The sequence below is a fragment of the Balaenoptera borealis genome (assembly GCF_965194805.1).
Source record: "Balaenoptera borealis genome assembly, chromosome: 3".
In the NCBI taxonomy this organism is placed as follows: domain Eukaryota; kingdom Metazoa; phylum Chordata; class Mammalia; order Artiodactyla; family Balaenopteridae; genus Balaenoptera; species Balaenoptera borealis.
In genome coordinates, this window is record NC_138866.1 from 166,821,874 (window position 1) to 167,975,306 (window position 1,153,433).

The 1,153,433-nt window shown below is 41.2% G+C and overlaps 2 protein-coding genes, 2 long non-coding RNA genes and 1 pseudogene across 42 annotated transcripts; 3 read left to right on the forward strand and 2 right to left on the reverse strand.

Moving 5' to 3' along the window:
• Positions 1-3,538: 3,538 nt before the first annotated feature.
• PARD3 (par-3 family cell polarity regulator) lies at positions 3,539-628,724 on the forward strand. Of its 27 annotated transcripts, none has more exons than XM_082385251.1 (25): positions 3,541-4,014; positions 110,479-110,580; positions 251,405-251,585; positions 286,387-286,565; positions 306,513-306,644; positions 342,166-342,257; positions 344,429-344,512; positions 356,480-356,605; positions 357,756-358,135; positions 362,013-362,152; positions 364,787-364,915; positions 367,259-367,297; positions 378,665-378,853; positions 380,161-380,331; positions 389,462-389,621; positions 395,999-396,188; positions 400,813-400,964; positions 402,040-402,084; positions 408,060-408,287; positions 422,941-423,172; positions 453,226-453,336; positions 470,899-471,141; positions 609,280-609,400; positions 619,347-619,474; positions 626,682-628,724. In XM_082385251.1, the coding sequence occupies exons 1-25, from the start codon at positions 3,895-3,897 to the stop codon at positions 627,076-627,078; spliced, it is 4,071 nt and encodes a 1,356-aa protein (XP_082241377.1). In that variant the 5' UTR covers positions 3,541-3,894; the 3' UTR covers positions 627,079-628,724. The 27 variants fall into 27 exon arrangements, with proteins under 27 accessions (XP_082241387.1, XP_082241381.1, XP_082241399.1 ...); XM_082385262.1 differs by having other exon boundaries at positions 400,813-400,961; XM_082385253.1 differs by having other exon boundaries at positions 400,813-400,874.
• LOC309625683 (deoxyuridine 5'-triphosphate nucleotidohydrolase, mitochondrial pseudogene) lies at positions 210,567-217,702 on the reverse strand (annotated as a pseudogene). Its single transcript has one exon. The product of its transcript is annotated as a deoxyuridine 5'-triphosphate nucleotidohydrolase, mitochondrial pseudogene (transcript).
• Positions 410,760-422,932, reverse strand: LOC309625753. The gene is made up of 2 exons (XR_014242735.1): positions 420,235-422,932; positions 410,760-419,585 (listed from the first exon to the last, which is right to left on the reverse strand). It is a non-coding gene; the product is annotated as an uncharacterized lncRNA (long non-coding RNA).
• Positions 628,725-739,126: 110,402 nt separating the features above from the next.
• On the forward strand, positions 739,127-917,807 carry LOC309625651 (uncharacterized protein). 12 transcript variants are annotated; one of them, XM_082385693.1, is made up of 9 exons: positions 739,127-740,598; positions 763,597-763,676; positions 794,555-815,870; positions 816,195-816,411; positions 817,240-817,458; positions 867,724-867,878; positions 869,090-869,115; positions 869,968-870,097; positions 902,181-917,807. In XM_082385693.1, exons 3-8 carry the CDS (start codon positions 815,752-815,754, stop codon positions 870,072-870,074), a joined length of 843 nt encoding a protein of 280 aa, XP_082241819.1. In that variant the 5' UTR covers positions 739,127-740,598; positions 763,597-763,676; positions 794,555-815,751; the 3' UTR covers positions 870,075-870,097; positions 902,181-917,807. The 12 variants fall into 12 exon arrangements, 5 of the variants coding, with proteins under 5 accessions (XP_082241819.1, XP_082241818.1, XP_082241815.1 ...); XM_082385692.1 differs by lacking the exon at positions 739,127-740,598 and adding an exon at positions 746,125-753,857; XR_014242633.1 differs by lacking the exon at positions 739,127-740,598 and having other exon boundaries at positions 753,866-763,676; positions 902,181-912,658; positions 914,138-917,807.
• A 74,669-nt stretch (positions 917,808-992,476) lies between these two features.
• Positions 992,477-999,443, forward strand: LOC309625744. The gene is made up of 2 exons (XR_014242726.1): positions 992,477-994,771; positions 995,086-999,443. It is a non-coding gene; the product is annotated as an uncharacterized lncRNA (long non-coding RNA).
• The last annotated feature ends 153,990 nt before the right edge of the window (positions 999,444-1,153,433 follow it).

Consider the following 1,153,433-nt stretch of genomic DNA (forward strand, 5'->3'; position numbering starts at 1 on the left):
TCCAAAACTTCCATAAGACATTCGGTCTATGCCAAAAGGTTCTCGATATTTGGTCATTTTTGGTCCTGTCCAAAACATCCATGGAGACATTTGGTCCATGCCAAAAGGTCCTTGATATTTGGTCCTTTCCAAAACCATTTGGCATGGACCAAATATGCTCATGGATGTTTTGGACAGGACCAAATGTCCTGCAAGGAAAATATTCATTAGTATTTTTAAAAAGTTGATTATATGTTGAAATGATAATAGGGTATACTGGCTTGAATAAAATATATTATTAAAATTAACTTCATCTGTGGCTGGCTACTAGAAGACTTAAAGTTACAATTGTGGCTCTCTTGATGTTTCTCTTGGACAGCTTCGCTCTAGATGGCCTGCTTCCACCTCCTTCTCTTTCCTCTCTTCCAGGAGTGAGCACTTCCTCTGGGTACCACCACCATTCCTGATGTGTAGCGCCTATCCTACTCTAGTGGCTGACCGTTCACGTCTGAAACTTTTTCCAGACTGGGCACCTCTTGAAGGAGGAACTTACTATCCAGCCTGCAGTGCAGTGCTTGGTATAAAATAGGTGGACAATAATTATTTGGTGAATACTGATCCAATTCTCCTATTAGACTAAACTTGTGTGAGGCTAGGCATACAAGATTGTTAACATGGTCTTAAGTATAATATGGAGTAGGCATTCAATATGTGTGTGAAACATTTCAGTGATAATTTTAATTTCTAAAGTACAACTGAATTTTAAAAGCTCCTATAAATGTTTTCTTTATTCCTAATTATTGAAACTTTTAAGGGTAAGATGCTAGGTAATACAGTACTGTTGCTACACACGTGGGGTGTGTATTTATTTCACTGTGCACATGAATCCTGCTGGATATAGTTAAATTTATAGTCCATGTGGTCCATTTGCAAAATAGACATGAAGCCCAGCTAGATTCTAATTAATTCTCAGGATTCTCTGGGGTTTTCAAAACCAATGTAATCAATCAATTATAAAAGAGAAGCACAATATAAGGTGTCATAATTGTTTTACTCGAAATATGCAGAATTTAAGACAATAAACACACCAGAAGATATTTATGTAACATTTGACCCTTGTCTTTGATGATTTTGCTTCTCACTGGGACTGGGTTCGATTTTATGCTCATCTCAGGCCAGAAGCAATTTGGTCAAGCTGAACACTCTGTAGATGTGAAGGTAGCCTGGCCCTAACACACCTTTATGGTTAGATGTTAGGTGAGTATATTAGTGAAAACAGATTCATTATTTGTGAGGAAATTTTATGAATTTGACCCAAGACACCAAAGTGTCTGGTATCTTAAATTAACACAGCATTAGTTTTCCATCAGTTATTAATATAAAGGGAATCACTGTATCTAGATAAACTAGGTAGATTTAAATAAAGCTTAAAGGCTTTATCTAGTCAGTTAAATAGACATTATAATTATTAATCTTATGATCATATTTTTGAAAAACTGTCTAACCCCTTATGAACTATTGAATAGTGGAAGGAATTGATGTAAGTAAAGTGGTACAGGGGTACTCGGATGCTGCTTCTTTTGTGAAGGCAGGCCTCCCTCCTCAGTACTGCTGTAAACACTTTGCTGGCACTTAATATTTAATGTCTTGAATTACAGTTATTGGAGTAGCTATCTTATTCTAAAACCTACATTTTTCTTACTCACTTTAAAAATTCTGCTTTCCCCATGGAAGTTCTTCTCTAACTGCGTGTGGAATCGAATTAAAGTGAAGTGAGTACAGGCCTGAGAGTCATGAGCCCTGGTCCAGACACTGAACAGCTGTATCACCTCTAGCAATTTCTCTTATTTTATTTAATCCTCATTATTTAATCTTCATAATCATCAGTCCCACTTTTCAGCAGATGAAACTGAGGCTAGAAGGAGATTGAATGCCATGCCTATGGCACTAGTAAATGGTAGAATCAGGATCTGAACCTACATCCCCAGCAACATCTGATTTCCTCTGGCTTCTCCTGAACTTGCCTTTCAATCAGAACTATTTTCAGAAAGCCCTACTCTAAACTAGAATACTCCTCCCTCCCCAAAGCATTAAAACAGAAACAACATCTATAATTATCAGTACTTGTTACTGTGGGTCCAAGTATTAATACAAGAAGCAAGAAGACCTCAGCAAGACGTGTTGTCATCGCTGTCACAAACTTAATTATTGGGTAGAAAAGTTGAACGTTGCCGCTAAACAGAAGAGGAGTATGAGAGCTTTCTCCGTGAATGTGTGGAAAGAAACCTGGGGTCTCTTTCTGGGTCTGCCTCATGCTTTCTCTGTGGCCTTGGGCAAGTGATTTCAACACTCCTTAGCATCCTGGGGTAAAGTGGGATAGTGACAGACGGTGCCTACTTATTGCACTGCTTTGCCAGGACAACGGATTGTATTGGTCAAGGGCTGTAGATGAGCGGAAGTACAATGTTTTATATGACAAATCGCACTATACCTGGGGCCGGGAAAGTGCAGGGATCCTGGAAAGCAGATGAATCTGTCCTGTTTCCTTAGTTTAAAAAGGGAGGTGGACGGTCACCAGCTCTTCCGGCTCTACCTGCTGAAGTTCTCCTTGAGCCCACGGAGCTGTTGATTGCTTTCACACACCCTAGAAACGCTGGCAAAAATGAATCCACTATCGTTTGGGACAGACGTGGGCCGGCGACAACTCTCTGCTGACATTTGCCATTCTTTCAACACAATGACACACAGTTGTAAGGATCACCAAGATTCCTGCCCTAACTGAGACAGAGCAGCGTCAGTTACTTTTCTTGACTTGGTCTCCGTTCCTCTAAACTGTCGCCTGTCCCCATGCAGATAACTCCTTGCGGAGTTGCTTTCCTCTCCGCGGCTGAGGTGGCAGCGTTCAGCGCCGGCCTTCTCAGTGTATTGTTCATAACTTTGCGTTAAGATTGCTTGGGTTGCAGAATTTTAAATAAAACGATGTGAATTGCTAATGTTTGAGCTGCACTCGTTGAAGCGGGTGGGTCACCCGGGGTCACAGGAGCTTCAAGGTCAGTAGTGGCCTCAGGAGAAAGGCCTCCCCGCAGAGCAGCCCCCTCATTTCTGCTGGTAACGCGCAGGCTGGCCTCCGGGGGCGGGAGCGGGGGGAACCGGGCGGGAGCACCTAGTCCTCCGGGGCGCGAGGAGTCAGTGCGGTTCCGCCCGGGCCCCTCCAGCCCGAGGAGGGGGGTTCACAGCGACAAAGGAAGGGGAGCTCCAGAGAGGCTGCGGGAGGTCGGGGGCTGCGGCGCCCTGGCTGGGGGTCGGCGGCCTGGCACGGAGGGGGCGGAGGGAGGCGGCCGCGCGCTCCGCCCCGCGCCCCGCGCCAGGTCGCCGCGTGTGCACAGTGTTGTGGGCCCGCCGCGCCCCTCCCCTCCCCTCTCCTCTCGTCCGCTCCCCTCCCGTCCGCTCCCCTCCCCTCCCCTCCGCTCCGCTCCGCTCCGCTCCCCTCCCATCCCCTCCCCCTCTGCTCTCCTCCCCTCCCCTCTGCGTCCCTCCCCGCGCCTCCTCCCCGTCCCTCCCCTTGCCGCCGTCCCCTCCCCCGCGGCCCGGAGCGAGCGCCGCGCCAGCGCCACACTGCCCCGCCGCCGAGCGCGACGACACGCCGAACAGGTGGCCGGAGGCTGCGGCGCCGCGCGGGCACAGGCGGGCGAGCCCCGGGCCAGGCGAGGCGAGGCGAGGCGAGGCGAGGCGAGGCGAGGCGAGGGCGGCGGGCGGGGCATGCGAGCCTATCTGGCCCCCGGCCTCGGCCCCTAGCCTCGCGCCCGCGCCGCGCCCCGCGCCCCGCGTACAGCCGCCCCGGCCCGGGGCGCTCCGGCCTCTCCGGCCGCGGTCACCGAGGGGCGCGGGCCGGCCCGCGGCGGCGGCGGCGGCGGCATGAAAGTGACCGTGTGCTTTGGGAGGACCCGGGTGGTCGTGCCGTGTGGGGACGGCCACATGAAAGTTTTCAGCCTCATCCAGCAAGCGGTGACCCGCTACCGGAAGGCCATCGCCAAGGTGAGGGGCCGGGGGCGCAGGCGGGGGCGGACGACTCAGGGGGCGGAGGAGGGGAGGAGGAGCGGGAGGAGGGAAGGCGCCGGGATCAATATGGCGCTTCCTGGAAGGGGAGGAGGAGGCGGAGGCGGGGAAAGGGAGCGCGCGGCGGCCGGCCCGGCCTGCGCCCCCCGCTCGGGCTGCGGGCCGCAAACTTCCGCGCGCCCGGGCCCAGGGCCCCGGCCCCTGCCTCTCCCTCGGGTCCCGGCCGCCGGCGCCCCGAGCCTCCCGGGAGCCGAGCCCGAGCCGCGCCGGGGCGCGCGGAGCGGGGCCGGACGCCTGTTCCCGGCCGCGGGCTGCGGCCCCGGCTCCCCGCCCAGGCCCGCGGGCGGAGGCCGGGCGAGGGAACTTTCCTGGTGGAGCAGAGTTCGCTCCGCGTGCTGCGAGAGTGGCTGGCTCGCTTGTGCCTCTGGGCCCCCGCCGGGCAGTGGGAGCCCCTCGTGAGTGCCAGGCAGGGGTCCCGGGCGGATGGGGGCGCGGCGCGGGGACCGACCCGCTCCCACTGGCTCGCGATCGTCGCTGGAGCCCAGCACCTCGGTGACCGAGAGGCGCCGGAGCACGGCTCCTTGAAGGAGCACAGCCCAGAAATCGGTCACCGAATATCGAGTTTTCCTGCAGGCATGTCGCCGTTGACCTGTCTGCCACGAGCTCCATGTGGAGCCGGGGCCGCGCGCGGCCCGGGCCTGGAGTTGAGTAGCTTTCCCTTTTTCCCTGTGGAGTGATAACATTGTCTCCACTTCGCTGCATTCCTGTACAATGTGTCAGAAGTGAAAAGGCATCTTGTTAAATTGTTTTATCGTCTGTGTCTGTTTGACAACAGCCCACGCCTCCCAAGTTTCTCCCCAGCACCTGAGGATATTTCCTTTGCGGCAGAGTAACGTTTGGTGGAAAGCATGTTCACTTTCAAAATTTCCTTTTTGTCTCCGATCTTGGAGTGGTTTGCGTCCTGTGGGTTTGGGGGGTCGCAGGTGAGAGGGACGGTGGCTTTGTCAAGCCTGATTGAGTGTAGACAGGGTGCTGGGGTGGCATTCTACAAAGTCTCAGAAATTAAGAGGGGAAAAAACCTTTTTACACTGTTGTTTTTAGTATAGAGAAAAATAGCATAAATTTGGCCTTTTAAAGATAATCTTAGGAACGTTTAAGAACCTGACACAATGATGGAAGATGTTGACTTTACTTAACGGCTCTAAAATGTTCTTTACAGTTGGTTGAACTTATTGAAAATCAAATAAAATTAGTGGAAATTGGGCACCTGTTTATCTTGAACCACTGTCAAGGGGGAAAACCCCTCTAAACCCATGTTTAGCATTTTAAAGCACTGTTTATGAATGACAGTTTGTGATTTAAACATTCTATATCAATAAATCAGGTTGCATATGTACTCAGGAAACCAACAAAAAAATCATGCAAGGAAAGAGAAATACAGTAATATATATTCTGCAGTGTGTCCAGGTTCCTGAGTAGGGAGGGGTGATCGACATTTCTTTGCTTACATGCTTAATTTAAAATTTACGTGCTTAAAGTTAGTCATTTACATGCTTAAACATTTACATGCTTAAAATTAGTCATATTTCATTATGCACACGATGCATGTTGGTCGAACAGCTTGTTTGGGAGATACAGATGTAGTTGAGTCATTTGTATGTTCCGCAGAAATTCTTAAGCGTTTGCCATGTCCAAGGCATTTTTCTGGGTGCTGGACATCTGCAGGACCCACTGGCTGCTTGTGGAAATTGGACTGTGAGAATCTAGGAAAGGGGCTCCACAGTCCTCCAAGTGAGGGCGGCCAGCCTTTGGACGGGAGAGTCGTGGTGCGGTGGGGAGAAGACAGGCCTCTGGGGTGTTGGGTAGATGGAGTTGAGAGGTATCGCTGAGAGATCTGGACTTTGTTTTTAGGTATCAGTGGTGGTGGTTTCACAGTGACTGGGGAGCGGGAAAGGAAGCGCAAGTTTTTGCAGGGTGCCTGGGAAGGCACCCCAAGAGGAGCTCAACAGCTGAGTTGTGAAGGGTAGGCATGAGATTGATTACTTTTTCTGGTGGAGAAGGAAGGAAGGAAGGGTGATTCTCAGAGAGTGATGGTATTGTTGGAGTTGGAGATAAATGACTCAGAGATGATTCAGGGGTTTCCAAAATTATTTAAGTTCTCTTTAAGTGCAACTCACAGTTCAGCAGGTAAGTTTTAAAATGGGCTTTGTGGTCTACAAAGTTCAGGCATTGGATCACAAGACTGTTGACTCTCAACTGTGGCAAGAGCTGGAGTTTATTCCAGGTCCATTTGTAGTTTTTCCTCTTAAATGATTAGGTAATGGCTAAGATTAAACTTTAGTCACTCTTCCCATTTCTCCCACCCTGTTTAAAAATGATTATGAAGCAAACACTTATTAACACTTGTTTTAACTTTTATTCTCTTATCTCTTCCTCACCCCTTACTGTTGAATAGAACAAGATAAATTTTGTATGAAGAATTGGGTAACTGGGTAGCTGTAGAGTGGTGTTTGGTTGCTAGGTGACATGTGCCATGATGAACTCCCATCTGGTGGGGAAAAATGGGGGAAGATCATGTTTATGGCTTTGTATAAAAACCAGATAAGCTGGAAAAAAAAAAAAAAAAAAAGAAAAGAAAAAGGAAACAGAAAGAAAGATCCCAAGCCACTAAGACTTTCTCTGCAGAGAGCATTTTGTGGTGTGATGGGGCTAATTTTTTGGCATTATACTTGAGCTGTTTTCAGGTTAAACAGATCAGTTTTTCTGGGCAGTGGAATGGCATGACTTAATATCAGAAATGTCCTCAATAAGCAGATATTTGAAGGCTTACACTTATTCATAGCATTTTTTTTTTTTTTCTCCAGTGAAAAAATAGTTTTCTGTTTATGATCACTGATGGGTGAAAATGCTTTGGCTGTTCTTCTCCATCCACCCATCCTCATCCAGACCGTCTCTAAGGAGGGTGCTCTGCTAGACACTGAGGACCATGTTACATGGACTTTCTGTGTATGTGATCCTTCTTCTCCTACCTGTGGCCTGACTCATCCATGCTCCCCAATGGACACAGGGTGCAGAGCACCAACTGCCGGGACTCTGTAGCGTGGTGACTTGGCTTCTCAGGGCTTTGCCGGCTCCTTCCTAATTCTGAGTGGATTGGGGCTGGCTCTGAGATTTCCCATTTTTCCTGCTGTGCATCCCAGCTCTGGTTAGGAGAAAGATAAGAAAATCTCCATGCTTTTTTTTTTTTTTTAATTGTTAATTTGTTGAAGGGCTACTGTATGCAAAATGTCATGCTCTATGAAGAAATGTAAGGCTGAATTCTTGCACTGCAGAAGAATGTAATTTGGGAGACGGTGAATATATTAAACTATAAATAACAGTAGGCAATAGCATTAATTCGCAACAGGGTGGTACATACAGACAGTAGTTGCTTCTGGATTTCAGAGATGGGAATGGTCATTATGGCCTGGGGGGTTTGCCTTGGGCTTAGTAAGTGGGAAGGCTGGCCTGGATTTAGGACAGTGCTTCCTAACTGGTTAGTGGGGTGACCTCCAAAAGCACCTGCCTGGCCTAGGTGTCCCAGTCTGTAGGGCTTCGGTAGGGTCCAGGCGAGTGAATCTGGAGAGTTGCTGCCATTCTGAGAGGTGGGAGGGAGGGCGTTGCAGGTGAGCATCAGGGCTAGTTTGGCTCCTACGCTGCCTTCCTGTCAGATGGTGGGGCAGGACCAAGCTGAGGAGGACTGGGAACGCTGGGGCAAGACGCTGTTACTTCCTACAGTCTGATGGTCCAGGGAGGACCGGGGTGCTTGGGCAGGACAAGCGCTCCTCTGGGACGAGGACCACCAGGATTGCGTTCATCCACAGAAACACTGCTGATTGCTGAGTAGCGGAGGGAAGATGGGGCTAAAGGCAGAAGTGAGGGTGGGGGGGTGGCTGGAGCCTCTTAGCTCACTGCCACCCCCCCCTGCCGCCCATAGCCCTCTTCTGGCAGGGGGCGCTTTGGATTGGGTTTGGAGACCTAGCTGTTTTCACCGTTGAACCTTGGGCACACCAACCCTACAGAGCCTCGTTTCCTCCTCTCTAAAACGGGTCACTCCCTTGCAGGGTTCACGTGAGTACTGAGGGGATGATGAATGGGAAGCTCCTCAGCACTGCCTCTGGATCCCTAACGGGTTTTACTGGGTGGATGGTTTTACTGCCTGCCAGGCTTTCCCAAGCAGTCTGCTCTTCCTGTTTGGGTTTTTCCTCTCTGCTTAAGAGGAAAGTGTAATTTAATTAAAGAATAGGTAGAAATGGTAATATTTGCCTAAGCAGCACCACAATCAGAGGAGCAAATCTGTGTGTATGTGTGGGTGTGTGTATGTGGCAGGGAACGTAAAAGTTGTGGATATTGGCTTTACCCTAGGTTGCTTTCTGGGCCTGTGGTTTTGGGGCCACTGCTTCTGTCCCTTGAGCATGGAAGAGTTGTGTGAGAGTTATTTAATAGCAATTTGTTGTTATTAAAAAAAAATAACAAATTTATGGGCAGTAACTTTTGAAAATGTGCTTTCCTTTTTTTGGGGGGGAGGAGGACTGTTGATTACTAAAACCGTGTAAATCATGGTTTTTATGACAAATCTTGTGGTTGGTGTGAGATTTCTCGTGAACAGATGGATGACTGCATGTTGTTACACATTCATGAGCTTATTGAAACTTTTAGGAAAATAGATTGTTGCAGAATTTGAATGACCATATTTTTGAATAGTGAAACAAAATAAATTTTATTATTTCATTAACATCTTCCCGTCTTCCCTTTCAGAAAGGAAAAAATAAACAAACATGTCTGAAAGGCTGATCTTTCTAAAATGCAACTCTCCGTGTACTCTTCTGCTTAAGGGCCTCGACACCCGCTTTCCCCAGAGGCCAAGTTCTGCCGCCTCAGCAGGGCCTGTCCCTTGCAGGACCCCTCTTGCCTCCAGCCTCTCCCTCCCCAGACCCCCTACCCCGTCCCTACCCACTTGGCCTTGCTTGCACTTTCCTGTCTTTGCTCTGGCATTTTCTGTTTCTCCCACCTGGACCATTTGCTCTCTTCCTGTCTGCTCATGTCTGGAGCCTCAGCTCAGTTCAGGCTGGCCCTGCACCCCAAGGCGGCCTGAGGTTCTCCCCGCGGGGCACTTGTCTCAGGAGCTTCCCGCACTGACCTGGAGGAACGTGCTTTGCTGTGGGTGCTTCGGTGTGTTTGTTTCGGAACAGAATTGTGCCCCTTCTCCTCCAGGTGAGGTGCTTGAAGGTGATGGCCCTGCCTCGGTCTTACCTGTACGGCCGGTATCTGCCACGTAGTCATCTTACAAGTTGAGTAGATACGAAGTTGAGAACAAATACACGACACGTATTCTCACACAAAAAGTGCACTTTTGCTTCGGAGACTGTGTAATTTTAAGGACTTTAAGGTTTGGTATGTTTGGCACATTAGCACAAAGAGATTGTAATTGCAACTCAGATTTAGTGTGATTTTGGAGTATCTGAAAGTTATTCTTTCGTGTCGGCTGTTTTCAGGGAGTTTGGTCCTTCTTCAGCCCGAGCAGAGGGGTCGTCCTGGGGTTTGCGTGGGGCCTGGTTCAAGGCAGGTGGCCAGGGCAGTGCAGGAATCTGGCCCCGAAACACACCTATGCTGGGTCTGGCGCTTCTAAAACTGTTAGCTGGGATCCGTGGGTAAGTGCCAGGAGTAAACAGAAATGTTTAGGATCTGAGATTCACAGGGAGAGTCTGGCGATGGGAGGTGCTTCTTGGCTCACGGTGAACGCCGGTGAATTGGGCGCGCGGAGGTAGGGTTCAAAGCCCCATTTGCACAGAATCTCCAGCTGTCCTTTGAGGCTTGTACCTCCCTGTAGAGCTGGATGCGGGCAGGTGATGGCAAACACTTGAAAGATGAACAGAGCCTTCTGCATTTTTTCAAGGATGGAAAGAAATATGTACAATTGGTCCAGGAAGGTGCTTTCCACAAGTAGAGGTGCTTTTCCAGGGGGTGGAGGTGGGTGGCTAGGCCCACACAGGGCGCTTTCCTCCTGCTCGGCCACTCACGCAGCAGTGCTAGCTGCCACCAAGGTCAAGGTCAATGGCAGTAGAGCAGGGGCCCAGGAAATTTATACATTTTACCGATTTTTGGTATCTTTTCTGTTTTACATGGAAAATAGAAAAATCTTTATGAAAAGAAATGCAGAGTTCTGTGAACGTAGTAGAAAGGTGATTATTTTTTGTCTTTTAGTCATTATTTTATCCTGTTGAAATTTTTTTTCCATTTGGAAGGATTATGTAAAAATGCCTTTCCTTCATGGCTCTGTGTCTTCCTGTGTCTGACCTGCCATCTTTATGTGGTTCTATTACTTTTGTTTATTCTTTTTTCCTCCATCAACTCATATTGGAACTTAGAAATAAAATTTCCAGCTTCATTCCAAGTGACTTGAAATGTGAATTATTTAGTTTTTTTCTCTCAGAAATAGCTCATACACACATACACACACGAGAAATGAAAACACATGTCTACACAAAAAACATGTACATAAATGTTCATGGCAACATTATTCATAACAGCCAAAAAATAGAACAAGCCAAGTGTTCAACTGAACAAAATGTGGTATATCCATACATAAGAATATTATTAAGCCGCAAAAATTAAGTTAGGATACATGCCTCGCTATAGATGCACCTTGCAAACATTATTCTATGTGAAGGAAGCCAGTCATAAAGACCCACATATTGTATGAGTCAATATATACAAAATGACCAAAGTAGGCAAATCTATAGATATAGAAAGTAGAGTAGTGGTCGCCAGGGCTTGGGGGTTGAGGGTAATGGTGAGTGACTCTTTATGGGGATGGGGTTGGTCTTTGGGGTGATGAAAATGTTCTAAATTTAGATAGTGGTAATGGTTGTATGCCTCTGTGAATAGACTAAACATCATGGAATTGTACACTTTAAATGGGTGAATTTTATGGAATACTATTATGTCTCAGTAAAGATGTTAAAAGAATAGACTACATAAGCCACTATGAACAAAGCTCCATTTTTATGTATTTTGTAGTTCTGAGAGTCCCATAAAACATGTTTTTCTGTGTCAGAGATACTCAAAAACCTCAAACGAAGACTGGCTGTTTTTAGGAGTTTTCCATACAATGTGTGAACTGGCTTTCTCAAGCCTGCCTACTCTCTCCTGGTGCTGTCTGCTAAGCCCCCGACTGCTGAGGCACCGAGTCTCCTGTTCCCCCCTTTAAAGGCTTCACCAACTAACCGTTCACCTGTTCTGCCTTGTTCTCCCTCAGCCAGAGATTCCTTCCTCCCCAGCTCACCAGCTGCCCTGGCAGTTGATTCGGATGCCCTAAAATGTCCATTGTGGAAGAGCTTCTCCAGGTTTTGGTTTAGGACAGTAGTTTTGAGCTTTGGCAAATCTCACAAGCTCTGTGAGCGCCAGTTTTCCCATCCTCATCTTCCCATATTCAGAAGTTCTGGGCTGGGCTCCTGATGTCTGTTTCCCCGTGACAGCCACCCCGAGTCTGCGTGGTTGGTTGTCTGCCTGTGGGACCAGGAGGCATGAGTGGTGTGCGGTGGCGTTTCAGAGGCGCAGACAGGGTAGATCTCTACTCCATCCACCCTCCCTGTGAGAATGTTTTACTTCCCTTACTTTGAAATGATGGGCTTGGCCCCCAGGTCAAACATACACTGTTTGAAAGTTAGTATGTATTTCGCCTGGACTGTCCCTCAGAATTCCTTACTGTCCCAAGATAAGTATCTTTTAAAATAAAATTACATGGTCAGAAGTAACTTAATAAGACTATTCATTTTGTGAAGCGAAACTGAACGTGTGCTTCTGCATGGTTCTAAATGGATGGTATATGTGTACATATACATGCACATATATGTTCATGAACTTGGTATTTCTATGGTGGTATAAATTTAAGTGGTTTTAGAGCTGACAGGTCGATATTATTCCCACTTTTAATGTTCTTTAATATACAGAAACAGTAAGACTTAATTTTTTGGAACCCAGGTTTATTTTTTTCTGGTGTGTAGTTTTTCTTGTTATTGTATTGCATCCCTGTATGATAGGGTTTATGTTTCTGAAAAGGCCTCTTTGAGATATTCTACAGTAAAAAATCAATGTTTCCTTCTCAATGTTTATTTCAGAAAACAAGTCACTGTATATCAAAAACCTAAAATTGCTAAATACTGAAAATATGTGGTATTAACAGATGAAAAACACAAAAAAGAGAGTGCCATTTCTGTGTAAGTGGTTGATATGAGAATGGGATTTTTTGTTCTAGTTCTTTTAAGTATACAGTAAAAACTGGGAAAGTTTTTTCATGTTCGTGTTTTAATTTTTTTCTAAATCTAATATTGAATCCAGAATTCAAAAACCATTTCCCAGTGACCACACAAAGGCATTTAAGATGTATCATTTGTAATTCTGAAATCCAGTGTGCAAAGTCATATGTGAATAATAGTTAGCCAGGTTCCTGCCCAGCAGGGTTATACTCTAACCTGAGATCCTCTCTTCCCAGCCAGCAGCACCTGCAGAAGAAGGGGGTGGAATGTGCAGGATATTGGTTCCTGGTGTACCACCGCACAGGATATGACTAATCACAAATCCATGAAAGTTGAGTGTAGGATTTGGAATCTTTACCACTTTGTTAGAGATCTGGAAAAAACCTTTCAGACAAATCAAGAGGATCTCTAAGTGAAAGTGCCTCATTTGGATTGATAACTCTTTAGACAACTGCATCTGGAAGATGGTGGCATTTCAGCATTTGTACTGCCTGAGGAATATGAAATGAGTCATATTTTCAATTATGAAGGCACATACTATCAGGGATATTTTTTTCAAGGAAACCTGGAAAGCTGATAAAACCCTGAACTTTTTACGGTGGAGTCAGTTTTATCTTTTGTATTTTATGACCCACTTGTTAAAAACACAGATGTTTGCAAAAACACAATTAGCTGGAAGTGGAAAGTTTGGTGGTGGGTGTTTTTTTCCTCCTAGGAGGCAGGCACATCAGTGTGACACACTCTGGGCCAGGATTCAGAAGAGCAGATTGCATCATTTGTGTGTCTGAGAGCAAGAACGGCAACTTCTGTAAGCCCAGGATCCTTGGCTTCTAATACCACGTCCTTCATGGGATTGTTGTGAGGGTATGAAGAGAGAATGTAGAAAAGCATTGTAGGAAGTAAAACGGAGTAAATGTGAACTGTACTGTTCTTTCGTTTTTGCTAAGAATGGTTGCCAGTGACTAAGGCTCACTTGAGTAAATGCTTCTAAATTGTTTCTTCTCATCCTCCTTAGAATTGCTCTAGATGTGGGAAATTGAATGTTTGGTAAAAAAAGTTCTCCCTTAAAAAAGTCTCGAAAACTTTCTTCTGCAGTTTGAGAAATAAAATCCCAGTGACATTGATTTAGATGCTCCAAAGATGTCCATAGTGGAAGAGCTTTTCTAGTTTTTGGTTTTGGCCCCAGTAGTTTTGAACTTTGGCAAGTCCCACCAGCTCTGTGAGCCTTAGTTTTCTCATCTGTAATTTGGGAATGTTTTCTTTTGTTGGCAGTAATGAAGATCAAGGGATTTAATGTAGATAATCCCCCTGCCATATTATAGACTCTTAGTCAATTTTAGATCTTTTTCTTTGTCTCAAGTTTTACACATAGATTAGGCACACTTTTAATGGCTAATTCATAAAGTCAACTTGATTTTTATTTGATGTATGATACCAGTTGTCATTTTTCAAGATGATTTGGTAAAGAGTTACTACTTTCTTAAAAGTACTATAGAAATTCCAGTTTTAGTATTTACTAATAAATCAATTGGAAATAGGGAAAAAGAATGTTCTGATAACCCAGTAGTTAAAACTGGTTCTTTTACAGATCAAGAAGTGTGTTTGTCTATCTTAACTGTGTTGCTTTTTCTACCACTAGCCCTTGTTATTTTCCAAAATAATTGTGGCTGCCATACTGCTAGATGGATGGAGATTATGGAAAATTTCTTTGCTGTATTTACAATATTTTAAAAGGCATTGGTTACACATTTTCCATTAAGAAATGTTTTGAAACTTGGAAAGAGTAAAACTAGAAATTGTAAATACTATTGATATTTATAAAATGCACAGATGTTTTAAAGACCTTTAGCATTTAATTAATTACTAATAGTAGTTCTGAGAATACCCTGGAGCTCAAAGAGATAATCTGAGTTATAAAATAAAATGGGAAAGTCGACATTTTTTTTTATTAAATTTTTGTATTTTATTTATTTTTTTATACAGCAGATTCTTATTAGTTATCCATTTTATACATATTAGTGTATATATGTCAATCCCAATCTCCCAATTCATCACACCACCACCCGAAAGTCGACATTTTTTGACCCCTCTAATCCTTTATTATATAAGCCTCTATAATTCACATGCCCATAACACTTCTTTACTCCTCTGGATCTTTAAGATGGTGATTCTGGGCAGCTACATCAGCAGTCAGTGAACACAGAGCATCTTTTGCTTGGGTAGGTAGTTGTAAGGGTTGGCAGATTGATGTGACTTGTAATTCCTTAGTTCAGCTAAAGGCACCCAATGCCAGTCACCTGAAGGCTTCACCCAAGAAGAATTGACCTATTTGTCATCCTGAACCCGGGAGTGGTATCCGGAAAGCCTGCTCTGGGTGTGGCCGTGCTACTCTGTCAGTCTTGCCAAGTCATCACAACTTAGCTGGCTTTGTGCTCAAGGGGACCACCTCTTCTCATATACCTCTTCCCCACCGCAAGATTGAGAGTCGTCTTCCTCTCTTTGAGGACTTTAAACCTCTTATTAATTAAAGGAATGCTTCCTCCCTCTCTGCATGTTCTTAGGGAAGTTGCTAGGTAGTGACTAAAACAATAAAGCTTATCTAGTTGTGCAACACCCATATTTTGACTTTGATCCCTTCCCGTATTTGTTTGTAAACACCCTGTCTTGTGAGTGCATTTGAAACCCAAAGCTTTTGTTTCAAATACAGGACATGAAAAAGAGATACAGCAGCATGGACGATTGGAATTTATACATATCTTTTCCATTCACAATTTCCTGTGTTTTTGTGCTTTGTAATGAAAGTGATGAATGGTGCTTTCAAAACCTTTCCAGAATACCCCAGCATTTTATAACAAAACTGTAGAGAAGTAACTGGGAGAGTTCCCCCCCACCCCAGCTTTATTGAAGTATAATTGACAAATAAAATTGTTGCATATTTAAAGCGTACAGCATGATTTGATACATGTATACATTGTGCAGACTTTCCCCCGCATGGAGTTAACTAACACATCCATCACCTCGCATATACCTTTCTTTATGCTTGCTGAGAACATTTAAGTTTTACTCTTTTACCTGGGAGAGTTTTAGATCTGCTTTGATAGGTGGTTGGCGTGGGATTTTAATCTAAAGCAGAGGAGTTTTTGGTCCTGGGCTGTCTTTCCACCTACGAGGAGGGAGTCTGCTTCCTCTGTAGATTCAGGGGAGTAGTATTTTCAGGTCAGTCTTTGCTTTTGGTGTCAATAAGCTTTTTAGGTCAGGATGGATGATCGAAAGCTCTTGCACAAGAGGTGCTGTATCAAGGGCATTATTTATCTGCCTATCAGGTTGGAGAGCTGCTGAGAAAGTACCTTTAACAGTGATCCCCATCACGTCTTCTCAGTCCCAATTCACTGAGGAGTTTCTGACAGGCAGGAGGGGAACCAGGACACAGTGGTATCGGGAAATAGAAGCAGTGATACCCTTATTATCAAGAGTCATGGTTAGCGCTTTGGGACATTTTGTGCATCAGGCCCTAAGTGCTGGGCTTGTGCTCCCAGTGTATTCCTTAATCCCTTGGAGTGGTAGTGATGCAACTCCGTGTTTACGGGTGAGGACGCTTGGGCTAAAATGGATTAAGAAAGTGGCAAAAAGTTGTACATCTGATGTGACCCCTCTGTCTGGAGAGTCTGTGCTGTTCCAGAAGAAAGAGTAAACAGTGCCCATCAGAGAAGACAGGTGGTTTTCTGACCTGGGTTTCCTTGAGTGGCTCATGCGCATAAGGAAGAAGTGCGCCTTCAGGATGACGGAGTGGGTTGGGTCAAGGAGGCTCCTGTGTGCTTGGCTAGATGTCGAAGCGCCTTGCTGCTCAGGTGTGGTCTGTGGACCAGCAACGCTGGCTTTGCTTGGAAGCTTGTTAGAAATAGAGAATCATGGATCCCATCCCAGACTCTCTCAGAGTCTGCATTTTGGCCAGATCCCCAGATGGTTCCAGAGCAGTTGCTCTCAACCCTGGCTGCAGGGTTTTAAGAACCAGATGCCCAGTCTCCCCACGAGCCACGGGAATCAGATCTCCAGGCCGGGGTGGATACTTATATTGCTACGAAGCTCCTTGGGTGTTCTCTGTGCCGCCAGGGTGGAGAACCTCTGGTTTAGAGCAGCCTCCAGGCCTTTTGGGGTTGTTGTGTTATGTGACCTGGGACCTGCCGCCTTGTAGCTCTGCATGGAAATTTCCAGAACACAAGTTGAGAGGATCAGCCAGGGTGCTCACAGGCTGGTCACTTAAGTGACAATGGCCCAATCTGTACATTTTCATTTCTTTTGAAGTCACTCACTTCTTTTATTTTTAAAAATTTTTATTTTATATTGGAGTATAGTTGATTAACAATGTTGTGTTAGTTTCCAGGTGTACAGCAAAGTGATTCAATTATATGTATACAAGCATCTGTTCTTTTTCAAAATGAAGTCACTCACTTTAATGACTGTTAATTTTTGAGTTTTATTTGTGGACACAGTTGACAGCACCCGTATTAAGTGTTCCTTAGGTTTTAGGCGTTAACTCTTAAGGATGTCTAGTCTGAGTTTAATAACATAAATGAATTAAAGGGTCCAGGAGGAGCCGTAAAAAGACAGCACGTGGGATAGAAATGCGGCGGGAAAGGAAAGGTCATATTGAGTAAAATATGCGAGTTTCGGTGTGAGTCACATGATGTCCTCTGGGTGCCTGTGATGTGTAGAGACAGGACAACTAAGGTTTTTGGTTTTGGGTAAAGCGGGCTTGTGAGCAGTGGACTGAAGGCTCATTTTGCTGGAGTTTCTTTTCTAGCTTGCTTGTGGCTGAGCCTCCTGTGTAGGAGAGAAGGCATGCCTCACTGGGCCAGCGGGGCGTCCCTCTCACACACTTCCACACTCAGCTTGTTGGAATATTCCCGTCGAACAGTCCGCATCCCCACACCAGGGAGTGAGGGCAAACGTGTGTCTCTGGCCCGCGTCCTCGGGAACCTGAACATGGGTCAGAGGATGTGCCTGCCCGGATCCGTTTTATTAACTTCGACACGGCATGATTGTTTTTGTTTTTCCTGGCATCATGGCTCGTTGTACCCTACATTTTTATACGTTTCCTCTGTTACTCGAAGTAGGGAAAAGAGGACATATGACCAGCTGTCATTCTTTTTTTAAAAAATTTATTTATTTATTTTTGGCTGTGTTGGGTCTTCGTTGCTGCGCACGGGCTTTCTCTAGTTATGGCGAGCGGGGGCTACTCTTCGTTGCGGTGCGCGGGCTTCTCATTGCGGTGTCTTCTCTTGTTGCAGAGCACGGGCTCTAGGCATGCGGGCTTCAGTAGTTGTGGCTCACAGGCTCCAGAGCGCAGGCTCAGTAATTGTGGCTCACGGGCTTAGTTGCTCTGCGGCATGTGGGATCTTCCCGGACCACGGCTCGAACCCGTGTCCCCTGCATTGGCAGGTAGAGGCTTAACCACTGTGCCACCAGGGGAGCACCCAGCTGTCATTCTTCACATGGAATTTGCCAGCCGACCTTCATTTGGATCGTTTGCACGTAGGGCTGAGCTCCCGTGTTGCGGTGCAGGAAAGACCCAGCACAGGGCTCACTGGCAAGAGGTGATTAAGACAGGACATCATTTCCGCAAGGGAGCTTTCAGAGCTGCAAAGTGCAGTTCTCGGTAATAACATTTAAAACATTGTCTTCAAAGATGCTGCAGTTATAAGAACTTACCAGTACTGAATTTTACAGACCTGTTAGAAATTACTTTAGTTAAAGGCGTAATGTGTCTGGGAGCCGTGCCCATGTGAGAATGTTTTTCTTATTCAGCAGTTTCAAATACCACTGAACCATAAGTTGGTTAGTAAAAATGTTGCTTGAAAATTTGTTTGTCTAGGTATTGCTGCTTAACAAACCACCCAGAACTTCATGGCTTAAATCAACAACTAAGTATGTCACATGATTTAGTGGGTCAGGGTTTGGGCAGGGCTCAGCCCAGTGGTTCTTCTGCTTCACTTGGGGTTACTCAGGGGTATTCAGCTGGCAGGTGATCTGGTCTGGGGGGACCTAGATGGTTGCATTCACATGTCTGGTGCTGCTGGGGGTGGTAGAAGCTTGGGGTTCACTGGGACTGTTGACCAGAGCATCTTGTCATTTCGTCTCCAGCATGGAGGGCTCAGGGCTCTTGGAGTCAGGAGAGGAAGCTGTCACTCTCTAAAGACCTAGACCTGGAAGCCAGCACAGAATCATTATCCCTGTCTTCTCTGTGCCAAACCGGTCACTAAGCAGCCCAGATTCCTGGGCAGGGGATGCTGGCTGCACTTCTCAAAGCCAGGAGTGTCCAGGAACTTGTGAACTTGTGACCATCTTTATTCTGCTGTCAGTGTAGGTGTGTGTGTGTGTGTGTGTGTGTGTTGCATGTAACATCAAACATTTAGTCTTTTTATTGTTTTGTGTCATGTTTTAAAATTCTCCTTTTCTTGATCTGGGCACAGTAATAAAATGTATGTCCTGAGCCTTCAAGGCTGTAAACCTAAGAAGTAGTTGGAGTTCTTACTTCATGAGTCCAAAGACCTGACAGCTTTTCCAGGCTGTACTGCAGAAAGAGATAATGATAATAACACCTTAGGTTTATGTGGCATCTTCTCTAAGAGGTTCAAAGTGGCTGGGCCACTCATGATTCCTTTACTGGAATGTCCTGTGAGATAAATTAGCCACATACCCTCAAGTTCATGTGCCGATGAGGAAATGAAGTAATTCCATCAGCCTGCTAATGAACAGTATTCAGAATGCAGCTCTTCCAATGTTCCACATACTGATTAGAACTTGAGTATGAGTTTACCTTTCTTAGATAGGATTCTGGAAAATGGTGGAAACTGGCTTTTGAACAACTGGTAATATTTTGAATTATATGCTGTTTGCCAAAAAGTGTCATGTTTAAAAAAGAGTTAGTTATTTTTCTAATGTGGATTTTTTGGGGGTGGAAGCTTATGGGTATTGCATCACTGGGGTGTTATTCATTATAATGAGTTAAATTCTCTGTGCTCAGCAGAGACAGGCAGACGGTAGATGAGGTGAAGGTGGCTGTCCCCTCGTGAGTGTGTGTTGTGGACTGAGTGTGGCCTTGGAAGTGGGAGACCCTTGTCCCCTGTGGTGTCCATTCCTGAGTCCTCCCATCGTGGGAGCCTCTCCTTGTGATTATGGGCGATTAAGTGGAGTTTTCAAGGGTGGTTTAACGATATGTTAAGCTCATTTTATTCATGCTGTTGAGTGCCTAACCTTTGGGTAATATGCAGCTCCACCATAATGATCTAAATGTGGTATTGCTTACATTCATTCGGTTTTGCTTAAAATGAGACACTTTACATATAATTGATAGGTATCAGGCTTTGGGAATAAAGCTCTCCAGACACCACTTGTTAAGAGCATCTCCTGGTTCATGACCTCCGCGCCCCCCATGTGTGGTGACCCACCCTGCATGTTCCCAGCAGGGAAGCTCCCCAAGGACAGCTTTCATCACAACACTCTCCAGCACAGGGAAGTCCATGGGGTCAGCAGGGCCTCCCAGGTAAAAACAACATATATCGGCCTGAAAAAGGCCCCCTGCCTGCCTTTCGCCTTGATCTCTCACCACCTCGCTTCACTCTGCCCGTCATGACAGAACGGACTCTCGTGTTTCCCCAAAGTTGTGCTGTTTCCCGGTTCCCTGGCCTGGAGTCCTCTTGCCTTCGTTTCCCCTCTCACCTTGGTCCTCCCATTGTTTCCTCTGTACTGTTGCCAGAGCTGTAAGCTGTGCCTTTCTGCTCTGATAGATATAGGGGCTCCCCGTTGCCCCAGGACAGTCTCCCTCCCACACCCCCAGGGGGCATCAAGGCTCTGCCCTGGCCTCGGCTTCTCCTCGCCTGGCACCACGTGCAACTGCCCGGGCCCTGCGGGGCCATCTCTGCCATGGCCCTAGGCACGGCCCCAAAGGTGTCCTCCCTCCGCCCCCCAAACCCAGAGAGATCCAAAAATAGACACATCGAGTTACAGGGCTATAAAACATAACTAATGCAAACATGTTCTTTTTGAAAGGAAGTTACCCCAATAATTTCAACTGTTATTACATTAAAAAAAAATTTATGTATTTATTTATTTTTGGCTGCGTTGGGTCTTCTTTGTTGCGCGTGGGCTTTCTCTAGTTGCAGAGAGCTGGGGCTACTCTTTGTTGCAGTGCGCAGGCTTCTCATTGCGGTGGCTTCTCTTGTTGTGGAGCACAGGCTCTAGGCGCGCGGGCTTCAGTGGTTGCAGCACGCGGGCTCAGTAGTTGTGGCTCGCGGGCTCTAGAGCGCAGGCTCAGTAGTTGTGGTGCACGGGCTTAGTTGCTCCGCGGCATGTGGGATCTTTCCGGACCAGGGCTCGAACCCATGTCCCCTGCATTGGCAGGCGGATTCTTAACCACTGTGCCACCAGGGAAGTCCCTATTACATGTTTTATTACTTGTGAATAATTAGAAGAGGATGCACTTTTAAGAGACCATACGCTGATACCATCAAGAAGGATTTCTTGCATGTTCCTTCTGCATTGTGGTGCTGGTTCCAGCAGCCCACCTCCACGAGGAATCCGTGGTGCTGTCCGCCCTCCCCTGCTGACAGCCGTGGCTTGATACGCTGGATTTACTGCGCTCAGATGTTACCGTAAAGATTACGGGTGGATATGCACGTTCCAGGGGGTGGATGACTTTTCCATAAAGTGGATAAAAGAGGGGGAAGTGTGTCCTTTGTGGAAAAACAGGGTCCTTGGAAACTGCATGACAACTATGACTAAAGCTGGAGGTAATTAAGAAATATTCCTCTGGCGGCAAGGAGCCACTTTTTTTTTTTTTTTTTTAATAATTAAACCTGAATGAATATTAAGATGTGTTTTTTTGCATTTGCTTTGCTCTGAGGAGTGGAGTCTGTGAAGCACTGATAGTGGGAGAACAGGTGCTGCTGTATTAATGACAATTTTTGAATCGAGTGAGGAAAGTGAGCTGGCAGCCTGAGCTGGGTATTTGAAATGTTCATCTTTCCTTACTTGGGAGAATTGGCAAGACCTTCCGGACTCCGTTCTGTCATCACCGATCTCCTCAGCCTCGGTGTTGGGCAGAGCAGGAGGTCCATGCAGAGTGAGTGGTGCACAGGCACCTTCCGTGGATCGGGACATTTACGTGATGGGTCAGGGGCAGTTAGATGATGGATGGGTCAGGGACAGTTAGATGATGGATGGATCAGGGGCAGTTAGATGATGGGTCAGGGGCAGTTAGACCATGGGTCAGGGGCAGTTAGATGATGGATGGGTCAGGGGCAGTTAGATGATGGATGGATCAGGGGCAGTTAGATGATGGGTCGGGGCTGTTAGAGATGGGTCAGGGGCAGCTAGATGATGGGTCAGGGGCAGTTAGATGATGGATGGGTCAGGGGCAGTTAGATGATGGGTCGGGGCTGTTAGAGATGGGTCAGGGGCAGCTAGATGATGGGTCGGGGCAGTTAGATGATGGATGGGTCAGGGGCAGTTAGATGATGGGTCGGGGCTGTTAGAGATGGGTCAGGGGCAGCTAGATGATGGGTCAGGGGCAGTTAGATGATGGGTCAGGGGCAGTTAGACGAAGCTGCCAAAGCAGGAGGTGAAGGAGCAGTCCACGTGTAGCCCAGGGCAGCTTGGATCTGCTGCCCTTGAGTGAGTCTCGGTCAGGTCAGAGTGCCAGCTCCCCGGGAGGTGCCGAGGGCCCCTGACGGGGTGAGGCGAAGGATGAAGTGCGCTGACCCGTCCCTCAGTCCCGTCTCTTCCCAGGAAGGCTGGAGCCCCACTGGGCTCCCGGCCCACCTTCCTGAGGGGGGTGCCGGCCCCTGTCCCTGCTCCGGGGCGCAGGCTGCGGCCCACGGCGGGCTCGGGGGCTCGGGGGCTCGGGGGCTCGGGGGCTTGGGGGCTTGGCGGGCATTGGTTCGGGGTGTCAGGGCCGCCCAGGCTGAGCTCAGGGTACTCTGGCCTGGCAGGTGGTCTCCTGCGTGACAGCTGCTCACTCAGAGGTGCAGGAGACTGCAAAGTGACAGTGTCCGTGTGGCTGGATTTAGGAATGGTCATCAAGGAAAAAAATTGTGTTTTGTATTTTGTGTTGTGTAACTGAACCGAGGAAGAGCGTGTTAGAGGTGAGTTAGGCCCTCAGTTTGCTTTCTTTCTCCCAGTGGGATGATTTTCTATTTTATGATGCTCTCAAGCTATCAACCACAGTGTGTGCGTCTGTGTGTGGCCTGTGTCCACGTGTGTCCGTGTATCTGTGAGCACCACGTATGTGTGTCTGTGCGGGAGGCTGGGATGGAGGGTGGTAACTGCACTGAGTTCTCTAGAGAAAGACACAGGACGTAGTTTACAGTCCTAGGCTGGCTTTTGGTGTCTCCCAGGGAATAAAAGAAATGCAGTCAGGGGGCTTCCCTGGTGGCGCAGTGGTTGAGAATCTGCCTGCTAAATGCAGGGGACACCGGTTCGAGCCCTGGTCTGGGAAGATCCCACATGCCACGGAGCAGCTGGGCCCGTGAGCCGCAACTACTGAGCCTGCGTGTCTGGAGCCTGTGCCCCGCAACGGGAGGGGCCGCGATAGTGAAAGGCCCGCGCACCGCGATGAAGAGCGGTCCCCGCACCGCGATGAAGAGTGGCCCCCACTTGCCGCAACTAGAGAAAGCCCTCGCACGAACCTAAGACCCAACACAGCCAAAAATAAAATAAATAAATAAATAAAGTAGCTATAAAAAAAATTGTAGTAGGTTTCTAACTAGAAAAAAAAAAAAAAAAGAAATGCAGTCAGTTTTTGTATGGTTCATTAAATCTTTAAAAATCCATTTATACTGGGGTACATTGCTGGAATATTTAGAAACCAATTTACAGAAAGCTTCATTTTTTTTTTTTTCAGTTTGTTTGTATTAACTCAGCTGTAACTTGATTTTTCCTGCTTCATTTGCAAACCTCTCATTTACGTGCAAGTGCTGCATCGCACGCACGCTGGTTCTGCACCGCGCGGAGCCTCTGAGGCTCGTCTCTGCCGCTCAGCCCACCTGTGTGGGTGCTCTGTGCTCTCGCCTGTGAAGCCCTTTCAGCATCTTCTCCCCCCTTGTTCATGCATCAGCATCATTACTGTGTCTGCCTCCTTGGGGATCTGACTGATTGGTAAATTAGTGCCGGCAGAGGAAGTGGAAGACAATGCACAAGTGTGTTATTTAAACAAACACTCTACAATTTATTTTATTGGATTTTGGCCTTTGAATGAGAGCACCACAAGTAATCCTATTACAGTCTAGAAACTGCTTGCTCACACCAGATTACAGGCTTCAGAGTGTGTTGCTGTGCCTTTGCAAGCACATAAGTCTTTAATAAATGAGGCAATTTCCAGATTCATCAATAATTAACCAGGAATATGACAAGTTTTATCCCAACCCAAGCTGCAGAGTGTTTGAGACAATCTGCCTCTGCAGATGAGATCTCTCTGTAGCTCATGGTTCAGCTTCTGGGAACGCAGGATTCTTCCTCAGAGGTGCTGGTTTGAGCGGGTGTGATGAATGTTTTCTTGAAAAATGTTAAGCATTAATTGTTTACAAGAGCATAAATACTTATTATAGGGAATTTGGAATATGCAGATGATTTTGTAGAACATAATAAGTCACCTACAGTCTCGCCAGAATAATCTAAAATTTGAGTATTTCTTTCCAGTCTGAATTTCTGTGTGTTTGTGTGTATGTAAATACAGATGCTTTTTAAAAACAGTTGAAATCATGATGTATGATTGTTCCTTCTTCGTTTACTTGATGTGTTCACATTTTCCCATATCTTTTTTTTTTGACTGCGCTGTACGGCATGCGGGATCTTAGTTTCCTGACTAGGGATCGAACCCGCGCCCCCTGCAGTGGAAGAGTGGAGTCTTAACCACTGGACCGCCAGGGAAGTCCTTCCCTTGTCTTTTAAAAATTGTCATAATAAATTTTAAAGGCTATATAGTATTTCACTGTGTGGATATATATTTATCTAACTATTTGCCTAGTGTTGGAAATTCGTTGCCCTATTTTTCACCATTTAAAAATATTGTAACAATCAGCGCGTAAAATTTGGCCTATGGTTTGGATTATTTATTTAAATTAGGTGTATAAGTTTTTTGGGGGTAGCAAGTCATGAACTTTTTTAAGGCTCTCAGTTTATGCATTTTGCCAGTTTGCTCTCCAGAAGTTGTGCCAGTGCACACATGGCCAGCCTGGGAGGTTCTTCCCGCCTCTGCCAGGGAGACCTCCTGGGTCAGTGGGTGACGCACTCACACTCACAGCTGTGGGCCCCTGGGCCCAGGAATGAGGTCTGCAGCCTCATTTTGATCGTCTGTTAGCTGGGCTGTAATACCTGCACCTTCTCTTTGCAGATTGAATGAGAGACACGTATGTAAAGGGTGTGTCCATGAGCTTGTCTGCTGTAGGCATCTGGTGCTTGGTCGTTGTGGAGGAGGTGACTGATCTTATGTGCAGGGTTTAGATTCTTCCATGTTACTGGAGCAGGGCGGTGGCTTGGGAGATGAGAGGTAACCACAGCAACTCGTCCCCCTCTTTCAGGGAGACACACGAAGTGCTTCTCCGAACTGGGATTCTGTGTAAAACAGTTTGACAACCAATGTTTCATATTAAAAAAATAAAACAAACCAAAGCAGCTTTTTCTCCTGAGGATGCTATGTGAGTGGAATGCGAAGGTGTCCTTGTGTGTAGATAATTTCCCACCCTTCCACACGGCCCCCCTGCGGTGCTTAGTCAGTGCACGTCAGGTGCCCCTCTGCCCTGTGCTTTGGGTGTGGGATGACATTTTCTACAACTTTCCTGCTAGCCTGACTGGGTTATGGCTGTGAAGTCTGTCTTTCCTCCACTTTAAGACTTACACGTTTCCTTTGCCTCTGTGGTCTTCAAGGATTCCTTCTATCTTGCCTGAGATACAAACATGCCAAGTATCTGCACGATTGTTCATCCTGCTGCTCACCTGCTCCCAGACCTTACTTAGATCAGTTGTAAAGCACATCTGGTCTTAGAAGTTCTCTGACAATTCTTATCTGCCCACTCACCTTCTCACTGAGGTGAGTTATCTGAGCAACACTCCGTCTTCTGTTCTGATTCTGCTGCTGGAATTATAAATGTTTCATCTGTTTCTTTTGAGTGTGTCACGTCTTCCCATGATATGGGAAGAATGTGTGCTTGTTACTCTTGCGTTTGGATTAGTCTGTACTGCTTCAGTACTCTTCATATGAACTGGGTTTTATCTTTGTATTCTTGAGGTGTGTAACAGATTTATAAGGATTTGTGTTAAGTTTCCTAGGATTGAAAAAGTTGGGAAAGACCCAGTAGTTTTTCAGTTACTTGACTCTGAGATGGATGTGGTGCTAGTTTTTAGACTAACTGCTTTTGAGAGCTTTTTACAAGCCTTGCAGCTGGGTGTCCCACTTTTGGGTGTTTGAACCCCCTGAAATAATTATGCACAGTAGTCGCTTTTTCACTGAAGTCTGCGTGACATCTTTGAACTTCTGAAAACAAATTTATGCGTACGTATTGGAAAAGAAATAGACATAGGACCCTAAAACCCATTTTTAAGTTTTTAATGTGGCAGTGAGTGTCAGAAATGGGTAGATTTTAGGCGGATCTTTCGGGCGTGTTATCTGAATGGGGTTGGATCGGCTGTCCTGCGCCGTCAGACCCTGGCAGGTGCCTCTTTCCTTTATAATCCCTAGATGTAACGAGATGCCTCTGACTGTAGTTACTTCTCACTGCCATTCATAAAACTGCTGGTCAGTCCTCCCGGGTGGCAGTGGCGGTTGCAGTGCCTTTCAGACTGTCAGAGGACGTCTGCCATCCCCTCGTAGCCCACTTGCCCTTCCCTTGCGAGGCTCACACCGCTCAGACCAGTGGGGTGCTGTTTGTTGACTTGGGCTCTTCCAGCATCGAATGCTCTGCCATCCCTTGGCCGTGTTTAGTCAGTGATTATGGGTCAGAGCTATGGCCAGAACCAAAAATAGTTGCCAGAGTCAGTTGGATTATCCCAAGCTGCTATCGGAGTATGGATTTCAAAGTGCAGAATTAAGGAAATAAGGAGAAACCTGTTAAAAATCATGGATTTAGTTGTCTGGGGTCTCAAAACATAACTATGTGATACTTGTGCAAGTTTTTGGAGACTGAGGTCATTTGAGATTTGAAAAACCATTCATTTTTAAAAGGATAAAATCATTCCTCTTTTGTGTATTTAAGTAAAAATGTAACCTAACATCCCAGGTAGCTTTGCTGCGTGGACTGAAAGATTAACAGCATTTTTATGAAGCTCTAGCCATTATCTTCTAGTATGAAACACTTTAATATTCCTATAAATGAATGTAAATAAATTCCAGTGTCCACTTTAACCATTTCCAGCAATTCTAAGGCTGTGAGGAAGCTTAGTTGGTGGTTGGATTTCTGGCACCAGCTTTTCAGAGAGGACATTGATGTGAAGATGGAGAGGAATGAATACTAGGAATTATTACAATTGTAATGCTTTTAATAAGAGGGTTTCAATGCTCATGAACAGTTATATTCCCACTTGACTGTGTGGGAAAGTTCAGGATGCATTCCCAGTTCCACAAGATTAGATAGGAGAGACAGAAAAAGAAAAGGGAAGAAAATCTTTAAAAAAGTACATTTGAGGGACTTCCCTGGTGGTCCGGTGGTTAAGAATCTGTCTTGCAATGCAATGCAGGGATCACCGGTTCAATCCCTGGTCAGAAAACTAAGATCCTACATGCCGTGGGGCAACTAAGCCCGTGCACCGCAACTACTGAGCCCACATGCCGCAACTAGAGAGAAGGCCGTGCACTACAATGAAGAGCACACGTGCCGCAACTAAGACCCGATGCAGTCCAAAAATAAATTAAAAAAAAAAAAGTACATTTGAAAATACCAGGAGAATGCTCATCTCCACTTAGACCTGCTCTTTTGTTAGTATCCAGATCTTCATTGGACAAAGTGAAACATGCTAAAACACTTGAGTCCTTTTCTCCTGCCATCTCACAGGAACTAGCGTTTTCTTCCCTTAGTTTGTATTATTTATTATTTATTTATTTGTTTGTTTCTGGCTGTGCCGCACCGCTCGTGGGATCTTAGTTACCTGATGAGGGATTGAACCCAGGCCCTGGCAGTGAAAGCGCCAAGTCCTAACCACTGGATCGCCAGGGAACTGCCCCCTTAATTTTTATATCTTGCTATTTATATTGTATGGCTTGGACTACTATTAACTTTTTAGAATACTTACTTTAAATATTAGAATGATGGTTACAAAAACTGTAGCAGTTTCAGAAACCACTTATAAGATGCACATTTTATATATAGCATGCTTCCAAGTAGTTAAAGGAATGCATTAGATGATTTGGAAACATATTAAACCAATAACAGTTTGTTTTAGAGTGATGAAATATGGTGGTTTCCCCTTTTTTTTATTCCAAAATTTTTATAATGTGGTTGTATGTTTGTGATAAACTAAAACTATATACTCTCTTGCTTTTATTTTAAATGTCCTGGAAGACTTATTATAGTCTTAAATAATATGCACCCTGAGGCAATTACTCTACATAAAAAGTTGATATCAATCAAATATCTAAAAGTTCAAGTAAATGTACGTTAGAGAGAATATTTAAAAACCGAAATTTCTAGATGGGAGTTACATCAGTCCCAAATTAAAGCTTTTTAACTATTGTCCCTTGGATTAAAATAAATTCAACTTAATCCATCAAATCGTAAGTTTTAGCACACTGACAAAGGTGGTATTTTAAAAATGTTTTAAGCTAAATGAAATTTAAATGCTTACTTTAAGTCCTCCTTGGAATAAAGCTGTCATGTAGGGGGAAACCAAGTTAACCTTTGTAATTCCTTGGATAAAGGTGACAGCACTGACGTGTTGGGGCGATAATTCCTAGTACTGCAGGTCTTCTGAGCAGCCAGAAGTGGGGTGGCCAGATATTAAGTGTGTTGATGTCATTGTTAGAATTGCAGGTAATTAAAAGGAGCAGATGTGTAGGGCTCATCTCAACACTGGAGGTTATGAAAGATGGAGCTCCTCAAGGAAGACCTTCCTGTGTGCCCCAGGGTTGGTTGAGCACCTCTGGCTCTCTTGGAGGGTGTTGGGGTCCTCCGTCAAGATTCCATGGTAGCCTTTCTAAAACTTTTCTCCAGCGCTCAGTGGAGGAGGCTGGGTGTAGCCTCTGCTCCGCTACCACTTCTTGGGATCTTCCGTGAGCACACAGACAGGTCTTCTCACGCTGCTTGATCAGAATGGGTTTGGGTTACACCCTGGCCTTAAATCGGGCCTCCGTAATTTGTTGGAGGCTTCTGCTATGATGCAGCTGGGTCCAGAAGCTAGTTGGGATGATATATGAGGGAAAATTATATGGTAATAGTGGAGTCAGGGTGTATTCCCTTACTCTGTTCTCTTTACAAGTTAAAAATATCTAAAAAGTATAGCAGGCGTGTCACAATTTCTCAGTAGGTGCCAGATTTAGGCATCAACTTTTAGAGTGCTTAAGCGCTGTGAAGAGAGAATTCCATTAATTATACAGTTTTGTTTTTCTAAAAAGTTCAAAAACATCTCCACTGCTGTCTTGTGATCGCTGGGACCACGCGCTTCAGTCCCGGGTGTGCAGTGTGGCTCACATGCTCCCCTGGTCCAGGAGCTGCTGCCCCCGACAGAACTGTGAGCTCCAGGCCAGCGGTGATGCTTTGTTTCCTTTACATTTTGTGAGTATGGACCTTGCTGAGAAATTAATTTGTGTCTGACTCCGCTCCCCACACTTCTCCTCCAAGAAACCCTTGTTTATTCAAAGAACTGAAGTTAAATGCCTTATAGGAGAAGGCATGGTGTATTTAGAGAATCAGATCCAACTTCGTTTAAACATTCTATTACAGGATCATACTAACCTTTTCCTAAAAACACCACCAGACTCTTGATTTGAGAGGTTTTCGCCTGTTTTCCTTTTGCATCAAGTACTAGCCCTGAAAGAAAGCCGAAATCTGGTGGGCCTCTTTATGCTGCTCTTTTTTTTTTTTTTTCTGAATATGGAAACCACCAGAAACCAATAAAAAAGAATAGGAAGTGACTGGAGAGCAGACAGGAAATACCAGTTTCCCTAGCGAAGTACTGCAGCTCATCCAGAGCCTGAGGTCGGGGTCAGAGGGGCGAGGGAAATAGCACAGAGGGCGTCTCTGCTACCCCGACCCGCAGCATCTGCAGGCGCTCAGCCTCTCGGAGACGCTCGGCGTCACCCAGATTCCTAGACTGATGCTCCTGTGAGCCTCTGCGCATGTGGGCGCTCTGGGGGCTGGTCGGGGAGGGGTGCCCCAGGTCCTCGGAGGGGCAGAGCTTGGACGCTGTGCTGGAACTGGAAAGCTTGGGATGCGAAAGTCATCTGCCCCCCAGGTTCAAGCAAAGTACAGAGAAAGCGGAAGTACTTCCCTTCAAATACAGGAAATCCCCAGTTGCTTTTATGTTTCCCCTCACAGCTGTGTGAAGTAATATCTTGCAATTTAGCCTTAACGTTGAGTTTCAGCTCCTTTTACTGTGTAGCATTCCGAGGGTTGGTTTTCGGTATTTCCTTATTACAGCGTACTGTACGTCTCGTCTGCACTGATTATTGTTCTATGTTAGTTTAGAAGTCCTGTTTTACCCAGAGAAACAGAACAGAAAAATAACAGCAATTTTGAATTGCAGCTCTTCCCGTTTTCATTTTTAAAAATACGGCTTCTGTGAAAACTGTGGCAGGAGGAAAGAAGGGGCGTGCTGTTGTCCCTGGGGATAAAATAGGCAGGAGACCAAAGACAACTCCGTTTCCACTTAGTAATGATTTTATTAATGAATCCCAGTAGAGTTTTAACAGCAGAGCAGGATTTCCTCCTATTGTGATTCTTGATGACCTCCAAGATATAATTCTTTAGGATAGTACTCATATGACCTCTTTCTGATTACAGGCTTGTAATAATTAGATGTTTATCCCCAGAAAAAAAAAATGCCATAAAATTTTATTACTTGTGCAAGGGAAATGCTTGTGTACCTTATCATGTAAATTGTTATCCTGTAGTCTACATCATTCCAAAGATGTATTGAGAAAGCTGTTGACCAAGAGTTCTCCCATAAACCAGTTCTTGGACTTACAGAGAATACCTTCAAAGCGCATGACAAATCGTACCCACGCTTCCATTGTTGAATAACATCTGGGTCTGGGGGAAGAGATGGAAAACCAGGGACGTATCTGGTGATTGGTTTTTAAGGTTAGGTTAGGTCAAGGGCAAAATAAATATTTTATAAAATATGTATCAGCAACTTTAAAACCATTCACATAAAAGACGCAGAGTCAAAATGAACTTCACAGTGTTTCCGTGGGGATAACCAGCAGGTGTACGGCATCTCCTGTGCCAAGAAAATAATGGAGAGAAGACATGGAGAGTGTGATGGGGAATGCTGATTCCATGTGTCACTCGGTGGCATCAGTGTCATCGTTCGCTGATTTCTAAGCATATGGATTCTCAGCTACAAGGGACCCAAGAAAACCACCGAGGAATTTGCCCCTGTATACGAGTTTCTCTGAAATGGGCACATCTTCCCGAAAGTGCCAAGTGAGAGAGCTGTGTTGGATTTTTTCACGTGTGAATCTCATCTGGGTAGTATTTGCAGTTTTACATGACACATGATTGAAATGTTACAACAAGTGAGTGTCTCCTACTGCTTGCACTGTCTGTGCGTCACTTCATAGAAGGAGTGAATCCAGTGGGTTCTTGTAGCAAATTCAGGAACGGTTGATCTCCGCATAGTTGCTTTATTTTATATGGGTGGTGGCTGTAACTTTATACATATCGATGTGGATTGATTACGTTTACTGTCTATGCTGTAGGACGCTAGGTTACTCTAAGTCAGAATCCGATATCTTTGTCAATTAGCTGTTATTTGGCCATCCCTTGTGAGCAAAAATGCTGGTTTACCTGCCTCACTTTAAGGAAATGTGATGGGCCAAACATAGATGCATTTTTACCAAGGACGCACTAAGGGGAAAATCACACTAGGTCTTTTGAACAGCAAGCTCTTCATTAAAAATATGATTTGACATTTATATCGGTTCAGCATACGTACAATTCCGCATGTAATTGGTAGAATAGGATGTAGGGCAGTACAGATCCTAAGAAGTCGCTTTTAAATATGAAAGCCTTCTGAGCAGTGTAGACATGTTCTTCACCAGATGTTTGCCTGGGGATCGCGCCTGTGGCGACGCACTCAGTGCCATTCACGGCAGCCGGTTCTAAGTGTTAAAAACTCTTCCTGGAAAAGCTCTGTTGGCCTGATACCTGCTTCTTTTTCACCCTTGGCAGTTCACGTTGCTTGTTGTTCAGCAAGACAGGCGAGTCATTTCCCCTCCATCTGTGATACCCAGGTCTAGAAGCTAAGAACCCAACATGAGGTTGAGGCAGCACGGAGATATTGCTACTTGCCAGACACGTGGATCTGAACCAGCTGCTGTCTTAACGTTTGTCCTTGGCTGAGGGGTGCAGAGTCAGACCTGGAGGTCACCTGGTGCTCTCTCCCTCCCTCGCTGCCCACTTCCGGGGGACACCTGGAGACCCCACCGGCTTACAAGTACGGTCCAAAGTGCCACACGTGTGGTTTTGACCAGGTTCAACACCCAAGGACATTTACCATCCATTCACAGTTTCACCATCTAATATAATAATAACAATTTGGGAAATTTAAACAATACTTGGTTGACATTTGGCAACCATAGTATAAAAAACGAGGCTAGTTTCATGAATGCGGCCCAAGCGGTCCCAGGGTAGGTCACGGTGTCCCTGGCTGATGCTCAGAGTTTACTGGAATCCGCTGCTCCTCCTCCCCTCCCCCAGCTCCATCCGAGGGAGAAGGGAGAAGCTTTGGAGGCATGTGGGTATGGGGTTTGGAACCATTTCTTAGCTGTGGGACCTCAGACAAGTTACTCAACCACTGAGTTGCAACTTTTTCTTTTTTCTTATTTTTGAAGGGCACGGCACTCCCTCCCGTGGAAGGATGTTGGAGGATAAAGCTCTAACTCAGAGCCTAACTGGTCTCCTGCATCCTTGGGGAGACAGCACTGCTCATCTTAATCTTCTGATCTCTTTCCTGGTCCCATGACCATTCTTCAGAGAATCAGTCATTAGTTGATTAATTAAGAAATGAGCATCTCTTACTGCGTTTGTGGTGCTAGTGATGTGGAGATGCCCTCTCAGAGCCCCCAGTCCCGTGGGAAACAGCGGCAGCAGGGTGGGAAATGGGGTAGACACCCAAGCACCACGTGTCGTGGGAACCCAGGGAGGGTCACCTTCGCTCTTCCCAGGCTGATGGCAAGTAAGAGCCCATCCAGAGAAGGTGACGTTGAAAGTGGATTTGGGTGAGGCCACCAGGGGGAGAGGGACTGACCTTGGAGGGAAGGGGCTTATAGTCAAGCAGAGGAATTTGTACCTGCCTCCATGAGCATTTGAAGGTTCTAAAGTGGGGGAAATTACACGAAATTACTGAAAATGCTTTGGAAATGTTCTCATTTTTAATTTTTTTTGGAGGGAGAGAGAGGCTGCTGGTTTTCTGCTCCGTGTTGTTCCTTCTCTAGCTTGAAATTCTTCTGTTATAAAAGACCAGGAAGAAATACAATTGGTTAGTAGTAGCCTACGTTCTCCACACTGTAGCCTGTCTGTTCTGTGCTCCAAATATAGCTTAGAACCTTAATTTCCTCCTTTAGTTACTTAAAAGAAAATTGTTCCTGCACTTCAGCTAATTCTTGGGTTTATCTTCCTGACAGAGTTCTTTGTGGTTCATACCACATTTCTGTTTCCTCCTTGGCCATGTGCCTGCCCCTCCAGTTTTTTTTTTTTTTTTAAGCATTAAGTTAAATTAATTAATTAATTTATTTTTGGCTGCGTTGGGTCTTCGTTGCGGTGCGTGGGCTTCTTATTGCGGTGGCTTCTCTTGTTGCGGAGCACGGGCTCTAGGCGCACGGGCTTCAGTAGTTGTGGCTCGCGGGCTCTAGAGCACAGGCTCAGTAGTTGTGGTACACAAGCTTAGTTGCTGCACAACATGTGGGATCTTCCTGGACCAGGGATCGAACCCGTGTCCCCTGCATTGGTAGGCGGATTCTTAACCACTGCACCAGCAGGGAAGTCCCCCCTCCAGTTTTTAGATATGCTGTTTTAAAAACTGAACTACCCAGTTAGATGAATTGCTTTGCATAATGCTGTGTTATCTTTCTCAGATTGTCATGCTTTAGTGTCCCCAGAGCTGCAAAACCAGTGATCTCTTTTAGGTGAGTAATGTCCTTTTAGTAGGACATTACTCACCTAAAAGAGGAGTAGGAGTAATGTCCTTTTAGTAGGTCCTTTTTCTTGGAGTTTTCAAAATTAGGTCTAGAGATGGTATCTGCTGCTGTGCTTCTTATTCCCTTGTCTTGTTGTTACTAGTTTCAAAACTGGATTCTCACTTTCTTCCAGGGCTCTTGACTGCCTGACTAATGAGCTCCTGTTTGGTCCAAATTATGGGTGAATTTGATTTTCTTCATACTTTTCCAACATTTCTACAATGAACTACATTTATTTTGTTAAAGAACGAAGTGTTATTAATTACAAAGAATGAAACTGAGGATGATAGCTTCTCTTACTGCTTCTTCAGAGGCAGGTCAAGAGTTCTTATGAGATGCTCTTAAAATTCTAGAATGGTACTTGGAGTCTGTGCAAATTTGTGGTTAAAAATAAGAAAGTTATACATATTTTATATATATAAAACTTGGTTTCTCTGGTAAGTGGCAAATGCTCATAGCAGTGCTTTGTCTATTTTGCTTCCCTCTTATTTGCATCCAAATTTCTTCATACTCCCGCAAGTACATCCAGCATTTCCTCTTGTAATATGTTTTCTGAACAAAGGGTACCTTTAACTGGCAGACCTGCATTCCATTGTCTGTCCAGTCTTGATCCTGCAAAGAAATGTGTTCTTTTTGCTGGTCAGTCTTGGTCTAATAGCACATAAAGGTTAGAGTACTGCTGTATTTTGAGCAGGTTCTCTGTCACATAATGTTGAACAACTGGGTACTATGCTACTTCTTTCTATGTTGTATCCGTCTCCAGAAGAAAGGGATTTTGAAGTTTAAAAAAATTCCTTCTCTTTTTCCCTCAAAGTACATTTTCTTTATCTGGTTGGCACTTGTCTTTAAAAGCAGTGATGTTCAAAGCATAATTTCTGACAATGCAGATCTTGGGTTCTTCCATTTCATATACTTTCATTTTTAAAAAACTAAGTAAAAATTTAAGAGTTGCTGAAATTTGTCATCTGTAAATGAAAAATTAGTGTGAGATTTGAGTTCAGTATTTTAAAGTGTGGATGTCACTTAGTACTTGGCAAGGTTGCAAAACAGCGACAGGTATGTACATGCAGGTGATTTCAATTCAAGTAATAAAACTTGAGAAGGAAGTTTTATCAGCATAAGATCAGTGTGGTCTTTGAGTTGGTTGTGGTTTTCAGTGGCTGCTTTTTTTTTTGCTTTTAAATTATAAATTAGTTCATTTGGTGTCATTGTTATCAATTTACAGTGGCATTGTGTCATGTACATTTAACTTATGCTAATTTAACTATAAATATTTGCTTAAAAATAATTAACAATATATATATATTTTTTCCATGCAACATTCTGCTAAACAAGTCAGACTTGTGTTTACCAGACTTCTGGTGTTCAACCAAAGAAATGGCAGTCTCTTCCAACACTACAGGAAAAACTGGCAGCATTGGCCTTTGTGGGAGAAAATGCAATACTCAGAAACCCATATACTTGCTGTATTGTGTAGTCTATTTACATAATTATCAGGGATAATTTTGTCTTAACCTTAGCCTTGATCTTAGAAGCCCTGCATAAAAGGTGATGCCATGCGGTTTGCTGTGAATTCTTTGGCCAGATCTACAGGGTGTAGTGATACGCTTTATTATCAGCAGCATTGGGGGATTATAATTTTTTAATAATGAGAATTTAAGTTAGGTATGCTTTGGTGTTCAAGCATGACCCAATGTCAGTAGATGTGTATTTTCACCCTCCATTTGTTTGTACAGTGACAGTTCATTTTTGTCATTTCCTTTTTCTCTGTTGGGAAGTAGTAATGGTTGAGAAATGTGAGCTGTGTTAAATAAACTGGAGAGCCACTGGTTTAAAGCAAAGCAGTCTTTCCTTCCCAGAGGTTGGTGTCCCTGGGAGTAGTGATGTGTTGTTCACTTCTGAACATTCATCCAACTGATCAGTGATAGAATTAAGTCCCTGTTATTCTTCTTCTAGTATGAAAGCTTCTCACTGAAAATACAAGGCACTTATGGGGCACTTTGACTCCATCAAATTAATGAGAAGAACATTAAGAGCCCAATGGATGCTTGGCCAAAGGACTCAAATGGGCAATTTACAAAGGAGAGAACTAACTAGTAAAAAGCCATGGAAAAACACTGAATATACCTACTATTCACAGACTCACAAATTAAAATATTATCATTTATCTTATTAAGTTGGTGAAACAAAAAATGCATAACATACCCCATGCTGCAAAGTCATAGTGACCTGGTGCGTTTGGACCACCACGTCGCTGGTGCTCTTGTGCAAAAGTGTACATCTCCTTTGAAAAGCACTTTGGCAAGATTATCAAGATCCGCAAAAATGTAGGTCAGTTTTATTCAGTTCCTGGAATATTGTTCTCTGGGAAATTGTTTATCCCTAGGAAATTGAAATTATGGGTGAGAATATTCAGCCAGCATTATTTAAATTCTGAAATCCTCAGAATGACTTCAAAGGTCCTGAGAATATTCAGCCAGCATTATTAAAATTCTGAAATCCTCAGAATGACTTCAAAGGTCCAACAGCAGGAAAATCGTTATGTAAGCCATGGTTTATCCATTAGAAGAAATGATATGTAGCCATTAAATGTATACAAAGACTTTATAGCAAAGTGAAAAAAGGTTATGCTAGGTTAAGTGAAAAAAAGGTACAAAATTAAATGTACCCTACAATTAGAATGATGTTAAATATGCTATAACTAAGGTAAAACCCAAATGTTATTTGTTGAAGGGTAGAGAGTTTATAGATGCATTTTTAATTTTTTTTTGGTTTATAATTAAGAGCTTCATCAAAGTAAAGAGAAAATTAAAGAATTAGATAAGGCTATGGTAGGATGGAAATGAAATGCTGGGATGATTTTATTTTGAATCCAAGGGAATGTGTCAGCTCCTTTGGTGTGCCGCCTGGTTCTGCCAGCAATTCATTTGCTGCGTAAGTAGATATTGCTCTCTTAGATGCCCAGGTATGAATGAGAAGTAATTTTGCTAGTTAAATGAACATGTTAAGGCCATATTTTATTTTATTTTATTTTATTTTTTAACATCTTTATTGGAGTATAACTGCTTTACAGTGGTGTGTTAGTTTCTGCTGTATGACAAAGTGAATCAGCTATACATACACATACATCCCCATATCCCCTCCCTCTTGCGTCTCCCTCCCACCGTCCCTATCCCACCCCTCTAGGTGGACACAGAGCACCGAGCTGATCTCCCTGTGCTATGCGGCTGCTTCCCACTAGCTATCTATTTTACATTTGGTAGTGTATATATGTCAGTGCCACTCTCTCACTTCGTCCCAGCTTACCCTTCCCCCTCCCCATGTCCTCAAGTCCATTCTCTATGTCTGTGTCTTTATTCCTGTCCTGCCCCTAGGCTGTTCAGAACCTTTTTTTTTTTTTTTTTTTAGATTCCATATATGTGTGTTAGCATGCGGTATTTGTTTTTCTCTTTCTGACTTACTTCAGTCTGTATGACAGACTCTGGGTCCATCCACCTCACTACAAATAACTCAATTTCATTTCTTTTTTATGGCAGAGTAATATTCCATTGTATATACATGCCACATCTTCTTCATCCATTCATCTGTCGATGGACACTTAGGTTGCTTCCATGTCCTGGCTATTGTAAATAGAGCTGCAGTGAACATTGTGGTACATGTCTCTTTTTGAATTATGGTTTTCTCAGGGTATATGCCCAGTAGTGGGATTGCTGGGTCGAATGGTAGTTCTATCTTTAGTTTTTTAAGGAACCTCCATACTGTTCTCCATAGTGGCTGTATCAATTTACATTCCCACCAGCAGTGCAAGAGGGTTCATTAAGGCCATATTTTAAAGCTCAAGTTCCATCTGCTGAGTGTGTCTGTTTTTGCAAAGGTATTTAGTGCAGCTTCCTTTCTCTATTGAGAATACAAGCCAGAGGACCATGTAGAAATAGATTTTCTTTCTTAAGTATTTTAGAGTAAATCTTTGAATCATCAAATATTTTGATTCTTACTCCTCATTTTGGATCGTTTTTATAATCCTGTTTGCAAAAGTCTGTCCTACCTTTGATATGTAATTGGTGTATTAGTGACTCATGCTTTTTAGCAAAGTATTTACTACATTTTTTCTATAGTACACATCTCTCAAAGATATTCAATCCTCACTAAATAACTAAGATCATACGTTTTTGGATGAAGGTTGAAATCTGCATAAATGCTTATTCATGCAGTGTAAGTGGGTCTTAGCCAATAAATAGGCATATCTACTCCATATATTGGTGACCTCTCAGTTATGTTTTTTATTTGTACATATTTTCCTTACTGTTCTAGAAGAACTTAAAGTGACTTTATAGAGAAAATGTTACTTTGAGAAAAATATATGGAATCTTTCGATAGCTGTTTTTTTTTTTCCTTTAGTGAGGAACCATCTTATGAGCCATTAGCAGTGTATTTTCTGCATTTTTGTTTGTGTTTGGCAAGGATTACTTGGGTCAGCTGGCATAATGGTCATTCACAGCTTGGTGAGTTTTTTCATTTAAATTTACATCTACTGAAGAGCCTCCTCATTAAATGAAATTTGCTTCTTGGAAGATGAGGAGGAGAAGTGTAGGAGGAGCTAAGCTCTGGTTAGGGCAGATTCTTTCCTGAGTCTCTTCAAATCTTCCTTTTTAATTTGGTTTCTTTGGTTCTTTACTCATAGAGTCTCTTTGTGTGAAAAATGAAAAAAAAGGAAACCCCATCTATTGATTCAACCAGTGTTTGTTGAGCACTTATTTGGTACCAGGTACCATGTAAGGTGCTGAGAGAACCATGGTATCCTAGCACTTGAGTATTTTAGAGGATATTTTAGAAAATAAGGTTAATTGCTGCTTTTAGATTGTAATCATCGGCATATTTTAAGGCCTAAGTTTGGAAAATTAGTGAGGGGTACACTACCCTTATAAATATAACATTGTTGTGAAGAAAATCTCATTGAGGGGTCCTTACCCGATCTCTTCCCCCTTCATCCAGAAATTTACTTGAGTTGGGTGGCTTTGGGTACCAACTTGGAAGAAATTCCTTCCATTGCAGTTTTCACCAGTCATCACTTACTCTCCAGTGTATTTACCTACCGGCTTGTCATGTTAAAAGGATTCACAATACAGTCATTACCCTGACGGAACTCACTAACAGGACAGGAGAAGGAAAAGTGAATGTCTGTGAACATGAATTCTTCAGGGACACAGAGAGCTTTGGCCCCATGGAGGAGGTGGGACTTGGCTTTGGAGATGGGACCTTGTTAGAGTAACAAATTCCAGACCAGGAGGCAAGTCTGAGCAACGAGGAATCTGCAGGGTATCATGAAGTATACTTACAGCAGGTGGGCCGGTGCACAGAGGGTGCTGCCGGCCATCTTGGGAGGTGAGGTGGGAGAGACCTACCTGCGTGGCAGGCTGCGTAGGCAGACGTGGGCATTTCTCCCTTATCGCCTAAGAAATGCGATCCTGTGAGGTTTTGAATAGGTGAGATTCCTGATGCGATCCTGTGAGGTTTTGAATAGGTGAGATTCCTGATGATATCTGAGGAGGACTGTGGGCAGGGACCTGTAGGGTTATCTCAGTTGCAGAGGGGGTAAACAGAGGACCTGGGGGAACGTACGTTGCATTAGGTAGTGAGTGATGAGCATCTGAACGAAGATGCCGGTGGGAATAGAAAGGGCTAATGCAAGGGACATGGATCCTTCTTTTGATACAACGTGAGAGGAAGGAGGCAAAGATGCCATGCTGAGTTTAGCCGCTGAGACACAGAGATAGAGAATTATTCAATCATAACTCAATTCCAGGTCAGCAGTCATCTTTGTAACCTTGCATATCAATTTTCTCATCTGTAGACTACAGAATTAACCTGCAGGTTCCCTTAAACTTGGAAGTGTAATGATTATCCACTTTTATGTAATCACACGTCTTATTTTCTGAGGATGGCCCTGGCTTTTAGTCAAGGATCATTTCAAGCCCCTGATTTTTGGTGTGCACATTTTGTCAGTGGGATACTCTAGTAAGACTGTTGGGATTTTATCACTGCCACATGTGGGAGGCCTGGTTTCATGAGTTATACTGTTTTTCTGTTGATATTTCATTACATTGTTTTCTGTGTGTGTGTTTTTTAAAATTAATTAATTTTTTGGCCTTGCCGTGCTGCATGCGGGATCTTAGTTCTCCGACCAGGGGTCGAACCCGTGCCCCCTGAAATGGAAGTGTGGAGTCTTAACCACTGGACCACCAGGGAGGTCCCTTTTTTCTGTGTTTTTAAATGCCATCCTCCTCTAGAGCAGCGCTTCTTCAGCTTTCATGTGCACACTGGGGAACCTGTGAAAATGCAGACTCTGATTCAGCAGGTCCGAGGTGGGGACTGAGAGTCTCCACTTCAGACAAGATCCCAGGCAGTGCAGGTGATGCCGGATCCTTGATGATCAGGAGCAGCAAGGCTCTGCAGCAAGGATGCTTCTACTTAAATTGCATGCTTTGAAGACTGATTTAACTATTGATGGTGGGAAGGAACTCCACTGCTTCAGGTTTTTAGTGTTATTTAAATATTGCTGAGAAGGCAGATTTCATTTGCACCCTGCTTTCCATATTGCTGAATATCAAAAAGAATCTCCCCTACTTCCCTTCTAGAGCTTGCATTATAGAAATACTAATATTTAGAAAAAGTTTTACATATTAAAATAAACTCGACATTTGAGTAGTGATACTTTCTACTGTTGAAGAAACCTACGTTGCTTAATAATAGCTGCAAAATATAGAATGTATCCAAATGACTTTCTGCAATCTGCAATTCAGAGCAGACCCAAGAAAAATGAGCAGGGTTTATTCTGATAGTTTCAAATAAAATGGCTTCCTTTGATTTTGAATCGTGACGGCACTGTGGAATAAAATGTCCTGTGAAAAATATTGGAATTAGGTTAGTGAAATTTTAAACATCACTGTGTATCTGTCATATTTTGGTGCCAAATGATTTGAAGCAAAAGTGATTTTAACTGCTTAAGAAGGTAATCGTGAATAGAGAATGAAATTTTTCTTTGGGAGGTTGGCTCCTGATTTTATTATCTCTTTTAGAGAAATATCTATAAATAGGCACTTTAAATAAAGGGAAATATAGAGAAATCAATTAAAAAAAACAGGTTACAAAAGCATTAAATTAGTCCAATTTCTAGCATCCATTTTCATTGAGTTGCCTGTGTGTTTTGGAAAAACTTATCTGTTTATTGCTTAATTGCTAACATTTGAGGTACTTTATATATATATATTATATATATATATTTTACATATATTATATATATATATATTTTAATGTATTGGTAGCCTACCTTAAAAAGGCTGACCTTATTAGATTGATATCTGTTTTTTATTGTATTAAGAATTCTTCGACTTTCCTGGTGGCGCAGTGGTTAAGAATCCGCCTGCCAATGCAGGGGACATGGGTTCAAGCCCTGGTCCGGGAAGATCCCACATGCCGCGGAGCAGCTAAGCCCGTGAGCCACAACTACTGAGCCTGTGCTCTAGAGCCCGCGAGCCACAACTACTGAAGCCCACATGCGTAGAGCCTGTGCTCTGCAACAAGAGAGGCCACCGTAATGAGAAGCCTGTGCACCACAACAAAGAGTAGCCCCCGCTTGCTGCAACTAGAGAAAGCCCATGCACAGCAACGAAGACCCAATGCAGCCATAGATAAATAAATAAAAAAAAAAAAAAAAAAAAGAATCAGCCACAAATAAATAAATAAGTAAAATTTAAAAAAGAATCATGGGTAATTAAGCATTCACTATAAACGAGCGTACAAACTGATTTAAAAGAAAAAAAGAGAATTCTTAAGGATGTGCATGTCAAAACTTGAACTATGTTCTTGATATGTGGAGTTGTAGATCCATTTCTGAAAAGGAAATAAAACATTTTGAAGTTCTGATAATAAAATCACTTGGATGATTTCCCATTCACATTTTTAATATAATTGAATCTCTCAGAGAACAACTTGGTTTTTGCCAACTTTAGTGTAATTTCCTTTGTTCAAACATCTAGTGTAGTTACGTTCATCCTGGCTGTAAAGAGTTATTGGCTCAAGTTGTAAGTGTCCTCCGCTCATAGTGGCAACAACGAAACAATATGTATCCATACGTTAAATGTAGTGAAGACATTCCTGCCACTCCAGTTCTGTTGGCAATGGCAGCTGCTCATGGACCAGCCTGCCTGCCAACTGCTTTAGCCACTGCTTCAATAGCAAATGGGGGGAATTTTGCCCCAACCCAGAGGGTGTGAAAGATTAGCTGCCTTGAGAGGATGGGCTTCAAACCTGGTAACATGCACCATGCAAAATCTGGTTTTATCTTCGGATCCTGTTTATATCCAACTCTATTCCCTTGGTTTATTCATTAGATTCACACGGGGCTGAGTGTCTATTTTATTCAGGCATTATAATCTGATGGGTATATTTCTGCTATAGACCGGATCAAGGCATTACAGAGTTGTTGGAAAAAGCAGAAACCCTTAGAGGCGCGCCCTTGTGCTTTGCTAGTCGGGAGTAATAAAGGCAGTCACGCCTTCCAGATTGAAAAACTTCCTTGGTATTTGGTTCCACTTCTTACCACTGTCAAGGGCTGACCTGAACTTGTTTATAGGCGTGACCCACCTTTGTTGGCTTATCCTGTGAGCTGTTAGGAAATAGTGTCATTTTAATTTGCTCTATTTCTGTGAAGCTCCATTAAACAAGGTCTGAGCTCACCCCGTGGAAAAACTGCTTTGTTTCTGCCTGAAAGGACAGGGCATTCATTTCTATCAGATCGGTTCTTTTAAATATACCAGCCTGGGCATGTGTGTGTCTTTGCCTAAACACCTATTGCTTCATGAGATACACCACAGAATTGAAAGAGGCAGTGAAAACTGTTCCTTGGCTGGCATTAGAACCAGACACCACCAACAAAAAAAAGGCAGCAAGTGTTTGTAAGACTTACATGGGTGGGACTGGCTGACGTTATTTTTCTTTCTCAGTTCTGTGTAATTAGTTTTTGCTTTAGCAGATTGTTTTGCGCTAACAACATGAGGACAGATGTACCCTGCCAGTTGCACGGCAACCATCTTGATAGTGGTGGTGATGGGAGCAGCAAATGTCCATGGCGCACGCCCATGTGCCAGGCACAGTGATACACACGGGGGATCCTGTCAGTCTCACAGCGATCCCGTCTGGTGGGTGCGATTATTGCTGTTGTCCCCAGAAAATGAGCCCAGGAGGCTGAGTGATACTAAGTGCAATAGCTGGGATGGGCAGAGCTGTGCTGTGCCTGCCTTTGGGGTACCTGCCCTGGTGAATGGCTTCGGCACTGCTGTGCTGTTTCCACATTTGCTTTCAGAGGCCAGGACGTGTTTTTTTTAAATTTATTTTTTATTGAAGTACAGTTGAATTACAATGTTGTGTTAATTATTGCTGTACAGCAAAGTGACTCAGTTACACATATATATACGTTATTTTTCATATTCTTTTCCATTATGGTTTATCACAGGATATTGAATAGTGTTCCCTGTGCGATACAGTAGGACCTTGTTGTTTATCCTGGAACGTTTTAATGAAAGGAGTACAAACTTTTAAAAACCATTATGAATTTACTTATGTGTAGTTTCTTGAGGAAAATCGTGAATGCTCACATGTTTTACAGTGACAGATTTTTAATATCAGGTCTTCCTCCCTCCCTCCTTTCCCTCCTTTTCATCTCCCAGAGGAACACTTCAGTCCAGAACAACCTCATAGACTTTTAGGGTTTTGAGTTCCCAGAGGAATATCACAAAAACTCCCCAAATCCAGTGATGTTAGACCTTGAAGGTCACGGCAAATCCATGGCCTCTCCTTGCTACCCCAGCTTTCCAGTCTGGTGGATCCTGAGAACAGGTCGTATGCTCTCTGTCGGGCGTCCCCACGTAACCTCAGTCACTGCAGGCGCCACCACTAGGACATTGAAACTGGAACTTGACATGCAGTTTATTCGTCCCCTCTAATTTACTCTCAAAACAGACATTCTGGGTTAGGTTCCTGTGGTCCAGAGGGTGAGTCATCTGTCCGCAGTTACATACCTGGTAAGTGGCAGGCGAGTTTGGACTCCCAGTCTAGTGCTTTCCACTCTGGTAGGCCACCCTGCTCCTCTGAGAGTGAGCTCCAATCCTGTGATGCACCTGCTCAAAAACGTCTGTGCCTCTCTTTTACCTACAAGCTGTTCCTCCTGACACTCAGGGCCTCTGTAATGAAAAGTTGGGTGAAGGATGCTTTATCAAGTCCAGGTAAGCCATTCTGTGCAGGGTGCTTAGCAGAGGTGATGGGATGAGTCAGATGTCAAAGCTCTGTCTTCAGGGAGTTTATAGGCTAGCTCAGGGCTAGAGGTATAAGCTTAGTTCAGGAGTACCAGGCCAAAAGGGATAGTTTCAATCAGAGGGAGAAAGTGCTTTTGCAGCTCAAAGGCATGAGAGATGATCACTGGTTGAATAACCAGGAAAGATGTTGGAGGGGAGATGGCATTGAATGGATCTTAATAGAAGAGCAGGTATGCGGGCATGTTGGCTGGGACAGCATGGCAAGCCACAGAGGTGACAGGATGGCTCATGTCTGAGGTGCAGGGAATATTTGGCGGAATAATGTAGCTGTAAGGTGGCAGACAAGACGGAAAAATGGCGTCATGTAATAGAGGGTCTTGGATGTCGGACCATCAGCTGATAATTTAGGAAGTAATTGGGAGCCATTGAAAGTTTTTGAGCCGGGGAACTAAGTGATTGGGGCTGTATTTTAATAAGATAAAGCTGGCTTTGGTAGTAAGGGCGGATCAGAGCAGGGAACCCCCCCCCCCGCCCCCGCCCTTCCTCATTCTGAATTAATGCCACTTAGAAAAGAGCCACAGAGACTCAGCAGCTGGGGGGTTACGTAAAGAGGCACTTAGGCCTCACACCCAATTTCAGACACAAATGGATGTTGTCAGTCTAGGAAGAGGATGTGCTGGAGCAGAGCTAGCGCTCTCTGAAAATAACTGGCAGCAATCGTGCTGCTGAGGCTAGTGTCCCCCATGTTAATTAGAAGGCACGTTGCAGGGAGTTGTCATTCTCAGGAGTGTGGAATGGTTGTGGGGTGTCGTGTGCGAAGTGCATAGAAGTGTAACTGAAGAACACTGGATACGGTTTTATACAGAGAAAAAATTGACCCTAAAGACTTTTGTCTCATGTAACTCTTTAAAAGTCTCAGTAATCAGTCTGTCAGGGTTAATGACGGTGCTGATGTATAACCTATTTTTTTTTAAAGACCTTTGAGTTATTTGGAGCATTTTGGTTGCTTTCTCATGGTATGTAAAGTGCTAAAAGTATTGTTCTATTTTTCAAATGGGAGAACTGAGAAACACTGAGGTCTCTTCATTTGTATAATCCTTTTAGAGCTGAAGTATTTTAATGGAGAAGAGAGCAATTAATTCTGTTGTTTCTGTTTTCCTCAGTTAATCTCCATCAGCGTTTGGTTAAGCAGTATTTTTTGACCGAACCCATCCTTCCCAAATGTCCCCTCCCGCCTCCTCCTTAGACACACACTTACTCTGCCTCTTTCTCACCCTCGCTCACCCAGCCCTGTTGTTCTTTAGCGATCCCATCGCATTTCCAGTGGCGTTATACTGTAACACGTTGTTATACGCATTCTTAACCACTTGTGTTCTTATCAGACCGTGGACTCCGTGAGAGCATAGGTCCTGTTCATCCTCCGCCCCGGTGTGTATGTGCTTGACAGATGTCAAATAAACGGAGGAACTAATACGCACCTACAGTGCAGTTGGGGTGGGCTTTTGGGAGTAAGTTGAACTATTGTTAATTGCTGGAATATATGCAAACAGCTGCAATATATGAGGGAGGTAGAGACTGTTGTGACAGCCCCTGCCTAATTTTTATAGATTAGAAGAGTGAGGCTTAGAGGTCACCCAGAGAATATCAGAGGATATGGGAAGGGCGCTGATGGCCTCTTCATTTTCATACCTCAATGCTTGTGAGAAGTCCTCGGATAGATTCTTTTAAAGCACTCATAGGATTCGCAGTGCCGTGTGAAGCATTGACGGGTACACGGTAGACGTTAGTCACGTGCTGGTCTTCGAGGGGCTGTCACTGAAATGGTAGCGGAACACACAAATGCAGAGCCCACACATTTACAGGAGGGCGTCCATGGTCCAGGCACAGTCTAGCTGAAGAGTAGTTGATGACATTTCGGAGGGTGGACAAGAGGTGGGCCAGCTCTCGTTCACCAGTTTAAAGACTGGCTCCTTCCGGATGGAGGCATAAACGTGAGTACGGTGGGAGGGGGTCAGAATGAATGCAGGGCTGGCTGCGTCCTTCGGTGATGCCGAATTTTGTGTTCAGGGGCTTTCAATTAAACCAGTTGAAAGCTGTCTTTTAAGTGAGAACTTGGCTGTAGAGGTGGGTTAGTAAGTGGTGACAGAGTGGCTCAGGGTGGTGGTCCGAGAGCTGCGGCCGCGGCTGCGGTGTGCAGGGTCACTGGCAGAGCACGCGGTCGGTCCTGAGATTCAGCCGAGCCCCACACCTGTCGGACGGCTGCAGCGCCTACCTCGGAGCGCAAAGTGGGCCAGCTTGTTTCTATGGGGAGTCAGGGTTTGTTGACGGCGACGTCAAATTGAGATCGAGATCGGGTGGGATGATGGAATTCATTCAGCTTTGGCAGGAGGCAGACGTCGAGGGAGTTTATTGAATTGATTGATGGAAGGCTGGGAAAGGGAGGTGGTGAACATGCGTGTTGTCAGGTTGGTGAGCAGTGAGGGCTGAGCACTGAGGTTGACGGCGAGCTCGAGCTCAGCGCCGAGAACTGGGTATTTACCTGTTTAGAACTAAGGGAGTCACACCCATCAGAGCTCTGTCTCGGTGCCCGGCTGGAGCCACACCCCAACTGTGCTCACAGGTGGTGGCATGTGTGCCTGGCTGCGGCCAGGGCTGGGAGCCAGGGACCAAGCTGTTTGAGAATAAAGGTGCACGAGGGCCAAGTCAGGGCTCCTTTCCCTTTTCCCTCGGTGGTGATGCTCTCAGAGAGACAGTTTCAGGTCTGTATGTGGTAAACTTGGACCTTGGAAGGTCCTTCGAGCACTGAAGTCCAGTGGAGTAATGGAGCTGGCAACATAAGGAGACGAGGTTGGGAAAGAGTTTCAAAGAAGAAAACATTTGCGTGTGCTTTTAAAAAAACAAATTCATGCTTCTTACAGACAGATTGGAATCTCATCACTTAACGTTTTGTATTTTCATCTTTTTTTTCTCTCATATTCTTATGAATTTGGAGGTCACACTAAGATGATTATTTACTACTTTAAAAACACATTAATGTTTTCGTCTATTAATATTATTTTAAACATTCTTAATGGCTTACATATTTCTTTGTATGGATATACTATTTACATAACTTTTCTTCCTAGATATTTAAACTGTTTTTATAAATAACCCTGCACCGAGCTTGTTTATATGTAAATACTTCTCTAAGTATCCAATATTGTCTTTAGATTCCAAAAGAAGAATTATTGGGTTAAAGGAAACAAACTGTCTATATTGCCATGTTGCTTTTTAGAAAGGCTGTTATTTTGTAGTCCCGCCAGCATACCAACATTTATGAAAGTAAGGCTTCATTTCACCTTTATCTACTGAATTATATCATTTTAAAAATTTTGCTAAATTTATTCAGAAATAATAACGAAAAAGTCTGCTGTTGTCCTCTGCTTCCTGGAACTTTACCAAGGGAGGGTGTCCCCCGCTGCACTTGTGTCCAGCAGTGTTTGGATTGCAACAGTAGCAGGAGTGGACGTGTTTGTCAACCAAAACCCCAAAGAGAACTGGAGGCCACTCTTCAAGACGCTTCTTCTTGTAGTAACAAGAAGCCATTACTGGTCACCTCTCATTAGCTCAGTTCATTGAGGTTGAATTAAAAAGACACGGAACCGGTTGACTTTCTCGGGACGCTCAGGTGGGCAGGAGCACTTCTCGAGGGCCTGTCTGTCACTCAGGCTCCCAGAGCTGCGTTTGTTCCTTGCTTCCCTGTGCCCAGAGGAGCAAGGTGTGGCATTGACCAGCCTCTGGGCTCCACCCGCCCTTCTATCTCCTTGTCCTGTTTCATTTTTCAGGACCCTTCTTCCCAAATGAAATCATCTTACATCTTTGATTCCGTTTTGTCCCCTTAGAATCCAAGCTCTGTAATAACAAGCACTTGGTTTTCCTAGTTTGTGCCGTCCCCCCAGGATCTGGCCTGTAAGAGGTGCTGAGTGAGCCCCAGAGGCTCTGTGTTGCCCGTGGAAACAAGTGCGGACTGTCACCCCATCTTCGGTTTGCCCCATCAGCTTTCCTGCACCGTCTTCCTGCATGACGTTGCCCAGCGTCCCACGAGCGCCCTGTCTGTGGTGCCCTGCAGCCTGGGGGCCTCCTTCCACAGGGGGCCCGATGAGGACCTGTTGAGTCTTTGGGGTCCAACTCAATGTTCTGTGGGTCTCCCCGATAAAAGCCTTTCCTCACATCCTAACTGGCTCTAGTGCTTGCTTTTCGGAACCCCTGAAAGTCATCCTCTCTCTTAAAAGTGCCTTCTAACCGTGGGTGTGGTTGTGTCTGTCTTTGTGCCTTTGGGTTGGGGACCCCCTGCTCACCCAAGTTCCTGGCCCAGCAGCTGAAGGCCCACTGGACCTTTCACTTGAAGGTCTTTGTTTCCCAAACTGCTTTTTTTTTTTTTCCCTCTGAAAATTTCTCAACATTTCTCATCTTACCTCTTCAGTTGTATATTTTTTGGTCAATGAATTACTTAAAATATTACAGCTGGTAGGAATCTTGGCCAATATCTCATCTCATTAGAATATGTACCTGTACTACGGTTTTTCCATTAACTTTTGCCCCAGGAGTTTCGGATCAGCTTTGGGGCTGGTAGCAAATGTAGATAATTGTTTCCTGATTAGGAATCAGATTTGACACTTCCTATTGAAGTGTTTTGCAGTCTGGGATATGAAGCAGATGGTCGCTTATGGCAGAACAGATGTCTGTGTGGAATCAGAGCATTTTAATCTGCTCTTGTACCTTGAGGTGTTTCCCTTGACAGATACCTACTTCTGACCTGCTTGTTTCAGCTTTGGGTGATTTTCCCTGCTAAGGGGCTACATAGATCCTTACAAACAAGTCTGATAAAATATGACGAATGAAACATAAGTAATTCAGTATTGATTAGTACACATGCTTATTGGAGTGCAAGTCCAATGTCTTGATTGACTGGGTAAGCGGCGATTTGTTGATAAACACACCGTTAACATGAACTACTGTTTATAACACTAAAAAAGTCATTTCACCAAATATAGTTTGATTCTTCAGATTATCTGTTGAATTCAGGCTGTCGGTGGGCTGCCTGGTTTTGAAATTTAGCTGTCACTGAGACCTGTGTAGACTGAGGCAATGACCTCGCATTGCTGTGCTTCAGTTTCCTGATCTGTAAAACGGGAGTGAGGGAGGGCGGTCATAATAGTACTGCTTTTAGGACTGAACGGGGGTTACATGAGTTCATGGGTGGAAAGTGGTGAGAATGCTTCCCGGCTCATAATCACCACAGAGATGTTAGCTCTGTCACTGATATCATTAGTGTACCAGCACTGTCCTCATCTGAGAAGTCAGAGCTCTCGCTGCCCATGTGCACAGCAGAGAGGCTGGAGGAAGGACCAGATCTGAATAACGGGTGTCCAGCTGAGACCTCTGCGTGGTCTACCCAGCGTGGCTTTGTTTCTCTTTCTAAGGCGCTGGTTGTGCCAGCTGTTCCCTGGGATGTGTAATGTCTGTGGATGGTTTTAGTTTGAAAGTATAGGTTTCTGAGACTCACAGACGTAGAGAACTTGTGGTTTCCAGGGGCCGGCGGGAGGGCTGGACTGGGAGTTGGGGATTAGCAGATGCAAACTATTTTATATAAATCTATATATCTATCTCTATCTCTATCTCTATATCTATATCTCTATCTCTATCTATATATCTCTATCTCTATCTCTATATCTCTATATCTATATCTATATATCTATATCTATATATCTGTATCTATATCTATATCTATATATCTATCTATATCTATCTATATCTATATCTATATCTATATTTATATATCTATATCTATATATATCTATCTATATCTATATCTATATATATATCTATATCTATATCTATCTATCTATCTATATCTATATCTATATCTATATATCTATTTATATCTATATCTATATATCTATCTATATCTATATCTATATATCTATCTATATCTATATCTATATCTGAATCACTTCGCTGTACACCAGAAACTAACACAACATTATAAATCAACTATACTTCGATAAAATAAATTAAAAAAAAAAAAAGAAAGTATAGGTTTGGACATCTTGTTTAGGTTTGAGTCTTTGCCCTCAGAGTGTTATATTATTCCTTTTGTGGATAGAGATGTTAAATAGAGGTATTAGAAAACCAGTGTGTCGAAGTTGAACTTTTCCAGGCCATCTTCGCTCAATTTGCGTGGTCACTGCATTCCTACAATATTGAGTGCCATTGAAACTGGGCAAAATACTGTGTAAGACAGATTTAAGCTCAAGGATCAGAAATTTATAACCAATTTGTTACTTATCTGAGTGTCTAGTGGGACCGTCAGAACCTGAAGATGATTTCTTCCCTCTGGGAGACTGTCCCCACATTGCAGGCTGTCTAGCTTCCCTGACCTCTGCCACTAAATGCCAGCAGTGCCCCAGCCATGTGACAACAGAATTTCCAACATGCTGCCAGGGAGTGGTACCTCCCCTTGGAGAACTACTAAGACAGAGGAAGAAATGTGAGTTCTCGTGGCGGGGTCTGTCCCTAGTTCTCATATTGGAGAGAAAATGCTCAGGGTATGGAGTGTTGGTTTGAACCAGTCTGATAATATTGATGTTCTGGCGTACAGTGTTTCTTCTTAAAAATATAATATACCCTAGGTGTATGTTGCGTTTGCACAGGACAGATGGAGTGCTCTGCAAGTGTGCTGCGTGCTAGGTGTGAGAGCCCGTGTTCTCTGGGAGTGCGGAGCCCTGCCAGTCCCAGCGCCAATAGCTGCAGTTTCTTCATCAGCAACAAAATCACTTTTCCCTACCTCAATCTCTAATATATCAAAGCTGCTTTGTGGAACATAAGAGCTTTCGTCTTGTATCATATAGATGGAAAGAAACTTTACAAGAGTAAAATGTTTAGTCAGATAGGTTGCTAAGTGTTCTTGCGTTTTGGGACCTAATCTGTTATTGGGCTGAACTGGATGACTTTCAGGGTTAGAGGCAGAAACAGAAATTTCTGTTTTTATGATTTTCTTTTTTCAAGGTAAACTTGTTTCAATGTCATTAAAAGTATGAGTGTAAACGAAGGCATCAAAAGAGCCCTGTTGGGACTTCCCTGGTGGCGCAGTGGTTAAGAATCTGCCTGCCAGTGCAGGGGACACGGGTTCGAGCCCTGGTCCAGGAAGATCCCACATGCCGTGGAGCAACTAAGCCCGTGCGCCACAACTACTGAGCCCACATGCCACAACTACTGAAGCCCGCGCTCATAGAGCCCGTGCTCCACAACAAGAGAAGCCCGTGCACTGCAAAGAAGAGTAGCCCCTGCTCACCGCAACTAGAGAAAGCCCGCACGCAGCAACGAAGACCCAACACAGCCAAAAAAAAAAAAAAAAAAAACCTGTTAAGTGAAATTGAGGTCTGTTTTGTGGGTGTGTGCACATATGCATGTATATGTTATGTGGATACATCTCATGGGTTCTCGTGCAGTGTATACAAAGCTACCTACACATGTGGAAGCACTTTTTCAAGCCCCATCCTTGAGACCTCTTCCTCCCTAGTTCCTTTATCATGGCATCCATAATTCCTTTGGTGGTAGCACTTTGTTCCTTTAAGACATCATGTTCTTAAATAGAAAGTAAATTTAAAAAAAATATGTATCATACATAAAAAAAATAAAAGGTATTACATATTGCACTATTAAAAAAAAGTAATAGCCCTTTTTCTAGGGAGAAGAGCTTAAAATACTACAAAGATATTACAGAAGGAAGGCATGTATCTTTGCTTAGCATTGATTCTCCAGGGAAATCTACTCATTTAAGTGTCATTGAGGGAGGAATGCTTGAATCATTTTATGCAACTTAGTAGGAGAAAAGTGCCATTATTTGCCTCTGTAAATCTCCTAGGAATTTTATAATTTGGCTATATTTCTAAAATGCTTCACTGATCATTTTCTTAGAGTTAAAGAATAATAAATCCTAATTGTTTAGTTTTAAACTACCCTAGATACTAAGATATGTATGTAACTTTTTTTTAATGTTTGAAAAATTATAAATCCAAATTAGGATTCTTTTTTCACTAAGGCCAGATACTTGAATACATTTGTGCCTTTAAAAAAAAAAGATTGGTTGAATCTTATGCCCAAATAGTGTTATCTCTTCTATGATGAGCTCTATGTAAAAAAAGTATATTAATTATCTTATTTATATAATTTATCCATTGCAGTATAAAAATTATCCCCAAACGTAAAGGCTTAAAACCCTGGATGCTTATTAACTCATCGTTTCTGGGGGGCAGGACTTATGGTGTGGCTAGGCTGGGTTTTTGGCTCATCTCTTATGGGGCTGCGGTCATCTGAAGGCGAGAGTGGGGTTGGGGAACCTGCTGAGGTTCACTCACGTGGCTGTCGGCAGGAGGCCTCAGTTCCTCACCATAGCGAGTGAGCACCTAATACAGGAGCCACCTGCTTTTTATAACCTAATTTGGAAGTGACAGGCCCTCACTTCTGCTATATTCTCTTCATTAAAAGTAGATCACGGGGAAGCGATCACACAGGGGCCTGACAACTAGGAGGTGAAGATCACGGGGTGGGGGCGGGGGGCAGTTTGGAGGCTGCCTCCTGCATTATGTTTACTTATATAATATATAGTTTGCTGGAGCCTGGAATTACAGTGAACTTGTTGAAACCTGAATACCTCATGGCAATGTGAAAGATTTTGATGGGTAAAGTTCTGTTTCTGAAAATGAATAAAGAAATCTCCAAGGAAAATGAAGGATTTTTAAAATTCATAAATGTTCTAAGCAGAAAGCTCAGTGGTGTACGCAGAGCTTCTCACTATATTAAAACATTACACCTTAAGACTTTTTTATTTCATATGTGAACTAAGTGACTTGGGAGTTGCCACTGGGGGTGACCTTTCATTCAGTTCCTCTCTAATATTAGTTTTTAACCTCAGCCTTATTATGCGGACTGAAATCCGTGTGCTTTAACATGTTGTTTGCTCAAAAGAATTTTGCCTTGGTTTTGGGTGAGGAGTGATATTGGCTGGCTTAAATCAACTCTCTCAATTCTATTTTTAGACTGATACTTTTTCTTTACCCTTTTTTCACTTGCTTTAACTTGGAATGTTTGATCGCTAAGTGTATCATCATTAAATGAAACGTTTGAGGCAGAAAGTTCTAGAAGTTTATTTTCCCTTTTTGCTGAGGTGCTGAATAGATGACAGTCTCTTGTGGAAATAACCTGGATGATCCTAACCAATGATGTGATGTTTTCCTTAAGCAGGGCTGCTTGTGAAACACCTCTCAAGAGTACATTGTATCTACTATTAAGTTTATTAATTGTAGACACTTAATATTTATTGGTTACATTTATACTTAGCTTTTCTTTGGAGGTGATAGGGCCATTTAGGTCCTAAGTTTAGAGACTTGACAGTGTGACTAAAATCCACTGCCAAACTCTTGCTGTTCTTTTCTGTGCAGTAGTATATTTCTTTGGTTTCCTGTTTCTGGTCTCAGTATTGAGTCTTGATTAATGGAAGCAGTAATAAAGTATTTTCTCTTTGTTTATTTCAGTTCTCACTTATCTTCAGTGCCTCTGATTCCATAGCTTTTCTTTTTCCCTTTCTGCTCTTCTTGGGCAGCAGTGAGTGTATATCCAAAAGCATCCTTAATGTATCCTTTGTTTACATAACCTATTCTGTCTGACACAGAATTGAGTCTGTCATGACTCAATTTTGCTGTTTTTGTCACACCTATTATACAATGGGGAATTTCCAGTGTTGTTAAGCCCTCTTTGTCACCAGAGTCCAAGGTGTGCCTTTCAGGGGGCGGGGCTAGAACTCTCCAGGTCTTGCATTTTGGGTGGGAGCTGTTCTTAGGGATTTTTTTCTTCTGTGAATGAGTAACAGTGAAATTAATCCAAGCTCAGGGCTTAAATTAAAACACATGTACATATTTTACACTGTAAGTTGAAGGTCCATATGCTTAGCTGCCCCAATGACAAAATGATTCATCATTAGGTATAGTTCTGCAGAGAGCATGGCATGACAGAGGAAAAAGGAAATTGCAGGTTCAACAGTGACCCTGATTGAAATTCACTTGGCTTCTCTAATGTCCTTTGTTTCAAAACTACTCTCCTGCAGTTGAGCGTGAGATGTAGTGCAGTGTGGTGGGGAGACTTAGGAATGATGTTCTGTCACTTCGCAGCTTCAGTACTTGGAAAAATTACTTAAACTCTCTGAACTTGGGTTTCCTCATCTGTAAAATGAGGAGAATGCCAATTTCCTTGAGAGATTTGCTGGAGGTTCATAAGAATGTATGAAATAACATCTAGCACAGTGCATGGTAATTGGTGGGTATTCCAAAACAGTTGGTGGGATTTTAAAACTCTTTTCCTTTATTCAGCTGACATTTCCGAGCCTGGCTCCTCCTGCATCAATGCTAAGACTAAGACCTGGGTTGTGTGAGGTTTTGTTAAAGTGGCCCATGTAGATGATGGTAATGTGTCCAGCATGGTCTAGGCAGCTTCTGGATGACAGAGAAACACTGAGTGCTAACAGAGTGGGGGGGGGGGGGGACAGATGCGATTTAGGAGTAAAGAGCAAGGTGGGCTCGTACTGAGTTGACAGTAAGGAGTCAGTTTAGGAAATTAGATTTCATGCCTAAAAACTTCATGTGTAAAAAGGTGGCTTTGCCTTAAAAGAGAGAATTTTAGAACATCTTTGTGAAGCACCAGCAGCGAAGCCCTCCAGGTGTAAGGGCAAAATGAGGCATTGCATGTTGGGTATTTTACAGCAGTTGTCAGAAAAAACGTGTCCCTTACGAGGGTAAGTGGGGATCAGAACCTTGGGTATGGTCTTAGTTTGTCCAGGGGAATTCGCAGTGGTTTTTAGGATATATTGTTTAAGAAAACAGATTGTTCCAGAGTCTCAGTGAGTGGATAAGAAGATAGGAGATAATGGGGAGGTCCCTGAGCTCACAGCTTCTGTGAATTTCCTTAACCAGATACTGTGGTATGAGGATGCAAACTTTAATTTTTTTCTTTTTTTTTTTTAGTTTAGACTGTTGTTCAGTTAGGAAGTTCAGTCACGATCTCTATATTTGAATCTATCATGCAAACATTCTGGAAATACATATTTTTGAAGTGATAAAGTTTTTTAATGTAAATGAAGGCTCAAAAGTAAAGAAAAGGATTCAAAATGGCATCGTAGACTTCCAAAATGGCTTTGGATCAGAAGGAAAACAAAACAAAACAAAACAAAAACCCCTAACATGGTGCACTACAAAGGAGTCAAAGGGAAATTTTCTTTCACAAATATTCAAGAAATCATATCGTTTATCTTGTTTAAAAGCTTCCTTTTGGGAGAACAGGCAGTACCTTTTTGTGACTTGAGTCTAAAACCTGAAACTAAGATTTATGCAGAAAAGCAAGTAGAAGAATAAAATTTCAAGAGGAGGATGGGTTAGAAATGTACTCATCTATCTTCAACCTGGCAGTCCTCTAGAAACTAGGAGCTTTGCACTGTAAACAGTTTATTGGTTCAAAAGGACAGAAATCGTCTGTAAAAAGGTGAAGGAGGGGGAGGGGAAGAAGGCGGGGAAAGAGTACTGCTTACCTGCCCAGGGCTGTCAATCCAGATAGGACTCCCGTCTCTCTGCTGGTTTTACTTGACATCTTGTTGTGAGTCAGCTGCTCCCCTGTGAGCCCCCCGACAGTGACCTTGGTCCTTTCCTCCATCACGGGGAAGCTCGCCACCCCCAGCCCTAGAGCAAGAGGGGCCAGTGAGCACAATTCTCACTGTTCCCTTTGAGGCAGGTAAACACAGCCTGTCTTGAATCTTGAGATTAGTGACTATTTGATCCTGTTGATCTGTCATCATTTTCTCTGTTCTGTGATTAGTTGATCAGCGTGGAAAGGGAAAGCTGGAAAAAAGCGTGTTGTACATGGTTAGGGAGGGATGTTTTCTTTTTCCCATCCCTCACCTCAGTTCTCACTTTGACGACCATTCTTTGATCATCCACATCCTCGAGGAGAGACTATTCTTAGGAGGCATTTGATTAGAAAACTGCTAAGAAGTGGCTGCAGATGCTGACCGTGGAAGCTTGCTTAGGTTGTTGTTAGTACCTAAGATGCAGGTTGTTAGTACCTAAGATGCAGGTTGTTAGTACCTAAGATGCAGGTTGTTAGTACCTAAGATGCAGGTCATCACAGTAGCATGGAGCCCAGACAGACCCTGACTAAGACCTCATGAGTGGCCAGTTGAGCCTCCCTGAAGGGAGGGCTCCTTATGGAGGGTGTGTCCTTGCACCTGGACTCGTGCTACACCCAACAGTTCTTGGTGGAGCTGTCAGTCCCTCCTTTGCCCATGAAAACGTTTGTCTTTGGCTCACTCCACTTGTTCTAAGGCCCTTGGAAAATGACACTAGCACCTTGATCGAAATCGTCAATTTGGTCATAAACTTGGGGGATTTCTGGCATGTGGTCCTGCATCTGTGCAGTCAGCCCATAGTCTCACCACTACTGACGTCTGTGTTGTTGGTTGAGGTGTCTCTTCCTGTTATTAGCTACTCATAAAGGCCATTTGTTAAAAGGGGGAAGGTTATTTCTACGAAAATTATTTGTGATGAGATGTCCCTATGTGTGTAGTTTAGCTCAGGGGATTGTCTGTCATCTGATGCAGTCTGAAATAAGTTTTGAAAGTTGGCAGGGTTTCAGGTTAGCCTTTATAATTTGTTCAGAGAAGTCTAGAATTTATAGATGTTAGTTGAAGATGGAAAAAGAAAGTCTGCCTGATTTTGGAATCAGTGACTTTCTTAACAAGTGTACGTATGCTATGAAAAGGACAGATTCATTGGAACAAAATATTCCTTATTGCTAATAAAGTATTTGAAGATGTCATGTATAGCCATATGGATGCATAGAAAATAGGTAAATATAAAATATTGTCCTTGTTTTCGAGGAACTTGCTTATTTTGAGAGGTAAGGGATGAGATACAAGTTGTCACCTAAAGCAGGGGTTATAGAAATAGCCACTGTGACTTGGAAGAGTTTTTATTGGTGCTGTGAACAGATGCTTGTATATTTCTCAATAAGTCAGTGATTCAGCAACATTAAAAAAAAATCTATATGCTGTCTGACCTATGACAACTATTTTTTGTTTTCCCCACAATTTCCTAAAAACCACTTTACCTTATGTTATTCAGGGGAAGCCACTTTTGAAGTGGCTTCATTATAAGCAGGGCCGATCTGTTTTGTTAACATGCTGTAAGCCTGACAAGCACGCCTATTTTCTAACATATGTTAGATGAGATGTATCTGCCCCTTTTTGGCTTTGAGTTAGTTTTTTCTCCCTGTACTTCAGCCATGCACTTTGAGGTCAATTTTGTGCCTCCCTTGCCCACAGCGCGCTCTCCTGTCTATGATTCTCTGCTTCTCCACGGGCTGGATTGGCCAGTCTAGAGATAGAAGAGGATTTGAAGCAAACGTCCTCTTGGATTTTGTTAGCCAGGCATTTGAAAGTTCAGAGTTCACAGCACTCTCTGCCATGCCCCGTGGGGACGGGCTGCCCAAAGGATGTTCCCTCTTCTCTAGGAGTTTTCTGAAGTCTCGGGAACCGGGCTCAGACACTAGCCCTGGAAAGCAAGTGGCGGCTTGGAGGAGGGAGGGTTAAATAATCTTGTTTTCGGTGAAGACTTCCACCAAGTAATTCAGCCCAGATCAGTCGAGGATTTCGTAGATTGGAAACTAAAATGCCCACATGCTTTAAACAAATGCTTTAACCGTGTTCAGTGGAGCTTGCATTTTGTGGTGTGGAATCACTGGTGTGTATACTTCATTCAGGTGGGTTAAGATTGAAGGGAGGGGAAGGAGAAGAAAACTTATTACTAAATTAATGAGAATCAAAACATTTCCTTTCACGCTTTCCATCTTGGTCGAAAACTTTGCTTCCAATCCTCTGCTAAAAATTATGAATTCTCTGACTGGTATCCTATTACAACTATTGTAAGTAGCTAAATATTTACTTTTATCCCGATTGGTATTTTGATAGGCAGCCATAAACTCTACAATTGCATTATTTAACCAGAGCGCGAGTTACTTTCTGTGTTACCTTCCACGCCACGTGGTAAGGTCTCAGGAATATTTGTGCCTTTGGCATTTTAAATGACTGCATTCACAGCTTCACTTGCAGTGATCTGGCCTTACGTGGGGGGGGAATTAGAGGTAAGGTAAAGTCAGTTGGTGTGTCAGGCAGATGTGGCACCCCGTGGTTCACGGTTGGCACCAATACACCTGTTCTTCGAGGTTTGCCTGGAGCTTGGCTGCCAGCTTCCCCAAGGGTGCCCTGCAGTCTTGGTTAGTTTTTCCATTTGTCAGTCCAAACGTCCTTGGGTCAGGGATAGCGTGTCATCCGGTTCTGCTCCTCAGCTGGGTGCGGGCGAAGAGTAGAGGCTTCGTTTGTGCACACGTCCAGCCGGGTCGGGTTCTGAGCACTGACCCCTGGGGTCCGGGCCAGCAAGGCCGAAGCTGCCAGGTGTGTCAGGAGGGGTTTACCTGCTGCTCTGTTTCTTTTCTTCCATTCTGACCACTCGTGATGTGACATCTGGAGAAATTGGTAGTGGTAGAAGAAGAAAGCGTTTCCACTCTGACTTTGAGACCAGTCTCTGTTAGTATTCGGTTTAGTGACGATAGGCTTCCTTGGAACGAAACCTTTTGGCTTCGTGTCCTCAGACAGCCCCTGGCCGTGCACATGGGGTGCACGGCCACACATCAGAGCACTGTCCTTTCCCGAATACCAGTCTTTTCAGGTTCAGTTGTGGACAGGTGATAGTATCCCACTGCCAATTAAGGACAGGTGTCTGTTGTAAGTCAGATCTGCCTCTTGCATTTTGTTTGGCTATTTTGTAAAGAGATTCCACTGAATTGAGAGACAGAAGTATTTGAGGTCAGTGATAACACTTGACCCCATAAAACACTGTGAAGTGGTCTTCATATCAATCAGCTCTGACTTAGCTTCAGTATAAATACTTTAAAGTATAAATACCATATATATATATTTTTCAAGACTTTCTTAGCTTTTGCTATGGTTTCAGGGGCATTTAAATGACTTCTTAAAAGTTTATCCATAAATAATATAAAGTGCTGCTTTATGTTAGTGGAGCTGCCAGGTCGGGAATGCTGTCTGCACAAGCCGACGTGAATACCTTATTTTCACGTTGTCCCGTTGAGGTTTGAACGGGGGATAGGAAGGAGATGGCCTTTATCATATACTTCTTCTGTGATTAGCAGATGGGTTGTTCTCTCCTGGTTAAGCTTGTCTCCACTAGTGTTTCTAGTTTACGGGCACCTTAGAAGCTGGGTTTTTCTTGTCCCACAGAAAAATCTCCCACAAAAATAAATTGTTATTCTCTAAGGAAATATGACTGCCTTTTAGTTTACTGGGAAAAGCATTAGATTAATGAGTTAGGAGAACTGCGTGTCTCAGATGCGTAGCCAACTCGACCTCCCTGTCTCACAAGCACTCAGTAACTTACTCCGCGGAGTTGAGGGGCTCTTGCTGTCTTAACCCTAGTCCTCATCAGCACAGCAACTGTTTCCTTTCGGTGGGTAATTATGTGCCAGGTACTAGGCTGAGTATTTTTATGCGTTTAATACTTAGAGCAGCTCATTGAGGAATTCATCCTCATCTTGCAGATGAAGTTGTGTAAGCAACTTCCCCAAGCTCATGTGAACAGCGCCTGGAAGTGAGGGCTTTGAACCCGGTTTTGTCTGATGGCAATGCCTGTACTTCTCTGTGTGCCTCCCACCCCGAATTTACAGTACAAAAGAGTATAACTAAGAAAAGAAAAATGTTTCTTACCTCACTTCCAAGAATAATCCAAATGGACATAGTGTATGAACATTTAGACAACTTAATCAGTACAAACAAGAAATAAAGGCTCCTGCCCCAGCTCCTCACCTCCAAATGTAAACACGTTAATTGTGGCTTCTGCACAGCTTTCCAGTTTTCTAGGCTTTTAGGTAGGGGTGTGTGTGTGCATGTATGCTTGTGTGTGTGTGTGTGTGTGTGTGTGTGTGTGTGTGTGTGTGATGGTTTGGTAATACTAAAAGTATGCCTGTTGCTTTCTAGAAGTGGAATTGCTGAGCCATTTTTCTTTTCATAATCACTCCTTTTTGCTTTTGCTTTTATCTTCCATAAATTAAGATATGTTTGACTCTCTTTCTGTATTCTGTATCTATTCTGTTTATTTTTTTCTCCTTTTCTCTCCTCAGTCCCAAACTGTTTTTAGTCCTGATAAGGTACCTCCACATTACATTTTGTTTTCATAATTTTTCTGAATTTTCCGTGTTTGTTTTTCAAGATTATAACTTTAGTCTCATTTTGCCAAAGCTGACCCATTCCACAGAAACAAAACAAATAGAAATCTGTTAATATGGTAATTGAGAATGCATTGTAAGTATCAGTTCCTTCATGAAGGGAATTGACATCTTTATCAATAGTTAAATCTAACCCCCCAGAATTTCAAGAATATATATAATTTCCCTTTTACTTAAGTCTTTTTTTGATCACTTTTTAGAGTTCTAAATACGTGTAAGTCCAATACATTATATTGTTTCCTAGGTAGTGAACGCTTTTGATTGCTATTGTCAACTTTTTCTCATTATATTTTTAAAGTGGCTATAGTTTATACATAGGGAAGCAATTATTGTGTTTAATTTTCATAACATTTGTGAATTGTTTTTTATAATAATTCAAGTTATTCTTTCGGATTTTTCAGGTATATAATTTTATCATATGCAAATCATGACAATTTTGCCTCCTTTTCTGTATTCATAGCAAATACTGACTCCTCTGTTTAGTTGCCTGGCTGGCACTTCCAGAGTAATGTTAAATGAGAGTGGTGTTCATTAGCATCCAGCCAACTATCTGCCAGACGACTGATGTTTTTGGGATAAAAGCTATCAAGGTCTACCATGAAGACACGTGACTGTTCAATTTATAAATGTGGAAAGAGATAAAGTAAATTGAAAGCAAAGGTACACGGGGGAGGTACGAGACTAGGACTAGACTCTGAGGAGTAAATAACGAGAAAACCTAAGGGAAGAAGAGTAAGGTCAGTCCAAGTGGAAGGGCTGCACCCAGCGCTGTGCTGAGTCGGCCCGCGTTCCGTAACCAGCTGTGCATCGAGGCACCGTTTCTGTTAGACGCTGACGGCTGCTCTGAAGGTGACATCCTTTCATGAAGCGCCTGGGACAGAGGAGCGGCTCCGTAAATGTCTGTGAAGGGGTAAGCGGAGGGAACGGAAGGTGGGAGGAGAAGGAGAGGCTGCTGCTTGGAGGTGGAAGAGTTGGATGCAGGTGAACCATCCCCGACGGGATCGGAGCGCGTGGCCCCGTTCGTCGCGTGGGGCTTTGCGGAGGCGCCTGGAGCGGATGTAGCATGGAGGGCTCCTGGTGGCCGAGATCGGGTGGCAGCCCCCGGTGGGCTGGCCGGTGTCGGCTCCTGCGCCCACATTTTCTCGGTGTTCCGTGCTGTGAAGACAGGACAGAGGATGGTCCAGGTGCTGCCCCGACCCCGTGCCTGCACTCCGTCCTGCGCTGGGGTGGCTGGTGTTAGGTCTCCTGGGTCAGAGAGCAGGGAGCACGGGGTTGAGCTCTTCCGTCCACGTCGGGGAACCGGCAAGGGCACAGGGTGTTGGAGTGGGTGGGTAGCCAGCCACGCAGTCCCAGGGTCTGCTGCAGAGCCGGCAGAGCCTGTAAGAGCGGCTCCTGTAACTATTGTGAACGCTTCTCGGCATCTTTCAGGAGCGGCTTTTCAGTCACTGTTAGTCATGGGCCCTTTGATTAAATGAACTCTTTTGAGGAGGGAGCCCAGTAGGGTGAACATACGATGAAATGACTGCTTTGGGTTCGGGGAAGAGGGCAGGGAAGAGCTGAGACCATCTGTCTGGGACGCAGTTTGAGGGCATTGGGCCGGGTCTCCAGGATGCTGCCTGAAGCTCAGCAAATATCAGTGGACTTGTGACCTGATAATATTCACTTTTGGTCGAGTGGCGGAGAAGGTTAGCACTGTGTAAAGGCATAGCTCCTAGTGTTTGCTTTTATGTTGTTTAAGGATGAGACATTTGACTTCCATGGTTTAAAAATAAATTACGTTTTCAGTATTCTGACAACAGTATTTAAGAACAGATTTTTTTTTTTTTAATTTAATTTTTTGGCCACGTGGCCTGTGGGATCCCAGTGTTCCGGGACAGACACTGGTGTTTATTGCCGGGCTATATCACAGTCTAGGGGTTTTGTATACGTTATTTGATTAAGTCCTCACACTGATTCTATGATGTAGGCGATATTATCCCCATTAAAAAAAATTTATTTATTTATTTATTTTTTGGCTGCATTGGGTCTTCGTTACTGCGCGGGCTTTCTCTGGTTGCGGCGAGCGCGGGCTACTCTTTGTTGCGGTGCGCGGGCTTCTCATTGCGGTGGCTTCTCTTGTTGCGGAGCACAGGCTCTAGGCACGTGGGCTCAGTAGTTGTGGCTCGTGGGCTTCAGAGTGCAGGCTCAGTAGTTGTGGTGCACGGGCTTAGTTGCTCTGCAGCGTGCAGGATCTTCCCGGACCAGGGCTCGAACCCCTGTCCCCTGCATTGGCAGGCGGATTCTTAACCACTGCGCCACCAGGGAAGCCCGAGATTATCCCCATTTTGATAGAAGATGAAATTGAAGTGTGGTGAGGTTAAGTAGTTTGCACCATCTCTCAGAGCCTGTGGGTGAGAGTCAGGATTGGAACCCAGGAATGTCTGACTGGAGCTCCTGGCTGGGATGGGGGCAGTCAGGTCTCTGGCCTGTGAGGTGATGTGACCACTTACTGCAAAGCACACTTTGTAGGGGGGCTGCTGGCATTGAGGTGGAGGGGGAGCCTGGGATTTCTCCCTAGTCTGAGAATTCAAGGTTCTGTTACCTGTTCCCCTGAGATGCTGTATGCTAAAGGTAACATGTATGAGAGCTTCTCAGAGGAATTATGGCCCACACATGATCACTCAGCCTGCGCTATGAAAAGCAGCTTCAGGAGACTTTTGTGTTGCAACTTGCAGATCTTTGTAAAATGGGAATATCTGCTAATTCCGAAGTGATTTTAAAAAAATAAAACTTAATAATGCATTTGTAGTTATTTCTATAATGGTAAATAGTTGTTGTTTCCCATTATAGTTGTTTCTATAATGGGAAACAAAAGGGAGAAACTTTGGCAATTGAAGAAAAATGTATTGGTCACCTGATGGTCATACTGGGACAGAGAGAGCACTTGTGGCTGTTAGTGATAAATACCCGACATTTGCAAACTATTGGATATTTTGCTGGCATATTACAAAACTGTAATCTGCTTTTTTAAAAGTTGCAAAGCATCAGTTCTCTAGTTTTTGAACTAAAAGAGTCATATGGAGTGGTCATTAAACATGAGTACCAGTAGGTTAAAACATTAGAGATGTGTGAAAAAAGTTAAATTTTTAAAAGTTGCACGTATGCATTTCCAAGGCTGTTCCTTCTGGAACAGGGCAAATATTTCTGTTAGAAGTTCTATTGTATTAGAGAGTATTATTTTTGTTACTGCTCTCATTTTGATTCTTGAAGAGTAATAATCCTGAGAGGACAAATGAAGAGAGCTTTTTGCATAGAAAAATTTAAGAGTTAATAAGTATCATGCAATTATCAATACATATTAACAATTTTAAAGATGTAGAGAAAGAAGGCGTGTCGATTGCCGAGTCTCCTTGGATTGAAGCCCTGGGTGGGCCTGGGACGCCTGGGTTCTGGTCCCAGCCTTTCCACTCACAGTCAGTGGGCCCAGAGTGTGTGTATTCATTTCTGGAATTTACGCCTTTAACTCTCATTTTCTTATTTGCACCATGGTGAGTTTGGTGTCTTGGTTACCACTGTCGATTTTCAGGACAGAGAAGGTGCCTGGGAGGATGCAAAGGTCCTTCTCACCTCTGCTTCCTCCAGCTGACTCTCCTCCCACCTGGAAGTGAAGGACTTCGGGGGGGGGGGGCAGGTTGCCCTCGACAGAGGGTTGACCTGAAGCAGCAAATGCCCCAAGCGGCTGGGTCTCTAACCTGAGGCCTGAGCTCCTGCCTGTGTGCTAATTTCCTGAAGCCGCTGACCCGCTTCTGATCCCTGGAGGGAGCAGTGTGGCCTGCAATTATGATGAACATTTGGAGGGAAGTTTCTAAACTCTCCTCACGATCCTGTTTTTATTTAAAATTTTGGCATTTTATTCATCATGGATTTTTGGCATTAATTTTGATTTTTTTTCAAAACTTGCATTGAAGTGTTTATGAGATTCTGGCCCCTGCTTAAATTTTGTCTCATAGGCAAGTAAGTCCCCCTTGTCTCACCCCAGTCCTGGCCCTGCTCTAGTCATTGTCTTGTAAAGACTACAGTTCTTTGTTGTTTGTCATAAAGAGCGGTTATCAAAGCCAGGTAATTTGGAGGTTTAAACAGGAGATCCCAGTGATATGCTGGTAAACAGACGCCTGTTTATGCCGACTTAGTTGGTGGCTGGGCAATAGCACTTGCAAAAACCTGAGGTAAAGATACAGAGTGAAGTGAGTCAGAAAGAGAAAAACAGATACCGTATGCTCACACATATATATGGAATCTAAAAACAAAACAAAAAAATGGTCATGAAGAACCTAGGGGCAAGATGGGAATAAAGATGCAGACCTACTAGAGAATGGACTTGAGGATACGGGGATGGGGAAGGGTAAGCTGGGAAGAAGTGAGAGAGTGGCATGGACATATATACACTACCAAATGTAAAACAGATAGCTAGTGGGAAGCAGCTGCATAGCACAGGGAGATCAGCTCGGTGCTTTGTGACCACCTAGAGGGGTGGGATAGGGAGGGGGGGTGGGATAGGGAGTGGGGGTGGGAGGGAGATGCAAGAGGGAAGAGATATGGGGACACAATGTATATGTTTAGCTGATTCACTTTGTTATACAGCAGAAACTAACACACCATTGTAAAGCAATTATACTCCAATAAAGATGTTAAAAAAAAATAAAAATAAAACCCTTGCAATTTTTCTAGTGAAAAAAAAAAAAAAGAGCTGTAAGGCAGGCTGTGGTCAAGGTGCCAGTCTCTCCCCTTAGGGGTGAAAAGAAACCTTTTAGTCTTTCAATCCTGGAAGGTGAAGATAAACAGCCAAATATTGGATTAACTTAAAAAACTTTTTTACTTTTGAGATGGTAAATGTAATGTCCTTGCTACTGAATTCCTCTTAACGGTGAACTTCTTTTTAAAACTGGAACTTCTCGCGGTAAATATGTTAAGATTTACACAGATAATACAAATCTTCCCCCAAGGTGAGTAATGTTAGGAGAAACAGAGCCACCTGGCTTGTTGCCTTTAACTGTAAAATTAAACTGTTGTGCTATTTATTATCATTTCTGAGTGATACCATGGGGGTGGTCCTTAGAGCGAATGAGATGCAGGAGTGGGGCTTGCGGTGACAGTCTGGGTCCCTGGGATTGCTGTGCTCTGTCTGTCACCAGGCTCGCCCAGGCCTGGCTGTTTGTTGCTGCTTGCACAGGCTCAGAGTGTCTGGGGATCTCTTCGACTAGCAGAGACATGCTTCTACTCGGAGTAGTCTTGCAGGCGGCCCTGAGTGCCAGGTGCCCTGCGCTGCTCTGTAAGGCAGGGAAGGGCCGCAGTGGGAGGGCCTGCATTGCCCTCCCCCCCTCCCCCCATCGTGGGGGGATGCAGAGCCATCCCGGGCAGTCCTGTGGCTTGCCAGCCCTCAGGCCAGGTCTGTTTTCCTCTTCCCTCAAACCGTGGCATTGACTTCTGACCGCTGAAATGCAGTATCAGTCTTCACGTTACCTGGAATAAGTCACTTCCTCTTCAGACAGTCCTTCCCAGTCAGTGCTGCCTGTAAAAATCCATCAGGGCTGGTGAGGGTGTCGGCGTGTTCAGAGGACGTGGGTTTTAGGTAGGGGAGAACGTGGCCGCTTCCCTTTGGCTCAGCGCGCTGCATCAACGGGCAGGAGATTTCAGGATCTGAAATTTAGAGTCGGTTCCAATCCATTTTGAAAGGCAAGTGTGAGGGGAGGCCCTCTGTGTGTGCTGATTAAGTTGGGGTCTTATCAGGGTCCATTTACCCTACATTCAGCTGTCTGTCCATCAGATCTGAGAAGCAGGTCTGAGGCTGTGCCACCTCCTCCTCTGCGAGTTGACAAAGCTCTGTTGGGTCATTGGCTCTGAGCCATGTTGACGGGAGTACTGAAGTTGCTGACCAGACGTGTGGCTCTGGTTCCTTAGGAAACTGCTCACTCTAGAAGGCAGGAGCAGACAAGCACCGTGGCCTGGGTGGGGTTCTGTCTGGCCTCTGGTCCTTTCTATGCATGTGCCCTGGAACCCAGACGTTCCCAGAGGTTTCCTGGTTGGGAGAAAGATATAGTGGAGAATAATGAGAAGATGACGATACAATTTAATTGAATGTCTGCTAAGGCCAGGGCACTCTCCTAGGCCTTCCCGCGTTGAATTGGTAACCCCCTGAACTAGGTGTTACCTTTACATCATACAAGCGGGAACTTCGGCATGGCTGTAGTGAGAAGTGGAACCCGAGACCCCGTGGCTCCAAAGCCTTTGCTTCCAGCAAAGAGCCTGTGGAAGGAGTGCGAGGGCCACAGTTCCTGGGGTTGCAACGTGCCCATCCCTGTTGCTGGCTGTAGCTTTTTCACTCTGGACACACGGAGGCCAGCCTGCATGGTTTCCTCTCTTCTTTCGAAAATTGGTTTTTAAACATAACACATATTCTTAAAGAGCAGCAAGCAGTACGGAAGTAAGGACTGACCCTCTTCTTGCCAGTTTCACTCCCTGGCTTGAGGAGCCTGCCCTGCACAGGCAGCGAGGGGAGTGGGTGTTGGGCTGCGGGCGGGGTAGGGGGTGGGCTCAGTGCATCACCTGTGAGCTTCTCTGTGTTCTGAGGGCGAATTAATGACCTCTGATCTGATGACACAGTTTTGCTCCTAACCTGCCAGGACATTTTAAGGCCAGGAAAACCGAAAAGAAGTGAGGAGCTTGGGCTGTAAGATGTGAGATGGAGACCACCGATGGGGTGACGCCATTCAGGGCAACCAGACCAGGAACCGGGCGTCGATAGACCTGGGGTGGCAGGGGATCCAGTTAATCTCCTGGTTCTGGGGATGTCACGTGCCCTTTCATCCTCTCAAGGTTGTTATGGGGAGGTTGAGACAACAGAAGTAAAAACATCCTGAAAACTAAAAAGGCAATTCTTGTGCTGGGGGAAGAGAAGGAAATGTTATATTTGCCTACTAGGTTTTGTCACTGAACCTGCTTGTAGGAGTTTGCCTTACTGTTATCTGTTTTAATGATTTTGTAAACTTTTATATTTCTAATGATTTTGAAATCTTAAGAAGTGTCTTGTGAGTTTACAAACAAAAACCAGTCATTATTTTTTGCACTGAAGCAAGCGTTTTATCACCATTGTTAGCTTCTCTTTCCTGTTCGTGCTTCATTGTGAAGTGGTGAGCGATTTCTCAGTGAAACATACAGTGTGCTGATTCATGCATGATAAGGGCTACTATTGTCCGGTTACCTTGCACCCCAGGGTAGTGAGGACCACATTGCACTGACCGGCACGGGCAGAGTTTCTGTGCTGCCTGTTGAATATGCCGTTTGGTTTCTGGTCCCTTGCAGATGGCTGCGCTTCTGTGCACAGGGGGCTGTCACTTCTGCAGAGATTTGGAGGCATGTTCATTCAAAGCTGTTAGAATTTTTGGTGTCCAAGGAAAATGACACAAATGGAATTAGCTGTTTTTTTGGTCCATCAAAGATTTTCTTTTAAAATAAAAATAAATATTTGACTCGTGAAAACATAGCAATGGACTTTTCCATAGGAAACAACCTGTTTCTAAGTTTGGCATTTTATTGTGTTTGGAGATACGGTGTTGAGTAGACATTGGCCAATTGGTCTGTCCCTCTGCAAAGAGAGCAGTCCCATTAAGCCGTAGTACTCATTTTTGGGTGAAAAGTTCTGTGTAGCTAAGTTCTATGCATTTATATTTAGGCGTGTTCCGTTAAAAGTTGAACTTAAGAGTCAGCGATTTGAGACCTCTCCAGTGTTGTGTGCCCAGCGGATTATTGATATAGTGATGTTTCTGCATAAACAGACTTATAAAGTCAAGTTTCACATTTTAAACGTTTAAAATCACCGTTGAATTAATTGATTTTATTTTTCTGTGAGGTCTGGATCTAGAAAAAAAGATACATGCCCATTAATTTTTCTTGGTTCACAATCAAGATTCATCTTTGAGTCCCCAGGAGGAGAGGGGGAGGGGACAGAATTTGTTGTTCATAAAATATAAAAGAGGCTGGTGGGGGAGACATTTCGAAGCTTCGGAACAGATTGCCGTGAACATGGAGGAGACCCGGGAGATGGCGGGTGGGAGGAGGGGGCGTGTGAGATGGGGCGGGAGCCAAAAGAGCAGTCAGCTCTGAACACGCTTTTAACAGTCCTGCCAGGAACTGAGCATAAACCTCCGTTTTGTTGTAACTGCAAAGGTTATTGACAGAGGAAGTTATCTAGTGCCACTGCCACCGATTCGAAAGGCCGGTGACTTTGAGATACTTGGGTCATAAAAGAGGCCGAATCCTAATGGCACATTTGTTTACGGGGAGACCAGATCCACTGATACATATATATTTCTAACATTTTGCATTCAGAGCATCTGTGTCTGCTTGAATCAACTACTATCTCGGCATCTAGGGGAGCTCTTGGAGTCATCTCCTGCCGCTCAGCTTGGAGCTTTCTCCAAGGACATGCGTCTGACTCCCAGCGCTGGTAGTCATCTGGGAAGGGGCCCCGCCTCCATTCCCTCTTGCACTGGTTTCTTATTTCCTTCGCTCCTCCTCTGGGGGTAGGTGGGGGGCCTGGCTCTCGCCAGCTGCCGTCTTTGTGTTTTCTCTCTTTAGCCAAAGCCCTCTGACATCCTTCTCCCTCCCCTTTGCCTCTTGTGAGCCTGTGGGAGGGGAACCCTAGTTGTTGTCTGTGCCCCTGCTGCTTCCACTGCTTTGCCTTGTGTCACTTAACCGAACTCCAGATTCTGTTTGGTTTTCTCCAGTTTTTCCATAAATGTCCTCTTTCTGTTCCACTATAGTTAGTTATCAACTGTATATTAATAAGAACTTACATTTCAATGCGTAGTAATTCTGTTTAAGTGGGGAGGGTGAGTTACCTTCTCCTGGCCATCATCTTTCCTTACTTCCTTTGGTGGGTATTTCATTCAGATGTATCAATTATAGCCTTTCACTGAAGACCCCATTTGTACTTTTCTGGTTTTATGTTCTGTAATAGTGTGTTCTTTAAACACTTATTTACAAGTAAAATTAGCAATACTTTGTATGAAGTGTCAATAGGCTTCCCTCCATTTTAATGAGGTTTGAATACACAGTAGTTTTGATGTTCCATGGGGCTGATTAAAAGTGAGATTCTATCAATATTTTGTAATAACCTATAAGGGAAAAGAATCTGTAAAAGTATATATATATGTGTGTATATATATAACTGAATTGCTGTGCTGTACACCTGAAACTAACATGAAATTGTAAATCAACTACACATTAATTTAAAAAAAAAGTGGGATTCTACTTGTATGACAGATGTATCTAGTACCAGCTTTTCTAGGGCCAGCGGTACTTGTCTAGCTGTCTAATAAAGGTATTTGCCTTAAAATTATAGATGCGTATATCATGTAGGATAGTTAGTCCAGTGTGGGAGGAGGGAGGGGAGTTTGTTTCTTAGTGGGTTAAAACTGGCATTAAAAAAAAAAAGAATTAAAAAGAAAATAGTTGAGGACATTGCATATTGTAAGACCCATAGCCTTTAGGAAAAGTTCAGAGTCTCTGCTTCTTGAACAAGACACCCACACCTGGACTAGCCTTCCTCCTTCCTGGCTCTTAGCCCAGGTGCGTCCTGTGCCCCAGTTGCCTAGATGGCGTCTGTCCCAGGCTTCTGGACGTGGCACCCTGCGTGCCTGTGTTCCTGTTTTCTTAGATGTGCATCAGGCTGCCCTGCTGTAGTTTTGCCTCTCCAGATATAAGCTTGTTGAGGAAGGGGACCTGACTTTCACCTCTCTGTCCTCAGGGTAAGTGCCACTCAGTGATATTTGTGGCAGACATCTTTTCTGTCCCTGGGGTGCCAAGGTTAAGGGCCTGACTTCACCTGTCCTTGAAGGCAAATGTAGCCAAGTGCCTAGAAGGGCTTTCTGCTTTTGACTGTTGTGACTGCAGAAATAGGAAATCCTCCTTGCCTGACCACATAATCACAGAATAAACTTTGGCTTCTGTTAAAAAGTGAAAGGCAAATTGTATGAGTGAGATACCTTTGACCTCACAACTATTAGCTCAACCACCTAAATACACAACGCAGAACTAGTTCTTGGGACCAGATAAGCACCATGCACCCCTGCTTCTCCCTCTGTCCATTCGTGTTCCTGGGACTGGATCTGGATCCTGCTGTTCTCAGCGGAGATTGTGGAGAGTCTCAGCTGTAAGAGGGGATGGAGACATGAGGCTGGTTGCAGCCAACGTTCTCGAATGTCTAAAGTAACCTATTTCCAACATTTCAACATCGTTCTTAAACTTTCCTCTCTGTATCTGTCACTTTTTAATGAACATAGACAATAGTGCAGAAGTAATTATTTAAGCAATCTATTTCTACCCCATTTCTTTTATAACACAGGCTGTTAATGAGAAGATCAACTCTAAATTGAGTTTAACCAAACACGAATTATAAATGCATGGGGTGCATGAAAGGTGGACTTAAATCTTTCCAAGGAAACCATTTTTCTATTCGTTCATTTCTTTCACAAACATTTATAACGCACGTACTCTTTGCTAAGCCCCACTCTAGGTGTTGGGGCTCTGATGGTAAAGAGGAAACACAGGCCCCGGCCTCAGGTAGCCGCCTCACAGCTGGTGGTGTGGACCCCGGGGTGGGGGGGGGTGGGGGGGGTGGGGGGGAGGGGGGAGGGGGGAAGGGGGCTGGCTGCCACTGACTGGGGAGATCCAGGGAGGAGCAGCTGTGGAGGGGTTTCAGGGAGCGGCACTTGGCTGTGTTGAGTTTCAGATGCCAGCAGTATTTTGTTTTGTTTTGTTTTTGTAAAGGCCAAAATTCAATATTCACTAAGCATTAGCCCCTCTTAATTTTCTGTTTCCTAAGTGTTAAAATTTTGCTATTTTGTTGCAATTATAATGGTCTTACGTTTTTCTTTCTTTGGTCATCCTGTATGCACTAATTAGAAACAAATCTTTGGTTTGATTGTCTCCTCTTCCTTCCACTGGGGAGGGAGGGATTCCTGCCCTAGGGATACGGGGATGACCAAACCCATGACACCTGACACTGGACAGATGCCCTGGTCGGCAGGCCATTACATAAACTGTAGCTTACATATACCCACAGCCCAGGGGAGGAGAACCCCTCATGCCGATCGGGGGGAGGGTCCACTTGGGAACAGAGTGAACAAGCAGGGGCCACAGGAGGAAGGCTTTGTAGGATCGAGGGGGGAGTGGTGACCTCTGGTTCCCCCAGGAGGATGTAACTGGCTCGTTTGAATAATTTCGTGCGCTGGTGGGGAACTAGAGGCGGCGCCTCAGGGACGATCAGGAACTGGGCCTGGTCCCCGCGTGGAGGGTGGGTGGGCGGGGGCCTTTTCCATGGGATCAGGGTGGGGAGGGGACTTGAGCTAGGCCACTGGAGACCCTCCTGCTTTTCCAGATGTCAAGGCAGCACATGACATGGAGCCTCAATTTTAGGCCTTACCCCACATATTTGAATTAAAACAATGCTTTATACTTATTAAATGCTACGGAGAAGGGTTTCTCCATTTTAGAAGGCAGTAAAATATTTGAGAATATAAATGTACAGATAATTACAGTATCAGAAATGCACGTATCATGGAATGATTTAAGTGAGCCACGAGCAACGTGTGGTCCGTCCAGCTTCTTTGATCTGCCAGGTGTTGGGTAGGTCCAGAGGACTGACTGTCTGCTGGCGGCTCTGTGTGGTTGCAGGGGAGGCCAGGGGAGCCTCCCAGGAGACGGGGCTCTGTTATGCGGCCAAAGGCCTTTTCTTTCTGTGTAAAATTTTAATTCTTATTGCGTCTTGCTGAAGGAAGAAAACATGCCTGGATAAAAAAGCGTTTCAAATATTGATCTCTAATTAGTGATATGCATGAAGTGATTGGGGAAAGGGTACTGATGTCTGCAACTTACTTTGAAATGCATCACAAAGCAAGATGGAAAATGGATGGATAGACGGATGGATAGATGGATAGATTTGTGATAAAGCAGACATGCAAACCATTACTTGTAGAATCTAAGCAGTGGGTATATGGGAGTTCACAGTCTAATTCTTTCAACTTTCTGTATGTTTGTATAATTTCATAATACGACAGTGGCAGAACAGTGTTTCAGAGTAAATGGAATGTGTTTCATTAGTGGATAAAAATAGCATTAAAAAAGAGAGGGACTTCCCTGGTGGCGCAGTGGTTAAGAATCCGCCTGCCAATGCAGGGGACACGGGTTCGATCCCTGGTCTGGGAAGATCCCACATGCCACGGAGCAACTAAGCCTGTGCGCCACAACTGCTGAAGCCCGCGCACCTAGAGCCTGTGCTCTGCAACAAGAGAAGCCACCACAATGAAGAAGCCCGTGCACCACAACAAAGACCCAGTGCAGCCAAAAATAAATAAATTTATTAAAAAAAAAAAAAAGAGAGTTGAAAATATTTGAGTGCACGTATAGTAAGACTGTTCAATAGTTTTTTTAAATTAAAAAATTAAAAAAAACCCTGAAGTATAGTTGATTTACAATATTGTGTTAGTTTCTGGTGTACAGCAAAGTGATTCAGTTATTTATCTGTTGTTTATCTATTTTATATATAGTAGTTTGTATCTACTAATCCCAAACTCCTAATTTATCACTCTCCCACCCCCTTTTCCCTTTGGTAACCATAAGTTTGTTTTCTATGTCTGTGAGTCTATTTCTGTTTTGTAGATAAGTTCTTTTGTGTCATAGCTTAGGTGCCACATATAAGTGATATCATATAGTGTTTGTCTTTCTCTGTCTGACTTACTTCACTGAGTATGATAATTTCTAGGTCCATACATGTTGCTGCAAATGGCATTATTTCCTTCCTCTTTTTTTAAAAAAATTAATTAATTAATTAATTTATGGCTGTGTTGGGTCTTCGTTTCTGTGCGAGGGCTTTCTCTAGTTGTGGCTCACGGGCCCAGTGGCTCCGTGTGGCTCCGCGGCATGTGGGATCCTCCCAGACCAGGGCTCGAACCCATGTCCCCTGCATTGGCAGGCAGATTCTCAATCACTGCGCCACCAGGGAAGCCCTATTTCCTTCTTTTTAATGGCTGAGTAATATTCCATAGTGTGTATATACCACATCTTCTTTTTCCATTCCTCTGTTGATAGGCATTTAGGTTGCTTCCATGTCCTGGCTATTGTAAATAGTGCTGCTATGAACATTGGGGTGCATGTATTTTTTTTCGAATTAGAGTTTTCTCCAGATATATGCCCAGGAGTGGGATTGCTATCAGTAGAGTTTTTGAGTTTGTGTGTGTGAGGCAGGGTTTTCATGCGAAAAAATATACATTTTACAGTTTGAAAACACTGGTCTCAGGTGTTTTTTTGCAATAAAGTGTGCAGTTGTGGTGTGAGGGCCTGGAGAGATGTACGACATTATGCAGCTCTCATCCTACAGGTAGTCAAGGGAAAGCTAGAATAAGTAAATGAAATACCAAGTATCTAACTTAACAATGAATTTTTGTTCAAGGGTTTAATGATGTTGAAGAATTTGCTGTAATAATTAGATCATATCATCAGCATTGGCTATTTTTTCTTGTTCTGTTTTCAGTTTTAGGCAAAAGAAAGGGAAACCTTTCATTGATGGGTCAAGAAAAATGAATGTGTATATTCAGTTGCTAATGTTGCATTTCCTTTGCAAAATGTATTTTTTTAAGAGAAGAAAGGAAAAGAAGATGAAAGCAACTCTTGGATTATTTATTTTTTAGGACTTTCTCCATTTCAGAATTATACATTTTAATTGCTTGTGCAAAATATTTGGGGAAAAACACACACGAAGAAAAAAATCTATAATTTTATCACTCGAGGAAAAGTGTTTATTACACAAATGGAGTGCGCACTGTATATAAAATACTTTGTTTAAAAAATTGGGATTACGAGCCAGGTGCAGGCTCTGACTATCCGAACAGTGTGCAACCATGCCGGTCTGAGGTCGCCCCAGAGGGCGCGCACACTGCCTATGGGCAGCTTGCGGGCAGCAGGGGGCACTGCGGAACCTCTGTCCCTTCCTGGGAGAACCCCTTCCCTGGCCCAAGTGGTTAGTGTAGCCCGCCATGACTGGCCCCAAGTTCTCTACCTATCTGTGCGTACTTCCTAAAAAAGACAGTAAACCCCGGGACACGCCAAGTACTGAATGAAAATTCCTGTTGCTCCGCATTCTTGCCAGTGTTTGCTGTTGTCACTGTTCTGGATTTTGGCTGTTCTAATAGCTTGGCTTTTACCATTTGTCCTAGGGTTCTGTCTGGCCATTTTTTTTTTTTAAGTATAGTTTTTAATGCTGATTATCATTGATAGATTTGTTTTTTGGTTTGGTTGCTCTCTTCTTTCTTTCTTTTTTTTAATTACTTTAAAATTTTTTTGTTTTTAATAATATATTTCCTATTTTAATAACTTTTATTTCATTTTATTTTATTTTATTCCTTCCTTCCTTCCTCCCTCCCTCCCTCCCACCCTTCCTTCCTTTCTTCTCCATTTTCTTCTCAGCTGTGTGGCTGACAGGGTCTAGGTGCTCTGGCCAGGCGTTAGGCCTGAGCCTCTGAGGTGGGAGAGCCAAGGTCAGGACATTGGTCCACGAGAGACCTCCTGGCTCCACGTAATATCAAATGGCGAAAGCTCTCTCAGAGATCTCCACCTCAACGCTAAGACCCAGCTCCACTCAACCACCAGCAAGCTACAGTGCTGGATACCCTATGCCAAACAACTAGCAAGACAGGAACACAACCCCCCCCCATAGCAGAGAGGCTGCCTAAAATCATAATAAGGTCACAGACACCCCAAAACACACCACTAGACATGGTCCTGCCCACCAGAAAGACAAGACCCAGCCTCATCCACCAGAACACAGGCACCAGTCCCCTCCACCAGGAAGCCAACACAAGCCACTGAACCAATCTTAGCCACTGGGGGCAGACACCAAAAACAACGGGAACTACGACCCTGCAGGCTGTGAAAAGGAGACCCCAAAGACAGTAAGTTAAGCCAAATGAGAAGACAGAGAAATACACAGCAGATGAAGGAACAAGATAAAAACCCACCAGACCAAACAAATGAAGAGGAAATAGGCAGTCTACCTGGAAAAGAATTCAGAGTAATGGTAGTAAAGATGGTCCAAAATCTTGGAAATAGAATAGAGAAAATACAAGAAATGTTTAACAAGGGCCTAGAAGAACTAAAGAGGAAACAAACAATGATGAACAACACAATAAGTGAAATTAAAAATTCTCTAGAAGGAATCAATAGCAGAATAACTGAGGCAGAAGAACGGATAAGTGACCTGGAAAATAAAATAGTGGAAATAACTACCTCAGAGCAGAATAAAGAAAAAAGAATGAAAAGAATTGAGGACAGTCTCAGAGATCTCTGGGGCAACATTAAATACAACAACGTTCGAATTATAGGGGTCCCAGAAGAGGAAGAGGAAAAAAAAGGGACTGAGAAAATATTTAAAGAGATTATAGTTGAAAACTTCCCTAATATGGGAAAGGAAATAGTCAATCAAGTCCAGGAAGCGCAGAGAGTCTCATACAGGATAAATCCAAGGAGAAACATACCAAGACGCATATTAATCAAATTATCAAAAATTAAGTACAAAGAAAAAATATTAAAAGCAGCAAGGAAACTGCAACAAATAACATACAAGGGAATCCCCACAAGGTTAACAGCTGATCTTTCAGCAGAAACTCTGCCAGCCAGAAGGGAGTGGCAGGACATATTTAAAGTGATGAAAGGGAAAAACCAAGATTACTCTACCCAGCAAGGATCTCATTTAGATTCAACGGAGAAATTAAAACCTTTACAGACAAACAAAGGCTAAGAGAATTCAGCACCACCAAATCAGCTTTACAACAAATGCTAAAGGAACTTCTCTGGGCAGGAAACACAAGAGAAGGAAAAGACCAACAATAACAAACCCAAAACAATTAAGAAAATGGTAATAGGAGCATACATATTGATAATTACCTTAAATGTAAATGGATTAAATGCTCCAACCAAAAGACATAGACTGGCCGAATGGATACAAAAACAAGACCCGTATATATACTGTCTACAACAGACCCACTTCAGACCTAGGGACACATACAGACTGAAAGTGAGGGGATGGAAAAAGATATTCCATGCAAATGGAAATCAAAAGAAAGCTGGAGTAGCAATTCTCATATCAGACAAAATAGACTTTAAAATAAAGACTATTACAAGAGACAAAGAAGGACACTACATAATGATCAAGGAATCAATCCAAGAAGAAGATAAAACAATTGTAAATATTTATGCACCCAACATAGGAGTAGGTCAATACATAAGGCAAATGCTAACAGCCATAAAAGGAGAAATTGACAGTAACACAATCAATAGTAGGGGACTTTAACACCACACTTTCACCAATGGACAGATCATCCAAAATGAAAATAAATAAGGAAACACAAACTTTAAATGATATATTAAACAAGATGGACTTAATTGATATTTATAGGACATTCCATCCAAAAACAACAGAATACAATTTCTGCTCAAGTGCTCATGAAACATTCTCCAGGATAGATCATATCTTGGGTCACAAATCAAGCCTTGGTAAATTTAAGAAAATTGAAATCATATCAAGCATCTTTTCCGACCACAACGCTATGAGACTAGATATCAATTATAGGAAAAAAACTGTAAAAAAATACAAACACGTGGAGGCTAAACAATACACTACTAAATAACCAAGAGATCACTGAAGAAATCAAAGAGGAAATCAAAAAATACCTAGAAACAAATGACAATGAAAACACGATGGCCCAAAGCCTATGGGATGCAGCAAAAGCGGTTCTAAGAGGGAAGTTTATAGCAATAGAGTCCTACCTCAAGAAACAAGAAACATGTCAAATAAACAACCTAACTTTACACCTAAAGCAAGTAGAGAAAGAAGAACAAAAAACCCCAAAGCAGAAGGAAAGAAATCATAAAGATCAGATCAGAAATAAATGAAAAAGAAATGAAGGAAATGGTAGCAAAGATCAGTAAAACTAAAAGGTGATTCTTTGAGAAGATAAACAAAATTGATAAACCATTAGCCAGACTCATCAAGAAAAAAATGGAGAAGACTCAAATCAATAGAATTAGAAATGAAAAAGGAGAAGTAACAACTGACACTGCAGAAATACAAAGGATCATGAGAGATTACTACAAGCAACTCTATGCCAGTAAAATGGACAACCTGGAAGAAATTGACAAATTCTTAGAAAAGCACAACCTTCCAAGACTGAACCAGGAAGAAATAGAAAATATAAACAGACCAATCACAAGCACCGAAAGTGAGACTGTGATTAAAAATCTTCCAACAAACAAAAGCCCAGGACCAGATGGCTTCACAAGCAAATTCTATCAAACATTTAGAGAAGAGCTAACACCTATCCTTCTCAAACTCTTCCAAAATATAGCAGAGGGAGGAACACTCCCAAACTCATTCTATGAGGCCACCATCACCCTGATACCAAGACCAGACAAAGATGTCACAAAGAAAGAAAACTACAGGCCAATATCACTGATGAACATAGATGCAAAAATCCTCAACAAAATACTAGCAAACAGAATCCAACAGCACATTAGAAGGATCATATACCATGATCAAGTGGGGTTTATTCCAGGAATGCAAGGATTCTTCAATATATGCAAGTCAATCAATGTGATACACCATATTAACAAATTGAAGGAGAAAAACCATATGATCATCTCAATAGATGCAGAAAAAGCTTTTGACAAAATTCAACACCCATTTATGATAAAAACCCTCCAGAAAGTAGGCATAGAGGGAACTTTCCTCAACATAATAAAGGCCATATATGACAAACCCACAGCCAACATCGTCCTCAATGGTGAAAAACTGAAACCATTTCCACTATGGTCAGGAACAAGAAAAGGTTGCCCACTCTCACCACTATTATTCAACATAGTTTTGGAAGTTTTAGCCACAGCAATCAGAGATGAAAAAGAAATAAAAGGAACCCAAATCAGAAAGGAAGAAGTAAAACTGTCACTGTTTGCAGATGACATGATACTATACATAGAGAATCCTAAAGATGCTACCAGAAAAACTACTAGAGCTCATCAGTGAATTTGGTAAAGTAGCAGGGTACAAAATTAACACACAGAAATCTCTTGCATTCCTATACACTAATGATGAAAAATCTGAAAGAGAAATTAAGGAAACACTCCCATTTACCACTGCAACAAAAAGAATTAAATACCTAGGAATAAACCTACCTAAGGAGACAAAAGACCTGTATGCAGAAAACTATAAGACACTGATGAAAGAAATTAAAGATGATACAAATAGATGGAGAGATACACCATGCTCTTGGATTGGAAGAATCAACTTTGTGAAAATGACTATACTACCCAAAGCAATCTACAGATTCAATGCAATCCCTATCAAACTGCCAATAGCATTTTTCACAGAACTAGAACAAAAAATTTCACAATTTGTATGGAAACACAAAAGACCCCGAATAGCCAAAGCAATCCTGAGAAAGAAAACAGGAGCTGGAAGAATCAGGCTCCCTGACCTCAGACTATATATTACAAATCCACAGTAATCAAGACAGTATGGTACTGGCATAAAAACAGAAATATAGATCAATGGAACAGGATAGAAAGCCCAGAGATAAACCCACGCACATATGGTCACCTTATCTTTGATAAAGGAGGCAAGAATATCCAGTGGAGAAAAGACAGCCTCTTCAATAAGTGGTGCTGGGAAAACTGGACAGCTACATGTAAAAGAATGAAATTAGAACACTCCCAAACACCATACACAAAAATAAACTCAAAATGGATTAAACACCTAAATGTAAGGTCAGACAGTATAAAACTCTTAGAGGAAGACATAGGCAGAACACTCTGTGACATACATCACAGCAAGATCCCTTTTGACCCATCTCCTAGAGAAATGGAAATAAAAACAAAAATAAACAAATGGGACCTAGTGAAACTTAAAAGCTTTTGCACAGCAAAGGAAAACTTAAACAAGATGAAAAGACAACCCTCAGAATGGGAGAAAATATTGGCAAATGAAGCAACTGACAAAGGATTAATCTCCAAAACATACAAGCAACCCATGCAGCTCAATATCAAAAAAACAAACAACCCAATCCAAAAATGGGCAGAAGACCAAAATAGACATTTCTCCAAAGAAGATATACAGATTGCCAACAAACACATGAAAGAATGCTCAACATCTCTAATCATTAAAGAAATGCAAATCAAAACTATCACCTCACACCAGCAGAATGGCCATCATCAAAAAATCTACAAACAATAAATGCCAGAGAGGGTGTGGAGAAAAGGGAACCCTCTTGCACTGTTGGTGGGAAGGTAAATTGATCCAGCCACTATGGAGAACAGTATGGAGGTTCCTTAAAAAAGTAAAAGTAGAACTACCATACGACCCTGCAATCCCACTACTGGGCATATACCCTGAGAAAACCACAATTCAAAAAGAGACATGTACCACAGTGTTCATTGCAGCACTATTTACAGTCGCTAGGACATGGAAGCAACCTAAGTGTCCATCGACAGATGAATAGATAAAGAAGATGTGGCACATATATACAATGGAATATTACTCAGCCATAAAAAGAAACGAAATTGAATTATTTGTAGTGAGGTGGATGGACCTAGAGTCTGTCATACAGAGTGAAGTAAGTCAGAAAGAGAAAAACAAATACTGTACGCTAACACATATATATGAAATGTAAAAAAAAAAAAAAGGTTCTAAACAGCCTATGGGCAGGATAGGAATAAAGACACAGACATAGAGAATGGACCTGAGGACACGGGGAGGGTGAAGGGTAAGCTGGGAGGAAGTGAGAGAGTGGCATGGACATATATACACTGCCAAACGTAAAACCGATAGCTAGTGGGAAGCAGCCGCATAGCACGGGGAGATCAGCTAGGTGTTTTGTGACCACCTAGAGAGGTGGGATAGGGAGGGTGGGAGGGAGATGCAAGAGGGAGGGGATATGGGGATATATCCATACGTATAGCTTATTCACTTTGTTATAAAGGGGAAACTAACACACCATTGTAAAGGAATTATACTCCAATAAAGATGTTAAAAAAAAATCTGGGAATGGGCAAAAAAAATTGGGATTATACTACATATATTGCCTTGTTCAAATGCTTACAGGCAAAGTGTACTGACATTTGCCACTTACTTTGAAATGAATAAAAAAATAAAGTGGATTAATTGTTTCAATTTTCTCTATTATAAAGGATGTCGTGAGAATCTTCCTGGCTAATGATTGCATACATGGACTTTGTTTTCTTCCTTTCTTTCTTTTTTTTTTTTTTTTGGCTGTGTGGCATGTGGGGTTTAATTCCCTGACCGGGGCTCGAACCCACACCCCCTGCATTCGAAGCCCGGCATCTTAACCACTGGACTGCCAGGGCAGTCCCTGGACTTTGTTTTCTTAGGCAAAATCTTTGAAGCCTGTTTGATAAGGTTAGGCTGCATTTTGATAGGCAATGCTGATGAAGTCAGGGAGATGGAATTCTTGAAGTATAAGCCAAGTTTGGGGGCTGGCAAGTACTTTTCAGTTGGAACAGATCATTTGAGGAGGAGGAAGGGTGTGAGATAGGCAGAGGATTTAGATTGTGGTTAGTTACATGAGGGTTGAATGCCAGACTGAGTCTGGATTTGCAAGTCGCATCTAGTGAGAAGTCTTGTGAGCGTCACCACATAACCCATGATATCTCATAGTATGGAGGTAGCCTCACTTAGGTAACCATTCCTCTAATGATGATTCATATTTTTTCCAATATTCTGTTATAAATGACTACTGGTAGAGCATCTTTACAAATCTATTCTTTGTGTGGGAGTTTTTTCTATAGACTATAAATGAGTTGCTTGGAGCAAAGGAAGTGCACATCTTATGTTTTATTAGATATTGACAAATTGCACTAAAAAAGATAATTTATGCTCCTGGCCTCTTGTGAATATTAAGTTATCTATTTATTATTATTATTATTTTTGTGGTCAATTTAGTAGTCAAAAGTTGGTGTATGATCGTTACTTTAGTACTGGTAGGTCTAAGTATTTTCTTTTTTTAAAGTTTTTTATTTTATATTGGAGTTTACTTGATTTACAATGTTGTGTTAGTTTCAGGTGTACAACATAGTGACTTAGTTATACAGATACATATATCTATTCTTTTTCAGATTCTTGTCCTATATTGGTTATTACAGAGCACTGAGTAGAGTTCCCTGTGCTATACAGTAGGTCCATGTTGATTATCTATTTTATAATTTTATAGATACTATCTATCTGTGGTAGTGTATATATGTTAATCCCAACCTCCTAATTTATCCCTCTCCCCTACCTTTCCCCTTTGGTGGGAGAGATCCCCTCAGTGTCTTCTTATATATTTTTATCTTTTGCTCAGAATTTCCTATTTATTTATCCATTTTTCCTTTGGGTTGTTTTTTTTTATGAGCCCTTTATAATAGTAACTTTGTGATACACACTGAAAATATATTTTCTGTCTTTTCTCTGTCGTTTAACTTTATTTTTTAATGTTGCATACTATACAGGTATTTTTAACTTTCTGCCTTTTGAGTTTTACGTCTAGAGTCTTGCTTAAGAAAGCCCTACTCATCCCAAATTGCAAAACTATTCTATGTTTGTAAATCTAATACTTTAAAAATAATGAAACAAAATTTTTAGAATCTAATCTTGAATTAATCTGAAATTGATTTTGTGTTTGGTAAGGTAACAATCGAAGTTCTTCTCTGCATCACCCTGCCTGCCAAGTGGAGAGCCAGTTGTTTTAACACAGTATCTAAAATTTTTGTTTTGTGTCTGTTTTGTTTTGAAAGTGCCCACATATTTCTTATGTACAGAAAGAGCAATTCTTCGATGGTGGGAATTTGTGTGATCTTTAAGTACGGAAGCATGTTGTCCTAGGGCTTTTGTGAGGTACTTATTTGATATAATATCCTGTGTTTACTCTTTTGGATTGGATAACACTGATGCATTGCATTGTGATAAAAGTTTTTAAGAGAAATTATTTTTTGAACCTGAGAAATAAGTTGTAACTTTCTAAGTCATAAATTATTAGATTAGGAAATATTTTATTTTGCAGATCATTCTTTATGACTTTTAAAATCACATGGTTTTCTTACATACTGTTTACACTTTTTTCTGAATAAGTGATGGTTTTGCTATTTATGGAGTTCATTTTGTCAGTGGGGAATAAGTGGAAAAGAGCTTTGATTTCACATTTACAGAAGCAAATTTACTCTTTTTTTGTGGATTGTAGTTAGCTTGATATTAGGGATTTTGAGAACTATGGTTCATATTAAGTTTGAATCTGCTTACTAGAATAGATACCTGATAAAAACTCTGATCATGCTTGCCACTAGTTGTGTTTTTTTTAACTGAATACTTTTTCTTATTAGTGACAGCATGGAAATATGTTTGCACTAAAATCTTAGACAACTAGTAGTAAAGAAAATGGGTTTTTTTTCCTCCTTAAATTTTGTCTTCAAGAGAAAGAACCCTTTGAAGAATGATTGTAATGGGATTTTTCAATACTAGTAGTTGCTGGCAGTGATGCTGTAAAGTTCAGCTTTCATATGCAGTCAGGAAACGAGTGGTTAAGTGATGACTTGGTTAGCCATGCTTTCACGCATGATTAATGGTGTTACCTTTGAACTTTGGTATAAAGTCTAAGTAAGAGGGAAGCATATGTTTCATTGTACTAGTGAGACTCTTAGGTTTGCAGTTGACAGAGATTTACTGCCCAGCACCTGTGTTTTTCTTGAGAAACCTCACGTTTCTTTGTCTGATCCTGGCCGGCTCCTTTGTTGCAGTGTCACCTCATTTCCTCCAGAGGGCAGGAGAGAGGGAGATCCAAAGAGTAGGTGGGCAGTAGGGCAAGAGGCAGGAGACCAGGGTCTTTATGCAGGGACTCCTCCGTGAAGCCCCACATCTGCCTGGTGCTGAAAGGCAAGGGTTCTCTCTCAGGTGCTGACCCTCACTGCTGGGGGGTACGGGGGGTGTCAGGGATGGTCTATCCCTTTGTCCAGGGGTGCAGGTTTGTTTTATTAAGACAAATACGGATATTGTGGAGTAAGATACACATTTTATATGCATTTTAAAGATAAAACCAAGATACTCCAAAAGAGACTTGGAAGCCCTTTGTGCTGGGGGCAGGGGAGAAGAGGGCTGTGCAGTACATCTCAGACCTTCCTCCACAGGAAGAAAAGTGAGAACTACATGTTAATGTTACCGGTGACTCTTCCGTAGTTTAACGTTTTCATAAGCTTGCACGTCCCTGTGGTGGTGTTTCCTCTATAATAGCTCTTTTGTGGAGGTCTTTTAGATTAGAGACAGGGACGCTTCCCTGCTGTCTGTCTTTCAGGGAGGGATTAATAGCTGTGATTAATCTTGCAAAAAGCTATTCGTTTCAAGATTTCGTCTTGCAAAATTCTTTCTCTTCCTTTTATTCTTACGCTGTCAATTCTGAGAAGCGGGGAACCCTGAACCTTGGGCTTATTTCCTTTTATGTCTGTCTCCTTTAATTTAGTTGGCTTACTTCTTTGTTCCCCTCTTGTAAATATTTGCAAATTCATTACAATATTTACTTTCCCTGTGGTTTAAGTTAAAAAAAAAAAAGATTTTGGCAAAAGGTGTGGCATGCTAAAGAAATATTGGCATAGCAGTTGGGAGTTGGAAGTTTTTAGATCTTGCTCTCCAGTTAACATTTAATTTTGAGCCTTAACGTTCTCAGTTGTTATTCACGACCTTCAAATTCTTCGCATTCGTTTAAATCTCAGTGGTTTTAATGGCAAACAAAAAGTGTTTTATATTCTTTTATGGCCTAAAAAGTGCTGTTTTAGGAAGATCATTAATTTATAGGACGTATAGGTATTTTGTGTTGTTTCTAAACAAACTTGGTACAGTAGTTCAGGTAATGTGACATCTGATTAGCACTCACTCTGGTCAGCACTATAGCAGGAACTGTTATAACTGTCAACGTCAGCAGTTAGTGTAAAGCACTCATGTAAAAGACACATGTAAAAGAACAGCTCTCCAAATAAGAGTTGAGTGAAATTTATAGGGGAACTGAGGATCTCATACTAGAATACATTTTCTTTGCATACAGACTCAAACTCAGACCTCCTGTATAGAAGCGTTCTTTTTCTTTTAAAAAATGTTTATTTATTTGGTTGCACCGGGTCTTAGTTGCGGCAGGCGGGCTCCTTAGCTGCGGCTCGCCGGTTCCTTAGTTGTGGCATGCGAACTGTTAGTTGCGGCATGCATGTTGGATCTAGTTCCCTGGCCAGGGATCAAACCTGGGCCCCCTGCATTTGGAGTGCACGGAGTCTTAACCACTGTGCCACCAGGGAAGTCCCGGAAGCGTTCTTAAAAGAAGGTGATCAATCATAATTTTGTACTTTAACATTTTTTCTGAATCAGAAAAAAATGATAGGCACAGAGAAAATAGTTTAAAGAAATAGCTCAAAGCATATTTTACAGATGTTTATAATGATGACTTAATCATGTATGCATTCATGGGGATACAAATATCTTTACAATACAGAGACCCTGCCTATGGAAACTTGTAGCTATAAAATTCCTAAGTTTGGGTATCAGAGTTGAGTAACTGACAGTGATAGAGCTGTGTAACCAGGTCAGATTATGGGCTCCTGCCCTTCCCCCCACCCCATTGCTTTTGGCATTAGGTCATTTCCTTTTAATTGGGAGACGATAAAATAAGCATACCTATGAAACTCAATGCTGGATTTATTAAAGAATGGTTTTGAGGACATGGGTTTACTGTGTCTCACACAGCATTCTTCTTGAGAATCCACAGGGGAAATTTCTTCCTGGTGATATATACAGTTGTGGTTCTCTTCTTACATGTATGTTCTCAGTGAGAGGGGCCCTCTCTTGCCCAGGCTGCTAGCTTCCTCACAGCCAATCTGGAGACTTCATGGAAGGCATTTTGAATATCGCCCTTGACTTCATCTTTGTTTTCTAAATTTAATTTCTCTACTCTTGATTTCGGATTATTAAAAAATAATGCTGCTGCATTCTGCAAATTTGTAGCTGTATTGTACAATATAATGTAGGTGAAAAGTTTTCAATCTGCAAACTCATTAATTTCCAGACATAGTTAATTTATCCTTTAGAAAACAAAAAAAGGGTTTGGATTTTGGGGAGGGAGAGGCTCTTAAGAGTTGTGGTTGTGGAAAAAATGCCTTTATATCCTGACTGCTTTTATGTATTGCTGGGTTTACTTTGCTAATATTTTGTTAAGGATTTTTGTGCCTGTGTTCATGAGGGAGATAACATATGTATTTTAATGTCTTTGTCTAATTTTGGTATCAGTTTTATGCTGGCCTTTCAACATGAGTTGAGAAGTGTTCCCTCGTAGTTCTCGAAAGAGGTTATATAAAATTGACATTAATTCTTCCTTAAAAGTTTATAATTCAACAATGAAGCCATCTGAGCTTGGAGTTTTCTTTGTGGGAAAGTTTTAAATTATGAATCTATATTTAAAAACAGGGTTATTCAAATTTTCTATGTCTTTTGGTATAAGTTTTGGTAATTTGTGTCTTTCAAGGAATTGGTCATTTCATCTAAGTTGTCAAATTTTTCAGCGTAAAGTTGCTCATAATATTCTATTATTATCCTTTTAATATCTGTATGATTTGTAGCGATGTCCCTTTTGCATTCCTGTTATTATATTTGTGATTTCTCTTTGATTAGTATAGCTAGGGATTTATCACTTTTATTAATTTTCAAGAACCCAGCCTTTGGTTTGGTTGATATTCTATATTTGTCCATTTTCCATTTCATTGATTTCTCATTTAGCTTTATTATTTCCTTTCTACTTTCTTTGGTTCAATTTGCTTGTCTTTTTTTCAGGCTTCTTAAGGTAGAAACTTAGATAATTGTTTTTAGACCGTTTTTTCTTTTTAAATATAAGCACAAAGAGCTATAAATTTCCCATCAAGATTTAGCTGCAATCCACAGGTTGTGATATGTTGAGTTTTTATTATCATTCAGTTCAAAATCTTTCTAATTTCCCTGTGAGTTCTTTTAGCCTTGGGTTATTTAGAAGTATGTCCTTTAACTTTCAAATATCCAAACATTTGGAGATTTTCCAAATATCTTTATTATTGATTTATAATTTTATTCTGTGGCTAGGGAATATACGCTGTATTATTTCAATCCTTTGAAATTTACTGAGACTTGTTTTATGACTCAGCCTGTGGTTGAATCTGAGTGAATGTTTCATGTGCATTTGAAACCCTATTTCCTTCTTATTTTAGCCAGAAAAAGAAAGACAAGTTGGATTGAGAACAAAACAGCATCTCTCTCCCGGCTAAGGTGTGGGAGTGATGCAGGCTGCTGTGTTCACAGTGACTTTCTTGGTGTATTTTATGTGGGAGGGGATCTGGGGGTCCCCTCCCTGTATGATTGACAGCAAAGCTATAATCATGAAACGGGAGGCAGTTGTAGTCTATAGAAGGAAGATTGCTTCATTGGTTCCTTCCTCAAATTGCAAATTTGCTCACATTCTTTGGGCAACTCAAAAAAAGATGGAAATATGATTCGTCTTACTGAAATTTCATTTTTCAGCAGTAGGACTTTTATGTAATGTTATGCAGTTGTCCCTTGGTATCCATGGGGGCTTGGTTCCAAGACCCCTTCGGACACCAAGATTCGTGGATGCTCAAGTCTCATATAAAATGATATGGTATTTGCATATAACCTAAGCACATCCCCCTGTATACTTTAAATTATCTCTAGATTACCAATACAATGTAAATGCTATGCAAATATGCTGACACGTGGTGAATTCAAGTTTTGGTTTTTGGAACTTTCTGGAAATTTTTTTTTCCTATTTTTGACCCGCATAGTTGCTTGAATCCTTGGATGCAGAGCCTGTAGGTACAGACGGCCGACTGTATGTATTCTAAGGATGATAATTTCATAGATGGATGACTCAGACTGTTTTGTTGTGAAATAATTTATTCACTATGCATTTCCTACTAAAATAAATACTGAAATTTGATGTCTTGAGCCTTTTCTATTTTAACTTAGAATTCTGTAGCTGGAGTATGGCAGGTAGAATAAAACACCCTGGGATAGTCAGGACAAAAATCATCATCATCTTCTCTTATAGAACTTAGACTAACAAGGGACTCTGTCAGGTAAATACAACCACTTGGCAACAAAAATTAAATTTTATTTTCTAGGAATATTGACCTAACTGAATTTTACTAATCCCTAAACATTGAATTTTTTTAAAAGCATTTTGCTCGTACTGGATGGTGATAGTTTTAAAATCATGACAAATCACAACTGCCACCAAAATTTTTACCTCAGTACTCATAATACTAATGTATTGTTCAGCTCACATTAGGGTGAATAAAGGGCAAAGGAGGCACTTCTGTGAAAGTTTGATTTCAACCAGTCATTGATTTATTATCGAGTTGAAAGTTTTGAAATATTTACTATGTTTTTTGGAAACCTTGGTAATGTTAAATTTTCATTGTCTCTTGATGTAGTTTAATGTGTTTTCCAGGCTCAGAATCTCACTTTCAACAGCCCGACATTCCCACATCTGTACATTTATTTGTCCAGAAGGGCATAATTTCTAAAAGATGAGCTAAAACATTAGAACTGATAACGAGTGTCAGAAGTATCTCACATTTCATAAGATGAACCATGTGTGTTATGTGTTATAAGATGCTGCAGGAGGGATAATGCTTATCTTGGGTCAGGATATAGCCCTGAGAAATTGTTTTTTTTTTTAGTATTTTAAGAAACAATAAAATTCTTTATGAATTGCTCTTTAGTTCTGATTTAGACTATAAGACCTATTAAAATTCTCCAAAGCATATTGAAAAGCTCCTGATTTTGCATACGCGAGGCAAGGGGGATGTTGGATGTGGTTTTTATCAGAAGGATCCTCCATTCTTTTCCCATCCTTTTAAATTGAATCTCTCCCTGGGGATAGATCACAGATGAGTGCACAAAAGCCAGAGTGAAGCACAGTGAGCTGTTGGGCTGCCGTCAGATTACTTTCTGGCTCTTCTAGAAGGTTGTTCGTTGCATAATGAGTTAATTTGTTGTGTGTAACTTCCTTAGTGTATCTTTAATTAAGTGGGGCTTTTGTGTGCGCATACTGGTCAGATTGGTTTATAGTAGCAGGCCTTCTTTAATAAATCAGGTCACACCGTTTGAAGATGTTTAGCTTCCATTTCACACATAGAATATTTTAAATTCTCACGAGAGCTTTTTATTCATAGCATTATCTCTTTTAAAAGAGTAGGCTGCTTTTAGCATTTGAAGGGTTTTACATATGAGGATAATTTGATAATTTTGCCAGATGTGAGGATTCAGAATATTGCACTACATATGACAAACTATTTTAAACATTAATGGGGGCTTCCCTGGTGGCGCAGTGGTTAAGAATCCGCCTGCCAATGCAGGGGACACGGGTTCGAGCCCTGGTCTGGGAAGATCCCACATGCCATGGAGCAACTAAGCCCGTGCGCCACAACTACTGAGCCTGTGCTCTAGAGCCCGTGAGCCACAACTACTGAGCCCACGTGCCACAACTACTGAAGCCCGCGCGCCTAGAGCCTGTGCTCCACAACAAAGAGAAGGCACTGCAATGAGAAGCCCTTGTACTGCAATGAAGTATAGTCCCCGCTTGCTGCAACTAGAGAAAGCCCGCACACAGCAACGAAGACCCAGTGCAGCCAAAAATAAATAAATAAATTTATTAAAAAACAATTAATGGACTTCCTGAAGATGTGGAATCTTTGATTTCTGCTTCTAGGTAATGAGAAAGAAAAGATAAGTATAGAAATGGTTGTGTTCTGCTGGACAATAAAAACATTTTACTGCAGCCTGCACTGATATCAGCTGATTCGGGAGCACTTAAAAATAGGCAACGATGTGACACGTTTACTGTAAACCAGGTAGTAGCTTTAGTGGAAATGAATCATTTTAAAGTGGGAAGGCACTTTTAGGTGCATATGTTCCATTCTTTTACACTCATCTTTTAGGAGATGTTTCAGGATTGAAGAGAATCTTGTTGCTTTTGTTTCTCAAGTGCCCTGTGTCGTTACAGTCCGTGGAAATATTTAAGATTGGGACTCGCTGGCTACTAACGTGACTTTTTCTAATCTGTGAAGATGTTCACCAATGACACTTATTATCAGAGTCTGTTAAAAGTTTTATTTGCTGTGTTTTAATGTACAGGTCTCCCAAAGGCTATTTGTATGTATTTGAAGAACTGTATACTTTTGTTAAGTATTTGAGAGCCAAAATGTGAGAGCTTTTTTTAAAAACCTGTGCTTTATTAATTATGATAAATTCTTAACTAGATTGAGGAAAACGGAGCATCAAGGGCTTTTTCTCTGCATGATCTTTACCTCTGATCCATCATACACAACACATTACTAAGCCTCAAACCTGTGGAATCTAATCAAATAGACGGAATAAACATGGTCTTTGACCCAGAATGTGTGCAGGGATCTGGTGTTAAGGTTGAACATGACTGGTCAGATGTCAGGTGCCCAGTACACGGTGGTGGTGGAGGGGCGTGTGCCGGGTGAGGTGGGGTGAATACTTCCACCATTCCCAACGGGGAAACCCGCCTTTAATTCTCAGAGAGAGTGTTTAACAACAGGGCCAGAAGAGTTTTATTCTGGCAGCAATGTAGGATCAGGGATAGAAAAAGAAGAGACCAGAGACAGAAAGAAAATCTAAAAGGCTTCAAAGTGCCCAGAAGTCATTGTGCTTATGAACTTGGGTAGTTTTTGATTAAGAAAACAAATGTAGTGGTCTCTCTAGCGGCTGTGCTCGGACTTGTTCCAGTGAAATGAACTTCGACCTCTTTCCCAAGCACAGGGTGGGAGCTCTTCGCGCTTTCAGGCTTAAGCCGCCTGGAAGGACAGGCCAGCTTGGGGCCCGGTGGGGCTTGCCCCGCCTGCAGGGGGAGGTAGTGTGGGCAGCAGTGCTTCGATGGCATCTGTCACGGCCACCTGAGCAGGTGAGAAGGTGCCGCGTGGCTCATCAGAAGGTGCAGCTCCTCCAGAGACCCGGGGCCTCCAGGCGGGAGCGAGCCCTCCCGCCACACCCCTGATTTTCCTCTCCAGGCTGCAGGAACCCGCATCCCGCCGCCTTCGTTTGCTCTCTTGGTTCCCGTAGGCACGTGAGCTTGGGACTCTTGTGCCAAAGTGTTTAAACTTGACTGCTCCGAACGATGGGCTAGCCCGGCACACTGTGAAGGGGGATGGGTGGTCTGGTGTTTGCGGCTCAGGGGATGGTATATGTTCGGGGTAGTGGGGCCCTTACATCTTGAGCTGCTCCTCTGTGATTACAGGTGGGGAAACGGCCAGAGCTTTTAATTGCCTGAGCTCACACAGTTATTGGCAAAGCAGGGACTAGAGCTGATTCCTGTCCACAGAATCTCGTGCAAAGCTGCCAGCCTGCTGGGCTCTGGGGCTCAGGGACACTGTGGTCTAGGCTCAGGGAGGATGCCGTACAGACGCAGTGCTGGCCTTTCCTGCATGTCTGAGAGAGAACAGCTTTTGGTTTAGGAAACCACTAACTCCTAAGTATAAAAATAGTTATAACTGAGAGCTTTAGGGAGCTTTAGAAAGTTATATTGCATCTGGCTCACAGATGGTTGGCTGTTGATGGTTAAATTGAGGCAGAGGTCCACGAGGTGCTAACTGATGACCTCTACTGACCCTTAAAGCTGGGAAGAACTTGAACCAAATCTCTGTCTAGAGAAATTTGCGCTTAGATACTACACTTAGCTGCTGCATGGCTGAGAATAGGGGAAACGGGATTTCTTTATAAACCAGGAGTGTACTCACCCAGGAGAGTAGAATCAGGCCACACCAAGCAAATCATCAAGCAAGGTTCCGGGTTGTACAGAACCTTGTTATTCAGTTGTAACCCTCATGGGAGGTGGGAGAGCTCCTAGTGCTGGTTTCCAGACCAGTTGGTCTGGGTTGGGGTGGTGGGTAGCTAGTTATTAAACCTCCCTGGGTGTTTCAGATGAAGTGGGACTGAGAGCTCCTATGTATACCCTCACTCGCTTTTGTGGTACATTGACCCTAGATATTTGCACCCCTAAAAGGGTAGGGTTTACAATGTACAATTCCCCTCTACACAGTTGAGGAAGGGGCTTTTTTGAAAATCCTGGCTATAATGATAGTAACCAAACTTACCGAGCAGTGACTAAATGCCATGAGCTATTTTTAACTGCTTTAGCATTGGGGACTCTTGTTACATTTCTCAGCCGAGGGGAGGAAGGCAGAGAGAGGCTCAGTGGTTGGCTCCAGCGAGGCCCAGAGCCTGGACGCTGACTCCTGGGCTCTGTTGCCTGTGCGGAAGCTCCCTTCATATTGACGATCAAGAAGCCACTTAGCGCACGCGGCTGATTCAAAGCGTCGGCATTTCTACTGCTTGGGCACTTGCTCCACAGCAGGTCTTTGTGCCTTGGACCATGGCATCCAGAACCCTGTGTGATGTGCATGAGATCTGGAAACACCTGCTTGCAGGGTGGACTGATCCCAGAGCTCTTCCCCACTGCCACCTGTGGTGCTTTGTCTTAAGGATCAATAACACGGCATAGCGGTGAAGAGAAAAACAAAAATGTCCCATGGTTTGTGGCCAATTTAACTAGTGTGTATATATATATATACGTGTGTGTGTGTATATATATATATATACACACACACACACATATATATGTATGTATTTTCACTGTAGCATTTTCTATGGTTCTATGTGCTATGTTTACTGTAGTAGTAATCAAGTTATTTTAAATAGTTTGTTGAGATTAGGAACAGGGCAGTTTATTATACATAATTTAATTTTTTACAAGCAAATTTACTAATAAATTTAGCAACATTTTACTAACAAATCTAGAAATGTATGAGCTTTTTAAAAAAACTAGTCACGTATGGAATTGCAGGGAAATAAACAGCTCTGTCTCTACCATCACAAGAGACTGGATGGTCGTACAAGACTTTAAACACGGGCATGATTTGGAAGGACACTTTAATTGCACGGCTTCATAGATCACAATGCAGCTTCCAAATGCACTGCTTTGGGGTTTCCCCCCTGCCCCCTTAAAAAGTGTTTTAGATAGAAACATGTTTTAAACAATATAGGATTCGTTTTGCAGCATCCTCAGATTGCCTGTTTACTTTCTCGTGAACACATGAGTTTATTCTAATTTCTGATTAAACTGTTCCCATGCTGAATATGAAGCATCAGTTAAGAATGTGTTTGCTTTGATGGGGTGAAGGCATCCGCGGAGGAAAGGAACCTCTGCTCGCAGAGTGCCCTCTGCTGGCGGCTCTGGGTTGTATCAGCAGTCACAGAGCCATCATCCTCTAAGTAACCGAAGGAAGGCGAACTTGAGAGTCAAAGGCACTTTAAAGCCACCTCCCAGCAGCAGCATCCCTCTGCCCTGGGGCCTAGAGTGTAAGGCAGCCCCTGAGGAGGAACCAGCCCCGTCCCGGTCCTGCATCCCTGCATCCCTGCGGAGTTGCCAAGCCCGAGCGAGCGGGCGCCTTCAAGTGCCTCTGCTGCATCACTGTGATCAATACTTGAGCATATTTTAAAACACAACGTACTGGGATAATGCAAAATTTATGACGTGGTTGGGTTTTCCCCCCCCAAGCGGGGAACTAGTGAAAGTAGGAAGTTTAAAAATTTTCTTGACATAATAAAGCCGAGGTTAATTACTCTGATCTGATTGATCCCTAACACATTGTGATTTTTAAAGGATTGTTTGAAATATATAGTGATCTGAGCTGAAAGGGGTTGAAAGAAGACCATCTTATCTGTGACAGATAAAATCTGGGGAGTCAGTAAGGCACCACGTTCGCTTAAGGGAAAAAAGCTCCAGAAAATCATAATAGGTTTGATGACTTTGCCGGTGTGTGTGTGTTTCTGCTGTCATTGACGACTTTTCTTCTTAAGGTTTTATTGGAAACACGAGAGTCAAGGGCAACCTCTACCCTTCAAGTCAATATATGTATTTGGCAGACGAGAACACTGAACTAAAAACACCCTGCTCTTGGCTGTGCTTCGTAAAGGCCATTCTGTTTTGGAAGGGGTTTTAAACATGCTTTGCCATATCCCAAATGCAGAGGCAAATAATAGGAAGTTAAACGTTTTTGAGCCGGAGGCCTTGAGCATGTGCCCTGACATGAGGAGGGAGTGGTGTGACCACAGGGGCTGCCCTGTTGAACACCGAGTGTGAGTGGCCCTGTGCCCACTGGAGATAGAGCAGCCAGGCCTGTCCCTCAGTTTCTGACCGTCATGGCGCCTCCGTGGATGCTTCCTGTGATCGTGGTTGGCAGGGACCCTGTGCACTGAGCCAGTTTACTCTTAAAATGTGTGGTAGGAAATGTAAAATAGATAGCTAGTGGGAAGCAGCCTCATAGCACAGGGAGATCAGCTCGGTGCTTTGTGACCACCTAGAGGGGTGGGATAGGGAGGGTGGGAGGGAGGGAGACGCATATATATGTATATGTATAGCTGATTCACTTTGTTATAAAGCAGAAACGAACACACCATTGTAAAGCAATTATACTCCAATAAAGACGTTAAAAAAAAAATCACACTACATCTAAAATGTTTAAATGACTAGAAAATTGTAACGAATGGAAAATTATATACAAAAACATCTGTGTAAAAAAAAAAAAATGTGTGGTAGGTGAACTATGACTTGTTTGCTCTGAAGGTGATTCCACCAGAAGATGCAAGGGTGAAGGACACGGTGGCGATGGGTGAAATCTTATTACTATTTAGAAAATAACAAGCCAGTGTTTTTCTAGTGTAGAACTTATATATTTGTAATTTAATAGATGCTTAATTGAAGGTATTGGTGTAACCCAGTACACATTTTTTTTTTTCATCTAACTCAGATTGGCAGTGATACTTAATGCTTTATTTGTATCTTCCATCAGATACTGAATCATCCTACTTGTTAGGTCTCTCACCTTCTTCTTCAGTCTTGTCCTGATTGGTGAAAGTGGGGCTTCTGACAGCTCCGGGAGATGCCGGTCCAGCAGTGTCTGTGACTTGAGCTGTGGAACCGCTGTGCCTTGCTCTCCTGTTGACCCTGCGGGGGTTGAGCACCCTGGTCACTTGCCCGTCCCTTGTGCACATTGGACACTCGCAGGGAGAGGGAGCCCCACGCCCCCCCGTCTCATCCAGCCCAGCGTGCTCGCTGGGGTTTGGAGGGAAGGGGTCAGTTCTTCTGTGTCCTCCTTCTCGCTGTCCCCGCAGAGTCCAGATGCTAGTCAAGCATCCCTGCAGCCTTAGCCCCCATCATTGTCCTTCTTCACATGGTTTACTTTACACTCTATTCTTTCCACAGTTGTTTGACTCTTTTCAAAGACAGCGTGGAGATACAGGAAAGAAAGAAACAAACTTAATTTAAAGGTTAGAATTCTGTTATTTTTAGAATGCAATCTCCTCGCCTCTGGCATTGATTTCATTTGGTTGCCACTGGTCTCTGTGAAGAGTGGACCTTGCTTAGGATTTACACTTAACCGAGTCAAGTTTGCTTCCATATTGTGTTCCTTTGTGTAAGCTTTGTCAAGGGGGCTTGAATATTTGGTGTAGATTTAGAATTAATGCATCACCCTTCTCAAGATACTTACATTGCCTTTCTGCTGTGATGGGGCCCAAAGTTGTATCAAATGCCCTCTAATTAGTCTGAAAAGTTCTGTCTTCTTAGTTCATAACATTGTGACTTCTCATTAAATGAGAGTGACAGTCCTTAAAGGCAAATTATTTTATTTAAATTATGATGGGTTTTGCCTTCCTAAATAACTGGGTACATTTTTAGGACTTTAGTGGTGTATCTATAGGTTTTATTTTAGGTGAGTTGAGAAGAATTCTTGACATGGTACAAAATGGCATCATTTCAAAGGCAGCTTTTCTTTTTTTTTTTTAAAGAAAAGGAAGGAAGGAAGAAAAAAAAGAAAGAAAAATTGAGTGTCAGTAGTCTACACTCTATTTATATTCACCTGTGGGAGCAATTGTTTCCCAACATACCTTGCACCACAAACTGAAATTTTGGTGCCAGCCGCCTTGTGTGTGGGTCCATCCAGAACAGAGACAAGTTTTTTCAGGAAGGTCATGTGACTGTAGGACAGGCCCACACAGAGGCTTTGTGTCAAAAGAAACACTCAGCAAGGCCAGATGGGCTTTGCCTCTTGTTCAACGCCATAGATTTTCAGTAAGAATGGGCCCTAGTGTTCACATACGCGGATGCGCTGGTGTTTCGCTAATTCAGTCACTTTCGTGCTATTCATGGCTCCGCTGTGACGTGAGCAGAGTGGTGTCTTCGTAGCAGGAGGAGGTCAGAGGGCCGGGCTGGACACGCCTGACGCCATGGGTGCGGGGGGCCGCTTCTCGTGCTCACATAGCACACGTCAGACGGGTTTTCTGTTTTCCTTGTCCAGTCTTGTTGACCTGCTGTTTACTTTCGTCTTTTGATAAACAGGAAGCGCTGCTGCTGTGCTTGGAGGGGGTGTTTTAAGGACCTGTTATTGTTAAACACATTTGAGGGATGGGAGTTTCACCTAGATAGGATTTAACTTCAAAAAGAGGAAGGAGGGATTGGGGGCGGGAGAGAATGTAGTCCCAAGATAATCCCATAAGCCTTAAAATTTTGGAATTAAATAAAAGATGATATGGGGGTCTTTGGAAATGCTTGTCAGATCTCAGATTGCGGGTTCACATGTGCTGCTTCTGTGGGTGACAGCTTGTTTAAATAGTTGTTTAGAGCAAACGTGAAGCTCGAGATGACTTTTGGATTAGGTCCTGAGTGTCAGCGATTCCCACTCGGGTTTAGAGAGACTCTTCTGTAGCCTGGCCCCCGGGGGTCCTGTGTGTGCAGCTCAGCTCAGCACAGCCTGGTCCTGGGGAGGGAGAAAAAGTCAAGTATGAGACAAGTGCTGATGGTGTGTGTCGTGTCTGGGCTTTATTCCCCGCTATTCAAACATGCCATGTATGTCTTGGCCTCCACCTTTGTCCTAAGATGTCCCCCATTTGAGGTGACACATAATTCCTTCATGAAGTGTTCTTTGTCTTTGGTGTTTTCTGAGTTTTTGTAATTCCTGTACCACTTGGTTGGCATTTAATTTTGATAACTGGATATTGTTAGTGAACTTTCCACATACCTATGGCTTGACTCCTGAAGTTGATTGGAAAGTCTTGGAGAACAGGGGCCTTACCTAGACCTGGCAGTACCCTCTTTGTCCTAAAACACAAGTACTACTTTCAGACTGAGTGTTAAGTTCTTCATCATCTGGTGGTGTGTAACATGCCACCCTGTTATCTGCAGCTGTTAAACTGGGTAATAAGTGTACAGTGTTCTCAGTCATTGGGAGCCTCCAAGTGGATGGATGTTCTTCCATATCCTCGACTGCTCCTGCTGGCAAGAATCTTCCAGTAATCTGGATGGGCCCGTGGCCTTGCTTCCTGCTCTTCTGCTTCGGGTGGTGCAGACTTGTGGTTCTGCTGCCATCAGGCGGCTCCCTGGGTTTTGGAAAGGTGGATGGGATCAACAGAGCTCAGAACTCTGCTGCTGCAAAGACACATGTTTGTAAACATATGTCAACAGAGAATGCTGTAGGGGAGGTTAGGTAGTTTTAGTTTTGCATCACAAGTTGCTCTCAAGATTGGATTATGGAGGTTGTGGAAATGCTTATCCTCCTTCCACTTTGAGAAGGAGAGCTGGCTGGGGTGTGTTGAATCTTTGTGACTGCTTGAGCCATGTGTGAATGAGCCTCAGAGATAGCCTGCCCCCTTCATCGCTGTGCACACGGCCTCAGGTGTTTGCAAGGAGGAAATGATTGTGCTGCGTTGGGCCTGTGGGGTCCTTTCACCGCCCTTCTTCGTGGCTACTGACTGATGAACGGGGGACGCGCCCACTGGAGCCTGTGTCCATAAAGCCAGGCTTCCTTGCCCCACCCACTCTATGTGTGCATCTTCAAAGCTTCACAGACCAGCTTTACTTCTGTTTTGCTGTCCCCCACCCTGTCCGATAAGTTTATAGTTACAGGTTTTATTGTTGTTTGAGGTTAGTCTGTTTCACCCTTGAATTACTAGTTGTGTAGTTAGGTTTTCCCTGAGTTCCCATACAGCTAATTTGTTTCTTTGCTTCCATGCAGGATTTTTATCGGAAACTTTAAAGTTATGCGGCAGAATAGGGTTAGTACAGACTGGTTGGGTTTGGGCTGGCTATGTTTTCTGTTTTAGTGCTTCGATTGTGCTGCTTAGTGTGTTTTGGTTCGTCTGTTTGTTTGTTTCTGAGATACTGTGCACCATACTTTCTCAGAAGCAATAGACTGACGGCACCATTACCTAAATTTCAAATACCTCATACGAGAAAACTTTACAAGGACAGCGAACTAAGCATGTATCTAAGGGATTAAGAAATTATACGGTATTAACCTGCATCATCTCCTTTACGCTGTTTCATAAGGTGTCTTGGAGCCCTTCCTTTAAAATTGCCCCATTTCAAATGTACTTGAAATTGACCAGATAAACCCAGATGACGTTATGAGTCGCACTAGGGATTATCAGGAAAAATCTAAGCGCCACATCATTTTGAAACAAATGAGTTTGTAAAGGAATACAAACAGATCTTTGGTTTGAGATCACCAGCAGCGTGTCGATGAGTTTTGGGCTTTGGGGCCGTGCTTAAGCGAGAGCCCCTGTTGTTTCGTCTGCTAGCGACTCCAGCGGGCAGGGACCGTTTGCTGCCATAAACCCTGCGCCTGTCCAGGGCCTGCCGTAGCGTGGATGCTCCGCAGGGGTGCGAGGGCGTGAATCAGGTCCGCGGGCTCCTGTAAAGCGGGCACGCCTGCGAGACGTGGGTGTGCGTGCTGTGGAGAGACAGGACGAAGGGTGAAGCGGGATGGAAGGCCGACGCTGGGGAGAGGTAGAGGTTAGCGGGAAGTGGCATTTGGGTGAAGCTTTCCACAGGGGAAGAGGTGGCGATGGCTTTCCAGGAGGGTCCAAACGAGCCACAGCGAGCTGAGCGGCAAGGAGATCCCGCGGACCCACCGGCCTGGATTTTATTTATTTATTTATTTGTTTGTTTGTTTGTTTATTTATTTATGGCTGTGTTGGGTCTTCGTTTCTGTGCGAGAGCTTTCTCTAGTTGCGGCAAGCGGGGGCCACTCTTCATCGCGGTGCGCGGGCCTCTCACTCTCGCGGCCTCTTGTTGAGGAGCACAGGCTCCAGACGCGCAGGCTCAGTAGTTGTGTATCACGGGCCCAGTTGCTCCGCGGCATGTGGGATCTTCCCAGACCAGGGCTCGAACCCGTGTCCCCTGCATTGGCAGGCAGATTCTCAACCACTGCGCCACCAGGGAAGCCCCGGCCTGGATCTTGGTATATGCGGGGCCTGTGTGCCCTTTGTCGGTCGCTCCTCTCCCTCCTGAAAATCATCCCGAAAGCTGGCGCGTGTTCCTCGCCTGCAGAGATGTCCGTGGTCATAAGACTCGGGAGGAACCCCGGCTCTGGCCCATCTGTTGACGACACCATCACTGCTCCCTCCCTGGATCCATGGTGGCCGTGGCCTGGCGGGAGGAGGACGCCCACCTCTGGCCTCGGCGGTCCCCGAAGACACTGGGTTAGGCCCCTCCTCCCTCCCGAGCGCCGGCGGTCTGAGCCTCGCTCTGAGCACCGCCCGCCCCGCCTCGGGGCCACGCGTGCGCGAGGTGCTGGTGCCGCGGCCCGCCCCGCCCCGGACCCCGCGCGCCGGGGGGCTGTGCTGGATTTAGGTGTAGGGGCCACAGGGTGCGGCTGGACGGCTGCGTGCCCAGGCTTCCAAAGAGGAGACCCCAGGTAGGTGCAAATTCTCCATCAAAACCCACCGTTTCCTCACCATCTCCTCTGTTAGTTCAGGAGTATTTATTCTGATTCAGCCTGGTTGAGTACTGCCAGGTGTAAAGAATTAATTGTGGATTTTTAAGCAATTTGAGATAACTTCTTTAAAGAAAAACTGGGAGGTGGTTTTTGGATTAAGTAATATGAGGGGGCAGTGGAGAGCCGCTTTGGGGTCAGATATGGTTGGTTCGTTTTAGAATTCTGAGCTATTTAGAGTTTCTCATGTTTCAGGGAGGCTTTCTTTCCAGGTCAGAGAAATTCCTTTTGGTTTGAGTCAGCCTCTCTTGTTGGCTGGTTGGAGAGTAAATAGGAGAGGGGAGATTTTTCTTCTGCTGGGTGAGAGCCCTAAGAATCTCTTAGGTTGGTTATTTCTTTATAAACACTAGAAAAACATTCAGCATTTTAGTTCGCTTTAAAAGATCTCAGTTATTGCCTGAACTGCACAGGTGCCGTGGGCCGCTGAGGCTGCAGGGTGGGTCCCTGCCCTGAGGGGACCGAGGCCTGGTTTTAATGGTTATGGGTTGTATTTTTCTGCAGCTTGGAATCCAGCACTGCCAGGTGCATGGCTGGAATGAAACGCTTCTTAAATCTGTGTGTCTTTATAGGTAGCGTGGGGTAAAGCATTACTTCCTCATACTGAAGTTAGTCAAGTCTGTTAATTGGTGGGTGATATATTTTTCATTTTTTTCCCATTCTTTAAAAAAATTTTATTTATTTAAATTTATTTATTTTTGGCTGCGTTGGGTCTTCGTTGCTGCGCGCGGGCTTTCTCTAGTTGTGGCGAGCGGGGGCTACTCTTTGTGGTGGTGCACGGGCTTCTCATTGCGGTGGCTTCTCTTATTGCATGGCATAGGCCCTAGAGCGTGCGGGCTTCAGTAGTTGTGGCACGCGGGCTCAGTAGTTGTGGCTCACGGACTTAGTTGCCCCGTGGCATGTGGGATCTCCCCAGACCAGGGCTCAAACCCGTGTCCCCTGCATTGGCAGGCAGACTCTCAACCACTGTGCCACCAGGGAAGCCCCCACACTGTGGTTCTTGAGTGAGCTCTGGGGTCCGAGGATACAGGGTGAAGGGGGTGTTGGTTACGACAAGGCACCCGTGTCCACGGGGTTTCTCTTGGCAGTTAGGGGAGCACAAGCCTGCATGTGTTAATTATAGTTTCTGAGAAAGTCTTGTTGAAATTTTTTTCTTTGCCCAATAGGGTTATTACTTTATTCATATATATTTTACACATTATTTATACAACAATATGGTGTTTTGTTCATTGTTCTGTGCTAAAAAGAGCAGAAGATGCTCCCTGCCTTTAGGGAACTTATCTAGAGATAACAGAACACCACTCATGTACAAGGAGATAGGCTGTTAAGTGACAGATTTGTGGTCTAGATGAACACCTTGGGGTTGGAGCACATTTCACAGAGGCAGTGGTTGTGTTCTGTATCAGGAGAGGCACAAACAGCCTGGGTCGTCGGAGCCACGGGGGTGAAAGCGTTCAGATGTGTGGAGTGGGAGGAGCTAGCGCTTACTGAGCACCTGCTCTGTCTCAGGCGCTGCTCGGAGCGCTTGGGATGGGATCCATGGGGAGCCCGGAAAAGCAGGCTTGGAGAGAGCATTGAGTGCTTGGCCAAGGACGTTGGGTTTTAACGTTTAGGATGTAGTGAGTCACTGGAAGTGACTCATCACGGGGCAGGGACACGATGAAATAGGTGTTCTGTGAAGATGGATGTGGTTGCAGAATGTGGACAGGATTGGGAAGAGAGGAGCCTGGAAGCAGTGAGATGAGTTAGCAGGTGATTCCATTACTGAGAACAAGAGAAGAAGGAAGGGGAAAGGAAGGGATGTGTTCACTCGCTATTTAAGGTGATACAGTTGTAAGATTGCACATATATGTTTGCTATGGAAAACCAGAAGGTACAGACAAGGGCTGCCGATTGTGTGTAGCCGTTGGTACCTTTTGTCCGTGTCTGCAGGTTGCACTGTCTTCAGACTAAAGATGAGATGATACCTTCCATGATATTCTGTGCACAACATTTACATTGCTGTATAGTGTTTCATTGATTGGATGTACTCAGCCAATTTCTAATTGTTGGGTATGTGGCTGGTTTCCTATTCTGTATTATTGTTTCTTAAAACATCTGATTTCAGGGCTTCCCTGGTGGCGCAGTGGTTGAGAATCTGCCTGCCAATGCAGGGGACACGGGTTTGAGCCCTGGTCTGGGAAGATCCCACATGCCGCGGAGCAACTGGGCCCGTGAGCCACAATTACTGAGCCTGCGCGTCTGGAGCCTGTGCTCCACAACGAGAGAGGCCGCAATAGCGAGAGGCCCGCGCACCGCGATGAAGAGTGGCCCCCGCTTGCCACAACTAGAGAAAGCCCTCGCACAGAAACGAAGACCCAACACAGCCATAAATAAATAAAATTAAAAAAAAAAAATCTGATTTCATATATACATCTTGACCACGTAGACAAACATTTTAAATTCCTGGGTTAATGGATATGTTCAATTTTAAGCATATTGATACATAGTACCAAATTCTCCCTCCCTGCAACTCACCCCTAACTATCTCACACATCCCCTAAAAGCAAGAATATTCCTTTATATAATTACTCTATACCGCTCACATCCAGGGAATTTTCCAGTTATCAATTCTGTCACATGATATGACAGATTCTTCAATTGTCCCAGCACTGTTTGGTTTTGTTTTTTTTTAAAATAAATTTTCTCTCCGGATGCAGGATCCACTCTAGGATCATATATTGCATCCAGATATTAGACAACGTGGATTTTTTTTAAAAGAAGTCAGTGCAGTTGTGTTATTAAAGGTCTCATATTCTGGACTTGTCTGGTTGTTTCCTTGTGGTGTCATTGGACTTGATTCTCTATCCCCTGTATTTCCTGTAGAGAGGCTACGTTTATGGCTTGATTAGATTAAGTCCGAGGAGGATGTTGCTGCCAGTAGAAATGAAGATAATAAGTTGCTTTTAGGGGGAAGATAAGGAATATAAGCTTCATAAATTAGAATTAAAATAGGACTTGATAAAAATATTGTTCAGTTATTAGTTGTTCCCAAACGGACATGCTTTTATTCATGGCATTAAAATTTCCTGGCAAGCAATCAAAACAAGCTCCCTGGGGAATTCAGACAGCTCCCAAAGTCACATGCAGTGAGAGAGGTCGATGTCTGAGGCTGGCATGTCTGGAGGGCTCTGGTCTAGAGATACGGATTTCGCAATTCTCTGCAAAGAGCTTAGAGGTGAAACAACTCTGAGAAAGAATTTGTATCTGATACTGACTGCGAAATTTGTTTCTGACACTGCGAATATATGTATAACCACCTATATGGTCATCACAGGAATGTCAAACATATGTGTATGTATTCATGGTGACGGTTTTTAAGATGTAGTAACAAACATCTGTTTGATTTAAGAAGTGTTCATGGGACTTCCCTGGCGGTCCAGTGGTTAAGACTCTGTGCCTCCATTGCAGGGTGCACGGGTTCGATCCCTGGTCGGGGAACTAAGATCCCGCATGCTGCGCGGAGCGGCAAAAAAAAAAAAAAAAAAAAAAAGTGTTCATGAAAGCATTAACCCATGAATTTATGAGCTAAAACATAATACATAATAATATATAGAAGAAACACAAAGCATTTCAGCCTTGAGAAATGTCGATTCAGTCGGACCAGGGTAGAGCCTGAGATTTGGAACTTCTGATTAGTTTTCAGATGATGCTGATCTGGGATGGAATCCCACTTAGAGAACCACTGCTTCAAATCATGGATGAGATTAGAACTGTAGTATAATACTTAGATGAGTGGTTTTTCAGACTTGATTTTTTAAACAGGCAAAACTTTTTTATTAAAATAAATATTTTATGGACCTCCCCATTATGCAAAATATTTAAAAAATGATGCTGTTGGGAAGAGATTGGGAGGAAGGGCTGTAGGAAGACAAGCGCCTGTGATGGTGTCGTTGGAAACCATCCGTGTGGGTCTGAGAAAGTGCTGGGAATGAGTCGGCAGATGTAGGGCTGAGTCCCGGCTGACAGCGTTTATTAGTTGTGACTTCTTGTCAGCAACTTAAATGCTCTGAGTCTCAGTTTTTTCATCTGAAAATAGGGATTATAAACCCTCCCATCACATTAGCTAATGCACATGAATGCAGTGCAAATATAACTGGTGGTTACTGCATTCTCGTTCTTGCCTTGGCTCCGTCCCGAGCCAGCTCTGTGATCTCTTGTACGTGATTTCTATGGAGTGGGGCAGGAATCGGGGAGCATCCATGGCTCAAGCGATCTCTGCGTTGTTCTGAAAGTGATGTCACAGGTAGAGAGGTCAATAATGGGCTGATTTCCCACATCACCGGGCTAATATGCGACCCTATGAGAGATTATGTGCTGGTTCTAATAAAGCAAAATGCCAGAATGTTATTTCCTTGAAGTTGGAATTCACCTTTGGTTTCAGGCTGCCTTTTTCTTTTTTGATTGACATATTAAATGAAGCCATCCACTCTTCAAGGGAGGCAGCAGGTTTGTGGTTTGCTCTGTTGTGCTGTGGTGGTGAGGTGGTGGCCTGGGTGTTGGGTGTGGTTTGGGGTGGAAAAGTGGGGGGCAGTGGAGTGCACTTACCACGAGGCACTGGCTAGTATTCAATGGTGATCTGCTGTTGAACAGCAGCTATGTTTTCTGCCTTTATTGAGAAGGCAACAAAAAATCTGTGTAATGTTACTGCAACAAAATTGAAAATGGGTCCTGTGGTTTGAATTTATACATGATAGGCATTTTTGAAGTGGAAATGATTAAAGTAGCTAAGGTCAAAATCACATGTATAGTCAGCCCTCCGTATCCGTTATGTGTGGGTCCTGCGTCTCAGATTCAATCTTATCTACAGATTTCAATTGAAAATATTTTTTAAAATTCCAGAAAGTTCCTAAAGCAAAACTTGAATTTACCACTTGCACAGGCAACTATTTACATAGCACTTACATTGTATTCAGTATTATAAATCATCTAGAGATGATTTAAAGTAGACAGGGGGATGTGGTAGGTTATATGCAAATACTACACCATTTTGTACAAGGGACTTGAGCGCCTGTGGATTTTGGTGTCCTGGAACCAACCCCCGCTACAGATACGGAGGGAGGACTATACCACATCTGTCTTGAAATACCAATGATTCATTAAAAAAAAAAAAAAAAAAAAAGAACTTTGGAACATATTTTAAACGTCTTGTTTTTGGTTTAAGTAGATTGGAGAGATGCTTAACCAAGAGTGTCTAGCATGAGGCATCAGTGCTATTGATTGTGCTCTTCTATTGACTTGAACGAGGAAGTGCTTTCTTTCAATATTTGTGATGTCATTACCAATGACTTCATTTGTCCCGAGACACAGTTATCCTTGACTCATGGGACGGACAGTTGCTAACCTTGAAGCCGTGTGCCATGCCCATTATTTTAAGGCGTTTTTCAAACGGTTTCTCATCTTTTTGCTTCTGAACATTATAGATGTGCAGAGTGAGATAGTTCTGCCAGGATTCTCATGAAAAAAGAGCGGCACCTCCTACAGAGGTTGCCGTTTCCAACTCTTGTACCTGATCTTTTCCATATTCTCCTCCATATTTCTGTGTGAGTGCTTTTGTCGGTTCTTTTTTTTTTTTTGCAGGGCCGGGGGAGGGCGGGGTCTGTCTTTTGACTCAATGTGGAAGTTTTAACCCTGTTTCACTGCCCCGGGTGTGCTTCGCCTCTCTCTCTCTCTCTCTCTCTCTCTCTCTGTCTCTGTCTCTGTCTCTGTCTCTCTCTCTCTCTCTGGTGTGCTTTGCCTCTCTCTCTCTCTCTCTCTCTCTCTCTCTCTCTCTCTCTCTCTCACACACACACACACACACACACACACACACACACACACACACTTTTTAGACCTCTTTCCCCCCAGAGTAGTTATAATTTTGATTAAGTACTTGACGTTCACACTATTTTCCGTACTAAAAGCTTCTCATAGCTGAACCATGTATGATAGATACTTTGATTACTCTTTCTTTCCTTCACAAGTTTTGTGTTTTACCTGAAATGAACAACTTTTTTTTTTTTCCATTTGGTTGGTCTTCTATGAATTTGCAGCTGATTCCATCCCAGCTCTGCCAGCTGCTAAGTAGCATCTGGGTGTGTTTAGCTGCGTCCTTTCCCGGCCTGGTCTTGGGGATGGCTCCTGGCTGGGCCGCCCCCCGGCAGTTCTCTCCTGTGTCTGCCCCCTGCTTCACATGCCATGCCTTCCTCACTCACGGTTATGTCTTGGTTTTGTTGGTGCACATCCTCTAGTGTTCACCTGAGAAAGGGACAGAGAGGGTAATTTTTTAGAGACACTGCATTTCTAAAAATGTCCTTTTCTACCTTCGCTCACACTTTTCTGGTAGCTGTTGGCTGAAGTCTAGAATTCTATGTTGCAGACCATTTCTCTTAGGAGTTTTGAAGTCAGCATTCTGTTATCATCTAGATTTTGGTGTTGCTCTTGAGAAGGTCCAACCCATTCTGATTTCTGATTCCTTTTCCCTTTGTTGTGGTGACTTGTATTTTACTTTTTGGAAGTTCCTTCCTTCCTCCCTCCCTCCCTCCCTCCTTCCCACCCTCCCTCTTCTGGCATCTGATTCTGCTAAAACCTCACCACAAACCTTTTCCAAATCTTTTCAGTGAACGTAATCTTTTCCTCTTCTGAACTCACAAAGCATTTTTATGTTTAGTTTTCTTATGACTCATGGTCTGTCTCTTTTTAACTCTTTGTTTTATATGATAAATTTTAATTTCTCACAGTAGGTAATGATTGTCAGTGCTTCACACATAGTAAATACTCAATTCTCTTGGATCAACATGAAGTTTCTAGTCTTAGGTTTACAAGTATATTCTCATGTGAAGATTTGACAGGATATAGACCATTGCTGTACACCATGGTTAATGCAGGAGTAGGGTACTGTTTCTATTTGTAGATGCTTTTCTTGAAACTTGCATGGGCATAAAATATGCAGTGCTTGTGTGTTACCCAGGTCACCACTCGCAAAAGCTCAGTATCTTGTTGTATAGTGTGACAATGCTCTTTATGGAGTGTGAGAGATTTCTTGAAATTTGGATAGGAGTCAGTCTTTCATTAGGACTTTTCCTGCACTGTATTCTCTTCCTGTGTCCTGGGATAGGGTGGGTATCAGCATTCTTTGCAACTTGCATCTTATCAAATCTCTGTGCTTTCATTCTAGCTGGTCATAGAAATGTTCCCTCCATCTTTTTTCCCAGTCATCTTGGGGGAGAAGCAGTGATTCTGTGTGTGGTTTTGCCTCCCAGTTTCTTCTCTGGGCTTGGATCCATCCTGGGGAGGCTTGTCTGGCGGGGACATTTGTTTCTTGGTAGCCCTCTCTCCAGCCACTTGTTGGACGAACCTTGTCTCTCATTTCTTGCTCATGTGTGATGGATTTTTGTTCATCATACTGTAAACTTATTATCAGTGTTTAAATCTTTGGTTATTTTATATGTACATACCATAAGTGAAACTTTTTTTTAAAAAATTGAGTGTTGTGTCATGTTTGTTTTTTAACCCAATGACAGGTCTACAGATTGTAGAATTGATGTTTTTGGTATTTTTAAAAGTGGCTTATCACAGCTTTCTGTTCAGGTACATTTCTAAGTTTCTACAGCCAGGACAGCAATGATTTCTATTATTATTTCAAACTTAGTGTAGACTGACACAAAGTGGAATCAACGAATATGGTCTAAATTTTTTAGGAAAGTTTTCCCTCACGGGTACTTGACTGTTCCTTGAAAACATAGCGAGTGCTCTGGGTGTCGAGAGAGAATTGTGTGCATGAAGGCTGTCAGTTAAAATCTCCTGAGAGACTACCCTTCCAAGGAGTTGTATTTCTCAGTGGCAAAAAGCCTCCTTCCTGGTTTTCATACTCTTGCGGGAGGAGGTCATTTTCACGTGCCCTGCTCAGGTCTGATTTTTTAGTGTGCTGTGCTCTCTTGAGATTACTGATGATTCCCTCTTGGTGCCTTCTCTCCAAATGGTTGTTTCCATTCAGCACATGGTATGGAGTGACATTTAATAAGCACCAGCCTGATGAATGCCTTGATATGGTGTTGTCAGGGCTACTTGGCATAGCTGACCGTTGAATCAGGACCTCTCTGGAGGCAGAAGTCAACAACTGAATCTCAGAATTAGACAAGCCTTGATCAGATCGTTGAAGGATGTTAAGCCAAGTTTGCAGAGTGTTTCAAGGAGGAGGGAGTGACCAGCGGCATTGAATTCTGCTGATAGACCAAGGAAGATGGGTCTTGAGAACTCCTTTAGCAACATGGAGGCTGTTGGTGACCTTGACGGACAGTTTTGGAACCATGGTGGGGAGGAAGCCTGATTGGAACAGGGTTATGGGAGAAGAATCTGAGACGACAGATATTTTAAAAATTTGGCTGTCAAGAGGGTCGAGGTGTGGTAGCTCGAGGGCAAAGTAGGGTCAACAGAAGATTTTGTACTATTATTTTAGCATTTGGAAAAATACAGCTTTTAAAGGCTCAAAGTTGACATCTGAGTACTATTTTCCATACTGTTATGGCTTTTAAAAAATTTTATTGAAGTGTAGTTGTGTTGTGTTAATTTTTGCTGTACAGCAAAGTGATTCATTTATATATATATATATATATATATATATATATACACACACACACACACACACACACACACACACACATTCTTTTTAAAAAAATATTCTTTTCAATTACGGTTTATCATAGGATATTGAATACGGTTCCCTGTGCTGTACAGTCGGACCTTGTTGTTTATCCATCCTCTATATATTAGTTTGCGTCATACCATTATGGTTTTTAGAGACATTAACAGTGAGGCTGGAGATAGAGCTCTAACCTTTCTTGGGGTGTTCCGGTCAGGAGAAGCTCTTGGGGAAGAGGATGGCTGAGGAGTCTTGATGGATGGGAATGGTCAGCCTGAGGGGTAAGGTGGGTCCCCAGGCACTGGGCATGGGAAGAGGGGTGCAGTTATACAGGGCACAGTGCGGGCTGTGAGAGGGGAAGTGGTGGGAGAGAGGCTGGACCCTAGCAGGTTTTCAAGTACCAATTTAAGAGGTTGGGAAATCTTTAGGAGGGAATTTATTTCAAAGGAGTAGCTCCAAGTGTTTATAGAAAGGCAGTAGGTTGTGATCTCATGCGGAAAGAGTGAGGAGGATTAAGAGGCTTTAAGAATGTGTTTTATAAGCTACGTTTTAGAGGTCAGCCTGCTTCTGGGTGCATAAAGTTGCTTTAGAAGTGGAAGCTGATATTTAGGTTGATTAGGTCATCCTGCAGCTTGCTTGTGGTGAGTGGCTGGGGATGATGACTTTCTCTTTATTCGCCCCCAGGTTATTCATTCTTCTCCATTTCTCTTGGAGAGTTAATACCATTTGGTAAGGAAGAGTAGGAGTATAGTTTGTTTCAGGACTTTGTTCTTCAACAGCTCAACGATTCTAGAAATGACAAATTCTGGAGCCTGGCTCGACTCACAGCAGCGGGTTTCTTAAGAACTCTCTGGATGACATTGTAACCAGGGAATTACGCAGAGTAAGGACCAGTGAGTGAAGGGGATGCCAAGGGTGTGTGTGTGGTATGTGCGTGGTGTGTGTGTGTGGTGTGTGTTTTGTGTGTGTGTGGTGTGTGGTGTGCGTATGTGTGTGTGTGTGGTGGTGTGTGTGTGTGTGGTGTGTGTGTTTTCTACAAGCTTACTCTCCATGTTCTAGATGAACAGTTGATTTCAGCACTGAATCTATTAAAGAAATCTAGATAGATAAGGGTACAAAGGAACTCTGGGTTATTGGTATAGTAGTTTTTATGATAATGTTTAATAACTTTGAGAATTAGGGGCTGGACTGCCTTCTGTGCTGGTTAGAAATGACAGGGATTGATAATTCTTCATTTGTTATGTGTTCCATTTTTTGTGATTCTTAGTCATGGCTCTCTTAAAGATGCCCCTGGAGGGCTTCAAGGGTATGGATCGCCTGACCCCACCCCTGGAAGGTCAGAGTCAGCAGATCTGAGTAGGGTCCAGAATCTGTATTTTAACTCTCATTAATCTTGTGCCTCCTCTATCCCAGCCTCTCCTTTAAGAAAAAACTGTACCAAACATCACTGGTTAGGCTGGGAAAATGGAGTGTTACCTTGAATTGAACTTTTTATTAGTAATTCTGTGCTGTGGATGGTTTAGTAGCTAACGGCAAAAGGTATAGTTTAGTATATTTTCATTTAAGTACACAAGAGAATGATTATAGAAGTTTGAGAACAACTATGTTCTCTCTTCACATAATTTTAGAGCTTGATTTTATGTTACGTTGTGTGTATATGTATGTGTGTGTATGTATGTGTGTGCACATGCATGAACGTGCACACACACACACACACACACCCCTGCAGGTAGAAGTGTGTAACACTTGAAGTCTTTTTTCTTCCTTCTCCCCCAGTCCCACCCCCAGGGATAAACATTGCAAATTTTGGTGTGCATCCTTGGAGACATTGCCGTCTGCACACATACAAGTGTATGTAACTTTGTCTTTACAGAAATAGACTCAAGCACACATGCTGTTCTGAGCTTGCTTTGTTCACTTGTGGTCTTAACATTCTTCTGTGTCAGTATATTTAGACCTGTTTGTAGGGGTTACTTTGAGCCACCAAGGCAGGCAACCTCCTTTTCTTCAGATAGGCTGTGACATGAGCTTTTCAGACACACAGTATATGTTGCTTGCTTATTAGAATATCTCAGTAGATTGGATTGGGAGGATTAATAAGTATTTCATATCGGACCATGGGAAACCCAGCAAACTTCAGAGGAATTAATATTTCGTGTGCAGAGAGTTTTGCTCGTTTCTGCAGTTCCTATCACAATAGTGTATTGGCGTCTGAGCCAAAGGGACGTGCATGCAGGAGTGACTCCATCATCAAAAAAAGAAAATTGACTCAACCAAGGATAGGGAGCCACTTGAATTTTCAGTCAGTTGGGATATTCTTGATGAGGTCAATTCCCTTTCATGGCAGGAGGTTATCCCCGTGTAAATTGTTGTGTTCCCTTTTGGTGGTGCTAACTTGCTATCTGTTCTTTCATACAGGATCCAAACTACTGGATACAAGTGCATCGACTGGAACATGGAGACGGAGGGATTCTCGATCTCGACGACATCCTCTGTGACGTGGCGGATGATAAAGACAGAGTGAGTGCAAGTCCAGGAAAGCGGCTCTGAGCGCATTCTGTTAAGGGCGGGGGAGGGCGTGGGTGGGGGGAGCACTTTCCTTCCTGTTTCAGACACATGTATTTTAAAGGACATTTGGACCACTCATACTGGTATGTTTGTTTTATAATAAGTATCATGAATCTCCCCAGGGTATAATGCTTTTCTTGGTATCTGGGACTTAATACTAGGTTTTGAACTTTTAAAATTGCAGCGTTTTAAATGGAAATATCTTTAAGAGGTTTCCATGCCATCCGTCCCTTATTTTAACCAAATGTAACATCTTTCCTGACAACTCAGGCCTGTCATTATGCTCACTGTTTCCATGTGCGACATACAAGGTCTCTGTTCTGATCCCCGTGGTGGCCCATCCCAGCAGCTGGCACGGCCCGGCTGCATCCCAGCCTCCTCCCGGTGGGCTTGGCTTTCAGGAAGCCGCCCTTTCGTCCGTGGCTCCTCTCCGAGTGCCGTCACACTGCAACAGCACCTTCACTGTTGGCTGTGATGGAGGCATCACTGGCCTGTATCCACCCTCCTGTCTGTCCTCCTTGAGGGAATGAGGCAGAGGAGTGACTCAGAACGTGTTAGGAATCGGTGGCAGGATGTTGGGCTCTGGCACAGGAGTCAGCGGATTCTTGATTGCTGGAATCCAACTAGAGCAGCCTGTGGCCACACCCCCTCGTGTTTGACCTGCTGTGAGATGCTGGGAGGGCTGGCGGCCACATCCTCACCTGTTCATCGCGGCCTGTGATAGCTCAGCGTGGGCTGCGCAGCGAGGTGACTGCGTGGGGTCGAGGAAGGTAAATGGCCCAGTGCCCACTCCTGTTCCTCCCGGGAGCTCTCCAACCGCTGGCCCCTTGCCTCCGGGGCTGTGGGCTGGGCGAGCGCGGCTGCTGTGCTTATTCCCGCCTGCATTCCTGACAGCATAGCGCCTGGCTCAGAACCGGCCGATGTCTTATGTGTTTTCTTGAAATCTTAAGGAAAATGGAAACTTCCGGGGTACCAGGTATTGTGTAACGTCACGGATGTTTGATTCACTAGCCCCTGCCGTCGTGGGGTTTGTTCCCTGCAGCTACCGTGGGCTGGGAGCATGTGGTGTCAAAAATGCAGAACTTTCCTGCCTGTCTGTGATTTGCTGCTCTTTCTCCTGGGGTCAGTTCTCCTTGTCAGGCTCTTCTGTGAGCCAGGAATAGGGTGGCTCTCAAATCCTTTTCCTGCAATCCACATGAAGAGCATCCTCTAGAGACTTAAATTATAGTCATCTTATTGTGCAGCTCAGCTCCAGAGCTTAAACTACAGAAATTTATGAAGAATTTAAACAGGTTGCCCTTTCCCAGCCATAATGCTGGAAAGAGATGAACTAATGTGTTGTATTGAACTTTTAATATTTTCTCTTCTCCCTTCCTCTTCCTTTTCTTTTTTCTTTTTCTTTTTTTGGTTGTTTTTCTTCTATAAAATAATACAGCTTCTTATGAGGGAAAAGAAACATACAAATAAGGAAATAGTCACCCGTGACCCCCTTGCTGCTTAAAGCTCATTACTGCCGCTGTTTGAGTGGGCTTTGCATCCTGACGCTATTTTCCTTCAGAGACAGACACACACTTTTTTCCTCTTAAATAAAAAGGATTGAGTAGTAGCCTGCTTTTTTGGAGTTGATTATAAATACATTTCCACATCCATTAACCATAGCTATGCCGACATAGCTGCACAGTATTTTCTTTTAGGGATTTATGTGCTCTTTCATGCGTCCTGTTTTGGATTCTTGGATTTCTGTGGAGGAAGCTGAGTGGTCCTGTGTATGTCTTTTTTTTTTTTTTTTTTTTTAACCATATTTTATTTATTTATTTATTTATTTATTTATTTTTGGCTGTGTTGGGTCTTCGTTTCTGTGCGAGGGCTTCCTCCAGTTGCGGCAAGTGGGGACCACTCTTCATCGCGGTGCGCAGGCCTCTCACTATCGCGGCCTCTCTTGTTGCAGAGCACAGGCTCCAGTCGCGCAGGCTCAGTAATTGTGGCTCACGGGCCCAGTTGCTCCACGGCATGTGGGATCTTCCCAGACCAGGGCTCGAACCCATGTCCCCTGCATTGGCAGGCGGATTCTCAACCACTGCGCCACCAGGGAAGCCCCCTGTGTATGTCTTTTGCACCCAGCAGCAGTGGTGAGCATTCCTGTTTCTCCACCTGTTTCCTTCCTTCCTTCCTTCCTTCCTTCCTTTCTTTTAATTGAAGTGTAGTTGATTTACAATGTATGTTAGACTCAGGTGTACAGCAAAGTGATTCAGTTATATACATATACATATATTCTTTTTCAGATTCTTTTCCATTACAGGTTATTACAAGATAATGAAACCTGTTTCCTTTCTGATTGAACACAAATGTAGTTTTTCCCCTAGGTGGTGCCATCCTACCCTATTCTTCAGCCCACATGGTATAATACGCGCCGGGCAGGTTCATGGGGCACAACTAACGCTCCTCCCTGCACCCCCATCAGTGTTCACGCTCCAAACACAGTACATATTTTGAGTAGGTAGAGTATTGTGATGTAGATGTTCAGCCATAGGATTTTAAAAAGAACTTTAAAACCATATTGGGACTTATTTTATGGCCTTTTTGGTGGGCATTTCATGTGTACTTGAAAATAACGTGGACTCTGCAGCTGTTGGATCTATAAAGATCAACCAGGTTAAGGGGTTTGATGTTCTTGTTTAAATTTGGGGGCAATTTGTTACTCAGCAACTGAAAATAATACACTTTTCTTTCAGCACAACCATTAGATCGCACATAAAAACCAAAGGTAAAGGAAACTGTGTAATCTAAAACAGCTGCATATTGAAATCATAGGATAAACAAACTGTGTTTTAGATTTTATATTCTTATGTGAATTTGATGATAAATCTACATTTTCTGGAATCTTTTATTATATATCCTATGTAGGTTAAAAAAATCTTTTAACCTGAGAAAAAGGTTTTAAATATTAGTAAGTGAAATAAGTTTTCAGACAGTTTTACATCATGTGGATTAAATTCAGTTTTCAAATAGAAAAACGGTAGAGGGTACAAGGTACTGCTGACTAAAATAGTTTAAATCATTGTTTTATTTGTTCAGAAATATTTAAATATGTGTATGTGTATAATTAATTTAAATTTTTGAAGGAGCATCTTAAAGGACCCATTTTAAGTTATAACTGTGAAAATATAATTAATCCAGAATCCCAGCACCCAAATTCACCCGTGTTGATGGATGCATTTTTCAAAGTGAGGGATTGTGTGTAGTGAGTTGTATGGCTCTTTTCCATGGTTCTGAAACTTGATTCTGATTTAATCACCCTGGAGTGTTTTCAACTTTTCTTGGCAGTTTCTCTGGCTAAGGATCTTGACACCTATTTTGCTTTTAGGTTAGAAAAACATTCTCCTAAACAATAAAATTCCTCTTTAAAAACATGTCCTGTTTTAGGAAACTCCTCTGGGCACCTGAATTTTATTCCCCACCCCACCCCAGGGTGCTATTTCTGCTCACAAACTGTGAAAACAAGGCTTCAGTGGCCCTGCCTTCCTGTCAGTCTCTGTAATGGGGAAAACTCTCTCAGAGATACAGATTTTATACCTGGTCACTGAATCTGTAAAATTATGAAAAAATATTTTTTAATACAGGGAGATGAGGATTAAGAGGCAATAATTCAAATGATCACGGAAGAAAATTGAAGTATCTATTTAGCTGTAATTTTGCTCATTATCCTTTAGTTATTAGAGTTCAATGCACAGCACTGAGGAAGTTTTCATCTAGTGCCTATATGATTCCAATTCCAGGGTTTACCCAAATGTATTCAAAATGGTGTGAGTGTGGGTTGTCTTGTGTTCTTGGAGTAGGTTTGATTTTCTGAGACATAGACCATCCTAGGTCTACTTTGGGCATGAAGACGTGCCCTGTTTGTTCGTCCCGTCTGGACATTGCTGTTTCCAGGCAGGGTTGTCATGCTGCTCTGTTTACTCTTAGGATCTGATTCTCAGTCTTCTCATTGACATTCCGCCAAATTGTGAAAAGCTGAAGTGGATTTCACACCATCCCCAGCACCGTTTACAACAGCCGTAATGCGAGCCTTCCTGAGTGCTGCTGCGTTCTGTCTGAATTTCTTCCTCGTTTGCTCTTCGTTATTTATAATTTACTATCGGTGAGCCTCTCTCAGTTCTCTGTCCCTCCCGTCATTCCCTCTGTGAACTACAGTAAACTTAGTACATAGACGACAGAGTAAAAATCCTGGGCATTCACTCACTTCTCTCTCCAGTCTGGCACCTCGCACTGACCTTGGGTGGAAACAGGTTTCAGGGGGAAGTGACCAGCACTTAGAGTCGGGGGGTGGGGGGGAAGGGTGCTTTTGGCGGTTGGGGGGGGATCAGCAAGAAGAGTGTCTTTTTCTCACTCACACCATTGTTTTCTCTTTTATGTCTTTGGTGCTGAAGATGATTTAAGATGTGGCATCAAGCATTTCCTCTGTCACACTGGGGTGTCATTTTGTTTTGACCTAGAATGATGTCATGTGTGTTCTGTTTTGGGGATGACCTTGGGAAATAATCTTCCACTATTGGTGTCCTGCTTTTTGTACGAAGGGTTGGATGGGATAGCAATGTAAATTCTTTGAAGAGTTTGTGTGTTTAGAGTGGAGTCCAGGCACCGTGAAGGGTTGTTGTGGAGACTGTTGATTGCTGCTTGTTGGAAAGAAGCCAGGATTCTCTGGGGGACAGTCTGGCCAGTGTCCTCATGTAGAAGAATGTGGAGAAAAAGAAACTTTTAAAATGTATTGGGATTGTGGGCAAGCAGCAATTTCTACATGTCAGTGAAAGCTAGCACAGAGGCATTTATGGAATAGACAAGTCAAAGCTGCAGTGTGGAACCAAAGCTGAGTGCCCCTCCCCCCGCTGGATAAAGGTTAGGTAGAGAATTTTTTCAAACCAGGGTGCCCGAATAATAATAATAATTTAAGAGATAGCACATATAATAATTTTCTTTGAAAGAAAAGACTTTTAGTCTTTTTTTTTTTCTTTCAGTATTTTTAATTAATGTAATCTGTTTGCTGAGCACCTATTGTGTGCCAGGCATTGAGCTTAGTGCTGTGATACATTGTTGAACAAAAGTAGCCATGTTTCCTGCTCTACTGGGGCTTATGATCTATTGTGAGAGTCAGAATTTCTGATAGATAATGATTCTGAGGAAAAGGAACCATACTGTGAAAGATGTGCCCAACCAAGCTCAGGGTGAAGCAGGACTTGCCTTAAAAAAAAATGCAACCCGGCTGGAATCTGAAGGACAGCCAGGTGAGAACGAGGGGGTGTTAGGGGATCAGATTTACATGTGAGAAATATCCCCAGCTGAGTGTGTCAGGAATGAATGGGCAGGGGGCAGAGTGGACCCAGGGGGGCCAGTGTGTGGGTTTTGGGGGAGGTGGGAGACGGATATGGAGGAGAAGGTGGAGAGGTGGGGAGTAGGTAGATCTGTGGTGGCTTAATAGGTAAATGTGACGGTGAGGTTATTCCCCAAGGCAGGGAGTGCGTGCTAGGGGGGCGCTGACTTGGGACCCAGTGGGGAGATCAGGATTTAGTCCTGATTTTAGTCAGTTGGGGTGCCTTGGAGGTGTCAGTTAGGCAGTTGGATATTTGGAACAGAAGCGCAGACAGATGTGTGAATCTGATATAAATTTGTTAAAAAATCGGATTAAAACAACATTCAAAATATGGTCTAATTTTAGTGCAAACAGTTATGTACATTGGAAAGGGTTTAAGGGACTGACTGAAATAGTTATCTCTGAGGGTAGAGTAGGTGAATAACTGGGGATTTTGTTACTTTCTGTTTTTTAATTTCTCCATAATTCTCCTTCTGCCTAATTCCAATATGAAGAGAGCATTAGGCAGTTCTAAATTGAGGTTAGAATATAAACAACTTTTTTTTTTTTTTAACTTTAGTATGAATTGGCATAGGGAAGGAATGATTTAAAGAGTTTGCCACATTATATGTATAACTGATTCACTTTGTTATAAAGCAGAAACTAACACACCATTGTAAAGCAATTATACTTCAATAAAGATGTTAAAAAAAAAAAAGAGTTTGCTAACTTGGAATTGAAATAATTTGTATAAACAGACTTCGTTTAACTAGATGCCTTGATTAATTTCCTCCTAAATGGATTTCTTTGAGTTAGGTTCTGAAGAAGAAAATATTTAAATTAAATGCCAAGTAGAGCATTAAATGGCTAATTAATTAACTCAAAGGGATTATTTCCCAACATGTAAGTATTTCACGAGTACCGGTTCGCCCCCAGCTCATCAGTTTGTGGGTGGGTGGGTCGGGGAGCACAGGGCCAGGTGTAGCAGAGGTGGTGATGGGTGAGGGGTGTTAGTGCAAGGGAACAGAAAAGGGGGCCCGGGCCCTGCAGGGCCCCTCGGAAGCAGTGGGAGCTTTGGAGGTGGGGACTCTCTGTAGAGTCTTGGCTTGTCAGCCTTCCTGAGGGAGGCAGTGAGGACTTTGCTTGGCTGGAGCCGCCCGGTGAGTCAGGAGGAGTGGGGGACAGTTATCATGTTAATTGTAGGCTAGGGCTTGGTCCCCTGGTCTGCTGCATGTTGCTTTTCTATTGCTCCATCAGCAAGGCGCATCTTCTTTGGGGGGTCGGGGGAAGGAAGCCACACTGCCTGTGTCTGAATTCTGGCCCCATGACTTCTTTACTTTATGAGCAAAGTATTTAATCTCTCTAACCTCAGTTTTCCCATCCCTAAAGGGAGGTTAATGATTGTACCTACCTTACAAGGTCATATTAAGCTTAAGCCTGAGAATTTGTGTTAAAGTTTCAGCGTTGTGCTCGGCAAAAATAGGACCCCAGGAAATGGTAATAATAACTGTCCTCATTGTTGGTCACCATTGCTACCGCCATTCATTGAATTAGGTGAACTAGTCATTCTTAAATACCAGTTTCTAATGGTTTAAAAACAAACATATAAGCCAGGCTATCTTAGGTATTTGTTTTATAAAATGAATTTCTGTAGATATTCATTTTCATTTACATATTTTACATTCCTGTCGCTTTGAAGAGAGCTTGCTACATAATAGGTGCTCAGTAACAGTTGAGGGAAGAAATATGTTATTTTCTGCATCTTTAGAATTTGAGGATTCCTAGTATGCTATCAGTATGTATGTTCTTTTCTGAAAAGAAGCAAAGATCCCAGTTTTGATTTTTAGTATTTAGGAGCCAACAAGGACTGTATCATTAAAAACCAAAACAAACCAAGCCAAAAGTCTTGGAATCAAAAGCAAAGGCAACAAAAGCAAAAATAAACAAGTGGGAATACATCAAATTAAAAAGCTTCTGCTCAGCAAAGGAAACTACCAATAATAGGAAAAGGCAACCTACAGAATGGGAGAAAGTATTTGGAAACCATATATGTGATAAGGGGTAATGTCCAAAATACGTAAAGAACTCAAAAAACCAATCAGATCAAATAATGGACTGAGGAACTGAATAGACGTTTTTCCAAAGAAGACATACAAAATGACCAACAGGTACTTGAAAATGTGCTCAACATGACTGATCATCAGGGAAACACAACTCAAAACCACGGTATCACCTCACACCTGTTAGAATGGCTGTTATCAGAAGACAGGAGACGACAATTGTTGGCGAGGGTGCGGAGGAAAGGGAGGCCTTGTGCACTGTTGGTGGAAATGTAAATTGGTGCAGCCGCTATGGAAAACAGTATGTAAGTTTCTCAAAAAAATCAAAACTAAAACTACCAGAGGATCCAGCAATTCCTCCTCTGAGTACTTAGCCAAAGAAAATGAAAACATTGTCTTGAAAAAATGTCTGCTCTCCCATGTTCATTGAAGTATTATTCACAATTGCCAAGATATGGAAACAACCCAAGCGGCCGTCCACGGATGAATGGATAACCACACACACACACACACACACACACACACACACACAGAGGAATATTATTCAGCCATAAGGAAGACCAAAATCCTGTCATTTGTGACAACATAGATGGACCTTAGGGAATTTATGCTAAGTGAAATAAGCCAGAGAAAAAGAAATATGTATTGTATGATCTCATTTATATGTGAAATCTAAAAAGGCCAAACCCATAGAAACAGAGATTATAATGATGGTGGTTACCAGGGGCCAAAACGTGGGAGGAAAGGGGTGATGTTGGTTGAAGGGTGCACATTTAAGATGAATAAGTTCTGGGGAGGTAATGAACAGCATAGTGATTAGAGTTAGTAATACTGTATCACATGCTTGAAAGTTGCTAAGAGAGTAGATTTTCAGTGTTCTCACCACAGAAAAGATATGGTAATTATGTGACATGATACAGGTGTTAGCTAATACTAAGGTTATAATCATTCTGCAGTGTAATAAGTGCATCAAATCAACACTTTGTACACCTTAAACTTACACAATGTTATATGTCAGTTACATCTCAGTTAAAATTGGGGGGCAGGGGGAAGGAAGGCCTTGTTTACAGTCTTAAAATATTACTTGGCCAACACTGACAATTCTCCAGAAAAACAGCACATCTCAAAACAAGTGCTCCAGAATAAATGCTGTGAAAAGCTGTTTTATAATAACTTTCAACTTTTAAAATGTTTAGGTTTTCTTTTCTCTCCTATCTAGAGTGAAATGTATACAATTCAACTTTTCAGGTATATAATAAACTGTTTTCATCACAAAAAGGAAAAGAAGGAGGAAGGTAGATGACTGTTGGCTTCTTCCTCATTAATATTTTCTGAATAATTGGAGAAGTAATTATAGATGATAAACAAGATCATCCCATTCATTCATTCATACAGTTATTCATGTATAATTATGTAGAAAATAGCAGGGTTTTTTCCTCCTGGATTTTATAGTAAAAGAGGAGGAAAATAGGAAGAGCCTGGACCCTTTGATCCTCTTATAATTCCAAAATAAGTCAACTAATAAAACTGAAGCCTCATGTGCTATACACTGTAGCAGGATACTGCTGTAACTTTGTATCAGCCTTGAGAGTTGGATAGGTGGTAGTGTCCTTGGTTTGAGAAGAGGGAGAACCAAATATACTTCCTGAATCTGCAGATCTCTTTCGCTTCTTTGGGCGATTGACTGGTCCCAGATAACAAACATTTTTATCTTTGGTTGGGGTTGGAGAAAGAGGCTAGTTTAGCTAGTAAAAATATATTGATTTTAACGACTGTCTTTAATTTTGTTAGATCACTTATATGTAATCTTCTTATATGAGTGTTTGTTAAAATGCCGGGAGGTTAGTGCCATGTATAATTGTATCCCAATTATTGATTCCTATCACAGTTATTGATTATTATCACAATTATGGATGCCTCAAGTTCATGTATCAGACTAAAATTACAGCATCTGTTTGAGCAAAGGTTAAGCAGATCTTACAGATTCACTCATTCCTTCATTCATTTCATCTTTCTGACATTCATCCAACAAACGCTTTTCAGTCTCTAATATACCGGAGAAACAGCTGGAGGTGCTGAGGGAATATCGTGTTGGGGGGGTGTCCTCTTATCTCACAGAGCTCTCCTTGCAGTGAGGAAAAGAGACTCCAAAGGCAGTGAGTCTGGGCAAGGACAGCTCTCAGGAGGAGACAGGAGGGCTGGTTCCAGTGGCTGAGAAGGAGCCAGATCTGGGAAGAGCTGCAGGCAGTGAGTCTGGGCAAGGACAGCGCTCAGGAGGAGACAGGAGGGCTGGTTCCAGTGGCTGAGAAGGAGCCAGATCTGGGAAGAGCTGGAGGCAGAGGGAGCAGCGTGTACAGCAACCTGACGTGGAAAAAAGGGTCCTGGATCCTAAGCGAACGAGCGTGGCGTGGATGCAGCAGGCAGCTGGGAGGGGGGAAATGGTGGGGTTGGAGAGGAAGGGGGTGGTATTAAGGACTATATTAAGCAATTTGAGATTTGCTACTAAATGTAATAAAAAGCCCTTAAACTGTCAAACTGCGAAGTGATATAATTAGAGGTGTATCTTTAGAAGGCTGCTTTGGGAAGAATGCATTGTAGGTGTGAGCAGTGAGGGCAGAGAAGGTAGAGTGAGGGTGATTTTAGAGTCTTAACTGGAGCTAGGTGGGGGGTACTTTGGAGGTCCATTTCATTTAAATGCAAGATGTCAGGGTTGGAGACAGTCAAATCTCTTTCCTATTGAGACAAAATCATTTAACTGATTTTGCAATGCCTTTGAGACATCCAAGCAGAGATGTTAAGTAGGTCATTGGACATATAATTCTGAAGCTCAAGGGAAAGATTGGAGTTGGAGGTATGAATTTGGAAATGACAACTATATAGAATAGATGGTATTTAAAGGCATGTGACAAATAGCGTTTCCACGTGGCAGAAATTTGCAATCATTCTAACCTAGTCATTCTAACCAGTCTTTATTGGTTCCTCCAACGGTGCACACCTTCAGCTTAATACTTGCCTTCACTGTGATGGAAAATCCTAATAACATTTTAATTAGGAAATTAATGTTAAAATGTGGAAAAGGAACTCAAGTTCTTCTGAGTCAAAACATTTGAATGAGAGTAACATGAAATTTAGATTTTGAGGAAAACAACTGAGTGTAAAAGGCTATAAAGAGACAGCTCAGAGAGATGACTCCTCACATGAGGCAGTGATAGTATTATTTCTAAGACACGCACAGAAAATCCCACTCAGAAAGCCTTGAGAAATTTGTGAGTGCTATAACAATTTGATCTTAGATGGCAAGCACCTGACTGCCACCCAGGAAAGAGCTTATTTAATATAATAAAGGCACATAGTATAAAGTCAGAAACTCACCTGGAATAGTGGAATCCTAGAATCTGTATCCTGTATTTCAGAATTCTGATAGTCCCTGCACTGGAATGCCTAATAGATTGCTTAATTTCTTTCAAAATATTAAGCAACACTTCTTTTTAAGGGGACAGTCAAATGGCGATTGTCCTCAGGCATTTTGTTATTAGCAGTAGTGTGTAGTGTCAGCAGAGATTTCTCAGTACTAGGAACTTGAGACTGAAACCTAGCTGCAGTCACATTATTATTATTATTATTTTTTTAATAACAGCATCATTTTCTTTAATTTGGCTCAGACATGTTTATTGAGCACTTGTTCCATTCCAGGCAGAACTTGAGGTGTTGAAGGGAATAGGAAATGCTTGCCTTTGGGGAACCATCATAAAACAGGAAGATGAAAATGCTAACAAAATATTTTTCATCTAAAACACTTTTGTTCCACATTCTAGAATTTGGTTATCTCTTTTGTTTCTCTTTTTTTTCTTAGTCTAATTTAAAGTAATTCCAAGTACTTTTAAAGCAAGAAATGGTCCATAGGTAGGTGGGAATATTCAGGCTGGATAAGTTAGGAGGTATGTTCAGCGTCCAGACCAGAAATGCTTCTAATCCCTGGCAGTCTAGTGGTTAAGAGTTGGTGCTTTCACTGCCGAGGGTCCAGGTTCGATCCATGATTGGGGAACTAAGATCCCACAAGCTGAGCGGCACAGCCAAAAAAAAAAAAAAGAAAAAATAAGCCTTTCGCTCCCCCAGAAAGGCAGTCTTGAATAAAGATAATTCTGCCTTCAACTGACATAGCAGATGATTACTTTGTTTAACATTGTCCCCTTTAAAATTCCCCTACTTGTATGATTTATCAGCTAGATATTCTGGTATAGGCTAATGTTCGGTTATGTAGTTTTTTCAGTTATGTAGTTTGTTTAATGATTAGTGTGTGTTTTTAAAAATAATATTGGTGTGCCACTTGTGACAAAAATAAACTCTTAGGATTATGAGCTAAATTTAAAAATATTACCTTGACTGTACTTCCTTTCAGTCCTTGAGTTAGGCTGTGTGGGTCCCAAAGCACTGAGTTTTGTGGGGCTCTAGTGTTAATAGTACCATGAGTATTAATTGTGTTGTGAATATTTGTAGTGTTCAGTGCTCACTAGAAACTGAGTTCTCTGATTTCTCATCTACCTTGTTTTCCTGTCCCTCCTCACACTCAGCATCATTCAGTTAGACCTGAGATAAACTGCATGAACAATGCTCTTGCTGCCTTCAGAAGGGACATAAAACGCCCTCCTCTCCTTTCTGGGACAGAGGATGGGTGTTCCAGACTCCTATTTCATTTTTCTTGTGAATATTTTGTCCTATACTTTTCTGAGTAAAAGTATTTGAGCATCAGATCACTCCACTTCTTATTCACTGGAAGAAGAGAATGTTCAAGGAGTTTAGAAAATAGTCCTGCTGAGTAAGATGGCTTCTGCTTTGAAGTAGGGGTTGGGACTCCATTCTGTCCTAGAGCTGGCTGTCTGTTTTGGCAAGGAATGAGTTAAAGAGACTTCTTTGAACCTGCTGTGTTTACTCACATTCTGCTGACTCCAAGGTGTGTTGCTACACCCTGTGTCACTCCTGACAACTACTCCTGGCCTGTTTAACTGGTGAAGGGTGTTTTCATTTGATGCAGTGGAAGCTGTGTTCCTGGTCTCCCTGCTGTATCCAGAGTTCTTGCTTCCATGGAGGGTTACTTAATGGAGAGGGTTCTGTCCTATATTTCCCACCTGTTTGCAATTTGTTGCCCTTTCTAGAGGACTGAGCAAAACATAGGCTGTGTATCTGGGTTTGGGGGACTGTTTATCTGGGGATCATTTTTTTCTGTAGTTAGTTTTGGAACCTGAGTCACTGTGGATTTTGCCTTCCTAATGGGTTGAGATGGCAGACAGATTGACAAGGAAACCTGCGAAGAACTATTTCTCCTCTTCTGGAACCTCTCGGAAAGATTCAGTGAAGACACTGAGGTTTTCAAGGTCATTGAACCTCAAAAGAGTCACTGCAGAAATCAACAAAAGGAAGGTTGGTACATAAATTTCTTATCCCTCTAAATTTTCTTTGGAGTTGAAAATAGTTGCAACTTTTGGAAAAAGTTTCTTGATTAATTTGAACATTCTTTTATAGTTTCAAAAACATATTGACGTTTTCTGCACCATCAGTGGGTTTGTGAATGTTTATTATCTATTTGTGTGTATGTTTGTTTATTTTTTACATGGGTTTAAATTACTGTCACAACACAAGGTCCTAATGTTATCAGAAGATTCTGATTCCTAATGCCAACTCTTCTCCTAAAACATTGTTTTAATGAGGACCCTCATGCTACCCAAACATCTCACTGAAAGGATTAGTTGACTTTTGTACATAAACAAAATATTAGAATAAAAGCAAATTAGTGTTTATATAATTTCATAGGAATATTCCATAGGACTATGTGGAATTAAACTGATTTTTTCCTAAAAAATAGTTGGAGGCTATCACGCGGAAATATAAATGATAGGAAGCGATTCTGGCTGTGTGCTTTCTTGTTGTTTTGTTTTACTATCTATTTGTTGAGTATGTAACTTGAGGCTGTTCAAATAATACATACCATTTTTTTTAAAATAGTATTATCTGTTAGAATTGAAAAGATTCCTCCTTAATATTAATATTTTTGGAGGTCTTTTTCAGTTACTAAACAACAATAATAATTGGTAAAAAGTCAACTAACATCTCACATAGAATGTGATTTTTTTTTTTCCTTTCATCATTTATTTTTGGACAAGTGCCATGGCTTTTGTGTGCCCCCCAGTGGCCTTTTGGTAGAATGGTTATTTTTGAGCCCCGTTAACAAGTAGTCACGATCGACATTACAGAGAAGTGCTTCAGAACGACTTCCTCCATATGATTCAAATTCAACTCAAATATGTGATATTTATCTGGCTAGTTTCTGAAGGATGTGTGTTTTGGAACATCTCTCAATGGTATATAGAAGTGGACACTTAGGTGCTTCCCTGGTGGCGCAGTGGTTAAGAATCCGCCTGCCAATGTAGGGGACATGGGTTCGAGCCCTGGTCCACGAAGATCCCACATGCCGCGGAGCAACTAAGCCTGTGCGCCACAACTACTGAGTCTGTGCGCCTAGAGCCCATGCTCCACAACAAGAGAAGTCGCTGCAATGAGAAGCCCGCGCACCGCAAGGATGAGTAGCCCCCGCTCGCCACAACTAGAGAAAGCCCGCGCGCAGCAGTGAACACCCAACGCAGCCAAAAATAAAAATAAATAAAATAAATAAATTAAAAAAAAAAAGAAGTGGACACTGAAAACTCATATGTATCACCAGTTCTACACTTATTTTGGTCCTCACGTGTCTGCTAAATCTTGAGTCATTTTAATTTCCTCTTTTCCCCCTTCTTTTCCTTGTTGTCATGGAGAACCTTGACATATCAGAAACAAGTCAAGTCTGAGACATTCCAAATCACTCACCTTTTTCCTCCAGCAGAAATCACAACCCTAACAGATGTTAGGAATTCTCAACAATCGTGATTTTTTTCAGTGTGACAGTTGTTTATTATGTGCAGATTAGTATAATTTGAGTTGAGGACACAGATTAAAACCTGTTTTTAAGAAATTAAACCTTCTATATAGAGTATACAGAAAATAATACCAGAAATGAATGAGGAAATTAAGGGCACTGATTCAGTTGGCAGAATCTTTCCTCTTCTGCCTTGAAGAAGCATCAGGTTGAAAACTCTGCTTGAACTTGAGCGCAGGGGCCTGCATGCTGGAATCCCGTGCTTGAGAATTTCAGTGTGAGTGCCCTGTCTTGTCATTAAGGATTCCACAGCATTGTTTATAGAAGTAGGGTGTTCACCTTGAGTTCTCTGCCAAAGTCCAGTTTGTCTAATTAAATTCTGCTGAGCGTTTCAAACTTCCTGCCTGAAACAACTTCTAATTGCTTGTGGTTCTAGGGGTGGTAATAATAGTGATGGCGTTCTGCTCTCATGACATGCGTTTAAGTGATTACATTCCAAGCTGTTGGGTAAGATGAGATTACTTTTCATGTTAAAGATGAGACGTGGTCTTCTGGAGGATGCACCGGGGACATTGGCTGTGTTGCTGAAGAGCAGTTAGATTCCTGCTCAGAGTTCCTGGGTCATTATGTGTGTGGCAGTGGGTGACACTCATGACAAAGAAAGACATGGTTTTCTTCCCCCTCAAGGAAGACATGTCCCGTCCTCAGAGCCTTGTTTCTCTGAAAGAGGGCAGCGTGTGACATTTAAGCAACCGTATAATTTCAGCTTTGTGCGTTGTTTTGCTTGAGGAAAAGTTGCCATAGAAAATAGGGTTCAGAATCAGGGTTTGTATACTTTTGCGGGCCGAGGGTTAATGATTAAGACAAGAGTATGATGGTACCTCTGAGAGTTGTCAAGATCGTGTATAAAGTGGAAAAAAACTAAGAGAAGCAGAAATGTCATATCTTGGACAGTTTGCTGGGCTCACAAGACAAAGCATTCAATTTAAAGTGTGTGAGGCTGAAAAATCTTCCTCAGCCAAAAACACAACCATTTTGGAATAAATGGCTGGAATTCATGCATCAGGACGTGTGCATGGTCCAGTGTGTGGATTTCAGTCATTTACTACAAAACTATCATTGTGATCATTTGTCTATATGTCTCTGTCTCTATGCTGACTTACTTCTACATCTTGATTATATAGAAGATCACAATCTAGACATGGAAGTTAGCAGAATGACACATTCTGACAAGGTTGCTTAACGGTAGAAGAACAATGAAGCTAACTCAGAAAGTTAGATGGCTTTTTAATTCAGCAAAAAGAAACCCTAAGAACTGTAAGTTATATAGACGTACATTTTATCTTGTTATAGAGCCTTCCTTTTTAAGTAGAAGACACAGAACTCAAAAGAAAGCTGCTTTGGTCTTCTAGGGCCTAAAGATAATTATTTTGAACCCCTTTGTTAATTATCCTCAGGTACAAAGCAAAGGAAATTGGGTGGATTTTTGTATTCAAATACGCTAGAAATTTGTAGTATCCAACGTGTGTGTGTGTGTAGAGATAACATGCTAAGGCTTTTTGTCTCATGCTTTTCCGTGTTCTATTAAGAGCAATGTGTAGAAGGATCACAGTTGATCGAAGTGTAACTCTGTGTGCTCACAGTTGTATTTTTATACCAATCATTCTTTCCACGATAGACAGTGCCACTCCTCGTCAGTGAGAGATTGCAGTTCTGTACAAAATAATTCAAAGTACAACACTGTTTATCATAAAACACTAAAACATATGTTCTTGTTAAGTGCTTGTTAGAAAAGTGTCAATACTTTAAGAATATGTAACAAGTTAGGAATATGTAAGTTCTATTTCATAAAATGTAACCACCTTTTTTTTTTTTTTTTTTTAAGAGAGAATGACTTAGAAAGTTAAATGTATATGTGTGGATAAGTTGGAAGAGTATTTTGTTTCTTTGTTACCAGAATAGTTTCCTAATCATAGCAGGAAAGATAATGCTGCTCACTGATGTCACCCAGACGGGGAGAAGTGTGTTCTTGATAAGTTTTGTGACATTGCTTTGCTCTGTCCATATGACGTCATCAAGTTAGATCCCCTCTTACTCCTGCATTGCAAAAGTTGTACATTCTTGCTTTTTTTCACAGCCTCAATTAATAAGAAGCTCCTAAACTTAAATACAATTTATATTTTCAAGAATAGCTTATGTATATATTTAATATTACATTTAGCTTAATAATAGCTATGTAATTGGGTGAAAATGTGCATATTATAGTACTCCAAGTATTAGTTTAAAAAATACAAATTTAGTATTTGCTACCCTCAAATTATTCTAGGGCAAATAAATTTTCTCCCAAAAACACGCTGTCGCCAGATTGAGCTATTTCTGATTTGGATTGAAGCAAGGCCTCTTTAGTTATTTTTAGGGAAATTTGTGCTGGGAATTAGGCATTAATTGTACTCCTTAGTTCTCCTTTGACATTTCTTGATTAGGTGGTTTCGTCTGAAACGGCAGCCAAGTTAAAGTAGGCTGAGATCATTTTGAATTTAAGAATAGATGAATCCAGAGCTTTTAATACTTAAATGTCAAAGAGAAGTGAAATGCGTGTAGGTGACCATGATGAACTTTATCATCCTTGAGGTGAGCAAAAAAAGACTGTTGAACACCGTGTTTTAGAAAGCATCAAGCAGGGCCTAGGTCTTTAACTTTACTCTTTTTTTTTTTAAATTCTTTTTTAAAAAAATTAATTAATTAATTAATTAGGCTGTGCTAGGTCTTAGTTGCGGCATGTGGGATCTAGATCCCTTACCAGGGATCGAACCTGGGCCCCCTGCATTGGGAGCTCAGAGTGCTAGCCACTGGACCACCAGGGAAGTCCCTAACTTGACTCTTAGTCTACACCCCTTACTGTAGTTAGCGTCTCACCATGTCATAATGCCAGCCAAAACGGGCCTTGGCGACCAAGAGTCGGAAGGACCAGCATGAAACGTGGCTCATAATGAATACAAAATTCAGGCCGTGTAGTTGGAGGATTCATATATGTTCTTTCGAAAGGCAGCAGCTCTTTTATCGGACGATCTTCAAACAGGGTGGAAACAAAGCAGCCCATCAGTGGGGTGTATATGATTTATGTTATGAACTGTGGGTTATGCATGTTCCTGAGGAGGAACCGTCTCTGTCGGTTGAGAAAGGATGGTTGTTCCTGCCACGTGGGGCGTGCGGTTGCCCGGTTAGAGTGACTGGGTGTTCGGCTGGTGGTAAATTCCTTGTCTACCTTTTTGGGCTGTGAACTAAATGCACTGGAATTTATGTTAATTTGTGCTTTAAAAGTCTTCAATTCGGTACTTGATCATAAGGCTGGGTGAGAAAGATGAAGAAATGTGCATAAATAGCAGTGTTCCTGGGGAGAGGGAGAGCAGTTAACCTTTTGAATCAGAGTCATATGTAAATAAACCTAGGTTTTTTTTCAGTGATATATCTATTTTCAAGTTGTATCTTTAAAACCACGAAATGTGTTGTTTTCGAAATTTGTGACCTGCTTCTCTGTCCCTTAGGAACTCTGCTCCTGAGTTCTTATAGCACTTACAGCCTGTGCGGCTCTTCTTTGTAACAGTTGGAACGATTGACATTCACTTTCAAAGAATCAGTTCTCTTTGATTTGGAAACACATATAATCATTTTGGCAAGCATTTTCCCTTTTCAGTTTCTCCTAACCCTGATGTTTCAGTGTCTCCTGCAGCATTATATGGTAACATTGGCCCTTAGTGTTTAAATTCGCCTTGAATTTAATTTTCATATGGAGTTTGAAATACATATTACTATGATGCATATAGTAAAAAAATTTTTTTAATATTTTTTTATCACTATGATCTAAATATCAACAACCAAGCAAACTTTTAAGTTTTTATTTATTTATTTTTGAATTGTTTGAACCTTGTGGAGGAGATAAATGCATTACCTGAGGAAGTTGGTTTGAAATTCATTCTCTTTTAAAATTTGATTTGCATTCATTGCTTTATATTTATTTTTCCATACTGAAATTGGCATTTTTATACAACTTGAATATCTGTTGATACATTTGAGTTTCCTGAGTCAAAACTATTTCTTAAATGCAAAAAGCAGTGGCTTGCCTTTATCATAGATCTTACTCTTTGATTGGAGCCGTGACTGTGACAGTATTAAGGTATATAGAATGAACCCAGGGGCACCTGTCTGATGCTGTGTCTAACGCAGGCCGAATGCTTATTTCTTTTGATTTGAAGACTGTAATTCCTCCTGAGGTCTCAGCTTCTGAAAGAGTGGCCACTGGCAGGTGTCCTCCATCATCTGACCTTGGCCAGTGACTCTGGTGTGGTCTCAGTTTTGTAGACTTGAATGGCTGCCCACGTATTGTTAAAGAAACCAGTTGAAAAAAGAGACAGAAATGCATTTCTGTGCTTTTTGTCAGGCTCAGTTACATAAAACTTCAGGTTCTAATGATCTCAGCTCCTTTCTTGCATTTGACTGTCTCTTAAAAACAAAGTTGAAAGTGTACATAAAACAAACAACAAACAAAATTCCTCTCGGATCAAGTGTTGTGGGATTGTACTTGGAGAATTTTTATAGCTCGATTGGACTTTAGATGTCATTTAACCTTGGGATTCTTTTTTAAAAAATTATTTTAAAATTTATTTTTGACTGTGTTGGGTCTTCGTTACTCTGTGCGGGCTTTCTCTAGTTGTGGTGAGCGGGGGCTGCTCTTCATTGCAGTGCACGGGCTTCTCACTGTGGTGGCTTCTCTTGTTGTGGAGCACGGGCTCTAGGTGCGTGGGCTTCAGTAGTTGTGGCATGTGAGCTCAGTAGTTGTGGCTCACGGGCTCTAGAGCGCAGGCCCAGTAGCTGTGGCACACGGGCTCAGTTGCTCCACGGCATGTGGGATCCTCCCAGACCAGGGATCGAACCTGTGTCCCCTGCATTGGCAGGCGGACTCCCAACCACTGTGCCACCAGGGAAGTCCCTAACCTCGGGATTCTTAACCATGGGTCGAGCCAGATGTCGTAGATGCTTAGAGACACTCTCAAGCATGCTTGTGGGGGCCAGTCGGGGCCTCTCCCTGCCCCCATCAACCTCAAGTGAGTCTGGCCTAAACCACTGAACTCTGACAGGTGAAGAAACAGCTCTGGAGAAGTTAAGGGACTTATGGAAGATAATAGAACTATGTAGCTGAAGATTTGAGAATAGAACTCAATGGCAATGAGCATAGGACATGTGTTCATCATAGGAAGAAACAAGAGCGTGAGGCTCCGGGCCCTGTGAGTGACAGCTGAGCCAGCACGCTGGTGTTGTTGGTTGGTGTTGTGTTGGCTGGTGGTGTTGTGTTGGCTGGTGTTGACTAGTGTTGTGTTGGCTGGTGTTGGCCTTCACGCAGGTGTCCCTGTGTTCTGAGGCAGGTGAAGGAGCGTCTACAGCTGTGTAGGTGTGACCTCCGGTGGAGATAGGAGGCTGGCTACTAACGTCCCCTCAGATTCCCACACCAGGGATTTTTATCTGCAGTAACAGCACAGGCAAGCTCCTTTCTTTTGGATCAAGATTTAAAAGTCAAGATCAAAATATCTAACCTGGTTACTAAGTAAGACTCTCTTAGCTCCTTTAACACAAAGTATGACCTTGTTAACAAAGTTATCTAACTTTGGATAGCTTTTCAGTAGCAATCTGAGGAGGATACATAAGTCGCTTTGTCATATGGTTTATATATTTATTCTTCATCATAGAATTTTAGGATTTTCCATCATAGGATTGAAAGCCAAATTTTTAATAAATAACTTTGGAATACGTTTTTCTGTCTATATTGAAAACCATCGGAGGAGTCCAGATATCTTAGGTAAAATATTTATTTATTTTTGGCCTCGCAGCTTGTGGGATCTTAGTTCCCCAACCAGGGATTGAACCCAGGCCCTTGGCAGTGAAAGCATGGAGTCCCAACCACTGGACTGCCAGGGAACTCCCTAAAATAAATAAATAAATAAATTTATTTATTTATTCATTTATTTATTTATTGCTGTGTTGGGTCTTCGTTTCTGTGCTAAGGCTTTCTCTAGTTGCGGCAAGTGGGGGCCACTCTTCATCGCGGTGCGCAGGCCTCTCACTATCGCGGCCTCTCTTGTTGCGGAGCACAGGCTCCAGACGCGCAGGCTCAGTAGTTGTGGTGCACGGGCCTAGTTGCTCCGCGGCATGTGGGATCTTCCCAGACCAGGGCTTGAACCCGTGTCCCCTGCATTGGCAGGCAGATTCTCAACCACTGCGCCACCAAGGAAGCCCCTAAAATTTTTTTTTTAATCACCTTTTTTTTTTTTTTCTTGGTTAACAGGATTTTTTCCCCTTTACCAGTTTTTTTCTTCAATTTTTGAATTTTATTTTTTTATACAGCAGGTTCTTATTAGTTATCCATTTTATACATATTAGTGTATACACGTCAATCCCAATCTCCCAATTCATCCCACCAACACCGCCCCCACCCTCCCCCTCACCACCACTTTTCCCTCTTGGTGTCCATACGTTTGTTCTCTACATCTGTGTCTCTATTTCTGCCCTGCAAACCGGTTCATCTGTACCTTTTTTCTAGGTTCCACATGTATGCGTTAATATCCGATAATTGTTTTTCTCTTTCTGACTTGTTTCACTCTGTATGACAGTCTCTAGATCCACCCACGTCTCTACAAATACCCAATTGCATTCCTTTTTATGGCTGAGTAATATTCCATTGTATATATGTACCACATCTTCTTTATCCATTCGTCTGTCGATGGGCATTTAGGTTGCTTCCATGACCTGGCTATTGTAAATAGTGCTGCAATGAACATTGGGGTGCATGTGTCTTTTTGAATTGTGGTTTTCTCTGGGTATATGCCCAGTAGTGGGATTGCTGGATCATATGGTAATTCTATTTTTAGTTTTTTAAGGAACCCCCATAGTGTTCTCCATAGTGGCTGTATCAGTTTACATTCCCACCAACAGTGCAAGAGGGTTCCCTTTTCTCCACACTCTCTCCAGCATTTGTTGTTTGTAGATTTTCTGATGATGCCCATTCTAACTGGTGTGAGGTGATACCTCATTGTAGTTTTGATTTGCATTTCTCTAATAATTAGTGATGTTGAGCAGCTTTTCATGTGCTTCTTGGCCATCTGTATGTCTTCTTTGGAGAAATGTCTATTTAGGTCTTCTGCCCAGTTTTGGATTGGGTTGTTTGCTTTTTTAACATTGAGCTGCATGAGCTGTTTATATATTTTGGAGATTAATCCTTCGTCCATTGACTCATTTGCAAATATTTTCTCCCATTCTGAGGGTTGTCTTTTTATCTTGTTTGTAGTTTCCTTTGCTGTGCAAAAGCTTTGAAGTTTCATTAGGTCCCATTTGTTTATTTTTGTTTTTATTTCCATTACTCTAGGAGGTGGATCAAAAAAGATCTTGCTGTGATTTATGTCAGAGTGTTCTTCCTGTGTTTTCCTCTAAGAGTTTCACAGTATCCAGTCTTACATTTAGGTCTCTAATCCATTTTGAGTTTATTTTTGCGTATGGTGTTAGGGAGTGTTCTAATTTCATTCTTTTACATGTAGCTGTCCAGTTTTCCCAGCACCACTTATTGAAGAGACTGTCTTTTCTCCATTGTATATCTTTGCCTCCTTGGTCATCGATTAGTTGTCCGTAAGTGCATGGGTTTATCTCCGAGCTTTCTAGCCTGTTCCATTGATCTAGATTTCTGTTTTTGTGCCAGTACCATATTGTCTTGATTACTGCAGCTTTGTAGTATAGTCTGAAGTCAGGGAGTCTGATTCCTCCAGCTCTGTTTTTTTCCCTCACGACTGCTTTGGCTATTAGGGGTCCTTTGTGTCTCCAGACAAATTTTAAGATTTTTTGTTCTAGTTCTGTAAAAAATGCCATCGGTAAATTGATAGGGATTGCATTGAATCTGTAGATTGCTTTGGGTAGTATAGTCATTTTCACAATATTGATTCTTCCAATCCAAGAACATCATATATCTCTCCATCTGTTTGTATCATCTTTAGTTTCTTTCATCAGTGTCTTATAGTTTTCTGCATGCAGGTCTTTTGTCTCCTTAGGTAGGTTTATTGCTAGGTATTTTATTCTTTTTGTTGCAATGGTAAATGGGAGTGTTTCCTTAATTTCTTTTTCAGATTCTTCATCATTAGTGTGTAGGAATGCAAGAGATTTCTGTATATTAATTTTGTATCCTGCAACTTTACCAAATTCATTGATTAGCTCTAGTAGCTTTCTGGTGGCATCTTTAGGATTCTCTATGTATAGTATCATGTCATCTGCAAACAGTGACAGTTTTACTTCTTCTTTTTCAATTTGTATTCCTTTTATTTCTTTTTCTTCTCTGATTGCCATGGCTAGGACTTCCAAAACTATGCTGAATAATAGTGGCGAGAGTGGACATCCTTGTCTTGTTCCTGATCTTAGAGGAAATGCTTCCAGTTTTTCACCATTGAGAATGGTGTTTGCTGTGGGCTTGTCATATATGGCCTTTATTGTGCTGAAGTAGGTTCCTTCTGTGCCCACTTTCTGGAGAGTTTTTTTCATAAATGGGTGTTGAATTTTGTCAAAAGCTTTTTCTGCATCTATTGAGATGATCATATGGTTTTTCTTCTTCAGTTTGTTAATATGGTGTAACACATTGATTGATTTGCGTATAGTGAAGAATCCTTGCATCCCTGGGATAAATCCCACTTGATCATGGTGTATGATCCTTTGAATGTGTTGTTGGATTCTGTTTGCTAGTATTTTGTTGAGGATTTTTGCATCTATATTCATCAGTGATATTGGTCTGTAATTTTCTTTTTTTGTAGTATCTTTGTCTGGTTTTGGTATCAGGGTGATGGTGACCTCATAGAATGAGTTTGGGAGTGTTCCTTACTCTGCAGTCTTTTGGAAGAGTTTGAGAAGGATGGGTGTTAGCTTGTCTCTAAATGTTTGATAGAATTCACCTGTGAAGCCATCTGGTCCTGGACTTTTGTTTGTTGGAAGATTTTTAATCACAGTTTCAATTTCATTACTTGTGACTGGTCTGTTCATATTTTCTATTTCTTCCTGGTTCAGTCTTGGAAGGTTATACCTGTTCTGAGAATTCGTTCATTTCTTCCAGGTTGTCCATTTTATTGGCATAGAGTTGCTTGTAGTAGTCTCTTAGGATGCTTTGTATTTCTGTGGTGTCTGTTGTAACTTCTAGTCTTTCATTTCTAATTTTATTGATTTGAGTCCTCTCCATGTTTTTCTTGATGAGTCTGTCTAATGGTTTCTCAATTTTGTTTATCTTCTCAAAGAACCAGCTTTTAGTTTTATTGATCTTTGCTGTTGTTTTCTTTGTTTCTATTTCGTTTATTTCTGCTCTGATCTTTATGATTTCTTTCCTTCTACTAATTTTGGGTTTTGTTTGTTGTTCTTTCTCTAGTTCCTTTAGGTGTAAGGTTAGATTGTTTATTTGAGATGTTTCTTTTTTTTTGAGGTAGGCTTGTATTGCTGTAAACTTCCCTCTTGAACTGATTTTGCTGCATCCCATAGGTTTTGGATCATCGTGTTTTCGTTGTAATTTGTCCCTAGGTATTTTTATTTATTTATTTATTTATTTATGGCTGTGTTGGGTCTTCGTTTCTGTGCGAGGGCTTTCTCTAGTTGCGGCGAGCGGGGGCCATTCTTCATTGCAGTGCGTGGGCCTCTCACTATCGCGGCCTCTCTTGTTGCAGAGCACAGGCTCCAGACGCGCAGGCTCAGTAGTTGTGGCTCACGGGCCCAGTTGCTCCGCAGCATGTGGGATCTTCCCAGACCAGGGCTCGAACCCGTGTCCCCTGCATTGGCAGGCAGATTCTCAACCACTGCGCCACCAGAGAAGCCCCCTAGGTATTTTTTGATGTCCTCTTTGATTTCTTCAGTGATCTCTTGGTTATTTAGTATTGTTTAGCCTCCATGTGTTTGTGTTTTTTATGTTTTTTCCCCTGTAATTGATTTCTAATCTCATAGCGTTGTGGTCAGAAAAGATGCTTGATATGATTTCAGTTTTCTTAAATTTACTGAGGCTTGATTTGTGACCCAAGATGTGATCTATCCTGGAGAATGTTCCGTGCGCACTTGAGAAGAAAGTGTAATCTGCTGTTTTTGGATGGAATGTCCTATAAATATCAATTAAATCTATCTGGTCTGTTGTGTCATTTAAAGCTTGTGTTTCCTTATTAATTTTCTGTTTGGATGATCTGTCCATTGGTGTCAGGTGTTAAAGTCCCCCACTCTTATTGTGTTACTGTGGATTTCATCTTTTATAGCTGTTAGCAGTTGCCTTATGTATTGAGGTGCTCCTGTGTTGGGTGCATATAGATTTATAATTGTTATATCTTCTTCTTGGATTGCTCCCTTGATCATTATGTAGTGTCCTTCCTTGTCTCTTGTAACATTCTTCATTTTAAAGTCTACTTTAACTGATATGAGTATTGCTACTCCAGCTTTCTTTTGATTTCCATTTGCATGGAATATCTTTTTCCATACCCTCACTTTCAGTCTGTATGTGTCCCTAGGTCTGAAGTGGGTGTCTTGTAGACAGCATATATATGTGTCCTGTTTTTGTATCCATTCAGCGAGCATGTGTCTTTTGGTTGGAGCATTTAATCCATTCACGTTTAAGGTAATTATCGATATGTATGTTCCTATTACCGTTTTCTTAATTATTAGGGGTTTGTTTTTGTAGGTCCATTTCTTCTCTTGTGTTTCCCACTTAGAGAAGTTCCTTTAGCATTTGTTGTAGACCTGGTTTGGTGGTGCTGAATTCTCTTAGCTTTTGCTTGTCTGTAAAGCTTTTGATTTCTCTGTCAAATCTGAATGAGACCCTTGCCGGGTAGAGTAATCTTGGTTGTAGCGTCTTCCCTTTCATCACTTTAAATATATCATGCCACTCCCTTCTGGCTTATAGAGTTTCTGCTGAGAAATCAGCTGTTAACCTTATGGGAGTTCCCTTGTATGTTATTTGTCATTTTTCCCTTGTTGCTTTGAATAATTTTTCTTTGTCTTTAATTTTTGTCAATTTGATTACTATGTGTCTCGGTGTGTTTCTCCTTAGGTTTATCCTGCCTGAGAACCTCTGTGCTTCCTGGACTTGGGTGGCTATTTCCTTTCCCATGTTAGGGAACTTTTTGACTATCATCTCTTCATATATTTTCTCGGGTCCTTTCTCTCTCTCTTCTCCTTCTGGGACCCCTCAAATGCGAATGTTGGTGCATTTAATGTTGTCCCAGAGGTCTCTTAGGCTGTCTTCATTTCTTTTCATTCTGTTTTCTTTATTTTGTTTTGTGGCAGTGAATTCCACCATTCTGTCTTCCAGGTCACGTATCCGTTCTTCTGCCTCAGTTATTCTGCTACTGACTGCTTCTAGTGTATTTTTCATTTCAGTTATTGTATTGTTCATCTCTGTTTGTTTGTTCTTTAATTCTTCTAGGTGTTTATTCTTTAATTCTTCTAGGTCTTTGTTAAACATTTCTTGCATCTTCTTGATCTTTGCTTCCATTCTTTTTCCAAGGTCCTGGATCATCTTCACTATCATTATTCTGAATTCTGTTTCTGGAAGGTTGCCTATCTCCACTTCATTTAGTTGTCTTTCTGGGGTTTTGTCCTGTTCCTTCATCTGGTACATAGCCCTCTGCCTTTTCATCTTGTCTGTCTTTCTGTGAATGTGGTTTTTGTTCTACAAGCTGCAGGATTGTAGTTATTCTTGCTTCTTTTGTCTGTCCTCTGGTGGATGAGGCTATCTAAGAGGCTTGTGCAAGTTTCCTGATGGGAGGGACTGGTGGTGGGTAGAGCTGGCTGTTGCCCTGGTGGGCAGAGCTCAGTAAAACTTTAATCTGCCTGTCTGCTGATGGGTGGGGCTGGGTTCCCTCCCTGTTGGTTGTTTGGTCTGAGGCGACCCAACACCTGAGCCTACCCGGCTCTTTGGTGGGGCTAATGGCGGACTCTGGGAGGGCTCCCACCAAGGAGTACTTCCCAGAACTTCTGCTGCCAGTGTCCTTGTCCCCACGGTGAGCCACAGCCACCCCCCGCCTCTGCAGGAGACCTTCCAACACTAGCAGGTAGGTCTGGCTCAGTCTCTTATGCTGTCACTGCTCCTTCCCCTGGGTCCTGATGCACACACTACCTTGTGTGTGCCCTCCAAGAGTGGAGTCTCTGTTTCCCCTAGTCCTGTCAAAGTCCTGCAGTCAAATCCTGCTAGCCTTCAAAGTCTGATTCTCTAGGAATTCCTCCTCCTGTTGCCGGACCCCCAGGTTGGGAAGCCTGACGTGGGGCTCAGAACCCTTCACTCCAGTGGGTGGACTTCTGTGGTATAAGTGTTCTCCAGTTTGTGAGTCACCCACCCAGCTGTTACGGGATTTGATTTTATTGTGATTGCACCACTTGTACCGGCTCATTGTGGCTTCCCCTTTGTCTTTCGACGTAGGGTATGTTTTTTGGTGAGTTCCAGTGTCTTCCTTTCGATGATTGTTCAGCAATTAGTTGTGATTCCGGTGCTCTCGCAAGAAGGAGTGAGCGCATGTCCTTCTACTTCTCCATCTTGAACTACTATCTTTAATCACCTTTTGATGCTGATCCTCGGAACACTCAAATCACCAGACACAGGAGAACAGGCATTTTGTCAAAGGATTGTGTTCTTTTTCATTAGTTCCAAACTAATCATCACCTCCTTTTATTACAATGCACTGTTATGTTAGTATTTGTTTTTGTTTTTCATAATATAAAATAAATCCTTTAATTTTTCAGGTGTTTAAAAAATGCAGTTTTATACTTAAGCCAACCTTGAAGATAAGCACAAAATTTGTGCTTAAATTTGCCAGTTTACATGTTTTATTTATTTATTTATTTTATCCCCAACACCTCAAGCACCCATTCTGTGCATAAAACTGTCCTAGGTGCAATGGAAGAGATTTTTAACTTTAGAAACATGACAGCACTTTCTGGAATTGTGTTATCTCCTTTTCCATAGAGTAAAAATAAATAAAATCACCATTGTTTACTACTGACCTGTCCCAAACCCACTTCTGGCTTATAGAAATGCTAGTTTCTGTGACATTTAAGATGTTTCAGTGAACTCAGCTCCTAATAGTTATGTTGGTATTACAGGCATTTTTTCCATTCTCTTTTCTGTCTTCCATATTTTCATCTGTTGTATCCTCAACACCTAGAACAATGCCTAGCACATAGGAAGTGCTCAAATATTTGTTGAATGAATGGGAAAGAGATATTACCCAAAGTATCTTTGCTTTGAGAAGGTCCGATTGTTTTTTCTTTGGCTTATCCATGAAAATTAAATATTTACCATTAGATTTAAGTATAACTACAAAGAAGGCTCTGGAGATGTTGATATTGTGGGCATTTATATGCTGTAAAGCCAGGTTTGGAGGAAGAGAATTGTCTGTTTTCTCTCTGTTTCTCTCAGCTCTTCTTAGATTTTGATTTCTCTTGAAGTTACTCTAATGGATGTGAACTGTGATAGACAGTTTCTATTGATAATTCCAGTCCTCTTGGAATGTAGGAGGGGCGTGGTGACAATGAGGCAGTCATTTGCGCTGAGTAGGTCAAGTCAGGTGGAGAACACGGACAAAATCCCAGTACAGACAATTTTATAATGGGAGGGGTTCTACATATAGGAAGGTTGTTTCATGCTGGTGGAAACAGACCTTTTTTTTTTCTTTTCTTTTTTTTTTTTTATTATGGCCAAGAAATTGACCTGAGATGCGGTTTGTCTGGGCCTGTCCTGGCCTTTGTTGTTTTCATTTGTCTTTGTAGGTGTGGGCTGTGAACAAGTAGCAATTAGTGGTTCACCCATCTTCCACCTTAACCATTGCAGTCAACCGGCGAAAACCCATGTCCATCATCAGCCCATCCAGGAAGCTAAAGGACCAAGGAGAGATGTGATGTATCTCCTTCCTTCCTTGGTTTTTGGAAAATCCCTCCTCCTCACTCCCCTCTAATGACCTTAGAACAGTAAAGTGGCAGGTAATTTCTCCTTCAGGCCCTACAAATGAGAATGGAGCTTCTTATAATTGTAATAGAGCTTATGATAATTATTTTCAACAAAGTCATCACAGTATAATAAGCATTTCCTGTGGAATTTAAGAATAAACGCTAGGTACAGTAGTTGATGTTTACATTCAGCTTAATTTACCAAGACCAAGTGCACCTTGGCTGGGCATTCGGCTGTCAGCCATCCAACTGGACTGAACTAGAAAGGGGAGCACCCTGGCTTTGTCCCACGCCACCCACGTGTCAGCACTTTGATGCTTAGAATTAACTACGGCAAATATTTCTCAAATACGCTAGATACAAAATCATCTAAAATCATTATGCATTTTTCAGTGCCAAAAGCTGGCAGATAAAAATATCTCTTTGCATAATGTTCTTTCGGCTCAGTAATGAATAAGGTGACAACACTGTAACCCCTAATTGTCATGCTGGTCTTGGTGTAGCCACAGTGAATGCCATTGTAGGTGCTGGTGGTCTCACCACCATCACTTGCTCTGGATGTCGATCAATATGTTTTGAGAAACTGTGGAATGACACTTGGAGTACAACCCATTCTTTCTTTGCATATTGAATTCTAATTTCTGACTTGTCGGCCTTGCGTTAGCAGAAAGATTGCTTCTACCAGCTGGTTGGCCCTTGATGATTGGTTCATTTTAACGTTTGGATTTTGTTCTTGGATTTCCAAACCAATTTCTCAACCTATATGTCAATAATTATGTTATAATTAAGTTTAGAGTATTTCTGAAAGATCTGGAGCACATGCTTTTGTTGTTGGATATGCATATCAAGTCTGGTTTCAAATTAGGTCCAAACAAGGTCTGGTTCAGAATGCCCATCTTTAGTTTCTAGAACCCTCAATCCCATATTATATGTGCATGCCCTACTCCCCCTCTCTCTGCCTTTAAGGATGAGGGGAAGGTAATCAAGCCCAGGAGCAGAAGAACAAGAAATGAGGGCCCCTCAGTGGACAGATGGTAGAAGGTGAATAGGACGAAACTGAGTAGCTGAAGTTGTCTTGTTGAGTCATTCCTCCAGTGCCATGTAGAGTCTGCTAGTGATACTGCAGTAACTCCTGAGCTTTGACAAAAAACGAAGTTGAGATTCTTACATACTTTGTATTGTATTGGGAACCAGAAGTAACGAGTCAGCAGAAGTTTCTTGCTACTTGATTAGGCACGTAATTAGTCAATATATATTGCATGAATACACGTGCTAGGGTTTAAAAAAATCATTAATGCCTCAGTAATATACCTCCTATACTCACACTGGGGTTTTTGGAGGATTGGCTTTTATTTAGAAATAAATTAGGTGGTTCATGAGAATCTTTTAGTATGATTATCCTCTAGCTTATTTGAATTGCTATACCTATTTTGTTAAAGACAGTCTAGAAATCTTTATTATTAATAACTTGCACAGATTATATTAATTCAGGAAACTTCTCCAAGCAAGTTTTCTTTTTTCTTAAAATGTATGATTTTTCTGGTAGTTGTGGTTTTGCTTATGTTGTCCCTACTCAGTGGGATGTCTTTGCAGAAAGTCACGCCTTCCCTCTTATGGGCTGTCTATCTAAAACACACACACGTAAACACTTATATAATTTATGAAGCAGTTCTGAACTGTCCACAGATTCTGTATAAGCTGTTACAGAGAGCAGGACAGAATGTGCTTGAGAACCCAGAAGTGATTAGAAAATGGATTTAATACTTTGCACAGAAAGCCTTGCTTGGGATGAACCTCTTAATAACCTTGTCTGGGATGACAGATGCAGCGGCCACTAATTTAACTAAGAAAAAGGTTCTGATTGCATTTGCTGTTGATACAGACATTGACATAAATATATTAAAAGCACTCTTTTGGGAAAAAAGGTGGAAAGTGGAGCGTTTTGTGGATGAATAGAATGACACAACATCTTTAAAGTATTTGCCATGTCTGGTGCTTCCCAGGCCGGGTGGGTCACACACAGGAACCCGTTCCCTGTGTTGAGTGTGCCCGTTTGTCATTTGTCACATTGGTATTTGCCTACAATCGGGTGTCTGGAAGTAGAGAGAGGGAGTGTTTTGAGACCAAGGAAAGCTGACCATAGAGAGAGAAAGGGCCAGCCGTTCTTTTCGGCCACCCTGAGATGTCAGCTGAACCGGTTTTAGAGAAAGTGTTTGCAGACGAAGTGGAGACACCATTCTCTTGACACGTGTACCTCCGGGAATGTGTGGGCGTGACTCTCTGCCTGCACGTTTTAGGCACTGAGATCCAAGGAGCTGGATCTGACCCTCTCTCCAGGGGGGTGCGGTCTTGGCAGCACGTGTGCCCCTTTCTTTGGCTGCACTGCTCGGTGATGGGGAACCTTAATGCATCCCTGGTTGTGCCAATCCCTCCCTCTCTCGAAGGGCTTACCTGAAGGTCAAGAGCTCTTGTCTGTGTCTCTCGTTTCACTGCAGTGAAGTCCAGAAGTCCACCGTCGCTGAGCTCTTTGCAAAGCCGTGGTGATAACAACTCTCCCTCTCTGTGATTCTTTCCTCTGTGTCACTGAACCTGGGTGAAGGCCTGCGGACCACAACCCAGGTGCAGTTTTGGCTGCAGATGAATAAATAGATCATGCCCTTTTTTTTTTTTTTTTCTTTCCCCTTTATTCTGTGTGAAGATGACACTCAATAGCTGTTACTTCCTTTCCTAACCTCCACAGAAAAGGGCTTGCCCCGGTTTCTCTGCTACGACCATCAAGCCTTCCTTTAACTAGATATGAGCAGTCTGGGAAAAACCACAGGACCTTCATCAGGGCTGTTCAAGAAAAAAGTTTGCATTTTTGCTGCATGAATGTCCCGAGTTCCTTTATTCATTCATTTGTTTTAGGATGTTTGCAAGTAGGCTTTGTTTTATTTATTTCCTAAGAAACTGTTGCTTTATTAGTTACAGAAGAACTAGCTTTGTCAGCATGTTGGGTATGCGAGATGCATCTTTTTTGTCTCTTGTTTCTCAGGGAGAGTAATTACAGCTTCAATTAAAAAGTAGTTTTTGACTTGAGGTGCCTGGGATGTCCTGAAGGGCTATGTTATGTCTAAAGATGAAAGCATCTTTGTTAGATCAAATCCTCACATTATTTCTACCGGTCCAATTCGTTATAATCCTAGCCCTTCTGCCACATGTAAAAAGTGGCTTTTGGTAGATAATTTAATGTGTGAAAGAGCTCCTGTTGTCGGTTCAGTTTTTAAAAGTAACATTTATTTCAGTTCCTCGTTGATGAGGTCAGCAGATTCCATTCTTGGGTGCCAGCACAGAATATGAGGGGCGAATTGGGATACAACATCCATCACTGCAAAAATGCCTTCCGAGTACTGAACTAGAACACAGTGCTTCTGTGTCTTGTTTTAAAATATTTTTCCCATCTGGAAGCAGCTGAGCGCTGCTGTGTTGGCTGGTTCAGCCCCCTGGTTCTTGCTGCCGGAGCCGCTATCCTGGGTGCTGACTGGGGCTCATGGGGGGCTGGTCCGGTCTGGCTCGTTCAGCCACAGAAAGTCTAGTGATTGCTGAACCCACCCGTGAGAACCCGAGGACCATCTGTCCGTGTGTTCACTGCTGTGTATTTGGATCAGGGAGAGAATGACAGGCTCTGTCCTCACATGCATCTTCATTTTGCCCAGTTTAGCTGTGCCTCTCAGTGGCCGTGCACTCAGGCCCCCCCCCACCCCCGGTCCAGATGCATGTGGCAGCCCTGTGCAGTTATTCACTCCTTATTTGATGCTCTTCTGAGACTTCCCCCATGTTCAAAATGTCCTTTGTGTTCTAAAATTTTATTCTAAGTTTTAAAGGGTCTATCTTTTGAGAAAAATAAACGTACAGTGCAGGCATTTATGTAGATACTATATATGTGGTTCAACCAAACTTCTGTCCTGTGAGAAACCTTCATTAAAACCAAGGACTTTTAGAAATTAGTTTCAAATTTGAAATTAAACTAAAAAGGGTTTTTATAATTATAAAAATTTTAAACACTGGAAGGAAGCTTAGGAATAATTTTTTTATCGGCTCCCTTGCTTGGGGGAAGAAGCACAGGCCCAGGTGGCATGTGGAGTCATGTCGCTGGCAGAACCTGCCTGGGCGCTGGACTCCTGAAAATCTGTCCTGTTTTTACGGTCTGCTTCCTGAGGCTGTAGACCAAGCCCAGGCTATGTGTGCTCTTGTTTTGCGTGAGAGTTTTCTATGAAAGTGGATTTTGTGGGTAAATGTTAACCAATAAAATTATACAGATTAAATAACAAATAACTTTGAAAATAATGTCATGTATAAATTTAGCATTTATCCTGCGCCAGGCATGATTATAAGGACTTTTAAACAAACGTGATGATCGATCACCGTCTATGAGTGGGGTCTGGTATCTTCTCCAGTTCATGGATGAGGAAGCCGAGGCACCGTGATAACGTGCCAGGATTAAGCGGTTATTCGTCAGCCCCGACCTGGCCACCTAAGCTTTGCATTGTATGTCCTGCATTTCCTGCTTGTCCGTTGCTCCCTGTCGGGGGTGCTGGAGGGGGCCTGGGAGGAAGGACCAGGAGATGGCACCTGGTTTTGCTTGTTTCCTTGCTCTTCCTGTCAGCATTGCCCAGCCAGGGCCGTTCAGTGGCAGCTGATTCTGGTTTTCCGCTCTTTTCCCAGCATTCCCAGAACCAGCTTCATCAGCCCTCCCGGGGGGCTGGCAACACCCGCCAAGCACCCCGCTCAGATGCCCCAGCACCAGCTCTGCTGAGCGTTTCCTCCGAGCTCAGAGGGGCCAGCCCAGCCTGGCAGCGTCCCCGCCCCAGGAAGCCCCTCCGCTAAGCGCCCCACATCCCAGCCCCAGCAGGCAGCACCCTCTGCTCAGAGGCCTGGGTACCAGCTGCCCGAGGACCCTCTTCCCAGGCTCTTGGTTCTGTTAACGCTGGTCTCCCGCCTCCTCTGTATCACCAGCTCCGAGCTCACCTGTTTACCTGATTCCTTATACTCTCTGTTGTGATTTCTGTTTTCCTTATTGGGCCCTGACTGTACTTTTGGCGTATATTAAATAATATTCAGGATTAAGCAAATTAGCTAATAAAATAATTTTGGTGAACTTATCCTAAGGAATATTGTAATTTAAACTTGTATCTAATTATGAATTAGTCCTAGTACATATTTTCACATAAATACCAAAGGGTATAAAACCCAAAAAGTCTTTTTTCAAAACTGGAATGATTTCTTTATTGAGTTCCAAAAAAGTTAAAATGAAGCTGAAAGAAAGTAGGAGATAGCCCCACGTATATTAACTGGTAAAAATCTGTGGCTTTTGGGAAAGATGCTGATCCAGTTAGAATAAACAAGTATTATTTGATTTTAATAAACTCCAAGCGGACTTAAAAAATTCTTTCATTAAATGAATTTCAAATGACCACAAACCTCTATGTCTAAATTCCTTTCTCTTCACCCCCAATTAAGGAAGCGTAAAACAGTGTGTGTGTGTGTGTTCTGGTTTTTCCTACTTGCGCTTTTCCAAGGATCTAGAAGACCTGGTCACTATTGCAAAAGTTTGGGGTCCAAGTTTAAATCCGAACATAATTCCTTGCGGAGTGAAATGTAGAGCTGTGACAGCTTGGCTCTTCCCCTCAGGCACAGTTTGCAATGTTCAATAAAAGGCTGTTTCCTCACACCGTGTTTCCGTTGAGCTTGCATGCATGCCTTAGCTTGGTGCTTTTGCAATTTTATGTAGCATCTGCTCCCCAATCCGAGGGTGCTAACAAGGCCTTAATACAGATAGCAGTCAGGACAGTGGGGAGCTGCCCCTGTCGGCTTCTGACTTCTCCTGCATCTTGAGTTATTATTCATAACATAAACTCTCTCCCAGTTCCCAGCATGTACATAATTAATGGAAGAGACTATCCCAGGAAGTTCAGCAGCCACAAGTAGGTCACCATTACCAGATGTTTAATTATCGTCATTAGAAGCATTTGGAAATACCTGGTGAGCTTTCTAAAAGCATAACAATAAGCAAATCCCTTCGGATTTTGGCAGATCGGTTCTTTTGTATCGAACGATGATTAAAGTGATTACAGGCACAGCGCTGGAGCCGTCCTCTGAACATCTTTATCAAAAAGAGGTAATAATTATGCTACACTCCATATGAAATACACGCCATCTTCCTTTTCATTCGTTTCCTGATTTTCTTCAGCTGTGCCAAGTTTTAATTAATGTGCTTCAATAGTATGAAAACTTGAGCATCTATAATTACATCTTTAGTAGCAATATTTAAATCTTCACTGACAATATATTTATCAGGTAACACTTCCTGGAATTAAGGTCAGTTATCTGGAACCTCAAGAAAATATTGGAATGGAATGTGTTCCAGATTTTTTTTTTTTTTTTTTAATTTTGAAGGTTAAAAGTAAAATGCAAAATAGGAGAGGCTGAGAGAAATCTAATGTTAGAGAGAATGGATTTACAGCCACTCTGTCAACATTACAATTTTTTTGCGAAATGTGAGGGCTGTCGGTCCTAGTAACTAAATTTGACCAATGAAAGGAATTTTAAAGAAAATGCTCTTAATTTTTACTTTTTTCTTCGATCTCAAGTTTGTATGTCATAAACATTTTTGATTTTTTACTACTGTGTGAAAGGGCTGTTTTCAAGCCATCCTTCTCAAGTGTTTGTTTTTGAGCTCACACTGAAGATTACACTAAAAAGTCCATTTGGTTTTTGAATTCAGTTCTGAGGAGCACAGGGAATTTCTGTATCTTGTTCTTTACTGCTTTTTTTCACTGCTCCTTTTGTTACTCTTAATATTTTTTCATTCCCTTTCTTGTGGCTTGTCTTAGTGGAATTGAAAGCTTCTGTTAAGGTAAAGTTTTGGTTTTTAAACCAAATTTCCTAGTCTCCAGTTACCTTAAAGATGGACCCACTGGCTCCTCCTTGTGGATCCTCTCTGTATTGTCATTCCCGAGGCTCTTGGTAAAAGGGCACATGATGTAACGTAGTTGCTGTTTTTAAGAAGTGAGAATGGCCATGTTCTTCAGCGTTCCCAGTCCCGCATTTACTCTCCCCTGCGTTCTGCCCTATTTTGCACGTTTTGTAGTGATATCATGCACATGACACGCCCCCATCCCACCCCACCCCAGGTCCTGCGTGATCGGGAAGAACACAGGCTAGGGCAATGCCTGTTGTCTTTTACAGAGAAAACACACAAATAAATCATTGAGAAATAACATGCTAGAAAGATTTATAGATAAACACTGTGTAGTGTGCAACAGCTAAACAGGTGGCCCTAGGAGAGAGATTCTCATAAAGCCTTTGTGTTATATAAAATAATGGTTTGATAGGAGACTAAGTTTACTTCTATTTTGAACAATGTAACACAGATAAGATTGCAGAGTGAGCATGTTAAAGCAGAGAAAAATCACTTGATTACATAAGGGAAATTGCTGTTTTCTTAACAGAGGGTTTGAATGGCAAATACTGTTCAGAGTTGTGCTTAATGGACATTGGGCAGAGTTTTGGGCTCAGAAAAGCATTTGTCATGTGCTCTCCTATTTTCATGATAGGAAAGAATAAACGGTGATTCTTTTTAACCGCTTATTTTTATGGTTCTTATTATGAGGCAGTTGGTGTGTAGCAGGGGGTGAGCAATCAGGGATGGATTGTGATTTTAGAAAGAAGAGTCAAGGGTCGCAAATGTTTTGGGCATCAGCATTAGTGAAGTATAGATGTGGAAATGCTTCTCGTGTGTCCATGTAGCAGCGGGCTGTGTTCATTAGGGAGCAGCTGGGGAAGAACCCAAATGGAAGATCTTTAAAGCCAGACGTCAGAGCCGAGCTTAGGAAAAAGTGCCATGTGCTGGTGAGGGAAAGGTTTTGTGATTGGATTTGGTGTGCGACGTGATCTAATTTAGCAATGTAGCAACCATGGCGCTATGTTTTTGTTTTTCATCGGTGGAACAGTTGCCTTTCCATTGAGAGTCACAGATATTTTTTCCATAGAAAGGCTGGCAGTGCATCTTGGATTCTAGAGCACAGAGTCTGGATTCAGATGGCTTGGATTCAGGTTCAGTCCAGCTATCTGACTGTGTGACTTCGGGCAAGTTACCTAACCTTTCAGTGCATCTGCAAAAAGGCAGTGATGATAATGGTACCATTTGCAAGGGGGTGGTTGTGAGGGTGAAAGCAGTATGAAAGCAGTATGTGGTGGATGGTGTCGCCTTTATACGTGTTAGCTATTATGATTTCATTTTTTTGTATCTGCATAGCCTTCCTCAGAAGCCAGTAGTGGAGTCATATTTATGATACTTCTCTGAACTGTTTTTCACAATTTTACTGGCACCAAATGTGTTTATTTTCACCTAATCCCTATTAGAACTGTAATCATATTCATATTTTATAAAGGTTGTCAGTTTACTATTAGAGCAATTAATAAAGACAAGGCGTGAATTATTCTGTTAGCTCACTCCTCTGTGTGAAGCAGTTTTAAGGATTCTACCATTGTCAGGTGTGCGTGTGTGTGTGTGTAACACAGGCATGAACGCTTCTCTTCCAGATTTCTCTTCTTTCTGTCCTGTAATCGCATCTGCAGGTAACAGGTCGCAGAGATCAGACTCCTCCTTCACAGCCAGGTGTCCCGTGGACACCCCGAGGGCTGTGTCAGGGTCCTCTGGGCTTGCCCAGGCAGGGTTCCATCTCCGGGTGCATCTTTGTAGAGGTGTCCCGTGAGTCTGAGTTCCTTCTCTCTTCCTTCCAAAAGCCCCTTCACGGGCTCACGCTACACGTGCTCACGCTACACGTGCTCTTGTTATGTTCGTGTGGGAACATTTTCTTGTCAGAGGAGGCAAAGTTTGTCAAAACAGGGAAAAAGATGAAAAGATATGACTTTTTCAGTTCTTAAACATGATGAACAGATCTCTAAGGAGAATGAGAATGATATGTATTAGGGAACGTGTGAGGAACAGGCTGCCCGACCGATCCCAAGGAAGGACATCCAGTGTTTCCAGTTTAAGTATCTGACCCCGAGGCTCTGCTTATCAGCTGGTTCTACTGCCAAATATTGTCTCCTTTTTAAAGTTTTTTCCCTCCTAAAGAACGTAGTCCTCGTGACTGACCCCAAATATTGTTTTCCTGATTATTATTCCTTATGTAAGACCCTTCAGATCTTTCTCTTCCTTAAAAGTGATCTAAGCTAACACATTTTTTTCCCTCTTAAACACGTGATTCATCTTTTTTATTTATTTCTCGTCCCTTACCAGCCTCAGAGCTCTAGGGCTTGTCATTTAAATGAGCACTTCTGTTTTAATGCTGTCTTCATCCCCTTTGACTTAGCGACCAACTTTTTATTTGAAATGCAAATCTCTACATAACAAGCCAAAGTCTGACCCACTTATACAGTTTGTTACTTTCCAGATAGGCTCCTTGTTACAACTGAGGAATTTGCATATTTATTGCATTTGGTTGCAGCTAGCCTGGATCTTAACATGTTTCATTCTCTAGAATCTGAGTGTGTCTTTCCAGGCGGGATCTTCTGGTTATGCTGCAGGCTCAGAGCCGCCCTGCCAGGTGGTGCGACAGGGCCCCTCCCACAAACAGCACGCACCCCAGTCAGTCCACTAGGTCCTGCCACATCTGTGCTCTTGTCTGTTACTTGGAGGATGCTGGCCATTTTGGAATCTCAGCATTTCTATCCTGTCCCCGCCTCTGGCCCCCAGCATCCATGTGGTTATTCAGCAGAACGTCTCAAACCAGGTGCCTTCCCTGCTGTCTGGAATCTAGTGTTCGGATTTGGAAGAAAGTGAAAGGAAACCTCTGTCTCAAATCCCCTAAGGAAACAGGATAAGAAAAAAAGGTGTGAGAGCTTCTGGGGCCATCACCTTGTTCTTGTCATTGGCACAGACCATCCCCATATGCTGACCTGTCTCTCCGTGGCCAGCAGTGGACTGAGAGGTGGCCCTGTGTCCTGAGGTCATGCACGGACGGGCCGTGTCTGCACAGTCACAGCCGGCTGGCCGGGGGCTCAGGGCGAACTGGGAGGAAGATGCCGGCGGGGGGGGGCGCTGTTTGTCCCGCATGAATAAGTGCTGTGTCTGCTCCTTGGGACTTGCTTCTCCTTGGGGGACAGCCACCAACCCCGGGACTGCGCTCTGCGTGTGAAATTTGCAAGGAGGGTTGGTAGTGTGTGCCGGGGTCTAAAATGCGAGCGGGAGATAGGGGACCAGTTGGCCCACTTTGTTCTGCAGAAACACCCCCTTGTTATCCAGAATGAAGAGAGCCCGAAGTAAGTAATTTGACATGTATTTCCTAAAGCCCGAGTCTCTCACACAGTAGTAAGAGCTCAGGGAAGTCAGCCTCCTGGGTGTGCCTTTGTGACCCAGCAGCGGGGTTCACGGTCTTGGTCACTGAAGGCGACTCGGCTCTAGAAGGTGCAGCCGGTGGCTTCATCACTTGCCGGGTCTGGCCGGAAGGTGGTCTCAGTGTCGTGTGGCCCAGGAATCTGGGAGGACTTCCAAGTCGGCTGTGCAGACCGGCTCCCAGGGTCCCGGGGGCCTGGAAGGTGCCACCACTGGCTGTGGCCGAGGAGTCAGGCTGGTGGGGACTCCTCTGCAGGGACCTGCCCGGTCAGGGTGAGCCATCGCTGTGTGTGTGTGTGCTGCCCCTCCCCTTGCGGCTCCCCAGGGAGGCTGGGGGGGGGGCAGGGCTGTCCTGTGGGAGGGAATCCTGGGAGAGGAGGTGGCGGGTCACGCACCCTCGTAGGAAGGGTGTCGGCATGTGAGGGCGAGACTCTGCTCTTAGAGAAACGGTGTCATTCGCTGCTCAGACCAACAGAAAAGCACGTGGGAAGTCTTCGGCTTTATTGATTTTTGCCTTTTGGAGCAAAAAAATCCCCTTTCTGTGTCAGCGCTGCCAGGAGCGTGAGCTGTGCCCCTGGGTCCCCAAGCATGGGCTGGGGCGTTGGGGATGCCCTTCCTCCGCAGTCACGGTTGGGACACCGCGGTCAGACCACCAGGGTGTGACCACCGTGCTGGGTTCGGCCTTCTCAGTTTTCCCTCCCTGCCCCTGTGCTTTCCGACCCGAGTGCTGGTAGCAGCTGTGTTGCTGAGTGAGTTGAAGGTGAAGACAGTTCCTGAGCTCACCCTAAAGGCTCCAAGTTTTTCTAGGCTTTCTCGGATATTTAAGCAACTTAAAAAACATGCCCTTTTATTTTTGGGGTCCCTGCACTGCCCAGGCTGCAGCTCCGCTCCGCTTGAGTTCATCACCCGAGATTCATTTGGTCTCCAGGCGTCACGGTCGCTCACAAGGATGCAAGTGCCGGGTGATGCCCTTCTTGCGGCTGCACAGGCGTGGGGCAGGGGAGGGGACCGGGAGTCCCGGAAGTTCAGGGACCTGTGGAACTTGGTCCCTTTAACTGGGAGCGTACATAGCTCCGCCGCCATGTGTAAAACCAATGACACGGCTTTCCATTTTGGAGGAGTCATTGGCCAGTGACTGTGATAAGTTCATGCCGGCTGCTCCCCAAGGGCAGCCCCCTGGGACGTGTAAGCTGATGGCCCGTCCCCTGTAAAAGCGCCACGTGCTCCGGGGAGGGGGCCCGCAGTTTGCGTGGAGCTCCTTAGATCTCCATGTGTCACGGGGTCTTATCCCAGACTCCTCACAGCGTGGCCGACATGAAAAGAGGAGCTTTCGCACAGCTCTTGGAATTTGTTTTCAGATGAAATACATCAATATGAAAAGTAAACTATAAAACATTCATGAAAGTTTTTGGAGTTTCTTTTAAGAATTGCTTTGAAGCTGACTTAACATTTTGCATTTATTACAGTCACTCTGCAGTTCAACTCAGCTTTACAGGTTTTAAATCTTGGGTTCCCATATGCGTTTTAAAATGATACAGCATTGCGTGAAGTTTCAGTCTGTTTATAAAAATCAAACGCAGTCCTCAGACCCACGTGCGTGCCACATGGCAGTATTGGGATGAAGAACGTGTTTCTATTTATAAACAAATATGCTGGTGAACATTTTAGGTGTGATTTGCATATTGAATGTTTATCTACGCTTGGTCTCTGCAGAGAATAGTCACGAGGCCCCCTACTCTTTGGCCCTGTTCTTGGAGGTTTTAATAGAGGTCCCTGAAGCAACGCTTAAATGCTCCCACCCGCAACTGCAGTTTCAAGCAGTACAAAGCTCGGTTTCCAAATATGTTTATCATTTCTTGATTGAATATCTTCAGAAGCTGACATGTCCTAGGATTTCTCTCACATAGGTGTTAGCAGCTGCTCACATTGATTAGAAGGCAAAGAGTGAAGCTATGTTACACTTGCTTGCATTGTAGCTCCAAAATCACAAGGAAATTAAGGCTACGTGTCAGCCTGGTGCCGACACGAAAAGAAGACTTTTCAGATTTTTTTCTGGATTTTTCTGTCGGGTATAGATCTGTTCCTGGGGGCTTGAAGGGAAGGCTTTAAAGGTTCCGTTGTCACTGCCTGGGTACTGGTTATGTCTTAGAATACAGAACAGCTTAAAATTGGTGAACTTGTATTGGTAGGCCTCTGGGTTTGTGAAAGCTTCAACCAGCAGACATTCTGAAGTCGCCTACTTTATTTAATTGAGCCACACTTCCATTTGTGAAGCTTACAATATGCCTTCCAGACGTGGGGCATGGCAGCAAGGGGGCCAGAGCCCTGCCCTCAGAGCCCGCATGCCAGCTGTGCTCACAGTAACGGATGGTTTGGTGAGGGGTGCATTGTGGATGCCGTTCACAGTGAGATTCTACTACGTACAGACGGAACAAAGTTCCACGTGTGAGCAGCTGTCTGGCTGTATTTAAAGCAACTCACCCTCCTCTCTTTTCTCTCAAAGTGTGTAGAAGCAGTCAAGGTGAAAGAGTAATTAGTAAAGCTCTCCGCTTAAATAAGAGCAAATACTTCCGCATTTCCAAAAAATAAGTACTAAGTGGGAGACGTATGGCCCTGATGCTGAAGAGGACCGTGAGAGGTGTATGCACATTTGGAGAGGGAGACAGTAATGACATAAAAGATCATGCAGTTACTGCATTAGAGATGTGACGGGGAAGTGTTCCCACCTAAGTAATGACCAGAGTGTGCTTATGTCAAGAACATTGCGTGAGACACATAAAGTCCTACAGGGCCACCATCTCGGGTTATTAGTGGGTGATGATCACACTTCATTTTATTGCCAAATCACTATTATGCTTTCTGAGGTATGAAGTGATATTAATGACCATTTGCAATGAGAAATAACACTTTATAGCATTGCTATCATTTACACGTATTAAAATACATTGTAATGTGGGAGAACACCCTGGGGGTAGAGATGAAAACTTAGGAGTTTAATTTGGAATGCAGTTGGGAAATTATTTGGACAGGAGAGAAACCTTTAGGGCAAAATTTCAATTAAAAAGTACCATATTTTCTAAACTATTCATGAGAGATGAGAGTCTGTTTTTCATGTACCTGGACTTAATTATGGTTACCAAAAAAAAAAAAGTTTGGGTACTTGTAGTCACTCATCAGTACTCATCCAAAAACAAACATGAAAAGTTATTAATGCAGTTATTTAGGAAAAGCATAATTGATTGACTGTAATCATTTAGATATTATAACCACAAATTGATACTTAGTATTTCTAACTTGATTCTTTTGTAAAAAATCATATTTCTGCACTCTTACTGTGTTTTGGGGGATTATGTCCTAGTTACTATAATACATGCTTTTATCAAGCCTCAGTCTTGTCCTAGTGATTCTCCGGAGAGCTAAGCAGTTAAAGAGATTTTCTTTTCCATTTCAGATTTTAGCCTAAAGTTTTATTCTTAGTAGTCAAATATTCTCTAACTGTATAACAGGGGAAAATTAGTACATGTCAAATATAGTAACACACTTTAATAGTTTGCTCTAAAAATCTATTAATCAGTTGGTAATCTCTGCTTAGCTGCATTTCTACTTTTTTTCTGTTTCTTTTCTCCATTTCTTAAGGGAGTTTTTATTTGTCCGTTGATCCAATATTTTTAGGAGCCAGAGAGGGTCTGGCTGTGCTCGGTGCAAAGGCAGCTGCCCCACCTGCCAGCCTTCTCCTCCTCTGTCACTGTCCACAGATATGGGTCTTGTTTGGGTCACCTTCAAAGCCACGTGGGCGGGGCCATGGGTCTGTGTTTGGGGCCCGAGCTCCAGAGGCAGTGCTGGGCCCGCCCTTGCATCAGGCGCTCTGGGATCATGGGGCTGGGGGTTTCTCGCCATCTCCCACCCCGAGTGCCTTGCAGAGGCCGAGGAGACCAGGTGGCAGCCCCGAATCTGCTCTCCCCAGAGGAGGGAGGATGGTAACCCTGAGGGGCTGGACACAGAGACTCCTTGGAGCCCCAGGCTCCAGGGACCGGGACCAGGAGCCCGAGGCAGGCCCATTGCCAGGCCACTATTTCTAATTTTTAAAAACTTGGTCCCCTAGTGTGCTGGTGAGAACACATGCCCGCAAAAAAATCCTTGGTTGCTTTTGGTGGCAACACTGAGTCTAGGATCTCATTATCTTGGCTCCTCATTTACTGTGTTGTCGTTTTCTTAAAACTGTATGTACCGTCTGCTGGTCTGATCACGACAGACACCCCCCCTTGGAAAATCAGGTGAGTATCCCAGCACCACAGGGAAACAGTGTAATACACAGGCTTTCTTTTACTCGTTTAAAATATGTATCTTTACTCTCACTTATTCAGCAAATAAATTTCTTAAAACTCATAAGCTGCTGAAGACATTGAAGGCCAGTTTCCTTATCACTGAGAATGCGGTGGCACGAGCAGAGTCCCTCAGGACACATGGATACCCAGTCCCGTCGGTCGGGCGGTGTTTAATGTGAAGACGCACAGCTGTTGTGCACCCCGTGAACAGCACCCTGGGGAAGGGGTGTATCTTTCATCCTTATTCCATAGACCGGTGCCTGCAACGAGCCGCCAGGAAGCATCCCAGGGCCGCGGCGCCGGCTCTCCTCTGCAGCCGCCCGTGGCTGCTCCGCTCTGTACCAGACACACTCGCGTCTCAGCGGTCCGACGGTTGTTCGGGCCCAGGGCTGGGCCCTGGGGACCCAGCTGCTACTTGTGTGAAGCAGTTTTAATATACTAAGCCTGGAAAGCTCCTGCTGGGCTGGACAAAGACTCTCCGTCCTTCCCGCCCACATGTTTTATCAGTTTCCGGCTGCAAGGCAGACGTCTCCCCGGCTGAAGCTTAGGCCCTGGGATGTGCAGCTCGCAGATTTGACTCTGGAAGCCCCCAGAGACACGGAGAGAGGGTTCTGAATCTTGTGTATTTGTCTCAGAGTTCAATATCCAGTCACTGTGGACAGCTTTGCAGGGTTTTGCAGCCTAAAAATATCATGCAGGCAGTAAATGGAATGAAAATCCGAGAGGCACACACACACACACTACATACGGATCTCGCCACTGTGGAGCCTTTTACTTTTGTATGTTTTGTAATTCTCTTTTAGATTTACATGAGAAATGATACTCTTTTAAAGTGTGGAGAAAGAAATTCAGTGATATTATATTTGTAAGTGTCAAAACACGAAGTAACGGAATTGGAAAAGGCCTTTGTGCCCGTTTGACTTAATTATTTTATATTTCTGTCAGTAAAGGATACTTTAGTATATTTAGACAGTGTAGGACTAAAATGTACACAGAATCTCCTGTTCACTCACTGCACAGATGTTCTTGAGCTATTTCTTTTCCTCCACCTTTATTGAGATATAATTGACACATAACACTGTAAGTTTAAGGTGTACTATGCACTTAGTATATATTGTGTAATGGTTATCACACTAAGGTTGGTTAACAAACCCATCACGTCACAGAGTTCCTGTGTGTGTGTGTGTGTGTGTGTGTGTGTGTGGTGAGAGCATTAAGATCTACTATTTTTGCAACTTTCACGTATACAATACAGTATTGTTAACTGTAGTCACCATGCTATACACCACATCCCCAGAACTTATTCATCTTATAACTGGAAGTTTTTACCTTTTGACTAACATCTCCCCTCTTCCCCCCAACTCCTCCAGCCTCTGGTAACCACCAGTCGACCTTATGTTTTTGTTAGTTCAGCTTTTTATAGTTTCCACACATGAGTGAGTTTCCGCATGTGAGTGAGATCATACAGTATTTGTTCTTCCTCCGTCTGACTTATTTCACTTAGCATAACTCCCTTAAGGTTCATCCAGGCTGTCACAAATGGCAGGATTTTCTTCTTTCCCATGGCTGAATAATATTCCATTGCATATATATATACCGTACTTTCTTTTTTAGTGATGTTGAGCATCTTTTCACGTACCTGTTGGCCACGTGTATGTCTTCTTTGGAAAAACGTCCTTTTAGGTTTGCCCATTTTAAAATCGGATTTTGTTGCTGTTGCTGTTGAGTTGTATGAATTCTTTGTATATCTTGGACATCATCCCCTTACCAGATACATGGTTTGCAAATATTTTCGCCCATTCCAGGGGTTGCCTTTTCATTTTGTTTATTTCTTTTGCTGTGCAGAAGCTTTTTAGTTTGATGTAGTCCCACTTGTTTATTTTTTATTTTGTTGCTTGTAGTGTCTTATTCCAAAAATATCATCGCTAAGACCCATGTCAAAAAGCTTTTCCCCTATTTTTTTTTCAATCGGTTTTAGGTCTTACATTTAAGTCTTTAATCCATTTTGAGTTAATTTTTGTGAGTGGTATAAGATAGGGGTTCAATTTCATTCTTTTGCAGTTGGATATCCACTTTTCCCAGCACCATCTATTGAAGAGACCATACTTTCCCCATTGGAAACAGGGAAGACTCTTTTCTCCCTTGTCAAATCTAGTTGACTGTATATGTGAGGGTTTATTTTTGAACTCTCAATTCTGTTCCATTGATCTATGTGTCTGTTTTATGCCAATACTGTAGTGTTTTAATTAAATATAGCTTTGTAATATAGTTTGAAACCAGGAAGCATGATGCTTCCAGCTTAGTTCTTCTTTCTCAAGATTGCTTTGGCTATTTGGGGTCTTTTGTGATTCTACATGAATTTTAGGATTTTTTTTTTTCTGTGTCTGTGAAAAATGCCATTGGAATTTTGGTAAGGATTGGATTGAATCTATAGATGGCTTTGGGTAGTATGGGCATTTCGACAATATTAATTCTTCCAATGTATGTGTCTTTAATTTTTTCATCACTATCTTTCACCTCCTTGGTTAAATTTATTCCTAAGTATTTTATTGTTTTTGATGCTATTATAAGTGGGATGAGTATCTTTATTTCTATTTCAGATAGTTTGTTAATAGTGTATAGAAACACAGTGGAGTTTTGTATTTTTATTTGTATCCTGCAACTTCACCGAATTTGTTTATTCATTCTCAGGTTTTTGGTGGGGTCTTTAGGGTTTCTATGTATAATGTCATGTCATCTGCAAACAGATGATTTTACTTTTTCCTTTTCAATTTGGATGCCTTTAATTCCTTTTTCTTGCCTAACTGCCTTGAGCCCTTTCTGTATATGAGCTATGGGGGGACCCCGGGCCAACATCAGTGCAAAGGACACACAGACCCTGCTGTGTGCAGCCCACGCAGTGCCCCTTGCACAGCAGAATCTCACCGTTTAGGACCTGAGGTTGTACCTTTAGGTCACCCCCATGCTCGCCTGACTTCTTCCTGGGGGATTGTCAGGGAAACGGCCCCTGAGATGCCTGCTTTTAAACCAAAGGCTTGGAAAGGAGTCACCAGGTGGAGGACAGGTAAGGGAAGGGAAGCCCAGAGGGGGAGGAGGGGGAGGAGGGGGAGGAGGGGGAGGAGGGGGTCTGTCCTGCTTGAAAGGCCAGCAGAGTTGGAGACGGAGGAGAGGGCCCAGGCGGGGCGGCGGGGCCATCCGTCCACTCAGCAGACATCTGAGTGGCTGCAGGGGCCCAGCACGATTCTAGGTTCAGTGAAAAAGCCAAGTTTCTGTGCTTGCGATCTTTATATTTTGGGGGCAGGCATGGACAGTTACAGAAATAGACACACAGGGCGTCAGGAGGGCTGAGTGCTGACAACACCCGTAAACAGGAGGGGCAGAGTGACCCCAGGTGGGGTGCTGGTCCAATGGGCTGCTTGAGTCCATTTTCTCTGATGGGACCACATACCAGCAGAGGCCCTCAGAGGCGTATTAGGGTTTCTGGATCAGTTATAAGAGCACAGGAAGCATGGAGCGGGCTCACTAGGGAGGGACCAGATGTGTCTTTATAAAGGTGGTCTGGCTCCTCTGCGGACCGTAAAGCAGTCACGAGGCTCTTGTAGAATCTAGGAGAGGGGAGGGCAGCTCTGGCCATGGAAAGAGGGAAGAGCGGGCAGATTTGAGAGGCTTGCTAGGAGGTGGGGTGACAGGTCACGGTTCCTGGCCGGTGCAGCAGAAGAGGGGGCGAGGTGGGGGGGACGTGGTGATCACAGGGGAAATTTTGGCGCAGTGAGTGGATGTGCTGTGTGGCGTTCAGATTGCTCTGTTGAGCAGGTGATCAGGTTTGGGGCTCCTAGGAGGGGTCTGGGCCGGAGTGATGAACTTGGGTGGCTGAGGACCAGGCTCAAGGGTCCAGGGAGAGCCTAGGTCACGTGAAGGTGACGGGGTCCTGCGCTGAGCCTTGGGGCCTCCGGTGAGGGTGAGCCCCACTGCAGCAGGGAATGGGGGAGAGTGGGTGGGGGGGTGAGCAATGAGGGCCCGAGGGGGCTGGGTCCACAGGCTGCGGGAGCCCTGGGGTGGCAGGGGCTTGGGGGGTCAGGGATGCAGCTGAGCCACGGCTGAGGGGGGGGATGAGGAGCCAGGGAGGCAGTGGACAGTGAAGGGTCGTCCTGAGGAGGGTTGGTGACAACAGCACATTCACAGGGCGTTTGGAGGGACTGGTTGGTGGGGGAGGAGGAGACGGAGGCGGGCAGAAGTGGTGGGCAGTGCAGGGCGCTGAGGAGGTGCGAGGGCCCGCCTGCGCGGGACACAGGGGACCCCGTGCTGCCCCTCGGGTGCAGGTCTGCATTTGCATGGGACCTCGTGCCCACCGTGCCACCAAGTCCTTTTCACAGCCCCGTGCGAAGGTCGTAGGTACGCTTTGCTGGGGAGGTGCCTGCCGCCAGGTAGGGGGACCTCAGTGCATCTTCTGGTCCCTTGCAGCCCGTCACCATTGCCTCCCGCCCGCCTTCCGCTCTCAGCGCACCGTGTCCGTACACAGCACGGGGTTAAGGATCAGTGAGCAGGGACCTGCCCAGTGTTCCTCTGAGGCGCCTCCCTCCCAGCCAGTGGGTCGTTGCCCCATTTAACAGACGAGGGGACCGACTCAGAGGTGAGGAGCTGCGTCCCGGCTTGCCCAGCACTGCCCTTGGCCTTGGGGCACGGGGACGGGGTGGGGGTGGGTTCTGAGCGGCCCTGCTCGCGGCCTCCTGTCTGTTTCCTCCGCCCCAGTGTCTCTCGGGGGCGTGTGCTCCGAGGATCGATAGCCCGAGGGCCCCGAGACTCAGGTCGTGCAAGTTCAGGGCTCAGGGTGGCAGTAAAGGCCACATTGGTCTGGTGAGAGATTGGATTGGAAGGCTCTCAGATTCCACCTTTGCACGAGTTGGCCGGGGGAGGACCGCGATTTTCCGCGGAAGGAGCAGAGATGGGCTCAGCCTACACGCCCCCCCCCCCTTCCCCGCCCGCCCTCCCCCCACGCCGCCCGGGGCCGCGGCGCCGGCAGGAAGGCTGCTGCTGCATTTAATTGCTTTGCAGCTTTGGCCTCTGTGGTTTCCTCGCCGGCTTCGGATGTGTTTTGGCACAAGGAAGGATTCAAGTTGGGAGTTGTTTTAATTATACAGTGCAGTGTGCTCATGATAAGGAAGTCATACATCACGGGAGAACGTGAGGAAGAAACTCGAAGCACCATCATTTCTGCGTCGCATAGCAGGAGCCCTCCTGCTCCTTAGACCGTCCCAGGCGAGGACTGAGCAGTGCTGGTCCCGGAGGCTGGGTAGACCTCTGCTGGGTGGTTCCGAACGGGGAACCTTGGAAGGCGTGGAGGGGGCAGGGGAGGGAAGGTCTGTCCTCTCTGTGTGTGTTCACGTAAAGTCTCCTGTGTGTCAAGTGTGAGATGTGTGCTGGGCGAGGTGCTTACATGCGTTCTCGTAACAGCCCTGATAGGTCGCTGCTGTTTCCGGGTTCACAGCGGAGGAACTGGGGGCTCCAGCCACTCACCGGCGAGGTGGTCCCTAACGCTGCCATCTGGCTCTCACGCTGCGCCCTCCACGCGCGGACGGGGAGAGCTGCCCCAGGCGCTGCGCCAGTCCTGTTGGTTTAAACGCACGTGTTGTATTTTCCCCCTGGATTTTCCTGTGCATTTTAAAAAGAGTAGTGGTCATAATATACACTGTATTTTCCCAGGCACACTTTTTCAAGAAGAGGTTTTGTATCATCTTTATGTATCCGCCTTCCTGTCTCATCAGATCTTGTTTTGTAGATTAGAAGGCATTTGAAGCCAGAGAAAATCTTAGCTATTACGCGAATGGCACGAGGACCGTAGGCATAGTAAGAAATATTCTTTGAAATAACCTCTCACAGGCGTATTTCATATTTTATATTTTTCTCTTCTAAGAATTGTGAAGGAATTTTATTTTATTTTCCCCGGAGGGAGAACTGTAAATCATATAAATACTAACAAGACAAAGATGTTTGTGGGTGATTGAACTCAATTCATAACTGATTTCCAAGTCAAAGCAAACCCTCTAAAAAGCTAAGCTTTTCAAGTGCTTTGTAACACCAGGTTGAAGGGTCTATTCTAAGACTAAATAGTTGAGCTGTTTTGTGCTATTTTTATTTCAAAATACACAGGAATGAAAGGCAATACTTTGCTAATTTTCAGGGTGTGATTCCTGGACCTTCCAGCAGAGGTCGCTGCCAGTTTGTGATTGAGTTTTACCGCTGGCAACTGGGTGAGCCTGTGTCTGCGGTGCTTTCCAGAGGAAACGGGTCTGAGTGTGATGTGAAAATAGTTAGACTTTATTTTAGAATGTTGTCATGAAAATTATTATAGGTGTCATAATAGCATGTGTAAGGTATCTTAGAAGATATGACTGTTTCTTGCTAGCTGGAGGTACAGAACAGTTTCCAGTGAAGTTTGACATACAGTAGGGGCTGTTACTAAACGTGGCTTGATTCCCTACTTAACCCACTTCCCGGCCCCTACCCCCCCCCCCCCCCAGCTTGAGTTTTATAAAGGAAATCTTATTAGTTATGACTTTAGGGGACACATTTAATATTTGGTGTGATTTTAATGTGTAGCAAAAAAAAAAGAAAGCATGACCATTACTTATTGGTGGCTTTGTGATTTCCTGGTGATTTTTAATCATTCTTAAGTTTCAATTAGTATTGCTTTATCAGCTCCGGATCCTGGTAAGTGATTGCATTTTAAGTGGAGACTCAGACGGCCCCGTTCCCTCCACTCTCCACTTCCCCGCTCCCCACGGTGTCCACGTTATCTTCCTGCGTACTTTGTCTGCTAGACCCACCCAGCCCTTGTATTCTGTGGCATTTACTTGTCACTGTGTTCTCAGTGTAAGAGTGGTGGGTGCAGTAGATGTCTGTATGTGTATATGTGTGTTTTGTCTATACATATACATATGGATACAGATACATTTTGGCTTAAGTTTTTTAGTGTGAAAAATTTTAAGTAATGTGTCGGCATGTGTGTACATTGCAGAGGTTTGAGTATATTTCATGCCTGCAGTCTTGATTATTTGATTCCCATCAAATGCCGTTGAAGTTTTTAGGAGAGACCCCTTTATATTTTCTGGGGGTAACTTGTGTTTTCTGTTTTTTTTTTTTTTCTTTTTTCCTTTATCCAGTTCTCTCGCTCATTTCACAAGCTTTCCCTGCCTGCCTGACCTCCAACTTTAGAGGTGCTGTGCCGGCGGCGTCCACTAGAGGGCAGCACGACCGCACACCGTCCGGCAAAGTCTCCGGGCTTTCTTTTCAGTTGGCAGGTGCGAGGGGCACTTGCGAGAACAAAGCACATTATTACTGAAGGCAGAAACCCCCAGCGACAGAGCATTGTCGTGAATTCAAATACACGATCCGGGAAGTTCTCAGGGTCCCGGGCACTGGTCTCCAGGGCGAGCCTGAGACACTGATCACTTGTAATTAAAGCTCACACTTGTGGATGGGGTGAGCGCTGACGTTACCGGGCGGCTCATTGTGGGGCTTTTGTGGCAAACCCAGGGAGCAAGCTCCTCTTATCCCTTGAATACTTATGAGGCGTAAAAATAAGAGTTAGTTGGGAGGAGGCTTGCTCTCTGGATTCATCCTTGTTTGTGAAAAGAATGTGGAAATTACTTGCAAATAAAGACATATGGATTACTTTATCCATCTTGCAGGAAACTACGCTCATAGCACCTGATGGAGTCCTTGCTAACAGACTTATTTTACTTGTTGATTTCTGGAAACTGGACCATTTAACTATTAAATCCTTGCACAGGGGTGTAATTATAGTGTGAGATGTATTTCTGTGCTGTTTGTGTAACTCGCGTCTTAGAATATTATCTTGATTTTAAGTTCCTTTCTTTAGCTTTCATGCCTTCTTTTCAGCGTTCTTTGTGCCTGACACAGAGTTTTGAATGTGATAGGTCGTAGCCAACATTTGTCTAATAGGTTTTTATAATATGAGCAACTGTGCCATTCCTCCCCCGGCTCAGGTTTCTTGTTAACATACGTTTTCCAAGCCGTGCTCTGATGCTCCTGTATCCAGGCCTTCCCGCCTGCCCATCACGGCAGTGCACCGCCGCGCCCACCGGCTCTTTCCGCACCGGTCCTCCCCGCGAGCTCGCAGGCAAATTAACGCAGGGACATAGCCCATCGTGAAGTAAATCGGTTGATTCTGCTAACTGGTTGACAACATCTGGCTGACGGGAGCTGCACGCTATCTTAAGCATCACTGTTGCCTTGACTCGAGGTGCAATTTGGCTTTTGTTTTTCCTTCTCCAGCCCTGCAGAAGTGCTTGCGCGGTCACCGTCTCCGTTATTTGTCTGAGACTTTCAAAGCCTCTCACCCAAGGGTGTGAGATCGGGCGAGGTGCCAGCAATGAACCGGAGTCAGAGGCCTGGCCCCGCCCCAGAGGCCGACCAGGTGCTGGCTGCGGGCCTGATGGAGAAGGTGGGCTCCTGCGGCCACGTGGATGGCCTGGGTGACCGAGGCCTGGAGGGACTCGGCCGCCTGGCTGAGAGCGCGGAGCTGCCGGGCTCGGTGGGGGCAGGGCAGTGCCGCGCCTGAATTTGGGTGTCCAGGGGGCTGTGGCCAACTGTTGGTTTGGCTGAAACTGATGAAGCCTCAACACACGCAAAAGCTTGTGTGTATCCTTCGGGCAGAGTAAGTATGACCAGTAGAGTTTTTGGCTTTTTTTTTTTTTTAAGAACAATACATGAAGACAGCATCCTGGGACTTCCCTGGTGGTCCAGTGGTAAAGACTCTGCCTTACAATGCAGGGGACTCGGTCAATCCCTGGTCAGGGAACTAAGATCCCACATGCCGTGGAGCAACTAAGCCCGTGTGCCACAACTAGAGAAGAGAAAACCCGCACGCCACAACTAGAGAGAAGCCTGTGCACCACAACAAAGAGCCTGTGCGCTGCAACAAAAGATCCCGAGTGCCACAACTAAGACCCAACGCAGCCAAAAATAAATAAAATAAATAAATAAGTAAATAAATAAATAATAAATCTTTAAAAAAAGGAAAAAAAAAGACAGCATCCTCATCCTCATTAGACCGAACCCCTACCGTGGCATGTGCTGTGGCTTGAGGGTTCCGTTTGCCTAGGCCATCACCTCTGTGACCTTGGGGGGTTCCAGAACCTTTCCCCGACCTCGTCCACTGATGTGTGTTTTCTAATGCCCACACAGCTCGTGGGACGATGTCACATCATGTTTATAAAAGCCCAGCACGAGGTCTGGTGTGTTCCAGCAGGCGCTCACATGTTTGTTTCTCTCTTTCCATCATCCTTTACAACTGAATTAATAGAAAAAAATCAGAGTTAAAACAAATATATTGAGTATTTCCTACATGCTAGTTGTCTGATCTCAAGGAACGAGCAGTTTAGTGGCCTTGACTGATGAGACTGGGTACCAGGTTCTGTCCTGAGTGCTTTCGTAGTTCCCTGAGTCCTTTTAACCACCCTCTCGAGTTATTGCCCTCACTTTACCCCTGAGGTCACTCAGGACGGTCAGGAAGGCTCGGAACCCTTTCCGTGTCAGGAAAAGAAGCAGTGGGGACTCAGATGTCCCCTGTGTGGCCCCAGGACGAGCCCTCAGCGGGCGCCCAGCCTCCCACCCACAGGGGTAGCCCAGAGCTGACCTCAGCGAAAGCGGGCTGACTTCTGCTTTCTGCTCCCGCCGCCCGAAATGCTGCGACCGCGGGCCTTTCCTGAGCACAGGCCATGTGGCCGCGTGCGGCTCCCACGAGGGAGGAAGCTGTGCTCGAAGTCCACGAGCCTTCCCTCCTGGGGGCCTGGGTCCTCCGCCGTTTGGAGCCGTGTGTTAGCCGGGTCCCGGGGTGGGGGGGCAGCCTCGGGTGAGCTCCTGCGCTGCCCTGGGCCTGGCCCCCGCCTCCTTCACATCAGGGTGTCTCCTCAAGGCTTGTTGATGCCTTTTGTTGCTGGCAGCACAGCTTCCGTCGTAACTAGAAATCACCCGACAAATGGAAAAGGCTCCCGATTCTGGAAATGGAATTTTGTGGCTTTCACTCAATCCATAAGAGATCTGGAAGCACCACCTGTAGGGTCTTCTGCAAAAACCAAAGCTGTCCCTGTCTCACTGGAGGTGTTTTGGTTGTCAGTGACTCCTGGTGCCTGTGAGGGGATTGTTAGCCGTGGTTTTCTTTCTTTCCTTCTTATTCAACAGAACATCTCTTAAAAATGTTGCATCTGCCCTGCTCTCAAAATCTCTCTGTTCCTTAAAAGCCTGAGGTGTTTTTTTTTTTCTTTTTTCAAATTGTAAAAGTAGTGTATACTATGGGCAAAGAAAGAGAAGTGTATAAAGTGGAAAATAACACAAAATGCCCCAAATACCACACCCTTATCCTCCCCTGGAGGGAAAACACAATTATCTTTTTTTTTTCTTTTTTGGCAGCATTCTTCCAGAAATTTCTGCACATATATGAGCATTTTAAACACCCCCCCCCCCCCATACACAAATGGTTTCCTGCTATACATACTGTTCTGCCAATATATCTTGGATGTGTTTCCACATCAGCAAATATAGCTTGACTTCATCTGTTAACAGCTCCTTAGTAATTAAGGGATAATTTCTTACAACTCCCCTATTTTTTTGATTCCAAAGCAAGATGATCTGGACCCATTCCCAGGGTTCTCCCAGTACCACTTCCTGTTTTCAGTGCTCTTCCAGCCCTGCTTCCTTTAGGGAGAGTTTCATTTACTAATGTCACCCACTCTTAACTTTTTGTGGCTTTCAATTGCCTAGGTGTGTTACCAATTACCTTCTTAATAAGAAAGGCATGGGTCACAGAACTTGAGCTGGAACTAGAGGCAAATGCAGTTGAATAGGGAATTGGGGATCAAGACGGAGCAATAACCTTTTTATTCACAATGTCAAAATTGGAGCCTCCAGTGCAGGAGACCTTCTGGGGATGAAAGTTCTTTGGCCAGTGACCTGGGTCCCCCTCTTCTGCACCTGCCTCCTTTGTTCTTGGCTGAGTTGTCTTCGGCCACAGGGCTCCATTTCCCATTTGAATTTAATGGGAAATCAACAGACACACAACGCATTAGAAAAAAATTACAATTAAAAATGTAATTGACTCCTTGTATTTGAACCGATGTAAATATTATCAATGTTTCTATGACAGTATAGCTTGCTAGGTTTATTTTCTAGAGCTGTAATGCGACCGACAATTTGTGTATAATCAGTATAATTAGCTTTCAACTGCATAAGATTCTCATTTTCAAAATATGCACTTTTAGGTAACCCATTTCTAATTTCTTTCTAAAAGCAGCATTTCTGAGTGTTATCTACCTGGTGTAAATGCCGTAGAAGCTAGTGTGAGTAGCATTATCTACAATTATCTGTGTCAAACTATTCATACCTCCTTCTTTACTTTTTCTTTCTGTATGTTTGGTGTCCGCCTCTTAAAATCAATGTTAATTCCTTCATTCTAAGTAAGCCTGAAGCACCTGGGGGGAAGGCAGCCCCTTGGTCTACTAACTGACATGGAGCTTGTGATAGCCCCTTGGCATGGATTTTGAGTTGGCTTCTGGGTGTGGACAGTGGGGCAGGAGGAGACCCACAAAGTGGAACAGGTAAAGCCAGCAAAGAGTAAGTCACTGTGGTTGTGATAGCTGAGGGTGGTTTTTTTTTTTTTAAATAACTGACAGCTTTGTGAATTTTTAGGTCTCTCACAGTGATGTTTGAGTGTAGGTGCCCCGTTATTCCAAGCCTCATCCCAGCCCAATGTCCCTTGATGTCAGAGAAGCAGGATTTGTTTTCCACTTTGGCAATTCCTCTTATGCTGTGGATACCAGTTACTGGGGCAGGAGCTGGCGGGAAAGTGGGGTCAGGTCCTCACTGGCACACAAATAGGAAAACAAGGCTCTTGGGCACCCTGTAACCCCTGGCCCTGCTGGAGTGAGGGTTGACTGCTTGGCCTGGAGAATGTTCTCTCCACACTACCCCTTGCTTCTCACATTCCCCTGATCAGTCCACTTGCCTTGACATCGTTTACCTTTCCGGGCCATACATGACTGTGGTTTTGTACCAAATTTAGAAGGAAACAGTTGGCTGATGCTTGGAGGGCAGCGGAGGGAGGCCAAGCGGGTACTTTTGACAAGTTGACCACGTGGATGTTTAACCTCAGTGGTCACTCAGCCAGGATTTGGAATGTTGGAAAACTTGAGTGTTCGGAATGTTGGAAAAGAAAGATCTTCGTTCACAGAAGTCACTCTGTGTGTTTTCTCCTCCCAGTGAGTCTCAAAGAGAGAGGCCGAGTGGGGACAGAGGTGCCAGGCCTGGGCTCCTGGTCATGCGTTTGGAGGTTGGGAACCTGGACAGGTGAGGGAGGTGCCTTCCTCGGTGGGGCCTGCGTGCGCCTGCCTGATCCGTGCAGGGGCATGTGATTGCGGCTTCACCTCCGTGAAACCAAACGAGGCCTGGCAGTGTACGCGGAAGGGAATCTGTTTTTCCAGTTTTGCTGATTGGGAACCAGCTCAAGGCCTATAGGGAGTTGAAAGGTTTTTAATTTCCAAAGCCCTGGGTTATCATTGTTGTGTCTCATTTTAGATCTCCTGTCCCACCACTGCCTCGTCTAGTTTGATGGGCCGTATGTTTAGGTGACTTCTGCGGGGGCTGCTCATTACCTGGGGGGTCCAGGCCACGTTCACCCGACCACAGTGGGGACAGCTGCGTGTATTCCCATGTATTCTGTCTCACGCGTTAGATATTTACCTAAATAGCTACATACTGGATATATTCAGTATCTAAAGATCTGTAGTATTTGCTTAGTGAATGAATAAACGCTTGGTCTATTGACCTCAGGAAAATGACAGACTACTCAAGAAACAGTCTTAAAATCTAATGAAAGCTGAAGGTCTTGAATATTTTGGTGCTTGTTTTAATCAGGTCACTAAACAGAGGTTATGACAACCAGATGAGTGTTTTATCTCAAGCATTTGAGCTACTTGGGTGGTCTCTTTTCCTTGGGTCCCAGATAATGCAATGTGATATTAATTTTTTTAAACTTTTTATTCTGTGTTGGAGTATCGTTGATTAACAATGTTGTGTTAGTTTCAGGTGTACAAAAAAGTGATTCAGTTATACATATACATGTATCTATTCTTTTTCAAGTTCTTTCCCCAGTTAGGTTGCTACAGAATATTGAGCAGAGTTCCCTGTGCTATACAGTATGTCCTTGTTGATTATCCATTTTAAAAATAGCAGTCTAAGGTGTGGATGAGTGCATTGTAGTTGGAATTTAATTTTAACAGGTTTTATCAAACTGCTGAAAGATACTGAAAATGTTTAATACGAGAGTCGGGACAGTAAGTCACACGTGGGCTTGTTAAATCGGCATCCATGGGTGTGGGCGCTCGGGCCGCGGGTTCCTCCCGGGATCTTCATTACTGCGCCAACCAGGACGTCGCGGTCACGTCGTAACTGCGATATTGCACGGCTGCTGGAGCCTGCGGTGAAGGGGGATTTAACACCCTGTCTCCCCCTCCTGGGAGAGGGTTTAAGGACCTATTCTTAGATCATTTGGCTTTTCACCGAGATTTTAAAAATCATATCTGAGGTGTGTAGGCTGTGTCACTGTGACATTGAATGGTGTCTTGTGACCCCCTCCCATCTGTGATGCATTTTTTTTTTTGGGTTTATCTTTTTTTCCTCCCCTTTTCCCCTTTGTGTGCTTTTTTTTTTTTTCTTTTCTTCTCTTTTTGTTGACTTACAATTTTCTTGCTGAAATTACACGTTTAGGATACAGGTGTGGCCACCCTTCTGTTGTTGGAGATGCTCATCAGGTACACCTTGCTGGTCCCTGTTTCTCAGGCTAGATGGAGCCTCTACCCCATCATCTAAGTCAGGGTGGCAGACTATGGCCCTTGTGCCAAACCCGCCGCATTGTTGGACCCGGCTGCCGTTCCTGTGCACTGTCTGTGGCTGCTTTCACTACCCAGCACTGGGCACTGTTGAGGAGTTGCCTCGGGGCCTAAAACACCTACTGTCAGGTCCTTCACAAGAAAAGATTGCCGACCCCTAATCTAAATCATAGCAGGTATTTAATAACTGCTGAATGAATTGACATATTAAAGATTTCCCAATCAGGTTTTACTTAATATGGAAACAAAACCACTGGTCGCCGGTACTTGGGCTACTGGTGCACCTGTAGTAAAGATGCATCAGAGCATGTGCTTGAGTTTAGTCCGCACGGATGTGTATCATCCCATGAGGTCACTGCTAAGTACAAATGTTGTGTAAGCTTCTGTGTGCTACCTCTCAATAAGAAGAGGGAAGACTTGGGGAAATGAGTTGCTGGACTTTGGAAAGTATTCCCAGGTGGCGTGGATGGGCGTCCCACATTCATTGAGAATTAGTTCCTTACTCTTGGCTGTGCAAGACCCCGGAGAGTCAGGCAGGTGAGGGCAGAGCCTGTGAGCTCCTGCTCCCCACCTGTCTGCCTTCAGATGGCGAGGCAGGCCACGCCCACCGAGAGAGCTGGTGAACAGGTGCGCAGACGGCTTCCGATGTTTCAAAAAACTGATAAAACAACTTCTGTGCGCCCTTCATTTCCTCCTGAAATCACTGACCTTCTTTCCCATGTGAAACGTTAAAAACTGTTTCAATCAGAGTGCTTATGGATGCTCTGTTAGTTTTGGAGGGGATGCTGTAACAAAGGACCAAGAACTGGGTGACTTAAACAACAGAAGTGTGTTGTCTCACAGTTCCGGAGACTAGAAGTTTGAACAGCGGGGCTGTGTTCCCTCTGAAGGCTTTGAGAAGGCGTGTTCCACGCCCCTGCCAGGCTTGCGGTGTCGCACGTGTCCCTTAGCTTGTGGACACGTCATTCCAGTCCTGTGTGTGTTCACGTTGTCTTCCCTTGATGTCTGTCTGTCTCTGTGTTCAAACTTCCCTGTTTTATAAGGTTACCAGTCATATTGCATCAGGGCCCACTGTAATGAATTCATTTTAACTTAGTTGTTTCTCTAAAGATCCTATCTCCAAATAAGATCATGGTCTGAGGTCCTGGGGCTTAGGACTTTAACATATCATTTTGGGGGGGAGGTCATAATTCAATGCATATTAGATGGGTGTCTAAGATCAATATAGTTTAGAAGGATGTTTGGCTTCAAAAGTGAAGTCGTATAAAAACATGGCAAAGAGAAGGCAACATGTCATTCTCTGAGCCCAGGCAGTCTTGGGCATGATTGCTTAGGCTTCGTCAGTGGGCTCACATGTTGATTGCATCGGCCATGACGTCTCTTTTTGGATATGCACATTCACATGCTTGGATGTGGTTAGAAAGAAGGGACTGGTTTTTGAAACTTTGCCCTGAAATTACAGTGCACACAAGTGTGTTAGCTGTGAGGATCGTAACCACGTTATTCTCATGTGTTTTGTCATTTCCTTGGCTAATTTTCAGATGTTTATATCCAAATATGAGTTTCAGCCCTCAAACCAGTCAGAATTTTATTCTTGATTTTACATTTTAGTCATAGCATATATAATGCATAGTCTGTGAGTGTCTTCAGAGACCCTCTTCTGCCAGATGTAGAGTTATGAGTTAACCACACAATCATGTCCAACTATATTGTTCTTTTTGTTCGGTTTTCTTCCCCTGTCCTCTCTAGAAAGAAAGAGATTAAAAAAGACAAGCTTTATTCTCACAGAGAGAGAGGATGAGAGTCAGAGAGCCAGAGAACCAGAGAAGACACTTCCCCACTCAGAGAGGAGGAGAGAGCAAGGAAGCACGCACAGAGAGAGAGTGATTGCAGAAGGGTTGCCAGTGCACCTGCCCTTCTACTCAGTGGACATGATTGAGAATGAGCATTCGGTGGAGGCTGGAGTCTGCTCTTCCTTTGATCCCAGCTCCTTCTGGCTGCCCAGTGTCAGCATCTTGCTGCACTGAGTGAATTCCACTGTTTACACGGTTGTCATTGTTCCCCCCCCCCCCCCCCCGTGCGCGCGCGTACACACACACACACACACACACACACACACACACACACACACACACAGCAGAGTGGTTCATTATGACCCTTCAACCCCGGCCACCTACTTCATGTTTTGGGCAATCAACGCAAGAGCAGTCTGCTCCACCACTGGGTAGTTTGAAGAGATTTTTTAAAAATGATACTGAACAGATAAGATCTTTGCCTTCTGTCCTGATTTAGGCTTAAGAACTTATCCCCAAATTAAGATAGGGTTCTGGTAAAGTGGACTTTTAATCTTACTTTGAATCTCCTCAATATCACTATTTTCAAAATTTGAAGTGAAGCACCCCCCATTCAAGTCGCATTAATGGGAAATAACTGAACTTGGCTTTCTCCAGCTACAGCTTGGGCATCTGACCAGAGTCACCGGCATGTGACACCTGGTGCAGCTGCGCCTGGAGGGGCCCTTCCCTGACTTGGTGCCACTGGTGATCACAGCTCACACCAAGAAGTGTGCCTGGTGCGTAGTTGGTGCTCAGTGTGTTATTTAAGCTGCTTTCTGGTCCTCAGCTGCCTAATCTTGTACGTGAGGAGAGTAATTCCTGCCCTCCCTGCTCTTATGAGTTACTGTGAGAACAGCGCTTGGATCAGCCCCCAGCTCAGAGACACGCAGTGAGGTCTCCGTGGCTGAGCCAGGCAAGGACTGGGGACTCCACTCGAGGTCACCCTCTGTAGCTTTCACGTGTCTTCCCGGCCCAGAGCTTGGGGCTGGTGACCCCGGCCCTGGCCTGAGGCCTGATGTCCCTTGGGCCCTGCCTGGTGTGACGTCAGGGTTGGGTGAGCAGGTCTCCCTGGGTGCCCGCCTCCCAGAGGGGCCTGCAACAGGCGGGGTGTCGGCTTTCACGAAGCCCTGCATCCCGGCCCCCAGGTCCCGGGCTGGCCTCTCTGCCAGGGTCCCCTTGGGGCTTGGTGCCCTCGTCACAGGGTGGGCCTTGCTGACTGTGCTGGCCTTTCCACTGAGTTTCTTTTCAACAAGTTCCTCTTTCCTCACTGTGCTGGGACAAGGGTCCAAATATCACCCTTATTATGTAAAAGCCACAGGTTCTGCTCCAACTGCTAGGTTCCAACAGAAAGGGCCAGTCCCCCTTTTACCCACATCTTCCTGCCTCCAACTGGAAGGCACAGACGTTGCTGGCAGAGATGCAAACAATCAAGAAACCAGTTTTTCACTGTGGGACTGTCCATTTTCCTGGGGAGATGACGTGAAACAAGGCAGAGACACACGGCGGTGACGGCAGCGGCCAGCCGGCAGTGCAGGGGGACCCGTGAGCTCCGGCCATGATCGGCCGCCCACTGGCCTGTCCCGAAGACCTGGAGCGCGAGTTTGGGATTTGGAGGATGGATCAGGTGGCTCCTTGCGCTGTGTCTCGTTGAAATTTATTCCGCTACAAAAACAAACCCAGAACAATTAAGAAAATGGTCATAGGAACATACATATCGATAATTACCTTAAACGTGAAAGGATTAAATGCTCCAACCAAAAGACACAGGCTTGCTGAATGGATACAAAAATAAGACCCATATATATGCTGTCTATAAGAGACCCACTTCAGACCTAGGGACACATACAGACTGAAAGTGCGGGGATGGAAAAAGATATTCCATGCAAATGGAAATCAAAAGAAAGCTGGAGTAGCAATACTCATATCAGATAAAATAGACTTTAAAATAAAGAATGTTACAAGAGACAAGGAAGGACACTACATAATGATCAAGGGATCAATCCAAGAAGAAGATATAACAATTATAAATATATATGCACCCAACATAGGAGCACCTCAATACATAAGGCAGCTGCTAACAGCTATAAAAGAGGAAATCGACAGTGACACAATAATAGTGGGAGACTTTAACACCTCACTTACACCAATGGACAGATCCAAACAGAAAATTAATAAGGAAACACAAGCTTTAAATGACACAATAGACCAGATCGATTTAATTGATATTTATAGGACATTCCATCCAAAAACAGCAGATTACACTTTCTTCTCAAGTGCGCACGGAACATTCTCCAGGATAGATCACATCTTAGGTCACAAATCAAGCCTCAGTAAATTTAAGAAAATTGAAATCATATCAAGCATCTTTTCTGACCACAATGCTATGAGATTAGAAATGAATTACAGGGAAAAAAATGGAAAAAACACAAACACATGGAGGCTAAACAATACGTTACTAAATAACCAAGAGATCACTGAAGAAATCAAAGAGGAAATCAAAAAATACCTAAAAACAAATGACAATGAAAACACAACAACCCAAAACCTATGGGATGCAGCAAAAGCAGTTCTAAGAGGGAAGTTTACAGCAATACAAGCCTACCTCAAGAAACAAGAGAAATCTCAAATAAACAATCTAACCTTACACCTAAAGGAACTAGAGAAAGAAGAACAAACAAAACCCAAAGTTAGCAGAAGGAAAGAAATCATAAAGATCAGAGCAGAAATAAATGAAATAGAAACAAAGAAAACAATAGCAAAGATCAATAAAACTAAAACCTGGTTCTGTGAGAAGAGAAACAAAATTGATAAACCATTAGCCAGACTCATCAAGAAAAAGAGGGAGAGGACTCAAATCAATAAAATTAGAAATGAAAAAGGAGAAGTTATAACAGACACTGCAGAAATACAAACCATCCTAAGAGACTACTACAAGCAACTCTATGCCAATAAAATGGACAACCTGGAAGAAATGGACAAATTTTTAGAAAGGTATAACCTTCCAAGACTGAACCAGGAAGAAATAGAAAATATGAACAGACCAGTCACAAGTAATGAAATTGAAACTGTGATTAAAAATCTTCCGACAAACAAAAGTCCAGGACCAGATGGCTTCACAGGTGAATTCTATCAAACATTTAGAGACGAGCTAACACCCACTCTTCTCAAACTCTTCCAAAAAATTGCAGAGGAAGGAACACTCCCAAACTCATTCTATGAGGCCACCATCACCCTGATACCAAAACCAGACAAAGATACTACAAAAAAAGAAAATTACAGACTGTGGAACCTAGAAAAATGGTACAGATGAACCGGTTTGCAGGGCAGAAATTGAGACACAGATGTAGAGAACAAACGTATGGACACCACGGGGGTAAAGCAGCTGGGGGGTGGTGGTGGTGGTGGGATGAATTGGGCGATTGGGATTGACATGTATACACTGATGTGTATAAAATGGATGACTAATAAGAATGTGCTGTATAAAAAAATAAAATAGAATTTAAAAATTAAAAAAAAAAGAATAGCATTGGCACAAGAAGAGAAAATAAAAGAATGTTCTTCTTCAAAAGTTAAAAAAAAAAAAAAATTTATTCCGGCTCCTTTGGTTAACAGTGGGGAGTGTCGTCTCTTGGTTTCCCTTTAACCACTTGTTTTGTTCAGATGGTAAAACACTCTTGTCCCAGAAGTTTTCAATTCAGATGCCTTGTTCATGATTAAAGTTGAAGATTGAAGTTATTTAAAACGGAACATAATTATTTTGGGGAAGAAAGTTTGATAGCCTATTAAAAGATGCCTAGAAAATTCCCGTTTTGGTTTAGTTGCACCGTTAAATAATGCATACTTAATGTGCACAAATAATTGTGTGTCTGGAGCAGGCAGGTCTGCTATAAATAGACGCCGTCAGACGGGGTGCAATGCTGTACCTTCGTGTGTGCGAACAGCCTTGGGGACTGTTCCGTGGCTCCCCCCGTATGTGCTACAGACACGGCCGCGTGAAGTGTCAATTTTCACTTCTGGGCTGCTGAAGCCCAACTTATATTCCCATATGCTTTTGTGTGCCTTTGTAGAGCACTTTAGGGTAGATTTTTGCTATTTCATCACTTTTCTTACTCTGCCTTCAGGGGCCAGAAACACTGATGTTTCACACGTGACCTGCAAGTTCTTAAACTGACACGGGGCTGAAGGGCCAGGAGAAAGAAAACAGTCCATTTGTTAGGAAAAAAAGAAATAAGTGAAAAAGCTCAATTCCCACTCTTCTCCAGTGATCATATCAGGAGGATTATGAGAAATACTATTAATATGGACTATGCCCCAGGCACTAAAAACCAAACCAGACCCAGGCACTATTGTCCTGTCATGCATTTTGTCCTAGCAGAATCATCTTGTTTTCCCCAGAGCTTCTTGTTGTTGTAAAAGACACCAAAAGCCACTGACTCAAGTTTATCCAGTATATTCTTTCAACCATAATTTATTCAGTGTTCCATGTAACCTGATGGGACTAATTATAATTGATATCTTGCTTACAGATACAAATTCATCTTTATCTCTGCAGTGCCTCCACCCCACCCCCATAGAAGGGGCATAAAACCTTCCCTTGTGACAAGTACTATCTATCATCCTTTTGTAACAATTGAAATGGCTGACATTTTAGGTGAAAGTTATAGTATAGAATTATTTTCAGAAGCTTCATTAAAGGAAACATAATTTCCTTTCACACATATAATTTTCTTATTTGATAGCCCTTTCTATGTTATTTCATGATACCTGGAGGCTTTGGGTTTTAATTTAAAACAGCATTGATCTGCAAAATTAAGCAAAATGTATAAATCAGAAAAAGTGAAGTTTTTCAGAATAAATGATGATCTCGGATTTCTGTCACTGGAGTGTTTTCCAAATTAAGTTCTATAAATGTATCTTTCTTTCTATATGTTTCTAGTAGATGGGTAATATTGCCCTGTTTAGAGGAATTCCGTTCTTTGTTTTTAGCAAGGAATGTGGTCAGATGTGAGTTTGACTTGGGTTAATAAGTAAAAGTCTCTAAATGAAAACAAGTGCAGGAATGGCCACCTGTAGAAGAAACTGGCTCTTCTACTGAATTTTAGGAAAGGTGTGAAAATTAAATAATGATTAAATAAATGATTGGGATTCACGTGTTGCTTGAGAACTCTTTTTCCTCAGCTGGCACGGAATGTTATATAAATGTGAGCACCACGGCTTGGATACTTATTTCATCAACATACATTTTAAATGAAAATATATTTAGGTACACAATCTTATTTTTCAGTTTAGGTACCATAAAGTAGGTTTAATAAGACAAAAGTCTGACACTGAAAAAAAAAGAAATCTGTGCATAATATGATTGCATTTGTTGTTATTGGTATAGCCTGCCATGGAAACTTATAAAGCATAGCAACATATTGCCCATGCCTCTTTAGAAAGCATATATTTACATAAAGAATTAATGTGTGATGATTTTTGTAAGGAGGTGGGAAGGCAGAGGTGCTGTTTATTTCAGGTCATGGTGTGAATCGGGTGTCTGGGTTCTGTCTTGATAGTTTTGAAGTGTGTTCTTGAGCTGCTAGGAATGTGCAGATAAGTCATGTTCTGTTGTTCAGTGTTGGAACTGTGAATTCTTTAATGGGTCCTGCCTGATTCAATATTTTTTTGTGCAAACCTAGAATACAGTGGGATTCTCCTGCCATCTCTGTTCAGAGGTTTCTCTTCACTGGATCACTACCAAGGAAGACGTCATGTCAGCCCACCTGGGGGAGCAGGGACCTCCCGTGGGCTTGAGGGCACTTGCACACCCGCTCAGTGTGGTGCCAGGGCATGCACGTGGCCATGTAGTGATGTGGCTTTTTTACCCTATTCTAAGGTTTGAGTGCTTCTCATCTCCTGGAGCTTTCATAGGAATGAGAGCTGGTTCATGGTTAGGGATTTGGAATCAGAAATTTCGCACTTCTCTTTCAAGCTTTGGACTTAGTTTAATTAAAGAGTGCCCTGAAATTATAAGGTGTGCTTTTATCTGTCTATCGGTGAGACTTTTACGCTGATAACGTGGAAGCAGCACAGAGATGGAGAAACAGATTGGATTCTGAGGTGGATGAAACGCTCAACCCAATTTCGACTTTTCTGTTGTGTTCATCAAACAGCATGTTGTTTTCTTCAACTGTCTTTTTAGTAAGAAAATTAATGTACATTCCAAATGAAAAGATAAGTTTATGCGAGTCTGGATTTTAGCTTGTCTGCGTATGAGGATCTGTGAAGGATTTTGTTTGCACACTGGTTCTCCTCCTGGTTCAGAAAGAGAGGGAGACCCTCCACGCCCCCAGACCTCTTGCTTTCCAGTGACAGTGAGTTTGGAGTCAGTGCGTCTGGAAAAGAAGCAGGAACATGTGAATGGAATCTGAGAGCACAGATGGGGGTGGGTTCAGCTGCTCTGGGCTGTTGCTGGAGAAAGAGTCACCTCTTGGTTGTTAGGGATGCAGGTCGTGTTTTCTTGCTTTTTTCTCTTTTTTTGGTAATAAGTTGATGGCATTTGAGAAGGAGATGCCAAAATGACCAAAGGGAGGCAAGATCACATCATGCATGAGTGGTTGATGACCTGGGGACGTATCTCGTGTATGGTTATCTGAACAATGTCTATTTTTTCCAGTTGTTTTCACTCCACGAGAGCGGGACCCATGGTCCTGCTGCGGAGGTGGTGGGAGTGTTCATTTTACCCCTGGTGCCTGGTGTAGGGGTGGGAGCTCATAGTAGGTATTCAGGAAGTGTTTGATAAATGAATAAACGAAGGCATACACCTAGAAGTTGGTTCTGCTGTCACGCAGACCCAGAGATAGGTTTGCTCTGCGCAGTGCCGAGGGGAAGCCTGGGGTGCTGTGTTAGGAAAACCTTCCTGAGTCAGAGCTCCCTGAGATTGCTGTGAGCTGCCTGGGGAGGGAGGGGCTGCAGGCAGAGGGTGAGTGCTGGGATAAAGCAGAGGGCACTCAAAGATTTTTAATGGGCAGTTAAACCAGATGATTCTAAAATGCTATTTATATTCTGAGACTCCATTAAATATTTGAGCATCTCCTGTTTCCATAATGATGTGTGAGTCACCAGGGAGAGATTTGGCAGTGTGTGCAATGAGATGCCTACCTAGGCTTGGGTATTCCCAACCTCATCTTGGTAGTAAAATAAAAATTTTAGAATAACACTTATTAGCAAATAACAAATTATACATAGATACAATGAAATTCAGGATAGTTAAACCATTCATTCAATAAATATTTGAGTGCCAATAGGCATTATAGGTGCCGGGGTTGTCTTTGTAGTTGGAGAGAATAGCAAAACCTTCTGGGAGGGGATGGGGGTGGGACTGTAAAGAATTTCTAGAAGTTCATTGGCAGCCTGGAGCATCAGGGGGGTGCGCAGTGGGGGAAATTGGTGCGGGAATGGGGAGGTGCCCTGGACAGTGAGGAAACCTTCCTTAGGAAAGTAGTAGCAAGCAAACCGGGAAGGAGGCTGGAGTCACACTGTGGTTGACCTCAGGTATCACCCTAGCACTGAGTTGATCCTGTGATTGAGTGTGGAGGGAGAGGTGTGTGTGGTTCAAGTGCGTTTAGAAAAGTGATTGCCTCCGCCAGACAGGAATGTGGAGTAGGCAAAAATGATGTAATCATAGACATGGAGATCCAACTGGCCAGAGGCAATCAGGGAGGTATCATAGCTAAAAAGACATTTGACGTTTTGTTAGTGGCTCATTTGTTTGCTGATTTAAACTTACAGTCGGTTCATTTTGGGTCTATTCTTTTTCGGGTCCATTTTCTTTTCAAGTGGATTCATAGGCATTTACCACTTTCTCATTTCTACACTTATTGTGACTGAGTTTGTCACTGTTATGGAAGTGTTCTCACATGCTGGCTTCACTGGTGTAAGATGTCACTTGATGTCACCAAGAGTTGAGAAAAGCTATTTTAAGTGGGGTGGGAAAGGAATGTATTTCAGTTTTTAAAGGGGCCACTGAATTTTCCAACAAAGCTGAGAATTTTTAAGGAGCTTGGGCACTTGTGCATTCTGTAATGTTGGGAGGTCTTGTTAAAAGGCTTTGGATTTTGTTGTGGTTCTTTGTTTCTAGGTCACTGTTAGTGAAACATCATTGGATACTTATAAACAAATATAATCGAGTGTTAAGTCCTTAATATTTTAAAATAAAGATTAGGAAACCTGAGTTTTAGAGGAATTGTGCCCCCCCCCCCTCCATTTCTTCGTTTTTTCAGGGCTATGGCTTAAAAAGGTCATGGTTTTGAGGATCCTCTGTTGTAATAATATAATTTTGCACCAGAGAATACAGTTGAGTACCAATATTTATAGAGAAGCTGTAGCTAATATTTTCAAATATTTTCCTTTAAAAAATTTTCAAGCAAAATTGCATTTCTTTTAACTTTTGCCTCCACAGTTTTACCTAAGCTAAGACGTTAAAGAGTTTAAAAATAAAAATTTTTAAAGAGTTCCTGGAGGCTAGCCCCGTACTCTGTGAAGGTGGCTGTCCCTTCAGTGATTTCAAATGTCCAAAACTAGTCCTGTGAAAGCTGTCCCGCCCGCCGTGTGTTCTCTGCTTCAGTTTGTGAAACAATTAGTTGACATGGTTCTGTGGGCCAGATTACTAGGTTATCTACAGACACATTGAAAGATACTTTAAAAAATGTTTTAAGGAAGTTAGGTAAAAATATTAATCAGTATTAACAGTCTTTTAAAAATACATGTTAGACATTTAGAGTATGATGTAAAGAAGCGATCTGGGTACCTTTAGGTCATTTGTTAATAAGTGTAGTCATTCTTAACTAGTTTTCTTATCCTTGAACAGCACACTTTTTGTGTTCTTTTTTGGTCTCACCTTGATTTTCCTTGAACTTTATAATTTTTACTCCTTTTTCTCTCATTCTTCTGTCAGAGAGCTTCTTGATATATTCAAATTTGTAGTCTCTGGAGCTTCAGCTCTTATTAGCTCTTCTTCAGAGGCAGCTCTGAGATAATTTCCCAGAGGATTCTGCTTCTTCCTGGGAGAGCCGTGGTCCTGCTGCCCCATGCAGGGGGGCCAGAGGATGGAGGTCGTGGACTCAGATGACGGATGTTTGCTGACTTAAACTGTCAGGAGCACTGTTTCCAAGAAGAAATAAAACTTTAAAGGAGGAAAAACATTTTTTTCCTTTCTCCAAATTTAGCTCTTTGCCTTTGAAAACTGGATCCAGGAAAACAAACGCATCCCTACGAGTATGTGTATCCGAGTATGTTTGTTAGCACATTTCTGTGTTTATAAACTTGTCCCATTAGTATGACCGAGGAGTATATTCCTAGTGATTGCTTTAGTTTTAGTAATTTGTATAAGTTGGTTCACTGGAGGGTCTGCTGATCAATAGAGAATTATACATTTGCAGCTCGTGGTGCAACATAATTTCAAAAAGCAAATTTAGAATAAGAATTGACAAGGGTTTTAGAAAACCATGCGTTGTTTTGTTTTTTACTACATGAGATTCATTTTATAAAAAATTTTTATTTATTTATTTTCATTTGCAAACTGTTTTTGGCACTTTGACCCTAAAGGGTTTCCTCCATAAATTCAGAAACTTTGGAAGCTGATCCCCAGAGAATATTGGGCAGAAAACCATTTTTTAAACCTTTTTTATTCTACAGGAAATGAATGTGTTTGCCCTTTTCCTGCGGTGCCATATTGTCTGAATTTTCTTTCTGTTCTTATAATGGGCAGAAAGAGTAAGAAGGCCACACATTTGCTAATCCTCTTGGTGCTGTGTCGTGCTATGCTGCGGGGCTGAATAATTATGATTAATTGTGAGCTGGACCATGTGCATTTCAGAGAATGGATTGTAATTAAATAAAACTTAATGATTTTAACATTGGGCTACTGGTATGTATTTATGGTACATAGCGCTATTATTCCTACATGATATACTTTGTAATTGCACAGATGTTGTTGAGCTCAAATTTCAAGCCATAAAAATGTTTTGGGACTGCTTTCTAATGACAGTAAGGTTTCATGAATCTTTGTGTTTCACAGATTAGACCTCAGAAAGGTGAAAACTGAGTGGTGAATCAAAAAGAAAGCAGGTGGCCAGTAGCACACATATGCACACACTTTAATCAGGATGCAAGTTGGCTTTCTTGTGTATTGCTCACTTGACTGTATTTTTACATATTTTTATAAAAGTGCAAACGTGAGTTTATGTTAATGATTTAAAATACTTGAAACGATCGAGCCATTCTGGGTTGGTTCTGAGCATGCCTTTGAATTCAGAAAAGTTATTTTGTGTGATGGACTTTAAGTATAAATATTTATTAGTTTTTGTACTGTAAGTAGCTTTGGTTGAATTATTGTCACCTATATGGGTTTTAGGTTTTATAGCTGCTTGGAGAATTATGTACATTAACTTGAAAGATTAATTACATTTAATTTTCATTTAAGATTAATTAGTATTGTTGACTTGATTGCCTGGCTAGGTACTTTATCATCTCCCCTTCAGCTGGTTTCCAGCCCACAGTTATTCAGTCATTTTGCAGGCGAGTAACTTAGTGTCCCAGGCTCTCATTTTTCCCCATAATGATAATAAGGATACCCACCTTGCTGCATTGCTGTGATGATTAGCAATGCTAGGTTCCATTCACTGTGTCCAGTGCTGTACACCAGAATTAAGAAGCTTTCTGCATCCATTATGTCATGAAACCTCACTACTGCCCTTTGGGGTAGGAATTTTGCCCCAGTTTTCCCGATAAGGAAAATAATCATGCAAGTTTCCCACAGCTTAACCAGGGTTGCACGCAGCTCCTAAGAAGCTGAGTTAGGACTAAGCACGTAGAGCACCCAGCACTGTCCCGCTCACATTGTAGTTGTTGTTATAGATTCACAATGACCATTGGAGAAAAGTGTGTAAAGAGGTGAGAACTAATTTTTTAAGCATTACATTGTCTTAGGCTTTTTTTTTTTTTTTAAATCATGGTTGTCTTCTTCCTAAGGGATAATTTCTCTCTCACTGATAGGGAATATGTCTATATGTTTAAGGATTTGGGGGTGTATTTGGAAAAGGATTTTATATGTTTTTAAATTTTATATTTTTAATGCATTTTAAACATAGCTCTAGAACACTTGGGTGTATACATACAATTATATACACATATTACTAGCTTATATCTATGTTTATGTATTGCTTACACACTGTGTTTATAGACGTGTACTATATTTGAACTACTTTATTCTAAATGTCAGGCATTCCGTTTATTTCCCATTTTCGTCTACATGGATTAAGATAAATTTATCAGTTTTCAGCTGCCTCCCCCGATGTCATTATGCACAATCGTGTATGGGACCTCAGGGGTGGAATTCTTGTGGTTGGTCCAAGATCTAAATTTTTCTCTGGACCTCCTATGATTTTATTCTGATGTGTCCTATTTAGAAGTTCATAGGGAAGGGATTCTAAAAATGATATTAATTCTGTGATTTGCCAAGTTAATTTTTCTGGCCATATTTGAAATTAAATTTGAAAAGGCATTAGGGGGACTTCCCTGGTGGTCCAGTGGGTAAGACTTCGCGCTCCCAATGCAGGGTGTCCTGGTTCCATCCCTGCTTGGGGAACTCGATCCCGCATGCATGCCGCAACTAAAAGTCCACATGCCACAACTAAGACCCGGCACAGCCAAAATAAATAACTAAATAACTAAATAAATATTAAAAAAAAGAAAAGAAAAGGAAAGGCATTAAGAAAACCTAAAATTAACTCCCTTATGCTTCTTTTCCTTGCTTTCCTCAGTGTATGAGTATTCTCTGTGCCTTTTGATATTTTGGTTTTTAATCTCTTCTGCCTTCCAGTTTTGTCCAGATAGTGCTTGGTTAGCTAATGCCTCTCTAAGAGTTATGCTCTCCTATTATTTTGTATTTCTAGAAAAAGTTTAAATTTCGCATTTTGATTAGCTTACTTCCTTTCCATTTTTAGGTTGAGGACTACAGTTGTTTAACAGTAAACTAACTTGGTTGTTAGGCAGCGTTATGTTCCTAAAATGTCTACTTATAATGTACAAAATTGTGATGGAAAACATTCATATTTGTATTACCTCGTGTTTTACAAGTAACTATTAAACACAGAATACCTCTGAAGACTATAATTAATTTTCCCAGCCATCAGAGATTTTTACTTTCATGTAAGCATTGAATAATGAATGTAAAAATAAATTGGTCCTTATTCTGCCTAATTCTAGATTCACGGGTTTCTTCTATTTTTAGGGCTGAGTTTGGCTGGCATCATGGCAATAGACTGATATCAGTTCTTCTAAATTGTTCAGGGACTAGGATGTTTTCAGCTACTAGGTATTTTTAAACAAGAAAAGAAAAACACCCATTTTTGTCCCTGTCTTTGTATGAATGTATTTCCCTGGGTGCTGCTTACTTTTTAAAGTCATGGAAGAGTTGAAAATTTTCAAGTTTGCTATCAGCACACACACAGCCTTGTCAACTGGATTTGCAAATATAAATAAGCCTTGTGTATTTTCAGCAATCAAAAGCTATGGCTATTTTCTAATTATTCTGTTGAGTACCACACTTTATAAAACCTAGAATTAATCACGTACAGTATTCAGCAATTTCATTTTACAATCAATGACGATCATGACATGAAACAAAACGAAATGCCCCCTCCCCGCTACCATCATCAGAAAAACCTCCTAACGTAGCATATTCTAGGAACTACAGAAATATTCTTTGGTGAATGAATATAGTTCAACCCCTGATCCTACTGGTTCCTTAGAATTTTCCTCCTATTCATTCTCTGTACATGCCTCTTTTCCTTTGATTGACACAAGTCTACACACAGCATTTTGGTTTATTTGCTAATCCTCCTAACTGTCCTCGAAGGCTGGGTGTCTGCTGAGACTGTCTGCGTAATGATTTCCTGGTTTGAAGAGCATCCTGGTCCCACAGTGCCAACCGGGTTTTGATGAGTGCCGCTCTCTTCTGTTGTTTTGAACAGGGACACAGCCTCGCGTGTTTGACATGTTTGTGTGTGGAAGAGTCTGAGTAGCAGCCAGAGACAAGTGAGCACCTGAGAGCAAACCAGACCCTCACTCGGGACCAGCCGAGTAATTTGCGGGGACGCCCTGTGCAGAATGAATGCACCTGGTGCCTGGTTGAAAAAGTCACCATTCAAAACACTGACAAAAAGTCACCATTCAAGACACTGACAACAGAGTGTAAACCCAGTGTGGGGCTCTGTGCTGATGCATGGGTGGGTGCACCCCTGAAGCCTGCCCTGCTCTTCCTCTCAAACAAATGAAGGAAGAACACCTAAATGTTTGTCACAAAGCTTTCTCGATTCTTTTTTTTTTTTTTTAAAGAATAGTAATTTCTTTTCTTTTTTCAATATTTATTTATTTATTATGTATTTGGTTGCGTCGGGTCTTAGTTGCGGCAGGTGGGCTCCTTAGTTGCGGCATGCATGTGGGATTTAGTTCATGGACCAGGGATCAAACCCAGGCCCCCGGCATTGGGAGCGCGGAGTCTTAACCACTGCGCCACCAGGAAAGTCCCAGGCGTTCTCGATTCTGATGCTAGAGGGCCGAGCAGAGTGGGGTGTACCTAGCTCCATCCAGTCTAGGTCTTGGAATCGGGTTTTTCCTTGCTGATTGACCCCTGGTCCTCTCACAGCTATAGAATGAGCTCTGAGAGGTGCCAGACCCACGAGCAGAAATGTCTGCGAGGTACCAAAGGATGAATTTACCTTTCCTCCCTTTTCTCAACACATTTGGAACAGAAAAGGGATTATGAAAACAGACACCACCTCGGATAACTGCCATTCAGAATTTGTATAATTATTAGAGTTTGTATAAAACACAGAGGATCCTTTTCTTTTAATCTATTCATTTTCCATTCATACTCTTTTCCCTCCCAATAATCCCAGGAAGTTACTTAATTATTTAACTGTTCTTCTAGCTGTTACGCATTAAGAATTCCTGTCGTTGGCACAAAACCCATCACTTAAGCCTCAGCTTGGGAATGCGCTCATCCTTGTTATTTCTGACACGACCATGAGAAGTTGTGGTTTTTAGCACATTTGTCTGTACCCTGGAGGGTTGCTTGCAAACACGGATCACATGTGTTGTGAATTTATCTGTAAAACGATGGAATATTTTTATGGTTTTAAGGTATCTGGAGTAATGACTTTGTGGGTGGGATGGGGTGAGGCTCTGACAGTTTTGAGATCTGTAAAATGCAGAAAACTTGGTACTGCCTTTCGAGGCACTTAGATGGGCCCCCAAAGATTAAGATTTGCACCGAAGTACGTTTCTCAAGTTCGCCTTTCACCACAAAAATAACGCATCTATCTAGGAATCTGGACCACTCTTTCCATGTCCCAGCTGTGTTAGGGCTCTCCCGTGGATACAATTAACTTGTTTGCCCCCTAAGACCTGCGAAGAACCACCAATCAACAGAAATCCTGGAAACGCATGCTGCACAGCGTGTGGACTTGATGGAGGGGATTGGATCAGGCGTGCTTTTCCCGCTTCCAGCCTCATCTGTCTGCTCCTCTCCTTTCTCTTGGTTGCTTGCTCTATTGGTTTGAGGTAGCCCAGGGTCCCACATGACCTTCCCCCTCCTACCCTGAGCATATGCCTTTAGACACCCACCTGCACATGTGTACAGATGTAGTTTCTCCTACGAAAACTGGCAAGACTAACAAGAAATTACTTGTATTTGTGGATTGGCTGGTCACAGTTTTATAACTCTCACAGAGGTATATTTCATTGGGTGTTTGTCCTTTGGGGACCGTTTTGTGAAATGAGGGAACCAACTTTTTTGATAGGATTTTAAGGCAACAGTTTTTTTGGGGGGAAAACTAGATGGTTTTTGAATTTCTTGTTCTTAAAAGTGTCTGGGACTGAAGGCATCTTTGACAGTCACCTCGCTCCTCCAGGATTTGGGTATAGAGTGATGGATGGCATGTGGGATGGTTTTCTGTGTGTAATTGTCTCTCACTGAACCCAGAGCAGGGGCCTACCCCAGCTTAGCATCTTCCCACCTTTCTCTTTTCCCCATGACCGCTACTTGTATGTTTTCTGTTTTGTTTTGTGTTTTTTCCTATTTCCGTTCCTTCCTAACTTTCTCTCCCCTTCTGTCCTTCTACTCCCTGTCTGGTGTGCTAGGTGCATATGATGGCCTCACATACTGTTACACGCTTCTGGTTATGAAGTCTTTGGCGAAGAAGTGAGTTGTCTGCAGAGTCCCCCTCCTTGCTACTCAACGGTTTAGATAGTTGAGGTTCTGTTCTGCGTTGTGAACTCTGGTTGACTTGGAAGCCCCTTTCCCCAAAGGCAGGGTGAAGCGCCCCATCCTGGACTGCGTGTCTACTCTTCAATGTGTTCCTTTACCCCTTGCCTTGTTTTTTGGCTTTATTTGGGAGGGAACTAGGCAGAAGGGACAATCTTTGCAGATTAAACCCGGGCAAGTTAATGTTGTCATTGGGCAAAGAGTATTAATCCCTGGGGTTCTTGGAATGTGTCAGGTCTTCTCTGCCAAGGGCAAGATGCCATCAAGGACAAAGATGAGCTCTTAAGGGAAACAAGGATGCAACTTTATTAGCACCAGAGCTGCAAAGCCCTAGGCAGGGGGTCCTTTCTAATTTAAACTTTCAGCCCACCCAGGCACAATTGCTTCACGCCAGGACACCTTGGCAAGCTACCAGCGAAGAGTAATTTTCAAAGCACAACATTATTTTTTCTGATATACTCTCTCAGGTCCTATATACTCTGCTTAATTTTGATAGCCATTTGCTGCTCTAGCACTTAGACGGTACTTTCTTCTTTCCATTAATCTCTTTCTACCAAACTATCACATTAAAGGGTACCACACTTTGAAATTTAAAAACTACAGCATAACTGTTTGTCAACTATTTTAAATTACAACAATTGTTTAAGTACTAGTGATCTTGAATACATATTTTACATTTTTTGAACCTCAGTTTCCCTTTCTGTTCATTGTAGGCATTATGTGGGTAGTAGAAAAGACCTTTAAACATTGAAGTGTATATATAGTGAAGGATTGAAGAACTTTTATGTATCTATAAACCCATGTAACTGCCACTCAGATTGAGATGTGGCACATTCCCTGCGCCCCAGAAGGCTCCTTGAACCCATTTTGCCGATGGGCAGTTCATCCCTTGCCTGTTGTTCTGATTGATCACTCAACATTAGTTTTTCCTGTTCTTGAACTTCACAGAAATGAGATAATACGTTATACACTCTGTTACTGGCTTCATTTGCTCATTATTATGTCTGTGAGATTTATCCATGTTGTTGGGTTGTAGCAGCAGTTCATTTTGTGTAGTAATCTATTGTATGATAATACCACAACTTTAAAAAAGAATTATTTATTTATTTTTGATTGCATTAGGTCTTCATTGCTGCGCACGGGATTCCTCTAGTTGCGGTGAGCGGGGGCTTACTCTTTGTTGCAGTGTGTGGGCTTCTCATTGCGCGGTGTGTGGGCTTCTCATTGCGGTGGCTTCTCTTGGTGCGGAGCACGGGCTCTAGGCGCGTGGGCTTCAGTAGTTGTGGCTCGTGGGCTCAGTAGTTGTGGCTCGCAGGCTCAGTAGTTGCGGCACACGGGCGTAGTTGCTCCGCGGCATGTGGGATCTTCCTGGACCAGGGCTCGAACCTGTGTCCCCTGCATTGGCAGGAGGTTTCTTTTTTTTAAAACATCTTTATTGGAGTATAATTGCTTTACAGTGGTGTGTTAGTTTCTGCTTTATAACAAAGTGAGTCAGCTATACATATACATATATCCCCATATCCCCTCTCTCTTGCGCCTCCCTCCCACCCTCCCTATCCCACCCCTCTAGGTGGTCACAAAGCACCGAGCTGATCTCCCTGTGCTATGTGGCTGCTTCCCGCTAGCTATCTATTTTACTCTGCTTAATTTTGATAGCCGTTTGCTGCTCTAGCACTAGACGTATAGTGTATATATGTCCATGCCACTCTCTCACTTTGTCCCAGCTTACCCTTCCCCCTCCCCATGTGCTCAAGTCCATTTTTTTTTTTTTTAGATTCCACATATATGTGTTAGCATACGGTATTTGTTTTTCTCTTTCTGACTCACTTCACTCTGTATGACAGACTCTAGGTCCATCCACCTCACTACAAATAACTCAATTTCGTTTCTTTTTATGGCTGAGTAATACTCCATTGTATATATGTTGCAGGCGGATTCTTAACCACTGCACCGCCAGGGAAGTCCCCATATGCCACAGCTTTTTAATCCATTCTAGATTGTTTCCAGTTTGGGGGTACTTCTGATCAGTGGTGTACCTAATGTATTTGACACCAGCATGGATCATTTTTATAACACCCTACTATACAACAAAATTATTTTCATTAGTGATTACAACACAAAACACGAAATAACCTCCAGAAACAAAATGCAGTGAAAATTTTCCTTTAGTGAATCTCCAATATTTAATTATGTGAGTTAAAAAAGTATTACAATACAAAAAAAGGAAAAAAGAAATGGATGAATAGTTTTTAGTTACACTTAATTTTATTTTTCCTGAAAGAAAAGTGAACAGTGTATACGCACCTATATATTGGTCTGTCACAGTAATGAATAACAACATTGTGGTTTCTGTTTTTGAGACTTGTCCAATTTGAGGACAACAGGAAAGGAGTATTTACTCCAGTTGAGTATAGGTTTTGTTCCGTTTGGGGGAGTGTGAAAGAGAGGGGGATAATGATGATGGTGGTGGTGAGTGGGGGAAGCTTCCAGACCTGCCCCCTGAATGTTGACTGAGTCAGGGTAGCTGCAGGGTCAGGGCAAGGCTGTTCCTGGTGAAGGGAGAGGTATTTACACTGGCAGAGGCTGTGACGTGGTTCCGTATCGGTACCAGGTCTGGACCATGAGGGGCAGGGTGGGTAGAAGGCTGGTTGGAGCAGTAGCCAGCGCTGGACCCTGGCAGGCCTTCCTTCTAAGTTGGGCTTTCAGTGTAGGGCACAGCGGGGCACATGTGGATTGGGATTTTAGATCATCAGCTTTAGCGATGGTCCCCTTATTAGAAGCTTGTTCTTAGCTCTTTACTCCTGTATCCCCAGAGCTTATTGATGATTCTCGACCTCTGCCCTAGTTTTTAACAGTTTGCAAATGTATTCGGTGCTGGGGCAAAACCCAGTTTACTCCTGAAGTCCTCGGGTACACTGAAGCATGCCTGATAACATTAATAGTTCAGTTTAGTAAATATTTTGGAAAAAGAGCCTTTTTATGGACATTCTCTCCTCCCTCACTTGAACAAATTTGCTTTTTCTTTCTCATTCTCATGTTATCCAGAAAGTGCTCTGAAGACTTGCAGTGTTACATACATTGAATGTTCTATTTATTTTTACCTTTGAATGCTAAAATATCTTATACCAGGTTGGACGACTCCTTGTAATAAAGCTCACGTTTAATTTCAAACTGAATCTGGTGCCAATTTTATGTTCCAATAGTTTATTTATATTTAAAATTCCAATTTCCCAATATTTGTGCTGTTTTTCAGAATTGTGTCTTCGTGTTCTTTCTTTCAGTAGGCGTTGTTTATTATGCCTCACCTCCTTCTGCAGGAACTTCAGAGATTCCTTCTTGCTCTAAGAACACATTAGAATTTCTTCTCTTTTTCAGTGTCTTAATTAGGTGATATGAATATGTGCATAATTAAATACATTCTGCAGTTCCTAGCCAAGGATTTCTTTTTGACTCTTGTAGACAGACATTTATGGGTAATAGTTGTTACTCGTGAGTTCATTTTTAAAAAAGATAAATGTCTGAAGTTTCAAAAACTGATTTCATAGTTCATGGGTTAGGTTTTGATAGGTTCTTATACAGATGGATACAGGGTCTGCAAGAAAGTTACTACTTTGGAGTCATAACTAAATCAGTTGTGATTGTCACCCACTGGCAACAATTGGGGTCTTGTTTTCTTTCAAGTGACTGTTCCTTAGAAACTGTTTTCTGAGTGTGTACCCCAGTTCACCCCAACTTTGTCTTCCCCACACATTGAAAATTAGATGATTTCTTAGACTGTTCCCCCTCAGAAAGAATGTTTTAAATCACAGAAAAGTGTTTTTCTTTTATTATATATATATATGTATACGTATGTGTGTGTGTGTGTGTGTGTGTGTGTGTGTGTATTTTCGCTGTGTAGCTTGAGGGATCTCAGTTCCCTGACCAGGGATTGAACCCGGGCCCTGGCAGTGAAAAGGTCGAGTCCTAACCACTGGACCTCCAGGGAATTCCCGAAAAGTGTCTTTCTAAACAAATTGTCCCAGTAAAACTTGGGGATAATGGTAAGCAAGAAAAATATACAGATATGTAACACATTACATTATAGGATATATAATAATATTATATAAGCAAACTAAAAAATCAGTAACAAATTATAAACATAGGTGAGGAAGTACAGTCATCCTCTGAGGATACTGGCTTCTCTTAGCAGCCTTTGCTACCCTTGTTCTGCCATCACCGCAGTGATGTTGAGAACACCACGGTCTTCCCAGCTGTTCTTATTCCAGTATTATCTTGAATGCCTATCTTCGGCTACTAACTTATCCTTGCTCCAGTTTAACCCCCCAGCACTATTTCCTTGACCATTCTGTTAGGAACCTAGAGACTTTGGGGGTTTTCAGTGTTTCTTTGATAAAGCAGATCCTTGGAATGTTTTTGGCACTGGAGTGGGGGTGGGGTGTGAAATCTACCCTCTCTCCATTTCAACGCTACATCTGGGAGCCATTTCTTACTTATGTGCCTAAAAGTAGTCAAATCCCTTCTCTCTTTTGCAATCTCTCTTTAGATTTATTTAAGATGGAGATAATGTATTAAAAAACTGCTGGACGCCTCTGCTGCTCTTTGAGGTTGCTTAAGGGACACACATGCCCATGGCTTTGTCATCTTCCCTGCTCTAGAATTGGGTTAGGCACCTCTGCACGTTTTCTACAGGGCTTTGAAAATCTGTGTGCGTGTAATAAAAGGAAAGTCCAATGCAGTTATGTTTCACCAAGCCCATTTTCCAAAAAGAGGTAAAAATTGGGGTTGGATGCATATTGCTTGCAAACTTGAATGCTCCCAAGGTTATCTGCACAGACGTGCCAAATCTTACCTGATCCATAGTGACTGTATAGGATTTAACCGGAATTAGAGCTCAGGAACAAAAGCAATGATTGGAACAACATTTGTTCTTAAAGGTTAATGTGGTATCCACGTCCGCTCACACTTTTTTTTTTCATGGAAAGAATTGGTATGTACCGTAAGGATAAAATTAAGTTTTTATCCTCATCATTTATTTAATGAGAAAGAATAGGAAAAAGAAAACAGAGATAATTCTATTGCAAAAACTGAGGCAGAATATTTTTTGCCCTAAATAATGAGCTCTTTCTATTTGAAGTAACTAAGTGAAAAATAAAACTTTACTTCGTGTCTGTTTCAGTGGAAAAACTTAATTTATTACACCGCAGCATAACAAACTTTACTTTTTGCTCTAAAAAGTGACTTAGTTATGGTGACACACACCCTCCTTCCTTGAAGTCCTTTAGATGGGTAATTCTGAAAAGCATCACCATAATTGGTATTTGGAATGTCACTGGGTACACATGAGGATAAATAAGAAATTGTAGTGAAATCAACTTGAAATTTAACCGAATTGGGGACATCATGCCTTGTAGGGTGCTTTATGGAGTATAGTCATATTTTGTAGTACTTTGTAGTAGATTTCAGAAGTTGTAGTTGCAAGCAAAAAATCTTTTATTCTTAACTTTCCGAAGGATTTATTTGAGACTGAACATTCAGTAAACACTTATGCCAATATTTTGCAATAGAAATTTCTTTCATAGTACAGTATTTAGTATTTTCAGTTTATTAATCTTTGTTATGCTAAGAGAAAAATAAATCTCTTTCCCTCTCTCCCGTCCAACAAGAATTACTTCTCAAAAATTTAATCAGAGGCTGATTTGACTTCTTTAAAGCTAGAACAGAGGAATGAAGACAGAATTTCACAAACTATGGTCTAAGTCTGACAGCCTGATATTTTTAGGGAATATTTGGATTTTTAAGCCTTAAGAAGTTCTCATATATTCCTAGACCACAGAACTCCAACCTCAAGTTTAGAGTTTAAGCAACTGAAAAATAATGATGATGACAGTGGTCCTTTACTATGTGTCTATTATTTGCTTGGCCCTGTCCTAGGTGTTTTAGACATTGCTGTCTTATTCAAGAGGCAAACAGCCCCACGGTGCTGATCTGAAGAAAGTAAATCTTCAAGAGTGGCTTGGCCAAGATGCCTTGTGTCTGAAAGGCCAGTGTTGGGATAAAAGCCCAAATCTGACTTGTTTTAGGCCCATGTCCTTTCACTGTCCTCATCTGCCTTCAGAAGGACTTCATGGCTAGGCTAATCCTCTCTCTCTACATTTTGGCATCACTTACTCCTCATCCTTGAGTTGTTTTTGTCTCTATCTAGCCAAGCCATGTGAGAGAAGAGTTGAAGAGCTTTTTACACAGACTTCAGTGATGTATTTGTGTAAATGGGTTGCAGAGTCCACCCAAGTTCACTTCCTCATGACAGCAATGACTGTATACTCTTTTACTGAGGCTTTCTAGTACTACTTGGAAATAGGAGTTGAAATGTAATAGTCATTAAGTGTAAATTGTGGGTCATTTCAAAGACACTGTTTTTACAAATTTATTACACACATGCTAGGTCCTTCAAACAGCATGCTTTGACTGAAGAGTCTTTACTAACAGCACACATTCCCCTGTGCTCGGCAGTGTCCTTAGGGTGTAGGATTGACTTTTGAAGTAATAAACCTTTTCTTTGCTCTCTGTGATCTGAAAGGGAAGCTATAGTCTGAGTGCTCGGGAAGAGGCATAAGTCATAATTGTAGGTTGTAATAAATGTAAATCCATGAGAAATGGTTCAGCTTCAAACAGCAGAGTAGCAGAAGCTTGTAAACCCATGCCCCCATCCTCCTTTCTGGGGCCCAGATCATGGAAGAATTATTCATCTTTTTTTAGCCATGGGATTTCTAAGTCTTCTCACAATCTCCCGTCTCTTGGCTTCTAGCAAGAAAACAATATCAAGTCTTAAAAGACAGAAATGAATTCCTAAGTAAGTTACACTTTTTCAAGTTTTCACTAAATTTAAATAATAATAATACTCCTACAGATGACAGCTCAGGCCATCACTTCCTCAGTGGTGCTGAGCTAACATTCTGAATTCGAGATGGCATTCTCTCTGTTCCCCTGTCTGGGTAATCGCTGATAAAACATTAATCATCTCAAGGTTCTATTCAAGTCCATTGATGGAAATGGTGAAATGTAATTTAGCTTGAGGAATTGAATTAATGTTTTCTAATAGCTCTGAGGTATTCAGTGATTTATAGGTTTCAGTGCTGGAAGGTGTGTGTGTCTGTGTGTGTGTTTGTGTGCAGTAGTTAATCTAAATAGGTGATTACAAATGATACACATCCTGTGTTACAAAAATGTGTATTAACTCTGTGGTGAGTGTTAGTATGGTTTATTTGTGTCTGTCATTGTAACATTTATTATATTATACACCAGTTACAAAGTAGTGCTCAATTAAGAACTATTTGTTGAATTTTTACAAAACCTTTAACTATGGATGTACATCTGCAGATGTGGATATGGATACATCTACATCTACATCTATATCTATATAATGATTTATTTTTGAGAAAGTTCAGAATTTATTCTTTTGTTTTTAAGAGTGTAAGAGTTTATATTATTTGCCTGCAAAAAGATCTTAGAAATCAAGTACACACATTAAGTAGTTATTGTGAATGTCCAGAAGTAACAAAAATTAGCTAATTGTTGCATAGCCTTACTTGCATACATAAATACTATTTTAAAGATATTACATAGGCATTTTTACCAAATACCTCTTCATACTGCTAAAATACATTATTAAGATTTACTCCTAAGGTGACTTATTTTAAATGCCCTTCTATAGAATATTTTGAAATTACTTCATCATCTCTAAAGCTATAAGCTTATCTTAAACAATAGCATCAAAATACACTTTATAGAATTCATTATGCTAGATAGCATTTATTCATTACAGAATTTATTCTTATTTGATTATTTATGCTATGAACCTCTAGCATGCAAGCATTAGCTTTCCAATCTATCATTTCCCTCCTTTACAGCTCTTTTATTTCTCCCATCCCCTACTCTCTACCCTATAGCATTTTTGCCTAAAACCCACATTAATAATATACTTGTGTCTTTCTCACTACTCATTTCTTTTAAAAAGTTCCAGTAGGATGCAGGTCACAGTGCAGAATGAAAGTGTGGGCCCCTTGTTGAAAAATGATTAATAAGTTTGAAACTGCAGCAGCAGAGCATTAAACTAAGTGCGTGGGACCCTGTGCAGTGACACAAGTCGAACGCCCACGAACCAGCCCTGAGCTGCTGTCGGAGTGCTAGTGGAAATAATCTTAGAGTGCTTATTCACACTGATCTGTGAAATGATTACCCTCATTGGCCCGTATAAAATCCTTGTACTGCTAACCAGTCATGGTTTTACATAGTGTTTGCACAAAACTCTCAGGATGGGGAAGCATGAGCATGTGGGAGGTATAAATAGAGTTGCCCCTGGCCTCCGCATATCTCTGTGTATAAAACAGAACATTGCCACCGGCACCACAGTGACTATGATATATAGCTCATCCTTCCTTTGGAAAGGCTCAAAGGCATCTAGGCCATGGCACATGAATTCCTTTGCCAAAATGATGATTTTTCTCCTTTGTCCTTGAGATAGCACTATGCCTGCTTTTTATGGTTGGATTTAACTCTGGGAGCAAAATGCATTCCATTTTTTTGAGGTGAAGATCATTATAATAATAATAATAATATAAAAATTGAGTTTTAAATGCTTGGGTTACTCATAACATGGATTTGTCAGTTTTTCTATGCAGGGAACAAATCCACCTGTGTACTGAGTCGTACATTTCAGAATTGTCTCCCCATTTCCCTGCTTGCTTCTCTCTACCCCCCCCCCACCCCCTGCCCTTTGCATTAAGGGAACTGTGCAGGTAGATAATTCTAGAAGCCAGGGAAATGTTTTTCATTTAGGATTAGCCCAAGGAGAAAGCTGAGGTTTAATGAGAATGGCCTGAGGTCTCTTCCTACTCATTCATCCTACGAGATTGCCTCTTGGTACTTCTCCAAATCCTTGGTACTGAGTTCCTTTAATCAAGTAATTATTCCAAAGACAACGATCAGGTTCCTAAAGGGTCATTACTTCTTTTAGAGTCTTGTTTTTTAATACCTCTTTCCCATATCTTTATCTCTAGGTGTCTTATTTCTATATCTTTCAGTTGGGGCTGAAAACTAATCTGCATTAAAGTAGTAATTGTTGCTTGATATTACTAATCTATTTTCTTTTCATGGATATTGGAATTATGGGATTTTAGGGAAAATAGTTTGTTTAAAAAAAATTCTGGTAAACATCTTGCGGAGGATTCTGATTCTCTTGGTCTGGAATGATAACCCGAATTTTTTGAGTAAGTGATACTTTGATACAGCTCAAAATTCAAAAGGTATGACTGCCACCACCATCCTCAAGCCATTCAGTTCCTTCCTTGGAGGCACCCAGTGTTGTGTGTGTGTGTGTGTGTGGTGTGTGTCCTTCTAGAGTGAGTTTAGGCTTAAATGAGCAAATGCACGCACCCCTCCCTCATTTTACACAAATTTTTTGCAGTTATGCACCTTTTAAAAATTATCTAAGTTATGATGTTATGGGATTTTACAAAAGGCAATAACCTTCAGGACTGTTGTTGTGCAACAGTTGTTCTGCAATAGAGGCAGAACAGTTTGGGGGATGGGAAGTATTGTGCTCAGTGGCCCAAAATCACACCTGCAGGCCACGATCACCTTCTCTTCTCATAGAGTTGGTGCTATCTGTAGGCTTTTAGAGTTTTGCCAAAAAGAAGGGAATATTAGAAAAAGTGGTGGGCCTTAGTACTAGAAATAATAAAGAATTAGCAGGGGAAATTTAGTAGATTGTTTTTAAAAGAAAAATTAGCATCCAGTTAGTTTAATTTCAATTCCTAATAGACTCATGAAATAACATTAACAAGAATGTGTAAACATCTATAAGATAATGGAAACAGGACCAGAGAATTTAAAGCAGTAATCATCACACAAAAACCTGATTGCTTTCCTTGATAGTTTTGTAGAATTACTTGATTAAAAAAAGGCTAGAGATGTTAAATATCATGATTTGGAGAAAATAGTTTCTTTTTGAAATCTTATATACCAAATTAACTGAATTGGATAAAGAAATGGTAAATGTGTAATAAACTATCCAGAGGGATAATGATTACTGAAAACATATCAAATTGAAGAGAACCACAGGGTAATATGTATATATTTTTTAATGATCTGGAAGAATTAGCTAAGCAGTATATTAATGGCATCTACAAATAACAGTGAAGGGGAGGTGCCTTTTTTTTTTTTTTTTTGTGAGTATTAGTGAGAATGAAGCATAGGGTCAAACATGCAAGTTTAGTATAATAGCAAAAGGTGAAAAAGACTTCTTTCCAAAAACCTATTGTATCTGGGGAAAAATCATCAAATCCATGGGTCAAGGGAAGGAAAAACCTAGTGACCAGATGACTGTTTCAGGAGATGATAGTAATAAAATAACAGTTGATTATTATGTGAATTAGATATGATATTGATGTACAATTAACCTAAAGATTTTTAGTCCATATGATGAACAAATATCAAGTGGTAGTCTTGGGAGTACTATTATATATATTTGTCAGCTCCATTACCCTCCCATCATTAGATGGCATTATGACTGGGCAAAACAAGAACTTCTAATGCAATAAGGGAAATTTTCAAAAAAAGGAGTGTCTCTCAACTGAGAAGGTAAAAAAGGTGGACATATATTGTAGAGACACACGTGAAAATTCATTGAGCTAGATGACATTTGTTTTACTGTGAATTATTGGGATATGCAACTTTTTGATGAGTTGGGTACCGTCTTGCTGTCTTTCTCAAGGTACTGCACACTGCTGCTTGAGAAAGATGAAGTGGGACTAAGGAGCTAGCCTCTGAATGCCCTTCACCATAACGTTGTTCCTATTTTACATGTTTAGGCTTTAGCTTCGAAAAGTTGCAGCATCTTACCAAGTGTGTTAGAGACAGTGCGTGGGTCTTTAAGCACACAGCTTTCTCCTCCTTACTAGGCTAGAGAATGTTTGCATTGGATTTTCTGAAGTAACATCAGTAGTCATTCTTCATGTTAGGATAAAGTAGGGATATTATGTCTACATGGATAAGGAGGAGGATAAGATTTCTGTCTCGAAGACAGTCATGATGGGTTGCCCTTTTGACTTAAAGAGCCTCACAGCAACAAATGCATGTCTGCTTTGGACCAGGAAGAAACAATAGTTTGAAAAATAATAGCTTGAAGTCAGTAGGACATGCCAGGCATCTTCGTGTCTTCAAATTCATGTATGAAGCATAGGTTTTCTAACCTGAGTTAAGGATCCTAAGGATTTGGCATACTGTATGATTCATGTATACCAAAGGCTCTGGTAAATAAAATACCTGGAAATGGTAGCATTATTGATATATGTTAAACTGGTGGAGATAAAGGAATTAAAATTAGTCCCTCATTTGCATTGATTTAAAAAAATCAATTTTATAGAAACTTTTGAAGTATCAAAGTGATAGAAAATTGCAAAGCACATTCTCCTTCTGGTAGGGAAAATGTTCTTTTTTCCTTTCTTGATGAGTTTAACATAGAATCAATACTAATATCGTTTGTATTGTACTTTAGTGTTTACAAAGTGGATTCACATATATTCTCATATTTCATCTGTGCAATGACCTCTGGAAGATAAGATTTCCTAATTGTGTTTTTTACTGTCTATTTCTTAACTCTGTCTAAAAGCAGATTGATTGGGCTCCATTTCCTCAATTTAGAAGGCTGGCCTGATTAACTGTGTGGCAGAACATTCAAGGAGATGGAGGAAAGGAAGAAGCAGGGAATCTGGATGATAGGAACTACTCCTGAAATGGTTTCACCAGCAATCTCACTTCTTTTTCCAAAGGTTTAAGACAAAACACAACCCAAAGACAAGGAGAGCAGGGAGCACGCGTGTCTCCGAACGTGGTGGTGGAGTAGGGCTTTCCTGCTGTCTGCAGAGGAGGATGCTTTGGGTGTCTGTTCTGCAAAGTCAACTTTGTTTTTTCTCCTCAGTGTCTTGTTTAAGACATTCGCTTAATGGCATTCGCTTAAACTCGGTTTACATTTCATAGCATTAAAACAAAAACTGAGATCTCTGTATCATTCTTTTTATAATTATATTTACTAAATATCTGGTAAATACTTTTTCGTCAATCTTTGACTTTATTAGTTAGGATTAAGCGTGGCAGTATACAACCCCCAATTCCCCAGATAACAGCAGTGGCTTAAACATGCTAAAAGTTTATTTCCCTCTTACATAAAGAAGTCAAGCATCGGCATCCCAGGGCTGGTTGGTGTGATAGCCCCAGGGTCAGAGAAGCAGATGCCTGACTCACTTCAGTGTTATCCTCAGCCCATCAACCTCATGGTCCAGAGTGTCTGCCAGAGCTTCAATCATCAGGTCCACATTCCATGCATCAGAAAGGAGGGAAGAAGGGCGCCTGGTTTCCCTTTCATGTAGAGGTGCATGTATAGTATTAGGATAATCACCTGATTCATTTAAACTAGGGGCTCCAAAAGGACATTGGAGAGCATACTTGTTCTTACAAGTCACTTTCTCACTGGTAACCCTCACACTAGATTTTTGTACTGCTTCTACTTTGGACATTATTTCCCAAGGCTTCAGGAGGAAATGTAAGCAGCTTTATGCTGGAATAGTTTTCTATGTGATACCCCCTCACCCCCTTATTCTTTAAAGGAACAAAAAAGTGCCTAGAGAACAATGGGCAAAATGCCAGCCCACCATGTCTTTAAGGGTCTGAGATTCGGCTTTAGAGAATAGAAGAAAATTCCAGAAACACTCTTTAAGAAAGTTATTATTTCTTTCAAATGTGATTTGGAACAGCAAAGGACAATATATTTTATAGCGCAACTTTTAAGACAACTGAATTGGCAATAAATTCACGTAACTTCCAGCAAGTCTTTATATTTCTACTGGGGAATTCCTTGGTTCTTGGTGTAAATTTTTAAATAGTTAATATCAGCTTTCTAGGTCTGTTCCTTTCGTTGTAGAGCTAATGGGAAAAAGGCTCGCTTTGTGACAAAGAATGCCTTCTAGTTAGCCTGTGAATCAACTCATGCGTATTTTCGGTGTCAGGCGTGTTAAATAGTAGTTTTTAGGCACTTGAGGGATTGCCTATAATATCGTGATTGTGAGATTCTCTTTCTCATCCATAACCAAGTGAAATCCCTCCTTTCCACTGCTGCCTCGTCCAGGCCCCTAGCATTCTGGTTCTTTCCCACAATCCATTTTCATCAGGTTCAGCTCTACACCAGCAGAGCAAGTCCTGGTTTCTCAAAGACCTGGATCTTAGTTTTAGAGTTCCTGTTGAGGGACAACATATGCATTTAGGCAAATTGATGTGTCTTTTGAGGCCTCAGTATTCCCACATTTAAAGCAAGAGCTTGAGTTACAATATTATTCTCTTCCACTTCTGAAATTCTGAAACTCTGTGCAATGGTTTCTTTAAAAATTAGCTAAAAATTTTTCTAGAACGTATTTTCCCAAGAATCCCAAATACGTGTTATTTATATTTAAAGATGCTGTATTTAAGAAATGTAATAATTATTAGCTTTTTGAAAGGAATTTAAGTCAAGAAGTGTTTGATATTTGAATATTTATTATTATGAGTTCAAGTAGGTAAGCTTATTTTTTTTTTAATGATACCTATATTTTGTGGGAAAAAAGAAGTTGAAACAAAAATGTTACTTTCGAACCCTAACCACATTCTACATTTTCTGTTAGAAATTAAATGATAAATGTGTTGCATCACTTAAGTCAGATAAGGAGTCATCTCATGGGGCAAACAGTCTGTCAACCTCCTTGATGACATTCAGTTTGATTTGTATTCAAAAGGTGAGTCTCTCTTGATTGGCAGCTAGTGTTGTTCTGAAGTTAGGTGCCTGTCCTGAGCACACTGTCTGTAGTCTGTTTACTCTGTGAATTGCGGTGTAAATCTTTATGTGCCCAAGTTTGATCAGGATTTCAAGCTTAAAGAATTTAAATAGGGGAGATGCCAGGTTTTTGGAATAAATTTTAAGGATAACAGCCAGAATTAGTAAAAAGTATGGGGAATAGACACAGCCTTTAAAAGAGAAATCTCATTTTGCAATTTTTAGCAAGCAGATTAAAGTGCTTTTTCAGATTCTATCAGGCATGTTTAGTTGGAGATTTAAAATTATTTCCTTCAGTGAAAATGGTAGGTATTATTTATTTAGTGCCTACTGTCTGGCAGTGAACTAGCCTCTTTCATGTATTTTCGCTTAATCTCTCCAAAAGTTTCCTGGGAGAACACCTGTCTCACAGGTGAGGAAACCAAGGTCATCCAGGGTGAGTGGCAGGAAGGCAGAGTTGCAGGTGGGCTCACCCTCATTTGAGATAATACTTAGACACCAGGGTTTACTGAAAAGGATGTTGCTAAAGTGGTTTATTTAATACTTTGCTTTCTTGATTAAGCAGATCTCTTGGCATTGTATATGTCTGGCATTATCTTCCCCCCTCCCCTTACCTCAGTACTTCTCCTCATAACTAATAGGAATTCAGCCTGAATTGATTCAGAAAAATCGGAAAATAAAAATTTTGCCCACATAAAAGTCTGATTAGTACGTGTACTTGGGTACATCCTAATACTCTTAGAAACTTAAGGCATGTACATTACCTCGGGTTGAGTGCGTTTGAGAAGTTGGAAATATGAGTGTGAATTGGTAAGGGCATAGCCTGTGTAGACAGAGAACCTGGGTTTGAATGCTGGCTTCACCTAGTACTTAACATGTGACCACCCAGAGCCTCAGTTTCTTCATATGTTAAACGGGCTGATTAATAGAACTCACTTCAGGGCTGTCAGCTTAAAGTGAGATGATAATTGTGAATCGCAAGCATAGCACTTGGCAAAATGTGAGTTGCTTTTGCCATTTTATAATGTCTTCTTTGGTAATTTTATTGTTCATTGCCACAGGAATACCTTCTCATTTGATTTAAGAAAAATGGCATGTCTTAAAAATTTTAAGAATAAGAAATGAAGATTTACTAATTAATACTGGGTGTATTTTTATAGGTTATTTATTAAAAAAAAAAAAAGTCTGTAGAAGTCCTTTAAATGGAACCTTTTCAGTGTGCCCAGAATACGATTCAGTTAAAAATTATTTTCCTTTAAAATTTCCTTAAAAATTTTTTTTTTCAAATTTTCAAAAATTTTCTGTGATATTTTTACTGAATAGTAGTTAAAGTATTCTGAGGAGGTGTTACAGCTTTAAAAAGTTTATTCTAGTTCTATGGCATTTTTATTGGAAAAAGTTATTTCTCATTCCCATTTTATAGGCAGGGGATGATACAAGAGCAACAGAGAGTGATGGATTTGTGCAGAGGAGGAAAAGGGTGTGAGGAGAAAAGCATCCTTGATTCTCATTCAAATTGGATTCGTTCTGCTGTGCTGTGTGGTGTTACCAGTATGGCCAGCGGTCTGAAACGTTTTAAATTTTGCTTCTGGGTTGTCATATAGTTCAGTGCATGTGACTGGAAAGGCCTCTTGGGCAAAGATGCTAATTTAAGAATGTTGTCAGTCTAAATGTTCCTAAGAGGATTAAACAAATTCCACAGCAAATAAATGGACATGTTTGGAAGGTTTTCCCCCCAAGTAATTTCCAGCAAACACACACAAATCATTTGCTAAACTAAATATACAGGTATATGAACGAGCCCAGCTCACATGGCTGGACAGTCGCAGAGGGAACCTCATCAGTGGGCTTGGCTTCAGCTGTAGGAGCTGCACACCATTTTAATTAGAATTTATTTACAGCTAGAAGCTGCTCCTGTGTTTCTCTCCCCAAAGTCAGTAAGGAAGCTCCCCTCCTTGCATTAGTATTCAGCGCTCCATCAGCCCCCAGCTCAGACTCTTTCCCTTGTTTTTGTCAGGGAAGATGATGGAGCAAGGTTGCTTAGAAACACTTCGCCACACTCTCAACGGGAATTACCAGTCTGTCCTGTGTGTTCACCTCTGCACGCAGGGGAGAAAATTGAGTTTTGCTGCTGACAACATTAACGGATTGCAAGTTGTTTTAGAGGGAGTATGATGTTGAAAACCAGCTTCCCTTTCCTTTTTATGCGTTGGGTGCAGAGAAACTATACGGTGACTCGTTCCACTGTAACTAAAATGATCATGGAGGTGTCTACATTTGGATTTGTACATGTTAGTATTCAGATCTTGACACTGGTCAGCTTACAGGATTCTCTTTGGGTTTTGGAGACTGTTTCTGTAGTGACTTCTATGGTTTTCTATAAATTCGCACAGCCGTCTCCTTCAATGGAGTTCTGATGAGTGCGGTCAGGGAGTGAAACATGAAAATTGGGGTGAGATGAGGGCTGAAAGGAAAACCAGCCACCAGCTGGTTACCTCTCATTTCATATGGTCCAAAAATGCTTTTGTCGTTTTTTTGTTTCTTTCCTCCACCCCTCTGGTCAGATAGTCGTCTTCAAAAATTTCTTGCCCTAAAATGTAAAGTCATAAATGCAATGTGTTTCTGTGGTTGACTTCATTTGACTTGAATTCATTTTTAAAGATTTTTCTGATTTGGCTATTATGAGCTCTTAACAGCTGAAAGAGGTACAGAGCAGATGAGAGAAAGTTAGACAAAGCAAGCAACCACCTCTCTGAGGTCAGGATGGGTAGACTTGGGGTAGGAAGAGGGGCCAGAGGCAAGCAAAGGGCACTGCGTTGTTCTGGATCTGTAGTCCTCTCCTCTGTAGCACCTAAGCCAGCCTGTGTGTTTCAAGCATAGTCTTTTGTCATTAATGTGTTCCACCGTGGATTCCCATTGAAGCGAACGCATTGAGATTTGGGGAGGCCCTCTCTTTTACCCTCTTGTCAAACAACTTTTTAATTTTTTTATTTTTATATATATATAAAATATATATGTATTTTGGCCACGCCGTGCGGCCTATGGGATCTCAGTTCCCTGACCAGAGAGAACCTGGGCCATGGCAGTGAAAGCCCTGAATCCTAACCATTAGGCTACCAGGATACTCCCAAACATCTTTAAAACTGACTCATTTATTCAAGACGACACATAAAAATCACCTGCAGAGCTTGAAAAAGCAGTGCTTATTCCTTGTCTTGCTCTTTCTTTGCAGATTCTGATTTAGTGGAAAAGAAAGCTTTCAAATTCTTAAAGGATATATTATATTACTCTGTGATGTTAACATTTATAAGATGTATTATATGCTAATTTGACCTATCAGGGTAAAATTGCAAATACAAAGGAAGTTACTTATAAAAATATTAATCCAAAATGTAAATGTTCAAGCCTTACCTAACTGGGAAACAAATGGCTTCATAACGTCGAGGTCCTTGTTAAAGTTATACCTCTTGATAGCGTTTCATGAAAAGTGGATGCTCCAAGCAAATTCAATCCAGAAACTACACAGAAGCTGATGCTGTGAAATCCTTCTAAGCCACAACTATAATAGATCCTTGAAATTCTTGATGTTAACTACAGAGACTATTTTAAACCTCCAAAAATTGTAATACCAGTGTGTGATATAATGACCCCCACAAAATATCTTAAATAAGGCAGAAAACATTAAGTGCTGCCTTTAGTATAGAAATAGGATATAAAATAAATCATTATTAAAAAAATGCTACCACCAAAATAAATTTTATTTCACTTTGCATCATTAGATTAGACAACTTCACTATCATTTACTTTTACTACCACATCTAGTAGTTTTATTTTATTTATCTTTTTTTTTAAAAAGAAAAAAAATCATTTATGAGTTCTTGTGTAAGAGAGGAGAAGCAGAGAGCAGCAAAGCCACGAATGTGATGCTGGTTAGGCTAAGTTGAACTCAGTCACAACTCAGTTTGTCTCAACTCATATTATTGCATTTATTTTCAAATTACCTTCTTACTTGGGAAAATCCCTGGATCGATTAGTTTTGTAAGTAAAACAAAACCTTTTTCTTACTTAGAGCATCAATAATATTTTCAAGATAATCCAAAAAAATTGTAGATGGTATTCAGAGTTAACAGTTGCTTGCTTTCATAATCCATAGTTCATACACTCATATGTATCAGTTTGAGAAATGTGTTTTCTTTGTGCAAATTCTCATTGCTTTGGTAATACAAGGCCAGATATTCTTACTAAATAAAGCATAATAGTATTGTTTGCATTCTCTCACTAAATATGGAGTCCTGTGTTATTTTTCCTGTTAAGCGAACTTAAAAAAAACCCAACAAATATTGTTGTTTACCTAAGGAGCTAACTTTATACCAGTGATGCACATCAAATTGGTCGAAATATGAATTCGTACATTAAACAAGAGAGTAATTTCACAACCCAGTGTTCCAAAAAGTTGAACTGATGGTTCAATTTTGCTAGGGACATTAGCATTCTTAATTGAATCAGTCATTGCTTTCTCCAACAAAAGTTTCCATTCCATCTGTTCTTTTGGTTTATTATTCTTTGGTGTGTCATTTACTTTATTTCCCAAATATATAGGGTTCTTGCTTTTGTCATTTAAAATTATTGCTAGTTTTGCTACCTTTTGCTGAAGAGGAAGCCTTGTGACTATGTTTTATAGTAGCTGATTTATAATGTTAATGCTACCTCGCAGGGTTATAAAGACCAAATGAATTGTATACGTAACAGGCTTGGAGCAATGCTTAGCCTATACTGAGTGCAGTATTAATGTTAGCTGTTCACATCATCATCGTCATCATCATCATAATTAATCTAAAAGCCAACGACTCCTGGGTCCCACGTGGCAGCCGAGCTGTGCCAACTCAGTTTGCTCACTGAGGCGTGAGGATAAAAAAATTAAAACCTACTTCTGTGCTACCTTTCATAGAATCCCAGAATTGAACGTTTTACTATCTAAAGAGGGGTGCTAATTTTAATTCACATTCATCTAGCTGTAAGAATAAGTTACTATGCCCCTGTCACAGTTTGGAACTTAATAACCGATTGGAGTTTTGGGTGGAAACAAAAGCAGTCCCTCACATCTTAATTTTTCCTGAATAGTCCTTTGTAGTCCATCTTCACCACTGAGAAGGAAAACATTGCTAAGCACTGTGGTAAACCAACAGAGTTGTTTATAAAATAACTCAAACACAGGTAAAATTTTGAGTATATTTTTGAGAGTTTTGGCTAAAACTAGGAGAGGAAGCAACTTTTGGAATTCAAGTATGAAGATTCTTAAAGGATTAGATACATGTGTGTTGTTTTTCTATTTTTAGAAAATTTCATCTGAGCCTATTTTTTGTGTCTGCTTGAGGAAAGTAAAAATATGTGTTGGTGGCACTGGAATCAGCTGTTCCTATTTTTGTTTTAGCAAGATGTAAAACCTTTAATAATGGTATGGAAAATATTTATAATCTCACCTATTGTTTCTAGTTGTCTGAGTAGAAAGGAAAGGCTTGCTTAATCAATGGTCAGTTAATCCTCATTCATTCAGGTATGGATGAACTTAATTTCACCATTTTTTCTATTATAATTTTTCTAAAAGTTTTGGTAGCATTTAGTGATGGTGACTTGTTAAAAAATTACTGTCACTTACAATGCAGTATTATATAGCATTGCATATTTATTTTGAGTCAGTTTCTCCCTCATGATTTGAAAATCAAAACTAAACGTCTGTGTGAGTCTTCTTGTGGTAGTAAGATCAGCACCCCCCTACCCCCATTCTCTGTAGAAGGATTTTCCAGTTTCTCTATAGTTTCCATATGCTGATGTTTAAAACTTAATGCAGTAAAGCTTTTCTTATTTTGCACTTGGCTAATGTTGTGTTACTGTCTTTGCTTGCTCAGAAGAGCTCTGGGAATGATTTGGTTATACCTTACATTATTATTTATAGAATACCGTTTATCTGGCATTTAAAAAGTTTTCATATATTTTTAGATAGTATGAAAAGTAGTATGATGAGTTTAGCTTTGAATATTAATACCTGTTAATTATTAATCATACTAAGGAATAATTCTTTGTTTTTGGAAGGCTTTATTAACGTTTTTATCTGGAGGTAATGGGACACACTGTAAATGTAATTGCCTGTGTCAGTTGAAGTATTTCATATGCAACACTATTAGAAATAAAAGTTCGGAAGGGAATTGGGCAATTGACATTTGAGTGTGTCCTTCCTACAGCTGAGGGAATTGAAGTTCAGAGAGGTTAATTGCCCGAAGTCAAACAGCGAGCAAGTTCTGGAACAGGATTTTAGCATCTGACTCCAGTGTCTCTGTTCTTTAACTCGCAAATTGCTGCATCTGAGAAGAACAAGAGTGGGTTACCCTTGGCTCTGCCACCCCTTAGCTGTATGTCTCTGTTATTATATTATTAATTATCATGTTATTATTCTTATTCTTAGACCTCAGAGTTTTATTATTTATGAAAATGTCAAAGGCTTTTTGAAAAATAAAATCCCCTTTATTTCTTTAAAATTTTAAAATATGATTTATGTTTTCTGCTGTAATTAATCAGAGAAACAAGTTTTCTTTTTTATTGTATAGACACTTTTAAATTGAACAAGGTTTTGATTCATAACAAAAGTATTTAAAATCATAATGAATTAAAGCTTCTTCATAGGTGTCTCTTTTGCCAATAATGAATGACAAGATTCCTACAACACTGGTTGACTATAAAAAAAAAGTGTGATCATTGTGGTGGAGAAGGTCATTCACATCTGTAATACTAACTTCAGCTGGGTGAATTTTGATTTCACTTTTCTGTGCAGTGATAGTCCCAGCCAGGATAAAATGCAGGTTTTTTTGGAAGGTAGTTCCTGAAACTCCTCTATTCAGTAGGAAGCATCGATAGCAGACTGGAAGGTTGGTCCTGGTGGTGACCGATGGAGCCTGGAAGGGACGGCGGAGGGACGGTGTCTCTTTGATGGCTCCACAGGAAGAGAAGCGCAGAGTGAATGGAAGACACTTGGTTTCCCTCCCTCTTAGCCCACCTATCCGTACTTCTCCGACAGGCAGAACTCGATTATACTTTGTAGTAAACTAATCGTTCTTGCCAGCTAGCCCCTCAACAGTGACACATATCACACCATCTGAGGACAGATGGCTGGAGCATAAATCTGGAAATGTCAAGTCTATTGTGCAAGGCTTCTTGGTAAAATATTGATAGCTTAGTGTCCAGCTGTAACTGCTGGTTTCTGCTCTTCCTGTGTTTATCTTATTGTTTAAACGAATAATGCTCTTACTACTTTAAAAGCCACTGGAAATTTAAAAATTAGATTAAATTGTCAAAGTACATAACTGATGTTTGCATCTCTGTGTATTTGTGTTAATGAACGATTCGAAGTAGTACTCCATGGATGAATTTAACCTCTGAATGTCTGAAATTCTGACCAGACCAGTTGTTTAACGTTAAGTCAAATCAGTGTAAAAAGAAAATGTCAAAGGACACAGTCTTCTTAAGGTTTAAAACTGTTTCAGAAATGATTTGGTGATTTAAATTTTCATAATACTCGTTACACCCAAGCAAACATTCCTACATGTGTACACACCCATATTTAGTTACTATTTTAATTTAAAATGGTCTCAATTCTTTACCACTATTTTTAAAACGAGTGCTTGTCTGTATTGACATTGTTTTTTGAATTTTTTTTAGTAGATTTTTTTTAGTAGAACACATACTAAATCAGTTCATGGTGTAACAGGAGTACATTACAGACACTGATATTCACACTCTGTTGAATATCTTTTTTCTCTGTTGCACATTAACCAGCGACCCTGTTTTCAGGGAAGGTTGGATCGGCAAGACCTCATTAACCTCTTGTTTTCTTTGCGTGGGGCACTGTACTAACAGCTATAAATTGCATTTCCTGTTAGTTTCCTGTGTAGCCATCTTTCTTAACTAGTCTCTAGTGCTCTTTATTTCCAAGTCTTTATGGAGGAAGTGACTATAAATAGAGAAGTTAAATTTTATCCTAAAATACATTTTAAAAAAGCATCCGGAAAGTATCTGAACAGTTCTAGAATTTTTTAAAAAAAGTTTACCCCTTAAAATAGTACAAAAAAGAGTTTTAATAATAACATTTAAAGACATGTTCTTGTCTTAAAGCAATATTGGCTTTACAGCCATCAGATCAGCATCTTGTGTGTTGTTTGGCCTGAGGCAGGAATGGACGTACCAATTGCAAAAACTCTTGGATTAATTTGGTTAATTAATATCTAGATGGAACACTATAAATGAACTACTGTGGGACTTCTATGTGATATTTTCCATTGCAGAAGCAAAAACGCATGTAGGAAAAAGAAAACGCACAACTCATGTTTAAAGCCTGTTTTTTTCTTTGTTTTGATATTACACAAGTAAATTTTGCATTATGATCCATTCTGCACCACTTTCTCTACCATTTTGGGTCAGGTGTTCTCACTGCATTTCCTGAATAATGAATTTACCATACATTTTACTCATTACCCCCCTGAGTCTACACCTTGTTTCCCCCAGGATATCTTTGCACTTGCCTGTCGGAAGGGCCAAATCATGACCCTGACCTGGTTTTTAAGGATTTTAGTCTGTGGAATTAGTCGCAATCTGTGTTTTGTTATAAGATTAAGCCTCTTTGTAGATGCTTATAACGACCTGTATAGAAATGTCCCTCAGGGGTGCTTCATGTTATTTTCACATCATTTTCAAGAATGCACAGCTCTATCTGTCAATCTCTGAAAAAAACCTGTTCAAAACTTTCTGCAAAGTAGAGAATTTCATTCTGTGCTATGGCATTGACAGGGCTGCTGGTCATTGTTCCTTACCCACACCGCGGGGGGTTGTTGACTGAGCCTTGAACTCCACACCCCCACCCCCGTAGTAAGAAGAGCTCTCTCCCTGCTTTATCCTTGGGGTGACCCCAGGATCGATATTGGATTGTCAACGGTCAGTTCGTTGGACTTTGTTTAATCATTGAAAAATCAAGGTTGGTATTTTCCTTTTGATGAAGTGGAAAAATAGTTGAATCATGACTTTTAGTTTTATTTTATTTTACTTTTTGCCATTTAGAAAATGGGACAAGTTAGGAAAAGCCAATTATCATGATAATTTGAATCCTGCATTTTTCGAAGTTTGTCTCCCCACACCAAACCGGGTGATCTAACTCTGTGTTGTGAGCTTGCACACTTAAAGAAAGGGACCATCGTCCTTTCGTGTTTGAAAGTGAAGGTCGTTCATAATTACCTGAGGCAGAGGTTCCCAGGTGTATTAGGCGTCAAAATCACTTTCTAAAAACTCAGATTTTTAGAATCGGGAATAAACTAATTGCAACACAGAAGTTGTTAAAGAGCAAGTTGTTTATTGAGTTACGAAACATGGGATGAAATCTTTCAATGTTATGTCTTCTATCTGGCCATATGGTCTTCAATAGTGACCAGATGAAGAACTGTCTTGATGTAATTAAACTAGCTCTCATAATTGGGTATAATTGGACAATAAATTATCTTGGGTTTCTGGCCAGCAATTAATAACACTAATGGTCTAAATTTATTTTAATGCTATTCATTTGACAGACAGTATTGCTTAACAATACTGAGTGGGCTTGAGAGCCAGTTTCCTGAACTTAATCCTGGCTCGTCAAGTTAATAGTTCTGTGCATTTAGACAAGTTACTTGGCTTTTCTGGACCTCAGTTGACCTGTCTCTAAATTGGGGATAAGAGATGTACCTACCTCATAACTTTGTTGTAAGAAATAAATGAATTACAGTGAGCATTTGAGAAGTGTTGGTTATTTTTATTCCATCAATAAATGAAAAATTATCGTATTAATGGCTTGCAATTATAGACTGAGATAATAAAATGTGTTTATATATTCTCACAGGACATGAGCATCCCAAATATCTACTCAACCTATGTGCATATAATAGAAAAGCCACTCAAGAGAGAGTCAAACAATAGAGAATCTGTACTTTGCACAATCACATATCCTAAAATAGCGTGTGAGGTTTTGTTAATTATGTAACTCAATAATGTTATGAGGGACCCAGCTCTTTCTTTTCTGTCATCCTCAGCGTCTAGGCTGGTTCTTCCCAGAATCACAAAAGAACTGTAGTGGCTCCACCCCACACACTCCAGCAACGTGAGTTCCAAATCCATCCCCAAAGCCCTCGGAAGACTTGATCTGCTGACCTGTGGGCTAGAATTGAGTTCCTTGTTCTTCCCTAAGCAAATCCTGAAAATGAAATGAAATGACAAGAAGTCACATAGCCAATCAGAAACACATAGATACTGAAAAAATTGGGGTTCGGTTAGTGACGAAGGAGTTTGGAAAGGATATTGAGTAACTAACGTTGTAGCATTTATTTTTATATTTTAAATAGATAAATAACATTTATTTATGTATGAATAAAAAGGCTAACATTTGGGTGAATGCAGCCTACCTACCAGAGGATGAATTAATTGTTATATATATAATTTCTCCTTATAAACTATTAACTTCATTTCATGGATAAAGAGGGTCAGTAGTCCAAGATGACGGATCCTCCAAGGTGAGGATCAGCTGACAGATACATGGTCCTCTGAAGTTTAAGCTCTTTCCATTATAAAATGCAATTTCTTATTCCTTTTGGGCATCAGGATATTACATGATGCTCTTAATCTTACCTTATTGTAATGCTGATTTACCTTATTTTTGAAGACAGGTATGACTTTTATGTATAAACAGATGTCATATACAAGACACAGTGTTCGATATTCTCATATTAGCACAATTTTTCCTAATGAATTGACTGTTTTATTAAATAGAAATTGGTTGTAGAATTTGTGAAATGCCTCATAATATCTTATGGAGTAATATGTAAGTGCTTCTGTTGAGCCCTGTGGCTCCAGCAACTCATTCTAAAGCAAGTATTTTAAACTCTAATTTTCAAGATGTTAAAAACCCCCAAAGAGTCATTGTTGTCTCTCCTTAACATATTATAGTATTAAGTTTATAATCTGGGTAACTAAAAGAATGGTGAAACAAAATATGGTTGTATTTAGAAGGATGAATGATTGCAGTGTCATGGTTAGTATAGAGTAGAATTAACTGGTGTTCACAGAACTAGGAAGATGCATTAGTTTAAGTTAAACAATGATACATTTGGTTGAAATTGTTTACGTTCTGCTTGGTTTTGAAAAGTGGTTTTAACAGTTATAGAAATGATAGACTTAAAAAAAAAATGGTAATCCTCCCTTAAAATTTCTGGTAAGAAACTTGGAAGATGGAAAACCGAAATGGACCTCTAGAGTAAGCAAGCGGTCCTGGCTGCCTGTCCTCGGAGCAGAGATGCAGTGGGCTCCACCAGTGGTCCTAAGTGTGCTTCACCGATTGCTAGGCTGTCTGATGGGGGGATGACATTTCAGCATGGCTTCCACCCTGTACCTGGTTTCAATGAATATGATTTTGGATAAGGATAAACGGAAATTGAAACTGAGAAATCTGATGACACTGGTGTGAAATTAGAGGAAAAATGCAAAGCAGTTGGTAAACTTTTAGCAAGATAAGGTTCCCATCATTTCACCTTTGTAATTGCCATGGTGAATAAAGACTAAGGCTGGAGTAATTTAATTCCTGCAACACAAAATGTTTGGGGTGGTGGTAAAGGGGATATCTTGTTCTCACTCCTCCTTCCACCTCACTGCCCCCAAGATTGGAGACAGAGTGTAATTTGCATCAGAAATTTGGAGTAATCAAGAATATTTCCTGGTCCCTGCCCCCTTCTCAGGATCCAAACCTCAGCTGTTGCTCTCTTAATGTTGAATAGCAGTGCCACCTATTTTTACCACAAGAATTTTTTTTTTTCTTTAAAACCTTACCCCAAATAGTGGTTTGAGAGAGTCCTAACCTGAGTACATGCCCAGAGGGAAAGGATAAAGACTAATTTGACCTCAAATTCTGTTGTTTTGCATGAAAAAGCTGAGTTTGTTGCAAATGCCTCAACACATCCAAAGAGGGCTTGCTATCCTTTGGAACTCATGAAAACGTGATTAAAATTTAATACCATTGTCTCAAAAGAAAAAGGAGTAAAAAGAACTCCTTGGGCATGTGTGCTTTCTGCAGTTCCCTAACCATTCCCCCACCCCCAAACCAGATTGCAGGGTACTGGCCCCATTCTTGAAAGGCTTTGTCTCCCTGGAAGTTTTAAAATAAAGTTCTTGCATCTGTTGACACTGACTTTCAAACATAGGAATTGTTTTTAATAATAGAGCCATGTATCAAAAAATTTTTTTATCCCTTATCTTTGACCAGATATCTGGCGTGTTCTGGAAAATTTTTGGTACACCCCTTAGAGAGTTGCTTATTAATTGTTTTGCAGCTTACAAAAGCACTTGGCTGTGTTGAGACTGACAGTATAATTTACACACATACACTGACAAACATTTATATTTGACAGAATAAATTGTACAGTCGAATGTTCATTGACTTTGTTATTTTAAAGCATTTTCTAATTGAAGTATAACTCTGGTTAATCCTACTATGCTTTACTGTCTAGTAAAGTAAATTTACTGTATCTTGTGGTGTTACATACTTAAGTATACCCTGGTATACCTAGGACAGGGCTGTTTTGTACCCATAAATAGCAAAATATTGTCCTCACTGATTCATGGATTAAAAAGATAAATGTTAAAAAGTGCATTACAAGGAGGAAACCAAGAAAATGAATGTATTTCCATTTAGTAGATCGTTTTGGTTTTCTGTGACATTGTCTGTACTAGGCTTGTGTCCTTTCTTCATTTTCAAGTCCTATGCATGTAACAACCCCTTAAACTCTTTAAGCATTAGAATTAGATTTAACATACATAAAAGTATTTGCTTTTGATAAGTATCTGTGGTATCATTAACTTTTCCTGCATGGCCTAGATTTGAGCAACAGTTGTTCTGGGTTTGAGAAATATTATTGATATATGCCAATACCCCAGTATAGAAGCAAATGGAAAAAATATTCAGGATATAATAAAGTCAGCCTTCTAAAGGTCTATAAAAAAATCTCCCCAAATTCTGTTTTGGACTCTTGATTTCTTCTTCACGAATCATGGTTAGTTATGGTTCTCATGTTTTAAGTCTTAGAAATTAAGCAATTTCTTTTGCCTGGGAAGCCAAACATTTACCACTATTTTGAATTACTCAGTAGGACATACTAGTTTTTATGATGCACGTAATTAAGGCACATGACCTATGTCAGCTTCTAATTCAAACTTTTAAAATCCTTTACTTTGTAAAAGATATTTTGTTAAATAAGAAAACTCTCTTCATGGACTCATTTTAAATGCCTGTTTCTATACAACATGAAGGATCTCAGCTCAGCTCCCAGGATCATCTTAAATACACCCATTGTGTTCTTCTTCACTTTGACAAGCGGTAGAAGCCTCTCAAGTGCGTTTTTGTTGTTATAATCACTTCTGTTCTCATCCAGTAAGTAAGGTCAGATTATATTGCTGTCCTGGGAGTCATCCTTTTCACCAGTTATTGTGTGTCTTTCTGTTTGGTGAGTAAGTCTATTTATTAAACTGTGGAATAATGATTTACAGGGGAAATTGTGACATTGACCAGTGGGCATTCACTTAAGGAATCTTGACTTGCTGGGATGTTAAAAAGGTAGCAATCTTGTTTTCTCTTTCATTGGTATGTGTCTATTCTGACTGGTAACTATCGCAACTCAGGTAGAATTTACAACTCAGTGTTGCACTTTTCTTTTAGAAAGTGTTGTGAAAGCTCCAGACGCTTACAGTTTAAAATAAAATTGGGCTTAAAAAACATCTCTGGCTAATCCTCTAGAGTTTATGACACTTGCCTAAAAATGCGTGGGTACTTAGCAGTTACACATAAGAGGGCAAGACCCCTAAGGCATGGGTTATAGAAAATCATAACAAATTTGTACCAGTTAGCCTACAAGCCTTTTTATCTTAGATCGTTTGAAAATACTACTTTGCCAATAAGATCAATTCAATCAGATTGAGCTCTGGTAAGATGTGCACAATTAGCTGAAGTAAAAGGCAGGGTGTGGCACCAGTACTAAGAGGACATGTGGACCAAGGACAGAAGAATGACAAGAGGGAGTGCTTTGGCATAGGGTCTCCAGAAAACTTAAGACTTTGAAGACAAAAAAAAAGTCTTTTAATCCTATACGAGTTGTTTATCTCAGGGAGAAGGAATAGCAGATGTGTGGGTTTGGAAGCAGCATTTAATTGATCAGTGGTTCCGTGTAACTGGAATAAAAGCTAAGTGTGTATACTTGGGGTGAGGGGACATCGTGGAAGGGAAGCTGTCTTTGCAATAGGTAGCTTTACACTCTTGCAGATTTCATATTATAGAGTCAAGGGACCGTCAGAAAGAAGGTAGGACTCATTTCTAAGTTACTTAGGACTTGACACTTTGAGGAAATGAGTTCGTAGGCACGATAAGTATTTTATCTGTTGTTCTAAAGATCAAGGCAATGATGATAGTTTACAATGTGATTCTTGCCTATAATTCCATATGGCTGATAAAATGAAGCAGAATTTCCGTTGAGAACTATAGCTACCAAAAACTTTGTAACAGCACGCACTCAAATTGGTTTTGGAATAAGCAAGTCATAAATGTGCCTCTGATGTGGCCGTGATAGATCATTTGGGCTGTAGCAATGAGGGATATAATGACTCACTTTTGAGCCATACTTTTTAGCAAAGAGATGTGCAACCCATGTGTCAGTAAGTAAGTAGGAGCTGAGAAATGTGTCCCTACAGGGAGGTGTGTTTGAAAGGTCTTACTTTGTCCTAAACCTATTATATACGGCCAGTAATACCACAATTGTCTGCATCTTTCTTTGATTGAGAAATAGTCTTGGCAAAATAATAATGATGATGGTAATAATAATAATTATATCATGCCTTTTGTATTTTCTAGGTATTCTGATTGGTAATTATTTTCTATGCATGTAGTATATTCTACATGATGTGTTGGGCGCCAAGGATATAAAATTGAATAAAGCACAATTCCTACTTTTCAAGTAGCTGAGTAATTCTCATCTATTTTCTTCCCCAAACTACTCAGAGATAAAATCACATTCTAGTGATAACAGTGACCCACTTTGGAAAGGGTGCTGTTTGGTGAGTGATACTCCTCTGTCCCGGGTGAACCACTGGGTCCATTGAGCATTGCTGTGCTACTGGCTGAGAAAGTTAAACTCACTATTATACTTTTCTTTATCACCCATGCCTGCTGGTGAGATGGGGTCAGGTACATGTATGTGTTCAGAAAGTTTTTGTATAAAATACAGACAATCTATGAACCAGAAATATCCTTGTCTAGATATTTTCCGGTGGGACATAGAAAAGTGAAGGGCTGTGGGTTAGTAGAAGGGAAAGAGTGTGTTGGGGAGGCTTAGTTATCACCCTTGAAGTCCATGATTGGAACAGGTATGGACAGAAGAAACCCAAACATTTTAACTTTGTTCATCTAAATGATCTTAAGCCAAGGGATTGAAGAGTGGTAGCACAGTTACATATGTTAAATCTTTATTGCACGTAGGATGTGAGGCTGTATTCAGTTGAGTTTCTTGATGTTCCACATAACAATAACCAAGTCAAGTTAGCGTAAGAAGAATGAAGTTGGGGTGGTACCAGAGGGGTTCTTCATAACCTCAACTAGCACAAGAACAGGAACAAGGTCTAAAACGGCATTAGGAACACCAAAAGTCCCGCTTCTCAAGACGTGATTTCTTGCTTGCTTCTGGAATTCTGCTTTATTCTTCCTCCCCTAGAGCAGCTTTCTTTGCCCCTCTGTTTCCATGTTATAATTTGTCTGTCTCACATCCCTAAATGTGTCTTACGATAGTCCCAGTCTCTTTCAGTCTTTCAGTCCCACCTGCAGGTTCCTTGGGGAGATAGTGCAGTTGGTCCAGTTTAGATCAAAAGTCCAACTCTGATCTCATCAGTGTGGCTGGAAGGGGAGGGTGCAGGTGCAGTGATGGTGGCAGTGGCCGTGGGGTTGAAGTAGAACCACTCAGAACACCTGTGTTTACCAGGCGCCCACCCCTTTGGATGGGTGGTAGGAAGGTAGGTGTGCGGGTGAGTGGAGGTGTTTTCTCAGAAAATGGGGGATGGCACTGAATTTGGGCATAGTGGCCTTATAAGATACATGTGATTACAAAAAAGCTAAAACATCTTGAGGATATTAGAAAAAAATAAGGATAGTAAAATAATAATGCAAGATAAGCGTTCAGGCATGTATTTGGTACAAGGCTTTCTAATAGTTAAAGCAAAACTTGAAGTATTCATTATTCTTTGATCCTATAACTTTGTTTTGTTCCTCAGTTATTTTGACTTATTTTTTTCCTAGGAGATCATTTTCCTATACATGCAATATACAAATTTTGTCTTCTAATTGAATTTTTAAAATATAAGTAAAACTTCCCAACATTTTCTTCAAGTAGAATAGTGGCAGCATCATTCTATTTGAATGGATTGGGACCACAGTCTATGTCTTGAAAGCTAACATTTGAATTACTATTCTTAAAAGACTGCATCTATTTATCCATTTTCAACCAGTTAATAGGTCCTCAAATATTTTAGTCAATGCCATCGAAATATCTTACTATTAGTATTCTAGATTTTTCCCCATGAGTTAATGATTTTGGCTATTTTTCTCATTGTGAAAGATGAAAGAGTTGGTGTAGTCTTGATAAAAATATATCAATTCCTACTGTTAAAAGTTTTTTGTCCCAGTCTTAAAGCTCAGTACTTAAAAAATGGCCCCAATTCTGTGGGATCCTGATTCCTTATGAAAGGCTGTTGAGTTGTCATTGATTAACTTGGCATATTAAATTTCTTTCAGTTTATATTAAAATTCTTTTTTAACTATGGGGATTACTCTGCTTAGAAAGTAAAGTCTTTAAATGATGAAGAATTTATGTTCTTCTTTTTAGATTACTTAAGAAGAAAGGTTGACTTTAAGCCATGTGCCAGGCACTCTTACTTTTCCTATTGTTTAAAAAAGGCAAGCATTAAAAAGTTAGTACAAAGAAAGAACCTAAGCTACCTTTCTTCAGAATATTTCACATTCTTAGTTCACTGAAAGCATTTGTCAACACTTCATCACTAACATGGAGTATAAGTTAATGACGCACAAAGTTTAAAACCTCATATTGTTAGAAGACCTATTCGTTTTGAAAGCAGTAAATAATAATTGGCATTTACTGAATTTTAAATAGGATCTACGTGTTGTATTTTTGGTTTAGAGTGCGTATAGCATTTTGTGTTATGCTGTGAAACTTGATGTTCTGAGAATGTAGTTACCTTTTAGCATTTAACCTAAAGTCTCTTCCTGATTTTAATGTGGAATAGTTCCTCCCTTTAATTGCTAACATGTTTTTCAAATATTTACGCATGGTTTTTATGGTGCTAATTGGCACTAGAATAGTTGATGGATGGTAAACTGTTGGAATCAACATTAACTTAAAGCACATCCATAGTAAATTTTTGTATCCTGGCCTGCTGGCATTTGTGCATTAAATGTATCCTAGCCTAGCAGTGAAATACATAAAACGGCAGTATGCAGTTTCAGATTTCATCTTTCCAGAGCCTCAGATGCCAGCCACTGGGTATGCCTTGGCAGAATTTGATGGAGTCTTTTGTAGAATTGTAAATGTTACAGTGAGGGTCTTATTTTTTTGAACAGAACAGTGCCTGTTTATGTGTTACAACTCATTTGGTCCAGTGGGGGGTTTAAAAAAAAACACCTTTCTTCTAAAACCCCAATACGTGATTTACGTAATCTTTCACATCTCACTCTTGCTTTTTGTTTCATGCTTGTATCTCTTCCCAGATTTTCTTCCATCGTCATTAGCGTGTTCCATAAACTCATGCATCCCAGCAGATCGAACGTGCTCCACTGAGCCACGCGTCCTGCCCCCTCATCTGCTCGCCTTCCCTTACCTCTCTGTAGTTTCCCTGAGAATTTGCTATTTATCCAATACACCATTTTGGCAATTATTCTATTGTTCAGAGCCATTTAAACAAAGGCCTTTTCTCCTCTGAATGCAGAACCTGGCCGGGAACTCCAGTCCCCACACCGTTTTCCTGTGTGGCCCCTGGGGATCCGCTCTGGGGACTCGGGTTCAGGGGACCGGAGAGGAGGCCTAGGGTTCCCTTGTCGACCGCGTCTGTGCGGGTTCTGACCCAGGAACCCTGTCTGGCGACCGCTGTGGCTTGTGGTGAGTTACTTCCCGGCTCTGAACCTGGCTGCTGAGGACAGGAGGGTTGATTAGTGGTGATGTGCTGCCATTCTCCGGAGTCCTCGCTAGCATGTGCTGAAGTCTGATGACAGTACCTCCCAAGTGTCATTGTCTTGTTGGATTATGTCGCATCGTTTGTGGAGCATCAAGTGTGTGAAGTGCTGCTTTATGTAAGGGTGTGGTCACTTCAGTCAGCACTGACGTAACATTTCAGTAGGTTTTCCCGTTACATTCTAATAATGGTTATTTTGACACCTTAAAGGCTTTCTCAGTCCATTTACTGAAGTTCCCTTAAAGCTTTACATCGGTTGTATGCAAGAGTTAAAATGTCTTTTCTTGGCATAAAGTTTTAATTATTTTCAGTGGAACCAAAACCTCCTGAACCCCTTCCAGCATCATCTAAAACTTGAACTTCTTCTATTTCTGGGTAAAAAATCCGTTCACAAATGAGCTGTGCAATTCCATCACCCTTTTTGACTTCAGACTTTGCCAAAATTAAACAGTAGAACACCAACATTTCCTCTCTAATCTTCATCTGTGACACCAGCCCCTACATCTATGAAGTATTTTGCAGCCAAACCAGAATGTGGAGCTACTCTCCCATAGCACCCAGAAGGAAGAGCTACCTGAATGTCGGTTTTCACAAGGGCTTTCCCCATAGGTGGTAGTATGTAATCACAGGTGCTGTTCAGGTCATAGCCCACGGCACGTGCATACCCCTTGGTCCAGGTGGTGGTGTGCTCCGAGAGCCGGACAAGGTGGGGCTGCATGCCGCCCTCCCCCGCAGGCCGGCCCCACTTGCTGGGGGAGATGACTTGGGCCTCTTGAGAGAAGGGCGTGGCAGGGAAGACCGTGAGCACAAGAGAGAGCAGGGGGGACAAGAGAGAGAGAGAGAGAGCAGGAGGAGACCAGCACACTAAACTTCTGTTTTTTAACTTAGAGTTAAAAGAGCAAAACAACATTTTCTCATATCTGAGTTGGAAAAAAGTCCTAATTATCTCTAAATATGGAATGATTGTAAAATATGTAAGCCCCAAGTTGGGACACTTGTTTTTCTTAAGCCTCTGCGAACATGATTTCCTTGAAATGTTTTATGTTGCACTGTAATATATATATATATATATATATATATATATATATATATATATTTTTTTTTTTTTTTTTTTTAAGGGAAAGATTCAGTTTCTCTCTGGTTCAGTACAGAAAGATGGAGAGCATTCAGCAATGACGTTCATGTCACGTGGTGGCGTGAAGGGACCTTATCTTCCTGGATGTGCATCTGTGCATCCAGCCATAGCACTTACAGGTGCTCCAGCTTTTTGTTAAGGAATCAACAAATGAATCATGACTCATTTCACACAACTTGTGGGATTTCCTTTTAACTGAGTTGGCTTAGACGTGAGAAAGTCCAGCAAAGTTCTCGCCTTATTATTAGGTCATTGGCAATGCTGATTGAAAACGGGGTGATTCTCACTGACGGGAGTGGACCTCTGTCTGGCAGATGGTACCCCTCCTCGAGCTGTCTGGACGTGGTCATCCAGAAGAAGCAGAAGTGTGTGCTGGCTCAGATGTTTGCGCTGTCCAGTCTCTGACGCTAGGACGTTCTCACAGAGAGGTCAGAGAACCCCCGCAGCTTCCCACATGGAGGAGATGAGTGGAAGAGCATGACCCATCCAAAGATAGATACACAATGAAGTTCACTTTTTGAGATAAAATTTGTAACTCTAGTGTTTCAATGAAACTTATTCCTGTTTGAGGATCGTGGGATATCTTTTAAAATAACAAAACCCTTCTAAGTCCAACTCTAGCCAGTGTGTAAATTCAGTGTATTTTAGGAGATACTATAAATGTTCTGTTGCTAAAATGGCAGCCAGTGTAATGAAAAAGCAGAGCTGCATCAATGGGAAGCAGGGATTGGCTGGATTCCGACACAATTCCGAGAACCAACTTCAACAACAGCAACAAAGCTTACACCTACTGGTCTTACTTTATATTGTGGATTCAAAACAGATGAGATTCTACCTCTACAAAGTGAAGGCAGGGGGCTATTTTTTATTTCTTTTTGACTTTATGAGGTGCATCATAAAATCTTAAGACCTTCAGAGGAGAAAATTATTGAAAGTTGCCTCTGTTGTCTTATTTAAATAAGGCTTTGTGGTCAAATGCTTCAAGTCAGACGGAACCATCAGAGTTCTGTTGAGACAAATCCATAGCGTATCCCAACAGGGCTTCTAGTTCAGAGTTTCTTATGTGGGAATTAGGACTATTGCCAGCAGTTTCCAAGATACTGGATTTTAAAAGATATCACAGTTAACGTATGGAAAAAACATACTGGCTTGAAGTTTCTATTGTTGGAAGATATCGGCTAAAACATTAAAAAATGGAACTTTCGAGATGAGAGCTATCTGATGGTTGCGGTTCAGTTTTCCAGCTCCTGCCCATCCTCTTTATCGACGCTTGTGTGGTTTGCTTGGTTGGACTCAGCAGATGGAAGGTCCAATAATGGATATTCCTGGATCATTCTGTTCCCAATAATTGAGACCTGACTATTTCAGATGACCTAACTTCTGAGAGTGATGCACTGGAAATAGGACTTGGGATGTGATAGAGACCAAAGAAAAACTTAGGAGGCAATCCTGTTCAAAGTATTTACAAAAATAAAGCCCATCAAAGGTGCCTCTTTTATGACTCTTTAGTTCTTGGTCTTCGAATCAAAGAGAAGAATGACACTTCCTGTTTGGAAGGCTGGAGTGTTGAGGAGGATTTTTCATAAACCACTGTGTTTAAGGTTAGATTTTAATGCTATTTGGGTAGTGAATTTCATGCTGTTTTAAACACTGGAGAAACTTCTGTAGGAAATGAGATTTAAAAATGAAAGGAAGAGAGGAAGAGATTGTTTTGACTTATAGAAAACTGTTTCCAGGGTTAATCGATGTTACTGCTTTCAAACAGGTTTTTAAAGAACAGGCTGGCTAACTGGTAGAACCTAAAACATCAAATGGGGAGACTTTGTGCTTGATCAATGGAGACTGAGCTGTCCCAGGACGCCGACCCCGTTGTGTAACTCTTGTCACCATCTCATTAGCTTTTAGAGCCCACAGAAGCACAACCACGTTTATCGAGTCTTGGGAAAGTTTTTGTTTAATGTAGGCTAACTTTTCAGTAGTGAATAGAAATGATGATCAAAGTTTGCTGGTTAATTAGCCATTTTAAGCATAGTCATTGCCTGAAATACATTTTTCCTGTCCCCACAGTGTATTTTTTCTCTCACCATTAAACAATATTTTAATTTGAATTGCCACTTGAGCAATAGGTGTCAGGTTATGCAGTGAGAATAAGACAGCTCTCCGTAGTAATCCATCCGATTGCAAACTCACCCGAGTGCTTCGTGTCCCCTCCCTAATCTTGATGAGCATTTCTAGGTAATATTAAGAGCTAAACATGTGACTTCCTTACAGAGCTTAAAAGCTGTGTGTCTCAGTGTAATAAATCTCTAGGTGAATTCTTGGCAGTGATGCATACGTTTTATGTGTGCTGTGATTATCTCCAGTCATAATTATTTAATACACATGGTATGTGTAACATTTATCTTCCCAAGGGAAAAATGATGTGGCATAATTCTGGCAGATTATTTATGTTGTTTCTACTTAAAATGTTTGGTAAAAAATGCTGTGTATCTGTCTTTGAAACCCCTTCTGTTCTATTTTTAAATGGCTGTATGAAAATAAAGAAACTAAGCAGAGTAAGTAATCTTGTTTCTGCATATTTCCTCTTGTAAATTACTGTAAATTCCTAATGTTCATTGAATTGATCTGCGGATGGGAACTGGCTGATGGTGAGGGTGTCCCCCTAACTGTTTGATGAAGAGTTCAGTAATGTTACCCGTTCTATAAATTTGGGCGAAGATTTGAAAGTTTCATTCGCCGTTGTAGACTCGGAAAATTTGTGTTCTTATTATCAAATATTGAATAACTAAATTTCAGAAAAATAACTTGTGGAATAAGTTAAAAAATTTAAAAACATTTCTTCCTTTTGTGTGTTTGAAAACTAGACAGCAGGCTAGTAATTTCTTGCCTTTTCAGATAATTTCATTTGTGTTCCGGCAGTACTGTTTTACCTGACTGTCAGGGGTCCTTCTACATGATGGTCTTAAATTCTAATGTGCTCATTCATTGTGTTGAACCAAAAGAATACATCAAATGTCTAAAACGATATGAAAGAAGAGGAACACCACTCGGTTAATACAGTGAAAATTAAAGCTATGTATTTATTCCCAGTGGAATCCTGAAACTTATTGATAAAATGAGTATTGGTAATAATTGCTCTGATCTGCAAAGTATTTATTTTTCTTCTTTGTACAAAAATGTATTCATCTAGTATATTCAGCGTTTTAGTGAGTAATATAAAGTGTTAACTTCAAAATTTAAAACAATTTTTCATTATTACTTTACTATCAATATATGTTGAAGATTCAGTAGGTTCTAGAGGTATAGAACAAGTAATTTATTTATGGTATTTTTTTCTAATTTCATTTTATCATAAATATATATTTTACATTAAAACGTGCTTATACTGTAAGACATTGAAAAACAAAGGAGTACAAAGTAGAAAATATATCTCCTGTAATTCTACAACATCAGATGTTTACTACGATATGTTAATATTTTGGGGTGTGTCATTTGTTCTTTCCATGCCTGTGAATATATTTTTAATAGCTATATTGGTTTAAAATACCTTGGATGTACAGTGATTTATTTAATGCATCTCCTCTTGTGTATAGTTAAGGGTGTTGTTATGAATTTTTGATAGAACTGTTATCAATGTTTTCCCTCTCAACGTCCATGTTGCTAGATTCTCACTGAGATCTTGTCCACATGTTTCTCTCTGTTAACAAGTGCTTTCCAGCAACGGTGGTGTTTGGCCCGTCCCATGAGTTTAAGGGGCCTCAGGCCACTTTGAAAGCTCTACTCCCCAAGTGCCTGTTACCTTCTGTCTCTCACCTCATCCCTTTAGATTGGGGCAGTTGGGATTTTGGTTAGAGATGAGCCAGTTGTGGAAACTTGGCCTTGATTCAGTAACAGGAGATCACATTGCAGAGATCACATTGCGAGATGGGCTACACATAAGTTACTCTTTTTTTTAAAAAAAAAAGAAAATTTATTTATTTATTTCGGCTGTGCCGGGTCTTAGTTGCCACACGCAGGATCTTTAGTTGTGGACTAAAGATGTGCAGACTTCTTAGTTGTGGCATGCGAACTCTTAGTTGCGGCACGCATGTGGGAACTAGTTCCCCGACCAGGGATTGAACCCAGGCCCACTGCATTGGGAGCTCGAGTCTTACCCACTGGACCACCAGGGAAGTCCCTAAGTTATTCTTTAGTCAAGCAATTAATAAAAATTTGAACTGATGAAAGAGGACTCCAGTGGTCGTCTGAAATTCACACCCTGCCTATTTTTTGAGGAGGGTAGCGTCAACGCATTTGAGGCTTTTTACGTGTGATAGAAGACTGAAATTACGTCCTGAGGGAAGCTGCCCGTTTCCACAAAGCTTATGTGAGTTACTGAGTGGACGAACTTGTACTGTGAGAGCAGAAAGGGAGGGACATACTCCTTGCATGCTGCGGGTAATAGTGGTTAACAGTAAACTTTGGCTTCACACGGCTTTGTAGAGTCTCGGTTTAGTGCTTAATATGACTGAGCCAGAGCTGCTCCAGTGTAATGAGAATACGAGTTCCTACATCATGAAATCATCATAAGGGTTAAACGAGCTAAGTCATGGATGTCGCTTAGCACAGGACGTCTTAACACTCTAGCTGGTCTTTGTTCTTGTCACCTGCAGGTTAGGGCAGTGCTTTGCCCACTTGACTTTGGATTAGAGTTCCCTGGAGGGTTTGGGAAAACAGATTTTAGCCCCCAGCCCCAGAGTTTCTGATGCAGTAAGTCTGGGGTGGGGCCTGAGTATTTGCATTTCTACTGAGTTCCCTCGTGGTGATGAGGCCCGTGGCCAGGGATCACACTTTGAGTACCTCTGGGTCAGGGCGTTATAAGGGCAGGTATTATTTTGAACCAATAAATGATATAACTTTTTCTTTTTGACCACCTGCATGGATAACATTTAAATCACTTCAAACTTATCATCTAGTCCCATTTTTTGTAAGTGGTCAAATCTGAATTGTTTTGGATTATTGTAGAAATTTAAAACTAGAATTACATAGTTGTTTTAGAGCTAGAATGATGTAGAATTTTGAGGATTTTGATAGCCTTTAAGTTTATACATAATATATGAGTATGTAATATTATGTGAGTATATAATATTGGCTTAATTTTAATGAAAGTGGTTTAAGAAAAGCTGTTTTCCTTTGATACAGACTCTGTATATGTTTCTGATGGATCTAGTTCATTAAAACATGGGAATTTTTTTTTCAGAATATAAAAATAGATGCAGAATTTAAAACAATATTAGACTGTGAGCTTAAATTTTTTTTTTTTGCTTCCTTGTGAAAAATCTGCAGGGACTAAGCTCCTTTTCACGGCATTATTTCTACCAGATGTTTAAAACAACTGGAATCATCTTGAGTCTTGTCATGAGTTGCCATTGATTGGCCATCCTCTGTGAGAATGAAGCTTCACTCATGTAATTTTCTTGATGAGTGCAAGACAGGGGCAGGCACTGAGTGTACGGTGTTGACACACTTAATTTAGTACTCCTTCTGCAAAGCTATTACATTGACTATTAATTGGCCTTCTGATAAAATTTCTGCTTAACGCAAATGATGAAAAAAAATGCACCCTTGGATACTAGCTGCTGCTTCTGAAATAATTCTCATGCCCTGAGATCTCATTAGTGACAGCAAGCACATCCACTTTTCTTTTGAACATAATTAGGTTTCTTTTAAATATAATGATGAAAATATATTAGACTGTGATTAAAAAATATTTTAAGCAAAATCCTTAACTTGGAACTTTACAGTTTGTTGTTGTTCTGTTGCTTCGTCTCTTTCTTAGCAGTTTGAAAAGCAAAGAGGAGCTTGCCTGCGTTCAATCCTTCACCAGGCTGTGCTTTGCCATGGCAGTGCCTCTGTCTGCAGGCTCAAAATTTAGCAGTTTCAAACCAAAAACACTGCAACTTGCATTGTGGTTTGAAAAGCACAAGCAGTGAATAGGAAGTAGGTTTCTGCTTGTGTTTTCCTGGCTTGGTCTTGTCTCTCCTTTATTTATCTCTTTCTGGTTCTCCCTTTCTCACCATCTTCTGTTTTAGGATTTTTTAACCAACTCTAGTAACTTACTCTGGTGGTTTCTGATGATGTGAGAGCTGTCTTATTGTTAAAGTTCTTGTGTGAAAAATTGCGAAGTTTAAACCAAAAAAAAAAAAGCAAAACCTGAAACCAGTGGCTTCTTCACAACGTATAGAGCATAGGAATTTATTACTTTCTGGTAAAGGATTTACAAATTATGAGACTGTCCTGCCTTGCTCTGTCTTTTTATTCATTTGTCACAAAATCCTTTATTCTCTTTCAGTTTCACAACTCTCTGCAGCGAGCATCCGTCATTTTTATTATAGGAAAAAAAATTGGAACCAAGTTTTAACTGTGTCCATTGAGAGGCTACGGTTACATTTACTTCTTTTTTTAATAAATTTATTTATTTATTTTTGGCTGCATTGGATCTTCATTGCTGCACGCGGGCTTTCTCTATTTGCGGTGAGCGGGGGCTACTGTTCGTTGTGGTGCACGGGCTTCTCATTGCGGTGGCTTCTCTTGTTGCAGAGCACGGGCTTTAGGCACGCAGGCTTCAGTAGTTGTGGCTCGCAGGCTCTAGAGCACAGGCTCAGTAGTTGTGGCACATGGGTTTAGTTGCTCCGTGGCATGTGGGATCCTCCCGGACCAGGGCTCGAACCCGTGTCTCCTACATTGGCAGGCGGATTCTTAATCACTGTGCCACCAGGGAAGCCCTACGTTTACTTCTTAAGTATTAGCAGATTCCACTTACAGCGGTGCATACGTGTGCCCTATAGGAGTGACCCTCAGATGGCGTGAACTACAAGGTCAGTTAGTGGTCTTGAAACTTGTGGCTGTCTCCAGTGTTGGCACTGGAGACATTTGGGGCTGGATTGTTCTTGGTTGCGTGGGACTGTCCTGAGCGTTGTAGAAGGTTTAGCGGTTTTCCTTGACCTGTACCAGCTAGTGTCAATAGCACCCTCCCCCAGCTGTGACAACCAGAAGTGTCTCCACACCTGCCAATGTCCCTGGGACAAACACTCTACAGGAAGAGGTGCATTTGACGTGGTGGCCCAGTGAACAAATATGTAACTTTGTAAACAGCCTTCCTACTTAAAATATACATTGATATTTTCTATTCTTTTCTGTTCCATTTCGTTCATTTCATACCATTTTATTTAAATTTATTATTATTTTTTTGGCTGTGAGGCATGTGGGATCTTTCATTTTTTGGGTTTTTTTTTTAACATCTTTATTAGAGTATAATTGCTTTACATTGTTGTGTCCGTTTCTGCTGTATAACAGAGTGAATCAGCTATACATAAACATATATCCCCATATCTCCTTCCTCTTGCATCTCCCTCCCACCCTCCCTATCCCACCCCTCTAGGTGGTCACAAAACACTGAGCTGATCTCCTTGTGCTATGTGGCTGCTTCCCACTTGCTATCTGTTTTACATTTGGTAGTGTATACATGTCCATGCCACTCTCTCACTTCGTCCCAGCTTACCCTTCCCCCTCCCCGTGTGCTCAAGTCCATTCTCTATGTCTGTGTCTTTATTCCTGTCCTGCCCCTAGGCTGTTAAGAACCTTTTTTTTTGCATTCCATATATATGTGTTAGCATACGGTATTTGTTTTTCTCTTTCTGACTTACTTCACTCTGTATGACAGACTCTAGGTCCATCCACCTCACTGCAAATAATTCAATTTTGTTTCTTTTTATGGCTGAGTAATATTCCATTGTATATATGTGCCACATCTTCTTTATCCATTCATCTGTCGATGGACACTTAGGTTGCTTCCATGTCCTGGTAAATGTAAATAGTGCTGCAATGAACATTGTGGTACATGTCTCTTTTTGAATTATGGTTTTCTCAGGGTATATGCCCAGTAGTGGGATTGCTGGGTCGTATGGTAGTTCTATTTTTAGTTTTTTAAGGAACCTCCATACTGTTCTCCATAGTGGCTGTATCAATTTACATTCCCACCAACAGTGCAAGAGGGTTCCCTTCCCTCCACACCCTCTCCGGCATTTATTGTTTGTAGATTTTTTGATGATGGCCATTCTGACTGGTGTGAGGTGATACTTCATTGTGGTTTTGATTTGCATTTCTCTAATGATTAGTGATGTTGAGCATCCTTTCATGTGTTTGTTGGCAATCTGTATATCTTCCTTGGAGAAATGTCTGTTTAGGTCTTCTGCCCATTTTTGGATTGGGTTATTTGTTTTTTTGATATTGAGCTGCATGAGCTGCTTGTAAATTTTGGAGATTAATCCTTTGTCAGTTGCTTCATTTGCCAATATTTTCTCCCATTCTGAGGGTTGTCTTTTCATCTTGTTTAAGTTTTCCTTTGCTGTGCAAAAGCTTTTAAGTTTCATTAGGTCCCATTTGTTTATTTTTGTTTTTATTTCCATTTCTCTAGGAGATGGGTCAAAAGGGATCTTGCTGTGATGTATGTCATAGAGTGTTCTGCCTATGTCTTCCTCTAAGAGTTTTATAGTGTCTGACCTTACATTTAGGTGTTTAATCCATTTTGAGTTTATTTTTGTGTATGGTGTTAGGGAGTGTTCTAATTTCATTCTTTTACATGTAGCTGTCCAATTTTCCCAGCACCACTTATTGAAGAGGCTGTCTTTTCTCCATTGTATATCCTTGCCTCCTTTGTCATAGATTAGTTGACCATATGTGTGTGGGTTTATCTCTGAGCTTTCTGTCCTGTTCCATTGATGTATATTTCTGTTTTTGTGCCAGTACCATGCTGTTTTGATTAATGTAGCTTTGTAGTATAGTCTGAAGTCTGGGAGCCTTATTCCTCCAGCTCCATTTTTCTTTCTCAAGATTGGTTTGGCTATTCGGGGTGTTTTGTGTTTCCGTACAAATTGTGAAATGTTTTGTTCTAGTTCTGTGAAAATGCCATTGGTAGTTTGATAGGGATTGCATTGAATCTGTAGATTGCTTTGGGTAGTAGAGTCATTTTCACAGTGTTGATTCTTCCAATCCAAGAACATGGTATATCTCTCCATCTGTTTGTATCCTCTTTAATATCTTTCATCAGTGTCTTATAGTTTTCTGCATACAGGTCTTTTGTCTCCTTCAGTAAGTTTATTCCTAAGTATTTTATTCTTTTTGTTGCAGTGGTAAGTGGGAGTGTTTCCTTAATTTCTCTTTCAGATTTTTCATCATTAGTGTATAGGAATGCAAGAGATTTCTGTGCATTAATTTTGTATCCTGCTACTTTACCAAATTCATTGATTAGCTCTCATAGGTTTCTGGTAGCGTCTTTAGGATTCTCTATGTATAGTATCATGTCATCTGCAAACAGTGACAGCTTTACTTCTTCTTTTCCCATTTGGATCCCTTTTATTCCTTTTTCTTCTCTGATTGCTGTGGCCAAAACTTCCAAAACTATGTTGAATAATATTGGTGAGAGTGGACAACCTTTTCTTGTTTCTGATCTTAGAGGAAATGGTTTCAGTTTTTTACCATTGAGAATGATGTAGGCTGTGGGTTTGTCATATAAGGTCTGTATTATGTTGAGGTAAGTTCCCTCTGTGCCTACTTTCTGGAGGGTTTTTATCATAAATGGGTGTTGAATTTTGTCAAAAGCTTTTTCTGCATGTATTGAGAGGATCATATGGTTTTTCTCCTTCAGTTTGTGAATATGGTGTATCACATTGATTGATTTGCGTATACTGAAGAATCCTTGCATTCCTGGGATAAACCCCACTTGATCATGGTGTATGATCCTTTTAATGTGCTGTTGGATTCTGTTTGCTAGTATTTCGTCGAGGATTTTTGCGTCTATGTTCATCAGTGATATTGGCCTGTAGTTTTCTTCCTTTGTGACATCTTTGTCTGGTTTTGGTGTCAGGGTGATGGTGGCCTCGTAGAATGAGTTTGGGAGTGTTCCTCCCTCTGCTGTAGTTTGGAAGGGTTTGAGAAGAATAGGTGGTCGCTTTTCTCTAAATGTTTGACAGAATTCGCCTGTGAAACCGTCTGGTCCTGGGCTTTTGTTTGTTGGAAGATTTTTAATCACAGTCTCACTATCAGTGCTTGTGATTGGTCTGTTTATATTTTCTATTTCTTCCTGGTTCAGTCTCGGAAGGTTGTACTTTTCTAAGAATTTGTCCATTTCTTCCCGGTTGTCCATTTTATTGACATATAGTTGCTTGTAGTAATCTCTCATAATCCTTTGTATTTCTGCAGTGTCATTGTTACTTCTTTTTCATTTCTAATTCTATTGATTTGAGTCGTCTCCCTTTTTTTCTTGATGAGTCTGGCTAGTGGGTTATCAATTTTGTTTATCTTCTCAAAGAACCAGCTTTTAGTTTTATTGATCTTTGCTATCATTTCCTTCTTTTTCATTTATTTCTGATCTAATCTTTATGATTTCTTTCCTTCTGCTAACTTTGGGGGTTTTTTTTTGTTCTTCTTTCTCTAATTGTTTTAGGTGTAAGGTTAGGTTGTTTATTTGAGATGTTTCTTGTTTCTTGAGGTAGGATTGTATTGCTATAAACTTCCATCTTAGAACTGCTTTTGCTGCATCCCATAGATTTTGGGTTGTTGTGTTTTCATTGTCATTTGTTTCTAGGTATTTTTTGATTTCCTCTTTGATTTCTTCAGTGATCTCTTGGTTATTTAGTAGTGTATTGTTTAGTCTCCATTTGTTTGTGCTTTTTACAGACTTTTTTCCTGTAATTGATATGTAGTCTCATAGTGTTGTGGTCGGAAAAGATACTTGATACGATTTCAATTTTCTTAAATTTACCAGGGCTTGATTTGTGACCCAAGATATGATGTATCCTGGAGAATGTTCCATGAGCACTTGAGAAGAAAGTGTATTCTGTTGTTTTTGGATGGAATGTCCTATAAATATCAATTAAGCCCATCTTGTTTAATGTATCATGTAAAGCTTGTGTTTCCTTATTTATTTTCATTTTGGATGATCTGTCCATTGGTGAAAGTGGGGTGTTAAAGTCCCCTACTATGATTGTGTTACTGTCAATTTCCCCTTTTATGGCTGTTAGCATTTGCCTTATGTATTGAGGTGCTGCTGTGTTGGGTGCATAAATATTTACAATTGTTATATCTTCTTCTTGGGTTGATTCCTTGATCATTATGTAGTATCCTTCTTTGTCTCTTGTAATAGCCTTTGTTTTAAAGTCTATTTTGTCTGAGATGAGAATTGCTTCTCCAGCTTTCTTTTGATTTCCCTTTGCATGGAATATCTTTTTCCATCCCCTCACTTTCAGTCTGTATGTGTCCCTAGGTCTGAAGTGGGTTTCTTGTAGACAGCATATATACGGGTCTTGTTTTTGTATCCATTCTGCCAGTCTATGTCTTTTGGTTGGAGCATTTAATACATTTACATTTAAGGTAGTTATCGATATGTATGTTCCTGTTACCATTTTCTTAACTGTTTTGTGTTTGTTATTGTAGGTGTTTTCCTTCTCTTGTGTTTCCTGCCTAGAGAGGTTCCTTTAGCATTTATTGTAAAGCTGGTTTGGTGGAGCTGAAGTATCTTAGTTTTTGCTTGTCTGTAAAAGTTTTAATTTCTCCGTCGAATCTGAATGAGATCCTTGCTGGGTAGATTAATCTTGGTTGTAGGTTTTTCCCTTTCATCACTTTAAATATGTCCTGCCACTCCCTTCTGGCTTGCAGTGTTTCTGCTGAAAGATCAGCTGTTAACCTTATGGGGATTCCATTGTGTGTTATTTGTTGTTTTTCCCTTGCTGCTTTTAATATTTTTTATTTGTATTTAATTTTTGATAGTTTGATTAATGTGTGTCTTGGCGTGTTTCTCCTTGGATTTATCCTGTATGGGACTCTCTGAGCTTCCCGGACTTGATTGACTATTTCCTTTTCCATGTTAGGGAAGTTTTCAACTATAATCTCTTCAAATATTTTCTCAGTCCCTTTCTTTTTCTCTTCTTTTTCTGGGACCCCTATAATTCGAATGTTGGTGCTTTTAATGTTGCCCCAGAGGTCTCTGAGACTGTCCTCAATTCTTTTCATTCTTTTTTCTTTATTCTGCTCTGTGGTAGTTATTTCCACTATTTTATTTTCCAGGTCACTTATCTGTTCTTCTCCCTCGGTTATTCTGCTATTGATTCCTTCTAGAGAATTTTAAATTTCATTTATTGTGTTGTTCATCATTGTTTGTTTGCTCTTTAGTTCTTCTAGGTCCTTTAAACATTTCTTGTATTTTCTCCATTCTATTTCCAAGATTTTGGATCATCTTTACTATCATTACTCTGAATTCTTTTCCAGGTAGACTCCCTATTTCCTCTTCATTTGTTTGTTCTGGTGGGTTTCTACCTTGCTCCTTCATCTGCAGTGTATTTCTCTGTCTTCTCATTTTGCTTAACTTACTGTTTGGGGTCTCCTTTTCACAGGCTGCAGTTTCGTAGTTCCCATTGCTTTTGGTGTCTGCCCCCAGTGGGTAGGGTTGGTTCAGTGGGTTGTGTAGGCTTCCTGGTGGAGTGGACTGGTGCCTGTGTTCTGGTGGGTGATGCTGGATCTTGTCTTTCTGGTGGGCAGGCCCTCGTCCGGTGGTGTGTTTTGGGGTGTCTGTGACCTTATTATGGTTTAGGCAGCCTCTCTTCTAATGGGTGGGACTGTGTTCCTGTCTTGCTTGTTGTTTGTCATGGGGTGTCCAGCACTGGAGCTTGCTGGTCGTTGGGTGGAGCTGGGTCTTAGTGTTGAGATGGAGACCTCTGGGAGAGCTCTCACCAATTGATATTATGTGGGGCTGGGAGGTCTCTGGTGGACCAATGTCCGTAACTCGGCTCTCCCACCTCAGAGGCTCAGGCCTGACACCAGGCCGGAGCACCAAGACCCTGTCAGCCACATGGCTCAGAAGAAAAGGGAGAAAAAAAGAAAGAAAGAAAGAAAAAGTTATTAAAATAAAAAATGAAAAAATTATTAAAAATTAAAAAATAAGAAGTAATAAAAAAAGAAAAAAAAGGAAAGAAAGAAGAGAGCAGCCAAACCAAAAAACAAATCCACCACTGATAATAAGCACTAAAAACTATACTTAGAAAAAAAAAAGGAGAGATAGAACCCTAGGACAAATGGTAAAAGCAAAGCTATATAGACAAAATTACAGAAACAAGCATATACATACACACTCACAAAAAGAGAAAAAGGAAAAAAATATTTATCTATATATTAAAAAAAAAGGAAGAGAGCAACCAAATCAATAAACAAATCTACCAATGATAATAAACTCTAAATACTAAACTAAGAGAAACATAAAACCAGAAACAAATTAGATGCAGAAAGCAAACCCCAAGTCTACCATTGCTCCCAAAGTCCACCGCCTCAATATTGGGGTGATTCGTTGTCTATTCAGGTATTCCACAGATGCAGGGTACATCAAGTTGATTGTGGGGATTTAATCCATTGCTCCTGAGGCTGCTGGGAGAGATTTCCCTTTCTCTTCTTTGTTCGCACAGCTCCTGGGGTTCAGCTTTGGATTTGGACCCGTCTCTGCGTTTAGGTCGCCTGAGGGCAACTCTACTTTGCTCAGACAGGACGGGGTCACAGTAGCAGCTGATTCGGGGGCTCTGGCTCACTCAGGCCGGGGTGAGGGAGGGGTACGGATGCGGGGTGAGCCTGCGGCGGCAGAGGCCGGCGTGATGTTGCACCAGCCTGAGGAGCGCCGTGCGTTCTCCCGGGGAAGTTGTCCCTGGATCACGGGACCCTGGCAGTGGCGGGATGCACAGGCTCCTGGGAGGGGCGATGTGGAGAGTGACCTGTGCTCGCACACAGGCTTCTTGGTGGCGGCAGCAGCAGCCTTAGCATTTCATGCCCGTCTCTGGGGTCCGCGCTGATAGCCACGGCTCGCGCCCGTCTCTGGAGCTCCTTTAGGTGGTGCTCTTAATCCCTCTCTTCACGCACCCTGAAACAATGGTCTCTTGCCTCTTCGGCAGCTTCTGACTTTTTCCCGGATTCCCTCCGGCTAGCTATGACGCACTAGCCTCCTTCAGGCTGTGTTCACGCCGCCAACCCCAGTCCTCTCCCTGGGATCTGACCTCCGAAGCCCGAGCCTCAGCTCCCAGCCCCCGCCCGCCCCGGCGGGTGAGCAGACAAGCCTCTCGGGCTGGTGAGTGCTGGTCGGCACCGATCCTCTGTGCGGGAATCTCTCCGCTTTGCCCTCCGCACCCCTGTGGCCGTGCTCTCCTCCGTGGCTCTGAAGCTTCCCCCCTCCGCCACCCCCTGTCTCCGCCTGTGAAGGGGCTTCCTAGTGTGTGGAAACTTTTTCTCCTTCACAGCTCCCTCCCAGAGGTGCAGGTCCCTTCCCTATTCTTTTGTCTCTGTTTTTTCTTTTTTCTTTTGCTCTACCCAGGTACGTGAGGAATTTCTTGCATTTTGGGAAGTCTGAGGTCTTCTGCCAGCATTCAGTAGGTGTTCTGTAGGAGCTGTTCCACATGTAGATGTATTTCTCATGTATTTGTGGGGAGGAGGGTGATCTCCATGTCTTACTCTGCCATCTTGAAGGTCTCCAGCACGTGGGATCTTAGTTCTCTGACCAGGGATCGAACCAGCACCCCCTGCATTGGAAGCAGGAGTCTTAACTGCTGGACCACCAGGGAGGTCCCTAAAAATTATTGTAAGGATATTTTTCTGGATGGAGTGGGTCCTTATGGCACTTAGTATTCACTATTTGTGGGATAAAGATATATGGTGGGTTTTTTTAAAGTGCAGTGCACCAGGGCTAAAGAACATGCTTTGTCCTGGGCTTCCTGTAGCTGCTGTGTGCAGAGATGGTTCTGGAAAACAGCAGCAGGTGAGGCAGCAGAACTGCCCAGAGCCACTCCTCCCTGTGATCCGACACCTGCCACGCAAGATGGATTGTCCTGTTACAGACCTGTGGCTTCCTCAGTTCAGGAGACAGAGGTTATGCTGTCAGCAGGAGAGGGTGTGCCGTCTTGGGCTTCAGGGGGTTTGCACAAGATTCAAATTGGAGGTTGCCCGTGAGGCCAGACTTCATCTGTTGAGGATCCATAGAATAAGAGAACTTTGTTATTCCTTTGGGAACATAGATTAGATCTTAGGGCGGAAGGCTTTTTGAGTCTCATACTACAGATGGGGGAGGTTTAAATTTCCATTTCTGTAGAGGAAGCATTTAGAATGTTAGGTGCATATGCATTGGAAATCCTTCCCTCCTCTTTGCATTTGTGTTTCTCATGCAGATACCATGTGTGAAATATCAGTTACACACAGTTATGTACAGGATGATGGTTCTCTTACGCAACAAATAAGAGACCTTCCGAGTGTCTTATAAATAATGTATTAAGGGCTTCCCTGGTGGCGCAGCGGTTGAGAGTCTGCCTGCCAATGCAGGAGACACAGGTTCGAGCCCTGGTCTGGGAAGATCCCACATGCCACGGAGCAGCTGGGCCCGTGAGCCACAATTACTGAGCCTGCGCGTCTGGAGCCTGTGCTCCGCAACAAGGGAGGCCGCGATAGTGACAGGCCCGCGCACCGCGATGAGGAGTGGCCCCCGCTTGCCGCAACTGGAGGAAGCCCTCGCACAGAAACGAAGACCCAACACAGCCATAAGTAAATAAATAAATAAATAAATAAAAAATAAAATTAAAAAAAAATAATGTATTAAGATTAGGAAAGAAACATTAACTTTATCTCCTGAAAAATTGGCTCCTATATTTTCTATATTATTGTGAATATGTCTTTATGGAATGTTTTGATTAATTGTTTTGAATGGTGGGTTTTTTTTTCTTTAAAATTTTACCTGCATCTCAAATTAAGACTATGAGAGCTTGTGAAAAAGTTGCTATGGTGACTATATATTTAGGCTTCTATCTCCAACTTAGGAATTGGATTTGTGCTCTAAAACCTCATTTTAAAATCAGTTATTTAGAACTCTGTTGTTTTTTTCATAGAAACAATATTGCAAGTAATAGATTTCAGACTCAAGCAAAACTACTTACTTAAATCAGAAAGCAAAGGAAATTTCATATACTTCTATCTTTATAAATATAATAGAGTACTCATTTTTTTCTCCTCATGAATTCTTCTACTAGAAGAGGTTTAGCAAATGGTCTGTTTGTTTGGCACTTTTTCTTACCTTACGGGATTTGAAATATAGCGTGTATTGGACCACAAGGTGCTTTGGAGGATTCATTCATTCCTTCAGTAAATATTTACTGTGTACCTACTATGTGCAAGGCACAGGTTGAGGCCCTGGGGCCTTAACATTGAATAAAATGGTTAATCCCTCCCTGATGCCTGCTGGCAGTTGGGAGCTGACCTCTAAGTAATGCCCTGGGAATGGGGTAGGAGGCCAGGAAGGAGGCTGCCTGCAGGGCTTGTTCTCTGATTGCTAACAGAACCCTGGGAAAAGGGCCCTGGGGTTCCTGAAGTTTCTGCTCCATAGATGTCTCTCAAATTCCCCTTCTACGCTGTCTGTTGTGCACTGGAGCCCGTTCTGAGCTCTACCATCGTGAGGTACTCATGGTTCATCTTTGTCTTCAGAGTGTCAAGAGAGCCTAAAGCACAGATGTGCCTGTAAATGTTCAATAACCCACTGATTTGTAGAGTTTGTTGGTTTCTGTGGTGTGAATGCTCTACCACGGCCCATTTCAAGAACCAGTGTGACGTCGTCAGTGAGCGTGGAGTTGGAAACACACCATTTATACCATTATGTAACATTTCCACCCTGTGGATGAGAGAGACATGCATATCCTCAGACCACAGAGAGCAGTGAAACGCAGTAGTGTAATTAAGAAGGGGTGAGTTTTTATTTATTTCTTACCTTTGATTTTTTTTTTTAAAAGACAATTTTTTTAAGCAGATATTCATTTTTAATTAATTAATTAATTATTTATTTATTTATTTATTTATTTATTTATTTATGGCTGTGTTGGGTCTTCGTTTCTGTGCGAGGGCTTTCTCCAGTTGCGGCGAGCTGGGGCCACTCTTCATCGCGGTGCGCGGGCCTCTCACTCTCGCGGCCTCTCTTGTTGCGGAGCACAGGCTCCAGGCGCGCAGGCTCAGTAGTTGTGGCTCACGGGCCTAGTTGCTCCGCGGCATGTGGGATCTTCCCAGACCAGGGCTGGAACCCGTGTCCCCTGCATCGGCAGGCAGACTCTCAACCACTGCGCCACCAGGGAAGCCCTTTACCTTTGATTTTAACTGAATTTATTTAATTGTAAGTTTGCATAAGTAAATTTTAATGATGACTATGTTAGCAGTGGGTTTGCAGAATTCCTGAAAATTTAACCGTGAGTTCTCGAGAGCCAGCACACCGCTGAGAGCGCCACGATGCCTTGGCCTGAAATCCCTACGGCCAGACGTTAGAGTCCAGATTCTTTCCCATTTTAGAAAGGCAGTAGGGAAGGTGATCAGAACATGTAACATCCCCTGTGATGCTGAAGGCAGAACTCTGTAGTCCAATCATTGACGGCTCTGCGGGGACACGTGCCTTCTCACCAACATGCGAGTAAATGCATATTATAAATAATCTTGCATCGGTCCAGATTCGGTTTTGCCAGCAAATATGCTTCTCAGAAACTTAGAAAAACAGGTTCGTTTCTGGAGCCATTTGATGTTGGAATCGTGGATAAGGCATTGTGAAGCTGTATTATTTGTTTGCAAATCAAGGATTGTTGTTCCAGGTCTATGAGAACCTGTGCGTTTGCTTTCTCCATTTGAAAGAGGGTGGAAACTCAGCAGCCCTCCCCCTGGGATCACAGCTGCCCTGCAGGAGGGGCCGTGGCCCCGCCTCCCTCTTCTTCCTCTGCAGCCTCTGGCCAGGTGACTCTCCTTCGCTCTTGAAGACTCTTTCTGTGCTTCATTCTTTCTGCCCAGCTTCTCGGCTCCACCTCTCGCAGGGCTTCACCCCCGCAGATCTGCTGCTCTGTTCACCCTGGCACCTGTGTCCTGCCTGGCACTGATGGTACAGAGACCGCAATATCTGGGGTCCAGCCCCTGAGCTCATCCTCCAGGAAGTGGAATGAAGCTGACAGCTGCCTCCGAAGAGCAAATTCCCGGGGTGGAAGTGCTTTCCAGAGTGCTTGGAGTATTGGTGTTGTGTCTTTGCAAAGCTTCTTTTCTTTCAAGTCCTGTGACAGAGACAGCTTTCGTTAGATTCTCATCAGTCAGACCCATTTCTTTGCACGCGTGTTGTGTCTTGTTTATCAGGGAGCGTGCATCCCAGGGATGTCACCTGGTGGTAGCTTCCAGGAAGACGGCCAGGTTAGGGCACAGCGGCCAGTCTTCCCGGAGTGCCCGTGCAAGCTGCCGCTCAGATTTCTTGACTCTCTTGTGGTTTTGAAGGCTCCACTGGGAATATTTGACACCAGGAACTCTGGATCACTAATTTGAGGGGTTTTCCATTACTGTTATTTTATGAGGGGAAACTGATAAGTGAACTTATAGTTTCATCACATGTGGAAGTTTAATTCAGCCTTTCTTTCTAGGTGAAAGTATTGAATAAAGATCTTGTCTTTATACAGTCTTGTGCAACATTCTGTTTTATTCATTTATGACACTTAGTGATGTCACAATTTGTGAAGTGACTTTTTTTCCCCCTCCTAATTTACCACTTGCCTAAGTGTGTTTCACTGTCTGACAGGATTGTCAGGCCAGTTTTAAGGTGGCAGCAGTATATAAATAATGTGCTTCTTCCAAAGAAAAAGCAACAGCCCATTAATGGTTTGTTTACATGAAGTGTGTGTTTATTTCTGGCAATTTTGATGTTAAGTGTCTAATTAGATTTGTGTTTTACAATAAGCACTAATTTGGCCAGTTTGGGAGTTTGTATTTTCCTTTCTTTTAGGCTAGTTTGCAAGGTTGTAGGAACTGTGTTTAAATGTCCCAGTCGTGGCCTTTTCTGCATTTGCTATCATGCCTGTGTAGACAGACTGTACGGTCTGTGGGGTCTCTTGTGTGTGACAGTGATATTATTGTCTGAGCAGTTTCCAGCTTCTGGATCATTATGACATTTCCAGCATTTTCAGTGGTTTCAGAGATAAAACTCTTGGTGAGGAGTGTGGGCCCCATAACAGTCAGGTTCTGGGTTGGTTTGCCACCGGATCCAGAATCCCCGGGGTCTCCTCAGCTTGCAGGTGGTTTCCTGTTGTTACTTTCTTCTACGTTGTTGTCTCTCTCACCTTTTCTTTCAGTCCTTGGGTCATTCATACTGTTGTTTTAAATTCCTTATATCGTGTCCAAGGTATTGACTGTGTTGACTTCATCGGGGGAGAGCAGGGTGATGCGCTGAGACCACTGTACAGACGTACAGACGGGGCAAGGTGTCACAGCAGAGGTTCAACCAAGGACCCTGGAATTCAGGATCCCCCAGTGGTGTTTGGTTTTCTGGGGGTGGATACTGTCTTCTAAAAAGGTGTGAGATCCTTTTACAGGGAAATGTGATCTGTGGGAAATAATGTTTGTCCTGTAGGGATTCAGAGTGAAACCATTGGCTTCAAGCACACTTGGGAGGTTTTGCCAATTACAAGTGGTGGTGGACCACAGCCAGTTAACGCAACCCTGTAGGTTTCTCGTTTCCCTGGGTGTTGAGAGGGTGTGACAGCAGTGCTCTTTGTATTTTGAGGATAAGAAGGGTCAGCTCCTGTCATTAGTATCACTTGGTTGCTACGGCTGCTGCTGTTACTGTAATCACATTTTTTATTTTATTTTATTTTTTAAAATTAATTAATTTATTTATTTTTGGCTGCGTTGGATCTTCGTTGCTGCGTGCGGGCTTTCTCTAGTTGCAGTGAGCGGGGGCTACTCTTTGTTGTGGTGCACGGGCTTCTCATTGCGGTGGCTTCTCTTGTTGCGGAACACGGGCCCTAGGCATGCGGGCTTCAGTAGTTGTGGCACGTGGGCTTCAGTAGTTGAGTTGTGGCACATGGGCTTAGTTGCTCCGCGGCATGTGGGATCTTCCTGGACCAGGGCTCAAACCTGTGTCCCCTGCATTGGGGCAGGCGGATTCTTAACCACTGTGCCACCAGGGAAGTCCCACATTTTTTCAATAGTCAGGAATTTTGTTTATGCTTCTCTTTTATTCCAATCCATGTAAAGTGATTCCTTATTTCTGGGTTTTAACTTTGAACATTTATATAGTAAAATGGGAAGATGGGGCAGAGAAAGTAGCAGGAATGCTTCAAGGAAATAAAGAGAATTTGAGGATATTGAGGAGAGATTTACACTAATATATAACTGTGGTTATCAGAGTGATGTGATGGAATTTAAGAAATGTGTATTGATATTTAATTGAATGTTAGAAAATGTGTCTTTAATTCTGTCTTCCTTCTTTTAGAGGGGAGATCTGTGAATCTGCTGCAACTACGTGCAGAATTCAATGCCTCTGTGCATTTTGTTTTTGCTGTGGAGAAGGTTCATTCTTTCATTTCGTTCATTTCTTGGCACATAGTAGGTGCACGGTGTGAGTAAAAGAATAAGTAAAGTGAAGTAGGTGATGGGCCTTATACGCCGGTGCAGCCTTGTATAATCAGCAGTGCAAGTTGTGATCCTTCCTATAGGAAAGGCGGAAACTGCAGCTGGAGGGTCAGGGACTCTGGGAAAGTCCATGGCTCTTTGTTTTGCATCAGCCTACTGTTTCCCGAGATTCTAGCCTCAGCCTACTTCAAAAATACTTCTGGCTTCAGAGAATAAATAGTAAGATCTCGATGCTAGAGTGTTGAAAAAGTAGGAGAACGATGACATGGGTAATTGGTCTCATTCCGTGAACTACGGTACAGGCTGCACTGATCTCTTTCTCCTTGCGGGCTGTGGTTTTCTGGGTGTGCAAGCAAAGGCGTGAGGTTAGGGCATGATGCCCTGAGGACTTGCAGTGGATGAGCTGCTGGTATTAGCTTGCCTATACTTTTCAAAGGGGTTGCAAAATAGATATGCAAACTGATATTAATTCATCATGTATTTATTGGGGCACCTTTCAGGCAGGAGCAGGGTGGGACACGAAGATGAAAGAAATAGACCTTTTCACAAGAAAACCAAGAACTGTTTACAGAATCCTCATCTGTTGAGACAACATAATGTGAAGACGAATTTATTTGCTTAGTGTTATTTGAACAAATATCTGAGTGTCTATTTTTTGTATATCAGTGGACTAAAAATTAAGTTTTTTTCCTATTCTTTTACCATTCATTCCCTATTATTGAAATTATTTTAGCACGGGTATTGCAGTAGCTTTAGGTCCCACTTGTTGAAAATATGTATTGATGTCACCTTCCTTGAGAAAGTGCTAATATGCCTCCTGGTGGTATTTAAATACTACTGATCACTACCCCGTGATACTTTCCCTTTCCTGGTTTCCTTGAGTTTACTTACATTGTTTAGTCAATTCTCAAATTTCTTCCAAAATGAAATTGGAGGAAGAGGAGAGAAGCCTGCAATCTCAGCTTTGTGGCGGTTTGGTTCTGATTTCACTACACGCTCCACATCCAGATTGGGACCTTAACTAAACTCCGGGCTTCACCCACCATCCACCAGTGACATCGCCCAGTTCCATGCCATTAGTCTTGAACTCCCCTTCCCACCATGGACCCCCAACTGCAGGTGTCTACTGGGAATTGGATCCTGGATGTACCTCAATCTGAAAGCATCGTTTTTCATCCCAAACTTCTTCGTCCTTATACTTGCCCCCTGCCCAAGCCTAGACATCTCAGATTTGTCCCCCTCCTCCAAGGCGCCACTCACCCACCAAGCACCAAAGCCTTTTAAATAAGTCTCAGCCTTGCGTTTTAATAATTATTTGTGTTAATTGTGTTTTCACTCCACTGCTTTCCCACGAGTCTAGGCCCTCCTGGCTTCTTCGCCATTGGACTGACGAGCTGCCGTGTTTACCCTTTCAGTGCTTTCTCCAGACTCCCCCAAGCCTTCTGCAGACTCCCCCAAGCCTTCTGCAGACTCCCCCAAGCCTTCTGCAGACTCCCCCAAGCCTTCTGCAGAAGAAATGCAGATTACACTGCTGTGCACTCAGGGCTGCCCCAGGGTTTTCAGGATGAAGTTCACATGGCTGAACTTAGTCCTGGAGCCCTTCATCTTCCTCGGGTGATAACCTCAATCTCTTGACGCTCTCTGAAATCATCATGGTAGCTGACGTTTATTGAGTACTTGCGACCTGCAGGAACCCTTCCAAGCACTTGCTCAGAGTTAAGTAAAATAACATATGCAACAGCCCTATGCAGCACTGAGACCCAAAATGTGGTGGAACTGTCCAGGTCCCACAGCTGGGAGGGGTCACCTCTCTGAGCCTCAGTCGTCCTGGGGAACCCATCCAAGACTGGCAACCTCGCCCTTATGAAAGGAGTGGAGGGCACTGCAAATGATGGGATGACCTTGACTTGACCGCCCCCCGCCCACCACCCCAGTTCCAGGTCAGCCATGGGGAGGTTTTCTGTGAGATGTAAATGGAAGGAAAGCAGAGATTCTGTCTTTCTTCAGAATACGTTCTGCCAAAAATTAAGGTTTCAAAACTCTTTGTGCTTGGCTAAATCCATTAGATGGCACTGGATTTCAAAAGATTTGTGTGAAATTTTAGTATTAAAGCGATTTGTGGATTAGGGGAAATGTTCAACTTCTAAGGTATGTCTTCATCTGTCAAATATGGAGGAGAAAGGATTGACACACAATTAGTATTTATTCTGTGTTCGCTTTTTAAAAAACCATTGCTAAGCAGGTTATACTAATGAAGAGTAGTTGTTATAAAGAATTTTATTATTTAGTTACTTTTTGAATAAACCTGCCAGCTGATTAAAATGAGCTTAATTTAATCAGCATTGTCTTGCATACTGAAGATAATTTGGGATAATGTCAAGGACACGTTATCTCTCCTTTGTAGAAGGTGGTGAGATAATGAGTGTAGCAAAAAGGAGTCAGAAACTGTTTGAAGTTTTTCATCTTTGCCTCTGGGTGGATATTTAAAAATCACACTTTGTCTTTTTGCATGCAAATTAAACTGAAAGGCATTTTGTAATGTAACATTAGTGTTATATTTTACAAAACAAATTTGTTGAACTCTGATCTTTTGCTAATATTGGCTTGTGGTTGTCAGAATGAAGACTGACTTTTTGTTATATATCAGTATAAACTGAACTTTCATTCAGAACTTGGAGTGAACAGAAGTGGTGCGTTTGATGCGTCTTCAATGGGAAACAAATGACTGAGAAGCAGCGACTCCCAGTTCTTCTATTGTGCTTTTCTTAGTCACCTTTTGCTCCTGTGTCCCTCTCCTGCTCCTCAAAGTCAATGAATGCCATAGAATCTTCTGAATTCCTGTCTTTTAAAGCAGTTAAACTCTCTTTTTTCCTGATGATGCTTTTAGATGGAAGCTAAGATATCAGTAGGAGTCTGGTTCAAATTGTGAAGTTAGCAGTTAAGGGATTACTAACCCCCAAGTGAGTCCCCTATACAAATGGCAAGTTGCCTTGGAAACAAGGCGGGTTCCTTCAGTTGGAAGTATGATCTTGCCTGTAAATGCCAGAGATGATGATTTGCTTACCTCTGTTGCACCATCTCTAGGTCTCACGTTGTGCCGAGATGCTTTCTGCTTAACTCCTTCTCAGCACTGATGGCTTGATGGAATCAGAGCCAAGTTTTCTTTTCTCGTGCTTCTAATTTTAAACATAAGTTGCAAAATTTAGAACTAAGGAAGTGATCCTTTAAATTTCTGTTTTAGGATGGGAAGTTTTCCACTACCCACTGCCAGAAAAATAAAGTATTATAGTTCACCGGATTTGACTGGCAAGGAATTTTAGTGATGAGTCATTTGTCATATATTCAACAGTGGAATCAGGGATGGGTTGCTTAGGGAGAGTATGTGAACGCATTGTTCTGTGAGGTGGTTATTTGATGAGCCGTGGCAGATTTCTCCTGTGAGCCTGGAATCACCTGATACATATGCACTCCATACAGCACAGAGTCTAGGGCACAGGTTGATGGGAGGCTGCCCTTGCGACTTGAGGCTTAAATCGACTCCTGCTCCCCTCTCATGTAGACGTTTGTACCTTGCTAGGTGCAGGGGTGGTGAGGGCATACGGAGACAAGGTTTTCAGGTCAGTGGAAGAGGCCCTGGCTTAATTTACCTGGCTAGCTGAGGAGGTAAAAAAGACTAGAGGGGCTTCCTAACCAAGGTGCCAACTCAGCTTCAGCAGACTCACCAAGTGGAGGCAGAAATCCAGAAGTGCAGGACGGCGGGCATGAGCAGTGGTCCTGCCTGGTGGTAACTGTGGTGCTGCGTTTCTGGGCTGAGCAATCACGTTGCAGCCTCTCATCCCTTTGGTCTGTGGTTCAGGGGTGGGGGATAGTTGAGGCTGGTGCCCTAGACTGTGGAGTCCGTGTTCAATGGCATGTCTTTGTGGGACAGAGAGGGGAAGTGCCATTCACGCATACATACTCCGCAAAGCTCAAGTCGCATCGCTGGGGCTGTGGGTTTTCGTCGCGGACCTTTTAATCACAGTTTAGAGTGAAGCATTGATTGAAAGGCTCTGTGTGTGTGTACGGTTTTCGCCTGTCTCATCGTGCCCGTCTGTTTTCTACGTGATGTTGGACTTTTGATTAATAATACATATATTTTTAAACTTAGATCCCCAACCCCCAGACTATGGCATTCATCAAAGGAGTCACTCCTGGGGGAGTCTCTCATTTACAATTCGTTAATGCAGCTCTTCCTGAGTCAATGTGTAACGCGTACTGATTGACAAGCTAAATTGTGTACAGATTAAAACACCTTGTTGTTGAATCCCGTTTCCACCCCTCGCTCACTTTTGGAGAGATGTATGTGAGGAGGTTGGCAGTGGCAAGGAGACGGGGGCAGGGCACCCACGGGAGAGGACGTGCTGCCTCTCAGTTCTCAAGCCCCGGAGCTGGAAGTTGAGACAGATTTGAGGTTGAGGCTCCAGGTACAGTGCAGGGAAAGGACTCCAGCTCCTCACCTTTCTTAGCTTAGCCGGGAGGGAAAGTGGCTACGCCTTCAGCGTGCTCATGGCATTTAGAGTTCTCGTCTAAGCTCTGCGGTTTTTGGTGTGGGTTTTTTTTTTTTTTGTATCAGACAATATACACTTAATTTTTAAAATGCTGATGAAGCAGAGAATTAATCTTGCTTATATAACATTTAAAGTTTTTCAGTGGCAAGCTTGAGATTCTCCTTCTGTTGTGAGCTTGTTTTTATTAGTACAGCTTGTATTACTACTATTATAAAACACCACTGGCCCAAATATATTCTTTTGCTGTTGTTTTGCTTACTCAACCAGTAAAACTGTAGCTTTATTTAAATGAGTTTTTTTTTTTTTTTGCTTTTTTTTTTTGTTTTTTAGCCCAGGTTTGTCTATTCTGATTTATTTATTTATTTATTTTTATATTTATTTTTGGCTGTGTTGGGTCTTCGTTTCTGAGCGAGGGCTTTCTCTAGTTGCGGCGAGCGGGGGCCACTCCTCATTGCGGTGCACGGGCCTCTCACTATCGCGGCCTCTCTTGTTGCGGAGCACAGGCTCCAGATGCGCAGGCTCACTAGTTGTGGCTCATGGGCCCAGCCGCTCCACGGCATGTGGGATCCTCCCAGACCAGGGCCTGAACCCGTGTCCCCTGCATTGGCAGGCAGACTCTCAACCACTGCGCCACCAGGGAAGCCCTTAAATGAGTTTTTAATGAACCATGAGAGCAAGTAAGGCTCAGAGAATGACTAAGGATTTAGTGTTGCCTCTGTCATTAAAGTGAGTTCAGTCATTAGAAAGCTTACAAACTGATTTAATAGTTTTTTTTTTGGCCCATGTCTACACAGTAATTCATTATTACATCATTACCTTTGATTCTGAGGTTCATAGGGCTTCTTTCCCAGTTTTACCGTCATCTCTTTGAGGGGAAGCTGCATGTGCTCATGGTAAAATCACAACAAATGCTACCTCCTCCAGTTTGGTGTCAACCCATATGTGTGTGATTAGCCAATTTCAGATTCATTTTGTTCTGTCTTACTGTGCAGTCTTGCTTGTTATTAACACTTCAACAATAGTGTAACGTAGTTGTAACCTCATGGATGGGTACAAACGGAACAGTGGCCCTTGGTAACGGGGATGGGAGGGGGAGGGGTTTACATTATGTCTGACAAGTGGGTCAGCCAGCTGATGGCTACAGCATTTGCATGTGTTCATTGTGGTTTGCGGTTGATACACTCAAGGCTATTAGTTGAGCATAACTCTTAAATTGGGAATCTAATTAGTCTGAAGCCTCAGTGGGTGACACAGTGTGTCACCCTGAGGGACAGCAGAATTAAATCCCAGCTCTGAAATATAAGCTGGGGAGTGTCATAGGTGAATAGATTTCACTGTGATTTCCAGATGAAGCACAATATCTTTATTAAGCATCTCTGTCCATGAAATATTACCTTCTTAAAGGATGCTGTTAGCTCTTGTGGGACAGTAACATTTGATCATCCACAGGTAGAAGCTTGTGATGGTGTTGGTCTCCTTGATTGTTCAGGTAGGGAATGTCTTACCCCCTCCTACATGGTATATTGTTTGAAATGACACTGTTAAATATTTATCTCGTTAGGTTCCCTTCTTGTGAGTAGATAACATACTGCACTAATCTATATAACCGTGCTAGTGTCTCTTAGTTTTCCTTTTCTTTTTTCTTTTGGCTGTGCCACAGCTCGTGGATTCTTAGTTCCCCGACCAGGGACCAAACCTGGGCCCCGGCAATGAAAGCGCGGAGTGCTAACCACTGGACCATCAGGGAATTCCCTACCATGTTTTTAAAGGTGTATCCTTGAGTCAAAGGGCAAAAAAAAAAAAAAGTAAAGGTATCGATATGTGTGATCCTAACTATAGAAACTCCTAGATTGACCTATGGGAAGAAAAAGTCATTTTTGGAATAGTGATAGTTTAGAACTGTATGTTATGGAACAGCCTTACTTCCGTCATAAAACACATGTTATCTCCAACCACTTGCTTTTTATTGTTAGTTTTTTGGAATGTTATACTGTGATAGAGCTCTCACTTTTTTACTGCATTTTCTCTCTGTTGCATTTATTCTTTACAGGCAAATCTGCCTATGAAACCTCCCTGCCATTGTTCAGAGGTGTGTTGTTTTATGTGATGCCATCGTTATCTTGGGGGTTCAGAAGCATCATCATCATAGTCTCGTGTTAGGAAGAATATTGGAAAATGTGGCAAACACAGAGAGTTCCCCACCAGAAGCAAAATCAAGTGCATGTTGTCTTTTGTGTTTCTTGCCGACTTTGCTTTGATACCGTAGATGAAGTGATTCAGTGGAATCTGGCTTACTCATTGAGGCCAATCATGTTCCTTAGGTGAAGAAAGGGTCTTAAAGGCATCTTCAAGTTCAGTGTCATTTTTAGTATTTTTCCACATACTTTGGACCTTCTCCAGGGCCGGAAACATGATGCCTTTCTAAAGAGTTACAGGTCTTTATTTCACAGTCAAACAATTCGATATATTAATGTTGAGTGTGCAAAAGATGTTCATGAGGCCCATAATAATCAACTTTTTCTGGATATGTGCAGCCCTTACATGAAGAAATCAACAGAGACAGATGGATGACTCAAGGACTATGGCAGTAAAATGGCTTTGGAGGGCGTGTGGCTTCCGGGCCTAGAGTCTTGGCGACCTCACTTAAGCAACTACTTGACTTACGTCCCCTGCCATTTCCTGTATGAAGACAGAATCTGCAAGATCTTTTGATTCTTTTAAAAAGCTCTTCTGATCAAGACTGAGTGATGATATCTTTAGCATGGTTACCCTCAGATATGTTCAGAAAGTTTTAGGTAGTGGTATCAAAATTATGTTAACTTGGTAAGGTGGGGTGTTAGCTTTAGTTAATCAAGAATGAATAGAATTCGATTCCAAGACTTGTAGGTGCTCATAGCCTGGAGTTTCCTAGAAGACCTTGCTGTTGACTTGTTAGATGCTCCAGGGCAGTGAGGTTGGGAGAAAATAAGATCTCTGAAGTTGGATGGGTTTGACTTCCAATTTCAGGTTCATTCTATACTTATAGCTAATCTCTAGTCATATTAATTTTTCTGAGTCTCAGTTTTCTTTTCAGTGAAATGAGATGTAAAAAGCTGCTCTGTGTTTGTGTGAGGGGTTGAGGGGAGGATGGAGGGCACCTGCAGAAGAACTTCACTCTGTGCTTATTGTGATGTTGAATTTTTCTAGCAAGCCTTCTCCTTTCCTTTTCCTGTTGTTTTCCCCTCTTATTATTGGTGTATCGAAGAACTTTGCCTCAGTCTGTAGTTACTCTTGAAACTGATCCTCAGTTTTCCAGAAGTATATATTTATCAACCACCACACTATCACTTAATAATAGCTAACAGTAAGCACGCGCTTGTGTTCTGAAAGTCGACACGCCTTCTCTCTTATTTATCACAAGTCCAGGAGGAGAGGTCTTGGCACTAGATTAGTTTCCCATTGCTGCCATAACAAATTACCACAAACTAGTGGTTTAAAACATCACACATTTATTAACTTGTAGCTCTGTAGGGTAGAAGTCTGACATGGGTAACGTCAAGGTGGAGCAGAGCTGCATTCTTTCCTGGAGGCCCTAGGGGAGAATTCATTCTCTTGCCTTCCAGAGGCCCCTGCGTTCCTTGGCTCACGGCTCCCTGGCTTCGTCCTCAAAGCCAGAAGTGTAATCTCTCTCTAACCAGTGTTATATCTCCCTCTGACCACAGCTGGGAAAGGGTCTCCACTTACCCAGACTCCTGTGATTAGCTGGGGCCCACTGGATAATCCTGGACAGTCTCCCTGTTTTAAGGTCCTTGATCTGAATCACATCTTCAGGTCCCTTTTGCCATGGAAGGTTCTGGGGATTTGGGTGTGGACAGTCATGGGCATTATTCTGCCTACCACAATCACCATTCTCTTTCCAGATGAGGACAAGTAAGGCTTAGAAATGGCCGAGAGGCCAGTGGATTAGGCCAACATCCATCTAAGAAGTAAGGTCAGAGCTGGTTTTGAATGTAGTTCTCTTTGTGAATTCTATGCTCTTAGCCACATGGCTACACACAGTTCTGGGCTTTTAGCTTATATTTTTATCCATGAAAGAGGCCACCCTTGATCCAAGTGGTTTATGTATGCATTTGCATGTGATGTTTACGAAATGGGTTTTCTGTTGGAGGGTTCTGATGTCTCAGGCAGCTGAAATGACTTGTTCTGAGGGAGGTGGAAATGTGTGGCCAAGTTTGGAGTTTTATTTCTAGGTGGGTCATCGTGGGTGCTATCCTAAATTCTGCCTGTCTTTTCTTGTGGAGACTGGATGGGTGAATGGATCAGAAGAGCAATGAAGTAATAATTATTGAAAGTTAAAGTGAACTTTCAAAAACAGTCTACTTCATGGACAGCAGTGAAGATTCCATCTGTTAAAATATGGATTTGAGTCACGTTTCACAAATTTAAAAGCAAGACATTTCCTTTATTTTTTGAAGGACATGATAGAGATTTTTAATATGTGATGTTTTTGTGAAGGTCTCGTTTTCTTTTGCTGTGCTACTGTGTATTCTTGTAGAGTAGATTTTCTAAAATCATATATCCTTCCCAGTTTAACACAAAATTACTTTATGTCTGCACCTGGCACTTAAATTTTGGTTTAAATGAAAGCTGTAGAATTGTATGTTATTGGCATATTGCAAATCACCAACTGTGATTCTGCCACTGAAATTCAAACAGCATTTGTTCGTGGCACAGTCCAGATTTCATAATTCTTGTGTTTTCTAAAAATGCTGAAGATAATTATTGAAACTAATATAGTGTATAAGTTCTTCCATCATGTGTGGCATTTAAGACTCGTTCTTTGTAATTTTCAATCTCCATTTTCAGTTTGCAGAAAGGACTTGATTCTTGAGAGAACACATCATTGTGAAAAGTTAATAACAAAACTTGAATTTCATTTGCTTCCAATTAAGCGCCAAAATGTCAGAACTTAATAACTTCAAAATGCATATTAAGCCACACACCTTGTGAGAAGTCTGATGAAATTAAAATCAAGTACAGAAATTCAAAATCCTGATGAAGAGCTTGAAATGAATATTGTTAGCTTATCAGGGTTACCAAGGTACCTTGACTTCTTGTTTTATTTCCCAAATTGAAAAATTTAAATTGGATGTTACTAGAGGGATGAGCAATCTAGTGCAGGATCATCAAAGTACGGCCCGAGGGTCAAGTTTGGTCCACTGCCTGCTTTGTAAATAAAGTTTTATTTAAACATAGTCATCCTCATTTATTCATGTATTGTGTACGGCTGTTTTCATGCTACAGTGCAGAGTAGAATAGTTGTGACAGAGACTGTTTGAATTGCACAGCTCCAAAAATATTTACTATCTGGACCTTTTAAGAAAAATGCTTGCTGACCCCTGATCTGTAGAATGTCTGTGTTACTAATATGGGGAGATGCTTGTCAGATAAACAGGCTGATTATATATATGTATATATACATACATATATATACCTACAACACACACACACATATACTGTATATGGAAACTTTAGTGTATATATACAAACACCTTTCCATTTTTTATAACTGCTAAGGATTTCTTTTCCCACTGATGTTGCTTATTATAAAGTTGAGTGGCCCAACTATTCATCTGACTTTAATTTCTTCTTACCACTTAACCTTCCTTCAGATTGTTTAATCAGCTAATTATATAAGATGCCCCAGCAGGATTCTGAGCTTCCTGTTTGTCTCATGTCTCTATGACCTTATGGTGGTTTTCTTTTTTGTCTTATGAATTGATTGATGTCAATAGCATTTGTTCAAAATGATAAACTGTAATTATAAATACTTTTCATATTCTGTGAATACATCTTTTGGTCTGTTAACTGACCGGAGTATTGGCGTTGAAAAGGCTTGGATTGGAGGCAGAAGGTGTGGTTCTTTTTGTGTGCAGTCCTGACTCTTCTCTCCTTGGAAGGCTGAGCTTAGTTCGCCAGGCATGGGATTGGAGCGTGAATGACCAAGGTGTTCTGTGCCTTAGAACTTTATTACTCTTTGAGATTTTAAAGAAGTGCTGCCACTGTTTAGTTATAAGAAGAAATAGGTTGAATTTTAATTTTTATGGTACTTTGTTATGCTTTGTATTATGAAAATTTTCAATTTTGAAATAGTTTTATATTTCAGAAAAGTTACAAAAATAGTACAGAGTGCTTCCATATACCCTTCATCTATCCCTAATGTTCACATCCAACATAATCATAGTGTAGTTATCAAAGTTAGGAAACGAATAGCATTGAGTCCATACTACTCACTAATCTATAGCCCTCATCTGAATTTTGCCTCTTTCCCACTAATGCCTTTTGTCTAGCCCACGAGCCAGGCAAGGGGCTCACACCGCATGCTGTTCATATTTCTCCTCAGTCTCCTCCAATGTACACAGTTTCATCAGCCTTTTACTTTCCCGACCTTGGTATTTTTAAAGAGTAGTAGTTATTTTACAGAATGTTTCTCAATTTGGATTTGTCTGATGTTTCCTCACGATTAGACCAAAGTTATGCATTTGGGACAAGAGTACCATGGAAGTAACGTTGTATACTTCTCAATGCATTTTTCAGAGGGTACGTGATGTTGATGAAGTGAAGTGACAGCACTTGGTGAAGTGCTGTCTGCCAAGTTTCTGCCCGCAGACACTACTTTCTCTTTTTAATTAAAAAGCATCTTATGGGGAGGTATCACCATACTCTCACCCATTAACGTTAGCATCCATTGGTAGATCTTGCCTGAGATGGTTCTGACTGTGGAGGTTGCCTAGTGATAATTTCTCTTTTAGTTATTTTTTCTATATTTATTAATTGGGATGCTCCAGGAAGGAAAAGCTGTCCATTCTCCACCATTTGTTTATTTATTTCTTCGATTATTTACTTATATCATTATGAACTCACAGATGTTTAGTTTATCTCGGGTTATAATCTAATACTATCATTATTTGATCGTTTACAAGTGTCCCAAATAGTTTTGGCCCTTGGGAGCTCCTTAAGGTTGGCCCTAATTCCCTTTGATGTGCTTCCTTTGATGTGTTCTTTAGCATCACAAGGTGTTCCAGGCTCATCATGTATTTTCTCTGTCCCCAACCCTGGAATTAACTATTTTTCTAAGGAGTTCTAGTTCATTTATTGGAGAATAGTATTAGAAACCATGATCTGGCCACTTGTGTTCATTGGTTCTTGGACCAGCAATTTGACATTGAAGCAATGTCATTGCTTCTAGGATCTCTCAGTGGACAGAGCTAGGACACATGTATTCACATCCATCCATACCCGTCTGCCTACCTACTTATAAAAACTACAAGTTCATATTGATGCCTCTAATTCTAATCTAATACTACAGTATATTTCCTTGCTTGTAACTTCTGTTTCTGGTGGTGAGAACTTTGGCTCTCATTATCCAAAATATTTTTCTTTTTCATTCATTCCTGCTATGTGTGTGTGTGAGGAGGAGGAGGAGGAGGAGGAGGAGTATGAGTTTCTAAACCACGCGCTTGTAAGGAACAACTTTACTAACTAGAATACAATATTTCTGTGAAGGTTCTTTTTGCCTTTAGCCTTACATTAAACAGTGAAAAAATATAGTTTTATAAAGTGACTTAGTTCTTTTCTTCCCCACCCTTTTCGTTGTGGTTCTGTTTTTCATTTGTAACATAGTTGGGTTTATTTGTTTGTGCTCCATTTTAGATTCCCGACCCCCAGACCCCACCTTGCCTCCTGGTCGATTTCAATTATTTATTTCTCTTTTAGGTATTTGAATCATTATGTTGGCTCTAAGAGTCAGAGTTACAGAAAAATATATTCAGAAAAGTGTTACCGCCCCATTATCTCCACCATTGTTCCCATTCTCTCTTTCTTTCAACCCTGTTCCTACTAACTCCCTGTAGCCTACCCGTCTCATTAGTTTCTTGTATCCTTTCTGTGTTTCTTAGGGACAAACAAGCAGATGCTGCACGGTTGTTAATATACCTTTCTTCCCATACGAAGGGTCCCTTATACCTTTTGCTGTATAAACTATATATCATGTATATGCATTATATATAGGTATATATGCACTTTCTTTTCCACTTGATATATCATTGACAAAAAGATTTAAATCCACTCCATCCCCTTTAGCATTCTGTGATATAAAACCATTTTATTTTTTTATTTTCACCCAGAGAATTTTGCATATGAAGTGTACGACTTAGAAATATAAAAGTAAAACATCAAAACTCAGGGCAAGACTGTTTCTTTGAAGTTTCTTTTCCTAAAACATAACATTCCTGGGTGTGTACCTATCCATATTTTTCCTCTGTAGATTTACCTCAAAGGTGGTGTAAGTGTTTGGTTGTCATTTTAAATGCCTTTGTTTATAATTGCAAATTTACCTGTCATTTCTAGCTGGTAGCGGTGTTTGATGAGCAAGACCCGCATCATGGAGGTGATGGCACCAGTGCCAGCTCCACAGGCACCCAGAGTCCGGAGATGTTTGGCAGTGAGCTCGGCACCAACAGTGTTTCAGCGTTCCAGCCTTACCAAGCAACGAGTGAGATCGAGGTCACCCCTTCGGTCCTCCGTGCCAGTGAGTGCATATTTCGTCTTCACTTACGGGGGCGCCGACTGTGTTATCCAGCCGTGCTCTTGTGAATGGAGTTCATTGTCTGTTTATAGCAAAACCTGATTAAGTTTAGAACCTGGGCGAGTGTCTTTTGCAAGAGAGCGAGGCAAGATTCTTTACGTTTTCATAGATTGGCCTTACTTTACTTCGGACTGGTAGACTTTTAATTGCTCACCAAAGGTAAATAAGGATAATAGTTAAAGTTATACTACCTGCATTTTTCTTTCCATATGTTTTGTATGAACGCTAGAACAGATAGAAATAATCGACATCCTTCCATTGAAACCAAACACAGTGTGTTGGATTGACCATCAGCTTGGTTATAACAGTTACTTGAACTTTATCTGGAGACCAGGGGCTGAAGGGACCTCAGGGATTGTTATCTTCAGGGATCTGGAAGAGCTGCTATTAGATACCATCTCAAGGAACGAAAATATTGGACTTAGTGAGTTTATAGTAGGAATCCTAGGATTCCTAGTGCCCAAGTTCCGGGACACTAGCTTGAAGAATTCTGTAGCCATTCCTGCCAAGCTTACAGTGAAGAATTTCTGCTAAACATTCTGTTTAGCATTTGTAATTGTATAATCTTATCTTTGAGCAATTGTTAAGACTAAGAAGGCCTATTTCAAGAAATTTATAACTTAAAAATCATTCATCTTTTACGCACATCTATCTAGAAACATTTCAGTTTTTCAAGTGGAAAATTTAGTCTTATGTGATGTTACTGGTAGTCTTCAGTAGATCTTCACATAGAGACAGGTAATAATATATAATAATATATAAACTAATATATAGAATATAGTTAGATAATTTTTAGAATATATAGTTTATTCTTATAAAATGCATCGTTGTCCCCACTTTTCACATTGGTAGCAGTCTGTAGCATTTTGGTAATTTGCTTCTAGATGTTCATAAACTATTTCTGCTTCCACTGTCCCTTGAGGATATATATATATATATGGGGAATAAGGAAAGAACGTCAATTTAACAGTTAACAAATCTGACGACCCATCAGAAAAGGGAAAGTATGCCATATAGAGATGTAGAGGATTGAAAGGCACATTGCATGATGGGATATGTATGTGATGCCCAGGGGATCGTGTATGGTTGCAGACCAATGTTAACCACTTTCTAAAATTGCTTTCTGTCACCTGGACAAGAATAATCGTAGCGAGAGCTGGGCACAGTGGAAAATGTTTCCAAGGAAGCGTGGATAGGAACAGCCACTGTAAGGTGTTTTAGCTGGACCTTTCCTTATATCCAGGAGACGTAGGTTGTTTGTGCACATACATGAACAAATATATTTTAAACTGATTTTGTGGAAGTAACATTTGATTACTACATGGATACACTATTTAAAAAATCTTATGTAGGATTTACTTTGGGCAGTGTTTTTCAAAAGGTGAGGTGTGTACCATGTATGGTATATGAAGTAATATGCAGGGAGTGTGCAGGTCATTTTCTTTTATTGTACACTAGCTCATTAAGTCCATGCCTTAATGATTATCTGCTTGGAACAAGCTTGTGTTTAAGAAATGGATTGCCTAGTTTTTATTTAAAGAAGATTTTAATGAAACAGGAGTACAAGGATTCATAGGTGCCTGATGTTTGGAAAACAGCGTCTTTATGTGAGTAATTACACCTTAATGTATATAATGAAATACAGAGCTTTTTGTTGTGTTACTGTTGTGGTTTTTTTATTCATGTGTTTTACAAAGCAAGGTGCACCTTTAATTTAGCTGCACCTTAAAAATGTGTTGGAGGAAAGGCCAGTCCTGTCTTTAGGTTAAGAAGAATTTGGATGGCTTGCTGCCCATCCATTTATATCTTTATTTTAAATTTATTTTTTACTTTTTGGCCACGCTGTGTGGCATGTGGGGTCCTAGTTCCCCGACCAGGGCTCGAACCCAGGCCCCCTGCATTGGAAGCGTCGAGCCCTAACCACTGGACCGCCAGGGAAGTCCCCCATTTATATCTTTTGACTTCACTGACTCAACAAGATTTTTAAACCACCACCACTCATATTTGGCTGGCTCTGTGTGTTAAAATTTAAATGCTGTTTTCAACCCCAAACATCTCTTTTACCTTGTTTTAATTGAGAAAAGGAAGTTATATTTGAAGCATATGTGTTGTCTTGCAGTCATCAGTGAGAAAATATGCAAATATTCAGAGCAAGAAGCTCTGAATTTTATTTGCTAACGTTATTTAGATTTTATGGCCTTGGCAGGCACTGGGTAAATGCGTGTTAAACATCTACTAAATACAAGGTTTGGTGACTATGTGAAAGTTACCCAATACATATGAGTCATTTTCTACAGTATTAATACCATTCATTCGGAAATAAAACAACAGTCGGTCTGTGCTGGCCAGGCCTTGTGCTAGGCGATCAGAGTTCAGAGTCGAGTTAATATGGCCTAGTCCTTGCCATCAAGGAGTTTATGTTCTTCCTCTTTTTCAGATACGGAAATAAAGAAACCAACAATATGTAGAGATTTGTTCAGTGATGGAATAATCAACTCCACTTAGGGGCATGGTTAATAAAGGATTTCAGATAAATAAGCCTCAAAATTTATCTTGAAGAAATAAAGTAATAATTTTCCTATGAATGAGTTAACTTATCTCCTCCATTCCATAAAAAATTGATGGAAGCCAAGAAAACTGTGGAAGTATTTTCCTATGACGTGAGAAAAAAAATTAAAACATTTTGTTTTCCTCCCAAAGTTCATTTTTCCCTTCTGATTAAAAAAAGCAATTTAAAACATTTGGGCCTCCAGAAGTGCTGTGGGCCCTGGGCATTGGACCTTCTCTGCCTTAGGACTGTCCACACTGGAGAAATGCAGCAGTTTTCAGGCCAGTAATGCCATTTTAGGGAGTGGTGCATAAGGAATATGGTGATTTGACATCAAACCCTTTGAACTGTTCTGGCATTTCTTGGAAGGTCTCTGCATCCTTCAGGCATAGATAGGTATACTTCAATTTAAAGATAAGCAGATATGGATAACCTGAGTAAAAGTTCTTTTTTTTTTTTTTTCCAACCAGACTTTTGATAAGTTTGGGAGTATAGTCTACTTTATGCTTTTAACATGAGCTTGCTGTGCAGATACTCCTTCCTAGGATGGTGGTTTAGCATATTCATGGTTCAGAAAGAATAAGGCAAAGCCACATCATGCAAGGTCAGCAGTCTCACTCAGCTTCAGTTCGTTCTTCTCCAGGAACCTGGCCCCGGACTGTGAAGAGTAAATGAGATGTTTGACCTCCTGATAGTGCCTGACACACGACAAGCACTAGAGTAACAGGAGATTATAGACAGACGATGGTGATGATGATGTCTCTTGAGTGCAAAGCCAGTAGTTATGGATGTTCTAAAGGCGTGAGGAGTTACGGAACCCAAGTAAATAGGACGTGTCTTCCTGGATAGGAAACACTGCCTTTCTTAGGTAGGTGGGGTGGAGTGCTTTCATACAGGGTCAAAGTGGAACCGTGTTCTCTGAAACTCACGGTTCCGTGGTAGATGTTTAACTGTATATTTATTGTTCACAAATCCAGTTTTAGAGGGACCTACTGTGCTCAGGAGCACAGTTTCCGGAGCAGATCACTGAGACCAAGTCTAGCATTTTTTTTCCCCCACTTATGATTTTTTTCTTTTTTAATTCTCAAAGCCTTTTTATAGAGATCAGACATTCTGGGGGTAGCCTGGCTTTAGAATGATGGCAGGATTTCTTTTCATCCCAGAATACTGATTTAATATTTCCTTTGGAAGAGCCAGACTGAAGATTCGAGATTCCTTGGCAGTGGCATATGCCCTAGTGATGGAAGAAGTCCTAGAAATAGAATTGCTGTAGAAAATTTGAGAAACAACGTATCCGATTAGATTGTCTTTTAACATTTTAACCTTTCTGAGCTATGTTAATTTTATAGTTAATTTTTATCCATGTCTGGCAAAATGTTGCTGAAAATGGTGCTCTTTAACTAATTGGTAAGATTTTACTAGCTCCCTAACTTTGAAAACTTTTACAGAGACATCAAGAACTGCTGTACAAGGCTTGTGTCATAAAGTTAGGTGCTCCCGACCCCGCCGCCTCTTTCTTGAACTCTAAATTTTTTTTCTTACTCAATAATACACGGATTGGTTTTGTCTTGCTACGAGATCCAAGATGTTTGGTTTAGAGACCTATTCTCTTAACATTACCTGGTATTAGAACTATTTTCCGGATTTTATTTAAACATATATTGAAAATAGAAATAATATTCCTATTGTATTTCCTTTTAACTTGTGAAGTGGAGCATGGCATACAAATGGCATTCTCAGTATTTCAAATAATTACCTTCTTACTGTGCAAGTTCTATTCAGCATATAAAACCCATCCAGTTTTGTTGTAGATGCAATCTGATTATTACATGTTGACAAGGTCATATATCTATTAATTGGATTGGAGATGGGATACAAAATTGCTGTAATTATTGTAATTTTCTAGCTAATTGCAGGGTTGGTGGTGAATATTTTACTTCTGCAAAATGAAAAACAGTATTCCATCAGAAGTTGTTTTATGGGGTTTCAGACATTCTGTTTCATATCTTTGGTGCTTTTTGCCCACAAAGTATCTCTTTTGTATCTTTTTTGTGTATGGATCCGCCTCTGAATGTCAGAGCGCTCATTGGCAGGGATCAGTGGAAGCAGCAAAGACAGAGAGCCTGGAGTACTCTCAGCTACCTCTTTGTTCTGGTTGCCACAGTACCTCTATTGTTTATTTATAAACTGGAGTACTCTCCTTTCAGACTTACAATCAAGGTTGGATGGGTCAGATCCCATTGGAAGAGGACTCCTGTGCTCTGCTCTCTTGTCACCTGTGCACTCAGAAATACTCCCTGAAATGAGCGTTCTTCACTACGTTCAGACTGTTTATGTGTTCTTTCTTGGCGTGAATAATTAAGTGAATTATTGGCCAGCCCACTTCACATTGTAATACGGGGCTTACGTTGCATGTTCTCTGTCTTTTGTATTTTTTGCTTTATTGAAGCTGAGCCAGCTTCTAAGAGCTGAAAGCCGAATTGACATTTTAAAAATAATGGTGTGTATACAAGGTGAGTGTGTTTGGAGGGTTGCAGGTGGGGGGGCCGGGCTACTGAGGGGGTGTTGGGAGCTTGCTGCCGGGGATGGTGCGAGCAGACTGATGTTTATTCCCTGCTGGAGTATGAACTGGAGGCGCAGGTGACAATTGCCAGGCCTAATGAGCAATTTGGCAGATAAGACGGGCTGTCAGGCGACAGCAGTTCAGCAGCAGGCACACTGTCTGCGGACCAAGATGCTTGTTCCAGAGATGGCATTTCAATACCATAAAGAAAGCCTTCTTTTTTGTTGATATCTGGCGTTGCAAAGATGTGTGTTTCATCCTTCAATTTTCCAGTGAAGTAACCAGCAATCAACATATGGTGATTTTGGTTGCAAAATTATTTTTAAACTTGCCTTTTCATGTGGTCTTCCATTAAGAAAAATGGGGGGGGGACGACAAGATATATTTTCCCCACACCAGAACACAAGAAATGTTAGGTTTTAAAATGCTAATAAAATGTAAGCGATCAGTTGCTTCATTGGGCTGAAACATTTCATCTGTGGTCTTTACATTGGAACTTAACACTCCACAAGGTAACAGTGTAGTCTTTTCATCATACTGTGTCATTTATATCTGCTTCCTTTACCCAGGAATCCTTCCACAGAGCACACGAAAATCTAGACATGTGCATGGATTCTCCCCACAGAGGCTATGAGTATACTGTATTGCATAAGTGACGCTGGGGACAGGTTTCCACATCTTTGTAGGATGGAGCAGTCCCTTAGGAAACCTCCAGGTCCATCTCCCCTGTTTACCGTCAGGAAACTGAGGCTCAATGGAGTGAACTAACACAGTCTGTGCTTATGGCATAACCATAGCACACCTCTTCATATTCAAGACAAGTGGAGTTATTGCCAAAAATGTATGCACACTTACTGTATGTCAAGGTCCCGTTGTGGCATTTCCAGACACCAGACTTGGAGTCAGAACATCTTTGGACTTCCCGTCTGACACCAGTATTTTCGAGTTATCTTTCAGCAGAATAATCATTTGCTTCCTACATTGTTTAATTACATCTTTGTGAAGTACTTAATTTAAAAAAATCTCCACACATATGTATACAGTATTTTACACTTAATAATGGTGACTGTTGGGCCACTGGGAGGAGGAGTATATTTTAGAAACTCTCTGCCCCATGTAATCAGACGGACTTTGGCCTGTAGTTAGCGGGTGGTCCTTGGTCATTGAAAAGGCTTCCTGTAGTGTTCACGGCACCACCTGTGCGAGATCTCCACACCCCAAACCTTATGGAACTGGACCCCTTGTGCACAGTCTCTGCATCTGTCACACCTGCTGAAATCTAGGGAAGAACAGTTTTACAGATTCCTTCCCCACCCCACTAAGATTTCTCCACTGTCCAATCACTTCTGTATTTCTCACTTCTTTTTGTCCTTGGCTAGTATATTTTACTTGACCCTGAGGCCTTGCCTTGTAGTCTTGCCTTTGTATGGGGATATATCTTATGTGTCCGATTTTTTTTCTGTTCATCAGGTGCAAAAACGGTTACTGACACTTGAAAATTCGTAAAAGTGATATAGCTATGAATATATTAAGAAAGCACAATTTAAATCGAAGCAAGAAAGCCCATTTTCAAATGGCAATAAGAAGTGCATTACCTAGAGAAAATAATTGTATGAAAATGTTTGAGCAGACACGATTAGATTGTAAACAAGCTTTCTTTTGCATTTTCATTCTCCATTCTAACCAGGTATCTAGGTTCTTTTTTCTATTAGCACATGTCACAGAGAGACCCATATGTGGATTATTTTGTCATCATGAAATCCTGGCAGATAACATCTTCTCTTTTCTTCTTGCTGCTCTTGATACAGATCTCTTGTATAGATCTTCTTGAAACTGTGTTTGCTTCTTTATTCTTTCATTGCTTTTAATGTCAGAAATGGCTTTGCGTTCCTCGTTCTGTTTGCTCCTGTCTCCAGCTAGAGACCGGCTTCATCTCTCAGAGTCGTTGTGTGAGCCCCAAATGGGAAGGGATCGAGAGGCAGCCCTGCAGGGACACAGAGTGCTTGGTAAATGCGCCCCTGAGGTTTCCACCCCTTCTGCCTTTTCCCTGAAATGGACAGCTAGTGGTCCCTGTGATGGCCACGTTTCGAAGAAAAACCACCTTACGTCTAAATCAGTGTATTGATTCATTATACTATTTTGTATTTACAAATTTCATTTATATTGATGTATAAATTAACAATTTATTAATTATTATCAATTCATTGCCTACATTTCAGCAAATTGTTTTTCTCCTTAGTAAAGAGCTTGGGCACTGCAGCATGTGCGCATAGTGGCGTGAGACTGTGTGCCCCATGACACACGTGAGAGAGGACAGCGCCTTCTCACAGAGAGATCTCTATCCAGCACTTTCTGTGACTTAGATTTGATGCTTCCTTTACATATTTCCCTCCAGTTGGCATTTGACAGAACTTAAATAAATCTAGAATTTTGATAACTGCAAAAAAGGGGACTGTGCTTCCGTTACCTCACCTCCTGTTTCTCTCTCTTGGTCTGAAACATGGTCCAGACCATGGACCTGGCTTATTCTCGGGTACTGTCACACTGCCTGTTCCTTGGTGGAATGCCTTTCCATTTGTATTCTCTCCTAAAGTTGTAGAAAGTTTTCTATCCCTACATTTTTCTACATTACCCTCCATTTTCTATCTGTTCTGGGGATTAAGCCACCACTATGTGTTATTTTTCCAACTCTTTCTTACAGAGTTGAGAGTAAATAAAGCAATTACAGCAGCTCGTTGCCTGGGCTGCAGTTCTGTTTTGACCGTATTATACAAGCATCATTTTCTTGTCTTTATAGTGGTACCCTAGTAGTAAGTCTTTGTATGTACATATGCACATATCTGTGGCTGTTATTTAGTGAGGTTATATATGGAAGGAGCATAGGAGTAGCATGTACCTTCAGGAAAATAAATCATTTTGTAGAGATAATTCCCATGTTTAAAGATGGAAAATTACAACCGGAACCGTCTAGGACCAATCATAATATGGGAAGAGCAGGAGCCAAAGGGCATTTCAGACTACGACTCTACTCAGCCCATCATCACATTTAATTAAGATGTCAGTTTGTGCCATGGCTGATCCACTGGTTAATTTGTTATTTAGATCAGCTTGAGAAGTGTTTATTTTAAATATAGAATTTGTGTTAATGCATTGGAAAAGAATATTCTCTTGCTTGGCAGAGATGGTGCAGCCTAAAGATGTATGACTTAGAGCAACAAAAACCAACTGGTGATCAGTTTGCATAAGTAGTATAGGAGTATCTACTAATGCTGGATAATAACCGTTCTTATGTAATCAGAGTCAGGGGGTTGGGAATGGGAGGCAGAAGCAAGGTCAATGATGAGTCACAGGGGCTTCCCTGGGGGACCAGTGGTTAACACTCCGCTCCTCCACTGCAGGGGGCACAGGTTCGATCCCTGGTCTGGGAACTAAGATCCCGCATGCCACGCGGTGCAGCCAAATAAAGAAAAAAAAAAAGAAAGAAGAAAAGATGAGTCACAAATCATAGAGCAGAACTGCATTGAATCCTGAGGATGGGTCTGTGATCCGTGGTCAAGGCTTGGGGATCATGTGTCCACTCTGAGGGGGGTGGGAGAGCCAGGTGGGCAGGGGTCTGTCTGGGCCTGTCCTTGGTGCTTCATCCAGAAAGCTTCCCAGTCTGCCTTCCTCATTTCCCTCCCTCATCGAGGACATGGCACCTCTTTTCTTCAAAATTGGGAAATTAGTTTGATCAGAGTTAATACATAAACTTTGAAGAGCAGGGTGTTTATAATTTTCTGTGTGTGTATATGTATCAGTTTTCTATTCCCGCTATAACAAGTTACCACAAACTTAGTGCCTTAAAACGATACAGATTAATCTTAGTACCATAAGTCATAGTCTCATGTGGATCTCAATGAGCTAAAGTCCAAGGGTTGGCAGGGCTGTGTTTCTTTTGGAGGCTCCAAGGGAGAATCCCAAAGAAGGGAGAATCCATTTCTTTGCCTTTTCCAGCTTCTGGAGGCCACCTGTATTCCTTGCTTGTGGCCCTTTCTCCATCTTCACCATCAGCAACCTTGCATCCCTCTGACCATTCTTCTGCAGTCACGCCTCCCTCCCTTTTCTTCTGCCCTTCTCTCCATTTTTTAAGGACTCATGTGATTACACTGAGCCCCCCTGGAAAATCCAGGATAATCTCCTCACCTCAGTCTTTGCCTTCATTCCACATGTACAGGCCTTTTTGCATGTCAGGTAACATGGCAGGTTCTAGGGATTAGGATGTGGACCAATCTTTGGGGGCCATTATTCTGCCTACACAATATACAGTTAATATATAATATTAATAATGTGAGGTAGTGTGAAAAAAATACCACTACCATTGCTCTATGTTTGGGGCATTATCTTTCCTCATCAGGTGACTCTGGATACGACAATCAGTGTCTGCCCCAAAAACATTTATGTGATGATCATTTTGATGTAAATGCATTGGAAAGGAAAGTGATGAACATTGGGACAAACCATCTCATTAGAAGTATTTCTTTGAGACCATTTCTAATTTAGGTGAGCCAGATAGAGCAATATTTGTAAAAACATCACTCTAGCCATTATTATATAATTCTGTTTGCTTGACTTTCATGTAACAATTTGTTTGATATTTATCTCTTGCATAGTTAAAAAGAATTTTCAGAGTATTGACTTTTATACTCTAAGGGTGAAATTTTGATTAGAAAAATTATGTGCAATTTGTGAATACTGAAAACATTGGGCAGTTTCCTTATCTCATATGTACTCTATCTTCTTGCTCAAGCTCTCCTTCTTACCTTCCTCATGACTTATTGTATTTGTTTTTTTAAGCTTTAAAAAAAATCTACAAAGTTATTACAGATGTTTACTTTAGTTATGTTCTAGGCCTTCCCATAGAGTATCTAAAGAATGACTTTTAGGATGATTACATAAATTGATGGAGCTTGTGAGTATTAGATGTAATTTTCATTCTTGAACCTCCATCAGTTCGCATTCTTGAGCTCTTTTAGAAGTTTCTAATAATTCTGTTTTGAATGGCATTGAAGTGACTGAAGACTAGTTCTAATGAACCTTCATGAACACATTCATCTAAGGACCTTTTTTTGGTATTACTTCACCTTGTTTCCTTCTTTTGCCTGTAAAGAAGTGCATTGTTGGGCGTTTACCAATCTTTTAAAGAATTAAACGTTTTCTCAAACAGCACTCTTTCCTCTTTCTGGGTTTCCTTATATGCTGCTTTATTTTGTAGCTGCTTTATGTACCTCTCTGGCAGTTCAGTTGCTGAATAATGGAATGTGATAAAAGACTATTCATATCTGTGAACATAAAATTGCAACAGATCCAAGTTCAAATGTGTACTTGATCTTTAAATTTTATTTACCAGGGTGCTAACATTTCCTTAATAGGATTTTTCTTTTACACTGAAGAAATGTTTTATAATATTTTCCACTGAACACAATTTTATATATATTTCAATTTTCGTACATTCTGCAAGATTGTAAATTTAAAAGGGAACCTCGCAAACAACCTTCTACATCTATATCCTCAATTGGATATGCCTGATTCGGGGCCAATGCAATACTCTTATTAGTGTAGAAAATTGAGACCCTTAATTAGAAAAAATATCTCCTGAAACCACATCTAAAATGACTGCTCTCTGCTCGATGATTACGTCATCCCTCTTCATTCACTTCCTTTATTATCAAGACATACTGAATCGCTGCCTTTTTGTTAAGGTCTTACTATAAGACTTAATTGTGTCAGAGGAGAAGTTTGGTCTAGCTATCAATGGTTTTGCAGTTGTGGTTATTATTCCTTACCAACTTTAAAGACAGAGTATATACTTGGAGAAAAAAACCATTTTTGAACTATAAATAAATTGAGTAACTACTGCTGGCACAGTTTTATTCTCTGGAACTTGGCTGTTGTAGACTTGATTCCTGTTTACTTATTTACAGTGAATGATGCGTCACCATCATGGGTAACACAAATGCTGATGCATGCAATCTACTTTCTTGTGCAAGAGTCAGGACTGTCATGATAGTGGTGTACTAAACATGTCTGGAAAAGGTGTGCGTGCGTGCGTGTGTGTGTGTGTGTGATTTGTAGTGATTCCTTGCCTTTATTTTTGTATATTTCATAAGTATTGTCTTTTTTTACTGATTGAAAACCGAGTTTAGATATGGGCTTTTTAACTTAAAATTTCCATAGCAATACTAAAGATTATTACATGACATGAAGGTATTGCTCATAAAACTAATGGGGCAGTTTTTTTCTGTATGATGAATATATTACGTTTCTAAATAACGAAATGTTATGTTTTCTAGATTTTTTTCTTCATTTACTTTCATAAACTCTGTCCTTGAAATAAGTACACATCATACAGATGCCACACACCCAGATGGATTTTTAAGGAAGTTATTAATCAGATGAAGCTAATAAATAGTGAAGACTCTCTACCTGCATCTGACTGCTTTTTGTAATTTGCTTTCAATTCCTATGGGTTCCAAGCTTCAAGTTCTTATGCTACTCATATTTGAAAATTTTGTTTTTTTTCTGTCAGCTCATCTGCTAATCTTATTGGTAACTATTATATTTTTGAGCATTTTCTCACAATAAATGTTAAGACATCAAAATAATATAAGAATATTTTTCACATTTCTCTACCATTACTTATTGTCTATCACTCCATTGCTCCTTGAAAAGATTTACTAGGTGTTTGGTGCGAAAATGCAGCTGTTTTATATCTGTACCTTGATTATCATCAAATATGCTTCATCTTTCTGAAAAATGGAAGAAATCAAACTACAGTAGTACTTGTCACTTAACCTTTTAAAAGTCAAGGCACGTCTAAGTAAATGGGTTCAGGGTCACATCTAGACCCACTAATCATGTAGTTAAATTTCATGTTGCATCTTAGACCTTTAATTTGTGAGAAACAGCACTTTAGGAGGCTTGACTTAGAAAATCTTTCTGGTGAAACTGAGCCTCTTCTGAATAAATGTTGTAGTGATATAAAGTCAGCACAGCCTGTTCGGAGGAGATTCATTCAACTGTAGCACAGAAAATATTAAAGAAACCATCATGATGAATGTGCAACTTTACACAGCTTTCCTTTTTAAAAAATTTAACCCTGATTGGGGAAAAAGACTATTATTCAGTATCATTACATTGCATATTTTCACACGTCTTTATAATTTTCTCCTTTGCAAGGTCACTTGTCTTCTGTTCAATTTTTTAATCGTAGAAAATTTCAAGCATATACAAGATTAAAGAGAATAGTGTAAAGAAATGCCATGCCCAACTCTCAATTCTAACAATTATCAATTTATGGCCAATCTTGTTTCATCTATACTTCCCCAAATGGGATTATTTCAAAGTAAATTCCAGATCTTATATCATTTCTTCTGAAAATATTTCAGTACTGTATATATTTCTAAAAAGTAAAACTTTAAACATATAACCCCATACAATACTTTCTTAATGCTATGTAATGTAATATTATTATTAAAATTACTCTATTTTGTAAATGTGGTTTCATATTTGGCTTCTTTAAATCAGCATCCAAAGAAAATCTACACACTGCATTTGATTGATATGTTTCTTTTAGTCTATAAGTTCCTCTTTCTGTGTGTGTCTGCATGTGTCTATATATGGGTATGAGTATATGTATGTATACACACACACACACACACACACACACACACACACACACACATATACACATTGCAATTTACTCATTGAAATTGGACTGATTCTCTGGTGGTTTTCCTCTGTCTGGAGCTGAATCCATCCCTGTGGCATCTACTGTGTTCTTACATACCCTGTGTTTCTTATAAACTGGTAGTTATTAGATGTAGAGTCTTGATTTGATTCTGGTCTGAGTCTTTGACAACAGTATCTCTAGGTGGTATTGTACAGTTCACTCAAGAGACAAAGTCTGGTTGTTTCTCATTGTGTGATATTAGCTAGCAGCATTGGTGATTATTGCCTAGATCCATTATTATTTTTTTTAATGTTTGCAGCATGTTGATATTCCAGTTCTTTTGTTTATTGGCCACATAATTTCTCTAAAGATAATTTTTTTTTTTTTTTGTCAACTAGTTTGTTACCCTGAGATATCCTTTGTATAGGAAGAACAGACCACATGCCCAATTCTGTCTTTTTATCAGTTTTCATAATAATGAGTTTGTTTTCTTGGCTAGCATCTCCTGGTTTCACTTTTCCTTTTTCCCTCTTTAAAAAAGTCACTTATGAGTTAAAAGAACTCATAAGCATTAGTATAGTTGTTATTTCAGTCTATTGCATTATTGTTCTTATTGCTGCTCAGATCATCCATGTTCGTGGCAGTGGGACCTCTCTAAACTGGCTCCTGAGTGCTCTTGATAAAAACATCCTTGCTTTCTGCCATGAAATGTGTTCCATGCTCATCTTATATATTTTCTGCCGCACATCTGGTATCAGTCACTTCCCAAAGCAGTCTTGTCCTGTTAATGGGAAGAGGTATTCAGAGACTGCTATTTGGGTACATTGATTATATTTTGCTAAGCCTAAAAGTAAGTTAAAATTAAGAGCATCCTGGTCGGGCTTCCCTGGTGGCGCAGTGGTTAAGAATCCACCTGCCAATGCAGGGGACACGGGTTCGAGCCCTGGTCTGGGAGGATCCCACATGCCGCGGAGTAACTAAGCTTGTGCACCACAACTACTGAACCCACGTGCCACAACTACTGAAGCCCGCGCACCTAGAGCCCATGCTCCACAACAAGAGAAGCCACCACAATGAGAAACCCACGCACCACAACGAAGAGTAGCCCCCGCTCGCCGCAACTAGAGAAAGCCCTCGCGCGGCAACGAAGACCCAACACAGCCAAAAATAAATAAATTAAAATTAAAAAAGAGCATCCTGATGTAATTTCAATTTTCAAAGTGATGCCTGAAAGTGTAGTGAATCTACTCTTGATTATTTGAGAGATGAATCTTTCTAGGGGCACTAATCAGCATGGGTTCTTCCTGTCAATTCCAAGTTTCCTTAATTTGAATTCTGATGAAGTTTTTAGGCAGCTATAAGACTAGTGTTGGGAGTTCCCTGGTGGTCCAGTGGTTAGGACTCGGCGCTTTCACTGCTGGGGCTCGGGTTCAATCCCTGGTCAGGGAACTGAGATCCTGTAAGCCACGTGGTGCAGCTACACACACACACACACACACACACACACACACACACACACACACACACACACACACACACACACACACTAGTGTTTCCGTGGGCACTATGACTGTGAGTGTGATGAGGTCGTCCTGGGCAGATGTCAGAAGCACTGATGGACATTCTGCTTGGCTGTCAGTAGATGCCAGAATACCGAGCTGCCAGCATGCAGGTATTGGTAGGAATCCCTCGAAGGAATCCAGGGCGTTTTTATAATGAATTGCAGCCAATGGTTTAGGGCTTTGCTGTTGTTCAACTAGTGAAGAAGAACTGGCATCTCAGTTAGTGAGCTTAGCATTATATATGTGCCCCTGGTGAAACGGAGCGGCCAGAGCACTGTCTCTAGTGGACACCGTGGGGGCATTTGGTCACGGCCAGAGCTGCCGGGGTCTTTAAGGGTCTGTGCGACCTGGCTGTCCCTAGTGGCGTTGGCCCCAGCTCCTACAGCCTCACCAAGCCTTGTGACTTCATGAGCTGCGTTTCACCTTCCAAGGCTGGTGTTGGTGGCGGTTTGTGCAGCGGGGTCGTGATCAGGGATGTGGGGACACAGAATACTGAAGCTTTGCGTACATCTGTATTGTCTCGTAGTTTAGAATTTACCATTTCTTGTATTTTTTTTTTTAATCTGATGGAGGCATTTTTATTTTTATTTTTTTAACATCTTTATTGGAGGCTTGTATGTGTTTAATAATGCTTCTGTTAGTTGAGCATGCGTTTAAATGATAAATAAATAAAAAATGATACTGCGGCATGCTGAAGAAGGTTTTTGCTCTTGTGCTCTGTTATCAGGAAAGTAAAGCTCCCGGGCCTGTCTCTGGCCCGTCTCTCTGTGTCCTTTCTTGGGCAGCCCTGGAGTTCGTTCTGCGCGTAGCAGGAGTGATTGTTGAGAAACCCACATCTCTTCCTTCTACCCCAATGCTTCAAAACTTTCCGTAGCTTCCCAATATTTTTTTAATACAGTTAATATTGGTAAGTTTTGGTAAGGTTTGCAAGAACTCTTTTGCATCTGTCTTTCCTACCCTGTACTCAGCTCCGTTGCTTGAGTTTCTTGGGTGGGTCTCAGGCTCCAAGCACCGTGTTTCCCTCTGAGTGTGGTAAAGCTGCTTCTCTGTCCTCATTGCCCACCTGCCTCACCTCAACTTATCCCTCAGGGCACTGCTCAAGTGACAGTCTCTCTGGTGGGTCTTTCCTGACTGCACAGACTTGCTGTGTGGTCCTGAAGTGCCTTGTGCTTTTGGTGACTTCAGGGGAATAGGGCATTTGTCTCCACATCCACTGGTGTGCTGGTAACTGTTTAACAGCTGAATCTCTGAAACCAAAAAAGACCTGGCTTGTAGCATTTGCCCATTTCCGTGGTTTCTCACTGTGGCCAATTTCAAGTTCCCAATATCATGTCACTGAACACAGAATTGGAGAGAAATGCACCATTATAGTGTTTCCACCACATGGATGCAATTGATGAATCACGAGTATATGTAACAACAACACGTAGTAAAGGAGTTGGGAAGCGCTGTGTTTTGAGTATTATCTTTGTTTTTAATATAATCTATTTAATTATACGTTTATATAATTTTAATTTTTTAAAAAAAATTTTATTTATTTATTTATTTATGGCTGTGTTGGGTCTTCGTTTCTGTGCGAGGGCTTTCTCTAGTTGTGGCAAGCGGGGGCCACTCTTCATCGCGGTGCACGGGCCTCTCACTATCGCGGCCTCTCTTGTTGCGGAGCACAGGCTCCAGACGCGCAGGCTCAGTAGTTGTGGCTCACGGGCCCAGTTGCTCCGCGGCATGTGGGATCTTCCCAGACCAGGGCTCGAACCTGTGTCCCCTGCATTAGCAGGCAGATTCTCAACCACTGCGCCACGAGGGAAGCCGTATAATTTTAATTTTAATAATGTTTCTGTTTAATGACCAACTCTCAAAAATTTCTGAAAACTTCAACTTTTCTCATAAGATGTTTGAGCCAGCTCTGGAGCTCACCTGTGTGAAGCACAAACAAGTCACATGTTTCGAATTGATTAAAAACAGTGGAAGAAGGCAAGTTTGGTAGGTATTTACTGCAGGCAATTCCAATTGTGAGGGGCCTGGAGCAATTTTGGGACAAGTCAGTAGAGGAGGAAGAGAGAATGTTACAGGTAAATCAATCTATAGATTAGCAACATTTAGACACTGGCTGGATTGGGGAAAGGAGGGAAAGAGAATGTTCAGATGTTGACCATGTTTGTACTAAAAAATGTGTATAGCCTCCCTCCCCCATGGCGGGAGGATATGAGCTTTCATATCATACCTATGCCTGTAGTTGTGTGAAATGGTAAAGATGAACCTGAGCTATGCCTGTCTATCTTTGCAAACCCTTTGTGATGATTACCCTTTCCGGGATGTGCAGTAGCGTAGCTGACAATGCACACCTAGTGGTACACAGCAGCCCCCTCAAGTTTTAGCCTGATGAGAAGTAAAGGTAGGGTTCTTTTCCTGCTTGCTCTTTCCTAGTGACTTAGCTGTCATAGAAACATAGTTGATTTTTATTTTTGATATTTTAATTCAGTAAATGTGTTTTGGCATGGAGCCAGCTCTCTGATAGCCAGTTGATTCTTAATGAATCTTATGATTAATTTGTAAAGATACTGCATACTATTTCTTTCCAATAGGAGTTTCTCTTTTCTCTTTTTAGAAATGCAAGCACAAAAAGATTATGGTTTGTCAAATCATTGTTTAATCCCTTGTAAAGATCCTACGCTTAGGTCATGATCATCTTTACCCATAATTTGCTTTAGAGCGTATGAGATTTTTTGAAATTTGAGGTTTCAAAGGTTTGGTGTTACTTTTTTTTTTCTTCATAAAGGAAGACCAGTGTTGAGTCCCAGGCCTCTTGTGAAATGTGTGATGTATAATCGGAATACTGTTGCTTGGAATAAATAAATGCTAATTAACTAATTTCTTCAACATATACTTTTGAGCATATTAAGTTCTAGACATGTTAGAATAAATCAGTTGTATATATCCTGTTAATTTTGATACTTTAAAGCTTACCATCCTTTGTATAAATATATTGTTGATACTGTAGAGACCCAATCATGTTAGATATGTGCTCTGATTATCTAGTAGACATGGATTTATGTTGGTCTCTAAAATAACAATAAAAACAATAATTAGAAAATAAAAATAGAGAATTGTGAAAAAGGAAAATGTAAGTTGAAAACTAAGACAAAGGAAAAGAAAATTTTATCTCTATGTAATGTATGTCTGTACCATCTATCACATAGTATACATTTAAGTCCACAAAACTTTGGGCTTCCTCCCTGGCAGCTCATGTGAAAAGGGAAGCAAGATCAACCTTTTAACATTTCCTTCCTTTTCAAACTTCCTGACCAAATACAGGCTTTGTCAGGCTCCTTGCAGACGTGCACATAATTTCAGTGCATCTACCTATGAGGTTCTTTTAGCATTTACTCTTTTCATTTTTCTTTTAATGGCCATATTGTTTAAATTTTCTTTCAGTTGATCTTACACATACCATGTATGAAGGAGCTTATTTCTGTGGAGGTATATTGATACCCAGTGTTCTGAAGAGTGAACAGGAAAAGAATCTAGAGAGTAAGATGAAAAGCCAAAAGAAAAGCAAATGTAAGTGAATGGAGGCAATTGCAGAGGAGCATGATGGCATTAAACGGGATCTGATGAAGTTCAAGGGCTCTGGGGAATGGATTATAATGTATTAATCTGGCTTTGTTGGATAGACAAGATAGAAAAAGAGAAAACAGTGAACATATTCTTGTTTGGAAGCCCCATTTTGCTATTCATTCCCTTAATTTACCAATCACTGAAAGGTGAATTATCAGAAAAACACTTCAGTGACATTTGCCTGCAGCTACTAGATTGGTAGTTTTGCCTGAATTACTTGATCAATTCAACCTAAGTTCCAATTGACTAAACGTTTGGCTGGAAAGACTCTTTTGGTGAAAATATAGACTATTTCACAAGCTTGTAGTGGCACATTGTGTGAAAATATAAATTATGAGCATCCAACACATTTCTGTTAATCCAAGTAAATGTTCCTGACTTAGATATGAGAGCAAATGCCATCATGGTTACAAAAGCTGATGTAAAATGTAGACATTTTAATACCCGTGAAGTGGGACATTTATAATATTATTTTCTAAAGGTTAACTGTCAACGTTTAGATCCTATGAAGAAAAAGTTTTAAAATGGCTTAGAATATAGTATTTGTTTTGTTTCAATGTCTTTAGACAAAAGAGCCCTTCTATACTTTATTTCTAAAAATCAAAAGCTGTTAGAGCCAGAAAGGTTTTTGAGTTTGAATCCAAGCCCTTCTTGTTATTGATGAGGAAACAGAAGCCTGGTGAGAATATGGACAACCCAGTGCTATTTTAATCTGTGTTGTGAAGTGTACGGTTTACTTTTGAAGTAAGACCGAAGCATGTATGAGCATGTCTTTGTAACAGAGGATGCCCAGACGCCCCCTGTATCCTGTGCTACCCCGTCATCCTGGTGACTCTCTTCTTTTGTACGTTGAATCAGCAGATAGTCACATTTATGGGGAAAAGTAAGGAGGCATATTAAAAATCTACACTAATGTAGATAAATTTTGTAAAATCAAACAAGATTGATTACCATCCCTACTTAATTCAGAGCAAAGGAAAGGAAACTAATTTTTCTATTTTTCCACACCTCGTTTGCCATAATGAAAATGGCATTCTGCTTTGAATCATTTTCAGTGAAATGATTTTCAATATTGTTGTCTTTGTGTCATTTTGACAATTAAAATGTATTTCTCAAGCCCACTGGAAATGCTTCAATGCTTTTCCTTCTTTTCATTTTTTCCACTGGTCGTATCTGTGCTTGTTGCCTAGGAAACTACTACTGGGTTGAATTCTCTTTGCTTGCTGGTCAGGCTGTCAGAGTTATGGGTAAAGTTCGTGGCTTTATAGTTGTAAAAGTGCTTCTTAAATATTAGAAATGTTTTATCTATATTAAAGTGCTTTATCTACTCAATTAAAAAGCAGTCAAGCAGTTGTTTGGTTTTCTTAAAATAATATTCTCCCCCCCACCCCGATTATTATTGGAATTTTCTATGTTGTATACAGATTTGCAATAGGATTTGAATTGTCACAGTGGGTTCATTCCAAATATAGCACTTTAATAAAAAATTTCTTCTGTAAATATTTGTTTTGTTTCTTTGGGGAGTCATGGACATGTATTATGATTCCCAAAATGTGCAAATGTACACATGAAAATATTACATAAAAAAGTCCAATGAGATCTTAGAAAATGTAGGTTATTTGTCCTATATCAAATAAGTTGAAAAGTTGTTCTCTCTATATAATGTTTTCGAATTAGAGTTAAAAAGAAGCAGGACTGCCTTACGTCTTATCCTTTCTTAGTGATTAAAAGTTAATAAAACTGAGAGTGTAGAATCAAGGATTATTTAATTATATTTTTGTTTAGCTAAATTCAGTGTCTGACAAAATTGTTTATATATAAAGAAATTTCAATGACGTGTGTTTTGCACGCTGTGGTAGCCACTAACCCCCTGTAGCTGTTGAGTCCTTGAAATGAGGCAGGGGAGACGCAGGAATGGGATTTAAGTGGCCGGGGTGGCTAGAGGCTACTTACTGGGCAGCACAGATAGGGGCCTTGCTACTCCAAGGCACCACCTGGGGACTCGTTAGAGATGCGGCCTCTCAGGCCCCACCCTGGACCTGCTGAATCAGAATCTGTACTTTTAACAAGATATCTTAGGATGTATGTGCAGTGCTCTCCAGCCTAGAGCAGTGATTCCCCGCCTTGGCTGCAATTACAGTTGCCTGGAGAGCTTGTAAAAATAACGCCCGAGCCTCATCCTAGACCCAAATTTCAGGATTTCTGGGTGGGGGGCCCAGGAATCAGCATTTTCCAGGATAGTCCCAGATCATTTTAATGACTAGTGAAGATTTGGAGCCACGGATGTAACTCAAAGAATGTGCGAACAAGTGCAAGGTGGGGGCGGGAAAACCTTAGTACTGACCTGGATTTCTCACCTTTTACTAAGGTCAGATAAAGGAGGGCTGCAGGTGAGAGAAAGAAAGTTGGCCCTTATTGAGTGCTTAGTGTATTCCAGGCATTATTATCCTAAATTGAGTATGTACTTGACTGAAAAGACTCTTTTGGTGAATATATAGCCTGTTTCACAAGATTGTAGTGACATACTGTGAACATACAGACTGAACCTGTTAATCCAGATAAACGTTCCCTATGTAGATATGAAGTATGAAGTGTTTAGTTTTACACACACATGCACACACACACACATTCTCCATGAGGTCCCCCCCTTCACTGTGCCACTCCTCATTCCTCCCCACAAATCCCCTAAGAATAAAATGAATTGTGATGAAGTTAAAAGCATCATTTGTTTGCCAGTCCTAGCTAAAGGGAACCTGTCTCATTCTGAAGTTCTTTCATGACCTTTCTTTTCACCTGTGGAAAGGTTCACAAAGATCCAAACATCAGGTGAGCCATTGGCTCAGTGACAGTGATTTTTCTGCAGCTCTGAGGTTCGGTGTGAGTGAGTGAGTGCAGCTCACATGCATTTGCTGCTGTCCTACCTCGGGTGAGACCACGATGGTAGAGGTTGGTGAGGAAGTTGTGAATAACTCAGAGTGCTGATCTTTCTGTTCTTGGTGTTGCAGGATTCCATGCTTCCTGGAGAGGGGCATGCTCTCTGTGGCCTGACTATCAAGGCTTGGGTTTGTCTCCACCACTTACTGATAGGTTAACTTCAGCCAAGATATCTTAACTCTGTAACACCAGTTTCCCTACCTATAAGATGGGAGTAATAATGTAACCTGTTTTGTAGCCTTGTTCTTAGGAGATGATCAATTAATGCAATAAGGTTCTTAGCACATGCATGACCCATAGTAAATGATCAACGAATGTTAGTGATTACAGACTTAATTGGCTTGTTATAAATGATCAGGACGTATTTGCTTTACATGACTCTTTCCTCAAGGAGAAGGAGGAATGGATTAGATTAGCTATGAGAGACCTCTGCACTTTGAAGGTAACACAAACAGACATGCGGCCATATGTTTCAGAACCATCCAGTCTTATTGCCGCCTTGTAGCAGCCAGGGCCAAATGGCTTTATGAATAGCCAGGGTGTACAAGGAATTAATTTGAAACTGGAACACTCAGGACAGGAAAGTGGATAATGAGCTATTCAAATGCTTTCGCATGCCGCCGTCAGACTCCCCCGGGATAAACTAGCATTTCTCCACTTTCTGCAGCCCTGATGTCTTCCTCGGCTTCGTTTTACTTTACGGTACTGATCACCTTGTGACATCATCTGCACTTATTTGTTTATCCATTGTTCTCATCCTCTCAGTGAGGGAAATGTACAAGGGATCTCTCTGGTGATCTACATCACCGGGATGTACAGTCCTTCAGGGATCACTTAATGGCAGCAACTAGAAGAGTGCCTGACACACAGTAGGTGCTCAGTAGATATTTGTATTGAGTGAATGACTTCTGATACATTCTTTTTTTTTTTTTTAATTTATTTATTTGTTTTTATTTTTGGCTGTGTTGGGTCTTTGTTGCTGCACGGGCTTTCTCTAGTTACGGTGAGCAGAGGCTACTCTTCATTGCGGTGTGTGGGCTTCTCATTGCGGTGGCTTCTCTTGTTGCAGAGCACAGGCTCTAGGCGCGTGGGCTTCAGTAGTTGTGGCACGCGGGCTTAGTAGTTGTGGCTCGCGGGCTTAGTAGTTGTGGCTCACTGGCTCTAGAGCACAGGTCAGTAGTGGTGGCGCACGGGCTTAGTTGCTCCGCGGCATGTGGGATCTTCCTGGACCAGGGCTCGAACCCGTGTCCCCTGCATTGGCAGGCGGATTCTTAACCACTGTGCCACCAGGGAAGTCCTGATACATTCTTGTATAGCTTTTAGCACCATGAAGATTCAAGTTCAAGATGAAGAGTCTATATATGAGGAAAATGAAGTGTAGAGACTCTAGTGGAAGTTTAACACCTGAGAGCTAAGAAAGGCCTTGCAATTGTGAAGTAGTTGATGATGTTTAATGTGCTAGTGAAATAATTATAAAGTCTAGTACAGTAGAGGACCTTCAGATGCACATCCTTATGTAACAGAAAATTGGCTCATGAAATTAGGGAAAAGCTGGTCCCCAGTTAGGAGAAAAATATTACGCTTTCGTATAGTATTATGAAATAAAGGTTAAAATAATAAAGGAACGGGAGAATAATGCTAATCAAAAGTTAACTTGACAGTTACTGAAGTACTTGAATCCTTAATAAAATAATAGAAGACAAATGTCAAAGGAGAAAGGGCATTGAGCATTTAGAGAATATCTCCAATGCAATCAATAGTCAACAATTTTGAAAGACAAATGACTTGTCAGCTGAAGTTTATAATTTCAAAACTTAATTTACATGATTGTTGAACTAAATTGGTACAGTGAAAGTGATATAAAGGATTTGATATGGATAAACATATAAAATTTTATGTGAAGAATTAATTTAGATTTGCTTGTACTCAAATATTCTCTTCGGAGAGTACACTGCGTGAAGAACAATAGTGCAAAGTTAATAATAAAAAATTAGTAGAATGTTATTGAGATTCTTGGCCAGAGAGAGTTTATCACCAATATGTCCATTAACAATTCTTTGAGCTTCTCCCAGGAGAAACCACCCCCCGTTTTTTTTCTGGTCTCCTCTGGCCATCTAATATCTGTAATTGTTTTTTCTTTGCTAAAAAGATTGCCCTTATAATACTTGAGACAATCAATGTGAAAAGGATGGAGATGGATGGATAGTCACATTCGTTCATCTCTTTTATTTATACAACAACATTGTAGCAAACATTTCCTGGCGTGGAACCTCTAAGATTAATGAGGGAGACTGACGAGAGAGTACTGGTTCTAATCAGTGAAATTAACATAAGGAGTGGTGTCACTTATGCTTTCGGAACCATGGGGACTCCTTAGAGAAGGTGGTACCCTCCAGGCTGACCTTAGAGTGGTGAAGACGGGGTAGAATGGGGAGGGAAGGACGAGGTCTGGAGGAGTATGTGGCCTCTGGTCACTTCAGAGCGTTCCAGCTGGATCTGAGCGTAGGGTGGAGAGGTGCTACTCAGATCACGGTGGGTAGGTGCCAGGGCTTAATCTGATGTCCTGTGACCCGACCGTACCAACCGTTCTGAGTCGTGACATGTGACGTGTGGGTTAGCAAAGGTGTTATGGGTGTTCTGTAAGGGATGCATCCAGATGGCCGGGCTGGAGGGAAGGCACACACGAGCTGATGAGAGTGCACCAGAAGTCTTTAGCACAGCTCAAGAAAGTTTTAGCATAGTGCAGTCCTGCTACATGGAATCCTGAAGTGTGGTGGTGGACGCTAGAAAGGCTGAATTTCATCTTCCGTGACCCGAGATCTATGGAATCATCTTAACAAGATCCCCTGGCGTGTTGTGTACACATTAAAGTGTGAGAATTTCTGACTTACAAGACCCTGCTTGGCTCATCCAGGGCTCCCTCCCTGGCATTCACTTTCTACATCACTTCTTTAACTCTACACTTTAGCCACACGGAATTGCTTGCAGTCCTTTAAGTTCTGTAGAATTTAAGCGTCTGGCCTCTCTGCCCCTTCACTTTTCTCTGGCTGCATGTTTTCTTCCTTTCTGTCCATCCCACTGGCCAAACACCACCATCACCACAACCAAACAAAACCCAAAACACACAAACCCAAACCTTCAGCACTGATGTCTTATTCATTCACTTCTTCGATGGCTCAGCACTTGTTCAGGGTGACCCCCTGGGGAGTGTGACGGTGACAAGTGCAGTGTTATTCTCTAGGAGCTGTGCGCTCAGGGGAGGCGGATCCCCAGACTCAGGATGACAGCGCGGCAGATACGCTGGTGGGATCAGGCCATAGAAGGAGCCCCTTGTAGAAGTGGTCAGGGCTTCCTAAGAGAGGAGACACCAAGAGTGTGAAAGGACAGCAGGGAAAATTTAGCCATCCCTTCTGTCGTGAAGTCTTCGAGGATGCTCTTGGAAAGGTCCCCCCTTAGGTGTTCTGGTGGCTCTTGGTATTTCTCCTGAAGCACCATGATCGCACTGCACGGGGCTGGGTGATTTGTCTGCCTTTTCCACCGTGCTGCAGCCTCCACGAAGGCAGAGGCCATGTCTGTGCCACACCCTGAGCTCCCCAGAGACTGGTGCTCAAAAGTACCCGCTGATAAAGAGAGGGAGGTTTCTGGTCCTGTATTGGTGGGCTGGTGGGGAGGAAGCCACATAATAGTGGGTTAAAGGAAAAGGGAGGGATGAAGCAGTCAGCTCTTCTTTCTCCGAGATTGCTTGTCAAGGAAAGAAGCCAGAGAGCAGTATCTGGGGAGGAACCTGGAGGAAGTGGGGGTGGTTCTCTTTTAAAGGTTTCTGAGTCGATTATTCATTTGACAAATATTTATGGGAGAAGGTACAGTTGGACCTCAGTCTTTGTGGAGGTTCCCACAAATATTGTTGAATCCAGTCGCACGTGTCCCCAGTTGATGGTGAGCAAGGACCTTCTGCCTCTTTTTCAGTGCTCATACTGTAAACAAGGTCCCTTTCATGGTCTGTTTGGTGCCATGTTTTTCACGTTTTTGTGCTTTTGGTTGGTGATTTTGCTGCTCAAAATGACCCCCGAACATAAAATGCTGTTTTGTGCTCCTAAGTACAATAAGTCTATGATGTGCCTTATGGAGAAAATACACATGTTAGTTCATCTTCAATCAGGCATGAGATTTAGTCCTGTTGGCTGTGAGTTTCACGTTCACGAATCAACAATATCTATGAAATGAGGTGTCTTTAAACAGAAACACCTGTAAAACACGGCCATTCTTGGATGGGTTGATGAAATTGCTGGGAGCAGAGGCTCCGACCTCACCTGTGGCCCCTCCTGGACCAGTGCTTCAGTACTTCTGAATTCTGGGAAGGTTAGCAGTGGTCTCACAGCACAGCTGCCGCGCACAACAGGAATCGGGTACTTTCTCTTCCAGGGGCCGCTCTGGGTCCCCGGATCAGGCAGTGAGGAAGACAGAGCCGGACTTGACACTCGCCGTCCTCCCCCTCCAGCTGGGGCGACTGTCCCTGGAAATAGACAGAGGGCACGTGCAGGGCTCAGCACACATCTGGGAGGGAAAGCATCACCACTCGCAGTAACACAGAAGTCCCCCCGCCTTTTCCTGTTCTTTCTCCGAGTATTTCGTTCATTTTCTAAGAAGAGCTCGGGAGTAGCTCCTACCTGCTCCCGGCTCCCCCGTTCGTGCTCCCACTCACTCTCCTGTGTTCTCAGCTTCAATCCCCTCCTTGCTCTCTTAAGGTATTTTTCTGAAAATACAAAAATTAGCAGCCAAAGTTTCCCACAGGCTTGTCCTAGAGAAACTCTCCCGTGCCCCCCGTTCACGTGGCTGTGCCGCTCCCCGCCCTGTGGTGAGTTGCGTCGGCACCCTGGGGTGTCATTCCTCTTCTTACCCTCGCCTCCTTCCTTCCACTCACACCCGGTTTTACCTGTCCTCAGCCCTCGCCGGGCAGGTGGGGGTCTGCTCGAGTATCTGAATGGTCAGAGTGGGATTCACTTGGAGTGATTTTTCCACAATACACAACTCTCGAAGGACTCTTGGCCCTGTATTCATTATTCTGTAGACTCCTAGAGGAGCTGTGTCTAGTAGATGTTGGCAAGTGCGTGTTGACGTCACACCTGCCACAGCAGAACAGAAAGGGGACCCCAAATCAGTGAAAGGGCCAAGGTAGCCCTTGGAAGCACTGTTTTCTCTGCTCTTGGGGCTTCCTGGGTGTTCCCCATGGGCCCGGAGGGAGCTCAGGACCCTGACAGCACCCACCCTGTCCCACGTTCTGTCTTAGCAAAGGATTTGGGGACACTGAGTTTTTATGTCCGGATTTAGTAGCCAGTGCACATTTGTATAAGCCCCTGGTCACTCCCATAATGGCCTCAGGCCAGCCCTCCCCTCCCCCAGGAGGCCGGGAGGTAACCACGAAAGGCTTTCCACCTCAGCAGCCAGACCAGAACCACTCTCTCCTACCCTCAGGGACGACAGGATAGCAACCCCCAAATGAAATCTTTAATGGTTAGGAAGTTTTTTTGTTGCTGACTGATGTATCTTTTTTTTTTTTTTTAATTAATTTTTGGCTGCGTTGGGTCTTCGTTGCTGCACACGGGCTTTCTCTAGTTGCGGCGAGCGGGGGCTACTCTCCGTTGCGGTGCGTGGGCTTCGCATTGCGGTGGCTTCTCTTGTTGTGGAGCATGGGCTCTAGGCGCGTGGGCTTCAGTAGTTGTGGCACGCAGGTTCAGTAGTTGTGGCTTGCGGGCTCTAGAGCGCAGGCTCAGTAGTTGTGGCGCACCAGCTTAGTTGCTCTGCGGGCATGTGGGATCTTCCCGGACCGGGGCTTGAACCCGTGTCCCCTGCATTGGCAGGGGTATTCTTAACCACAGGGAAGTCCCGCTGGCTGAGGTATCTAAGAAAAAATGTAGGTTCCCACTTTGGGGGCATGTGCGCATGCGTGCGGGGAGGGAGGCGGGGCGTTTGCAATGATAGCGTGAAGACCTGTCCTCCAGGTGCAGCCCTAACGGGCTGATGCTGTTAGGAGGAGGAGCAAAGTGGAGTGAGAGAAAGGGGTAGAGGAATCCCACTGGCGTCCTGAGCTCCTGCAGGCCCACTGTCCGGCGCTGTTGCCGGCGGGGGAAGGGCCGACCCCTCTCGCAGTGTCCGCGGGCTCCAGGCTCTCTCGTGCGGCCTGGTTAGGCGGGGGACGCACCGAAGGCCGGGCGCTGATGGAGAGGAACGGGAGCCCTGCCCGGCTGGGCTGTGCTGGTGGCTGTGTCCTGCGGTGAGAACCTCCGCTCCCCTTGTCTCTTGGGTACTTAATCCCCGGGTGCTTTTCCTTAAACCTGTCGTATGTTTGTCCTTCCTTTAAACTTTCCTTAATTGCCCCTTTCCGAGTCAGCCGTCTGCTGCTGGATTGGATGGATTTGAGGAGTTGGCGCCCTTCGAGGAGCAGCCACGGGGCATAGGACCCTGGGCAGTGAGAACGGGGGTGGGTGGAGGCCAGAGGCTCCTTGCGGTGGGGTCGGGGGGAGGCACGGAGGCACCCGAGCGTGGAGCATATTGGAGGAGCCAGCAGGGCGCCAGGACGGGTGCGGCGGGAGGAGACTTCTAGGAGACGGGGTTAGAGAGATGCCTTCAGTCCCGGTGGCTGCAGGCCTTGACCTCGAGACATCTCGCCTGGGACCTTCTGTTTAATTCTTAGGAGGGCTTTTATTTACTCTTTTAAATTGAGATAACTGTAGAATCACATGCAGTTGTAAGAAAGAATATAGAGAGCTCCTTTGTATATTTCCCTTACTGGTAAGATTTTGAAACACTGTAGTATTAGATCACAGCAGCACTGAAACAACCCGCTGATCTTACTCACATATGCCCACTTTTACTTGTACTCATATGAGCAGTTGGAGGGCTCCTGATCGGGGTGGTCGTGTTATCGGTTTCAGCATGAGAATTCTAATGATGCCAGTTTCGTATGCCTCAGAAAAACTCTTGGTTTTATTTTGTAAACATTCATATGACATTAGAAGATTGCATGTATCCCCTTGGCTCTCTTTTCTCTCTTTTCCCTCCTCATATGTGTCTAAGATTCAGTGGGACCAGTGAACGCATCCTCTTATCTATAGAAGTGGGTTTTAAACTCAATCTTTCCAAGGAATCACCTGTTATCTCTAGTGAAGTGTAAGCATATTGAGGCTTTGACACGTCTTAGTTCTTCCTGGACAGCAGTGCGGTCAGCTCCAAACGGCACGGATGAGGAGTCTATTGACAGGCGCTCCAGGGACAGCTGGGTCACAGAGGAGCAGTGTGACCTTTGACCCAGCCCTACAGTCTCTATCCAGGCCTCAGTGCACTTATCTGTAAATGTGATATTTCAATTTATCTCTGAGGCACCTTCCAACTATAGTATTCTTTATTTATTGCTTGTATATATATAATATATATAATAACAGGGTGATAAAGTCATTTTATATCCTTCTCTCTGAGTCATTCATTGTTTTTTCAAGCTTATTTCCTGCCTTGCCTTCCCTAGATTTCTTCCAAGGATTTTATCTCAGTAAGTGAAATACTGATAAATACCTTTACAAAAAGGGGCAACTTATATTGGAAGGTGGACTTTGCAATCCTGATGCCAGGTTTTTCTCCCCGTGGCATGTGTTAATAACTTGGTCCTTCTCACTGTGAGATGTGTCTTTAGGAAATGTGTAATTGCCCCAAAGATGGGGGAGACGGTCTTCATTTTGCATGAAGAGTAATTATGCTGTTTGCATCGTATGTTCTAATAGAACTTGTGTCACTGCATACGTATTATTTTTAGATTTGGTTAAATACCTTGATGACTGCTGCCTGTCTTATGGAAAAGGTTTCTTCATTGCCTTGAGTGGGTAAATAATTTAAAAATCACTTGAAGAATAAAAGAAGAGAAACATTGGGAAAGTTGATTAGGAGTAGGGATGCAATGTGTAACCGTTAAAAATGTATGTATCTGCCCTTTTAGTATTTGTTCTAATTCATTATTAGATGTTCCATTTGCCCACTTATTTAAAAGGCACCTAATCTAGAGAAGCAAATCAATATTTACAGTGCATTAGTGCCACAGAGAATTTGAGATCTTGTGATGAGGGTTTATTGCTGTTTTATCCACTCTTCAAAGGAAGGCACACATCAAACAGCTGTCCGGGACCCAGTGACATCGCGCCCACCCCCGTGTGCTTCATCCAGTAGCTTAATTATTGAAGATCCTCATCTTTGAATTTTATTGTTAATATTTCAGAGGGTATACTTTGAAAAGATATATATTAAATAACTCAGAAGATTATGAGGAGAGAAAGTTTTATTATCGTGTTTTGAAAGGCATTGATTTTCTTAAAATGGAGGGTGAGGAATCGAAATAATAATGACCAAATTACCTGAAATGAGAAGCTCCCATTATTTCTAATTGCTCTGAAGAACACAAATTACATCAGATTATTAGTAATGCTGAAATAGGCCGTGAGCCCCAGAAATATGCAGCAAATTATAGGCAAAAAGGCCGTATTTGTATTTTATTTCTCTGAGGCCAAGACAAAATTGCATTCTTTCTGCAATATTATGCTTTATCAGTGCAGTGAGAGGTGGGGAGCTTGTCAGATGAATCAGGCAGTTGTGTTTCGTGCTTCTTTTTGTTGATAAGACCAGGCGTTTGGAAGAATCTCTTTCCTTAAAATCAGGTTTGGTTCATCCAAAGACCTCACGCCAGTTGTGGCTCCTTCTGCTCTGTTACCCACAACTCTGTGCATCTTCTTCCTCCTTTGTTGCTTGTAATACTTTCACTTATTTAGATGCAACTGGTAATTCCTGTTGATACTATTTTGAAATGCTTTTCTATTTTTTTTCTAGTACATCTTCATAAATTGTTTTAAGTTCTGTTAGGATGAGGTTTGGTGGATGATTACTAGTATAGAAGTGTATCCAATGTGGAATCACACAATTTTTAGCATTAAAAGGATCTTTTGTCCCCATTAGTGCAGCCTCTGGTTTTATAGATGGGGAGACTGAGGTCCAGTGAGGTGAACCAACATGCCAGGATTGTGCGTTCAGGCCAGTGGTTCTTAATGTGTGTGGTCTATGGGTCCTTCACATCAATAAGGCCATTTCAGGGAGACTGTTACGCAAAACTCTTTTCATGGTGTTCCAGAAACATTTTGTGTTGTTCACTGGGTTGACAAGTGCACCAGTGGTGCCCAGACGCTGATGGGTAAGAGGCAGGCTCCTTGGCACAAAGTGAGATGGTAGCACCAAATGTATTCTTCACCCAACACACCCGCAGTTTAAGGAAAAAAGCCATTTTATCTACTATTCTTGATGAAGCAGCAAAATGATGACTTTTAAAAAATCCTGACCCTTGAGTACACAATTTAATATTTTGTGTGCCAGCATAGGCAGTAGGCATAAAGTACTTGTACATATTGAAGATCAGTGGTTTATTGAGAAAAACTTTCATGTGATAGTTTGAGTTGTAAGCTAAGGTAACCATTTTTAGTGGAACACTATTTTTGTTTGAAAGAAGGCTGGAAAAACTGTGCTTATTCAGACTTTGGTGTCTGGCAGGGTTTCTAGAAAATGGATGAAGTGAGCCTGTCACTACATGGCAAACGACTGACAATATTTGTTGCCAAAGATAACATTCAAGCTTTCTAGTAGAACTAGATTTTGGAAAAACTTATATCCCACTGTGAGCATGACAACTTCCCAGTACTTAATGATTTTTCTGATGGAATTGGTAATGATGTTCACATATGTGACTTTCTGATGTAAAGAAATATATCAACATTCAGAAGATTGGCAAAACGCAATTAATAATATATTCCAAATAGCTAATGTTACAAAATTTGTCACAGGTAAAAGATCCAAGTCCAGGTGTAAGACAGACAAATGTTAACAAAGAATGGGAAGTTTACATTCCATACTGTAGCTAACCTTTGAGAAACTAATTTCTCAAGCTTTGGTGTGGTATCAAAGAAGAAGATATACAGTTATCTGAAAAGATTACTAACATTTGATTTCCTCTCCCAGCTAAATATTTGTGGAGCTCGTTTTTTCTTCATACACTAGGTCATATTGCAGCAGGTTGAATGCAGAAGCAGCAGTGAGAACCCAGATGTTTGCTACCGAGCAAAATGTGAAACAGTGCTGCTACCCCACTACATATGCTTTATTCTGTAAAATTGTTTTCATAAAATTCTGTTGTTTATGTTAACATGTAATAGGTTTATTATTGTTAACTTAAAAAATGAATAAGTAAATATTAAAAATTTTTTTCAATTTCACTTCTAGTATGGTAAATATCCCGGGCTATAATCCACATAAACAAAACCTCTTTGGGGTCCTCAGTAATTTTTAGAGTGTGTGAAAGGGTCCTGTGGTCAGAGTTGAGAAATACCGGTGTAAGTGGGTCTCGCTTGGGGCATGCTACACCATCTTATACATCATACTTCCTCTATTGAACCAGTAGAGGTTTTTTTTTTTCCTTCTCCTATTTTAGCATTTTTGAAATTGGGACTCCAGTTGTTTCAGTCTGTATGTATAGCTGATGTAATAGTTCTTTAACTCTCCCAAATCTAATGATGGTATTAGTTAAAAATCAGTGTTTGATTTCTAGGTGTAAGTAATTTTACTGTGAAAACAACAAAATTTTTCCCTTTTACAAAATTGAGACTAATGTTTATATCTGCAAGTAGCTAGAAGTGGAGTTTATTTTCCAATGAATGGTTGAATAATAGAATTAATTTTATGATTTGGGTGGTGATGGAGCACTGACCCAGGCGCCTCAAGTTCTGGACAGGAAACTGTCCCTGTGCTCCTCCGGTCACCTCTCCGAGCCTCCGCTTACTCATCTGTGAAGCAAGTTGCGTGTTTCTCCACTGGGACTAACGTTAAAAACAGAAAAAGATTTAGATCCTTTCAAGTCACTGGTTTTTAATGTTATTTAATCTCTGTGTGTGTGTGTGTGTGTGTATAAACTGGATGAAAATGACATAATTTTCACACAACTATAAAACCAAGAAGAAATTATAAACCAATAAAAATGTAAATTTTCACCATCAGTGTGAGACACTGTGTCTAAGTCGTAGGCAGTATGGGCGTGGACACGTGGTGTGTTACAGGGTCTTTATATTTGGACCCCGTTTTGCTGCCTGTGTGCAGCACTCTGATACTCTGTTCTTGCAGCTCAACAATTGCAAGAAAACCTTAACTTCAAGATCATCATGATGTCACTTGGTGTTCCTTTGTTGAGAACACGTAGTTTACTTTTTAAAATGAGTTCTGTTCTTTTCTCATTCGCCTGGTAATCAGATCTAGGACACCTTCCTGAATTTGACTGTGGCCACCACTGTAACCATGGGGTCTGAAACTGCACGGGGGTACTCAGTTAGAGGATGGTGCAGATGAAAGATCCAGACTGTCCTTATATTCATTTCTTTTATCGCTATCACTAAAATGAAAACGAGAAGTGGAATGAATGTGTGAGCAACTCGTAGGAAGGGTTGCCTAGTAGCACGTCTCCTGGGACATCCTTTACAGTGTGTTTGATGTAGATGCTGCCTGGGGGCTGGGCCCCAGCATCTCCCCAGAAGGTGCAACCCAAGGGTCTGCAGCCCTGCTGTAACCCCCTGGTCTCCAATCCTCTTTCTTTCCCTGCACCTAGAATTTTGAGAGTTACAGATACAAAGAGGTAAAGTGCTAATTATTTGTGTCTGTCTCAGACTAACAGATTAACACAGTGATCATGTCCCTTCAGAAGATGATGATCCTAATTATGCATCTAATCTGAATCATGTCTGCAATGTGTTTCTCTTGGGGAAATTTTCAGAAACAAGTTGAGTAAGCTGTTTTATTGCGTCCAAGTGAATTTGGTGAAATGTATAGTCCCTGAATTTATTTGGGGGTTGAAATGGACTTTCATGTGGTTATTTTATTATTGTGGGTACTGCTTTTAGTCATTACCTCTGTACCATTTTTAAAGGCCTTTTGTGAACTAATAGTGCTTCTTTTAGACTTAACACACACACACACACACACACACACACACACACACACACACACACACAGATATTGAGGTATACAGAATTCCTTAACAACTAAGTAATCAGCGACCCTGTAATTGGAAAGCAACAGAGCCCATATCTAAGGAGCATTATTGTTATTTCCCAGAAGTATTTTATTCTTCTTCCTCACCATTTTATTGCTTTTCTGCTTACATTTTTGATTTTTGAATGTGGGAACAATTTTGTTAATTGGGAGGGAACTTTTTTATGGTAAGAGCATTGTACTATTAACACACATAGTTCCTTAGATGTATATTTTTGTGAACTTGTTTTGAGAGTGATTGTATAGTTCTTTGTTGTGTTTTATTTTTATTTTTTTGGTGCAAATTATAAGCAGCAAGAGCTGTCACAAGACTTTACACACACTTTTTACACACTGAAAATTGAAAATTATTCTTCCCCATAATTTTCATGTATGTGTTTCTCTCAGCAAGTTAAGATAACCACCAACAATATTAAATGTTCAGTATATTTTTTTCTCTGGTAGTGTTATTCAGGCTCTTTCTTGGTTATCAAATCCTTTATTGGAAGCAAATGTTAAATGCAATATTATTATGATTCATATGCTTCTGTTTTCTCTGGTTGTTTCTAATTTGCTTTAACATACTGGATTGACAGTGGTTTACATAGAACCTTCAATGTATGTAAATAGTCTATCTTTAGTTTCATATCCTCAAGGATCTCCGTAGCCACACCACTGAGCAAATGCATCAACATTCCAAAAATGTTTCTCATGGTAAATGATGAGTTTACTCCTTCACTGCTAAAGCTGCTTTGTTAGAGGCTTTTTATAAATATTTAACTTGTATCCTAGTTTTTGAAAACAGATTACTCTAAGCGTAATATCATCTAAAATTTTTGTCTTATGTTTATTATGCTTTTCACTCTGTTGATGTGTGGGGCTTTTGGTTCTCATTCTCAGTGCTACAGACTCATGTGCCTTTACTCTTCTCTCTGGTTTTGTAGTTCTGTTTCTTTTCTGTAACGGTGATCACATCTGCTAGGATGTTCTCAGTGCTACCATTACAAATTTTAGCCTGGGTTTGTTGTTGATTTTGCTAGAGTAATTGCAAGCACACTGCTCTTTCATTGGAATACAGTTGCTAAAACACCATCTTTTATGTAATTGTGTATGTGAGTATATGGCAGACACTACCTGCGTATTGGTGTACTACTTTTAAGATTTCCGTTTTCTTAAGGATAAGAAACATGTCTGTGCTCTGTACTTTCTGATAATACTTTATTGAACAAACGAAATATTTTATTTAACAGATTTCTTTAATAGCTGAGCCAAACCAATATCAGGATGATGAGAACAGCAGTGGTGATTATTGTCGCTCTCTATCGAGTGCACACCGTGTGTCAGACACTGTCTTACGCACTTTAGCTCATTCAGTCCTCCCGGTACCCTTAGGAGAGAAGTACTGTTTTGTTGCCGTTTGTGTAGGAAGGGACCACAGGCAGAGGACAGGGAGGCCACTTGCCCAGAGCCACACAGGTAACCAGTGTGAAGTGCAGATACCAGCCCGGCCTTCTCACTCCAGGTATCCTGGAGGTACCATGTTTCTTTTGCAGTGAAGTCTTTAAAGGGACTAAAGGAATTTCTATTTACGAGGCTGGCCCACTGTCACCTTAAAGTGTTATTCTATTCTTTAATCTTTTGATTTAACTACCTTTACCCTAACTTGTAGTTTTCAGACGTTAGGTTATCTTTAATAACGCTGTTTTGTGTTGTAGATATGCCTCTTCACGTCCGACGAAGCAGTGACCCAGCCTTAATTGGCCTCTCCACGTCTGTCAGTGATAATAACTTCTCCTCTGAAGAACCTTCACGGAAAAACCCCACACGCTGGTCGACAACCGCTGGCTTCCTCAAACAAAACACCGCCGGCAGCCCTGCAGCCTGTGACAGGAAGGTAACTGCTTCTAGGTCGTGTCCTCTTTCTGTCAGTGATGGGAGTCAGCCGTGGACCAGGCCCTTGCTTCCATAGCGTCCCTGCTACGTCCTCTGTGACCTTCACACCAAAGTTCAGATAACTTCTTCTTTTGTACTGCCCTTGAGTTTTCTGATTAAATCCTTGCTATATATTGTGTATCTATTTATGTATCCATTTTTGGAATGGATAATATGTTCCTATGATGAAGAATGAAACCTTTTAACAAGAAGTATGTACGCCTAAGGTCCCTCTCCTAAGACCTAACTTGTCTGCTGATCACCCCATGTCTCTTCCTGGGCAGCCCCATTATGAGCTTTTTGCATGTCCTTACAGGGATCTTTTGCGCATGTATAAGCACATATTCATGTTGGTCCCTGAGGTACATTAAAGAAATCACAGCATGTGAACCATTAAGGATGAAAGTGGGCGCCATCCATGGTCATTTGCTCTCTCTACTCAATTGAAACGAAATGGAAGTGTACTGTCTAGTCTTAATAATATTCTCTTCTTTGACCAAATTTAATTTGTCCATGACCTAATTTATTTAGTCTAAATAAATAAGCTTTATTTTAGTCTATTTAGTCTACTTTTTCCAATTTGTGTTAATGCTCCTTGTCATATATTCCTACAGAAGCCGTACCATCCCATTCTGTTATACCTCTAACCTTTTACCCAATGAGCTTTAAGCTGTGCTTGCCATTTTCACTGCTGAATCTATAAAATAGATTCTCAGCAAACATCTGTTCAATGAATTAATACACATTTTTCAGTGCAGCCAGTAATTGAGCACCATACATATCGAGAAGTGTGGAAATATATTAATCACATATTAATAGTAAAAATCAATGTAGTTTGATATTTGCTTGATTTATCCTTTGCATCTGTGTCAAAATACCTGTTTTAAATATTTCTTTTATCTTGGTTTCACATTTCAACAAACTCTTCTTTGTACCAGTTCAAGTAAAGAAAAAAAAAGAAGGGAATATGTAAGTTTAAACTGAGAAGAATCTACCAAGAAAATACAATGTACTATAGTCTGATTTTTTGGATGAGGGGTTTAACTCTTCTGTTATATTTTATTAGATATGTGATGAGTTTCTTCTCATTGAGATTAGCCTGAAAATTTAGAATGCTTTATCATGCAGTAGACTATTCAAAGAATCTGGTTTCTGAATAGGCCTCGTGACCTTTAATTTGTGTTCGGAATAGACCTGATTTCCATGGATATTCACAAATATATAACAAGTCAAGTTGGTAGTTTAAAAAAATTTATTACTTTAAAAAAAGGTTTTCGCTTAGTTGAAAGATAGGGGGTCAGAAGTCACTGAGGTAATCAAAATTTTCTTTTTAACTCATTCAACATCTTGGCTGTATGAGTCAGCTTCAGTTACAGCAGACAGAATCACAGGAGCTATTTTAAACATAAAAGGACTTAATATTGAGAATTTGCTTTTCAGAAAATTATTGGAAGGGCTAGAAGAGCAGACCATAGGCTGGGCCCCCAGGGCTTTCTGGACAGTGCAGTACAGCGTGTCTAGCTGGCCTGGGGAGGGGGCAGAGGTGCAGGACCTGGCGTCCTGCTGCCTGCACTGGCCCAGTAGACGTTAGCACTGTCTCCACCTGTGCTCACCTTGCCGCCTGTCACCTGTGGAGCTGGGCCTGAACCCAGGAACACCCTAGAAAAAGCCGTCATCTCCATGGCTTGCCACTAATAACAGCCCAAGAAAATCCCCTATTTCACAATTATCATTAAAATCTCAGGCTGTTGAATCCAAATGGGCAGAATGTAGTTTGCTCCAGATCCTTATGTCTAGGGGTGTCTGGGAAACGGACTTTAGCCTTCCAGGCTCTGCAGCCCAGGGAAGCTGCCTGGAGAGGATGGAGATGCTTATGGCCAGTTAACCATGTCCACCTCACTGCCATTCTCTTTTATTTTGTTTTATTTTTTGGCCATGCCACGTGGCACGTGGGATCTTAGTTCCTCAACCAGAGATTGAACCTGCGCCCCCTGCAGTGGAAGAATGGAGTCGTAACCACTGGATAGCCAGGGAAGTCCCTCATTCGTTGTCTTTTAAATAACATGTGTCTATCATTGTAAAAAATTGGGCAACTAGTAGAATAGAACAAAATTACATTATCCATAATTCCAAACTCATCAACAACCAGTACGAAGATATTAGTGAACACACACACACACACACACACACAAAGTCGGAGTCATTCTTTGTCTACATATTTGCATCCTGATTATTTCTACATTTTTTTCATCTCACAGGGATTTCCCCTGGTGTGAATTTTATTAGAAAATATATTTAATGAACGCCAAGTATTCCAGGGTAGAGTATACTTTATCATTCTCTTATTGTTGGACATTTATACTATGTTTTTTTACATTATAAGTATCAGCACTGTAAGACAAAATTGAATATAATTTTGTTTTAAAAATGGTTACTTTACCCAACAAGCTTTTTCCCTGTTGGGAGTGGTACTTAATGTAGCCAGATGCCTACACTTTCCCATGGCAGAGGCCTTGATTCACACACATATCTCTAGATGAAATCGTATTCACATACGACACACATAAAAGGTAATGTGTAATGAGTTTGTCTTTTGAATTATCTTTGGCTTTACTTTTCGAATACCTATTTACTAAGTTTCCTAGTCTAGATTTTTAAGCTGTTTGTATCTTAGTCTGAGCCGTTTGTTTTTTTTTTTAACAGGTATATGTCTGATAAATGCTGTCTTATTTTCAGTTATAAAAATGACTTCCAATGTCTTCAATATTAAGAAAGGATGCTTGGAGGAAAGCATACTTGCTTATCAGTATTAAATTTATTTATTTCTGTTGCGTCCATGAGAGCTTGCCTATGCTGGGCAATTTCAAGATGTTATAAATTCTTATCAGCATGTAGAGGTTTAGGTTTTCTGTATGAAAACACGGAAATCAATTAGTTAAGGGTTCACAGTCCTGTGATTCATTGATCTCTAATGGTTAAAATAGGTTGGTGTTCCTGTATAACTCATCTGCATATGTAAGTAGCTTCTATTCTTCCGAGTTAAATAAGCAAAACAGTTTTAGTGTAATGTCACCGGTCAGTTAAAATCTCTTATTTCCGAACCCGGCAGTTCCTTTCTCGTGTGTGAGAGCACGGCCACGTTGAACTCTCCCTTGTGGTTCAAAACCACAGATGAGAGGTGGAGTCTTCGCAGTTAAAACTGTGATACTGTTTCATCCCGCTGTCGAGTTTAGAGGGCAAAGTTCACAGATTGTGGTGCTACTAAGCCAGGTGAGGGCTCCAAGAGACCAAGGGTGTCACGGGCTTCTGGATTTCTTAAATTCTGTCGTAGTTTTATCTGGCCGTGAGGCATAGAGGGGAAGAGAATCTTGGCTTTTTTTCAAAGTTCTTTGGAACATTGGCTTATTCCTGTTACCCAGCTCTTGGTGGCTGGCTGCCCTTTTCAACTCTTAGAGACCATTTTGCTCACAATTTGTGTGGAAAGTATCTTGCTGGAAGATGTATTTTCATTTGAGATTTTGTGTGTGCATATTAATACTTCATCTTGGGAAAGAGTATTTCAGTCAGTGTGAATTCTCAAGTCGTTTTGCCAGCTCTTTAGCCATCCTTACTAGGTCCGTGTCCCTGTGAATGAAGAGGCCACCAAATATGTGGATAGGGTTTGATTCATTCCACTGTAATGAGGCACTTATCAGAATCAGTCTGCCATGAGGTTTTGGGAATCAGGTCTGTTCTGTTCATTGGGCAGTGGTTGTAAGCTGTTGTTCCTTCCCGTAAATAATAAGAGGTGTTGTTTTTCTAAGTTATATTGCCCCCCAACTAACATGGGTAGAATTAGCATAAAATCATATTTTGACTAGTTTCCAAGAGAGATTCTTACCTGATCAGGGAAAGGGAGGAAAGTGGTAAGAGAACATATTGCCTTGGCATCATTAGGTTAAAAAATTTTTTTTCCCATTTCTTAAAGAGATGTTTAAGAACATCTCTGGATGTTTCTGACCCTCTGGGTTTATTATTTCTGTTTGATTTAGTTGCTTGCCACATTTGATATCTTTCCAATACCCCTGATGCATGCAAACTCTTGGAAGAGGTGCTGTCTTAATTATGTCTTTGTCACCTCTCTTTCCATTACATTCAAAGCAATGTGAGATCTTCCTTCTAACTTTAGAAAATGATTTTTACAAATCTTTCTTGTGGTATATTTTGAGTCCCCAAACAGTTTTGTTTTTTTTTTCCCCGATAATAGTATTTCTTGCTCTTTGCATTTTCTAAAGTAATGAAACATAGAAAGAAGCAGATAAGTAATTTGGGGTCTTGGTGTTGAGGAGTGTTGACATTTGGTGTATGATTTGAGGACTTCTGTGGAGCATAGTGTAGCTCTACACAGATGGTGGCTGTTCTTGGTATCAATGGGGAGTCATCCCATCAGTACAGTTTAACTTCCTGCCTTTTTCCCTAATCTGTGTTATACCGAGAGCATTTTCCTTTGTCTTGTAAATATCGATGCTTTGCACAAGGTTCTATTACGGTAATGATTTTCTGGAGTTGTTTATTAACTTTATTTGGTGATTTTTCTTGTTGCTTAACATATTTATACTTCAGCCTTTTTTTTCTTTTCTTTTTTTGCTCTTATAAGTAACCTTTAGAAGTACCCTTCAGAGAATATCCTTATATACCAATTTATGTTGACATCTCTCATTATTTTCTTAGAGCTGATTCCTTAAGTAGACTTATTTGACCAAGGAAACAAACATTTTTAAAGCTATTGATAATTGCTTCCCATAAATTCATGAATAATAAAGTGAAAAGTACTTATGATGTATAAAGAGCTCTGTGAGAAGTCCTAGATGGGGTGGGCTGGGGGATGAGAGGTAGGATGCAGAGCACCAAGAAGCAACTGGTACTGTTTCTGAGTTCCAGAACTTACTGTCTTATTGAATAGTTTAATAGTTCCATTGGCTGTGTATCAGAATTACCTGTGGACTTTTAAAAGATGAAACACACTTATACCAATAGATTCATTTACCCATTTCAGGACGTTTGTGTGTTTTTATTTAAAGCTTCTCTGTTCATTCCGGGGCACAGTCTTTTTTAAAGAACTTGGGTCCAGCGGGAAGCGGAAGGTATCTTTGTCTGTCAAGAGATGGCAAATAGGAATATAATCGTTATTTGGGTATGTCTTCGTTTGGGCTAATTTTTCTATCTTAGAATAGAATCTGAAACATTTAACATATTTGGTTTTGTGACACTTCTTTTCACACTTAGCTCAAATTTTTAAAAGAAAAGCTGTTAATTTTTTTTTTTTAATTTATTTATTTGTATTTATTTATGGCTGTGTTGGGTCTTCGTTTCTGTGAGAGGGCTTTCTCTAGTTGTGGCAAGCGGGGGCCACTCGTCGTCGTGGTGCGCGGGCCTCTCACTGTCGCGGCCTCTCTTGTTGCGGAGCACAGGCTCCAGACACGCAGGCTCAGTAGTTGTGGCTCACGGGCCCAGTTGCTCCGCTCCATGTGGGATCCTCCCAGACCAGGGCTCGAACCCATGTTCCCTGCATTGGCAGGCAGATTCTCAACCACTGCGCCACCAGGGAAGCCCGCTATTAATTTTTTTAGTTTTTTTTAAAAAAATATTACAACACCCCATTGAGATATTGGATCCTATCTTATCAACACAAGGCTAGAACAGGAAATATTTTTCTAGACAGAAGCTATGATAAAAGCACTGTTTCTGTTTACTGTTACTTGGTGCATCCCCCCTCCCCTCCAATCTTAGTTCAAGTGCATTTGAATATGTAAGGTCAGGACACTGAATTCCCAGCATTAGGGTCACCAATCAGGCACAAGAAACCTCCAGAAAATGTCTGCTCCCTGTTTTACTGAGAGCGAGAAAACCTTTGCAGTTGATACACAGACAATACAATAGCAATGACATTTGAATCCTGCTCCACGTGGCTCTTTAAAATAGCTGCTTACTGGCTCATTCATTCATTCGTTTGTTTATTCATTGTAAAATGATATTCTATATATGTTATATATATAACTGAATTACTTTGCTGTACACCTGAAACTAACACAACACTGTAAATCAACTATGCCTCAATTAAAAAAAAAAAGAAATGGATATTTGCTCTCTTTAGAATTTAAAAAAAAAATGAGAACTTTGCTTTTTATGCAGGACCTTTGTAAAAGCTTATAATCTTGATCAAGTAATTAAGTACAGACATTAAAAAATAAATAAATAAAGTGATATTCTAAATTTACCTATTTTTTGCTTTCTCATCCTCTTCTCAAACCTTTGGCTTCTTAGTCTGCTTCTTCTCATTTTTTCTTTCTAATGTGGAAGGTGAGTCATATTGGTAAATTTTTTATTTTTGAATTAGTCCATTTGACCAGCTGGCTATTAAAAAAAAAGTTGTCTATCCTTTGGTTATTTATGGGCCAACCATAGCTGCCAGCTAGTTACAATAACCATCTAAAACCTCAAAGGATGGGCTAAGAAGTTTTTTAAAACTACGTTTCCTTTGCGAGAGCCCTATAGCTGTGTTTAATTTTCTGGGGTATTTGCTTCAAGGGAAATCCAGCTGAGACCCAGGTCTTAGGCTGTCCTGCTACAACATTTGTACTTCTGTAAAAGGCCTCTAAAACTATAAATTTCACCCTTCTGTTTTGCATATTAAAAGATCTTAATTTGAATGCACTGCATTTTTGTTCAGTAAGTGATGGTTCTACTCATTTTTAAAATAGACTAACCTCAAGTGCCAAGGTGCCTTAGCCTGAGCTGTTAATAACCGAGACTTATCTATTTCTGTGTCACATTTAGGAATATAATCCCCCATCACATACTTTAAATATTATAATTTGTGTTCCAAGTTATGAAATCCTAAGGTGCTATTGAGAAAATGTTTAAGCCTGGGTGTGATATTTTTAGAGTTCACAAACCATTCCAGGAATATAAATCCAAAGCAATTTCAGAATCCTCGTTGAGCACCCTCAAAGTTGCATATCATACAGAGGGAAATGAAGATGTTATACCCGTTTTTCTTGATTTGGGAGAGGAGACCAAGAACTGGCACTGATTAAACTTTATTAAACAAAAATTCACGTATTCTTTAGACACTTGAAAATATTTTGGCCTCATTTCATCTTTCTAAGTTGGTGTCTATTTTTAATTTTTAATACTTTAGCTTATAAACATACCTACTTCGGGTCATGAAGTCGTGTCCTGTTATTAAAGAGAAGAGCCTAGTGAGGTGCTGGACTGCGGTACCTGGTGTTTGCGTCCCAGCCGCTGGGGCAGCTCTGTTTTAATTTTCATGTGTTCTAGGTGCCATCATGTGCTGGACTGCCTTTGGGGCAACGGTTTTTACAGGGTGGGGATAGAAATGGTTTCCATCTGTCCCATCTCCAAACTGTACTGTTTCTGAGGTTTTGGTATTTTCGTGTAATGATAGCCAAGTTGATCTGAGTACTTGCTTCTTGCTGGCTGTGTTATGTGTTGTATCTCATTTAATCGCCTTCTGAAGTGTAAGTAGTGTGGCCATTCCCAGTTTATTGATGAGGAGGTAGAGCCTGAGAGAGTTTAAATAATTCACCTAAGAATTAAACCAACTGCTGAAAGATAAAGTTGTGTTATGAATCTCAATTGTCCTGTTTCATATTCTGTGCTCTTAAGTATGCCACCCACTTTCCAACATACTTACAGACTTTATATATTGCCCAGTGTTCATTTAGTTGAATATTTTAAACTGTAAAATATTTCATAACAACCTTCTCATTTCTATCACCTCTAAAACTTTCTGTTAAGCAATTAAAATGGGAATATAAGAATAATCAGCATTTATTATTAAAACCAAAATAATTTTTAAAATCTCACCAAGTCTATATTATATCTTCACATCTTAGTCTTGAGTGAAAATATGCTAGCGTCATTAATATCACTACTAATAATCTGATTTTGTTAACTGATCTCCATTTCTTTACCCTTTTTTGGGGGAACTTTTTTGTCTTTGTTTTTTCCAGTCCTTGTGATTGATACTTTTATCATTGTTATTGCAAAATTATATACTCAGGCCTCTTCCTGATATTTTATGTGTGTTGTTCAAAACAGCTTAACAACAACAAAGTAAATAATGATATAATTGGATTTTAATCGAAAGACCAGAATAAATATCCACGAGACTACGGTGATACTAATAAATGATTGAATAAAAAATAAAATGGGGAAAAGGTCCAAATTTCCTTGCAGGAGAATTCCAAATAATATATGTTATACTTCCCCCTCCAGAAGGTGGAGCTTAATTCCCCTCCTCTCGAGGATTGGCTGCCCTTAGTAATTTGTTTCCAAAGAATAGAGGATGGAATGAGAAAAACATTAACTCTATAGTGGGGAACTGTGGTGAACTGACCTGAACCCCGTGGTCATGGTTAGTATCACTAGTGATAATTCATGGTGATGGCATGAGCCCCTGATGTAGTGTAATGAGATGGGACCTCAGTGGAATTTTCCCCAAAACTCTTGACTCCAGTTTAATCATGAGGAACCTTCAGACAAACCAGAATTGAGGGACGTTCTACACAATACCTGACCACCATTCTTAAAGAATGTCATGGTCGCAAAATACCAGGGAAGACTGAGAAACAGTCTCAGATCAGAGGAGTCTGAGGAGACACGATAACCAAATGCAGTATGGGATCCTGCCGTGAAACAGGGATGTTAGTGGAAAAAACTGATGACTTGCAGATAAGTCTGTAGTTCAGTTAACAGTGTCGTACCGATGTTAATGTCTTCATTTTAACAGATAAACCAAAGTTATGGAAGATGTCAACACTGGAAGAAGTTGGGTAAAGAGTATGCAGGAGCTCTCTGTACCATCTTTTCTGTAAATCTAACCTTTTTCCAAAACAAGAAGGTTTTAAAAACCCAGCTTTACAAGGTAGGTTGTACCACCCACATTTTGTGTGCCGAGAACCGGATGGCAGTTAATGCACCAATAATGAGAATTATGGAACGAGGATTCAGCCACTGGGCTCCATGAGCCTCCTTACATACCTGTTTGTTCCCTGAAATATGTTTTTTGCTTTGAAAATGAGTTCTGTTAAAAGTTCTTCAACTGATTTTGTTAAATATTGGTTTAAGGTTGGCCCCCTTTCCTGCTACAAGCCTGAGTTTGAGAAATGCGTCAGTTTTAGACATGCTGCATCTTCAGGACTGGGAGCTCCCGCTTTGTCTTCAGTTTTTATCCTGACAACCTCCTGCATCAGCTGTTTCTTTTTCACTTTATTCAGATTGTTAAGATTTTTTTTAAGGTGTATGTGTGGGGTCAACAGCAATCACTCAGAAATTTCCCAGAATCACATTTTCTAAAATTAGAATTTTCAGTTATAATTTGAGGACCAAAGTAGTTTCCTTGAAAATTAATATTCTTCTCAGAGAACATGCTTTTTCTGCTGATGGGGTTTGGAGAGAAGGACTTAATTCTTTAGAAGTCTGAGCCATTAATTTCTTTATTCTAAATGCTTCTCTTGTGGAGGTGGAGCCTCGTAGATAACTTCTTTTGGTTTTTGGGTTATAACCCAATTATATCATTATTTACTTTGCTGTTGTTAAGCTGTTTTGAGCAATGCACGTAAAATATCAAGAAGAGGGCTGAATATATTATTTCTCAATAACAGTAACAACAATAATATCAATTACAAGGATTAGAGAAAACAAAGACAAAAGTTTCCCCCAAAAAAGGGAAAGAAATGGAGATCAATTAACAAAGTCCTTTTTTTAGTAGTGATATTAATGAAGCTAGCATATTTTTACTCAAGCCTAAGATGTTAAGATATAATATAGACTTGGTGAAGTTTTAAAAATGATGCCAGTTTTAATAATTAATAAACTTTATTACTGCTGATTAGTGCTGACTATTCTTAGATTCCTATTTTAATTGCTTAACCACAAGTTTTAGAGGAGATAAAAATGATCTACATTTTTCAAAAATGTATCTGTGGAAATGGTTTACCTGAGGAGGCCATTTCACAATTAAGGGGAAAACTTTACAGAAACTAAATTGTAGATGATACCCGAGAACTTTTCCCAGGAATGACTCAATTCTGCTTTTCCCAGGAATGACTCAATTCACCCAGTCCATTGAAGTTATGATTGTAAACGCAAAAATGTAAGGAGCTGCTAATATTTACATTGCCACATTAATTATATATGGTGCCAATTGTAGTAATTTTTTTGGATATATATTGCTTTAAGATTAAGGTAAAAATGTTTTCAAATTTCAGCAATTTCTTTGAATATATATATATATATTGCTTTCAAATTAAGGTAAACTATTTAGATAGGTAAGCATAAAAGATTCATCTTGCACATTTGGATAAGATGTAAGATGGCAGATCTTTTGGAATCAGGCGACTTAAGTGTTTTACTGTCTCTCCCTCACCTCCCCGCATCTGTTCCCTCCCTCTCTTGTGCAGTTTGCTCCTGATGCCAAATGCGATCGTTCTTTACAATTTTAGTTTTGAGATATGAACATTTGGAGTTATGTGTCTTTGAAAGAAAATGAAATGTAGATGGGTATTTTGTACCTTCAAAATAAGAAGCATGTAGCACTTTCTAAAATGTTTGAAAATTGTTTCAGATTCAAATTTGTTTTGCAGAGTCAAGCGAGTGCTGCTCACATTCTTTATTGTTGTTGTGGAAAACGAGCCAGGCTCCTCAGTGGGATCTGACTCGCAGCCTTTGTATCCTGTTTTTTGCTCCTACACTTGCCCTTGGTGGAAGGAGTAAGGTCAGAAGCGGTGGTCCCGACCTTGCTGACTGTGGGGTGCAGGTGGCTGTAGAACAACTCAGTGACCGTGTTGGTTTCTGTGAAACTCTGTGAAAGAAATAAAATGGGAGCTGCTGTTTCTGCTGCTTCCCTTTTAGTTCTTTTCCTTAGTTCCTCAGAATACAGATGAAGATAACATCTTTGTAACTTGAAAAAAGATTACACTTTCCTCCCCATCTACCTTCTCCTCACCACTTGTGCATGTTTTCATAGGATAAAGGAGATAATCCCAGTTATATCAGACAAGAGATCATTGTATTTGAAACAATTTTATAAATTTATTTATTTATTTATTTTTTATATTTGGCTGCACTGGGTCTTCATTGCTGCGCGCGGGCTTTCTCTAGTTGCGGCGAGCGGGGGCTACTATTCCTTGCAGTGCTCGGGCTTCTCATTGCGGTGGCTTCTCTTGTTGCGGAGCACGGGCTCTAGGCACGCGGGCTTCAGTAGTTGCAGCATGCAGGCTCAGTAGTTGTTGCTCGCAGGCTCTAGAGTGCAGGCTTAGTAGTTGTGGTGCAGGGGCTTAGTTGCTCCGCGGCATGTGGGATCTTCCCGGATCAGGTCTTGAACCCGTGTCCCCTGCGTTGGCAGGAGGATTCTTAACCACTGCGCCACCAGGGAAGTCCCTAAAACAATTTTAAAACAAACATTTTATGCTTGATTATTCCTAAGACTATGTAGTATTTATCAATGAACCAACCATCTCTAACATAAATAGAAGTTGTGATTCAAGATTGTATAATGGCTTTGCCCTACTTGACAAGCAAGAACTTGGGAGATACTTTCCCATGGGAGGGGGTCATTATATAGGAATGGCTGGATATCAGAAGTTATACCCAGTTATACTCAGGTAAACTGTGCTTCCTGCTTAGATGGAGAATGAAAACTTGGAAATGTCATCACTCAGAAATTGGGCATTGAAGTGGGGAGGTATAACTGTGGGATCTGGTTAGTCATCCTAATCTCCATAGAGCATTTGTCATAACTTCTCTGAGTCCCTGTTTCTTTTTTTAGACAGTGAGAGGTTCAGCTGGATGTTCTCTAGCTTTCTCCTTCCAGCTTTTAAAATTCTGTATCTAAAGTTTTTCATGGCATTCTGAACTGTTGAGGTGGGTTAGGAACAACTGGGGAAATTGGTTCCAATAAGGAGCCTGAATGAGGCTCAGTTTTGCTGATCTTTTTCTTCTTGGATTTCCTGGTCTGCTCCACAAGCATGTCTGGGAGCTTCAGAGACCTTCGTGCTCTGATGGTCACCTCTGGAAACACCATGGCCTTCATAAGTTGGTGTACCTCCATGTGAGATTTGACCAACCCCTTTTATGCCAGATCCTTTATGTTATAGCCTGATGTGTATCTGTTCCAGGGGTTATTTCTCTTACCTGTTATCAAGACTGTTAACAAGGTCAGTTGTAAGTTGTGAGATAAACCTATAATGTCAAGCTTCTGGTTTTGTGAACATATCAACCTGAAGCATTTGCTGTGCAACAGGAAACTTATTTGCAAAATTAATTTTAGTTCTCAAATGTGTTCTTCCATATTGGAGAGTTCCAACATGATTTTTTTTTTTTGTGGTGTATTTAACATTTTTGAGTGTCCCACTGATCTAAATGTAATTTTATGATCTAGAAGCTATTGAGCATGTATTTATGATACATGCTGGCAAAGACATGAGTTATAGTTCAGAATTTTTAAGGCCAGAATGAGTTTTGAGAACTGTGTACGGTACCTTTAACATTTCAAAGGAAAAAAAAAAACTAATAAAATTTGATGTGCTTGCTAGGAGATTTTACTTCATACATTAATAAAAATATTTGCTTGGCTAAATTAATATTTTTCAACTTTTTTTTTTTTTTACTAATTTCTGTTCAAAACATAAACGCGGTTGAAAAAGAAAATTAAAATAGTTAAAAATAAATATTTATTACTTATGAAATTTGAACTAAAGAGGTGCTGTGGTAAATGTTTTGGCATTCAAAATCTTTGGACTTTGACCCTTTTGTTTTTTAATTTTAAACAACTTACAATGTCAGTGTAACCAGTGTCTCTTGTTGCAAATTCCACCACATTTTAGTAGACTATTTATCTATCATTTATAGATATTTATAGATAAATAAATGATAGATATATAGTCTACTATTAGACAGAATTTTGTTTTGACAAAAAATCTGTGAATGTTCGAATCCTCTTTGTCCTGTCATAGTTCTGCTCAGAAGTAGGAACAAATTTTATTTTATTTTATTTTATCTTTTGAATTTTATTTTGTTTTTTATACAGCAGGTTCTTATTAGTTATCTATTTTATACACGTTAGTGTATATATGTCAATCCCAGTCTCCCAATTCATCCCACACCGCCACCGCCCTGCCACTTTCCCCCCTTGGTGTCTGTATGTTTGTAGGAACAGATTTTACACACACATTCTTTTCTTTATCTCCCCCACCCCTCTCACTAATAATGATTAAGAATGTGGAAGAAGGGAATTATCAAAAACGAAAGTAAGATGTATACATACAGGTACCAGTACTCATGCTCATTTAGGGACAGGAATTACCGCTAATATGGAAACGATTGTTTGACCTCTGATCAACAGCGTTAGGCATTGCATGCAGGATATTGGTCACCATGTATTTCGAATAATGCTTTTTAGTTCATTACACTTGAAAATAGCCATGTGCCTAAGATAAGTGATGATAATTACTGTGTTTGGAATAAAATCCTGTGTTTCCTTACTTTGAGAAATGCCTTAATAGGTATGCAATTGGTTTAAACTGATAGGGACTGCCAAACTTTCTGACTTCATTTACAAGTTGGCTGTTGAACCTGTGTTTGTGTGTGTGTGTGTGTGTGTGTGTGTGTGTGTGTGTGTCAATTTATTTATTTATCTCCCCCCCGCCCCGCCCAATTTTTATTTATATCTAGAGGGTGGTTTGAAGGTCAGAAAAGTACATTGACAACAATCCTATTTACAGACCATTTTATGGTTGTTATCTTTAAGCTTTAGCCTTGGCATTGCTTCCAAGGTCATACTCTGGTATAGCTGTCAGGAGGCACAAAAGACAAACTCTGGCCCAGGAGCAGGAATGGGGCTGCCACGCTGAATTGACAATATGACTACTGAAGATTTTAGCAAGCTTCCTGCAATTAAAAAAAAAAAAATTGTCCTAAGCCATAATTACTCATTTCACTTCAGCCTCATAATTTCAGGTTAGACATCCTGAAAATAGTTTCCTTTGTTTTTTGTCTGTCTTTTCTTGTGGAAATGATAAAGCGGAAGATTGAATTGTCTTTGACCACAATTGCAGAGTTGAAAAATATTGTAAATTTAAAACCTTAAAACCACATAGGAATATTCGAAACCGTAGGATGCATAGAGGGTGCAAAAATGAAATCTATATGCATTGGGTATTTGGTGTTTCAAAATATGGCACAATTCCTAGTGATTTTTTAAAAGATGTTTGGAATTTTTGCATTGAGATAAAGTGGAAATGTAGTTGGGTTTCCTCTGCTAACACAAAAATATCCATTACTTCTATGATGTTTACGAAATATTCCTGTATTTCTGCAGTAGGGATGTAGGTTTGCCGGGAAATCTGACCATCAGCTAAATAGCTGTTTCTGAGAGATAAAGCCTTGGAGCTGCAGCTTAGTATGCCAGGAATAAGCCTCTATCCCAAGGCATTGAGTGGTTCTGTGCTATTTCTTTTTATTGGCTCAGGGAGGGGGCAGAAAGGACAGTCACTTTCCCTACCCTGGAAGAGATTTACTCCGTAACCAGGCTATTGCTACCCGGGAGCAGCAAATTAATATGCATTTCTCAGCCTGGGTGGCTTTTTGACACCTGATGATATGGCAGTACATTTAGATGATAAGGAAAATGCCTGCTCACAGCAGGAACATCTGTTTTTTTTCTGGCAAGAGGGAAAGTTTTCCACCTTTCCCAAAAAGCTTGAGTGGATGTTTGGGCCAGTCTCTTAAGTAGAGGATTAAAGTTATAATTTTAAAAAAAGGAGAGTAATTCATTATGATATTTTTCTTATATAATCTTTTAGATGTAAAATAGTGGCTTTAATGATTTTTTATTGTTAGCAAATTCAGTAATTTTTAGGGTTTTCTATATTGGTCCTACTACTGGATTTTTATAAGTCTAAAGAAAAAGATTTCTTTCTTTCTTTTTAAAGTTTGCCAGTATACAGAATGGAGACATTAATTTGATCATAGAACAAAATAGATTTAAAATCCCATTCTCCAATTTATTATAAATGCAACTCTAACTTGTGAAAATATCAATGATGAAAATATTTATTGGTTTATGTTTTTCTTCAAGTTATGAAATAGTTTTGCAAATACATTTAACAAACATTTTGACTTTTTTTGTAGTTGACTATAGTTTGGTCCATGAAAAATGTAGTCTTGCATAGACATAGTTAAAAGTACCGTAATTTTGGGGCCTCCCTGGTGGCGCAGTGGTTAAGAATCTGCCTGCCAATGCAGGGGACACGGGTTCGAGCCCTGGTCTGGGAAGATCCCACATGCCGCGGAGCAACTGGGCCCGTGAGCCACAGCTACTGAGCCTGCGCGTCTGGAGCCTGTGCTCCGCAACAAGAGAGGCTGCGATAGTGAGAGGCCTGCGCACTGCGATGAAGAGTGGCCCCCACTTGCCGCAACTAGAGAAAGCCCTCGCACAGAAACGAAGACCCAACACAGCCATAAATAAATAAATAAATAAAATTTAAAAGAAATAAGCAAAAAAAAAAAGTACCGTAATTTTAAAATCATTTACACTGGAAAAAGTATTTTCAAATTGAAACTAGAGTGCATTGTATCCATTGCAGTTGAAAACAGTGATTATCCATGCATATATTGTAGAAAATACATTGTATGTTATTAGGTTTGTGGATGTGCTCACATCACAGATACTAATCACAGCTTTATAGGACTATATATACTCTGTGTGTGCACTTGATCCAAACTTCAGACAGGATTTTGAGGACGAACATTGCTGAAATCCGAGTAGCACCTGCATGATGCTGTCGACAAAAATAACAGATATGTTGCATAATGATTAATAATATATTTTAGAAATTCTTCACTTACCTGGTGATGACTGAGGTGACTGTAACTGAACTTTTCATACATCATAAATCAATTAATATATGCATTTATTATTGACTTTACCATATCAACATTGAATTAGAATTTTTTTTGTTATGGGGGTATGTTTTATTTTTCTTACCAATTAAATGCTCAACGTTGATTCTACGAATATAAAATTGTAGAATTTTTCAGATGGAGTTCAGAAGGACAGATCTTTTGATTTTTTTTTTTAGCCCTATCTGCCTTAATATGATTACTTTGTGGTGGCCTGCTGCATGAATTACATGTCATAATTGACATAGAGAAATACCACACTACTTTTTAGATGCAACTGGAAATAATCAAATTTTTCCGCAGACACTGTATACTGTAGGTGTGACATTAGATTGAAATAGGCATCTAACAATGGTATACATCTTTCAGTATAAATTTAAAAGTACAGTCATTGTATTTCAGTGAAAGTGCATTTCCACTGAAGTTTGTCGTGATACCTGATTAAAGCATTTCCTTATTGATTTGATTTTTTAAACAACGGTTAGAAATGTTCCTTTAAAATTCTGGGATTTTGAAACCTTGTGAAAGTAGGAAGCATAGTAAGTATTCCAGAAAAAGCTGTCCACGTAGGTGCAGGCCACTGAGCTAAGTGCTAGAGTTTAAAGGTGACTGGTGATCTTCTGCCTAGGTGTCACTGTGATGATGGAAACAGCAATCTTAAAAATTAACTAAATTATAAGTTAGAACTATAATTAGGAGGAAAATCGGAATTTAGTAGTTCAGAAAGCACGACGTTATTAGTTCTGTTGAGAGTCAGGAAATGCTTCTTAGAGAAGGCAGCTTGGGAATTGGGCCTTGAAGAGCGGTGAGTATTTTCACAGAAGAAATGTTGCTGGGAGTCTGGGCTGAGGAAAATCCTGTCGGAGGTGAGGAGGCTGTGACACCACGGGTCCCCAGGTCTGCCTCATGCTTGTTCCAGGTGTGACGTGACCTAACGGGCATTTTAGGAGAATCCTCTGTGGAAAGTTGTTGGAGAGGATAAGGTTTGAGCCAGCCTCCAACTAGAAGGCTGCTGTAGTGGTTCAGAAGAGAGGCACGTTGATCCTGAACGAGGGTGATGGCCAAAGGGTAAGATCTTGGCCATGAGCTTTGGATTAACGAGACTGTGGAGATTAGGTACATACCTTTGGGACATCCTGTTGGAAATTTAGATCATGAATTCAGAGAAGCAGTTTAGTGTTGGTGACCTGTGCGTAGAAGTTGTCAGGGAGGAGGGTTTGCAATTGTACATTTTTGAGCTTGTTCAGGGGGACGGTAGTGAGTGGTCCATAGTAAGAGCCCGCAGGGGCCATTTAAGGGAAGACGAATAATGATGGAGATTCAAAAGGAATCCAAAGGAAGTACCAGCAGCTTTTTGGATTCTAGACATCAGGAAAAGAGAGTTTTGTGGTATGTGGTCTCTTTACTTTAAAGATATATTTTTCCCTTTGCAAGTGGTATTTTGTCACTATGCATACATCCGGTTCATTATCAACTTTTCACCTAATGGTTTTAGCATCCACTGATTATCTTTGCCTGAATGAATGATTTCATTAGGAGTTGAAAACGGTGATTTTTCTAATACTATTAATTGTTCTACTTCCATACTCAGCATTTTCCTGAAAAGACAAGCTTTCCCCATTGGCTGGCACTATTGGTTTCTCTGAAATACACTTCCTACTAAAAAGGCAGGATCGATTTTTAATGCTTTCTGTTTGATTATTCATTTTCAAAGTAAAGAGTTGGTATAATAATCACCTCTAATGGTGGGGAAAGAATAGAAAAACTAGGTCCCTAGCCAATGGTAGGACCCTGCACGATCCTTGACGTAGAAATTGTGCTTGTGTTTCTCCACACTTCCAATCCTTTCTCTCTTCGTGGACGTTTAAGGTCCTGTCATTAATAAGTTTATCTGCCCCTTATGATTTATTTGAATTTCTGGTCAGTAAGTTTAGGGACAACCACGTGAAACAGATAGTTTCGCTTTGTTCTGAAGTTACTATGCTCAGGTTTTAAGGAAGGGCTCTTAGTATTTTGAGATACAGTGAACTTTAGTTTCTTCATTTGCTTCATTCTTTTCTTTCGACTTTGTCTATGTCCTCTGCTTATTTTACCATTTCCACATTCCTCTAAGCAAGGTCAGTACCTCATCCCCGGGTGTGGAACAGCAGCCTAATCTTACCAGCATCTTCCTTTTACTTGTGGTTATGCCCCATCACAGCTTGCTTTCTTTTTTTTTTTTTAATAACTTTATTTATTTTATTTATTTTTGGCTGTGTTGGGTCTTCGTTTCTGCACGCAGGCTTTCTCTAGTTGCGGCGAGCAGGGGCTACTCTTCGTTGCGGTGCATGGGCTTCTCATTGCAGTGGCTTCTCTTGTTGCAGAGCATGGGCTCTAGGTGCACGGGCCTCAGTAGTTGTGGCACGCAGGCTCAGTAGTTGTGGCTCACAGGCTCTAGAGCACAGGCTCAGTAGTTGTGGCACACAGGCTTAGTTGCTTCACAACGTGTGGGATCTTCCCGGACCAGGGCTCGAACCTGTGTCCCCTGCATTGGCAGATGGATTCTTAACCACTGTGCCACCAGAGAAGCCCCTATCACAGCTTTCTTGAACCATAGTGACCAAAAAGGTACAGAGTTTTACTAGTAAAAAGTACTTGCTGCTAATGGTTAATTCTCCTATCGAGCTTTTAAAGTTTATTTTCTGTAGTTTGATTTTTAAAAAATTACAAAGTTTCATGCCAAAACTATACTGGTAAATCTTTATAGGTTAAAAAAATTTCTTTTTCATATGTCACAGCATTGGCATAGGTCCAGGACAGTCAATTCATTTTTAAGTTTTATTCTCTGATGAAACAGAAAACAGTATCCCGGTCTATTGCTAAGGTCTATACAATGCAAATCTATTACATTACACTTTTTTGTTTCTATGTGTGTGCTGACTGCTCATGTGGTTTAAGTAATAAAGGATAAGGATCAATCATGTATATGATGATATTTACAACCACGCTACCCTTAGCAAAGTTTTTAAGGAAAATATTTGGGTACTTAAAGTGGGGCACTGATGTAAGTGGGTTAAAGTGAGGTTAACATTTTAAATTTATTCTTGTAGGAGATATTTGGATTTAGTTATTGAACTAAAATGTTCGACTTTCCTACCTTATCCTAGCCTTCTCATTTCTTTTCAGAACATTGAAATTAAGTTTTGCAGCTCTAAAGCCAAAGCAAGCTGTTATAAATTATTATTTGAAAGAGATACTTTGGTTGCTCTGGGGTGTATTAAATAAATATTTATCAGTTGACTCGGTTTTTATGTAAAGACATCACTCGTCATAAGCATGTCGGGGTGAACAACTATATGTCTATTATGTACCATGTATTGGGATAGACTAATTTTTTTCTCTACTTGATATTTGAATTAATGTTTACGACTAGCTTGTGAAGGAGGCAACAGAAGAACCCAGAGTCTTCAATCTCTTGCCCAAAGTCACAAAACTACGAGGATCTAAATAAAGAGCAAATTCATTCATCTTCCCTGTTTTAAACATTTTTGGTGAATTATAGAAAATATCTCACAATATTATTCTAAGATTGGAAGGAAGAAGAAAAGAGAAAATGCCGTGATTGAGTGATGATAAAAGTCTGGTATAGAAGTATTTTCCATTTTCTGGTGCACGTACTTGGCTTGGGGAGGTTGATTCGAGAGGAGGGCAGAGTGTGTTCTTCTGTCTATTCTGGGCCTGCCTGTGTGGCCGCAGCCCTCAGACTCCCTTATCCCAGGCAGGTGACTGCATTTCTGAGGTCTAACCTGGAGGAAATGTCCTCAGTCAGCTCTTTGGTATAGACTTGGGAAAAACATTTTAAATATGTAGAATCATTTTTCTGCTACTTTTGAAAAACCAGGTGCATCATTAATTTGCAAGATCTGGTTTTTTACAAGACACCTTTTTGTTTCTTTTTGAATAGAAAGATGAAAACTACAGAAGCCTCCCACGGGACACTAGTAACTGGTCTAACCAATTTCAGAGAGACAATGCTCGCTCGTCTCTGAGTGCCAGTCACCCAATGGTGGACAAGTGGCTGGAGAAGCAAGAACAGGTAACATAAACGAATCCTTCTACACGCGTCGGTGGTGTACCTTCCTAGCCCATCCCCCAGACGTTTCCCTCCATCACAGTGATGACTGGAGATAAGTGATTCTGCCGAACTGTAGTTAAGGACCAGGCTCTGCATCAGAGTGTGTGTAACATAAATGTAGAATATTTCGGTGGTGGTTCCTGATCAAAGATTTCTCATAAGCAGGTGCTGTAGATTCTCAAGTATCACCACCGTAGAGCTTGTTAGGCTGTGAGGCACAGATATTTGGTGTGAATAATACGGTTTATAGGTAGACTTTCAAGACCACCCATGGGCTCTCCTCTCGACTGAGAGGCAATTAAGTCAAAGGATCTGAAGACGCAAAATAAATTTTCTGTTATCCCTGACTTCATTTTATGGGAAAAATATAAGCTCTAGTGTTGTTTCAGCATTTAGACTATCTTGTCAGGTCTGGGGACTTGTCCTTTCATAAATGTCAAGGACCTGTTGTAGGTGTCTACGTCTTCAGAGTAGCTTAGTTCACTCTGTGGGGTAGTCACCTCCAATTCATGAAATCAGAATTGTTACCACTCAGTATACATAATGGCTTCCTGTCTTGGGAAGAGGACTGTTTGCAACAAAACTGTTGGTATGAAGACTAAGAATTTATCTGGTAAGTTTTGATGTATAAAAAATTCTTGCAGTGTTGTTTTTTTAAAGTGTTAATTGTTAGTCACAGTGTTTCTCTGTAGTAGGAACACCAGTGTTTTCTTTGTAGTTTTAATAGTTTTGATATTAAAAATGTACTTATTTGGTTCCTTCGTCATCTATATTCTTTAAAAAGTTCATATGGATCACAAACTAGGTGAGTACTCCGTGACAGAATGTTTTGTTGTGTATCAGTTTCAATAATTTCTAAAATTATTGATAGTTCGGTTGCCTAGATACTGGAATAGCTGTTTTTCAATTTACATTAATGATATCAGTGGAAAGAAACCCGAAGTGTTTTGCTGAATTCATCTCAGTCTATGTTTTACAGCATAAGCCTCCTAAAATAGTTCTGTGTATGTGGGGTGTTTGATTATGAAACAATAAAAAAGGACAGTTTGCCTTTTGTGCCACCTGTGATGGAATGATTTTTATCCTATAGTAAGGAGCATAAAACTTTGTGTGCTGGAAATAATTTTAAGATTTTTTTTTTTGATGTGGACCATTTTTAAAGTCATTATTGAATTTGTTACAATATTGCTTCTGTTTTATGTTTCGGTTTTTTGGCTGCAAGGCATGTAGGACCCCAGCTTCCTGACCAGGGATCAAACCCACACCCCCTGCATTGGAAGGTGAAGTCTTAACCAGTGGACCGCCAGGGAAGTCCCTGGAAATGATTTTAAATAGTTTAAAAACCGTGGAAGTTCTACTTAGGAAAAACAAGTGATAAAAACAAGTGAAAACCCAGTGATAATGAAATAGTAACACCAATTAGTTTAAAATCTGTATTGTTTTGAGAAAATTATCACTTTGAAGTAACTTTTTAGGATTGAGATAGTTCACCTCGGGCCTGGGGTCAGACTGGCTGCTATCGGCTCTTCACCACGTGTGGGGTTTGGGCACTTGCTCACCTTGTCTGTCCCTCAGTTTATTCACATAGTGGACATAGCAGATGGGTAATCATAGCGCTGGCCTCATTGGTGATAGAATACCTGCTGAGGGCTTAGAGTCATGCCCGGTACCCAGACAAATTCAGTGTGTCTTAGTATATTTGTTGGAAAAACTTTGGGTGCTAATACAGAACATCTAGATTGCATGATAAGGAACTACTCCTTGCTCCTTTAACAAGAAGTCAAGGGGAAGGGAAGGTAGGGGTTCATTTCTGGCCCAGTGGCCTTCCTGAGGGTCAAGGTTCCCCAGTTTCTCCCGGAGCCCCGCAGGCTTGGCTAGTCCTTTCCTGCTGGGTCCAGACCATCACATCCTTGCAGAGGAAGGGGGCGGGGCCCTTCTCTTCACTGTGACCCATTTGAAAGCAGATAAGCTTTTCCTGTCACCACCACCTCCCCCTTCCCCGCCCACCAGATGCCCTTTGTGTTTTGTTGTCCAGAATCTCATGACTTGCCTACCCCTTTCGAAATCAAAGGCAGTAAAAGTACCTGTGTTGGTTTAGACTAATTGCGTTTGACCTCCCGGTGCTGGGGGTGGAAATGGGGGTTTACCTTCCCTGAAACACAATTGCTCATCACTAAACACAATCAGGGCTCCGTTCAAGCTGAAGATGCTGAATCTGATGACCATTTTTATTGTAAGATTAGGAGAAAAAAATTGGCAGCCCGGAGTTTCTAAAATATGATACATTTAATTACTTCTAAAAATATAACTTTGTCTTACTATTGCGGTTGTAGGCCTGTTTTTATGGGAAGTAGTATAGATTTTCTTTGTAATTTGGGGGTTTCTTTTTAAGCAAAAGGGATACATTGAGACACAAACACCTTTTTTTTTTTTTTTCCAAAACTAAGCCTTGATTGGCTTTTGTTGAAGTTATTTGAAGTATTTGTTCCACGATAAGAAAGTTAAAAAAGGAAAAAAAAAAGTGCTTTCTTAGTATGTGTAGCCCACTGTAAATGACATTAGCTTATTGACTCTTGAGCCTGCAATCATCTTCTTCCTTGGCTTCAGTTTAAGAAATGCCGATCCATTCATTAAATTTAATGATTTACCATCAGCAGGATAATTAACTAGCCTGAAGTCTATTTAACTGGACAGGAACAGCAAAAACAAAACAAAACCCATATTAAAACTTTGGCCAAAAGTAAGCACAATTGTTTGGGCAGAAGAGTACAAATAGGTTATGCTGGATACACTGGAAATCTAGTCCAGCCATTCTCATTTAATTGTGGACTTACTCATTTAACTGTTCCCATGAGTCATTTGACTTTAATGGCCTGATGTCTCTTCTGTGTTTTTTTTTTTTTGCCATTAAAAATATAGTAAAGGAGTGGCATCATGTAGATAAAAGAATATTTCATATGGTTAAAAAAAAAATCAGCCCTTGCCTTTATGCTTTGGGATCACCGGGGTGGAACTGGTGTCTTCTTTTAGTTATGCCATCTGGACTGAAGAGGTCAAGAGAGTTCTAGATTGTATATGCCTCCAGTGGTTTTGTTTTTGCTCTATTTCCTACTAGAGTGCTTGTTTCTCATTATCTCTGTTTTTTGAAGGCAATTATGACCACATCAGCTTTGCCAGTGGGAATAAACAGTAGGGATGAAAAGGACAAAGGAGGGTGTGAGTGCTGAGCTAGCAGGCACCTCTGGAAGCTGAGGTGCTTTCTCTTTTGGGATTGATAAGGGGGCCGTTGAATCTTCCTTCCCTCTGTTAGAGTGTTGGTAAGTCACACCTCTGTCTCTAAAGGTAGGTGGTGTATCTGAACTCTGAACTCTGACCCAGGAAGCACTTGGAGTCAAAGTCTACATGATTCCAGAATCATGACTGACTCACCTTGCTCAGATTTGCCTGTAGCGGCATCCTACGTCAGGGTCATCTCGGAAGGTAGAGGACTGAGCGTCTTTCAAAGACATCCTTTTCTTACCTCAATCTTGTGACTTCCTTCTCCCGGGAGCTCTCAGAGGAAGCACAGAGGATTTGAAAACTAAATGGGTTTCTGTCGTGTTGCCTTAAAAATGTTCTCCTGCTTCCGAAATTTTGACTCTAAGACCCAAGAAACAAAAAACACAGCAAACCCCCCTCAGTTTTGTTTTTTTTTTTTTGGTAATTAATTAATTTAATTTATTTATTTTTGGCTGCGTTGGGTCTTCATTGCTGCGTGTGGGCTTTCTCTAGTTGCGATGTGTGGGCTTCTCATTGCAGTGGCTTCTCCTGTTGCGGAGCACGGGCTCTAAGCACGTGGGCTTCAGTAGTTGTGGCACACGGGCTCAGTAGTTGTGGCGCACGGGCTTAGTTGCTCCACGGCATGTGGGATCTTCCCGGACCAGGGCTCGAACCCTTGTCCCCTGCATTGGCAGGTGGATTCCTAACCACTGCGTCACCAGGGAAGCCTCCCCAGTTTTGATGTGTGACAATGCTTTAAGAAATCTGAATTCCTTTTAACGATTACCATTTCCTTGACTCTGCATGGACTATAATTTAATATTGGCAGATAATAGATCATAAGCTGCCTTTGTTCTTCTATCCCCACAGTTTATTGCAACTAATAAATTCCACAGAAGAGGAGGCAGGAACTTTACAATACATGATTGGGAGAATTTGGGACCAGAATGTAGAGGGACCTTAAGGGAAATTTAAGCTAATTGGGAGCCTGCCATTTTCACTACCTTGTCTGGGTGAACAGGCCTGAAGCCAATTAACAGAAAACACTAGGAGGTGGAAGGCACATTCCAGCCACCACTTACTCTCTGTTACAGGGGACGACTGCCCTGACCTTTAGAGAAAAGTCCATGCTTTAAGGTTCTTTCCATCAAGCAAAAACCACATCTAATTGGCAGATTATACCGAGGGAGGCAGACTCAGAGAAAGACCTTAAATGTGTGGTGATCACGAGGTTTAGGTTTGACATTGAATGGGCCGTCCCGTCCTCTTTGGAGCCTGTGAGGCTGTGAGTTTTAGAAGCACTAAACTGCCTTTTTCCTTCTTATTTTGTGCACTTTTGTCACTGTCTCCAGCCACGACGCTTTTGCTCCAGGCTTTTTCATGCAGACAGAACATTTCTGAATTTTGATCACTTATTCCATCTGAAATGAATGTGGCTAATCCAGGGATAGGTCTGTTTTTACATCAGCCTGTATTTGTTGACTCCTAGAGATTATAATTAGAAAGTAGCGGATGGTTAAATAGAAAACCTATGTAATAAAATAATGCCAGGGAATGAATGCTTATCATTGGTCCTGTTCTCAGAAGAGTCCAACATTGTCTGCTTATCCTGATACTTTTTAAACTTTTGAAAATATTTATACATTATGATTGCTATTCACGTGCTACACAGTGAGTATAGTCACAAATCATGGAAAAGGTAAGTTACTATGAAAGTGTTTCATTTTTACATTTCATTGTAATTTGATTAAAGCCAAAGTTTTGAGGAGCTAGAGCAGAAGTAAATTTTAGAAATTAGAGCCTGTTTTGGATGTGAGTAAACAGCATAGTGAAGCAACGTTTTTAAGCTTTTCCAGATTTTGTATGGGGATAGTTTAAAAAAATGAGTAAGTCAGTCAGTAAGTCCTCGTGTTCCTAGGTTTTGCCCATTTCACCCTGGCGTGATGAGTGACGGGGTCAGGGGTCGTGCTGTGCGCCCACACCTCTCTCCGAGGTTGGTTTTTCCTCCATCCACCTGCACAGGGAAGATCTCATCCTTCCCCAAGTGCTTAAAAGCCTTTTCTAGGGCTTCCCTGGTGGCTCAGTGGTTAAGAATCTGCCTGCCAATGCAGGGGACACGGGTTCGAGCCCTGGCCTGGGAAGATCCCACATGCCGTGGAGCGACTAAGCCCGTGAGCCACAACTACTGAGCCTGCGCGTCTGGAGCCTGTGCTCCACAACAAGAGAGGTCACGACAGTGAGAGGCCCGCGCACCGCGATGAAGAGTGGCCCCTGCTCGCCGCAACTAGAGAAAGCCCTCGCACAGAAACGAAGACCCAACACAGCCAAAAATAGATATAAATAAATAAATAAATTTATTTAAAAAAAAAAAAACCTTTTCTAAATGGGGGAAAAAAAAATCTCATCTCATTGACACTTAGAACCATCCAGATGACATAAATAACTCGTTTTCCAGAATATGAACTGATCATACTTTCTTAATGACAAAATGAGGAGGTGGCTTCTTCAGAAATCTGATTCCAACAGCTGCAAACCAGTCAGTGAAATGACTGCAGGGTCAAGCCCTTAGAACAAGGAAGAGCTATGGAAGTTCTGACATGGGAACTGGCCGGGCTTCGTGGTCTCCGCCACACTAATGGGACAGGAGGTTAGGGTCTGGTCCTGCTAAATAGTAACTGGAATGTGGTTTGTTTGTTTATTCTTTAGCACATAGACACTGAGTAACCAAAAGACTTGATAATCTGGTTAAAAATAATCAAAGGCCCCTGCCTCCCAATTCTGAAGTTCTCCAGTTTTCTATTAAAAGGCAGGGGATTTATTAATATTATTTCCTAGTTGGCAAAGTTTCGCAGAACTTGGGCCAAAGCAAATAGAATTGCGTTCACCTCTAACAGCGGCAAATGTAGAAACTAAAAACATAGATCGTTTTAAAAATTAAGTTTAGTTTTCATTATAAAATGCCAGAGAGTTTCTTCATAGCAGAAACATGTCATGTTCACAATAACACCAAAAATAAAACCAAAACAACCTTTGAAGAGAGGTGTCATGTCTCCTGGATATGCCAAGAGCAGATTATCTTGTTGTGCTTTGATAATGGGATGCCTGCCATTATAATACATGTCTTAACATTAGTTGAGGTTTAAAACTGATAGTGTCATCTGCGTATGTGACACATATTATTTTTCAGAAGCCCTGCACATTTTCTACTTGTATTATCAAAGAACAGCGGACTTATAGCATCAAATGTAAGAACAGGACTGGAGCGCAGGGGGCCGGCGGACATTCTTCCGAGAAGGAAACACGAGTTTCCCAAGGAGCCTTGCCAGCCACGTGCGGGGCCACTTTGGATGGTGTTTTCTCGTGAGAGCGACAAGCAGCATTTTACCCTTATGTAAATTCAGTGGCACATAACTCACCGGTGTGGCCTTTTCTTGGTTGTATAAAATCTGCAACCTTCATTTTCACTATAGACAAAATGGGGGAAATAATACCTGCTATCGGCTTCATGCGTGAAGATTGAGTGAGTAACACATACCAAAATGCAGATCCAGTTTTTGGTGCATCGTGGGCACTTGTTAGGTGCTGCTTTGCTATCTTTATTTTGGGTAAGAATAGCCTCGATAACTCTCCCTAGTGTCACAACAGTCACTGTTTTTCTCCTGGCATATTGGGAGTAGCATTTGGGGTGCTGGGCTGGTTCATTTTCATCCCTGGTGTATTTCTAATGCCCTCATCATCCTTCCAGAATTGGATTCTTGCTTCCATGGCATCTTACCAGAATTAAAATAAAAGTTAATCATTTTAAATCATCTCTGGTTCTTTTCTGAAGAACATAATCTGACATAAAAATGACGTTAGTGTCCATCTCTGTGTCTGTGTCCATTTTTTATATTCCCTTTTGGTTTTGGCAAGCACGCGTGGCTTTGATACGATTAGATCTAAGGATGCCATTTAAGAAGGCTAAGTGTCTTACTAGGGTTTCTGCTTGGCCACTTTCTAAGCTTCTGGGTACCTTTGTGAAGTGAATGGAGCTCGGGAGACACAGGGCTGCCCATGGGCTTTTAGAGTGAGGGGTGCAGTTTAAGGGGTCCTAGTCAATTCTCCTGTTCCTTTATGACTGGCCATTTTTATTGCTTCTTTGGCCTATGGAGCTCAAAGCCTGCAAGCAGCAGGGAAGTGCTTCAGAAATTCTACCGAGTGAAAAATCTTTGGTGGTATGTGGATTAACCTTCACTGGGAGTCTGTTAGTAGCTGATGATTTTCTTGCCTGTGAATACAGCTGCTAGAGCTAGATGTTTTAGAGCTTGCACTGTGGATAAAGGCACATTTTCTTTTTTAGCTATGACCCTCAGGTGCCTTTTCATAAATTCATTGCAGGCAGTCTTCAAGATTTTGTTGTGAGCTGTGTGATTAAATATGACCATGAAAAGAATACAGGCTTTCTCCTCTCTCTTTATCCCCACCCATCTGTATGTCATTTGCCTTTGAAAATTTGTTCTTTATTTCTACGCCCAGTGAGCGGGGGAACTGCTATCCTTTAAAAATCCTGGTTAAGAAATTGCATTAACATCTTTGGCTTACAGTATGTTGTTTTCACTACCCGTTTCCTGCAGCCTGCCTGTAGCAATTGAATCCCTCTAAGCCATTTAAAATTTTGGAATGTTATGATCTAGGTAGGTATACTTTTTCAAAATCAGTCTTAAACAGGCTTTTTCCAGCTACCTTCAACAGGATTCTGGAATGGTCCTGAAAAAATGACCGTTTTTAAGCACTAAAACATTTTGCCCAATGGTTTTATGTTCTTTTTTACCCCACTGAGGCCTGGGTATATGTGCCCTGTAGTATTTTCATTGGGTCTGTGTATCTATGAGACTTTTTTTTCCTTCAGTTCTTCCTCCCTCCCTTCCTCCCTCCCTCCCTCCCTTCCTTCCTTTCTCTCTTTCTTTTCTCTACTCTTATGGCTGAAAGGAGGTTGTTGATCAGCTTTCTTTTTAAAGAAGAAAATACTGTAAAATAAACATGTAGTTTCCACAACATACACCTGATGGTATTGCAAGGCAGGGGGATTTGTTTGGGCTTTTAGGTTTCACTTTATGTATTTGTAGAAATACATACTCCTTTGCAAGAAGAACATATTACTTGAAATATTTTTATTTTTAGTAAATCAAACTTCATAAGATTAGAAGATGGAGCAATGTTTTCTCTCTCTCTCTCTCTTTTTTTAAAATAAATACCATAATTCCCAAGCTGTACGATAAAATGGCAATGTGGATATTAATCAGAACGAAGTTAAACCCTTTGAGGAGTGCAGTGTCTCTTCCTGCCTGCGGTAATCGCTCATTTCTCTGAAGTCATTCTCGTATCCTCCTTTTCCCATCACTACATTTACAGACCTTCCTGGGCTCATGCCCCCTGTCCTCATACCTGGAGGAAGCTTCCCTAAGGCCAGCCGTCTTCACCTCTGTTCTGTCTGCCATCCCTTCTCAGTCTTAGGACTTTGCCTTCGTATTTAATTCCTCCCAACACAGTCCTGAATGTGTGTGTGTGTGTGTGTCTCTGCACTAGATCTTTCCGCTCAGCAGATACACGCTCCATTAACACTCCCCCTGCCCCACACGCCCTTGTCTCCCTTTTGCCTGCCTGGCTTACTGTCCCTCCCAGTTCACAGATTTGGTTCCTTCTTATCTTTCATGTATCCAACCCCACGCATCCTGCCCCCCCGCCCCCCCCCAGGGGACCCTCCCTAATCCTCCCGCTTGCAGGAGGGGGACATTCCTGCTGCCCTTACATTATTGTCTCTTCTTTCATCAGCCTTCTGTTTATAACATTTATGAATTTGAATTTATCTTTGTTTATGTCTGTTTCCATGAGCTAAAATGGCACAGGCGTTGTCTTGGTTACTGTTTGTTTGTAGCTCCGAGTCATCCCCCATGTGTTTTTGAGTGAATGAGTGTTGTGATAAATTGAAAGGAAAAAGCCCATAATATTTTTTATTTTTTCTGATACCATGTATTACAGGTGGATTCTTTGTTGGGTGGACTAGATTGGCCATTTTTATGCCATATGATGTGATATTGTGATTTTTATTAGTTACGAGCTAAAAATGGCAGATTATAGGTAAAGCAAAGAAAACCTGTTAAATATTAAGTCATGTAAATAAGTAAACCTTAGAAACACGGTCATACTTCTGAGTCATCGATGTTTGGCTGCATCCTGGCTTGTGTTGCAAGTGGTGCAAGTTTTACTTCAAAAACCTTGATCTGATGGGGAGCGCAGTCTTCATCCACTTATTCAGTCACTTCTCATCTTCCCCTGAGAACATCTTGTAACTGAACATGGATTCAGGTGTTAAAAGGTGAGCACCATCAGCCTGTTACTAACAGTGTCTCTGCATCCTTATAACTTTTGCTGTATCACAGTTGGTCACAGTTGCCCTCGGAAAGCCCCCTGAGGCTTTTAAGGCTTTGTCTAGAAGGTCATGGTCTTAGAGGGTAAGAGCTGCTGGGACTTACTTAAGTGAGGCATTAGTGGGACATGAGGAAAAAAAGGCCGCCTAAAATGTTGCTCAAGGTCCAACATAGTCATCGATTCTATTAGCTCTAAAAATTTTAATTACTTGAATATTTAAAATATTTGATTATCAGAAAATATTAAATTACTCTGTTTATAACTAAAGTGACAGATTAATTTTCCATTTAATTGGAAAAACAATATTTGAACAAACCATTTGATTATATTTAATATTTTATAAGCAAGTGAGTTGAAAGTAATATATTCTCTCCTGAATATATATTTTATTTGTTTCAGAGCTGTTTTCTTACTGTTTAAAATTTTTTTTGCAGAGAGTGCTGAGGCTTTTATTGTCATTAGAATGAATATGAATTATACTATTACTCTGGGACCCCAGCCTGGGGAAAATGTTTTCTTTAAGAGACTAATTTTCTTATTCTAGGAACAGTGGAGTTTGGTATTTACATGTTCAGTATATAAAATATGGATATTATAAATTCTGATCTAGCATTAGCATTTTAGATCTAGTAGATAGCTTTTTGATATGGTTTTCTTCAATTCTCTGAGTAAAGTTTCTCTTTTGATACATGGATATTTCATATAAAATTGAGTTTTAGAAATTATTTTCAAAGAGAGGAGTGATATCCTTTGTGTCTTATGGAATTGCACAAAAAGTTTTTTAGTGAAAGGAATTGATTCTTACAGGAAGATAACCTCACATAGGTTGTAGAGAATTTTTTTTAAAATTAACGCTTATTAGGTGTCCCTATTTATTCCTTATCATCCTCTGGGCTCATTGAACATCTAATGAGATGAGTGATTAGAATTATGGGGTCTTCCCTGCTACCTTGGAAGATAGTATACTCGTTGGACTATATGGGGATTAATTTGATAGCATGATTTCTTTTTTAATTAATTAATTAATTTTTAAACATCTTTATTGGAGTATAATTGCTTTACAATGGTGTGATAGTTTCTACTTTATAATAAAGTGAATCAGCTACACATATACATATATTCCCATCTCTCCTCCCTTTTGTGTCTCCCTCCCACCCTCCCTATCCCACCCCTCTAGGTGGTCACAAAGCACCGAGCTGATCTCCCTGTGCTATGTGGCTGCTTCCCACTAGCTATCTATTTTACATTTGGCAGTGTATATATGTCCATGCCACTCTCTCACTTCGTCCCAGCTTACCCTTCCCCCTCCCCATGTCCTCAAGTCCATTCTCTACGTCTGCGTCTTTATTGCTGTCCTGCCCCTAGGTTCTTCAGAACCATTTTTTTTTTTTTTTTTTAGATTCCAAATATATGTGTTAGCATACGGTATTTGTTTTTCTCTTTCTGACTTACTTCACTCTGTATGACAGACTCTAGGTCCATCCACCTCACTACAAATAACTCAGTTTCGTTTCTTTTTATGGCTGTGTAATATTCCATTGTATATATGTGCCACATCTTCTTTATCCATTCATCTGTCGATGGACACTTAGGTTGCTTCCATGTCCTGGTAAATGTAAATAGTGCTGCAATGAACATTGTGGTACATGTTTCTTTTTGAATTATGGTTTTCTCAGGGTATATGCCCAGTAGTGGGATTGCTGGGTCGTATGATAGTTCTATCTGTAGTTTTTTAAGGAACCTCCATACTGTTCTCCATAGTGGCTGGATCAATTTACATTCCCACCAACAGTGCAAGAGGGTTCCCTTTTCTCCACACCCTCTCCAGCATTTATTGTTTGTAGATTTTTTGATGATGGCCATTCTGACTGGTGTGAGGTGATATCTCATTGTAGTTTTGATTTGCATTTCTCTAATGATTAATGATGTTGAGCGTCCTTTCATGTGTCTGTTGGCAATCTGTATATCTTCTTTGGAGAAATGTCTGTTTAGGCCTTCTGCCTATTTTTGGATTGGGTTGTTTGTTTTTTTGATATTGAGCTGCATGAGCTGCTTGTAAATTTTAGAGATTAATCCTTTGTCTGTTGCTTCATTTGCAAATATTTTCTCCCATTCTGAGGGTTGTCTTTTCATCTTGTTTATAGTTTCCTTTGCTGTGCAAAAGCTTTTAAATTTCATTAGGTCCCATTTGTTTATTTTTGTTTTTATTTCCATTTCTCTAGGAGGTGGGTCAAAAAGGATCTTGATGTGATTTATGTCATAGAGTGTTCTGCCTATGTTTTCCTCTAAGAGTTTTAGAGTGTCTGGCCTTACATTTAGGTGTTTAATCCATTTTGAGTTTATTTTTGTGTATGGTGTTAGGGAGTGTTCTAATTTCATTCTTTTACATGTAGCTGTCCAGTTTTCCCAGCACCACTTATTGAAGAGGCTGTCTTTTTTCCATTGTATATTCTTGCCTCCTTTATCAAAAATAAGGTGACCATATGTGCATGGATTTATCTCTGGGCTTTCTATCCTGTTCCACTGATCTATATTTCTGTTTTGTGCCAGTACCATACTGTCTTGATTACTGTAGCTTTGTAGTATAGTCTGAAGTCACGGAGCCTGATTCCTCCAGCTCCATTTTTCTTTCTCAAGATTGCTTTGGGTCTTTGGGGTCTTTTGTGTTTCCATACAAATTGTGAAATGTTTTGTTCTAGTTCTGTGAAAAATGCCATTGGTAGTTTGATAGGGATTGCATTGTGATTTCTTTTTTTAAATTAAAAAAATTTTAGAATATGTTAGTTACTTGATTTTTGCAAAGGTAATATATTCATAGCTCCCAAATCAAACATTATACATGGATATTACACAATACTGCCTCCAGCCCCCAGCTCACCTCCCCTTATGCAACCACTGTTACCAAGTTTCTGTGGATCCTTTCAAAGGATACCATTCTTTCATGAGCAAATATGAAACTATATTCTCTTTTCACATTTTTACTTAAATACTACCTATCATCTTCTGGGCTTTGATTTTTCTGCTGAGAATGGCTGGGTGATCTTTTTATATGGAAACATAAAAAGGGTCTATTTTTGAAACAGTTTATTAATTTTCCTTTGTACAGATGGGACGTTTTCTGCTGATGAGCATGTCGATTGTTTACTGTGTTTTGTTCTTGCAAACAACAGCCTAGTGAATAACCTTTGTCCTTCAGCCATTTGGCATTGAGTATCTCTTGGATAGAAACATAAAAATGAATTGTACATTTGTGGGTTTGTACGAGAGTATATACATGTATAACTTTGATGGATGTTTCCAGACTGACCTCAGTAGATGCTGGACCAAGTTACACTCCCACCAGCAATGCCCAGGAGACCCCATGCACTCTGTCATGTCACGTTACAAAATGAGGTTCTGTGAAATCTGTTCAGCTGATGAGATATGCCTTTGAAATCATTCCCTTTCCCCACTCTCTAGAGCATAAGGCTGTTGACACAGTTTGCAGCTTGTGAGCTGAGAGTGGGCTTCCTTTCCTCTTAGGGAGAACAGGCCACTCAATCCCTGTCTTCCTGGGAGGAAAAGGAAGCCTTGGCATAAACAGTCGGGGTAGGGTGGGGTGGGGAGGGGGTTCTTGTTACTCCTTCACAGAGTAACACGGAGGAAACACACCATAGTATTAGTTTTGATGCTGCTGTTTCTGTTGTGGGTGGATCTTCCTGCCACCCCTTTACTGACATCGCAGCGCTTCTCCCCTGCACCCCCAGTGCTGCCGGCTCCCCTGAACTTGTTTGGTCTCCAGATTCATCTTGCGCTTACATCGCTGGCCTTTTGAACATGCTCCTCAACTCTCCCCTTGCCTCTCCCTAAGTCCTCTCCCCCTGGTCAGAACTTGGAGGTCTCCACCTCTGGAGATGTCCTGACGCCTGCCTTCTGTGGCCCATTATCCTATCCGCCTACTCCTGCCCAAACCAAGGGAAGGTGCACCCAGGAGCTTTTATTCCCTTTCTTTCCATCATGGCACTTACCGTGTTTCATTTTAATTATGGGTCTTTCTTTTTAATGAGAGCACAGCCCGTATTTGTTGCTCAGGGTTTCTGTTTGTGAGGGAGGCATGCCTAAACTTCTGGTGGCATTAAATCTCTTTTGCAACCTTTGCATCTAAGCAGACCTTACTTTCACTGAATGCTTTTGTAATTGTAAAGGGCTACATACTTGTAATTTGTGTATCTAAATGGTTCTTCTCTTAACACATTTTTATAGCCAACATTTTGATAAAAAATATATTATTCCATAGATAGTGTATCTTTCCTTACAGTGAATGTTTAACTTTTCAAGAATCTCTTCTAGATTAAATTGGGAAAATTTTGAGGGGAGGGCAAGGAAAGTTAGATTATATCAGCAGAAATCTAGGCTTTTGGATTTACTCCTATTTTAAGTCCCCAGAGGGACTAATTTTCCTGAGAACTTTGTATTTTAATCATAAACATACCCGATTCAGTAATACTTTCATAAACCTTTGGCTGAGAGTTTGGCATTAATGTCCTGAACTCATAGAAAGAGAAACATAGTTTTGTGGATTGGCCAAGAAAAACAGGTCTCAATTCAAATAAAAATAATGTTTGTTATTTTAAAAAGATTTTTCCACTGAGTTATGTGTTAAACTTTTTGCTAATTTAGTTGTCTAATATTGCACACGATTTAGGCAGTGATTTGATATACTTTCTGTGGCTCAATATAATGCCTATCTGAATTTTTAAAATTTTGCTCTTGAGTAGGAGTTAGGTTGAATTAGGGTACACATAATTATTTAACTAACTTTTATTATTATTTTGTGGATTTTTATAAAAAGATAAATCCCATGTCTTATTTCTTTAAATAGATTGGAAATCGTAAAATATGCAAAGGACTTTTATTGATGGTGAAAATGCCTTCTTTAAGGTGCATGTGCATTTTCCCTTCTGTAAGTGACTGGACCAGCATTTTGAATCTACTGCATCCCTGGAAAATCTTTCTCTTGGCTTCTCTGACATTCTGTCTCTAAGCTCAGTCATTGTTTTATTTGCAGAAATGTCTTTCTTCTGCTCTTCCCGTGTGCGTGCATGCAGGTCATTTTTCTAAATGGGATTTTATGTGCTCTTCCTTTGCATGACCTTTCAGTTTCTCTTCCCATCCCTCCAGCTTTGTGTTTCCCACAAATACTAGCCGACTACTTCTGTCTAGATGTCTTTGAGCTCTCTTTACACTTTCTCCCAAGCAGAGGGAAGTGGTCCCTAGTCTAAAGGGCAGTGCGAGTTGAAACCCCTTGCTCTGGACCTGACTCTCCATCCATCTGTGCAATCCATCACGGCCTCTGTATGCCAGAATGACCTCACCCCCTGTGAAATTGTCTGTAGTTAATTTTCAAATGTTTCCTAGAGCTAGAAAATTCTATAACTGTCAGTGACTTTCTTGTTTCTTGTCATTTTGCCATGGGTCTCCCAGGTTTCAAACTTATTTTGTTTCTTTCTCTTTCTACTGCTTCTTGTTTTATCTGTTGCCAGCTACTACATATTATACCTTTAGTCTTGCATATATACATGTTCTTTCTACCTTCTAGCACCTGTTCTCACTTCAGCCATACTCCTTTCAACTGGACTGATGCAACATGTGTCTCCCTCTACCACCTGTCCCGTCTTTAAGTCAATGCTGCACATTCCTATTTGCTTAATCTTTCAAACCACTGTTTGTATTGCATCACTTCCAAGTTTAAAGGCATAAAAAAACTCCCTCCTGCAGTGATTTAAAATTAACCTCATTAGCTTGGTGTTCTGTATACTCTGCAATCCAAAATCCAAGTTAACTTCTTTAGACTTCATCTCCTACCATGACCTCATGCATATCCTATGCTCTCTTGGACTTCTGTGCATTCCTTTTAAATAAATATTCCTTCTGTTAAATAAATATTCCTTCTATTTCTTCTATTCCTCCAATGTCCCCCCACCTTTTGAATCAGTGTTGTGTCGTTAATTACTCAATCCAGTCTCTGGTCACGTGTTTTGGATGCTCGCTTTAAGATACTGCCCTGCTTGAGAATGGAGTGGTTGGAACAGGGGGGAGACCAAAATTGGGTCCTAGTTCATGCTTCTTAATGGCAATCTTGAATAAGCTGCTTAATATCTAGCTTCCTGGAGGGGCAGAACCTGGATGGAAATGGTCACTTAAGGAAAACCAGTATTCCAAAAGTCTGTCTGGAAAACAAGGAGTCTGGTAAAATTTTGAGGAAATCCAAATCATTGATTTCAGTTAATGATCTTTACGCAAAATACAGATCAGTTTTCATCCCATGACATCAGGGGTTATTTTCTCGCTTTTGAGTCAAAGATGTTCTGGTGCTCTGTGTGGAGCCCCCTGTGCGGAGGCTGTGTCATGTGCTCCCAATCAGAGGCTCAGATTTGATTCCTGCCTTGAGGGATTGATTAGTCTGACTGCTCTGAACCGCCCTTTGCTGATCTGGACTGTTGGAGGAATTACCTCTTTCTTACTCATAAAGTTCAGAAGCTTTGATGACCTTATCACAGTGGTTTACAAATTATGCTCCTGACCAGAAAAACTTAGATTTCTGTTGCCCTTAGCTGTGTGACCGTGGTCACTTTGATTTGACTCTTCAGTAAAATAATATAGCTCAATAGTCAATAAATGTTACTTTAATTACATAATATGTTAGTCAAAACCTAATATAAAAGTTATTGCTATTCTTTGCCACACACCCTGTCCTAGTGATTGCTTTAAATTTTCAATAGTCACGTTCTATCATTAGGAGCTCAACTCACTCCTTATCTTTAAATATAAGGCCTTGTTGGATAGAATAATAAGCAAATTACATTCAACAGTCTATTCTACTGTCAAAAAATGTAGTTTTTTTTTTGGTATGTGAAACAAATGTGTAGTATTTAGTCAAAATAATTCCGTCCCTGCTCTCAGATGCCTTATAGTCTCTTGGGGCGACAGAGCACCGTGATCCTTGTGTGCTTCTGGTGAGTAAGAGGTGGGTGAAAGGCATCACAGGGACATTTCAGTGCATGTGACAGTTGGACGGATATTCAGGTACTCTACCCCAAAACACTAGGACTGCTTTGGATAAATAGATGGTATTCACTTTGGATCTTGAAAGATGACAGTGGTACCCCGGTAAGGCCAGGTTACAGAAAGATGAGCATAGGGGAGGTTTTGTTGGTGAGAAGTCTGGTGTGATGGGAGTTTAGTGTTCATGTGTGGACAAGATAGATATTAGAAGTTAAATTGGGTCCAGATGGTGTGGAAGTATCCAAATATATATTATGCAAATACAACATTGGTGATGGAGAAAAGGGGTCAAATCTATCACATTGGTTCAAACAGCAAGTTTCTTTACCCATTAAAGTACACTGAAAATGGATTTGAGAAGAGAAACCCCCATTAGAAGGATAAGAAATAATGTCCTAGATCCATGCTGTTGCAGCAGAGATGAAAAGAATAAATTTGATAGGTACTAGGAGGTAGAATCAGTTGGTCTTGGTAGTAATCGAGATGTGATTTTCTATGGCTGAGATATTAAAAATGGCTCACAGCAATTTGAGTAGAATGAAGGGCCAGGCACCAGATTTCTAGGGGGTTGAGGGATAAATGGGAGGTATAAAACATGAAAACCTAAGAGAAGAAGAGGAAGGCGTTTTGATTTTTTAAATGATGGGAGGGGTTGTTGCTTAGTTGCCTGCTGATATGAAGAAGTCATTGCTCATTGGGATAGGGCTGTTCGCTCAAAATTTAAAGTTAAAGAGAACCTTGATTACCTTGCATTAATAAGCCAGATTTCATCAGGCTTCATATTTGATTAGTTCCTCCTGGAGTCTTTAAAAGACCCTTCTGGTTTCTACTGACCTGAATGGTTTTGTGTTACTGGAATATATCTTGTTGTCTGTTTCTTCCAACAGATTACTATGAATATATTAAATAACATTAGGCTTGATTCTTATCCCAAGGAATTCTGACTATTAAAATCTCTGTTCATTCTAAGGAACTTTTTGTTTAGCAGAAAATATGATATGGCTGGTGATTTTATTTTTTACCCTCTGCATGTGTTGCTCTACATAATGAATATGAGTTGCTCTACATAATGAGATGATGGAACTGTTTATCATCAAACTTCAGCTTCTTTCTTCTATTGTTTTTCTACTATTAGGTAAGATGTTAATGTATAACTAATTGTACCTTATGGTATATACCACTTGCAAGTACAGAAATATATCTGAGCTTCAGAATAAAGGGGAATTTAAGAGTTAATCTTCAGTCAGTGGTGAGCTGCTATTTGCTAGAATAATATTGCTTAGGGACTTCCTACGAATAAGAAGATAAAAATTGGGCCAGGGTTTCATGGTTTCTTTTCAATTTCTCATGTGACTTAAAATTTGCCAGGTTGTTAATATTTGAATTGTAATAATGATTCTGTGAATTAAAAAAAAATCATTGGGATTTTAAGGTGGTCTGGAAAACGTGGGTGATTGTTATATAATTTAATGTCTTGATACTCCAGTTCTCATCAAAACAACTTTAATAATAACAAAAACATGGGCTGACTTTTTTTTTTTTAACCCCAAGAGTCTGTGTGTGTGTGTGGTTGTATATGTGCATCTCTGTGTTGTATTTAGTTAGGGTAATTAATTTTTAGTTAATAATTACAAGATATACTATTTCTTAACCTTTACTATGCTAAACTTTTTTTAAACTAAGAGCTTGTTTATTTTATTTTATTTAGTTTTTACTGAGATAAAATTGATATATAACATTGTGTAAGTTCAAGGTGTACAAGACGTTTATTCGATACATTTATGTTTTGCAATATGGTTACCACTGTAGAATTATCTTACGCCTCTATCCACATCACATAGTTATCTTTTCTTTTTTTGTGGTGAGAACAATTAAGATATAGTTTCTTAGCACCTTTGGAGTTTGTAATACAGTATTGTTGACCATACTCACAATTCATTAACCCCCAGTGCTAAGCTCATAATATGCATTGTCCTTATACAGAACCTATAAGGTAATGTTTAGCATTATTATCCCCATTTCCTGGATGAGAAACGTGAGCCTTAAGAGTCATACAACTTGCTAAAGGTCACACAGGGAGTACAACACTTTGCATTCAAGTCAAAGTCTTCCTGGCTCTAAAATCCATTCGTTCTATCATCTAGTTAATGATAACTGCATAGACAAAGATAACTTCTTAAACTGAGATTCACAGGGGTGGAGCTGTTGACCTGGGGTTTGTTTTGGGAAGCCTGTGAGGTCTGTTCCTTGATTGCACAAGCTTTCTTAGGGTCTTTTCTCTGCTTTTCTGCCTGGAATGCGCTTTCCCCATACTTACCCATGCTTAACTCTCCCCCCGTCTTTCAAACCTGTGCTCAGATCTCACCTTCTCACTGAGACTTTCCGAACCCCTGTTTAGGACTGTAAGTTGCTACCCCTGCCGAACCCCCACTTTCCCTGCCTTTTTCATTCCCAGTTCCCCTGGCCGTACTCTGTTTTTACTAGCACTTTCTTACCTACATGTAATTTGCTTATTTTTCACATTTATTGTAAATTTTCCATTCCTGCCTGTTAAAATATGTTTCAGGACGGCGGGAATATTGCCTGTTTTGTTCACTCCTGTGTCCCCAATGCCTTGGACAGCGCCTGGCACATCATAGGCATTCAATCATTGAATAAATAAATAAATGGCTAGATGCACGAGAACTCCCTGAATTCATAAGGAAGATACCCCTCCCTTTTTTTTTTTTAATGAGCTTGTTCCTAGGGAAAGCGTCCATGGCTTTTTTCAGGTTCTTACTTTATTAGACTGCACCCTGCGTCTGTCCCAAGGGGTGGTGATTCATATGCTCATTAACTGAATTAAAAAAACATGGAAACAAAATCACTAACTTGAAAAAAAATGCATCCCCATGTTCATTGCAACATTATTTACAGTAGGCAAGGTATGGAAACAACCTAAGTGTCCATGGATGGTTGAATGGATAAAGAAAATGTGGTATGCACATAACACACACACAATGGAATATTATTCAGCCATAGAAATAAGGAAATATTGCCATTTGTGAAACATGGATGGACCTTGAGGGCATTATGCTAAGTGAAATCAGTCAAACAGAGAAAGACAAATACCACATGATCTCACTTATATGTGGAATCTAAAAACAAAAACAAAAAACCAAATTCATAGATACAGAGAACAGATTGGTAGTTGCTAGGTGCAGATGCATGGGGGTGGGCAAAATGGGTGAAGGTGGTCAAAAGGTACAAACTTCCAGTTATGAAATAAATAAGTCCTAGGGATATAATGTACAGCATGGTAACTACAGTTAACAATACTGTATTATATATTTGAAAGTTGCTAAGAGATTAAAGTTCTTACCACAAGAAAAAAAAATTGTAACTGTGTGGTGATGGACGTTAACTAGATTTGTGGTTATCACTTTGCCATTAATGGAGGAGTAACTATGTCAATTATTCTATATTGTACTGAGGGATACTCTGCAGCTATTAAAAGAATTCAGGTAAAAATATCTGTATAAATATTGAAAGATTTCCAAGACATGTTGTTAAGTGAAAAAAATAAGTTTCACAGGGTATATATAATATGTTCCATTTCATATAAAAATTACACCTGCATATATGGGCATCTCACGTATATACTGTTATAGAGAAGGAATTGGAGGGATATTTTCCAAATTACAACTGTGATTCGTTTTAAAGGGGGGACTTGTGGAGGTAGCATGGGGCTTCCATGTTTTATTCTGTGTACATTAACACCAGTTTAATCTTTTATGAGATGACGTGATGATGGGGAAACACTCCTTAGAACATTAAAAAAAATTGCTAAAGAGACACATACACTCCAATGCTGAGGTGAGTTGGTTTCCCTTGCTTCAAGGAACATTTCTTTCTTTTTTTTATCATTCATTCATTCATTCACTCATTCATTCATTTATTTATTTATTTATGGCTGCATTGGGTCTTCGTTGCTGTCCACCGGCTTTCTCTAGTTGCGGCGAGTGGGAGCTACTCTTCATTGTGGTGCGCGGGCTTCTCATTGCGGTGTCTTCTCGTTGCGGAGCACGGGCTCTAGGTGCAAGGGCCTCAGTAGTTGCGGCACGCAGGCTCAGTAGTTGTGGCTTGCAGGCTCTAGAGCACAGGTTCAGTAGTTGTGGTGCATGGGCTTAGTTGCCCCGCGGCATGTGGGATCTTCCCGGACCAGGGCTCGAATCCGTGTCCCCTGCATGGACAGGTGGATTCTTAACCACTGCACCACCAGGGAAGTCCCCAAGTAACATTTCTTTGTATTACTTCTCTCCCATTCTTCCCTCAACGCCCAACATCTTCTTTAACATTAGTGGATGATAAATTTTAAATTAGTATTTTAATATTTAAAAATTTTACCCTATTATTTTTTTATATTCAATTTTATAAATGCATAGCACCTTTTATTTAAAAGTTTAATGCATTCTCAGAGGACAAGATTGGAATCACTTGCCCTCTGAAAACGGCACACGACCAGATAAATGTCCTCATGTCTCGTGCCGTGATTTGAAGGTAGTCACTCAGTAAACACTAGTAAATTAAAGATTTCTAAACAGATTAAATTAATTTTCTGAAGAACTGTAAACATGGATGTTTAAACAGACCATGAATTTATTTGCTGTCATTTATGAGACAGAAGATTAAGTCTGGTAGAATAAGTTACTCCTAATTTCCATCAGGAATGTGGGTAATGTCCAAAATAAAGAATGTATAGCTGTGTGACAAAGGATGGGTTCCTTAACCACTCTGAGCTGCAATTCTCTGTTTGTAGAACAGGAACAGCACTGATATAGGGCCTGGCTCATTCGTGAGGATGTTTAATATTATCACCACTGTCAATAAATATTTTCCCTCTTCCTACCCATCTTTATCCTCTGAGGTAATTATGTAAAGTTCTTTTCAGTGTTTAACTAAAATATCTATAAGATAAAAAATAAAGTGCTTTGTTCAAAATGTATGCACTTAACAGGTATAATTATTATTATTTTTTTAAAATTTATTTATTTATTTATTTATTTTTGGCTGTGTTGGGTCTTTGTTGCTGCTCGTGGGCTTTCTCTAGTTGTGGTGAGCGGGGGCTACTCTTTGTTGTGGTGCGCGGGCTTCTCATTGTCGTGGCTTCTCTTGTTGCGGAGCACGGGCTCTAGGAGTGCAGGCTTCAGTAGTTGTGGCACGTGGGCTCAGTAGTTGTGGCTTGCAGGCTCTAGAGCTCAGGCTCAGTAGTCGTGGCACACGGGCTTAGTTGCTCCGCGGCATGTGGGATCTTCCCTGGCTGGGGCTCGAACCCGTGTCCCTTGCATTGACAGGCGGATTCTTAACCACTGCGCCACCAGGGAAGCCCAACAGGTATAATTATTAAACACTGAAAAGCAATGTTATGCTCAAGGCCACTGCTTTTAGTTGTTTTGCAGAAGGGGAGAATTGGGGTGAAGTACAGCCTGTGCTTTGCACCCCAAGCCAGATTCTCCAAGGGGACCCCTTTCTCTAGTCTCACTTAGGTGCCATAGAGGTGCCAGATGCACTTCGGTGTCCAGTCTCTTTATAACTGGCCTTTCAGGAAATTCAAGTTCCATTTTATATAAAAATTGTCCTTTGCTGTCAGAGTGGCGGTGGTCATTGTTAGAAAGTCATTGCTTGATGGTACACATGGTTCCCAACTTAGGATGGGTCAGTACACATTCGTCAGAAACCTTACTTCGAATTTTGAATTTGGGTCTAGTCATGGATGTTTGTGTCCGCTCTCTCCTCTCTCGTGTTGCTGGGCGGTGGCAGTGAGTCACAGCTTCCAGTCGGCACGTGATCTGGAGGGTAAACAACCAGTACACTGACAACCATTCTGTTCTTCTCTTTTGGTACAGTGTTCAATAAATTACATGAGATATCCAGTACTTTATTATAAAATAGGCATTGTGTTAGACAATTTTTCCCAACTGTAGGCTAATGTAAGTGTTCTGAGCACATTTAAGGCAGGCTCGGCTAAGCTGTGATGTAGGTTAGGAGCATTAGATGCATTTTGGGCTTATGATATTTTTGACTTACTATGAGTTTATTGGGACAAACCCCATCATAGGCGATCTGTAATTCATTTGTTAGTTGGTTCAAAGAATAGTTAAACATCTGTTACATGAATGGCCTTACTAGGATATAAAATAAAACTAAGAAATAACCTGGCCACGTATGAATAAGTGTCAGACAGAATGTTGGTACTTTGTATTATGGATATTTTTAATTAATCTTCTAAGAATTCTTTCCTTTCTTTCTAATCTTCCCCAGTACCACCTGAGTAATTATAGCCGGCTTCTGCCTGATGGTCGTATGTCTTCCCAACTCTGTTAAGTGACATCATCTTGGTAGTTTTCAGTCTGCCACAGGGGGAGTATTTGTATCACAGGTGTTGGCAAACCTTACAAATCAGATCTTTTTTCCCTTAAAAAAATTTTTTTTTCTTTGGAGAGCCAGCTCTTAGACAGTTATCAGCACACCTCCTGCGTGTATCACATCTTCACGCCACTTCCTAGAAATGATTGGTTGTCCGTCCAGGTCTCTGCTTTGACAGCCCATCATTGCTTTGGGTTTTGTCTCTAACCTGATGAGACTTCTCTTTACGCCAAACAAGTTTTTGCGTGTCAGAGTCTGTCGCCACCTTCCCCCCTGGAGCCCCCAGGAGAGCTGGGCTTGGGATTGTTCAGGTCCATCTCCCAAGTGCTTTCTTAGTGACATTGCTCTGATGGAAACCCCAGGACTGACCTGAGGATGTGATGTCAAACTGACCCTTTCAAATTTGCTAGTCCTATCAGAGAAGCAAGGCAGGGCCCGAGTGTTCTTTGGGGTGTCACAGAGTGTTAAGTCTTGAGAAGACCCCTGCTCCTTAGCTGAGTGCAGGACAACATATGTGTTTCTATTTTTAAAATACATTTGTATCTTGATGGTATCTCTTGAGACTGTCAGAAGTGAGGTCTGTAACTGCAGGTCTCTTTGACCTCATCAATTGTTTGACTCAACTCACTAGTAATAGTGTCTGTTTAATGATTCTTTTAAGAAGTTGGAATTTTATTAATATCTGACTGCTACCCTCAAGAGTATATATAGGCACAAAAACCCCCTGCAGTTCCATTTTACAAAGAATTCTCATATGTGGAGGTGATTTTCGAAATGATAGAGAATAGAGACAGAAGATGGGTTTCACATTTAATGCCCAAGGGAGAAAAGCCACCCGCAGACACACGTCCAGGAATCCAGCAACTAAGGCTCACAGAGAGAGAATAATCCAGATGAAAGGGCTGTGAGACTTATTTTAAGAAATTGCCTAATGACAGATTCAGGGTTTTGAATAGGAAATAGTATTTGGTATTCAAGATTTCTCAAATAAAGGAAGAAAGGTAGCTCTGGCCCTTGAAAAGCTAATCCGAATCACAAAAGCTGAGCTGACTTTACAGGAAAAGTGTGAAAGACTTCTGAATGTGCTTCCCTTGTACTGTCTTTATCTGAAGATACTACAAGTTGTTCACCCCCGCGAAATAAGCCCATGCTCTGGGTCGTGATGCTAAAGATAGCTGTTGAGCTTTTTAAAAATACATGGACTGTCTAATATCTTAAAATCTATTTCAGTTTGTTATTAGTTACAAAGTCTATTTTCTACCAAATTGTAGTACTTGCCTGGTAAAACTTTTTAAGAGAGGAAATTCCTACCACTTATCAGTCCAATTCAACTTGTCTATTATCTGGAGAACAAACTTAGCAGACAACTTGATCCTCTTTTATCTGAACATTCAGGAGTAAATATTTCAAGAGTCAAACAGTTTCTATCCCCATGAATGACCTAAATAAATATTTCAGAACTTTTACTTTTGTAACTGAAAGTAACCAGTATCTGTTATGTTTTCTATTTCTATTTGCCCCGTATATCACTGCTGCAATCATTTTATACTAAAAATTGTAATGAGTCTCTTACTCTGAAAGCATCTCTTTCTGGTAAATACTGATAAGACAGTCTTTCACATAAAATGAGCTCAAGTTTTTTTAGTCCATTTGCAAATCACAAATTCCAGATTTAATTATATCCCAAGGGAACAACCTGAGGAAACCAAAAGAACTGACATAATTGGATCAAATTGTGTAATCAAAAGCAAATGATATGGTTATTAAACCTAATGAAATGACTTCCCAGCATTTAATTCATTTCTCTGACTCAAGAAATTTTAGTAATAAGTAAGTGTGTTGAAATGGATACTCTGAACAATCACCCTTCCTAAACAGTCCTTTTCTCCAAGACTGTTTTTGGTTGAAATATTTCTGAAAGTTACACATTAGAACAGATAGTCGTTATCTTCTGGGACATGAGTGAAAGGAGAGGTGGCAGGAGGTGACATCTGCGTCCTTATTAAACCCAGGAAGAAAGCAGTGAAAGGGGCAAATGCTTTTATAAAGTAAGGATCTCTTGTATTACCACCTCCATTTTACATAAAGTGAAAACAAACCGTTATTGGTAATAGCTATATGACATCTAAAGGATTACTATCACTAGTTTATAAAGATTTTGTTGAAATTCATAGAAAAAAATAGGCTTCTCATAAATAGATGAGTGAGATAAGTAGATAAATCAACCACATATTTTACATATTTTACTTATGTAGTAGGCAGTGTTCCAAGCATTTTATGTTAATTAACTCATTTGATCCTCATAGAAACTCAGTAGATAGTATTATTCTTCCCAGTTTATAAATGAGTTAACTAAGGCAGAGAAGTTACATAATTTGTCAAAATCATTCTGCATGGAGATTCTGTTTTTAACCACCAGGCTAAAGTGCCATACCAAACATAACACATGTTTATTGGTTTAAATTAGTGTATTTGTTTAACGTCTTAATTTTTGTTTAGCATTTGTACCAGATCCCAGGCATTAAGGGCAATGCAGCAATACACAGCTAATTAGCTTTATTAATGTTAACCTCTACGTTTATTATAAACTTTTGAACCATGATTTTAAATTGAGCATTCAGAATAATCATCGTTGCCATGTACCTTGTGTCAAAATAGAATAGGTTTTGTTTTGTTTGAGAGAATACAGTCTCTTGATCCCCAGAAAATCTACCAACTAGCTTTTGCTTCATTGAACTTAACTAGAAAATTGAGTGAAAACGAGATTTTTCTTTTTTTTTTGAAAGCTACTTACTTTATCGAAGCCATTTACTGGTTTCAAGTAAGTTAATGACTGCATTTCATTTGTGAAGTTATGAGATTGCATTGGAAAATAATAAACCAGTGCAAACTCTAATAGATGTTTAGAGTGGATTTTGTTATAAGACCCATGTGTTGCTCCTTACTTGCTTATTAACAATTTAAAATAATGAGGTGTAGAACTTTGGGGACTACAAAATGTTTTTTAATAAGCCCTTCAAAATAAATAATGGTAAAGTATGTATTTATCATCAAGGAAAAAGGGTAAAATATATACATCTTGTTCCCCGTTGGAAGCCATGTGAGGTTTTTGTGGGCCACAGAGTCCAATGGTGAACCTGCCTAGCTGTGACTCTTCTTCACTCTTTATTCTTTCTTTAATTTTTAATTGAAATTTCTTCTAATTTTTTGATATGGCATCTTACCAGTCTTTTGCTCTTCTTCTGCCATTCAGACACTACACCAAATCATTGATTTTTAAAAAAACCTCTCTGCTTGATTTCTAGGACTGATTCAATATGATATACATCAATATCAATGACCAGTTCCATCTTTTTACTTCCCTATAATGTTCTGTTTTCTTTCTAGACCCTTGATTCTTTGAAAAGTCACTTTTCAGAGAAATTATAAAGCAGTGATATTATGTAGTAAAAAGTACTTTATGAAAGTTTTGTAGGGTTTTATTAACAAATAAAAATAGCCTTTATTTCTAAAAGATTTTATATGCTCATTGTAAAAGTACTTAATGTTACAGAGACACAGTAAAAATCACTGTTACCCAGATGTAACAGCTGGTAAGATTTCCTGATGTTCATTATTTATGTTTCTCCTAAAATGAAAATTCACACACAAAAATATTTTAATAGTAATTCTCACTCAATGAAAGTACATTTATTATATGTTCAGAGTTTAATATTTTTTGCAACATGAATTTTATTTTATTTTCATTTCTCACAGGCCCTAGCCCTGACTAACTAGTTAGCTAGGGTCACATCAGTACTGAATCGTTCTGGGTTACTCTTCCGTGAGTGAAACAGAGTGAAAAAACTTGGTGAAACTGAAGAACCACAGGCCATGATGCTGTTTGCAAAATCCCAGGGCTGCTGCTGCAGAGAAATCAGAAATCTTTTCTAGGCCTAATTTCTTCATAATAAGAGTTCCTACCCTGTTGTGAGGATTAAGTGAAAGATTGTATATGCAGGTTGTGGTGCGTTATAGATGTTTAGTAAAATTGGTTCTTTTTCTTTTTCCTAAAAATTTTGTTTTAATATGTAAGGTACTTTGCATGTAGTGATAGCCGTGAGTCAATCCCAGCACGTTTATGAGATAGAGAAAGTCGTATTTCCTTTATTTGGATTAAGAAAGTGGGGCTCAGTGAGATGAGTAATACATGGCAGAGGCAGGCCTCATACCCAGGTTGGTTGTTCATTACACCCGTGCACGTACTGGGTGGATCCAGTACATTTCTCTATATAATCTCATGTAGAGCATTCAGTAAACTTTATTAAAGAATGCTTTGTAAGGCTTCCCTGGTGGTGCAGTGGTTAAGAATCCACCTGCCAACGCAGGAGACACGGGTTTGAGCCCTGGTCCAGGAAGATACCACGTGCCGGGGAACAACTAAGCCCGTGCGCCACAACTACTGAGCCTGCGCTCTAGAGCCCGTGCTACGCAACAAGAGAAGCCACTGCAATGAGAAGCCTGCGCACCGCAACGAAGAGTAGCCCCCGCGCGCAGCAACGAGGACGCAGCACAGCCAAAAATAAAAGAATAAATAAATAAATAAATTTATTTAAAAAAAAAAAAAAGAATGCTTTAGGTGTCAACAACACAGCTCTGTTATCCAAGCTATGTTGTGCTCAGAGAGCTGGAAGCTTGTCACATGGTGACATGGCTCAGTTATATTTGGAAAAAAGACTTGCACAAAATTCATTAAAAAAATCCCATATGCTTTGTTTTTTGGAGTATGTTTAAGGGTTGTGTTGTTAAGGATTAAATTGAGGTTGTATTGAGGACTAAAGAAGTGGTTTCTTTAGTAACTGGCACATCAGCAGTCCTCGGTGTATACTAGCAATTATCATTTTATTGTTAATTAAAATTTGTGAAGTTTAAAAGTTGTGTCTTGCCTTTTTAAGAAGTGATTTGTACTTATCTGTAGCAAGAAATATTTGTTTAGATTTTTTCTTAATGATCTAAATAAAAGTTTAAATAATTACTTTAGTTTCTCCATTAACAAATCAATGGTTAATTCTGAAATCATTTTTAAGCCAAGGAGAAATCGATTTTTTGAAAGAAAATAGTTATAAGCAGTTTTTTAAAATATAGGTCTGAATAAGTATTGTTTACTTACTTACCCGTGTATTACTTATTTCACCCCAAAGGTAAGGCATTTTAAAATGTCACCTCAGTAAGGTTTAAAACATTATCGTTAGGCAAGATTGGTCAGATGACAAAATCAGTACATTTCAACAATCCATATACGTCAGAGTATTTTTTCAGTAATGTTCAAAAGAAAACCAACGGGTATTAGTCTCATAAGGAAGCCACACCTGAACCAGATTGATTAGGCTGATTAAAATCATGTCATGATTAAAATCAGTGTACCTAATGGGTACATTTGGCCATTGGCGTGTGGTAGGGAAACTGAGCAGTGTAGAGGTACTTCCTGCAAAACGAATGGGCTCCGTATTGTTGAAGTGGTGATAGTGGTCAAGTCTTTGGGATAAAACTCTAATAATAATCTATGAGAAGCGGGCTTACATTTTGGAACTAAATTTCAAGATTCCACTGTGCATGTAACAGGTGCGAAGATACATACTATTTGCTGTTCTCTGTGGTTAGAGAGCTTCATAAATCAGCACCATCTGTTGTTCTTCTCAAAGACTCTTCTCTTGCCTTGGCTTGTGTGGAGACATGTTGTGTATGTTTCAAGACAGGAAACATTTCATTTCTGTGGTAAATGAAAATTTCATGGACTGGGTTCAGGACTATGTTTTCCATCCCATTTGATGAGTATTAGCTTGAGATGAGGATGTTAGGTATCCGGTTGAGGGCATGCAGCTCACATATAACATTCAATGTCACAGGTACTGAATAATCCTTCATTTAATCCAAAATTATTTGGTGTTGAGCTCTGGGTTCTGTGGAGCAAGTTTATATTACAATGAACTGCACTGCCTTTAAAGGTATAACAGCTATTAATTTCCCTCTATAATATAATGCAAGAAGATATTTTTATTCTAAAAAGTCTTGTTTATTATCTCGTCTGTTCTTAAGAGTATTTGAATTCTTGTTTTAATATAAATGTTTTTACTCTAGTAGAATATAATGATCTTTAAGTAAAATTATATTACACATTTCCTGATTTTATTTCTTTAGAAGTTTGCTATAGATTTATCATTTTCAGTTGTGAAATTCCCCTCCCCCCCCAAATGTTTTCAGTTGTTTTCCACATATGATGGGAAATTATTTTTCCCTGGCGATTTGGCCAATTAATCAAGTAGTGGAAACCTTAACACAAGAGCCTTCTGGAATCCAATTCGTGATACTTAGAGGACTTGGAAACAAATTCCCCTTGGAATTTGTTTTCCACCATATGTGATCCCCCCCCCCCCCAAAGTGGTTTAATTCATGCTGTCAACATTCAAATAAATATTTTCTCTGGGATGCTATGGTTCACTAATAGTTAATGTCTCACATTAAATTCAGAAAATTTTGCAGTTCTAAAATTCTAAAAAGGTGACAAAGATCATTTGGTTGAGCATTTGTGTAGCAATATAACTGAACCAGTCAAATTATTTTACTCTAAAAAATAATAATAAAAACACTTGAGGAAGAATATTGTAAATTTGTTTCCCAGGGTATCATCAGAACTTTCGTTTCTCTTCTTGCTTCCTAAACATAAAAATCAAAGTCAGGTATGCAGGAAATTTACATACACAAGTATAACCTAAGTTTTTAAAAAACGTTTTAAAAATGATTAAATTATTCCTTAAAATTGTAGGCTTTTCTTTAAAGTAGTAACTATTGAAACTATTTAGATCCTTGGAACCCAAGAGTTTGAATGTTGACATGCAGGTGATTGCTTTCCGGGTGAAGTTTTATTATGTTCCTATGTTCCTTAAGGCAGACAGTGTGCTTTTGCTTTCCTTGTTTGGTAAACAAACCAGTTACAATGCTTGTCCTCTTAATACTTTATATGAGTGATGGAGGCAGGATTCAGATTTTAAGTGTTCTAATTACAGATCCTGTACTATTTTGCAGTGGCATCCACTTTAGTATTTGGATATCATTAAAAAAAAAATCTGTGACTGTAGAGAAGATATATAGTGCTCATTAGGAAAAAATACAACTAGATAATTTTTGAAATTAAAAAGATAATTAGGGGGTTAGCCAAATTTGGTTTTCTTAAAGACATAGTTCATGTGAGTGCTTGTGATTTCAGAATATATCATCCATTGGTCCTTCAAGAACGTTTTCATTTGAAGGTGAGTCTTTATATTGTTAATATTATGGAAGAGAGTAAGATTATTAATTTTTATGAGAAGCAGAGAACAAATAGGTTCACATGAAGCTTTTATCGCCATTTGTCTAATACGAGTTTCTAACCTGATCTAAAACTCACTCTTCTCACCCAAGCTTACCAAATATTCATTTTTCTCTCACTTTTTTCTCTTCTTTGACTACTTGTCTCCTCCATCTTCAAACAAATTGCTTAGATCAATATTTTACGGTAGATAAAAGGTTAACAAAATCTCTTCCCCCTCTGCATGAGAATGTAAATTTTGGTGGGTTTTTTTTTGGCTCCCTTTTTCTGGAAACCTGTTAGTTTCTGTAAACTATCTTTGTATGGTAATTAAATTATTTTGATTGGTAATTTGCATCTAGACTCGAAAAACTGTAACTAGCTGACAAACAGCTGTCCCTGTGGTGGTGTCATGAGACGTACTGGCTTCTCTGAGACAGGAGGCTCCCAGGCCAGGGTAGCACTTTGCATCCAGCCCATGTGAGTCTCTTCCCCCGCACCTGAGCTGTCATCTGGGGGACACACAGGAAGACACCCTGGACATCTTCAAGGATGGCTCCTGCCAAGGACAAAAGCGGGACACTGCCTTGCTGGCAAGCCGGTTTCCTGCCTTTTATCCTTTGCAGTAAATCTGATGCCAGGTGGCATTTGGGGGTCTTGAGAGTCCGGATGTTTAGGTGGATCTAAAGAGCCTCTCTTGGTGGGTATTTCAAATATGTAGTCAATAAAATTACATATATCATGCTGGAAGGCGTTTAATGAAAAAACTAGCAGTCTCTGTGTTCTCCTCCTCTGTGTTCCCCCAGCCCCTCTCCCCAGAGGCAGCAACTCCCAATTTATGCAGATGTTGGTTCTGCTATTTACTTCCATGTTTCTGAATAAAATATTTATGTTGCTCTTTCCTGGTTACCAGTTATTGACATCTGTTGACTTGCCATTTATGGAAGATGGGGTTTTTCCTTTAATGCCACTTTCACTTTCCCCATTCCCATCCTCTCAGTATTGTTACATGAAAAGTCCAAGTGAAATCAATAGCCAGTGTCACATTATATGGTGATGTAAGAACTACTCACTGCATAACCAAGTAGGTACTCTGATTACATGTCCTTTCCTACACATTTTCCTTTGCTGTGCTTAGAGCTAATTGCTTTGACTTTTAAAAAATTTGTTTTGTTTTCTCTATACATAGCTTTAGTTCCCCTCCCCCCATTCTCTATCAGGTCTGTCAAAATGTTTCCCAAATGTTCAAAAATATTGAGCTATTATTATTATTTTTTTCTCATGGAGATTGACTTCCCAGACCTCTCCATCCTGCTGCTCTAATCTGAACTAGTTTTTGCTTCTCTGGACTGTCACCATATTCTGGGACTTTCCTTGGGTTTTGTCCATTGTTTTATTGAACTTTCTGGATTTTGCTGGAGCACATCCAAAAATAGCTTTATATGGAAGGGTCCATGGGAAGTAAAGACTTCGCATGTCTGAGAGTTTTTTTGAATTTTCACACTTGCTTTTTTTGTTTGGTTGGGCATATTGTTCCACATTGAAAAATTAGTTTTTCCTTGATATAGAAGGTATGACTCTTTTATCTAGTACAATTTAATGTTACCGTTCAAAAGACCTTGTTATCATAGAGCATTTGTTAATCATATTCCCAGTTTTAGTATGCTAGTGATCCTATAAATGCTACCACTTGGCAATGCTCAGATTAAACTCTGTTGTTGGGAGATAATTCTCCATGGTTCTCTTGCATTTTTGTACGTCTTGAGAATAAAGGCCTTTGTTCTGGACTGTTCTTTCAGCAATGTGTTGAAAGAAGCCTTGGAAGATAGGCATAGTGTCTCTCTCCATAGCAGTGGGCAGACATGCTTACTGCCTATGTAAAAGGTTTGAGTTCCCTGGGCTCATGTTTCTTCTGTGTGGGCCCCTGAGAATTTTAGCTTAGGAATCAGTGCATGAAAGTGTGATGCTCTGGCTAATGCTGTTGCTGTAATGAACTGTCCTTTGTCTCCGACCCGGGAGTCTCGTGTCCTCTGTGACATCCATGAAGCTATGGCAGGCTCACTATGAGCTTTCAAGTAGGGTGAAATCATAGACCCTTCACGGTTCTTCACATCTGTTTTATCTTTGAAAATTTCCTCAACTAACAACCCATGGTGTTTTCTTCTTCCCACCATTTACTGGATTGTATACAGCATTAGTTGTTTATATTTTTTAATATGTTTTCTCATTCCGGAGGCCTTTTATGATGAAAGCGCGTTGTATGCAACAAAGTGCAACAAATGTCGGGTTTTATGCAACTTTATAAAATGCAGATGATACAGTTTGTAATTAACTGAGTAGGTAATATGTTTAATATTAAATTTTACTGCAAGGCACAAGGTATGTATGGACAAATATATATTCTCAAAATATTTTATAGCTGTGTAACATTACCCTAAAACAATTACTGAGGTATGTTTTGTATGTCATATATTTATTGTTTATTTCTCTTTTCAATAACAGCTAACATTTATTGTCAATTACCATGTGTCAGGTATTATGTTATGATTGTGACGTGGATTATCTTACTTATTCCTCTCAGTAGTCCTACAAAGAAGATGCTTTTATTGTTCCTGGTTTACAGAAGAAGGGATAGAGATACAAAAGGGGTATATAACTTTTCTAAGGATATAAAATTGGCAGATGGCACACTTAGTGTTCACATCTCGGTTTGTTTAATTTTCTAATCTGAACTCTTAACCACTACACTCTGCTGTAAAATGGAGAGAAGGTAAAGGACAAAAAGTACATTGACTCACCTGAAAATTTTTTTTAACATTATGTAGCTTAAATTGATACTCTAGACCTTGCATCTTGATTTGACATATATAATAACTGAGCTTCATTTACTATGGTTATGATGGAATTCAGTGTATAACTCCTACTAAAAGTGATTATGTTCAGCTGCAGCTTTAAAAAGTACAAAACAACAAAATAAAGCAATATAGGAGCTGATCTGTACACATCCAGACACTGTGGTTCCCACAGCAGTTGCAGCTCAGCCTCAGGGCGGTGAATTTTGCAAAATAACTGAACACCATATGCAGCTACATGAAATAATATTCTGCATGCTCTTGGGGACCTGATAATGGCCACTGTGGGAACAATGAATGTGTCAATTATCAGTTACTGTTTCATCACTGTAGTTTGGGGTGTTTCATTTATGTGGCCATTTCACAGTGCCACGTAGGTGTTTCTGTTGGTTATACATCATGGTGGTGTTTCAGCAGTGTTTACATTATTAATGAATCCTGAAACAAAATGTCTTTAACCCATAAGGCTGTTTGTATGTTTTCCATCTGATTTATATAAATACAATCACATTTCTCTCCTCCCTACCCCCACTTCCCAGTGGAAAAGCATAATTTTGGGAGTTCTTGTTTACATTAAGTGTGGTTCTTAGGCAGGTTCAAGATGCTGGTTAACCTTTGAAATGTATTATGTGCTGGTGCTTAAAAGAGACAGGTGACTAAAAACTACATATTAGAGCCTCTCAGAACACAGGATCATCAATCTTCAAGTAGCTTGACTTCATGCAGTGCCTTGCCATTGAGGATGCACAGAGCCTATCTAAACTCATAGAAAAACTCAGTGCATTCAGCTTCTTATTTTGGTAGGTTCTCAGAGGAAATGTCAGTTGGGCATTACCAACTGCCCTGCCTTGCCTTCATATTGCTTCAATAATTTGAAATATTGTTTGATGCTGTGTCTTGAGCCTATAGCCTTTGCTTATCATTTTGTTGATTGATGTCTCTGTTGATGGTGTATATATTTCTACTATGAGTCTGTTAAATGCATGGTTAAAAATATACAGTTTTTCTCTAATGGTGGACTCTCATTAGGTGGTTTAGTTAAGTTCACATATAAACTCACTGTTATCAAACTTACACAGTAGAAAGGGTAAACCTAACAAATTGTATGTGTACATAAAGTATGCACATTGTGGATCCAAGGTGAAACCCTCATGAGCCTCTTAGCCACTGTGTTTGGAGATTCTGAGTCTTTTCTGAATATTCTAATTTGGATAATAGGACCATTGATATCGTCAGGCATGTTTATCCTTATTCAAATGATCCTGCAAAGCCAACGTCACTGTTAGTGAACTGCTTAGTGAAAAGACAGTGGCCAGGATTATAAAGTAAGGCATATTCTTGGGTGACATTTCATTTACTTTTATGAACCATCACATTTATTCCACATGCACCTTTTGAAGCACCAGCATGTTTACCCAATTTCTACAACATGTTGGAATATAATTTTTACAAACTATTGCCTTTCTAAAAGGAAGAATACAATGGTGGTTATTGGGGTTGGTTATCTTACTCTTTGTGCCTTTCCCAGCGCTGGGTCCTTTGTAACAGAAGTAAACAGAAGTGGTTCTTCATGGCTAAGATCTTAATGCCTTTACCTCTAAATGATCAGTCGATTGGCTTAGGGTAACTTTATGTGAGATTTCACAGGATGAAGTATCTAAGTCTAGGATTGTGCTTACTTGATGTTCATTTTGACAAGGTGTGTTAATAGGAACTGGGGAACTGACAATAGGACTGAAGATTTTGCTAGTCGTTAAGGTTTATAATGATCTCAACTGTTTGGATTAGTATAAATGTTAACCATGCATCCCCAGTGTAATGTACATTTATTTATTAGTTTATTATAACATTGTAGTAATATATAATTACTTCCTAAAACATACACCAAAAAGTGAAATAAAAATGGTAAGAGGGTTAATATAAGTTCTAATGTTTTCTTTCCTTATTGCAGTGGCATCTTGTTCACCCCCTAGGATGTACTAACTCAGGAGACTGTTGCTTTAAAATGCAGCTTTTCACATGTACAAACCCATCTTATCCTTAAAGGTCATCCTTGCTAGAGGAGAGATATTGTTAACATTATCATAATGCCTCTTAGACTCCAGTTTGAATTATTCAGTTTCCTTTCATTCACCGCATAAGAATAAACCTGACTCAGAGTGTGCTTCTCTTTGTGTTGCGCCCTCTCTAGGATGAGGATGGCACGGAGGAAGACAGCAGCCGAGTTGAGCCCGTGGGGCACGCCGACACTGGTGTGGAGCACGTACCCAACTTTTCTCTGGAGTAAGTTACTGACAGTTTCAACTAACTGTAATATCCATGTAGCTTCACTGATAGCAGCAAGTAGTCCGAAAGCATATGGCATGCGTTATGTTTGTGCTTAGTTAAAACATGCCTTGCATTGGTTTGTTTTCCAAAGAGCATCTTTCATCTATTGAGTTAATGATCTAATGTAAGAACTATAGCATGGAAATTCACACGTACCTGCTCTGAGTTTCATGCCTTGGCAAATACTATTAAATTATAATATAAAATAGTATTTGATTGAAAAAAGTTTGTTATGTTCACAGCACTGTAACTGTTTTCAGATTGCTTTTGTTTGTCAGTATTTTGGTCATTTGTTTGTTCTTCAACTTCGCTAAATTAAAAAAGAAATAGTGGACATAATTTACTTGAAAAACTAGTTGGATCATGTAAGCATTAGTCATTTTAGTGTATATTTTTTTGATTTGAAGAAACAGAATCTCTCAAGATATTTGATAAAAAATTACAGGTTAGGGATCTTGAACATGATTTAAAGTGTAAAAGGTCAAAGAAAAACTTCCATATATTATCACAACTTTACAACTATCTTAAATAATGGCAGGTTTGAATGGAAGATGTTCTCAAGACTTCTTCTAAGTTACCTTAGAGCAGGGAGGGCAGTCATTCTAAATTTTTTTCCTTGATTTTGGGTAAAAGTTGGGGGTCCAGATATTAATAATTAAACCCTTAATTTTGTCTTTTCTTGGTCTTCCAAGGAAGGGCTATAAGAACTTTCTCAGTGAGATTAAATAGGCTTCGAATCAGATTATGTTTGGATATTCAGCAACCAGCACTCTAAGTATTTACACACTTAAGAAACACTTGCACTGTCATAGTTCTTTTGAGAAAGAATATAAAATAAAATAAATGTATTAAAGTTACTATACTAGTTGGCAAACCATCTTAGTTGACAAACCAGTCATTAAATACATGTTCAAATGGTATTAACAGTATCTCAAATAGGATTTTTAGGAAATTCTATGAAAATAGAAAAAAAATTAAATATCCATTTAAATAGTATTACTTTAGTAAATATGTTGGTAATATGACAAAATTTCAATTTTGTCCTAATTAGTGTATGTGATTGAATCTATACACATAGATATATACAGTTGTAGCATTGGCATTTTCCATTGCATAAAAACTATATTGTGATCTTGGTCAAGTCCATTGGTAATCACTTATGGTTGTCCAGATTGCTTAAAACTAGATATGTAATTGAAATAGTATTTCCAAATATTGATTGTTAGATCAGGACTGCTTAGGTTTTTGTGCAGTACTCACACCCACAGAAATACCTACAAAGAAAGTGGAATCTCATTGAAATGGCGTAGAAAATTTACATTCTCCAGATTATGCCAGTTGCGTTAAACTCGGGCTTTTGATATTAATATTAAAGTACTGTAGTTATGTGGTAGAAGTAACTTCATGTTACTTCATATAAATAGCTTAAAGACTTTAGAGTTCAATTACAAACACCCTTGGGACAATCATTTGATTTTTTACGGGTATCCCGTGGGGTTGCATTGCCTGCATATGCAGTGAGCTTACAGCAAGTAGGATGGTGACCTTCCGTGGAGCTCTGAGTTGGGAAGTAAGGGTGGCTGTATCCCATCTGGATTGCCACCTCCCGGGGCAAAGCTTTGACCTTATTGGACTTTTGCGGGAGGGGATCAATGATGTGACATGTGTAGGAGCACTTTGTAAATTATAAAGTGCTGTGCAGCTGAAGCATCTTTATCCCATTAATCTTCGTAGTCCTTGAATACATATTAGGGTGGGAAACTTCCAGTGGAAGTCTAGAGATTTGATCATAAAATGTATACTTGGACTACACAGAAGAGTGTGGTCCGAGAGCAACGGTGCTGTGTCATTTTTAATATAGTTATCTCTGATGATTGCTCCCCCCTCCCTACCCCATGCCATCAGACTAGTGTGCAGGTATGTAGAGTTGAATGTGCCCTCATCACCATGCTTCTATTCCAGAATGTGTATGTATATGCGTGTGTGCCTGGTGGGATTTTTCGTTTTGTCCTCCTTTGTTGTTTATTGTGTGTCTGTGTCGTTGCGGTTTTGTGTTTGGTTTGGTTTCAGTTTTGGTTTGTGATGGTCCATGTTCATGCTCCCTCATTCATCATATTGTCTCACAGTGATATGGTAAAGCTCGTACAAGTCCCCAACGATGGAGGGCCTCTGGGAATCCATGTAGTGCCTTTCAGTGCTCGAGGCGGCAGGTAACGTATCTTGCAGGTTTTTAATTGAATCATAATGTGGAGTGTTTTATCTTCATTTATGCTCAGATATAGAGTGGTGTTGACTTAGCGTATGCTTAATAGAAGCCTTTTCATTTGGGGGCCACTGCATTATAATCACAGAAAGCACTTAGGCTGATGAAGAAATCGGGCATTTAAATTACCCTAATAATTTTAGCGTTCATCACATCCATGCAAATTGATGATAGCCTTTAGAGCCAGCACTCCAGCTGAATGTGCAAAGGTAAGGGAGAGCTTAAAGCAATTTTCTGGAAAAAATGTATCCAATAAAAATTATCTGGATAACATAGAAAATGATTCATTTAGAATTTGCTTTTATGTTTATTTAGTTCTTAAATTTTATATTTTTATGATTATGTTTGAAATTTTTTTAAGTTAGACAAACTATAGATTTATTTTCTACTGTGTGACTTGTGTCTCCTTCTCTTCAATCTGCCCACTCAAATATCAAAATTTTGTACTATTTGTTAGTATGACTTCATTACTTCATAGAACATATATCCTTAAAAACGTCAAATGTTATATGAGTTTCTTTTATCCTGCTGCTTTCTTTTTGTGAAAGAATTAGTGTATGTTTGCTTTTATATGTATTCAAATACTATGAACTGAATTTGCAACTAATCAAATGTTTGATGAGCCTCCATCATCCACAAGTGAAATGCTGCCTCCTTCCCCATGGAGGGGGGGTGGGCATTAGCCTTTGAAGTTTACTCCCATCCTCTCTTATTTACCCATCCAATTATTAGCCAATGAAACATATTTATGAACTATTTGGCTTTTTAGTTTGAACTTCTTTCTTTTATTGTTATCATTTTATCTGTTTTTTAACTTCTTTTACACTGGGAGAAGAAAAGAGGGAGCTGGAAAGTCACCTTAGGCCAGTGACCGAGAACAGGAACATAGTTTCAACCCTTGTCAAGGAATTCCAAGCGTCCAGTATATTGTGAGAAATGGAGGAAACATCAGTTACAAGCATGTGATTGAATTATCTATTTAATTGTTCAAAATAAGTATTTGAACAATTGTACTGCCTTCCTGGTATATGTTCCTGACAGTATCGAGTCCAGATTTCATGTCTTTGGTAAAGCACACGCTTTATGGAAGGTCTGGAAGCTGACACTGATTTACGTAGAACTCTGCTGGAGTACGAGGCTTGAATGTGAGCGTTATATCTAACAAGATGTGAAATTCACCTTGAATTGGGGGTGGGAGGGTGTTACATTCACAGAGTTATGACTGCTTTCACTTTCTTCCTTCTTTTTTTTTAAAACTCTGGAGAAGCATTGAAATGTCTTCAAAGGACTTTCAGTTAAATGAGCTTAGTTGTTTTCAAAATGGCCCTTGCCTTTATCTCCTCTAAAAATTATAATTTTAAGTGATCTCAGAAGTTAAACCCTTTTTCTATTTATTTCATGAGTAGAAAAATAAGAGGAGGGTAAAATGCATGGATGATAGCCTCCCAATATTAGTGTGCCTTTAACTGCTTGTGGAATATAACTCATCACAAATGAGATTTAATTGTGTATATACCGGCTTTAAACCAGTATTTCAATTACAAACATGTTATTTTCTGTCATTTATTACACATTTCCTACCGCAGTGTGAAAGGATATTAGGATAAAATAGGTTAAAAAGCCTAAAGCAAAAGAAGTATAAGATAGAAAAAGAAATCTACTGCAGATTAATTCAGTGAAAGGCATTTCACAAAATCGACCACAGTTACTGGTTACCATGGCATTTCGTTTCGATATACAGAACACATTCAAGGAGACAAGGATCCCTTTACAGAACTAGAAGGTGTTTTACAGCTGAGTCATTTTTAATCCCTGTTGATGTGGCAACTTAATGAAGAATATCCTGTACAGCTTCCCTATACAAGGGACAAAGAGATTAAGAAAATGAGATTCTTTATAAATCCTTTTTTGGCATTACTAGTTTTCATATTGGGAAACAGAACAATTCTTTCCCCCCAACACCTGTGATGCATCTCTGAGCTTCCTCATCACCTTGACGGTCGTGGCTCTTCAGAGTGAGGCTGACGATACGGAGAACAGCAGGAGGACTGCTGAAGAATCATGGACGCCAATCTTCAGGAGCCAGAGACACCTGTCTCACGTGTTCTCAGAAATGCTGACACGTGGTTTCTTCTCAGTCCGTCAGAAACCTCCCCAAGCATTTACCGTGTGATGGTTCCTGTGTTAGGTGCTGGGAAACAAGGATGAACAGGACACAGTCTGTCTCCAGGGGTTTGCAGTCAAGATGGAGTGATAGCCAAGAACTCACACTATTATAATTATGTGATAAATGCCGACATCCTTGTATCATAGGTGTTCTGTGAGCTGATAGAGGAGGGATTGTCTGAATTAGGTAACTGAAGTTGGCTTGTTGTAGAAGATGATTTTAATTGTGATGACAGCTTATAAGGGGAGCTACCTCAGCTCAATGGTGGCTGCAAGGGCAAATTAAGCAACACAGTATAGCAGAAAGGAAGAAATTAAGCAGGACTCGTGAAGAAATTGCACATATTATCCAGTGGGAACACAAGAATACGTATTCATGGGATGTAAGTTGAAATTTCCAAGAATAACTTTCTTTGTACAAAATTCCAATCATACTTGGGCCCTCTCAGTTTGGGAGATGTAACTAATTGAATAACACTTACTGAATACTTATTTTCCTAAAAGTGACACATGCATGTCAGTATTGCTTTCTGATTTCAATTTCTAAGTCAAAAAGCCTCAAGGAACAGTGCAGAATGGGAATTAAACATCGTAAAGAGAAGAAACTCAATGCCGAACATCTCGAGTATCAAATATAATTCAGGAAAATAGGAAGAGTGTGAAGTCAATGTTAGAGAAATTTTTAAAGCTACTTAGGTATTATTATGGCCTGAGGTATAATGAAGTTTTTTGAATAAAAATCCTGCTGGACCAATTTAAAAAGGCTATTTTCTAGAGTAGGTTGAATGTTGTTCCCTGACTGGGGACATTAGTGACCGTTGGCTTGTGGCTGCCGTTCCCCCAGCCACTGTCTTGGATGGTAGAAACGGAGACAAAATAAATGCCTGGGAGAGACTGTGCTGTCTCCCCCCACCCCCTTTTTTTTAAGATTTTTTTTTTTTTTTTGATATGGACCATTTTTAAAGTCTTTATTAAATATGTTACAATATTGCTTCTGGCTTTTTTTTCTTTCTTTCTTTATTTTTTTTTCTTTCTTTTTTTTTAGTTTTTGGCTGAGAGGCATGTGGGATCTTAGCTCCCCGACCAGGGATCGAACCCCCACCCCCTGCATTGGAAGGCGAAGTCTTAACCACTGGACTGCTAGGGAACTCCCTGTGCTGTCTCCCCTTGATGCTCTGTTTTTCTCTAGTCATCATCTTGTATTTTATTCAAAAATATAAAGTTAACTGATCCCCACCCAGAACTCTTTATTCACAGTTTTGTTACCTTGAAATTGATTTTCACTTCACACATGTAATTTCATTTCCTCCTGATTTAAATGTCAAACATAACCTCCCTATTTAAATCACAAGTGCTACTGTTTTCGGGAAGGCTATGCCAAGTAATTGTCATTTCCTTTGGCAGAAAAACCATGTTTCATGTTATATTTTTTTATATTTCTAGGACCTAGCCCAACGGTATTGCTCAGTGAAGCTTACTGTGATGGTCCCTATTAGCTCTGCATTGCTGTATTAGAAACAAAACAATAAGAATGTATCCTGCCTTGATGTTAAACGAGTTTTCCTGAGCCTTTCTAATTACTCAGGAATACGATTATGTTGCAATGTTAAGTATTTAGAAAGCAAGACATAAAAGTGTATTCTGAAACAGGGGCTGGGCTTATGAAATAAGGTTTTGTATTTAGTTTTAAGGGACTTAAGGTCTAATTGAGAAATACGTATATAAAAAGATCTATAGTATGTGTCTAAAGAACTCAATGCACGTGTGCCGTAGGGTTTAGAGGAAGTAGGGCTATTGACTATTGGATGCTGTGAAGCAGTAAAACTTGATCTGTTCTTTAAAGGAAATACAGGACTTAGGCTAGTGATGTTCCGGAAAGATAGTCTTTCTAGGAAGAGAACATACGAAGGGAAGATGCTCCATACAAATTTGTGTGATTTGCTGAGAAGTAATGAGTCAGTGATTTGAAACTGAGTGTACTGGGAGATAACACTGGAGAGATGGTTAGAAAGCACTTTATGAATGGCCTCTGAGACTTCATTCAGGAAACAATAGAGAAATTGTTGAAGGTTTTCAAGAAATATCATTGTATTATTTAAAAAAATAACTATTATTCCTCTACTTGGGCTCCCAGTCTGACTTACAGTGAACATTCTTAATCTTTTCCCCTCTGGAAACACGTACGGCTAAAGCACATTATTCTTCATAAAGTGCAGCCTGCTTCTCCGTGCCTTTTCTGTAATGGGCCTTTTCCCATTTATATACATTCTTTATTCTTAGCCCTGTGGCCCTTGGAATTTTCTTTCACTGTGCTTTTTCTTATGCAAATAGTAATTGTATGTTTGTTTATTTTATTAAACAAGAGTTTTGTTGTTGTTGTTGTTTGTTTGTTTTTAAAGATCTGCTATCTCCTAGGCACCGTTCTTGGTTCTAGGCAAACTCTCTGTAAAGGGTCAGATAGTTAATATCTTGGGCACTGTGGGCCACCGAGTTTCTGTTGCAAGTATTCAATTCTGTCATTGTAGCGTGAAAGCAGCCATAGACATGGATAACCCAACAAGCCTGGCTGTATTCCAAAAAAGCTTCATATGCAAAAACACGTGGCAGGTCACATTTTGGCTCATGGGCTGTAATTTGCCAGCCCTGCTCTAGAGAAGCAGACAAATAAAAAATGCCTGCCATCATGGAGTTTACATTCTATTATTTTTCATATCTAAAATTCCTTCTTCTCTGTTTCCTATTCATATTGTTTTTGGGGCCAGAGTCCAGAATTTTATTTCCACCTACTTGGTTGATGAGAAAGCCTCTTTATTGTAACCGTATATTATTTCCCATCATTGCACCCTACTAATTCTAACAAATTCCCTGGAGGAAGGGAAATAGAAAAAAATCAACCTCATTTAACATCCTCCAATTAGTAACAGGCACTCACAGATTTCTTCTTCCCAATATCTGATTGTCAACCGTGAGACCTGAGGAAAAATCTAAAGCCTTTAATTAGGAAAACAGTCCTTGGTAAGAAGGAGTGTGTGTGTGTATGGGTCTGCGTGTTTTAAGCTCAGTCCTTGGTAAGAAGGAGTGTGTGTGTGTATGGGTCTGCGTGTTTTAAGCTTTCTGCTGCTGCCTCATGCTGCCAAATGCCTTACTTATTAATTGCTCTCAACTTTCTTTTTACAGATGTGCCATCGTTTGATTTGTCTGATTAATTTTGATTTGTATCCCAAATGATTTTTTTCAGCCATTTATCTTCAGTTTGATAGAGTATCAGGTGAAGGGTCAATACCAAACCTTTCGATTGCCATATTGTTTCTTTTCATGACTTTTTTCCTGGACTTATTTTCTTACTTGTATTACTGTCCATAAATTCTGCCACGTAAAGCTAAAAAAAGTCACATCCCTAAAAGAATATTTTAAATGTTTAGGTTTTGGAGTTGAAATAAAAGTGACCCTGTTGGAAAATATATACTCCTGTGATCAGATTAATATAGAAAAGGAGTGAAATATAAATGTTTGTTTTCTGTATTGTAGATGCACATATTGAATAATTTTCCTCTCAAGTAAAAACTGAAGTGTTTATAAAGTTTTGAACTATTCTGTATACAAGAGTAGTTAGCTGACATCTTTGGAAGGTCTTAAGAAAACGCATGCTCCTCTACTTAATTATTCAGTGAAAATCTGTGAACTTGGCTCCTCTGATTACTATTTACATGGGTTATAAATAACGTTAGTTATAAATCTTAGCTCATCTAACCTTTATTTTATTATCTTTTGCTCTATAACACATCAAAAACAGACAGTTCATCTTCTTCCAGAATTTCCAGTTAGCTGTGCTGTCTTCCCTCTTTGCGGCAGTCAGTGACAGCCTGGACCACATGCTGAGTCTTCATGTTATTGGCAGAGGGGTTGTTAGGAATCACCCATGTTTTGAGGCCAGAGATGCCTGGGACAGAATCTGGCTCTGTCTTTTTAGTAAGTGTGGTCTGGGCAAGTTAGCTTCACTTAGCCTCGGTCTTCACATCTGAGGGCTGGGACACTCCTCTGACTTTGTCTGCTTAAAATATGAAAATACATGTACTTATAAAATACATGTAAAATACTTTTAGTGAGGTACTTGGCAGTGGCAGCTAAGAAGAATGATATTTCACCTTCCACTTATGTTCCTGTGATGTGCCTTTAAAATTTCCTCCAAATGCTGGGAGTTCTGGTTGTCTAGGCAAGTGCTGATGAGTCTTTGTAACAGTGGAAAACGATCTCTTCTATCATGAATGTGAGATGAGAATTTACTCTTATATCATAAATTTGAGAATCCCAGGGATATTAGTTATCCCTAACTATAATAACACACTTATTTAGTTAGTTGGGTGTATTTGTTAATAAAGAATTACAGCCAATTTGAATTTCATGGAAACAACTCAGGTGTTAAGAAGAGATTTATCCAAGGCTTGTATACTGTATTTCAGTTCACTGTAGAGTTTTAAAGTTGGCTATTCATTTTTAAAAGAATAAATATGCTCTTGAACTCTGTGTACTTGATTTTAATTTAAGTATTTTCTAAGAAACACAATTTAACTTTATTTACTGAATCTGTAGCCTTTCGTCTGTAAGTCTTAGGTTGTGCGTTCTCAGTTGCAGACTTGCTTTGTTCTAATAAAGGGACATGCTAAATGCATTTGTTTTAGAGAGGAAAGTTGTATTTTACATTTAGATAAATCTTGCTTCTTTAAATGTAGTAGCACGATGCCTATCATTTCTGCCCTAATCTAAAGGAATTCTCTACTTTTACTTTACCATTTTTTGGTCTACTTTATCTCATCCACTAAAGATTAAAAAAAAAAAATCAAGATGTTATATTAAGTTGGCATTCTGGCTGTGGTTCTGAGGGATCGAATATAGGTCATTGCCAGCCCCCTGTTTAGTACTCAGTGAGGTGAGAGGGTCTTACTGATGCGAGCCCATTCTGCTCATGCCTTCTCTGCCTTCACAGTATTTGTGGTGTTTATACTATGTCAGCTTTTATTAAGATGAATTATGATCATTTCCATACAGCTGGGTGGCAGTTGTGGGAGTTTACATTATCAAAGCAAAACTCAGACTTGCTCAGCCAATTTAGATGTCAATAAAACATTTGTTACTTATTTTCAGTTTTATCATTGGCTGTAATTTATACTTAGAATTGAAAATGTTAACATGTGTGACTGAGTTTGTTTTAATTAAGTGTATAATTAGGCTAATGAACCTTGTAAAAATGTAGTGGTGCAACCCTTAATATAATCTAAGCAGTTAAATTTCTAATTATGCATCCAAAATCATGTACAGAGATGCCGCCTTTCAATGGCTTGCTCTCTGGGGCTATATTCTTCTTCTTTGCCCTCTTTGGGGGTTAAGAAACATTGTACAAAAGCCATGATGAAAGACTTCAAAGAAACCTGTGTATTTACCTATTTTTTCTTTTAGGAAAATTATTCAGAAGTGGGATTTGTACATAGTGGACATAGTATTTTTTTCCCTAAATTTTTGAAAAGGTAGAAGGACCAGGGAAGAGGAGTAGATTTGGGGATGTTTCCGATTTACCAGAAGAAAGCCACTCGTTCAGAAAGCATCTTGCCAAGTCGGGTTCACATTAGATTCATGCAGGAGGTGAAGAGGTCTGTCCCCTGTACCCCGGAGCCCTGTAGCCATGGCTTCACAGAGCCGCCCTCCCTGCTATGTTAATAATACACCTGCTCGTCCGTCCTCCTGTGCCAGCCAGCACAGCCAGGCTGGTGCTTCTGCCCCTGGAATGTTCCCCACAAGCAGAGCTTCCACCCCTCCCCCAACTCCTCTTCTCCTGCTCCCCTCTCTTCTCTCTTTTGCAAAGTGGCTTCTTCTTCTGATGGAAAGTGGTTGCCCTAATAAGGAATTCTGGTACTAACTGCCAAGAAGAAAATCCATTGTCTACTCCGGTAGAGCGACATGCCAAAATGCTCTGACCTTTACGACCTTCAATTATTTTCTCTAATAAGAGTGTTATGGGAACCACAACACCATCGGTACTCATTTCTTTATTCCTTTAGAAGGAATTCTAGTTGCTGGTTGAATTTGCAAAATAGATCCCTAAAATTTGTTTCTAATTGTACTATCCGAGTCGCCTTTCCCGGGACGGTGGCGGGTGTGGAGATGTAACTGCTGGCACACACACATTTTTCAGGAAGATGAACGTCTCTGTTATTACTTCCCGTTGATTTCCCTTCAGAGGGCCCTCTTCATTCTCAGTCCGGCTGTTATGTTATCAGTTCAGTTTTCCTGTAAAGTTTTTTTGATAGTTCATCCCCATTCCTTTTGTAATCATTTTCACCTAGTGAAGCAAATGAGATAATTTTGCAGATTGTAGCATTTTCCTTTTAAATTAATCCATTCTTTTGGAGAGAGTGATTCTAATAGTGTGGTCAAGTACTTAGAAATCAGCAGGCTACTAAGTTCTCCTTAATTCAGTCTGTTCCGTTGATTCCCTGATCACTTGCTGTGTCAGTCAGGGTGAAATTCTTCCCTTTCTGCTCCTCTACCCGCCCCCCCCAGCCCACCCCCATCAGCTCCCGAGCCTCTAGTGCTGAGAAAGAGGATTCTGAGGGTTTTGCAACTACTTTTACAACGTTGGATTCTAAAACCTCATTTAATAAATGTCTGCAATATTTCATGTAAATGCGATAGCGTATTTGTTTATGATTTGTAACATTTTTACTGTATGTTAGGATTACTCATGCATTTGGCCATATATGAGGGCTTGTATAGAAAGACAAGCCATTCAGTGAATGAAGCATGTCAGGCCTTTTTACTGTGGATGATTATTGTAGAATGATTCCCATGGGGAAAAAAAGTAGATTTAAGAAAAGGAAAATGATTACCTAGGTGAATATAAATCTATAGACCTATTCATCTGAAAAATATTAATGCCACTTATAGAATTAAATTACAGATTTCCAAGTTATATTATTTAAGTTGTCATAGATACTGAAAGGTTCTATTGGAGATAAATTTATAAATTTGAACAAATAACTGGTACTAGTTACCTGCTAAGTGATTTCCATTAAACATAGTCTCTCTCTCTCTCTCTAAAAATATTCTGTGGACTATTTTGGAATTCACAAAATATTTCAGAATACATAAAGGCATAATAATTTTCAGTCACTTTAGATCACAGAAATGTTGTAACCGTATTGAGAAATCACTCACGATCTCACCAATTAAAAACTAATTAATTAGCTGGAGTGACTCTTGGTAGGGCATATTTTTACTCAGGGGCTGAATACATGAACTTGAAAGAAGCCCTGTTGGTCTGCAGAGGCAGCTTTTAGCAACAGGTGTGGTACCAAGCTGTGGCTCTGTTAAGACTGCCCATGGGTGGCCAAGTCATCTTTGCCTTCCCCTGTGCTCTCACATGGCTGCTTGCATGGCGAAGTGGCCCAGTGTCTTCTTCTGGTTCCACTATTACCAACAACTGTGATTTAATTTGATTTCTCTAATTATTTTGTCCCATTCAATGGAGTCATAGGTATATCTTAATGATGGGATGCTTTTGATAGAACACTTTGTTCAGTCACCCATAGAGACAAATGAACAGTAGGGAAGCTTGGGGAGATAGATTGTGGGCTTGGTGACATTTTAGCGGTCACTTAATTATTGGTGTGGCACATTAAGAGATCGCTTCCTGCCAAGTAGGAGCCCAGACAGTTAAGTTGCTCATGCTGCTGTGTCAGTGTACTTTTTCTTATCTTTGAGCTGAGAGAATTTTTATATTTATTTATCAATAGTTCCAATATACGGTGGCAAGTAACTAAAAATGACCTACGTCATATTTTTTTCATTAGTCACCAAGCTTCTTAGACTCTTACACTAGTAGGTGCTAATCCCCAAATAGTAACATGACAAAAGGCAATTTAAATGTTATCTCCTCTTACTCTTGTAGGTAGGTATGCTTAACCATAGTAAAACACCATGCCTCTTTATTATATTTAATAATAAAGATTAGAGTGAAGTTAAGCAGTGACTCAGTAAATGTTTATGAAAGAAAGAAGGTTAAACTGCAAAATAACAAACAAACAAAAAAGGACCTTTGCTTTAATTCAGTTCATTTCAGCTCAGTCCTATGTTTGGTATAAGTGACACCGTCATGAAAAAAAGGATCAGAATCTGGATTTTATTTCACTTATTCTATTTTGCAAAAAGCTTATTAGAAATAGGAGACTTGTTTGCTTCAGCTAAACTCAAGCACCCATTCATTCAGTTGTCATTTGTCAAGACCTTACTACGAGCTGAGTGCTGGAGCATGTATTGCTGAGTCCCACCTACCCCGCCTTGCAGGAGCTGACAGTGCAACAGTAGAGATAAGGTGTGTGTACAGGTAACAGTAGCAGGGGAGCGAGATCAACAACAACAATTACTGCAAAGCTTTAAAAGAAGAAGGATACTATCTGTTGGAGTATCTTTCTACTGGAAAGCATATACAGGGTACTGCAAATTGTACTCCGTTGGAAAATACAGATAGGCGATTGGAAATGATGGTGTCTTCAACTTTAATTTATGTAGGATTCTAAATGCTGGTTTCTTTTTTTTTTTTTTTTTTTTTAATTTTTTGGCCGCATTGTGTGGCGTGTGGGATCTTAGTTCCCTGACCAGGGGTTGAACCCGAACCTTCTGCATTGGAAGCACAGACTCTTAACCGCTGGACTGCCAGGGAAGTCCCCTAAATGCTAGTTTCTGTATGGGCATTTTTTTTTTTGTCTCTAAATATTAGGATTATGAAAGAAAATGCAAGCTTGGGACAAGCCAAAAATAAGTTCATAAAAATTTTAACATGATCATAATACAGATTATATGCTAACCGTCAATTAAGTCAGAGCATCAGAACTAGGTGGAGATTCCTATTTCGTATCAAGCTGTGTTCGTATATAGTGTTTGTTATTTGTCCCAGGGTATAAAAATGTCCATCCTGTCAGTCAAGGAGTTAGTGCTCTAGACCAAGTACATTTGTAATAAATTTTTTTTTTTTTTTCCCTCCATCATGGGTCTCTAAAAGTTCATCTGGGCTTTTCTTTTGACTTGAAATTTGAGTACACGTGGAGGGGTGAATGGTGACTGGCATTATTGGAACTTGTCGCTGGCTTTCTATTTTCTTCCGATGGGAATAATGGCAACAACTTACTTACTTTTGAGAGACCTAAGAAGTTTTGAAATTCAGAACATGAGGCATTACCAAATTCAGATGCCAAGAATGGAAAGAAACTCTTCTATTTTTGGAATCTTCCCAATTTTCCATCTCAAATGTACAGGTTAGCCTCTCCTTGTTACCTTTCCTTTCATGGAAAGGTGGGGCTGCCGTCAGCACTGTACCAGCTAGCTTAAAACAGGAAACTGCCAGAGCTGCTCACAAGTCCATGCTCATCCATGCTGCCCACTGCCACGGCCATGAGCCATCAGGCCAGCTCTGCCGGGAGCATTTTTAAGCATAGAGAGAAGTGTGCGATTTGTTTCAGAAGCATAACACTGACACGCCAGAAACGATTGCTCATATTTATTGAAAGGATCCCTTTCTACACACCATTTATACTGTTGTGATTTCTGTGTTGGTGTTATTTTTAAATGTCTGAATAGCAATTTAATGCACCCCTTTATTAGGCAGTCTTTGTAAGTATAATCCCGGCATTAAAGCAGTAGGGCATTGTGCATGGTGGAAATATTACGTGTGTAATGATTTGCATTCTTAATGTTCCAGAACCCTGGGGTTATTAGTAAAACGATTGGAGAAAGGTGGTAAAGCTGAACAAGAAAACCTTTTTCATGAGAATGATTGCATTGTCAGGATTAATGATGGCGACCTTCGAAATAGAAGATTTGAACAGTAAGTGTGTACTACCTCATTGCTGCTCTTTTCCTGCATCAGGCGTGACAGAGTGCGGGCGATTGGGGTACCTCAGACCATATGTCTGTGGTCTCTGCCTTCATGCTGGAGAGGAGTATTTTCTGCCATTATCTAGCTTTTAAAAATTTCATCAAACTCCAGGTAATCACTATCATTAGACTATGTTTCCAAATGCTCTCTGACTGACGCAGCACTTCTTAAAATATGATGGGCCCAATTTAGGCTTTACAGTTTGGCCACTTCCTCGCCTTTTGGAAAATTCACCAGGTTGCTAGTTTTTATTACACTTTTAACTCACACGTCCAACTTGGTCACATATAATGTGACAAATAGGAAGACAAAGCTCCTTGGACCTGCAGTGTCCACTCAGATTTTCCTTATCCTGACTCAAGCCCTTACTCTATTAGAAAGATAAAAATTGTTCAGCTCCTATAAAACAAGGCAAGAGTGAGCAGAAATCATAAGGACTTGGTTAAAGCCCTGACTAGGGATCCAGATAAGATGGAGTAGCTTCTTGGGCTGGTCTTGGAATAGCACTGTGACCAACAGCTCTTAACATTGTGAGTTATTGAAGCTGCATTGGCATTCCTGAGATTTTTGCGTGCACAAACTTGGATTAATTTTTCTGATAAATAATGGATAGTCACTTTCTAAAGTTTTCTAAGTATACTTATAAATATATTTCTTTAAAAACTCGACTGGTCTCCTTGTAAGGAAATACTTTATGATTTTTAAAAGTTGTATTGGATAATGTAGAGAGAAGGTTATATTTAATTTCTCTTAATATTGAAATGATAATACCTGTTGTGCTTAAAACTACAGTATGATTGAATGATTTACAGTGGAGGGTATTTTGTGGCGGGTATACCAAAATACTGGTATTTTGCCTGTAGTTGTACATAACTTTGTCATTTTTATCTAGAGAATGAGAAATTTATATTTGGAGACACAGCCCTGCTGCTATCAGAGCTTGCAAACCCGATTGATAAATGGGTTATGAGAATTTTGTTTTCAGTTTCAACGAAGTCTGTCCGTCTTTGTTGCTTAATGAGTATACTTAATTAAGCTCATAACATCTTCGAGTCTGCCAGTCTTCATTTGCTAACTTTCCATTCTTTCTCAAACCCAGAGCACAACATATGTTTCGCCAAGCCATGCGGACATCCATCATTTGGTTCCATGTGGTTCCCGCAGCAAATAAAGAGCAGTACGAACAACTGTCCCAAAGCGAGAGGAACAATTACTATTCGAGCCGCTTCAGCCCCGACAGCCAGCATGTGGATCACAGGAGTGTGAACAGCGCGGGGCCGCAGGCTCTGCCAAGGGTGCCCCGGCCGAACCCCCTGCCCGAGCACGCGGACCCTCACCCCCGACTCCTACCTCAGAGCGCACAGCCCTCGGGAAAGCCGTCCGCTGCTCCGGGCCCAGCCATACACCACGTGTTCAGTCCCAGCAGTGGTTACAACACCAAGAAAGTAGGCAAGAAGCTTAACATCCAGCTTAAGAAAGGTATGACCTGTCTTCCTGTTTTTCACGGAATTTATTTTCAAAATCAACCAACTAACCCAAAGCATCCTAAGTCTTATCTCATTATTAAGAACTGATACGTCTTTTTAAAAAAGGATTTACAGTTGTATATTTTTTTATGCTTTTCAGATTCACTTTGCTGTATAAAAATTAACACGTAGAAGATCAGAGGATAGGCCTTAAGCGTTACGTTTCTATGAAAAAAGTAGCAGCTACGACTGCTGTAAAATTTTTGACAACGAAGGAAATGGGTTTCAGGATGGGTTTTCATCAAACCCAAAGCAACAGGGAGGCTCTGACTGTTTTGAGTGCCCCACTCGATGTCCACATACAGCCCCCCTAGAGGACGTTAGAAGTCCTTCCTCAGTTCAGCCCGTCCTTTGGTGACGGGAAGGGATTGACTCCTTTGAAGCTGTTGGTGGTTCCCGGTGAAATGCTGAGAAGCAAGGCCACTGGCCCCTTGTCTCCTGCTCTTCCAGAATATCGTATTCTTCCCTTCCTCAAGGTGACAAGGGGAATCGGAATGGGCCTTGCTAATACTTTATTACCTATGCCTTACATCAGTGTGTTTATTTAAGGATCCCCGCCCTTAGACGGTGCATCCTTGTGTACAGGAGGCGTTCGTTTCTGTGCTGGCCTCCCTGACAACCAGATCAGGCTCCTAGGCTTGGCTTGCTCATTCCCAATCACCGTCCCCTCCAGGCACTGAGATATACTTTTGCTATTAATCATCCCTTTTAGCTGAGCCTTTTTATATATTTTTAAATCATGTCCTTCAAATGGGTGTCATTATAAAGAATATTTCTCCTTTTATGAGCTCAACCAACTCCTACAGTTAGTTGGAAATGAACCCAAGAGAGGCTGAGCGATTTCCTCAAGTCATGTGGCCACCAGCAGCAGATTCTTACTGGAACCTTTTCCGTGTCCTGACATTGAGACCGTTCTTCTTTCCATTTGGGGTAGAGTTTACAACTCTGTAAACTCTGAGATTCCTATTTCCTTTCTAAATCATACTCTTTCATTGAACTTTATGTGAACCACAAATGCCTTCTTTCTGGTTACTGGCTTTTTAAGCTCCAAATACTTGGTTGACCTGATCAGGAATTGACAACCTCACTCCACTTTTGAAACCCCTTACAAATACAGAATCACATCAGCTTAAACCCTTTTTAGCCCTGTTAATGCATAAATGAGAGGAATATCAGATTCTCTTTCTTCCTTTTTCTACACTCAAATGAAAGGACCTGGTTTTTAAGCAAAAGCATATCAAGAAACACAAAGAGAGTTGTATAAAACATAAAATTCTGCTTGGGATCTTTCAAAAAAGGAAGACTATTTTCCATTGTCATAAAGATTTTAGTTCATAAATATCTTTGCCTTTTTATTCTGATATAGGCATATTCATTGCTTAATTACAGTTTTCCATACTGTTATTATATGTTAACACCTTATGATATAATATGAACTTTTTAAATGAAGTGAAATTTTATTTGCCATTAAAAGAATCACTCTTTTGAATACAGAAATCAATAGTTTTATTTTGGTAGCATTTAAAAATATATGATTACATGTTACAGAAGTTAATTTAGAAAGATTATGCTCAATCAACATAAAAATAGAAATAATGGTTTTCTTTTAAACATTTTTCTGACCTTGAGTTATATAACTGATACAGAGCGTCATAGATCTGACCTGATTTTAATTTATTAACTATGAGAATGTATGGCAAAAGGTGGAAACTGCCTGTGCATTCTGCCAATACTTACAAATATAAAAAAATAATGTTCACTATAAATAAAAGTGACAAAGAATGCTCATTGTCTTTGATTAGTACTAAATACAGATGTTTTAATGATTGTATGAGGTTGAACAAGTTTTCATTGTAGTTAACGGGCAATGTTTTTTCCAGTTATTGTTGTTACATTTAACATTTTTTAATGAAGTACATCTAAAATGTAGGGTTTGTCAGTGTTAAACTTTAAATTCAGTTCAAAGTGAACTGACACGATTTGAATGACAGAAGCTCTTCATAAACTGAGGTCAAAGCTAAGGACTAAGAAAGCCTTTGTTATAATGATTCTTTGGCATAATTTTGGAACTATGTCATATAACATGTCGAAATAGAATAGCCCCTATGTACCTGCTTCCATAATTATGATTTCTTAATATTTATTGTCATTTTGGCATTCTCAAATACCCTGCTCTTTTGTAGAAATTAGCTTTTTAATAAAGTCAGAGGAGAAGGTCAGTGATCTATTTCAGTCAGTGCAAAATGTTTTGTTGGCTTTGCTAAATGAAAATTGATATCTATTTATCTTTCTTTGAAAGGTCATTGCCTGAACTTTTGGCGTACAGATTTAGGGGTTATTGCTGATATTTTAATAGTGTTTTGGTTCATATAACAATCAGTCTTTGTAGTTCATAGAAATTAATATTGCAAAAGGAGAATAATTTAGAATTCTTCCTTAATAAATGTTATTGCAAGTCATTAGAGTTTCATGAAAGCACAGAGACATATGGAAAAGCCCCAGCAGAATAATTAGGAAAATTTCATATAGACAGTATGCCATTCAAGTCTTCACAGAAGACTTAAGAAATTAACAGCCCAGGCACATTAAAGTGATTTCAGACTTGAAGTAAATGAGTGTTCTGTTTGAATTTGAGAATATTTACAGTAGGTTTTTGTTACATGTACTGTGTTTTCGTCATTTCTACTTTGTTTCTTCTTTAACCCACATGTTTATTCATGTTTATTTGCCCATGTTTGTTTACTTAGAGATTCATACCCTGACTTATAGTTTTTTAGCGAGTGCTGCATCAAATTAATGAATTCTTCTGTAGATTTTTCACCTTTACATATCTCTTTATTCTTCCTTTATTGAGCAAGTACTTGTCCTCAGATCATTTTAATTGAGATGGAACCTAATATAGTTTTTAAAAGCTCTGGTAGAAATGAATCATTATTGGAAGTGTTATAAAAATTCTGTTGATTCATTAGAAATTTATCATTATCTTCACATTTTTTCTTGGCTGATTCTGGCTCACTGCATGTTGGTTTCAGTGACATAACCCTTTTCACTGTATTGAGCTTATAAGGGTGCCTGTCGAGAAAGCTGCCAAAGAGCCTGGAATTGAAATTATACAAACTAGCACAGTAATGTGTAAATGCCTCATTGGTTTCAGTACCTTTAAACATCATATGGTGATCCTCAGATTTGGTAGCTATGATCTCAGATGGGTAATTTGCCTCTTTTTTTTTTTTTTGAGCAATATAAACGGTAGGATTTAGGTGAACTAGAAGAGAACTAGGCAAAGATAATATGGTTCATCCTGTCAGTTTGGGGAGGTTCTTTTATCTGTATCTAGAAACATTTCTCGTTTCACTATTTCTTTTCCATTTCCCTGGACTTGTTCTCTTCCTTTTCTTCACTGCTTACCCTTCAAATCTGGATACCATTATTGCACAGTAATACTTGATACTTTAGATACTATGGGTTTTAGCAGAAGGTTTTTTTGTGGGTTTTTTTGTGTAGAGAAATTGTTTATTTTCATAATCAAATATTTAGACAAATTTAAAAACTTTCAGCAGGCATATTTGTATATTATTTTCATCTGACTAGGTTCCTGTTTTTTCTTAGACTAATGAATTTTGATATATATACCATTTAAACCTTCCATGATTTAGTCTATGTTGAAAAATCTTACAACTTTTAAAGTATTAAATGTGTAGGTCAGTGTGAAAGTTACAAAATGTCAAGTTGAGGTAGAGAATAATAACAAATCCTTCTTGTATGATATACCTGTGAAATTCAAGATATCTCATTTTGTTTACCTCTTTTTTTTTCTGTTATATATTCAGGTACAGAAGGTTTGGGATTTAGCATCACTTCCCGGGATGTGACAATAGGTGGCTCAGCTCCAATTTATGTGAAAAACATCCTCCCACGAGGGGCCGCCATCCAAGATGGCCGACTGAAGGCGGGAGATAGACTCATAGAGGTGAGTGGCTTCGGAAGTTCCATAATTCTTGAAAAGTTCCATTTTCAAGGCTCAGAGTCTTTTTAACATTTTCATAAAATATGAAATTAAATTATATATTTTAGCAGAAGTATGCATCCTAAAACATTGTATTTCCGCTTCACTTTTACATTTCTCTCTGTGTTATTTGATGAGACATGTCTTTTCATTTAGTTTACTCATAAATTTTTAGTTACTTGGACATTTGGTTTATGAGATACATAACATTTGTCATTATGTAAGTACAGTGTCTGTTAGGTTATATTTCTGGATGACTTTAAATTTATGTCTGGCAGTATAGAAATGTTATCTCCTCTGGAATCAGAGCAGAGACAAATGAAGTAAATGAAAACAGTGTGTCTTGATGAGAAGAACAAGGAAATTTGGAAATGTCAGCGTGGAGAATGAATTGAGACATAAAAATCAAATGTCAGGAAAAAAAAGAAATAGTTTTTCAAAATTTCCTTTCTGTACCTCATGGGTTTCATTCGGTTCATTGGTCTTTGAAGCTATCTTTGACATACATAAAGATACATAATTTCTTATGTATGAAGTTTGTGTGAATGTTGTGCATGTAGAAATAAAGGGGAGAAAGATGGAGAAAGAGGATACTTTATTAGTGGTTTTTCTAGTGTTTTCTTTAGAAAACATAGTCTGTATTTTTAGCGGCAGGCACTGTGTTTCATAATTATTAACTAGCATTTAAGTACTAATGTTAAATATATTGAATGGATAAACAACAAGGTCCTCCTGTACAGCACAGAGAATTATATTCAGTATCCCATGGTAAACCATAATGGAAAAGAATATTTAAAAAAAGAATGTATGTGTATGTATAACTGAATTATTTGGCTGTACAGCAGAAATTAACACAACATTGTAAATCAGCTATACTTAAATTAAGAAAAAAAAACAAGTACTAATGTTAAAGTAAATTTTTATGACATTATCCTTTTTTCTTAACTTGTAGTTTCATATGTAGCTTTGAACTCCCCAGCTCCAGCTGGGGAAATCTAAAGATTTCTTGAAAAGTAACGGAGCAAAGGAATAGCTTCCAGATTTTTTCCTGTGTCTACATTTTGGGCCTAGGTTCCTTCAATCTTCCACTTTCCTCTTTGTCTTGTTTGCATGACACCATGTTTTAAAGGGAGAGTGATAGAGGCCCAGTAAAAGGGAAGGCTTAAGTACAAATTGAGTTTAGGGTATTGTTTCCAGAAAGGGCCTCTTGTCCTCGGGCTGTAAGTGGGGTACTCTTAGTCCCCGTTTGTAGTTGTAGCTTGTTTCATTTAGGAAGTGTATCAGCTTATTTTTGCCTCTAAATCATAAAAAAGTCTGTCCCCTTCCTCCCCCTCTCTCCCTGCAGGGCCCCCACCCTTCTTCCTTGCTAAAGGTAATCGCTTTATTTTTGTGTCTCCCTTTCATCATGTAGTTGCTTTACTTGTGACACATCACAGAGGCTTTTGCTTTTCTTTTTGAGGAAGGGTCTGCGATCTGTATCTCTTCAGAATTAGGCTTTATCTTCTGTAGCTCTCAGGTGTACTTTAAACCTACCTCTCTAGTATCCTTGGTTGTATTTCTACAGTATCAGTAGTTCTGTGGGCAAAAAGTTTTTCTGAGTATCTGGATATTTGCAAGCCTATATTTAACTCAAGTATCAAGTGACTAATTTTTAAAAATTATCTAGAAAATTTTTGCTTTCTCTGAACCTGTTATTACTGACCTATTTCCTACAATCCCTTGATAGTAATGCACTGAGCTATATAAGAAGGTTTTCAGTGGGGGAAAGGTTCCAGAACATTAAAACTGCAGGAAAGTTTTGATATTACAATTTAAATGATATATTTAATTGCCTTAGACAAATGCTATTTCTGTCTAAAGAGAGTAATATAGAACACTTTGAAAAAGAAATTTCCACTCTCATTTCTGTTAAACGCGTAGTGCTTGCTGATCATATTTTACTTTCTACAAAAAATGATGAGATTCCCCAGGAAGTGGTATTTTCAAATCTCTCTTTTTTTTTTTTTCTGGTAAAATTTTTTTTCTTAAAACATTGAAATATCTTGAAGTGAAATACTGCAAGCCCTCCAAAAATATTATTTAGTAGAGATTCTTCTTCAGTGTTTGCTTTTTAGGGATTAAAAAGTTATCATCCTAATTTTCAGTAAAATTTCAGTGAAAGCTAAAATGTTTTTACCAAAATATTTTTAGTGTGTTTTTACTACCTTCTGCAAGGGTGGCATCTTTTTATTTTGGTGTAAGGAAACCTGTGATGCACAAGGGCATCAAGATACCCCAGTTCAAAGCCAGGAAGTTTTGTGTTACCTTGGCGTTGTAGATATATTTGTATCTCTGGTTACTTGTTAATGCACCAGTGGCTGTGCTTTTGGTTTATTGATAAGACCTGAAGGATTGACTGCTTCCTGCCTCACTTCTAGGTAACTGATCTGCATTTCTTTGTTAGCCCCAGCAGCCTGGTGGGGCTTATCAGATCAGGGCAGAATGTACCATGCAATGAACCATGTTCCATGGCAGACATGATCAATTCTAGAATGTGTGTCTCGTCTCTTGTTATCTGTTCGCCCAGTATTGCAGCTGAAAACTTTCTGTCTGTTTTAGGTAAATGGAGTTGATCTAGCAGGCAAATCCCAGGAGGAAGTTGTTTCCCTGTTGAGAAGCACCAAGATGGAAGGGACCGTGAGCCTTCTGGTCTTCCGCCAAGAAGATGCCTTCCACCCAAGGGAACTGGTGTGTAAATTCAGAGCAGATGAAAGGTTTCTGACGCACATGAGGCAGGGATCTGGGCTAGCGACCTGCTGGCCAGTGTTTATTAAGAGATTTTCCAAGCAGTTTCTATATTTTATATATATTTCAGCCTTAGCATAATACAAGCATTCCTTCCTCATATTTCTTCTGTTTTGGAAACAGATATCCACAATGTTGAGTGCAAGAGTATTTGAAAATCAGGTTGCAGGGATATTTTCTAGGACAGCAAATGTTTATTACTGAACGCTTTTAGATGGACTGATTGAATACAGAGATGTCGATTATTCCATAACTGTCACTTCAAAGGCTGTTGTTGAAAGCTTGCCATCTTCTCCACTACATATGACAAATTTTCATATTTCAAGTTTTCATGGTACGTGTAGCTAAGCCAAATAAAGATGCTTGCTTACTGTTGTATGAAAAAGAGGACCTTAATTAAATACTCCTATTGAAAGTAAAAAGACCTGAGTTGCAATAAGCCCCAGGGCCATTAATTCCTAACATAGGCATTATTTAGAATGACATAAATGAAATGAAAAGGCATTTGTTTGCAAACTATTTATTTCACTTTTTATACATATGTCAGTGCATCTAAATATTAGATAGGGGTATTTACATAGTATTTGTGGGAATGAAATCTGTATATTAAATTGACATAGTTCTTAATGTTTTTCTGCAAAAAGTGGTAGGTTTCATTTATTTGTAGAAATAATATAATTGGAGAAATCACCTTTATCTTTTGTTTTGATGTGGTAGGAAAATTGTTTTACTTCAAGTACAAGTGGTATTTTAAATATTTCAAAACAGATTCTAGTTGGGTCATTTTAGGACATTTGACCTGTCTTTCAGATAGCTTTTAGCTTTATCTAAACAATAATGAATCCGTATATACTAGAGTGGGTAGGTTTTAGGGACGCAGTTCCCAAATTTGTCCGATTGCCCTAATTCTCTTAGGCTAATCCTTCAAGTATGGATGTGTCATGGTTAATAAAAATTTCCTTTTATTATAAAACAGATAAATTTTAGTCTTGGGAATATTCCAACTCTTGGTTACACACACACTGACAATTTACTGTGATTTCATGGAGATTTCAGATTGTGATAGGGCTGAAAACTGAAACTTGTGTTTTAAGTAGATTTTGAGAAATGATGAAAACTTCTTTATTTCTATTTAGAAATGTTTAATGCATTATTTCTCAATTTAAATTTGGTTTTCCATTTTCCCCCCACTGTTATCCAATTCTGTGCTTAAAATGCCACCTGATCCTAAATCTGGAGTTGTCTCTATTAAATTGTAAATGAGCAGTTAAAAAAAATTAAAAAAAACACGAAGCTTTAGATGCGATAAAGCTTTAGTCCTTCCTCAGTGTATCTGAGCCTGGGTGATAGTTGGCATTATTAGGTTGCCAAAGCTTAAACACTGCTCTTACAGCCGTTCCCGAGTTAGTGCCAGCACAGACCAGCTTAAGGTTATTCAGGTTCTTCTGGTCCAATTTTGATCTTCCAGGCTTCTGTTTTCCCCTTCTGCTGCCTCCTTTTTTTTTTTTTTCTTGGTTATTTAATTTATTGCTTGTGAGCTTTTCATTAAGGAGTGAGCCAGTAGGCCGTCAGTTTATTCACGTTGCAGCTGCTATTCAAGGTTTAAAAGAAGGAAAATTCTGAAAACTTAAAGGAGTGCATTGAAAATGATCTTTCAGTCCAATTAACAGAACTCTTTTCCTCTGTTTGGGGTGTCTGTGTTTAAATTCTGTGTCTAAAACAAAATACTTTTATCAATAGGTTCCCTTTCTTTTTTTAATAAGTCAACCTTGTAACTATCTATTAATTAAAACAACTCTATAATACATGAAAAAAAATCACATTTATAACCTGTGTAATATTGTAAAGTATAATGCTTGTGGTTCAGACTGTTATTATCTGGTCTAGCTATCAAATTACAATATACCTTATAATTTAGACTTAGTTGGGAAAATTAGAAAACAAAATTAGAAACAGTGCCAGGAATAGAAAAGCAGTTTCGTGAGATTTGTTTTCCTCCTAATAATAAATTCATGATATACTGTGAATGAGCAAGTAGAAATTTACATCTAGAACAATTTTTTTAAACAACCCCGTCCACACACATACACACACATAAGATAATATAACCACATCAGTGAAAGTTTGCAAGACAGAGTAATATATCAGCCATAATATAATCACCCTCTATATATTTTGTAGATTTTAAGAACAAACAATTTTTCCTTGAGAGTAAAGCTTTGTGTCCCTGTGTGTTGAAGATGGCTTTGGTCAGTCTGTATTTATGTTTTTCTTCAATTCTTCTAGAATGCAGAGCCAAGCCAGATGCAGATTCCAAAAGAAACGGTAAGAGCTTTGTCTTTTGCAGGATGCAGAGATGTTGGAAAGATAAATTGAACTAACTTCTTACTAATTAATTATGAAGTTATTTGTCCTCTCTTTTCTTGGCTCATAATAGATCCTAATATACAAAGATTTATTAAATCCCAAAGTGGTCTTACCTTAAGTGACTTATTGCTACTACCCCAAATGAAGAATATTTTGTGATTATTTTTGATCAGACAGGGATAAAAAAGAGACATTAAAGACTTTCCTATTCACCTGCATATTAAGAGGGAGCAAAATTGGTGAGCTTAGTAGTTTAACATCTATCTATCTATCTATATATATATAGACTTCATGAGTTGTGAAGTACTGTAAGTGGCTACAAAAATGAAAAAATGAAAAAAGAAAACAATTCAGGCATAGAAAAAATAGGGAGGGCTAAAAGAACAATAAAAATGTATCATAAACATGAAAAATAAAATATCAGCAATTAGACTAAACATATTGTCATAATAACTTATATTTAATGAGTTATTTATTATCAGTTATTATAGTGTATTTTAAGGGGCTAATTCTCCTAACCGAAGTAAGTTTTCACAGCTTAGATTAAAAAGCAAAAAATACGTGTTTAGAAGATAAATCCTAATACAGGCTGAAAATAAAGGAATAAGTTGAGTACTAACAGGTGGTACTAACATAATGAAAGTAAGGATTGCCACATCAGTCTCTGAACTTATCTTCTTTTTTGTGTGGGTGCATTGCATGGGGTAAAAAGAGAGGGTGTTTTATATTGACACATGATATCATCCAGTAGAAATTCCAACAGTCAGGATCTTTTATATATTAAACAGCACAGCACAAACACATGTCATTCCCAAACCTTTGTGAGTAAAATGAAAATTTAGCAAAACCATATCCATGGTGGGTTATGCTAATACATATTTTTCCAAAATTTGGCATGTTAGATAGACAGATAAAGTAAGAATATGAAGAACTTGAATAACATGATTAACACTAATAACAGCATTACATAATTTAATTTTTCTTGACACATTCATAACCAGACAACTTTGAACCTAATAAACAAACAAAATGTTATTTTCAAATATTCCATCATTATAGAAATGGATGAATAATCAGACCTCAGAGGAAAATCAGTAAACAACCTTGAGAACATTACACATTCATAAGTACAGGTTGTAGGAAATTCACAGCCTTCATTTTTTACCCATTAAATCAATAGGTCTGTGATAGTTAATCAGAATCACAATAGTATTTGTGTGTGTGTGTGTGTGTGTGTGTGTGTGTGTTTGGTGTGGTGTGGTGGCGGGTATGTTGAGAGGTGAGGGGAAATTGGACAGGTTGATTCTGAAGAGTCAAGTGGGGCACAAGAATGATTTATTTTAAAAGACAATAATGATAGCAAAATGTACTTTAAAGCTAAAATACTTAAAATAGCATGATGTTGTTATAGGAACAGACAAGTAGATCATTGAAACACATTGATGATGTAAGCAGTCCCAGTGTTTACGTGTGTGTGCATGTTTGTTAAAGGAGACATTTCAAAATAGCGGTAAAGAGTGGTTTGTTTAGTGTTTAGAACAATTGGCCATTCACTTTAAAAAGTTAGATTCCTTTTTCTCACCATACACCAAAATAAATCCCAGTTAATTATGAAATTAAACCTAAAAACATACCAAAAAGTATTGAGAAAATATGTGAAAATTTTCTCTGTTAACTTTGGAAAGTAAATGCTTGTCCCAGCATAACAAAGCCAAAATGTCCTAAGAGAGTAGATTGATAGATTTGTTTATATATATTAAAAACCTTTCAGAGCAATAACCACACCATGAAAGAGTTGCAAGATAAATGCTAAAGGCATTTTGCAACGTGATCCTTGGGTGAAGAACCACTCTTTGGTGTTTAGAATCTTAATATCATAGAACTTTTTCGGAAAAGCGAATGACTTCACACATAAACTACATCTGTTTATGCATAAGATGATCTGAGATGGAAAATGATGATATAAGCAGTAAAGATAGGTGTGTTCTTTCAAAACATTTAGTCAGTCCTTGTGAGGAGATTGAAGATTAGCTCTGAAGTTTTCAATCGCTAACGGGAGGAAGCAGCTTTGGCTTTAAATGTGGTATTCCGTTGAGAATGTCTAGGTTTGTTCTGCTCCACTTCTCACCCACAAGCTTTTTATGTTCTTGATAGCATGCCAGAGCAAATGACGATTCAGTCACCTTAACAAAAGAGATGATATATGTGTATGTGTGTCTGACTTGCAATTTCAAATGGGAATTTTTTTCTGATAAGGGTTTTCCAAGCTAAGTTAAAGAAAGTACAGTTTTTTTTTTTGTTTGTTTTTGTTTTTGTCTAAATGTTTTCTTTTCGTTTTCTTGTTCTACCTTTTCTCTCTCACATCTGGGCCTCTCTTTCTGCTCCTGCTAGGTGATACCATTTTGGGCTGTTAAAGGCTTCATGTTAAAATTATAATTTAAAAATTGAATTCCAGGATCTCTGCTTCTCTCTGTCTTTTGATGGCAAATCATTAAATTTATTCAAGTCGCAAAATTCTCTGATATTACTTAAACTTTCCGTGATTGTAAGCACTTTGAGAATGGAATGTCCTCAAGCTCAATTAGTTTGTTTGTTAGTTGATTATCACAATGACTCCCAGAACTGATTAAGTCCGAGAAATTTTAAAAAAGGTCACTTAGGTAGATGAGTAGGGCTGTACCAATAGTTGGTAGACCTTTTAAATATCTGAGATGCAGGTTTCTTGTACTTCTTCTAAATATTGTATTAATTAGTGAGAGTGGGCAACTAGAAACCCTACTGAGTTTTAGGTTATCTATCCATTCAAAATTGGACAAAAAGCTGAATTATTTCGCAGAGGCTCAGGTTCACTTATTCCATGTCCTGAACAAACTCCTTTGCCTTTGAAAAGTTTATTCACTTGATAGTTTATTCCTGTGGATGTCCAGGTTGGACAAGACAATACATGGGTGTATTAGTCAGGGTTCTCCAGAGAAACAGGACCAATGGGATGTGTAGATATATAGACAGAGATTTATTTTAAGGAATTGGTTTGTGTGATTATAAAGGCTGGAAAGTCCAAATCTGCAGTGTGGGCCAGCAGGCAAAGACCTAGCAGAGCCCATGGTGCAGATGAAGTCCAAACGCAGTCTGCCGGAGGATTCCCCTTTGCTCAGGAAGGCCTGTCTTTCTGTTCGGTTTTCTGATTGGATGAGGGCCAGTCACATTGTGGAGGGCAATCTGTTTTATTCAGAGTTCACAAATGTAAATGTTAATCTCATCCAAAAACACTTTCCAAGTGGACACAAAAGTAACCATCACAATGAAGCAGTGAATTTACCTACCAGGCTATCAGGCCTTGACTTACCAAAGTGCCAGTTTCTTCTTTGGGCTTCAAAGAACTATGCAAACCTGCTTAGGAAGGCCCCCAAGAACTCTTTGGTAAGATCCATGTGAGAATATAATTGTACATAAAACATATTCAGAGCTACTGGATAGAAGTAGGGCTTTAGAAAATAATAGTGTTTAGAGATGATACTAGACCATACGGATAAGACATAAAACATGCTTAAATGTCAAGAATTCAACATTCATTCTAAGAGTTAGTGAGATCTCCCTGTAGAAACTGCAAGGATACATTGAGGAGATTTGGGGATCCTCCCTGATGATCAGGAAGCATCTTGATAAGCTAACTTCAGACAGGTTATAATCTTGATTTGGAAATTTAATGAGCTAGTCAATAAGCATGGTCATAGACTTATTAAACTAATGGTTGTGGTATATCAAGTAAAGCCTACCATGTTGACCCCACTGTAAATTAAGAAAACAGTTGAAGGAATTAAGAAAACAGTCCCATTTACAATAGGATCAAGAAGAATAAAATACTTAGGAATAAATTTAACCAAGGAGATAAAAGACCTGCACACTGAATGCTGTAAGACATTGATGAAAGAAATTGAAAAAGACAAAAATAAATGGAAATATATTCCATACTCACAGATTGGAAGAATTAATATTGTTAAAATGTCCATATTACCCAAAGCCATCTACAGATTCAGTGCAATCCCTGTCAAAATGCTGATGGCATTTTTCACAGCAATAGGAAAAAAAACCCCTAAAATTCACTGAAACCATATTGAATCTATTGGATCTCTAATAGCCAAAACAATCTTAAGAAAGAACAAAACTTGGAGGCATCACAATTCCTGATTTGTCTATGTTACAAAGCTATAGTAATCAAAAGTTTGATACTGGCATAAAAACAGACATATAGAACAGAATAGAGAGCCCAGAAATAAACCCACACATATATGGTTAATTGATTTATGACAGAGAAGCCAAGAATATGCAATGGGGAAAGGGTAGTCTCTTCAATAAATGGTGATGGGAAAACTGGACTGTCACATGAAAAAGAATGAAGCTGGTCTTCTATTGTACACCGTGTACAAAAACCAACTCAAAATGGATTAAAGATTTGAATGTAAGACCCAAATCCATAAAACTCCTAGAAGAAAACATATGGGGTAAGCACATTGACGTTGGTCTTGGTGATGAATTTTTGGACTTGACTCCAAAAGTAAAAATAAACAAATTAGACTACATCAAATATAAAGACTTCTGCACAGCAAAGGAAACCAATGAAATGAAAAGACAACCTCTGGAATAGTAGAACATATTTACAAATCATATATCTGATAATGGGTTAATATCCAAAACATACAAAGAACTCACAACTCAATAGCAAAAAGATAAACAATCTGATTAGAAAATGGGCAGAAGAACTGAATAGACATTTTTCCAAAGAAGACATACTGATGGCCAACAGGTACATTAAAAGGTGCTCAACATCACTAATCCTCAGAGAAATGTAAATCAAAACCACAATGAGATATCACCTCACATCTATTAGAATGGTCATCAGAAGGACAGGAGATAACAAGGTGTGAGGATGTGGAGAAAAGGGAACCCTTGTACGCTATTCGTGGGAATGTAAATTGGTGCAGCCACTGTGGAAAACAGTGTGGAGTTATCTCAAAAAATTAAAGATAAAACTACCATATGATCTAGCAATGCCACTTCTGGGTATTTATTCAGAGGAAAAGAAATCTGGATCTTGAAGAGATATCTGCACTCCTATGTTCATTGCAGCACTTTTTACAATAGCCAAGATGTGGAAACAACCTAAATGTCCACCAGTGGATGAATGGATAAAGAAGATGTATGTGTGTGTGTGTGTATATATATATATATATGTGTGTGTGTGTGTATACACACACACACACACATATATGTTATATGTATACATATATATATTGTATATCACTTATATGTGGAATCTAAAAAAGCCGAACTCATAGAAACAGAGACAAGAATGGTGGTAGTGAGGACCAGGAGAGTGAGGGAAAAAAGGAGATGTTGGGATTTCCCTGGTGGCGCAGTGGTTAAGAATCCACCTGCCAATGTGGGGGACATGGGTTCGAGCCCTGGTCTGGGAAGATCCCACATGCCACAGAGCAACTAAGCCTGTGCGCCACAACTACTGAGCCTGTGCTCTGGAGCCCACGTGCCAGAACTATTGAGCCCATGCGCCTAGAGCCCGTGCTCCGCAACAAGAGAAGCCACCGCAATGGGAAGGCTGTGCACCACAACGAAGAGTAGCCCCTGCTCGCTGCAACTAGAGAAAGCCCACAGGCAGCAACGAAGACCCAACGCAGCCAAAAATAAAATATAAATAAATAAATGTATTAAAAAAAAAGATGTTGGTCAAAGAGTATAAACTTCTAGTTATAAGACGAGTAAGTTCTGGGGATCTAATGTAGAGCATGGTGATTATAGTTAATAATACTGTGTTATATACTCAAAAGTTATTAGGAGAGTAGATCTTAAATGTTCTTGCCACAGAAAAGAAATGGTAGTTTTGTGGTGTGACGGAGGTGTATTAGCTAAGCTGTGATGGTAATCATTTTGCAATATATAAATGTACCAAATCAACACTCTGTGCACCCTAAATTTACAGTGTTGTATGTCAAGTACACCTCAACAAAGCTGGGAAGAATAGTCAAATCAGACAAAGCAAATAGGGAGCCCCAAATGGGGGACTGAATTATGGGTTGTTACATCTTCATCCAAAACTTTGTGTAAGTTATTTGGGATAAACTGATCATCAGACATTTCTTTAGGCCTATAATGTAAATTAATTTCAATATCCTAGGTAACGCAGATGAAAGAGTACAAAATTCTCTAATTTGAGTTTTTGTTGAAGATTTATACTGTCACACACTAATCATAGGCTGACCTTAGTAGTTTGGTTTTGAGCATCAAATGTTGCTATTATCACAAAGAATTTTATAAAATGTGTTCTGTTTCTAGTGCTTTAAATACTCAAACTTATTTTAAAGTCATGATTCAGTGAAATACTTTTCAATTCAAATGACTCAAACTTAGTTTAAAACAATCTTATTCCAAGATTGGGATAGAATAATATTTTCATGATCTTACAAAAATAGTAATGATTTTATATAGTGAATCTCTATCAGTTTTTAGGGGATTCGTTTGAAATTCCCTACTTCTACTATAATAAGTTAAGGATTTCCTAATGTTTAGTGTATTTTCCTTTGGGGAACATATCTTAGTTATTTTTTATTGTCCTCCTTTTGTTGTATAGTGGTAAAAATTAATATCTTTAAAATTTATTCTATGATTTTTTTTTGTTATTGAACTCAAGTTATTTTAAAGATTATGTTGGTAGTAATGTCTGTTTTTAAAATAAGAACTGTTTTAGATATAGCAGAACTATTCTGGATTAGTTACTACGTGCAATTTTTATTCTAAAACATCATGCTGTCAGAAAAGTTTTAAGAATAGCCTAAGGAACTCCAGTATACCCTTCTCCCACATTCCCCAATTGTTAATATTTTACCACATTTGATATGTAAGTTTCTTCCATCCTCCCCTTTCCCTCCCTGTAATTTTTCCTCCTCTCCTTCCTACTATATAAGTTTTTTTCAGAATTGAGATAAATTGTAGACGTAACTCCCCTTTATCTGTAAATCTTTAGTGTGTGTATCCTAAGAACAAGGACATTTTCTTGTGTAACCATGTTTAGTTACCAAAGCCATGAAATTAACATTGACCTAACAGTGTTGTATTACCAGTTGTCTCAGTTACTGTCCTTCATGGTGTGCCGATGTGAACGAATGAACGAATACATAAGAAACAAATCCTTGGGATCACACCTGGCATCTAGTTGTCATGCCTCTTTAGTCGTTTTTAATCTGGCACATTTCTTCAGTTTACCTTTGCTTTTCATTTTTGAAGAGCAAATTACTTTGAGAATGTCCCTCAGTTTGGGTTTGTGTAACATTTCTTTGATTGAGTAAGGATTTTTCTGGCTTCACATTACAGATGAACAACTGTACAAAACCTTTTTTTTTTTTTTCTCCTCAGAATTTGTAGCATCAAGCAAAACGTTTTAAAATTCTTTAAATGTTATTTATTTTACGTCTACTGTTTAAATCAGAAAAGAGCACAGTAAAGCCAGATGTGACATTTTAACTTTGCTAATAAGAATAATTAAAATATCAACACAAATATCATGCATAAACATTCATCTCACATATGGGATAATTAAAATATATAGCTTAAACTGGAGGGTTATTCCTTTATGCAAAAAAATAAACACGATAACTTCTCTATTTAAAAAAATCCTCCTCTTGATTAAAACCGTAAATGGTTGTTATCATTTGTCTGCTCTACCTGCATATTATTTAATCTCTAGATATAGAATAAATGTATTTTCTCTTTAACTTGTATGAAAATAGGTGTTAAGTGTGAGAATATGATGGCATAATTGCTTTTTAAGATCCATCATAAGGTTTTCCTTCCTAGCCCATCATCCCCATCCCAGCACTAATCTCTGCCCAACGATTATGTTTCGGCCACGTAATATAATCAACTTTTACTTCCTTGTTACCCATTTTGCAGATTAACTGCAGACTTAGAGTGGCCTATAGGCCAGCTGTCTCCCCTTAGCAATTGGGGCTTGTTTGGAGAGGAAGGAAAACTGGGCTTTAGTGCTGATCATTTGTGGCTGTTTTTCTGCCTCGCTGCAGATGTGTGTGTATCTTTTCTGCTGTTCTGAGGATAGCGGGAAAGTAAATAGCTTTCATACTGCCCATGCAGTAGGTTCCCTGCTTCTAATATGCTTAGCAAAAATGCCCTGTTTTTCTGGACATTAGAAGGCAAAAATGCCAATGGAGTAATGGCCAAGGGAAAACATGACAGGTTGCACTGATAGAAAATCACTTGGGGTACATACATGTCTGTACATGAGGGACATAATGTGCACTTGAGTGACATTCATGTCCAAATGGCTTGAGGAGCAAGTTAAAGGGAAACAAAATATTTATCATGTTTCCTTAGAAAGAACTTGACTCAAGAAACGGTTGAGATAGTACAGAATCTGGATGGAGTAACAATCGAAGGTGATAGAAAATTAGCTTCTCCTTTATATCAGAATGAAGAGATCCCCATACTAGTAAGATTTTGGAAAATTTCTCTATAAAGTAGCCTTAAAAATGGTTTTTAAAGAGCAAATTTTTTTAAACATTTTGCTGCCAGAGAATTAAGTTCTCAAAGTTGGAATTAATTTCAGTCTTATGTCAAGAGCCAAATGGATTAATAATGCAATATCAAAGGAAAAGTACAATCTCTCACGTAAATGTTTTTAATGATAATAATGACTTAAGACTTGATAAGAAAGCTGAAAAAGAATATTATTCCCATCTGCAGTTTTCATAAGAAATGAAACTTTCCCATGGAGAATACAGTCTCCTTTAAGACAGGTTCAGAGCAGGGCACGTCAGGAAGTGACTCGAACTTGATTAAAATTTCTCTTCATATATTCAGTCAGCTCCTTATCTTGATTTTTCAAGTAGAAGAAAAATGAGAATTTTAAGCCTTTGTAAGACATTATGGAAATGTCAAAATCAGTAAACGTTAAAAAGCCAAACAAGATATAAATCAGTAAGTGACAATTAAGAACCTTCCAGATTTGAGGCAAATAAACGTACTGAATGATCAGATCTAAATGTGCCCAGTTAAGGACTATCTGTGGTTTCTGTGTCTTTTCAAGTGCAACTTCCCCAGGAATATAAATACTGATTCTGATTCACAGAGTGAATTTTATCTTTCAGTTACTTCTGAATTTAAAGTAGGAGGGGCTGTAGTGTGTTTTGATACTATTTTGTATTTCAAACATCAGAAACAGATTTTATATTGAAGTAGCTGTATTCATTCACACAAGGTCTTTATTTACTACTCTTGAATTGTTTTGAACCGTATGGATGAAAATAAAATTTTAAGAGCAAAACAAGTATATAAAGATAATATAGTAAATATGATGTCAATAGTAAATATGTCATAGTAAATATGATGCATAGTAAATATGATGTCAATATTTTGATATGAGTATTTAATGTTTATTTCTCCCCAATCCATTGACTTTATTTGAGCTGTAATTATTCTCTAGGAATATTTTAAGTGTACAAAGGCTTTTATAATGGGCAGGTATAGGCTTTATTTTGATTTTGATACTGAAATGTATTTACTTTGTATAGTTATCATACTATCCCTCTGTATCTTTTCAAGTTGTTCTTTCTTTAATATTCTTTATTATATATATAGTTTTCCTGTTTTTAACATATTAGCGATTTTTTTTTTAAAACACACCTTGTCCTGGTAACTATGAGGCTATCTTTTGAGATGGCACAAAGAATGTTAACAATGAATATTAGTAAATTAGAAACTTTAAAAAAATCATGTTATTATGGATTTGGAAATTTTAAAATAACATATCTTTTGTATTATGATAATCTTCAAAAAAAATCTCTTACTGATACACTCTGTACTTCCAAAAATTATTTCATCTAATTGAGATATCTGAGATTGCATGTTAAATCTCCAAATTATTATTAAAAATTAATATTAAAAATTATTTTATCATTATTATGTTAATTTTGATAATTATTAGAAAAAATTTTTAAATGTGTTGAGAGACAAAGAAAAAAACTGAAGTCTACCTACATTTCCATTGCTCTGCAATAGGCTTTCATGTGTGTAACTGAACATTCTTTAAAAGTGCAATCTTTAAAGGATGCGTTATATTCCAGCCTAATTATGTACCATTAGATGTTGAACCCTTAGATGTTGAACCATTCTTCAAGTGTAATTTGATACTTCCAGCTTGAATGAATAGGTGGATGCTGGAGAAATATTCCAAAATTACAAAAAGAGAAGGAGGAAAAGTTGTAGGACTAGATGAGGCATTTAGTTGTGATTCAAAGAGCTTGTGCCACGTGTCTGTTATGTGACATAAAATGAAATGCTGAATTTGATAAAGAATTCTGGCCTCATCTATTTGGAGATGGCCAGTGTAGAGCTGGGATCCCTGAAGAGGATTACAGAAGGCAGATGGCTTACTCTTCCGGTGTCCGACATTTTTATATGTCATCTCGCTGCCTTTCATCAGGTTATACTTGAAGCATTCATTTCCTCCCTGCTGTTTTAGGGGAGCTGAGCAAAAGTTCGTGTATCTCAAATGTGTCGGGTTCTGCAACAGTCTCCTTATGCACTCGATGGCTACAATTACGAAGTCAAAGCTGGCATATACAACTCTTTAATTAAACAATATTGCTTGAATAATATCCCCAGCTGTAGATGTATCATACAGTACTGTGGAAAAAAATTTCCCTAATGTTGTTTATCTCTACTTTGTCTCACAGATGTTGAAGGTTAAAACTCTCTAGTGACTCTCCGAAAATGAATACCGTTTTTTCTGCTGACTTTGTATCATCAGGATTTGTTACTGTTTGTGAATAAAATGATGCATCCTTAGTGAAAATTAAACTATTAATAACATTGAAAATTCCTAGTGAAAAACAAAGGGACAAATGAGTTATATTTATTTATTTTGATTTCCTGCTGTTACTGTTTTTCTCCTGTGGTTTAGAATATATAAACAGATTTTTTAAAAACCCACAAAAAAACAAAAAAATAAACCAAAACTCCGTGTCTACATGACTTTAGTCCTTCTGCTACATTTTTTTCCCTATATTTCTCAGAATCTGGTTTAGGTTTCAATATTGAAACAAGTGCCACATAAAAATATTAGCAGCTGGTTCCAGGAATCATCTGGAGGGGGTGCAGATGCACTGTTATCATGGATCTTGTTGTGGAACTTTGGTGGAGATACTGTGCCTGTTATGATGAAAGAACTGCTCATTAGCAGTCCTTAAAAATAACAGAAAGAAACATTGGAATATAATGTGCAATTTTGTTTCCTGTTAGAAAGCAGAAGATGAGGATACTGTGCTCACACCCGATGGCACCAGGGAATTTCTGACGTTTGAAGTTCCGCTGAATGATTCAGGATCTGCTGGTCTTGGCGTCAGTGTCAAAGGTAACCGGTCAAAGGAGAACCACGCAGATTTAGGAATCTTCGTCAAGTCCATTATTAATGGAGGAGCAGCATCTAAAGTAAGCAAATGTCAACCTTATCAAGCTTATGCTCATTCACAAAAATGTTTAATTACAGCCCTGTTCTTATTTTGGAAACATGGAAGCGGTAGGGGCAGATTCTTTCCTCTACCCTCTTAGATTCGGTTTCTGTGGCCTGTGAATTAAACTGACAAAAGACAGGTTAACAGGAGAAAAAGTTTACAAATTTGATTGATGGGGGCTCCACAGGAAAAGTGAAAACCTAAAGAAGCGGTTAGACTTGGAAGCTTATATACCATTTTAGCAAATGCTGATAAATTATGGAGTAGGGATTAGACAAAGAAAGAGGGTTCGGACTTCCAGGTGTGGTAAATAGTGGGATGGTAAATGTATGAAGGAAACCGATGGTAGAAAAGGCTTATTTTGTAGACTCATCTCAGTGCATCTCTGTCTCTGGTGGCGAGGGTCGTTCTCCCCTTCCAGGTTTTGGAGAAGAGACGGGGCACCTTCACAAGGAGAACTTTATGCCCGCATTCAGCCAGAAGCAGGGAGGACAGAGTCCCCTTCTTGTGCCTGCCATTTCTCAGTTGCCTTCTGCTAAAATAATCCCCATGCCAAAGTGGCGTGTTTTGGGGTAGCGTATTCTGATACCCTGTAACACTTAAATGTTTTCTGTTTTCTTCCTAATACCCCATCCATGATCAAACAACTAGTGCAATCTCAGTGATCTCTCACTGAAAGGAGTTCATATCTTCGACTCCCCGTTTTTGGTCTCACAGAATTCACAGCCCATGGTCATTACAGTGAAATGGAGATTATCTCTGCAAAGACTTAGCTCAGGTTCTGGCACAGAGCTAACCTACTGGAAAGGTTACTCTCTTCCCCTCCCCTCTCCTCCCCTCCCATGGGTCACTTCTCCTGTTTCCCAGTCTAGAGAAAATTTCCTGGCTGTCTGTGAAGGGGGCACTTCTCTGCAATTGTCTAATAGCCTGGAGCTTTTGCATGTTGTAAATAACCTCTCTGGGTGTAAATAACCTCTCTGGGTGTCTCTGGAAGCAGGAAAGTAATCACTTTGTGTCCTATGAATTAGTATGCTATTTTGGTAAACAGATTATGATAATGACTTGATTTACAAATGTATAAATGATTGAAGTAGACACAGGCTGCAAAGGCTGCTTACACATTATTATGCTGGTGTTCAATTGGGCATAATCCATTAGTATTAAAGCCCTTTTCTTTTTCTTTTTGCTTTGTTTTTATTTATTTATTTTTTTAACGAAAGGGAAAGCAGCTTCTTTTATCACAGACTATTTAATGGCACTTATTTTTACCTGCCTCCTTCCCAGGATGGGAGGCTTCGGGTGAACGATCAACTGATAGCAGTGAATGGAGAATCCCTGTTGGGCAAGACAAACCAGGATGCCATGGAAACCCTCCGGAGGTCCATGTCCACCGAAGGGAACAAGCGAGGAATGATCCAGCTCATTGTGGCGAGGAGAATAACCAAAGGCACCGAGGTAAAGAATGAGAAAGACAAAAGGCATCTGAAATGGTCGTAGGACCAAGTTCTTCCCTAACATTGGGCCAAGAATGGCAGGTCCAGGGGCTTTACCTTGAAAGACTCTCAATTATCTTTGCTGGCTAGAGTTTATTGTACTGTCAGTGGATTGTGATTTGTTTTCTTAATTCTGTGATCAAAATATCCCTAAGTGTGCAGTAATATTTCTGTTGCCACCTCAACAGATAACACTGGGACCTCGAAGGCACCTTTAGCTGGGTTCAAGAATCAGGGCCACGCTTTCCTGCTCAGAGCCCGCACTTTCTCTTCTGTTCAGCAGTGTTGAACCAGGAGGGAGAAACATTGAAGTGATTGCTTGTTCCCTTGCTTATCTAAAATGGGTGCCTCTTGTAAAGCCCCTCACAGGGCAGAGTCTCTTTCTCTTGTGACATTGTCAGAAGTGTAAGCCCCCCTTCCTACCCGCTGGCCCCCTTTCTCCTTCACTGTAGGGCTGAGTATTTTCCTCCAGAGGGGCTGCCTTTTCAGTGGTATCTGCTGCATAAAGCCGCAGTGGGTTCTGCACATGTGCTGCCGCCTGTAATTAGGCATGGGTGGGAAGGTTTCCTCTCCCAAAGGGTGTGAACATCTGTCTTCCCAAATAGTAAAAACATACCAAGTAGACTTGGATAGTGGGGCATTTGAGAATTTAAAGGGAATTATATACAGATTTGTTAATTAATATGAGAACCTGAAAAAAAGTTTTTTCAAAGAATTTTTATAAAGTGTGTGCCACCTCTAGGAAACAGGTGGGACCTGCTTGCTGAAAGTATCACGTTTGTTGTTTTTGTTTTTATTGATGCTCAACTCCTCACATTTTTAAATCAACTAAGAGAAAATGATTAGCAAATGGTACAAACCGGAAACTATATCTAAACTGCTTAGGTGTTTTTCTTAATTTTAAAATCTGTGTTTAATATATGAAGCAAGCCATCGATGATGGCTCATCCGATCCCTTAATACAATAGGATTTTGCCACATACCCCTGAGCTCAGTGGGTAGTCAGTGGAGAGATGACCGATTTTCCAAAGTTTATTGACCGTAGACTTATTTTTACACTTGTTTTTATTTTCCAAATGGAGAGTGGCTTAATGCTAATTAACAAATTAGTTTCCACAACAACAAGAGAACAGTGTCACCTTAACTAAAATCCTCAGAGTGGAAAACTGTGGGAAGTAAAACATTTACTTTCTTATTATAAATATAAATGCTAATCCCTCAGAGTAGGCTACTGGATTGGCTTTCTTTTTTTTTTTTTTTTTTTTTTTTTTAATTAATTTATTTTTTTATTTTTGGCTGTGTTGGGTCTTTGTTTCTGTGCGAGGGCTTTCTCTAGTTGCGGCAAGCGGGGGCCTCTCACTATCACGGCCTCTCTTGCTGCGGAGCACAGGCTCCAAACACGTACGCTCAGTAGTTGTGGCTCACGGGCCTAGTTGCTCCGTGGCATGTGAGATCTTCCCAGACCAGGGCTCGAACCCGTGTCCCCTGCATTGGCAGGCAGATTCTCAACCACTGCACCACCAGGGAAGCCCCTGGATTGGCTTTCTTGAATGATAATTTTTATTGGTTTCCAAATCATTAACTGATGTTTTTAATGTAAGTCCTCCAAAGAGCTATGTGAAAAATTCTCCACAGTAAGTTCACAAGACACATTGTTCTTTATTAGGTCTTTTTCAAAAATGGAATAATTTCATATACCCTAAGACTGTATTCGTGTGACAGATGTTCATTGAGCATCTACTACATTCAGAAAATAAGTTAGATCCTGGGGATACGGTGGTGAATAAAGACAGATGGAGTTCCCTCTCTGGACGTTCTCCTGGACAATAGATCATCTTCTTAGTCTCTTTAAAAACAAACTAAAATTTCTCAAAGCTTTCCTTTAGAGAGAAACATTGAAATGTCATAGGGGGACTTAAAATGTAAGACTCTTACTGAAGGGCAGCATCCTGAATCCAGACGTGTTTTTGTCTGGCTCAGGCGGTTCCCTCTTGTTCCCCTAACAAACCTGTACCAACCTGAAAATGTTTTGATAAAAGCACTGATTTGATCCCCTGTTGCCCTATAAAACACATGGAATTGGAATCCCACTGCAATATCTCTGTCTCATTCACTTCTGCATATGAATTTGTGTGAATGAAAATGATTTAAGTAAGGGAACAGAGGCAGTAGGCAGTAATAGACTTTAATATTCAATATTCTTTACGGTATCATTTTCATACATTGCTGGTTATTACTATTTCTTAGGATAGAGTAAGCTTATAAAGCAATTATGTCAAAAAAAAATCTTATCACGAGTGCTGTGCTCTCTTTGTAATACCAGCGAAAAGCCTTTTGTACTGACAGGGTTTAACTAAAGAATTCTGTGAAGACAGAAGAGCTCATTTCAGCTTCCCATAAGTCTTAAGACATGACTTTGCTGCTGTTGTACTTATATATTACCCTTGGAAAAACATCTCCCTGAATTACTGGGAGGGTACATGTAAATTATGTTACCGTAAATATTGATATAAGCATAGGGTGTCTTGTCACGGATGAACCTCAAGCCAGAATATTGTGCTGAGTTCTCTCCTCCTGGGTCCATCTGTCAGCCGTGTGGTCCGGCCTTTGACAATATCACAGAACTATATTTTACTAACTCATCTTTAAATCACGGGTTTGCATACTTATTTTCAAGCTAGAGAAGATGAAAATTTGCAGAAGCACATCTTTTGTGCTTTGTCACGTCTTCCCTTGCCCTCTTCTGTATGTGGGAAGTGCTGTCTGTTATCTTAGTACGTTTTCTTCAAAATTGGCAACTCTCGGCACGAAGTATCATCTTCCCTTGCACTTCCCTGGTCTTTGTCCCCATACAGCACATTTGAGACATTTTCTAGAAGATGTTTCTCAGTCTCTTCCACTTGACTTCTCAGGAGTCTGTGAACACTGCCTCATTCTTGAATCCTTTCCTGCCAGCTCTCCCCGTTTTCCTCCTGCTTCACTCTGGCCCTCTGTCTCCTTTAAGGCTGCTCTCTTCTGCCTGTTCCTCTTTTGCTTAGTGTTCCTCAAGGCGTTTTCTGGGCTGTGTCTTCTTCTGCACTTGCTCCCTGGGAGACCTTCGTTCCTTGGTCTTCAGGTACCACTTTCCTTATGATGAATCCCGTGGTCCTGTTTTCAGCTCAGGACTCTAGTTCCAGATCCCTCTGTCCAGCCACCCATGGAGATGTCCACTGGTATGCCTCTCAGGCATCTATGCTTTTTCCACCAAAACCCATTCCTCCCTCAGTTCTTCATCTACCTTGTCCTCCTTCCCTCTGAGATAGCGCCACTGTTTCTTTACTTGTAGAAGCTGGAAATCTGGGGTGGCTCTGACCTCTCAAATGCCTTTCCTGTCTCTGTCGCCTCCTCCTCTGGAATCTTTCTCTCCTCCCTCACTCCTCTCCATCCCCCTGCCCTTACCCCATCCTCTCACCGGGCTCTCTGCTGCAGCCCCCTGAAGGATTTCTCTCTCAACCCGTTTTGTCTACACGGCAGTAAGGCACATCTTCCCACAAAACAAACTGATCGTGTCACTCCCGGCCGAAATCTCTTCGGGAGCTTTCCTTCCTTTCCAGGATGGGTGCCAGTCTCCATCACGTGGCCACTAGGATGTGCACAAACCAGCCCCTGTGTCCACCAGCCTGTCCCTTACACGACCTGAAATTTCTCAGTTGTCTGATGCTGCCTTTCACCTCTGGATTTTCCACATGAGTCAGTTCTGCTCCTTGTCCTAGCAAAGTCAGCCTTTAGATTTTAGTATCCTCTCTCCAAAGCCTTTCCGTAGCCCTGGGTACTCACCTTCAGGGAGCAGCTGTCACACCATCATGGTTCCTCTCTGGTTTTCTTTGGCGGGAACTGCAAATTCTGAGATGGGTGGGACCTTGTTCATCTCTCCATCACTGGGGTCCAACCCAAGGCTGACACCTAAACATGGACTGAGTGATGAGGGAAATAATCCCAGAGAGTTGAGCCTTTTTAGAAGAAAAAGATTAACTTAGTTACTGTTAGACACTGAAGTTCTAACAAGGCAAGGTAACAGAATTAATATTTTGGCAGTGATTCTGGATTTCCTTCACTTTCCTTAGCTCTAATGCTCTTACTTAAGTATTTAAAAATATTCCGTAAGCAGTAATTGTTTCTTTAAAAAAGAGAGAGAAAAGAAATGGCTTTCCTTTGTTTTGTGCTCCTGAAGGATGGATGAACTTTTTTGGCATCTTTTCCATTGGAAAGAATACGTAAAGCAAGAGGCAGAAACATTGGTATCATTGCAAAGGACAAATTTGTTGAGGACTTTGAAGGAGAACTTTGGGAAATGGGTATTGAAAATCACCTGTGTAGGAGAATTATGATAATTCTAAATGTTCCAAGGAAATTAGTATTGGTAAGAATTACTGCAATTTAACCTAGTTTGCAGTCATTTCATTATATCTTTGTTAGACATGATTTCATATAAAGCCTGCCTTGGTACCAATAGAGAATAAGACCAGGTAAGTTTTGTCTTAGCCCCCATGCTGAGGAATTTAGTCACCAAGGACTACTTTTTTTTTTTTTTAAGAAGAAATAAAACTTTTTATTTCCAGATAACATGATTTCTACGTAAAAAATCCTAAGGAATCTACAAGGCAATTTAGAACACGTAAGTGAATTTAGCAAGATCATAGGACAGTAGGCCAATGGACAAAATCCATTTTATTTGTATGTACTAGGAATAGACAATTTGACAGTAAAATAAAAATCAATATCATGTACCATAATATCAAAAATCATAAAATACTTAGGGATAAATTTAACAACACAGGTAATCTCTGTACTCGTAATTGTATAAAACGTCACTGAAAAATTAAAATAGACCTAAATTAGTGGAGTGATATATGATTAGCAGACTCAGTATCATTGAAGTATCAGTTCTCTCAGTTTGGCCTATTGATTTAATAAACTCTCATTAATCATCCCAGCAGCAATTTTTATAGCAATGGACAAACTGATTACCAATTGGGGTTATTAATTTTTATATTACTTATTTTTAGTGTTATATTATTATTAATATTATTTAATTTATATGAAAATCTAGAACTGGAAAAGCTATTCTAGGATGAAAATATCATTGGTTTCTTTTGGGCGGGTTGGGATTGAGTGGGAAATAATAGGAAGGAATTTAATGAGGTGATGGCAATGCCCTTTATCCAGAGAGGGGTGTACGTTACATGGGTTTATCAGTTTGTCAAAACTCACTGAACTGACCAAGGACTACTTTAAAATGAATTCTGTCTCTACGTTTAATTCTCTTAGAAAGCTACATTAGAATAGGAAGGGGCCTAAGGTATCGTTTACGATTCTCTTTGTTTTATATATGAAGAAATAAATACAGAGAAGTCAAATGAGGTGCTTAATGGCTGCAAGGCCAAGGTAGTGGCAGAGTAATTTAGAAGCAAGGTGTCCATCCCTCTTATGCACATGAGAGGGTCTGATTGCCTGTGAGTGTGGGGTTCAGGCAGTTGATACTCTGGCTGTGTTGGGAAGAGGTGGGCAGTAAACCCGCGAGTCCCAGCGTCAGGCAGGCCATCGCGTTCTGGGTCTGCCACATCCAGGCTTACTTCATCCTCTGGTCCGTGCTGTCAGCCACATGGGGGCGTGAAGGACATTAGCTGTGGTTCTGCATGGAAGTAGAAGCTGGAACTGAACCCTGAAACTCCGGCCACTCTTCTCCAAAGAAAACTAGACCCTGTCTTACTATTCATTGTCCTGTGTTAACTTGTCCTTTGGATGTTAGTCCCTTCTGCAATGTGTGATTGTAATCTCGATCAACTTTCTTTTACTTTCAGCCTTGTGCTGTGCCCTTAGCTTTAAAGGCCCGCTTCCACATGGCCTATACGTATAAGATCTCTAAGCCGATTTAAGGGAACTCTGAGTCATTCACTCAGAAATGAATTTATTCATCCAATTATTCACCCAGTACCTGCTCTGTGCCAGGAACTGGGGATAGACTAGAATAAGCTTATAAAGACTGAAATATCGGATAATAAGATCGAGCCAATTACTAACTGGGACCCAGTTTTAGGTTTGCTGGAGGGGATTAGGGCCATATCTATGCCAGCTTTTCACCGTTTCTAGTTGAGATGGTGGGATACATTTGCTTTATGTGAAAGACATGATTTGACCCACTATTGCACACTTATAACAACTTGAGATTTTATTAAGCCCCACAGATATTGTATTAGTTTTTTTAAAAGAAACCAATATTTTACCTTTTCCCAGGAAGAGTAGGCCAAGTGTATAATATGAAGCATATTCATTGGACAATATCCAGTTCTTTGTTATTGAATAGCACTTATTATTTTCTGATTATAAAAGCAATATATGATCATTTGAATATCTTTTTAAGAGCATACTACATTTACATTGTTTTTAGATATGGGGTAATTCCCAATTTTTATGTCTTTGTAGATGAAGTTCTGATAAATATTGATCAGCATGAATCTTTATGATTCACTTAACTTATTATTTTGTGAGGATAGTGACCACAAAGTGAAATAAATGGCCTGGTCACAGAATATAGGATATTTTTTGGCCTGTGACATACATTTCCACATTACTTTGGGAAGAGACTGTATCACTTTATGCTGATCCCCAGTATGAGTTATCTTGCTGCAACCTAGTTTTCTTTAATGGGTGGAAAGGCTTTCCTATTTTCCTAGGGATGGAGTTGAGGGCGTCCCACACAACTGTCCCTACTCGGGACTGAGTTCTGTTGGATGGAAGAACATTTTTTGCAGTTAAAACGACAAAGTGAAAATTGCAGTTCTTTTATTTTGGCGTCTTCTTCGAAGTAAGCTTAATTTGATAAGGTTTTTATATATGGAGATCAGAAGGGCCTGGGAGCAGCCCATACTGCAGGAAGGCCAGGCCAGTCTTCCAGGACTGCCCTCCTTGGAGTGGCTAAGCTCCCACTCCGATGATGCGATGCATTCCTCTTTCTTAAACTCAATTGCTTGCAACAAAAAAAATCATCAAAAGATTTAAAACAAAACTCTGTACCCCAATCAGTTTTTTTTTTTAAAAGAAATTAAAAGGCATTGTGTCTTCTGTTAAATATTTATGTATTTGGCCATTGATGTCTTCATTTAAATCTGTCTTTTGAGATGCAAATTAGACATGGTTAGGGAGGTGGGGAGGTACAGAAGCTTTCCCATGAAAGTGTTCAAGTACAAGGTTCCTAGTGAACAGGCATCTTATTGTTTTTCTCTGGAAAGCCTGCATGCGCTATTTTTTAAATGGAATTTTTATTTGACTTTATAAAATTCTAAAATAGCCTCTTGGGATATTTAGGGATTTCTCGTAAAGGTGCTTTATAAAGATGTTATCATCTAGAAAATTGCAGTTATATGCTTCAATTAAATGTATTTGTTAAGCAAACTCGAGGATGTGTTGTCTGTCTTATGATTAAATAAATTATTGTGTAGGATGCAGGTCTTCTGTGTCGAGACTTGTATAGCAGGTCTCTAATGTATGTGCTCATTAAAAAAATTCACACATGCCTGCTTTTAAAGGTATTGGGTATTTGTTGTGTTTGTTTTTACTTCTCCAAAGTACCTTGGAATTTAGGAATAATGTTCTTTCAGAAAATTTTCTTGTATTTTTTTACATCCAAGACCTGGAATATTTAATTTACTTTTCGGTAAAGCTGTCAGTTGTAATCTGCAATTTAAAAAAAAAAAAACAAAAAAAAAAACGAATAACACAAATCCTCATTTCACAATTTAAACCTTATTGAGTCTAATTCACTAGCGCTGCAAGTTTATTATTCTTCCGCAGTTTGACGTGCCTCCAATTGTAATTGTGTTGACCCTTCAATGCATTAAATCTCCCCAGTGCTTATCAAACTGGGCGAGATAAGTCTACAATTCGGAACTTCATTAAATATCTCATTTATGTTAAACAGATGATAGCTTCTAACAGAAATAATAATTGTAATTGTTCAGGTGAACCACAGTTGTGGTTTCCTCTGTTTGCAATGTGCAGTCCTCTCTCCACTTTGCTGTGCTGTGCCCCCTGCCTCCACGCCGGCCCCTCCACCCCCCCCCCCCAACCACCGCCTTCCCTGTCTCTGGCTGCCAGCCAGCTCCAAAGCATCATAAGATTTTAGTTGGTGGGGTTAACCTCAGAGCCCACACTGGGAGGATTTGTGTGCTTTGTTCCTTCTTGTTTCATGGCTTTACTAGCATAGAGTTCTCACTCATATTATTTTTATGAAGTATATGACTTTATAAGGCACAGCTGTCTTAAAGAACGCCCCATACTATTTTAATTCTTGGTGATAGGAATCCACCTATATTCTTTGCTTATCTAGCAGATTCTATATATTTGCAAAATAGCTACCTTTGCCTGCCTTATTAGAATACTTGGTTTTTACTTCTGTATTGTCAATGTCCTGTGTAGTTTATTTTCTCTCAGTTACTATCTCATACTTAAGATCACAATGAGAGAATAGGATGATTGTTTCTAATTTCAGCAGAAGAAACTGAGGCTCAGTGTATTGTTGAAGACACCCGAACTGACAAGTGGTCTTTAGGTCTTAGAGAGTGGGTGGTCATTCTCCCCACCACACACACCAAGGTGTGCTGTTAGGTGTACGTATGCACTCTAAGAGTGAAACGCAGGCTTGAATTCCAGCCTCCATTCGGATAACGATGAAGCATGTCTAGCGCAGCGCAACATCTCATAAAGAATTCTGAATTAGACCCTAACTCAAATTGACTTCAACAGATACTAACTGTCAAGCTGAAAAAAAATAAGCAACAAGGTGAGTTTGGAAAAAAAGCCTTTAATAGACATATTTTTCCTCCAGTGGTTGAAATCTGACAGAACTTCATGGGAGGCACAGTGTAAAGTGGCACAGAAAGTTGGTCATTAGGCAAAGCTGTCATCACAAATTATTTTGGTACAGGGTGAAAAGTTCTAGTTCATTTGGTACCCAGTTCGATGCAGACCCTGGGCAAGTTGGTCTAATCTCCCCCATGCTGTTCATGGGCCTCCAGTTCTGACTTTACCTCGCCCCCCGCCCCCGCTCTCTGCAGCTGAAGTCACCTGGGAGCCCCTCTGGACCTGAGCTGCCCATTGAAACGGTGTTGGATGATAGAGAACGAAGGATTTCCCACTCCCTCTACAGCGGGCTTGAGGGGCTTGATGAATCACCCACAAGAAATGCTGCGCTCAGCAGGATAATGGGTGAGTCAGGTAAAACCCTGTTGATCACATCTTGTTTTTGTGCTTTTACTGGTTCACGGAGAGGTTATGAATGTAATATTAATGTAAAGGAGGCCCATGTTTTCAAGGGGAAGAGGGGCAGGTTCATTATAATCATTCAGGAAGTGTTAATGTGACGAGAGGAAGTCAATACATTGATTTTGCTAAGTGAGTTTTGGATCCTGTAACATGTGGGAAAGAGAAGAAAGAAGGGGATCACACGGAAGTGTTTTCCAGTGATCAAGATATTCTTAGCATGTTTGAGACGATAAGTGAAGCTGTGTTTTTGTTTTTGTTTTTAAATCAAAATTTAGTGGCTTATGGCAGGAAGGATTCAAAAGCTACATGTTTACAATAGCACTGTTTGGAGGGAGGGGAAAAATATGTATACGCATGTATGTGAAATATTCACATTTTGTGGTTTGTACTTAATAAGGTGTTACCCTTTTTTAATTGCATCTTGGCTTTTTCAAAGCCTTCATTTGAAAATCCTGAAACTAGTTTTTCACATCCTTTGTTTGCATTCAGCACCGTACTGTCTGCGTGGCCCCCGGTGGGGAATGAGGTGATTAGCACTTGCTCTGCAGCCGTTCAGCTCTCTGCTAACAGATCCGGTTAATAAAGACTTGCTTTGCCACCAGAGTGGTTTGATTTACTGAGTTGCTCATCTTGGGATTAGCTTGTGAGAGTTGTCAAATTTAACACATAAGAAGCTGTTTTGATTGAAATAGCACGTGACATAAAACACTTATTGCTGGTGTGTTTTGCAAGCCTCTAATATGAAGTACAACCTAAATTTAACTCCATTTTGAGCACATTTAATGGAGATTTAATACAATTCACGTCTCCATTAGGAAGCTTCACTGGAACAGGAATTTGTTTCCTTCATCAGTGGATGTTTATGGAAAGCCTGCTGTTGGCAAGACATTGTGTATATACTTTTGCTGTAGGTACAAAGACGAGTGAGAATCAGTCTGCCGTCAAAGAACTTTCTACCGGGCATGATAGGAAAATTACGTGAACATGACTGGTAGAATTTTCTGTTGTTCTTCCTCTAATCCTTCTAGCTTTCTTGTTTGGAACAATTGCTAAATTCCTCATTTCTTAGTTTGTTACGTATAGAATGAAGGCGTGCCAGCTCTCTGGTTTAATTTTGCCAACAGTTTTCTTTTGGCCTGCTTGACATAGTGCAAGTCGGGGAAGGATGCTGAAGATACTGCACACCTGTCAGGTGACAGGCATTGCACATAGTTTGTCAGATTAACCTTTGCTTATTAATGATCACTCTCCTCACTGCGGTGGGGTTTTCCCTACTTTCCTGGTTTTGCTGTGACACTTTATCTTCGTTAAATACTTTTTTATTGATGAAAATTCAAGACCCCTTGAGCGAGAGAGTGTGTGTGTTCCCTGGATCTGTGTGCATACAAAGTGATTCGCTGTAATTTCCCCTTTATTATAGGAACATAGGACTTGCCATACTGAATCAGACCATTGGTCCACCAGTTCCTGTAACCTGCGTCCTGACTCCAATCCCTGATGCTTCAGAGGAAGGCGAAAAACTAAAACTAAAAAACAAAACCCCCCCAGTTCACCTAGTGACCTTTGGAAATGCTGTATATATGGGTTGAGGATTCCTTCTTTTTCTTCAGTCTGTTGCTCTGATTTTATTAGCCGTGGCCTCGTTAGTCCTCCTAAGTTTGCATTAGAGTTGGCATTGTTTTTCCCTTCCCTCTGCTAGAGATGTAATGGACTTTAAAATTCCAGATGCTTCTGCTGGGGCAGTAATCTTCCAGCTCTGTGCTTTGTGATGTACTGTGCGTGGCCTTTTGGGCTGGGGTGGGGGGCAGTGACAGACTCCTTACTCTTCGTTGGTAGGCCAAATTGATGTTGAATGATTTGGATATTTTCTTAAGATAGTTTTTTACATGTTGTATGGGAAACTAGGGATCCCATATAGTTTTACTCTGAGAAATGTATATGCTTAATTTGATTTATCTTGAGTTTTACAAATTCGAGAATTCCTCAGTCTTTGTCAGTCCCTATTTCAGCATCATTGGCCCTAAGAAACAGACAGTGTTTGTAACATCACTTTCCACTTAAAGTTAGAAATCTTGCAAAGATAGTACCTTGCGACAAGATACCAAAGCCAGGTACCAAATATAAGAAATTAAAGCATTGACTTTCAGTTAACCTAAACCAATAGCAACAGTATTTACTGCTGGGCACAGTATCTGGGTGCATGGAAAATTTTCAGATCTTCTTTGGTTAGCGGTTGTCTTCTATACCTTTAGGATATCTCCTGTGTAGACACCAGTGGAGGTGGTGGTATCTGCTTCATGATCTGCTATGATTCAGATAGAACTTTGTATTGAAATTCCAGCTGACTACATTAAGAAGTGATTAATTTTATGTGGACAGGGTGAATTTTCACATAGAATATTCCTCCTGTGGGACTCTAGACCCAAAAGGAGCTTTGAGGCTTTCTGACTCATTTCTATGGGAACCTAACCCAGGAGAGAAGCTTCCAAAAATTAGACCAAAAAAGGAAGAGATTTTAGAGTTGGAAGCATGTCAGATGTCATCAGCTACACTTTCCCACTTAACAGATAAAAGAACTAAGTCCCAAGATCCCATGACGATTTGTGTTTTATTTTGTTCTTGGCTATTTCCTCTTTCTAAAAATAGCCATCTCTGGGGAATACTGGGATCACACAATAAGTGTTAGTGACATTCATTCTTTATTGACATCCATTTTTAAGTATCCACATTTTCAAGCAACTGGCTTTAGACAGTCTAACAGAATCTTCCATTCTGGCAACCACTGTGATTTAAAAATCAAAGAAGTTATCTTTGAAACAACCTTACAAATCGTGTACTCCAACCTACTAAACGTCTGTTCAGGGGAATTCTGGCCCAGAGAAATTAAGTGACAGGTCTGAAGCCCCAGACTTCTGTGTTTCTGAACCAAAATTACGATGCATATTTTTCTGAGTCACAAGTCCCACGTTACTGGAAACTGATCGATCTCCTTAGCTTTTGGTGGGGTCAGCCAGAGTCGCAGCCAAAGGCAAGAGTTCTCCAAATGTCATCTGTATTGGCTGGCTTTCCACTATCATGGATTTTCAAGGAGTAATTTTGGACGTTTATCAAAAAGAAATCTGTAGCAAGGCTACATAGGATTTCTTCCTTTTAAAAGCCTTAAAAATATTTTACAAATTGCTGGACTGTCTTAACTAGTACTACTAATAGCCATAGAGGTAATAGGTGTAGCTCATTTCACCAGCGTGTTCATTTTGTAGGACATATCACAAGCTGACATTTGGGAGCATGGAACCTTAAATGTTTTCCAACTTTTTTATCTGAAGAATTTTTCCGTTTAAAGCACGACTGAAATCTGTGGTCTCCATTTTTTAATGTAATCTCAGTAGTTTTTATATTGATACATTGTGGTGAGTTTAAAAAATAATTCTGTTCAGAATACTTTGATCTTGTTAGAAAGTCAACGTAGAAAAATGGAACATTAAGGTTGTTTTTATTGTGAGTCATATCTCTGGCAAAAGGTTTCTCATTTCACGTAGTGTTGCCTTCTATGTAAATGTACCAATGAATAAATGTTTAGTAAACAGTCATTCTGCATCTCATTGTTTCACTCGGCTACAGTCTAAATCTTAGTTTGTTGGTTAACTAGTTGAGGGAAGGAAAGTTTATTCATCAAAAACCGGATCAAAGGTTTCTGAAGTCACCCTTCGAAGGGTTCACATTTAGGATATGCCAAGTACCTGCAAACATAATTGAGAGTTATTCATAGGGGAGTTTGGTAGAATATGTAGTTTGATAGCTTAGTTCATTACCCCCAATATATTCTTGGAGCCGCATCCCAAAACACTGTTCGTCGCAAGTATGTTAAGAAGTGGAAAATTGATGGAAAACATATATTCTCAAGTCTTTTGAAATATTAGCCTCCAGAATCATAGGGGAAAGAAAAAAAGCTGAATCCTTGTCTTACTGTTAATCGGGACATTTCCTGCCATTTATGTAGGTATAAATTTTTAGATCACCTAAGGAACAATATTTCTACTCAAAACAACATAAAAAAGGACTGTCACATGAAGAACCATTCTGTGTTCCATACTGCTTGCTAGACTGTCTCTCAGAATATATTGCATAAACGTTTTTGTTTTTGTGTTTAGAAATGAATGTGCTATATTACACCAATATAGTTTCTTCCAATAAATTTTGCCTGTGTGAGGACATGGCATTTAATGCTGTGACATGTGCCTTGTCAGTGGTGAGCTACCAGGGATAACTTGGATTTGTCATTCTGTATACTTTTTGGGGAAAAAAAGTATGTTTTGAGAAGGAAATGTTTCTTTAGGTAATAGTGCTGGAATGTCCAATCTTATTTATGAATGATATTTTATTGAACAGATTTCTGTCTTTCTGTACTAATATCCTAAAACTCAAGTAGGCATAAAGGAGTGATTTGAATTCAGGAAAGGGAAGCAATGAAGTATTAAATTTGATTTACATTTTTATCATGAGCGTTTATAAACAGTTGCTAGTTTTCACAGTTTGTCAAAATGGATGCATTTCAAATCAAAACAGTATTTTTCATGATAATTTGCTGAGTAGAGGTTTCAGTGAACATATATTATTTCTGTAATAGAGTAGTTGGTGTTAAGTAATGATTGCATTTGAAATTTCTAGCAAGTTTGCTTTTGTGGGTTGTCCTGAAAAGATCAACTTAATGTTTGCTCCTTTGTTGAAATGTCTAGAATAATATATATTTTAAAAAATCCTTCAAGTCTATATATGCTATCTCCCAGTTTCCAAAATGGTGTTAAAACGAAAATGATCGTTTACACATTCTTGTGAATGTTTAAAAATTAGATCTTAAGACAGATGTTAAAATGTTCATGAACTGTCTTCACATTGCTATTGTGCTATTTTTAAAAGCAATTACTCGTAAAGGACAAGGGCACCCTGTTTGAAACGGTGGTAGGATTGGGAAAGTGCAGCAATCCTTTTTATTTGCATAGGAACCAGGAGAGCTGACTTAACAGCTGTGGACATTGGACTTGAAATGACAGTGTTTCCATCCTCCTGTAAGGTGACAGGGACACTGTCCGTTCTCCTTGCTCTGTTGGGAGAGACAGGCCAGTAGGACGAGACCACACCGTGATGCATGTTTCTCTGAGGACAGCCTTTCACAAGATATCCATGTGAACCGAAGCTTCGCCCATGAGTTCTTGCTCAGAGGAAATATGGCACAAGATTTGAGGAGGAAGCCAGAAGAACTATAGGTGTTTTGGGGAGGAAGATGGCAACATTTGGACCCCAGCTTTATCTTTAAGGATTCAGGCCCCTGAATTACAATTTTATCCCAGGAAAGATAAACGCCTATCATGCAGATCCCGGAACCTGAGCAGATTTTCCTGAAAGAAACTGATCAATGTGGACAGTTCTGGGTCTTTTCTTACCGAGAACACTATATCCTAATTGAATAAATCAAAATTTACTAGCTCCCCTGTCTTGGCCTGAAAAGCCTCTGGGCAGTGAGATCCTAATCTTTTCTCTTTAATATCACTCCTGCCATCTCCCCACAAGGCCCTGGTTCTGCATGCACGCATCTTTGAAGTGTCACCTGAGTGCACTGTGCACTTTTCTCCATCATGCATTTAATGATGTTGCTGATGTCTAAAATCAATGTTGTGATTTCTTCTAGTAGAAGAGATCGTATTAATCATTCAAAACCCATCTCGGATGTTGACTTTTTTTAAGACTCCCCTCATCCTCTTCCTTCAGCTACCCAGGCGATTACCAGCACTAGTGAACGCCAGGGCACTTCTGGCACATCACTCAGAGCACCAATCAATTACCACTTTATCTATCTCCTTGTCTGAGGTGTGAGCCATTGAGAGGCAGAGATTAAGTCTTCCTTACAAACCTGCCAGGTGGTAGGTGCCCAGCTAGTGAATGCGTGAATGATTGATGTAAGTCTGCAGGGCTTCCCTCCAAATTTCCTGATAAAATTTTTCAAAGGACTATAAGAACTTCGAATCTACGTGGCATTTTCACATTAGAAGTCATTCTGGAGATCATCTCTGGCCTTAGGAAACTTAATACCAGAGACATTGAATACCACACCCAGAGCGCCAAAGCTGTCGTGTCAGAGGAAGGAATAGACCGGAGGTCTCCATTTGACATTCACTTATGAAAAATAAGTTTACTTAATTCTATTTTGTCCCACCAGGTCGAGCAGATTTTGGAAATTTAGACTTTTTCTAATGTAGCAAAGTATTAACATTCATATACATAACCCTTAGATGGATGTCTAGAATTTCTCTTTGTTTTTCTCCACTGGACAGGTAAATACCAGCTGTCCCCCACGGTGAATATGCCCCAAGACGACACTGTCATTATCGAGGATGACAGGCTGCCGGTGCTCCCCCCACATCTCTCTGACCAGTCATCTTCCAGCTCCCACGATGATGTAGGATTTGTGACGACGGACACTGGCGCGTGGGCCAAGGCCGGCATCAGTGAGTCAGCAGAGTGGTAAGAGCACTGTTGGGAAACATCGGTTAATTGCAGTCACACTTGATTTTAGGGTTAAATGGTCTGTCACCGAGCACAGTGAATCAATGTCTTTTATAGCGGTGTTCTGATTTAATAATAATGATTTAATACTCGTAGTTGTCACTCCTCAAACAAAAGAGTCCCCCCAACCTCATAAACCTGCCCAACTGTGTTAGCCTTTCCAGGGCTATCGTTAAGAGTTTAGCCGAACAAGAAAACTACCACTAACCCCCAAACCCTACTCATTTGTTAAGTTTCACAAGTGAAACTTTTATTTTAGATCTGTGTTAATTCGACGAATTGTTTTTCTATTCCATAAATAAATTCTAAGCAAATCCCTTTGGTGACTGAGAGTTTATAACAATTAGATGACTTTGGCCAAATTAATAGTTGTTATGTTCTGGGAGTGGGAAGAGGCTTTTTCAGATTTTCTTTTTAGAGTGCTATAACTCTACTAGTCTTTGTACTTACTTCTAACATTATGACTTCAGGGGCAGTCTAATGCTATTTTTTCTCCTGTATCTCTCAAAATAGAAGAAAGCATTCGATATTATTGAGGCAATGTGTGGCAAATAAATGTGGATGTGTGTCTTCATTTGCGTGCCTAGTAATTATATACATCAATAAGCGAAAGGAAAGTCCCTCCTAGGGATGACCTTGGAAGGCTGTAGTGATAATGAACGCAACCATGTGAAGCATTATACCAGAATCTTCTTATTGCCCTTTCAAGAATCCATCAGCAAAATGATATTTCAGTGTTGTGGCATTGAGCTACACTCAAGCCCGCGTGATAACAGCTTATCTTTGAACGAGTTTTTTGGTTCAACGTAGAGGGGGAACTACCATACAAAGTAAAAACCTACTTGAATCAGATGCTGTAGCATTTACCACTGCAGTTTATATCTCTTTCTGAAAGTGAAAGCAATGACAGAGAAAGTAAGGATTAGATATTTGCAGAATTCATCGAAGGGACAAAAACCTATTGAGTCTCCACCGTGATGAGGAATTTTGAAGGCAGCTGTAGGAATAGATGTTTGGGGCCTTAAGAAATGCTGTATTGGTGAAAGTCAATAAACAACGAGCAGGGCTGGAGTGTGGCATTAATTTCCCTAAGGGGATTCATAAACAGTGAGGACTTGTATGATTTTGCTGTGGGGAATGTGCAGGGGCTGGAAAAGAATATGAATGAAGGGTTATCCAAACAAGAATGGCAGCTGTTCTGAATCACAGCAGAAAATGTAAGCTTTTCCAGCCTGACAATATCTCCCTAATCCTTGATGAAAATGTTATGAAAACAAAAGGGCAATAAGGCAGGATTAATAACTGGAATTTTAATAACTTTGGGGGGGGGTCAGGGTATGGTTACATTCTTTAAAGAATCAGCTGTCAGTCCTGCAGACTAACTTGCTAAGTATACTAGCATATTGTTTCTTGCGTCTGAAATTAGTTTAATGGGTATATTGATAGGAAAGAATTAATTATGTTATGGTTTAAGAATATTTAGTTATTTTAAGATGCTTATTCACTCAAAAACTCATTTGCCGTTTTCAGTTGTGTATGTGTACACTTTTCTGCACGATTGTGGAAGGCTGAATATGTCAAATGGCTAAACTTTGCATTTCTTAACTGATAGAATATACTTGTTTTCAATCCGTGAATTGATTTAGGGAACATAACAACGTTTTTAAGGTGAAGAAGGTAAAAGAGCAAATTCTAATCTTAGTGACAACATAATTTCAGAGGATATAAAATTAGTTTAAAAAATACGCCAATATGTGGCTTTCAGCAACAACAATTTGTACTTCTTTGAAAAACCTTTAACCAATAATTTTTATTAAAAATGTATTGCAGATTCACTCTGTTCACACATTTGATGCCTATTTGGAATTCAGGTTTTAGTGTAATTCACACGATACAGAAAAGGGTTGATGAGCGTGTGCAGGATGGTCGGAGAGATCAACTTTCAGTATCTAAAAGAATTACTCTTGGACTTCCCCAGCGGTCCCGTGGTTAAGACTCCAAGCTTCCACTGCAAGGGACGCGGGTTCGATCCCTGGCCGGGGAACTAAGATCCCGTATGCCGCATGGCACGGCCAAAATAAACAAACAAACAAAAAGAATTACTCTTAGTTCAAATATAATATTTAGTGTTTATTGTTGCAAAATTGGGTCCTAGTTCTCACCATGTGGGTTTTAATTTTTCAGTTCTAGGACTGTGTTTTCCAATTGGGGTGTATGTGCCCTGGAAATTATAAGCATAGTATGGTAAGCATAGTCGTATGTGGATACTACTATATAAGCATAATATACACACACATATATATTTAAGAATTGTGTAAAAGCAGTCTATACTTATATACATAATATATGCTGGAGCTATGCACACATATGTATATACATACATACATAGGGTCTAAGCAGAGTAGTATGAGAAGGAGCACCTAAAGCTTCAAGGTGAACATGACCCTGCTTCTTCCTGGAACGTCAAATTTATTCCGGGCTTTACAGATGAAATATGATATATTAAAAATGAAAAGATTTAGTGTAGGATGCAAACAAAATAACATTGATTAGGATGTAACATAGTGTTTTACATAAAAAAATCGTTTTTGCTTTGGGCTGAGCTCCCAGTCCCTGGGCCAGAACAAGGGTGAGCAAGCTAGGTGCCCAGGGGAGCAAATGTAAGGAGCTTCTCACTCTCAGGTGTGGCCCCTGAACTCACAGGACCCTGAGATCAGAGCTCCCTTGAATTCTGAGTCCCAGGCACCTACCTTGCCTCCTCCCTGGGCCCTGCTCTGTACTTGGTGGAAAAGATGGAAAAGGATCGTTCATTTCCTTTTTGAGGTTTTGGTTGGTGGTTGGTTTTTAAATACCCTGTTTCCGTTATCATAATTGTCATAACTTTGAAAATTTGAGATAGCAAGTCTTTGTTGGCTAATAATAATTTATTTTGCATGGTGGTTTGCAGTTTACTGAGGGCTTTCCCCTTGTGTCCTTGAATTCTCTCAGTGGCCCGGCCAGTGGTTGGGGCCACTCCTTTTTTCATGGAGCCAATGAAGACACAGGGGCTCAAAGCGTTCAGGTCACATCACCTGATGGCGAAGCACTGCCTTGATGTCTTCCTTGTCACAGTTTTTGGTTTAGCCCTTCCCTAATGCCATCTGTCATTTCATGCACAGTGAATTGCAGCTAAATTTCTGATGTATATCCAGACCAGATCACTACCCTTTTATCAGTATGCATGGTCATTCCCATAGGACCAATACAGGGTTAGAGAAGCTGGTTTCCAGCAGAAGCATAAGGAGGGCTTGTATAGTGGAAACTGACGTAGTGGAGAGGCCGCCACATTCTAGTGTGTCCAGTGAGCTGTGGAGGGACATTCTCCTACCTGGCCACACAGGCAAGGTGACTCCACACTGATATAGGAGAGCTCTCTATTTACTCAGTGTGCTCAGCATAGAGAAAAACCACTTCATTGTGGAGCTGGGCTCACAACACCTGGTGGTGCTTCTGAAAGTGTTCGTGGGATTTTACAAATAGGACTGCTTCCCCTGCCACTTCCATCGTGAAAACACTTGATACTGTATCCTGTTACCACTGATCTGCCCTGTGCTTCATCGTCTCTGCTGGAGCCACTGTGTTGGTGTCACACAAATCAAATGCCATCCAGACTTAGTCATGCTTTTCCTGACCCCCTGGAATGCCATTCACTCTCCCGTCCACGCATCCACAGCGTCTTCTGTGTGCTTCTGGTTTGGTATTTTTCTTAGGGAATAGAGATCTTTTCTTATTTATTACTTTGACTTTGGTACCCGGCACCACACCTTCATCAGAATAGGTTCTAATCGTGGTTTGTTGAGTTGATTTCTTCTCAGTTGATTAAGTTGCAGAGAAGCTACATCCTCATAAAACTACATGCCATAAAGGTGTTTTTTTTTTTTTTTCTGAAACACAAGATAAAGGATATATAAGATGACCAGAACATATCCTTTTTTAAAAAAAATTTATTTTACTGAAGTATAGTTGATTTACAATGTTGTGTTAATTTCTGCTGTACAGCAAAGTGATTCAGTTATACATATATACATTCTCTTTCATATTTGTTTCCATTATGGTTTATCACAGGGTATTGAATAGAGTTCTCTGTGCGATACAGTAGGACCTTGTTGTTTATCCATTTTGTATATAATAGTTTGCATCTGCTAATCCCAAACTCCCGATCCATCCCTCCCCCATTCCCCTCCCCCTTGTCAACCACAAGTCTGCAGAATATACCTTTTTCAAAACTTCTATTCAGTTGCAATTCATATAGTCACTAATTTGCTGCCAGTATTTGTATTAATATATGAAAGTTTTCCTCAAAGATTCAGTCTTTCTCACGTGGAGAAGGAATTGCTCTAAATGTAAATTAATGTATTTTCCCGTCACCTCCTACACAACCACAGTTTTTTTGATGGACTATATTTGTGCTATTTAGTTTAAATATTTCTGAGGAATATCCATATACACACATTCATACACACAGGTGTAGATGAACTTTCCTGAACGTCATGTCTCTTATTTTCAGTAAATGTTTTTATGTTTCTCTTTCTCTTCACACCAGCTCTTTGAGTCCAGACGTCGATCCAGTTCTTGCTTTTCAACGAGAGGGATTTGGACGTCAGAGTATGTCAGAAAAACGCACAAAGCAATTTTCAGATGCCAGTCAATTGGATTTCGTTAAAACGCGAAAATCAAAAAGCATGGATTTAGGTAGTGAGTACAATCTCCATGAATCTTTATCTAAATACGGTTTAGATGCTTTCAGATGAAAATCGATGGTCCCAAACACATGTCTGTTTACTGTGAGCAATAGAGAAAATAAATGCGAAATGAGGCAATTTGGCAAAAATTAGTTTTTCTCCAGGTTTGAGATAACCATACTTCTCCTAAGTGGCATGTTTACATCATGTGCAATATGTTAATATATATGTTTTCTGATGAGAAAAGAAACAAACACATGTGCATATCATGCTCTGTTCATGTATCTTTATTTGAAAAAAATGAAATGTTTTAACACTTTGGCTGCTGAAAACCAATTTCATTGGAATATGATTTGGTTGGTTGTGGGGATGCTCGAACCAGAAGAAGCAGTTTTGGAGAGAAACCATTATCTCAATCCATGTCTAGAGTTTGGTTACTTCATGATATTTTCCTTCCATTGCTGTCCTTTAATGTTTATTTGATAGAAACTCTTATGTGTTGATAATTAAGGCCTTTAAACTGGAGTCATAATTTGAGAGCATGTTTATTGTAGAAAGTATTTGGAAGCAAATGAGAGGAGGAAAATAATCCTAGTTGTTCAATCAAACACCAATCAGGTAGTGTCTCTTTTTAAATCCAAATCCACCAAAAACCAAACCAAACAAACAAACAAACAAATTAATTAATTAATTATATCCATACACCGATTGAATGATGAGAAAAACCTTTGTTGATCAACTATAACGTATTTACGCTGTTCTCTGGTGGCTGTTTGTACTTCGAGACTAAAAGCATTCATTTATCCCATGCATAAAAGAAAAATCGGGCTATTCCTTGCCTGGCTAATTATGATATGCTAACATATCAATAACACACGTGTCTGTGAAATGAGATGACTGGCATTGCATGGAGACACTGCTTTTTCCCCCTTTTTTTTTTGATTATGAATGTTTGCTTGATATTTCATATATTTTGCATGAAATATTACCTAAGAATTATCACCTAACTGAAAAGATCTGGGAATGGTTGAAGCATGTTGGGCTGTGGGACTAACTGGGCTAACCATTATACATTTACCTTTTAACAGTAGCTGACGAGACTAAACTCAATACAGTGGATGACCAGAAAGCAGGTAAGAATGGACACTTAGACTGTTGCCATAGAAACTGTGGTCCAAGGAGCTTGTCATAATTATAGAGCTGCCAATCACATAGCATGTAAACATAAATATTCCAGGCTGGCACGGATGTTTTCATAGTAGGACATCAAACTGTACAAGAAAAGGAAAATTTTCTGTGAGAAGAAATTTATCACTGTAGTACATACTAAATGGAAATATAATTTAGTGCTTCAGAAATGTTAAAACAACCTAGATCTTCTTAATTATATTTGTGTAGGAATGTTTTGTCACAATTAAAAAAAAAAAAGTCAAAATCCTGAAAACGTGATCTCTTAGGGTGGATTCTTTGTTTCGAAGTCATCTATCTGATGCTTAGGTTAACACCCAAAAAATGATTCTCAAAGTGGTGATTTTGGTTTGACGGATAATGGCACAAATATAAATATTTTCACTGAAGGACAGTGTCTAGTATTGCTCTCATTAGTCACTCAGAAAAGCTTAGATCTTTTTCTGATGCAAGCATTAGTTTGTAGTTACCTAACATTGAATTAGACTATATATTGCATCCTTATCTTTGTGAACCTGCTTGAAGGTTTTGTTTTTGTTTTTGTTTTTTGTTTTAATTTATTTATTTTTTGGCTGCGTTGGGTTTTCATTGCTGCGTGCAGGCTTTCTCTAGTTGCAGCGAGAGGGGGATACTCTTCGTTGCAGTGTGCAGGCTTCTCATTGTGGTGGCTTCTCTCATTGAGGAGCATGGGCTCTAGGCACGTGGGCTTCAGTAGTTGTGGCTCGCGGGCTCTAGAGCGCAGGCTCAGTAGTTGTGGCGCGTGGGCTTCAGTAGTTGTGGCTCGCAGGCTCAGTAGTTGTGGCTCACGGACTCTAGAGCACAGGCTTCAGTAGTTGTGGCTCGTGGGCTCAGTAGTTGTGGCTCGTGGGCTCTAGAGCACAGGCTCAGTAGTTGTGGCACACGGGCTTAGTTGCTCCGCGGCATGTGGGATCTTCCCGGACCAGGGCTTGAACCTGTGTCCCCTGCATTGGCAGGCGGATTCTTAACCACTGAGCCACCAGGGAAGCCCTTGTTTTTGTTTTTGTTTTTATTTTTAACTATTTAGGGCTTGCTTCTAAGATGCTGCCTAAATCATTCCGTAGAAACAATGGATTATTTTGAACTGGGTTTTACATGATAGTAGATTTTACTTTATATGTTATTTTATGACAGTAATCAGAGGAAAGTCTTTATGTGTAATTAAAGTCATGTGCTTTGTACAATTGAGCATTTTGATTTATTATTATAAGTTTGGAATAGCGTTTTAATTATTCTAGATCCAGTATGATGTAGTTACACCACTTAGCACTAATTAGCTTCAATTCACCTTTTTAACCTGCAGTAGTAATTAGTTTTAGGCTTCTTGAAAAATGTGTATCCCACATACATATGTAAAGATAATTGTGGACATGCTTGGTTTTCACATTCTGTAAAGATAGATTGTAAAAACTACATCCAATAAATCATTGGATTAACTGTAGTGCAGGGCAATTAACAGTAGCCTCAGCCCTTATTAAGTAGTTATTTCTTTTATCAAACATAACATTCATTGGAATTCTGAAGCAGGGCTAAAGAAAAACATTATTTGATAGTTTACATATGTAAATTAGTAATTCATTTTTGGAGTTAATGGTATTCAGTACTTTTCAAGAAGTAACCCCTGTTCAAGTTAATGTTTATAGAAAACAAATTGAGCTGCTCAGATTAAAGAACATGACTTTATATAATATGCCAATTAGGTAAAGTAAGGAAAATAGTTAATTTAACCAACTCACTAACAGGAAAAGAACAATTTATTATGATTAAAAAATAATAATAATATCCAGATTTCAACTGAAAACATTAAATAACTTTCATGGTGAGAAGGCAGATTTTTATCATCTAATTGAATCATCTGCTTTCATAGTGTCTTAGAATGTTAGTTAGATCCTAGATAAAAAGCATTTATAAAATACTATGTGTGATCTATCCTACCGAATTAAATTGGAAAAACTTGGGGCAAAAAATTATTACATAGACATCAAAGTTCTGGTCTATTGCTTTTAAATCTACAATGAATAAAATATCTACACTGAATCCTTCCCATCCTCCAGTATTAGACAGTGAACAGATTTTCAGTTATTTTTCTTTCTTCACTTCACTTGAATTGCTAAGATTATCATGATTTTACAGTTTAGTCCAAAGGTTTTTGGTAGAGTCACAGTGGCATTTTAGTGTAGATCGTCTGTCTAGCTGTAAGCCTTTCATAATGAAAATTGAATTCCATTTCCCTTTGCCCTTGCAAAAGACATCCTCTCCTTTTTTTTTGGTGAGAGAGGTATTAGTAGGTAAGAGTAGAAAAATAGACCTAAGGAAAATAGTATGATTATGATTTCCCCCTTTATTCCTGGATTTAGGAATCTTCTATGATACTTGGGGGGTAAATTTACTTTCTGCAAGAAAAGAGGGAACAGGAATAAGAGAATTGTATTTCTAATAGTTTAATCCTTGATTATAAAAAATAAGCAAAGTATCCTAATGACCTAAAAGATTTATATAAGGAGCTTCAAAATACTATTTTTAAATTATTATTTTAAATTTAAAGTAATTAAAAAATTATTATTTTACATTTACAATAATTTAAAAATTATTTAAAATTTAGAGACATTGATTTTTTTGTGTGTAAATAAAACTACTCTTTTGCCCCTACTTTATATAGTGAGAGATATTTTCAATTTTTATTCCTGCTAAATGATAAGTTTATGATGTTAGGAATCTCAGTGATCCTCATTTAGGAATCTTATTAATTTATTACTTAACAAAATCTCTGTTAAAGTTTCTTTGACAAACATACCGCTTGCATGAATGAAATCCATGTTATAGATCAAGAGTCAGCAAGCTCTTTCTGTAAAGAGCCAGGGAGTAAATATGGTAGATCTTGTAGACCAGACAGTCTCTGGAGCAATTACTTAATTCTGATGTAGTGTGAAGGCAAGCCATGGAGGATATGCAAATGAATGGACATGGCTGTGTTCCAGTCAGATTTTCCAGATTTGGCCCATAGTTTGCTGATCCCTGTTATAGATGCACAAATTATAGATGTTATGAAAATTTTCAACCATATATAAAGACTGTAGTTTATTACCTACCATATACCCAATACCCACCGTATATATATCAACATCTTGCCAAAATGTTATACTACAGTGTTAAGAATTTAGAGAAAAGAGTAGATAGGTAAGCTCCCAGTTATGCTTACAAAATATCTATTGCTTATTTAGTTACAATTCCATCATTTTTTTGATCCCTGATTTGCTTGTGTTTTGTTTCTTAATAAATACATATATACATTTATCTATACATATATCAATATTTATATACATGTAATATATATACATTTATTTGAATAAATACTCATGCCATTTCTGAAATTATTAAAGCTTTTAGTGTTCTGAGTATCTTAAGTCAAATCTCAGCTAACTTTTCATACATAAATTTTGTTTTTTGTTTTTTTGTTTTTTTTGGCTGCGTTGGGTCTTCGTTGATGCATGTAGGCTTTCTCTAGTTGCGGCGAGTGGGGGCTGCTCTTCATTGCAGTGCGCGGGCTTCTCATTGCAGTGGCTTCTCTTGTTACGGAGCACGGGCTCTAGGTGCTCGGGCTTCAGTAGTTGTGGCTCGTGGGCTCTAGAGCACAGGCTCAAGAGCTGTGGCACATGGGCTTAGTTACTCCGTGGCATGTGGGATCTTCCCAGACCAGGGATCGAACCCGTGTCCCCTGCATTGTCAGGCAGATTCTTAACCACTGAACCACCAGGGAAGCCCATAAATTATGTTTTTATGATAATCTTTACTGGAAGCATCAAATCTTCATTGGAGATATATACATAGATACATATAGATACACACATGCATACATACATATATACATAAACATATATACATGTCCTTTATGAAGCCAAGAAGGTACTGAATATTTGCCTTATAAATGTTTATAGGACCTAAATGAAACTAGTAAGTTATGAAAATTGTTAGGCATGGTTTATTCAGAAAAAGATCTTCCTAGTGCTAATTCTAGAAAATGTGAACGTAAATGTCCCTACCCAGGAATCATCTTTTCCCATTCTCTTTGATTCCTTGATTTCTTACTTTTTCTTTCATTCTTCGGAAGAAAATTCATTTTCCTTCCTGTGACATGACTTTTATGGGTATTTAAAACATGAACTTGTCAAAAATTATAGGGCTATCAAGAGAAAAAGTAAGATTGATCATCCTAGAAAGAAATATTTCTTGTGAATTTTTGTCATAAAATAAATAATCAAATATATACAAACCTGCATGGAAAAAGTTAAGTAAATCATATTTTTTTCCCAAGCACAATGATTTATAGAATATTTTTTCTTCGTTAGAGTCATCTGTCTGCCTTTCTGCCTATGTTACATTTTAACATACTTATTCTAACTTAAAACTGCTACCCCATTGTGAAAATTATGTGAAAGGTGTCATGTAAATGAATCTTAAAAAGATAATTCTTGTTTTGACTCTCCCAATTTAATTTTTATTCTGTTTTATACTCTGAGCAATGGAAAGCCCATGTCAGAACTATTTGTCTTCTAAGTGATAACATATCAAGGCTACTCCTTAATTATTGATTCACATATGGGCTGATGGCCCCACGTGGAGAGAAACTATCCAGCCTCTCCTACCCTCCCTTTTTTTTTTTTTTTTTTTGCACCTGTCTTTTTAACAGTATAAGTGAAGAACTAGTTCTATAACCTGGATTGCCCAGCTAGTGGTTGCTGGCATTTCAGCCATCTAGAGGCTAAATTCATCTACCTCTGAGGGCCAGGTCAAGGAATGATGGATGAGGTTGTCTTACCTGGTTAAAGAAATCCATTTTGATTGCCTTCTAAAGCTTGGTTACCATCTCGGGACTTCCTGCCCTAGATCCTCAAGTCACAGAGCCACTTTTTTTTTTTTTTTAATATTTATTTGGCTGCACTGGGTCTTAGTTGCGGCACAGGGATCTTCGTTGCGGCATGCAGGATCTTTTTTTAGTGGCGGCATGTGGGATCTTAGTTCCCCGACCAGGGATTGAACCCAGGCCCCCTGCATTGGGAGCGCGGAGTCTTAACCACTGGACGACCAGGGAAATCCCCAGAGCCACATTTTTAATCCTCTGAATTCTCCCCTGACATCGTACTGAGATTTTCTTGGTAATTGTGATGTCTTGTTCCTTCTGTTCATCACCTGTTTCTCTTTGCAGGCCTGGAGATCTTAAGTACTCACATCCAGCTCTTGAGTCCTTTCTCCCTTACTTCTCTCTCTCTCGCCCTTATATAGTTTGTTTCTATTCACATCTTGTGTTGCTTTTCCAAGAGAACTACCATTTTCCAGAATTAGGTTTCTACTTGGTGCCAGGGTGCCCTGTTTCTATTGGTGACACGTGGTCTCTTGTGCTTTTCTTACTTGCTGAGTTGTCCGAACCTGCACCATGATGAGGAAAAGGCTTGATGAAACTCATTGAGGTGAAAGTTTCACCTCCATTGTAAATAACTTTAAACTGCCAAACAATGATTTCAGCTACGTTTTGAAGCTTAGTCTCGGTTGCTTCCCTTAGCCTTCTCATCATTCTGCTTTTCAAATGAGCTCCTGGGTTATTCTGCCTCTTTTATATTATTGACATAACTTGGAGCAAATGATTTGGCAAAGATTTCATCTGTTAAGCTAAAAATGGAAATTAATAATAACTCAGAGTGTTTCCTAATGAGAATAGAGAAAATAGACCTACTTTAATATACATTTGGGAAAAGTTAAAATTAGTTACTGCCACCCACATTCCAGAAGTTGACGTTGAGCAAATAATTTGTTTACATGCCTGATATTTTCCACAATTTTTAGATATTCAGACATGTAATTTTCTCCACTCATTCTAACTAGGATTTTGTTTTTGCAAACCTCCAAGGTTCTCCCAGCAGAGATGTGGGGCCTTCCTTGGGTCTGAAGAAGTCAAGCTCTTTAGAGAGTCTGCAGACAGCAGTCGCTGAGGTGACTTTGAATGGGGACATTCCTTTCCATCGCCCGCGGCCACGGATAATCCGCGGAAGGGGATGCAATGAAAGCTTCAGAGCTGCCATTGACAAGTCCTATGATAAACCTGCGGCAGATGACGACGACGAAGGCATGGAGACGTGTAAGTTTACAACGTCGGAAAGAGTAGCCGTGCCAGGCATCTCTATAGAGCAGCAGTTCTTAAAGTGTGCTCCAGGGAGCCCTAGGAGTTCCCAGCATCCCTTCAAAGGGATCTAGGAGATCTAAATTATTTTCATAATAAGAAGAAGATGTTATTTACCTTTTTTACTCTTACTCTCTCACAAGTGTACAGTTGGGTTTTCTAGAGGCAAAATGTCATGTGATATTGCAATAGACTGAATGCAGAGAAGATAGAAGAATCTTTTCAGCTAGATATTAAAGAGATTTGCCATTGTTCTCAATAATTGTTTTTGGAAAATACAGTGGTTTTTTTTTGTAAAAGCCATATGTTCTGTTAACATGAAATCTATTATTTTTTATAAAGTAATTTGTATTTTTAAACTTTCTCAGTTGTAGTTTAGTAAATATTGATAGACATAATCCACATAAAATTTTGAGTCCTTAATAAATTTTAGGAGTATAAAGGTATCCTGAGACCTAAATATTTGAAAACTACTGCTGTATAGTATGTCTTTAATATATCTCAGATGAGTACATGTAATCATCTGTGATTTTGATAACATATTTTTGCTTTGTTTTTATGAATTACTCTTGCTTTCCTTGAACTGAGCTAGCAAGACATATTTGTGTATGTGTATTTCCAAATTGCCAAATATTTTAAGCCAAGATTATTGAAAGTCAAAGGTTACCATGAATGAGCAATGTGTTTTCCATAGTATATTGAGAAAAAAGTAACATTTATAAATACGTACAAATGTATGCTTCAGGGAGTTGTCACTGTAGTTAAATATTTATGGTATAAAAATAGCCATTCAATTTAAACGTAAGGAGGAAACTCAGTAGGGTATTACTTAGAAGAGAAAGGGCTAGAGTCCTAATAGAAAAAATTATTGATTAACTTATATTGTTCGTATCTACTAAATCACATTTTAGTTTTCTAACTTCAAAGTGACTCTACCCATCTAACCATCGTAAGAAAAGCTAGAGGGGGGAAAAAAAAGAGAAGAAAAGCTGGAGACACCACTGCCCAAGGTTAAAGCAGAGATCATTTAGGTGGATTGTAAACAATTACAATTTAACTTTTGGGTGAACCACTTTGATCACACGTACCTAAGGAAGACTGTGCTGGGGAAGGAGAGTTTTAAATGAAAATCACATTCTGAGGAGATTTAAAGCAAAGTTATATAATCTTTGCCTATCAGATATAATGTGTTTCAGGAGATGAATATTTCTGGCATAATGTAACACACAAAGCAAAGCTTAGGAGAGGATCACTGCTTTCTCCCCCCAGATTTCTTCGTCTAAATCTGGACAGTTGTTCACTCCATCCAGCCAGTGATTTCAAATATATGCAGCTCATTGTTCCCAGATGAAGAACATATTTCCTATTTTTGCTGCCAATCCTGGTCTCCAAGATCCTGAGTCATATGAGCTTTCAACCCTCTTGGGTTTTTCCTGGCGTATCAGTGGTTCCTTGCCAGCCTTACCAGTATTACTTGCTCTGCCTTTCTAGGGTGGGGACCCTATATCACTTAGGGATCTTGCCTCTGTCCTGGGTGCATATTTAATAAGAGATACAGTGCTTTGGCACCTCCATATTTGTTTTTGTAAGCACAGTTTATGCTTCTGAGCTTTTTTCTTGTTCTGGTTAAAATGTTATTTAAATTCCCTCATAAATGCAATGTTCTCACATATATCACTTATTTCAAGTGTGCAACAGGGGATGGAATAGCTATCAGTACCAGGCATGTTCTTAATTCTGTAGCCTCCAGAGCTTCCCACTGGTGTGAACATCTAAATTTGTCCCTATATAAACTTAGTTTCCTTTTTTAATTGGAAAGAACAGATTTAAGTATTTTATATGAAAACTTTTGTATTCAACTATCATCAAGACAAAACCAAGTAAATAGACAAACTACGATTAGTGAAGGGCAGGGAAAGTTCTGGGCTAGAGCTGAGAGAGACACCGTGACAAGGTGCACCTGAGACCACAAAGTGCTGGGTTTTCCCAAAGTCCTGACTTTATGATGTATTTTTCCAGACCAGTCTGGTGAACTTTGGATATGGCCAGAGAAAGGCAACTCTTCTACATTTCAAATGTTTGCAGTGCGGGTTGTCAAAACTGTATGAGTAGGGTGATGTGAGCGTGGGGTCCAGATCACTTACATCCCATCCACATTCTTCTCACCCATTTGGGATTTAGGTCAAGTTGCTTAACATCCGTGAGCTTTAATTCCCTCACTTGTAAAACTGAAGCTTTGGACGCCCAGGTCATTGATGGTCAGATTGTGTGTGGCGGCGGCCAGTGAAGAGGGGGGCCTCGGTGGTCTCGGGGAGCCGGGAAGCACATGGGCGTCTGAGTGGGCGGGCTCTGTCAAAGTCACCAGCTCCCCCACACCCCGCTGTCACCTCAACAGTCGTGTGTTATTTATTGATTTATTTAAATTTTTGGGGGGGGGGCGCTGCGTGGCTTGTGGGATCTTACCCAGGGATCGAACCCGAACCCCCTGCAGTGAAAGCGCCAAGTCCTCACCACTGGACCACCAGGGAATTCCCAGTCCTGGGTTTTTAAAATCACTTTTCATACGTTGTGGTTCTCTGTCAATTTTAAGTTTAAAAAAAAGGAAGTTCGCAGTTTTCCAGAAAAAGTTTGAAAAGCTCCGGTTTAGATGGTTCCTTTTCTGAGGTTCTTTCCGGTTTTAACTTTCCATGACTCTGTTTCCCCCTTCACTTACTGACCTCAGTCCTGCCTGCCTCCTTCTCTCATTGTCTGTAAAGTCCACGAAGAAAGACACCACCGTGTCTTATTCCTGCGTAACCAGGCTCAGAGCTCGGCAAAAGCATTGGAGTCAGTGACTATTTGTCACATCAGTAAATGGACTCCTGCTTGACTGACCCCACTGTTTGTGAGAGACGCACACCCAGACACAGCGAGCTTCGGGCTGTGGCACTCGGGGCAGCAGTGACATTTCACTCCTCCTGCTTGCGTCCCACACTGGACCCGCACGTCTGAGACCTCCAGTGCCTCAGCAAACCGTGTGTTTTTCTTTAAAAAAAAAAAAAAATCTCTCCAGGCTGGTGTTACTGCTGGTGGTCATGAGACTGTCACCTTTACGTATGACTAGGTACAGGTGTGAGAAGGAAGCCCCGCTTGGCTAGCTCCTCCTCTAGTTCCCTAAACACCGTCCTTCTCCAAGTCAGGCTGTGGATTCTCATGGCGTGATCCACACGCTCTCTTCCACTGTCTGCATTTGTGTTCCTGCTTGTGCTTCTCCCCCGGCATCCTCGCCTGTGCGTCCCTCACCTGTGCGTCCCTCACCTGTGCAGCCTCGCCCGGCATCCTCGCCTGTGCGTCCCTCACCTGTGCAGCCTCCCCCGGCATCCTCGCCTGTGCGTCCCTCACCTGTGCAGCCTCGCCCGGCATCCTTGCCATATGGGAGCTGTCCCCGGCCACATGTCTAGGCCCTGCCGTCCTCGTGCTCTGTGGGACACTCCGTACAAGAAAGGACCTTGTACAGGGCCTTTCTTGTACGGAGGTGGGACTCAGGGGACTCAGTTATGGCCGCCGTTAAGTTAAAGATGCCGAGTCACTGTTGAGCGGTGCTCTGTACGAGGACCCTGTCTGGGCAGACAGTCTTTGTTAGATGGCTGTCCTGTGAGGATGCAGTCCGTGCACCCTGGAAACATGGGGGCGGCATTACCTGTACCACCCAGCTGCCTGTTTCTGTCCCGTGCAGCCCTTTGCCTCTTTACAGGAAAGTGGCTTAGGCGGAGGTCTCGTTGATTGCTCTTGTCAGTCGGGTCGAGGTCCTCCCCGGTGACTCTCTTTCATGGCTCGGAACAGGCTTGCCTCTTCTCAGCAGCATCGAAATTGTGGCATGCACACAACAATGGGGGCCAAGAGACTGGGGCGGGATCCATGTGGTATCTGGTATCTGTCATCTTCTGTAACACTTACGTGCTTCCTGTGGAGATGGCAGAAGCCAGCGTTTTTGTCTCTCATTTAATCCATCTGGCCTCTCCATGTTGTGTGTGTCTGTCTGGATCAAGATGGAGCTTTGTATTCTGGGACCCATTATCTCCGAGGCCCTACCTGTGTTTGACAGGTCAGGGCATCTACAATCTGCTCCCTCTTCTATGCAAATCACACTCCCCGCCTGGCTCCCAGCGAGCAGCTCCTACATCCCCCATAATAAATCAGTTTCTATTGAAACCAAGAACATGGATGCTATATAACATTGCTTTGTTTTATTTTTCAAAATATAGAGTCCCATTTTTTTTCTCTATTAAAAGTTGCCAAATTGTCAGCCTTACTATCAATTCAGTAACAGTTTTTTGTCGGGGTCAAGGAGGTGAAACACAACAAAACCAAAGACTATCCTATTAATTGTACTTCTCAATTTTAAGATCTATCCAGTTTACAATTTTAAATGTGAGAACTGTATGCCTTGAAAACATAGAGACAGATTGCTTTTGAGTAGCTTGCCTACTTTCTTATAGTACTCTTAACAGGAGATCAGAAAAAAAGCACTGCTCTAAAATATACATAACTTAGGGTAGCAGTATGAGATTTGAAGAAACTGAATTTATGTTAGTAAATCAGCTAATCTGAAAGCTTCCAGGAGAATTTTTGTTTATTTTATTAGCTTCAAATAGCGTATTTCATGAATATCTCAGATGTTCTACCCTCAACATCCTCCACATTTCTAGCCACCTTTTGTCATTACATTTTGAGCAAAAAAAATGCAAACTAGGTTGTTATCTTAAGAAACCCCATTAGATTACTGTTAATCTGTAGTGGAAGAATTCAGTATAGGGGTTTCAAAGTCGAAGTACTTTGTAAAAGATTTCCCATTTGATTAATCTATCTTAATGGATAATTGGGTGTTGATCTATAAAAAATATTTGTTCTGAAGGGCTGGGAATAAGAATAACCTATCTTATCCTCTTATGCCAATTTGTATACTTAAGTATCACTTGCAGTTTAAGAAAAGGAGCTTTGATTAATTTTAGGAAATTTCTGAATGCAGTAGAGGTGTAAGCATGTGAAGTAGCCGAAGCTATCTATTCCTTACATTTCTTTTTCTAGGTGAAAAGTAAGTTAAGCTAAAAGTATGATGAAAAGTCACATCTGAAGTGTTTGAATTATAGAATCCTCATTTTAAGCATTTTTTTGATAAGGAAAAAGTATGTAAATAGATGGCCAAGGTCGTACTTAGGAACAAAATCATAGAATGCATTCCTTCTGATTTGCAGTCCTGTGAGTTTTCTAGAATATTAAACAAACTTCTGAGTGGGAAAAGCCATTACACTGAAACTGCTACTATAGAGTATGAATGAGTTGTAGTACCTAAAATCTGATATTTAAGCTCTAAGTTCCTGAGGGGCTGGGGGTGGTTCAACCCAGTGGATAAACTGACACTTGAGAAGCAGTGTGGTTAATGGTTAAGGGCCATTGTAGTACACAGGTTACCATGGCACCAAACCGTGGGGGACCCACTCAGCCCATGTGGAAGTTGAGTGGTGTGGGAGATAGTAGGGAGAAGGCTTCCCAGAAGAGGTATTGTTTTAGATGAGTAATATTGCTTGAGTGGTCTTCAGTGGGTGCGTAGGAAACATAGGGAGCCGGGACCACCTCTGGACCGCCATCGTCCTGTTAAGGTTCATGTGTGCACCGCGGGTGAGGGCATGGTGAGGAGTGAGGTTTAGGACGTAGTCAGAGAACAGATCACAGACAGCCTCGTTTAAATTATTTTTGTTCATACTAAGGACCTTAAAGAGCATTCGAAGAATTTCAAGTAAAGGAATATGCTTGTTAGGGCTGTATGGGATGGCTTATTGGGGATGGGATGGTAAGTAGCAGTGTCGGTGGCAAGACTGGTTCTGTGATCGTAATGCAAGACTCCAGGTGAGTAATGATGCTTGGCAAAGCCAGAGGAAAGGGAGAGAGTGCGTTTACATGCTTAGCATCTCACATGTAAAGATGGATGATGATGATGTGATTTTTCTCATTAGTACCTCCAGGCTCAGAAACTTTGAATCATCATCTCACTGTGTAATCACTCCATTACCAAGTTTTCTTAGTTTTTCCCCCATGAAATCTCCTAATTTCTCTCCTTCTGCCCAATCTAGCCCCAATCCTCATTTTTTGATATCTGAAGTTACTATTAGGATCTCCCAACTGGTCCGACTGTCTCTACATTGGCTGAGTGAGCTCTGGACTCACACTGTCCTCACATTCCTTCAAGCGCCCGCGTGCGTTCTCACGCAGACCATGCACTGTCTGTGAGGCTTACCTTCTCACTGCCCTGACTGTCCCCTACCCTCTTGTGTACATTGGACTGTCATCTTCCTTCTTCAAGACACTTTTTCCCAAGCAATCTAGTTTTCCTTTGAATTTCTAAAGCCCCAACTGGGTATGGACGCTCCCCGATTTACGATGGTTCCGCTTAGGATTTTTGGACTTTACAATGGTTCGAAAGTGATGTGCATTCAGTGGAAACCGTACATCTAACTTTGAACTTGGATCTTTTCCCCGGGCAGGTGATATGCACATCCTCTGTGGAGATGCTGGGCGCTGGCGGCAGCCGCAGCTCCCAATCAGCCACGTGATCACAAGGGGAAACAACCGATACGCTGACAACTGTTCTGGTTTCCACGTTCAGTACTGTGTTCACTAAATTACACGAGACATTCAACACTGTATTATAACCTAGGCTCTGTGTTAGATGACTGAGCCCAACTTAGGCTAATGTCAGTGTTCTGAGCACATTTAAGGTAGGCGAAGCTAAGCTATGATGTTCGGTAGGTTAGGTGTATTCAGTGTATTTTTGACTTACGGTATTTTCAATTTATGTTGGGTTTAGCAGGCCGTAACCCCATCGTAACTCAAGAAAAATCTGTATATAGATGTATCTGAGACTTTTTAATATAAAATATTTTTTTAACATCAAGAAATTTTGTGGATCTCCCAGTTTGGATTGTAGGGCATGGGAGTTAAGAACACTGGCTTTTAGGGGACAATTGTTTTGATTTCTCAGTAAATAGCAAAACAGAGCACTGCTCTCCATTCACTGTTTCATCACATTTGCACGTTTTTATGTTGTTATTTATTTTTGTTTTTGTTTTTTCACTTAAAAGAGTCAGAGCAGTGGCCTGGACACTCCTTCCTTGACACCGTAATTTTTTTGTATATTGTTAAAATATACATTTGACACCAATTCAGTCCTTGATAAAAATAAAATTCTTAGTGGCAACTCCAACAGCAGGGTTTTGAGTGCTACCATTTTCATTGTGTAGCCAGTCCATTGGGTCTGTTGAAAGGAAAGCATTCAGCTTCTTTATACATTGTCCCCTGTGCACAGGAAACAGTGTCTATTGTGGACCATCATTTGTATGTGAAAATCAATTATACACTGAAAGCAAATTTGCAAGCGTTCAGAAGATGGAGGGTGTGATCCTCATTGTATTTGTTCTGCAGCCTTCTCCTGGGCAGGGGGGATAGTGGAGGTGGTATTCTACCAAGATCTTCAGGAACATTTTACCTGTTTGTTTGGAGGGATGCATTAAAGAAAACTTTAGACTCTGAAGTAGAAGTAAAGAATGGTTTTTGATAATAAGTCTTAAACTCTTTGGAAGTGTGGTTTTATTGTTTTTGTCTCTCTACTCCTTACCCCAATGTAAACTAAGAGGTTGGCTTTTTTTTTTTTTAATGAAATAAATCTAATTTTAGAAGAGTGGGTTTTAGGAATCATCTATTTGAACATTCCTCCAGTTGCTGAAAACCCTTCTCTAAGCCTGCTGTTAAATGTCACCCACTTCCTTCATGGCTTTTTCTCCTTTCACCGTCATGTTCTCTATTCTTCATAATATCAGTTGTTACTCCCACCCCACATTTTAGTATAAAAGCTTCTTAATTCTTCTTGCCAGCTTTGTGTGTGTGTGTGTTTTTTTAAAATGTTCTGAAAAAGCTAAGTTTTTCCATTGCCAAAAGCTCATCATTCTAATGTTAAAAGTCAGGGTCCAGAAAAGCAGATCCTATTATTCAATACCATCTGTGTCACTAGCTGTTCATTTCTTACATCTTTTCTTCCTTTTCCAAAGTCAAATATTCAACTAAAATAAGAAACAAAAATAATATGTGTATACATATATAAAAATATATATGTATATATATTTATTTAATTATAATAAAATGTTCTCAAATCCTATGCAGGATTTGCAGTGCCTGGGAGTTCAGTCCTCATTTATTTTTATTATATTGTATTTTACCTAACATTAGTCAATAGAAATTGGTAGTGGTCAGTGGATTTGCTAAGTCTAGTGAAATTTTCCAATTACTAATGTCTCATTTTAACTCACTCATTTTAAATTTTAAGAAGATAGATTCTGAAGACTGCATAATCTTGTGTCCAGTTATTACGTTTAATCCTTTGTCTTCCAAAGTAAATTGGAAATTACTCAAGAATATGTGCTTCTATTATTAGATATTTCTAATTCCTAGAGTAGTTCTTTCTAAACAGGGAGCAGTAAAGGATGGTTTTCATATGATGGGCTATTTGTTCAGTCCACAAATATTTAATAACACTGCTTTGAGCTATGCCCTCGGAGAAGAGTACTTGCTTACTGGCAAATAAGAAGTAATGCTGTCATTTTCATTTTGTATTTCTCTGTTTTGTATTTCCCTGGATGTTTGTACCAATTCATTTAACACTAGTAACAAGTCTGAACAAATAATTCTAGTAAAATTGTCAAAGCTGCCTAGAGTGGCATTAACTGCTAAATCTTACACTTGTGATAAATAGTACTGTGGATATTCCACAGCTGCTTTAAAGTTTGATTTATATAATGTACCTATTAGGATGCTTTCAGCTGCATGTAGTAGAAAACCCAGCTCAGACCAGCTCAAACCATGAGGAAATACATTGTCCTACATAACGGGTTCTAGAGTTGGGTAGCTTCCAGGATTACTGATTCCACAGCCTAACGGTGTTATCAAAGCCCCGCCATCCTTCTGACCCTTCTGCCACGCTGTCCACAAGTCAGCTTATCCAGAGGGTAACTGCAGGGTTCAGGGGCCTCGTGCTTTCCTGATCACATCCAACTGAAGGGAGTGAGCCGTCTCCCCACGCATGGAATATGTCCATTCGGGGTGATGGGGCCATTCTTGGACTAATAACATTGGACTAATAAATCAACAGGGGCAGGGACCCATAGGTTGGTGTAAATTTAGTAATGAATTCACCCCTTGAAGCTGGGTTGCATTCCTGAACACAGAGTTCATTAGGAAGAAGAAATGGAGAAATGGATTTGGGATAAGCAAGCAATGGAGATCATTACAGTCCCAACAGTAGTATTGCTTCTCAATGGAAAAAAAAGACCATGTGGCTTAGAGTCAACTGTTGACAATGAAATGTGTGTGATGACCAGATCAAAGTGTTTTTTTATGGCAGAAGCTACAGAACTTTGAGGTTCAATTGACACCTAAGGTCATTTTCTCCATAATCATTACCATGTATGTGCTCAGTCTTTTCCAAACTTCTTGGTGACCCAGTCCTAACGTGATATCTTGCAGACCTGAGTAGCTGAATTTGTCGCATGGACTAGAATTTTAATTGAGCTGTATTTGCATCTGTTGAAAACATGGTAATTAGGTATGTCTTAATTATAGAATGTGCTGCCTGAAAGAAAAATAAGCAGCTTCACATTATACCTTCTTTAAAAAGAGAAACTTGAAAGTATCTGTCTTTATAGGTAATCACATGGGAAAGTAGCTGGCAGTGCAGTGCATAGAGCAGAAATGTTAGTCAAAAATAGAAATTTCCATTTGTTTGGAAGGAGGTAATCATCTTTCTTTGTGCAGACTATCTGCAGAAGGAAAGCAAACAATCTGCAAAGAGCAAAATTAAAGAGAAAAAACGTAAAATTTATATAGCATTTAAAATAGTCAATTACCTAAATGTAGGTTTATGATTAGTCCGTGCATTGTAATTTATTGTATGAACGCAATAGATCAAGCCATTTACGGGTGATATATTACCAGTACTTTTCTTACTTGAAAAATTGTTTATCTGAATATCTTTTGTAGTTTAAGAGAATAAAAATATTTTATGTACCTTATTATAAAGCTAGTATTAAATGTACAAAGACTGGTTTTAAAACTGAAAACAAAATCTGACTATCAGTGACCTTGAATACATACATTTTTTAAAAAAAATTAAGCACGTGTAACCAATTTACTGAAGTTTTTAAAAACCGCAGTAATTCTGCATAGGGCTGGGGTAAAGTGAGATTCTTATTTTTCTCTATCAAATAATTTTAGCGTTTGAAGCGTACACAATGTAATACTCTAAAAGAACATCTTATGTTTATGCATATGAAGGCACATATTGCTAAATATTTTTAATTAGTTGGCATTCAAAGGGATTAGTTGCATCAGTACACCCCCAGAAGAGTTTCTGTGATAGTGTATTATCTAAATCAGAATGTTCAGAATAAGCATAAAGAATTCTCAAATGTGCAAGTATGATTGTAAAACAGTCCACTTGCTCGGGGCAAGAAACTGAGCGAAGAGTTTTGATTTTATAAAATGAGGTTACAAAACCTGAAGTTAATAAATGACTTAATACTAATTTTCTCTGTTTCACCCAGTTTAGAAAATAAGTTGTATTACATACACCAGGAAATTATTGTGAATATGAAAGGAACTGGCAACAAATGTGGCTTCAGCATATAGTTCGTTGTGAAGGCGCTGCCTTTATTCTGTGACGGAGCCAAGAGCAGACATATGTCCCATGTGCTTCTCCCAAAACTATTAGGCAGAAAACTAGCAGAATCGCTACTGATCTTTCCATTTATGATTTATGATAATGATCCCTGTGGAAGACGAAGTCTTTTACGTGTATTGAGCTCGTTTTTTTTGTTTATAGTTTCAGACATTGTAGGGGGCCAGGCAAGCCACTGGATAATACGTAGAGCACAAACAATAATAGCATAAAACTCTACCAGAAACTGATGAGAGCTTAACCAAGCACAGTGGCCTTCCTGGGGTTACTGTTACCGGGGTGTGGCGTGTGTTGTCAGGCTTCATTAGAGGGGCGTAGACATTGTTCTGAAGCTAGAAGATGGTGATACACAGAGGTTGGATAAAAGTTTGTCTGGTTGGGATAAAGTCACGAGTCAGGCTCACCAGTAGTCTTCCAGGTAAACAGCCATTTACGGGCAGCCGCTGGCCGCTCAGCAGTCCTCATTTTAGAAGTTTAGGGAATGGGAAACGGACCTGTGATCGTATCATATGAGAAGTGCAATAATAAAAGTTTGTACAGAGCGCTATGGACGGATAGGTAAAAGGAGTTTTGTCTGCGAGACTTTTAGAATAATCACCAGCATCCATTTATCTAACTTGAGTGTACCAATAGACACACCTAGGTTTCGTAGTTCCCGGGAACTTTTGAGAACTGTTTTATCCTGGTTTGCTCCATTACCTCAAAGTTGAGGCCACACCCATTTCCCATAATGTGGAAGCCATGGTTTACCATCAGTTAGAGCACAGCCAAGTTCAAGGGTGTTTTCAGACAAGATGCTCCAACCCTGCATAAGCTATATTTACATTTTCTTGGGGAACGCCCCTTGAAGAGGCTACACAACAAGCCACCCGGGCCAGGAGTCTTTCCCTGCTCTCTGTGCACCACCCAAAAATGACAGCCTTAACTCAGCATTTATTTGTAAGGCTATGGATTTTCACTAGAAATGCCCATCTGAAAACTGTAACTGGCTTTCTTTAACAAACCCGCACAATTCCTTTTCCATATGAACTGACAGAGAGGAAAAGAAGCAACTTTTTAAAAAGCTGCCTTGTCTCTTGCAAGAGGAGAGGGGCTTCCAGTTAAGATACCCCAGTGCAGAGGGAGGCCAGCCTTTCTGCTCACCTCTGTGGTTGGGAGCCGGTCCTCGAGTCCCTGTGCACAGTTGATCGAGCTTCTGGAATGATTTCCTCAGTAGCAGCTACAAGTCACGGTGCTGAATGACTACGGGACTGACAGTGGGTTTCTTGAGATGCAGTGCTGGCTGCTGGAATGATCTTCTGGGCAGGTCGTGGAGTGACTGGATGATAGATGACCAACATCCATGCTGTATGAAGCGTGGAATTGAGCATTCACAGAGTCGATCAAAGAAATGCATGAAGGTCTGGCTGAGGTACAATTGTACCAGAATATAATGGTAGAGAGAGCCCCACACTGGTGGTGTGCTGGCCCCAAATCTCTGCTTCCTCAGCAAGAAATGGAAGAAGTTGGTCTAAATGACCTCCAAAGTACCTTCCGGATTTAGACACAGTGGTATTTTTACTCTTTGGCTGTACCCAGGGCCTGACCTGCTGGGATGGGAAATATGTTGGCTCATCCCTACTGGGATGGGAACTATGTTGGCTCATGTTTTTAATCAAATGTGAAAACAAAAGAATTCTACACTTTTACTGTTATTACGTTAAATAATTGGCACTTTTTAAAAAACTGAATTACTTGGTTATGGTTGTGACATCATTTTATAGTATCTTTTACGATCTGTGAGGGTTTAATAGCAGAACACTAAGATACTAAGATTGTTTTTTTAATTTAATTTTTATTTTACATTAGAGTATAGTTGATTTACAATGTTGTGTTAGTTTCAGGTGTATGGCAAATTGATTCAGTTATACATATACATATATCCGTTCTTTTTTAGATTCTTTTCCCATATAGGCTATTACAGAGTATTGAGCAGAGTTCCGTGTTCCCTGTTGATTATGTTTTATTTTTATTTTATTTTATAAATTTATTTATTTATTTTTGGCTGTATTGGGTCTTCGTTGCTGCACGCGGGCTTTCTCTAGTTGCGGCAAGCGGGGGCTACCCTTCATTGCGGTGCACGGGCTTCTCATTTTGCTGGCTTCTCTTGTTGTGGAGCACGGGCTCTAGGCGCACAGGCTTCAGTAGTTGTGGCTCGTGGGCTCAGCAGTTTTGGCTTGTGGGCTCTAGAGCACAGGCTCAGTAGTTGTGGCTCGTGGGCTCAGCAGTTTTGGCTTGTGGGCTCTAGAGCACAGGCTCAGTAGTTGTGGCTTGCGGGCTCTAGAGCACAGGCTCAGTAGTTGTGGCGCATGGGCTTAGTTGCTCCACGCATGTGGGATCTTCCCGGGTCAGGGCTCGAACCTGTGTCCCTTACATTGGCAGGCAAATTCTTAACCACTGCACCACCAGGGAAGCCCTGATTATCTGTTTTATATATAGTAGTGTGTGTATGTTAATCCCAAATGCCTGATTTATCCCTCCCCCTGCCTTTCCCCCTTGGTAACCATAAGTTTGTTTTCCAAGTCTGGGAGTCTGTTTCTGTTTTGTAAATAAATTGATACTAGGATTGTTTTAACTGGTCGTATTATACTCTTGATTTTGTGTATTGCTAACTCAAGTGCTGGTGGAGAGGCAAGACTGAATTTCTTTTGAAGATATATTAATTTGATCTAGAGGTCAGTTCTTTGTGAAAGATTTCTAACTGCCTTATATATTTCTCTGTTAGAAGAAGTGGAAAAACACTGATTCATACTTTATTTGTTGATGCAGAGGGTAAATGACCTCAGATTTCAAGGGGTAATCTGGAACCCCAATAATTCTTATTATCAATATATTTGGAAGAACAGCTTAGGCAGCTAATCTGGAAAAAGATTTATGAGAATGGCTGTTGATGTGTGCATCTATTGCTTCTTAATATAGAAATTCCTAAAGTTCTTTTGTAGGTAGAAACCTACTCTAGTTACTTGTCATTCTTTCAAATGCAAAAAGTTGGGGGTATGCACTTGGACCATATGCTTACTAAGTGTTGCCTCAAAGGATGGAATATCGTTATCACTAAGCAGAGCTTTTATCTGCAAAGTTCAAAGGAGTGTGAGGCTGTGGATTTATGCCTTCGCGTCTCCATCCACCTCTGTTCACCTGCCATTGTGTCGACCGATATGCAAAATTATTTTGGATTAGAACATATAGGAGCGTTGGCTTATGATGTTGGCCTTTTAATGACAATATAAGGAAAAGTTAGGCTGTGAAGATCCAGTCTTCTCTATGCAGAAATCACAAAGGGTCATACGTATTTGGGAGGCTGAGGAAAGGAGTCCTGTGCTGACATTGGTGTGCTTACTAGAGAGTGGTGCAGTTGAACAAATTCATCAGGGGCCGGGGTGGAGCTACATCATCCTTACCCAAGAGCAAAGGAAGCTCTTGGCGAGGGGCTGCTTGTCTTCATTTCGCCAGTGTGGTACACAGGACCCTTGGGGTTGGCTGTGTGATGAGGGCTTGCTTATCCCCCCAGCAGTACAGGCTCTATATCAACGCGAGGGAATCCATCCGGCCCGGGAGCCAGATTACTGTTACTATTACTATTACCGTTACTCTCTTACTGTTGGCCCATCATCTTCACGCAGGAATACACATGTGCGTAGTAACCATCCACATCACGCGTTCATTCTAATTCTACTCAGAAGTAAACAGCCTTGCAGGCCTAGTTGGAAACGTAGGAAAGAAAACCCTCAAACGACTTCAGCCTCCTTATTTTTGTCCCTTTGGTTCCCTGTGTTCCTTATGTTTTTTGTGTGTTTGTTTCCTTCCAAGTGGAAGAAGACACGGAAGAAAGTTCAAGATCAGGGAGAGAGTCTGTCTCCACAGCCAGCGACCAGCCTTCCCACTCTCTGGAGAGACAGATGAATGGAAACCAAGAGAGAGGTGAGAAGACCGATCGGAGGAAGGAGAAAACGGGGAAAGAGAAGAAGAAAGACAGAGACAAGGAGAAGGAGAAGATGAAAGCCAAGAAGGGGAAGCTGAGGGGCCTGGGAGACATGTTCAGGTAGGTGCTGCCAGCCAGGGCCAGCCGGCCCCCCCGTGTGAGTGCCAGGCCAGTGCAAGCACAGCTTTGACGACCTTGTCTTTGAGGTCAGTGGAGATTCTTCTCTAGTTCCCAGGCTTCGCTGCTGTGTTTTTACTTTCTTAAGGATTGCACTTGAACTATTTCAGACCCTTTTAAAGAGCCTGAAAGATGCTATCTTGCCAACCATGTAAATAACTGTGGAGAGGAAGGAGGGCCAGAGACAAAGGGCCCTCACAGCCGTGTTTGTTCTTTTGTGCGTGTGAACAATTGTTCATTGTTGAAGTTGAGCATCAAGCCCAAGTTAGTGGTAGCATATAAAGGTTCATTAATAACAAGTCTAATAAGAAAAAATGTTACAAATAGAGCTTCAATTAAGCTGTGTTGATTAATGTACTACTTATTACTTCAGTCGGTAAAGATTTCATTAAATGCAGTCTCTGGCTGTTTCCTGACAGTTGTTTTTGTACCCCTAAATTATACTCTAGGATTACTTAGCATATCATTTTTTTACAAATCATGGCTGCACAATAAAAGTGACAAGTCGTTCAGAAGTTGCTCTGAAACTCTCCCATAAACGTTCATCGGAGGTGATTTATAATATTCAGGTATTTAATGTTAAATATAAAGATTGCTTGATTGTTCCATAAATTAAACCCCTAAACATATCAAGATGATGGTTTAAAATTGAAAACAGATGGCCTAGCCCCTTGACTCTTCAAAAAGTAGTTATCCTGCATTATGAATCCCTTCCTTTTAGCTTTTTTTTAATTGCAAAATGTGAACAAGAGTTTTTATTTTCATAGAATTTCCTGATTTATGGTCCTGAGGTTGACCTCAATAACTCAGGGAGTTATAGATAAGTCAAGGCCATGAAGTCGAGGACTCAGGCCCAGCCTGCAGGCTACACACATACCAGATGTGTCCTGTGGATGTCTGGCTAAGTCAAGTGCATGGAATAAGTAAACTACAGACGCAGATCACACAGAGCCCGGCCCATTGGCAATATCAGCTTTAATTTAAATACGGTCGCATTTCCATCTTCAGTGCTTCAGAACACTGGGATCTGCATCCTTTCACACCAGAGTTTTTCTTGTTTATATACCGCTCCTCCTGGATGCATTTGCAGTCAGATCATCTTTCATCATTATATTCCGTGTCCAGGAACACTTACGGATGGAATTGCGCTAACTGCCACTTTATTTCAGTTTCTGTGTTAGGCAGAGGGCTTCTCACTCTATATATGCAAACTGACAGCTCGTAATCAGGCACCTACATAATGCACAGAAATAAGGCTGTTGTCTATCAATTAACATTGAGGGAATTTGCACCCCTGTTTTCTTTAAATCAGAGAATATGAAGTAAGAGGAAACCTCCCCTAGGATATACACATCCCGCCTGGAGCCCAGCCTCACTTCCAGGTGCCCCCCTCCCCGCCCCCCAGGGAAGTCTTCCCGAAGGCTAATGGCTTGTAGGTTTCCTTCATTGGCCAACATTTATCTGATGGATTCAGTGCTCTGTTCTTCTCATTGAATAAAAAAGTAAGCAAACTTCTAGATTGTTTATAATTATTTTAGAAATTATACATTATTTTAATTATACATTATTTTTTCTGTAGCTTGGGACTCCAGAGTAAGAGAGGCTTTATGGTAGAGTTTTCTTTTTGGGGCCAGAGGAGTGGTGAGTGTGGGGACCATGGGGAAATATATATATTGTTTCAAAGGGACCCTGAATGCAACCCAACCCAGCCCCGTTTTTACTAAAAGTTCTGTAAAACACTGTATGATGTTTTCTCTAGATCAAATTCTATAGATTATACCTCTAACCTGTAGTGAAAGCCAGCTTTGTGATGAAGAAGTTGACCCATTTGTAACTTCAAAGGCCTGAGTATTCTTAAAAATCAACTTCTGTGTTTAAGTGCAGGGGCTGAAGGTATTTTCTAAAAACTGAGCTCACAGTCTCCCAGTGTTTAAGAATGGCTACTGAGAAAATCATGGGTGTCCACACTTTTCTGGGACCAATTTGCTGGAGTCAGCCCGTGCTGGCTTGTGAGGGTCAATTGTTCAATTTTTAGAAATTTTGCCAATTGATTGTTAAACCCAGCCATTATTAAAAATTAGATAAGTTCTATAAAAATCAAAGGTAATTAATAACTCAAAACTCATCACTTCCTGATTATTTTATTACATTTCACTATGATCTCTGCTTTTGAGGTCATTTACGCCCACTGTATTGGCACGGTGCTGATACCACACGCTGGTAGCTTAAAATCAGCCGTGTTGGGGGGTACTTATACCCCAGGAAGTGTATGAATTCCACAAAACAGGGCTTTTTCTTCCAGGAGGGCCACATACCACCACATGGAGAATGCAAAGATATCCTAACAGGTTGCATATCTTGTCTAGTTGCCTTGAACGTGGCCATCTTCTCTCTGGTTTCCCTTTGGGAAATGGTTGAAGCTTGCTGAATATTCCTCCTTGAAAAGAAGTTGAGAATCCTTTATTAGACTAACAGAAGCTTTTTGTTTGGTTGTCTATTGCCTCTAACTCCTTCACGGCATTATGAAACGTCCTTAGTATTTGAGAAGACTCTTAAAGCATTGTTAGACTTTTCAAAACCTTTTTTACTACCTTCCATACCTACTGGATCTAATTATTTGAGACTAATAGACTTGCAGGTTGATTCTTTTATGTTTCCTTTTTTTTTTTTTTAATTAACAGAGGGGAATATAGTAAGATTTAAAAATTAGTCTCTTCCTTCCTCTTTGTTCTTTTGAGGAGAATAGGATGTGATTCCCTTAGCAGTGTTACTTTAAAATACCTTAATCAAAACGTGTATGTGCATATAATTTCTTAGAGCACTTTGTAAGAAGATTCAAGTATAGCTTCCCAACGTAGGCCCGAAGTACAAAGCAGGGGTGTGTGTGTGTGTGTGTGTGTGTGTGTGTGTGTGTTGGGGGGTGTTGTTTTGACTTGTTTCTGTTTTTTGGTTCAGTTATAACGGAAAGAAGAAGGTAAGGGTAAGGGGCATTAGATGTTGGGAGTTTAGCTTTTGATGCATGTGAGCTTTTTCCCTTTAGTCTTTTGAGGGAATAATAATATGGTTTCCTTCAAAAAACAGGCTCGTAGGCTCTGCTCCCCACCATCTCCCTCCCCTTGACCCCAAAACACACACACTCTATTCCCACCCCTGTAAGTTGTCTGTGATTTTGTTTACATTTGATGAGGGCCACATAGATGTACCGTATCTCAAAAACTGTACCAGAGGAAACCACGGTACCTTGAGTCGGTATTTTTATTTGTTGGTCTATACAGACGACATGGTTATCTACTTCGTGCATTGAATGGTAGTCACCAAAACAATTTAATTATTGATAAACAGCTCTAGGAAAGAATGTTGGGAGTCACATGAATCACTCCTCTGTTTATAAATTATGAAGTATATGAAGTGCAAAAGCTGCCTTAATGCCAGTTTTAAATCACAAATTTAAATCTACAAGGAATCAAATGACAAATGTAAAGTGTCCCGTGTTTGTATGGATTTCTCCTTGTATGTACTACATCTTCTTTTGCTCCTAAGGCGCTCCCATTGCCTTAATTAAAATGGCTTTGGATCTGAGAAGGCTGAGTTTCTCTACTAAAAAGGTAAACTTGACTTTGTTGATATGATCTTTCTGTGTGAAAAGTGCAGGGCAGCATGAGGGTCTGAAATGTGGAGCCTTTGTATATGTCTGATTCTTGGATGCATGGCTATTCAAATTTAATACTATAAAGTGTTTCTGAGAATTCTGCAATTGTATGAAATTGTCACCAAAGAGGGAACTGAGTCCGTGCTTTAGAAGGAGAGAGATCTGTTGTTTAATGTTTGAAATGCATCCGTTTTTAAAGGAAGGCAATAGCATTGTTAAGCAGCGTGTTTTTGTGTGAGTCTCCAAAATGAAATAATCAATAAGATAATAAACTCTCTTATTTAGGACAATATTCTCAGATAGTAAGCATTTAAAATTATGTATTCCCCTTTTTTTCAGCCCTTGAATAAGTGTAATTCGATGCTACTTTGCCTGAAAAATTAGAATCATTTTCTTTTGAATGTCATGGAATTGCCTCCCATCTGTAACGGAAGGTTCCTGGACGTGACCCCACTCACGCCTCAGGTGCTTTGTGTGGTGCTGTGACACATGATGGCTGAGGGCCTGTCGCCCCCTGGACCACTAAAGCAAAAGCCATGTTGCACTGTTACCGTTAAAACTGAATCCTCCAGTTACATTGAAAATGATTCCCTGGGTCCCTACAGCATGGTTTTATTCAGTTCTGTACGAGGAAAAGGATAATTTAGTTTGAAAGCTTGTCTGGTTGAAATCAGATATACGGCTGTCTTTCCCTTTTTAGAATATAATCGTCTTCAGAACGCAGTGAACACGATCAGATTTTAAAACTCGATGTCCTAGTTTGGCACCTTGTAGGCTTTTGAGAAAATAACAAACACGCGTCTCGGTTGCCTCCCTTACCTGTGCTCACTAACCGTGTGTCTGTACCGTGTTTCTCGTTTAGCCTGACCAAACTGAAGCCCGAGAAGAGATGAGCAACAAACGAGAGTCCAAATGTCTTGAGAAGCACATATTGCACAGTTCTGTCTTTTGTTTTTGTTTTTGTTTTTTTAAACAAACAATAAATTTACTTTCAATGAATTCTTAGTGGCTGTTGACAGATTTTGTTTACGACATCAGCAGTTTTGATGGTTTCGTAACACCCACGATAATCGCTTTGGGACTTTCTGTTCTTGATGTCAAGCTTGGGGGTTTACTGCTTGACAAGGCAGAGAAGTGTTTTTTCCTCTTTTCTTGGCCCGTTTTCCTAGTGGAAAACCAGAGTTCTCACTGCTGGTGTATTCAGAACTCACCCGCCCACACCCATCGGGCGTGAGGATGGGTGCTTTGAGAGTGCGCAATGTACCGGGTTGGTTTTGTTGTGCGACATGGCAGCTGGGGACACAGGCAGGTAGGGGAACAGTCTGTGGGCGATGAGGTGTGTGGTTTGGGATAGTCACCCATCCATCGATGGACCAATGGGCCAGTGTGAAAAGGACTTTTTGGCAAAGGTTCTTCCCTTGACGGGTTACACTGTTTAGACAAAAAACTGGGGCGGGGGGGCTGAGAAAATAGATATCTTTGCTCAGGGATGGCTGAACCAACAAGTTCTTCCAGGGTGAAAAAGTAGAGAGACGTTGGCAAATAATGATCCTGAGGTTGCTGGGACCCCAGGGAGTGAGAGCACACACTCTTTTATAAAAACGTTTCTGGAAAGAGCTGCCAGGTGTTGTCATCACAGGTGTGAAAGCTCGTGCAGGTGGATCTCAGACCGTCCTTCCTTTAGAGCAAAGCCTTCATCCACAACCCCTTCATGCTTCGTGGCCCCCTGGGATTTCAGAGAAACTGTAGAGTTAGCTCTATTTCCTGAGAATGGTAGAATTGCATGCCGCTCAAAGAGAAATGTGATGATGAAGAGGAAAACCATGTCATAAGTGGTATTACGGTACTGGGATGGGAGCCTGTGAGAAGGATTCACCTCCGCTCTGACCTGGTAGCAGTTGGCAGCCCTACCCTCGCGCCCTCGCCGGCTGAGCGAACCCTCCGATGCTGCCGGACGGAAGCACACAGAACAGTGTCAATTTGCTCACGTCAGAAATACCAGGACGTGTGGATTTTTGCCTCGGGCCCAATTGCCCTGTGGATTAATGTGACCGGTTTCTCGTTGGCAGAATTGAATGACATCCAGTGCAGCCTGCTGGTGATTCAGGGGACACAGTTAAAATAAATGTGGAGAAAAATTAGGCCTACCTAATGAAACACAAGAGCAGTACTTTGTCATGAGAAAGAAGGAGCTGGAAGAGAGCGGTTTTGCATACTTTGATTTGTTTTCTTGTTTGTCACCTGGACGGAGAACCGGTCCTGTATATAAGTACACCTATTGGGAGGTTTCCTTGGAATAAGTTCTGAATTTGTAAATCCGATACTTAGTATATGCTTTTTTTTTTTTTTTTTTTTTTTTTTTTAGTATATGCTTCTTTTAATTTGAAAGGAAACAGGTTCCCGTTTTTAACAGAGGAAAGTAAGTGCCGGACCGACCTCTTAGCAAAGATGAGTCCTAGGGCAGCTGATAGCATCCTTGGCGAGGATTCTTCTAGCTGCAGCAAAGAGCCTCTGACATCTCCAGCGTGGAAACTGACTGCAGAGGGAGCCGAGGGGCGCCGAGCGTGACGGCTGGGCCTTGCTAAGACCTTCTCTGACGTTCTTTAACGCTGCTTTTCCAGAGACCCGCGGCCTGAATACAGAATGCAAGTGTCAAGGATGACACCTACTTTATAGTCTCTGTAAAGCAAACCTTTTCGTAAAAGAAATTTTTGACAGTTCTGAGATGCTAAGTCAATTTCAGTACCAGACTGTGTAGAAAATGGCATCTTTTTTCTGCAGTTGATGTGAAAATTGAAGGCTAGTGACTATTCACTCCTTACTAACACAGTGTAAATAAATACCACACACTGTTGAAAACTGCACCAGAAGACAAGCTTGGCTAATGACATTTACCACAGCATAGATTGGCAGTATTCTTTCTGAATGTTATTTGTTACCATTAGAGACTCTCTCTATATCTTTTACATTAAATATCGTGGATCAAGTACATGCTATTCCTAAATGGATTTTTGTCAAGCCACAAAGTATTATATAAAAGTAACTGTTTGATCCTTTCCAACAGTCTTTTAAAGAATTCACTGGGGGAGTGACCTCTTACATAATTGAGCGTTGGATGGTTTTCTTCTGACCTATGTTTAATAATGGCCAATTTAGAAACAAGAGACTAAAACTGGGTTAGATTTCCTATCATAGTGAAATAACCTATGGTCTCCTGTTAACCTTTCTGCTTACATTTTTTTTTCTTTTTAGGGCGGATGAGCCACCCATGCATTAAGCTCAGGCCAGTCCCCCAAAGCGGTCTGATCCTTTCTTACTTAGGCCGGGACGTTGCTGCAGCAATTCTTTCTTCTCTCTCCTGCACCCTGATGCTGGCCCTTCCCTCCTGGATCATCTACTCTGTCCTACCCTCCATCTTAGCGAAAAGTCTGTCTTACCCTACCTCCCCTTCCAAGTACTCCCTCATTTTCCCATTTCCTCCTTTCTCCTTTAGCAAGCCCTGGGATCAATTTCTATATGCTGCCTCCATTTTCCTGTTCTCTCTTAAACTCCCTTCAATGAAGCCTTGGTCCCCCTTGGCTCCCTAAAGCCTGTTTTCATCCGGCCACCAGTGGCCTCTCCTGCTGCATCTTCCTGCCGTATTCGCACCCTCTCCTCGGTCCGCGGGACCCTTTGGCGTGTGGATTCCTGCTCCTCTCTGAGATCACCCTGCCGGGGTCGCCTTTCTCCCTGCCCACCCCGTCACTGTCTCCTTTGCCACTTCTGGTCCTGCCCCATCCTCCAGATATTGGAGTGCTCCAAGCTCGGGCCTCAGTCTCCGTCTGTTTTCCTCTATTCTGCAACACAGAACGTTTGCATTCTTAGGAAACAGAGCCTCGGGGCTCTAAAGACAGTGTGCTGGCACATGACTCCCAAATTCACATCCCCTGCTTGGGCAGCTTCTTTGAACTCTAGATCAGCAGAGGCTGCCTCTTCCCAGGCGCCTGAAACCTAACGTGTGCTCCCCACATGGCTCAGGCGTTTCTCCGGATTGTTCCGCTCCATCTTCCTTTCTCACGTAATGGCAGCTCTGTTCTTTCAGTTGGTTAGATCCAAAAGCTGGCAGTAGTCCTTGATTCCTATTTTTCCTTACACCCCGCATTTAATCTGTTACGTACAGCAGCAGAGGCCCATTTGATCTGTTTTTGACACATCTCTGTAATCCTCATCCTTTTCAGCATACCCAGCCCCTCCTGGATTTGGGCAGTAGTCTCCCAGCTACGCCCCCTGCTCCTGCCCTTGCTTCTCTTCTGTATATTCTGAACTTCGCAGCTAGAGTCACGGCACGTCCCTCCTCTCAACCCCCAGTTGGCTTCCAGGTCTCCCAGAGTGAAGGAGGAAATCCTGAGTCTCCCATTGGATGCTACAGGATCCACCCCTCCCCCCAGTCCCTCGGACCTCATTTTTTCTACTCTTTCCTCTGCTGACCTCACCCCGACTACCCCGGCCTCTCTTCCCTGAACTGCCAGGCCCACTCGAGCCTTGGACCTCACCCATCCCTCTACCAAAATAATCTTTTCTCAGACGGTCAGGGCCGGGTTCACTCCTGGACATTTAACATCTTCACTCAAGTGTCAGCTTTCAGGGGGCTTGTCCAGCACCGCAAACTGTTCTCTCTCCCACGGGACACTTCCTGCCCCACCCACTTCTTGGCATTCTTTTTCTCCTTTGCACTTACCACCCCCTAAGACATGATCCATCCCACTTACCTGGTTTAATAAAATGTCGACAGCGTCAGGGACTGTTACCCCCTTTTCCCTGCTGCATCCTGTGCACACCGCCTGCTGCGTCGTCAGCGCCCAGGGAACGTCCCAGACGCCTGCTAGCCCGGGTCCCCCAGCCCCGCAGCGCAGAACTGCCGGCGCTGCCTGCAACGAGGCCGGCCCAGAGCAGCATCAGCGATGACCCAAGGAAGCCCGTGTGAACGCATTCCAGGCGTCCCGGCCTTCGGGTTAGGACGCTGAGGTGGAGGTCTGTGCCCTTAGCCCTGAGGGAGCACGCCAGGCCCTGGGAGCCTGGCAGAGACGCAGCATCGCAGGCCCCACCCCAGATCTTCTGGCGTCAGAACCTATGCTTATCAGCCCTGGGGAGCCCCGTGCACGCCATGGTGGAGACGCCGTCCCTCCTGCGGCTCCCAGAGTTTGCCCACGGCACCCCCCTCCCTGCCCGCGGTGGAAACAGGCTTGGGAACCGTCCTGCCGGGCCGCCTTTCCTTCCCTCGGTCCCATCGCCACTTCCCGACCAGGGTTTCTTCAGCTTCCGTCAGACCACGGCCCCGAACCCTTGTCTCAGGATTGGCTTCTGATGAAACCCAGACTAAGATAATGTGTTTGTTGTGTGAACAGATACAGAAAATCCATAAAATTGCTAGAGCAGGTGGTGACGGTGCACGTGAGGAATTTCTACCTGGAGTGGTTTTGCGTGTCATGAGCAGTGACCGAACCAGGGCAGGGCTGCTTGTTCCCGCCTTCGGGAGATGAAATCACTTCCCGAGTTGGCCTGTGACTGAGGGGCTGGTCCCCAGGGAGCAAGTCTTTTCATGTTCCTAGAGCACATCATGTTCTTTGGTTTGTTGTGGAAGTGACTGTTTTCTCTGCTCTTAGTAGTCATAAATGATTTAAGGATTTTCTATTCCATCAGACTTGCAAAAAAGGTGATACAGTTTCCAAGTTAAGTCCTCCTGTCGGGCAGGCCCCAGCCTTCAGGCTGGGGGTTGTAGGGTTGAGGGGTTATAGGTTCAAACAAGGAGTTAAGTGTTAACATTGCCCTATGGATGTCTTCCTAAGCCTCAAATGTCAGGCTCTGGGTGATGGCGTAAGATCCTGTCCCTAAAAGAAGTCAGAGCCTTGGTTTTACTCTTCATAATTCTCTGAACAGCTGCCTCAGAGAGAATTACCTGGTGGCTGGCCTCCCCCTTCTGGGGGCCACGCCCACCAGGTTTAGTTTACAGACTGCCCCACCCCTAGGTGGCGCTCTGGAGCTTTCCCCTTTTCCCTCCCAGCCCCACGGGGCCTGGAATGGTCCTGACCAGTGTGAGGTGTGGCTTGACCAGGATGGGGACATCTCACCTCCTTCGTTTCTCCTTCCACAACGTCTGTAATGTTTATAACTTATCTTTCACCTGTATTGAAAACAGCATCTCTCTGTTTCTCACGATCTTTTGGTTTATGTTACAATTCCAGTCCTTAAACAAAGAAACTAAAGGAACAACTTTACATTCTCTGTCCACACAAAGGAACAGAGATTTTGAACTGAACTGACACAACCTAACTGGAAAATATCCCCACTTTCTCTCCGTCTCAGCTCTTGCAGTTAATTTAGAGGGCTGTCCATCCGAGACCACTTCTTGGCCCTCCTTTCTGATTGTGGGGGTGATGGGCTGGTGGGTACAACTTTAAAGAGAAGAGCATCCTTTGGGTGGCGTGCGTGCACCGGCCAGGAGCAGTCACTGGGCGCTGGGGCCGGGGCACAGGCTGCTCAGGGCACTCTTCTCAGTACTCCTTTCAATCCTCAGAATCACCTGGTCAGGTAGGTGCTCTTTTTAGCCCCATTTTATGGATGAAGAAACTAAACCCACAGGTTGGGAGAGGTGAACTAGCTACAGAGGCCACCCAGTGGGTGAGGGCGGGGCCACTGGGTTCGAAGGCCTGTCCCCCTTTAGGGGCAGGTTTCCACCCCTCTGCTGGACCACCCGGCCTCCTCAACCTTTTCCTGTGGTTTCTGCTGCCCCAGCCCCATGTGGGAGCTGCGACGGCTGTGAAGGTCATCATGTGAAGTGGCCACTGCTGCTGCGTGCTCTGAAAATGTAGACCCCTGCAGCTAGCCGGGAAGCGTGGAACTTAGTACCTTTGGAACCTGGCTTTTGTTCCTATTTGATTTCTGAAGCTTCTTCTGTCTGTGGTCCTCTCTCTCTCCAAAATAATTCTTAAGGACTCAGGAATTTTACTGTTAATTAAAAATTACCAGTTGCCACATCCCCTTGTCCACAGCTGACCCTCAAACTGGAACGCTAGCGACGATGATTTTGAAAAGGCTCTCCTCCTGCTCTGCTCTCTCAGGATGGCCCCCTAGTCCTAGTCCTGTGAGGGCTCTGACGTCCTTCCTGTTTTCACACCTTGTTTCCCTTCCCTTTCTACACACCTTCGTGGTGGATCCATCACTGCTGTCTCGTTTATTTTTTTCTATTAAAATAATCGTGAGGCTGTTCGTCCTTTCCTGGGAGTATGCTCTCAGCGTCGACTTCCTCTTCTGATCATCCGGTGTTTGTTTCTTCTGCCCCCTCTGTCTCGCGCACGCCCCGTCCCTGCCGCCCACAGCAGCACCTGCCTGGCCCTTGGATGTGCTCAGCCCTGGGGCCTCCCCTGGGAGGCCCTCCCGGCTCCGTGACGCCTGCCTCGGTTCCTCCGCTCACTGTGTCCATCTGGGATCCTCATGCCTGGCGTTGCCAGATTCCCACTGCTGCTCGCAGGGAAATAATTTATCTATTTCCTGCTTCTATAACTGATTTTAGCCGTCAGGAGAGCATCTCAAGTGTACTTTTGAATTCCTAGAATTTCAGGTTTCTTTTCTTTCCTTTTTGATTTTATCTCCTTTTAAAATATAATGCCGAAAACATTTTTAATTGAGAAAAATGAGAGCGTCTACTTTATCTCAGTATAGGTTGATTCTGGAACAGTTTCAGACAGTTACTCTAAGAAGAGGGCGGTTTTCCTTTGGTGTGTCTCTAGCGCCTAGCTGCAGCCGCTTGGCAATGGCAAAGCACTGATAATCACTTGTGTAGAACACTCTCTACTGCACACCCAAGCTGTCCTAAGCACACCTGGGAAAGGCGATTCCCCTAAGATAAACTTGGTGTGATGTGTCTCCACATTCAGGTAAGTATAAATGAGCAGTAAACCTCCTGATGGGCCATCATATTTGATAAGTAATTCTATTAAAGATTAACTTTCACAGCTCCTTTGCAAACTGGCAGGTGAGAGTAGAGATCTGGGGCCAAAGAAGTCTTGTGAAGGGCAGCACATCCCCTAGATGGTGCTTCGGGCAGGAAAGGCACTTACCTGCTGGGGGGTGCGACGTGGGCCTCTGGTCCTGATTACTTTTTTTTTGTTTATCGAAGGACAGTTGATTTACAGTGCTGTGCCAGTCTCTGCTGTACAGCAAAGTGACTCGGTTATACACGGATAGAATTCTTTTTTTTATATTCTTTCCCGCTGATTACTTCTTAAAGGAACTGCCTCTTCCTCCCACCATATCCAGTGCCCTCTTTGTCACCCCGCCAACTGTGCTGTCAGGTGACTCGGAAGCAAGTGCAGTAGGTTTGTGCAGCCCCGCATCTCACACAAGGGTCACCTGGGCAGTGAAATGAATTCTGAGTGTTTCACTCCTCACCTGGAAAGAATTGTTTCCAACCATGAGGGGGCGGATTCTTTTCAAGTCTGTTTATGGAGCGTGTATGATTCTTTGGTAATTGTGAGGTAAAAGCTTTAATCCACACATTCCACGCATGCTTACTGGAGGCCTGCTCCAGGCAGGCTAGGCTCGATGCCAGGTGCGGGGGATTGTGTGCCGGGTGTCACGGGAGCCCGAGGGGGCCCTGGGCCTCAGGAGGGGGCCTGTAGGGGTTGAGGGGGGCTCAGGGAGCCGGTGGGCCCAGCCCGGGAGTCAGAGTCAGCCTCCCTCCGGAAGATGACCTCAAAACCGAGGTCCTACAGATGTTGTGACTTCTGTATCTGAAGGGGCTTTTGGAGGAGAGGAGGAGTTTTCATCAGAGGGATTCAGACTCCTCTGATGTGATCCTCAGCAGGAGACACATTCCACCTGTAACCCAACGAACACATACACGCCAACAACTCCAGTAAACACTTTGCCGTCTGATCCCTGCCCTTCCTCCTCGTTATGGGCTCTAATGCTGAGCGGCATCAGAGTATAGAGGTTGAGGGCCTGGACTCTGAAGTTAGATGGCTCGGGGCCAACTCCCAGCTGTACCCTCAGCAGCCTTGGGTTTAGGGCAACTTCATGAACACCTTTGTGCTTTACTTTTCTCAGTTGTGAAGTGTGGCTCATAATGGTGGCTGCTTTCCAGGGTTGCTTGGAAGCTCAAGTGAGCTGATATGTACAAAGCACTTTAGAACCCCTCCTGGCACAAAGAATGCGCTATGTAAACGCTAGCTGTTGTAGTCATTATTATTGTTTGGTAATTCCATTTTCAAAAAAAATGTTGAGTCCCACCAAATCAGTTTTACATCTTTAATGGGTTGCAACACCCAATTTGAAAAATGCTGTTTAGGTGGTAGAAATCCTCTAGGTTTGCAGAGGTGTTGGGGGAGGAGCCTGGAGGCATTTGAGAAGCAGGGTGGCTCATCGTGAAGGACTCATGACTCAGGACCTTATCCTGAGGACGCTGGGAAGCCTTTCGAGAGAATGGCTTGATAAAATTTACATATTTTTAGAAAATTATAATTTTTAATTTTAAAAATTAAAAGGGCTGAACCAGAGAGAACGCAGGAACTCTGTTAGGTCTCTGTTGTAAAAATCATGGCCAGAAATGGTGGTGGCTGAGGGGACAGAGATACAATATGCATTTCTCAGGAGGAATGTAGGGGACTTGATTGTTTGGTTAGATATAGAAAACAAGAGAGAAAGAACAGTAAGAAATAATTCCATGTTCTGGCCCGATCAGCTGGGTGGATTGTCACGTGCAGACAGGAAAACCCCGGAGGAGGATCGTATTTGTGTACTTGGAGGAGAGTGACATGTTGAACCTGGTGTTTACTTGTCTGCAGGTAAAAGTGGAGGCGACAGAGGCCGAGGAGGGGGAGGCCTGGCGAAGTGGAGAGTTGGGAGCTGAAGACAGAGAAGGTGACTCTGAGCCCGGGGCAGTGTCAGTGGAGGGGCTGCCCAGGAATTGTGTGCAGGGACAGAGGCCAGAGCTCTGAGGACCCTTCAGATGCCCGGGGGCTCAGCGTGGGGACTCAGTTGGCAGGAGGAGATGCTGGTGACCCAGGAGAGGCCACTGCAGAGAGAGGAGTAAAACCAGAAAAGTGTGGTCGTCAAAGCCAGGGCAGGAGTACGTTTCTTTTTTAAAATTATTTTATTTTATTATTAAAGTATAGTTACTGTATAGTATTATATGTTACAGGATGTCAACATAGTGATTCACAATTTTTAAAGGTTCTACTCCATTTATAGTTATTACTCAATATAAACTATTGACTATATTCCCTGTGTCGTACAGCATATCCTTGTATCCTATCTTACCCCCAATAGTTTATACCTCTTACTCCCCTATCCCTAATTGCCTCTCACCGCTTCCCTCTCCCTACTGGTAACCACTAGTTTGTTCTCTATGTCTGTGAGTCTGCTTCTTTAAAGAATGAAATTTTGCCATTCGCAGCAATGTGGATGGACTTGGAGGGCGTTATTTTGCTAAGTGAAATAAATCATACTGAGAAAGACAAATACTGTGTGATATCACTTATATGTGGAATCTAAAAATACAACAGACTACGAGTGCATTTCTTACTCGTTAGAAGGATGTGCTCCCACCAAGGAGTCACAAGTGCTCTTGGCCTCGGCTGCATGGGAGCTGCTGATGTCAGAAGGTGTCCCTGGACCCGTGTTGAATGGTGACCATTGTTTCGTGCTATACTTTAGTGTCTCTGTGTGATGCCAGAACTGACAATCTCCTGACGCTAATTCTTGTTCCAAGTTAAGGATATTATATATCAACTCCTGTTTCAAGAAGCAAAGCTCTTTTTTTTTTTTCCCCAACACTCTCTACACAAGCACAGAAACCTGTGCCAGATTTCCCTGTTTTTGAGCAATAGAAATGATGTTTTAAGTGGCATGTTAATCCCAACTGCAGATTTTCACAAAGGTTTATAGAAATTAGGATTCGAGGAATTAATTTTTTTTTAAGTAAGTTATTACCAAAATATAACTTGGAAGAAAGATGAATAAAATGATGAAATGGTTTTGTTGACTGTGGGATCGCTCTCTCCTTCGAGGTGGGAGAATTTATCGTCTCCCATCTCTGTCCTGTTCCCTCCTGTTGGCAGTTGTGGGGTTGCTGTGCACGTGACCCGAGCGGGTGGACCCTGATGACTCAGATGCTACATGACAATAGGACCCTCCTCCACTTTTCTCTCAAAACAAGAAAAATCCTGAGGTCAGATAAATTGCTTGCTTCATCAAAGAACCAGCTTTAAAATTACCTTGTGTGAAAGATTTTTTTTTTTTAAAATATTGTGACATTTAACCATTATGATACATACTCAGGAGTCCTCATTTTCAGACTCTGCTTTCCCAGGACATATTTTCCCAAGATTCATAAGTGCTTCCATTCCCGTGGCTTCAAAAAAAAAAAAATTTTTTTTTTTTTAATAAACTGTGATTTGCAGATACCTTTGTTTTTCAAGGCAACACTGCTCATGTTTTATGTTCCATCCAAGGGGATATGAAGTTTTGGCTATGTTCAAGCTCTTAATGGGTTTATATACTGTTGAATTGGTATATTGAACATGCCTGTGATTTTCGTTTATTGCCCTTTCCTGAAGGGTTCCTGGCTGTGCTTTGCTTATATGCATCATTTTAAAAAACCTTTTTATTATTTTTATATGCATTTTTGCTATCATGAATCATTCTGTGTATTCTGTACTTTATAACCATTGCTGCATTCAAAAACATTGCAACTAGATTTCTTTCTGGAAATATATTTCCCAGGAAAGTGTAGAATTATATGAATTTCCTGCTGTGACACAATTTTGCTTCTTTTATATTTTCAGTAATAAGGTATTATAAACTAAGTAATTATTAAAAAGCAAAAAATGTAACTAGTTAGCTCTTGGTTGGTCATAGTTAGAAACCATTACAAAGCTTTAGAAGGTTATTACTAAGATTTTAGATCTGTCTTCTCAACTTCAATGAACAAATAGAAAAAAAATTATATAACATTTTCCCTATGGAACTCTTTTCTTGAAAGGTCCCATATTTAAATATAGTTTTATCCATGTGGGTCTTATTATCTTTACTGTCAAAGTTTTACGCTTTTTCTCTTAGAGTAGACCCCCGTCTAGCCTGGCAAAACTCCTTTGAACATTATTTTTCTTGTGAGATGGGAGTTATATAATTCACTAAAGCAGGATTTTTCATACTGTTTCCAGATACTCTGGTCAGCAAGAGAACAGGATATTTTCTTCTAGAAGTATCTTCCACTGTCCTGCATACATGCAGCTGAGCTGCAGCTGTCTAATTAGAGAGAAACACCATTAGCAGCCAAATAATAAAAAGTGTATGAAGGTGTCTCTGCTCCCCCACTGGAGAAATGCCCACATAGCATCAAAAACAATGAGGGGAAATGAAATCACTTCTGACTCAGGGAGTGTGGTTTGCTTCTTGTTTTCTACTGAGAAGTCTTTGTCAGCTCGAATGGCAGTATTATCCTGAATGGAGGAGGCTCCCTTTGGTGGGTGTTTTGGTTCTCATTTAGTTCTGCTCTTTCCCTCTTGGAAGGCTGTTGGTCCCATCCTGCTGTCCCTTGGCCACCGTGGACTGACTGTGAGGGTGACATCTTGAGGAGAAAGTTAGTTGCTGGGAACTGTAGGACTGAACCTGTTGAGGTATTGATGTGAAGATGGGATCCTTTCCAAAGATGTTGCAAAGAATATAGTCTCCTTTCCTTTATTTGAGAATCTGAATACCTGAAAGGAAACACTCCTTCTTGCCTTCTTATCTCCGTGCTTTTATCTGTGAGAAATTGTTTTGGTTGTAGCACAATAACTGTGGTTAAAAGAAGAAACGGCTTATTTTTCTCTAACTTAAAAGAGGTCTGAAGATTGACCATCCAAGCCTTGTATGGTGGCCCCAGAGCATCAGCAATGTCACTACCTCCTTTTTACTCAGCCATCCTTAATATGTATTTCTTTATTTTTTTTAATTGTGATAAAGTACATATAACATTTACCATCTTATCCGTTTGGAAAAAAAAAAACTTTTTACATTGAGGTATAGTTAATTCACAATGGTGTGTTAGTTTCAAGTGTACAGCAAAGTGATTCTGATATATATGTATATATTCTTTTTCAGATTTTTTCCGTTATAGCTTATTATAATATACTGAGCATAGTTCCCTGTGCTATACAGTAGGTCCTTGTTGTTTACCTATTTTACATATAGGAGTGGGTATATGTTAATCCCAACTTCTTAATATGTCTTCCCCCTCCTCATCCCCTTTGGTAAACACAAGTTTGTTTTCTGTGTCTGTGAGTCTATTTCTGTTTTGTAAATGAGTTCATTTGTATCATTTTCTTAGATTCCACATAAAAATGATCTCATATGATATTTGTCTTAGTCTGACTTACTTCACTTAGTATGATGATCTGTAGGTCCATCCATGTTGCTGCGAATGGCAGTATTTCATTCTTTTTTATGGCTGAGTAACATTCCATTGTGTGTGTGTGTAACCACATCTTTATCCATTCTTCTGTCCTTGGACATTTAGGTTGCTTCCATGTCTTGGCTCCATCTCAACAATTTTCACATTGCTGTGTAACCATCACCACAATCCATCCCCAGCACTCCTTTCATCTTGTAAGACGGAAACTCTGTCCCCTTTAAACAGTAACTTCCCGTTCTCCATCCCTCACCCCTAGCAACCACCATTCTAACTTTCTGTCTTTCTGAGTTTGACTACTCAAGGTATTTCATATAAGTGGAATCACGCAGTATGTATCTTTTTTCGACTGGCTTCTTTCACTTAGCATAATGTCCTCAAGTTTTAACCATGTTGTACCATGTGTCAGTATCTCCTTCCTGTTCAAGGCTGAGTCATATTCCGTTGTATGTATCGACCACGTGTTCTTCGTCCATTCATCCATCCACAGACACTTAGTTTGCATCTGCCTTTCGGCTGTTGTGAAGGACGCTGCTGTGAACACGAGTGTCTTAACGTGTGTTTGTGTCCTCACTGTCACTCCCTGGCGACAACTCTGAGCATCTTGTCGGAATCCTAAGCCGGAAGAAGCAGGAAGGGGACGAGGCAGCTGCTAGTGGAGGGAACCCCCTTTGTAAGGGTCTTCCCAGAAGTGCCGCCATCCACTTCGATGAGCCAGAAACGGAGACTCACGATGATAATGAAATAGTTAATATATATGGAGTGCTGGTATGTGCCAACACCGGGAATGTGTCGTCCATTTAATTCTCAAAATAAATCCGCGAGGGTGGTCGCATTTCATCCAAGAGGTTTAGTGCGTTGTCCAAGGGCAGTGCGTCACATAGCTAGTAAGAGGCAAAGCTGGGATTTTAACCCAGGAATCTGGCTCCAGTGTTATGCTCTGAACTACTATCTTCTGTTCCTGTTTTCAGAGGAGCTGGGGAAAATAGTTTTATCTCAACTAGGCGTATGTCCTCTCCCTACCAAATCGGGGCTCCGCTTCGATGGAGGAGGAGGAGAATGGATATGGGTAGGCAGCTAGCAGAGTCTGCCCTGGAGCGCCTGCCCCTGGGAGCTGCCTCTCCATCTCACGGTTTCTGAAGCCCGGTGGCCTCTGGCCTCTGAAATTGCAGCTGCTCCGTAGCACTGGATTGCTGGCCACTGTCACGCTGCCGTGCCAGCCAAGCCCCACCACCACCGGCCAGATCATTTTGGCTTAACCCAAAAGACGGGGAGTAGACCACAAATCCTGGAATACCTGATTATATCTACCACTTGAAGTGGTCATGATCTCCCCAACATAGGTAGCCTAGAGGAGCTGGCTGGAAACACAGGAGGAGGGGCTGAATACACAGATATTTTTGTTAGAAAATTGTTTCTGTTATTTACTGAGTAATGATTTCTGCCAGCAGTGCGTTACCTGTTTAAAAACATTGTATTTAATCTTTGCTACTACTACTTTTTATAGTTAGTATTTTTATTATTATTTAATAGTGCCAATTGCCACACATCAGATAACCCATGTCTTTTTTTTTTTTTTTTTTTTTTTACAAATTTATTTATTTATTTATTTGGCTGCGCTGGGTCTTCATTGCTGTGCACAGGCTCTCTCTAGTTGCAGTGAGCAGGGGCTACTCTTTGTTGCGGAGCATGGGCTCTAGACGCGCGGGCTTCAGTAGTTGTGGTGCGTGGGCTTCAGTAGTTGTGACTTGCGGGATCTAGAGCGCAGGCTCAGTAGTTGTGGCACACGGGCTTAGTTGCTCTGAGGCATGTGTGATCTTCCCGGACCAGGGCTCGAACCCGTGTCCCCTGCATTGGCAGGCAGATTCTTAACCACTGCGCCACCAGGGAAGTCCAACCCATGTCTTTCTGATTTTGGAGTACAAGTTCTCAGTCAGTGTTCTAATGTTGATTGTACAACTTTGGTGCCTTTTTAACCCACTGATTTGTATGGATATATTCCGCCAATATTCCAGCTAGATCTTGTCTTCTGGGACTTAGATGGTCATCAGCATTCAACCTTAACCATCTCTGTAGAAAGAGCTTTCCTTCTTTAGTGTGGAGGAAGTAGTCCTGAAATAAATGATTGGCTAAGACCAATCACCTTCTACTATCCTTTGAATCCTCTTCTTCTTTGTAAATAATAAGGCTATCACATTGAACTTAGTTGTTTGTCTTAAACTCTAGCCCCATAGTTCTCAACCCCCAGGAATTTGCCCCACAGGGGACTTTGGCCGTGTCTGGTGACTTATATGGTTGTCACAAGTGGGGAGGAGGTGTGCTGGCATGTGGTGGCTGGAGGCCAGAGATGCTACTTAACAGCCTACGATGCACAAGGACCCCCTCACCCCCCACACACAGGATTATCTGGCCTGAAATCTCGACAATGCCAAGGTCAAGGAACCCTGCCCATGCTCAACTGCCATCCAAGATGCAACTGAGTTGTTGACCTTCAGATAAGTTTCCCTGGATGCTTTGGTGTTTTGTGTCCGATTGTCTCTGGTCCATCTATCAGCAATACGTCTCAGCCGTCATTGTGTGTGGAGGACCCCTGCTTAAGAGTTAAAATTACATCGACCACTTTCGAGTATTTTACAGTCTAGTTGATGTTACGCCATTTAAGAAGCTTACGTGGTGACCTTTCTTACAGTTTATTTTGAATGTGATTTCAGTGCAATAAAGATTTTGCTTTGCTTTTAACATATAAATGAACATGAAGAACCTAAGGGGCATTCGAAGGGGTTGAGGTCAGTCTAAGAGGGAGAAGGGTATTCTGTAGTGGAAAGAACTTGGGGTTTAGAGTTTGAAGCCTTCTTTTCCCACCCCAGCTCCACCATCTCTGGCATTTAACCCATCAGCCTCAGTTTCCTGATCTCCACTTTCTTCACATTTTGTTTTAAGAACGAAATGAAAGACTGTGTATTGAAAGCTTTTTGAAATTTTAAGGTGCTGCATATCTGTCAGCTCCTGTTGTTTAAGTTCTTTTCTCATGGGCTTTTCTCCCCTTAGATTAATTATTCCTGTGTTAGTTCCTAGATAAATATTCTGAGTGCCTTTGCTAAAAAAAAGATGTATAGTTTATTTCTATCCAGAAATATGTGTGTATACATATATGTGTGTGTGTGTGTGTGTGTGTGTGTGTGTGTGTGTGTGTATTGCCCTCAATGAAATGAGGTTTACTAATATACCATGATTATACTAGTTTAGACCAGACAGGTCGAACTTCAGCCCAGGAAAAGCAACATAATGATATCCTGTAACAGCTGCTGTAACTGGGGAGACTTGGGGATTTAAACTGACTGTGAGTGGTGTTGGCTCCGGTTCCAGGAGGGTTTGTTGGACAAACATGCGTGTTCTGACAGAGCCCCACTTACGCCTTGTGTTTGCCAGAGAGTCATGGAGCCTCAGACCACACAACAGGCAGTGCAGCCGTGACAGTTCTTAGGAGTTGGAAGTGAGTTGAGATGAGAGGAGTTCCAGGGCAGTGCACAAATCTGCAAGTTCTGTATTGGAACGCTTGTTGAACTCTTTAGCCAAATAAGGGAAAATGTGGTGGTTGGCCATTTGTCAGATTTCATGTCCCCTTCCCAGGAGGGGCATGCTGATTGGAGGGGAGACCCTAAACCTGTCTCTTCCTCCTGAGCCCCTGTCAATCGATCCCTGAACCCATCCCAAGATTGCGGATCGCAGTTACCAGCTGGGTTCTTACCCACGGGTGAGTCATAAACAATACTCAGTGCTGTGTGTCCTGGTGGAGTGAAGCCCCAGCACGGAAGAATAAAGAAAAGAACCATTGCCAGTTTTTGGTGTCACACGGTCATCTTCTGTATGTGTTAGATTTGCCAGGACCCAGGTGCGCTGTAAGAACACCGATTTTAACCAAGTCTGTGGGCTTAGGTGCTTTGTTCTTTAAGAGGGTGATGTGAGTCGGGTAGACAGTGGGTGTGGGCTCGAGGTTTGAGGAGCCACAGCCCCCGGGGCGGCATTGATTGTTTTTCTTGGTCTAAGAATTAGGTGTGGCCTCCAGCTCTGGGTAATTTGCCTGCACAGCCCTGTTGGGCCTTAAAAGAATGTGTCAGCGCCTTAATGTTAAATCTGAATATGCAAATCAACTGAAAGATAAAAAATGAAAAGCTCTGACTCCTAATTTACTCTGCAGAGAGTATTCTCAGAAATGTGAATCATCAGAAATTGTTTCCTATCATCGACAGAAAAAAGTGCTGACTGACACCTTAACTTTACAGATAATGAGATCTTTGGGGAAGTTTTAATTTTTCATAGTTTCCCTGGAGTTGTTTCCTTCCTCTCCTCCCCCAAACGCCAATGACCACATTATCTATCTGTCTTTACCACTTTCATTTGCTCATAAACATAAGGATAAGAATATATTGGAGGGTGTTTTAGCTGTACCTGTAATTAGGTATGTCGTATCAATAGTCAAAACATAGAATTTGAATCACAATACATAATTAACTGAGGGTGAGTATTTCTGAGTCAAAAAAGATACCCTTAAGCTGTGCGTGTGTTTACATTACTTTCTCAGCATTTATAACCTGGATGCCAGTTTGAGCATCAGATAGGCAGATGGTAACAGAAATTATTAGAATTATCTTTGTTACTAAATACTCCTGACTTTGTCCTAACAGAAAAAAAAAAAAAGGTATGTTGTAAAGTATCATTCCATCTTTTACTTTTTCTTCTTTCAAGTGCCCTTTTACATAGATGTGTTTTTTGACTTAGGTCTCATTAACATTTCTTCTAAGAACTGCCTTTGGGTCAGTACCACTTATTAAATTGTTCTGATGCTTTAGGAAAAGGAAAACCATGGTAACCAGATACAGGGTGTGATTATTTGCCTCTAACATGGCAAAGTGTTGGGTTTAACAAAAGAAGCTTAATACAAATGTTCCAATTGACCCTTCTCATCACTCAGGCTGCTTAGAGCTCAATCAATCTCTCATTATTATCAGAGTTATTCTAGCAAAGGCAGCAGTGATAGTATTTTTCATAATCACTCCTTGAGCCAAATGTAATTTGCAATTTGTAGTATTGTATTATGAAACAATAATGCATTAAAATGAACAGTGTAAGAATTAGGAATATAGTGGTAGAGAAAGGATCCAGAGAAGTAGCTGTGGGACACACTCTCTCAAAATCATTTAAAGTGGACATGGCTGATTTCAATGCCAAATTAAGCATTTAGAAAAATCAGACTTGTGTCTTGTTTTTACTATATTTAATTGTGTGTGTGTGTATATATATATATATTTTTTAATCTTATATGTAATAATATATATGTTATTTATTATAAAGTCAATGTAGTAGCTGGGGGAAACAAAAAAAATTACTTAGCATATTATTTGCCTTTGCATGTTTGGTGTTTTGGGTTAGCGTAGTTTGATTACCTGTGTGGGTATGTTTTGAAAAAAAATGAGGCATATCAAGCCTTATAAAAATCCTGTATGGCACAGTCATTACTGATTGACCCCTTTTTACAAAGAGGAATTTATTTACTACAGAAAGTATGTAGTGTGGTCCATAGACTAGCTGATGTCAGGGAAGTTTTAATATCATAATTAAGATATACTTTCACCCATCTTCTGTCATTTGACTTGAATGGCTCTAAGTATAGATTATAAATATTATTTCACAGTTATTTATGTGTTCATCTTGTGTTTTGAAGGATTACTGTGCTTGCTTGTTTTTTTTTTTTCCTTAAGCCTTTATATCTGGATCCCGTGCTTTTTGGGGTGTGTGTGTGTGTGTGTGTGTGTGTGTGTGTGTGTGTGTGTGTTTGGTTTGGTTTTTAAGATCTTTGGAGTTTATGATGATTCTTATAAAGTCAAAATTGATAATGTGCTGGGTTCAGTTTCTTAACTGCTTTACTATTTCCTTGTCCATATCCGTCCTGGACTCCTGCAGTGTCGGGTTACTAGGCATATCTGTGCATCCTTGATTCGATAACACAGGCTACGCAGGGGAAGAATGCACTTCTAAGGGCATTTAATGGGGGTCCTGAGAAGGATATGTTGTCCATTAAGGGAACATCACATGTCTGAAGGCTGCTCTAGCTTGGTTAAGTAGAAGCTATATTTTCTTTAAAAAAAAAAAAAAGTCACTTATTTTTTTCCTGGATGCCAAGCAACACAAATTTAGTTTATTAAATCTAATCAGACTAGCACTGATGAAAACCGCACACAGTCAAATAATGATTCTCAAGTTTGCAGATTTCCTTTTAAAGAGAACCCCTGCTACACTGTGCTGACTTAAAACTGCATCCCATTTGACAAAAGCACTATCAAGTTGTCATGTACTCTTTGCGAGGCTGCTTCTCATCATGGTTGATTACCAAGATGTTTTTTGCCTAAATGGGAGCTTTCTGCTTTTCCTAATCAGCCCTCTTTTCCCTGATTGATCCAGCATTGCCACAAGCCACTGCTGAGCAAATCGGTACACAATCATGGTAGCAATTTCTTTAAATGTCACTAAAATATGGAAGATCCTGTATGGGAAGGACACATTAGAAAGGACTTTTTTCCCCTCGTTTATAAAATGGAGGCTGAGGTACACACACACAAAAAAGGTAGGGCCAGAAACCACGAGCACATCATCATACAAGAGAAATGCACGCAGTGACTTCTTGCTGTTTTACCCTCTGATTGGGTTTGGGCGGTTTGACACGCTTCTGCTGTTGCCTGGCGTGATTTACATATATTACGCAGACAGCGTTGACTTCTGGAGTGTCATTGCACTTAGAAATATTGGCAATGTCCTAAAAATGGTTATGTGGCAGTTTGTGTGATCCTCTCCAATGATTAGAATCAGTTCTTGACCTTGCGTCTGAACTCCTGGCCTTCATAGAAAAGTTCATGCAGGAACAATGTCCCTTGGACCTCCTTGCTGCCAGCAATACAAGATTTATCTCACTGATTTCACCCAAGATGTTTTAACCAGATGCTCTCAGTATAAAAGCATAGAGTGACTGGCTGATTTGGAGGTGGCTGGGTGTGGTAATAAAAAGAGTCTTGGGCCCGAATTCTGGTTTTGCTGCTTACTTGCTAGATGACCTGTTAAATCACTAAATCGCCCTGTGCTTCCTGAGGTTTCCCCTAAAGAACACATACCTAATATGCCGGTTATTGGAATCAATGAGATCATGTATACATAAATAAGAATTCAATATATTCTAGTTAAGTGTTGTTAAGTGAGCAAAAGAGCCTTCAACAGGTGCTCAGTTCTACGTCTCACTTAGGAGTGAACTTCATGGGTCTGGGAATTTCATTTTCTCTAGGAGTGTCCAAGTTCAGACCCACCAAGGTCTTTTTTTTTTTTTTAATAAATTTATTTATTTATTTTTGGCTGCATTGGGTCTTTATGGCCGCGAACAGCGGCTACTCTTCGTTGCGGTGTGCGGGCTTCTCATTGCGGTGGCTTCTCTTGTTGCGGAGCATGGGCTCTAGGCGTGGGCTTCAATAGTTGTGGCACGTGGGCTCAGTAGTTGTGGCTCACGGGCTCTAGAGCGCAGGCTCAGTAGTTGTGGCACACGGGCTTAGTTGCTCCATGGCATGTGGGATCTTCCCGGACCAGGGCTCGAACCTGTGTCCCCTGCACTGGCAGGCAGATTCTCAACCACTGCACCACCAGGGAAGCCCCCACCAAGGTCTCTTAAACTCACTGAGGTGAACTGAGCTCTGTTCCTGACTCGCAAGGTGACTTTGCACAGCTCGGCATGCAGATCTCTTGGGCCTCAATTACCTTGTCTGTCAAATGAAGACATTGGACAAGGTGACTCATCTCTAGGCTTCCATCTTCAGACATATGTGCATGTGGAGCTTCAGTGCACTTGGACAGGAGTGCACTAGAGCAATCTGCAGAGACACGTGGCTAGATTTTTATTTTCTTCAGCTAAAATTTAGAGCAGTTACCTTTTAGGGCTTTAAGGCAAAAATCAGTTCCTAAGTTCATCACCGAGGTGATGAATTAAGGGAAGTCACCGCTCGCACCAGGAATGTGGGGTAAGATGATACGAGAATTAACTGATAAAGAGTTTGTGGAGAAACTTGGATCCAAAACCATTTAGGAAAAGTATCACTCAAAGGACTACAGAGGAATGAGGTTAAAAGCTGGTGATTTTGCTTTGGTTTGAGTGAACGTGTGTCCTGAGGCATACAGGTTGCTGATGGGGATGCAGGAATGGCACAGGACACGGTCTTCAGTTTTGCTCTATAGGTTCTTGAACTTGGTCCACTGGGCAGCTGGCATCTCTCAAGGATCTTTAGGGCCCTGGCACATTAGTATAGCAGGCAGTGGTCAAAGACGGGGTAGCACAATGGCTGTACTGACACATGTGTCCACCAGAAACTGGAAGGTTCCAGAAAGAGACAGCGAGTTCCTGGAAAAAGGGAGTGATTAAATCACGTGATGGTGCACATATGCAGAAATGAGGGGAAAACATAGGGCAGGGGATGGAGTTATAAGACTGTGTTGACCATACCAGTGTGGGAGTTGGGTGTGGGGGGGAGGACACAAGGCTTCTGGTAGCTGACACTGAATTTGGATTTGTGCCATTTTCACTTCTCTCCCCAGCCAAGCAGTATCACTTAACCTATGCATTTCTTAGGGTAAATAGTAAGACAAGTCTTATAGCAAAGCCCTCCTTAGACATGAAGACCTCTGTAATTAGCAGTGAGAAATACCAGACTTCTAGGTGACATTTCAGTGAGTTTTTTTGGAAGAAAATCTTATTTTAAAAATTATTTCTCAAAACTTACAAGATAATTGGTTCTAGATAGTCTGTTCATCTATTTTTAAATATAGCAGCAGATTTTTTTAGACTTTCTTTTTTCCTCTATTGTATTTTCAAATATGATATTAGGAAAAGCCCTTTCATTGCAAAACCAATTTTATTTTTATTTTATTTATAGCAGGATACTGTGTGTTATCATTCAGCCTAATCTTTCCTAAAGATCTCTAATTTTAGTAGCAGTAGAAAATATAGTAAAAATAGTTCAGTGTTATTTATACCACAGAGAGAATGAGGTTAATTTGCTAAAAACCAAAATGGTGGTTGAAAAGCACAAAACTCTTTATCAGTTAATTTTTCATGATGGCTCTTTCTATATAAAACCAGCAGAATTTTGTTGCAATCCATTGTGACTGTTGGTTTGTTTGTTTTTTTCTTCCCACATTCATCAACAAGTGCACATTTCGCCCATCAGTCTTTGCAGTAATAATATATATGGCTGATCTGGCAGACGGCAGTGATCTCATTTGTAGCATGTCATGGTAGAACCCATTTGGCAGATTACTTGGAGATTAGCTGAATGGAAACATCGCTGTATCCTTCATGAAGAAAGCCATATGTTTAAGCAAAGTTGCAATCAATTTCACTCTGATAAGACGGGCTCATCCACTGTATCCTTCTGTGAAAGGAGTATTCAGTGGCTTGTTGGCACTCTTTTCATTGTACCTTCTGTCTCCATGGGGCAGTACCTGTAGAGAAATTTTTCCCTACCAATTTTTTCTCAAGCTCTCTATTTTTCTTTTTGTCTCTATTTAAAAAAAAAAAAAAGGCCATTCCACTGTATTAATACATCCTAAGATTTGACCAAGAAGTTCTTCTAGAGGTGGCAGACATTTCTCTTTGAACATGTGTATGGGGTAGTCAGAAGGCAGTTCATGAAACTGATTCTTTGCTGGGAATGGGTTTGCTTCCTGGACATACTATTAGCACAATGTTTTTTCAGCTATGCTGTCCCTTGGAAAATGACCCATTTGAAATTCATCTGTGGCTTTTAAAAGATAATAAAATAAGTGTAATTGATGTCCTCCAAGTTTCTAAGCATCTTGCTATTAAATGATTGTCTTCATAGGTTGATTACTGATTTCAGCTGTGAAATTGACTTTGTGAGTACATGTATAGCTGAAATTTTTCAATGACCTCCCCTGTCCCCCTTTCAGAAAGAATTAAGCAACTATAAATTAAGATGAACACTAGAATAGAGTGGCAATTAGAGTGATGAGGATATAGTTAATTCCTTTTTCTTTTTATACTCTAGAATGGTTGGTATATTTTTTTCACTTACAGTCTTTATTTCATTCTGTCAAAAAATTATAGCTGAGGGATCCATTTTTACCCCAGTTAACAAGTAATGTGCTGTGCTTTTATAGTTTGCCTTAAAGAAATCACATAATTTATTAACTAAAGCAGGCATTAAGGGAAATGTCCAAATGCTAACCTATGAACATTTTATCTATGGTTTGTTCAGTTTTTCATACATTAATCTTGAAACTGTAGTTTTTAAAAGGAAAATATAACAGTTTGATAATAAATTTACAAATAATAAAATAGTATATTCTGGTGATTATGAGGCAGCCGAGGAAACTAATATTTTGACATCAAATACACTGAGAAAAAACTTCAGTTCCTAAATATGAGTTGGGATTCATAGGTTGTTTTTTTTTTTTTCTTTTTAGTCATGTGTATTTGAGATAAAAAACTGAAAGTTGGTAGACTGAGATAGAAAACTGAAACTTTCTTCACAAAATAGGAGGAAGACCATTTAATAAAAGATTTTAACAATAGCTGATTAAATTCAGTGTTAGGTTTTGGGTTGAAAATATCGAAACTGCTTTAAAACATGGGAAAGTCAACCACCTCAATTTTTCCCCACATTATTAACTCAAAGGGCAGATTCTTCTTGGAAGATTAAACTGTACCTTTTGGTAAAGATAGATGATATATCTTGTATCATAGTGTTTCTCAAATATGGTACAGGGTTGAATGTATGTAATCTAGAATGTGAACCAGCAACACAAACAAAACAGGTCAGTATGACAACGTATTGCTTGAAGGATATTTATGAACTGAAAAACTAAATGGTTAAATGATTTACCTTTAGGAATCTGTATTATAAGTAAAATGTCACATATAGCTGATTCACTTCATTGTATAGCAGAAACTAACACAACATTGTAAAGCAATTCTACTCCAATTAAAAAAAAATAAATGTCATGTATTAAGATTTGAACTTGACGCTTTTCTTGAAGTTAGAATTTAATACATTTTATATTTCCAGAAGCCTCAATGTTGCAGAATTTTCATGATGGGATTCACATGGGCTTTAAATACCATCTACATGCTGATGACAGTCAAATGAATTTGTCTAGCCCTGTCCTTAGATGCTCAATAAATTTTTGTCAAATGTTGGCTCCTCCTGAGATGTATCAGTTGTTTATGTTTGCTCTTTCATTTATTAATTCATTCTATAAAGACAATCATTATGCTTAACTCTTAGGCATTATTGATATATTTACAAAAACAAAGAGAAAGTTTTTAGCTTTAATGCTTTGTATTTATTAGTTTTAAAAGCATAGTACATAGTTTCTCCCCTGTGAGACATCATCAGTTTTGGGGCTTAAGTTCCCAGGGAGTTTTTCTTTTCTTTTCTTTTCTTTTCTTCTTTTTTGCCACTGAAATGGTCTTCTAATTTCTAAATAACATTAAAATTTAAGGGTAGATTTGCTTTATGGAAGTTAATTTTACAGGCAGTTTTCAATGCCATTTAATAATACACATAATTTTGAAGGAATAGTGGTGGTGAGACTTTAACTTTTTTCTATTTTAACATCTTGAGAATTCTTTCCCTTACTTATTTCCAACATAGTGTTACTTTGGTGAACCCATGAGATATTCCCATGTACACTTCCTGCATAGACCAGTATTTGACATCAGGTTTATATCAAAAAAGAAAGACATATGCTCCCAGCCACACCAGTAACTGAGATACTTTTTTCTCTTTTATATCAGCTTTGGACCAACTCTTTTACTCATCTCTTTTTCAATATGATTAATTGTCACCATAAGCCAGATTCCTACTTTGTGCTTAGAAAATGCTTGGTATACTTTATATATTTATGAATGCTTAGTTGAGTAACTGTCTATAAAAGATTTCTTTTTTGAAACATCTGGTGACCAAATCACTACAGATGAGTATTATTTCAGGGGATGGAACACATGCCTTCCAGGCAACATGGTCTGGAGAAAAGTAGAAAAAAGTAACAGAGCAGGAAAAAGAATGGATACCAAGTCTGAGGTTTCTAAGGTATTTTGGATGCCCGAAGGGAATAATATTAGTGTTTTTTTGGAGAGCCTCGAATTCAGTGCCCATATGTGGAAATGTGTGTGCACTGTTTTTGAATTGCGTGTTTGTTCCTCATGTTTGTTTTTGATCAGATACAGATTTCCAAGTCAAAGATGCCACATTCGGCGATAGCTTTTCATCAGATTTAGGAACAGTATTTGTTGAGACTTCCTTAAAGCTTTCAGTTTAATAAGCCCAAAGTACGATCACAGTGTAAATTATCCTTTTTACTTTGAACCTTGCAAATGTGACCTTGTTTGTCAATGTTTAAACTATGAGGAATGTTGCCAATAAAACTGACTGTGAAAATAAAGAAGAATAGTTGTTTATGGAGAGATCATTAAAAAGATGATTGTGGATTATCATTCTGCAGTCCTGAGAGTACCCCCACTCTGATGCAGATTTTTATCCTCCGCACCTGACGTACTCGGCACTCTGTTCTGTACATTTATGGATTGTGTGTTTAATGAGGATGAACTGCAAGGATTTTGTTGTTATTTTTGTGTTGCCTAAAGAAAAATGGGTATGGAGGCCATTTCCAAAAAGGGTTTTCTCTGGAAAGTTCTAACGAAAAAGGATTAAAGTAATCTGATTGAAAATATTAATACTGGGCAGGAGACACTGGGGCCTCATTTTGAGGATGCTGACGCTTCATTGCGTGCATAGGTCTTTATCCCAAAAGAACGACAACGCGTTTTGTATATATTGACAAGTTAGAATTTTTTGTTATCAACAGGTTTGGCAAACATCGAAAAGATGACAAGATTGAGAAAACGGGTAAAATAAAAATGCAGGACTCCCTTACATCAGAAGAGGAGAGAGTACGGATGAAGCAGGAGCAGGAAAGGTAGATTTCAGTTATTTGGTTGAACCTTATTAGGGGGAGGCTCTTTTGTTCCTTTCTACTCTTTCTTTTTTTTTTTTTTAATATAAAGAAATTGCATTTATTTTATTTTTGTTTTTTTCTGTGTCAATCCAGATACTAATGGTTGGATGAATACAGCGTAAAGAATGATTAAAAGAAAAAAACCTTATATTTATTTGAGGCATTAAAATGAATTTTATTGGTTTTAGTTAAGATCTTTGTATAGGAGATGGTAGGGCATATGAGATAAATAAATCAACTAATGATCAATAAATCAATGAATGATCACTTAAAATCACAAAAAATATGTAAAATTCTGTCTAATTCATCTATGAGTATATAGTGTATTATAATAATTTTAAAGACATGCTCATCTGGAAATAAAACTCTTTGAGTTTTTATATCTCATTTAAAATATTTTGATTTCTAATAAGAATTGAGGAGGCTGTTAGTTTTTTACTATGTTGTTTTCCTAACAAATCTGACATCTATTTCTTTTTACTCCTTCTATTTTGCTATCATATTTTGTGTGACATTTTTTACTTAAATTTTACTCCGTCTCTTCCAGAAAGATTATTATCTATTGTTGAGTCATTTCATGTCAGGAACCCAAAGACCAATGAAATGAATGAGAAATTACTTGAAGCAGACACTTGAAATCCACTTTATGATCAATTAGAATTTTTCTCATTATAACTCATGGGGGGATGAGAGAATCATCTCACCCTTGTATTATTAGAGTTTGCAGGCTTGGAGTGAGCTTCTCTGTAGCAGCTATTTCATTTCAAGTTGCCATAGCAAGAGCTACTATGCCTCTTTTACTTTTAATAATCTGGGGTATCAGGAGCATCAGAAGCCTTGATCGAGGTTATAAAGCTAAATATCATCCACAGCTTAGGATTGTAACCCAGCATCTCTCAGGCCAAGTATGGTATTCTTACCATAATTCTAGAGTAGTGATACCTTTGATCTCATTCTTTTTAAAAAAATTTTATTTATTTATTTATTTTTGGCTGTGTTGGGTCTTCGTTGCTGCGTGAGGGCTCTCTATAGCTGCGGCAAGCAGGCGCTACGCTTTGCTGCGGTGCGCAGGCCTCTCACTGAGGTGGCCTCTCCCGTTGCAGAGCACGGGCTTCAGTAGTTGTGGCTCGTGGGCTCTAGAGCACAGGCTCAGCTGCCGTGGCGCACGGGGCTCAGCTGCTCCGTGGTATGTGGGACCTTCTCGGACCAGGGATTGAACCCGTGTCACCTGCATTGGCAGGCAAATCCCCAACCACTGTGCCACCAGGGAAGTCCTGATCTCATTCTTAACAAGGAAAGTAAGAACTAGACAGGGTTTTCTTTAGAAGTGATTCATGTTTGGATATTTTTCATTCATCTTTCTCATACCCCTGAGGGTTGGGTTTTTGGTTTTTTTTTGTCTTTTGGGCTGGGATAGTTACTCTGATTCTCTGTTTTTAGCTTTGCAGATTATAAAATATATAAGTGGGGAAAATATGGACTTTTAATCTATGTTGCAGGTTTGGGTCTATTCTTCTGGTTCTCCGGTTTTTAAAAAAATCATTCCACCTTTCTTGCTTTCTCAACTCTTTCTAATCCTCACCAATTTGGGCATCCCCAAACTTATTAATAAACTCACTATTTTTAGACGACATGCAGTGTTGCTTAGTGTGTGGAATATGGCATTTATGTGCTTAGGAGTATAAACATCTATCTGAAAAGACTTTCTTATCCTTTAAGGAAGAGTATACACCAGGTAGTGTATGAACTCAGATTTATCCACAGGCAAATATGTGATTTAATTAGAGAACAATCTAAGGGGTAGAAAGAAACATTATACTTCTCCCTATCTTGATGCCGGCCAGAGGGGGCAATGTCATTAATCCGACTCCATTTTTCATATTCTAAATATTCCTTTTTTTGCAGTTTAAGATGAACTGCTCTATTTCTTTTTTTTTTTTTAACATCTTTATTGGAGTATAATTGCTTTACAATGGTGTGTTAGTTTCTGCTTTATAACAAAGTGAATCAGTTATACATATACATATGTCCCCATATCTCTTCCCTCTTGCGTCTCCCTCCCTCCCACCCTCCCTATCCCACCCCCCTAGGTGGTCACAGAACACCGAGCTGATCTCCCTGTGCTATGCGGCTGCTTCCCACTAGCTATCTGTTTTACGTTTGGTAGTGTATATATGTCCATGCCACTCTCTCACTTTGTCCCAGCTTACCCTTCCCCCTCCCCGTATCCTCAAGTCCATTCTCTAGTAGGTCTGTGTCTTTATTCCCGTCTTGCCCCTAGGTTCTTCAGAACTTTTTTTTTTTTATTCCATATATCTGTGTGAGCATACGGTATTTGTTTTTCTCTTTCTGACTTACTTCACTCTGTATGACAGACTCTAGGTCCATCCACCTCACTACAAATAGCTCAATTTCGTTTCTTTTTATGGCTGAGTAATATTTCATTGTATATATGTGCCACATCTTTATCCATTCATCTGTTGATGGACACTTAGGTTGCTTCCATGTCCTGGCTGTTGTAAATAGAGCTGCAATGAACATTGCGGTACATGACTCTTTTTGAATTATGGTTTTCTCAGGGTATATGCTCAGTAGTGGGATTGCTGGGTCGTATGGTAGTTCTATTTTTAGTTTTTTAAGGACCCTCCATACTGTTCTCCATAGTGGCTGTATCAATTTACATTCCCACCAACAGTGCAAGAGGGTTCCCTTTTCTCCACACCCTCTCCAGCATTTATTGTTTGTAGATTTTTTGATGATGGCCATTTTGACTGGTGTGAGATGATATCTCATTGTAGTTTTGACTTGCATTTCTCTAATGATTAATGATGTTGAACATTCTTTCATGTGTTTGTTGGCAATCTGTATATCTTCTTTTGGAGAAATGTCTATTTAGGTCTTCTTCCCATTTTTGGATTGGGTTGTTTGTTTTTTTGATATTGAGCTGCATGAGCTGCTTGTAAATTTTGGAGATTAATCCTTTGTCAATTGCTTCATTTGCAAATATTTTCTCCCATTCTGAGGGTTGTCTTTTGGTCTTGTTTATGGTTTCCTTTGCTGTGCAAAAGCTTTTAAGTTTCATTAGTCCCATTTGTTTATTTTTTTTTCCATTTCTCTAGGAGGTGGGTCAAAAAGGATCTTGCTGTGATTTATGTCATAGAGTGTTCTGCTTATGTTTTCCTCTAAGAGTTTGATGGTGTCTGGCCTTACATTTAGGTCTTTAATCCATTTTGAGTTTATTTTTGTGTATGGTGTTAAGGAGTGTTCTAATTTCATTGTTTTACATGTAGCTCTCCAGTTTTCCCAGCACCACTTATTGAAGAGGCTGTCTTTTCTCCACTGTATATTCTTGCCTCCTTTATCAAAGATAAGATGACCATATGTGCATGGGTTTATCTCTGGGCTTTCTATCCTGTTCCATTGATCTATATTTCTGTTTTTGTGCCAGTACCATACTGTCTTGATTACTGTAGCTTTGTAGTATAGTCTGAAGTCAGGGAGCCTGATTCCTCCAGCTCCGTTTTTCTTTCTCAAGATTGCTTTGGCTCTTTGGGGTCTTTTGTGTTTCCATACAAATTGTGAAATATTTGTTCTAGTTCTGTGAAAAATGCCAGTGATAGTTTGATAGGGATTGCATTGAATTTTTAGATTGCTTTGGGTAGCATAGTCATTTTCACAATGTTGATTCTTCCAATCCAAGAACATGATATATCTCTCCATCTGTTTGTATCATCTTTAATTTCTTTCATCAGTGTCTTATAGTTTTCTGCCTACAAGTCTTTTGTCTCCTTAGGTAGGTTTATTCCTAGATATTTTATTCGTTTTGTTGCAGTGATAAATGAGAGTGTTTTCTTAATTTCACTTTCAGATTTTTCATCATTAGTGTATAGCAATGCATGAGATTTCTGTGCATTAATTTTGTATCCTGCTACTTTACCAGATTCATTGATTAGCTCTAGTAGTTTTCTGGTAGCATCTTTAGGATTCTCTATGTATAGTATCATGTCATCTGCAAACAGTGACAGCTTTACTTCTTCTTTTCCAATTTGCATTCCATTTATTTCTTTTTCTTCTCTGATTGCTGTGGCTAAAACTTCCAAAACTATGTTGAATAATAGTGGTGAGAGTGGGCAACCTTGTCTTGTTCCTGATCTTAGTGGAAATGGTTTCGAACTGCTCTATTTCAATGCAGACTCTATCAACATTTTCCAAAATACTTTTATAATGCATAGTCAAGTTTTTACAGCCAAACAACGGTTTTTACATAATGGCTTCACTTGTATTCTTAATGTGCCTAAGGCGCAGTTCACCTCTCAGCTTTGCTTTTAGTCTCCATCTCTGTACCTCTAATGATGCAATACTTCTGGGAACTAGTTGGGCCTAATGAATTTACAATGTACAAGATGCCTAGAATAAAGAATCTTTTAGAGTCAAGGAACAAGTGACTGGTCCATTAAAAAAATCAATTAGCTTCATAATTTAAGAAAACTGTTTGACTTTGTGTTTCAGTAACAATTTTTACATATATGTTTCATTTAAACTCCTGGATCCTGTAACAGAGCAAGTGAATGTATGAGACTCATTGAATTGCATAAGTGCTGCTTGTTCAATGTGTGTTATTTTGATAAAGCAAGCCTACTTTTGGATGACCTCCTTCCTATTCTGCCGTTGGCATTAGCATTGCTCCTTTTGAGAATGGAAATGTAGCTTCTTTGGGAAGAATCTGATTGGAGGTAATAGAGAAAAATAAATAAGCCCCTGCTTATATTCTCATCACAGCCTTTCCTTCACTGCTGATTGGCAATGAAGCATCTCCTGTAACATTATTTACTACTGTAGCTATTTGAGTTCCAAAAATCATTTTGGCTGATTCCATATAAAAATAGAAAACCTGATATTCCTTAGTTACTAGTTATGACATGTCCACATACCCAAATATTTTTTGTCCAGACAAACCCATGAAGCCTGAATATTACTCAACATAGAATATTAAAAAGTTGAAAGGACAATGAATATAGTTGAAAATGGTTTTTGCTACCATGTTAAGATCTATTTAGGTGGTGATAGTAAATTAGATTCTTCGGAGCAGGGGTCTGAGATGGAATTTGCCTTCATTCTTGCTCACTTCCCTCCCTTTCCTTCCACTCACTGCTGGGAGGTGGGGTCTTGGATACATGCTGTCTACTTTGGAGAAATGGAAGAGCAGGATCCGGCATGGATCTGTTCTCTGGCTCCACCAGCTCTCTCCTGCCACAGACTTGAGCCTGTGTGCCTGAGGTCTTCTCTTGAGACAAAAGGCATCAAGGGTGAAGTTAGCTGGTTCTGGGATGTGCTATTTTGACTTCAAGCTCTGAGCGCTGAACTTGGGTACCCTACCTGTTCAGTGATGCTGTTGGCCACATTTGGTTTAGGTAGAGAAACTAAGCCAAGCAGCTGGTATTTGGAGCTGAGGTGTGAATCCAGTGCTTGCTACCTCTTCCTGGTTTCTCTTTCAGGTGTGCCTTGGGACAGAGCCCCTATTGGCTCATTTCCACCACACAAAAAGATGGGGCTCCGAACCCCAAATACCACAGGTTCAATTAAATGATCTCTGTAACGTCAAGTCCATTTAGCTTCCATTGTGAAGCATACCATGGATTTCTCTGTTGACTAGGTGTCAGAAGTAATGTTGTGGCTTTCTACTGTGTTCTTGCTCTAGTGATAGCTCCACTGATGTTTTAATGGTATGTAAACATGGTGGCGTGGGGTTCCTCAAACAGTATTCAGCAGCAGAAAAAGGGCTTCACGTACAAATACGTTTGAGAAACACTTGGTTAAACCAACTTATGCATATTTCTTTACTCCATTATTTCTCTAAACCCTAATTCTGTTAATGTACATTGTGAGTCACCAGAACAGGAAGAGAGAATCATCATTTCCTAACTTATTTACTCACAGAATATCCCCCTTCACTTTTTTTTTTTTTTAATAAAATACTAATATCTCTCAGAATTTAGAGTCATTGGGGAAATACTGATGGCAAGTAAAGACCGTTGGCTCCTGGTTCAGCCATGTCCAGCTCATTCATCTAACTGGCTGTAGGAATCAGAGTTGATTTTTTTTTTTCTTTTTTACAATGACCACAATAAGTTTAGTGAACATCCATCATCTTATATAGATACAACATTAAATAAATAAAAAATTTTTTTCCTTGTGATGAGAGCTCTTAGGATTTACTCTCGTAACTTTCTTAGATAATGTACATCAGGGTTACTTATATTTATCATGTTGTACATTACATCCTGAGTACTTATTTATCTTATAACTGGAAGTTTGTACCTTTTGACTCCCTTCATCCAATTCTTCCTTCCCCCACCCCCTGCCTCTGGTAACCACAAATCTGATTTCTGTTTCTATGAGTTTGTTTGTTTCTTTTTTGTTTTTGAAGTATAATTGACTACAGCACTATGTTAGTTCCTAGTACACAACATAGTGATTCAGTATTTCCATACATTTCAAAATGATCACAATGATAAGTCTAGTTGTCATCTGTCACCATACAAAGATATTACATAATTATTGACTATATTCCCCACACGGTACATTTTATACCTGTGACTTATTTATTTTGTAACTGAAAGTTTGTACCTCTTAATCTCCCTCACCTCTGACAATTTCACCTCCTTATTTCTCTCCTCCCTGCAATGCCCTCTCCTCTGACAATCACTGTTTGTTCTCTGTATTTGTGACTCTGTTTCTGTTTAGTTATGTTTGTTCATTTGTTTTGTTTTTTAGATTCCACATATAAGTGAAACCCTATGGTATTTGTCTTTCTCTGTCACTTAGTATAATACCCTTTAGGTCCATCCATGTTGTTGCAAATGGCAAGATTTCATTCTTTTTTATGGCTGAGTAATATTCCATTGTTATACCACATCTTCTTTATCCATTCATCTGTTGATGGACACTTAGTTTGCTTCCATATCTTGGCAATTATAAATAATGCTGCTAAACAGAGGGGTGCATATATCTTTCTGAATTAGTGTTTTCATTTTCTTGGGGTAAATACCCAGAAGTGGAATTGCTGGATCATATGGTAGTTCTATTTTTTGTCTTTTAAGGAACCTCTATATTGTTTTACACAGTGGTTGCACCTACTTACATTCCCACCAACAGTGTACAAGGGTTCTCTTTTCTCCACGTCTTCTTCAACACCTGTTATTTGTTTGATAATAACCATTTTGACAGGTGTGAGGTGATATCTCATTGTGGTTTTGATTTGCATTTCCCTGATGATTAGAGATGTTGAGCATTTTTCATGCACTTGTAGGCCATCTGTATGTCTTCTTTGGAAAAATGTCTATTTAGGTTTTCTGCCCATTTTTTACTTAGGTTTTTTTTGTTTTTTGTTCTTTTTGATGTTGAGTTCTTTGTTTTGAATATTAACCCCTTATTGGATATATCATTTGCAAATATCTTCTCCTATTCAGTAGGCAGCCTCTTTGTTTTGTTGATATAGTTTCCTTTGCTGTGTAAAAGCTTTTCACTTTGATATAGTCCTATTTGTTTATCTTTGCTTTTGTTTCCCTTGCCTGAGGAGACATATCCAAAAAAATGTTGCTAGGAGCAATATCAGAGAGCACTCTGCCTATGCTTTCTTCTAGGAGTTTTATGGTTTCAGGTCTTATGTTTAAGTCTTTATTCCATTTTGAGTTTATTTTTGTGCATGGATGGAGAGAGTAGTCCAGTTTGATCCTTTTGCATGTAGCTGTCTAGTTTCCCCAACACCATTTATTGAAGAAGCTGTCTTTTCCTTGTTGTATATTCTTGCCTCCTTTTTAGTAGATTAATTGCCCATATGAGTGTGGGTTCATTTCTGGACTCACCATTCTATTCCATTGATCTGTGTGTGCTTTTGTGCCATTACTATACTGTTTTGATTACTATAGCTTTGTAGTATAATTTGAAATCAGGGAGAGTGATACTTCCAGCTTTGTTCTTCTTTCTTAAGATTTTTTTGGCTGTTTGAGGTCCTTTGTGTTTCCATACAGATTTTAGAATTATTTGTTCTAGTTCTGTGAAAAATGCCATTGGTAAGTTGATAGGCATTGGATTGAATCTAGATTGCCTTGGGTAGTATGGTCATTTTAGCAATATTGATTCTTCCAATCCATGGACATGGTACGTTTTTCCATCTGTCTTTGTTGTCTTCACTTTCTTGCATCAGTGTCTTATACTTCCTTAGTTAGATTTATTCCCATTTATTTTTATTTAGATTTGATTCTCTTTGAGACAATTGTAAATGGGATTGTCAGAGTTGATTGTTTCATAGAACTGTGTGCAAGTTCTGAGCCAGTGCTGTGACCTTCCTCTACTTTATGGCTTCTGTTTTGGGGACTTATGAATCTTATCCCTGAAACATCTTTTTTTCTTTTTCCAATTCTCTCTTTCCCACATGTTTCTCATCTGTTTAAAACATATAGCTTTTTAAGGTCTAATTCTAAATTTATTCTAATTCTAAATCTACAGAAAATTTGAGAAAAAAAACATAAAATAGGAAAACAAAAATTTGTCTGTAATAACACCACTGTTAACATACTGGTCTATGCCATTCTAATTTTTTTCCTATAAAATACATATTTCCACACATACATACTTTTAAAAAGCTGACATCTATTTTCAATAGTTAACAGCTATTTTCATTTTGATTTATTTTGCATTTTCATACATTTTTAGAAAATCATGTTAAATGTTTTCTGGAACAAGGCCAAGGTTGTATGAACAGGATGGATGGGAAGGAAGGACAGAAGGAAGGAAATAAGGTCTGAAAGATGAAATTTTATCTGTGATAGCTGGCCAAATTCCCCAGTTCTCAAATAATATTTACCTCATATGTTATTCATTCTATTAAATGAGATTTATAACTTTAACTGGCTTACATTTTATAGTTACTCAACAGGGGATACCCATGATGATATTATTATCTATATCTACCTTGTAAGTTGGAAATATTTTCAAGGAGACTCAATGCTTCTAGTGGAGACATGAAAAAGTTAATGAATTTCTTATGAAATTCTTCCGAAATATGAAGATTATTTATAAATCTGCTAAGGACTTATGGCTTGAAATGTTCCATTATTCAAAATGATAATCACCCTTAAAAACCTTGTGTTTTCAATACCTGGCCATTGAACTATCTTTGTCCATAGTGGTGCACTCCCAGTTCTTGGTGTGTCATTTTGGAACGCTTTGTGGCATTTTTGCCTCCAGTTTCCAATCACTGGCATTTCTCTTTTCAGTTTTACCAACTGTTCCCAATATCTGCTTTGAGTAAGTACTTGAAATTTTGATAAAAACTTTTTTGTGGTCTTTCTTAGTTGATAAGATCCTTTTCAAAGATGATATATGTTTATTAGCTTTTGCAGAAATTAACATTTAAACAATATGTATCATAATGTAGTAGTAAAGTTTCTTTAAAGTGCATGAATTAAAAATTAGTGAAATTACAGAAGGAATAAACTATATAGCAATAATAGTTGCATTCCCTATGCATCTGAAAGAATAAGCAATTTTCACTCCTTTTGGCTTGAAACTTAGTGTTCAGATTCCCCGAATTCTGGCATCAGAACCCAGATATCCTGGATAATTTTTGCATACAGGTCACATGTTGTCATTCAAACACAGCTTGACCTTTAAAACTTAACCTTTTAATAGAAAAAAAATATTTTTCTATCATCTAGCAGAGTTCTTCATATTTTCTCTGACCTCTTAAATCCTTCAGAGAAGTCTGTTCTAATCAATGAGATTAGTTCATCAGACATATTTTAAGAATTTATTGTGCAAGTGAACAAATTTTTAAAGAATCTATTAACTATGTGGAAGTCTAAAGTAGACCAATACTTGGGCAAATTGGAACAGATTTTATTGACAGTCTGTAACTGGAGTAGGAAAGGCAGTTTTATTTTTGATGAGAGCTGTCTTAGATGTATTTGGCATTGTAGCTTCTCTTTGAGTTGGAAATAATTGTAGGTGCTTTGACACTTGTGAAAGCTCGAACATGATGTGAGTGAGTGAGCAAGTATCTATGAGAGAGAGAGAGTGTATGTGTATGTGTTTTGGTTAGTGAAATATCATTCTAGTGTTTTATTAGTGTAAAAGAGAAATTTTTGTTGTTCACAATATATTAAGTACATAAAAGAATGGTATAAATTTATTATTATTGTTATAATTGTTCCTCTCTCAGGGATTCCTTGCCTTTGTTAAGAGGGAGAAAAGATTAAAACCTCATAATATTAAAAAATCAACGTAAGACATTATAATCAATTGTGAAAGTTGGTGGCCACAGAGCTTTGGGAAGGGAAGAGGTTGGGGGGCTAGAGTTAATAACGAACACTTCATAGAGATGGTAATTTGGGGTCTAGATCTAGTTCCCAAGAACTTATGAATTTAGCAAAATGGAAAAGTTCTACATCCATGCTCAGGTACAGGGCTCATGGTGGGTGCGCTTTCTTGTAACTGCTTAGATTCTGGAAAAGTTGTGGTTGCATTAGTGATTAGTATTGTCTCTATGAATGCTGTTCTTTTATCTCTTTTTCAACTTTTAACCATTTTATATTATAAAAATGCTATTATCTTATTTTAACTTTGAGGGATGAAATTTAACTCCCCCCCGCCACCCCCCACCTATTATAAGGTACCACTGTGGATTTCAACAACTTACCTTCTTCCCTTGAATGGAAATGTATCTTTAAAACAGTTGTTCCTGCTCAGTAATTTTTTTAAAGGCCCCATTCAGAATGTGGAAGGCTTTTCTTTTCAAATCAACTTTTGCCCCAATATTACACAAGTATTAAGATCCTACTTAAAATTATAACTGTGTTTTCAAATTTAGTGGGATATTGGCCTTCATTTGGGAATTCAGCATAGACACCTCATTGGCAGCTTACATATTGGTAGGTGGCAGTTGTTAGATTTGCCCAGCAAGGTAAGCTGAAAATTGAAGATTTCTGACATCTGCCATTTGCTGAAGTGTTTTGAGGGGCAAATAAAACATTCAGTTGAACACAAACTGCTGTTAAATCGAACTGCTTTTTCCAGTTGCCTTGTAGCTTAAATTTCATTCTGCCATGAAATTGGGTTTTATTTGACGAATTTCTGTAATACTGATTTTTAGAGAGAGGAAATATTGTTGGGAAAAGATCCAGGAAATTTATTCCCAGACTGAGGCTTCTGGATGGTAGTGCAATAAGTTGGGGGTAAAATGTTTCCCAAAAGAGTTGATTTCAAGCTCTTAAATATTCTTTTGAAGATAGTTAACCCTTATCTAGTATGTAGCAATCTGAAGTTTATTTTAATTTTTATGTTAAACTAATATTAGTATATTCTATCTTCTGTAGATGTTAAAAGTGTTTTGTTTTTTTAAATTAAAATCATTAAATGTTACTTTCTGCTTCTTGGAGTCTTTTTAAAAAATGCATGATTCAATACATTCCATGTATTGAGGCTACATAGCTTTGGAAATGGAAGTATTTTGGATACAGCAGAGTAATTTAAGTAACCATTGATTTTTCCATCCTGAGAAGTTGTTCTTCAGTTGTGCTTCTCAAGCCTTATATCTTTTCTGGCTATAGAAAAGCTATACTTCATAGTCATAAAAAGTTATTTTCATTTTACTCTAGTGCAATTAGTGCTAAAAGCCATTTATTGTAAAAAACAAAAATTCTAATGAATAGAAATGTTACAAGAACAGAAGTCTTGTGTGTTTTATCTTCCTCATGCACCATCCATTTTAATTAGAGAAAAGGGTAGTGAACACTGCAACCAGTCTGGAATGAAAATCATTAATTGATGTCAAGCTGAAGAGAGACCGTTAGCATGAATTTAGTGACAGCAGGAAAGAAATTAACCTTATTACTTTATTTAGTATATTACATTATTTTGTGTATTCTTTTCTATGCAGGTTCAAGGCAATTTCATTATCATAATGGAAACGACTGTTTTTTTTCCCTAACAAAAAAGAAAGGTGTGAATAGTTACGTTTGAACATAACCAAATTGAAATGATGAATTCTTTACTAACATTTTAAAAGGTCTTAGTAAAAAGTTTAAAAAGTTTTAATGGTTGTTTTAATATTTTTGTTAACATTCCAAGAACAGGAAAATAGTGCGTGAAGATGTTGCCCATCAATGTCAGAACAGCTGTCTGCCATCATTTAAACCTCAGAATGGTTCTCTTGTTTATGGCTCAGAACGACTTTCTGGACTGCTTAAAGCAATAGACATTTATTTCTTTGGCTAAGTTTTGGGCTAATCAGTTACTTTTGTCGTTGGTGAGGTTTGGCCCGAGATAAATTAGATGGATAATGCTAAACAACAACCTGACTGTTCAGAAAAATGGATGACTCTTACATCTTAGAGATAATTTGTGACCCCAGGGTCACCGTAAAAGAGCGGAGGGGGTGTCCTTTTATAGCATTGACCATCTGGAACTGTTAAGGGCTACACTGCAAGATACCCTCTTTTTGAAAAGTTTCCTTAAACTATGCTATTTTCTCCCCTGAGCCAAATGTTTTTTTCTGAAATAAGAAAAATATGAAAATGAAAATATGAAATGTAAATGTGAACGTGAAAATATACAACATGTGTATATAACTTTTGGTTGTGTTGCAAAGTCCCTTTTCTCACTTTATAATAAACAAGACATTCAAATGTAAAAGTATATAAAAAATCATTGTGTGTCTTTTGTTGACTGAATTGTCTAAAATGCACCAAAACCACAGTGCATTCCTCCTTTTAAAACTCTACTTTTTAGGGCCATTTGCACAGCAAGCTTCATTAGCATTGATTTCTAGGATGAACTTTAAAATATACATTGGTTCAGGCTAATAACCAGATTTGTCAGTCCTTTGTGGCCAGTCCCACCGTTGGTGGCCGCAGGTATACTGTAGTTTTATTCTAAGGTTTCCGTCAAAAGTAGGAACCACTAGCATGGAAAGGAGGGATACAAACAGCTTTTATAACTTTGGGAATAAATTTATTGGTAATGACAAGGTAAACAATAAAAATATAATTTTTTATGTTATTGGAGCTTAGGGAAAAAAAAATCAGTGTTTTTAGAAGGTACTATAGATGTGACTGTAATGTTTATTGGATGTAGTGATGAGTGACAATTAGTCATAATGTGCAACTTTGGGTAAAAGAAAGCAATTGAGAACTGGCATTTATGATTTGTTCCTCATGCCACTAAGCATTTCTTCTGAGCCATTGACTTGTCAGAAATTGACCTCCAGTCAACATGAGTTTCTGTGTAATTTGGAACAAAAGAACATTCAAATCCAGGACCCATCAATAATACGTTGAAACTGATGTGTAAGTAGTTTGGGGAGATTATCTAGGTTTCGTGCTTCCCTTAAGAAGAGACTGCCCTGTTCTCTTTTTCTGATGGCTTAACAGTGCCACACTTTCCAACCTCAGTAAGCAAGAGCAGTTTCACTTTTAACCAACCACAGGGTTCAATCATTTTTAAACCAATCCAAATCACTGCCTTTGGTTTCAAGAGGTTCTCCAAATTCAGAAGTTTTGGTTTTATTTCTAATATATCCCCTCAAATTTCTTTGGGTTCCCAAGCTTCAAGACTTGTGTGAGTGCCCACTCACCCTGAATATTACCTATGATTAGGTGATTGTCCGATGGTGACCAAATATAGTAGTAAAGTGGGTTGTGAAATAAGTGATCCTAATTGAGCTTCAAAATAATACCCCACTGAGTTGAAGAAAGAAGTCATTTCCCTCTTTTGAAAGTTGTTCTGGCTGAATACAGTCAAAAAGACAGTATGGTGCAAAGAATAAAATTATCTCTGAACTTATAAACTTTTTCATTGTGGATATCTAGTATTTCATGGTAATCAGCTTCTATAATGCCATCCTCGACTGTCATATTTGCTCCTAAATGAATAAGTAGACTGTAATAAAAAATCTACTATAAATTTAGATAAATTTGACATTAGAATTTGAGTTCCTACTTCTCTTATGGGTGTTACAACTTACATAAGTATAATACAATATTGAAACCAGGAAGTTGACATTGATACACCTGTGTGTATAGTTCTGTGTCATCTTATCACATGTGTAGATTCATGTAACCACTACTGCAATTAAGAAACAATTATTTTATCACAAATATCTCCTTTTATAGTCCCACTCACCCCTTGCTTACAGATTAGCACCATTAATCTGTTCACCATGTCTATAATTTTGTCATTTCAGTGGTGTTACATAAATGAAATCTTATAGTCTGTGACCTTTTGAGGTTGACTTTTTTTTTTCACATAGCGCAATACCCCTGAGATCGATTCAAGTTGCCGTGTGTAATGGTAGTCTGTTTATTTCTATTGCTGAGTAGTATTCTATGCTATGGATGTTTCTTCAACCATTCACCTATCGTAAGATATTTTGGTTATTTCCAGTTTTTGAATATTAGAAATAAAGTGTTTAGGAACAATTGTGTACAGGTTTTTGCATGGACTTGAGTTTTCATTTCTTTGGGATAAATGCTCAGGAATGCAATTGCTGAGTGGTATGATAAGTACATGTCTAGTTTTGTAAGAAACTGCCAGACTAGTTTCCATGATGGCTGTATGATTTTACCTTTTCAACAGCAGTGTGTGAGAGAGCCAGTTTCCCTACGTTCTTGCCAGCATTTGTTAGCATCACTGTTTTTATTTTAGCTGATCTAATAGGTGTGTAGTGATCTTAATTTGCATTTCCCTAATGGCTGCTGATGTTGAACATCTCTTCATGTACCTATTTGTCATCTGTATATTCTTTTCAGAGAAATATTGCATCATGTCTTTTGCCCTTCTAATTGCATTGTTTTCTCATTGTTGAGTTTTGAGTGTTCTTTATATACTCTGGACATGAGTCCTTTGTCAAATATGTGGTTTGCAAATATTTTCTCCCAGTCTGTACTTGTCTTTTCATTCTCTTAACATTTTTACAGAGGAAATGCTTTAATTTTGATGTTGTCCAGTTTATCTGGTTTTTCTTTTATGGATCATGCTTTTGGTATCATTTCTAAGAATTCTTCACCATTGCTAGGTCCTAAAAATTTTCTTCTATGTTTTCTTCTAAAGTATTATAGTTTTACATTTTACATTTAAATTTGTGATCCATTTTGAGTTAATTTTTGTATAAGGCATGAAGTTTAAATTCAATGTGGGTTTTGTTCTGTTTTGTTTTCATTTTTGCCTATGGATGTCTAATTGCTTCAGCACTATTTGTTGAAAAGACTGTTTTATTTCATTGAATTGCTTTTGTACAATTACGAGAAATCAGTTGCCCATACTTGTTGTATATTTCTGGGTTCTTTATTCTGTTCTATTGATCTAAGTGTCTATCACTCCACAGAAACCACACCATCTTGATTATTACAGGTGTATTACCAGTCTTGCAATCAGGAAGTGTGATTCCTCCGACATTATTGTTCTCTTCACAATTGTTTAGCTGTTCTATCCTTTGCCTTTTCATATAAATTTAAATATAATCTTGTCTATATTTACTAGAACCTTGTTGGGTTTTTTATAGGAATTACATTAAAACTACATATCAGCTTGGGGAGAACTGACTTTACTATGTCGAGTCTTTCATCCGTGAATACCATTTGTTTCTCCAGGTTTTAGATCTTCCTTGATTTCTTTCATCATCATTGTATAGTTTTCAGCATATAAGTCCTGTACATGTTATGTTAGGTTTACATCTATGTATTTTATGTATATCTATAAACCAACCATTATAATCTAAGTATTTCATTTTTTATTGATTGTAAATGACATTGTATTTTTAATTTTGGCATCTGTGTTCATTGCCAGCATATAGAAATACAATGGATTTTTGTATACTAATGTTGTATCCTGTGACCTTACTGAACTTTCTTTTTAGTTCTAGGAGATTTTTGTAGATTCCTTGGGATTTTCTACAAAGACCATCATATTATCTACAAATAAGAACAGTTTTATTTCTTCCTTTCCAATCTGTATGCCATTTATTTCCTTTTCTAGGCTTGTTTCATTGTCTAGAATTCCCAGCACCCTGTTGAATTATCATGGTGGGAGCAGGCATCCTTACCTTTTCCCTAATCTTAAGGGAAAGCATTCAGTCTTTCTCCATTATGTTACCAGTAGGTTTTTTATAGATGCTTTTTATCAAGGTTAGGAAGTTAGTTCTGCTCTATTACTAGTTTTTTGAGGATTTCTGTCATGAGGGTGTTGAATTTTGTCAGATGCATTTTCTGCATCAGTTGATATAATCATGTGATTTTTCTTCTTTAGCCTATTAATATGATGTATTACATTGATTGATTTTTCAAAATTGAACCAGCCTTGCATTCCTGCAGTAGACATCACTTGGTCATGGTGTGTAATTCTTTTTATATATTTCCAAATTCTATTTGCTAATATTCTGTTAAGGAATTTTGTTTCTGTATTCATGAGGAACGTTGGCCTGTAGTTTTCTTTTTTATTATTGGACTGATTTTTCATTGATTTTTTATCTTTTCTGTATTCTTTTGAATACATTTATGTATCATTTATGCTAGCAGTGGTCTACTTCAAGTATGAAAAAGGTAAATAACTTTGCAATAAGATATTAAACACAGCTGAAAGTATTGCTTTTTATAGATAGGACTTCACTTTTAAGTTAACATTTAAATTTGTTAGTATGTAATAGAAATATTTTTTTCCCATCAGAAGTTATCAAAATTCTATCAAGGGTAGTTGAATTATCTTCAGCTAACTAAGACCATCTTAGGACATATATTATTTCAATAGGTTGAAGAGGACTTTGTACCAAGTAGCTTAATAAAATCTTAGGAAATATTTAAACATATCTTCAGTAAAAGGGGTTATTTAAGGTCTGTTTCTTAGTTATAACACAGGCAAGTTTTATTTCAAAATTTGATTAGATACATGCCTTCTTGTCCTTTATCTCAGGATTTGCCAGTTCTGTATACATCACATAAAATCAAAGTCAGTATCATTAAACTGAGATCTTCTTTTGCCATTAATAAAGAATTGTGGTGTGGATTCATGGTTAATCTTCATAGTATGTTGAATGTGTATGGTATATTTGTAATGAGTAAGATTGTATATGGTGCACCCACACATAAATGTATACATATATAGTATATGTGTGTGTAACTTTTCAAGAAGTAACTTTTTGCCTCAAAAAATTTCATGAGTAAAACCCAAGTGGATGCCTAAAACTATTCCTAGTGAATTTTGAAAGCTAGTTAATAAGTGATAATTTAAATGAAGATGTAAATCATGACTATGTCTTACTGACATGAACAAAGCTATCTGAAATGATAATTTTTGAGCATCCATGACATTACCCTGACAATCTAGAATGAATATAACATCGTTTATCCTATCTATCTTCTTAGAACTACATGAAATAATAGGTATTTTACAACGTATTTTGATGAATGTTTCTATATGCAGTTCTTAGGAAAGGCATAGTTTCTCTTGTTCCAACTTGTTATAATTTTACAGGATTCAAGCCAAAACTCGAGAATTTAGGGAGCGACAGGCTCGGGAGCGTGACTATGCTGAAATCCAAGAATTTCATCGGACATTTGGCTGTGATGATGAGCTGATGTACGGGGGAATTTCTTCCTATGAAGGTTCCATGGCTCTCAGCACCAGACCCCAGAGCCCGAGAGAAGGGCATATGATGGATGCTTTGTATGCCCAAGTGAAGAAGCCGCGGAATTCCAAACCTTTACCTGCAGACAGGTAGGCTCCTGGAGCAGTCAAGGTATTGCTTCCAAATCAACTTTTATATAGTTTGTGACAAGGGAGTAGATTGTTCATCAATTCTCAAACTAGAACTGCCTTTTATTAATGGCCTTTAAAAACCCCTTGTGTCTAAGAGTATTGAGTTTACACAAATTGAAGCCTAATGGAAGGAGCAGTAGAGATTTTGATAGCTTGTCTCATGATCCCCAAATATGTCATCTTGTTTTAAAATGGTTTCAGATGGAAGAACTACCTGTAGTTTATAACTCAAATAAGAAGCAAACTTGAAACTATGGTTCTTCTATTTAAGGCATATTTCCTTTTATTGCTAGGAGAGCCTCTAGTCGTGGTAGTTAAATAGATGGGCAGTGACATGATTTGTTCCAATTATGATTGATTTGGGCCACTTTTTTTTTTTTGGTGACATGATTTCATATCATGAAAGAATTAGTGAATGAGATGTATAGTATAGCCAGTCTTCAAATTGCTTGTTAGTAGCCACAGACCACAGGTCTGACTGTGTATATTAGTGTAGCACAGAGGAGTGCAATGCTGACCCTATGTTAATGGTTATATATTTATTTCAAATTTTATCTGAAACAATTTAGAAACAGATCTTCAGCTCCTTCATTTATGTATTCAAGCACCATATAAAGTTTAGTTCATGAAGAAAATAATATTCATTTCTTTTTATTTGAAACACATGCATACTATCATCATAAAGAATACACTCATTCCATCCCATCTTGTAGTGGCGTCTTATAATCATTGCTGTATAATGAAGCTAGGCTTTAAAAATATTAGGTCTCACTTCAAACTAGTGTTTCTTTAGGACACATCAGATACCTGGAGGGCTTCTTAAAACACAGTTGGATTAACCCTTCACCAGAATTTTGATTCCGTAGGACTGGAGTGGAGCCTGAGAATCTGCATTTCTAACAAGTTCCCAGGTCTGATGCTGGTGCTGTACTTTATGAACCCCTACAAGACTAGAGATGCGTTGGAATTCCTTTGTCTCTAGCACCCATGTGTTATTTGGCTGCTTTATTTTGCAAGCTGTCTATGTTTTAGCTATTTACTTGCGGCTATTTTTAATAAAGGTTTGCAAAGGCAACAGGTAACCCTCAGGCAAACCCAGATAGAAACGTTTTAAAGAGTAGCAAAAGGAGAAGCAGATCTTAGGGAAAGCTAGTCGGATTGTTGTTCTGTTCTTTCTTTTTTGTTTGGTTTTGTGTGGTTTTAGCGTTTTTAAAAGTTGTTTTATGAAGATCTATTTGGTGTTGATTGTAAGGAGTGAGCCTTGTAAGTTAACATAGGAGGCTTATGGTTTATTTAAACCCCTTTGGTGTTCACTGTGCTTATTATCTAATACGGATGTATCAGGATTCAAAGAATAAGGTTATTGTCAGCGAGTGACATTTTCTTAAGAAACTTTTACTAGGTTTTTGCTGTACTTGTGAAAGCTGTTGGTCAAAGGTCAAATCGCACTTGAAGGCCATGGATGCCCCGTGGCAAGTGTTTTCCCGGGAGAAGGCACGGCAGCAACACTGGCACTGCCAGTTAGTACCTCCTGGAGGAACTAAAAGAAAATTCGTTAACGTGTTATTGATCATTGATAAAAGCATTGATCATTTTCAGCACCTTCCACATCTAGTTTGAAAATCTAAAAGATAGTGACTTATAGTGATTATTCACATGGCTCAGAAATCCCCCCTGACAGAGCTGGGAGTCAGAAGGGGTCTCTCCAGCTCCTGGGGTCCAGAAATGGTTGCTTTAAACCCCCGTTTAAACCCCAGTGCCCTACGAGAGTCTAAGCCTCCTGAAGATCTCTGCAGATTTTCCAAAGGCCTTCTGTGTCCAGGGTCCTGACTACTAGGGTCCCCAGCATCCCAGCCTGCAGACTCAGTTCTGCCCCAAGCTGACCTCAGACCGAAACTCAGCCTCCTAATTCATTTCCGTCAAAATCCCACTCAGCAACACGTTCCAGAGGAGGCTTTGGTCTTGGGGAGAAGAGCTCAGAATCACATCATACACATCGGTATGTTCAAAGCCCCTCTCAGCCTCACTCAGGCACATCCCAGACAACTGTGAGTCAGGGATTTTACAGTTCTATGTATTAGTGTCCCAGAAGGGTGATTGGACTACAGACTTTCTAAGATGTGTCCAACTCAAGAGAGATATAATTTATTTTTTTAAAAATGGATCACAGAAATTTATGTTTTGTGTTTTTGTAATTATTATTTTTTCAGAGAATAAGCTGTCCATTGAACAATGATTTCACTAATCCAAAAAGTTGGGAATTATGGCACCTGTAAAGTATTTCTTCATCAACCTATAATTGAATTTGCATTTGGTTTGGAAATAATGGCATCACCTCCATTCCTTTTTCTGTCAGAGTAAAAGCTGTAAAAAAGTGTTTCTCAGACTTGAGTAGCCTAGAGACCCTTTAAAAGATGATCTCTTGATACTGCCGCATAGAGTTAAATTGTTTTGATTATAATGTTACTTAAATATGTATAAAAATAAAATAGGGCCAAACTCCTTCTGTTTATGGCCATTATGTAACTATAAAAACAAACATCTTTACAAATTAAATACAAACAAAACAGCAAAACCATTACATTCAAATGAACAACATTAATTTAATGTGGCCAATAATGTTTTTTTAAAATCTAAAGTCTCACACAAATCATGAATATGGTGGTGGATGCTTCATGCCTGGTTCATTTCAGTTTGTTCGCTCCACAAGCCAAGGGCTGACTCAGTTCAGCCATCACTCTTCTCAGTTAGATTCTGCAGTTCTTTTGCATGTCTGTATCCCGTGACCTTTGACCCGTGTGCTGCATCCACGCATCCTAATGCATGAAGTCCGACCTGCTTCTCTTACCATTAACTCGAGACAGTAAAAGTAGCATTTCTTGGTGCCTCTGTGTCTGTAAACTTAAATTCAGACAGTGAAATAACACACAAGATGATCTAGAATATGCTCCTATTAACTTTCTAAAACGTTAAATGATGGAAACATAAAACTTGAAACTCCTCAGAGAGAGTTTTTACCCAATAAAGAAACTCCCACCAGCTAACTAAATTTCACCCGAGTTTGCCGTTGGTGTCAGATGAACTTTACTGTTCAAATTTTTGGATTTCATGGGAGCATCGCCAGTCCGTTGACAGTCTGAAGTGTAGCCTGAATCTGTTCTGGGATTTTTATTGTTCAGTAAGAAAGCCATATTCTGAATTTCATTGCTTATAATTTTGATTGATCTAATGGAAATGTGGATCTGGTAGTCCCATGTGGAAATAACCAGGGATAATTTATTAAATGCTGTGAATTTGATGTCAAAATGGGACACTTTCTCAATTTCCACAAATTATTTATAAAATGCTTTTTCTAGGAGAGCTTCATACTCTGTCTGGCAATATTGTCCATGCCTGTTTAATTGGATTGACACACGAAATATTATCTGACTGTATCCTTTGGCCATTGTTACTACTATTTATTAATGCCCTTGGTAACATTCTGAGTTTTCATATTGGGTGGATGCCAGAGAAGTCGCCCCTACCCTTCTGTTTTCTATGAATAACAAAGCTCAAACTCACAAAAGTGTTGGTGAACTTACTTTTATCCTGCTTATAACCAGAGACCTCAAAGATGTAGCTATTGTAAATGATTCCTAGTCCTGTATCTCTTTGGCGGAGTGTATTTCCTATGTGATTGCTATGTCTTCTGATGCAGCGCCTCTGTGTTCCCATGTTTTTCCCCTACGGTGGGAGACACTGCTAGTCGCCTACCCAGCACCTCTTCTCCCCCTCTTCCTTACCTAAGAGGATCCCCATTTTGTTCAGGCTGGCAATGTGCCCAGCTTAAAATTTTCAATTTCCCGGGCTCCCTTGCAGTAAGAGGTGACCATGGGACGTTATTCTGATGAATGAGCTAAGTGGGACTCATTTATAGGATCCACAGTCTCATAGGATGGGACTTTCTGCCAAGCTAGGTTTTTCCTGATGAAAATAGAGCCGACTCAGCTTTTTCTCTTTGCCATTTTCCCTTCTCCCTGCCTGGATTTGGATGGTGCCCTTAGATGGGGCTCATGTAATAAGGCTGAGGATGAAGGCCACATGGAGGAAGAGGGAGGCAGCCTGGGCCCTGGAGCAGTGGCTTCAGTCCTGGGATGCCCACACTCTGCTCCTGTTACCTGGGAACTGAGCCCTTCCTTGCCTAAGTCTCCCTCTGTCAGGGTACTGTTTCATGCCCAACACCATTCTGAGTTTAGGGAATCATGCACACAAGAGCCCAAGGGAATCATCCTCTTTATATCAAGATTGTCTACACACTGGAGAACTACCCCCTAGTCAAATCATTGCCACAATATTTTGTGAAATTAAGTAAGAATTGTGAGATTCTTCAGTGTCATTCAATAATCTCTTCTGCCTTTCGTTCTGCTAGCCTCTACTTAAAGAAATGTTATCAATCAAATATCTGCTAGCATTTATCCTTCTTTTTTTATTGATGTATTTGAAGTATAATTGACATACAATATTGTATTAGTTTTGGGTGTATGACACACTAATTCAACATTTGTACACATTGTGAAATGATCAGTGCAATATATAGTTACCATGTGTCACCATGAAAAATTAAAAAAAATTGTTTCCCTTGTGATGAGAACTTTCAAGATTTGCTCTCTTAGCAGCCTTCAAATTTGCAGTGCAGTGTTACTGACAGCATTTATCATTCTTAACTCTGATATACCACTCTCTCTTACCTCTATCAATAATCCTGTTATAAAATCAGAAACTTTTTTTAAAAATTTCATTTATTTATTTATTTGGTTGCACCAGGTCTTAGTTGCAGCACATGGACTTCTTTGTTGCGGCATGCGAACTCTTAGTTGAGGCATGCATGTGGGATCTAGTTCCCCGACCAGGAATCGAACCTGGACCCCCTGCATTGGGAGTGCAGAGTCTTACCCACTGCACTACCAGGGAAGTCCCCTGTTATAAAATCAGAGGCAGCTAAGTGTGATGTCCAAGATACACACTGCCTGACTTTGGTTCTGGGCTCGTCCACCATCAGTGTGAACTCTGTGCTTCATTTTCCTCATCTGTAAAATGGGGATAATAGTGGTACTTACCTCATTAGGCTTGGGGTGGACTAAGTTTGTTAATATCTTTCAAGCACTTAGCACAGTGCCTGGTCCACAGTAAGCACTATTTAGGTGTTTGCTGTTGGTATTATAAGTTGGGCAATGGGCACTTACTCTCAGGAAAGCACAGCGTCCCCATGCGGATACAGAAACAAGCAAGAAATGAAAATGGAATGAATAAAGATGGTTTTATTCCTTATACTTAACATACATATAAAAGTGTGGGGATGCAGTTCTCTGATGCCCACAGTTCAGTCATCAAGTAGGTTGGTCACTAAGTGTTCTCCATAAATCACATCATATCATGAACCATTTCTCTTTAAATTAGGACTTATTGAGTTCAGTGTGAGGCATACCAGATTGCTTCTATAGTATAAATACTTGGAAGAAAAAGTAGATGGTGGGTACTGAAAAAATGGCTTATATGAGAATGAGTTAGGGGGACAGTGGTGTCAGGACATGAGTCATCAATTTCAGTTTGTTTTTTGCAAATTTGAAGGTATTCGTTTTGTACTTTCATGGAAGTCTTTGAAGTTCTTCCTGTTTTACTTTCATGAAAGTTTTGCTGATTCCAAGCTTCAGTGCTCCATGGAGATACAGAGGCTTGGACTTCTCAAACCTTGGCGAAAATGTTGACATTCCTCTTTACATCAGATTGTCCTCTGGTGGGCCAGGCAGGTAGGGATCATGCTCTTAAGAATTATGAAAGCCTGCATTCTAGAAGAGTGATCTTTCACATTTTGGCATGTATATCAAGAACGTGGAGTGCTTCTCGCCAGTGTTGACCTCCACCCATTGGTATCCTGATGCAGTAGATCTGGCTGGGGACTAAGAACTCACATTTTCAACAAGCACCTCAGTTGACTAATGCAATTGGTCCATCCACCCTTTGAACAGTACTATTCTTGGGCTAATCAAAAACAAACTGGAACTCCATTATCGGTTAGTTTAGTAAGGTCTCTTTACAGTGAAGAGGTGAAATAATTTATAATTTATAATTTCCATATTGGGTACAGCTTTGACTGGGCATTCATAAATGCCCATTTTTCACCTATGACCGAATCATCATTTTATTCAAAAGGTCAGCCTGCAGGTGTGTTATTCATAAACTTTATTCAGTGTTTCTTGACACTTACCAAAAAGTTTCTTTTCATGTAAGTTATACAGTTTCAATTCAAAATTTCGTGTGCTTTGAATTCTAGCAAAGAATTGATGGAATGTCGGTCAATAATGTTTTTTATTTATTTGAGGACACTATGCAATTCATATTTTTATAGTCAGATCCCAGAATCTGTAGTTAAAAACTCCACAGAAAGACAGCTCTAATGGACATTTGCTGACTGTCACCATGCAATCATTTGCCACCAAGAGAGCATTGTCCTCAAACATAATTGAAATAAAACAGTTACTGCGCTGCTGTAAATCTAAATAGCAGGAAAATAGTAGGCTAGACTCCCCCAGCTTGCTGAGGACACCTTAATGGAAACATAAATACCATAATCATATGCTTTTTGCATGCATTTTACGACTAAAGAGAAAATGCTGATTTTAAAAGAAAAGACCTCTGTGAACTTGTTTTTTCCCCCATTAAAAACTGGAATCCAGTTGTGTCAAAAGAAGTCTGGCAAACACAGAACAAAACTAATTTTCTTAGCTACAGGCTGTTATTAAACAAGTGCTCTTTTTAAAAGGTTGGGTCATATAACAAAGTTGTATTTGCTATTCAAAAAGTCAAATACAATTTTATTTACTTACATTTACTTAGTTATTTTTTTTTTAATCTCGGCTTTTCTTGAGATGTGAGAAAGTGATTTTCAAATGGAATCCGTCTCATTGTAACATGTGTTTTGCACATGTTTTGCTGATGAATGAGCTCCACCCTGGCCCCATCTAAGTGTCCCCGCTACCCGTCTCTGACCTTGGCCAGCTCCATCTACCTCCTCTGTCTGTGCCTGGACCATCTCTCTCTCCCTGCTTGCTGAGGATGGGTTTTCCTTCCTCTTGGCCGGGCCTGGGAGCACCCTTCTGGATCCCAGCCCCACCCCTGCAAGGGGCCTGCTCCTCAGGCTTCCCTCCTGGTCCCTTCTTAGCCTGTGTGTCTCTGCTGTCACTTCTGCGTAGCTGGTGAACATGATGTCCTGATCATGCTGTTTAAAAAAAAAAAAAAATTGTTTTTTAACCTCTGGCTATTCTCTGCCCTATTTTTCCTCTTCACTTCTAATCCAGACTTCTTGAAAGATTAATCTAGGATTGATAGAGACTGCTGTTTCTTCTTTCCTACATCTTGTTCACTCCACATGGTAGGCATAATAATGGTCCCCCAAAGATGCCCCTGCCCTAGTCTCTGGAACCTGTAAATATGTTACTTCATGCAGGAAAAAGGACGCTGCAGATCTGATTACGTTAAAGATCTTAAAATGGGGACGTTTCCCTGGATTCTCCAGATGGGCCCAGTGGATCATAATTGAAGGAGGTGGGAGAGTCAAGGTTGGAGAGAGACTTGAAGATGTAGGTTAAAAAAGGAAATCCTGCAATAGGCAACAACAAAAATGAGCCTTGAGGACGTTACGCTAAATGAAATAAGTCAATCACAGAAGAAAAAATACTGCATAACTCAAATTTATATGAGGTATCTAAAATAGTCAAACTTAAAGAAGCAAAGAATAGAATCATAGTTGCCAGGGCTGCGGGAGAGGGAAATGGGGGATTGCTAATATATGGGTATGAAATTTCAGTTATGCAAGATGAAAAGCTTCCTGAGATCTGCTATACAACATTGTGCCCATAGATCAAAACACTATATTGAATGCTTGTTGAAATGTAAATTGAAAATTTGTTGAGAAGGAAGATCTCATGTTAAGTGTTCTTACCACAATAAATTTTTTAAATGTGCAAAAAAAAAAAAAAAAGATGCAGGCTGCTGCTGTGAAGACAGGAGGGAGCCTTGAGCCCAGGAGGGCGGTGGATTCTAGAAGGTGGTTAAAGCCAGAAGGCAGATTCTCCTCTAGAGCCTCCAGAGGGAACCAGCCCTGCTAGCACCTTGGTTTAAGCCCAGTGAAACCAATTTCAGACTTCTGACCTCTAGCACCCAAATATGATAAACTGTAGTTATCTTAAGGCAGTAGGTTTGTGGGCATTGGTTCCAGCAACCATGCTGTGTTAGTTTCCCAGTGGCCTCCTGGACTCCTGGTTTAGTGAACACTTCTGTTCTTTCCCTCTGGGTCACTCTGGCCTCCGTGAAGCTCTGTTCTCTTAGTTTCTATGTACAATACTGCTCTCTCTTGCTTCCTCCTTCCTTTCTGACTATTCCTTCACTGTCTCTTTAGAGAGTCTCTTCTATTTGTCCCCTAACTTTGGATCCCCTAAGGGAATAGCTATGGACCACTGCTATTCTCTACACGTTCCTTTTGGGTTTTTTTTTTGAATTAACACCTTTAATAAAAGAAGACAATTTCAGCTCTTAGAAAAACAATATTAATGTCAGTACTTGTAATGAATAACTCATCCTATTTCCATATTATTGATTTTTTAAAAATTTAACCAAAATTTGGAAAGAAGAAGAAATTATAAAATTAATGGTGGAAGGCCATTTTCTTTTTTTTTTTAATTTTTGAATTTTATTTATTTTTTTTATACAGCAGGTCCTTATTAGTCATCAGTTTTATACACATCAGTGTATACATGTAAATCCCAATCGCCCAATTCATCACACCACCACCCCCAACCCCTGCCGCTTCCCCCCCTTGGTGTCCATACGTTTGTTCTCTACATCTGTGTCTCTATTTCTGCCCTGCAAACCCTATACCATTTTTCTAGGTTCCACATATATGCGTAAATATATTTGTTTTTCTCTTTCTGACTTACTTCACTCTGTATGACAGTCTCTAGATCCAGCCATGTCTCTACAAATGACCCAATTTCATTCCTTTTTATGGCTGAGTAATATTCCATTGTATATATGTACCACATCTTCTTTATCCATTTGTCTGTTGATGAGCATTTACGTTGCTTCCATGACCTGGCTATTGTAAATAGTGCTGCAATGAATATTGGGGTGCATGTGTCTTTTTGAATTGTGGTTTTCTCTGGGTATATGCCCAGTAGTGGGATTGCTGGATCATATGGTAATTCTATTTTTAGTTTTTTAAGGAACCTCCATACTCTTCTCCATAGTGGCTGTATCAATTTACATTCCCACCAACAGTGCAAGAGGGTTCCCTTTTCTCCACACCCTCTCCAGCATTTATTGTTTGTAGATTTTCTGATGATGCCCATTCTAACTGGTGTGAGGTGATACCTCATTGCAGTTTTGATTTGCATTTCTCTAATAATTAGTGATGTTGAGCAGCTTTTCATGTGCTTCTTGGCCATCTGTATGTCTTCTTTGGAGAAATGTCTATTTAGGTCTTCTGCTCATTTTTGGATTGGGTTGTTTGTTTTTTTAATATTGAGCTGCATGAGCTGTTTATATATTTTGGAGATTAATCCTTTGCCCATTGATTCGTTTGCAAATATTTTCTCCCATTCTGAGGGTTGTCTTTTCGTCTTGTTTATGGTTTCCTTTGTTGTGCAAAAGATTTGAACTTTCATTAGGTCCCATTTGTTTATTTTTGTTTTTATTTCCATTACTCTAGGAGGTGGATCAAAAAAGATCTTGCTGTGATTTATGTCAAAGAGTGTTCTTCCTATGTTTTCCTCTAAGAGTCTTATAGTGTCCGGTCTTACATTTAGGTCTCGAATCCATTTTGAGTTTATTTTTGTGTATGGTGTTAGGGAGTGTTCTAATTTCATTCTTTTCCATGTAGCTGTCCAGTTTTCCCAGCACCACTTTTTGAAGAGACTGTCTTTTCTCCATTGTATATCCTTGCCTCCACTGTCATAGATTAGTTGACCATAGGTGCGTGGGTTTACCTCTGGGCTTTCTATCTTGTTCCATTGATCTATGTTTCTGTTTTTCTGCCAGTACCATATTGTCTTGATTACTGTAGCTTTGTAGTATAGTCTGAAGTCAGGGAGTCTGTTTCCTCCAGCTCCGTTTTTTTCCCTCAAGACCGCTTTGGCTATTCGGGGTCTTTTGTGTCTCCATACAAATTTTAAGATTTTTTGTTCTAGTTCCGTAAAAAATGCCATTGGTAATTTCATAGGGATTGCATTGAATCTGTAGATTGCCTTGGGTAGTATAGTCATTTTCACTATATTGATTCTTCCAATCCAAGAACATGGTATATCTCTCCATCTGTTGCTAGCATCTTTAATTTCTTTCATCAGTGTCTTATAGTTTTCTGCATACAGGTCTTTTGTCTCCCTAGACAAAAGGTTTATTCCTAGGTATTTTATTCTTTTTGTTGCAATGGTAAATGGGAGTGTTTCCTTAATTTCTCTTTCAGATTTTTCATCATTAGTGTATAGGAATGCAAGAGATTTCTGTGCATTAATTTTGTATCCTGCAACTTTACCAAATTCATTGATTAGCTCTAGTAGTCTTATGGTGGCATCTTTAGGATTCTTTATGTATAGTATCCTGTCATCTGCAAACAGTGACAGTTTTACTTCTTCTTTTCCAATTTGTATTCCTTTTATTTCTTTTTCTTCTCTGATTGCCGTGGCTAGGACTTCCAAAACTATGTTGAGTAATAGTGGTGAAAGTGGACATCCTTGTCTTTTTCCTGATCTTAGAGGAAATGCTTTCAGTTTTTCACCATTGAGAATGATGTTTGCTGTGGGTTTGTCGTGTATGACCTTTATTATGTTGAGGTAGGTTCCCTCTATGCCCACTTTCTGGAGAATTTTTATCATAAATGGGTGTTGAATTTTGTCAAAAGCTTTTTCTGCATCTATTGAGATGATCATATGGTTTTTATTCTTCAGTTTGTTACTCTGGTTTATCCCATTGATTGATTTACATATACTGAAGAATCCTTGCATCCCTGGGATAAATCCCACTTGATCATGGTGTATGATCCTTTTAATGTGTTGTTGGATTCTGTTTGCTAGTATTTTGTTGACGATTTTTACATCTATATTCATCAGTGATACTGGTCTGTAATTTTCTCTTTTTGTACTGTCTTTTTCTGGTTTTGGTGTCAGGGTGATGGTGGCCTCATAGAATGAGTTTGGGAGTGTTCCTTCCTCTGCAATTTTTTGGAAGAGCTTGAGAAGGATGGATGTTAGCTCTTCTCTAAATTTTTGATAGAATTCACCTGTGAAGCCATCTGGTCCTGGACTTTTGTTTGTTGGAAGATGTTTAATCACAGTTTCAATTTCATTACTTGTGATTGGTCTGCTCATATTATCTGTTTCTTCCTGGTTCAGTCTTGGAAGGTTATACCTTTCTAAGAAGTTGTCCATTTCTTTCAGGTTGTCCATTTTATTGGCATAGAGTTGCTTGTAGTAGTCTCTTAGGATGCTTTGTATTTCTGCGGTGTCTGTTGTAACTTCTTTTTCATTTCCAATTTTATTGATTTGAATCCTCTCCCTCTTTTTCTTTTTTTTTTTTCCCTCTTTTTCTTGATGAGTCTGGCTAATGGTTTATCAATTTAGTTTATCTTCTCAAAGAACCAGCTTTTAGTTTTATTTATCTTTGCTGTTGTTTTCTTTGATTCTATTTAATTTGTTTCTGCTCTGATCTTGATGATTTCTTTCCTTCTGCTAACTTTGGGTTTTGTTTGTTCTTCTTTCTCTAGTTCCTTTAAGTGTAAGGTTAGATTGTTTCTTTGAGATTTTTCTTGTTTCTTGAGGTAGGATTGTATTGCTATAAACTTCCCTCTTAGAACTGATTTTGCTGCATCCCATAGGTTTCGGATTGTTGTGTTTTCATTGTTATTTGTCTCTAGATATTTTTTGATTTCCTCTTTGATTTCTTCAGTGATCTCTTGGTTATTCAGTAATGTAGTGTTTAGCCTCCATGTGTTTGTGTTTTTTACGTTTTTTTCCTTGTAATTCATTTCTAATCTGATAACGTTGTGGTCAGAAAAGATGCTTGATATGATTTCAATTTTCTTAAATTAACTGTGGCTTGATTTGTGACCCAAGATGTGATCTATCCTGGAGAATGTTCCATGCGCACTTGAGAAGAAAGTGTAATCTGCTGTTTTTGGATGGAATGTCCTATAAATATCAATTAAATCTGTCTAGTCTATTGTGTCATTTAAAGCTTCTGTTTCCTTATTTATTTTCATTTTGGATGATCTGTCCATTGGTGTAAGTGAGGTGTTAAAGTCCCCCAGTATTATTGTGTAACTGTCGATTTCCTCTTTTAGAGCTGTTAGCAGTTGCCTTATGTATTTAGGTGCTCCTATGTTGGGTGCATATAGATTTATAATTGTTATAGCTACTTCTTTGATTGATCCCTTGATCATTATGTAGTGTCCTTCCTTGTCTCTTGTAACATTCTTTATTTTAAAGTCTATTTTATCTGATATGAGTATTGCTACTCCAGCTTTCTTTTGATTTCCACTTGCATGGAATATCTTTTTCCATCCCCTCACTTTCAGTCTGTATGTGTCCCTAGGTCTGAAGTGGGTCTCTTGTAGACAGCATATAGATGGGTCTTGTTTTTGTATCCATTCAGCAAGCCTGTGTCTTTTGGTTGGAGCATTTAATCCATTCACGTTTAAGGTAATTATCTATATGTATGTTCCTGTGACCATTTTCTTAATTGTTTTGGGTTTGTTTTTGTAGGTCCTTTTCTTCTCTAGTGTTTCCCACTCAGAGAAGTTCCTTTAGCATTTGTTGTAGAGCTGGTTTGGTGGTGCTGAATTCTCTTGGCTTTTGCTTGTCTGTAAAACTTTTGATTTCTCCATCGAATCTGAATGAGATCCTTGCCAGATAGAGTAATCTTGGTTGTAGGTTCTTCCCTTTCATCACTTTAAGTATATCATGCCACTCCCTTCTGGCTTGTAGAGTTTCTGCTGAGAAATCAGCTGTTAACCTTATGGGAGTTCCCTTGTATGTTGTCATTTTTTCCTTGCTGCTTTCAATAATTTTTCTTTGTCTTTAATTTTTGCCAGTTTGATTACTATGTGTCTCTGTGTGTTTCTCCTTGGGTTTATCCTGTATGTGACTCACTCTGCTTCCTGGACTTGGGTGGCTATTTGCTTTCCCATGTTAGGGAAGTTTTCGACTATAATCTCTTCAAATATTTTGTCTGGTCCTTTCTCTCTCTCGTCTCCTTCTGGGACCCCTATAATGCGAGTGTTGTTGTGTTTAATGTTGTCCCAGAGGTCTCTTAAGCTGTCTTCATTTCTTTTCATTTTTCATTTCATTCTTTTTTCTTTATTCTGTTCCACAGCAGTGAATTCCACCGTTCTGTCTTCCAGGTCACTTGTCTGTTCTTCTGCCTCAGTTATTCTGCTATTGACTCCTTCTAGTGTATTTTACATTTCAGTTATTGTATTGTTCATCTCTGTTTGTTTGTTCTTTCATTCTTCTAGGTCTTTGTTGAACATTTCTTGCATCTTCTCGATCTTTGCCTCCATTCTTTTTCCGAGGTCCTGGATCATCTTCACTATCATTATTCTGAATTCTTTTTCTGGAATGTTGCCTATCTCCACTTCATTTACTTGTTTTTCTGGGGTTTTATCTTGTTCCTTCATCTGGTACATAGCCCTCTGCCTTTTCATCTTGTCTTTCTGTGAATGTGGTTTTTGTTCCACAGGCTGCAGGACTGTAGTTCTTCTTGCTTCTGCTCTCTGCCCTCTGGTGGATGAGGCTATCTAAGAGGCTTATGCAAGTTTCCTGATGGGAGGGACTGGTGGTGGGTAGAGCTGACTGTTGCTCTGGTGGGCAGAGCTCAGTAAAACTTTAATCCGCTTGACTACTGATGGGTGGGGCTGGGTTCCCTCCCTGTTGGTTGTTTGGCCTGAGGGAACCCAACACTGGAGCCTACCTGGGCTCTTTGATGGGGCTAATGGTGGACTCTGGGAGGGCTCACGCCAAGGAGTACTTCCCAGAACTTCTCCTGCCAGTGTCCTTGTCCCCATGGTGAGCCACAGCCACCGCCCGCCTCTGCAGGAGACCCTCCTACACTAGCAGGTAGGTCTGGTTCAGTCTCCCCTGGGGTCACTGCTCCTTCCCCTGGGTCCCGATGCACACATTGCTTTGTGTGTGCCCTCCAAGTGTGGAGTCTCTGTTTCCCCCAGTCCTGTCGAAGTCCTGCAATCAAATCCTGCTAGCCTTCAAAGTCTGATTCTCTAGGAATTCCTCCTCCCGTTGCCGGACCCCCAGGTTGGGAACCTGACATGCGGTTCAGAACCTTCACTCCAGTGGGTGGACTTCTGTGGTATAAGTGTTCTCCAGTCTGTGAGTCACCCACCCAGCAGTTATGGGATTTGATTTTACTGTGATTGCACCCCTCCTACAGTCTCATTGTGGCTTCTCCTTTGTCTTTGGATGTGGGGTGTCTTTTTTGGTGAGTTCCAGTGTCTTCCTGTCGATGACTGTCCCGCAGCTAGTTGTGGTTCTGGTGTTCTCACAAGAGGGAGTGAGAGCACGTCCTTCTACTCCGCCATCTTGGTTCCTAATCTCTCCTTTTGGTTTTAATTGCTGTGAGGCACTGGTGATGCACAGTCTGCACTAGCCCAGCCCTCTCTGTAAGCCCCAGGTTCTCGGAGCTAGCTACCAGCACATGCTTCCTGTGCCTCCCAGGCACCTGAACCCAACCCATCCAAAACGAAATTCATTGTTTCTCAGTGCAGATCTCCTCTAGTATCATCAGCCTCATCTCAGTGAATGCTGTCACCACCCACATATTTACTCTTGACCAAGCCTTTCTTCTGCAGCCAGCCTCCCTCCCCAGACATCAGTCAATGACAAAGGCCTACCAATTTTACATCCCAAATAATTCCAAACCCTTTCTCTCCTTCTGTTCCGCTACACATGGAAGCTGGCAGTAGTCTTGTAACTCTTCCCCCAGCCTCCAGTCTTGTTATTCTCAAATCCCTACTTCACCCCATACCTGGAGTTTTCTATCTCAAATAAAAATCTGATATCTCGTTTTCTTGCTTAAAATTATTCTGTGGCTGTTTATCATCTCCAAGATACAGTCCAAGCCCTCAGCATGAGGTTTATGGGCCCTAAGACCTCCTGTTTCAGCCTCATCCCTAATCATGTCAGGCTGTGTCATATTGGCTCACATCATACTTTCCAAATAGAGGATCAGTCTCAAAGTATAAATCCAACTTCATCTAATACATGGATGAATTAAGTGGCTCTTTGGTGTTATATGTTCTGCAAATGTTAAATTTTGGTGAGTTAAAACAAGCCATCACCATTCATTAAGCTATTCTAATATAGTTAGAGATGCAGCAATTAAATTAAAGGCTGAGGTGACATAAACAACCCAACAACTGAAATCTCGAAAGTAATGAAGCCATAAATAAGGTCATAGCTAATTTTAAAGACTTCTTTTTTAATTCTTTTTGTTGATTAACATTGCCTGAAACCACAATTTATTTGGAGAAGTAATGCATAATGGGGGTTGTTTATTTATATATTTATTTTAGCCTTAGAGAAAGTTTAAATATTCTGCAGAAGTATCAGGATAAGCAGAAACTATTTTAGACCTTGGTACCTATCAGGCAAATCGTCCTCCAGCAGAGCGTGTTTGTTTTGTTTTAATGTCTTCCCCTCTGCAAGGCACTGAATTTTGGGTCTTTGATGATGAGCTGGCCACACTGGTGGAAATTCCCTTTAGCTGCTTGGTATTTCATTTGATTTTAGGCTTCAAACAGAAGCGCTAAGATCCTGCTTTACATGCAGCTCAGCACAGTAACTCATCTTTTTATTTTGACCAACTGCTTGGTTCTTCTGTCCTTTAGACAGTCCAAACCTGTGGATTCAAGTGCCAATCTTATTGGTATTTAGTGGTCTTAGGTTGGTGCTTTTTTCCTTCTTGCTCTTGCACCAGGATAGAATATCAATCAACTCAATATAAATTCATTTATGTGGATTTATGTGGAGCCCTGTTGTGAGATGCATTTTCAACTTCTTGGGAGACTTATCAAGATCTGAATCCAAAATCCATTTTTAAATTAACTTCCCAGATGTTCTAGAGCTTTTCCTTGGGCACCCCCGCCCTCAGTGTGGATAACTGTTTGATTATTCTTTATTTGCCGTTTCATTCCTCTCCTTCCTTTAGTGCCCCATTGGTTGACTTTGTGTAACTTTGTGTAAGCAGTAATTGATTAAAAATGATGTTTGTTGTCTTTTCCAATCAAGGAAGTCCTTAGATTCTTCCACTAAAATAGATGTTTAGATAGAAATGTGAAAGTTCCAAAACTTCTGTATTGTCACAGAACAGAAAATGATTAGATAATTCATGTATTCTGTGGATCTGTAGTAATTATTTAATATGCATTTAAAATTGCATAAAAGGGACTCAATAAAGAGAATGAATAAATATTATTATAAATACACATTTCTGTAAAACAACTTTTTTTTTTTTTTTGGCTGTGTCACACGGCTTGCAGGATCTTAGTTTCCTGACCAGCGATTGAACCCATGCCCCCTGCATTGGAAGCACAGAGTCCTAACCATTTGGCCACCAGGGAATTCCCCAAAACAAATATTTTTAAAACTATATTTTCTGTATCACTTTATACCTTTCATTATTATTTCTAGTCAATAAACTATACAGGGATTATATCGTTGAATCCTTAGGGATACAGAGTTTTGAAAATATTTGTCCTTGAAACAAAATGCCTTGGGCCCGGGTAAGCATCTCCAAGGTGGTTCCTTTTGGCAGGGCAGGTGGCTCTTTCAGCTTAGCTTTTTTACAATTAAGTTTAGTATAATTTAAAAAGTTAAGCAGATGTTATCGGGCAAGAAACTAGCCTTAGCCTGGATTTGCACATCTTTATTGCCCATGTTTTGAGGGAAATTCTTGGTTATCTCCCAGAGAGGCCTGCCTGGCCCAGGCTCCGGAGATGTTAACCTTCCGTGGATAGAGCCTGACTGAGCCTGGAGCAAACCAAGGAATAACAGGCCAGTGATCCTGGCTCATATCACAGCTCAGATTCTCCAAATGAAATGAAGAACATAACGTCTTCAGGAGTCTGGAGGATGTCCTGGGTGTGCATGAATCCAAACTAAAACGTGCTTACTTGGAACGGATCGGTAATGTCAATCTGAATAGAGGAAATAGCATAAAGCCTGAATTAAAGGCTCTGTTCAAAGATACCATACTTTGAATTTTAAAGAGCACCCAGCAACTCAGATGAAGGGCTACCAGTGCTCCAGTGAGCAAACCTTTAGTCTTTAAACATTATAAATTGTTTTTACTATAGGGGCTGTTATGAATGGAATGTGTCCCCCTAAATTCATATGTTGATATCCTAACCAACAATGTGATGGTATCAGTAGGTGGGACCTTTGGGAGGTAATGAGGTCATGAGGATTAAACCTTCATGAATGGGATTCATGCTCTTATAGGATGAGACAAGAGAGCTTGCTTCCCCTCTCTGCTGTTAGCTATGTGAGGATACAGGAGGGCAGCCATCTGTCAACCAGGAAGAAGGCCTTCACCAGACACTGGATCTGCTGGTACCTTGATCTTGGACTTCCAGCCTCTAGAATTGTGAGAAATAAACGTGTGCTGTTTAAGCCAAAAAGAAAAAGAAAAAAAACAATTGTTTTCATTCTCATTTAGGTATATATCCAATTTGCTTAAATTTTGTTTAGATGAGACACATTTTTTGATCTCAACACCACTGGAATAGAAAAGGATTATCCTAAATTCCCTTCAAAGAAATCCTCCTAAAATCCCATTTCTACTATAAATGTGTATTAAAAAAAATTTACTAGGGGAAAGACAAATTTCTTCGTAGATTTTCAAAAGTTGTAAATGGTGGTGTCTAAAATAATTACAAATTACCTGTCTAAGAAAAATCCTGCTATACTTTCATGCAGACTTCATATAATTCTGGAACTGTGAAAATATATTTAAAAAATAAAAGTATAGCGTTGTCTTCCATGAAGGAAATTGTGACTTTAAGGAAAACGTTTGGCATACTAGAACTTACCGATTATCATGACAAGTCTCTCCAGATAATCTGCATGACCACCAAATACCAGATATCTTTTGCTTCTCTTGCTTCTCTTCTCTGGTCTCTGCTTTGATACTTAATGGGTCATTCAATGCCAGGTATGAAGTTTGAAAAGCAATAGTTGCTTTGTCTTTTGAAGGTTGTATAATCAATTGGACCAGCGTCAGGCGTGTAGGCAGAGAAGTGGTAAAGTAAAATGTTCACTCCAAGTTTGCTTTAAATTGAGATGGCGCTTAGAATTCTGAAGAACACTGGGAGCAGAGATGGACAGGATGCAAAGGAACTGGGGCTTACTGGGGGCCGTGGGGTGTCTGTGGAACAAGTCACAGACGCCAGGGAGTACCACAGAACTCCCAGCCATTGTGGATTCGGACGAGGATGGTAAATTCTGGCAGGTGGCCCTCCGTGTCTTAAGGAATGAGGGTTTTCTCTAAATTTCACAGTCGCATGTGGCCTGTGGAGGAAAGGAGGACCTAGAAATGACTTCGATTCTGTATAATTCTAATCCCGATGCAGGAGAGTTCCAGTTTCGGTTTTGGTTTTGCAAGCTGCATTAGCATGACTGAAAAAATCACCTGCTTTGTGACAGAAACTAAAGCTGAGGATAAATACTTATTTCGAATTATTCTCTTTTTCTTCCATTTCCTTCTTTCCTTTCATCTGGATGCTTAAGCTTTGTGAAATCTTCAAGGGCTAAATCTTTAAGGGCTCTTTGAACAAGCCCCAGATTCTTGTACCTGTTCTTCTTCCAGCCCCCATGGCTGTCCATTCCCCTCCCCAACAATTATTTGGCAGCTGCAGTGTACAGGGATGTGGGAGGTGTCTGGGATACAGAATTGAATAAGAAATTCACCTCCCACTTCCTCTTACTTGGTGTCACGTGACAGACCACGAAACATAGTGTACCCAGAGTGATAAGAATTCAATAGGCTGCTAAGGAGATTGGCTCAGGTCAGGGAAGGAGGGGCTTCTAAGAGGTGTTGTGCTTGCGCTCCATCCTAAATGGGTCAGCACTATAACGTGTATATAATAGATAATGTGAGTAATATAATTATATGTGTATTTATAGAGATTTGACTGATGGTGCAGCCTAGTTGGTTTACCTGCTGGATTTATATGCTCCTGGCAAATATTAAATATGGTCAACACTTTACTGTATAAATTCCTTGATTCCCTCCTGCCCTTAAGAGCCAGTGGCAGAACTGTTGTAGCTTTTCTCTGAGTGGTCTATGCTTTGAAAAGTGGTATGGGGTATCAGCAAGGAAGGCTCGCCCAGCCCCTAGGGCTCCTGGTGTCTTGAACCCTCCTGCATGTGGGACACTGAGGGCTGCAGGATAACAAGACGGAGCCGACATGGGAAGAGATGCTGCAGACCTTACTGGGCAGGAACCGGGTGGTTTCTGTGTGGGCGGCTCCGGTACTGTGAGTGATGTCGACCTCACGGATCAGTTCCAAAGCAGGCTCGTGAGAATAGTGATGTCTTCAATGTAGCATTGGAGGAATCTGAAATTCTTGTTTTGGCCATTTGTGACTCTGAATGCCACGGGATTCGCAATATTGCTGCTTCTGCAGGCTTTGCTGGAGCACCGGGGGTACAGTATCTGTTGAGCATCTTCTAGACACAATCTGCCTCGCGAAAACGGTTCAGGAAGATGGACAGATCTCGTGGAGTCATCATCTAGTCAACGTTTTCCTTCTAATGTGATTTCTAAGGAATTTTATTTGCCCCTGGGAGAATCCCATTCATCCCTCTTTGTAATGAATGAACCCAAAACATACTACCCTGGTTTCTTGGAAAAATCAGCGCATCTTTGAATTGTCTTGGTTTTACTACAAAATTTCCAGCCTTTGTACTAGATCAAGGCCACCTGGATGTAGGTGTAGGGTTGTCCTTGCTGACTGAGGAATTGACAGCCTCCAACAATCCCATCCGCTGATAACTGAAGCAGTGGGTTGGTTGATTTGGAAGGGTGGTGATGCCCTGGTGGTTCACTGGGACTTCCTTTACAGCAATTGCGTGAGACCATCACTTCTCCACTTTCACACCTAGGCCATTCTTAAAAATGCTTAAAAGTCAAATGACTGTGCCAGTTCCACCCACATGTGTGTACGCAGGGGTGGAAGAGGCTGTGTTCCTGGAGAGATGAGAAAACAGGGTGAAAGTAACGATGATGCTTCCCGTAGGCACTGGTGATAAACTCTGCTGTCTTGGAAGAACCCAGGACTGAGGAAGATACAAGCAGGTCCCTGCCATCCCCCCATCTCTGTGGGGACATCTCAGTGGGGACAGGCTTCACCCTTTCCCGTGGACTGGTGTCCTGCTGGAGTGCTCTCTGGGCTGTGCCCCATGCTGGCACTTGGCCAGCACCATGAGTTTTCTCCTGGGCCATCACTGCCGACAGTGGGAAGGGGGCCACTAGGAAGACGGTTAGTCAGGGAGGGGAAGGTAGGCCAGGTGACAACGATTCGGTTGTCATTCCAAGCGAATTCTGGAGCATCGCTGGAGCCTCAGGCCTGAGGAGGGAGTGAGTCCCAGGTGCTACCACCTGGAATGCTCTCATGGTCACTTCTATGCCGAGAGCCCACTCCTCTGAGGGACCCAGGCTCTGTCCCCGCAGCAGTGGGGGAGGGGCTTTAGCTGCTATGGGGACACACAAATAATTTAAAATCACTAATCTCCCCCCGTCCTCCCCTGACCTCCCTCACCACCTTCCCTGCTTTATTTTTCTGGCTAGTGCCTATGACATGATGATATGGCATATTCACACTTGAAAAACTGTGTTTGTCATTCATCTCTAGCAACTAGAATGGAGTTCCATTTTAATGTAGGAGTTTGGGTCTATTTTGTTCATGGCTGTATTCCAAGGCCTGGTACATAGGCATTCAAATATGTTAAATCAGGGCATGAACAAAGAAACCAAACTCCGCAGCAGCACAGAAAAGGCAGTTGTCGGGGTGTAGGGTATGTCAGGAAAACCGGAAGCGTGTGTTTGGGATTTCAGAGAGGGCCTGCTTTAGAAACAAATGTGGAATTTCTATCAGCAAAATGTAGTTAACCGTTTTAATTGTTAAAATCTCTTTTGCTTATGCGAAATCCATGATGCTTACAGGTTTCCGAGAGCTTATGTAATTTTGAGAGAAAGAGAGAGAGTCGAGACCATACAATGTGATCTGCTAAGAGCGGGTAGGATAGAGGTGTGGTTGACACAGGTCTGGGGCCAGCCTGAGCTCACCTCCCAGCTCTGGCAGAACCTTCTGTGCCTCACTTTCTTGCATGTGTAAAATGGGGATAGCGGTCCTTACCTCATCGGGTTTGTGTGAGGATTAAATGAATGAGTCCATGTAAGGCACTTTGAATACTGCCTGGCACGTAGGAGGAGCCCAGGAAGTATTAGTTGCTGTTATCATTGTGCTGCCACCCCTACCACCATCGGCAGCAGCATCTGTATTCTTGAGTTCACGGGACATTTAGAAACTAAAAGTTTGCTGCATAAATTGTTTTTGCACAGGTATGATATTGGATGATTCTGTATTTTTAAAAGCATCTTTTGTGTGTAAAACTTTTAGGTTTCTCAGCTTTTAATTTGGACGCTACAGTTGATGCCTGCAGCTTTTTAACGTTCTATACCAGGGGTCCCCAGCGGGGCCTGTTGGGAACCCGGGCCTCACAGCAGGAGGTGAGCAGTGGGTGAGCGAGGGAAGCTTCACCTGCCCGCGCCGCATCGCTCGCATCAACGCCCGAACCACCCCTCCCCCACCCCGTCCAGGGAAAAGCTGTCTTCCACGAAACCGGTCCCTGGTGCCAAAAAGGTTGGGGACCACTGTTCTATACTGATGCTAAAGGGTGCCTGGCTGAGGACATTTGATTGATTTCTGTAATTAGGAAGCCACTTAACCTGCAGAAATTTGGTATAGTATTTAAGCTTGAATAGGCACAGATTCATTTATTTCCAAAACAGGAGACTAAGGTGACAAGAGTTATGATATTTGCGGCCATGAATGAAGATGGTGCAGGCTTGGGGCTGCAGTCAGATCCTCCCATGACTTGTGATGTGACATGTGGGCGATGCCCACCTTTGGAGATACTGTTTGTGCCTCTTCCTTCTGAAGGTGTGGGCTGGAATAATAAAGCCGTTTTCAATAGCTCTGTGATATACTTAAATAAAAACTACCATGTAATTACATAATATTGGTATTATAAATGCCTTGTGTTCATTATATGATAATTAATTAAAATAGGGTTCAATATTAATAAGTATGTAGTAGAGCATTATAGATGTTTTATTTATGGTACACAGGAAATGTCCCTTGTGGTTTTTTTTATTTCCAGCTTGGAAACGATAAATCAAATATGAAAAGGAGCTAGATTTTTTTTTTTTTTATGATATGTCTTTTTCAGGCACACTCGTCCATGTACCTGGCATCAGCTACACACATACCTCACAAAATGAAGTCTGACTATACCCAAGGATAGCTAAATGCCCATCAAGGAGTCAATGAATGCTTTTGAGTTGTTTTAATTAGCTAGGTGTGATTTAAAGGTTGCCGAAATCAAAAAGGCTTATTCATTTTTCATCAATAATCACTTACCTTAATATTTCATTAGAACCTGCTGATTTGCAGACCTCCTTCTGGGCTTTGATTCGTTATGACTGCAGACATAATTTAACTTTCCCTCGTTTTCTCATTCTGTATGATACTCTTTCATCTCCGAGACACTGTTAAGATGTTTCCAACATTCATGGGGCTGCGAATTGATCCACCCTTTTTTTGAAACTGTACTTAAAGCTAAGGGTTCTAGGCTGTGCAAAGCTGTGTGTGTGTGTGTGTTTAGGCATTTTTCTTTCATCATTTGAATATTTGATAATAACGTGCAAATTTTCTGTTTCCTAAGTTCCGAGAGTAAGGACTGATTTCCCATATGCAGAAGTCGGGAAGTAAATAGTTCAGGCGCCTTCTTAGACTATGCCATCAATCTGAAAGAACAAAGCATCGTGTGTGTGGCCAACTCAGCAGATGAGACCGCTATCTGTCCTATACCTTGTTTTCAAAACAGTTCTCTGGTTGCTTTAGATGCAGACCTGCACTTGACCTCCGATGCGCTGTGTACCTGTGTGTCCTTAGGTAGTGGTACTGTCCCCGGCTTCCGGGCTGCCGCCTGGGAGGCGCTGCTTGGACACAGCGAGACCGAGAGATGGGCCCGCGCATTAATCTGGCGCATGCGCGGAAGAGAGCCATTCCTCTTGTGAAATTATCCACTGACTATGTGACGGATGTCAGCTAGAGACAGCCCGTGCGGGGCATGGGGTCTGATTGGAACCTCTTAAAACCCCAAATAACAAGCACCTCTCCTTTAATGCATAGAAAATCCTAGGTTTTTTGGAAGTCACTAATCTAAAACATGGAAGAATCCCCAGCACAGACTGAGATTCTGACAAGCTATTGCTAGCAATGGAAAAATATATAAATACATGAATAGATAGGTACTCTCATTTTTCCAGATTAATTATGGAATACTCTATGTCTGTCGCCTATAGGCATGTTAAACAATTTGTATACATTATATATTATTAACTTTCACCAGCTGTACCAGTTTTGAGGCTGAGCAAAAATTGCTTCATGTTAAGAAATAAAAATTTGTGTGCTTCAAAATTTGATAAATGTATATGTGTTGAAAATTATAAATATTTTCATTGGATGGGAACCTTTTTTTACCTTTTTTAATATTTCCCAGAAAACATAGTGCTGACTTTCCTCAGGTCCCAGATTTCTATTACAGAAATATCTGAAAAAATTAATAAGCCACCAATAAACATATAAATATCTACTAATGGAGAATGAAAATAACGCTTCTGTGTTAGGAGATATTAGCAACCATTAAAAATTAAAAGTCCTTGTTTGCCCAGAGCTGCTCTTTACATCTTGCTTAACTGTGGAATGTTTGTTGAAAACCCTTTCGATAAAATAAATAACTTTAATACGTTGAATATGTTGGAGTTAACATGACTTTCTTTGGGTGAGTATGTAGATTTCAATAATTCTATTCTTTGCATGTGACTCTTCACGATTCTGGAGGGGAGTTTTGAGGTAGGGTGGACGATGTCTCTTTTCTAGGCTTCTCCTTTACCTCCGTGATCTTCTCAACCTGCCTCTCCTGCTTTACAGCCTTTGTTCCTGCACGTGAATGCAGGTCTGAGGAAGCACAGCAGGTGACATTGTCCGCTGATGTGGTTTTAGATTTAGATCTTGGCTCTGCCACTTACTTGGATGTTTGGCAAGTTATTTAACCTCTGTAAGCCTCGTTAAACTCCACTGTATTTAAATTTTTTTGTCCCATTGTTGGACCATATGTCAGCTGTGTCCTGATTTTTATATTTAGAAAATACATTCTTTATAACCATCCATCATGATCTGTGTTAGCAACTATTGAGGGTAAAAGAGAACTACAGGTCCAGCCTCTGATAGTAATGCTCTTCTAGTCTTTTGGGAGAATAACAGACGGATTTAAATAACACAACCGGTTTTATGGACCATGCTGTTTATTCTAATAGCCAGACCAGAATGGTTTGATTGACTTTTTAAAAATCTGGTATGTTTTTTACCATATGGCCAAGGCCATATCTAGAGTGCCAAGCTAATAAGCCTTCTTTTCTCTGCCAGTGAACCATGAAAGTTGTTAGCAAAGCGTTTTATTTCGAATTGATCCATTTTCCAAGCTCTTGGTGATATAAACACCCATCTTAAGAGATAAAGTGTGGATTATGAAGCATTAGTCATTGGAAATTTGTTGCACCAAAGAATCATAGGCAACCAGTATGTAAAATGACCCAGAATAGAAGGTACGTAGTATGGTTGAGGATGCCTGAAATGTTATAAAACTACTCTAAGTCAGTTGGTTGTGGGTACACAGTACAGGTTACGTTCTTTTGAATGGTGTTGTAACACAGGAAGAATGTAGAACGTCGGAGTTTAGTAATACTTAGCAATAACATGTTTTTTTAGATAGGTTTTAAAGTAGAATGACTTTGTGCTTTCCTCAGCTACATAAAGGGCTCAATGTACAAATTCTTCTGAATCATAACCACTAATTCCTATGTATAGCAATGCAGTAATATAACAGGATTAGGTTGTCTTCTAATCTAATCAATCAATTAAAGAATTCGTGGCTTCCCTAGCTTCCTCGGTACCAGCAGAATATTTGTATCTTTCATTTCTCTCCTCCTCGTTTGTGTTTTCCTTTACATCCTTTAGCATATATACCATATTTAAATCAGCTTTTAAAAAGTCCTTTTGTCTCTAATTCCATCATCACAGCCCTTTCTAGATCTGTTTCTATTGACTGATTTTTCTCCTGGTTCTGGGTCACATTTTCCTCCTCCTTCTTATGTCTAATAATTTTTTCACCGGCTGTCAGACATTTTGAATTTTAGGATGTAGAGGATTGTGGTTTGTTCCATCCGGTCAGCATTACCGGAAGTCTAGTCCTAAAGTCTAGTCTGGGTGGCATCACTTCTGCCCCCAAAAACCTGACTGCAGAATCAAGTCCAAACTTCTTAGTGTGGCATTCTCCTCCCAGAGAACCATCACGGTCTTAACCCTCTGTATTTGTCCTCGTCAAAACTGTAGTCACTCCAGGCTGTTTCCCATCCCAGAGTACATCAAGCATTTTCCTACCTCAGTTCCCATTACAGGTACTTTTTTGTTGTTGGTAAATCAGTCTGGAACTGATGCATATAGCCCTCTTTATCTCTATTGTTAAAAATCCCAATTCTCCAAATGCCATCTTTCTGCAATTTAGTACAACTAGTTGGAATGAATCTCTCCTCTCCCTTGGATTCAAAACAGTTTGTACGTCTATGAACGACTTCCTTAAGTGCCTGTGCAGCATAGTTAGAAGCTGTCTGTCTCCCTCCACTTTTTGCATGATTTGTATTTTTTCCCATGTTCTTCTGGACTTCGTCTTTAGTCATGGTGGGAAATCATTAAGGCATTCCACAAGAGCTGTTGTTAGGACTTGACCGATGCTAGAAAGCAATCTCAGACATAAGGATGTGATCACTCTGTACACAGGTTACTTCTCCTGCAAGGAGATAAAGACTTATCTATAAGGAGGTAAAGATAAGGACCATGCCTCATTCGCCCTCATACCCTCCAAATGCTTTTGTACATTCGTAGAGAATTTATAAGTGGGTATGTAGGATGAACGAATGAAAAAATTTTGGCTTCAAGTTGTTTAGTTATTTGATTGATTGATTTAAGAAGATTCCTTTACCTAGCTTCAGCATGTAAGGATAATTCAGTTCATAAAAATTAGCTATCTATAACTTTCTAGTAATGTGTCAATGACTTGGAACAGAATAGGATTGCTTTACAAATCCATTCTTACAGTATATTTTTTGGCTAGGACTTTTTTTCCCAAAATAACTATAATTCAGTGTTAATAAAGTTGCATATATATTTTTTCTTTGTACATTTCTTAAGCCAGTGATAATGATATGTTCTTCTACTGATAATGCTGGATTCAAGACCAGGAAACAAAGAGCTTAGGTTATTTTGGGACCCTTCAGTATCTCTATAGTGTCTGTTTTCTTCCTGTGCAGCTATTCAGACACTACTGGCCACTGTATTTAAGTAGGCACAACATTTTGCTGATTTCCTTTGTTTCCTGAGTAAGAAACATATTATCCCTTAATCAGCTTCTTTTGAAATATCTGTTTACACTAAACAAAGTCCTATTCCAATTAATTTCAAATTCTAAGCAAAAGCTCTGGTAATTAAACATTGTCTGAAGGAGCATCCTGTTACTGTACTGCAATGTTGAAATTGAGGTGAGGTAGAAACAATATTCAGCTTATTAGCACATTCATCAATTTCATTGGTCAACTGCGCTGAAGGACTATATACTGACGTAAGGAATTTTTTTCTCTCAAACTTAAACACTGTGGGACTTTGGGAAACTTAGCACTTCTCTCCCCTCTTCTGTAAAATGAAATAGCTACATACGAATAAATAATAATAATCACTCTCTTGTGGGGTTGTGTGGGATAAATGAGATAATACAGGTAAACCATTTGGTACAGTGCCTGCTTGCAGTATTATAAATACATATATTTAATTGTGGTGGAGGTCAAATCTCATGTCAAAACTATATTATGAGATGCAAACTATCATATGTAGGATGGATAAACAACAAGATCCTACTGTAGAGCACAGGGAACTATATTCAATATCCTGTAATAAATCATAATGGAAAAGAATATGAAAAAGAACATATATATATATATATATATATATATATATATAACTGGGTCACTTTGCTGTACAACAGAAATTAACACAATATTGCAAATCAACTATACTTCCATAAATTTTTTTTTTAATATATATGCTAGGTATTATTTTTTTTTTTAATTTTATTTATTTATGGCTGTGTTGGGTCTTCGTTTCTGTGCGAGGGCTTTCTCCAGTTGCGGCGAGCGGGGGCCACTCTTCATCGCGGTGCGCCGACCTCTCACCATCGCGGCCTCTCTCATTGCGGAGCACAGGCTCCAAACGCGCAGGCTCAGCAGTTGTGGCTCACGGGCCCATTTGCTCCGCGGCATGTGGGATCCTCCCAGACCAGGGCTCGAACCCGTATCCCCTGCATTGGCAGGCAGATTCTCAACCACTGCGCCACCAGGGAAGCCCCACTTCCATAAATTTTTTAAAAACTGTATTATGATAAAAAGCCTTCTAATAAGTAGATCTTGAAAATTCAGTGAGAAACACAGTTACTTGAATAAGCATTCTGTTTTAGCACATTATAAATTTCTGGACAACTTCTTGGACTTAATTTTAAATGGAATTTAATCTGTATAAACTGCTGGCCAAACTATGGAGTAAATAAAGTGAGATAATCCCTGACTGTGACATAGTGGGCAGTGTACTTAATATATGTCACCTATGCATGGTAACAATTTTGTATCTCTCTAGTGTGTCCTGAGTATGGTATTATAAATGTTGGCATCAGCTGGAATGAGAGCTTTTCAAACTTGGACTGTCGGTAGATGAACCACTGTAACATTAATTGGCGATAGAATTTATTTCATAACGTGTGTGATCTGTTACAGTGGTAAAATAGATTATTTTTAGATTCCCATATAAATTGTTTTCTCACTAGATAATTATAATTGGCTCTATGTGTAACATAAATTTTAAAAATTTTATGTTATTAGTAACACCAACATACCACGGGAATTAACAAGATAGAAAAGCAGATACATTTTCCTGTTTCTTAAACTGTGGCTGCAAACAGAGAATTGGTTCTGTAAATTATTTTTGATGTGCACCCTTTTTAACAAGGCTCTTAAAGTGGTAATCATTTCTTGGTTTCCAGCGTCGAGGGGTAGTGATGGTTTGACAGCCATACTGTTGCTTTTGTGGGCGATGAAATATTGGTTTTCATTAAATTTTATGTTAAAAACCCTTATTTAGAATCATAGATTTCTACCATTTTAGAGCAGGAAGGAACTTGATTTACAGCCTCCTGTTTTACAGAAGTGGGAGGAGAGGGGTGGGGATGTGGAAGAAGCTGGGTGCTCCTCATCCCCAGCTTTCCAGGTAAGAAAGTCTTGGTACCGTGGCAGGAATACCTGATACGGGGGCAGGAAACCTGCGGGCTGGGGGCCTGCTGTCCTGTGTAGAGGCCCAGCCTTGGATGAGTTCTGACCATGAGTAGCCTTTTTATAAAACAGGGAAAATCATTCCTGGTTTGCCAGTTACATAAGAAATATATATTCATCAAATAAAGTATAGATGTGAAAGCATACTTAACAACACAAATCCCTACCTGTGTGTTGTATCATACTGTTATAATTACCCCTGCCTGTTGACCTCTATTGTGACCTGTAGAATTATGTTGAGTAGGTGAATTAGTTCAAAGGTGGATATGATAGCAGCTTTGAAAAGTAGATATACCTCACCATGCCAGAGGGTTATTGGAATAGTCCTGAATTCAGATATAGATATATTTTTTATAAGCACTATCCAAGTAAGAGTCTAATTGGACTTCAAGTGAGAAGAGATTTTTAAAAAAGAACTCAAAATGCACAATCTTGAGAGTCATAACCAGATTTCCTTCAAAGTTAAATTAAGCAGACACAGCTGTTTGTGAGTAAACAGTACATGTGTGATTTGCATGTTTACCATCCTTTTTATTGAGAACCTGGTAAGATGATCTGGCCTGGGAAGTCCAGGTCTATTTCCTCTGAATCCCACGTCGTCCTTGCTACTTCTGCCGGCCGGGGATCGTGGCGCCCTCGGCTCTGTCCATTGCCGTTTTCAGTCTGTTACCGGTTCTCGCTCAGCATCTGGGTGTCCCTTCACTGCACATGGGCCGAGGCACGTGACCGGCTCTGTATCAGGTGCTCACCCTACCCCCCTGCTCCCTCCATCCTTCAACCGACTTGGGGCTGCTTCCCACTCTTCTGTTTGGTTCTCTTCTTCATTTCTTCCTTGTCGATGGAGCTCTGGATGCTCTGCTCGACTTCTAGCGAGGCCGGCCTGGACGCATGTGTTCCGGCCAGGCCTCCCCAGCCTACCCCACGGCCTCCTCGGGCCTGTCGTGCGTCTTTAAGCTCCCACACCGTGGCTGGCAAGCAGCAGGTGCTAATGGACATGCGTATGTGCGTGTGTTTCATGTATGCAGGTACGGGGTATGTTTATGCTTGTTTAGAATGTGTTTCTGTGGGTTTCTATGTGTGTATGTTTGCATGTGTGTTTCATGTATGTACTGTGTGTGCTGTGGATGTTTGCATGCATGTCTGTGTGTATGTTTATATGTTTGTATGTCTGTCTGTCTGTGGGGTGTGGGCTCCCTGCCCCTTGCTCAGCAAGCACTCTCACCTACACCCAAAAATCCTGCTGGGGGTGAGGGTGGGTGACTGACTGCTGGCTGGGCCACGGAGAAGACCATCCCCATCAGGACCAGAGCAAGCCCTCTCCTTATGATGCTTCCTGTTGCTGGTTTTCAAAGCACCTCCTTGTCACCAAATCTAAAAATCCTACCTTACCTCCAGGTGGCTATATATCAAAGGCTATTTATCAAACATTTTTCTTTTGACCCTTCTTGCATGCCTTCTAAAACTTATTCTTCAATAGTATATGATGGAGAGCTTCTAGAAGCTGTTAACATGGAATAACACACAGTAATGTTATGATTCCTTTCACTAAACCTGAAAGCTATCTTACTATGAAAGTAGAACATTTTCATATAAAACTTAGAAAATACAGAAAAATTAAAGATCTCACCCCGAGCCAATAATTTTTAACATTTTGGAGTATACACACACAGACTGCTATCTGCATATGTGTATTTATACATAACTAAAAATAGAGTCATATAACATAGCTCTTTAGAAACCTGCCTTTTTACTTAATATGTCACAAACAAGTATTCTCTTACAATAGCATGTTTTTAAATGGCAGCAATATTTCATTTCATGGATTTATCTTGGTCAAATTGCTGAACTGCCCAAGCCTCAGTTTTCTCATGTGTAGAAGGAGATAATAATAATGCCTTAAACGGTCTCAGGGAATTAAACGAGATAACACACAGGAAGCACTGAGAATAATGCCTGTCACAGAAAGTGCTTGATTGATTGTTAGCTGCAGTTTTTATTTATCCATTTCCTTCTGTCTTTCAAGAACTTAAAATGCACTGTGATCTGTCCTACTACGATTTCCTTTTTCTTTTTGTCTGCATTGGGTCTTCGTTGCTGTGCGCGGGCTTTCTCTTGTTGAAGTGAGCGGGGGCTACTCTTCGTTGCGGTGCGCGGGCTTCTCATTGCGGTGACTTCTCTTGTTGTGGAGCACCGGCTCTAGGCATGCGGGCTTCAGCAGTTGTGGCACGCAGGCTCAGTAGTTGTGGTGCACGGGCTTAGTTGCTCCGTGGCATGTGGGATCTTCCCGGACCAGGGCTCCAACCCATGTCTCCTGCATTGGTAGGCGGATTCTTAACCACTGCACTACCAGGGAAGTCCATAAGGTATTTTTTGTTTTTGTTTTTATTTTTTGGCTGCAGTCTTAACCACTGGACCACCAGGGAAGTCCTGTCCTACTACAGTTTCTTGTGAATCTAAATATGTACTTGTATTTTATCAATCAAATAGTTTTAAACTCTAAAAATGTTCTTCATTTTCAAATAGTATTATCAAAAAATGGTAAGACATTTCTATTTAAGGCAAATCCCAAGTTCGAAACATTTTGGTGTTTGCCCTATGGGTTACCATCTGAAGGTACAAGTTCCTCCCACTTCCCTCAGTCTGTCTCATCCTCAGCCTCTGCCACCTCTTCACCTGACCTTTGGCTAAAGGTTGATGTTCCCCTAGGCTGTTACAGAAAGATACCCTGGAGTGCCGCTCCGTTGGGTCTGGACAGCTCCCCTCCTACACTCTATTTCCTCTCTCTCTCAGGGCTCATTGGGCTGCTAGCCTCAGAGTGATATTAGACCAAAGAAATTGTCTATCAGAGTTGAGGAATTCACCAATATTCTTTCAGAGTGCACGTGACCTTCGATAAAAAGTTGTTTGATTTAATTTAAACGTTCTTGACCTTCAAAAAAAAGTTGTTCTATTTAATTTAAACGTTCTTATTTTGATTCTTTTCTCTCATCAGGTGAAGTGTGTAAGTAAACAAATTTAGAAATGTCGGACTGTTTCTGTTATTTTGGGTTATTTTTTGAAATACCCATCTCTACTTCTAATGAAGATCTAGTCCCCTTTTAAAATATGTCAAAGTTAGAGGGCAGAGAGCAGAAGCAAGAAGAACTACAATCCTTCAGCCTGTGGGAAAAAACCACATTCACAGAAAGATAGACAAGATGAAAAGGCAGAGGGCCATGTACCAGATGAAGGAACAAGAAAAAACACCAGAAAAACAAGTAAATGAAGTGGAGATAGGCAACATTCCAGAAAAAGAATTCAGAATAATGATAGTGAAGGTGATCCAGGACCTTGGAAAAACAATAGAGGCAAAGATTGAGAAGATGCAAGAAATGTTCAACAAAGATCTAGAAGAATTAAAGAACAAACAGAGATGAACAATACAATAACTGAAATGAAAACTACACTAGAAGGAATCAATAGCAGAATAACTGAGGCAGAAGAATGGATAAGTGACCTGGAAGACAGAATGGTGGAATTCACTGCTGTGGAACAGAATAAAGAAAAAAGAATGAAAAGAAATGAAGACAGCCTAAGAGACCTCTGAGACAACATTAAACGCAACAACATTTGCATTATAGGGGACCCAGAAGGAGAAGAGAGAGAGAAAGGACCCAAGAAAATATTTGAAGAGATTATAGTCGAAAACTTCCCTAACATGGGAAAGGAAATAGCCACCCAAGTCCAGGAAGCGCAGCGAGTCCCATACAGGATAAGCCCAAGGAGAAACACACCAATACACATAGTAATCACACTGGCAAAAATTAAAGACAAAAATTATTGAAAGCAGCAAGGGAAAAATGACAAATAACATACAAGGGAACTCCCATAAGGTTAACAGCTGATTTCTCAGCAGAAACTCTACAAGCCAGAAGGGAGTGGCATGATATACTTAAAGTGATGAAAGGGAAGAACCTACAACCAAGATTACTCTACCCGGCAAGGATCTCATTCAGATTCGATGGAGAAATCAAAAGCTTTACAGACAAGCAAAAGCTAAGAGAATTCAGCACCACCAAACCAGCTCTACAACAAATGCTAAAGGAACTTCTCTAAGTGGGAAACACAAGAGAAGAAAAGGACCTACAAAAACAAACCCAAAACAATTAAGAAAATGGTCATAGGGACATATATATCGATAATTACCTTAAACGTGAATGGCTTAAATGCTCCAACCAAAAGACACAGGCTTGCTGAATGGATACAAAAACAAGACCCATCTATATGCTGTCTACAAGAGACCCACTTCAGACCTAGGGACACATACAGACTGAAAGTGAGGGGATGGAAAAAGATATTCCATGCAAGTGGAAATCGAAAGAAAGCTGGAGTAGCAATACTCATATCAGATAAAATAGACTTTAAAATGAAGAATGTTACAAGAGACAAGGAAGGACACTACATAATGATCAAGGGATCAATCCAGGAAGAAGCTATAACAATTATAAATCTATATGCACCCAGCATAGGAGCACCTCAATACATAAGGCAACTGCTAACATCTCTAAAAGAGGAAATCGAGAGTAACACAATAATACTGGGGGACTTTAACACCTCACTTACACCAAAGGACAGATCATCCAAAATGAAAATAAAGAAGGAAACAGAAGCTTTAAATGACACAATAGACCAGATAGATTTAATTGATATTTATAGGACATTCCATCCAAAAACAGCAGATTACACTTTCTTCTCAAGTGCGCATGGAACATTCTCCAGGATAGATCACATCTTGGGTCACAAATCAAGCCTCAGTAAATTTAAGAAAATTGAAATCATATCAAGCATCTTTTCTGACCACAGCGCTATGAGATTAGAAATGAATTACAGGGGAAAAAACGTAAAAAACACAAACACATGGAGGCTAAACACTACGTTACTAAACAACCAAGAGATCACTGAAGAAATCAAAGAGGAAATCAAAAAATACCTAGAGACAAATTACCGTGAAAACAAGATGGTCCAAAACCTGTGGGATGCAGCAAAAGCAGTTCTAAGAGGGAAGTTTATAGCTATACAAGCCTACCTCAAGAAACAAGAAAAACCCACGGCAAACATCATTCCCAATGGTGAAAAACTGAAAGCATTTCCTCTAAGATCAGGAAAAAGACAAGGATGTCCACTCTCACCACTATTATTCAACATAGTTTTGGAAGACCTAGCCACGGCAATCAGAGAAGAAAAAGAAATAAAAGGAATACAAATTGGAAAAGAAGAAGAAAAACTGTCACTGTTTGCAGATGACAGGATACTATACATAGAGAATCCTAAAGATGCCACCATAAGACTACTAGAGCTAATCAATGAATTTGGTAAAGTTGCAGGATACAAAATTAATGCACAGAAATCTCGTGCATTCCTATACACTAATGATGGAAAATCTGTAAGAGAAATTAAGGAAACACTCCCATTTACCATTGCAACAAAAAGAATAAAATATCTAGGAATAAACCTACCTAGGGAGACAAAAGACCTGTATGCAGAAAACTATGACACTGATGAAAGAAATTAAAGATGCTAGCAACAGATGGAGAGATATACCATGTTCTTGGATTGGAAGAATCAATATAGTGAAAATGACTATACTACCCAAGGCAATCTACAGATTCAATGCAATCCCTATGAAATTACCAATGGCATTTTTTACGGAACTAGAACAAAAAATCTTAAAATTTGTATGGAGACACAAAAGACCCCAAATAGCCAAAGCGGTCTTGAGGGAAAAAAACGGAGCTGGAGGAAACAGACTCCCTGACTTCAGACTATACTACAAAGCTACAGTAATCAAGACAATATGGTACTGGCACAAAAACAGAAACATAGATCAATGGAACAAGATAGAAAGCCCAGAGGAAAACCCACGCACCTATGGTCAACTAATCTATGACAATGGAGGCAAGGATATACAATGGAGAAAAGACAGTCTCTTCAACAAGTGGTGCTGGGAAAACTGGACAGCTACATGGAAAAGAATGAAATTAGAACACTCCTTAACACCATACACAAAAATAAACTCAAAATGGATTCAAGACCTAAATGTAAGACCGGACACTATAAGACTCTTAGAGGAAAACATAGGAAGAACACTCTTTGACATAAATCACAGCAAGATCTTTTTTGATCCACCTCCTAAAGTAATGGAAATAAAAACAAAAATAAACAAATGGGACCTAATGAAAGTTCAAATCTTTTGCACAACAAAGGGAACCATAAACAAGACGAAAAGACAACCCTCAGAATGGGAGAAAATATTTGCAAATGAATCAACGGGCAAAGGATTAATCTCCAAAATATATAAACAGCTCATGCAGCTCAATATTAAAAAAACAAACAACCCAATCCAAAAATGGGCAGAAGACCTCAGTAGACATTTCTCCAAAGAAGACATACAGATGGCCAAGAAGCACATGAAAAGCTGCTCAACATCACTAATTATTAGAGAAATGCAAATCAAAACTACAATGAAGTATCACCTCACACAAGTTAGAATGGGCTTCATCAGAAAATCTACAAACAGCAAATGCTGGAGAAGCTGTGGAGAAAAGGGAACCCTCTTGCACTGTTGGTGGGAATGTGAATTGATACAGCCACTATGGAGAACAGTATGGAGGTTCCTTAAAAAACTAAAAACAGAATTACCATATGATTCAGCAATCCCACTACTGGGCATATACCCAGAGAAAACCACAATTCAAAAAGACACATGCACCCCGATGTTCATTGCGGCACTATTTACAATAGCCAAATCATGGAAGCAACCTAAATGCCCATCAACAGATGAATGGATAAAGAAGATGTGGTACATATATACAATGGAATATTACTCAGCCATAAAAAGGAACGAAACTGGACCATTTGTTGAGACGTGGATGGATCTAGAGACTGTCAAACAGAGTGAAGTTAGTCAGAAAGAGAAAAACAAATATCGTATATTAACGCATGTGTGTGGAACGTAGAAAAATGGTACAGATGAACTGGTTTGCAGGGCAGAAATAGAGACACAGATGTAGAGAACAAACGTATGGACACCAAGGCGGGAAAGCCGCAGGGGGTGGTGGTGGTGGTGTGCTGAATTGGGCGATTGGGATTGACATGTATACACTGATGTGTATAAAATGGATGACTAATAAGAACCTGCTGTATAAAAAAAAAGGTACTAATAGGGAAGGACTCTAAGACACATCAATAAGTGAGAAAAATAAGGTGTAGAACGGAGAGTTATAATATGCTGCATTTGCATAAAAAATAAGAATGATTTTTCTGCTTTTTGAACTATGAATAAATTATATAATTTTGAAAAAAAAAGAAATATTGAGGAGATGTTGGGATTATATTATCTCTAAAATTACAATAAGATTAAAGTTTTATCAATTTAAAAAAATATATGTCAAAGTTAAATTTCTATTCTGAAGTTCTGTATATTAAAAAATCTATGTTCATGGTCGTATAATGCAGTTATTAAGAGTTGGAAAGAAAATCCTGTTTAGGCTTTAATTAAGTTGACACGGTGTATCTGCTATTTTTTTTCTCCATTTCATGAGTTACTCAATCTTTCTTATAAGAGGTGGGGAGTGAACATCTCTTGCCTGGACTCCTGTTTCCCAGATAGAGAAGATTGAAAGTGTTTGGCATGGCCTCGCTATTTAAGAGCACTTTTTCTGATTTTGAAAATATTTTCTTATGTTTTCCCTTATAATTACACATCTTTTTTTCCCCCATATTTCTCTTCCTTAGTCTAAACCAAGTGTTGGCTGCCAGTTTCTTTGTTCTGGGCCCATATGTGTGGGAGATATTTGGGACTGAGGGAGTTTGTCACCCTCCTGACATCTGTATTGTGGAAGTGGGACTGGCCATTGAGAAAGGCTAACACAAAGACTCCGCCATTCCTTTACCGATGCATTCGAGATCCTGACCACATTTCAAACCCAGGAGAGCCTTGTTGAGCCTGAATCTGTTAGACTCTGAAATGCACCCTGGGTTTTGAGGAAGAAGTGAGCGCATTTATAGCTTTAATTACTCATTTGGGACACTACAGGCTGTTGCCAAAGCCAGTCATCATCGGCTTTGATTAGAAATCAGGAAAGGCAGCTGCTGAAATGCAGAGTGAAAAGAATTGTATTGGATTAGAAAGGCATTCTTTTGAATCTGAAAGAGAAGGCAAGCATCTTTGGGAAACATCTGAATATGCATTTATTTTAATAATTGAATAGCTAGAGGTATAGTACAGTACATTGTAGCTTGGAGTGGTTTTCATTATTAAATTAAGTGCCTTTGTTCATTTCATCTAGATTTTCCTATTGGCTGCTCTAGTCTTTTCCCTCTTTTAGCTCCATTTTGATGCAGTGTTACATCCCAATTTGTGGTTTGAAATGTGTCAATATTCATAAACTAAATTCATGAACCATCCTCCCAATCATTTGGGCTGATGAAATACTATTTACCAGTGTGAAGCCAAGCCAGGAGAGGCATATAAAAAAGTGCATTCAAATGCTAAGCTTAAAAAGACAGTGTTCTTTATTCCCAATTCTGTGTGTATGAAATACTACTTTGAGTCCTATTATTTTAGCAATGTAATTTCGGATCAGAACGTATATCAGAATAATTTCATAAGTAAATGCTCATAAGTAAATCAATATTTCAGAGTTCAATTCACATGTATGTGTCCATAGCTTGTAAAATCAAAAGAAGTGTCAGGAAGATTTACTTTCCACTTTTTGAAAGCTGTTTGAGATGCTGTATGGAAACTTAAGGCTTTATCCTCCTATCTTTTGTTAAACTTCGTTAAGGCAGCATTTCTCCTGTTTCCACAAAAGATGATCACAGTTGCTTAAGGAAATAGGTAAATAAACAATGTATACAGAAGTATGCCTATCCCTTAAATAACTGTGTAAGCACTAAGAATAGTTGGATTTATATTCATATTTGCTGGAGAGTAAACATTTATGCAAATACGGTAAGAAAAATGATCAAACACTTCTCCTCCATGTGCTCTGGCTTCAAAGTAAAGCTGAGAATTTTCACCCAATTATTTAACTCTAGGCAGTATAATGCTTAAACAAAACAAAGATAACATTCTGTACCTACACAATGGATCAAAACAGCTTTCTTCATCCTCACTTTGGACCATCTGTTTAAAAAAACCCAAAAACCCTCAGGAAGCAAGCCTCTAATCTGTGGTTAAGAGTTTAAAGACTCAGGCTCGTTCTGACAACCCGGCGCTCTGTACGGAGCGCTGTAATAGGTCTCGTATTAGCTGTAAAAGGCTGCGTGGTTTGACCTCGGCATCTGTCACTTACTGTTTCTCTGCTCTTAGTAGGAATTCTTCAGTTCCCTTTATGGAGCATCTAAATGTACGTTATTTTAATATCCGCTGTTATAAATGTTGGCAATAATATTTTCCAGGAGTTAAATTATTCTTAAAGTTTCCAAATGCTTTAAGAATCATAATTCTCAGGGATAAATTGGGAGATTGGGATTGACAGATACACACTACTATATATAAAATAGATAACTAATAAGAACCTGCAGTATAGCAGAGGGAACTCTACTCAATACTCTGTAATGGCCTATATGGGAAAAGAATCTAAAAAAAGAAAGAAAAGAGTGGATATATGTATATGTATGACTGATTCACTTTGCTGTACACCTGAAACTAACACAACATTGTAAATCAACTATACTCCAATTAAAAAACAAACAAACAAAATCTCCAAAAACCTAATCAACAACAACAACAGAAAGAAAAATAGGGTAGGACCATGCTTCTACAATAAACTATCTTGAAGTCATTAAAAAAAAATTAAAACAAGAATCGTAGTTCTCAGTCCCTCCCCACCCCCCAGCCCCAGCCAATAACACATCTGTGTAACGGAAGTCACTCAGACTTACTGGAGAACAGACTTGATTGGTGCCAAGAGCATTGTGAAGATCGTTATCCCACATTATTCTTTCTTGCATTCCACTAAAACTTTTGAAAGTTTTACCTTGGCTCAAAGATTTGGGCATCTGTTAACATTTTCCAAACTTCAGCATCACAGTGGGTTTAGGGCCCTTCCTTCCTGTGATTGAGGTTTGCAAGACAGTCAAGTTGCAGGACGATTTGTACATAATATAAACAGGAAAACAACAGCAACGAAAAGGCTTCTAGTTTACTAGAGGTGAAAGAACATTTTTCATAATTAAAGCTTTTAATGACTATCATACTCATTATAGGAAAATGCTATAATGCTATAATATTATTTTTAGTTTTATATCTGACACAGTGAAATGAATGACCTCTTCTTTATTAGAATTGTGGGAAAACTCAATTTCCTTAGTCAGAATATCCTTAGTCAGAACTCCATGAGATCTGATTTCATGCCAGTCACATTCACGCACACACGTTTGTTTGTTTATGTAAGTCATTAGAGATCAGTAACTAAACAGCAGTGGTAGTTAATGTGGCGTTTTATAAACACATAAATGAATCAGAAAAAAGTGAATTGTCCGCAAAGAGTGACCATTTGTAAATAATGCCATGTCCATTGCAAAAATTCCTGTGAGTAGGAAAGAACAGGACAAAGGCCACTAATTTGAATGCAGTTATACAAAAAAGTCCAAGTGGGAGACTGGAAGAAGGCCTAGAACCTTCTCAGCCCTTGAAGTCATCTTCATCCTTGCACAGCAGGGGGCTGACTTTGCAAATCTCTTCTTTGCTTCGTCCTTGTCTCACCAAACAGTCTTATATTTTCAGGATAACTTTTTGTGACATTCCAACCTTTGGAATTAAAAGGATTTTTATACTTCTATAACAGAATAATCTTACTTTAAAAAAATGAATGCAGAAAGCCCAGCAAAACTTAATAAATTCACATTAAGTAGAAGAAAGACCTAACTAAATTAGTGGTCTGAATTATAGAATCTTAAAAGATTTAATAGAAATTTAATTACTTTCAGATTCATGGAGTTCCTTGGAGAAATTGCTTTGGTAAATAGATAAGAAAAATTTACAAATAGCATATCAGTGAGTAAGTAAAGCACTGTTTCCAAACAATCCACCGTGGACTAGGAGTTTTAAGTGGTTTTGCTCCTTGAAGTGAATGCATGTTATGAATTTGCCTTGCAAAACCATTCGCTATGAGACATAAGGAGAGATATTCCTGATTTTTAAACTACTTGTGGTGTTTGGAAGTCCTTCATTTACTCATTCATTCCTTCATTCATTCACTGAGCAAATACACGTTGAGGTCATTGTGCTGGGGACCCAGAGGTGAGTTCAACAAAGCCCCTGCCTTCCACATCCTGTGGGTTGGAGTTAAGGAAATATGGTTTAATGAATAAATATTTAATTGCAAATTATGTTAAGGACAGAATCAGGGCTCTGAAATACTTCAGGAAGAAAGAGATTTCTTTGAGAAGATGCCATTTGGGCTGAATCCCAAAGAATACAGAGAGGTCAGACGTGAAAGATAGAGCAGTCCAGGCAGAGGGAGCAGTACATGAGCCGGTGAGAGGTAGGGAAACATTCAGCGTGTTCCAGAAATTAGAAGGAAGCCTGTAGGGTCTGGGATGAAATTGGAGAGGTATGTCAAAATCGAACCTGTCCAGGAAAGGCTTACAGAATGAGCTTTATTCAGTGTCATGGGGGAGCCATTATAGTGTTTTCTAGATTGTAAGCACGGTCTGGTTTAGACTTTTTAAATACCCCAATGGCTGCTTTGTGCAAAGTAGATTGTAAGGTGGGTATGTCGGCCAGGAAAACAGAAACTACACTAGGCATTCAAACAGGTGGGATTTAGTATGGGGGCCTGGTTATACAGGGGGTGGAGAGGAAAAAGATAACACAGAAGTTTCTAGGGATAACAAGTGCAGGAAGCAGCTCTCACAACACAGAGTGGAGTATAAGGTGGCTTTGGAGCAGAGACCATAGCGAAATACCCAGCAGTGAGCACAGGAAAGCTGTTGCCCCATCCATCCTGGAGGCTTGACTAGCTGGTGGGATGGGAAGGGAATCGATTTGAGAGCGATTTTGGAGCTGGAACCAGTAGGGCCTGCTGTGATGGTGTGGTTTCACTGAGAAGGAAGCCAAGAGGCACTCCCAAGCCTCTGACTGATGGAGCTAGGGAAACCAAGAGGGGCAGGTATGGGGAGGAATGTAAGCATTGAGTTTAGAACATGTTAAGTTGGGATGTCAAGTAAACCGTTGGGTTTGTGAGTGTGGTGGTCAGAGTTGTGTTGCCAGAGATACAAATGTGGGAATCATCAACTTTCAGACAGTATTAAAAACTATGGAACTGGATGGTGTCATGTAGGGAGGGGATGGAGAGAGAGAAGGGCTAGTTCTGAGCCCTGGGGGTCTCCAGTCTCGAGGGGTCAGCACAGGAGTGGGAGAGAGTGAAGGACACAGGATGGAAAGAATAGTAGGAGGGAAATCAAGACAGTGGGATTCTATAGAAACCAAGACCGGAGGGAGGCAGTGGTCACCTGTTCGTAATGGTGCTGAGCACGTGGAATGAGATGTGGACGGAAGGATGACCGTGGGTGTAGCCACATGAGGACATTTGGCTACATGCTTGATGGGGTGAAAGATGGAAGATGTCACAGAAGGCCAGGGCCCTCCATTCTGACACAAAGCATCCTGGGGGTACAGAAAGGCCACATTGTTTCCTCAGCTCAGGGCACCATGCAGAGATGGGCCAAAAAAAAAAAAAGGTTATTCAGATCTGGGACCGATGTATGTGAGTCCTGATAGTTTCCTAGCATTTATTCTCTACCTGCCATGCGATGAAGATCCCATCTACGCCTTCAAGTTGCTTTCTCTACAATATAACTTGGGGACCCGAGTACCCAGTGTATACATTGCACAGATCCATTACTTAGTGATTTTTATGACCAGCTTTCTTCAATCATACTGCTCAATAAATGAGGAAAACTCCATTCACAGGCTAAAAGTCCTCATGTTTGGAAAAATCTCAGAAAAGATGTTGTTGGGAGTTTATTTCTTTTAAGAGCTAATGAGAGACTTCCCTGGTGGCGCAGTGGTTGAGAATCTGCCTGCTAATGCAGGGGACACGGGTTCGATCCTTGGTCCGGGAAGATGCAGTGGAGGAACTAAGCCCGTGTGCCACAACTGCTGAGCCAGTGCGCTTAGAGCCCGTGCTCCGCAACAAGAGAAGCCACCACAGTGAGAAGCCCGTACACCACAACAAAGAGTAGCCCCGCTCGCCGCAACTAGAGAAAACCCGCATGCAGCAACGAATGCAGCCAAAACATTAAAAAAAAAAAAAAGAGCAAATGAAAGGTTTGCCTTTCCCAAGTGCCAAAGTGTAACCACATTGCAGCATTTTAGCAGGTTTTCTAAACTTTGTAGGTCTGCTCTGGGACGCCAAAGATCAGCATTGTCACCGTAACCTTTGCAAACTTTGCTGCCTGCCTGTCACACCCAGGTGAAGCCAGCTTTACCGAACGGTCAGGGTGATAAAACTGCCATTGATTGGAGTCTTTGGAAACTGACATTTTGTCAGCTTTATCAGGTCCTAAATATCCCATCTGGACGAAAAGCATAATTTAGACGTTGCTCTTGTGTACGTGTAAGATGTTTTTTTCTAGTTACACCTGCCTCTGCTCTTGGACCAGGATTGGGAAGGGGATTGTTTGCTAAATGATCAATTAATATTTGGACCTTTATTAGAGTCTATAAAATGCCTAACTGACATCGCCCTGAGAGTTTTAGACTATTATCTCTTCTTACAGAATGTATCTTTCAGTTTGCTTTGCTGCCATAACTAGAGGGATAAGAGCAGAAATCCTATTTCTTGGTCAAAGTGCTATTTTTATAGTAGGACAAAACATGCATTGTTTTACTTTACTTATCAACAGGCCACACTGCTGTTCACTCAGGTTGTGTTTAATAAGTATGTTCTCTTGGGCCAAATGTCAAATATATCCCTAATGAGTTCAGTGACATCACGGAGCAAGCTTATGTTCCCTGCCGAAGTCGGCATTGTTGGAGCAGATCACATTAGCTGGCCTTCGAGCACAGATGCCAAGGTCAGGGCATTAACAAGCAAAAACAGATGAAGATTTAAAGCAAAGTCTGTCCATGTCAGAGAACGGTGGACAGCTGTTTGCAGAGAGTGGTAGAGACTGTCCAGAGGTGGCCTTTGCCTCAGACAAGTTTTCTGTGTGTCTCTGCCTTGTGAAAACCATGTAAGTCAGTGACAGAGCTGAAAGATGATCACCCTTAAGCCACAGCTGCCACTTTGAATGTTGAGTTTTGGAATATGCCACAGACAGCCCTGACGTTCTAAAATTGATCAAAATTTTATGACCTTCAGAGGTAACTAATATATTTCCAGTTAGTATGACTTCTGGAAATAATGAAGTTCAGCCACCAAAGGTTGATTCTTCATAGCAAATAGTTCATGAATAAGTTCTTTATTTGTCTTTTAAGATGGTAGCACTCGAGCACGTGTCCGATGAAAGGGAAAAAAATCTCATGTTGTAGCACACATATTTTTTTTCCTGTAAGACTGGAGTTTATTATTTTATTTATTTCAAGAAATGTTGCTGTGTGCGTGTGGATATATGGATGTCTGAATCTAATTTGACAAATTTCGGCAGTTTTTTGTGGCTGGGATTAGCCTCTCCTTTGGATGCAGGTGGAAGAAACTAAGAAAGAAAAGCAACATTAGAGGAGATTTATGTTTTTTAAAGTTATTACTTGTACATTTTCTCCTCTGCTTTCTAAATTTGTTGTCATTTTAGGGAGACTAGAAAAAGGGGTTCTCGTTTTGCAGGTGGCTGGTTTGCATTGAGCAGTTAAAGGGCAAAAGAAGGCAAGACATCCCAGTACCAAGTTGATTAAAAGAAACACAGTTTCTGGTGTACAGCAAAGTGAATTATTTATACATATATATATCTCCATGTTTTTCCGATTCTTTTCCCATATAGGTTATTACAGAATATTACGTATAGTTCCCTGTGCTGTACAGTAGGTCTTTATTAGTTATCTATTTTATATATAGTAGTGTGTCTATGTCAATCCCAGTCTCCTAATTTATCACTTCCCCCCACATTTCCCCTTTGGTAACCATAAATTTGATTTCAAGATCTGTGAGTCTGTTTCTGTTTTGTAAATAAGTTCATTTGTATCATTTTTTATTAGATTCCACAACCCTCACACAGCATTGTAAATCAACTATACTCCAATAAAAATTTTTGTTTTTTAAATATAAAAGAAACACAACATGGAGGAGATAAAATCATTCCAGGGCTGCGTTCCAGTGTGCAGAGGGAGTTGCTGGGCGTGGTAAGCTTCCAATCTCTGTCTTCCCTAAGCAAACAAACACCTAGATACTGGCTATATCGAAGTGTCTTTTTACTATCGCTTTTTGACACATATAAACAAAATGCTTCGCTTTACCAATGTGAATTTAGAAAGAAATCTGTCTTCATAGAGCAAGCTGGGGTAGAGATACAGGCAAGAATGGGACGGGAATGCAGCGCTTCTGGTACCAGCTGGTGCTGTGGTCTGGACTGGGCTGTGCCTGGTGTATTTCTTTCTATCCAGGAAATCGGCAGGTCGAGGCTTTCCTGGTTTCTGTGTCCGGGGTGGTTTATATTCTGTTGTTATGTATTTCCTTATTGGTTGCAGTCTTTGATTTGTGGTTGCTCCATGTATTAAATAGAGCCCAAAGGCCAAATGGTTTCCTCCACTCAGGGCCTACCAGAGCTGGGTGAGGAGAGGTTATCCATATTTGGCATTAAGGTATTTGAGTTTTCTCGCTCACCTCATAGCTGATCAAATGCCTAATTATGAACTACAGCTATGGTGTTTTCAAACTGTCCAAATGTAGATAGGAATTAATATGAGAACCACGTGATAAGTATTTGTGGATAAAAAGTTTGCACTTAAGGCTTTTCTCATGTAACCAAAAGTATTCAAATGGGCAAATTGGATGAATCGTTTAAAACGAAAGAAATGTTTTCTTTGGTGCCTCTGCCTTCATTCATTCATTCCTTTGGTCATTTGTTCATGCATTGCCCAACAACAGAAATAATGAAGATAAGATAGATTAGGTGTGTTGGAAGCATCAGAAATACTGGGTAGAACGTGGTTTGAGATCTTGAGCTTTCAATCTGGTTACAGACACACACACACCCCCAACTAGAGAAGAATGACAAAAGGACATATGAATAAGAGCAAAATAATACCATTAAAGAGACATATTTAAGCTTAATTGTTGTGGGATGTGTTTAAAAAGAAAAATGCTACACCACCTTTGGAGGAACAGACGTGAACTGCCCCGGAGAGAAGGGGAGGTACCCCATGTAGGAAGAGTCCTGTAGCTGATGCTGAGAAGCTGGGCTTGGGAGCCCCTGCCCAGGTGCTGTGACGTGGAGTAGCTGTTTGGGGGGCTGAAGCTTTAGACCAAAAGTAACAGGGGCGCCAGGTACTGGAGGTTTTGAGGCTGAGGAAAATGATAAGGAAACACTGCTGGTAACCCTTGGACTTGGATAATTTGGATATAAAGGAAGAAAGCACAATCACAGGCAAAGTAAGGTGACTGTAGAAACGAAAGCAGAGAGGAGAGAGACCTCAGAATAATGCCAGAGTTACCCTCCAGGCCCGAAAGTACCTGTTTTCAACAAAGGAGAAGGTGAAAGAGTTTTACGTGATGGGGTATTTATCAGCACATTTTGGGGGCATGATGTTCATTCTTTTATTTTCCTATTCATTTGTTTAAATATTTTTATCATGCTCCAGGCTAATCAACTGTCATGCTGCCTCAAAATCTTTATCTTTCCCTACTTGCACCCTAACCAATAATTTTTAACAACTTTATTGAGGTATAACTTACAAACCATAAAATTCACCTGTTTTAAGTGTACAATTCATTTATTTTAAATAAATTTATAGAGTTGTGCAACCATCACTCTAATCCAGTTTTAGAACATTTCCATCATCCCAAGAGGTCCCCCATGCCTGTTGGCAGGTAATCTCTCTTCTCACCCCCAACCCTAGGCAACCACTTACCTGCTTTCTATCTTTATAGAGTTGCCTTTTTGGATATTTCATATTTCATCTAAGTGGAACTATAAATTATAATTTTTTTACATTTGGTTTCTTTAACTTAGCTTAACGTTTTCAGGTTCATCCATATGGTAGCATATATTAATAGTTCCTTCCTTTTTATTGCCTCATAATATTCTGTTGTGTGCATATTCTACATTTTGTTTATTCATTCCCCAGTAGATGAATATTTGGATTTTCTTTGGTGTGAGGCTATTATGAATAATGCCGTTATGAACTTCTGGTTACAAGTTTTTGTGTGGACACATGTTTTATTTCTCTTAGGCAGATATCCAGGGGTGGAATTGCTGGGTTGTATCCTAAGTTTATGTTTAACTTTTTAAAAAAACTGCCACGCTGTTTTTCAAAGTGGCTGTACCATTTTACATTCCTATCAACAATATATGAGTTTCAATTATTCACATCCTTGTCAACACTTGTTGTTGTCTGGTTTTTTGATTATAGCCGTCCTCATGGGTGTGAAATAGTATCTTATTATAATTTTAATTTGCATTTCCCTAATGACTAATGACATGGAACATCTTTTCATCTGCTTATTAGCCATTTGTATGTCTTTTTTTTTGGTAAACTATTCATATCTTTTGCCTCTGTTTTAATAAGGTTGGTTGTCTCATTATTGGGTTGTAAGAATCCTTTCTATATTCTGGATATAAATACTTTAAGAGATATATGATTTACCAATATTTCTCACAGTTTGTGGCTTGTCAGTTTTCTTAATGATGTCTTTTGAAGTGCAGAAGTTCTTAATTTTGGTTAATCCAATTTATCACTTTTTTTCTTTTCTTGATCATACTTTTGGGGTCATAGCTAAGACCTCTCTCTCTAACCCAAGGCCTTGAAGAGTTTCTCTTACGTCTTCCAGAAATTTTACAGTTTTAGCTCTTACATTCAGGTCTGTGGTCCATTTTTTTTTTTTTTAACATCTTTATTGGAGTATAATTGCTTTATAATGGTGTGTTAGTTTCTGCTGTATAACAAAGTGAATCAGCTATACGTATACATACATCCCCATATCTCCTCCCTCTTGCATCTCCCTCCCTCCCTCCCTATCCCACCCCTCTAGGTGGTCACAAAGCACCAAGCTGATTTCCCTGTGCTATGGGGCTGCTTCCCACTAGCTATCAATTTTACATTTGGTAGTGTATATATGTCCATGCTGTGGTCCATTTTGAGATGACTTTTGTGTGTGGTGTGACATAAAGAACTAAAGTAATCTTATTTACATGTGGATATCCTAACCAACAGTCAACTCAAGATAGGCAAGAGTCTGCCTGGCAAACTCCATTCATTCATTCACCTATTCATCCTTGAGGACCCAGCTTGGATAATTAAGTTATCCAGTACGTCTCTGATGTATTCGATGTTCACTTCCTCCACTCTGATAGGACCTGCTTCTCCTCTGTGTCTTTGTGCACTTGCCTCTTGTTGAGAGTAAACCCTGTGTGATCACAGTGTTTTATGTCGGGCTTCCCCATTAGCAGAGGAACCTCTTCATCTCCAGAGCCTCAGTGCCGGAAACCTAGTAGGACCTAAAATACTTGGGGTTGAATTTGATTAAATGTCAACCTCTGCGAACTTTGAACATCTCTTTCTCTCTTTTAAAATTTGAAACACACTAGCATTTGAAACAACAACAACAATAGTCCAGGGAACCAGCTTGTTCAGGAAAAGGAATAAATCATTCTAGCTGACAGGACCCAGATTTCTGCAGAGCTGCTTTGCAGCTTTTTGAGATAGACATATAAAAAGGGACAGTGATTTGATGGGGCTTGAACAGGGTGATGGATAACCGCTATAGACCTAATGAAACAGCGTATCTAAGAAAGCCTGGAAACCCTCAGACGACAACAGACCTGCGACCAGGTCCACCTCTATTATTTACTCGCGGTCCTTCTGTGCTCTGTCCGCTGAGGGCCTTCCTTGGCCCTGTTGATCGAGAGATGCGCCCTTTCTCCAGCTTCCTGTCCTGCACACTTCCTGCTGTGGCCCGTGACACACCGGTTTTCTACTCCACAAGGTGAAACAACAACCTGTGCCTTAAGGATTTATTTTAAGTTTGCTGCGATAAAGGTTTGTTTATATTTCTTTGTAATCAGGTGAGAGAGAATCTAGCTCACTTTCTCCACAGATATTTATTGAGGATTTAGTATGTATTAAACTCTATGCCCTATACCCTGTGGAAGATACACACACACACACACACACACACACACACACACACATTTGAATGAGACCCGGCCCTTCCGCCACAGGGGGTTTTCAATATGTTTAGAACATTGATGAAAGAAGAAGAAATATTCCCCAATTCCCCCATGTGCCTCTTCAAAATCTGGTGCGATTTTCCCAAATCCAGCTGAGAAATAATCTTGCCATATTGTCTATGTAAGCAGGATTCGGACAGCAGTGTATCTGGATATTGATCTTCTTAACTATGTCTTATGAAAAGCTTTTAAGTCAATCTCTTAAGGTTTGTTGTTTTGAGACAGGAACGGAAGGGCAGCAATGATCCTAGGATTCTCCCTCCTGAGGCTAACCTGCTCGGGAGGTTGAAACGTATCAAACAGTAGGGATCAAATACATTCTCACGGTTTAAGAACGAGCTTTTTAATATCTACCTCTATGTCCTCACCTTTCCTCTAGTTTAAAACACACAGTGGGAGATACTGATCAGGCTGGGATTTGGAGCCATGAAGATCTGGGTTGGAATTTGGGGGCTGTGTGTCCTTGAGTACATGACACGATCTCTCTGAGCCACAGTTTCCTGTTTCATAGCAATGGTGTTCACACCTATCTCACAGAGAGGTCGTAAAGATTGACTGAGGAGTACGTAGAAGGTGTGCAGATCTAAGCCTGGTGCATAATAAGCTCTTATTAGATGGCCATCGTTATTAACATTTTTGACTACTTTTGTGCTGACTTGAACTTGATTATGTTACACCTGTGTGATCTCAACATAGCATTCTGTGCCTCACATAGTGTCCCTTGCTCTGATTCTCTTTTTTATGCTATAGATTTCTTATTAAAGGAATCACGTCTTTCAGATACGGTCCAATGCGTCTCCCACTCCATTCACTTTCCCCCTTAAAGACATGAGCAATGTCCTGAAATGGGTCTTTGTCCCCTAACCCATTCTTTAAAACTCACCTCCTGTATTAATATTGACTCAGTGGTATCTGATGTATAATCCAGGTTCAGGTTCCCCCAATTGGTGCAGTTTGTTTTGATCCAGGATCAGTTCGGTTCTATGTACTGCATTTGCTTGCACTGTCTTTCTCAGATTCTTCCCATCTAGAACGTTCTCTCCCATGCATTCCCTTTTCATGTCTTTTTTGACGGTGCCATTTGTGCAGTCCAGCTGGTTGTCTCGTATAATGTCCCGGATTGCCACGTGCCTGTGGTTTCCTCGTGGCCCGGGAGCCCCGGGCGGTGATGGGAAAGTGCAGCTGCAGATTCCTCTGCATTTCCTGTACCCTTGCTGCTTTCTCTGTGACACCACGTGTGCCACCCCATCTCTCACAACCTGCTTTGCATCTCCCACGTGGCACTTGGATTTATTGTGCTGGGCTTTGGCGTCCAGAAGGAGCAGGACAGCTGAGGCCTTAGAGCAAGAGACGGAGGCAGCCGATTCCCAAGGGCTGTGAGGGCAGAAAAGCTTCTTTAAAGGTGGAAGTTAGGGAAAGGCATTGCTGGTGGCCTCTGTTCCCAAAGCCAATCTGCTGGTCCAGTCCTGGGCCTCTGGCAGGCCCTTTCTAGAAGCCAGGGATGCTCACGGACCCAGTGTAGCCTTCAGGTAAGTAAGAAGTGCATTCTCTCCCTTCACCACCACCAGGTGGATCCCTCCTTCTCTCCATGTGTTATTATCTGGTGGTGCCAGAAAGCTGCTACTCCACTGTTGCTTCTGTTATCACATTTATTGCCAGAGCAGTAGGGTCTGTGGAGGGTTCCTGAATCTTTAAGGCGTCTCTGCATTTGGAGCCTGGTGGTCTCAGCCCCCAGTGGGAGGAGCCCTGAGCTCTGCTTTCTGCAGGCAGGGCAGCTCCCGTCCTCCGTGGGCAAGCCTCGGTTTTTCCCAGGTCATGCCGAGGACAAAGACTTGTGCTCAGACACCTGGCTCGTGGTCAGGGCCAACTGCATGCTTGGTGAGGCCCAATGCAAAATGTAAACATGGGGCCCCTTATCTGAAATGCAAGAAAAAAAATGCCGTAAAAGGCACGAAAACTCAAAGCGCCTTTCTTCTGTAGTCTCTCTTCTGACTTGTCATGATGTTTTCAATTTGCTTATTGAATGTTTTTCCAAATAAAGAAACACTGACATTTTAAATTATTAGCATGAATTTTACCGTTCATCTTTATCCTGTGCGATGCCAGCCTTTTTATTGTGGTCAGAACCACAAAACATAAAATTTACCATCGTAACCGTTTTTAAGTGTTCAGCTCAGCAGTGCTAAGTACATTCACGTTGTTGTGATCAATGCCAGTAATATAAGAACATTTAACTCATGCACAGAATCACTGAAATTACCTAATTTGTTTTTCGTAAAGCATACATGCAGGTGTATTGCATAGTTGGCAGAGCAGTGAAACACTGCACAAAACTAACTCAGCTGTTTGTATCTCTTCTTGATGGGTGTGTGTTGGACCCACACGCCCTGCCTTTGACTTACTGATGAGTAAGGAAGGATTAAAAGGAAAAGGAACTATGGTTGGCTTATCTCTCCCTTCCCTTCCGTGCCTCCTTTATATTGGATGTGGTTAATTACAGGAATTAACACGAGTAAGAAAGGATACAGTAGGACTCCTTGGTCATTCCTGTTTCTTAGAATGTTACCTCCTTTCTGCATTTGAAGCAAGTTCTGGTTTGAATGGCAAGCGTGGTTTCTCAGGACTGTCAGCTCCTGTGCTCGGGGAGCCTTCACAACAGGACATGGCAATGGGGTGAGGGGCACCTCAGTGGACACAACATTGCCGGGATCTCCTGTCCTCACACACATGATCCATTGTCCCATCAGACGTCACTTCCACAACGCAAGTTCAAAGATAAATGATCAAGACAGTCAAAGCAGAGCCCTTTTGCAACACAGGCCCTGAGTGCCTGCTGTGGAGCTGGTCCTGCTCTTGGTTGGTATTTTACACATGGTTGCAGGAAGGGAAGATTCTGGGGATTGCATTGCTCTTGGAAGTTCTTAACTCAGACCACTTGGAATCTTGAAATCAGTCTCCTAAAGTCTGGCCCTGTCCCCACCTTTTTCCCTTTCCTCATTTCAATAGCTCTTTCCCTCTTATCCCAGATGTCATGTGGCAGCTCCAAGAGTTGGCACTGGATATGCTTTATTAATCAGAATACATTTAATTAATTCAAACTGTTTTGTGAATCACAGAACCACAATTTTCTAAGATGCGTAAAGCATGGGTTATCCAATGAATATTTTATTAAATACGTGCTGGGAGGTGCCTATTCACAACTGTGAGCTAAGAAGAAAGTATCATCAGCCCATTTTACAGCTGAGGAAATAGAGGCCAAGGGCAGGTGAGGTGGCATTTGGCATCCCTCATTTACATTACAGATCCCCATATTCTGATTTCAGAGCTTTGTCAATAACCCCCTAATGTGAGGGCCGAAAGAAAACTTCCTTCTCTGCCGAGTCACCAGTCCCCTTGAAGCAGTTCGTGTTTGAGCATTAAAACATACGGGTACAATGCACTCTGGGTGTGAGGAACCAGGTGGTATCCAAGTGGAGAAAAGCACTCATTAATTTGAAGGTTGCAAGTGGATTTCAAAAGTGGGACTGTCCCTTTCACTTCCTCCTGGAGATGAAAGTGTACAGTTTTCACAACATATTTTTTTCAAAAGCTACATGAGAAGCTTCATATTTTTCTTTAAAATGCAACGTGCCACTCCCCATCACCTCTGTAGTTCCCCTGTGGTTGAACATTTTAATCAGCTGTTTTTGTGCTTTAAAGATTTTTCATTTGATTTACAACTTGTAGGAGTAGAGTGGCAGTGAGTAATCAGGAAGAATGCCGCACAGAGGACAAAAGGAAGGTGAAACACAGCGTTAATAATTTAGTTTCAATAACCTTAAAAGGTTTACTGTTCACTTTTAACCTTGCATCCCAAAAAGCAAGCTACTGCAGTGAATCAGAAAAACGTTTCTTTTAATTTGCAAGTCATTTATTTAAGTCCGCTTACAGGGACTGATGTATTCCTTAAACAAAAAGGTTGGGAAGCCACCGCAGCTGCTGGAGTCGATTCTGGCTATTTGAGGTTGCTTTGCCTTTGATGGGAAAGATCTTAGGGTTTAAACTCTGCAGAGATTTGCCTTCAAAATGTATGGATTATGATAGTGTCAAATTATTCATTTAATAGCATTTTAGTTAGTGCTGGGCAAATCAAAAGAGACTCACGCTGGCAGAGAGGCAAGCAGGGAGCAGAAGTGACTGTTGCTAAAGGCAAATTGACTAAGAGGTTTACAGGTGGTATTTATTTATTTATTCATTTATTTATGTATTTTATTATACATCTATTATTGGAGTATAATTGCTTCACAATGTTGTGTTAGTTTCTGTTGTACAACAAAGTGAATCAGCCATATGCATACATATATCGGAGGGTGGGAGGGAGGCTCAAGAGGGAGGGGATATGGGGATACAGGTGATATTTAGAATCTACTGTCAAGACTAGGGACGGGCTGGGGCCGGGCTGGGGCCAGGTTGGCGAGGAACTTTGAAACACTTGCCAACTAGAATTTTAACATCTCAGGAGGACTGCTAAATTAGCAGAGAGATTTTTCACCCAGATCTCATTACCAGCCCTATTAAAACAATCCCTGTTGAACATTGTACTACGCCATTGCCTAGAAAATCGTCAGGTGCATAAAGGTGTACTTTGTTTCATTAGGGGGGAGATGCATAGCCCAGCTACCACGAAAGAGCTAATGGCATATTTCTTTGGGGTTCTTCCTCATCTTTAATTAAGAATATGTACCATAATAAATGGAACCAGTTTCTTACTAGGATTCTTCTTTTGTTTCTAGTTTGTAAGTATTTCGTTTCTCAGTTTCTTGGGAAACATTGTGTGACCCTTCCTCCCTCGCAGTTGGGAGATTAGCCTCCTAGGATCGCCTTGTCTGATTCACCCTGAAGAACAAGAGAGGCTGAGATTATTTAGAAATCCAGAAGAAAGTTTACTAGATTCTTTCATTTTGATTTTACTACGTTAAATGGGCAGACCCAGCTGAAAAGGGGAATTAATAATTCCTAACCCTGCCGTGGATTTTGATTTCTAAGGTGAACCTTTAAAGCGGTCTCTTTATCCTTCTCTAGGCCTGTGAATGCTGTATCTGCAGCTCTGCTTCTGCCCTTTGGCCTTCAGTACCGTTGCTGAATCTCTCCGCATCCCCAGTCATGACTTATTCCTGGGCTCTTAGTCTGGGCACCAGCCTTGACTTAATTTCTTCCAATTGGACTCTCAGCCCTTTCGACTGGAACTTTCTTGGATGCTTCAGCTCTTGTGTGAGCTTCACTTCCAGCCCATATTTGGCCTGGCTTCCTTACTGTCTTGCCTTAGAAAGTGTTGGGCTGGTTTAAGTTACGTAGAGGAGCCCTTAATTAATTTCCAAACGCAGACCTGATCTTAAAGTATCCTTACACTCTATCATTCTTAGATGCCACTGATCACAGAATGAATCGGTTTTTTACCCTTCCCCTTCCACTTTCTCCTTCTGCATCCCTAATGCTCCTTGCCCCCTTCTTCCCCATCCTCCATGCCCCCCTCTTCCCCATCCTCCATGCCCCCCTCTTCCGCATCCTCCATGCCCTCTCCACCCATAAGGTGGGATCACATCACCTGTTATACTTCTGTTGAAGGTCATTTTAAGGATGACTGTGATAATGAGTTGTCATTTCCAAAGACTTACAAAAGTATGGAGACTTGTACAAATGGAGCGTTTTTACACGGGTGGAATGTGGTTTGTGCCCTTCCTGTTCTAATAGTTGAAGGACAGCTTGCACCAGCACTGCGGGCACTCTCAGGTCCCTAGCGCTCACCAGCATCTCCCAGGCGATGATGTGGTATCTCGTCTGCCTTCCTGGAGAGCGTGATGAGCTCTCAGGGACAGTAGGGTAGTCGGGTGGCCCACCCCAGCCCGAGAGGATGAGGTCTCAGGCAGGCCTAGAATTCATGATTTCAGACTCTCAGCCTCCATGGCAGAAACGTTCCCTTCTCCCAACGCACCAAATCTTATCACCCACACTCTTCTGAGGAATAAGAATGATGCTTTGATGGGTAATTACCGGAGGTTTCATAATGGAAGAAGTCATTTGTCCAAAATATAGTTAAGAAATAAATATGTATTTAAAATGAAGAATTTCTTTTTCTCAGAAGAATGCCATTGACTGGGGGTGGGGATAGAGTTTAAACGTGACGTTAGCTCAGAACATGTGAACCAGAGCAGTTTCCTCTAAAGTGTGATTGGCTGTGATGTTAATCGTGATGTCCACGGTCAAGGAAATCACCCTTATAGTTTTCACATGGGAGGGAAGTCCGAGTGCCTTGTTTACATTACTGCCATTTAAACAACATTTAAAACAGCTATTCTGCTAAATAAACATTCAAGAGCCTAAAGGATAAGCATATCACTTAAACTTCTTAAGACTAAACTTTCCAAACCATTTCCTGCCAGAGGGACCCAACAGCAAAATTGCAAACTCTGTGCCCTGAGATGAGATAGGCCGAATTAGATTAAGCCGCTTACTGTTGACATGTCTATTGATCTGGGTTCAGTGCAGTTTCCTGTCCCTGCCAGCAGTCAGATTGCTGTATACAATAACACAGTGGCCTGGTTTATGTGAAATTGGGGACTCCAAGCATCAATTACTCCAGGAAGGCAGTGGCACTGGGAGATAAGGTCAAGCTGCTTGCAGTATTTAAGACCGCTAAAATCCAAGCAACATATTTGCTGTCTAAAATGTTGCTTATAAATTTGACACTGTTCCATTTATAACATTTCCAAAGAGATCATCCAGTGTTATTCTCTGCAGGTAGTACAAATAGCATTATGAACGGTTATTGTTAAAGCAGTGTAACCCACTTGCTCAATTTCATGCATGTTTCTTAAATATTTGCATAAAGAGATTGATTTGGGTGGCGGGACATCAAAGGTTTTGTGGCGCCATCTTAGACCACGGCTGTGCCCACATGAGAGAATACAGGTAGTGCCAGAAATAAGTGTCAGCCATTTGACATGGATTTTTTTTTTTTCTTCTTTTTGGGGGACCAGTTGAGTAGATTGAGTCAACTAACCTTCTTTGTATTTCTAATACCTACTCATGTCTTCAGAGAGCACTTATTTTCCTAAATACTAAATACTACATCTTTAATGCCAAAAGCATGGAGAATACAGAAAGGCACAGTGTAAAACACAAGTATCACCTTCAGTGATGATTAGTTTGTGGCTTTGGATAGAGTATTTCAGGTGTTATTCTTGAATACGTCTCTCTCCCTTTTCGCCTTGCCTCCCCACACATGTACACACGTGCAGACATTTCTCTTCTTCACTAAACACTCATTTAATTGTGCATATGATTTGTTTTCATTTTCTTTCTTTCATCTCTCTGGTTAAAGGAAATGTGGCTTTTCCTGTCTTCAGACATTATGGAAAGGAGGGTAATTGAGCATATGTTTATATACTTCTGTAGAGAGTGACAGAAGGGCATTTTTATAATCCATGAAGTTGGGACTCTTCAAAAATTCTTGATGGATCAGCTCTTTGAGGCTGTTCACACAAGTTGTTAAGTATCATACTTAAAATGCAACTCCTTTTTCCTGTAAGAGACATTCACATGGCAAATTCCATGCTTTCTGGTAAGACATATGTGCTAAGAATTGGATAAAAGGATAAGTTTTTTGAAAGTGACATTTCAGTATGCTTATCATGACATTTTATGTATTTTTCAATATGTGCATTTATCTCAGAAATATCTCCCTTACTTTATTACAGGTAGAAACAGAGTTTCATGTAAAACTTAGAAAATCCCTTAAGTGTGGCACTGATGAAAACCAGACCTGGAAATTTGACAAGTCTGGGCACATTTTACTAATTTAATTGTATTTTCCAGGTTGACTTGCTTAGATCGGCACCATCCTCAATAAGGCTTTGCAACATTCACACCATTCTTTTCCATTTTTTACCCTCCAAGAATGATGCAAAATGAATGCATTTAAGGTGTGTTTAGCATTTATTGGCATAGTTTTAGGTTTTATCTTTTAATGAGATTTTAATTGGTTTTATTGCAGGATTTATGCAAGGTGCCTGGAATGCCAATAGGTGAGGGGGACCCAATAAGTCAACGGACCTTTAGTGCTAATTTGACATCCGTCAGCAAAGCTCGTGTGTTAACTTCCTCACTGGGCTGATCCCTAAGGGAAACCAAGCCTGATCATTTGAGGTTTTTCAAAAAGTAGCATAGACTCTCTGAAGTGCTGAAAACTCATCTCATAGTTTTCCTTTCCTGAAAAGTCCTGACGTGGTCAAGTTTTTAATTATCTTCGGAATGTCACTTTCTGATATTAGACTTCTCCCGAGGAAGAGTTGTTAAAGGCCCGTCTGTATATGATACTTGCGGGCATTCATTAAAGGAAAACCAATGTAGACAACCACAGCTTTTTCCCCTTTGGATAATGGTGGTGGCAGCCAGAAGGAAGGGCTAGTGGGAAACCCACGGGCTGGTCTCTCTTGTGTGCACAGGACAGACACACCTTCCCACCCACCCCACTTTGCTTGAAACCGCAGACTCCTCTGTGGTCAATTTAACTTGTCCCTGATGATGGGGAAGGAAGAATTGCTGAATTCTTTCATACAAATTGCATGTATGGCTAGATTAATAATGCCAGTGACTTCACTATGGCTTCTGAAATCACAAACACCCACCCCACTCCCAATTTGTAGACCCTGCAGAGCTATAAATTAGGGCACTCTACTTAATCAAAAGAGTCCAGGTACAAAAATCATCATGAAAAGTTACCCTGTAAAAAAAAATCACAATAGGTTGGAAAATGTATAACAGAAAGAAGTCAGCAGTTTGTGGTCATCAAATGAAACAGTTCTAGGATGTGGAGTACCAGTGGCTGCTTTCCCTCCTGTCGTCTGAACTGCTGGTTTTTTCCTTTGACCTTGTCCCTGTTATTTATGTAACCATCTTACCTCTCCCTCAGGATGTGAGCCCTTGAGAGCCTCTCTTGACGTCCTCTACACATAACCAGACAAACAGGAGGCCTGCACTTAGCGTCCAGTAAACATGTACTTGCATCAAGTTAGGCCAATAGGTTTTCTAGGTCTGAGTGGAGAGTAGGGAGTCAGGATGAAATAAAGGTGGGCTTCATCTGATAGAAGACCCTGGGGCAGTTTTGTAAAGGCCTGAGGTCATGTGAAGAATGAGGAGAAGCCAGGGACATTTTAGGTTGATTTAAGATGATTTTAGGAGTGGGATAGAAGAGGAACATGGGAGATGAAAGGGCTTTCAGGAAGAATGTCCCGATGGGTCTGATGCACCTGAGGTTGGAACAGTATTGATGGAGATACGTCTCTTTCGTGGACTCTTGCAAGAGCTTCCTAACTGGTTTAGTCATGAGTCTCTGGTCCCTCCAATCCATCCTCAGTAATGTGGGGGTTTGCTGATTCGTGAATAGCCTTTCTTAGCCACCCCCCCCCCCAATTAGTTAAAGGATCATATCTAGACATCTCAGCATCTTACAATGAACTGAGGCCCATCCATGGTCCATGATCCTCTCCTCCCACTGTTGTACCCCACACCCCCTCTGAACCCTCCCACCGTTGTACCCCACACCCCCTGTGAACCCTCCCACCCACCTTCCCATCATCCCCTCCTCCACGAGGGGCTGAAGGACATACAAGACATGTCTTGGTCTTGTTTCCCTTATATATATATTATTTTCTTCCAGTTTTATTGAGATATAATTGACATACAACACTCTATGAGTTTAAGGTGTACAGCATAATGATGTGATTTACATACATCATGAGATGATTATCACAATAAGTTTAGCGAGCATCCATCATCTTGTATGGATACAAAATAAAAGAAATAGGAAAAAAATTTTTCCTTGTGATGAGAACTCAGGGTTTACTCTCAACTTTCATATATAACATGCAACAGTGTTAATTGTATTTATTGTCCCTAGTACTTATTTATCTTATAATTAGAAGTTTGTACCTTTTGACCCCCTTCATCCAATCCCCCCTCCCTCAACGCCCTGCCTCTGGTAACCACAAATCCAGTCTATTTTTCTATGGGTTTGTTTGTTTTGGAAGTATAATTGACCTACAGCACTGTTAGTTCCTGTTACACAACATAGTGATTCGATATTTCTATACATTTCAAAATGATCACCACTGTAAGTCTAGTTACCATCTGACACCATGCAAAGATATTACAAAGTTATTGACTGTATTCCCCACGCCGTACATTTTATAACTGTGACTCACTTATTTTGCATCTGGAAGTTTGTACCTCTTAATCTCCCTCACCTATTTCTTGTCTCCCTTATATTTAACATTTTATGGTTATACCTTGGGAGTTATTTCCCTACCTAAGTGAGGCCCTTGTCTGAATATCTTTCTAGCCCTCACAGCCTAGCAGAGTATTCTCACTTTTAATGATGGAAACAACAAGCTGGAAAAAAGAAAGCAGAGAACAAAATAATGATGCTCGTTTGGGCTAGAAGAGATTGCCATCAGGGATCAGGCTAGAACAATGCGGAAGTTGCAAGGTCACTTAGGGAGGCAGCCACAAGGTCCAGAAGAATGAGCTTAGATAACAGGACTTCACATCCCGACGTGAGTTTATTAAAGAGGTTTTAAAAATATATATTGGCGAACTGTGGGACTCTAGGGAAATAAAAGCATGCGGGGGAGGAATGATAATTTTGAGTGTTGGATTCCCCAGCATGGTTCCTCTGATAGTGTCCTAAATTCAGCTAGGATGATGGTGATTTGAGCACACTGCAATAGGAAACACAAGAATGGGAGGAGTGGGCAGAAATATACATGGGAGCAAAATATACAGCAAAAATATTTGGGAGCAAAAAAGAAAGGTAGTCTAGGGCACTGACAGATTCTAAAGAAATAACATCTTACATGGAACACCAAAAAGTGGCCTTTTGTGATGATGGAAAAGAGGAAACTCAGCACCCCCAAACTCCTGACAGCAGGAGTGGGGAGGGAGCGTCGGGTAAGGGGAGAGGGGCTGCTAACAGAGAAGGGGGCTCTTGGGAAAGGGACCAACATCTCTACTCAGTTTTCCAACTGGAACTCTGCTTCCTGCTCTTTTTTCTTCTTTCTCCCTCCACCTCTTTCTGCTTTGCCTTTGTCCTCACCCCTCCCCAGATTCTGAGCATTTCTAAGTGCGCAGGCATCTCCTGATATCAGGACTCTGATGTTAAAGAGGATACACATACTTTGGAGGAGCTGACTTGGCAGAGGGAAAAGGGCCTGCTCAGACTTGGGGTCACATGGGCCCAAACTGGGCAGAAACCCTTACTCAGTGACTTCCTGTCTTGAGCACCCGGGATTTGTACGGAGATACACATTTCTGTATCTGTGGGTTGGGAGTGATTACACTGACCTCACAAAAGGGTAAGAATTAGGGGTCAAGAGCAGAGAAGGAATGTTTATCTGTGCTTATAATGTGCCAGTCAGAGGCCGAAGGGCTGTGCATGCATTCTCTCTCTTTCTTTTATTGTTAAAGTATAGTTGATTTCCAATGTTATGTTACTTTCTGCTGTACAGAAAAGTGATTCAGTTATATATATATACATTCTTTTAAAAAATTTTCTTTTCCATTATGGTTTATCATAGGATATTGAATAGAGTTCCCTGTGCTATACAGCAGAACCTTGTCATTTATCCATTCTATGTAATAGTTTGCGTCTGCTAATCCCAAACTCCCAATCCACCCTTCCCTCAACCCCCCTCCCCTTGGCAACCACAGTCTGTTCTCTATGTCCATGAGTCTGTTTCTGTTTCATAGATAGGTTCATTTGTGTCATGTTTCAGATTCCACATATAAGAGATATCATATGGTATTTGTCTTTCTCTTCCTGAGTTAACGTCACTTAGTATGATAATCTCTAGTTGTCTCCAAATACATTATTTCATTCTTTTTTATGGCTGAGTAGTATTCCATTGTATATATGTACCGCATCTTCTTTATCCATTCATCTATCAGTGGACATTTAGGTTGTTTCCATGTCTTGGCTCTTGTGAATAGTGCTGCTATGAACATAGGGGTATATGTGCATGCATCCTCAATCCTCCTGACAACCCCGTGAAGCAGGCATTCAATGAGATCACACACATGACCACCTTGACACAGCAAGTAGAAAGCAGTACACTGTCGCCTTCTCCTAATATTGGGGAGAGGGGATCACAGCAGGTCTGGCACTACCCCTCACTCCCTCCCTGTGTTGAAAAACTAAGTCAGGAGGAAATGGTCAGTTTGTGAATGGACATTGTGGACTGAATTCTAGTTTTCTTGGGGATCAGGGGGTTGGGGTCATCCCAGACCATCGCAGGTCCTGGGAAAGGAGTCCAGGTTGTAGCCACAGTGGCACAGAGGTGGGTCAGTTCTGTTTCACAATCACAGCATCTTCACAGGTAGCAAGTATGTGATGATTAATATCTATTATGTCAGTCATGAGAGAATGATAAGCTGTTTCCATTTGGTACTGCCGGGTAGATCTTTCCTCATTGTGTATGGAGAAGCCATAACAAGTTGAGTTGTTTCAGGTGCTACAGGAGCCCCGGGCTTCCAAGCAGAGGTGGTACCCTACCGGAAATACTTTCTGTCTCCTCTGGTCTCATCAAACGCCTCCTCCAAAATTCACAAGCAAAACATGTGGGGCAATCCACCCATGAAAGAGCCATTCTGATTTATGTTAACACGTCACTGAGGAATTAAACCACAACCTTCCTGAACAGAGTAAAGAAGCAAAACCCAAATACTCTTAGTATTGTTCCAATTTCTCTTCTCTTCACCACCTCCAAACACATACACACGTGGACAGCACATATGGGCTCACACACACAACCCATCTTTACATTTATCATGGTAACAGAAGTGACATGCGAGATATTTTCTTATGTTATATGTTGGGAAATCCTTAGCCCTGGTCCTGCATTGAGCACATCGCAGACGAAGACAGTATCATGCAGATGTTCACAATTTGGTATGAATTCTAAAAAATCTTTCTATCCTTGCAATATGTGGATAATTTTAGAAAGATATATGTTATAACTTCAGTGAATCTAATCTCCACTAGGGAGGATTTTTGGTAACTGAGGCTGAAGGTTACATGTGACTGATAATCAAACTGGGTACCTATTTTGGATTTCTGTCCATGAATATCTCACCTAATATAGTTTTATCATTACCACAACTTTGTGGTAAAAATAAGAATGTTAATGATAACTAATAATAGCTAACATTTATTAAGTGCTTTCTTGTGCAAGAATTTGCATGCATTTTCTCATTTTGTTTTTGCATCATCCCTGGGAGGTGGGCACTTTTTTTAAACCATTTTACAGCACACAGAGTTTACAGAGACTTAGAGAGGTGACTCAGCCAAGTTCCCATGGCCACTAAGTGGTTGAGGCAGCATTTGAACACGGGTCCCTCTGAATTTGGTTTCTTCACTCTTGGTTAAGAAAACTGAGTTGAGAACTATTTTCCCTATTTATAAAAGATGTTAAGTGTTTACTCCCATGGTAGTTCTTCCCCAATACATTAATATTAAACATTAACTTAATTTTGTTTTCATTTTTTTTAATTGGAGTATAATTGCTTTACAACGTTGTGTTAGTTTCTGCTGTACGATGAAGTGAATCACCTATACGTATACATATATCCCCTCCCTCTTGGACCTCCCTCCCTCGCCCCAACCCCCATCCCACCCATCTAGGTCATCACAGAGCACAGAGCTGAGCTTCCTGTGCTTTATAGCAGGTTCCCACTAGCTATCTAACTAATCAGTTATCTCACAAAGAACAGAATCGGCCAGGCTTTGCTTCTCAGAGCCCTTCTCTTCCAGGTCCAGACTCTAACCCTGGCACTGATAACATCTCCATGTAAATTCTACCCCTCCTTCACCTCTAGACTATTTAATAGCATTGATACTAAAAGAAGCTAAGTAAGATTGAATCTTTTTGGCTCCCAATAACCACATAATCCTCCAACTAAATATTCTGCTAGACTTTTGATGAGAAGATGTTTCCTGTGAAATGAAGTTTGTTTCTCATGAAAACAACCAGTGCATTCATACATTCTTCCTCTCTTGACCCAAGAAATGTAATTTAAAGGAATCTGGGATTCTTAGGTTACTGAAGTAGAAAGAAAATCTGAAGTCATTTTTTTTTCCTTCTAGTTAATTTTAAGTGACAGGATTGAAGTTTGCTTTGTTTTACCTCTTTTTTCCGGGAGGGGAGGTGTCAAAATATCATATGTGAACATCTAGTTTGCATTAAAATGGTCATCCTCAAATATTCTTGCTTTTCCCCTTTAAATGTTCCTGTATATCAGACAAGTCTATTTCTGAAATATGGTCAGTAAAGGACCGATTGCTGAGTGCACAGCTCCTGGTCACTACCCAGTTGTCCTGAGAGGGGTACCTTGGAACCATTGCGTCCTGCCATCTTTGCTGCGTCTCTTCTCTGCTTTGTCTGTTATCTGTAACCTGGTACAAAATGAAACTCACAAGAAATCAGCCTTAGGTGAGCCTATGCCATGAGGTGTGGTGTATTAGTAAACGACCTTGTTAAAGACGTATTTAAAGGCCTGGCAGCCCCTGGTGGTGTTGGCAAGGATTTTGAAGATTTAAGACAAAAGGGGCATCGTTAGTAATGTTAGATGAGAACTGAAAAATATTACTGTTCTCATCTTGAACAACTGAATAGTCATGCAAAGCCTATATAATTTGGTTCAGCGTCCCACACTCAGGCCACCTGCAGGCAATCTTCACTTATGCGTCACCCTTATGGTCAGTTACTTTTCTTTGCTAAAATACTTCTTCTTTAATGAACGCTGTTATTTGCACTTTAGAGAATGGCTCATTAGCCCTGATTTGACTTGTGTCCGTGACAAAGACTGAATTTTTAAAAAATGATACATACACAGAAGAAAAAAAGTAAATCTTATGTTCATGGCTATGTGTTTCTAAAAAATGCAATTCTGGTGATTTATAGCTAAAAGCAGCTCATTAATTAGCAAAGGTACTTACGATTGTTTTACACCATAGAGAATATTCAAGCTTTGAAAAATTGGAGCAGTTCGTTCTTCGCATGAGAATCCCAAGCATATTTTGTCCAGAGAGAGCTCATTACTTTTTTTCTTTTATAAAAAGTTAGACCACTGCCTCTTTTAACATCAGATTTCTATTTTCTGAAAAAAAGGACTTTTAAAAAAAAATCAGATATTTGAACTTTTCTGATTTATATCATCTAAAAAACTAAGATCATACTGGTTATTTTTATTTAAAGTTGGAATTGAGAAATTTGAAATGAAACCCTTTTGATAAATATCAATTGGAAATTCCCATAAGGTTTACAGTGTGTCTTTAATAGTGTGTGCTTTGGGGGATTTGTAAAAACGGGGGAAAGTCATCTTTTCTTGGTGAAAGAGAAGGTGGAGCATGCATTTAACCCTTTGGTGACTCTAGGCCTTATTTATGTAACCGGCTTTGTCCTGAGAGTGAAACTCAATCCGTGGTGTCCCAGCCTATGATGACCTCTGACACTCACTCCCTCTGAGGACCGGGGGCGTTCTCCACCCACTCAGGAAATGCTTTTACCAGGAACCCCAGGGCTGGGGTTTCACTTTCTCTGCATCCTGACTTGTTTACATTAAATTAGCTTGCAGAAGATCAGTTCCACCTCCCAGCAGTTAATGTAAGGGTTGTTTATTGAAAACACTCACTGCTGTGCTTATTTTTATTTATTTTATTATTGAATACTTTTTTTTTTAACCCAAGAGATGCAAAACAAACAACCATCTGAATGAGAAATAATCAGAAGACTGAATCTTAATGAAGTATGAGTCCCTCTATAAGATAAAGGGGGAATATATTTTAGGAGCGAATTGCTGATGTAAGCTTTATAAGTCTTGTTTCTCCAGTTAAATTGTAAACAGGGAGACCTTACCTGTCCCAACTCTCCCGATACACAGACCAGCAAGCACACCTGCGGGCACTCACACACCACGGCAGATGGTGGTTTCAAAGTGGGCGCAGGGCAAGGGACAGCTAGATGCCTGTTGGTTGATGAAACTGTGTAGACTCCCGCGTTGATCCTCTTGAATTACACGGAGATACCACAAGTCTTCTCTGATCTCAGGAGGGCTTCCTCCAGGAACATACAAATGGGACAGGCCTGGACCTTGCCAGGTTCCCAGTAGCAGAAGGAGGGGCGTAACCAGGGCTTTAGGGGCTCACTCAAGGCAAATGTCACGTGTTTCCTGCTTACAGACAGTGCTGGATTTGCTGGAACTCTGTCACGACAGCCAGTGCCACCTGTGAGCCTTAGTCTAGTTTCACACCCCGGTTACTAAAGATCTGCAATTAACAGCCAGGGGGCAATAGAGCTCTTGACCAGCCAGCACGCTGTTCTTCCCTCGTGGTCTCTGGGCCATCACGTAGGCACCCGTCTCGGTCCTTCTCAGGCACAGCCACCTCTCACACCTGCTCCTGGACCACCCCCCTTCTCCTCTCTTCCATGAGACTGAAGTAAGTGTCCCGTGAGATGCTGCATGGGATTGACGATCAAGTTATGTACCTGTGCACAAGTTCCCTCCATCATCCTTTCCTCCCTCGCACCCCACCTGCCCCCGTGCGTGAGGCTGCCCCTCCTCCCATGCTCAGCATCAGTCCTCGGCCGCAGCCTATCGGGGTTTGGTGACAGTAGCCCTCAGATGCCCAGCCCCGGTGGGTGGGAGACTCTACCCAGAGCAAGTGCCTCCTCCCAGTCTGGGTAGCCAGAGCAGAAACAAGCCAGAGAATCCTTGGGATCTGCTGCCTTCCCTGGACCCCAGATGAGGTTTCAAAAGCGGGGAGCCCCGAGGAACAGTATCAGGAGGTGAGTCCTTGCATTTCTCCAAGATCTGGTCTCTGCTTCCTTCATCACTTTACCCAGGCTTTGCCTTCTCTGTCCCGGTGCCCTCTTTCCCTCCCTTTCCCCTTTCTTCCTTAGGGCTCGGCGTCCTTCTCCAAAATCCAAGCCTTTGTGTCTGACAGCTCACCAGAGTCCTAAGTGATGACTGTTCCTGGATTTACCTCTGAAAACTGATCAAGAGAATAGAGTTGGAAGAGTTTGGTTTTTTCTAAAATAATTTTTTAAAAAACACTACAGAAAGATTTGAATACTTTATTAACTTTTTTTCTAATACATTGAAAAGTTTTTCCTCATTATACCTGGCCTATGTAGCATTTCAAGAGAATTTAGGCCAACATAGGAATATTTTAAACTTGAGTTCAGATATCAATAGAACAGACTAAATATAGTCGGATTAGGCAAGTTCAACAAGCAAGTGTTATAGTTCTCAGCTCCTGCTGATTCTCACCTGAAAGTTCCAGTGACTTCAGCATCAGATGTCTCTTAGTTGAGAAATACAAAATCAAAGATTTTTTTTCCATTGTTAAATATATAACACAGCTAATTGATTTCACTGGAGCCCTGAGGCTGCTGTTGACGAAATGTGCTTATGATGCAAAAGGTTTACAGTGTGTTTTTTCCAATTTTTTTGAAGATGGTTGTCCCCAGACTCAAATTATGCCTTGCATTTGCCAGTAATGATGCTGGTACAATCATTTTGCTTAATTATGGTTGACTGTCTAAAACTGCCTTTCCCTTGAGTCATTGAAAGTTTTATTGGAGTTCTTTAATATGATTGTAAAAATTAACGGACTTGTAGTTAGATAGAAGAGAAGCACATCCAAAGTTTGCCAAACAAACAATTTTTCTACTTATAAAGTTACATTTCTGACTATATAGATGCCAGAAATATACATGGCATGAGTTGGAAAATCGTGTGCTGGCTAAAGTCCACATCAAGAAAGATAATTTGAAAATTAATCCAGATCCTCCTGTAACTTTCATTGTTATCATCATTGAAATCAATACCATCAATAAATGTTGATATATCAAGTTTTACTTTCCATACCCCTTCCGCTTTCTACATGAGATCTAGGCTTAGTCAATACATTTACTATTCGGAAACCTCTAATCAAGGGATAGAACTCTAATTATGAATATGATAACTACAATCTAGCTGCCATTGATTTTTTTTTAATTTATTTATTTTATTTATTTTTGGCTGCATTGGGTCTTCGTTGCTGCATGCAGGCTTTCTCTAGTTGCAGCGAGCGGGGCTATGCTTCACTGCGGTACGCTGGCTTCTCATTGCAGTGGCTTCTGTCATTCCGGAGCACGGGCTCTAGGCGTGCGGGCTCCAGTAGTTGTGGCATGAGGGCTCAGTAGTTGTGGCTCGCAGACTCTAGAGCTCAGGCTCAGTAGTTGTGGTGCACGGGCTTAGTTGCTCTGAGTCATGTGGGATCTTCCCAGACCAGGGCTCAAACCCATGTCCCCTGCATTGGCAGGCGGATTCTCAACCACTGCACCACCAGGGAAGTCCCGCTGCCATTGATTTTTAATCATAACATGAGAGGCATCTTTGACTTATTCAGAACATTCTTTAAAATAGATCAGACATCTCCCCAAATTCTCTTGCATATAAACAAAACATATTCACATCATTCCTATTTCATAACTTGAGTATATTTTCTACTGTAGCAAAACCAGTCATTGCTAGATCAGCAGAACTCAGATGTGTGGATTCCAGGCGGTGATTTCTCTGATGATATTTGGGAATGCTGGCTTCAGAAGCTTTGCAGATGATGAAGAAAGCTAAGAGTCAGGGGGAGTTTTACCAGCCTCAGAGGTGCCATTCATTTGATCTGAGTCTAGGAGAGTTTCTCTGGAGGAGATGTTGGCGATTAGTCCATTTTGCCTTCATTCTTCAGGTGCTCGGCTCATACATTGAAGCGTTTTGCTGTTCTATCTCTTGGTAGAGTCAGAGGGAAACAGAGCTCCCTTTTGCATTATAACCACCCCAAAAACGACATTCAAAATTAGGTTGTCCTGTTGTCTCGACACAGGAGAAACTGGAGATGTGTCCCGTGGGTTTGCAGATGACAGCAGGGCCTGGGCAGTGGGGAAGGCAATGTTAGAAATCCCTGCCTTGGTTGTCTTCAAATGCAGACCTCGATGGATTCCAGCTCTGGCGCCTCAGAATGACAGACATTCTGTTTCAGCCAGCTCAGGATGGCCACTGTCACTGAAAGGACTCACTATTTTCTTTTTTTCTGGATCTAAGCCACTTGTCTTTTATGTGTGTTATCACAATAAGAGAAATTGAATCATGTATTATGGCTTAAATATTGCCAGGAAAGTAACATATTAAACACATATTTCGACCTATTTTCCTTTTTCGTCTTCTGTCATTAAATTGGAGATAAACTCATAAATGATGAGTAATGGATTCTCTGATGTAATTGCATCAATGCATATAAGCAGTGCCACCATATGCAAAATATCATTTGAAATAAAAGGAAGAGAAAGTTTGTCTTGTTGAGTTTTCAGATATGTTGGGAAGGAGTTTGGTCTCCTGCCAAGGCCCTGGTTCTGGATCCACTGTGTGAAGTCACTTAGCTTCTCTGTACCTCTGTTTTAGTCTGTATTATACAATGTGATGTTTGGACAAGAGGTGATGCTTTCTTCTTCCAAAGAGTGGATATCTCAATCTTTGTAAGCTCTTTCTCGCTTCTCATCTGTAACGTGGTAAAGGGATGTATAATGAATATGCTTGAAAAGTCTTTAAACTAAGTACTTTGGAAGCTTTCTGGCCTTTCTCACCAACAGCAGCGACGCTCTGGGGTACGGGTCCCCATCCTTCAGTTTCACGTCCCTAGTTACCCTAGTTAATACCTGGCACACCCAGCATGAGTGAGCATTCAGGGAGTGTCAGCTAAAGAGACCACACTTCTCCCCTTTGAATTTTTAGGCTGAAGGACTCTGGATCCTGACCGTGGGATACTTACACGAGTCTCTTGATGATTAAAACTCATTTTAAAAATTAATTCCTTTTACTATAAAAACGGATTCATTTTATTTTAAATTTATTTTTGATGTATGAAAAGGCATTTTCTTTCTAAAATTATTTTAATGAATTTTATTTTTAAATGAACTTTTAATGTATTTTATTTTTAATTAGTTCATTTTCTCTTTGAATTCTATTTTTATTTAATCTCTTGATGTGTAAAAAATTAATTTTCTTTTCTAAGAGTAGAGTTGACATTTTGGTGTACAGCTCTATGGATTTTAACACAGAGAACCACACAAGTCAATTTTACTCTATGTTGATTTAAAATTTAAAAAACAAAGGTCTCCCCTTTTGAAAGCGTCACCGTCAGCACTCTGAAGAGATGCACCAGCAGCTGGAATTTCTCTCTCCAAAATACGCCAGCCCTCTTAATCCATGTGGCTTTTCGTTTCTTTCTAATTTTAAAGTATATTTCTCTTTGGTTTTCTAATTATTTAAATAAAGTTTTACTTATGCTGAGATAAGGGTCTTCCTTTGTTGTAAAATATTGTTATTAAATAACGAGAGGATACCTCTTTTCCTCCCAGAAGGTTCTCACAGTGGAAGTAGAATGTGATTTATCAGCATTTCCTGAACAGCGGCTCCTAACAATAGCATTAGTGGTAGCAGTCACTGAGTGCATTGTGTGCGTCGTGACTTGACTTCATCCTCAGAGCTCTCTGCAAGTAGGTGAGCGCATCCTTCTCTGACAGGTGGGACATGAGAGACGTACAACACAGTCATTTCTGGGGACGGAGACCAGACTGGAACCCAGTACTCCCTCTGTCTCCAAACTCACACTTTTCCTATTCCAGGCTGTCTCCCGTGAGCAGATACAGGGCTTCAAGGTAACTTGGCAGGTGTGTGTGTCTGTTGCACACACAGGCACTCACACGTCTATTGGAGGGAGAGAAGGGGAAGTTTGCCAAGAAGCTGCCAAAGAGTTTGTTCAACGTCTGCCCTGTTCAGGAAAGAGCAGAGACTGATGCAGGGACAGCCGCGCTCGTCCCGACACCTGCGTTGACCTCGCAGCCAGCTGCAAACCATCTGCTGTTGTGGTCCTGCTGTCTGTCTGGGGCCATGGTTCCATGATGCAGCCGGAGCCTCGGGCTGGACAGAGGCAGTAGCCTACCAACTAATGCTTTGTCCCCTCCTTCCTATTGTCACTGCTCGGGGTCTGCTGATACTCAGCCCCCTAGCCGGCCCGTTCTTTATTGCACATCTAGCTGAGCAGTTGTACTAGCCCCGATGAGCTACTGAATTGGAATTCAGTAGGTAGCAAGCTGTGTGATGGATGGACAGGGGGCGGCTAACGATTTCCTTTTTCTGAGACAGGCTGAGGCTCCTCAACTAGAGGTGAGCAAATAGCAGATAGGTCCCATGTCCTGACACAAATGCCTTTCCTGATGTGTTTCTTCTCTCCAGCGAGGTTTTAACTCCCTACATTTTGGGCAGAAGTTCCACAGGGCAGCAGCCATGGTTTTATTGTTTGTTTTTAAGTTTATTTTATTGAAGTACAGTTCATTTACAATGAGGTGTTAATTTCTACTGTACAGCAAAGTGATTCAGTTATACATATATATACATTCTTTTCCATATTCTTTTCTATTATGGTTTATCACAGGTTATTGAATATAGCTCCCTGTGCTATACAATAGAAGCTTGTTGTTTATCCGTTCTATATATAATAGTTGGCATTTGCTAATCCCAAACTCCCAATCCATCCCTCCCCCACCTCCCTCCTCTTTGGCAACCACAAGTCTGTTCTCTATGTCTGTGAATCTGTTTCTGTTTCATAAATAAGTTCATTTGTGTCATATTTTAGATTCCACATATAAGCAATATCATATGGTATTTGTCTTTCTCTTTCTGACTTACTTCACTTAGTGTGATAATCTCTGGGTCCATCCATGTTCAGCAGCCATGTTCTTTTTTTTTTAAATTAATTTTTATTGGAGTATAGTCACTTTACAATGTTGTGTTAGTTTCTACTGTACAGCAAAATGGGAATGAAATCCAAAAAAGGGTAGGTATATGTATATGTATATCAGCCGTGTTCTTTTAACTTCCACTCCCAATCAGCGAAAATATCACCCATCTCTCAATAAGTTAACTGTCTGCAGGAAATCTATGGTTTGCTTCTCCTGTTGTTAAAAGGTTTGGAAGTCAACACTCTTAGGGGCTCACTCTTCCTGACCTGAACTTCAGTGGGTGACATTAGACCAGTGACTCAGCCTGTCTAAGCTGTACTCCACGAAAGAAGAATCGTGGTTCTCCCTGTCTCCTGGGTTGATTTGGGGATTAAGTGAGACAATGTATAAACTGCTTAACATAGACATAAGTTTTTACTGTCATCACTATTTGTAACAAAGATCCACATAATCATAGCCTCAAAGATAGTTCATTTATAAAATTCCACTTTTCTTGAGCAGGTCTTTACTTATCAATCCCGTTTCATGTCTGTCTTGATTTCCTCGCCTCAGTGAAATTCAGGATATACACATAATGTTCAGGAATCACTAGACCATTTTTCATGGATTTAATATTCTGACTTTTGATGGGGTCTGCCATCGCTACTCACATTTGAAGGGTAGTCTTTGTTGTTAAAGAAGCTAGGAGAATACCATGGTGAACTAGGCTGTAACTAAGAGCTCACACCTTCTTTTGACCCAGCTACTGATTCTCCTGTTGTGTAATCAGGAGAATTGGCTCACAAGAGAAAGTTTGCATCCTCTGTTCTCAGAAGTACGAGAGGGGTGCTTTATTCTCATGTTGTTATTTGGGCTTCCTGAACACGACAGGCAGCCTTTGCTGACAGGTGACTGGAGTTGGGGGTGTTCTCAATGGCTGTGGAGCAGAGCAGACTGCTTGGTCACCAGCTTGAAGCTGTGGCTGCGGCCTCATTAACTCTGAGCTCTGCCTGCGCTAACCAGCCGTAGGGCATGGATGTCAGCTTAGAGCACTCGCGGTTACCTCGTGGTCCTCACACCCGTCCTTCTGGCAAGGCCCTCCTTCCGGGCTGTGTGTGGCATGTCCGTGGCTCTGTGGAGCCGGCCTCCATGTCTGCGGCTTCTTCAGGCTGGGGCTGGTCCTCTCTTTAAACAGCCCCACCTGGGGAGCAGGGCATCACTCACGTTTGTCTGAGCCCAAAGCTCTCAAATCCTGCCAGGTACTTTCAAGGTCTGGGGTTCAACCTGGCAATTTGGCTTTCCCTTTGTGTTTGCCTATTTTATGACACCTTTTGAAGGAATTAACTGCTTGTGACAATTCTGTAAGCTGTAAAGGGATATCAGGGTGCATCTGTGGTTCATTTGACTGTCCTTCCCATTTTGCTGTACAGTGGTTCAGTAGAAAATTTTCCACCATCTGGAATAATTTTTTAATAATGAAAGGTATAGTGTTCATTATAAAATTCAAAAATGCAGAAGAGCATAAAGAAAAAAAAAAAAAAAGATGATCCCATATCCTATCAATATCCTTCTAGGGCCATCTTTCCAGATATTTCCTTATGTATGTATACACATGCCAACCAGTGATTTCAAATGGGCATTCTTCTAGATTTTAAATTAATTTTAGTTAAAATTGGTACCCAGGTGGAACTTGTTGAAATATGATAAATCTTCATTAAGTCACCCATTGAATGTTGACAACAGGCATTCCTTGGAGGTAGTGTGGGCTGGGTTTCGGACCACTGCAATACAGCAAATATCACAACAAAGCAACTCACAAGAATTTTTTGGTTTCCCAGTGCACACAAAAGTTATGTTTACACTATACTGCAGTCTATTAAGTGTGTAGAAGCATTATGTCTAAAAACCAGTGTACATACCTCAAAAATATCAATACTTTGTTGCTAAAAATTGCTAACCATCACCTGAGCCTTCAGCAGTAATAGTAGTAACAACAAAGATCACTGATCACAGATCATCAAACAAATACAATAATAATGAAAAAGTTTGAAAGAGTGTGAAAATTACCGAAATGTGACACAGAGACACAGAGTGAGCAAACGCTGTTGGAAAGATGGTGCCAACAGACTTGCTCCAAGCAGGGTTGCCACAAACCTTCAATCTGTAAAAAACGCAGTGTCTGCAAAGTGCAATAAAATGAGGTCTGTCTGTATAAGGAAAAAAGACCCAAACTTTAAAATCATAATTGCCAGGATTATGAATGATTTCTACTTTCTTCTTTTTATATAGCTGTATTATCTGAATTTATTATGGTTCTTTGATAATCAAAAAATAATTTTAAATGTAAGTTGGCCAGAAAATATACACATGCTTGGCTTATAGAATTTTTTTTCACAATTTCAATTACTGCACCATCTTCTAAAAATTTGCTGCTATCATTATTGTTAAGAGCTGTATTGTGAATGTCAGGGTCCAAGAGAATTTCTCATTCTTTCATGAAATAATCACAGATATACATTCTGCAGTAACAGCTAAGGTTTGCACAGTAAACAATAGTGGAGAATTCAAGCAAGTAACTAGTTAAGTTATGTTTAAAAAATCTTTGATGTGTTAACCTAGAATCCTGGATTTGGTAGTTCACTCCTTATGCACCTGGTCTAAGTAGGAGAGCAGGGCTGAGCAATTTTTATGTCCCAAAGGAATTAAACACAAACTAATGATGTTTACATTGTTGAAGGGATCCATGCCAGGAACTTGGAGGTTGGTGGTGGGGTGTTTCTTTTGTTTGTTTTTTTGTTTTAAGTTTGGTAGAGGCAGGCAGGTGGTCTGCATTTTTTCTTAGAGGAAAACAATACATCGTCCTAAGAGTTGTCTGAACAGAGTGCTGATGGAACAAAAAACAGGAGGTTGAAGGTTTCATTCCAGTTCTGGTCCAATCAGTCCCTCAGACTGAGTAATTAAAGCATGAAGACCATCTGTGAATACTCAGAGGCCAACTGAATCTTAAAAACAAATGTTTTCCTAAGAATACATACGTAGTGTTTGGTCACTGCAAGAAATTGTTCAAGACTGTGTGCTAGATGTCTGTGCATCTGTGTGTGCGTGTGCAAGTGTGCACACACTCTTTAAATTTGGAAAAGAGCACATTATTTCAAGACACTGAAACAATTTTCAAATTCATTGAACTCAGTTTGGAGCTGACTATTTCCCCATCTAGTGAGTACGGGTGGGAAAAGACAAGGTGATGAAGTGTGATGTCTACCTGCTTCTAGGCACAACCAGCCATTTCCTGAGGGGGACTCCCAAAGCTCAGACTGCCAAGTTACGTCAAGAACAGAAGTAGACAAGGGGGGCACCTCACAGGATTTTCCACAGATACTGGTTTTAGCTCTGGTCTCCCTCTTAACATCATTAGTAATCAGAACAGAAAGGGTACAAAGTATTTGTAACTTAAAAGGTAATACAGGTCAAAAATAAGTAACATGAAATGCTAGTATCATGAAAATCTATATGACAGAATGAGTTCCAAGCTTCCCCTGTTTATTTCACGCATTGTTCAATTTAAGACGGGAGGTAGGATCATCCCTGTATTGTATCAAAAATGGTCATAAACACAAGAACCAGTCCACGATATAAGGAGATTCAAAGATCTTAAGAATAACAGTGATAAAAAAGTGACACTCAGCCTAGGGTGCTCTTTAGTTAGATTTGATCGGGGATAGATGGGTGTGATTGCATCCGTGTCCTCTGTCTAAGGCCGTGTGTCACAGAGCTGAGTCATCCTGTGTAACTCTGCCGAGCACCAACATCGAACTCTGCCTGGATCACTTGTTTCTAGAAAGTGTAGCCAAGGGGCTCCCAGGCCAGCTACCAGACTGATGATGAGAACAAATCAAATGACATAAGAGTGAATAATTGGGCTAAGAGGGGTGAGGTAAGTTTAATGTATATCAGTTCTGTTATAGCTAATATTTCTTGAAAGCATGGCCCATGTACCAGCACTGTGTAAGTGCTTTACATGGATTCAGGTGGCTTTTTCTACATTTCGCTTTCACAACAACTCTGTGAGTTACTACTGTGATCCGCATTGACTAGATCGGGAAATTAAGATGTAGAGAGATGGTTGATGAGCTTGCCCAAGTTTTCGTAGCTAGCGAGTGGCCAGCTTTTCTGTTTGTGAGGATGTGAGGATGATTGTCTGTATACATAGAGCCTGTCCTGTTCTGTTTGCTGACATCACACACTTCTTCCTAAGATTCAGTTTGGGATATTTGTGCCCATCTGCATGACTCTAAATACATTTTTAAGCATTGCTTCTTCTGGCACCTTCTGTCCCTTCTCTTTTGCGTGTAACATATGATGCCTTATATTCTTAGTAATATAAATAGATCTTGTCTCCCAAACTGGAACTGGTTTCTTGAGGATGGTGAATGTGTCTCCTGCCCCAGTACATAAACACTCCATAAATGTTTGTTTATGATGCGTAAACTTATGATTTGTCTCTTTTAAAGAAATTTTCTCTGACAGGCACCAAGCGTGCTGCTGTGTGTCATCAGTTAATACTCATTTTAGTACCTTGAGGTGTGTGTGTGTGTGTATTCATAACAAGCTTTCTGTGAATGTGCATATTATACATTTTATTCACGGAATGCCTGTTCTAAGGGCCAGACACTGCTAGAACAGCACAGGAAAGAGCAGACACCTTGCTCAGTGTGGTGAAGAAAGTCCACCGTCAGCACTGAGGATCTTATTATTTGTCTAAGTCTGAAAATGACACATAAAAAATCAATTTTATTTTGAGCTTGGAATTAGATAAGATGAAAATTGAGGGAAGAAGGCACAAACATTGGGTTAATTGTATTCAGTTCGTTTTCAGCTTATTCTATTTAATTAAGTATCAATATGCTTTTCCGTAAGAGACATTGGCATATTTATTTGTAAAATAAAACGACTTGGATTCTCCCATTTACTAAGCATGGAGAAATCACTTTGGCGCATCTTGAGGTATTTGAACAGACAATTCAGGAAGTTATGAAATCAGGACTGGGGATTTGGACTGCTAGACCAAAAATAGCAAATCTGTTTTTTAAATAAGCATAAGTTGACATTTTAACTTAATAGATAAGTTCATCAAATTTTACTTTCTCAGATGTATGTAATCACACCTGCTATAAAATTTAAGTTTACAAAGTTTTCTTAAGCACTTAGATAAAAATGGTGTTTCTTTTTTCCCCGGCTACAATTCCACTGGTACCCTTCAGGGGGCTATGGTGATACCTTAGACCTTTAATCCACAATCCGTCTCCCATCATCCGCCTAACAGCGCCTTGAGAATGGAGGGAGAAAAACTTTTTTTTTTTTTTTTTTTTTTAAGAAAAACAACAACATAGCTTTGGCACGTTGCAGGATATTCATAGTGATTTCTTGAATTATTTTAGGAAACTCAGTTCTTGCTGATTTCCAGAGACCACAGCTGACATAAATTCCCTAATTTGTTTACTTTAGAGAGATCATTTTAAGTGCAGCATCTGTTTTTGCTTTCTCTGTGAGATCTTGGTTTTACATCAGGAGGACCGAGGCACAGGGGAGTCATGTGACCAGCAGAGCCCACACAGGAAGCGGCACAGGGGAGTCATGTGACCAGCGGAGCCCACACAGGAAGCGGCACAGGGGAGTCATGTGACCAGCGGAGCCCACACAGGAAGCGGCACAGGGGAGTCATGTGACCAGCAGAGCCCACACAGGAAGCGGCTGGAGCCTGCTGTGGCGGGGGCCACCTCCAACCGTGGGTCCCCGGCCTCCCTTACTGCTCTGCAGAGGCAACTTCCACCCTAGCTTTTTGATTGTCTTTCAAGGATAACCTCCATCTGCCAGTCACGTTATTTTACAGCTAGAAGATTGTCAGAACTCTCATTCTGCTTAGGTACGTCTCCTTTTGGACAGACAGCTTTCTTTCCTGAAGCTCAGAGCAGTAACCTAGAGTTACTTTCAATATGTAGAGGGGAGAGCCTTCTGGAAGCGCAGTGGTTATTTATGAAGCTTGGGTCGGGGCGGCTCCCCGCCATGTTCCAATGAAATTAGAGAGAGACAATTTTAATGTGGAAGGCACTTATATTTTTAAGCGTGTGCTACCATTTTACTCCCTCTGCAGCCCTGCAGAAGTGGCTGCCTCAGGAAATCTCTTCCCAGAGCCCTGGCAGACCCCATGCTCAAGGTCACAGGGAGAGGAGCGCCCCGTATTTTGTGATGTTAGTGGAAATATGAGGCATTGAAAACCAGGGAGGTATCAACAGCTTCCATCTCTGCAAAATAACCAACTTGAATTTTCTCACATAAAGAGTGTCCCGAACTGTACCTCCAGCTTCTTGTAAGGATGGTGGAGTTATTGTGAATATAAATTTAAGCTCAAGAGGAGAGAGAGATGTGGAGAAAAATCCAATTAACTGGAGTGAAAGTCATACAGAATAAACTACCCATCGCTAAAAGAAATAGTTTTAAAATTGGGTGACTCTTTAGAGGAGAATTGATAAACTATGTCCTTATTGTATGAGAAGATGCACTTTGCAAATAATATTTTTCAGGAGACATTATCCGCTCGAGGATGTTTCATGTTCATATTAAGAAGGCGATTAGAAGTTTGGAGGCTTTTTCATCATTCTGATTAACTTGCAGGAGAAACTCTTCCTATTGCAGCATTCATTAAATGGATCTCTTTGTGTGTACAAATATTAAAAGTAGTCTTGAAAGTACTATAGGTAAGCAAGGAAAAAATGCACTGTTTGTTTCCTCATAGAGTTGACATTTTTATTTAGGGAGAAAACCCATGAACTTACAATCTCTCCCTTTCTAGGTTTTTCAACATTTCTTGCAAATTGTATGTAAATGAATGCAAATAAGCAATCCTCACTAGCAAGCTGCTTAGAAGTGTAAAATGCATAAAATTAAGATGCTGAGAGAAACGTGCATCTAATTAAGGTAGCATGTAAAGAAATGTTTAAATTCAAATTAGATACTTCAGTGGGAAGAATTACTTGTTTAATTCAAAAGATGTTTTGTATAATTAAGGGAAGGCTTCTTCTTAGCAGTGTTCCCAGTTCCTTCAAAAATCAGTTTTAGGAGCTGTCACTGGCTCAGCCAAACTTTAAAACTGAGTTTAACCGAAGAGTGAGAATGCCATCAAAGTGCGTTCTGGTTGTAATGCCTTTACCCCTAACAGACTGGAGAGTGAGGGTGGCGGTGTGGAGATCACTGTTTCTACCCAGTCACATGAAGCTCCCATGATGCTTTCAAAGCCTTGAAACGCAGACCAGAGCCAGCCAGCTATCCCTAGATCCTAAGGTTTTTTACACAAGATGCCAGCCCAAGCCATCAACAGGCATCTTCCAGCCTCACCAGGGACAGAAGAAGAGGAGAGGAGTTTGATCTCCAGTTGGTAGCCCTTAAATAAATGGAAGACATTTTTGCAAAGCATGAAGCAGTAAGGAAATTATTGAGAAATGTGAGATCTGTGTTGAGAAGATATGAACTATCTTCTAAGATTAGTGCTGTTTCTGCCTCAGACACATCCACCCAACGGGCAGACAGGAAAGTCATTGATGCTTGATTTTGAAGCGTTCCACAAAGTTCCACTTCCCATGGTGAAGTTCTAGCTTCCTACCGGCTTGTGTGTTCAGACCAAGTCCTCTGATTTCAAAGGAGCCCATGTGTTAGCCCAGAGTATCTATTTCCTGGCTTCAGAGATAAAAATAGTTCCTTGTTATGAAACAGTTTGGATCACATGTCATGTACAAAAATCTCTCTTGGACTTGGGTTCCCTCATCTGGAATCCTCCGTGTCTGACACAGGGAATTTAGTGGGTGATGCTGATACTGTCATTCTTCATTTGGGGGCTTGGCTCTGTTCCCTCTTTTCAGCAGGGGCAGAAATCCTTCTGACTCAATGCCAGCCTCTTTGATCCTTCCCTCCCGCTTCTGCCCCAGACCCATCCCCACCACACCCACGGTACTGAGGCACATACTACACTGAGCCTTTGGGATTGTGAGTTGGAAAACATCTGGTTGGTAATGTCCATCTTCGATCCAACAAGTCAATTTAGGTTTAATCAGAAGGGTCATGGTTGTTGCTGTTCCCTCCTAGGACCAGGGGATATTTGTGATATGGAGCTTGGAGTATGCCTTCCTGTGTGTTAGCCCTTGTCCTTCTCTCGCTCTGATTCCTTAGTACTTTCACTGACTGCCTCTCCATCAGCTGGTCGGTTCAGTGATTGGTACAGTCAAGCCCAGAGTCCATCTAGCTGCCCGCCTTTCCTACAGGTCCCACATTCAACACAGTCAACATACCCCAATTCAACTCGGTAACTTTCCTCCAATCTGGCCCCTTCCCTCCCCGGTCTCTCCTGGCTATTGATGCCTCCCTCTGCTCTCCTCTCCCTCCGAATTGTCCATGCCATCACTTGGGCTGCTTTATTTCTTACCTAAACTTTTTTTTTGGGGGGTGTAGTTGCTTTACAATGTTGTGTTAGTTTCCCCAGGTGTACAGCAAAGCAAATCAGTTATATATATATGTATGTATACACATATATATGCATACACATATATGTATGTATACATATATATGCATACACATATATGTATGTATCTATTCTTTTTCAGGTTCTTTTCGATCATAGGTTATTACAAGATATTGAGCAGAGTTCCCTGTGCTATACAGTAGGCCCTTGTTAATTATCTATTTTAACGTATAGTAGTGGGTATCTGTTAATCCCAAACTCCTAATTTATCCCTCCCTCCACCACCTTTCCCCTTTGGCAACCACAAGTCTGTTCTCTATGTCTGTGAGTCTGTTTCTGTTTTGTAGATAAGTTCATTTGTGTCATATTTGAGATTCTACACATAAGTGATATCATATGGGGTTTTTCTTTCTTTCTCTGTCTGTCTGATTTACTTCACTTAGTATGAAAATCTCTAGGTCCATCCATGTTGCTGCACATGGCATTATTTCATTCTTTTTCGTGCTCTCTTCTGTTGCATCCCAGGCCTCTGGTCACATGCTCATTGCACGGTGCTCTAAGCTGCCACCTCCTGGTCTGTTTCCCCATTAGACTGTGAGCTCCTGGGGGCAGGAATAGTGTTGAGTGAGATGGTGCCCAAGGGTAAGACTGGAACAGTTGTTCTCACGCTTTTTGGTCTCAGGCTCCCGTTATACTCTTAAAAATTATTGAGGCTGTCAAAGAGCCTTTTGTTTCTTATGTGAGTAAACAGGTATTGTTAGTTACCATATTTGAAATTTAAACTGAGACATTTAAAAATTATTTATTTATTCATTCCTTTAAAATCAGCAATAATAAACTCATTACGTGGTATTACAAATGCTACATTTTTATATAAGATAACTATTCTTCAAAATAAAATGTACTAAGAAGATGGACATTGTTTTACATTTTTTCAAAGCTCTTTATGTTTTTAGAATGTCTGGCTTATTAAGAGAAGACAGCTGGATTCGCATAACTGCTTCTACATTCAACCTGGTTTAGTGGGTGGTTTTGTTTAAAGTATATGAAGACAGTGCACGTTGACTGTGGGTAGTTTTCTACACCAAAGCTGACAAGTGGTAGTTTCTTTCATGCGACTGTGATGTGAAACCTGAAACCACAGGGATGAACTTTTCTCTGTTACCTTGAAACTTTTGATCTTTCCTGCTCTTAAAAACCTTTTTTTTTTTTTTGACCCCGGCATGATTTAGTTATACCAGGTATTGGTCACTTTGAAAATATGGGTCCACTAAGTCCTAAAGATCTTCCAAATGATGGTACATTTTATTACATTTCATTCAGCTTTTTTCCAAAAAGCTGAAAGTATTAGGAAGCTATCAAACTCATGGTGAGTTTTCCAAAGTTTGAATTTTTACTGAAAAACCCAGATTTTATCATTGGCCATAAATATTGTCAGTTAATTTGCCTCAAAGGGACAAGTCCATACTTTGTTTATTTGCAGGAAAATGCCTTTTAAATACCTAAGTCTGAATAGCAGGTTTTTGTCACTTGTTCTTTTTAATTAAAACTGGTGTTCTGTCAGGGGTGGGCAAGGCTGGTTCAGCTTTCAACTCCATCCCATACGTGCTTTTACTTGAGACAAACATCATACTTCGGTATGTATGTGACACAGCTGCTTTATGCATACTTCCTTTCTCAGGAAAGAATATTAAAAAGAGGTGTACTCAGTGTCCAGAGTTACTAACGTTAATATTTACTGCTTCATCAGGATTATGCCTGAGTGAAACTGGCACTCATTTTCCTTCAAGTGCTTGGAGGGGAAGAACTCAACGACCACCAGTATAGTTTGGTGTCTTTGCCTTGATCTGTGCCGATCACCAGCTGTTTCACCAGCTCCCTGGCGTACTGTCTTTGCACCATCAGTGCAAATGTTAATCCGGTGAAGAAAGCAAGTGAGGTTTTAGTATTATAAAATAGTTCTGACCTTGTGGACCCTTTGAAAGGGCCTGGGAGACCCCTGAGTGCACAGACCACACTTTGAGCACCATGCGGCCAGAGGGTCAGGCCGAGGCCCTTGGCAGGGGCTGCAGAATTAGTCAGTGCTGTGCCGGGAAGGATGGGAGGGGAGGAGCCACATGGTCAGATTTGTACTTTAGAGTGACCCTGGTGGCCGCAGGGTGGAGCATCTTCTGGGGAGTTGGGAAATTGGAACTGGACATCACTGCCAAAATTAGCCATGTTTTTTTGAGTTGCCAAATGAATGTATAAGATTAAGTAAGCTCCCCATTTTTCAACACTTTGGAGTGGTGTCTTTATTCAAATCACATTCAACTGCATGAATAAATTAGGTTGCAGGTATTTCTGGGTGGTCTTGTGTCTACTATGTGCGGGTTACTTGGTGGATGAATCCTAGGCATATATTCACGTGTCCGTGTGTACAAACTTGGATGTACAGGAACCGTTGGCTGGTCAGCCTCCCAGCCCATTACTTTCTGGCCCAGTTTGTTTTATCATCAGCAGTACATTCCTTGGACTATACACATTCATCCTGTATCATATGTGGAAAACATTTGTTTACCATGGAGACCTCCCACTCAGGGGAAGTGTGGGAGACTCATTACTTAGTTAAAAGGTCCAGGTCAATGTATATTCAGAAGTAATCGCCCATCATTCACTCAGGCCAGCAGTGCTCAACTACGATTCCATTCAGAAGCCCTGCCTCTCTGTGGGTCTCTTTAAAAATACTAAGCAAAAGACAATGGATCTTCAAACTCAGCTGATTCCATTGTGATTGATCTCAGCCAATTTTTAAGGTAATTGATGATATTGCCTTAGTTGAGTCTGTTAGTGCAAATAATTATTAATCAATATGCTCTCAGCTCTTACTTGAGAGGATAATTCGAACACATGATTTATTCTGAATCATTTCAATTGAGCTACCTTTACAAGAGGAAAATCAATGGGCGAGTGGTCTAAAGCACTTTAATTATCTGCTGCTCTATCCTCCTTTCCCAGCCATATCTACACGGTGGTTTGCTGCCCCACTCTGGCAAGGGTGACAGGAAGGTTTTCATTGCCATGGGAGAAAGATAATATATAGCTCATCTTTGATTGACTAGGTTGATTAAAGTGAATTAGTTAAATGCCTTAAAAACAAAGCCTGGGGGCTTCACTTTTGGAGAGTGTAGTTAGTGCTGCCCTAGAAAAAGAAGGAACACATTGCTGATTTCCCTCCAGTTGGAAAGCAGTTTACTGTTGTGGGTATGAATGTCGTGTAAGTCAGTTTACCCTGAAAACACAGGGAGACCAGGATCACAGAAGGAGATTCAGGGGGGAACATTTGGGGCTGCGCTTATATTGCCACCCCCCGCCCCGGCCACGTGACTGCTTCAATCAGTTGTTGAAGATGCTTTGTGACTTCCTTATGCTAAGACTTTCCGACCTGGGCTTCATTGTTTTGCCCTTTCAGGCAGTGTCCTGATGAATGTTGTGGTCTGATATTTTTTTCTGTGAGACAAGATGCAGAAGAAAATGATCCACACCAGGATTGATCCTGCCTTCGTCCATGGAAGAGCTTCCAAGCATCTGTTTTGGTTGTGCTTGGGAAGGGTACAGGAATGTGTGGGTCTTGGCTGGGGACTTTCAAACGTGATTCTAACAGATGGAAATTTTCAACGACACTTCCCTGCATTTTCCTTGTAGCAGCATTGAGATGTTCTATTACAGTTCTTGCCCAATACCATGCCTCTTGCTGCTATTATGGTGTCTCTAAATGGCCAACTGTGAAGGCGTCCAGCAGCCTTCAAGGCCAGTCCTTGAAGCCTCTGCTCCCTTCCCCCCCCCGCCCCATGCCCTCCTGGGACCAAGACTCCACACACCAATAAACTGAAATCCAACTCAGTGGTAGCTGCTGGCACAGGGTCCTTTCTCCAGAAGGAGATGTTCCTACACATTGAATAGAGTTCATATTATCAATTAAACAGTGGGAGAGAGCAAAGGTGGGTTCTGAAAGGACTTGGGGTTTTTCAGGAACTAATGCAGTAGACAGTTCTGGAATGTCTGGCTTGGAATTAGTACACAGGGAAGACCAAGAAAAACGCAGGCCTGCTTCTGGCCACAGGAACAGTCCTGTTGGGAAGGGTTGGAGCGGAGAGGGGAGACATCAGATGTTAAGGATACAGGAGACAGGGGCTGACCCCAGAAGGGCAGCGGGGAGGCAGATGTCGGGACCCTCAACACCCAGCGAAGAAGAAGGAGAGGCTGGTGGGTCACATGGACCCTTGAGGTTGACACTGCTCTGTGCCCCTCCCCACCCCTGCCCCAGCTGTTCTGCTCAGTGTTCTCTGGGGATAGCAGCTCACTCTAGGTTGATCAGAGGGCAACACAGGCATAAAATCTGGGGCCAGCCATGGTCTCTGAGATGACTTCTTCCATAATGACTCTCAGAGTCGCCAGTGGAGGCCAGGGGACCACAGTGAGCTGCGACTGAGGGTCAGACCTCATATTCCAACTCGTATAAGCAGATCCACGTTGGAAAGTCTTTCTGACGGGGGGCGCTGGTGGGAAGCTGGCGGGTGTCTGGAAAAGTTGAGTCTCCTTTCCTCAAACATCCCCCGCCCCGCTCCACCTGTATTTCTTCTCTCTTACGTTGTCTTCCTTCGTGCGCATCAGTTGAGTTAAAGTGTGAGAGGCTGACCCCTATCCACTGCTCCCTGGAGAAGGAGCTCCCTGGTCCAAGTTCGGGACATGCACCTTGACTGGCTCTGTGCTCTTAGGCACGGCACCCACTCCTTGGATGCAGAGTTTTCTTATCTCTCAAACGGGTGTAATACTTTACTTGGGGGGTTGTTGTGAGAGTTAAATGGGGCACATCTTAATGCACCTTCTAAACTATAAAACTCTACAATATAATATACAGTATGTACACATGCATGTGTATGTAATACGATATGTAAAGTGTTATTTTACTTTTTCAATCTTACTATTCCTCCTTACCCACTCTGGGGCCCGTCAAGGTTCCCGGTAACTGTTCCGGTTCCGAGATGAAGCCCTGAGTGGGAGCCGTGGTCACTGCTTGCCCTGTCACCTTGTCACCAAAGTTACTTAAATTGTCCTAGAGCTGAAAAGTGGGAGAGAAAAGTATCCTAAAATAAATGCCATGTGTGGTTCCATAGAAAAGTTCAATAAATATCCAGCAAATGAAAGCATTACTTACAGTGATTCCTTTTTTTCCCTTTGTTTTTTGTTTTTGTTTCTGTTTTTAACATACAAGAAGACTCATTTAAAGCCTCTTCTCCTTCCTCTAGTGTGTTTGGAGACCTATATGACAGTGGGCCCTAATGTTGTGTAATAGTAATGACATGATCCAAAAGAGTGTTTTTCAGTACAAAGGAATGGATTTCTCAAAAGACCAATAAAAGTTGTCAAAGATATTTGTGGATCAGGACTCTGGGTGATGCTTACACAACCTCCCAACTGCATTCCCAGGTTTAAAGTGAAAATAACAGAGATAAAGGCAGAAAGTACCTGTGTAAACATGATATATGAATGGCTCCTCCAATCTGCATAACAAAATAAACCGGGGGTCTAGGCCCTAAAAGTGATGGCCGTGTTGGCTCCCCTTATTCCAGAGGAAGGGCTGTGGTAGGTGACCAGCAGCACTTGTTTAAGCAGAACAGAGGAAGGCTGCAAAACATTCAAGGCAGGAAGTGGCAATAAATACTACCCGCAGTTGGAGCGGCAGGAGACCTTGAGGTGAGCAGAACGTAATCGCTCAAAGTGGAATTCAGCCAGGGCCTCCACCAAGGGGCACAGCGAACTTTCCAAAAAGCCAAGACCTCTGTCTCATCTCCTCCCAATGATGAGAAAGTGAGATGTGAAATTCCTTTCTGGAGGTGGGATTTGCTTTTCATGATGAGTTCTGATCTCTTTTGCAGGCTTTGAGTCTGATAACCAAGGGTCCCAAAATAGATCCTTGAGAAAAAAGTTAAAAATCCGAAGGCCTGCACAGACTGATGTGCAGGAGTTGGTGATCTGGGTTGTAAATCCACAACCCATTTAACAGAGGAAGACCTAGTTAGGGAGGCTTGGTTTTCTTATTAGGCATGAATAAATGCTCTGGGTAGTCTGCCTCCGGGGAAAACAGAATAATGCTAATAATTTGGATTTATATAATACCCCTTGGCTTGTGGATCTACAAGCACTTTGCAAACATTAATTAATTCTCTAAACCCCCTGTGAGCCAGGAGTGCCTTCAGTAGCTAATCACGAAGCGGGGGGGCCAGAGATTCTTGCCAGAGTGGAGATCCAAGTGAGTCGAACACTGCAGGCCTTGGGAGCCAAGGAGGTTGCGTGGAATTTTTATGAGAAAGAACCACAAAGGTAGAATGTGTATCAGCCTGTGTGGGAAATACACCTGAATTTTATGACCAGGTTGAATGAAGGTCTATCCACTAAGAATTTAGTTTCTCTCCCGTGATTCCAGGCATTGGTCGTGCAGTGTGCTGTGTGACTGTTTTGCCTCTTGCTGTTCCCTCTTCATTAGGAAAGCTCTGCTTGTACTTGGTCTGAAACCCCAGAGATCTGGGTTCAGTTCCCCTCTGCCCAGTATAGGAGGACGGGCAGCAACTGGGCCATACTGGAAATCAGTATTTCCTTAGCGGTTTTAATAGTCAATTCAGAGAATCATTCATTCATTGATTTATTCCCTCAATCACTGCTTTATTTGGCAAACACAAGTTTTTGAATTTTCACTTCCTATTAGACATTGGACTTATCCCCAAGGACTTAAATATGAGAAAAGCAATTCCCGCCTCATGGTCTGCCGGCTCCATGCTATTTTCTTTATTCTCCCCATGTCAGGTGAGTATTTTCGTTTCCCCAGCTTGCTTATCTGACAGAGACGTTAGGATCATTGAAATGTTTTTGCAATTTGGATGTAATTTACCAATAAACATTATGGACTTGAATTTCTTATGAGAAAGACACACTTTGCATGGAAGATAGCGATGGTGTGGCATAAAAGATCCCATTTACGTGTGTAGTGAAATCTCACTTATTCTAGCCTCTTAGAAGGAGTGTTGGAAATTGTGAAGTTCAAGTTTTAACTTGTTTTTTAAAGAACTATAATTTTTTTAAAAAAAGAAGTGCATCAGTAGTTTGAAGCTAGGCCAACAAAGTGTTGCTTATTAGGGGGACTGGGGGTTTGCTTGTACTGAATAGATAAGATTTGTTCGTGAGCTTCTGGCCTGCATCACCTGGAGCAGACGGGTACTTTTGAAGTGCTTTTTCTTTTTTTTTTTATTGACTTTTTTTTTTTTTACTGGAGTATCATTCCTTTACAATGTTGTGTTAGTTTATACTGTACAGCAAAGTGAATCAGCTATACGTATACATATACCCCCTCTTTTTTGGATTTCCTTCCCATTTAGGTCAAGGCAGAGGATTGAGTAGAGTTCCCTGTGCTATACAGTAGGTTCTCATTAGTTATCTATTTTATACATAGTATCAATATATTGGGAGATGTCAATCCCCATCTCCCAGTTCATCCTACCCACCCCCTTCCCCCTTGGTATCCATACATGGGTTCTCTACATCTGTGCTTGAAAGCTGGTTATAGCAGTTGTTTCCTGTGATAGATTCCCATTGTGTTTGATTTTTTAAAAATACAAGTAATCGCACAACAACTCTTTATAGATTAGTGCACATGCCAACTTCAATCTGGCTCTTCCCAAGTTATAAGAACGAGCGATATATGAATTGCTGAAATAGATCCTGTGTTCACACACGTGTCTATCTGTACCGTGGTGCAAATCAGATGAAATGGTTAAATCATTGTGGGAGAGTTAAATCATTTTTATGTTACTTTCAAGTTAACTAGCATGTAAGGAGAGATCTATTTGGGGGAAAAAAATGTATATATTTTTTCAAGTATTTTTGAGCTCTAGGAAAAAGGATGAGGTTATGCTATTGCTTCCAAAGTCTTTGCTGAGCTGGCTGCCAAGACAGTGACACAGGCGTGGACTGAGGAGGAGGAGAGCTCTGTCGGGTGTGTGTAAAAGAGCAAACAGGCCAGGGCCCGCACTCCTCCAAGGAAGACACACAGTTTCTTTCAGGATGTTGCCAGCTGGTTTTGCTGTGCAGCGGTGTTGAGCTTTACAGATTGAAAACATCTGGCTTTTCACTCAGAAGGAGAGCAGTGTTAGCTGAAGTAAATTCACCAAATTCTTATCTGGCACATTTAGGTGACCCTGATATGATAAGTTGGGGCAATTTCTGAGGATGAATCGTGTTTCCAGCTGTGCAACTTTTCTCTTCGATCCTTCCCCTGCCTTTGGAAGAATCTGGGTTTTAAAATTTGGAGCTATGCCTTTATTGGGGGCTTTCAAATGCAACGTCAGGTCAGTAACCATGTCTGAAAGTACCAGTGTTATTTGCATAGAGGTCAAACACAATGTTTCCTGTAGGGACGTCCTGAATTATGAAGCTGCAAAGCAATCGCACGTAACCAGACGTCAGCAGGTTTCAGGAAGATGGCTTGTTACCTATGGCTGTTAAGATTTCTGGTGTTAACTGATTTTGGAGAAAAGAAGGCAAATTTGTAGATAGTAGAAAAGTTTGTATGTATCTACCAGACACATACTGAGAAACAAGAACTAATTATAGTGATGGGACTCTTGGTTGTGTTTACCTTCTGAAAGCATCCTTTATGGTTTGGAGGCTCTTTCCTTCTTCAGCACTTTACAGAAGTGGTAGGGAGATGTTGAGGCTGAAACTTCCTCTAAGTCTCTTTCCTAATTTTAGCATGTGAATGTGTTTTAACTTGCAAAATGGACATTATACAGATTTGTATTTTTGAACAGCGATCCACAAACCAAATGTTGGTTAACTGGATCATAGCTTCCTATTGAGTTAAGGCTTCAGAGCTGACTGATCCATGTTTATAATTGGTCTGCCCTTGTCATTGGTCTTGGCACTTTAGCTTGAAGTGTCTCCAGAAGTTAATGACCTGTTAAAACAAAATCCACTAGAGAAAGTTCTTAAAAGAGACTGGTCAAGCCAGGGATATTTATATTGTGTCAGCAGTAGTTTTGCACACCTATTGTGTGCCAGGCATGTATCCACATGATAATCCCATCAAGATGGTAGCAATTATCTTCATTTTACATTGAGGCTCAGAGAGGTGAAGTAGCTGGCCCCAGGTCACACAGCTAGTAAGTTCCTGTGTTAGTTGCCTCCCTGGTGACGAAAAATATGTTGGAGTTTAGGTAATCATCTTGGATTACTTAGCCTAGCCCCTTTTCCAATTTTAAAGAGCTCAGAAGATGAAAAGGAAGCCCTTGAGTATGCAGGGTGAGTACCAAGCACTGAGCTGAATACTCTTCCCCTTGCTAATGAGGCTTTTCTTGTTCCACAGGCACATTTCTTGTTGCCCCAGGGCCTTTGCACTTGCTGTTTCTTCTATCTGCAATTCTATATCCCCAGATCACCATGTAACATAGATGTACTTTTCTCCTTCTTGGAGAGCCCATCGGACCACACTGCCTCAACAAAACTTCAGCTCAAACCACTCCAGAGCCTGTACTCCCTGTGGATGCTGAGAACTGGCTTCTCCTATTTCTCTACCTGCCTAGGTTATTGGCATTCTGTACTAGTAAGGAGTTTTAGCCACAGACTGGCCTAAGCATACCTGCCCCCACTGCACACATGCCCATTCTTCTTTTTAACATGTTCCCAAAGGAAGCAGCTAAGAAACAGGCTCTATTAAAAATATGGCATGGTTCTGTTTGATGGATATTGTGATTATTTTCATTGATTTTCATCCTGGACTTCGTTTTCCCTATTCATAAGCCTGAATATGTGTTTTGTGTAGGTTTGCTGGATTAGAATCAGATAACAACTGGAAGATAATTTCATTTAGGACAGATATAGCCAAGCATGTGGTATTCGCATGAGTTATATGCAGAAAGTCAAGTCATGTTATGAACAAATGAGTTCTGAATTTCTTTTGAGTCTGTGGACATTTATTTATCTTGGATTGTTACAGAGATTTTCTGGACTATTTTTCTATAATTACCTTGATTAATATTTAAGTGGTATGTTTACAGTTTGAGTTGATTTATGTGACGCTTTGCTTTTCCTCCACCGAAACACCCAGGTTTCTCATGTTACCACATGATAGAAACCATCTCCCCACTCCATGTGTCCAGTTGAAGGATGGCAGCACACCCACACGGATATTTTGAAGCAGCAGCGGTCCCACAGCCGAAATGTTCCACCAGAGGGCTTCCCTTCCAGAGCCCCATGCTATTTATAGATACCTCCACTCAGGGCCTCTGTGACCTGCAGTAAATTTAAAAATACACTCTCTAAACTTGGTGTGTGTGAGTGCTGTAAACAAATCACCTGTGTGTTATTTTTCTGCTAGAAGGGCAGGGGGAAATATTGGCATCTCCCCCCTCCTCCACCCTGGTGTTTTCCTGGTTTTGCTCTCCCTCGGTTTCTGTGGGAGGGGGGCCTTGGGGCAGGGGCAGTGTGTTTGCCTGGCTGGCTGGGTGACCTTGCAGAGGCCACCAGCCACTGACAGCTCCAGGAACCTGGTATCCAGTCCTGATTCCAATGCTTCTTTCATATCGCATTCTAAAGAAATCATCTCTCATTCCATCATTAGTGAAACAGTTCTAATCATATACCGTGTTCTTGTTAAAGTTACGAAAGCACTGTGTTAGCTGACCACCCTGCAGATTATAGGAAGTGAAAATGATCATATCTGTGATCACCCAATAGTTTTTTCCCTTCCTTCTATCCCAAAGCATTCTTTTTTGGAGCTGGCAAAATGTTCATCCCTTTATATGCTCCAACCCCTACGCCTCAAGGTCCAGCATTTCATGACGAATTTAGATGGAGGCAGGTCCATCCATTTCTACATGGTGATTGCAGATAATTCCATAAAAGCCACTCAGTAAGAAGGATCCGTGAGGGTTACTTTCTTATCCCTGTTTTTCCTTAGGAGACTTTCTTAACGCTAAAGGTCAGTGTTTGTGAAGCATTCTGGCTCATGGGTTTCTTTTTTTCACAGAAACATGAAAACTCATTATCTTGTCTTAAAAAGAAAAAAAATGTTGGCATCCACGTCTCTGTGGTCTGGTAGAAAGTGGGCTGTGGGCTGAGCTGACCTGTCCGCTGGACACCTTGACTTTCATAATCTCTGTTTTTGCCAATGAAATCTTAGGTTTTTCCATTTGCTGAACTTGGATGTGAATAAAGAAACCAACTTTGCTGTAGGTAATTATCTTAGAGGAGAGTTGATTGGTGTCATGTTATTTTGTTAGAGAAATCTCAGCCTATTCACGATGCATCTTTTATCCCCTTGTCTCTATAAATGCACAATTTACAGAGATCTGCAGCCCAAAAGGTATTGTTCTAATTAAATCAGTTTGATCAAACATAAAAATTTTATATATGTTACTTTTTACAGCAAAGACAATAGAAGATACTTCTGCAGAAGTATCTTCTGGATACTTTAGGTTATTACAGTTTTATATTTATTTTTTTTTATTTTTTATTATTACAGTACATTCTCAGGACCAATGATAGTAGTTTGCGTAAATAACTTTATAAGGTTGGAAGCACTTGAAGACCTTAGAGTGGCCGAGGGCTGCAAGCCCCCGTCGGGGAAGAGCTGTCGCAGCAGATGAAGGGGCAAGGACCAGGGAAGCGAGGACTCCCTCTTCCTGGTGTTGCTCTGTTAACTGTGAGGGCGGACGTTGCAGCATCTTGAAAGCGGCTGTGATGTTCCCCAGCCCCGTGCGGGGCTTCCTTTCACGGGAACTCCTTGATCAGGCGTTCAACTAAAACGCGGCGGCTGGAAAGCAGTGCTTGTGTTCTAATTGCCCAGTCGGTTGAGGTTTGGGGACAATAAGTGGATATCAAGGAAGGGTCAGGCTTGAAAGCTGGCAGCCCGGTGAGCAGACCAAATCGGAGAGAAGAAAGGATGACTTTTATTTTTTAAATTTATTTTGTCTAAGATAGAGGTTTTCTTAAACATTTTGAAATCTGCTTGATGAAGACTCGTCAAATTGATTTGGGGGGGTCTTTGTCTTATTTTTTATCTTCTTCCAGGAGCTGCTTGGGGGGGCGGGGAGGTGGGGGGAAGGCGCAGGTCAGAGCAGTACCCGTCGCTCGGTTATTTCCTGCTCCCGCTTCAACATCTGCTGCGCCAGAGTGCAGTGTTAAATATTTGGTGTATTTTTAAAAGACTGCATGTCCTTTTGCTACTTTCTTGCCTTCCGTATGCATATATATAATATAATGTATATATATGTATGTGTTTATACATATTAATATACATAATGTCAATGTATATGTGTGTATATATGTATATCCGTACTAGCCTTAGATTTTAAGATCAAGACATTTATAATAAAAGCAAATAATGGCACAGATTCCTCCAACCCCAATCCTTCTAGGAAGGATTTTTAAAGAAAAAAACCAATTTGTGCACAATTGCAAATCACTTCCCACTGACAATCTTGTACCAAGGAAGGCCCAGGGACTTCAGTTGCTTTGTCATTTACGGTTTTATGATTGGCTGGCTTTCATCCCTATAGCGGGGCTTACCCCTTGCCAGCTTTTTTTTTCTTTTTAATTGTAGTCATTTTAGGATCTGATTGCACCAGCCTTTGCAGCACCGAAGTCCCTCACCCCAGAAGTCCAGGCCTCTTCCAAGGCGTCTGATGGTGTAGAAGGTGATTGGCAAGCCTCGGGTGGACTTGGGGGCGGGGACTGCAGTGACTGGTACAGGTGGCAGGAGCTGCCCTAGAGACAAAACACAACACCACTGGGCCCATTGCTTTGGTTGGAAATACGTAAGAAAACCTTTCCTCAAGGTGGAAACAATAAACAAATTATCCACTTCCACCATCAGCTAATTGAGGCTGTCTCTCAATAAACAAGTGGATTTTCTGCTAACGAGCACTTTTACGAATTTAATCTCCAGTGCTCTGCTGCCCTTCCCCCCATTTAATTTATGCTCACTAACATTTTTCATAATAACATTACACATTAGTGATACTCACTGTCCCGATTTTTGCATCCTCGTGGCTTAAAAGTCTGTGACTGTCACTTAATTGCCAGACACTTTTTTTTAATTGGAATTAAAATTAAATTGATTCAACTCTTTTATGTTTTCTTGAATCTAATAAATCACGAAAGGGAAGTGGCAGCTCCGGCAGTCCACATGCAGACAAGTCCCCAGTCATTTTAGGAGCATGGTGACAACCTCCTGTTTTATAATAACCTCTTATTTTAAAATCATGTCAAAGAGATGACTTTTAGTCCCAAAATATGAAATAAAATTTTAGAGAAATGTATTTGCTGAATATTTGAATGAGAGAATTACCTTCTCTTTATCTGTTTGTGGGCTGTTTTCAATCACCCTTATATGAAAGATGCTCAGCAACTAAAGTCACTATTTGAAAATTATCTTAATACCGTGAGAGGAAAAGAGTGGCGTAAGGATGAAAAATGTAGTATAAGAACTTAAACACCTCTTTTCTGTTTAGCAGTATAAGGGGATTTTAATGAACTGACACATGAGGATTTAACACTTAAATTGTTAATATAATTTTGCTTTAAAGCTCTCAATCACCCCAGAAAATTGATTGTTTTAAATTCCCTTCCTTATATCTCCTATATTCTTCACTCTATATTACCTTCCAATACAAGGGAAAGTAGTAGCTTTATTAGACTTTTTAAAATCCAGAATGTTCATTTATTAGAAATTGTCTGATACTTGAACAGCTAAATAAAATATCCCATTGCTTGTCTGAGGAATATTTTTCCCCAAGTGGAAATTTATTTTATGTGGTTGTGATGATGAAATTGCTTAGTACACTGTTTGAATCAAAAATTCATGGAGACCATTTAAATGTGCAAGTTTACAATCAAGTCTCTGGGGCCCTGGCACTGGCATATGGAAGCATATTCAAGTTTATTTTTAATTTCCTTTATGGCTGGCATGGTTTCTTTGGGTTCACACACACACACACACACACACACACACACACAAGCAGAATGCATAAACAGGGCTTTTCCAAGTTATCAAGGCAATTTTCTGAATGAGCTGCAAAACTGAAATTAATATCTTTCTGTAGAGTCATCAGGACAAAAGCCCATCATCTGCCAGCACTGCCTGATGCTTAACTCACTGTGAAGTTAATGTGGATTTTGTGTATATAAGGAAGTGTGATCAGGGGAAACAGGCGATTCTTTTAGACTGTGCGCAGTTAAATCCCATTATGGTACATATTCCGTCTTAATTAGTTCTCATCATATAATGTGATGTGGCCAGATTGATACCATTAATAATGATGATGCGGTAATAACTTTGCCATTATAGGTACTAGGAACTCCAAGTGTCAAATGAAGCATTTGTATTATTTTAAAAATACAATGAATTTTAAATTAATTTTGAAGTGATTTTGTATTATAAATAAAATAAAATCCTTGAAATTAACAAATGCTGTTCTTTCCTGTGATAACTAAAAAAGGCAGCTCTCCCTTATCAGTTATTCTTTTTTCTCAATGAAACTGTATGTAGAAACTTAGTATATAAAACTAATCAAAGCAATCATATTTTATTAACATAAACTTTGTTTTAAGGTCAGAGGTATTACATTTATTTATTCTTAATATAAGTCATTGAGAATTTCAAGTCACCTCTGCAGAATCTTAGAATCCTGAGAAATATTTTTTGGAAAGCCTCCGCTTACTGGCTGGAATCCACACTCTTTGATTTGATGATTTTCTTACTTTCGCCACAACCTAAATTTCTACCTGATGTGTCCCTTTTGCACCAGCCGGACAGGTGAGCATCAGGGTTCCAGGACTGCTCACCCTCAGTCTGGAATGCTCTTCCCTCCTCTTTCTTTCCACATTTTTCCTGACCTTCAAGAATAACTCAGAACCTTCTTTCTTGTAATTCTTACCATTTCATGACATCTCTTGCATTAATATCCTTGGCTCTGTAAAGCTGCTTAACTGCTGACATGTACGTATCTTGTCTTCCCACCTAGACTGCAAACTTCCACAGTTCAAAAATAAGAAGAAAAGTTAGCACTGTTCCCAAACTCAGCCTGACATTGTGCTGTGCATATAGTTGCCGTTCAACTGATACTTGAAGGGTGAATATGACAGTCGTATCTTTGAAAAGTCCATTTTGAACAGTCCTACTCAAATAGGTAGCACTTAAGTTTATTTCCGTTTGGCCGTGTGTAAGTTGGGGTACATTTTCCTCGAGCGCATCATTATGCTTCAGGACCCATGCTTGGGTCAACCACCCAACCAGCACAAAGGACATTGTTTCCATGACCAAGCGGCCAACCGTGTAACATGTTGGAAGGAGGAAATGCTTCCTATCCCTGCCCGAGGGATGGGAGGCTGTGGCCTTGGGGCCTCAGCTGCAGAAGAGCTCAGAGCAGGGATGGGAGCCCATAGCAAGGACTCTGAGGGCCACTCTGAGGGCTGCCCTTCTTCACTTGCTGTAAGAAGAGGACCTTCTTTCTTGGAGCCCAGGTGCTCTCGTGTGGAAAATGAAGGGCGGTGACCGGGTGGCGCCTTCAGTGGCAGGGTGTGTGCACGGGTTTTCCAGAACCTGGGATGACCTCGCCCTTGGAGATGCAGTCAGATAGCATGGTTTGGAAGTTGGAGGGCTTGCTAAATCCTTTTCCTAGCGTTGCCGTTGTGGTGGGGTGCTCAGAAAGCTGCTTCTCTTCTTTCGTTTTCCCGAGAGGAGAAAGGTAGCATTCTTCATCTTAACAAGGTTCCTGGAAAGCTGCACGTATGAAAAATGGGCCCATTCACCCCCTAGGGGAGGAAAGAAGGTACACATTTTTCATCAAACCTTGTGGGTAAGTAGCGAATGTTTTCTCAGAGCATGTGTGTTTCCTTACCCAGCTCCAACTTCAGCCTCTGCCCTCGGCCCCTCCCTCCAGGTGACAAATAGAATCAGCGTTATTGCATGCTAAGCAGCATGAATTCTGACATTGTATAGAAACGGCTATGGCTGTTGGTACAACCTTGAAAAATTATCAGCTGAGATTTACCAGGACCCTATAATATGGTTATACAGGACGTGCAGGTGGTTTCATGGTCAACTCAGAAAGCATGCTGAGGGTTCTGGGGAATTCAGGAAGGAAGGAGACAGTCCACACCCTCACAGAGGTTAAAATCTAGTTGTGAAAATAAGACATCCATATGTGCAAAACTCATGCGTGCAAAGACCAGCCGATGTCTTACTAATTAGTCATGTGGTAAACAAAAAGTGCTTGAATTCAAAACAGGCAGTCTCTCCGATGTCCGAAGTGATTTGGAAGACTCTGTGCAAGAATTCCCAGTCGGATTAGGATGTAAAGTGGTAGCAGAGTTGGTAATGAGGAATATCTACTGTTTCTTATTTGTTTTCTCATTGTTCATGTGTCATAATGAATACATTACTTCTCATCAGTGAATATTGTTATGTAAATTTCAGAGCAATTATCTATACCTTTTTAGCAGGGTATTTTAATTCTCATTTATGTAATTTTGCTTGTTGTTTTTTTTTTTTGTCACCAAACAAATAGGAACCTCAGGCAGCCCCGAGATCTGTAAACATGCTATTAAATGACTTATGTGACGAGCAGCGTGGGTGGTTACATCCTTGCTGTTCTGATGGGGTCCATGGACCAGTGGCATTAGCATTACCTGGGAGCTTGTTATAAACGCAGAATTTCAGGCCCTACCTGAGACCTGCTGAATCAGAGTCTGAATTTTCACAAGGTTCCCGAATAACACACGGACAGTTTACTCAGTTCCATTCTCACTGATTCTGTGGGAGCTTTTTTACAAAATTGTGAAGGTGGGTGCTTCCCCATATACATATAATCACTATATATGTAATTTTCCCTGAGCATGACACATCATTGAAAAGAATGAAGTTTTAGAGTGTTCCGGATGACTGATTTCTGGCTATAGTTAAAAGTTAAGTGAGTACCTAAACTATTTCCCCAGCACTTGAAATTTTTCAAAACTCAAACCATCCTTTGGAAAACATTGTTTTCCCTTTTATATCTGAGTCCATATGAATTCAATTTTTGTGGGAAATTTAAGCCACATGTTTCTGATTCATTTGCACTTAACCCTTGAGAAGGTTGTGTTACAACAACAATTGCCTGTCCAAAAAATCTCAGTCTTGGAGTAAATCCTTCGTAAGGGCAGAGAGAAATGGGGAAAAGTCATTGGAAAGACCCCAGAGAAGTTGGGGTTTGGGTTCCAGGCTCTGAGCCTGGAGACAGATCTGTGCACCCTCCCTGTGTGGACAGCTTCTGTTTTACACATCCTTGGCGGGGTGACGTCAGAGGATTGTACAGGCTTAGGTGCTGCAAAGGAACAGGACACGTGTAGGTCAGGCAGCCTAGCCCAAATCCATACTTTTACTAACCATACATTGACATTTCTCTCCCTTTCTTCTACAAATTGAATTTATATCACTTTGTGAGATTTCTGTGTTTTGACCCCTTGGCAGGGACCTTATCCGTATTTCCTATTAGCGACCTCTTAGCCATGCTGACAAAGTGGACAAAGGCTGCTGGGGAAGCCCCAGTGGGCGATGAACCTACAGAAAGCAACCTTGGTTATCTTTACTCTGAGTATTATAGTTTGAGCTGATGTATACCAGAAAAATTCTAAGATTCATTAAAGCTTCTTTTTGCCTCTTGGTAAAGCTTGAGTTCTAGCTTGCCGAATCATATATTCAATGTGATACCTTTTTTTCCCCTGACTGATGGATAGTATGTATAAACACATGTGTCCACATATGAGAATATATGTCATGAATAGAAAGTTGAGTGTTTACAGTGGGAGAAAACAATGATCAGTAAATCATGTTTTCTGTTTAGGCATCTACCCTTACATTTAGTGAGTTTTGTTTAGATAAGAGGACTTGGCTTGATTACAGTTCTTAGTAGCCATTGATAAATGAAAGGGCATTTGAATTCCATGTCTAACACATTATTCTAAGGAGCCAGCAAATACATATTCATATGACAGATGCTCTAATCAAAGCTGAAGGTCTTACTTAAATATTTTAAAAAGCAACCTTGGCTCTGGAAGGCAGAGAGAATGCTAGCTGAGATTGTGATGGTGATTTTGCCAGATTTCCCCATGCTGTAGGCTTTCGCACAGTCGTCCTTTGTGGCGGCACCTAATACCTTCAAACATGCCCTGCCCGTTATCTGGAAAGAAACCTTTTCTGCTCTGTTGTCAGCTGCCTGACTCTTCCTCCCGGGATCACGCCATGTCCGCCTGTGAGTCTTCCCTGTACCCTCTGCCTAGGGTCAGTGTCCGCCATCTGTGCTCCCCACACATTCTGGGCTTCCCTCTGTCCTAACATGTGTCACTCTGGTGTATAATTAACTGTTTACGTGCCTGTCTTCCCCACGGTAGTGACTCTGTGTTGCCCTGTGCCTACCACCTATACACATCTGAGTTGTTGGATGGATAAACATCCATCTGAGCATCTAAGTTGTTGGATGGATAAACCTGTGACCTCAATAGTGTATATATATATATATATATATATATATATATATATATATATATATTTTTTTTTTTTTAGCTGTGTTGGGTCTTTGTCACTGCCCGCGGGCTTTCTCTAGTTGCTGCGAGTGGGGGCTACTCTTCGTTGCGGTGCGCGGGCTTCTCATTGCGGTGGCCTCTCTTGTTGCGGAGCACGGGCTCTAGGCGCGCAGGCTTCAGTAGTTGCGGTATGAGGCGGGCTCAGTAGTTGTGGTGCACGGGCTTAGTTGCTCCATGGCATGTGAGATCTTCCCGGACCAGGGCTTGAACCCGTGTCCCCTGATTGGCAGGTGGAGTTTTAACCACCGCGCCACCAGGGAAGTCCCTTCAATAGTATCTTAAACCAGCTCTTAAAAGCTAAACCTCTTCTAAGGATGCCAGACTTAAAATTTGAGCCTGTGGATTAAGTTTGTGGAGGATTCTGCAAGCGAATCTAGTGTTTTCGGTTCATGTCATACGGAAGCTGAACCTTGATTCTCTGCGTCTGATCTGGGCTCTTCTTGGCTGGTCACCTCTCAGATGCCCTCTCTGGGTCGTAGGTCACTGTGAAGGAATGTGGCGGCTCACTTGGACCATCAAGACTAGAGAAGGAATCCAAGCAGAGGTGGCCAAGGAGCCTTTGTTCTGTCCTTGGAAGTTAATGCTATGTGGTTTCCATTCGGTTAGTCCACTCCATACCTCACTGCTCCATTCTTCAGGTTGTTGAAAATATATCCCAATTTTAAAAACTTTCACAGATGACATTTTCACAGTTTCCTTCTCTAACCTCTTCCATTATTCACTTAGTAAGTCTCACCGTCGGAAATGTATTCTCTTGTTCTAATCTAAATCCCTCAATGCCCGTTGCCCTCCATTCAGTCCCCAGCAGAGAGGTGGAAACGGCTGGCCACCTCCAAGTGGTCTTCCCTGGCCATCCCTTGGATCATGTATCATCTCCTTAGGGTTTCCAAAAGTTTCTCATTATATTTGTGAGTAAAAACAAAACTTGAACTTTCAGCTCCAAGTTTATCACCAAAATATCCAGCTTGCTTTGTCATCTCCTGCTCTCCTATGAGTCTTCTCCCAGGCTGTTTTCCTGTCTCCTTTTGTCACCATCTCGGGACACCAAACTTACTCCTGTGCTCTGTCCTGCATCTGGTCTTCCCCTGCAATTGTAAGCTTCTAGAAAGCAAAGATTGCATGCCTCCTCTTTGTGTTTCCTGCCACATACAGTACGTTGAAATTGAATTTTCAGCAGCTGTTCCTTTCTTTGACATGCGTAGCATCAGTTCACCAGAAGTTAATTATAAAATGTAGCTGGCAAACTTAATTCCTACTCACAGGGAAAAGTCTGTATAGAGAAGAGGCATTTTAGAAAAAGAAGTTCAGCACCCAAATTAAATGTGAAAAGCGCAATGTGGAACAGATACGATTCTGTGGTATGCATTTCAGAATTCTTTATTTGTCAACAAGGCAACAGACATTTCTAGATAGGATTAAAGCATATTCCATTAAGTGTATTTCCATGGTGCAATCCAATATAGAAAGTGGATTTTTCGGTATTATGGATAATCAGGATACCAGTAACACCAATAATTACTGTGAAAGGATTTTGTATGGCATAATTAATGCCCTCAAACTATTAGAAATTCTTGGATGAAAGAAGTGGGAGTTTTGGTATTGAGAAGACAAAAGCAAACCGTGTTTGAAATGTGTTACCAAACATCATGCCTTGTGAGCACAGATTGGCAAAACATCAGGACACAGCTGTTGGTTATAGATGCTCTTTTTAGTAACTACCTCAGGGAGAGCCTGTCAGGACAATCAGAGCAAAGCACATCACCCTCGCGATGACTTACCAAATCCTATGCCTGTCCTGGAGATTTCCCCCCATCTCTCAGAAAAGTATTTGGCTAAATGGAACCACATAGCAATGTGTGGGCTTGAATATTTAACATCAAAACCAAGCTTTGGCAAGATGTGTTGGCATAGCCCAGAAACATGCTCTCGGTTCTCTGGATTAAAGAAAAAAATAAAAAAAATTAGAAACTCATTTTAAAATGAATGTTTACTAACACATCTTTTATGCTAACGTAATTTTGCAGAAAAAGCCCACCATTGTAAGTAAAAGTGTACATCAAGGGAATTAACTACTAAGCTTTCATACCAAATACAAAAATATTACTAAATAACTATTTCTGAGACATAGTGTATAGTCTATCATGTATTAAATTATTAACATTTCTATTGGAGGAGGCATTTTTCATAACATATTTAAGCTACAGATCTCAGAGCTCTATTTTGGCAACTAATACCAAAGCTATAAAATGAAGATAGCTCACATGTTACAGTTCTGTCAGATATTCAGCCTTTTCATTAAGGAGAAAAGAAGAAAAGAAAAACCGAACACCAAGCCATGACTAGTGACATGACCTTTGCTCCAAAAGATCCATGTTTCAACATCATACTCTTGCACCCCTGGGAGCAGTGAAGGCCAGAGGACAGCCCTTTCTGTTGATGGTGGTACATGATTTTAGGACAGAGGGTCAGTGGATATGTCAGTACCAAGAGTCTATTATTGTACCAAAGGACACAAATGTGTAGCTATTAAAATAATTAAATTAGAAAACAAATTAGAAATTCGTGTCTTATAAAACTACCTTCCATTACTAGAGTAGAAACATGTTCAAGCATAAACAAGTTATTCTGTTTGAAATTGACAGAATACGTTTAGAATATATCACAGATAAATTACCCTTAAGGAAGACACTTTTCTATTTTCCTCAGTTCTGTTCTCTCTGTGCTTGCTATTTTTTTTTTTTTTATTTCAGAAGATGTTCTTTTTTCCATTTACCTGAATATTGCTTTTTTCCATTTTCTACTACTAACCATAGGAGTAGTTTCTCGACTTGAGAGGTTTTTTGTTTTGTTTTTTTAAAATATTTCTTTAAAGAATGAAGAAGTCTTGTCACTTACGGAGCACCTTTTCTTGAAAAACGCTCAGTACTGCTCCTAGTATGGAGTGTATAATGAAAAGGCTTTCCTGGGAGCCTAATTGTGCGTGGTACGGCATGCATTCAGGCGCTACAGCCCATCACACCAACATGCACGTGCTGGTGGAAGCCAACAACGCTGGTGGACTTTCTCAGTGACCCTAAGGTGCTCAGTGTAATTTTGGGCTAAGAATACTCTATCATAGTCAGACTTTTGGTAAGTAAGATCTGGATGAATAGTTGTTAGTGAACAATATTTAATATGCCGCTGTGGAAAAGTGGGAGCTTTCCGTAGCCAAGCTCAGCTCCTCCCCTGCCTGAGGTTGCTGCCTCAGACAGATGTAGCCCGCCAGCAGCCGACGTGAAGGCGGCAGAAAAACTGAGCTGACACCGCAGCAGGTGTAAATCTTTAGCGGCGACCAGGTTTGTATCATTGCTGCCCAGACAAATTGGCCAGGCTTATTTTATTTGTTCTCACAAATCACTCTTTTAATTGGCGTGATAGTTTTTTTTTTTTTTTTTGCAAATAGTGACCCCAACATAGTGCATTGTTTCAGATGGAATGTTCAGAATGTTGATACTGAATTATAGCAGCCACGTTCCTTAACTAGAAATGGAGGGAAACACAGGTCACAGAGATCTTCAAGGTTTACTTTTAGTTTATGTTTTTTAAACTTCCAGTTACAAGATAAATAAGTTCTGGGGATGTAATGTACAATATGATCTGTATAAAAGTTGTGAACAGAGCAAACCCTAAGAGTTCTCATCACAAGGGAAAATCTTTTTTGATTGTTTTCCTTCCTTTCTTTTCATTGTGTCTGTCTGAGAAGATGGACGTTTGCTGACCCTATTGTGGTCATCATCTCACAATATATATGAGCCAGACCATCATGCTGTGTCCTTACACTTACACAGTGATGTATGTCAATTGTTTCTCAATAAATCTGGGGAAAAATTAAAAGAAGTGTTTAACGAGAATTATAGGTTAGGCATCGTGTGTGTGTGTGTCGTGGCTGTGTTTATCCAGTGTTTTGTGACTGTCCTCTCTTCTAGAGGGCTGAAGAGGCCTCAAGCTCCCATACATGGGCTCAGAGTCTTTGAGACTTTCTGAGCTCTTTTTAATGCAAGTGAAATTTCTGGTGTTTCCATTCATCAAGGTCAAAATAGAATTTTCCTTGAGACTCAGGAGAAGAATTAACATCCACCAATACTTCTTAAGAAAGAGCATAGTCCATACTTTGGAAAACACCGAGCTTTATTACTAAATTTAATTTTGTTTTCCAACTAATTTTACCCAATAGAGCAACTGTTTTTCATAGCTTAATGTTTTATCAGCAATAAAGTAAAATCCCTTATTCCTACTTCATGTCTTTGAGTGTAGCTCATTGAATTTGTGGGAGGGATTAGAGAAAGAAATTTTAAAATGGCTGATTTTAAAGACAGAATATAAGGATAATAGAAGGAAGGGAAGCTCTGGGGAGAAAGATTTCATTTTTGTATGGTTGTCCCTTGGTATCCATGGGGGATTGGTTCCAGGACCCACCACTACAGATACCATAATCCACAGATGCTTAAGTCCCTGATATAAAATGGCATAGTGTTTGCATATAACCTACACTCATCCTCCATGTACTTTAAATCATGTCTAGATGACTTATAATACCCAGTACCATATTAAAGCTATGCAAATAGTTGCCTGTGCATAGCAAATTCAAGTTTTGTTTTTTAGAATGTTGTGGAATTTTTTTTTTCCAATTTTTTTTGATCCTCAGTTGGTTGAGTCCGTGGACGTGGAACCCGTGGATACGGAGGGCCGACTGTGTAACAGGTTCGAAATGTTGTCAGCATATGCAGGTGAGACACCCAGCAAGCAGGCAGTTCATTAGAATAATGGATGTGGGTTTTAGGAGAGAGGTCAGAGCTGCATGAAATGCATGGGCCAGCCTATGGATGCAGCAAATAAAGATAAAAGATGAGTAATAGGGACTTCCCTGGGGGTCCAGTGGTTAAGATGCTATGCTCCCAATGCAGGGGGCACGAGTTCGATCCCCGGTCGGGGAACTAAGGCTGCACGGCACGGCCAAAATAATTAATTAATTAATTTTAAAAAGAGATGAGTAATAATTTCCTCAGCAAATATGGGGAATTCATGTTTTTGCCAAAGGAAGAGAGTCAGCAGCGTCAAATTTTGCAAGAAACAAGCCCCCGAAGAGCCCACTCGCTGCCGTAACTATTAGAATGTCACGTGAGGATGCAGTGGGCACAGCCAAAGCCAACCCGCTGGGCGCTGAGAAGACAGTGTGAAGTGAGGGCATGGGGGATAAGTGGCTCTTGGGCAACGCTGGGCACGAAAGGGTAGAGAGGGAACTGGGCACCCATAACAATTGAATAGGAAGGTCAAGGAAACGCTATTAAGCTGAGTTAAAGCAACCAGCAACGAAGGAGGCCTTGATGATGTAAGAGGAAAATAACTCAGGTAGGGACGTCCTAATTGCTCATCCAGGATGAGCAGGGGTGGAGAGGGCAGTGTGCTGGCAGGTGGGTGGAGGAGGGTATAAAATAGAGACACAAAAGAGAATTATTTGGGGGAAAAAAATCAAAGACGATTTTTTCCTTTGAGCCACGATTAAGTTTGTCTCCAGACAGCGTCTCGCAACATGCTAGATATTCTGTACGGTTCCAGGAAACACACAGTCTGGCTTTTTACATTTCTGATTTTACTGATTATAATAGAAGGATGTTCTGGCATGCTGGAGATGTGATGGAAGGCCAGAGTGAAATTTGATGTCCGCTTATCGAAAGCGACGAGGAGGAGCTGGCAGGTTTCACCGGCAGGGCTGAAGGAGTGGAGGAGAGGCTTCATGTCAAAGCTAGAGAACTGAGATTTACTCAGCTTATAAAAGAGAAAACTGGATGGAGATCTAGTTCTTACTCTCAGAAACACAAAGAGTTTTATGAGGGTGAGTCTGACCAGTTTTTTCCTACTCTTCTGGAGGCCTAAATAAGGGTGAAGTGAATTTAAATGAAAGGAAATTTTTTTTTTTTTTTTGGTCGTGTCTTAGAACTTGATGAAAATGTTAGGGTGGGATTTTTTTTTTTTTTAAAAAAAAGGAAGAAAAAAGACTCATCTGTTTTAAATAACTGCTATTCAATTGGCTGAAGTCAAGGGTCAAGGCCAGGTGATTTCTTGAAAACTTTCCGTTTAGTGACTTGATAACGTCTATGGATGTTTTCAGTCAGTTTGTTTCAGAAATGCTCCCACATGCCTTTTTTTTTTTAACCCAAACAAAGGACTATGAAATTAAAATACTGTGTGTGTACGTGTGTATGTGTCTCCATCCAAGGAGGAAACTAGAAGTAGTACTTTGTGAATTTTGAAAAAGTACAATTTCTTTATATGTAAGTCAGCTTTAGATTGTTTGCCCACAGTAAAACTACAAGTCCTCTTCAGCAGTGGCTGTAAAACATTTGCAAAACTTGTTACTGGAATTGGCTTAATGTTCCTCAAAGTTAAAAAAAAGGACTGGTCTCCAGTTCTCTCTGCTTCAGACTGTGATTCTTTGTCTTGCATTGTCCTATATTTTGGTGAGAATAATTCAACAGCTGCTATTCCTCGTTGAAAGCTTTGGCATATTCCTTTCTAGAACATTCCGATATGTTACAGAATATATTTATTATAAGTGTATTCTTATGGTATTGAATGACCTGAAAGTATCCCTGTTGGGTTAATTCCTGGAAATTACAAGCATTACGGCAGTTCACGCAGAAGCTGTTCGCACTTGCCCACTGCAGCAGTAAACCGCGATCATGCTTGAATGTGTTCAGCGATGTTAACGGCTCAGTGGAAAAACTGCCCATTTGAGATAAACAGAAACTTTTCCACTCATCTCTCATAAGTTAGTCAAAAACAGAAGGAATGGCTTTTATGGCCATCTCATCCTTTTCTTCGTTGTTTAGTAGCTCTCTGTTTGGAATACAAAGCCTTCTACAAACTACTTACTTCTCTGCTTTACGGAAGGTCTGTAGCAGTGATTTCTATTCATTGCCTTCTACAAGTCGACCAAGGTGTGTGGTGTTTTATTTAACCATTTTTGGGTCTATGTTTATTCTTTATATATTAAAAATATAATAACTAGGCAAAGTAATATGGAGTAATCATCCACTTTAGTTCCTTTGCTCCTTGTTACCTCTTTCCCTCGGATATTTATTGTTTGGGGAACCCTTTGGTATATGTAATAACAAGAATCCTTACTTCAGAGTGTCAGCGTTACTCAGTGGACACACCCCCCTCTCTGGGTCTTACTGCAGAATATCCCTGATTCTGATCTGCTGTCCCAGTGGCCCTCCCAAAGCCATGCTGAGCAGATCTTATCTCTCTGAAATCCTCTAACACAGGGTCTGCCAACTATGGCCACAGACCAAGTGTCCCGCCTGCCATTTGGGGGATATCGTCTGTTTGTCTGTGGTACTTTGTCTCCCACAAAGGCAGAGCTGAATAACTGAAACAGACTGTTTGACTGAAAATATTTGCTATGTGGCCCTTTATAGAAAAAGTTTGCTAGTGGTTCTCAATCCCACTGTACATGATTTGTCCTCTGTGTCTTCCCACTTTTATCTCCCACTCTCCTCTCTCTCCAGTTGGGCCTCATGTGTCTCAGCCTTATTTTTGACCGACATTCCTTTTTTTATCCAACCACATCATCCTATGTTATCTTTTCATCTCATGTCCTTTCCTAATCTTTTCAAATTCTGCTTCTAAGATCCAACACGCATGCTACCTCACCTAAGAAGTCGTCTCTGATTCCACCAGCAAGGATTACTCTACTTTTAATCTAATGTTCTATCCTGCACTTTGTGGCACTTCCTTTCCCAGCCCATAGAGTGTCCAGGAGCTCAGGCCTCTCCCGCAGACTTAACTTCCAAGATAAGGGCTCAGCCCTTCCCGGGGCTGGCTGCTCTGAGTCCCAGCCTGGGTGTTGGGCTTAAACCCCTATCATCTGTAGTCTAGTGGGTGACACATCACTTGCTTCTGAAGTCAAACATAACAGATTTGATCACCTGATAATCACAGAAGCATTTAAATTAATTTACAGTGATGTGAAAAGCTACCCTTCATGGGCGTCATGAAGTGAGAATATGGAGTTGTTTCTGCTCTGATGGTTCATATGTGCCCTGCATCCCCTTAGAACTCAACTTGCCAGTTTGGGGGCGCATTTCCAGCTCTGAAATTGTGGGGTTTCAGGTTTCCACGTGGTGGTGGCCTCTATCCGAGCAGCTCACTCCAGGGTTGGGGGGATGAGTCTGAATTCTCACAGTCCTGTCAAAAGTGTATGGCCGGGCTGGTCGCTTTAAACGCCCATCTGAGAGCACTTCCATTGCTAAGGGGTCCTTCTAGCCTATCAGGGCAACATTTAGTGGAGTTTTTTTTTAACTAATCATTTCAACTCATTTCATGAAGTTGGAATTCGGGTGAAGTTGGAATGCCGGCTCACCTCGGTGCAGGCGCGTCTTGTTTTTCTCCTTCCTGGCACATAACACAATTCTAGTTAAAATTTATTATGGGCACAGTTACTCCATAAGGACAGGAAACACACCTGTTCTAGGCATCAATTTATGCTCAGCACGTAGCACACTAGGTTCTGCTGAGAGGCATGTAATGACGTGCATGGGTTCACACACCCAAGTGTGGACCCTTCCTACTCTAGCGACTGTGTCTTATTCATCTTTTTATTCCCCATGGGTGTAACACAGTGCCTTTCACTCACCGTATACCGTAGAAATGTGGGAGTGAATCCCATTCCTTAGCCTCTTGGCATTGAATTTCAGGTGAGTACCACCCCCCAATTCTCCCTAGTTTCCACTGGCCTAAAAAGGAACCTCACATGGGGTGATAAGCCTTCTCCATGTGCTCTCTGAGCTGGGCCTGCATCCCAGAAACAGGCCCCAAAGGCACATCACTCCTTTTCCCAAGAGCACTGCAGTTAAGTCCTTCCGTCCAGCTGGTCAGTTAACTGCACACGGAAGGGGCAGTTTCCATCTTGGCAAGAGGTCTGGGGGAGGCACACCATCGTTCTCTTACTTTCTTCCTACACTGGAAAGCAATGGTGTTGAACACCCAAAAACGATGACAGAAGATGATGCCTTTGAAAGGCAATCTCTGCGCCTTGTTCAGTGTGAGAACGCAGCCGGGAAAATAGAGTGTGAGTAGCACAGCAATTACTCACCTCGTTAGATCTAATTTCAGAATGCCTCCATGGCCCATTATTTTAGCACATTTTTTTAAATGTACCCAACAGCAGTGTTGAAACTGCAACTCTCTTGAAGGCTGTTGTGTTGGTGCCTACTGATTGCACCAGGCTCTAGGCGCTTTTTGAATATAAGCACTTAGAGGACACTGAATCCAGTCTGTTTTGTTTATTGAAGTCTTGTTTGTTTTGTATAACTATTTCATGTGTTCATGGGTTTCATGTGTATAGCGAATCTTTCAAATAACCAAAGCTTACCATTTTTCAGAACTAAAAATGTTCCCTATATTATCTACAGTATTGAATGGGGATTCTCTTTTAAGTAAATGTGATGATTTCCTAACTTCCCCCAGCAGTTATTCAAATGATAATTGAACCTTACTTAATGGTTCTAGGTCATCTATTTGCATTAATTATTTCATTGGATTTCTAAGATATAAAGAACTGATTGCTGCTATATTAAATCACTTCAGATTGTTAAAATATTTTAGCCTGTTTTTATAAGACTTCTTCTGTAGTAATCTGCGATTTCTCACTTCTACCATTGTGCCCTTGATGCAGTTAAGATGCTCGCTTATTTAAAATACAACTTCCTGGGTGAAAATGTTAAGGTGACTATACTCCATAAAAACCCACTCTTCGTGTAAAGGCAGTTTTGTGTAATGATTAAAAGTCTACACCCTACGTTTTAATCCCTGTTCTGCTATCAGCTAGGTGTTGATCTTAGGCAAGTTACTTAATTTTTCCATTTCTTTTCTCACTATCTCATCTGTTAAATGTGCATAACTGTTCTCACTTCCTAGAACCGTGAGGATTAGGTGCCTAGGACAGGCCTTATGTGTGGAAAGAGCTATACAGCTGTGTTAGCTGTTTTTGCTGTGGATACACTAATGGATAAGGTAGAGCAGAGAACTGATTTTGGCCAGCTGTATTCTAGGTTTAGGGATTTGCTAATAGTGTAAGATTGTAAATTGAGGGATTTCTATTCAGATTATCCTATGTCCTGCAATTTTTAGATGACCCTCCTTTTTTCTAGGAGTTACACAGATGTCGGATAAAGTCAGCCTTCTTTCCACCTGTGATTGAATCAGTAGTTATCCTGAAATTGACTACGAATTATTACCCACCTGCCTGTGCGCACACATTGTGCAGTTTTGTGCTGTACACCACAGCATTGTGCTTCCCTCACACTGACTTTCTTCCTGCTCACAGCGGCCCCTCAGCATCCATGGGGCTAAAAAGAGCATTCAGAACATGCTCTGGGTCTTAGAGCCAGTAAGTGACAGCAGAATCTAGACTTAGGTCCTTCTGAAACCTTACTGTGAACTAGATGCTTGCCTCCTCTGCCCCTAGAAGCACATGCAACTATTCCTGCAAACACCCTTCACCACAGGTGTAGTTGGAAGGAACTGCTTATTACTGATGACAAAATCCCAACTTTGAAACTCTGTGGTCGTTTGGTTCCATAAACTCTGTTTCTCTTTCAAGATTTGAGAATGCAAATGCCACAGTTCAGTCCTCAGTCTTGGAAATATCTGATGGAATGATTGGGATCAGTATCTCCAAATTCTTACCCGCCCCTAGGCCTTCTGACCTCACCTCTCAACCCACGTTTAATAGGTTCCAGGGTCTCACTGTCCAGTATGGAAGCCACCAGCCACATTTGGCTCTTTAACTTCCAAACAATTAAAATTAAATGAAGTTAAAAACACAGTTTCTCCACTGAATTACCCACGCGTCAAGGGTTCAGTAGACCCACGTAGCTAGTGGTGACCATACAGTCCAGCACAGATGAACAACCCTTCTGTTACACTGGAGCTGTGTTGCATGGTGTTGTACAGGGATAGTCACAGAGGCACGTGGCACATACACACTCTAGTTCCAGCTGAGGTCTGGCCCCTGTGCTATGGAACACAGGACAGGTCTCAGGTGAGCTCTCAGGCTTCCTCTGGCCTTTGAGATTAAAGCCTGGAGTGTCCAGAGTCAGGCCTGAGCACAGGCTGCTCTTCTATTTCCCCTGGGCTCGCCTACTTCCTGCTTAGTCTTAACCACATGAGCAACATGAAATGGAAGAGAAAAGAGAATCAGAAGTTATCCAAGAACCACATGAGGCATGAAGATACCAAAGGGAGAAGAAGCATGAGAGAGATTTCTCCAGAAGATTCTAGGTTCTTTAGCTTCTTCCATGAAAGTTATTTCCTACCTCCTGGGTCTTAAAGACTCTCTGTTGCCTTTGAATCATATCAAAACTTCTCTCTTGAGACGAAATGAGAGATGGACAACTTTAGTTTTTAAACCGTAAGTCACTTCCCGTGGTCAGGTTATGAAATCATCTTAGTAGGTTGTTATCAGTGGTTTTTAAAGAGAAAGTGGTAGAAGAGAATAGAAAAAATTAGAGTATATTAGCAATAGAAATGGTTTTGTTTCATAATCTCTATTTCAGGTGTAGATTTACGTACATTTATTGTACTGGTAGCTATGTAAAATGTACTTTTTATTGTGGGTTGTGGTCAAACCTGAATAATACTGGGTTCGAATTGTAGCTCACACAGTAAACAGAATTCTTTTTCTCATTTTCCAATGCCCATTTCTGTAATAGTGTTAGACTCGCTTTGTCATGTTTTATGTCATCCTTTTCTGGGTATCAGAACCATGAAAAATAAGGGCTTCATTCTGGGGGTGTGTGGTTGGAGTGAGGAACCCTGTGCAGGAAGCACATGATGGTCTCAAATCTTTAAACATGAGTCACGAGTTTGGAAATCTTGGAAATATAGGATGGCAAGAGTTTTGTTGTGAAATTTGCAGATATGAGTAGAGGGAATCCTTTCTGGTTGGTTTCATGGGGGAAACACTGTATATGTACTCATGATGTTCTATGTTAGGAGGTACAGACATGGAATATAACTACTTATCAAGAAAATGGGAGAAAAGGGGAGCATATCACTGGAAAGCATAGATCAGAGGTTCTCAGTCATTCAGCAAACTCAGGCAGCACGTATTTCCCTGGCATTGGGATCAGGGCTAACGGAATGAAAATGAAAATGACAAGGTCCCTCCACTCAAAAAGCTCACTGCCTAGTTGCAGAGAGAGCCAGTCCAGTAAGACATCTAGGCATGGGGGGCTGGGGGCGTGGAAGGGTATTTTCAGCCTCGGGGCCTTGCTGGTTCAAGTAGGATCTTCTGCCCCACGTCACTCTCATCATCTCAACCAAGTTTGAGAATCCCTGCCCTTGATGATGCGTGTTCTAGTGTGAAGTTCACTGGGCTCCATGCACAGTCATCCAGAGGATTTGTAAGTAGCTATACAATGAGATTTTAAAATTCAGCTTGAATCTTTTCATATCATAATCACGTTCATGATTCAGCAGAGATTTTTTTTTCATGTTGCATTCATACTCAAGGGCTGGTGGGTTTTTTTTTCCTCCTTTTTTCTACTGTAAGAATGCTAACAGGAATAAATTGAGTGGGATGAGCCTTCATTGTCACCTTTTTTCTTCACTGAGGTATTTATAGTAAGAAGATTAAATGTGCCGAAGCTGTTCTTCCCATTCATGTAAACCAAAGAGATGAGTTTAGTGAGTGCCTGGGCGGCAGTTTGGTCTAATGAGAAGTGGCAGCCCGGCGACTTGGAGCCCAGCTGAGCTCTGTCCCCACGGCTCCGGGAGGCTGCTCCCTCCAGAAGTGGAATCTAGCAGCTGTGCTCCTGCCCAGAGCTCATGTGGGGCTAGAAGCAGGACCTCCTCACGCAGAACCTTGACTGCAACTCACCTGTCCCTCCTGAGTTCTCTTGAGGGAGCACTTGCCTTACCGCAGGCTGACCAGCTAGGTCCAACTGAAAAATTGGGGCATGTAGTTTGACCCTGAGCAGTCTGTTTATGGGCAGAGTATTTGAAATTGTGCCTGTCCAGCAAAATCTGACTTGTGGCTGCTCTATTAAAAATAGGAAGTTGGGGCTTCCTTGGTGGTGCAGTGGTTGAGAGTCTGCCTGCCAATGCGGGGGACACGGGTTCGAGCCCTGGTCTGGGAAGATCCCACATGCCGCGGAACAACTAGGCCCGTGAGCCATAGCTACTGAGCCTGCGCGTCTGGAGCCTGTGCTCCGCAACAAGAGAGGCCACGATAGTGAGAGGCCCGCACACCGCGATGAAGAGTGGCCCCCACTCGCCGCAACTAGAGAAAGCCCTCGCACAGAAACGAAGACCCAACACAGCCAAAAATAAATAAATAATTAATTTTTTTAAAAAAATAGGAAGTTGAACCATGCAGCGTAATACTGACCTCCTGCCTGCGGACCACGTGCCTTGCATCCCCTTGCGGTCTTCCTGCACAAGGACCGTCATCAGAGGGAGGTAGCTTCCGTGTCAGAGGTGTGAGCCACGGCCCTTAGGACTCTGCTGAGCAGCTGGGTGTCGCCCTGCTTGGGCAGAGCAGCAAGTTGTGCACGGGCGATGTCACAGCTGCCTCCTGCCTCTAAGCATGACGGTCCATGCAGATGGTCGCCGTGCAGATGCCCAGTTCCCAGAGGACCTGTCTGTCCACCAGTGGCCACATTTCTCCACTGAGCTCCTTTCATCGGCCTTGTTGCTGCTGCCACGGGAGTTGAAAGAATTAATATAAATATATACATATATATGTATGTACACTCATACACACGTGCACATAATCTTTTTTTTTTATATATAAATTTATTTACTTATTTTTGGCTGCGTTGGGTCTTCGTTGCTGTGCGCGGGCTTTCTCTAGTTGCAGCCAGCAGGGGCTACTCTTCGTTGCGGTGCGCGGGCTTCTCATTGCGGTGGCTTTTCTTGCTGCGGAGCACGGGCTCTAGGCACGTGGGCTCAGTAGTTGTGGCTCTTGGGCTCCAGAGCGCAGGCTCAGTAGTTGTGGCGCACGGGCTTAGTTGCTCCGTGGCATGTGGAATCTTCCCAGACCAAGGCTCGAACCCGTATCCCCTGTGTTGGCAGGCAGATTCTCAACCACTGCGCCACCAGGGAAGCCCCTTACACACATATTCTTAAAGGGCTTGTGGTTTCTGAGGATGGAGAACGGGAAAAACTGTGTAAAGCAAAAATGCCCAAAGGGTCATCTGCTCTGGCTGACCACTCATCTTCAGAGGTTCCTGGGCCTCCATTCCTGAGTCTCTCTGGGGTCCTGCAGAACCAACGTTTTGCCTCTTGGTGTCTTCCTTCCCCTGATGAAGGCTCTGCTTTCCACCTTTTCCTATGTGCTAAGTCCCATCCCGTAGCCTTCCAGTTGCTAAAATCTTATCGTTCATTTATGTATTTCAGTCTCTTCTATCGTTATTTTTTTTCTCCTTGTGGCCTTAAGACTTTTTATTCCTCTGTGATTTTAGTGGAGTTTTGGAAGAGAGCTGAGCTGCCTGTCTCTGCTCAACCTGCCCTGTTTGGTTGGCGTCTCAGTGGCCTCTCTGTAAGAATCGTCAGCATCCAGCAGGGACCCCTGAACCACTCTCTTCTCAACCCTGACTCACCTTCCCGTGGTCCGTCTCTTTGCTGGCCGACACCGCTTCCTCAAAGTCCATCCCATATCCAGGGAGCCTGTGAAAATGCACCTGGCCCAGTCTCTACTTTTCCTGAAGAACTGGTCACTCCCTCCTGTTATTTTCACACAAAAAAGTATACATTTACTTTCTGACTTAAGACCTTATCTATTATTATGTTACTTGACTGTTGAGTGTAGGAACCATTTTTCACCCCTTGCTATTCTCAGCAATTGGCAAGGGACCTGGCATCTGATAGGTGATCAGTAAATTACTAATCTTCCCATATTAACTGGGAAAAACATTCTCCACCGAAAGCAATGAGGCAGCTACGGCCCTGCAGGTGCGGTGTTGGGGAAGCGGCTGGAGGGTGCAAAGAAATAAACTATAGGTTACTGCCCCCTCCCTCCCTCCCTCTTTCCCTCTCTCTCTCTCTCTCTCTCTGGCTCAGGCATTCAGCGATTAGAAATCTTTGTGGCTGCTCATCTGTCTGCGGTTGTCCCTTATTGATGGGGAAGATCAGGTGATGCCGGTCTGGGACTGTCTGTGTCGTCCTTTGCTCAGAATCCAGGCAATCTCAGTTCCAGGCATCCTGAAGTCAGTCCATTGCCAGGAAAGCTGTGGGTGCTAAGGGGATTCACCAATGGCTGTAAAATTCGCAGTATTTCTTTTCATTCAAACTCGCTGAGGAGAGAGCTTCACTTGCATTTGCCCAACACATATTATTATTATTTTATGTTTCCTCAGAGAGTTTTCCGCTGAAGCCTCACTTTCTGTTTCCCGTCCCCACCACTGTACACACTGTCATTTCAGTGGCAAGTCTGTTTGTCAGAAAACTCTAATTGCTTTATGTGTGAGAACATTAAACTGCGATAAATTTATGTACGCAGCTGCTCCATTACTGCAGAACAAGTTTTATCTCCTAATAAATTGATGTTTCTTTTTAGTGTCAACTAAAACCAAAATTTACACCCGAGGAAGTGAACCTTAACATTAAATAATTACTTCAATGCCACGTGTAGTAAGAAAGCGTCCACACTACCCAACTCTAAAAAGGCTGGAGCCAGGGAAATGGTTTCTTCCTCTGTTAATTGTTTCTTGAAAGCATAATTGCACAATGGCTTTAATTGAAATAGGAATGGAAGCTATGCCCTTTTAAAGCAGATACTGTAAATAGTGTCATCATTTGGTATGAGTTACACCATCAGGGAAAAGACTAAAAGGCTTATTTATGTTGAAGGGTTAGGGGGAAGGAGAGAGATTTGCTTTGGTGGTTTGTCTGGAGTTGCATTTAAGATAATGGGGTAGATGCTTAAAATTTGCTGGACTTTGATTAATATTTAATTCATCTTTTCTACAAGACTTTGAATTCCACCAACCACTAATAAAAGACAGAGCTTGGACAAAGGACTTCTATAAATTTGACTGACTTTTAGAGGATCTGAATTAAAATGGCCAGAGGCTGGTTTTCTTCTTATTTTCGTGTTTATTGTACCTCAAATATGGTGCTCTTTTAGGAATGATATACATTAAAGACTTTACTTGGCTGATCCCATGTGGAATAAATAAGAGATAGTATTATGTTTACTTTTATTTTTTTTGGATTCAAGTCTTTACGGTGGATTTTTTTTTAATTGAAGTATAGTTGATTTACAATATCATGTTGGCTTCAGGTATACAGCAAAGTGATTCAGTTATACATACATGTATATATGCATATATATATATATATATATATATATATATATATATATATATATATTCTTTTTCAGATTCTTTTTCCTTATAGGTTATTACAAAATACTGAGTATAGTTCCTTGCGCTATACAGTAGGTCTTTGTTGGTTATCTATTTTATATATAGTAGTGTGTATCTGCTAATCCCAACCTCTTTAGGGTGGATTTCTGCAGAGGGAAGAAACTGTTCAGAGAGCATTTACAAAGCCTGGGCTGTTCTTTCTATTTTTCTTTATTTAGTCCCCACAATGAGCCTGCAAGGAAATTCCCACTTCATAGAAGAGTGCAGAGAGTTTGTCATCTGACTCAATTCACAAAGCTGGTCAGAGATGGAAGAGCCATGATGGAACCCAGCTCTCTGCTTTCACACCCCAGGCTACACCTGCCTCTAAAAAGCTCCCTTTCCCTGGATCTGAGATTCTTTCCAGATCCCACGGGGGGCTGCTTCTGCCGCAGCCAGATGGTGGGTGGTGTGTGGAGGTCTCAGTGTATGAAGGGCCTGCAAACACCCTCAGTGGGTGAGACCCCTGCAGATACATATGTTTACTTTGAAGTCATATTATGAACTGAAAGTTTATTATATATTCGTGTGTGTGTGTGAGAGAGACAGAGGGAGAGAGAGAGAGAGAGAGAGAGAGATCCCCTAATTCAAGTATGGCACAGATTAGAAAGCTTTTTCTCCAATTTCTATGCATCAGGAAGACAATAGCAACAGAGTGTTAAAATGTGGCCCAACCCGGCATAACCCTGGGCTGAGAATCTGTATATTTGCATCGTCCTGAGTCTGCCGTCTCCTAGTTTGTTAATAACCTTGGCATGTCATTTTATCTCTCTGGGCCTCAATTTTCTCATTGATAAAGAGTTGGTCCCAGTGATCTCAGTGCTACCTTATGATTTGAGTGTTCTTCAGTTCTTTTTGGGGGGGCTCAGTACTTATTAGCTATAATTATTGTCATTTTTTAAAATTTAATTTATTTTTTACACAGCAGGTTCTTACTAGTTATCTATTTTATACATATTAGTGTATACACGTCAATCCCAATCTCCCAATTCATCCACCGCCACCAGGGCACCCCCCAGGAGTGTTCTTCAGTTCTAAAAGCAATGGTCCTATGATCATGGAGTAGAGACATAAGAGGTATTTGAGTGCTGGCTGTTTATTCCCTACTGTGTGAGAAACAGTTACCGTTTCCTTTTCTTTGCCTTTAACCTTCCCGGCCCACGTCTGACCTAGAAGACAGGAAAGCAGACCATCCAAGGACAGCCTGGATGTCGTCCTGTGCCAGTTCTGTGCCAGTTCTGTCAATTATCTGGGAAATGACTGAATATTCCTTGTTTTAAAGCCGGCTTTGTTTTTTAAATGACATTTGAATAAAATGTTAAATGCCACGATGGAGATCAACACACACCCAAACACTTAACTGGACAATCTGTGATGTCCTGGCTCTAGCATTTTGGAAGAGTTATGAAGTTGATGGTATGGTTTTTTTGAAAGTCTCTGTTAGCTACAGGGAAATTTCTTCAAAGTAACAGAAAGATCCTGTAAAAAATCACATAAAAAGCATGTTGGGTCTACAGGGTAAAATTGAAGGATTTAACTAGAAGACGTCCCTCTTTGTCTTCAAAAAAAATCTGGTCTTAGTCCTCTGTAAAGCCATTTTAGGTTAAAAAAAAAAAAGCAGAAGTATTAAGATATTTAGTTGGGATGTTCATTTCATGCTGAATTTCTAAAAATTTCTTAGTGCTATAGATAGACAGATAGATAGATAAAGCTTGCTAGCTAGCTATATATATATATATTCTGTAGAATCTTGTGTTCTCTTGTATAAGGAATACATAGACTGTACTTAAACTCATTTTACAGTATTTGCAGTCTAGTTTTACTATTTAACTATAAAGATTTAGAATTATTACATCTTTGCTTATGTGATCCATTGTTACTATATCATGGCCTTATCTGGCGCCAACTCCTTGGTCAGAAACATAACCTCCAATTATAACACTGCTCCTATGGGAAAATGTGATTCACTTTATGATGTGGTCTCTAGGAACACATTGTGGGGAACAGTCGAGAATACTGCCTTTTTTAAAATATAGGCTTTTCAACCCTTTATACCATCAGTTACACCTTGGCAAGATGTGAACAATGTGTCTTAGATTGGAGGCTGTTCATGGATTGGATTTGAGTGGGGTCTCAGAGCACCACCCCCCCAAGTGCATACAAAGGGGACAACAAATGTATACGTCAAGCTTAAGTTTCAGTTGGAAAGTTTGCTACAAATATATACACTTATGTTTTTGAAATGAGAATTTTATTTAAAATGTTATAAAATAAAAGATCTCTCTTCTCTGTGATGCCAAACAGCTTGATCTTCCAAACATAGGCTATAGTCATAGTTACTGATAAATCCTGGCTTTTCTCTCAAAAATGCAAAAGCTCGTTGTCCTTTTGTGCTCCTTTTCATCAGTAATTAGAATTACATTATTGGTAAAAATCTTTAACATACTATTTTAATTACTTCTAGGATCCTGATATCTTAGTTACGAGATTCTCAGTTACAAGGACAAAAAATAAATCTTATTAAGTTTTGGGTTGTTGTTGTTGTTGTTTTTTTTTTTTGGAAAGTGCTTAAATTAATTGAATATGTCCAATCAACTTAAAAAGAAAAATCGCTGTCATAATAATATCCATTGGGACTTAGAAGTTACACAAACTAAATAACTCATCAGAAATACTGAGAATATAGTGAACGGTAGCCTTGGTCCTGAAGGGACACATACTATACTCTTTCTTTTATTCTTTTCATGAGAAGAGTTAGCCAAACTCTCAATGGAACAAGGAACATACTTGATAACAGATATTAACCTAACATCAAGGAAATGAGAAGGTTAATCTTAGAGGCTTGGATTTAGGATAATTCTGACAACAGTACATCAGAGCTGTCACGTTTTAGTTCATTCAAACAAAATTTTAATTTTCTTTAAAGTTTCTTTCAGTTAGTGAAACCTTAGCTCTCATGAAAGGAACTAGATCGACAGCCCCTGAGGACACTTTTTTGTCACCAGCACAGCAGCATACCTGCCAGCATCCCAGGTATAATGAGCCCAAGGCCCAGCCTGGAGGGAGCAGAGAGGTTGGTGTTTGGACCCACAGGGATTCCTTGCAATGAACCTTTAGCAGCAGAGCCTGGCAGGTTACTTGAGTTCCTGCTCAAACAGAGCACATTTTTACATCCCATTAGAGCCCCACTTCATAAGCACTTCCAGCCTTCTTTTCTGCTTCTCTATTGCTGTGAAAAGAAAAACAGTCCTTTCCTAACAATATTGGTTGGATTTATCATATATACTCATCCCTCTTCTCTTTCAACATGTTCTTTCTGTATCTGATCCACTGTTATGGCTTAAATTACACCTGTGTATGTGTTGGTGGCAGCTGAAGCTCTCTCTGCAATTTCACTTCTCTCCTGAGCTGCAGGCCCAGATGTATAACCTACTCTGTGCCTCTCTCTCTCTAGAAGTTATTGTCTTCAGTGTTTATCAAGTGCCTGGGTTAGATGCTTTCTTTTTTTTTTTTTTTAAAGGAAACTATGTGTTTTTTTTGTTTTGTTTTTGTTTGTTTTTTTAAATGGGAATTACTTATTTATTTATTTATTGCTGTGTTGGGTTTTCGTTTCTGTGCGAGGGCTTTCTCTAGTTGTGGCAAGTGGGAGCCACTCTTCATCGCGGTGCGCGGGCCTCTCACTATTGCGGCCTCTCTTGTTGCGGAGCGCAGGCTCCAGACGCGCAGGCTCAGTAATTGTGGCTCACGGGCCCAGTTGCTCCGCGGCATGTGGGAATCTTCCCAGACCAGGGCTCGAACCCGTATCCCCTGCATTGGCAGGCAGATTCTCAACCACTGCGCCACCAGGGAAGCCCTAGATGCTTTCTTAGACATCATCTCACATTATTCACATACACATAAGCCAAATATTATTTCTGTTAGAAGAGTCAGAAGCAATAACTACTCAGAATAGGGAAAGAAATTCTAGGCTTTATATTCCATACTCAATAGAGTGTCATTGTGACCCTCTAGGAACTGTGGTTAATGAAATAAAATTTATTCTTGTAGGAGTACTGACCACTGAATTTCCAAAAATTATTGTAAGTAGTTCTTAAAAATAGTTATTAAAATGAAGCTTGAAAGGACCCAAAAAGGTAAAAAAATATTAGAAAATTGAGCTAGTAATTATAATTGAACAATAAGTTTATCTCAGTTTCCTGGTAGCCAAGGCAAAAAGGACAACATCAAAACTTTACTCTGTGACAAAAGGAAATGCATGAGTTTATCTGGAGAAATGCTCTCATTAGCAATGAATTCCAGGAGTCATTTTTAACATACATACTTGTAAAAGGGAAATTGCATAACAAAATGACCATTTTCAAGTGAAGGGTTATATAAGATTCATGAATGTTCTTATTATGATCAACTGTGCAATAAATGGAAATATATGAGATCATGTGTAGACTATCTTCTCTGGTGTTATATGTTAGGAGTAATTTCTCACATATACACTTTCTAAAATAAAAATTGTATAACGAATTGGATTACCTTTGTAAATATAGGGTTGCGAAGAACACAGAAATATTCACATTATGACCATTTGTCATATTGACTTTTGACCAAAGTTGAAGATATAACATTATATTGTAAAGATATTTTCCTGAGAATTTAAGGTAATATAACCTAGAAGTATTTAGCTTTCTGGATAAATATTCTTGGTCTTATTATGAACAGTAAAATGTTCATAGATAATTTTGTAAATCCAAAAGAAGGGAGAAACTACTAGGAAAGGGAGAATCCTTTGTCAGGAATTTCACCGACAATGTCTACCTATAACTTCAAAATCAGCTTAAGATTTATGTTTTTATCCCATGATTTTTAAGAAAAAATGTTCAAACTATCATAAGTTTTTTTTTTAATCACCATTTTTGGTAATTGATTTTATCAAATATCATACCACTGTACGTTTCATCAATTATAAGATTCACATTTTTCACAATTTAAAATCTCCAATACTAAGATACTTCTTACAACCAGTGTTAATTGGCAGCATTTTCTTTCTGTCTCAGAGATATATAAAATGTGTCATGATTTAATGGTTTTTTTTTTTCTCCTTTTTTGTGTAGTTGAAGTATAGTTGATTTACAATATTGTGTTAGTTTCTGGTGTCCAACAAAGTGATTCACTTATACATGTATGTATTCTTTTCCATTATGGTTTATTACAGGACATTGAATATAGTTTCCTGTGCTATACAGTAGGGCCTTGTTGTTTATCTATTTTATATATAGTAGTTTGTATCTGCTAATTCCAAATTCTTAATTTATCCCTCCCCCACCCCCTTTCCCCTTTGGTAACCATAAGTTTGTTTTCTATGTCTCTGAGTCTGTTTCTGTTTTGTAAATAAGTTCATATGTATCATATCTTAGATCCTGCATATAAGTGATATCATATGTTATTTGTCTTTCTCTTTAATCTCTAGGTCCATCCATGTTGCTACAAATGGTGATTTAATGGTTTCTTAAATTCAGTGAAATATAGTTATAATTGTATACTTCATACATACTTCTTACATGTTAGTTCAGTTTGTAACACAAAAAATCAGACTATATTGATTAAAAGAAAAAAAAAAACCTAGATTCTGGCAATAAAAGGGTAGTGTATTACTTCTCCAAAATTGTTGACATGTTATTGGAAAGATAGAGAATCAACTCCTTAACTGAATCCATGTTGTAATAAACCCTAGTGACTTGATGGAAACAATTTTACAAAATTTGCAGTAAGTATCATATAAATTTGTGTTTATCAAAAACACCCTCAAGTTTATTAAATGTTCGGCATTTTACCCGTCTATTCCATGGACTCCATACGACTTCATAAAGTTCTCTAGATAATGTCATGCCAAGACCATGGAGATGACATTTTGATGTCAAAACAAAATAATATAGCAGAAACCTATAGAAACAATGTTGCAGTGACAAAATGAAATGTCAGTGGAGGTCTGTTGTAGCATAATGTCAAAACAAAATGTCAGCCAAAATCCGTGGAGACACTATTATGATATCAAAATCAAACAATATCAGTGCCAGTCTATAGAGACATTACAATATGAGAAAAGACAAAACAGAATGATATCATTGAGATCTGTGACTTCTGAGTCTCAATGTAGCTTTATGTTAGATAATTGGCTTGTGACAAACATGGGTAATAGTTCAGTATATGTTTTCTAAATCCTTCTTTTGCAACTCAAGAAAATATCCCAAACTGGTTCTTTAGTATAAATGCCTGTGTTAGAAAATTGCTGATGTTTACATCTAAATCTGTGTCAAAGTCTGTGTCTATGTTCTGGGCTTCTGTTGCTACCACACACATAATTAGTTCTATTTGGTCTTGGCTTAGCTTCCCTGCACACTAGTACTTGGACATCAGTTGAACGTAAAAATATGGGAAAGGCGGTGTTACAATCTGCTTGTAAGGGATCATACTGGGTTTTAGCAGATGCTTTGCTCCATTTCTTTCTCCTCTGTCCTCACGTATAGCTGGCACTACCCCTACCTTGGGGAGCCTTCAGGCATCAAGGCTGGTTTTGAAATGTACATCCAAATTCCCATGACCTTTGCCCCTTCCACTCATGGTTCAATAGCACCTTGGCTGGGTAGTTACTCTATCTGTTTTCCAGCTCTTCAATATTAATTGAAAGATCCAAAATTCTTTGTTTATTGCAGAAAAACAAATCTTTTAAAAATCTGTAATCCTGCTAAATAAGGATCTTGTCCCAAAAGAAAGTTATTTAAATCAGTAAAGTGTCAGATTAAAGTCTCTGAACAATATTTTAGACACAGAGAAGTGAAAATTTCACCATATGAATCACCTTATAAAGGTCAAAAGGTTTTTATCTACATTTTAAATGATTTGTGTCTGGAATTCAATATTACCTATTTTTTTTTTTTTGAAATTTGAAAATCCCTGAAACTGAGAAAAAGTCAAACTAGAGAAAAGAACCTCTTCTATGAATACTGTGCCCAGAAAAGAAATTATATTTTTTCTCATTTTATTCAGCTACAGTATAATTTAAAATTTTTTAAATATTTAAGCAAAATGATACAATAAAGTCTTGATTAACTAGAAGCCAACCAAGCAAACCCACAATTAGCCAATGTGTTTGCAAATTGCACTTTTTAGGAGAAAGAGGTAGATGCCTACAGAAGTGCTACTATTGGGAGTTTGTAAAAAGAAATTGTCAAAAAAAAGTGAAAGGGCTTTGGGATAATACCTATAGTCAGTAGAGTAACATTCAACTCAATTTCTTCCTTTTGTTTCCTACTCAGAGTAGTCAGTAATAAGAACTAAAGGTCAGGACTTCCCTGGTGGCACAGTGGTTAAGAATCTGCCTGCTAATGCAGGGGACACGGGTTCGAGCCCTGGTCCGGGAAGATCCCATATGCTGTGGAGCAAGTAAGCCCGTGCGCCACTACTGCTGAACCTGCGTTCTAGAGCCCTAGAGCCACAACTACTGAACCCACATGTCACAACTACTGAAGCCTGTGTGCCTAGAGCCCATGCTCCACAACAAGAGAAGCCACTGCAATGAGAAGCCTGCACACTGCAACGAAGAGTAGCCCCTGCTCGCCTCAACTAGAGAAAGCCTGTGCACAGCAACAAAGACCCAACACAGCCAAAAATAAATAAATAAAATAAATAAATTTATTAAAAAAAAAAAAAGAACTAAAGGTCATGAGAATCTTGAAACTTTTAAAAGTTAAATGATATTCATCATTCCTTCTTTCCAAGATGGAAGAGAATTTAGTGCTTTCTAGAAGGATTTTCAAACACGAGGATTGAAACAAACAAAAGGGCTTTTGATAAACTTTTAGTTCTTCAGAGTATCAATTGGTTCTTCTAAGACTATGATTGTCCGGGATCTTATACTAGGTTTAATTTGCTTGTATTAATTCACATGTAGTAGCCACAAAACTATGCTATCTCCTGAAAAATGACATCAGCTTTGTGTGTGGTGGGGTCTCTGGAGTCTGGAACTGTATTCTCAAAGCATGCTCTGTAGCTGAGGCAGGACTGTACTGTGGGAAAAGTCAGGACACATTCTTTATCATGAGCACCAGTGGAATGATTTTAAGAGATCCAAATGGGAGCTGGTCACTATTTGGCAGGAGAATTAAGAGTGGAGGCCAGAAAATATTGAAGCAGAGAATTAAAAATTATAAATCATAACCACCACATTGACCAGTGGGAGTAAACTTGTGTAATAAACATAAAGCCAAGCTGTGAATTTCATCACATGTCAAAGAAGGAAAACTGTTTTGAGTATTAATGTCAGAACATGCTTTGGGGGAGAAAGTTTGGAGGACTTGGGTAAATCATTAAAATAGGATTTACTTATATTTGGAGCTTTGTAGATTACAAATGCAATGCTTTAAAAATTTAGTCCTCAAGTTTATATATATGTATATATAAGTATATATATATATATATATATTTAACACATAAAAATATAAGCATATAGAATAAAATCATATACTCTTAAAAAGTTATATGTGTATATACATGTGTGTATATATGTGTGTGTGTATATATGTATGTATGTGTATATATATATATATATATATATATATATATATATATGTATATATGATCCTAAAAAGTAATATAGAAATAATCCTAAAGTATATTGAGGAGTGGTAGATATTATCCTGTTATGAAAAACAACAACTATATTATAATTTTAGAAGAGTCATATCCGTGCCTTTCATATACTAAAAAAAAACCAATGTAAGTATCCATATACCTTGAAATATCAAATATTCTTGAAAAGATATTTGATCTACTTGAAAATAATGGAGAATTAAGAATAATACAAACTAGAAAGTCCAAAATTTGATGGAGAATAAAGATATGTTTTCTTCTTTTCTTCTCGAAAATCACTCCAAAACAGCAAAAAGAATAAGAAACAGAAATACTATCTCTATTTTTTATGAAAATAGGTATATCTTTTTATTACCATATATGATGACAGAATAACCCCAGGATGTCAAGACACAAGCTGATGCCCCTCAGACCTAAGATTGGCGGGTTCTCCTCTGAAGAAACTGAACGGCCCCAGTAGGAACCCTCATACACTGACATGTGGGAATCCCCAACCATAAAAGTGGCTCCCTGCCCAGCCTTTCTGGAGTAATAGCTGCCGTTTCATAAGCCCCACCCATGCATGCACACAATGACTAATCTGCTTTTTAATGCCTCTTTTTCTTTTTTTTTTTTGGTTGTGTGGCATGCAGGATCTTAGTTCCCTGACCAGAGATCCAACCTATGCCCCCTGCAGTGGAGGCACGGAATCTTAACCACTGGACCACCAGGGAAGTCCCAATGCCTTGTTCTTAAATAGAAAGGACAGGCAAGCTTATCAAACATCTGAGGAATGCCTTAATTATGGAAGACAGATGAAAACAATAACAGTAAACTTAAGAGAAGAACTTGGAAGAAACAAAAATTACAGGGAAGAGAAGAGAAAATATTTAAAAACTGTAAGTAATACCCACCATGAAATAAGAGAAGATACTGCAACCATCAAAACATGACCAGGAAGCTATTGGAAAGGATTATTAAGAAAATATGAACGAACTCTTGGAAAATAATAAATATGATAGCAGTATGAAGAAACACAATAGAAAGCTTGGTAGGTAAGATAGAAGAAATTTCCCCAAAAATAATAAAAGAAGAGACATAAGACAAACATAGCAGGAAAGAAAGAGAAAAAAAATCAAAGTTCACCTTGGGAGGTCAGGCATTTAACGTATATGCTTTCTAGAAAGAGAGATGATGATGGAGAGAGTGTTAGAGAAATAACATAAGAAATTTTCCCACAACTGGAGAATTTAAGATTCTAGATCAAAGAATCACCTAGTGCTCAGAAAAATCGATTTTAAAAAGGGAGCAGTGGGAAGTTTCAGAATACTGGAAATAAAGAGATGAGCCTTTAAAAAAGTATATAATAAAGAGTTGGGAGTCAGAATGTTAGCTGACTCAACAGCAGCATTGGGAGCAAGAAGACAGTGGGACCCTACCTTCAAATACTGCAGGGTAATGTTTTCTAACCTGCAGCTCCATCCCTCACCAAACTGCCCATGAGTGGTGATGGTAGAATAAATATATTTTAAGCATGCAAAGATACAACATTTTTTGTTTCCAACACATCCCCTTTTAGGCAGCTATAGAATGCATGCTCTAACAAATCCCAGGCTGATGATGAAGAGAGGTGCTGGGAACTAGAGAGCCAGTGCAGATTGGGGCATGTGGGACAAGCATGGGGGCTGGAGAACTCCAAGAAAATAACGAGTTGATAAGCTGTGGTAAGTTTGATCTTGTGGAAATTTGTATTAAAAAGCTCTAGAGAGGGAGAAAATATTTGCAAAAAAACCCCACATATCTGATAAAAAAAATACACAAAGAATGTTTAAAAAAACGTTTAAAACAATACGAAAACCAACAATCTGATTTTAAAAAGGAGCCAGGGCTTCCTTGGTGGTGCAGTGGTTAAGAATCCGCCTGCCAATGCAGGGGACACAGGTTCGAGCCCTGGTCTGGGAAGATCCCACGTGCTGCAGAGCAACTAAGCCCGCGAGCCACAACTACTGAGCCCGCTTTTCACAGCTACTAAAGCCCACGTGCCTAGAGCCTGTGCTCCGCAACAAGAGAATCCACTGCAATGAAAAGCCTGTGCACCGCAATGAAGAGTAGGCTCCGCTCACCGCAACTGGAGAAAGCCTGCACGCAGCGACGAAGACCCAACGCAGCCAAAAATAAATAAATCTTTAAAAATAAATTAATTAATTAATTAAAAAAGACCCAAAGACCTTCACAGGCATCTCACCAAAAAAGACACAGAGATGGCTGATAAGCATCTGATAAGGTGTTCCATACCGTATGTCATCAGGGAAAAATGCACCTTGTGAGATACCGCTGCGTACCTACTAGAATGGCTAAAATCCAAAACACCAACAGTGCAGTGAAACCACTCTATATGATACTGTGATGCTGGATCCGTGTCTTTATATATTTGTTCAAACCCATAGTATGTGCTGATGAAGATGTGGAGCAACAGAAACTCATTCATTGTTGGTGGGATACAAAATGGTACCAGTACTTTGGAAGACTGTTTAGCAGTTTCTTACAAAACTAAACATACACTTACCATACAATCCGGCAATCGTGCTCCTTGGTATTTACCCCATAGAATCAAAAACTTATGTCCACACAAAAACCTGCCCACAAATGTTTGTAGCAGCTTTATTCATACTTGCCAAAACTTGGAAGCCACCAAGATGTCCTTCAGTAGGTGAATGGATAAATAAACTGTGATATATCCAGACAATGGAATATTATTCAGGGCTATAAAGAAAGGAGCTTTCAAGCTATGAAAAGACATAGAGGAAACCTAAAGGTGTACTACTAAGTAAAAGAAGACAGTCTGAAAATGCTACATACTGTATTATTCCAACTTTATGACATTCTGGAAAAGGCAAAACTGTGGAGACATAAAAAGATCAGGGGTTGCCAGGGGAGGGGTGGTGGGAAGGGATGGATAGGCAGAGCATAGAGGATTTTTAGGGCAATGAAACCACTCTATATGATACTGTAATGATGGATCCATGTCTTGATATATTTGTCCAAACCCATAGAATATGCAACACCAAGAGTGAACGCTACTGTAAACTGTGGACTTAGGGTGATAATCATGTGTTAGTGTAGATCCATGAGCTGTAACAAATGCCCCACTTTGGTGGAGGATGTGGATAGTGGGGAAGGCCATGTCTGCATGGGGGCAGGGTGTACATGGGATAGCTCTGTACCTGCCTCTCAGTTTTGCTGTGAACTGAAAACTACTCTAAAAAGTAAAGTCTTTTTTAAAAAGGCTATAGGGACAGGGTCTAAGAAAATGAAGCAAAAGAAAAACCATGAATGTCATAGAAGAAAGGAAATGTAACCGTGATGTGCCACTTGAATTAGCAGTGAACAATATATGAATAACGTAAACTAAAAAAAAAATCATTGAAAAGTTGTGCTAGAACTCTATTGGGAGGAACTGGGAGTGGGAATTGGGGTTGCAGCGTGTAAGAGAGCTAATGCTTCACCAACCTTCAGAGGAAGTCAGCAGTGTTTTCTATTTTATTTTATTTTACTTTGCTTTATTTACTTTGCTTTATTTTATTTTCTTCCAGTTCTGTTGAGATATAATTGCCACACAGCACCGTATACGTGTAAGGTGTACAGCATAATGATTGGACTCACATACATCATGAGATGATGATCGCAGTAAGTTTAGTGAACGTCCATCTCATACAGATGCAAAAGTAAAGAAGTAGAAAAAAACAGATGTTTAAAATTAATGAATCAGAAGATAGCAGTAAAAATGTATCATTCTGAAGTATGTAGTTAAATACCAGAGGTATTTGGCTAGATATGGATTATTGTTAAATCCCTAGCTTTTGTTTTGTGTAATGAGTCATACTGATAATATTGATAAATTTAAATAATATTGAGTCCAGTATTAAAAATCACTAAGTGAAAGAGAGTCGTGCAGAAATCATCAAGAGTATATCACAAACTGGGAATTATGATCGATCCGTTCTGACTGTCTCAGGTTGAGTTAAAAAGAAATATCATAGAAAACAGCTAAAAGCCTTAAAAAGTGGGGTTTTTTTGGGGGGGGGGAGCATTGGGTAGTCAAAGGGACAAGATGTGATGAAAAAGGAGATTATTTTAAGCTTTTTCTTTAGCATCTTAACATATAAACTATACATAGGAGAGTATTACTGTGAAAAAATGTGATTTACAAAAGAATGATGTCTACCATTAATTCCAAACCAATATGGTCACACTTTTTCTGCTTTCTCATAATAATTCAGTTAAACCTAAATGAGAAGTTAAGTTGATTGACATTTCTGTCTCATTTATTTCCAGATAAATAATTTGTAAAGTAGGTCGTGGTCAAATTGTGAATAGAAGAAAAGCCTAGAAAATTATTAACTAATAATTATGAAATTAATTTAGAGCATAAATAGAAGTAAAAACATTAATTACCAGTTAAGAAAAATATTCTAATGATCTTTAAAATGTTTAAAAATAATAGATGCAGACTCTTTATTTGGGCCCATCCAATGTTCTGTATTTTTAGAAAATGAATAAATTTATGTTTCTGCTTTTATTCTAGGCATCAAAAATATTTCAGAGTTAGCCACTCATGAAACCTACAGGTACTATATCTCCTGTTACATTATTTTCCACTTTAAGTCATTTCAGAAAAGCCATATAGAATGTAACCATTATTTAGAATTATGACATGAGTATTAAGCACTGCACTGTGTTGGAATTTTTATCCTAAAAAAAACCATAGCTTAGTTTTGTGTAATATTTTGCAATTATGCTGTCATTAAAGACGGAGAATGCAAAAACAAAGAAAATGTTAGCCTTAAATTCTATGTAATTTCATGATTAAAGAATTAAAATAATGGTTCTATAATTAGTTTCTATACTTGTATGATAAAACCTCTGTAATGTGAAAAAGAACATGATAATCGTTTTATTTTGTCATCAAAAACCATCAGGTTTGGTAATTTAATTTGCACTGTTTTTTTATTTCAAATTCCCATAATATATTCCTGATTTTCACTCTTCTTTTAGTTCTTCAGGGTTTTCACCTATAATATTAAAATCCATTTGCTCTTTATTCAGACACTCAAATGTATATTTTAGTTTAAAGCACAGACTTTAACTGTAGGTCACAACTGACTAACCTTTGTATCCCCAGTGGTTTTATTGAATGAATAGTATAATCCATAACCTTTCCTCAACTCTCTAACCCATTAGAATAACCTTACATGTCCTTGCCGCTTAATAGACAGTTCAAGAAAAATCACACGATTTATGGAAAGTAAGTGCACTTTGGGTATTAACCCCAAATTATAACTGCTTCTTGCATTGTGCAAAGAAAAATGACATATGTGGTTTCTTATAGGCAGTAACATTTTATTTTCAAGAGTGCATTTAAATTCATAGGTATACCTGGAAAACATTTTCTCTCCCATCATTTATTCGTTTAAAGCCACACAGAGTTGTCTGCTAGGAAGACTCATGCCTGCAGAATTCTGCTTCTGTCCACGGCTCAGCCCCCATTTCTCACAGGGGCTTGTGGAAGTTCAATCTGGATTTCTCCACCATCCCTGGGGTTTTAGATTCTACCATTCACCCTCACAGTATTCAAAGACTGTCTGTTTAGAAAGGTTTATTAGAATAGGATCTCTTTGATAGTTTTATATTGATAGTTTTTGAAAGCTTGCTACATAATATTACTTTTGTGCTGAGTTTTACCATATGCCTCCCTGGAAGTGTGGCCTGAAGACTGATCAGTCCTTTCTGGTAGAAACCAACTTGTATTATTTCTGTGAAATTTACTAGTTAGGAGGGGCCCCCTCAGGCTCACAATGGAATATCTTTTTTCGTGTATTTATTGTTGAGTCCTGAAATTATGTATGTCTGTGCATGTGTGCGTTCTTTGTAGCTGGAGGAATTCCCCTCGAAAAAGTAAAGCTAAATTTTTCTCACTCCTGCCTGAGCCCAGTGACAGGCTAATAAGGAAGAATGATGATAGTAATAAAATGGGGCGAGGGGTACATTCCTGAGATTTTGCTGCTTATAAAATGATAGCCCTGTTACCGAATGACCACAGAGGGACTTGGCGTGAGACCCGGTCCCAATTCTTTCTGATGGAGAGAGATGACCCTCCCTGTGACTCATCACATCAGAAGCAAGTGCAGTATTAACAACTTTGGTGACCACCTTTTCAACCCAGAGAACATAGCTGTACATTTTTAATTTGTTATGATTTATAACACTGAAATTGGTGTGAAATGGACCACAAATCATGGGTGTCAGAATCTGAAAATGAATTTTATCAGCTGAGGAAAGTGAGTGCCTCTGGGATTTGCATAAGTTTCTCATAATTCTTTTCATAGTACAGATGATGAGTATAACTGAAAATAAACTGAGAATGACATGATATTTCCTAAGTAGCTAATTTCACATGTACACGTAAACATATATAAATATAGCCATTTAGCCTCACTTTAGACTTTCCCTATAATTCAAGGTGATTTGTACCTACCCATAGAAATATTTGTCTAAAATCCTTATAGTAAGTATTAAGACCATTCGTTACATCTCACAAATATCTGGGATTATCTACAGAAAAATGCGAACATTAAAACAAGGTTTTCACCAACTTTATTTTTTCACTGTACAAACTTGGAAGAGAGAATTTATACCAATATAAAAATGCTAAGATTGAAGAAAGATCTATCCCCAAATTTCAGATGTTGTAAATACCTTTCAGCATCACAAAAGAGCTGCCCTTGTTAGAAACTAACTTTGCATGCATAATTAATTTGAGCACCACATTCCTCCTTCACAACCAGAAGAGAAATTGAATTCAGGTGTTTGGTGAACATATGGAGGATTTACTGAGAATTTATGACCTGTGGTTTGAGTGTAAAACCCCAAGATACTTGCTGATAAAACTTAATGAAGCTTGTGCAGAGGAGCTATTTTTATTTGTAGTTTGGTAATTGATACATTTCTTGGTTTAACCCTCCCACCCTTTCCCCCATTCCTCATAAATCTTCCCGTCTGAGAGGTAGAGCCACAGCAGAAAGCCAGTCTTCTTAGCCTGGTTCCACTAATGCGTACCTAAGCTGAAGTTCAGAGTTGGCTTTGTCATGGCATTTTAGCCTGTTCCTTCCCTTTTAATTTAGCAATTTATGCCTCTTCACCTGCACAGGTGACAGGAGGCAAACCATGGGCCATGGGAAGAAGTGCTTCCAGGTTCCTCTAAGAGAAGCAAAAGTTTTAAGGAAGCAAAGATGAGGCACAATGTAGCCCATTGTTAGAATTTAGGCAACAAATTCATTGCCATTTAGAGGCTTTTCTTTTTCCCCTAGGAGAAGCACACTTTGGGGGACAGGAACCCGCCACAAACACACCCTAACACTCTCTCTCTGCTACTCTGTCTGTCCCTAGGATTTCACAAAGAATGCTCTTGATTTGAGTGCCAGGAAAGAGAACATACGACACGTGCTCCATTTTACCATACGGGGTGTAATGGGTTTAATGAGAAACCTGGGTTTGCTCACTAATTTACAGCAATTAAGAACTCGGTTCTGACATCTGTAGATTATAACTACTTGTCTGGCGGTTACAAGATCAGGAATATTTTATGGAATTGCTAATCAGTAGAGAAAAATATCTAAGTGAGAAGAGCGTTGTTTACCTGCCGCCTCTGAATGGCGTTGGTCCCTGGTCCCTGAGCTAGCATCCCTTCTTAGTTCAGTAACGTCACCCCCCACCCCCACCAACACTTTAGTCATCCCTGTTCAAGAACTTGTTTATATCCACTTTATCATGCTGACAATCTGTCTATTTTGAAAGGATTACAACTCCGTACATCGACGCGTAACATCACAGTAAGACATTGCTTAATGATCTGAGACGCTTGTGGTCATTGCTGGCTGCCTGTTTTCCAAAGCTATGTGACAGGTCTGCCCTACATATGTTTTCTCCAGTGTCACTTTTTGCCTGCTCCAGTTCGGTTGTCTGTTTTAAGTGACATCCAGGAAATAGTTGAATTTTGGACTTGCCGTTGATACTAATAAAGGCACTAAAAGCTTTTCCGTTCCTAGGATGTAAGAAGAATTAATCAAGCAAGGGAGGGAAATACGCTCTGGTTTTTCTCCAATGAAAATGTTTCCAAAAATACGAGTAGTCTTGCAGGATAGGTTGTTCCCATACTGTGCTGGATCTTTAGTCTTTGCGTCTCTGTAAGTACCAAGGAAATCAATAAAAAGATAACATTTCCCTTAAATAAGTCGACTAAAACCCAGAAACCTTGCACGAAGTTTGAGTTGTTAGCTAAAGACATCGTCAAGGCTTGGAGAAGTCAGAGGTCAGCAGAACAGGATCTGAGTATAAATGAATGGAGTCTTGGAAGCTTTAACTTACTACCTCCTTTCTAAGTATTCTGGGATGCAAACCATAATGAGGTTTCAGCATCCTGACTGTGGCATCCCAGGATCCGGAGAGGATAGGTCTTTGAAGTGCTGGCAGGCGGAGGAGAAAAAGTTCCTTAAGCAGAGAGGCTGGCACTTTTCCCATCTGGTGTGCCCATGGAATACCTGGGGGGAGGTGATAGAAATATATCAACAGGAAAAAGCTTCGAGTGTGGAGCTGCTTTATTTCCATGGTCTCAGATATAATTTGGAAATCGGCTTTTGCATTTTTTTTTAATTGGGAAAAAGAAGAATGTCCTTTTGCATCCCCAGTAATTGGATGCCAAATACAGGTATGAAATTCACTAGCATTTGGAATAGAATTTTGTACTTAGGCCAAAAAGTAAATTGCTAGGGCTAAGAAGTATAGAGCAAAAATGAAGAGGCTGAAGGTATGAGATGATACGGTTAACCAGAATCTTTACTGTGCACCTATTCTTTTGCAAATTGGGGATTTGAAGGAGATGTGTTACAAACTGAATCCTTGGCAAAGTAACTAAAAGCCGTTTTAACCAGGAATATATCCTTGTGGGTTGTGTGTCGACCCGGATCCTAGCAGGTCGCCAATTTCTGCCGGAAAGAGAAACTAGGATATGTCCTTGAGTTTGGTTTTACCAAACGACTTGGTTGGTTGAGTCTGTTCTCCCCACACTCTGGGAAAACATTGTTGCTTTGGCCTTATGAGGGCTGATTTGCAGAGATCACAGAACCAGAGTGGGGTGTTTTGGTGAAGTGATGGGGAGGTTGACAAAAGGCGTTACCCTAAGCCATTGGGTAGATTTCCATGGGGTGTTCTTGGCTGTACACTGGTGTCTAGTGGAAAGTGCACTCCATTGGTTTCACGTGTTAAGATCTGGCAGCTACCATCTTTCAGTGACATCTTGTGCAATAGTATTTCCTTTGTGTAATTTTTCCAGGAGACCAGAACTTTGGAGCGATGAATCATATAAATGATAGTGGTAAAACTCATTCATCAAGTAGGATTCCTCTCTTTTACTCTGCTCTTCTAACCAACAGGCTTTGCAACAGGCAATATTTATTCAGTTGCAACTGTGGACAAGGCATAGTTCTGTGAGCCCTTCCAGGCCACTTGATTTCATTTAATAAGTGTGTACAACGCCCTCACATTGTTTAAGGTGACATGGTGGTGATAGTGGTGGTGTGTGTGTGTATGCTAAAGAGAGCAAGGTTTAGGGAGTTTAGGTGTTATCTTTTGTTGTCATCAGAGGGAGACCTGCCGTACAATCCCATTGCAGACCCCTGTTTGCATCATATCCACTAACATCTTACCGGCCAAATCAAGTCACACAGCCAAGGCCATCATCAGTGGGTATCAGTTTTTGCTGCAGAGCAAGTTAACACAGACTTAGCTTCAAACAACACATGTTTATTGTATCAGTTTCCATGGGTCTGGAGTCTGGCCACGGCTTAGCGGAATCTCCCTGCTCAAGGTCTCATCCCGGTGCCATCAAGGTGTCAGCCAGGCTGGGTTCTCACTTGGAGGCTGTGCTAGGGAAGCCCCACTTCCCTGCTCCGGGAGTTGTTGGCATTATTCTGTTCTTTGAAGCTGTAGGATTCGTGACAGCTTCCTTCTTCAAAGCCAGAAAGGGGAAAGATGGACTTGTAAGATGGACCCTGTGTTCTTATTTAACCACATACATATAGTCATACACATTTCTTGACCTTTGCCTCATTTTACTGGATAGAAGCAAGTCACACTTGACATTGTGTGGCCCTGCCCACACTCATGTGTTTGGGTTGCACAAAGGTTGGAATCCCAGAGGCAGGGATCATGGGACACCTGAAAGTCTGTCCATCATAAATATTTGCTAACAATTTACCTGCCACAGGGATGTGACGTACAAAATATATATATATATATATATATATATATATATATATATATATATATATTACATGATTGTAATGAAGGCCTAAACTTAAGGAAGAGAAACACACACCCATCTAAGTACCAAACACTGTAAAACAGTATTTGGGTCAGAGGACAAGGATTATTGAGGAATTGAAAGGAAAAGATGAACATGGGCTGCAGTAGTTAGGAAAGGCTTCAAGGAGGTGGCATTTGATTTCTTTGACTTCCTGGTAGAATTGGAAAGATGGAAAGAAAAAGAAAGGGCATTACAGAAAGAAAGATACGAGCAAATTTATCTCCTCTCTTCCTTGGGAGCATCTCTTCTCTTATACTAGAGTCTAGAATCATCTCCCCCTTCTGAGCCCATGAATCCATCCCCTCCCTCTGTCTTCCTCCTCTCTTGGCTTTCCCTTCCTCCTTCCTTCTATAGGAAGGAGACTGTGTACCAAGACGGTACCTCCTTGTTCAGAGCAATGAGTGGTTATTCTCCCTTCCACTGAATTCTGGGTCTTAAGGCTATGCCCTCTATTCCAGTTTTCTGGATTTCCCTTGCATAATTAAACATGCAAATGTGAAAGTATTTTTAGTCCATAAAGAATTCATCAGTCACGTCACAAACACCCCTCTCTCAGCATAAGCTGGTCTGAAAAGATAGGTCAGAACTCAAGCCTGCAGGCCAGCATGCCCAGTGTTAGACAGATCCGGAGCAGAGGCAAGTCTGCAATGACAATGCCCAGTGGTCTTATTTTTTTAATACTTGCTTCTTGGGCCTGTTACTAGGGGTCCACTAGCCTTATCTCGGTGCAGTGAAAGTAAATAACCTAGAAAAGCAACATTATAAAATAGGCAGCATCTGTAGAATATAAAGTAGAGCTTACAAGCTAGCAGGCAACAGACATTTTTTTGTCTCACCTAGGATTGACAAATTAAAATAAGCCAACGTTTAAAATTAGAAGGTAGGGTGGGGACTATAATTCTGACTTCTCTCAAAAAAAAAAAAGTTAGAAGACAACATCAGACCCATATCCTTTCAGGGCAATAATCTACTGGAACCAAGTAAGGGCCTCCCTTTCTAGACCATATTTCTCCCAGTTGTCACAGAACATACTTCGTGCTTCCAGCGCACGAAGGGTCTCCTTCACTCTTTAGTTAATTGCCCTGCAGGCATTGGAATTTGTCCCAACTATGAAGCCTGCAGGCCTTGTTTTCAGTGTTGCCCATAGAGCACTTGCAGTGCTTTCAAATGCATGCAGATTCCTGGGCCCTGCACTAGCCAGGCTGACTCAGAATATCTCAAGACGAGTCTCAATCGGCATTTTTGAAAAAGCCCTCTGGATGATGAGATTCATACACAAGACGTGTCTAGTGGTGAGAGCCACGATTATGAAGTTTCTTTCCTCATTCAGTGCACCTGGGCAGCACAGGTGCAGGGCAGGCTCGGATGCTTATCTACAAATAGCACTGTGGCTGCAGTTAGCATGGATTGGTGTTTTCAGCCACTTTTGCTTGTGAAGCACATCGCAGGAGTCCAATCTGAAGGTTTTAAAACTTAGTACTCTGTGTGATCTACCTCTGATAGGAGAGAGTACATTCCCACGGTAATTGCATGGGAAAGAGTTAGGTTCCATCTAAGTCAGGGTTAGGTTGTACATGTGTGTTAAGGATCTCCATAGTGTGTGATCCAATGTACGCTTTCTTGACCCTGTCAGAAAAAATCCCAGGTCATTATGGGACCAAAACCCTCTTCATTTAGTTTAAAGTACACACACATACACACACACACACACACACACACACACACACACACACACACACACACACATGAGTGTGTGCACGTGTATAAACACCAACGTGTAAGAAAGGCTAAATGCTAATGTTGGACATAAACCATGTAGATTTTTTTTACCCAAAAAGCATCTCTGTCATTCCCATCCTCATCCCTCCTTTCTGTACACTATTGGTAAATTATGATTTACTGACTCCTCATTAAGAGTTTTATTGTCTCATTCACCCCTCTGATCAACATAGGTGATATCTTTATCATATTCCTCACCAAAAAAAAAAAAAAATAATGAGCAACTTTAAGTTGGCAAGGAACCCAAATATAAGTTGATTGGGGTCTGCAGGCATTCGTCACGAATGCTAATGAATATTTCAAATTTCCTTTGGCCTTGGCAGAAGAGGTAACCAGGAGCTTTAGAAATCCAGATGTGAGCTATTGGCCCTTAGAGCCTGGCCTGGGAGGCAGAACTAAGCAGTTGCAGTGGTTCCATCTCTAGAAGCTAGGGTTTCACCTGCAGACTGCCAGCTGTTATTCCCCAAGGATTCTTGATGGGCTTCCAGTCTTTGGAAATCTCCATCCACCAGAAAACCACTGCAGCCTTCAACCCTCGGGTGCTTTGCTAGTCTTAGGCAGGTCAGTCTGCTTCCTCTAGAGCATAAGAAGAAAGGAAGCAAGGAAAAGAGAGTGAAACAGTGGTCTCGCCAGCTGCTCAGATTTGGAAATAAGGTCAGAAGTGACTTCCAGAACTTGTCTTGTCCTATGAGAAGCATGAAGGTCACCAGAACTTAAAATTAAGGACCTGGGTCCACTTCCCTTGTTGTGAGACTGAGAATGTAAATTGGTACAGCCACTATGGAGAACAGTATGGAGGTTCCTTAAAAAACTAAAAATAGAGCTACCATATGATCCAGTTATCCCACTCCTGGGCATATATCTAGAGAAAAACATGGTTCAAAAGGATACATGCACCCCAATGTTCACTGCAGTGCTGTTTACAATAGGCAAGACATGGAAACAGCCTAAATATCCATCGACAGATGAATGGATAAAGAAGATGTGGTACATATATACAATGGAATATTACTCAGCCATTAAAAAGAATGAAATAATGCCATTTACAGTAACATGGATGGACCTGGAGATTACCATACTAAGTGAAATAAGACAGAGAAAGACAAATATCATATGATATCGCTTTTATGCGGAATCTAAAAAAAATTTTTTTAATGATGCAAAAACTTATTTACAAAACAGAAACAGACTTACAGACTTAGAGAACGAATTTACAGTTACCAAGGGGGAAAGGTGTGGGGGGGGGGGAATAGATTGGGAATTTTGGATTGACATGTACACACTGCTATATTTAAAATAGATGATCAACAAGGACCTACTGTATAGCACAGGGAACTCTGCTCAATATTCTGTAATAACCTAAATGGGAAAAGAATTTGAAAAAGAATAGATACAAGTATACGTATAACTGAATCACTTTTTTGGGAGACTGCGCCTTCAGGTAATCACAAATAGTAAGAAGAGGTCCGTTTTCACCAACGGTTTGGACTTCATGGACCTAATAATTATGTGGTTAAAACTGTCTGTGCTACATGAAAATAATAGGGAAATATTTCTACTAAGACTTGTAAAATATTTCGCCAGGCAAGCCTCCTACAATCCCCCTATTAAAAGCTGTGAAATATGCAGGGGACAAAAGAGTCACAGCTGGAAAGAGGGCAGTGAGGTGAATGAATTTGCACTTTCCTAGCCTTTGTCTTATGAATCTATCCACGTACCTACACCATCACAGTTTCACATGGAGAGTGAGGAGTTCTGTGGATTGGGCGTTCCATCTGGAAAATGTATCTGCTGGGACAAGATAAGATGCTGTATATATGATTTAAAAGCCAGTAGGAATAACACCCTGCTAGGCTCAGGAGTGTGGAGGGGAAGTTTGAAGTGGTACCCACATGTAGACGGAAGCTTCATGTTGTCAACTAGCACATTTTACAGATTAACTTTCCATGTTCTCTGGCTGATCAGTTCCAAAGATCTAAAGATCTATCAGAAGAGGAACAAAGGGAACACAAGTTTTCATTGACTGGGAAAATCATCAAATTGAATGTATCGACAGAATGTTCCAGAAGCTCTCATGAAATTGATAGAAACATAAGGGTGATAGGAACCCACCGAGGAGATGAAGTGATGAAAGACAATCCCCTCTTCTTAGAAGATGTTCATGTTATGGTCCTGGATGTGATCATTTTCAATTTGAGATTTTCAAACCTTTGGAATTCTTGAAACTATGTGAAATTATACAAAGACATGTTAGTTTGAGAATTTTATAGGCTCTCCTCTGACAGACTTTCTCTTTCCAGGCCACCTCTCACAAATGACATTACCCAGGGGGCTGTGCAGCCAAAAGAACTCAGATCCACTCTGAGTCACCAGGGCAACATGTCTTCAATGAAGGGACCCATCCTCCTATTGGCTGACGGCTTCCCATTCTGCCAGCAGCTTGGAGGGGTATATGTGATAAATATAAGACTTGGTTCTTGTCCTCAAGAAGTCTGAAGTTTTGTTGGAAAACTATATACCTAATGTGCTTGAATAGCTGTCCGGATTGGATGTAATTTTGTGCTTAGGGAATGGAATCCACCAAAAGTGCTGTGAGATTTAAGATTGATTTTGGTTATATCTATTACTCTTGCAAAATACTGTTTTAAATATGTATGTAATTTAATAGGGGATGGGCTTTGGTGTCTGCTGTGTGTTTTACTAAATGAAACAACAGGGTATAGTGAGATGAGGCTAGGTTAGTGGCCAGAAAATTCTCGATTCTAGTCTCACATTCCCCACCGGCTAGAGAAAGACTGGACAAGTTACTTATCTTCTCTGAATGGCAGTTTCTACCTTTGTGTGTGTGTGTGTGTGTGTGTGTGTGTGTGTGTGTGTGTGTGTGTGTGAAATACTACCTTCTGCACCTATCTTATAAGCTTTCTGTCAAGATAAAACAGAATTCAAAGCTATAAAAAAAAGAAGGTAAAATTATTATGAACTCATTGGTTCAATCAAACTACCACCTGAGGTTGTTTTTAAAATGCTTTTCATGTATACTGTGAGTGTTGGATTTTGTGTATAGACGTCTGAAAGCTCATAAATAAGAACTTCATATAATGGCATTATGAAAGTAATACTGCACGTTTGTGAGTCTATATCGTATGGTGTTGTGTCACTTGATTGTTACAACTATGATATTTAGAGCAAAAAGGATTCTTATGTGCACTTCCTATATATAAAGAAGCCGCAGCCCAGAGACATTAAGTGTCTTACTTTAAGAAGCTGGAGGAGCTAGGACTGGACCCTGGTATTTCCGACTTTTCATGCAATGTCCTTTCCAAAAAATTTTTGCTGCCAACACCTTGCCAGATTACCGAGAGGAAATGAGGCTTTTAAAGAGCTGCGTAAAAAAGGAATGTCTAAAAATACCACTTGCCCTCTTGAATATCTGTCTAAGATCACCTCAGTAAGTCTTAATCATGAGAACAAAATGAAAACATATTTCAAATGCCTAGATATTGTCTTAAAATTTCACTTCCTCTCAAACAGCACCATTTCACAGCAAGCTGCCATTTTTTCCTAGCAACTGCCATCCACAGATTGTATTTCTGAAGGGTGTTCACTGTTGCCTGTTTTGTCTTTTAGCAACAGATCAACTCCTAGCAACCATGATCGGATACAGCGTCTCCGGCAAGAATTTCAGCAAGCAAAGCAGGATGAAGATGTGGAAGATCGGCGACGTACCTATAGCTTTGAACAACCCTGGGTGAGTGTTTGGTGCCTTGGCACAGTTGTAGGAAGTCCTGCAACTTCCCTGCAGTAAAAGCCACTGAGCTGTGACGTCAGACCTTTATGAAACAAGACAAGATGGAGCCAAATTCCTTTGACCTTTAGTATATTGACCTTTTCCTCATTTCCATCTGGGTTTCATCACTGCTAATTTCATTTTATATCTTGTTGCACCATCTGTCCGCTGCAGAATAGGTTTCATTTGCCTGATGACAAGACAGAGAGGAGTATTCTGACTCTCAACTATGCATTTTTTAAAGTTTAGTGAAGTATTTTTCTATATACATTTTTCTGAGAGTCAGAGCCTGAATAAATCAGTTCAACACGTCTATGGTGTATCTACTCTACGCAAAGTACAGTATTTAGAGATTCTTGATTCTCCCTCGTCTCCTGTGTGCATTTGTTGAGCCCCTTCCAGGTCTCTGCCTCTAGCCCATCTCCAGTCCTCCCTCCCATCGCCGCCAGAGGGACCCTTCTACAGCAGAGCTCTGAATGGCTTCTCAATGCCCCCAAGATAAGTCCAGATTCCACAGTGTGGCGGGCTAATTAATCCTCCCAATCTAGCCCCAGACTCGGGCTCTGATCTTGTGTTTTGCCTTAGAGATGATGTCACTTCTGGGAATGGGAGGCATTGGAGCGGATTTGGGGGTTTAAGATGATGGGAATTGTGAAGGCTTTCATTGGAAACCTGAGAGAGAGAGTCAACTAGAGATGAGTAAATAAGCTGCCTGAGGGAGGAAAATCTAACTGAGGGTATTAGTAAGTCCAGTCAACATGATAGTGTGACCATAGCCAATAATGCTTTGAGAACTGCGAATAGAAAAATAATTTTTAAAAAATTAATTAACTAACATTTATTTTTGGCTGCATTGGGTCATCGTTGCTGCACGTGGGCTTTGTCTCTAGTTGCGGCGAGCGGGGGCTCCTCTTCGTTGCGGTGCGCAGGTTTCTCATTGCGGTGGCTTCTCTTGTTGCGGAACACGGGCTCTAGGCGCACAGGCTTCAGTAGTTGTAGCACGCAGGCTCAGTAGTTGTGGCTCGCGGGCTGTAGAGCACAGGCTCAGTAGTTGTGGCGCACGGGCTTAGTTGCTCTGGGCATGTGGGATCTTCCCGGACAAGGGCTCCAACCTGTGTCCCCTGCATTGGCAGGCGGATTCTTAACCACTGCGCCACCAAAGGAAGTCCCGGAAAATAATTTTTTTTAAAAAAATTTATCTTATTGAAGAATAGTTGATTTACTATGTTGTGTTTATTTCTGCTGTACAGCAAAGTGATTCAGTTATACATATATATTCTTTTTCATATTCTATTCCATTATGGTTTATCACAGGATATTGAATAGAGTTCCCTGAGCTATACAGTAGGACCTTGTTGTTTAGAAAAATAATTTTTTAGATGAATTCTGTGATGAGGATTGGCAAGACAGACATGGCAGAAAGTCAAGGAAGGCAAGCCTGGTGAGGATACTGGTGAAGCACTGCCCCGTGTGGGCAGGGTGGTCAGTACAGCTCAGGGATGAACGGTGTTCACCACAGGGATGAAGCGGTGGTCAGTACTGCTCTGATAGGCTGGGAGGCTGCTGGGAGTGGAGCTGGGGGTGCCAGCAGTCTAGGGTTATAAAGCTTAGGAGGCTGCGGTCAAAAGAGTGTATTTTTGGAGTCCAGGAAAATCTGGATGATGTTGGGATCAAAGGTGTCCCATCCATGCATGTGAGTTCCTGAAGTGGAGGAGTGATTAGGGCCCAAAAAGTGTATTGAGTTCAGTTCAACGTGTTGGGACTATGATTGCACTCGATATTTGGGAGAGTAGGGGCAGACGAAGAATGGTGTGAGAAAAGGCTGACATAGACCCGAGTGTAGTTACATTGTAGGGAAGGAGAGATGAAGGTGGGAAGGTTCTAGGAGCCTTCAATGCTAGATTGAAAGTCTGAACAAAAATGGTTTCAGGACAGAATGCCGGCCCACTAGCCAGGTTAGAAAAAATAATTTTAAATTTTTTCTCCAGGCCTCAGTTTTCTTATTTGTAAACCAAGGGGGTTAGAGTAGCTGATTGTCAGTTACTAAACCTTTTGTTAGAATGAACATTTAAGAGGAATCTGGGGGTGTAGAGTAAAGCAGACGTCAGTAGAGCTCCTTGGGTTGAATACAAAGGCTGGTGCCGTGGGTCAGAGCTTCTCCAAGTGTAGTCCACGGACCAGCACCTTCAGCTTCTCCTGGGAGCTTGTCACACGTGCAGGTTTCTGGGCCCTGCCTCAGACTTACTGGATCTGAACTTCTGTGAGTGGGGCCCAGGAATCTGTATTTTAATAAGCCCTCCACATCATCTCGAAGGATGGTCAGCTCTGGGAAGCATTGCTCCAGAGGTTAAATCATCGCTGAGGTCCTTTTTGGTCCGAAAATCCAGCACCCTCAGTACACTCCACACAAAGCCAGAAAAGGTTCTGATCTGGGCTTTGGTGATCAAGTTGCAGTTTGTGGAAGGTTCATTTTGCAAATGAAAGAAGAAGAAGGAAAAATTGGAGAAGCCGTCCCAGTTTGAAGGACCTCACCTTGGTTCAAGTGAGGAAGATGGGACCTTAGAACAGGCAATATGAGAACGGCATCCTGGAGGAAAAACTCAGGAAATCAATCGTAGCTGACTTTGGGAGGTTATAAAACATGTGCAACAGATTTAATACGTATGAAAATCTAATTGTCCTCTGCAACAATATCACTATTAATAATATTTAGTTTATTTTTCTAGATGATCAAGTAAACTGAGTCATTCCCATGTAGCAACAGGATGGAATTATGTTCATCTACTTCTGTTGTTTGGCTTAATCACTCAACCTAGTCCTGCTAGGTTTCCTAAAGCAGGCTTCTTTTGTGTTGCGGGGTAAACATCCTTAACTGTGTGTATTTGCACAAAGGTGCTGAAAGGAAGAATGAAGCCAGTGGCAACCTGAAGGGATAAACAGCCGCTGCATATGGAAATGGTTCTCACACCCCGTAACTCTAGCAGCCCAGGCCCTCCAAGGGCTTTTCACTCCTCGTCCAGCCCAGGACGGGCAGCGTCGTGCCATTTTACTTTACCAGGGAATGTGGATTATCCAACCAGCATGTTTTAGTCCGTAATTAATCATTTAACTCACCAAATTTCTTGAGTGTTGATTATGTTCTGTTATTGTGTTTGGTTCTGGAAAACAAAGAAAGAATGCCCTTAGGATCCTACAGTGGAGCTGATACAAAGGAAAGGCATGCTTTTACAGTCTTGAGAGGGGGATGCAGGGACTATTGAACACAGAGGAACCACACCCAACTTGATTGTGGGTGGGCACAAAAAAGCTTGAAAGAACACCTCTTTGAAGTGGGAAGATATTTTAAATATATAACTTTGAGAAACAGAGGAATCTATCTTTGGGAACTAAAATTAATTGGAATTATTTCTGGTTAGTTATCCACAGGCAAGATCTCCAGGTTTGTTGGAGGCTAAATGAGCATTTCCTCCTTCTTAGCTCTAGAAGTTTTGCGCTAGGAGATGTGGCAACCGTTTGGTCCATTAGGTTTCTTTATAAGTTTTTTTTAATGCGGGGCATGAATATTTTGGCACATGTTTCTATGTTATCTGCTTAATATGAGCAATCATGTTGGGAAAAAAATGTTTGAGAATGTCTTGTACATTAGGAAACTCAACTACTGAAGGTCATAGGCCAAATTATTGTGTATCAAAATGCCGTAGCAACTTCAGATGGGCAACTTGGCTTATATAATCATTTCCTGTAATGACTGAGCGGGGAATTATTTGGATGACAGGCTGATTACCTTGGGAATGGAATAATTTCCTAAATTGTGCTTCAGAAGTTGACCTTCTCCATTTATTTAATTATTTATTTGTTTATCAAACAATTGGGATCTTGCTGTGTACTCTCCATTCTGCAGATCATGTAAATGAGTGTAAAGTGACTGTAATTCTACTCAGTGTCTTAATTTTCATACAAATTCTCACTGTTGCCTTATTAAGAGCTGCTCAGTTGTTCAAAATGTAACATAGCCTATAGTTTTTATTATCTGTTTTACAAAATGAGCTTTGAATATCTTGGAATCTTGATTCTTTTCCCGTATGTATTCTGACCTTGAAAGCTCACTGTGTTTGGAAAGGATGAGGCCATGATCTCACCCACTGGAATTATTTGTAATCATTTTAGTGTTAAGGAACCACAAGCCCATCTTCAAGCTGTGTGTACAGCTTAGACTATATTAATTGAAATTGTCCCGCTTGTCAGAAATGCCCACACATGAAGTGCAGTCAGATGTATCATTTAGAAAAATATCCAAGCCAATGACTTTACATACAGAGAGAGATGCTGCAGAAAATTCTTCCAAGTGGCCCTTTTCAACTCATCCATTTTCAGAATGTTCTCTCTACTCTAGCAGAACAGTACGCACCTGTCCCTGGGCTTTTGTTCAAAATAACGTTTGGGCCTGAGGGAGCTGATTTGTGGCACAAAAGGTCCTTCGATGAGCAGAGGCCCAGGACATTTCCTTAGCTCCATAACTGAAGTGAATTCTCTCCCAAGCTGAGTAAAAGAAGAAGAAGAAGAAAAAGCAACTTCTTCCTGCAAAGCAGTGCCAGGTGCAGCATAAATAAAGCAGCAAGTTGCTGTAAATCTTTCTTAAGATAATGGAACAATAGCTGAGGTTAAGGTTATTATCACAGAGCTCAGATATGGACAGAACTTAGTGTTGCTTTTAAAAGAATTAAATTGCAGGCTGCAGACCTAAGTACAGTATGCTGTTAAAACTTTACAGATACCTGAGTGTTGCCCACAAGCAGACTTGCTGGCTGAGACTGTTGATGGATGGGATAATGGAGCTTTTAATAGCTGTATTGCTAAATCCTTTCCATCCTGGGTGCGTAGTGACTGAAAGTAGTTTAGTCCTTCAGACAGAAAATTGATCCTCCGCGATATGAATATCCTGTTCTCCCCCAAGCTTTCTTCCTAGCTGTCTGTCCTTAAACAAATAAAAAAAATCTGTCCCTTTCTCCATTTTCCTGCCTTGGACTTTTAACAACTCCCCTTTCCCAGTTAGGTTATTGCCTGCTTTAGTAAGAGGGCCAGTCACACTACACAGCCATCCTGCACCCCTAGACTGCCTTCCCTGGACCTGGGGGATTTGAGGAGATGATGCTTCTCTTTTTGTCTTCCTTTTTTGAAGACTTCAGAGGTGTCTGCTGTCATTTCCTCCTAATGGGCCTCCACGCCTGGACTCAAGAAATACCTTCTCAGTTGATAGCCTTGCTGTGTGTAGTGTTACTACAGTTCAGATTGGCTGGCAATCACCTCTCTTGAAAATCCACCTGGAGGAAACCATTCTTGCAGCAAAGGGGTGCCCTTTAGTTATGGCAAGGGTGTCTCTGTGCTGCTGCAGAATAGACCCTTTTCTTGGAGTCCCATGACCCACCCTCCCAGCCAAAGCCTCCATGACCCGTGGGCTGTTCTACCCACAGAACCCTCGGGTGGTGAAGTGCATGAGGCTGCCTGCCACCCATCAGTGAGGGACACTGGAGGACTGCTCCTTTATTTTCAACCTCCTTGCTGATTAAGGTGGGAAAATAGATCCAAACCCTGGCTGGGAAAGATGAGAAGAAGACAAATAGTGTGTTAAGACCAAAACACATATTTATAAAATCTTGATGAGGGAAATTGGTAGGCGTGGCAATTTTTCTACCATTACTCACATCATTAATAGCAATTAAGCTTTTCAACATTCAGAACCCACAGAGTTCGATCGATAGCTGTGTAAGTACAGTATGTGATGGGTAGAGGGGAGGGCAGAGAGGACAGGATCTAGAGACAAAAGTTAACTTTATTTGGATTAGAGGTTGGCAGTAAGTCCTCTATAGAAAATCATTACCAATATTAGCAATGGCCACTTTTAAACAGAGTAAACAACTTACACTCTTAACATGAGTAAGTGACTATTTGTTATCAGAATGGGGAATTCATACTAGGATTGCAGTGCATTTGAATTGCTAAAATAAGGACTTTAAATCTCAAGGGATATCATTGTTCTTTGTGTTATCATTATCATCATCTTCATCATAGGTTTTCATCCAAAGCACAGCAACTTGTTATATTTTATTTTTGTTTTCTCTACATGCCCTGGGCATATGTGAAAATTTGAAATTTTTTATTATTCATAATTTAAGTAGAAAACCCACCCTAAATTCTCATTCATAAGACTATTACATATATGTGTATGTGTGAATATATACAAGTGCACACACACATATGCATACATACTCTTTTTCTTATCTGTATGAAGAAAAATTAGATTATTTAAACAGTATTAAATATTAATAAAACTAATGAATTTTATTTCATAAGAGACACACACACTTTTATACGAAGCTCTAAAAGTCTTATAATACCACCTAGTTCAAATTAATACTGAAACTTTGTACAGTACACATTTATTTTTGTTCTTTCTTTAGTCAATTAACAGTTTGGGTCTTGTATTTTTATTTTTTGTATTGTCTATTTTTATTTTGGAAAAATAAGGATGATTTTTACTTAATGGAGAGAAATGCGGAAGGACTTAATTTAGTGAAACACTGTACAGAAGATATTTTCAATATTTTGTTCTACGTTAGTGATACCAAAATTGTGCAGCTTTTGAAGCTTTATATAATTTTTTATATAATATAAATCGTATCTCTTCATAATCACAATAAAGACCAGTACTTTGCAGCTCATTTACAAAAGCAACCTGCATCATTTTCACTTGTGGTTTTAAACATAAGCCATGAAGACAGTCACGTTATCGTGGTTCTCCAGCGTATTGTGTAAGAGATAATCATGTATATACTTCTGTCTTACAACCTCTGTCGTTATTATGGCCTTGGCAACCTGGGCTATTTTTTTACTTAAAAGGTCGCTGCTTGTCACCAATTTCATCACACACAAGGCCAGGGTTATTTATAATTTGCACTCTTAGAGCTGAGCTGTTGCCTTGCTGTCTGGTGAATCTCTGGAATTATTACAATTATGTGTTCCCTGCGTGTTTCCCTGTATAGATGTTGCTTTGTTGTTGTAGTTGCTGATGCTGTTTTATCTGAAAACATGCCCTTCTCTCTGGGGTTAAACCTGATCTCTTTCTTCATTTCTATATTTATTTTTGTGATTTTGGACTCTAGATACCTTATTCTATTTCTGCTGTAGGGACTAAAACCACAAAACCACAGTATCTTAAAGTCGGGGCTGTCGGTGGTAAGAGTGTTCCCACAATTTACGTTTTTATGAGATCTTCATTGAAATCATGAATCAGGTTATTTTTGATTCAGGCCAAGTAGAAGACTTGCCAGGACGACCTTCTCTCATTGTTGCTCTGGACCCGTCATGCACACAATCTTCCTTGAAATCTGTGGCCCAGTCAACTTTCATCCTAAAAATAAGGGTGATTCTTTCTTTCCTTTTTTTTTTTTTGGCTGCGTGGGGTCTTCGTTGCTGCACACGGGCTTTCTGGTGTTCTCTAGTTGCAGCGAGCGGGGGCTACTCTTCGTTGAGGTGCGCGGGCTCTAGAGCGCAGGCTCAGTAGTTGTGGCGCACGGGCTTTGTTGCTCCACGACATGTGGGCTCTTCCCCGACCAGGGATCGAACCCGTGTCCCCTGCATTGGCAGGCGGATTCTTAACCACTGTGCCACCGGGGAAGTCCCAGTGATTCTTTCTAATAACCTACTCTTTTGCATGCTCTGAAAAGAGAAAGAGAGTAAAATATTAATAGTAAGACTGAGGTTTGTATTTCATCAGAGTGAGCAAACAGAATGAAATATCTCAGTTTGCTGATTCCAAACTCATTCCCTCATTCTAAGTCTTCAGATCCCATGATAATTTCATCGCTGGGGTTCATCCAGATCCAACCAGATGTGCCACTGATAAACAGTATCAGAAAACACACAGTAGCGGAAGCAAAAGCCCTTCAACCTTTTTTTTTTTTTTCCTCCGTCAGAATCAAATTTTCAGGCCTCTGGGAGAAACAACTCTCTACAAGACCTTGCATTTTCTTTTCACAGCTCCACAAGCAGCATGTCACAGAACGGCGTGAGCTTGAAAAGCTGGTTACTAAATCCTGCAGCAGAATGCCAGGTCTTTCAAGACTGTTTGACACATGTGTGTAGCTTAGACTGAGTGTAAAGGAAAGGAAAATGGGGTTCTTTTTGAAGGCGTATTTCCTTGCTTCCCTTTCCCCGTCCAGTGGCCCTTCCCCGGGCTCCCCACCGATAACAGATCAGCTCAGTGCTGTTCGGGGCCAGCCTCATCAAGGGTCATGGAAGAAACTGTCTGTCTCCTTAATGTTGTTGATGAACAATTGCTTCATGCTTTGTTTGTATAAGCAGAGCTCACTTGGCAATGTGTTTTCTTTGCTGAAGGCACCACTGATGTTATTTGAATGGTGTTGTGGAGTGGGTCTCCGAACACACGTTTGTTCCAAGGCGTGTGGTTATAAACATCCACTAGTAGAGACTGGGGTATTGTAAAGCCTAATCTCTTCACCCATTATTTTTGTATCGGGATATTTTTAATATGCTCGCTGATGATGCACATATGCTTTGAAATTTTGTCCTGCATATTGCCTCATCATTGCTTACCAACAAATGGGATATGCTAGCTAGGCAGAAAGGGGACAATAGAGATTGCTTTCTTTCTCTTCACACAAAAGCCAACCAGAGGAGCCACTCTTTAAGGAGCAAACCCACGTGTTATCTTACCATGCTCCAAATGAATGCTGAGACTCATATGATTTCAGAAAATGATTATCGAGCCCAAGTCTCTCATTGGCTTTCAACTCTAAAAGAAAATCAATAACTTGTTTATAAGAGTCTTCATTCAGAATAAGCCTATTGCACAATGTTGCGTAACATAAAGGGGGCAGAGGTCGGCAAGCACTTAAAAGGATTACTTAAGAGTGACTGCCATTGACGCTATGATCAACTATTGTCAGCTGTTTTGTAAAGTTAGAGGCACCGTTGTCTATTTTGAGTGGAGCTACTTTCAAAAGGCCAGATCTCAAAGGTGAGCTAAACGCTGATGGTGAGAAGCTAAAGCATCCACAGGGGCCCAGCATCATGTATCACCCAATATCTGGTTTTGGTCAGCGGCAGCAATGAGCAGATGACCTGCTGACCAAAGTATTTAGCCAGAGGATGGAAAATTTATCTGTGGCGTATAATTAACCTAGGTAAAAATGCCATATCCTCATAGCTAAGGCAAAATGTATTATTTCATAACCAATTCCAGTAGCTGTTAGCTTGCAGATTCATTCTTTTGATAAGTGTTTCTGTTCACATGTGGCTGCCATCCGTGGATTGGAGGACCTGTACGTGGTGAACACTGCCTAGTTTCAACTAATCTTGGTTCAAAATTTAGCTGTCCTCCTTTAATAAAAGGGGCATCAGCTACATTGTATCCTACTGCTAGAGTAAAATACATAACTACCGAAAAGATTCACCAGCATGGCCGACTTTCAAGTGTGTACCCTTGGACTTTCCCACTGTTGTGAATTATTGTAGCAAATTTGTATATTTTTTGGCATTGACTTCTAGATTTCTGAGCAGCCTTACTCCCCTGTATTTGCTGTATATACAAGGGATGTAGACTAGTGTCTAATGTCAGTATTTACCAAACCTCACTTAGGCAGACTAGAAAGGTGGACGTCTCAATTTTAAACCATTCTAAAGCCGTAATTAAAATTTAGGATGGTGGGGTATTTGGGGCTCACGAGATCAATGAGATGCCTCTTGAGAAAATTGCACTTGATTTTTAAGAAATTCACGGAAGTTGCAAATTGTTTCTAAGTCAGTCTGTGAGAATGGAAATAGTCACCCGGTCCTGTGATATTCGTAATTCCTGTCTCGTGACTCGTGTTGCGTTTTCCCCCCGCAGCCCAACTCCAGACCGTCGGCGCAGAGCGGCCGGCACTCGGTGTCGGTGGAGGTGCAGATGCAGCGGCAACGGCAGGAGGAGCGCGAGAGCTTCCAGCAGGCCCAGCGCCAGTACAGCTCCCTGCCCCGGTACGAGCACCCCACCCGCACCCCCGAGTGTCGCCATCCTCCCCGTCCTTGTCCCTTGGGAAATCCCTCCTCCCCAGTGCACTGTCTTCTTCTCCAATAACGAAGAACCGCACATAGATGGTGGGAATCATCGCTTCCTTAGAGGCCACCTTACCACGTGGCAGGGAGACCAGGAGGGAGGTGTTTCAGGAGATGCCCACACCTTCACTGGGCAGCTCCCTCACTGGACCTGAAGTGGCTTGATCCACGAGGACTGGGCTTAGGGGTCAGACCTGGGTTCTGGTACAGCAAGTCCCCTACACATGAACGAGTTCCGTTCTGAGAGCACGTTTGTAAGTCCGACTTGTTCATAAGTCCAACAAAGTTAGCCTAGGTACCCAACTAACACAATCAGCTACATAGTACTGCACTGTAATAGGCTTAGAATACTTTTCACACACATAATACCTAAAAAACAAAGACAAAAAATAAACATCTTTAATCTTACAGTACAGTACCTTGAAAAGTACAGTAGTACAGTACAACAGCTGGCGTACAGGAGCTGGCATCGAGTGAACAGGCAAGAAGAGTTACGGACTGGAGGAGGGAGAGGAGGTGGGAGATGGTAGACCGAAGGATCGTCAGCAATAGGAGACGGAGGGCAAGCTGCAATTTCACTCACGCCTGTCGTTGATGGCACAGGTTCTGGTTCCTCGCTGGAACCAGATGCAGGTTCACATCTTTGAAAGTTCGCAACTTGAAGGTTCGTATGTAGGGGACTCACTGTGTTGGTTCTGCGACCTCCCCTGGGGCTGGAGACAGATTCCTCAACTGAGAAATGGAAAGAGAGCTTTTACTTTGCTCAGCTCAGGGGTAACTAGGATAAATGGTATCTTGTAAATCTAGAGTTCTCCAAAAGAATAGGTGCTAAATGCTCCAGGCACCGTATTTAGGGGGGATCAGTGGTCCCAAACCTGCCTCTCTTGCCGTCCTGCCATCCTTGCTTCTGCTCAGTGTTGAACCTCGGAGAGTCCCGGGATGTCCACCTGCCTAGCTGATGGCCAAGCCAGAAGGGTTTCCCTGCCGGGCTCCCCACGTGGAGGCCCCTCTGCCCCAGGGCTTCTCTGCCAAAGGCCTGGAGAGCCCTCAGGTAACGGCGCCCTAAGACATTGAAATGATAGCCATTTTCCATCTAAGTATTGTAGATAATGAAAGTGTTTAAAAACATTCAGCTTTCCAAACTTCCCCAAAGAAGTCACTCCTATCATCACAATTCTTACAGGCGTTTGTACGGAACACGATTTCAAAACCAGGTGACAAAAACATTTTGGGTGGAAAACGGTCTACTTACCATGTTTATATCAAGTAGACCATTTTGAATTTGGGGGAAAACAGTGCTGGGGTGGGGCAGATTTGACCGACTGATATAAAAGTGATCCTGATTCTAATAAAGGTGAGTCCTTTTAATGTTAAATAATCACCATAACAGCCCTGGGGGACTTCACTGCACTGACCCGGGTCAGCCACGCCCACGTGGGTGTGAGTGCAGCTCTCTACCAGGAGGGGCACTGCCTAGTGTGGGAACTTGATCACTCAGCTGTTCTCTCTCAATCCGTAAAGCCGTGTCTCCTTTGAGTACAGAAGTATCCTTTCTTTTACATAGGAGCGTAACTAACAGTTATTTAGCCCACTCTAGGCAAGAGTCATTGAAGTTCAGGTCTAGACAAGACCTTGGAGAGCACGTCTTGCAAGGAAACAACTCAGAGAAATTAAGGGACTCTCCTCAAGGTCACACACTAGTATGTAATTCCACCAGAATTCCAACCCCACCCTGCCCAACCCTGACCCTAAACCACTATTTTGTAATGCTCATTGCTACCGAGGGCTTTGGTGCTCACATTTGGAACGTGAGCAGATATGGATATAAAGGTCTCTGTGCTCTGCTGCCCTTAGCACTTGGGGGAAGGCCACCGCCTGAATCACCCCAGAGCGTCAAATGGGCAACACTTCAAGGAACACAAAAAGCTTCTCCTGTGTAAGTGCCCTTCTTGCCGCCTGTCGGCTTGCCTTCCATCAGAAAGACGAGCGTGATGATGGGGGTGACCCGACACACGTGGTGTGGCCCTGCTGTCCCAGCCACGCAGTGGCCACTGTGAATCACGGCCCACGCAGGTGGTGTTGCCCGCGCAGGGGCTGTGATCTTATCTTATTGGCAGCATGTTTGGCTTCTTATATTTTAGTTGTGTTTGAGAGTATTTGTAAGAAATGGAGGAGAGCTCTCATAAAGCGTGTGTAAGAAGAAAGTGAGATGGGAAATGGCCAGGACTAGGGAAGGGGAGGAGGAGGGATAGGGGTGGGAGGGCCTGGTGGGAGGAGAGACTCTGGGGCCCCATCCTTGGGAAGAGGACCAGAGAGAGGCAGGTGCACCGGATTTCTCCTGCTCACCTTCCAAAGTCGCTCAGTTCTCCAAACGGATCCTTTCATCCTGGCGCCCCCTCTCCATCTCCATTCCTAACCCTCTCCAGCTCTCTCCTCCTCTGTGCTTCTCTCCCTCCTCTCCCCCTGAAGCACAGGTAGAAGCACCTGTAATTCCATGGACCAGAGGCTTGCTGCTGCTGGGACTATTGCTGTCAGTTAGTGTTTCCCTAAAGAACCAGAACTTTCCCTCTGGTAGTTTATAACTCCCTTACTATTAGCCATTTTATTCTGTGCGGATAGGAGAAAAGTAGAAATCTTAAAATTAAAGAGCTGTGTGAGTTTAGGTGAGTGGGGCTGGTCGGCCTGTACGTCACATTCACTTCTTTTAGCGAGTACAGGTGGGGGGGTTAATTTGCATATAACTTATTGTCAGCCCTCCGTATCCATGGTTCCATCCACAGTTCCATCCACGACTCCTCTGTATCCATGGATTCAACCAACCACAGACCATGTCATCCTGAGGTATTTACTCTTGGAAAATATCCATGTATAAGTGGGTCCGTGCAGTTGAAACCCATGCAGTTAAAGGGTCAACTGTAATTCCTCAACGTGCATCTCTGAGTGAGGGAATTAGGAATGCGGGGTCTTGCACACAGCTTGGTTCCTTGCAGGGAACCTCGCTCAGCCAGAGGCTGGAGATCGGAGGGGGGGCTGTGACCCGCACGAGCTGGAGGCGAAATCCCCGTTTCTGACATGTGATATTCTTCAAAGACACTTGACCTCAGCTCTTCGGATGTGGACAATTAGCGGACTTTGGTCTAAGCAAGTTGCTGTGGCATTTGAGACCAAAACGATTTCACGCGCACACAAAGAGTCCAGTTGCAAAGTGGAGCATAAAAGAAAACAAATGGTCGAGACTCTGTATCAGGCGCGCTAGGTGAGGTGGTTTGAATTAGAGGGATGTATACGCACCAGAGGGGTTTGTAAATTCTCACTGTGATTAAGGAAACCTATAGGCAGACTTCAGGTTGCATTGTGAAATGTCAGGAAGAAACACTAGCCAGGTGGTAACATGAGATCGGGGGGAAGGGGACACGAGTGGCCACACACTGAATTCTCAATCAGAGGAGGGTTTCTTTTTTATTCCTAAATTAGTTTTCTTTTTTCTGTTTTACTTTCTTTTTTTAAATCCTTTTAAAAATGCCTAGCTTAGTTCCTTAGTATCCAAAAGGCAGCTCTAAATCTGAGTAGTAGAAAAGTATGTTGGGTCATAGTCACTGATAGAAAAGCATATTCAAGATTCTTTGTTGAATGCTTTTCTTTACCTTTCCTCTGCATCTTTCCTCCTGCCATGGGTGGCTTCTTGCTCATCCACCTTGCTTCCCAGCTGTGTCTCCACGCCCTGACTCAGTCTCCCCCACAGGTCCGTTTATTACGTGTCTCGACTGCCTCTCACCTTGTCAGCTGTGGTCTGTCTTTCTTCATCCCTGTGTGTCCTCCTCAGCGCAGTGACTGACGGCTTTCCTCAGGCGCTGGGGCTTTGCTGGGTGTCCTGTACATGACAGTGGTCTTCAGGCATCATCACTAAGTGGCAGTTATTGCCACACCAGGGTCTGTGCTTTGGGTCGACTGAGGCATGAGTCCAGTGAGCGCATTCCAGGACCCAACAAACCTGCGTGTTGACTGTAAAGACACTCATTGGAAGGAATGATGCTTTGTTGCTCCTGTGGTTATTCGTGGCCTTTGAGCAATGCTGGGACAGTGGAAAGCTTGCTTCTGATTCTAACTCTGGGACGTGTTTGTGAGTTGCTTCCCCGAGTGAGGGTTCTCCAGTTAGTCCCTGGTGCCTTTCTCTGCTCCCTGATCTCTACCAACCCTTCAGACAGAGGACAGAAAGCTGATCTTTTTGTTTATTTTTTTCCCTTGGTCAGAAAGATGCCCTCCCAAACCCAGAGCCTAATTATTGGAGGCAAAGTCACTTGAAAGTCACCCAGTAGTGAACCGTGTACTATATGCCACACTTTTGTGAGCACTTTACGTCTGTGATTTCATTTATTTCTCCCCAGAACCCTATGAGGTTAGAGGTTATGCCTGTTTCACAGATGATGCACCTTGGGCCCAGGGAGGGCAACTCCCCCAGGCTCACACAGCCACACGCGCAGACTCAGGGCTGGACCTGTGTCCGCGGGACGCCCAGCCTCTCTCGCACCATGCTCCGCGCCTGCGCGCCTCATCTTCCAGTGGCGGAAACTCTGTCTGCTGCTTGCTCGTGTTTCTCTACAACCTGCTCATTTCTTGTCCTCTTTAATCAAGAGCTTGTTGCTACGCTAGCTTCCTTTCTGAGGAAGCGTGTGTGTGTGTGTGTACGTGTGTCCATGCGTCCATGTGTACATATCTGTGTGTATGTACTTTCCTCAAGTGTCTTACTTCGAACCTCAGGGAGGTTTTCTTCCTTCTCTCTAAACTGCTTCATTTGAAGAAAATTTTAGCTTCAGGAAATTCTTTCTCCCACATCGTCATAATTTCCATCCTGAACAAACCGTTAGTGAATTCTCAATGTGTTTGAATACACAAAGACTCTGTTTTCCTGGGACTGATTCAAAATGCAACTTCCGGTACGTGGAGCAAAGCCTCCGGCATCGTGGAGTTGGAGACGGGGATGGACAGGGCTAGTGGATCCCCGTGGACCAAGGATGAAGAAGCCTATTTCCGGTTATCCTTAAACTGATAACTAACCCGTGGAGGAATCCCACGTTGTCGCTGTAACATCAGTAACAAGTTTGTTGTTTTAATTAAAGTTTCATGATTAATGTCAAATCCCTTGGTTTCATGCTGGCACTTTCCATCATTCACTGCTCTGAGCAGATTAATTTATGACTCTTTAAGTGAAGGTAATCAGTGCTTTAGGCAAGTAAACTATTCCATCAAATATAAGGATTCTTGCCTGGGCTGACTGTACACATGGTCCAATTCCCATTAAAAGGATGGATATACTGTAGACTGTTCAGTTAATCAGAGTCATATCCAGGGAGGATTCTGGACAGTAGTTCATCTTTCTTATTGAAAATACCCTTGACTACATTTTAGGTCATATGGAAAATGGGCAGATTTTATCCCAAACCATGTTGACAGCACTTCTGAATGTTCAGGAATACAAATGGCTTCATTCCTGTGGGAGACCGAGCGCTGCATAGACCTTATTTTTCCTCTACCAGTCTTTCTGAACACTCTGTCATGTTGTGTGTGTTGATGTGAAAGGTTGAACAATACGTACTGGCACCGAATGATTTTCTTATTGATAAATGGAGCAATATATTTTGTTTTATGGCTCAATTCTCGCTCCTTCTCTTCCATTTTTAAGGCAAAAAAATTAGGGCATGTCTCCCTTCCTGGCACAAAATTGTTTTACTTTATCATAGCCAATCTTATTGTAAATTCATAAAAGCATCTAGAGACTTGATAGTAAATTAAAGATGTTTCAAAACAATAATGTTTCCTGAAAATGATGTGCAACTTTATTGCAGAAGGGATAAGAAGCTGAAATTTCTATAGGACTCTGATTTATTTCCCCATCCTGGGGTGACAGGAAATGGGTTGAGTAGGTTACCCTGGGCTTGGGTAAGGATGCCGTGGGCAGGAAAATAGTGCTTCCTCCGCACACGTCCAGGTTCTGCAATCTTGATGAACATGTATTCCGAAGGGTGTCAGTTGCTGACATATACAACTCAAGAGCCGGGGCTTTAAGGGACTGCCTGTTGCATTTTTAATCATAAAGCAGTCTAGACTTAAATCTTTCATAACTGAACTCAAATCAGAATCCATCACACGTACTTCATATTAGCTGGCGTCTCTGGCATGATGGTGGTAGCTGTGTAAAATATTTGTTTGGCTTGTTTAGAATTGAATTGTAATGTTCTAAAGCGAGAAATTATTGCTGGTGTAGAAGCTGCCAAATCGCTAATACCCCTAACAGCGTTCTGCCAATGAGTCTAAACTGCAGGAGATATTGTCACCCTGAGCAGAACAGATAGCACCACCCAGACACAGATGGGGGACCCTGTTTCTGAGTAGCTGCAGAATCTGTTAGCTGTCTCTCCTGTGTAGCCATTGTTTGTGCAGACTTGTCTCAGACTTGAACTTGCCAGGGACAATCATGTTTTCATCCTCCCGCCCCTATCACAGTGTCTGGCACGTGACTGGAACCAAATACAATAAGTCCCCTGCATTCGAACGAGTTCCGTTCCGAGAGCACGTTCGTTAAGTCCAACAAAGTTAGCCTAGGTACCCAACTCACACAGTCAGCTATACAGTACTGTACTGTAATCGTTTTATAATACTTTCCACACAAATAATACATAAAAAGACAAACCAACCCCCAAAATAAAGAAAGCATGTTTAACCTTACAGTACAGTACTTGGAAAAGTACAGCAGTGCCAGCTACATCACTGCTGCTTTTACGCTTGCTTCCGGACATCCTGGGCTTGAAATGAAGACACTGTACTACTGTACTCTACACGGTACTGTACAGTAAAGTACACAAAAGCACAGCCATTTGTAGAGGAGGCACGCACGTGACAATGTACGCCAGATGCGTGAAGTAACTTTCCATGATTGGACATGCGAACGCACGTTCGCATGTTTGAAAGTTCACAACTTGAAGGTTCGTATGTATGGGACTTACTGTAATGTTTGTTGGGATATAGAAATGCTATTTCGGCTCAGCCCTGCCCCCTCACTCCTTCCTTCCTTCCGTCTCTCTCCCTCCCCTTTTCCCAACCCTCACACTCACCTTTGGGCTTTGCTTTCTAGGCAGAGCAGGAAAAATGCCAGCTCCGTCTCCCAGGATTCTTGGGAGCAGAACTACTCCCCTGGGGAAGGCTTCCAGAGTGCCAAGGAGAACCCCAGGTATTCCAGCTACCAAGGCTCCCGGAACGGCTACCTGGGCGGGCACGGCTTCAACGCCAGGGTCATGCTGGAGACCCAGGAGCTCCTCCGCCAGGAGCAGAGGCGGAAAGAGCAGCAGGTGAAGAAGCAGCCCCCTCCCCCCGAGGGGCTCAGCAACTATGACTCATATAAAAAAGTCCAGGACCCCAGTCACGTCCCCGCCAAGGGGCCCTTCCGGCAGGACGTGCCCCCCTCCCCGTCTCAGGTCGCCAGGCTGAGCAGGCTCCAGACTCCTGAGAAAGGGAGGCCCTTCTACTCCTGAGCAGGAGGAGGGCAGACGCTTCGTGTCATGCAATAAAGGACATTTTCCTGTGAAGACTTGTATTTTGGGAGTTTTTTTGAAACCTCGGGGGTAGTATGGAATATTTCTGTTGCTGGTATTAGTGCCTTTAAGCAGTGTGGGCAATTCGATGGAAGGCCTTAAATGTCTTTGCCACTGTGTCCCAAGTGTCTGTTTCATGGAAGGATTTCCCGCCATCTGACAATCACCTGTTCGAGGCATCATACGCTCTGCATCTCTCAGGTACTGGGAATCTGGCCCAGCCCGGGAGACGTCGTGGCTTCGTGTTACCGCCCCGTACAGCTTGTGGCAACAGATTACCCTGAAGTCAAGGGTGACGTTGATCCCTCTTGTTTCCCTTTAAGTTTCTTAGGTGAGGTGACATCTCCATCTCTGGTGGATGAAAGTGGGTGACATACACCAGTAATTGGGACTCCATGGTACTTCCCGGCACAGTCATTTTTAATCCTTTGTAACCAGTATGGTTTCCCTTTTCTTTCTCAGCTCCTTGCAACAAGAAAGTTCCTTCATCTAAAAGAAGCTAAGCCATATTCCAACACTGTCTGTTTATCAGGGGGGGTCCTTTTGTAACTGCCTTATAACTCAGTGTTACCAATAAAGTGATTATTGTGTCGCGTGTATAAATACCCTTGCTCACTCCTGATCCTCGCACGTGTGTTGAGTCACCATGGCTCTGCGTGGGGAACGGGGGAGACAGGCGTCAGCCCTGGTGGGGCAGGGGGCCGCCCACCCGCCGGCCCAGTGTGTGTCACGACACGGTGGGTGGTAGCTAAGGAAAGAAAGAATTCTCCCAGGATGAGCGTCTGGCCCAGTACATCCCAGCCATTCTTTTTAAATTAGTTTTTGTTTGATGAGTTGGCAGGAAGGGCATAGCGTGGAACAAGGATCAGTCAGACACTCATTTTGGGATTCCAGAACCTCATCTGCTTTCTCCGGTTTTGAAAGTCGGTTGCGATGGATGGTTGTCTATTCATCCACCTGTTGTCTCTCTGCCTGGTGATGTCATCCAGGTTTCTAGATAATTCTGCCATGAAATAGAAAAGGTAAATAAATAAGAAGAAAGCTGTTCCACATCCCACAGAACATTCTGGTGTCCCCAAACAGGGGTAACAAAAGATTGCCCTGGTGTCAATATGTTAATGTACGTGCGGGTCATGAGGACCTGGGTTACTCCCGTGTTCCCATCTTCTCATTTGTTGGTCTGAACATCCTGTTGTAAACCGTGGCTGGATTGCTAAAGTGCCTGCGAATCCCGATGTGAAAAAAGCTTGAGATGAAAGCTCAGCATACTGTGTGTTAACAAAAAAGAAAAAAAAAGACATGTACTGATATGCCTATTTTTTATTTTTACTGGCACATTGTATTTTTGTGTCCACTTCTTTTTAGAAAATATGTGAGGGGTTCATCCCCGTACCTGCGTCTCTTTTGCATTTCTGTGTAATGGTTCTGTTTGTTCACGGAGCATAGCGATGTTGAAATGATGTGACCAGTGTAAGCGTGGTGACCTCCGACGAGAGTTGCTCTTCCTCACCGCCTCCCCTGTGCTGTGAGAAACAGCTTTCCCTGTACATATGAGACTTCTAATAAAAGGCATATTTCTTCCTGTTCTCTGTGTGTCTGTAGTATTCCTGTGAAAACTCTCCTAGCTGGGTTTTTTTTTAAAGTCTACTAGCAGAAGTAATTTTTTTTTTTCCATATTTAGAGAAAGTTGAAAGTTTCCTCATCTCTGTCTGTGCAGACACGGAAGTGGGTGATTGATTGTTTATTTGAACACCTGAGGGGAGAGGGGACAGGGAAGAGAGAAAGACCTAATTAATGAGTCCACTGGAAGGCCCAGGCTGCCCAAAGCAGCCGGGAAATTCGGACTGGAAGGAACCGATACGCTAGAATAAATAAAAGAATAATTATACAGGGAGCGATGTAATATTTCCGTTGTTGCCCTTTGCACTATGGACCATTTCAACAAGGCGAATGTTCTGCTTGAGTCCTAACCATGTGTACCTCGATCGCAGAGAGAAGTCCAAATTCAAGCTGACTTCCAAACTAGCCTGGTTCTTACTTCCCAGATTACACAATGAGGCTTTGCTCCTTCTTCCAGAGGGACACTCGTTAATATTTGTATGGTGCTTTGAAGGCACAAAGGGCACTAGATCCCTGGGTGGGCCTTGTGCACCATTATGGTCGTGGTCGCCACCCAAAGGGCAGGCTTTGCAAAGACCTGTCCAAAATGCCCTCCCATGGAGGGCCGAGCATCAGCTGGTTGTCATAACAACCCTTATGCTGCCACTAAATCCAAACTCTGTCACCTCCAGATTAGTAACGAGAGGTGTATAGCAAGCCAAGGAGATAACACGTCTTTGGTTCTTACACGCCTACAAGGTGTGGGAAAGTAGAAAAGCGAAGATGGACAGATTTGTTAATTTTCTCGCTGACCAGGAGTCCCGCTGCAAATGCCAAAACTCACAGGTTATTTATCTCAACTGACAGTGAGAAGAGAGACAGTACTGAATGCTGTGGGAGCCTAAATCACAGAGGATTTGTTGATTAAAACTGACAGTTTGAGCCACACAGAGAAGAGGAGGAGAAATAGATGTGGGTCAGCACAGAAGTGAGAATATGCCCGATGAAGCAATCTTGTCTAAATGAACTGGTCTCTGCTCCAGCACATCTCACAAGGACTTGCTGGGACCAGAGGGAGAGTGTGTCCACAGGGAGAAGTCTCAAGTCAGGAAAGGGTGCAGGTGGCAACCCCGAGGCCCTCACACAGCTAAGGATGGAGGTGCACTCAACTGTCCCTCAGAAAACGTGGTCCCCCTGTTATCGCTTCTCTTAGGCCATTAGGACTATAGATAGTCTTATAAATATGTATATGTAACTATACATTATAAAACAACATTATATAATGTAGCAGTAGTCTGTGTAACTCAAGCACCCCACCCACCTCCTTTCCCTGGAGTCAGTTAGACCAAAGGCAGCTCAGAGGTGAGCGGAGCCCAGGTATCACTAAAAGGAAGGAGAGATGGACCCGGGCTCCTCAGGTTTTCTGCCAAGGAAGTCAGATCTGTCAACTCCGAGACGGTAAACCAAATGAATTTTGTTTCATCGAGTGGGGGCCATTGGTTTTGTTGCAAACCCTTTTTGAAAAAGGGCAGAAAATAAGCAAAGATTGCTGACCACCACTTAGGCGGCAGTGGGCTTTGTCATGATCTGCCACCATGAGTCTGAACACGAGGCCAGAGGGAAGAAGAGACCAGGGGTCCGGAGGCTTCTCTGTCCACATCATTTACCCCAAAAGGGCACTCATCTCCTGGGCTGCTCCCCTTCTCCGATTGTTTTCATTAGAGAGTAGACGTTGTTCGTGTATACACATGACAGGCACATGCAGCAGATGTGAAATGCGTACGTAATTCTATATTTAGCTGGTTATTTTCATGTGTCCCTTATTTCATTCTTAAAACCCAAGTCTTACCTCCAGTTGATATCAACCTGAGCTTAAGCAGATAGTAATTTGTTTCTGGCTTTGTTTGCTCGTCCTGGCAGAGAAAGTGACTGAGGTTCCATCATGCTTGTCCCATCGTGGATGTCCTTGTACGACATGGTGTGCCGTACATTTAAATGTCTATTTAACAGTCAGTTCTTTTCTTCTTTTTTTTTTTTTTAACAAAGATTACTCTGACAATGACATGTCAGGCAAGGAGATAATCTTTTCTTACTTCAGAGACAGGATATCATCTTAATAAGGCAGCTAATAAGAATGTTCACAGGTCAGAAAGTGAGAATGATGGAGAGACTTTAATGGAAAAACCATCTTCAGCTCTGAGTAATGATTAGATCACAAAGCTGGTTGAATTAAATTGACTTTTTTTTTTTTTTTAGTGCAAGGAGGATGAAGGTTGTAATTCTGAGCATAAGCTTTTTTTTTTTTTTGGAACAAGAAACTGATATTTTACTTCAGATTTCATAGAGAAAAGGTGGGATTATCATTGCCTTCCACACGGAAGGAGCTTATTTTCCCGTTAGATGGGTTGTTCCCTCCAAAATTCATCATCTTCCCAGTCAGCATACATCTTCCTCTGCCTCCTTTTCCTTTTCCCTCAGCTTTCATATTCAGCAAAGGAAAAATCGATGGGTGCCCTTTGTCCATAAATTTAGTTTTTTTAGATTAAACCCTATAGTGGAGAATTTGATTTTTATAAAAGATTCCATTATGAGTCAGATAAGATCAAACGTCTTTGCTAAAGAGGGTAATCGCTTTTCCTCGTGAGGTTTTTTTTTTTTTTTTCCTTTCTGAGTTTAAATTTCAACGATCAGTTTTTATCTCCTCATTTTTAATTTTTTAAAGCGAGTTATCTGTGCGCTGGCCTGTCACTCCCTAGATGTGTCTATTTCATTCCGGACACGGGAGAAAAGTGCAAGAAACAAGGACTAAGGCTTCCCACTGTGAAACCGAACAATTACTCATCTTTCATCCTTAACATTTATTTCCTCACAGGATCAATTAAATGTGTGAAAAAAGGGCTTTTTTGAATTGCTCAACTAACTGCTGAGTCACCTTGCACTGTCGTTGGCTTAGAAAAACCGTTTGGAGCTTGTTCCCATCTCTGCAAAGTCTCGTGATGATCTGAGTCTCCTCCTGGAGTGTCATCAGCTCTCGGATCAGCGGCTGGAAGGTGGTGTCAGGGCGGGAGCCCTTCTCCCTTCTCTGAAGGCAGGTTGCTGCTTGCTAGGACGCTCCTTCTGAAACTGAAGTTTGGCTTCCATGAGGGATTTTACGATGCAAATATTTTAAGTACAACTTTGAAGATTTTGCCATTAAAAACAGTCTCACGTGGCTCAGGGCCCAGCCGACTGCAAACTACAAGGGGGAAGTGCCATAAATTGCTGGCAAGGGACAGGAAGGAAACAGCCCAAATTTCTAAACCAATCGTGACCTTGGTGAATGATTTGGTTTCAGGGTTCAGCTCATATCTGATTTGCTTTTATTCGGCTCTCGTTGTCAGTGGCAACAAACTTATCACGGTTGTTCATGTTGGGATGAAATGGGAGCAAACATTAGCCTGACAACCCAGACAGAGCTGGAATGAGGACTTGCCCTGAAAGCCGGGTATTTTGGAATCATGCAAAGCTTTGAACTTGGCTTGTGGGGCCTCCAAGTGAATTTGTCCTGCACATGCCCTTGACTTGCAACTCCATTTCCAAGCCTTCTTTAATGTTATCTGCATGGCTTGCCTCCCATCTGAGCCTGAGGAGCTCGCCCTCTGGTCCAAGCAACCAAAGCGTTAACACAAAATCTGAACCAGCCATCAGAGGGCACAGCGGCCCTCTGGCTCCCACATTACTGGGTTGTGCCCATCAGAGGGCACAGCGGCCTGTGGCTCCCACATTACTGGGTTGACTTATGCGTGTAGTGCTTTACAATTTGTACAGCATTCTCTTCTTTCGCATCCCCAAACCCTGTGAAGCACGTTAGGGAAATGAGAGTCCAATTTTACGCATGAGGAAATGGGGATTCCGAGAGTTTGTGACTTGCCGGTTGGTGAACAGCCCAATCACAATGTGGAACCCATTGTCCTGAACCTGTGGGGTTATAAGGGTTTTATCAAAAGGATGGTTTTTTTGTTTTTAACAATTTAAAATTCCTTACTTGATGGTAATTCATTCATTGGGAAAAGAAACACAATATAATGCATAAAGAGTTAGGAAATTAACAATGCCCTGAAAATAAATTTTATTAATCATAATACTATTTGTGTACACTTACAAATACATATGTCCATATATTATATACATTATGTGAGATAAATATAATGGTTCTATAATGGTTTACTTTAGTCCAAAAATGCCTTTTGAAATAGACAACCAGCCAGGCCTGCGTGTGGAACTGCAGACCCCACTGGGTCCCTTGTTGGTAACTACTGATCCATGCTTTGGATCCTTTGCTTCACTATTTAAACCTCTTAGACCAGAAAGTATGTATTTCTAAGCCAGGTTTTAATGTTGAGAAAAGAAAGAGTCCTATGAGATTAAAGGCAGACAAATTTAAAAAAATAAAATAAGGGTCTGAACCATGGGGAAAGCAGGATGCGTTAGAACACAGAGTGGCCACAACAGAAAGCCAGTCCTAGCAGGCGAGTTTCTGAAGCAGATGCAAAAGAGACTCCCAAATGCTAATACAAAATAGAAAAGATCGCTGGGAGATTGTGCAAAAACACAATAACAATTTGCATTAAATCATCAGCTGTTTTCAGCACAGATGGGAAAAGCCTGTTACAAAATATTGTAAGACATTTGCAGCGGGTTTCAAGCTGGACAGGCATTAAAAACATTCTTAAGCTTTTCACGTTGGAATAAAAATGTAAATCATTTTTAGTGAGTTCTTCTTTACCTATCCTTTTTCTTTGTATTTTATTTTATTTTTGGTAAAGAGATGACATACTAATGGCCAAGGGGAAACAATCCATTTACAGAGTTGGATAGATAAAATTTATCTCCAAAGAGGCAGAATATTAATTATGCATAGAAAGAAACTTTTACTCTGAGACATTCCCAATGAAACCAGTGGCTTATTTCACTCCAGATCCTAATCAAACACAGTCACAGCATCTGGAGAGAAACACAGGAGGTTACTGGGTGTGTTTCAGGGCAGGGGGCAGGGTTGGGCGGCTCAGAAGGATGGGGCACCTCTTCCAGGAGGCTCTCTGGGGTTTGCCCGCTGCTTCACCGTACAGCTGTGTCCATCCTCTGCTCCTTTAAATGGGCTGTGGGGTTGTGAAGCAGGAGCCAGCAGCTGATGCCCCCGGGCCCTCTCCTCTGATCCGTGCCTCTGGGGAAGAGACGCAGACAGCCACAGACTTCGCGTCTGGAAGAACCGGCTGGCCCAAGGAAACGAGTTTCCAATAACTAATCCAGCTGAACGAGGCACTTCCCTTGGCTCCAGCTCTCCTTCCCGTAAGCCAGGAAATGTTCTCTCCATTCATTAGCGGATGGCTCATCAGGGACTTCTAATCTCTGATTGGCTACTTCATACACTGTGGTAGTATCTTCCGCTGCCCATCTGAAGTCCTTTTAGGGCTCCCTCTGGATTAATTGAAAGCCATGGATATCCTGTTTGTGTGATCTATTCAAGGTAATTGTAAGGCCATGAAGAGGCCAATATTGATTTTTAAAGAAGATGCCAGTTTACAAGGCATGAAATGGACAATGTGTAATGTGGAGTCAGTTTAGGGAAAGTCATTCATTCACTCACTCACTCGTTTGTAGTTCCCACTGTGTGCCGAGTTCTGGGTTAGATGCTGGGAACACTCCAGCGAGTAACACAGTCTTATTCTAATGGGGACTTGCTGATAACAGTCAGAGGGAGCACTTAAAGCAAGATCTTTGCTAAGATCTATGGTTTTTCATGTGAAAATGGGACCATCAGTTGGAAAAAACCCACGAATACTAAGACTTTTAGGGACACGCATGTTAAATCCCATTTTGGTGAATCTGAAGGTGAGATATTGCAACACCTTGCACAGTGATCCATCCACGATGCAGGACTCGAGTCCATTCTAATCCAGATGAGACTTTGGCCCATTGTTTTAAAAACAGCTGGATCCCTTCAAGACCCTAGAGGTGCACCCTGAACCCTTGGTCTTGGGTGAGCCCTGAGGCCCGATTCTGATGCTTAAATCTCCACATTGATCTTTTCACCCAGTTAACCTCAAGGATTTGTTTAATCCCAGCATTGTGTTTCAGGCTTATTTCTGGCTTTGGTTTACGTTCCCTCTGTGCAAGCCCTCTTTGGTGACCCAGCCTCCACTGTCTTTTGGTTTGACCAAGCAGCTCAGCTGCATCTCTCCAAACGTGTTCCAGGCTTGGATCACACTTTGCTGTCCCCAGATGACACCCAGGACACTACATCCATCACCTCTGATAGGTTAACTTCGTGAAATTAATTGACCATGAAATTAACCTGGCTTCTTTCTCAAAGTAGACACTCAATAAATGTTTGTTGAGTGAATGCTTCGCCTGAAACTTTATTTAAAGGACTTGAAGTTTTTGCTGTAGTGTCTTTCTGATTTCCCTTTTTGCACTTAAAGCAAGCGTGTAGTGTTTCTGTAAACAATGAGCGAGAGACAGAGAAAGAGAGACAGAGCAAGGTATAAGGAAACAGACGTAGGTACGTTTGAAGTAGAAAAATTTTAAAAAGGCAAATACTCCTAGACTCTTGAGTGACTTTGAGAGTTATTCCTAATGAAATTTGACATGTTTTAATAAAATTCAGTGGATGGAGTATTGACCCCCACCTTCATCCCTGAAATGTTGGTGTTCCTCTGGGATATGTCCTGGGCCCTCTTCTCTTCTCTCTTTTGTCCCCTTCCTATTCATCACTTCTACTGCCACCTGTACGTTGAAGACACCCGGCCCCCATGTCCCTGGGACCCTCACTTCTCTCGTGGTCTTCGCTCTGCTTTGCTCTTGTCTGCGGCGCTGAGGAGCCACTGCCTCTGCTGCTGGTGCCCTCTCTGGGTCTACCAGTGCCTGTGCCCGAGGCCATGGTCTCCGGGGGCCCTCAACCTCCCATTGGGGCTCACCGTCCCTCCCCATTGCCCCCCATTCTTGTTTGTGACACAAATCAGTGCAGTGTCAATGGGCATGGGCTCGAGTCAGCTGACCAGGGTTTGGATCCCAGCTTTGCCACTTACTCACTGGATAATCTTGGCTTTTAACCCCTGCAAGCCTCAGTGTTCCCATCAGTGAAATGGGGACAGTACCCCATTTCAGTACCTACCAGATAGGGTTGTTAAGACGATTTATCAATAACACAACTGCTTAGTCCCATGCTTAGAACCTAAGTGCCCCCCAAATGGTAGTAGTTTTTCTTCTTCACAGATTCCTTTGTGAGAGTATCTCCTTCAGATTTTCCTGGAAGCCCCCTTCTCTCCATGGGGCTCAGAGGGAGTTTGCAGGGATGTTCAGAAAACTGGATCTTAAACAGTCACTGGGCTCTTCACCCTCCACCCACTGGTCCCTCTCCTGTTCCCTCCTCTCCTCCAGAAGATGCCTTTTTAAAAAACATCTTTATTGGAGTATAATTGCTTTACAATGGTGTGTTAGTTTCTGCTTTATAACAAAGTGAATCAGTTATACATATACATATGTCCCCATATCTCTTCCCTCTTGCGTCTCCCTCCCTCCCACCCTCCCTATCCCACCCTCTAGGTGGTCACAAAGCACCGAGCTGATCTCCCTGTGCTATGTGGCTGCTTCCCACTAGCTATCTATCTTACGTTTGGTAGTGTATATATGTCCATGCCACTCTCTCACTTTGTCCCAGCTTTCCCTTCCCCCTCCCCGTATCCTCAAGTCCATTCTCTAGTAGGTCTGTGTCTTTATTCCCGTCTTGCCCCTAGATTCTTCATGACCATTTTTTTTTTTTTTTTTTAGATTCCATATATGTGTTAGCATACGGTGGTGGGAATGTAAATTGATACAGCCACTGTGGAGAACAGTATGGAGGTTCCTTAAAAAACTAAAACTAGAACTACCATATGACCCAGCAATCCTACTACTGGGCATATACCCTGAGAAAACCATAATTCAAAAAGAGTCATGTACCAAAATGTTCATTGCAGTTCTATTTACAATAGCCAGGACATGGAAGCAACCTAAGTGTCCATCAACAGATGAATGGATAAAGGAGATGTGGCACATATATACAATGGAATATTACTCGCCATAAAAAGAAACGAAACTGAGTTATTTGTAGCGAGGTGGATGGACCTAGAGTCTGTCATACAGAGTGAAGTAAGTCAGAAAGAGAAAAACAGCAGATGCCTTTTGTAGAAACTGACTGTTGGAAGCTGTGGTCTCCGATTCATCACATGCTCAGAGCTCGTGCATCCAGGTTGGGACCCCGCACCCAAAACTCTTCCCTGTGTTATGGATTCGACTCTTACCCCAGGAGCAGAGGCCACCACTCCTGTCCCCAAAAGAGCCAGCTCACCTTGCCCGGCCTGCCGATGAGTGACAGACCCTTGCTTCCTGAGGGCTGGGTGGAGACATTCAGGATATTTACTACAACCCCTCTTTGGGTCTGTTACTCTTCGGAGGAAATTTCCCAACATGTTTATACAGTAGTTGTTTAAATAACTCCAAAATCATAATTTGTTTTTGAAGCTTATTATTCTGCTTAAGTTCCTTGAGTTATTAAGATGCTCTGGTTTCTTGGGAAGTAGTTGTGTTTTAGAGTAGTTTAATTGTCTACTGCAGGGAACGGTTGGATACTGTCTGGGGCTGGGGGGACCCCCCCCCCCCCAAAAAAACCTATTAAGTCTACTCGTTCTTTAATTTTCCTGATTCGGCTGCTCAGTCCCAGGTAAGAATATTTGTCCATTACCCAGCTTGCACAGATGTTGCAAGAATTCTCAAATGGCTCCTTCTTGCCTTCGTTTTTGTTTTGTTTCTCTTGCGGTGAGAAGGGCCCCTCGGAGAACACAGAAGCCTGTAGAAGGAACGTCCAACTGTGAGTGAGAAGCGACCAGAGCAGGTGGACGCACCAGGGCTGAGGAACACAGTGAATAGTCCCTGCTGGTCAGGACCAGGCTGTCCTATGGCCATAGGGTGACTTGCTAGATTATTCGGTGCCATCTGCACTGGGAGCTTCCGGTTGGGACCGTAACCTGAAGCCAGACCAACCTTCCTGAATCAACGTTATCAAGTCACTCTGCAGCTCAAGGGACCCACGGAGCCTCATGGCCTGTGACAAAATGTTCAACTTCCTTAGCTTGACATCAAGGCTCTCCATGACCCAGACGCACCTTTCTGGCCTTTTCTCCTCTAGGTCACATCTCTAACTTGCCCTCCCATCAGACTGCATCCCTCCTTCCTGTCTGATCTGGGTTCCCTGGACTAAAAGGTCCCCCTCCGCCCTGCCCTCGCCACCAGCCATTCTGCCTGCCCGGATCCAGCTCACCCCTCAACGTCTAACTCAGTTCCTGTCTCCTTCCTATAAAACTCTCCCCCAGCTGCTCTGTGATTTCTCTCCACACACACCTCTTCGATTACATATGCTGCCCACTGGGCACTTCTCACGTTTGGCGTCTCATTGTTGGTCGTGCTTCTGTGTGCTCAGGTCTTATGGTCCCCCTGGTCTGTCTGCTTCCCCGGGGATGAAGCTTGTACTCTGTGTTTCTGTGTTTTCTCCATGGGCCTTCTCTTCTGGCAGCTTCCCTGCAATGTTCTTGATTCATTGATTAACTTAAAGCAAGTCCACACTCTTTGGGAAACTTGCAGCTCGTCAATCCTGTAATTCCCTGCCTAATCTCAGTGCAGAAAGGCAACACGATGGAATCCATTTCACTCTGAATGAGGGGGGAGAACTAGTTCAGATCAGTTCAGCAGGCACTGAGCAGGTGCTATGGGCTGCACACTGTGCCAGATATTGTTTTTAAAAGATACATTGGCTGCGTAATATTCCATTGTGTATGTATTACTCAGCCATAAAAAAGGATGAAATAATGCCATTTGCAGCAACATGGATGGACCTAGAGATTATCATACTAAGTGAAGTAAGTCAGACAGAGAAAGACAAATATCATGTGTTATCACTTATTGCTTCATGAAAATGTATTAAGCTGTACAGTTATGCTTTGTGTGCTTTTTCTATACGTACCTTATATTTCAATAAAAAGTTTACTTAAAAAAGTGTTGCCGGTTGATGCTAAGGTACACATGTTTGAGATCCATCAATCTGCATAATTATCATTTACAAGGAGCAGATAATAATCATAGCTTGTATTTATTCTTAGACTGGTCTAAGTGCTTGAGATAAACATTAATGCACAACAGCCCTACGAGGTCGATGCTATCTATTATGGTACCCATTTTATAGATGTGAAAAACTGAGCATAGAGAGGTTTATTATTTGTCCAAAGTCACACAGCTAGCGAGTGGTAGAGCCAGGATTCAGACTGAGGTGGTGTGGCTCTCCATTAGAGCCAATGCTCCCAACCAGACAAAATTAGAGACTGAACCACCCTTTCTCAGGCTCCCTTGGCCTTGATTCTACCGGGTTCTCTGTCGTGCTGCTGCCTCAGTGCAGCTCTCTGAAAGGCCATTTAGAAGGAGTGGGGCAGCTTTCTGCAGGCCTGTGCCTGTTGACAGAGCCCACACCGTCCACTCCCTGCTTCTGGTGGAGGAGGGCTGGACGGCCACCTGCAGCGGTTTTCTGTTCCTCGTCCAGGACCAGCTCCAGACACCAGCGCTCTGCCCCTTCCTTCTGCACCACCCAACCTCGGTGAAGAAAGATAACCCATCTCTTGGTGTCATCTTCTCCCAGCCACGGTCAGTCACAGGCCCACAGAGGTTTCCTGTCTTTCACAGGGATGTCTTGAGGGCAGAGGCGGGTTCACGGGGCGGCTCACGAAGCTTCAGTTCCAGGCCCCTCCCTTGCAAGGCCCCTTCCAAGAAGACCTTGTGCCTTGTGGGAGAGTCATAACTTTCTCTTCTTTTCCTAGAGCTCCCCTGACTGTGTGAGTTTCACACACTAGTTTCAAAGCCTAGATTTGTCTCTGCTGCAGGGGTCCTTCTGGGCGTGGTCTCCAAAAATGAAAACTCTAATTCTGCTTCTCCTCAGCCTGGCTCTCGGGGACTTGGTGACCAGCCCTTAAGTACTGCTCTCTCTGCCCTGGTCTCTTCCACTCACTGGGACTGCGTGCTCTGTCCTGGCTTCCGCTTTTCCTGGGTTGAGAGTGAGACCCTGGTATCAAATTCCCTGTTCCTTCTGGCCTAGAACAACAGGTAAGGCCCATCTCACCCTGGTTCCCAGAACACAGCCAGGTCCCCTTGCTGGAGCAAGGAAACCAGACCCCAGATTCCGCCTCCCTCCCTCTGACACTCTCCCCCACCCCGTGAATCCCCATCTCTGGCCTTGCAGGGGCCATGAGCTAATGTTCTTACAATGCAGCCCACATCCCACGTATTAGGATGCAGGAAGCACCGTAATTACCTCTGCAGCTGATTTAAGCTTCCAGGTTACACACAAAATGTTGGGAGCTTGCGGGAAGGGACTCTACTATGGTTATCTAGAACGCGCATTGTGGTGGAATCTCGTGATAAAGGTATAAAGAAAATCATTTTCTTTTTCTGCCCTGGACTTTGGCCAGGAGAAATGTCGAGAAATTCTTTTGTGAATAACCATTCACAGATTTCAACAATTGTTCACTCTTGATGCTAAAGTCTCTGTGCATGAATGATTTTCTCATCTTTATGCAGAATTTTTCCACATTTTTGTTGACTAAAATATTACTAATCTAATTTCCTATTAAAAAACTCATTTCCAGCATCACAGAGCTGAAAGGTGCTACCAACCATTTATTCTTCAATTTACATACAACAAATCCTGTAATCTGATGGGGGCTTTTACACAAGGGTGGCTGCAAGCAATTACATGGGCAAATAAATATTTTAGTCCAGAGCTGTGTGCTGTGTTAATTTCATCTGTTGAACTCCCATTGAGATTTCTCCTATTGTTAAATTGCCTGTTGATGTGGATTTAGAGAGGAAACTCCACCAAGTACAGCAATTCAATGTTATAATGCTGTTTGTGCGCTAATATTTTCCTTTTAATTATAATTTGGGAAATTGGGGTTTATTGGAAAAAAAGAAGGCATCAGACTGGAATAATTTATTCCATTTTTCTCCACTCAGCACCCTGACAAAGTAGAACATTTTCCAGGTGAAATATTGATTTGGAAAGGCCTGGAAAAATTCCTGATGTCACAACAGGGCTCTGGGGTGGACTGGATCTCATGATGCCTGGCACGGAGGGAGCATGGGGTCTGGACTGCTGGCCTGGGGGCACTGTGGCTATTGGGAAGCGTTCAGGGGGAGATTTCAGAAGCTAACTCCAGGTCATGCGGAAGTATAGCCTCAGATGCTACAGCCTCAGGTGTGGTCAGGCTAGTGGATCCCATCTGTCTGTCCATCCCTCCAACCATCCTTCCATCCATTCATCCATCCTTTATTGAATGTTAGGCATATATTATGTCCCTACTTTTGTATCTAGTGTTTCAGAAGATGCGAAGTGAATATTTAAAATTCTTTCATTTAGTCATTCAACAAACACTCACTGAGCATCTATGTTCCTGGTGCCATGGTACGTGCCAAGGACACAAAAGTGAAAGCTGGAGTCCTGCTCTCAGTACCACACAAACCAATCAATCCTTACAAAATACCCTAATGAGTGTTATCCTAGAGGGACGGGAGCACAGTGTGGGCCTAAATAGAGTGGGGAGGGGGGAGGGGAGGAGTGGTGGCCAAGAAACCTTTCCAGAGACGGTGTTAGATGCTCAGAGGATAAAGAGGAGGTCGTTCCCAGAAAAGTAAAAGACATATATGTTTTTAAAACAGCTTTACTGAGGCATAATTGACATACAATAAACTGCACATATTGAAAGGATGTAATTGATAAGTTTTGTCCTGTGTTTACACCTGTGAAATCACCATCACAATAAAGATAAGGAACATACCCATTAGCCCCAAATTTCCTCGTGCCCCTTTGTAACCCCTTCCTGCCCCCTTCCTGCTGTCTACTTCAACCACAGGAAACCACTGATACTTTCTGTCAATACAGATTAGTCTGAATTTTCTAGACTTTGATATAAGTGAAATTATGTAGTGCGTATTCTTTTTTGTCTGGCTTTTTTCACTCAGCACAATTATTTTGAGATTCATCCATACCATTGTATGTACAAATGGTTCAGTCTTTTTTTTTTTTCCTGGGTGCTATTCCATTGACTGGATTTACCATCATCTATTTATTTACCTGTGGATGGACACTGGCACATTTCCAGGTTTGGCTGTTATAAATAAAGCTGCTGTGAACATTCACGCACAAGTCTTTGTACGGTAGTAGCTTTCTTTTCCTTTGGGAAAATACCTGGGAGTACAATGGCTGGATCTTATGGTGGGTATGTGTTTAACTTTTTAAGAAACTGCCAAGCCCCAATGTTCGAAGCAGCATTATTTACAGTAGCAAATATACGGAAGCAACCTAAATGTCCATTGGCAGATGCATGGATAAAAATGTATATATGTATACAATGCAATGAAATTCTGCCCTTTGCAACAACATGGATGGACCCAGAGGGTATTATGCTCAGTGAACTAAGTCAGACAAACAAAGACAAATACTGTATGTTATCACTTATATGTGGAATCTAAAAGATAAAATGAATGACTATAACAAAACAGAAACAGACTCTGATAATAGAGAACAAACTAGTGGTTACCAGCGTGGTGGGAAGCTCAGATAGGGGCGGGGGATTTGGAGATACAAACTACTCTGTATAAAATAAATAAGCTACAAGGATATATTGTACAGCACAGGGAAAATAGCCAAGATTTTATAATAGCTTTAAATGGAGTATAATCTATAAAAATATTGAATCACTATGTTGTACCCCTGAAACTAATATAATATTGTTTAGCATAATCAGCTATACTTCAGTAGGAAAAAAAGGAAAGAAACTTGCCAAGCTGTTTCCAAAGTGTTTGTACCGTTTTAACCCCCCACTAGCAGTGTAGGGGAGTCTAGTTCTTCTGCATCCTCGTAAAAGGCATATACTTTTGGTCTGTCATTGAGTGCAAAGGGTCCCGAGGCTCCAAGACTTCAGTGCCTGGAGCTGTCAGTCACAGCAGGTCCCGCCCACCCTCCTCTGCCCAACCATCAGTGTACCTGGCTCGTTTTAGAACAAGAGCAGCTTTGGTGGCTCATGCTGGAAGCCTGGCCGAGGGCACTGGTGGTGATGCAGTCTCACAAAGTGGAGACCAGGCTGGTGCTTTTGTTAAACAGCTCTTCCTAGAAAAGCTGGTGCACTACAGACACCGCGCCTTTATGGTTTTTCCTCATGGGAGGTTTCCATGGTATCTACCTTGAAGGACCCAAATCCTTCCCAAATGGATGTGACTGTCAGTGAGGAGGATTATGGAAAACAGCTCCGTGAAGTCCTAAAGCATCTTCCCCTGTGCGCTGATCAGCCACCCACCTTGCTTTGTCCTGAATCCACCGCATGGTCACACCCCAGGCCCCGGCAGAGCACACAGGCACATAAAGGACTCCTGCTATGTCCCTTTGACCAGCCTTTACTTCAGAAACCTTTTTAAGCTAATTTTTCCTGACATTTCCAATAGGCCTTTGAAAATGTGGTGATGGAGAGAGCAAACGTGTTGCTCCATAACATGCCTCCAAAGCAGGGGGGGTTATTACAGCTAATCCGTACCCTCCGCCTCGGACCTGAATCATCGGGGCAACGAACAGCTAAGAAGATTAAGAAGCAAATGCCGGAAGGCCGGATGTGTGTGTCCAGAAAACGCGGTGGTCTGATCTGCCAACCAAGTGGGCATGAGTTTTCCAGGCACTGACCTGGGAGCAGTATTCCTCCTCTTTTCACACGTGCCCAGAGCAACGCGAATCACTGTCTTTGGAGTCCTCTGGCTTCCTTCTTCTGGGGAATTTGGATTCAATTTGTGTTTTTGTGTTTGTACCCCAAGGTCTCCAGGGATTAGGTTTATGGGAAATATGCTAACAGAGGAAATCAGAAAAATGAAAGTCGATGTTTGTTATCACACATTCCCGTGGTGAGCCAGCCTTTGGAAATTGGTATGTTGGTCTGGCAGTCCAGGTCGGAGACTTTGGGGAAAGTGGCTCCAACCATTCCTTGCCCAGAAGCAAGCTAGGGACACAAGAGAAGCATGGGCTGTGATTCCAGATCAAGACCAGAAGCCCAGGGGTGGTATAGGGAAGCCAAGTGACCAAATAGGCTGATATTGCCTGGAGTAGCTATGGTTTCTAAATTTTGTGGGTATTTTTTTTTTGTCAAATTCCCCAAGATCTGCCTTAAAGGGGGTCTCATCCCCCTGGAAAATGTTCCTGTATTTTTCCATGTCTAGACGCAGCGAGGAAGAGAAGGCATTGGTGAAACTCATGGTGACAAAACGGTAGCACTGGAAAAGAACTTGGTGACCCTCATCCAAACTCCTGATCAATTGAAGCGCAGGGAGAGGGGCTCAGTGATTCTCTTGAGCTCGTTGATTTGCAAACTACATGTATAAGATGTGGCTATAAATAGCTCTGGGGTCAAAGCAAATCCACCATCAAAGAGAGTCATGACACACTGGGGGCATCCCAACAGAACGCACTGCCCTAAAGGGAAGGCCTGAAGATTCTACACCATTTTCATAAGAATACGGTGCTCTGTGCTGACTTCGGAAGGCAGCCGCCATGTTGTACACCTGCCTCGTACCTTTCAGTTCCTGCGTCTTCAGCACTTGGCTTGTCGCGACCCCAATTCTACCTCCCAGCTCCTTTTATCCATAAACATGTGGAGCTTCCACTGTTTTAGGAGCATTGTCTTTGCATCTTTTCCGATACTGTTCTTGCTGCTTGCTTGAGATGATTTCACAGTTCAGATATCTGATGAGCACATCCCATATTTTTTGAGGTGGATGTCACTGACTAACAGAGACTTTGGCTCGCCCATGGGTCGGTTGTCTTTCAGTGATCCAGTATGATCTGGCTGTGGAGAGGGGCTGTGTTATCTTAAATGTGGTTGTTTAAGGTGCTATGGGCAGGGCACACTTTGGGACCATAACTCCAGCACCGTCGTGTGTGCGGATAGCAGGAGAGTATATCCAGCGTCTTCCCCAGATTTACCAAACGCCAAACCTGTTTGCAAAGTAATTATACAGTCGCTTCTGGGCAGAGGGATCAATCAAAGCCTGGATGTATTCATTGCTGAGGGATAAAATCTAATGTTTCAATCTGTTGGCTAGCTTTGGTTGCTTCTGTTTGGTTCCTAAACGTTGCTCAGATTTTCACTCAATTCTTCCTTTTTCTCATAAAGCAAAAGTTCTTAAAGTGACCAGGAATCTTCATTCACTATCAGGCACCAGCTATATGTGAGGCACTGTGCATTGCCCTTAACAGATGACAAAGAACGTTTTGCCTTGTGACCTCAAAGGACAAATGTTGAGTGGTTCTTTTTTTGTAGAAGCTGCATCTTTCTTCAAATAAGATTTGAATTCAATAGGTAAAAGTCTGTTGGTTTCTACAAAAAATCAAATAGACCTACATAATTTAAGAGCTTGAAAGGGAAATATAATCAGCCACAATACATACTAGTATGTTTCATTTCCCATATTTGGGGTCTTCCTATCCTGCTGTCTCCTGGGTATAAGAGTCAAAGGAAGAAGAAACAGAGAGAGAATTATTCTTCCTGCAGCTCTGTGGTGACCTTGGGGGTTTCCGTTCTCATATCCATTCCATCTCAGAGGAGGAGTTTAATACAATCACATCAGTTCCATTCGTCTTGCCAGGTTGACCAGGAAGGTGTCTGAGACCTGATTCTGGCCAGTGAGACATGAGGCAACATCTGTTGGGAGCAGAATCCCAAGGAAGAGAGAGTGGGTCCTCTGTGTTTCTGGACATAGCCACGCGTGTGTTTGGTAGGGCTGCCATAACAAAGTACCAGACCGCGTAGCTTAAACAATAGAAATGTATTGTCTCACAGAAGTCCAAGCTCAAGGTGTCAGCAATCTTGGTTTCTTATGAGATCTCTCTCTTTGGCTTGTAGATGGTGGTCTTTTCTCTGTGTCTTTACATGGTCTTCCTTCTGTGCGTCTGTGGCCCAATCTCCTCTTCTTATAAGAATGCTAGTCTGGGGACTTCCCTGGTGGTCCAGTGGTTAGGACTTCACCTTCCAATGCAGGGGGTGTGGGTTCGATCCCTGGTCGGGGAGCTAAGATCCCACATGCCTTGTGGCCAAAAAACCAAAACATAAAACAGAAGCAATGTTTTAACAAATGCAATAAAGACTTTAAAAATGGTCCACATCAAAAAAAAAAAAAACTTTAAGAAAAAGAACACTAGTCTGATTAGGGTCCACCCTAATGACCTTGTTTTGCCTTAATTACCTTTTTAAAGACCCAATCTCCAAATACAGTCAAATTCTGAGGTCCTGGGGGTTAGGACTTCAGCGTACGAACCTGGGGGACACAGCTCAGCCCATGCACCACGTCTGACATGATGCCTGGCACAGCCGCGGCCGCCTCGCCGCAGCCCCAGGATGTGTCCAGCACAGCCGGCAATGGGAGCCCAAGACCCGGCGGCCTGAGCTGCCTGCTCTGCTCTCTCCCACCTTGCGGGATGACAAATTTCCTTATTGTTAATCCAGGTGGAGTTGGGGTTTTCAAAAGCAGCCTATGGGAGGGACATAAAACCTGAAAGGCGAAAAGTTGAGCAATTGGTGTTTGCAGGGCTCCTTTGAAGGGGAGGGAGGAGCACCCTTTGTTTCTTCTTCTTTTGGAGGCTTGATTGCTTTCCCCAACTTGTGAGCATGCGCACACACTGCCCAGGTCTCTGCTCACCCCTCTCCCCTGGCCACTCATCCCTGGCTTCCAGGAAGGGGCCGGAATCCCCACCTCCATCCTCAGTCACAACCCGTGTCTTCCTCCGGTCCTGGCTCCAGGCAGGTAAGAGCCCCCATCGTGTCTCCTGAAACACACCTTCGCTGTGCTGTGTCAAGTGAATGGAATTCTGTCACCTTCTCTTTTTCCTGCCAGGCATCGTCTACACAGAGGGGATAAGCAAAGACTAAGAGGAGTTCTCATTCCCCTAAAGCAGAGATCCTGGGCGTTTGCATCGCACAGAGGTGTGGTTGGGGCTACCACAGTAAGACATCACAAAAACGAGCGTGGGCTGTTCTGAGATCATATGCGAGGGATGTGTTAGGAAATCTGGGGTTCAGGGAAGGGTCTTAAGCCAAGTGTCTCTGTCCTATCCTGCCCCCCAGAGCTTAGGGCGGCTGAAGAGGGGGAGGGAAAGGGGTCTCCTTTGCAGCCTGGCTGCACTCAGAATCCCAGCCTGCTCTGACCCTCCCCTGAGACAGCCACTGCCAAGTGCATGCCAGGCAAACTCCCCTCGGATAAGGACGACTGCCAGCTCTCCGGGGGAGGGTGTCAAGCCGTGGAAGGGCAGAGCTCTGAGGACATCGTGTTACGCCCCCGAAAGTGGTGTCAGGAAGCACAGGAGGGAGGTGGCTCCAGGGACAGAGAAAGTTCACGAAGGCCTGGGATTGCGCCGGGACAATCCGGGCCTTGCAGATGCTCTGTGACAGTGTGCGTGTACTCAGGCCCTTCCGGGCCGGGCCTCCTGGGCCGCCCACACCCACCCGGCCCCCCGGCCACCCTTTCCCAGCACTGGTGCCGCTGCTCCGCCTGGCACCGACCCCTGAGGGGCGCCAGCCACGCTGCGGCTGGGGAGGAGAGCCCTGTGCAGGGTGCTGGCCTCGGACGCCTCTTCACAGGCAGGGCAGACCCTGTGTACGGGGAGAAGTCCGGATTCAGAACTTGGAATTTGGATTTTCTGCTAATCAGATACCTTTCCTCTGGCTGCAAAATAATGTTGTTTTGGTTGCTAAGAAACCCTTTTTTCATTGAACATGGAGTTGAGTGGCTACAGTACAATAATATGCCGCGCAGATGTCGGGAGAATAGCACAGTGCCCAGGTGACAATCGGGCCATTTCTCATGGTGGGCATGTCATACCGCACACGTGTCTTGCCGGATTTTCCTCACTGGGTGCCGAGGCACTGATTTGGAATTGCAAACGCAGGATTCCCTCCCCAGGTCTGAGGCATGGCCCCTCAGGGAGCTACCAGTGCCTAGAACCCAAGTCAGATTTGTTTTATAGGCTGATATCTTGAGGGCTGTTAGTCTGAGTGAACCACTCTCCTAATGATCCGATCATTATAATGGCGTATTCGTTTGAGGCCGGGCAATGAAATATTGTTACCTCCATCGGGCTGGCTGTCTACTGTGGACCTGATCGCATAACCTCTGCTTAACAGAAGCCTCCTTGATGTCTTTGGTAGTAAAGAACAGGTACCTGATAGAAGATCCCTTTGTGGAAAGGACTTTCGTGTCATTTAAAAAGCAAAGATTAAAGTTTAGTATTCCTAATAGTAATTGCTCTCTATTTTGTTTTTCACAACTGAGAGATGTTGTTTGGCTGAATCTCTAGGCAGAGGTAAGAGAAGCTGGCAAATATTCCCAGCTCTGAAAGCCCTGATAAAATTAATGTGTTCTTTTACTTTAGAGACAGAGGAGGGTCATGCATTGTCTGCCAGGCACTTTCCTAGCACACGGATACTGTGGGCCATGAGGTGGGCTCATATCTGTTCACTGAGAAATCAAATACAAGCACGGGTGGGGCTGAGGGTGTCGATTAGCACGAGGCCTCAAGTAGATGCTTTGTTTCTCAACTCGATGGGCTGAATTTAGTGTTCGAAATGTGGCCTGAATAACATCAAAGTAGACCAAAAGTTGGCTTTCAAACATCTTTTAGTGGATAGAATTGGAGTTTTTTGGGTTTTTTTTTTAAAAAGAGTTATTTCCCCTGCTAGCAGGTGGTATTCCATCTGTGACAGCCAGGGTTCTTTAAGTGCAAGCAACAGCAACTCTGCTGACCTTAATCTGAAAAGGAGTTTATTAAAATAATATTGAGTGGCAAATATATCTAAACTATTTGAACTACCGGGGATCCAGAAGAGCTGGTATGAGGGCACCTAAAGGACACCTAAATCAGAATACAGTGGCTTCAACCATTTCCTGTATTTTTATTACTTTCAGATTCAAATGTCAGGAGAGAGTAATTTGTTCAGTTGCTCTAAGGGATAGCTCCAGAATTCCGGTGTAGAAGGGACTTCTGTACTGTAACAAGCACAGTGCTTGGGGTGATTTTGTAAAGGGGCGTGCGAGGCGGCAGGTGGAGGTACTTTGAGTGACCTGTAGCATCTGAGTGACTTCTGAGCGCCAAGACTACACACCCACCCCCTGGCCAACGACAGGATAGTGCACCTTGACTGACAGACCTTCAAGATTGGGGAAAAGAAAACAACAGATTCTTTCCACCCCACCTTCTTTAAGCATGTTATTGGTAAATTCTCATGACTTAAGCCTCTGACAGTTTCTAGGGCCTAAGATGGCAGCTGTTCCTTCTTTCTAGAGCAGCACCTTCTGTCCCCATGGCCGTACCATGGGTTGTCTACTCAAAGTCCATTTCTAACCCCCTTCTTTGCTGGCAGAAGCCATTTCTCACAAAAAGTCTTGAAAAAATGCCATGCATTGATTTTGGCATTCTCTGCTGCAGCTGGGTCATGTGACCTAATTCTGGCCAATTAGACACAAAGGGAAGTCTGGCTCGGATACAGATTTGATGTTGCAAGCTGTGGCAGCCATTTTGGGATGGTGGGGACAAGACCAAGGTGGGGTCAGTGAGATGGGCAGATTTCAGTCCTCCTGGGTCAAGTACAGGAGGGCCACACAGATGCCTTGATGGAGATTCCTTGATGGGTCCCCAGGAGCAGGGGCCGGGGCAGTCAGCTGCCTCCCCTTCCCCCAGGACCCTCTCTCTGACTCTATCCCTGAGCAGCTGGCAGGTCCTCACTGCCCCCCTCCTCTGCCACTTTGAGGGGAGGGATCAGCCGGGGCTGGGGGTTGAGGGAGCTCCTCACGGGAGGAGATATTATGGGCTGACCTCTTTGTGAGGACCTGGCTCCTCACTGTCCCAGGGACGTGAGAGGAAGGCCTCAGCATCCCGCTTCACCGCTCACCATGGCCGACCCTCACCCTGGTCTCTGACTCCAGACCAGAGGGCTTTAACAACTTGGCATTAAATCTCTTTGGCTGTTCATGCAGCCTTGATGTTGGGCTACACAGTGTACTGATCACTGTGATTTTATATATTCTTGGAGCTCGGCTCTAGCTTTGTATAGAAGCTCTGGAGACTGGATGCTCTCTGGTTCCCTAGACTAAGTTCCATCTTGGTGATGTGACCGATAGCCCAGTCCCCTGGGAGCCGGGGACAGGTTGGGGGGTGGCGGCTAAGGCTCTGTTTCTCCCTGCCCTTCTTCTCTAACAGTTGCAACTGCTCCCCCCAGAATTGGGCTTCTGAATTTCCCTGGTACCTCTGCTCCTTTTGGTCCACAGAATGAATGAGTACTGCTGGGCTAAGAGACCCAAATGCATGGCATAAAAAATAGTGTTTATTCACTCATATGAAAACAGCTCAGAGGCAAGCAGTCCAGGACTCAAGATCCTCCTATCTTTCTGTTTGGCTGTAGGATGACTGAGATCTTCAGCTTTCTAAAATGGCTGCAGGAACTCCAGCCATTATGTCCACAGTCTAACTGAGAGTAAAGAAAAGGACAAGCAGCTCCAGGGGCGCTCTCCCAGAAACCCACTTGCATCTCTCTTGCCCCCTTCTAACTGCAAGAGTGGTGGGAAAGCACAGACTCCCAGCTGGGCACATTGTCGCATGAAATAGGCTGGCATGCTGCTGCCGCGGAACAGGGGAGATTGGATGCTGGCGAAGCTCCTGGCACTCTCTTCGGCATCTTACTCTTCTCACCTGTTGACATGGATGCCGACCACTGGCAGGAGGGCCACCTGTGCTCTCTGGCTGTCCCCCGTGAGCCCCGTGCCACCCTCCTTTCCTTCCTCCTCCACGTTTACAGCTGTGGACCCTGACCGGCTGCACTGCGGTGGGAAGACCCAGTTCCAGGGCCCAGTCCTCTCCTAAGCCACCTCTCCAATGACAGCTCATTGGCTGTGTGACCAAGACAGAGCCTTGAGCATCTCTGGCCTTAACATACCCGCCTCTGTGACCAGCAGCGGGAGGTATTTCTGGGTGTACCCTCCAGAGCGATGTTTAACACTGTACAGGATGGCCTTGAGACCTGACCTCACCAGAAAGGACTTAACTACCTAGGCTTCTGGAGAGGATCATACAGGTCTGAAATGGCAATAGGTCTGCACGTGGGTCCAGTTGGAAAAGTAAACTTGATGAAAGGAAGCATCTTGCCAATGGAGATGTCTGTGTTATTGACCCTTCCTTGTGCTTCCCGGAGGTCTGGTGTCCATCAACACAAGGGATGCATGAGCCACGGTCCCCATTCTCACACAGTTGCTGATACTTCTTATTTATTAACCATAAAATATTAATAGTAGTGTAAGTCCCTTTTTGATGGAATTAAGAAGTTTTCTTTTTAAAAAAAGTATTTTTTAAAGCAAGGATCCCTTTTAATTAATTTATTTTTTTAAACATTATATTATATTATATTATATTTATTTATGTTTTTGGCTGCGTTGGATCTTTGTTGCTGCACATGGACTTTCTCTAGTTGTGGTGAGCAGGGGCTACTCTTCCTTGCGGTGCGCGGGCTTCTCTTGTTGCGGAGCACGGGGGGCTCTAGGCACGCGGCTTCAGTAGTTGCAGCATATGGGCTCAGTAGTTGTGGCACATGGGTTCTAGAGCACAGGCTCAGTAGTCGTGGCACATGGGCTTAGTTGCTCTGTGGCATGTGGGATATTCCCAGGCCAGGGCTCGAACCTGTGTCCCCTGCATTGGCAGGCAGATTCCTAACCACTGCACCACCAGGGAAGTCCAAGATGTTTTCAACAAACTGTAGGGCTTTCACTTTCCCTCCATCACCAAGAATCCTGGTTGAGATGGTTTTCACAAGTTTTCCAAAACGCGTATGCCGTCGCTGGGCTGGGAAAAGTGGACCTGCTTGGAAAAGAACGAGTCACCTATCTAACTCCTGTAGGGCAGGTTTGTTTCTGTTTGGAGCCCCAACTTTCCAATCGTGTGAGGTCTGGTGGGAGGTAGGGCATCACTTCTGACTGAGAAATCTTCATGGGCTAATAATTCTCTCTCCTCACTTCCTAGCAAGTGGGATGTAAGTAGGACCTAGGCTGGGGAGTCAGATGCCCTTCCCTGGCCTCTGAACTTTGAGGAAGTGAGTTAAAGATAGGGCGAGAGATGGAAAAGCATCCATGGCGCAGGAGTCCGGGGGCTCCATCCTCCCTCGGGAGCCGGCGCTGGGACCAGGATCTCCCGGTGGGGGAGACGGTGGGGATCCCGGCGACGCGCCGGCGGATTTCGTGGTCTGCGTGGCTCTGTTCACGCCCTCCGCTTTCCAGTCCATTTGCCAAACCTGTTCCCTAGTTCTGACCATAGATTCTGTGAGCTACTTGGTAGCCTTATGTTAAACTCCTTTATGGCTTAAACTAACTAGAGTGGTTATCCGTTCTTTGCAACAGAGAGCAGTCACGGGCACTTGGACGTCAGCTTCCTGTATTGGGGCTACTTTGCCTCGGTTGCTTTTCGCCACGGACTTTCTCCCTCGTTCAGTGTGCGTCTCCAACACTCGGCAGAAGAAGTGGAAGTTGACCTGGGTCTGGGAAGAGAGAGAGAGAAAAAGGTGTCAGGAGAAAGAAAGCAGTGTGAACAAAGCCAGGACGGCCGGAACCAGCAAAGCGTGGACAGGAGCCAGGGAAGAGCACCTGCTAACACAGCAGGTTTGGCCTCCCGGCGCCAAAGAGGGACAGACGGGTGTGTAAGGGGCCGGGAGAGCCATGGAAGCACAGCGCAGGGGAAATGGCGGGGCCGAGGAAGGATTCTGAAGAGGAGAATGACCTGAGGGAAGCAAAGTTAATACAAGTCAGTAGATCTTAAAACACCCAATTCCTACATCTCAGCCTGGGAAACTAGATGGCAGAGTGGTCCCTTGTGAGGCATCCCCTGTTTCATGATGCCATTGTGGGTCCTGGTGCAGAGTTCCTACGATGGGCGGCATTAAGGGTGAGGTGTTAGTGGGGAGAAGGAATTTGACTATCACCATGGAATTGGCCCCCTTACCAGGCTGAGATTCCCATTACTCGGAGTATTTAAGCCAGCCTGGACATCCAGCCTGTCGTCCTGTGGATGATCTTGGGAGGAAGGAGGGATTTGACTTCAAAGGTCAATTTAACTTCTGTGAATCTATGAGTCAGTGAAATAAGGAGCCATCCAGATTTTAAAAATATACAACACAACGCTATTTGCATGTAATAAAGATACCTGTGCACAAAACAGTATGCATTTTACAAGAATATATATTTTGTAAGATTATATACACATTAAACACAGTTGAATGGCTTTTAGTGGGGAGCAGGAATGGTGTATGAAGGTAAAGGGAATTAATTAATTAATTAGTGAAAAGGGAAAGAAAAAGATGAGATCCAAATATGTATTTTGGGTACTCATAAAAAAGACATGAAATAGTGGAATACCAGTTTCTGATATAGTTGGTAGAATAAACTCCTCAGTAGTCAGCAGTCGGAATCTTATTTTTAGCTCTCATTGTTTTTAAGAATACTAGACTTGGCTTGTAAATGTCTCTTTTATGCTGTGACATTATTATTTATTAAAGCAATCAAAGGAGAAGCACTTCTGATACTGCCATGTCCCAACCGGATCTCTACCTGAGAACGCCATAACTTAAATCACCCAGCCACAGTTTGTTTTAGTTTGCTACTCGTGATAATATGAGAGAGAAAATATAGTTGATATAAAAATTTGTTTCAGTAGGTTTTTCTAGGGCAATTTTCTCAAGTGGTTTTTCACAATTACCTATAACATCAGGGAAAGGTAATAATCCTTACAAACTGTGCATCATTATACAATGTATTTGATTTTGAAAAGAGGAGGGAAAGTCTCTCTCTCTCTCTCCCTCGCCCGCTCTGCAATGAGATTCACTCTTTCCTGCCACGTATCAAAAGCTGGATTGCAAAACTGCGTTAATGAGCCACCACAGCTAACTCAGCTTCACTTAATTTAAAAAGAGATGTGAAATTGCTCCCATGTAAAACTTGACATTCAGATTCTTTACCAATGTGTCCTCAACAAGATCAGTCACTTTCTTGACTCTGTATTCTTTCCTGTATCCCAAACAACCCATATGGGATCACTTTCCTTCTGCCTAAAGTGCATGCTTGAAAACTGTGCTACTGAAAGTGTAGTCCACAGAAAGATCGCCAGTCTTCAAACTGTCAGTTACCACCACAAAGTACAGAAATTGAGAATCTAAAACTTGTATAGCAATTTAGCATTGCCCAATATCCAAGGGATGATCAGTGTACTTGACCTGTTGAGCAAGGAATAAACCAAAGGTCCAAGTCTAGGACAGATTGAACATTTAAAAAAATACAAAATAAAAAGCCTGGTTCTTCACCGTGAAAAATTGGAGAAACACTGCTTTAGAAATTCCTCTAATGAAGGTATGCTGGTGACAAAATCTTCATTTGTATTTTACCTGCATATTTGCAAGATTGTTGCACTGGCTATAGAATTCTACATGGACAGTAATTTTCTTCAGTACATGAAAGATATTTTTCCATTGGCTTTCAGCTTTTATTGTTACTTTTGAGAAGTCAGCTGTCATTCTAACCATACCCTTTTTTATTTTCTTGTTTTTAGATGCTCTCTTTGCTTGTAGTTTTCTGCAGTTTCACTGTGATATGTGGAGGTGTGAGTCTTTTTATTTACTCTACTTGGGATTTGTTGTACTCCTTAAATCTGTAATTTGGCATCTTTCATCATTCTGGAAACTTTTCCATTATTATTTCCTCTAATATTGGTTCTTCCCCCCTTCTCTTTCTTCTCCCTCTTCGAAACATCAAATAAAATGTATATTAGATATTATCAGTCTGTTCTCTATGCCTCTTACCCTTACTTCTGTATTTTCTGTCTTTTTGTTTCCCTGTGCTGCATTCTGGATGATGTTTTCTGACTATTTAAGATAATGAGCACTCTGTTGATAATTATTGTCTGATAATTCCACTCTCTGAAGTTTATTTCTGATGCCTCTTGCTTCTGTTGGTTGCTACTCATGGTGTCTCACTTCCCTGTTTGCCTGATTATCCTTGATGGCAATCCTACCTCACAGGGGGTTTATGTTTGCTTCTGCTAAGTTCTTGGGGCCTTACCAGTCTCAGACACTTAAACCCAGTGTAAAGCTTTAGGTAGTCTGAACTGGGATGCCAATCTTTAGGTTTTGGTTACTTCTGGTTCACTTTTACCCTAGAACTGCCCTCTTTTGGGTTCCAGCTTATCGGGGGGCCACCACATCTTTTGCAAACTCTGAACTATGATTTGTACCCTCCTCCATCATGAACTTCACAGGATGAAAATTCATATTTGCCCAGATTGGCAAATGTGCCACAGAATCCCTTCTATCTTATCACCTCTTTGAGAAGGCAGTTTCTTTGTTTTAATCCACAAATTTTGGTTGTTTTCAGCAGTATGATTGGTCCAAATAGCCCACTTTACCATTCTTCAAAATATCATGCACTTCTATTCCTTATTTGGAGCAGAGAAATGACTAACGTAAGAAGTACTTCGGGAGGGGACTTCCCTGGTGGTCCAGTGGTTAAGACTCCATGTTTCCACTGCAGGTTCGATCCCTGGTCGGGGAACTAAGATCCCAGATGTGCTTCAGGAGTGGTCAGCAGGAGAGAATGACCATTGGAGTAAGAGACTAGAGGAGTCATGTGGGAGAGGAGTTTACTTACCCTAGTTGCTCCAGGACACAAAACAAAGTCCCCACTATGACTCTTTGGGTCACTTGGGCACAAATGTCATGTGAAGTTGGGTCAAATTCAATGCATCAGCAATGATCCATTTAGTAAAATTTGTGGACATTTTTGTCTGTCCTAAAAAATATTTTCAAAGACAATTTAGACTGTTCATGCCCATTAAAACAAAACTCTCATTTTCTTTAGAAGAATCTATCTGAAAAGGGGGCCTCTGGGTCTTATTTCCCAAACTAGAGATTGCAGGCTAGAATTGCAAGCTGTGTGAACAGTTCATTTGCAATTCTGGGATTGGTTCCTTGAACAAACAAAGTTGCCTCAAATGAGAGTTGCCAAAATGTCATATTACATAAATACTGGAATTCTACAGCAGTGTTTCTCAAAGATTAATACATTTACAAATCACACGGAGATCTTGTTAAGACGCAGATTCTGATTCCGTAGGACTGGGGTGGGCCAGATATTCTGCTGTTTTTTTTACAAGCTCCCAAGTGACCCCGGTGCTAGTGGCCCCCAAACCTCTCTCTGAGTTTCAAGGCCTGTAGCTCAGAACGTTTCACAGTGAACCTGGATCTGTGTTCTTTCCCTAAACCAGGCTTCTCCACGTATGGAAAGATTTTTTTGAATTTAATAAAAACTGGAATGTCAAGAGAAGAGCCATCTTAACTGGCAATGCCATTAAGTATTTACAGTTGTGCAGCAGGCCCATCTCTTCACACGGGCTTATCTTTTGGGGCCCCAGAAATGTGGGCAGAGAAGAATGCATCATGATCCTCTATGGAAGCAGAAACCCAAATCAAAATCAGTCAGCAGTTTCACATTTCTGTCATTGAACATACTAATGAATGGTTGTTTTTATTATTTTTCTTTACTTTTTATTTTTTTCCAGATCAATCATTTTGTTTTTATTTTAATCAACCCTCTCTATCTTAATCCTTGCTTGCTCTAAGAAAACACTTTTATTTGAAAAGCTTTGTCTTTTAGTTAAGTAAATAGTTAGATGGGAAGAGAATGAGGGGTGGGGTTGAAGGGCAGTTCCTTCCTGTGAAAGTCAGACCTGCCCTTTGCAGAACTGACCAGGTAGCAACCTGCAGTGCAGGGCCATGTGGAGAGCAGAAATGATGCTAGAAATCTCGGAGCTACAGATGCCAGCAGCCCCAAGTCTTAGGTGAGGCTCTGTTAAACTGGGGATGGGTGGGGTCCCTTCCTCAAAGGTCAGCTCACATGGGGAGGAAGGCAGGTCAGCCAGTTTGTACTAGTGAAGAAAGTCCCCAAAGTAAGACTCTAAATAGTAAAGCTAAGCCACACCTGAAATTCTCCATCCTCCAAGAGCATAAAATTTGAGCATCCCTGGATGGGTGTGCAGAAAAAACACTGGAAGTATTTTGCTGAGAATTAGGTGGTGTGTTGTTGGGGAACATCTCCCGTGAGAGGCTGGATGGGGCCACATACGGACTAAGTGGTCCAGGAACCAGAGTACATTCCTCCTCCAGGCTCTGCTCTCCAGCACTGCATCCTCTCTCTAACTCGTTGGGAGCCACTTCTGCATAAGGTGGTACCCAGTTCTCACACTTGTCATCACTTAGGACCTTGCTACTCAAAGTTGTGGTCCACGGGCCAGCAGCATCAGCATTGCATGGGAGCTTCAGGAATGTAGGTTTTCAGGCCTCACCCCAGACCTCCTGAATCAAAACCTGATTTTTAACAAGATCCCCTGGAAGTTTACATGCATATTAATGTTTGAGAAATGCTGACCTAGAAAACAGATAAGTTGTTGTAACTGAAGATGCCCTTCCTTAGCCAAGTTTGGAGAACTGACCCTGTGGCCTGGCCAGGAAAGCAGGTGAGGGCTCTTGGTAAACTCCTTCCTGAGACAGAAGGACCTCTCAAGGAAACCCAAGATTCTGGATCATCAGTGTTTATATGGACTCATTCTCACGCTCCAACTTGTGAGTTTGGAGTTGCCTGAATTTTTTTTTTTTTTACTTTGATATAATGAGATAAATATATGGTGTGGGATTATCTTACTCTTTCTTCTCTAGACTGTTCCAGAAATAATCATCCATAAGCCTTCAGGGAGCTGAGATGAAAGCTTTTGGAACATGAAATTTTGGTCTAAATGGGATTTTTGCTGGTGTTACTAATTAAGATTCTTGTCAAAACTAGGCCAGCTCCATGCCATCCAGTTGGCAGTATGTTTAGAATCCCTCTGTAAACACACAGAGGCTTGTACAAATAGGGAGGCTTTTCTTTCCCATCATAAGGAGGGCCTGAAATAAATCCCTGACAACTCTAGAAGTTTGTCTTTGCCATAAAAATAGTGGAATTCATTGAAAGCTACCTCACAGCACCCAGACAGGATACGGGCTGGCCAGTTAATTGGCCCTGGGAACAGGTGGGTGGTGGGTTTCATTCTGGTCAAGCTGCAAAGGGGAGGGCCATCTTAGCTTTGCTTTCTGGAGCATTTAAAGCTTTGCAGTTAGGTGATGCTAGTATCCAGATAGAGTAAGCGAGATGCCTGATTTTCATTAATGACCCTGTAGGACAGCTCTGTAGTTGCCCTTCATGGAAAAATTCTCCCAAGCTTTACATGGCTGGTGGCTGGTATCATTGTGGTCCTCTTTGAAAGAGAAATCACAGTTGTCAACTCCTGACCTCTGTATGGTTAGTTGAGAGAAAGGAAGAGTTTAACTCTTTTTTCTTTAATAGACTGTGTGGCAGGCAGTGATCATGGGTGGCCAACACAGCCTAAAAAGCTAAGTAGCTGGAAGGAGCTGGGGTTGGAAGAGCCATAAGGGAGCAAATGACACCAGCCCAGGGCTTTGTATATTGTATGAGCAAATAGCCATGTGTTGAGTGAATGAGCAATTGATTCTCCCCAGGGACAGAGATTTTGTTTGCCGTGTTCATCTCTGTATGCTCAGAGGCGAGAACGGTGCCTGATAAGTAGCAGACTCTCGATAAATCTTTGTTGAATGTGTGAACGGATTGGACCATTCGCCTTCGGGAGGTAACTCTTGAAACTGAGTCCATTTTGCATCACGTAACTTTTTTTTTTTATAAGATGATGTACGGCGAATAATCTACCTTTTTTTGTGGAGCTCTGCTCTCTCTCTCTTTTTTTTTCTCCTGCCGCGCATTTCTTCCCATTTCCCACTGCCTACAGAATCCCCATACTTATTTCCCCTGCTTACTTGATGGGGTCCTCCAATACCTGAGCTGATCCAAGGACTATTGCTGGGTTAATGCAAACTGCTTGTTTATCAAAGCGGGACATGAAGATACGGGCCAAAATCCAGTATCCAGTTTACAGACTTTTTAAAAACAACAGCTGTAGGGATTTTCCTTTGGAAAATTGCTAAGAGCTAATGTAAGATTTAAGTAGATCTTAATGTAAGATCTAAGTACATCTCACAGAATGGCAAACAATTTCCCTAGCTATTGGGCACTGCCCAGGCGCTGTATAAAGACCTGGTGTGTTCAGGCTTTAGAACTGCTTGGATAGAGAAGCCATGTGAGGGTGAGGCCGACAAATTCTGCCCGATCACATTTGCTCTGAAGCTAAGCCAGTGATGTGGCTGATTGCAGGAATCAGACGGCAAGTAGCGTGCATCCAGCATGAGCAGTGGGGACAAGCCTGTCTCCTCCGATGGCACATAGGCTGGCAGGCAGGGAGAACTCAGGCTCCTACCCAGTGCTGCCGTGTGGTTCCATCAGTGAGGGACGGGAGAGCTGCACCTTCTGTCTCCTTCCCAGGTTGGGATAGTGATGATGTGTCTTGACACTGAAGTGACTTTGCTCAATTCAAAGGTGCTCGGATGGAGAAAGGGTTTCTTTTTGAAAAGACCTTCATATTTTTCTTCTAGGTCTTTCCTACCAAGGGAGTAGGGCTCGTGCAACTGAGTGAAGGGTACTTGGGAGGGAGGGTGATCTGGCCTCCATCCAGGGTCAGGGAGAGAAAGTACTAATGACATTTCTAGCTGTGTGACCTTGAGCAAGAGCCTCAGCCTCTCTGAGCCTCAGGTGGACAGGTTATTACCACTTAGCGGGTAATGATATTTCCCTTGATAAATGCCTTGTTGGCACATGGTAGTGACACTTGCTGCCATTTATTGAGTACCTGCTATTATTATGACCTAAGCTTTGAGAATTAACAGTATAGATTACAAAAGGAGTTATCAGCCTTGTGTGCTAATCTGGGTACCATATCATTAAGAGGAGAGACAGCGAATGCTTCTTTGCATTAACCCATTTTTCTTTTGAACACTTCACTTGTGTTATAATAATAGGTGAACGTAACCACAGGCCAATTCTGTGGTTCAGTATCAACGTCTCCTTTCCAGAGCTCACTTAGCTTGGATTAGTGGCTAAATGTGGTTACTTCTCTATATGTATGTGTGTGTGTGTGTGCATGTGTGTAGGGTATGCATGTGTGTGTTTTGAAAAATTTTGAAAAATGTCTGTTATGCTTGTTGGCCTAGGGTCACTATTCAGAAAGCTGCACTGCTGTATTAATTTATGTAAAATCCTTGTAGAATTTACCTATCCCATAAGATGCTTTTAAAACCTTTTTTGAAAGAATCTCAAACTTAAAGTTGCAAATACAGTATTTTTTTTTTAGTGAGACTGTTCGAGATCAAGTTGCCAACCTAATAGTTCATCATTTCTGAATATCTTAGTGTGTATTTCTTATAAACAAGGATGTTCTTCTGTGTTACCACAATGCAACCATCAAAATTAGGATATTAGAAATGATACATTTCTATAATTTAATCCTCTGACTTCATTCCAGTATCACCAACTGTCCAAATAATGGCTGTATAGCAAAAGGATCCAATCCAAAATCATGCACTGCATTTAGTTATTATGCCACATTAGTGTCTCTGTCGGGAAATTTTCTCAGTCCTTGCTTAATGATCAGGACATTGACATTTCTGAAGATGACAGGCTAGTAGCATGCAGAATGCCCCTCAGTCTGGATTTGTCTGATGTGTGCAACCTCCACTGAAGCCAGCCCCGCATGGATACCCTTCACCCCACAAGGGCTCGCATCCCCTGGGCTGGACCACTGCCTGACACCTCTTGCAGGCGACCCTTCTATGCAGATGTCCCCTTCATCCTCTTTCACTTCTTCACCCCACTCTGGGCCACTGTGACCCCTTCCCTCCAGCCCTTGCTCTGTCTCACCTAATATCTGTAGGACTGGGTAGTTCAGAAAAGGTTGGAATAAGAAGGACCATACCAGTTTTTTATGATTTGGAATACAAGCCTTTCCTTAGTTTGAAAGATTGTCCCAGTTAGTTCAAATCACCCTGAAACTTGAGCTGGTGTCAACCGCATCCCTGGAATGAGACAGAAACCCCAGAGCTAGGATGCTTTCGAGTCCATCATCAGGAACAAAGGTTTCCTTCCCCAGCCTCACATTGTCCGTCAATTGCATTTCTACTGCTCTTGTTACTGTTCTCAGTTCTTTGCTTATGCTTCCCAAATCCAGCAAACAAACAAAACTTTCACAACCATCAATGCCTTCTACTGATGAAGTGGGAAAGGATTACAACATTACAGTTTTAGGTGAGAAAAATAACAAAGCAAAGCAAAAGTCCTTTTCAAGCGAAGTATTACCCCAAAGACTAGGATTTCACTCAACCTCATTTTAATTTTTATTTATTTATTTATGTCTGAGTTGGGTTTTCGTTTCTGTGCGAGGGCTTTCTCTAGTTGCGGCAAGCAGGGGCCACTCTTCATCGCGGTGCGCGGGCCTCTCACTGTCGCGGCCTCTCTTGTTGCGGAGCACAGGCTCCAGACACGCAGGCTCAGTAGTTGTGTTTCACAGGCTTAGTTGCTCCGCGGCATGTGGGATCTTCCCAGACCAGGGCTCGAACCCGTGTCCCCTGCATTGGCAGGCAGACTCTCAACCACTGCGCCACCAGGGAAGCCCCAGCTCAACCTCACTTTAGTCTCTGGTGCTTTCTGTGTCTTACTGCAACCATCCCACCTGGAGGGGACTTCTAGCACGCATTGCTGTTCAGATCTGTACCCCTTTGGGATGGGTTGGCACCCAGGCTTGCCCCACGTCACGTGTTACTAGAGCGGGGACAGCCTCCTGCAGCAGCCGCTGTCCCAGGTCACATCTGTGCTTTGCTGCTCGCCAGCTTCCTGTTTCATGGCAACACCACCCATCCATTTCAGAACAAGCTTCCACTTAAAAATACGACCGTGGCTACGTGTGTTCAGAAGTGTGAAATCAAAGCAGTTATTTTGGAAAAAGCTTCCTGAAATAATAGGAACTTTTGACTGCTGTTTTCACATAATTTCTTTCAAAAGCATTCCTGATGTATGGCTAAGTGTTGATCTAGGCAATGCCACTTGAAGTGGGAGGGACGGTATTTTAAAAATCCTCTTAGCTGTTGACATTAGCTTCCTGGATTTTTTTTTTTCTTCTTTTAAACAAATCTTAACGGAACAAATGACATGACAAAACACTCTGAAAGCATCTGCAACACGAGCTCCACCTACACACGCCTCCAGATAATCATCTCGACAAGTCTGAATGCCCATTTTCGGTGGGTGTCTCTGGGGCTGACTCACGGCTCCACGCTCCGAGCCCAGGGTCTCCAAGTTCATTCCCTACATACTTGCCTCTCTTTCTTTGATGTAATTGGGCAAGGCAAAGCAAGTGCCCTCTCAACTGTTCTGAACCCCTGCATCTTCTCTCAAATGAGTTTGGCTTTTGAATGGTGCCTGGAGGGAAGAATTTCCTAGCACTAGATTTACATTATTTTCCTGCTGTGCTTTAGCTATCATTTAAAAAATTCCATTCACACTAGCAGAGGAAATAGTTTAAAGAAAACAAAGGGGTTGAAAATCTATCTCCTTTGCACACGCATAATTCCCACTCTGCCCCACTGTCAAAGAATCAGAGAATCAGGCCAGGAGACATTGGCTAGAATGACCTTCTCCAGAGGTGTCACAGATGATTTTTAAAAAACACAGTAGGAAGGAGATGTGGATCCTTCAAACTGCTTTATTCTTCTCTCTATATGGGCAGGAAAGTTGCTTCTCAGAGTGGGATGGAGTGTGAGAGTGGTGGGTATGTGGTCTTGGGAGTGAGACCACTCTAATCCATTGCTCGTCAGGGAGAGAAATCTGGGTGGCAAGACGGCATGGTGCGTGGTGTGAGACAGGTGACAGTAACACAGGGCTCACCTGGAAATGAGGGGCAGACGTGCCCAAATCCTTCCTCAAGCTGGGGGAAATGCAAGACATCAAGAACATTGGGGCTCAGCTCTCCTTAGGGAAGCTGGGACCTTCATGTCATAATTTTCACAAAGCTAACCTCATAGGATCTGTAGATAGCAAAGTGCTTAAATTAAATCCAGCTCAGTCAAGTGTATCTAGAGAATCCCTTGAAGAGATGCTGAGAGAAGTGATCGATATATCTGATCATGATTCTTAACAAGGCTGATTTTCAGACTGGTGTGGAGAGCAGACTCCTACAGTTGTGAAATTGGACAGCTCATGATCAAGTGTTGGTTCTGTGTGTGAACCAGGTTCCCGTTGGCGGGCGGGGTCGGTGGGCACAGCTGCCCGAGTGAACCTGTCCAGTAGGAAGGACGTGCCCACTTTGCCAGAATGATAGACTGGAAGGTCCAGGAACATTTTCTTGTCCCTATGGTCTACATATTCGATGCACCGCCTAGGCCTAGAGACTTATCATTCCCATCTGTGATGGAAAGATCATGTAATGGGAAGACTGTGGAAAATCAACTTAATGTTTTGATTCTATTGCTTAAGAGTAAACACAAGGACCCACCAAGCAGCTGATGGTCATCTACCATCACTAATTTGGGTTCTGAAATATTTCTTGCACTGGCCAGCTCTCAACGCCCTACTTTTCTGCCATTAGGCAATACTTTTAGTGTTAAGATATTGAAGGGATGACCTAGGTCATGTAACCGAATCTTGATACTTAACTGGACCTTTAAAGCCAGTCAAGGTGGACCCCAAAAGAACAGTACAGGAGGCAGACACTTTTTGGTTTAGGGGAAGGCAGGGAAGGCTTATAACTGGGTCACAGGAAACCAACTTCCAAGACAGATGCTCTGAAATATCGTCATCTCTGGAACAGTTAGCTTCCTGCTGGCCTGTCGTGAGCTGGGCAGCTCCCAAGGTCACACCGTGGCACAGACAAGACAAAGCTTCGTGGAGTTCACCTGCCCCCCTGTCTCCTGTCCCATCCATCTCTCTGAGTGCTTCTTGGCTTGGGGTATGCGCCACACATTAGTGATGGGTAGAGTTTGCCATGAGAGTGCTTAGAAATATACATGAACTCGAGGCATTGAATCCTGAGCAGAAACTGAGAGCCGAGTAGAGGGATGAAAGCTCTTTTGGAAGGAGAGAGCATTCCCGCAGCCGTCTTAGACCTGCCAAGCCCAATGCTGTTCTCCGAGTGGATGACAGGACTCAGTAATCACGTGTGACTGTCTGCGCTCAGGCCCCACTCCCCATAGGAAAGTCCGTTGTGGATCTAAGTGTAGGAATTTGGTAACATTTTGCCCTTGGGGTTTGTGTGAAGGGGAAAATCATGCGAAGTCTTTTTTAGCTTTGACTTCTGTGATTCTATGGAAACAAGGCAGCAGTCCTGAGAATCCAGGGAAATAAAGAACAGCTAAGGCAGGGAGACTTCGGGGTGGGGCCGGGGAGACAGCAGAAGCAGGCACAATAGGATGCATTTGAGACTATGCCTGGCTGTTCACTTTTGTCTCTGAGATCTGAAGTAAGGAAGTTTTTCAATGGGCTCTTGATTTGGATCTGAGGGGGAGACTTATTGGTAGTGTTTAGAGAACAGCTTTGGAGGAGAGGGAAGGGTGTCTGGATATCCTATTGTCTGGGCATCTTCAACCTTGTTTTGTTAATAACGCCTTGGCATTTCCCCGCCCCGTTAGGAACAATGGCACAATAAGACAACATTTCATTTGAATTGTACTCTCTATTTATTGTAATCATGGGATGGGAAAAATCTCAAAGGCTCAGAAATGTAGCTCTGGGATGGTGTGCGTGCTTGAGACTGGGGCAGAGATGCGCGGTGCGTACTCTGTCTCCATCTGCGGCGCTCCTGTGTGCTTGAGACATACACTGAATTTGTGGCAGATGGCCAGACTGCTCTCAGAGTTTGGAGTGAGTATATGGATATTTACATATACACAAACATGCCTGGAGCAGCTGTCTGTCCTTGTGTCTCCCTGGTGAAACCGGAGACAGGGCCCCCAGGTCAGCAGCGCCGGGCCATTGTCACTGTGCCTTCTGACAGCATGTTCAAGGTACAAGTCCCACAAGGACCTTCCTCTGAGGGTCCAGGGAGCCGTCCTTCACTCTGATCACACAAAGTGGTGCAGTTGGAGAGACAGATTGGAGATAAAGAGGGCTAGTGAGAAAGTACAGCTATTGATCTCGGTGAATCTGAGACTCCAAAGAACGTAACCAGTTGTTCCGTCCAGCACCTTGATTTGAACTTCAGAAGACCAGTTGAAATTAGCCCAGTGTCCCTTCTGTTCATCTGCTTTCTTCCTCACTGGTGTGGTTTGATGTTAAATTATCTGATTAAAAAATAATAGGTGACAGGAAACCGTAGAGCAAAGGGACATTTATCTAGGATTGGATATAAATGAGACAAACTGACGAGGACTGTCCTTATGAATTTAACATAATCTACATGTAACCTGTTACAGGAAAGATTTTTAAGATGCTTAACGATTACTTGCTCATCAGTGTCCCCATCAAAAAACGTTCCAGGGCTTGGGTGGTTGCCACCCTCTGGGATGAACAGGCGACTGCACAGCCCGAGTCCCCGCTAGGAGTTCACCGTGTGGAAGTGATGACGCAGGTACGGGTGCTGGTGTTAAGATCGGCATATACTGAAATCTGTGTCGAACAATGAACAGCGTGGAAACGGCGGGACCTTTCCGGCCAGCTGGTACTAACGTGATAAACACTCCTCTCTTTCTCCAGGTTGCCCAGCACGGCTGCTTCTATGCTCAGAACAAGGTAGCCGTCACCCAGAGGTACGGTCCTGCGCTGTCTGGTGGGTGCCTCTCTGCTGGGGGGCGACGGTGATCTCCCCAGCTTGGATTGCCAGTCATGCTCAGCGGTAGATGGGCTCCAGGATTAGTGTCCCTTTAGTTCCTGCTCACATCCCCAGGTGTGTGTTCCAGAGTGCCGCACTGCACTAGCCTCGTGGGTGTGGAGGGGACTAGAGCACGAGGGCCCTGCTTGGCTGGGACCGGTTCATCCTATGACTCTCACCCTCGGCTGACCTCAGGCCCCAAGCGCAGAACACCTTCCCTCTTGTGGACTTCCTATCCGGGTCCTTGGCTTCTTTGCTGCCACAGACCACAGCCAGAGTCCCCTAGCCAACGTCGGCTGGCCTCTCCGATGTTCAGAATTGGGAAGCAACTCTGGCCACTGGCAGCGACCCCTCTGCAGAACCCTTCACCAAGGGTTCCTGGGAATGCCTCCCTCCAGCCATGAGTGTTTCTTCTGGGTTTCCCTTATGCTTGTGGCACCTGCTGGCTCTGCAGTTGTTTAACTAAGAAAAGCAACCCAAGTTATTCCTCTCGCAAGATTGAAGAGTCGGCTTCTCTCTCTCGGGCAGAGTAGTACTGAGCATTGGTTTAAATGCCCTGCCCTTCTCTGTACCTTGTAATGACCCTAAAGAATCAAGCAGAACCTCCCAACTGAGGAATGGTGTTTGCATGTGGAGTGAGTGGATGTAAGCGTGTCCACGTAATACCAACCCACGGCAGACTGCCGGCCCTTGTGTAAGCAGGCCCCAGATGTTCCAGCTCCCTCCCCGACACTCTGCCATCTGTCACAGCCCTGCCTGTCTCCAGGGCCCACGTAAATCACAGCCCTCTTTGGGGAGCCTCACTGAAGCCTTCCATCTGCCCGTGAACTGGCCGTGGTACCTTGCTCCATCCGCCCCCCCCCCCCCCATGGCTCTCCACTTGCTCGACACCGTGAGTGTCTTTCTGTGCTTGTCCAGACACCCTGGAATAGAACTTCCCCGAGGAAGGGCCATGGTTTGGCTCATCCACGTGCCTCCCTCCCATGGCCCAGCCCGAGTCACCCCCACATGTCACGCAGCTGATGCCCTGTAGATGTCAGCTCCATGAACTGAGGGATGCCCAGAAAAATCAGCAGAATGTGCTGCGCCTCGGCGCCTGGGACTCCTGCCGTGGGGTCCTGCTTGGTGAGCCGGAGGGGCACGGGAGACAGCCCTCTTCTTGACAGTAACGCTCTTTAGGGCTTGGGAAAGCCATTTCCTGTTATCAACAACCATCAGAAGGGCTACCGTGCTGGGGTCTTTCCTTCCGTGTTCTGATTTCTTCCACACAGAAAGCTGGAAGTGTTATTATTTCTGATTTTCAGATGAAATAGAAACTCAGAATCAAGTTCTGATCATTGTGAAGCTAGGGTTCAAATGCACGTACGTCTGTTACGTTTGTATTACATCAAACTACCTCCACTGGCCTTTTTGGGATCCTGCTGTTATACAAACTTGAAGTCCCCCAGTTCCAGCACCCCTGAGGTCCTGAATGGTGAGGTCAGAGGGGAGCCAGAGAAGGCTCTGCTGTCGTGATGGGACCAGCCTCTTTCTCCCCTGACTCAACCCCTTCAATGAAGGTCTACATTGAAGTGTTGTTTTCTGGTATCACACACACAAGCAGAATGTGTTTGACCACAGTGACATTTATCACCGTGTTGCTAATGAGCCTTGACTTAGCGCCAATGAACTCTACACAGTGCTAGCTGCCTGCTTTACATAATACCCCTGGATGCTGCCGGATGCAGCATCTCACTTTTCCCCTTGATCTTGAGAACTTTGGGCCTGGTGTCCTGAGAGCTCTAAAGTGCTTCAGTCACATGGAGGTTGGGATCCCACTGGCAGATGCAAGTGACAGGATGCTTCCTGGAACGTTGTTAAACCTCTGGCCATTCAGGAGGGTTCTACTCGGCCATGTGATACTAAGAGATTTGTGAGCTAATCCAGGACTGGAGACCAGTGGGTGGAGGAGAAGGAATTTCAGTGATGGGTAAGTTTAGTGGTAAATAAGAGATATTTGTTCTCATGGCCCATCTAGGCCAGAGATACCAGTGTACTATCTACACATCCACCTAAAAATGGAATCAGACCCAAGAGTGCCCTGGATTGTCTGCCGGCTTTTATTTCTCTAGTCCCTTGGGACGGCAATACACTCTGGAGTTTTTCAGTTCACTGTTCACTGGAAACTAAGTGATAAGCATATCCCTGCATTACAAGGTGGGACTTATTGAAGGAAAATTAGTGTGAGAGCAGACAACTATCCTTCTAGTTGCTTCCATGGCTTGCAAGAGAAACCGGGAAACGTGGTGGCCTTGGGTCTGTGGTTTGATGTGGTCAAGGAAGGTGGTCACTTCCAGCTGGAGGGTGGGCATGGGAGGTGGGGAGAGGGCAGCAAGAAGAACAGAAAGGGATTTGTTTCTCCGCAACTTAAATCTACAAAACAGTTACAAGATAATCCAAACATACCTTAGATTTACCAATCGTTAGCATTTAGCCACCTTTACTTTCCTTCAGTCTCACACACAGAAATATACTACACAAATATATTTATATAGGGTTATTTTTCTGAACCATGTGAAAGTAAGTTGAAGCTGTCATGACACCTCGCCCCTAAGTACTTCAGAATTCGTCCCCTCAGACGAAGGGCATTCACTTACATAACCACACGACTATCATCACACACAACTAAACTAATAATTCTATAGTAAGGTTTAGTATATAGCTCATAGTCACATTTCTCCAACTCTCCAAAACTTTCTTTTGCAGCTTGTGTTTTTCAATGCATAAGAGGGAAAGAATTTTAATAGATACATATGTTTTTGAGAGTAGAAAAATTGGAGGAGTGGGAGTGAGGCCTGAAGAGTCACTGGGGGTGTTTTTGGGGTAAATTATTCTGTGAGAGTCGTGCCCTGCCATTGTCATGATACCTGCCGTAACATAGTTCTTCATGGACTGTGGCATCAGGCTGTTTCTTTGCATGCAAGTCCACAAAAAGACTAAGTCTTGAGAGACCCCAGGATTTTTTTGAGGGGGAGTTCATTTTTTTGGTGGAGAGATTACGTAGGCTAGGATAATAATAGCTATTATTAGTATTTAACTTAGTGGTTCTCAGACTTTAGGGTTTTGTTTTTTGTTTTTTCCCTCTCATTTGGATAGTTTATTGGCCCCTTTTCCAGTTCACTAATGCTTTCTCCTCCTCTGTCTAATCTGAGAAACTACTCAGCTTATCAAATTCTTAATTTCAGCTAATTTCTTTTCTTTTTTAAATTGAAGATAGTTGATTTACAATATTATACTAGTTTCAGGTGTACAACATAACCATTCAATATTTTTATAGGCTATACTCTATTTAAAGTTACTATGAAATAATGGCTATAGTTCCCTGTGCTGCAGTATGTTCTTGTAGCTTATTTATTTTATACATAGTAGTTTGTATCTCTTAATCCCCTACCCCTATCTTGCCCTCTGCCACTTCCATCTCCCCACTGGTAACCACTAGTTTGTTCTCTATATCTGTGAGTCTGTTTCTGTTTTGTTATAATTATTCATTTGTTTTATTGTTTATATTCCACATATAAGTGATAAAATACAGTATTTATCTTTCTCTGTCTTTTTCACTAAGCTTAATACCCTTTAGGTTCATCCATGTTGTTTCAAATGTCAGAATTCCATTCTTCTTTATGGCTGAGTAGTATTCTATTATATATATACCACATCTTCTTTATCCATTCATCTGCTGGTGAACGCTTAGTTGCTTCCATGTCTTGGCTATTGTAAATAATGCTGCTTTGAACATTGGGGTGCATGTATCATTTCAATTTAGTGTTTTTGTTTTCCTTAGATATATACCCAGGAGTGGAATTTCTGGATCACATGGTAGTTCTATTTTTATTTTTTTGAGGAACCTCCATACTGTTTTCTGTAGTGGCTGCACCCATTTACATTCGCACTAACAGTGTGCAAGCATTCCCTTTTCTCCAGATCCTCCCCAACATTTGTTATTTGTAGATGTTTTGATGATAGCCTTTCTGACAGTTGTGAGGTAATATCTCATTGTGGTTTGATTTGCGTTTCTCTGATGCTTAGCGATGTTGAACATCTTTTCATGTGCCTGTTGGCCATCTGTATCTTTTTTTGAAAAACATCTATTTGAGTCTTCTGCCCATTTTTTTAGTTGTGTTTTTTTGTTTTTTGAAATTGAGTTGTATGAGCCATTTATATATTTTGGATATTAACCCCTTATCTGTCATTTCATTTGCAAATATTTTCTCTCATTCAGTAGGTTGTCCTTTCATTTTGTTGATGGTTTCAGATTTCATGGTTCATAAGAAACACTTAGAACGTTTGTTAAAATTACAGATCCTTAGCTTCTCCCACCAAAGATTATGATTCCATAGGGGTAGGACCTAGAAAGCTGTAGTTTCAAAGAACATTCCAGGGGACTCTGATACTTGAAGAAAGAATGACTTAATCAGTCAGGCCTGTTAGAGATATACTAAAAAAATTCCTTCATAGTCAAGCATATACACTTTTTTTTTTTACAAGATAAATTATCAAGCTTTATGCATAAATTTTTTCTTTTTTTTGAATTTTAGAATTTTATTTTTTTTTATATAACAGGTTTTTATTAGTTATCCATTTTATACATATTAGTGTATATATGTCAATCCCAATCTCCCAATTCATCACACACCATCACAGTCAAGCATATGAACTTTTTAAATTCCAAATGAGTGATTTACTAATGGCAGGCTTCTAGGAAAAAATTGCTCACATACACACACATGCACACACGCACACGCACACACACGCACACGCACGCACACACACACACATGCACACAAAAGGCACTCAGTCACTTGTGCAAAGATTATGTGTTGAAGTGATGAAGGGCTTTCCTACCTGTCACCACACCATGTGAATAACAATCCCACTTACATATAATTTTGGAAAGAGCACTGTCAGATGAAAATCAAGCACACCAAAAAATAACAAGAAATATGGCTTTCTTTAATTTCAGTTAATGTAAAGCAGAATGTAAAGAACCCAAGTCAAGGGCATCTTTCCCAGACCATGCTCTTCTGATTGCCAGGAAAAGGCCTGGATTGGATGACGAGGCAGAAGGAAGAGTTTTCAAACATATGTGCATTAGGTCCAGAAAAAATAAAGCCAGGGCAAGAATCCAGTGGACTACTTCAGTGGCTCCCTCTCACTCCTGGAAGAGCTTCCTTCGGGTGCAGGGTCTATATGAAAGTGATCTGTCTAAAGAGGGAAAAGGCCCCATCACACTATGGGTGCATCTTGAAATACAACAGCCTTGGGGTCACTGGGACATTCCTAGGTGGACCAGAGTGAGGGTGATCCTGTTGAAACATTTTGGACCATGTCACCTAGCAGAACAGAAATCAAACCTTCTGCCACTTTTCCAGCAGGTGAAATATGATGCGAGAACAGTATTTTGGCACCTGGAGCCTTTACCAAAAAATCTGGGGCCTCAGGGATGCCGTCTCAGGGGCGGGGCCTCCAGAATTGGTTGGGGTCCAGGGCAGACTTCACGTAACCAGGTATTATACCCAAAGAGACATTTTTCAGAACTGACTGAGCAATTTTTGGAAAGAGATTTGAAAGCTTATGGAACCTAAGGAGATTATTTAAGAGAGATATGAATATACTTAAACTGGATTAGGATTTACAGATGAGGGATGGAGTGAATTATCTCTGTGCCTTGAGCTCCTTTCTCATAAAAAAGATGATATGCGAAAATATTTTCTATGCACAATTACTCAGAGTAGTGATGTCGTTGGGGAGGAACCAGCCAGCTGGTTGAATGATTGTAATAAGCACTCAAGTTTTGTCTGCGTGGAAATATAACGGCATTAATTAGGATCCAGATGGATTTACTAGTATTTGCTGGTCTATAAATACCTGTGCTCTGGTGACTTGGATATGTTTAAATGCCTGTAAGAACGTATTTGATGAATTTCAAGAATTTTGCATTTAATGCACATAATACATATATTAATAAAACCCAATAACATTGAAAGAATCCCTTTGCTATAGGATATAGCATAGATGTGAAACAACTTTCCCCCAGTCTTTCTTTTCCTTTTGTGGGAAAAACACCAGAAATTTTTTTTTTTTTTTTACTGAAGTAGGGTTGATGTACAATATTATATAAGTTACAGGTGTACAATATAGTGATTCACAGTTTTTAAAGGTTATACTCCACTTACAGCTATTACAAAATATTGGCAATATTTCCTGTGCCCCAACCTTTCTTTTTTTTTTTTTTTAATGTATTTATTTTATTTATCTTTGGCTGAGTTGGGTCTTCGTTGCTGTGCGCGGGCTTTCTCTAGTTGTGGCGAGCGGGGGCTACTCTTCGTTGCGGTGTGTGGGCTTAGTTGCTCCGCGGCATGTGGGATCTTCCTGGGCCAGGGCTCGAACCCGTGTCCCCTGCATTGGCAGGCGGATTCTTAACCACTGCGCCACCAGGGAAGTCCCCCCAACCTTTCTTTTTTAAATTTTGTCCTGTTTCCTGTTCAGACTTTGGACTCTTCTGTGACTCTTGGCTCTCAAAGGGGAAATAAGAGTAGGAAACAGAGAAAAAGAAACCTCTTCCTGGATTGTTTTTTCTTTTAATGAGAAAGGCAAGGACTTAACCTAGGCAAGATTAGGGAGGAAAACGTCACGAGTGAACACAGGCCCCCACCTGGTCCTCCCTTGCCCTCAGCCCCTGCACTAGGACAGATGTCCAGGCTCAGAGGTGGAGGTGGGTGGAGCGAAAGGATGGAGACCACGAGGAGAAGAGACCAGGCAGACAGGAGAGAACCGGGACGCAGACTGCCCAGCCTCCCTGGGGCGAGGCGCAGCCCGCCTCCTGCCCAGCTGCTCAGCTGGCGGGGGCTGCCTGGGCCCTCACCAATGCCTTCCGGTCTGATTAACCCCAGGTGGAGAGCTCCCCTGAAAATGGTCAAGAGAAAGACGTGGGGTTCTGAACCCCCAGCAGGGCAACGGAAGGGAAAAGGACATGCCTCTCTCTGTACATGGCTGGGCTCAGGAACCACCTGAAGGCCCCCCTGAGCCAGGACAATGTGATACACACCCCTTTACATAGGCGCACCAATGACACTTGAATTTTCCTTGTCATGGTGCCATTTTTGTGTCACTACATTGGTATTGGAAGTGAGAGAGTGGACCCTCAATCTCTTGTAGTTCATTAACAGGTGAAAGTAATCCCTTTTCTAAAATGCAGGTGTGATCAGGTCCTTACCCATAGAAGAGCATATAGGGGCCTCCAGGATGTCTACCGAGCATGGAACGCGATGTCCTATACAGTCAGACCCCCTGCATCCCTCCAGCCCTCTGGCCCTCCGCACCTCTATAGAGCTTCCACTAAAGACACATTGGGTCAGCCAGGCTCCCCAAGAACCCACGTATCTTCACCCTTCCAGGCCTTTGCTCGTGACCTTCCTCTGCCGGGAACCCTGGTCCACCATCATTCTCAGCCCCACCCAAGCCCACCATGCACACACCTGACATTAAGGAAAATCTTAGCCCTCACTCAGAGCCCAGGGAGACCTCACTTTCTAAATCAACCTTGCCTTGACTTTAGCCACCAGCCCCACCTCAAGGAAGACTCATGCTAGCGGCTGTCACCGTCCTTGGGTCTCAACACGTCTTTATGAATTGTCAACTCACTCTTCTCCTGATAGAGCTGTGCTCCCAGAGAGCAGACACCGCGTCCTTCTCATTCTGGTCTTGAACTTGGCACAGAGGTTTGCATACAGTAGTCACTTAATTAATGTTTGCTGAGTTTAATTGAAATGATAAGGAAATAATTCTTTGATGGTTACCCACCTATGTCTATACACATCATATATGAGATACTGTATACTTTTTTTTTTAATCAGAGTATAGTTGCCTTACAATGTCGTGTCAGTTTCTGCTGTACAGCAGAGTGAATTAGCCATATATATACATATACCCCCTATTTTTTTGGATTTCCTTCCCATATAGGTCACCATAGAGCACTGAGTAGAGTTCCCTGTGCCGTACAGTGGGTTCTCATTAGTTACCTGTTTTATACATAGCAGTGTATATATGTCAATCCCAATCTCCCAATTCGTCCCAACCCCCCCTCCCTCCCTTGGGAGATACTGTATTTTTTCCCATGGTTCAAGAGTCATCTAATTAACATGATTCCAGAGGGATCCTGTAAGGAAGGGAGTTCCCTATCAGTCTTTCAATGATGCTTGAGAATGCATCACAGTTTGTGTTTTTGGACCAAATATTTCAACATCATTTATAGAGCGTCTTCTATGTACTAGACATGATTACTCCTTTTTGTACTTCCACTGAGCCAAGGCAAGGCTGAGTGGTAGAAGGAGTGGAGAAGGGAACGGGGAAAGCTCAGCTCGTTTGAGTACTCATGCTGCCATTCCCATCCAGCTCCCGGTGCCCCAAATATTCCAAGGTGAGAGGAAGCTTGGGTTGCTCTCCAGGGGAAGAGAGGAGACACCATGGCGCAGAAATCTATGACTGTTGGCAAAGCTGAGCCCAAAGCGGGCCGGTGCCTTTGTGCTTCCGCAAGGAAGGTCACCTGAGGGTGGAGGGGAGACCGATGCTGTAGAGAGTGGGAAGCGGGCAGTGAGAGGAAGAAGTGAGCTCTTCCATCCTGCTCTTGGCACGAGGCCACTGCAAGTGACAGGCCTTCCAGGTCTTTCGCAAAGATGACCCGAATGAGTCATCTTTGGCCGGAGAAAAGCTCCGCGGTGGGGAGAATTTTGGCAAACTCTCACACTCCTTTGCCACAGATGGAAGTCATATTTCCATCCACAGAGGACAGTCGGGATGGGGAACGAGGCTGAAGAGCAGAGTCTTGATGTCCACGTGTCCACCTTCAAATGCTCTGTTCCAGGACGTAGCTGGCCCCCTGCTCCACGCTGTGTGGGAAGTCACCACCCCTGGGACACTGTCCTCGTCCTTAAAGAGCCTATATCACCAATGCAGAGGAAAACGTGCACCAGCCATTCATCAGCCATGAATAAATAGCTGTCCCTTTGGCTTGTGGAATGTAGGTGTCCCCCACTTTTCGAAGGTTCCCTTTACACCACTTTGCTTTGATGAAGAACCTCCATGAGTCCCTGTTTTCACCAGCCAAAAGAAATCCAAAGAGGATTTTCGCTTTTACAAAAAGAGGTCACTGCTACTTCACTTTATGCCATTTCAGTTTACAAAAGCGTTCGCTTTTCGGACAGCGGGGGAAACATGGAACGCAGGCCTGAGCCAAAGGTGGCGCAGAGCCCCAGGGAGGCCCTGATTCCTTAGCGGCAGCTAATGTCCCATCTGCCCAGCAGCCGTGCCTGCCCTCTAGGGCCACGTGGCTAGACATGGTTCCGTGGAAACGTTTGCTCTGCCCAGAGCAACGCCCAGTGGATGGAGGCCATGAGAGGGCAGTGGGGAGAGGGCGTCCATGGCGTAGTCTGCAGCTCAGCAACCACGTGCCTGATGGAGCAGAATCTCTCCGTGGACACTGCTTGTACTTGTACCACAGGTGCGACAGGATGGTCCATAAAAGGGACGTCATTGTGAAATATTTTGAGGACGTTTCTCACTCTGCCATGATGTACTCAGACTCCCAGTTCCATCACCTGTGTCTCTTGCAGGTCTGCAGGTGGACCGGTTCTTGCAGCCACAAGCTGAACAGAGTGTCCTTGGCCTGTGTGTTCCTGGTTATGTAAAACCACCCGCTGGTGTTTTCAGGATTCATTCTCACTTTTCTTCCATCTATCTTGATCTTCACTGTTCTTTCATCAAATTGCCTCCTTCTTCTCCTTTGTTACTCCAGCCCTTCCTAACATCATTTTCATCCTTACTCCTTTCTAAAATGTTTCAGGATCTGATATTTACACTTGAGAATAGAGAAGTAGAGGAAAAGAGATTTTTAAAAAAATCTATGTAGACAGATTCCCTAAGCAAGGTTGAGATAATCACTGAAGCAAAGCCATGTGGACATTGTTCTTTATTCTAAACCCTAGGGTGGTGCTCAGGGGTGGTGCTCTGGGGTGACAGAGGGAACCCCAGTTCACGGACCAGGTGACGTATTTGTAATTCGAATAGGGAAGTTTTCCCTTTCTGACATTTTTTCACTCTTCTCGATATCAGAGGCCAGAACTGTTCCCAGGGCAGGAGCAGCTGCTCCCAGCTTCTGTGCCAGCGCCTGGCAATTCCTTCCCAGTGGGGAACTCCTGGTGACACTCACATCCTCATTACTTCCCTCATCCCCTGCTGACTGACCCTGCAGCGGGGCAGTCCTACTCCAGGACGGGGAGCACAGATTGCCTTGGCTGACTCATGTCTACACAGAGGCCACCAGGGTGTTGGAGTTGGGCTAATCCCAGGAACTCAGAAGCAAGTACGAACTTCCTTTGTGGTAGTTCTCTTCCTGTAAGTTTCAGGAGTGTGGAGATGAAGGCATGATGTGTCAATTGGCTCGTATTGTCCTTTCTTACAATGACACTGAAGGACAGAGGATGGACCCCTTGGGGAAGACTGCCATACTTATCGACATGAGGCGTCATGCTTTGGGTGGAACTGAGCACACTCAGCAAGGGGTCAGCAACACTGACAGGTAGAACAGGTGCAGAAGCCAGGACCAGATAGATGGGGAGAATGTCTGAGCTGTGGAGGCTGGTGCCGAGAGGCAGCTTGATGAGCCAGGAGTAACGGCCAGGTGGGTGGTGAGCTCAGGTATAACGGCACAGCTCAGCTGCAGTTTCTCAACTACTTATTATGTGCCATTCAATTCTCACAACTAGACCATGAGGTAAGTATTATTCTCTTCATTTTGAAGATGAAGCTGCTGAAGCTTAGAAAGGATAACTTTCCCAAGACTTTGATGGAGATAGAGTCTGAACCCAGGTGCTCTGAATCCAGAGCTTTAAACTACAATCCACACAACACCCTTGAGTGTGGTTAGGTAGGTGTCAGTGATATATGACATACATCTATGTATCTATGTATGTATGTATGTATATATGTATCTATCTATCTACCTATCCATCATATCATGGGCAGTGCATGGTCATAGGAGTCAAGAAGGCAGGCAGGGAAATGGCATTGAGTCTCTTCCATTCATGGCAGGACCCAACCAGCCCCAAAGAGGAAGAGAATTTGCAAGAACATGGCAGGGTGTCAGGACACGGGCTTGAAGACTAGGCTCCAGTTCCAGTGGGAAGAAGGAATAACAGGCAGGGGAACGAAGTGGACACCCCATTGTGAAAACTCGCTGGAATGACCTGGACAGGCAGGTGGATGGAACAATAGAGCCTGGTACCTACAGGCAAGGCTGATTCCAAGTACTTGATTGTTCCTATGCCTGGGGCCCAATAAGTCAGAACGGACACTAGATGTAGCCTTGAAGCAAGGTCCTGGTGAGCCTTGCTAACCAGGTGAGTCGGACGCTAACCCTTTAGTTGCTGGACAGTGGGGCTCTGGGGAAGATTAGGGTGCTGGGGCAGAGGCCAGTCGTCCTCCTCACGCTGCCCCAGGCTCCCTCCGGCCATAGTGCCACAGGCCTGACCATTTGACTATGTCCCTGCAGCCACACTTGTGTCCTCAGGGACACTGGCTCTGGGGGAGGAAGCTCATTTCCAATTCGTCCAGCCTCAGTGAGAGCAAGGCAGCCAGTGCCTGTCAGCCCCTGGCAAGACCCACGGGACCTCGGGCAGGGACATGCTTCTGGGACAAAGGCAAGCACAGGCTGGCCCCGGGAAATGGGGAAGGAAGGCCGGACAAAGGTGTGGTTATCCATTTTAATCACCTTAAACATTATAGTTTCACATTCACACAGGTAACTGAGGGGTCCTAGATGTTGACTTCTAGGAACATCAATTCTAAAATGCATAGCTACTTGTATATGCACTTACGTAGTGCTTGTCATAGTAGAAGTGACGTCCAGCTGTCCTAACAGGACCAATATAAAGGGTATCAGAAGACAGAAGTTTATTCCTCTCTCATGGAACATTCCAGGCTGATATGGCAGCTTCCCTGTGTTGGGGACCCAGGATCCTCCTGTCTACTTGCTCTGCCGTCCCTAAGGTTTTGGTCTCGTCTACACGACCCAAGTTGGTTTACCACCCAGTCTGCACATCAGCTGTCAGGAGGGGGAAGGAGGAGTGGAGGGCAGGCCTCTCCCTTTCAGGCGTGACCCGTAGGTGAGCATGTCACTTCTCACATACTCCACTAACCCAAGCTTAGTCACGTGGGTGCTCCAAGCTGCAGGAGGCCGGGATATGTGTTCTTTATTCTTTCTTCTCCAGTGGTCCATCCAGCTACTGGGCGTTCTATTAAGAAGGAGGTATTTGGGGGGCATCGGCAGGCTCTGTCACAGGCCCGCAAGCATCCACGTGCTTTCTTCCCTCATAGAACACAGCTAGCCCTTTCCCAAGGGAGACCACCATAAAGTCCCATAGAGTCACTGCACCCAGAAACACCCAGGGTCTCTGGGGGAGGCATAGCCACCTCAGTCCCATCTATATAAGGTTCCTCTACACAGTGAAATGAATCATCTGCTCCCTCTTCACAGTCAACACACAGTACAGGGTGAGATTAATGATGATGACCAGTAAAAACGCCCATTCAGAGAAGGGAAGAGCGGGAAACACGCGATGGTCATTGGACCATAACCATGATTGATCCCACCAGGCAGAAATAGCCTGAAATCCTCACCCTGGCCATGCAGTAATGTCCTGGCTCCTTGGTTCCCCCCAGGGAGAAGCAGCCTGAGCCTCTGACAAATTCACAGGGCAGAGCGGCAAACCAGCTTCGAGATTTTACCTGTGAGTAAGACACTGTTATCTCAAGGTTCTTTGAGAGCAGAGAAACCCATATCCCAAGTAATGCAGTGCTTTAAACGTTTTTCAAAGACACAGAGGGCCCAGAGAGATGAATTCCTAGCATTCTTGTCATTAGGCCTTTTTAACTTTATGTAAGATAAACCCACCCCAAGTGAGCTCAGGGGTGAGGGAGATACAGTGGTTCATAGACCCACGCTAGGGGAAGGGCAAAGTTGGATCTAAACCTTGGGAAGATGGAATTGGAGCTGACAGTCACTGGGCTTTCTGATCCCTGGTCTCTGCTGCTCTGGGTGTGTCTGAGTCCTATTTTATTTTTACAAACCTGCTACTTGGCGGCAAGCGTACTCACTGGTGGCTCCCAGATTCCCCTACAGAGCACAAGGATCCGTCCTCTCTTAGTTCAAGGTCAGAAATTCCCAGGGCAGTTTGGGTCACGTGCAGTGAGCACCGCGATCCACATCCCCACTAGAAGACGCGCTTGGTGGCTGGGAGGGAAGAGCATCTCCCAGAAGAAACACGGGAGGAGGCCGGGCAAACATGGAGGTGCCTTCTATGGACCCAGGGTGGCCCCTGAGGACCAGATTCAAGTCTTCTGATTCCTGATGCAGTGCACTTCCCAAGTTCCACCTTTTCGTCTGTTGTCTGGCTCCGTCGATTTTTATTTCCGTGTCAGTGACACGTGACATAGTTGATGTTGGTTGGGTTTGAGCCATCACATTCCACATTCAGCAAGGGTACACGAGTGTCAGGTCATAATCCTTCTCAGTCTTGTGAACCAGTTAACACTGCAAACAGGCAGAACCATTAACATGCTACCTTACTTTCCTAACGTAATCATCCTCCGGCAGCCTGAGCTTTACTGATTGATATTCAGCCTAATAAAGCTGATCTGGATAAGCTTCCCTGGTCTCCAAGGACATGATTCTAACTGTGAGGAGTAAAAAAAAAATTTTTTTTGTTAAAGTAAGTTTAATATCTCGACAGAAATACGCTTTCCAACCTCCTGCTGGACCTGACTCATCTGAGCAGCTTCTGTTACAGACTGTGTGGAAACGCAGTTCAGTGGCTGAGGACCCTCTCCGTCCATCCGCTGGATACCTTCATGGCCGAGGGCTGTTGGTCCTGCCTCCCCCTCCTCCTCCCTGGAGTAGAAACATTCAGTGGGTTGATTCAAACATCCAGGAGGCTAACAAGGAAAGCAGGCAATAAATGGCAGGCAGAAGAAAGGAAGCTAGCAAACAGTAAAAAATGGCAGTAAGGTTCCCAGCCCATCTGTAACCCATCAGAATGTTGTGCACCGTTTTCCAGGATATTTTTTCCAGTGTTGTTTTCAGCTTCTGTGCTTGTTCGGAAGAGCCCATTTGGGAACAAGGACAGTGCGACTAAGTAAACGAGCCCCTTTGAGGCACGACAGTCCCTGGAAGTTTCTTTGAAGGGTCTTGCTGGTATTGGTAGTAAAATGACAGATAAGAACAACCCACTATTAATGTCTATGTGCCCTTAAACCAACTTCCACAAAACTGGTTTTCTAAAGACACAGTGTGTTTAAAATTAAAAACAGAGCTTTCAGGTGAACGAGTGAAATACACTTATTTTTTTCCTGTGAAGCTCTCTGATTCTTGTCCTGTCGATAGGCCAAAAGTGCTAAATACACATTTTAGTGAATGGTATAGGAAAAATGTCTTTTAAAATTTTTTCTTGTGTAGATGTTACTTATGTTTTGACTTGTAGATCCCATAATTCTTGGTGTAAAAGCAGGGAATTAAATATGCTAGCTGGGAATAGTTCTGTGAATTTTACCCAAGTCCCCTAACTATTATCAAATTCAAATGGAATAATTAAGAAATATTGGATGAAGGAAATTGGATCTAGGAAGTTTAAATAATGTTTTCAAAAATTTTTTAAATGGACATACATGATTTCCATTTTGAAAAAAGTTAAATTTGGGGAAAAGCTTAACAAGCAAATTGCTGTTAAGATGGATGTGAAGAAAAGATTTTATATTCCCGTTTAAAAGTTGTTTTTCTATTTAAATGTATTTTAAGATATATCTTCTGGGAGGAAAAGGGATGTGTATGGTCATTTCAAAATTGAAAATATTTGGGAATACCTTTGAAACCTGCCAAATGTGATACAGGAAACGTGTGCATGTGTGTGTTTGTGTGTGTGTGTGTTTGTGTGTGTTTATGTGTCTATGTGTGTCTGAGTGTGTTTGTGTGTCTGTGTATCTGTGTCTGTCTGTTTCTGTGTCTCTGTGTGTGTGTTTGTGTATCTCTCTGTGTATCTGTGTGTGTGTGTGTGTGTGTGTGTCCCTTCCCAGTGAATTCCAGGCTAGGATGCTTGCTGGGGGAAGAACACTTCCATAGGATGCAGCAAGAGGGGCACAGGCTCTGGGATCTGACATTTTCTCCAGACTGTGAGATGTTCTTCTACAGGAGTGTGAGCTTCTCCTTGCCATGGGCAAGTCTCTCAACCACTGGGGACCACCGCGGCCTCACCTGTGAAATGGGGAAACCCCAGGATGCTTGGGGTGATGAAACAGGGAAATGTGTACACGTGTTTGGCCATAAGGAGTTTTCAGTGAGTGTCGCTGTTACTCCGATCACGACTGTTCCCGTGAGTCAGGACCTCATCTGGGTGCGAATCTCTGCTGGCCTGGCGTCTGGGTGTCAGTTTTCAGCCAGGAGGCTTCCACCTCCCCCACCAGGGTCCAGCCAACAGCCGCTTCCCTGGGCAGGTGGAGATTTCGGAGAGATGGCATTGCATTTGTTTTTCATCTTCCCTTTCTCCATCCAGCTTGGTGTGACTGGGAACAGGCTCTCCTCCCGCCACCTGTCAGGGGACCGCCTCTGCCAGAGAAGAGGGTCTGCTCCCCGCTCCCTAGCCCGCTGGCCCGGCAGCTGCTTTCCATGTCCTTCACCTGCGGGGCTTTAGGCCAGACTCGCGGGGGAACAGCAGAGCCAGGGGAGCAGACTGAGAAGAAGAGCGGCTGGATGTGGCGGCGTCTGCTGTCTGGGCGTCAGGTTCTGTCTCTCCTGTGTGCTGGTGCCTGGGTTCCAGTGAATCTTGCCCTTGATCTCATTGTAGGATGTGGACGCTTGGTCTGTTTCTCCACCAACCTCCCTCCTCCGCCACTGCCATCGCGGACGCTCTCTGCTTGGACTCTGGGTTTCTTGCCTTGACTTGACTTTCCCGTCTGCCCTCTTGAACTCTATTGGCTTGTGCCGTCTGAGAACACATTGCTGCTGGGTTCTCCTTTCTCCTTTTCATGCTCTTTCCCCAGCCCTTTCCCAGCTCAGAGACAGCAAGTTAGAGCGAATCAGTGAGAGGTGATGAGTGTCACATGGAGAGTGAGCTTTGTAACCGTGAAGACCCGCGTTTGAATCAGCCGCTTTCTTGTCCTGGGCACCAGGGGAGGTCCTCGACCCCTCTGAGACCCAGCTCTTTCACAGGTAAAGTCACAATAACAGTAGCCCTGTCACAGAGGTCACCCGTGTCCTTTGTGTGTGGTAAGCAACACAACCGTGTCTCTCCATGGGGGGACTGGCTCAATAATTGATGAAATGTCATAGCAGACCCGAATCTGCAAACCCACAGTGAAAAGAGGTCTGCATTCTGTCTTATAGCAAGATTTGTCTTATAGCCATTTGCTGTTTGGATGGAAAATGCCACCATTTCCTACATGTCCCATTCAGGGAAAGGGTCTGTCTGTCCTGTGTCTCTACAAAGCCAGCCTGAGGCTATGACCCCGGAGTCTGGGTTGAGTGGCATGGTGACCATGGGCAAGTGTGGACAGGCCTCCTGGGAGTCACGGAGCCTAAGAGAAGTATCAACCATGTTTGGCCTCTGCTTTTCTTTTGAGTTCTTTCTTTAAAATTGTATCTTGTTTCCTGTAACTTCCTTGCAGGTTGTAAGTGGGCCAATGGACCTCAACTGAACATTTTATTCAGTGAGATTTCCTCTATAAGAGAAGTTGAATTGTGGTATACCAAAATCTCCATTACCTTAGGAGACATTTAGAAAGGACCAAGAATTCCAGCTTTTGAAACTAAGAGTCCCTAGTCACCCCCTAGATGTTTCCCCAAATCATGACAGAGCTTCATTAGAGTGACAGGGCCCCAGGTTCATGCTGAGCTAATCCAACCCCCTCATTCACAGCAGACCTCACATCCTGTCTTTATACAGTGTATGGTAGTTTGGGGCCCTGTGCTTTTTTTCTGCCTCTGTATTCCTAGAGAGGGGATTTAGAGTGTACCATATAGCTGATTAGAAAGAACCCCATTCAGTCAAGCTTTTAATATTGAGTTATTACCCAAGCCTGACTCTGAGAAATAGACATTGATCCTGCCCCTGAATGTGGCAATGGGGCAAACAGTGGTATTTTCTGTTCAGAGAAGAGCGGGCAATGCTTTCCGCTCCTCTGTGCCGTGGGGGCACAGAGGTGGCACCGTCGTTAAGCTCCAGGCTACACCCCTGGCGAGCCTACCACCCAGTTCTAAGAAATGAAAGATGACATCTCGAAACATACTTTTCATGATAATCTCTTTCAAAATTAACACAGATAAAGGTCTCCAAAAGCTATCAAGGCAACTTATGACAGAGATGAATGTGAGCAATACCCTGTTAAGTATATCCATTAATCATTATTTTTAGAATTTTTTTACCAGCAAAAATATTTTTCTCTTATTTTTTATTTTTAGTTTGACTTCAAACAAAAATATCTGGCGAGACTAGATGCTATTAACTCTTTCTCTCCCACGGATTTAGCCTAGAGTGCTAGAGGAATTCAGCACGTTGCAGCACATAGTCTAGAAAACTCTGCGTTGATCATATGATTCTTGGTATCTCACCAGAATCATGAAAAGGCATTTACTAGGCAGTCTCCTGTGTGTGATGCTGTGTGTGACACGGCCACATAGGAAGCAGAGAAGTATTTGCTCTATGGGAAAGTACGCTTGGTTTCACCACTTGTGAAAATCCAGCAGAAGGTGAGGCTTATACTCCCCTGGGGAGTAGACTGCAGTAAGATTAGTGCTGCAAGATCGTGAAGCACAGGAATATTCTGTTTCTATTTTCCCCCATTTGTGTTCTTGTCAAGATATGTAGATGACCTTTATTTTGGCTCAGAACATGAGGAAGTAACATGTGTATATGTGTGGACATGTGTGTGTGTGTGTACACGTGCATGCATGCATAGGGACCCACATGAACATGTACACGTACACTAGCCATGATGTACTTACTACTTCTCGGCTCTGGAAAGGTAGAAAGTAGTAGCCATTCTTCTAAATTACTTCTCCAGATCTTAGACAACACATGGGATGACTAGGAATCAGCAAAGTAGGTCCCTGAATCTGAGGGATGGCTCCCATTATGATGGGTTGGACTTGTCTTGAACTGCCACATTTTCTCCTCTCCTGGCAGGCAGATTCTCTCACCACCCCCTTTAAACCTTGGGCTACGACTGCTGTAGGCTTGGCTCCTGACCTCACGAGAAGCCTCCCTGGAGCTGCTGGCTGATTCGGAGCTCTGCCTTCATGTCCAGGGCACCTCAGCATCCTCTGGGTGTTGGTGCCTCAGGGTGATTGTCAGGTCTGTCTGCTGCCCAGGCTCACAGTGACAGCCTAACCTGAGAAAACTCTGTGCTCTGGACCCTCCCCTCACTTCACTCCCATGTTCATAGAAAGGCTGTAATACACAGTATTTCCTTTTCGACTGGCGTGCTGCACTAAGACTTCCTTTCTCCGCTGCCCGGGTTGTGCTCCCTTTCAGACCACAGTTTGCTTGTTTTTATGGAGTATCTTTTGCTGTGGGGCCTTCCTGAGTGGCATGTCCCATTATTTAGGGTCTGATTACACTCCAGGCTGAATGATAATCCATCTTTAAGGCCCTCTGAGCCTCCCAAGGCCCCAGATTTATCATTTACATCCCATCATGTTCCTTGACTGTGAGGAAGGACCAAGCAATACAGGGACAGTGGAGGACTGCCAGGGACAAATCAAATGACATGTCATATCCCTGATGGACATATTTGCAAAAATCCTCAGCCACATATTAGCAAACTGAATTCAATAATGCATTACAAGGATTATACACCATCATCAAGTGGGTTTTATTTGAGGGACACAGGGCTGGTTCAACACCCACAAATCAATCGATGTGATACACCACATAAACAAAATGAAGGGTAAAATTATATGTTCATCTCAAAAGATGTGGAAAAATCATTTGAAAAAATTCATCATCCTTTTATGATAAAAATTCTCAACAAACAGTATAGATGTAACATACCTCAATATAACAAAGGTCATACATAAAAAGCACACAGCTAATATCATACAAAAAAAAGCGTTTCTTCTAAGGTGAGAACAAGACAAGGATGCCCACTATCATCATTTTTATTCAACATAGTACTGGAAGTCCTAGCTAGAACAATTAAGCAAGAAAAAGAAATAAAAGGAATCTAAATTGGAAAGGAAGAAGTAAAACTTCTCTATTTGCAAATGACATTGTATTATATGTAGAAAACCCTAAATATTCCATCAAAAAACTGTTAGAACTAATAAACAAATTCAGTAAAGTTGCAGGATACAAAATCAACATGTAAGAATCAGTTGTGTTTCTATACACTAAAAATGAACTAAGAGAAAGAGAAATTAAGAAAACAATCTCAATCACAATTGCATTAAAAAGAATAACATACCTAGGAAAAAATTTAACTAAGGAGGTGAAAAATCTGTACACTGAAAACTATAAAATACAGATAAAAGAAATTGAAGACTCACATAAATGGAAAGATCTTTCACACTCATGGATTGGAAAAATTAATATTGTTAAAATGTCCATACTACCCAAAGTGGTATACAATTTCAATGCAACCCTATCAAAACTCCAATGGCATTTTTCACAGATACAGAAAAATAATCCTAAAATTTGTAGGAAACCACAAAAGACCTTGAATAGCCAAAGCAATCTTGACAAAAAGGAGGGGGCATCACACCTCTGGATTTTAAACTATATCACAAAGCTATAGTATAGTAATCAAAACTGTTTTTATTGGCATAAAAACAGACACATAAATCAATGAAACAGAATGGAGAGCCTAGAAATAAACCCACATATATGATCAAGTAAGTTACAACAAAGAAGTCAAGAATATACAATGGGGAAAGGACAGTCTCTTCAATAAAAGGTGTTAGGAAGACTAGAAAGTCACAAGCTAAAGAATGAATCTGGATCCCTATCTTACACCATTCACAAAAATGAGCTTAAAATGGATTAAAGACTTGAACATAAGACCTGGCTTTGGCAATGATTTTTTTGGATTTGACACCAAAAACAAAGTCAACAAAAGCAAAAATAAACAAGTGGGACCATATCAGACTAAAAGGCTTCTGCACAGCAAAGGAAACTGTCAACAAATGAAAAGCCAACCTACATAATGGGAGAAAATATTTGCACATCATATATCTGATAAGGGATTAACATTCAATATATATAAGAAACTGGTAAACCCAATAGCAAAAAAGCAGTCTGATTAAAAAATGGGTAGGGGATCTGAATAGATATTTTTCCAAAGATGACATACAAATGACCAACAGGTACATAAAAAGGTGCTCAACATCACTAATCATCAGAGAAATGCAAATCAAAGCCACAATGATATACCACCTCACACCCATTAGAATGACTATTATCAAAAAGACAAGAAATAACAAATGCTGGTGAGGATGTGGAGAAAAGCAATTCCTGTGAACTCTTGATGGAAATGTAAATCGGTGCAGCTAGTATGAAGAACAGAATAGAAGGTCCTTAAAAAATTAAAAATAGAACTACCATATGATCCAGCAATTCCACTTCTGGGTATATATTGAAAGAAATGAAATCACTGTTTTGAAGAGGTTATCTGCAGCCCACATTCATTGCAGCATTATTTAGTATAGCTATGCCTTAGAAACAATCTAGGTGTCTGTCAATGGGTGAATGGATAAAGAGGATGTGGTATATATATATATATATACAATGGAATATTATTCAGCCATAAAATTGAAGGAAATCCTGCCATTTGTGACAACAGGGATGGACTTTGAGGGTATTATGCTAAGTGAAATAAGAGAAAGACAAATACCATATGATCTCACTTATATGTGGAATCTAAAAAAATGAACTCATAGAAACCAAGACCAGATTGGTGGTTGCCAAAGGCAGGTGTAGGATGAGTGAAATGGGTGAAATGTGTCAAAGGGTATGAACTTCCAATTATAAGATAAATAATGGATGTAATTTACAGCATGGTGACTATAGGTAACAATAGTGTTGTATGTTTGAAAGATGCTGAGAGTAGATCTTTGCAATATACACATATATCAAATCATTATGTTGTATAACTTAAACTAATACAATGTTATATGTCAATTATTTCTCAATAAAATGGCCAACTGGGAAAAATTATAGCAAAACAAACAAACAACAAACTGTATTTATATTGGTATTTCTGGCTGGCACTGCTCTTTTCGGATCTGGAACTAGGCCTTGACTTGCTTCACTGCCCTTGGGCCCCGTGCTCTGGTTCTCTGTACTTCCTGCTACCTGATTCCTACCCCCCACCCCCTCCCCACGCTGCCACCGGTCCCTGGACTCCACATCTCCAAATCCTGACACCATAAGATGGAGCAGAGCCCCAGCAGTGGGTTATTTATTGACACAAACTCAGGACCAAGCATCCAAAGGTTGCACTTCTCACAGATTATTAGCTAGATTGGCCCTGATACTTTGCGATCCTTTTGGAAGGCAAATATCCCTGCACATTTTACAGAGTTTTGTTGGCAGGGTTGAGCTTATATCCAGGTTAAGACAGGAATGCTATGGGGTATGACACGGGAACTAGGGATAACTCACCCTATAGGAGAGACACACAGAAACTGTGTGGCTCTGGAGCATCGTGTTGTGCAGATTTACTACATTATCTAAGGCACCGAAGTCCTCTGTTAAAATACAAATATACTATCTGGAGGAAAGCCTGCCAGACCAGGTATCAGCAAAGTTGGCTTCTGCCCTTCCTAGCTAAGTGACCTTTGTGTGGAAGCACAGAATACTAACCATGGAAGGTGTCTTGGAGGCGTGGAGTGACACTCCCCACCCAAGTGTGTGAAATCCCCCTAAAGCCTCCTCCACGTTTCCACTGACAGGGATGAATCACAAAGTGAACACCAGTATTCACTGAAATGTCCAGGTCGGCTTTCTGTCATCGTGCATGTGATTGCCGCCTCTTTTCTTTTCCAGCTGAGTCCCCTTTGTTCTCACGCTGCACTGCCCGTCCCCGGCGAGTTTATTTCTGTTACACGGAAGCAACCAGGGTGTTGAGGTGCTCATCGTAGGTCACAGGTGCCCTAGGAAGCCTGGAAGAGGAGAGGGGCGCCACTCTCTTGATCTCTGAGAGCCCGTCTTTGCAGTAACTTTCAGGGAGCCACATCATATTGTCATTCCGTTTCAGTTAAAATCAACTGAAGCCTCTGAATCTTTTCCTGGTAAGCTGTTAAGTCACTCTTCTCCCTTCTTGTAGGGAAGCAGAGTTTTGACGCTGAGGGCAGGATTTTAAATGTATTTCAAACACCTTTATCTTAATGTCCAGCAAGCGGCAGATTTTTTTGGAATCAATTTTCTCATCTCCAAAATGATAACGATGCTGCCTCTTCTGCTCGCCCCTCCTCCCTGCTGTGTGAATAAAGAGGTGATGTACATGAAGGTTGCAGGGTGCCTGCGTTAGTGCCGGCTCTGAGCCATTGGTGGCGGCTTCCTGAAGGGCTGTATTGAGATGACTTCTGAGGACCTAGCTGGAAAGAGACCTGCGATTGATTTGTGACGTCTACCATGGTGTGTAGGTGTGTGCGCGCACAGGCTACATCATTCTTGACACAGATTTTTCATACTTGTACTATACCTATGCAGGAAATATTATCATTATTAATTCATTAACATTGAACACATATTAATCATCCAACTTGCATTAGAGTGCAGGTGCATTTTGATGAGAAAGGAGCATGGCTCGTTACATGGAGACCCGAGGGCATTGTGGGCGGAGGTGGGGTGCACTGAAAGGAGGGAAAGGAATGCCATGGTCCGATTCATGTACCCCTCAAATTTGATTCGAGGGACAGTCCTGGGCTAGTAACATGGGTCAACGTAGGTTCTACAGACTGCCCTTGCAAGGACTTTAGACCAGGGGTTGGGCACTCTAATGCCCACAGGGGGGGCACTGGTAACATCAGTGAGGCAGTGGACCAGGGAGCACTGGGGAGTTGGGTGAGGTGATGTGTACACGCTCCATCCAAAGGGAGTGGCTGGCCCCCACTTCAGTCATTTCCTCTCAGACGTGAGTACAGGCTCATTGTTGCCAGAACACTCTACTTTTAGAGAAGCTGAAAATCTGGCATTTTATGTAAAATATTTCATTGAAAAATGTTGACTCAATTAAAAAAATAACTGTGGATTCAACAAAACACATCTGTGGGCCAGATTCAGCTTCTAACTGCCAGTTTGGGACCTCTGTTCTAGATGCCACTAGAAAAGAAAAAATTAACTCTTATTAACAAATGCTTACACATGTGCAATGGAATCTCATTAATTCAGGCCAACAGACAATTACTACCCACCCAAAGCCCCGGGTTAGCAGACATGGATTTGTCCTATAGGAATCTTGGACTTCAGTAGAGGGTGATAATTCCGAGATACAAATGATTATAATTAAGGTAAAAAAAAAAACCCCAAAACAGTGAGTGCCACAAGAGAAGTACAATAGAAATGCTATGAGGAATTTTTTTGGGGGTGGGAAGGACATGTTAGTGGAGAGGAGTTGGTGGTGGGATGGTGTTGGAGATGGTCCTCATGGAATAGGATTTCCAGAGAGAAAACGTGGTGGATAAGAGCCAGATGAGAAATGTGGGTTTAATTCCTTGAAAGGTGAGCAGTCTAGTTTGCTTGGGACTTAGAGCAGGTAGAGGAACAGTAAACTGGAAAGGTGGGCTATAAAGTCTCAAGTTATGGAGGGATCTGAAGGGACATCGGGGAAGTTTGTACTTAATTCAACAGGCAACGGGGAGGCGTGAATGCTTCTAAGCAGCAGAAACATGAGTGGAGCTGGACTGTCCTCCAAAATGTACAGCCTGTTGAAGAGACAGACTGTGAAGATGACCGATTAGAGATCTGTTGGCAAAGAGTAAGAATGGCCTAAGCCCGAATGAATGGCGGGTGTGTGATGGAAGATGGGGAAAGACGTGAGCAAAACTGGGCACATGAGGTAGATGGGATCTCTCCACAGACTGGACTCAGGGACCAAAAGAGAAGTGAGAAATAGGGAGGTGGAGGAACAGAGGTATTGGGAGGTGGGCAGAGGGGGTTGGTGCAGGTGCAGAATTCAGTTGGGCTACCTTGAGTTTAAGGGGTTTTCAGCTGATGAAGTTACAGAAGCAAAGTACACAGGAGTCTCTGCCAGAGATGGAGAGAGAGGGATGGGGAGAGAAGAGAGACACAGAGACAGAGCGAGAGACAGAGGGAGCCAGAGGCTTGGGGAAGCAGCTGCAGGAGATAAGGTTTGGCCACGGAAGTGACGAAGGTGTGAGGATGGGGTTCCTGACAGGGGCTGGGGAGGGGAGAGGGAGGGAGGAGCAGGGCAGTCTGGGGGCTGGACCTTGGAGAGTGCGCATGCTCAGTGGGCGTGGGCAGGAGAAAAGAATCCAGGAAGTGAACCGTCTAGGATGGAAGAGAAGGCAGAACCCAGATACCAATGAAAACTCGTGGGAGAGACGGTGGGAGACTGTTGCTAGTCCTGTGGAGAGGTCTGAAAGGCAAGCTCTACCATTTGGCTTTTAATCATCTCTTTACTAGATTGCTCTCAACAAGGCTTCTAGTGACCTCTTTTTTTTTTTTTTTTAATTATTTATTTATTTATTTATTTTTGGCTGTGTTGGGTCTTCGTTTCTGTGCGAGGGCTTTCTCTAGCTGCGGCGAGCAGGGGCCACTCTTCATCGCGGTGCGCGGGCCTCTCACTATCACGTCTTCTCTTGTTGTGGAGCACAGGCTCCAGACGCGCAGGCTCAGTAGTTGTGGCTCACGGGCCTAGTTGCTCCGCGGCATGTGGGATCCTCCCAGACAAGGACTCGAACCCGTGTCCCCTGCATTGGCAGGCGGATTCTCAACCACTGCGCCACCAGGGAAGCCCCTAGTGACCTCTTTGCCCTTGAACCCAATGGCTGTGATTTAACCTTCATCTCTTAGTAGCACTTGGCACTGTCTGTCTCTTTTTCCTTCTTGAACCATTCTCTTTCTTTGCCTTTATGAGAACATACTCAGTTTTCCTTCTACTTCTCCAGCTCTTCCCACTCAGTCAGCTTTTTCAATTCTTCTTCCCCAAACATTGTTAAATGTTACTTTTAATTAGGCTTTTGTCCCTGTTGCCTTCTCCTCTTAATTTCCTCTTTCTGTCTCCAATGACTTCAGTCGCCATTTATATGTTAATGATTCCCAGATCCCATCTCCAAGTCAGAGCTCGTCTGATCAAAGTCTGAGCTCTTGCCTGGTCGGCCAGTTGCCAACCAGTCACTTCCAACTGGGATGTTTCACAAATACCTCAAACTCAATACCACAAAAACTCAACTTATCTCCTTGCCCTCCCCACTTCTCCTCCTGTGTTCTCTGTCACAGGGAATGATGTTATTTGCCCAGGTACCCAAGGCAGAACCCAGGGCCTTATCCTTGACTTCTCCACCTGCTCTCCCCATATTCAACCAATCACTGACTCCTCTAGATGTTTCCTCAGTGTCTGGAAAGGCTGACCACTTCTCTGTATCTCCATAGGAACTGCCCTTGCCCAGGTCACACCACCTTCTCATGCTCCTAACTGCTCTCCTTGGGCAAGTCTTCACTATCTCTACACTACAGCTTCATACCATTTGATCATTTTATTCCTGTCTCTTAGGACACGTCAGTGGGTTTTCCCATTACCCAGAAGATAAAGTCCTAACTTCTTAATATGGCTCACAAGATCCTGGCCTGATCTTACCACTGCTCATGCTCATTTCTCTGGTTCCACTTTCTTTTCTCCCTCCCTCCCTCCTTCCTCCCTTCCTTCCTTCCTTCCTTTCTCTCTCTCTCTCTTTCCTTCCTTCCTTCCTTCCTTCTTTCTTCTTTCTTTCTTTCTTTCTTTCTTTCTTCCCTCCCTCCTTTCTTTCTTTCGTTCGTTTGTTCTTTCTTTCTTCCCTTCCTTCCTTTCCTTCCACCTCTCCCCACTCTACACCCTTGGACTCCAGTCCAGCTTAAAATTGTTCCCTAACAACATGTTCTTTCTTACCTCCTCTCTTTTATATGACCAGTTCCTTCTGACTAGAGAGTATCCCTTGACAAAACTATCACATCTTGCTAGATTCTGCCAATTCTTCAGATTTCAGCTGGTATCTTTTCCTTCGGGAAGATACTCTTCCTTAGGGAAATATTCCTGAGACCAGGAGAGTCGGCTGCTCTTCTCTATCATGTGACTGCTGAGTCATGGCTGCTTGTATAATTCTGCCTACCTCTCCTGAATCGTAACCTAGTTTATAAGTTTTTCTTGACTCTAGTGTGGAGTACATTGCCTGAAATATAATAGCCTCTTAGTAAATATTTATTGAATTGGTTATGAATGAGCTATCAGATGTGGGTAAAGAGAAAGGATAGCTGGTGACTTGAATAGCCAATTCAATAGAATCATTTGGATATTTTCTACCTTGTAAGATTTTCAAAAGGTTGTGGGTCTTGGGGAAATAAATCAGTAACTGAATCCTGACTTTATCCCTAATTAGGTGGAGTGAAATCCACTTCAGTGATTCAGGCATGGAATCACAGACTATATTTTTTAAAAATATAATCTGCTTTAGTGCAACCAAAGGAAACAGAGTTATCAAAATGAATAAGGATTTATAATTAACTAATCAATTTGAATCAAATAGATGTACTTGAAGTGTGAAAAAGGAAAGAGAGAAAAGAAAGCTTTTGCTCAATCATTTTCCATGAGTCTTGTTTGTCAGACTTTATTAAGTTTTTCAGCAATTTTTTTTCTTATACCATGCAAAGATAAACCTTAGTATAACATTTGATTGCAAATTAATGAATAAGAATCATAGACCATTAAAGCTCAAAATAAATTTAAAGATCATCTAATATAAATGCCTGACTCTGTAGTTGAGTAGTGAAGGTTTGGCTCTCCAACAAAATATCTTACATACATATGTTTAACCAACAGATTTATTGATTATTTACTATACAAGCTATTGTGTTAAGTGAAGTTGCGGGGAGTTACAGAAATATATGACAGTAATCACGCTATCTCATTTGAATGGCTCCTGTGTCTATTAGTTTACCTTCTACTCTGACAGCATGATAAGTTTACATAAACAGACAACTAACCCTACCAGTTAGGGCAAGTACCTAGTGAATGTTTGAGATAAGAGCTGGTGGAGAGAAAGGAAGAGCGCAGGGACTTCAGGCTGGGCTGGTCAGGAAAAGGCTTGCAAGTATGAGACTTCACCGTATAGCGTGTCAGCCCCAGAATCAACACTTCTGCTCCTTGTCTGTTTTCCCTGAACATCAAATCAACAATCCCATGTTCCCAGAAGGGACTGGAGTCATGCTGAGGGAGAATTCAGATGTGACACCATGAGTTGGAGGAAGGGCTTGATGAAAAAATGGTTCAATGTGAACAGTGGGGTTCCCCAGGCTGAGTCCTTTGTGCAAAGCTTCACTCTGTCAAGGTATGTGAACGGCAGTCATTAGGATGCTGAGAGAGTAAATCATTCTTCTGTTTATAATAGAACAGAGAGAGCTTAACTACATTTCTCATTTTCCTTATTAAACCCAGGGTTTTTTTTGGAAAGTTGATTATTTGAATGCTCTGACGTGTCAGCATTATCTCTTTAGCTGTTGACCTTTTCTACTTTCTCCTCATCAGTCAGAGCTAGAAATATGTTCTCAAGGAAAACAATTTGAAGAATATTCATCAAATCATAGATTCCATTTATAAGCACACGTGTCTGTTGCAGACACAGGAAACAAACTTAGGGTTTCCAAAAAAGGAAAGGGCAAATTAGGAGAATGGGGTTAACAGATACAAGCTGCTATCCATAGAATAGATAAGCAACAGGATTTACTGTAGAGCACAGGGAATTATATTCAATATCTTACAGTAACCTATAATGGAAAATAATCTGAAAAATATATATATAACTGAATCCCTTTGCTGTACACCTGAAATTAACACAATACTGTAAATCAACTATACTTCAATAATAATATTAAAAAGATAGAGGTGTACATGTCTCGACTTTTCTGTTGGTGATTCTCTCTGGGACTTCGTCCTAAAGGTCTGTGGAATTTGGCAGTGGTGTTCCTCTAGCTTGATGGTGGTACCATTAAATGGCCCAGGATTGAGAGAAGTAATTGTGTTGTTTGCAACAGTCATACACCTTGATCACAGAAGCTATGAAAAACATCAGGGAGTTTATTGGTAGGGCTGAAGATAGGGGTGATCCTTGAGAGAAACTGAGCTTTGAATTACTGACTTTCTCATAGACGTAATTAACAGATTTCTCATGCTTGGCTGTCAAATCTCGATCCTGAGCCCTTAGAGCCCCTGCTTGTTTTCTAACCTCTCCACTGGTTAGTTGGGCTTTCATTTTTAAGAATGGCCTTCTGCGGGTGAGTGTTTATTGGAGAAATGCTTAGCATTCAGGATCCAACCTAACTTTTTAAATGATTGGTCAGCCAGCCAATCATTAAAAAAAAGATGGTCCCTTTCCATCTTCTCATTTTTTAAACGGAGTCGAGGACTGTGTTTGACGTATACAGCAGCCTGGCAGGAAGGCAGGATCTGAACATATTTATAGAAAAGGGTTGAATTCTGAACTAGTGGTGATGCTTTTCTGTCCGCTCTTTGATGCTGCTGCTGTTGAAATAATTTGTTTTACAGCCGCTGACTCACCAAATTCCTACTTAGAGGTAGTAGTTAACCTTTAATTAGTAATGGTGCAAAAATGAAACTGGGAAAAAGGTAAGTTAATTTAGAATTTAGTGTTTATTCACAAATTCCACTTATATGTTGAACAGTAGTTGTGCCTTATACTTAGAATGCAGACCAAAAAGGAAAGAGCCATGTCTCTTAAGACTGTTTTATCCTGCAAAGTGGTGGTGCAGTTCGACGATAGAGCAGTTAGGCTGTGTTAGGTTTGGGGGTTGGGGAGGCCCCCCCCTGCCCCGAGGTGAGAGTTTTACTGACTGTTGGGGTAGCCATGAGAGAGTCTCCTTTCTCTGGAGCTCCTTGTGCCTTTTAAGATCATTCTTCTTGTTCTCCCTTTTGCGGTTATTTGTGATTGTTCCATCAGATTTTATTTGGGGGAGACCACTCTCTCTTCCTAAAGCCCTCATACTTCTGGCCCTGATTTCCCAACTTTCTTTCCTCTGAGCCCCTTGACAACATACAGTGAAATCAGATCATCATCCTCTCCTTCTGGATTCTTGGTTGACGAGGTGCTATCATAACCTTGTGTCTTCCTTTCAGGGGTCATACATATTGGGCATAATTAGGTGGAGAGGTTGCCCTTTGGACTGCTTTTCCAGAAGTACTGATGGGTTTTGGTTGAACCCTTGGTGCTGGGTCCCCATGTCACCTGACACATTCGCTCCTGAAGCCAACCTGGCCATGTTTACCATTTCTCCCTCTCCAAAGACAATGAGCCCATATGGGGTTTGACCCTGCCACCCTGCCACCATTAACATTGTTTTCAAAACAACTCAGCTAACCCAGTCACAGCATTCGTGACTTTGTTATGCCAGCTCAACTGCCCCAGAGAGGAAGTCATTTTCACTCAATTGCTTGTGAATTACAACTCTGCAGTCCAGAAAAAGGGCTCCTGGTGTCTGTTGGGGTCACTGACCTGCCTCCTAGGTCATCTGTAACATGACAGCTTTCGGGCTGGTTTTGCACCTGGTGTCCAGGGGCTTGACTGATAAGATTAGGAAGTTTTCTGAATGGTATCACTTCATCTACCTGTGGATCAAATAATATATTCATTATTAGGATCAAATTCCTCTTACTTCTTACAGATCGAGTTTATGCCTTTTTATTTGATTCATTGGAGAATGCTTCTGGGTCTTAACATCAGAAATGAGAATGTGTGTCTTGTTATATTTGGTGGAATTTAATTCCTCTGTGTAACCATCTTTCTTAACCAGACCATTCATACAATTTTGTTTACAAAGCCTATTTTGCAGTACTCTTGGAAATGAGTAAAGCAGTTGCATGTTTGAATGCTTGTTTGAGAGAGCGAGCTGCATGTTTACCCTTCCTGTCCCGTGGAAAGCATTCTACACAAGATACAAATGATCCATTTCAGAATGGAAACCGAAGGGATGGGCCAGGGCAAAGGGAGCGATGGAGACATCAGGGTCATGGGAGGGGACTCTGTCCTTTCAGGATTTCCCGTGTGATTTACAAACTGCTAAGGAGAAGAGACAGTCTCTGTTTCAATGTCATGGTGGGAAGGGCCCCCCTGATCCTTAAGAGGGTCGCGCACGTAGTTCAGCTCGATTAAAATGCTCTAGCTCTGGTGCCCGTAAAATATGGCTTAAGGAGAGGACAGTTTAATGCAGAGCCTCCCTCGCCTCTCAAGGACAGTAAGTGGCTCCCACTTGGCTGAAGTTAGAAGCCACTTCTGCAGGAAACTCGGGCCACTGCCACCTTGCATTTCTTGGTCCCCTCCATCTTTGGGAGTCCCCGGGCTCAGTGATGCATCATTCCTGCCACATTACAGATGATCCTGACGCTTCAGCCGAACCCAGCTGATTTTTCTGGCTGGCCACTTTCTCTTTATCTCTCCCACCGATCAGAGTGGCAGCAATGTTCCCGTTTATCATACACTGTTCTGTGCTGTCATTTAGAAATACGCTCGCTCAGTGAATATTGGTAAGATACCTTTGGAATGAGATAAAACGTGGTAGAGGAAGCATATCTTTCCAATGTGATAAAGAACTTTAGAATGTGTGATAATATGTGATAAAAGCACCGCTACAAGCCCATTATGGGGAAGAGCCGTCTGGGATGTGCCCTGCGCTCCGGTAGGGGGCCGGGGGGATGCTTATTGTTTGGATCTGCTCTTTCAAAGGTTTGGGGCCTTTCATTTGTGTTTCTAAGGGAAAAGCTCTTTGAAGGTCATGTTTGAATTAAAAGCTGTATTTATTCTCTGTTTTTCCATGTTATCTATATTACAATTGCATATCGAATTTGGAAGCCCAGAATGTCCTGAAGGTAGCTATTTTCTAATTCCACTTTTATCCTACCCTCTGGTATAGTATTTGTCAGTGCATGCTTGCGTCTGCTGGGGCTGATAAGGTAGAAACGGCTACCTGACTAACATTATAGTTCTCTCATTCTCCCTCTCCTGGCTAGTTTGAAATGATGTTCGCCTCTGGACTCGGGTCACCTGCTAAAAGATAACATGGCTGCCAGCTGCAGCTCTTCCCCAATCACTTTGAAGTAATGGTGGCTCTATATTTTCCCGGCCGGTGGACTTCAGCAAGAAAGGGAAAGGATCCGAGGGAGGGGTCAGGGCGGGACTGAAATGGATGGGCTGAGAGTTGGTTTTATAACCTAAAGCCAGGAGCTCACTCCTTGTTCAGATTTCAGAGAAGGCAATTAATTTCTCTCATTTGAGAATAGTGCTGTGTGGACCATAGGGCTGCTGTGGTCGCCCTGGGGATGGGTAGGCTGAGGCCAAGTGCGGCATCCTAAACTGACCTCATTATGGACATATTTTCTCAGTCTAGCTAACTTTTGTAATTTAGGAGAGAATAATATTAATAAATAACAGCCAATCTTTATTTTAAGCCCACCACTTGCAAAGCATTAGCACTTACATGACTCTCAGAAACCACCAACTAAGTAGATCCAGCTAAAATCACAATTTTACAGACGGTGAAAGCAGACGCTTGTTTAAAAAGATTAAGTGACCTGCCCAAGGTTGCATAGATGTGTGAGAGAGGAGTTGAATGCATGCAATCCTCACGCTTTTCTCAGTGGAGTAGCTCTTATGGTACCTTCTGCATCTAAAAGAGATAATGTTGCTTCTAAATGCAGTTTTCTGTAGGCATTGGAGGAATCTGAGGGATTGACACATAGGTTTTTTTTCCCCTACCTTTATTGACATATAACACTGTGTAAGTTTAAGGTGTACAATAAGTTGATTTGATACACTTTTATATTACAAAATTGTTACCACCATAGCTTAGCTAACACCCACGTCACATCACATAATTACCGTTTCCTTTTTGTGGTGAGAACATTTAAGATCTACTGTCTTAGCATCTTTCAAGTATATAATACCCTATTTTAACTATCATCACCACGCTCTACATTAGAGCCCCAGAACTTACTCATCTTATGACTGGAAGTTTGTACCTTTGACTAACATCTCCTTATTCCTCTCCCTCCCCTCCCCAGCCCCTGGTAACCACCATTCTACTCTCTGTTTCTATGAATTTGGCTTTTTTAGATTCCACATATAAGTGATATCATACAGTATTTGTCTTTCTCTGTCTGATTTCTTTCATTTAACATAATGCCCTCAAGGTCTACCTATGTTGTCCCAAATGACAAGATTTCCTTCTTTTTAATGACTGATTAATATGACATTGTATAAAAATAAAAATTCATCCATTGATAGACACTTAGGTTGTTTCCATATTTTGGCTATTGTGAATAATGCTGCAATGACATGGGAATGCAGGTATCTCTTTGACATCCTGTTTTCATTTTCTTTGGATATGTACCCAGAGGTGGGATTGCTGCATCATATGGCAGTTCTATTTTTAATTTTTTGAGGAATCCCCAAACTCTTTTCCATAATGGCTGCACCAATTTACATTCCCACCAACAGTGCACAAGGGTTCCCTTTACTCCACACCCTCGTCAACACTTATTATCTCTTGTCTTTTTGACGACAGACATTCTAACAGCTGTGAGCTGATATCTCACTGTGGTTTTGATTTGCATTTCTCTGATGATTAGTGATGTTGAGCATGTGTTCATGTACCTGTTGGCCATTTGTGTGTATTCTTTAGAAAAATATTTACTGCCCATAGTCTAGTTGGATTGTTTGTTTGCTATTGAGTTGTATGAGTTCTTTACATATTTTGAATATTCACCCCTTATCAGATATATGATTTGCAAATATTTTTTCCCATTCCACAGGTTGCCTTTTCATTTGTTGCTTGTTTCTTTTGCTGTGCAGAAGGCTTACAGGTTTTTGAGAATCTAGGGAAAATTCATAATGAGTTCAAGTTCTGACCTATCCCTATCCTCATGTCTCCTTCTACCTGATTCTGCAGTAGAATGATTACATGTAGTTTCCTTTTGAGCTCAGGGATATCAACTGCTCATTTAAATGTGTTGTGATCTAAAAATTGTTTCTAAAACAGACTTGGCTCTTTATTATAAATAGGCACCCCTTTCCTTCCATTTATCTTAAGGATCACTGGCTAGAATTAAAAAATAATTTAGAATAGTTGCTGAGCACTGACTGAGTGCCAGGCCACATTATCTCATTTAATTTCCATTTTACAGATGAGGGAATTTAAGCCTAGAGAAGTTAGGTGACTTTCCCAAGCTTGGATGTGAGAAATCTGACTCTTATGTCTGACACAGTGCTTGTCATGGGGCCTCTGAGTAGCATCTCTGTCACTGTTGGGGGAGGCGGGAGAGGGGAGCAAAGCCAGACTTTGCATGTGGCTTTGTGTGTGCATGTGCTTTGACAGTGCATGTGCTTTGTGATGGGCATGGGGTGGGTGTAATATGTTATCATTTGCTCAAAAACAGCTTTGCCTTTTGTTCCGAGAACTGTTTTCTTTAACTTATTTTTCTTTCCCTTGAATATACCCAGAAGAATGGATAAAACTTCTATAATCTTGATGAGAATTTTCAAATTAAAAAAAACAACAACAGATTCCTGGTTTGGTTTTGTTTTTGTTTTTAAATTAAGCTGGGATTAAGATTTTTCCAGAATTTCTAGTTTGTGGGGAAAAGCACAGCCACAGTTTACTGTAGTAGTAAAGGCATGTCTTGGCGGAGAAAATGCCACACAAAGACTGAGGTATCAGAGCTACCACCTGGCATAACCAGCAGACGCTCTAGTTTCCAGACCTCCTGTCTGTTTTCTGATGAGCTTCGCGTGGGTTTAAGTTACTTGCATGAAGTTTCCCGAGGCCTTGGAGCTGGATTGGAGGGATTTTTAGTTCCCACCTTCCCATTCTGTCTTTCTTTGCCCTCTACTCAGAAACACCATAGAAAGAGGAAAAATGAAGCAGGGCAAGAAATGAGTGTATTCCTTCCAAAATACACACACATTACCATCTTGGTCCCAACACACCAGGCCTATCTCTCTCTATGATCCAAGGGAACTCGTGGAGTATAGGAAACGCACAGAGAGAAAAATATTTTCAAAGAAAATTCATTTCTCAGAAGAACGTTAAAAGGTGAAGAGTGAGGCAGAAAGAAATGCCTTGAATCTTTGTTTCTCTTTTGGTTTTTATTTCTTTTTGCTAAAGGTTAAAGAGAATCCTGTCTTCTTTTGCCTTTCTTCCTTTGCATTATAATTATTTGTTCATTTGCCTTCAAGTCTTAGCTTATTAGATATAAGGTATTTTGGAAATGCAAAGTATTTGCTATTAATGTTTATCCATTACTTGCTTCTTTTAATTTTCAGAAGTATTCATATTCATCTTGTTTATGTACTTTCTTCTATTAGCTCATTTCTGCTTTAGTGGCAATTTTATTTCATAATTTAAATTTTCTCTAATCTTTACTACTGAATGGATTACTTTAATGAAAAATGGAAATAATTACTACTTCTACTCAAGAAAATGTCTTTATTTCACTCAGAGCTGTCACTTTTACTTGTAAGATAAGATAATTTTAGATGGGATGAAATTCTGTAAAGCTGACTGCACTAAGATATACTGACAAGCAGTGATGAGAGGAAACGTCTGTTTCTGATTGAAATCAAAACATTGGGCATATATTTTACTAGCCTTGTAAATAATTTAAAAAGAATAACAACACAAAACTTCCCATAAAATTCTCATTCTCTCTTCTCCTCCCTGGAATTTATGTAGTCAATTAAGCTGATAACATTTATGATACTGAAATACATAATAGAGAATATTAATAGAATGGTATCTTGTACTCCCAGCAATATAAAGAATAAAAAATATCATTCCAGAGACCTGGAGGACCTGGATCTAGAAGTAACCTATGTTAACAGGTGTTGCTGTGATGATACTGAAACAGTAACTTTCCTAGACAAACTTTGATTTGTCTATTTATTTCTCACACTGTTTACAGCAAGTTCCCAGGCTAGTAGAGTGAGGGAAGGACCTGTAAAATACAACGTACAGAGTTTTCAGTTGTGGAGAAAAGTCATTCAAAATGTTTGTAATGATTTGCAGTGCAACTTAGGAAACACGTTCGAGTGTGTTAATTGTCAAGTGCATCCATTCAAACACACTTTTCGAGTGCTGCTACTCTGCTCAAATGATTGTAAGGCAAGACGGAATGGAAAACACACCCTCATGATTAAATGTTTACCTCAAGACCTTTAAAAGATCCAGTTGATGTTTATTTTAAAGGGAAAAATCAAGGTTTGTTGACTATTTCAGCATTGGGTAGGGAGATAGACCAATGACTTCCTAAATCTTTTGGACATTTTGTAGTTAAATTTGTCACGTTTTATACCTTTAATTGTAATGATTATTAAGGAAGATAACCTTTAGTTACACAAACTTGTTTCCTTTGGTCTCGTCTCCTCCACACATCCTGCGATCTCTGCCGTATTAGTTCTCACTGTCCCAACCATCTGGGACATACTGTCTGTTCATGATAGAGGAAGAACAGTAGCTCGTTTATGGGACAACACATCTAGCCTCAGTCCTTGGCGCTCCCCTCGTCTTTCCTTCCCTCCATCTGTGGCCACTTGTCTCCCTGGTCTGCCCTACAGTTAGTAGACTTTGAGTGTGGGAGAGATTTTGTTCCCAGGAAGCCATTTTGTCTACTAGAAGTATTATACAGGTACTTTCTCTTTTCGTTTCCACTAAGATGAGATGACCTGGAGAATTTTTTAGAGTTGCAGTTGCGGTTATTTGTAGACTTATAGCCACAGTCCTTTACTTAGTAATACACACATTTAAATTACTGCATCTTCCTTTGGGGAAGACAATGAGAAAAAGAGAAAGAAAACAAGCTCTAGCTTGATATATACCCTTAGATGAGAATATTCTAAATCTCACCTGTGCTTTAGCCTAACCATTCAAGTTTTGCAAGTGATTATTTAAGGTTATTCTTTCTCTAGAGAAAGTAGCTGATAGAAAAATTGAATAACTGGTAAAAATGATAGGAAAGAGGGTGGAATAACCAGTTATTATAATGAAAATTAGTATTGATTGTAATACTTCCACTAGGAAGTTTATTACTTTATTCCTTTGATAAACATTTATAAAACACTATTTATCGTGGCACACCAGGTGGCAAATACAAAGAATCGTGTAATGTAGACTCTGGCTTTGGAGTTTGTAGAAATGACACTCGACAGGCACAATGTGTCAACCGTTATCAGAAAGGTAGGCACAGGGAATTCCCTGGCGGTCCAGTGGTTAGGACTCCGTGCTTTCACTGCTGAGGGTGCAGTTTCAATCCCTAGTCTGGGAACCAAGATCCCACAAGCTGTGCAATGTGGCCAAAAAAAAAAAAAACAAAACATGTAACTGGAGTTCAGACAAGAGATAAATGATTGTCAATGGAGATGAATTGAACTTACATTAAAGAAGTAAAATTTGAGCTGGGTCATTTTTACTGACATATATGTCAATTATACTGATATTAGTTTCAGGTGTACAATGTAATGATTCGCTATTTGTACCTACTGCAAAATGATCACACTAAGTCTGGTTAATATCTAACACCATACATTGTTACAATTTCTCTTTCTTGTGTGAGCTGGGTCTGGATAAATAATCTGGTGGATACTTATTGTTTTTCTTTCCAGCACCCATTTCCCTTTCTCCCTGTGACATCTCTAGATTCTTGGAGAAATCCAGCCTTTTCCTACCCTGCAGGGGAAAAGGTTGAGCACGACCCAGATTTAAGCACAAAAGGAGTTCACATCAAAGTGGGGTTTAAATCCAGGGGTCCATGGTTAAGGACTACAGATATGAGCCCAGCTGAGAAGGGTTAGTTTTATGGGATGAGTATGGAGAAGGGCTCTGCAGGTTGAACCTGGGTGGAGGAGTGTGTAGGGTTTACGAACACCCAAAGGTCCAAAAGGAAGAGACAGGGGTCTTGGTTTGGACTACCAAGTTCTAAACACATACCGGAAGTCAGTGGGCATGAGGACGGACCGTGGGAGAGGCATCAGGGGCAGACCAGGGAGTGAAGACCTCTGAAAACTTGTTTCGAAAGCTCCCTCCATCAACAGTTATTGAGTATCTACTTACTATGTAGTACTGATAATAATAAAATAATAATACTATGACAGCTACCATTTATGATGTTGCCTACCATAGCCAGACATCATGTCACGTTATTTAATCCTCCTAACAGTCCTCGGAGGAAGGACTATTATGATTCCATTTGATAGAAAAGGCACTAAGGCTTAGATGAGCTAAGCTTCATGCTCAAGGTCCCACAGCCAGGACCAACCGGGTTCCCTGTGACTCCAAGCCATGCTCTGAGTCATCAGATGACCTCGTTTTGCACAAATTAAACAGCAAGGGAACAGAGACGCATATGACAATTTCTGTTTTATAGAAAGTTGTTGAGGATGGACTCTCTCCACATTAATCACTCATTTCAGAACATTTAGGAATATTTTGAGTAACATTTGCCTAGATGTGGTTAGCCCTTTTAAAATTGTATTCCTTAAGTAATGGCATTCTAAGATATCCTTTTGTCTCTGGTGTTTGGAAATCCAATTCACTCTGTAGACCGACTATAAACGCAAATAAGAGCATTGATTTCCTCATTTCATCACCTCCAGAGAACAATTCATCAAGCATGGAAGTTCTAACCAGCCAATCAATAGTCACTACTTAAGTCAGAGACTCAAAGAGTAGTTTATTATTAAAAAGCGTTCCTCTGAAGATGATGTTAAATGAGAATAAAGGAACCAATCTGGGCTATGATCTGTATTCAGCTTCAGGAAATAGTCTGGAGGAAAGGGTCCTGTTAACTGTATTTAGAGCTTTTCCTGTTTCTGGTTCCTGCCTGAGGAAAAGTGGGGAAAATCCAATTTCTCAAAAGCCACTTAAGTGTTATTAAGCAATTCGTGGAAACGAGCAGGGGAATTGGCAGGGCTTTCCCTCCACTATGATGTACAATTCAAATGCTATCTGTCTCATTTGGACCTATATTTGACCACAGAATAAATACAGATCTGCATGAAATGTTCACCGCATCCACCAAGACAACCATACTCATTAACTATTGAAAATGCTATTATCTTACCCATTCTGTAATCCTATTTCTGGAGTCAGTTATGTAATTTCACCCGATACAGAAAAGGAAACTTTGACCCTCATTACATTTAAAATGAGCTTTTCACTAAATCAGGAGGAAGGGTTTTTTTTCCTTCTGAATGAATCATAATTGGAAGGCTGTAAGAGGTGTGAGTGAGAACATGGGAAAGAGGAAATAAGGATTCCATTCGTTATTCCGAATAGTTCAAATATTTAAAGCCATACTTTGTCACTCCAAGTTGGGGTTTCAACTGGACTGTTATTCATGTTTGTCTAATATTGTGTTCTTAAATTCAAGATGCTTTTGGTGCTGGCAGGGATTTTTAAAATCTAGTTCTCCATCTGGATGAGAATTTTAGATCCTAGCCCAAGGAGATGTGATTTGTTCAAGATCTCATAGCAGGAGGTCCATGATTTGAACTTATAACTTTGGTTCTTAGTCCAAAATTCATTTCATTCTACTTTCTTTTTTTTTCTGGGAATGACTCTAAAAATGGAGAGTTGAGTTGGCAATCAAGTCAATGGAAAGTCTGTTGTTCTTTCGCATCCATAAGATGTATGTAGATAAAGAGACCAGTGAGGTTGCCTGCAGTCTACAGAGTTTCTCCTCTTCCTCAGTTCAGGGAAATTTCTTTTAGATAAACAAAGAAGATGTGTTAAGTGTCTTGCCTTCTGTATTTTGAAAAAGCAGGGAGAATAGGAATGCTGCTTGTATAATCAGATTGTGCAACATTTTGCAAAGTGCCATTCTGTAACGTCAAACTGAAATACTTTGCCTAATATATACTTATGAATAATAGCAAGATTTATGCTTAAAATGGAGTGCTTTGCTGTTTTTATAAGAGTAAGCCTCGACATTGACAGAGAAGCATGGAAGACCATTAAGGGTGCTGCTTGGAGCAATTCTGGACCAAAAAGTCCTTCTTTGGCTGGCCACGAGGGCCCGAAATCTCAAATTTAGCTTCACCTTTTTCAGGAATGTTAAAAATTCCTATTAGTGCACAAATATCCCTGGAGGAGGTAATACTGAATGTTTTGCTGCATTTGCTATAAACACCTTAGTCAGTATGGGTCTAGATTTCCCCACTAGGGGAAATTTCTACCAAAGTGGAAGGCACCAAAGATAAGTTTTGCCTATTTAACAATTTTGCCTAGAGCTGAACCTGAGTATTACTATGAATAATAAGTGAAAATAACTTAAATTCCATTACTAATATGATTCTAGCCAATAGATTCTACACTAGGAGAGGATGCTATTATTATAAATCATTATTATTTTATGTTCAGAAAATGAATACACCGATGTTTCCAGCAAGGGAAAAATGCAAGCCAGCTTTCACCTTTCCTCCTGAGGAAAGTGATGAACTAGTATGCATTTAGAAAATGCTGAATGTCTTCTGAGTCTAACCAACTCCATCCCTCCTAAAATGTCCATATGTGAATGAGGCACTTTGCAGATTTTTTTTAACTCAGCATTTACTGATCTTAAAAAGAATTGCTAGTGTAAAAATATACCTTACCTTTGAAAGAAACCTGTTATAAGAAAAGGTGTGAACAAAATGCATTATGTTTGTCTGACATATTGGAAGTGGCTTATTTCTTTCAAAGGTATTTTTTTTCTCTTCCTTTTTAATTTTATTTTATTATTATTATTTTTTTGGTAAAGTTCAGGGTAGCAATGCAATTTAACAGGTAGGTGGTCAATAGCCTTCCTGGCAGGGACCGTTTTCTGTGACTTCTTTCTCAACATTTCCTTTCCTAAAAGGACCCAGCATTAACTAGTCAGATAATGGAAAAGAGAAGGGTTAGTCCTTAGCCATTTGTAGTATGGGAATTTTGTGGAACAAAGACCATAGTTTTTCTTCTTTTCTTCTTACTTTTTGGTGTCTAGTAGGTGGTAGGTCCTTAATATTTTCTAAACAAGTAATTAATCTGATAATCGAGTTCTCAATAATTTAATATATGATAAATTCCCAAGGCTTTTTTTTAATAAAGGTATATCTATTAAAACCATGAAGGACAAAATTAGTATTATTTTGCTATTCAATATATGTTATAAAACAACACATCAATCTCCGTTGGATATAGAAAACTTATGAGATATCTGTGAAATGGCATGATTAACATTTTTCTGTGATCCATTTGCCAAAATACACAAAACTTGAAAAACAGAAAATAATTGTCTCTAGGCTGGTGTACCATTGTTGGGGAGGAAAGCAGTGAGCTGCTTTGTCCTTTACTCAATAAATCAACTTTACCTGGTAAAATTAGGACAGAAATCATAACACAAAGCAACATTTTGTGAAGTATTTTCTATGTCCCAAATACTTAGATAGCATATCACTTTTTTTCTTCTAAGTAACACTAACCAATTTGTCTTTGTGTCATGTAGACCTTTCCCCAGTTGTGTGTAATAGATGATTAATGTATGGTTTTATGTCTCAGTGATTAACATAGACACTCTCGTAAACATTGGATGCAAAGATTTGGTTTTTTTTTTTAATTTAATAGGGTCTAAGTGGGGGGTGGGGTAGATTCTTTAGATGGTCCTTTTGGGAGACATTTTTAGCAAAGACATAAGTGCACGGATTGCCTTAGAGCAGTGAGAATTAGACTAGACACTTGTCTCATCTTATGTGTCGAAGGCAAGATGTTAACAAGGGGATGTCAATTCTGCGAGTGTTTGTAAATCATCGGCCAAAGAGCCAAACTGGGGAGGGACCAACCGGGAGAGCTGTTGATTCTAGATGCAAGTAGCTAATAAAATCAACTAATTTTGTATGTGCTACTTGCACCTGAGGGCCAGCTTCTGTTCTCTTTATAAATCTTCATTATAATCTATCAGCTGTCAGAACATTTCATGACCCAAAAACATGAGTGGAGAAGGATAACATACTCTTTTTTTAAACTTTTTATTTTATATTGGAGTATAGTTGATTAACAGTGTTGGGTTAGTTTCAGGTGTACAGCAAAGTGATTCAGTTATATATCTACATGTATCTATTCTTTTTCAAATTATTTTCCCATTTAGGTTGTTACATAATATTCAGCAGAGTTCCCTGTGTTATATGGTAGGTCCTTGTTGGTTATCCATTTTAAATATTTATTAACATTTGTCTATCATGTCAAAATAGATGGAGCCAAGAAGAGACAATGTCCTCCTTAAAAGAGATTACATTCTAAAGGGAACACGACTCCTGGTCTACAGCGGGAAGGCACAAATTTCTTATCAGAGAAATAGTTATTCAGCTGACGTCAGCTGAGATGGTCAGAAACCGTCTGCCACTTGAAGCCAGTTTGTAGGAAATGGGCATGTTTGTTGTTCCACCAAAGCTCAGCCCAAGAGTAAGGAGAAGTAAAACCATGGTAGCCTGAGGGCGACTTTGAAAACAAAGACCAACTATTGACCCAGTTGAAATGTGGCCGCCCTTTTTCCCTAGAGAAGCTTCTCCGGGTCACAGATTAGGTGCTGTGGCTTTCCTTCCCTCTGCAGGCTCAGCTGTCCTTTGGAGGCACCGCTGGGCTGTCGCCTCCAGGGCTGGTCATCTGTCACTCTCCAGGATAACTCTATTTCAGAGGGGTTGTCGGGTGGCCAGGGAGGCAGCAGGGCTGCCTGCTGTGGCCCGATGTCTGGGCCTGACAAGACCCCTCCCTCCTGGCCAGGCATTGACCTGAAGTCCTGGGCTTACGGCCATGACCCAGAGCCAGCATGATCTGCATCTTGTTCTGTTCTATTTCATATCGAAGCTGTACTCCGCTAAGCAGGAGGAGATTGTGTGAGACGCAGGCAAAGAGCAGAACCGGGTATCACGCAGGTCGAGTAGCACTTAATGTTGAAAAATCAAAGGACAGAAATCTGTGCACCTTTTCTAGTCCAGTAATTTCCGATTGTTTTTGTTGTTTCTAATATTGTTTGGCTTCATGTGGCTCTTCAAGTCCCTCTTTTCTTCTGCAGGGGCTTTTTGAGACTTATATGTGTGTGTGCGTGCACACACACACACACACACACAAATTTAAATTAATTTTGTCCAGAGAAATTAGAGATAATTACAAAATTAGAGTAGAGCCAGTGATGTTTTCATTTAGTTCATGCATCTTCAAGAAGTTTCTTTGTTGTCGTTTGATTGATTGATTTAAAGGAATATTTTCTACCACAAAGTAAATATCAATAGATAGGTTTTTCTCCTTCAAGGGGATTTTAAGGCCAAATCCACTGTGATTGGTTCCCTTCAGTTCAAGTACTTGCATTCTATAAGGAATGAAATGTTAATCTGTGGGATCTCCCTGGTCTCCATGAGTTTTGTTGGCAATGAATTTTGTTGACAATCAGTGGGGGGCAGTGGGTCACGTGAAGAGATGCCGACAACCACTGTCAGTGGATTGGATGGACGTAAAGATTTGGGTTGAGAAATGCAAGTGCCGACATCAACTTCTCAATAAAAATACCATCCAGTGAAGTGAAGAAAATGGGATAGTTTTTCAGAGTGGAATCAAATTAAAAGGTCCGGGGGAAAGAGTGTCTGGCTTAAAAAGATAAAAAGGACATTTATTTTACCACAAATTTCATTCCATTTTTGAGCTCATGACAGGCTCTCCCCTTTATCAGAATGGACTTAACTGCAACATTACAGCAAAGCAAGCTGCATTTCCGTCACTGGTGCGGTAAAGATGGCCCAGATAATACATTGCAGACTAGCAGAGGGCTAAACACTCCGTAGCACAATTTAAGATGGGTTGACTTCATTGCTCTTAATTAGATATCAGGAACCAGAAATAAACATAAAAATAAAATTTCCAGGAAAAAGTAATCTGCCAGTTAAACTCCAAGAGATGAAAAGGGTCATTATGGAAAGCCATCTTCATTCAGGCACATATCAGATTTCCCAAATGGTCCGTGGATTATCACTCCAGACTACTCTGAACGATATTTTAATCACCGGTTCTGACCCCCAGTCTTCTTCATTTGCTTAAACTGCCTTCTGGAACTGGTTAAGCTATTACATGTTTACTTGTTCTGGTCCCCACTGGATCCTAGATACCTTCTCCAAAAAGTGCTTCCCTTCTCTATTTCATACATATCTTTCCCAGCTGGTCTCACATGCACTCAGCTAGCCAGTGCATCTTAAGGTGTCTTTAGGACACTTCTTGTGCATTCAAGAGGTGGGATAGGACTGTGCCCTTTAGCTGTGTCTAACAACCTCCGTGGTTGGTGAGGGGGGATGCATTGCTGAAGGGTAGAGGGGTGGGGAGAAAGTTCTAGAACCATCAGCAACAGCACTGGGATTCCAGGATGTGAGGGGAGGGGAGAAGGAGGTAGAGTGTGGAGAGAAAATGGATGGGTTAGTACATATTTAATTAGGCATTTTCTATTTTAAGCAACAGTCACTCCAGATAGATGTTGGCTAGTATGGAAGCCATGGAAATAGAGATAGGTCAGGTGCTCTCTTAAGACCTGCACAGTCTTCTATCATGATGTGTCTCTTTCCCTTTGTTCCATTCTACTGTGATACCTACTGACCATTCCCTGCACGTTCAGCCCGAATCCCCAAAACCAGTCTGGTTAACTCTTTACCGCTGACACTGCTGGCCAGAGCTATTTGTGACACAAAGCTGGGCGTTGGTGCTTGTGGGAGGCCTCTGCTTGTCCTGCCACTGGCCACTTCCAAAGAGCAGCCTGAGGGCCGTGCTACTGGGCAGTCCCGGAGGTCAGGGCAGTTAGCTGCAGGTGAAGCATAGCTGTGACTGGCTCCGTTGACACCTAAACACTGTCCAGTTCGGCGTGGATATGCAACGTTTTACACCAAACAGAGAATGGAGAGGACACAGGTGTTATGCTACTTTTGTCAAAGGAGCAAGTGAAAATCTTGGAATGAAAGAAGTGAGGGATTCTCTTGAGGCATATTCTGGAAGAAGTAAAGATGGAGGGATGGAATGGTTGAGTCGCTTTCTAGATTATGCTGAGGAAGGTATTTGAGGTGTGTATTAGAGGTCAAGAAAAGAGAGGCACTTAGAGCAAGAAAGACTTGGAGATGAGGAGCAAAGAAGGATGAACGATTTTTCGGCATCCTCTTTGGAGAATCCGATCAGCATTGAATTCTCTGCCATGAGTTCCTACAAGGGCAGGTGATTTCTTATAACAATCTTCCACAGAAATACTGGGGAGAGAATAGTTTCCCTTCTAAGTACTTTGAGGGAGTGGGCTGCATTCTATAAAGGAGGTTGGAAAAGGGTAAGGAGAAATATTCCTGGGTGGACCATTTTGACCATTTTCCTTTATATGGCAGACTGAGTCATTCCCACGGCCTTTCACCTGTGAGGTCCTTCTCTGGGTTGGGGCCTTGATTCACAGCAACTGCCCTGACTTGCTCTCAAATGATGAAAAAAAACTCTTTGACAAGGAAGAAGCGCGAGAGCTTTAAGCAACACATCATAAGTAACTAGAGGCATTACTGCACTCAGAGTCATTTTATTAATATAAAGCCTTATGATCTTAATATAAAAATGTAAGTTGAACTGGAAAAAAATGAATGAATCTGAATGACTATATGCCTTTTTTGCCTCTTAAGAATTTTCTGGGAATGATATTTTGGTAGAGAAAAGTAAAATATTTCATTAAAAATTTAGTCTGCACATGAAAACTGAATGTTGAGGACAAAATAGGATCTTTCATGGTGTGTGATTTGTAGGAAGACATTTAAGCTTCCTCAGACACAGGTGAGCTCTGCTGAGTACTCAATAGAGCCGTACCTGCAGGTGGATTCTTAATAGATGTTCCCTGGTGAGGAACTCTTGCTAAATGTGCAACTACATGCATTGGTTTTCCTTATATTAAAGGGGGGAGGGAGATAAATTAGGAGTTAAGGATAAGCATATAGATAACTAACAAGGACCATCTGTATAGTACAGGGAACTATACTCAATATCTTGTAATACTTATAATGGAAGAGAATGTAAAAAAAGAATATATATATTTATATATATGTATGTATAACCGAATTACTTTGCTGTACACCTGAGATTAACACATTGTAAATCAACTATATTTCAATAAAAATAAAATGCAGAACTGTAATGTTGGTAAAATTACTCCCTCCAAGCCAAATGATAAGTTGCTTAATACAGTCACATGTATTATCATTTTCTGGGCACCTTAAAATGAAAGATGTACAGCCTGGATTGAACCACACATGTGTGGGATGGAATGTGGGATGGAATGTGGGCTGGAACTGGCGCACTTGAATCAATGTGCTTGCATCATTTTATTTTTCTATTTTGCATTTTAAAAATTCAGTACAACTGTTATGAGACCTATTTTTATCTTCTCTGAAGCCAATTACATTTTAAGCTGGACCTATTCAATAAAAATGAATTTGAAAAATATAATCAACACACAAAGGGGAAGCTAAATGTGCATTCAGTTCCCAAAATTACACATTTCCTTGCTCTGCAGAGAGAGGCTATTGGGTGGGATATTCTTGGCATTTGTTCATTTAAAGATAAGGATAACTCCCTCCACACGCAGCCCTGCGAGCAGGATGCAATGAGACTTTCATCAAAGCCTGTGTGATTCTGCAAACACGTTCTTGGGAGTTATAGAAATTCTTACCCTCCTCACATCCTTTTGCATGCACCCTCCACGGATGAGTCTCCTCATTTGTCTTGGACGAATGATGTCTTTTTCTAATTAGGCAGATGCTTCCGTTTTAGAGCAGGACCAGAAGACAATATCTAATTGAGCTTTTTTTTTTTTTTTCTTGGTTTTTGTTTTGGACAGTGCTAGAATTAGCCTTGGAATTTAGTCTCCTGATTGACTCGTGTCCTAATTAAAGCCCAATTTCATTGACTCTGCTTGTGCCTTTCTGTAGGGAGCACAGAACAGCTTCCCCCATTGCCAGCATGTTGGATTTGGTGACGGCTCCTGATTCCCTGATCCATTCTGACGTTCACAAGCCCCCCACAGAAGCCCAGGCTGCTGCGGACTGTGTGTCTCTTCAGCTCCGACACTAACAGAGCAGCATCTCACCTTACTTTTCAGTATTCCTTTTGCTGTAATATATATTCAAATACAATTACAAAACAGGATGTTATGAAGTAAATATAGTGATGTCCATAGTGTCCATCATCTTAATAGTTTACATAAGAGAGAAAAATCACTTCCGGAATCCAAGCAAGTCTACGTTGGTTTCCTCCCTTCTTTGCCTGTAGCTTTGAAGGCTTGGAAAGTCCTAAAAATTAAATTGGCTTCTTCTAATGCATACAGATGGCAGTGCCTTGTGCTGGGTCCAGCTGTCATTTTCTTGCTCGAAAGAGAGGAGGGGAAGGTACATATCATCAGAGCACCTGCAGCCCTGAACTTACAGCAGAAAGGTGAGCACTCGGCAGAGAGTAAGGACGTCTGTCTGACGTCATACATCTCCGTAAAAGAAGATCTCCGTTTCTTTTTGGGGAAAAAACAGTCTTCAGTGTAACTCATCACCCGGGTTCTTCCAAAGAGACTTTCAATTTTAGTAAAACAACAACAAAAACAACAGCAGATTTGTATCTCTGCTAAGCAGACCGTCATTTGAAAGCTTTCATATTTGCGTAAGGAAGGCACGCTGTTTATAGAATCAGCTGGGTAGATTATCTCCCCAACATTTTCTATTAAATATAGGAAGTGTCCAGCCATCGTCTGGCCCAAGATAGAATCAACTTCTCTCCGGAGGGCCCATCGATTTCTCTTAGACTGTGTCATGTCCAGCCTGCCATTCTACCTCGAGTTTATTTCTTTCTACCTTTGGTAAGGTTCTTACCTAGTCTTCTTAGTGTTTGTTAAATGTTTATTAAATAAATGCATGGACTTTTACACATAGATAAAGCATGTCATCCACATCTTCATATAATTTGTATGCTGTCCTGTGTTATTGAACATGTGTTCAGGGAAGACATCTGTACCGGGTCTGGCTCCTTACTGTCAAGGTCTAATAAATTCATAGCTTCAAATATGGTCCCAGGTTGTGCATTTTTCACGAGATAATGCAAATGAGGTGAACAGAGAAATGATCACACTTCAGCTAACGGAGGGGAGAGCTGCTCACTTAGCAAGCACCTCCGCCAGCAGATTGCTGAACATTTTCCGAGTTTATTTTGCAGTGTGCGTAGGCCCACTTTGCTGGAGCAAGGCGGCTGAGATGCACTTTGCCAGAAATCTGGAGTAAGGCTTATGTTGGTGCCATAGAGGAAAACTTTCTTTTAGGGCATCATGTAAATCTGTTTTGGCTATTCTTCTTTTCTTTTTTTTAACATCTTTATTGGAGTATAATTGCTTTACAATGGTGTGTTAGTTTCTGCTTTATAACAAAGTGAATCAGCTATATGTATACATATATCCCCATAACCCCTCCCTCTTGCGCCTCCCTCACACCCTCCTTATCCCACCCCTCTAGGTGGTCACAAAGCACCGAGCTGATCTCCCTGTGCTATGCGGCTGCTTCCCACTAGCTCTCTATTTTACATTTGGTAGTGTATATATGTCCATGCCACTCTCTCACTTCGTCCCAGCTTACCCTTCCCCCTCCCCATATCCTCAAGTCCATTCTCTATGTCTGCATCTTTATTCCTGTCCTGCCCCTAGGTTCTTCAGAACCATTTTTTTTTTTTTTTTAGATTCCATATATATGTGTTAGCATACGGTATTTATTTTTCTCTTTCTGACTTACTTGGCTATTTTTCAAGCCTGCATTTAAGCCTGGGTCAATAACAGGAAACAAATCTGTTATTAATTACTATAATTTGAAAGGAAGTTACAGTTGACTTCCAGCAATCTGGCTTGGCCGCATGAAGACTTTTACCACTTAGATTTTTGGAACTTGCCTGAGCACAAACATTATCTGCTGACCACAGTGGGAAGGTTTTTGTAGAGATATACCAGCTCCATGTAGGTACTGCGTTCCAGGAAAGGGAGTGAAAAAGTATTTTTAACTTTTTGTCAATGAAGTCCTATTTTAGAGTGTTTAAGAAATGTCCCTCTGTAAAGGAGTTGGTCCTATGGTATAGTAACAATTCACCTGAGTGTAAACTTGGATTTCCAAATATCAGTTTTACCTGAAATGACGTGTGCTTCTGTACATGAAGATAAATAACCATTTGGTTACAGACACCAGAATTAAGCAATTTCAGGAAATGAATTACCATATTGACCGTGTATAGACCTGGGAGGACAGCTTGCCAAGATGGGGTCCTTGCCAAGTTCCTGTCTCGTGTATGTGATTTGGGCTGCACCTATTCTTCTGATTTATGATCAATCTGCTTTGATAAAACAGATTGTTTGAGTTATATATTTTTTGGATGTTCATTTCTTCAACTTTTCCTTTAAATGTAGGTAACTTAAAAAATCCAAGGGTCTCCTGGAAGGTGGAGTCGAAAGACACTCATCCTTGAGTGTGGACATAGACTCAGAGATAGAAAAAACAAACAAATAATGAGGCGTCAAGTGGGAGGTTCGACTAGATGGTCCCCAGCTTCCCTTCCTGCCCTGTGGTGCTTATCTCCCATATTCCAGAAGAAAAGGAAAACCCACCACACTCAGGCCTTGTCCTGCACATTCACAGGAGCCCAGCATTCGGTGATGACTCCTGGGGCCGCCATCTGTCCATCATTGTGGGGTGGGGAGGTTACCACGCAGATGCTCCAATCTCTTTGTAAAGCTGTCCCAGTCTAAGTTGCCCAACAGGCAGGCATGAGCAGAAACCTCCCTAAGATAACATGATGTTCTCTTTGTAATCCTGCCCTACCCTGAACTATCTTGGCATTTTGTTCAAGCCTCTCTTCCAGCATTCCTCACACCTGCCTTGGGTTAGAGTCATCTGTGTCTGTGTCTGCCTACCCCTCTCTCCACTAGCCTTTGCACTTTCCTAGGGCAGGAGGCAGGTCTCAGACATGCGTTTATTCCTCACAGATTCTAGGGCAATTCACCTAGAGTAGGTACTCTATAAATGCCTAAGAGATTTTGGGTTTGCTAATATTTCCTTAGTTTTTCTTCACCTTTCTTAAAAATTGTTTGAAATATATTACATGGGCATCATAATTGAATTTTTGAAAAGACAGAATGTCAAGAACACCAGCAGATTTAATTTTGTTCAATATAAAACTATTCTCTGTTTCAACTGCACAGTAGGTCACGATGGCAGATGCTTATAGTCTCTGGCATGTAGTAGCTACTCAGGACATATTAGTTGAATATGCAAAAGAATTTGAATATGCTCTATGCCAGGCATGGTGTGAGGTGCTGGAGATACACATGAAATGGTCCTTCCCTAAAGGAATTCAGAGTTTACGAGATGATGACAAGGACATCAACATCTGAGGTTTGTTTAGAGCTTTATCTTGTGTTTGTAAAGTGCTTTGAATAAAACTTACTTTCAATTACATGGTTTCATTTGATCTCACAATCTAGTGAGGTTATCAGCGCAGTAACTTATTTTTCTTGTCAGAATGATAGCTCTTTTCCCTCTTCCCCTTAAATACAGATGTTTTCCTATTATTTCCATGTATCTTTACTACAAAAAATACAAGAAAAAAAGGCAAGATCTATATCTATATATCCGTGTGTATGCACACACATACGTAAACACACACACATACACACATAAACACACACACGTACACACATTCTATATTTTACTTTCAGGCCTTTTTCCTGATGCCATCTTTGTTTTTTACATAAACATGGATTAATACCCATAGAGTTCCAGGCTTTGTCAGAGGTTTTGGTGAAATAAAGTCAAATACGAAGTTTCTGCTCTCAAATGTAGAGTCAAGTAAGGCAGTCAAAATTGAATCAATAATGACAATGGAGACCTGTAGAAAAGAAAACAACACATTTTATAGAAACAAAAGGAACGTGATGTGAGATTGGGTGAAAACTGGAGGGAAGCCAGCGTTGAAGGCCAAGAGGAGAGAGAATTTCAAGCATTGAGAGTATCAAGATCGACCCCTATCTCACACCATATACAAAAATTAACTCAAAATGGACCAAAGCCCTGAACGTAAGGATGGAGGATCATTGGAATTCCAGAAAGGGAAGAACTGTAGACCAGGTTAGTGGATGTATGTTATACCAGGACAATCATGCCATCAGGAAGGTTGAGTAGAACTAGGCTGGAGGGAAATGTTGTAAAACAGGTGCCAGAATGCTCTTTGAATGTGTGTGGGAGTATCTGAAAAATCAGCAGATAACAGTGACTAAGAAGGACAGAATGGCCTTGTTGTTTACCCCATCTGTGTATTTCATTTTCCTAATACTACAAAAGTTTCCCTTGTTATTATCTACTTTATATACAGTTATACTTTTATAACTGATGGTTATGTCTATGGTTATAACATAATTTATGAATCTCTTGCTACATTCAAGTTGTTTCCAATTTTTCAATATTAAAACTAATGCTATGGTAAACATAAGTTAGCCCCTTTTTAATTTCGTATACATTTGCAAGCAAAATCGAAGGCATTTTTGAATTCAAACAATGGTTTTGCTTTTTAATTTAACAACTGTTCAAATTTGGTCAAATCACTTTGTTGACTGTTTAAATTAATTTCATTCCCACCATTCAAGAAGTTGGCCATGCCCTGGTTATTGTTTCAGATTCCCAGCCCACTGAGAGAACATAGTAGATAGATAGGTAGAGCATCTCCAGTACTTCAGATGGGGCAGTTTGGTATTCTTCTGGTTTCCAAATTGAGAATAATGTTTTCTGACTTTCTTCTGACCAACGAATTTTCCAGATCTGATCTGTAAGGTAATTTAAGCTGTAAATTAGAACTTCAGGCACAAATATGTCTGAGTGTGTGATAGTTATTTGGAGCTATTTGGAGTGATTAATGATTATGTCTTGATGAGAAATATAAAGTAAATTTCTGTGTTAATTGTTGGATAATCAGAAATGGTTCTGAATTCCTAAGAGAGGAATATGAGTCCAGAAATCCCAGTTAATCAGTGGAAACTTAGTCTTCAAGGGGGGAAGCAGAAAATGGTGAAAGAAAGAGAAATTTATATCAGCAGATAGACTGCTGATAAGCAGTCTGGAAGCTGGAGGAGAAGGTCCTTTTGTGGTTTCATATTGGGAGGGAAAAGGGGAAAAGGGGAGAGTGTCAGCAGAAGGTTAGCATGTTCTTGGAATAAAAACTGGATACAGTTAGAACAGCAAAGGACTGAACCTTTACTGAGAGCCTGCTGTATGCCAGGAATGTTAATAAATTACTCTATTTTATCCTTACAATGATTACATAATAGAGGTATTCTCATCAACTAGAATTAGGTTTGGCTGCTGATAAGAGAAAATTCGGAACAAGGCTGGCTTAACCAAACAGTGTTTCTTCTCTCAGTTAGAAGAGTGTGAATGAGTCAGTCCAGGGCAGATGTGGCAGCTCCATGGTATCACAAGGGACTTGGGCACCTGCTTTTCTTTTCCAACATTCTTAGAGAGTGGCTTCATTAAGATCCCAAGATGACTGCTGGAGTTCCAGCCATCACATCTGAGTTCCAAGCATCAGGAAGGAGGGAATGTGAAAGGGTTTTTCCTCAACTATTCCTGCTTTTAAGAAGTCTTCCCCGAATGTAAATTGGTCCAGCCACTATGGAAGACAGTATGGAGGTTCCTTAAAATATTAAAAGTAGAACTACCATATGATCCAACAATCTCACTTCTGGATATATATCTGAAGGAAATAAAATCATCTTCTCAAAGAGATATCTGGTGGTGGGGAGTGGGCAAAATGGGTGAAGGAAGTAAAAATGTGCAAAGTTCCAGTTATGAAATAAACCAATCTTGGGAATCTAATTTTCATCATGGCAACTATAGTTAATGATCCTATATTGCATATTTGCAAGTTGCTAAGAAAGTAAGTCTTATAAGTTCTCACCACAAGAAAAACATGCTATAACTATATATGGTGACAGATGTTAACTAGACTTACTGTCATGATCATTTCACAGTGTATATGAATATTGAATCACTATGTTGTATACCTGAAACTAATATAATATTGTATGTCAATTATACCTTAATAAAAGAAGAAAGAAAGAAAAAAGTGATCTCAGTACTCCCATGTTCATTGCAGCAGTATTCATAACATCCAAGACATGGAAACAGCTTGTGTACATCATGGATGAATGGATAAAGAAAATGACATTTATATTATATTTTTATCTTGCACATTATACAAATGCTATACACACACATGCAGAAATATTATTTAGCCATTAATAAAAAGGAAATCCTGCTAATTTGCAACAACACGGATGGACCTTGAGGGCATTATGCTAAGTGAAATAAGTCAGACAGAGGATGACAAATACGGCATGATATCACTTATATGTGGAATCTAAACAAGAAAAATTCGTAGAAACAGAGAACAGATTGGTGGTTTCCAGGGGTGGGGGAAATGGATGTTGGTCGAAAGTACTAACTTGAGTTAGAAGATGAATTTGTCCTGGAAAAACGGATACAGCATGTTGACTATAGTTAATAATATTGAATCTTATACTTGAAAGTTTCTAAGAGGGTAGATCTTAAATGTTCTCACCACACATACAAAAAAAGGTAAGTACATGAGGTTACGGGTGTGTTAACTAATCTTATTGAGGTGACCTTTTTGCAATATATATGTGTATCACATCAACACGTTGTACACCTTTAACTTACATAATGTTGTATGACAATTATATCTCAGTAAAGCTAGGAAATAAAGAAGTTTTCCCAGGAGTCCCACAATTTTCCCCTACATCTTACGATGAAGTTCTAATACCTAAGACCACCTCTAACCACATCTAGCTGCCAAGGGAGACTGACTTTGTCATAAGTTCACTCGGTATAGTATTTCCCCAAATGAAAAACAAGGTTCCAACGGTAAGGAGGAGGGGAGAACAAATATTGGATGGTTAACTAGCATTCTTGGATGCTTCCTTCTTTTATCTTCACTATGTTTTTGGAGAAAGCAGGGCTCAGGGCATTAGCCAAGGTCACGTGGCTGACAAGTGAAGGTGTCAGGATTAGAACACAGGCTTGTCTGGCTTCAAAGCCTCTTTTCATTACGTGGCACCGACTCTCAAAAGAAGAGTCTTCTCATAGAGTGGAAGGTATCAGATCCATGAACCAAAAACGTCAGGGTTGTGCTTTGAGGCTGAGAGGTGGTTACCTGGTCTTCATCTCCCTAAATGAATGAAGTTAGACTCCGGTCTGCGTATCATTTTTCATCTTCACAATACTCTTGCTTTTTAGTCTTTGAGCCATTTCACTTCTAGGAATTTCACACATGGAAATAATTACAATGGGTGCAAAGATTTATGTGCTAGGATGTTCACTGAAGCTTTATTTATAACAGTGAAAAATTAAAATCAACCAAAATACCCAACAAAGGAAATCGGTTAAATTACAGAATGCTGGGACATCCATATGTTAGAACACATTGCAACCATTAGGAATCATGTTCTTCAAGAATACTTAAGGACATGCATGATAGAGCCCATAAGTTATGGTAAAAAGATTAAAACTAGTAATAACTATGATTCCAGTTTTGTAATATATGTGAATAGAGACATAGGAAGAAACCTGGACTAATAAGTATGTTCACAGTGGTTCTTTTGTAAATGATGGGAGTATTAATTATTTTACTTTTTATTTATGCTTTTCTGAATCTTCCAAATTTCTACCATGAATATGTATTACTTTTGTGGTCAGAAAAAGCTCACACGTGTCATTTGGAAATATGCTTCCTCCTTAGAAAAACAGTTTTGTTATTCTCAAGTTGACTGGCTTAGATGTTTAGCATCGTCAAGGTGCTAGCATGAAGAATGTTCCAGCAGATTGATCCCAATACATATTTATTGAGCGCCGGTGGTGTGGGAACTGCTGTTCTGGGAACTGTGAGAGAGGCAGGGTACAGGGTACAAGCTACAGAGATGCACAAGCTAGGCTCCCTGCCCCCAGATGGGTCTCTCTCTGAGGACTCTGCTTGGGAGGTGATGGTCATAGAGAAGGGCCTCAGGCCATTGTGAGGTGACAGCCGAGGCAGAAAGGCATGACCTGAGACTGTGTTTTAAGAATGCAGTAAACATGTCATCTCGTTATTAAATGCACAGTTCCCCTTTCTCCACGTCAGGCGTAGCACATAGAGACTGAAGTCAGCTTGGGCTGCTCGTCAGCAGAACTACCCACATGGTCTCCCCACAGGGGCCCAGGACCCTTGATGGAGAGAATCAACCAGTCAACCGTCCTAAGGAAGACGCCATCTTCCTCAAAAACAACAGCAATGCGACAAGAACAACAATAATCAACGAGCGAGTGAACCCACGTATGGGATGAGCATTCTGTGTGGTTTCTATGTAGTTAATAAGGCATCTTTATGCAACAAATGAGCTGGTCTGTGCTCCAGTCCTGGTCCCACGATTTATCCGGATTTTGGCAAAAAAAAAAAAAAAAAAAATCCAATCTCTTCTTAGTTTGAATTGGTGAGAATGCTGAGCCTCGTTCGGGTATGAGAAGGCTCTGTTAGAATCTGGGCAGTATTTCTCCTGCTTTGTTTCTCACCAGATTTGCTTCTCCATGGGCCTCTCTCAATTTTGCCTTTGGCTCTGGAAGGCGAGCTTCAAGTGGCACGGTCCCCAAAACCAGCCGCAGGAGAAACTCATCCTCTGTCTGTGCCCCAGGTTCACCATAACGACCAAATCTCAACAATCTCACTCTCCAGGGGCTTTACTTCTCCCACTCTCTCATCAATCCCATGCCACCAATGATGGCCGGGGAACGACCTCTTCTCTACCTGTGTGGTCCTGTAGCTTTCTCGTTCTGAGTATTTTCCAGGTTTTTGCCCACGGCTGTGGTGTTTTTATGTTGTGCTTTGGTAATGGGAGGGGTTGGAAAGCTCATTCCTTTGGGTGGATGATTAAATTCCCAACTAGGTCAGAGTGGAAAGGGTTCTTTCTACCCAGGGGGAGCGGTGTTAGTCATCTCGTAGACCTCCGGCCTCCATCCTGCTTGGTTGTGCCGCTGGGGATCAAGGCCGCTGGTGACAAGGAGGTTGTGGGGTGAATGGGTAACCTTATCACTTCCAATGTCAGAGGAATGACACACTGACCCTCATTTCCTTTTTAAGTATTTTTTAAAAATGTGATCTGGTTTCAGGAAACATCAAACCTGGTCTGCACACCTGTCTTTTAAAATTATTGTTGAAAACAATTTAGCCAACTCACTACTCTGTTCAATACCTTTTTCCTCTAAAAATAGAGCTCTTTTAGAACCCTTTCCTTCCATTCTTTCTTTCAGGAAGTGAGACCGTATGTTTTCTTGGCTCGGAGTCGCTCTCCCTGAGTTCTCTTTCACAACAGATGAGCAGCTTCTAACTTGCCTTGAAGTGCAGGAAAGATCCAGGCACTCACAGGAGGCCAAGGGGCAGGGGGGCAAGATGGTGACCGTGTAGGTGCAAATGCCCAGCGTGCTTCTGCGAGGGTGTTCAGTGGATGGGCCTGGCTTAGTACAGCTGTGCATCTGCGATGCTTTGGAATCTGCCCCCCCCGAGCTGCAGGGGAGGGCACCATCTTTACAGGATGCCCATTTGTAGCGGATATTGGCAAGCCACAGGGCATTCGAATGGGTGTTGTGGCTATCCTGAGATAGTTCTTCCATCTATTACATGGGAAAATACCCTACAGGGCTGCCGTGATGGTCCACATAGTGACACTTAGGAGATGCTGCCGTCATGAAAGAGACGCGGATTCTTTGTTCAAGTCAAGGAAAAAGCAAAGTTTTTTTTTTTTTTTCAGCAAAACTCTGCTTTTAAACAGTACTAAATATTGCAAATTAAACATTCAGTGAAATAAATGTCTGACTGTTTCGTGATTGAAATATGCTATTTTCTTAGGCTAAAGGGAAACCTTGCTGTAGGTGGCCTTAGGAGTCCAAACAGCGGGGCAGACCCAGTTTGGGCTTTGGCATCTGTTACCCTCAATCTCTGTCTTTCTTCCATCTCTTAGGAGTTTTGGGATCTTGGATAAGCGAAAGAAGCCTCACATCTCCTTTTCTTCCTCGGTAAAGTGTGTTTTCCGCATCTCACCTTTTTTTTTTTTCCCCAGGGGCCAGGGCTGTGCTGTAACCAGGCAGTGTCTCTACTGAGGACGCAGCCCCGAGCATTCACACCACGGGCTACACTTCGGCTGGGCAAATAATCCTCCTGAAAATGAACTGTATCCTGATTATGGCTGGTAGTTGAGTGGGTCTTTCTTGGAACAGGTAAAAGGTAGTCTTGGTAGCTCAGGGATTAAAGATAAACAGCTCTCTCTATTTGATCATAATCAATTTGTGTTGTCCTCCTTCCTTGGGTAAAGGATAAAGAGCATTCAAGTTTCATGTAATGTGTTCTAAATTGGTGGGGGGGAATGGGAGAGGGGGTCCTCAGGAGGGAATGTTCCCGGTGAATTCAGGTGGAAGAAAGCAGCACATGGCAGCCCAGAGTCCCATGTGGCTCCAAGCACAGCACGGTGGCTGTTAGCTCTTCGTTTTTTGTTTTTTTTGTTTTTAAATTTATTTATTTATTTATTTATATTTTTGGCTGTGCTGGGTCTTCATTTCTATGCGAGGGCTTTCTCTAGTTGCGGCAAGCGGGGGCCACTCTTCATCACGGTGCGCGGACCTCTCACTATCGCGGGCTCTCTTGTTGCGGAGCACAGGCTCCAGACGCGCAGGCTCAGTAGTTGTGGCTCACGGGCCCAGTTGCTCCGCGGCATGTGGGATCTTCCCAGACCAGGGCTCGAACCCGCGTCCCCTGCATTGGCAGGCAGACTCTCAACCACTGCGCCACCAGGGAAGCCCCCGCCCTTTGTTTTTTTTAAGCTGAGTTGCCTTTCTGTTTGTGTGGGGAGTTTGGCACAATGCTGTTCCAAAGCATTTGTTTGAGACATTTCAAACATAGCAATTTAATGAGTGGCAATAAAAATATCTTTATTCAAGCGATGTCTTTGGTTGTGCGTATAGTATTTCTATGCATTCATATTTTGGGGCTTTCTGGGCGTGAAACAATCTGAGCTCTGAGTGCAACTGCAGGAACATGCACCGTGGGGGAATCGCTAGGCAAGAGGACGGCCGCTGCTGTAACATTGCTGCAGATGGCTAAGGTGTTTGTGCAGAAAGCTTGCATCTTTGAGGCACCGCGGTGCCAGTCCAGACAACTCACCTGTAGGTTTCCTCATCAGGCAGCAGCAGAGGTGTATTTTTCCTCTAACACATCCATTCGATTTGTGTTATAGTTTGTACTGTGAATGGAATGCTTTGATATGAGATTAAAAAAAAACCAAACAACTCAATGTTAAGTGAAGGGCGATAGAGTGTGTTTGTTTAATTCTAAAAGAGTAGGTTGAATTTTGGGAAACTCTCATGTGTGGGCAAGGACCACACTGGAATTGTGCCATCACTAAAAAGACTAATATTTATTATTCCCACTTATGCAATCTTTACGCAGCCCTAGACATGTATCAAGTAGTTAGATGATGCCAGTGCCATAGATCACTGGATAAAATGGAGGGTAAATTACTGAATCCTTAGTTTTTAAGTGAGTCTAATGGTTTGGCACCAACCCGGGATGCATCAGGAAATCCACAGGGCATTTTTCTTGAGTAACCCTCCCACGATGGGAGGACACAGATGATTTGCCGGGTGGCCTGACTTCACAGAATGTGGAGAATTGAGAATCGTCTCTTATCTTGGAGTGGCCCCAGGGGACATGGGTGTAGGACTTGTCCCAGGCCTGGAGGTGAAGTGAATTCCTGGCCTTAGCTGGGGGTCAATAGAGTCCCCATCCCAGGAATTTGGGACTGATACTGGGAAAACTAGTTATTTCGAGTAATCCTTGCCTACAACCAAGGTGATCTAGAGAAAAACAATGGTGAAATAGTTGGGCAGCATTTTCCAAGTTTGTGTCCCATGAAGCCTAAAAGAAGCCGAAGAGAAGAGAAAAGGAAAGGGGTATATATGTTCATGTAAATATGGGAAATGCTCTATACCAGGTTCTTTTTTTGACATTCAAAATGAACGTTGACATATAAAAACTTCTGAGAATCAAATGCAATCAAGAAATCAGTTTTACTTTTCTCAAGATGGTGTTTTCCAAGCTTATTTGACCCTGAAATCCCTTATTTGTGTAACCACGTATCAGAATCCTAAGGAATGTTCTTTAAAATGTACTGTACTTTGTATTTCCCTTAAAGCCAGGAGTAATAAAAATATTTGCTATCATCTCTAGAACTTTTTGGCTATGCAGTAAGTTGGAGAAGGAGTTTGGCAGAGAGAGGTGTAGCCATTGGAAAGGAGAAATTAAGTAATCATAACCTACAGAAACCCCAAGATAATCAACTGAAAAATAATTAGATGTAATGGTGAATACTATTATAAAGTAGTGAGTCACAAAATCATTACCAAAGCCAGAAGCTTTCTTGTGTACCAAAGTGGCAATCAGATAAAAAATACATTTGGAAAAAAGATTCTAATTCATAACAGCAACAAGAAAACACAGCTCCTAAAAGCTGGCCTCACAAGAAGTATATGTGATTTACACGAAGGAGACAAGCAAATATTGCCGAGGGGGGTAAAAGAGGGTGCGAGTAAACGGGAAGAGCAAACCATGTTCCTGGTGAGAGGATAAATATGGTACAAAACATCAACTGTCCACAAATCCACTCATAGACTGAACTCCATTTTAATCAAATCACAATGGGTTTTGGATTCTGAACTTATCTGGGCATATCCCATAAATTATGAGATCCAATTGATTTCCCCCCTAAATATTTCCCCTGTTTCTCCACATCACATCATCTCTCCTACCATCCAGGCCACTATCATTTTTTGGGTTGCCTCCTAAGTAGCCTCCCTTTTCAACCATTGCCCATGGCAGCCTCCATTCTTTATTTTTTCTTAAGCAATAATAAGAAGGGGATATCTGATCTTGTAACTGCACTGCTTCCAATCTTTCCAGAGCTTCTTATTGTTGTACAAATACAAGCTCCGTCCTCCTGTGGTCCATAGGGTCCTGTATCGCACAGCTCCCACTGACCTTGCCCGCTGCATCTTGGCTCCCTTGCCTGACACATGCCATGCTCCAGGCACGGTAGCCTTAGTCTACAAATGGCTAGTATGTTTGCACCCCAAAGCCTTTACTGTTCCTTCTGTTTGACTCTCTCTTTCTCTTCCTCTTCCCCTGGTTATGTCTTCCTTGTCCTCTAAGAACCAGTTCAACATCATGTATCTCAAGGCAGACTTCAGTACATCCCCTCTTGTTGCATTGTATGGCCCCATATTTCATAGCACGCATGAACATTCTAATGAATAGTTTGTGTAATTAACTGTTTAATGGTTGCATATCCTGCTAGAATATAGGCCTCAAGTCTGCAGACATTCTTGTATATTATTCATCTGTGTGTTCTTTTGCCTGTCACAATCCCTTGCATTAGCGGTTTTGTGGAAAACTGAATGGAAATAAGGAAGAAAAATACTGAAGAGTAGCAGAGGACCTGGGGTAACAGATAAATGAACACAATAAAGCCATAGTGATTAAAACAAGTATGGTTTTATCAGAACTAAAAGAAAGATCATTGAAACAGAATATAGTCGTCCCTAGGTATCCATGGGAGATTGGTTCCAGGACCCACGAGGATACCAAAATCTGCAGGATTACTAGATAAAGTAAAATCTATTTAACGTATGGTGCTAGAACAATTCACTAACTCTTTGGATTACAGATATAGAACTCTATGTCCTGGATAACAGCATAAATCCCAAATAAGAGAGAAAATAACAATTCCTAAATGTGTTCAAAGGAACTCTTACTTGTGAGCTGTTAATAGGGTTAATATGAAAAACTAGTTCGATGGATGCATAAGTTTGGGAGGTGCCAAATTAAAATAAATTAAGCTGTTTTTTTAATTGCAAAAACTCTAAAAATGAAGTTAATGTGCATTGTGAATTCACGAGCTGCATTAGAGTGCAGCATTTGGCATAATTATGTAGAACTATTTTTATTTTCAAAGTATAATACCAATTTGGGAAATTTGGATTTAAAAACTAGAGGACAATTCCAAGAAACATTTTTATAATTTTGGTATTTGGAAGGCCTTTCTAGACATATTGAAGGTAGATCTCCGAAAGGAAAATTGTATTATTAAAGGTTCTTTGGTTCTAAGCAACAGGAAACCTCTCCGATCAAGTGAGTAGAGTCGACGCTAATATTGTTTCCAAATATTCACACTCTCTCCTTGGGTAAGGTTTATACTTTTCTGCCTCTGTAACATCTGGCTTGGTCATGGGACTTGCTCCGATCAATGAAAAGTAAGCAGAAGCGATGGATGTTATGCCAATTCTGGGCAGAAAATTTCAGAGAGGTTTAACTTGCTATTTCCCTTGGCCCTAGAGCCACGGAAGTATGTATTAGAATGAAAATTCCGCCAGTTCAGAGAGGAGCAGAACTTTCTTGGCAGCACAGAACTTGAGTGAGAGATGAACTTGGGTGAGGTTTGTCGGGTTCTTTGTTAAGTTGGCACAGCATTGCTTACAAGGACTGATTCATTAAGGAAAAAGATAGTCATCGGATTAATATCAGGAGCTCCCAGAGTGGATGCTTGGAAATAGGCAGGCTTGGCAAATGGTAGTTATCCTAAGAGCTTTGGAGACAAGGAAATCAAAATGATAAGAATGATTTTGTAGCAGGAAAAAGGGCCCTTCAGCTGGAGTTGGAGGAACTCTAACCTTTTTCAGTTTCTTTGTCCCCCAGCTAAAATTTTAAATTTCAAAGAGAGCATGTACTAAAGGCCTAATTTTTATCACGTATCCACCCTCTGGCTAAGGGAGGGGAGGCTTCTAATTGAGGTCCCTCTAGAGGATACCCAGTGGGCGTGGAGGAAGGAATTGGAGTGCTGTTAAGGACAGGATATGGATGATGGGAAGCCAACATGCACATATTCACTACCTAAAAACCAACAGATTTGACCACTAAAAAAACTCAGTATACCAAACACACCTTTTAATACAATTAAAGAAAAAAATGAACAAAAAATATTTGTAACATGTGAGAGCAAAAGGCTGATATCCCAAATATATAAAAACACAAATGAAAAGTAAAAGAAGGTGACATCAATAGAAGAGGACCATCCCAATGCAAAAGACATAAACAGAAGTTTCCAATATATGAACTCTAAAAAGCCAGAAAATATGCAAAAAAGTTCATCACCAGCATTCAACGAAATGCAAATTAAAACAGAGATATTTTTCATCTGTCAAAATTTGCAAAATGGATACTACTCTTTTTTTTAAAGGAGGAGGAACTTTCCCCAGCCTAATATCAGATTACAGAGAAAACAGTATTTTTCTCATACTCTATGGTGAGTGTAAACTACTCAGTCTCTCTATAGAACCATTTGGCAGTATACATTCAAAGTGTTAATAATGAAATATTCTGTAATAACCTAAAAGGGAAAAGAATCTGAAAAAGGATATCTATCTATCTACCTGTCTATCTATCTACAACTGAATCACTTTGCTGTATACCTGAAACTAGCACATTGTAAATCAACTATACTCCAATATAAAATGATGATAATCAAAAATAAAGATAATTACAACCTTTTTAGATTAATAAAAAAAATAATACTTACAACATTTGACTAAATAATTCCACTTTGATGAATTTAACCTAAAGAAACAGCCTCAGATTTGGGAAATTTATTCATAGGAATGTTTATTTCAGCATCATTTATAATAAAGAAAAATGAGAAATAACATTAATGACCAATGATAGAGAATCTGTAAAATAAATTATGGTGTACCTGTATACTGTTGCAGCCAACAGAAATGATGTTTTAAAAAACTATTAATGACATGGAAGATCATTTATGTTATATTATTAATTATGTCAAAAAACCATATTACAGAACAGGTACTATAAAATGCCAACTGGCTAGAAAAATATTTATTGGGAGGATATAATAAAATGTTAGTGAATTTATTTGGGACATGGTCTTGGGATGATGATATAAAATTTCTTCTTTGTGTTTTTCTTTTTCCTTGTGTTTTTCCATAGTTCTTAATTGTTCTATAATGAGTTGTAATGTTTGCCAACAAAGCCTAATTAATAAATGTTAACAAAATGTATCACTTTTAGCACATTTTAGGAAGCTATTGATTAACATAGTAATTTGCACTTTATAGTTTATTAATACAAATAACACGTGCCAGAATTTTGCTTTGACATGCACTATCCAGTAACTAGAAACTGCAGTCTACAGAAATATTTGTTATCACTGGAAGCTTTTAATGTGAAAATTAAATTTAACAAGTATATGTCAAGTGTTTTTATGTGCCTGATACCATGGTATAGGATGGTTTAAGATGTTCCCTTGAGACACCTACAGCAGGTAGATAAGACCTGCCATGCAGAAGAGGGTCAACCTCAGATAGGAAAGAAGAGGCATACAACTTTCACTTGACATGGTATACTGATGTCCTTTAGGATGCCAACTCCCAATGTGGGATTGCATTTAAACTTCCATTGTTTGTATATATGGGTAGCCAAGTTCTCTATGTGAGGTTTATATGAAAGATCTATAGTTCTAGCAATTTTATTTTCAGGTACTCTCTTCCTTGGGAAAATTTTTTTGGCCCAATTTTCTAAAAAAAAGATACTGTTTTTAAAAATGATATGATATTTGTCTTGGGAAGTTGCCTTCTTCTTTGAAGAATGCCTATAGGCTTGCCATTTATTTCTGGTAGTCCAAGAGACTTATTTCTCCATGGACTCATGTATATTTATTTTCTACCTCTGTTTTTATGGCCATATGACAATGGATATTTCTCCAGAAATTTCCTGGTTTTGCCTGTTTTTAGGTCACTGCTTTGGTCATCATCAGTAATGCAGAAATACAAGCAAATGTGGCCCATATTCTCCAATTAGTTATAATATTATGTTTATTGACAGGTGCGCACACACAGGTATCACACTTACGTGAAATGAACAGTACAACATTCCAGTTGGTAAAGTGTTGAATGAATGACATATATGATAGGGACTATTAGCATTCTGAGAAGATGGAGAGTAATCAAAAGGGACTCTAAAGACTATTGCTTCATAATGTAGAACAATAATTCAGGTATGAAATATTATTACAGATTTGCTGTTATCCTGAGATAATAAGCTGTGTAATAAATCTAAATTTAAATGTCTATTCTGAAAAATCACTGTTCCATGGCTGGTTCCAGAAGTGAACTATATGGTCTAGGAGTAATTGGCTTCAGGCAATAGATGCATTCCTGAAAAGTCAGGTGAAACTGTGACTTGCTGAATTAAAATTATTTCCATAAAATCTGCAATTTGGAATAATAACTCCAGGGCTGTTCTAGTAACCACATGTGAATTTAAGAAAGAAGCCTATCTATTTTCATCATTAGAAAAGAATGAATATAAAGAACCACATGATTAAACTTGCCCATTTCTCCTTCATCTTCATTGCTGAGGATTATGGAGGAACCATCCTTGATCTTTAGCTAAAGCCAACTGTTCCCTTTGTCCACTAGATCTTATCCTCTCTCAAACTAGGGCGTTGTTCTAACAATTTTCCTCTCTCCTACATCATCATTCTCCCTTTCCAGTCGATTATTCCCATGAGCACACAAATATGTGATTATTTCTCTCATCTTAGAAAAAACAAAGCAGACAAAAAATCCTTCTCTAGAGACTACTTACCCTATTGCTACTACTCTGTTTCTCTCTTTATTTATTTTTTTAATAAAAACAGAGTTTCCCATATACACTCTCTCTAATTTCTCTCCAGTCATTCTCTCTTGCATCCTCTCCATCAACTTTTGTGTCACCACTTCCCCAAACCTCCATCTTCAAGGTCATGGATGATCTCCATGTTGCTAATCCCAATGGTCAGTTCTTGGTCATCGTTTTACCTGACCTACAAGCAGTATTTGAGATATATATATATACCATATCTTCTTTATCCATTCATCCGTCGATGGACATTTAGGTTGTTTCCCTGTCTTAGCTACTAGAAACAGTGCCGCTATAAACATTGGGGTGCATGTATCTTTTTGGATTAGTTTTCATCTTTTCCAGATATATGTCCAGGAGTATGATTGTTGGTAACTCTATTTTCAGTTTTTATAAGGAACCTCCAAACTGTTTTCCATACTGGTGGCACCAATTTATACTCTGACCAACAGTGTAGGAGGGTTCCTTTTCCTCCATACCCTCTCCAGCATTTATTATTTGTAGACTTTTTGATGGTGGCCATTCTGACCAGTGTGAGGTGATACCTCATTGTAGTTCTGATTTGCATTTCTCTAGTAATTAGCAATGTTGAGCACACTTTTTTTTTTTTTAAATAGTGTGAGTTGTTTTGGTTTTTAAAAAAATTTTTATTTATTTATTTTATTTATGGCTGTGTTGGGTCTTCGTTTCTGTGCGAGGGCTTTCTCCATTTGCGGCAAGTGGGGGCCACTCTTCATCGTGGTGTGCGGGCCTCTCACTGTCGTGACCTCTCTTGTTGCGGAGCACAGGCTCCAGACGCGCAGGCTCAGTAGTTGTGGCTCACAGGCCTAGTTGCTCCGCAGCATGTGGGATCTTCCCAGACCAGGGCTCGAACCCGTGTCCCCTGCATCGGCAGGCAGATTCTCAACCACTGCGCCACCAAGGAAGCCCACTTTTTTTTTTTTAACGTTGTCTCACTTGACTATATTCTCCACAAAGGCAGAGATTTTCGGCTGCTTGTTTCCATCATTAAGTCATTCATTCACTTATATATTTGTTTTAAATCACTCAATGAGTTGAACACTGGGATTCCAAAGATAAATAAGATATAATCCCTGCCTCCAAAAATTTTACAGTCTACTGGGAAAGATAAATAAACAGAGAAACATGATCTTAATTCCCACACACTATCCTTAGTATCAGATCTTTACCTCATATAAGATTTCTATAACAGAGGTTCATATTTCTGTGAATGAATTGACATGTTATTTTTGTGATTTGAATTTTTTTGTGAGGAATTCTTTTGTAAAGTGTAATCATCATCTAGTTCAATCATAGACTATTATAGCTGGATGAACCCTCAGATATGGACTCACACAGTTATGTTATAGGGCTGAAGAATTTGCTGGCTAGAAATAATGTCTTAGGAGAAATAATGATAGCCATTATTTATTGGGTGTTATTATCTACTAGATGCTGTGCTAAACGCTTCCCATGCATTATTGCATGTAATATTTGCAACGACCTCATGAGTTGGTTACTATTATGGTCTCACTTTTATAGATGAAGAAAACTGAGGCTCAGGGAGCAACTTGGTGAAGGTCATACAGATATATGTGGTAGAGCTTCCATTCAAACCAGGGTCTGTCTCATTTATTAATCCCAGGCTCTTGTCCAATGAACGTTCTTAAGTAAGTGAATGATTGGCATCTGAAACCCTATTTCTGATTTCCAGTCCAATGGTTTTTCTACAAAAAATTACTATTTTTGTTTCCAAAGTGTTTTTTATGATGGTTTTATCTTTTTTTTTTTGGAATTGACATGTGCAGATATACTAAACCTTAAGCAAACAACTAGGCTAGTAGTTCAACGGCCATTGCTTCTCAATTCATTTTCCAATGATGTAGGAATAAGAGAGAAAATTGAGATGAATCACATCTTTATAACAATGTCAATAGGCTCTTTTGTTTATGTGCCATTAGACCAACATTCCGCAGGGGAGCCAGACATCTTCAACAGATCCACAGTACAAGGGCAACGAAGTAGCTCCATCACATCAATGTATATGGCACACGACTCTTTACACACAGACACACAGTTTGCTATAGTCAGAGAAAATGATCATAAAAGTCTTTCCTTTCCTTGCATCACTCAAAAAATCATTTACTCCTCCTAATGACAGAACAATCTGTGTATTTTTGCAATTGCAGTGAGTAGCTGTAAAAAGCACTGTGATAACATCAATAGAAGCACAGGATGGTAATGTAAAATTAGTGAGCGAGATGGCAATCTCCTTTATAGGCAAATCGTACTTTATAACACAGCACACGCTCTCACCTAGTCTGTTCTCAGGAACCAGAGACTATGGGTATTGTGGTGAAGTAAGTATCTAAGGAAGAGTGTTGTAAGTGATGGATACTGTACAGTGGTTGAGTACAGACATAAAGAACCATGCATACTATGTATGCATTGACTCTTTTTTTTTTAAAAATATTAATTAATTAATTTATGGCTGTATTGGGTCTTCGTTTCTGTGCGAGGGCTCTCACTAGTTGTGGCAAGCGGGAGCCACTCTTCATCACGGTGCGCGGGCCTCTCACTATCGCGGCCTCTCTTGTTACAGAGCACAGGCTCCAGACGCGCAGGCTCAGTAATTGTGGCTCACGGGCCCAGTTGCTCCGCGGCATGTGGGATCTTCCCAGACCAGGGCTCGAACCCGTGTCCCCTGCATTGGCAGGCAGATTCTCAACCACTGCACCACCAGGGAAGCCCCCTGCATTTACTCTTTTTGAATTTATTTTTTGATTCTCTCATAATGGCCAACATCATGATGGAAACTTAACTGATTTGTATTTAGTAGAAATAAATAATGAAATAAAGTAAGTAAACAAATAGGCATGTGCCACCCCAAGTTTTTCTGCTTTCCAAAATGGTGTAAGTTCAATGATTAGCAAGACTAGCAAAATGCATAGAGATCTAGCTTTGCTCACCCAGTAATTAACCAATTTCATCATTGAGGCTGAGACGCAGATTTCCCTGACTCTTGTCGAGGTCCAAATCTCTTAATAAATACTGAACTGGAGTTTGAACGAGAAGGGCTGTAGTGTGCTTTCAGACTCACTGTTCAGAGGGGTTGAATTGCAGAAAATCAAAAGAGATCAAGAGGAATGTTTAGAAAGTAAACGTTTGATAAACACTGTAAGAATTATGTCGCCTCAAAATAATTGAGGAGGTATGATCTGATTGAGGTTTCAAACAAAGAAAACATGGCTCTGTAGGGTTTGTTTTAATTGCCACTTAATTTTCTTCTCTAAATTATGGTTTCTCTTAATATGCTTGTGGGCTGTGGAATAGAAACATGAGAGGAATTTCTGTGTTCCTGGCAATGTTTTGTTTCTTGATCTAGATGTGAGATATACTGTTCATTTTATGAATTTGCAGTGAGTTGTACACCTATGCTAACTTCTCTGTTCTATATTATTTGTCATTAAAAAGCTAAAGAAATGGAAAAATAAAAATAAAAAATAAAAAAAAATAGAGAAAACTGTAAGCAACGGGGAAGGAGTATGTTTCCTTTTCTTGTCTTATTAGCTAGGATTTCTAGTATGAATAAGAGTGGTGAGAGAGGACATCCTTATCTTGTTCCCAATTTTGGGGGTGGGGGGAGGAAGGGTTTAGTTTCTCACTATTAAGTATGATATTAGCTGAAAGGTTTCTTTTTTTTTTTTAAACATCTTTATTGAAGTATAATTGCTTTACAATGGTGTGTTAGTTTCTGCTTTATAACAAAGTGAATCAGTTATACATATACATATGTTCCCATATCTCTTCCCTCTTGCATCTCCCTCCCTCCTACCCTCCCCATCCCACCCCTCTAGGTGGTCACAAAGCACCGAGCTGATCTCCCTGTGCTATGCGGCTGCTTCCCACTAGCTATCTATTTTACATTTGGTAGTGTATATATGTCCATGACACTCTCTCACCCTGTCACATCTCACCCCTCTCCCTCCCCATATCCTCAAGTGCATTCTCTAGTAGGTCTGTGTCTTTATTCCCGTCTTGCCACTAGGTTCCTCATGGCCTTTTTTTTTTTCCTTAGATTTCATATATATGTGTTAACATACTGTATTTGTTTTTCTCTTTCTGACTTACTTCACTCTGTATGACAGACTCTAACTCCATCCACCTCATTACAAATATCTCCATTTCATTTCTTTTTATGGCTGAGTAATATTCCATTGTATATATGTGCCACATCTTCTTTATCCATTCATCCAATGATGGACACTTAGGTTGATTCCATGTCCTGGCTATTGTAAATAGAGCTGCAATGAACATTTTGGTAGATGACTCTTTTTGAACTATGGTTTTCTCAGGGTATATGCCCAGTAGTGGGATTGCTGGGTCGTATGGTAGTTCTATTTGTAGTTTTTTAAGGAACCTCCATACTGTTCTCCATAGTGGCTGTATCAATTTACATTCCCACCAACAGTGCAAGAGTGTTCCCTTTCCTCCACACCCTCTCCAGCATTTATTGTTTCTAGATTTTTTGATGATGGCCATTCTGACCGGTGTGAGATGATATCTCATTGTAGTTTTGATTTGTATTTCTCTAATGATTAATGATGTTGAGCATTCTTTCATGTGTCTGTTGGCAATCTGTATATCTTCTTTGGAGAAATATCTATTTAGGTCTTCTGCCCATTTTTGGATTGGGTTGTTCGTTTTTTTGTTATTGAGCTGCATGAGCTGCTTGTAAATCTTGGAGATTAATCCTTTGTCAGTTGCTTCATTTGCAAATATTTTCTCCCATTCTGAGGGTTGTCTTTTGGTGTTGTTTATGGTTTCCTTTGCTGTGCAAAAGCTTTTAAGTTTCATTAGGTCCCATTTGTTTATTTGTGTTTTTATTTCCATTTCTCTAGGAGCTGGGTCAAAAAGAATCTTGCTGTGATTTATGTCATAGAGTGTTCTGCCTATGTTTTTCTCTAAGAGTTTGATAGTGTCTGGCCTTACACTTAGGTCTTTAATCCATTTTGCGTTTATTTTTGTGTATGGTGTCAGGGAGTGTTCTAATTTCATACTTTTACATGTAGCTGTCCAATTTTTCCAGCACCACTTATTGAAGAGGCTGTCTTTTCTCCACTGTATATGCTTGCCTCCTTTATCAAAGATAAGGTGACCATATGTGTGTGGGTTTATCTCTGGGCTTTCTATCCTGTTCCATTGATCTATATTTCTGTTTTTGTGCCAGTACCAAACTGTCTTGGTTACTGAAGGTTTGTAATATAGTCTGAAGTCAGGGAGCCTGATTCCCCCAGCTCCATTTTTCGTTCTCAAGATTGCTTTGGCTATTCGGGGTCTTTTGTGTTTCCACAGAAATTGTGAAATTTTTTGTTCTAGTTCTGTGAAAAATGCCAGTGGTAGTTTGATAGGGATTGCATTGAATCTGTAGATTGCTTTGGGTAGTAGAGTCATTTTCACAATGTTGATTCTTCCAATCCAAGAACATGGTATATCTCTCCATCTATTTGTATCATCTTTAATTTCTTTCATCAGTGTCTTATAATTTTCTGCATACAGGTCTTTTGTCTCCTTAGGTAGGTTTATTCCTAGGTATTTTATTCTTTTTGTTGCAGTGGTAAAAGGGAGTGTTTTCTTAATTTCACTTTCAGATTTTTCATCATTAGTGTATAGGAATGCAAGAGATTTCTGTGCATTAATTTTGTATCCTGCTACTTTACCAAATTCATTGATTAGCTCTAGTAGTTTTCTGGTAGCATCTTTAGGATTCTCTCTATATATTATCATGTCATCTGCAAACAGTGACAGCTTTACTTCTTCTTTTCCGATTTGGATTCCTTTTATTTCTTTTTCTTCTCTGATTGCTGTGGCTAACACTTCCAAAACTATGTTGAATAATAGTGGTGAGAGTGGGCAACCTTGTCTTGTTCCTGATCTTAGTGGAAATGGTTTCAGTTTTTCACCATTGAGGACAATGTTGTCTGTGGGTTTGTCATATATGGCCTTTATTATGTTGAGGAAAGTTCCCTCTATGCCTACTTTCTGCAGGGCTTTTATCATAAATGGGTACTGAATTTTGTAGAAAGCTTTCTCTGCATCTATTGAGATGATCATATGGTTTTTCTCCTTCAGTTTGTTAATATGGTGTATCACGTTGGTTGATTTGTGTATATTGAAGAATCCTTGCATTCCTGGGATAAACCCCACTTGATCATGGTGTATGATCCTTTTAATGTGCTGTTGGATCCTGTTTGCTAGTATTTTGTTGAGGATTTTTGCATCTATGTTCATCAGTGATATTGGCCTGTAGTTTTCTTTCTTTGTGACATCTTTGTCTGGTTTTGGTATCAGGGTGATGGTGGCCTCGTAGAATGAGTTGGGGAGTGTTCCTCCCTCTGCAATATTTTGGAAGAGTTTGAGAAGGATAGGTGTTAGCTCTTCTCTAAATGTTTGATAGAATTCACCTGTGAAGCCATCTGGTCCTGGGCTTTTGTTTGTTGGAAGATTTTTAATCACAGTTTCAATTTCAGTGCTTGTGATTGGTCTGTTCATATTTTCTATTTCTTCCTGGTTCAGTCTCGGCAGGTTGTGCATTTCTAAGAATCTGTCCATTTCTTCCAGGTTGTCCATTTTATTGGCATATAGTTGCTTGTAGTAATCTCTCATGATCATTTTATTTCTGCAGTGTCAGTGGTTACTTCTCCTTTTTCATTTCTAATTCTATTGATTTGAGTCTTCTCCCTTTTTCTCTTGATGAGTCTGGCTAATGGTTTATCAATTTTGTTTATCTTCTCAAAGAACCAGCTTTTAGTTTCATTGATTTTTGCTATTGTTTCCTTCATATCTTTTTCATTTATTTCTGATCTGATCTTTATGATTTCTTTCCTTCTGCTAACTTTGGGGTTTTTTTGTTCTTCTTTCTCTAATTGCTTCAGGTGCAAGGTTAGGTTGTTTATTCGAGATGTTTCCTGTTTCTTGAGGTAGGCTTGTATTGCTATAAACTTCCCTCTTAGCACTGCTTTTGCTGCCTCCCATAGGTTTTGGGTTGTCGTGTCTCCATTGTCATTTGTTTCTAAGTATTTTTTATTTCCCCTTTGATTTCTTCAGTGATCACTTCGTTATTAAGTAGTGTATTGTGTAGCCTCCATGTGTTTGTATTTTTTACAGATCTTTTCCTGTAATTGATATCTAGTCTCATAGCATTGTGGTCGGAAAAGATACTTGATACGATTTCAATTTTCTTAAATTTACCAAGGCTTGATTTGTGACCCAAGATATGATCTATCCTGGAGAATGTTCCATGAGCACTTGAGAAAAATGTGTATTCTGTTGTTTTTGGGTGGAATGTCCTATAAATATCAATTAAGTCCATCTTGTTTAATGTATCATTTAAATCTTGTGTTTGCTTATTTATTTTCATTTTGGATGATCTGTCCATTGGTGAAAGTGGGGTGTTAAAGTCCCCTACTATGATTGTGTTGCTGTCGATTTCCCCTTTTATGGCTGTTAGTATTTGCCTTATGTATTGAGGTGCTCCTATGTTGGGTGCATAAATATTTACAATTGTTACACCTTCCTCTTGGATCGATCCCTTGATCATTATATAGTGTCCTTCTTTGTCTCTTGTAATAGTCTTTATTTTAAAGTCTATTTTGTCTGATATGAGAATTGCTACTCCAGCTTTCTTTTGATTTCCATTTGCATGGAATATCTTTTTCCATCCCCTCACTTTCAGTCTGTATGTGTCTCTAGGTCTGAAGTGGGTCTCTTGTAGACAGCATATATATGGGTCTTGTTTTTGTATCCATTCAGCCAGTCTGTGTCTTTTGGTGGGAGCATTTAATCCATTTACATTTAAGGTAATTATCAATATGTATGTTCCTATTCCCATTTTCTTAAATGTTTCGGGTTTGTTATTGTAGGTGTTTTCCTTCTCTTGTGTTTCTTGCCTAGAGAATTTCCTTTAGCATTTGTTATAAAGCTGGTTTGGTGGTGCTGAACTCTCTCAGCTTTTGCTGGTCTGTAAAAGTTTTAATTTCTCCATCAAATCTGAATGAGATCCTTGCTGGGTAGATTAATCTTGGTTGTAGGTTTTTCTCCTTCATCACTTTAAGTATCTCCTGCCACTCCCTTCTGGCTTGCAGAGTTTCTGCTGAAAGATCAGATGTTAACCTTATGGGGATTCCCTTGTGTGTTATTTGTTGTTTTTCCCTTGCTGCTTTTAATATGTTTTCTTTATATTTAATTTTTGACAGTTTGATTAATATGTGTCTTGGCATGTTTCTCCTTGGATTTATCCTGTATGGGACTCTCTGTGCTTCCAGGACTTGATTAACTATTTCCTTTCCCATATTAGGGAAGTTTTCAACTATAATCTCTTCAAATATTTTCTCAGTCCCTTTCTTTTTCTCTTCTTCTTCTGGGACCCCTATAATTCGAATGTTGGTGCGTTTAATGTTGTCCCAGAGGTCTCTGAGACTGTCCTCAGTTCTTTTCATTCTTTTTTCTTTATCCTGCTCTGCAGAAGTTATTTCCACCATTTTATCTTCCAGGTCACTTATCCGTTCTTCTGCCTCAGTTATTCTGCTATTGATCCCATCTAGAGTGTTTTTAATTTCATTTATTGTGTTTTTCATCGTTGCTTGGTTCCTCTTTAGTTCTTCTTCGTCCTTGTTAAATGTTTCTTGCATTTTGTCTATTCTATTGCCAAGATTTTGGATCATGCTTACTATCATTATTCTGAATTGTTTTTCAGGTAGACTACCTATTTCCTCTTCATTTGTTAGGTCTGGTGTGTTTTGACCCTGCTCCTTCATCTGCTGTGTGTGTTTCTGTCGTCTCATTTTGCTTATCTTACTGTGTTTGGGGTCTCCTTTTCACAGTCTGCAGGTTCGTAGTTCCCATTGTTTTTGGTATCTGTCCCCAGTGGCTAAGGTTGGTTCAGTGGGTTGTGTAGGCTTCCTGGTGGAGGGAACTAGTGCCTGTGTTCTGGTGGATGAGGCTGGATCTTGTCTTTCTGGTGGGCACGTCCACGTCTGGTGGTGTGTTTTGGGGTGTCTGTGACCTTATTATGATTTTAGGCAGCCTCTCTGCTAATGGATGGGGCTGTGTTCCTGTCTTGCTAGTTGTTTGGCATAGGGTGTCCAGCACTGTAGCCTGCTGGTCGTTGAGTGAAGCTGGGTCTTGATTTTGAGATGGAGATCTCTGAGAGATTTTCGCCATCTGGTATTACGTGGAGCTGGGAGGTCTCTTGTGGACCAGTGTCCTGAAGTTGGCTCTCCCACCTCAGAGGCACAGCCCTGATGCCTGGCTGGAGCACCAAGAGCCTTTCATCCACACGGCTCAGAGTAAAAGGGAGAAAAAATAGAAAGAAAGAAAGAAAGACAGAAAGAGGATAAAATATAGTGAAGTAAAATAAAGCTATTATAAAGCAAAGCTATACAGACAAAATCTCACCCAGAAGCATATACATATACACTCACAAAAAAAGGAAAAGGGGAAAAATTAATATATCCTGCTCCCAAAGTCCACCTCCTCAATTTGGGATGGTTCGTTGTCTATTCAGGTATTCAACAGATGCAGGCACATCAAGTTGTTTGTGGAGATTTAATCCGCTGCTTCTGAGGCTGCTGGGAGAGATTTCCCTTTCTCTTCTTTGTTCGCACAGCTCCCGGGGTTCAGCTTTGGATTTGGACCCGCCTCTGCGTGTAGGTCGCCTGAGGGCGTCTGTTCCCCGCCCAGACAGGACGGGGTTAAAGGAGCAGCTGCTTCGGGGGCTCTGGCTCACCCAGGCCGCGGGGAGGGAGCGGTACGGAGGAGGCGGGGCGAGCCTGCGGCGTCAGAGGCGTCGTGACGTTGCAGCAGCCTGAGGCGTGCCATGCGTTCTCCCAGGGAAGTTGTGCCCGGATCACGGGAGCCTGTCCGTGGCGGGCTGCACAGGCTCCCGGGAGGGGCGGTGTGGAGAGTGACCTGTGCTCGCACACAGGCTTCTTGGTGGCGGCAGCAGCAGCCTTAGCGTCTCATGCCCGTCTCTGGGGTCCGCGCTGATTGCCGCGGGTCTCCCCTGTCTCTGGAGTTTGTTTAGGCGGTGCTCTGAATCCCCTCTCCTCGCGCACCAGGAAACAAAGAGGCAAGAAAAAGTCTCTTGCCTCTTCGGCAGCTGCAGACTTTTTCCCGGACTCCCTCCCGGCTAGCTGTGGTGCGCTAACCCCTTCAGGCTGTGTTCACGCTGTCAACCCCAGTCCTCTCCCTGCGATCCGACCGAAGCCCGAGCCTCAGCTCCCAGCCCCCGCCCGCCCCGGTGGGTGAGCAGACAAGCCTCTCAGACTGGTGAGTGCTGGTCGGCGCCGAGCCTCTGTGCTGGAATCTCTCCACTTTTCCCTCTGCGCCCCTGTTGCTGTGGGGTCCGTGCTGATAGCTAGCGCTCATGCCCATCTCTGGAGCTCGTTTAAGCGGCGCTGTTAATCCCCTCTCCTCACGCACCAGGAAACAAAGAGGGAAGAAAAAGTCTCTTGCCTCTTCGGCAGCTGCAGACTTTTTCCCGGACTCCCTCCCGGCTAGCTGTGGTGCACTAACCCCTTCAGGCTGTGTTCACGCCGCCAACCCCAGTCCTCTCCCTGCAATCTGACCGAAGCCCGAGCCTCAGCTCCCAGCCCCGCCCGCCCCGGTGGGTGAGCAGACAAGCCTCTCGGGCTGGTGAGTGCTGCTCGGCGCCGAGCCTCTGTGCGGGAATCTCTCCGCTTTGCCCTCCGCACCCCTGTGGCTGCGCTCTCCTCCGTGGCTCCGAAGCTTCCCCCTCCGCCACCCGCCGTCTCTGCCCGCGAAGGGGCTTCCTAGTGTGTGGAAACCTTTCCTCCTTCACGGCTCCCTCCCACTGGTGCAGGTGCCGTCCCTATTCTTTTGTCTCTGTTATTTCTTTTTTCTTTTGCCGTACGGGGGGAGTTTCTTGCCTTTTGGGAGGTCGGACGTTTTCTGCCAGCGTTCAGTGGGTGTTCTGTAGGAGCAGTTCCACGTGTAGATGTATTTCTACTGTATCTGTGGGAAGGAAGGTGATCTCCGCGTCTTACTCTTCTGCCATCTTCTTCTCCTCCTCCGCTGAAAGGTTTCTTACGTGTTCATTGTGAAGTTGAGGAATTTCCATTCTATTCCTAGAAGACTGATAGTTTTGTTTTTAAATCAGGAATGGGTGTTGGATTTTGTCAAATGCTTGTTCTTCATCTATTGATATGATTCTATGACTTCTCTTTTAGCCTGTTGATGTGATGGATTACTTTAATTGATTTTTGAATGTTGATCTACCCTTGCATACCTGGAATAAACTCCAATTGGTCATGGAAAAAAAATATATATATGCTTGTGGGCTGACAGAGAAAGATGTTGAAAACTGTGAATGTAGTCAACTAGCTTTAAAATGATTATTGTACAGCAATGACTCAGTTTTACACAGACATTCTTTTTTTATATTTTTTTCATTATGGTTTATCACAGGATATTGAATATAGTTCCCTGTGTTACACATTAGGACTTTGTTATTTATCCATTCTAAATGTAAGAGTTTGCATCTACCAACCCCAAACTCCCAGTCTATCCCTCTCCCTCCCCACCCCCCCCGCCCCCTGCCTTGGCAACCACAAGTCTGTTCTTTACGTCTATGAGTCTGTTTCTGTTTTGTTGATAGGTTCATTTGTGCTAGATTTTAGATTCCACATATAAGTGTTATCATATGGTATTTGTCTTTCTCTTTCTGACTTATTTCACTTAGTATGATAATCTCTAGTTGCATCCATGTTGCTACAAAAAGCATTATTTTGTTCTTTTTTATGGCTGAGTACTATTCCATTGTATAGATGTACCACATTTTCTTTATCCATTCATCTGTTGATGGACATTTAGGTTGTTTCCATGTTGTTTAAAAATTTTTTTATAGGCCAATTGTAGGAAATGGGAAAAACAATAGAAAATACAATAGAAAATTATGTGTGCAAACACAATAGAAAATTATTTTTAATGTTACTGCCCAGAGAAATGCAGTCTTGTTATTTTGGTATACAGTGAGCCCTCTGTATCTGCAAGTTCCACATCCATGGATTCAACCAATGATGAACTGAAAATATTCCGAAAAAAAAATCCAAAAATTTCCAAAAAGCAAAACTTGAATTTGCCACACGCCAGCAACTATTTACATAGCATTTACATTATATTAGGTATTATAAGAATCTCTCTCTCTCTCGGCTTTCCCGGCAGAGTCTGGAGCTACTTCTTTGTGTCTTTCCATCACATGGAACATGCCTCTGTTAAGCTCCCTTCTCACGCTAAATGCTAGTTTACATGTCAGTTTCTCAGCCTAGGCTGAGAGTTCCTCGAGGGCCATGTCTTGTCCATCATTTTATATCTAAAACTTAACACAGTGCCTGGCAATTGTCAACTGCTTGAACAAATAACTAGTGTCATGCTGTAGACACTAGAAGTGTGCAGACTTTGCTGAGCAGCTGCGGGAGTGGCGTTACCCACATGGTTGTTCTAAAAACTCAGGTCATGTCATTGGTCTCCAAGTCCTTTGGGTTTTAAATGTATAGAAACATATTGGTAATTTGAACATACCAGCTCTGATGCCAAACAGATGGTTCTTTACTCACAGAGCACAAGCAGCATCTCAAAAAATCTCCTTTCAAACGGTTGCTATCACAATGGATAAACTTCCATGCTTTTGAGACAGGAAACTAGTAATTTCTCAGCTAGTAACGACCTCCCTTTATCAGTATGCTAGAGCAAAAAGAGGACATCTTTAAAGAGTGGTGTAAATCTTACATGAGCATTTATTAGAATTGATTGTAGAGGTCTTGTATCATTTATATTGTACGCATTTTTGTATGTATTGTTTTACCTGGACTTCAGTCGGCATTTTTTTTTTTTTCTGTATTTTTGAAATGGAACAATTAAAATGGGTTATCTTTTTTTTTTTTTTTTTACACATTGTTTACTTTATTTATTTATTTATTTATTTTTGGCTGTGTTGGGTCTTCGTTTCTGTGTGAGGTCTTTCTCTAGTTGTGGCAAGCGGGGGCCACTCTTCATCGCGGTGCGCGGGCTTCTCACTATCGTGGCCTCTCTTGTTGCGGAGCACAGGCTCCAGATGCGCAGGCTCAGTAATTGTGGCTCACAGGCCTAGTTGGTCCATGGCATGTGGGATCTTCCCAGACCAGGGCTCGAACCCGTGTCCCCTGCATTGGCAGGCAGATTCTCAACCACTGGGCCACCAGGGAAGCCCATTCAGTCAGCATTTTAAACTTAGTGGTCATTTAATAATTTTGTTCCAGGGAAGTTTGCCAATTGCACCTAGCAATGATGGGATAGGAGTACCCACATGTAGCTACCCTAGTGGTGCTTGATAATTGTGGATTAATTTATCTGAGGAAAACCTTGCTTTCACACATACTACCTATGTACTATACTTAAGAAAACAAAAACTTGTGCACACACCATTGATAGTAACTAATATTAATTATAGCTTGGTTCACATCTCAACTCTGTTTTATTTTTGTATAGACATCTTTTGAAGCCAAGTTGCTTGCCTCCCTCAAGGAATGTTGAGAGCAAAATTTATAGCTGTCTAAGAAAGAATAGTCTATTATTAGCAAGGGTGATGCTAAGGAAGATTTATTCATTCATTCATTCATTCATCTAGTTAGCTGATGAAAACTTTTCAAATGCCTACTGCATGTGAGACATATTTAACATGGTGATGTTTACAGAGAAGTATGTCAGAACTCCAGGGAGGGAACTAGTGGAAAAGCTGAGCTATGGGCAAAAATTACAACACAAATATGGTAATTATAATACTTTGAGCGTGAGACACCATCACTTACTTGATATATAATCTTAGAAAATACATATATAAAAAGGAAGAGACTATGTATTTCTGACTGATTGGGGGAGAAGCTTAGACAATAAAGACACATTTGGTTGGATCTTTAAGAATGCATAGAATCCTTTTTTTTTTTTTAATTTAATTTTTGGCTGCGTTGGGTCTTTGTTGCTGTGCGCAGGCTTTCTCTAGTTGCAGTGAGCAGGGTCTACTCTTCATGGTGCACGGGCTTCTCATTGTGGTGGCTTCTCTTGTTGCAGAGCACGGGCTCTAGGCGCATGGGCTTCAGTAGTTGTGGCACGTGGGCTCAGTAGTTGTGGCTCACGGGCTCAGCTGCTCCACGGCATGTGGGGTCTTCTTGGACCAGGGCTCAAACCCGTGTCCCCTACATTGGCAGGCGGGTTCTTAACCACTGCGCCACCAGGGAAACCCAAGAATGCATAGAATCTTTATAACTGGACGTAGCAGGAGGTCTTCAACCCAGAGAGATGGATGGTGGAAAGTTAGAGTGAGTGATATATCCTGGTAGTCAGGGACCATGAGAGAAACATGAGTAGGTGGAACATTTGATGGAGCAGAGCAGCTGAAGAAATTTGGGAGGGCTTTAACCATAAGGCTTAAGGTTGGACTCTGTTCAATGGGAAGTCATTATCTGAGCATGTCTGAGTAGGAAATTAACACAAACAAATCAATATTCTATGACGATTCACCTGGTACCATTGTATACAATGGGTAAGGATATCAGGAGACGGGAAGGCAGTGACAGATCCTAAGAATGAGATAAACAGTCTGGTGAGATGATGGATGAAAATGAACCTGATGGAGAATGTGAAGCTCCCAAGTACAATGGAAGATGTTCTCTTTTTTCTAATGAGAAAGGAAATTGGGTCTGGTTAAATATGCAAGAAGTTTGGGGTAGTGAGGGAAAGACGTAGATTGAGGGCTTTTGTGGGGGAGTGGGAGTGAACTTGTGAAAATAGAACTGGGAGGAAGATACTATAAACCCAGAGGGAGTGGGGAGCCCAGCATCCTCTCTGAAGACAGAGCAGCTGAGTGGGGACCAAGGAGAGGCTGCAGGCCCACCTTCCCTCTTGCTTTCGTTTCTCTTTCTTTCTCCTCCGCCCCTTTGCTCATTTTGTCAAACTCTCTCCTCTGAGTTTTTAACCGATGATGAAAAAATTGCTACAGAGATTCTGGCTCTAGAGTGATCCCAGATTCGGCTCAAAGGCATCAGCTTCAGCAGCTTAATTTTGCTGCTGTTTGGGACTGGGGGTAACGAGAATGGAGAGGAGGGGAGACCCAACAAAGCTGTGTAGAAGAATCACTAGAACTTGGTGACCAATTAGATGTGGAAGGAAAAGGAGAACCAGAGACAATGGTGACCCCATGATTTTGAGTCTGGGAGACAAGGAAAATTTCAAAAGGAGAAACTGGTGTGGGGGAAAAGTAATAAATTATAGAATCTCATTGTTGATGGGACCTTGACTAAGTTCATTAAGTCCAACCTCACATCCAGTGTTCAGATCTTCTCTATATCAATGTGCAAAGGGAAAGTTCAACCTAGGATAGGCATCTCCAATAATAGGCAAGGTCTATCTCCTCAAAAAGCATCTACTAACTTTGGAGTTTCATTTTAGATTTCTTGAGTTTGTGGTCAAGAGAGGCTGTTCAGATTATTGGAAATGAAGGATTTTAAATCAGTAGAGAGGCCGGAGTTGGAGGTAAAGGTCTGGAGCCAAGGAGATGAGGTGATTTTGTGACTAGTAGCGAGGAGAAACAGTTGATGGCAAGAGAAAGTGATGAGGAGAGAACCATGATTGGCCTTTGGAGGACAGGGCAACAGAAAAGGAATCGTAAGGCAGAAAGAGACCTAGGGAGGAAAAATTAATTATATATAATACCGTATCATGGAAGTTAAGGAAAGAGAATTTCAAAAGAGGGCAAATAATGGCAAATACTGCAGAGAACAAGCAGAAACGACAGGATCAGGAAACTTTTCCCAGATTCTTCTGGATCAGGTATTCAGAATGTGACTTGGTTATCTTGTTAGAAGTCATTTCCTAGAATATCAGACATAATCATGTTTAAATTTCAGGAGAACAGCATATTACAAATCCAAATATAAATGGCTTATTCTTTTCAAATCGTTTGAAATTTGTGCCTGGACCAGGTTCAATCGTGTATTGTATAGCAGTTGTACTGGATTGTGTATTTGTCTAGTGTATTGTATTGGAACCAATAGTATAGCTTCTTTCTTCTCAAAGATGAACATTTGAATATTGAACTCAGGGAACCCTGAGATAATACATTGTATCCAATAAGAACAAAACAGAGGGTTTGAGTATCCTGTGTTATGTTTTGTTTTGTTTTGTTTTTCTGCCTTTATTTTCTTATTTTTTATTTTTAAATTTATTTATTTATGGCTGTGTTGGGTCTTCGTTTCTGTGCGAGGGCTTTCTCTAGTTGTGGCATGTGGGGGCCACTCTTCATCGCGGTACGTGGGCCTTTCACTGTCATGGCCTCTCTTGTTGCGGAGCACAGGCTCCAGATGCGCAGGCTCAGTAGTTGTGGCTCACAGGCCTAGTTGCTCCGCGGCATGTGGGATCTTCCCAGACCAGGGCTCGAACCCGTGTCCCCTGCATTGGCAGGCAGATTCTCAACCACTGCGCCACCAGGGAAGCCCCTGTGTTATGTTTTTATTCGGATGCTTCCCCACATTATTTTATGCTATTTTAGTGGACTCCAAGGTGAAGTGGTCTGAGTTATGAATGTACTTTTGGGAGAGATGGTTCAAGTCTGTCATAGGTTGTCAGTGTGGGACCGTAAATGATTTCATTTTAATCCATACTGGACGTTTCTCCATATCATAGAATCACTGACCATGAAATTTGGCAGAAATGGCAATTTTTTTCACTGCAGGTCTAGCACTACGAGGGTACAGGACATTACAGGTCAGACATAAAATGTTTTATTGCTGTTCTCTGGGAAAGTTCTCTGGTACCTAAAGCTATTTTCTACAACCTGTAACCTAACCTATAAACCTGATAATCGTGGCTAAATCATTTATTTTGTTTTATGTGGATAAAGATGCTGTCGAACCACAGGCCTAATCTGACTAGGAGGTATAATTGGAGGGGTTCAGAAAAGGAAAAAAGTTCACCTAAATGACCTTGCTATAAAGCCTTGAAATTCACACATTATTTACATTTTTGTGGGGTTGAGTTAAGGTATTGGCTCATGAATAAGTTGATCTGATTAGTTATTTTTGGCAAGAAATGTTCCCCACCACGGCGGGATGTAGGATGGGGACATTTTGATGGAAAGAAAGTTTGGGAAAGACCTAGGGTTTGGGATGTCGTGTGGAAGGCATGCTGTGAACACCAAGGTGAGGGTGTGAGGACCAGAGGGCAATGAGGACATGGGGCTCCTGGAGAGACAGTGAACCCTAAAGAGAGGAGGGTGCCGGTGAGGTTAGGGAAGCACAAAGTGTGCTATTTCAATCAACATACTCATCCACTCTTTTTTTTTCTTTTAACATCTTTATTGGAGTATAATTGCTTTACAATGTTGTGTTAGTTTCTGCTTAACAAGGTGAATCAGCTGTATGTATACATATATCCTCATATCCCCTCCCTCTTGCGCCTCCCTCCCACCCTCCCTATCCCACCCCTCTATGTGGTCACAAAGCACCAAGCTGATTTCCCTGTGCTATGCGGCTGCTTCCCACTAGTTATCTATTTTACATTTGCTAGTGTATATATGTCCATGCCACTCTCTCACTTCGTCCCAGCTTACCCTTCCCCCTTCCCGTGTCCTCAAGTCCATTCTATACATCTGCGTCTTTATTCCTGTCCTGCCCCTAGGTTCGTCAGAACCGTTTTTTTTTTTAGATTCCATATATATGTGTTAGCATATGGTATTTGTTTTTCTCTTTCTGACTTACTTCACTCTGTATGACAGACTCTAGGTCCATCCACCTCACTACAAATAACTCAATTTCATTTCTTTTTATAGCTGAGTAATATTCCATTGTATATATGTGTCACATCTTCTTTATCCATGCATCTGTCACTGGACACTTAGGTTGCTTCCTTGTCCTGGCTATTGTAAATAGTGCTGACAAACACTCATCCACCCTTTAATTTTCCTCTTTCACTCAACTGAATAGGTTTGTCTCTAGTGTTAAGAAAGGTTGCTAAGAATAGGCTTTTCTGAACCTATGTAACACAATGGTGAGGGCAAGCTTTGGGAGAAGCCAGATCGGGATTCAAATCCAATCTCCATCACTTTTAAGTTGTAAAATTTGGGAACAGTGCTCTGTTTGAGTTTCTTTCATCTGTTAAATTGACGTACCTTCTTTGGAATGTTGTTACAGGAGTTCAGTGCAATAGTAGGTATTAAATACAGCCATCCCGTGTCATGCGAGATGCTGATTGATGCTCTTCTCTTCCTCTGGACCAGAGGTGAGGTGGGCTTCAGGTGCATGGGACCTGAGCTGAGACAGGGCCTGGGCTTGGTTTCATGGTCCACTGTTGCCACCTGGAAATTCTTAATCATTTTTGAAATAGGGGCTGGTGTTTCATTTGGGTTCGGATCCCACACATTACGTCTTGGTGCATTGTGCTGTCCCCCATGCACGCAATGTGCACTATTTTCTCCACTTTCTAAGGAGATGAACCATGACTAGACCAGCTGCCTGTTGTGGGGAAATGAAGGAGGAGGATGAGAAAGACTCAGGAAATCCTTTTCTGGCGTGAAAGAATTTTTAAAAAAAGGAACGAACGAAGCATAATTTCTACTAAGGTTTACTTGGTCAGTGAAAGCACTGTGGTATGTCAGGATGAATATTTAAGGATATTTCTTCTCTCTCTTTTTTTTACATTACATATTTGGAGCCTTAAAATATACATATTCACATATCCTAAAACACAAACCAAATAATACAGCTGCCAAAGGATTTTGATATTTTAGGACACATTTGTTTCTCTTACATTTTGTTGATGTCTAAACACAGGCCTTCAAAGTGAAAATTCCCTCATCTAATTTAATTTATTCACATCTTTACATTGACTCCCTGAGCGGTTTTGAGATGGGTTGTGCTGAAGCTTTGTTTTCAACCTCTGAAAGCAAAGACAAAAACCCTGTAGAGTATTTCCACTGAAGAGACGAGACATGGGTGGTTTTCATAAACTTGGCCATTTATTGTGCTGAACCAGGGCCCAACCTACCAGAAAACTGCTCCCTGACTGAATGAACAAATACTAGGAATCACTGTGCTTTTGCAGCCTGCAGCCCCTAACACTAGCCCAGGATCTGGGAGTCAGATGGAAGGTGGTGTGGAGTGAACTGTCAAGAAGGACCCGAGTCAAAACTAAGACTCATTAACTACTGAACACAGCTGATGGGGCTCACAGTGGTGTTGACAGCAAACGTCCTATAAGAAGATATAAGGAGATGCTTTGTCAGAGCCTCTCTTTGCTTTCTCTCTGGAGAAAATTTCAGGCCTTGGATAGGCAGAAAAAGGCATCAAGATAAGGGTGAGCCCGGGAGCCTCTTCAGCTCGGCCGCTGTCCTGGCAGCTCTGTGACATTACTTCCTGTCAAAGACCCAGAGGGGCTGGGATGGAAGAAGCAAGAAAAATGGTTTTTTTCCCTGGCCCACCACCCCTGACCAAGGCTCATCACCTGTAAAATGGAGCTCTGTGTAATTTTCCTCTAGATTTCTGACCAGGCTAAGGATGGAAATGCCAACCTTACCATGTGAAAGCTTAGTCACTGGACACTGTCTCCTAACTTAAAGCAAAATGACCAAAGACAGCACCACGGACCTCTTTCCCATGGTTCAAATTTTTTTGAGCATGGCGTCATAAGCCAAGGAAGTTTGGATGAGCATCTAAAAGTTGAATTAAATGAGTGAGTGGACATGAAAGGACTTTGCAAAGTATAAAGTGCCATTTAATTGCCTGGTGTTATTATTATTAATTAAAATCAATTCAATTTCTATTTGAAGCTTGTGTCCTTTTCTGAGGAATATGCAAATTGTTCTTAGACGTAGTACTTAATTGGAGGATAAGAGTAGTTTTTATCAGGGAAGGAAAACAAACTGGGACCTACTGAGAAAGAGGGAACCAAGATTACTGTGAAATACAGAAAAAAATGGTGATGGTTAAAGTCAGTTCTCTGAAACTAAAAAACCAAATGTTCATTCCTAATTTTAAAAAGGGGGGGAAAGTTTTGCATTGGAATGCTGACAAAACCAACAGGAGGCTATCAACTGGTTTGGGAAACGGAGAGAAAAGTTAGTACCGTGTTACTAGGCAACAGATTCCCAAGCTGAGTTCTCTTCCTTTCTTGAAGGACTGGTGCAATGTTTTAGTTCTGAAAATACTAACTATTTATTTACTTCTTCATTGTGAATTAGAAGGGTTATTCTCAGAACAAGACTGGCAAAGCCAGAAAGAGACCAAATGCAGGCAATTAGAATATGATTAGGAAGGCAACATTGGGTACGGAATAAGGCATTTGCTATGTGGGGTGAAATAATGGCTACTCTGACCAAAAAAAAGTTTTATATGACCAAGATGATTCCTAATTAGAGCTTCAAGTCTAAGGGAATTATAGTTGCCCAATAAAAATTTATTGCAAAAAATAAAATGACTGACAGAAGACAAATGGCCGAGTGGCTGACAGCAAAGAAAGTGAAGAGTTGTTGTTTGGAGAAGGATCCGGATGTGTGTTCCAGGGTCAAGTCCCCCAGGGGGCTGTCCCTTGTAGGTCATCGCTTCACAAACACACAAGATTGGTCGCTGCCAATTCTCAGGTGTGGACTCTGACCCCGCAGTGAAGGGGCTCCGAGGGGACGGATAAGGCACAGCCTGATGGTTTGCTAACCGGGAGATGGAATCTGTGGTCTCAGAGATGAAAGCCCCTCCGAGTCTCCCTCACAACAGAGCCACTCCATCAGCTTTCCTAATATGGACTCAGACTTCAAGCTAGAGGGAGGGAAGGAAAACACTCTTGGCGCTTGAGAAAAAGGGGAGGATTTGATTAATGCACAGATAGGGAGTGAACCCTTTCTCAGGAAAAAGAATCTTTGATCAATGGTATGAAGAAGCATCTTTCAAAGCCCCCTCCGATTCCAGCCACTTGAGAAGGAACAAAAAGAAGCTGATTCAGAGCCCAGCTGTCGTTATTAAAACCAAAACCAAAACAAGAAAAGAGAGACTGCAAAATATCATCTCAAATGGATTACCTGAGACACCCACAAATGATGTTTCTCATCAGAATTCCCCTCAAAATTGGAGGGGGAATGTTTGGGCCACTGTGTTGGAATAAATACAGGTCTTCTGGGAGAGCTAAGGGGGATTTAGTTATTGGTCTTTTTCCTACAGAACAGGGCCTGTGTCTGTGTAGGTGGACACCTTCTGAAAAGAGCAAGTTGACCTATCAAGTAATAGGAAGGAGTCTAACTTCAATCAGTTGCCTACTGTGTGTGGGACGCCCTCACATGGGTTCTCTGGTTTAAACAATACTTTTCTTCAGAGCATTCATACTGTATGAAATTGCTGACAGAAAATACGGATCCTCTGTGCTTACGTTAGCAACTGATAGGCAGATGCTTTAGAGAGAGTGAGTAACCATTACATCTCCTGTGCTCCATGTGTGTTTCTCCAAATGGATCATGTTGAACTCAAATGTTAGTTTTTGATGTCAGCTTTTTCTAGAAACCTGCTTTGTTCCTTAATTATTTTCTTTCTTTTTAACATCTTTATTGGAGTATAATTGCTTTACCATGGTGTGTTAGTTTCTGCTTTATAACAAAGTGAATCAGCTATACATATACATATATGCCCATATCTCTTCCCTCTTGCGTCTCCCTCCCACCCTCCCTATCCCACTCCTCTAGGTGGTCAAGAAGCACCGAGTTGACCTCCCCATTAGATGCAGCAGCTTCCCACTAGCTACTTTACATTTGGTAGTGTATATATGTCAATGCTACTCTCACTTCGTCCCAGCTTACCCTTCCCACTCCCCGTGTCTTCAAGTCCATTCTCTATATCTGTGTCTTTATTCCTGTCCTGTCCCTAGGTTCATCAGAACCACTTTTTTTTTTTTTTTTTTAGATTCCATATATATGTGTTAGCATACGGTATTTGTTTTTCTCTTTCTAACTTACTTCACTCGGTATGACAGATTCTAGGTCCATCCAACTCACTACAAATAACCCAATTTTGTTTCTTTTTATGGCTGAGTAATATTCCATTGTATATATGTGCCCCATCTTCTTTATCCATTCATTTGTCGATGGACACTTAGGTTGCTTCCATGTCCTGGCTATTGTAGATAGAGCTGCAGTGAGCATTGTGGTACATGACTCTTTTTGAATTATGGTTTTCTCAGGGTATAGGCCCAGTAGTGGGATTGCTGGGTCATATGTTAATTCTATTTTTTAGTTTTTTAAGGAACCTCCATACTGTTCTCCATAGTGGCTGTATCAATTTACATTCCCACCAACAGTACAAGAAAGTTCCCTTTTCTTCACACCCTCTCCAGCATTTATTGTTTGTAGATTTTTTGATGATGGCCATTCTGACTGGTGTGAGGTGATACCTCATTGTAGTTTTGATTTGCATTTCTCTAATGATTAGTGATGCTGAGCATCCTTTCATGTGTTTGTTGACAATCTGTATATCTTCTTTGGAGAAATGTCTATTTAAATCTTCTATCCATTTTTGGATTGGGTTGCTTGTTTTTTTGGTATTGAGCTTCATGGGCTGCTTGTATATTTGGGAGATTAATCCTTTGTCAGTTGCTTTGTTTGTAAATATTTTCTCCCATTCTGAGGATTGTCTTTTCGTCTTGTTTATAGTTTCCTTTGCTGTGCAAAAGCTTTGAAGTTTCATTAGGTCCCATTTGTTTATTTTTGTTTTTATTTCCATTTCTCTAGGAGGGGGGTCAAAAAGGATCTTGCTGTGATGTATGTCATAGAGTGTTCTGCCTAGGTTTTCCTCTAAGAGTTTGATGGTGTCTGGCCTTACATTTAGGTCTTTAATCCATTTTGAGTTTATTTTTGTGTATGGTGTTAGGGAGTGTTCTAATTACATTCTTTTACATGTAGCTGTCCAGTTTTCCCAGCACCACTTATTGAAGACACTGTCTTTTCAACATTGCCTCCTTTGTCATAGATTAGTTGACCATTTGTGTGTGGGTTTATCTCTGGGCTTTCTATCCTGTTCCACTGATCTCTATTTCTGTTTTAGTGCCAGTACCATACTGTCTTGATTACTGTAGCTTTGTAGTATAGTCTGAAGTCAGGGAGCCTGATTCCTCCAGCTCCATTTTTTTTTCTCAAAATTGCTTTGGCTATTCGGGGTCTTTTGTGTTTCCACACAAATTGTGAAATTTTTTGTTCTAGTTCTGTGAAAAATGCCAGTGGTAGTTTGATAGGGATTGCACTGGATCTGTAGTTTACTTTGGGTAGTATAGTCATTTTCACAATGTTGATTCTTCCAATCCAAGAACATGGCATATCTCTCCATCTACTTGTATCATCTTTAATTTCTTTCATCAGTGTCTTATAGTTTTCTGCATACAGGTCTTTTATCTCCTTAGGTAGGTTTATTCCTAGGTATTTTATTCTTTTTGTTGCAATGATAAATGGCAGTGTTTCCTAAATTCCTTTTTCAGATTTTTCATCATTAGTGTATAGGAATGCAAGAGATTTTTGTGCATTAATTTTGTACCCTGCTACTTTACCAAATTCATTGATTAGCTCTAGTAGTTTTCTGGTAGCATCCTTAGGATTCTCTATGTATAGTGTCATGTCATCTGCAAACAGTGAAAATTTTACTTCTTTTCTGATTTGGATTCCTTTTATTTCTTTTTCTTCTCTGGTTACTGTGGCTAAAACTTCCAAAACTAAGTTGAATAATAGTGGTGAGAGTGGACAACCTTGTCTTTTTCCTGATCTTAGAGGAAATGTTTTCAGTTTTTCACCATTGAGAATGATGTTGGCTGTGGGTTTGTCATATATGGCCTTTATTATGTTGAGGAACCGCCCTGGCGGGTGAGCAGACAAGCCTCTCGGGCTGGTGATTGCTGGTCGGCACCGATCCTCTGTGCTGGCATCTCTCCACTTTGCCCTCTGCACCCCTGTTGCTGCGCTCTCCTCTGTGGCTCTGAAGCTTCCCCCCCCCACCATCCCCCGTTTCCACAAGTGAAGGGGCTTCCTAGTGTGTGAAAACTTTTCCTCCTTCACAGCTCCCTCCCAGGGGTGCAGGTCCTGTCCCTATTCTTTTGTCTTTGTTTTTCTTTTTTGTTTTGCCCTACCCAGGTACGTGGGGAGTTTCTTGCCTTTGGGGAAGTCTGAGGTCTTCTGCTAGCGTTCAGTAGGTGTTCTGCAGGAGTCATTCCACTTGTAGATGTATTTTTGATGTATTTGTGGGGAGGAAGGTGATCTCCACGTCTTCCTCCTCTGCCATCTTGAAGGTCCACATCCCTATTTTTTTCAGTTTAACAGCCAAGCATGAATTTAAAGGTTTTGGATATTTGACTCTGTTGTTCCAATCATCTCTATGAAGTATTACACATACATGCAGTTTAAAAAAAAAAAAGCTATTTGTGGTTTGTCTTCAGAAGATGTAAAAGCATAAATCCAGGAATGTAGATATCTTCTTTCTGTGGGCCTAGGTGGATCATCCATGTCTACCTGCTAGAATGTTCCTGATTGCTACTTTTCTCTCACTCTTTTGTCTTTATTAAAGCTGGTTGATCTATTACTGCTACTTGCAAAATGTTTAATGAGTTTCAGAGTTCTCCCGCAAAATTGCACAATATTTGCAAAGTCTGCTCTGTGTGCCACTCAGAAGAAGGAACTGTTTCTGCCTTTTTACATACCTGTCCCGTGAAATAAATCTGAGTCTTAACCAGCAGAACTGTAACACTGGGGGGTTGGCTGTGATCAGGACTCTGCCATCCATAATTGTCTGTTGCCACTTGTCCTGCAAGGTGTTTGATCTGCGGGTGTCTTAGGCTGAGCTCCAATACTTGGGGGGGCTGTGGCTGCAGTGATGCTTTGATCCCAGCTGCCAGTCAAAGCAAGCTGTAGGGAGTGAGCACAGAAGGGCAAGGGCTGCGTGTAGCTGATGAGCATCCTGTGAGCCCACCCCAGGGGCAGGCTCCTCAGCTGGTCCAAAAGAGCCCTGTGGTTCACAGACCTGCTTTGGCCAGATGTCAAGTCCAGGTTTTCCACAAGGTAGGATGGGCTGCTCTAGGGCTGCATTCTGTTGGCTTTGAGGTGTGATCCTGGGTCGGTGATGGTCAACACTTCCCCAAGGATCTCTGGTTGTCTTCATCTGGTTTTCCACTCTGCCTCCTGGGGCCTGGCCTGTCAGTGCACTGCTGAGAGGGCATAAATCAGGGCTGCTCTCTGGTCTTTATCTCCAATGAGGATCTCCACTGCGGGAAGGGCCCCTGGTTGATAACCAAAGGTATCAATCGGGGCCTGCTGGAGTCTGGGCCTGATGCTTATGCTGAAATGGAGTTTGCCATTATGTGTGGAGCTAAATAGTTCATTTCCTGCTGCGGGACAGAAGGAAATCACTCAAAGAAGGCTTTGAGATTGACGATCCCAATAGCTGAGAAGCTATGAAAGAAAAAAAAAAATTAAGTTTTTCAGAATTGATTGCAATATTTCGAAAGATATTCTTTATCTCTGCCCAAAAGCAAACTTTCCATTTGGATTTGTCAGAGTCAGCTTTTAGCGAGACCTATTTTTATGGTTCTTTTTGATTAATGGAAAGGAGCCGTTTTCTCTTCCTTCACTGTAATAAAAATCAAGCCATCGGAGGGTGCCCTTCAAAATAGAAATCAAGAGATGATTTGAACAGAATATTAATACTGCTCTTTTAAACTCCTGTTTTCGTATTCTGGTTTAATAAACTAAAGTTTCAGCCAATCTCTCCTCTAAAAGGCAATCTACATTTTGTGAAAATATGAGTGTTTCCGACAGAACTTGATCACAATCTTTCATACATTCTTTCCTATTTACAGATAGCAGCGAGAAGAAAGGCTGGGACTCATTCTTTTGTGCTTGAATAGGCCAGACAGAACATGTGATTAGATGAATTTGGGCATCTCAATCATTTTATTGTAGCTATTGTTATCGTTCAGAATTCATGGGGCATAATTTTTAATTCAAGAAGACGGAGTGGATTTCTCTCTTGGAAGAAAAATGATTTCTCAGTTTCCAGCAATAAGGCTCTTTCGAATCAGGCCATGAGCTAACTGACAACACAATGGAGTGTACTTTACTATGCATTGCTTTAATTTCACCCCAACCTACAGCCCGTCTTAAAACTTTTGCCAATGATGATGTTTCCAGAAGCTCTGAGGCCCCCTCGGAATCTTCAGGAGGCATCAGGATTATGGATCCTGCCTTAAAATCTCTTTTATCTGAGCATCCTGAGTTTTTTCTGCCACCAAATCTGCATCAGCCTAGTTCACTGAAACAGTATCTCTCAACCTTTTCTCATTAGTATCCTCCTACACTACCCTGCCAAGTTTTTTTAGACATTTTTTCCCCAATCGCTCCTTTTCCCCATGAAATTTTAATGCCTCAAATATGCTGTATATCTGTTTATGTACTGTGGACCGCCATATGACCATAAACCATTGTAAAAGCTGAGATTCTTTTGCCTCCCAAGAATCAATTTCATCACCTTGGGCAATATCCCTGCCCCCACCCCCCCATACATGTACTGAAATATACACACAATACTACCAAGTCAATCTTACACTTTGTTTCCTTAAGGCACTGTAAGTGAAGAAAACCTGTTGAAATGGTTGGCTACTGATTGAAATGTAGTGATTATACTTAATGTATATTTGCACTACAAGATGACGGGCGTTGAGTATACACCTCTTCCTGGCAATGCTGGCACTGCGGCTGCTAGGCCATTAGGGGCAGTGGGGACATGGCTGGACTCAAACTGGACAACTAAAAATTGGTCTTGGTCTACAGGGGTGTCATCAGAATTCAGCCCAATCCACTAAGGAAGCGAAAGTGCCTTCAGCCAAGCCTAGTGAGGACACTACACATTCTTTTGTGGGGTTTTCACAGTAGCGTGGCTTCAAAGTAGCAAAGATTACCTCCCTCCCAACCTCCTCCTAATCTTTTCAACCAGGATCAGCTTCCCTTTCTCCACTTCGGTTCTACCATGTTGAGTTTTGATTTCAAAGAGGGTGAAACAGAAGAATAGGAATGACAGAGGAAAGGAGAGAAGAGAAATAGGAGGAGACATTGGGAAAGGCATTAGAAAGTGTCTGATAGGAGGGGGATGGATTATGGAAAAGTGTCTGGGAATTGTTCTAAAAACTTACAGACACTCACAGAATCTTCCCAGCAAGGCTTTGCTTACCAACATCCTCCTTTTACAACGGGGGATATAGATTAGGAAGAAGGTATTATACGTACAGGGAGGTTAAGTGACTTGCCCAAGGTTACCCAGCTAGTAACCTGCAGAGCCAGGATTTGAACCCAGACAAACGAGTCCTGAGGGCCATGTCATCATCATGTACACCAAGAACCTGCCCAGTTTCCCAAATGGCTCCTTTTCCCTAGCCCCATTCTCTCGGAATTCTCCAGTAGTTGGTGTTATTATCTGGAACAGTGTTTTTCTGATTGTCCTTAGCAGAGTGATGTTCAGTTTTTACTGTTTCAAAGAGTTCTCCAAGGATCTGATTTAAAATGCAGATTATCATTCTCCATGCCTGAAAGAAGAAGATCCAGAGGTTCTAAGTGGATCCCAGAAAACTGTCATTCTAATAAGCACTCCCAGTGACTGTCCTTCAGGTGACCTCTGTAACTTCTTTCCTTGGGCCCGTGGTCCCACTCCACTCAGGTCAACTCCTTGTTGTGCCTGGTGCAATCTTGGGCTTCTGCCTAAGATTTCCTTCAAGGAGAGGACTCCAGCTGTGACAAGCCAGAAAAACCACTTGTCTCACTGGTTATATACCTGGAGGTCACAGTGCTCTTTTGAGGACATTATGACAAATTATTTTTGATTAGTAAATTACCAACTTTAAGTACAGAAATTAAGTATAATGTATATATTTTATTGGTATTATCCTATTTGCATCCTGCCATATTGGGCTAATTATTAAAATCCATATAATACAATAATGTGTTAGAAGTGAGGAATTCATTCTAAAGAGAAAAATTGGTTAGGAAAACAAGATAAAAGTGGGATGCATTTCCATAAAATATATGCTGTGCAATCCAATATGCTTGCTAGATCTGAACAAATTGGCCAGTGAACTTTGCAGCAGCTAAAGCAAAGAAGGAAAGTTATCAGTGTTATTCTTTGTAATAAGCCACTTTCCCAGGAGAACAACCATTCCTACGATCAAGACCCCAGAGAAATCACTGCCCACTGTCAAATAGCAGCGTGTGAGGTTCTGGGTGGCATCTTCTCGGTAAACCCAATTGTGAAGTTCATCTCCCATTTCTACACTTCCCTTTGTGTAGTTTGATGGAATTGCAGCAAAGCCAATTCAGTAGACGTAATCTAGCCATGGGCCAAAATGAGGGAGTCAGGCACTCTGTTCTCCAATGATCAAGGATACATTTGAAAGCAGCTAGAACTTAGGGTAAGTTGCCAAATTATGGCCTGTGGGTCAAATGTGAATGTTTTTCTTTTTGTATTTATAAGTAGTTGAAAAAAAAGATTTTATGACATGAAAATTTTATAAAATTCCAATTTCAGTATCAGTAATTAAAACTTTATTGGAACACATAATATTCATTTATTCATGTATTTTTATGCCTGCTTTTGTGCTACAACAGCAGTTACACAGTTGGGGCAGAGCATGTTGCTCCCAAAGTCTGAAATATTTACTAGCTGGGCCTTCACTGGGAAAGCTTGCGCCTGCTTTAGATTATGCAGAAGGGGTTGGCCTGCCTCTCCTTCAGTCTTGTTTTTCTTGCTCAGTTTTGCTCACTGCAGAGAGACATGGAGTGAAAAGCTATAGTCCCTGGTGAGTAAGTAGAGGGTGTGTGTGCTCTTTTCCTCCTATTAAGGTAAGACAGGTACTTTAAAACAGTCAGTTGAACTGGGAGGCGAGACATCCCCCCTTCTCTGAAACTTGAAAAGCTGAATGGAGGCGTGTGACGTGTTCGTAAGACACAACCACGATCATGAGCACACGTGTACATGGGAAAAGAAACAAGCTGTTGAATCAGCAGGGTCCACTGTTACTGAGTCTCCCTGACTATTTGCTATTTGTTCATCCACGTTGTCATCGGCCAACATACTCTAACAGCCATGTGGGGAGCTACCATCAAGGCTTTTAAAAAGATACATGTGAGGAAACCTACTTGACAATCATTAACTTCAACTTTTTCCTAGTAATTTTTTCTGTCTAACTTTATTGAATGCTACTTGTGGAATATTTTGGCCCAGCTTCTGGAGCGCTATTATTTTAAGGAAACAGTTTGAGAATGGCTAGTTTAAAACAGAAGTGGACTCTTAACTCCTTTATTGCAAAGACTGGCGTCTGAAATTTTCCGGACAGAGAACCTCGAAGTGATGCCATTATCAACAAACGACTATATAATTGTATCACGATAATGATTCTTATACAGTCTGGGTGCCTGGATATGTATGTTCTTACAAGTTCAAACCATGAACATCACTGACAAGCCTGTTTGGGGTTCTTTAGAGTAAGCATATGCCAGTCCCCTGGGCATGAGTCAGTGTGGTAACAAAATTCTTAGGATGCCTTTTTTTAATATTGTAGATTAGAAAAGTTGGGTAGGGCATTTGCTCCCTAATCAGGTTTCAAGGGTGAGGAGAAGGCTGTCCTGGTTCCAGCTGTCAATCTGTGTCTAGAAATGTCACCAATGGTTTGTAGCCCGGAAGTGCTTGACTTGTGGACCCCTGGCACTAATTGGATCCACTGATTTCTATAAAATCCCCACCTGCCATCAGCTCAGCAGTAGGTATGATACTGAAGCTCTAATGAACCCAGGGATAACTTTAAGGAGTCTGTCTGATTTCTTTTGATTTAATTGTTGGGCCAAAATTTTGGATTTTTAGGGAGGAAACTTCTTTGATTGTCTCTTCTAACCTTTCATTAGGATCCAAGCTGTTTAAGAAGGAGGTCAGGTTTTATCCTGGAAGACACCCCATTGTTGTGAAACGTTCTTAGAACTTAAGGACTTGTCGATCAGGTGGAGCTTGGTTAGAACCTGCAAGGAAAATGAATCTGGAATTCTGTTAACTAGGAACCTACTTGTTTCACAACAGCAGCAGAAAAATCCATGCCAGGAAGTGGGGAGCAGGTGACCTGGGGCTCTGGGTTGCTGCTGCCTGAGTTGTTTTGCTTTGGTAGTTATTTCCTTTGGTCCTTCCATATTAGAGCAGGATTCACTTGCAAACCTATTTTATCTCACCCTGGGAGTTCCCTGTCTCTAAAAACAGAGACTGTCTTGTCATGGGGTACCGTCCTCTGGGAGAAACACGAATACATTTGGATGGGCTCCAGCCTCCCTGGCTGTTCTTTGATACCACAAATGAGGCTACCAGTGTCCTTTTCTTAGCAGGGTACTCGCAGTAGCTGTTTGTGATGAAGGGGACGTGGGCTGCTCTGACTACAGACTGTCACCACCTCCAGCTGGGCTGAAGCACTGTGGTCTTTGTCAGAATATTCTCCTTACGTCATCTACGTCAGAAAAATATGTGCTTGCATTCTTACGTTTAGCTAGATGGATAGAATGTAAAATGCCTCCCTTCCCCAAACATACCCCATCAGCCACCTGAAAATCCCACAAGGACGCGAATGTTCTTTAGAAATTTGTGTTTATGGTTGAGAAGCAGCTTGCTTTTATGGTGATGGAGAACTTGGATGCCAGCAGGGAGAACACGCTTGTATTGTGCTATACTGTTTGCCCAAACTAGCAATTTAATATGCTGTCTCCATCAACCAAGGTCCAATCACTATCAACCAAATGATTGTTCTTGTTCGTGGAGCCCTCCAGCCCTTGCTGTGGCTCTCCTCCAGGCAAGGAAAGACTTGTTAAGTCTTGCAGCCCGGTCATCTGATCCCAGTGGTGTGTCTTTCTGATGTCCGGACTTGCCTGGATTTGAATAATGCCAGCAAAGGGTCATCAGCATCTTCCCTTGGGAGATGATAATATATTCTCTTCTTGATTTCGGCATATTTTTTCATTTCGTGATTTTTTTCAATCATTCCTGAGAAGCTGGCTCTCTGCTTAGGGCTCCCTTTCTCTTCCTCTTCTGGTTGTTTTCTGAGATTTACCCGGCTAGGGGATGTGGGGCTTCTTAGACCTCTGCTTCGTAGTCATCTTTTTGCTAAACCCTGTCTGCTTTGGATTCCTTTGCTACGCCAGCTCTCCTCCCCTTCACTGTGAGGTTGCTGCATGACTGTACATTCCCTTCATTTTTTTTCAGCCCCTTCACTCTGTGTGCTGTTGACGGGTTGGTGCGAGAGAACGGGAGCATGGGAAGAGAGATGTGTGGGGACCAGGGGTGCCCCTTGCTAAGGACCCGTTGAGCCAATTGTTGGCTCAGGGCTGATTTGGAGTCAGAGATGCCAAAGTGGAGAAAAGACTGGAGATGCTGGTTTTCCAAGATCTGAGATGGAAACTGTGAAACTGAACAACAGGCTCTTACAATTCCACCACCTGACATTTTTTTGGATCAAATTGCTGTCCGGGATGTTCAGCAATTGAACTAGTTTCCTTCCAGGCCACTGTCTCTTATCTTTGTTCTCTGTTCTCCCTATGACTGTACTTCCTTCCTGTAACCACAGATGATGACATTAGGGGTGGAGGAGATCCTTGAGATCCTCCCGTGCAGCCCCCTTCAGTTAGATATGAAGACGTAAGCCTCACAGAGGCAATGACTTCTTCAAGGTCACACAGCAAGCTGGTGGAGGAGCCGGGACCAGCAGCCCAGATCCTGAATCCCAGGCCAAAGCTGTCTTGTCTAATGGATCACTGGTTCAACCTGTGGAATTCAGAAAAGTTAACTTCTGCTGAAGCAGCTGCCTCCGAGGGTGCTCAGAACGTAACGGTGTGCGTCCATTTGCCAGACAGAAATGGCAAGGAAAAGAACTCACAGCACTGAGAGAAGAAATGTCAGATAAACCTTCAATTATTCTTCTGTAGGAAAACTGAAATGAACATAGCACATGATACCAAATTAAGTGATTTGACTTGGAAGCTACCGTCATTCACGTCTTCTGGGTTTTCTCCCCTTCAAAAAATAAGGTATTTTCTCTCTTTTTCAGCAATAAAGAGTGGTCTAGGCATTATTTAATCATCCAAACTTTCTTTACCTACAATTCTTGAACCAGGTGGTACATAATTGGATAATTATAATTTGGAATCTGGAATAAAGTCTTTTAAGTAGATCCTATGGTAGGCAGCAACATGTATGACTAATAATAAGGTGACATCCCCTGGTTGTAAATTCCTTTGCCTCTGATACTGTTTATAATTTGCCCTTGAGCTGTCCTGTGGTCTGTTACCCAGTCATCATTTTTTTTTTCCACTGGCACGTGCATGTGAGAATGGGCTGTTGAAAATGTGCTGTTCCCTACATGGAGACACCTCTCAACCATAAACGAGCTTTTCTAGGGTGTTAATTCTATAATTTCCTGATTCCTAACCCTAAAATGTTACCCATTAATGGCAGCATCTCAAAATAAAGGTGAGAAAAGATACTTATCTTCTATTTTGGTTCTGAATACTTGAAACTAGGAACCTAATCTATTTCTCATGTTATAAAATGTAAGAAAGAAAGAAAAAATCAACTGAAATTTTCTCCAAAGATCTTTGTGGCTTAATACTCTAGCTTTGTTCCCTGTAATATAAAAATACTGTTTCTAAAGTGATTGAAAGTTGTCAATGTCTTCTGCCTAAGACATCAAAGAACTGTAAAGCAGACCGAATCAAGCATCCAGACAAGAGATGTTCTAGTTGTGAGGGCGGTGGTGGTGAAGAAATGTTGGGCTAACGTGGGGATTTCACCCGAGATGAGGAAGTTCTTTCTAGAGGCTTCGCAGGATTAGATGTCAGCAGGTATGTGTGTCACTTTTGCCTTTCGTGTGTCTCAAGGCCTGAACAGCTATATGTGTCCTTGTGTACACTAGATAGTTACACCCTTCCTTTGGAAGCCATCTTTGGTTGGACTCATATCCTTGTCACTGAGCGTAGCCTCTGTAAGTACTTGTAGGTGTGTGGACAGTGCCCGTCGTCCCCCTCCAGGGCACACACCTTGTACATCCTCCTCAATGTAGTGGTACAGGGTTTTATTAAACAAAGATGTATAGCATGATAAATCTGTGAACTGGGTATAGAAACTAAGAACCTTGGCAAGTGGTCTCAGTCTTTTAAATTATTATCTATTTATTTATTTATTTATTTATTTGGCTGTGTTGGGTCTTCGTTTCTGTGCGAGGGCTTCCTCCAACTGCGGCAAGCGGGGGCCACTCTTCATCGCGGTGCGCGGGCCTCTCACTATCGCGGCCCCTCCTGCTGCGGAGCACGGGCTCCAGACGCTCAGGCTCAGTAGTTGTGGCTCACGGGCCTAGTTGCTCCGCGGCATGTGGGATCTTCCCAGACCAGGGCTCGAACCCGTGTACCCTGCATTGGCAGGCGGATTCTTAACCACTGCGCCACCAGGGAAGCCCCCGGTCTCAGTCTTTTAAAAGTACGTCTCACTCAGGCTCTCTGTTCTTTGGGTGTTTTCCTTCCTATTTTGGGTCTTTCTATTTTTACCAAGCATGGTGTTTCTGGTTTTGCAGGTACCCGCGCTGGGAAGACAGCAGCTCAGCCCTTGCGAGACTCCGCTTGAAAAGACACCCAGATTCCCAGGCCTCATAAGGTACATCTTACACCGTCTCACTCTTGTCGTCCCCGAGCAACTCTGATAACACTCCCACTTCACCCCTCTTCACCTGAAGCACCAAGACACTACTTTCGTGCCTTGACCAATCCCATTTACTGAGAGTTAATCTGATTCCCAGCCTAGGTGATTCTGTGGATGGTGGTTTGAGGAACGCTTCCTCCCTCACAGTGGTGGAAACACCCTCACCTGGGAACTGCCCTGATGAGAAGCCCAGAGACTCAGGCAAGGCTCCACCCATGGGGGCCTACCAGCCGTCTCATGCCGCTGGGCCAGGCACACCTATTGGAAAGATAGACTCAATGGAGTCCTTGAAATTAGCCTCCAGTGATTTTCTTTTTTCTTTTTCGTTTTTTCCAGTTTTGCTTATTTATCTTTTTAGGTTTTTTTTAAATTTAATTTTTATTTTATATTAGAGTATAGTTGATTTGCAATGTTGTGTTGGTTTCAGGTGTACAGCAAAGTGATTCAGTTATACATATACATATATCCATTCTTTTCCAGATTTTTTTCCCATATAGTTTATTACATAAATTTCCCTGTGCTATACAGTAGGTCCTTGTTTATTATCTATTTTATGTATAGTAGTGTGTATATGTTAATTCCAAGCTCCTAATTTATCCCTCCCCCCACCTTTCCCCTTTGATAACCATAAGTTTGTTTTTGAAGCCTGTGAGTCTGTTTTGTAAATAGGTTCATTCGTATCATTCTTTTCTTAGATTCCGCATGTAAGTGATATCATATGATATTTGTCTTTGTCTGTCTGACTTACTTCACTTAGTATGACAAAGCCTCCAACGATTTTCATTCTCAGACTGAGAGGACAGACCCAAAACCTCCTCTTCCCCAAGGTATTAGGATCATATCCAAAATATGTGTACTCAGCACCACCCCATACAATCTGCTCCTCATCCTTCTGAATTTCCTTCTGGAAAGGTTCCATCAAAGAAGGATGTGCCAGCACAGTTGTGTGCAAAGAATGCATCCAGGTGATGTCGCATGCGCTCTTGGGGACTGAGGCAGGAACAGACACTGACACGTGGCATTTAACTCTTGGGAAAGATCACGATGAATATTTCCATGTCCGTTTCTGGAGATAATTCTTCATTGCTTCTTGTTACCTGTAGAATAAACTATAAACTCCTTTCCAAGAGTCATATACGTCTCTTTATGACTTTCCTACTTCTAAAGCCTTGTTCTTTGACATTGCCCTCCCCCCATTCTATGTTACAGATGTATAGAACAATCAACATTTATTCCTTCAATGAGTATCCACTGATGGCATACAATAAGGCAGGTCTGTGCTACAACTGGGGCAAAGCAGTGGACAAATGAGACCCATTGGTCCGTTCTCTCTAGAGCAGGCACATCCCTTCTGGATCCTATGTTACCTGCTCACCCTTCTCTGACAGACTCACATACGTCCTAGTGATTTCTCTTATGATGCACCTGCTCCCAGAGATTTCTCTGACCGTGAATCTTAGGTTTCCTTCCTTTGCGCTACTCCACCATGGAAGGCATACCTCTGCCATAGCAATGGTCACTCTTATTTTAGCCAATTGTTTACCCCTGTGACCTGCTTTCTCTACCCCTTCCTTCCGTTCAACACTCCACTCATGTTCAAGTTTCTTTGCAATTTTAAAGCAGGATCTATGTCTTATTCACATTTATTCCTTAGGGCCTTGTACAGCATCTGACATGTAAGTGATATCATATGATATATACTAAACATGCAATAAATATGTTGTAGAATCACTGAATGATTAACTGACTGAGGCTACTCTGATTTGGGGTTACCCAATGTACAGAGTCATAGATGGATATAACTGTAGGCATGAGAGAATTTTGTAAGACCATTTCTAACCCTCCACATCACAGTTGAGGCATTTCTTTGTTGAGTCACAGGAAGCAATACAAATACCAAATATCCAGTGTTTGGAGCTGCAGAAAATCTGTGAACAGAAATAATAATAACTGAAGTCGGAGGACATACTTCTGTTCAGCAGTTAGTCTAAGTGCTAGTCAGTAAACAGATAGGAGTTTGTGTAATGATAGGTTATGTTGAAGTCTGTTCTACTTTGTTGAGCTCAAGCTTCAGAGTCAAGGACCATAAGACACTCAACTGCGAGCTCAATGATGAATCATGAGTTACCTCATCTGCCATCTTGCAGCCTTGTTCAGTGAACGACTCCAAGGTGGGGGGAGAAGAATCGTTCGAGGTTAGGGTAGAATGCCTGGGATGGATTTAAGTGGAGAGGGGAGGGATGGAAATGGTTTTTATTAGGTGAATGGAGGTGAGACTTGAGTCTGGTTTCCGGAGGAGCTATTCTGGTCAGAGCTGTGAGGCAGGAAGGAAAGGGAGGAGTTTGCCCCTCTAGAGGAACTTAATTTTTTTTTATCCTCTGATGTATCCTCTCTTTTCATTATCTCTTGCTTTTCCTTTTCTTTTCTCCTTGTGTTTCTCCCATAGACATTGCTGTTTCTCTTTGGCCACTGTTCAGTTCTTTAAAATGCAGCCACCTGTGTGTGTTGAGGAGCATATGCTTTTCATCTTCCTGTAAGTTGCACTTAGAGTTGGTTAAGTTCTACCATAGTGGAATCTGCCCAAGAAAATGTCCAACAACTTGTGGAATGTGATTTGATAAAGGCAATTCTTTTATTTTTTAATTGAAGTATAGTTGATGTATAATATGATATAAATTACAGGTGTACAATACAGTGATTCACAATTTTTAAAGGTTATACTCCATTTATAGTTATTATAAAATACTGGCTGTATTCCCTGTGTCGTACAATATATCCTTGTAGCTTATTTTAAACCTAATAGTTTGTACCTGTTAATCCCCTAACCCTATATTGCCCCTCCCCTCTTCCCTCGCCCCAGAGGTAACCACTAGTTTGTTCTCTATGTCTGTGAGTCTGTTTCTTTTTTGTTATATTCACTAGTTTCTTGTACTCTTTAGATTCTACATATAAGTGATATCATACAGTGTTTGTCTTTCTTTGTCTGAATTACTTCACTTAGCATAATGCCCTCCAAGTCCATCCATGTTGCTGCAAATGGCAAAATTTTGTTCTTCTTTATGGCTGAGTAGTATTCCATTGTATATATGCACCACATCTTCTTTATCCATTCATCTGTTGATGGACACTTAGGTTGCTTCCATATCTTGGCAACTGTAAATAATGCTGCTATGAACACTGGGGTGCATGTATCTTCTTGAATAAGTGTTTTTTTTTTTCAGATATATACCCAGGAGTGGAATTGCTGGGTCATTTGGTAGTTCTATTTTTAGTTTTTTGAGAAAGCTCCATATGGGTTTCTACAGTGGCTGCACCAGTTTACATTCCCAACAGCGTATGAAGATTCCCTTTTCTCTACATCCTTGCCAATGTTTTTTATTTGTGTTCTTTTTGATGATATCCATTCTGACAGGTGTGAGGTGATAACTCATAGCTGTTTTGTTTTGCATTTCCCCGAGGATTAGCGATGTTGAGCATCTTTCATGAGTGATGAGGGCAATTCTTAAGCTAAGAATTGAGTTTTCTCACTGACAATTCATGACCAGGCCAATTGGGTGTTTGAAGTATGTCCTCCACCTGGTAACTTGCTTCTCTAACTGGTGGCTACTGTCCTCATCAGGCCTTTTCGCCCATCAGCTTATAATTGTTAAAACTGGCCAAAAAAGGAAAATAAGATACCAGTTTTTTTTATGTCTAATTAAAACAAAAAACTCCCTTAACGCGTTAAGGTCTTGAACAAGGACCGTTAAAAGAAAATACCTTTCTGACATTTATAAATGCAAAACAGTGACTTTAAGTTTAGATTTTATATCTTCAAGCAAAATTTACAAAGAAGTACTCACCATAGCCTAGATGTTCTTTCTCTGGGTTACAGAGCTTTGTAGGGCTGCTCAGGGGGTGACTATACCCTTACTCTATTTTATCGTGTGCACTTGTTTATAGCCTATATTCTTCCACAAACTTACAGGTAATGCAAATGAGGTCCTTTTGATAGATAGATGTTTACTTTTCATTACCTAGAAATTTGACAAATAAAATATTTTTAGGCTAGTATTTTTATTCCGGTAAAGTGTTTTATCCCAGTAAACATGCTCTTTCATTCATGTACAATTTTAAATGGTTTCTTTTCTCATTTTCCTGATTCTCCTTCCTTTATTGGTCAGACCAACCAATTTATTAATAAAAGATTAATAAATGCCAGGCAACCCCTGGCTCTGAGCTTCCTAGAGGAAGAGGAGGGACGGCAAGGAACTGTTCAGGAAAGCTGTCATGATTTTTTTCTCAGCATGGGAAGCTCATGTGCCCAGCAAGGAAAGCACTGTAACTCCTTTGTTTCTATATTTCCAACTTTGTGTTAATAATCATCCATTTTATCAGAAACTTCTCATTTCTTTGAAATATGCAATTTTAATAGGATTTGGTACATTCTTAAGTATCTCTACTCCATCTCCTAGCAAGTATTTTTTCCTGCAGCCATGTCAAAATTTATAATAGAGTTTGATAAAATTTTAAATAGTTGATGGATTTTTAATTTTTAATATTTGAATAGCTTATATATTCCATAGTAAAATATTCAAAGCATGAAAAGGATATATATGAAAAGTAAACCTTTCCCCATTCCCTGCCTTAAGTTTCCTATTTCCAGTTCTCTTTTCCAGAAACAACCAAGATTACTCATTTCTTATGTATCCTTTCAAACATACATTTATATATGCAGAGTATTTATACTTGCCCTTCCCCCTTTGGAAGAATAGGAGTATATTACACACTGTTCTGCATTTTGTGTTCCTCACATATCTGCATATCTCAGAAAATGTTCCAGATTGGTGTTTACAGAAGTACTGTCTCATTATATTTATAGCTATACTTTATTCCAGTGTATGGAAATACCATAAGTTATCCAACAAATTTCCTATTGATGAACATCTAAGCTGTTTCCAATATTTTGCTATTACCCTCCACTCTGCAGTGACTATTGTTGTACATGTGTCTTTGTGCACACATGTGAAGCTATTTGTAGGATAGACTATTAGATTCAGATAGCTTGGTCGAAGGGAATAGAAGCACATTTCAATTTTGATAGGTGTTGCCAAATTGCCCTTCAAAGATGTTTCCCCAATTTATACTCACAATAACGTGGCTTGAGAATATGGGTTTCTCTTTAAACTGTGCACCATCTATAAAGAGAGGTAACCTGTTCAGTATTTGCCATTCCATCTTGCAATCAGCAACTAAATGAACCTACCAGACACTACATGTAATTAAGAGCCCATTACAGTTACTACTGAAATTAGTCAGTGTGATGCTCTGTATCACCTTCTGCAGCTGATTAAATGCATGGTTAACATCCGTGCCTCAACTTGCAATCCTGCAAGTGTTTAGTGGCTGCACCCAGAGCATTTGACAGCAGTGCTCATTGACGGGAGAGAGAATGTTCTGTGTGTTTTAGAAAAATAAAGGTCAATGTCTTCAGCCAGATGCTCTTTAGTTAGACAAGTATTTAAACTGTGATCTTATATCTCAAAATTCAGCACAATATTAACCATGATGGGAAGTTCAGCAAGTGTTTGCTCTCCCCGCTGAAAAATGTCTGCACGTTTGACGATGGCTCGTAATAAGATCGTTCAGAGTCAACCTGAAATGATTCTGTCTGCTTTTCACGTCAATAAAAATAAAAATGGTTTCAACCTCTGATTTTAGAATTAGGAATGTTAGTTTTATTATTATATTGGTGGAATAAATATTTTATTTTGAATTTTATTTTATTTATTTATTTATTATACAACTGTTTCTTACTAGTTATCTATTTTAGACATATTAGTGTATATATGTCAATCCCAATCTCCCAATTCATCCCACCCCCACCACCACCCCGCCCCCGCTTTCCCCCCTTTGTGTCCATACGTTTGTTCTCTACATCTGTGTCTCTATTTCTGCCTTGCAAACTGGTTCATCTGTACAATTTTTCTAGATTCCACATATATGCGTTAATATACGATATTTGTTTTTCTCTTTCTGACTTACTTCACTCTGTATGACAGTCTCTAGGTCCATCCATGTCTCTACAAATGACCCAATTTCTTTCCTTTTTATGGCTGAGTAATATTCCATTGTATATATGTACCACATCTTCTTTATCCATTCGTCTGTCGATGGGCATTTAGGTTGCTTCCGTGACCTGGCTATTGTAAATAGTGCTGCAGTGAACATTGAGGTGCATGTGTCTTTTTGAAGTATGGTTTTCTCTGGGTATATGCCCAGGAGTGGGATTGCTGGGTCATATGGTAATTCTATTTTTAGTTTTTTAAGGAACCTCCATCCTGTTCTCCATAGTGGCTGTATCAATTTGCATTCGCACCAACAGTGCAAGAGAGTTCTCTTTTCTCCACACCCTCTCCAGCATTTGATTTTTGTAGGTTTTCTGATGGTGCCCATTCTAACCAGTGTGAGGTGATACCTCATTGTAGTTTTGATTTGCATTTCTCTAACAATTAGTGATGTTGAGCAGCTTTTCATGTGCCTCTTGGCCATCTGTATGTCTTCTTTGGAGAAATGTCTATTTAGGTCTTCTGCCCATTTTTGGATTGGGTTGTTTGTTTTTTTAATATTGAGCTGCATGGGCTGTTTATATATTTTGGAGATTAATCCTTTGTCTGTTGATTCATTTGCAAATATTTTCTCCCATTCTGAGGGTTGTCTTTTCGTCTTGTTTATAGTTTCCTTTGCTTTGCAAAAGCTTTTAAGTTTCATTAAGTCCTATTTATTTATTTTTGTTTTCATTTCCATTACTCTAGGAGGTGGGTCAAAAAAGATCTTGCTGTGATTTATGTCAAAGAGTGTTCTTCCGATATTTTCCTCTAAGAGTTTGATAGTGTCTGGTCTTACATTTAGGTCTTTAATCCATTTTGAGTTTATTTTTGTGTATGGTGTTAGGGAGTGTTCTAATTTCATTCTTTTACATGCAGCCATCCAGTTTTCTCAGCACCAATTATTGAACAGACTCTGTTTTCTCCATTGTATATCCTTGCCACCTTTGTCATAGATTAGTTGACCATAGGTGTGTTGGTTTATTCCTGGGTTTTCTATCCTGTTCCATTGATCTATATTTCTGTTTTTGTGTCATTACCATATTGTCTTGATTACTGTAGCTTTGTAGCATAGTCTGAAGTCAGGGAGTCTGATTCCTCCAGCTCCGTTTTTTTCCCTCAAGATTGCTTAGGCTATTCAGGGTCTTTTGTGTCTCCATACAAATTTTAAGATATTTTTGTTCTAGTTCTGTAAAAAATGCCATTGGTAGTTTGATAAGGATTGCATTGAATCTGTAGATTGCTTTCGGTAGTATAGTCATTTTCACAATATCGATTCTTCCAATCCAAGAACATGGTATATCTCTCCATCTGTTTGTGTCATTGATTTCTGTCATCAGTGTCATAGTTTTCTGAGTACAGGTCTTTTACCTCCTTAGGTAGGTTTATTCCTAGGTACTTTATCTTTTTGTTGCAATGGTGAAAAAGATTGTTTCCTTAATTTCTCTTTCTGATCTTTCGTTGTTAGTGTATAGGAATGCAAGAGATTTCTGTGCATTAATTTTGTATCCTACAACTTTACCAAATTCAATATTTAGCTCTAGTAGTTTTCTGGTGGCATCTTTAAGATTCTCTGTGTATAGTATCCTGTCATCTGCAAACAGTGACAACTTTACTTCTTCTTTTCTGATCTAGATTCCTTTTATCTCTTTTTCTTCTCTGATTGCCATGGCTAGGACTTCCAAAACTATGTTGAATAATAGTGGTGAGAGTGGACATCCTTTTCTTTTTCCTGATCTTAGAGGAAATGCTTTCAGTTTTTCACCATTGAGAATGATGTTGGCTGTGAGTTTGTCATATATGGCCTTTATTATGTTGAGGTAGGTTCCCTCTATGCCCACTTTCTGGAGAGTTTTTATCATAAATGGGTGTTGAATTTCGTCAAAAGCTTTTTCTGCATCTATTGAGAGGATCATATGGTTTTTATTCTTCAGTTTGTTAATATGGTGTATCACATTGATTGATTTGTGTATATTGAAGAATCCTTGTGTCCCTGGGATAAATCCCACTTGATCATGGTGTATGATCCTTTTCATGTGTTGTTGGATTCTGTTTGCTAGTATTTTGTTGAGGATTTTTGCATCTATATTCATCGTTATCGTTAGTGATATTGGTCTGTAATTTTCTTTTTTTGTAGTATCTCTGTCTGGTTTTGATATCAGGGTGATTATGGCCTTGTAGAATGAGTTTGGAGTGTTCCTTCCTCTGCAATTTTTTGGAAGAGTTTGAGAAGGGTGGGTGTTAGCTCTTCTCTAAATGTTTGATAGAATTCACCTTTGAAGCCATCTGGTCCTGGACTTTTGTTTGTTGGAAGATTTTAAATCACAGTTTCAGTTTCATTACTTGTGATTGGTCTATTCATATTTTCTGTTTCTTCCTGGTTCAGTCTTGGAAGGTTACACCTTTCTAAGAATTTGTCCATTTCTTCCAGGTTGTCCATTTTATGGGCATAGAATTGCTTGTAGTAGTCTCTTAGGATGCTTTGTATTTCTGTGGTGTCTGTTGTAACTTCTCCTTTTTCATTTCTAATTTTATTGATTTGAGTCCTCTCCCTCTTTTTCTTGATGAGTCTGGCTAATGGTTTATCTATTTTGTTTATCTTCTAGAAGAACCAGCTTTTAGTTTTATTGATCTTTGCTATTGTTTTCTTTGTTTCTATTTCATTTATTTCTGCTCTCATCTTTATGATTTCTTTCCTTCTACTAACTTTGGGTTTTGTTTGTTCTTCTTTCTCTAGTTGCTTTAGGTGTAAGCTTAGATTGTTTAGTTGAGATTTTTCTTCTTTCTTGAGGTAGGATTGTACTGCTATTGCTATAATCTTCCCTCTTAGAACTGCTTTTGCTGCATCCCATAGGTTTTGGATTGTCGTGTGTTCATTGTCGCTTGTCTCTAGGTATTTTTTGATTTCCTCTTTGATTTCTTCAGTGATCTTTTGGTTATTTAGTAATGTACTGTTCAGCCTCCATGTGTTTGTGTTTTTTCCATTTTTTTCCCTGTAATTGATTTCTAATCTCACAGCATTGTGGTCGGAAAAGATGCTTGATATGATTTCAGTTTTCTTAAATTTACTGACGTTTGATTTATGACCTAAGGTGTGATCTATCCTGGAGAATGTTCCCTGTGCACTTGAGAAGAAAGTGTAATCTACTGTTTTCAGATGGAATGTCCTATAAATATCAATTAAATCTCTCTGGTCTATAGTGTCACTTCAAGCTTGTGCTTCCTTACTAATTTTCTGCCTGGAGGATCTGTCCATTGGTGTAAATGAGGTGTTAAAGTTCCCCACTATCATTGTGTTACTGTTGATTTCCTCTTTTATAGCTGTTAGCATTTGCCTTGTTTATTGAGGTGATCCTATGTTGGGTGCATATATATTTATAATTGTTATATCTTCTTCTTGGATTGACCCCTTGATCATTATGTTGTGTCTTTCCTTGTCTCTTGTAACATTCTTTATTTTAAAGTCTATTTTATCTGATACGAGTACTGCTACGCCAGCTTTTGATTTCCATTGGCATAGAATATCATTTTCCATCCCCTCACTTTCAGTCTGTATGTGTCCCTAGGTCTCAAGTGAGTCTCTTGTAGACAGCATATATATGGGTCTTGCTTATGTATCCATTCAGCCAGTCTATGTCTTTTGGTTGGAGCATTTAATCCATTCACATTTAAGGTAATTATCGATAAGTATGTTCCTATTACAATTTTCTTAATTGTTTTGGGTTTATTTTTGTAGGTCTTTTTCTTTTCTTGTGTTTCCTACTTAGCGAATTTCCTTTAGCGTTTGTTGTAGAGCTGGTTTGGTGGTGCTGAACTCTCTTAGCTTTTGCTTGTCTGGAAAGCTTTTGATTTCTCCGTCAAATCTGAATGAGATCCTTGCCAGGTAGAGTAATCTTGGTTGTACGTTCTTCCCTTTCATCACTTTAAATATATCATGCCACTCCCTTTTGGCTTGGAGAGTTTCTGCTGAGAAATCAGCTGTTAACCTTATGGGAGTTCCCTTGTATGTTATTTGTCATTTTTCCCTTGTTGCTTTTAATAGTTTTTCTTTGTCTTTAATTTTTGTTAATTTGATTACCATGTGTCTTGGCATGTTTCTCCTTGGGTTTATCCTGCTTGGGACTCTCTGCACTTCCTGGACTTGGGCGGCTATTTCCTTTCCCATGTTGGGGAAGTTTTCAACTATAATCTCTTCAGATATTTTCTTGGGTCCTTTCTCTCTCTCTTCTCCTTCTGGGACCCCTATAATGTGAATGTTGGTGCATTTTATGTTGTCCCAGAGGTTTCTTAGGCTGTCTTCATTTCTTTTCATTCTTTTTTCTTTATTCTGTTCCACGGCAGTGAATTCCACCATTCTGTCTTCCAGGTCACTTATCCATTCTTCTGCGTCAGTTATTCTGCTATTGATTCCTTCTAGTGTATTTTTCATTTCAGTAATTGTATTGTTCATATCTGTTTGTTTGTTCTTTAATTCTTCTAGGTCTTTGTTAAACATTTCTTGCATCTTCTCGATCTTTGCCTACATTCTTTTTCCGAGGTCCTGGGTCATTTTCACTATCATTATTCTGAATACTTTTCCTGGAAGGTTGCCTATTTCTATTTCATTTACTTGTTTTTCTGGGGTTTTATCTTGTTCCTTCATCTGGTACATAGCCCTCTGCCTTTTCATTTTGTCTTTCTGTGAATGTGGTTTTCATTCCATAGGCTGCAAGATTGTAGTTCTTCTTGCTTCTCTGGAATAAATATTTTATAATGAATTTCTTATAAGTAATTATTTTGTCATATTTGGAAATTCTCAGTTGACACCATGAGGCTCCTTTTTTCTCTGTGATGTGTTACAGCCAAACCCACCACCTTGTCTGAAACCTGAGTTGAATCCTCATACCTTGCTTTGTCAATTTGGTTCAATGCTCTGACCTCTCTGGACATCAGTCTGCCCTCTACATTTGGGGTCAGTGTTTTCTTGATAGGATGTAACAGCCTATAACAGCCTGATGGTGAAAATCATGAATTTTCACTCATGTAAAAATATAATGACTTACAAGGAATTCATTATGAAATATCTATTCATGTAAAAATATAATGACTTACAAGGAATTCATTATGAAATATCTATTCCATTAATGCAAATCTTTAACATTGCTGATTCTAAAACAGAAGTTGAAGCCATTTTTATTTTTTATTGATGCGTTAAAAGTAATCAGTAGTGGTCAGTGAAACTTCTGTATTTCTAAGTGTTAAGTAAATGTCTCTCACAAAGGAGAGTAGTAACAATCCATAAAATACTACAGAAAGGCATGATCACAATTCTTGTCTTCTATTTCTATTCTTTATAATCTACTTTCTTTCTTGCTATTTCTTCTCCTAGGCTTACCTTTTAATGAGTCACTCCTCACTCCATAAATACTGTGCTCATCCAGATCAAGTTGGACATATTCCAAATTAACCTTATCTCACCCCAAACCAGCTGCTCCTCCAGAGTTCCCTATGTCAGTGAGTTAGTGTTACCATGCAGCCATGCCACATATTAACACTTTCTCCTCCTCCCTCTGCCCTTCCTGCACAGCCCATCAGTCACCAAATAGTGTTGATTCTACCTAGTAAATGCCTCTCAAATCTATCTACTTTTCTCCATCTTTAGTCTTACCTGGACATAGCTTCCTAAATGACATCCCCACATTGACCCTTGTTAATTCCAGGTCACTTTTCTCCATAAAGAATGCAAGGGTAACATTTCTATTGTAAGCCAAGGCAAATTAACATGGGCCAGATTTACCCTTTCACCTGAAAAGCTAAAGGACTAGGAAGAATGTATGAAACAAAATTTCTCAAGACGTTGGACTTCAGGCCACCAGGTAATAAAAGACAGAGACACTGAGACAAGGAAACAAGCCAGGTGAGTCCCATGACTGACCCAGCATATGATGTGGAGAAAGGGAAGCCACATGGAGCCTAGTCACCTCTCTGAGTTAAGGGGAGTGGAGCTGGAAGGGCAGGGAGATTGATGTTGTGGTTAGAGTTCATAGGGCAGAGTGCCAGAGAGGAGAGAGCTGCAAAGAGAGAGAACTCTGCAAATCTGCTGGGTTGCCTCCTCAGGTATTCTACTGAAAAGTGACCAGTGCATGTCTGTGAGGAAACTATCCAGGGTTGAGGAAGAACTAGTCAGAAGGATTAGAATGAAAAGTTCCCAGGGCTCAATTAGGGCCAACAATAATGCCCATTCCCAGCAGAGTGGAAAACCTCATAATTTATGGTTTGTTGAGTAAAGTAGTCAGTAGTCAAAGTAGTCAGTAGTCTAAGTAGTGAGAAAAATTTTCCATAGACGTAATGCTCCACTGGTCCTGCCTTACCATGCTTAAAAACAAGACCCAGGAGGATCAAAATGTTTCCAAGTAATTTGACCATGGGGGGGAAAAACGCAAGAAAGTTTACAGGAATACGGAAATATTCAACAGCCAATAAGATAAGAATAACAATGTCTGGCATTCAATCAAAAATTACCATGTATACTAAAAAAAAAAAAAAAGCATGGAAGTGCAATACATATTGAGGCTAAAAATCAAAGCTGACTCAGATTTGAAACAGATGAAGAATTAGTAGACAAGGATATTAAAATAGTTATTATAACTCTATTTAATATGGTCAAAATCTAAAAAAAAGTTTGAATGTATTAAGTAGAGACAGAGAAAATATTAAAAAAAGAACCAAATCAAACTTCTAGAGGTGTCTGAGATGAAAAATACCCAGGATGTGGTTAACAACAGATTAGACACTGCATAATAAAAGATTAGTGAGCTTAAAAACATAGCAGTAGAAACTATCCAAAATGAAACAAAGAGAAAACAGAGTGAAAAAATGGAGAGCATTAGTGTGCTCTAGTACAACTTTAAGAGGTCTAATACTGCGTAATTGGGGTAGGACAGAAACATTATTTGAAGAAATAATGGCCAAAATATTTCCAAATTTGATAAGTATAATCAGACAGATCCAAGAAGCTTTAAAAACAAGAAACATGAAGAAAACTACTCTAAGTACATCATATCAAATCGTTTAAAACCAGTGACAAAGAGAATATATTAAAAACAGCCAGAGAAAAGGGACACATTAAACACAGAATGAAGAAAAGTCATTTTCTTCCCAGAAACTGATGTAAGTGAGAAGATAATGAGAACTTTAAAGTTCTCAAAGGCATAATATGTCAACTTAGAGTGTTCACCAGTGAAAACATCATCTTTGAAAGATAAAGGTACATGAAGACTTATTCAGACAGACAAAGCTAAAAGTAATTTGTTAGTAACATACCAACACTACAAGAAATGTTAAAGGAAATCCTTTAAGAAGAGAAAAATGATTCCAGATGGAGATTTGTGTCTACTCAGAGGAATGAGGAGCCCAGGAAATGGTAACTTTGTAGTTAATATAAAGAGTTTTTTCTTATTATTTAAACCTCTTGAAAAGAGGATCAACTGCTTAAAGCAATAGCAATGTATTGTGGAGTATGTATGATATGTAGAAAAAAATGGATGATAGCAATAGAATGAAGGCTGGGAGGGAAAAATGAATGTATACTGCTGCAAGGTCCTGGTCCTATATGTGAAGTGATATAATATCATATGAGGGTAGATTCTGTTAAGGTAAAGATGTATACTATACTGTAAACCCTAAAACAATTACTAAAATAATGCCATGGAAAGTTATAGCTAATAAGTAAACACAAGAGGTAAATGAAATTGTTAAAAAAAAAAACTTAATCCAGGGACTTATGATCTAGGCAAAATGGTGTAGACTCATTTCTCCCTGTTAAGTACAACTATAAACTCTGGCAATAATGCAAGAAGCAACCGATGGAGAGCTCTGAATGGTGGAAAGAGGAAGGTAACTGATTAGGGGCCTCAGGGCTAGAGGAAAAACCACATCAGGGTGTCTTTTGATCCCCTTGCCTGACAGAGGAAGGTGACTCACTGACCCCCAGCACCAACAGAAGGTAGCTTCAGATAGGCTCACTTGTGCCTTGGACTGCAACAACAGGAAGCTCAGTAGCACCAGTAGGGGGACTGAATAAGAGCCCTGTAATGATAAGTGACCAGGGGAAGTGCTCTCCTTCCTCACTGGGTGGCACTGGCAAGGGGGATCTCACTGCAAAAAGCAACTGGCCAGGGAAGTGGTCTAATTCCACTCAAGGCCTGAGATTCCCATCCTCCACCCAAAGCCACAGAGTGGCTGGGTGATGCTTAAAAAAAGGGACCCATCACAATCAGAAACTGGTCCAGGATGTCTCTTTGTCCTCCTGGATAGAGAATCCCTTTCCCCACCTAAAGGCACTAGATACCTTGGCTTGGGGAAACTATATCCCATAACCCCAAGCAGTATCATCAGAGACTAGTGGGACACCCAGTGGTACCAAAGAAAACAAGCAGACAAAATAAAAACATATGGCTCTGAAAAATAAGTTGTCATTGGAACCATAACCCACAAAATTAGGCCAGGACCTGTATGCTAAACCCAAATGTGGTGCCTGCCTACTATCATAAAAGATCCAAATAGAACCCAGAGTCTGATAACATAAAAGCCAAAATGTCCAGGATATAATAAAAAAAGATTACCTGTGCACCAAGAACCAGAATTTTAAAGCAGTGATCATAAAAATGCTTCACCAAGGTATTACAAGCTCTCTTGAAACAAGTGAAAAAAATAGAAAAATCTCAGCAAAGAAATTAAAGTGATTTAAAAAGAACCAAATGGAAATTATAGAACTAAATAATGCAATAAGAGAAACAAAAAACTAGGTGGATGAGCTCAATAGTAGAGTGGGTATGATAGAGAAAACAATCAGCGAAGTTGAGGACAGAGCAATAGAATTTATCTTCTCTGAACAACAGAGGGAAAATAGCCAGAAAAAAAAAAAAAAAAAAGAACCACAGAGACCTGAGGGACAATAACAGGAGATCTAACATTTGTATCAGTGGAGTCCCAGAAGGAGAAGAAAAAGAGAGTGGGACTGAGAGAGTATTCAAGTAAATACTGGCTGAGACACTGGGCAAAAGACCTAAACCTACAGATTCAAGACACTGAGCAAACTCCAAGTAGGATGAACTCACAGAAGTCCACATAGAGACATATCATAACTAAATTCCTGAAAATTAAGGCAAAAAAAAAATATTGAAAACAGCCAGAGAGAAACATGTTACCTACCTACCAATTTGAATAAAAGTGGATTTCTATTCTGAAACCAGGGACCCCAGAGAGAAGTGGCACAGCATTTTTCAAGTGTTGAAAGAAGAAAACTGTCAACCACAAATACTATGTCTGTTGAAACTATCCTTCAAGAATGAATGGGAAATAAAGGCACTCAGATGAAGAAAAATGGAACGAATTTGTCACTAGTAGACCTATCCTTAAAGAATGACTAAAGGAAATTCTTCAAACAGAAAAGAAATGACAAAAGAAGGAATTTTGGAGCATCAGGAAGTAAGAACAATGGGAGGAGCAGAAATAGATGTATATACAATAGACCACCCATCTCTTCATGACTTTTATAAATCAAATCTGATGACTAAAAAATTGTAACACCATCTGATACTAAATTATATTTAAAAGTGGGGAAGTTCAAGGGACTTAAATGGAAGTGAGATTTCTAAACTTGAAGTGGTAATACATTAACATAAATAGATGAGCATAAGATAGGTATGTCTTATATGTACGATACATATATAGTTTTTTTTTCTTTTTTTTTAACATTTTTATTGGAGTATAATTGCTTTACAATGGTGTGTTAGTTTCTGCTTTATAACAAAGTGAATCAGTTATACATATACATATATCCCCATATCTCTTCCCTCTTGTGTCTCCCTCCCTCCCACCCTCCCTATCCCACCCTTCTAGCTGGTCACAAAGCACCGAACTGATCTCCCTGTGCTATGCGACTGCTTCCCACTAGCTATCTATTTTACATTTGGTAGTGTATATATGTCCATGCCACTGTCTCACTTTGTCCCAGCTTACCCTTCCCTCTCCCCGGGTCCTCAAGTCCATTCTCTGGTAGGTCTGCATCTTTATTCCCATCTTGCCCCTAGGTTCTTCATGATCATTTTTTTTTTAGATTCCATATATATGTGTTAGCATGTATTTGTTTTTCTCTTTCTGACTTACTTCACTCTGTATGACAGACTCTAGGTCCATCCACCTCACTACAAATAACTCAATTTTGTTTCTTTTTATGGCTGAGTAATATTCCATTGTACATATATATAGTTATTATTGTACATATGTATATATGCTCAGCACAACTAATAGGAAAACTATATATAAATCTCTCAAAAATGCTATAAACAAATCAAGATGGAATCCTAAAGTTAATTTGGGTAAGAATCCAAAAGAACCTTCCATGATATAGCTGCTGTGTAAAATCATCTGCCCAATTCAGATGATCAGAGAATTTTACAGCTGGAAGATCATTTACTTAACTGTTTCTCAATCATTAACATGTATTTTTTTTTTAAATTTTATTTATTTATTTATCCATGGCTGTGTTGGGTCTTCGTCGTTTCTGTGCGAGGGCTTTCTCTAGTTGCGGCAAGCAGGGGCCACTCTTCATCGCGGTGCGCGGGCCTCTCACCATCGCGGCCTCTCCCGTTGCGGAGCACAGGCTCCAGACGCGCAGGCTCAGCAATTGTGGCTCACGGGCCCAGTCGCTCTGCGGCACATGGGATCCTCCCAGACCAGGGCCCGAACCCGTGTCCCCTGCACTGGCAGGCAGACTCTCAACCATTGTGCCACCAGGGAAGCCCTAACATGTATTTTAATCACTTGGTTATCTTATTATAGTGCAAATTCTGATTGATTAGGTTTGGGGTTGGGACCCAAAACACTGCATTCCAAACAAGCTGCTGATCCAAGGACCACACTTGAATAGCAAGGATTTCTTTCAGTCCTTTTCTCTAGCAGATGAAGGATGGAGAGCCCTTCTCCTGGCTTTTTAGAGCATTGCAGTGACTTTGGAGGACCTAGCACAATTGGACCTGAGTTTTATTAATAGCAGTTTCTCAAAGTCTTATCATGGAGATCTCTGAGCTGGCCCTGCATGCTGCCCTTCCTGTGTCATGGTTTCCAATATTCCATCAATTCTGTGACTGTACTGAAAAAGTCCTTTAATTAATTTCTTCCTTATTTTATTTTATGTTATTTATTTTATTTTTGCTTTAGCTATCCAGAGTCAGTTTCTGTTGTATGTGATCAAGAGAAGAACCTTCACCGATACAGTATAGGCTGTGTGTTGGACTGGGAGTGCAAAGAAACATAGCACATACGTTTCACAAGAACATAAGTTCTTCTTCCCCTGGGATATAACAATTGAGATATTTTCTTAAAAGTTTACACAGCCCCCTGGTGACTCTGAAATATCCCTCTACAGCACGACTGTTCCCCTCATCTTCTAGGCTCCTATCCATCATCTTAATTGACCTCTCCATTTGAATATCTAATAAACATTTCAAACTTAATATGTCCAAAACAAAACCCAATCTACTGCAGCAAATGGCACCAGCTTTTGTGTAGTTGCTCAGATAAAAACCTGGAAATCATCCCTGATTTCTTTTTTCCTTTCCCAAATCCAATCAATTAATAGTTTCTGTCAGTTCTACCTTAAAAATATAGCCAGAATCCAACCACTTAACATCTGAACTGCTTCATTCTGCTCTACACCACCACTCTCTCTCCCGTGGAAAACTGCAAGGGCCTCCTAACTGCACTTTCTGCTTCTACTCTAGCTTTGCCACACGGCAACCAGAGTTATTCTTTTAAAATGTAAACCAGATCATGTTTCTTTCATGCTCAAAACCTGTCAGTAGCTTCTCATCACACTGAGAATAAAATCCTAATGCCTTACCATGATCTACAAGGCCTTATGTGATCTGACCCTTGACTGAACCTCTTACTTCAGTTTCCTCCCGTCTTCTCCTTGTATACCCTGCTCCAGTCATCCTGGCCCCTTGTTATCTCTCCAACAAGAGGTTATGTCTCAGAGGGCAAGGATTTTTTTCTGTTTTACTCACGGTTGTATTTCCAGTGCCTAGAATAATGCCTGCCATAGAGTAGATGTCAATGAATAGCTCTTAAATAAATAAGCAAATTTTAAAAATACTGAATCCAAAAGAAAGCAGAGAAAAGGAAAAAAGAGAGAGAAATAGACAGGACAAATACAAATAAATAGTGAAAATATAGATATAATTCAACCACTTAACAAGAAATAGATGGGACAAATAAAAATAAACAGGGAGATGTTGGATATAACCCAACCATTTCTATAATTACATTAAATCACAAGGGCCTAACTCTCCAATTAAAAGGCAGAAATTGTCAGATGGGAAAAAAAAAAGCAAGAATCACTATATGCTGCCTGCAAGAAATGCAGTTTAACTATAAAGGCATAATTAGGTTACAAGTAAAAGTATGGGAAAAGATATATCATGTTAATACTAATCATAAGAAAACTTCAGTGGCTATATTAATATCAGGCAAGACAGTTTTCTGAATAAAGGATACTAGCAGTGATAAAGAAGGTCATTTCATAATGATAACCAGGTCAATCCATTCTAGAACACAACCATTGTAAGTGTTAATGCATCTAATAACAGAACTTCAAAATATAGGAAGCAAAACGAATAGATAGGCAAGGATAAGTAGACAAATCTTGAAGAATGTCCATAAACAAACCGCACATACATGGTCAATGAAGTTTCATTGCAAAGGCAATTCAGTGGGAAAAAAAGAAAGATAACTTTTCCAACTAATTTTACTAGAACAATTGGATAACCATACTTACAAATCAACATCAGTTCATACCTTGCACCATAGACAAAAATTCACTCTAATTGGATCATAGATCTAAATATAAAACATAAAACTTTATTATAAAACTGTAGAAGTATACTTCTATCTTCATAGGAGAATATTTTTGTGATGTTTGATTAGGCAAAGACTTCTTACATATAAAGTCAGAAGCACAATCCCTAAAAGAAAGAAATTTGGTAAATTAGATTTCATCAATTTAAGGACTGTGTTCTCTGAAAACACTGTGAGGAAAATGAAAAGACAGCCACTGATGGTGAGAAAATATTTGCAAATCACATATCAGCTAAGGAACTTGAATTCAGAATATATTAAGAAGTTTCAAGACTCAGTAATAAGAAGATGAACAGCCAAAACCAAAATGAGCAAAGTATTTGAGTAGACATTTCATCAAAGAAGATATATGGATGGCAGATAAACTCATGGAAGTATACTGAACATAGGAAAATGCAAATTAAAAACCACAATTACATGTCGATACACACCGATTAGTATGTGTAAAATTAGAAAGACTGATGATACCAGTGTTGGCAGGGATGTGGAGCAAATGGAACTCTCATATTCTGCTGATGGGAATATACATGCACACAACCCCTGTGGAAACAATGTGTCAGTTTCTTAAGAAGTTAAAGATACACTTACTATATGATCCAGCCACTCTGTTCCTAGAAATGAAAATATTTGTCCAAAGATTTATACACAAATGTTTCTAGCAGCTTTATTTGTAATAATCCCAAACTATAAACAACTGTGATATCCATCAACAGGTTAATGGATAAACAAACTCTGATATTTCCATACAATCGAATACTGCTCAACAATAAGAAAGGATAGCTTACCAATATTCACAAGAATATGGATGAATCTCAAAATAATTATACTGAGTGAAAGAAGTCAGACCAAAAATCAATTCATACTATATATTTTTATATATAAAATTTTTATATAAAATTCTAAAAAATACAAACTAATCTGTAATGAATAAAGCAGATCAGTGGTTCCCTGTGGATTGGAATAGGGTTTGAGGAGAGAAGTGACAGAAAGAAGGGATTACAGAGAAGCATGAGGAGTGCGGGTGATGGATATGGTCATTATCCTGATTGCGGTGATGATGGGTATATACATCAATCAAAACTTATGTTTAATTATGTGCAGTTTATTATTTGTTATTTATAGCTCAATATGTTTTTCCAAAAAGGAAATAGAAGCTGACCTATTTGAATATCTCATATGCTGCCATTTGACCTACGAAATACTAACATTTTTTAAAGGCTGTGTCTCTTTGACTATAATACAATTATGCATTCTTGAAAGTATCAGTGGATCAAATCCATAATCTTATAAAATATACACCAAAGAGAACTTAGGATTTCAGCACTAATATTTTTTAGGTGAAGAAACTAGCTTGGATGGGGTAAATTGATGTGCCCTGAATCATACAACAATGCAATGTGTCTAAACCAGCTGACAGAAATGAGTTTTGGTTTCCTGCCCCCTATAAAGCAAAGGCACAGTGACATTTTAACAAATGGTCAAAATGTCATGTTCATGTGATCTCAAACCTGACTTCCTGATGGTGAAATCTACTGGTTGAAAAATTTAAGCAATCTTTTGAATCGTTGTTGAGTATAGCACAAAATAAGCAAGAGTTTCATCTGACCATAAATCTCAAAATATTTTGCTATATTCTGTAGACCGTATCGATGGCTTTAAATGGAATGCATTTAATATATTTAGTATTTGCTCCTGTGCAAATTAGAAAAAGCCATACTTTCCCCGGGATAACTTTGCTTTCTACTCGCAGCAAATTGCCACAATATGCTGTTTTTGGTTTGTTTAAGATCAAAAGAGTTTAATTCCATTTGCTGGAGAATGGTCATAATAAATACACAAATCTATGATTTTTTCAATGTGAGTGGCACCCTATAGAGTTTGGCAACAGTGGAGGCCCTAGATGTACATTTATCGGAAAAGGGAATGTACCACTAGGTTATTAGAAGTCTAACTGCTATAATTTCAACCAAAGCATTTAAATATTATTAACGCTGAAATTTTAATCTTCCTCAACTGGTAAGCAGAAGTGTATTCTCATACCTGTGTATATAAGTAATTTTTAAATTAATTTTATTCACATTGAAGTTTTGGGGACTTTTGGGAATTAGAGACAAGAATTTTCTCCCTCTTTAGGAAGAAGTGCTTTAAACCCTGTCATTTATGCGTTGAATATATGTAAATAAACAAGATCAATTATTTTAGAAGATACTTTTTTGCAGTAATAGTCTCTCTAGTTTAAGATGACTAAGGATGACATCAGCGTGGCTCAGCACCGTGTTTTAGTTACGATTGCACTCAAGAGGATTTGATTTGCTTCCCAGCTCTACAGTTGGGCCAAGAAAAGTAATTACAGTGATTAATAATAATATTTGATTTTCTAGTCCCCAAGCCCACTCTTCAGAGCTGGTATTATCTGGAGGCAGAGAAACAAATTGCAGGAGGGAAATGGGAAGAATGTCCTACCATTTGAATTTGTAAGCATTACATGGTCCCAAAACTGCCATTGCAAACCCTGCCTGTGTCACCCATGAATTTTTACATGAGATTTTCAGCACCTTGTTTTCCTGGTCACCCCAGAACTCAGGGCAGAGCAGAGGTGGTGTTTTTACTCTTTAGGGACAAATTTTAATGAATACCCCTTAAGGAGAACCTCCTCGTGTTGGTTAAGTGCTGTTAAGGAATTTGTAAGTGGTCATGGAGAGTACAGATTTAAGCGAGTCAGGGCCTCTGCTTGGAAACCCCCAAATGAAGCAAAACAAAAATAACATATCTTTTGTCCTCATCTTTTGTCCTCAAAAGGATCTCACGTTCTCATGTTCTCATCTCTGGCAGGATTTTGATGGCCAATGCAAGGAGAGTTCTAAAATACCCAAGATTTAATATAAACAAGTAAGTGAAGAGAGAGAGAGAGAGAGAGAGATAAGGCTGCTTAGGGCAGGGCTGAGTTTCAAGACTCCAGTAGCCTTCAGCTCTGCTACTACCAGGAGGAGTTGCTATGGGAACCATTGCAAAAGATTAAATATATCAAGATACATGATTGTGAGAAATGGGTGGGGAAGGGAATTATATTAATGTTGAAACGATGGTTCTTCTATTTGTGGGGTTTTCACATTATTTTTTTCTAAATCATACAAAAACTCCTTCCCAAACACAGAACTCATTAACAAATAAGTTTGCTGTATGCGAAACACAGAGAAAATAAAATGTTCATATTTCACAGTAAAAATTAAAGGGTTATGATTTTTTTTGTAGTGCTTGCTTGTTTTCTGACCCCAGTATCACTTTTGGAGTAGACTCTGCCATCTCCCCTTAACTGGGAAAATAACCTCATAGGCTTGTTGGCAGAGGGTCTGGAGCAGGTCAGCGTGAGGTTCCTCACTTTTCCTCTCATCCTTGCATGTAGCACATACACCATATTTATTTTGTCTCTAACTGTAGAAAAAAAAATTTTAACCTCTGTTGCTCATTGCAATGCTCCTTAGAAAAAAATTTCCAGGGAAGTCAAAGCTAGAAGGATAAGTCTCTTAAGAAAGTTTTTTGAAATAGTGTAAATACTGTGATTTGAATTAGGATTCACCAAGTTCAGAATTTTTCAAAAGAAGCTTTCTCCTCCTCCTCTTCCTTCTCCTCCTCCATTTTATTGTTATTATTATTACTATGACTTTTTCTCCATCTAGGAGAAGTCAGTTGTTGAATCTCACCTTGCAAGTAGGGAAGCTGGATCAGAAAGTTTCACTAATTGACTCCTGGGGTCCTTGTCACCCAGAGGCAGAACTGAAACTCTGCATTGCCAGGCCATTGTTTTGTCTGTCACCATGTTGCCCCCTTGCCCTCTTGGAAGAATTTGTTTATTTTAGGAAGTAAGATTTAAATTAGGAAAGTCCGTTGTTCCTTCATTTTCAATCAACTTGTTCAGATGAGGTAGGTTCCTAAAAAATTACAGGGAAACATTTCCCTCTTTTGCAATTATTATGGGTCACGGTTCCAAGTAAATCCCTGTAAGGCACATATTGTACTTTTTTGGTTTACTTTGCCTCTTCCCACCCTTTATTATTGCTGTCACAGTTGGCTGAGGAAGAGCCGTGTGTCTGATAAGATGACGCTCTCCAAAGATTTATTCTCTACAAACATTCTGTTCTACAGAAATAGTGTAACAACAAGATATTTATTTTGAAAAACTGTAATATCCACCACATATAGATGTATCTACGTTGAAGTGTTTAAAATTAAGAAGTAGACTAAGTAACGTGTCCATGCTTTTTACAATATGGCCTCAAGTTATTTCAAAAGTAATACATTTTTCACTTGGAAAATAATGAACAATCAGAAGGAAGAAGAGGCACCTAAGCCAGGAGGGAGCAGTGGAATCCGTCCCTTCCTTGAGCGGCCCCTCAAGGTTGGGTCTTCAGAATACATTTGACCGCTCCTTCTTTTGCCCGGTGCAGCTCTTTGGCTGTTTTAGAAATATGTTCAGGGTGGCGAGGGACATCGAAGGATGGGGATAAAAGGTTGGAGATGGTCCCCTAGTGGGATCAAGGGGTAGTATCTTGGGAGAATTTGTATGGAAATCATGCACAAAGATATTTTTGTTGGAATAAAAATGGATCACCAAGTTTTCTTCTATTAATCAATAAATAACACTAAACAACAACAATACCAACAAGCCTGGCACGGAGGTTGCTACTAGTTGCCATTTGCTTCTCAGACAGAAGCGTGACGACCACCTTGCATTCATGTGTATAAAGGCCATTCATACGTACAGACTGCATGGCTCATGAACTAAAGGCGCTGTAAACAAACGCCTCCATCCCACCTACAAATTTTGGGAGGTGGCTGAAAGCAAGGTTGGATAACTGACCTTCCCTTTATCTAATAGTGAAGGGTCTTTGAGGACGGTGGCCAGTGACACGGTCCTCTCCAAATCAAGCATCCCCAGCTCTTCTCCGCCACCCTTTCCTGAGCACTTTTGGTGTTTTCAGCACTACAAACAAGCCCACACTTATTTCAAGATGATGAGAGTTGGGTAATTAAATTAATCTTCCCACCACCCTTTGCCGGAGGGCCTTGACGAGAGCATATTAAGTGTACACTCCTTGTTCCTTTCATAGATTTGCTCCAAGTGATCTCACTGGGGAAGGAAATCAAATGCAAAGTCATATTTTAATGCATTTAAGACTCAAGGTTTACATTCAACACGCTTCTGTTTCATTTGTGGGTATTTTCCTCCTCAAGTGCTGTCAATTGCCACTTGGTTTGATTCTTTTCAAATGTAGCATGGCAGTAATGCTGACCATATCAATTTCATATTCTCTTTTATCTAACGCGAGGATATCAGAGCCTGCTTCATCTTAATGAGGTCTAGTTCTATTCCTATTACCAGGCGAATTTCCTCTGATAAATCACAGTGTCCTGTGGTATCACTGCACCCGTAATAGCAGGCAGGTGAAGAGCGAACCTCCATGTTTCTTGCCCATCTGAGCTCTTGCTCTTTGGCAGAGCTGCCTGCTTTCAAGATCTTGAGCAAATTCCTGTCCTGTGGATTTCCCTGTGTCATGCCTCGGCTCGCCCCTCACAGATGCTCTGATTCGTGGTGGGAAACAAGGTCTCCTTAAGAGGCTACGACATGTGGCTTGCTTGAACGGTTTCTGCTCCCTGGGAAGGGCCACATATGAAAGCTCTCCTCTTTGGTCTTTAAGAAGTGCCAAAGCAGGCCCAAATGACTATTTTCCCCCAAAAGGATTGTGTTAAATTAATTAAAAATAATGAAAAAGTTCTGACTTTTCTGCCTAATGCAGCCAAGAGAAAGTTCTGAGATGAACATTCATGCATTCATTTATTCACTCAATATTAACTGAACTCCAACCTTGGGCAAGACATTGCTCTAACTGATCTGTGGGATACATAGCTGACAGGCCTTGAACACTGGGTGGGATTAGGGTTTCATTTCGGTTGGGATCAGAGAGGTGTTTCCACTGGAGGAAACAGTGTGAGCATTGACAAAGAGATGGAAAGGGCAGAATTTGTATGGGATAAGGATGTTTGGAAAGGCAGGTTGAGATCCAAACATGATACAGCTTATTCTGGTAAGTAAAAGAAGACCATACTTCTAAAGTCAGAAGTGTGCCTTAGAAATCTGTGACTTAATTCGATCCAAACTATTCCAACTCTTCTCAAAGTGTCAAGACTGAAGGAGCTTAGAGTTCAGTAATTCCAGGGGAGATGCAGTGATGACTTGACCTAGAGCAGGAGTGGAGAGAAGACGGAGAATGCTGAGATCAGGGGTTGAGGTTTCAGGAAGACCATGAGGACGACTGCATTTTTAAAGCTCCCCAAGTGAAATGCAGGAGCAGGATTATGTGACATTGTTCAACATTTTATAAAGGCTTGTTTTCAAGATAATAATATCTAGGGATGATTGCCTTAAGTATATGCAATCCATCCATTTTTCTAAATAGACCACATTGTCTTGGATTAAACCAGATGAGGGGACAGCGGATTCTCTGGAATGCTCTGGAATTCTCTGGACCTCCTCTTGGCATTTTCTGATTGAGCTCTCTTCTGGGGTTGAGCCATTGGCATGTATTCAGGGATGTATAGAACTGAAGTCTTTTATAAGCCATGATTATATCATGTAGGACAGCTGTTGAGAATACAGAGAATTCTCTCTAAACTGACCCAGGTAAAACTTTTCATGGGGGTCTTAGTGCCAGGCCCAATTATACTTCTCTTGAGCAATTGCTTTCTCTTCTAATAGTTTCAAAAGAGTGTTTCCTTCTTTGGGTTGGCTGCTAGAAAATGAAGATCCCAATATTCAGCAGACTTCTAGTGAAGTGTACTTATAGCAATTATTGTTTCTTCTTTCCTCATTTTTTTGGCTTGCTTTTAAAAATATTGTATGTACTTATGTAAGTCACAGTAAATCATTTTAGGAGTAAGAAGTGACATAAATAATAACTAAAATGTGAGTTACAGAAAACACTTAATCTTTCAAATATATTCTAGGCTAAGACTTGAACTTTCTCCATTTTTTTCCCCAAGGGTTGAGGCTCTGAGTCATAGTATCATTCATTTACTGGAATCTACAGTAGAAAAACAATATTGGATGAAAATTCTAGACTTGTGGAGGGCCAGACATGTTCCCAATTCATATTGTCTTTTGGCGTTGTCTTATGTGACCAGTTTCCAAATAGTTATTTAAAGAAAGTTCTCAACCATAAATATGAATTAGGAAAGAAAGGATTTGGCAACTTTGGGACTCAGGAATTCCAAGCAAAAATGAGGATAGAACATTAAATTCTTCTATTTCTAATGCAGAATTTCTGGTATCAAGAGCTATAAAACAAGACAAATTGAAAAAATGCTTCTCTTTTCTCATATACACAAAGAGACATATACTATAGATAGGAGAATATTTCCACTTTATATATATTTAAACTAATATTCTTCTTTCAGGCCAATTTGGTCAAAATTTTGCCTACACAATTTCTCCTGGAAAATATAGGCATTAATCTCAGAGTCAGATACATCTGTAAATAGTTGAAAATCAAACAGTTCATGCCATTTACACTGCCAAAGTGACACTCCATTTAAATTTTTCAAAAATGTTTTCCAGATTTGCAAATCCTCTTTCATGTTTTAAATTTAATGAACAAGTGCTGAAATGGTTTTACAGTGGAAGTGAGGCTTTTGAACTAATAGCTAAAGTGGCTGTCTCACTCAGATCACCTGGGGACACAATTTCTAGATGGCCAAACGGAATATAACTGTCTGGGAGTCACTTTTTCAGTTAAATGTAGTGTGTGTATTACCGTAATTTCCTGTGGAGGGCACCTGAGCCTGTCCCCACCAAGTCAAGTTCAACACCAAACACCCAATGTGTTGAGCAATATCAGCCCTTTCCAGAGCTCATATGATTCTCGGTTCTCTGGGCATGTGTTCAGATGTCTCCAAGGACTTTAAATAGGCCTGGATACAAACCATTGCTGGTGAAGAAGGGGAGGGGAAAAAATCCTCATCTAATATGTAGGGATTTCTTGAGTTGTCTTGAAACTGAGAACACGAAGAAGTAGAATCACAGAATAACGAGGCTTTCCATTAGTTTAGAGAAGGGCTCGAAAAGCTGTGTATATATTTGAACCAAACTTTCCCCTGTGGCAGAGATGACTCTGTGGGACGGAAACAACCAATGAGCCCTCTCCTTGGTTCCTGGGAGCTTGGGTCCCACTGGACACTGTGGTGCATCTCAGCGGTGAGCAAGTTAACGTCATCCTCTGCTAAGAGGCCTAACAGAATATGCTGTTGCACTGCCCGTTTAAGGCACGTGGACACCAGGTTTTCCATCATAGTCCTGCATAGTAACCAAGCTCTCTTGCAGAAATTGTCTGTCAACAGTGCCAGGAGCACTGACACCACCACCGGGGAGGTTGTTAGACATGCAGATGTACTGGCCTCATTCCAGACCTGCCAAATCAGAATCTCTGGGGCTTGAGGCTCTGCTCCGCCCCCACCACCCAAGGCCTGATGACAGGTGATTCTGTGCATGTTGAGCCTTTCGCTCCCTGGGCTCTTTATGCCTCTGGTGTTGGCCTCTGCCAGTGCCTTGCTCTCAGCCGTCCTCAGCATGGTACCCTCATTCACAGACTATCCCTGGAGATGCCCTTCAGCTGTTTCCTCCCAGCTGGTGTACTTCCCTCGCCCCAGCCAAGCCCCACCAACAATGCAATGCATCCTCCATTGTTTCTTCCTAACCCTGCGGCCACTTTATGCGTACCTTCTCCCTATTGTGGGGAGAGAAGAACCCTTGACTATTCCTGGAAGTGGAGAATAAAATCCCCCTTCCAAAAAAGGAAACTTTTTTCTTTTCATTTCTTTCTCTCCATGCACTCCAGTGGCTTTTTCCCACTTATTGTGTTCTTAGTCATAAAGCTTGAATAACTCATCTTCCCAGAGCTGGAGGTGGGGCCTTATCCAGTTTGAAAACTGCATAAAGCAATCAAATAATCTTCCACATTCAACGTGACTGTGCTAGTGACTCACTGGACAGAGGCCAGGGGCATCCTTCCCCTGGTACCCAGAGCTCTCCCCAGGCCAGGGCTGATGTGCATCTGTTTATAGTGGGACTGGCCTCCTGCTCCTGGTGGCGTGAGTGTATGGATATGGGTGCCCGAAAATACACCGTAGGGTAACAAAATGGAGGAAGAAATAGAAAAACCAGAAATATCATTGTCGGCAAGACTCCCTGAAGTTCACGGCGAGGCTAGTGGTTGAGTCTTCAAAGACAGACTTTGGGGTTTGGGTAGGACGTGGTTGGCTGCACATTGGGAAGTGCAGGCTGTTTCCTGGTCCTTTCATTAGAACCTCAAGTTCGTCGTGCTTACATGGAATGCTTCCAAACATCTTTTTAAAAAATTATTTATTTATTTATTTATTTATTTATTTTTGGCTGCGTTGGGTCTTCGTTTCTGTGCCAGGGCTTTCTCTAGTTGCGGCAAGCGGGGGCCACTCTTCATCGCGGTGCGCGGGCCTCTCACTATCGCGCCCTCTCTTGTGGCGGAGCACAGGCTCCAGACGCGCAGGCTCAGTAATTGTGGCTCACGGGCCCAGCTGCTCCGCGGCATGTGGGATCTTCCCAGACCAGGGCTCGAACCCGTGTCCCCTGCATTGGCAGGCAGACTCTCAACCAGTGCGCCACCCGGGAAGCCCCCAAACATTTTTTTTTTTTTTTTTTTTTGAGGATCTTAAAGAATTTACCTTCCCCAAAAGAAAGTTTGGACAAAGGTCAGAGGGTTAACTGCATTGTCCCTTTTGAATATACAAATTAAAGAATCCATTTCCCCTGAGCTGTCTTTAATTATTCATCATATGGAAGACTTGGGATCCTAACTCGGCAATCAGGATATTACGTCGTCTTTCTATCAGACTGTTTTGAGTCTTAACAGACTGATTCAGTTAATTGCTCCTTCCCACGTATTGCTGTCTTTTGGAGGCATTATTCTACCTCTTTTGAACTTCACTTCCTACTCACCTCTCTACCTTCACAATCACACACAGATACTCTTTTTTTTCCCCCTTCCCCTTTGTCTTGAACTCTTTTGGTTTAAATATCTTTCCAAACCCTTGAAGAAACACTTGTATTGCATAAGGATGTCACCTGTGTGCTGTGTGTCCTAGAAAAAATTGTGTTGTTCATTGCAGCCCCAGCGCTAACTTTCTCTGACCATAATTAGTTCATCCACCAAGTACAATTAAAACTGTGATCTTGGTGGCGTCACAGAGCAGCTTAGTAGCCGATCTTATTTCCCTTTCCTTGCAAGCTTTTAAACATGCTCAGCCCTATTTGTCTCTTTCAGTACAATCTTCCCATCCAGCCTGAAGACAAGAAAGTAACTTGGGTATAACTCCCAACCAATAGGCTTTGTCCTGACACCTCTCTCTGAAAGCCTGAGATCTTAAAACCAGTACCACTGATGATGTGCTACTTATATTCGTGACCAGAGTATGATAAAGAGAAAGGCTTATTGTTTTAGGGTTGTTGTCTTAATCCGTTTGGGCGGTTATAACAAAATACCATAGACTGGGTAGTTTATAAACAGCAGACATTTATTTCTCACAGTTCTGGAGACTGGGAAGTCCAAGATCAAGGTGCTGACAGATTCAGTGTCTGGTGAGAGCCCACTTCCTAGTTCATAGATGGCTGCCTTTTCCTGGTGTCCTCGTATTGTGAAAGGGGTGAAGGGGCTCACTGAGGCCACTTTTATAAGGGCACTAATCCCACTCATGAGGGCCCACCCTCATGACATCATCACCTCCCAGAGGCCCCACCTCCTAACACCATCACACTGGGGGCTAGGCTTTAACACATGCATTTTGGAGGGACACAAATATTCTGCCCATAGCAGTCAAGTATTACTATGTGAATTTTAGAGAATTAATGGGTGTTCTAATTGGTACTCTTTTGGTAAAAACATGTCTAAGTATTTGGGGAAACAATGAACAAAACGAAGGAGAAGACAAAGGAAGGAAAACATGCTTGTAACTAACTCTTAAAGCTTCTTGATGGTGAAGTGAAGGAGGCCCAAGCCATGCACCTGACCATGGTCATGCCAAGGCTGACCTTCCTGGTCCTTCTCCCTGCCTTTTCGGTGTCTCTGACACCATCCACACCCCACTCAAGCATGGCCTCCCTGTGCCCTAAGCCTCCTTCTCCTGCCCTGCTGTCCACATGCTTTAGATACTCAGTCATCAAGGGGTAGGGTCCCTGTGACTACCTGTCACTCTCCTGTCTCAAATGTTTGCATTTTAACAGGGGTGGGTACTCCCATCTGCAAGCTTCATGAAGGCACGGAGCTTGGATCTATAATGGGTGCCAGTAAGTATGTGATGACTGATGACTACAGCTGTGAGTGGCTTATCTTCAGGCCACCAGGAGAGTTGGTGTAATGTTGGGCTGCAGATGGGCAGAACAAGGATCCTTGGGATGTATTTTAGCTCTTACTTGGAATGGAGAAGCTGATTCTGTGTGTCTATGAGTGGTAAGCTGCCCTCAGGGTGAGCCATCCTGGGGAAGGGGAGTCAGCTTTGGGAATCAGGTGAAGCTCAGAGCATATGCAAGGACAAGAGTCAGGGGAGTCTCCTAAAATTCATGCTTGGCTTCCTCCTTTATACCCTTCCATATTTTGTCATTCTATTAAGTGACAGGTTGGAAATAGGGATCCAGACTGGGGTGGGTGTGAGGGGTCTCAGGGCTGGTGATATATTTCTTTGACAAAGATGAGCCACAAACTGGGCCATTCTCAAATCTCATTGGCCTGCAATTCACAGCTCTATTCTGCTGTGTCTCCTTCACAGCTTTACCAGCTACAGGAAGACCCTGGAGAGCAAGGACCAAGAGAGTCCTGGGTCTGGAAAATCCACTGCTCTGCTGTGGACAGGAAAGAGCAAAAACCAGGGCTTTAAGAAGCAAGGCAAGTTTCCCCAGCCCCTGGACCACAGGAAGGTCTTTATCAGCAGCTGTCACATGACCTTCTTTGTATTGAATGGATGCTCCTCTCTTTGCTCCTGGCTTCTGTATCTGATTGGGTGGAGATTGCCTTGAGCTTTGTGTATGATATACTGAATTTCCACACTGCAGGCTTTCCATGCGTATTTTTATTAGACACTAAAGGACCAATATACAGATTACATTATTTATGGGAATTTTAGAGTACCGTGAGGATTATTATAATTATAAACTACCTCTTTACACAGACCTCCAAAGACTAAACCTGTTGAAAAGATGAAGTTGGTTTTTTCTAACTCATTTCAGTTCAGTCCTTACTGTATCTGGGACATCTTTGTTATGTTCTTTCTTTGGTATATAATGAAAAATGTTGTCTCAGTTCCTTTTATGTGTGGAGGAATAAATTGTGTTGCACAATTACAGTATAAATTTTTTATTGTGGCCAATTTTTTTATATAGACAGTTAAATTGCTGTTGTACGATCTTCACATCTGAAAGTGACCCTCAGCCATGGTTTGAATATTGGTTCAGAGCAAAGCTGTCCAATAGAAATTTCTGTGAAAGTGGAAATGTTCTTTGTTGTCCAATATGGTGGCCACTAGCCACATATGGCTACTAAGCCCTTGAAATACGGCTAAAGTGATGGAGACTCTGAATTTTTAATTTCATTTAATTTTAATTAATTTAAACATCCACTTGTGACTACAGGTTACAATAATGGATAGTGCAGCCTCAGAGTTGCACAATGACATGTGGCCATCTAGATGGAGTGATTTCTGAGGTATCGGGAAGGGCTCTTTCTCCAAAATCACTGTCCCACCCATCAGCTCATAATGCTTGAAATAGCTTACACAACAACAAAGCTGTTATGGACTGAACATTTGTGTCCTCCCCAAATTCATATGTTGAAATTCTAACCCCTAAGGTGATGGTATTAGGAGGTGGGGCCTTCGGAAGGTAATTAGGTCATGAGGGTGAAGCCCTCGTGAATGGGATTAGTACCCTTATAAGAAAAGACAAAAGAGATGCTTCCTCTCTCTCTCTCTCTGCCATGTGAGGACACACAAGAAGACAGCCATCTGCAAACAGGAAGAGGGCCCTCACCAGAACCCAACCATGCTGGCACCCAGATGGTGGACTTCCCAGCCTCCAGAACTGTGAGAAATCAGTGTTTGTTGTTTAAGCAGCTCAGTCTTTGGCAGTTTGTTACAACAGCCTGAGCTAAGACAAAAGTCCTAAAAGCAAGTATCAGTGGAACTTAAATTCCTGCTAAGGTTGGGGAGGTGGTGGCTATAAAGTAGGGGAGGACCTGGCTTTCCATACATCATGCAAGGAAATCAGCCTCCTGGTTTTAGAGTGACTGTCGCTTGTTAGGGATGCATCACTGTGTTCTGACCCCAAGAGAAACATGTGGCATTTCTTGTCCAACCACCGACCTCAGACCCTTTTCTGAGAGATGGGAGGGAGGTGTGGGCCAGAGGATGGTGTTTCTGAGACAGCCAGTGAGGGAGACAGGAAGTGGCATCGTGAAGGAGAGAAAAGAGCGGGGCCAAGAGAAACGAAATAATTCACACTTTTGCCCTGTCCCTTCCCTGGGCTGAGAAGAGGAGATAGTGGGAGGGTTGCAAATAGCCAAGGGGGCCCAGAGCAAAGGTCCCTTGGCCCGGCCATTTCCAACAGTGGCAACAAGTGGGGAGCTTTGTAGTTTCCCCCTTGATATATTTTTTGAGGGAAGGAGTTGTCTTTAATTTATTTTTGAATCCCTCACTAGACTAGCTCTCCATGAATGTCTGAAGACTCAGAGGAAGGGTGTCTGAACTGGGCTTTTCCCCCTTTGCTAACTCCCCTCTCATAACTGGAATAGATCCTGCCTCTACTACCCTCTGCCCTCAGGGAAACTACCTGATAGGCCAGAAAGGCAGAATTGTTAGGGCCTCGGTCTCCTCCTCTTCTGAGGGTTTGTGGCAGTGGGAGAAGGACAGTGGCTGAGGGGGATTTTTAAATGTCTTAGCTGCCAACTTGTCTGAGAACCACACAAAAGGATGTGAAAGTTGAAAGGTGCCTGGGCTTTTACAAATGATTTATGAATTCCATTAGCTGGAACTCATTTTACCTTATCTTTCACAGCTGGCTTGAGAAAAGGTGAAGACTCAGACATTTCTGGACTCCACTGACAAGTTGGATGTTCATCTCTTTGTCTATCTGTCTATTAATTGATTGATTGAATGATTGATTGATAACAGTTAAACTTTGCATATGGTGGCTTACCTATACAACTCCCATCTCCCAGCTCTCGCCCTCCTTTCTATCTCTATCCCCCCACCATCACTCCTGTGGCAAAATTATTTTCTTTCAAGATGAAAGACCATGATTCTTCAAATCATTAATCTGCTTAGTCCTGCAGCCAAGGGAACTTTAGTGCAAGTCATTTCAGATGAGCTATTCACCGTGGAGGTTTAGAAAGAACTGACCATTGATGAAAAGAGGACTCAGATTTAAGAGTTGACATCTTAATAATACAGTTTATTGGTAGAGTAGAGAAAGTTTTATTGACCAAGCTCAAAAATCTCTAACATGTAGACCATCATATTTTCCATCTACACTGGTGTTATGACATAGTTCTAAAACCATCCTCAGCTCTTTCAAGTGAGGATGCTGTAGAAATACAAATTGTTAATATTATTACAGTTCCGCATTTCTTCTCTGCTCCGGACAATTTTTTGGACACGTACACACACTTATCTTTCACTAACACCCAACCTCTCAAGAAATGAGAAAAAAATCAACTGTTTGAAGAAATAACCATTGTCTATAACTTCACTGCTATAACATCCTGCTAGTTTCAGGAGGGAAAAAAATACCCAAACAAAACTATTTACAGCAGCTGATGACCTGAAGCATTGTTCTCAATGAGAGATTCAAAAGATTGGACATCCCATGTAATGAGCCACTTCTGGCAGCAGGGTGCCTGGATTCTCAGATTCAGAAATACCACTGTTTTCGGAAGAATGCCATAGGTCCATTTTGATTACATAATTTATTGAACAGAGCAGTACTCTTGGTACTTTAAAAAGTATTCTTGGATTTTGTGAGTGGTTGTTATAGTTCGTTAGTGCAAGTTATGCTCTATTATATAATTACATCATGTTATGCCTATTTTATTAAGTAATTTCTGGATGGCAGGAATGGCTTCAGTTTAACTAAGCATTTTCAGAGCCCCTGCTTCCTCAGGTCTTTTATGCTCTCCAGCCTTTATTTGTATCTGAATTTCATTGATTGCATCTTTGCTGTAAGTGGGGCTAATGAATATATATTCGTATTTTTCTCCCTTTCTCCCTCTCATTCATTTAAGTAACTGGTACGTAGGAAGTGAGCAGCACCCTGCCGTTGACCGTGGGGTCCAACATTATGCAGACTCTCCCCCAGCTCCCCTCCCACCATCACCATTTCTGGTTCTTGGCTATTTTCTCTCCTGCAGGCCTGTGTCTTCAAGGCTGGACTTGGATATCTGGTTGTCCCCTCAAATGAAACATCTAGGACAGGTTCCCCGGGTCCATCTTTGGTGAGATAGCCATCCTGGTCACTTGGGCTGGGAACCTCAGAGTAACTGTGCAGTTCTTTTCTCAGCCCCCAGGTTCAACTCATATCCAAGTCTTTGACACATCTTCTGTCCCTGACTTCCAGACCCACTGTCCCCGCTGACTCAGACCTTCACTTCCCTTGAGCTTTACTGCGCCAGCCTCCCAGCTGCCGTCTGCTTTGCCCTTCCTACCTCCATCCCACCTGTGTGGTCGGATTCATCTTCCTAAGGATCCTGCTCTGATTATGACAATCTCCTGCTCAGAAACCGTCAGGGGCTCCCCTTTGTCTGCAGAATAGCCTACCCACTTCAGCATGGAAGTCAGACCAACCAACGTGAGACCCTCCAGCTGCCTTCCCAGCTTCTCTCCTCCCCCCTCCCCCTGCGGCCCCCTCGCCTTTGCTGCTACTATTTCTTCTTCTCACACCCTTGCGTGACGCATCCTTATTCTGCCTTTTCTTCAAAATCTTGCTCAAGTGTTGCCTTCTTCATACAGCTCTTTCCAACTTTCCTGTAACCCATAATATGGAAAAAGTTGAATCTATTTGAATTGAAACATTACTATTTGCTAGAGACCTAACGACACTGTATTGTACTCGAACCAGCGTGCCGTAGCTCTGTCTAAACCACAAACTCACTTTACATTTACCTCCAACATCCCCTGGCAGGCAGATTTTGACCAGGACAGGTGTTATTCCTTGGTTTGCCCCACTGGGCCACAGAGATGACATTCGCTTTGCTGTGATTACCCACTACATTATGGCAACGCGCTTCGCCGCCATCACGAAGTAGCGATGAGGCCACCGTTGCCTGGCTCGCTGCCGGGAGCCTCATGTGCAGAGCAGACCTTGGGGCTGGGCAGGATGGGGGAACAGAGCTAGCCAGAGGAGGCAGAACCAGGAGGAAGTTGTGCCTGCAAGACTTTATGCAGAAGTTAAAAGGGAGAGCCAGACAAGGACCACGCAAGTCAGATGCCACAGGGAGGGTGTCTTCTGGGCATATGAGCTTTGTGGCTACGTTGACTGAAACAAGTCACCCTCTTAACGGGATGACTCAGATCTTCCCTTATTGTTCCATCCAGGGGCTTAGAGACCACGTCTAGAAAAAGGAGACTCTCAGCCCTTTAACAAGGAGTATAATTCAGTGCGCATGTTGCCATCTATCAGTTAATGATGAGTAATGAGATAAAATACATCTCGAAGTGACTCTGACTCCACTGCCCTGAAAGATGCCCTGGTAATCAGCACAAGTGATCATCTCCTGTAAGTGATCTGCATGAGGAACCATACAGAGTGACTTGGCCACCTAGTCATTTATAAAGATCAAGAAAAAACCCCTAGAATTGTGGATTTAATCTTAGCAACAATAGGTAAAAATAAAATGGCTAATGTCTTCTTTTGTTTGTGAATAGTAACTTGAACTAAGTAAATTGACCAAAGAAAGTCATGGACGCTGTGCTTGTGAAAGGGTCACCAGGATTTCCTTATGGATTGTTTATTTCTATGAAACTATTCTTTCCATTTCTCTCAGCCCTCCTTAAATGAAATACTTTAGTAACTCCTACATATGTTAAGATTGTGTTTTTCAGCTGTTTGCCAAGTGGCAACATTCTCTTCCTTGGCCTCTTAGCATCCCATGAGCAACGCATTTTGCTGCAGACATTTCTTGATACCTTTAGATGTTGGCTCTAAGGGAAACTTTATTAAAAAATGGAAGCTTTTTGGTGAGGAAACTAAGTGGTCCACTTTTATGAGTGTAACTGGACTGAGTTCTCTTTAAAAAAAAACACAAAGGACTAAGCTTTGGGGCACTTCAAACCTCATCAACTGCATTTGATCCCAGATATTATCTAGGCTTATCTTGAATAGGAAAATGCCAAAGGCTCGAGTGCTGAGACTCTGAGAGCATTTTCACTCATCAGGAGGCTGATGAAGCTTATTATTTGCTGTCCAAAAAGCTTCAGGTGCTTACTGACCTGGACCAAACTTGAAAACATTAAAAAGAGAAAAGGAATGTTCTCCTAATTGAAAGCCCCAAGGAAACCACAAAGTAGAGATGGTCCACAAAGTATAGATGGTCACTTCTTGGTGCAGATTGGGGAGTTGAGTTTTTCTGCCGAGAGTCTGCAGCTTGGGAAGGCTCATTTCCCATCACCTACTGAGACCGGTGACATCCGACACCACATTTACAGAAGCTCAGCCATGTTTTCACACCTGGTTAAGTGTCCATATTTCCTTGCATCCAAACAAGAAGAGTTTTATACATACCTTTTCACTCAAGTGTTTGAACTCTCAGGAGAACCATCCAACAGCCTAGTTCTAGAGTTGCTCAGCCCCGAAGGTCAAGTTTATTCAATACCCACAAAGGATCCCAGTGCTTGCCAAGAAAAACAGCCCAGCAGCTGCATCCTCGCATGTGCAGTGCAAGCTTTAAGACATTATCTTAAAGTCATTGCTTTGGGGAAGGTAAAGAACCTTCAGCCATACTGGTATTTTTGAGGGCTAGTTAGTGAAATACCTCCCCCCATATTATCACTTTTTTCTTCCATTTTGTTCCATTGGCTATGGTTCTCCCAACTGATTAAACTGTCCGAACTTTCCTTTACATAAATTACTTCAATTTTCCTACAGAAATCACAAAGATCCCATATTTACCAGAAAAAAAATGTCGATGAAAGAATTATTTGAAAGTCACTTCTGGGATAAACTATGCCGTTATTTATTTATTTATTTATTTATTTATTTATTTATTTATTTATTTATGGCTATGTTGGGTCTTCATTGCGGCAAGTGTGGGCTTCTCTTGTTGCAGAGCATGGGCTCTAGGCACACGGGCTTCAGTAGTTGTGGCATGTGGGCTTCAGTAGTTGTGGCTCGCAGGCTCTAGAGCGCAGGCTCAGTAGTTGTGGCGCACAGGCTTAGTTTCTCCGAGGCATGTGGGATCTTCCTGTACTAGGGCTCGAGCCCTGCGTTGGCAGGCGGATTCTTAACCACTGTACCACCAGGGAAGCCCCTACGCTGTTATTTTTACTACTTTATTCACAATTGGATACTAATGATGAAAACTCTAATTAACTCAGTGTTGTGATTGGGCAAACGAGGCTGCTTTATTTTAAAAAATGAAGGGGCTAAATCCTGAATGGTCTGAGGCTGGTATAAATTCCCCTTGTTCAGTCTTTTCAGGGAGTAAGTTTTGGGGAGGCAACAGTGCGGGGGACATTTAAAGACCATGCACATCTTCAGTCTTTCTATGAAGCATCTGATGAATCAAAATGTATTTTCTTTCTTTTATTCTGAAGGGCGAGTTTTCTTATCTCTTCTGTGAATTCAGTATTTTTCAACCCAAGTAAAGGTCAGAGATGACATATGAAATTTTAGCAGCCAAGATAAACAATCTTCTATTAAACCAAAATATTTTGTGGCACTGGCGAGCCTCCTCAACTCACTGGGAGGTTTGCTGAGGGACGGTGGGAATGGAAAGTTAAATCAACCAGGGATTTCTAACTTGAGATTTTGCCAGTGTTTCTTTGTATTAAACTGCTGCAATTCAGGAGTTTTCGGCCCACAGTATCTTCAGTTAAATTATTCCATTATTGAACCTTACTCACATACTTGCATAATTCACTGTGTATCTTTTCCTAGGTTGGTCTTGCCGTCTGGTCTCTTGGTAGAAAGAAAGTTGCCAAACAATTACCCTTTTGCTCATGTCACCTGAAGGTGCTGTACTTTTGCTGTCGTGCCTTTGATATTTCTTCATGTTTTTTTCTCTGTCCTTTCACTCCAGAGCTGAAAGCTCCTACATAAAACCAGAAGTTTCAGTGCATGACAGACTTTTTTAGGGCACTGACATCTTTGCAGTATATACATAAATAAATAAGCTGAAGAATCCCAAAGGCAAGGGGAAGCCTTCAAAAGAGCAGAGATCTCATTTGCAACCAGAATTCCAATTCTCTCTGCAGGAAGATTATGCAGTACTTAGGGAGAAAGATGGAAAGACACAGGAATGGAAATCGACGCTTTCTTCAGAAATCTGAGTCCCTGTATTCAAAGGTAGATGGGGAGATTGCCAATAATTCATATTCCAGGCAGAGGAAGGAGTTTGGCTTGTCCCAACGAACAGCTCCGGGTTAAGAAGGGGAGCAGCCGTCCCGATTATTCTCCATCTGTGTTATCCTGGACAGAGGTGAGGTCTCTGCGGACCTCGCTGCATCCTTCCTGCTGTGCTTCCTCTATAAGCCCAGGTCAGAGAGCACCCTGGGCTCTCACCCCTCTGATTTGGATGTGCCCAGTTTTCCTTCACTGCTTGTGTGTGGAATTGTTGGAAACATTCTGAGAAGCCATTGTTTGATCTTATTTCCTTTATTATGTTCCCCTCCACACGGAGCCTTTTCTCTGAGGAGCTCAGGACCACATGCCACAATTAAAGGACTTAATTTGAAGTTCAGTTATGCCTTGCTGGGTCAGTGCTCTGTGAGCCAAATTATCGAGATCCCACTGATGACCTGACAAGGAGAAAGCCAACCGGGGCAATTGGAACCAGGAAGAGGTGAAGGAAATGTAGAAACACTAAGATGGGTTTGTGAGAGAAGGACTTGCCAGGAGCCGAAGTGTTCACAGGGAGGTCACAATGTAGTCAGGGATCTATTAAAAAGTGACTGGAGGAAAGGAACCCAGAAAGTTTGGGGAAAGCCGCTGAAAAGGTGCAATTTAGTTGAGAGGGAGGAGAAAGAATTTTCTACCCCTGAGCTGTTCAGAGCCAGGCTGAGGTACACAAAATATTCCAGGTTCTGACTTTTCACGCATAGCCCTTCTCTTTTTAAATTACTTTATATTCACGGTGGCCAGAGGACATGAGCAATGGTTATTATAATAGTAATATGAACTAATAACTTTATTATGTATTAATAATGATAACAATAGTAAAATACTTAACATTATTCAACATCGAGCTGTACTGAACACACGCGGTTGGCTGTATTCCTTCCAAAGTGCTTCAAAGCTGACAGTAAATAATTTTAAGAGGTTTAAGATCAAAGGACAGGGACTTCCCTGGCGGTCCAGTGGTTAAGACTTCGCCTTCCAATGCAGGGGGTGCGGGTTTGATCCCTGGTCAGGGAGCTAAGATCCCACATACCTCGCAGCCAAAAAACTAAAACATAAAACAGAAGAAGTATTGTAACAAATTCAATAAAGACTTTAAAAATGGTCCACATCAAAAAAAACTTTAAAAAACCCAAAACTCAATTATTTAAAAAAAAAAAGATCAAAGGACAAAGAGACTGAGAGATGGCACAGAGGAGACGAGAAGTATCAGTGACATTTCAGAAGGATGGAAAGCAGGGGGGAAAGGAAAAGAGACTTATCTGAAATCTCTGTGCCTCCAGAGAGAAATGGCAATAAAGAGTCCTTTTATTATCTCATAGGATCTGGGACTGGCTCAAGAATTGGCAGAAAAGGTACTTCAGTAAGCTGGAAATTCTGTTTATGGAGTAGTTGGAACCCCATCTCCTCTCTCTCTCATTCTTCCTGACCTGAGCAGGAGGCAGGCAGAGTCTCTGTAGAAACTGGAGCAGAGACTCTAGTTCCATGCTCACAAGGCAGCTGGTGGCGGGTACGTTGCAGAAGTGAGAGCTGGGAGATTCCATGACTATGTCTTACTGAGAGACGCACCTCCCTACCCCCAGCTCCCTCCTCTGCCGAGGTCCCCAGCACCCTCGCAGTAACTAGAGACTGGAGGATTTCTCTCTAGAGAAACTGAAGGTTCCAGGAAAAACAGACTTGTTAATGTTGATATTTGGGATCATCCTTTAAAATTGCTGGTCCTTGTTCTGCCCTCAAATGCAAAGCTCAGAAGCCCTATGGAGGCACCCTGAGCTTATAATTAGCTCTCTAGTTCCTCTTTCTTAAATGAGTGACGGCTAAGAACCACCAGTTCCTTAGGAGAGACTCCCACATAAAGGGTAAAACAAACCAAAAGAAAGAAAAAAATATGAAATAAACAGCAATGTGAGGAAGAAAAGAAAACTAAAACAAAACAAAACAATGCCCCAATAATTATTATCTTCAGATCGAGAAGGAAGATATTGCATTTATGAAATAAGAACAGTATACAATGGGAAAACTAGGAAGAACTTTTAGAAATTAAACAATAGTAAAAATAAAATAAAATATTTAATAGAAAGGCAAAAAGTTGAAAATTGTTCAAAAAGTGGAAGAATGAAGATGACTTTTATCCTTATAAAAGGAGAAAAAGATAAGAAAAGTAGAAGCTTGATCCAGTAAGTAAAATATCTAATTGATAAGAATTCCAGAAAGAGAAACAGAGAAGAAAGAAGGGAGAAAATTATCAAAGATATGATTCAAGAAAAAATTTTAAAACTGAAGAACATGAGGATCTACACTAAGATTCCAAAATAATGAGCTAAAACCAAAAAAAAAAAAAAGATCAGACAAAACAAAGCACCCAAAACGCATTATGAAATTCTAGAGCAATAGGAATAAAGAGAAAACCTCAGAAGCTTCTACAGATTAAAAAAAACACAAAACCAAACCAAACACACACACACACACACACACACACACACAGATTGAATTTTAGAATTGCACCAGACTTCTTAGTAACAGCAGTGGAAGCTGGAAAAACAGTATTAACAATGCCTTTAAAATTGTAAAGGAAATGTTTTCCAACCTGAAATTCTTGAGCAAGTCAGATTAGCAAATGAAAGTGAGGATTTTTAAAGACATATTAAAGTCTCAAATAGTGACCTTCCCTGTGTCTTTTCTATAGAAGCCACTAGAAGAGTGTTCTAGGAAGACAAAAGAGTAAAGAGAAAGATAGACGATCAGGAAACTGTGCATCAGGTGCAAAAGAGAGGAAAAAGAAGTTCCCGGGTTGACGATGAAGAGAAGGCACAAAACTGCAGCCGTGCAGAGTGAAACCAGAACAGATTAGAGCAGGAGAGAGAAGGCTCCAGGGACGTGAATCAAAAAAGGGTTAGAATTTATGACGCATGTGGCCGTGTTAGGAGACCCCATCTCTATCAAAGAATGATTGAGTGATGGGGCATAGAAAACCAATCAAACAAACCAAACTGAGGCAACTATGAACTGAAAAAGAAATTATACGAAGAAAGGAAATGTCACAGTTCACTGTGTGATTCAGCTGGAAACCATAATTGCACAGAGTAACAGAGTTATTATAAAATGTTATGGGAGGATGGTGGGGAACGGAGACTCTGTGTGTGTGTGTGTGTGTATTTATTGGTATAAAGAGTTAAATCCTCCCCTGTTTTAATAGGGAACTGATACACCAGGTGTGAATTTAATCATAGTATTTAGAAAAATGGAAGCAAGTATCAAAATCAGCTAAAAACTGAAGCTCTTGCCACTGGGCAGTAGGACCCAGTGGAAAGAGGTGTGGGGAAAGGAATAACTAATTATTCATGATAAACTTTGTAGTACATTTTTTGTTTAAATTATGCACAAATATTGATTTCATAAAAACAGGCCATCTAGCACTCTGCTTTGCATTAGGCATTCTTTTTCATAACTGTACGTGAATCACTACGTTATCTCCTTCCGGGCCGTATTTACGCAATGGTTAGGTAGCTTGAAATTGTATTCTTTAGCATATCAATGTTTCATAAAAGCATGATTCTAGTGAGCCCAGTAAAAATGCTTAATGGCAAAAGTTGAAGAATTTCAGAAGAGAAACGACGGGATATGGTTTTAAAGGGGATAGAAATAAAACAAGTCAAAAGTATGCCTTACTGAAAATAGGGGATGGAGCTGGGGCCCTGAGCCAGGTCTCAAGATCCAAAATGAAGTGCTCGTCCGTGTCACAGAGTCACCCATCTGGGTCACCTGCCAAGCAGAGCACTAGAAATAAGCAGTTCTGTGATTTTGTCATTCTTACTGTTGGGTGAATCTCAGAAAATAATGGCTTCTTTGAAGTCAGGACCATGAAATTGCCATAGAAATCATTCTATGCCTCTCTGGATGATTTTGAATAATTATGAATAAAATAAGCCTAAAGCAGTGTTAACGCAGAATGTGTCAAGTGCAGAGTCAGAATTAATACCTCATTTATTTATTTATATCAGCAGATACATTATTTGGGGGAGGGTTGATCATTGTGCAGAGTCAGAATTAATACTTTGCTTACTTATTTACATCAGCAGATCTTTTGGGGCGTGGTCATTAGTGAAGTTGAATTTTTTTATTTCAGTCGCATGTACTTAATCTGCTTTTTGAGCCAAAAAAGGAAGATGATTACCTTGATGTTGCAGAATGTTTGCTGTAAGGACAGCATGAAGGGGCAGCTCACAGAAATCTGTCCTTTCTTTGATTTCATAAGAAAACTTAGCAAGATCCCACAGCACTGAAATGTTGGAGGCGAGGCAATTGCCACTCGCCTGCCCCTCTGGCCTCCCTAGCGCCCTGGGTTATCTCTTTCGAACCAGCCCTGATTTTGATATTGAATTTTTTAAGCTTACTGCCTAAGTAATTACCGTATCAACTTTTTAACCCCTTGTCCCTGAGCAGGTCTAGACTTTCCCCTCACATTCAGTGTCTTCCATTCTGCATTCTCAGCAGGATAAGAATTTACACAGCAAGGATCGTGTTGTCGAAATCAGATTATAAAACTTTATATACTGTCAGTGCCTTGGACTCTATAAAAATCAGTTTTCATGCCCTGCTTGGGTATGACACCAGACTAGGAAAAGCTGAACTCTGGGTTCTGAGGAATCCTCTTGCCTTCTCGACCACAAACTCAACGTCCACTGGAATCTTAGAAGTACCCTAAGTGGTCTGGTTGTGATACCTGCCAACATTTGCCTCAAGCAAGCCCTTAACTTCTTTCATAGTTCACTTTTAAAATTATGCAGTCTCTGTCTGTCGATGAGACTAAAGAGTGTCAGCTGCTGGCTTTTGAGTCGTTTCTCTGATGATGTCTTAATATTTCTGTGTTCTCACCTCCTTCCCCTGGAGACATCATCTCGCATGACTAGAGCTATTAGTTCCACCCAAGACTGTAGTCTAAGGCAGACCAGACAGGTGATGGATGCAGAAGATAGATGTTTCTGAATCCACAGTCACAAGCTTTAGACTATGTCAAACACCCAAGGAAAGGGTTATTATTCTGTCTCACTTATACATTCAGCATTTGGGTTCAGGTGGCATGTGAGACACAGAAGAGCTATCTGTCCACGGGAAACAGAATATTCTGGCTTCCCTCTCCCCCCGGTATCTCTCTGTTTCTGTTTATTGTTCTATTTTTCTTTCCCTCTCCTGGGAAGAATAGCTCAAAACTGGGATGGCTCTATTTGTGAAAGGTTTTCTCTTTTTTTAGAAAGTTCAGTTATGAGCTCATCTTTTAGATTTGTGTTTTAAATTGCTTTCCTTTTAATCTGGATCTTGGCTTCATTCAACATATTAAACCACAGCATTAGAATGGTAACTCAATTCATTTTTAAGGATTTTATTTTTCTTTCCCAAGCAAGAATCTAATGCAAAGACTCTTCTACATACTCTGCAAAATCATTTGTTGTGTTAAATCTTCCCTTCACCAAAATTATTTCTGGATCTTGATAATGACTTTTATTAGATAGTTTCAGCCTCTGAATATTCTTTCCAACATATTGACAGAGCTTTAAGAGAAACAATTTCTGAGTAGGGGAGATGGAGATTTCTGGATTTTCTTTTGATTTGGGGTTCAAATCATTTGTCTGGGTCAGACTCAGAGTAGAAAACAAAGTTTTGGGTCAGTTATTCTCTGGTAACTCCTCTTCATCTTTGCCCCCCAGCTTTCCCCACAGCAATGTATGAAGGCTTATTAAAGTCGAGAACATCGAAACAGCTATGGGCAGCAATGTGGACAAGGCAGTGGCCTGCTGGAAAATGTCTGCAGTTATGTTAAGCTGAGATTCTCCACACTGGGTGATGCTTTCAGCAACAGTGCTGTTTACAGACCCACTGGATGAAGGAGGGATGCCCTAATCCTCCCCAGGACAGTTTATTTTCTATGTGGTTACTGATAAAGATAAAAATCTCTATTGTCGAGGGGTTATTTTCCTCTCATCTCTCATTTCCTCTGCTTAGGGAAACCTCCCTTCTTATTAGCACAAGTATATTTACTTAAACAGAGGCTGGGGGAAGAATGTGTGGATTTAAAAGATCCACCTCTTGACCTGTTACCACTAAATGTTTTCATTAAATCTTCCCACTGACGTCTGCTCCTGATTTCCAGTTTTGCCAGTTAAGCTGCATTGATGCACCTGCGGGGACAGGTAAGGCCGGCTCTCACTTGAAGACAAAGACTCGACCCGACCTCTGTGATAGATCCGTTCCTCCTTGCTGTGTCCACTCAGAGGCTTACGACAGACATCACTACTCTCTAATGAAGCCAGGGAGGAGATTCGCACCCTGAGAACCTGGTCATGTGACCAGGAGGACAGGATGTGTACCATCCTGTGGCGGGTTTTAGAGCCAATCACCAGCGTCAGAGGGAGAGACTCAAACCAACCATGATATGTATTTACAAGTGAGATCAGCTAAAAGGAGCATCTTAAGTAGCCTTAAGTAGAGAAAGAAGTCACACTGGGCAGCCTAGAGAGGTTTGGTGGAAATGATGAAGGGCTGCATCCTTCTCCTTGGGCGAAGCTGTGTACATTTCTGTTTGTGCACATGAGAAAGGGGAGGTGGACCAGTCGATCCTAAACCACATGGATGTTTCCACCTCATCTCTTTTCCCCAATGGTGAATTTTGTGGGGTGTAGACGGAAGGGAAGAGCTGAGGGATAAACAGTGCAACAAAGGCAGCGGAACTGGTTCCTGGTTGCTTAGAGCCCCTGATAGGGGCGTGGATCTGGTATGGCTCCTGACACCTCTCAGCTTTATTCCCGCAGTCCCCAGACCCCTGACCCCCTCTCCTGTGCTCCCATTCATCCAAATGTATTGTCCCGGGGTGAAGTCCACCCCCCTAGACAGTATACACAAAACCCTTCCTGATCTGGCCATTTCCGTTCTCCAGTTTGATCAGCCAGCTAAGCCCGAGTTGCTCCCTGAGCGCCAAGCACGCCCATCTGGTTCTCAGCTCTCCCTCCAACGTGCTCATCTCACCTCCAGCCTCCTAGATGTTCTTCACTGTTCTTCTCCTCTCGGAACCCAGGGTCACACTACTGCTTCCATTTTTCCTGGGGAAAACTTGAACAGACAATCCTCTCTTAAAGATGCTGATTTCAAAGATCCAGAGAGAGAGAGAGAGATCCAGGCATGCGTAGTGTCAAAGGCTCCCCTGGAAATTCCGAGAGCTTGGGAACCATGTGTGAACATCACTTCTCTGGGAATCTTCCCTGATCTGCCCCTCCCAACTGAACTACTGTGTCTTTGATTGTGTATCTCTCCGATAAATGTCCACTTCATGAGGGCAGGGACTCTGGCTTAGAAGTGGTTCAAAAAATAACCATTGAACTGAATTGAAATTGGAGAGTGTTTCCATTATTCCTCTTCTGCTCTTGCTAAAACAAAAGCAAACTTCTTTTTGGCTAGCTTTTGCTGGTTTTTAGAAAAACAGGCCTTAAAAAAAAGACGACAGTAGGAAAATTACAAATCTGGAATAACAAAATTCTTACAAAGGCTGGCAATATTGGTCCCTGGTTGGTGTTTAAATGTGAATGATGCCAGGATCACACTTAAACTTTTTTTTTTTTTTAAAGATTGAATCCAGTGAAATCCTTGCTTCTCATTTTTTCAGTCTTTCGTACCATGATGTGGAAGATGTCGTTTTCTCAGGAAGAAGACTCACATGCTTAGTTTGCTTCCATCTCTTCCAGTGTATCTCTTCTCTCTCTCACTCTCTCTCTCTCTCTCACACACACACACACGTGTGCACATGCACGTGTGCAATTTTCTGATAGATGGTGCCAGGATTGAGACACCCAAGCTGAACGTTCTGGGTTCCTCAAATTTGCAAAATCCCATCATCTTCCTTTGCTTCCTCACTGCCCCGTTTTCAGCACACCCTTGCTTCTAGAAGTCTCCTGAGGTAAATGTATTTCATGGATGCTGAGAGGAGCCATGCCTGATCCTGACTCTTGATTCTCTGCAGGTCTAGAAGGCCCGATTTTATGCTATTAGCTGTTATTTTTGTTGATGCGCATGCTATTATCTGATTTAAACATTGAAGGGATTATTTTGTTTTGTTTGTGTCCCAGAGGCTTAAAAAAAAAAGAGGGAAGAAAAAAGCCAGCACCATTTTGAAAAGGAAAGCATCCAGTAATTAAATATACTTTCCCAGAGAGCTGAAGAACAGATGTTCTGTCTCTTCCTGGAGAGGGAGGGTGTGGACCCTGAGAGGGTTGTACCCAGAGCATGTTTCATAATCTTAAAAAGTCAAGGGGTTTAAGGGAAGTCCCTAAGCATGGGAGGTCTGGTTGGGGTAAATTCCTACTTGTGCAGCAACACAAAAGGGAATTTACCACAGTTTTTGGCAATCATATATTTCTTGAATTTTTTTTTCACTGAACTCTCAAGATGAGAAAGATTTTTATCACCGCAAATTAATAGAGTTTTTGAAATTGAGAAATAAAAAGAACCTTTTAGACTTGGCTAAGACAGTTTTACTGAGTAAATTGTTACAGCGATTTCCTTAACAGCCTACTCCGCAGAAGGAAAGTATGGCCATGTGAGAAGTGAAGCCAACTTTGGAGGAAAAATCATTAACAAAATAGATTGAAATGAAGGAAAATTCTTTTTATTCTATTTTCTGTAAAAATGATTCTGAAACCGGTAAGACGATTAGAGTCACCTGAGGAACCTTTTCAAACACCCTCCTACCTGATCACCCCTCTCCCACCAGCCTCCCCTCAGCTTCTCCCAAAGTACATGTAATTTATTTTTTACTTTTAATTTAATTTTTTTTACATGTTGCTCCATTTATTTGGCATATGGAGTATATAATTATCATCATTACAAGTAATGATAAGATGAATAGCTAAACCAGGGTGCATATTTCAAACTATTTTGTTGGGACAAACTCCATAAAATGGAATTATATGGTCAAAGAAAAAGAACCTTTCAAAGTTCTTGATATATTGCCAAACTGGAGTCCAAAATAGTGTGCATTGATTTATACTGCCTATATCTTTGTCAATAATCCTTGAAAAATTTGAGAAGGAAGAGAATATTTCACTGTTGTCTTATTTTTTTATTTCTTTGATTAGAGAACAAAAGAAAACATTTTTTGGTCAGTTATATGAAAGGACATGTAATTTAGAAAGACTCTCAGGTTAATTCCAAAATGCTCTCTCCACCCCACCTAGCACCCTTGTCCTCAATTTTAGAACCAGCGCTACAAAATATAAATTACTGACGAAAGTACAGCTTCTTAAGGCTCTTTTAGACGGAGGATGACTTGATTTTTCTGATAGCCTGTCCTAGGGCCACTCTCTGAAATGGCTCCATGGCCCTGGTCCTTCCCGTTCAGACAGATCAGCCTCTGAAGATGAAACAACCACTCCTGATTTCCTCAGACGCTTGCTTCAAAGTGGAGTCTCAGCTGCTCATTTTGTGTGTTGTGTCCATGATTAACTTCCTTCTGTATCATTTATAATGTTACTCTTTTCTGATCTCTCTTTCACTGAACGTGAAATATCTGTGTATCTGAAATCTTCTGGGACTGAAATAAATCTCCAAATTTACACAGTTTTCAGAGTTGGAAGGAGCACGAGAGATTGTCTCCCATAATTTTGCAGAGGTTCATTTTGTAGTATTCTAGTCAGTCACTGCTTGTCTATTTGCAAAAATTAGGCCTGCGTTACTTCATGTGGAAGTGTGCTTTATTTTGGGAGAGTGCGGTATTGAACCAAATGAAATGCCCTTCTCTTAAGGTCTTCTCGTGCTATGAATCGCAGAGAGAGATGGTATGTCCTCCTTCAGTAACTGCTTCTCCTGAGCCCAAATCAAGCTGTCAGTCGGCTTAGGAGTGGAATACACTCCCATTTGGTAATCACGGACTTCACGCCCTCTGCTGAATCTGATTTTTCCGCAGACTCACAATTCGCCTCGTAATTGAGCAGTCCTCTTAGTGACGTTCACGTGACCCTCCTACGGCAGTCAGGGCGGGGAAGGGAATCAGGACTGTACTTCTGACCATGACAACCACGTGACAGTTGGACATTTGGGATTATATAGAGCAAATATCTGTTCATGGAATTTGTCCACTACCATCTGGTAGTTTGGGCATTACTGGGAAGCAGTTTTAGTTTTTTTGTGTAGAGAAAAGCCATTTGAATCTGGGCTTCTGGGGTCATTTCTCACGTTTCTTCTTCAGAAATTTGTGCACTTGGTAAATATATTTTCACTGCTAAGACTAAACTTGTTCACTTTTCTATTAAAAGTTTGAACCTATCTCCATTCCCAAATCCTAGTCTTCTTAGAAACACTAGGATGGTTCCCGTTCCTTACTAATGTCTATCACCTAAATACTTGCTTTGTATTCTGTTTATCCTCTTCCCTGACACTTAATAAAGATTTCAGAAACTCTCTACTGCAGTTTCTTCCAAAATTCCATGTGTTTGAGATTGATGAGCTTCTTGATAAAAAGATGCCATGTGGAGACTCCTTTGTCTGTGTCCCGGGAGTCACTGTTTAGCCTGAATTCAAGACCAAGATGGAAGGACTGGTTGATTCTTAAAGTAGTTCCCACGTGCACCACGTGACTAATCTAATCAATGCTTTGGGGTTTGAATTTCTTCCCCCAAAAGAGATGTTGAAGTTCTAACCCCAGTACCTGTGAATGGAACCTTATTTGGAACTAGATACATTTATAGATGTAATCACATTAAGATGAGGTTATCCTGGTCATATTGGATGATGGGATGGGCTCTAATCCAATGACTGGTGTCCTCATATGAAGAAAAGAAGAGACACACAGACATCCACAGGGGAGAAGGCCACGTGAAGACGGAGAAGAGATTGGAGTGATGCAGGTAGAAGTCAGGGAGCACTGAGGATGCTGGCACCACCAGGAAGAGTCTAGGAAAGATTCTTTTCTAGAGCCTTCAGAGGGAGCACAGTCCTGTTGACAACTTGATTTCAGCCGTCTAGGCGCCAGAGTGTGAGAGAATAAGTTTCTGTTGTTTTAAATCACTGAGTTTTGGTACTTTACTTTATGGCAGTCCTAGCAAACTAACACAGCTCTCAAAAAGGGCTTTCAGTTTCCTTGGATTACAGAGGAAGAGACTTGGAACTCCCGTTTGCAGACCTCCTGGTGTTAGAGGCAGAGCCTGGAAGGAAGAGTCCAAACACCCAGGCCTGTGGCTCTGAGCAGTTGTGTACCTGTGACCCTCAGGCTTTTTCACTCACTCACTCCCTCACCTAGCAGGTGTCTGTTGAGTACATCTGAGTCCTGGGATTGAGTCCTGGACCTTAATGAGCTTTCATTCTAGTAGGAAAGACAGACAATAGATGGAAAAATGGGTTCAAAAGCAAATAATGATGTCAGTGCATTAGTGTTCAGGATCAGGGAGAAAAGAGTGTCCCTCGTTCCCGTCATAATTCCTGAAATCTTTGGCGTCTCCAGAGTGCTACTGAACCGAAATTGGGTCCACTTGCCCACAAAGCCAATCTACTGACACCCAGTTTTGGCGAAGAAAAGTGTAGTGTTTATTGCAGGACCCAGCAAAGAGAACAAGCAGTTTGTGTGCAAAAGACCCGAACTGCCCCATGGCTTTCAGGGAAGGGTTTTTAAAGGCAACATTTGGGGTTGCAGTTCGTGGACTTTCTTCTGATAGGTTGGCGGTGAGGTGACAGGGTGATGTTTCAGGCATCTTAATCATCAACCTTCTGGTTCCAACCAGTCTGGGGTCTCCTCTGTGCTTGTGGTCAGCAGGTAGTCACCATCCTTCACCTGGGGGTGGGAGGAGATATTAGTTCTTGCAGAACAACTCAAAGATACATGTCAGATTCTTATGTATATCCCTTGAGGAGAAACTAGGACTCTGTTTTATCACTGAGCTATTGTTTAAGTTATCATTACTTTTCTTGCTTGACTGCTTTTCCTTTGTTTCTGCTCCCCCACTTCCTTAATTAGTAACTGCTTGAGTCTGCTCTTTGGAGCTCAGGGAAAGGCCTAGGAGACTAGAGCCTTTTTCTACAAATAAGAAACAGGGGACATGGAGGGGCTTTAGTACCCGGGAGAGCCCTGCGGGGTCCTGCTCGCTTTTAAGAGGAAGAGTATATTTTGTGCGCTATCGAGATGGCTTGTGGCTGGGGACCCCTAGATGGCTTCAGGATGAAGGTTGTTTGTGAGAGGGACCAAGGCATGATTAGAGGGCTGACACCTTCAGCCCCAAGCCCCAGCTGGGGAGGGGAGAGGGCTGGTGAGGAGTGACTCACCAGTGGGCAACCGTTTAATGGACTGTGCCTGCATAGCAAAGCCCCCATGCACCCCTACAAGCTGATGAACCCATTGAGGTGGTGGGAGGCGACGTGCCTGGAGAAGGCAGAAGGCCCCACCCTCCCCCCAATAACTTGGCCTGACGGTCCCCTAAGTAGTGAGAAGCCTGAGCCAGGAGAATTCTCCTTCTCAGGCCTGACCTGCTCCTTCCTGGGAGAAGAGCTCGTGAAGGGACCTCGGCCGTCCCCTTACTGCTGTCCTGGACCCTGGCTCTGCCCTGACTCCTATCCTGGAAGCGGAGAGTCTGGGATACTCAAAAGTGGCATCATTCAAAAGCCCTCGACGTTCAATATTCAGCGAGTGTCTGCTCTGTGCCGGGCGTGATGCTCACTGCCAAGGATGCAGCAATGAAATCAGACGTGGTCCCTCCCTGAAGGAATGTGCCGTCAGATAAGGGTGTCAGATGGGCCCCCTGCAGCGTGAACAGCACACACGAGCCAGATGCAGGGACTACTGGGGAAGCATAAAGAAGGGCCACCTAACCCAGAGAGGCCTCACTTTTTCTAAACAGAAGTGTCTTCAGGACAACGGGGCATAATCGAACCCACATTACGGATTGTCTCAGCAGAGAGGACTTTGACGTGAGAAGAAAAGCTCGGTGATGGAGGTTGGAAAGAAAGCCTAGTTACGCAGGGTGTACTCAGGTGTCTCTTGCTGCCTTTGTTTTGGAAATGAGCCAAAGATTTCCATCAATCTTTTGAACTTCTAGGTTTAATCTCAATCTGATTTGCTTTTGCTGTACCAACGATTCTACTGCTCTGTAATCATTTGCAGGTAGAATGGTGAAAAATGGAATTTATTCCCCCATTATCATGTAAATCCCATATTTGAATATTTCAGCGTCACTGTATTTTTTTCCACTTAAGTTTCTTTTCTTTTAGGCCTGTGGGAGAGAGTAGGTTCTGATATTATCAACTGAATTTTTTTTTTTTTTTAACTTCGGGCTAATGAATCTAAAGTTTGCAGAAAGCTGCATTTGGAGATTCGGTCCTTATTATCTGTGTGCAGATGGAAGGTGAGAATCCCAGGGCGGCAGCTGAGGGTGCTGACCGGGCAGTCCCAGCAGAGGGGCTCGTGGAAGAGACCAAGGCAGCAACACACGTGCTCAGAGACGGCCACTTCCCCGAGTTAGTGTTTCAAATTGCCTTATTATGGGTGGAGAGATGGCTGAGCCAAGGAAGATTGGGAGCTGGAGGACGAATAACTGCTGTTCTTGACAGAAATAATTCCTGGAAGTGGGGGCTGACAAATAGCTAGGTGAAGAAATGGATGACTAAGTGTGTATTTCCCAAAATGGGTGGGCGGCCTTATGTCTTTATTCATGTCTGATGGGCTAGTTATCTTGTTTGAATTTATGAGACAGTGAGTTCAGGTAAGAAAGGGGTAAAGACCAAGAGCTCGTTTCAAAAGCAAAAGGCTTGGACTCTTAAAGTGACCTTTTGTCTTTGCAGAAACGCGCAGCCCAGATCTGATGTCAAGAGCTTTGGGAGCTTTTGCGAAGCACTTGGCAGATATGGAAACCAGCAGGCGTCTGTGCTGGCCTTAGCAGGACGGGCTTCCATCGGTGCTCAGGGAAAGCACACAGAGAAAGTGCTGATCTCTAGGACTCTGCTCGAAGACAGGCCGTGTAAACACAAGAGTTTCTCAGAAGTCTGGGGGATTTTCAAGGTTAGTATCTCAGCCATAGAGGCGAGGTTAAGCTAGGGTGAAAAACGTCCTTTAAATCTCAGTAGTGTGAAAAAATAGGGTATATTTTCTGTCCATGCACTCGTCTGTTTCCTGCCTTGTGCTGTCTCTAGGACCCAGTCTGATAGAACAATGCCAGCTAAAAGAGTAGCCAGTCCATGTGGCAACTTGAGGAAAAAGGATGCGAGTCATGCACTGGCTTTTCAAGCTCCCCCTTGAAGGGAGGCGTATCACCCCATTCCCTTTCCTGCCAGAGCTGATCACAGGCCCACGCCTGGCTAGGAGGGCGAGGAATTGCAATCCTTCTCTGTGCTCAGAAGAAAATCCAGGAAGATATGTTAGACAGCTCTGATGATGGTGATGGCTATAAACAATGCACGCGGGCCAACTCCGGACAGCCTGCACAACTCCAGAGAACCCTTCCTAACTTCCAGTGAGTGTGTGTGCGCTTGTGTGTGCATACAAAAGTGAAGAGCTGAGAGTGGATATAAGCAACCCTATGGAAAGACACACGATACCCTCCCTACCCCCAGCCCCCCTAGTAAATCTCTTACGCATCCAGGTGCTTCACTACAGTAGAAGTGCTTAATTTATGTTCTAAGAACCCCTGTGTGCTGGGCTAGAAAGAAGCTGGGACAGCTTCTGGGTATGGCTGGAGAGCATCTCTGTGCCAGAGAGAAGGAGGGAGGAATCGAATTGTCTCAAGGAGGAGGTGGGAAGCCAGACGTCCACTCAGGTCACTTTTCAGGTAGGGAAGCAATTCCCACCCTCTGGGTTTCTAATCTTGTGTAATGATTTTATCTGGCACAGAAGGAATTGGGGGAAATCAGCATCTTTTCTTTCCTCTTCACCCAGAGGGTAATCCTTAAGAAGAGAGTGATTGTTTTTGATACATCTTCTCAGCTCTCACCCATCTTTTGCATGATTAGTGCTTTATGGAGATTGCAAGCTGTTCTGGAATCCGGGTCGACACATCAGCTGCTGCCTCTTGTGCAGCCGGGAAGACGTGGACAGTTTGCGCATCCTCAGGTTCATGTTAATTACAGCTTCGCACTGCCCTGTCTGCTTTCTTGTGTTACTCACATGGGTTTTTGTGAATCATGCTGTTTACAAATCAGGCTAAATCCAAATGCCACCCTTACATCTGAATGTCCAGATCCAAGTCCATTCTTAATTGCTGGGTGCAATGAGAGGGGTAATCAGTGGACACAGATGGTAGGTCTCCTGAGATGGAAGAGCCATACAATTCAATTTCCTGTAAAATAACTTCCAGAGCTATATACACTTCCCTTTGCAAACTGAAGTTTCTGGAAGCCAAATGTCTGAGACGTACTAACTGTAAGTTTGCCGGTGCTCATAGCCATTTCCTCAAATTTAAGATTTCACTTCCAGGATGTCAACGTAAGCAACTTATTTTGTGTAAAATCTGAGATTCATGACGTGGGTGTATGAACATGGGGAAAAATAAAGAAACCACCTAAAACTAAAAAAGTATTTTGAAACATGAGGCTCACAGACTCTTTTTAATCTGTCAGTCAGATGGTGTTATGTCCAGAGAGCAAAGCTCTATTGTGCTTCGTTTTACCCACACAATTCCTCTGTTAAAAATGGAATAGATTTATGAAGTCTACTTATATCAAATTTTAATGATTATTCATTAAACATGTTTGAATGAGATTAATGTCAATTTCAAACATACATGAATCAACTCCACCTGATTCCTCCACTAATTAGAAAACTGTTTCAGAGTTCCTGGCACTAACCTAAGTTGTTCAGACTGATGAAAACTTCAAGACAATTTTATATGGTTACGTTCAGAAATTTGTCAGCAAATTTGAAATTTTTTCCTTGATAGTGGACATGCTGAGCTGGGTAGAAGGCACTGCTGTAAGGAGGCCTTTAGTGCTGTGATGGTGAGGTTGGGTGTGCTTGGTGAGGAATGTGCTGTGGTCCTAGGATGAGGTCTCAGTCTTGGTGAGCTTACGACTCTGGATGGTGAACTTCACACATGCTTCTTGGCTCCACCCTCTGTCCCTTAGATGGGATAGGATGGTGGGCTGGAGTTGGGTATTTCCACTCCCCCTGGTCAGTGAGGTCTGATGAAACCCCAGCAGATGAGGTTCAGGTTAACTACTCTCTCCTGAGGGCAGCCCTGCTTAATAGAACGGAGTGTCAGGAGTATTTCACGATGTTTCCTCTTCCCTCCCTGGCTGAAGCACTCAGGGACTTTTCTAAGATCTTCACTATGAGAACCAGGTAGAGCTCTAGGAGGCAAAACTCATCAAAGTGTGGGAGCGCCCTCCCCTCCCACCCTCTGCGCCCCCCACGCCCCCCCCATGTCCCCCCGCCCCCCCCATGACTGGGTCTCCCTGGAGGGTTTTTTTAAAAATTTTATTTATTTATTTATGGCTGCGTTGGGTCTTCGTTGCTGCACGCAGGCTTTCTCCAGTTGCGGAGAGCGGGGGCTACTGTTCGTTGCGGTGCGCGGGCTTCTCATTGCGGTGGCTTCTCTTGTTGCGGAGCACGGGCTCTAGGCGCGCAGGCTTCAGGAGTTGTGGCACGCGGGCTCAGTAGTTGTGGTGCACGGGCTTAGTTGCTCCACAGCGTGTGGGATCTTCCCGGACCAGGGCTCGAACCCGTGTCCCCTGCATTGGCAGGCGGATTCTTAACCACTGCGCCACCAGGGAAGTCCCCTCCCTGGAGTTTTTAACTCTCAGACTTGTCCACACTGAGGCTCCAGCTATTCAGTTCAAGTCCAGTCCATTACTGTTGAGGTTTTCCTGCCCGGCACTGGTTCCCAGGAGGGTTGTGGCTTGTGGGTTTCTCTCCAGTAAGTCGTGATTTTCTGTATTTGCCTCTCAGTATCTCTAACTTGGAAGGCAGCAGTTTGTCCTGTGACCTCACTTCTCTGTTGGCTCTAAGAAGAGTTGTTGATTTTCAGTTTGTTGACCTTTTACTCGTTAGGATGGGGTGGCATCTTCCAAGCTCTTTACACGTTGGACTGGAAACCATAAGTTTGTCAACAAATTTGAAATCACGTTTCCATGCCTGTCCTACATGGTGAACCAGTGTTAAAATCCACATCTATAAATTATCACAGCTCTTGCTGACTTTTCCTCTATGAGGCAGACCCCTAGTACTTAGCACTCTCCCCAGTGCGAAATGATTGTCGAGTCAACATTTGTTGACAGACCAGCTGGCAGATCTGAAAGGATGACTTCCCAACAATCAGAAGAGATTCTAGGCATCAGAGCAGATGATGTCAGGAATAGCTATCCAGCAACTTGTGACTCTAGGAGGGAAGGAAAAACAGAGAGTGGGCAAAAGAGAGAGAACAAAGGACAAAACGAAAAAACGAAGAAAAGGAGATGCAAGATTGGAAAGAACCTAATATCATGGCGCACAGCAAGGTTCCCGTCTCCACAGCCTGCCCGGCCTCACCGTGGACTTAGCACCCGGGTCCCCAGGCTCTAAACCCCCAACCGGCACATCGGCATCCTCCACATCCCCTGTTCTATCCTCATTCATCGACTTCCTGCAACTAAGGTAGATTTTGACATCGGCATTGCTAACAATGCCATGGAGTTCATCACCTAAGCGGGGTCACCTTTGAGAGCGTAAGGGGTGTTCTTAGTAATTACTATGGAACATCTGGTGGCACTTCCCAAGAATCCTCGGAGGTGGGGTGACCCTGCTAACAGCCCATTCTGCCTACAGTTAACTTCCCTTTTCCAGCTTGAAATATAGGTATACCTATGGGTATTCCAATAGGACTGATAAATGTGTGTATCACATACTATCAGAAAATTTGGACGGTTAAATCTTTAATTTTTTACTTCCAGTACTTGAGAATTTATATACATACTGCACACACATCTTTCTTAACACCCCAGAATTTGAAACACTCTCTCCCTTCTCTACTCTCTTTCTTTTTTCCTCCCACTTTGTTCTAGAGTTATATGTGTACCCATCTTTCTTCCCCACTAGACATTATACTGTTTGAGGGCAAACCCCACATTTCTTTAAAAAAATTCTTTAAATCTATTAGAAGTACTAATGAGAATGGGATTTTGATAAACATGAAAAGCAAAAAGACACATCTAAGGAAATCATGATTTGGTAATAAGAAATCTTATTTACATTGAACTTAAGGGGCGGCCGGGGGGAAGGCGTTTTGAAGTGCTTTCTTTTCTGACGAACATTTGAAAGCCAATTTTAGTTAAATGAGTTTACATCTAAATTTTCGTTCTGTTGACAGTTAACTCAAGGGTCTTTTATCTATGCTTAATGTCACTAGCTATATCCTGCCATCGATCTAAGGGAAAAACTCCCTATTGCAATCAATGGGGAGTTCTATGTAAAAATCAATGGCAGGATATGGCCTGTAAGAATGGTGGTTACTATAAGCTTTCGGCTGGGAGGCCTCCGTCAATGGTACTGCAGGGTAACCCTTTTGATCCTGTTAAAAACAGCAATGAAAAAACCTGCTATTCTTTAGACGGGTGAGAAAATAGCAGGAAGGAAATGGCACATGTTTGTACTTGGTGATCTGCATGTTCCCACAGTTTAACAGCAGCTTGGCTTTGTCTTTTCAAGATTCTCAAAGAAAAATCCATAGAAAAAGTCAAATGCTTGAACAAAGTCTGTATTCCTTGGATGGGAAACAAGTGCATATTACCACACCTAATAGCACACGTCAGCCCATGTGACAGGAGCCAAGAGCCCCTTCCTCATTCGTACAGCAGCCCCTGGCTCACACATCTTACCCTCTGCTTCAAAGGCAAGGCTGGCTCATCAAAGGTGAGAGAAGGAGGAGTCAAAGCTGCCAGGATGCTCACGATCAATGTTAAAGACCTTGTGTTTTCCAGGCAGGAAAAAAGTCTGAAAGCTAAATTCTAGAATCGTTTGAGAAAAACTCTGGACCACACAGAGTGAAAGATGGCAGATTTGCCATTGCTTTTCGGTTATTTTGCTAAAAATGCATACCTGAATGCATTTGGAATCTCTCTGTACAGAACATGGTAATCAGTCCCTGCCTACAGTTAGACTTGCTAGCTTCCCCAACAGAGGAGCAGCCCACATCGTGCTCTTGGAGGACTTTGGAGATAAGATGTGAGGGTGGTTGGCCACAGTTGCCCACTGTCCTGTCACTCCCCTCATGCGGAGGGGGACAGTCCACATACCCATCGTATCGTCAGCATACCCATCATACAGTCAGCGTACCCGTCATACAGTCAGCGTACCCATCACACAGTCAGCGTACCCGTCATACAGTCAGTGTACCCGTCATACAGTCAGCGTACCCATCATACAGTCAGCGTACCCGTCATACAGTCAGCGTACCCATCATACAGTCAGCGTACCCGTCATACAGTCAGCGTACCCATCATACAGTCAGCGTACCCGTCATACAGTCAGCATACCCGTCATACAGTCAGTGTACCCGTCATACAGTCAGCATACCCATCATATCGTCAGCCCTGCATATGCCGGGAAGAGCTGGCCCTGATGGTACCAGGCTTATGAGCTCTGGGAGGTGAGTTCCCCCCATCCTTGTGCACGTGGATGTGATTCTCCAGGCTGGAAAGGTGCCCTCTGCCCCTTATGTATTATGAACAATGCTCTCAATTCCCTTTTTACACAATATGTAATTATGTCCTGTTGGACATAAGGGAAAAGGGAACTTCCTCCTCTCTCTAGGTAAGATGTCCCCTCCTGCATGTAAGGCCTACAATCGAGGCCAGTACTGTGTGTACCCCATCAGCTGGGACAACCAGGGGGCCTCCAGTAGCCTGGCTGCAAGGTCCAGTCCTCACCTGCTCCTGCGGACAAGGTCTCCCAGCCACACAAATCTCCTTATCACAGGATTGTGCAAGTTCCTGCTTGTCCTCAAATAGCCGGTGTCAGTTCCCTGTCAGCCTGAGAACTATTCAAACAAGTCAGTCACATCCTCATGCAGGAACCAGTGGTCACCTCACCCCCTTGATACTACAGAGCCTACACCCCCTGGCTGTTCACTGTGTGAACAAGTGCACCCCTGGTGTTCCTGTCTGACATGTGGAGTTCTCCCCTGTGCTGTGAGCATGTGGAACTAATCACCTGCTGTCAATCTCACCTGCCCAACATCAGGTGTCATGGGTTTTGTCATCCCCACATCCCTAGGGTGGGAATCCTTCCCTCACCAATGGAGTGAGGAGGAGACGATCAAAGCAATTTCTTAAAGGTAGGTTGAATTTAGAAGTGGTCCCCTACACACTTGGACATAATTATCTTAATTAAGATGTACACATGAACATTTCAAAAGAAATAGCCAATATCACTATGAGTTATGTTTAAAAAGGAGACATTATTTTGAGGATCTAAAAGGGCAAAGGGATGTGGTTTAGTCTACAGGGCCTGTGAGGGAAAATGTTAGAAAGGCATTGGGATTAAAAAGATTACAAAATGAAAGCACCGTAAGGATATGAGGTGAAAAGTTCCAAAAGGAGAGCAGGATTGAAGGAGAGAATTTAGAGTAACCAGGTTCACAGGATGGGGAAGACAGGGGTTCCAGAATGCTGCCTGAAAGGAGGGATTTTTGTCAGCAGCTGGAAAGTCTCCAGGACATAGGGGAAATAAAGGCAAATGGCATCAGGAGGCAACTGTCTTAGTTATTTTAAACCTGAAGTTCTCTTACTGAACACATGAAACCGTGTCAATTTCTCTCACCCATATACAGTTTGTCTCCCTCCCTCAATTCATATCTTTGAGTTGAGTAATATTTCAATGGTCAGGGAGGGGTTGGGTGAAAACACGGCAAATATTGGCCATTTATACTTCTTACGTGAAAACAGACACTAAGAACCCAAAACTTAGACAGCAGTGGACAGAAGGTAAGAAGGACCAAATCTCCGCCACTTCATTTTATTTTTGTCTCCTTATTCCACCTGACTCATCCATTTTGCAACAATCTAAATACTTGCTGTGTCCCACCCACCATAGTTGGCACTGAGATTAAAGATAAACAAGGTCACCGTTTCCCCAAGGGGCCCATCACCTGACATATAAGCAAGAAAACCAGGCTGGGTTGTCTCTTGTGAAATAAGGACCAGGAAGAAGGACCTGAGGCAGCCTTTGGAAGAAAGGTTCCAGAGAAGAGTTCTCAGAGAAGCAGGATCAATTTTCCTTGAAGGAAAATTTTGCCTGTAAACAAGACTTAGCCTGATATAGAAGTGCCATATTAAACAGCCATTGAAGAGATAGAAGTAGCAGGACATAGTGACCATGGGGACAAGACAGTGAAAGAAAAGGAGGAATCTAGGATAATTCAGATGGAAAACTTTAACAAATAGCCTCAAGGATGTGAAAAAGCATGGCGTGTCTTGGGAATGGTAAGTAGTTTTGGGGTTTCTGGAACTTACCTTTTGGTGAGAAAGACTTGAGTCAAATGATGAAAAAGCCTTGAATGAAAGTAGTCAGCCTTGAAATACTTGAAGCCTTGGAAGTAGGCAGGAGTCAAATGATGTAAGGCCTTGGATGGCCATCTAAAAGCAACGGGGGGGGGGCTCACATGACCTAATTTCCATTGCTCACGTTATTACTCCTTTGGAGACGAAGGGGCAGTTTCGAGAGGTATTCGAGGGAAATCTCTTGAAAGAGTCTAATTTAGCCAAACATTGTAATTGATTCAATGGGAGGCTGGGAAAGCAAGGATGTTGAAGGACTGGTTTCTGGCTGGGGTAACTGGATGCAGTGCTGTTAAGGCGGCCAGCACCCCGAGGAGGCAAGGGAGGGTGCTAGCCAAATGCTCGGTGCAGGGACCCAGGAGGAGAGTGTGCATTGCGACAAATACATCTGCAGGATATAAGACGTCTAGGGATTTGTGTCTGGTGGCCTCTCTCCTCTGTCATTGACAGGGCTGAACCAAGAGCTAAGGGTGAGAGGGCAGATGGGGATGTAGACGCTCTGAGTGTAGGGGCCCTGGTCCCCCAGGTTTTGCTAAGAGCACACAGGATGGAGAGGGGAAGAGAGGGATGTTTGGACCAACTCAGCTTGACCAGGTAGGGGGCTGGGGAGGATCCACACGGACTTTTTCAGGAAGGCGGTCCCTCACCGCGGCCCTAAGGCACCTGTTCATACCTCATTGGATTGCAGTGGATGTTTTTCTCAGCTTTTCTCTACTGGATGGTATGATTCCTGAAGGTGGGCACAGTAATCTTCCATCTCTCTATCCTCCTGCCCAGCATTAGTAGATCCTTAAAGGTTTGCTGAATGATTGACTAGTTTGATACGGAGGAATCTAGAGAGACAACTGCAAGATTAGGAGGTGGTTTAGCACTGAAGAACTTCTAAGTGATTATTAAAAAGCCTGGGTTTGGTGATGACTGTGAGCTTCTGAAGACTTGTGGAGGTTAAATTCAAGTACCTGTGAGGCTTATATCTGTTGTCATCTGCTCAGCGTTTCCCGAGGGCTGGGCTGGCGTGGGATGGATGGCACCGTCTTGACGCAAGCAAGTTTTATTTATTGAACACACCACATGATGTTATAAACTCACCATATCGAAGCATAGGGCTATGCTGCATGTTTTAGCCTCTGCGGGGGGTAGTACAGTGTAGGGTACTGTCCTTGTTCTCAATTAACTGACAATCTCTCTGGGAAACAAAACGCGGCCTGTGCTGTGCATGAAAGGGAAGTTTGCGTTCTGGTCACCGAGAGTCAGCATGGCGCCTGTCAGATTCTCCTCCTGATTCTTTTGGGTAGTGACTGGATTGACCTCCTCCAAGTGTGGCCATAGCCCCAGGTCTGTGTGCCAGGGAGTTGAACAGCAAGCCCATAATTTTAGTGTTTTTGTTTTATTCACAAGACGAATAAGGAAAATGATAACATTTGACAACGAGCTTTATTTCACTAATACTCTTCGTCCTGGGGGTAGGAAGTCATGCGACGTGAGAATAAGAATGAAAGATTGGATAAGAGTGTGGAGACAGGGTGGACAGTGCAGATTCTGGGCAGGGCCTTGGGGGCCCAGCAGACAGGACTGTGTTCTTCTACTTGTGGTCTGAGGTCTCTGGGCCCCGGTTCCTCCCACTGGAAGGCAAGCACACTAACTAACGCCTTCCTCACGGGCTTATAGTGAAGCCCAAGGAGGCCATCTTGTGTCTGGCATGTAGTGAGACGTGTTCTCTGAAGGCAGCTACACATACGTGAGCCTGGACGGAGCCTAAGGGACTCTTGGTGAAGCAGCCATGTGTGCAAATCCACACTCCACTCCAGGGAATGTTTCTATCCATTGGCCTGAGAAAATGCATTCTTTGCAAAGCGCTGCTTAGACTATAGGCTGGAATTGAATGCTTGTATAATTTATAAACTAATCCCCTTCCTTATTTTTAATTTATTATTAATAAAATATAATGATGAGAATGAAGATCTAACGATGTAAAGTACTGAACCCAAACTAGGGGCAGGCCCTCGTTCAGCAACATTTTCTTCCGTGTATTGAAAGTGAAATATAACTGGCGGCTAGGAACGGCACAGGGGATGGTAGCTGTCACTCTTGTGGTTGCTATTTATTATTTGGTGATTTCCTTTCATGGCTGTATCATACGATTGGTGTGAAGAAATGAAGCCTTCATCCCGACGTGGCATAAAGTATGTTCTTTCTTTGTTTTTCTTTTGGCTGTGCCGCACGTCTTGCAGGATCTTAGTTCCCCAACCAGGGATTGAACCCTGGGCCCTGGCAGTGAAAGCAATGAGTCCCAACAACTGGACCGCCAGGGAATTCCCTAGTGTGTTCTTTCTTTTCTCACTTAAGGGCCTACTGAATTTTTGTTCTCATCACATTTGATCAGAGTTGTATGGGAATAACCTTAGTTTCAGGAAGCTTGCCTTTGAAACTGTGTTGGTGTCAGACATAAAGAATAATGCAGATGGGTTTGTGGATTAATTTTAGAGTAATGAAGAGCGTTCTCATCTGGTTAAAATGATTGTGTTCATGCTGGCATTTTAAGATACATTTGCGGATTCGATTTTATGCCTAATATGTTGTTTATTATTTTCATTTACTACCGAAATTAATGGTGTTATGCTTACATGGGCCCGGAACTCCTCTTCAGACACTGTTTTTGTCAGGCTTGTGTTGGAAGGTTTTTAGAGCAAATTATAACCTAAGGCTGTCTTTGTGATGTTGCCATCTTGAACCCTCGGGGGAGGTAGGTAGGGCATACGTAAGTACATAAATACATGCTGTCAAACATCCAAATAAAAATGTGAAATATTCAATTTAAAAAAATGAGTATTTTATCTATACAGTGCCAAAACACCCAGATTTTTGGCTGTCTTTGAATACGGGTGGGCGTGGAGAGTCAAAGAGACAGAGCCTGAGCTGGCTTGGTCGCTCTCTCTTTTATCTGGATTTGGAAAATAATCCAGAGCTGTGTCCTGCAAGCAAGCATCAGCCCTGAGTATGGAGGTAACTGCACCCTGCTAGTTCTTCCACCCCGTGATTTTTCCCTGCTCCAGGGCTCCCAGGAATTCCTCTCTCTGGGAGGCATGCCTCCAAAAATCATGAGGGCTTCCTGGAAGCACAAACATTCTTACTTGTCTCTTGTGGCTAGTTTGGTGGTAGGCTAAGCCACTGGTGACTCTTTTCTCACAGTGGATATAGGCAAATGTCACTTGCATTTCACACTAAAATACTTAAACATGCACAGATATATTCAGGATCTCTGATTTCTCTAAGAAAAGGAACAGTTTGGGTAACAGTTATGAAATCAAAAGATGTTTTAAAATGTTCAGGATGGTTATAGTAATAATAGCTACCATCTAGTAAGGGCTTTCTGGGGCTTGCTTTTTTATGTGCATTATTTTTTCATAGGGTTTTTCCTGTGAGATAATGACTGGTAAGTAGCCCCAGTTTACGATGATAAAACTGAGGCTCAGAGAGGTTAAATAATTTGTCCAAGATCACACAGCTAAAGGATGGTAGAGCCAAGCATCTGTCAGACTGCAAGCCTGCTTTTATTATTGTGTTCTGATAGAACCTCAACATGTTTGTATATATGACCTCTAGTCAGACTAGAGGTTAACCTATATGTGATAGTTTACGGAGTGTTCCTGTTGTAACCCGTGATCCATTTCGCTTTAAAAAAAAAAAAAAAAAAAAGGAATGTCCCTTTCCCTTCCATAAGGGATCCAATATGTTCCCTGAAGGAGTACATCCACCTGCCTGAGAGTCACCTGCCTGTCAGCCCAGGGAAGATTTTGTCAACCTTTGTTTTCTTCAGATAATGTTACCAAAAATCATTTCTCTGTAATATAAACAGCTATTTTATAGCTTTTTGCAATTACACATAATTCCCCATCCCACGTAGAATTCTGATAGACCTCTCCTGAACTCAGAGACCTCCTCCCCTGCCTACTACTTTCTGGGTGGACTCCTGAAAGGCGGCTGGTCACCAGAAAGACCAAACCATGATTAGAGGCTTGAAATTTTCGCCCCACCCCCATTCCCCAGAGTGGAGAGAAGCTGGAGAGGGAAAGCATATTGATTTCCCATGTGACGAGGGCTCCATGAAATTCCAGTGGTATGGGGGTCCAGGAGCTTCCAGGTTGATGAACACATCCACATACCAGGAGGGTGACACACCCCAACTCCATAGGGACAAGGGTGCCTGTGCTCGGGACCCTCCCAGCCCTGCCCTGTGTATCTCCTCTTCTGGCTGTTCTTCTGTATTACTCTATCCTTTAATAAACTGTAAATGTAAGTTGTATTCCCTGAGTTCTGTGAGCTACCCTGGCAAATTAATAGAACCCGAGGAGGGGGTTGTGGGAATCTCTGACTTGTAGCCAAGTCAGACAAAAGTTGCAGGTGACCTGGGGACCTGTTCCTTGCAACTGGCATCCTAGGTGGGACCGAGCCCTTAACCTGTGGGATTTGGTGCTACCTCCAGGTAGATAGTGTCACAATCGAGTGAAATTGTAGGACACCCAGCAGGTGTCTCAGAGTTGCCTGATGCAGGGCAAACTCCGCCACACATGGTGTCAGGAGTGTTGTGAGTGTGGAGGTGTGAGAATCAAGGAAAGACACAGGGGTGAAGATGGGGGTCTCTCAGTACAGTATGAATGTGCTCTTTTGGAGGAATAACCTAGTTGTCTACTCTTAACTGTTATCCTAGAGAAAGTTCCCAAGTAACAGAAGTTGGGAACAAGTCAATTTTGCTTTCGAAGGAGGTCAACTCAAGCTAAGAAGTGCAGACCGAAATCTGGCTCTATGTTGAAAGATCTTGAGGGGACGAGGGTGGCCCGGATCAAGGAGCTGGGAGACCTTAAAGGAGGGAAAAGGGCACGTCTTCCATCGCTGGGATCTTCTTTTAGAATGTGGCCTGGGTCCCTCCAATCAGCCACGTCCAGCTTGTTCCTCTGTACTCTTTCCAAAGCACTGGACCTCATTAGGGTTCTTTTGATGGAATGTTGCTACAGCTAGAAGTTTCATAAGCTGAAAACGCAAAAACTCTTGGGCTTCAGAAGTCTATGAAGTGGAAATTATTAAAATCCTTCTGGGGTACCTACCATGTGGCAGGCCTGGGAGATACAACTAAAACTGGCAGAGACTTGACGTCAGTGAGAGGCGGCCGGCACACACTAAGATGTTTATATATTTCATGTGTTGGATCTCCATAAATGTAAGAGGTAGTGCACGTGATCTGGATGTCAGAACACTTCAATATTAAAATAAAGGGATGAAAGATCAAGCTTTTCAAAGTATAAATGAAATTATTATCAAAAACAATTAGAAGTGATTGAAAGAGTCTTGCCAAAGACAGACAGATATAAAGGACACAGTAGCTGGTATGTAAGCCAAAGAAACAGCAGGAGTCCAGCATGCCGACTGGTGAGAACAGAAACCACCCGCCCCCATGCAACCTGCGGTCCACATAAACTTGAGCCGAATGTTCCATGATATTCATTAGCATAACTTTACTCTTCCAAGACACTCTTTCCCAGGAAAATAACTTAATTGATCACTATAGGAACAATTTATGGGACCCACCAGCTCTTCTATAGAAAGCATCGTTTTCATACCAAGTTTGGATTCTTTGCCTAAAATTTCTGCCCTCGTCTTTCCCAACCATCCTAAAGTATTGTATTACAGCATGATCGTCAGTCAATCCTAATCAAGCATCCCCCTCCTCTGCCCCCTCATAGAAAGACCTACCTTAAACCTGAAGCGATCTGGAATATACCACTCTTTACAAAGAGATATTTTTTTTCTTGAACTCTCCTTATCTGTCCAAAAAGCAGAGCCTCCCCAAATAATTCAACCATCATAAATCCCCTCCCTAGGAGTTTTGCAACCAGAGAGTCACTCCTGTCACTGAACATGAGAAATCAGAAATTGGCACTGGCTAGGACTTCCCTGGTGGTCCAGTGATTAAGACGTCGCTTCCCAATACAGGGGGTGCAGGTTCAATCCCTGGTCAGGGAGCTAAGATCCCACATGGCTCACGGCCAAAAAAACAAAACATAAAAGAGAAACAATTTTGTAACAAATTCAATAAAGACTTAAAAAAAAATAGTCCACATCAAAAAAATCTTTAAAAAAAAAAAAAAAAGAAAGAAATTGGCACTGGTATAAGAAATCACCTAAACAGATAGGTACCCTTTTTCCTGCTCATCTTCCTTTATTAAGATGGTATATAAGGCCCCCAATTCTAACCATCTTTTGAGTCACAATTTTCTGTGAACTCCCACAAATTTAGGTGAATAAAAAGCTGCCTTTTCTCTTGCTAATATATCATTTGTCAGTTTAATTTGCAGAGCTTCAATACTGAAACTAAGAGTATAGACGAAAAGTGTTTCCTCTCCAACAAACCAAATTAAAAAACGTCAACAATATGCAATCTTGTCCTTCCCATTTCAAGATGCTATAAAAGCCCTGTGGAGTTCCCCTGCACAGCAATAAACTCAGCTTCGCCTTGTCTACATGGAGTTGGTGATATTTGGAGAGTCAGCCCCTGACTCTGCAATTCAAAAAGTGGTGAGAAACTTCTTATATAACAGACAGGCTTCCACCTAGCCGTAATATTACTATTCCACTGGAAATCACAGAAAAAGTATTCCTTTTTGTCAGGAGGCAAGTCTTAAAAATATTTGAAACAGATTTGTCCCAGAAATGAAAATTTGTGTATGGGCAGAAAGGGATAGAATTTTTCATTAGATCCCACAGAGAGATGGAGTGCTGTGCTTTGATTTGCAAGACTCTAAATGTCCTATAAGATGTTAATTCTGCCATTAAACAATTAGTTTGAAGACTTAGTGTAGCTCACCCCTCACAAACTTGGAGCTCAACATACTGAATTCGTAAAACACTCATGGCTCTAGCAGAGTTCATTAAATAATTTGCCATAGCTCACCTGGTCACTTCATTGGCTCCTGAGATGCTAATACAGTGGCAGATAACAGAGCCCATGTATAGTGAGGGGGGAGCCCCTCTTCCAAGGGGCTCGGGGGGTTTTTAGGAAAAGGTAAAGAGCAAGCCTTAGGAATAGATGTGCATCTTGGTTTCCTGGAAACTAGTCACAAGGCAGTATAATCTTCTTCAATTCTGTGACAATAACTCGTAGAACATTTTCTGCTTTTTAGATTGAGTTAAAATGATAGCCCAGATTCGGTCCTTCCCTGTAATAGTAAGACTGTTATTTCAAAGTGCAGCCAAGATGGTTAGACTAGTTCCAGAGCCATTGATTGCTGTTTCCATTAAAGGAATAGTACAATTCAAATAATTATTATTTTTCCATTAAAATGAAAATCGCTTACCCAGAAGAAAACAGAGACTGATTTTTCAACTCTGAAGCCTATTACAAGGGGTTGGTACAAAACATGTAAAGAACTTGGTTGTTGACTGTCTTAAACTGAGCAGAAACGTATAGAGTAGGTAACAAAATTGGTCAGAAGACTTTAATTCATAAGAAAAATATAAGGAATGACTATTATGCTTTGGAATGGCATGATTACAGTATCATTTGGAAGAGGCAAGCCAACTCCACTAGGTATGCTAAAATCATTTTGCCAAAATGATTTAAAAATCTTCCATGTATTTTAAATGGCATAAGTTCTATTAACTTCATTCACAGATATAATAAAGGCAATACAAACAATGTTAAGAGCTGTTATGTGGCAAGAAATGATATAATACAGATAAGGAAAATGAAATTATGGTCTTGTAAGATTTGATCTCAGGTACCTCAGGGAATTGGCACTCGGACTGGTTATCAGACCTAAGAAAGGATGAAATTGCTCTTAAGGGGTTGTACTGCATGGAAACCAAAATGACATCAAGCTTCAATAATTCAATTCTAGGGAAGGCTGAGGAGGATGGGTTTGTTTCCAGTAGAGCACAAGAGAGTTCTGGCTGCTGTCTTAATTGCTGGTTTAAAATAATGAAGAGAACTAAAACTTTTCTAACAGCCTCTTCCTACTTGTCCAAAAAGCAAAGTCGAGCGTAAGTATTTGACAGTTGACACAAGGATGCTTTGTTTGGGAAAACATCAGAAGGTAGGCTATTAAGAGCTGGAATAATACCAAGGGGCTTCAAAGAAAGAAAGAGAAGGCATGAGAAATGAATAGGCAGAACTGAACTGAGAAGAGATAGCGCCAAGGTGGGCCAGACACAATGGTCCTTTTCTTCTCCTGGGACATTTGAGATTCTAATGAGGGGAACACATCCATCCAGCTCACAGCTCGGCTCAGTCAGGAATGTGACTTCCAGGGAGAACGTGCAATGGCATGAAATCCTTTGCAGAGAAATCTCACGGGCAGCCCTTCGACTCCTGCTGAAATTCCCAGGATCCACAGGAAGGTCTGCTTCTGAGCAGGGAAACCCCAGCTCCTGTGTGCAAGGTTACCTTTAAGGCTCCCACACAGCTATTCCAGTAGACTGAAGGGAAGAAAGAGTCTTGACGGTGTGTTTCCCAAAGCCTTAGGCATTGTCTACCCCATTTAAGACTGCGAACTGATTCAATTTTAGATTGAATTTGACTAAACTGTTTAAATGTCAAGCAGATAGAGCTCCACGGTGTCCTTGGAAACACAGTATCTTCTGAGCGGAGGCTCTACCCTCTGTCTGGGATTAAAGGGGGTGGGGCGAGGGGGCCGTGGGGAGCCCGTTCTGATCAACAGCTATTTCTTGGGCTCAGGCTATGTATTTGGTTCTGTGGCACAGACCACGATAGAGGCATGATGCCTATTTTCAAGAAGTTTGACACCAGGTAGAATTAGCATTACTTTACTGTTCCAGGGTGTGTCTTGCTGGGCAAATGGTTGGAATGTTTATTTCAGAAATTTACCAGCAAGATCCATCACCGCTTCAATGGAAAGTATCAACAGACAGTCCATACCCTAAAATTCTTTGAATCCTTGGTTTGAAAACCCTCACCTCATTCTTTTCGTTAATCCTGGACTGTTGTACTGTGATCCTAACTTGATTCGAATCATGGCTCAGCTTTGAAAAACTCACCTTTAAACCAAACTTCAAATCCTCAGTAAGATTCAACCTTGCCCTTTTCCTCCCAAGATGCTTCCAGAACTGTTTGGAGGTGGTGCTCTCCCTCACGGCAGTAAGTGGTAAACTCAGCTTTGTCTCATCAAGAAGATGTGTTGGCAACAGGGGTATGCCCACAAGTAAATGGTAGGTAGGTGGTAGAACCAGAATTCCACACCAGTGTTATCTGACTCAAACACCCACTCTCTAACAGCTACATATAGTGCTTCTCCTGAGTGGGGTTGGTACTCAGATTTCTCTGGGATAGAATTTGAACAAAAAGAAAACTTTGTGACCAAAAAGCAAACACAAAACCCCTAGAGTCAAACCAACACCTGAAAGTTATTCCACCCAGGCAATTTTCTGTTGCATTAGACACAAGTCTGTGTGATTATATAACAGAAAATTGACTCTGCAAAATAACTGTAATTGTACCATCTGACAAGTAAACTACACGAGAGAATAGCAAATTCCTTTTAAATGAATACCTTGTAAAGGAATAGAGGGAAGAACTACATCCATGTAGGCCCCATTTCTATTTTTTTGGCTGACAAATACCCTTTGTCAATATTTTCTGACCAGCTATTCATTTTAAAAGGCGTCGCTGTTCTCTTTGTTTATATCCTGTTTGCTGTCTGGTACAATTACAGAGTAAATTAAGTTGGGTACCACAATATGCATTATGCTCTTCACGCCAGTAGAAGCTGTAGTTGTTAAGACATTTCTATTGTAACCCCAAGTTTCACTCCATTGAAACTTTCCAAAACATTATCCTTTGGGGTTAAATTTTTCCTTGCTTCTTTTGAGGCCAATTTTTTTTTTTTTTTTCTTTTTGGAACATAGAAAAAGATTGCCTGCAGCTGCTTCTGAGTTATTGGTGAATTAAATCAAAATGGCTATTTCCATTGTAAAATACTTTGTTTTATAATCTCTGCAAAACACAACAAAGAAAGTTATCCCAACAGATATCCTCATAACACTTTGAGTTATGTAAAAGGCAAATTTATTACTATTTGCTGATTAGACTGATTTCCAGGTAAAAAACCAAAACAACCCTACCTTATGAAGATAAGAAAGCAAATTACTAATTCAGTAAGTTCAAACACTTAGCTTATGTTAAAAAGGCACCATTCTTCACTTATTGACAAATATTAACTAAGTGCCTACTTTGTGCTAAATGCATTTAATCTCTCCAATAACCCCTGTGGACAAAATACTGTTTTGCAGATGAAAATACAGAAGTATAAAGTGACGCAAATTAGAAAAACTAGATAAAATGAACACTTTTAATAAATTAATTGAAACTAATTAATGTTATTCATTCAACGAACATTTATTGAGCACCTACTCTGTGCCATTGGGACTACAAAGGTGAGGAAGACAGACATGGTTCCTGACCTCACAGACCTTGTTTTAATTAATTAATTAATTAATTTATTTATTTATTTATTTTTATATTTATTTTTGGCTGTGTTGGGTCTTCATTTCTGTGCGATGGCTTTCTCTAGTTGCGGCAAGCGGGGGCCACTCTTCATCGCGGTGCGCGGGCCTCTCACTATCGCAGCCTCTCTTGTTGCGGAGCACAGGCTCCAGACGCACAGGCTCAGCAGTTGTGGCTCACGGGCCTAGTCGCTCCGCGGCATGTGGGATCTTCCCAGACCAGGGCTCGAACCCGTGTTCCCTGCATTGGCAGGCAGACTCTCAACCACCGCGCCACCAGGGAAGCCCCTGTGTAATGTTTGTAATTCTTGGGGCTGTTAAGAGGATTCCATAAAGCAAAGGATATTAAACAAAAAAAAGCATTTCATCTGTAGGGGGCTAAGTACCTCTAAACTGAAAAATGTAGAATGTATCTCGAATGGGACACCTTCGAGTGTGTAGAGATAGATAATCTAGTTTTGTCATTTTCAAACTCTACTTCTAGATGTCCATACAGGCCCTTCTCAAAGTCCCACGTGAATGGGAGAGGAGCAGACAGATGAAAGGAAAGCAGGGACAAGATAGAAGAAGGCTCTGTACTCCATTTTAATAAGAACAATCCTATGATCTTTTTACATATTAGTTTCTAATATTATTGGAAGAAAGGACGCTACTTCAAAAAAAGAAAAAAAGAAAGAGGATGCCATTTCAAAATCATTTTTCTGGTCTAAATACCTCCCAAGAAAACCCTTATATCTACTATACCATTTCCTTCTGTTTTAGGTTGAATACAAAAATGGGAATAATTAGATTAGTGAATGGTCAAGACAAGAATTTCAGATGTGATCATAATTAATGCAAATTGTCCTCCTACAGATCTTACTCAAGAATTCATTTCAATATTGAAGAAGCCAAGAGGACCATACAGTTCAAGAGCCGAAGGTTTACTCACGTCATTCACAAGGAATTTCAAATTAGAGATGGATCTGTAAGATAAAACTTCATTTAGGGAAGGCCTGGGAAGAAAGAAACTCCCTACTACAAAGGATGGCCTCCCACACGTTCGAATCATTGCACCCAGGATAATCATCTGTCTTGTTCAAAAGCATCAAAGGAAATGAACCAGATCACCTTTCTTCATTTTCCAGAGAAAATCATCCACCATGTGAATCGAAGCCATTCTGGATCAGAAGCCCCTCTGCTGTCAGATAAAGAGATGTTATCAAATCCATGTATAGAATATCCAAGACCAAGGGGCAATTTATCAAGATTAGGAAAGTTCTTTAATCATTTAAATCCAGATGCTTAGAAGAATCCACACTGTTCAAGAGATGCAGGCCCTTCTGGCAACAGGGAAATTAGTACCTCCTGTAGCACTTTTTTGCAGCTCTGGAAATAACACTAACCCTTTATCAACTTCATCCATACTTATTGTTATCTAGTCCAAGCTCATACCTCTCACCACACGACAGGCCAATAAACTGAGAGACGAGGTGTTAGGGCAAGGCATTGCAACTTTATTCGGAAAGCTGGCAGACAGAGAAGATGGTGAACTAGTGTCCCAAAGAACCATCTTGCCTGAGTTAGAATGCAGGCTTCTTTTATACTGAAAGGGGAGAGGGTGTGGCTGGTTGTTGTGAACTTCTTGATGATGGAATCCTTCATTCTTGCAGCTGTCAGCATAGGTCTGGTCACATGTTCCTGTAAACCTCTAACAAGACGAAGGATATTCTCTACTCTGCAACTTTTTATCTCCATATGAACGGAAAAGTATTATACCTTTAAAGGTCAGAGCCTTGGGTATGGGCTCTCCTGCATATTTCAGGCTATAGGCAACATTCTTTTACAAAAGGTTCAGAGCCAGCATGACTAAGCACAAGCAACAGAGCACAGGGTTAGAGCTAAAGGAATAGATCCAATATGGAGTCAGGTTTGTTCTTCTCTGTTACATTGTGACTAGTGGAGACCCATTGTGCTAGTTCTGGGTAACCGTGCTCTATGTCAGACCTGGACCAACCAAGAAGATCAGGAGTAAGAGATAAGAACCCCTGGGAGGACTAGGTCTTCCTCATTGATTGTGTTCACGATGCTGAATACTTAGTAGAAAATAAATATTTACTGATGAATCAATGACCGCACAGGAATATTACAGACCCAGCAAGTACCATACACAAAATGAAGGCTGCGGTGGGGAAGTGAGATAGAATAGACAGGGGAACAGAGGCTCATCCAGTGCCCTGAAAGCAAGAAACTAGAAAATGAGACAAAACTCATCTCCCATGGGCAGTCTCTCCTACACTATACTGTGTGGGGAAAAGCCTTAACAGGCTTCCCTGGTCGTAGCCAATCCAGGCCAGAGGAATCAGAGACTGTCGTCATGCAGCAATTCCCTGCATTACCAAATTGATCCCAAACATGAAATAAATCCCCTGTTTGGGGCCACTTGAGTAACCTAAACTCTCACCCTAATCTAGTGATGATTTATAAAGTTGTTTTTATCTAGGATGTAATCTAGGTCATGTATGGTTTAAGAGACTATACTTGGATTAGGTAAAGCAATATAAAACAGCTTGAGCAACACTTGGAAGAAATCTGGCCTTGGAGTCAAACACATGCGTAGGCTCTCATCTGTGTGACGGGAATAGCGGTTGACTAGGAGAACCCCTGTATAAAACAATGTCTCCCCCATCTCCTTTCACATATTCTGAAAGTTCGTCACTAAGCAGCATGATGAAGAGGCATGAGCATTGGATTTGGCATCTGACCTATAGATGTGCCACTTATGAGAGGTGTAACCTCGGACAAATTCCTTACCTCTCTAAACCTTCATTTGGAACATTTGAGAATAATTGCTATTCAGTAGGGTTATCATGAAGTTTAAGCAAGGGAGTGTGTGAAGCCCCTGACTCCACACGTATTGTTATTGTTGTTATTAATTCATTGCCTTGAGCTGTGATGACAATTTTGTACACAAAGGCTACAATAAACCAGTGTAGCCACAATGGAAAAAAGCATGGAGGTTCCTCAAAAAGTTAAAAATAGAGCTACCATATGATCCAGCAATCCCACTTCTGGGTATTTATCGGAAGAAAATGAAAACACTAATTTGAAAAGATATATTCACCGTGTTTGTTGCAGCATTGTTTGTAACAGCCTAGACACGGAAACAACCTAAGTGTCCATCAATGGATGAATGGATAAAGAAAATGTGGTGTATAAATACAATGAGGTATTATTCAGCCATGAAAAAAGAATGAAATCTTTCCACTTGCAATGACACGGATGGACCACGAGGGCATTATGCAGAGTGAGATAAGCCAGACCAAGAAAGACAAATACTATGTGATCTCACTTACATGTGGAATTTAAAACAAAAACAAAAACCAGCCTCACAGATACAGAGAGCAGACTGGTGGTTGCCAGAGGAAATGGAGGGTAAGGAGGGGGCGAAATGGGTGAAGAGGGTCAAAAGGTACAAACTTCCAGTTATAAAATAAATAAGTTATGGGGATGTAACATACAGCATAGTGACCACAGTTAACAATACTGTATTGCATATTTGAAAGTTGCTAAAAGAGTAGATCTTAAAAGTTCCCAAAAAATCGTAACTATGTATGGTGATGGATATTAACTAGACTTTTTGTGGTGATCATTTTGCAATGTATATAAATATCGAATCATTATGTTATGCACATGAAACAAATATAATGTTATATGTCAATTATACCTCAGTTTAATAAATAAGTAATAAACAAGGAAACAAACAAAAAAAGAAGGTTGGAGAGAGGTCAGGGCTTGAACATTTGTTAGCACCTTGGCCAGGATTAGTTGTTAGTAACCGGGAAGAGGATGCATCATGGCACCAGGAGTAGGGACAAGGAGCCAAAAAAAAAGGCATTGCTGTTTGCGGTTTATGGGTTTCCTCTGTCATTTTCTTCTACTTTGCGGGAGCGAGCCCCTTCTTCGCCAGGCAAATTTGCTTCCTTCTAGGCGGCAAGGAATTGCACAGCTTACATGAGAAGCAATTGCCTACGGCTCTCAAGCTGCCCTTCCTTCTGCTTGGTGTTTTCCTGTGAAAATGTGGCCACCAGGGTTCGTGCACATCTCAGGGGCTGCAGTTCTAGTTCATGGGAACCTTTTAAACATGAGTGGACCCCCGAGACCTGAGTGAACTTCCAGTTTAGCGTTTATAAAACCTAATAGAAATTCTTACAAGTCTCCTAGTTTTTCTAGGGGAATTAGAGTACACAAAAGCTTTTAAAGCCTTTGTTAATAAAATGGAATAAATAAAAATAGAGTTGTCATATGTTTCCATTGTACTAATCACAGGAAAAGCCTGTTTTGCTCCTTATTCCTCTAATATCAATATCTTATCAAGACTTCCTCTTCTGTAAGATTGGGATGTTGTCTCTGTAAACCACCTCAGGAATCCTGCCAGCTCTTTAAGGCTGTAAACATGTTCTGAGAGCACGTTTCCCAACTGTGTTAGTCTGTAGAAATCCTAGTTGATAGGACTCCTGAAAATGCTGGTCAGAAAGCTTCCAGAGTTTTCATATGATGGTTGATGCCAACTCAAATGCCATCCCAGATGCCAACTCAGGATTCTTCTATGAATAATTAAATACAGAATGAGTCAAGTGGGATTTTAGGCACACCCAAATGATGGGCAGTGTTCTTTTGATAAAGTAAACTGGAAGTTTTCATGTGGTTTTTTAATAACATTAATTTTAGTTTACAAATAAAGAGCAATTAAAAAAAAAAAAGGAGTCAAGTGCTACAAAGAGTGATTTTGCTTACATGTTCTACATCAGAAAAAAATTCTGTAATGAAATAAATATTAATTTTCATGCATGGACTCTGTCCAAAGAATTTTGATTCTGTTTGGAGAAATGTTTGAAGTATGATCTGATCATTATACTTAAGGAGAAACCAAAATCTTATCTCAGTGTCCTAAATGTAATTTATAGCCTTATCTTATGTAAATATAATGTAAAATAGGGTAGTTTTTTTTTAGCATCTTTATTGGAGTATAATTGCTTTACAATAGTGTATTAGTTTCTGCTTTATAACGAAGTGAATCAGCTATACATATACATACATCCCCATATCTCCTCCCTTTTGCGTCTCCCTCCCACCCTCCCTTTCCCACCCCTCTAGGTGGTCACAAAGCACCGAGCTGATCTCCCTGTGCTATGTGGCTGCTTCCCACTAGCTATCTATTTTACATTTGGTAGTGTATATATGTCCATGCCACTCTCTTACTTCGTCCCAGCTTACCCTTCCCCCTCCCCATGTCCTCAAGTCCATTCCCTATGTCTGCGTCTTTATTCCTGTCCTGGCCCGAGGTTCTTCAAAACCATTTTTTTTTTTTTTAGATTCCATATATATGTGTTAGCATACGGTATTTGTTTTTCTCTTTCTGACTTACTTCACTCTGTATGACAGACTCTAGGTCCATCCACCTCACTACCAATAACTCAGTTTTGTTTCTTTTTATGGCTGAGTAATATTCCATTGCATATATGTGCCATATCTTCTTTATCCATTCATCTGTTGATGGACACTTAGGTTGCTTCCATGTCCTGGCTATTATAAATAGAGCTGCAGTGAACATTGTGGTTCATGACTCTTTTTGAATTACGGTTTTTCTCCGGGTATTTGCCCAGTAGTGGGATTGCTGGGTCGTATGGTAGTTCTATTTTTAGTTTTTTAAGGAACCTCCATACTGTTCTCCATAGTGGCTGTATCAATTTACATTCCCACCAACAGTGCAAGAGGGTTCCCTTTTCTCCACACCCTCTCCAGCATTTATTTAAAATAGGGTAATCTTAAAGTGAAAATGTTTTGAATAGCTATTAGAGAATGGAAGTGGAGGGACTGTAGCTAAGTAATATCCAGAAAAACCTTATCTTTTCTGAATTTTTGAATTTACAAAAGTAAATGACACAAAATTCCATAAGAATGATATACAAAGAAAATAGACAGCTTACCCTTTGATTGAACTTTGTTGGAAATGAAGATTATTTTAATAAGGCAAATCTCTGAAAAATTTTCAGTTGCTAGTTTGATATTTGCATGTGCACTTTTATTATGCATTGTGTGCCATGAAAGAATATGAATAAATTTATGAGTATCTTCATTTTAATGGCTTTTATATCTGTTTATATTTTCATCTGAAAATTACTAAGAATGATTGTGATTAATTGAGACTGGAAGTAAAAATGACCACGTGGTTATCTATATTCTGTTTCATCATTGTATTGTATAAATATTCATTATTTCATTATAGGCATACCAAGAGTAATGATGTATCATTTCATCATGTGGCTTTTTAAAATTTATATTTGTTTGATTTCAGATATGATCTTTTCTACAGGGCTATTCTTTGAGCAGGTGTTCATTTAAGTGGGCTTCATTGTTTTTTGGGAGGTTTTTTTTGCATAAAATTAAACTACCAAAGCAATAGACTCTAAAAATGTTTGGCCTCAACATCCTATTTTAATTATACCTTTTAAATAGGTTTAAATGCAGTTAACCAAAACAAATCTTTCGAGAATAAACATTAAGCCAAACTCCAAAAGTCCCCACACCAATTGCTACTGGAAATTAAAATCCTCCCAAAGCACAAATAAGATATATGTATGTGAACAAAGAAACAACATTTCCCACTATTTATAGAGGGAAAAATGATTTCTTTTAAAAGTAATGCTTATTGTCTCCTTATCTGGAGAGCTTCCTGATTTGATATTTTCCTAAACTTATTTTAAAAGGACTTTGAAAAGGATTCTTTGTTTTAGTCTTTGAATGAAAATTACATATCCACAGAGTCTAACTACAGTGTATCTTAACCATGGTACAATGATGTCTTTATGCCATTTACAATAAAATAAGAAGTTCAGAATGTTTGATTAATCCTTGTGGGCTTTCATAATCCATTTTCTCGCCTGTATGTGCTCCCAGAGTCTGCAAATCCTTTAATCCATTCATCAGACTTGCCTATAAATGGTGAAATTTGGGTCTCAGTGAGGTCTGACTATCCTAGAAGGTAACTGAGTATTTGCCTCTTGGCCTGAAAAACAAACTTGTTTTTTGCAGCGGGTGACCTGTAGCTCCTTCATCTCAGGCTAGAATGCCTGCTAGGAATTTGCTTGATCTGTTTTTGAGAAATGATCTGACTTAAGAGCTGATCTCTATCTCAAACTGCTAAGAGAACCAAAGGGTTTATCACTTACAAAAATTGATAAAAATTGATTTCACATTATGAAAATTCTCCTGAATCTTTATGATGAACATGAAGAGCAAGCAGGCAGCTGGTAGTCATTTGGAACCTGCTGCCAGGCCCTGCCAGGATACTCCAAAGGAGTGATCTACAATCAATTGGTAGAGAAATGAAGGAATTAGAACCAGGCTCCTGATAAAGCACAATGTCACCAAAGTTGCAAAACTAAGTACATCTCATCTGTGCTGAGAAATTACCAGGATACACTGGATATGTATTTAGTCTAGGAATCTGTAGTTCACATGAAAAAAGAATATGGAAGGGGCTATTATTAGCCTTTAGGAAGGAAGTTTCAGGACTATCTCGGTGGTTGCCACTTATTTTGATTCTCATTGTTTTTAGGCAGGTGTCTGGCCCCTTCTTGCCAAGCAGCCTGGCATTTTGTCGTATTCTTTTTAATTGGGAAACACATTTTAACATCTGCAAGTCATTTGTAACCAAGCGATCAGCATCAGGTTTCCACGTATCTTCTGCCATTCTTTAACCCATGACAAATACATTGATTTACCGTGACAAACTTCCAAAAAGTTTCTCCCTTTGGCAGTGATTTACAACAAGTTCTACTAACAAAATGCATTCTTGTTGCTCTCAGCTTGAGAGGGGGGAGAAAAAAGTTCTCCATTTGGCTGTCCCATAGAGTATGGCTCAAGTAGGGACCCAAAGAGTTATTTTAACAGGAATAAGCAGTAATGATTTGCCTAATAAGAGAAATCACTTTTCAATGGTCTTCAGTTTATGGTTTATTATGTTGTTACTTATATTTTTCACTACTTTGTAAAAAAACACAAAACTTTGGGTTTTTTCATTCTAATAACTTACACAATTTCTCTTTAGTGTGTGTCTAACCAACTTTCTGGTTTTGGACGGAAAATAAACAAATCAAGTCAGGTAAAATGGTAGAAACAAGATGCCTCTTTCAAAACAGCCCATTGGGAAGAGCAAACATGGAGGATGAAGCTCTCATCACGCAGGGCAATTTTCTGTGAAGCATCTCTCTTCACACAACCTGTATCCAAGTGTGTCATGCTTTTCAATGTAGTTCTAGAGTTAAAGGTCACAGCAGATGAGAAAAAAAAAATAAATGGAAAATACACACTACTATATATAAAATAGATAACTAATAAAGGCCTACTGTATAGCACAGGGAACCCTATTCAATACTCTGTAATGACCTATACCGGAAAAGAATATAAAAAAGAGTGGATATATGTATATGTATAACTGATTCACTTTGCTGTACACCTGAAACTAACACAATATTGTAAATCAAAAAAAATTTTTTGATTATACTCAAAAAAAATTTTTTTTAATAAATTAAAAAAAAAAAGGTAACAGAGAAGGAAAACACTGACAAGTAAATAATTATAGCTGAAGCCGAGCCAAAAAGACAGGACCTGTGAAGTTGTTTGCAAGGGAGTAAACCAAGAAGGTTCAAGTATTGGAGGTGATATGTCTTTTTATACGGGGTCTTGAAAAGGTCAAGCATTAAGCGATGAGAAAAACAAAAAGGGGGATAAAGAAAACATTTAAATCCAAGATGAAGTTTGGGCAAAGTAAATCAATGGCTAATGTCCGGAATAATGAGAAGGACTCATTAAACTCTGAATGCGAGGAGGGAGGGGACCCGGTGCTGGGGTGGGATGGCAAGGCATCCAAGCTGAGACACGGGAACCAGGTGGTCCAAGCCTAGAGGCAACAGGAAGCTGGGGATCTACATGTGGGTTTAGATGGGAATGTAAACCCAGAGGCCCAAGTTCTTAGTCATATTAGCACCTCTGATATGCCCCCAAAGACTTTATTTTTTGCTAAATGATTTCATCCATTGCTTGCAGGACCTCTAAAGTGGATTAATGTTCTTACCTTTCTCCATCTTGCTTTCCCATTTGGCTTTAAATAAAGAGAAAGGCAGGACAGTAAAAAGGGGGTTCCAAGTCCAGATCATGAATATCCTTTGAAGCCTCCCATGAAAAAGAACATATTTAGGACAACTAGCCTGCTTAATCTCTCGAATGTTTGACTACACTATAACTGAATTTGCCATGTGTTGAAAGGATGTGATTAATATCTCACCTCAATTTCCTGGTTATCCTAACTACAAATAAACAGAGTCACACTGCTGATATTAACTTTAGAGATCTTTCTTGGAGGACGGTAAGTATACGACTTCCAAGTGCCCTGAACTAAACTGGATCTTTGCAAATACTTAAGATGAGAAATTGTCATTTTTAATTGCTCCAAGCATATGATGGCAAAAACTAATCATGTGCATGTAAAGCCCAAAAGTCATGAGTTAAATTATAAAAAGATTTTCTCCCTCTCTGTCTCACTATATCAATATCTTTATCTACATATATATAATTAAACCAAACTTTTTTTTTCCAGTTGATTGGACCACGCCAATAGTATTATAAAAAATTCCAGCCAAGAAATAGCCAGTCACAGCATTTTTGTTAATAATTCCAAATGTTCTTGCTCAAGGGAGGGAAGAATGCTTTCCAGCCATAAATCTTTCTACTGTACAGTGAAGCTGAAATTGTTCCTTTTGTCATGATAGTACTAAATGCAAGGAGGAGTCTGATTTCATCCATCTTGACAAAATAAAGGTGCTATTTCTACTTCTTTTCTATTTTTTTCAGTTGGTCAGAGCTATCTATAGGGGTGTGAAAAAAATCATATAGAGGTGCCATGATTTCTAATGGTCTCACCTACTATTGAAAAATGTGTGGACTCCCCCCAAGCTCTTAGAACCGAATGAACAGGGGCTCTTTGGATATGTCACTGACATTTTTTGCTTGTCTGTGGTTTCTAAAAGAGAGGAAGTGTGAAGATTAGAGAAGATTTGTAAACTATATATTACAGGAATCCATTTGGAGTCTCCTATCGAAATGATAGAACTAATGCAACATTTTTCTATGGGTCAGATTTTTATAACGTTAAACATTATACATCAAGAATTATTCTGACCATCTCTGATTTCTCAGTTCATTTCCAGTTTCTCTGTTTAGGTACAAGGAAAGATAGCAGATGGTGTTCACGTGTAGTGTGTGAAAATTTCTGCAACCAAACCAGTCAAGAATCACCTTCTGTCCATTCCATCAAAAGGTCATTAACCAAATTTCATTCTTACCTGAGCCAGGATTTGCTTATCTTTGCTTATGATTCTGGCCAAACTGAAACCTGGATTGTGCTACCCAGGCTCATCAGAGGTCAAAGTTAAATTCCAATTCTTGCCCACTGGTTGTTGATTGAATAATTAGGCACAAATTCACCCCTGCCAAGATGCCGGGGACTAAGAGAAGAAGAGAGCATAGGAGGAAAAGTAGAAGAGGAAATGATTATGAAACTTCCTTTCAACTTTAAGTCATTGACACCTGGTTCTGGAAGAAATATTGAGGAAATGATGTGAACGTTCCTTTGTAGTAAGGGGTAGTGATAGGTTTCATCAGGGCTGCCCAGGGGTGGGGAGACCAGATGCCTGGGGATGGCTTTCTACCTTCTCCTCCCCTGACCAATTCCTCTCATCTCAAAACTCAGCAGGACCTCAGACTTGTGTGCTCTTATAGCACTTTGTATCACTTTAAGGTTTCAATTCTTATCACATGTAAACAGTTGAGTATGAGAGGGCCTGTCTGCCCTATAAAACTGTAAGCTCACTGGGTAGGGAGCATGCTTTGTTCAAAGCTGGGTTTCCTGCAGTATAAAGCACAGAACTCAGCACATGCTAAATGCAAAAAAAAAAAAAAAAAAGGAGAAAAAGGAAAAAAATTCCCCATTCAGTAAGAATGGGGGAAACAGAGATTTAAGTTGAAAAAATGTTTTCAAATAATCTTAAGAATAATAATAATCAATGAGAACATCTTTTTACCAAGATCTCTAAATTTAGTACAAGAAGCAAGCACCAAAATCACAGCACCTCTTTCCGTGTTTCTTTAAAGCCGGTTAGTTATGAGTATTTTCTTTGCAACATTACGCATTTCCTCCCTCTTCACACATGGATTGTTTAAAAAAGCTTTTTATTTTGATATAATTTGTAACTTAATGAAAAGTTGCAAATATGGTCCAAAGACCTTCTATACACCCTTTACCAAGAGTATCACTTATTGCTCACATTTTACCCCATTTGCTTTGTCATTTATGACCCCCGCCCTGTTCCACCTCTCAGGAGGGATCTTCTGAGAGTGAAGGACAGACACATCACAGCGAGTCCTAAATATGTCAGCGTATGTTTTCTAAGAACAAGTAAAGTCTCTTACATGTGCCCCTCCTTGTACATAACACAGTTATCAAAACTAGGAAATATAACATTGGTGTAATCATACTATTGGATCCACCATCCATATACAAATTATATCAATTGACCTGATAATGTCTACCTTTTTCTCTGTCCTGGATCCAACTCAGAGTAGTGAATTCCACTTAGCTGTCATGTCTCTTTAGTCTCCTTTTTCTGGAACCATCCCTCACTCTGTCTTTGTTTTCATGACCTTGCCATTTTCGAAGAGTACAGGCCAGTTATTTTGTAAACCACCTCTCAGTGTATGTTTATGTCATGTTTCCTTATGAATAGGTTCAAGTTATGAATTTTTGGTGGTAATACTACAAAAGTGAAGTTATCTCCTTCTTAGTGCATCATATGAAGAGACATGTGGTGTCCATGGTCCCATGCCTGGTGATGTTAACTTGGGTTACTTGGTCATGGTGATGGCTGCCAGGTTTCTCCTGTAGCTTCTTAGAGGTCTTAATCACATAATGTAAAATATAAAGTTGTAGCTGAGGGAATCAACAATTATGAAGGATAGCTGGAAAGATAAGTGAGCTACATTATCCTTGTAGATGCTCTAAAGTTGACACCCTAAGACATCCCTAAGAAAGCCACGTACCTGGGCCAAAATAGGCTGGGTGTGTATAGAATTGCTTCACCTGACCCCGTTTGGTTTTGTGTCACTGGGCTCTATACTATAATAAAGAATTAGTCTGGTCTTTATCCTGGGTTCCTGACACCCTTGGAATTTCTCAAGAGATAGGAGTGTCTTTGTTATTCATGACTCCCTTGGTTCCCTGAGTTCATGCTAATGAGATGGTTCAGGGTGAGGACTGGTCACAAAAAGACCAACCATGTGATGAGAGAGAGTTGGGGTTTTGGGGTAGCCTGACCTCCAGGGAGGGAAGTAGGGACAGAGATTGAGTTACATGCCTATGTAATGAAACCTTAATAAAAACTCTGGACCCTACTGAGCTTCCTGGTTGGTGATACATCAATGTACCCAGTTCCACAAGGAAAGGGCACGGAAACTCTGTGTTCAAGATCCTGTCAGATCTTTCCCCGTGAGCGTCTTCATTTAGCTGGTCCTGATACGTGTGCTTTATAATAAAATGATAGAGGTTTTCTGACTTCTGAGTGCTATTCTAGTGAACTATCAAACCTAACAGGTCATGGAAACGCCCTGGATCTGGAGCCAGTTGGACAAAAGTGCAGGTGGCTTGGGGATACTGCTGCAGGCTGGCACCTGAAGTGAGGGCAGTCATCTGTGCACTGTGCCTTTACTTGTGGGTCTGTGCTAACTCCTGGTGGTTGTTGCCAGAAATGAATCACAATATAGCAGTTGGTGTTAGAAGAGGCTCTTATAGAGGGACATTACATAAGTTTATAATGATACTTGAATTTGACAACAAAGTTTCAGTTAGGAATGTACACATATGTGTATATAAAATGAATTATGCACATACAAGTAAATATGGATGACAATTTTAATCCACCAATGAAAGTTTAAATAAAAAACCAAAGTTGAAACTTTACATGAAAGAAATAAAATTATTACATAATGGTTCCATTTCTCTTTAATTCTTTAGTACAAATACTGGTCCAAGGTTACAATAAAAAATTCTGATCTTCCATGTTTACTTTTTAATGAACTTCCAAACATTTACTTAAATAAAATGTACAGTTGGTATTGCTATTTTATTTGAGAAAAATGTTAAGTGTTTGGTAGGAATTGTTCTAAGGAGTTTGATGTGTAAGTTTATTCAACCATGGTTTTCTTCAGCCAGACTGTACTCACACATGCTAGGTAATAATGTGAGTCCTAGCATCTGAGAAAGCTTCTCTGTGGAGGAATGAAGTGAGCCCTTCCACACAGGATTTTCTTCTTTTAGGTAAATATATGAGTATTTACAAATTGTTCAAAGATTTCTAGGGAAGGAAAGAACTCAAGAGGTCCAAAGTTTGTTGCCATATCTTAGGTAAGGATTATACTCAAATCATCTCAGGAAGATCTCCGCTTACCGTTAAAATAAAAAGTGTAGTGCAATCTAGAATTACTCACCGTCCCTCTGTTGCTCAGCTCTTGTGGCTGACCAAGTAAACAAGAACTGGATTCCTTCTTCAGACTTCCCTCTGGCCAAAGGCAGCAACAGGCAGGGACACAGCAGGACTCAGCCTTGACTACTCACTGTTCAGGGGAGAGATTCTCTTGAACACAACCTTTCTATAGGGAGGTATTTGCTGAGACCATCCAGGGGGTTCTAGAGCTGAGGCAATGTGGGGCAGTATCTGATTTTATAATCTGAGTTCCACCTCTCCTCATGAGCATATTGGGCTTTGCCTGCTGACCTGGATATTCTTGGTGGACCAGTCAAGTAATGAACTGAACATCCTTGACCTGATATTTGTGAAAACTGAGTGGTGGTCTGGAATAGAGGGAGATTCTTCTAGCTATTTTGTGGGGGAAGGAAAAGAGAAAGTACTGAATACCTACTCTGTGCCAGGAATAGTCATCTCATTTAATTCTTAACCCAAACTTGTGAAGTAGGTTTCTTCAATTCCTTCATTCATCCCTTTATGAAAGTGTTTAGTGAGTACCTACTACATGCTGGCACTGTGCAAAGTGCTGAAACTCAAGTGTTCCTTGTCTTCTCAGACCTTTTAATTTTGTGTATTTCATAATTCTTATGACTTGAATCAAATTTTAATTAACTTGGTGATTAGAATATTTTTGTAATAATATATAGGAAGCTTATTAATAAAATATGAAGCAAGTAGGGTGGAAGGAAGAAGAGCAAATGATCTGTTTTCCCTACATTTCTACATGATAAAGGAAGGGAATGTGAAAAAAAGAACAAAAGCCAACTTCTCTAATTGATTGATTGATTGATTGATTTTTATTTATTTATGTTTTGGCTGTGTTGGGTCTTCGTTGCTGCACGCGGGCTTTCTCTAGTTGCAGTGAGCGGGGGCTACTCTTCGTTGTGGTGAACGGCTTCTCATTGTGGTGGCTTCTCTTGTTGCGGAGCACGGGCTCTAGGCACGTGGGCTTCAGTAGTTGTGGCACACGGGCTTACTTGCTCTGTGGCATGTAGGATCTTCCCCGACCAGGGCTCGAACCCGTGTCCCCTGCATTGGCAGGCGGATTCTTAACCACTGTGCCACCAGGTAAGCCCTGGTTTATTTGTTTTATTTTTAAAATTTTACTCAATTTTTGAAATGAAATAGATTTCACATATATAGGAACTTCTCTGATTTTTTTAACTGCTCACAGTGGGCCCTGCAGTCACCTCTGTTACCTGATAATACTTGGCTTCTGAGATTTTCCCTTACTCATACGCCAAGGAACTTTATTTCAGGATCAGCCTATCTGTTTCACAGGACTGATCTCCTTCCAGACTTCAGATGGGGAATGTCAGCCCGCCTGTCAACATCCCTAACGTTTAAATTCCTGGGATACCAGAGATACTCAGAGAAAACAGTCAGGAGTTGGCTGTGTGCACACATTACTCTCCCAAACGCCATTGGGAAGAGTCGAGGAGACGTCTTCTCAACCATTTTTTAATAGCAAAATAGGCCAATAAAAAGATTCTACAAACCAGGAATCATTTCCTTGCTAAAGAGTTTAGTGGGCATATATAAAACAGAAAGAAGTAAGGTTGATAATTTATTTGATAATTTCTTATTGATAATTTTGATAATTTATCAAAAATTGATCAGATATTGATAGAAATATTCATTTGACTGTTTTTCAATCCAAAAGCTTAAGGAAGACATCCCTGTGGTCACAGATGGCAGGGACTGACCAGGCATTCTGGGCTCCTTCATCAAAAGGACACCAAACTGACTCCTAGGACAAAGGCCACACTGGCCCAAGTTGGGGTGTTTTGAGGTGGCCTAAGTGTGACACTCTCCCAAGAGGCATCTCTGTAGAAGTGTGTCCTTCAGCCCAGCTGACAAAGCAGCCAGTACATGAGCATGAGTTTCATGTCAAATGATCCTATCATTAGGTTTGAACGTATGAACTTGCCCTGTGATTTCGCATGGCTGAGCGCCCCACAGCTGACTCAGAAGAAATTCTTGAGGTTGTTTGCTATGTCAGGAGGAATCATCCCCATTCTGGCCAGCAAGCAGGGACCAATGCTTTGATCTGATTACAGAACTTACTGTAATTGGTAGAGTGCTCAAATTAAGCCTGGCAACAGCCTACAGGGGCAGAAGGATTTGTCCCATGGACCAAGGGGCTTCCCAGAGACACACACACACAGGCAGGAAACCAGTGAGGCTGAACTTGGGCAAAGATGCCATTTCAGAACAGATATGAAAAATGTGCAGTGTGAGCTTGTGAAGGATGGGTGGGGGGATGGTGGTGATCTGAGCATGCGATATTATGAAAAGGCTCGGAGGGGAGGGAACTGTTTTCCCAGGAGACGGAGATCTGAAGAGATTGCTGAAGAGATACTGTATTTGTCACAGCGAGAATAATCAGTATGTTGGCATTTGGACTCCAATGACAGGGATGAAAATGAGATTCTGTGAAAGATGTATCAGAGTCAATAGGCAGGGCTTGGCTGTGGCAGGAGGGATGAAACAACCAAATGGAGACAAGTTGCTGCAGAAAGTGAGGTGGACATAATTGTCTCAAACCGAGGGTGCGCCCGTGTGGGGGACAAGGGGTGCTCAGCAGAAAGCGGGGTGAGCTCTGAGCAGCTTGCGGGGCCTCCCGGTGAGAACGCTGGGGGACAGTTGGATGATTACTGCCCAGAGGGAGCCAGTGACTTTGGGGTGTGTATGGCCATTGGAGCCCACACCGGGCTCGAGTTTTGTTTTATACCTTTACATAGCTCAGTGTGACCTCCTTACTCTGTACGGCTATTACATGTGACTCAGATGAACCACGGGTGAGAGGGTTTGTACTTGGTGCCATATTTCAGCAGAGCTCTATTAACTAAAAATAGAGCGTGAGCCAGCCGTGGTTTACCCGAGGCCAGCCCGTGTGTGACTCCTGGGTTCCTATTTATCAACAGGCTGTGACTCGGTGCATCTCAAACAGTTCAGATCCGTTCTTATTGGCGTGTCAGCCCAAGAATGCCCATCTCACATAGGGCCATTGGCAAGTGCTGAATCATGATAATACCAATCATTCTTCCGCCCCCAAGGCAAGTACACAGAAGAACTCCAAAAGCGTCAAGTCATTGCCCACACAAGGCTCTAACGAGGTAGGAGCAGGCAGGAACTAGTTCCCTCTGTTCTCTGGAGGGGTGAAGACACAGGTTCAGTGAATCACCGGGAATCAGACAAGAATGACATCTTCCCTCCATCTCACCTATCACAAAAACTGGATTTTCTCAGCCCTGATCTTATTTTCTGTATGAATAATGTGCCCTGAAATCTGTATTCTGAGACCACTGCTCAATCCAATCTCAGGGAGCTTCTAACAGGCGCTAAATGGGAATAGAACCTCTTTCAGGGGCAGAAAGATCACTTCTTAGCAGAAAATAAATCCTTAATGGGAAACATAGCCTGCGGCTGCTGGGGGTCTGAGGAATACAAGGTCTCTGGGGGATGCTTGAATTAGTTCACACACATGTGTACACACACACACACACACACACACACGTCTTTCTCCAAAAATGTTAAAAAGTTCATACAGAGCTATAAGAGCTGACGGTCATGTGGAGAGCCCTGGGATCTGATTTCATGAGCTACCTTCAAGATCATTTGAGAGTCAATTAATAAAAAACCCTGCCATACGACAGGGCACATCTTTGGAGCAAGGAGAGAAAAATGGAAAGCTCATCACCAGACAGACACGTGAATGTGGAATTTGAGAGAGAAAAAATGGCCAAGTGCCAGTACTTAAAAGAACAAATGATGCCTTTTAGGCCACGGAAGCCTGGGGCAAAGCTGATGGTTTAGGGAAAGGTCACCTTGCCAGTAATGGCTGTGGTCAAAACTGGGTTCAGTTTAGCAAAAGACAACATCATTATCCCCAAACCTCTTTAGAAAATAGTACTACCTGATTATAAAGGAAGATGGTATTTTTATTATTTTAAATTAGTTTTCAGATACTGTTCAGGCCTCTCTCTTTGAATAGCTTCCTTTCAGCTTTCCCAGCTCCTGCCCTATCTACAATTCTGTGTGAACAATGGGTATTAAGTGACTCCATGCCTGGCTCATCTCAGAAGGCCTGTCATAGACATTTGGGGCAAAACTACTTCTTTGAGGTGTCAGTAGCTCATTTTTCTAGGAAAATAGATCCATAGTTAAAAAAAAACCCATCTCCTAATACAGCTCTCTGGGGAGAAGACCTCTTGTTGATTATTGCAAAAATATGCCAGAGATAACAGAAGTCCTGCCTGTATTTAGTTCCCAGAGAGAAACCTTAAAGCTATTCATAAGTTTTTGTGTGTTTTTGGTCCTTTTTGTTGTTTTTTTAGGCTATTTATGACCAACAGGGATTCCATCACCTATAAGCTCACCATGTAAGAGCTCTTTGCTATAAAATGCCAAACAGGTGGAAGAAAAGTGAAAACTTAGATCTTCTAGGAGTTTTCCACACCTTTACTTGGCATATAATAGCACAGATGTGGTCCGTTTGCATTATCTTCTGATTTTATACTTCTGTCCCTGCCCCCCACTGGAATAGATGCTCTACTGTGGAAAGGCAGGGCTGTAAGACCCCCGAGAGATGACTTGGTCCAGATGTGTCATGAGTCACTCAGATCTCGAGAGGGTAAGGACACACCTGCCTGGGTTTAAGACAACTCAGTCTTCCTGTACCTGGGTGTCTCCATCCATAAAACGGGGATAATATTAGTACCTACCTCCTGTGACTGTTGTTGGGAGAGTTCAACAGGCTTTTTAACAACTGCACAGATGTGTGGGACCTAGTTTGCTACTATCACCGTCATCACTTTACCTACAATTAGTGTCTCACTTAACTACCGATTTATATTTAGGCATCTCTTTCGGTAATTTTCTGGAGCTCTGGAGTACCATTTTGGCCTATGGCTCCCTTTATTTTCCTTGGGAGTCTGTGTTGTGCAGAACGTGAGTGCTGCTATGGAAATAAAATAGAACTTCAAAGCCTAAAAAGAGCCGCTTGTTTGTTTAATATGTAGCATCAACTATTGACAAATAGTCAAATTTCCCCTGCCTGGGTCAAACTTTGCTCTTCAGTATAATGAATGAGTGTTTCTCTGATAAACCAAGGCTAAGTCAGAACGTGGGTATTTGCATAAACACACTTGGCCCAACTCATATGTGAAGATGTCTTCTAAGTGCTGGAAGAGCATCTGAATAAACTTTCTAGAGCAAGTGGACCACAGCCACCTCGAGTGCCTCGGCATCCTCCTGTCTCAGTCCGCACACAGGCGCTGCGGGGACCACAGTTCTTTCTTTCTTGGCCAATAAACAGCTATAAAGGGAGTGGATTATAAAGGCCCAAGTCTTTTTTTTTTTTTAATATCTTTATTGGAGTATAATTGCTTTACAATGTGGTGTTAGTTTCTGCTGTATAACAAAGTGAATCACCTATACGTATACATATATCCCCATATCCCCTCCCTCTTGCGTTCCCTCCCACCCTCCCTATCCCACCCCTCTAGGTGGTCACAAAGCACCAAGCTGATCTCCCTGTGCTATGCAGCTGCTTCCCACTAGCTAGCTATTTTACATTTGGTAGTGTATCTATGTCCATGCCATTCTCTCACTTCGTCCCAGCTTACCCTTCCCCCTCCCCATGTCCTCAAGTCCATTCTCTACATCTGCGTCTTTATTCCTGTCCTGCCCCTAGGTTCTTCAGAACCATTTTTTTTTAGATTCCATATATATGTGTTAGCATACGGTATTTGTTTTTCTCTTTCTGACTTACTTCACTCTGTATGACAGACTCTAGGTCCATCCAGCTCCCTACAAATAACTCAATTTCGTGTCTTTTTATGGCTGAGTAATATTTCATTGTATATAGGTGCCACATCTTCTTTATCCATTCATCTGTCACTGGACACTTAGGTTGATCCATGTCCTGGCTATTGTAAATAGAACTGCAATGAACATTTTGGTACATGACTCTTTTTGAATTATGGTTTTCTCAGGGTATATGCCCAGTAGTGGGATTGCAGGGTCGTATGGTAGTTCTACTTTTACTTTTTTAAGGAACCTCCATACTGTTCTCCATAGTGGCTGTATCAATTTACATTCCCACCAACAGTGCAGGAGGGTTCCCTTTTCTCCACACCCTCTCCAGCATTTATTGTTTGTAGATTTTTTGGTGATGGCCATTCTGACTGGTGTGAGGTGATACCTCATTGTAGTTTTGATTTGCATTTCTCTAATGATTAGTGACGTTGGGCATCCTTTGATGTGTTTGTTGGCAATCTGTATATCTTCTTTGGAGAAATGTCTGTTTAGGTCTTCTGCCCATTTTTGGATTGGGTTGTTTGATTTTTGATATTGAGCAGCATGAGCTGCTTGTAAATTTTAGAGATTAATCCTCTGTCAGTTGTTTCATTTGCGAATATTTTCTCCCATTCTGAGGGTTGTCTTTTCGTCTTGTTTATGGTTTCCTTTGTTGTGCTAAAGCTTTTAAGTTTCATTAAGTCCCATTTGTTTATTTTTGTTTTTATTTCCATTTTTCTAGGAGGTGGGTCAAAAAAGGATCTTGCTGTGATTTATGTCATAGAGTGTTCTGCCTAGGTTTTCCTCTAAGAGTTTATAGCATCTGGCCTTACATTTAGGTCTTTAATCCATTTTGAGTTTATGTTTATGTATGGTGTTAGGGAGTGTTCTAATTTCATTCTTTTACATGTAGCTGTCCAGTTGTCCCAGCACCACTTATTGAAGAGGCTGTCTTTTCTCCATTGTATATTCTTGCCTCCTTTATCAAAAATATGGTGACCATATGTGTGTGGATTTATCTCTGGGCTTTCTATCCTGTTCCATTGATCTCTATGTCTGTTTTTGTGCCAGTACCATACTGTCTTGATTACTGTAGCTTTGTAGTATAGTCTGAAGTCAGGGAGCCTGATTCCTCCAGCTCCATTTTTCTTTCTCAAAATTGCTTTGGCTATTCGGGGTCTTTTGTGTTTCCATACAAATTGTGAATTTTTTTGTTCTAGTTCTGTGAAAAATGCCAGTGGTAGTTTGATAGGGATTGCATTGGATCTGTAGGTTACTTTGGGTAGTATAGTCATTTTCACAATGTTGATTCTTCCAATCCAAGAACATGGCATATCTCTCCATCTGTTTGTATCATCTTTAATTTCTTTCATCAGTGTCTTATAGTTTTCTGCATACAGGTCTTTTGTCTCCCTAGGTAGGTTTATTCCTAGGTATTTTATTCTTTTTGTTTCAGTGGTAAATGGGAGTGTTTCCTTAATTTCTATTTCAGATTTTTCATCATTAGTGTATAGGAATGCAAGAGATTTCTGTGCATTAATTTTGTATCCTGCTACTTTACCAAATTCATTGATTAGCTCTCATAGGTTTCTGGTAGCATCTTTAGGATTTCTATGTATAGTATCAAGTCATCTGTGAACAGTGACAGCTTTACTTCTTCTTTTCCTATTTGGATTCCTTTTATTTCTTTTTCTTCTCTGATTGCTGTGGCTAAAACTACCAAAACTATGTTGAATAACATTGGTGAGAGTGGACAACCTTGTCTTGTTCCTGATCTTAGAGGAAGTGGTTTCAGTTTTTCACCATTGAGAACGATGTTAGCTGTGGGTTTGTCATATATGGCCTTTATTATGTTGAGGTAAGTTCCCTCTATGCCTACTTTCTGGAGGGTTTTTATCATAAATGGGTGTTGAATTTTGTCAAAAGCTTTTTCTGCAGCTATTGAGATGATCATATGTTTTTTCTCCTTCAATTTGTTAATATGGTGTATCATATTGATTGATTTGCATATATTGAAGAATCCTTGCATTCCTGGGATAAACCCCAATTGATCATGGTGTATGAGCCTTTTAATGTGCTGTTGGATTCTGTTTGCTAGTATTTTGTTGAGGATTTTTGCATCTATGTTCATCAGTGATATTGGCCTGTAGTTTTCTTTCTTTGTGACATTTTTGTCTGGTTTTGGTATCAGCGTGATGGTGGCCTCATAGAATGAGTTTGGGAGTGTTCCTCCCTCTGCAATTTTTTGGAAGAGTTTGAGAAGGATAGGTGTTAGCTCTTCTTTAAACGTTTGATAGAATTCTCCTGTGAATCCATCTGGTCCTGGGCTTTAGTTTGTTGGAAGGTTTTTAATCACAGTTTCAATTTCAGTGCTTGTGATTGGTCTGTTCATATTTTCTATTTCTTCCTGGTTCAGACTTGGAAGGTTGTGTTTTTCTAGGAATTTGTCCATTTCTTCCAGGTTGCCCATTTTATTGGCATATCGTTGCTTGTAGTAATCTCTCATGATCCTTTTTATTACTGCAGTGTCAGTCGTTATTTCTCTTTTTTCATTTCTAATTCTGTTGATTTGAGTCTTTTCCCTTTTTTTCTTGGTGAGTCTGGCTAGTGGTTTATCAATTTTGTTTAATTCTTAAAGAACCAGCTTTTAGTTTTATTGATCTTTGCTATTGTTTCCTTCATTCCTTTTTCATTTATTTCTGGTCTGCTCTTATGATTTCTTTCCTTCTGCTAACTTTGGGGTTTTTTTGTTCTTCTTTCTCTAATTGCTTTAGGTGTAAGGTTACGTTGTTTATTTGAGATGTTTCTGGTTTCTTGAGGTAGGATTGTATTGCTATAAACTTCCCTCTTAGAACTGCTTTTGCTGCATCCCATAGGTTTTGGGTCATTGTGTTTTCATTGTCATTTGTTTCTAGGTATTTTTTGATTTCCTCTTTGATTTCTTCAGTGATCTCTTGGTTATTTAGTAGTGTATTGTTTAGCCTCCATGTTTTTGTATTTTTTACAGATTGTTTTCCTGTAATTGATATTTAGTCTCATAGCTTGGTGGTCAGAAAAGATACTTGATAAGATTTCAATTTTCTTAAATTTACCAAGGCTTGATATGTGACCCAAGATATGATCTATCCTGGAGAATGTTCCATGAGCACTTGAGAAGAAAGTGTATTCTGTTGTTTTTGGATGGAATGTCCTATAAATATCCATTAAGTCCATCTTGTGTAATGTATCATTTAAAGCTTGTGTTTCGTTATTTGTTTTCATTTTGGCTGATCTGTTCCTTGGTGAAAGTGGGGTGTTAAAGTCCCCTACTATGATTGTGTTACTGTCAATTTCCCCTTTTATGGCTCTTAGCATTTGCCTTATGTATTGAGGTGCTCCTATATTGGGTGCATAAATATTTATAATTGTTATATCTTCTTCTTGGATTGACCCCTTGATCATTATGTAATGTACTTCTTTGTCTCTTGTAATAGTCTTTATTTTAAAGTCTATTTTGTCTGATATGAGAATTGCTACTCCAGCTTTCTTTTGATTTCCATTTTCATGGAATACCTTTTTCCATTCCCTCACTTGCAGTCTGCATGTGTCCCTAGGTCTGAAGTGGGTTTCTTGTAGATAGCATATATACGGGTCTTGTTTTTGTATCCGTTCAGCCAGTCTACCTTTTGGTTGGAGCATTTAATCCATTTACATTTAAGGTAGTTATTGATATGTATGTTCCTATTACCATTTTCTTAAGTGTTATGGGTTTGTTATTGTAGGTCTTTTCCTTCTCTTGTGTTTCCTGCCTAGAGAAGTTCCTTTAGCACTTATTGTAAAGCTGGTTTCGTGGTGATGAATTCTCTTAGCTTTTGCTTGTCTGTAAAGTTTTAATTTCTCCATCAAATCTGAATGAGATCCTTGCTGGGTAGAGTAATCCTCGTTGTAGGTTTTTCCCTTTCATCACTTTAAATATGTCCTGCCACTCCCTTCTGGCTTGCAGAGTTTCTGCTGAAAGATCAGCTGTTAACCTTATGCGGATTCCCTTGTATGTTATTTGTTGTTTTTCCCTTGCTGCTTTTAATATTTTTTCTTTGTTTTTAATTTTTGATAGTTTGATTAGTATGTGTCTTGGAATGTTTCTCCTTGGATTTATCCTGTATGGGACTCTGTGCTTCCTGGACTTGATTGACTATTTCCTTTCCCATATTAGGGAATTTTTCAACTATAATCTCTTCAAATATTTTCTCAGTCCCTTTCTTTTTCTCTTCTTCTTCTGGGACCCCTATAATTTGAATATTGGTGCATTTAATGTTGTCCCAGAGGTCTCTGAGACTGTCCTCAATTCTTTTCATTCTTTTTTCATTTTTCTGCTCTGTGGTAATTATTTCCACTATTTTATCTTTCAGGTCACTTATCCGTTTTTCTGCTTCAGTTATCCTGCTATTGATTCCTTCTAGAGAATTTTTAATTTCATTTATTGTGTTGTTCATCATTGTTTGTTCGCTCTTTAGTTCTTCTAGGTCCTTGTTAAACGTTTCTTGTATTTTCTCTATTCTATTTCCAAGATTTTGGATCATGTTTACTATCATTACTCTGAATTTGTTTTCAGGTAGACTGCCTATTTCCTCTTCATTTGTTTGGTCTGGTGGGTTTTTACCTTGTTCCTTCATCTGCTGTGTGTTTTTCTGTCTTCTCATTTTGCTTAACTTACTGTGTTTGGGGTCTCCTTTTTGCAGCCTGCACGTTCGTAGTTCCCGTTGTTTTTGGTGTCTGCCCCCAGTGGCTAAGTTTGGTTCAGTGGGTTGTGTAAGCTTCCTGGTGGATGGGACCGGTGCCTGTGTTCTGGTGGATGAGGCTGGATCTTGTCTTTCTGGTGGGCCGGACCATATCCGGTGGTGTGTTTTGGGATGTCTGTGACCTTATTATGGTTTTAGGCAGGCTCTCTGCTAATGGGTGGGGTTGTGTTCCTGTCTTGCTAGTTGTTTGGCATAGGGTGTCCAGCACTGTAGCTTGCTGGTCGTTGAGTGGAGCTAGGTCTTAGCATTGAGATGGAGATCTCTGGGAGAGCTTTTGCTGTTTGATATTTTGTGGAGCCAGGAGGTCTCTGGTGGACCAATGTCCTGATCTTGGCTATCCCATCTCAGAGGCACAGGCCTGACACCCAGCTGGAGCACCAAGACCCTGTCAGCCACACGGCTGCTAGTGTTGGAGGGTCTCCTGCAGAGGTGGGGGGTGGCTGTGGCTTACCGCAGGGACAAGGACACTGGCAGCAGAGCTTCTGGGAAGTACTCCTTGGCATGAGTCCTCCCGGAGTCTGAGGCCAAGTCTTGAAAGCCAACACTGTCCAGTCAGAGCGCTGGGCGCTGGAGCGTCCTCAGAGGCAGCTCCAGGAGAGTCTGGGAAGCAGGGGGTTTGCTGTGGCCTCTCCAGATGCCCTGAAACAACTTCTGCTCTCCTTCAACTTCTGCTCTGCTTCTCCTTCTAGCACATCCTTCTGTGCTGCTCAGTGTCCTCGTCCGATGGCCCCTCTGGAGGTGCCCAGGCTCAGCATCTGCTCTCATCTCATTTTCCATCTAAACAGACATGCTTTCTTGCCTGTCTTCTTATGACTCTGCGCTTGGCTACGAATAACCTGATAAACTTAGTCTAGTTGCCATGAACTGTGCGCGCACGTGTGTGTGTGTGTGTCCATGTGCATGTGGGGGTGTGTGTACATGTATGTGTGTGTGTATGCATAGAAGCATAAGTGCAGGTGTTGCAAAAGATGTTAGTGGTTGAGCTTGTTAAACTCCCAGATTCGATTTAAATTTTAGCAAACGTCGGTGATGACCTAATCCCAGAAAGAGAGTCCTGGGCACAGAGTCAGGACCAGTAGGGAACGTTGCCCAAGGAATTTGTTTCCTCTGTCTCTCAGGTCCTGCAACATCGATATGAGTGGCCTGAATATTATGTTGGCTTTGAAAATAATATTAGAGAGAAAATGATGTGTAGGCCAAATCCAAAGGTCCTGATTGACCTAAGCTTCATGACTAGTGATTTAAAAAATCAAAATGCTTATTGTTGGAAGAGGACTTCAAGATGTAGGGGAGATACATAGTGGCAGAGTTTTGAAAGCTTTTGATCTTGCTTTGTGCATTAACATTACTGAAGAACATCCTAGCGGCCCCAGTGGCTGAGCTGTCTTGCACCTCTCACCCCCGGGGCATCTGGCCGAGCCCGAGCCGAGTAGCTTGAAAAGGTACTTGGCCTCCTGCCAACTCCTCCATCTCTGGTTAAGAACCGACTCACCTCGACCAAGTGGTGTTGAGTCCTAGTTCTGCCTCTCACCAGCTCTCTTAGTTTCCTAAATCTGAAAAACAGTGACAATACTACCTAATTCGCAGTGTCATTGAGATGAGTTGACAACACAGGTACATGGCTAGGTGCATTGCAGGCTTACCTACAATGTTAGTTTCATTTCCCACGTAGTCAGTTTCCTCATGGTAGAAATGGGGCTCTGACTTACTCAAGATTTATTCCAGATCAGCGCAGATATTTCTATGTACCAGTACAATAGAAATTGACAGAATTTTACCAATGATGGCTGATTAACAAAGTTAATCCTCAACAAAGTCCGTTTATCATCCCTGCTTTTTCTGGAAAGGCAGAGGCCAGGATTCGTGGTATTAGGGTAGATGTGAGCTTTCAGGCCGTCAACTTGTAACAAATTATGTCCAACACAAGTATGGTAATTTTGTGACAATTTTTACTCTGCAGGAAGTTGAGATGAGATGACCGAATATATAATTTTCGTGTTTCAACTTTTCTGCACCACCTTATTATCTTTAAATAGAAAATAATGTACAAACAAAATGGTTAGGTACTCTTTTTTTATTCTCATTCTTTTTCTGTGAGATCTCTTCAAAACCTCTTGGTCTTCAAGCTGTCTACAAAATATTAAGGGCCAAAGTTTCAATTGGCCTTCTTTCCCTTGCCTCCTGTTATTTACGGGTGCTGATCCTAAATGCTAAAATTCCAATTTACTAGTGTAATTATCCAATTTATATGCATAAAGGGGGGTGCCACTCACAAAAATTAATGCAGCCCGAAGTACTGCAGGTAAGGCCAGTTCAAATGTGATTCTCACTTAACATATTCAGGCCTGACCGGGAACGCCACTGGCTAGATTATTTTAGTTACCACATCTCTTAATTTTATATCAGTGCCATGATGGGGTCCTGTTCTGAGTGCCCACAGAGGGATTCGGATTGGATCTTGTAGGTGGCGGGGAACTTTGATGGGTTCTTCAGGAGGGTGATATAATGGGACTGGAATTTTTGCGAAATGAATTTGTTCACCTCTGCAGGGTGATTGGCAGATCCTGAGGTCTGGAGACACAAGGGGAGGCCATCACCAGTGAAACCATGTGGGCTGGAAACCATGGCCTGGGGATCTGGAAGGGAAATGCATCTGACAGGTAGTGGGTGGATAAAGAAGGTTAGTGATGGCTTAATATTCATGCTGACTGAGATGACTCTAATAGTCCCAAGTTGCCCAAGAAAATAATACAGGGTTTTGACTGGAAGGGGAGGTGATTTAGGAATTCCTGCTAGGAAATAAATAGTAAGCTTGGTAACAGCATGGTCTTTGGTGGCAGGGACCACATCTCCATTCCTGTGTTCCCTGTATTTTATATAGTGTTATGACCTGAGTGCATAGATGCTCAATAAAAACTCTGATGGATAATTGACTGAATAACCTGTGAATATTTGAATTATATAATCACAAGGCAAAGCAGGTCCAGGATGGCTGGTTCAGGGTTTTGGCCATTGAAGGTTTACACAACTGACAATTTTCACTGTATAAGATGGCCAGTTAATAGAAGACGTGCTTAAACAGCCTGTTCCAGAAATCTGGTAGACTTCTATTTCTCCGGCTTCCTTGATCTGCTGTCTGTACGTGGCTGGGTTGCAGGCTTCCCCTCACTCTGCTGTTGGGCAAACAGTGAGAGAAAGTAGAACTCAGGGTCTCTAAACCTGGGTTGGTATGGTTGTGTTAGGAGACAGGAGGGAACCTATGTCACCTGGGAGCCACATGGATTGAACGTTCTAAAGTCACACTCATGAAGTCCCCTGAACGCCGTTCTGCAGCTGGATTGTGCTGGCTGGTGCCCAGTGATGACAGGAACCCTGGCTGCTCATCAGATGACAACCAAGTGGACGCCATAAGCCCTGAAGTTATGCAACACTCATATCTGCCCTGAGTTCACATCTATTAAAAGCTGCTTGATACTAGAGTAAGTTCTATCTTTGGACCTGGCAAGCTTTTTTTGAGATCTTAAAATGACTTGCCATTTAGGAAGGCAAGAGTCCAAAGACGGAGGCTTGAAATGACCACGGATTTGGATTTGCTTTTCCAGTGTCCTGCAAAGAGGAAATCTCCCTTTTTCTTCCCTCCCTTTTCTCTCATCTCTTTTTCTTGTTGGTTCACCACCCTGTGGGCCTGGTGCTCATTTATTCAACAATCTGTATAAATTTAACATCAAATGATTAATGATTTCCCTGCCAAATTTAAGGAGACAGTTGCACTCAAACCCCTCTGATATCAGTGGCATATTTAAAAGTCTAATTTAATAGGAACATACTTGGCTTTTTGATTCCTTTTGATTTGCCTTATCTTTTTTCATCAACTTAGGAGATTTTTCAGCTACAGTCTTTTCAGATTCTTCCTGACTCTCAGTGTATGTAGGCGCCCTGGGCACCTTTATTTATTTATCTTTTTTGAAGATTTTTTTTTTTAATTGAAGTAAAGTTGATTTACAATATTACGTTGCTTATATATTTTATATATAGTAGTGTGTACCTGTTAATCCCAAACTCCTAGTTTATCCCGCCCCCCCCCCCCTTTCCCCTTTGGTAACCTTAAGTGTGTTTTCTATGTCTGTGAGCCTATTTCTGTTTTGTAAATAAGTTCATTCGTACCATTTTTTTTTCAGATTCCACATATAAGTGATATCATATGATATCTGTCTTTCTCTCCCTGACTTACTTCACTTAGTATGATAATCTCTAGGTCCATCCATGTTGCTGTAAATGGCATTATTTCCTTCTTTATTATGGCTGAGTCCCTGGGCTCATTTAGAAGGGAACATGGTAGTGAGAAGGTCAGAATGTGCCCTTTCTGCTCTGGCAAGACAAAGATGTTCGCATGACTGGCGCTGCTAAAAGCAGGCTCCTGTACTGGCCTGTTTATCTTCACGGGTCACGTTTGAGGAATTCTTTCTATCCCAAGTCTCCTGATAGGGAAAGTGAATTCCAAACCCGAGGCCAATACTTTGAAAGGTTATGGGAAAAATAAATACTTCAGTGTCTGCAAATAATCCTTTCTTGCTACAAGAAAAATATATCTATTAATAAAATAAAAATTGTTGTGCAAATATTTCTTCAAAGAGAGGCAATAAAAATGACAAGGCGCTTCACACGAAGGCCTCCAGCCCGTGGTAAATGTCCTGAGTTGCTATAAATGCTGTGTTAACCCCAGAGTAAAGCGCTTGTCAGACATGAGATCATCAGTCGTGGGCTCAGGGAAGCAGGGTTTGAGTAGAGGGGTTCCCAGCTCGTAGAAAAGCCGAGCCAGAGATGGGCCTTCTCAGTGCATTTGCCTGACTCCTAACTCCTCTGCTTCTAGAAGGTCTGAGTGAGAAGGGAATGGAAAGAAATGACTGGAGGGTCTAGGCCTGGTACGCACCTGGTACATAAACAAAATTCAGGGTCGTCAGTACCTCTGGCATCTTTTTAGGCTCTAACAGCCAGAAAGCTTATTTTAAAATCTATAACTGGGAAAATATGAGATGTTAAATATCTACTCTTCATTATTTTTCTTTTTCTTTTACCCTTCTCCCTCCTTCAGGTAGAGGGATATTTGAAACTGCTAAATATTTCAAAGGTAGTATTAAGGGATTAATAAGCTGGAATTTTAAATTCCACAGGTCTGGAAGTATCTTTAGATACTTCTAAGCCTTTAGAAAGGCTTCGGCTAGTTTGAGATACTTGGGGTTTGCACTTTTTAAAATAATACAATTAGGAGTCAAGTAAATGTCTTCAGGAGATGTGGAATGATAAAAACAAATCTTCATCTGTAAAACTAAAATTTTTTAAATACATATCTATTTTCTAACTGTAATATATGTGGATTGTAGAAGTGGAAAATAAGAAGAATATAAAGAAGAACGTTTTAATAGAACTATTCGTAATCCTACCACCTTTAATTATTTTGGGAGTCTGGCAGAGAAATACACATTCACATACACAAAGAAACTACACTAGCATCATATTAAATATACAATTACATGTCCACTTCTTTCCATGTAACATTTTTTATCTTGAGCATTTACCATAACATTAGCTGTATATCAGAAATGCGGTTTTTGAAGACCGAACAGATTATTATCTTATAGATATCCCAAAATTAATATTACTTCACTGTACGCCATTTAGTTTCCAATTTTTAGTTATTATAAAGGTTTACCTCAATGAACAATTGTGTATGTGCTTGTGTGTAGATAGCTGGATAAATAGATCATTTTCTTAGAATAATGTCTAGAGAAGAATTACTAGGTCAAACATTATGAGCATTTTTGCAATCCAAGTTTGGATCCCAGGTCAGTTTTTCAAAGTCATCCATGCCAGGAGTTGCTGATTTGAGGCCAGTTTCCTTTGGCAAGGGTTGGACCATCATAATGGGCAATTCCAATTTATGATGGGTATCGTCCCATTTGGCAGACTCAAGCCTCTGTCAGCTCGGCAGCAGTGGGTTCCATCCAGGCCTGATTTTACCTCCACCTGCCCAGAGTTCATTTTGGACCCTGGAGGAAGGCCTGTCCATCCACAATGAGTTCATCATGGGCAGAGGAAACAATGTTGGCCATTGAGATGCTGGTTGGAGATATAAACTTTGTGCAGATGCTGCATCTCTCCTTCAGTTCACCAGCTGCCCCTGGAGAGCCAAGTGAACTGCTTACCTCTCAAACGCCCTTCCTATCCATATGAGGGAGAAGGATAACAAATGTCTACTAGATGAAGCAATTTATCTTTAGAAAAATAAGAACTAACGTGGGAAGAGCATCTGTGGAAGGTGCTGTATTCTATTTTTGGCAAAATGTGAGCATCTATGGATAAATTGCTTTGTCTACAGCACATGCAGATTTTACCACCTGTGAATTTAATTGAGTCGGTACCTAAGTACTGATTTAGGTAATATGCTCATTTATAAAGTTGGTGCCTGTGATTTATCCTTATAACAAAGAGGAGTTGGTTTTCTTTGGATTTTCAAAGTTAAAAACATGGTTATCTTACTTTAGGCTAGTTTAAAGTTTAAAGGAGGGCAGTGACCCAGGGTCATCGGTCACTTTGTGCAAACATCTGTTTTCCTCTGCGTCACAAAGAAACGTAGCCTCCCTGTTTTCAATTATTACACTGTTCTTGGGGCTTCAGGGAGTCCCCGTTCTAGCCACTGTTGGTTCCCCAGGCTGCCCTCAAACAGCAGCGCTGAAATGGCAGCCAAGGTGGAAGCCAGGTTTATCAGGCAACAGGGACAATGAAAAGGACGTGTTTGGGAGTGAAGCAGTTGGCAACGTCCATGTAAAGAACATTCAGGTGTTTAATAGCTACGATTGCACTCGGAACCCCCATGGGAGGCATCCACACCGTGCAGACATCACTGTTTTGCCTCAACAAGTCAGTCTCTCTGTGGTTTGGGCTGGAAGGTGACGGGTTTCTGGATGTGTGCTCTGTGAAAGGAGACATGGCCGGTGTCTCCTTCTTCTCCAGCCTCAGAGCCCAGCACTTGGCCGAGCCCACACTGCGGCTAGGAATCCATGGGAAAGGGCCTTAACATACAGATATTTCCTATAGCATTTAGATTTGTACTAGGGAAAAAAAGCCGGGAAGAGGTGCCTCTGCTGATCCCGTGGCTAATTTTCTTCCCTCTAGTGAGGATGTGTATTAAAATTAAAGCAAAAACATTTTATAAAAAATATTTGCATTCCAGGTAAACTTCCTGTAGAACATCACATAGAACCCTCTTACTCACTGTCATTGAATCAAGGAGTTGCTGTGGACCTTGAGAGATCTTCTCTCTGATCTGATGCCTTTCAGTAAGTGAATGAGCAAGTCACCCAGAACAGACCAGGCTCATACTTTGTTCCTAAAGAGCCCCATGATGATAAGTATTGGCAAGTATGGGAGGAAATGTGTTCTCGCTAGACACTGCTGCCTATAAGTTGGTACTTTCAGCATTGTCTGTAATCGAAAAAATTAAAAACAGCTTAAATATTGACAGTAAAGGAATAAACTCTTTAGATCCTTTTCATGGAATACTTTGTAAAAGGTGGATCAATATATACTGACATGGAAAGATAAGCAAGATGAATATTTTTGAAATGAAAAATATAGAATAATATGTATAGTAGGATAGTATCTGTCATATATAAATAGAATGCTCCCCACTAGGTACATGTACTGGGTGTGGGCGTGTGCGTGAACGTAAGTAAAAGATCTGGAAAAGTACAGAGAAAATTAACTATTGTGTTGCACACATTTTGAAACAGAAATTAGGTGTGGTGGGGAAGAGCGTGGTCTAGGGGAACCTCAGCTTTATTTGTAATGTTTAAATTTTGGATAACTAGTGTTTATTTATTACTTGTATAGTTCATTTATTTATTGCTTTTAATTTACTTTTGATATTACACTATTACTTCATTATAGAATTTACATATTACACATTTATTATTGTATATATTTTTTAATAAGGTAGAAGAAAATCTCTTGAGGGCAAGGTAGACAGCAAGCGCTCACTACGTACGTGTTGTCATAGAGATCACCAAATGCGGTACATTGTTTCAGCGTGTCGCATCCTGGATCGCAGACCTTCTTGCTTTGTCAAGCTGAAATCTTTCCCATTTTAGCTTGAACTGATGCATATTTTTCCGGGGTTGCCCTCCTGTTGGGCATTTTGAAAATTCAGAGAACGCGATCAGCATTTCCTGCCTGTGGCCAGCCCTCCGACAGGCCTGCCTTCAACTTAAGCCAGCTTCGCCTTCTCCCTGGAGGGGAGAGAGTTCTCAGCTCTGCTCGCACAGCTACTGGATGGCGGTGTGTTCACCGGCTGTGCTCACTTGAATGTGAACGCAGGCGCCTGCGCAGTGTTAGCCTCGGGACTCCTGGTCTGTCCACATCTTATCAGTGGCACACAGGAATGGTCCCTGTTGGCTGAGAGGAAAAATTAAGATTTATTTTTCTTTTTGAAGGTGATTGACCCCGGGAAAGAGTGCCCAGCACAGAACGTGAGCTGTCAAACTATCCTGGGGACAATTAGTTCTCTGCGGCTCGTCGCATATCAATACATATGTGCAAATTTAGAGATTTAACAATTCAAGCCAAACATACTTATCTATCCACAGTGGGGAAAAATGTTCACAGTAGATTATGTGAACTGTCGATCCAAGTTCTTTTTAACACATGAAAACAGCTGTCTTACTTTTCTCACAAGTCAGCAGCCTGTAGATTTCTATTACCTGAGTCAAATTTAACACAATTTTTTTTTTTTTAAATGATGAGCTTTATGATGAGAGACAGAGAATTCCATCTTTGGTTGGTGGCAAGAGGGTGAGGGCAGCAGGATGAATCTATGGGAAACAGTACAACTATTCACAGAGAAGGTGAGGTGCCTCAGTCTTTAATTTCACTCTTTGGCCCTGTTGGGTTCCTCACATCAAATAACGATGCTAGTCTCAGCCCCATCCCTGCCAATTGAACCCCAGAGTGATGTTAAAATGATAGCCAGCACCGACAAATTCTAGAAGCTTTCCCTTCTTTGACAATTTCCGAATATTTAAAAAATGTCTTTCTTAGGTGGTTTCCATCCACACAAATTGATGAAAAGCATATGCTTTACAGAATACAGCACCAGAGGATGACGGAGGAAACAGGAGTCCTGACCTGCAGGATGGACTTCCAGCCCATCGTCCCCTCTACCAGCAGCAGCTCCTTGTGTCCCCATGGGAGCTCCACCCCCCGAGTGCCTGGCTAGGTGTGGTTTCCTCTCTCCTATGGTGAGAGCAGGGCCACCCACAGACTGGGGGTTCTGCCCTTGTTCCTTCTCTTTCAGGTCCCCACAGAGGGATTCCTGGATGGAATCGTCTCCCTCTCTCCTGTGCCTTCCTACATCCCAAGGGAGTCTTGAGAAGACACACACCCACCTCTTCCCAAGTCAGGGTCATCTGAACACTGAAGAACTCCTTCTGCCCATGAGTTTTTCAGGGCCCTAGAGTTACTTACAAGTCAAATTCCTCCCCCTAGCAGCTGGAAATATTCCTGTTATTTTGTCTGTGTCTTTTAAGATACCACGTGATAAACATGTAGCCAACTGTAGGTTTGACGTGGCGGAAACAGGCTCTTAGGTCCAAACCCTGGACCTTGGCTGTGTGGGATGTCCTGTCCACAGAGCAGGAAAACAGGAGGGATTTGCGGCCTCTCCTCCCCTCCCTGTGCTGGGCCACTGCTCTGGCCACACCTCCTCTGTCTGAGCTGTTGCAGTGGCCTCTGTCTAGGTTTCCAGGCTTCTCCTCTCTTGCTATGTCTCCCATGTCTTTCCCTGGTTCCCTTGTATTGCCTGCTGAATAATATTAAAATTATTTTAATAAAACCTCATTTTAGTATACAGAGGCCCTTTACTACAATATGCTTGCTGCCTATCGTAGGCTAATTGTGTGCCCCAGTGAGATTCAAGTCCTATTTCTGATACCTGTGAATGTGACCTTATTTGGAAATAGGGTTTTTGCAGATGTAAATGGTTGAGGTGAGGTCATCCTGGAGAGTAGGATGGGTCCCAAATTCAACATGACTAGTGGCCTCTTAGGAAGAGAAAAAGAGAGACAGGGACATTCACCCAGAGGGAGCAAAGCCATATGACTACAGAGACATGTGATGCAGCTACAAGCCAAAGGATGCCAAGATTACGAGGAGCCGCCAGGAGCTAAGAGACGAGCACGGAACTGGCTCTTCCTCAGAGCCTCCAGAACGAACCCATCCTGCTGACACCTTGATTTGGACTTCCGACTTCCAGAACCACGAAACAATAAATTTCTGTTGTTTTAAGTCACCCAGTTTGTAGTAATTTGTTAGAGCAGCCCTAGGAAACTAATGCATCACCTCACCTCCCTCCCCATCCTGAACCCAGCAAAGCAAACACTCCACTGCTCTCTGCACACACCAGCCTCTCCTCAGATACCTGTGTCTCACCAGGAGCTTTTTTTATCTTCAGGTCTGGCCCTGGAGACCACAGAGAAGGTAAGCTCAGAAAAAAAGGCAGTCAGATTCTGTCAGACCATAACGACCTCTGACTATGAGATGTCTACTCCCCAGGTGGAGAAACTTACGTGGTCAGATAAAAGATTTATAATACAAATACAATACAATTTGAAGCGAATTATAAAATAGACCAGTGAAAATTAACTAGCATGACATCTGTATAGTCCTTCCCCATAGAATTTGAATGTTTGTGGTCACTATTGAATGCGGGGGAATCAGAGGGTATGGGTGTAATAAGACTGGGAGCCCCAGAGGAAAGGTGTCCTCAGAGGAAGCCTGTCTCTGGTCAGGTTACCTAGGAGTGGAATCACTGACACCCAGGCAGGAGGAAGCCCTCACAATAGGTAACTGCTCTCAGCTCTACCATGTGCATTGGACCACATCCATGGTCAAACATGGCTTCAACCTTTGTGGTCAGACTCTTCTAGCTGCAAGGGGGCTACAGGAAATTTGAATACATTTCCATTTCTTTAAGTTTCTTTCTTTTGCTCTCTTTGTCCATAGATACTTTCCCTGACTTCAGTTCAAGGAAACGCTGTAAAGTTTAAGTTTTCCCCCCCTGCCACGTTTGTAGTGCAAGTGGCACTGTGGATGTAACACAGAACAAACCTGACTCCATACTGGATCTCTTCCTTTAGCTCTAACCTTTGGGCTCTGCTGCCTGTGCTCAGTCATGTGGGCTCCGCTCCTTTTGTGAAAGAATGTTGCCTATAGCCTGAAATATACAGGAAAGCCCATTCTCAAGGCTCTGACCTTTAAAGGTATAACACTTTTCCATTCATATAGAGATAAAAAGTTGCAGAACAGAGAATAACAATTGTCTTGTTGGAGGTTTACAGAAACGCTGTGAGCAGACCTATCTGGAAAGCTGCAGGAACAAGGATTCCACACCAAGAAGTTTGCAGCAACCAGCTACAGCCCCTCCCCTTTTAGTCTAAAAGAAGCCTGAATCCTCACTCAGGTAAGATGGTTCTTTGGGACACTAGTCCGCTATCTTCTCTGCTGGCTTTCTGAATAAAGTCACTATTCTTTGTGACTCTCAGCTTATTGGCCTATTGTGTGGTGAGAAGTATGAGCTTGGACTTAGTAACAAGGAGTCATCCATAGACATACATAGATAGAAAGAGTTAGTATACAATTGAATGAATGAATGAGTGGATGGAAGTCTTTCACTAAATTAATATGCTGAAGCTTCTCAACCTGATGTCTTTCACAGGGTGAAAGCAGGAGGAGAAGATGCCTGGGTGGGTGGCGCTTCCCCGGAGGCAGGCGTGCCCTCTGGGATCTGGGGAGGACAGCATCTCTCCCTTACAGGAAGAACAGCTGGTACTTCTTCCACTGCTTGGTTAAGAAGAAATTCTTTTCAGAAATCATGAAGGGTTTTGTCTTTATTAAGTTACGGATTTTTTTACGTTTGCATATTTCTGTTGTTTTCTTTTTTTTTAACTCTAGGCTGTACCCATGGGATTTGTGGAACTAATTGGAAACAAAATTTCTGATACTCAATCCAGTCAGCCTTTTCCCACATGCTTGCTTCTTCAGAGGGACTAGAACCTTCTCCAACTTGAGGACAGTACAAATTGCAGCTTCACTTCAGAATCAGAACGAAACATGGGTTCTAGTTGGCTCTGTCAGCCCCAGGCAAAACTGGGTACACTGCCTTCGCACCCACCCTTTTATGATTGCCTCTTAGCTATTTCTGAGCTACGTGGAAACAACTGCCTGCACGTGTATACACAGGCACACACACACATACACACAGAGGCATGCAGAAATACCCATGCTTGTTTTCTGTAGGGAAAATCCTTTATTCCACTTCAGGGAATGAGGAGTCTGCCGGCACCACTGGCTCAGTCTGGAAGTGAATGAGCGGAACCCCGTTTCAGCGCAAGGCAGTAGCCAAGGCGGCACAACTGAGCAGCCCAAGTATTTACTGTTGCGTTTGTTGTTGATTTGGAAAACAAACAAATGTGTATTGACGTAAAGCAATATAAAAATTCGATTCAGGCATACTGACTTTTTCACACTTAGGCATCAGAGAGTAGCTGAGAAATGAGAGATTCAACCAGTGATGGATGTGTGCCAGCCCCTGGTTGTAAAGCACATCTGAAGGCTTCTCGTCTCAAGTGTCTATCACTGTTTTTAGCACAAAACGAGCGCTCTGGTTGGTGCTTTGAATGTCTTAAGGGGAGTAGATGAGCACAAATTCTTGTGTTTCAGTACATTTTTTCCTCCTCAACCCCTTTGCTCTATCAGGATACACACAGAGGGATCTCTACAAGAAATCCATCCCCGCCACCTCTGTGCTTCACCAGACACCCAGCAGAGACAAGTGAACTACCTCCCCTGACCCAGGACAGCCCATAACTCAGGATAAATTGGAAATGGTGGGAAGTCTGAGAAGCCACCGTTTGGTGCCGATTTCCCAAATACAGATGCGGCTGCTTTTTGATAGATGAACTAGCCTGCGGATTCCCAATCTTTGGGTAACTGCCAACACTTTATCACCGGGGTTCTGCTATCCTCAACTCTCCTTGTCTTCTAAAAGCTTATACTTTAGACCCATGAGCTAGAATGTCCGGAGAATTAAAATTATTGTTATCTCTTGAGATAGTTTATAAAAATGTGAGTTTTCTGTTATATTCACTGTAATCCTCCCATCCTGGGGCCACATCAGGGTGGCCAAGAGCTGCCATCCCATGAAAGTGGGTATCGTTTGATACAGGTGCTTCTTTGTATGTATAGGAAACAGTATGGTCCCCAAATCACAGGCAACTGTTATTTCATGCACTGAGTAAACGGAGTAATTATAGGTTCTGAAGAGACAGGGATTGTGGATTGAAGCCGCCTCAGTTTGGGCTTTCTTTTTGTGGAAGTGTTTTAATTATATCTTTAATGGCCTAGAATTCACAATAAACTGAAAAGGCAGCACATTGATATTCTTTCTGGGGGTGTATTGGCTGACTGTATTTGTTTTGTAAAATGATACAAGGAAATGGTGAGAAGGCTATAAATACTTCGGAGGAGATGCTTATCTCCCTCTGAAACTGGCAGATTTCTAACATCAGGGTGAACCTTGATGTGTAGCATTTTAGGTTGTTTATGGGGAGGGGCATAGCACCCTTTTTCAGTTTTCAGGGTCTGAGAGATGGATTTCTCATGTTGGTCTTCTAACAAATATTGATTGTAGTCATCTTGTGTAGCTTCGGTAAGTCTAAGCTATAAAATAAAACAAGAAGGTTTGTACTGTTGGCATTTTCATAATGGGAAGTAGTTGAAAAGCATTATCTTTTACCCAGACTTGAACTTTTAAAAATAAATTTAGAAGTTTTTTGAAAGTTTAGAAGGATATCATATTCCTTGAAAGGTTATAAACATGTTCTTTATTTCTTGAGCCATATAGAATGCATGATTAAATGAACTGAGAAAACATATAACAGTGCCTACAAAATTATTTTTATTGCGTTTGATGCATTAAAAAAGAAAGGATATTTTAAAATGGAGGCTGGTAATGACTTCCTTCCGGAGTCTCCTATGAGTGTGTTTATCCAATGCCGATCAACCAAGCAAATCTATGACTCAGTCATGTTAGTGGGGGAAAAAGTGGGTCAAAGCAATTACTTGGCCTTACATAGCTACAAGGATTGGTTAAATGACCAAATTTTTTCACTGGCCAGTAGGTTTGGCATGATGTCTTGTATCTATAGCCCACATTAGTTTTGGAGGCAGAGTAGACCCAAGACTGAAAAGACTATCTGATTAGCTCCTTTGCTTTCTATATGTTTAGTATTATTTTCCCGCTTTTCTCTTTGTTGAGGACAATGTGATTCTCCCAGGCTTCGCAGGAGCAGCTTACCTCCTGACACTCTCCCATAGCCTCATCCACGACAAGAGAACAGAGAAAAAAGTGAAGAAATTCCTCTTTATAGATTCATGGATTCTCTTTTTACTTGCTAGAATCATCTAACACCTACTAGACTATCTCACTGGAGATTGAGTATTGGTTTATATAAAAGTGAAATTCAAGGGAGTATTATTATTCTGTTCAATTTTTTTTTATAAATTTATTTATTTTTTGTTTGTTTATTTTTGGCTGCGTTGGGTCTTCATTGTGGCGCGTGGGCTTTCTCTAGTTGCAGGGAGTGGGGGCTACTCTTTGTTGCGGTGCGCGGGCTTCTCATGGCAGTGGCTTCTCTTGTTGCAGAGCATGGGCTCTAGGCACGCAGGCTCAGTGGTTGTGGCTCGCGGACTCTAGAGCGCAGGCTCAGTAGTTGTGGCTCACGGGCTTAGTTGCTCTGCGGCATGTGGGATCTTCCCAGACCAGGGCTCGAACCCGTGTCCCCCACATTGGCAGGCGGATTCTTAACCACTGCGCCACCAGGGAAGCCCTCTGTTCAATTCTTAACACTGCAACCCAGTTTGGTGACAATGTCCTGAGAGTCCTGATGTGACTCTTCTAGGCATCTAGTTGCATTATGAGGGGAACTCTCCTGGGGAAAGTCTCAGCCTAAGTAAGGTATGTATTGAGGCGCGTGGAAGAACATTATTAAGGGCAGTCTAACATCTGTCTCTCTAGTATCATTCACCCAAAACCGCAAAGGCTCAAACAGCAGTCCTAGGAAGAGAAAGCTATAATAAAAACCTCAACGACACAGAAAAGAGCTGTTTTCCTAAGAGCCCCGTAACAAACGCTAGCGGCAGTAGCCTCGTGGCCAGCCTGAGAGCACAGCGCCAGTGTAGACAGACGGCACACTCTCCCTTTAAGCTTGTCGCTGGGATGTGAAACAGCTCCAGCAAAGGGCCTTCGCCCCAGCACTGTAGCAGCACAGGTATTTCTGGGCAGGTGCATTTTCATGAGCATTTCAGGCTCTGGTGCCATCTCAGAAGTACCGCGGTGGCACTGGAGCCTTTAGACACTGGTGGAAGGACCAGCCCACTGGCATCAACTGTGGCAACTTGTGTGTCTGTAGCAACTGGAAGCATCTCAGCAAGAAGCCAGATTAAAGGACAATGGCAGGCACCGCACAGTACCTGAGAGGGCTCAGTCACCCAGGAAATAACCTGCAGAGTCCCCTGGGAGGGCGCACGAGGCCTGGAGGAGCAGGCCAGGCTGCATTTGTGTGGCCAGAGGAGCGTGAGACGAGAAGTTCCGCTCTGTCACAAGGACAGTGACCTTACTGCTGTTCTTAGGCTGGGGGCGGCGGTGTCACCAAACGTGCGCCGTGTTTCAAAGGTTCAGACTAAGTTGCTCGGAAAGGCTATGGATTTCTTGTATCCCAATCTGTTGGCAAGAATCGCTTTTTGAAAATCCGAAGAGAAACTCTTTCAGTGCAGAGTTGCTGTCAAAACCGTGTTATCTCATCAACCGGGGTGTCAATTAAACTGGGCTTGAAGAAGCATGTTTGTAGCTCCCCATCATGTATGATCTCTTGGAATTTCAGGCAGCAATCCTCCACATATAGTGCATGCAGCGTTTCTGTCATAATGTGAGAATGGGAATCATATGCTCTGCCTTCCTGAGGGGGAGAAAAATATTCTCTAATGTTTTCCAGAAATGACACTGTTTTTCATTATCTGGTGCATTTCATGTCTGTCGTTCAGCTCAGTACCTTGGATTCGCATCACGGTGGTTGTTTCCAGGGGCTGCACTGGGGTACCAGCGTTTTCCTCTGCTACAAGTTTGGCAAGTACGTATCCATTTCTCTTGAGAAAACAAGACTAAATTCTTCTTCCCTGTCTCTCCACCTTACCTTCCGCCACCTCATTTATGCTATGACAAGTGTGTTAGCTCCATATTGAAAACATATCCCCAGAAATACAAAATTGACATCGAAATAATGGACGTGGTTAAGGTACCACAAGCATTTTCTTTGCCGTAGTTTACTGTTTAGACATCAACTTAGTTCTTGAAGGGATTTTGCAAAAATATAATCTCACTGTACGTTTCAAGACAGAAGGGGGCCATATGGTCTATCCAAACCCATCCACCTGTCTGTCCAATGTTTATACCATGGAATTCTTTTCTTCCTTTTCCAGCTCTTTGAATACACCCACAGTGCGTGTTTCACTGTTGCCTTTGGTAGACTGTTCTGCACAATAATTATTCTCTGTATAAGGAAGGTGGGAACCTTTTTTTTTTCTTCCTAAAAGCTGAAGGGGAAAAGGCTGACCATGACGCACTTGAATCTTGTACTAGCAGGTGGGCAGTTAATTGGGAAATGAAAGCAACCTAACCCTAATTTGCAGGCGTTTTCAGATTTCATGAGTAATTGCCATGGAAAAGGTAACTTGGGGGCAGGCTCAGTGGAACTGAACAACAGACATTTCTAAATATGGCTGTGGCATTTGTGACATATGTTCTTTGCCTAGAGGTGTAAGCAAAAGAGAAGGGTTGTTCCTAGCGATAAACTTTGAATCAGAAGATGTAGGACATTTTTCAAAGGAAAGTAAAAGCAAAGGGGGCTGCGGGTCTTCAGTGGAGTCAGACGTTCTCTCTGAGAGCTGCGTGCTGTATTGCAGTGTCGGGTTGATGCAGGTGCTGTTGCCTGAGGCTGACTTTCTCTCCCCAAAGCCAAGAGAAAGCCTGTGCCTGCAATCTTGAGGGGAGAGTAGGCATTTTACCCTCTAGCAGCTTATGCAAGACCTATGACCATGGCTTGCACCTAACAGGCACTCAACAAACAGAAGGTTTGGTGGAAATATGGAAGGTGTGGGCTTCCAAGGCCATCTTGAAGGGAGTGTCCAGACTGAGACGTTTGAAGGACCTAATGTTCTAACTCAGCACTGGCGGCCACGATGAATGGCAAAGAATGTGTTCATTTTTGAATTTCTTCTCCTGTACATCTCTGTCCTCTTTACTGTTGACTCTTCCACCCCAATTTGTTTTTTCTTTTTTTAAGTATCGTTTATTTATAATGTATTAATTTCAGGTGTACAGCAAAGTGATTCAGTTATATGTATATATATGCATATATATATTCTTTTTCAAATTATTTTCCCTTATAGATTATTACAAAATATTGAATATAGTTCCCTGTGCTATACAGTAGGTCCTTGTTGTTTATCTATCTTATATATAGTAGTGTATGTATGTTAATCCCAAACTCTTAATTTATCCCTCCCCTTCACCTTTCCCCTTTGGTAACCGTAAGTTTGTTTTCTATGTCTATGGCTCTATTTCTGTTTTATAAATAAGTTCATTTGTATCAGTTTTTTTCAGATTCCTCATATAAGTGATATCATATGATATCTGTCTTTCTCAATCTGACTTACTTCTCTCAGTATGGTAATCTCTAGGTCCATCCATGTTGCTGCAAATGTCAGTATTTCATTCTTTTTGATGGCTGGGTAATAGTCCATTGTATACATGTACCTCATCTTTATCCATTCATCTGTCGATGGACACTTAGGTTGCTTCCATGTCTCAGCTACCGTAAGCACTGCTGCTATGAACATTGCTGTGGTGCATGTATCTTTTCAAATTAGAGTTTTCTCTGGATATATGCCCAGGAGTGGGATTGCTGGATCATATGGGAGCTCTATGGAGAACAGTATGGAGGCTCCTTCCACTGCAATTTGAATCCTGGATATTTAAGTGCTCTCACCCAAAATGAAACTGCATCATTAATTCATGTTCCTGAGGTAAACCAGGAACCAGGAAGAGTTTTACTGGATTCTTGGCCAAAGGCTGCCTCCTGTGCAAGAGAGCCTACAAAATTAGCCTAAGGATCTGGGATTATGGCCGCGGGACAGCTTTGGGGCCCACATTGTCAGATGGCCCAGAGGCATATTTTATAACCACAGACATGTCCCTGGGGGTGGAGAGATGGAGTCTGTAACTGACTGGGTCCTAAAAACAACTGTTGTGTTTGGCTGATGATACAGCCTCGAATTCTGCCATATGGTGTCAGAGGCTCCTGACCAAGTCATAGCCGAGAGGGGACACAGCAGCCTCAAGGAAAGACTCTCTTTCATGAGGTAGGGAGGGGGTCACTAAGACTCACAGAATGTGTGTAGACTGAGGAAATAATCTTTAATGGGAGTATTTAAGGCATATGGGGAAGCATTTGGAAGAATCACAATTTGACTGCTGGCTCCCCAAGTCCCTAAGAAAAAAAATTCAGAAAAGGTCTCTTTACCATTTGTGAATTATGAAATAAACACATCTCCAGGGGGGTACATGGGTGTGTGTACATATTAATACTCCAGGGGTGTGGGCAATATTGACCCCGATGATTTTCCAAGTATTTGCAGTTCCTCCCCGACTGATTCATCTGAAATCAGTGCACTGTAAATCCTTCAAGGCTGCCAGATTCCTTTCGAAAGGAAGTGTTTCTTCCCATTACCTTTCAAATCAGCTCTCCCGGGTTTAGCCAAGTGCTGTATTTCAGCATGTAAAGGAGAGCAAGAGGAAGTTTGCCTCTCGAAAGGGGGAGAGAGGAGGCCAGGAGAGTAACTGCAGCCACATTAGAGAGGAAATGTGCCTGATGACTTCGCTGGGGCTTTTGTATCCTCGCCATTTACCAACAATTTACTAAATGCCTTTGCTAAACTGCATCTTCTGCTCCCATTGTTCTACGGAACTGAAACAAGCCAGCATAGCATTGTCACCTCTGTCAATAACGGTCACAAAATGGCTTTTCCTCCTTCTGCAGCAGACTACCTGCAACACATAAAAGAGTGCAGTGATGCACCCGAGCAAATTACCCTCCCAAGCTCATTTAAATAACATTTCCCCCTCATATATGCAAAATTCAGATGAATATTTACAACCTCCAGGAATAGGTACCACAGGAAGAAACAAAAAAAGAACGACACACGACCAACCCACCCCAACCCTGCAAGTGTAATCATTCTCAAAATGCTCCCCAAACAAATTGTTCTGGCTGCTGTTGCCCAGCAACAGTCCCACGGAGGTGTTCAGCCCGGGCACGTGTACAGCAGGGCGGGTCCTCTCTGCCCAGAGTGTGAACAGTCAGAATAGCAGCAGAGATGGAAAGCAAGATGCGAGGAGGGTCAAAGTCAGGGTCAGAAGTGCAGGTGGCCGTGACCCTAAAATCAGTTTGAAGCACCATTTGTGACATTTTTCTGTGTTCCACACTTGATGTTCGTCTTGCAATGAACCACCTAATCAGACTTCGGGGACCTTGGGACCTTGGGGTTTCCGGAGTGTCAGGTCAATTTCTACCCATTGGTGTACTGCCCCCTATGAGGCAGACCATTATCTTGGCTTTGGAGAATCTCAAAGCTGTAACGCTCTGAGTAGAGAGAGGATAAAGTGGCTGGGAGGCCCTGACAAAGCTCATCCAGGGCTTCGGCTGGACCCAGTGCCACCCGCCTGTGCAATGGCAACTCCTTTAGAGAAAGCCCACCCCGTGTGAGGGGCGTTTTCCCCAAGGCATACTTCCAAAGGTACAGGAATATGTTTTTATTCCTCTTTCTGATAGATGTACAAGTACAGAAGAAAAAGAGAAAAAGGAAGGACTCGTGTAAAATAATCTATCACCATATGGCACTAATCATTCATCTTAGGAGAGTTATGGAAGTATGTAAGAGTGGGCTACAGGGGACTCAGGCCAAAGCTGGCCTTGATCTAAGGCCTGGGGTGAACTTTCATTGTATTTCTAGATATTTTTTAGGTGGTATGGTAGATCTAAGCAGCAGATGACTTAATTTATAATTGAGATTTTACTTATTTATTGGTTATTAATTTCTGATATGATTAAGGAGTTTTATTAAACAAAATTTACAACTATTTTAGGAAGCAATTAATTCATAATTGTTTAATCTATGACCGAGCTAAGCAAAATAGTGACAATACATCTGAAAACTACCACATAAAATTTCCCCAAGTACCTCTTTGATTAGGAAGCCTCTCCTGCTCAAAGCTCTTTAGTGAGTCTCCATTCCTCAGGATAATATTTCAACCCCTACTTTAGCAAGTTTCCAGCATTGCCTGGACTTATCTTGCTAAGCCTGATCTCCCACTCCTCCCCTTGGTGAAACCTGGGCTTCACTCACCCAAAGGTGAGGCCTGACAGAGCAGAGACAGCAGAGAAAGGGGTCCAGCATCTGCATTCTGGTCTTGGCTCCCTCCTAACTAGTTGTGTGATTAACAAGTGCCTTAACTTCCCCTGGTCTTGGTTTCCTTACAAGAGCCCTGCAGGCATGAGGCGATGCGATTCCAAGCCCCCACACACCCAGACCCCGACTCCACCAGAGCGTCTTACACTGTTGTCTACAATCTCACTGTAGATCCTTCCGTTTCTGTCTTTCCCAATATTGCTCCCTCCTTGTTTACTTTCATCGAATGCTTTTCTCCGTCTGTTTTTCACAGAATGCTTCCTCTATTCCACCCTGGAATATTGAAGGTACTTGTCCTCAGCAAGCCCCTCCTTCAGTTTCCTGAATGAGCTCAACTCTGACCACAGCTTCCTTTAATGCCCCCATGCTGACATCTGCCACCTCCATCTCCAGCCCAGAAGGCCCCCTGAGTTCCAGTTACACGTTTCCAGCTCCACCAGACTCTCCACCGGGGAGTCTCAGGCACCCACCCCTCCCAGCATTTCCAAACCTGAACTCATCATCTTCCTCCTCAAACCAGTTTGTCCTCGACTTTGCACATAACATTGAAATTTGAAGACCTCGTTCTTTCCTTCCCTAAGTCTTTTCCAATCATCCTAACCTCAAGAGCCAGGTCCTTTTTCAGAAAGAACTTATTATACCTTGTTTCTTTCATAATTAACTTGCCCCATATTCTTATCTCTTACTCCCCAAGTAAGCTATTAGGAGCACTTTGTAAAATTTTTAAATTTTATATGGGAGTAGAGTTGATTAACAATGTTGTGTTAGTTTCAGGTGTACAGCGAAGTGATTCAGTTACACATATATGTGCACTGCTTTTGTATTTTTCACAATTATTTGCCAAACGCTGGTCTTCAGAAAGCATTTTTCTCTGTATTGATTATTACTAATGATCCTGTCTTATTAATGCCAGATTTGTCTTTTCTTTCTAGTGCTATTCTTATCCCACCAGAGAGAGGTAAGAGCTGTTAGCCCTCCGTTCCTTTATGTTCATGATAAGGAATGGAGCTGGCATAATTTCTTTTTTTCACTGCAAGTCTGCTTCCCTTATTGATTTTTTCATATTTAAAGAAATAAAGCAAGATGTCATAATGACATTATAGCAAATGCTGTCACGACAAGCATTTATAGTAAAGAAATCCTGGTCTTGTTTATGCTTCCACAGCGTGTCCGTTTTAATTAATCTTGCAAGAGGAACTCAGACAAATTTTGGTTCTCAAAACTACAATATGAAAACATAGGCTCCAAATGCCTTGGAATGGTTTGGGAAAGCTGATGGGGGAGATACGTTATTAAGATGACCTGGTGGCTTAAGAGCTATTATAGTTCATGATTCTGCTTCAGATGCCTGATATTTTCTGCAGAGGCTCAAGCAAAGATTAGTGCTACATTTCTGTGGTCAGTGGAAAAGCCTGGTGTGAAACTTGAAACTAGGAATAAATGAATCTTTTTAAAGACTAAGATTTGGGTTGGGATAAATATCCTACAGTACGCTGGAAATTTCATAGAACTTACCTAATCTGCTCCCAGGAGACTTTTAGAGCTTCCTGCCAGGTTGCAAATACCAGGAGGATGGACTTTCTGGGGATATTTCTGTGCTTCACTTATGACTCTGACAAAAAGAAAAAGTAAAAGGTTGTACAAATGAAAAGTTGTTTAGCAAATTCCTTTGGGCCAGGACAGAGTCTGGACTGGAGTTTAGGGTATACTGTTTATTTAGCACTTAAATTTATAGAACAAAATCTTAGTCCTCAATGAAAATTATATAACCCACTGGAATGAAAATAGTTACTCATCATTTTAAGAATTAACCATTTCTCTAAATGCTTTTAACATGGTGAGAAATATTCTATATCAGCCTTAACTTTTAATTGAAGAAGATCCAATTGGTCAAATATATTCAGCCATCACTCTCAAAATTACCTTTTGGTCTCCAACTCCTCAGGCTAAGTTTACTGGAAGAATTCAAAGGACATATCGGAAGACACTGAATAGAAGATGTGATAGGAACAGATTTAACAAAAGAACCACACTACCTTCGGATTTCTTGGGCTTTTGATATGCATGAACTTAGTTCAGGAAAATTGGGCCTTGGAACAAAATATGTCTAACTTTGCTTCCATTAGGTTGAACAAGTAAAATTAATAAAAGCCTCGTACGCTTCTCTGGGCTGACAGCACTGGAGAACTGAACCCAAAAGCTGCAGCAGCGGATGAAGATCTGAGAAAAGCAGATTTGTGATGGGCTGTGCAGTCACAGTTTCTGTTCCCATGTATGCCACTTCCTTGTGCTGACACTGAAATGGGCTGGACGCCGCCCCCTACCCCTCCAGGGCCAATGAGGCGCTTGGTCTGCATCTTCCAAAATAAAACTCAAATCAAGTCCTTTTCCCCAATTTTGCCAGTGTGTGGCTACAGGTGACCTCGCCTGCCTAGGGAGGTGTTGGGTGTGACCATGACCACCTCATCCAGTCCTCAGGCAGGTCCAGTCACCAGGAGGACCTGGAGATTCAGGGCTGTGGCATGGAAGGTCTTGGCCAAGCACCAGGCAGCCCCATGTTGCAGCTGGGGTTCAGCTGTTCTGTCACAGCCGCCGGGGCCATTCATCCCTCGAAGTCCCTCAGATTCGAAGTTCTATTCAAGACGTTCCTCATTAAATGTCCTTTCATATAGCAAAACCAGCAATGCTATGATACGCCAAGCCACAGCATGAAGTTACTGTGATCTGCACCTGTAAAATGGAATGTCACTTCATAAAGCCCCAGACCAAAGAAAAAAAAAGATACCCTTAAATTTCACCTAAGTATCTGGCCTGCCTCCTCCATCACAGTTACCTTCTCTTGACTGTTGGCATGGATCCCACTGTTTCCCTGGCAACAGAGCTTTTCTCCTCACTCTCAATTTCCCAATTTGACTCCATGCTATGTTTTCCATGTCACTTACTCCACTCCTTCACTTTGGGTTGCTTTGTTTCACTCTATTGTACTACAAAAGTGTTTCTTCCTATATCCAACTTTGCATATTTGCTTTCTTTCCAGTTTCAGCCCACTTAGTTCTGGCTACACTGATTCTTAGAGCCATCCATCTGCACTTCCAAAGCATTTACATTTCTTTCCGTTGCACATAATAGAAACCACCTCTTGAGCAGCTCAAGCAAGAGAAGGAATTAAGTGGAAGGATAGTGGAATATATCACAGAATTCCAGGAAGAACTGAACAAATACAACTTCAGAAGGGAAGAAAGAAGGGCAGCTCTAGTGACTTCAGGGACAAGACAACATAAACTTCCTTTCTTGAGTATCACCCCCAACATTATTCAGCTGCAAAGACTCCAACCCTGGAGACTCTTGATTGAAAATTCTGACTTCCCACAGAGAAGAACCTGATTGACCCAGTTTAGCTTTGGTTGCCCAATGGCCCAGTCCTGCGTGAAGGACTTAGAGCCAAGAGGATGGGCGTTTTGTAGAGACTCATCTGCTTTCTCTGGAGAAAGTTCTGGACGTCAGAGTCATTTCCCCAAGAAAGAGGAATCCTTGTGAGCTAAGAAGACGTCCCAAGCATAATAAGTTCTTTGAGTAGCTAGATCTCAGTCACACGTTTCTGGTATCTGCTTTGTGTAGTATACATTTAAAAAAATATGTTTCTTCCCTGGGCTAGACTGTTAAGCTCTTCCATGTGGAAATGGGCTGTATCCTTTCTCTTGTCCCACTTAACTGGTGAGCTTCCAGTAAAGGCCTGACTAACCAAGTCAGCTAACACGATGCCAACTATTGAAGGGTAGGTTTCACTTGGCTAATGTTCCTCTCCTAATACTTAATAAACACCCGCCATATACCAAGATACTTTCAAGCCATTGAGTATTTAAAGATAAATTAGATATGACCCCTGTCGTTAAGACATAATCTAGTAGGTTTTCTGTATGATTAATATTTAGGAGGGAAATGAATTAAAAATAAACAAATCATTATCAGACCCATTTGGAGGGTTCTCAGAAGCTGGGCAGTTTCTGCTTGGGTTATCATATGGATTCCACTTTAGGCAAGCATTCAGTGAATTGCCATAAAGGACAGGATTCTGATTGATTGTCTTCCCCAGCTTGCACCCTTACAATAGTGTTTCTGTTATCACCCACCATATCTGCCATTTGAAGTAAAAAATATATACCCCCAATTTTTTTTCTCTAACTATCCAAGATACCATTGGAAGACTACATATATTTCTCCACTTTGTTATCTGCAATGACCAGCAGCCAAAGGGGCGCGGCCAGGTGGGCTTCTATTACTCCCTGGACAGCCCAGCTTGACTCCTGAGGGTGTATGGCCACAGGTAGTCAAACTCTGAGTATCCCAAACAAAAGGTTAAAACTGCAGAACAATCTCTCTGTAGCTTGTGGCACAGCTTCGCATGTTCTATAGAGGCTTACTGTTACTGAACTCAGGTCTGGCTGCTCGCCGATCGAAAATCAATACCAAGAGAGGCAAGTGTTGGTAGAAAGGAAAATTACTTTTAATCAGAATGTTGGCAATCTGGGGAGAAGGTGGACTCATGACCCCCAAAAACCAACTCCAAAGATTCTGCTCAGCCATGAAAGTTTTTAAAGGGAAAAAGGGAAGTACTCTCAGTTAATCATTGAGATAGGGGGTCAGACTGCATGCAAGCTTGTCGACTTCTTGTGATCTTTCTTTAGATGCCATCTTGTTCACACAGTTTGTTCGTGAGAAGGCTGAAGGGGAAGCTAGGGAAGACATCTGGTCCTCTGTTAAATACTTATTCTTCATTTCTACTTCTTTGATCTATGGAAAGAACCAACAGGTTAGGTAAGGTATTGTGCGATCAAAGATTTGAATGGTGTGCCAGGGCCGGAGAAGAGTAGAGCATGAGGGCACCTGGTTCCATCGACAGATGAATGGATAAAGAAGATGTGGCACATATATACAATGGAATATTACTCAGCCATAAAAAGAAACGAAATTGAGTTATTTGTAGTGAGGTGGATGGACCTAGAGTCTGTCATACAGAGTGAAGTAAGTCAGAAAGAGAAAAACAAATACCGTATTCTAACGCATGTATATGGAATCTAAGGGGTAAAAAATGGTACTGATGAACCTAGTTGCAGGGCAGGAATAAAGATGTAGACATAGAGAATGGACTTGAGGACACGGAGTGGGAGGGGGAAGCTGTCGTGAAGTGAGAGTAGCATCGACATATTTACACTATCGAATGTAAAATAACTAGTGGGAAGCAGCCGCATAGCACAGGGAGATCAGCTCGGTGCTTTGTGATGACCTAGAGGGGTGGGATAGGGAAGATGGGAGGGAGGCTCAAGAGGGAGGGGATATGGGGACATATGTATGCCTATGGCTGATTCACTCTGGTGTACAACAGAAACTAACACAGTATTGTGAAGCAATTATACTCCAATAAAGATCACTTTTTTAAAAAGTTAGTTACAATGTAGCTTTGCTCAATTGACAAGAAAAGGGGTTTCCTGCTGAGGGCGGTTTCCTGCAAAAAGCTGCTTCCATTACTGTATATTTTGTTTCAACATGCAGATAAAGATGCTAATGTAATGAACTGCCACAGGTTAATCAGTTGATGGCTCCTCTAGTGGTTTTTTTTCTTTAAACAAGTGGATGAATGAACAGATTTGGCCTTGGGATGCCATTCAGCTCAAAGTTGGTGGCAATCGCAAATGGGCTTAATAAATGAAAGAGATATTTTGGCAGAGCCCATTGAGGCAAATAAAGATTAAGGTCATCGCCAGCATCATAGAGTATATTAGATCCTCTACTTTAATTGCTTCCTATGAATGGAAGGTATACAGGAATTGGAATTTTAATTTGTACATCTAAGTTGTGCTACTGAAGGAGAAAGTCTTTGTGACCTTATGGATTTGAGAAAAAAACTTAATAGGGTATAGTTGTAACTGGCATAAAAGTTATGTTCCATGGCTGACATTGCTGCTGTTTGATGCTTGCTGTCAAATGAAAAGCAAGACATGAATCCCTGATTGATTTTTCTGTGCATGCATTTGCAAAAAATAAGGCTGAATCTGGCTGGAACCGTGTGATGTTCAGAAACAGCAGAAACATAATCAGTTTCTGTTCTGTCTCCCATTGTGAGTTCTAGGGCTAGTGGTAGCTTTAACAGTTTTTACATCTCTTGCTTGATAATCAGACAGACTGCACGTTCTGTAGACATACTGTCATATTCTATGTCAAGCCCTGGGGGCTTCCAGCATGAATTAAGAAAGCCCTAGAATGGTACTGGCATTCATTTTCAGAAAAGCAAGGAGAAGACATAAAGAGCATGGCTGGGGTAACTCCTTCACTTCTGCCCTGTTATCATTTCCACGGCGCTATGTTTGCTGCCACGCCCTCGAATGTGTTCTTTGATGATGGAGCCCCCTCTTCATCTGACTCTGGGTGTTCATGACTTATTCTGCCCTCAGCTCATCATTCCTCCTGAACCACAGCTGTGGCACAGTTACGTCTCTGCCTTTGCTCACATAATTCTCAGACCATCTTGGCTACCCAAAGATAAACAGCTTGATTTGAGTTATCAAGCAATCTAATCTTCTCTGCTTGCATCTCTAATTCCCAAAAATGAGTTCATTCCTCACAGTATATAAATAGATATTCGATATATATCTGACATATGCCTGAAAAATCTGATATATATACACAGCATATGAGAAGCCACATAGTACAATGAAAAAAAAAAGCATTAGACAAAAAGATTAAAAAAGCCAAAAGACAAAGGACTTTGCTTCTAACTAATTATGTGACCTTGAGTAAATAAATGTATCCTCTTTGAACCTCTCATTTCTCATTATTGAAATTCACTAACAAGGTATTATAAAAATCAAATGAGATGATCTATAAAAAGTGTTTGAAAACTATTAAGACCTGTATAAATGGGAGGTAATATTTTAGTAACTACTTTAATCTGAGCACATTGATGGTCACTAGGAAAGATCAAGAAATGAAAGGCACAGTACCTGCTTTTGTGGGATTTACAACCTAGCCAGGAAGATCACACATATACAGGTATAAGATAATTAGTCAAGCAAGTCATTATAAACTGATGCATACAATGTAGACAGATGGCATACCACTTGATAATAGTTCAAAACAATTGAAATCCTATACACATTAAATGACTCTACAAGCATCATGTTTTATTAACAATAAGCATGACCATCATCTTTACCACTTCCCCCTCATGCAGATTATTTTAGGGATTGTCTCTGTCCTTCTTTACATCCTAGTTTAGGTTCAAGATAAGTCGACATTTATATCTGTCATTTATTTAGTGCCTTTCTATGTCTTGTTTACCAATATATCCCAACGCCTAAAACAATGTCTCAATGAACATCATTGAATGAATGGATGAATCAGTTAATCAATCCAGGAGAAAAGAAGCAGCTTTCCATTTGGGTCCACACGCTTATTTTGTAATTCTGGAGAAAAAAATTAAAACAGTGGAAGAAAGATTGACATGTGCGCACATGCGTGTGTGCGCGCGCACACACACACACACACACACACACACACACACACACACTACCTTGATCATATGGAGACGTATCAGAATTGAAGAGGGCAAGTGTGGGGCTGGTAGGCAGACTGATAAAGCCACCCAGATAACTGTCCATCTCTCCCATCCATTGAGAACCACTGTCTCACATACTTAAGGCTCCGTCTCTCTAACATGGGGTTCCAACAAAATGGGAATCTTTCTTGAACAGTCTCCTGCCTTCAATTTTTCCTAATTCCTTTCAGCTGCCTAGAACCTCAGGCTATTAAAACACTTGCTTAATGTCAGTGTGTGAATTTACATCTGATTGGATAATCAATTCTTTTAACCTGCATATCGTTCTGAGCATAGTTGGAGGTATGTAAAGCAAGCTCTTAACCCATTGATGTTTACCTATTGCTAGTAATGATCAGTTCAAATGGAGCTATTTTCCGTGAAGATAAACTACTCTAATCAGTTTCAATGTAATAGTTAACCCCTCAGGCCAGAGCATATGGTTGTCATCGTGCAGCTGTGCTGATAGAATAGCTTGGCCCTTCGGAATGTTTGTTCCATTTCTATGTAATTGCTGGCCACCCATTATCTGTAATGGATAATCATTTTTCTTCTTTCCTTCTTAATTTCTAAGGAACAAAACCTGCCCTCCCTTTCTTATTGTAAACAGTTTGAGAAAAAGCAAAAGGTAAAGAATAAGAATACTTCATTGTCTCATGTCTACCCCAGTGCTGAGCTCCCGCCCTGGACTGTTTTCAAGTATTTCTGCAAAAAAAGGCATTTTCCTAAACCAAGATGTTATACATAGAACCCAAACAAATCATAGTCTTCAAGGATAAGGCATTGCAAGATGGCTCACACCCCAAAATAAGAACAGATATGGTTGGAAATTACAACGATCTTCTTATTTTAAATGGAAATACCAGCAGATGTCACAAGAAACATATAGAACTAGGTACAGACAAATAAAGAGCTTTTCTGGGGTGTGGAGTAGTACAGAAGGAGGGTCCACCTTGGACTGTGGGGAACAGTGGACCAGGGGTTCGGCAAGGAGTTTGCTGAGTCTGGATTGTGTCCTAATGAAACGGTATTAACCATCTTGACTCAGTAATTTAAACATTTCTTGTCAGGCACTTTCAGGATACTATCCATAAAATTATATTTATTTCATAATAGGTTGATCCCAGACATCTTTTCAAATGTGCTTGCCATTGAATTTACACATTGTTTTATGTTCCTTCTTTGAATCTCAGAGTGAAACAAAATAGATAGGCAGCAAAAATGGGACGGGGAGACGGTGTCCACGGGCATTTCCCACTCCTGAGGTCTCCCAACCCTGTGCTGGCTTGTTAATTTCTCGCTATAGTCTGTCAAAAGAACGGAGATGTTATTTGACAGCCCACATATTTTTCTAAAGCCAAATTTTTATACATTTCCCTGATTTCCAAAAATATGACTAATGTTATTCTGGTAGAGGTATTTTTCTCCCTGAAAATGGCAGTAACATAGTAAATGTTCTCTTGCCCACGTGCTACATGGACTCATGCTATCACGAGATATAAAGAAGGCAATCACAAGTCATCTTTCCTTAAGTGATACTTATCCTTCCCAAATAGCTCACTGGGGGCCGTGACAGGAATAAAATGCTTTCTATCTACACAAGTATTGTTTCTAAGGATGAAAGAGCCCTGAAACCCGGACTGGCATTCAAGTTGGAGGTACTGCGAATATGTGGAAAAATATAGGACGTTACATGCTGATACCACCAGTAAGAGTTCTGAAAGGCATGCTTGTAATGAAAGAGTTCCATTTGGAATAGCCCAGATTGTGGACTAAAATGGTCTCCATGTGGCAGAGGATATTTGTGAATGAAGTGCCTTTCAATGAGGAGAAATCAATTTTAACAGCTCATTTATTGACAAAACCAAGTCTAATCTCAGCAGTCAGAGTGCTTTCTTGGAACAAGGACTAGAGGATTCCTCTGTCTCACCTGAACAAATGAGAGAAAAAGCTTCTCATAAAAAATGTTTATGACCCCTCTCCTCCTGGAGCTGGGATGAGCTAATACTTGATCATGAGTTAACACGGGATTTGGGTGACTAGAGTGCCTACTAACATTTCCCACGCCTGCTGGATTCTGTGGAGTCAAGATTATTCAAATATGCCTAAAAATGAATCCTTGAATGGCCAAATCATAGATTCATCTAATGTCTTAATTCCACTAACCTTCTTTAACTCTACCCTTTGCTTTGGCTATGCTGGTTCATTTACCATCCCAACGCTGTGCCTGGCATTCCTCCGCCTCTAAGTCTGAACTTACACACAGCCAGGGTGATGGCAGACCCAGAGGTGTGTGGTGCACAACAGATGCAGTGGCCCTGTACAGGTCCCTCTTCCCTGGGACCAGGTACCTACAGGTCCCTCTTCCCTGGGACCGGGTACCTACTCCCCATCCTTCTCAGTTGAAGTCCTGCTCATCCTCCTGGCTTCAGCTTTATTTATTTGTTTGTTTGTTTGTTTATTTTTATTGAGGTATAGTTGATTTACAATATTTTGTTAATTTCTGGTGTACAGCAAAGTGATTCAGTTATATATATATATATATGTATATGTATATATATTCTTTTTCATATTCTTTTCCATTATAGTTTATTACAAGATATTGAATATGGTTCCCTGTGCTATACAGTAGGACCTTGTTGCTTATCTATTTTATACATAGTATTTTGTATCTGCTAATCCCAAACTCTTAATTTATCCCTCCCCCCTTTCCCCTTTGGTAACCATAAGTTTGTTTTCTATGTCAGTAAGTCTGTTTTGCAAATAAGTTCATTTGTATCATTTTTCTAGATTCCACGTATAAGTGATATCATATATTTGTCTTTCACTGTCTGACTTAATGCACTTAATATGATAATCTCTAGGTCCATCCATGGTACCGCAAATGGCAGCATTTCATTCTTTTTTTGTGGCGGAGTAATATTCCATTGTATGTATGAACCATATCTTCTTTATCCATTCATCTGTTGATGGACATTTAGTTTGTTTCCATGTCTTGGGGCTATTGTAAATAGTGTTGCTGTGAACATTGGGGTGTATGTATCTTTTCAAATTAGAGTTTTCTCTGGGTATATGCCTAGGAGTGGGATTGCAGGATCACTGGCTTCAGCTTTTCTGTAAAGTCCCTCCTAACAAATCTAGCTGTACCTCCTCTCTTGTGTCTGATTACCTCCATCACAACTGGGGCACAGACCAAGTTCTGTTAGTTGTTAACAGGTGTCTGTTGAGAGTCACAAACTGATTGGAAGCACAAAGGCAGAGTCAGAATACCCCTTTCACTTCCCACTACTCCACATGCTTTCTTCACCTTAGTTACTGATACCAAGCCAAAAATGTTGACCTCATTCTTGCTCTTTCTCTATTTATGTGCTGTCTATATCCAGAGAGTAAATCCAGTCAGCTCTGTGATCAAAATCCATTTTAGTCCTACTGTTTTACACCATCTCATTGGCTATCTCCTTAGACCAAGCCACCATCCTCTCTCACCCGGGTAGCTGCCATAGCCCCCCAGATGGATTCCTGCTTTTACTCTTTTCCCTTGATAATCCACCTTTCACATAGCCTATATCCTCTCCTTCCACCCCTGCATAGTCTATATGTGACATTTCTTAGCTTCCTAGAATCTGAATCCCCCTGCCTACTTGGGCGAGAACACATCACTGTGTGAATCTTAGTGAGACACAAGACCATACCTCTTCCAGTGAGTTACTCTGAGCCCTGGTAGTGTTACCGAACACAAGTTCATGTGTTCAGTGCACAGTGAGGCCAAACAAACCAAAACGTCAGAGTTTGGAGCAGAGAAAGGTTTATTTCAGGGCTGTGCAAGGAGGTGGGTAGCTCATGCCCAGAAAACCCTGAACTCCTCCAAGGGTTTCAGCAAAGCACTTTTAAAGGCAAAGTTGAGGGAAGGACGTGGTTAGCTGTTGCAAACTTCTTAATGTCAGAATCCTTTCTTTTTGCAGCTGCCCATGTAGGTCAGGTCATGATGTTCCTGTAAACCTCAAATGAGACAAATGTTATTCTCTGTTCTGCAACTTTTTATCTCTATGTGAATGGACTCTTAAAGGTCAAAGCCTTGAGAATGGGCTCTCCTGTATTTTTCTGGGTATAGGCAACATTCTTTTACAAACAGTGCACAGGCAGCATGGCTAAGCACAGGAAAAGGAGCAGATCTAATATGGAGTCAGATTTGTTCTTCCTGATTGCAGTAGTGGCTTACTTGCTTCCTCATTAGATGACTCAATGCATGTTCAACAGTGGACTATATTAAATGAGGTTGAGATGGGATGTACTTTGGTAAAATTAAAAATAAGAAATTCAAATTCCTCAGCATTAGAAATGCTGGAGTGAACTTACTCTTGTAAGTTGTCCTATTTTTTCACCCTCAAGAGTGCCTAGAAGACATTATTCATGAGGACTTTGGTAAAAAGGTACCATCATCTCTGAAAAACTTGTTAGTGCCTGTTGTCTATGAGCCCTACAGTTACCATACCTGTTTCCATGTGGTTAGAAGAATCCTGGGGTGACAGACATTAAGCAACAATGAGTAAGAGCTAGAGGCAAACTGAGAAAGGTGAGCATGACTGGCTTCAGGTTCCTCCTGGTAAGCAGAATGTGTTGACCAACAGGATATCCCAGGGATCGTAGTGAATCAATGATGGATCCTAACAGTGAGAGAGAGAGGCATTCCTTTAAGGTCCCACTTTATATTAAAAACCTATTTATATTAAGTAGACAACAAAATTCTAGGATGCATGAAGAAAGGTCTGAATTGAGGCACATTGAGAAAGTGAAAACCCCTCATTCTATTCCCAGAGCTGTGCTAGTGCTGGAGCCCTTGAAGTGAAGGGAAAGGCCAGAATCCTTGAAGAATGTGCAATAAAATCCCAAGTAGGGCCATGAAACATCCTCCTAGGTTTCCTCAAAAAAGCAAGGGGCTGTTAATCAGGGTAACTATATATGAGACAAAGGAGATACCCAACCATTCCAGGGGTCATTAGATCTTGGATTGAGCTAATATTAATTTCTGGTACCCCAAATAATGCTGCTGTCTACCAAGCAAAGTGAGGAATTGCAGGGGGTCAGTAATTCAGTCAACAAATATGTATTGAACACCTAGTATGTGATAAGCACTATTCTAAATGCAGGAAATACGGGGACTTCCCTGGCGGTCCAGTTGTTGGGACTCCAGGCTTCCACTGCAGGGGGCACGGGTTTGATCTCTGGTCGGGGAACAAAGATCCCACAAGCCACATGGCATAGCCAAATAAATAAATAAATGCAGGAAATGCAGTGGTGAGCAAAATAGAGTCCTTAAGAAGCTTATATTATAATGGAAGAAAGAGGTAATAAATAAATAAGTTAATTTCAGGAACTGATAGATGCTCTGAAAAGGGTAAGAGGGAAGATACTAAAGAGTGATTTGGGGCATTGCTAAAGAGTACTGTTTGAATTGTATCCTGAATTATGAGGAAGACATAGTCATGGAATAGAGTTCCAAACAAAGGAAACAGATGATCAAGGATCCTGAGATGGAAAAGCACGTCATTGTCTCCAGGGAGAAAGATAAGGCTAGTGTAGGTCGCAGTACATAGAAGATGAAGGAGATTAGGAAGAGTTGGTAGGAGAGGATTAACAGGAGCCGGAAGAAACTCGTAGGCTACAACCAGGAGTTTGGATGTTATTGCACAGTCCTTATTTGAAAGCCGTTGAAGGATTTGAAGTGGAAAAATGTTTGAGAATTTAAGGCGTGGGAGTGACATGTTTTGATATCTGTTTGGAAAAACTACCCCCTCCATTCTGGTGTGTACTGTAGGTAGCCAAGGGTGGGAGAGTGAAAATTATTTAGGATCCTGTTACCTTAGTCAAAGAAGAGATGATAGTGGTACTGTATAGACAAGTGTTGTTGTAGCCACAGCTATTGAGTAATACAATCAGATTTGAGGTATATTTTGTAAGTAGATCTTACAGATGGATTAAATGTGGACATGGGAGTGGGATAAAAAATAACATTAAAGATTTTTATTCTGGGAAACTAGGTAGATGGTGGAAGCCTTGTGTGGGAAAGAGCAGGCTTGCCTGGTGGGGAGCAGAAATCAACTGTTCTCTATTATTAGTTTAAGATGCTTATTAGCATCCAAATGGAGATATGTAGTGGGAAAAGATAGAAGCCCAGGGGAGAAGTTCAGGCATATAGGTATATATGCGTGTATTCGTGCATAGAAAAGAGAGATGAGTGCCAATCAGAGCCCTGGACCACTGCCCTCGGTGCTAAGAGATCTGAGGGAGAGGGAGAAGTCCTCAACGGAGGATAAAAAGCCATAGGTCAGGTGATAAATGGAGTTTTGATCCACGTCTGCCTCATCAGGACTCAGTGGAACCCTAAACCTACCCCTTGTCTTTACCCTGGTCCAACCACATCAAGTTAACAGGTAACATTGACAACTGACAAAAGCCATGCACACTGGCTCCCTGATCTGTGAAGGGAGGACCAAGTCAATATCCTCGGATGTCCTCTCTTCACCAACATAGTATTACAAGAGCAATCCTACATCTTTAAAGACTTGAAAAGTGCAGAGGTATGGTGATTTTTATTACATCCTCATTTCATGTTCCACTGTGGCTTGTTGATGGGTCTTGGAGAATCATAGTATATTATTGTTACATCAATCGAATGAAGGGTGACTCCAATTTCAATTGCTGTTTCAGATGTGTTTTCTTTACTGAAGTAAATGATTGCATTTCTGCAACCTGGAATATGGTATTAAGTTAAAGAATATTTTTTCTCGGTCTCGTTAAACAAAGAACACCAGAATTCATTTGCTTTTATCTGGTAGAGTTTATAATACATTGTCACAATTTTGCCTCAGATTACTCTGACTCTGGGCCACATATGGTCCAGAAACAAATCGATCTTTTCTCCAGCCCACACAGCATCGTGCTGGTCCATTACATTTATAGTGTTTTGCTGCTGATACCTAGAAAACTGAAAGGATAGTTCTAGATGCCTCAGTAAGACGCATGCTAACCAGAGGATCTGAGATAAATCCCTTGAAAAATAGGGCACAACCGCATTGGTGACATTATGGGGACTGCTAACTTCTAGGTGCTCCAGACAAAACTGTGCCTTGGGCTTCATATCACTAAGAGGGGCACCTCTTTGGGTTTTGGAGGTAATATAAACAACATTTGCATGTCCTGTTCTAATCCATTTACAAGGTGAATTGAAAGACTTGGGTGCAAACTAGAGCAAAATGTTGATCTGGTCAACGCAAGCTGGGAATGAGCTGTTTAACTATTCAATCCTCACGGCCTAGCAGAATTCTGGTGCTTTAAGCATCTTGGAAAATAGAAATACCACATGAAACACTGGCAACACCTAATGGGATATCACCAGAATTTTGGAGCAAAACATTGCCTTCTTTAGAAAATATTCTCCTTTTGAAAGAAAGCTTTCTTATACTGGGCTTTGGTATCACAAACTTCAAGCCACCATGTGATTCATGGTGCCGGTGATGGATTAAGGATTATCTGATTCCCCTTGCCATAAACTCAGACATCCCCAGAGAGCCTTCATCACATGGAAGCAATGTCTATGAGGCAGGGATCAAGCAGGTTGTGAGCGCACAAGTCAATTACATAAGCGCGTGGCTCACATTCCCAGGGTAACTACTCCCCCCTCTCTGCCACACCCTCTTGAAGCTGCCCTATAACCTCCTAGGAGGTCCCCATGAAAAGATGGCTACAGAGGAATCAGTTTTAAGCCTGGTTTCCAGATGGCTCTGCTAAGTGTGAGTGTGCTAGTCCCACTGGAAAGGGACCGCTGTGTTATTACAGCTGCATTTATCACAGGTGGTCCTCAGGGGAGTGGAGAAAGGACATTTTTTTCCAGCACAAATAACTGAATAGAATATCTGAGAGCCATGCTGTCAGAAAGGAGAGAGAACGTGAGATCAGAAATCTAAACCAGCTTATGCTCAGGGCTTGGTTCATGGTAGGTCTATAGTCAGCTACACAGAAGGAAAAATGTTGCAGGACTTGTGAGGCAACGAGGTTTGGAGGGCAGCGTGCAGGTGGACCCACTGGAATGGGTCCAGAATGAGATATTCGTGTCTCATACTAATGCTCACCAAGAGGATTCCACGACAGAAATATGTCTCGGTTGTTAGATTTTTGAGAGGAGTATCCTTGTGGGTATTAGTTAACCTCATTGCCCAAATATTTCAGGCTCTTCCATGGGTGACCATGGTGGCAGGGGTGAGACAGAGCATAGCTTCAACAACTTGGACATTTTGTCGGTAAAGTTTATCTGATACTGCCATCCCTAAGAGTCTCATTAGCTTCAGTAAGCATTCCTGAAACCCGGATGTATTATATCCCTGGGCTGGGGGTGTGGGCAGCCAGTAGTAATCCAGTGGGAGGCTTTCCATCTTAAAGAGGAAAGTGTCATCATGGTCTAACGTACAACGTTACTTCTGATCCAGAAACTCACTTACAGACAAAAAAAAAAGCCTGGTGTTCCTTAGAGTTCCTAACATGTACCCCTATTACCTGCAAGCACCTGGGTTTGTAGGATGAAATGTCATCTCCTTGGAGAGGCTTTTCCTGACCACGCAAGTAACTATCTTATTACTCTGTTTTATCTTCCTTCCCCTATGCATTTCTATCCAGTTTAAAAAATCAGTTTCCCCATTAGAATGTAAACTAGATGAAATCGAACCAATTCACTCATTCATCGCTGTATCAGTAGCACCTAGAAGAGTCCTAGGAACAAAGTAAATGTTTAATAAATATTTGTTTAATGAGTAAGTAAATAAATTATTAATTAGAATGCATAGTTAGGACCCAAGACATATTTGATTAACTATTAGAAACTTAAGGCCCAAACTACTCAACAAACTAGTAAGGACACAATTTCCCTTTTTGATCGGCTGATTTGGTTCCTGGTCAGGAAACTTAGAATTCTAGAAATTTTAATACCTGGGAAGAAATTTAAGAATAAATCAAATCTGCATTCATTCTCTGAGAGCCTGTTACCTGCAGACCATTATGCTAGATCGTAGGGAATATATTGATGGATGTAACATGACTCTGTACGCAAGGAATTTAAAATTGAGAAAACACGTAGAAAATAATAAATGACAGACAGAAATAAGACACTCAAGGAACTCTGTGTGTGTGTGTGTGTGTGTGTGTGTGTGTGTGTGTGTGTGTGCGTGTGCACACGCACACAAAGAGGAAATAGCCGTTTATTCAGCTGAGCTGGGGAAATCGGAAAGGTTTTGTGGAAGAGCTAACCTACAAGCTAGCACTTGAAAACAGAGCAGGATTTCAGCAGGCAGGCAAATCTGGAGGAAAAGGTATGGGCCTGGAGAACAGGGGATCTAGAAAGTGCAGAGGGTTTGTTGGAGGTTTTGGGTGGATCCTTCCAGACGCTGGATGCCACACTCAGGTGGTTGACTTCATTGTGTAGCAGTGGGAAGAAAACAGCAAAGGTTCGTGAGGAAGGGCATAGCACCTTCTGATCTGTGTTTTTGGCTACACATGGAGGGATAGATTAGTGAGGGAAGAGACTGGAGGTAAGGAAACCAATCAGGAGATTAATCTGGTGGTCCAGGGCTGAAGTGAAGCCAGGGGACTGGAAACAGGCCCGTGGCAGAGGGGATGAAGTGAAGGGGATGAAGTGAAGGGGATGAAGTGAAGGGGGTGGATGCAGAGATATTAAGAGAGGTTTTGTAGCAGGATTTGACCAGGTGTTATATGTTGATGGGTTGAGAGGAAGCATCGTCTAAAATAACTTCTGTAGTTTCAGTCTAGGTGATTTGGAGGATGGAGGTGATGTCAAGTGATGGGAATACAGAATAAGTCAGGGATCTGGTGGAAGAGAAACTCAATTCGGCTCTGTTGAGTTTGAAGATCAGTGCCGTTACCTATCTTCACATGCCAAGCTTGCATTTGAAAATTTGGGATGAAAGCTCAGGATGGAAGTCCAGTATGGTGATGCAGTTTTGAAGTGATACTTAAATATTGCCAAGAAGTTAAAGAGAGAAGAATGTCAGCACTTAACAACAAACAGGAAACGAGAAGGTAGATAAAGAAAATGATAGGTTTGCCCCAAACAACATGGCAAAGTAGAACTATGTATCATTGAGCTTCCCAGTCCTGTTTTCCATCTTTTTTCCCATGGTTCTTCCTCCTTTTTCCTTTTCATGCTTCAATTATAGCTGTCTTATCTTTCCTATGGGGAGGAAAGAAACTCAAAATACCAACTTGAACTTACAACTTTGATTAATGTAGTTTCCTACTCAAAAACCATTCATGGCTCGTGGCTGTTCATACACCAACATCCTGACTCTTTCTGTAGCATTCGGGGTTTCCCCAATGTGGCCACCTTCTTGCCTTTTACCCCAGGACAGTCAGATACCCGTAAGCTCCAGGCTGAGTTTCCTACTTTGGGGTCTTTTCTCCAGCTGCTCCCTGAGCCTGGCATTTCCTTCCTTTCCTTATCCAACCATTGGGGGCCACACACATGTCAAGGTTTTGAAACCTGCCCAGCTTTTTCCCACTCAAAATTCTCTCACCTGATGGACTCTTATTGAATCCTCTCTGCACTTTGGTCATAGCATTTGCCTCTGTGTTCTTTGCGGTTTACATGCCTTTGTCCCTCGGTAGCCTGTAGCTATAGACTATAGCCTGAAACTTATTCCCTTTGTGCTTTATACTGGCTTTTTTGAGACTCTGAACACAGCAGTGATTAGATGGATGTTTTGAAATGACAGAGGAGAGAAAAATAATTGCAGCAAAGCCCACTCTGGCTCTGTGTGTTCCCTTTCTTAGTCTGACTGATTTGATAAAATTATAGGAGACATCACTGAACTTTCATAAACAGGTGTAAAGGTCTCTGGTATTGCCTCATTCTCTTGGCTGATTACTTTCCGAAAAAGAAAGAAAAAAACCCACAAAACGTATGAGGTCTGGAACTGGAGGGGACTTCATTATTTTTAATGTCTCAGTAAAAGATCTTTTTTTTCCTCTCTCTACATTTACCAGACTAATCCCAATAATGTCTTTTAAACAATTAATTCTAGTTTCAAAAGCATACTACTCTGCAGTTTGTCCAGAATTAAGTGACCATTAGAAGCCATTAGCTTAGAAATGAGTGCCCTAATTACTTCTGAAAGTTAGCAATAAAAGACGAAAAAGAAGTCCAGATTTCAGACACATCAGCATGCTTGCAGTACTGGATGCTTTTTGTGTACCTTTCTGTCTTCCCACCATGCAAAGTGTTGGGCAGAGGAAAGCACTGGGGCGTTCTGACACCTGCCGATTTAATTTTGTATTAGGCAAACGTTTCTTCACCTTGTCCCAATTCTAGAGAATAAAACGTATGGAAAGATATTAAGATGTGGACCGTTTACTCTAGTCGAACTTTCAGGAACACCAGGAAGTTTGATGGCGTAGATGGGTACAGATGAGGCCTGTCCAATTGTGCAGCCATGGAGTTTGTTACCGCTTAAAAGGAGTGTCCTAGGCACAATAGTTCTCTGCAGTAAGCATGTTGGTTTCAGCAGCAATGTCATGTCAATTTGCTCTCTCGGTTCAGAGTTCACAGCTGTTTGTGGAAGGCTGGTGGCTATTCTGTTCCTAAGTCTAGGTATAGTAGAGGTCCTAAGTTTCTAGCACATTCTCTTTTCGAGGCGGGGGTAGTTTTTGCCGCAAAGCCTGCTCAGGGGAGCTGTTCCGGGCTGCACTTGCATGGCTGATGGGACAGATTTCTCCCGGTGGAATAGTTCCATACATCCTACGTGTGACCCGTTAGCACACGTCGGATGGGAGTGTTGGTAGCACTCACAGCCTTAATGTCTACTTTACAGACAATTACTTCCAGCTTCCACATCCTGCCCATGGAACCGCAGGCGTTCTCAAAGAAGATCCTTGCACTGTGGGGCTGGAAGCTTCTTGGATTTACTGTTTCCCCCTTCCCCTCCGCTGGAGTGTAAGATCTTCATTGCTGTAACACTTAGGGGACCAGTATAGGATTATGAATGTTTTAGGGGGGCAGGGGAGCTCTAGGGTTCATTTAAACTGCTTTGCAAAGACTTTGAGGGTTAGGAACAGAAAGAAACAAATCGGTGATTTTTTTCCTTAGCTTTTGCTCCGAAAGAGAGCAGCCAACAGTCAGGCTAACCTGACTTTTCCACGACTCCTTGCTGATAAGGGGCCCTTTGAGGATATCCTTGAATGAACTCACAGGCCAGTCTGCTCTGGGTTTTTTGGCCCCTCTCACTGAGTGGACAGTAGGAAGTTGAAACGGGGAGGTAGTCTAGCCTGGGGACCCTGGCTGTGCCCCTTCCTTGCTGTGGGATGTTAGACACCTTCCTTACCTGTACAACCCATCAGAGTCTCAGTGTAGAAATTACATGAGATAATGTGGCTGGAGTAGTTGGCATAGTGCTGAGCACGTAAGTCAACGAATGTCAGCCATTAACAAACTAACAGCAGAGGGAATTTGTGGTCCAGCTACCCGGAGTTTCACAAAGGAGAGACGTCCATGCAAAGGAGGGAGCACAGAGAAACAGCATTGCTGTCTCCATATCACTGTTTTGTCAGGAGTCCAGACTTTCATCAAATGAAAGCATATTAACTTCAGCGCATCACTGTGGTCAGATGCTAGGCACCGTACCTGTCGGCCTGATGAAGGCTTTGATGTGGTTTATCCAGGTTGCATAGGTGCCCTACCTTTAATCATGCGAAGCCAATGACAGATAGTAACTCACAAGGCTCCCTTTCATCTCAAAGTATTCTTCTAGCATGATTTTAGAAGTAAATACCTAGGCATATTATTTTTGCCTTTTTACCAAATTAAAAGCAGGTGAAAGGATGCTATTTTGTTGCCTCTGCCATGAGAAGATGAGTTGCCCAGAGGGGGAAAAAAAATACGCATTCTTCTTCAAACTTTATGTATTTCTCTGAACCCCAGTATTTTATGAAAGAGCTCAGGGCTAGGAAACCTGAAAGTTGTGGAAACTTTAGGCATCGCACCCTGGAAACTTGTTCCCACTCCTTCAAGAAAGGCCATCAAGTGCAAGAAGGTTATGAATTCATCATGCATTAATCATTTAGCCCCACCAGGGGCTTTTCTGTTCCTTGCCTTATCTGTCACTGAAAAAAAAATTCACAAGATCTACATTATTCCATTTATTTTATGGTTATAAATACTCAAATACAATTTGCGACTCTGTGGTTTGTAACGCATTCAGATGCACTGAGAACATGATGGAAAAGAACAGGCTTGGTTTGTGCTGGAGGTCTGACTTCCCCGGGGAGTTGCCCCTCATTGAGGAGGAGAGCTCAGTTATGTTGGAGGGACCTCGCCGGAGACCCAGGGGAAAGAAGGTCTCCTCTCCTGAGGCACGTCCCAGGCAGCACCCTTGGGTGATGTGCTGCAGAGCTGCAGGATGGGAGAAGGATCACAATTTCAAACATGGAAATCTTTTGAGTCATCTTGGCTAGAGGTTTCTTTAAATCTCCAAATCCTTCCATGCAAAAAAGAAAGAGAGGGTGAGAACTCGAAACTGAAGATTGTTGCTGTGAATGGGTAGTGACAACAATATGGTCACGGTCTGTTTTTCACAGTTCGGTTCACACTTATTTCAGGGCTGGGGGAAAACGTGTTCTTGAAATAAATCAGAAACTCATTCAGAGATTGCGAGCTGGAGATCTTAATGGAGATGTTTTTTCTTTCAAAATTGTGAGCTTTATTCAGGGTCCAGCCTCCCTGCCTGCCTGCTTGCCCGAGATCCTCCAGCAAACTAGAGGCGGATGCTTATTCTCTCTGGCTTTTCCCAGGACCAACTTCCAAACATCTTCCCACCTGCCCTGTTGGCTGGAGCAGCGGGTTCTGATTAAGTCATTGCACACTCCGGCTGTCTCTTCTGGCGACAGAGCCATGGCTGGGGAGATTTCCGAGCCTATGACAGCCTATTCCTGAGTCCCCATCCCTGGCACCGGGCTGCTCTGCTTCTGGCACTCAGCCCCTGCTGTGAGTTCACGGGCTTTGTTCAGACGGCATTCACATGAGCAAGTGAGCGACCCAAGGAAACCGTCTCCCTGGTTAAAGCATTAGTAAAGTTTAAGGGTCCCTACACCTGACCTCTATCAGGGTGTAGGGACAGCACTAAATCCTTGCTATGACAGGTACTGACTACCCTGGTCAGATGAACAAGGTCAAGATTAGAGCGGGTCTTCTGACTCTGCTGACCTTGCTCCAGGGGAGAAGAGAGTCTTGGACCCTGGCTCCTCTATTCCACTACAACCCTTGAATTGGCTGGTCCTCTTGGTACCTTGTGCTTTGATTAGACACCACGAGTGTCCTGTCCCAGGACATGTGGGACCAGTAGAGTCTGCCTCAAACCTCTCTCTGTCAGTATCTGCGGGATTGAGCTTTACCTGTACTGGGGAGGTGAGGCCCCATGAGGCCACCATCAGAAATTGCTCCTCTCAGCTTTTTCTCATCCCTTTCCCCAATCTGGGCCCTGAGATCTAGCACCGTGAGCATCTAACCCAGAAAGTAATGTAAATACGATATTTAAATATTCTTGCCTGCAATCTTGTGAAGCCAATCTCCATTTCACCTCCCTCCCCTGACGCTTGTCCCCTGAGGTCTGGGATGCTCACGGATGCAGCCAAACAGCCCCCACCCCGCACCTATCCATCCAGCTCCGCTGGCTGGGAACGCGATTGAAGGCGCGCTGAGGTTCCAGCCTGTCATGTTTCAGATCTACCGAGTCCCAGGAGTGATGGGTTCTACGCCCTCCCTCAGCCTCTGCCGCTAACCCTCGCCTGCAGAGGACTCCAGGCGGCCATGAAGTGTGGCTTGGGGCAGATGTCACCCTGCCCTGTTCTCAGGTGCTTCTGTCCAAATCAATAAAACAACGACATTAGCAAAAAAAAACCTCTCCTTTCATTTAAAAGCACAGCACCCTCCTGCATAATGATTTATGCTGTTGGATACTGACGGGTCACCAGTCCTCTTGTTCTAGAAACAGCCAAAATAGAAGCCCCAGGGGCTTGGCTAGGACTCCCTGTTACAGACAATGCCCACAGCACAGGGCAGAGATCGCCAGACTCCTTAAAAAGACTCAGCCAGCCCGCTCCTGTCTCTGGGTGTCTGTTATGAACTGAATTGGGCTCCCCTCAAATTCTTATTTGAAGCCCTAACCCCTAGTGTGACTGTCTTGGGAGATGGGTCCTTTGAGGAGATGATTAAGGCTCCATGAGATCGTAAGGGTGGGGCGCAGATCCGATAGCACTGGTGTCCTCAGAAGGAGAGGAAGTGACGCCAGAGGTCTCTGTCCTCGTTCCCACACAGAGGGAAGCCATGTGGAAAGAGGGGCAGCCATCCTAAGCCAGGAGGAGAGGCCCCAGCAGACACCAACCCTGACAGAACCTTGACCTTGGACACCCAGCCTGCAGAACTGTGAGAAGGTAAGTTTGTGTTGTTTAAGCCCCTACTCTGTGGTATCTTGAGAGGTACCCTCAAGCCTAGCTGTCTGTGTGGTGATCGGTGGGGAGGGCAGGTCTGAGCCCCTGGCAGGTGTGTGCCCTCCCTTACACCAGGTTTGTGGCAAGAGAACTAGAGAAACAATAACCCTGTGCTGTTGTCCTGTGACTCGTCCCTCTCAGGTGGCTTTCATGCACCACGTTTCATTCGGTTCTCATAATACCTTTATGACCTGTTGTCGGTGTCCGGGCGTTTTATTGCCTTTTTACAGCTGGTGAAACTGAGGTATTAAACAGGCAACATAATTTATGTAATTTGTCTGAGATCGCCCCGAGGGTTGGTGTTCCGGGCCCACTGCAGCCTGATGCAGTATTCTTTTCACTATGCAGAGCATCTCCAAGTGGATGAGGCTGAGGGACTTCTGTGGGGCTGGTGAAAATTTCAGTTCTTTCGTGGTTTTCAGCATCTGTATGACGGCCAAGGGGCCCAGTTCCCAGGTGTGGAGTAGCTGGAGAGCAGCTATGAAGGAGCCCAGCAGGGTCTTTATATGAGACGGAGGACAAGATGGAAACTGCAGGAATTGGCAACCGTGATGCCAAAAGACAAGCCTGGGGCAACCCAGTGGAGGCTGGACTGGGAAGCATGGGCGGGCGAAGCATCAGGCGCGAGCTGAGGACATCCTGCAATGTGTCCTCCCGGCTGTCGGCTGCTCTGGAAGCTTCTATGCTGTATGTCCCTGCTATGACTGCTGAGCTTTCATTCTATGAGTCCCCATCAGAAGGATGGGGGCAGCACCCTTTGAGACCTGATGGTCTTACCTACAGACTCCCGGGGTGACCCCTCCGCATGTGTCCCCGGGGGCGTAGGACCACTGGACCTCTCTGCTCAGCCCCCCTAAATCCCCTGCAGGTAGGATGCTTCCTGCCCACACGTCCCTGACAGAAGCTGGACACCCCTGGGAGCACCTCATTTTCTAAACAGCTTTTACGTAGGTGGCCGGAGTTGCAAGGAATTATGCTCCAGATTCACCGGGGCTCTTCTCCAACTTGAGAAGGAAACTGCTCAGATGGGCTTTATTTTCCCTCTGATAATCCGGCTTTTTCAGGGCTTGCTTCCTTCCTGCTAAAGCAGTGGTTGAAATCAGAGACTCGGGAATCCAACTGCCTGGGATTGAATCCAGCTCTGAAACTGGCTTATGTGAGCTTGAGCAAGTTACTTAATCTCCCTACTCCAGAATTTTCCTCATCTGTAAAATAAGGGTAAAAGTAGCACTTAGGGTTTATGTAATGATTACATAGCCTGATATGTAAAGTGCTTAGAACAGGGCCTGGTATATGGAAAGTGCTATGTAAGTGTTAGCTACCATTATTATCATATCGGTATTATTTATCCACTAGTTACGGCTGAGATGAATCTTGCTTGATGCGTGTAGAACTTGTTCTTATATAATTAATTTTTCTAGATATTAGTCAATGACATGCATTGGGATTATTTTCAAGTTTATGCTCTTACACTTGGTCCTTCCAATTTTAATTTTGTTACCTTCCTTCTTAGTTACCCATTAATTTATATAATTTTTAAAATTACTCCCTTTATATTCTTTCCTCCTATATTATTTTCCAAATACCAAGTTGATGGGATTTATTCCAGTGACAACCCTGTTATCTCTGGTCCTCTTCGGAACTCCTGCTACATTTCATACCCATCACATGTCCATTGTCACCCAGCTATGTTGATGTTCTCAGGGCCAAGGTTTTTATATCTTATACCTTTTCTGAGTCCTGCCCAGTGTTTTGCATGCATTAGATACTCAGAAATTAAGTGGGGATTAATTTGTTCCCATCCTATTCCTATTTGCCCATTACATTCCCAGGTCTAAAATGTTTCTCTCTCACAATTGTGAAGTCTATTGTACTGATACTTAATATATTTCATATACACTTGATGAAACTAAAACTCACCCAACAAGAGATATGTGCATCATGTTACTTTACTTCTTGAGGTTGGTAGCTACTTCAGCTAAGCCCCTCTCTCCTTTTAAGCTGGCCACCAGCATTCCCATCTCTCAACTAGAAAACAAACTTCCTGAGAGCCAGAATCCTGTGGGGCTTGTGTGCTGATGGATCTCTGGTACTAAGAATAACAGAGCAGGGCTTCCCTGGTGGCGCAGTGGTTGAGAGTCTGCCTGCCAATGCAGGGGACACGGGTTTGAGCCCTGGTCCGGGAAGATCCCACGTGCCGCGGAGCAGCTGGGCCCGTGAGCCACAATTACTGAGCCTGCGTGTCTGGAGCCCGTGCTCCGCAACAAGAGAGGCCGCGATAGTGAGAGGCCCGCGCACCGTGATGAAGAGTGGCCCCCGCTCGCCGCAACTGGAGAAAGCCCTCGCACAGAAACGAAGACCCAACACAGCCAAACATCAATTTAAAAAAAAAAAGCTTTAAAAGGCATTGCTCTTTCATAATGAATAAAAAAAAAAAAGAATAACAGAGCAGCTCTCAGCTGCTTAGCTATCAGCTGCTGCCCTTGCTTCCTTGCTGACACAGCCCTAATTTTGACTGCTTCAGAAAAGGCTAGCCCTCAACCTGGCCCAGAGGATGTGCTGTAATCATTTTAAGTCAATCCTAGGTTTTCATATTCTTGTTGCTAGTGGTTGGTTTAGGAATGGGCATGTTCTATGCTTTTGTGACTCTTGTCCTTGCCCCTAGAAAAGGGCAATGTGATGCCTGGATTTGTGGCAGCCATCTTGGCATCATGAGGGGAGTCAACTCAAGACCACAAGCTAAGATCCATTGATGGCAGAGTGGGAAGAAGAAAGATTCTGGGGACTTAACAACACTGTTGAGCTACTACTGATTAACCAACCTTGGAACCAACCTATCTGCCAACTTCTTATGAGAGATAATGCATGTCTGTGGTTGTTCAAGCCACTTTTAATTGGGTCTTCATCTTCCACAACTGAAAGCATCCTGATCCAGGAGACATACCATAAATATTTGTTAACTTACTGACTGACGAAACCTTCCTTAAGTCATGTCATATTGGTGAACTAAAGCTCTAAATGTTGACCAGTAGTGACAGCAAATTCTGGTAGGAAAAAAAAAAAATAACATTATTAAAGCACTCAGGTAAATGGAATGTTTTTTATGTTGTTTTAAGTCTTGACTTTGGTGGTGAGGTTGATGGATGAGGAAATTCTGAACCCTGGAAAAATCACATTAAGAGAAAATTTTGAAAACCTTTTTATTGTCACTCTTTAGTTGAATTATAGATTTAAACTGGCCAGTGCTCAAAATACTGCACTTAACTAAGGTGGCCCCGAAAGGTGAGCTTTTGCTCTGGCTGGTGCTGAGGCAGAATGTGGACTTGAGCGCCAGTCTGTGGCGGAGGGCTGCTGAGACCCCTGGTCACTTCCAGAGCTGCCACTCGTGGAACTATGTGACAGGTACCATTAATGGGGATGTATTCCATCAGGTGCCTTTGGGACCATTTGCAGCCCAGAGAAGCAGCCCATTTTTATTCTCTTTCCATATTCTCAGGTGTTCCTTACCTGCCTGCATAACCTGCATGAGTTTAGAGGACCACAGCACTGTCCCAAGAAGGAAAGCAGGACCTGATATAAGGCAGAGCGTTTGCTTCAATCTGTTCTGGTCAACAGAAGGACCTTTGGTGATCGGTCAGTTGGATGATCTACTGCCTCACCTGGAGTACTGCAGGGACCTCACGTCTCCCAGACTTTCTAGTTTTGCCTTCTTCCAGCCTATGCCCTACGCCGGTACCCAGAGCTGATGGTGTCACTTCTCTGCTTACAGTCCTTTAGTGGCACCTCATCCTCTACAGATACGTGCGAGCTCCTTGGTCTGTCATGTGAGGCCCGGCTCCCTCTGGACTCTGCCCTCCTCTCCAGCCTCTTCTCTCCCTCTCATCTCCCATAGAAAAAAACCTACCCACATCAAACTCCCTGTAGCTTCTAAAGCATGGCGCATTCCTGGTACCTCCTCAGCGCCCTTCCCCACACTCTCTGGACTCCCTCTCCACCTTGCCCTCCCTGCACACTTCACCTCCCTTTTTGAGACACGTCTCTGATGTACCCTGGGAAGCCTTCCTGGATCCCCTGGTGCAGCGTTAGAGTCGCCCTTTCCTCTGCTCTTCCTCCTCCTCAGCACCACATCACACCCATCACCCGGTCATTGGCTGCTTTCTCGCCCCCTCCCACCGCCGCACTACCTTCTGAGCACCTCGTGGTCAGGACTTGGTCCTGCCCATCTTTGTCACCCGTGTCCAGGGCTTAGCACACACTAAGTGCAGACCAGTCACTTTTTGGTTCGAATTGAAGTAAATCAAAGTGAAACAAAAGAGTAGGAAGAAACACCTGCAGCAATTTCTGAGGCGAACAGGTTTGCTGTAGGTATCTTCTCTTTGTTAGGATCCTGGGAACTGAGAAAATGAACCAGACATTAACTCCTTTGCCGGTGAGTGCCTAGGAGTAGATACGGAACAGAGAGAGAACTGGGGAGCTTGAGGCAGCAGGTACAGAGAAGCACCACTGAAGGACCCCAAAATAATCCCCCGCACTGTCACTCTCTCATCTTTTGTCCTCATTCAGACTCTTAAAATATTTACTCAAGTTTACAGTTACTAATTAAAGCTTAGATAGGTTAATTCTTTTCACTTCATACTCTCTTTATTTCAGAATTTAGAGGCAGACTTATGGGGCCATGAAATTGCACAATCTCCTAAGGATTCTAAGTCCTTGACTCATTGTGAGACCAGAACATTCCTTATTCTTTTACGTAGGGTTTCCTCCATCCCCATCTGGGAAATTATCATCTGCTTCTGATAGCTCTCCCCAACTTCCTTTGTGAATGAAAGGGCAAAGTTTTGACTCAATAATTTTAGCAATATCTAACTCCCCTGTTGATGAATAAATCATTTTCTGCTTTCTTTTGGGGAATTCCCTCTCTCCTTTGGTCACCTATCATTCAGTACACGTCCTGGCCTTTCAGGAACTTTCTCAGGAATGTAATTCGGGTTTATCATAGAGAGATGTACCTGGAGTCCAGAAAGGTGGTCCCCCAAGGATCCTGCGGATCAAATCCTTCCCCAGTATTTTTTCCAGCGGATTGACAGGATCTTTCTCACTCCTCCATTGCCACTGTAAGAGGAAAACTGGTCACTCCTTTGTGGGGAAGGGGAAACACCCAGTTACTGAGAAATTCGAATGAGATTTATTTGTTTGCATTCCTCTCTTCATGGCAACCGATTATGTTCACTTCTGCAGTTTTTGTAAGCTGGATAAATTGAGGTAGCTTACAGCAACTTTGTTTTCCAAACCCATAGGTTTTGAGAAAATTATACATTCCCTTTGCTGGGTTACCATGGCTGAACTCAGAAAGTATAATCAGAAAGATTATATTTTATATAGAAATATTTGTATTAGAGCGTAATAGAAGAATGTACAGCTAATAGAAGAGGTGACAGGTAATTATTTTTTGCTTGAGCTGCATGGGATGGAGTTTATCTCGGAAAGGACTGGGGACATATACAGCTGCCTGGTGTGGATACAATTGAAAAGGTCTGTGGAATGTCCAGTAACTCTGTGCCCTTGGCATCTTTAGGAAAGCTACACCCACACACTTCAGTTTCTTTAACGTTTTACAAAAGAGTTTTACCAGTTTCCTTTGTTGACTTGGTTTCCAGATAGTAGGGGAAAAAAATAAAAGAAAGAAATGGGAATGATGAACAGTTGTCATGTGCTTTAGCTCTCAGGCATGAAATTGGGGCTCAAGCCAGAGGAGTGAGTTTTCTTTGGGTCCAGGCCAGCAAAATGAAACCCCAAGAACTCGGTCTTTGGATATGTCATTACCTAACAAGCCAAAGGAAATGGATGACATGATGCTGACTAAAAGAGATGAATTCTGGTCTATAATTTATGTGAGCATCAACTAACAGTTAAAAATACTGATTAGTATCAGTATCAAATTGTCCAATCTCAGTATCAAATGAGAACAGAGACGCAATGCACACAGATCCTGTGCAGTAATAAGGAGTTTGGTCTAGATACCCCGGCGATGATCATTAATTTTGCTATGTTTTGATTTAGTGTTTGCGTTAATGTATTCTAGTATGTCTAAGGATATGAAAGTAACACCTGGTGTGCTCTGTGCAAATGCTTCTCCGCTTCAGGAAGAAAGCCAAAGGGGACACACAGCTGAACCCGAAGCATCGTTATAAACAGGCTCCAGGGAATCAACTCCTCAGATTTCCAAGAATAAAACAAAGTTAGAGAAAATATACAAATATAGGAGCCTTCCTTGTTTGCAAGACAGACCTTTATGGAAATATTATGCTCAGAAGTTTGTTTTGGGGCAGTTTGTAAACCAAACTCGGTTTTCATGGCATAGCTTCATAGCTTTGCGTGCAAATACGCGTGCATGCACACACACACACACACACACACACACACGCACACACACAATTCACAACTAGAGGCAATAAGGCCAATTAAAAAAATGCTCATGTCCAGGGATTTAATTTTGCTGATTTAGCAAGACTGTTAAAAGGTGGCTATTCGTTCTAGATTATTCCTGCCAGTGCCGGGCACACTGTTGACTTCATACTCCTTGAGGCAATTACTTCAGTGCTCAGCGCCTCTGAGATCAGCGTTCCTTTCTCTTGTGTAATTGAGAGCTGGCAACTCACATGTTTAGCTTATTATATAAAGTCTCCAAGAAGAACAGACAAGGCAAGAAGCAACTCTTGCCTCGGAAGACCTAGAAGCACAGATTTCTAGAGAAAAGCTGCTAGATTACTGGAAATGTATGATATTTCCTAGATCTGTGCAAATCTAATAAAGGAAGATAAACTGACTTTTTGGATTTTCTTGTACAAAAATATCCAAAATCCATTTCATCCTTTTATTCCATTTTTACTTAAAAAAAAACTTAGCAGCTGAGTTTCATTCAAGTCTAGCTTGCCCCTGCCACCCCTGTTCAAATCCATCGCCAAGGAGAGGAGAACTAATTACACTGTCCCATGTTCATGGCTATGTTCATCTTACACCCTTATTGGCAATCCTGTTGGACATTTCTAAGGTGTAATATGAGTAAGAGAGAGCTCACCATTTTTCCCCCTGAGGTCTAGAGGGGCAAATGGTTCCTATCTGCCATGATCCCAGGGCTAGGAGGTCCCACTAGCAACCTCTGCCTTCACCTGGAAGGGAAAGGTGAGAATAGGCAATCCATGAATTCAATATACACTGAAAAGACATTTTTGGCTCAACCAGAGTGCTGAGTATTCAGCCGGAGTTCTCAGGTGTGGTAGGAAAATGCAGTGGGCTGTTGAGCTTACATTCTGGCTGATTAATACACTGCTAAATGCTCTTTGGAGCTCTGCCAGGAGAAATATAAACAGCAAAAGAACTTAACTCTATAAGTATCTGTCTTTTTGCCAAATCGTATGAGGAAAATGTGTTTAAGAAAAAAAAAAAAGAGAGGAGGATGTATTTTTATTACATGTATGCTCATAAGACCCCAGCTCTGTAAAACCCATTAAAAACAACATGAAGTATTTAAAATCAGCAGCAATCACCTTGGTTGGTTACTGATTTAGAAGATTAAAAACAGTCTGAATGGAAGATAAAGGTACATTAATAAACACGGATTCCAAATCCTTGGTGATTACTTGCTGGTCTATTCAGAGAGGGGGCTCAACATCTCAAGGAAAATCGTCAGCATGTAAGTGAGGAGGAGGCTTTGATACTTGACAATGACCCTGGGAAGTGGAGAGGGTTGTTTAACAGTCACTTGCAGAGCCCTAAGAACTGTCAGTATTGGTTTTAAGGTCTCTGGCATGCACTGGTGCAGGGGCAGGGCAAGTTTTCAAGCTAAATATGCCTCACCACGAGGGCCTTCCCAGTGGTAGGGGAAATGTTCCGTTTATTCCACACCTGTTTGGGATTGTAACTCAGCTCCTGGAACCCAAGAAAGTTCTCACACCAACGTGGAGTAAAATCACCATCATCACCAATCCCCAGGGCCAGTGTTTACTCTGTACCACACTCCATTCTGAGTGTTTACAAACACCTTTAATCTTCCCAACAGTCTCAGCTAGACACTCTCATTATCCCCACTGGGTAAAGGAGGAAACTGAGGCTAAGAGAGGTCTAGTAGCTTGTGGAAGAAGTTCTCACAGCCAGTCCATGGTGGAGATAAGACATGGACCCAGCTGGTCAGCTTTCAAAACCAGAACCATCATCCTGAGAGTGGGGCTGGGCAGGCACCTAGCGCTGTTTTAACATATCGAGATCTTGTCCTTTGGGGAGCTCCAGTTGACGGGATCTCCTGTTGTTTGTCCTCTCCCCAAATGAATAATCTTGGAGGGGAAAAAAATCTCAAGCCAATAGGACCTTTTAAATCTATGTTGTCAGTGAAATAAGATGGTGGCTGCATAATAAATATAAATAAAAATGGAAAGTTGAAAAACAGAAGATGGCAAGCTGTGGTCAGCGCTAAGGGCTAGATGCCCTAGTATATCCATGTTTATGTGTGTAAAACGCACCACGGTCTCGGCGTCAGCAGATGTCCAAATGTTCCACTGGGGGATGTGACTGGAGGGTAGATAAAGGTAAAGGAATCACAAAGGCAGGAATGGAACCAACAAAGGCTGCACTTTCATCCATTTTTATGCCCCAAAGCCCCTGCAGGGTAAGGCCCCTTCCTCAGTGAGTGGCTCGTGGCCACAGTGACTCTCCTTGTGGTGCATGGTGGTGGGAAAGTCCATTTGATGAAAACCCACAGGCATATACGCCTCTTGCCACTGAAGGACCCCTGGACGTTTAAGGGTTACAAACCAGGTTAACTCTTCTAACATTCCTAGGCCACTGCACCTCAGGCAGGCCTGTCCTGCCCCGAGGGGAGAAGATCACGGAAGCGTCCATGAGGCTGAGCTGAAGAGCACAGACTTGGGCACCCCCAGCGTGCGCTCCTCTACCCGCCTCCATGCTGCTCTTACCTTCCAGATGCCATCCGGACATTTACAAACCAATTTTATGAGAAAGCCTTAGACTTTCCTTTGTGCTTTAGTTTCTTTTAATTTGTCTTTCTAAGTAGGTCGATTTCCAAATACAAGTTGTCAGGCAAAGAAAAACTGCTTTCCAAAGCGAGGCCCTCCGTCTCTGGGGCAGCAAGGCGTCCCAGCAGCCCCTCTAGGCTCCCATAAAACCTCCCGGTTGTCGTGCTCCAGTGACTCAGGTGTTCCCTCCAGATGCTGCCCCGTCCCCATGACAACCCCTTGCACTCCTGCTTTGAGTCCTGCAGCTTCACACCTGTACATGTCTTTAATAGCTGCTTCAGACTGATGCCTCTTCTGGACCGTTTGCAGGCTCTCGGGCACAGCTTTCTCCTGGAGGCTGTCTCTGGCTCAGCCTCGATGTCTACCCACTGACACCCAGGCCCCGAGACACCAACCCAGCAGGTGCTGCTCTGGGAGGGAAGTTGGAAAAAAAAAAGCACATCAAGGTCAGTTTTCATTTTCTTTACATGAGCTAAGACGCCAGCATTTATCAACAGGAAGAAGCTTCTGGAAATCATCTTGGAATCATTGATAAAAGCCCAGGGTATTGTTAGAAAGCTTTGTCTTGGCTTTTAGTGGCCTCTGCCCTTCACTCACTAGCTCACTGGGCACCTTCTCTGGAATCACCCTTACACATCTCATGCCCCTAGATGCTTGCACTTTCCCTTCTGCGCATATCAGTGGTATCGGAGAACAATCTAGCCATCCTTCAGTGGTCCTCCCCAAACCTCAATCCAATGTTAACGTCCAACCCAAAGGTAAGAAGTTTTCTAGAACTGAGAGATCAGTAAAAATATTCTGTTATATCAACTGATAACCTTTAAAATTTTGGTTTCAAATAAGTTCAGCCAAATCTATCCAAAATATGCTAGAGGGTGGGGACCCATTCTGGGGGTAGTTCCTGTAAGGAAGTGAGACCCAGGTATTCTGTGTGGTTATGATTTGGGTTGCACAGGGGCGGAGCAAGTGAGCAGGAGATAAGCTGCTTCTCCTAAGGTAGGTGATGTCAGTGGCCTTGTTTACACATGGTGAAGTCTCAGACATTTTTAACTATCAAGTCTAGAAAGGTGTCCTGTGATCCAGTGAAAGCCTGCTTCAGGGACTCCAGAACGCGGTGTAAACTCCACTGCAAAGACTCACGTTGATGGAAAGAGCTACAGGGATGGAGGCTAAATCTGGACCAAGGACAGTTGGGCATTACCTCATTTAGTTCCCGCACCAGCCCGATGTTTGCCAGCTCCATTCGCAGAGGAAGGAACTGAGGAGGGTCCACTAGGTGAGGTGACCTGGTTGAGCTCTTTTCTCTTGCTTCAAAGCCCCAGTGCTCCCACTGCCTCCCACTCAGGTTGGAAATCCACTCAGACGCCTTTTCTCACTTTGCATGTTAGAGGATTGGCAATTCTCATCTGAGACCAAAGAAAACGCTATCACAAGGCCTCCTTGACCATGTGCCTTGGGTGGGAAACGCAGAACCTAGCGCTGGGCCCTTAGGAAGTAGAGTGGTTGGTTGTTTCCATTTCCATCTTTAAGTGTTTCGGCTGCTCAGCACCTGCCCACCCTTCCTAGCCCAAGGAAGTCCCCCATTGCCTGCACTTTGAGTGGGAGATGGTGCCCTCTACAGAAAGCAGAGATAAGGTGGCAGACCATCCCTTTCCCTGTCCCCGAAGGCCAAGCTTTAAGTGCATGTGTGGCCTTGGTCTGGTTGGTTAGAATTCCCTGCCAGGGATGCTGAAATAATGCTAGTGTCACATGACAAATGTGGATGGGAACTTTCGCGGTAGAGAGAGGGTGGCCAGGGGCAGCAGCAGCTTCCTAGATAGACTGTTTCTGCCGAGAGGTACTTCCGGTGCTTCCTGGGTCGTGGATTTCCCGAGCTGCCCTAGTTCCCATCCTCCAAGTCTCTCCTTCAGCAACCCTCTGCCCCGGGAGCCTCCAGACACTTCCATTGAATCCCCTCCTGGCTTTTTTTTCTTAAGAGCCACTTTTTCTGTCGCAGAACCAAGAGGCAACTTTCTTCTCCGTGCTGGTGCTGTCTTCCAGCTCACCAGAGACAAGAGACAGCCCAGAAGGAAATCTCACTCCTTGACTCCTGGGTTTGGGCCCCCAGGTGGCAGAGTTCGGGTTTAACTCCTGGGTTTTGAAGTACAATATTGCTTTGTAGATGCCACCTGGCCTTTTAAACTTGATTTTGTCCAAATAAGAAAATTATACCAAAAGGGAAAATGTTTGCTTTTGACATTCTCAAGTGACAAAATGAAACTTCAAATTTCAAAAAGTCCCCCCATATAGAATTTGAATAAAAAGTCAAAGTACATATGACAAGCCTTTGGTGAACCCAATCCCCCTTATTTTGCCTGAATTTCAATATTCTGGCATTGCCTTAAGTCCCTTTTTACACTCAGATAGCAAGTTTAAGAAATGACTCTTCTTAATTCTTTGTAAGTTAACTCACATCAAGAAAATGTGATTTGATGGGTTATTTTTCTATCGAATATCCAGCTCTCTCCTCATGGTTTGAAAGAGCCTGTCACAATTCCCAAGTGTGAATGCTAAACCAGCCATGAAGAGAGGCACTGCCTAGGGCTACAGCAAGCTAAACTAATGAGAGCCAAGATCAGGCTAAGAAGGAAACATACACACACACAGCACATAGGCACATACACACATATGGGTATACATGCCTTCACGCACATATGTGCAAATATAATAGATGTATCTGAAAAATTCTTTTAATTCCCGTGCTTTTTTTTTGAAGAGTTTTAATGGAACTCTAAATCGGAAGCAAGTTGGTACAACTTCTGCATTAAGCAAATGAAATGTCTTCAAATGTTTAAAAACCTCTGATGGAAGTCTGGCTCCTTCAATTTTAAGGAGTAGCTGTCTTCTTCTAGAAGTCACCAAACTGGAAATGAAGAAGCTGAGTCCCTGACCAGGTTCTGTGAGACATCTTATCTCCGATGACTTGGTAGAACTGGGCTTGTTTCCTTACAAGGGAAATGAAGGGTTGGGGTCTATAATGAACTTTCTAGCTCTAAAAATTTTGTGTCTGTAATTAATAAAAATACACTAAATGTGAATTCTCCTATGTTGCTGTTCGTGTCCCTGCCTGTTCTTTCTTGGATGTCAGAGGGGCCGTGCACGCTCATGAGACGTTTCCTGCATCCCTGCAGCTGTGGCTCGGGGCACGGGGCTGTGGGTAGGGATTTGGGGTGGTGGATGATGCCATTGGGGTCTGAGCCAGGGAGCCCAGAGTCCCTGCCTCCCACGCCACTGAAGTATTTCTGCCATGAGGTCGCTCACTCACCCCTTAAAACGTTAACATTCCATACATCGACGTGGAAAATTGCGAACACTAAGACCCGAAACAAAGCGCATCATTCAGGATATCAACAAGGAACAGATGGCTCACTTGAATTAGGAAATTTCAAAGGCTGGTTCACAAAGGGACTCTTTATGAAAATGTAGGGAAGCACAAAGGAATATTGCAGTAACCTGGGGTTAATAGCAGCAGAGAAGCCACCATGACTAAGGCTGGGGAGACGACGGGAGGGAGTGATGTCTGGAATTCTTAAGCCACTAATAGCGGAGACCTTCCGGAGAGGGGCAGGGACGTTGGCTTGAGCAATGCAAATAGGCCATCGCAATATCTCAGAAACGGGGCTGAGGGCAGTAAATAACCTGAGCTCCTCTCCTCCCTCCCTGCCTTCCGCCAAGTCTGGAGTCGGGGAGTCCATTGACGGAATCCATATCCATCAGCCTTCTGGGGCAGGAAGGAGGGTGGAGAAGACAGAGTGTGGGTCTGGAGGATCAAAGAGAAGGCATCCGTCACCCAAAGAAAACAAATAAACACCCCCGAGGGACAAAAATGGCCTCAGACTCTTTCAGGAGGTAACTGAAATCACCTTAAATCACTAGCTGCATAAAAGCAATCACATATTTGTTTAGCCTTTTCTTACAGGCACTTGGGAAGCAGTCCCTGAGAACCGGGAGGAAAAAAGGTTACCCTGTGAGCATCAAACGATGACATTGACGTCTAAAGGATGAGCATGGAGACGAGTAAAAAGGGACCAGATGACTTCCTGGTCCGCAGGACGAGGAAATAACCAGTGAGCATGTGTGCATCTATGAAGCAACATGCTTGTCAGCAATCCGTGTGGGTGGGTCTTGGAGGCAAGAGTTCGGTGATGCTTATTTCAACACCGAATGGGAGAGAGTGCTCAGGCCAGAGGAAGGGACCAGTCTGACCCCGGCTTGGATCCTTAGCGTGTTGCAGACAGGGACACATGTGGAGTCACCGCCTGTGCCCAGGAAGCCCCTTTGTCTGGAGTGTACCACGGCATGGCTGTGGTCAGTTCCCTCTCCCCCCGGCGGGATGGGTCTGCATCTTGTGCTGCCCATCAGATTTCAAGTCTGCGAAGCTGAGGTCCAGCATGTGGACCTGGGCCCTCCTGAGGCTCTGGGGGAGCCCAGCTGCCATTGCCCTTGAACTTTTGGGAACGTCCACCTGCTTTCTGTGTCTAATGCCACTTCCATGAGTGCCCTCTCCTCCGCTCTTCACGACAGCCCTCTGAGCATGAGTGTATTGTCCTTTTTCAATGGAGGCAAACCGAAGTTCCTAGAAGGGAAGCAGATAGACGAAGGTTACATAACCAGTGGGCTGCAGAGTAAAAATTTAATGTCACTAGTTGCGATGGCTTAAGTGAATTAAGAAATGAGTATGTACTAGGCATTTTTCTAAGTGTTTTATAGCATGAACTCATCTATTTCTTAACTCTGTGAATGAGATTATTATCATCCTGGCTTAGCATGTGAGGAAAATGCAGCCAGGGGATTAAGTAGCTGGCCCAAGGTCACCCAGCTACTCAGGTGAGTCTTCAACTCCAGGCGGTCTGAGTCCAGAGGTCAGCTCTTAACCACAAGTGCAGAGCCGGAGGGGCCAGCCGGAGGGAGGGAAGACGGGTAGGGGGCAAGTCAGTTCCGGCCAAGGCAACTGTTAAGGGTTTAATGAGCTCAGATGTTAATTGCAGATCTTAACTAATCGTTTACTTTCTAACTCTGAGTTAAATACTGCTTCCTTGTCTTTCAGATTATCTGAGGATCTAAGTCCAGCCCTTGTTACCCACTGGAATGAACAACAAGGAGGTTCAAAAGGTTAAGTTACTAAAAACAAAAACCTTGGTGTTTTGCTTTGTTTGGTTTGGGGATCCCGAATGTCTATTTCCAGTATTTATGGAACCAGGAAGTGCTAATGTAACAGGAATGTGACAGGCAGAGTCATTTGATACCAAAGAAATCAGGAAGTGCTGGAAACTGTTGAAAAAAGGTGGTTATTGCAACATTTCGACTTGACTTTTTCCCCAGTTCAAATAAAGTGTTGGTTTGTCAGAGGTTTTTGCCAAGGATGCGTTTAACTTTTACCTGGGTTGTGGCTTGGCCAGATGGCAGAGGCTTCTAGCTCGTGTTGAGGTCATGGACAGTGTTTCACTGTCCTTTCTGAAGCAACTCCACAAAAGGGCACTATTTTTTTTTTCATTTCAGAGCTAAGAACTACACGAGTGAGGCTGTAAAATATTGCAGAATAGAATATGTCCTAGACGGCATCCTCATGTATTACCATCGAACACGTTGGCCACTGGCCACATATGACAATTTAAATTTAAACTGATTAAAATTAATACAAGAATTCAGTTCAGTGATTGCAGTAGCTCAGTAGCTCCTGTGGCTGGTGTTGACTAGTGCCTGCTGCATGGGGCAGGGCGGTGCAGGATGTTCCCCTCGTCACAGAAGGCGCTGCTGGAGAGCCACGCAGAGCCGGATCTCAACTGGAAAAAAGAGGCAAAACGTTAAAGGGGGGTTGAGAGGGGGCTTCCCTGGAAGGGACCCCTTTCCTGGACTCATGACTGGAATGGCAATATGTCAGGGAGCGAGGTGGCTCAGGTAGACTCCAGATGTCGTACTTGGGAAGGCAGAATATGTCTATCCCATGCTCTGGCTCTGCTTCTCTCCTCTTGTTCTCTGCAATATGACTGATGTTAGAGCCTTAATCAACTGCACAACAGGAGCCAAGGAAAGGCCTCTGGGCCACGGCTGATGTGAACATGCAGTGGTGATGGCGACGGTGGTGGTGGTGATGGTAGTAGAAGAGACTCCCGAGGAAAGCTGAAACTTGGGCGAAGGGCAGGGAGGACCCTCAGCCTTTCCCCTTGCCTGGAAATTCCCTTCACGGGTGGAACCAGGAGATTCTGGATTTCATTCCTTTATAGGGATGTGTGCTCTCTTCATAAGAAGCCACACCGCCAGCATCTCTGAAGCTCTCTGCCTCTATTAGATCAAAATGGACTCAGGGTAATTCCTATAGAGCAATGATTCTCTCAACTTTGTCCATACGTTGGAATCACCTGGCATCTTTTGAAGCCCCCGGTGCTTGGACTGCACCAGACTACTGATTCTCTCAACTTTGCCCATACATTGGAATCACCTGGCATCTTTTGAAGCCCCCGGTGCTTGGACTGCACCAGACTACTGATTCTCTCAACTTTGTCCATACATTGGAATCATCTGGCATCTTTTGAAGCCCCCGGTGCTTGGACTGCACCAGACTACTGATTCTCTCAACTTTGTCCATACGTTGAAATCATCTGGCATCTTTTGAAGCCCCCGGTGCTTGGACTGCACCAGACTACTGATTCTCTCAACTTTGTCCATACGTTGGAATCATCTGGCATCTTTTGAAGCCCCCGGTGCTTGGACTGCACCAGACTACTGATTCTCTCAACTTTGTCCATACATTGGAATCATCTGGCATCTTTTGAAGCCCCCGGTGCTTGGACTGCACCAGACTACTGGGAACAAGTCTCTGGGGTGGATACCAGGCATCGCTCGCCGGGTGAGTGTAACGTGCAGCTGAGGTTGAGAAGTCGAGCTTGCTCTGGGGAATCCCTTTTAGTCACAGAACGGAGTGACTTAAACACATATGCCACAGCCTTTTCTCCTTCCCTCAGTTTGACAATAATAGGAAGGCCTTTAATTAACATCAAGAAGATCTGTCTTCTCTTAGGTACCACCTAGGAAATTGTGGTTGTAGCTTCACTTAAACATGACCTCTTCTTTTTTGCTGGAGTTGCCATATATTACGGCATATAGTGTTTTATCTCCTATATCTATATAAAGTAGAAAATAGGATACAAAAATCCTAGGGCTATTTACTTTGTGAGTCCTAGATTTTATGTCTTGCTTCAACATTTTTATTTCCAGATAAACAGGAATCTTGATAAATATTATCAATGTAGAATAAAGAACTTATTTATTTTTGTGTAAAAAAAAACAAAAAACAAAAAAGATCTGTCTTGACAGCAGTGCGGTGAAGTAGAAAGAACTCTGAATCAGGAGCCAGGATATCAGAGTTTAGTCCAAGCTCTTCCCCAAAGAGTGATGATCTGGTGCACCAAGCCTCACCTGCGGGTGCTGTAACCTGAAGGTATCGGACTCGAAGGGTTCTAATCCCCCTCACGTTGCGCACTTTGTGCCAAAGATGGTACTAAGTGCTCTGTTCTGTGAGTGTGGAGATGATGGGCCTTTGATGATACAGCTGTGGACCCAGTAAGCACTTGGGGATAAGGAAACCTTTTCTCCTTTGATGTTCCCAGGTGTCTGGAGCAATGCTTCCTTGTGTGTTGTAGGCACTTACTAGTGCTGGATGGATGACCATTCACTTTATTCTTCCCCAAGGTATTGATGAGTCCATTTTACACAGGGAATGAGCAGTCTTGTCATAAGGCAGTTAGATACAGGGCTTCTCCAGGACAGCCAGATAGCTGCCTCTCTGCCACCCCTGTCCCACCTGACTGGAAGAGTCTGAGTGGCCATGTGACATACAGGACAGTGCTTGGGAATAGGACCTAGGATGCTGCACATGGGTTGAACTTGGCCACCATGTACACTGGGGCACCCAATATGCTGCCTTCCCTCATCAGACCAGCGCAAGGACTAGGTATAGCTGAGCCTCCAGTTAAAAGCAGCAGAACCTGCAGCTCTTCAGGAATGACCCAGGAGACTGAGACGCTCATCTCTATCTGCTGCATGACCTTGGGTGCAAAACAATGTCTTTGTACATCAGTTTTCTTAGCTTTAAAATAAGCTGCTGGGGCCATGTGATTCTAAGATCCTTTCCAAATCCAGAACCATGTGAAAGAACGTTTTTTTTGGAAAGCAATCCTTGTTATTACTCATTGCCCTCTTCTTTTCAAGGAGCTTGACAATAGATTTTGTGATTATTTCCTCTGTCTTTTCCCCTAACTTCCTATGTAGAGAAGTTAGAAGTCCATGCTTTTTCAGGGTCATTTCTTTCTCCCTTTAGAAGAAGAATTTGAATTGTTCCATTCCTGTTTCGGTCAAATTGTTTACCCTTCAAAAAAATCGTTAAAATGATAGCTGATGATCCTGAAATTACTCTGGGTGTGTTCTTAAGTGTTTGTAGTTCAAGTTCTCAGGGCCTGGAATGGATTTTAACTGTTTCTCTTATTTTGCTTCATTTTCCTTTCTTCTATTCCCAGGTTTCCCTGTGTATAGACTGAAATAGAATAGCCTGACTTTCTGGACATTTGCCAACGATTTTTCCCATCCTTTCATCCAGAGGTTCTCAATGCGTGGTCCCCTGACCAGCAGCATCAGCGTTACCTGGGCACTTGTTAGAAATGCAAATTATCAGGTAGTCCTGACCACAGAATAATCAGTCCATGTTTTAACCAGCCTTGAGGCGATTCTGATGTGTGCTAAATTTGAGAATTTGAGAACTACTGCTAATAAAAGACAACATTTTCTCTTACCCTTCTCATTCTTCATGTATTTCTCTATTTCCTTATATAATACATTAAAAGACTCTGAGATTGTTTCTCTAAATCTTTTGAAAATGGAGTTTTACTTTCTGCATTGACTTTTCTTATTCTGGCCCTAAAAGACCTATTAATTTCTCTTCTTCTTTATTGAATGGCTTAGTTTCCTCTTTATCCGGCTTTTGCAAAGAATAAGTTTATCACCTGGCATGAATTAAATGAAATGCAAACAAATTGGTGGTTGACGAATATTTTTATAAACCTCTAGAGCCTTGCTACTCCAAGCTCGTTGATTCTGCAAAATCTCTGTCTCCACCCCAGCTCCACTGAATCAGATTCTGTATCCTAACAAGATATCCAGGTGATTTGTCTACAAATAAAAGTTTGTGATGCACTGCTCTAGAAGACTGTCTCAGACCTTAAATGTTATTTCAGAAGTTGGAGTAAAGTCACTTGAAAATTTTAGCCAAGCAGTCAAATCTTATCTCCAAGGTAATACAGTTGGCCCTCCATATCTGTGGGTTCCAAATCTGGATATTCAACCAACTACAGATAGAAAATATTCAGAAATTTCTAGAAAATTCCAAAAAGCAAAAGTTGAATTTGCCATGTGCCAGCAACTATTTACATAGCACTTACATTGGATTAGGTATTATAAGTCATCTAGAGATGATTTAAAGTATACTGTAGTATGCACATTTGTTATATGGAAATACTATGCCATTATATATAAGGCACTTGAGCATCCCTGCATTTTGGTATCCATGAGGGTCCTGGAACCAATCTCCCACGAATACTGAGGGATGACTATATATCATTATATTTGGTAGCATGAGCTTTATGATGATGACAATGAAGGAAAAGTATACTTAATCTGAAATAAATGGATTACACCCATAGTAATCAATAAAAAACGTTTTCATTTTTCTATATAGGATTGTACTAACCTGGGGAAAAAATCACAGAGAAGAACATGTAGGTGTAGGTAAGGGAAAGATAATTAGAAAGAATGTGCCAGGGTTATGATATAAAAGACCACTCAGCCAAGGAAATGGCATAGATAAAGTCACTGTAAAGAGTTTACAAAGTGGTTCTAGAGGCAGATCTGGCTCCAGGGAGGTGCAATGTCTTGATCATATTAGTCCTGCTGTGTATTTGCTGAGCAGATCCTAAATGTTGGGCACACCGTTCATTGCCAAGCACTTCACCAGCATTATCTCACATAACGCCCACAGCAACCACTGAGATAGTACTGTTACTATCCCTATTATATAAGGGAGGAACCTGAAGATTGGAGGTTATAACTAAATATGGGTTTTCATTCCAGATAGTTTTAATTGCTTTTACTGTTTTAATGTGGGTAACATTGGTGATAGTAGCAGGTAAAATCTCAAGTCTCAATGACTTATAAAAAATTCATTCTTACTTATGTTAAGTTCAAAAAAGGTGTTCCTGATTAATGGGAGGCTCTTTTTCAAACACAGCCTCAGTAACCCAGCTTCCTTCATTCTTTTATCTCTGCCGTATTCCACATTTGGCTTCCAGGACCCTCCGGCATCTGCATCACACCAGTGGAAGAAGAAAGAGCGTGGGGATTGGGTGAGGGGGACCTTTTAATGGGTCGGACTAGAATGGCATGAATTGCTTCCATTCACATTCCATTGGCTTGAACTTCAAGGGAGGCTGGGAAGCGTGGTCAGTCCCAGAAAGAAGCTACCTGCCTGAGTTCAGGCAAGGAAATTATCCTTGACAACTTCCAAGTCTCCATTTGTAAAGGAGAATAATTATACTTGCATCATCAGGAGGTTGTTAGAATTAAATTACCTAACCATGGCAGTTATTACCGCAACATGGGGCTCATAAAGCCTTGCTTTTCCTAGCTGATAATTTCCTGGTCCAGAAGATACAGTCTACTTCAGACTTGTTCTGATCTTATTGAGGATGAAGATATGACAGAGACATTGGAATTAAGTGAAAGTCTCATCCAGGAGTCCAGAGGAGCAAGGAAATTAAATATTCAGCAGTTAGACATAAACACTGGACTTTAGGAAAGCAGATTTCAAAGACTTCAAAGGAAATATGTTATAGCCTCCTGGTTACAGACTATAAACGTGAATGTGGTTCATCAGGAGGGAAGGATGTAAGAGAAAAGCAAACTCTGACAACACAACCATACATGACTACACTGAGGAAGAAAAAGAGATGCAGAGACGAGAGGGAACTTTGCTGCTTTTTACAGTGTTCTCTGATAAAAGGGCATGTACAAAATATGGGATACACTCCATAAAATTATCAAGGAGCATCATGTGCCAGGAAAAGCTGAAACCGAAGGCAGCAGAAACAACTTTTCCTTCTGTTTAGAGGAGAGGCAGAAAGGAACCAGGCCCTGACTGGAGCAGATGGTGTGAAGTTCACAGCTGTCAGAGGGAACAGAGTCTCCCAGCCCCACTTTGCTTCCTTGTTCTCCTTCAAGAACTGGAAAGGATAGAAATCTAGTTGGTCAAGGAGATCATCTAACCTTTAAAATGGGTCCAGACCCCTAGGCTTAGGTGAATTTTACCCCAGGGCTTATGAGAATTTATAGATTGAGAGTCTGGATACTGGAGCTGGTCAAACACCCTGATTTTCAACAAGCAGAGAAAAGGAGGTAACGGCAACCCCAGTTTGGTAAGCTTAATAGAGACCCACAGCAACCCCAGAAATAGATGATTTACGTGAGGGCTTGCGAGTACTTTGAGAACAAGCAGAATGTCTGAGAAGCAGCATGGTTTCGCCACATCAAACCCAGCTCGCTCCCCCTTGGAGGGGGCAACGTGACACAGTCTTAACGTAAATTGGTTTCAGCAAAGAATTTAACAAAGTTAGTGCAGTGCTTGGCACAGAATAGGTGCTCAATTAATCTTTGTTGAATTAATGCATGAACAAGATCCTTAGGAAGAAGATAAATAAACAGTGATTTAGATCATGAAGTTAGGTGGAATTGTGCAGTTTGAACAATGGATCTATATTTACATAGAGGAAGGTCTTTATCAGGGTTTTAATCTTAGCTCTGTGTGGGCCTGGACTTGGCCTTGGAATGGGCACAAATGAAGACGTAGAAGATAAATATGTCAAATCTAGGAAGGATGTGCCCAATTTAAGGAAGTGGTAGCTGCACAGTTCCCTGAAGAGGTTATCTCAGCTGCAGTATTGAAAGCTGCAAACCACATGAAGAGGACCATTAGCAAACTAGAAAGTGTCCAAGCAGACAGCGGCGAGGATGAGAACATGGAAATCAGGCCATAAAAGAAATACAAGGGACGAGAGTTGCTTAGTCTGGATGGAGTAGATTGGAGGTAAGGAGTGACATACGTTACTCTCCATATGTTCTAAAGTCAGTGGAGGGCAGGTCCATGATGGCCACATCAGCTATTGTAGGGATTCCAGTCTTATTTCAATACACAGAGAACTTATAAAAGAATGAGGAGTCACACCCCAAAGTAGTGATATCTCTCTCTGCTCTGAATGGCCATCTTTCAGCGATGTTTAATAGATCATCCCAGCTGTGGGATGAGAAGGGGAACTAAATAACCCTAAAACTTCTCAAACCCAAAGCCAAGATGGTCCTAGATGCCCCTCTGACTCTTCGTTCTCCTTCCTGATGAAAAGCTGAGGTGCTCGGGGTGCAGCAGCCGGTTGCACGGGGAAGCCAGGGCTGCTGGCTCGCTGTTCTGCCTGCCTTGGCTGCCGGGCTGGGAGGAGATGCACACACGTGTCACTTCCATAACGCATGCCGCCTCCAAGGAAGAGACCCCTCTGACAGCTGGCCGAGGAAGATCCCTGATGTCAACTGTCAAAGCACCCAATATTCTGGGTTTGCGAGTTGGGGGTGGGCATGAGATTTCACTGCAGCAATAAGAGAGCAGACAGTGTGTTCAAAACTAAACCAACCTTAAGTAAGTCACTTAAGTCTATATGATACTAAGAGTTCTCCTGGGAAAGCCAATGTAATTATCACTGAGGTGATAGTTACAGTGAATGGCACATTATTAGCGTAGTGATAAATATTGTAAACTTTGTGTTTGGTTTGGATACCCCGGGGGCTGTCCTACTTTTCTATTTATTTCCTCTTTAACCACAATAAATAATCTTCTTAATTCATCACTCCCTCCTATTGCTAAAGTCTCTTTTTGGAGGGGGATAAAAATCAGAAAATTTGGGAATTGGGGAGCTCTGAACGAATGCTTCTGAAACAAAATGTCAATATAGATTTCATAGATTTCTCAAACAGAACCCAAACACTGAGCCTGAAGCTGATGCAAATAGGTAGTGATGTGAGATTCTTACTTGTACCGTGTATCAGGATCTATCTCAGCACACCATTAAAAGGCAGCAGTGAAAAATTTCAGGATCACTGCACGGCACTCTACATGTAATTAAAAGCATTTTGACTCTACTTCTTTGCAGGTTTTTCTTTTATACTTTTAACTCCAATATTTACCTCAAGCCATTGACCATAACATGAGATCCTAGAGGGTAGGGATACATTTTTAGTCATTCTTCTGTCCCCTACATGGCCTGGTGCAGTACCTAGCTCATAGGCACTTAATAATTATTTGTTGAATAAATGGACAAATGAGTGAATAAATGACATTTTATTCAAACAAGTTGAACTATAAATGACCTCCAAAAGAATCAGAGAAACTCAGTGGTTAAATGACTAGTAAAGATTTTTGGTTCTTCAATCCCCTCTACACCATCTCTACCAAGCACTTTTTATTTTGAGATACTCACTGCCACTCTCAGCACTTAGCTCCAGCTTTGGACAGAATGAACGACTTTGGATGACTTTGTGTAAAATTCTTCTTTATATTGATTCAGTGTGGCTCCCTGGAGTTTCCACTCAGAGTGTTCATGGCCCCATCCTTGGGGCTGTACACAAGGATTCTCATCCTCTGCAACTTTACTTGCCTCCATAAAATCAAAGACTGTTATTATGAAACCCATATACTATCGTTTTCCAAGTAAATAATCCAGGTTCTTCATCCATGACAGATCTTTCACAAGTACCCTCTAGACCACGTTGCATGCTTCAGTTGGTCTTGAAGAGAAATGGCCAGAATGAACTCCCAGATTCCAGAGAGCAGAGGAGGACCTTCCAACACTCCTTCTAATTCCTTATTCTGGCTGCTTTCTTCCTTTTAGTGTGGCCTCAGACCACTTTCTTACTCAAGGCAACCTCTTTGGGTTCTTGGTTTATGTGAAGCTTACTCTCAATGTCGAAACCTTTTATCGTGTTGCTGGTTAATTAAGTCACGTCTTCTTCATACCATATTGTTCAGGTTATTTATTTTTGAACACAGATGGAATATTTCACATTTATCTCTGCTTTATTTCATCTTGTGAGATTTGGTTTATCGTATCATTCTGACAAGAACTTATTGAGTTGGTTCCATAATCCCACCTTTTTCTATCCTTCTAAACTTTATGTGAGCTGCAGAGCAAATAAAGCCACCTTCTATGTCTTCATCTAAGTCTACCTTCCAGGACATGACAATGGCTTTTGAGTCTCTTTCCCCTTTCAAATCATTTGGCTGGAATATATGAAGCCATCTTTATTTTTATTCTGTACTCACATTCCTTGCCTGCTGTTATTTCATATGTCCCAGTTATCTGTAGATGTAGTGACCTGAAACAATCAGCATTTTATTGATGCTGGCTGATGATGGCTCAGGAATTTGGACAGGGCACAGCAAGGTGGCTTGTCTCCACTCTGTGATGTTTGGGGTCTCAGCTGGGAAGATGTGAATGGCTGCCAGTGACTCAAAAAGCTGGGAGCTGAAATCATCTGGAAGCTTCCTCACTCACACGCCAGGCACATGGGCTCAGCTGCGGCCATCCCCTGAGCACTGACATGTGGCATCTCCACGTGGCTCTGGCTTCTCACAGCATGGGGCTGGGTCCAAGAAGAAGCATCTGGAGAGAGAATGTTCCTAGAGAACCAGAGGGGAAGCTGCCTAGTCTTCTCTGACCCAGCCTCACAAGTCACAAAACATCTTTTACTCTACAGGTTGCCCAGATTCAAGGGAAGAGCCCCCCACCCCCACCCGCCTATCAGTGGAATAATGTCAAAGAAGTTGAGGTCATTCTTTTAAAAACATATCTGACTGGCATCTGATTGACAACTTTCCAAATCTATCAAGTCTTATAAAATGAGAGTACATTTTTGTTAAGGCTTTCTTCAGAGAGGGAAAGCGAGGATGAACACAGAAATGGCCTACGCATTTGTAACGCTTGACCCATACGGAGCTTCTGTTTGTTTTAGCATGTCGGCTTTGGAGGCATGTCTAAAGATCAGTGGAACACTGAAAAGCATTGGATTTGGTGGGTTGAGTGTATTATAATGGCACATGATAGTCAAGGCCCTAATGAATCATGCATATAATTTCTGCACTTCATCAATGTCTTCTTCATAAATAGTCTGACTCTTGACCCTGAACATGGCCGCTGGTGCCCAGTTGCTGTTGAAGCCAGAGCTCCAGCTCATGGAGCATTGCAGGAGGGGGTGTCCTGCTCCGACCCAGGAGAGCTGAGGGCTCATGGCACTCGGCCTTCTCTGAAGTTCTCACAACCCTCAGGATTAAATTCCTTGGGAAGGAAACCATCAAGATCAAGGGGTGTCTTCTTCCACTTTACAGGTAGCTCAGGATAAGTCAACCAGGAAAGGAAAATACAGGGGAAAAAGATGAAGAATGAAGGGGAAGGTTTCATATGATTCTTACAGGAAACCAGTAGCATTGGTAAAGTGACATGATAAAGGCATTGAAAACTTTTTTAAACTAAATTTTAACCTAAATAATCTAAGCCAGATTTCATGTGTTTTATCATCACATGAAACTACTGTTCAGAAACCTTGTTCTCAGGGGAGTCTGAACGTCGGCCACAGTGGGACAGTTTGGAAGACAAGCTCCAAGAGGCCATGGGATTTGCCTGTTGGGACAGCGAAAAGACAGCGTCATCTTCTACTGACCTCTTTTTGAGATCAAATGAGGATCATGGTGGATTGTGGGTTGGCCAGCTCAACTGGCCAAACCTCAGAAATGTGCCTGATTAAATTTCTGGATGTAAAATCATTGTCATTTTCCTCCCGGTGTTTGTTATGTTTCAGTCCTCAGTGCTACCTAGTAACTTCTAGACAAACATTCCCCTTGGAGCATACGTTTGAGGGGGAAGGCGTATGTTCCTCGGGAGTTTTGTGATGACGTCATTTAGGATTCCAAGCGCTCCCTTTAAGAGAGTCAAGCTTTAGCAGACCATTTTAATTAAAGTTCTCTAGACAGGAGGCAGAGAAACAAGAATGGCTGGAATGAATATAACCTGCAAGGAGCAGTGGAAAAAAAAAAAGCCCATGTGGAGAAGTAGAGTTCTACTACACGTTTTCCGGAAAGCAAATCAATATGTAGTCCACAAACAAAGCACGGGCTGGCCAAAGATAAAGTTAAAAATATCACATCCAGAGGCTGGAGGCATAGGTTTATTTGAAAAATACATCTTTATTGCCTTACAAATTCACTTTAAACAAGAGGTTTGGTTTGTTTTCCACTGAAGGACATGCTGATTATTGTCCTGCGGTTTTCAATTAATAAGTTCACAGTTAACAGTTTTTAAGTACACTGAATCATGTAAATTTTTGTATCTCAGAGGCTAATTTATTTGTTTATTTTGGTGTAGCAGGCACCACATGAATCTGGCTTTGAAATCAATTCCAAGTAAAGCAGATGATTTTTGCAGGGCAGACAATATGTAATGAAGACCCTCAAACCTCACACCCTGAGCCACTGCATCTAGAGTGGGATTCACGCTGCCACCGTAAGCTGAAAGGGGGAAGAACCCTGTGTTCATAACCCCACTGATAGAGCCAGAGGACTGAGACCTGTTTCTAGGTGACTGCCTGTGATTCACTGCTATCTTTTATTTATGATTACACAATTTTTTCTTTGAGAGCTCTTAATGTATTCACAGACACACAAACACAAGGATCATTAAGTTACAAGCTGGGTTTATTTACCTTTTGCAGCTAGCTCAGATGGTATTGCTCTACTGAACAGGATTTGAATTTTAAGATTATACACCAGCATTTCCAGGTCTCCTGTACCCTGTTCCATACCCAGGTATTCTCAGGGAATCTTACTCTGACTTTAGGAAGCTGATTCTCCATAGAATGCATTAGGATTAAGGAGGGATCCTTTTCAAAGATCAGATGTTGAAAAAGTTTCTCAGAGAAGTAATAGGAAATGACTTAGGGGGAGGTGATGCAGATAAAGAGAGGGAAGGGTTATGAAGAGGGAAAGCAAATGGAGAGAAGACACAGAAAGGAATTTTAGAAAGTTCTGACACTCTTCTTTCAAAAACAAAAACAAAAACTCATAACGATGATCTGTTCCTTTGCAATGAATCAGCGTGTGAGCATTTCAATCAGTAAAATGCACAGACCTTGAAGTAAAACTGACACAAAATCATTGAGAGATACAATTGAGTAAAACGTCCCCAGCTAATTTGAAAATTTCAATACACTCTCTAAATTGCTGGCAACCAAAAGAAACCTCACAGCCATGCAAACTGGAATTTTCTTTTCCTGTGAGTTTATGTGGCTGGTGTAATTGCATGTCTGAATGTATATGCTGGCCTTGAACATGTTGATCTTGGCGACTTTTCTTATGTAACTTATTAATGTTAACATTTTCTCCCAATGCAATATGAGCTACCATAAGCGTTTGAGTCCTAAAGCAGCTTGATTCCTTCATATTTAGTGTTCCATGAACATGATGAGGAGAGCCCATTTTTGTCCTTCCCCAGAGCTGTCATTTAAAGCAACCCTCACCTTACACATGTTTACCCCATCTGTCTCCCTTCAAGTCTGCCTTTGTTCTGCAGCAGAAAAAAAAGTGGGCAAAATGGAGATGAAAAACACAGAAACCACCATAGATTGAAAAATATTTGAATCATGCCCTTAAAAGTGGTTTAATTTGGGATTCTTGGAAAAATAAAATTCAGATGTAAATAAGCTAAGCACAAGTGGATCTTGTTTCAAGACAGGGACTAGTTTTTCCAAAAAGCTGGACTATCTCCATGTTGCTCCCAACCCTCGGGTCCACGATGCAGTAGAGTTAATGCCTCTTAGAAAATGAGGCCTGGGGAGTCGGTCATTCTTCTTACTGCAGGTCACAGGGTTCCAGGACACAAAGTTAGCCATCATGGTTTGGATAGTAGGGCACACCATTCTGATTTCTAAGCAGAGGTTGTATAATCTGCACTAGGACGTCATATTTCTTCAATTAAAATACACCAGAACCAACGTGAAACCAGTCACAGCACTCTTTAGTTACTTCTACCCCAAGTTCCAGCTGTCTGGTAGGAAAAAGACTGAATAGAACGATTTGGTTCAATAGACCAATACTGGCAAGGAATTTGGAAGGTAAAAGGAATGCCTTTCAGAGTCTTTGAATTTAGTGCTCAAGAAATGAAAATTCACTGAGAGTGTGGGTTATAGCTGTTCTTGATCCACTCAGCACAGGTGAATTGCTGACGCATGAATCGTGACACAACAGCCTCTTTGTGTTGACCTGCGAGGGAAGGCACTTAGCTCACGCTCACGTCGATTTGCTCTGCGCGTCCCGTCTTGAGAATCCCTACAACAGTGTCCACTGTGGAAGTGGGGGCTGATTACGTCACCTTCCAATTAGTCCTTTTACACAGGTTACCTGCTCATGTTCCATAAGCCAAGACCCAGCTGCCTATGGGCAAAGTGTCGGTGGCTCAATCCACCTGGATGACATTAAACTCACAATCCAGAATTGCCAGCTCTGTGTGTTAAGAGATTCACAGATCCATTCTAAGCAAATATTTGTGATGTGAAATTTCAGATTCTCTTGTCATGTTATTTAATTAACGACGACCATCTAGAGGAGATTCTGAGTCGAGATTTGGAGTAGTTTCCTGTGGTATAGTTTTCAGTGCCATCATTTGCTATTTGGTGAGTGGCTAGATCATTACTGAACCCGTTAAGGGGGGTAAGCACTTCCCAAGAACTCAGTAGTGATGTCCAGGTAGGGCAGAAGAGGGGGCACATATGAGTACTCAAGGTTACTTTTTTAAAAGTCTTTATTGAATTTGTTACAATATTGCTTCTGATTAATGTTTTGGTTTTTTGGCCGTGAAGCCTGTGGGATCTTAGCTCCACAACCAGGGATCGAACCCACACCCCCTGAATTGGAAGGCGAAGTCTTAACCACTGCACCGCCAGGGAAGTCCCCGCAAGGTTATTTTTAATTCAAAACAATCTAGGGGAATAATTGGCTCTTTGGGTAACTTTAGAGTAAAAAACTGATTTCTGGTACATACTGGGCGAGATTAACGGGAATAAATGAGTTTGGTATTTTTGCATGGACAAAAAGGACTTTCAGAATCTTGTGGGCTTCAGGATGCAGGATTACGTGTTCTTTGGCAGTTGAGAAGATGAAGACTGTGACAGACACTCTGAGAGATAAAGAATCCAAGATACAACCGATAGGTAGGCTTAGAAGGCTAGAAAAAGTAGGAATCAGACAGGCCTACTCTTAGATAATAACATGGGCTGCCAGGTTCATGACCGGGTCTAGCCTGGATGGTCTCGAAATAGCTCTCCCTTCTGAGAGTCTAGGATTACAAAATGGTAAACAAAATGGGGATTAAAAAAATACCTAATAAAAATATTATACAAAAGCGCTGTGAGGATTAAATTTGAAGAGTGTAAAGTGTGGTACAGTGTCTGGCACATAGCAAGTGTGAATTGTTGTTATTGTTGGATTATTACTAATAAGATAAAGCCACTCCATTAATGTAGTATATATATTATATATGTTATAAATATATATTATGTTTGTTATGTATTATATATAATACATATTATAATATAAATATCATTGTTAATGATATATCATTAATTTATTTGATATATGTTATATATTATACACTATATAGTACAAAATACATAATATAATATATAAATATAATTATATTATTATTACAATAGTTTTTTACAAGGAGAAAGAATAATAGGTTTGGGGGTCCTAGGAGCATTTCGGACTAAGTGATGCTCTTTAAAAATTGTCACAAGAACGACTTCCTCATTCCCCCTGCTGCTTTCCACCACAGTGAGATTTTGCTCTTAGGCGTCTCGAGCACCTTAGAGAGGAGAATGCGCCAAACGAGGCTTTTGGACACATCGTCTGAGAGCCTCAGGGAACCTGACTCATACGGTCTATGGCAAGATGCCTGGTCCGCGCACATTTCCAGGTTGTTCGGAGGTTCTGGTGTGGGAAAGGAGTCAGCTCTCCTTCCCACCGTATTTAAAACTCTTCCCTTCACCCAGCTGTGCCTAAAGTGATTGCCCCTGGGATACCAACCGAAGACATCAGCTGGCTGCATCCGCCTCTCCTAGGGTTTCTTTTCTCCACCACAAGGGGTAGAGAAAAGCCTATAGGGACTTCCCTGGTGGTACAGTGGTTAAGAATCCGCCTGCCAGTGCAGGGCACACGGGTTCGAGCCCTGGTCCGGGAAGATCCCACATGCCGCGGAGCAACTAAACCCCTGCACCACAACCACTGAGCCTGAGCTCTAGAACCCACGAGCCACATCTACTGAGCCCACACGCCTGGAGCCTGTGCTCCACAACAAGAGAAGCCACCGCAATGAGAAACCCACGCACCACGATGAAGAGTAGCCCCCGCTCGCCGCAAATAGAGAAAGCCCACGGGCAACAACGAAGACCCAACGCAGCCATAAATAAATAAATAAATAAAAGCCTATGGGTGGGCCCTATAGCAACACTCAGTATCTAAACTGAGTAGGGAAACATCCTCCCCCAACTAAAGACGACATTCCTGAATGGCAGGTAATGCTTCTCTAGTGCTGAGAACAAAGGGACCCCAGTGTATATGCTTTACTGTATCAATCAACCAAAGCTTGTTCAAAGTCCATGACATGAAGTTACAGAAGAATCTAGGGTGCTGAGAATGGAGGTGGCATTGAGCTGGATAGTAGGAGGGGGATGTGTTATAGAGGGATACAAATAACTAATAGTCATAATTCCTGCCCCCAATAAAATTTCAATCTAGGTGTCCTCTGTATTTTCAGTGCTCCCTGAAAACCCTAAACCATTGTTTTATCCTAATTAATCCTGCAATGTTAGTGCTAAATCGGCATCTTCTTTTGAACTTCCTTGAAATTTAAAGTCCCCATGTTCAAATCTATATGCACCTCATGCTGTAATTATTTACTTCCCTAAAAAGAGATCACTTGTCTTTTCCTCATGAGGCTAAAAAACTGAAAAATCTTTAATTCCTCTTCCTCTCCCCCCCACTAAGGTCAGACAGCTGCCAAGTCAGGTAGAGTTTAGTTTCAGTAGCTCTTGTCTATTTCCAGTTCCATTATCCTAGTTCTTGTACTTACTACTTTTATTCCAAACTGCTCTCCCCATCTTCCTCTTTGATGTGATCCAATCCTACCTACCTCCAAGTGCTAGATTAATCTTTCTAAGGAATTGATCTAAATATGCTCAGAAAGGAGAAATCACCCTACTATGAGTGGACAGTCAGTCTACTGGTATAAAAATCATGCTTTTATAAATTTGGCTATTAGAGATCAACTCACCAAGGCTTTGTCATCCTTGGATGAATGCATGTAGCTGAGTTTCCAAACCTTCAAAGTTTGACATATGTGGTGACCTCACTGAGGTGCAATACTCCTTGGACCCTCAGCCTGGGACACCAGTCCCTAATATTGTCATTTTAGAGAAATAAGCATTTTGATCACAGTGCTGAACATGTAAACATTTACCAAGGATTATGGTCTAGGGAACCAAATAGAATTAATTCCAAACTCTATTTATGCTACTTACAAACTTTAGGCTTGGGGCAAGTCATTTTGCCTTACCAAACTTGAGCAATTGTTTCTGTTTTTCTGTTTTAATTTGTAAAAGAGGAACAGTCATGCCTACTTAATGAGTTGTGTGTGTGTATATATATATATATATATATATATATATATATATATATACACACATTGATATATATATTGATATGAATATATATTGATATGGCAGAGTATGTAGTACATAGTGGCTGCTTTAATAATAATTATCCTTACAGATATTATTGTTACCATTGGGATTCCCTTACTGTTTGTATCTTAATCCCGAAACTATAATATTCATTGGGCTTCTCCCTAAATATTTTTCTTCCCACATCGGTTTGAAATGTCAATTTCTTTTTTCGCCTGCGATCCAAAAACAAGTAGAATTGATGCAAAGATCTCATTCAAAGTAGAGGAGAAGGGGGCTGTCAGTCGCTGACCTTGGATTCACCTTTGGCATTTTCTTTTCGCTGGAGCAAATAAAGGGAAATACTGAGCCCCTTTCCTGCAGGACATGTTTAGACTTGCTCCTCTATCACCTCTTTCTTCCTACTAATAATCACCCTTTTCCCCTCTAGAGAAATAGTTCTCTCTAAGTGCTTGAAAATGCATTAGAAAAAAAAAAAAATCCAGCTCTCTTCTCTTTTTTTTTTTTTTTTTTTTTTCAGCTCTCTTCTCTTGAGCAAAGGGCACCAGCCCCGCTGAAAACCCAGGTCAGTACAAAAGCAACAGGAGAGCATCCCGTTCCCCCAGGGAACATCCCCTCTAAAACCGTTTTGCATTCAGGTGAGAGCTTCTGATGAGCTCCAGTAGGTGTACCCAATAGGCTGGAGGGAGAGGAGAAGCAGAAGAGAGGATGTTAAATCATAGAGGAGCAGCTTTCTGCAGAAGCTTCTAGGCTAGCAGTGAATGGAGATCTTGAGCCCAACACTCTAGACACTGATCTCTCTGGGCTGGAGGACCCCTGGGGCTGGGAGATGTGCCCAAGCAGCGAGAGATGCGCCTTCAGCCAGGAAGGACCTTCAACAGAGTCTGCATCCTCTTCTGGGCAATTAGGACGTGTCCTTGATTTGGCTTCCTTTCAGTCCACTGATGTCAGCACCGCCTTGTCTTCTGTCCAAACTCTGTTCCTGTCCTCCCATCCCACTGAGTCACTATAATTTAAGAGCATGTAGGGGTGGAGAGAGGGTTGAGTCAGGAAGCAGGAGGCCAGCATTCTGTCTTACGCTCCACCACTGACCTTCTATAGGACCGTGGACGTCAAACCGTCCTTGTCTCTTCATCTGCTGCAACAGAGGTCATAGCAAGTAACTCACCCAGCCAGGAGGGTCTCTGTGAAAACCAGATGAGATCATGCAAGCGAAGGTGTAGGGTAGTATGCAAAGAGGAGGCATTTTTATGATGTTCTTTCACTGAAACTGTTTCCTTTGCTCTCAGATGGGACTAATAATACAAGCACACTTCCAGGGGTGTGCTTCAACTAATAAACACATGATTCACCCCTTAATGAATAGAATAGGAAATGTGTATGGCAATCAGAGCCACACAAGCACAGCTGCTCGTTTAGTAGCCACTGTTTAGAAAACAACGACTGGAATCTAGACACTGCAGACCTCTTTAATAAATATCTTCTTAATTGTCTGAGCAATTGAAAACCTTAGGCAGAGGAAGAAGCCTGTGGACCAGTGTTCAAGGGGGAGGGAATGGTCAGGCAGCTGGGTTTCTGAAGGCACATCTCTATTCAGCCTCTTGTTCTCACGGCCAAATTATAAGACACCCAGACCTCATGCTAAGAAGTGTGAGAGCTGACACAGGAAGCAGGAGTGGGACCCTAACTTCATCACGCCCAGGCCAGCCGCCAATAGGAAGAGAGACTGAGAAACTGAAAATCGAAATGAAACAATACTGTTATTAGTATCCAAAATATGAAATACTTAGAGACAAATTTAACAAAATATGCTTAATACCTGTGGAAAGAGTATATGACACACCTGAGAGGAAATAAACAAAATGTAAACAAATGGAGAGATATAACATGTTTGTGAATTGGAAGATTTAATATTGCTAAAAAATGACAGTTCTCCCTGTACTGATCAATAGAATCAATGCTATCACAATACAAATCCCAGGAAACAAGCTGCTTCTAATATGTATATTATAAAAACAAAGTACTTATAAAAACCAAAGCAGTTTTGAAAAAAAAAAAAAGAGAAGAACTAGAATAAAGCTGAAGAACATACACTACCAGACTTCAAACATTACTGTAAAGCTACAGTAATCAGGACAGTGGGGTGCTGGCATAAAAATAAACATGTATATCAATGGAAAAAAATAAGAGTCCAGAAATACTCCTACTATTATATGGTTAACTGATTTTGAAAGAGGTGCCAAGGTAATTTAATGTGGAAAGGAGTCTGTTTTAAAAACTTATGTATGTATGTATTTGTTCATTTATGTAAGTATGTATGTATTTATTTATCAGCTTTATTGAGGTAATATTCACAAATACAGTTGTATATATTTAACGTGTACAACGTGATGATTTGACATAGTATACTTTGTGAAATGATTGCCACAATCAAGTTAATTAATGCATCTATCACCTCACTTTGTTACTATTTGTGTGATGAGAATAATTAAGGTTTACTCACTTAACAAATTTCAACTATACACTACAGTATTACTAACTATAATCACCACGCTATAGATTCGATCCTCAGAGCTTATTCATCTTATAACTGCAGGCTTGTACCCTTTGACTGTCACCTCCCCATCTCCTCTACCCTCCCAGCTCCCAGTAACCACCATTCCACTCTATTTCTACGAGTTTGACTTTTTCTTTTTAGATTCCGTATATAAGTGACACCATACAGAATATGTCTTTGTCTGGCTAACTTCACTTAGCATAATGTCCTCTAGATTCATCTATGTTGTTGCAAATGAGAGGATTTCCTGCTTTCTCGTGGCTGAATCATAATTGATACCATATCTTCTTTATCCATTTATCCATTGTTAAATGGTTGTTCTTAATGGAAACTTAGGTTGTTCCCATATCTTGGCTTTGTAAACAATGCCACAATAAATATGTGGGTGCACTATCTCTTTGAGATACTGATCTTGTTTCCTTCAGATATATACCCAGAAGTGAGATTGCTGGATCATATGGTATTTCTATTTTTAACCTTTTGAGGAAGCTCCATACTGTTTTTCATAATGGCTATACCAATTTACTTTCTACCAACATGTACAATGGTTTCCTTTTCTCCACATCCTCACAAACACTTGTTATCTCTTGTCTTTTTGATAAAAGCCATCCTAATAGGTATGAGGTCATATCTCATTATGGTTTTGATTTGCATTTGCATGATGATTATTGATGTTGAGCATCTTTTCACGTACCTGGATATTTGTATGCCTTCTTTGAAAAAATTCTATTCAGGACCTTTACCCATTTTTTAAAATCAGTTTATTTGTTTTTTTGATATTGAGTTGTATGAGTTCTTTACATATTTTGGATATTAACCCTTTATCAGATATGTGATTTGCAAATATTTTCTCTCATTCTGTAGGTTGCCTTTTCGTTTTGTTGATTGTTTTCTTTGCTGTGCAGTTTTTAGTTAATATAGCTCCTCTTGTTTATTTTTGCTTTGTTTCTTGTACTTTTGATGTAATATCCAAAAAATCATTGCCAAGACCAATGTCAAGGAAGTTTTGTTCCAATGTTTTCTTCTAGGATGTTTATGGTTTTAGGTCATGCATTTAAGTCTGTAATCCATTTTGACTTGATGTTTGTGAATGGTTGAGATGAGAAAACAACTACTTTGAGTTGCTGCCTTGGCATTTACAGTATGATGACACTGCTCACACCAGAGTCTGGTCATTTAGATAAGGACCCAAGCTTAGAATTCCTGCCTCAAGCTCCTGCTTTGCTTTTCCTGGGGCACCTTTTAAAATAACCACTTAGAGTTGAGCCTGCAAAAAGTCAGTGACCTCCTCCCCAGACACCTTATAAATAATAGGCGCTTGCTACCCTGCTCTCTATTTCCTGTTCACTTGTGACCTAGGATGGGACTGCATTTCCCCAGCTCATTGTGTCCTTCTCCCTCTGCTTCCTTTGGGTGAGTGTATTGAATCTGTGCCTTAAATGAAAACAACCCCAAGGTTTTCACTTCCCCAGAGTAGGAATTCAGATGCTAAGTGAGTTACCTGTCAATTCGTGTGGGTAGCTTGTGCCTCCTCATTCAGCAGGTCATGATCTGCATATTCTTAATTTAATACATCAACTACGAGCTCCTCAATGCAGTGGTATAAAATAAGGGTTCAGTTTCATTCTTTTGCATGTGACTAACAGTTTTCCAAGAAGCATGTATTGAAGAGACTAGCCTTTCCCAATGTATGTTCTTGGCACCCTTGTCAAAGATCAGTTGACTGTATATGCCTGGGTTTATGCCTGGTCGCTATTCTTTTCCACTGGTCTGTGAGTCTGTTTTTATGCCAACACCATACTGCTTTGATTATTATAGCTTTCTAATATAGTTTGAAATCAGAAAGTATGATGCCTCCAGCTTTGTTTTCCTTTCTTAAAATTGTTTTGGCTATTCAGGGTCTTTAGTGATACCATAAGACTTTTAGGATTTCTTTCTATTTCTGTAAAATATGCCAGTGGGATTTTGATAGAGATTGTATTGACTTTATAGATCATTTTGGGTAGTATAGACATTTTAGCAATATAAATTCTACCAATCCATGAACATGGAATACCTTTCCATTTATTTGTGTCTTCCTCAATTACTTTTATCAGTGTTTTGTAGTTTTCAATATACAGATCTTTCACCTTCTCTGTTAAATTTATTCCTGAGTATTTTATTGTTTTTGATGCAAGTATGCAAGTAATCTACAGCCACAGAATGCGTATTAGTTGTTGCCTGCAGCTGGGAGTAGGGGGGCAAGTTGGAATTGACAGCAAAAGAACAACAGGGACCTTTTGGAGATTTGGAAATATTCTCTATCTTAACTGGGGTGTTGGGTACATGAATGCATACATTTGTCCAAACTTATCAAAACCACTTTAAATGGGTACGTTTTATTATATGTCCATTTTATTGTAAAGCAACCTCAATAATGTTGCTTTATTTTTTAAAAAATCCCTCTGCTGGATTTATCTTACAAGCATTTTATTTTTCACTTCATACTATTACCCTGTGATTTAGGTAGGTTTATAGCAAAGAGTCAGGGAGCAGCCTCCTACCTATCAGAAAAACTTTCAGTTAATATCCCATTAGTCGCCAGCATTCACGGAACAAAGCATTCCTATATGCACCAGCCATGGCTGCAGAGGTTTTTTGCATATATTCTGGGCCTGACTGAAGGAATCTCTCCTTCTTGCATTCATGTCAGACTCCTTTTGTTTAGGACTCTGTGGACATTGAAAATGGCTTCATTTTCTTTAAATAAAAGCTTATTGGCCTGAGGTCAATTTCTCTAAGGTCAAGTGAACCAGTATTTACTAAGTCCCTGTGTCCAGTGTTCTGGGTTCTCTGCAGCCCTGAGAGCTGGGAGCCATCATCCCTGAACATATGGAGATGATCCTCCATGGGGGAGACCCAGTTCTAAACCAACAGCAACCAGAAAAATGTACTTAGGAATATAAGCTAAAAATCAGAATATGCAATATATTCTGAGGGTTTTAGGAATTCAGAGAACTGGAAAAGCATCCTCAGTTGGGTAGCCAGGTAAATTTTTATGAAGGAGATGAAATTTAAGTAAGTTTGGAGCAACCTCCATCCTGTTAAACCTTCTTACTAGGACCATTAGTCTATCCCACGGGTCATTTCAGGCTCTTTCCTCCAGAACCCACAGGAAGAATGGGGTCATTTCATAACAAAGCTGGTGGTGTGAGGGTACACCTGAGAGAGTTTAGTGAAGAAATATGCAAAATGGGCATCTCTCTGTCTCACAGCTGCGAGATTTTGCAGGGATCCATAGAACTGAACTCTCTACTTTGGAGTTTGTTTTTGTCATCTTACTTTCCTCTTGCTTGCTCTGCAGCTCAGTATGCCACGGGAATATCAAGGTCCTGGGAGTTACAAAAGCAAGCTCTCAGGAGGCAAGCTGATCTGGTAGAAAGAAAAGGAGTCATGTATACCAGGAAAGATGGCAAGATCTATAAGTAGGCATCATTTGTAAAGAATATGCTAGAAACACAGAGAGCTCTTCGTCTTCTACCCTTCAGTTTCATTAGGCTTTTGTCTGTAACAGTTAAGGTGAAACAGCTCTAAAAGTGAAACTGGGCAAATATACTCTGCCCATCAATATCTACTTCATAGGAGTATCAAAGCTCCCAAAAGCTATTATTTCTCTTCCCACTAATTATTATTACATCTGATATTGGTTGCACCATCTTGAAAGAGGTATTTATAGCTAAGATGGTATATCTTCCATTAATTTATTATGGGCATAAACACACCTCATCTTCACTCAGTTGTGGAATGTCTAGAGTAATTGAAAATAATTACTGTTGTTCTTGGCAAGATTCCCCTTGGACAATAAGATAATTCCAAATTTCCAAAGAATATAGACTCTCTATTACATCTTCCAAATGACCTACTCTAGCATTCTTATGAAGCCCCAAATTCTCATTAGTAAATTAAAGAGATGTATATAGGACCTGAAATTAATTCTAAATATACTGCATAGAAGAGAATAACATGTTAGTCTTCTCCTAAATTCATCAGAACAGCTAGCTTTGATGGTGAGAAAGGGCCTGAGGGAAAAGGTGAGGGGTGCTAACTCTAAACCTGTGTCTTTACATCAGCATTACCCACCCACAGGCCAGATTACCAGGAGCCAGAACATTTGAGCCTCATGTACCATCATTCAGTTTGAGAAAATTATCTAAGGCCCTTAATCCGTGGTGATGGTGATAGTGGTGGTAATTGTTGCTCTTCTGCTTCTCCTACTCCTCCTTCTCCTGTTCTTTTTCCTCTTCTTCTCTTCCTCTTTCTTCTTCTTTTCGTTTCTCTTTGTTATTTCTTATTCTTCTATATTTTTACTCTTTGGCTCTGATTCTGTCTAGTACCACTTTTATCCCTTGAGATTATTCATTTCCCTGGGTTTCTTCCTTTTAACTTTGTAAAGGACAGGATTAGATTCCCTTTGGACTCTCCCTACCTTGAACATTTGGGACATGAATTGTATGCTATTATAGCTCTGGTTTCAAGCACCAAAGCTTAGGGTCAGTTACTTTTCTGGCCTCTTTCTAGGTTGGAGGGTAAGGAGCTGAAAACACAAGAGAGATAAATTTAGAAGTTTTAGAAGGCACTGGAGAGACAAAGGCAGAAATATCCACGTGGAAGCAAGAACACCAGGCACAAGAGAAGGTGGGAGACAGACTCAATCTGGGATGCCATGTGGATTAGTTTGCTGATTAGGGACCTGGGCTTTATCACTCAGGAAAGAAAGAATTGGTGCTTTGTCTTTCAAATTTCCCTAATGGTGCAACAAATGGCCTTCAGGAGTGAAAATATAAGCAGAAGGACATACAGCAAATGAAACTATAAAAACAAAAATGCTATGGAAAGAGAAAGGTATTTCTTAGATGTAGGAGATTAGCATAATTAACCCTACTCTCTGTTTCCTCATCTGTGAGTTGCACGTCATAATAACTACACAAGCTACTTTATGGGGCAACAGAGATAATCTCATGAAAGAAAAGATATATATGTGTTTCATAATATATTTGAAAAAGGCTTTAATTTTCAAGTTGGAAAAAAGCATAGACTGCAGACTTCCTCTTCTCACATCAAATCCATTATATCCATGGAAATGAATGCATATGTATTGTCTTACTTGGAAAGAAGAAAGGACAGGAACTATGAGAAATCTTACAAGAATGCAAATGGAAAACTGCAGAGGCAACATCAGCCAAGGAGTGAGGCTGGAGGCCAGGACAAGTCTAGGAGGAAGCTGCAACACACAGATGGGAGAAGCACTAAACAATCTTTCTGCCTGGAGGTGGTGGGAACTGGAGGCTAATGAGACCAAGAACAACCAAGAGGGTGATTCACTGTGATACCTCAGAGGGAGGGGCCAGGTGGGTTTATCCCTGCACTTTGCTCTCCCTACTGTACAAGCAACAGTAGTAGATGCATCTGACTCATAAAAGAGGAGTGACTCTCAGATCTTAAGAAAGAGAACTGGCAGAGCCTGAGCTGGCTTGCAACTCCCAGAAAGTACAGGGTTGCCCCATATGGAGGATTAAATGCTGAGATGCCCTGTGCTACAGCAGCCCCCAAAACCACTCCCCAAATTACCCTGGAAGGTCAAGTCAAGCAGCAGTACAATAGAGTCAGCCAGCAAACTAGCCTAGAAACTCAATTACAGAAACAGGTGCTCAAGTGAGAATCCTCCAATATTTGATGAAAGCCAACGTGATGAAAGAGAAGCAATACCGTCAACAAATGGAAGAATTTACACAAAGACTATAGAATCAATGGAATAATTAGAAGAGGACTTAAAAAAAAAAGACTAGTATCAGATTTCCCACCAACTAGATTAAAACAAACATGGAGCAATTTCCTGTACAGAAAAGAAATGATTATGAATCTGTGTGTCAAACACTGCTAGTTTTCTACATAGTATTTATTTTATTTTCACCTCTTGCTAACTAACATAAGTCTACTATTACTTAGAACAGCAATGTACCAGCTTAAAAATACTCATTTCCCCAAACTCCCTTGGGACTAGGATTGGCCACGTGACACAGAAATAGAAGCAAAAAGTTATTTGGTCTGTGGTCCCTGGAAATCTGTTATTTCCTTAATAAAAATGACAGACAAAGCTGCCTGTACATGTTGTCCTTATCCTATTCCTTCTTCCTGCCTGGAATATAGACTTAATGAATATAGATATGTGAACCATTTGTGACACTGAGAACTAAAACCACATGGTGAGGGATGCAGACTTGTAAAGTAGAAGGAGCTTTTGATGACTTCTCTGAGTAACTGCAACAGCCTAAGACTTCCAATCTCCAACTACTTACTACCTTAAAAAAAAATAATCTCTGTTTTGGCAAGCCTCCCAAACCAACCTCATCGATCAAATTGCTATTCATGCAGCCAGATGCAATTCCTAACTTATAAAAGCTAGTCTTCTATACCTAGCTAAACTATCATTCAAAGGTAGAATATAATAAACATATTTTCAGGGAAAAAATGCAAGAAGCAATGGAGAAAGCAGTTGCATTACTTGCATAATGTTAAAAATGTTATAATAATACAAAATGATATTAAGTGCAAGGTAATTCATAGTTTTAGTTATCAAAATTGGTCACTAAACCATTAAATGATTTTTCAATTATATATAACAAGAAAGTGAAATTTTATCATTAAAAATCGCATGATTTCATATAGTCATATATTGGTTCAAAATATTTAATACATTCTATCTTTCCAAGAAATAAGTTAAGGAGAGATAGAGATAGAGAGAAATAGATATAGAGGGAGAGAGAGAGAGAGAGAGAAGGAAACTCTAGATCTGCTAAACCCTGAGCTACTCCCCAAACTCTGCCTACTTACTCATCAAAGACCCTAGAGATATTTGAGAGACTCTAAGAAAATTTAACATTCATTCATTCATTCTTGATAGCAAACTTGGAACACAAAATATGACCTAACAGCCAGATCATTCCTTGGAGATGATAATAAAGATGATGAGGAGAAGAAACAAGAGGAAGAGAAGACAGAGGATAGGAATTATGACCAGAGTGGCTACAATATGCTTATACACGCCAGGCCCTGTGCTCTGTGCTTTACATGTATTATCTTCTTTACCTGTTTGGAGCCTCTCTGTGCTCTGCAGGTGAGGATTTGGATCATTCATGGATCAATGAAAGTGGCAGGGGAATTCAGCAACTCAGCAACAGGGTTAAGAAGGAGTGAGAAACTCTGCAACGATTCCTTTGTTGGGAAAAGTTGAAAGACATGGAGACCCCCAGCTGCTGGGGTCATGCATTTGAGCCCTTTACTCCTCTGCTTCCCAGTTGCTTTTATGATGTATGATAAATGGGTCTCTTTAAAACTCTGCCTCACGTAGATCTTTAACGTCTAGATTCTGTTTACTTTGGCTGACCGGGGAAGAAGAACAAGGACGAAAAAGTACAACAGAAGAAAGACGGGTAAAATTGACTTCCAACATCTGGTTAGAGGAATATTTCTCTCTGGACTTGTTCCCCAAAAAAGTACCTGCCAAATTAACTTGCTGTATATTTCCTTCTCATATAGAACACAGATGGAAAAAGGCATGAAATACAGCAGAGGGGAAGGCAGAGAGCAGAGTAAAGGGGCAAGAAAACATTTGTTCACTCTCCTTTGCTGTTTCTATAGCATGATGATGCCTTGCTGTTCCTCCTGGAAGATTATTTAAAATTTATGAGAGTTTTGCTTCCCTTTCTTCCCCTGCGTTGTCACCACCCACCTTTGGGTGGGGTGTGGGGATGTACCTGTGCCATGATCTCTAACTCGACTTCTAGGTTGCCAGTCATCAGCATTGCAATTTCACATCTGGAGGTTAAGGAACACCTTGACTGATAGGTAAGTAAACCTGTACATTACTCAGAAGAGGCTTGCAACATGGTTATACACTCTGCTTTTCCTAGTGTAAAATTTAAGTTGGATTTGGTGATTTCATAGTCTGAATAATTTTTTTCCTAAGGTTTTCAAGTCTACTCCATATTAACCTAACTCTTTCTCTGCTCCACTGTTTAAGTTGGTCTTATCTCCTGGTTGCCACCATTTTTACATCCTTCCCTAGCTAGGATCCTATTTCCTTGCCTTCCTGGCATTAAGCCTGACTTTCTAGCTGCCTGTCCAGTCCGGATGGCATGACTTTTGAGCCCTAATTGAGGATCTGAATTTGAGATGCCCCTCTCTGTCCACAGAGAACTCCCCCTAGACTTTCATTCTTTCTTTACTCCTATAAAATTAACATGGTGGTCATAGGGGAAACACTGGGTTTTTAGGACATCTAGGTTTGAAACATGCTCTGCCATGCACTAGCTGTATGAGTTTTGAAAAGTCACTTCACCAATCTGGGCAAATCACTTTTCTGATAAAAGATGGATTTGGCCCGGCTGGATGGTATTGAAGATACCATCCTAGAATAAGCGTGACTAGTCTTTAACTTGCCTTAGTCAAGTAGTTTCCATATAAAAAGGTTATGCGATTAACATTGTTACAGAAATGATGCATCTTCAAACCTATTTTGGTTGGAGCGGGGTGTGTATAAATAGATCTATAAACATATAGATAAATTGAAGTCTTTCTTGAAAAAACACAATGCAGTTTTTTTATAATTTGGCATGTTGTTAAAGCTACAGAAAAATAAGGGGAAGTTATGCCTTCTCTTCTCCACATTGAACAGTTCAGTCCAGAAGAGACCTTGTATAACCTGGCCTCTGACATGGGCATTATTCTTCTCCCCAGTACCCACTGCACCTTGGATTCTGTTCCATCTTTTTGTTCTCTGGTCTACCCACAACAGATGTTTTGTTGATGTTTTTATGTTAAAAGTAGAAAGAATGGGACCTTTGTGAGCCTCGGTGGTGACAACAGTGTCGGCCAACTGATGGTTTGCCCGAGAGCCACTTAGGCGAGTACCAGGGTCCCCTCTGATGGATGGACTCACTGTGTGAGCACACATTCCATGTCTGATGCTCAGATCCAGGTCCCTCTGGGGTCACAAGCAGTCATTCTGCCCGAGAGAACTTCGCCCTGGTGGAGGGATCCCTGCCAGCCTGCCTCAGGGGGGAGTCTTGCTTATCACAGAGCTTTATTGGTCTGCTAACTAGTGTTGACACCGTGTTATTTTTCAGGAGGTGGTGTTTTTTTCCTGGACAGCATCTTTGTGGCAGTGGGCATTGCAGCCGCGGCAATAGCACAAATGTAATGGAAGTGCCAGCAGGCTCTTCAAGCCTAATGAGGGGGGATACTTGAGGATGGGAGACTTGGGGGAGTGGGTGGTCATTCCCCACCCCCTCACCTCCCGCATTTCCCTTTCCATTATGTCTTAGAGCTTTGTTTCTGACAAGTTGCCTGTGGCAGTGGGTTGGGAAGATGACTCTGAAGGGGCTTCAGCCCACACGGTCACATGTGTGACAAATTATCCTGACAAGGCTGCCACTCCAATATTAGCAGCTCATTAGAAGGGATGGGTGACATTCATCTCAGCTTTGATCAATTTTCTGCTGGCATTTCAGGGCTTTCAAAGAGTCCCATCTCCCCCACTCCTTCCCACTCCCATCACTAATTTCTCCTAATTTTTTGTTGTTGGAGCCACGCTTGGCAGGACTTCCCAAGGGTTCAGAGAATCTGGCAACAGATCGAGCAAGCCTTACGAGAGTTTATGCCCCGTGTTAGGAGGGAGAAAGGGAATGCGAGCCATTTGTACTTGAAGAAATAGAGAAACAAAAAGCTCGGATGATATAATCTTGAAGGTTCTATCCAACTCTCACACTCCATGGGAAGAATCCGAAGAGAGGATGGGGGAGTAGAAGGCTTTGCTCATCTATTTCTGCTACCTGGGGAATCAGGGAACTGGAAAAACCCACAGAGAATAGCCAGTGCAACCACCGGGATGGGGGGGTCACAGATGAGACAAGGAATGGTCCTCCTGATTTCCAGCCCAGCGCCCCTCCCACTTGACTGGTCATCACAAGCGAGAAAATCATCAAAAGCGAATTTATCAGTTAGGGCTCTCCAGAGGAAACCAATAGGAGATGCGTGTGTGTGTGTGTGTGTGTGTGTGTGTGTGTCTGAGAGAGAGATTTACTTTAAGGAATTTGCTCATGTGACTGTGGGGAGTGACAAGCTAACAGGCTGGAAACTAGCTAGGAGTTGATGCTGCTGGCTTGGGGCAGAATTTTTTTCTCCAGGAAACCTCAGAATCTGCTCCTAGAGCCTCCACCTGATTGGATGTGGCCCACCCACATTATTGAGGGTAATCACCTTCACTTATTCAACTAATTATAGATGTGAATCACATCCACAAAGTATCTTCACAGCAACATTTAAGCTATTGTTTGATTAAATACCTCGGTACTAGAACTTAGCCAAGTTGACACGTAAAATTCACCATCACAGCAAAGAAATGAGCCATCACCCATGCATACTACCTTGTATAATAATACCTTGTATGATAATAACAAACACGTACATGGGGCTTACCATGTGCCAGAAACAGTCCTTAGATCTTAAAATAAACAGTTGATCCTCAGCATTTGTGGATTCTGTATATGTAGATTCATTTACACACTAAAATTTATTTGTAATCCCCAAATCAATCCATGTGGTCACTTCATGGTCATTTGTGGACACGGATGAGAAATCGTTGTCACCACACGTGCATGTTTCCATCTGGGGTGGTCGAGCAGAGCAACGTTCTGCCTGCTTGTTTCAGCTCTGACTATAAACAGTCATCCTTCCTCCTGGCTATTTTTGTATTTTTGTGCTTTTTGGTGGTGGTTATGCTGTTTAAAGTGGCCCCCAGGCAAGTGCTAAAGTGCTGTCCAGTGTCCTAAGCACAATAAGGCTGAGATGTGTTTTACGAAGAAAATACGTGTGTCAGATAAGCTTCATTCAGGCATGAGTTATACATTGCTGTTGGCTGTGAATGTGAGTTCAGTGTTAATGAGTCAACAATGTATATTAAATAAAGTGCCTTTATGTAAAGAAACACACATACCTGGGCATATATCTAGAAGAGAGGAAAACGCTAATTTGAAAAGTTACATGCACACCAATGTTCATAGCAGCACTATTTACAATAGCCAAGACATGGAAGCAACCTAAATGTCCATCGACAGCAGAATGGATAAAGAAGATGTGGTATATATACAATGGAATACTGCTCAGCCATAAAAAGGAATGAAATATTGCCATTTGCAGCAACATGGATGGATATAGAGATTATCATATTAAGTGAAGTAAGTCAGACAAAGGCAAATATCATATGACATCACTTACATGTGAAATCTTAAAAAGTGATACAAATGAACTTATTTACAAATCAGAACTAGACTTACAGACAATAGAAAACAAACTGGTGGTTACCAAAGGGAAGGGGGGTGGGATAAATTAGGAGTTTGGGATTAACAGATACATACTACTATAAATAAAATAGATAAACAACAAGGACCTGCTGTATAGCTTAAGGAACTATATTCAATATCTTGTAATAAACTTTAATGGGAACGAATTTGAAAAAGAATATATATGTGTATATATATATATTTAACTGAATCACCTTGCTGTATACCTGAAACTAACACAACATTGTAAATCAACTATACTTCAATAAAAAAGAAAAGTCTTATTAAAAAAAAAAATACACAAAGTAGGGTTATGCATTGGTCCATTGACCAAAATGTTGGGACCAGAGGCTCACAGAAAGCTAAGCCCGTGTTTCTCCTAGGAACCAGGGTTCAGCATTCACTAATTCAAAGTTCTTGGCAACTTTATAGAACATAAATACCGCACATAACTGCAGATAACGCAATTCAACCGTATGTTAATGTGTTTAATCCTAGAACAACTCTTTAACTCCCATTTTAGAGGTGAGAACCCTGAGGCACAGAGATGTTAAACAGATGTTGGAGCTGTGATTCAATCTGGACGGTTCAGGGTCCAGTGTCCGTGCTCCCAACCACTGATCTGTCAGGGCTGTGCTAATATTACAGTTCCGTTGATGCCTTTTCTATTTGCTGGCCCCTTTACATGTCTGTCTTATCCCACTTCCCTGAATTTTAATGTTCTGTGGGCCTTCTTTTATGTTTTCTTTTTCTTTTGGTATTATAATGAACTTAAAAATGGCAGTATGCCGAATAATGGAAGAAAGATCAAACTGAAAGAAATATAGAAAATTGTTATTGCCCCTCTGGAATGTTCTGAAAGTTCGGAGCCTCGATGACAAGCCGGTACAGAGAAAGACGACAGAGGGAGACAGACTCTGACTGATTTGGGGATGTTAAGTCAGAAGCAAGAGAAGACAGGTTAAAATTGGTTTGTGTAGATTCCCACAAGGCATTTTTAATTGTGTGTCACTTACAATGTAATGTTTAATCTCTCCCTCTCCTCATTAGTTGTCTTTCTGGAAAATGTAAACTGGGCAAAACACAGCAAGTTGGCCTGCTTTCCGAAGACTTTTATTTACCTGTGCAGTGAGGTACCATGCAGAGTGCATGCCTTTGAGAATTTTATTGTGTTTGAGGAACTAGACTAAAAGCAATACTTTTAATGCAATAGTGGAGGTCTCAGACAGGGGAATCTTGTGGACAAAAATATAGAGGCAGGAAAGTGCCTGACTTATTACAGGAAAGGCAAGTAATCCATTGTGATTAGGACAGGAAGGTGTGAAGGTCAAGGCCATCACTCTGCATGATTCCAAAAGGCATCATTTCATTGTCTCCCAGGTGAATAGAATCTTCTGGGGTGGTCCAGTGCATCACCTGAGAGGCTGGACAGGGAGAGCCTGGGTAAGCTTGGGAAGGGAGACCCCTTTTTCCTCTTTCTCTTGTTACGTAGGGGAAGATTTGAAGGGAGAAATGGCATCAGATTTTCCTATTTTTAAAAGGACAAAAAGCTTTGTTTTTTCCTGGATCAGCAAAACTGTCAACTACAGATAATGTGTTTGTAACTAATTCCCATGGTACCTGCTGGAACTGTTACTATCGGTGGTAAAGTGAAAATGCCTAGTTATAGAGTCTCCACGGATGATCAGTGCTCTGACTTAAGGTCAAGAACTAGGTCAGAAACGTAGCCTTTCCAAGTATTTAAGCCTTTTCAGAAAGAAATGCATGGGCCCTCGGAATATGCGTAGGCTCTGTGAAAGCTGGATGGGCTTTGAGAGAAATTCCAGTCTCCTTTACAGATGAGGCCAAATATCTTTGCAAATTCAACCTTAGGCAGCGGCAGAATAAGAGCTGGAGCTCAGGTCCCTGGCTTTAATGTGGTGAGCTTTCCTCTCCACTGACCTACCACTAAAATAAACAACGATAATAAACTTTCACGCTCTTTTAGCCGGGATTGAGGTGCCAGGCCAATCTTTTCCTCAACAGTTTTTCTCTTCTGTTTTCCATTGCCTCAACTTCATCTCAGGTTTGTACTGGAACTGAGTCCAAACAGGATAACATACTATGAGAAGCTTTGTTGGGATTGCTGCAGCCTGGCCAGAGACAGGAAATAGTAGAAACCATGAGAGAGCCCTGTTCTGACGAGAATTCCAGCAGAGCCCGGTTCCATTCAAGCAAGTTCCAAAACAAAAGAAAAATCCTTACATGGTCCGCCAACGTTTTGAGGGTGCTCCTCCAACACAAACAGAAATTTACATCTTTAGAGAGTCCCCAAGTCTGGAGCCTGTCCATTGCCTGAGGTCTCCTGGCAGCCCCTCTCTCTGGATCAGAAGAGGGTTCATGATGGGAAGTCGGTGGTGTGGACCTTTGGTGAGGTTGCTGCTTGTCAAGAGCCTCTTGGATAACTCCAGCAGTGAGTGCTTTCCTGAGGCTGGGACATAGGAAACTATTGAGTTTCATTTTTTCTTGTGCCAACGTTAATTGATATGATGCTGTCATTCTCTCACCCTGTAAAAGAAAATCACTATAAGTTCATGGCTTCATCTCTGCTCATAGGAGACGTAATAAAAGCCCTAACTCCCCCAAAAGAGAGGTGAGGGCTGTTAATCACTCTGTCAGTGCAGAAAGATTCCTTTCTGCTGCACAGTTGTTCACTGACCTAAGACAAATTGGAAGAAGAGGCCCAACCCTTGTCTATGCTCCAGAGGCCATCTTGTTTTGCAGATGGTGGAATAAATAAAATATTTCCTGGAGAGTGAACACGTGCGGTAAGGAGCAGAATGTGAGGGTATGCTGCAGGAAGCTGAGCTAGCCAGATGTGAGCACTGACCTCTGCTCGCTGGAATCTGATTGACACTGGGGTTGGATTTCTCCAGCTGTTTGGAAGAGCTACATGGGAAGTCAACTCTTTCCCAAGACTGAAGGGGCCACCTGCAAAATATCCCCTTCATTGCCATTGGGATTTCCATTGTGTGTATTTCTGGGATCTTGGATCCCTATTTTTCGAGGTACAGAAATGTTATAAAAGGGATTACAGATTCGTCAGCAACCAGATCTCTTAAAAGAGAGCTCTGTTTATTTCCACCATGATATGTGCTCAGAGTGTCAGCAGAACCCTACAAATCCATGTTTAATATGTGGTTTCAGGATATTTTGAACTGTGGATGGCACATACCGAAGCCAACAAGCTAACAAAGCACACACACATGTGTATGTGTGTGTTTATGAAAGTAGATGCGTGTTGTGAACAAGTTACTGCCAATGGAAACCATCTATAAAACTGCCCACTGGAGCTAATGGAACACTCACTAATTAGAATCATTTCTGGAAACTATTGTTTCAGGAAAGTGGTAGTTCCAGGAAGCCTTGTAGATTTTATTTATTTATGTATTTATTTATGTAGATTTTTATAACTGCAGCCTTGGCTAAAATTAGCATCACGAAGCAAGGAGAGCAAAATTGCATGTTTTAAATGTGCCTTAAAACTGAGCATTCGTCATAATAAAACACCAGATACCCCAGGACTCAAAGCCAGCAACTCTGGTAAAAACCACAGAAATTTGGATCTCATATATGGATTAGTTTGCTGAAATTTACCTTTGCATGAGCAACAAAATAAAGGGTTTGGGAGTAAACTGCAAATGCAAATTAAATGGCAGGCTAAGGTGTAAAGAGAACAAACTGGTTTCCAACAGACCCTTAAGCATTTCAGAAGTAGCTATTTACATATAAGCAATTAATGCCTGAATTACAAATCATTCTTATCAGTTCATTAAAACAAGCTCCCCGAGGACCTCTACTAGACTTAAAAAAAATCGAGATGTATAAATTGTATACATTTTATAGGAACACATTCCACGGTTCACCCTCTGCTGATTCAGATTGTCCTTTTTGACAATCTGAGTGAGAAAGGTTTCTGCTTGCTCTTGGACCGAGAACAGCTCTTAGTGATAAAGCTGACATTGATCTCTGATGTCTTGGGAATGTAGAAATCACCTCAGAGTGTAAGAGCAGGTCACACTTGCATGTGACAGAAGAGCCATTTACATCATGTGATTTAAGGGGCCCCTCTTGTCCTCCAAATAGGCCCCTACTTGAGTCTCCAGCATTTTATGTTTCCATGATTGAATTCATTTGGATGAAGGCAAATAACTTTTCCAAGGTGCCCCTTTTTAAATGAACGTATCTTCTGAGTGGAAGACAGTCCATGAGCCTAGATGGGTTCACAGATACCAGGGCAGCCGGGGTTCAGAGCAGGGGCTCAGAACAGAGCGTGGTTGTGGAGGCGAGGTCTGAACTTCGGGACCTTCATTCTCAGATGTAAATCTCAAGAGCGTAATGGTATCAGGTGGGCGGGGAAGATGAAGAAAAGAAGTGCTGAGAACAAACTTGTAACTGTGCTGAGGGCCAGCCTTGGTTCCAACATGCTGGTTTAGCTTCATTGTCTCCAGGAAGTTGGCTCTGGGGACCATTTCTAAATTCCCAGCCTTTGCTCTTTCAAGGCTGAAGCCCCAGGCTCTGGCTTGTGCCAATCCCTCCCATAGGGCTTCTTCTGGTTCCTAGCAAGCCCTTTAAAATCCTGAGAGCTTGCCTTGAAACATCTGTATGCTCTCTGGAGGGAAACTTTATCACCCCTGATCAAGTATGGCTCTCACTTCTGCATAAATCTCCCGACTTCTGTGAGAAAGCTCTCCAAAATTAAAATTCAAGCCCAAGCAAAGTAGTTCTGGGATATTGTGAAGTAACAGTCAGCAGCCCTAGCATTTCACATGCTGAGAAGTCAAATACATAAAAAGTCCATGCATTTATATGACCTACTGAACATTTACACATTGTCCAAAGATTTTCTTTTAAATGTTATTTTAGCCTGAGAGGATGTATCTACTAAAAACCATATGAAAATACATCTAAGTGGATGTTTTAAAACATAGTTGCCTATTGACCAGTTATTTTTTTCCCACTTAAAAGTTAGAACTTCTTTTAAAGGAAATCCTATTTTTCCTTGGAGAAGGTAAGTGAAATCTTGTTTTTCTTCCATCACAGGTGTTATTGTTCGATTCTGGAAGCGGGCTCTGTCCCACCAGCAGCTCTGTGTCAGGCCAGTGACAAGTAACTCACTGCCTCCTTTCCTAACTGGACCATTTCTATGAATAACTGATCCCTACAAATTGTTCACTATTTATATAACAACCACTCTTGTTTCCATTTCCTTTTCCATAAAAACAGAGCTGTTGAATTTTATTCCTGGGAGGTTTCTACTAGGTGCTTGAAGATCTGCAATTGTTGTGAGGGTCATGTCAAATATGTGGGTCCAGGAAGGTAACCGTTATTTGAAAACTCTGGTGTATCGAGGCAGATTTTTCTATGCATAAAACCCCTGTGCTCCCCACACATCCTGGAGAGAAATGGTGAAAGGGATTTTGAGACTGGTACTCGGGTCCTCAGGACACTCAATTAAGATTCTTAAGATTCTTCAGAAAGAGAAAGACAAATACCATATAATATCACTTATATGTGGAATCTAAAATATGGCACAAATGAACCTATCTATGAAACAGAAACAAAATCATGGTCATAAAGAACAGACTGATGGTTGCCAAGGGGGAGGGGGTTGGGGGAGGGAAGGAGTGGGAAGTTGGGGTTAGTAGATGTAAACTTTTACGTACCGGATGGATAAACAACAAGGTCCTACTGTATAGCACAGAGAACTATATTCAGTATCCTATGATAAACCATAATGGAAAAGAATATTAAAAAAAGAATGCATATATATGTATAACTGAATCACTTTGCTGTACAGCAGTAATTAACACAACATTGTAAGTCAACTATACTTCAAAGAAAAAAGTACTCTTAAGACTCTTGAACATATACACAATAATATGTATAAAATGGATAACTAATGAGAACCTGCTGTATAAAAAAATAAATACAATAAAATTCAGAAATAAAAAAAAAAAAGACTCAAACAAAGAGAGAAGCACAGAAGGGTCCAACTGGATGAGAGTGAGGGAAGAGAATCATTGGCCCTAGAAAGCCAAGAACTTGTCCTGCATAGAGAGATTGGAAGTGCGTACACCCCTATTTAGTACATTAGCAGGTGACGAGAGGGGACACTTTCGGTGGTGATTCAGCATGATGCCAGACTCAGCAGAAACACCTGCCAGGTGAACGGGTTTACAGTGGCAACCACCCAGGAGAACAAAGCAGCCTGGGCCCTTGGGTCCCCTCAGTAGAGGGAGGTAGAATTCAGTAATGAAGCAGGGTGTGGCCCCAGCACCAAACACCACTGGGATTGTTGTCACCCAAGCCCCGGAGGATCCCCAGGCGGACAGAGTCTGGGAAACCAGGAGTTAGGTTTTATACAACATCATCTAAATCCAAACATAAATAGAACACGTTCGACTTAAGCTACACGTTATGGCAGATCTCACCACCTGTTCCTCTTGATCCCCTAAATCAGGCAAACCCAGAGGGGCAGCAGGAAACAAAACTCTGAGGACCCTAAGCGGAACTCTGCTTTTCACTGCCTTCTCGAAACTTTAAAGTCGGCTTCATAGTTTATCACTTAACCCACCCACCGCTCTCAGGACTAAGAAACTGCTAATCTGATTTGATTCCTTATGGAAAGGTGCTGACATCGGAAGGTCAAGTGCAGATCAACTCGTTGGTGTAAAATATGCCTTTACAAACCTGTGGAGCTTTATATCTCAAATGGCTTCTGTCTTTGGCCTCATGAGCCAAAGGAGTGTGGACACTGAAATTCAGTCTGAATGGCGATGGCCCCCCAGCTCACAGCACCCCCTCCCCACACATCACCTGCTGCCCCTGGCGCTCCCTGTGGACAGTATCTGACTCTTAAATGCTGAGCAGATCTTAAAGAAGACCAGTCATTGGATCAACTGCCCCATCGACTTTAGGAATGAAATTGAACATTAAGATCAAGAACTTTATTTTTCCAAATTTGCTGAATTTTTCAACCCACCCCACAACGCCCACCGAAAAGAGAGAAAAAATGGTGAAAACAGAACGAAAAACAAATGCACTAATTTTACCCATAGATTCATTGAAGAGTTGTTAAAGCCGATGTATGTATTTTGAAATGAACATCATTTTTAGCCAAAATCATCTTCAAATGTTTCTTAGCAGGATGCTTTTCCTTGTCCTCCTCCATCTTTTTCCTAGAAGTTACTGGTCTTAATTTTTAGGTGATGTCACTTTGCTTAAAAGAAGGTTTTGTGCCGGAAATGATCCTACGTTTGGTTGGAAGAATGTCTTCATCTGATTCTGGAAAAAGTCTAAAGACAATCATTATGAAAATATCTTGACTTAAAGACATTTCTGCAAGATTCCTCAGAAATTTTGCAAGTTGGTGATTAAATCAGATTGATCACAAATTCTCAAGTTACTTGATCCTTGAATCAAGTGTGGCAAGAGAAACAGCACGGTTGTGAGTTCAACACCGTCAACACCTAGAGAAGGAAGTGAGAACTATACGGCTGTCAGCATCTAACCAGGAACCATATTGGCCACGTGTGATGCTGTACAGTAATGTTTAAAGCCAGTGTCTTCAGCCGACATGCCTTGGCCTTTGTTGTCAGCTGACCACATGTAAATAGCAGACAAAAGAGCAAGACCCCAGCCTGGCTCCCATCCTGTGAGGTGCTGAGGACATGCTAACCTGAGAGAAAAATCACTGGGCCGGGGCATAAAATAGTGTATTTATCTGTCAGTGTGGTCATGTTTTTATTGAGGAAATAGATTATCCAGAGAAATGTGTACTGTTTATAGTCTGTCAGATGGAGGGGTTGTTTCTAGGTCACATAACTTCTTTACTGTCAGATACGCTGCCCCAGCCATCTCCCCAAGAAGATGGCCAGGGTCCCGAAGCCCAGGCTCAACTTAATCATTCATCCATCAGCCATTAACTGAGACCAATGGTGTGCCAGGATGTATTAAAGTCTGATTATACAAGCAGAAAACCAAACAGTCCTTCATCATGCTCTGGCTGAGGATATAGACACAGAAAGGGAGAATTATTCATTTGAGCCATATGAAATTGGTTCAAAGCCAATTTTTATGTCCAAAAAGATCGCTATTGACCATTTCATATGGTGTAAACTTTCAGATACCATTTGTTACACTCAGTGACAGAAATATGCATGGTTTTTGCTGTTGTTATTTGTTTGCCTTTAGCATAAGAAAGGGCAGTTCGGCTGGGGAGTGTGGATTGGAGATGGGGCAGAAGTGGCTGGGTAGGCTTGCTGGGGGAGCCCTGGTCACAAAAGATGAACGTGTGGACTATGCAAGCAAGGAGAACCATCTGGAACAGATCGCCTGTAAAACATTATCCTGAAGAGGCCCTTAGTTGTTTAATCAGGGAAGTTGCTCCAAATGAGAAGAATGTTAAAACTGAAGGGCTATGACCTAGGGAGCCGACACAGAAGCCAGCAAGTGTCTGAATAACCCCAATTTCTTTACAGTTACTGGCCTGGAGCATCCCAGAACCTCTATCTGCCTGCCTCTTACCTCAGTCCCTGGGGCAGTGTCCCTGACCAGCAATCCCTCTAATACGTGGTACCCTGATATTAGACCTTGAGCATCTTATTGCTTCACGGTCATCTCATATGTCGAGCCCTCCTGCTTCCCAAGGGTGATGTCATCCAGCCATGGACTTTGACTCTTGCTTTGGAAAATGGTTCTTAAGCTCAGTGTCTGGATTCTAAGCCCCGCTCTGCTGGTTTAAAGTTAGTGACTCCAGGCCCATAAGCACTGACCTTGGCTGGGTTTATGATTGGTCTCACCCTTGGAAAATCTTTTGGTTTTCATTTCCTGACTTTCCAAATGTCTACTCCTCATCCAGCTGGCTCCTGCCACGTATGATGGGACCGCATTCTCTGCTTCTGCTTTTTATTCTGAGTGAGCAGTCTCAAGTCTTGGAAAAAAGGTGTTTTGAAGTTCTAAAACAAGAGCACAGGGGACTGAAGCGTATTGAGCATATTGAGTTAGACTCCAATAAACCTTTGCAGCAACTCAGGGTTCTCCGAAAGTTCATTGAAAGTGTGTTACCACTTCCCCGTCTGGGAAGATATGAATGGTACGGGCTGCCAATGGTTGCACTTTACGCTCTGTGGCTTACCACACAGACAGTGTTATGGGGAGGAGAACAAGCTTGCAGTCTAATAATTCATTAGAACTGGAAAGCGTGTGCCTCATGAAGATAAAATGTTGTATACAGACGCATGCTTCTGAATCTGCATTGCTGCTGAATGATGAGACCGGAAGTATGACAGTTCAGAGGAACTGCATCCCTCAGGGATAACTACGGCTACTCCCCGTGTTCCAGAAGGTCAGACCTATTGAGCTTAAAGCCTCTTACTGCTACATTTGATTCTATGATCCTGTGACTTGCAAAAGTTTCTTTTTTTTTTTCAAAACATCAAATAGGACCTTTCTTTACCTAACAGCACTAAGGTCATAAGACAAATGGGTGCTATTACTATATGTTCTCTGAAGCGTGGGCAGCATTTCTGGGGACGTTTTAACTCATGTACGCCCCCAAGCTTTTCATCATTTCAGGAAAGTCCTGTGACCCATCGACAAGAGCAGCAGAGTATGTGTGTAGAAGGTGAGCCCTGGATGTTGACACACTTTGGGACACAGTTGGCGACGTCATTTGAGGCCACTCTACTTGTGTTTTTTCCTGCTATCAAGGCCTCATCCGTTTCTGGATGGGCAAACACATTCTGATGCCTCATTCGTACCTTTTTAGTAAAGTCTACCAGGAACTTGTTTTCTGTGACGACAGGATGCATCCCAAATTACTCTAAAGATGATATTGATTTTCCTGCAAATAATAAGTCCAGCCGCAGGAGAACCATAAAACTTCAAGTTGTTGCTTCAGTGAGTGTTACCGTGTAATGTCAGTAGCTTTGGTTTTTATTTAATTTTGTGATTAAAGTTTTTATTGATTTCCCTGCAGGGTAGAATATATCAATACCTTTGGTGTCAAAGGAGCATTCAGGAACAAGAAAACATAAAAGGACTCAACTACAGAAAACTGGGGCTTTATTTTAAAATTTAAGAAACTGACACTAGGAATCCCCAAGGTATGTCTTTGGAACTAATTTTGGATGAGGCCATTCAGCCTGGTGCAGGGAGCTAATCCCTCGGGTTCACAGGCCTGTGAAGTTTAGTTGAGAAATGCTTAGCTGGTGGTTATTACAGCTAATACTCTTTTGCCAGAAGGTGAGGCACCAGCAAATACATCACAGCCCATGTTACCATAAATCATGCGGCTCCTTCCTCTTCACCAGAAAAGGAATGGCCTGATGGGGCCCCATGTATGGAGGCCCTGCACGCAGCTCTGTACGTGTAAGAAAGATGGTCCTTCACAGAGGTGTTGCATCCTTGAGAAGCACAGACTGCATCTCTGACTCAGGATGGACCCCACAGTGATTCTACAGCATCTACAAAACTATACAGGAAACGTGTGGTTTCCTTTAGAGTTAGAAAGGGCCACACAACTCTCCAAGCCACCCAGTTTCCTGCACTATCTTCTCTTTCCCTTCAGGCTTGGGGGCCAGACAGGGTGCCTTCCCTTTTGTGGGACAGGCGTGGGGGACATTCTCTTAAGACCAAACTACTTCTTATTACACAGATCAACTGGTTATGTATCCGTAACACTCATAAGTAAGATTCGTGTTTCACCATTGACATTTTACCCCATCTTCCCGTCCCAACGGCTCTGATGTCCCTAGCCTTATTCCACCAACTAGCAGACTAGGACTTGGAGGGATGCTGAAGTTGTGTTTCATGACCTACAGTTTGCAAAGTGGAGAGCTAAAAACTACACCTAGTTCTCTTGGCTACTGACCCGTTCTACCACCCGGAGATTACATGAATCAACTCACCTTCTTAACTATTGGCACTGGCAGATTGGTTTGACAGTTTTTTCTGTCTGCGTTGACTGGTCATTCTGGTGTAGAAGAACCATGGGGGCCAGGTCTACCCTGCACACTGGTCCACACGCAGCTTCTGTCTTTCCAGTAACTGCGGGTGCAGTTCCTTGGAGCAGAGTCTTCTAGCAGAGACTCAGGGCATCCTTTGGAGCTGGAGAAATGAACACAGGGACAAAGAGAGCAGCCTGACAGATTTCGCAAGCTCACCAAATAGTCATTTGTCTGCAGCCAGAAAGACAGAGGAGTCTTCCCTCCCTCTCTTTCCTCCTTAAAAGCACACTCCCCTTTGTTTGAAATTCCAACCAGTTTCTAAAAGAATAAGGCAGAATGATCTCTGTAGCACACAATCCTGAGACTATAATTGAGTGTACTGCAGCCAGGGAGAGAGCCAGGAAATAGAGTGAGATGACTATTCATCAATAAAAACAATATTAGAAAGAAGGCCCTGTCCTCTGGCCTCACGACAGTTCCTCGCCTATCCTGCTTCAACCTGCTTCAAGAAAACCTCAATGTAAGTCAAAGAATAAGGAGGAAATTCACGTTTGATTCTCGCTGCTAGAAATCCAGTCCATACTGAGGTTCTCATTGGATCTGTTGGTTTGAACATTCCTGTTCCCAGGGAAACGTCCATGGTGAGCAGAGCAGCCCTGAGTAGCTTCAGGGCTTTGCCTCCAAGATCAAGCCCTGCTCAGGTTCAAGGTCAGAGCCACCCTCACGGGGAGGCACTGCCTTGTGGTCTAAAGTCACAGGAAAGAGGCCCAAAACAAGCCAAATTGAGAAGTGGGGTGACTGAAAATATTTGCCCACTCTGTGGGGTTGAAGTTCCCATATGAAGGACTCCTTTGGATTAAGCTGTTGTTGATACTACAGTAAAGTGTTAAGTGCTAGGGATATTGCCTGAGGTTACTATTGCCCATCAACTCTGAATGCTTGTTTAATTAACTGATCACATTATTTATTTCCCCAGAAAGGCTCCAAGGAATTGACACTTAAGGCAGGTAAAGAAGAAATGGTCTGGAACCTCTGCTTATAGTCCGGGGTCCTCCGCTACTTAAGGTCAGGGGATGGTGGGAGGGGAGGTGACAAAAGGATCAAGGAAAGGGGTCCAAGGTCCAAGGGAAACAGTCATAATTCGGCTCCAGTGAATCCTCCATTGGGTAAATGTGGATTTCCCTAACTGGGTCAAGCTGGCCCTGTTACTCGTAGCAGTTGTGAAAGTCAGCAGTGCAGGAACCCTTGGGCTTTTCTCAACATACCCTAAGAATAGGCCAAAGAAAAGGGCAGAGGGTGGTGTTTCTGGGACAACTGCCAAGACAAAGACACTTTCAGATTTCTGGGGACAAGAGGCCATGTGAAAGGAATTTTCCCTTTTACACACACACATACACACTCACACTCACACACACAGTCACATACACTGAAATGCAGCGGAGGGTGGTGTGGCTGGCAGAAATTTGATTAATTAGCTGAGCAGCATCAGCTTTAAATTAAAACAATTTCAAATGTAGCAGGAGAAAACATGGATGGGACACAATCTTAAAATGAGCCCAGGAATTAGAGGCAGAGCCATTTGGAAAAGTGAATCCAGACCATCTGGAGCTGAGGATGGGGCGTCAGTGGAGCTGCAAGGTCTGGGTTGCTGAGTCTCCTCCTGGGGAAGGGGGCACAAGGCTGGGGTGGAGCGAGGGCGGAAGGGGACCCAGCCACGGGTCAGGGGGCAGCGCCAGTGGCCTCCTACCCAGGGCTCGGCTCTGGGGACAGCGCTGTGGGCTGGGAGGAGAGGAGAGCAGCCCGTGGGCTCCCCGAGGACAATGAGGAGAAACAGACCCCGGGGCTGCTGGCTGCCCCGCCTGCCTCTGGCCGGCAGATCGGATGCCAAGTCTCCCCGGACAGGAAGTGAGCGAGACTCCACGGAGAAGGGTTCGGGGATTCGAGAGGAAACCGTGGACCCTGGCAACAATAAGAGAAAGGGAGGGCGGGGGTAGAGGAAAGAGTTTGTTTGCTTAATGTTGATCTACTAAAGGTCAGGGAGAAATGTTTGCAGAGTCCTCAGGCTGTACACAACGAACTTCAGAGGACGCGGGATCCAGTTCCCTGTGCACGGCCCAGGGGAGCTGGGGGTGCTCAAAGCGCCACTGGGGTCCTGGGGGCTCCAGCGTGCCCCTGGCCCTCCTCTCTCCCCTGGGGAAGCCTCTCCCAAATATGACAGAATGCTCAGCACCGCTTTGTGATTCAGGCACACTTTGTGACTTCTTAGCTCAGGCTGGCCAGCAAGAACTTGAGTCCCACATTTTCCCAAGGCCCGTGAATGATGCCCTGGGCCAGTTACCTCTGTGTCTTCACCTGCAAATTGGACACAACTCGTTTACAGAACATCTAAATCACTTAGCACCTTACCCGACACTTAATAACTGCTCTCAATCAGTGTAGCCATTCTATTTCATTACCAGTATTACTATTTCTTTTGTTGTTTTAATTTTTTTATTTCTTTTTATTGGGGTATAATTAATTGCTTTACAATGTGTTAGTTTCTGCTGTCCAATGAAGTGATTCTGCTATATGTATACATATATCACCTATTTCTTGGACCTCCTTCCCTATTTATTCCAGCCATTTCCATTTTTCATTGGTATAAATAACACTGCAATAAATGTCTTCATATGTAAACTCTTGTATGGCTCTCTGAGTATTTCTCTAGTGTAAATTTCTAAAAACGGTAAATGGAGTCAAAGGGTAGAAAATTTTTAGAGGTGTTTGATAACATTTGTCAGATTATTTCCCATCCTGATTGTACCCACATCTCTCCCCACTGTCCTGGAATGGGAACACAGGTAGAACAGCCTTGACGATCCCAGGCCGTGCCATTTAAGTCCATTCCGTCAGCACTTATTTACCGTGTGCTAGGTACGGTTCTGGGCCCTTGAGATAACAGTCACAAACAACAACAAACAGAATTTCCTGTCTTCAAGGCACTCAGATCCTGTAGGAAGATGGACAAAAATAAATAAATACAGTCACAGTATGTCGTTGTATAGCCATAAGTCCTACAAAGAAAGTAAAGCAGGCTAGTGGGCTGATGCTATTTTGGACGGATCTGTCTACCTAGTTTAGACAGGAGATGACACCTGAGTCCAGAACAGAATGAAACGAAGCCTTGTGAAGATCCAAGGAAACAGCAATCCAGCAAGCAGAAGAGCAGGTACAAGGGCCCTGAGGTTGGCACTGCCCCACCATTTTGAGAGCTGGCAAGGAGGCTGGTGTGAGCAGGGCAGTGAGAGGGGGAGGGGTGAGCGCATGCTTGGAGCCACAGCCGGTGGGCAGCCGGTGACGGAAGGTTGTTCCTAGTGGGAGGGAGCCCAGAAGGTTCTGAACAGGGGAGAGACTCCACTTGCCTCAGGCTTGGCACTCAGGATGCATCTCAGATGAGACTACAGGGGCCCCAGTTAAGGGACCACCTACTTGTTGCTAATTTGATAGATTAGAAAAATATTTCTCCTTTTAATTTGCATTACTTGTGAGGCTGCCTTCTCCGTGTTCTTTTTGGGCATCTACATTTAGTTTTCTTGAATTTCACACTCTTGTACGACCACCCCTGCTGGGCCATCCAGGACCTTTCAGCTCCCCGCTTTGAGAGGAACTTAAAAGGCAGCACCTAGAAATCTCCATCCAGTTTCGAGTCTGTGTACGTCTCCATCTTGGAGGCATTTGGGAGAGTTTTGTGGTTCTGTTTCTGGCTTCTCTCACTGTTCTAACAGCCTACATTTTAAAATATGTCCTTTACTAAGCTGTGATTGTGCAAATTGGGGGATGGTATGGGTTTGGATGTATTAAGCCAAAAAATCACTCTGGATAAATATTACATCGGGATTTACTCTTTTATTATGCTTTTAATCATTCTGTGAATCCTTTTCCAAGAACTGCTGGCATCTCAGGAATGGAGAATCATTCAGCATCATGCTCTTTAAATGCAAAAAACTACTAGAGAAACAGAATCTTTAAAATAACTAAACCAAAGTGTGCATTTGTTATGCAACATCACACAATCAATCGTTCCATTGGCACACCTTCTTAATGGCCTCTTTACGCAAACGTTACCGTCTTTGTGCTATTTTCTACTTCTGCTGTTTCCAGTACATTTATTTCAATGAGGATAGCTGAAAACCTCTAAAGGAATTGGAGAGGCTGGTCCTTTTCCTCATGCTTCAGGATATGCATTTACTTGAAGAACTTGCTTAAATGACCAGCTGAAACCAGGAAGGGGCACCTCCAAGCTTAAAGTGTGCATTTCATACGTTGACAAAAATGCCAAGCATGTGCAATCCATTTCAGAACTTCAAATCCTTACAGAGATAGTTAATGAAAGGCACCGAACTGAGGCTTAAATTGAATGTGGTCTTGGGAAGAGCTTACCTTCAGGTCCATGTATAGATTTAGTCAGGTGGTCAGGGGTCAGGATGCTCTATCGGCCCATCCCCAGTGTGAGGGCCGAAGAACTTTTGTTTGTCTTCTGTTTCCTCTGTGAGGATGAGCTTAAGGAAGACTGAGTAGAGACGTCCCTCTGGGATTCCTCACCTTCGGCCCCTTTTCATCTTGTTTGGAGTTCACTGGATGCGGCCTCATAAAATCTTGTGTATTATGGACCTTCCGCCTTGGTGCATCTTGCTTCAATATCTTTACTAAAGTCCGACACAGGAAAGGGCATTGAGCACGGTGCTTGTGCAGCTATAATGTGTTCTTTCTGCACAATGTACATGAAGACATGGCTACTAGAACCGCGTGGTGTGACAAAAGAGCCACTGGACCTGATAGCGCTGAGGCTGAGCCTCCAGAAGAAATCCAAGCCCCTAGAAAGTCAACCCATTATCATGACACACAGGAGCTGATTGCTTGAGTGTAGAGGTTCTAACGGTTTTTTCTTTCTTTTTTTTTTTTCCATGCCTAACACCACTTACCTGAGCAGCAAATTCCCATTAATAACATCCCTCACTTCTGAAAGGTGGGATGACGAAGAAGTTAAGATCCAGGGTCCTGCCAGCCAGGAGACAAAGATGCAGAGGACTGTTCAGACCCTCACACCCTAATAGACTGAGTATTGTCCTATAAGCAGCATTTCCACAAAGAGCTAAAGAGATTAGATAGATAGATAGACAGATAGATGATAGATAGATGATAGGTAGATAGGATGTCCTCATATATTTATATACAGTTACACATATTCTATAATAATGTATAGCACATATACTTTTAGTTAATTTTATAAATACTAGCTGCAATTCCTTCTATATCATAAATATGCTAAATCATAAAATGTGAATAAATCTGAATGTTGATAATACAGAATTATTCATATTTCATTTATGATTTAACATATTTATAGTATAGAAGGAATTATAGCTAACAGTTTTATTTGGAAAAATTAATTAAAATGTATTGATTGCACCTGTTTCTTTGTCATAGTTGTCTTTACTTATCGGGTTGTTTAGATAAAGCATCTATCTTTGTCAGAGAATGAAAACCATCTAATTTTTCCAATAAAAGGTGAAGCTTCTCACCTTCCAATATTCTTGTATCATGCCAATGGTCTCCATTAATCAAATCTTTAATAGAGGTACAATCTCTTACTCAAGCATTAAGTTGATTTTGGACGTGGAGTAGTAAACAGAGATTTTATTCCTGAATTCAGTAAGAAGGTTTTCTTACTGGGCCTCGGTGGACTTTCATTTCTAGTGAGACACTTATGCTCGGAATAATGGTTTTGAGTAAGCATGGAAGGAGTTTATGGGGATGCCCCCTGCTGATAATGAATGCTGTAACTTTTTTTAGTTTCAAAAATGCACAGACAACATCAATCTAAACCAGGACTTGGCACTCCATGTTCCCAGGCCAAATTTGGCCCACCGCTTGTTTTTGTAAATAAAGTTTTATCGGAACACAGCCTCACCCTTCAGTTACATAAATAGGGCCCTCAAAGGCCAAAAATATTTACTAGCAGGTCCTTTAGGAAAAACATTTGCTGACACCTGGTCTAAACTGCACTGGGTAAAATAAGATCAAGATTAACCAAGGGAAAAAAAGGTAAATAAATCACATTTATTTTGGGACTTGGAATGGAAATGGAGTTAAAAAACTTGTAGTCTCCACCACATTCAGACCTCTGCCCATCAATTGTGGGACAGTTGCTCCCCTTTTAAAAACCACACTCAGCGCACCTGCCTGGCCTAGCCTCACATGCGCTGCTTCACCTCCCTTAGGACACCTTGAAGCCATCTGTGCAGCCCGGCAAGTGTGCAGGGCCCGCTGCACCCCAGAGTAGGTAGGATGTGTCACCAGGAACCAAGAACAAGGAGCCCTGTGGGTTTTCTGCTGGAGGTGGGACCACAGGGTCTCCTTATTTCTAGGTCCCAAATCTAAATTGCCTCTAGCAGGGCATCTCCCGTGTTTCCTGAAAACTGCAGCCTAAAGTACTGTTCCATTTGCAAAATTGGAAGAATGGAAGTTTAGCCAGTGGAGCGTGGAGTTCAGTGTGCCATGCTCTCCTGTGGGAACCATTTCTAGATTAAAATTGACCTTGATGGGCAAGGAGGGAAGCCTGGCATTGTGACAAGGAGGGGAGTTGAGATATTGGGACAAGAGCTCCATCACGAGTTGGCTGTGTGATTCTGAGTAGGACACGTTGAACTTCCATTTGCTCACCTATCACTATTTCTCACCTGGAATAGTAATGCCGAACTTATCCACCTCACTCAAATCGTTGCCAGGATAAAATGAGATGGTAAGTACAAATTTTTGTGTAATGACTGGTATTTAGTCCCTGGATCAACCATATTTGATTTGAGGAACTATACTGAAAAGGCTTACTTGATATTAATTTGGGATGATTCAAGATACTGGATATGCTGAGACCTCCAGGGACCACCTACATGGGACAGGAATAAATGGGGATAGACAGTGCCAGGGGCTGGGAAGTTAGCCCGGATGCGGTCTGGAGCCCCTAGGGAAGCTAGACAGTCTCATGCCCAGTGAACACAGGCCCTTCCCAGTGGGTCAGGGTCATGGAGGGAGCAGAACCAGTCCCCTCCTAGGCGACCCCAGTCGGCAGTGGGCGTTATGGAGCTGAGAACTCCACCTTCAGAGACAGGGTGAGGCTCAGTATCAGACCAAAGTGAAGCAAAGAATTCTAACTGAGGCTTCGAACTCCAGGCAATGGAAGAGGATGGATCCACATGGCGGAAAGCAGCGGAAAGAGGGAAAGTGTAGTTAATGAGTCACGTGGTGCCTGGGACTGTAGGGCAGCAAAACCACTTCCAAATCCCATCCCCTGGCGAGCAGAGATGGCTGACGTGTTCCTGCTTTGACTAGAGGGCCCACAGCTGTCTTGCTTGAGAGGCCCAAGCTGAAATCTCCTCACCCAAGTACGGTTCCCTCTCTGGCTAACCCTTGTATGGACTACTTCAACATTTTCAGTCTTTTTTGAGTAAAGGTAACTCTTCTGGGAGAGAGTGCAGTAAACTATTAACAGTCATTCTTGCTTTAATGTGAATTTTCTTCATTGGGTTCATTCCTACCATGGCTATAGCCGTAAGGTTATGAAATAAAGAATAGGGAGCTTATAAAACGCACATGGCAAACCACCTATTTGCATCTTGTGACTTGTCCTCGTGGGAAAGGCCGCCAGGAACCAGTGTGTGGGTTTTGTCCCACACAAACCGTCAGTAGACAGGTAACAGCTACCTACCGGTGGCCGTAATACACAAAAGGGGGTGATTCCCAGAGGGGCAGCTAATTGCAATTGCTCTGCCTGGAAGTGACATCTTTTTCTAAGCCTCCCAACAAGATTGATAATATCAGGGAAGCAAAAGGGCCACAGGCCCTATTGAATGGCTCAGGCCAGCTGCTTTCCAGACTGCAAGGTCAGAAAACGCAGAGGAATTTCGGTTCCTACAGGGTTCCTCTGCAGACAGCCAGGAGGGGAGAGGAGATACTTTCTCTTTTGCTGCCTGGGTTTCATGAGGAAAGGACACTAAGGCTATTAGAGGTGAGATCAGTCAGAAGCGGCCAGCCACTTTCAAAGACAGTCTTGTTTTTCCTGAAATTTCCCAAGTGATAATAACGTCTCTCAGGATTGAGACCTTGAGAATGAATTCGCAGCTCCCCAGTGATGGATAAAACACCATCAGAAAGTGTGACAGTGCCCTGCACGTCCAGCTCCATCAGAGGGAAATGGATCACACTCACACAGAAGAAAAATCACAAAGCAGGCATCCCAGCACGTACTGCAATCATAACCCAGGAACACCATCCATCCACCGAATTTCTGTGATCTACAAACAGTACGGCGGGCTAATTTTCTGCTGAAGACAGCGTGCCTGTACTAGACTGGCTTTATTAACTCAATTGGAAAAAATGATTTTGCAATTTGCATGGAGCTTAAGAGTGTAATTAATACAATTCATAAAAGGCCAATAGACATTAACCCCACAGGGGATTGTGAAGTAGTTTGCTTTGGAGAGAGTTCTTAGGTCTGCAATTCCAAGGACCAACATTGCCCTGCCTTCTTGGTGGGCCACTCTGATCTTTCTCATCTGTTAAACTAGATTTGCCTCTCCCAGCCATCCTGCTGTCCAGGGGTAGATGCTTTTGTTTGGATGAAAATAAAAGAATGATATAAGATTAGTGTTCAGGGGTGGAGTCAGGAAGAAGTGATGTCTCTGTGTATGCACTTATCATCCAGTTTTCTTGTTGTGTGTCCATGTCTTAAGAGATTAGTTGAGTGCTAAAGGCCTAGGTTTTCCTTGCCCACAGAGAACCTGGTCTTTAAACAGTGTAGGTCCAACCAGGGACTACCTGGAATTTGGGGAGGGGGAAGGAGCAGTTAGATGGAGACTTTGGGCTTTGAGAATGAAAGGAGAGAGATGTGATGGTTGCCTGTAAGTGAGAAGAGGGGAGGTTTGTGGGGGGACCTTTTTATTGAGAAGTCTCACCTTGGTGACAGGAAAACATGAATCTGTCTCTCTCTCTCTTTATTTTAATATATTGACTTTAACCATGTTCTGTCAAAAATCTCTTTCTTGTCCCTTAAATTTGGGGCACATACCATATTTTCCAAATACTTTCAGATATCAAAAGCCCATTCAGTTGCTCATCAGTAACCATTAGGGAAATGTGAATCAAAACTCCAATGAGATACCACTTCACACCTGTTGTTAAAGAAAAAAATTCTTCTGATACTTGTTAAAATGGTAAGGAAGACTTTATTCAGGTCTTTGGTGATAAGTGTCAAGACTACTGCGACAAGGGAGAGAGCTGGCTCGATTTTGAATACAAAAAAGACAGCTGGGGACTTGCAGCCATCAAGTAGGGTGAGGGGGTCAGTGGATGGAATGTTACTAAGAGGAGACATCAGGGGAGGGGATTCTTGCTAAACCGACTTAACAGAGTTCCTGCTGAAGGCAGGTCAAGGACATAGACATCAAAGGTGAGGGATGAGGAACTTGATCAGATATCAAGTGTGGGGCCATTCTTGCTAAACTGAAGTAGGATTTTTGCTACAACTGGACTAGGTACACCGGGGTGAAGATAGGACCCAAGGAAGAGGCCTAGTCAAGAAGAGAGTTCAGAGGAAGCTGACTGAAATTAGGTCAAGGAGAGAGTCTTGTTACCATTGGGCTATTATCCAAAAAATGGAAAATAAGTGTTGGAGAAGAGGGGGATTAATTGAAACGCTGGTGCATTTAGGGATGTAAAATGGTGCAACCACTGTGTAAAACAGTTTGATTTTTCCTCAAAATATAAAACACAGAATTACCATGGGATTCAGAAATTCTACTCCTAGCTGAATTCCCAAAATAATTGAAAGCAGGGACTCAAACTCACACTTGCAAGCCAATATTTATAACAACATTACTCACCAAAAGGTGGAAATAACCCAAATATCCATGAAAAGATGAATGGATAAAAAAATATATAGTATATACATACAGTTTATTCAGCCTTAAAAAGGAATGAGATGCTGATACACGCTCCAACATAGATGAACCTTGAAAACATTATGCTAACTGAAATAAGCCAGACACAAAAGGACAAATATCGTATGACCTCACTTACATGAAGTACTAGAATAGGCAAATTCATAGAGACAGAAAGTAGAATAAAGGTTACCAGAGCCTGTGGGGGAAGAGGGAATAGGGAGTAATTGTTTAATGGGTACTGAGTTTCAGTTTGGGATGATCAAAAAGTTCTGGTAATGGTTGCACAACAATGTGAATGTATTTGCCACTGAACCGTATACTTTTAAATGGTTAAAATGACAAATTTTATGTTATGTATAGTTTACTACAATTTTAAAAAATATAGTAAAAAAAAAAAAAAAGAAAACCTATCCAGCTTAATATGCCAACCTCAAACTCAACTCAGATCTCAGCACCTCCCCTTCCCGTGGTGTAGGTTTGGTGGGAGGCCGGGGGGATGTGGAGTGAGGAGGTGCCTTGTCTGCTCTCTCCTCCCTCCTCCCACTCCAGCACCCAGTCTGCCCGGAGATATGCACCCATCTCTCCCCTCTTCCCTGTCAAAGGTGGGAGGTGGTAAGTCAGGAAGTGATAGTAGGATAGAGTAACATCTTTTATCATTGCTGGCACAGTGGTGGTGGAAAATGTCTCTGGATCCTCTCTGGTTCGTCAGCTTCCACTTCTGCTGGAATGGAGGTCTCCATTGTAGGTGGTATGCATGGCATCTCTTTCTTTCAGGATGCTGCCTGATTCAAATCAATTTTTGCTCGAATAAAGTCTTCAATATTTCAATATGCAGTTTATCTGTTAACACTATTCACCTGTGTATCCAAATGCCCGAGGACCCATGTCAAGCTCTCTCAAGAAATTTCTCATCCAATTCCTCTCCACGCCCCAGACAGCAGCAGAATGGGTCTCAGGTTTACCAGCTCAGCAAGCATCCAGAAAGGAAAGAAGATGCTTGTCCCTCCTCCTTGCAGGCAATCCCAGTCTTTAATAAATATGGTTGGATTTTTTAAGCTCTGGAGCACTTAGTGTCTCTTGACACTTATGGGTGGGTTTTGCTCTCCAATTCCTGTGCAAATGAAAAAAAAAAATTCCACTCAGAAGCCAACTTTGTGGAGACTCTATTGGATTGCAGCTCTCAGAGGTGTTCTGTGTGAGGACCAGGGAGAACTGCCCATTAACTGCCCTGAAAATGTCCATCAGTAGAGAGGACCAAAACATCTCCTGTATTCTAAGAATCTTGGAGAAATTCCTCCTTGTTATGTATGGTTGTTTTCATTCAAAATTCACAACAAGTGGGTATTACATCGTTTCATAGATGAGGAAACTGAGACTTAAAGGAATGTACTCAAGATCACACAGATGAATTATTGATGGACCTGAGATGCAAATCAAGTCCTTGAGTGACTTCAGAGACTGCATGCTTAACAATTATGTTCGTGTGATCTTATGTGACTAAAACCTACAGGGTCTACAGGATACAACTGAAGGTATCTGTGTACTCTAGAACAAGGACATAGGAAAGTCCTGACTCTGTGTCCCAAATCAGGGGCACACCCTCCTGTAGTCCCTAAAAGTGTGAGGGACACTTTTAATGATGTCACAGACTCAGGATCCCTGTAACTGGTGATCCTCAATAATAAAGAGACAAGATACTGGTTGCTTAGCTGAGGTGTGAAAAGAAGGAAGCAAGCCTTGGAGTAAACACTTGAATTTAAGACTGAAATTATTTTTGCCCAAAGAGTCCCTAAGGAGACTGAAGAGAGTCTGGATTTTGTCTGCTGGCGAGGACATCGAGGGGTGAGGTGATGGACCTGGAAAATTTTGCGAGAGGGAGGACAGATCAGAGGCCCTGGGTGAGGCCAGCAATGGCAAGCACAGCAGTAAGTCTATGGGACCCCCTCCTACCAAAGCCCAGGGCTACGAGGCCACCACTGGCCCCAGTGGGGAAGCAAAGGAACCACTCCGGCCTGTGGTCCTCGGGGGTCTGTGCTGTCAGACCTGTGCTCTTTTGCATAATGGTCCTTAGGAGTGTTGCTGACTCCCCTGGGGAGGTTCTGCAGGAGAAGCAGCAAGTTGGGCTAGGTCAAGTCCACCCTGTTAAGTATGAAGACACTTCCCTGCTCTGACTGGTTTTTCAGGAGGGATCATCTGCTGGGTCAGAATTTTCCTGCACTGGTGAGGGAATTCCCTCTAGCCTCCATCCTGGGAAGAATCTGTTGGGAGAGCAGATACTTGGAGTGTTGGCCATAAAGGTGGACCATGCAGAGAATCTGTTTTGGGGGGCTGCGAAAATTAAATATTTAGTGAACTTGGCTGTCTGAAGAGATCTGAACTGCTCTTTTCAATTGTGGATCAGAGGTAAACAAGCTTGATAAGTCTATAAGATGGGAACTAATTAAACAAGGGAAAAATAAGAAGTGCAATGATGGGGTCCCTTAGAGTAGTGCTGATGTGTTAGGTTGAAAATGCTTGGCACCCATGTATCCATATCAAATCCCTGGAACAAGTGAGTGTTACCTTATTTGGAAAAGAAGGTCTTTTGCAGATGTGATTGCCTTAAGGCTCTTGTGATGAGGAGATAATCTTGGATCCTCTAGCTGGGCCCTAAATGCCATCACAAATATCCTTATAAGTAAGAAGGTGACGTGAAGATGGAACGTGGGGATGTAGCCACGAGCCAAGGAGCACCGCTGGACACCAGATGCTGAAGGAAGCAAGGGCCAGGTCCTCCCCTTAGAGCCTCTGGAGGGAGTGCCACCCGCCAACACTGAGTTTGGACTTCTGGCCTTCAGAAATGAAAGGGAATACATTCCAATTGTCTGAGGCCACCCAGTTTGTGGTCAGTTTTACAGTAGCCGCAGGAGACTAACCTGGCAGGGCAAGAGGACGGTGCAGGGCTGACACCTGGCCAAATCTGAGTGGGTGAGGGTCAGGGAAAGCTTCTGAGAGAAGTGAAGCTCATGCTGGAATTTCAGGATAAGCTTTGAGTATATTCAGGAGAAGGGGACGGAAAAGAAATCTTCTCTGCCAATGAAAGAATACGTGTGAAATCCTGGAGCCAGGAGGGAGCATGCTGTAGTCTCCAAGGTAAGGAGAGGGTGGCCAAAGATGGGCTTGACAGGCAGATGGGTCACATGAAAGGGAATGAAGACTTTAAGGGCAACGGGGAGACATTGAAGGATCGTAACCGGACGGCGTCCTGATCAGGTACAAGTGACCTGAAGACCTCTCTGGAAGCCTGAGTTAGAGTAGCTGAAAGAGAGAAAAGTATGACTGGGCAAGGTGACTAGGCAGGAGAGCTGGCAGGATTGGCATGGGGAAGGGTTAGGGAAGGGAAAGAGTGGAGACTGATGTCATGGTTCCTGGGTTGAGAACTGGCTTGGTGATAATCCTAACTGAGCTAAAGAACAAAGGAGGAGAATAAGGTTCCCAGTGGGAGGGGCATTTGGGAGCAAAACTCTCGGCCCAGGGAAGGCTTATCTCAGGGGTGGGCAGTGGAGGCAAAATCTTTCACAACCCTTGCAATCTCCCCCTTTGGCCCTGCCACAGTTCCAGCAATTTCTGTATTATTTCTTATTAGGGATTACAACACCAACATTCATGTTAAAATATAAACACTACTTTGGAAGGAGACCTGATTTGCCATGACCAGCCTTAAATAAGTTAGTTTGAACGAGATTATCAGCTTGGCCCTCTGGCAAAAGGAACCCTTGGCAATGGAAGGAAGGCAGGTATTATCTCCTAAAGGAGAATCAGAGTTCAGCACTGGTTCTTACTGATGAAGGCAGGTGGGAACACATTAGGAGGCTGAGGGGATATCAGGAAGGCATGATTGGGGAAACCCTGACAAGCATGAGCTTGAAGGAAAACATCCCCTAAATAGTGAATGCTTTCTTCCTCTCCTGCTCAGCCTGTGGAAGAGGACAGGGTCCTGAACTGGGTGTTATTGGTGCAGAGATTTGAAAAATAGCCACACTCAAAGTTTAAAGTGTCCTCTGGCAAAATTGCCCTAACTTGTGATAAGAGGGAAGACAAGAAGAAATGCATGGAGAGTGGGCTTTACCTATGAAGGGCATGAGAATATGCCACCCCCGAATCTGCCACTTTGGCATAAGGATTGTTTTGACCTGAAGGCAATTAAGAAGCAGCAAACTCAGAAAGTGCTCTCTGCCCTCCGCCATCTGCCTAAAAGTTGGGACATAAATATCTCTTTGAGAAGATCTCCTCCCTCCCCTCCCATACCAGGAGGAAGAGAAACATCCACTATCACAAGAAACAAAACGTCAGCACTGAGATGGGTTTACACAAAAGAACCTTACTAACAGAATCCTTATCTTCCTTTAATTTCCCATATATTTACTTTCCCACAATTTACTGCTCCTAGAAGCCAATCCCCTTTTCCTTTCCCTTGTCACTCCTCCACAAATTTATTGCCCTTTGTGAAAATGATGTATAAGCCCCAAGGTCTAACTCCTTCTCTGGGACTTCACTTCTTTTTTATGAAGGTTTCCATGAATGTAACATTAAAATATTAACATCAAATATGATTTTTATGCCTTTTCTCCTGTGAATCTATCTTTTGTAAGTTTAATTTGCAGGCCCCAGACACTAAATATAAGAGGATAGAGGAAAAGAGGTTTTTTTTCCTCCCCTACACTTATGAGATCTACACATTGTTGTTTGGTGCTAAAGGGCTTTTCAACAGGGGAAATACCTCATTTTCTTAATGTTTCTACATACTGGTTTTTTAAGCCTTTTCTTTTTTATTCCAAATTTAATACTTTGCTATGAGTTGAAAGAAAAATAAAAGCAACTCTTAAGACTTGAATAGTTTATTATTAGTACTATGATTTATCACAAGATTATAAAGTGTCTGGAGCCTGAAGGAAACAGAAACTTCAACCTGATTTTATTTTTGTAGCTGGGTTGGTAATAATTAGCCACACAACTAAATCATGATTGTTTAGTCATCTTTTCTCTAACATTCTTCTAGAACCTTCTAGAACTTTCCTAGAACAAATCCATGTGTTCAAGTGCTCCTGGTGCTTCTGGTTCCATGACTCACATGCTCACAAGCTCACCTCTGATTTTAGCCACCTCAGGGTGGACAGGCAGTAAGGCTTTCACTCACTTCCCGCCAGCAGCCTTAGCCTCAAGCATAGGCTTCCTTCTTCCTTTCTGTCCCCTGGGCTCCTCCAACCCCTGCTGGGGGTCACACTGCCTGGTATACACAAACAGCCTGGGGTTCACATCCTCCTGGCACCATCCTCAGCCAAAGGTTAGTGGGCAGTGACAGATATATGCTCCTGCCCCCGTCCTTCGGGTGGACAATTCTGGGAGAGGAGTTCCCAAGGATTTGCCCTCATCCCATCACCTACAGAGGTGACCTCAACAACACACTTTTGGATGAAAAATATTGCCCACCATAGCAGTAAACAAAGGCTGTTGTGGCCATCAGCCTCTGCAGCCACCCCCGACTGTGCTCCCTGAGGGGATTTAGGATGGAGAAAAGTAGGATACCTGCCCTAGATAGCTAAGGTGCCTATCAAAGGAATGATTTCAATGAGCCCAGACTCTTGCATCTTCCCATACATAGAAAAGTGCTAAATGTATTAACTTGAGATTTCCGTTTTTTTGTTTCTTGTTTTAAATTAACAGTTATCTTTTGATGTTCGACTACTTGGGTTTTGTTTCAAAACTCCTATATATCCTGGGTCCTACCTTACCTCTTAGGAGCAGCTCCTCAGAGGGAATCTGAGAGGCACCTCCCTAGCTTGAGTCCTCAGAACATCCACCCGAATAAAACATAATTCCCAACTTTTAGGTTGTGCTTTTTTTTTTTTCAGTCGACACTCTCTAATTCTGTAGCTTTCCTCCTGCTCCCTGACAACCTCCCAAATAAACTACCTGGACAAAATCCTTCTCTCAGGCTCTGCTCTGAGGAGAGCCAAGCTGAATCACTCTGTGAAAAGTGTACAAGACTCATATTCAGCAAACCTAGGGTCTAGCTGCTCCGTCACCATCACAGGCAAGTCACTTAATCCCATGGAGCTCTTGTTTCCATGATTGTAAAATGAAGATATCAGACTAATCTCTTTGGTTCTCATTCCTTCACAAATTCAGTTATTCACTTGTTTTTCATTCACACTGTCATGTCTTCTTCCATTCACTCATTTTTATTCTTCCTTCATTTATCCATCTACTCTTTCTGTCATTCATTCATTCACTCATTTTTATTAGTAAATTCATCCATCCTTTTCTAAATTCATTTCCTTCTATTCTTCTTATATATTTTCTTTATTTATTTACTCATTCATCCATTGATTTTAAAGTGTCAGTAATTCTTTTATCCATCTATTCATTTTTCATCCATCCATTAATTTTTTTATGCATTCATCCATTTACTGCTTTATGCATTGACTCTTTAGGCTTTAACTTTGTCTTACAGTTTCTTTTACTCTTCCTACCCTTCTTTCTTTTCTCCCTTCTTTATTTCTTTCTTCAACTGCTGGTTACTGAGAATCTACTAGAGAACGGGCCAGTAATCTATCATTATTTGAAATAACTCTGCTTAGCACGTAATTGCTTCTGTGATACATTACAAGAGATATGTGAGAGTATAAACGGGGTGGTTCCCACACACTATAAATGGGGAGAATAAATGTTCCAAATTCAGGTAGCATCGTGTCTTTCTAATAGAGATCCACTCTGTTTAATCATTTTTTTGTTATTTATGAAGGCCATAAGAAGGCTCATTTTAGCCAATGAGGAAAGGAAATTATTTCTGGAACACATTGTTCTGTGAACTTCAGAGTTTTCTCATATTTTCTATACCCCAGAATTCATTTACTAACTACATGTATATTAAATGCAATTGGTAAGAAATTCAGACATGGAAAGTTTGGAAAAATAATAATATGAACAGATCAACTAGAGCATTTGACCATTTAACTGATTTTACTTTTTCTTATTTTCATATTTTAAATATTTTTTATATGGTTCCTAAGCCATATAAAAGTCATTCAGTAGCTTTATGGGAGATTATACTCGTATCATCTAAATGTTTATAAATTAAAAAACCAGACGAGTACCTAACAGAAAATGCAAAATAGAATGTAATTGGACATATGCTTTCTCCCAGGAGAAAGTCTCATTATCAGAAGTACCTATTTACTAACCTTCATGCAAAAAGTATAAATCCCTCAATATTTTTATGGGCATATATTTACAATTAAATATATATTGATATATATAATAAGGCACTGAAAATAAATTTCTTCAAAGCTGAGCATTACAATCAACAGGTTCACATCATAAAGATTATTCAAGTTATTGAATTGGCAAATTAGCAACTGAAGATTTGAAATACTCATGAGCCAGCATATAACCTCCATGTTGCATTACACGCCCACAGACATAATCCTCAAACTTTGAAGAATCAGGTACTATGTGTGTGTGTGTGTGTGTGTCTGTGTGTGTGTGATTTTCTAAGCTTTTAAAATTAAATTGTAAAAATCTTATTTACTGTCAGTATTTTGTAATATAGCCACATATAGAAAATTATGAAAAACAGAAAATGTATATCTTACCCAAAGATTATAAAATCAATCATCACACAGTTGTAATCATCACACAGTTCAGCAAAAGTCCATTCCCCAACACCCTGGAAGCCCTCTGGTTCTCTTTCCCCATCACATGTCCCTTCTTTTTCAAGACTAATTTCTGTGGTATTTAGCACTTTGCATTTCTTTCTGATGTTTGCCTGTTTTTAAATTGGATATACATTTGACATAAATAGAATCATGCAATATTTATTATTTTCTGCCTGGCTCTTACAATCAACATTACATTTGTGAGATTTATCTGGCTTTTATGTGTACTTGGACATTGTTCGTTTTAATTCGGCCATGATATTCCATTGAATGAACTTTCCACAATTTATTTACTATTCTTCTGGCCATAGACATTTAAGCTCCTTCCAGTATCTGATTATTATCAAGAATGTTCCTGTGAATGTTCCTGTGTATGAATTCTGGAGAACAAATACACACTTTTCTCTAGCAGATTCTAGGTTAGAATTGTTTGGTCATAGGGGATATCACCAACTTTAATAAAAAGTAGCAAACTGTTTCCCAAAGCAGCTTGACACTCCCACCGGTAGTCTGTGAAAGTTCTCCTTTGCTTCACATTCTTGCCAACATTTGCTATTGCCAATCTTTTTAATTTTGTCAATTTCTTTTTAGTTTCATTGTGGTTTTAATTTGCATTTCCCTGGTGACTGAAGAGATGGAGGGCCTTCTATGATTTTATTCACCATTTGGGTATCTTCTTCTATGAAGGACTGTTCAAATTTCTTGGCTACTTTCCTACTGGGCTTTTTGTCTCTTTGATTTTATTTGCATTTTCAAAAAAATATATCCTGAATATATAACATATATTTTTCTGTGTATATGTGCTGCTTTTACAATATTATCAAAAATTATCCCCCAAATTATTTAAGACACGGGAATGTATGTAACCAAAAATGTACGGTACCTCCACGCAGAAAATCATAACATATAATTGAGAAAAATTAGAGAAAGTCTAAATGAATAGACAGAGAGTACTCATGTATTAGAAGATTAATATTGCAAAGACTTAAATTCTTCCCCAAATTGTTCTATAGTGTAATACAATTCCAGTTAAAATATCAATAGTTTTTTTTCTCTTTTTCTATGGAATTTGGTGAACTTATTACAACATTTATGTGGAAAAGCAAAGGCAAACAGATATAGCCAAGATATTCCTGAAGAAGATGATGATGAAGGAGGAGGAGGGGGAAGAGAAAAAGGAGGACTTGCTTTACCAGATATCAAGGCACCTTGGAAACCAAAGCACAGGGCAACATGGTATTGGTGCAAGGATAAGAATACAGATTAGTGGAATGGAGGAGAAAATCCAGAGACAGACCCATATACAGACAGAGACTTGCTGTATAGCAGAGGTAACCCTTCAGAGTAGTGGAGAAAGGACAGTCTTGTTAATTGAAAAGCTCTGGGACAAACAAATATCTGTAGTGGAAAAAAATCAGTTCCAAATGGAGTCTAGACCAAAGTGTAAAAGCCAAAAGAGTAGAGCTTTTAGAAGTTATCTTGGGAGGTTTTATGGAAGGATATTTTCATGATCTTAAGGTATGAAAATATTTTTTGAACAAGACAGAAAAAGCACTAACTTGAAAGAAAAAGATTAATAAATTACTCATCAAAGGGCACCTTTAAGAGTGTGACAAGCACAAAATAGGTATTTTGATTGTAAATCTTTCTGAAAGCCATGACACTTTTTCCCGTGTTTTCTTTTTTTTAAGTAAATGCCCTGAATAAAATATTTTAGCCCTTTACGAAAGTGGGACTCACTGGTAATTCATATACTTCTGAGATGCAGAAAAGTACCCCTAAGTATTTTCTGGAAGTGCTTTCCTCCTTGGAATATTCTAGAAGCTGCAAATCATACCTCAATTCATATTTCCTTCCTTTCTTGGATTTATCTCTTTCATCCTTCCTTACAGAGCAGAATGGTAGAGGACTTTCAAGTCCTTCGGCAGCTGTGAACCTCCTTAGAGAGGCACTGACATGCACACAGCCTTTGGATTTCAACAAAGAACCTGCTAGTTTTTTTTTTTGTTTTTTGTTTTTTTGCTTTCTCTTCTCATCAAGGTTGCAAGGTGGGTTAGTCAGAAGAGGGGAAATTTACTGACTTCCTTTGATGATGTAGTTTTTATGAAAGCTAATACACCTGATAGCTCATCAGACACCTAGAGCCCTTTGTTCACAAATGGGTGATTGGACGAGACGCCTTCACCATAGTTTTGTTTTTATAAAACCGCACTGCAGAGCCACTATCTTTTCTTTCTGCACATCTGCACATGATAAATTATTTCTATTCCCTTTAATCCATTTTTTATTATTCTTCAAAAATATCTCATGCTTTTTGTCCCTGATGTTGTTGGAAATAAATCTCTGCCAAGACCAACTCCATTGTCAGGAGGCCAGCATCTTTCAGGATGGCCGTTTCCTCGAGTTAATGAATTAGTAAATTAGCAAGTGGTGAGTTGAAATTAGATAATTGTCTTAACTTAAAAAATCTCTGTATTCATGAAGCCCATTAACTGAAAAAAATATTTATTGTCACTGACATCTTCACACACTGGGTGTTTCTGGGCTTTTGTGCTGATGTCTTAAAGGGAAATGGGGGAGGGGTTTGAGTGTCTAGTTTTCTGCTTATACCAGCTATGAGTGTATCAGCAGCTGCCCCATTTAGGGGCTTCAGATAACCTTCCACCTGCAGCTAATATATTCTTATTTCATCTCCACACTGGTGTTTATTATAGCATAGACGGGGCTAATTCCCTGCTTTCCTATAGCCAGATTTTTACTCCTCAGTACCCTGAGGAATGAAATGGATACTTGTCATTTTTGCCCATTATGGAGAGAAAGTTCTCAAATTGCATTGCAAATAAATAATAATACTGAATGCTGATACAAAACTTCTCCAGATGCTCTCCAAGCCTTAATGAATTAAACCTCACAAACATCCTGTCACCTTGGAAATGCACTGGTAATTACTGGAAAGTTGAGGATCATTTGGATGAAAGATAAACCATGGGGTACAATTTCAAAATGGTCAGAGGAGGGGAAATATTCAGCTTTGGGATCTAAGAGATTGAATGGTAACCGTCTGGGAGAACTGGGTGCTTCTCTGAGGATACCATTCTCTCCAGAAAATGGATCTGTCCTTCTGTCTAGAACAACATTCTCTCGAAACCACGAGGTAGTTGTCCTCAAACTTCAGTGAACGAATAAACCTCCTGGAAAACGTTGTATACATCCAGATTCTGGAGCTCCACCTCTAGAGATGCTATTTGGAGAGTCGAGGTCTGAGCCCAGGATGTTGCACTTTTTTTTTTTTTTGAAACCGACACCCAGGTAAGTCTAATACAAATGACCCTGAGATGTTCCTGAAACTAAGCAAATGTGATTGTCACTTGGAAATTTTGAGTCAGTATCTCTGGTCTTCCGCCTTTGTGAAAAAGAGCCAGAGCCTTCATCCTCTGGTAGGTCTGAGGTTGATCAAAATGTTCCCTCCGGTCACCTAAGCAAGCGATCTGTTGGAAGAGCTGTCCAGTACTTTGGAAAAGGTCTGCCATCAGTAGCAATATCAGTGTAGATGGAACGAGATTAGGTGACTGTTTGTCTTCGGTTCACCAAGAGTGAAGTTTTAGACTGCAGACCTGATCAGAGGTCAGCTGGTCGGGTGGTGATTGCCATAGGCCTGGTGTGTTCTGAGATGTGTCCCTGATCCATTCTCGGAGCTGATAGTCTGGCTGATGACACAGAAGATGCACGTCTGAAAAAGACAAAAGGGGGATTTAAAAAAATGGAGATGCAAGAGAGTGCATGTCGCATGAAATCTGGAGACATGGGTCTAAAGCACTCTTTCTGCCCCTTCCTTAGCAGAGACTCATGTAGGAAACAAAGTAAAACAAAACAGCCAATCAAATCTGAGTCACTTTTCATGGCACTCCTGTGAATGCTTATTTATGGGATAAACCCAGACTAAATGTGTCAAGTATATTTGGATATGAAAACACCCAAAGTGATGCTAAGTGCATTGTATCATTAAATGTGTGTGTATGTGTGTATCTGTGTGTATGTGTGTACATGTGTGTTTATGTGTATGCGTGTGTGTTGTGTGTATATGTATGTGTATATACGTGCATATGTGTGTATTGTATGTGTGTATGTGTGTATATGTCTGCATGTGTGTACTGTATGTGTGTTTATGCGTTTGTGTGTATGTGCACGTGTATGTGTCTATATGTGTGTATATGTGTGTGTATTGTGTGTATGTGTGTATTGTATGTATGTGTGTGTCTGTGTATATGTGTGTATCTATGTGTGTCCTGGGAATGAGGCTTCAAGTGCTCTTTCTGTGTATGATACATAAATAAACTTTACTTGACTCATGTTTGATCCAAGATTTTTTTTCTGGAAATTGGAATTGGATTATGTAATCTGCTTGTTTTGCCAGTTTGGGTAGCATTATTAGTCTTAAAATGATACCAGTGAGCATAAAAATAGACTAGTGAATATGTATATATATATATATATATATATACATTCTCTCTCACAGGAATTATGAGATTTACATTGTTCTATTTATTCTTCTGTGTGCATTTATTGATATTCTTTACTTCAACATTCAAAAAGTATCTTCTGTATGGCTTGTTACAGGGTAATCATCCCCTAATTTAAAAAAAAATCCATGTTGGTTTGGTAAATTACAATAAACTCTCTTTTGCAGAATAAAATTATTAGGTCAACTATTTTGAAATTACAGGCTTTTTACTTTTAGCAATTTCTTGACATGTTCCCATGTATTCAGTCAATAAATTGTAGAATCTTTTTAAACAGCAATCTCAAGTGTTATCTCTCAGGTCCTCCATATTTCTTTCATAATCTGTATTAGTTTTTAAAAACTCCTCAAGAAAGTTAGGCTTGAATTACGTCACAGGTAAAGGAATCTCTAGCTCTTGTAGCAGAGAAACCTCCGTGGACAAGGAAGCACCCCCAGCACTACCACGTGGTGGGTCTTCCCATCTCACACTTCCCCAGTCCTCCTCCTCCCACTCTGGACCCGTGTACCTGGCCTTGGCTGAACATGTGCTGACCATTTCCCAAGCACGCCAGGCTGTGCCTTCGCTCATCTACGCCATGGTTCCCACCACTCCCTTCACCCACGATGGCTTTCTCCTTTCTCACTCCACGTGGCTGCTTGCCATTCAGATTAAGTGCAAGACTCCTGAGCTCGCCGAAGCATTTCTTGAAACTGTCCTGGTCTCTCTTCTTGTCATCCCCTCAGTGATAAACTCCTTCAAGGGAATGAATCCATCTCACTCATCTTTGTACCACCAGCACCAAGAACTGTCTGGTGTTTGATAGATGAGGGACATACACCTGCTGGATGCAGGAACCAATGAGTCACAGGTGAGGTGCAGGTGAGGAAGCCAAAGCCATGCGTATGGCTTTGGTCTTCTACAGACTGAAAGGACTAGCACCATGAAACCCAAGCACCTCATGATAGTTCTATGAAGAGTGGCTATGTACTAAGTTACCAAGCTCTACCTTCAGATACACCGTGAACTGGGTTAACTGAATTTTACAGTAGACCCATATTAACGGTGGGTGAATTAAGGTGAGAAGACGAGAATATCCAATTCCTACTCACCTTTGTCACACACAGTGACACATAGTGTTTCCTTGAGTTTTTCTAGATTTTGGATTTCTGTACTTTTGAGTCTTGCGCATTGTAAATGGTTAATGGATATTTGTCGTAGGACAAATGAATGAGTGGGTGGATGGATGGATGCATGATGAGGGCTCTGATGTTGTCATCATGCGTCCCTGGAGGAAATCAATTCTATTTTCCAAACATGGGCACTTGTATCGTAGTAACAACATTGGAATTAAGTTTAGATTCCTCCATTATTTGTACCTTTCCTAGGACCCACTGACTGCATCTTCAGGTTTCTTAATAGATGGGTTGTTTGTATAAGGCCTTCTTCTATTGGCTTACCCCAGATGTATCTTCATGTTTACAATCTGCATTCCCCCTGGGAATAAGGCAGTGGTGGAACCTACCTTTTTTTCTTTTTACTTTGAATATTCTTAGAGGCAGAAAGCAGAGATGTGAGTTTAATAGCACATTGTTTATTCCTGCCTCTCAGGGGGAGGAAGATGGTGACGTGCTTGTGAATGTAGTATAATGTGGATTAGGGTATGAGAAGCTTTTTATCATGGATAGTCTTGTTACAGATGTTGCCAGCACCTGTTGAGGATGAGCTGCCTTCAAGAAACGTCTCCCCAGCTCACCCGTTTGGGGTTTCTCTTTGCATTACTATTCTAAACTCTTGTCTCCCAAGAGCTTCTCCTTCAGAGCTAAGCTTTGCTCTTTGTTGAAACTTGGCAAACAAAACCTCAGCTTGGGAACACTTTCTTCACTCTGTCTCCCCATCTCCTCCACCCCCTGTTTATTAATGTCTTCCCAGAACTGCCCAACTGCATTTAATTGGGTACACGTTTTGCAAAACAAACAAACAAAAATACATAGCAATGAAATCTTGATCCCCCTCCTTTATTTTAAGCTTTTTCTAATTAAAGAAATGTTTTGATTACTCCCCCCCACCAAACCCTCAAAAGGAAAAGAAAGTTTAAAATTAGTGGTGACATCCAAATATTCTGGAATAAATTCTTATTTTTGAGTTCAGAGTTGAAAGATGGTCAGATCTTACCCTAGTATCATGCAAAAGCCTTCTGTAAGTCTTTTTTTTTTTTTTTTTTTTTTTCCAGATTGAAGTTGTTAAGCAGCTTCCAAGAATGCTCAGGCCCTGCAACCACTGGATCCCTCCTTGGTCTTTTTTTTTTTTTTTTAAATTTTTATTCCAGTATAGTTGATTACAATGTTGTGTTAGTTTCTGCTGTACAGCAAAGTGAATCAGTTATACATATACATATATCCACTCTTTTTTAGATCATTTTCCCATATAGGTCATTACAGAGTATTGAGTAGAGTTCCCTGTGCTATAGCGTAGGTCCGTATAAGTTATCTATTTTATATATAGTAGTGTGTATATATCAGTCCCAGTCTCCCAATTTATCCCTCCCCCCAGCCTTCCCAACGGTAACCATAGGTTTTTCTACATCTGTGACTCTTTTTCTGTTTTGTAAATATGTTCATTTGTACGATTATTTTTAGATTCCACATATGAACGATATCATATGAAAGAAGAACAAACAAAACCCAAAGTCAGTAGAAGGAGGCAAGAATAAGTGCGGCCGCCTCCTTGGTCGTATGATGCTTGCTGTCTCTCGTTCTCCTCCTCACCCTCTAGCCCTTTGGACCACAGATTGTGATGCTTAAGGAAATGGGCTCCCTTGGGAAATTTCCCAAACTTCTATGCCTCAGTCTTCTCATCGATGAATGGGGGGTACAATACTTCCCTGCCTCCGAGTGTTGTTATAAAGATGAAGTGGGTGAAAACAAGCCAAGCCCTCAGCACAGTGCCTGGGGGCACAGTAAACAAACCCTAAATGCTGCTTGGTGTGTCCTTATGACTGAGAACTCTCTTCTCCCCTTTTCAACCTGTCCCCTGATTCTTGGTGTTCCCCAGAGTCTTATCTGTAGCCACTTTTCTGTTCGCTATTTTATTTTATTTTATATCAATTTATATTTTTGGCCGGGCCGCCCAGCTTGTGAGATCTTAGTTCCCCCGACCAGGGATTGAACCCGGGCCCTCAGCAGTGAAAGTGCAAAGTCTTAACCACTGGACCACCAGGGAATTCCCCTCTGTTCACTATTTTAAAATATCACTGGGATGATGTGAACTATTATGATACGTGTTAACATGCATTGTGCCCTCCCTATGTAGATGGCGCTATACTTCGTGTCATCAAATTCATAGACCCTCCTGTAGGCTCTGTGTTGGGCAACTCACCTCCCTGAGCCACAATTTCCTTCTCTGTAACATGGGGATAATATTAGTACCTACCCGAGAAAGGATTTTTGCATGAATCTGATGACCTAATACCAAAAAGCCCTTATCCGATGGGTACTAGGATTATCCCCCAGTTGTATAAGAAGCAATGACGCACAGGAAGGTAAAGTCACTTCCCACGGTCACAGAATGGGACAACAAGGGCATGCGAATCCAGCCAGGCTGACTCCAGGCTCACGTTGGCAGCAAGGAATAACTTGGATAGCGTCTAGTTCCCAGAGGCAGGAAAAAACTCAAGAAGTGGTAAATAGATGAGCTTCTGAAACCAGCCCCATGACGTCCTCAAATGCTAATAAAAACATCTTCCTGGCCCTAATTGATGAGTGCCCAGGCAGCATCTAGAAATGTCTGCTCTGTCCACATGGGCAGGAAGTCAAACTGGGCAGCCCTTGACAGACAGCAAGACTGTTCCATCATTTTCTAACCCAGCAACATGAGAAGAAAAAGCAAATAGGCTAGATATTCTTCAGGTATCTATCTCCCCTTTGGGCATCGGGTTCACACTGACTTCAAAGGAAGCAACTGCTGAACCGGAGTGAAGGGAAACCGGACCCAGAAGAATTGGGCTAGAAGAGCATAAATAATGACAAGGAGCAGAGTCTGGGAAATAGGCTTGAATAATCTGTTGTGCGTTTCAGCAATATACGTGATTAAGTTTTCCCTATAAAGTGAGATTTTCTTTTATCTCACAAGTGTCTCCTTAAACAATGTTTTTAATTAGGACCCTTGTTTTCTTTTATTTATTAGGGAAGCTTCACACTTAGCCTGAAATTTGAATGTTCTTAGAAATAAACAGTTTCCATAAAAGTAAAATTTCTTCATAAGATCATTATTATTACGTTGTATGGGAAATAGAATAGCCCCTCTGGGAATTGCATGCTGTCAAGAGTCTATTTCAGTAACACGTGATGCTCTCCAGTCAGATCGGCCCTGTCTCCATTTGCTGCTACTTCCCAGGAAACCAGAGGAGACCATCAAATCCTGCTGATGATTAAAATCAAAGGCATTTTCTTGCATGCACAGATAAATTATCTTTTTTAAAATGGAGCCCTTTTTGAACATTAGAATCCCCTGGTGCTTGTTGATTGAACCCGGTGGTGAAAATTGGCCATCATGGCAGAGGGAGAGAGATCACTGCCAAACAAAAACACTCCCACTCTTTAAAATGGGATTTCAGCTTTTCTTTTTCTTTTTGCTTTCGTTTGAGGATTTGGAAGAATGAGGAGAGAATCTGTCAAGATGAGATTCCACCGCACAGAATTTCAAATCTCGGTGGTGTTGGGTAGAATTTCTTTGTTCACAGTTGTCCAAAAAAGTCCCTGACTCTCTGCAAAGGCCATCCTGGGCCTCAGGCTGATCCCCTCCCCACCTCCCTCAATGACTCATGTGTAATATAACATCCGAGTGTGAATGTAAGCATTTTCACATGAAAAGGATTGATTTTTGCCACTGACATGGGATTCTAATGATTGGAAACAATATATTGATTTTTTTTTTTTCTTAATTAAAGCCATCTTCCCACTCATAATGGAAGGTCTTGCCCTTTGTGAAATTTATATCCATAGTCCTTGGGTGATGTCTGCAATTACAAGTCCCAATGGCTAGCACCACATTTGGGAAGGAGGGAGGACTAATAGGAGGGAAATTATTCTCACTCCCTTCTCCGTAACGGGCTTTTAGTGTTGGTCAAAGGTGGCTGATGGAAGGCTGGATGGATGTTGAGTGTCTCGGCCCCAAGGCACAGCCCTAGAGGGACAAATTCCCCAGGGCATCAGGGCTGCTCCTAGTTCGTGTGCTCAGAATTCCTTTTATCCTTGTCCTGCTCCTTGAGGCATCTGCAAGATGCCAATAAAGACACTCCATTTTGAGAAAATGGTTTAAATTTAGTCCCGTTTGGTCAAAGCGCCCTTTCTCATCACAGATAGCATTCAAGCGCTGTCACTGGGATCTGGTACCCAGGTCGCGAAGACCAGAGTCTAGCTCCGCCCAGAATGGCTCAAAACAAACCCTGAAATAAGGAACTGGAGTAGATTAACTTGGGGCCGTATTACCCTCCACTGCTCTCAGCTCCCGCCTCCCTCCCTCTCACCTCATACACGCATGGTGGTCACAGCTGTTGGAGACCTCCCAGGACATCAGAGGGGATCTGAGTTAAGTTCTCTGTTTTATACCTGAGTACACCGGGGCCAGGGTGTTTAAGTCACGTGCCCGGGCTTGTTTCCACAGAGTCCGGCCAATGGGAGTTCTCTTATGCTTAGTCCAGGGCCCTCTTTCTGATACCACATTCCTTCAAGCCCCAAATACCACAGAAGCTTTTCCCGCAAGTTCTCTTGGTGACTTACACTGTGGTCCACGGTGGTCTTTCATGTGGCTCCTCGTGTTGGCCACTGTTCCTTCCCTCATCCCTGGCTCAGCCCCCCTCCCCCTCCCTGCCCTCCCCCCAACTGCAGGTTCACCCTACCCCCACCACTTCCTCAACATCCTGGCTGGTCTTTCTCCCCTCCCCCATGGGCCCCCTTGCTCCTTTCTCTTTCCTTCTACATTTCTCTACACCTAGCTGTAGATAACGTAGATGGAAAGGGCATACGAGACCCGGGTGCTAACCCTGGCTGCCACATTCTAACTTTATTACCGTTTGAGTATGAGATTTCTCACCAGCAAGGGAGAAATCATATCCACTTGTCTCTTGGGTTGTTGTGAAGATCAGCTCAAATAATATTTATGAAAATATATGTAAACTAAGAAACTAAGAAATACCCCCAAACATAGCCTGGCCAACGAATGTGAGAACCTAAGGCAAGCATGATAGATAATAGTTGTGAGTGGATTAGAATTTATCCCTCTTGACTGACATGTTTGCCCAGGCAGCATCTTCTGAAGGCAAAGTGACTGCTCAGTGGGTGACCCTAATGGGGTGATGGCAGGCACCAGTGCAGGACTTGAGGAGATAATCTTCCATGCAATAATTCCAAGGTCTAGAAAGTTCCATCTTGAGCACTTTTTTTCCACCATGCTTAAGGCAGGCATTGCCCTAAGAGAAACAAAAAGGGAGAAAGTCATTACCTTGAAGATTCACATTCTAGTAGAGGGGAGTGCTTCCCTAAAGCAAAAATGTGACCACTGCAAAGGACAGACGTAGACCATAGTCAGCCATGTGACCCACCAGGTGTGGGACCAGATACCCTCTTCATCTCCAGGCTTAGCAATTACAGGTGACTGAAAATATCATCACTCTAACTGATGTGTTGCCTCGAATACAGATCCCTCACTAGCCTCGAATGTGGCCAGCATATGGAGAGGCTCTTACAATATCAGAAAATACGTCTGAGAGTTAAATCACTTGTCAAGTTTTTATTCTTTGGTGCAGCTGGGTTTGCTATTTTATTTCCTTACTTCGTTAGATAATGAGAAATGGGTTGAGAAAGCAATGAGTCTTTTGCCTCAGAAACCAAGATAAGGGTAAGGGATTAAAAGGTATAAACTACGATGTTTAAAATAAATAAGTTTCAGGGAGATACTGTACAATACAAGGAATATAGACATATTTTATAGTAACTATAAATAAAGTATAAGTTTAAAATATTGTGCATCATTGTGTTGTACACCTATAACATAAAATATTGTACATCAACCATACCTCAATAAAGAATTTTTTAAAAAAATTAAAACAAAAAAACAAGGATGGTTCATGTTGCTGAAGCCCTCTTGTGTAAAGCAAGCTCCAAGTCTCTGTATGAAGGAAGGGGGAGAGAAAGCAGTACGCCAGGTAGCCGGCTGCCTTTCTGGCAACCTCAGGCCAACTCTGGAGGCTTCCTGGAAATGAGCTTTGCTGTTCCTCCCTCAGGGGGCATCAGGCAGATAGTGGAGTCATTGGGGGTCTTTGAAGATTCGATTTATTTGTGGGAGTGGCAAGCACGCCCTCAAGGACCCCTGGAGAGGTAGAAGGTCAAGTTGCCTCCTGGTGCATAATAAGCTCAGTGAGTCCTGTGGGCCACTGTTCATACCCTCCCCTGTACCTTCACTCCGTGTTCACTGTACAAATCCCCTACCAAACCCCATTCCAGTTCCTCTTTGCAACATGCCACAACTCCACAGTTTCTTCCTCTTTACTATTCCTGTGTCTCTGCGTGTCTTGCTGACTGAGACATGTATTTTTCTGCTGACAAAAATGTTTGCCTAATTTTACTTATTCGATAATTTCTTTTTCTACTAACAAAGCATAAGAAACGAAGGATTGCAGACAGCACCCTTTTCAAGGCCAAGTTTCTCTTCATGTTACTTAACCCAATAGGATTTCCCTACTTTGGGAAATTTTTCTTCAGATCCGTACTGAGACAGGCCGGGACCTGGGACCCTTTACTGCAGCGCTGCAATGCTTGCACCTGGACAAATGTCTCCTTGAGCAACAAAATACAGAGAAACTATAAGGGACTAAAAATAACTGCGTGCATGTGCAGTGGGGCAAATTCTGGACAGAAAGATACAAAAGGACCAAAAAACCCAACTGCCACTTCTGAAGAGCCCGGAGCAAAAACAGGGTGTCGGGAGCAAAAACAGGGTACAGTACATGCCCCCTGCACTCAGCACCACCAAAGCGCTGGGCAAACCACCTAAGCCCCCCCTCTGGCCTGACCCCTGGACGAACTCCTACCCTCATCCCATATAAGGAACCAGCTCGCCCCCCACTCGGGGAGTGAGCAAGGGAAATTGTTACTTGTTCTGGCTCCCCGCTGTTGCAGCAGGGGCCCCAATAAAGCCTTGCCTGAATTTCTTGTCTGGCCTCTAGTCAATTTCTATTGAGTAGGGAAGGCCAAGAACCTTGGTCTGCATCAATATCACCCACCCCTTCTGCATTTACTGCACCGCACACGTCTTGACGCATTTCTTACCTCCTTCTGAGAAAGCTCCCTTCTCTGCTGTCACCGTGTTCCTTCCCCATCTCAGCAGTTGCCCCAGCATGTATGTCCAGTTCACGTTCTGACCCAGTGCTGTACTGTGTGTGGCTTAACTCGCATGATCTAGCTGCTCTCCTGAAATGCTAAGAGATCGTCTCTGGACCTTCAGGCACAGTGCAGTTTGAGGAATCTGCTCACAATGGCCAACAGGTGAAATGTGTGTTTCCTATGTTCCCTAAGGGCTGCAGGTAATCTTGGGAGCAGGGGTTGCCCAGGTAAAATGGTGATCACTGCCAACCTGGCAGGGACTAAAAATGGGGGAGAAATTGATATCCCTCCATCTTCCCTGATCATGTAGAAGATTCACCAAAGCCATTGTAAGTGAGACCCATGACCAAGAGACCAGCAATTGTTTTAAATGCAATTTTGTACCAAGAGTTACACTACTTCAAAATGTAGTGAATTTGGATTAGCTTTTAAAGGAGAATCTCCAGATTATTCTGGGTTTCAAACTGATTGGCAAATCCCCACAAGTGGAAACTTGAAGTTCCCTTGAACCATTGCCAGATGTGACACAAGCTAGAGAGTGGTGATGACCTCACGGAAAGCTGAGACGAACGTTTCTTACAAATGTTAGAAAGACAACTCACATTGTCACTCTTTTTCTACACACTGTGATGCCTTATGTAGCCCCGGGGTCCCACTGATCTAGACGTGGTTTTCCGTATACCCAAATTTCGCTGCAATCATGATAGACAAAAGTGGGAAAACTGGACACTCACCCCAGAATTGAGAGTAACATTTTTACTTGATCACCATTATGAAAATTGTAGATAACGAGAAATTTGGATTTGGATCCTATATCCACATGAAAAAAATGTGTCCATGCAAAGAAGGGATTGCAAATAGTTTTTCTAAGTGTTAAAACTGAAGTGTGATTTGAGGACCACAGGAGTCCAGGGGTGGGAGAAGGTTGTTAACCATGGGAGGGGAGACTGACTCTGTACCTTCTGATGCTGGTGACCTCCACAGAAAGTTAGTCACTTCTGGAGAGCAATAAAGGCCATCTGTTAGTGTCTACTGTATTCCTGTTAAAGGCTGGTGGGGACGAAGTGAACTTTTGATGTTTAATTCAAGCCCCTAGCGGCGCATAGTCTCTGCTTATCTGCAAATGGTATATGCTAGTGATTTAAAAGAGCTGCACAGGTGAGTGACTTCACACATAGGAGTGACAGATGTCCCAGGTTAAAGGAAAGCAACTTGGAGCAAAGCACTTTGGAAGGAGTCCTTTTGATTAGGTTTTCAAATTACTGAGGTCACCTCTTGGTTAAATTCTGACTCTCTTCCTTATAGAAACCTGAGTTTTGAATTGAAGTAGTGCTCCCAGGAGTCAGGCTTTGATAACCTGTGATTGTGGGGAAAAAAACTTGTTTCTGTGTGAATGAGCTAGAAGAGGTGAACAAAAAGCCGTCATTTATGGAGGGAGGTGGCTCTATTCTGGGGGAGTGTTTTCTGAGGCTTTCAGAACAAGTGGAAACACATCACGTAATTTCTGCCAGGGGGCTTTTTCCTCAGGCAGAACCTAGTTTGAGGAGGAGATTTCAGAGAATTATACACTGACATCTCAAAGAACTGGATTCTAAACCTTGCATTAGATATTAGGATCTCAGTTTCCTAATCTGAAAAGGGACAAACTTGGACTAGATCATTCCAGTGAAAATGGGCAAATTTTTCTCTCAGTGATGAGAGTGAAGGAGACATGATTTGGAACTTCCGAGATCTTTCTAAACTCACAAATCCGCAGCGCTGCCATCAAAAACATGCTAAGTAGCAAAGAGCCATTTGCTTAGAAATAGTGAAGGAGGATAGCTGCTGTGCCATTTTTTTGGCTAAGAGACAAGCCTTGAAAGGGAACGATATTTATGAAAAGGAACAACATAATGGGATCTCAGGTTTTATTTCTGCATTGAATATGTTTGTATTATAGCCATTAAAATTAGGTTTCTCCCCAAAGGTGGTTTCCTACAGAAGGCATCTACTCTGAGTGGTGGATAGCATTGAATAACAATGAAGTGATGACATTTTGGCAGTGGTTTCTCTTCAGCTTCTGGTAGGCTAATCTTCAAGTGAGAGCCTCTCCCATCTGCTGTGCTGAGTAGCAGGAACACAGACAAGAAATTAGGAAAAACCTCCCAAGTTAAGCAAAACTATTCTGGGCTCACCTACTCTCTACATCACTAGAGAAAGTGCCGACAGGTTCTCAGAAAGAGGCAGAATGACTGCATCCTCACATGCCTATGCCATCTCAATAGGTATCTCTTCTGCAAAAACATTCCAAGTATCTTAGAAAGCAATGGACTTGGAAATTCTATTTGCTCATTCTTCATTTCGGTGTAATCAGCGCATCCAGATAGGTAAAAATGACACATGTCTGGAGGACTGCATTGCTAACACAACCAGCGCAGCCCAGGCTACTTACTGGTGCTCACAGCTTAGAAGTAGGCGCATTCCTGCCCAGCAGAGCTGTAATCTAAACTGATAAGACAGAACACTGGAGATATGTAAGAAAATCATCTTCAAGGTCCTTCTAGAAAGCTTCCACGTAAGCCGGGATTAATGAATTAAATGGGAAATGAATTAGCAATATGGTTCTTCGCTCTTGCCTTTGAGCTGGTACCACAGTCGTATTCCAGGCTCACCTCTATTAATTTTGCAATTCTTTTCTGCACTCGAAATTTCTGTTTTCCAAATTTTTGACCATTTACATGAGTGCCTCGTCTTTACTTCCAGGCTGGACTACAAAAGTCTTGAGGAAAATTGCTCTCTTCCCCTCCTCTCAATCCTTCAAGCTCGGAGACGGTGCTCTCATGCACACTCAATACACAGTTAATGACTACTCGTCAGCAAAGCCTGCCGTATCCTATTATCTCTCTCTAGCTCAGTGACTCCGAGATGTCAGTCACCTGACTAGGGCCATTCTAATTGAGGTTTCCATTGATCTTCAGTGAAATGAGAAAAATGAAGGCAATGTAGATAGCTTTTCATAAAACTAAATTTATTCTATTTAGAGGACTAGCATATTCTAAAATGATGCCTTGTTCCTACCTTGGTATTGATATGTCCTTTCTTTTATCAAAATAATTGGGATGGTAGACAGTAACTACCTGTTTGTTATTTCATATTCTTTGTCGACAAAATAAAAATCTCAACAACCCTATGCTTTACTCCCATGTCCCTTATCCCTTCTTAAATGTTATTAGTCCAAGAAACTCAAAAGCCTGGGAAGCCTGCTTTAGAGGGCAGGACTCCTGATTTTTGTTTCTTTGTTTAAAACCATGTATGTATCCTATGTAGCTTGGGTTGATTTTTCCAGTAATGGTCCCTCTTGCTGCTGCCAAATTCGTTTTTTCTTAACATTACCTGAGTTCAATGAGTAGAAATTCACTGATATCTACATCTCTGGGTAGACCCTTCTGACAATGGGTCGGGCTGGGCTATGTGATTTGCTTGCACCAGTGGGACAGCAGCAAAGCTGACACAGACATTGGAAAAGTGTTTGCACATTGGGCTTGACCTTTAGCTACCCTTGAAGCCCTGCCTCTGCCAGGCTAATGTGCCCAGGCTAGCCTCATGGATGATGAGAGGCACGTGGCCCAGTGCCCCATATTATCCCAGTCAACACCCAGCCAACCACCAGCCGTGTGAGTGAGGCCATAGGGACGAGCCAGCCTCACTGTCAAGTGAGTACACTGTCAAGTGAGTACAGTCACGTGACAGAGCCCAACAGAGACCATCGGGGCAAGGCAAGAATGGCTCAGCAGAATAATGAGCTAATTAAGGGATTTTTGTTTAAGCCACTCTGTTTTGGGGCAGTTTGTTACACAGCAATAGATAACTGACACAGGGACTCAGTGCCAAGTCTTCAAAACATTGTGAAGAATATCTGAGATTATCTTGGATGTCTAGGATATGACAAAATCCTTTGGCTAAAAGTGAATTTAGACTCAGAGATCTCTCTGCTCTTCAAGAAGTGCATGTCTCTCTCTCTCTCTCTCTCTAAGATCTTCTCCAGAGCAGGAGCCCAGTACAATGCCTGGTTTTTAGGATCAACATCTTTTGAACAAATCCAACGCCTAGGATCAGGGCCAGCCTAGTGGTAGGAATGACCCACAGCCTGTGATTTGGAGGTTGTAGGAAGGGCTGCCTCTCTGGTCACATCTCCTTGATGAACACTTGAAATTTCAGCCTCAGCAATTTGTTCTCTGGGCTGAAACTGTGCTCCCCATGAGGCCTTTAAAAAATTGCAAACATTCCTGGCTTGGTTAGCATACTTCCCCTTCCCAGGAATGCAGTTATCAGATAACTCGGTCACCAAGGGGTCAAAGTCGGGGTGAGAGTAAACAGCAAAAGGGAGAAGCAATGCTGAAAGAGGTGACAAGGCCCCAGTGACCAACGGAGTGCTGAGTCGGCTCTGCCGCGTGGGGAGAGCGCCAGCCAAGAGTGGAATGGCCCCACCAAGGAGAGGAGCAATGGAATCTGCCTGGCTTTGGACTGTTGCCCTGGGAGTGAGTTGGTTGGATGTGAGGACAGATTCATCACCTCTCAGTATTAGCATTTCCCTCGGAAGGCCTCCTCTGCTTCTTTGTACTCTGAGGCAATATTTTTCAGTACCTTTGTGGGGTGCACAGCAGCTCTACTCTTGGTTACACTTTCCATCATCACAGCCCGCATGTCTCTCTCTACTTTTCTTAGACTCTTTGGATATCAAATGGTTTTGCCAACATGCAGAACTCCAGTGGCTAAGGGGGACAGGCCGGTGGGATGCACGGCTGGCTGCTGCCAGATTTCTTCTTTCTGAGCATTATCCGAGTTTAATGAGTTGAAACTCACAAGTATAATTAGCATGAGGCTTAAGATACTACTCTCTGTACATAATTGAATTTAATTTACAGCCTGAACAATTGCATTTACATGTTCAACCAAATGTTTGTCTTTGTTGGTAAAAGTCTCCATCCGTATTTACCTAGGAAACCTTAGCAAGGCCAAGGAGGATTTGTAAAGAGCTAGGGTATTAGGGCTTCTCTTTGCTTGAATTGGAAAGTGTGTTTGTAAAATGCAATCCTTGGAAATTACCTAAAAGACTTTAGGCTTTCTGATGTGAGACACTTATCAGCTTTCTAAATGTATAGCCTTAAGCCTTAAAAGAATGCTACTCTGTTGCTTAATACAGCAACTTGGAAGTCTCCTGGGGTGAAAAGTACTTAGCATAATTAAACTGCTGACTATTCTTGAAGAGGGAAGGTGGGTTTTGCTTTAAGATTACAAGTGGCATTTCCAAGCACTTTGCGTGGAGGCCATCTTGATAGTCTAGGGTATCTTGCAGTCTGCCATCCTTGAATTGCTGGCATAGCAAACTAAAAGTGCTTGTAAGAGTCAGTGTAATTCCATACACATGTTCCCCAGGGTACCCCCAGACATAGATGAAATCATCTCTCCCCTCCCTCCTCCCGTCCCTTCTTTAGTAACCGAAAGCAGAGCGTGAACAAGACAAGTGTTTGCAAAACTGAGTTCTTCTTTCCCAGGCATTTGGAGCGAAGACTCTAAAGACCTATGATCTCATCCTCAAGCCCCCCAGGCAAACATGGAGGATCTGCAAGGCTTGGCCCAGTGCAACTGCTGTCTTTGGACTTCAGCCGAGACTTCTGTACTGTTGGGCTTTCTTTGTGTCACTGTTTCTCACAGTAGAGGAATGTACAGATAGATCCTCTTTCCAGAAAAATAATCCGTAGATTCCAGTGTTGAATTATAATGTTATTTAAATAGTAAAGTACCTAGGCTTCGAAAAAACCTGCAAACAAAATAGAAGCAAACCTATAAAACCAGTGACATTCAGATGAACAACTTTAATTCAAAGAGATGCCTGATCCTGTTTTGCAGGAACTGCATCACCTTTATATCAGTAGGAAGCACAGCTGCCATGTTCTGCTCACACAGCCCTAAGCTCTCAGGAGAGCACATGATGACACAGTCCTTGCCTCACCTTACTGTGTCAAAATCAAAGTGAATTTTTTTTTTTTAAAGTAATACAATTTTTATTTATTTATTTATGGCTGTGTTGGGTCTTCGTTTCTGTGCGAGGGCTTTCTCTAGTTGCGGCAAGTGGGGGCCACTCTTCATCGCGGTGCGCGGGCCTTTCATTATTGCGGCCTCTCTTGTTGCGGAGCACAGGCTCCAGACGCGCAGGCTCAGCAATTGTGGCTCACGGGCCTAGTTGCTCCGCGGCATATGGGATCTTCCCAGACCAGGGCTCGAACCTGTGTCCCCTGCATTGGCAGGCAGATTCTCAACCACTGCGCCACCAGGGAAGCCCCAAAGTGAATTTTTAATTTGGTAGCACTCGGAGCCATTGGTCTTCCATGAACTGAATGTCCATTTATGTCTGAAGTCTGCCTCTGTTCTTTCTGCACTAACCCATGACAATGAATGTCATAATGCTTTAGCAGAGAATGAGAACAGGGGGAGGGAGAAGCTGTTGGTTGCCCAGGCCAACAGACCACTCCCCAGGAAGGTAGCCCTGCCTGAGTGAACACGCTGCGGGCTCCAGGGTCCGGGGGCTCCTTGGCATCTTCAGAAGGGTGAGGGGTTTGGAGGGAGTGATGCCGGACATACCCCCTCTTGGTCAGGGCAGCTGTCATAAGCACACATCTGAAAACAGCCTATTGTCTCGGCAGAGGCCCGTCTATTCCCCGTGACAGCAGAAGGCAGATGACACTATCAGGAACAGCTTCTCTTTGCTGCAGCTGAAAGCTGGTTTACCCCTGAAGACCCTTACAGTAAGTCCCCTACATATGAGTGAGTTCTGTTCCGTAAGTCCAATTTGTTCGTAAGTCCAACAAAGTTAGCCTAGGTACCCAACTAACACAATCGGCTATATAGTACTGTAGTGTAATAGGTTTATAATACTTTTCACACAAATAATACATAACAAACAAACACAAAATATAAAGAAAACTTTTTAATCATACAGTATAGTACCTTGAAAAGTACAGTAGTACAGTACAACAGCTGGCATACAGGGGCTGGCATCGAGTAAACAGGCAAGAAATAAAGATACTGTATACTGTACTCTGTACAGTACTGTACAGTAAAGTACACAAAAGCACAACTACTTGTAGAGGATGCACACACGTGACAATGTACACCAGATACGTGAACTAACTTACGTGATTAGACATGCGAACGCACGTTCATACATTTGAAAGTTCACAACTTGAAGGTTCGTATGTAGGGGACTTACTGTATTGCCTGTGCTCCCCATAAAAAGATGGTGCCCACTGACCCGTGGTCACTCCATGGACCACAGTCTTGGAAGATGGAGTCCTCATCCTTCTGGAAGCCCAATGCCACTTCCGACACTGCGCTGGTCCTCTCTCCTGCAGCTTGGAAGTACTGCCCCATCTATGCCAACACTCATTTGCTCTTTCTGTTGCTGACACTTACTCGCTCCCTGGGCTGACCTCTCAGTCACACACTTGGGAATCTGGTTCTTGGTCCCCATCAACACCTCTAATCCAGTCAGCATGTCTTATTGTTTCATTTGTACTGCTGGTTCGGCAACCAAACCTTGAAGCTCTCAGACTCCCTCAGCGTCAATGGCCTTTTATCACCCCCTCACTTTAGCCCCCTGCTCAGGTGTCTGCTGTACGTGCTTTGCCATCACGCAGAACTCTTCTGCCTCTGAAAGCTTAATTTTCCATGTCTTCATCTCTGGCCATAAACGTCTACCTTAACTCTCACTACTCCTGATCTTTGACCTCATGCATGCAACTCTGATTGCTTTAATTTATTCCATTCTACCACTTTATCATAACTTTCCAACCTTCCAGCCTAGACTACTTGGACCATTGCTTCAAGCACTTGTTTGCCAAAATTCTCAGTTTCTTTGGTCTATTATTCTTCTGTGACACATGCTCCATAAAACTCCAACTCCAAGTTAGCTTAGCTGTTTGACTTCTATGTTTCCTTATATCAAAAACCTCTCAGGCTGGTGATGCTGATTTATAACCTCAGTTAGACTCAAAGCTGCCCAGTAATCTTTATATATCTTTCTTATTCCCCACAGTGCTTATTTCAAACCTCATCTCTTCTCAAATCTTCTACCTCTCTGCATGCCTTCTCATACTTTTAGCAGGGAGCTATATTCCTATTTCACTAAAGTAAATGGAATAATTTTCTAGGACCCCCCACTATTTTCTGCTACCCTACCTAAAACTTAGCTGCATGGGCATCCCATTCTTTACTTTTTGTTTCCTAATTTAATAGAAGAGAAGAATTCACCCAGCTCCTCTTCACTCCCACCATGCTAACCTTAGCCTAGGGCTGATTTCTCCACCACTGCTCTGGATCAGATCTCTTGTTGCCTCTCAAGAGATGTTGTTGTTCTTCAGTTACCCCTTTGTCTTCTACAGCTTCGGCCCCTTCTTTTCTTTCTTTCTTTTTTTTTTTTTAACATCTTTATTGGAGTATAATTGCTTTACAATGTTGTGTTAGTTTCTGCTGTATAACAAAGTGAATCAGCTATATGTATACATATATCACCATATCCCCTCCCTCTTGCGTCTCCCTCCCACCCTCCCTATCTCACCCCTCTAGGTGGTCACAAAACACCAAGCTGATCTCCCTGTGCTATGCAGCTGCTTCCCACTAGCTAGCTATTTTACATTTGGTAGTGTATATATGTCAATGCTACTCTCTCACTTCGTCCCAGCTCACCATTCCCCCTCCCCATGTCCTCAAGTCCATTCTCTACGTCTGCGTCTTTACTCCTGTCCTTCAGCTCCTTCCTTTCTATTGGCCTCCTTCCATTACCATTCAGACACATTCAAGTTTATCCTATATTCAAATAAAAAAATAAACTTCCACTCAATCTCATGTCCCTTTTTACATATCACCCTATCTTTCTCCTCCTGTTCACAATTAGATCCATTGAAAGAGTTGCCCACTCACCTTGTCTTCACTTTATCAATCACCTCCCTTTTACTTCTTACCTCATGTCCTTCTGGCTTCTACACCCATCCTTGTACCAAAACACTCCTTGCACCTGTCTTTCTGTCCCTAAATCCAATGCAGGCTTCATTCCTTATCTTACCATCCTCTTTGCAGCACTGGAGACCACTCTCACCTATTCAACACTCAACCTTAGCTTCTGTGGCTCTGCCCTCTCCTGCTTTTCTTCCTATCCTTCTGGCTGGTGTTTCTCAGTCTAATCTTCACATCTATCTCTTTAGCTTTGGAGGTTCTTGAGATTCTCTCTTGGGCCCTCTTCTTTTCTTACTTTAATATGTTGTACTAGGCAGTCTCAATAACAACCATGGTTTCAAGTTGCTGAAGAGCTTTGGAAGCAGCAAAGATGGTCTTGAATCCCAGCCAAGGGAATGCCATTCAGAGGTGAGTAATTTCAGCTCTGAGAATATTTTCAGACTCTGGGCCCAGACTGAAGGTTATACTTGGAGTGACCCACTCAGAGGCACTCTCTTAAAGGCAAGAGAAACTAGTGAGACTTTTGGTGATTGTGAAAGGCTGAAATGACATATTAGAAATGTAGGAGATCTAAAACTGTGGTCTGTTTTTCTCATAGGACATTTAGTTAGTTCTGGGATAGCATGCAGTGTGGTGAGTTACAACTTCTTAGACATTTCTGCAATTGATAGTTGGGGATCTATGTCCCCTACCCTTGAATCTGGGCAAGCTAAGTGACTGCTTTGACAAATAAAATACTGCAAAAGTGTTGCTGTAACAAATCCTAAATCCAGTCTTTAAGAGATTTGCAGCTTCCATTCCCTGCCTCTTAGAACCCAGACTCTATGCTGTGAGAATATCCAAACAGCTCCATGGAGAGGCCCATGTGGAGAGGAATGTCAGCCAATAGCTCCAGCTAAGCTACCAGCTGACAGATATCACCAACTTACCAGATGTGAGTAAGCCATCATGGAACCAGAATGATTAAAGACACAAACCAATAGATTCACAAAACTCAGAGGGCCATAAGTAGAATAAATACAGAGAAACCACCCCTAGGTACATCACAGTCAAATTTCTGTAAAACAGAAACAGAGGAAAAAATCTTTAGAGTAGCCTGAGGAAAAAACACATTACATTTAAATGAGGGACAATAAAATTGATGGCTGACATTTCAACAAGAATCATGGAAGCAAGAAGACAATAGAATAACATCTGTAAAATGCTAAAGTAAAAGAAAAAAAAAGCTAAAGTTCTATGAGAAAATGGCAGCAAAATGGAGATCAAAATTGAACGCAAAAACAAAGGCATTTTCAGACAAGCAAAAGTTGAGAAAAATTTTCTCCAGACAACTAGAACTGTCAGAAACATTGAAGAAACTTCTTCAAGCTGAAGGAAAATGATTCCAAAAGGAAGCACAAAACTGGAGGAAGAGTAAAGAACAATAATAATATCTGTGAGTTAATGACACATAGATGTAAATTATACTCCATAAATAATGGGTCAGTAAATGGAGATAAAATACCAAATGCTTGCATTGTTTGGGAAGTAATAAAAATACTAATTTAAGGTAGGCTATTGTAAGTTAAGGCTGCAGATTATACAATGATGTACAACTAAATAATTAAGAAAGGAGAGAACATTAGAAATATATTTGATTAATCTGAAAAAAATGAAAGAAGGGAGCAATAAAGGAATGAAACGCCAGAAGGAACAAATTGTGGAGAAGTAGAATTGAGTCACCCCCCCAGAAAACTCACACTTACATCAAGTCATTTAATGAAGCCAGTGAACACTTACAGAGCAATTGTGAAAACTGATAGTCATCTGAATTCACTGGGTGGGGAACAGTAAATGCAACTGGCACTCACTCCTGCTGCACTTTATTAAGTTGCATGCACAGCACCCTGCTATGTCCATTTGGATCTCTCAGACTGGAACTGGCTGCCTGAAATTAGACTTTCCCTAGCATCATATGAAAATCTCATTGTGGAGCTCTTGTCCTATAAATATTTGTCCCCCAGTCTGTGTGCTCTCTCTCTCTTCTCCTCAGTCTTCAAAGATCACTTTTGCTGTTGGGTCTGATCCCTTACCCAGGACTCCCCTTTGCTTTACATATGCCTGCTTGAGTATGAGACTTTTAAATTCCTGTGACTGCTATCTTGTGTATGGTAACTACTGACATTCAACACCTTAAAAAAGGGAGGGAGCAGAATGCCCAGCTGGCAGAGTGGCTTCATAACGCAAATGAAAATAAGTAAATAAACAAATGAATCAACAGGATGATAAACTTAAATCCAATTATATCCGTAATTACATAAAAGCCAAGCAAAGATTGTCAGACAGGATAGGAAAAGCAACTACAAACTCTTCATAATACTTAGGACATAAGACTGAAAAAAAAAAAAAAAAGATGGAAAAAAGATACACCATACAGACACCAACCAAAAGAAAATTAATGTACCTATGTTAATATCATATAAAGAAGGCATAAGACAAGATATTTTGTTAGAGGTGATGATTAAAAAGTCAATTCAAGAGAAAAAGGTATAACAATTCAACTTGGCCCAGGAACAAAATTCAAAACATATAAAGTAACTATTGACAGGATTTTTTTAAAGAAATAGAGACATTCTCAATCTAGTTTAAAAAATAGCCAATGAGGAGACAACGCAGGGTTTTCACAGTTACACTTCTCACAGGGTTGTACGGTTTCTGCCTCCCTTGAGCTAGGCTTGCATTTCTGAGGGTGGGCCGTCCAGAATCTTCCCCCCATCCCAACCTAAAGGAGAAAATCATGCTGATTGCTTCCTCCTTGGCTGTCAAGGTGCCTCTGGGCAATTTTCCATTTTGTGCCCTGAGACTTGATTCATACACACAGGGATGACCCCCTTTGGGATTTCCTCACCAATTTAGCCATTACCATCCATTAATGCCTCCATTTAAATGAGTTTATCAAATTAGTTTTGTCTCCTAATGGGCTGGAATTCCAAGTTGGTCAGCTTTTGCAGAAGAACAGTAGGAACTTAAAAGGATGACACAAGATGATGTTTCTCAGACCAAGGGAGAGACCCATAGCACAGGTGTCCAATGGTTTTCCAGTGACTGTGTGTAAGACAACACTCAGCCGCCGAGTATGGAAGCTGGTCTCTTTAAGTCTCTTTCAATCCTTTTCATTAATCAAAGAGAATTTCTCTTTTTAGTTCTGGAGAGTCCTTGGCATTTCTGTCACCCTCATGAATCTTCCACTGAAGCCAAGAAAGTTGTCTTAGGGTCTGGGCAGTATTATCAATATTCCTTCATTTTTTATACTCGTTATTGTTGTCACCATGGATTAGTGGTCAGTGGTACTAGTTTTTCATTTATTCATTTAGCCAAAGTAGGATAGCCACTTTGTGCCAGGCATGTCATTCTAAGGAGTTTGAATTTTCTCCTTGAAGGGGTTGAGGAACCACAGTGAGATTTTAAACAGAGGAATCGTTTGACCAGCTGTCCTCTTCGAAAAATGACACTAGCTGCTTCTCTCTGAACTTTTCATTTAAAAAGAAAAAACAACAAATCTATCAAAGTGCTCTGAAATTGGTGAGAACCAAAAAAAACCAAAAACTCTCTTTTCTCACCCTTCTGCTACCATCCAGTAAAGCACAGTTGGCCATCCTCTACTTTCTGCTCTTAAAGAGTGTGCCAAGAAAGATGGTCCAGACAATGAAAAGTCATAGTTGCTTGCCTGCACCTTCAGGCACCTGATTACTCTCTATCTGCAGCCTTTGGGAAGCCGACTCAGCTTCTCCATCTCCTTGGAGGCTGACGTAATCCTCTGAGGTCTACCTCCTCTCGTTTTGTAAGTGAGGAAACAGACCGCCCCAAGGTGGTAGAGTCCAGGCTCAAGCGGATATATTCTCATTTTGGTTGCTCCTTCCAAAACACCACAGGGCCACTGAAGAGAAACGAACTGTTGTCCACCTGGGACTGAGCTTTATGGCTTCTTTCCACAGTGTTGCATGACCAGGATCTCATCCCCTTTGGGGACGTCACCTACTGGCTTCCCTTAATGACTGCACTTTATCTTTCCACTCCTCATCCACGTTAAAGAATAACTTTCATTTCACTTTTACCCTTCAAGTGAGTCTTGACAGCGATTTTTCCTACCCCTTTCCAGTAGGGTTCAGTGGTAATGTCAAAACCTGGCTGTAATAGACCTACTTTGGTTAGGCAGTGCTTTTCTCTCAGCATCTTTAGACTTCATTACAGACCTGGCATTGTAGGGTGGATGCTCTTTGCTAATATGTTTTCCCCTTTCATTTCCGCTCCTCTGAGAAACAGATTATCACTAAACTAAATGCTGTGAGCAAAACTTAATTCATTCCGCGAATTCACATCTTTAAAACAAGCAATGATGGGAGAGCTATTTAAAATGAAATAAGAGCTGAATCTTACACAGTGAAGAAGAAGAAGAAGAAGAAGAGGAAGAGGAAGAGGAAGGAGAAGGAGGAGGAGAAGAAGAAGAAGAAGAGGAAGGAGAAATGGGCTGACATTCCTCTCTCAGTGTGAAGGGATGAAGATGGATTTGATTATCTCACCTGGCTGGTGTTATTTCATTTATTCTTGCTCCCTATCGTTTTCTTTTTTTTAAATAGCCAATATGATACCATAAGGTCTGATGTTATCATCTTGATTTCTCCCTTTAGGAAAGTTGAAGAGCCCCAGGTTAAAAAGTCAAAATCACAGTTCAAAATGTTCATATGAGGCTTTAGTCACTGTGCTCAGTCATGTACGAATGCCAACAAAAACTGGAGACTCAGGACTGAATAGCTTACACTTTTTTTGAATAAAGTAAATGGGTTCCTAGTGTGATCTGGATGTGAAAAGAAGACGTGGTTATTGAACGTATCGGTGCAACATCGCGGAATGTAATCTCAGATCCATCCTCCTGTCCAGGCTAGCCGTGTTCACACAAAAGTGGGGAGTTTGGGCCCACGGCAGTTTCTTTTACTGATTAAAATATACACATGCACTGACACAAAGCAGTAGTTTCTGCTTCTTCCCCTTTATTCTAAGATGATGGCTAGCATCAGTTTAATATTTGCGGTTTTCTCCTCTCCTCTGACCTGGCTGGGAGCAGGGGAAGGAACTTTCCATAATTCTTTCTCTTAATTACCAAACACCTGAAAATTCTCCTGTGATAAAGACCCAGACAGCAGCCTTGAGCATGAACTATATTAAGGGAAAACTTGAAGGAGAAAGGAGTGAATAATATAATGCAAAGAGGAACCAATCCAGGGAACTAGAAATTATTATTCCAAACCCTGGGAGCCGAACAGTAAGGTGATGCAGGAAAACGAAGGCAGGTGGCATGTGCCTTGTGGCTGCCTGACAGGCAAGGAGAGCGGGGAAAGAGGGCGTGGCCAGCGTGGAGGAGCGCACACCTCTGCGGGGAGGAGGCCCCGAGTGCTTGGTCCAGCTCTTGGTCACTTCCGCTGTGTAGGAGACTCTTGGCTGCTGCTTTTGTTCAGGAGCTATAAGCCAGAGAAAAACTAAGGAGCAGAAAGTGAAGATATATCAGCCTCTGATAGGACCAGGGAGGCAGTGATGGGCATCTCACCCTGATCCTGGCTCCAGAGATCTAAGAACAGCCACGAAACAGGATGGTGTTCTTGAGGGCTAAACCCCGTGCCGCCTGGCTGAGACACATGTCAAAAGGCTGGCCAATGACAACGTATGATTAGTAGTTGCAAACAGGATACCCCCCCCCCCAATCCCAGCTGTCCCAGGGCTCTCCACACCATCAGGAAGATTCAGAGGGAGGCAGATAATCTCTCCTCTCTTTGGAAACATCGGAAGAAAATCTAAGAAATTACTTCCAATCTGATCCTTACCACTGAATGCCCCACTGATGTGGATAAGCGAGGGACAAATACATTAGCCCCCTTGTAAAATGGCTTTTGGAGAAGTCAGATCGGATCCACTGAGCCCGATGATCATTACAACCTGTAATCAGTGAAACCACACTTCACAGTTAATGGGACACTTGCTTATCCTCATCCAGCTCAGGGGAGCCGTGTGTGGACATGGTGTGGAAGGAAGAAAAACATTCTAGGCTGCAAAAATGCTCCGTCTCATTCTGTGCAGGCTTGAGGTCAGTTGGATTTTATTTCTCGGGCGTTGTTCATACTGGTGGTCCTACTAGCTGGGGTGAGCCAACTGAGCTGGTTTGTGGAATGTGGGCTGCAGCTTTTGGCTTCCAGCTCAAGTCAGAGCCCTGGGATCTGGCCACTGCTGAGAGCAGGTCTCCCTGAGGCTTTGTTACCAAGGTGAACACAGGTAAGCAACATGAACCAATAAAATGCAGATGAGGGCAGTGGTCATCATCCGATTACCCTCCAGAGTCAATTTACAGCAAATTCAATGCTACTAAATCCCAATGCTGAACATCTAAGGAACCCCATGGGCTCTGTCCAGAAGGAAGATAGGATGATTTAGTAACCTGCTGGAGGCCAGAAAGGAATTTGTCTTTATGAGAATAGGCTACACAGTTTAAGGTCTCTCAACATGGGCTTCTTAAGGACATAGCATTATTTCTCTCTGAATCTTTTCTAAATTACAAAAATTTTCAACTAGAACAAAAGGAACTTTTCCTGTTTTTCAGTAGAATTCCCTTGCTTTTGATTTCTAAATGTTGGCATCTGGGATAAAAATCAGAGCATCCCCAGTACAACGGGCAGCAGAGCAGGCTTACCACCCTGTGGGCGAGCAGGAATGGATGCCCACTTCCTGCTCTGGCTGAGTCGCCTTGAGAAAGTGCACCTCAATAAACACTTTGGATAATAGCAGGTCCTACCTCTGAGGGTGCCTCTCAGGGAAAAGGCCCCCACCAGTGTCCGCAGTGGCCATCAGTGCCCTTCGACAGCTCTAATCATTAGGAAACTTTTCTTTTTATTAAGCCCTCATCAGCTTTACTATGCCTCCCACCTCTTCACAAAGGAAACATGAATTTTAAAATGTCTTTGCCCTGGAGCAAAAAGCACATGGATATAAATACTGTATTTGCCAAATTCAGATAAAAGGTTGATGTGTATTCTTGAGTGGCAGTAGGAGCCAGTGTGTCCCATATATGCAAACTCAAATGAACACAGCTGGAGTCAACTTCAGCATTCTATTAAGGGGAACCACATGAAATTGCTAATTTTGTAGGTAGCAGATGAACAATTGGCATCTTTGTACAGTTCAGCCTATAACATGATGGTTAAGAATGCAGACTTTGGGGGCTTCCCTGGTGGCGCAGTGGTTAGGAATCCGCCTGCCAATGCAGGGGACATGGGTACGAGCCCTGGTCCAGGAAGATCCCACATGCCGTGGAGCAACTAAGCCTGTGAGCCACAACTACTGAGCCCAAGTGCCACAACTACTGAAGCCCATGCGCCTAGAGCCCGTGCTCCGCAACAGGAGAAGCCACCGCAGTGAGAAGCCTGCGCACCACAAGGAAGAGTAGCGCCCGCTCGCCACAACAAGAGAAAGCCTGCAGCGCAACAACGAAGACCCAACACAGCCAAAAATAAATAAATTAATTTATTAAAAAAAAAAAAAAGGAATGCGGACTTTGGAGGGCTTCATTGTAAATTTTTGACATTATCTCCAAATAAAGGTAAACATGCAGTCACACAGACACACTGACAATATTTACAAACTACTATTAATTCATAGTAAGTTATTAATTCTTAACATTGTATTTATTATAATATTTAGAGACTTGTTTTGGCATATCTTCATTTTTAATTTTTAAAAAATTAAAAAAAATTTTTTTATGGTTTTTTTTTTTTTTTTTTGGCCATGCCATGCGGCTTTTGGGGTTTTAGTTCCCTGACCAGGGATCGAACCCAGGCCCTTGGCAGTGAGAATGTGGAGAGTCCTAACCACAGGACTGCCAGGGAATTCCCTTCATTTTTTAATATACTTGAACCTCATAAAAACATACAATTGGCTTGATTTCCTTAATCTCTGAGAGGCTGCAGAGAAGGTAACAGCTAAAAACCATTAACCCCTGTATATTTCTCATGTGAAAATACAAAAGGAGAATATTGCTCAAAGGATAAAGCTAGCAGAGTCCTCCCTTGTTAGAGCCCTTGAGTTCTACCCGCAGGTCCCCTGTATCTCCAGCTCAATGATATGCTCAAATGTTTGGGAGGGGGGTTGGTGGCACCATGGAATAGTGTATATCACTGCCCATGCCAAGAAATGCAACCCTGAGCTCATTGCCAATGCTTGTTAAATGCCCTATTGAGAGAAATAACATTTAGGAAAAAAAAATAATTGAAGATTACAATACTCCACATCCTCAGATGATCTGAAATCTCACCATGAATTAATACAGTTCAGTAAAGAACTGCTTATTTACAATATTTTAATGACTATTTTCCCAAACTGCTTCACAGAATTGCCTGTATAATGGGTCAATATGATAGACAGTGCACTGTTGCAAAGTCACTGTTGAATCTATTATAATAATATTGTTCTGATTTCAAATGGTGTTCGCTTTATGTATAGAGGAATTCCTATTTGGTCTTGAAACCAAGACCAGTACATTTTGTAAATGACTAGACTACCATTTTCAGGATGGCAATTAGAAATCTTAGAACCAAATTCATGGTCCTTTAAGTAAGCGTCAGTTTTTCTTAATCTTATTCCAAGTGCACTTTATGTACCTGCCATTATTTTGTTTTCTCTTAATTTTAAAAATCAGCCTTATTGAGCTATGATTTAAATGCAATGAAATTCACCAATTTTAAGTGTAAAATTCAATGAATTTTGACAAACGTTGTAGAGTTCTGTAACTACCACCACCCTGGTGGAATATAGAGCAATCCCATCACCCAAATAAAGTTCCCCAGTGCTCATTTTCTATCAATCTCCATTTCCCATCTCCAGGTTTTGGAAGCTACGGATCTGCCACTATAGTTCTGCCTTTTCTAGAATTTCATATAAATAGAATCATACAGTCTTTTATCTGGTCTTTTGCATTTAGCATAGTCCTTTTGAGATTTATCTGTGTTGTTGCGTTTATCAACAGATCATTCCTTTCTATTGCTAAATAGTAATTTCATTGTGTGAATATACGGATATGCTAAGATACAGATTGATTCCAATTTGGAGCTATTATAAATAAAGCAGTGACGAACTTTAGAAGTATTTGTGTGAACATATATTTTTCATTATTTTGGGTAAGTATGTAGGAATGGAATTATTGGATCATATGTTAAGTCCATGTTTAACTGTATAAGAAACTGCCAAGGTGGTTCCCAAATTGGTTGTACCATTTTGCATTTCACCAGCAATATATGAGCATTCCAGTGTTTGCATATCCTTAGCAACACATGGCATTGTCAGTCTTTTTCATTTTATATATTCTAGTGCATATGTAGTGGTATATTATTGTGGTTTTAATTTGCATTTTCCAATGGTTATTGATGTTAAGCATATCTTTATGTTATTTGTCATTCATATATATATATATCTTCTTTTGGGAAGTGTGTGGTCAAAACTTTTGTCCCTCCTACCTTTTTAAAATTGAGTTGTTTGTCTTATTATTGAGTTGTAAGAGCTCTTTATATGCTCTGCATATATTCTGGATACAGATCTTCCTTGACTTACCGTGGGGTTTTGTCCCAATAAACCCACTGTTAAGTTGAAAATATTGTAAGTCGAACCAATATAAGTTTGGGGCCATCTGTATATTTGTGCAAATATTTTCCTCCAGTCTGTTTCTTGCTTTTCATTTTCTTAACAATGCTTTTCAAAAGCAAAAGTTTCTAATTTTGATAGTCTAATTTATAAAATTTTTATTTTATAGTTCTTGATTTTCATGTCCTAAGAAATCTTTGCCTAAACCAAGGTTAAAAATATTGTCTTATATTTTCTTCTAGAAGTTTTGGTTTTTGACTTTACTTTTACATCTATGATCTATTTCAAGTAAATTTTGGTAAGTGGTGTGAGGTAAGGGTCCAAGTTCATTTTTTGCACATCAACATTCAATTTTTCCAGCATCATTTATTGAAAGGAATAGCAGTTCTTCATTATCTTTGCACCTTAAAAAAAACCCAATAGACCATATGTGCATGTATTTATTTCTGGACTCCGTGCTGTTTCATTGATTTAGATGTATATGTGATTGCTGCAGCTTTATAGTAAGTCTTGAAATTAGGTGATATGTGTCTTCCAATTTTGTTATTTTTTTTCTCCAAATTATTTTAGGTATTCCTTTACATTTCCATGTACATTTCAGAACCAGCTCATGGGTTTGTGCAAAAAAAATAAAATACTGATGGGATTTTGATTGAAATTACGTTGAATCCATATGGCAGACATGAAACTGTGCCTTATAGACCTTCTGCTACACGGAGGTTAATTGATCCAGGGCCCCAGATGCTTCCCTTTGAAATCCACTGCTTCCTTTGGGGCAATATCACACCTGCCATGGGCTGCTCCCCAGTCAAGGACTGAGTGCTATGGGGACACAAAAATGACTCATTTCTGGGGACATAGAACTCCTCTTTTGGCCAATTTAAGCTCAAGGAATCCTTGCCATCTTTGTTGAGGCTTCCTTAGACTGCATGACAGCCTACCCTCCCGCTTTCCCTCACTGGGGCTCACACTTGCCTCATACTCTGTCCTCTCTCCCAGCCTTTTCTGGCTCTCTCCCTAATCATTTTCTCACAGGCATCTTCCTTAATAAAATTCTTGCATGTTTTTCCATAACCCTGCCTTTATGTCTGCTTCTCAGAGGGTCTGGATTAACACAAATAGTACCAAGAGTGGTTTGGGCAAACAGGCAGCAAGATGGGGCAAAGAATGAGTTTACCTATGTCTTGGCAGGTAGAGAGCCCATGTATGGTCCCTGGCACAAGATGCAGTCCAACTGCTAAATAGTTCACTGGCAGTGACCCTTGAAATTGTCCCTGTGGATGCAAAGCTGTGGTGGGTGTGATGATACTGCATTTGGAAATACGAAGAGAGCAGTGTCTGCAGTGTGGGCCGCCCCACATTTCACACCTAGGGAAACTGCTCCAGCCCATGAAATGGGTGACAAAGAAGGCTGCCAGCTTTGAAGAGCACCCAGAGCGGGTAAGAACACTGCATCAGGCCCAGGGCACGATGCCCTCCGCCCAGCCATTGGGATCATCCAATCAAGCAGATCCTCTGCTTTAGGAAGTGTCAGTGGGCAAAAGGTGTTGCAGTGTAGAGCTTATGCTAAGCTCCAGTAGGAGGGTCACAACACAGGCCAGTGTGAATCTGGAGTCAAGCCAGGCCATCCTTAGCAGAGAAGGAAACAGAACCTAGTATGTCACTGGCCCTGTGAGAGCTAGAATGCTGAACTATGAAGCACCAAGTGACCATGAATCCAGAACGTCCCATTATGAGCTGGGTTCTCTCAGACCATCCAAGTCCTAAAGTCAACGGGCCCAGAAAGTCCACCACAAGATGGAAGTGGGGCATCCAAGATCAAGTCCAAACAGGACCAGAGAGCACATGTCAGTTGCATGAGCAGGTAACCCCAAACCCCTGTCACCCACTGGGATTGTACCAGTGTACCTACTCCATACCTAAGGAGGAGGAAAGATTCAAGGTTTGTTTGCAGATAGGTTGGCTCCGTATGCGGGTACAAGTCAACAATGGGCAGGGGCTGCATTACGGCCGCTTTCATGGGTGACCAAAAAGCAGGAGAAAGGGAAAATTTCCCCAGTGGGCAGCGCATTGAACCTGACGTTGCCTGATGTGAGAATACAGACTACTGGGCAGTGGCCAGGAGGGAAAAGGACGGGAAGACTGGGGCAAGGATTTCTGGGATAGAGACATGTGGATGGACAATAAACCAAGTCAGCACAGAGGGTACAGATGTTCGCATCACACTTTAATGCCCACCACAGAGCATCCACAGAAGGGGCCCCGAACAACTAAGCAGACAAAATGACTTGACCAGTTGATATTCGTCAGCTTCATCATCAGCCAGCCAGAGCTCACAGGACAGGCCCAGGAACAGAATGGCTATGGTGGCAGAGACAGGCTACAGACAAGTCCAGCAGTGTGAACTTCCTCTTCCCAAGGCCTATCTCACTACTGCTGGCTTTGAATGTCCAACTTGTCTGCAACAGACCCCAGTGCTGAGCCCCAGTGTGGCACTGAGGAACCAACAGGTCCTATAGTTTCCATATTGGGGGGCCCAGAGGTTTGTCATCGTAATAGATACCTGCTCTAGGGATGGATTTTCCCAGGAGCCTCAGCTGTTTAAGAAGCTCTTGAAGGTTCATGAATTTATTTACAAAACAAAAATAGACTCACAGACATAGAAAACAAACTTATGGTTACCAAAGGGGAAAGTGGTGGGGGGAGGGATAAATTAGGAGTTTGGGGTTAACAGATACACACTACTATATATAAAATAAGTAAATAGCAAGGACCTACTATATAGCACAGGGAACTATATTATTATCTTGTAATAACCTATAATGGAAAAGAATCTGAAAAGTTTTATATGTATATATATATAATACTATACATTTATATATATATATATAAATAACTGAATCACTTTGCTGTACACCTGAAACTAACACAACATTGTAAATCAACTATACGTCAATAAATATATATTTATAAACATAAATAATTAAAAAAAGAGTTGATAAGAAATGTTGGTTGTGTGGCAGTAGGGAGAGATGATAGGATTCAAGTTTAAATAAATACCTAAAAGGTCAACAGTATATTAAGATAAAGGCTAACTTTCTTTTAAGGATCCTCAGGCCCACCTTTCTACATTTTAATAGCCAATAGTTTTCCCTGATTATCTTCTGAGTCAGTGAATCTTTTGATAAAATTGCAAACAGTGTTTCAGGGTTCCACAGTCACAAAGAAAGCAGGGCAACTATCTAGTGGCAATGTGCCCAGAAAGGGTGTTCCTTTTGGCAGAAGGAACCAGAGCAATTTCCAAAGTAGTATTTATTCTTTTTAAAATTATGCACACAATCAAGGTCTGGGTGAACTGACTTCTCTCATCCATGAGCTAATGTGTAGGTAGGCTTATAATTTGGAGCCCTCACTCAGGAAATCCTGAAATGAAGTTTCTTTCAGAAGTGTTGACTCATCGCCTCGGCATTTTCTCAATATATCCATTTAAAACACCAATTACTAATTCTAAATTGCCTTCTAAATTCTACAGGTGGTTTTCAGATGAAATGTGGCTTGGCTAATTCTGGTGAGTGTTGTTTAGAATTTGGTTTTGCACTGAAAATAGCTTTGATTTTTGCTTTTGATAAAAAATAAATGGAAACTACTAGAAAAGGTCCAACCAACTGAATATTTCCTGGATCTACCACTGTGACTCCAGCACAATCAACACGAGTCCATGAGGTTTACATTCAAAGATGGCATTCATCCATGCACACTTTTCACGTCTGTAGAAAGCAACTCCTTGGCACAGGATAGTTTATGGAAAAACCATTGCTTTTAACCATCTATGTACAATTCCCAGGAAACATGCATGAGATGTCAAACATTAATATAACTCAGTGTCAAACATTAATTTGTACTACTGAGTGTCAAACATTAATTTTAATTTAAAACTAATGATTTCAAACCTTCAACAAAAGCAGATACCTCTCACAGAGAGCCATGAATATGATGGATTTTTAAGTGATTTTTTATGTTGGATGCATGCAGAAAGCATCCATTCTGAAGCAGAATTTCTAAGTTGAGAAAAAGGAGAACAAAGGTAAAGATAAGAATTTGGTTTCTCACCTCATCAGTTGTGTGTGACCACAGTTTGGAAACTGGGGATAAACACAGTGAAAGGGAGGGCAGGGCGCAGGAAAGGATATTGGCAGAAGGAAGGCCTTCTTTTCTGTAAAGTTTGCTTCTAAAAGCGCATCAGCCTCCCTGGGTTGGCCAATGGGATGCTTATTCTTCAATAACAATAACATGAAGTTGCTTAAAAACAAAAATATTTACAGCCCCTAAAGTACTGAACACAGCTATTCACTTTACATGTACATTTGTTTACAGCCCTCAGTGTTCAAGCTATAAAAGAACATAGGACCACAAATTGTTACTGAACATAAGTTGTTGGGCCTGACACACAGTAAGGCCAAAAAATACTGAAACGTCCAAATCTGGAACAGAGAAAGCTTTATTGCAAGGCCATGCAAGAAGAACGGGTGGTTCATACACCTCAAAACCCCAAACTCCCCGAAAGTTTTCAGCAAAGCATTTTTAAAGGCCAGGTGAGGGAGGGGCGTTGTTGGTTGTTGCAGACTTCTTGGTGTTGGAATCCTTCGTTCTTGCAGCTGTATGCGTAGGTCAGGTCATGATGTCCTGTAAACCTCCGACAAGACCAATGTTATTCTCTGTTCTGCAATGTTTTATCTCTATATGAATGGAAAAGTGTCATACCCTTAAAGGTCAGAGCCTTGAGAATGGGCTAGCCTGTACATTTCAGGCTATAGGCAACATTTCTAACTGGAAGAAAAAGCAATAGAATACAAAGGTTAAAATAAAAGAAACAGATCTAATATGGAGTTAGATTTGTTCTTCCCTATGACAAAATCTCATGGAAAACTCAATCTCATACGGTATTAGGGAAAGAAGGCAGTGGATGGAAATGACCAAGTTACAGACTCTTGAGGGATTCTTCCATTTGGAAGTTGAAAGAGGAACTTAAGTTTCAACTTTGGGGTAAGGCTTATGAATTTTAATGTCTATTCCTAATCCTAGGTTCTATGAAGTCATAAAAATGTTACATATGGCCAAATTTTTGTCATACTCTTTGCTGCCACATCCCTTTATGCCACCCTCACATTTTCACGGGGGAAAAAAAAGTTTTATCAAAGACTTACATGGCTTTATTTTCTTCATGAACATTTAGTACATGCAAATTATTTGACATTGACTAGTTTGGAGTTCTTCAGCCAGGACTGTATTTTCCAAACCTGAAGAATTGAATCGAGACACGTGTTTCACATGGCGGTATCAACAGGAGAGCATATTTGAAATTTCAACATACGGCTAAGAAAAGGCTCTACTCTCTTCCTCTGTCCTAAATCCCTCCTTTTATTGCTCTTCTTATCTTCTCCTCCTTCTATCCCTATTTCCATACTCCTCCTCCAGTTTCTTCTGATTCCCAATCAAACACACGCACACACACCCCACCCCACCCTACATTTTTATCTCTTTTCTTTCCTTTCGAATTTTGCTTATTTCTCTATTCTTCCTCCCTTTTATTTCTTCTCCTTCTGTTCATCTTTTTAAGACTGAGGTATTAGAACGGGGCTCTGAGGACTCATTAAGGATGGAAAGTATAGATCAGCTTTTGTTGTCCTCCAAATTGGAGGACATTTCTAATGCTTCCCTTGGGGAAGAAAGGAAACTGAAAAGTCAACAATGTTAGTGAATTCTTAGTTTCCAGGAATTAAATTAAAAACTAATTCTTGATATTTAAGATCTTAGAGACTAAGCCTCAGGACATAACACCAATGGTCACAGAATTTCAATAGATTTATATATTAGTAAGTTTTATTCACAGTTGCCATTCTGGATAGTATAACAGGAAGAAAGTTAGTTATTTTTTTAAGTAAAAATTTTATTAAAATATCCTATACATACAGAAAAGTGCATGAATCATAACTACACAGCAGATTGAATTTTCACAGTTAACCATCCTTATCACCAGATCAGGAAAAATAGGACATTACCAGACCCCTAAAACTCCCTGAACTGGCCCCTTCCCAGTCATTAAGTCCCATCAAAACTATCTATTCTGGGCTTCCCTGGTGGCGCAGTGGTTAAGAATCTGCCTGCCAATGCAGGGGACACGGGTTCAAGCCCTGGTCTGGGAAGATCCCACATGCCGCGGAACAGCTGGGCCTGTGAGCCACAATTACTGAGCCTGCACGTCTGGAGCCTGTGCTCCGCAACAAGAGAGGCCGCGATAGTGAGAGGCCCGCGCACCGCGATGAAGAGTGGCCCCTGCTTGCCACAACTAGAGAAAGCCCTTGCACAGAAACGAAGACCCAACACAGCCATAAATAAATAAATAAATAAATAAATATTAAAAAAATAAACTATCTATTCTCCGAAATCCCTTCACCATGGATTAGTTTGATCAGTTTCTGAGTTTTATATAAGTAAAATTGCACAGTAAATATATATTTCTGATCATTTCTTTTGCCTAACATTATTTCATGACATTTGTTTCTATTGCTACAGTATAGCCATGGTCTATCTCCTCACCACTTTATTGTAATTAATTGTATGCTCCTATTTATACATTCTATTGTTGATAAATATTGATTGGTTTCCAGTTTTCTGGCTATTATAAATAAAGCTGCTCTGAATGTTCTCATATATGTCTTTTGGTGTACACATATATGCCTAACAAAATTGCTAGGCATTTACCTAGGAATGGAGATGCTGGGTTATAGAATATGTGTAGTGTAGTTTTAATAAATACTGCCAGACAGGTTTTTAAGGTGGTTGGACAGATTTATACTCTGGCCAGAAATGTATGAGAATTCCAATTGTTCCACATTCTTGCCAATAGTTGGGGTATTCTGTCTTTTTATCATTAGCTATTCTGTCAGTTGTGTAGAAGTATTTCATCGTGGTTTTAATTTTTATTTCCCTCCTGACTAATGGGCATGTTTTCCTATGTTTATTGATGATTTCAGTATTTTCTTTTGTAAAGTGCTGTTCAATTCTTTGTCCATTTCTCTATTGTGCTGTTTGTCTCTCTTGTTGATTTGTAAGGTGTGGTAGGCAGCTCTAAAATGGCCTGCAAAGGTTCTCACCTCCCGTATTCATGTCCCTTGAGTGTGGACTGAGTCTAGTGACTACATAGCAAAAGTAATGAGGGAAGAAGTAAACAGGCAAGAACAAATCTGACTCCATAGCCAATGTTTTCTTTTACTTTAACCTTTGTATTCTATTGCTTTTGCTACAAGTTAATCACTAAAGAGATGTTGCCTATAGCTTAAAGTATACATAATGTCCCATCTCTGGGAACCCTGACCCCTATGCCTGAGTGTTAAGCTAAAATACCTTTGTTTAAGCTCACAGGAAATATCCTGGCCAAGCCCACCTATGAAATGTCTGCAGGAAGAAATTAACACATCCCCTCCCTCAGGAGTCTGGCCAGAACCAGGATAAGTTCCAACAACTTATCGCCTTTTTTACTTTACCTCCTCACCTCCCCTTCTTTGTTCTATAAAAGAAACTAGCATCCAAACCTGGGCAAGATGATTCTTTAGGACACTAGCCCACCATCTTCTTTGTCTGCTGGCTTTCCAAATAAAGTTGCTACTCTTTGCCCCAACAACTCATCTCTCAGTGTATTGGCCAGTTGTGCAGCAAGCAGTAAGCGCTTGGACTCGGTAACAAGATATCACCTCTGACATTAGGTTATAAAATGATGGTGACTTATGTCTTGCTGGTTCTCTCTCTCTCTGTCTCTGTCTCCCTCTATCTCTCCCTCTTTCTCTATCTCTTTCTCTATCTTTCTTTGTCTCTCAGAGTCTTTGCTTGGGGGAAGCCAGCTGCCATGTCGTGAGCTGCCCCATGTGATGCCTGCTACCTCCACGTGAGTGAATTTGCAAACAGACTGTCCCCTAGTCCTGCCTTGGGGTGGCCCAGCATTAGCTGACAGCTCCACTGCAATCCCGTGAGAGACCCTGAGCCAGAGGCACTCAGCTAAACCACGTTTGGACTCCTGACCCACAGAAACTGTGGGAATCATGCATGTTTGTTGTTTTAAGCCACTAACCTTTGGGGTAATTTGTTTTGCAGCAATAGATAAATAATATAAGGTGTTCTTTGTATATTCTGGATATGAGTCCTTTGCCATTTATATGTATTGCAAATACCTTCTCCCACTCTTGGCTTTCCTTTTCATTATTAATTCATTTGATAAGCATAAGTTCTTAATTTTTCATGTATTTCAGTTTATTCTACTTATCTTTTATGATGAATGCTGATGTGTTTTATTTAAGAAATTTTAAGAAATCTTTGCTTATCCAAAAATCAAGAATATCACCTTCAATTGCTGCATTTTCAAAAGAAAAAATTATTCATCTGAACAGAACGTTTCCAAATAATCATATTATAATATATAATATTTATTGCACAATTACTAAGGGAAAAGCTCCATGCCAGTTGCTTTAGGTACATAATATAATTCAAACTCACAAGCTACTATGTAGCAGAGGTAGGATCTGAAACCAGAACTGTATGATCCTTTCAAAGACTTCACCATTTACTTACTTATTGCTTTCTTGACACAACCTTGTCATTTTAGGGTTCTAGCTTGCCTAAAGTATTTTCTCTCTCAGTGAGGCAGGGTACGGGGTGGGGGGAAAGGGTTAGTTTGAAACTAATCAATGAATTAAAACACATTGATCTTCCTTTTTGTTCCTTTTGGTTTCTGTGTAGTAATTTCAAAGTAGTGTCAAAGTTACAGTTAATAGAAGGTACACCCAGCTTCAGATGTTCTGTCTTCTAGTCCAGAGGTGAAACTTTTGTAGTCTTGTGAGCTTGGGCAATCCATTTCACCTCTTTGAGTGTATTTTGGTGTTTCTGAAGCAGACACTTTTCCTTCCCTGAGTACCCAACATTTTGACTTTTTAACAGTGTTCTGATTTTTTTCCTGGGGAGTTCCCTCTTTACCATGGGGCACAGCCTTGGTGGCACAGATCAGGAGCGCTGCTTTCCTGCCAGGAAGACATCTATGTCCCTGGAGACTCCTTCTCCCAACTTCTTCTTCTCCCATCACAACAGAGCCAAGGACCAGGCACATAACCTGGGCTCAGCTAACCACAAACTCATTCTGGTGATACAGTGGGGTGATGATGCAAAATTGGAGATTAACTGGTTTCAGTTCATTCATTCCAGTGGAATTGACTGACATTCAAGTAGTTCCCGTCCTGTTTCCACCTCTACCACATAGGACCTGGTAAGGACTGAATTATGTTAAGTAGTTGCAGCAACTAGCATAGCACTTTCCCTTAGTAATTGTTCAATAAATGTTATGCATCATATGGTGATAATGAGGAAATGTATGTTCCATTCTGGTTAATGAGATTTTCTTTTGAAAATACAATAAAACAAATGGTGTAGTTCAATTTTTATCTTCATAATGTTTGTATTTGGGTGTCTGATTTATGCCCTAAGTTCTTCATTAAGACTGAAGCCTTGTCTCTCTGAAAACCAGGTGGATACAATGTAGAAAAAACTTAGCATAACTAGAAACAGCTGTTAAGAAAGTGACTTTGAGGGCACTTGGGTGCACATAGGCTGTTTTGTCTCCTTATAGATTATAGTATCTAGTGCCTGTTAACAATCTGATAGCTATGTTTAATTATTTAATGTTCTTGTTCCAAATATCCTGTTAGGTCTTAGGGGTTAACCTCTTTGACTTAAATCTTTATGTTCTTTGAATGGTGCATTCCAGGGGCAGGATGATTACACAATCTGTTTGTATGTATGTTTCTATATAAATATATTGGGTTGGCCAAAAAATTCATTCAGGTTTTCCCGTAGCATCGTACGGAAACCCGAACGAACTTTTTGGCCAGCCCAATATTTTGTCCAAATTCTCTCAGAGCAATCGTCTATACCCTTACCTTTCTTTTCCAAAAGTATTCATTTGGGGTGGGGTGAAGAAGTTGGTGAAGAAGATCCAGGGCCCTAGAGAGAGGATGAAGGAGAGAAATGGGGTCAGGACAAGAAGAAAGCCCCTGATTCTTATAGCTCACGAGGGTCTGTGACAGCCCACAACCTGCTTCCTATAGCCCGACCCACTCAAGGACCTCACCTAAGGCCAGGGCTTACACAGTGCATCACATCCTCTGGACCTTCTGGTCCACCAGGGCCGGCTGCCACCCTCTGGGGGAGAGGCGGGGACAACCTGCCGACAGGACAGAGGAAGGGTCAGAGGCCATCGGGGGGCTTCGGGGAAAGGCAGCTCTCAGGGATCCTTCAAAGCTTGTGCTATACAGAGACCACTTATGAATTAAAGTCTGTCTCTGGAAATTTAGGAAATAAAACACCAAAAAGAACAGAACAGAAAGCAACCCTTTGCTGAAGTAACGATGGTCACTCTTTGGTAGAAGCATGATGATAAAATCACAAGCCGCACCTCATATCTCTACAGAAAACACCTCATTCGTGAACACTAATACCAAACATTTGGAGACTGCAGTCCTGGCTTTAGCCCAAGTTGAAGGAAATTCCAGGTTTTTCTTGCAATGAGGTAGCTCAGCTTTAGCAACACAGGGACTGTGTGAGAGCACCTCCGGGCAGCAGAGGCTAGCTTAGAATTTTCCTGATTGTCTCACCACAGGCTCTTGCTACCTTCTTTGGGACTGTGGTCTCCCCAGACCTGACCCCTGGTACTCTCTCTATAGCTATTTCCATCTAGATTTGGACGTATTTCTTTCCCCATTAGAAGCAAAAGTTCATAAAATTCTTTAGAAGACAATAAAGGACAAAGTTGGGAGTTTCCCTTAGGAAACTGATGAAGACTCTAAAACAAAGCTTCCCCAAAGAGTAACTGCTAACATGTAGAAAGCAGTGTTCTGTATCGCAGGTTAATTACAATCTGATGGCACACTGGCTATGCAGGAATATTCCCCATACCCTCTCCAGCCCCCCTCCCACCCACTCCTTGGGCTTGAAAGCTGAACTCGGGTATCTAAAGCCCAAGCCTCAGGTGGACAAAATGGTCCTGGTGGACTTGCATTTCCTCTTGGAACCTTCCTCCAAATCTCGTCTGCAGATACACCTCTAGGTGATCCCCTCTGGGTCTTTACTGTGCAATATGTTTGTGTTGCCCTGGTCACGATGAGTTCAGCTCTGATTCTTGGCTCCCGAATCAGTTCCAGGAAATTTCTTTTCTTGGTTTTAAGTCATGTGCATGGATCTTCAAGCCATTCATGTATCACAGGTATCTAAGGACCTGAACACCTATAACCTTTACTCTTGGCTGACTTTATTCTTACTGCCCTGGTTAAGTAGTCTAAGTCAGAAGCCCTCTTGGAGGGTTTGTTAAAATAAAACACAGATTTCCGGACCCCACCCCCAGAGTTTTGGATTCAGTAGATCTTAATAAGCAGCCAAGAGTCTGCATTTCTAGTAAGTTCCCAGAAGATGCTGAAGCTGCTTTTCAGAGATCACTCTGTGCGATCTGCTTGTCTACAGCCTCGCTGCTCAAAATGCAGCTCCTGGACCAGCTGCATAGGAGGAACCTGGGAGTTTTTTAGATCTGCAGAATCTGGGATCCCATACTGGACGTACAGAATCAGAATCTAAATCTTAACAAGTTTTCCAAGTGCTTTGTACAGGTCAGTATGTCCTCCACTTGGTGCTTATTAAATTGAGGCACTTATACCCCATAGTATTCCAGGGACACACAAATGGCAATTTAAAACACTATTTTTATATTAAAACAAACACACGTATATCAGGGGGTAGAAAGCACAATTCACAGAGCTTTTTCTTATTTTTAAAGTGAAAACAAGAAATTATAAATAAATTTCTGGTTTACAGAAGGTATCAGACTCTACCCCCAAGGATCTAGGGCATGTACAATATGTACCATCCTCCCTTATGAATAATTACGTTAGAAGGTTTGAGAAGCTGTAGTGTTTTACCGGTTTCTGAAAGCATATGAGCCTAATTCTATTCATCATGGTGTGGCTTTTTTTTTTTTTTTTTAATGATGTGGTTTTAATAGTGGCTGTATCTTCCTTGAGGGACAGCACAGGAAGTGTTCTTGTCATTACTAGCAGAAGACTTCTCTTTTAGTTGGAAGTTTGGTAATCTTGTTGGAATACTCCCTGTTCTCTATTTCTGGCCTGAGTTTCCAGTTACAGCATCTTCTGTGTAGAGAGAAAAATTATGTTTTAGTAGAAACTATAATACACACTCGTAGATATTAGGTTCTGTTCATTGTTTTTGAGGTTTTGTTTTCTACCTGTAAACTGAACAAGAGCCTGAATTCTTCCAGATTCCTCCAATATTTGGCTGCAACTCTCCAAACGAATGTTTCCAATTTTTCTCTCACTCTTTGACTTCGAATCATTGATAACTAAAGCAGCCTTTTTCTCAAAGCCACGGAAGCTAAAGTTGGACAATTTGATATAAACTTTGGAGAGATCACCACAACAGCTCACGTGCGGACAATCTTCATGCCTGTTGCTGTATGACCACTCAGGAAGACCACCTGAGACCTTCAATCTACAAACCAGGAAAATCTGTCAGACTGCCACTGCCACCCTCACGCCATCTGAAGATACTTCTACTCCAGAGAAATCTTCTGGACTGGCTGCCTTCAAAACTCAGAAACTGGGGTTATAGTCTGCTCAGATCATTAACCATTGTTTTTCTTTTGTTTCCATAGAAATGTCACTTGTTAAATACCTGATGGAGCTACTCACACCGTGTAGGACTAACTTTGGAGGTCCACCTACAACACCACCTCCTAAAATGAGACACAACTGTTTAGCTAAACCAACTTATTTTCAAGACTAAGAGACCGGTTCAATAGAGCAATCTATGTACTCAGTTTCAAAGGCAGAGCTGAAGGGGAGCAAAATAAGCCACCCCAAAAGTACAGCTGCAGCAAGGGCACTCTGACCCTCCTTTGTCCCCCTGAAAGCAGGAAACAAATCTCCCATGCGAAGGTACACTCCCTATACCAGGAGAATAAAAGGCATCCTTATCACCAGAAATAGGGAACTTAGTGCCAAGAAGGCTGCATAAACAAACCTTGTTACTTCTTCACTGATTTACTACCACAAGATCAAACCCCTCTGTTTTGTCAATTCCTCACAAATGTATTGTTTCCTTGTCCAAAAGGTATTAAAGTTGCCTGCTTTGGTCACATCGGGGAGTCATATTTAATAGGTGCCCTTACATACAAAATTAAATTTGTTTTTCCCCTGTTAATCTGTCTATGTCAATTTAATTATTAGACCAGCCGAAGAACCCAGAAGAAGGGGAAGGTTTTCCTCCCCAGCATCTGTAAGTTCTGATGAGATGTTTCCCTCTCCTCCCCTTCTCCACTCCGCTCCCACCAGAGAATTGATTTTCTTCAAAATCCTATTCTACTCAGAGTTACAATGTTAAGCATTTTTATGCATGCAGTAATGGTAATAAACAACGCTATGAGAAAGGCTGTCCTCTGTTCTCACAATAACTCTGACATGTCTCATTAGAAAATTTGGTTGATTCTGCTCTGTTGAACATCTAAAGAGATATTGTAACTAGAAAAGAGACTTTAGAGATGAAGCTAGAAGACAGAGGCTTATCAATTCCTTAGAAGACAATAAAGGATGCAGAGAGAAAATTGTGGAGTTATATATTTGGAGAAAGAGGTAAACGCATGGGAAATGTGAGAAGGTGTATTTGAACTTTGATGGTGAAATCATACCCAGTAAAATCCCTTGCCAACAACCACCGTTGCTTTTGAACTTCTGGCTCTACAAGATGGGGGAGAGAAAAAAAGACTCCAATTGTTATTTCGGTATTCTGGCACACCAATAAGATAACAGCCTTATTATTACTTCTCTTATAGATTAAGAATGCTGTTTAGGACTGCATAGGAACGTCTTTCTGAATGTAGCTCATGTTAGTGATGAAGTAGGGTCATGATAAAATAATCACAACGGACTCTGGCTGAAAACACTATACTTGTTCATTTTATTTGGCCTCGATACAAAATAACTCAAGTGATAAAAGCTCTCCCCGGTCACCAAGGAATAGTAGTTGTAGATAAGTAGCTGCGAATTTGAGATGGAAATGTTTTATAAAGAACAAAATTTCTTAGAATGCTCTGGATGATAGCCGTCTTAGGGCTCACTTAGTTACCCAGGCTCCAAGGAAGGCACTTACACGCCAATTTAAGTCACACTGCACAGAAAGGGCTAGAACACCAGAATTTCCTTCCTTGTTATCATACCTGCCCTCTCCCTGCCTAAAAACTTCCAGCCCTTTTATCCTGATGTATATGAATTAAATTGGAATTTTATGGTAGCTTACATAGTACTTTACATTTTAAAAATTGTTGAAGAAACAGATGGTGGTAGCTTATAAGGAATAGAGTGGAAATATACACTGATGGAATTTTCTTCTCTACTGTAGACCTTGCCCTAAAAACGATGATGGTTTTCCAAGTTCTGGATTTTTCTCCATGAGAGCAGCACTGGTCAGATTTTGGAACTCAAGGCATGCTCACCCAATGTGATGCTTGTTTTGCAGCAAATAGCAGGTTTGATACAGTTTTTCCCTTTGCATCTTGCAAAGCAATTTTGAAACTACTTTACTGGTGCCCCTCCTCAAAGTAGGGTGTGATTCCACAGAAAGAATCATGCCCAGGCCAATAATAGATGCATAAAATCTGATATCCTTGGGATTTTCACATGACTGTCAGAAGGCAAAATATAGAAGATGATGTAAGTTTTAGTAGTTATGAATTTTTAGTCTAATCTCGATGTCCTCATTAATACATCAACTGTGTAACTTCATTATATTCTGCGCTTATTATTTAGTAACAAAGAAGCAGAGAAAAGCTCTTAGAGGGAAAACTGTTCCTTTCGAGTAATGAGCTACAGCTCAAAGGAAGCAACTGTGTTTCTTCTCTGCTCCTACGTGCTCTTGAGGGAACCAAGACCCCTGCAGGAGGTGAAGCTGGGTTACCCTGGGCTCAGAAGGCACCTGGGGTCTTGGAGGCTCAGGGGGATGCAGGCAAAACCCTCCTCTCGTGGAGGGAGGGGCAGTTATAAAGTGCCAGCAGAGGGCTTTGGGTACCACTTATTTATTAAAACAGGGGCATCAGGGTCCCCATGTTTCTTGTGGAAAGCCGAGAGGTGCCACCCAGAAGGTCCTCCCAAGGAAATTAGAGCAATATAAAAACTGGCTGCCCTCATGCCCTCTGCATGGGTGGTTTGTACCATCTCTCCTCTCAGGAAGTCTTGGATCAAAACTGCTGAGCACAGACAAAAGGGCGGCCCAGTTTCCTGGCGGCTTTCAGGTCTTTGTCTTTCTTTACTTGAGTAAAAAGATGGGGACTTTCTACTGAGTAGTATGCTTAGGTGAAGGACCCTGGCAGACTCCTTTTCAAATGCCAGGAAAGAATCCATAAGTCTTATGAATAGTCACATTTATATAACATTTTAAAAAGGTAACCAAATAGTATTATATTAAATCCAACCAGGCTGAATGTATCCTAGAGACACTGACAACAATAGTATTTGAGTGAGAACATAGATTTAAAAACAAAAAAAGTGTTATGTGAAACCCAGACCACACTCAGTCCTTCTGATCCAATTCAAAACCTTGCAGCCTGGCTCTGTTGGTTTGGCTTTTGCATGCTTTCTGGAGAGTGTTTCCACCAGGATGCTGGGGTTCTGGGAAGCCTGCGGCCAAGTCCGACGCGCTGTGCAATAGGGAGCTGCCCAACGGGGTTCCCGGAAGAAGCGGTGACTATTCTCTCCGCGCTGCTGCTACTCCGATACGCCTCACGCCACTCACCGTCCTCCGGATAGATCTTAGTTAAAAGCCATTTCCCAGTCACCGAAGTGCAGCTATCGCTTATGAGACTGTTATGAGATGGTGCATGACCGTCGTGTAATTGACAGAGACCTTAGATTTCATTTGTGAATACTTTTTCATTAAAAATGAGTCATAACAATGTGAAAAAGATACTGAAAAATACCGTAATCACGTCGTCCCAGCACAATTGCTACCATTTTTTTTTTTAAATAAATTTATTTATTTATTTATTTATTTTTGGCTGTGTTGGGTCTTCGTTTCTGTGCAAGGACTTTCTCTAGTTGCGGCAAGCAGGGGCCACTCTTCATCGCGGTGCGCGGGCCTCTCACTGTCGCGGCCTCTCCCATTGCGGAGCACAGGCTCCAGACGCGCAGGCTCAGTAGTTGTGGCTCATGGGCCTAGTTGCTCCGTGGCATGTGGGATCTTCCCAGACCAGGGCTCGAACCCGTGTCCTCTGCATTGGCAGGCAGACTCCCAACCACTGCGTCACCAGGGAAGCCCTGCTACCATTTTTTTTCTTATTGTGCATGTTTTACATAGTGGCAATCATAGTATCATTTTTAACTGTGATTGTTTTAAAATTTTTATTGGCGTAGAGTTAATTTACAATGTTGTGTTAGTTTCAGGTGTATAGCAAAGTGAACCAATTATACATATGCATATATCCACTCTTTTTTTAGATTCTTTTCCCATATAGGCCATTACAGAGTATTGAGTAGAATTCCCTGTGCTATACAGTAGGTCCTTATTTTTTTAAAAAAATAATGCTTCATCCCACTTTTCACATTGCCCATATATTTTTCTTAGCTATTTCTCTCGGTGACTGCATGTTAATTCACTGTGTAATGTACCCACATGGTCCTATTGTTGGACATTCAGTGTATCCTTTTTCCCCCTCATGTTGATAATGTTATAGAGAATACACTTCATAGAGCTTTTGCTTCTACTGAATTATTTTCTTAGGATAAAGTCTTAGGGATGAAATTACTAAGCCAAACTTTATGACCTTCTTTGTTGCTCTCTTCTATGCCATATTGCTTTCCCCAAAAAAGTTTATACCAATTTACATGGCCAACAGTAAACATATTGCAGTAAATGTATAAGATCATTCTTTTCATAAAGTTTGGGTCGGATTTTTTTGCTAATTCAGGTGAAAAACAATTCCCCAAGTTTGCTTTGGTATGCACTTCTTTGGTTATACTTCTGAAAATATGAATTATTTCCCTGTGTTTCTTATTTGTATTTCCTCTTGTACCAATTATCAGAATGTTATATTTGTAATTTCTCTTATGTGCTGGAACCATCAATTTTATAATGGGGGCTAGAAAACCTGCACAGCTGATGAAGTCTCAATAATCTACCTGTTTCTTCCAGTACCTTGAGGAATGGCTTGATAATGATGTTTTTGACTCACAGACATTAGTAAACAACTATTCAGGCTTACACTTCGTTGGGCTTCATGCTTCACTCACTATCTCCTTGGAGTCCAGATTTCATCCTAGGGCAGAGCAAGTGGTCAGTATTAATAGCCTCAAGCCAGTGATTCTAAGTGTAATAAAAACAATTTTACCAGGGAAGTAGAGCTGCAGAAGCACTGAGCTATTTAAGGTGCATATCTAAGCAGTAGAGACCATCTTTCCCAGCACAGGAGAGAATCTTATTTAAAGACTTCTTTAGGGCTTCCCTAGTGGCGCAGTGGTTAAGAATCTGCCTGCCAATGCAGGGGACATGGGTTCAAGCTCTTGTCTGAGAAGATCCCACATGCCACGGAGCAACTAAGCCCGTGCGCTACAACTACTGAGCCTGAGATCTAGAGCCTGAGAGCCACAACTACTGAAGCCTGCGCACCTAGAGCCCGTGCTCCGCAACAAGAGAAGCCACCACAATGAGAAGCCCACACACAGCAATGAAGAGTAGCCCCCGCTCACTGCAACTAGAGAAAGCCCATGCACAGCAATGAAGACCCAATGCAGCCAAAAATAAATAAATAAAATTAAATTAAAAATAAATAAATAGGAGCTTCAAGATGGCAGAGGAGTAAGACGTGGAGATCACCTTCCTCCCCACAAATGCATCAGAAATACATCTACATGTGGAACAACTCCTACAGAACACCTACTGAATGCTGGCAGGAGAACTCATACCTCCCAAAAGGCAAGAAACTTCACATGTACCTGGGTAGGGCAAAAGAAAAAAGAAAAAACAGAGACAAAAGGATAGGGACAGGACCTGCACCTCAGGGAGGGAGCTGTGAAGGAGGAAAGGTTTCCACACACTAGGAAGCCCCTTCACTGGTGGAGATGGGGGATGGGGTGGGGAAGCTTTAGAGCCACAGAGGAGAGCGCAGCAACAGTGGTGCGGAGGGCACAGCGGAGAGATTCCCGCACAGAGGATTGGTGCCGACCAGCACTCACCAGCCAGAGAGGCGTGTCTGCTGACCCGCTGGTACGGGTGGGGGCTGGGAGCTGAGGCTCGGGCTTTGGAGGTCGGATCCCAGGGAGAGGACTGGGGTTGGCGGCGTGAACACAGCCTGAAGGGGGCTAGTGCGCCACAGCTAGCCGGGAGGGAGTCCGGGAAAAGGTCTGGAGCTGCCGAAGAGACAAGAGACTTTTTCTTGCCTCTTTGTTTCACGGTGCACGAGGAGAGGGGATTCAGAGCACCACCTAAATGAGCTCCAGAGACGGGCGCGAGCTGCGGCTATCAGCGCCGATCCCAGAGACGGGCATGGGACGCTAAGGCTGCTGCTGCCGCCACCAAGAAGCCTGTGTGCGAGCACAGGTCACTGTCAACACCGCCCCTCCCGGGAGCCTGTGCAGCCCGCCACGGCCAGGGTCCCATGATCCAGGAACAACTTCCCCGGGAGAACGCACGGCACGTCTCAGGCTGGTGCAACGTCACGTCGGCCTCTGCCCCGCAGGTTCGCCCTGCATCCGTGCCACTCCCTCCCCCCGGCCTGAGGGAGCCACAGCCCCCGAATCAGCTGCTCCTTTAACCCTGTCCTGTCTGAGCAAAGAACAGGTGACCTACACGCAGAGAAGGGGCCAAATCCAAAGCTGAACCCCAGGAGCTGTGTGAACAAAGAAGAGAAAGGGAAATCTCTCCCAGCAGTCTCAGGAGCAGCAGATTAAATCCCTACAATCAACTTGATGTATCCTGCATCTGTGGAATACCTGAATAGACAACGAATCACCCCAAATTGAGGCAGTGGACTTTGGGAGCAATGATATATATAATTTTTTCTTTTTTCTTTTTTTGTGAGTGTGTATGTGTATGCTTCTGTGTGTGATTCTGTCTGTATAGCTTTGCTTTTACATTTGTCCTAGGGTTCTGTCTGTCCATTTTTTTGTTTGTTTGTTTTGTATTTTTGGGTTTTTTTACTATATTTTTTAGCGCTTGTTATCATTGGTGCATTTGTTTTTTGGTTTGGTTGCTCTCTTCTTTCTTTCTTTTTTCTATTACTTAAAAATTTATTAATAATTATTTTTTATCTTTTATTTTAATACCTTTCTTTTCTTTTCTTTTCTTTTTTCTTTCTTTCCTTCTTTTTTTTCCCCCTTTTATTCAAGCCGGTGGATGACAGGGTCTTGGTGCTCTGGCCGGGTGTCAGGCCTGTGCCTCTGAGGTGGGAGAGCCGAGTTCGGGACATTGGTCCACCAGAGAACTCCCAGCTCCATGTAATATCAAACGGCAAAAATCTGTCAGAGATCTCCATCTCAACGTCAAGACCCAGCTCCACTCAACGACCAGCAAGCTACACTGCTGGACACCCTATGCCAAACAACTAGCAAGACAGGAACACAACCCCACCCATTAGCAGAGAGCCTGCCTAAAATCATAATAAGGTAACAGACACCCCAAAACACACCACTGGATGTGGACCTGCTCACCAGAAAGACAAGATCCAGCCTCATTCACCAGAACACAGGCACTAGTCCCCTCCACCAGGAAGCCTACACAACCCACTGAACCAACCTTAGCCACTGGGGGCAGAAACAAAAAACAACGGGAACTACGAACTTGCAGCCTGCGAAAAGGAGACCCCAAACACAGTAAGTTAAGCAAAATGAGAAGACACAGAAACACACAGCAGATGAAGGAACAAGGTAAAAACCCACCAGACCAAACAAATGAAGAGGAAACAGGCAGTCTACCTGAAAAAGAATTCAGAATAATGATAGTAAAGATGATCCAAAATCTTGGAAATAGAATGGAGAAAATACAAGAAATGTTTAACAAGGACCTAGAAGAACTAAAGAGCAAACAAACAATGATGAAAAACACAATAAATGAAATTAAAAATTCTCTAGAAGGAATCAATAGCAGAATAACTGAAGCAGAAGAACGGGTAAGTGACCTGGAAGATAAAATAGTGGAAATAACTACTGCAGAGCAGAATAAAGAAAAAATAATGAAAAGAATTGAGGACAGTCTCAGAGACCTCTGGGACAACGTTAAATGCACCAACATTCGAATTAGAAGAAGAGAGAAAGAAAGGGACGGAGAAAATATTTGAAGAGATTATAGTTGAAAACCTCCCTAATATGGGAAAGAAAATATTTAATCAAGTCCAGGAAGCACAGAGAGTCCCATACCAGATAAATCCAAGGAGAAACATGCCAAGACACATACTAATCAAACTATCAAAAATTAAAAACAAAGAAAAAATATTAAAAGCAGCAAGGGAAAAACAACAAATAACATACAAGGGAATCCCCATAAGGTTAACAGCTGATCCTTCAGCAGAACCTTTGCAAGCCAGAAGGGAGTGGCAGGACATATTTAAAGTGATGAAAGGGAAAAACCTACAACTAAGATTACTCTACCCAGCAAGGATCTCATTCAGATTCGACGAAGAAATTAAAACTTTTACAGACAAGCAAAAGCTAAGAGAATTCATCACCACCAAACCAGCTTTACAGCAAATGCTAAAGGAACTTCTCTAGGCAGGAAACACAAAAGAAGGAAAAGACCTACAATAACAAGCACAAACAATTAAGAAAATGGTAATAGGAACATACATATCGATAATTACCTTAAATGTAAATGGATTAAATGCTCCAACCAAAAGGCACAGCCTGGTTGAATGGATATAAAAACAAGACCCATATATATGCCATCTACAAGAGACCCACTTCAGACCTAGGAGCACATACAGACTGAAAGTGAGGTAATGGAAAATGATATTCCATGCAAATGGAAATCAAAAGAAAGCTGGAGTAGCAATTCTCATATCAGACAAAATAGACTTTACAACATAGACTATTATGAGAAACAGAGAAGAACACTACATAATGATCACGGGATCAATCCACGAAGAAGATATAACAATTGTAAATATTTATGCACCCAACATAGGAGCACCTCAATACATAAGGCAAATGCTAACAGCCGTAAAAGGGGAAATCGACAGTAACACAATCACAGTAGGGGACTTTCACCAATGGACAGATCATCCAAAATGAAAACAAATAAGGAAACACAAGCTTTAAATGATACATTACACAATAAGGACTTAATGGATATTTATAGGACATTCCATCCCAAAACAGCAGAATACACTTTCTTCTCAAATGCTCATGGAACATTCTCCAGGATAGATCATATCTTGGGTCACAAATCAAGCCTTGGTAAATTTAAGAAAATTGAAATCGTATCAAGTATCTTTTCTGACCACAATGCTATGAGACGAGATATCAATTACAGGAAAAAATCTGTAAAAAAATACAGAAACATGGAAGCTAAACAATACACTACTTAATAACCAAGAGATCACTGAAGAAATCAAAGAGGACATCAAAAAATACCTAGAAACAAATGACAATGAAAACACGATGACCCAAAACCTATGGGATTCAGCAAAAGCCGTTCTAAGAGGGAAGTTTATAGCAATACAATCCTACCTTAAGAAACAAGAAACATCTCAAATAAACAACCTAACCTTACACCTACAACAATTAGAGAAAGAAGAACAAAAATACCCCAATGTTAGCAGAAGGAAAGAAATCATAAAGATCAGATCAGAAATAAATGAAAAAGAAATGAAGGAAACAATAGCAAAGATCAATAAAACTAAAAACTGGTTCTTTGAGAAGATAAACAAAATTGATAAACCATTAGCCAGACTCATTAAGAAAAAAATGGAGAAGACTCAAATCAATAGAATTAGAAATGAAAAAGGAGAAGTAACCACTGACACTGCAGAAATACAAAGAATCATGAGAGATTACTACAAGCAACGATATGCTAATAAAATGGACAACCTGGAAGAAATGGACAAATTCTAAGAAAAGCACAACCTTCCAGGAAGAAATAGAAAATATAAACAGACCAATCACAAGCACTGAAATTGAAACTGTGATTAAAAATCTTCCAACAAACAATAGCCCAGGACCAGATGGCTTCACAGGCGAATTCTACCAAACCTTTAGAGAAGAGCTAACACCAATCCTTCTCAAACTCTTCCAAAATATAGCAGAGGGAGGAACACTCCCAAACTCATTCTATGAGGCCACCATCACGCTGATACCAAAACCAGACAAAGATGTCACAAAGAAAGAAAACTACAGGCCAATATCACTGATGAACATAGATGCAAAAATCCTCAACAAAATACGAGCAAACAGAATCCAACAGCACATTAAAAGGATCATACACCATGATCAAGTGGGGTTTATCCCAGGAATGCAAGGATTCTTCAATATATGCAAATCAATGAATGTGATACACCATATTAACAAATTGAAGAATAAAAACCATATGATCATCTCAATAGATGCAGAAAAAGCTTTAGACAAAATTCAACACCCATTTATGATAAAAACCCTCCAGAAAGTAGGCATAGAGTGAACTTACCTCAACATAATAAAGGCCATATATGACAAACCCACAGCCAGCATCGTCCTCAACGGTGAAAAACTGAAACCATTTCCACTAAGATCAGGAACAGGACAAGGCTGCCCACTCTCACCACTATTATTCAACATTTTTTGGCAATCAGAGAAGAAAAAGAAATAAAAGGAATCCAAATTGGAAAAGAAGAAGTAAAGCTGTCACTGTTTGCAAATGACATGATACTATACATAGAGAATCCTAAAAATGCTACCAGAAAACTACTAGAGTTAATCAATGAATTTGGTAAAGTAGCAGGATACAAAATTAATGCATAGAAGTCTCTTGCATTCCTATACAGTAATGATGAAAAATCTGAAATAGAAATTAAGGAAACACTCCCATTTACCATTGCAACAAAAAGAATAAAATACCTAGGAATAAACCTACCTAAGGAGACAAAAGACCTGTATGCGGAAAACTATAAGACATCGATGAAAGAAGTTAAAGATGATACAAACAGATGAAGAGATATACCAAGTTCTTGGATTGGAAGAATCAACATTGTGAAAATGACTTTACTATCCAAAGCAACCTACAGATTCAGTGCAATCCCTATCAAACTACCAATGGCATTTTTCACAGAACTAGAACAAAAAATCTTAAAATTTGTATGGAAACACAAAAGACCCTGAATAGCCAAAGCAATCTTGAGAAAGAAAAACAGAGCTGGAGGAATCAGGCTCCCTGACTTCAGACTATACTACAAAGCTACAGTAATCAAGACATTATGATACTGGCAAAACACCAGAAATATAGATCAATGGAACAGGATGGAAAGCCCAGAGACAAACCCATGCACATATGGTCACCTTATTTTTGATAAAGGAGGCAAGAATATACAATGGAGAAAAGACAGCCTCTTCAATAAGTGGTGCTGGGAAAACTGGACAGGTATACGTAAAAGAATGAAATTAGAACACTCCCTAACACCATACACAAAAATAAACTCAAAATGGATTAAAGACCTAAATGTAAAGCCAGACACTCTAAAACTCTTAGAGGAAAACATAGGCAGAACACTCTATGACATACATCACAGCAAGATCCTTTTTGGCCCACCTCCTAGAGAAATGGAAATAAAAACACAAATAAACAAATGGGACCTAATGAAACTTAAAAGCTTTTGCACAGCAAAGGAAACCATAAGCAAGACGAAAAGACAACCCTCAGAATGGGAGAAAATATTTGTAAATGAAGGAACGGACAAAGGATTAATCTCCAAAATTTACAAGCAGCTCATTCAGCTCAATATCAAAAAACCAAACAACCCAATCCAAAAATGGGCAGAAGACCTAAACAGACATTTCTCTAAAGAAGATACACAGATTGCCAACAAACACATGAAAGAATGCTCAACATCATTAATCATAAGAGCAATGCAAATCAAAACTACAATGAGGTATCACCTCACACCAGTCAGAATGGCCATCATTAAAATATCTACAAACAATAAATGCTGGAGAGGGTGTGGAGAAAAGGGAACCCTCCTGCACTGTTTGTGGGAATGTAAATTGATACAGCCACTATGGAGAACAGTATGGAGGTTCCTTAAAAAACTAAAAATAGAACTACCATATGACCCAGCAATCCCACTACTGGGCATATACCCTGAGAAAACCATAATTCAAAAAGAGTCATGTACCACAATGTTTACTGCAGCTCTATTTACAATCGCCAGGAAATGGAAGCAACCTAAGTGTCCATTGACAAGTGAATGGATAAAGAAGATGTGGCATATATATGCAATGGAATATTACTCAGCCATAAAAAGAAGTGAATTTGAGTTATTTGTAGTGAGGTGGATGGACCTAGAGTCTGTCATACAGAGTGAAGTAAGTCAGAAAGAGAAACACAAATACCATATGCTAACACATATATATAGAATCTAAAAAAAAAAAAAAAAGGTCAAGAAGAACCTAGGGGCAGGACGGGAATAAAGATGCAGACCTACTAGAGAATGGACTTGAGGACACAGGGAGGGGGAAGATTAAGCTGGGACAAAGTGAGAGAGTGGCATGTACATATATACTCTACCAAATGTAAAACTGATAGCTAGTGAGAAGCAGCTGCATAGCACAGGGAGATCAGCTCGGTGCTTTGTGACCACCTAGAGCAGTGGGTAGGGAGGGTGGGAGGGAGGGAGATGCAAGAGGGAAGAGATATGGGGATATATGTATATGTATAGCTGATTCACTTTGTTATAAAGCAGAAACTAACACATCATTGTAAAGCAATTATACTCCAATAAAGATGTAAATAAATAAATAAATAAATAAATAAATAAATAAATAAAGACCTCTTTATTCTGATGGTCAGTCTAGACAGCCAGTGTTTCTTTCCCTGGACCAAAAAAAATCTGTCATCTCTCCCAAGTTCAATCTCATCCTGAGTGTCCAGCACAATTCTCAGCATGTAGCAGGTGCTTAATAATTATTTGTTAAATAAATAAATGAAAAAATGAAATCGTATGATCACAAAATTACTCTCACTACAACTGGGACATATCAAGATATAGACCTTATCTTTCTTACGACCTGGAAGCCTGCCTGCTAGGTGGTAGAGAGATAAACTTTAGTTCAAGTTTCAATCTTGGACAGAAACAAGAACTGACAGTCTCTTTTGAGCATTAACTCAATCTTTTTGGTAGAATTGCTCAGGCTTTCAGATTCTTCTCCTGTCTCCTGGCTCATCTCTGAGACGCTGTTCGGGGCACAGGGAGAGGCCAGCATGACTTGTGTCACTGGAGGAACAAAGCCCCCGGCCTAGTGGTGATTCTGCTCTGGCTGGCGGTGAGGAGCCATGTTTGAGCCAGAGTTCAGGGTCACTGTGGACGATGAACTTGTAGCCTATTCGGAGCCCTGGAAATTTGGCTTTTTCCCAGAAAGTGATGGTGCACAGATGCCACTGAGTGTCTGACACATCTTCCATCTGTCCCCTGGCCCAACTGCATGTCTCCCAGGCCCCTCGGCAGCCACCAGCTCCCAACGCAGTAGGAAGCCGGGAGCCTTGGAGCACCACCCAGGCACCTCTCCTAACCAGGATGCTTCCTCTTCCTCCCTGGGCCCAGGTTGCCTCATGTCGAAGGATTATACAGAAAAGCGAAGGAGAAAAGTAAAAATAGCGCCCTGCTCCATGAAAGAGTGACTGTTGGGAGGTCTTCACAAAGAAGTATATCACATGACCCTGGATGTGAGAAAGCTTACAAATTAATTTGGGAGGGAACTTGGAGGAGTGTCCTGAATTCTTTTTTTTAAGTTGACGGCCATTTTCATTCTTTTTTCTGCTTCTTTTTAAAATTTTTTTAAAATTTAAATATAGTTGATTTACAATATTGTGTTATTTTCAGGTGTACAGCAAAGTGATTCAGTTATACATACGTATACATATATATATATAAATTCTTTTTTAGATTCTTTTCCATTATAGGTTATTACAAGATATTGAGTATAGTTCCCTGTGCTCTACAGTAGGTCCTTGATGGTTAGCTATTTTATATATAGTAGTGCATATATCTTAATCCCAAACTCCTAATTTATCCAGTGAATTGTTAATCCAGTGCCCTACGCAACCTATAACACTGAGATTCAGACATTCTTGTCTTGTTCTTGGTCATTCACTGGTCCTCTCTATGGAAGGATGAGTGGAGGCGTGGAAAGATGGAGGCCAAGCGTCTGGTGCAGATGAAGTGTGTCCACTGGGAAGGTGTGGGGATGACCAGGTGCAGATGTTGTCCTCACACGGGGCCGGACAAGGACGCCAGAGAGAGAGGAGTGTCTGTGCTTCCACAAGAGCTGGTCCCAAGCTGTTTTGCTTCTTTCTTACTGATTTTCTCTCCTTACTTCAGTCCAACCTCCCACCCAAAGAAGCAAGAAAGCTACCCAATCCTTTTTTTTTTTTTCTTCACGTCAACCCTGCTACAGCTGAGAACAAACCCATCTCCATCACCTAGATGGGGCGGTCTGCAGCAGCCTGGGCTCCCTGAAAAATAAGGATGGTATTTATCAATACTTTCATAAGACGTTTGACTTCAAAATGCCATCATATATATGTTTATTTGTATTGCTGTTCTCTTTAGCAAAACAACGAAAAACAAAAACAAAGAGGACGACAACAAAAAATCCTTCTGTAATGATCTTTGTTGAACTCAGGCTGCTATTAAACGTGGTTGGCATCTGCTGAGCCTGTGCCACTGGGGCAGAGGGGGACCACTGGAGTGAACCGGGCGTTGGGAGAAGGGGCTGCCCAGGATCTGTCATCCTCCGGGGCAAGTCCTCCCCGGTGAGTCCTCCTCAGTGAGTCAGGAGTGGCCTGTTTCGCTGGCAGCTGTTGAAGGCAAGCACGTTCTCTGTTTGACTCTCAGAGAGGCACGTGCCCTTTGGACCATAGAAACGGTCTCTGGCTTGACAGTGAAATCAGGGTTCAGGAAAATGCTTCTGAATAAACTTCCACCAAGTGAACTGTGAGCAATAAACCCAGATGGTTGCCAAAGAGGGCAAACATCAACCCCGGGTGGCCAGGTGCAGGCTAACTGGCCCGCTCATGGCAGGAAGGGGTGCTGCGCCCTGGGCAGGGCTAGGAAAACGGGAGGCCTTCCCTGGAGTCCGAGAGGGTGGGGCCTGGTCCAGGGGCTGACACTTCACTTCGTTTGTGCAACCCCTCTCCTTATTACATAATTTCCCCGTGAGCCTGCACAGTAGGCAAAATATGTGCCCAAGAGGCTTTCCTTTGCCTACATATCGTTTTCTGCACACATGATTGGCAAAGTCTTCTCTTCACACCCCGAGTCTATGATTGGCCTTGATTACTCGACAACGGGAGGTCAGGGATGGGATACCCAGCTTCCTGCCTCCTCGTCTCCTTCCTTTCCCATCCGGGGATAATCACCATGATTCTCAAATTCTAAATTCGCTAAGGGCTGATTCACCACACTTGCCACTTATCCAAACAATTTAGCAGCAAGGCACTCTTGGGGCCTAATTTCTGATTTGAATCGTGTTCATCCGCATCTTAGAACAAATGAAGACTCATCTGATGGGAATGCGGTGTTAGTTGTGTGGCCGGTTAAATCTCGGGTGAAGGATGGACGTGGTGGTGGCACAGAGGGATGCTGGAGGATGGTGACCCTTCTTCACCTGCTTCCCTCTGGAGTGAGTGGCCGCCAGCCCTTGGAGGTAAACACTGAACCGGGGGGCAGTGCTATGACACGCAGTGGAAACACAGCTGCAGGAGGCCGGCCGGCTGCTCCTGCTTTGCAGATAACCGAGGAAGCTGGGGCCCGGGGAGCTGAGTGTCCTTTACAGACTCAGTGGGTCTCATTGCCCCACTGCTGTTCTCACACCAGAAGCCACGTGGTCTGAATTCTTCTGGGGCTTGTGTGAGAGGCACCAGGCTGCCCATTTTAGGAGCCATGACCTGGGCCCCATGTCAGGATTTCACAAACTTACCAACAGGTTTTGTCTTCAGCCCCTTGTCACCCGTCTTAGACCCTCTGTCCTTTCTCAGGTTCTCTACCTTGAGTACTTATTCCTATGTCATCCATCGACTACCCGAACTATTTATGAATGTTTCCTAAAAGCATCTTAGCCAACAAGAGAATCATTACTTTTTTTCCTGGCAAACTCTGTTCCTCCAATATTTACTTGTCTCAACTCAAAGTGGCCTATTGGGCATTGATCTATCTGACGGACCGTGACCAGGCGGTAGGTTTCTCTGCCTTGATTCTTTCCTGAATCTGCTTCGTACACTGAAATCTACCTCCCCTGTATCCCATCCCTTCAACCCACCTGTTCCCAGTCAACTGACTGTCTGGTTCAATGCAATGAAGTAAGATATTTAGAGACAAGAAACAACAGCATGGGTCTGTTTTAACTGGTGACATGACACCTTAATCCAAAGAAGGGACTCCAATGCCAGGAATTTCAGACTCTCAGGAAGACAGTGGGTGGATGGGGCTGAATACATCAGGTCAGTCTTTTCGGAGCCCCTCAGCTCCCACCTGCCAGCTCAGTGCCGCCTACTCTGACCAGGCTTAGCATCGCTTATTCACCCATCACGTGCACTCTTGTCCCAAATCTATATGTAGGGCAATTTTTCAGAGTGGTCGTATTTTCCAACCAGAAATTAAGATACATGACCTAAAAAAAGGGACTTCTTGGTTGTGAATTTATTGATAGAACAAAGAGAAATCTACAAAAACACACTATTCAGGTGAAGAACAAAAAGAATTCTTATTAAAAAGTAAAAAATCATAGGAAATGGGAAGTTTTTCAGGATATCGAAGGTACATGGTTTTATGGTTGCCACATCAGGTCATAATGCTGCAGAGCCATAGCAGAATGAGAGCCTTGGGTCTGGAGACCTTTGTTTTTAATCACAGCAGTGCCAGTAATGTGCTGTGACATGGATCAAGTCCTTCAATACCTATAGACATCCTCCCTCATCCTTTAAAGAGGAGAAGAAATGTAGAGTAAGAGTGCACAGTGTGGTCTGTGGCATCAGACAGACCTCTGTGTTGATTCTGGCTCTGCCATGTTTCAAGCAGTGTGACCCTAAGCATGTAACTTACCCCATCTCTGAGCTGCGGTTTTCTCATCTGTAAAACAAAGATAATGATAGTACTCAGCTCACCGGGGCACACATATTATGTGTCCAGTGAATGGTAGCTATAATTATAAAATTAATACAATATTGTGATTAGATTCACTGAATACAAAATTCCTTTCTAGTCAATCTATCAGGAGAGAAAGTAGAGGAAATAAAGGGAGAAGTTTATCGGTTATGACCGTACTTTTGTTTTTCCCTCCATTTTTCTCTGGTGATCTAGAAGGAGCTTAATACAACTTCTAGATCTGGATGACTCAGCCAGTCCCCTTCCCACCCCCAGCCAAGAACATTTCCAGGGAAGAGGTAGACTGTACATTTTAAGTATAATCCCTCAGTTTCGTTTCCCCGGTGAGCTCTGTCAGGATCCAGAATCTCCCTCTCTAATAATAACCTTCCCCAGTGAAAATTAAAGACTCATTCATCTAGAGACAGCCAAATGTAAAATTGTGCTTGTAAAATAACACCAGCTAGGTGATCATCCTTCAACTTCGTGTCAAATAGGAAGCTTTTAACCTCAGAACAGTTAAGAATTTGAGTTTTAAGAAGCCATAACCCAGAGGTAATACATGAATCTTTTGCAGAGAAACTTCCTGCCATGCTCTTTTGCTGTAGTTTTCTTCCCAGCCACCTAAACCTCATGAAACTAAAAATAATGATCAACCACCCAAAGTAGTACTTGTCTAAAATAACTGAAATGCGATAGAAAATGAGCGCTAGGGATGCACAGCAGCAGACACTGGCTATCAAGCCAGGAGATTATTCATTAATATTTGGCCCAGGTTGATAGCGGGTCACTCCCAGAGCCTCTGCACTGTGTCTTGACAGCCTGGTGTCCACTTATGTTCTTCAACCGCCACATCAACTTGAGTAGACCAGTTGTCCATGTGAGCCGGGAGCTTTAGCCGGCAAAGATGGTGAGCTGGTTCTGTGCTCACGGACCCAAGGAAATCAGGGTAATGAGCCTTAGAAAAAGTTAGCTCGTTTTTTTATGACCATTTTAATCTTTTTCCTTAAACAAGAATTTTATAAAAAAATTCACATGTACCCTCCCAACCCGCTTTTAAAATAGTCTTTCAAGCTTGTTGAAGGATGACGCTTTTGTAGTCTAAAAGTAGGGTGAAGCAGGGATAACTCTGAGGGTGAGGGATTTATTTGAACCACTTTGATTCTGGCAAATATGGTCATCCCAATGGGCACCTATGAGTCACGTGTGACATGCGATCCAGGAATGTGTTGAGTTTGCTTTCCTCTCCTCTCTAGGTGGCTTTGATACATTTGTTAAACTTCCTGACTCATTCTAAAATTATTATTCACCAGGTGCTAAGTGTCTGAAATAGAAAGATAAGAGAACGCAGTCCTTGCCTTCAAGGAACTCACAGTCTCCTGCGGGAGGTAAAAGAGGACACAAGGAATCACACTCCCGCAGTAGGGTGATCCCAAGGAGTCATGGGGGCCCCAGGAAGAGCAACCAGCTTGGAGAAGGACACAGGCGCCTCGAAGAAGTGACATCCGCCAGCAAAGAGAATAGTGATCCAGAGTGGAGGGCCTAGTATTGACATAGGAGTAGAAATCCAGATTGGAAATTTAATCTAAAACTTGAGCGATTGTTTGCGAAATCCATTTACTTTCAGAAATCTAATCTCTGAAGTTGAGTTCTTCAGAGGACTAAACTTCCATCCTAGTTCTTAGGACGGAAGAGATGATATTTGTGGTGTCTGAGTGACGGTGCCAGGCCTCCCAGAAGAAGAGACTGCATCCCTGCTGGGTTTCTGGACTGACGCTGGAAGTGGATTTCTACACCATTGACCTTGGACACACCTGACAAGTGGACTCTCACTGTGGGAGGCAGTGGGCGGGACAGGGGGGCAGGAGTGAGGTCAAATGGGAGCGGGGGATGAAGCTGGACCGTTCACAGCCTCTCTAGGGAGGTCACGATCCAGAAAGGCCTTCCTTCACCAGCCCCAACCCTGCTCCTTGGTTCCCCCAGCTGCTTGAGAGGCCGAAATCCTGAGGCTGAGACCTACCCAGGCTGCTGACAGGGGACCCCAGCCCTCCTGCAGAAAGAACCAGGCACATGGACACGAGCTGTCATCACTGCTGACAGTTACACCACCAATAAGCACAATGCCCGGCTTTCTGTAGCGTGGTGCTCTCAGCCCACAGTTATGTGTAGAATCTCATATCACCAACCTCACTGGGTCGTTGTGAGGATTAAGTGAAACCACTTTCTCTATAAACTGCACAGCACCATATAAACACGGATTATTCCTGTTATTTTATTATCATCAGTCTGCACAGAAAATCCTGAGAGGCCGGGAGGCAGGCATTATTAACTCACATTTTTGTGTGGAAGGAACACAGAGAATTGGGAAGAAAATGCAGTACATGGACTTAGAAAAGCTGTGGATGGTTTTTGTTCTGGAAGAAAGGAAATAAAACAGTAGATTTTACAAACTCTTTTCTCATCCAACAATTTCAAGTTTAAATAATATGGTTTGATTTCATTTTACTTTTTCTATGTCTCGAAGGGCTCCTCTGGGAGAATAGTCAGAAAGAGGTGTTTTTCCCTTCATTCTTCACTTTATGAGCAGTAAATTTGGTATGGTTATGCCTGAGAACAAAGAAGAACTACATCAAACTGCTGGGTTTTTATTTTTCCAGTGAAGATCAACTTCAAAAAAAAAATGGGACGTGTGTTCAGGTGGGGCAGGTGGGCAGGTGTGGCAACTTCCGAGAGAGCAAAATGTTGACTCGCGTTTCCCTGGAGGGCAGGGCAGTGCCTGAGCAGGGAGCATCTTGGTTCTTGCCTGAGCGCAAGGGGCTCTGCTCTAACGCCATCCATCCCCTCTGTGAAGTGTCTTTGTCATTTGCAGCTTTAAGTGATGCAGCGGCTGCAGGCTGATGGAGTGCGGCTGGCGTGTTTGGGCGGCCAGAAGTGCTACTAGGGCTAGAATTCCCTGCTGGAGAGGCCTTATCTTGATGAAAGGAGCCAGTGGCCAGACACCGCGAAGGGGCTTTGCCCTTTGCATCAGCTACAGGGCATTGCTTGCCGGAGTTGCTGGGCTTGCTTAGGTGCGGTCTGGGGGAGAGGGATGAAGAGTGGGTGGATCTACATCAGGCTCATCTGTGCCAAGAGAGGGGAGACCACACTAGAAGCAACCCTCATTTCCAAAGGGAGGCACTTCCAAAAGCTTCAGGCAAGACCCCTGCTGAGGAAGGAGGACGTGATTTTTGCGAGGACGACTTAGGTCTGGGACTGTCCCAGGTCCTGCCTTTGTCCTGGTGTGATTATGAATAGTGCTTCCTCTCACTCTCCCAAGTGTCACTCTCAACTTAGGTATGTGCCCAAGGTGTGACCCAGGTGGCCCAAGGACCCAGTGCGGGCTGACACTTACCCAGCACTTAATCACGTGCCAGGCATGATTCTAAATGCTCTGATCATACTTTGAAATTTCCATCAGCCCTACCATCCCGGTATCATTTTCCCTAGGACACCACTCAGGACACAGGCTTAGAGTGGTTGCATCACTGGTCTAGAGCCGCCCAGCGGGAAGTGGCAATGTTAGAAACCCAACCCAGCTCCACCCCAAACGGTCGGCTGGGACTGGGGCCCGTAATGGCTCTTCAAGGGTTCTTTAGTGCAAGACAGAATCGGGGGTCCACTGTCATTCTCACCTTGTTGGCTGACTTTCCCAGAAACAAGCTTCCCAGGGTGTTCATGCACATGATGAACCATAAGGGCTGTCTTCCCACCTAGTTGGGAAGGGACCGGAAATGACTTGCCTTCAAGTGGGATGCTGGGTTGGGTAACAAAATGCAAACCCCTTTAACTCTGAGTGGGAAAGCTATCAAGTGACGCCTGTATTTGTACACTCGTATTTCCCACCATGCCACAGAAGTGTGCCTTTGTAGAGGAGCTACCCAATGTGTGTGACGATGAGTGAGTTTTTAACAAGACCAGAGAATTTAAAAATAATACTAATAACTCCTTGGGGTGCCCATTTCTTGCAGATTCGAAGCAAGTGTGATGTAAGTAGGTCTTTAATCACGTCAGAGAACTGGACTGGGAGAAGAACTCAAGCCTTGATGTTGGGAATATTTTGCATTAGGTGCTGGCCATTGAATCTGACCTCAGTGAGGACATTTGTTGCTCTCAGGGATTGACACTGGGGTGCTTTCACTCGCATCAGAAAAACCCTCACTTAGAGGATTTCGTGTTAGGACCCCTTCGTCCTCTGTGAGGTGCTGGCTCTTTCAACCTGGGTTTGTAAACTTGACTCTGCACTGGCCCCAAAGGGGTCCCTGCCACTTGCCCCAAAGGGATCCCTGCCACTTGGAGCTGTACGTTCCCCTCCTGGAATTTAGATGTGAGAGCACTCAGAGGGGAGAGTGACTGAAACGGAAGACCCAGAGTGGCCTGGCTCTAACACACCTCTTTAGCCATTTGAAACTGTGGCCTCCAAAATGGTGGCAAGAAGCCATTCGGTCTTGAGGGGCTGGGATTCTCATCTGGGTGGGACTGGGGCAGAAGAGCCCAGAAGGGGAATTCAGTGAAAACAAAAAGCCATACTTCTTTGGATTTTTGATGACTACTATTTAAGGAAAGAGGAATATTCATCTACCACAATATATAATAGTTGATGTTTTATACCAAGAAATTGTGTAAGGATACATTTACGGACATAATTAAAACACCACTTTAATGGTGGAAATGGTTAATGATTCTGTCTAAAAAAGAAGACAGCTTCCTTTTCCTGGTATCAAGATGGTGGATTAACTTACCTGTTGATGCTAAAAATCTCTCCCGACTCTTTTAAAGTCTATGTCAAGGGCCTGATCCTTCAACTCTTTATTCCGAACTCCCCAAAGGGTAGGCACTTTTCTTTAATACTTTATTTCACCCGCCATCAGCAATGTAGTTGGTATTTAAAATCTCCTAAGATGTCCATATGAATTTTCCTTTGTATCTCTCAGGTTGAATTTTTTTGTTTCTTTTCCCCTTTGAGTCTCTGAAATCAGGACACGCTCTGGTGGGCCCCCCAGGCATCTCCTGTATTTCTGACTCAAGCGAGATCTTTTTGATACCCTGATAGTGGGGCAAGTCAATTCCATAAAACAAGGAAAGAAAAGAAAGCATATTCATTCCCTCTCCTCTGGCCTATCAAGAAGGTCCTTGCACTGCGATTCTTTATCCAATCTCTGCTTCTTTATGTCAAGATTACAAAATTTAAAGGACTATCTTAAACAACAACAAAAACCTCTACCTACATTAGCAATTATCATTAACTCCCTTTTACAATCATTCCATTTTCCCTCCTGCTGTTCTAGGAAAATCTGAATTAGAAAGCCTGGTGCTGCTCAAGGGCAATTAAGAGCAATGAGATGACAAAAGATCTTACAGCAGCTGACAAAGTGGCCCTGGGAGGGAACCGGGCCCCGGCTCAAAGTCCCGGTGGGGAGCGTGTGCCCCGTGCAGCATGAGCTTTCATGCATGAAGAATGAAAAGATTTTCATCACCCAGGATAATGCAATTAAAAAGTACACCACCAGAACCCACCCCATGCCAACTTGTTCAAAATTGGGCCTCAGACCCAGGGGCCCGAATTGAAATTTGAAGCTGAAACATCTCCATCTGCAGGGAGGGAGGGGAAGGGCTTGGTCTGCTTCCTAGCGCAGACAGGTGCCTGTTAGAACGGGAGGGACATATGTTCATCGCCCGTGGTAAGAAATGATTACAGGACCTAGGACGGGTGGACAGAGGGAGGCCCAACTAATGTCAGAGAAGAAGCTAATTAAAGCGGGATCACAGGTCTCTTTTTCTCCTTTCCACGCGGTGTTTCTGCCCTATGCCGTACGCACCCAATTTAACGTGCATGGAGAGAGGAAAGCAACCACCTCTAATTGCCCGAAAATGACATCGTGTTTGTTGTCCTGGAGGCCGCTTTGCCCAGGTGGGAATTGTTTTCCTGATTAGTGTGCTCGCACAGACTCTGTGAGGTCCACCTTGCGGCTGGGAATTTGTTTCTAATCTTATGGAGTTGAGCACAATTCAGCGTCCTCATCACTGACACACCAGAGTAATCGGTCTAGGCAATTGCTCTGACCCTGGACTGCCAGGAGCACAGAGGAGAGGGAAAGACTCCCTCCCTACCCGGGGCGCGTGAGATGAACCCGCGGAGGTAAGGAGGGCCGCCTTCTGTCACGTGGCTGTAAGGGCCCCAGCAGCAATCTCGACGCTGTGCGCTGCTGCACGATGCTCACGCCGCAATATTTACACTTCTCACTCTGACTCCTCATGTGTTTCCTGTCCCCAGGGTTACTGCTAACGGCACACAGATTCCATGAGCGAGTCAGGCCCTCGGAGCTGAGCTTAAATCGCAGGCATCTGTGGCTGTTGGCGGTGACGGACTCCTATCGGCTTGTTCTGGTGAAGGCTTCAATGCAGAGGGGCAAGTTCACAGCACTCTTCTGTCCAATCAGGAAATTTCCCTGTGAAGTACGTGGTGGGAAAAGAGCGAAGGGACATGAAGGAGCTGGAGAAAATATACCTTCACGCACAACGAAGAAGGCAGACCAAGAGGTTTTGGCTACCTTAAGAATGACGGTTATACTTGACCGAGGGCTACCTCTGTAGCAGGGACTGTGCGGTCTTCACACGCATGCTCTTTTTTAACGTTCACACTAAGCCTCATAGGCAAGTCCTTTGATGGTGTCCATTTTACAGATGAGAAAGCTGAGGCTTAAAGAGGTTAAAGACACACAGAAGTGGCAGAATTCAAACTGGTCAGTCTGTCCTCGGACTTGACCCAAACTCCTGACCAAGCTGAGGGCCCAATGTGCACAGAGAAAATCAAAGATTCTCAAGGATAGACCCATTTCCAGTTAACAAAACTAGATGAAAAATGGCAACTTCTACAATGTGTTATAAACGAGTTGTCTAGCCAGACTGAATAATGGGCACTCCTAACCAATCATCGTTTATATCTTCACCTCCCTTTGTGATGATCTTCTATGGAGCAACCACTATGGGGTCTCTGGGCTGACAATGGTTCACATTTGGGGTTTCTTGGGAAAGACACAGAGTTATAGCCTCCGGAAGCCTGGGGCACAGGGAGGTAATTGTTTCCAGGACGCACAGCTCAAAGGGTGCTTAGGAAGGTGGAGAGGGCAGGGGGGGGATGCAATAGGAGGGTGGAGAAAAGTGTTATTTTAAAAGGTGCAGTTCCTTTGGGAAGAGTCTGTGTATCTGTGTGGGTGAATGGTAGTCAGCTGTAGAAAGCAGGGCCAGTCTGAAAGCTAAAGCCTCCCTCTCCTCGGAATGAATTGTCCTCTTGTCTGTGCTCTGTTGGCAATTAATGATACACCAGCATGTAACGTCTCCTTTACTACTGTCTTGGATTATTGTCTGCAGCCTTTGTTGTCTACTTCCTCATGTATTATTGGCCAGTCTTGCTACCTCAACGATAAACTTTTGGAGAGGGGAAAATGAAGTTCTAAAATTACTTTTAGCCCCTGTCGTACCTAACAGAAACCTAGTCCATATCGATCAGCTGCTAAAAGAAGATGCTTGTGCTCATTTTTTCCTCCTAGCTTGAAGTAACAAAAGGAATTTAATCTAAGACATATTGGAGGGGCTCAGAGGAGAATAGTAGTAACAGCTTTTTCACTACAACTCCAGACGCTTCATTCATGCATGCATCCGTCCATTCATCTGTTGAGCCATTTATTTAATGTTCCTAGAATCATGCCAGTGAGAGGGGTACAAAGAGGAATAAGCACTTGGTCATGTCCTTCAGGACCTCACAGCACCATAGGCAGGAAGAGAGGGCTATGGCTGCTAACATTTGGGTAAATGGGAATACCTGAGGGTCTCAGGTAGCTGGTAAGTAGTCCTCACATGCGTATCTATTAACTCAGTCATTCACCCAATAAATGTTTATTGAGTGTTTACTGGAAACTGGGACATATGTGTGAATAAGATAGATAAAGACCTTATCCTCATGAAGCTTGTAGTCTAGTGAGGGAGACAGACATCTACAAAATAATGCCAATGATTATTTAATTATAAGCACAATGAAAAAGAAGCACAAGTTTATGTGGAAGTATACAATGGGTGAGTGGGGAGGGGTCTAACCTAGATTTGGCCAGAAGTGGTGGCAGGAAAAGTATTTCCCATGGAAGTTTCGATGAAGCTGCAACTTAAAGGCTCAGGAGGGGTTCACTGAAGGAGACGACAGGAAACGGTGGAGAATCCCAGTTGAGTGGCTTGCAGGTGGAAAAGAGCTTGGCACAAAAGAGGAAATGAAACAACACTAGTCGGTAGAGCAAGGGGGTGGTGCCAGATGAGGCTAATGAGTGAAGCAGGGACAGACCATGCAGGAGGTCTGAGTTGTTTTCGTTTCAGTTTCACCATATAGCATCCACCCCTTCTTTCTGTTTGGGGGGCATCTCCCACTGTGCACGGCATCAGTCATATCCATAGCTATAGTCTCCTGTTATGCCGGATGAAGCAGAGAGATCCTCCTTCTCCCATCTCCTAGCATCCAAGGCGTGGTCATGGGACCTATGATTGTCTGCTTACTCACCCTGGATCACCCTAGTCTCTGGATCTGGAGCAGGAAATGCAAAGTCACAGGAAGAGTGCAGAATTTATTCGTGGCAGTGGCACCCTATGGCATCCAGCAGTGGCAGCAGCGCTATCTGGTGCCCTGTTCTTCCATCTGGCCTCCAGAGCCCCCCCCGCCCCGTCCATTCTTCTCATTTCCCAAGCCATCCAGGGGTTCTTTGAGCCTGCTACCATCTTCCAAAAAGCTCCCTCTGTCTAAGTTCACCAGAACTCATTTCAGTTGCTTACAACCCAGAACCTTGACCAGTGAACAGTGATTAGGAGGTTGGTTTTGAACTTAAGGACAACAGAAGCTTTGAAGGGTCCCATTGAAGGTGTAAGTTGAATATGAACATCACTGAAAGTCCTTTAGTTTTCAAACTACTTCCACGTCACTCATTTGGTTTTTATAGAAACCAGAGAGGTAAGTACTATCATCTCTCCATTTTGCACCAAATAGAGAGTGCCATGGAAGAATCCGATGCGAAACAGCTGGTTAATTAATGGCAGAACAAGTGTCAGAGACCAGGTCTTCTGATTTCTTGTACATTTCATCTTCTGTTTCATGGCTTCTGTGTCAGAAGCAGTAGAGAATTGTTTAAGCTTTGGACTTAAACTCAGCAATAGAAATTCTTGTAAACTCCGTGCTCATACCCACCTCTATTTATATTAGATAGTAGATGCACATGAGAAAGAAGGTAGCATCCCTCAGAACAGAGTCTGTCTGGAAACCCTTCTAAACACAAAGGAGCAGTTACGAATTTACAGGTTCACAATTCTGTAGAGCTACAAAGACATGCATTCTCACTAGAGAAAAGTTTGAAGCTTGGAATCACAAGATGCCAAACAACAACAGAAAGTATATTAGTAAAAGGATGGAACAAGGTATTAGGTAGCCTGCTGGGAAGCAGCAAAGATTGAGAGTCCAATCATAAGCTTTGACATGAGACACAAAGACAATACCTATCTTGTAGGACTACTGTAAGCATTAAACAAAGTAGCCCATGGAATGTTCTTAGCACAAACCCCAATACAGAGAAAATACTCCATTAGATCTTCATGACCTTCCTTTGTTTCCAGAGACATTAGAAAGCAAGTGGGGATTTGTCTCCTAGAGCCCTGGATTGATATGATGGGTCAGAGAGGATCTTTAGCACAGAGAGCCATGGTCAAAGCCAAATCTGTTGGGCAGGGGCTGTGGAGAGAGGCTGGAGGGACAGCTAGCAGAATCTCTCCCCTCCTTCTCCAGGCCAACCATGTTGCTGGAATTTTCTTTCTTATAAGTTCTCTGGAATTTAGATGACCTACTCAACCTTCAAGGATGTTAGAAGAAATTGGTGTGTTGCTTGAAATAAAACACACAAACATTAATCCAATTCTTTTACATGTTTTTCTAAAAACCAATTGATAAGAAAAGTTTTTTTTTTTCTTTTTTGGGGAAAGAAACAAAAGAATCTTTTGATTAAAAAAAAGAGTATTTTCTTTCCTATGAAAACCAAATATTTTTCAAAAAGCAAATTTTATTTTCCCAAATATTTGACAAGAGCAAGCTGTAAAATTCTGAAGGAGTTTAGTCAGCTCTGCAGATTGACTTTTGAAGTGTAAAATAAACCTTTACTTAACAGATGTCAGGACTGTGGCTTTGAGAGATAATGACAGTTTTTATAGTAGGTTGGTGACAGAATTTCTAAGGAAAATGAATAAAGTTTTGGTGCCAAGTCTGGAAAAAAAATGACAACATGATTATTAATAACTGACTGAATTGAGGAAAGCAAAAATAAGTGTTCTAATTTGTTTGATTAGACAGCATAAATTGTTCCATAAATACCAGTAAAATACATTTAACAAAAGGACAGGCTGTACCTTCAGGTAAGGATGAGAATAACTCAAAGGCCCTACCTCCTTCCAAAATCACCATGAATGAAGTTGATGGAAAATCATTTCAAAGGCTTTAGACAAGGGATCAAACAGCCACTTGAAGACTTTTTAATGACTATATTCAGATTCTACCCCTAGAGCAGCAAATAGGAAGTCTGCAATGCTGACAAACACATTTCAACTGGATGATGTAGGGTCAACAGCCACTGCAATATTTAGTAGAGTTGAAATTTTAGGCAAAATCAAATACCCCTGGGCCCCATTCTGGTATCCTGCCATCTTCCCCTCGGTCCAACTTGCATGCCACCGGGCAACTTCTGGATGCAACTTAAGTCCTATTGCTCTGCAAAACCCTCTTGGACTCCTCTGTTCTCCAGGCAGCTCTCTCTTCCTGAATAAAGAGGCCCCTGGTATAATCTACACTGCAGAATTGTGCATTGTCTCGCAAGAGTCTGGTCAAGCCAGAATCTCCAAACCTTTAATTCCACTCTAGGTAACTGTTACTGCACTTGGCGGTGTTTCCTAGGAGATGATACACAGGGACACCAGCTTCACATGGGGATCCTGTTCTTTTCTGGAAAAGTGAGTTTGGGGACTAAAATAGATAACTCCAGAATATTTTACCTGAAGGCTGAAGCAAGAATCTGGTCTGAATGTCCACCTCCTCCCTTCACATTTAGTGATTTTTGAAATGGTTGGGTTAAATCAACCATCTTGATATTGGATTTCTATTTGTTCCATTTGTTCTTTATTTTTCTTCTTTTTCTGACTTCTCTAGGTTTAATTAAGCAATTATAATTCAATTTCATCTCTATTGAATTATTTAACTTCTTTAAGATAATTGCTAGTGGTTGTCTTAGGATTTACAATATAATTTTTACATAATTTGTGTTCAACTTCAAATAAATTTTACTTCCTTGTGTTGGGTAAGCACCTTATAATGGTGTATTTCCAATATCTCACTCCAATCTCTTGCAGCGTTGTCATAAATTTTACTTTTACATATTCTGTAAACATTCAGTACATTGTTACTACTCTTTAAAGCTATTTTTAGAGCAATTAATAAGAAAAAAATTTTACCTCCATTTATTCCATCCCTAGTGCTCTTCATTTCTTTGTGTAGATTCAGGTTTCTGGCCTCTGTCATACTCCTTTGGCCTGGAGAAGCTCCTTTAACATATAACATCTCTTATGAAGAAGTTCTGCCACCAATGCATCCATTCCCTCAGTTACTGTTTGTTTGAAAATGTCTTTTTTTCAAGTTATCTTTTTTGTCCATTCATCTGTAATTGTTTTCATATCTTAACTATTGTGAATAATGCTGCAATGAATGTAGGAGTGCAGATATCTCTTTGAGAGAGTGATTTCATTTCCTTTGGATATATGCCCAAATAGGATTGCTGGGTCATATGGTAGTTCCATTTTTAATTTTTTGAGGAATGTCCGTACTGTTTTCCATAGTGGCTGCACCAATTTACATGGTACATGACCATCATGTATTTGACAGAGACCTTAGATTTCATTTGTGAATACTTTCTCATTAAAAAGGAGTCATAACAATGTAAAAAAGAGATTGAAAAATACCATAATCATGTCATCCCAGCACAATCGCTACCATTTTTACTTACTGTGCGTGTTTTACATAGTGGCAATTTACATGTCCACCAACTGTGTACCAGGGTTCCCTTTTCTCCACATCTTCTCCAACATTTATCTCTTGTCTGTTTGATAATAACCATTCTAACAGGTGTGATGTGATGTATCATCACGGTTTTGTTTGCATTGCCCTGATGATTAGTGATGCTGAGAACCTTTTCATGTACCTGTTGGCCATTTATATATCTTCTCTGGAGAAATGTCTCTTCAGGTCCTCTGCCCATATTGAGTGGACTATTATTATTATTGCTATTGGGTTGTATGAGTTCTTTATATACTTTGGATATTAACCCTTTATGTTATGTGTGGTTTGCAAATATTTTCTCTCATTCTGTAAGTAGCCTTTTCATTCTGTTGATTGTTTTCTTTGCTGTGCAGGAGCTTTTTAGTTTGATGTAGTCCCACTTGCTTATTTTGCTTTTGTTGCTTGTGGTCTTGGTGTCATAGAAAAACCCTGCCTTGAGAACCTTCTTACTGTGGGGTGGTAATAAGGCTGCTTTTATTGTCATTTTCATTCAAGGTAATTAGTTTAAATACTGACATCCATCAGCTTTCCTTCCTTCCTTCCTTCTTCTTTCTTTTCTCCTTCCCTCTCTTCTAGTCCTTCTTCAACAAATATTTATAAACAACTTGCGAGGGACCAGCCCTCGAGGAAACACAGATGCTTACTAGGTGCTTAGAAGCCCCAGATACCAAATATCAATATCTTTGGGGGTATCCCTAGCTTTTAAAATTCTCAGCTTTATCTTAACCACCATGGCAGGACTAAAATTTCTCTGGAATTCTACCATCTTTTAGGAGCAAAAATAATGACAGAAGTATAATTGGAAGTCTTCTGGTCTCTGGCCTAACTGATCGAAAGAAAGTATTTTGGTGTCTTACCGACAAATCTCAGTGAACAATCAGATAAATTGTTCATATCAATGAAGAATACTCTTGGGAGGTCTACCCAAGAGGAATGATAAGTTCAGAACTTTTCTGTTCAGTCAGGGATGTCTTGTTTCGATATGCTCTGCAGTTCTATTTTACTTTTTTACAGCAGAGATTTCCAGATTTTATGTGTTTGGAAACACCTCAGGATGAATCTAATTGACTAAGAAATGATGTAAAATTCTTAAGACAATATTACTTGTAGGGTTGGGGGAACACATGTGATTGTGTTCTTTTTTGTTATTCTGCTTCTGTATTTTTTGGTACAATTATTAGCTCAAAGTAAGGTATTAGGCCAGAGGTAAAGGTGTGTAAACATCTTAGTACTTTCTCATGTAAGAGAGTATATTCTTCATTTTAATAATGCTTTTTACCATACAAATTATACTTGAATATAGCCTCCCTGTAAAAAAAAAATACACACTCCATAATCAGAGTAAAAAATTTCTCTTGATTTCCTCTCTCAATTCCAATGGAATTCCTTTATTATATATATTTCATTTGAGTCCAGTTTAAATTTTTAAAATGTGTTGAAAACACCTCTAAGAATGTGAGAGACTTCTAAAAATTAAATAACAACACAGCTTATAACTCCCAAGAACCTGGAGATCCCTGTCCTGTACTCTCAGGGCTTGGTTCCTGTTGAATACTCCTTATAAGGTGTCATCATGACATTCAGAAAAATAACATATAAAAATAACATATAAAAATAACATATAAAAGTCATATAAGCTACAGTGAAACTTTCCTTGTTCATAAAACATTTGAGCTACCTGGATCTTCTGATTCCAAATTCAGTGTTTTTACTTTAAACCAAGGCTACTCACCCCTATACTTTTTTCAAGATCTCTAAAATTCTTTTTGCTTTAAAATTCTATGATTATTGACTGATGGAATATAAAAGTTAGGTGCTATTTTTTAAAGACACAGACTTTATTATTTTCTGTCCATCTTTTGGATGTTTTCATTAGCGCAGTAAGCTGTACCAATTTTGAGACAACTTATAGAGCACACACTAGGACAGGGATGAATAATTTCTTTACCTCTTTACCCCACTGTGTGAACAAGAGATTGCGCTGAGTGGGTGCATGGGGCACACAGAGTAGTATTTCCAGCTGTCTCCCCTCATATGATGCATGAAAAGGAAAACAGACTCGCGTTGGCATTTGGGAATTAATTCATGGCTACATAGGAATGCAAGGTAGAGACAACCCCTACTCCTGCAGTTAATAAATTTGTGTGCAGATGAGAGAGAAGAAGGCCAGGCTCTAAGGCCAAACCCACAAAAGCTGTTTCTGATTGTTACCAGGCTAATTTCTTCACAGTTTCACGATCATGAAGCATTTTCTAACAGCCGTCTATCTTATTGCTCTCTTCTAAGAGAACTCACCATGTAAAGGGGGCATGGACTGGCTTGCAGGTACAAGGGCAGTGTCTTTCGTGATTTGGTCTCCACTTGCTGCAGTACTAGGGCCTCTGAGACCATTTAAGCCACAGCAGATATTAAGTACAATGATGATAACTCTTTTAAAGTTCCATTCAACTAAAGATTCTATACCATGATCCTTTCAGTGGATTCAGAACCCAGGTGATGAGCAGAAATATTGGGTTTGTCACTGACGAAACGTTCCTCTAAAATGAAATATACAATTGGAGGTCAGGCTTATATGGTTGATTACTGATTTTACTCTCTTAATTGACAATATTGTCAATAACTAATGACCTAATTTGCATTATTTTGTGTAAGTAAGCAGAGAATCAAAATGAAGGAAATAGAGAAATTGACTTTTTCAGTTCTGTATTTCATGAAAAATATAAAACTCCTCTTAGTGAAACATGTGACTCCTCTAGACCCTGGTTCTCCGTACACAAACCCATTCCAAATGCTCCAATTCAATCAGACCAGTTATTAGATGTCATGAAAATAATGAAAGGAAAAATATGAGCTGGCTTAAATTATAAGTAATGAAAGGAAGAATATCAGCTGACTTAAAATTCTTTTTCTTAACTAGTTTGTGTAATTAGAAACAGACATGGTCTCTCTCTCTACCAACTTTTTTGAAAGTCAGAATGTTTTGCATCTTCTAGAGCTTCCCATTTTTTTTTAATTTTGAGGAGTAAAAATGTATATAATTTCAACTTTTTATTGGTCAAATAAAGACCAGAGAAGCCATTTAGTTTAAACTAAATATACCCATTGATTAAAATATAAAGTTAAAAATTAACTCTGATTTGAAAATTGTGGGTTCACTGCCCCTTTGTCAGGACTTTTTTAAAAACCATCTTTATTGTGGAAATATACCATAAGATCCTGGGAAGAATGTATTTGGTATGTCAAATAGATGGTTATTCCTACAACTTCCTAAGATTTATTTTTCTACTTGGAGAAATATGAAAACTAGAATATAAGATGTGGGCTTATGTGGGAGAAAGGAGAACTAAAACAAAAGAAAACAGAGATAAAAACGAAAGCAGGAATAAGAAAAAGTATTCACTACTATACATATAAAAAAGACATCAGGTTGATTACAGAAAAAACTACTCAGTTTTTTACACCAGAATTCTATTACACTCATGCCATTTTTATGATTAACAGCAACAACATAAAAGGCTTCTGGGATGCTAATTTTGTCAAGTGAGGGGTTAAATTCTACTCAGAAATAAACATAAAATGATAGTATTTTCAAGAAGGTCCGTGCAATCTAGTCCCAGTGCTCTAGCCTTAGAAAGAAACGGTAAATTAACAATGTTTGCTGTGGCTTCCAGCCTTGCAAACGGTTAAAAATGTTTCTGAAGGAAAACCACCCAGCAGAACCAGCAGGGTCCCCAGCCCACGGCACTGTCTACCCCCTGGTACCATGGCCCTTGCATTTCCCCAGCTCTCTCACCTCCGCAAATGAGCACCCCGTTCTCCAGCCCCCAGTACATCTGTTACAGAAGCTTTAGATCAGAGCGTGGAAGCAGGGACTAGTTCCACCCACTCCAAGGCACGTGCTGCTCCTCCAAATGTCAGCAATCGAGCAACGTGCTTTGTCCTCTCCCAATCTCTCAGTTCAGGCATTTCTGGAAGGTAGCTGACAGGTAAAGAGGATGATTTTCCTGCCAAAATCCACCCCCCCACACAGAGTGCACGAAGCTATTTGCCATTCTTTAGAAATAAACAGAGAACATAAAGAAAAATATAAAATAGGAAAAATGTGTCATGGCACCAGAAGCCTGAGAATGAACCAGTGGTCGCCTCATCTGCTCAGACAGATACATAGAACATCAGACATGCATTGATTCATTCAACAGATATTTACTGACTCGACTGTGCAGAGCTGATGTTTAAATAGATAAGTATCAATAGAAATAATGAATATTAAGATACAGTTGAATAAGCAACAATAAATGATGAGTTTTTTTACATTATTGTACTTAAGGGCCTAAATCACATGTCTTGCTTTTGCAAATTTTATAGTCTCCTGTTGCTCCCGGTGGTGAGAGTTTCAGCCTGAGTATGAAATAATGTTATACATCACTACCTCATGACATAGGGGTGAAAGGAGAAGTGGAGCTAGGAAAGAAAGGTTTCGGGATGAAGCACTGCACTCTGGGCTGAGATAAGGAGAGATCATTGGTGCAAGGGAAGACACAGCTTGGAGAAAGTAGAGCTGCCCCTACCTGTATTCGGGGTCAGTAAAATAGCCTCTCTCAGGGAGAGATCAAGGTCCTAGGAAGTCCCTGGGGAAGCATTGGAGACTTCCCACCTCCTACATGGGTAGTGACCATTCATAGTTCAGGACCTATGTGGCTACTGACACCCAGTTTGATGATCTGCACTGGAGTTGAGTTTGGACTAACTTGCATATAGAGCAGCAGAAATGGAAGAGAACTTACGCCTTCCCCATATGCAATCTGTTTATTTTATGTATGACACCCAGCGAAATGGAATGACTTGCCCATGGTCACACAGCAGATGAGGAACAGCTGATATTTAGAATGTAGATTTCCCGATCCCAGCCTTTTTCCAAAGGGCTCCTTCACAGGGGTCTTCTGAAAAAGTGACCCAATACCCTCTGCCAATTTGGGATGAAGTTTGGAAAAACATAAGCATTTAGGTGTGTCATCTAAGAAATAAATGTCTTGGAGTTCCAATTACATGTAGGCCATCCTTTTCCTTATTCCTTAGCTTAGGTCACATCCAGAAGTGTGCTGGAGCTGTTTGTTCCCAACCGCTAGAGCCGATTGTTGAATTTTCAGCAGTTGTGCAAGTCAGATGACATCATATCGGTAGCTTGATATCCACCCACCCTGAGGGGAGGGTCTTCACCATGCTCTACACCATGAAATCCATGGTGAGAAGCCAGTTGTCAAGCATTTGCCAGCACATCATGGATTACATCAGTTGCTGAATTTATAATTGGATGAAATATGCACTACATCATTTTCGAACCTTCACTCGATGGACCGACTCTCTCCAGCAACAGCATAATAGTCTGAACATAATTACCACACTTAATGAATATTAAATAATATGAGCTGTGGTATTCTTTTCTCCCTATGACTCACTTCGAACATCCTGTGACCTGCCCACTTGTGTAATAAAAAACTGCAAGTTCAAGTTAGCATTATCTGGAGGGCTTGTCTTTGAAAGCTTACGTGACTGCTCAGTATCTACATGCTGTAAACTGCTAGAATTAGGACGTTTACGGTCATAAATGTTCATCTCAAAGCCAGTCCCTTGCCTTCCCACAAATCTGAACCTACAGACCATTCCAGGATTGAAAGAATTTCCTTAAGGGAAGCAAAGACCACAAACTGCTTCCTGCACGCACCTGCCCCAGTACAGGGAAATAAACCACTCAAGAGAGGCTCATGTCCTATTTACACAGAAGGTCTAGTCTTACCCGTTTTCTTAAAATTGCTGTGTGGTGTAATTTTTGGTTCATGATTATATATGCTAAGTGATCTTGCATCACTATATCTGCTAAATCAGATGATCTGGTCATTTTCTTTTTCATAGAAGGAACAATTTGAATTCACCATGAAATAGTAGCTCGAAGGCAAATAGTAGGTAGTGGTGGGTGGCTTTTTAAGTCTAAATGTTTTTTCCTATTTGATTTACGTAATTGAGCTAATGGGTTCTATGATCGGCTGAATAGTCTGGTAGCTAAAGTCATCATTAGCTATTTTCTTGGCTAACCCAATAATGACCCTTAAATTGTCTCCAGTATTTCCAATTACCTTTGAAAAACATGTGGAATGTCAGAAGCCCTAATAAGAAACATATATGATATGATGTTTGTAGGAAATGTACTAGGAAAACTAGTAGTTTTCACAAAGTCCTTTTAAGTGTCAAGAGGAAATGGGGAAACAAATTACAAAACAAAAACAGAGAAGGATCTGAAGGGAGGATTTTATCTTGAGAAATACTGGAATCAACGGGTACTGGAATGATTTAGAAATCCTTTAACCCAATCATTTCATTTTATGGTTGAGAAAACCAAGGCTGGGGATGATAATTACCTTATAAAGATAACATAGCTAACGAGTCGCAGGCAAAATTAGAGCCCATTTTTTTTTCCGTTGAAAAGTGTATTTCTTGTACTAGTCTATTAAAAATATGCTTTACTTAAGAGGCATTTAAACTTCAAATTCCAAGTGGCTTAAGCCTCTCTTTCTTTTCTCTCTCTCTCTCTCTTTCTTCCTCTCTCACTCTGCTCTTTCACATAAACATAAATTGCAATTCATTTGCAGGATCATTTTCAAAGCACTGAACTAGCTGCTGAGGTTGGGGTGGGGCAATAGAATACAAGCGTGCCTGAAGCTCAGTTCCTAGCTTCAGTTGCAGCCTGCTGAGGATGGCATGTTGTATTACAGATGGTATAATGTAGTAAACAAGGAGAAATCAGAGTTGGAGTAAAATTGCTGAGTGTGGATTGAGGATAAATGTAACTTTGGGTTCTAAGGTGGATCATTAGTGTTGCGATACAGGCTGGAATCTCACAGGTGGGCAATTCCTCATTGGAATAATCGGTTTGGGCTCCCATCTTGGGGTTTTATAATATTTCTCTTAGTGTAGTAAAATTCGAGGAAATGGTTTTGGTCAAGCAAATTCACAAGAGAATGACTGACTGCACCTAACCTTATCTTGTTAAATCACAATGTGGAAAATCATTGCCACAGGGTCTGGAATACCTGTCAGCTGGCCATCACACTCTCTACCCTGCAGCAAAAATCTATGAGCTGCTCGAAGCAGTGCATATGCATTATTTATCTTTGTATGCCCAGCACCGAGTGTGATATTTGTCACAGTGACGGTGCTCGAGAAATGTATAGTGAATGAATGAATAAATGAGTGAACTACCAGAAGGCCGCTTGCTGAGCATGAATCTGGCAAAGGGAGTTGGATGCTTCTAAGAAAGGGTGTCAGCTCACAATTGTAAGGGTGAATAGAGGCTATGAAGGATCTTCACTACGCCCTCTGCATCCAGTCACCTCGGAAGCAATGACGAGATCAAATCTCTGACCTCAAAAGTGTGAGCGTCCATACTCTGTACGATTATGTATGATACTCATTAAGATTACACCATCTTGTTGGAAACTTGGCAGCTGGTCCTCCTTGACAACGCCTCACCCGCATCACCTACCTCCATTTGAAACATCTCCAGTCTCTATACCTGAGGAAGCCCTCTCTTCTGCAGGAGTCCATACCCCAAGCCAGCAGAATACCCACGATAGCAGAGCAAGATAGATTCCTCCTTCACAAGCTGTTAAGTTGATTGTTTCCAGCAGGAGACTGAATAGTGGTGGCAGTTATTGAATTCCAAAATGACTGAATTCCTGCTGATGGATGTGTTTTGCCAAGCTGCCTAAAGCAATATGACAATAAAAATGAATTGCACCTATATCATAATGCCAATCCTTAGTCGGTGGTTCTTTTAAATGTTCTCTTTCCATTTAGAAGCTAAATTTATTCTTAAGTAAATTATAGTTGATATTTAAATTTTAATTTAATTTTAAAATATGTACAACAAAATTGACATTTTTGTGTATAGTTCTATGAATTTGAGCACATGTAAGAATCATGTAAGCCCTAGTATGGAGGTTCCTTAAAAAACTAAAAATAGAGTGACCATATGATCCAGCAATCCCACTCTTGGGCATATATCTGGAAAAGATGAAAACTCTAATCGAGAAGATACATGCATCCCAATGTTCATAGCAGCACTATTTACAATAGCCAGGTCATGGAAGCAACCTACGTGTCCATCAATAGATGAATGGATAAAGAAGATACAATGAAATATTACTCAGCCCTAAAAAAGAATGAAATAATGCCATTTGCAGCAACATGGATGAACCTAGAGATTATCATACTAAGTGAAGTAAGTCAGACAGAGAAAGACAAATATCATTTGATACCACGAATATGTGGAATCTAAAAAAATAATACAAATGAATTTTTTACAAAACAGAAATAGACTCACAGACATAAAAAACAATCTTATGGTTACCAAAGGGGAAAGCGGCAGAGGGATAAATTAGGAGTTTGGGATTAACAGATACACACTACCATATACAAAATAGATAAACAACAAGGACCTACTATATAGTACAGGGAATACTCAATAGTTTGTAATAACCTCTAAGGAAAAAGAATCTGAAAAAGAATATATATATTTATTTGAATCACTTTGCTGTACACTGGAAACTAACACACCATTGTAAATCAACTATACTTCAATTAAAAAAGAAAAGAATCACATAAGCCCCACGACAATCAGGAAACAGAGTAGTTCCCCAACTCCCTCGTACAGTCATTTGTAGTCACACCCTACGCTGCTCCAACCTCTGTCAATGACTGATATAGTCTCTGTAACTAGTTTGTCTTTGCAAGAATATTATACCAAGGGAGTAATACCATATGTAATCTTTAAGACGGGCTTCTTTCTCTCAGGGTAATGCCTTTAATATTCATCAAAGTGGTTGTATGTATCAATACTTCATTCCTTCTATGTTGAGTAATATTCCATTGTATGGATGTACTGTAGTTTATCCACTAACATGTTGAAGGAAATTTGAGTTGTTCCTGGCATATGGCAATTATGAACAGAAATGCTGTAAAATCTGTGTACAGGTCTTGTATGAACATGATTTCATTTCTCTTGGGTAAAATACTTAGAGGTGGATTGCTGGACTATATGGCAAGTATACATTTATTTTATAGAAATCGCCAAAGTGTTTTCCAGAGCAGCTGGACCATCTTCCCACAAGCAGTGTATGAGAGTTCCAGTAGCTCAGTATCCTTGCCAGGACTTGGTATTATTTTAGACATTCTAATCGGTATAGAATGCTAGTTTATTGTGCTTTTAATTTGCATCTCCCTAATGATTATTGATGTGGAGCACATTTTTATGTGCTTATTTGCCTTCCCTATATCTTCTTTGATGAAGTGCCTAAGTATTTTTCTCATTCTTAATATTGTGTTGTTTGTTTTCTTATAGTTGAAGTCTGTGCACAGAGTAAATATATTTAATTTTGACAAAGTCCAATTATCAAGTTTTTATTGGATGGACCCAGTTTTGTGGTCTTGTGCAAAAACTCTTTGCCTAGCTTCAGATCTTAAACGTTTTCTCCTATGTTTTCTTCTAAATATTTTCTGGTTTTACATTTTACTTTAGGTCTATCATCCATTTTGAACTAATTTCTTCCACTGCAGGGGGCATAGGTTCGATCCCTGGTCGGGGACCTAATTTCCCTTAGTTCAGGAAACTAAGATCCCGCATGCCATGTGGCATGGCCAAAAAAAAAATCATCATATCAACTGAGAGTAAAAATAGTTTTATTTCTTCCTTTGTAATCTGGCCTCCAAGGTTTTTGATGACTAAAGTCATATGCATTGGTGTCCCCCTATGAGCAATTTATTACTTTTCTCTGCTAAATTTCCTGTTTTGTTTTGGTTTTTTTCTTTGTCTTTAGTTCTCAGCAGTTTGAATATAATGTACGTGAGTGTAGAATTTTTTTGCTATATCTTGTTTGGGGCTCAGTGAATTTCTTGGATCTATATGTTTATGTCTTTCACCAAATTTTGGAAGTTTTTAGCCATTATTTCTTCAGATGCTTTTTCTGAATCTTGATTTTCTCCTTCTGGAATTCTGATGACGTGCACATAAGACTTTTTAGAATTGTTTCATGGCCCCTGATCATTTTTCAGTTTTGATCTTTTTCTCTCTCTTGTTCAGATGGGATAATATCTATTCTTCCATCATTGAGTGCACTGAATTTTTACTCTGTCATGTCCATTCTGCAATTGAGCCATCTAGTGAATTTTTTATTTTGGATATTGTATTTGACAGTTCTAACATTTCCATGCGGTCCTTTATACCTTCTCTTCCTTTGATGATACTTTCTATTTTAACTTTGTTTTAAGAATAATTATGATTGCTTGCTCAAGCATTTTTATGGTAGCTACTTTGAAGTGTTTGCCAGAGAAACCAGAATCTGTGTCATCTCATTTTTGGGGCATCTGTTGATTATCTTTTGCCATGTGAGTTGATATTTTCCTGGTTCTTTCTATGTCACATAATTTTGAATTTTATCCTGAGCATTATGAATAAGATAGGGCTGTGAATCTTGATAAAATTCTATGGAGAATTTTGACGTTTTTGATTCAGCAGATAAAAAATTTGATCTGATTAGTTATGACTATTCTTATTTGAGTTTTCATTCCAATGTCAGTTTGGTTTTCCAAACCTCTGCAGGGCTACTCAGACTGTCACCCATGTGTACCACCTAGAGGCCAGTCTGGGGCAGGGGTGGTGGTCTATCCCACAGTTCAGATCTCAAGGTCTACCTGCCTCTGCTGTGTAGGTGTAGATCCAGACATGAGCTGCTCAAGTGGGAACCCAGGAGTTCACAGACAACTTTACAAGGCTGTTTTCCTAAGCTTCTTCGTCTCCATGACCACCTTGGGACTTTCCAGTTCCCTGGGGCTCTCCTTTTCAGTCTTCAAGCCAGAAAGTGGCAGCTCACTCTATCAGGAAGGCAGAGAGAAGAAAAATGCAATCAAGCTGGCCCACCCTCTTGGGATCACAGTCTCCTGCCTCAGAGTTTTATATTCTTGCACAAACCCATCACCACCACCACCAGTGCAAACACAGAACAGCTCTGGGGCTAGGTTGTGAGGAAACAGAGAAAAAACTAAAAACAAAGAAGATAAAAAGAATAACAGGATTTCCCTGCTTTCTCTGAGAGTTAAGCGCTCCCCTTCAGGTTCCTGGAGACAGAACTGGAGTTCTTCTTCTGGAGCTCTCTGTGTCTGGTCCTGAGGCCCACTTCCAGGTTTCAGGCTGCATGGCGTTCAGGTCAGAGAATATGCCAAAAGATGGACAAAATGGTAGACTCTCCACCAGTTCAGTGGTAATTCAATTTTAGACATATTCCCCAATGTGTCAGCTGCTTTTGACGTTTCAGAGTCCTCAAACAGCTGCTCCGTGCATTCTGCCACATGACAAGACAGGATGGAGAGTGCTTCCTCCATCTCAGAGGAACTGGAAACTTGCTGGTGGGTTTTTAAGTCTTATTCTTGAAGGACAAGCTAATAATTATAGCCCTGACGCTGACAGATTCAATCCTGGGGACACTGTTTGGAAATTTTAACTTTTGCTATATTTTCAAGCTTCTACAAAACTTGCAAAAATATAGTACAAGATACTCCCTTATACTGTTGACCCAGACTTCCTAATTTTGTACATTTTGTCCCATCTGCTATCTTATTCTCTCTCTTCTCGCTCTCTAGATAGGTAGATTTTTTTCCCTGAATCATTGAAAATTAAGTTGAAGACATCATGCTTGCTCTGTAACTACTTCATTGTGTGTTCCCTAAGAATAGAGAACATTCTACATAATCATAGTACAATTATCAAAGTCAAGTAATTTAGTATTGACATAATGCCACTGTCTGTTCCACAATCCATATTCCAATTTGCAATTCAAGATTATGCATTTCATTTAGGTTTTGTGTCTCTTTAGTATCTTTAATCGGTAACAGCTTCTAAGCCCTTTCTTTGTCTTCCTTGACCTTGACCTTTTGAAGAATGCAAGTCCATTATTTTGTAAAGCATCCTCAATTTGGGTTTGCTGATATTTCCTTATGCTTGGATTCTGCTTATGAATTTGTGGCAGGAATACCACAAAAGTAATGTTGTGTCCTTGTCAAGGAATCATATCAGGAGTCTCTTGATGTCAATTTGTCCAAATACTGGTTTTTATAACTTGGTTAAGGTGGCATCCACCAGCCTTACCCATACAAAACTAATAGAGTTTCTGCCCAAGAACAAGTCTGGGGGAATCAGTAGCTGCTTGCTCTTGTGAAACTTCTTTCTCTTGCTTTGTTTAGGTTGGTGGTTGTTTTGACCTAACATCTAGGGAATGCGTTATTTGCATTCTGCCTGGAATCAAAACAAGTTCGAGTTATCCTTTTACTGCTTGCTTGCTATTCCCGGCTGAGAGCTGCGTTGATGCCTGGGTGGCAGTGGGCCTCTCCCAGCCACCGTCTGGGCAACCACCATTATTCTGCATGCCTGTGGTGCCCAAATGAATGGAGGTTGACCAGCTCTGTGGGTGGGAAGGAAAAGATTTGCAAGACAACAAGGCCCTACTTTTCATGGGAAAAAGTCTATCCTAAACCTTACTTCTGGTTCTCGAAATAATCCAGTGAGAAAATGCTTTTTGAAAATGAATTTCAGCCAGAGAGCCATTCAAGAGAGTTCAGTTCCTGAAAGCGCTGGCATCTTCCACCCCCTCGGTCTCTGCAGCTCTGCGGTGTGTGATCTCGCACAAGTTGTGGATGAGTTGAGACAAGTCATCAATATTTCATTTCTATATTTATAACTCCACTGAAATGCAAGTCTGACAAAGCAAATGTCCATTAAGGAAAAAGTAAAAAAGAAAGAAATTTGCTCCAGGGCGTTTCCTGGATGTATTCACACTGATGAATTGATGCCACACCCTCAAAGAGTTCATTATATGCAGGTGGGTCCTGGTGAATGCTTCCCTCTCACTGCAAACTCAGCCATTAGTACCCAACTTCCAAAGTTACTGGAGGGATCTGAGGAAACAAATACAGCCCTGAGCCCCTGTCAGGCGAAGAACTGTTGTCTGGAGTTTCATTTGCCCCAGTAGTTTAAGGCATTTAGAGGCTAAATTATGGATTCATCCTTCATCGTGATTTATTAGTCTCAATATTTCGATGCACCCTTTTCAGAGACTTGAGTGCTCCGACTCAGCACCATGAGAGCGAGAACCTTGAGTAGCTTGCATTCCTGGATTTTTCTAGGTTTCCCTCTCCACAGAATTCAGACATTTAAAAAAAAAATTACAGATGTGACAAGTGGAGCGGAGAATGGCCCAGGGCTACAGAGGAAATTCTTCAGTTCTTGTTGCTCCAGTAGCCAGAAGTTTCTCAGGGCACATAGACAAAGTCTATGCAGACACACAACTCATCTTCAAGCCTGCCTGAGAAATGTGAGGATTGCCCTTGTCACAGGGAGCAGTCCGTCACTGCGTTAGTATCACCCTGATTACCTCTGGCTCTCACTTCCAGCTCTCTCCACTGTCACAGTGAACAAATTGGTCATTTTTGACACATTTATAGAAGTTTATAGGTGTATCCTTTTTTGTTGTTTTACACTTTGTCTGGGATTCCTGGGATGCTTTCTTTACTACACCCCTCTTTTCCTTATACGTTCAAGATTCACACGTCACTCTCCATTTCACACCTGTCTGTCCTCAATATATCTCTCATTAGAATTGCTTATTCTTTCTAGTCGTCTTCTGGGGAGTGAAAGATGCTTGAAACAAGGCCCTGGTGACTTCTGGCCATGTCTGTTTGGAAGGCCATTGAGTCCCACCAGTTCTGGGAGGCCGTGAGGTAGAGGTTGGCAGTAGATCCAGGCAGGCAAGAAAAGGTCTTCCTCTTGAGGCGATCCTGAGATGTTTACCCACCTTGTTTCTGCATGAACCTTTATGGTTGATGGGGGCAGGCACCTCCCAGGTATCTCTCTCCGAGATACTTCTGGACTGGCTTGGACTTCTCAGCCCCTACTTAGTTAGAGACAAGGACAAGGAAGGTGGCAAGGAAGAGAGTCTGAGTGAATTTATTGTGAGTCAGAATTCCTCAGCAACATTGTCTTCCAGACCTCCATGCAGCTCTCCATCTTCCCACTTTTCCCTGGAGTAATGTTTCTGCTTGCTTTTCCTTTCTCTATTTATTTATTTGTTTATTTTTAAGATTTTTTTTTTTAATATGGACCATTTTTAAAGTCTTTATTGAATTTGTTATAATATTGCTTCTGTTTTACTTTTTTTTGGCCGCGAGACATATGGGATCTTAGCTCCCCGACCAGGGATCGAACCCACACCCCCTGCATTGGAAGGCGAAGTCTTAACCACTGGACCACCAGGGAAGTCTCTCCTTCTCTATTTAGAATGATGCTTATAGTTCTTTGAAGCTAAAATGCTCCTTAGAGCTTTTCTAGTATAGTGCCCTATTTTGACAGATGATGAAACTGCACCTCTTTAGATATAGGAACATGGAAGAGAATAGTAGAAAAAGCTGGGGTTTGAAGTCAGAAGAACTGGGGTTCACTTCTGACTCCATTTACTTAAGGTTCAGTGCCTCTGAACCTTAGTGTCTCATCAGTAAAATGAGAGCAATGATTTTGGTCCTGTGAACTTTCTGAGAATTAAAAGAAATAACATATGTAGAGTGCCTAGCACAGTGGCTGGTATATAGTAGGTGCTTAATAAGTATTCATCTCCTTTCTCTTTTCTCAGTATCTTCTCCAATGTCATCTTGGAATGTTTCCTTATTCTCTCCCCAATACCTTTCTCTTAAGTGGCTCTCCCAAGAAACCACCTTGCTTGTTCTCTTGCTTTCCACCTGCTTCTGTCTCTCTCACTGTTTCTCTTCCTGGTGAGTCTGAAATCCTACTTACAGCTCCCTGCAGGCTTTCACTTTCATCCACCTACGAGGATCATTTCTTTCAAAGGCAATTTCTGGAAGCATATCTTGATTCCTACAGCCTTCAGGTTCTTTTCCCCTTTGAGCTCCCGTCTGTCTTCCCGTCTCCATCACTCCCATTGACTCGCCACACTTTGCCTATATTACTGGTTCTACTGGTGTGCATGTGTCCTACCTCCTGAGCTAGAATGGAAGATCCCTTTTATTTTTATTCAGGTAAAATTGACATACAACATTATATTAGTTCCAGATGTACAAAATAATGATTCAACATTTGTATACATTGAGAAATGATCACCACAATAAGTCTTGTAAACATTCATCACGATACATAGTTACGGGATATTTTTTTATGAGGAACTTTTAAGATTTACTTCCTTAACAACTTTCAAATATGCAGTGCAGTGTTATTAACTATAGTCTCCATGCTGGACGTTACATCTCCATGACTTATTTATTTTATAACTGGAAGTCTGTACTTCTCAACACTCTTCACGCATTTCGCCCAGCCCTCACTCCTGTCTCTGGCAACCACCAATTTGAATCTCTGAATCTGTGAGCTTAGGTTTTTGTTCTTGTTTTGGCTTTTGTTTTTAGATTCTACATATATGAGAGGATCATATGGTATTTGTCTTTCTCTGTCTGACTTATTGCATTTAGCATAATGCCCTCAAGATCCATCCATGTTGTCACAAATGACAGGATTTAATTCTTTTATGGCTGAATAATATTCCATTGTATTTTTATGCCACATTTTCTTTATCCATTCATCCATCAATGGACATTTAGGTTGTTTCCATATCTTGGCTATTGTAAATAATGCTGCAATAACCACGGTGGTGTATATATCTTTTTGAGTTAGTGTTTTCAGTTTCTTATGGTAAATACCCAGGAGTGAATTGCTGCATCATACAGTTGTTCTTTTTCTAGTTTTTTGAGGAACCACCATACTGTTTTCCACAGTGGCTGCACCAGCTTACATTCCTACCAACAGCACACAAGTGTTCCCTTTTCCCCACATCCTCACCAACACTTGTTATTTCTTGTCTTTTTGATAATAGCCATTCTGACAGGTGTGAGGTGATATCTTATTGTGGTTTTGATTTGCATTTTCCCAATGATTAGTGATGTTGAGCATCTTTTCATGTTTCAAATAGCCATTAGTACGTCTTCTTTGGAAAAACAGGTGGTATGTTAGATTCTCTGCCCATTTTTAATGGGATTGTTTGGGGGTTTTGGTATTGAGCTGTTTGAGTTCTTTATATATTTTGGATGTTAACTCCTTATCACATATATGATTTGCAAATATTTTCTCCTTCTTTCAGTAGGTTGCCTTTTCATTTTGTTGATGGTTTCCTTTGTTGTGCAAAAGATTTTTAGTTTGATGAGTCCCATTTGTTTATTTTTACTTTCATTGCTTTTGTTTTGTTGTCAAATCCAAAAAACCATCACCAAACCAATGTCAAGGAGTTTCCTGCTTGTATTTTCTTCTAGGAGTTTCATGGTTTCAGGTCTTACATTCAAGTCTTTAATCCATTTTGAGTGAGTTTTTGTGTATGGTGTAAGGCTGTGGTCCAGTTTCTTGCTTTTGCATGTGGTTGTCCTTTTTCCATTGTATATTCTTGGCTGCTTTGTCAAAATTAATCGACCACATATATATGGGTTAATTTCTGAGCTCTCCACTCTGTTCCATTAACGTATGTGTCTATTTTTATGCCAACACTATACTGCTTTGATTACTATGGCTTTGTAATATAATTTGGAATCTAGCAGCATGATGCTGCCAGCTTTGTTCTTTCTCAAGATTACTTTGGCTTTTTGGGGTCTTTTATGGTTCCAGACAAATTTTAGGATTGTTTGTTCTACTTCTGTGAAAAATTGGAAGATTCCTGAGAGCTGGACCTACTCTAAATATTTTTTAGTTATTATTTCTTACCAGGTTTCATAATAATCTCTCTCAAATGGTGGATACACAATAGATATTCATTGGTAGATTAATAGATCCCTATTGCCTTTTTCCCAAGATACCTTCTCCTTTATGAGAGGGGACAAATACACCATGCGTTGAATATTAGGTCGCCTTTTTACAGCTAATGGAATGTCCACGAGTAAAGGCACACTAAGTTAAAGGGTGCAGTCCTTACGTTCAGTGGCTTGCAAACACGCTGCCACAACGAGGGGTTATGAGCACACCACTGCGTCTGCACGTTGGTTTTTCTGTTTGCACTGGGAAAGCACAGAAGCTTGTGTCCGTGGTGATGAACTCACCTTTTCCCTCTTGGAACACAAAACCATTTCCCGTGTACCTGTGGCCCATCTCAGAGACCCATCCGTCAGGGCTGGAGAGGCCCGATTACGCCGTCCAGGCTGTTCTACAGAGAGGCAGCCTGCTCCCCGCTGTGCATTTGCCGGCCCTTCATCCCTTTCACTTGAAGCCCTTCAGACTGAATTTACAAATGGGTTTTAAACTGGATCACCTAAGATGAATTTCTGTGCTCAGTCAGATGCTAGCAGTGTATTACTTGGGTTGTGTAAAATGGGAGTTTAGTGAGGTTAATTTCTCCCTCCTCCCCACCTTAGGCTAATTATTGAAGAAAGTGTTTGCAGACCTGGAACTTCTCATAATTCATCCTGCCTTCTGTTTCTTTAGAGTCGGGGCTCATAAATCTCTGTTTGTGATGACATAATCAGTTACAAGAGGAATGAGGTGGTATTGCCAGCTGAGAGTTACAGCTACCGACAGACTCCAAGCAAACCAAAAGAGACTCATCCGGAGAGATATACCACCCCACCCCCTTTTCTTCCCTGACTTGCAGGAGTCGATGTGTTGAAACACTCTCATGAAAAAGGGTAGCCACAACATATTAAACTAAGAGAATTTGATGCTTATTTGAAAACACAGACTCCCAAAACCTTATGAAGATAATAAACGTACCCTAAGAGGAACCAGTCGCTTCAGAATTTATTGTCTATTAGCAAGTGCAATGTTAAAAAAATATATCAAATCAACATCTTTCTCTTTAGAGATCACTTACCTTTGAAATATAGTCAAATATAATGTGATCTTCCATTTAAAATTTCTGTTTCCCTCCTCTCTTTATAGTGTCTATGAATTTACATCTCTTTGACGTACGTATATATTATGCATTCGAAAAAAATTATATAAAGAAAGTGAGAATCGTGGTGCATTAGAGCTCTAAGAACATTTATAAGATTTAGTCCAACCCCTAATTTTAGAGATGCAGACGCTGAGATCCAAACGTATGTCTGAGGGCTGTTTGCTGAAAGCAGGGTTAGTGTCATAGATGAGGTGGGGTCCAGGCTTCTAGCCCCAGCCCAACAGTCTGGGGGCCACACTGCCCATTAGCAAGATGGACAGACATTTCCATTCATCTTGGCACACTCCCATCAATGATTATGAGAATCCTATTATTAGAAAAAAGCTAATGTAAGTATTCTCATTTCACACTCAGGAAATGGAAATGAAATGGAAAAATATTGAAGTTCACCACATAGAACTTTGAAGTGGTTCTACCATCACTGTCTTCATCTTTATTGTTTTGATTTTTTATTTTTTGGCCACACCACGCAGCTTGCAGGATCTTAGTTCCCTGACCAGGGATTGAACCCACACCCTCGGCAGTGAAAGTGTGGAGTCCTAACCACTGGACCTCCAGGGAATTCCCTGTCTTCATCTTTAAAATGACGGGGTTGAGTAGTTGATCCTTGAGTCTTCTCCAACTGAAATACTCAAGAATTCTAAATCTTGTTGAATATTCTCTGTGAGGTTTGCGCTTTTCCTCTCCTGAAATATTGCTCCTTAACAATCCTAAACCTTCATTTTCCCCAAATACAAATAGAGCTAATTATATTTACCAGGGCAGTGGCGACAGTAAACAAGATGATACACATAAAGCACATTTAATTCCTTGAATGAAAAGCAATGAACAGTAAACCACTTAGAGCAGCTCAAAAATAGCAGTAACTGTAGAATATAATCATCTCTAAATCCATGTATGGATTACTCTTTGGTGGATTATTTCTAGGAAATGTTCCATTTCAGGTTGACTCCCCTGCCACTCAGGATGTATCAGGACAAGTCAGGATGAACTCAAGGAAACACTAACCACTTTTAATATTTAATAAAACCATCTATTATTAGAAAGGTAATTTGCTATTGCTTTGAAAATATAAATCCCAATACACTTCAGACCTAGGGTTTAATGGCATTTTGCTTGCTGTTTGAGATTACGTATATACGTTCCCTCCCTTAGCAGAGCTATGTGAGGGCCGATTATAATGCCTTTTATAAAATTCAAAACATGTTTTTTGTGTATTATAATTATTTTCTCCTTTATCATCTCACTTGCAAGTATATCTGTCAAGATACTTAAAATTGGTTCATGCTCTCAAATGAACTTTCTGTGGCTTGATCTTGGCAACTATTACATGGACAGGATAGCTGCCCTCATGGATGTGGCTTGAGCAGAGTGATCTAAATCTGACTCAACACAGCCCCGTAGTCAGCTGATTATTTGTTTCAAATGTATAAATCCTTCTGCGTATAGTTAATGGCAAAGAGTAAAGGCTTGCCTTAGGAAGGAACACAAAGCCACCAGGGTTACTTTGGTGTCAGGAATTCCTTTTAAGAAACAGAAGGGAATACACCTGAAACTAACACAACATTGTAAATCAACTATACTCCGATAAAATTTTTTTTAAGAAAAGGTGACACACAGCGTGATTCTATTTATATATTATTTTTGAAATAACAAAATTATAGAAATGGATAACATATCAGTGGTTGTCAGGAGTTAAGGAGTGAACTGGGGCAAGAGAAAAGTGAGAGTGGCTATCAAAGGGCACAGTTCCTTTGGTGATGGAACTGTTCTTTACCTTGACTGTATCAATGTCAATAATCTGGTTGTGATGGTGTGCTATAGTTTTGAAAGATGTTATCATTGGGGGGAAAATGGTAAAAGGCACATGAATTGTCCCCTGCATTATTTCTTACAGGTTCATGTGAATCTCTTAAGTATCTCAAAATTTTAAAAAATGAATGCAAAAAAAAAAAAAAGAAAGAAAGAAAGAGAAGAAACAGAGGGGAAAGGTGGGCATGAATTTTTGTCTGTGTGGGTGAACCCAGCCTGTAGATAATAGTATCTCCACATTATTTCTCTTGCCTATCAATCCTCACCCAACTTGAAGGAGTTAAGAAGATATTGTGTAAAGAGTGGAAGTTTCAAAGAAGACTTAATGAACAAATTAAAATATTATTGAAGTATTATGTGCAATTCGCCACTCGAATCATTAAAGGGAATATAAACAAACTGACACCTTTCTGAAGCGGGGCAACCAGACTTGACATAATCCATGTAGTCTGAGGAACAGACACGGAAATGGAGATGTTGTCCCTGGAGATGACAGACCCAGTGGGGACATGTTAGGTGTCTTCAAATACCTGAAGTGTTGTCATGTGGAAAAATGACTTTAATTCTTCTACTTGGCTCCTAGGGATATGGAAGGGCAGATTTTAGCTTCTTATAAGGAAATGTTTTCTAAGGACTGGAGAGATGGGGAGATTCTGTAGACCATGAGCTCTCAGTAACAGAGGCTTGGGGCCCAGTGTGGGTGAACATAGTTTAGGGGAGGCCAATGCTGGCGGAAGTTTGGACTGGATGACCCTCAAGGGTGCTTCTGTCTCAGAGATGCTATAATTTTAACAGAGTGGCTTTGGCTAAATGACTGTTTAGCTCTCTGTCTTTTCACCTATAAAATGAAAGACTGTCACAATCACTAGCTCAGCGATTGTCACTCATTTTTTTCAGAATGGTAAATCTCTTATTTTCCCCTAAATGAAATCTTCTGTAGAACTCTAATGTAAAAAAGGAGAGGGAAGTTTTTGTGTTTGGAAAAGGGGATTGAAAATCTGGAGCTCTGGCCCTCGGCCTTCCCATCCCCTCCACCCCTTCCTCCCCTTGGGCAGCTCTGAGTACCTCTGAGCAATCTGGAAACTAGTCTGAAAACCACAAGATTAAATGCTTTCTGATATTCCTAGCATAGCTACAATTTTATGATTGTCATATAATTCTACAACTACTCTCTAACTAGATTACTAAACACTAAAATTTATTTTTCAACCTGTTTCAGGCTTGAGGCTTCCAGAAGGGAAACTATGTAGCGGAGTGGTTAAAAAGACCAGCTCCAGGATCAGCAAAGCTTGGGTTCAAATCTCAGCTCTGTATCTTAGTTTCGTGACACTAGGTGAATTGCTTTGCCTCTCCAAGACTCAGGTGATGAATGTAGAGAAAAGACCCATCTTATGGAATTTTGGGGAGGATTAAAAAGATCATATATGAAAAACTCATGTTATGTTTGAAATGTGAAATAAGTGCTCAACTAGGTGGCTACTTTATTAATAAAAAGACCAAATTAGACCAAGCAAAACATTTTCTTCCATATAGATTGAATTTCTTTTTAAAAAAATTGTATTGGGGTAGAGTTAATTTACAATGTTGTGTTAGTTTCAGGTGTACAGCAAAGTGAATCTGTTATGCATATACATATATGCACTCTTTTTTAGATTCTTTTCCCATATAGGCCATTACAGAGTATTGAGTAGAGTTCTCTTTGCTATACAGTGCATCCTTATTAGTTTAGATTTAATTTCTTATACCGGTAATAAGAATTAGAAGCCAACAACCTTATCATTACCTTCTGAAGCTTGGAATAAGATAGGTACATCTAGAGGAGGAAATACAATGACATTGACATCAGCCTCCAGCGCCACCACTCACCCTTCTGTATGACCTTCATCAAAGTTCTCGGCCACCTTAGGACTCTTCCCCGTTAATAAATGAAGCTTACATTTTCAATGTAAAGAGATGCCTTTAAGAAGGATTGAGGTTCAGTTTATCCAAGAGAGCCTAACTTTCTTTTCCCATTTATTTCATTATTTATTTATTTGTTGAGAGATATAGTTGATGTGCAATGTTTATATTGTATACATACAATACTTATATTTATTTTCAGATGTACAACATAGGGATTCACAATTTTAAGTGTTGTATTCCATTTATAGTTATTATAAAGTATCGGCTATATTCCCTATGTGTGTATCCTTGTAGTTTATTTACAAGACAGCCTAACTTTGGGGACAACTTTCCCAAAAGCCAAAAGCTTTCTTGGGAAAATCCCAGAGCTGCCTCTATATAACCCTTAGACAGTCCCTAAGAATAACCCCAAACATTCTTGTTAGTCCTTTTTTTCTAAGGATTGCCTATTCTTTTTGCCTAAAGTGGAAGTATATTTGTGCAGCAAACATTGCCTGCACACTTACTCTGCATAGAGTTTTGAAGAAAACAGGAACCAGAATAAATCTTACCTTTATGGAACTGATGGTTTTATTCAGAGACTTGCAACCACACGGTAGAGGTTCTTCTAAGATGTTTTGCAGCAGCCCTTTATATCGCTGGGTTCCAAGCTCCAGCACTAACCCTCTTGTTTTCCTGAGAACTCCCATCCTTAAAGATTGGAGGAAACGGTGAGAATACGGTTAATATGCTTAATTCTTCTCCTTCTTACCTGTCATTTAGGGAGAGCTGATGTTTTCCATAACCTTAATAAATTTAAGATTCAATCTTTAGTTGGTGGGATGCATAAGAGAGATACTTTTCTGCAGCTTTCTATTCTGAAATTTTGCCGATCCTTTCCGACCTTTGCTCTGAATTATGACACCAAGTATCAGTACGTAGAGGAACGTTCCTGTAAACAAAAAAGAATACATAGTAAAAACTGCTTCAAAACAACATAACAAGCAACATACAGAAAAGCAAATCAAGGGCAAGGAACTCTTGCCCTTGGGGAAAGGACTCTCTGGGTAGGTATGCTTCATTTGGGTTTGGAAGGAGGTGGTAAGCATATGCATACTGGATCCCATTTTTTTCTGTTTTCTTGGAAGTTTTGAAAGAAGGCTGAGAGCACAGATATAGATTAGGACTGCCTGTCTAAAGATGATACCAAAGGTAAGTGTGCTTTGGGGTTTAACAGTTTAACATACGTGCTGGAAGCTCTTTACTGACTGGTTACTAGGAGACAGCATGATTCATTCCTTCCTTCTCCTCTGTGACCAACCTCCCGTCATTTATCACCCCGCACACTGGATCAAGACTGATAGAATTTTCAGAAAAAATTATGGAGTGCTCTATTCTCGTAAGGAGGCACTAAACTGTGGAAATAAAATGATCGCTGAAGATGAGGTCTACTCAGAAAGCGTCCCCACATATGTCCTGTATGCATTGACAGCCTAGGGCTTTACACCTGGTAGAGAAACACAAGATAAAATAGAAACAATATATTTTTCAAAAAGCCCCACACATGGCAATATTGAAACCAATATGGACAGTAAATACTGTATCTTCCCTAGAGATTTTCTCCCCAACTTTCTGAATAACTATATTTAATTATAGCCCAGTGTTCCTAATTTCCATAAAATGAGACACTTAAATATTCCTTTAATAATCTTTCTAAAGATTCGAATAACTGGAATAGTTTAATTGCGAATTCCAAACAATCAGATCTTCCAAGATAATTATAAATTAAAATAATTAATAATCTTCTAATAGATTAGAATAATCTTTAATAATAATCTTTCTAAAGATTCGAATAACTGGAATAGTTTAATTGCGAGTTCCAAACAATCAGATCTTCCAAGATAATTATAAATTAAAATACAAATTATAAGACATTTAAGAAGTACTGTGGGTATGAATTGACATATAGAAAACGTTGGTCACCTATGCACCAACCACTACCTCTAGGGCATCAGCTCTAATGTACAACTTGTTGGGAATTTTAATCAAGGAACATTTAATGTATTTTCATAACAGCATCTTTATTGTCAGAGACAAAGCCTAGATAATATAAGCCTCACCTGATAGGAGAAGAAAGTGGTATTAAAGATCAAAAGAATGGGAAACTATGCCCACATGGGAATGATTGTGTGCGTGTGAGAGCTAGGACCAGCGGTGAGGCCAACGCACAAGTGTGAACGTAAGTGAGGGGAGATGCAGCAGGAGTGTATTTTGCAATATTTGCTGAAGTTTTCACTCTGTATTCTGCCCTTACCTTCTTCACCAGTTTGAGCAGATATCAAGATCAGTGCCTGCTGGGGATTTGCAGCAGGGAAGAAAGCAAAAATTGTCAAAATTCTACAGCCATTGAGAAGTGCAGTGACTCAGGAGAGAGTGTCTATATGCATCTTCCGGGGAGATAAGGCAGGGGGGGAGGAGGGAAGGAGGGAGGTGATTTCCCTCTGAGCAACCCAGATCTCCCCAGTTCAGGCAGGTGAGGGGTTGCTCCCTGCTCTGGGCACCATCTTGAGGCTGACACGGGGCCTCAGGGGAGATGGGCAGGTGATGCCCCCAAGACTCGCGGCCCCAAGCTTCGCATAGAAGCTGCCGAGCAGAGCTCATCCCCGTGCCCTGGGACCATGTGCCACCAGGCAGACGGAGGAACCTTGGCCACCCGAGGTCTCATCATCAGATCCCCAGACCCTGTTCAGACACGCTGAAGGTGGTGATGAGGAAGCCCCAGCAGTGGCTCAGCCTTTTTTTCCTCCAGCCCAGGGGGAAAATGACTTAGAGATGATGTGAAGGTGATTGATGGATGGGAAACCACCGGACTGTATAAACTAAGATTTATACCTGCTACAAAAGTATAGAGCTTTCTACCCTGTGTATCCCAACAAGTATGTGCTCTGAGACAGACTGCTGGGCTCCGGCCCCAGCTCCACCACTACTTAGCTGTGTGTGACCTTGGCAAGTGTCTTAACCTCCCTGACCTCAGTTTCTTCATCTGTAAACCTGGGATGAACACTAGCATCAATACCAATCTTACATGCCTGTTGCAAGAATGAAGCAAGAGCGTCTGAATCTTTGACACAGAGCCAAGCCTCAATAATTATCAGATATTATAATCATCATGAATGTTATTATTTATCAATAGTTTTCTTTTTTTTTTTAATAGTTTTATTCTAGAACTGCCCCAGTTGTTACCTACATGTGAAGGAGAGATTTATACCTAAAAAAAAAATTTCAATTGATACCCCAGTTATTTGTGGATTTTCTTTCATCATAGGCTTAAAAAAATAAACAAATACATAAAAATCTCTTTTTTCCTTTCGGCCCCCAGGAGACTACTAAATTGTATGTGAAACAAACACCTTCAGGGGAAGCGTTCCTGGGAGAAAGAGATTTTTCCTAGATCTTCAATAGTTTGTTGAGTCCTGACTAGGGGCAGTGCCTCCCAACAGCCAAGTCGGAGTGCCAGCTCTGAGGGTAGCAAGTCCAGCCGACTCTTTTTTTCCATCCAATGGGAATCAGATTTCTGTTACCCAAAAATCCAACGGGCTCTTCAGGGTCTTGGAACGCGTGCCAGATAGAGGAGGGAGAAGGATAATTCTTTCTTATAACTGACACATACAGGAGTGCTCTGAGATGAGCCGGATTAATTCTGTGGGAATTCAGAGTGCAGGCGGCTGCAGGAGTCCGTGAACTGTCATCCCTGATTACTCTGGGAGGACAGTTTATGAAATTAGCCTGTATTGAATTGTTGTGACAATACGTAACGGTTGTGAGTGAAATAAACAAGTGATTTGTCTACGGAATTGCCTGGGCGGGACTGAGGGCCCTGCAGACAGTCCCCAGGACAGCACAGTCCTGCCTCGGCCCCTGACCTCTAAGTAAGTGGAAAGCTAACGGGCTGTGTACCTGGTGGCTGTGACTCTCCTGGGTAGATGTGACGCAGGTGTACAGAGGTGGCCAAGTGTGCGCTACCCCCATCCATGCAACAGTGCATGTGTTCACCGATGTCTATTCGTTCATGGCCTTGCGGACCTCATTTCTCTAGGTGGCCTGTTCCAGTGGCACAAACTGTGGGCTCCCCAGCTCTGCACACACAGGTCAGAACCCTCTTAGTATAGCCCCACCTCCCTGCAATCCTTCACCTTCCCCATGGTCTTGACCCTTAGCATCTCCTACTTGGCACCTTGAAAGTACTGGGGCCGATGTCTTAAGTTTTGACCTGTAGAGCTGCCCGAGCTCTCCCTTCCTCATCATGTAAGATGCTCCAGACTCCAGGCCTGGGGGGACACACGGCCTGCCCACCTGCCTCTGCACGGTTCTCATGCTCTACAGTCAAGGAAAATGTATTCAGAGAAGTCCTGTCCCTCAGGGTGTGAAGCTGGTCCAGGCCCCTCGGAGGCTACAGAGGCTCTTTCTTCCTCCATGGGGTTATGCCCTCACAGGGAGATGGCTACAGAACCGGATATCTCTGGGGCAAATGGCACAGAAGGGTTAAAATAGATACAGGTTATTTGAAGGGGGAGGAGGCTCCTGGGTAGGAACCTCAAGGAAGACCCTCGGGTCTGGAAAGGGAAGGAGAACTGTGGCCGTGTGGGTCGGGGTAACAGGGTGAGGAGAGGCTTGGGCTTATAAAAGGAGTATTTGGGAGGCTTTGAACCTGGCTCTGAGATTCCCTCAGAAAACTGTAGCAGGAAGACAGCAGCTGAGTGGGAATCAAGACATTTTAGTCTTTTGAGTTCTTTGAAAATAGAGTATTATCTAGAAATAACTCCATAATGTAACCTTGAAGAATAGGCATGGGACATGGGGGGGGGGGGGACAGAGGACTCAAAGACCAGAAGCCCCAAACCCACTGCGACTTGGATCCATCTCCTGAGGCCGCTGTAACAAGTTACCACAAAATGGGAGGCATAAAACAACAGAAAAGTATTCTCTCACGGTCTTGAAGGCCACAAGTTCAAAGTCACTATCACTGGGTCGAAATTCAGCTCCTTCCTGAGGCTCTGGGGGTGAATTGCTTCCTTGTTCCTCCAGCTTTTAGAGGCGTCGGGCACCCCTGGGCTGCTTGTGGTTGCATCACGGCAATCTCTGCCGTGTGGTAACATCGCCTCCTGTGTGTGTGTGTGTGTGTGTGTGTGTGTGTGTGTGTGTGTGTGTGTGTGTGTGTGTAGACCCTCCCTCTTATAAGGAAACGTGAGTGCATCTAGGGCCCACCGGACAATCCAGAATAATTTCTCTATCTCAAGATCCCTAACTTAATCACAGCTGCAAAGACTCTTTTTTTGCCATGTAAGGTAACATTCGCAGGTTTCAGGAATTAAGGCGTAGATATTTTGGGGGGGGCTACTTTTCAGCCTACCACAGAGCTCATTGTTATACAGACTGTCTTGAATTTCTCAGCAGTTACTCAGTTGTGCTTTACTGACCCAAAGGGGTTCTGTCCTCCCCAAGTGCCTCTGTCCCATTCAGACCTCTGGCCTAAGTCTAAAAACTAATGCAGACCCCACTTGGCAAAGTCCTCTTCTCAAAAAAAACCTTTCCAGGTCTTACCAACTTCATTAAGAAATGTAGAGAAACAGGTCAGAAGCTCTTCGTAGACAGTCGGTCTCATTGTGCACGAGAAAGCGGTGAAGATTTGTGAAGGGATGACCATTTGGAAATGCCTTTAGAAATCCAAATACAAAGACTTATGATGGTTTGACATTGATTTCATACCCCCAATCTACCAATTTCCACTTATGTCTTTGTTCCTTATTTTCATTATTTTAATGTATTCCGTCTCACAATTGTAAAAAGGAGCCCAACTGTGCATTTCAGGGTCATGATTGCACATCTTAGGAAGTTCAAGCCCCCGTCTTTGACTGTATGCTTTCTAATACCACCCAAGGTGTGTCAAAATTGCCCACAAATGCACAATCTGTCAGGTCTTATTGCTCAAATGAAACCCACTTCCACAGTAGCACAAGGAGGGAGGGGGTAGCTCTCCTGCTATTTGCATCAGCGCTTGTCCTTGGGAAATGCTGAATCTTGGCACTGAAAGAAAGTGTAAAAATGATCAATTTGTCGCCTAATATGGACCACTGCACTCACAAGACTGCAACTCCTTATATTAATGGAGATTAGGATATAACTTTTTAAATTTGGAGCCTCATTACACAGTATAAATAAAAATAGAGCCCCAACTATATCATCTTTAACTGCCTCTGGACAGAATGCTGACTGTCTACTGAGGCCTTGGCCGTGTGTTTCAGGGGAGCCAGCAGAGTTTGTGCCTTGGTTTGAAAGCAAAGGCAGAAAAGATGTGTGGGTATCATTAAGAGAGGGCCGAGGGCTTCCCTGGTGGCGCAGTGGTTGAGAATCTGCCTGCTAATGCAGGGGACACGGGTTCGAGCCCTGGTCTGGGAAGATCCCACATGCCGCGGAGCGACTAGGCCCGTGAGCCACAATTACTGAGCCTGCGCGTCTGGAGCCTGTGCTCCGCAACAAGAGAGGCCGCGATAGTGAGAGGCCCGCACATCGCGATGAAGAGTGGTCCCCGCTTGCCGCAACTAGAGAAAGCCCTCGCACAGAAACGAAGACCCAACACAGCCAGAAATAAATAAATTTAAAAAAACAAAACAAAAAAAATGCAGCTTAATTTAAAAAAAAAAAAGAGAGAGGGCAGAGCTGGATGCCTGTAGTCATTCCAACTAACATCACAGTTGAACAAAATGTGTGAACAAAAATATGACGGGATTGTCAAAGTGACGCCTTCCTTGTGTGGCGTTGGAGGGAGGATGTACATTCACTCATGTGAGTGTATAGAGCCATCCAACCGCTTCTACTCAGTGTTCTTGTTACCAAGAGTTTGAAAATAGCCACAGTTTTCACTCTTAGTCTGGCAGAGACCCAGAGAGAGATGTTGGTACTCAAGCTGTGATCGCTGAGTCTTTTAGCATCCCTCTGGACAACTGATTAAAGCAATTGATCAATACTGAAGTTTGAGAAAAACTAGTGTGGGTATGTTACAGACGACGTCGCATGAATAAATAACTCAGATAATGGCATTTGTCTTACTATCAAGCTCATCCATAATTTAGCAAGAATATCACCCATTAAAAGAACACCTAGGATGATCTGTGCCGAAATAAAGAGTTAATTGGTTTCTATCTTCTGGGAAGGCTCTCAAACAAGATAGGGAAGGGAAAGTGGCTAGCTACTGTAATAATAAATGTAAAGCAGCTCCTACGCCATACCCTTATCTGCTGGAGACTTTCCTTCAATTGCACTTCAAGGAGCATCTTTGGGATCCACCTTCTACAACTCAATAGAAGCTTTTAGAAAGGTCTTTTTCTTTTCCAAGTAGGGATCAAATCTGTACCATAGAAAAATATAATTCACTGCTTTAAATAAATTAATTCACTGAGCACTGGCTATAGAGAGTATAAGTAAATTCCTCCTGGGATTGAAATGTTTCTGTAGTATAAATGAAACATTACACGAGGCATTCCTCTCCATTCTGGCCGGTATGGGCTTCAGTTATAAATGGCTAATGGGGCCTCATTTGCGTGCTCCAAGACTTGGGGGTGGTCAAAAGGGCACGAGAAATCAGGACCCACTCTGGGATGAGAGTAGTTACAAGATGACACCCCAAAAGGCCAGCAGGTAGAAATGGTGTGATCAAGGGCCAAACTATCCATTGAAACAGATGGTTCTTGCTTCACCACCGAAGAAATTAGGTACAAGGAAATCAAAGCGGTTCCATCAAGGTTCAAGTTGGGAGCCCAGTCAGCAAGTTTATACTGAGGTGACGGACTTGGTAGCTTCTAAATTTTAATGGGATGATGCTAGTAATAGACCGTGCATTCGAGGCTGGGGTCTTGGTTATTACAGGGTAAAAAAAAAAAAAAAAATGACATCCTTGTCACAGAGTTGATGGGCATCAGCTTTTGCGTCACCAGTTGACCTGTCATTGGATTTCTCTGAGCCCTTTAGAGGCACACGGATAAGGTTGGAGTGTGTGAAAATCATTGTTGAACCCTATCATCTCCAAAGGGGTATTGGGGAAAAATCATGTCTTTCAAATAATGTCCATGCTTATACTGAATCAGTAATTGCTGTATAAAATAAACTTGAGTATGTTCTTAATGTCCTCTAGAGATGCTGTAAGTACCGTTTGCTAGTATTTATGGCCTGCAATCAAACAGGAGTTGAGGCCATAAATCATTACCCTGAATATAATATTTTTGTTTCATGAAAGTCTGAGCTTTCAACCCCAGAGCAACAAATCAGTCCACTTCTTATTGAGCCTGTCACAGCCCCATCCTTGAGTGCGGCCACATTTATTACCATTGTCAACTGCCTCGTGTGAAGGAACAGGAGAGGAGGGAAGAAGAATATCAATATAAATTGAAAAGCAGTGCTGGGAGGGTAGTGGCCTCGCTGAGGGGAGAGGTAACATGAATTGGAGGCTTCACCTCAGGGTCACATTTTTGATGGCCTGTGTGCTGATGTGGTGATCAAGTTTCCACGTCACCAAGAACCCGGCTGTTAACTGTCACCATCACTGAGAAGCTTGACATGAGGGCAAAGTGCTCAGAGGAGCTGGAGGCTGAACTCTCAGCCTTTTGACTTGACCCCTGAAGCACTCTGGGCTCCTCTGAGGACAAGCCTGCTTCTCAAGGAACTACATTCTCTTATCTCCAAGGGAAGTTGGAGGGATCAGAGATGGGTAGGTATTAGCTTGTTTGTGGAGGAAAGACTTTACCTCCAGGGATTTATCTTTGACAGATTTGATGAAACCTTAAAAATGCTTCTTCTAAGACAAGAAACTGCTGCTTTCACTCTCGTGGGGAGATTACGGTGTGGGCACAGCCTTTAGGGAAGTAATGCCACCAAAAGAGGGGAAAAGCCAGATTTCCAAAGGCAGAAGGTAAATCTGTAACTGGAGTAACCACCCGGAAGATACCGAACAATATTTGCTGGAGACACAGAAGAAATCTGGTCACAATGTGGAACTTTCTTCTGGTGTCTCAATAAAACCATCATCCTCTGGAGTGTTTTTTCATATGTACGATACTTGTAAAAGCAGGCTTCTGCTGATGTCTTAGGTGCGGATGCAGTGAGATACCTTTTATTTTCATCTTCCTCATTTAAAAACAAACTCTAACTTGAGCATAGGGTTTTACTAGGTAAATTATCTCATTAGAGGATGTTACATGCCAACACATACAAAACTGGAACATGAAAGATAGACACGAGATGTCATTAAGGAATTGCATTCAGATGCTTCCAGAATCCTTTACCTTACTCACATTTGTCCTTCTTTACTCCACCTAAATGGTCCCCAATATAACATGACTAAGGAATTTATTTTCTTTTATTCTGTTTTAAGTTGTTCTGATGATATTGGTTTAAAAGTCTTCAAGGAGGGACTTCCCTGGTGGTCCAGTGGTAAAGAATCTGCCTTACAATGCAGGGGACATGGGTTCAATCCCTGGTCAGGGAACTAAGATCCCACATGCCGTGGGGCAACTTAGCCAGCACTCCACAACTACTGAGCTTGCGTGCCTCAACTAGAGCCCACGAGCCACAACTACAGAGCCCACATGCCCTGGAGCCCACGTGCCCTGGAGCCTGTGCACCACAACTAGAGAAGAGAAAAAAAAAATCCACACGCCACAACTAGAGAGAAGCCTGCACACCACAACGAAAGATTCCACATGCCTCAAAGAAGGTCCCACGTGCCACAACTGATACCTGACGGAGCCAAAAAATAAATAAAATAAATAAATAATAAATAAATCTTAAAAAAATAAAGTCTCCAAGGAATCAGAAACCAGTCCTTGCCAAAAAACTTGAAATGAGTAGTTTTGTTTGCAAAATACCACGTGTACTTTATTTCTACTTCAATGTGGTTCTAATCATGACACTTCCAGCACGCTGCCCCAGGCCGATCTACCCTTAGTGACGCAAAAATTCAAACACTATTGACGTATTTATAAAACAAAAAGCCAGCATCTTAGTCTAATGTTACAAAGAGCGTGGTGCTGTCATTTTGTCAAGAGAGCAAGCAGAGACAGAGCGTTGGTGTTCAATGAACATTAGGTCGGAGGAAGGCCAAATTGCTGCTGGGTCCACGTGATGTGAGGGCGAGGTGTTTCTTTTCTCTGTGTCTCAGCTCCTCCATTTGAAACAGAGGGCAACTCTTTCCCGGGGGTGTACTGGGCGTTAGAGTGCTGATGGCGCTGCACACAAGAAACCCACGCCCATCCCTCCCTTTAATTCAACTTCAGACAGGCCTGGGTTAGGGAGCTGTATTTCTCTTGGAACGGAACTAAAATGAATTATGGAGAATTTGGACATAATTCAGAAGAACAGTGAAGATAATTTGATGCCTCCGAAATGAATTCCATGAGCAAACCAAAGAAACTGGGGTATTTGGGGGATAGAAAGATGATTGTGAAATCTAAGGCACACAGCCCTCACATGTAGTAAAATGTGATCCATAGAAATTCAGCACACACAAATGCGCATTTATAAAGCTTTCTTCAGAAATGGTCAACGTTCTGTACCTGATTACAGGTGAACAAACAACGGTTTGGAGAGACTGAACTAACTTTTCCATGTTCACGCTGCTAGTTCAATGCCACAGCTAAGATATGGATGTGAGTTCTGTCTGACCCCAAAATCCATGCTCTATGGAAAATCATAAGGTCGAACACATAAAGCACTTGCTCTGGGGTCTGGCACACAGTAAGTGAACTAAACCAGGTGTGTATTAACTTTTTGGGTTTGTGCCACTATTTTTGCTAGATATCCATCTACTTTGCCACCATTCCAGAGCTTCCATCAAACTAGTAGTTACAAAAGCCAACAAATTAGACACAGGAACTGAATGGCCCAAGACACTTCCTGTAGAATACTGGGGAGACAGTTTGCCACAAGACTTTTCACACTTGTATGTTCTGTTTGGCTGTTGTCACTCCCCGCCCCCGGCCCCCCATCCTGTTCCCATTATTTCTTTGAGTTATTGTGCCGAATACAGTAGGTTTCTGAGTGTTTTAATAACGTGCTGTGAATATGATTGTGTTATAAGACACTGTGTACTTTCTATTTATATAGATAATTTTTTAAAGGTTGTGTGTGTATATATATGTATATATATATATGTGTATGCACGTATATATGTATATTTGATATTTCCTGGAGTATTCCTCAGGAAACATAGATTCGAGTACTCTAATTACAAATTACAAAAGCAAACAAACAAAATACCAGATCTTCAGAGGGCCAGGGCCCCTGTACGGGCTCCCTCCGTGTTCTGTCATTCCGAGCACGTTTAGCTGGATGAGATTTTAATGATTCAGCAGATGAAGTCAGACAGCGAGAGTAATTGTTCTCAACTTGAAGACTATTTAGTAAGTGAAGAGAAGACAGTTTCTTCTTTAACCAAGATCCACACAACTAAGAGTCTTCCAGATTCAAACTGCAATACCCAGTCAGTTTGAGTGCCAAAGAGAAGATGCTGAAAGATCATGAGACAGTCTGTTATTCCAAGACTGCCAGCGACAAAGAAGTCTAGAGGAACTTGTTGGGGAGGATTGAATGTGTTCCTCTTAAACTCAACACTTCCACAACTCCATTTTAAGTCCACTTTAGTGAATTACATTCCGTCGAGAACTGCCAAATATACCAGCAACAAATATGAAGAATTACAGAGAATAACACAACACCCAACTACTATATTTTTTAAATTTCAGTTTTATTAAAGTATAATTGATATGCAAAACTGTAAGATATTTATTTATTTTTCTCTGTCAGAATTGTGTTTCCTGTTTTTATCATGGATCATAAGCTTTTAGCTGGATATGAAGTGAAATTTGTATATTACTTTCACACGCTTTTGAAGATAGATATATATATGTATATATATAACCATAAAGATTATCCGAGAGTATGCTGATAAGATACTCACATCTCTATGCTGGAAATATTTCTAAAATGGGTAGCATGTGGTTCTAGCAGGTATTTCACCAATGCTTAGTGTTTGCTGAATTTCTTTATTGTTCATGGAGGTACTTTTGAACACTCAGCTACTTTAGATTGTCTTCTGTTTCATGTTCCATCTTCCCATAGCTAACGCCTCACTTCCAGATCTGCACAGAGGCTAAGTCTACAAGGTGACCATACAACAAGTCAACTTGCCCAATCAATTTAGTCAATCAACTTGTAAGTTCAGTGGGAACTGACACATTGATTGAATTCACCTGGAAATTAAGTTAAAATGTTCAAGCATGTATATGCCTTCTGTTGAGGCTCTGACTCTTAATAGGCTAACGCCAAGGCTGGATTCCAATTTTAGTTCACTTGTAAATGAAAGTTGGTGTTCTTTGAACATTAAGGGCTAATAATTATTGAGATTGCTGTAATTATGATTCGCACAGCTTAAAAGTTAGGAGTATCATTTTATTTGCTAAATGGTGTTGTTTTATTCTGCATGTTTACAGTTACCAAGCAAATAGAGCTTTGAAGGTATCTGTCTCTCTTGGGACCCCCATGGAAAATGAGGTGCTGTGTCGCATAAGCATAAGACATTCTTGGCAAATGCCGTATGTAAACCAAAAAAAAAAAAAAGAAAGAAAATCCATATGGTGCACAACATCTCTCAAATGAAAATAAGGCTTCCCAAGGAAGGAGCCTTGGGGGATTCTGAAGTCAAATTGCAAGGAACAAATGTGCTATTTTAATTTTGGCCTTAAAACTTCCTCTCCTGGAATGGTCTCAATCTCACGATCTCTGTTCAACAGCACACTTTAAAGTAGAAACTCGTTTTCTGGTTTACTTTCTTCAGAAAAAAACATCATCAGGGCTCTGGATGAGATTTGCAACCCCTCCTATACCAATCTTAGAAGCTCAAGAAGATTCTATAACTTAATCCCTAAGCAAGCTGCAAAAAAGGGAATTCTCCAGGAGAAAAGACTTTTTTTTTCTTTCCTTCCTCCTCCTTTGTTTGAATTTCTGAGGCTTTTTCCTGGGCTTCCCACTGTTCAGATGGGTTTTGCCCCTTCCTCTTCCCATTGTTGAGAGGCTGCCCCCCCCACCCCGCCCCATGGAGGGAGCCCTGGTGCAGCAGCTCGCACTGGACCTCTGTAGTTTCCCTGCACCTGGGAATGTGTATCTCCTTCCTGATGTTCCTCAGTGTGGCTAAGGAGGTCAGGGGAGATCCTGTAGGGCCACATGCAGCTATGACAATTTGTCCGTCTTCATTATCACAAGATGTGTGGCAGCACCGCTGAAGTGAGGGGTCAGTGTGGCTTCCAATTAAAACTCCCTATTGAAGATGGATTTATGTTTGGTCTATTTCAAAACACATTGGGCTGCAACTTATCATTTAAGTTGTCAAGCTGGAGCACTTTCCTTTTTTAGTGCAAAGGGTTTAAAAGCCATTAATTCATTTTGTTTAAGATGTAAAGACATAAACGAATGAGTGGGTTGTTTTTTTGTTTTTTGTTTTTTTCTAAAGAGGAAAAAAATAAAAGCTTTGGTCCAGATGTTTTCTGGATACACTGAAACAGTTAGAACGTGAGTCAAATTTTCAGGTTTTTTGTCCTATTTACCGGGCATTTCTGCTTTTAATGTGTTTACTATGGGAATGTTTTGGTGAAAAAAAAAAAAAAGAACAGACTCTTTCAGATGATCCTCAGAATCATATGCTGGGAATTTCAAACAGAGTCCAACTCTTTTAGGGTTGAGGTCCATTTCTAAAGGAGAAACATGATTTCCTGTTTTTAAGGATAAGAAATATGCATTATTAATCATCCTGAACACAAAGTCGAATTCATGTCGTGACATTTTGATGATGTCAGTACAAATAAATCACTTTCAGGAATGAAGATTCTATTACATATCTGTGATTTTAAAAAATTAAAGAGAAGGGAAAAAATGGAAAGGGACAAAATGTTTTCAGGGCACATCCTGGCAAATCAGATTCAAATCAGGTCTGGGGATGATCTCTGTCTTTGAAAAATGAGAGCTGAAAGGGGAAGGAGACAATAGCAAGATGGGAGCGTGTCTCTTGCCAAGAAAGACCCAAACGTTTCAAACCCAATATGTCTCCGCTCATTTATCTTTGGTAAGAGCCATCTCTTGGCCTTCCTCTAATCTTGTTTCGTTGTTTTCTTAGAGGGTGTCCTCGCTGAGGTCTTCTTTAGTGAATAATGAAAATCTTTAGATTTCTCATCTCTTTTTTAAAAAAACTTATTTCATTGAAGTACTGTTGATTTGCAGTGTTGTGTTAATTTCTACCGTACAGCAAAGTGATTCAGTTATACATATGTATACTTTCTTTTGCATGTTCTTTTTCATTATGGGTTATCACAGGATATTGAATAGAATTCCCTGTGCTTTACAGTAGGACCTTGCTGTGTATCCATTCTCTATAAAATAGGTTGCCTCATCTCATTTTTTTTAAAATTTTTTAAAAAATTTTGTATTTTTTTGGCTGTGTTGGGTCTTCGCTTCTGTGCGAGGGCTTTCTCTAGCTGCGGCAAGCGGGGGCCACTCTTCATCGCGGTGCGCGGGCCTCTCACTATCGCAGCCTCTCTTATTGCAGAGCACAGGCTCCAGACGCGCAGGCTCAGCAATTGTGGCTCACGGGCCTAGTAGCTCCGCGGCATGGGGGATCCTCCCAGACCAGGGCTCGAACCCGTGTCCCCTGCATTGGCAGGCAGACTCTCAACCACTGCGCCACCAGAGAAGCCCCCCCTCACTCTTTTTGATAACTTTAAGCTTACTCCTCTCTAGAACCCATTCTTGCCCCTGCCCCACGCCCCATAACTTGGGCAAAATCAATTAAGCTCACTCACTCCATCTACTTAGCTAGATCCATTAACCGTGAAACCCAGAGTCCTGACATTCACAATCCCCATCAGGCAACCTTGGGATGGAAGCAAGTTAATGTAGCTGATGATGTTGTCATCATCCGGCACTACTTTGCAGCCAGGGAGGAACCCTCAGCAGGGCAAAAAAAGCCCAGAAACACAAGAATTGGAGGGTGTGGAGAGGCTACACTTGCTCCTTCATCTCAGCTCGGACCCGCGACACTACCCAGGCGATTCTGGGATCATAAGGTAATAAAGAACCGCAGTTTCTACCCTCTAACTACACTGGTGTCAGAGGGAGTCTGAAAAGGATCTCCTTTATGTTAGGAAAACTGGGAGATCTTCCTAAAACCTCAGAGAAGCAACCTTAAATGTCGTAAGGAGAATTATTGAGAAGTTTCCTTTTTAAAATCTGGTTGAATCCAGGAAATGCTACTGAGTTGTGTAGCATCCCGTCAAGATTAAAGACATATAATGATAATAAAATGATACTCCTAGCTCCTATTTATTGAGCCATACTTACCCCTTGCCACACACAGGATGCTAAGAGCCCGACAGACTTGATCTCACCTAATCCTCACAGCAGGGACGATTTTACAATTATTTTTAAAATGAAGTAACTAAGGTTTTGAGAGGTTAAGTAATTTGCCCCCTGGACATAAAATAGTGAAGCTGGGATTTGAACGTTGAGATCTGCCTCCTGAATCTTCATGCTTAATTCTCCCCAAAGTGTGGCAGATAGAATGCCTGGTTATCCCAAATGTGTCCGTTGAGTTACAATTCAGCCACCCCAGCGGCAATCTCTGGTTGGATTTCCTGTCCCCAAGGGTTGTCTTCCACTCTGACTCAAGTAAAAATGATGTATTGCCAGTTCTTAAAGGAAGAGAGAGCATTACGTGTGGGTGACTGGTGTGCAAGTTTACAGGGTGGAGTGTGCATTTAGAAAGGAGGAAAAGCCATTAAAAGAGGCACTTGGGATCAATTTCGTCACAATTAAGCCCAATATATGAATTCATAGCCAGAGAAGTGTTACTGGTTCAGAGTTCCCTGTGTGCCAGGGGTGACCACTGGGGCCTTCCAGTAACTGGGCAGTTGGGTGACTCAGAGGAAGAACATCTCCTAGCTGAAGTAAGGGATTGGGTAGGTCCAGTTTCTTTCTACAGAATTCTGCTCAGCTTTTCTATCTGTTTTGCCAAGTGTGTCAATGTTATCAAGCAAAGGCTGCTCATAAATATTGAATAAAATGGGTTTGACTCTGTTCTGCCATGGGTGGACCACCTTGGCCTCTCGCCTGGGCTCTGTTTGTGCCTATACAGTCATAGGGCAGAGGAAGGAGCAGGAGATCTTGGTGGAGGGTTGCATTTGTTTGTTTGTTTTTATTCTCAAATTATGTCAGCTCCTTTTTACATCTAAGGCATTGAATTAGCCAAAACACTGAAATGAAACTCAGACTGGACCCAGAGCTAATAGTGAAAGAACTTCATGTGAGAACAGGTTTGGAGGGGTTTGTCCCCCAAAATTCTCAGAATCTGAAGAATTGCCGGCTTCTTTGGCTGTGAAGGTCAAGGCTTTGTCCAAGGAGCCCTTGTTTCTCCTCTGGGTAGAGGAAATGAGTCAGACTAGCAGAGGTGCCAAAATGGGGTGGCTGTGTGTCCAAGTTACCCCGCAAGATACAAGGGCCCAGGAGAGCGATTGTGTTTCTGTCTTATCAGCCCCCAGATTGCCCATCAGCCCAGGCTTTCTTAGGAATCCAGTGGAGAAATTGCAGGATTTGAGTTGTCAGCCAGCTTCCCTCCCTCCCTCTGCCCTCCATCCAACCCCAGCTATGGGAGTCAGGAAAGCCAACCTTTCTGAAAATGCAGCAGCCTCAAGGGGCTGGAAAAAAGCTTTTCCTTCAGGGAGTGCACGTTTGGTGCACATTCGCTTCGTCCCGTGACTCAGAACCTGCCTGTGTTTGCTGTCACCTGAGAGAGTTGCTCAGAAGGTAAACAGTCGCTTTGCCAACTGCAGTGTGATTTTTAATGTCTTCAATCAACCCATGAGAACTGCTGGTGTTTCCCATCCAAGACACCAAATACAAGTCCCATCTGTGGTCTGTGTGTGTTTCACAAAAAAATGTTGTTTAGGCGGATGGGGTGTAACCTCTGACTAGGAGGCTCAGTCCGAATGGGAGAGGTTCATCAGTATCCAGACCGTTTGGCCAAGCTTCTCAGATCCAGAAATCAGGCTGGAAGTTTTGCAGAATTCTGTGGGAAAAGACGTTTGAAATACATTTTGAATTATTCCTTATTTTAATCAGGCTAAAAATACCCAAACATAGCCTTTCAGTCTTCTATCATTGGTCTCTGTCCCCTCTGTCAGCACAAACATATCAACAATAAGGAAGAATTCATCTCCCTCTAAATATCTGGCCTCTTACATATATATCATGGCTTGGACTTGGGTTGGCTCCAGTTTGGTGGAAAGATCCAGATTAATGATTTAGTTACTTTGATCCAAACCAGATTTCTCTAGCTGGAATTTGATTTTCTAAGATTTATCTTTGCCAGGGAGAATCTAGAGGCATTTCTTTTTTATTCCAAGTTGGAGCAACACAGTTCAGGAGATTACACTGCAGGAAAAGTACAACGAAAGACTGTTATCAAAAGTTAAAGATGTGATCGCAACATAGTGTTGAATGTTAGGGGGTTAATAAATATTCTGCCTGCATATTGACTATTGTATAGGTTTCTAACCTACACAGACGCCCTTATCCTATCAACTCTGAAATACAACAAATCTTCACAGTAATAAAATAAGCAGAGTGCAGGTGAATGCCAACTTATATTTGAAATCAGTGGGTAATTATTCTAAGGGTTTTTTGTTTTTTGGGTTTTTTTTTTAAGATAGGGCAGTTATTCCCAAGCCTAGATGCACATCAGAACTAGTTGGGGATTTTTTTTAGGTGCCAATAGATAGATCCCTTCCCAGTAAACTCTGATATCATTGGTCTGGTATGAGGTGCTGATGCCACGTAATGAAAATGGGATTAGGAGTTAGACAGAGCTGGATTCAAAGCCCAGATATACTCCTTACTAGCATAAGACTTTGACCAAGGTACTAAAACTCTTTAAGTACCAGTTTCCTAGTCTGTAAAATGACAGTGTAATAGTGCCAGCCTTGCAAGACGGCCATGGAAATATATGTGCAAAGATCTTAGAAGAGTGTCAAGAACATCAAGTGCTCCAGAACTCTTTCTGAATGAATAAGCAGAAGACCTCAAAAACGCCTCACTGCTCTTTGTGTTTAGTTACTAAATCAGATACCTCTTCAGTAACACTTCAGAGCTCGTCCTCATCTGTCTCTTTTTCCAGCCATCAAATGGAGGATCATCCTTTTCTGCACAGTTTCGGACTGTTTTGCACAACCTTGATGTCACCTTCCCTCATTCCCATGCCATGTGCCTCTCACCTTCCATCCAAGGGAAACCTTGCCGAGAGCCCACATAAGTACAACCTGAAGAGTGGAAGGGTTTATGCACCCTGGGCGGAGCATTGAGTGGTGAGAGATGGAGATGGAGGATACATATTCTCATTTTCTCCCCAAGACCTACTGACCAGATACAGTCTATGCAGCTTCTTGAAGGATGGACCTAGCAATCAGTCACAGTCGGTAGAGACAACTGTAGGCTCACCCTCTTCCCTTTTCCCTTTTCTCTCCCTCTGCAACTTGGTATTGCAGTTCCTAATGAAGAAATCAGGCTCTGATCTCTGACAAGCTTAGTCTAAACAGTTATCCTCTTGACAACAGGGCTGCACATTGTAATACATTTATTATCTTGCTTTCCCTAATGTCCATTTTTTAACCTGCTTGAAATTGGAGTTAATTATGAAATAGTAGAGCTTATAGTTACTGTTATGGACTGAATGTTTGTGCACTCCCCCAAATTTGTAATTTGAAACTCTACCCACAGTGTGATGATGTTGGGGCCTTTGGGAGGTAATTAGGATTAGATGAGGTCAGGAAGGTGGAGCCCTCTTGAATGGTATTAGTGCCCTTATAAGTGTCATGAGAGAGCTTGCTTCCTCTCTCTCTCTGCCCTGTGAAGAAGCAATGAGAAGGAGACAGCTTCCACCCTGGATAGGGTTCTCATCAGAGCTCGTCCACGCTGGTACCCTGATCTTGGGCTTCCAGCCTCCGGGACTGTGAGAAAGAACTTTTTGTTGTTTTTAAGCCACTCAGTCTGTGGTACTTTGTTACAGCAGTCCAAGCTGTCTCCTCAGGCTCTCATCCTCCATCAGCCTGGATGGAGGTGCCCAGGAATCTCTCTGTGGTGCTCTTATTTTCACTGAAAACACCCAATGTATGTTTGCATAGGTACATGCATGTTTTATTGTCTCTTTTAATTTTTCTCTGCTTTCATATTGTTAAAACTCTATCTCCAACACCAGCCACTTCTTGTTTTTGAGCTCTGTCTCACCCTCTTCCTCTCTAGATTCTCTCTTCTAGATAGGAATGGTTATTACGATCCTGGTCATTACCAGGTAAAGCTCTAGAGAAGAAATAGCCTTTTTTAAGATAATGATACTGTAAACCCATCTAACATTGTTCACAATACAGTAGTGCCTGTCAAGGGCCACTATTGTCTCTTTCAGACACCCAAGAACTGGAAAGTTCCCGAAGACTGCAAGTCTATTCTCCGAAAAACCACATCCTATAGAGACACAGCCAGCCCGGGTACTGCTGTGGACCAGAATAGACATAAACCCACCCCCTTTTCCAGCACCTTGCCCTTTGAAGGCCAGTAAAAGACTTAAACCCCCACCCCCTTTGGTGCCGATGCCACTCTATGCATCTGGCCCTTTTCCTCCCTCAGAAAGTGAATAAAAACTTTCCTTTCTTCCCTTGTTAATTTTTCTGTGAATTGTTTCACAACCAGCGTCGGCTCACCTAACAGATACAGTATTGGAAATATCCTGTACCTTGAAGCTCAGAAGGAGCTGAAGAAACCCAACAGCAGAACTTAACATGTTGATATGGATGATGTGCTTTAAGATTAGATATGACTTATAGCCAAAGTTTCCAGATGGCTTTAAAGATCACTGAAAGTTGGAAATCCTGCAGTAATGTATTCTGAGCATTCATAATTATATATATATATATATACACACACACACATATACACATAATCATGACATTGTACAACCTAAATATACACCATTTTGTCAACTATACCTCAATAAAGCCAGAGGATAAATGAACAAATAACAAGAAGAGGGTCTATATTAGGTAATGGATATCATCACAAATATACTTGCCCAGTAGAGCCATATAAATATTCCCTTGTACCCCCATCATCAGCAGCCCTTATTTTCAGCCCTTGTCCTTGGCAGGTTAAACAACCAGAATGACTCCTGCCCCAGGAAAAACCATACAAAGGCTCTGCACCAGAGGCAGAGTTGCAAACCTTGTTGCCCGTGCATCATGAATGGAGTTTCTAGATGTCAACAGGTTTCTGATCTTAAAACCTGGGACTCTGGAAATTTTTCCTAGCTGCTGAGCCTCTGTCTTATTGTAACTGCTACCCTTCATTCTGACTCCTGACTTCTCACCTGTGAGGATTCCACTGCTTTCTAAAGGCCTGGATTCTGCAGATTTCAGGTTCTAACTTCCTCCCTGGCCTGTGAAGCATCAAAGGTTCATGACAAAAATGGCAAAGAGAACTACACCTCACTGCCTGGGAGCTAGAGAATCTACTCTTGCTCTAGACTTTGTTGGGAGGGAATAAATGAAAGTGATTCAACTGTCTTTTCTATTATTTTTGGTATTTTTTTACTTTCCCCAGGAGGATGAGCTTCATGTTGTTCTCAGCTGAGATTTAGTAAATGTTTTCTTTTACCCACTTCCTAAGTTAGCCAGACTCTGAGAAAATGGGGATCATAAAACAAGATACAGTGTTTCCAGAAAGTATAAAAAGATTTCTTAATTGATTACCCAGATCTGCCACCAACGGATTGAAACTTGGGAGATTCTTGAAGCCTTAAGAGAATGATTATATACCTGGTGCAGGAATCCCAAGGAGATTAGTCAAAATGAATAGGGATTGGATAAGTCTTAGGAAAAAAAGGTAAGTATAGTTAAGGCTATTTAAACTGGAGAACAGAGGTAGAAAATTGTTTTGTAAGGAAATGGGTGGGCTTCCCACTTACGCTGCCCTGTGCTCCTGGAAGCTCCATTATCCCAGCAGAAAGTCATAGAGGAACAGCCTACCCATATACATCTCTACACTGAACCTTGAAAATGCCCAGCATCATTGGTAGAAACCATTGCATGAGCAGATAAATGTGTGAGAAACAAAGTATCGGTATTCACAAGGCTGCGTTGACTGAGTCAAGAAAAACATCTTTGAAGTAACAATAAATTAATAAGTCAATGAGGATTGCCATGATGACCCTGGGTCATGGCATCTGTTTTTTTCTTCTAGTAACAATACGCATGGCATTAATACCTTGACTGTTGTACTTCAGTAATAATTTTTGTGACCACCCTGAGCTCTATGGCTCTCCTCTGGTCTTAGACGAATGACCTATCTTTTTCAAAGAAAAATATGATACTGAATGTGTCCTGAGCAGAAACTGGAGAGCAGCAATGCGAATAAATACATAAAAACAAGCTGATCCTTAAAACGGGAGCAATGGCTTAGAAGCCAGCATTTTGGTTAATGCTTTGGCCTCGGTCCTTACACCAGACCCCAATGAGTCCTTTCTAAAGCACTCTGACGCTTGTGTATTTGAACTCAGATTCTCTAGATCACATTCTAAAATGCATGTTTTAAGGTACAAGGCTAGAATGGTCTATGTTGTATGTGGCTAGACCTGCCAAGTGTCCAGGATACAGTTACTGCTCATCCCGAAGAGTGCTGTACGACTGTATCCGGGAGGCTACTTTAGGGAGCAGTGTCATGCATAGGTTTTTGTTTTTTGTCTGTTTGTTTGACCCTCTCAACTGGAACGTCAGCAGCTAATGCATGAACCGGCCCTATGCTTGTGTAGCTACAATGCTCTTTGAGAAGGGCTCTGTGTCAGTTACCCTGATGGTTCATGCACTAGTTGCATACTCTTTCCTTAATGAAAATATATGGACCACTGTTTTCCTGAGCCCGTGTGCTTCCCTGGGGGTCCAAGTGACACAGCTGCCCCTGACACAAGCCAAAGGACATTGCCACCTCTCTTTCTCCTATCTGCCATGTTGGCTTCAGTCTAACATAGCTTGGGAAGGTGGAAAATGAAGAGTGTGCCTCCACTGGGTATCATTCCCGCCCCCCTCCAAAATCTTGCAGCCACTAGACTTCAATAAACATATCTAGCAAACCATTTCACAATGCAGGGTTTTGAGCTCTCATGCAGCAGCACTTAATTCTCATTCAGATTAAACAAAGAGAATATGTCTGTTGTTGGCTTTGTTAGAAGTCTAATCACTCAGGCATGACATGAAGCTTGGGTCCAAAATGAGCTTTCTCCAATGGAGTGGCTGGCGTTAGCGCTGTAAACAATGACCGCCCGCTATTCTCTCGAATGCATCCAGAAGATAAGCAGCACTTTATTATTTTAACTAGCAAGCAGCCTCTGGAGGCTATCCTATAGACATCAATCACCAAATTTATGACCTGTAGTGATATCTAGGAGGGAACGAGACTGCAATGTCTTTAAGAATCCCTTTCATAAAATAGGAAGTCAAATTGAACTTTAATCTTTAGAGCAAAGAAAGTACATCTTTTTCCATGGGGAATTAAAAAAAAAACGTGAGCAAATTGTAAGTGACTTTTAAAGCATACAATAAGACTGCCAGCCCTATTCAAGGGCAAAAAATAATTGGCACTTTATGTCAGTATTTTCCATGAATTATTTGAAAAACAGATAAAATGTGTCATTTATATGAAACCATGTCCCACTGTTCCTCAAAGCTCCTCTCTCCTGAATAAGTAATCACCTTTCATTGGTGATTGGCACATGTGTATAATGCCAGCTTGGGCAAAATATGTCAGAAAAGCCATGGGTTGGTTTTATATGTAATGCATCCAGAGTCAGTGGCGGAAAGAAAGGAATTGGAAAAACAAAAGAAGATGCTCAACTCTGTCACCCTGGGGTGACAAGCTCAGATGTCTATTCTTCCTCTGGGCACTGAATCCTGGGGACTGGGAGAGAGTTCTATGCAGATAAATCAATGCTCGCTGGAGCTACAAACCACCTTTTTTGTCTCCGTTTGAAATTTCAGCTCTTAGTGAAACATTTCTCTGACACTTACCCTTAAATTAAGTGAAAAATCATCTCAAGACAAGCTAATTTGTTGGAGAACAGTGTGTGTTCCTGGTGTTTCTCATCTTTGTGACAAAAGCTGAAAACCTAAGCAAAAAGATTTCCATCGTCTATAGGAGAGAGTGATGCGTAAAGCTTGCCAGCGCAATGTGTTGTAGATTGTGCATGGAAGGGTGGTTAGCTATCTCAGAGACAAATATTTTGTTATTTCTTGGCAAGAGCATTGGGAGTGGGCGTTTGAAGTTAAAACCCTGAGTCCTGCTTCTAAACGTTTCCATGTCCTTCTTCTAGCAGCCACGTGACATTGAAATCTCCAGCAAATTAAGCAAATGAGTAAAACATGTAGCACGTTGAGATGTAGGCAAGCTTAACGTATTAGTCCTTCCGTGTATGAAAAATACCATGAGGTAATATATATAAGAGCAACTCTGGAAGTTATTTCATGAAATCTTTCTTTAAAAATCTTTATAAACACCCTAAGCCTACAACTATTCAAAGTGTTAGGTTAGAAGGTATATACTGGTTGTGTTCTTTCATTTTCAGAGGACACACATTTTCAACACATCTCTCTTTATTTTGGCTCAGACATTATATGTGACTGGAGCTGTTACCCTTTTCTCCTCTCAGGAATCACTCACCCTATCAGGAAGGGTTAAGAGAGAGACCACCACTGAGCAGGGGGCACGGGGATGGCACGTCCCCACAAATGCCATTCAGAGCAAGTGGAAGTCCTGAGGACCCTTCTTGTTCTGTCCCAGTAGAGGTCACGTCCTCAGCCCCGCTGTTTCCTGCAGGTTCCCCTGGGCCCCTACTCAGAAAGCCACCTGAACTGCTCAGCCGGGTCTCGAGGCCCAGGTCAGCAGCCCATGGGACTAACTATCCCAGGGACAGTCCCTTCCCCTAACCTCGAGCTCTAGACTAAGAGCTAGGCTTCTGTCTTGTCCAATCCATGTGTATTTCAAGGCCACTTCCTGGTTCCCACTTCTTCTGAGGTAGGGCCCTTCCTTATGCTTGTGCCACAGGACCTGGAGCTCAGCCAGAAGTGGGGACCCAGGAACTTGCTCCCAAAGCTCCCCGTGCTGTCTGCCCGCTTCCTCATGGTGCCTGGGTTCCCACTGCCACGCAGGTCTGGGGTCTTAGACACCATCTAGTCCTGTGGACTCAGGTGGTGAACAGCAGTGCCTTTGCTGCCTGGACCCCTGGCAGTCCTGGATCGCATGTGTGTGCTCAGATGCCCGGCCTGGTTACCTGTATTTCCTGTAGCTAAGTTGGTCTCCAAGCTCCAGTCCCATTCCAGTTTGCATGTGTCTCCACCTCCAGTGTATTATTTCAGTGGTTTTCTAACTGCTGGGTGACCTGACCAGCTCTTCTTCTCTGGGCCCTGACCCCTGACCCCTGACCCACAGCAGCCAGGTGTCTACTCCATGACCCTGTGACCCCCTTCCTCCCTGCATACCGCCCCCCACCCCATCGCAGGTGGTGGCCCTACCCAGACTGGATCCATCCTGATCTTTGCACATGGGATTCAGAAGTGTTTATGTGTGTTTAAAGGGAGAGACAGAGACAGAGAGAGACAGAGAGATCTGATGACCTGCCGTCCCAGTCCTAGGTCCTCCCTCCAACCCAGCTGCGTGAGTGGATCCTCTGGGTCTAGGAGGTAATTGTTATAATCATCATTATGACTTTACTTGATCTCATCCTTACTCAGGTTGAGTTCTTTCCTTTGCAACTAGAAGAGTCCTAACTCATGCAGCTCCCCAGAGATCTAAGGGCCTGATAACTTCCCACAGGAAAACTTCGTGGGACTATGGTGCAGAGCCTGGCGGGGGATGGCTATCCTCCACCCCCTCTGCCTTCAACCCAGCCCCTCTATCTTACATGTTTCATATTTTGGGATGTCACACATTATTTTACTTCAAACGTGGTCTGTTGACTTTCTGTTGCTAAAAAATGAAAACCACTCCCTGAGGACCTGGGGGACTCCCCACTCTCCTACCCTTTTGTACACTGGGGCAATGGGGTTCCTCAGCTTCAGGCCTCACCTCCTCTCTGGCTGGGAGAATGGTCTGTTCTAGATCATTCCTGAGGTCACTGCAAACATTGAGATGCTGTGATTGACTGAGCCCAAATCCACATTTTCTCATTTTTAGTCTCTCTTTTCTGCCTCAGATCTGCATAGACCTCTGACAATTCAAGGGTCTGGAACCAAGCATTAGGTCTAGGAAGGACCACCTCTTCTTACAATCGCTCAGACTCCCTACAGAAAAGATTATGTGACTACTATCACCGTTTATCTTACAATTCTGTAGTTTGACAAGCCCAGTGATAAAAGGCAATACATATGATAAATCCTCTTATAATAACATATAAAGTCTTGTTAGAATGATTTTTGTAAGGATATTTTGTTCTAACACTTGAGATTTTAAAAAGGAACAATCTATTGCCTGTTTTAGAAAGTAATTTTTATGTGTATAAAGATTTCCATAATGGAAATTGTTGCTAAAAAAATTAATGGGCAAGTAAGAAATAGCCTCCAGTGTTCTGGAAGATGAGAAAGATCCCTGATTTTGTTTACTTGCTCTTATCCTTGCAAAAGTCTAGGACTAAACTGACATTCACAGAGAGCTGCTCGAATCCTACAATCTCATTTAAGGCATTTGGAGCTTTCCCATTAGCCTTGGAATTTGGAAAAGTTCATTATAATTGGGGTTGGAGGGTTACTTCATGTACTTTATTAACTCCTGTGCCAAAAAATCTCTTCACATTAATGATATCTCCACCCAAGTTATTACATTTTTCTCTGAAAATTATTGGGCAATAAATGTTTGAACATAACTCATGTGATATAATAATGGAATTAATGTAAGTAGAGATATAATGGCTTCTTTGATTAATGGATTCTTGGACAACACAGCCAACTGAGACTATAATATCTTTTAATTAGAAGTGAAAACAATTTTCTCTTTCGAATATTGGTACTGCTTACATGGTTTTTACCTAACCATGGGTGAGATTATTTACAATCTAAATGAAAGTACTTATCTGGCAAACTGAAAGCTGGGCTGTGATCCATTCCCCATGGCATAATTTGCTTGCTTTTTCTTGTCTATTTAAAGAAAAGCTCCTGCACCCACTCCCTACGCCCCAAGTCCTTGGCTCTCTGTACTCGACACAGCGAACTCCACCTCTGACTTTTTAGATGCCCCACTCCACCTCTTTTAATCTTGTTTTCACATTTTTGTCAGCACTAGAACCACAGCTCTTATCCTGATAAAGTTTTTACAGACAGTCCTCATGGAATTTGGCTAATTTTAAAGTCACTCATTTCCTTTTCTCAACTTAACAAGAGATATTTGTAAATGATTTCAGATTTTTGTCTTTCTTATTTTCCAGACCATGTCATTGAAGAAAATTGGCATTTTGATCTGTTTTATAGAAGTGGAACCAGAGGAACATGGAAGTAATAATCTCATCCAAGGAACATAGGGCTCAATTGCAAAGAATTAATTAAAACTATCATGTCGTTTCTTTAGTCATTCAGCTGCGAATGTGTTTAAAGACCGGGTGTCTGCCGTTGGCCACAGTCCTGGAAACACGTTCAGAGAACAGGAATATTCTCAGTGTCAGGCTATGAAACGAGGTGTTTGGGGAGACCAGGAGGCAGTGCTGGGTGGCAGTGGACGGGGAGTGGCCAGGGTTGGAAACTGTTAAGGTTTTCCTGCATGAGTGTTGTTTCCGGGCAAGAAGTGTTGGTAAAGTTTACTTAATTGAACTCTGCAGCAAAAGTGGACAAAACCTCTGGTTGGGAACTCAATAGCCAACGCACACACATGGATGGCAAAGGACCACTTGTGCTCATTTCTCCAAGTCTAACACTGACTTGGTATGATCACTGCCATTTGCTCCACAGACCTTCTCCTCTGCCCTGGGACTGAAGGACTGGGAATAGCCTAGTCTACTGTACCCAAGAGAATCCAGCAAGCTCCCACAAGGGCATTCCAAAGTCTAATGGCCTTTTTCACTGATCACCCTGGAATTAAAATTCCATAGCTCTTAGTAACAGTAGCGATAACAGTCATTGCAGATTCTCTGTTGCTATAACCTTGGATAATTTAACTGGTGATGGTGGTGGTGCAGCATCTCAGGGAAGGTGGCCCATTGGCATTGAAGCCATTCCAAGGACAGTGCCCTTGGACTATTCTCTATCCTGCCTTTTAGGTAAGTTGGAGAAATTCAGTACTCAAATCAAAGCCAGCTGAAAAATTTAAAAAGTCATTTTTAAATGCCACCTGAGGTCTTTTCATGGGCATGTGAAAAAATTAGGAAAGCAGGGACAGGAAGATAATAAGTATCCAACTTACGTAAACAGGAATATTAGAGCTCAGGTTCATTCTGCTCTTCATTTTTCTCTGAACCAGGTCACCTCTTCCTAATTATGACTGAAAACTACTCAAGCATAGAATTATCACGGCATTTAAAGACTGCTGTGTTTAGGGGCTGCCATTGTCCTATAAAAATCTGCATGTAGAATTGAGCTCTAATCCAAGGATATTTGACCTCTGCTGTACCAAGGGCTCCATTTGCAACCTCCCAGAAGCCCAGTGGCTGTGCCTTATTTGCATGGATATTTACATAAATCTACATATGCTTGGTTTGCAGGTTTGGACCATGAGTTGATTACGTCTTGTTTGCTCTAAAGTTCAGAACTGAAAGCAAAGGTGAAGGGTGTAACTATCCAAGAGAAAAACATTTGTTGCCCAGGAAATTTCTTTTAGGAATCTCTTCCTGAATATCTGAATATGTCTTTTACAAATGAGGACGTAACTAAAACTCAAGTTCTTTGGGAACTGAAAAGCCCTTTGAAAGTAATTATGGTCGGTCCTCTGACTTTCATTTCCATGGGGCCATAATGAAACTTCTCATCTATCAATTAAATGTTAAGCATTCTTAAATAATATTATAAGAGACAGTTCTCACCTTGAAAGTGATACATGCCACATGTTAAATGATTAGAGAAAAATATAAGGGGAACCTTTGTTTTACAGGCCACCTCTGTTACTGGGAAATCCAAGGCTGCACCATTCTAACTGAGGTCACCCCTCCGGATTCTTATGTCTTAACCCCATCAGTCTCCCATCCCACCCCACCTCACTGCAGCCGTCAGGTGGCCAGTTTTAGGACTCCTTTTATGAGGCAGATTTACATGGGCTTTGTTCTTTGATACAAGAACATTCCTCTGCTTTGTACCATCGTGTAGAAGACGTAGAACATAGGGATTAAGAATAGGAGCTATGAAATCACGTTAAGTGTAAGTTTGAATTCTGACCCTGCCACTTATGCCCTATGTGATTCTTGGTAAATTGTTTTAATTCTCTATGCCTCAGTTTCCTGCTCTGTAAGATGACTTAATGATACTACCTCAAACAGTAGTTGTAAGGATTAGATGAGATAATGTACATAGTGTTGCCCCATAAAGAGAACTCACTCAATCAAGGATGAGTATTATCATTATTACCTTTAATTATTGTTACTCTGTCTTTTAGCCACTTCAGTACTTATGCAGAATTGGTCAGTTTTCTCCCAGTTCTGAGATTTCCATCTCCCACTACTCATCATATCTCTTACCAACAATTGTAACAGCTTGCTTGACCTCTGAACAACGCTCTTACTTTTTAATACATTAGAGATAATTTTTGAAGGATTTAGGCTAAACGTTCATAGAGCTGGACCATGGAAATTCCTATGGCATGATCCCACTTTTCCTGCACTAACGCCACTTCTTCCCTGCCATTTCTCCATGACTTAAAGTAGAACCCATTCCTACTGGCTGTCTCTGGGATCAGAGCTGGGACCCTTCTTCATACTGTAGTACGAGGGCAAGTTCAATGTCATTTTCATAGAATCATTGGACGGTGCTAGGTTCAGTATGGCCATTGCATACTGAACCTAAATTCTCCAAAACACTTTTTTTCCCAGATGTTTTGTATAACTTACCAGGAACTGTGAAAAGGAAGTTTAAACTCATTTCTCACCAGCTGAAATGATTTTATATGTAAATCAAAGAACAAGAGGCATGCCATCATATTGCAGAATTCCTAGGGGAGGTGTACTCAGATTAGACCCTTTCTGGACCCCTAGTTATATTCTATGATGCAGACTTTAGGTACAGTAGATCATACCTAAATCTGGGATTTGCCAGAGACAAAAGCTAAAGATTCCAAATTTCATGTTCAAGAGTTACTGCATGACAAAGATAGGTAGAGAACTACAGGATTTCATTAAGTTGAAGATGCCCAATGGTAGACTAGATTCCCACACTGGTCAGTGATTTCTTACTGTACACCATGATTCTAATGCCCAATGAAAGTAATAAGAATTGGAATCCTTTGCAATAGTTGAAAGTACAAATGGTATATCTATAAATTCCAAAAGTCTGCTTTGTTGCAGAGGTTTATAGAAGGTGAAAATCACCATTGTGGTATTTGAACTATGCCTTGAAATAAGTTATGGCTTGAAAACAGAAGAAAAAGGAAAGAGTGCATGGGATGATATATTCAATTATAGAAAGAAGGAAGTGACTGGGAGAGAGAATAGGCTGAAATGGACCTCAGAGGAATAGAGTTTATTTTTAAAGCCCTCACTTGGTGTAAATCATGCTAGTATTCAACAGTTGCTTTATTTCCCAGAAGTTTGAGTTATAACTAACCAGAAATTCTCATAATGAAGTTTCAAGCCATTCTTGTTGTGTTCATTGTGAAGCTAGGTCACCATCCTTGCACCAAAGATGAGGAGACGTTCAATTATGTGACACTGGTAGCAATTGGTCACCAACCTCTGCATAAGTTGTTTTGTTTGTAAATTGCTATGGAATTATCTTTCAGCCTCTGTCCTTCAGAATTAAGCTTTTCGATCCATTTTGATATTTTTCCCCTGGGTTTCACTTTCAACTTCTTAACTTATTTTATTCTTTACTGAACTACACGAACAGCAGATCTTCTCATGGCTAGAAGTAGAAAAAGTATGATAAAAATATATTGCTTCTAAAGGATGAATGATTTGTGTGTGTGTGTGTGTGTGTGTGTGTGTGTGTGTGTGTGACATACATGCTGTTTTACAGCTTCTTTTTCTTTTGGCAAATAAGCATTTTTTCCTTTTGTTCCACTTTCCCTGCCAGGGAAACTCATTCCTCTACTAAGTGAAACAACATGAAAGAAAAGAAAGGATGCAGTGACTTACAGACCCTTGTTAAGTGACCAGACTAGAGTAGCCAGAGTAGTGGATGAGGAGATGGATGTGGAGTTTCTAGGTTGAATCTGATCTTCATGGAATTGAAAGCAATTCTTCTCACCTCTCTGTGTTCCATTCTCCTGCTTAGAGAATGGAGACGAAATTCCCTTTTCTCACTTCTTTATATCCGGTGGACGGAAATCTACTTTTAAAGAAGAGCACTCTATAGATCATATGTCTGTCTATCCCCAACTTTCTTCAATGGTCTCAAATTAAACAATAAGGCTCCTTTGTCTACATAAAGCCATGAACATTTCCTGGCAATTCTAACATTTGAATATTCAAGATACATTTCCTACATTGCCAAAGATGCACAGAAATGCTACAAAAATCCTTTTCTCTGGCCATACTCTTTAGATTTTTGGTGTTGAAAATGTAATAAATCAGTATCCAGTTCAATGGAATATTTTATTTTGTGTGTGTTTCTTGTGCTTAGCCATCTACATCTTTATAGGGAGTATTGAGGATTGGTTGGTGTGTCGAAATCCCAACATCACCGCCTTTCCTCCTAGCCCAAGATTATCTTTCTTCGCTTGAACAACAATCCCCCTTGTTATCATGTGTCTCCATTTGTCTCACATAATTTGCCTCATTTTCTTCATTTTGGGAGCTTCCATAAATATCCTTGCAGTCTAACTAGGCTTAGCAAGAAGGGAAAATGTGTTTGACACCCAACTGTAGGAGACATGGTTGCAGAATGCTTTTGTTCAGGACTCTTATTTCTGAGATTAAGAGGGCGTGACGCTGAGACAGTGATTATGAAAGAATACCCATGCCAAACAAACCCAGAGGAAGATTTCTAATGACGTTACTCCTTGGCACTTTGATATTTGCACCATCATTTCTCGCTTGCCTGGGCTGCTGAAAAAGCCTCCTACCAGCTCCCACCTTCCTCTTTTTCCCCATGAAATAGCCAAAGTGATCTTTTAAGGTAAAAATCAGATTTCATCACTCGCCATCCATCCAAGTCTTCAATTCCTCACCATTACACTGAGGATGAAGCTCTAACTTCAACTTGGCTTAAAGACCCACTTCACTGGGGCCCTGTCCTTCTCGGCTCCCAGCTCCACACCCACCTCCTTCCTTGCTTTTCAGCACCTTCTGATCTCACACCCCCACTGGGCTTTTATGTCTGACGTTTCTCTTGATGTCATTCAGGTCTACATGTGGATGTTACCTCTCAGACAAATGCACATCTGTCCCCTCTGCTTTGCCCTGCTTTTCTTTTCTTTGTAGAATCACCTGAAATTATGTTAAACTATTAGTTTGTTTTTTAAATGTCTCTCTTTTGAGAACAGGGACTTTTTGGAATTATTCACTATTGTCTTCCCAGAAACTAGAACCACACCAGGCACATATTCAGTGCTTAATAAACATTTGTCAGGTAAATGAATAAATTCTTATATACACATTATACAAGCTTCTTATAGCCAGTGTTATTCTTCTTCAGAGGGGAAGATAAACGTTAGTCTCATTTTTTATGATTGAACTGTTTTTGGAAGATAAAATCATTTTGTTATCGATTTATATGAAACCTGTTCATTCACTTCACAGGAAGTTTCTACATTATTTTCTCCCCAATAAAGCTGAGGATCCTCAAGCCTGAAAATGAAAGAGTTCATCATCTACCTGGCAATTCTTCACTAACTTTTGACACAACAAAGAGGAACTAAGATAGAGATGATGACTGCTTGGGTACATAGGAACAAGAGGGGGAAAGAGCAAAGGCAGTGGTAGCATATAAATAGATCACCTTTGTCCCTCTTCTGTCTGGCCCTAGAAGAAATATCAAGATGCTGGCAGAACTCCTAGTAATTGAACCCAAGACTGCCAAAGCTGTGACTGGACATAGTTGAGGGGAAAAAGAGGTAGCTTTCCTTTGATTCCATGTTTACTTATTGCAAAGTTGATGGGGCTACAGTAATATTTATCACTCCAGAAGACCTTATTGAAAGACACTGAGAGAAAAGTCTAAACTTAAACTTTCTTAGAAATGATGCTGGGAGAGTGGGGTGTTCTTTCATTATAATAAATTATTCTAGGAAGAATCAAAGGAAAAAAAAAGTGCTGTTCTCATTTTCGGTGAACCTAACAGAGAACATTTTTCTCCAGACATTGTTTTGCTGGCATTTGATGAGAATTTACCATACCAAGAATTCACAGATTCAAGTCTGCCAGGACCAATCTGAATTGGTAAAGAGAATGTTCTTGATTTTCGATGGAATTTGTAATTATCCAGTAGAATTATGCTAGGGAACCAGTCTCTGAATGGAATCAACCAATCCAAACTTACAGCATTTTACAAAGGATCATAATGCACCACAAAGATATCTGCAAGCTCCATATACTCACATGTTGTTAGGACCCTCAATTCTTGATTCTCCCATTACTTCATTAATTTAGTAACTTTATTCAATAAACGTTTAGTAAACACCTACTGGCACCAGGGACCACACCAGGTCAGGGGATGCCAACGTATATTCTTTTTCTCATATAGTTTAGAATCTAGTTTATTTTGAACTTTCCTATCATGTGGCAGAAAATTTGTCTGGGAAAAAAATAGGAATTTTCCTCATGGAGAGAAAACAATACATTTAGAACTCTTGGTGGAAATCAAATGGAAAATGACAGCTAAGACACAGAATGAGATTTCTTAGATTTAATTTTGGTCTCAGTGTAGTACGGATTGAACAAGACTAAACTATGGACCCAAGATTTAAGTTCATCAGTTAGTTTTCTTTTCTTCCACAGCTACATACTTCACCTCTGAATTCAAGCCAGCAGTTTCCCAAATGTTTGTGTACTCAGGACATAGGTGACATGCAAAGAGGAAAAGTTTTACCCAAATATTGCATTATTATTAAAAATGACACACAACAAGGGCACCGGAAGCCCTTCTCTTTAATTTGGTAAATTGTTAACTCCATAATATTGTAAATGTTGGATACATTTGTTAGACTTCTTGACCTTCCCCAAGTTGGGAAGCTATATTTGCTTCTTCCTATTGCAAAGTAAGAGGGCACAGAGTCCTATGGTCAGGAGTGGACAGGATGTGGGATTGCAGGCATCAGAGGTATAGAATTTCTGACTTGCAAACTCCTGAGGATAATTGCTGACTCTCTCAAAGGTGACCAGAGTGTATGGATTTTTGTCCCTTTATTGGACAGAGTTGAGAAACTGTTGCCAAGCACACTGCTTGAAGTTTTTATGCAGTCATATAATTTATTAATGTGATTCCCATGAATGAGTCTATTTTTGCATACACACTCTACACACTGAGTGTCCAGAGGAAATACTGTCTTTGGCTTACAGAGATCTGTGTGCATTGCCTTCTGAAATACACACACCCAAAGCTGAGTTTTCCCCCAATGCAGGTGTTTCATTTTGCCCACTTAAATCTAGAATATTTGAACTGGAAGGATCTTTAAAAGAGACAATTTAACCCAACTCCTCTAAATGCCCCAAGGCCACTCAGTGAATTAGCAGAGGGGCTAAGGCTAGAACTCAGAGCGTTTGGGTCCCAAACCATTGCTTACCTTAGGATGAGGCCTGGTGAAGATGCTCTTGGAGCCCCTCTAAACACCTCTTGAACAGCCCAACGTCATGGACATAAAAAATTCACATACGGTCTTTATTTTCTGCAGCTCATCTGAGACCCTGGAGAAAGGTTTTCATTACTTTGAGTCATGGTGGAATCTAATACTTTAATTTGTTTAAGGCCCATGAAGTTCAAAGGTTACAAATGGAAGAGGGGTGAAAGGTTATAGGGGGTTCTTTTCTCAATCCTTTGAAGCAGGTAAAGTTTACATAGGGAAGACACACAGTGATGGTCAACGGTAACAAGCCGCCAGTCACCAGCTCTGACACTGGGTTAGGAATCTGTGTGCCCAGGACAAGCCAAAAAGCAGTGCTGGGAACCAAGAATGAAGACACCCTTTCAAGCTGAGGTAAATCTTTACATTTGGAGTACATTGACATACAAGGTGCTCTTTCTCCAGGCTTCCAACACCAGTTGAGGTTCTCTAAGAGCAAATGGGTTTTTTTTTTGCATTTGAAAGGTTCCCTGACAATGAGATGGGGGAACTGTGTCTCCATACCCAGGAAGCCAGGGAGAATCTTTTTCAGTTATTTGGGATTCTGGAATATATCTTATGCCTGCTTTTTCAGTTTAAAAAATAAAATGGTTGGGGGGCATGACTGGGGTCTCAGTTTCTGAGATGGATACTGATACTTGATCTGATAAGGAAGACTTGATACTTCATTGCGAGGCCTTGTGTCCATCTGGGCCCAGGCTCACACTGAGTAACAAAGGCAGGTCAAGTTCAAACATGTAGGCCTGGGTGAGAGTGAATATTAGGAATCCTCCCCAGGTCTTCATGTGAGGAAAGAATGAGTCTAGAAGGCTTTTTTCTCCTGACACTTCTGATCTGTCTCCTCTTTCATCCATATCTTTTTCATTCCTGTCTCCGAGAAAGATATCCAATTTTTATTTATTTACTTATTTTTTTGCCAAAGTCAACTCACTCACTCTCCTGGCAAACTTGATTTGATCCTACCTAGTTATATCAATTAATTCTCACTGTTTCCCTATCTCATTAACCCCTTCTTTTCTGCCTACATTCTCGTTTAAGCCTGATTTGAAAGGTCGTGTGAGGCTAGAGTCATGTAAACCCGAGTCTGAATCCTCTGTCATTTGACAGCTGTGTGCCCTTGAACAAATCATTCCTCTCTTAGTTTCCTCATTGTAAAATGAGAATAATAATAGAATCTATGTTTTCAGGGTTTTTTAACAAGATAAATGATAATGTATATGTAGTACCTGCCATGTAATATAGACTTAATAAACAGTAGTAATTGGTTTTTTTGCTGTTATTATTATATAAGTAATACAATAGTATATTATTATCACTAATATATTATTATATCTCATCTGCTGCTAGACAAAAATCTCCTTTAATATATGGGAGCATTTCTTCTTCATTACTTGAGAGTATCTGTCATAATGTTGTGATATATCTTCACTAAGTGTTTATTGAGTAAATGCAGCCAACAATTTGCTACAATGATTTGAGAAGTGTGAAAGTTTGGTTTGGATGTCCAAGGCTTTAGCCATTTGTCCTTTTTGAGCTTTTTGACATTTGTTTCATAATTGAGTAAGGCTTAAGCTATTTGTGGTCATTTGCTAGTGGCTCAGAAGTCTCAGTGGCATAAAAAGTTATGGTCCAGGGCATGCATAAAATGTACCACTTTTGGTGTTCATGGAAACTAAAAAAGTGGGACTAGTAAGATATCATTAGGAAGAATAACAGGATTTCAATGCACACACAGATTCCAATTTTTGTTCTTGAAAGAAGAGTGAGACTCAGCTTTGCATTGTCTCGCCTTGAATTACATAAGACAGCACCATGTGGGATCTGGAGCACACCCTGCAGATCATAGGCCAGAGTTTCTCAAAGTGCTTCCAAGTCTGCTAATTGTTATGCAAAGAAAACAAAGGAAGAAGTCTGTGGCCAAATCACTTTGGGGAATTTTGGCAAAAACAAAGATAAGCAAGTTCCTTTACTACAGGATTGTGAATATCCTACTGGGGATACAATGTATAGTGATTTCCAAATTCATTTGCCCAAGGAACATTGTTTTTCAGAGTATATCTCAGGATTATTGTCAGGAGTGATCTGCTTCTAGCCTCTTTATTTAATAGATGTGGAGATCAAGTTCCAGAAAATTAATTTGCCAAAGATTGCTCAGCAGTAGAGCACAAAGAATCTAGACGTCTTTATCCTTATCTGAAATTAGTCTTACTGTTTATTTTTGCTTTCTTGGAGAAATAATAAAATTCACATATGAATGTCTTACAAGCTTACACTAAAAATATCACAACTAACTTTTGAGAATTAAACACATTAATAATAATGAAATTATTTTCCTGTGAAATTGGGAATAAATTACTTCCAAAGTTCTAATAGGAAAATTGGTAACTGTTTTTTTGTTTTTAACTAGAATTCCCCAAACAAATTTCTTTGATATTTTACTCATTATTTTTATAATTAGGCATAAAATGATTCATGCTTTATCCATAATTTAACAGATCCTTTTGGTTATTTCCAAATAAGATTAGTCTTCCTGCATATTATAGATAAGCAGTCAGTCATTTGTGACATAACGCTCTTCTTAAAAATAATTAGGTTTGCAATGTGATATTTAGAATTTCTCAAACTGTCTGATAAAAATAATCAAAAATTCATAAGAAATGTAAAAATCTGCTGTCAATGTGATGAAACTAAAAGAGTGTGAAAGTCAAGTTATAGCATTTCACTCACTGCAAGACTGTTTCTCTAGCTGCATGGTTTTCAAACTTTTGACCAAGAGCAGCTAATGTCCACTAGTTTCTCACTGGATTAAAAAAAAAAAAAGACAGTTTAGGACCTGAGTCTAAGGTAATCTTTAAAGAAAATCATTGTGTGTTGTTATTGGTGATGTCCTAAGTACACTGACCACAGGCCACTGGAGCAGGTGATAAGTATCTTTAAACGTGTTGGCTTCTCCACACGTAAAAACCAATGACTAGAAAACCATCAATTGAACCAGCAAGGTTCAATTGATAAAGGTTACTTGGGCCTTTGTTACTGCAACAGGAAGTAGACTTTCAGTACCTTCTCCTCTTTTGATTATGGGAGACGATCTTCATCCATATAGTTGGAAGCGCATAGGTCACCTTTCCAAGCAATGATGCTAAAGACCACAGCACGGAGGGGCCAGGGCTGCCCTCAGACACGGTGCAGGGAACACGGACACGCAGTTACCCCGGGAAGCTTTTGTTTTTCCCTGGAAAGTTGTACCATTACTTGTAAATGAGGGATGCCCAGCTTACCTAAGCTAAAGAATATCTCTTAAATTTTAAAACAAGTATTTTTTAAGAGTGAGAGGTACGTTGTTATATCTGTGCTGTTGGCTGGGAAAAATTATTTAGACATTCTTGGGTCTCTGAGAGTGTCTAGAATTGGTATTTGTTTAGAGACTTCTTGAAATGAATGTGCCAGAAAATGTGTGTCTAAGAACAGAACTTGAGATCTGAGGTATGAGAAGGTTATGAGCCTTGTGAGTTAGCACACTGGCCACTGACCAACGCATTACTTCATCTATATTTATGTCATCCTCTGAATGTGCAGCCGAGTGCGCCAGGTGGATGTTTTCTATGTAGTAGCCCTGGGTGGGCTGTTCCTGAATCTCCAAACGAACTAGAGGCAGCACCCAGTGCAGGCCCTGCACTTCTCAGCATCTCTAGTTGCTATGGTATCAGGTGTCTTGTACATTCTCAGTAAATACTTGTTAATTGGTTGATTGATTAGCTTCTGACTTCACCCTTTAGCTTCAGCAGCTAAGTTTCTCTCTCAAGTCTCAGGACTCTCTCTAAACTCTATATTTTCCTCGTATTTAGCATTCATCTGGTGTCCCCTCAAGCCATTCTGTTATTTCAGATACTGCCTTAGCAGAATTTCTAAATGCTGAAGACTCTTTTTTTTTTTTTTTTTTTAACAACATAGAAGGGAGATTGAGAATCATAAGTATGCTGCCAGCCCTGGAACGTTTGCCTAGTGACCTAATTTCATGGGAATTTGCCAGGCCAGCTCCGTGGAAGAAATCCAGTCCTATTCCTCCAGTTTCCTCGGGTTATTCAGCTGACACACTCCACAGCCATCTTCTTCACATTGTTGTGACCTTCAAGATACTCTCCCCTGAATACTGCTCTATTTTAATTTTGCTATATAAAAAAACCAATAAGAAATAAAGGTGTACTAATTTATGTGGCTTAGGCAAATTTACACAATATAAGGAGCTTAACTCAAATGGTATTTCTTATACTGAATTATGACAGACACTTGTTTCTTATTACGCTAGACTTCTGTCACATGTATTTTGGATAATTTCAGAAGTGTATCAGTGTAATTTATCCGGCACTTCATCTAGACCTGTTCCGTAAGATGTAAGTTACTTTTTCTCCATCACAGACTTTCATGTACCTTCTCGTCTCTTTTTTGCCCACTAGTTCCTTCTAAAGCCAGATCTACAGTTATTTTAGACACCACAGTTCATTTGACATGGTAGTATATTGATCTGACATTCTCTTCAGAAAACCAATACCAAAGTACTGTGTGTTAGTACACTAAGAATTGTACGCTAATTCTGTCCTGTCTACAAGCGTATAACCTTTTCTGAAGAACACTCTACCTGTTTTATCCCTCCATCTGGAAGCACTGCAATGGCCTTTGGCCAAAAGCAATGATGTTGTGACTTTCTTACCTCTCTATAGCCTGCCCAGGGACATTAATGAAAGAAAAGTAAACCTACTCTATTATCCCAAATGGCTTTTCAAATAATTAGGAGATTTTAATAATAGTGTCCCACTGATGCTCTCAGGTTTCCCACAGGCACTGCAGCATTTCCGAAGTGAATAAGATTGCACCGATGCTTCAGGAGAAAAGACCTCGCTCTCACTACCCATGACCTTCAATTCATACAAATGCTGAAAACAGCACCGGGCATCCCATTACTGAAATGGATTGTCTGGCATCAACGCTTGCAGTTTTGGAGTCTAACACCATTTTGTGGTGATATCTTTGAGAAAAGAAGTGATTCAAATTTTTAAAGAGGCAGAGACTTTTGAGAAGGTTGGATTTTTGACATTTTGTTTTTTTCCAGGCTGGTCCCCAAAATCATTGAGTCACCTCCAACTTCTCTATATAGAAGGTGATGAAAATAGATGGCAAGACCTTAGGTATTTCAGAGGAGTAAAGGGATTACGTTAAAGTGACCTCAAAATGAATCCACAGCCTTGAAAAGTACAAACTCATAACTCGCAACTCCACTACTAAAAGTTCATACTCAGTAAGTAGAATCAATAATGCATACACGGGACTTCCCTGGTGGCACAGTGGTTAAGAATCCGCCTGCCAATGCAGGTGACACAGGTTCAAGCCCTGGACTGGGAAGATCCCACATGCATGGAGCACCTAAGCCTGTGTGCCACAACTACTGAGCCTGTGCTCTAGAGCCCACGAGCCACAACTACTGAGCCCACGTGCTGCAACTACTGAAGCCTGCCTGCTCTAGGGCCCACGTGCAGCAACCACTGAGCCCACGTGCCGCAACTACTGAAGCCCACGTGCTTAGAGCCTGTGCTCCTCAACAAGAGAAGCCACCACAATAAGAAGCCTGCGCACCACAACAAAGAGTAGCCCCTGAGTAGCCCCTGCTCGCCACAACTAGAGAAAGCCCATGTGCAGCGACAAAGACCCAATGCAGCCAAAAATAATAAAGTAAAAAGAATAAAAAATTAAAAAAACCTAAAAAAAGAATAATGCATACACACATTTAAATACAAGGATAATCATCACAGTGTTCTTTATAACATTGACATTTTGGAAGCAAATATCCAGCAATAGGAAAATGGTTAAACAATGGAACACACTGTAGCTATAAAACATTTTGTTGTAAAATATGTTTATTGACCTTCACAATACTTTACTTGAAATAAAAAAGCAGATTATAAAATAGTTCCTATCATGAATTTTTTTTAAGAAACAGTGACATATTAACATGGTTGATGTATTAAAGATGGTATTTTTAAAAATTTTGTCTGCATTTTCTGATTATTCTATAGGAAATATGTAGTATTTATCAAAAAAAAAGGAAAGGAGAAAATAGGATGTATTACAATTCATATTAAAATATGTTCTCCTCTTTCTTTTAAAGAAGACTTTAAAGGGGAGTGGAGTGCAGTTGTCACAAAGGCGGATAAGAATGCCCTGATCAGCCTCTGGCACCCTAACATGAGGGGAGAGGGGAAGAGGGGTTGCTTTGAGGAGGAAGAATGGGACAAGTAAGCAATTTCTTAGTTTGAACAGAGAGGTGCAGTACTTCTGTGCATCTGTTCATATCCAGCCCCACAGGGTGTGATGCCCCTAGATGTCAGGGGATGGGAAAGAGGCAACAGTTTCCAAACACCATCAGTGGAGAACATTTTCAAGGTGTTGGCTTCTAAGAAAGTTTCCAGAAGGAATATCATGCCTTTTCAAGAACACATGTACACACACACACACACACACACACACACACACAGAGGCACACAAAGAGGTGACAGCATTTCAATTTCTACTTCCTAGAGTAAGTAGATACCATTAGTTGGGAATTTTATCCACTTACTTCTTCACCTGTTCTTTTGTCCTTTTCTCTTGTACAGAAGAATGAGTTTCCTTTTGAAGAATAGTCCCTTCCCCTCTGCTCTTTACCCTGACACCTCCCACCTCCTCAAGAACCTTGTTCTTTAGACCATTTCGGCCCTTAAGCAATAGAGATAAACTGCCTGGGACTCGTGAATGATTCTAGTACCTACAGACATGTTTGTGTCCAGAAAAAAAGTTTGAATTCAAAATATAAATAATGAAAATCAAATGTAATAAATAACAGAATGTATATAAAATGTAACATGATGTCAGCGTTGTGAACTTAATATTCATGAACATTTCACTCCATTTGAAAACAATTTGTGAGTTGGAGGTTCTCCATTTTCCAAAATCCCGACTATGCACATTAAGTGTTGATCAAGAGACTGAATTATAAATTGAGTTATCTAGAGCCAACTCATTTTGAAAGCAAAATTATAAACATCCTTTTACTTTTTTTCTTTGTGAAAAATGTACTTAACGTGAGCGACTGGTGCATTTTAATACGTTTAATCTGAGGTCGGGAAGGACCTCAGTTAAGAGTGCCGGGGCTACTAGCCTTGCGGCTCCATAAGCTATGTGTTCGCCATCCTGTACCTTTCTTCTCACTTTGTCCTAGCTCCTTTCTCTAAGCAGTTACATATGCTCTCACATTGCAACATTACCATCTATGTACCGTCCTCACCTTTCAGCAGTTGCCCTATTCCTCTACTCCTCTTCCCAATTTCTCAAATGTGGTCTACAGACATGGTCTATATTTTCTCACTTCATATTCACTCTTTAGCTCACAGAAATATTACTTCTATCATAGCCATTCCACCGAAATGGGATGTCCTCACCAAAGACACCAACAACCTCGTTCCTCAATCCAATTCATAGATTTCAGTTCCTTATTTACTCACTTTATCTTCCTTTTTCTTGAAACACAGTTGCCTTGGCTTCTGTGATATTTTTCTCTCTTGGTATTCTTCTTACTTCTCTGGTTGCTTCTTGATCTTCCTTCAAGATTCCTCTTTATCCCTTGGATGATGGTGTTTGGGGATTTTACCCAAGGCTTTCTCTCTTTTCCCTCTACATACTCTCCCTGGGCAAGTCCCCTGATACATCTACCATGTGGCAATGATTCTCAAACCTGTAGCCCCAGTCTATCTCTCTCTCTCCTAGAGTTCAGACCACTATGATAGCCAGCTGTCTACCGGTCATCTCCAATAGAGTTTAGACCATGGTACTAAACGAAATTTCTATCCCTCATCCTCATGCCCCATTCCCATCTCTTCTTCCTTGTGCTCATGATATCAACAAATGGTACCAACAGCAAACGTAGCCAGAAACTGGGAGCCAGCTTTGACTCCTCAGCCTCCCCTGCCTGCCATATTCAACGATCTAGAAGTCTTAAATCTTGTATCTTCTATAAATCCATCCCCTCTTCTCCATCCCCAATGCTGCTTTCCTAATCTAGGCCGCCATCATTCTGTGTCTGAATTACTACAGCAGCCTCTGCCATCAATCATTTTCCCACTCTGCTCCACAAGTGATATTTTTTAAAATATGAAACCAATTATGATATGTCATGGCTTAAATCCTTCAACATTTCCCCCAGTACTCTCAGGAAAAAAGTCCAAAGTCCTTAACATGGTTTACAAAACTAGCAAAACCTGGTTCCAATATGTCCACAGCCACATCTGCTTCCCCTCTTCCTACCCTATCCTGTGAGAGTGAAAATCTTGTCCTCCCCAATCACTCCATATCCTTGCTTGCTTCCAGGCTCTCATGCACACCATTGCCATGGCTGGTAACACTCTTACCTATGTTCCCCCATCTAACTGACCCCTACCTGCTTTTCAGATTTCAGTGTAGAAGTCAGTTACTGCCCTATGCTTTCCCTGATGCACCAAACAAGAAATAGATAACTCTCTTAAGTGTCACCAAAGTATTCTTTTTTCTAATGGGGCTTTTGCATTGTTTATAATTGCTTGTCTACTTAGCTATCTCATATTCTCACTAGGCTGTATACTCTGGGAGGCCAGGGTTTATGTCTATACTGTCTAATAATATAACAAATTCTTGATAAATATTTGTCAAACATGTAAATGAACAAGCACCGCCACACATCTGATTGGCTGCTAATTGTTCTGACTTCAGTAGGAGACTTCCTGAGTTAGATTTCCCATCTAACAACTTTGTTCTTAACCATTGTTATAATGCTTTCGAAAACCATTGAGAAAGTGCACTAATATTTACCAAGCACTTTGAAATAGTGAGATAAATGCTTCTAGTGAAGGTGGCCTATTTTAAGTAAGACCTGGGTCTGACTACACAGCACAAAATGGGCTGCCTTTACTGCAATGATGCCATTCAAGGTTATTTGTCGCAAGCATCGAAATTTACTGCTGGTGGGGAAGGAAGCCACCGAGTACATCCAGAGCCAGATTCAGACAAATGCTTGCTGCTGTTCGCAGCAATCGGTGAAAGCCTCTGTTCCACATGCTTTATTCTCAATAACGTGGGGCACAGTTGTTGCCACATTTAGGAAAGTAAGCAGAGAGGTTGTCTGATTTCCTTCCCAGTTATAACTTACAGTCATGACTGAACCAGTTAGCAAATATACTTTGTTGATAATTAAGCAGTATTATTTGTGAAATTTTGCACAGGGGCTGCAGCAATATTAGCTTTTCACCTGTGATTGCCAGGTTAATTCATAAAGGAAGCAGCAAAAGTGAAAGACATTCCAGATTATTAGGGTGAGTTAATTTGAAGGCAGGGGAATATGAAATTTAGGCTTAACAAATAAAGGGGCTTTTGGCAGAGTTTGATCAGGCATCCAGAGAGCCTCCATTTCTTACTGTGAAAATGGTCTGAGTCCAAAGGGACAAGAAACGCCTGCAGCTAGACATTTGGAGACACCATAATTTTTATGTGCTTCCTGTACTGACATAATTATGGCTATGCGTTTGTACTCTTGCTTTGGCATAAGCACCAGGAGAAGCTTCTTTAAAATATGAAGTTAATACTACCTATGTGTGACTCAAGATCTGTAGGTTAATTCTTTAGGTAGAGGGAATATTAGTGCATAAAAAGAAATCCTAGCCCTTTAAAGTAACAGCATTTATAATACACATCCTTGCAAAAGAAAAGAACTAGAATTCGTGATTTTGCTGAAGTCCTCTGGTGGAGGTATGTCCCCAAACCCACATAACTGGAGCAGGTTCTAGGTTTAACTCCCACACTTTTGCTTCAAGCTAACGAACTATAAACTTCAATTTTTTTCCTTCTTTACATCTCATTTAAAACATGGTGCAGTGGTATTTTCTTGAGGACTGGAGAGCTAGTTAGTTAACGTTTGCCAAGCACTTTGAAGATGAAAGGGACTACATTAATCCAAAATTACAACTATTATCATCACAAAGCTCAGATTAGCTCAGAAATTTAGGAATGATGATTCAGGAACCCACATTCCAGATTCTAGTGAGATTATGTCTGAAAATAGTCAAACCAATTCCTGCAATGATTCAGATGCTAAGGATTTATGGGGTTCAGCATGACTGTATCCCAAATCATGCACAACAATAAAAATTAGACTGCATTCCGACTGATAATTTAGGAAACAAGTTATTGAAGGAATCCCAAGGAGTCTTGTGTCTGTGTTCTCTCCAAGGCCAGATCCGTGCACAGTTAGACTGAAGAGACAGCAATCAGCCAGCCAAGTGAAGGGTGGTGCAGGCTGAAGGCAGAAATTGCCAAATGCACCAGATAAAGTATTTCATAAGTCACAATGCTAGAAACTAAAAAATTTAGTAGAGACAAATCCACATCAGGCAACTATCCTTAGCCCTTCTTTCTTGAAGACCCTTTCCTGGGCACCATTGCTCACAATAATCTCTCATTAATTTTTAAAATATTTTTGGAAGAAAATGTTAACTACAGGTAAAATGCCCTTAATTGGGTTGAGGAAGTCCCCTTTTAGTTTGCTCCTAGTTTGCTGAGAGTTTTTTATTCTTTTTATATTTTCTAATCAAGGATGGATGCTGGATTTTTGTCAAGTGCTTTTTCTGTGTCCATTGAGATGATTATTTGTTTTATCTTTCTTAGATTAATATGATGAATCATACTGATTTTTTAAAATGTTAAATCAGCATTCCTGAGATAAACCCCATTTGGTCATAATATATCATGACTTTTATATACTTTGGAGTTTGATTTGGTTAAATTCTACTTAGAATTTTGCATGTATGTTTTTAAGGATATTGTGCTATACTGACCTTTTTTTTTGTAATGTCTTTGTTTGCTTTTGATGTTAGTGTAATGCTGGCCTCATACAACAGGTTAGGAAGTATCCTCTCCTTTCCTGAAAGACTTTGTGTAGGCTTGGTATTATTTCTTCCTTAAATATTTGGTAGAATTCACAAATGAAACCATCTGAGCCTAGTGTTTTCTTTATGGGAAGGTTTTTAACAACAGATCCAATTTAATAGCTATATTTAGTTTCCAATTATCTATTTTCCAAGCATCTTTCTGTTACTGTTTTCTAATTTCTTTGAATGGTGGTCAGAGAGCATACGTTATATTACTTGGATCCTTTTAAATTGCGTACTGAGACTTTCTAATGACAGAATATGGTATATCTTGGTAAAATACCATGGGTACTTGAAAAGATGGTTTATTCTAAGTCGTTGGCTGAAGTTTCCTATAGATGTCAGTTAGATCAGTTGGTTGTAGTGTTGTTCAGATCTTCTATATCCTAACTGATTTCCTGTCTGCTTGTTCTACCAATTATTAACAGAAGAGTATAAAAATCTCTGATTATAAATGTAGATTTATCTATTTCTCCCTGTATCTCTGTCAGTTTTTGCTTCATGAATTATAAAGCTCTTTCATTACATGCATAAATGTTTAAAATTATTATGTCCTCTTGATTAACTGACCACTTTATCATTATGACCTTTTTCTATCCCTATTAATATTCTTTGCCTTGAGATCTACTTTGTCTAATATTAATATAGCCACTCTAACTTTTAAAAAATTAGTTTTTGCATAGTATATTTTTGCGATTCTTTTACTTTTAAACTATCTGTGCCTTTATATTTAAAATGTGTTTCTTGTAGATAACATTTAGTTGGGTCTTGCTTTTTTGTAATTTAAGGGCCTCTGCCTTTTAAGCAGGATATTTAAACCATTTCTATTTAATATAGTTATATATGTGGATAAATATAAATCTACTATTTTTCTATTTGTTTTCTATTTGTCCTACCTGTTCTTTGTTCCTTCTTTCCCTCTTTTTAGGTTATGTTTTTAACCAACTGCATATTTTTTTATAATTCCATTGTATATCTTCTAATCATTTCAAATACTTTTTCTCCCTGGCTTCAGGTAGTCTCCTCACATGCACAATCTGGTCCATACTCAGGTAAAAACCAGAGGAGACCCTCTGCACACCCTCAGAGTTCGCTCTCCTCTCTCTCTCTCTCTCTCTCTCTGTCTCTGTCTGTCTGCAGATATCTCCTAACAGTATGGTATCCTGTGAATTCTACCTGCATTGGTTCCCTTAACTCTCAGCTCCTTCTCCACAAGTGAGTAAGACCACCAGACTCTACCTGGGTTCCCCTTCCCTACACAGTGGCTTGTAAGTAGCTGAGGCAATAGCTGGGGCAATTGTAGAGCTTACCTCATTAGTCTACCATCCCTCAGGGATCATGGTCCTTTGTTGTCTAAAGTCCAACTTCTTGAAAACTGTTGCTTCACATGTTTTGTTTATTTTGGGGTTTTGTTTTTGTTTTTTTTTTTGGTTGTTTCAGGCAAAAGGGTAAATCTAGTTCCTTTTACTCTGTCTTAGCCTGAAGTGATTCTGGATGGAATGTGATACTGTTGACAATCACGAGTTATTCTGATGCAAATTGGACATGTTCTGAAACATGAGTCTGAAGATTTTCTGAAACTATTCGTTGAATGTCCTAGAATATTTAAGAAAACTGGTTGGAATTTTTTATTATGTTAATTACTCCAAAATTTATAGTGTCATTAAAATATTAAAGCAAAGTAACCCAGAAACAAATAGCTAATTCTTGCTCCAGTGTAACAATCTCTGAAAACACTAATGTAACGGCTCTCTCAAGGGCTTAGTTAAAAGGAATGCCTGTTAGATTTATTTCCTTTTCAGAAAAGAGAGAGGTCATTATGGTTTAACAATTACACAGTTCCCTCCTAGATTTAATCTTAATCTGTAAACACAGGCCTATGTTTTGAAGACTATTATGCTGAATGAAACAAACTTATTATTGACATTGGTGGCTAAATGTTTACCCCAGTGCCTGGAAGATACATACACAAAGCTAATTTACCATGTGTGATTATCTGAAAAATAAATGTCTTCCATGTAGTGTAGTCTAAAAATATTTCCTTAGGGCTCTGAAAAAAAATGGTTTTTAAGAAAAAAATGAATAAAACCATGTAAATACTTGTACATTTTCCATATGTCAATTTTTTTTAAAGGGCAGCTTATTTTTCTTGGTTGTATTTCTCTCTGATTCTATGATATCTTTATGATGTATCAGCTATTTTCCCTTATTCTTTCTCAGACCCTTCAGTTTTCAAGAGCACCTGATATGAACAATGCCAGTGCCCTAGATTTCTGTGTTAATGGCAATGCCTGAACTTTCTCTGGGTCAGATTGCTTGACCATCTATCTTGTTTTTTTCTGGACAATCCTCACTTTTGAATCATCTCATTTTCTTTTATGAATTCCCCAAATTCTTCAAGTCTAATATATATATCTATATTTATGTAGATACAGATATAGGATATTTATATATTATATATTGCACATATATATATTCGATTTTAAGAGTATATGTTCACATATATATGTATTGTATATATAGTTTCATTTTTACCTATAGTTAATTTCCTTGATTTTAAGAAGAGGAAAAATAGTAATATCCTTAAGTTTGGAGGAACAAAGAACTGTCCTGGGAGGAAGGGAAACACACAGCTTTGTCAGCTTGAATTCTTTCTGCCTTCCACCCCTGTGAAGCCAAAGCAGGTAATGAAGATGAGAGCCGTCCTGAGCCACTGACCCTCTCCATCCTCTTCTTTCTGCAGAACTGAATAGAATATAGTCCTCCAGTTTAGTCCTGTAAGTTTCAATTCACAAAACCCTAACTGACCTCAGGACCCTTACAATGCCTCTCTGATTCTGGAACATTCTCAGGGTTAGCCGCCCCAGTCTCTCAACTGGCTTCCACAGCGCTTCGCATCCTTCATGTCCCTCCCCTGTGACTGGCTGTGATCAATCTGTCCACTTCAGCTTCTGAGGACTTGTTTTTACTCTGACCTTCCTGTGTGTGTTGATGCTGGGAGGGGCAAATCACTGTCACGACAATTTGTCCCTCAGTTTCCCGAATTCCTTCGCCTAATTTATTTTCAAGTTGCCATTTCCTGTTGGTACTGTGAGGCGCTGGCACACCAAGTGTGACTTTTTTTCCTCTGTGCATCACCACCCGTCCCGGGAGACACACTGCTAAATGAACGTAAGCAAATGGCCGAGGTGGTGGGGAGGCTTAGAGATGAGAAAACCTGAAGCTCGTCCAGGTAGAAGCTGCTCCCTCACCTGTTTGGCCTCTACTGTGACTTTCTGCCATTAAATGAGATGAGAGAGGGCTGTGAGGAGAGGGAAGTGGGTGTGGAATTTGGATTGGAGTAGGAATTAGGAGAAGCAAAAAAATAGATTCTGAACATTTAGCAGAGAAATGGTAGAATATTGAAAGTTGAGTCAATTGAAGGGGAGGAGATTGGGGTATTGGTGGGGAAGGAAAGAAGAAACATCATACAAGGAGCTGGATGTGACAGGATTTTTTTCACAGAAAGAATCATGTTTTGCTGGGACCAGATTTTGTCCATGTTAGGGATATTTCCACACTTAGTTCTGTGAAACGCCTGGAGGTACTTTTTCTTTTTTCTTACAAATGTTTCTGTAGATGTGTAGGTTTGCTATAAACTGCTTTCACCATGCAAGGGATTTTTCCTATAAAACCTTCCAAGGTACCACATTTCAAAACTCTACGTATGAGAAGATGGTACATATGAGGACATTGTTATAAGATATTTTAACTGAGCAGAGAGAAGAAGCTGAGACAGGTGCCGGAAGTTAGGCGTAGATGTTGCCCACATTTGATGTCAGGCAGAGTCTAAATGTAACATCTTTCACAGTGTCGCATGCCAGCAAAAGGCAGATTCTTATACTGATGATCGTAAGGAATCACACACATCAAGCTTGATCTTACAGTGCATATGTATGCAAAACACCAATCAAAATGATGGGCGTTTGCTTGTGTAGACTTGGCAATATCGTACACAACTGATGTTTATTTACCTCTGTAGCTGCTTCATAAATACGACACATTATAAAGTCAGTTATGGCTTCCTAAAACATTCTCTCGGACTTCCTACGTTTAAATCTTCTACTGTCTCCTCTACTTTGCCAACCCATTTATGAGAAAATGGGTGAGCTCTGCTTATGTCACTTCAGAGAACCCTGCCTTTATTTAGGAATCAGTCAGCTAAACTGCCAAGATTTTAAGAGTTCATACCATCTATCTATATTAATTTCAAGTTCCTTTGTAAGGAAAGATGCATTTTTGATTTCTCTATCTCTACCAGGACAGTAATAGAGCTACTTACCAATTTTTTTTTCCTCAGAAACAATGAACTAGGCCTCTTCTGCCAGGAGGAAGAGGGTCAATGAGAAATGGGAGAGTTTACTGGCCATTAGCAAGGTCACAAGTCAGGTAGTTAAATCTTAAAGAAAGTTTCATAGGCCTGGGACTGCCTATTTCTATGTTGTAGATACAATAGGGAAAAAGGTAAATATAGTCAGTGATAATTCCCTCTTTTCTTGTCATCCACCATCATTGATTCAGCTGACCTCAAATGTGTAAGAGACAACAAGTTTTGGAGACAGGAGGGCTGGGTGGGAGGGGAATCAGGTAAAACAGCTAAGTCTTTCTGGTTTTAAAAGTCCAGGTCTGAGGACAAGGGCGTGTACACACTGTTAGCTGTACTAAGTGATCACAGTTTTTGAGCATATTTTAAATAACGGTCTCTCAAACACTCTCTCCTCTGTACATATGCCTTTCACAAGTATTTAAAGCAGAGATGAAGACTTTCCGTACCTTTCATAGCATGTCCAAAGCTCTTTAAGAAAACTAGTTGAAATTTTTTCTAAAGTCTGTCCAATTAAATAGGGTAGGTTATTAGACCCTTAGTTCCCAATTTCATAGTGTGATTAAAATTTCATAGATAGCCTTTTGGTGGTACGTATGCACTCATGCACAGACATACACATTTTCCATTGGCAGAATAGTGAATTAAAATAACATTTTAGTAAGTGTTGGGAAGCATGAACACAGGCCTGACTTTGACATCAGCGTGTAGCCTTGTGCCATCACTGAATTTCTCTGGGCCTTGGTCTCCTAGGCTATACAATGGTGATAGAGAGAAGCCCAGCCCAGGAGGGGCAGTTAGTAATGTTGGACCAAATGAGACCCTTCCCTTCAAGGTCCCTTATGGGAAACTTGCTTATAAATTCTTCCAAATTCCTCTCACTCCCTACCATTCGATGAGAGGAGGGGGCCACCTCTAGGAGAATTATTTAATTTTATTTGTACTTATCTTCCCATGAAATGTTTGTCCAGGTCCCAAACATAACTTGTCTCCAATCAGACTTAAAATAATGCATATCTACCTACAGTATATATCTGCTGAACAATGAGACCCTGCAGAAAAAAAAATTAATTTCTGAATTTCATAAAATTTTGTTTTCCAAGACATTTATCTTTCACATGGTAGATAAATATTTTTTCAGTATTTGACCATTGACATAAAGAATTCAAGTATATTTTGTTTTTTCCGTCTTGATCTTGCTGTCTCTGTCTTGAGTCTAAATGAAAATTAATTTGCACACCAATTTACAGTACTAAAACTGGCCACACATTTTAAAAAACTATATCTAGAGAACACTGACTCTAACCTGGAATTGTGTTGTTGACATAGTGTCTCTCATTTTTCACTTTCTATAGTGTAGTGTCTTTAGTGGAGTTTGTATTTATCTCTGTATGAAGCTGTATTTCACTTTACTTTCTCTTTATGGTCTTATCACATCGTTTACAAACACTTTATCTCTGTTACACAAAATAAATAGAATTCCAGGCTTTCGATGAAATGTCATGCTGAAATGGATGGTCCAAAAATCTATATTTAGATGACTGACTCCTGTTTGAGGAAGACATGATAAATGTTTCATGCACATACACTGAAGGATGATGGATTTAATGACCATCCCCTAACCGGGGAATGCTATTTTGGAATAATTAAATGTTCCATCATTTGCAAGTCTAAATAGTCCATTGTTAGTTCCTGCTTTTGTCTGTCAACAGATCATTCTATTTTCTAAAGGAAATTTATCATTAAAACAACTGAACACATAGCAACATCCCACCAGAGTGTGTTAGCAATAGCACATTTCATGGGACTCTGATTCATAGCTACAGTTTAGGAAGACTTAATTTATGTATAAGTCTGCTTCATATATGACAAACATGGCAAGCATTATTTAAAGGCTACTGGTAGATATTTATCTTCAGGTATTGAAGTGATCTTCTGCTTGAAGAGGTGGCTAAGCCTTTTGTCAGATGAAAAACTCTCATGGAATAAAAGAGCATTAACAAAGTATTTTGTAATTAAATAATAATAATTTTGCACTCTATTTTCTTGCTGATCCTTCTATTTTAGAGGTTTTTACATCCGGAATTCCTTTTTAACTCTTAATTGTTGAGGAATTTCAAAATAATTGTGTCTAGTTATCTATATGTATATATGTTAATATAAATTTTAATATTTAATTCTCCTAGGTCTTGGTCTTTTAGCTGCAAAAGGCAGTGGAGAGAAGGTGTGGGACTGGAGAATATTTATTTATATCTGCATAATATATTATATATATATATATACTTATATCTGAATAAATATAGCATCTTTCTCACGAAAACTTTTTCTTATTTATAAAACATGGATATAGAAAAATTTCCCCAAACTCTATCAAAATGTTTACCCTTGTGTTCAAGATCTTTATATACCTCTCCAGATAGACAGATAGATAGAACAACTATATAATGGGAATGACATAGTTAATACATTAGTAATACATATGAATAGCAAATCACTTAATTGTTGAGTTAATGCTTCTCACCCTTATCGCTGGCACAGTAATGCTCATATGAATTATTTCCATAAAGCTGCATTGCATGAATGTTTTTGAGAACCTAGTCAAGACTTCACAATTTCTGTTGACTAGGTACTGGAAATCAAAACAACTAGACCAATTATCAGGAAAGCCTGGCCGCATTGCTGACCAACTTGGATCATGGAATTATTGATTCAGATGCTACCCAATTAATTATTAAGATGGCTGAAAATACCAGACGGATCATCCCACGACTAACAGATTTTGATTGCCTTGCCTGTGCTGTGTGGTCCATATGTGGAAGTCAGAACATTTGTAGATAGTAGGACTGGCTGGGCATGACTAGATGGGTTTTGCCCAAGTTGGGAAAATCATGGAAGCCATTCAGAACTTTTTATTTATCAATGCAGTGGAGAGACATGTTGATGAAGTTGATGATGGAATTGATTCAAGCAGCAGCAGTCATGGAGCAAGTAATTCATTAGAAGCTATGGTCTGCTTTTAAGAACTCTATGTTGAAGGTTTCCAAACTCTACTTGGACAGGGTTTATTGCAATCCTTGTTGATTATTTTACTTAATTCAAGCATAACCAGCTGCCTTATTGATTATGAATGGCTTAAAGCAGTTCCCCACATTGGAGCAAGGCTGTTTGAAGATGCATAAGTTTCTGTGTATAGGCTGTAATGAAATACAGTGATCCAAGACCATCAAATCTGACCTGGTCAATTTGGTATTTTCAGACTCCCTAAAGACCAAATGTACTGCAATCCTCAAAACTATTCTTGGAAATTTTAAACCCAATTTATATGTGATTTCTATCATTAAAGATATAATGATGCTAAATCATCTGCAATTTAGGAGATTTCATGAAGAGAAGTACCAATGATTCAACAGTCTGCCCCCGAAAAGGTAAAGTCTTATACTGAAAATAAGCTTGTATTAGTGGACATGAATGGATTTTTAAGTTTCCCTGAAAGAAAAAAATCTTTAAGGCATGTTTCAGTAAATGTTTTGAAAATAATTTAAAGAAGAGAAAAGAAAATGCTAGTCATTAGAAATCAGAAAGATAAAGCATTGTTTAGCTACGGAAAGGTTGATTTCTGATTTGTTATGAGTTCTATCTTAAGTATTTTTCAATATATTTTATTAATTAAGGTGGTATTATAAACATTAAAATGTTGGTAAAGGTATAAATATCAAAATCATGCCTTGACTCAAAATATTGTAAAGAAAAAGTCAATCCAGTGTTATCAACAGTGATTCACCTGGATTTATTGCAGTATTTGTTTGATTAACCAGAAGTTGGTTATTAGAGAAGTAATAAAAGTAAAATGTACCCTCAAAATTTTTGATTTAGTGAATCAGTGTAGACATCAGAAATTAATTGCACTTTAATCATAATCCTAATAATAAATGAACATTAAAACATAATTCAAATTTATGGGATGCTCACAGAGAAAGTTGATTTAAAGTGGAATGGAAAGACATGGCTGCCTTCATGCAGCAAAGCTTTGATTTGGATTGCAGGAAATATGGTGCAAGCTAACATGAGTCCCTAGAGGAGAGAAAACATGTCTTATTCATCTTTTTATTCTCTCATAGTACCCTCCTCAATACCTTCTTATAGAATGAATGATCTTTAAACAATTATTTAACTGTTGAAACATTGCACAGGAAAAACAGAAAAGAGAAACCACTAACCCATTGTTTTAAAAAATGGGTTTTATTGTTGGATCTGTCCTTTGCTTGTTGCTTTTTGTTGCCAAGTCACTTAACCTCTTACTCTTGTATAAAATTAGAACTAGATCTTTCTGTCTACTTCTCAAGATTGTTGAAATGATCAAACAAAAGATGCATATGATGCAAGTGCTTGGAATATGGTGAGATACTAAAAAAATGGATTGATGATTTCACTATTTATATCCGTAATTCAAATCAGGCAAGTTTGATTGGATATGTTAGTAGATTGAATGCTGACATTGGCCACCCAGGAAGCATGTGGTTGGAATCACCATTCCACTGGTCTTTAACATAGAGTTTCATCTCTATAGGATGGTATTGATTGAGAAGGAAACTGGATAAGAAATGTTTTAGGGTTTTTGTCAATAGTATAGATTCAAGAGTCTAACTCTTATTTTCAACAGAAAATAGAGGATTAAAAATATTAAGCTAAGGAATTCCCTGGCAGTCCAGTGGTTAGGACTCCATGCTTCCACTGCCGGGGGCCCAGGTTCGATCCCTGGACAGGGAACAAACATCTCGCAAGCCCCAAGGCACAGCCTAAAATAAAATAAAATAAAATATTAAGCTATGATCTGTGAATGTTACTTTAAAACTAAAACAAACAAAACTTTAAAAAAATTGGGAGTCGATATAAACTGAATTGCATTCCCCCAAAATTCATGTGTTGAAGCCCTAATCTCTAAAATGATTGTAGAGGGCCTTTCCAGAATTAATTAAGGTTAAATGAGGACATAAATGTTGAACCTCAATCTGATAAGATTAGTGTCCTTCTAAGAAGAGGAAGAGAAGCCAGAGCTCTCACCCACTTCTTGTCCACACCAATGAAAGACACGTGAGCAAGAGGATAGAGGGCGGCCATGTGCAGGCCAAAAAGAGGGCCCTCACCAAAACCTGACCATGCTGGCCTAAGCCGATCTCATAAGCCATTTGACTTTCCACTTCTATTTGGTTCAATTCTTTTTGTTTAGACTTGCAGAGTTGCATGTACAACCTATATGCTAGTCCTTTAGAAGTAATGTAAAATGGAAACATCTTCTCTCAGACTATGCCTTATCTATCACCTTTGTTGAATAGAAATCTTTCATATTTATGCAATAAATTCCATCAATTTCCCTTTATGATTTATAACTTTGCATGTTATTAATTAAATCATTCTTCAAAACAATGTCACAAAATACCCCTTACATTGTTTTCTAATCGAGGTGTGTTTTGCCTTTCATGTTTGAAACTTGAGACCATCTGAAATTTATTGCAATGTATGGTGTGAGATAGGGATATAATCTGATTTCTGTACATATGGCAAACTAATTTCCTCAGCACAATATATGTAAATATTGATATTTCCCAATGATTTGTAATTTCTCTACTATCATACACTAGGTTTCCATAGTGTATGTATCTGTGTATATGTACACATAGTGTAGTGTATCTGTTTATGATTCATTGCTCTAGTTGTCTGATCATTTCTTGGCACTAAAAAATGTAAATGTTCTCTCTAATTTGACTATTAAAATATTCTACATTGTGTTTTAAGTGTGTGATACTTTTTCTATCATTTGCCCTACACTGCATTCTGTATATCTTTTAGTATGAGTTCTGATATTTCCCTTTAAATCTGAGAGTTCTCAGTCTTTTTAATTGCTAAACTTTGTTCATTAATTCCATTTATCATCTTTATTTCAAAAAACTTGAACTTCATAGTTGTCTTGGATACATTTTGTGGCCATCTTCCTCACCTTGGGGCTGTCATCTGCTTCTGTTTATGACATCTTCCCAGGGTATCATGGGTTTATTTTATACATTTATCTGTTTGTTATTTTATGCCTCCTCATTAGAATGTAAACCCCTTGAGAGCAATGAATATAGCTGTCTGTCCCAGTTACATTAATTGTTCCACTAATAATATCTGATATATACTACACCCAAGATATATGTATTTTACAAACAAATGTATAAATGATTCCCTGTTCTAGCTAAAACAGGCTAGATTATGCTATAGAAATAAACAATCTCAAATCTTAGTAGCTTAAAATACCTGAAGGCTTTCCTCCACTCCATTTTTCCTCATGTACTCAGGCTGATGGAGTGATGGATTGTGGTTGCACAGAGTCAAGGAAGGGGGTTCAAGATGGGTTCAGAAAGGTAGACAGGGGCCAAATCAGGTGGTCTTTAGAGCCAAGGTATGGATTTGGGGTTTTATTTTTACTGTGAGGGAATGCAGTGAAGAATTTTAAACAGGGGGTGAGACAGTATGATTTACCAGGTTACTCTGGCTGCTGTGTAGGAAATACATTGAAGGGGGCAAGACCAGAATCTGGAACACCACTAGAGAGGTGCCAGCAGCGTTTCAGGCAAGAGGTGATAGTAGTTTAGAGGCAGTGTGGGAGTGGGAGGTAAACAGAAATAGATGGGTCTGACACATGTTCTGGAAGCAGAGTTAATAGATCTTGTGATGGATTGAAAATAGGGAGTAGGGGAATAAAAGAAGTCAAGGATGACACCTAGATTCTTGGCTTGGGCAACTGGTAGATGCTGGAATATTTTGCTGGCAAGAGGCAGACTGGGAAGATGTTTGTGGTAAGAAATCAAGAATTCTGTTTTGAACAGGAAGTTGAAAGCCTGTGAGTCATTTAAATGTAGACGTCAAATAACCAGAGGAGGTCAGGACGGAAGTAATAGATTTGGGATTCATTATCATATAGATGACAGCTATAGCAATGGGACTTGTTAAGATTACCTGGGGAAGAAGCAAAGATACAGAAGAGAAGGAGGCTGGGATTATAACTTGGATATTGAACAGAGGAAGAAGAGCTAGTGGAGGAGACTAGCAAATATCAAAGGAGGGGAAGAGCATGATGTTAAGGAAACCAAGAGCGGTGTTTTACCAAGAAGGAAATGTTCAAGTGTTTTTGAAAGGTCCTAAGAAGTCAAGTAAAAAAAAGAAAAGGAAATGACCACTGGTGACTTTTAAAAGAGCAATTTCAGAGGAAGATGGGAATAGAAGCCTGATTGGAGAGGGGTGAGTGCTGAAATGAGGTAAGAAGTAGAGACCCACTACAGAAAATTCTCTCCAGGGGAGAAGGTGAGCGGGGGATTTAGACAGAAAAGCAGAATGCATCTTTGTTTTCTCCTTTTGTCACAGAGGAAATCAAGAGTTTGACTCAAGTGAAAAAAAAAAAAAATGAGGAAAAGAAAAAAAAAATCAGTACCAAGTGAAATTTTCACAAAATCAAATGGAAGTAATAAAATAGTTGGTTTTCTTAGATTAAACTTTTCAGGTATAAATTAGTGATTTATTGAAGAATTTTTATCTGTTTTGCAAAAGAGCTGGAAAACTATGTAACCAATCAGATTTACACATTTGTTCATTATTTTATATTGCTACTAAAATGCCAAAGGTAATTTTCAGTTGTATATGAAGTACTAGTAACATGACTATATTCTTGTAATTTAAAAATTATTGCATGCCAATAAAACTATTATATTATAATTTTAAGCCATGAAAATGAATAATTTAAAGGGTATAAGGAAAGCTTTCACTTTAATAAGTTCATAAGGTGTCAAACTTTGCAATTTATTACAGATTCTCTAGCCAATTTGCTGTAATTAATGTGAATGAAAAATATTTCTTTGCTTAAATATTCTGTTTATGTATTCCTTTCTAATGATGAAACAAAAGAACTAATCTGTTAAAGATGTTCTTTAATTGATTCCAAGGGGAATACTTAGAATATAATTTGCTGACTGGTTCTGTGCAATTCCTGATTTCTACCACTCAATGACATCCATAATTTTATGATGACAAACAGTATAATCATATAGGAATGGGATTCCTAAGCACTAAAGTTCCCAGTTAATTTTCACTATCAACTGTGTGGTTTAATAGAAAGAACACTGGCATTAAGACCCACATACTCTAGGCCTTCCTCAGCTATTAAGCAGTTGTACAATCTTGGTTTTTTAGCTTGGTTAAAAACAACTTTTCATTTTTAAAGATGGAGATAAAAACAGGTTCTTCTGGTGAAGTAGGACCTTTCAACCAAGACTACAGACCCAGGAGTAGGTAGGCAGACAGATGGATGGACAGATGTACTGCCTTTTATTGCCAGACACTTGCCCATCTGGGGAGAAAGGAAGGTCCCCTACTTCAAGGGAGAGTCAGCTTATAGATCTGTTCACTCAATTCCAAGTGCGATGGGCGTCATCAGGTATTAAAGGGACAGGATTCCACCACCTAAGAGGAAGGTGGTGGCTTTGTCTTGTCAGGGGAAAAATACCAGTTCTGCCCGGCACCTTCTTTTAGGGTCCTAGCTGAGCAGCATCGTGGTCTTACTGATAGTGGTCAGGGACCCACCATCTGGGCTGCATGGGCCCCAAAACAACTGACCAATCCTCTCAGCCACACCCTAATCATTCAATTATCGCATCTGAATTTAAGCTACTACAATACAACTTAAGGAAGTTGCATGTTCTTATCAGTGATTTAGGGCGTATATGCTTTGACAAGTTAGGGGAGACTCGAGGCAGAGTGTTTGCTTGAAGAGGCAGGTCTCATGAGGGTTTGTTTGATTTCAATTCGATTTTTAGGAGTTCATCACTTAGGATCTACTTATGTAAATAAATTACCATATTCTAAACCTTAGTTTGCTCAATAGCAAAACAATGATAGAATTAGGAACCATTCAACATCCACAGCAGGATGTTTGTGAGACCCTCAAAGATGCCTGTGAAGGTTCTTAGGTGAGTTTGTGCTACTTTACCAATAGAAGGCTGCTTTAGTTTCAGTGTTCTAATATTAAAATTCTAATCACATTGGATATTCGTTACAATATAGCTCGTGTGAAGGGTAATAACTCCTAAATCCTATGACCCCGCAGAAAAGTGTAGTGACCTGTTCATACAGCCAAAACTTCTCTTAGCTCTGGAAGTCATGATGGGCAGAACAAATGTGGGCCCGTGACATGGTCCTGACATAAGGAAGTAAACATCACGTGATGTCATGTGCATGGAATATGAAATGTGAAAGCCAAGTCATTCTTTAACCCCATCTGTCATACGTAAGGCCCTTTATTAATGGGTTCTGCCAAGATGGGGTCTTTACTACTAAAGAGACATAGAGAATTTGGACTAGGTCCAGAGGAGAACATGACAATTATTAATGACTTAGAAGAAGGACCTATGAAGAAAGGTCAAAGAAACTCAGAACTTTTCAGAGAGGAGTTAAGTATCTTCACAATTCGAAAGTGGGTAATTAACCATCAGGGAACACAAAATCAAGAAGAGTAGTCTGGCTGTGAAAGTTGTCAAACGTTAGGAGAAGTTTTCTAGAGACAATGTGGAATCTTGTCTGGAGGTGATTATGGGTTTCATGGTCTTTGGCTTGGATGGCTTCAATCTCCTCTTATCTCAAGTCATAGGCTTCAACTCGTGGACCTCCTGAGGTCATTTAGAAAGGGGTGGTGAGGCTTATCTGAAGGGAGATGTTTGTTCTCTGTGTCAGACTTCGAGATGAAATCAAAAGGATAGAAACTGAGACTGCGTTTTCATTCTGGTAGCCAAATTGTCATGCCCTTGATGTAATTTGTTGAAATAAAAATCCACCCAGTTCATAAAAAATCACTTGAATATTCAGTTTCAGTTTTAGTTCTTTCTGAGAGGCACCCTGTTTAATGTCCCACACATACTTACTGAAGACACCCTGAATTCATCCCATATTTCCTTATATCTGAAAGTTTTCTTACACTTTCCTTTCCTCCAGGAATGCTTTTGTTCATCCCTTCCATCTGTTAAAATACTACTATTTTATTTCCTATTCCTCAAGGCCAATTCAATTGGTATTTCCTCCAAGTAAACTTCCTTAGTTCTCTCCTTCCATTCTGTTGGAACTAATCTCTCCCATATGCACATGTGGAAGTATAGCTTCTATAGCATTTTGTATCTTTATTTTACTTCTGCTTTTGAAAATAGATGCTCAATTATTTATTCGTTTCTCTTCTAGAGACAAAGTATCTTGAGGACAAGAGAAATTATTCATTCTTCTACTCCCCATAGTGCCATGTATAGAATAAACAATAATATTTCTCAGGAGGTATTCTCTGCAATGATGGGCCTATGAGTCCTTGTACATTCTTTTCTTCATGACTGGGATATACTTTCTTATCCTAAGAAAAGTAATCTTGTTTTCTGCTTCAAAACTCTGCCTAGGACTTACATTCTCTATTATAAGTTTTAAAACTAATCCCACTAAGACATTGGTTCATATTAGTCTAGACTCGGGACCATAATCTGTATTAGTTACCTATTGCTGCCTAATAAATTACCCCCAACTTTTAGTGGCTTAAAATTCTTATTATCTCACAGTTTCTGTAGGTCAGGAATGGAGGCATGATCCAGCTGGTCTTCTGCTTCCTATCTCTCCCAGGTAGCAGTTGAGGGTCTAGGGACTGCAGCTTCATCTGAAGCATCAACTGGGGAAGGATCCCCCATGTGGCTGTTGGCAGGATTCAGTCTCTAAAGGGCTGTGAGCTTGAGATTCCTTGCTGGCTGTTGGGGGGAAGTTGCTCTCAGTGTCTTGCTACACCAGCCTCTCCAATATGACCGCTGGCATCATCAAAGCCAGTAAGAGAGAGAATCTCTAGAAGGTAGAGCTTTTGCCATCCCACTACCATGCTTTGTATTTATTGGTTCTCAAGCCACCTTAGACCACACAAGCTATTCGAGGCTGAAAAAAAATCAGTCCTTCTCCCTCTGTGACTCCTACTGGTGCATTGCAGTGCACAAAGCATGTCTGACAAAAGGGGTTCCTTGCAAAAGTTGAGTAAGTTTGAGAAATACAACAAACAATATAACTCTCCGGAAGTTTCACAAAACAAATAAATCTACTAAAAGCTCTATAGTACGTTAAATTTCCATGGTAAAGAAAACTGTTTAACTTTATTTTTCCAGGGTTTCCCAAATTTGTTTGGCAAGGGACCCCTTTAACAACCTACAAAACTAGCGCTCTGCAGAATGCACTTGTAAAAATATGGTATCATTAATTAATATAATGAAAAGTAATCACTTTTGAGAATGTAACCAAAACATGGAGAAACTGAAAGCACTTGAGGGACATTTTATTTCATGTAACCTACCCAGGAGAGTGGGACAGAAGGCTGAGTGGTACAGTTAGAAGCAGGCAGTATTGGGCAAATTCCATGAAGGAGTTTGATAAGCAGTGGTTGGGTGAGTTTAGCACACAGGTGTGTACAGGCATGTACACATCCAGCCAAGAAGCCAAATGATGGGTCTTGCTTGTGAAACTTACTTCAAATAGATAAATTATGAACTTGCCCCTTGCAAACCTGGGGCACAGCCCCATCACCCTCCTGCCCCTCCTGCCCCTCCTACCCATGCTCCTCCTTGTTTCCAGTCCTAAGGTCAGGGGTATTGAGGGAAGGGATGGAGAAGAGGGAGAGGTCACATGGTAGTTCATTGCTATTGCTTGGGCTGTCATTTACAGACAATTGAAAACCAGGACTGTGTTTCCCTGGTGTAAACAATGCCCAGATAAAATGGGGGTGCAGTGGCAGGAAATTGTGCCAAGAGGCACTTCTAGCCGAGGATGGAAGCGTGTTCCAGACAGTGGGGAATCTGCTGAGCCATGACCAACTGCTCAACCACTGATGATTTTATCCTCTAGTGAGACCTCACCCTTTATTCCTCCAAAGCATGGTATTAATAAACTGTTCTGGAAAACATCAAAGTTATTTGAAAAGGTCCATTATGGCATATTATTTCTTTATGCAAAATGGCTGTTTAACAAGATTGCCTCCTTGAACTTCTCACATGAATAGGAGAGCCAATCTCATTTGCTAATGGAGGCTTTACAGCAGATCCTTTTCCTGCCCTTGTCTCTCTTTCCCATTATTTTATGGATAATAATTTACAATTTGCGTAAGCTGTGGGGGAAATACCCTGGGGCATAGCGTGACAGTCGCAGTGCTGCCATATGGCATGAGCATCCCTGAGGTCCATTTTCAGGAAGCCAGCCCTGTCTTGGTTGGCAGCTTGAAGGGAAGTGAGGCAGGTAACACTTGTCACTAAGGTGAAACCAGGACTCACTGAAAAGCTCCCAGCCTTTGCTCAGAAATTCTATGCATGATACGCTGTTTGCATCATTTATCAAGAAGGCGATGAATTCATAAGGAAGGAACAGCATCCCTCTTACCCGTGATATGAGCACAGAGGGGATGATGTGGATAATGAGGCTTCTGCTGCTGCTAGTGATTATTCAAGTGAATAAAGGGATAGACAGGAGTGAACAGTGGGAATATCTTAGCAAGAAAACATGTACTGGATGAAGGGCTTATACAGCATTCAGATCCCTCGGTGACCGCCCACCTGAGTTTGGGCACTGGTCAACTGGCTGCTATTTCTTGAACTTACCATCTGTAGAAACTACTCCCTTGACATCATAGGAGATGTTTATGTTCTCCATCTGGGGAATTCCTGAGTAATTTTATGTTAAATGGATGAATTCCCTCTGAGTAGCAAGCAAAGATGTTTTCAATTGCTTTTCAGAAGGGGAAAAACAGGAGCTGTAAGGGGCAGCCCAGTTTCCCTGGATAGAAGGAGGGGGAAAAAAGAAGATTGAATCAACTATGAAGAGTATAATAAGACAGAAAGAATAGGAAAAGGAAGTTAAGAAGTTATGGAATTTAATTTTTTCAGAGGTGATGTTATGAGTATTTAAATGACCTGTGGAAGTAATTGGGGGAAAGTGTATATAATACAAAAGTTAAGTAATTTAGGTTTTATTTTGGTTTTGGTTCTTCTAGTCACAAGTACAGACTAACTGAAAACAACATTTTGGGAAGGAGGGAGGGAGGGGTTGGAAAATTACTATTATGTCAAGATTTTCATTAGGATGAGAAAGAATGGTTAGTTCTTTTACAATACTGGCCTTTATCCATGGATGAGCAGAAACTACCGAAAAAACAATGGTAAGTCTGTTGACTCTGATTTTGCCCACATTATGACCATTGTTATATAATCTCTCTGGATGTCAGTTTCTTTGATTCAATGTAAAATATACAGTCCTTTTCAAGAGGTCACCCTGATAATGTAAGGAATAGCAGGCATTCTGAGGCTATGAGCCTTGGGAAGGTGTCAAAGAGAGGGGAGATGTTTCTTTACTGCAATTTACTTTGGAGGATTTGGTACTTCTTCAAGATTAGCATGATGTAAGAATGCCAAATCAAAAAATCAGAGAGCAAAATATGTCTTTCCTTCTACAATCAACCTTTATCCTGTGTAGAATCCCTTGAATTACGAGTTAAAATTGAAAATGGGCAGGCTTGAGAAATTTTGTGTGTGTTCTGTGTGTGTGTGTGTGTGTGTGTGTGTGTGTGTGTGTGTGTGTGTTTAGCCAAAATATCTTTTCTAGCTGACAGAAAAAATGGGATTAGGAAATGTACCCTTAGAAGACTAGAGATAAAGAAACCCAGTACCTAACGGTGATGCCAAAACCCCATCAAAATGCCCGTGGATGTCAGGTACCATCAGGTGGATGATGAAGATGATTATACGTCTGCATCAAAAGGCCATGTGATTAATCAGATAGATGAATATTTACTCAGCAAAACAACAAAATCACCAGGCCACCATATAATTGTTTTGCATTGTGTTTATATATTGTTATAATTAAGAAGTACCAATCACCCATCATATTGGTCAATCCCATAGTCCAAGTTAATTCAAATATTTGTTGAGTACCTCCTATGTGTAAAGCTTTGTACCAACCACTATGGAGAATGCAAAAAAAAAACTGAGTGAGACTAAATCTTGCTTCTAGTTGCTTAATATACATGGATATTCCTATCAGATGAGAAGTTTACAGTATTGTTCCCACTGTGGGCGTAGCACCTTGAATTACATAATAGGGGTAACCTTGAAGACTTTGTATGTAAATATTCACAAACAAGATTGTATTTGAAATGCTCGAGGAAAGTTGGCTAATTTTGGAAAATCATAAATTGTCTTATATAAGGCAGAGAAGAGGAAAAGCAGAGAAAGAAGGAAAAAGAAGAAAAACTTGTTAGTTCCAATAGTCTATGTTACTCATAATTTTTGAATTTGATACTTATTTTTTAAAGGGCACATCAGTTATCTTGCCGTGAAATTCTGTTTTTTAAACAAACAGAATGAAGTATACAAACCTTTTTCAAAAAAAATATAACATAAACATTGTCTTTTCACAAATGGCAAAAAGTGTTTTCTTACAGTGTTTACTACAAAGACGCCTCTTAAGGAGCAAAAAAGGTTCCTTTCACATGAAAGACAATTTCTAGTGCATGGTGTCATAGCGAAAATTTCCACTGCTTTGCCCATTTAAAGAAAATGTCTTTTGTTCGTTATGTCCCATGGTACTTTTATCCTGTACTGTTAAAAAGAAAAAGGCATCAGCATACATTTAGAATCCTGTCTTAAGAAAGGATACTTGTTTTTAAAATAATACTTTTTCTTTCTTAAATGAACGTGGAAACATTAAAAATGTAATTTAAATGACCTTTCTTTGCAGTAATCTAATATATTTCCTGACATAATGCTAATATATACTACCACAGGTTTAAAAAAAAAACACATAAAGAACAAGCAAACACTTGCTGGTTGCAGTTTGATATATATAGGCAGTCTACAGATCTGAAGGCTCATGTAGAAGTTTTAATGTGAAAAAATATTAGAATGCTTTCTTTTCATTTATTCTGATGGGCTGTGAAGGTCAAGAGGGATCAATCCACAGAGGCCAGTAAAGTTAGGAGCAATTTAATTAGGGTTGTCTAGATCTGAAATATCATCTAATCCACTTATTGCTAGTGGGGAAATACGTGTATCTATATTTGTCAAAAGTGATTATGTACTTTTATAACCTGCGAAGAATTATACCACAAACCCCATGCAGAAGACAGCCCCATAGAAAAACAATTTAACTGGCAATATTTAATGTCACGCTCGATTTTTATTAAAGTACAGTGGCATTTTTTTCCTTTCTATATGAAAACTCTGCATCATAACAACAGTCAAGGGTCAGTTAAGAAGTGTTTATGCCCAGTCTCTTGCCAGCTTGTCACACTCACAAGGATGACATTGCATGGTCTCGGGGTCCCTCCCAGCAGGTTACATTTCAATGTCATGTTACTTGCTGGTGTCATAGAACCTACCATGTTGGAAAGAGGCCAGCAGGATCCATCAGCCTGCCCAGGGCAGTTCAGGAGACGGGACTTTCCCATCACCAGTCGAATGGATAAAGAAGATGTGGTGTATATATATATACTAGTCAGTCATAAAAAAGAATGGAATTCTGCCATTTGCGGCAACATGGATGGACTTGGAGGACAGTATGTTAAGTGAAGTAAGTCAGACAGAGAAAGACAAATACTGTATGATATCACTTATATGTGGAATCTAAAAAGTACAACAAACTAGTGAATAAAACAAAAAAGAAGCAGGCTCACAGATACAGAAAACAAACTAGTAGTTACCAGTGGGGAGGAGGGAGGGGCAAGATAAGGGTAGGGGATTAAGAAGTACAAACTATAAGGTATAGAATAAGCTATAGGATATATTGTACAACACAGGGAATATACCAATATTTTATACTAACTATAAATGGAGTATATTGTATGACTCACTATATCGTGAACCTGTAAGTTATATAATATTGTACATCAGATATATTTCAATTAAAAAAAAAAGACAGAAAACAAACAGAGACAGGACTTTCAGATGAAACGTAATAGCCTGCGAGGCAGAATGCAGACCCTGGGGCTCCAGAGAAGCTTTCAGGTATTCTAGAATCCTCCTTCACCATCTCCACAGCACCACGTGTGGGCGGCAGCTTCAAAGCCCCATGTGATACACCAAGGAGTCCCACCCAGGAGGTGCTGAGCAAACACGATGGGCAAAACACACCTGCTCTGTTTCTCCACCTGAGTCTCCCGAATGCTACTGCCAACAGGGCACTGTTACCTGGTGGGACGTTCGTTCCCTTATAATTTTTTCCCACAGTCTGTCTTTGTGGACACCGAATCCACAGAGAAGCTGATAAGAGAAATTATAATTATACAGTTAATAAATAAGCCTCCTCAGCAAGAAAGCCCCTTATTCCCCAAGGCTTCTAGATGCATTTGGTGACTAATTGCATAAGCAGTTCTCTTACCTGTGACCTTGCATTAAGACCTCTCATTATGAAGAATGCTCCACAAAGTTAGTCCATTTGTTCCAGGAAAATGGAGTTGATGTAAAATGTCAATCCTTCCTGTAAGAGTTTTCAAAGTGCATATATATATATATATATATATATATATATATATAGCTTAGAGTTCAGATCCAAGGAGGTTTGAGGTTTTTATTAAATTATCCCAGTTTCATCGAGCATTTCCCTCAGTCCTGCAAACCTCTGCGCGGGTATGATGTTGGCCTTACCTTTTTGTCCAGGCCTGTGTGGAGCAGGAGGCAGGAGAGTGAGTTGGGGTTTACTGGACCTTCTGAGTGGGCCTCACCATGGAGAGAGACTTTGCATCCCTGGCAGAATGGTCGGAGTGTCTCACTTCTTCAGATTTTAATCTCTCCTGCAGTCCTGAGACCTAAACAAGGTTTGTAAAGCCTTAGAACTTTTTTTAATGAACTGAGAAGACAATATTTAAATGGCAAGGAAGAAGGAAAGCTGTTAAGCCTTTCCTGTGCTTGGCTTCCAGTGGAGCAATGGCAGGACAACAGAACTTGCGGGGTTCCTACGAGTTCCAGGCCATATCGGTTCACATGAAAGTGAAAGTCAATGAGTTGGCTTCTTTTCAAATCAGATACATGAAAATTTGGTAGGAACCCAGAGGTGGATTTAAAAAACAGACTCTAATTAAAGATCACACATTCTATATAGTTTTTCTGAATTTAGGATTGGCAAGCCCCCCATGAGTCCACAGTAATGACCCTGGACAGAAAGAAAAATACTTGCTTCTCATGTTTTCATAGCACCGTTTATAGACTTCTCCCGTGGCACTTATAAATTGACGGTAAAAAGATCTTGAGCAGTGGCAACAAACAGACCTGGCCTGCTTACTTACTATGTGACATTAGCCAAGATATTTAACTTCTAAGTGTCCCTAGTGTTCTGGTTACCTATCACAGCAAAACAAACCACCTCAAAAGTTAGGGATAAGACAACAACAATTATATTATGCTCATGGAGTCTGTAGATCAGGAATTCAGTCAAGCCATGGAGAAGATGGCTTGTCTCTGCTTCACAGGGTCTGGGACCTCAGCTGGGAAGATGGAATCTACTGCAGGAATCACCTGGAAGCTTGACGTCTCAAGTATCTGGCACCCGACTTGCTGACGCTGTCACTAGGAGCACCTAGACATGCCTTGGGCTTCCTCACAGCGTGGCAGCCCCAGGGTGTCCAACCTCTAACATGATGGCTATAGGCTCGAAGGGCAATTTTTCTAGAGACCAAGGCAGAAGGTGCCTGGCCTTTTAAGGCACCTCGGAAGTCACTCAGTGTCATTTAGGCTGTGTTCTACTGGTCAATGCAGTCACAAGCATGCCCAGACTCTAAGGGAGAGGATATAGACCCCGCCTCTCAAAGGGAGTGTCAAAGAAATTGTGGCCATGTTTTAACCACCAGCATGACAGCCTTATAGGAATGCTGTGAGGATTCAGCAAGAAGGTGTATCTAAAATGCTGTCATAGGCCAGGAAATTAGCTGGTGATTAATAAATGGAGTTCTGTTTAGTATCCTATTACGGTTATTAAGGTATGAATCTTACCTGCCCAGCTGTGAGCTCCCTCAAGACAAGACAGGTGGGATTTCCATGGAGTTACCCTGTGCTCATGCAGCTCCCTGGAACATTCTATGCACAGTTAGCTAAACATTCACGGGTCTGCTCTTGGTTACAGGCCTGAGATGATGAATTAATTAATGCACTTTTGGGAATCTTGTAGGAGGCAATGATACTTAAGACAGTTCGTTAAGGAATATTGTTTATTCCCCAGAGCACTTAAAGAAGGTGCTTTGGAATTATCAACAAATTATAATTTGAACATTGATATTGATAAATGTGCCAGAGCAATGATTTAATTTCATGAATATAAAGTACATAATTCTTTTCAAAAGCACCAGGATCCCTATTGTCACCTATCAATGGCGTTTACTTATTTACTTGGAGTCTTGAGAACACAACACAACTTTCCCTTAAGGGTTTTCTTTCTTTTTTTTTTTTTTAATCCACACTGCCTGAGATTGTACAAACCAAAACCAAGGAAAGGAGAGGTTAGACAGGAGGATTTTGCTGGCCAAAATGAGTTTGCACAGCTGTGAGCAATAAAATACAGCAGCCATAGCAACCCTCTCCAGTGTCCCGATAACACATCTGAAATGAGGTTGTTAGAATTATTAATTCACATTAGTGGCTATTAAAATTACTACCTGCAGATCTGCTGCCTGAAAATCCTTTTCATGTGTGTCAGAAGAAGGCTTTGTTTCCAAAGGGATCTGTATACGTAAATAGATGCAATCTATTGTGTGTAAGGGTTAGAGGAAGACCAGTGGGTAATAAAGCTCGCAGTGAGATGGGGAAAGCCGCCTTGCAAGGCAAGGAAAGCAGATGTAACGCTTTGTTCTTCCAAGGATGGCAAAGGACCAACCCGGGCTCTGAAGGCAGGAATGATAACCAGAAGCTCCTGGATTCCTTGCAAGGTATTACTTAAAATCCAACCCAGTGTGGGCTGTTTCATGAAATTCTGACTGGCATATAAAAGATTCCACCTTGGTGAGGCATAAACAAAATCAAAAGAAATCACCTGAAAATGGAAACCGTTTGTAAGGGGGTTTGGGGGATTCTCGGAGAGCCCGTAGAGACTGGGCGAACTCCCTTCCATTCCCCATTAACTCAACTCAAAAAGCAGAAGCCTGCTGTTTTAAGTTAAAGAAGAAACACCATTACAGAGAGACCAGGGAAGGAATTAATCAGGGGAAGCAGCTATACAGCTGAGAAAGAACATTTTATTTATGGAGATGAGCAGGAAAACACACACAGGCACAAAGGAAAGAAGACATACAGGTGTAGGGAAGTCACTATGGCGGGGAGACCAGAGCCGCCCTGTCTCCGTCTGGCTCACATGGACCGCTCGAAATGTGTGGACCAAGCATCCTCAGGCTCACCTTCCTGGTGATGACGGCACCCCTACCACCTGGAGCAGGAAGGAGCCCCATTCGGTCCCACATAGGCTCAAAGAAATGGGAGGCACAAACGAGAGGACCTGGGTCCCTTTTGAATTCCCTCACATGAATAAAAAGAGGATACTCCCTATTTCTGCCTTTTTGATCCAACTTCATGGAGTCCTTCACCCACTCAAAGGCCATTGGCTCAGTCATAAAGGTCGTCAGCCAGTTGTAGCAGGCCTCCTCCCACTGCCAAAAGAGGGAGTTGTATTACCTCTGCATAAAGCACATGTGTCAATGGTGAGGGCTCTGTCTAACCCTGTTCGGAATCTCGGGAAGCAGGTGAGGGAGCCGGGAGACCAAGGTGGGAGGTTGACGTTCGATGTTTGGCTCCATGTTCTCCAACCAGAGCGTCAAACACGGGACCCCACAGAGGCCTTGGTGTTGCTTCCCAATTCTCAGAGATGTCTGAGTCAGATACAGTTCAGAAGTCAGAAATGCTGAAATTGCTGGGACATTCCTATGGTTTGGGGGATGATTTGATGATAGGTTTGAAATTGAGTCTGGCCTAGAAAACCAGAAGGTATGTTTGCTTAGAGGTCACACAAAGAGAGCTTCCGGAAGAGGAGTTTGTCATGGAGGCCTGCCTTAAAGAACCATTAACTTCCGCCACACAGAAGAGCTTCCATGAGATTTTCCAGCAGCAGAGATCAGATCTTACCTCTCTGTAGAGTATGTACCTGCAAAATTCAACTCTATTCACAATTCCACTCTATCCAACAAGTATCTATCGAGTGCTTAAAAAATAAATGGCAATTGTTCTTCGCATTTTGAAATCACCTTGCCTTAAAGTTCTCAGCTACTGGCAAAAACACCCCTACTGCTTATGGAACGACATTAAAAGAGATTTTTTCAAGGATTAACTGCTTACATACTAGGGCAGTAAGATGGCTTAATCCTTCATTTGGCTTGATTTTCAAAGTTAGCTGGCTTTCTTAATGATAAAAAGAAATATATTTTTTTCTGATTACAAAGTAATTCAAATTTAAAATAATGCAAAAGCACAAAAGTAGAAAGTGAATACTATTCAAGAAATCACTACCTACAGGTACACACTTTCTAATTTTTTCCGTGTGCGCACCCGCACGTGTGTGTGTGTGTGCGCGCACTGGTGTTCTTTAAAATTTGCTTCTCTGTCTCTGGATCAGTAGCCATGGCATCTACTTGGATTCCAGGTTTCCCAAGCCCACACCATGAGTCCCATATGGTTCTTTTCTTCAGTCTTAAACACTTTGGATGCAGCTTCAGCAGTAGCTTGGTGCATCTTTGGCTCTTCAAGCCGTATATTGTGTTCACTTCTATGTTATTGATTACTTCATTTGTCAGTTCCCTGCCCATCTTAACCTCTAACCCTAGTGCACAAATTAGCATCAGAAACTTCCCTTCTTGTGGGCTCTTCACGCACTGATTTTGCCTTTAACTGCTGAAAAGAATAGGGTTGGGGCTGCCTTTGTTTCTCTAGGAAAAGGACAGGTGGCCCGGGCCATCTGGGTGTCATTTATCCCAAGCGTTTGCCTCTGCTTCCCTAGACATTTCTCCCAATTTCTTATGGAACACTTGTCTTTTCCTCTGTCCTTTACCACCCCTCAATCCCCCCGCTCTCCTTCCATTGCCTCACATCCTGGCCCCGTCACAGTGTTTTGCTACTTCCTCTGTATTTTCAAAATCAGTCTTGTGTTCATCTTGTCAAAATCTTATCTGCCCTCTATTCTCCCTTCCTTCTAGTTATTTATAAAGTTTCATTCACTTTGATACATAAGAATTCTGACTTTTATCCTTTGCTTTATTCAAGAGCTTTCCCCATCCCCCCTCCCAAATCCTCTCTTTACCATAATCACCAAAAGTTCATTCTTTCAATCTATAAAAAGCAGATTCTACATGCTTCGCGATTCAGACAAATGCACGGAAAGATATACAGGTGTAGATGCACAGGAAACAATAAAGTCAGGACAATGAATACATCTCATAAACTCTCAGGCAATCGTGCTCACGTTCTTCATGTTTTCACCTCCTGCTAAATTCGGCCCTTAAGACGTTTCTTCTCCTTGAGTGGAGTAAGTGGAGTCGTCCCCTGGTGTCTGGATCCCCTCTGCCCTCTATTTCCTAGACACATCCTCCCTCAGGTCTTGACTTTTAAATGTTTCTCCTCATACATCAAATAACCAATCTAAAAATGAACCCTGTTTGTTTCCTTTTTAAGACGCCTTGGTCTCCTTCTTGACTGTCAATAACACCTCCTTGCTTCCCCAACTCCAGGACCTGGAATCATCTATTATTTCTCCATTTCCTCCTCGGCCACGCTCGTTCCCATGGGACCCTGGCTCCACTTCCTGAACAGAAATCTTACAAATTGAGTGCTTTCTTTTTCACTTCCACTCTGACTTTAGTTTAGGCTGAAATAATTTCCTGCTCCACCTGTACACAACCCCGACTTCCTACCCTCCTTCTCTGCTTATCTCTTCTCGTTCCCAGGAATCTAAAATTTTACTCTGAAAATATTTTATTTTCTCAGTCCCCTCCCTCAGATGTACTTCATTTATGTGGGGGTTTTTTTCTCTTAGATTTTTCTCTTAGATTGACTTTTCATTTTTCAGTACAAAAGTCCCACGATATTTGCATGACCTTTCTTATCTTTTCTTCTGCCCCTCACCACAGCATCCTTTAACTTACAGATTTATTTTATTTTAACACATTGAACTTAAAGCTTAAGCACTCTGTTATACATAGCCTATGTACTATGTCCCCTTCCAGAAAGGTCTGATTACAGATAGCAAGGATGCATTAGATTTTGTTACTACATCACAAATGATTTCTAAATACTTCTTTTGAATCACAACAAACAGTGGCACAAGGCATCATTGTTACTATTTCTTTAAGAACATGACCTTGCACAGGAAATGGGAAGTGGACAGACCTAGAATAGCCTTGAGGAAATGTTGTGTTATGGAAACTGCTGTGGGGATAACATGGGACATTTCCTAAGACCCAGGTAAAAGCAGAAGCAAGAGAAAGACTGTCTCAGCTGCTTCCCAGGGAGTTTTCATGCACTGAAAACTGTGAGAGTATCTCCATGGCTCACTTAGTGGAGAAGGTACTTGGGACCAATTTTCGTAACTTTGGTGGAGTTGGACCAGTGCTTAATATAAGCACAAGGACAGTGGCCCCAGCAGCCTGCTTTCTGAAGTCTTTCCGTTGGTCCTGGACTCCTTCTCTGTGGTGTTCGCACCACCTCTTCAGCTGGAAGATCCTTTTGAAGCCTATAGCTACGAAGACCCATATTTCCTCCAGTCCAACTTAAACCCATTCATCCATAATAACCAATATGATGCATTCACTTTCTTCCTTTGACTTTGAACTCTTAGGTATCACCTTCAGAGTCCTTCAATACGAAGATGTACTGAAATGGCCGAGGCTGTACAATGGTCACAACTTACAACCTGTTTTAAATATTACTTCCGGGAAGAGTCAGTTATTGTCCTAATGTTGCCCCAAACTGGTCCCCTCAGACCACTCCTGGGAACTCTGTCACAGTTGCTTGCGCTGTTTCACCTCTACGATTTGAATACATATTAGCAAAAACTAAATGAGATTTTTCATGGAGGTAATTTCAATTCCTTCCCAAAGACCAGCGGAGAAAGCAGCATGACACTCTGCCAGCTGCAGCTTTAGAGCTTTGATGGAAGGATGCAAGCTCATTCTTTATCTCTTTGTGGATCACAAAGGCCTGAACTAATTAGTACTTATTAGAAAGCCAATTAGAAATACATTTTATTTCTCCGTGTGGTATAAATGGAATATACCAAGGTGGATTGTGGGCTGAGATACCATCTACAGCACTAATGCCGAGATGCAGACGCGGGGTCTGGAGAGCACTGCACACAGAGTGGGGGGTTTTCACCCCATAGATCTGGGAGCATGAGAGTCTCTTTCTCAGACGCTGTGTGGATCCAGTGCTAGGCAAATGCTGGATCTACTGCTAGGATACATATGCTTTGGGTAATGAATGTACTTCCCCAGTTTTGGTCTAACATCCTAGCATTCCAAAAGGCCCCTCTTCTATAGCATTTCCTTTTCATTCTCATTTTCCTCATGCTCAACCTTGCACATCCTGGATTTTGTTTAACTGACTTTAGACACCGACAGTTAAACATATGTCATCTATTTTTGAGAACCTTCCATCTTCCTCTCTGACAACCCTCTTTTTCAGTTACCCAAAGCTGCACAATCAAGGTTTGGTGTGTCTCCCCCGCTCCCTTTAACCACTCTATCCTGGACTGACCTACGTGTGCTCCTGATTTTTCTCTAAGGGATCTTCACCAATTATCCAGCTGATGAATCCAAAGGATTCAGAGCCATATTCTTCCACAAATTTCCCATTCACTCAGTTGATATTAGAATGTTAATGACTATTTAGTAACTATAAAATTCATGTATATCATATGTATGTATGTATATATCCATCCATCCATCCATCCATCCATCCATCTATCCATCCATCTATCCATTCATGCATCTATATCTCTATCTATCTACCTACCTATTATCTATCTATCTTTTTCTCATATGTACAAACTTTAATAGCAACCTATATACTTATATGGCTTGGGAGGTTGGAAGGGGGATGATTTTTCCTATCCTATGCTTCTTTTATTCAGACTCAGTAAGTAAGCCATTTCTGGCCCTCCACTCAACATTTACGTTAGGTGTCACCTCTCCCCTCTTTAGACTAAATTTTTCTTACTAGCCAACACTGTGTCCATTTAGAAATGGATGTCATAAGCTCAGGAACCTCCATGCAGAAAAGATATTTGCTAGTTCTCAGAAGTACTTGCTCAGGACCTTGGGTCTGTCCCACTGTCACTGCTGAGCTGACTAAGCCATCTGCCAGCCTGCTTTCTTTTCTGGTACACTTTGGGGCCTCCCGTGTGTCATTCTGAAAGCTGCCACTGCTGCTGTCTAAATTGCTTTCCACTGCTCATATTTTTATTGCCTTTGTCTTATTTTAGAATCTTACATTATTCTCATCCTTCACCTGCCTTTGAGCTTAAATGAAATTGGTCTAGTTGAATGGGTCACTCTTTATGGTTATTCAAAATGAAATGAAAGCTTTAGCACAGAAAGGTCTAATAAAGACATTTACTTATTTCCTCCGGTAATATCAATGTTTTGGGGGGGGATGGGGGCGGTGGTGGTAGTAGGGACAGATTTTCAAGGTTTGTGATTCTAAACAAAAATGTTCAAGAAGTCCCATTACCCATAAAGTACAAAATAAACAGGCATCCGCAGAAAGAGCACTTCCTTATGCCCCCAATATTGCCTTCAGGGCACTGGCTGCTTGGCTGACATTTACAATGGTATTTTCTTCTAGTTTTTCCATGAGATTTGCTTCCTCTTATGGGCATCTCCCTCATATCAATTTGTTATAAGTAGAAATCAGTCACATGTTTCTTCTTCTATCAGGTGCCAAATAATATATAGAACCTCATCTGTCCCTAAAATCAACCTTTTCTTTTCATTCCAGGGCATTATAATATGCTTTTTTATCCCCTCTCATATATCTTCATTTTAGACAATCAAAGTTTTGTGCCCACCTTGTGTCAGTTAATGAGCACAAGTATATTAATGATTTTTGAACAAAAAAGCTGGGACTAGACTTTGAGTCATTCCTGACCCAGGGATGCCTCCAGCATTCCCTGATCCTCAAAACTTTCTCTAATATGAAGAAGGTTCCAATAGAATCTGGGTTCACTTGCCACAAATTAGAAGTGTAATTCTTTCTCTCTTCAAAGACTCTTAGGCGTTGGACCATTGGAATCTCAAGGAGGTTCCCCAACTGTACAAAAAATTTCACATCATCCTTCTGTATTACGTATTATTCGTCCTTTTTGATTTTATCCCCAGCCAAGTTCCTTGTTGCTGCATAGTTCGCCAATGCTACATTTTCTATACATATCTCCAGCCCTATCCTCAGCTTCTCTCTGATTGTTCCTTCAGGCTTCAAGAAGGATCCGTAAGTGTAATGTCTGTTCTCTCCCCACTTTTCTCTGCGGAGTGATGGGAAGGGTATTCCTGGGTTTGTTACTCAGTTCCCCCTCATCCTCCTGGACCACTCAGATCCAAGCCACTTCTGCTATGGGAATCAGACTTAGCTCCTGAGATAAACATAGCTCTTGGATTTGCACAGTTTTTCTGAAAGTATGGGTGGATTGTCAAAGCAGGGGTGGATTGTCTCATCTCCTGGGAAATAAGACTGCTGGTGTACTCTCATTTTCTGAGTAACTAAAAATGCATTTTTGTGATCTATCAGGACATGATTTAACTATAACTGATCTTCATTTATAGTTTTGATATCTAGAAATTATGCATCCTTGGTCATACCTTTTTTGAGATTGAATTGAATTTATAAATTGCCTTGGGAAAACATTACATTCTTATGATATTGAATCATACATTCAACAAAGAGAGGATTTAAAAAAATATACCCTTGTACTTTATTTACTTTACACACAGTAGTTTGTACCTCTTAATCCTTTACTCCTCTCTTACCTCTCCCTTCTTTCCTCTCCCCAGTGGTAACGACTAGTTTGTTTCTGTTATGTTATATTCATTCATTTGTTTTATTTTTTAGGTTCCACATATAAGTTACAGCATACAGTATTTATCTTCCTCTGTCTTATTTCACTAAGTATAATACCCTCCAGGTCCATCCATGTTGTTGCAAAGGGCAGAATTTCATTCTTTTTATGGCTGAGTAGTATTCCATTGTATATATACACCACATCTTCTTTATCCATTCATCTGTTGATGGACACTTAGGTTGCTTCCATATCTTGGCTATTGTAAATAGTGCTGCTGTGAACACTGGGGCGCATGTATCTTTTCAAATTAGTGTGTGGTCACACATTTTCATAATCTTTGCCATGATGTGCACTGTTTAGAATTTGGCAATCCTGAGGAAGCAAGGTTAAATCTCAGAAAGATACTTTTCATTGTTTCTCCTGTCTCTGGTTCCTTCCTCACAGGCCTATCCTTTACTGACTATGAGCCACAGAAGTAAATGCAGCTTTCCCTGCCACGTGAGGTCACAAAGCACCACTTCCACTGGGCCCGGGCTCATATGTGAGTCTGAGAAAATTACTAATGAGAAAATGGTCTCTGAAGACCCACAATGTGGGTGTGCAGCTACACAGCCTGCCTATAGATATTTCTCACTCCTTCCCAGAGGAGGGTTTCGGAACAAAGCATCACTCCCTCTTCCCTTTGGCGTGCACTCCCATGATTCCACCCCAGGTCAGGTCAGGCGTCTACGACAGACCCTTGCTTCTGTCCATCCAGCTGTGTCCCCTCTAGTAAACATGATCAAATAACATGCTTTGTCCTTGTTCTACTTATCAGTATGGCTGCCAAGTCAATGCTCATCTTCGCTCCAGAATAAGTCAGAAACTGCCCCATGGCTAAAGGTTACTTTATACTCTATACTCTCTCAACTCTGGAATCTGAATCATGACTGAAATGTGAGTGAGTCAAGGCCAGTGTTTGTATAATGAAAGTCCCCAGGATGGATGCCCCAGTGTGGACAGTCACTGACTTCTCTTTCCAACCTCGTCCTGATGATGAATCAGCTTTTGTCCGTCTCGTGATTTGCCCTCTTCCTCCTGGTTGACCCTTCACAGATCTGGTCTCTTCACTGTCAGCCAGTCTTTGCCTTCTGAAACTTTAGAGGAATTAACTGAGTAATTCTACCCACGCCAGAAACATCAACTTTTTAAACCAAGCATTTTCCAATCCTTGTTATTTCTGCTTCCTTCTTTTTCCTTCAAACAGCAATTTCCCTCATGAGGTCATTTGTACATCTCTTTCCTGGCTTTTACTAGCCACCCATTCTGTTGGCGTCTGCCATCTTCCAGGACATTCCTTTCAAGCCCTGATCTTCTCCGAAGCTCTCACATTGTCTCCTCCCTCCCCACACCATCACTCTCTGTGGTTGCTGCAGAAGCCTTCCTCCCCTCACCCCCCCTTTGCCCATCCAGGCTGAGCTCATGCATCTCTCAGACTTTCAGGAACTTGCACAGAAGTATAAAACCTCAATTTCATGACTGTACTTTGGGGGGAGTATTTCTCATCCATCCAAAACTATCACTTCCAGAATGGACAGAGAAACTAAATAAATAGTAAATCTGGGTAACAAAAATAGTCAGAACAAAACCCCCATATCTTATAACTATGTTTTAAATGACAATGAGAGGTAGAGTAGCAGTGAACTGAAGCGAGCAACCCTCTTTCTTCAGGTCAATGGACCAACAGGCGCTATGGTCAGCTTCCTCCCTTCACCCTCCCAGATGCTAGAATTTCTGCGGTAAAAAGCCACAGGCTGTTGGAATTCCTGTCCTAACCCCGCTTCTTTCCTAACCCATCTTTGCTGCACTAATTCTTTAAGTGAAGGTGGATGAGAATTTCTGCCTCTCCAGAGCATTAGGTGACACCCTACAGACACGAGGAGACGGCAACAAAGGAACAACCAGCTTGGCTTTCTGAGTCCCTTCACCAACACAGCAGGCCAGTTTTGGTGGATGAACATTACCCAAAACTCAATAAATCAAAAATCATATCACCTTTCCCCTAAAGCTGGCTCACCCTCTCACTATCCTTTCCCCCCGCCATCCTGTGGTACCGCCACTCTTCACTTGGCTAAGAACTTTAGTCTCCCTTCCTTATCCTGATGTCAAGTCCGTCATTGCCTCTTAGACCCTATCTTCCTTTTTTTTTTTTTTTTTTAAGATCATTTCACCTCTTGTTCACATCTTAGATCAGGGTCTCATCAACTCACTCCCAGATCACTACACCTAGCTGGAGGATGGAGACCACTGCCCCTTGTGTTTCCCAACTCCTGCCTGTATTTCTTGGGTCATCACATTAACCACTCCAAACTCTGTTCTCTTGCTCAAAGATGCAACATGGCTTTATTGTATCTATTACACCAAAAGCAAACACTTTCTGAATTCCCAGCTGTACCACTATTTTGTCCCTGCCCGCCTCCCCATCCCACCTGATTTCCATCACTCTTTGCTTTTTATCTTTCAAAGCTCTTTGGTAGGTGAATACAGTTGCATGATTGCTCTGACTTCTTTGTTCTTTTAAGTATCATATAATCCTTTTCTTGCCCCTATTAATGTTTCTCCCTTAAATTCTAATTTGTCTGATTAATATTACCAAACTAAATCTCTTTCAGTAAATATTTGTATGGTGTTTCTTTTTACTTCTCTTCATCTTTAACCTTTCTATGTGGTTTTAAATTGTCTCTTTTAAGGAATACACACGTAGATTTTTATCATATTATCCAATCTAATGGTCACTGTCTTTCAATAGATGAGTTTAATTCATTTACATTTACTGAGGTTAACTATATATTTGGATTGATTTTCACTGTCTTCATTACCATTCTTTTCCTTGACGTTTTTTACACCTTTGCCTTTTCCTATGATAAAATGTTTCTACATTTTTGTTTGTATGTTTGTTTTCCTCTGCTGCTTTGATAGTCATAGTTTGTGTTTCCATTCTTTTAGGAATGACCCCGAATTATTTTAATATATATATTTAATCTTTCATTGTTTATATCCTTCTCTTGACCACAACAACCATATCAGTATGATGTAATAACCCACTAAAAGTGACCTCCTCTCCTTATCTTATGGTTATTGGTTACATTCTGCTTTATGCTTTTTAGTTATTTTATGGTAAAAAAAATAAATGTAATGTCTTTTAATCAAATTCTGTGTTGTAATTGCTTTTAACTTACCCACTGCCTTTCTTCCTCCCTGTCGTACATTATTCTTTCATTACAGTTCTTAGTTTTTAATGTGTTTTTGAATGTTTTCATTTTGCTCTCAGCCTTGAAGGATAGTTTAGCTGGTTTTAAAAATCATGTTGATAATTAGCTTCCTTTGGCTATTTGTTTATCTGCCATCTGTTCTGGATAATCTATCTCTTCTGTCTTCTGGGCTTTACAATCTACTCTTTATCATTGGTATCTGCAAGTTTACTATGAAGTGAATAGGTATAGATCTGTTTTTACTTCTCTTTCTAGACACAGAATGCACTTTCAAAATAAGAACTCATGTTTTTCCTTTCTCCCACTCATCTCCTCCATCCTCTTCTACTTGAACCCTCATTAGATATATGTTGGAACCCTTAAACTATCCTCTATGTCTCTTAACTGCTCTTTCAAGCATATTTTTAAATGTCCTCCCCCCACCCCCACTGTTTGCTGCATGCTGAGTACATTTTCTTAGCAATGTCTTCTCAGTATTGAGTTTATCCCATATTTTGAGTCTTTCACCTTTATTTCAATTACTGTATTTCTCAATTCCAAAATTTTAGAATTGCTTCTTTCCTGTATCTATCCATTCTGGTTTTATCACTGCCTTCTTATATTTGTTTCCTAATTATATTTTATGGCCGTATGCCTTCATTTGTCTCTTTAATCACCCTAAGTGTAGGTCTTTGCCCAAACTTTATCTATACTGATTTCTTGTCCTGACTGCGTTTTGTTTTTGTTTGTTTGTTTTTTGGTCTACTGTCTTTCTTAGCATTAGTTTCCTCCATTTTGGAATTTCATTTTGCTGCTTCATCTTGTTCAGTTGATTTCTTTCTCTTTTTCTCTCTTGCTTTCCCTCACATTCTCACCCTTCCTGGTCCAACAACTTTGCAACTGTTTCCAATTGGCCCCTGGGTTCCAAGTGCAGAACCACACCTTATAATGGTCACTGGGAGCCCTGATACTTTGGGGAAAGGAGTGAGATCACAGATGGGGGTGACAAAACTGGGGAGCAGATAGTTCAGTTGCTACTCCAAGACTGTGCCGCTCTTCTCCTACTTCCCTGGATTTCCAATTGCCATAAGCTGTCTCCCCCAAGCAGCAGTTGATAACAATTTCTCCAAATCCTTTTGGGAGGAGGGAGAGCCCCATCCCAGGCCCTGGTCTGGTCCCCATCTCCCCTAACCTCCCAGCTGCCATTGCTTGCCTCCTGACCTGGCTCCATCTCACCCATGACTTTGACCTTGTTTACCCCTTTGTATTTTTGTTTCACTTTTGGTCCATGGAAGTGTTTAATAGCACTTCAGCTTAGCTCCTGTAATTTTCCCTTTTAATAGTTAATCTTTCATTTCTTGGTGTTTGAAACAGATGGGAGGTATGTCAAAGCCCCACTTCCCCAGAGTAGCTCGACCACAATCCTACTTTACTTCCAACTACTCGCCAGAATAAGACCTTTGATCAAGTTAAGAAGCTCAGTGCATTTGCCTGTCCTGCATCCGATATTGGAATGCCCTCTCTTTGCCTTTGTAAGTCCTTTAAGCCTTAGCCCAAATCCCTCCTCCAGGGTGAAGGCTTTGCCAAATGCTCTAACCCTCACACCTTCAATTCTTCTCTGAATTTACCAAGCACCCTAGATACCAGGCAAATGGAAATTCAATATTCATAGCTTAGTCATTTTATGAACTATTTTGAAGATCCATGCTTTACAGTAACTTGTGACTTGGTAGAAGCATAACTAAACTAGTTAGTAAAACTAGATGACCCCTAATAATGCTGATTTTCTTGGGCTTTGTTTATCATTTAGTCATTTACTACCAAAAAGTGATCCAAAACTTCCTCTTTCAGATTTAGATGAGTTCATAAGTGTTGCTACTGTGCACTTATATACATAATATAGTAAAGAGTTCATTTTAGTTGTAGGATTAATTTTAATAATGTCGTATAGTTTTTAGTTCTGCACTTTTGAGTGAGACCACAGTATTCTTCAATTACATTTTATTGAATTTTAGAAAGGAGAGGAAATAGATCCTATAAAAACTATTTCCAAATCTGGAAGATTTACAAAGATCTAGAGGACATCTTTCATCAATGTTAAGAGTCTACCCATAAAATGTTTCATTCAGTACTGTGGCTTAGCTTCTCATTTTACTTAATAGTCTCACCATATTTTCAGTCCTTCTGGCTGGATTAAACCTCCTTGGTGGCAGAGAATGTCCTGCAGGGCCTTGAAGACAGAGACCCGGCTCTGTTTATCCATGCAAACCAGGGTTATCACAGGGCTTGGCTTACAGAAAAAGCTCAGTAATAAATGGTTTGTTTGTTTGTTTTGCTCCAGTGCTCAACCAGTTCATTTTTATTTTCTTCAATCTTATCTATAGTAGATAATGTTCAACAATTGGGAAATAAACTACCTGTTATAAGTGAATGGCTTTGTTCAATTCAATGCATAAACTGAAAGCAGGAGTAGCCTCTGAGGACACAGAGACCAAGATGATATTATGAGCCACTCTGGTTTGGACTATTTCAGGAAACTTTGGGTGTATCTGAAAGCCCTTTAGGGACAGGGTTCTGTCTTCCACTTTTTTTTTTTTTTTAATTTATTTTTGGCTGCATTGGTCTTTGTTGCTGCACGAGGGCTTTCTCTAGTTGCAGTGAGCGGGGGCTCCTCTTCATTGTGGTGCATGGGCTTCTCACTGCGGTGGCTTCTCTTGTTGGGAGCACGGGCTCTAGGCGTGCAGGCTTCAGTAGTTGTGGCACACGGGCTCAGTAGTTGCAGCTTGCAGGCTCTGTAGTTGTGGCATACTGGCTTAGTAGCTCCATGGCATGTGAGATCTTCCCGGACCAGGGCTCAAACCCATGTCCCCTGCATTGGCAGGCGGATTCTTAACCACTACACCACCAGGGAAGTCCCTTCCACTTATTTTTATATCTCCCTTAGTGTCTGATGTGGTAACACCTACCTACCTAGATGGTCAACAAATTCTTGTTGCATGAATGCCTCATTCCCAGACTCCTATATGGTGTATTTGAGTGCTCAAATAGCTCCCCAGAGAAGTCAGTGTAAAATGGGATTGGGGAAACTCTGGCATCCGCGTAAGGTGATAATTTATTATCAGGTGTTGGACTCTGAGATGTGCTACTTTTGCCAGTTAGATCAGCTGTGTGTCAAACCCCTTTTCCAGTGTTAATATTAAATTCTCTATCTCTATGTGCCTCCGTCCCCTGGTCCCCTAGGTCTGATGCCTTGACAGTTTCGGATAATGCAAAACAATGGTAGTGCTCGGTTTTTCCTGATTTGTGATTAGTTTTTCTTGGCTATTTTTGTACTTTAGAATTTCATCTGCCTCCAGAGACTTTGATGCTGGGCACATATTTTATTTATATGAATTTCAAAATGCTGCCATCCTTTTTGAGAAAAGATAAGTAAGAGTGATTTATTTTTTGGGTCCCCCTGTGGAGCTGTTCTTTGTTTTATCAGCAATGCACGTGCTAGAGAACAACTTTAAAGGGATCTGTCCTGAGTGTCTGTAGGACATATACGAATTGGAATTCATTCCTTCAGAGAAGATTTCACCATCTTCACTGTGTCCATGTGTTAGCCTGTGCAGGCTGCAATAGGCTGAATAATAGCCTCCCAGAGATGTTTATGTCCTAATTCCCACAACCTGTGAATGTTAGTTACCTTATGTGACAAAGGGGCATTTTCAGATGTGATCAAGATTATTCTAAATTAACTGGGTGGGCCCAATGAAATCACAAGAGTCCTTATAAGAGGAAAGCAGAGGGAAATGTGACTACAGAAGAGGAAGAGGTGTTGTGATGATGCAAGGAGAGATTAGAGTGATACACTTTGCAGATGGAAGAAGAAACCACAAGCCAAGGAATACTGGCGGCCACTAGAAGTGGACAAAGGCAAGGAGACAGAGCTCAGAGTTGCCAGAAGGAGCCAGCCCTGCCAACACCT

What these genes read in the sequence shown, in the direction of transcription:
- PARD3 (XM_082385251.1), top strand. Translation starts at nt 3,895, where the DNA reads ATGAAAGTGACCGTGTGCTTTGGGAGGACCCGGGTGGTCGTGCCGTGT. An exon ending in CCTTCCACCCAAGGGAACTG is followed by an intron (nt 364,916 to 367,258) that starts GTGTGTAAATTC and finishes CAATTCTTCTAG; the next exon opens with AATGCAGAGCCAAGCCAGAT. An exon ending in CGACGAAGGCATGGAGACGT is followed by an intron (nt 408,288 to 422,940) that starts GTAAGTTTACAA and finishes TTTCCTTCCAAG; the next exon opens with TGGAAGAAGACACGGAAGAA.
- LOC309625651 (XM_082385693.1), top strand. Translation starts at nt 815,752, where the DNA reads ATGGAAGGTGAGAATCCCAGGGCGGCAGCTGAGGGTGCTGACCGGGCA. An exon ending in AAGTCTGGGGGATTTTCAAG is followed by an intron (nt 816,412 to 817,239) that starts GTTAGTATCTCA and finishes TATCTGGCACAG; the next exon opens with AAGGAATTGGGGGAAATCAG. An exon ending in GACAGTTTGCGCATCCTCAG is followed by an intron (nt 817,459 to 867,723) that starts GTTCATGTTAAT and finishes TATGCTTTACAG; the next exon opens with AATACAGCACCAGAGGATGA.